Source organism: Mobula hypostoma, chromosome 23 (assembly GCF_963921235.1).
Source record: "Mobula hypostoma chromosome 23, sMobHyp1.1, whole genome shotgun sequence".
In the NCBI taxonomy this organism is placed as follows: domain Eukaryota; kingdom Metazoa; phylum Chordata; class Chondrichthyes; order Myliobatiformes; family Myliobatidae; genus Mobula; species Mobula hypostoma.
Genome location: NC_086119.1, coordinates 20,333,759 through 21,443,062, shown reverse-complemented (window position 1 = coordinate 21,443,062; position 1,109,304 = coordinate 20,333,759). Strand labels below are relative to the sequence as shown.

The 1,109,304-nt window shown below is 41.2% G+C and overlaps 4 protein-coding genes across 14 annotated transcripts; 2 read left to right on the top strand and 2 right to left on the bottom strand.

Moving 5' to 3' along the window:
- Positions 1–35,079: 35,079 nt before the first annotated feature.
- On the top strand, positions 35,080–295,563 carry LOC134336949 (coronin-6-like). Its single transcript, XM_063031656.1, has 11 exons — positions 35,080–35,297; positions 99,467–99,666; positions 210,067–210,189; positions 249,044–249,173; positions 252,689–252,870; positions 259,026–259,145; positions 270,578–270,682; positions 271,244–271,389; positions 276,577–276,634; positions 279,240–279,470; positions 285,058–295,563. The coding sequence occupies exons 2-11, from the start codon at positions 99,469–99,471 to the stop codon at positions 285,178–285,180; spliced, it is 1,416 nt and encodes a 471-aa protein (XP_062887726.1). The 5' UTR covers positions 35,080–35,297; positions 99,467–99,468; the 3' UTR covers positions 285,181–295,563.
- A 48,045-nt stretch (positions 295,564–343,608) lies between these two features.
- On the bottom strand, positions 343,609–819,541 carry ankrd13b (ankyrin repeat domain 13B). 2 transcript variants are annotated; one of them, XM_063031175.1, is made up of 16 exons: positions 819,363–819,541; positions 516,470–516,605; positions 491,771–491,895; positions 490,942–490,987; positions 447,042–447,185; positions 434,042–434,231; positions 421,051–421,117; positions 416,106–416,187; positions 414,673–414,759; positions 406,978–407,042; positions 404,857–404,987; positions 387,282–387,439; positions 385,391–385,543; positions 375,350–375,510; positions 368,938–369,014; positions 343,609–354,166 (listed from the first exon to the last, which is right to left on the bottom strand). In XM_063031175.1, exons 1-16 carry the CDS (start codon positions 819,459–819,461, stop codon positions 353,971–353,973), a joined length of 1,917 nt encoding a protein of 638 aa, XP_062887245.1. In that variant the 5' UTR covers positions 819,462–819,541; the 3' UTR covers positions 343,609–353,970. The 2 variants fall into 2 exon arrangements, with proteins under 2 accessions (XP_062887245.1, XP_062887246.1); XM_063031176.1 differs by lacking the exon at positions 414,673–414,759.
- Positions 819,542–820,274: 733 nt separating this feature from the next.
- On the top strand, positions 820,275–1,054,176 carry git1 (G protein-coupled receptor kinase interacting ArfGAP 1). 10 transcript variants are annotated; one of them, XM_063031295.1, is made up of 22 exons: positions 934,094–934,228; positions 935,606–935,696; positions 937,363–937,426; positions 946,949–947,061; positions 947,485–947,590; positions 961,291–961,377; positions 963,597–963,727; positions 965,293–965,387; positions 968,324–968,366; positions 985,470–985,496; positions 992,367–992,418; positions 996,240–996,312; positions 1,013,371–1,013,468; positions 1,020,203–1,020,314; positions 1,023,885–1,024,036; positions 1,027,742–1,027,894; positions 1,033,595–1,033,813; positions 1,034,912–1,035,022; positions 1,040,651–1,040,727; positions 1,043,373–1,043,546; positions 1,047,073–1,047,136; positions 1,049,656–1,054,176. In XM_063031295.1, the coding sequence occupies exons 2-22, from the start codon at positions 935,683–935,685 to the stop codon at positions 1,049,866–1,049,868; spliced, it is 2,178 nt and encodes a 725-aa protein (XP_062887365.1). In that variant the 5' UTR covers positions 934,094–934,228; positions 935,606–935,682; the 3' UTR covers positions 1,049,869–1,054,176. The 10 variants fall into 10 exon arrangements, with proteins under 10 accessions (XP_062887369.1, XP_062887363.1, XP_062887361.1 ...); XM_063031293.1 differs by lacking the exons at positions 935,606–935,696; positions 937,363–937,426 and adding an exon at positions 820,276–820,508 and having other exon boundaries at positions 934,095–934,228; positions 1,034,912–1,034,995; XM_063031291.1 differs by lacking the exons at positions 935,606–935,696; positions 937,363–937,426 and adding an exon at positions 820,276–820,508 and having other exon boundaries at positions 934,095–934,228.
- A 6,011-nt stretch (positions 1,054,177–1,060,187) lies between these two features.
- tp53i13 (tumor protein p53 inducible protein 13) lies at positions 1,060,188–1,101,336 on the bottom strand. The gene is made up of 9 exons (XM_063031905.1): positions 1,101,103–1,101,336; positions 1,100,610–1,100,684; positions 1,098,565–1,098,600; positions 1,094,043–1,094,101; positions 1,090,777–1,090,855; positions 1,087,066–1,087,194; positions 1,082,480–1,082,686; positions 1,070,449–1,071,580; positions 1,060,188–1,062,025 (listed from the first exon to the last, which is right to left on the bottom strand). The coding sequence occupies exons 1-9, from the start codon at positions 1,101,184–1,101,186 to the stop codon at positions 1,061,913–1,061,915; spliced, it is 1,914 nt and encodes a 637-aa protein (XP_062887975.1). The 5' UTR covers positions 1,101,187–1,101,336; the 3' UTR covers positions 1,060,188–1,061,912.
- Between the last annotated feature and the right edge of the window lie 7,968 nt (positions 1,101,337–1,109,304).

The window sequence follows — 1,109,304 nt, the reverse complement described above, 5'->3', positions numbered from 1 at the left end:
CCTAATGAATCCCTTATCACTGTAGCTTGCCTCTTCTTACCCCCCCCCCCCACTCCCATCCCATCTGAACCACAGAGCCAGACTCGGTGCCTGAGACCTGTCTGCTGTGACTTTCCTCTGCAAAGTCATCCCCATTCACCTCCCAGTAATATCTAAAGTGGTAACCTGTTGTTGAGGGGGATAACCATAGGGGTACTCTGCACTGGCTCCTTAACCTCTTTCACCCTTCTGGCTGTCACCCAGTTTCTGGGGTCTTGCACCCTGGGTATAACTATCTCTCATGTCCCATCACCCCTTCAGCCTCCCGCATAATCCGGAGTTTATCCAGTTGCAGCTCCAGCTCCTTAACACAGAGTGTTAGAAGCTGCAGCTGAAGGCACTTCTTATAGGTGAAATCACTAGGGACACTGGATCTCTCTGTGCCTTCCCACATCCCGTAAGAGGAGCATTCAACTATCCAGCCTGGCATCTTTACTACTCTTAATTGTGCAATTATAAAGAAGGAAATAATAAATAAACTGAAAACAAATCTACCTACAGCATTCTGCCTTCTCTCCCTCAAACCTCTCCTCGCTGAGGCCCTGAAGAGCTGCTAAAGCTTCAAAATCCCCATCTGACACTGTCCACTCTAACAAAGGCTGCTCCACATGCCCCTGCCTTATTTTAATTTGCACCTGCCAATGAATCCTGATCTCTGATTGGGCGCTGTTCGAATGCCAAAACTCCCATGAAGTGCTGCTTTTTAATGCACACTTGCTGACCTGAGTGAGTCACTCCTGTGGCTCTCATCTCTGATTGACCACTGTTCAAATGCCAAAACTCCCTGAATTTATTGTGAATTTGTTTGGAAGCAGAATTAATTTGATTAAAAGGCCTCCTTTTGCATGAGAGACGGCTCAAATGACACTATGAGATTTCATGTTTCAGCAACCTCCATTCATTCTCTTACTGCCGCTTTTCAGACCATATTACCACTATTTGATGCATTCATTCTTGCCAGCTCTTTCCTCAAATCACAGATGTTTCAGTTTTGTCCATCTATGTCTCTGAAACTTAGTGCTTTTTTTTTAAGCTTTTTCCAGTTCAAACGAAAGGTACTGCAGGCAAAATAAGTTCTCCTCGAAGGAAAGAACTAAACAATGGTAGGCTCCATGGATGCATCCGAAAAGAGATTATGGGTAGAAAAGAGGCTACTTTCCCCTTTGGTCTATGTGGTTAATGTATGAGCCAATATGAGGAAAACTTCATATTAAAAGAAAAGTCAACATAAATTTGAAAAGCAAAGAGGAACTGAAATTCTATTATCAAGGAACATAAAAACTTTTACAGGAATGTATGTAAAAATGGAAATCAGGGTGAGATGTACAGGACAATAGCAAAAGCAACAACAGCATAAGCAGAAATTTCAAATCTTGCTGTCTTCACATTTAACAGGGCGGTTGCAATTAAAATAGGAAAATGGAATATTTTAAATCAGCTAATCAAACTCAGGGAATAACACTGATTACCTCAAGGCCGTAATTGTAGATACTCCATAATGATTAAGGAAAATTATCTCTTTTTTAGCATGCTAGAGAAATGCATACTTGAATAAAACTGTTTTCAGGTCCAACTAGGTATGACCAAAATGCACATCCAACCTTGTCCCATTTGGCTCTTAAACCTTTCCCATCTATGTGCCTGTCCAATTTTAAAAGTTGTTGGTATATCTGCCATAAACCACTTCTTCTGGTGGCTCATTCCATATTTACCACCTCTGTGTATAAAAGTTGTTCCTGAGGTTCCTATTAAATCTCACCCCTGTCAAATCTATGCCTTCCACTTCTTGATTCTCTAACCTGTATTTGTTCAGCTATGCATATTAACACCCCTGCAACTTGAGACATCATTCAACAACAGTTATGTATCATTCCAAAGAGGCAACTCCAATGAAGAAACCTGCATGTGGGAGGTAAATTGCAAGAACAATGAATAATTGTTTTTTGGTCAGCTAATAGTGCTCAAACCTCAGTAAAAAATCATAGGTTCAAGTCCCTTCAGATATTTCAGCACAAGGCAGTGGATTGGTATCACAGAGTAATGGTAAGGAAGGGCATCTTTCAAATAAGCCTTGAAACTTCTTTGAAGTAGCCAGAGAGAAGCGTAGTTGCAGCATTTTGGACAATAATTATCCCTTCGAAAAACATTTTTCTAATTTAAAATTTCAAAAAAGTGTGGTGGCCATTCTGCATGGCTTTGAGGGCTTCGCAAGAACTGCAAAAGCAATTTTGAGATGGTCACTGTATTAGGAAATACAAGTCCCAGTTCTGCACAGACACCTCGAGAAATGATTATACTCAGTGAATGATGTGTGGAAACACAGTAAAAAGGCTCAGGCACTGAGTTCTACCTAATACTTTTTAATTTGAGCTATTGGCTTAATCAACACCACAAAAATAAATATTGGTCTTTATTTACCTTATTATTTCGCAAACACGAGGAATTCTGCAGATGCTGGAAATTCAAGCAACACACATCAAAGTTGCTGGTGAACGCAGCAGGCCAGGCAGCATCTCTAGGAAGGTACAGTCGACGTTTCAGGCTGAGACCCTTCATCAGGACAGAAAAGATGTGCTGGCATTGGAGAGGGTCCAGAGGATGATGATAATGATGGCGTTGACTCAGACCTGAGAGGCCAGCTTCGGGCATTTTCATGCCTTACAGGGTCTCGGCCTGAAACGTTGACTGTACCTCTTCCTAGAGATGCTGCCTGGCCTGCTGCATACACCAGCAACTCTGATGTGTGTTACCTTATTATTTGTTGGGTTTGCTAAACCAGACTACTTTCTTAGCTGTAAGAGTAATCTGCGGTGTCTTGAGAAGAGATTGGTACCCTTCCTTCAAATTGGAGCTTTGAAAAGTAAACTCTTGTTCCACTGGACTCGTTCATGAAATCAGATCACTTACTTCAGAATAAAGTTTGTTTAGGGTAATAAGTAAATAGTTTATTTCTCAGTAAAATCTGACACATTAATCTGCTTTTCAGGTTAAAAACAATCATCATTCTTAACCTGTTTTCAGTCTGATCCTTTTCATTTCCAATCTGTTTCCAGGGAGTTCTGTCATGCTGAAATGGACCCAGAAGTACACTTGGTTTGATTAAACTAACAATGAGGTGAAAACTGACATCTCTGGATATAGAATTATCTTAATCAAAGCTAAGCAAAGAATGTAATGCTATGAAATTTCAGACTACATTAGTAAATGTTAACTTCCACCACCTTCAACATTTGAGATTTTTGCTTGCTTTACTTCACCGCTAATTCTTCTACATCAAGTTTTATTTCTAAAGGATTTAGTCACCATAGAAAGGTCACACTCAACTGTGTGGAGAGAAACCACAGTACAAAGCATCCATTTTCCTAATATTTAATCATTTATATTTTCTGTACTTCTTACAAAATCTCTCTTGACCTGTGTATGATTTTCAAAGCCAGAGTTGCATAGGCATCAGCTGCAGCAAAATTATCCTTTACTAAGTTTAGTTAAAAATCTTTAAAAATGAAATAGTTTAAATAATTGTTTTCCCTCCAGGAAAAATAAAATCTCACGTCTCTTGAGCAAAGCTTTGTCATCAAGAAGACAGTGAACATGAAGCAATGCAAACAAGGTGAAACAACCCTGGTGACGGAGGAGGGTAGGTGCATAGCAGCCACCTGTAAGTTCATTTCCAGGAAGTTAAATAAAGTAATAATTCTCCTCCAAACTCAACATAAATCAACTCAACATAAATCAAATCAACAATAACTTTTGTTGTAATAAAAGTAGGGAGGCTGTGTTCTGTTCACCTAGGCATAGTCAACCTTTATTTTTCTCCTCCTGAGTACCACTGCTGGTTAGCTGCCAGCACTGAGGCAGACAATCACATCAAGTTGCACATCTCCAAATACTACATCCCTTGCCCTTCAATTAAACTTCCCTTCACTAAAGTTTGCAGATTATAGCTATGTATCAGCACTGCATAGAAAGTATTAACTCTCGGTATGAAGCAGACCATCTAACCCCAGAACTATCTTGGAGGACTATTCAGCCCACTTATACAAATCACTGCCAATTCACAAAACACAGTCACATTTTGTCCAATTAGAGGTCAGAGATTCTGGCACCTCCCTCGGCTACTGCTGCTGGTGAACAATGGGTGCTGTTGAGGCTGGAATATCATTCCCAAATGGAACAGATTCAGCTGCAGCCTTGTGATCAGGAGCAAAGTCAGCCATCTTTCTCTGTTGACATGGAAGAATGTTTGCTATCCGTATTAGAACTTGGAAGCTATGAGGCAGTCCCCATGAACGTGAACATATTCATTTTCCACAAAGTGTTAGTGGTTAAAGGTCCCTTACACTTGACAACCACTTCAGAAATCCACAGGCACTTTGACTGTTTGAGATCATGAACCTTCACCTCCCCCCAGAATGGAACATTGGGACAGGACTGGTCCCAGGCTCCCATTTGATGTTTGGAACCAGTGGCGGACGTCAGGCTTGTGAAAGACTGGCTGAGTGCAAGGTTAACACTTTAAAAACGACTCAGCAGTGCCTTTTAGAGATACGTTCTAATACACAAATAAAAACTGAGAGGAAGGAATGGTCTGAGAATATCGTTTCATCAAATTCTTCCTGCAGGTTTGTACAGTCCATTTGGCTGCACCATTAGTGCGGAAAAGGTAGGTCCTACTGCGTATCAACAAGAGCTCACATTAGGTTCATTGTGCTAACAAATTGAGGACCACTGACTGACGCCAGCTCTCTTGGTAATGTGTAAGATACAAAGAGGTGCCAAAAAAAGGCACACAGTCCTACTGGCAGTGATCAGTTGTGTGGGAAGCCAGTCTGGTTATTTCCATTGGGGTCAATTGGAACCAGCAAATGCTGTTGTACACTTTAAAATAATAAATGAGCTGCCTTGGTAATGACCCAGGACCACAAGTGCAGAGATGCAGGGAGAGCTTGATGTCAAACAGCCTCCCATTGACTTAGTTCTGTGTCTCTTTATCCAGTCCTGGTTAGCAGGGTAACACTGGGGTTAGGACTGCACTTAGTAAATACCAGAATGCTATTCAAAATCACCCAATAATAATTTGCTGAACTTGGGAGGTGTTTTGATTCTGGAAGTCAGCAGACCACAGTCTGGATCTGTCCAAAGCTGGCCTTTTGTATTAAAGGAAGGACACGGTGTCACATCTCACAGTACATCGGTCCAACCTGGATTAAAGTCTTACATCAGACACTTTGAGAGGACAGGATTCTGTTTTGCTTCTGTAGCTACTTGATTGATGACACAGACAGGTGGACAATGTGTAGGGCAGTTGAGACAGTGCATCAACATTTCATAGTCATAGCCAACAAGGGCAAAGCCCTTTGCTGCAACCTAAATTCTGTTAGTGTTGATGTTTCTGAAATATGGTCGAGAGAGATTTTTGATCTGTTACCAAACTGAATTGTTTTTATCATAATTTATTCTCAGTGTTTCTTTTCCAAAGTAAACATAATATTGCTCCCTTGAATAGGCGGGAGGAGAAGATGGTGGCGCGACGCAGCACGCTCAGCTCTCCGGTGAAATGATATCGTATTTGTAAGTAGGATGCCGTGCACAATTCTGATTTGATGGAGGCAGATGTGAGAAGCACAGAGGAACATCTGGAGAAATTTCTGAAATGCCCGGTTCGCTGCCGCTGCTACTGTGCGATCGAGAATCTCCGGAGGGAAGGCCCCAAAATCCCTGGCTTTGCCTGCTGCTGGCGACTGAGGCTGGGGCCGAAGTGTTCGGCAGAGATGGTGCTCGGTACCTGGTGTTGGAGGGCTGATCCGAGCTCAAAGTTTTCAGACGACTCAGAGTCGGACTGTGGTCGGGCATGGCAGGGAGAGTTTTCTTCCTTCTCCCGTCTGCGTGAGATGTGGGAATTTCAAGAGACTTTGAACTTTTTTACTGTGACCGTGGCCTGATCTTCATCAAGTTATGGTATTGTTGCACTGTTGTAACTATATGTTATAATTATGTGGTTTTTGTTAGTTTTTCAGTTTTGGTCGGTTCTGTGTTTATGTGATATCACACTGGAGGAATATTGTATCGTTTCTTAACGCATGCATTACTAAATGACAATAAAAGAGGACTGTGTGTCCTCATAATCTAATCTAATGTCATGGTGCTGGAAGTTAAATCAACTGGGTGTTCAACACCTGATCATAATACATGTTAGATAACTGCACCAATTTCATACGGAGATGCATCACAAAAAAAAAGCCTGAGAGGCTTAAATTAATCACAGCGCTGGCACCAGAAGTTTTGCTGAAAAGTATGTTCACTGAGTGGAGGCTCAAAAGTCAAGCCTTAGCTTGCAGCAACTCATGTAAAGGCAGTTCTCAGATTACAAAGGGGTTCCATTCAGGAGAACTGTTCATAAGTCAATCTGCTTGCAAATCAAAGCAAACAGAAGCAGTGTGCGGGAGAGGGTCACACAAAAGCTGTGATGGGAGAGTGAGCAAGTGAAGAAAGAACGACTACTAGCCAGCTTCACTGACTCGGTGAGTGAGTCCACTCAGTGACCAGCTTCACCCAGCGCTCAGCTGCTGCGGTTTGGTGGTCCAGTGAGGGGAGGGGTGGAGGGGGTGGGGAGAAAGACATGTGGAAATGCCCCGTTCAGGCGCAGATGAAGATGGCTGCATCCATGCAGCAGCTGGCAAATCCAGTCACCCATGCGTTCATTCATATGTCCACAAATTGGATGGTAATAACCCAGGGAGGGTGTGTAGTAGCTGTAGCAAGGCTGGCAGGTTGACAGGGAGATGTTCAAAATAACCCAACTGCCACATTGACTGTTGCCGGTACATCAACAACAGTATCGTCTTTTCTGTGAGATGGGTACGGTCCAATTTTCTGGGTAATCCACCGATGCAGGCAATGGCATTCGGCAGGCTTCATTCTGACTCTCCATAACTACGTACTGGATGTGATCTCCTCTAGTAAGAGGAAATCAGAAACTGCAGATGTTGAAAATCATTTTTGACCTGAAACATTTCTCTGTTTCTCCCCTTTCAGATGCTACCTGTCCAAGTGAGCATTTCCAGCATTTTCTATTCTTTATAGAATGAGAAATATATTTGCCTTTTTGTCAACCACAACATTATATGCTATTGACAACCATTGAAAATATTCCAAGTAAGAATCAACGACTTCACTTCTCAAATTGTGGTCAATGTCTAATTTAGTTTAATTCCAATTTTAATTTAAAGATACAGCACAGTAACAGGTCTTTCTGGCCCAGCAAACCCGTGCTGCTCAATGCACCCATGTGACAAATTAAGCTACTAACTCAAACGCCTTTGGAATCCTAAGCATTCATAGGAAACCCTTGCAGTGACGGGGAGAATGTACACATACCTTGTAGAAAGCGGCAGGAATTGACGCTAACTGCTACAATACCGTGTCATTTTAGTTATTCATTGATCTTGTTTTCAACTGTGGAGGTTTAATTATAATAACAATATTGCTGATCACTCATTCTTTCAAAAACAATTGATGGGACATTTGCTGTACTTGGGCCAGGCCAGTTTTAACTTGTCTGCACTGCAATGGCCATAATTCTAACACCAAGATCTGTTACTGGTCTGCAGCTATCGTTTTATATCTGTTCCTGGCTCCCCCTGCTGGTCAACATGTAATAGGTCAGCTGTACAGCAACCTGAGGCAAAAGAACGGATTATACAACTTAATATACAAAATGATTCATTTAACATTCCGAAAGAGAATGTAAAACTTAAATAAAATGTCCCCCCAAGTGCTTGCAGCAGACTTCAGAAATCAACGTACAAGCAAATGTCTGACGCGAGTTTGGAAAATAAGATCAGTACAAAGTCATTTGATTATCTACGTTGCTAAACTTGTGGAATCAAGACCCAAAGTGACTTCGGTTTGAGTAAGCCTGCCCAAAGCATTCCAGTCTTCACTTCAGTCTCACTCTGTTCAGACCTTTATCTTCTGGGTGCTTTCCTGAACTATTACAACAGCTTTAAAACTCAGGTGTGAACGAAACAACAGGAATTACAGAGCTCCTAGGGGGACTGAAGTGATTAAAAATTAACTCTGTTTTGCTACTTCATTACATTTATACTCAGTGGTCACTTTGTTAGGTACAGGAATGAAACCTGGTGTGGTGCTCTGCTGCTCTAGCCAATCCACTTCAATGTTCGACTTGTTGTGCGTTCAGAGATGCTCTTCTGCACACCTCTGTTGTTACACATGGTTATTGAATTGCTGTCACCTTCCCATTAGACTGAGCCAGTTTGGCCATTCCCCTCTCTCATTAATAAGTCACTTTCACCCACTGAATGCCATTCACTGGATGTTGTTTTGTCATACCATTCCCTGTTAACTTGAAAGAAGGCCATTTTTATGCTGTGGACAAATACCATTAAACAAGGCACCACGGAACCCTTGCTGTAGCGACTGTTGTACATGAAAATCCTAGGAGATCTGCAGTTTCTGAGATACTCAAACCACCCTGTCTGGCACCAACAATCATTCTACAGTCAAAGTTACTTAGATCACATTACTTCCACATTCTGATATTTGATATGAACAACTGAACCTATTGACCATGTCAGCATTGAGTTGCTGCCACATGATTGGTTGACTAGATATTTGCATTAATATACAGGTGAACAGATATACCTAATAAAGAGCCCACTGGGTGTATATTTCATTAAAAAAAAATATACTGCTTCTCCACTGTCCAAAATCCATGTGTTAATCTTTCCCCCAAGAGGCCTGGGCTGCTTCATTTGTAGCGGAGTCAAGAATGGAACTGAACACAGTGTATTAGTCAGCAACCATCCCCACTCCCGACCTTACAGTGGAAAGTCCAGTCCTGATGAAGTGCCCTAAATGTATTCCATTCCATAGGTGCTGCCTGACTTGCTGAGTTCCTTCAGCACTTAGTGTGCACTGTTCAAAAAATCGTGCATGGGCAGAATCTCTCGTTATGATTTGCTGCTCCACAACAGATTCTCTTGAGGTATGCTTACCCTGAAGAAGTTTAAATCTTCTCTGATGAGAATTCAGTAAGACCCTCTCTCACAGACCCCCCTCCCCGCCCGTGATCTCTGTTGCTGTCTAATTTGACCATGTGCACACCCAGACATGCTACTACAGCCACATGTCCTTCCTGGAAACATTTCCGCTGACTCCTTGCGCGCCTTACTTCATCCCCCCCTCCCCCACCCAACTCACCTTCCCCCCTCACCTGGTTTCACCTATCATCTGCAGCTGGTACTCCTTCCCTTCTCCTTACCTTCTTATTCTGGCTTCTTCAACCTTCTTTCCCAATCCTGAAGAAAGGTCTTGGTCCAAAATGTTGACTATTTATCTCCCTCTGCAGATGCTGCCCGACTTGCTGAGCTCCTTCAGCCCTTTGTCTACATTGTTCAAGATTTCCAGCATCTGCAAAATCTCTTGTGTTTATCATTGATGAAGTGGCTGAAGGTGAAAGACCAGGATACTACTCTGAGGAGGTCATGGCGCAGGACTACTTGATTCCCAACAACAATAACAGCACTCTCCTGTTGTGTGAGGTAATTCCAGCCATTGTCTCTATTTCCTGAGGAGACTGAGGTCCTTTAACAACTGCTGGACGATGCTGAGGATGTTCTACGAGTCTGTGGTGGCCAGTGCGATCCTATTTGCTGTTGTGTGCTGGGGCAGCAAGCTGAGGGTAGCAGACACCAACAGAATCAACAAACTCATTCGTAAGGCCAGTGATGTTGTGGGGATGGAACTGGTGTCTCTGACTGTGGTGTCTGAAAACAGGATGCTGTCCAAGTTGTATGCCATCTTGGACAATGTCTCCCATCCACTACATAATGTACTGGTTGGGCACAGGAGTACATTCAGCCAGAGACTCATTCCACCGAGATGCAGCACAGAGCGTCATAGGAAGTCATTCCTGCCTGTGGCCATCAAACTTTACAACTCCTCCCTTGGAGGGTCAGACACCCTGAGCCAATATGCTGGTCCTGGACTTATTTCCTGGCATAATTTACATATTACTATTTAACCATTTATGGTTTTATTACTATTTATTATTTATGGTGCAACCGTAACGAAAACCAATTTCCCCCAGGATCAATAAAGTATGATTATGACTCTGACTAATACCTTTGGCTTCAGTTTGATTCCACAATTGTTCAAAAATCCTGCGTTGAGGTTTATTAGTAACTGTACAAAACAGATCAAATTGATTCATAAGTTGTTCAAAAGCAGAATCATATCTTTTGCATTGTTCAATAACCTATTTTTTAAAATATTTTTGTTGATATAATGTTTAAGTGGAAGCCAATATTCCAAATGCAACTTTGGATGTAAAACAATATTTTAAGAAAACTGTCAGCTTCCTGGGGCCTTCTAATTAACAGTCTATCAAAGCATTTCAAAGACGTTATAATGAGAGATTCTTGGATTCTGAATTAACTTAGCATAGATTAAATGTTTATTCGGCCATAAATCATTTAAGTTCTGCATAACTATGTTCCATGCGACAGATCTCATTCATTAGCTGTGTGATCACCAAAGGCTGACTTAAGTGTGAGGTGCACCTCAAAAGACTATGACTGAGCTGTTGACTGGAAAGACAAAATTGTGGAAAATACCACTTCCCTTATAAATTACATTAATTCGCACAAGTCGCAATGAAGTTACCATGCATGCCTGTCGCTCGCCCCAACCCAAGGAATACTGCTAACTGGCACATTCCAGGCTGTAGGAGGAGGTAATGCACTGAAGTTTGGTTCAGCTATCACAAGGGCTTAGTGGAGAATTACAGTGCGGGACCAGGTTCAAAGTTCAAATTGATTTTCAAAGTATGCATGGCACATACAACCTTGAGATTCATCTTGAAGGCACCCACAAAACAAAGAAACACAATAGAAACTACTAAAAACCACACACAACAAAGACTGACAAACATCCAATGTGCAAAAGGTTGGGCGAGGAAGCCCCTCAATTATTGCAGTCGTGTCCCACCCTAGCAGGCCACAAGTGGCAACAAAACCATTGGTTTTAGGGAATGTCTTAGAACACTACTTAATACATTGACAATGAATATAAGGATGGAATGATATTGCAGGGTTTATTCTTCTAAGTAAGTTATTTATTATGGATAAAGTTTATTTTAACATATAAATATTTGCAAAAGTCAGAAGCCACTTCTAGAGGACCAGCAGCTGAAACAACATAAATTTGGAGTACTGTGTGCAATTTTGGTCACCTACCCTTAGGAAAGATGTAAATAAGGTTGAAAGAGTACAGACAAAATTTACAAGGACTTTGCTGGGTCAGGAGGACATGAGTTATAGGGAAAGATTGAATAGGTTAGGACTTTATTCCTTGGACTGTAAAAGAGTGAGAGGAGATTTGAAAGAGATACACAAAATTATGAGGGATATAGATAGGGTAAGTGCAAGTAAGCTTTTCCCACTGAGGTTCGTGGGACTATAACCAGAGATCATGGGATAATGGCGAAAGGTAAAAGCTTTAAGGGGAACATGAGGGGAAAGTTCCTCACTCAGAGGGTCATGATAGCGTGGAATGAGCTGCCAGCACAAGTGGTGCATGTGAGCTTGATTTCAATGTTTAAGAGAAGTTTGGATAGGTACATGATTGGTTGGGATATGGAAGGCTATGGTCGCGGTGCAGGTCAATGGGAGTAGGCAGTTTAAATGGTTCAGCACGGACCAGATCAGCCACAGGACCTGGTTCTGTGCTCTACTTATCTATGGCTCTATGCCTCTAAATATTTTAGTCATGCTATTGAATACACAAACTCTGGTAACCTGCTGTAATCCAGGGATGTGATTGGTTTGCTACATGATTGGTCTGTGGTCTGGAACTGGGCTGGCAGAAGGTAAAGCCCCACATGTGCCAAGAGGAAGGTTAGAAAATCAAGAAGAAAAGAGATCAGGTGATTCAGCCCGTTACAGAAGAGATATGATATCGTGGATTAAGTGTTATCTGCATTGTTGCCAATTTGGGTTAGGGCTTTAGAAATAATGAAGATTTTACTGTTTTTCAAACTTTTGCCAGAAAATTGGAAACATTTCTCTCAGGGGATCCAAGAGTATAAAAATGTCATTAATTGGCAAACTTAAACAGCAAAAGAAAATGTGAATGTAGAAAATCAGGAAGTGAGGGAAATCAGAAGAAATAACTTTTAAGATTACTTAGAGTCATGGAGCAGGGAAACAAGCCCTTCAGCTTATCAACTCTGAAAAATGTGGACACTCCACACAGACAGCTCTGGAGATCAAGTCTGGATGTTGGTCTCCCAAACTGTGAGGCAGCAGTACTACCTAATGTTTTGGTCTTGGAAATAGCGAAAAGCTGAAAACTAATTACTTTGTATTTTAATAGATCAGTCTGTTAACTGACAAATTTGAAGTCATTAGAGCATCAGTGACTAGTGGGGGCAGCGGTGCTGAGTTGCGTAAGTGAGAGTAGCTAAACTTTTTACAAAAACTGCGTTCTTGTGTACTACTTCAAAAATAAGTGAACACGACTGGAAATACTGACATGGTAGAGGGAAGCTCCCTGAGCAATGGTCTCCTTTCATAATCTGCTTCCATTTACATGGAGGGCTGCTACAAGAAAGAAACATCCATTGTCCAGGCCATACTTTCTTAGAAATGTAGAAACATAGAAAATCTACAGCATAATGCAGGCCCTTCGGCTCATAATGCTGTGCCGAACATGTACTTTCTCTAGAAATTACCAAGGGTTATCCACAGCCGTCTATTTTTCTAAGCTCCATGTAACATCCATGAAAAAGAGAAAACAGTCAAAGTTTCGGGCTGAGACCCTTCATCAGGTCTCCTGGTGATGGGTTCAGGCTTAAACATTGACTGTTTACTCTTTTCCATAGATGCTCACTGGCCTGCTGAGTTCCTCCAGCATGTTGTGTGCTTATTTCCCTGGGTACTGTGACAGATAGGTAAATGGAGACTGCAATGTTAAGATTACTGCAAACAATTATGTAAAGTACAAAATTTCAGAGTGTCAGTCTTGCATCAGTTTATTGGCTCAGCGAGGATTGCTGTTGTGTTGTCATGAGAAAGAAATGATCAGGTGAAATCATGGAAACGTAGAAAATTTACAGCTCAATACAGGTCCCTCGGCTCACAATGCCAAACATGTACTTACTTTAGAAATTAGCTAGGGTTACCCATAGCCCTCTGTTTTTCTAAGCTTCATGTACCTATCCAGGAGTCCCTTACAAGACCCTATTGTATCCGTCTCCACCACCGTCACCAGTAACCCATTCGACGCACTCACCACTCTCTGTGTAAAAAAACTTACCCCTGACATCTCCTCTGTACCTACTTCCGAGCACCTTAAAACTGTGCCCTCTTGTGTTAGCCATTTCAACCCTGGGAAAAAGCCGTCTCACTTCTGCCATTGGACAAGGGCTACAGGAGCCTTATGTCCCACACCAGCAAGTTCAGGAATGGTTAGCACCATTCAATCATCAGGTTCCTGAACCAGCATAGATAACTTCATTCACCTCAAAACTGAATTGACTCCACAACCTATGAACACTTTCAAGAACTCTACAACTTATATCCTCAGTATTATTTATTTATATTTTATTTATTATTTACACCATTTCTACTCTTTTGGACATTGAATGTTTGTTAGTCTTTATTATGTATCTTTTTTCTTAAATTCTATTGTATTTCTTTACTTTCCTGTAAATACCTGCAAGAAAATGAATCTCTGGGTAGTATACATACTTTGATATTAAATTTATGTTGAACTTTGAACAGTGAATCCAATTGGTTTCAAACTCTTTGCAGGCTTTAAGATGGTCTGGTGTATAGATGAAGGGTCTTCACCCTTCACCATTGACAAATCCTTCACCGGAATGCTGTGCTCCTCCTGCAGTTGGTCTCTGCAGGAGATTCAGGCATTTGCAGTCTCTGTCAGATTGTGGTGTAATGCTGCTAACACCAGCAGGTGGCGCAATCCCCCGATTCTGCTTCACTGTGATCATACCAGCATCATAGACAACTTCCAATAACATCTTTGAAAATATTCTCCATGAACCCTTTGGAGATACTTTATTTGACTTAGGAATTTGTTTTTAATTTATTTAATGCTTGAAGTGCAGAAAGCTACACGAAATAAAAAAGGTGACATTGAAAATACTAGCTAAGCTAGCATCCGTAGAGAGGTAAACAGAGTTTCAGGGTCTCAGGCCAAAACATCAAACGCTTATTCCTCTCCATAGATATTGCCCGCCCTTCTCAATTCATCCAGAGGTTTCTGCGAGTTACTCTGGATTTCCTGCAGCTGCAGAATATTTTGTGTCTTTCATACAGTGGCAATCAAGAGCAACTTAAGAATCAAACGGTGGTGGTGACCTGTTACTTGCAGATGATATGTCTGGACTAAGTGTAAATAGGAGATGAATAAAAGCAAAGAAGGAGAAATAAAAATAAATATAAAAGAAAAATCGCTGACAGAATGTGAGATGTGGAACACTGGGAAAGCAAAATACTGCAGATCCAGCAAATCTGAGCAACAAGTCAACAATGGCTGAACTGCCAAAACTAGCGATTGATTTGCCAAGTCAACACTGGGGACAAGTTCAGGGCCATAATCCACAAAACCAATCTCATTTTCAAATCTGTAGAGGAGACAAATTATCCCAGATTCTATGATAATTAGTTTCAGTGTTAATTCTGAGCTCTGGTTTAACCTGGAGACATGTGACATGAAAGTAAATTCTTCAAGCATAGTTCAAAATTCTGTGTGCCAACTAAAGACCCATGAAGTCAATAAGTATTAGCGGAAATACAGACTGAATGAAAGTTTCTGGTTTTGATTTAGTTATCAGTAGACCGAGCAGACTCAATACAGTGAATGGTCTAATTCTGCTCCTGTGTCTTATGGTCTTACTAAGTTTGCACAACTAAATCCATTTTCTAATCTAGTTGTTGTAGACTGTATTATCTTTGTATGGTAAATCACTGTCGAAGGTTCTTAGGTATTTTGATCTAGCGTCCCTCTGAAGTGACAATGGATATTTTTAATCATTCACAAAGCAAATTAAAATCTTTGTGCAAAAATTCCACCCTCCCTCATCATGATCGCAGACATCTTGGGTACCCCGTAAAGCAAACGTAGCATCTCATTACCTCAGTAATAAGATGCTCACTGTCTCTATCATTTCTTTATCCTTTCTGAAAATGTGCCGTATGGGTGAGCTCTTGTGCAGTTTGGCCAAACTTAATATTGTTGATGTGTTTTCAAAGCACTGAAAGGACATTTAACAATTGGCTTTCAATTCCCACATCTTGTGCTTTGGTCTGGCAGATTTTGCTTCCAGTGTCTCTGGTCCTGGGTTCATCTTTGAAGTTCCATTACTTGTACAGCACTTTTCAAAGGTCGTTTGCCACAGGTCAGTATGTTGTCTTGCATCTGTGGTAACTCTGAAAATAGAAACGACTGATAAGGGATAGGGCTTGCTTGCTGGCTTGCTTATTTATTTATTTATTTAGTTCAGCGATACAGTACAGAGTAAGGCTTTGAGCCACACCGCCCCAGCAACCCCATGACCACAATTTGACCCTAATCTAATGACAGGACAATTTACAATGACCAGTCAATCTACCCGGTACACCTTTGGACTGTGGGAGGAAGCTGGAGCACCTGGGGAAGGCCATACATTCCACGGGGAGGACGTACAGAGATTCCTTGCAGAAGAGTGCTGGAATCGAACTCCAAACTCCGGAATGCCATGAGCTGTAATGGCGTCACTCTATCCGCTACACTACCATCGCACCTGACTTTTATACAGGGCTGTGTTCTACTCAGTGTGGATTTTGTATGGAAAGTCGGCTCTGCTTTATATTTTAAGCAAAAGGAAGTTCAGCTGAAATTTATTCTGCACAGTAGGCATCATGATACATAAATATCCAACCAATTCAGTTAACATTTCCACTGTTAGTTAATAGTAAATTGAGAATTTCAACACACTGTTGCAATCTACTTTAGCTGAATGACTTCCTATTTGGTACAAATGTATCTTTAAATGTGTGAAAATCTATGAACACACATAGAGAATTGCTGTTGCTAATTTAGACTTGTGAATGCATCACTGGCATGCAATGATGTCTCAGTAGTTACCTCAAAGCTTCTGGTAAGATGCTTCTTTTTTGACTAGCTCTTCACTGGTGTCATTAGTGCCAAATGCCTTCTGCACTCAGGCGTCATCAGATTCACTGCTTCGGAGCATTCAATGAAGCTCTTGGAGATAGATTCTGTCTTTTGATTTTGGGTCCAAATGGGCAAATAGCACTTAATAAAGAGAATTTGTTTTTAGCTCTAATGCACCTAAGGTATTCCTGTAGGGTTATGATCACATGCAACACTGTGACTGGTTTGAGTCTCACTGCGAGTGTGAATTTTGGGTTTAGCGAATGACTTTGGCTCCCAGTCTCCACATCTGAATATGTATTGTGGATTTAATTTGGAGTGCAGCTCTGAACAATGAGCTCCTAAAAGCCATGAATCCCAGACCAGACAATGCCGATGAAAATTTACTTGGATGTCTATGGTGTGGGTGATAATCAAGAGGTGTGAAGTTGTGTGTAGTTTCAAAGAAAGCATCCTCCATACCTGGTAAATATGGAATTATCCTTGGATGTTTAGCACATAAGATATTGAGCCCCACGTTGGGCCAGTTAGACCTTTCAACTGAAAGTGTTTCCATAGGATGCCTGCTGTACCTCATTTTGTCAAATAAAGAACCTGCTTCATATCTACCAGTGCTTTTCTCCATTGATTTCATTCATGCAACAACACTCGTCAATCACCAACCAACGACCTAACTGAAAACCTCAAGTAAGCCAGGAACTGCTGGAGATCTGAAACGTTAAGTTTCTTTCTCCACAGATGCTTCTGACCTCTGAAGTATTTCTCATGATCTGACTGGACTGGTCACATGAGAAACAGAAAAATAGGGTTTTTAGCCCTTTGAGCTTATCTGAGCATTCAATATCATCAGAACTGATTTTCTATCTCAATTCCCCAATGCTTTCTAATGCACTTTGTGTTTAGAGATCTATCTTTCCCCTTTTTGAACATACACTCAGTGGCCACATTTTTAGGCGCTTCCTGTACCCAATAAAGTGGCAACTGAGTGAACACTCGTGGTTTTCAGCTGCTGTAGCCCATCCACTTCAACAGATGCTCTTCTGCACACCGCTGTTGGAATGCGCCGTTATGTGTCACCATGTGTCACCAGATGGAACTTCAAAGTTGTATTGATATCTAACTTTAAAATCAAGGAAAGTAATTAGCAACGTATAAAGCAAAATGCACAAAATGCTGGAATAACTCAGCAGGTCAGGCAGCATCTATGAAATGAAATAAAACTGTCGATGTTTCTGGCTGAGACCCTCCTTCAGGCCTGGAAAGGGAGTGAAAAAATGCCAGAATAAAAGGTTGCGGGTAGGGGGAAGGAGGATTAGCTAGAAGGTGATTGGTGAAGCTAAGTGGTTGGGACAGGTAAAGCGCTGGAGGGGGAGGAATCAGATAAGAGAGGAGAGTGGACCTAGCTCCTTCAGTGTTCTGTGTATGTCATACGTTAACAAGGCATTTTCACCCACAGAACCATCACTCACTGAATATGCTTTTTTTTTGTTTGTTTTCATGCCATTTTCTGTAAACTCTAAAAACCATTAGGTGTGAAAATCCCAAGGAGCCAGCAGTTTCTGAGATACTCAAACTACCCTGTCTAGCACTAACAATCATTCCACAGTCAAAGTCACTTAGATCACATATCGTTCCCATTCTGATGTTTGGTCTGACCAACCTAACCTCTTGACCACGTTAGCATGTTCTATCATGCATTGAGTTGCTGCCATTGATTGGCTGATTAGATATTTACATTAATAACGTCTAATAAAGTGGTCACAGAGTATACACAACAACTTTTCTTGCACCTCCGTAGGTAGTGTAGCATTTTAAAGGGTCACCAACTGGTGAGTGAAGTAATTTCTCCTCAATGCAGTCCTAAATGTCTTACCCTGCATCCTGAGATAAACTCTGGTTCTATGTTTTATAACCATAGAAACGAATTGGAAAAAAATGGGTGTCTGGGATACTCGTATATTCATTTTTTTTAGTGAGGCGGCCACATGACGTGGTGGCATAATGATATATATATTATATACAGTATACTTCTTTTTCATCGTCATAGTATATCAGTGTACTATATAATACAACTACTATATAGACATCCACTTCATTTTAAATTCTCCAATTCAGGCCTAATGATTTAACCGCTGTGGAGGATTTCTTACTCTTGCGGGCTAACATCTGGGGGGGTGGGGGGGTGTGGTCACTCTGCTTGGCTGGTGAGACTTGTAGCTGTGAAACAATCTCAGGTGCTGGGGCCTCCTCTGTGGTGGTTGCAGAAGTTGACTTTGAGACTGCAGGAAGTGGTTCTGACGGCCTTCACTTACCTTCTCTGTCGACTCTGCCAGGGCATTGCAGGCCATTCCCAGGGATGGAGAGGCGCTGCTCTTGGCACCTTCTGGATGTGTTGGCATCTTGAACGGTGAATAGCAAGCTGATTGATATGCTGATCTACCCCAAGCCACAAGACAAAACTTCGGGCCAATGCTTTCATTTTGACCACACCGAGATGACTGGCATGGTGCTCGCCAAAGACTTTAGCTCTCAGCTTGGATGGTAAAACAACTCTCAATTCCAAAATAAGGCAATCCCCATCAAGGGCAAGTTCCTCCTGGCACTGGTAAAGACGGGAAAACTGGAATTTCTGCTGTACATTCCAACCATTTTGGGTGGCCTTATAGACCTGAGAGAGTCTGGGGTCTTTTCTAGTTTCCATTTCGATCATCTCTGCCATAGTAGGGCAACTTTCAATTTGCATTAGGGAGATACATCAAGAGGAGAGTACTTTTTCCAGGTATTTCCTTTTCCAAGGGTAAACAGGACAATCCATCAGCATTTCCATGATTAGTTGCCCCATTAAATTCAATCTTGTACTGGTATCCTCCAGGAAACAGAGCCCATCTCTGCATTTGTGCTTCTGTGGATTGAAAATGGACACTATTGATTTATGATCAGTAAACTCTCTTCCCATACAAGTACTGGCTAAAATGTTTTACACTGCAAACCAGATCCAAGGCCTCTCTGTGCAGAATTTTTCTCTGCAGTGGTAAGAGAACATATTGTGAAGGCTATTGGTCGTTCACTTCCATCACTCATAATAAGTGACATGAATACACCTACTGTATACGATAAGGCAAAGCACTACAGGCAAGCTTCATTGGACGATATGGAGCATGACATGCGAGTACAGTGTCTGATATCACTATTTCCTTTGCCTTTGGAAAGCCACCTCACACTGCTTTGACCTTTGCCATTTCTTCTTGATCTGTAGTAATGAGTTCAAGAGGTGAAGCACAGAAGCCAGGTTTGGCAGGAGCCTGCTATAGTAATTCACAATCCTAAAAAGGACTGCAACTGTGACACATCCTTTGACCTTGAGGCACCCACCACTGTGATGCTTGATCTAAAGATCTGTTGCATTGTGCTCTTAGTGCATAATCTTCTAATCTTTTTAACAACGTCTTTAGATTTTGGAGATGTTCTTTCTCATTCTCACCAATAACAAAGTTGTAATCTGGGTAATACTTGCAGCACCTGGCCCATAACTTTCTGCCAGAGTGCAAGTGCAGTTGCTTCTCCAAAAATAAGCCTATTATACTGATATAAACCCCTTTGTGAGTTTTTATGTTGAGAAACATTTTGGACTCTTTTTGATCTCCATCTGTAGGTTGGCCTCAGCTAAGTTCAATTTGGTGAAGTTTTCCCTCCGGAAAGTTTTACAAGCATATCCTCTATCCTGGGCAGAGGTTATTGATCTACTTTCAGTACTGGGTTGATGGTGATATTAAAATCATCACAGATCCCAACAGATCCATTCTTCTTGGTGGTTGGGACAACTGGCATTCCACTCAACCTTGAAAAGAATTCCTTCAGCCTCCATGTGATCTAGCTCACTGTCTACTTTATCATGGATGGTATAAGGAATTGGACGGGATTTGTAAAACTTGGACGTGGCATTTTCATTTAGCACCCTTGATATGTTTGAGTTTTCCAATGTCATTCTTGAACACTACTGTTGCACTATCCAGTACCTTTCAAAATTCATTTTCAGTTGACTCTATTGCAGGGGATATGGCATGAAAATTGTGAATGGATCTCCAATCAAGTTGTAGTTGTCTCAGCCAATCATGGCCTCATAATGCCGGCCCTCCTGTTTTAACCACATACAAACCCAATTCAACTTCTGGTTGTTGTATTTCACTGTTACAAATGTCATTTCCACAGGATTCATCTTTTCTCCTGTATAAGTTCTTAGTTGGATATCTGCAGGCATCAGCTCAGTATCTTTGAAATGCAATTCAAACTCATTTTGAGGAATAACTGAAACATCTGAGCCAGTGTCCAATTCCATTTTAATTAATTTGCTGTTCACTTCTGTTGTGAGCCATATTGCTTGTTTCATGTTATTTTTCGCATTTAAGTCTCAATGCTTCTTAGTCCTGTGTCACTCTCATCATTATCAAATCTTTCATCAACAGCATGCCAAATAATGCTCTTTTTGAAACTACAACTTTACAATTTATCTTTTTCCCTTCCCTGAGCAGACCATCTATTTTTGTCTATCCAACATGTTCTTTGTATTTTTGCATTATTTGTAAGTTTCACCTTTAAACCTGCATTCTTCTGATGTATGTGAGACCATGCCACAACAGTAACACAATTTGTTCAGCCAAGCAAGTTTCTGTTTAGATGTTGCAATTTTTTTTCGTGCTCACTTTCATTCCTGACTACAACTCAATTGTGTCTCTGGCTGCTGTTTCATTGATACAGTGATTTTAACTGCTCTTTTAATTGTGAGTTGTGCTTCAGTTAGGAGCCATATTTGGATGCTTTCTTGTAAGATTCCACAAACTAACTGATCTCTCAGTGCACCATTAAGCACATCACTGAACTGACAATGTTTAAACAATCTCTTCAATCCAGCATGTTAGCTGAAATGTACTCCACCACCCCCCCACCTTTGATTTCACTTATGAAACCTAAAGCATTCTGCAAACAACAATATTTTCAGTTCTAAATGTTCCTGTGTTACATTCACAATAACAGCAAAGCTCATTTTAGCTGGCATGGTCGGAGCAGTCAAGCTTCTAACAAAACTGCATGTTTTTCCATATATTACACTCAGTAACACTGGCATTTGCTTTTCATTGGCTATTTCATTTGCTTCAAAATACTGCTCAATTCATTCAGTATACATTATCCAGTTATCCGTTGTGCAATCAAATGCATCTATCTTTCTGATGTAGGCAGATGTTTCCGCTTTTTTAAATTACCATCTAGTACTTATTGCTTATGAACCCATGAATTTTATGTTTTCTGCCTTTTTTTTACTTCCGAAGAAAAACTTGATGCACTGTTTTTAAACTCGAACGTCTTGCTGTGCTTAAACAGGTGGGTAGTTGTTTTGGGTTCATTTTCAAACTCCTTTGTCACCATTGTCATTTTTTAGTAACCTCAAAAACTAATCATAACAAAAACTTGGGAGCTGAGGCTGCTCATGTATTTAGTTTTTCTTTAGTGATGTGCTCACATATGACATGGTGATGTAATGACGTATGCCATTCATGTACTTTACATATGATCCATAATGAATTATGTAAACAAAGAATGCCTAATCAAACAATATATTTACAATATTATTCAAATATTACTGAAATATTAAATACACTACACTAGTGTGCCCCAAGTAGGGAGGAAATCTTCCCTGCATCCAGCCTGTCAAGCCTTTTCAGGATTTTGTACTATTGTGTATAAGAGCTGGAACGTTATGATGAGGTTGTATAAGGCATTGGTGAGGCCGAATCTGGAGTATTGTGTTCAGTTTTGGTCACCAAATTACAGGAAGGATATAAATAAGGTTGAAAGAGTGCAGAGAAGGTTTACAAGGATGTTGCCAGGACTTGAGAAACTCAGTTACAGAGAAAGGTTGAATAGGTTAGGACTTTATTCCCTGGAGCGTAGAAGAATGAGGGGAGATTTGATAGAGGTATATAAAATTATGATGGGTATAGATAGAGTGAATGCAAGCAGGCTTTTTCCACTGAGGCAAGGGGAGAAAAAAACCAGAGGACGTGGGTTAAGGGTGAGGGGGGAAAAGTTTAAAGGGAACATTAGCGGGGGCTTCTTCACACAGAGAGTGGTGGGAGTATGGAATGAGCTGCCAGACAAGGTGGTAAATGCGGGTTCTTTTTTAACATTTAAGAATAAATTGGACAGATACATGGATGGGAGGTGTATGGAGGAATATGGTCCGTGTGCAGGTCAGTGGGACTAGGCAGAAAATGGTTCGGCACAGCCAAGAAGGGCCAAAAGGCCTGTTTCTGTGCTGTAGTTTCTATGGTTCTCTGGTTCAAGATCTCTACTTTCCCTTCTAAGTTCTTGTATGAACACTGTCAGCAGTGTTAGATCCAACATGGACATTCAGTGATGAGTGCCTTAGTTCCTTAACCACTCAAACCCCTTTGAAGGCTCCTTACTAAATACAGAGTTCAAGCTGGACTATGATGAATAATAGACTTTTATCAGGATTTGCGACTCCACTAAGTGTTAAGAAGCTCTAACTTAAAGCAGTTGATTTATTTCCTTCCACTTCACCCACTCATCAACAGCGCACACTACCTGGAGTATGTATGACATAGGTTTAATGTACTAAGAGTTCACCGTCTCTTGTAAAGCAATGATGGTCACTGCAGATTTCAAAATCCAAAATCCAGTCATTACTTTAAAATAATAATTTCAAATGATTGTGTTTTATTTTTTTTCCCTCTGCAATACATATTCAATAAACAGCACAACTTGAACTACCAAGGAATAGAAGATTACAGATCAAGTGCTGATAATAAATGGGATTAGTGCAGATTGGCACCTGATGGCCAACATTGGGCTGAAGGGGCTGTTTTGGTGCTGTGTGACTCTACGACTTGAGTATTATTCATTTTTAGAGCTGGTAGTTTCTAAGCAACATTTGTGACATAGCACTTTATTTCTTAAAATATCACAATTTTCAGTAAAGCATAAAACCTCCAGATTATTTTGCAACCAGAATAGTTTGTAGTTTAAAATCATATCAATTCCAGTGGTTTTCTTTGACTGTACCATTGGAGATTTCAAACAGTGGAATGCTGCAGCACAGACAGTAACTTAATGATTTCCCACCAAAATGTGTACAGAAATCCCAAAAATGTTTCTGGCTGGCTTGTTGGATTAATCACAGGGAATGCTAATAATCTCCCATGAATACTTCCTTCTGAATTTTAAAACCAAGGGTAATACCTCAACTAAAATTTTAAATAAGAGGTGGAATGGTAGTGTAGCTGTTAGTGTAATGCTATTACAGTGACATCAACCCGGGTTCAATTCCTGCTGCTGTGTGTAAGGAGCTTGTATGTTCTCCGCATGACAGTGAGTTTCCTCCGAGTGTTCTGGCTTCCTCCACATTAGCAGTCAAACATGGGACACTTGTGTTTACCCCGAGAAAGACTACCATGACCATGAAGCCTTGCGTGGGCACCTGTGTGCACATTTGTGACGTGCGCATACGTGACGCGCGCATGTGTGTACATGCCCATTTTTTTCTCTACAAATCGGCTTAATCTTCCCAATTCTGTTAAGTGAAACTACACTGTACATACATTATTTCTACTTTATATAGGTGGTGTGTTTATCATATCATTCCTGCTTTTACTATATGTTAGTGTTATTTTAGGTTTCATGTGTTATTTGGTACGTTTTTTTTGGTCTGGGAACGCTCAAAAATTTTTCCCATATAAATTAATGGTAATTGCTTCTTCAGCTTACGAATGGCTTCATAGGAACGCTCTACCTTAGCGGGGGAAATACAGGACAAGGGCGGTCCAGTATGGGACAAACCAATTTAGCCCAATATATGGGATGTCCCGGCTAATACGGGACAGTTGGCAACCCTATGTTCAAGTTCAACAGTGCGTTACAGGGAATGAAGAAAGGTTCAGCTGACTCATATCGTTTCATATCGCCAAATTATATTGTTTCCTCATGGCCCGGTAGTACATGTTTTGCGGCCCAGTACCGTTACATGGCCCGGTGGTTGGGGACCACTGACTTAGAACATGGAACACTAATACAGGAACAAGTCTGTAGAATGTATGATTGCAATCTAACTCATCCCATCATCTTGCAGATCCCTCTATTCATGTCTGTCTCAATGCCTTTACTATTACTACCATTCCTGCTTCCACTGCTTCCCCTGACAGTCCATTCTGGACACCCACAGCTCTCTGTGTGTAAAAAAAAACATGTCTTGTAAATCTCCTTTAAAGTTCCTCCCTCTCACCTTAAGTTAACGACTTCTATTTAGAGATAGAGCATGGTAACAGCCATGTGACCAATTAAGTTATTAATCCGTTATGTCTTTAGAATGTGGGAGGAAACCAGAGCACCGGGAGGAAACTGACTCAGTCACGGAGAGAACGTACAAACTCCTTACAGACAGCAGCAGAATTGAACCGAGGTCACTGGCACTGTTGAAGCACTGTGCTAACTACCACGCTACCATGCCTTTATCCACCCTGGGAAAAAGACTCCGCACCAATGTTCCTTCCAATTCACATACCTTTCTTGTTTATTATTGAGTTAGCATCCTGAAATTCCTTATCTCAAACCATTACGGGAACATCATCTCCAGACTATAGAAATTCTGAAGAAAGGGTCCTCCAGCCAATTCCCAGAGAGTTGATGGATCACCAGAAAGTTTTAAAAAGATGGAAAATCATCAAATATGATTAATGTTGTATTTTGATCTGCTGTCACCTGATCGCAGATATTCTGACACATCCTTTCTAATATCATCGCCTAAAACATTATATAGCAATGCTTGTTCTAACCCTAGGATTATTTTTGTAATGATTTGTGCATGCTCCAAAGTGAGATCTGGTTTATTGCTCTGTTCAAGTAATAAAGAGTACATTTTTTTTTTGGCTAGGATTATTTTCACATGTACAGAATTTTCAATAATTCCTTTTTTAAATTTTCCTCCAGGGTATTGATGTTATGTTTGTTGCAGGCCAACAGGCAATATTTTTCCCTTCCTAAACCTTAAAACATAGGACATAGATCATTACAGCACAGTACATGCCCTTCGGCCCACAATTTTGTGCCTACTTTTAAACTATGCCAAAATCAGTACAACCCCTCCCTTGCACATAGTCCTTCATTTTTCTACCGTCCATGTGTTTATCCAAGAATCTCTTAAATGTCCTGAATATATTCGCCTTTATTACCACCCCTGGCAGCACATTCCACAGATGCATCAATTTTATATGATAAAGATTAGAATGAAGCATATTCCACCACTCTCGCCAACACTGAATGTAGATTGCCACCATTTACTTGACATTGAGATTTTTGAGTAAAGTTTTGAACTATACGGCAATTAGCAAGGGATATTCGGTCATTGTAACTGCAGTTTAAACATCCATACCAATGCCTAAACTCACAGATTTCCTCTGCCTCATCCAGTACTTTTTTATATAACTGTGAAGCTGGAATTTACAGGCTTTTCTCCATCCATTTCTTTTTTCTTTCTTTTTCAATCGTTTTATTAGTTTCATAAAGATATAAACATGACATAGTAGTAGTACAAAGTTATTGAGAATACATTGTTACAATTAACATGAGTGATTATAAAGCCAAATAATATTTAAATGATAAAACTCCCAATCATATAGGATACCAATGAATAATATAGAACAAAGAAAAAATATCTAAACAAAAATCATGAAAAAGGAAAAAAATAATAATACCCCCCCCCCAAAAAAATAACTAATCTAAACAGAATTAATCAACTAAACTAAAAAAAAAGACCTGGGCTGTTTTAACATCATAAAAAATGGGAGAAAAGAAAACCTTAGCATCGACGACTCCGTTCCTCCACCATCCTTTTATCTGACGAAGGGTCTTGGCCTGAAACGTCGACTGTGCCTCTTCCTAGAGATGCTGCCTGGCCTGCTGCGTTCACCAGCAACTTTGATGTGTGTTGATTCTTTTATCTCTCTAGTTTGAATAGCAGACTCTCTATGAGAGACAGCTCAGCATAGCAGAGTTACTTGGATCACTAATATAATTTTAACTTGCATTTTCTCTATTGTGTGATTAATAAGATTAATAAACTGAGGAGAGGAAATGACATGACAAATCATCAGCTTCGTAATCCATAATTCAAAATCATTAAATTCAAAATTATAGTTTATTTACTCAGAGTGTTAAGTGCATAGAACACCCTGTCAGGGTAGAGGACAATACTGTACGTTAGGGACATTTAAGAGACTGTTAGATAGACACATGTATAAAAAAGAGTGGAGATCTATCTGGATAGGGGTTATCAGGTTTCACAACCATTTTTGCGCCGTGGACTAATACCATTAAGCAAAGGGTCTGTGGACCCCAGCTTGGGAACCTCTGGGTTATACTGATCTAAGAGTAGGTTAAAAGGTCAGCACAACATTGTGGGCCGAAGAGCCCGAACTGTGCGGACCTTTTAACCTACTCCAAAATCATATACGTACTTAAGCCAGCATTCATAAAAACAGAAGTTTGAACTTGGCATCCATTGAGCTTTGCATTTATGGGTAGGAAAATAGAGCTGAATCAACATTTGAGTATGATATCTGTACTCTGAGTTAGTCTTGCACAGAAACAGTTGGTGTTCATTATTCATCGAATTTCAGTTATGAAAATGCTCTCTGATGAAGCTTAGAATGTGTTGATCTAGTACAGGGGTTCCAACCTTTTTTACGCCATGGGCCAACACCATCAAGCAAGGGGCCCGTGGACCCTAGGTTGGGAAACTTTGATCTAGATCCACCAATAGCCTTTCGAGAAACATCCTACGGAGTTTTGCATAATCCTCTGTGGAAATGACGGTGCTATTTGTATCTGGCATTCAATGATTTAATAATGGAATAGTCACAATACCGTCACAAGATCAGAAAGGAATTTTGTCACCTCTTTGAATGAGCCTAGAATTTTCCTCCCTCCAACCTTTCCAGATCTAATTTTCCACTACTTTTCCTGGAATAATACCTCATTTGATGACCATTCCTATGTGTAAAGAACTTCCTGGCACTGTTCTTGTCTTTACCTCTGATTTGTTTGAACAGGAGTTTTTACTTATGCTATTTCATTTTAAGTGCTACCCCAGACCTTCATTCCCAAATGCTGTCCCCCAAGGGTGGGGTGGGAGGAACCAAAGTATAAGGAAAATAGTAAACCCTGTTCTCCTCATACTCCACTTGCAGTGGAGGATTGTGCCAGTGAATTAAATTTCTCTGCCATAAATTAGAAATAACGATTTAGAGAATATACTGCAGGAGGTAATGAAACAAGCAATATCCTCTGTGATTCTAGAACATTACACAGCTCAACAACAACATGATGAATGGATTAGAGCAAGCTGATTTACAAATGAAATATCCCCACTGTGCCATCTCTGTATTCTGAGATACATAGTTTCTATTGCATTTAATATATTAATTATGTGATAATCTACTGAGAACAAGCCAGTTTTATTTATCCTGTAACATGACAGTTAGGTATCGCTCAGCAGTGTGAGAAAACTATATTTACGTTCAAAGTTCAAGGTAAATTATTATCATAGTACATACAGACCTGAGATTCACTTTCTTGTGAACACACTCAATAAATCCATAATAGAATAATAACTATAACAGGATCAGTGAAACATTGCACTAACTAGGGCGTTCAACCAATGTGCAAAAGAGAACAATCTGTGCAAATACAAAAAGAAAGAAAGAATAATAAATAAAAAATAACCAATAAATATTGAGAACATGAGATGGAGTGTGCTTGAAAGTAAGTCCATTGGCTGTGGAAACATCTCAATGATGGGGCAAGTGAGGTTGAGTGAAGTTATCCCCTCTGGTTCAAGAGCCTGATGGTTGAGGGGTAATAACTGTTCCTGAACCTGGCGGTGTGAGTCCTGAGGCTCCTGTACCTTCTTCCTGATGGCAACAGTGAGAAGAGAGCATGGCCTGGATGGTGGGTGTCACTGTTGATGGATGCTGCTTTCCTGCAACAACGTTTCGTCTAGATGTACTCAATGGTGGGGAGCATTTTACTCGTGATGAACTGGGCCTTATCCACTACTTTTTGTAGGATTTCCCACTCAAAGACATGATGTTTCCATACTCAATATAATCTCCACCACACCATCGATAGAAATTTGTCAAAGTTTTAGATGTCATGCCAAAACTTCACAAACTCCAAAGGAAGTAAAGAGGCTTGGGCCTCTGCCCCTTCCCTCTACAGTCCTGACGAAGGGTTCCAGCCCGAAACGTCGACCGATCTTTTCCACGGATGCTGCCCGATCTGCTGAGTTCCTCCAGCTTGTTGTGAGTGTTGCTTTGACCCCAGCATCTGCAGATTACTTTGTGTTTAAGTAAAGAGGACCTTCTTGACCTCGGATCCTCCGATAAGGACTGGCTCATGGACCTCTGATTTCCTCCTCCTGCAGTCAATAATTATCTCCTTGATCTTGCTGACATTGAATAAGATGTTGGTATGACACCATTCAGCCAGACTTCCAATCTCCCTAGTATTTGCTGATTAGTCAGCATATTTGATTCGGCCTTCGACTGTGGTGTCATCACCAAACTTGAATATAGCATTGAAGCTGTGCTTAGCCGCTCAGTCATAAGTGTAAAATGAGTCTAAGCACACAGGCTTGAGGTGCACCTGTGCAGATGGAGATCATGAAGGAGATGTTGTTGCCAATCCAAACTGATTGGGGTCTACAAGTGAGGAGATCGAGGATCCAATCACACAAGAAGGTATGGAGGCTAAGGTTTGGAGATTTATTGATTATCTTTGAGGGGACAATGCCGAGCAGATGGTCAATAAAGAAATCCTAACGTGTGCATCTTTGCTGTACAGGCGTTCCAGGGTTGTGTGAAGAGGCACTGAAATGGCATCTACTTTGGACCTGTTGTGCCAGTAGGCAAATTCAAGTTGGTTCTCAAGCAGGGGTTGATATATTTCATTGCTAACCTTTTAAAACTTCATTACTATGCTACTGAACAGTAATCATTGAGACAGGTTACTATGTTCTTCTTGGGTACTGATATAAGTGTAGTCTGCTTGACGCAGGTGGCCCCTCAGACTGCCGAAGCAAAAGGTTAAAGAACTTGGTGAATTCTCTGACCAGTTAATCAGCACAGGTCTTTAGTACTTAGCCAGGTACCCTGTCTGGACTGGTGGCTTTTCGGGTGTTCACCCTCCAGAAGGCATGCTGATCTCAGATCCTGAAATCACAGGATCATTTTGGGGCTGCGAGAGTTTCTGATGGTTCCTCTATGTTTTAAAGCATAGAACATAGAATAGCACAGCACAGTATAGGCCCTTCAGTATATGAGATAATAAGAGGAATAGATAGAGTGGATAGCCAACGCCTCTTCCCCAGGGCACCACTGCTCAGTACAAGAGGACATGGCTTTAAGGTGAGGGCTGGAAAGTTCAAGGGGGATATTAGAGGAAGGTTTTTTACTCAGAGAGTGGTTGGTGCGTGGAATACACTGCCTGAGTCAGTGGTGGAGGCAGATACACTCGTGAAGTTTAAGAGACTACTGGACAGGTATATGGAGGAATTTATGGTGGGGGGTTATATGGGAGGCAGGGTTTGAGGCTCGGCACAACATTGTGGGCTGAAGGGCCTGTAATATGCTGTACTATTCTATGTTCTTGTTCTTACCTTAAAACCATGTCCTCTTGTATTGAGCAGTGGTGCCCTGGGGAAGATGCGCTAGCTGTCCACTCTATCTATTCCTCTTAATATCTCGTATACCTCTATCATGTCTCCTCTCCAGAGAGTAAAGCCCTAGATCCCTTAATTTCTTATCATAATCCATACTCTCTAAACCAGGCAGTATCCTGGTAAATCTCCTCTGTACCCTTTCCAAAGCTTCCACATCTTTCCTATAGTGAGGCAACCAGAACTGGACACAGTACCCCAAGTGTGGCCTAACTAGAGTCTTATAGAGCTGTATCATTACCTCGCGACTCTTAAACTCTATCCCTCGACTTATGAAAGTTAACTCCCCATAAGCTTTCTTAACTACCCTATCTACCTGTGAGGCAACTTCCAGGGATCTGTGGACATGTACCCACACATTCCTCTGCTCCTCTACACTACTAAGTATCCTGCCATTTACTTTGTACTTTGCCTTGGAGTTTGTCCTTCCAACGTGTACCACCTTACACTTCTCTGGGTTGAACTCCATCTGCCACTTCTCAACCCACTTCTGCATCCTATCAATGTCCTCTGCAATCTTCGACAATCCTTTACACTATCCACAACACCACCAACCCTTGTGTCGTCTGCAAACTTGCCAACCCACCCTTCTACTCCAACATCTAGGTCGTTAATAAAAATCACGAAAAGTAGAGGTCCCCTGAACCTATCCTTGTGGGACACCACTAGTCACAACCCTCCAATTCGAATGTACTCCCTCCACCACGACCCTCTGCTTTCTGCAGGCAAGCCAATTCTGAATCCAGCTAGCCAAACTTCCCTGAATCCCATGCCTTCTGACTTTCTGAATAAGCCTACCATGCGGAATCTCGTCGAATGTCTAAAATCCATGTGGTCACATCCACTGTACTATCCTCATCTATATGCCTGGTCACCTCCTAAAAGAACTCTATCAAGCTTGTTAGACATGATCTGCCCTTCACAAAGCCATGTTGACTGTCCCTGATCAGACCATGATTCTCTAAATGCCATAGGTCCTATCTCTAAGAATCTTTTCCAACAGCTTTCCCACCACAGACGTAATGTTCACTGGTCTATAACTACCTGGACTATCCCTACTACCTTTTTTGAACAAGGCAACAAAATTCGCCGCCCTCCAATCCTCGGTACCATTCCTGTGGAAAACGAGGAGATAAAGATCCTAGCTAGAGTCTCAGCAATCTCTTCCCTCGCCTCGTGGAGCAGCCTGGGGAATATTTCGTCAGGCCCCGGGGACTTATCCGTCCTAATGTATTTTAACAACTCCAACACCTCCTCTCCCTTAATATCAACATGCTCCAGAACATCAACCTCACTCATATTGTCCTCACCATCATCAAGTTCCCTCTCATTGGTGAATACCGAAGAGAAGTATGCATTGAGGACCTCACTCACTTCCACAGCCTCCAGGCACATCTTCCCACCTTTATCTCTATCTTCACTCCTGTCATCCTTTCAGTCCTACCTTCATTCCTGTCATCCTTAATTGTCAAAGTGAGCTCATCTGGAAGTAAAGCCCTGCTGTTGCCTATGTTGCTGGATTTAACTCTGTAAGAGGTGCTAGCGTTCAAGTTCTGCCACAACTTTTGAACATCCTCTGTTCAGCCCAGAATTCCCACTTCACCCATGAGATGGCTTTGTGAAGATCATACCTGGACCTGTTTTAACTTTGTTTCGTGGACTTGAATGCCTTTGACATGGCCGCCAGCAAATTGTTGATCCATGGTTTCTGGTTGGGGAAGACTCTGAATGAATGTGTGGGGACACACTCATCTACAACTGTTTCAATAAAGTCTGTGACAACCATGGTGTATTCATTCTGATCCACAGATGAGACCTTGAACATGGCCCCAGTCCACCAACTCCAAGTACTCCCATAGCAGCTCCTCTGCATCCTCTTTGTTGTCCTAATCTCTGGAGCTGTGCTCTTTATCCTCTGCCTATATGCAGGTAGGAGAAAGACAGCAGGTGATTAAGTTTACCAAAATGCGTTCTAGACATGGAATGGCAGGCATTCCTTATCTTAGTATAACGTAACCATAAGACATACGACATGGAGAAGAGTTGGGCTATATGACCCTTCATGTCTGCACGCCATTCCATCATGTCTGATTTATTATCCCTCTCAACCCCTTTCTCCTGCCTTCTCCTCGTAACCTTTGACACTTTTACCAATCAGGTACCAATTAACCTCTGCTTTAAACATACCCAATAATTTAGCTTTAACAGCTATCTATGCCAATGAATTCCACAGATGCACCACAATCTGGCTAAAGAAATTTCTCCTCAATTCTGTTCTAAAGCGACATCCTTGTGTTGTGAGGCTGTGCCCTCTGGAACTAGAATTTCCCACTATTGGAAACATCTCCATATTTAGCCCTTTCAATATAGGTTTCAGTGAGATATCTTCCCCCTGCTCCAACATTCTTCTAAACTCCAGCCAAGTTCAGGCCCAGAACCATCAAATACTCCTATGTTAACCCTTTCATTCCAAAGATTGTTCTCAAGAACCTCCTCTTGACCTTCTCCAATGCCAACTAGCATATACTTTCTTACATAGCAGGTAAAAAACTGCTCATTATACTTCAAGTGTAGTTTGACAGATGCCTTATAAAGCCTCACCGTTAGTAACTAAGTTTCACTTCCTAAGCTTAAAATATAACTGCTTTAGTATCACCAGGTCTTCTCCTATCAATACCCTGATGAGAAGCCTTACTGAACCAATCACATGAATTCCTTGGCTACAAGAGCATATCAGAGAATGGTAACCTGCAGCAAATAGCTCATTAAAGCCCTCTACTTTATACACAGCTCAAGTCAGGATTTTAATGGAATACTCTTCAGTTAGCTGGATGATTGCAGCTCCAACAATACTTAAAATTTCCTAATAAAAAGTAATGGATAGAGCCCAGTCCATCACAGGAAATGCTCTCCCCACCATTAAGCACATCTACAAGGAGTGCTGCAGAAGAAAGCAGCATCTGTCATCAAGGACCCCCGCCGTGCAGGCTAAGCTCTCTTCTCACTGCTGCCATTGGAAAGGAGGTACAGGAGCTTTATGTCCCACACCACCAGGTTCAGGAACTGTTATTACCCTTCAACCATCCGGCTCCTGAACCAATATGGATAACTTCACTCACCTCACTGAACTGATTTCACAACCTATGGACTTACTTTCTACAACTCATGTTCTCAGTATTATTTATTATGATTTTTTTTTGGTATTTTCCCACTTCCTCTTCTTTTGCATATTGGTTGCTTGTCAGTCTTTGTGTGTAGCATTTCTTTGTTCTCCTGTGAATCTCAGGGTAGTACATGGTGGCAAGTTTGTATTTGATAATAAATTTACTTTGAACATTTTGAACTTTGAGAACTTGCTATTATCTAAATCAAATTACATTTTAATTGGCTTCTCCATCACCACCCTACGTGTTCAATCCCTCCTCAGTAGTGCACATGGTTAGAAACTGTACCCATCCTGAATATCATTTTCCAAATTTGCAACTTCCATCCCAATATGCATTAATGAATGAAAGCATGAAATTTATAACAAAGTTGATGAGCTGTGGGTGAACTGACCATGTGAGATTGGGATGCTGGCTAAAACAATGGACGTCCTTGATTACTAAATATACCTGGATGTATGGTGTTCAGGAAAGATTGACAAAGGTATGTGTTGGGTTACAGGCAAAGTTAGTATGGATGAAATTGATCTGTGAGCAACACAGCCTCGCTAATGTATTCCTCCCGTGATGTAGGGGAGCATGGAACCAAAAGAAACATCGTGAGCGGATTAAAACAGCAGTATTTTCTTTTCACCTTTTCTTTACATTCCAGTGTGTAGTTACAACCATGAAAATGGAGTTTATCAGACAATCAACCAGCCGACAAGTCTGCTCGCTCCCCTTGCTACGGATATGCGACATACCTACAGGCTGGCCAACAGCAGGGTGGGAGCACCACACACAAAATGCTGAAGGGACCCAGCAGGTCAGCAGCACCTATGGAGAGGAATAAAGAGGAGACTGGGCTTGAGCAGAGAGACCACTGAAATCATTTAGTCTCAGCGAGCAACCCTGAATGCCCGTACCTCGAAAGGCGGCTTCCATTTCCGTGCACGATGGCAACATTTGCACCTCACTGGAGAGCCCTGGATTCTGGGAATTTTAGAAACAGGTGCAATCTATTCATGCCAGTCAGTGGAATGAATGGGTAAACTATCAGTCGGAGGTACTGAATGAGGCTGAGCGTTTGCGGGAAGAATATTAATAAAAGTACCTTTACCCACAAAAGGCATTTTATCATTAAATTTACTTGTAATATTTAATATTATAAATTTTATTTGGGCCTAAATTGCAATTTCTAAAACAAAGGGCAGGGTGCCGTTTCCTTAGATTTTGCTCACCCTGCCCTGTGATTGAGTTAAAATAATGCATTATTTATTAATTATGAAAGTGAATTGTTCACTTCGTGGTTTAGACACAACGCAACCAAATGCCAGTCCGCGGGTTGGTCCCATTGAAAGGAATCAGGAGCAGGGAAGGGGTGGTTCGCTCGTCTAACCCGCAGGCTGCAGCATCGTGGATTTTTAAAGCGCACGCGAACGCCGAACTGTCTCGGGCATTGTTTCCCAATTCACCCAGGCACAGCTCCAACGTCGCCGGCTTTTGGACAAAGAACGGTCCTTCTCGCTGGATATCCATCAATCACGTTAGACTTTTAGAATCTAGACTTTAACCATACTCCCTACACATTTTGTTTAAAAACTGAAAGCCGTTTCAGTATTATAAACGACCTACCAGATCACTTGATACACGTTAGTAGCCCCCGATTTGAATACTTGCCCCAGGCTGATTGAACGGGAAATGTGTGTGTGTGTATGTATATCTCTTGCCTCCAGCCCTTGGCGACTGTTGTAGAACATCCCAGCCTGCGTAGCCTTTGTCAGGCTAATCTTCAGCCCAGCACCCCTATCGACTCATCTCTTCTGCTTTGTATTGCCTTATCAATAAACCGACATTTCTGCCTTATTTTGGGCGGAGATTTTTTTTAAATGGAAGGGGTTTGCACTTCGGATCAGTCGCTGTGTTCCTCCTGTGCCAGGTTCGGTGACACACATCCTCCCTACTCGGGCTCTCTCACGCCCTCTGTATATCTCATTTTCCGACACAGTTGAGCCGATCCTGCTCGTTATTTTCCGCTCGTTCACTCTATCTGCGGCTGGGTACAGCTACTGGACCAAACCCTTAACCTTCAGTTCTACAAACCTCTACTTTCCCTTCACATTTTGGTAAGTACCCTATCTCCTTTTCCCCCTATTTAGAAAGCCCCCACTCTCTCGACACCCTCCCCCCCCATTCACTGTCCTTTTTCCGAGACGCACACATGTAATGTCCCACCTTGTACAAATACAGATCAATATAATTGAGTCCGCATTGAATCAAAAACCCCACACAACAGTTCTTAAGTACTTTATTATCCATTTAACGATTTATTGTTTCAAACGGGTGTCCGGGGTCCCTCGATCACAGGACCTGCCCTAGAGTAATTGTTCTCTCCTATATTTGGAAACTGATGACCTCTGGTGTGGGTGTCTGCTGTCCGATATTTAATCAATCCATTTATCCCTGAACGACGAAACCCCACGCTGTTATTTCGAGGGCATTTCTGCTCCGGTGTATTTGCCACGCAGCCACTTAGCGTTAGGGTTTGGTGTGCACTGCCCTGTTTTATTTTTTTTAATCAACAATCTTTGACAGCGAATTGCAGCCAGCTGTCAGTCGCTTCTCGGAGCAGCTGTGCCCGTTCTGGGGCAGTCGCGTCATTCTCCCCCTCTCGTGTTGCAAAATCACTGCCAATACTCGCGGTTTTAGCTTTGGATGTTGTTTTCTCTCTCTCTCTCTCTCTCTGGGGGTGGGTAAGAAACAGAGAAAAGGTCTCAACCTTGGCAGGTTGTGTCCAAGCCCAAACGCCTCCCAGTAAAAAAAATGTTGCAAGATGGAACGCGAGAGAAGGACGGGTAGAACGAGCTGGTGTAACACACATTAGGTGTAAGGTTAATGTTTCTGTAGCTTTGTATGGCATTCACTTCATCCCGTTTAACTCTTTCCCCATCCTTTTCATAAACCCTCTCCGTTAACAGCCTCAGTACTCACACAATTTCCATTTTTTTTGTTGGGGGGGGAATGATAATAATCCACTACCCCTTACTGGCTCACAGGTCAACATTTAAATTACTGTAGCCCAATGATGTATTTGTTTCGAAGTTGCAGCCAATCACGCCGCCAGGTTTTATTGGCTATTGTTAAACAAAGGTGGGTGAGGATGTTGCATTATTATTGGAATATAATTGTGTGCGTAGATTTTTACTTTAAGTATAAATAGGTAAACAGTTTAACGGCAAAAGCACTGCACCAAAAAATGATCCAGGAAATATTCAACTGGCCAAGTCTGGTGTGTGCAGCAGCCTGATTGGTTGGTGGGACGGCTGCTAACTGAGCCAAGCTTGGTGTGTGGAGCAAACTTCGACCGGTGTATGCTGGGCATGCAGCATTGTCCACTGTTGTATGTTGTGAGAGGTACCGAATTTATCCACCTTCAGTCCGAAGATGATCTTTACAATTCTGTAGTACCTTTCTCACTTCTCCTTCAGGGCACCCCTAGGTGCTTTTCAAATAATGAAGTACTTTTCAACCAGTGCCTTTGTTGCAGCAGTAATAATGCAAATTGATTGACACATACCAAATTCTAGAGGAACTCAGCAATTCAGACAGCATCAATGGAGGGGAATAAAAAGTTGCTGTTTCAAACTGAGACCTTTCATCTGAACTGGAAAGGAAGGAAGCAGAGCCAGAATAAGAAGGTGGTGGTGGGAAGGAGAATAAACAGCCAGATGATAGGTGAAGCAGTGGTGGGGGTGAGGGGGGAATGACGAAGCTGGAAGGTGACAGGTGGAAGTGGAAAGGACTTGAGAAGAGGGAAGCTGATAGGAGAGGACAGTGGACCATGCAAGAAAGGGAAAGATGACGGGCACCAAAGGGAGTCAATGGACCGGTGAAGAGAAGAGTGGGGAATGGTATAAGAGAGAGAATGTAGATTGATCTGTAAGTTTTAGAGATTGAAATTTTGTTCAAAGTAATAAAACTAAGTTAGATGTGATGTTGTCGTGGCTATCCCTTGAGGTCAAGGATGATGGTTTTCGTTCTGAAGAAGTAGTCCACAGAGCGAAGACGCCTGTGTGTGTATTTGTTTAACGTGTAGTTGATGTTGCACTCCAAGAAGCACACGATACTTCACAAATCAACCAACTGATTCTAATGGCATGTGATGTACTTGCAGCAAGGATCACATGATTGTGCTGAAAAAATAATGAGGCACTCATGTCAATATTATTCATACTCTTCTGGGGTGCACAATATTAGATTACTGTACAACAATGTTGTTAAAACAAGAAAGAGGAGGGGGAAAGGCAAACATGTGTATCAAACCTTCTCCATCCAGACATAAATTAGTTAATCCTAACCTTTACAAGTCTCAGTGGTTCCTGTGACAGGCCAAAAGTACTCAGAAGTCAATATTATAAAGAACTTCGAGAAATTTCCCTCCAACTTATTCTGTCCATCAATAAACGCTACAGGAAATTGCATTAACAAAAATCACTGTAGCCCCAACAACCTCCACCTTGTCCTTCATAAATGCATTAGTCTTTTCTCTCAGACTCTTGGCCCAACTTTGAAAGACTGGAGTGAATCTGTTTCATTAGATATGTGAGTAACCTGTTCTGGAAGGCATTGCCTCTGTGAACAGAATTGCTTTCTTCTATTTGCCTTACTTTGCTCTGGGATTTTATGTGATGGAGTATTGTGTTCATGAGTGATATTTATAATGCACGCTATTCAGATTGTTGTTGAGAGACGGAGTTGACACCAATTTATTACTTGAAGAGCAATCTGTCACAACTCTGAATGTCTCATGGAAAGTCAACTTAAATAAGATTCATCAAGTGTCAGTGGGCTTAATTTGGGCCTGGAACTTAACTTCAACCTGCAAAATATAGAAGAGAACGAAGTTGTTGGCTTTGATCCCTGTTGAAAATACATTATCCTAGCTGGTAGTTCTATTTCCCTCTCTTGTAACTGTCGAGTTCTAACCAGAGTATTTGTAACCTTGTTGTATTTTTGACCCAGAATTCAGCTATACCACACATGCATTCCATCGCTATGACTGTTTATTCCTATCTCCATAGCAATTCTGATGGTAAAGCAATTAATTTCTGTTGTGGAGAGGTGTTGCCCAAAATCACATCATAAGTATGCACCAAAATCTACTCTTGAAATTCTGTATGTTTCACATTTAAAGGCCAAATTTGCAGTAACTATAATGTGACATGCATGGGGTCATTTAGTTAGGAATTCCTCTGTTGACCTATATAATAAAGAAGAAAACAAGAATGACATGGTAGTACATGATGGATGGTTGCTTGTTGCAAAGTGGTTATCATCCACCCCAGTGTGTCTGGGCTGTATTGCTTTCATTACTGTGCCCAAATAAGCTTAGATTAGGGTGACAAATTGTTCACTTCCTCTTCCTTCAAGGCTCTCCTGTACTCTTGCTCCTTGGCAATTTGTTCCAGTTGGTGAGGCTAGAGAGGTGGAACTCTCATCTCTGAGTTGGATGTTGAGTTGTATTCCACTTCTGCCACTTGAGCACAAATCCAGAATGCAGACCTTTGGGTGAAATTTAATCTTGCCTTGCCCGCCTCACTGGGTGGATGTAAAACAAGCTTGTGCCACTCTCTCAAATAAGAGGAGATATATAATCTCCAATTTCAAGGTAAACTCTGATCCCTCAACAAACTGACTGAAATGGATTGCTCATTATTGTATTCCTTTTTGTGGGAATCTGCTGTGCTCAAGTTAACTGCATTTTCTAAATTATGACGCTAACATGTTATTTGTTTTAATTGGCTGGGGAACACAGAAAGCAATCAATGGTTTTGAAAGATGCTAAATAAGTACTAGACAGCCAGTGGTATAGTGACATCAGCACCAGACTCTGAGGCATGTTGCCCCGAGTTCAAATCTGGCCAGCTCCTTGCACGCTTTCCATCTACGCTGGGTAGAGCAGCCAGCCTCGTAAAAAAATAGTCAAGTGCTACAGAAATGGCAAAAATTGCTGCCCTATGTGTCATAATTCATGAAAAGGAACAGCAACAACAAATAAATACTACTTCCAAGAACCCTGTGATTCTTCAGATCCTTTGTATTTATGTTGGTTAGGCACTGGGTGAATTCCTCATAATAAAGATAATTAAAAACCAAAGGAGCAAATGAATTAGTTTTTTTCCTCCACTTTCTGCTAAATAATAACAAATGCCTTTTTAGAAATCCTTCAGAGAGTCTGATAATATTTTCTACTGACCTTAAATATTTCCAAGCCACCTGTTACATAGACAGGAAGAGGAATGCCAAAGCGAACCAGTCAATGTATTAATTTCTATTGTCAAACCTGCACTTGGTGGCTTCTCGTATTAGGTACCTCCTGTACCTAATAAATTGGCCACTGAGTGTATGCTTGTTGTCTTCCACTGCTGTAGCCCACCTGCTTCAAGTTTCGATGTGTTGTGCATTCCGAGATGCTGTTCCATACGCCACTGTTGTAATGTGCAGTTGTTCGAGTTGCTGTCACCTTCTGGTCATTTTGAGCCAGTCGGACTTTTTTCTCTCATTATCGACGTGTTTGTTTTCCCCCACAGAATTGCTGGTCACTGGATTTTTTTTTTTTTTGCTGCACCATTCTCTATAAACTCCAGTGACTGTTATGCATGCAAATCTGAGGAAATCAACAGTTTCTGATATACTCAAACCAACCCGTCTGGCACCAACAGGCAAAGTCACTTGGATCACATTTCTTCCCAATTCTGATGTTTGGTTGGAACAAAAATTGAACCGCTTGACTATGTCTGCATTCTTTTACGAATTGAGTTGCTGCCACATGACTGGCTGATTTAAAAATTTGCATTAGCGAGCAGGTGTACAGATATACCTAATAAAGTTGTCCCTGAGTGTGTATGGAACTTCTTTGGACTGCACATAGAATATGAACAGCTCTGGATTCCACATTATAGGAATGAGACAGCAACCAATGAAGGTCTATGGCTATCACAGAACTGGGAAGTTGTATTATTCCGGTCGAAAAGGTGGAGCTCTTTCCTTTCCAAAAATTGCATTGACCATTATAATAATGGCTATCAAGATGATGAAAGAGTTTGCTGGGTAGTTTTGCAGAAAATGGGAGAAGTCCAGATTTAGCAGGAGATGGTCACATACATTTAATAAGTAATTATGAAACAGCCTTTTTATCCAGAGTTGGTAACCACTGGAATTAGTACAGAACTAATAGGAATCTCAGCAAGTACATGAGGGAGAAAGGGATAGAAGGTTGTTAATAGTCTGATAAGATGAAGAGCATCAGGAGGGCCTGTTTGCCTGACTTTTTTGTACTATAAGTACTTTGCCTGCTTATGAATTTTTACCCAATTATTTAATCAATGGCAGAAGTACTGTAACGACTAATGTTTAACATTCAGCACCCTTCCTGATTGAACAAATTTGTCGATTGTAGTTTGTTGCTTTTAAATGTGCTTTTCTGTTGAATGATCAAGATTCAAGGGCAATGTAATTTACACTTACAAATTGCCTTCCCCTTTACCAATGCTCACCATGTCTCGTTCTGGGCTGCCTTTAAAGAGTATCTGTCGAGCTAGTCTTGTTAGGTAATTGCAGGAATTTAAAAACTAATTGTTGATTACTACAATAACTCAGGAAAGATTTTAACAAAACTCTTCTTCATAGATGGGCTTTCTAACATAAGTTTCTGCTGTGGAAATTTAGGTGAAAAAATGAATATTTAATATAGTTATGATTATGACAAGTGCCATATTTAGAATGCACAAACCAGGATTCTTGAATACATGCGCTTCTTGTTTCATTTTTGCATTTTTGGCTCTGGTGTTAATGTTTTTGCATGAATATGTTATAGTACATGAGCAATATCTCCATTAAAATGTGTGGTGCATGGCTAGGTGGTTAGGGCATTGGACTAACGATCTGAAGGTCGTGGGTTCGAGCCTTGGCTGAGGCAGCGTGTGCCCTTGAACAAGGCACTTAACCACACAATGCTCCACTCTACCCAGATGAGAATGGGTACCGGCAAAAATGCTGGGGGTTAACCTTGCAATAGACTGGCGTCCTATCCGGGGGTGGGGGTAGTCTCGTACTCTCAGTCGCTTCACGCCACGGAAACAGGCATAAGCACCAGCCTGATGGGCCACAAGGCTCGTGACAGACTTTAATCTTAATCTATTAAAATATCAGTGGAGTTTGCCAGAGTATGCCAAGCTTTCAGTTGAGAGTGGCACCCAATGCTTTTGTGTATTGGGAATGGCATCCATTTTCTCTGCCGTGCTTCAAGGGTCTAAACCAACTTTTGTGATGTTGCATGTGTGATTTGGGACTCATCAACTTGATAAGTTATGACACTGTGTTTTATAGCAGGCCTGATGCACATGTTCATCGAAATGGCAGGTTGGTGGAAATGTAAAGATCTTATAAACCTGTTGTAAGTGGGTGATATTCTGTAGTGTACTGGATATAGGACAAAGACTCAATAAGAAACAGGTCATAGAATCAAATGCCTTTTGGCTCTTCATGTCCATGCTGGCCTTTGACCCCATCTACACTTGCCCACTGACCATATTAGGGCATTTCTATTTACATGCCTGCTTAAATGTCTCGTAATTGTAGTGATTGTATCTGATTACACTGTTTTCTCTGGCACTACATCCCAGATATCAATCACCCTGTGTGTAAAATACAACTAGTCTCTTGGATCCCTTCCTCACACCTGAAACCTATGACCGTATACGTTTATAGGATGGGAAGTACTGTTTCTATTAGCTGTAGATCTTAAAGTTCAGTAAAACTTCTATTGAATATTAAAATATTCTGAGATATCCCCATAATGGGTGATGTTTATAACTAACTTGACACCAAGCCGTAATTTTTGAGTTTAAAATACTCTCCTGTTTCACCTTGGAGGTCTATGCAGCTAATTATAACAGGACAAGCTAAAAATTCAGGAATTCCAGACGTTATTCAATTTTTAAAATTCCGTGAGATCAGTGACCTTCAAATACGAAAGTTTTTCAGGAGTGAGGAAGATACTGAACTTTGCCATGGATGGTCCCAAGCCCAGCTGTGAAAGGGTTGGGCATGAGGCTAGAAGTCCCTTCTGGTGAAAATCTAGAGGTACAGGAACACCAACAGAAGCCAACGAACGGAGGACCCTGGCAAGCTGCTATCATCGACCTATGCTCCAGTAGGGGAAATGAGCTTTAGAAGAAGAAGTAGTAATAAATTGCCCTGGCAGAAGCATGGGGTATTGGGAATGTCGAAGGTGGAGTGCCGCAGGAGGGGTGAGGGACAGGTGGCAGAGGAGTGTGGGGGGGGGTGCAGGGTGGGATGGCACAGGTGCAGACACACCCAGCCCTGAGATATCAGGCAAGGTGACTTGATTCCAAACAATTGGTTTATTGATTATTACAGAATGTCTCTCGGGTGCTTCCTGCTCCCTCCCCTCTTCCTTCCCCTTTTCCCAACCATGGTTCCCCCCTTCCTGCCCCCCTTCCCACTCTCAGTCCACAATAGAGACCCATATCAGAATCAGGTTTATCATCACTCACATATGTCATGAAATTGTTTTGTTTTTGGTGGCAGTAGCACAGGGCAATACATAAAATTACTTCAGTACTGTGCAAAGGACTTAGGCACCCTAGCCACGTATATGTACTGAAGACTTTTGCACATTGTTGTATATTGCAGGCCTGATGCACATCAAAATAGCAGGTTGGTGGACTCTGCTAGATTTAGATCTGAGAACCCGTGCTTTGGGTTGATTCTGGTGCAAAAGTGAGCAATGATTAGAGGTGGTGGTGTTAGAACTAATTAGGAGTACCGTGGACTCACTTTATACCGCATGCTGTCGGAGAAGTGCTGCTGGGATAATTAAGGACACGACCCACTCAGCCAACAGACTTTTTGTCCCTCTTCCCTCCGGGAGAAGGTTCAGGAGCTTGAAGACTCGTACGGCCAGATTTGGGAACAGCTTCTTTCCAACTGTGATAAGACTGCTGAACAGATCCTGACCCGAATCTGGGCTGAACCCTCCAAATATCCAGACCTGTCTCTCGGTTTTTTTGCACTACCTTACTTCCCATTTTTCTATTTTCCATTTATGATTTATAATTTAAATTTTTAATATTTGCTAATTTTAACTATTTTTAATACTTAATATTTGTAATCAGGGAGTGTGAAGCTCAGATTCAAATATCGCTGTGATGATTGTACGTTCTAGTACTAATTGTTTGGCGACAATGAAGTATCTGATATTTAAAGTATCTGATATATTTACCATTGGTTCTGCATTATGTTAGCTGACCTCAGTTGTGACAGCATTTGGGGGAAGTGCAACTGCAGAAGAATGGAGAAGTTGGATTCTCCAGCATTATCTGCTCTTCGTGTTTCAACAATTTAAGGATGGGGATTATCTCATGTATGGGGCCCACCGAGAGAAATAGTTTGCTGACATTTATTGCACATACTTACATATGATGCTTGGTCATTTGGTTAATATTGTTAGAGGCTGGTGCCCTGAGACTTTAGTCAAGTCAGTGTGGAGGATAACTTGAGGTCATTTAATCTTGACCAGAGCAAAGGTGGGAACATTTCATTTAGTTTCATTCCTTGTACAGAAATCTAGTCTGGAAGAAAAATCTAAAAACTTTATTCTGAGGGGATTCTAAGAATAAAAATCTAAAAATACAGCTTTTCTGATATTGAAACCATAATGGAGGAAATGGTGGGACTTAGTTTTTGGAAATGTTTCTATCCTGATTATTCTATTGGGTATTAAAAAATGCATTGTAAAGTCTGTCTTTCTTCAAGGAAATAGTTGAATTTCATCATGGGGGAAATATTTGTGTCAGCGACAATGATCAGAAAAAAATTGGCAAAGATTCATAAAAGTTAACTCATGTCTTGACTATTCTGAATTTATTTTTTTTAGATGGACAGGAAAAAGTCTTTAAATATTGTCTGCATAAATCTTAAGTGAATCTTGTAGGGTTTAGTGCAAGAGTTGAACTCGTAATTGACGGTAATATGGATTGGACATTGAAAGTATATAGATAATGGGAATGATTTCTTGAAAATAAATCACATTCAAAACAGGTTTATAAGGACTTGTGCTGAGGTTTCAGCATTTCATTTTATACATCAATAACTCAAGCAAAGGAATAGAAAGTTGTGGAGTTTGGATGGCGTAGGGTGGCAACTTAATACAAGGGAGTGAGAAGACATTCTTTTCTGAAGAAGTAGAATGGAATATTTTTAACGGAAAGGGACCAGCAGCTGTGGAGGAGAAAGAGATTTGAGCATAAACACCACTCATTAGATTGCTACCTGTAGGTTAAAGAAGGCTAATGAAATATTTCTTTTTAAAATCACAATTTAGCCAGAATTTGAATTTGAAAAAATGCTTAGAACTTGGTCTAGTCTATCCAAGGCTCACGTGGGTAAGGATGCATTAGACTTTTAGGAAGGTCCATTGGAGATGAACAAGAATGATTCTTGGGCTTAATTGAACATAGTCAGTTTTCATTCACAAAACTAAGGCAGCTAATGAGTGATCAATGTAAATTAGTTTAAAAGTGTTTGGACTAAGTGTAGAGATAGCAGAAATTTATTTTGGCAATATGAAGAAAGACAGTATTACGGAGAGGAAAGTTGAATTAGTCTAGGAGAATATCATACATCTTAGCATCAGTTGAGAAATCCATTGTAAATTTCTCTGAGAGATTCTTGTTCTCCCTAGCATTTGATGTTTGAGAACATTGAGAATTTAAAACTCCCTCAAAATGACTTAAATAGTGATGCAGTTCTTCAATGTTGGCCTTTCAAATAGCACCGATTTGGAATAGACAGGGCCATTTTCTCCAGAGTATTCTGTGAGTAAAGAGCTTTGATTTTTCAAACCTGAGAGGATGACTATCTCACTGCAATCACAATTGGCATAATTTTGGGAGAGTTTTGTCTAAGGGACAGGAGTCTCTCTGGTGTTCCTGTATTCTTTTGGTTCAGTGTCTGTAGCTAGTGTTATCAACTTCCCAAACCTGTCCGTTGGAAATTAGGATTTGTGTATGAGTGTGGTTGAGTAGCTTATTGTCACCGATATCAAGACTTGCACAATGTACATCTGCTCATGGGCTAAGATTCAGGAGGATGTCAGTTATTTCAGAATCAGGAGAGAGATAAATTACTGTACTATCTAATATTTTCAGTCTGCAAAGATGTAGCTATTATCTACATTAGGTCACCTTGATCCAATTATAGCTAATTCTTATGTATTGTTTCTCTTTTGCTCTTGCTTTTAATTACCTGGTAAGTTTGTTGGATTGAGTGGTGGAGATATTGGAACAGTCATTTATACAGTGAGTTGGTAGGATCTAATTATTTGACAGAAAGAATGAATAAACATCTGGGTTCAGTTCAAATTAGTTAGAGTCCATCATATAGGTCCATTGCAAAGGAAATCAAAATCTAAAGAATATTTGACTCACAAAGGAAATATTTAACTTTTGTTGGGTAAACCATTTATCATTTGTGCTGAAGGGTTAAGACAATGTCATTACTAGAATTGTAAAATACTCTGAATATGATTTACTCATGATGAATGAGAAATTTTAATTACTACCAAGCAAATATTCAGGCTCTATAAAGCATTTTTATATACTCCATCAAATAAAGATTTTAAAGACTGAATATAAATTAAATCTATCCAATTTGTGATATCCCTGCTTCTGCCTTAATCTAATTTTTCTTTTCTATTTTGTTTAAAATATAAACCAATAGTACTGCATTTGTGCATTTTTTCTTCCTGATTTGCAAAATGTGAGTTTCTTTGATATGATCAGCTGCTCAGTTAGTTTGATAGTATTTTGTCTTTCAGACCCCAGGGCTCCTTTTGAGCTGGTGCATTGACATTAACTGATGTGGGGCAGGTCTCTCCTTTACCTACAGAGTGCTTGTTGTATGGCAGCTTTCTTTGATGTCAGTAATGAGCACGGTCACAGCTCACTGTAATAATCAGGCCAGAGCTGTTAAGCTTTTTTTCAAAAAAAACTATCTTCACTCTATGCAATCCAATTGTATGGGTCTATTTGTTCAAACATAATTTACTGAGAGGGTAGTTGATCAGTATTAGCATAAACCCACAAGCAGCTGTGTGGCATTCCACTAGCAGCTGGAAGGCTGCAGTGCGATAATGTAGTCACTGGCACTGCAAAATGCCAAGCTGTCAAATGCCACCTTCCTTTCATACTCTGAGCACTTAAAATCCCATACATTAGCACCCTCATTTACCTTGAGTGCTCCGATGCCCTGAGCCTCTTCAATGAATGAACTTTTTGTCATCCTTGTGTTGCTGAAATACAATGGAGCAGCATTTTGTAGATTTCTATTGTGTTCTGAATTTCCCGTATTTTTCTCAACTGATTAGTTGCATTTGGCATGAATAATCTACCAAGTAAATCAGATGAAAATTATTGATAATTTCAAAATGTTCATGAATCCATTGCAGTTTGAGAGAATTTTGCAGCAATGTGTTTTTGTTCATAAGCTTTGGAATGCTTTACTTGTGAAGTAATAGTTCTAACTTCCAATTTGCCAAGGAAACATTTAAACTTTTCTTCTCTAAGGACTGTTGTTAGGTATCCATTGGAATAGTCTGCATTAAATCGAGCAGCCTTTTACTCCCTGCTGTGTTCTCCTCTTGTTCTGTTCACTTCATTTGTCCCCTTACCAAGAGCCAATAAATTCTTATCACTTTACTGCAGCTTTTAGCAATGATGGCCTATGTTGGCCATTAAGTGCTGGCTTTTAGATAAATCTGGCTTTCAAGAGGATGATGATGGAGCAGAGACTCTTTGAAATTACAGTATTCTTTCTCAAGTGACTTGCCTATCAATGTATCATGCTTAAAATGGCAGTTAAATTATTGTGCACTGGAACAGGCTTAAAAACAGGGCTGTCAGTAAATTGATCCCTGCTATAGTGGATGGAAAAATGTGCATGTGGCTAGTCTGAACAGGTCAGTCAGAAGGTGTGATGTGCATTTTCAAGGTGATGGGCAAACTATTTTAGAGTGAGAAGAAGGATAACTAGAAATCTCAGGAGGGAAGGGCAAGTGGGAAAGACATCATTCTGAGTCACAGTTGGCTACTGCTGTGTTAGTGTCTCGCTGATCTGCCAGTTAATCTTTTAAATGAGAAGACTGCAAGCAGAGAAAATGAAGATTGAAATTCTGACAGGATGTTTAAGAGCGATCTTTGCACTGTGGTTGCCAAGTATTCATAAAGGTTAGAAACAGCAACCTCGTCTTTATTTCCCTTCTAATGAGAAGCACTTTCCTAAATTTATTGATGTTGCACATACCAAAATTTTCAAGAAAGCTATAACGTGCAGAGATTCCCTCTGGGCACAGTACATGGGAAGGGGTGATGTGAAAAATTTAAGAAATTGAGAGTGGATTTATCATAAAATGTCCTCATCAGACTCTCAGCTTTGTTTTAATCAGCTGCTACTATCCATCAAAGTAGTGCATCCCTGAAGGAACTAAAGCTTCTGTAGTGATGTGCTTAAGGCCACCAGGCAAAATCAGGCCACTTATGTTTGTGGACAAAAATTTACTAAATTAATTTGGAAGATGAATTTAATAAACTTTTAGTTGATAGTTATGTTGTCAAATGGCATTGAATTGCGGAAATATTCAACAAGCCTGGCAGTTTGAGCTTCTTTTGCTTCAAGATGACGTGCCTTGATAAATTACATTCCCAAGTTATTTTAGGATTGAAGCATCCTTATTTTCACAAAACTAAGGGAAAGTGGAGTGATGAGTTTGGCACAGTTGTAGATTCCACAAATGACTGGAGACCTCTTGACACCACTGTTGCAGGTGCGGTGCGAAATGGTCTGGAGTTGCCTGGCAGGAAGTGTGATAATGTGGCTTTGAGGAAAAGGTTTTGATCTTCTGGCTTCACTTGCAGGATGAGTTGTTTCTGTCCCTTTCCAACATTCCCACTTCTCTTCCGGCCTGACGTGCATTATTCAGGTGCATGTGCCGTGCTTTAACAGGCATCTGGCAATGCGGCATGTCACAAGCAAGGTGGGGGCACAACACACTTCCCAACTCCTGTTAAAGCATCGTAGGGCTGGCAGCTGCTTGTGTGCCTGACTGGCTCAGAAAAGAGCAATCGGGACAAAGGGAAATGCACAGAATTCCAGTCACCTAAAATTGAAATCTGAATAGAAGAAAGAAACGCTCTACAAAACTCTTTGCTCAGATTCTGCTACAGTCATACTGTTGGGTTTGATGTGGCTTGGAATCAGCGAGCACGGAGAGTTGGTTGAGTAAATGCTCATCATCAGTTCTGGCAAAGTTCCTGAAATCGAGATGGTAGCCCTTTCTCTTTCCACAGATGCTGCCTGGTTCTGTGTGTTTCCAATCTTTCAGGTTCCATTGTGTGTTTCTGTCATCTCAGAATAAGAATCAGATTTATTATCAAAGTCAAATTAAATTTATTACAGAAGTTTGTACACATCACCACACACTACCTTGAAATTCCTTTTCTTACAGGCATACTTTATACTTTATTGTCGCCAAACAATTGATACTAGAATGTACAATCATCATAGCGATATTTGATTCTGCACTTTCCGCTCCCTGGATTACAAATCGATAGTAAATATTAAAAATTTAAATTATAAATCATAATTAGAAAATAGAAAAATAGGAAGTAAGGTAGCACAAAAAAGCCGAGAGGCAGGTCCGGATATCTGGAGGGTACGGCCCAGATCCGGGTCAGGATCCGTTCAGCGTTCTTATCACAGTTGGAAAGAAGCTGCTCCCAAATCTGGCCGTACGAGTCTTCAAGCTCCTGAGCCTTTTCCCAGAGGGAAGAGGGACGAAAAGTGTGTTGGCTGGGTGGGTCGTATCCTTGAATATCCTGGCAGCACTGCTCCGACAGCGTGCGGTGTAAAGTGAGTTCACGGACAGAAGATTGGTTTGTGTGATGTGCTGGGTCGTGTTCACGATCTTCTGCAGCTTCTTCTGGTCTTGGACACTTACAGGAAAATAAAGAAATGAATTGAATTTATAGAAACTATGCATAACCAAGGACCAACAAACAACCATCGGTCATGAAAGTTGCTGTTTTGTGGGCGCAGACAAATCTATAACTCGCAAAAATAAATAAATAGTGTGAAAGAGGATTAATGAGGTGGTGTTCATGGACCATTCAGAAATCTGTTGGCAGAGATGTTCTTAAGGCATTGAATGTGGGTCTTTGGGCTCTTGTATCTCCTCCCAAATGGTAGTAAAGCAAAGGGGGCTTGTCTGGGTGTGATGGTCTTCAAGGGCGCTGTCCCTTTAGAAGATTCAGGAGAATTGTGATGGAACTGGTTTGGTCTACATCCTTCTGCAGCTTCTTGCCATCCTGTGCACTGGCACCCTCATACCAGCCTGTGATGTAATCAGCCAGAATGCTCTCCACCGCATGCCTGTAGACATTTGCTAGAGATTTTCACTGGCAGTTACGTCTGAGATTTTCAAAAGGTGCTTTGAAAGGTTGGTCTTTTATACAATCGCAAGTCACTGCTGGATGCTACGGAGACTAAGTACTGCAGGTCTATCCCGTCAGTGAACTGCTCAATAGTGACGGACCGGTGTTTATTGTGCTGTCGCCTAGACTGCTCGTGTACCATTGTGCCGAGAAGGTGCACAGTGTATTTGTAGTGTTCTCGTGCAGTGTGTTGAAACTCTGACCAAACACCAAGTTAAACTGGAGCCAATGAAGACAGAGTCATAGTAAGGTTAACCATTTACTGTTCACTCTTCCACATTAACATCGTATGGTGAGAACTGTTGATAAAAAAATACAAGCATATACAGCATCTGTTTCATTCTGGAGACCACACGCGCTCTCTTCTTTTAGTGAGTGTCTCCAGCCGCCCGAGTAGGAAGCGAGGGGGGTCCCGTCAAACCGCCATCAGGCTCGAGCCGACCTCGCGTTTGAAATTGAAAAGCCGACGCGCGCCACCCCAACCGCCGCTTCCTTAACAGAAACCACGTTAATATTTTTACTTCAAATACTTTCATAGGAACTTACAGCGTTGCTTCTATAATGTTTCTTTGTGGGTAGAAATGGAGCTCTTCACGATCACGCTGCATGCATGGCACCCACCTTCACACCTTCTCCGAACCGGAGGTTACACATAAAATGCGGCGAAACTGGAGGTGACGTCCTCACATGCCGCAATATACCGTAGACAATGAATTTACCTTTGTTAAACTGTAACATAATTATCAACCTTTAACTTTAACTGGAAAATAGTTACAAACAAATCATTTAAAACGTAGACCCAACAAAGTGAAATAAATGCGTTAAGGGCAACACAGTATTGGACATTTTTATTGTGATTGCAAGACACTGGACATTGATAATTAGAATACTGCAAGTCAGTTCACTGGTTCTTTGACAAAACCGACAGCAAGGGAATTGCCTTGATTGTGGCAAGGACTAGACTTAGGCTGAGGTCGTGGGGTCATCCAATGCGGTTGCCCGGGGGGGGGGGGGGGGGAGACACCAAGGCGGTACTGCCCTCAGGTGTTTGCTTGGTGGGTGAATAAGCTAAACCAGCACAATTTACTATCAATCTAGTTAGGCCACACAGGGCTATGGTTTTTTTTTTCTCTTTGAGATAATATGTTTTTTGTCTGAAATCATAACTATGTGTGCAATGTGCTACGCGCTGTTCGTAATGTGCTTTGCACCTTGACCATAGGGATGGTGTTTTGTTTGGCTATGTTCAAGTATAGCTGAATGATAATTAAACTTGAATTTGATGTAGGTGGTTATTGAGAGGCGAGGAAAGGGAGGGAGGGAGAGAGAGAGAGAGAGAGATCAATCTAGGGCTATTGAAATGACTAGAACCAGGAGCAAGGGTCATTTCACAGATAAAAGGATAAGAATGAAATGGCTAAAGAGAAATAACGTCATAGAGTCCTAGAGTACTAAAGCACAGAAAAGGTTCCTTCAGCCCATCTAGTCCATACTAATTTACTACTCTGCCTCATCCCATTGATCCGCTCCCGGACCATAGGTCTCAAAACTCCACACATCAGTGTACCTATCCAAACTTCTCTTAAATGTTGCAATCATCCTTGCATTTGATTTTGCGAAAATGGTGCTGGTGCAGAAAACAAAGGGAAGTCATGTCTAATTATTGTTCATTTCTGTTTCTCACTTTCACACCAATTAAGACCGCTTTTAATATTTATTTTTAAATGTCAACTTGCACTTCGACTTCACAAATGCTGCCTTTTAAAAGGGATATTGTACATCAACTGGATGAGCACATTTGATATCTGGAGGTTCAATAGAATGAGTTAGTCAGTGATGTAGCTGGGTAATTGGGGATGGACAGTGAGAAACCTCTGTATAAAGTGCAGACAGCAGTGGGCAGCTTTGAATGTGCAGGGAATCTTCTTGTCTTTATTAATGCACCTGAACTTTATTATCAAAATTGAAAGTTAATACATTTTTCTTCATGTATAAAATAAATACATAATTTTGTTAGCAACAGAGAACTGAAGTGCCCTGTGTTGAACCCACCAGCCCCAAGGACAGGATCAAGAACAACCACCAAAAAAATCAAAGTGTCAAATTTGAAATTTCCCTGCAACATCAGAGAGGGCACTTTGGCTCATCAGGTCTGGGCTGAGAGGAAGCCCATTTCCCCATTGAGGTTTCTGGTTAACTTTTCTCCACACATTCCTATCAACTCCTTCAGACATTACCACTCACTTACCCCAGGGAGCGTTTACAGTAGCTGAGGAACCCAACAGCCTGCAGGTCTTTAGGATGTAGGAGCAAGCAAGAACAGCCAGAAGAGCTGCGTGCAGATAATATTAGAGGTCAGGATTGGGCTGTGGCTGCAGGCGCTGCAAGGCAGGGGCCTCAGTGGCCACCCCGTTTATAAACCCAGATAATTGCATTGTGAGATTGTTGGGTTTTGGAACTCCAAACATTAAACTAATTTAAAGGAAAGCAAGAGAGCCGAGATATGCGAGTCTTAATTTTGTGTCTACTTTAAGCGAGGTGCGCATGTATCACATGGTAGTGCCATGACGTATACAATTTACATATTTTTACATATAACCATAATGAATAAATAAAACAACAACGAATGCTTAGTCAAACAGTACAAAATAACTCAAAAATTACTGCAATATTAAATACTCTGCCCAGATGATGCTTTTCTGAGATAGGAGATGCAGCTGGGAGAGAGAATGTAACGTCCAACAGTACATGGCCATTTGGCCCATTGGCTCCATGCAGTCCCATAGCAGTGTGGTCTCATCAATCCCCTCCTTTCCCTTTACCTTTGCAATGTATTATCTCTCACATTGCTTTTGCCACTCAGTTACAATAAGGGATAAAATGTATAAAGGAATTGGAGCTGCAGCTCGATAACCTTCGGCTTTTATGGGAGAATGAGCGGGTGATAGATAGGAGCTACAGGGAGGCAGTCTTCCCTAGGCTGCAGAGAGAAAGAAAGGAACGGGAACCCAGTGCAGAGTACCCCTGTGGCCATTCCCCTCAATGGCGAACACGAGGGGGCATAGTTTTGAGGTTCTTGGAAATAGATACTGAGGGGATGTCCGGGGTAAGCTTTTCACACAGAGAGTGGTAGGTGCATAGAATGCACTGCCGGTGGTGGTGGAAGCCGATACAATAGGGTCTTTTAAGAGCCTCTTAGATAGGTACATGGAGCTTAGAAAAATAGAGGGCTATGCACTAGGGAAATTCCAGGCAGTTTCTAGAGTAGGTTACGTGGTTGACACAACATTGTGGGCTGAAGGGCCTATAACATGCTGTAGGTTTCTATGTTCTGTGGGACGTGAGGGTTGTTTTTCACTCAAAGAGTGGTGGATGCCCGGAATGCATTGCCTGGTAGGGGCAAATACATCAGAGGTTTGTAACAGTTGTTTAGATAGTCCCATGAATGTGATGAAGATGGAGGGTTATAGAAACATAGAAACATAGAAACATAGAAAATAGGTGCAGGAGTAGGCCATTCGGCCCTTCGAGCCTGCACCGCCATTTATTATGATCATGGCTGATCATCCAACTCAGAACCCAGCCTTCCCTCCATACCCCCTGACCCCTGTAGCCACAAGGGCCATATCTAACTTCCTTTTAAACATAGCTAATGAACTGGCCTCAACAGTTTGCTGTGGCAGAGAATTCCACAGATTCACCACTCTCTGTGTGAAGAAGTTTTTCCTAACCTCGGTCCTAAAAGGCTTCCCCTCTATCCTCAAACTGTGACCCCTCGTTCTAGACCTCCCCAACATCGGGAACAATCTTCCTGCATCTAGCCTGTCCAATCCCTTTAGGATCTTATACGTTTCAATCAGATCCCCCCTCAATCTTCTAAATTCCAACGAGTACAAGCCCAGTTCATCCAGTCTTTCTTCATATGAAAGACCTGCCATCCCAGGAATCAATCTGGTGAACCTTCTTTGTACTCCCTCTATGGCAAAGATGTCTTTCCTCAGATTAGGGGACCAAAACTGCACACAATACTCCAGGTGTGGTCTCACCAAGGCCTTGTACAACTGCAGTAGTACCTCCCTGCTCCTGTACTCGAATCCTCTCGCTATAAATGCCATTGTGGACGTTGTGTAGGTAGGAGGGATTCGTTTCTTGGGGGGGGGGGGTTTGATTTACTATTTAGCTGGTTCAGCAAAACTTTGTGGGCTGAAGGGCCTGTTCCCTTGCTGTATTGTTCTATGTTCTAATAATAAGTATACCACTTTGAACGCTGTTGAGGGGGACAAGCTACCGGACGGGGAGTTGCAGTGACCATGTCTCTGGCACTGTGTCTGGTGCTGTGGCGCAGAAGAGAAGAGAGGTGAGGGGGACTGCAGTGGTGACTGGAGAGTCCATAGTCAGAGGAGCAGAGACGAGATTCTGTGGGTGCGATAGAGACACCCGGATGGTATGTTGTCTCCCAGGTGCCAGGATCAGGGATGTCTCGGATTGGGTCCATGGCATTCTAAAGGGAGAGGGTGAGCAGCTGGAAGTCTTGGTACATTTTGCCACCAATGACATAGGTAGGAAGGGTGAGGAGGTCCTGAAGAGAGATTTTAGGGAGATTTTAGATTTAAGGTAGAAAGCTGAAACACAGGACCTTCAGGGTAGTCATCTTTGGATTGCTCCCTGTGCCACACACCAGTGAGGGTAAGATTAGGATGATTTGGCAGATGAATGCATGGCTGAGGAACTGGTGCAGGGGGCAGGGGGTCAGATTTATGGATCATCAGGATCTCTTCTTAGCAAGGTACGAGCTGTACAAAAGGGAAGGGTTACACCTGAACCCGAGAAGGATCAATATCCTTGCAGGCAGGTTTGCTAGAGCTGTTCGGGAGGGTTTCAACTACAGAAGGCAACTAAAAAAGTCATAAAGAAGGAGATCATGGAATACGAAGGTAAGCTAACCAATAATATTAAAGAGGAGCTCAAGTGTTTCCAGATATATAAAGTGTAAAAGAGAGGCAAGAGTAGAATCGGACTGCTGGAAAATGATGCTGGAGAGGTACTAGTGGGGGACAAGGAAGTGGCAGATGAACTGAATAAGTATTTTGCATCAATCTTCACTGTGGAAGACACTAACAGTATGCTAGCAGTTCAAGAGTGTCAGGAGGGTGAAGTGTGTGAAGTTGCTATTACAAGTAGAAGGTACTTAGGAAACTGAAAGGTCTGAAGGTAGATAAGTCACCTGGACCAGATGGTGTACACCCCAGGGTTATGAAAGAGGTGGCTGAAGAGATTACTGAGGCATTAATAATGATCTTTCAAAAATCAACTGAATCTGGCATGGTTCCATAAGAATAGCAAATTGCATATGTTACTCCACTCCCAAAAAGGGAGAGAAACAGAAGAAAGGAAATTATAGGCCAGTTAATCTGACCTCAGTGTTTGGGAACATGTTGGAGTCAGTCATTAGTGATGTGGTTTTGGGATGCTTGGAGGCACATGATGAAATAGACCATAATCAGTATAGTTTCCTTAAGAGAAAATCTTGCCTGACAAATCTGTTGAAATTCTTTGGAGAAATGACAAGCAGGATAGACAAAAACAGAATTTGTGGATATTGTGTACCTGGATTTTCAGAAGGCCTTTGACAAGTTTCTCACATGAAGCTGCTTAACAAGTTAAGAGTCCATGGTATTACAGGAGAGATACTAGCATAGATAAAGCATTGGCTGATTGGCAGGAGTCAGTGGGGATACGGGGAGACTTTTCTGGTTGGCTGTCGGTGACTAATGGTGTTCCACAGAATCAGAATCTGGTTTATTATCACTGGCATGTGTTGTGAAATTTGTTAACTTGACAGTATCAGTACAGTGCAGTACATGGTAATTAGAAAGAAAAAAATAAAAAGAAAAAAGTAAACCAATTACAGTAAATAAATATATAGGTATATTGAATAGATTAATAATAGTGCAAAACAGAAATAATATTAATTTAAAAAGTGAAGCAGTTTTTATGGTTTCAATATCCATTTGGGAATCTGATGGCAGAAGGGAAGAAACTACTCTTGAATCACTGAGTGTGTGCCTTCAGGCTTCTGTACCTCCTTCCTGATGGTAACAATGAGAAGAGGACGTGTCCTGGGTGATGTGGGTCCTTAATAATGAACGTTGCCTTTCTGAGGCACCGTTCATTGAAGATGAATTAGATACTATGGAGGCTAGAACCCAAGATGGAGCTGACTAAGTTTACGACTTACTGTAGCTTCTGTGCAGTAGCACCCCCCCCCATATCAGATGGTGATGCAGCCTGTCAGAATGCTCTCCATAGTACATCTATAGAAGTTTTCAAGTGTTTTAGTTGACAAACCAAATCTCTTCAAATTCCTAGTGAAATATATGAGTCTTTGTTGAAACTGCTTCTTTTTATGTCATATATCAATGACATGGTTGATGAAGTTGATGACTTTGTGGCCAAGTTTGTGGATAATACCAAGATATGTGGAGGGCCTGGTAGCTTTGAGCAAGTAGAGAGGCTACAGAAAGACTTAGACAGATTAGGAGAATGGGCAAAGAAATGGCAGATGAAATAGAGTGTCAGGAAGTGTATGGTCATGCTTTTTGGTAGAAGAATTAAAAGTGTAGACTATATTCTAAGTGGAGAGAAGATTTAAAAATCTGAGGTGTAAAGGGACGGGAGTCCTCTTGCAGGATTCTCTAAAGGTTAATCTGCAGATTGAGTCAGTGGTGAGGAATGCAAATGTGATGCTAGCATTCATTTCAAAAGGACTAGAATATAAAAGCAAGGATGTAATGTTGAGGATTTTTAAAGCACTGGTGAGGCCTCACTTGGAGTATTGTGAGCAGTTTTGGGCCCCCAAAATGATTTTGGGACAGAAAGATTTGTCATATGAAGAACGTTTGATCGCTCTGGCCCTGTATTCACTGGAATTCAGAAGGATGAGGGATGACCTCATTGAAACCTATTGAATGTTGATAGGCCTCAATAGAATGGATGTGGAGAGGATGTTTCCTATGGTGTGTGAGTCTAAGACCAGACGACACAGCCTCAGAATAGAGGGGCGTCCTTTTAGAACGGAGATAAGGAAGAATTTCTTTAGCCAGAGGATGGTGAATCTGTGGAGTCATTATCACAGGCGGCTATGGAGGCCAAGTCATTGGGTATATTTAAGGCAGAAGTTGATAGATTCTTGATTAGTCAGGGCAGGAAAGGATATGAGGAGAAGGCAGGAGATTGGGGCTGAGAGGGAAAATTTGATCAGACTTGATGGAATGGTGAAGCAGACTTGATGAACCAAATAGCCTAATTCTGCTCCTTTATCCCATGGTCTTATGGAAATTTACAGTATTCCATTAACATGTCTACATATCCTTGGGATGTAGAAGGAAACCTGAGTAAAGGGAGAAGCCCATGTAATCACTGTGGTGGTGGTGGTGGTGGGGATTGGGGAATGTGAAAGTAGGTCAGGACAAAATCCAGTCCTTGGCACTGTACAACAGTAGCACTAAGTGCACTGGCAGCAATTGTGCCATTGAAAATTGGGATGCCAAAACCCCAGGAGTCTGCACCTGGCTTGAACACCTATACACAGACACAACAAAAGCCACCCGTCCATTACCGAACCACAGATCTCAAATTCTGACAATATATTGCAAGTTCGTTAGCTTAAGAGAATAGACTGCCATATCTTAGTTTTGTCTATTGCATATTTTCAATTGTTGTCTCATTTTGTTTCTATCATTAACCTTCATTCAACTTTTTTTCACCATATTTAACTTTTTTAAAAAATCAAATTTGAGTTAATTGTCATCTGCGTGAGTACGTGCATGCACAGGTGCAAGGAAAAACTTGCTCGCAGACACACAGCCTCAGATAAGAGCATTCACAAGAAAAATGCAAACTAAGCATAGATTATACACAATTTTTACAAGAAGGAGCATACTTAGAGGCAATAAAAAAGGGCCACGTTGGTGCAAAACGATCAAAGTAATCATAGTGGTGCCATACTGCAGTCATTAGGATTGTGCCAGTTGGTTTAAGGGCCAAGTGGTTGAAGGGAAGAAGCTGTTATATATTACCAAGGGAGTCTTCTGCTGCGAAGTGCACCAGTTTGTTTGGATTGCAGACTTGACTCAAAGTAATGGCTGTTTGAATATTGAAATTATCTTGCAATGTATAATTACTCTCAACAAGGTGATAAAATGGTGTGGGTCACGTTGGCTAAAATCTGTATATTCCAGAACCTGGTGGTGTGGGACTTCAGGCTCCCGTCCCTCCTGCCTGATAGTAGAAGATGATATGGCCTAGTTGGAGGGGAGTTTTGATATTTATTGCCTCATGTACATACCTCTAGTAGTGGTGAGGATTGTGCCCATGATGTATTGGGCTGAGTCCTCTGCACTTTATATCTTCTTCTGTTCCTGAGCATTTGAATTGTTGTACCAGACCATGATATAACCAGTCAGGATATTTTAAACAGTTTGCAGCACCCTCTGAGTAAAGAAGATCCCCCTCTGATTCGTATTTCACCTTTTACCCTAAATGTATGTCTTCTAGTTCTAGTCTTACCCAACTTCAGTGGAAAAATCTGCTTGCATTTACCCTATCTATACCCCACATAATTTGGTATACCTCTGTAAGATCTCCCCTCATTCTCCTACACTCCAGGATAAAGACCTAATTTATTCAACCTTTCCCTATAACTCGGGTCCTCAAGTCCAGTTGACATCCTTTTAAATTTTCTCTGCTGTCTTTCAAGTTTATTATATTTTTCCTGTGAGTAGGTGACCAGGACTGCATGCAATTCTCCAAATTCAGCCTCACTAATATGCACACCTTCAACATAACATCCCAACTCCTGTATTCTATACCCTGATTATGAAGATTAATGTGCCAAGAGTTTTTTTTATGATCCTATCTACCTGTGATGCGATTTTTTGTGGAATTATGAGTCTGTACTCCCAGGTCCCCCTTGTTCTGAGCTGCACCTCAGTCACCCTCCTAAAGTACAACACCTCACACTTGTCGCCATTACAATCCAGCTGCCGTTTTCCCAGTTGATTCAGACCACTTTGGAAGCTTTGATAGCCTTCGTTGCTGTCCACTACACTCCTAATCTTGGTGTCATCCACAGATTTACTGATCTAGTTAACCATGTTATCATTCAGATCATTGATATGGATGACAAACAACAGGTAGTTTACACGGACCGTTCAGAAATCTGATGACGGAGGGGAAGAAACTGTTGATAAATTGTTGAGTGTATGCAATCAGGACCCTGTATCACGTCCCTGACAGAGGTAATGACCCCGCCCCCACCACCACCACCGCCTTCCTCTATCTGGCAGAACTGGTCCTCATGCTCAACAATACAATTTCTCTTTCGGCTCCTCTCACTTTCTCCAAATTAAAGCATGTAGCCAGGGGCACCTGCAAAGTCCTCAACTATGTCTATCTTTTCATTGTCTATGTAGAACAGTCCATGTTCCAAGCTTTCTCTGGTAATGCTCCCCAACTCTTTCTGTGCTGCATCAATGACAATCACGCACCCATGCTGGGCTTGTCAATTTCATCAACTTTGCCTCCAATTTCCACACTACCCTTAAATTCACTTGGCCCATTTCTGAAACTTCTGTCCCCTTTCGTGATCTGTCTGTCTCCATCTTCAGAGACAAACTGTCGACTGATATCTTTTTTTAATCTACTGATTCCCATGGCTATCTTGCCTATACCTCTTCCTGCCCTGTCTCCTGTAAAAATGCCATTCTCTTTTCTCGGTTCCATCTTCTTCGCCAAATCTCTTCCCAGGATGTGTTAGAGGTGTTGTACTTCTTCAGAGAACAGGGTTTCCCTTCCTCCACCATTGATGCAACCCTCACCTGCATCTCCTCCATTTCCTGGATATCTGCGCTCAACCCGTCTTCCTGCCACCTTAACAGGAGTAGACTTCTGCTCGTCCTCACCCACCACTTCTTAAGCCTCCGCATCCAACACATCGCCCTCCACAATCTCTGCCATCTTCAATGGGACCCCACCATCAAACACATTTTTACCTCCTGCATACTCTCTGCTTTCTGCAGGGATCACTCCATCCGTGGTTCCTTTCTGTCCATTCGACCCTCTTCAGTGATCTCCCTCCTGCCACCGATGCTTGCAAGCTGCAGAAGTGCCACAAATGCTCATTCACCACCTCCCTCCTGTCCACTGAGGGCCCCAAACAGTCCTTCCAAGTGAGACAACACTTCACCTGTGAACTTGTCTGCTGTATCTGGCGCTCCTAATGTGGCCTCCTCTACATTGGTGAGATCCAACGTAGATTGGGGGACTACTTTGTTGAGCACCTTTGCTCCATTTGCAAAAAGCAGGACTTCCCAGTGGAACAACCACTTTAGTTCCAATCTCTGTTCCCATTCTGACATGTTGATCCATGGCCTCCTCTTCTGCCATGATGAGAGCATTCTCAGGTCAGAGGAGCAATACCTTGTATTCCATCTAGGTAGCCTCCAACCTGAAGGCATGAACATCAATTTCTCCAAATTACAGTACTTTTTTTTCATTTCCCCACTCTGTCCCCCTCTTACCTCTTCCCCTCACCTACCTATCACCTCCTCCTGGTGCCCCTCCTACTTCCTTTTCTCCCATAGTCCCCTCTCTTCTCCTATCAGATTCCTTCTTCTACAGCTGTTTACCTCTTCCTCCTATCACCTCTCAGCTTCTCACGTCATCCCGCCTCCCCCACCCACTGGCTTCACCTATCACCTTCTAGCTGGTTCTCCTTCCCCTTCCCCCACTTTCTTATTCTGGCTTCCTCTCCCTTCCTTTTCAGTGCTGCTGAAGGGTCTCAGCCCAAAACATTGATTACTTAATTCATTTCCATGGAAGCTGTCTGACCTGCTGAGATCCTCCAGCATTTTGTGTGGAGAGGAGAGTTTGACAGGTTCTTGATTAGTAAGGGTGTGAGAGGTTACGGGTGAATGGGTTTGAGACGGATAATAAATCAGCTATGATGGAATGGCGGAGCAGGCTCAAAAGGCCAAATAGCCTAATTCTGCTGCTAGGTCTTGTGGTCTTTTGGCTCACAGGTTGCAGAAGAGTGAGATATGTGCTCACTAAACTAGCATCAACACCTTCAGGGGATGAGAGATTTTTTTAATTTCAAAATATACTTTACTCAAAAATAAGATAATGTACAGTAAACCATTCAATGACTCTCAATCCTTTACAGATGTTTCGATTTCGGGCTTTACATTTCCACACTTTTAGCCACCCATGTGGTGCTCTGTTGCTTCCTCTTTCCACGCCATTATTGAGGGGTATACTCCCCACCACCCAACCCCTCCCACTCCCACGGGAGATGAACCCTGAATGGTGGTCCTTCCCCACCGGGCCCTTGCGGTGGCTGCACCGAGTTTCAGTGTGTCCCTCAGTACGTACTCCTGCAGCCGAGAAAGTGCCAGTTGGCAGCATTCTCCCACGGACATCTCCATGTGCTGGTAGACCATTAAGTTTCAGGCTAACCAAAGAGCGTCTTTCACCGAGTTGATGATCTGCCAGCAGCACCGGATGTTGGTCTCCGTGTGCGTCCCTGGGATCAGCCCATAACCTCTGTTACGCAGCTGCTGGGGATGAAACGTGACACCGTTCCTTTCATCCTCCTCCATACCTTCTCTGCAAACCCACAGTGTGCAAAAAGATGGGTCACAGACTCCTCCTCACTGCAGTCCTCCCGTGGGCAGCTGGGTGTGGAGATGACGTTCTGGGCGTACAGGAGGGATCTGACTGGGAGAACCCCTCTCACCACCAGCCAGGTGAGGTCTTGGTGCCTGTTGGTGAGGTCTTGTTTTTTGTGTGAGGTAAATTACAAAGTGAAGTATGATGAGCAAGGCTGGTAATCTTAATGCAAACTGCTAATGGAGCAAAGCCATCATTACTCACGTCTGCCTCTTACTTGTGGTGGGGAGAAGTGAATTGATTTATCATAGATTGCCTTTGTACTGCGGTAATGGTTCAAGCTCTTCCTGCTAATGAATCCAATTATCACTGGGGTCAAAGTGCATTTTCCAGTATGGAAAACTATAAAGCAAGGCAGCTTTTTCCCCACCCATCCTATTTATATGTAAATGCAATCGTGCCAGATGAGTCCACTTTGCAGAATGCTACAATTTACTGCTGTGGAACGGGTTGCTGATTGAGGGCTCTATCATAGGACACCTGCAAGGCAGCAATTAATCGACCCTTTTGTGTAAAATAGGCGATAGGGATTTTTCACCGCTTGAACCCAGTAAGTGTTTTTTTTTCATTACACATTTTTTTACAAGATTAGCTTTATTTATCACATGTAAATCGAAACATACAGTGAAATGCATTGTTTTGCATCAAATCAGCGCGAATTATCCTGGGCAGCCAGCGGTTGTGGTCACTCTTTCAGCATGCCCACAACTTGCTAACCCTAGCTGTACATCTTTGGAATGTGGGAGGAAACCCACATGGTTACAGGGAGAATGTGCAAGCAACAGTGGCAGTTGAACCCCGATCGGCGATCGCTGGTGCAATGAAGTAATATGCTAACTACTATGTCACCTCTGCAGGGGAAAAGGGATAAAAAGCTAGTTAAAAGTTAAAGTCCGTCCCGAGCCTTGTGGCCCATCAGGCCGGTGCTCATGCCAGTTTCTGTGGCGTGAAGTGACCGAGAGTACGAGACTTCCCCCGCCCCGCCCCGCCCCGGATAGGAAGCCAGCCTATCGCGAGGTTAACCCCCAGCATTGCCAGTACCCATTTTCAGCTGGGTGGACTGGAGCAGTGTGTGGTTAAGTGCCTTGCTCAAAGACACAACACGCTGCCTTGGCTGAGACTTGAACCCATGACTTTCAGATCGTGAGCCCAACGCCTTAACCACTTGGCCACGTGCCAAACAGATAAAAAAAACTAAGGTAGAGACTGTCCTGGACAGGAAGAAGGAATCTGCAGTACCCGACACTTGTTAGTTATAGGCCCTTTGATCAAACATAACTCACTGATAATAAATGCAATCCAACCTGGACCCATCATAAACATTTCTGAATATTTATAACAAAAATACCACAGATAGAAAATCCACCCCAAAGAGAAGGTATTAGTAAGTTGCAGATGATTTTTGTAAGAACTTTCTTGAGTCTTCAAGATTCCTTGGGCTATTCACTGATCCAGTAAGTTTTGGTTTAGAACTGTTTCTCAGACATTGCCATTTCTTCTTGGACTAATTGTCTGTGTTGGGATGTCTATACTGGGCTGCTGTCAGTGTGATAACCCTCTGTACCAAGGCATTGCCAGTGTGGAGACTCTTTGTATAGGAATATTGTTGAGGGTGTATAGGCAGTACCCATGTAGTGGTCAGCTTGTGGTCATTGGACTGGGACAGTAGTGAGCTTGGTGTCCCTGTCTCACGGAGCAATGGTCCGTAAGGTATAGGAACAGAATAAGGCCATTCGGCCCATTGAGAAGTCTGCCATGATTCAACCATGGTTGAATTATTATCCCTCTCAACCTTATTCTCTTGCCTTCTCCTCATAACCTTTGACACCCTTACTAATCAAGCACACATCAACCTCCACTTTAAATGAAACCAATGGCTTGACCTCCACAGCTGTCTGTAGCAATGAATTCTACAAATTCGTCAATATGAGGATTCTGTACTGGGACAACTAAATTAAATATATGCAGTGAATTCCAGTTAATGACTGGTCCACGTTGCGACCAGTGCATTTTGACCCAATTAAGTGGCAGCCCCAATTAGCCAAAGTTACATGGAATTAGTTTTTAAAAAGACAAACTACTGTTGAACTGAGTAACAAATTATGTACTTATGAAATACAGAAGTAATTAGAACATTCAATTTTGTTCATTTACAGTCAATCAAAAGAACACAGCATCGTACACTGGATGAATTCCTCTGATAACTACAGTACTATAAAGCTGAATTAGTTTCTAATAGTATCTCGAGGAGACATTAATCTGTTTGTGCGCTGCTATGTTCTTTTCATTGACTGTAAATGAACAAGGTCAGCGCAGACACCTAGTACAGATAATGGACTGCCTTCCTACATGGAGCAGTATCAAAGATTGCTGATTTTTTAATTTGGCATTGGTCAACCTATATGAACAATATAACAAGCATGCACAACTGATGCTATTTAAAATTATTTGCTGTAAGCATGGTGTAATGTCTAATGGCCACTCAAGTTGCACATGACTGATGCTAGTTAGAAACTGTTGCAGCCTCCAAATCTTTATTTTCATTGTAACATTCAAAGTGATTGCCAATATCTTCAAATTCTTTGTAGTTCCTAACTTGTTGAAGTAGCGAGATTGTTTCATTTTCTCACATCTCTAAGTCTGAAAGCTTGAAACCATCGTGAGCAAAACTGTTCTGAATTGTCTTGCTGCTTATTTCTTGCCAGCTATAGCTGACAAAAATCACTGTTATTTAAACAAAAGCACATGCAACTTTTATTACTTAAAAACTGATTGCTCTAAGCATGGTTAGTGTCGAATGACAACAACATTCCTCTGTCCGAATTAAGTGGCATTGTGGCCTAAATAAACAAAGGAAATCCCAGCTATTTTCTCGATTAATTTTTGTTCAGGGGTGGCACGGTAGTGTAGTGGTTAGCACAAAGCTTACCAGTGGCCCGGGTTCAACTCCAACTGCTGCCTGTAAGGAATTAGTACCTTCTCTCCATAACCGCATGGGTTTCCTCTGGGTGCTCTAGTTTCCTCCTACAGTCCAAAGATATACCAGTTGGTAGGTTAATTGGACTTTGTAGATTGTCCTGTGATTAGACTGGGATTAAATTAGGGGATTGCTGGGTGGCACGTTTTGAAGGGCCAGAAAGGTTTGTTCTGCACAATATCTCAATCAATTAATAAATAAGCGCTGCCCCAATAAACTGATGGCCCGATTAACTGGATATTGAAAAGGACTGGCAGGCCCCATTTCTATTTAAGCTATGTGAAGATACTGCTGAGGTTTGTTTTGATGGTATAATAACTGCAGATGTGTTTTTGGTCATGTAGGAAAACATCAGAAGTCTTGTTTTTGAATGGTTAGTGGTGCCTTTTGAGGGCTTGCTGAACTTCGGTGTTGTGGAACCATGCTATGATTGTGGTCACATTTTCTGACAATCTTCTGTCAATGATTCATTACAAGCTGCTCAAAAATTGATCAAGAAGTACTTAACATCATGATGAACTGAATTGCATGCTGACAAAGCGATAGATACCAGCATGGTTATGAAGATGCCAAGTATTTAGAATTTCATAGTAGTTTCTTTGCTGAATGAGCTTTGGGTGAGTTTTTTAAAATGTGCGATCGGCGCCTGTCCTATGCTTGGATCGGATATTTGTTTGTGAAAGCATGTTACTCTGTTTTCCTTGGCTGGTTGTGATGCTTTTGAAATCCTTCCATGCTGGTACAATGATTCCCATTTAGTACACTGTCATTTCATTGGCATGACTGTTATTAGGGAAAGCTCAAGCATTCAGGAAATTGCAAAATCTGTGTCATGCCAAATGAGAAATACAATCTCTTAATTATATAAAGTTATTGGAGGTGGATAACTCTCCTCTTTATATGTCTCAGCATCATATGGGATTAAAGTAGAGTCAGAAATGAAGTATTGCAACGTTTTTCTTGCTGGGGGAATAGCACACAACACACGAGAGCCGACCGTTTGAGCACATCAGCATCTTTTCACGCTTGCCCCCGGGTAATGTTCCTTATGATTCTACTAAATATTTATTGGCCAATTACTGAAAATGATGCAGAATCTTGTGTTGCTGCCCTGAAAGAGTCTTCAAACCATAATAGGAGCTGACAATGCTGGAAGCATTCAGCAGGTCAGACAATGTCCATGGAAAAGGACGCTGTTAATGTTTCATGTCCAGTGCTCTATACACTCAGCAGGGCAGACAACATCAATGGAAAATAACACTTAACATTTCAGGTCCACTGCCCTTCTTTGACATTTTCAACTCTTATTTCGTATTTAACGCATCTGTAGTTCTTTTTTCATTAAAATCAGACTTCTACCCAGGTCTTACTGTTAGATGAGAAGCCGTCTGATATATCTTTAGTTTTTGAACATCCAACAAGGATTGCGTGGGTCATAAGCATCATTGATTAATCATTTCATGTTCCACAGATGCTGTTACTTCATTATATTTTTTGGTCCCTTGCATTATATCCCTGTGTACCAGTATGTATTGGAAATGAATTCCTCAAACCAGATTTAAAAAGCTACTGCACGGCGGAAGGCCTGGCAATCAGTCTTCCTAACGCAGCTCTCAAACCTGCAAAACCATTTTAGCTTGTTGAATTTTTAAGGACCAATCAGCCTTCACCTTTGTTGAAGCAGAAAAGCCAGAGAGATTGTTGTATGTCCGTCAGTATTGTGTTTTAGTGGAGGTCCTGTTTTTTTTTAAAAAAAATGTCATTAATACTTAAATAATGCATTTAAAGTTAACGGAGGTTTATTTGCATGACTAGCTTGCAACCCCCCCGCTGTTTATAAAATAATTCTGTACAGATTCCCCTTAATATAATTTATTCTGCTCATTCCACTCCATTGAGTGGGAGAGGCAGTCTTCAGTCTATTATTAATTTCACCTGGTCTTTGTTCTTGGTGTAGGTAGTAAATACGGCATCGATCGCATTATTCATTTTATTTTTCTGGCTCAGTAGTTTCATTATAGTTTTCAGCAGCGGTCTCATGCATACCAATCACATCAGGCAACTGACAGTTGTTTCAAGGGGAAGATATAGGGGATTGTGTAAATCTGAAATGAAAGCTGAAAACGCTGGAAATAATCACTGAGTCAGGTTTTTATTTTATTCATTTCAGGAGCGATGTTTGCAGGGACAACATTTACTTGAAGACGGATGTTGGCAAATTTTTGATAGGGCAGGGAATGGAGGCTAAAGGAACTGGCACAGAAGAGATAATGAGTCCATGCTCTTTTTGAGTGGCCTTCTCCTGCTGCTCCTTATGTTTTCCTGTTCTTCTCTGTTGTTCAATTTCCCCTGAGCAAATAGCGACGAGCAACCATTTTAACCCTCTGCAGTTCTTCAAGGATAGGTACTCCCATCACGCTTCTGGGAAGGAGTTCTAGGATTTAGACCGGGTACCAATGAACAGCTGGTTATGTCATTGGGATGATGTGTAACCTGGAAAGAAATTGATGGCTATAGTCTTCCTGTGTGTCTGTGGCTCTCATCCTTCTTGGTGATGGAAGCTAGGCATGTGTGAGCTGCTATTGTAGTACCCTCAAAGTTTAAACGTCAATATAAGTGTATTATCAAAGTACATATACAACCCTGAGATACGTTTTCCTGTGGGCATACTCAGCAAATCTATAGAACAGTAACTGCAACTGGATCGCTGAACGATCAACCAGCGTGCAGAAGACCAAACTGTGCAAATGCAAATATAAATAAATAGCAATAAATAACGAGAACATGAGATAACGAGATAAGGAGTCCTTAAAGTGAGATCATTGATTGCGGGTTTGATGGGGCAAGTGAGTGTAGTTTTTCCCTTTTATTCAAAAGCCAGTTGTTAAGAGGTAGAAACTATTCTTGAACCTGGCAGTGCGATTCCTGAGGCCCTTGTACCTTTTTCCTGATGGCAGCAGCGAAAAGAGAGAATGACTTGGGTGCGGGAGTCCCTGATAATGGATGCTGCTTTACATGGCTTTTCTACACGGCTTTTCGTGTAGATGTGTTCAGTAATTAGGAGGGCTTTACCCATGACGTACTGGGCCGAATCCATTACCTTTTAGATAATGAGGACACGCAGTCCTCTTTTATTGTCATTTAGTAATGCATGCATTAAGAAATGATACAATGTTTTTCCAGAATGATATCACAGAAACACATGACAAACCCACTGAAAAACTGACAAAAACCACATAATTATAATATAGTTACAACTGTGCAAAGCAATACCATAATTTGATAAGAACAGACCATGGGCACGGTAAAAAATCTCAAAGTCCCTCGAAAGTGCCATCATCTCACCCAGACGGTGAACCTCCAGCGCCGCAAACTTGCCGATGCAGCATCCTGGAAGCATCCGACCACAGTCCGACTCTGAGTCCATCCAAAAACTCCGAGCCTCCGACCAGCTCTCCGACACCGAGCACCGAGCACCGAGCACCATCTCTGCTGAGTGCTTCGACCCCGGCCCCAGCAACAGGCCAAGGATCTGGGGCCTTCCCCTCCGGAGATTGTCGATTGCACAGTAGCAGCGGCAGCGAAGCGGGCATTTCAGAAGTTTCTCCAGATGTTCCTCCATGCTTCTCATGGCTGTCTCCATCAAATCAGGATTGTGTACGGTCCCCTAGTTAATACATACGATATCATTCGGAACAGCCACGCGCGCTTTTGTAGGATTTTCCGCTCAGATGCATTGATGCTTCCACACCAGGCCGTGATGCAGCCAGTCAATACGCTCTCCACTACATACCTATAGAAGTCCGTCGACGTTTTAGATGACATTCCAAATCACCACAAACTCCTGAGGAAGGAGAGGTGCTGCATTGCTTTCTTCACAATTGTACTTATGTGCTGTTTCAAGGCCAGCTCCTCTGACATAGTAACACCCAGGAATTTAAAGTTGCTAACCCTGTCTACTGCAAAGCCTGAGTGAGTTACTGCAGTGCCCTCTGCAGACATGGGGAGCCAGGGATAGAGGAAGTGTTTAATGAACTGGATGATATCTGAATCAATGTCTTGGATAGCATCACCTTTTTGATTGTTGCATTCTGCCTGATTTGCTAAGCATTTGCTGCATTTTCTATTTTTCATCCGGTAGTTCGGTATGTAGGCAGCATGCAGTTTGTAATGCCCATGCATGGAGTCAACAGTATTGTAGTTCCCCGCCAGGTGCGCTGGAGAACCCGAAGTAGGCCTTGCACGGGAATATCAATCCATTCAATTTAATGGAGATGAAAAACTACAGAGGATGTGACAGAATTAGTTTGTTCACTTTATTTGTGAAGTAAATGAGTTCAGTTGAATATTTATGATTACTTTTAAGGACTTTAATAATTTTTTCAGATTAAAAAAAATTTAGCCTTTGAATTTTAGTCATATTAAAAACATTATCAAGCATCCAGCTAATGCTTGAACGGAGTTTACCCAATGCTTTCCTCTTGATTCCATAATGAATCTTGACAAAGAAAGTGAACTGAAAGACTTTTAAGTGTAAACTGACAACAGCGTTATTACATTGGAGCTAAACATCTAATATGTCCAACGTACTGGCTTTCTTTAGATAGATAGATAGATAAATAAATATACTTTATTGATCCCGAGGGAAATTGGGTTTCATTCGGGATCAATAAAGTATATCTATCTATCTATCTATCTAAAGAAAGCCAGTACTTTGGACATATGAGATATTTAGCTCCAATGCTGTTGTCAGTTTACACATAGTTTACACTTATTATGCATTGTATCAAATTAATTATTCTTTGCAAACATAAATAACATGCTAGTACAGTGGTTGAAGGAAGTTGATCAAAGAATCATATATAGCCACAATATTAAGTAACCATAAGAGTCATGACTTCTGTGTGACAAAGCTGTGGAACAAACAGGCAGTGTTTTCTTAAGGCTCTGTTGAAATGGCAGAGCACTCACACCTATTCCCCTAATTCAGTGAGGTTAAAAACAATGAAGTTAATTCTTCTTCATCTTAAGCCTATCACCCCTATTGGGGCGTAGGCTGCTAACAGGCACTCACCTGAGTCGTCTGTCCTGGGCCGATAGAAGGTTGATCTGCCTTGTGGGTTCTACTTTCACCACACAACTTCACCCCTGGAAGAAGATCCTTCTTCTCCCCGGGATGAGGTACTTGGAGCTCCTGTTGGCATTTCTGTGGCTCTGGGTTTGTACAGGCTGAGGTTGCTAGCCCCATGCCCACCCTCCTCTTTTTGCAACTGGGCTTGGGACTGTGCATGGCAGGGTTAAAGTTAATTAGTGAGGTTAAAAAAGTTACCACAGCAGAACATGGACTAGGCTCTTGGGGGAATATATGGGTAGGTTGACCAGATTATCTTTTTTCCCCAGCATCTGTACTGTTATGTCCTTCTAATGCTCAATAAATTTTACTATTGTGTGTTTAAAAATGCAAATTGCATAGTGAATTCTTTTGACTTGGGTGATTAGCTGTCCATTACTAATGATCAAAAGACTTGCTGGACCAGTCTGTTCCACTAACTTGGGTTTTAAGAACGGAATTCTTCAAGGTATGTAGTCAATGGGTAATAACATTCACAGAATATGTAAATTTGTCACATACATGCATGACATATATCCCCATGAACGTTATGATTGGCAAGGTGCAATAAACAAGATGCATGTATTTTAGCAGTCCTCCATGTCCCTTATTGATTCATTGCATCGTGGTTAGAATAACCACCCAAGCATACATGACAGTTTTCATCTCAGACTAAGAAGGTTGTAATATAAACTGTTTTTGACTCTTGCCCATGCTAATAGTACAGACTTCTTGCAGTCCCCTTATTGGATTGATGGCAGTACAGCTATCAATTTTTGGTCAAATTTCAAAAACACAATTCTGGGACTTCTTTAAAGTGACAATAATACTGTTCATCTGAAAGTGTTGTTTATCAATAACAACCCCACTATTACTTTGTTTACAGGATTATAAAGCACCTTGTAGAGCTTCGCCTGCAATTCAGCCTAGCCCCTTTTAACTCTTTCTACAGTCCAGTTGCATTGGTTTTGTATGTTTTGGATTATAGTTCCTGAGTTTTCAGTTTCTGTATTCAGGGATTCAGTTTCGAACCTGGATGAGTTTGCTGCAGTTGTTACAGTCTTCAATAAACCTGTGTGGATGAGTGTGTGCCTACAAAGACTTACTGTACATTCCCAAACCAAAAGCCGTGGATGAACCAGGAGGTACTTCGTCTGCTGAAGGCTAGATCTGTGGCATTCAAGTCTGGCAACCCAGGCCTGTACCAGAAAACCAGGTATGATTTGCGGAGAGGTATTTCAAGGGTGAAGAGGCAATTTCGAACAAGGTTGGAGGCGACATCAGATCCAGCAACTCTGGCAGGGCCTGCAAGACATTACTTCCTACAAAGAGAAACCCAATAGCATGAATGGCACTGATGCTTCACTACCAGATGAACTCAACACCTTCTATACACACTTTGAAAGGGAGAATACAACTACAGCTGTGAAGACCCCTGCTGCACCTGATGACCCTGTGATCTCAATCTCAGAGGCTGACGTTAGGCTGTCTTTAAATAGAGTAAACCCTCGCAAGGCGGAAGGTCCCGATGGAGTACCTGGTAAGGCTCTGAAAACCTATGCCAACTAACTAGCGGGAGTATTTAAGAACATTTTCAACCTCTCACTGCTCCGGGCAAAAGACCCCACTTGCTTCAAAATGGGAACAATTATACCAGGGCTACCTTAATGACTATCGCCCGGTAGCACTCACATCGAAAGTGATGAAAGGCTTTGAGAGGTTGGTCATGACTAGTCTGAACTCCTGCCTCAGCAGGGACCTGGACCCATTGCAATTTGCCTACTGCCACAATAGGTCAATGGCAGACGCAATCTCAATGGCTCTCCACATGGCTTTAGACCACCTGGACAACACAAACACCTACGTCAGGATGCTCAGCATTTAATACCATCATTCCCACAATCCTGATTGAGAAGTTGCAGAACCTGGACCTCTATACCTCCCTCTGCAATTGGAATCCCAACTTCCTAAGACCACAATCTGTGCGGATTGGTGATAACATCTCCTCCTTGCTGATGATCAATACTGGCGCATCTCAGGAGTATGTGCTTAGCCCACTGCTCTACTTGTTGTATACACATGACTGTGTGTCTAGGTTTAGCTCAAATACCATCTATAATTTGCTGAGGATACAACCATCGTTGGTCGAATCTCAGGTGGTGACGAGAGGGCATACAGGAGTGAGATATGCCAACTAGTGGAGTGGTGCTGCAGCAACAACCTGGCACTCAACGTCAGTAAGACGAAGGAGCTGATTGCGGACTTCAGGAAGGGTAAGACGAATGATCACATACCAAACCTCATAGAGGGATCAGAAGTGGAGAGAGTGAGCAATTTCAAGTTCCTGGCTGTCAAGATCTTTGAGGATCTAACCTGGTCCTAACATATCAATATAGTTATAAAGAAGGCAAGACAGCGGCTATACTTTACTAATAGTTTGAAGAGATTTGGCATGTCAACAAATACACTTAAAAACTTCTATAGTTGTACCGTGGAGAGCATTCTGACAGGCTGCATCACTGTCTGGTATGGAGAGGCTACTGCACAGGACTGAAAGAAGCTACAGAAGTTGGTAAATCTAGCCAGCTCCATCTTGGGTACCCAGGACATCTTGAGGGAGCGTCAGAAAGGCAGCGTCCATTATTAAGGACCTGCAGCACAGGGGGCATGCCCTTTTCTCACTGTTACCATCAAGTAGGAGGTACAGAAGCCTGAAGGCACACACTCAGCGATTCAGGAACAGTTTCTTCCCCTCTGCCATCTGATTCCTAAATGGACATTGAATCTTTGGAGACTACCTCACTTTTTAAAAATATATAGCATTTCTCTTTTTGCATTTTTTTTAACATCTATTCAATATACATATATTGTAATTGATTTACTTGTTTATTTATTATTATTATTATTTTTCTCTCTGCTAGTTTATGTATTGCATTGAACTGCTGCTGCTAAGTTAACAAATTTCACATCACATGCCAGTGATAATAAACCTGATTCTGATTATAGTTTTATTAATTAGTTAAGCCTGAGTTCTAGTAAACTACTGCATTGCTTAAATTCAGATGAAGTGTGTGGTCTGAAAATCCTTTTCAATGGTGTTGGAACTTGTAGTTGGAATTGAACTTTGTAGCATTTGAGCAATGTTCCATCCCACCCTCCATGATTGTAAATGTTACAAGTCTCTTAATCATAAACAAACGTTTTCCTTTGATAGCAGGAAAACGTTTGTTTATGATTAAGAGACTTGTATCATTGATAGGCGGTGAATGGTTGGGAGGCGTGAGCTGGCTGGTGGGTGGATATTTTTGTGGTTTGTGGGTGCGATGATTATTGAATGCATCTGGAACAAAATGAAATGCATAGTTGATGCGACACCAAATGTAATGCACTGACTCTGTCCTAATTTCCAATATGGTATTTTCTACTATTTCTCTCCCCTCTCTCTTTTTAAACAAGGCACTCCAATGATTGCAATTTTATTACTTAATGCTGGAGGAATTAAGCTAATTGCATTTTCAGTTTCATTGTTATTTTCGTGCTCTGTTTATTTTAGTGATTTCATGCATATGGCTGGAGGTTTATTGTGTGGGAAGGAGGGTTCTGTTCACTTCCTTCATTCAAGGATTTTCAGGAAAGATGTACGATGCTGCAGAGAATCAACTACTTGTGAGAGGAAAGTTATTGGCAGGAAATGTAATTTGTTAAACTGATTGTTCCAAGTAAATATTAATGCAGTTAAAAATGTCTTAAAAAAATAAACAAATTGCTGGAAACACTCAACATGTCAGACAGCGTCTGTAGATGAACAAATAAAATTAGCAATTCGTGTTGGAGACCCTTCACTGGAGCTGAGAAAAAGATGTGAGAGGTTCTGATAATGTTCTTCAATGGGAATTCTTTGATATAGTGTATTTAGATAAAACAGCCAATTGAGAAACCATGTGATAAGACTGATCAATCCAAGCTGTTTTGCAAACGTGTCAGAGGAGACCTCTTCTCCACAATAAAGCTTATAAATAGGTTGAAAAGCTTGAAGGCAAAGTAAGATTGAAACTTCTTTAATTTCCAGGTTTATCAAGATTTCCAGTGACTGTTGGTTGGGCAGATTTGTGCCTTCCCATTTATTAATGTGATTGAATGGGCCCACTTTATAGTTTTCAAGTAAGCAAGATTGAAATCATAACACTGAATGCAAATTAAAATAATTTTGTCTGTAACGGCTTGATTTCATTGGACGTACCTGAATTACTAAAATAATCTTCACAGAATTTCTGGAGCAGAAAGCCACACTAAAAGTTGCTGCTGTTTCTGGGAGTTTTTGGCAGAGCATGGGCTAAGGGGGGCAGAACAGAGGTGAGGTTGTCACTTGGAATCTACTCAAAGGAGGGTCTGATAAGTAGTGACTATGTATTTGAAAAATCGTTTGTGAGATAGTCATTAGTTCTTTGCATATTCAGTAAATGGTGTCAGTTGCATATTAGTAATCTGGAACTCAATCTTACTTGCAAATCCAGAGGGCATAGATTTTTCTATTTCCATGTGGTACGATTTAAGGCAACAGATCTGAAGCCATCATATCCCAGAAATGCCTAGGCAAAACTTGAGAACGATGATGGAAGCAATATTATACATCATAATATGGGAACAGTACAGCTTTTCACATGCGTGAGGCTTAGGGGCTGGCATGTTAGCAGCAACAGCTTGGAGCTCCTTCCAAAGCAGACATTGCCGAAAAATGTCATATGCCTTTACAGGAATGCAGTTCAAGCTGTCAGCTTGCCATAGTAATAATAGTCTCTGTGTTCCAAAATGTCAGTTCTTTGTGTGAAACTTTGTGAGGTGATTCTGTGTTTAAAAGTGCTTCATGTCATTCTTTATGTTACTGACTCTGTTATATCATGCTTTGGAAGATTTAGTTTTCTGGGGAACTGAGAGGGCAGTCAAAAGTTGACTACCTTGCATCGATTCTGGTCTCAACAATCTATCAGTCTGCATTAGGGAGGTAGAGCTCCCCCCTCAAGAGCATCACTGTAGAATTTTGGGTGATCTGCTTCTCGATACAACTTTCCATTCTTTAATCTCACCATGAGCACATTTACCTGGAGCGCTGCCTCAGGAAAGCGGCATCTATCATCAAGGACTCCCACCATCCAGGCATTGCCATTTGCTCGCTACTACCTTGGGGAAGGAGGTACAGGAGCATTATGCTTCACACAGTCGGGTTCAAGAACAGGTATTAGCCTATAACCATCAGGCTCCTGAACCATTGTGGATAACTTCACTCACCTCAGCAAAGAACTGGTAGCGCAATACAAGACTCATTTTCAGCAACTTGACAACTCAGTACTTTTGATTTATTTCCACAATTTGTTTTCTTTTGCACATTAGTCCTTTGTCAGTCTTTGTTTATGTGCAGCTTTTCAAAAATTCTGTTGTATTTCTTTATTTTCTTGTAAATGCCTGCAAGAAAATGAATCACAAGGTAGTATATGCAGGTTGATGATAAATTTACTTTGACTTTGACAGCTGAGATGGGCAGAGCTAACTCCCTACTCCAAACAAGGAGTGTTATTAAGATAATTGGCTACAGCAATGGTTTTCTTGCCATCAGTATTCAGTAACCCTTATCTAGAACCCTGTCAAATTCAAGAAATGCGAAATAGCTGTGTAAACATAAAATGGTATATTTATGGTATAAATGGTATACTTCAGTATTGATTGTGCAGATAATTGGCATTTTTTTCTCTTGATCCAAACAGCAGGAGGAATGTGCAATGATCCATTGACTTGGTTCTTGCTAAAGACATCTGAATACTGTCTCCGAAAATAAAACAAACATGAAGACCCTGCCATATTTCAGTGAGAGAATTGTTGGTTTCTGATAATGAAATACTCTATTGCTGTCAATATTTGACAACTGACAGCAATACAAGGTTCAGTTACAGCTGTGACCTAAACAGAAATGTAGAACTTTCATTTGAAGAGTGGATTTCATGACTACAGTATGTCCTAAAATTCTTCACAATCTTAGAATCATTACAGCATAGGAGCTGGCCTTTGCTCATTAACCCTATGTCCTAGTAAAACAAAATCCCATTGTTCCTTGTATCCCTAACACAAGAAAATCTGCAAATGCTGGAAATCCAAGGCAACACACACAAATTGCTGGAGGAACTCAGCAGGTCAGGAAGCATCTATGGAAAGGAATAAACAGTCGTCATTTCAGGCCAAAACCTTTTATCAAGGACTGATGTAGTGTGTTGTGTGTGTGTGTTTCCTGTATCCCTGCTTTTTGCCTATAGCACTGAAAATTATTCTCTCTCAATACCACCCTAATTCCCTTCTGATAGAATTGATTTGAGCATCTTTGTAGGCATCAAATTCCAGATCATAACTATTGTGATTTTTCTCAAAAAACATATTTCCCTCAATTCCTCGTGAAAGCTTTTGCTCTAAATTTTAATATTGTATCCTCCGGTCCTTGAAAGACCTGCCAATGTTAAAAGTTTTCCTCAGTACACCTCTTCTTAAACTGGTTATAATTTTGTCAAATCTCCTATTAGCCCTCGTTATTTCAGAGTCAGGATCAGGATTATCATTTCTGACATGTTATAAAATTTGTTGTTCTGTGGCAACAGTACAGTACAATAACCACTAGAAATTATAATAATAATACAGTGGATTCCAGTTAACTGGGACATATCGGGACCAGACATTTTGGTCCAGTTAAGCGGCTGTTATAGTTTCAAATAGTTTCATTTAAAAACATATAAAAGTGACAAACTACCATTTAATTGAGCAACAAATTATGAATTTAAATAAAATACAGAACAAATTGGAACACTACCAATGCTATTATAGTATAACACTGTAGTTCCTAATGGTTATTAGTGGAGGAATTCATCCACAATATGCTTTCACGTTCTTTTGATTGACAGTAAGTGGAAAACCATCAGTACAGAAACCTAGCACGGATAATGGACTGCCTTCATATAATGCAATCACCAACTGCATCCTCCAGATCCTCATTTGCATTGTAACATTCAAGATGGTTGGAATTGTAATTGGAAAATGTAGATCCATTTGTCATATGGGAGACATGAGGGAAACCAATCTGCACAGGCAAGTTTGTTGATTGTATCTTAGTTGAGGTGTAAATAGAGTCTTGGACATTCGGGATCACACTCCTGATATCTTCAGTTATCATTTCATGTGTTCTTTAACGTCCACCTGAAAGGACCAAGCCTCACTGGAGTATCTCATTGCTCTGTTGGATCCTTTGATAGTATAGCAATATCATGATAGCTTTGAGTGCCATCTTAAATTAGATACTCTTGTTTCCTCAATAGAAGTTAAAGCCATAACCTTTTGATTCTACAAGCATGAGTCCTACCACTGAACCACCACTGATTCCAGAGAGTTATTGGGATTTGTAACCCAATGATGCCTTCAGTGGTGTCAGTAATATTAGTTCACTCTGACTCCAACAATAAGTTCTGCATTTTTCCACATACACTCAGTATTTTCCACATATGTAGTTTCCTCCCCAGATTTTGTGATGTGTTGAATTCTAAGCCAGTTTAGCAAAATCTTTAACTGCTTTATTATGTTTTTAAAACCAACCAAGCAATGAATTTTTTAAAAAATCCTATTATGTTGATGGGATCTAAGTTAGGGAATGCCTTGAGGAAGATGAAGCATAAAGTGGGTCAAAATTCCACTTGGATGTGAAAAAATAGAAATTTGCTTTGTACTAGCTAGGGCTGATGCTGACAGTGAGTTGGGAAGAGCAGAGGGATCAATAACCCAAAGAAAACGTGGGAAGTGTGTAGTTTGCTTTTGATCAATTCCTGCGATGAGTAGAACACCAGGGACAAGAGGACAAAATGGAGCTGTAGTCTGCAATTTCGAATGATGTGATCTCATTAACAGACAAACTTTGCAGAGGACTGAATGTTGAGGTTCTGTTTTTTTTTCCCAAACTGGAGAATGTAGAACATGCAAGCTTTTTTCCTTCTTTTTTTCCTCCTTTTTCCTTCTTTTCACATGTTCATCATTCCTATTCAAGAATTGATTATTTTTTTATTGATTCTCGTCTTATTCCTTCAGTGATTAAATGTGATTATGATTCTATAACCATTTCCGATCATGCTCCACTTAAGCTTTCTATTAAAATTATGGCCAATATACAAAATAATAGACAATGGCGTTTTAATTCGCTGTTGCTTCAGGACTCGGACTTTGTTAACTTTATGAATGAACAGATTGAGCTTTTTTTTACAATTAATCATACAGAGGATATTTTGGTTAACATTCTTTGGGACACTTTTAAAGCCTATATTCGCGGTCAGATTATTTCGTATTCTGCTGCTTTGAGGAAGAAACAAGAAGGAGGAGATGGCAATTGTGGACAAGATTAAAGAAATTGATAAGAAATATGTTATGGCTCCTTCTGAGGAGTTATACAAACAAAGAACTGAACTTCAAATGGAACACAGTTTATTACTCTCGTCCTTGATTGTAAACCAATTAAAGAAAACAAGAAGTGAATTTTATGTTCACAGCGACAAAATTGGCAAGCTGCTGGCTAATCAACTGAAATCTAATTATGTTAAATCTCAAATCAATCAGATTTATAACCAAAATGATCGATTGATACTGGATCATGTGGGGATTAATCAAACCTTTTGTGATTTTTATTCTTCTTTATATCAATCAGAGTCTCCTCGAGATTCTAAATATATGAGTGATTTTTTAGATAAGTTAGACTTCCCTAAGATTTCACAGGATATGTCTTCTATATTAGATACTTCCATTACTATGGATGAGATTAAGAATGTTATTTTTTCTATGAATCTGGGGAAAGCTCCTGGCCCGGATGGGTTTACCGTTGAATTTTATAAATGTTTTGCTTCTTTATTGATCCCTTGGCTCTGTAGGGTCTTTGAGGCTTCTCTGAAACTTGGTAAACTTCCTGAATCTTTTAATAGAGCGTCAATTTCTTTAATACTAAAGAAGGATAAAGATCCTGCTCAATGTGCATCTTATAGACCAATATCTTTATTAAATGTTGATTCTAAAGTTTTTTCTAAGTTATTAGCAAATAGACTAGAAAAAGTACTTCCTTCTATTATTTCAGAAGACCAAATGGGTTTTATTAAAGGTCGTTACTCTTTTTATAATATTCGTACATTGTTAAATATTGTTTATACTCCCTCACAAAATGTTCCTGAGTGTGTTATTTCTTTAGACGCCGAGAAAGCTTTTGATAGAGTAGAATGGCCCTATTTATTTAAGGTGCTTGAAATGTTTAATTTTAGCTTGAAATTTATATCCTGGATTAAACTGTTATATCATTCCCCTGTAGCCTCGGTCCGTACTAACTCTTTAAACTCACCTTTTTTTCCTCTCTTTCGAGGTACTCGACAAGGTTGTCCTCTTAGTCCCCTATTATTTGATATTGCATTAGAACCTCTTGCAATTGCCATTCGAGAATCTTCAAATATTACTGGGATAACTCGGGGATTAAAGTCCCATAAATTATCACTCTATGCTGATGATTTACTGTTATATATTTCTAATCCTGAGAAATCCATTCCTGCTGTTTTAGAGTTATTAGCACAATTTGGTTTTTTTTCAGGTTATAAATTAAATCTTAGTAAGAGTGAACTCTTTCCGATTAATAAACATCTTCCCTTATATTATAAATTTCCATTTAAATTGATTGATAATTATTTTTCTTATCTTGGGATTAAAATTACTTGTAAATATAAAGATTTATTTAAGATTAACTTTTTACCATTAATAGACCATATCACTCAACTTTCATCTAAATGGTTTCCCTTATATTTAACTTTGATTGGTCGTATTAATGCAGTTAAGATGTTTTTTTTGCCAAAATTTTTATATGTGTTTCAGGCATTACCAATTTTTGTTCCAAAATCTTTCTTTGATAAAGTTGACTCTAAAATTTCTTCATTTATTTGGCAGAATAAGAATCCGAGACTGGGTAAAATACATTTACAGAAAGCTAAGAGAGATGGAGGTTTAGCATTACCTAACTTTAGATTCTATTATTGGGCTATTAATATTCGACATATGAAATTTTGGTTACTTGATCAGGATATACTATCTATTCCTAAATGGGTAGCATTGGAACTACAATCTGTTCAGGGTTATACACTTGGCTCTATTTTAGGTTCCTCTCTCCCTTTTGATTCGAAACGCCTTAAGCAGGTTTTTAACCCGATAGTTAAATATGCTTTGCGCATTTGGTTTCAATTCAGAAAATTTTTTGATCTTAATCAATTCGGGTTAGCGATTCCTATTTTAGGTAACATATTTTTTCCTCCCTCTTTTACGGATCGCGCTTTTCAAACCTGGAAGACTAAGGGTATTTTACGGTTTTTGGATTTATTTTTAGATGGTTCCCTTATGTCTTTTGAACAATTATCTAATAAATATAATTTATCAAGAATACATTTTTTGAGATATTTACAAGTTAGAAATTTCCTAAGTACTATACTTTCTTCCTTTCCAATGCTTCCTCCTACATATATTTTAGATTCGATAATTAACCTCAATCCATGTCAGAAAGGTGCATCGGCTATGATTTATAATATTATTATGAAACTTAGGAAAGCTCCATTTGATAAGATTAGGGTAGATTGGGAACAGGAATTGGGGCTTACCATTTCTGTGGATGATTGGGGGCAGATTTTACAATTAGTTAATACTTCCTCTATTTGTGCTAAACATTCCCTAATTCAATTTAAAGTGGTTCATAGAGCACATATGTCCAAAGATAAGTTAGCGCGTTTTTACTCGCATATTAATCCTTTTTGTGATAGATGTTCGGGGCAGATAGCCTCTTTAACTCATATGTTCTGGTCTTGTCCTACTTTGGAAACCTTTTGGAGAGATATTTTTAATATTATTTCTAAGGTATTAAATATAGATATCTCTCCTCACCCTATCACTGCTATCTTTGGACTACCCAAAATTTCTAGTAATCTTTCCCCTTCAGCCCGTAGAATGATCGCATTTCTTACTTTAATGGCAAAATGATGTATTTTACAACATTGGAAAGAGCTTAATGCTCCAACTACCTTTTTTTGGTTCTCTCAGACGATTTTATGTTTGAATCTGGAGAAAATTAGAAGTAACCTTTATGATTCTTCATTTAAATTTGAACAGATTTGGGGACCTTTTATTCGATATTTTCATTTAATGTAATATATACCCTTCTTGTTTTTTTTTCACTGTTTTTAATGGAGGTCGGGATCGAGGACATGATTTTAAGTTTAACTCTGTTTGGTTTCAAGTTAGCCCATTGCTTTGCTTTGCTTTTAGTTAGTTGCACGGTGGTTTTTTTTTTGGGGTTTTTTTTTTCTTTTTTTTCCATTGATATATATAAAATTTAGTATACTATTATGTTATCTTGGTTTCTTATGTTTAAATTACATTGTTGGTAGTATTTTTTTTGGTATTGCTACCTTCTGGAATTTTATTATATTTTAACATTGTATTAATGTTTATATGGTTTACCTTTTTGTATACTTATTCAATAAAAAGATTTAAAAAGAAAGGATGTGAAAAAATAGAAATTTGCTTTGTACTAGCTAGGGCTGATGCTGACAGTGAGTTGGGAAGAGCAGAGGGATCAATAACCCAAAGAAAACGTGGGAAGTGTGTAGTTTGCTTTTGATCAATTCCTGCGATGAGTAGAACACCAGGGACAAGAGGACAAAATGGAGCTGTAGTCTGCAATTTCGAATGATGTGATCTCATTAACAGACAAACTTTGCAGAGGACTGAATGTTGAGGTTCTGTTTTTTTTTCCCAAACTGGAGAATGTAGAACATGCAAGCTTGTCACTATGTAGGAGTTTGGCCATTTATTGCTGGCAGGAGGAGAAATTTCTTCACTGGTGACAACAAATTCCGAGAAATTTGTTCATCAGAGTATTGGCTGTGATTTCATTGATGGACTGAACTGGCTAACCCTCTTCCATAGTGTTTTGGGACTCACTTCCTTCTTGGGAAATGTCAAACTGACTGCAGGGAATTGACAAATACAATATGTATGCAATAATTAAATGTCACAGTTGGGTGCAAGGTTTATCACGTATTAAACTAATATTTGATGAATGATATTCAGATGCTTTTCTGTTCATAATCAATTCTAACATTAATATTTTAAGACTTTGAATATGTTAATAGAAGCAGAGAGATGATGTGGGTGCAGCTGCTGGTGTGGGGTAATGATATCTCAATAATTATTGAGAGGCTCTAGAGAATGCATAATCATTGCTTTGCCTGAAGCAAACTCCTTGGCCAGCACATCAAGTAAAGGTGTGCAGGCCCTGTGTTAGCAGTTGACAGAGAGTCACCAGCCAGATATATCTTCCAGTTTCTAAATTCTAGCCTCAGGTGACAAATACATAATGAATATTAATTGTTGTCCATTTGAGGATCCAAAACAGCTGAGCACAGATACTGATGGATGTTAACCAAATGGTTGAATGGTCTGGCTAAAGGTATGAATAATGCAGACATAATCCAATGGGTTTAAACTGTGATAGATACAGACTCTGTGTCAGTGTGGACTTGCCCAAACAATCCCTATGCTGACCTTCTGAGTCTTCAGGGGAAAATATTTGAAGAACTTAATTGCAGAAGAAAAACTCCCCAGTGTGTCACAAGTGAGACATTTCAAAAATGTTTGGATGCCTGGCCGTGCTCACATCTGCTGTAATATACAAGGCTGTCATTTGATTTATGTAATGACTAGGCTTGAACATAACTGTCTTTCTCTGCTCCTCAGTCATTTGAACAGGCTAATATGTAAGTGAGCTCATTGCCCTCTGGGTAACTTGTGATTTTCAGCCTGGAAAATATATACCAACATACACTTTATTAGGTACACCTGCGTGTTAATGCAAAAATCTAATCAGTCAATTGTGTGGCAGCAACTTGATTCATATGTTGTTCAGACCAAACATTACAAAGGGGAAGAAATGTGATCTAAAAGGCTTTGCCAGTGGAATGATTGTTGGTGCCAGGCGGGGTGGTTTGAGTATCTTAGAAACTGCTGATCTCCTGAGATTTTCACACATGACAATTTCCACTTAACTAAGAATGGTGGGAAAACATAAAAAAAATCCAGTCAGTGACAGTTCTCTGGGAAAAAATGCCTTGAACTGAATGAGGTCAGAGGAGAATGGTCAGACTGGATCAAGCTGACAGGAAGGCAACAGTAACTCAAATAACTACATGTTACAACAGTGGTGTGCAGAGCAGCATCTCTGAATACACAAGACGTTGAATCTTGATGTTAATGGGCTACGGCAGCAGAAGACCATGAACATACAAAATACATTCAGTGCAACACACACAAAATGCTGGAGGATCTTCAGCAGGCCAGGCCGCATCTATGGAGAAAAAGTACAGTTGACGTTTCAGGCTGAAGCCCTTTGGCAGGACTCAAGTTTGTGAAAATACACTCAGTGGCCACTTTATTCAGTTCCTCCTGTCCCCCGTATGGTGGCCACTGAGTGGATATCTTTGTATTGACTAAAAGCAGTTAGTTGCAGCTTTAGCTAAGATTCCAAAACAGTTTGCGTGCGCAAAGCCAACACCCCTCTGATCAAAGTATGTGCTATCTTGTTGCTTATTACTAAAAGCTTTGGCATGGATATGTCTCAGTTGAATTCTGAAAGGAATTCACTTAACTTTCAGTCCAAGGGGAGGCCAAATGTAAATTCTGGAGAGTTAAGCTTTTGGTATCAGGACCAGGGAGAGGGGTGGGAGGCTGAACTTGTTTTTCAGTGAGAATTTTATTGCATGTTAATTCCAAAAACAATATTTTTTGCCTTAGCCTTTAAAGATAGCACATTTGCATCACTTACCAATGAATGATTTTCACTTGGGAGGATTAAACTATTTGATATGCAAATAAAATTTTGGAATCAAAAGCTCTCTTGTTTCTCCTCATGCATTACCTTCATTGGAGGTTCAGTAAGTTTCTGTGAGAGGTTGAAAGGTTTGATAAGTGTTTTTTAAACTGGCATAAAACTTAAGCATAATGGAAATCCTTGGACAATGTTCTTTTTGCTTTGGTGTAGCAATTAATTGTAGTCAGAGTTGTGCTGCCTGCTGGAGATGTGTTTCTTCACCTTTGTAAGTGATGAACAGCTGATACATTCAGATTCATTCCGTTAAAATGAAGTCATTATTAATGCAATTGAAGCACAGTGCAATAAGCAGTCCAACATAAGCTAATTTGTTGTTAATGCAAATGGAGGATAAAAAGACAGATGCAAGCATAAAATCAATGCTTAGCCCAGTTATATTATTTCCTTCACTTGAGCTGAGTATGTCATTCTCTCAAGAAGTTGTTCCCTTAATGGAGAATGCCTGTGCGTGATTTTGTTTAAAGTGGGGAGGCTGATACATGGGCAGCCAGCACAAGGTCCTTGACAGATCAGGATCACGGTCAGGGTCTGGTGGCATGGATTACAAGCCTTCCCTGCTACAGCCTTCCACCACGTTCACTGTCCTTTATGATGTATCATCATCTTCAATCAGCTCTACGGTTGAGGTCTTGGTTGGATTGCTTCTTGTCTGGAACCTCGCCCTTGACCTCACCACCATGGGTGACCCTACCAGGAGCTAAGCTCCAGATGACACTCCTCTTGAGATCTCAGAAACTCACAAGCCTCTCCACCAGGACAAGGTGACGATCCTCAGAGAAGGTTTAGTGCATGAAATGGAGCAAGTTGCCCAGTATTAAGTTCTCTTTTTTTACAAAGGAGAGAAAATAAACACGCAATATGTTCCATACTGTATATATTATGCATGGTCCACTCTAGGGTCCTAACAGATCCCTTCTTCTCTAGACCTTTGCCTTTTCCACCTATCACCTCTGTGCTTCCTCCATCAACCCTCACCCCTCCCTTACTGACCTGGCTTCACCTATCACCTTCTAGCTTGTCCTCCTCCTCCCCACCCCCATCTTTTTTATTCTGACATCTTTCCCCTTCCTTTTCAGCCCAAAATGTCGACTGTTTTTCACTTCCATAGATGCTTCCTGGCCTGCTGAGTTCCTCTAGTATTTTGTGTGTGTTGTGATGCATTGTATATATATTACTTTTTGTATCCTCTTCAGGATGTCCTGAAGTGTAATCACTGTTAGGAAGTGCAGCAACCAGTTTGTCAAACTCTCACAAAGAGCAAAGTGGTAGCAACCAGATTTTTTAAAAATAATGTTGAATGAGAGAGAGATATTGGCCAGGAAGCAAGGATTAACGTATCTGCTCTTCAGTGTTGTGCTATGAGAGAATGGAAGGAGCCTTAGATTAATTTCTTATCTAAAAATGATGCTGTTGATATAGTGACAGTGTTTTTGGAATTTCACTGGAGTCCAGACTTCTGTACTGAAGACTAGAAACAAATCACTTGTCAAGCCAGCTATCAATTGAACCACAAGCAACGTAAGCTTAAGGCAATATCCTGGCACTCAGTCCAGCTTTCACATGCAGTGCCATGTACTTTCTGATTGATGAGAGGTTGCTGGTGAAATGCATGAACCTTCCCTTGCATCTTTATCTGACTGTACCGAGAGCTGTGTGAATGACACCATAAACGTAGAAACATTTTTTCACCAAAGTCTTGGTGCGTTACACCCATTTTCCATTCTGTGATTGTTGTTCAAAAAATTATATTTCCACTGTGCACGTTCTACGTGAAGGTAGTTGGCCCTTCCAAATAGTCTGTTTATAGTCACTTTACTAATGATTAAGACAGGCCATATGGCTCCTTGATTTAACTCCTGGTACATTTTGAGCCAAATCCTGCCTTAACTGAAGAAAACAGTTTTCCATTTCTACCTGATGCTCATTTTCAAGGTTCCATTGATTTTTACACAGTTGCATCCTCTGAAGACTACAATAATTTGACTACAAATCGCCTATTCAATACTTAATTGATTTTAAGTTTCTCCATTCTGATGGTTTTCCTCAGAAAAGGAGGAATGTGAAGGAAAATAAAAGAAACTCATGGGGAACTTGTGGGGGAGTTCCTTCACTCAGAGGGTGGTGAGATTGTGGAATTAGCTGTCAGCATAAGTGGTGGATGTCGCGTCGATTTCAACACTGAAGAGAAATTTGGATGGGAGTGGTAATGGTGGGCTATGCTCCAAGTGCAGAATGATGGGACTAGGTAGGATAACAGTTTCGCATGAGCTAGGTGGGCCAAAGAGCCTGTTTCAGTGCTGTAGTTCTCTAAGACTCTAAACTCAGGGCAGCAGTGGAGAAAAAGAAAGCAAACTATAGCTATACTAAAACAAAACTTGTTTCCTTGCTGTATGTATTAAAATTCATGAGATATTAATGCCTAAACCTCAATGCAAAGTTGAGTTTGATCTTAGCTTTGCTATTCTGTTTGTACTTTCTTTTGATCCACGGCGTGCTTCACTTTCATGAAGAAATTTGTAGACGGCACCGTAGTTAACAACTGAGGCAATTCTGGGTTATTATTTAGTTATTGAGTACACTTTTTTCCCCCAGTATTCAAATCATGCCAGAGAATGCCAGCAAATGCACTATAATTGGCAGGAAATACAAGCAATCAGGCTACTGAAGTCCGTGTTTACATCAATGAAGCCTGTGTTACAATGCTGCAGGTGCAAGACTAGTTGGCAGGCGTTTATTGGCAGCAATTTTGAAATTTGTGTAACTGTATCTCTCGTTCTCTTTTTCCTCTTAATCTTTATTTAAAATTTCCTCCCTCCTACTCTGGTCACCTATATCCCTTGTAATGATTGATGCTGATAAGCCTTCTTCCAGCTTCTGTAAGTGATTCCTTTTTGTCAACTGCTATTCTTTCTCCGGTGGCACAAACTGCAGAGGCTTTGAGGTCACTAAGGGTGAAATGCTGAAGTTTTGGAACATTAGACTTCCTTTGCACATTGTTCTGAATCACTCCTTGGGTTTTCGGTGCTGTGATACATCCATGAATTGTTCCTGGATTGTGGACTTTGAGCTTCATGATTTTCATCACCATTAAAGGATCAAGGATCAAATTTATTCATATTAGGAACTTTACTTCTATTAGGAATTTGTTGAGGTGTGTGGGTCAGTGTGCGACCCCAAAAAATACCCAGCATTCAACAATTATAAAGAATACAGAGTTATTTAAAAAAACAAAATTAGAGGTTAAAGTATGGATATGGAATAAAATATTCTTCAATACATAATACCAGCATGTATTTATAATGTCAACAGTATTGCAAAAAATGGATTAAAATGTTTACAGTTCAGTGCACTAGATAGAGGGGGTGGGGTCTAACTAGAATGGTTGATCAGGTTAACTACCTGGGAAGACACTTTTAAGATGGTGTGAAGTTTTTATTTTTAATAGCCCAATAGCGTTTTCCAGAAGTCAGCTTTTGGAAACAGCAATTTGCAAGGTAGAGAGAGTCCAACAGAAGTCAGGGCACAAGGGATTTGATGCTCGTACAGCTGGCCTGGGTGCAAAGTTGGATTACTCCGGGTGCCGAGCTGATTTGTAGAGTTTGAGAGCGGCTTTGGACTGGGTGGTGAAATCCGGGGGTGGGGGGGGGGTGAAATCTGGGCCCAGAGCGAGTTGCTGGCCAGCGTGTTCTAGGCTCCAAACCCTTTGCAGTAGTCAGGTCTTAGTGTGAGGTGCGATCCGCTGTTTAGACAATTTAGTTGCCAGATCAGAGATATGAGCTGATTTCACTTGTTCTCCATGATGTTCACTCCTCTCTCCAGGGCACTGCATCCTTTCACTGTTCCATTGTTCCGTCAGCTTAAACACTGGTCAAGATAGATTGAAAAGACAAGGTGTCGAGGCAAGAGCCAACTTTGCTCGGTCTCAGTGATAGTCACTCCTTTCTCCGTGGTGCTGAGGCTATGAAGACTGCCCCGGCAGCTGTGCTCTATGTCTGCTAATATGATAAACTGATAAGTGAGGCTTTGGGCCTACTCTGGACTGCTTCAGGATTCAGAATTGAGGATTCAATTTGGTTTGGAATGTTGTTTGCTTCAATTGTTTGCATGATTTGTGTTTCTTTATTTCTTTTCTCTTGCACATTGGGACTTTATTTATTTTTTTCTTTAATTGGGTTCTTTTGGGTTTCTTGCTTTGTGGCTACCTGTAAGCAAACAAATCTCAATGTACTTTGGATCTTGAAATGGCATTTAGAGTTCAATTCAAGTAAGTGTGAGGAGATGCATGGTGGAAGGTCAAAGGGAGATGGCTGGAGATTTGGTAGCATTGATGCACAGACGGATCTGAGGGAGCAAGTCAATAGCTGCCTGAAAGTGTTAATACAAGTGGATAATGTGGTAAAGAAGGCATAGGGCATGTTTGCCTTCATTGACGGAGGCATTAAGTATAAAAGTAGAGAAGACATGTTTCAAATGTACAAAACTATAGTTAGGGCATATTTGGATATTGTGTACAGTTCTCTTTGTCACACTATAGGAAGGATGTGAAGGCTTTGGAGAAGGCAAACAAGTGCACTGGGTTGTTGGTTTGATTGGATTGCATTAGATATAAGGAGCACTTAGATTGTTTTCTCTGGAGTGTCGGAGGTTGAGGGGTGACCTGACAGGAGCACAGTGGATTTTGGTTAATTGGGACATATCAGGACCTGTACATTTTGGCCCAATTAAGTGACTGTCTCAATTAGCCAAAGTTTCAAGGAAATAGTTAAAAAGATATAAAAAAGACATGTAACTGAGTAACAGATTCTACTTTATACTTTATTGTCGCCAAACAATTGATACTAGAGCGTACAATCATCACAGCGATATTTGATTCTACTCTTCGTGCTCCCTGGAGTACAAATTGATAGTAAAATTTAAATTATAAATCATAAATAGAAAATAGAAAAGGGAAGGTCAGGTAGTGCAAAAAAACCAAGAGGCAGGTCCAGATATTTGGAGAGTATGGCCCAGATCTGGGTCAGGATCCATTCAGCAGTTATCACAGTTGGAAAGAAGCTGTTCCCAAATCTGGCCGTACGAGTCTTCAAGCTCCTGAGCCTTCTCCTGGAGGGAAGAGGGATGAAAAGTCTGTTGGCTGGGTGGGTCGTGTCCTTGATTATCCCGTCAGCACTGCTCCAACAGCGTGCGGTGTAAAGTGAGTGCAAGGACGGAAGATTGGTTTGTGTGATGTGCTGGGCTGTGTTCACGATCTTCTGCAGCTTCTTCTGGTCTTGGACAGGACAACTTCTATACCAGGTTGTGATGCACCCCAGAAGAATGCTTTCTAAGGTGCATCTATAAAAATTAGTGAGGGTTTTAGGGGACAGGCCAAATTTCCTTGGCTTCCTCAGGTAGTAAAGGCGCTGGTGGGCCTTCTTGGCGGTGGACTCTGCTTGGTTGGACCAAGTCAGGTCATTTGTGATATTAACCCCGAGGAACTTAAAGCTTTTGACCTGTTCCACTTGCGCACCACCGATGTAAATGGGGGTCGTGCAGTCTGCTATTCCTTTTTAAGTCAACAACCAATTCCTTCGTCTTCTTGACACTGAGGGATAGGTTATTATCTTTGCACCATGCCACCAGGTTCTTAATTTCCTCTCTGTACTCAAACTCATCAATACCTGATTATATGTTTAAATGAAGTACAGAACAAATTAGAACTACTACTACAGAATTCTAAAACTATGTATTAGTTCCTAATAGTTATTGACAAATGAATTAATCCAGTGTACACTGCCATATTCTTTTGATTGACTAAATCAGTGGTCCCCAACCACCGAGCCGCTGACTGGTACCGGGCTGCAAAGCATGTGCTACTGGGCCGCGAGGAAATGGTATGATTTGGCGATATGAGTCAGTTGCACCTTTCCTCATTTCCTGTCACGTCCACTGCTGAGCTTGAATGCACATGAGGTCATTACCCGCTCATTGTCCATGTCAGCGCAGGAAGGCGATCAACTCCTCGAGCTTGCAAATGACAGCGGGCTGAAAAGTATGTTTGACATAACATCTCTGCCGGAATTCTGGATCAGAGTCAAGGCTAAATATCCTGAGATAGCCACGAAAACACTGAAAACGTTGCTTCCATTTCCAACATATCGCTGCGAAGCGGAGTTTTCTGCAATGAATGCAACGAAAACTAAATTGTGGAATAGACTGGACATAAGGAACTCCCTTCGAGTATCGCTGTCTCCCATCGCCCCTTGTTGGGAGTGTCTTGTTGCAGGGAAACAAGCCCAGGGCTCCCACTGATTCAGCGATATTGGTGTGTTGCAACGATTTTATATGTTCATACGGGGAAAATATGTGCTGTGTGTTTAATATCCAAACATTACTTAAAATGTTATGATGCTATCGCTATATTCATGCGAGGAAAATACGTGCTGTGTGTTTAATATTAAATTCGTTAGATAAACCCTTTTAGAAACGAAATTGAGTGTATTAGCCACTTATCACCTATATTTCGGTTGTAATTAACACCACCCCGCCCCCCCGAACAGAATCGCCAAAAACGATTTGTAGAAAAAAATCAGCACGTACACACATGCGCACACAGGTGCCCACGCAAGGCTTCATGGTCATGGTAGTCTTTCTGGGGTAAACACAACGTATTTGACTGCTACTCTTGTCTGTTGGCAACCCTACCCCCCCCCCCATTGTCAATAATAAACCAGTCCGCGGTGCAAAAAAGGTTGGGGACCCCTGGACTAAATGAACAAAATCAGTGCTGGCACTTAGTGCAGATAATGGACTGCTTTCATGCACTGTTTTTGGTGATTGCATCCTCCAAATCTTCACTTTCATTATAACATTCAAGATGATTGTCAATACCTCCGAATCTTCTGTAGTTCCTATCTTGTTGAAGTAGTGAAATTGTTTCATTTTCACTCCTGGCCGTTCTGGCAACTCCAAGCCTGAATGCTTGAAACCGCAGTGAGTAAAATGGTTCCAAATTGTCTTACTGCTTATTTCTCACCAACTAATAGTGACAAAAATCACTGCTTTTTGGACACAGATGCATGCAACTGATGCGATTTTATAAACTGTATTTGCCAACGTGGAGTGGAATATAAAACTGTAAATCTGGCGAGAGCAAAGGATATTGAGAATGGCGAGGGTGGAGCGCCGCAGAAGGGCTGTGGGACAGGTGGCAGAGAAGGAGTGTCGGGGTGGGGGGGAATGTGGTGTGGGTGCAGACACACCTAGCCCTGAGACACCTGGCAAGGTCATTTGATTCCAAAGAACTGGTTTATTGATCGTTACAGAATATCTCTCAGATGCTTCCCTCTCCCCTCCTCCATTTCCCAAACATGATTTCCCTCTCCCTGCTCCCGTCCCACTCTCCAGCCACAATAGAGACCCTTATCAGAATCACGTTGCTCATCACTCACTTTTTTTTGCAGCAGCAGCAGTGTGCAATACATACAATTACAGCAGTACTATGCGAGAGTCTCGGGCACCCCTGCTATATATTGTATATGTGCCTAAGACTTTTGCACAACACGATAAACTAAGGGAATCCTGGCTATTTTCTCACTTAGATTTTGCTCTTTAATAGTGGACTCAAATAAGCAGCTGTCCCGATTAACAGATGGTTCAATTATCTAGAATCCACTGGATATGAAATAGACGCATAGACTGGAGATAATAAGGGTGTTTCTCCCCCCAGGGTTGAAATGTCAAATGCTCGAAGGCAGTGCTTTAAGATGAGGGAGGGAAAGATGCGTAGGGCACTTTTTTTTTTAACACAGTGTGCGTCGGATGCTCAGAACACACTGCCTGAGGCAGCAGCAGAAACCGTAGCAACTTTAAAGCGGCATTTGAACTAGCAGAGAAGATAGGATTATGGGACATGTGATTAGTTTAGATTTGCATCATGGTCGGTGCAGATGTGATGGGCTGAGAGCTTGTTCCTGTACTGGCCTATGTTCTAATACATTTACTCTTAACTACCCTCAAACCCTCTGACATGGCCTTTCAAGACATTGAGGTCTGGAAACAATGGAGATGTGCTCACCAGTGATATCCACAACCAGCACATGAATAATTAGAATTTTTTTTTGTTGTGGTATTTCTGGTCAATGACCAGAAGCTGAGTCACCAGCATGCTCAGGGCTCAAGATTTCCATGTAAGTGTTTCAAATGCAGTTTGATTATCTTTTTGAAAGCCTTTACTACCACACTTCCTTTTGAAGTTGCTTTTCATTTCCTGTTGTGGGTAGTGATGGCTGCCCATTGACAAAAGAAGCAAACCATCTTTCCCGAGCTCCCAAAGGCATCTTTGACAGAGTTCAAAAAAATTGTTTTCTTTGAATAATATAAAATAATAGCAATTTCAAAGGGCTAACATATCTGGGTTATCAATAACAAAAGGCCGGATTCTCCAGACTATTTTTCCCCGTATTGTTTTTGTCTCCCACTCTTGGTTGCTTCATGCAAGTTTGCAAGTTATTGAGCCAATGGCTGTGACAGTGATCCAGAGGCAGGATCTTAAATCCCACTGTGGCAGCAGGAAGTTGGGGAAATAAATTCTTAAATAATGAATATCAGTAATAAGGAACTTATTGAACTGTTGCTAAATCTCATTTTGGCTCACTGATGTCCTTTTAAGAAGGGAAATTTTAACCCAGTCTACCTTACGCATGTAACGCTTTACATGACTCTCATGTCCACTCTCCCTCCTGGCACTAACCCCAGCAAGTGGGACAAGTGCTACACCTGCTCCTGCACCTTCTCCCTCACCACCATTCAGGACCCCAACCAGTACTTCTAGGTGAGGCAACTTTTCACCTGCGAGTCTGCTGGGGTCATCAATTGTATCCAGTACTTTCCGAAGTGGTGCAGAATGGGGGACAGCTTCATTAAGTTCCTGCGCTCTCTACTCCAACAGAACCTCGTGGTGGCTACCCATATCAATTCAACTCCCCCATTCCCATTCTGACGTGTCAGTCCATGGCATCCTCTGCTGCTACAATGAGTCCAAACTCAGGCTGGAGAAGCAACACCTCGTATTTGCTCAGGGTATCTTCAAACTAAACCTGATAGCACGACCATTAATTTCTGTAACTTCTGGTAATTTCTCCCCACTGTCCTTTCTCTTTTTTTTCCATTACCCATTCTGGCTCCCCTCTGATCTTTTGCCTGTTACATCCCTCTGGTGCCCACCCTCCTTCCCTTCCTCCTATAGTCCACTCTCTTCTCCTTTTAGATTCCTTATACAACCTTTTACCATTCACCCTACAGCTTCTTATTTCATCTCCCACTCTGCCAACCTACACCATGTACTGCCTGCTCCCCTCCCCCACCTTCTTATTCTGGCTTCTGCCCCCTTCCTTTTAAGTCCTGACGGAGGGTCTCGTCCCAAAATACTGACGGTTTGTTCCCATCCATAAATGCTGCCTGACCTGCGGAGTTCCTCCAGCATTTTGTGTGTGTTGTTCAAGATTTCCAGCATCCGCAGAATCTCTTGTGTCTACCTAATGCGTGCTTGTTTAATCATTAATTACAATCTCATTCCAGAGCATTTTGGGATAAGAATTGAGTGCTGGCCATAAAAGTGACCCCACACTTTGTGAATAAATAAATAATACATATGAAACCTCTGGAATTATGTTCTGTGTAGCCCTATTGATGTCTGACTGTTTCCTACCACATGCTGCTTTTTCTGCATTAACTTACACAAGATGAGAGGGAGCTCACTGAAATGTTTTTTTTCCACTTTGTATCCGGTGACAGTTCTGTAATTTAGAGCTGACAAATACATGAGTCACTTTACTGCCTGGATCAGCATTTCTATACAATGGATGTGAGAAGGACTGGTATACTGGAATGTTTTGCTTGGATCTGAGCTTCTCTTGGATTAGGTGTATGTTGATCTAGGCTCCGTTCTAACTTCCTACATTGCTTGCATGAAGGCAAATTAACATCCAGGGGCTTGAGGTCCAATTCCTCTGTAGAGCAGAGGAACAACAAGATGATCACTTTAACTTCCCTTCATATGGGTTGCCAAACACTCTGAGCTCAGTTAGTCCTGTGACACACGCCTGTCATTAAGTAGTCACCTGAGAGAGGTCTGCTTATATAACCATATAACAATTACAGCACGGAAACAGGCCATCTCGGCCCTTCTAGTCTGTGCCGAACACTTACTCTCACCTCATCCCACTGACCTGCACTCAGTCCATAACCCTCCATTCCTTTCCTGTCCATATATCTGTCCAATTTAACTTTAAACGACAACATCAAACCTGCCTCAACCACTTCTGCTGGAAGCTCGTTCCACACAGCTACCACTCTCTGAGTAAAGAAGTTCCCCCTCATATTACCCCTAAACTTTTGCCCTTTAACTCTCAACTTATGTCCTCTTGTTTGAATCTCCCCCATTCTCAATGGAAAAAGCCTATCCACGTCAACTCTATCAATCCCCCTCATAATATTAAACACCTCTATCCCTCTATCAAGTCCCCCGTGAACCTTCTACGCTCCAAAGAATAAAGACCTAACTTGTTCAACCTTTCTCTGTAACTTAGGAGATGAAACCCAGGCAACATTTTAGTAAATTTCCTCTGTACTCTCTCAATTTTATTGACATCTTTCCTATAATTCGGTGACCAGAACTGTACACAATACTCCAAATTTGGCCTTACCAATGCCTTATACAATTTCAACATTACATCCCAACTCCTATACTCAATGCTCTGATTAATAAAGGCCAGCATACCAAAAGCTTTCTTCACCACCCTATCCACATGAGATTCCACCTTCAGGGAACTATGCACCATTATTCCCAGATCCCTCTGTTCTACTGCATTCTTCAATGCCCCACCATTTACCATGTACATCCTATTTTGATTAGTCCTACCAAAATGTAGCACCTCACATTTTTCAGCATTAAACTCCATCTTCCATCTATTATATTTTGAAGCTAATATTGTTGCACACTGCACAAATGCTTGTTCTATTTGTCTAATGAGGATAGGTTGAACAAGTTAGGGCTTTTCTCTCTGGGACGAAGGAGCATTAGAGGCGTCTTGATAGAGGTGTACAAGATAATAAGCAGCATAGACTGAGTGGCTAGTCCGAGACTTTTTCCCAGGGCGCGAGTGGCTAATATGAGGGGCATGGGGGATGTCAGAGGTAAGTTTTGTTGTATCATGAGTGGTGGGTTTGTGGAAGGTGGTGGTGTTAGAGGCAAATATGTTGGGGCATTTAAGGAACTCGTTGATTGGCACATGGATGATAGAAAAATGGAGGACAATGTCGGAGGGGAAGTTTGGATTGATCTTAGAGTAGGTTAAAAAGTCAGCACAACTTTATGAGCCAAGGGGACTGTTTTGTGCTGTCATGATTTATTTTCCATTAAGAATTAATAGAAGTGAGTTGTATTTGTCCTTTGGATATGCAGCAGGGTTGAACACAGGGCAGGTATGCTCAGTAGCACCTTCCAGAATTTTTAACTAATACACTGTGATTATAGAAAAAATGCAATGTTGTTCCTCGGGCTCTTCTTTGCAAAATGTTAAACTAAACTGATTTGCCTGTACTGTAGTTTGGCTGAGATTTAAGAACATGCTTGCACACTTCATGAAAAATATTTCATTTTGTTGGGCGGGAAGCTCTCCCTAAACCTGGTTAATGTTCCTTTCAATAAATAAACATCTGAAGATATTTCCATCTTCGCAGTGTGACCCATCACACTGAGAAATAGGTTGGGACTCTTGCATCCTATTTCAACCAGATGTACGGAATAGGTCATCAATTGGCTCTTCTTATGCCATGGGGATAGAAGGTCTGAGAGTTTGGTCAATCTTGGTTCCTTTGTTCCTTAAGTCATTTCCCCTGACCTGTCTCTATACTCCTTGATATCAATCATAAAAGTGAGGCTATGCAGCACCCAAGCCAGGAACACCAGCCTCAGACACAGTTATTTCCTCCCAAGCTATCAGACAGTTCAACACCTCCACCCACAAGCCCATCGCACCATGTTCTCCCCCTCACCACCACCAAACTTTATCATTTCCTGTCAGAATCACCCTATTTACAGATGGTCCTGCACTTTACTGTTACTGCAAAAAAAAACAAATTTCATGACATATGTGAGTGATTATAAACCTGATTCTGATATGGGTCTCTATTGTGGACTGACAGTGGGAAGGAGACAGGGTGAGGGGAAACATGGTTGAGAAAAGGGGAAGGGAGAGGGGAGGGAGCAGGAAGCACCAGAGAGACATTCCGTAATGATCAGTGAACCAATTGTTTGGAATCAAATGTCCTTGCCTGGTGTATTAGGGCTGGGTGTGACTGCCCCCATACCACCTCCCACCCTGGCACTTCTCTTCACCTATCCCACACCCTTCCTGCAATGCTTCACCTTCACCGTTCCCAACATTCTGTGCTCCTGCCAGATTTACAAACTCACTCTCCACTACTCTTTGACAAACAGAGTACCGTGCAAAAGTCTTAGGCACCCGGGCTATATACATGCACCTAAGACTTTTGCACAGTACAGTACTTATTCTAAACAGAAGAAAATCTGCAGGCTGGAAATCCAAAGCAATGCTCACAAAATTCTTAGGGGAACTTAGTGGGCCAGGTAGCTTCTATGGACAAGAGTAAGCAATTGACGTTTTAGGCTGAGACTCTTCATCATAGATGCTGCCTGGCCTGCTGAGTTCCTCCAGCATTCTGTGTGTGTTCCACTGTATTTATTATGGTTTTTAATTGTGTTCTTTATGCTTATTGTGTTTTGGATTGGATCTGGAGTAACAATCATTCTGTTCTCACTTAACACTTATGCACTGATAAATGACAATAAACAATCTTGAATCTTGTGTAACAATTATATTTTTGTTCAATAAGTTCCAGTCATCTGCTAATTTATTGAGGATTGTTAGCTTGATGCTCCAGTTGATCTAGTGTCACTCAGTACCTTATTACAAGTTTGGTCCAGTCAAAAGGGCTGAAGTGGGAGGGTATGGGCAATTTATACAAGAGTATTATAAAGTTTCAGAATAACATCGGACTTGGAATTTATTGTTTTTGCTACTTTGTTGAACTTCTGTAAGCTTTGGTTATTGCCACAGTATTTGGTAATAATGTGAGTGCAAATTCAATTCCTACCTTTTAATTGAGAATGTTTGTTGTTTATGTTACTCCTGTGTACAGATTTATTTACGCCCGTATTAAAATAAATCAGCGGTTACTCTCCTCACTTATGAGATTTTCCTCTTCTGATTCCACAGCTCCTCTTGCTTTGATATTGGCTGCTAATTTGAGTAATTTTCACTGAGTTTCTGAAACCTAATTATGTTAGTGTTAGCATCAATATAGGGACCAGTAGTGGTCCCTACATTGATGCCGGAAGCTCCCACTCAGAGGCTCAAATTTGTATTTATCGTCATATGCGCAAGTTTATGTATGGAGGTGCAAAGAAAAACTTACTTGCAGAAGCATCAAAGACAGGTAGCTTCACGTAAGCAGTATTCACAAAAATATAAATTAAACATATAATTTTTACAAGAAAGAACACAATTATAGTAAAGAAAGCAAAGTCCATTTTAATGCAAAGCTGTCATAGTGTTGCTAAACTGTAGTAATCAGGATATCTACTGCCACCAAACACATTGTTTCCTTACTCTCCGCTGCTTAGTTTTACCTCCTGCCCAAGATCCACAAACCTGATTGTCTCAGCCTGCTCCTGCCCCAATGAATTGGTGTCCACATACCTCGATTCCATTCCATCTCCCCTGTTTCAGTTCCTACCCACCTACATACGTGACACTTCACATGCTCTCAATCTCCTCCACAACTTTAAATTCTCTACTCCTGACTGCCTCATTTTCACCATGGATGTCCAGTCCCCATATACTTCTTTCTGTTATCAAGAAGGCCTTAAAGCTCTCTGCTTCCTTCTCAGAAAAGGACCTAACCAGTTCCCCTCCATTAACACCCTCCTCTGTGACCCTCAAGAATTTCTCCTTTGGCTCCTCCCACTTTCTCCAAACTCAAGGGGTAGCTATGGGCACCAGTTATGCCTGCCTTTTTGTTGGCTATGTCAAACAGTCCATGTTCCAATCCTTCCCTGGTAATGTTCCACAATTCTTCCTGCACTACATTAATCACTGCTTTGGTACTGCTTCACGCACCCATGCTAAGCTTGTCAATTTCGTCAACTTTGTCTTTAACTTCCACCCCGCCCTTAAATTCACTTGGTTAATTTCTAACACCTCTCTTCATTTTTGCAATCCCTCTGTCTCCATCTCTGGAGACAAACTGCCTACAAACATCTTTTATAGACCTACTAATTCCCATGTCTGTCTTGACTATACCTCTTTCCACCCTGTTGCTTGTAAAAATGTTCTTCCCTTTTCTCAGTTCCTTCATCTCCACTACATCTATTTACAGGATGAGGCTTTCCTTTCCAGGACATTAGAGATGCCCTGCTTCTTTAAAGAAAGGGGTTTCCCCCTCCTCCACCGTTGACACTGCCCTCACCTCCATTTCCCAGACATCTGTACTCACCCAATCTTTCCACCATCTTAACAGGGATAGAGCTCCCCTTGTGCTTACCTACCACTCCATGAGCCTCCACATCCAACACATCATTCTCTGTCACTTCTTCAATGGGATCCTACCGCTGAACACCACTTTAACTCCCTCACACCTCACACTCGCCACTTTCCGCAAGGATTTCTCCCTCCGTGATTCCTTTGTCCATTTGTCCCTCCCCATAAATCTGCACACAGATCTGCGCCTGCTACGCTGAAATGCTACACCTGCCGATTCACCTCCTCCCTTATCTCCATTCAAGACATCAAACAGTCCTTCCAGGTGAGGTTACACTTCACCTGTTAATCTGTTAGAGTTGTCTACTGTATCCGGTGCTTCTGATAGTGAGACCCGACATAAATTGGGGGACCGCTTTGTTGAATACCTCTGCTCCATCCACCAAAAGTAGCATTATTCCCAGCAGTCAACCATTTGAATTCCTATCCCCTTTCCTGTTCCAACATGTTGGCCCACGGCTGCCTCTTTTGTCACAATGCGGCCACTCTTAGGGTGGATGAGGAACACCTCATATTCTGTCTAGGTAGCCTTCAACCTGATGGCAGGAACATCAATTTCTCCTTCCGGTAATTTATTCTCCTCTTCTTCCATTCCGCGCTCCAGCTTCTTACCTTTCTGCTCTCCTGCCTATCACCTTCCCCTGGTGCCCCTCCTCCTTTCCTTCCTCCTATGGTCCAGTCTTCTTTCCTAACATATTCCTTCTTCTCCAGTCCTTTACCTTTCTCACCCACCTGGCTTCATCTATTAGCTAGCTAGTCCTCCTTCCCCTCCCCAACATTTTTATTTTGGAGCCTTTCCCCTTCCCATCCAGTCCTGAAGATTTTCTGTGTATTGCTCTGGATTTCCAGCACATCTGCAGAATCTCTTGTGTTTATGATTAGGATTCTCTCAGTTGGTTCAAAAATCAAATTAAACACTTAATCAAACCCTATGACAGTCAAAGCAATGGTTGTTTTTGAACTCCAGTGAATTTCTAATTGGTGTCAAGATCTGCCTTGGAATCTCGGAGCTTTGATGTTAACAGAAGACTCTTGTGTGAGACATTGTAAAGGGCCCTTTGAAATCCCGGACACAGCAAGGCTTATTGCAATCTTTCTCATGTCCATTGAAAGCCATATTGATGAACCTCCAAAGGCAGGCAAAATTGGTGCTCATGTTGAAGTATAAAAAAAGAAGAATCTCACAATGGGTTGTAATAGAGGGTGTTTGAGGAACTACCAGCTGTCTTTACTCAGCAGCATAACTTAAAACATAACGTATATAGATGAAGTTTTCTAAAATAAAAATCGATGGTTTAATATTAACTTTTCCATTGTTTTTAATTGTAGCCATGAGCCGGAGAGTTGTACGTCAGAGCAAATTTCGCCATGTCTTTGGGCAGGCAATGAAAGCCGACCAGTGTTATGAAGATATACGAGTGTCCAAAATGACTTGGGATAGCTCCTTCTGTGCAGTTAATCCCAAGTTTGTGGCCATCATTGTGGAATCTGGTGGAGGAGGTGCCTTCCTTGTCCTCCAATTGGCCAAGGTAAGTCTGGTCCAATGGTTTGATCCAATTCTCTGTCTAGTAATTGCTTAGGGGAAAGATGTATGAAATGGCATCTCACTGAAGCTTAATGGATACAGGATGGAATGGACACGGAGAGATGCTTCCATTAGTAGCAGAGTGTAGGATCTGTGTGCAGTCTCATGATAAAAGGATATCCTTTAAAACTGAGATCAGAAGGAATTTCTTTGGCTGGATGGTGGTGAATCTCTGGAATTCATTGCAACAGAGGGTGGTGGAGGCCAATTCATAGTGTGTAGTTAAGACAGCGATTGATAGCTTCTTGATTGGTAATGAGATTAAGGGTTACTTGGAGAAGGCAGGAGAATAGAGCTTTGACCAGCAACCAGTCCGGACCTTGGAAGTTTCAGAGGAGAGGATTTCACTGCCCAAGTAGAAAAAAGCAGAATCGGGTTGAGACAGCATAATAGACCTTTGACCAGTGACCAATCGGCATCTGAGATTGATTAGCAGGAGCAAACTAAGTGAAGGCAGGAGCAAGTGCAGCAGCTGTCATCTGAGTGGACAGAGTCAGAATGGTGATCTTGAGGCTTTAGCTCTTTGAGGCTTCAGCGAAGAGAGGCTTCAGTCAGAGAAAGGAAAGAAAAGTTCAAGGTTAAGTTTTTTTTTTCTCTTTCCCTTCTTTATATCTGCTCAGGTAGGACAGTAGAGATGTCAGGCAAGATAGCTGAGCGCTCCTCTTCCAGGATGTGGGAAGGCAGGGAGACCTCCAGTGTACCTGATGACTACAACTGCGAGGACTGCATCCAGTTGCAGCTTCTAACAATCCACGTTGAGGAGTCAGAGCTGGAACTGGATGAACTCTGGATCATTCAGGAGGATCAAGGGGTGATAGATGGGACATAGAGAGAGGCAGTTACACTCAAGATGCACGACACAGGAAACTGGGTGACAGTCAGGAAGGGGAAAGGGGTGAAGGAGCCAGTGCAGAGTACCCCTGTGGCCATCCCCCTCAACAACAGGTATATCACTTTGGATACTGTTGGAGGGGGGTGTTGACCTAACAGAGGAAAGTTACAGTGGATGGATCTCTGGCACTGAGTCTAGCTCTGTGACTCAGAAGAGAAAGGAGAAGAGGCACACTGTGGGGATAGGGGATTCATTAGTTAGGGGAATGGACAGGAGGTTCTATGGGTGAGAATGAGATTCCTGGATGGTTTGTTGCCTCCTGGGTGGCAGGGCACGGGACATCTTGGGTCGAATCCTCAGCATTCTTAAGTTGAAGGGTGAACAGCCAGAGGTCTCGGTTCATATAGGTACCAATGACATGGGTAGGATGAGTGGCAAGCTTCTGCAGAGGGAGTTCAGGGAGTTAGGTGTTAAATTAAAGGGCAGGAGATCCAGGCTTGTGATCTCAGGATTGCTACCCATGCCACGTGCTAGTGAGGCCAGAACTAGGAAGATTATACAGTTTAATATGTGGCTAAGGAGTTGGTGTAGGAGGGAGGGTGTAAGATTTTTTGGATCATTGGACTCTTTCCAGCGAAGGTGGGACCTGTACAGAAGGGACTGGAGGGGAACTAATATCCTAGCGGAAAGGTTTGTTAATACTGTACTGTGCAGTTTAAACTGGAGTTGCAGGTGGTTAGGAATCAGAGTTCCAGAACAGTTAGTGGAGAGGTTGTGGAGGCAGATGTTGGTAAGACCTCAGACGAAGTTACAAATTAAAAGGTTGAGCATGGTGTGACTAGTGTCCTGAGCTGCGTATGCTTTAATGCAAGAAGTATCGTAGGAAGGCGGATGATAGTGCTGAGGATGAGGTAGCTGGTTTGCTAACAGAGACAATGGGTAGTGAGGAGAAGCTGTTGATACGGGTAAAATTGCAGTCAACAGGATGAGTTGCAACTTAAAAGGTGGACAAATATGAAAAGGATGAAGATGGGACTGAAAGTGTTATATTTGAATGTGCACAGTATATGGAATAAGGTAGATGAGTTTGTGGCACAGTTACAAATTGCATGTGTGATGCTGTAGACATCACCAAATCATAGCTGAAAGAAGATTATAGCTGGGAGCTTAATGTCCAAGGATACACATTCTATCAAAAGGAGAGGCAGGATGGATCTGAATTTGTGACAAACATGATTATATGATATATATGTACAGTGTCTGAAATACATCTTATGGAAATATTTGTTTGATGATGAAATTCAATAAAAAACAAATTACAAAAAAAAAGGTGACATCAGGTCAGAAGGTGTTGAATCATTGTGGGTAGTGCAAAGAAATTACAGGGGTAAAAAGACCCTGACGGGAGTTGTATACAGACCCCTAAAAAGTAGTAAAGATGTGATCTATAAATTACACCAGGAGATAGAAAATACATGCCAAAAGGGCAATGTTACAATAGTCATGGGGTATTTCAATATGCAGGTGGATTGGGAAAATCATGTTGGTGCTGGATTACAGGAAGGGGGAATTTCTAGTGTTACGAGAATACACATAAAATTAAGATGTTTGCTGGCCTGGGCTAGCATCAGTGGCATCAGCAGTTGGTCTGCCACCTGCCCTCAGGGGAAGGAGAGATAAGGAACAATGGAGCAGCGTCTGGAGATGTGTAATGAAGGGATGTGGGAGGGAGAGCTGTCTGGAGCGGCTCTCCCCTTTGAACCCTGAACTGTTTGAAGTGATGGACAGGCGATACCCCAGCAGGGGGATAAAAAGGGACAGGTTCGCTAAGACAGACACACACGCCACCCGAGGTAACGAGACCCTGGAAGCGGTGCGCCTCTCACGAGTGGTGAGAAGTACCGGACAACGCACAGGGTGGAAAGGTACGATCAGCGGGAACCCGGTGTGTGTCCGCCCTTGCCTGGGTGCCGGGTTCACTGCAGAGGATCGACCGCATCTGGAGGAGGGGTCACAGTCGGTGACCTCAGGTGACATCACCAAGGACCTGCCCAAAAGTTGCTCGTGAGCAATCTCGCTGGTCTGTGAGTGAAGCTGTGCTGAATGATGAGTTGTTCTCTCTGTCTCTCTTCCCCCACCTTGTCCATCGCCATGGCAACGATTACTGCGAACTGAACTTTGAGTCATTTTGAAATTGGTCATTTACCCCTAGACAACGATAGAGCTTGATTGATGCTGTTATCTTAATTCTGTGCACATGTGTGTTTATCATCACTGAACTGTTGCATTTATTATCCTTTCGATTACTGTGTTGCTTGTTTCCTTAATAAAACTTTCTTAGTTCTAGTACTCCAGACTCCAACTGAGTGATCCATTTCTGCTGGTTTGGCAACCCAGTTACGGGGTACGTAACATAAGTGGGGTTCTCGTCCGCGATTTTGAACGCTAAATTTGGGACGGAGTAAATTGATTGGGTTAAAATTCCCGAAAGAAAGAAAAGACAAACAGCAGAAATGGAGGTTGAGGAATTTATAAAGGCGCCGACCTTGGAGGCATTAGAGGATGCCAGGAAATCGAAATTGATAGCTGTGGCCAAACGGGTGAATCTTGCCAAGGTGAAGTCGACAATGAGGAGAGAGGAGATACACAGAGCTATTGTAGAGCACTATGTATCTAAAGGTGTGTTTCCCCAAGGTGAGCTGGGGGTGGTGTCTATTGAAAAACCTGCTGGAGACGCGGTACAGGTACAGCTTGAAAAACTGAGACTCGAGCACGAGTTCCGGGTACGGCAGTTAGAACACGAAGAGAGAGAGTTAGAAAGGCAGGAGAAAGAGAGAGAGTTAGAAAGGCAGGAGAAAGAGAGAGAGTTAGAAAGGCGGGAGAAAGAGAGAGAGTTAGAAAGGCGGGAGAAAGAGAGAGAGTTAGAAAGGCGGGAGAAAGAGAGAGAGTTAGAAAGGCGGGAGAGAGAGAAAGAGGTAGAAAGGCAAGAGAGAGAAAGACAGTTGGAGAGAGAAGAGAGAGAGAGGGACAGGCAGTTGGAGAGAGAGGAGAAACAGAGGGAAAGGGAATTTGAGCTGGAGAAGTTAAAGATAAGGGCCGAGCAGGGGCTCGTGCCGAACCAAGGTGGAGGGTTCCGGGCGACCCAGGAGGTTAGGCTGGTTCCCCCATTTGACGATACCGATGTGGATCGGTACTTTCTCCACTTCGAAAAAGTAGCTATAAGTCAGGACTGGCCGAGGGATAAGTGGGTTGTCTTACTTCAGAGTGTACTGAAAGGGAAAGCCCAACAAGCTTACTCCGCTTTATCCGCGGAAGATGCCCAGAAGTATGAGGTGGTGAAGGAGGCCATCCTCAGGATTTATGAGTTGGTCCCGGAGGCATACCGGCAGAGGTTCCGGAATGCGAGGAAGCGGTGGGACCGCACGTATTTGGAGTTTGCTCGTGAGATGCAAACATATTGTGAGCGTTGGTGCGCCTCGAAAGGGGTAGAGGGGGATTATGACAGACTGCTGCAGCTGATTCTGATTGAGCAGTTTAAAGGTTGTGTCCCTGAGGGTATGAGACCCTACCTCGATGAGAAAGAGGCAGCCACGTTAGCCGCAACTGCTAAGTTAGCGGATGAGTATGCGTTGACGCATAAAATGAAGGTTGCCCCGAGTAAAGGCTACCAGAAGGGTAGTCAGGACGGCGGGGAGAGTCCGCCGGAAAAGTCAGAAAGTAAGCCGGGGACTAGTGAAAAGGATAAGGTAGACCGGGAGCAGTCTGGTAGGAAGTCTCCTGGGGTCGTCTGTTATAATTGTGGGAAAGTCGGACACTTTGCGTCCAGGTGCTTTGCCCCAAGGAAGGAGACGGGGAAAGGAAAAGCGGAAATTTTGAATGGCTGTATCGAGCTGTTAAGCGAACCGCTAGGGAAGGACAGGTCTGAAAAAGTCCAGGAAGGGCGCGAGAGGTTTATCTCGGCCGGACTGGTGTCAGTGAAAAAGAGGTTAAAACCAGTTCCAGTGCGGATCTGGAGAGACACGGGAGCGTGTCAGTCATTGATATTGAAGAGTGTATTAGAGTTTAGCTCAGAGACCCAGACTGGGGAGGTAGAGGTCAAAGGTGTTGGGGAAGGGACAGAGTCAGTCCCTTTGCACCAGATACATTTACAGAGCAACCTGGTCTCTGGACTAGTCACGATCGGGGTGAGGTCCGAATTACCGATGAAAGACGTGGAAGTCTTGCTCGGTAATGACATCGCCGGAGGAATCGTGTTCCCAGTCGTGAGATTGACGGGTCAGCCTGCCAGCATGGAGGCCCCGCCCGCGATGGTGAATTTGGCTGAAACATTTCTGCCAACCTTGTATGAGACAGGGTGTAGTGAGATAAGTGGTAGTGAGGGAGCTGGGACGGACGTAGCAGTAGCCGGGAAAGAATTTGTGCAGACGCAGGAGCGAGACGAGGGGCTGATGGTTTTTGCCGAGACCGCTCTCTCTGACACAGCCTTGACAAGCTATTGTGCGGAGGAGGAAGTGCTAAGGAAGAAAGGGAAATCAAGTACAGTACCCGCAGATGAGGAATGGGGGGTGGTGAAAAAGAGTTATGGGGATGAGGTTTTTAACATGGCCCACGAGGTACCCCCCGGTGGACATTTTGCGGTGCTGGAGGAAACAGTTGGTGGAATCATGAAAGAGATTTACCGGCTGCCCAGGGGGAAGAATGTTATTGATCATGACCGACGCGAACTGAGACGGTCACCGGCTTTTGATATGCTAACAAACCTAGTCGGTGTTAGCGTGGAAATCAATGAAGCTAGGGGCCCCTTGATAAGAGGAAAAAACCATTTTGAAAAGATTAGGATGGGATCGGTCAGATGGGAGAAGGCTATTGTTTTGGCCAGGTCTACTGATAAGGTCTCTCCCTTAATCCCCGAAGGAGTAATTAAACGACTCGCACCCATGTGTTTGATTGTCCCGAGGAAATGCAAAGAACTGGGACGTTGGGTTATGTCTGTTACAATAGGGCAGCCAAGTAAACAACACCCATATTTTTCGAGTAATTCAGTGACTAAAGGGCTGATGAACACAGAGGTGTGTATTGGCAATTTAACACGGCTGTCTGAAGCCAGTTTGATAGTGAACCTTGAAAAAAATGAATTCGGCCACACGAGAGTCACTTACCTGGGAATTGTGGTGACACAGGGGCAGCTGGCAGTGATGCAAGCTACAGTGCAGGCTATCGCTGACCTCCCAACCCCGACAGACAAGAGGGCCCTCAGAAGGCTTTTGGAGATGGTGGGGTACTGCAGGAAGTTTTGCAATAACTCTGCGGTCAATACCCGTCCTCCTCCTACTAAGCCCTTGCGAGAGAAAATTGAGTCGGAATGGGACGACCCTTGTTATTGTGGTCCGGGACAAAACCAAATGAGAGGTTACATTGGTCGCAATTCATCAGTGTCTTTGGCCACTATGAAGTTTGCTGAGTTGGAGCCTGGTCTAAGGGATTATTAATAACACGTGTAAAAGGAACAGAAAATGTGATGACTGTCTGTCAAGGTGTTGACAGCTTCAAATTCTCTGTATTAGCTAAAGAACTGTTAAAGATGTATATTGTGTATGTATCAGATAATGTAGTCATGTTTGTAATTTTTACCTCCTGGTAAAAATCCTTAAAGGGGGGAAGTGTTACGAGAATACACATAAAATTAAGATGTTTGCTGGCCTGGGCTAGCATCAGTGGCATCAGCAGTTGGTCTGCCACCTGCCCTCAGGGGAAGGAGAGATAAGGAACAATGGAGCAGCGTCTGGAGATGTGTAATGAAGGGATGTGGGAGGGAGAGCTGTCTGGAGCGGCTCCCCCCTTTGAACCCTGAACTGTTTGAAGTGATGGACAGGCGATACCCCAGCAGGGGGATAAAAAGGGACAGGTTCGCTAAGACAGACACACACGCCACCCGAGGTAACGAGACCCTGGAAGCGGTGCGCCTCTCACGAGTGGTGAGAAGTACCGGACAACGCACAGGGTGGAAAGGTACGATCAGCGGGAACCCGGTGTGTGTCCGCCCTTGCCTGGGTGCCGGGTTCACTGCAGAGGATCGACCGCATCTGGAGGAGGGGTCACAGTCGGTGACCTCAGGTGACATCACCAAGGACCTGCCCAAAAGTTGCTCGTGAGCAATCTCGCTGGTCTGTGAGTGAAGCTGTGCTGAATGATGAGTTGTTCTCTCTGTCTCTCTTCCCCCACCTTGTCCATCGCCATGGCAACGATTACTGCGAACTGAACTTTGAGTCATTTTGAAATTGGTCATTTACCCCTAGACAACGATAGAGCTTGATTGATGCTGTTATCTTAATTCTGTGCACATGTGTGTTTATCATCACTGAACTGTTGCATTTATTATCCTTTCGATTACTGTGTTGCTTGTTTCCTTAATAAAACTTTCTTAGTTCTAGTACTCCAGACTCCAACTGAGTGATCCATTTCTGCTGGTTTGGCAACCCAGTTACGGGGTACGTAACACTAGAGTGTCTACAAGATGGCTTTTTAGAGCAGTTCATGGTTGAGCCCACTAGAAGATCAACTATTCTGGATTGGGTGTTGTGCAATGAACTAGAATTGATTAGAGAGCTTAAGGTAAAACACTCCTTAAGGGAAAATGATCATTATATGGTTGAATTCAACCTGAAATTTGAGAAGGAGAAGCTAAAGTCAGATGTATCAGTATTACAGTGGAGTAAAGAGGAATTACAGAGGCATGAGAGTGGAGTCAGACAGGAATTGATTGGAAAAGAACACCGGCAGGAATGATGGCAGAGCAGCAATGGTTGGAATTTCTGAAAGCAATTCAGAAGGCACAGGATATATTCATTCCAAGGGGGAAAAGTATTCTAAAGGCAAGATGACACAGCTGTGGCTTGCAAGAGAATGCTTTGGCAAAGAGAGGGCATATAATACAGCAAAGATAAATTGGAAGGTAGAGGATTGGAAAGCTTTAAAAAACCAACAGAAGGCAACTAACAAAGTCACAAAGAAGGAAAAGATTGTATACAAAGGTAAGCGAGCCAATAATATTAAGAAGGCTACCAAAGGTTTCTTCAGCTGTAAAAGAGAGGCGTGACTAGATATCAGACTGTTGGAAAGTGATATCTGAGGGGTAATAATGGGGGACAAGGAAATGGCATTTGAACTGAATAAGTATTTTGCATCAGCCTTCTCTGTGGAAGGCCAGTTAGTCTGACCTCAGTGGTTGGGAAGATGTTGGAGTTGATTATTAAGGGTGAGGTCACAGGGTACTTGGAGGCACATGGTAAAATAGGCTGTAGTCGGCATAGTTTCCTCAAGGGAAAATCTTGCCTGACAAATCTGTTGGAATTCTTTGAAGAAATAACAAGCAGTATATACAAAGGAGAATCGGTTGATGTTATATACTTAGATTTTCAGACAGCCTTTGACAAGGTGCCACACATGAGGCTGCTTAACAAGCCACGAGCCCATGGCATTACAGGAAAGATTCCAGCATGGATAAAACATTGGTCGATTGGCAGGAGGCAAAGAGTGGGAATAAAGGGACCCTCTTCTTTCTTGACTGCCGGTGACTAGTGGTGTTCCACAGGGGCCTGTGATGGGACCGATTCTTTTTATGTTATATGTCAGTGACTTGGATGATGAAATTGATGGCTTTGTTGCAAAGCTTGCAGATGATATGAAGATAGATATCTCTGGAGGGGCAGATAGTTTTGAGGAAGTAGAGAGGCTACAGAAGGACTCAGATAGATTAGGAGAATGGGCAAAGAAGTGGCAAACGGAATACAGTGTCAGGAAGTGTATGGTCAAGCACTTTGGCGGAAGAAATGAAAGGGTTGACTATTTTCTAAATGGAGAGAAAATACAAAAAACTGAGGCACAAAGGGTCTTGGGAGTCCTTGTGCAGAATTTCCTAAAGGTTAATTTGTAGGTTGAGCCTGTGGTGAGGAAGGCAAATGTGATGTTAGCATTTCAAAAGGACTAGAATATAAAAGCAAGGATGTAATGTTGAGACTTTACAAAGCACTGGAGTATTGTGAACAGTTTTGGGTTGCTTATCTTAGAAAGGATGTGCTGAAACTGGAGAGGGTTCAAAGGAGGTTTGCGAAAATGTTTCTAGGATTGAGTGGCTTGTCATATGAAGAGTGATGTCTCTTGAACTGTATTCACTAGAATTCAGAAGAATGAAAGGTGACCTAATTGAAACCTATCAAATGGTGAAAGGCTTTGATAGAGTAGATGTGGGGAGGATGTTTCCTACGATGGGAGAGTCTAAGGCCAGAGGACACAGGCTCAGAATAGAGGGGTGTCCTTTTAGAATGGAGGTGAGGAGGAATTTCTTTAGCCAGAGAGTGATGAATCTGTGGAATTCATTGCCACAGGCAGCTGTGCAGGCCAAGTCTTTAAGTATATTTAAGGCCGAGGTTGGAAGATTCTTGATTGGTCAGGGAATGAAGGGATACGGGGAGAAGGCAGGAGATTGGGGCTGAGAGGAAAATTGGTTTGGCCATGATGAAATGGCGGAGTGGACTCAATGGGCTAACTAGCCTAATCCTGCTCCTATATATTATGGTCTTATATAAATATAATCAGTTATGGTTTAATGGTGGAGAGGATTTGATGAGCCAAATGGCCTAAGTCAAACCTGTATCTTATTTTAAAATGCTTAGTTGAAACTTAAATGCCTGAAGGTCTAAGTAAGTTTTTTCAGAATTCTGTCTGACATCCCTTTGCACAATGTTTCTTCTCTTCAAAGGCCAATGACTTCTGTCCAGATGATATTATTAAGAAAAATTATTTGTTCTTGTGTATGAACTGTTCCATAGCATGCTACGGCTGTTAAGGCAAAGAATCCAGAGGATTGGTAAAAAATCATGTACTGTCATTTTCAGAATTCCCATTTCTGGTGGAAATCTTCCACCCTCAATCCCTCATGACGGCCTAATATGGGAGCATGTGGTGAATTTGAAAATGTACTGACAGTGTGGAAAGTTTATCAAATTACTCCTTTGTGATCATTCATGTATGAATAAATGGAACAGCAATGGTGTAATATAAAGAATTTGCAACCTTTCAGGATTTTAACAGAGAATTTATTACATTTGGAAGTTGAGCAAAAACAGTTGGATTTGTTTTAAGCATTGGGTCATTTTCAGAAAAAATGAAGTTTGAATTTAATCAAAGAAATTCATCAATCCTTGGGTATGAATTCAGTGGAAATAACCACACCTTTTGCCAGGCTTGAAGAGTATTGGACAGGCGAAAGCTGGAATATCTGGTCACTTGCTGCTTCTTGACGAGTTTGTAAAATGTAACGTTGTGGTAAGGTAGCATCTGTGGTTAAGTTATTGAACAAGTATCCTGAGAAAGCCCATTGTTTCATGAACACTGGTTCAAATCTCATGACGGGCAACTGGCAGATTTATGTTCAAATGATGAAGTCTGGAATAAAAATAATTTCCGTGAAACCTGCGGATTCCTGTGGGGGAAAAGAGTCTCAATAATGTACCTCAGTGAAGGAAATCTATCATCCTTATCCTGTCTGAGCTGAATGAAAATGAAGATCCTTCAGTGTGGCTGCGTATTTAATTTCTTAGGTTAGAGACAGTTCGAAACAGAGAACAAATGGACATTTATCATGCCCAGCACTGAAATCCTGAAAATGAATATATTTTTTAAAAATAGACTGAATGTTATTGTTAATGTGCCCAAAAGAAAGAAATTGGAGCAACAGGATGATAATATAGGCCCTTGGAATGTAATGAAGGCATGCTGAGAGTTCATCTTCAGCGAATTACTGAGTAGATGATAGGGTTTGTCGCTGGTGTGTGGTCAAACCAGTGCTGCTAATCTGCAGCCTGGTTGATGCTAATGGGATTTTATATAACCAAATTGAACATGAATATCTGTGAAGCTCTGGTTCATTAGGATCATCAGACACTCTACTTTAACCAACATTTTGCTATATAACCTTTTGCCCTTTGCTCCGGAGGCGACATTAGCCCAAAGCTGCTTTACTGCAGAGACTGCTTCAGCTCTGAGGACAATCAGCCTGGAGAGATTATATTATCTGGTGCAAGTGCATTGAGAAGCAAAAACCTTTTGTTTTTTATTAACCTGATCTTTAATTTTTGAAGCAGGGATTAGTTAAACAAAAGTAAGGGTTATAAACAGTGGCTGAGATGTCATGGTCCTGACTGAACAACGAAAGGCATCCATGTTTCACCACTCCAGCTCCCTGGGGTATGGTTAGCTGCCGCTGTTCCTTTAAGACTCAGACTGCCAATTATTGCTTGTCATGTTCCTTTGTGGAAAGTCTGTGGTTAAAGGCCTCGGGCTGAGCACTCTGTGCTCAGTCATAGGAGTTCAATTTCTAATACTATTGTTCCTGATTCCACCTTTGGATTTCACTTGAGTCATCTTGTTTATTCTGAGACAGAGTTAATTCTTGATCTTACTCCGCACTTGTATTCACTGCCATCCATTCCTCCCTCATTACATGAGAAGTGTTAGGGGATGACAGTAGAAGCAATGGCTGTTTAATAAACCTTATGATCTTGTTTCCATATACAACTGGTGCAGATCCCTACATATAATTTAGGGAGCTTGTGATGAGTCGGCAATGATTGCAGTTTGTAGAAATTTATTTGCAATTCAGAGTCGTGGTATTTTATTGAAGGAAAAAAAAGTAGTCTGTATCCCAGTCCCATCCTTCCATTCATCAGCCAGCAGTCATTGGTTTGGTTCTGCTTCTCATTCATTGGCACCTGGGCTACGTTTGTGACATTGGGCATGAGAGCCACTTCAGTGGTGGTTTTAGGAATCTGACAAGGCTTCCAATAGATGCATTGTTATCTATCCCATTAATAGTTTCTGTTGTATTTGCCACTTGTGGTTTCATCCGTACTGCGGAAGTGAAAGATTTAGTGCAAGTCACTGAGGACTGCACCTCAATGTGGCGAGACATGGTGAAATTTGGAGTTCAGGTCATACTGGACAGAAACAGGTTCTTTCACCCACTGGGTCTTTGCCAGCCAACAAGCACCAATTTTATACTAATCCTATTGTATTTCCCTCAACTCCCCCCAGATATTAGCACTGAACTATGTTTGTCTGGTTGTCTGTCTCACCTGATGATGGTGTAAACCTGTGTGGGTGAGTTTTAAAGTGGGAAAAGCCATTGCACTGGGCCAGCTCCACTCTCTTGACCTCAGAAGTTTGAGTCCAGTGGTATGAGTAGTTGTCACAACCGGTTGCAGTGGATGACCGTGACTACTTCTGTGCTTTGTGATTACCTTCACTCTCCAGAAAGCATTCCAGATCCGCGTTTCTGGCCGTTGGATCTGACCGTTGATCTCATCGCCCAGTCTGCTGAAGCTGACTTTGCATGCCAGGACAGGACCCTATCTCTGCAGGGTATGAGGCCTGCCAGCTACCCTCACCTGGTTTTGCCCTTCTGTTGAAGCAGTTTGCCAAGGTGTGGCTGCTGTCACATGCAATCTATTACTTAGAGCCACAGGTGAGAGCTGAGTGTCCAGTGGGAACCAATGATGAGTGAGCTACCCCAGAATGAACAAGCCCCTTCACCAGAGGTGCTACCTTTCCCTGGACACTCCATATACCCTGCCACTGATCTATACACTACAGGCAAATAACAGTGGTGTGTGAAGTCATGAAGTGCAGGCCGGAAAATGTCATCATAACATGGATAAAGTATCATTATGGATGATGCTGGACTTTCCAAAGCCTGCCAGAGTACCAGGCACCAGTCTGCTCTCTGTTCAACTGTGTGGACTCATGCCTCTGTGATATGGAGGAACAGTAGATAGGCCGCTTAGAATGGAGTGAAAGAAGATTTGAAGCTCTAGTTATACTGATTCCTATAAATTAATTAGATTTAACTATTACAATTACATCCCAATACACCTGATTGATATCATGTATATAACTCAGCTGTGAAGAACAATTTCTTTGAACTACAGGTTCATACAAAATGCTTGAAAGAGCATTATCTTTGGGCAGTGAAACTTGTCTTGGGAAATCATGAGAGATAATTGCCACGTCTACTGTCTGACAAGCTAAAAAAACTAATTTATATTTGTGAAGCATTAAGTTATCCCGAATCAAGAGTAAATCCATTGGCTATAAAGTATTTACGTTTTGTTTCAAAAACGAATCACAGCAGTTCTCCTCAGTCAGTCATTTTCAGAATTGGCGGGGGCATGTTTTGCTTCCAGCAGAGAAATCCATGACACATTTACAGAAGCCCAGCTGTTAATGTGATCATCCAAAATGACATAACACAAAATTTAAACAAAAATTGCCGCTCTTTGAAAAATTTCCCAAAGATCTGGGACAAAATCAGCAGGAGATTCAAAGTGGAAAGTATCAACATATCCTGTTGGAGCAGGTGTTACATACAACAGACTGTCTTTAACAGTGGCATATCCAAATATATTAGCCAAGGGGAATAAATGGAGCTATGTTTTCAAACACTGAACTGTATTGAGTAGATCAATCCCTCCGACAAAGTAGTCTTGTGAAAGTTAAAATATTGCAACAACAGGGTGACCTGGGCTTTCATATAAAGTACATTGGTCACACAGCAGTGTAGCAAGCAGGGCGTTGTCTCAATGCTCCAGTGAAACTAGGCTTGATGCGAACTTCTGGTGCTGTCTGTGTGAAGTTGCCACATTTTCCCTGTGACCCTGAGGGTTCACCCTCAGGAGCTCCAGTTTCCTCTCGCATCCTAATGGCATGTGAGTTCCTAGCTTAATTGATACTCGATATTCCCCTACTGTGTAGGAATCTAAGTGTTAATTTGCTACTGCATATTCCACTACTATGTCAGAGCGTGTTTGTTCTTTTTTGTTGCTGTCTGATCAGTTTAATTTGGGGTTGGGGTTTGATGTTCTTTAGATTATGAAGACACTCAGTCTTCGCTTCTTGTCATTTAGAAATGCAGTTCGCTGATCTGGGGAGGGGTGTTTTGATGCACTTGTTGCCATTGCGATTAAAATTTGGGGCGACTTGTAAGGTTTTTTTTGAGCATGGATGGGGTTTGATGTTTCTCTGTGAACAATTTCCATGGCTTTCTTTGTTTCGTGGCTATCTGGAGAAGATGAATCTTGGAGTTGTATATCGCATATATGTCTGTCTGTCTAGGTACCATATCCGATGCAGACTTTGGTGACCATGGTTTTCCATATAGATCTATCCTTCGTTTTTTGGATGACTTCCATTACCTCGATGTGTAGCCACCTGGCTATGCTTTTGATGTACATAAGCCGAGGTCTTCCTCTAGGTTTGCTCCCCTCAATCTTTCCAGAGAGTATGAGTTTTTCTAGTTCATCTTTCTGCATGATGTGTCCTAGGGATCTGAGTTGTCTTTCTCTTATTGTTGGTAAGAGTGATCTAACTGCTTGGGCTCTTCTGAGAACTTCTTCATTTGATGTGTGTGTGGTCCATGATATTTTTAACATTCTCCTGTAGAACCATAATTCAGCTGCTTCTAGTCTCTTTTCCATTGCTGGAGAAATAGTCCAGCATTCACTTCCATAAGTCAGGATAGAATAAATATAGCACTGCAGTATTCTGTTTTTAGTGTACGTGCTCATCTTTCTGTCTGTTAATATGGTCTTCATTTTTTGGAAAGCTTCTTTCGCCATTGCTATTCTGTATTTGATACATATATTTTGATAATAATTGAACCTTTGGTGGAATCTAAGGGTTAATTGGCTACAGAATGTTCCCCTACTGTGTAGGAGAGTGATGGAATCTAAGGTTAATTGATAGGAATGTGTGAAGGATCTGTGTAAAAATGAGTGCTGAATTTTGGTGCAGACTCGGTGGATCTATTTCTGTCCCATATCTCTCCATCACAATTTGTATAAATCCTTTTGAGATAATATTTATTTTTATTTAGAGAGACAGCACAGAATAGACCCTTTCGGTCTAATGAGCCATGCCACCCAGCAACCTACCCATTTAACCCTAGACTAATCGCAGGGTAATTTACAATGACTGACTGACCGGTATACCTTTGGACTGTGGGAGGAAACCGGAGCACTGGGGGGAAAGGTACAAACTCCTTACAGATGGCGCTGGAACAGAGCACTGAATCCCAACGCCCCAAGCTTTAATAACTTCGTGCTAACAGCTACGCTCCTGCAGCATCCCTTTGATACTGGATGGAATGTAATACTGAATGACATCTTGAGAAGAAACAAAATGGTGGGTCTAACAGTAATTTGGATTTAACCTCTCTGCAAATGATCAAGATACAATTAAATGAATACTGTCAGCAGATTCAAAAGTATACAGTAATTTAATAATAACTGAGGGGTATGTGAAGTATAAAATCTGGAATTTTTTTTACCACCGCTTGGTATACATCCCTGACAGTTTAAAAGAAACATTAACCAGAGATTATTGGTGCCCTTAAAAAAAAAGACAAAGTTGTTTTTTTAAATATAAATAAGACCATAAGACTTGGGAGCAGAATTAGGTCATGTGGCCTATTGAATCTGCTCCGCCATTCACTCATGGTTAATCCTCTTTTTTTGCCCCTCCTCAGCCTCACTCCTCCTGTAACATTTGATACTATATCCAATCAAGAACCTATCAAACTCTGCCTGAAATACACCCAATGACCTGGGCTCCACAGCTGCCTGTGGTAATAAATTCCACAAGTTTACCATCCTCTGGCTAAAGAAATTTCTCCGCACCTCTGTTTTAAATAGATGCCCCTCTATAAAAGTTGAATGTTTTCAGGATAAAGTTGCTATCAAAAATACTCACCTCAATTGTGAAAATTTTTTGATTGGCCAACTGGACTGGTTTGTTTATTTTTTCAAGGAGATAGTATAACTGGAGGATTTCAAATTTCAACATGGTTCCTAGGTTACAATGGATCATTGACAGGATTTGGAGCTGATGGAGTTGGCAGACGGAGATCAACCAGGAAAAGTCTGAAGTGATTCCCTTTGGAAGGTCCAGTTTGAAGGCAGTATACAGGGTTATTGGCAAGATCCTTAAAATGTGGAGGAACAAAAGGATTTTAGGATCCAGGTCCCTAGATCCCTCAAAAGACACTGCACAAGTTGATAGGATGATTAAGATGGTATATAGTATGTTGGCTTTCATTAGTTGAGAGACTGAGTTCAGCACCTGCAAAGTAATGTTGCAGCTCTACGAAACTCTGGTTAGACCCCACCAAGAGTATTGTGCTTAGTTCGAGTCACCTCATTATAAGAAGGATGTGGAAGCTTTTGAGAGGAGGCTTGATAAAAGTGTATAAGATGATTATAGGCATAGGGAGGGGGGACAGTCAGCACCTTTTTCCCCAGAGTGGAAATGGCTTATACAAAAGGGCATACTTTAAAGGTGATTGGAGGAGGCATTGGGGGGAATGTCAGAAGTAGGCAGATACGTAAGGGACATTTAAGAGATTCTTAGATGGGCACATAGATGAAAGAAAATGGAGGGCTATTTGGGAGGGACGGGTTAGATTGATATGGAATTAGGTTAAAAGTCTGCACAATATTATTAGCTGGAGGGCCAGCACTGTGCTGTATTGCTCTATGTTCGTTGGATGGTTTTTTTGTCAGGTTAATTCTTGAAGTGAGACAAATAAGTTGGGAAGTAATTCCATGTTCCATGTCTGATGGATACAAACAGTATCTTTTCATCCCATGCATTGAGTGCTCCTGTAGACTTTGAGGCTATAAACGGGGCGAAGGTAAAGAATTGGCTATCCTTGCTGATGCATTGTGGGTATTCATGGTCTCCTGAATCTTTATTGAGCCTTACAGAATTTGCGGAGGATTTTCTACTGAGTTCCCTTAAGATGGCCTTTAGTTGCTTTCTCTGCTATTTGGTGTATCTGTGATGCTGGTAGTGTTACTAAAGATTAGAAAAGCAGCTGAACTCTTTTCCTGAGGAGGGGATGAGATTGATTGACCAAAATGACCTGTTGTTCACTTACTCTACATTGCCTCCTGCTGGCTCCAACTCGGGCGCCCCAACAGGCAGTGTCGGTTGCTTGTTCGCTTATCCGAACAGAAATTGAACACTTTATTCATATTTGCTATGCATGGTTCAGCAGTGGGTAGGAAATAAATCCTAGACTGAAGAATTTAGTGGCAGAATAACCCCAATACTTATACTTCATGGCCTGAATTACTTTCCATCTTGGAATGCAGCAAAAATGCCAATGTCTATTGAAAAATTAAAACCTAAACTGTTTAAACCTTTTAGCATTCCTTCATATACACTCTTGAATTAAATTTTAATTTTCTTGTGAGCCTTAAATGTATTTTATGTAATTTCTCCCATGTCTGAGACAGTCTGGACTTTTGTCTCTACTTTAATTAGAGATTCCTTTGGCATATCACTCACTTGATACGTCATCCCTTCTTAATTTTCTCCCTCCTAATCTTTCACATTCCCCGCTCACAAGCCACTACAAACATGATATGCTTCATTCCAATAGCCTTCTATATTATCTATTTATGAAGCAAGGTTGATTTCCAAATAATTATATGATTTTTCAAAGGTGTACTGTTCTCCAAGGCTACTTTGGTTCCAAACCCGTGTCCCCTATCACTTCACATTCCGATCTGAGAGTACCCCTGCCAAGCTGTGGGCTGTTCTCATATGGAAATGTGTAGGTGCAACTCCCCGTCCCCTTCTCTCTTTCCCTGTTCCCCATTCTGGTTTCCCTCATACCCCTTATCTTCATCTCACCTGCCCATCACTTCCCTCTGGTCCCACTCATTCCAGTTCTCCCATGGTCCACTCTCCTCTCCTATCAGATTCCTTCTTTAACCCTTTACCTCTTCCCCTATCATTTCTACTTTAATCAACTTCTCACTTCAACCGCCACCCCCCAACTCATCCACCTTCCCCCTCACCTGTCTCCTACCAACTTGAACTCCACCCATCTTCTTATTCTGGCTTCCTCCCCCTTCCTTACCAGTCCTGATGAAGGGTCTTGGCCTGAAACGTCGACTGTTTATTCCGGCTCCATAGATGCTGCCTGACCTGCTGAGTTCCTTCAGCATTTTGTGTGTGTTGCTCTGGATTTCCAAGAACTGCAGAGTCTTGTGTTTACCATTGTTCCTTCATTAATACAGGGTCAAAATCTGAGCACTTTCAACAAAACAACAGCACAAGTACTTTACCTCAAAAGCATGGGATGTTTTGCTTGTTTGAGTTGAATATGAAATTCCCGAGGGCTGTTACGAACGGCCATCAAGTGGTGGAATGATTGACCCTGGAGAAAAATTCTAAACCAGATTCAACTCTGCCTAACAATTTTTGAAAGGAATAATTAATAGGTCACTTCATGAATTAAAGTGCCACTGGGAAAGTCAAGGCACATGGTGCTTTAATTTTCATAACACTTAACAATTGCTTTTTTTTCCCCCAATGAATGACATTCCTGGTATAATCCAGGAAATGACTTGCCCTCTTCAGTGGTAGGCCTAAGTAAATTAGTAGGTCTTTGCATCTCTGAACCTCAGTTCTAGTTTGTTGTTGGAGTTGGAATCTGGGTGGGAGCAGAAAAGAAGGGTTCAAAAAGAGAAAAAAATATCAAAGTTGCTTCAGGAAAATAACTGCATAAGGGCTGACTTGTGATTTTGTGTCTTGTGATTCCCAAGCAGTAAATTCAGTGACAGCTGTCTCAAATAAAAGTCCTTTTAAGTTGTTTTTTTTGGCCAAACATTAGTAAATAATCAGGAAAGACACAAAAGCAGTGCCAACTCCTCCAAGTAGCTTCACCCCCCCCCCCCCCCGCTTTAGTGACAGCTTTTTCTACCCTTCACTTACAAATAAACTATGAGGCTTAAAATTCTAGGAGTTTCCTGCAACTGACCTTGTCATTCAGGTTATAACATTGCAGCACTCAAATGTTACACGATTGTCCAGTTTGATTTTATCCGTGAATGTATCCTGGGGAAGTCTTGTGCTTTACTGCTGCAAGTATCAAATGGGCACTGTAGCAGAAACAGGAGAAAATTTGCAGATGCTGGAAATCCAAAGATGCACACACAAAATGCTGGAGGAACTCAGCAGGCCAGGTAGCATCTATGAAAATTAGATTAGATTCGATTATGAGAACACTCAGTCCTCTTTTATTATCATTTAGAAATGCATACATGCATTAAGAAATGATACAAATGAGTAAACAGTCAAAGTTTCGGGCTGAGACTCTTCATCAGGTCTCCTGGTGATGGGTTCAGCCTTAAACATTGACCGTTTATTCCGGCTCCATAGATGCTAACCGGCTTGCTGAGTTCCTCCAGCATGTTGTGTGCATATTTCCCTGGGTGCTGTGACAGATAGGTAAATGGAGACTGCAATGTTAAGATTACTGCAAACAATTATGTAAAGTACAAAATTTGAGAGTGTCAGTCTTGCATCAGTTTATTGGCTCAGCGAGGATTGCTGTTGTGTTGTCATGAGAAAGAAATGGTCAGGTGAAATCATAGAAACGTAGAAAATTTACAGCTCAATACAGGTCCTTCGGCTCACAATGCTGTGCCAAACATGTACTTACTTTAGAAATTAGCTAGGGTTACCCATAGCCCTCTGTTTTTCTAAGCTCCATGTACCTATCCAGGAGTCTCTTACAAGACCCTATTGTATCCGTCTCCACCACCGTCACCAGTAGCCCATTCCACACACTCACCACTCTCTGTGTAAAAAAACTTACCCCTGACATCTCCTCTGTACCTACTTCCGAGCACCTTAAAACTGTGCCCTCTTGTGTTAGCCATTTCAACCCTGGGAAAAAGCCTCCGACTATCCACACGATCAATGCCTCTCATCATCTTATACACCTCTATCAGGTCACCTCTCATCCTCTATCGCTCTTTTATCTTGATGCCAAATTTAGAGTATGATTTGTTTTTGATGCAATCTAGTGCTTTTTATAGAGACAAACAGAATATATGCTCTGAAAATAGCAGCTCAGTATAAATGAAGGTTTCTATGAAAAGAGATTAGGAAGAGAGTTTGTTGCATCATTCCTTATGCTGTTGGTCATTGCACTGGAGTGAATGTTTCTGAAGAATACAATTCTGCAAGACTAATTTAAACAGACAGAAATTGTATTACTGACAGTAAATTCAAAAGTTTCTGCATCTTTAAGATCAATGATACATAGAAACATAGAAAATAGGTGCAGGAGTAGGCCATTCGGCCCTTCGAGCCTGCACCGCCATTTATTATGATCATGGCTGATCCTCCAACTCAGAACCCCGCCCCAGCACTCCCTCCATACCCCCTGACCCCCGTAGCCACAAGGGCTATATCTAACTCCCTCTTAAATATAGGCAATGATCTGGCCTCAACTGTTTCCTGTGGCAGAGAATTCCACAGATTCACCATTCTCTGTGTGAAGAAGTTTTTCCTAATCTCGGTCCTAAAAGGCTTCCCCTCTATCCTCAAACTGTGGCCCCTCGTTCTGGACTTCCCCAACATCGGGAACAATCTTCCTGCATCTAGCCTGTCCAATCCCTTTAGGATCTTATACGTTTCAATCAGATCCCCCCTCAATCTTCTAAATTCCGAGTACAAGCCCAGTTCATCCAGTCTTTCTTCATATGAAAGTCCTGCCATCCCAGGAATCAATCTGGTGAACATTCTTGGTACTCCCTCTATGGCAAGGATGTCTTTCCTCAGATTAGGGGACCAAAACTGCACACAATACTCCAGGTGTGGTCTCACCAAGGCCTTGTACAACTGCAGTAGTACCTCCCTGCTCCTGTACTCGAATCCTCTTGTTATAAATGCCAGCATACCATTCGCCTTTTTCATCGCCTGCTGTACCTGCATGCCCACTTTCAATGACTGGTGTATAATGACACCCAGGTCTCGTTGCACCTCCCCTTTTCCTAATCGGCCACCATTCAGATAATAATTTGTTTTCCTATTTTTGCCACCAAAGTGGATAACTTCACATTTATCCACATTAAATTGCATCTGCCATGAATTTGCCCACTCACCCAACCTATCCAAGTCACCCTGCATCCTCTTAGCATCCTCCTCACAGCTAACACTGCCACCCAGCTTTGTGTCATCTGCAAACTTGGAGATGCTGCATTTAATTCCCTCATCCAAGTCATTAATATATATTGTAAACAACTGGGGCCCCAGCACTGAGCCTTGCGGTACCCCACTAGTCACCGCCTGCCATTCTGAAAAGGTCCCGTTTATTCCCAGTCTTTGCTTCCTGTCTGCTAACCAATTCTCCACCCACACCAATACCTTACCCCCAATACCGTGTGCTTTAAGTTTGCACACTAATCTCCTGTGTGATACATTGCCAATCTCATTGTATTTGGAAACTTAATACATTTTAAACTTAATAGATGTCAGAAATTACTCTCTTGAAACAGTGGTGACCTCAATTATTGATCTACCATTAGAGTGTAACTCATCAGGAGACCCTTGCTAAGAGCAATGTATTCCCAAGCCATTCAGACTGAAATTCTAGTTCTTGCATTGATGGCTGATCCCAGTTGTTGGAGATCTAAGGTTAGCATTCATTCTGTTGATAAAGAAAAGGCTAAAGATTCCACAATTGTGTTCGGCCAGAAGTACAAATGACATGATCCATTTCAGTTTCCTCTTGAAATTCCAGCAATCACAAAAGACGCTCTTCAACCAATTTTATCTTCCCCTTGCATGTTAACGAAATGGCTGAGAGTACTGAAAATAGTGAAATCTCTGGGAACAAACAACATCTGAATTAAGTACTGAAGATGTTCACTCCAGAACTAGGTACACCTCTGCCAGTTGGACAATTTGAACATTGCTGACTATCTAATTAATAGAGAAAATTGCTTAGGTGTGTCTGACTACCATCCAACCAGTCTACTCCCAGGCAAGGTAATGGAAGCTGTTGTTGACAGTAATAGTAAACCAATATTGTTGGTTATCAGCAATAACCAACTTGCTAATACAAAAAAAACAGAAAATACTGGAAAAACTCAGCAAGTCAAGCAGCACCTGTGGAAAGATAAATACTGTATATGTTTCCGGGACTATTCATAGACCGAAAAAGATGACCATTTTACCTTCAAAGATGCTGCCTGATTTGTTGAGCTTTTCCAGCATTTTCTGTTTTTGTGTCAGATTTCCAGCATAAGACCATAGATAGGAGCAGAATTAGGCCATTCAACCCATGAAATCTGCTCCACCATTTCATCATGGCTAATTTGTTATCCCTCTCAACCCCATTATCCTGCCTTCTCCATGTAACCTTTGACACCCTTACTAATCAAGAACTGTCAAGCTCCGCTTTAAATATACCCAATGACTTGGCCTCCACAGCTGTCCGTGGCAATGAATTCCACAGATTCACCACCCTCTGGCTAAAGAAATTCCTCCTCAACTCTGTTGTAAGCGTACATCCCTGAAGAAGATGGCAGAGTTTGTCATTGAAACGTCAGTTATAATCAATACCTGTACCAGGCTGGAAACCCAAGAAGAGTTTATTCGTACATCACTTTATTTTGAGGCCATGCTGTCTGGTCCTAAATTCCCCTACTGCAGGAAACACACTCTCCATATCTACTCTTTCTAGGCCTTTCAATATTCAATGGGTTTCAATGAGGTCCCCCTCATTTGCAGTTTTTTTCAATCCGAATTTGAGAGAAGTGTTGAGAGTCATTGCCCTCAATATCAAAATAGCATTTAGCTAAAGGTGGCATTATGGTAATACAATGTCAACAGGTGTCAAAGGGAAATTCCAGCAATGGATGATGTTGTATCTTAGACAAAGGAAAATTAAAATGGATGTAGGATGTCAATCATTCCAGCCTTAAGAGCATCCTAGGGGGTGTTCAAGAGCCTAACATGTTTAACTACGTCATCAGTAACCATCCTTGCGTCATGAGATCAGAATGAGAATGTTTGCTGATGACTGCACAATGTTCAACTCCATTTCCAGTTCCTCAGGTGAAGACATACTCTCTGTCTAAACAACAGTCGTGTCCCCTTCCTAGTTCCTAGTACATTAACATCTTGGCCCATAATGTCATCTGTTTATTCCCTTCCATAGATGATGCTGAGTTCCACCTTTGTGTGTGTGTGTGTGTGTGTGTGTGTGTGTGTGTGTGTGTGTGTGTGTGTATGTGTGTGTGTGTATGCATGTGTTGCTCAAAATTTCCAGCATCTACAGGACCTCTTTTGGTTATATTCATGCACAAACAGACATCTGGTAACAAAAAATCCAGATAATGACTCTCCAACAAAAGGGAATCTAACTGAGTCTTGACATTCAAATGGAACCCCTATCATCAACATTCTCTGGGGGATGCTCATCTGTAACCAAACCTTCAGTCTACCAATCAGGTAAATACTATGGCTTAAAGAGCAGTTCCGAGACTGGTTATCCAACAGTGAAAGTCCTGCCTCCTGACAATTCAAGGTCTCCTACCACCTACAGTGGATAGATACTCTGGATTCATACAATGCCAACATGTCCTACGCTTAGCGCCATCCAGCTCAAAGCAGCCTGCTTGTCTAGGATCGGCCACCCTAAATTCATTCCCTCAACCACCGGCACACATTTGGTGCAGAGTGTACCATGAACTGTAGTTACCTATTTATGCTATCTGGCAATACCTCCAAAGCCCGCAACATCTGTCACCAGTGATGAGGTCAACATAATGAATAGGAAATCCATCATCTGCAGGGTTTCTTCCAAGTCCTGTGCCATCTGTTTGCAAATATGTTTCTGGCTGCTCGTTGCTGGGTTTAAATTCTGGAACTCCCAAACACGTAGTAGTGTAGGAATATCGACAAGCATTTATTGTTGTTCTCTTATGTGCATTGAGAACTTGATGTTGAACTACCATCCTAAATCAGCACAGATCTCACCAGAGAATCTGTGGTGGACTCAGGAAGGTAGCTCAACACCAAATGCTCAATGCCTATGAGGAAGGAACAATAAATGGTAATCAGTGATGTCTAGATCCTGAACATTAGTAACAAAAATATCTCTGCAATGGAATTGGCTGTGTTTTCACTCCTCGATGCTTTCATTAGCCATCACTGAGAGTGCAGATTTGTCGATGTTGTGGACACCATAATAATGCCTCACAGGAAGCAATCTTGTCTTATTAATAGCCGTTTGATTGTGTAGGAACTGACTGGCATTGATGAGATTCTTTGCAGAGGAGAACCATTCATTGCAAGTTTGGGATTCATTTATAAGGTACTTATTATACCAAATAAATTGGCCACTGAGTGTATGTTCATGATCTTCTGCTGCTCTGGCCCATCCATTTCAAGTTTTGATGTGTTGTACATTCAGAGGTGCTCTTCTGCATGCCACCATTGTAACACATTATTTGAGTTACTGTCTCCATCCTGTCAGCTTGAACCAGTCTGTCCATTCTCCTCTGACCTCTCTCATTAACAAGGCATTTTCGCCCACAGAACTGCCACTTACTGGATTTTTTTTGCACAATTCTCCTTAAACTCTAGAGACTGTTGTGTGTGAAACTCCCAGGAGATCGGCAGTGTGAGCTACTCACACCACCCCATCTGGCACCAACAACCATTCCATGATCACATTTCTCCCCCATTGTGATGTTTGGTTTGAAAAACAACTGAACCTCTTGACCATGTCTGTATAGATGTCTGCATTGAGTTGCTGCGACATGATTAGCTGATTAGATATTTGCGTTAATGAGCAAGAGTACATGTGTACCCAAAAACTGCTACTGAGTGCACGTTGTGTTTTTTTTTTCAGCAGTGTTGCTATTTTAATTGATGGCCACCTGGGTGTTAATGAAACAAGTGACCTTTAGTCAATGGTCCTGAGGTCACCATGGACAGAGTTTGCTAACTGACTTCAATTTATGTTTCCTGATGTGACTTGAAAGTTTCTGTATGGTCCAGTCCAACCCTCTGCTTTTCATGTTTTGTCATTCAACCACTATGCCACCATTTCCAGGATGTCCTTGAGAGGGTAAAGATATTTGCAGAGTATTCAGAGGTAGGGTCCAGTATTTGTAACTACAAACAAATGTGATACCCACCACTTCTGTGCATCATTGTGGGAATTTACAGAATCATTTCCTGCAAATATTGATTCTATGATTGACCTTATTAGTTGTATATTCATTAATGGACAATTATATTTTATTTTTTCTTTGTGCTATAATAAGTAATAGTATGAATTTTGGGGAGTAATAGCACAAATAGCATTTTAACTGATTGAGACTCTAAATCTTTGCATTTGGCTGGTGATTAATGCCCTGTTCTTACACATCGTCAGATGACAGACTTATCTCTCCTTTCTTGGCAATATTTCGTGGAGAGTTTTACTACAAATAGCTTTTGCCAAAATCTGGCAGCTTCTATCTGCAAATCTGATGCCTTGGAATTGGATATAAATATTCTGTTGCTATGGATATTGGCAAAGGATTGCTTCTACTTTTGGTACAGAGAATGTTAAACTCAGATGACTTGGGCCTTAACTTGTGCTAGGATTTGTTAATTTATTTATTATCTTTTAGTGAATGATATCCAACTTAATTTAGGGATGCCAATGGAATCTAAAAGGTTTCTGATTCTCAGAGATAAATTGATGTCACAATCATGCTGTAAATTATAAATATTATCACGGATTTCTTTTCATGTGTGCTTTCCCTGTTATCTTAACATGCTTGTTTAAAATCAGTCACCACATTTACAATAGTGCCTTTAATGCAAATTCTGTGGTCAGGCCCTAGTGCAGCATCATTTGAATACGCATAATTTCCTTAATTAAATTGTGACCAGTTATCAGGATGAATGTGATGCTATAAAATGAGAAACCTATCTCTGGATTTTGTAAATCAGTTTCAGATGAGTATGGAAGCATTGGACTTGAATGTTGTGGTGGTTATGGTATTGGGCTACAGACTTGAGACTTTAATCCAACTAAAGCAATTTATGTTTGGTTAATTAAGTACCAGAATCAGGTTTAATATCACGAGCTTATATAATGAAATTAGTTGTTTTGTGGCAGCAGTACATTACAACACATAATAAAAAATGAAATTACAGTGTATGTGTGTGTGTGTGTATATATATATAGCTAGTAGCAGTAATAACAATAGTGGGTTATTAGATAACAACCCACCCATTCACTGGTGCCCTTCAGGGAAGAAATCTGCCATCCTTACTTAAACTGGCTTGTACATGATTCTTTTTGGCTCAGCGCAGAGCTGGTCTTGCCAACATCAGTGAATGTGTTTCCATGAATGAGTGCTGCTTTGTGGCAGAGGTCAAGGGTTTTGGCCGCTATTGTGAGGGTAGCCAAGACAAGTAACTGCTGTGCATCTTGTTCATGATGCATCCTGCAACCACTGCACTGCGGGTGGCAACGAAGCGGGATGCTTTGTCCTGAATGGAGTCCAGCAGAGAGGAGTTTGCATTGCAAGAGGAGAGTATTCCATGAAATTCCTGACAGGCCTTGTAGATGGGGAAACAATGGAATGGCTTTAGAGTGTTGGCAAATTACCCATTCCTTTGATCTACTCTTATAGTCATGGAACTTCTATGTCCAGTCCGATTGAGTTTCATTGTTGCTAGGCCACTTGGGGTTAGTAATACCTTTAAATGTCATGGGTGAATGCTTAGAGATGACTGTTGCCTGAAGCTTTTTTGTTATGAATGTTATTTGCTGCTTATCAGCTCACACCTGAGCGTTGTCGAGGTCTTGCTATAGCAGCTGAGACCGCTTCATTTGCTGAGGAGACGTGATTGGAATTGATCATTGTGCATTCATCAATTGTTCCACTTCCAACAATTGGAACCGTGTTACATTGTATGAGTTATAAACCAAAATACTGCAGTGTTTTTCCTTTGAAAGAACATAGAACAGTACAGCTTTTTAGAGCTTCCAACCTTTTAGGAACACTGGAAACAAAATTTCCAAAATGGTTCCAGAGGTGAGGACTTAATGTGGAGGGTCTGAGTTCCTTCTCCTTGGATTAGAAAAGGTTGGCAAATCTGATGGAAGTATTAAAAATCGCAAGGGATAAGCAAGAGAAGTTAGAAATGTTTCCCAGTGCTGGAGGGACAGGAGTCTTCCAGAGAATGGAAGGTAACTGGCAAAAGCTTTATTGCGCTGTGTATGGTTAGAGTCTGGCGTATACTGCCAAGGGAACAGTGAAGGCAGATTCAATTGCTGTGTTCAAAAAGGAGCTGGGTGAGTATCTGAAAGGAAAATAGAATATTGAAGGTGAGGGTAAGGGACTGGGATTAGTTAAATTGCTCTGACATAACAGCTGGTGCAGATACTGGCTATTTGGGATGATTTGGGTACATTTGCCTCACATGTAATAAATGCATTGAACCAACAAACAGTCTTGAGCATTATTGAGCAAGAAAAGTGCAACATAAAGGCAGAATAATAGAATTCTCTTTGAAGGAATGCAGCCTGACTGTAATTATTGAGAGTCCTCTATCACAGGGGTCCCCAAACTTTTTTGCACTGCGGACCGGTTTATTATTGACAATATTCTTGCGGACTGGCCGACCGGGGTGTAGGGGGTGGTTGTGGTAGGGTTGCCAAAGGAGAAGAGTAGCAGTCAAATACATTGTGTTTACCCCGAGAAATAATCATAGTCATAGTCATACTTCATTGATCCCGGGGGAAATTGGTTTTTGTTACAGTTGCACCATAAATGGTTAAATAGTAATATGTAAATTATGCCAGGAAATAAGTCCAGGACCAGCCTATTGGCTTAGGTTGTCTGATCCTCCAAGGGAGGAGTTGTAAAGTTTGATGGCCACAGGCAGGAATGACCTCCTATAACGCTCTGTTTTGCATCTCGGTGGAATGAGTCTCTGGCTGAATGTACTCCTGTGCCCAACCAGTACTACCATGACCATGAAACCTTGCGTGGGCACCTGTGTGAGCATGCGTGTACATGCCGATTTTTTTCTACAAATAATTTTTGGCGATTCTGTTCGGCGGGGGAGTGTTAATCACGACTGGAATATAGGTGATAAGTGGCTAATACACTCAATTTTGTTTCTAAAAGGGTTTACCTAACGAATTTAATATTAAACACACAGCACATAATTTCCTCGCATGAATATAGTGATAAGTCAATTATCGGGGAGGACAGGGGATTTTGAAGTAAGTGTTGAACGAACTTCCAGTAGAAGTGGTAGAGGCAGGTTCGATATTATCATTTAAAGAAAAATTGGTTAGGTATATGGACAGGAAGGGAATGGAGGGTTATGGGCTGAGTGCAGGTCGGTGGGACTAGGTGAGAGTAGCGTTTGGCACGGACTAGAAGGGCAGAGATGGCCTTTTTCCATGCTGTAATTGTTATATGGTTATACAAGTCACTTATAAGTCAATAGCATCATAACATTTTAAGTAACGTTTGGATATTAAACACACAGCACATATTTTCCCCGTATGAACATATAAAATCATTGCAACACACCAATATCGCTGAATAAGTGGGAGCCCTGGGCTTGTTTCCCTGCAATGAGATGGTCCTATCGAGGAGTGATGGGAGACAGCGATACTCGAAGGGAGTTCCTTGTGTCCAGTCTATTCCGCAATTTAGTTTTCGTTGCATTCATTGCAGAGATATGTTGGAAATGGAAGCAACATTTTCATTGCTTTCGTGGCTATCTCAGGATATTTAGCCTTGACTTTGATCCAGAATTCCGGCAGAGATGTTACGTCAAAGATACTTTTCAGCCCACCGCCATTTGCAAGCTCGAGGAGTTGATCTCCTTCCCGCGCTGACATAGTTGATGCGCGGGTAATGACCTCATGTGCGTAATGCCTCAACAGTGCGTGACAGGGAATGAGGAAAGGTGCAGCTGACTCCTACCGCCAAATTATATCGTTTCCTTGCGGCCCGGTAACACATGCTTTGCGGCCCGGTACTGGTCCGCGGCCCGGTGGTTGGGGACCACCGCTCGATCAGGTCCAGAACCACAAGGTTTAAGAATAGTTTCCTTATCGAGTATTACATCACTTTTAATGAACTAAACTGGCTGAGCTGAAATTACCCAAATGTAATTTCATTCTTTTTACTTATTTGAAAACGTTGCAATTAAAACAGCAATCATTCAACTTAACTGTGTTATTTATGATTGGGTGAATTGCATTTAATCAGACAGCAGGAAAGTTCACTCTTTACTAATGGAACCTTGGCCTATCTTGTAAATTGAGCACAGCTTCATTCATGAGGTAGTTAAATACTTATGAAGTTTTGGAAAGAGTTGAGGGAGAAATATTTTTTAATTTTTACTGGGAAAGTGCTAATCCCAATTATAAGGCAAGACTGGCCAACCGTTGCAGCATAATGTTGGGATGGTTTTACCATGTGCTGAATAAACAGAAGTTGGAGAAGGTGATGAGGATTTGATCCTACTCTACCAATCGGTTATCATGACTTCAAACAACAGGAATTCTGCAGATGCTGGAAATTCAAGCAACACACATCAAAGTTGCTGGTGAGCGCAGCAGACCAGGCAGCATCTCTAGGAAGAGGTACAGTCGACGTTTCAGGCTGAGTCCCTTCGTCAGGGTCTCGGCCTGAAACGTCGATTGTACCTCTTCCTAGAGATGCTGCCTGGGTTGCTGTGTTCACTAGTTATCACGACTGATCCTTTTCCTTGAGTTGACTTTATTGCCTGATTGCCACATCCTCCCAGTGTCCAAAAGTCCAGAAGCTTTCACTTTTTTTTTAATGTGCATGACACCTGAGCATGCACAGTTGTGGTTGAGCATCAAAAGATTTGCAAGCCTTGTTATTGTAGGGCCTGTGCGGCAGGCTCTTTATCCTTAGGCTGAAGCCTGCTGGTTTGATCGCATTCCACTCAGACAAAACCTCTTCTCAGCACCACCCTCTTGGTAGGTCTCAATGGGATCTCTTCTGATGGATAAGAGCTCAAGTGAATTCTCTCTGCAGGCAGATTTAACCACAGTGCCGCTCTTTGGTTGTGTTGCTTTTATTAAACTAACTGTTTAAGAGAACCAAGAGGTTTGCTGTGTCTGGATCAGGAAAATCCAATGGGATTTGATACAATTGGGGATCTTCAGTATCCCTTTGACACAATCCTTTCCCTCAAGATCAGAATAATCATTTTACCCTTGAAATTCGAGTACAGTTTCATTCTTACTTTCTTATGAAGTTTTGTAGAGAGTCAAGGGAGAAATTATTTTTAATTTAATAGTATTCAGTGTTGTTTAGCTCAGCCATTCCAGTTCACTAAATTCAGTTAGTGATGTAATACTCAATTAGGAAATGTTTTCTAAATCTTGTACTTCAGGGCTAGACACAGACTTTTTGTTGACTCCTTGCTGGTCACAGATGTGATTGTGGATAACTGTTACTGAAAGGAAAGAATGTGATTAAATTAGGCAGAGCCAAAAATATCACTAGCAGTCTAGAAACTGCACTGAGTGACCAGTCCTTATTTGCCAAGAATAGGTAACAGTTTTCTGGTAAAGCTAATCTGAGTTATTGTGCTGTGTGTCCATAATTTTGGTGGTGTTTGTTTTTTGGCTATTCAAGGATGCTTTCAGGTAATGTCACTGATGGACAGTAACAGGAAAACATGTATCCAGACTTGAAGCATTAGATTTATAGCACAGTTCAGATCTACACTGTTATTTCTCTTTATGAAGTGTACTTTTGAACCGCCTAATGAACTAGGGGTTTTATGATCACCAGAAAGATTTGGCTAACTTGATTCTCAGCACTTTGAAGCAGATGAAGGTCAGCCATTGCTGGAAGAGAGGGTGCCAGGGCGGACTTCAAGCCAGACTAAAGTGTCAAGACCCAAGAGTGAAAAGCAAACTGGTGTTCAGCCCCACTACTCCATGCCAGCCTAGGATCCCCCACCTGAGCCCATTTTCTCTGGCTTATTTGACCGGTCTCCCTCTCTTTTCTCAACTATTATTGGGTGGGAGGTGCAGGAGCCTTTGGTGTCACACCACCAGTTTCAGGAACAGTTAGTACCCTACAACCATGAGGCTCCTGTACCATCGTGGATAATTTCACCCATTTCAATGCTGAACTGACTATAACCTATAGACTCACTTTCAGGGACTCTATAACTCATGTTTTCATTACTTATTTACTTCTTTAATATTTACACAATCTGCCCTTTCTTCCACATTGGATGTTTGTCAGTGTTTGTTGCTTGTGTTCTTTTATAAATACAATTATATTTGTTTATTTTGCTGTAAATGCCTGCAAGAAAATTAATCTCAATGGCTGTGTATGGAATAATCTGCTTTGAACAGTGAACTTATACCTCCTGACTCTGAAAATCATGGGTTCAGTTCCCATCCTAGCTCTGGGGTAGATGTTGTCAAAGTCAACATTTAAACTCACTAACAAGGGGGTGTTGTGTTGTGGAAAGTGCTGCCTTTTATATGACAGAACCCATGCTCTTTCTTCCTCAGGCGGATAATGAAAGAGCCTATGCGACTTTTCATTACTGAAGAACTGCTAATTATTCATTATCATGACCAGCATGATAATGAATCGTATGAAGTATAGGACAAGAGAATTTATGGCTGCAGTAAAAGACAAATCAATAATGTGAGTTATGTGTACTACTGTGCTTTACACCCTGGTTCAGAGAAACATCTTGTTTCCATATACATTATATAGTTATATATGTTAAATGACAATAAATTGACTTGTTGTCTTCCAATTACTCAAAGTTGTTCATTGGGAATGAAATATCTTAAGACTTTGAAAGCTAATAAATGAATGCATGTTTGTTCTTTAATCACTGATATTTTTGTGGCAGCAGAGCACAAGGAAGTGGTGGTTGAACACAAGAAATTCTGTAGATGCTGGAAATCCAAAGTAACACATACACACAATGTTGAGGAACTCAACAGGTCAGGCAACATCTATGGAAAGGAATAAAGTGTTGGGATCTCAAGCTGAGACCCTTCATCAGGACTCGTGTTGAAGAAAGTTTGTTGAACCTTGCCAAAGCTCCTACTGTGAACAGATTTCCTTCAGAAACCAAACTCAGAAAAGTATCTGTTCTGATCTGAACCTTGCAGGGTAAGGTATCTGCAGTATAAGATATAGGAGCAGAATTAGGCCTTTTGCCCATTGAGTCTGCTCCACCATTTCATGGTTAATCCAATTTTCCTCTCAGCTCCAATCTCCTGCCTTCTCTCCATATCCCTTCATGCCCTGACCAATCAAGAATCTAACAACCTCCGTCTTAAATATACCGTACGTAAAGACTTGGCCTCCACAGCTACCAGTGGCAAAAAATTCCACAGATTCACTACCCTCTGGCTAAAGAAATTCTTCCTCATCTCTGTTCTAAAAGGACAGGCCTCAATTCTGAGGCTGTGTCCTCTGGTCTTAGATTCTCCCACCATCAGAAACATCCTCTCCACATCCACTATCAAGGCCTTTCACTGTTCGATAGGTTTCAATGAGTTCACCCCTCATTCTTCTGAATTCCAATGAATACAGGCCCAGGGCCATCGAACACTCTTCATATGACAAGCCATTAAATCCTGGAATAATTTTTGTGAACCTCCTTTGAACCCTCTCCAGTTTCAACACATCCTTTCTAAGATAAGGGGGCCCAACACTGCTCACAATACTCTAAGTGAGGCTTCACTAGTGCTTTGTAAAGTCTCAACATTACATCCTTGCTTTTACACTCTAGTCCTTTTGAAATGAATGCTAACGTCACATTTTCCTACCTCACCGCAGACTCAACCTACAAATTAACCTTAAGGAAATCCTTCACAATGACTCCCAATATCCTCTGTGCCTCAGTTTTTTGTATTTTCTCTCCATTTAGAAGATAGTCAACCCTTTCATCTCATCTACCGAAGTGCTTGACCATACACTTCCTGATACTGTATTCCATCTGCCATTTCTTTGCCCATTCTCCTAATCTGTCTGTTCTTCTGTAGCCTTTCTACTTCCTCAAAGCTACCTGCCCCCCTCACCTATCTTCATATTGTCTGCAAACTTTGCAACAAAGCAATGAATTCCATCATTCAAATCATTTGGCATATAATGTAAAAAGAATCGGTCCCAACACAGATCCCTGTGTAACACCACTAGTCACTGGCAGTCAACCAGAAAAGACCCCTTTATTCTCACTCTTTGCCTCCTGCCAATCAGATACTGCTTTATCCATGCTAGAATCTTCCTTGTAATACCATGGGCTTGTAACTTGTTAAGCAGCCTCATGTGTGGCACCTTGTCAAAGGCCTTCTGAAAATCCAAGTACGTAACATCAACTGACTCTCCTTTGTCTATCCTGCTTGTTACTTCTTCAAAGAACTCCAAAAGATTTTTCAGGCAAGATTTTCCCTTGAGGAAACCATGCTGATTATGGCCTATTTTATCATGTGCCTCCAAGTATCCTGAGACCTCATCCTTATTAATCGACTTCAACATCTTCCAAACCACTAAGGTCAGACTAGTTGGCCTATAATTTCCTTTATTCTGCCTCTCTCCCTTCTTGAAGAGTGGATTGACATTTGCAATTTTCCAGTCCTCTGGAAACATTCCAGAATCTAGTGATTCTTGAAAGATCATTTATGATGCCTCCACAATTTCTACTGCCACCTCTTTCAGAACCCTGGGGTGTACACCGTCTGTTGGCCATGTCCTTAGGACTGTGGGGAGTCTGTATACAACTCCCAACAGGGTGTTTTTACCCTTGCAGATCCTTAGCTCTATTCACAATGATTCAACACCTTCTGACCCAATGTCACCTCTTTCTAATGATTCAATTTCATTTATTACTAAAAGAGCAATGCTGCCTTCTCTGCGCTACTGAAATCTGCTCTTGCTGAAGAGTGCAATTATAATAACTAGAGTGGCAAAGTTGGAACGATTAGGGTCATTAACAGGAGCTGAGGCGATATTGCATCTTTCTTTGTTACTGAATAGATGCAGCTACACATGATTAGAGAATAATTTCTTTGTTACATGAAAATCAATTCTTTAAAAATGTGACTAATCATTTTTATTTCATATATACATTGGAAGGATCTCTTTGTTTTTGATGCTATTGTGAAACCTTTCCTTCTGCCAAAAACAACACTTGAAATTGCTCACACTCTCCACTTCTGATCCCTCTGAGGATTGGTTTGTGTTTTCTCATCTCACCCTTTCTGAAGTCCACAATCAGCTGTTGGGTGTTACCAATGTTGAGTGCAAGGTTGTTACAGCAACACCACTCAATTCCAGAATTCAGAATCAGAATCAGGTTTAATTTCAGCGGCATATGTTGTGAGATTTGTAAACTTAGTGGCAGCAGTATAATGCAATACATAATAATATAGAAAAAATAAGTAATTCAGTTAGAGTATATATGCATATATTAAATAGTTAAATTAAGAATAGTACAAAAATAGAAATAATAAATGTGATGTAGTTAGTGTTCATGGGTTCAATGTCCACTTAGGAATTGGATGTGAGGGGAAGAAACTGCTCTTGCATTGCTGAGTGTGTACCTACAATGAGAAAGCATGTCTTGGTTGATGAGGGTCCTTAATGATGGACGCTGCCTTTCTGAGACACCAGTCCTTGAAGATGTCTTGGGTACTACAGAGGCTAGTACCCAAGGTGGAGCTACTAACTCCACCCAAGAATTAATAATTTTATAACTTCTTTCAGTCCTGCGCAGTAACCACCCACCCCACCCCCCATACCAGTGATGCAGCCTGTCGGAATGGTCTCCACAGTACCTCTGTTGAAGTTTTCAAGTGTCTTAGGTGACAAACCAAATCTCCTCAAACTCCTAGTAAAATATAGCCACTGTCTTGCCATCATTATAGCTGCATTGATATGTTGGGACCAGGTTAGATCCTCAAAGATCTCGACACCAGGATCTTGAAATTGCTCACTCTGGTGCAGATGGTTCCATGTGTGAGAGAGTTGGACAACAAAGTTCGAAAGGAGAAGCTAAGTTGTCCTCCTTGGAATAAGGAGTGGAATAAGGGTGCTGAAAATCATACCTCCTTTTAATAGGTTAAATAGAAGGTTTAAGAACCAGAGGACATAGATTTCAAAACTGAGAGTGAGAACTGTATATTTATCATAAGTTGGGGATTAAAAGATTTGCTGTGATATTTTTGAATGCAAATAGCTCAGAACATCACAGAGGGCACTGAAGTAGAAGCAAGGAATATGTTATTGTTGCAACAAAGCTTGGAGAAAATAGCATGCAGAAGCCTCTGCTCAAGTAAATGTGCCACACTGTAGTAGCTCAGTAGCTATATATGATACCTCCGGGATATTTTATCTCTGTGACATCTCTTTGCCCCCCTCTGTAATGTTTCTGTGGGGTTTGCAATCCATCAGATGTAATTTAATCAAAGCAGGTGATGACAATGTTGCTAAAATTAGCCCACCATCTGCACCTAACAAATTCACCAGGACCGAAATAGAGTGCACCCCTTGTCATGCATACTTTGTAAAATGATTTATTTAATAAAAGTGTCCAAATGTTATGAGGCAACCTAAGAATTCTTAGAACTGCTAAATGATACAGTGCAGGAGATTACTGAGCCATTGAGCCTGTGCCAAGCCTAGTGAAAGAACTGAATCCATAGCTCCTTCATTGGGGTTGACACAGGTCCTGGTCCCGCTTCCCACAAAATGAGTCTGGCTAGTTGGGCTTCGAAAATGACATTATCTTGCTATTCTCAATCCCCATTCAAGAAGAACCGACGAGCCTTCCAGATTATTCTGAATTCCCCAGAGCCTAAGATTACTCTAGCACAGGGGTATTCTTGCTTAATGGTCTTGGTCCATAGCATTAAAAAAAGTAGGGAATTCCTGGTCTAACACATCAGGGATGTCAGAGTTAAGTTCTTGACACAGAGAATGGTGGGTCCAATGAACACCCTGCCAGAGATGGTGGTAGAGGCAGATACATTAGGGCCATTTAAGAGACCCTTATGTAGACATATAGGTGATAGAAAAATGGAAGGTTATGTGAGAGGGAAAGGTTAGATTGAACTTAGAGAAGGTTGGCACAACATTGTGGGTCAAAGGGCCTGTATTGTGCTATGATATTCTATTTCTCCACAGGCTGTGAGAAACTCAATATGTATTTCAAAGGAACAATATAAATAGAGTAAAAGTTTGGTTTATTGAAGCAGTTTCATTTTATTCAAAAAGGGATTGGAGGTGACTTAATTGTCCGTTTCACTGATTGATAATCAATGGTGAGATCAGTGATAAAATATACTAATTTTAAAACTAGTATACACAGTTATTTTTCCAAGTTAGTTTCATCTCTCAGGTCAGTATGTCTTGCACTCAGTGCACCATGAATTTCTCACCGCGCCCCCCCCCCAACCTAGAAGATATACATGAACCACCCACTTCAATAAGCTTTCGCTAAATGTCTCCAGTTCTTCAAACTGGTATTGTAAATTCTGGTTCTGAAGCTATTGGGCCAGTTATTGAATCCTATTTCAGTTTTCCTCTCCATGTGACTGCTCTTGGTCCCATCTACTGACATTTTTACCTATCAAGAAAAATAATTCAGAAGTTGCTTGAAATTGAGATCAAACATGCAAGGAAGGTGAAACATATTTGGTTGGCTCAAGATTTTTCTTCAGACAAAGCCTCCAAGAAATGTTGAAGATGCTGTAGGCATTTTGTTTACATGGTAGTTAATCACATTTTAAGTAGTTAAGTGTGCTTCATAATGAACTTGTGCTGAGGATCTAATAGTTCCTGATAAGCTTTAAAGATTCATTCCTTGTAGTTGATTTTCATCTAGGTTTTGACATCTTTTAGGTCTGGAGCCTCCAATCAATGAGATCATTCCTCTCTCTGAGCAACAGCAAATCATAACAATTTGTGAAACCTTAATTGAATGCAGCCGGCTGGTGGCATAGTGGCATCAGCGCCGGACTTCGGAGCAAAGACTCCTGAGTTCGAATCCAACCGGCTCCCTTGCATGCTCCCTTGTCGAGCTAGCAACTTGGCCTCATAAAAATAAGAAAGCCTGCTGAAACTGTCATGATGGCATCCCGATGACTCCACTCGAAGTTAAGGGCTGTCTTCTCCTTAATTGAATGCACAAAATAAGGTTTAGTTGGGTGTGTTTGTTCTTAGAATGAAAGTTCTTGATGAAAGCAGAAACTATCTCACAATAAGTAGCCCACTTTGTATTTCTGAAATATCTATGATGTTTAAAAACACAAATACGAGGAAATCTGCGGATGCTGGAATTTCAAGCAACACACATAAAAGTTGCCGGTGAACGCAGCAGGCCAGGCAGCATCTCTAGGAAGAGGTACAGTTTCTTAGCCCGAAACATTGACTGTACCTCTTTTTCCTGGAGATGCTGCCTGGCCTGCTGCGTTCTTCAGCAACTTTTATGTGTGTATCTATGATGTTTGTTGTCATTTGTTATCAGTAAGTTGATGTCATAATGGTATCATTTTAGTCTAGAAAGGGAAGTTAATTCTTCCAGCAAATAACTGGGCAGGTGCTTAAAGACACTGAGCACATCAATTAGGTCAATCTGTGAAATAACAAATTAATCTTTGTGTGCAAATCCTCAACTGTAAAGGGTGAGGAAAATGGATGCAAAAACGCAAACATGGAAAATTAATGGGAGTATTTATTGATATAGGCAAACTTTGATGTAACCGCTGTGGAGGAATGGACAGGAATAATAGGAAACAAGAGCTACTGTGAGCATCAACAAAGGATGGGAAGTGTAAAATGGATGCAAATATAGGCAGGTTGTGGAATAGAAATGGATTAAGAACCGAGGGATAAGTCCGACTTCACAAGTTCAGGTTTGATAATTGTAGGGGACCCCTGGAGAATGAAAGATATTGTGTTCTTAAGGAATTGTATTGCACAAGAGAGAAGTGTCAGGTGTGAATATGAAAGTAGTGATGGGAAAAGGTTCTGTCTCCTAGGTTTCCACAAGAACTGTGGTGTCTTAGAGAATACTGCACCTCCAAAGAGAAGAAAAGAGAAGGGACTAGATGTTTCTATGGGTGAAGTAACATGGTAGATGGCAGATGATGATCTGGAGAATAGGTACTCAGCTGAAATGGAAGGTAAGCACATAGTGGGGCATGGCTTTGAAGAGAGAGATGTCAAGGGAAAAGCTTGGAAGTACAGGACTCTGTAGAAAGGAAGTAACAACTTTGCTATTTCTGTACAAAATAAATTTTTGTAGTACTCTAAGGGTCTGAACCCATGACTGAATGGATAGTGGCTTGTCTTTCAATGGCCTCCTATAATTTCTGCTTCTGGGGCCCATGAAGTGAAAATGTAAATGCCATTGATTTTTCACTGAATGTGTTCTTCCTACCAGCTTCATCACATGTACTCCTGACATCAGAAACTGCTATCTTCACAAAATGGCCACCTTATTAGGTATACCTGTACACCTGCTTGCTAATGCAAACATCTAAACAGCCAATCATGTGGCAGCAACTCAATGCAAAAAAGATGCAAACATAGAGAAGTACAGCACAGAAATAGGCCCTTTGGGCCATCCAGTCCATGCCAAATCCACTTAAATTGCCTACAACTGCCAGAAAAAATCCTATCCCAATCTGCATGTGCCATATCATTCCTGATACCATCAAAATTGGCCTTTCTCCAATTTAGAATCTCAAGACCTGATCAAAAGATTCAGTTGTTTTTCTGATGAAATATCAGAATGGGGAAGAAATGTGATCTAAATGACTTTGACCATGGAATGATAGTTGGTGCCAGACAGGGTGGTTTGAGTATCTCGGAAACTGCTGATCTCTTGTGATTTTCATCCTCAACAGTCTCCAGAGTTTACAGAACATGGTGCAATGAACAAAAATAAAATCCAGTGAGTGGCAGTTCTGTGGGTGAAAATGTCTTATTAATGCAAGGAGAATGGTCAGACTGGTTCAAGCTGACAGGAAGATGATGGTATCTCAAATAACCATGTCGTATAGTAGTGGTGTGCAGAAGAGCATTGGTGAACGCACAACATGCCGAACCTAGAAGTGGAGGAGCTACAGCAGCAGAAGGTCACGAATGTACACACAGTGGCCACTTTATTAGGTACAGGAGGTACCTAATTAAATCTCACCAAGTTATGAAGTATCTTGGCAGCAAATTTTCGCTTGAAGTCCCTTGGCATGGAAGAATCAACATAATTAAGGGTCCAGTTTTCAAACTGGGGCTTCTGAAGTGGTGAGATCTAAAATAAGGCTTGAATTTATTCAGTTGAAATCAAAATATTAATTCTATATTCTATTCTAGTCCTGCACTCTCTGAATAAATCGCAATACTTGCCCCTGAATGCTATGAGTTTAACCTTCCCCCTCCTCTTCCTGTAGTCTACTCGTATCTGAGAGGAGCTGTTAGAAGCTTTAGTAGTGTTCTTAGGGTTAAAACACCAGATATATTGTGCAATGTAAACTGGATTATTAATTGAACGTTGTCCCAGCTGTTCTGAGGAAATGGTTTTTGAGATCTGAAGTGCTTTTGATGGGCGGACAGCTATATCATCCTGTCAGAACACACATACTGACTGGAATTAGATACCCTATATTTAGCTTGCGATATTTTGTCTAGTGTTTTATATTTTTTTACTAAATTCAAAGCTGATTTTTTTTCCACTTGCAGTGATTAAGTCAGTGAATCTTGGATTGGTGGTGGAGTTGAATGGTATAGATTTCATCAATGTGCAAACATAGAATAGAAGTTTGTTGAGGTCTTTTTTTAGGCAGAGCAATCATATTATTACAGGTGTAATGTATATAGGATATCCTGGGCTACATGGACAGCTGTAGAAACATTTCCAAAAGGACGTCACCTAGCCTGACCTGTTTGCCTGATGGCACTTCAGCCAATCCTCAAAGGAGTTTAGAGGAAAAGATCCTACTGAGTCATGTGAAACACTGTGAGGAATTGGCAGGGAAGATACTGAGGAGTTGTTATCGTGGTCTGAAGAGCCTACAGCCAGGGAGCGTAGCCCAATAAGAGGTGCTACTCAGGATGAGCTGAGAAGAAGTTTTGTAACTCGGGAGGTTTAAAGCATTGGAATTCTGTACCCTAGCGACCTGTCTCTGCCTGAAGTGTCAACCGTTCACTTCTCTGCATAGATGCTGCCTGTCCTGCTGAGTTCCTTATAAGACTAGACACAGCAACAGAATTAGACCATTCGACCTGTCAAATCTGCTCTGCCATTCCATCATGACTGGATTTATTTTCCCTCTCGGCCCCATTCTCTTGCCTTCTCTCTGGAACCTTTGATGCCCTTAATAGTGAAGAACATATCAAGCACTGCTTTGAATATACCCAATGGGCTTGGCCTCCACAGTTGTCTGTGGCAACGTATTCCAGAGATTCACCATCCTCCGTCTAAAAAAATTCTTCCTTATCTCTGTTGTAAAGGGACGTCCTTATATTTTGAGGCTGTTCCCTCTGATGCTAGGCTCTCTCACTATTGGAAACATCCTCTCCACATCCATTCTATCCAGTGATTTCAATTAGATCCTTGCTAATTCTTCTGAACTCTGGTGAGTACAGGCCCGGAGCCTTTAAATGCGCCTCATACATTAACCCTTTCATTCTTGGGATGATTCTCATAAACCTCTTCTGGACCCTCTCCAATGCCAGCACATCCTTTCCTAGATATGAGGCCCAAAACTGCTTACAGTACTTTGAATGTGGTCTGACCAAGTCTCGCTTTTGTGCTGTTGAAGTCAAAGCCAAAGTTGAGTATATTGTTATGTGAACAAGTTCAGGTGCAGTGAAAAACTTAGTTAAAGCAGCATCACGAGCAAGTAGCATCAGATGTGTAATGTTCATAAGAAAACATTACATACAATTTTTGCAAGAATAGACATAATTAGGACAACAAAAAAAGAGTTAATTATAGTGTAATGTGTCAAACTGGTCATAGTGTTGATGTACTGAGGTAGTGATTAGGGTTGTGCAGGTTGAAATGCTTCATGGAAAGTAGCTGTTCTTGAACTTGGTGGTGTGGGACTTAAGGTTTCTGTAACTCCCGTCTGGTAACATCTGTGAGTAAATGGTCTGGCCCGGCTGGTGGGGATCTTTGATTGACGTTGCCTTCTTGGAGCTGTGGCTACTGTAAATACTGTACTAGTGGGGAGTTTGTGCCCGTGATGCATAGGGCTGAGTCCACTATTCTCAGCAGCTTCTGCATTCCAGCGCCTTCAAATTCCTGTGAATTTAAATTGCTGTACCAGACCACGATGCAACCAGACATTGACATTCAGCAGTGACATTGAGTTCAAAGCTATCAGCAATGGTCATTCCTCTCTCCATGGTGTTGAAGCTGATGAACTGATAATTAAGATTTTGGGCCTACTCAGGGCTGCTCCTGGGTTCAGATCTGAGGAGTCAATTTGGTTCAGAATGTTGTTGTTCGTGTCAATTGTGCGCATGATTTGTTTACTTTCCCTTTCTCTTGCGCATCGGCTGTTGGTCTTTTATTTTTTTCTTTAATTGGGTTCTTTCATGTTTATTGCTTTGTGGCTACCTGTAGGTGAACTATTCTCAATGTTGTATAATCTGTACATTCTTTGATAATAAATGAACTTTGAATCTTTGAAAGTTCAAACAACATTTATTATCAAAGTACATATGTCCCCATATAGTACCTGAGGTTCATTTTCTTGTGGGCATTCACAGAAAATACAAAAAAAACACAATAGAATCAGTGAAAAACTGCATACAAAGATGGTCAGATAAAACAATGTGTACAAAACCACAAATGGTGCGAACACATAAAGGAAAGTAAATAAATAATATTGAGAACCTGAGTTGTAGTGTCCTTGAAAGTGAGTCCACAGGTTGTAGAATTAATTCAGAGTTGCAGTGAGTGAAGTGACCCATGCTGGCTCGGGAGGTTGATGGTTCAGGGGTAGTAACTGTTCCTGATCCTGGTGGTGTGGGTACTGAGGCTCTTGTACCTCTTTCCTGATAGCAGCAGCAAGAAGAAAGCATAGCCTTGATGATGGGCGCTGCTTTCCTGCGAAGGTGCTCCTTGTATATTAAGTTAGGGAAATCCATCAAAATGATCATATTAAGTAATACAGAGTCAATCTTTTAAATTGCCAGCCGCTCTCCTTTGTCTAGTCGTATTTCACTCTAATGCATTGTATTGCAAGGCACAGCCCATTAAGGGGTCACTACCATGATGATGAACGTGAAAGACCATTAGGGTAATGCTTGAAAATGTAAATGCAGTCAGACATGTAAATAATCATAATTTGTACAGCACAGGAACTCAGTCAAGCATACGTCTTTCAATTGCACCATAGACTGTTAGGAAGTAATGACTCTTATTCATTTGGGTAAAATAGTCTTGGCAAGGATCCATCGCTGAACATCACAATAGAAGTTTAACTCTTTTGAAACCTGAAAAGCTGCAATTAATCCCAGCTGGATCAGATTGTGGTGCTCTGATGCACACAATCCAAATTTAATTGGCAAACAGTAGGAAAAGCATAATTGGTTTATATAATGTATATGGCATTCTTTAATAAAATCTGCTTTACGTGATTATTTTGCTGAATGTTGTAAACCTGAAGAACCTAGCCATGATTTCCTCATCATCTGCCCCAGCTAATTATTTTGGAACACTGCTCTCTAATTTTCACTGCTTGTGTTGGGTGAGAGGGTTAGGACTGTGGTCAGGAATGAATTATTTCCTTTACGAATACACTGAGAGAAGGTGAATTTCGCATCTAATCTGCATCATTAATCCTCAGTAATTTTCTTCAGTAGAAGAAATAACCTATAGATTTTCAAGGATTGAACTAGAAATTTTGAAGAAAATATAATGGATGACAAATAGAAGAGGACATTCAGTAATGTAGCTTCTGGGTTGAAACAGGTATGCCTCAGCTTCTGTGACGCCAAGCCAACCCTTGCTTTGATTACAGACTGGCAATCCAGTCCCACCAATCCTGCACCTTTTTATGAATTGTTTTTTTTAAATTTTAACATCTGTGTTTGTAAATAAGAAACAGAATCAGATTTAATATCACTGGCATCTGTCATGAAATACATAAACTTTGCAGCAGCAGTACCATGCAATACGTGATAATATAGAAAAAAAACTGAATTACAGAAAGAACATATATACACACACATAATGTAACAGAGTTAAATTAAATATTGCAAAAACAGAAATAAAAAAAGCAGTGAGGTAGCATTTATGGGTTCAATGTCCATTCAGAATTCGGATGGCAGAGGGGAAGAAGCTGTTCCTGAATCACTGGGTGTGTGCCTTCAAGCTTCTGTACTTCCTTCCTGATGGTAACAAGGAGAAGAAGGCATGTCCTGGGTGGTGGGGGTCCTTAATAATGGACATGACCTTTTTGAGTCACTGCCTCTTCAAGATGTCTTGAATACTATGGAGGCTAGTACTCATGATGGAGCTAAGTGTACAAGTCTCTGCAGCTGACTTTGATCCTGTCTAGTAGCCCTCCCATATGGTACATCTGTAGAAATTTGCGAGTGTTTAGGTGACATACCGTATCTCCTCAAACTCCTTATGAAATATAGCCACTGTCTTGCCTCCTTTATAGCTGCATTGATATGTTGGGACCAAGTAAGGTCCTCAGAAATATGAATATGTAGGAACTTGAAATTATTCATTCTCTCCACTTCTGTAATGTATATAAAACAACCTTAGTGTTAAAAGGTCATGGCAACTTGAGAGCTGCTGTCTAATAACTCCCATTCCTCGTCATACTGCCCTCTCCACTCTCAGTCCCGATGTAGGGTTCCAACCTGAAATGGCTTCCCCCTGCAGATGCTGTTTGACCTGCTTGAGTTCCTCCAGTAGACTGTGTGTTGCTCTAGTGCTGAAAGGCTAACTGCTTCTTCAGCAGACCTCACTCCACTTAAAGCCTACAAAAATAACTTATTTCAAAATTGATCACAAGAAGTGAAGTAGAAGATGCCAACTTAACAGGTTGTTTAGCTGTGACTCTATCTCTGAGGAAGTCCCATTTGCAATATCCTCTGAGTGAAGAAGTCCCCCTTAAACATTTCACCACTCACCCAACCACAGAAAAAGCCTTGCACTTACTCTATCTATACTCCTCATAATTTTGTATACCTCTATCAAAACGCCCCTCATTCTCCTACACTCCTGGGAATAAAAATCCTAATCTATTCAACCTTGCCCGATAACTCAAGTCCTGGCACCATCCTTGTAAATTTTCTCTGGACACTTTCAGCCTTATTGACATATTTTCTAATTGAGAACATGACAAAAGAGCCATGCATTAAAGTATGGAAGAAATTGAGGATAACATGAATCATCCCTGAGGACTAATAGGAGGCAGATGCAGTTTCACATGGAATGATATGTGGCAATATGTTTTGAAGGAAAAAGTAGTGAAGTGATTGAATAGTTTGAGAGAGTAAAGGGTAACAGAGGTGTTTTTCACAGCCTATTAGCCCTTTGAGCAGAGTGCCAGTGTTATTGCTCATTCAACATCACTAAAATCAAGTCATCTAATATAGTCTTTAATAGATTGATATTGGTAGGGTTGCTTTGCACAAGTTGACTGCCTTGTTTTATGAATTGAAATATGAACAGCAATTCTGAGGTAGTTAATTGATTGCAAAGCACTTTGTAGCTTTGAAAGGCAATAGATGCTAGATAAATGGAAACCTGGAGACATAAGTGACTGCAGATGCTGGAAATCTGGAGCAAGTGGAAATCTACTGTACCCTTTTCTCTTTGTGGTGGGAAACAAGATTATACTGAATGCATAAGATCTTAGCTTGTGATTTCATATCCTGTAATGTGTGGTTATTTGAGTTACTGTTGCCTTCCTGTCTGACCATTCTCCTCTGACCTCTCTCATCAACAAGGCATTTTTGCCCACAGAACTGCGGCTCACTGGATGTTTTTTTGTTTTTCGCACCATTCCCTGTAAACTTTAGAGACTGCTGTGTGTAAAAATTCCAGAACAGCAGTTTCTGAGATACACAAAGCACCACGTCAGGCATCATCACACATCCCACAGTTGAAGTCACTTGTATCACATTTCTTTCCCATTCTGATGTTTTGTCTGAACAACATCTGAACCTCTTAACCAGGTCTGCATGCTTTCATTCAATGAATTGCTGCTACCTGATTGGCTGATTAGATATTTACATTAACCGGCAGACGTAGATTAACAAACGTCTACTGAGTGTATATATATTCTGTAACTACCCCTGCCCCACCGCCCAACATAAGCTCACTGAAATCTTAGCACCTACCTGGGAGAAAATGTACCAGATTCCAAGAATAAATGTTTAAATATATGATCATATACTTGTGGAGAACTGAGTGCCATAGCCTCCACCTGAATCATTTGTCAGTGATACATCTCATTGGAGCGAAATATTGTTAAAAATCCATTAATTTCCAGTCTGCTTCAGGGCGACTGTAAATATGATCAGAAGGTGGAGACGGTACAAAGATTCTTTAAATGCCTTTAATCTTTTTATTGCCCTCTCTGCACTGGCCTGTCTGAAGAAGAATAAATGAGAACTTATGGGATTTCACTTAACTAAACCTTGCATGGTAACAGTGAATATTAATTGTAGGATGAGAGTTACTACTACAGTCTGCTGACAACAGAGGGTTCTTCTTCCAACGACCATATTTTTTCAATACTATTTCAAAAATTGGATTTGGAACGCACATGACTCCTTTACATCCTTAATTCAAATAGGTTGTCATTTAAATGAAAATTTAATGTTGTGAAATTAATTTGATAGTGTTTTGTTGTGACATGGAATGCTGTAAATGCTTAACCTAATTAGGCAATTATACTATTATAGAGTCCATCAAGATATACAGCCTGAAAACAGGCCCACTGGTCCACACAGCTCTTGGTTTTTCCTTGCTTTGTTCCTGCTATGTACTCGCACGCCACCCTTCAGATTCCACCAGCCATTTACATATAGTGCCCAATTCACCTAACTAATGCACAAAACTTTTGAGTTTGGGAGGAAACCAGAGCACCCAGAGGAAACTCGTGCAGTTAGAGGGAGAATATGCAAACAGTGCATAGATAGTTTTGGGGTTCGGCTTGATCTCAGGTTGCTGGTGATGTGACGCAGCAATTCTACTGGTTGTCCATTATATAGTCTTTATAAGGGACAAATCAATCCGGTAGGAGTAATTAGCAACCAGAAATAATGATGTCTACAGAAGTATAACCTATGGCTTGGTAAGCTCCCAACGGCTCTGCAAGTTGATACAATGTTATCTGTGGTACTGGGGCATGAAAATGGTGTCACAAATAGATTGGGTCATAAAGAGAGCTTTTGGCACATTGGCCTTCATAAATCAAAGTATTGAGTACAGGAACACGAGGAAATCTGCAGATGCTGGAATTTCAAGCAACACACATAAAAGTTGCTGGTGAATGCAGCAGGCCAGGCAGCATCTCTAGGAAGAGGTACAGTCGACGTTACAGTCCTGATGAAGGGTCTCGGCCCGAACCGTTGACTGTACCTCTTTCTATAGATGCTGCCTGGCCTGCTGCGTTCACCAGCAACTTTTATTGAGTACAGGAGCTGGGATGTTACATTCAAGTTGTATAGGATATTGGTCTGGCCTAATTTGCAATATTGTGTGCAGTACTGGTCACCTATCGACAGGAAAGGTATCAATGTGATTGAAAGAGTTCAGAGAAAATTTACACAGACGTTGCTGGTACTTGATGACCTAAGTTATAGAAAAAGGTTGAACAGGTTAGCACTTTATTCCTTAGAGTGTAGGAGAATGAAGGGAGATTTGACAGAAGTATACAAAATTATGAAGGGGATAAATAGGATAAATGCAAGCAAGCTTTTTCCATTGGGGCTGGGTGAGACTGGAACTAGTGGTGACAGGTTGAGGGGAACACAAAGGGAAACTTCTTCAGTGAGAGGGTGGTGAAAGTGTGGAATAAGCTGCCAGTGGAAGTGGCAGATGCAGGTTCAATTTCAACATTTAAGAAAAATTTGAATAGGTATGTGGATAGGAGGGGTATGGAGGGATATGTTCTGTGTGTAGGTTAATGGGACTAAGCAGACTAAGTTCAGCACTGACTTGATGGGCTGAAGGGCCTGTTTCTGAGCTGGAGTATTCAATGACTCTATAATGATCCCATGTTTATTTCCTGATCTCTGTAGATGTAGAATAAGGAGTGTTAGTCCGGTAAATATTAGTCCAGTACTTCTGATAACACTTCTCCATCCCCACCCACCATAGGGGGCTGAGTCTAATTGTGGTGCTCAGGTTTGTTATGCTTTCTGAAGCTTGTCAACTCAGGGCAGTCTGCAACTGAACTTTGAAGCAAACCTCTTTTAATTGCAATGTTCTCTTTGACTTGGTTGCCAGAGCAAACTTCCCCCTGAAATTTTAATTTGTATTTCATTGTGTAGCCATATTGTGTTTGGCTTGTATGTTGAAAGGAAAATTGTGTTTACACATCTCTCACAACCCCATTATATCTCAATCACAGAATGTAGTCATGTAATTTTGCGATGTCAGAAGCATAACAGACTGAGCTTAGCAAGTTACTGTGAACAGCAGTGGTAATCTGATAGTTAAATAAAGGATAAATAGTAGTCATGTTCTTCGTCAAGCGTGTAACTGATCTTTTATGTCTAAAGGACAGTCTCATTTGTACTCTGTGGAAGTAGCATCAGCGACACTGAAACTTCCAGTCAGCGTTGCACCCTTGCACAGAAGCATGACCAATCTAGGTTATGTCTTCTTTTATTCTGAAGTGGCACTTGAACCCAAAGCTTCCTGGCTGAAAATCAGATGTACTGACAACTGAGCCACGGAAGACTCATCCTTCACTGTGGCAATTCACAAAGATATTTGTAATTGCTCTCTTTAATGTAATTAATGGTCATGTAGAGGAGAAATACTTCTCAGCAATCTGAAAAGGACTTTGGTTCAGCTTTTTTAGCATGCGTGATCTGAAGAAAATAGTCGCTCCTTGAGCTGTGAAATGATTTCAAACAAATACATATTTAGCTCGCAATGAAATTTGGACAATGTAAAATTATATTGACTTGTATGTTTATAATTATATTGCGATATTTGCGTGCAAAACTGGAAAAATACCCAGATAATTCTGTTTCAAACTTCTGCGCACTGATGTTAGAAAGCAAACCCCACTCAGACTATCACTTTGTGTAAACGTGAGGAATTCTGCAGATGCTGGAAATCCAAAGTGATACACACAGAATATTGGAGGAACTCAGCAGGTCAGGCAGCATCTACAGAAGTAAGTATTTCAGGCTGAGACCCTTCTTCAGGACTGTAAACGAAGGGGGAAAATGCCAGAATAAAAAGGTGGGGGAGAGGGGAAGGGGATAGCCAGAAGGTGATAGGTGAAGCCAGGTGGATAGGAAAGATGAAGGGTTGGAGAGGAAGGAATCTGATAGAAGAGAAGAGTGGACCATATGATAAAGTGAAGAAGGAAGGGGACCAGGGAAAGGTAATTGTTGTGACATGAACGAAGTCACTGGAGAGATGCAGCTGATAGATATGAACAACTTACACAAAATTCTGGAGGAATTCAGCAGGCCTGGGAGCATCTATGGAAAAGAGTGCAGTCAACTTTCAGGCTGACACCCTTCAACAGGGCTGGAAAAAAAAAGACGAGGAGTTGGTAAGAAAGTGGGAGGGGTGGAGGAAAAACCACAAGGTGATAGGTGAAACTGGGAGTGGGGAGGGTGAAGCAGGAGCTGGAAATTTGATTGGTGAATGATACAGGGCTGGAAAAGTTGGAGGGGGATCTCATAGGAAAGGACAGAAGGCCATGGAAGAAAGGAAAGGGGGAGGAGCACCAGACAGAGGTGATAAGGTGAGAGAGGGGAATGGGGAAAGTGAAGGGGGAGCATTACTGGAAGTCTGAGAAATCGATGTTCCCCCTTCAGCTTTTTTTAAGTCCTGATAAAGGGTTTCAGCCTGAAAGTCGACTGTACTCTTTTCCATAGATGCTGTCTGGCCTGCTGAGTTCCTCCAGCATTTTGTGTGTTGCTTGGATTTCCAGCATCTGCAGATTTTCTCTTGTTTGTGATTGGTAGATATGAAGTAGCCTCTTAATTCAAATGAGACACAGCAGGCATCATATTGAGACCCTTTCGGAGGAGGAGTCCTGCTTGACCCAACATTACATGACATTTTATGTGCTAAAGATCTATATTTACAATGTATCTACAATGCTTTCTTTGGATTACATAAAACTTTCACACCTCTTTTACACTCACACTATAGATGTCCAATTGAATGTGAAATCAGCATTGTTTGCTTTTCCAATTAACTGTGGTTCATGGCTCTTCAGAACCTATTGTCCAGAGTTCATCTTAAATTTAATCTACAGTGAATATTTAGATCTGAAGACTGGTGGCTGAAGATAATAGATAATATTTTGCTATATGGCCAAACCCCAAAAATGCTCAAACAGTGACAGGCAGGTGAGGTGAGGTAAGAGGCCAGAGTGAGGAATAGAAGAAGTTGGGAGGGGGATGGAATTTTTTTCCCGTCAAAAATTGGGTTATCGCTTCATTGAGTACCTCCACTCCATCCACCAATAGTAGATCCTGTGATGGACAAACATTTTAATTCCAATTCCCATTCCCATCCGACATGTCAGTCCATGGCCTCCTCTTGTGCCATGATGAGACCACCCTCAGGGTGGAGGAGCAACACTTTATATTATGGTTGGGTAGCCTCCAACCTGAAGGCATGAAGATCAATAAAAAAAAGTTCCCCCCTCCTCCCCTCTTCTTCTATTCCCCACTCTGCCTTTTTGCCTCTTCTTACCTGCTTATCACCCCCTTCTTCCCTTTCTCCCATGGTCCACCCTCCTCTCCTATCAAATTCCTACTACTCCAGTGCTTTACCTTTCCCACTCGCCTGGCCTCATTTATTGTCTTCTAGCTATCCTTCTGCCCCTACCCCCCACATTTTTTATGATGTCATCTTCCCCCTTCCTTTCCAGTCCTGAAGAAGGGTTTCAGTCTGAAACGTCAACTGTTAATTCATTTCCGTAGATGCTGCCTGACCTGCTGAATTCCTCCAGCATCTTCTGTGTGTCACTTTGTGTGAAGTTTTGTACCTGGTGACTCCAAGGCCTTTCACCACTATGGAATGGATTGATCAGAATCAGAATCAGGTTTATTATCACCGGCATGTGATCGTGAAATTTGTTAACCTAGCAGCAGCAGTTCAATGCAATACATAATCTAGCAGAGAGAGAGAAAAAAATAAAATAAATAATAAATAAACAAGTAAATCAATTATGTATGTTGAATAATTTTTTTTAATGTGCATAAACAGAAATACTGTACACAGTATTTTTTTTAAAAAGTGAGATAGTGTCCAAAGCTTCAATGTCCATTTAGGAATCAGATGAAAGAGGGAAAGAAGCCGTTCCTGAATCGTTGAGTGTGTGCCTTCAGGCTTCTGTATCTCCTGCCTGATGATAACAGTGAGGAAAGGGCATGCCCTGGGCTGCTAGAGGTCCTTAATAATGGACGCTGTCTTTCTGAGACACCATTCTCTGAAGATGTCCTGGGTACTTTGTAGGCTAGTGTCCAAGATGGAGCTGGCTAGATTTACAACTTCCTGCAGCTTCTTTCGGTCCTGTGAAGTAGCTCCCTTTCATACCAGGCAGTGATGCAGCCTGTCAGAATGCTCTCCATGTTACAACTATAGAAGTTTTTGAGTGTATTTGTTGACATGCCAAATCTCTTCAAATTCCTAATAAAGTATAGCCGCTGTCTTGCCTTCTTTATGACTATATTGATATGTTAGGGCCAGGTTAGATCCTCGGAAATCTTGACACCCAGGAACTTGAAGCTGCTCACTCTCTCCACTTCTGATCCCTCTATGAAGATTGGTATGTGCTCCTTCGTCTTACCCTTCCTGAAGTCCACAATCAGCTCTTTCATCCTACTGATGTTGTGCCAGGTTGTTGCTGTGGCACCTTTCCTCTAGTTGGCATATCTCACTCCTGTACGCCCTCTCGTCACCACCTGAGATTCTACCAACAATGGTTATATCGTCAGCAAATTTGTAGATGGTATTTGAGCTATGCCTAGCCACACAGTCACGTGTATAGAAAATGTAGAGCAGTGGGCTAAGCATACACCCGTGAAGTGCGCCAGTGTTGACTGTCAGCGAGGAAGATATGTTATCACCAATCCGCATAGACTGTGGTCTTCCAATTAGGAAGTCGAAGATCCAATTGCAGAGGGAGGTACAGAGGCCCAGGTTCTGCAACTTCTCAATCAGGATTGTGGGAATGATGATATTAAATGCTGAGCTATGGTCGATGAACAGCATCCTGACGTAGGTGTTTTTGTTGTTTAGGTGGTCTAAAGCCTTGTGGAGAGCCATTGAGATTGCGTCTACTGTTGATCTATTGTGGTGATAGGCAAATTGCAATGGGTCCAGGTCCTTGCTGAGGCAGGAGTTCAGTCTAGTCAAAACCAACCTCTCAAAACATTCATCACTGTTGATCTGAGTGCTTCTGGGCAATAGTCATTAAGGCAGCCCACATTATTCTTCTTAGGCACTGGTATAATTGTTGCCTTTTTGATGCAAATGGGAACTGCTGCCCATAGCAGTGAGAGGTTGAAAATGTCCTTGAATACTCCCACTAGTTGGTTATCACTGTACTGTTTTATACTCTTTTAAGTTGTGCTCACAGAATATATTCCCAGGTAAACGCAATTCCATTGTACCCTATGTTTCTTCCATCCTAACCCCTAGCCTGCTGACTTCATATGTCCTCTTTTTATTTTTTTTAACCTCCAACACTTATAAATGAATTTGAACTCTATTTGCTTTTGTGCACAGACCTAAAGAGTGCGGTTCTTTGTGAAGATGTTGCTTTAACTGATTTGTTGATCTTTGGTTTATTCATTACAATGCTTCAGTGGGAAGTATTGAAGCTATTCATGGCTGTATATTCAAAAAGTTCAGAAGTAACTTTATTATCAAAGTACACGTATGTCACCATAAACTGCCCTGAGGTTCATTTTCTTGCAGGAATTCACAGTCGAATGAAGAAATACAATAGAATCACTAAAAAACTACTTTCAAAGACTGACAAATGACCAATGTGCCCAAGAAGGCAAATTGTGTGAATCCTAAATAAATTAATAATAAATAAACAAATGTTACAGAGATTAAGTTGTAGGGTATAGATTGTGCAATTAGCTCAGTGTTGAGGTTTGTGAAGTTATCCATGTTAGTTCAACATTCGGAAGGAACCTAATAAAGTGGCCATGAAGTGTACGTTTTTTTCCTATCATTTTTTGTGATTGTTTAAAAAATTTGTGACTTTCTATTCCAATAACTAGATTTAAAAGGACAGCTTGCATTTCTCTTTCTTTATATATTAAAAAAAAACCTTTGCCATTTTTCTTTCTGCAATGAAATCTCTGTAAATCACTTTTCCAAATCCACTCTAGTTAAGTCACTGCTTTAATCAGCTCAGCTGAGATGCTGCTGTTCATGGACCGAGGTCCAACTGTGACAAAAATATCAGGAGCTGTTTTTGCAGCAGTCAGAAAGGCCTGATGAAGACTGAGGCTGGGATTCTGAGAAACACCTTATATAGGAATGAGTCGGGAGCTGCTGAGACCAAGAGCACGTGACGTTTGCTAATGTGATGCATTCTCTGGGCACAGGCTTTGACAAATGTGCGGAAGCTGCAGAGTAACCCTGGCTTCCAGAGCTCGTGAAACACGTACTCAGCAGGTTAGGTTTTTGAGATTTCATGTGTGCACTGTTTCCTTTGTATGGTCAGAAAAGCTTTCTGATGTGGGCCTTCTTCCAGAGTCATGGATTGTATTTTCTGGTGCAGGTCCCAGTCCATCTAAAAAATGTCTGAGTTTGCCATGAATTTCTCGCTGAAGCAGTTTAGTCTGAATTTTATCCCCTACGATGATTGATCTATTCTCAGAGTTAACTAGCTGTATGGTTTTAAAAAAAGCACAAATGATTAGAGCCAGAACCAAGATCCAATAAAATTTAAAGATATGTCAGACTCGAAATAAGATAAGAAAGATCTTATCGTACACATAAACTCATTTTTCTCAAACATTAAACTGCTAGTGATGAGGATTTGTTTTTGAATTTTAATCCAGATAACAGCGATTTTAAAAACTAAATGAAACATTATTCATTCATTGCAGTCCCCTTTAGTGCTTTTTAGTTATATTTACACTAGAAGCAGATTGTGAAGCTACTGCCACATGACTCCAGAGATCCAAGTTCACCTCTCATCTCCAGTTGCATGTTTTCCTTGTGACCATGCGAGTTTCTTCCGGGTGATCCAGTTTCCTCTCACATTCCAAAGACATGCTGGTTCATAATTAACTCTTGTAAGTTGCTCTTAGTTTGTAGGTGACTGGGGCAAATTTGGGAGGGGAGTTGAAAGGGTTGTGTAGAGAGTGAAGCTGGATTAGTGCTTAATGGTCAGCACAGACTCAATGGGCTGAAGGGCCTAGTTCTGTGCTACGTGTCTCTGTGATTCTACATATTTCTCTTCATCAAGAAAGGTCTTGAACTAGCACTGCTTCTCTCCATCTTTGTCCAACTTGCTGCGTATTTCTAGCATTTTCTGCTTTTTAAAATTCTTCCACAAGTTTCCAAATTAATTTTGTATTTGTGTCCTTTATTCCTCACAGCTTTTATCAACTTTTATGAGATAAAGTCTATTCTGGTCTTTCTTTGTGATGCTGAACTACAGCATGTTCTTGTCAGTGGTGGACCAACATGTGCACTCTGCCATTTTGAATACTTGCTGTGTACTTTGTAACTTTCATTTATGAGATGAAGTATTTATTGTACTTTCCTAGTTTGTTCTTGAGAAAGTGGGAATGAGCTGTCTTCTACAGTGGCTAAAGTTCATGTGGGAACAAAGAGTAGATTATGAGGAAGGAGATCTGGGGTTTAGTCCCAATAATGGTAAAGATTTGGTGAATATATCCAAGTTAGGATTGTTTGTTAATATGAGGGAACTTCAAGATGGTCATGTTCCTATGAATCACTTTTCCCTGCTCAGATTTGGGAGACGCTGATGAAGAAGGGCTGGAGACTTGATGCAGTACATCTGTCGCCATGGTAGAGATACAGTTTCTTTACAAAGTTACCAAGTCAACTGTTTTTACAGTGATCCTTGTTGAACGAGTGTTATCCATCTTTGGACTCAAGAAAAACGTAACAACAGGAATTCTGCAGATGCTGGAAATTCAAGCAACACACATTAAAGTTGCTGGTAAACGCAGCAGGCCAGGCAGCATCTATTGGAAGAGTTTCAGTCGACGTTTCAGGCCGAGACCCTTTGTCAGGACTAACTGAAGGAAGAGTTAGTAAGAGATTTGAAAGTGAGAGGGCCTGAAACATCGACTGAAACTCTTCCAATAGATGCTGCCTGGCCTGCTGCATTTACCAGCAACTTTGATGTGTGCTGTTTGGACTCAAGAATATAGTTTTTATTTATTTATTTTATTTAGTGATATGGAATGGTTCCAGGCCCTTCCAGCCTACTCTGCCCAAATTATACCAATTAACCTACTAACTCTTTGAAACTGGAATCTGGTCCATGAGTGGAAATTGGAGTGCCTGGAGGAAACCCACGTGGTCACGAGCAAAATGTATCAACTTCTTACAGACAACGGCAAAATTGAACCTGGGTCGCGGACACTCTAATGGCATTATACTAACTACTACACTACTGTACTGCCTACTTATCTTCACTCTTGACCCTTGGCAGAAGTAAGGTTCCAGTTCTGTGATTCACTTCAGGAACATTTGTAGATCTTGCCACCTTTACTGTTCTCCCAGGAAGTGTGCTCTATGTTAACTCTGTAGAGCATCCCACCAATTTTTTCTTAGTTCCATAATTGTTCCTGATGTCCCATCTTATCTCCAACCTGCCAGATAACCTAATCTGCCCTAGATATCACCACAATGTGTGTCACCCTGTCACTTTGTGACACTTCCACTAGCACCCAACCTAACTCCCCGTGATTTACACTTCTACTTGAGTTTTTTGGGGGGTGCGGTTGGATTCAGTTGAGTCTAACTTTACAAAAGACCATTTTAGCATTTGGTTTGAAGTATATTTGAGGTTGATGTCTTTTAATACCAGTTAACAACTTCTCAAACATTTCCTCATATTGTTACAGAGTCACCTTTAAGTGCAGTGATGATGTATTCACAAGTATATCCTTCAGCTCTATACTTAACTCTTTTAGCCAGTCACTTTTCTAGCAGAGTTGGTTGGTCTGCATAATCAGTCACTATAATTGGTGCCTTTGCTTCTTGCCCATATTAAAATACTGCACATTCCTGCTGTCCTTGTATTTATATCTCCCTCCTCTCCCTTCCTCTTCTCCTTGTCCTAGCTGTCTTCTCATTCTCTCTCTTCCACTTCCTCTCCCCTTCCCCACTCCCTGCCGAATAATCCAGCTATTGTTTTTGCAATTGTATGGAATTATTGCAACTAGCCAACATGAAATTAATGGGCCACTTACTGAATCTACTATAAAAGATTACAAAACACCCACGGCAATGGTATGTAAGTTGGTGCCTAAGAACCAGTTGTAATACTGATATCCTACAAGTTAAGACTCATGGATTCTAGTGGCGTATTGCAAGGCTAATGCGGCTTTGTCGAGAATTGTTGTTGATGCCAAATAGCCGGTGGTGCCCGTGTTCCAGAAGGCACGTCCTTGACTTTAGTGCAATCCACAATATGGGACACCATGCAGAAATTCTCCCAGCACTCTGTTTACGGTCCCGTTGCCTTGCCGAGCTAGGTTTCATAAATGTTATCTGGATTAGTCCAGTTGCTGTGCAAGCTGATCTGACAAAAATAAATGACTTCATAAATCAAAATATAGTCATTACTTCAAAGCCTGGGTTTCTCAGATTAGGAGACCTTATACTTCATACATGATTAATTCTGCAATTCTCATAACTTATTTTAAGATAAAAAGAGCTCCATGTTAATTGGTTGCTCAGTAACGTAGTTAGCATATTTCGTTGTTGGTCCTATCATGCCACCTCATTATAGGTGGACTTCAAGGAAAAGGAAGACATGCATCTACATAGAATGTGATAGTCAAAAAAGGGTGGAAGAATTGGGCAACACATTAGCCCAGGAGCTGGAGTCTGCCCTTGATTCCTTAGAGTATTGTGGGCCAGGTCCTGGACCTAGTTTGAAAGCAGGAGCTGAGAGCAGATAACCTACCCTCAGAGAATTCCTTCTGAAGGGCTTGCCCTGCAATTTACTCAGGGTTGCAATCACCATGATTACATTCAATTCTCTCTATCATGTAGCCTTGCAGTGTTGAATCTGCCAGTGATTGTGGGGTCTGCATGGAAAAGGGTTAAGTCGTGCTGGGAGAGTGATTGCTCGAAGCTGGAATATAGGACATCACAGCACATTACAGGCCATTCAGCCTACGATGTTGTGCCGACCTTTTAACCTACCCCAAGATCAATCTAACCCTCCCCTCTGACATAGCCCTTCAGTTTACTTTCATCCGCGTGCCTTGAATTAGTTTCTTTTTGATTTTTAAAAATTTTGATCTGATCATTTGCATCATGACAGACTGCAGTGGTTCAAGAAGGTTTCTCACCATCGACTCTAACAAGTGTGGGTAATGAATGCTGGCCTTGTTTTCAACATTATTATCCACCAAATAAATAATGTTTGTAAAACCCACACGCTGGAATTACAGAGAAAATGAAGGAGAAAGAAAACCTGGCAAAGAGCTAACAGCCCCGACTTCAGTCCGATGCCATCTTGTCCAGAAAGTCCAAATGTCCATCATTTCCCTGCATGCAGGCCACTTAGTGAAGTTTCTCAGGCCTCATCTCCTGAGCCTAATCATACTCTTTTACCTTCAGTCTCTAGGAGGTCAGAGGACCACAGATCAGTTGGTGATATGGAAGCTGTGATTCCTGACCTCACATTTGTCCTGAAGAGGATGCATGTCCCAACAGCTTGGTCCTTGTCACTTCCCGTCAGCTTCAGCTTAGCCTTCTATTAGAATTCTGATTTGACTTCATGGATTCTATGAAATATTTGGGGTTCTTGTCTATTTTTAGTAACCGATTCCAACAGTTCATTTGAAAAGAAGAAGTATGTATCATGATGGATATTGTTGGACAGAATCTGCAGTCTGTTCGTACACTTTTGTTGTAAGGATTGAACTGACATACAAGAGACCATCTGGCTCCTTAACACTAGTTTACTGTAAAATCAGTTGAGGCAGACTCACTCCTTTGTTCCTTCCCCATTGTTCCACAGACTATTTCAAATGAATCTGCCTCCACTCTTCACTGAGTATTCCAGACACTTGTATGTTGATTGGGAATTATTGGGAGGTGATGTTCTTAGTTTTAACTAACTCTGATGGATTTACCAGAGGCTGGTGTGAGGAATGAACTCAGGGTTTGTAAATTCTTTGCGGTTTGTCCTGTCCCTTTATTTTCTCTGTAATTCCAGCGTGTGGGTTTGGCAAACGTTATTTATTTGGCAGGTGATAATGTTGAAGTCAAGGCCAGCATTCATTGCCCACAATTGTTTGAGCTGAAGGCCTTCTTGAACCACTGTGGTCAGTCTTGTGAAAGTGCTTTCCTTGTGTTCCTGGGCAAGGGAGATATAAGGCATTGGTGACAAAGAAAGTTGAAATATGGTTTGTGACTTGAAGGCAGCTTTGAAATATCTTCCCCATGTGCCTGCTGTCCTTGTTGGTGACTGAGGACATTGGTTTGGGAGCTACTAAATATCTTGATGAATAACTCCAGAGCATTTTTAAATGGTATTTGCTGTGAAGGTTGTACTCTGGGGTGAAGAGGAAGTGAATATTCTGAGAATATTTAAGAACATAAATCTCAAGGTTGTATATGGTGACATGAACATAATTTGATAATAAATTTACTTTGAACTGTGAGTAATGTATTCAGTTGAATTTGCTGCTTTACTCTGAATGGTGTTGAGCTTTTTATTTTGGCATCTTCCTCCTTCTCAATCCTGAAAAAGGATTTTGGCCCGAAATGTTAACTATCTATTCATTTCTATAGATGCTATCTGGCTTGCTGAGTTCCTCCAGCATTTTATGTGTGTTGCTTTGGACTTCCATCATCTGCAGACATTCTTGTGTTTATAAGTAGAGGGTATTTCCTTGTGCTCCTAATCTGTGCCATATGTGGGGGCCTTGGGGGATATCAGGTAATAATCGATCAATACCAGATATCCTGGCTACCTTATACTTGTCACTCTTCCTGAGTTGATGTCAAAGGTCAAGGGTGACTCCCAGAATACCAATGGTGGGTGAGCTCAGCAATGGCAATGCTATTGAACATTAAGGATGGGTGGTTAAACTTTCTCCTGTGGCAAATGGCCATAGCTGGGACTTGCTTCGCATGAGTATTACTTGATACTGATTGGCCCGTACCTGGACATTGTCTAGCCTTGTTGTAAGCTGAAGTGGTCTGCTTCATTTTCTTTAAAAAAAATTATAAATGGAACTTAACATTGTGCAATCATTGGGAAACATCTGCTCTTTCATCCTAATGATGGAAGGAGGGTCAGAGATGAAGTATTTGATTGTAGTGGGGCCTAGCTCAACCTCTGCAGCAATGCCCCAGTTGGGATGATTGAACATCAGTGAGCAGAGCAGAAGTACGATTCAAGCCTGTGGGAAGTTTTCCTATATTTCCTATTCCTGCTGACTTCTGTTTAACCAGGTGGGTGCCAAAAAGCAATATAACCATAACTGGCATCACAGGAAAAATAACTCTCCCTTCTCGAACCCAAGAATCCTTCGGTAGTGTCCTTGTTTCTTAGCCGGAGAGCAATATCCAGAGAGCATAATGATAGTGCAATTGTGTTGCACCGTCAGCGATCATTGATTGGGGTTTGATTCTCATTGCCGTCTGTAAGGAGTTTGCATGTTCTCCCTGTGACTGAAAGAGTTTCCTCCAGTGCTTCGTTTTCCTCCCACATTCCAAAGATATATGGGCTAGGGTTAGTGAGTTGTCATCATGCTGTGTTGACGACACTTACGAGCTGCTCCCAGCACAATTCTTGGACTGTGTTGATTGTTGATGCAAAATGACACATCATTTCACTGTATATCTTGATGTTTCAATGTACACATGACAAATAAAGATAATCTTTATCTTTAATCTTTCAATATATGTCAGCACATCTTCTGACAATCCCAGAATGATGATCAAAGAATTAAATACATTTAAGAAGTCAATGTTTGTCTACATGGAACTAACCAAATTCTATTCATGTCAGCTGATCTGTTACTGTCTTCCATTAGGAGTTGTTGGCCTTGTATGTGCATTATTAGGTACACCTGTACACCTGCTCGTCCATGCAAATACCTATGGGGATAAGGCAGGAACTGGGTACTGACTGTGGATGATCAGCCATGATCACAGTGAATAGCGGTGCTGGCTTGAAGGGCCAAATGGCCTACTCCTGCACCTATTGCCTATTGTCTATTGTCTAATCAACTAATAATGTGCAGCAACTCAAGAGGTTCAGTTGTTTCAAACATCAGAATGGGGAAGAAATGAGATCTAAGTGACTTTTCCATGGGTGCCAGATGGGGTGGTGCGACTATCTCACAAACTGCTGATCTCCTGGGAGTTTCATGTACAACAGTTTACAGAGAATGGTGTGGGGAAAAAATCCAGGGAGTGGCAGTTCTGTGGGCAAAAATGACTTGTTAATGAGGGAGGTCAGAGGAGAATGGCCAGGTTGGTTCAAGCTGACAGGAAGAGAACAGTAACTCAAAGAACCACATGTTACAATAGTGGCATTGCAGGAGAGCATCTCTGAACTTTCAACTCATTGAACCTTGAAGTGCGAGTGCTAAAGTGGTAGAAGACTACAAAAGTGCATTCAGTCATCATTTTATTAGGTAGGGCAAAGTGGTCACTGGGTGTATTTAAAAAGTAAAAATCTATCTGCATGGAGCTAACGAAATACTGTTCATGGCAAGAGCTTGTTGGCCTTGTATATTGGAATCCGGAGATGGATAAGAAGGATGCTTTCTCAGCTGCAAGTGCTGTACACTTGTCAGAGACTTTTAATAGATCACATAAAATTGTAACGATGTTTGTGGAGTCATGAGGCAACATCGTATTATAAACCACTGGGACTCTTATAATATCATCCGTGTTCCTGATTGATGTCGCCACTCTTAACTCAATGATGGATTAGATCGAGGAAAATGATGAATGGTTCTCTTTACTTGGTTTGTGTATCTTGCTTAAGCAGCTACTCTGTTTACAATAAAAATCAAATCCTACATCAGTGTCACTTTTATTGAATATCTTGTCAGTTTCTGTCTCCGTTAAGCCCACGCCAATCAAACTGCCTTTTCATATATTAATACAAATCAAAGGATCGTCGTTGACTGCTGTCAATAACATGCACCAAATTTCCTGCACTGCTGTTACATGGGCAGATGCAGACATTGACGTGCCACACAGTTTAAAAGATTTGTTGTAAGTCCTTGGCCCCCACACCCAGAACGTTATCAGAATATTGAATGGTTCACTTCAAAACATTTTAAATTTGCAATTTGTCAACGGTTCCTTGCCGTGTAATATAAAGTACTTGTATCTCAAGAGCCTCATTATAATGAGATCTCAGTGCATTGTAATGGGTCCTATTAACAATGGTGACCTGCCTTTAGTGTTTAAATGGGCACAGGTTTCTAGGGTTGGGAAAATGAGCAGGTAACTGCATCTTTGTTTGAGCTTCAGAGAACCGCAAGGGAATATCTGATATGCTATTAGGAATATTGACTCCAAAGCACCTTTACAATGCATGAACACCAGAAGAGTTAACACAGGAATCTGTAATCTTTTGTTTGTACAGTAATCTTAAAACAGTCAACGGAGGATCAATAGTTTTGTTCACAAATACCAGCATAGATTCAAGATTGTTTATAGTCACTCTTCAGTACGCAAGCGCTAAGGAGAACAAAATGATTGCTACACTGCATCCAATACAGCATAAAAAAGACACAAAAAGCATAAAGAACACAATAAAATACCATTAAATATAAAAGCAACCCCGTAAAGCACAATGTACAAGTAACTATTATATACGTAGACTTCAGGCTGATTTATACTTCTGCGTAGTAGCCTATGCTGTAGCCTACGCGGTTGTGACCATTTATACTTGTGCATTGAAACTCAACATGAAGAAACTCAAACTTCAAACAATGGTGACTGAAACTGAAGGAGGGTGAATTTTCTGTGCTTGTCCAGCCACTGAGAGACATGGACGACGAAATGCACTTCAAATATTTTCGGATGTCAGCAGGTAGATTTGACAATTTGGTTCATCATCTCCAACCATTTATTTCGCATCAGTGTATGCACAGTGTACTCGGAGACCGGCAATCACCGTTCGAGTTTTAGCTTCAGGTGGAAGTCAACAGGCTGTAGAGGCTGGCTACAAACTGGCATCAAGCACAGTCAAAGTTAAAATCTGTCCCGAGCCTTGTGGCCCATCAGGCCGGTGCTCACGCCGGTTTCTGTGGCGTGCGGCGACTGAGAGTATGAGACTTCCGGATAGGATGCCAGTCTATCGCGAGGTTAACCCCCAGCATTTGCCGGTACCCATTTTCAGCTGGGTGGACTGGAGCAGTGTGTGGTTAAGTGCCTTGCTCAAAGACACAACACGCTGCCTTGGCCGAGACTTGAACCCACGACCTTCAGATCGCGAGCCCAACGCCCTAACTACTTGGCGTCAAGCACAGGGTCCTCCATAATTTCGGAGTCTGTAAAGCTTCATGGAAAGCATTGCAGCCAGAGCTCCTTCCCTGCCCTTCAGTAGCCCAATGGGAAGCTATTGCAGTGTAGGAGGAAATGTGATGCTACCAAGCGGACCAATCACAATTGTTGCAGTCTGCGTCGCCGCAATGCGTAGTTATGCTTTTGGGGAGGTGTGCGTCAGGCTACGGTGTAGGGTACGCAACAACGCCGTACCTACGGCGTAGATTTGACGCAGAAGTATAAATTGGCCTTGACTGTATATACGCTAGGTGATGTGGATGTAGTGGTGGCGGAGTGGGTTAATGGGTGGAAGAGTTGATCTGCCTGATGGCCTGGGAGAAGTAAGTCCAGCCGCAATGCTATTTCAAAGTACATTTGTTAACAAGGAATTGTATACTATATGCCGACCAGTGGTGTAGTGGCATCCGCACCGGACTTCGAGGTGAGTGGTCCAGGGTTCGAATCCGGCCGGCTCCTTGCTGTGTCGAGCTAGCAGCTCACCCCTGTAAAAAAAAACACGGACAAATGCTAAAGAAATGGCAAGGTGTGGAAAGGAAAAACAATGTATACTGTATACACCCTTGAGATTTGTCCCCTTACACACAGTCAGAAAATAAAGAACCCCAAAAGAACTCACTTTTTAAAAAGGCCATCAGGCACCCAATGTACAGACAAAACAAATTGTGCAAAAAATATAAGTAAGAAAATAACTTCTTTTTGTTATAGCTGAACACTGGCCCATCCCACTGGCCCTGCCCCAAAACCCTGACTAGCCTGGCACTTAAATTGGCCAAACAGCAGGTCGATCCTCACTCTTGGACTGGGCCCCTGCCGCTCTGATATGTTCTCAGGCCCAGGACCCCGCTGCCTCGAATTGGCCCATACCTTACCTTTCTAATTCAGCCTAGTGCTCAAAGTGTTCAAACTCTGATTTTTCCTCATTCTTGGGCCCTGGTCCCTGCCACCTCGACTCCGCTTTGCCTCCGTCCTGCCTCTCCGAACCACCTCAAAGTCCTCTCCAGCAGCCAAACATTGGCTTGCTTCCCACTCTCGAGCCTAAGCCCAGGCCCAGGCCTCACCACTGCCTTGGTTCGGCCTATACGTGCCTTGTCACAACCGTCTTGCTCCTTCGAGATTTCAGTTCACACCGCAAAAATCCCAGGTCATACAGGTGGTTCAAAGGCTTGATTCCAGAAAGAAAGTTACAGGCAACTGATTCCATTGATCACTTTTGACCTAATTCCTTAAGACCTTAAGGTTTATTTGATTTTAAGTAATGACTGAGCATTGTTCGTGCAAAGTTTACAGTATTTCTGTTAATTGGTCTTTAGATAACAAATGAAGGTAAAGGTTTGAATCAGTGAAGTGACAGAGAGTGTACTTAAATGAACTATCAGCTTTTATTATTTTTCTTTTGTCTAGACAAGCAGTCTGTGGTAGCTTGAATGAGATGCTGTCCAGTTTGAGGTTTGTAGGAGTACTGTCTGTGCGTTTTCTGTTGCAAGCATGAACCATTAAGAAGAGGCTGAGTTACAATAGAGCACTTTTTTACACATTGAAGGCAGTAATTCTCAACAAAGCAGCAGTGCAACACAGTTTCAAAGTGCTACCAAATGATACAAGCCAGTTCATTAAGATACCCTACATGTATACACTTCTCAATATTGCATCCCGCTTCAAGCAAGAATGAAATTAACCCACAGAATTATTTGCATAATGGAAAGTCTATTCATTATGTTCATCTTCATTGATAAATTATTTTTATTATCAACTTACTAAACACCATAGTCTCTTTCACAGAACCCTTTACTGCAGACTTCATCTGTCCTTTCTGAAGCATCAGTTACAGGCATTAATAATTCCAGCAGATCTCTTCTCCGTGTGAGCCACCTACACACCTTATTTCACAAGAGACACTACAGATGCTGGTCCAGATTAGGGATCTCTGCCTGAAATGTTGATTTCCACCTCCCCACCCAAGAATGCTGCCCGGCCTGGGGAGTTCTACTAGCGTTTTGAAAGTGTTGTTCCTTGCTTCTCATCTCCTTTGATTAAGCCTGTAGTTTCTCGCCTTGTTTGTGGTGTTACAGTTGCTTTTCTGAAGCTTCCATAAACTGTTTCGTGCAGCTCAGACAATGGACTTTTCCTGTGAATTTTGCTTTTGAGGTTTATGAATGGTCCCTTTGATCTGAAATTGCTAAGTCACTATTAAACTGATACCTCTAATACGGCAATTCCATAATGAATTTCATTAGCTCTGAACACCTCGCATTGTTCCAGTGATCTGACCAATATGTTACTTTGCTTTGCCATCTGCTACTCTATCTCCTGTTGTAAGTGTTCCTGTGAACAATGGCCTTTATCCTGGTATTCTGTGATCATAGTGTGGTAATTGCAGTTTCAGTTGTTGACCTGTACTAAAGTATATATGTGCACAACCTTTATTGTCTGTCACTCAGACAGTCCATACTGTGAATCTTTGACCCTTTTAGAATGCCTCTATGTCACTGGGATATAAACTTCAGTAAAATGTCCAAGCTCACTCCAAAATCCACATGTGCAGAGATGTCACATTCCCATTCGCAACTGTAAGATCTTTCCATTCTCTTAGTCAAATGTGGACTGTAATAAAGAAAAGGTGGAAGTCTCTACCAGGCTTCTGCCCTACTGTCAAGGAAAATGTTCCATACAAATGCTTTGGCGTCTTTCTTGTCACAACTTCCTGATCCTCACTGGCAGACCAGCCCTAAAAATTCCATCTCCTTTGGTACCAGTACATCACTAGATTCACCTTGAACCTTGTCATTTTTCAGGTTTTTGTCTTGCCTTCACCCTGTGTTGTACTGTCTCACAGTGGCAGAAAGTGGTATATGTGCCACTGCACTGCTATTTTCTGTAGTGTTCATTTTCAAAGTGCAGATCGTAACCCTTGCTTACTGGTATCTGCAAGTTGGAGACTAGTCTCCCAAGCCACCTCGTCATTGGGGTAGATGCACCTTAGCACGCGTCCAGTCTGGATGCATATTTGCTTGGTACGATAACTGCTCTGCACGTGACCGCAGGAAACTGCAGAGCTGTGGACACAGCTCAGCACACCACAGGGACCAGCCTCCCCTCCATGGACACTGTCTAAGTTCTCGCTCCCTCAGTAAAGTAGCGAGCTTACTTGAAGACTATGCTCACTCTGGACATTCACGCTTCTCTCCTCTCCCTTCTGGCAGAAGATACAAAAGCACCCACCCTGGACCTCTTTTCTCCCTTCTCCCATAGGCAGAGAGTGCAAAAGCCTGAAAGCATGTTCCACCAGGCTCAAGGACAGCTTCTACCCTGCTTTTATGACTATTAAATGATTTCCTTATATAACAAAATGGACTCTTCAACTCACATCATCGCCTGTCTGTATGATGCCATACAAAACAAGTATCATACAACAATGGATAATATTAAAAAAGAGTGGGAAAAGAAGTTGGGTACAGAGATAGAGGAAGTAATATGTTAACTCCTGTTCCGTCAATGCCAAGCATTGTTTAATACAATTTAAAATCCTACATAGACTACATTACTCAAAAGTAGGGATTCATAAAATAGTCCCAGAGGTGTCCCCAATGTGTGAGAAATGCAAGTCCTCGGAGGCAAATTTGTTACATAGTTATGTTTTATGTCCCAGGATACAGGAGTATTGGAAGTAAATATTTGAGGTCCTATCGAAGGTACTAAAGGTTCAGATAATACCAGACCCCATTTTCATAATTTTTGGAACTTCTGCGAGGTCAAATAAATTCCAGGCTACCCAGCAACAACCCCTGACCTATGGCATACTTAATAGAAAGAAACTCATACTGATGTCCTGGAAAAAGGAGGAAACTCCATCACTCAGACAATGGCTGGCTGCATTAATGGATACTGTGCATCTAGAGAGGATTGGATACGTTATCAAGGACAGACTCAAGGAATTTGAAAAAATCTGGCAACCACTGCTCTTGTATTTAGAAGAGACTGACAGCTGAACTAAGTGTGGGGGGTGGGGGGAGGTGGCGGAAGGGCCTAAACAGTACATATGGGAGGGGTGAGGGAGGGTAGGGCTAGGAAGGGGAAAGGTGACAGGGTGGTAGGGTTTCCTTTGCCTTTTGTTTATTTACTATACATACATTCATTTGACTTTCATTATGTTGTTATAAGAAAGAAAAAAAAGTATCGTACTTTAGGACATTGTCGGTTGTGGTTAAGCTGACGTTGCTTCACAATAAAAACATTTGAAAGACTCTTCAACTCACAATCTGCCTTGTATTGCACTTACAATACCTGCACTGTACTTTCTCTGTAACTTTTACATTTTATTCTGGATTTTTATTGTTTTGCCTTGTTCTACCTCGATGCATTGTGTAATGATTTGATCTGTATGAACAGAATGCAAGACAAGCTTTCCACTGTATCTCGGTACATGTGACAAAATCAACCAATTCTAATTCTAATGTTAAGGATATCTCTGAATTACCACACAACAAAATGATTGGAAGTATCTGACATAAGAAAAGATCTTGGGATCTAGGACGAGAGAGCATAGCTTCAGAATAAAAGGATGTCCCTTTAGAACAGAACTGAGGAAGGATTTCTGTCACAGAAGGTATTGGTTTATTACTGTCACATGTATGAAGGACATGGAAAATGCTTGGGTTGCATCTGAAGTTAGGGTAGGTGAAGACCACTTATGAAAAGCCATTACAGAATTAGGAACAGGGACTTAATAACGTAAGCAAAATGAGCGAGGGAAAGAGTGGGACTGTAGGAATGCAAGTCCCAAGGACTGGATTGTTTCTATCTAATGGTTTCAAAGTAAGCAGATGAGAATACTGCAGATACTATTATTTTTCTGTCTTTTATTTAGATTATGAGGACGCTCAGTCCTCGTTTATTGTCATTTAGAAATACATGCATTAAAAATGATACAATGTTCTTCCAGAAAGATATCACAGAAACACAGCACAAACCAAGACTAAAAACTGACAAAACCACATAATTAGAACCTATAGTTACAACAGTGTAAAGCAATACCATAATTTGATAAAGAGCAGACCATGGGCACGGTAAAAAAAAAATCTCAAGTCCCAATAACCCCATCATCTCACTCAGACGGAAGCGCCGCAAACTTGCCGATGCATTGGAAGCACCTGACCACAGCCGACTCTGAGTCCGTCCGAAAACTTCGAGCCACTGACACCGAGCACCGAGCACCATCTCTGCCGAGCGCTTTTACCCCCCCCCGCGCCCCCCCCCCCCAGCCGCCGAGCAACAAGCAAAGCCGAGGACTCGGGGCCTTCCCCTCTGGAGATTCTGGATCACACTGAATCTTAATAACCGTTTATTTAGCTTGGAAGATTGAACTTAGTATCCTATTATTTGGGTGGCAGCATGGAGATACATTTCTACTAAGGGAGGTGTAAGGCATTCCTTCCCTCTACTAGCCTGCGGGTCACCCTTGGGCAAGGTGTAGCACCTGCTTACCATACCCCCCCCACAATCAGGGTCATGTGAAGCCATGAGAGCAGGTGGTGGATGATCGTATGAATAGATGCTGCATATCACAAGTCCTGGTTATGCAACCACTGATGCCAGGCTAGCAATATCTGAATAGTGTTGATAACGAATGGGGTCAACGGTCTTGTAAGGACACTGCCAAGAAGAAGGCATACCAGTTTTGTAGAAAAATTTGTCAATACACATCCATGATCCTGGAAAGACCATGATTGCCTATGTCATATGACATGATTCTACTACTGTATTGACGGGAAATGAAGGAGTGAGAAATTGGAGTAATGTAGACCAATTAGCTTGACATACATTTTTGGATATTTATTACATTCCAGCACTTTAAAGTTAAAGAAGAATATTTAATTCCAAATATATTTTCAAATTTCATTCAAGTTTACTCAGGAACATAATTCAATATGGTTGGAATGGGAAGGAATGAAGGCTAAATGTATGGTCTGAATGTATGGTATTCTTGATCCAGATTTATAACCAGTGAGACTTACTCTTCATAACTCTGCCAACTGTAATTAATTCCCAAGTGAGGAATGATCGGAGGAGCCTTAAGAGTTTGAATACTCAAATGAAAATGGAATTATATAACACAATATTGAATAACAAGAGCTCATCGAAGGTCATGCTTGCCACTGGTATGATATTCCCTTAAAACGAGTCAATGGTAATGTTTCCCACTGGAGAGAGATTCACTTTTCAATTACTTCATAGCTACCATGTGGCTCAACAAGTAAACGGATTAAGCAGATTCAAAACGTCTGCTTGTACCATTTACTTGTTCCTTCAGATGTTCAAACTATTGCTAAGAATCAGAATCATCACTGGAATATGTCATGAAATTTTGTTATACAGCAGCAGTACAGTGCAATACATGATAAAAATTGAATTACAATGAGAAGTATGTATGTGTATATGTGTGTATATGTATGTGTGTATATATATATAAATATGTGATGGCACGTGGCCAAGTGGTTAAGGCGTCAGTCTAGTGATCTGAAGGTCGCTAGTTCGAGCCTCAGCTGAGGCAGTGTGTTGTGTCTTTGAGCAAGGCACTTAATCACACATTGCTCTGCGACGACACCGGTGCAGTGCCAGGCTGTATCGGCCCTGGTGCCCTTCTCTTAGACAACATTGGTGGAGTGGAGAGGGGAGACTTGCAGCATGGGCAACTGCCGGTCTTCCATACAACCTTGCCCAGACCTGCGCCCTGGAAACCTTCCAAGGCACAAATCCATGGTCTCACGAGACTAACGGATGTCTAATAATAATATATATAAATATATATACACATACACATACTGTAATTCAATTTTCAACATATGTGTATATACATATATACACACACTACATATGTAATATTTATGTAATGTATCTGTATGCTTATATGTATGCATATACTGTATATATACAATTAAATAAGTAGTTTAAAAATAGTGAGGTAGTGTTCATGGGTTTAATGTCCATTCAGAAAACTGATGGCGGAGGGGAAAAAGATGTTTCTGAATCATTGAATGTATGCCATAGGTTCCTGTAACTCCTTCCTGTTGGTAGTAATGAGAAGGGAACACCTCCTGGGAGTTGGGGGTCCTTAATGTTGGATGCTGCCATCTGGAGGCGACGCTCCTTGAATATGTCCTGGATGCTGGGGGAGACAAGTGCCCAAGATGATGCTGACTGAGCTTACAGCTTTCTGTAGCTTGTATCGATCCTGTGCAGTGTGCCCAGTGATGTGGCCAGCTAGAATGCTCTCCAGGGCATACCTGTAGAAATTTGCGAATGTCTTTGGTGACTCCTAATGAAATATAGCTGCTGTCATGCCTTCTTTGTAAGGGCAGACTGCCCTAATTTAAACATCAGCTCTTTGTTATGATAGTCAAACTCAATTTGTTTTTGTACTTTAGGAATTAATCAAAAGAAGACTGAGCTATATTGTCCATTTACTGTACATTAACTTGGTGAATAGCAGTTCATTTTATTTAAATTAATTTCTCTTTGTTTCCTATGGAGAATTGCATTTAAGTTCTCTTCATACAGAAATAGGATTCACTGTGACATACATACAATACTGTGCCAAAGTCAGGATCATGTTAGGGTGCCTCAGACGTTTGCACTGTACTTCATTTGTCAATATTAAATGGACTGTGAGTTTGATAATCTGAGGGGAGCAAAGGATGTTGGAAATGGCGAGGGTGGAGCAGTGTGGGAGGGGTGTGGGACAGGTGGCAGAGAAGGAGTGCCTGGGGGGGGGGAGGTGGCGTGGGTGCAGACACACCCAGCCCTGAGACACCAGGCCAGGTCATTTGATTCCAAACACTTGGTTTCTTGACCACTACAGAATGCTTCTCTGCTGCTTCCCACTCCCTCCCCTCTCCCTTACCCTTTTCCCAACCATGATTCCCCTCTTCCTGTCCCCTTTCCTCTCCCAGTCCACAATAGAGACCCATATCAGAATCAGATTTATCGTCACTCACGTATGTCATGATTTTTTATTTGGGGAGGGGGGTAGCAGTACAGTGCAATAAATTAATTTGTTATTCAATGCATGAAATTATTTTGGATGCCTAAGAATTTTGTAGAGTAGTATATCTGTGCCTGAATATGGCTTGTTCAAAGTGCCTTCCTTTGCTGAATTAGAACCTGTTTTCTCTTTAAAGGCCATTTTCATTGTGGAATAATATTGTAGGAAAGATTAATGGATTCAACTGAAATTATTCAGAAGAAGGTTAAGGGATGATTGGATTGAAAATGTCAGCATACTAAGAACTGCTTGAATTGGGGCCAGGATTCATGACTAGCATGAGCTAAGTGAACGCAGGACGCTTCTCCATACAGATGATGATAGAAGTCTGAAATGTATTCTGCAATTGCCAGTAGAGGCTAGGTCAATCATTTTAAACCTGAGGTTGGCGGGTTGTTGTTGCTAAGGTTATTAAGAGATGTGGTTTCAAGGTGGGAAAATGAAGGTAGGTCACACATCAAACAAGATGTCCTTCAAAGGCAGGAAAGATTCAAGACTTAATAGCCTTCTGTTATTATTTTGTTTCACTAGTGGTTGTGTTAATCATTCAACTCAGCTTGATACTATAGGTTTAAAGCTGGTCCTTAATTGAAGATCAAAGCCTCTGTATGAAGTTTTGACATAGATTTAGTGGCAGTGTTAAAAAGAGAAATAAACAACCTAATTTTGTGTTTTTAAATGGCCCTTTTCCCTGACATTATCTAAATGACAATTTATATTCAGTAAGTGCTTATCTGACAGATATGATGTTGTTCACCCCCCCAAACCCATTGCAAATTGATTCTAAAAGTGTGAACAATTGAACAATATTTAATTCAAATTCCATGATTTTAATGCAACACACGCAAAATGCTGGAAGAACTCATCACGTCAGGGAGCATCAGTGGAGAGGAATAAACAATCAATGTTTCAGGCTGAGACCCTTCATTGTGGTTTTTAATTTTAATTTAAATTATGTATGTAATTCCAGATCCATAGATATAGGAACAGAATTAGGCCATTTTGGCCCATTGAGTCGACTCCGCCATTTCATCATGAATGATGCAATTTTCCTCTCAGCCCCAATCTCCTGCTTTCTCCCCTTATCCCTTCATGCCCTGATCAATCAAGAATCTATCAAACTCTGCCTTAAATATGCATAAAGACTTGGTCTCCACAGCTGCCTGTGGCAAAAAATTCCACTGATTCACTAACCTCTGGGTGTTCCGGTTTGCTCCCACAGTCCAAAGACATATTGGTTAGTAGGTTAATTGGTCATTGTACATTGTCCAGTGATTAGGGTCGTGTTAAATAGGTGGGTGGCTGGGTAACGTGGCTCATTGGGTTGGAAGGGCCTGTTCTGTGCTCTATCTCTAAATAAAAAATAACTCCAATGCTTGAAGAAATCTTCGTTTCTTACTCTTGGCTTAGCAACTAATTTGATGGTGTATAGTTATAGCTCAGTTTGGTTGATTAAATTTACTAAATCATTGCCTGGAATTTACAGCCAGCTTTGCTCTGGGTTTGTGAAATAATTAAATGTGGGAATCAACAGTCTTGCTGTAATTTACAGTGACCACTTCAAGAGATGTGTATTAATTTGAAGATCTAACTCTGAATATATTGGATACATAATTATATAAGACATCAGACTTGATTTGTATACACAATGTGCTGGAGGAGCTCAGCAAGTCGAGCAGCATCTATGGGTGGGAATATAGTTGATGTTTCGGGCCGAGACCCTTCATCAGGTTTTCCAGCATCTGCAGTGCCTCTTGTGTCTTTGATTTGTGTATTTTAGTAACTGCACTGTACTATCTTTGCACTACAAGAATAAAGTCAAGCACAGTTTAACACATGCACTGCAGAGTTCATTTAATGATAAATTACTTTCTGATAATATACTTTCTGGCAATCAGTTTTATGCCCCAGAGCAGAGGAGGGATCACAACCAAAGGCTAAACAATGAATATACAGTAGATATTGTTTTAAATGGAAATTAATAGAAATTACTTCAGATACCGCACAAGCAAATGAGTTCACATTAAAGCTACATTATTGAGAAAGAGTAGTTGGCCTCAAATCAATGCCCATGTTTTTGGAAATTGGCCTTAGATTTACTTTTCTCTTGCTTTGACAGAACATTCAGTTCTGGCATATCCCTTAAGTAAACAAATTACAATTTATGCAATTTATGTTAGCTGTAAAACTAGCCACAGGATCTTGATAATTAAACAAAAACAATTAACTCAGCAATTTAGCATAAAGTAATTAGTGTCACTATGTCACCAATCTTGTGAGCAACCATCCAGCTAGGCACTTATCTGGCTCTGAACATTTTCCAACTGGCTTGGCTCACTTGGTTACCACTCACTGTTCCCTCCAAGCCAAAGTATAAAGAACCCCATGCTGTGCCTTGCCTGATAATAATGATGGGTTATGTGTAATATAAATAATAACATTGAATAAGAATAGCTTTAATATTTGCATTGCTTGTTCCATCTGACAGTCAACTGAATGTATCACAAGAACTTCACAAAAGTTTGGGTCAATTTAAAAACTCCTCTTGGCTTAGTAGTGTGATGCATATAGAAAACTGATTTTAAAAAAATTGGATTTCAGCCATTAAGATAATCCTGGAGAGAGAATGGCTGCAAGCTCTTTCTTTGGTCACCGGAATGAATAAAGTGAATAGTGTCTCTGGAGAGGTTTATTCATCTCAATTCAAAATTATTTTGAGTTTATGCTAACATCATCCAATTTTATGCCAATTTTGATGAAGCAGGTCTTTATGCAATGTGGATTTTATCAGTTCTGTCTATAAAAAAAAAGGGGAGACAATTCCGTCATCTGATCATTCACAGAGTTGCAGGGATTCCCCGTGGACCTAAACCCCAACTGTTTTAAATCACTGAACGTTCTCTTTCAACCATATCCGTCAGATTCAGGAAAATGTTGGGAGTGAGCACTTTATCAGGCGACAGCGTGTATTATTGCATAGGTGGAAAAAGACAGGCACTGATCTGCAGCTGTGAAGACCACTGCAGTCACTGGCCCCGCCGATCTTTTAGCTGCAGATTAGCACATACCACAATTCACACCTGGTGTGTTAGGTACATTTTCTTCCGTGCCAGGCTGCAATAACCTGCGATGCTGCACCTCTGCCTTATTTGAATAAATGTCATGCGTATCTGGTGGGCTTAGCTACACGTTAAAGAATACTAATTTTGGAGGAGAGGTATATAACGGGCTAAGTAATACTTTCAGCTTTTGCTTTGGTGAGATTACTTCTATGGCTATGTTTCATTGGGAGTTTGAGGAGACTTGGTAAGTCATGAGAGACACGTGCAAATTTTTAAGATGTACCATGAAGAGCATTTTGGCTGGTTGCATCACTGTCGGGTATGGAGGGGGAGGGACATTGCACAGGATTGTAAAAGTCTGCAGAAAGTTGTAAACTCAGCCAGCTCCATCATGGATAGTAGCCTCCCCAGAGCTGAGGATACCTTCAAAAGGGGGCATCCATCATTAAGGACCCCCATCACCCAGGACATGTCCTCTTCTCAATGCAGCCATCAAGGAGGAGGTACAGGAGCCTGACGACACACACTCAATGTTTTTTCCTCTCTGCCAGAGTGGCCTCAATTTTTCCCTCCTGTCCCGTTCCCTCTTCCAATTCTCCACTCTGCCCTCTTACCTTTACTCCTCTCCTGCCTAACACCTTCTCTTCGTGCCCCTCCATCTTCCCTCTCTCCCATGGTCCACTCTCCTCTCCTATCAGATTCCTCCTTCTCCAGCCCTTTACCTTTTCCACCCTCCTGCTACCCTTCTCCCTGGGCTCCCACCTTCATATTTTGGCATCTTACAACCCCCCCTTCCAGTCCTGACGAAGGGTCTTGGTCCAAAATGACAACTGTTTACCATAGACGCTGCCTGACCTGCTGAGTTCCTCCAACATTTTGTGTGCTACTACTTAATTGTCTGCAGATACTTGCCCTCTGTTTCACACGGCTCATGGAATCTACAGTACATAGACTGCCAGGCCACAGTGTCATTTTTCTCTGTGGTAGTGTTGGATAGAGGAATGTTGACTGCATATCAACAAAGCACCCAACTGATTTATCATTAACGCTATGGGATTTTTAACTTTTACTTCAACCTGTGGAGCATCAGCTCAATTGCTCAGCTAAATTTGGAATCTCCACGAATATTTTATTTAGAGATATAGGATGGAACAGGCCCTTCCAGCTTACCAAGTGGCACCACCCAGCAGTACACCTGTTTAACCCTCGCCAAATCACGGGACAATTTGTAATGACCCATTAACCTACTATCTGGTATGTCTTTGGAACGTGGGAGGAAACCGGAGCACCCAGAGGAAACCCACAAGGTCAAGGGGAGAACATACAAACTCCTTACAAAGTACGCCAGGATTGAACTCTAAATTCTGAACTCTAATGCCCCGAACTGTTATAATGTCACGGTAACCACTATGCTACCATGACGACCTATCACCACCCTACTGCCACTTATCAGAAAATCTATTCGCATAGAATAGGATGAAGACAGGCTTTCACTCCCTGATCTCTGCTGGTCTTTATACTCCTCTCTTCTCCCTTTTCATCCCTCCCACTCTGACCCCAGTCACCACTACTACTTTCTCGCAGCCTCCCTTTTTGTTTTCCTTGCCCGTGTACCTTGTTTAGTTTTAGATATCAGTTAGAAATTAACTTTGTTTTCTCTGAGCAATGCCTACAAAATGCTGGAGGAAATCAGCAACTCAGGCTACATCTACGGAGGGGACCTTTCAGGCCAAGACCTTCCAACAGGACTGGAAAGGAGGGGGAAGAAGCCAGAATAAGAAGGTGGGTGGAGGGGGGAAGGCATTAACCTGGCAAGAGATAGGTGAGGGGGAAGGAGTTCACTGGACACTGAGTTTATTCTGCAAGTCTGGGTCTTAATGGAGATTAGTTTGCTTTGCTCAGTTGGAGATGAGCAAGAAATGCAGAGGCATTTCCACCAAAGAGTATTTTATGGAAAGCTCTCCTTTTTGAGAACTTTGATGCCAACATAAATGCAGATTGATGAGGAATTTTACACCCACCCCCAAGAAGATAGGTTGGTGCAAGATTAGCATCATCTGCCTCCCAAAGTACAACAGAGAATCCTTTCTCTCAATACAAAATGATAAAGGTTCACCTTCTGGACAGGGGACTGGTGACTTCCAAACCCACTCCCACTGCAAACCTCAGCACTGCACTACCCCACTCCCCCACCCCTCGCCCCCGAGTCTTTTTAGCAATTCAAGCACTGAAATATAATTCTGGATTTTAATTTTGTATAACATTTTCATACAACTAGAAGTTACTGCTAATTTGTATTCGGTATTGTACACTAGCAAGGAGCTCTTGAGATAAAAGGGAGGAGGAGGGAGGGTTGATCGTGGGCTGGTAATCTAATTAGTATGACTGATTAATTGTCTGTCCAACAATGACAGCAAACCTGTGCAGGAGAGCTTTTTAAAGTGGAAAGGCCATTACAATGGGGCAGTTCCACTTCCTTGAACTCAGAAGTCTGGGTACAGTGGAACGAGTAGTCATTACAACTGGGGTCTTCCTTGTTTGCAGTGGATGACCATGAATTCTTCTGACACGGGGAAATCTGCAGATGCTGGAAGTTCAAGCAACACACACACAAAAAGCGCTGGTGAATGCAGCAGGCCAGGCAGCTTCTATAGTAAGAAGTACAGTCGACGTTTCGGGCCAGGACCCTTCATCAGGTCTAACTGAAAGAAGAGATAGTAAGAGATTTGAAAGTGGGAGGGGGAGGGGGAGATCCGAAATGATAGGAGAAGACAGGAGGGGAGGAGTGGATCTAAGAGCTGGAAAGTTGATTGGCAAAAGGGATACCAGGTTGGAGAAGGGAGAGGATCATGGGACGGGAAGCCTGGGGAGCAAGAAAAGGCAGGGGAGCCCAGAGGGTGGATAACAGACAAGGAGTTATAGTGAGAGGGACAGAGGGAGGAAAAAAAGAGAGAGAGAAAAAGGGGGGGGGGGAATTTAAAAATATATTAAAAAATATACCTAAATAAGGGATGGGGTAGGAAGGGGAGGAGGGGCATTAACGGAAGTTAGAGAAGTCAATATTTATGCCATCAGGTTGGAGGCTACCCAGACGGAATATAAGGTGTTGTTCCTCCAACCTGAATTCTTCCGAGCCTTGTTTGTGCCCTTCACTCTCCTGGGGCAGCTCAGTCATCTTTGGTCCTGATGGTACACTCTCGTGCCACACCCCGGTACACCGCTTTGGCAGGCAGGCTGAACCATCTGAGGGTAGCCAGGATGAGATGGGGAGTATTATGGATTTATGTGAATATAGTAGATATTAATTCAAACAAGAACTGGATTACAGTTCTTAATGTAAATTGCAGCCAGTAAATTGAAGTTAAAAGCACACGTTTGCAAATAAACACTATCTGTGAAGTACAGGCTGGCTCACAGACTAAGAGATATGGTTTGCAAAGTGAAGTGACTGTGAAATGTTCTCATATGCAAATGAGATGTTAATTGGGCCTGCATCCAACCAGGCAACATGGCTAAATTATTCCACTATTGTAAACAAGTTCAAGGAAGCTTGCAGATCAGACTGATATTATCACTTAGCTCATCAAATGGGTGATCTATGAACGTGGGTGGCGGGGTACAGATATGTTTCTACCGAAGGAGGTGTAAGGCATTCCTTCACTCCACTAGCCTGCAGGTCACCCTTGGGCAAAATATAGCACCAGTTTAGACCCCGATCAGGGTCATGTAAAGCCTTGGGAGGTGGTGGATGGTCATATGAGCAGCCGGTGCATATCACAAGACCTGGTTATGTGACCACTGATGCCAGGCAGATAATCTCTGAAGGTTATTGATAATGTCTGGGTTCACCTGTCCTGTAAAGAGACTGCCCTGAAAAAGCTACTTCTGTGGAAAAGTTGGCCAAGAACGATCATGGTCATGGAAACACCACGATTGCCTACATCATACAACACAGAACATACTGACTATCAATAGTTGGGAGATTTGCGTATTCAGAAAGTCAGGTCCTAGTATGTGAAGTCATCTCTGGCTGACTAGGAGAATGGGATCAACAGTGAGATCCAACAGCAGGAAGATGGTTCTGCAATGCTTTGTGGAGAGAGAACGGAATGATAATCTAATAAGTAACTGAAATTGCTTTTCAGTAGTTGGAACTGATGAAGTGATGTAATTTGTCACGGCATTGGAAGAGATGACTTGCTGCATTGAATTACAGCTGAGTTTTTTTCCACTGAGCTATAATCCTCATTGACCTCTGGAGACTTACGCTCTCCATTCCCTCTCCCTGCGCGCCCCCCCCCCCCCATTTGCTTGTCTTATGCATTTTCAAAGCACCGATTAAAGTTGCTTTGGCTACTCCTTTGAATGGATTTATTGAACATGCAAGGGGTAAAATTATAATTCATAATTTTGTGCATGGTTAAATTAATACATTGTACTGAATAGAGATTGTTTGATCTTTATCGCATCACTTTATTTGCATGTTGTAGAAGCTCAGCGGAATCATTACCTTGTGCATGACATTTTGCTATCTACGTCAATGCAGTCATTAGGAAAATTATTTTAATGTCACACAGGCAGAATGCCAAGATTCACACATTTTGGTTCTGTATTGTTGAAATCATAATGTTCAAGAAGACTACTTAAAACTTACTGGAACAAAGATTTGTTTTAATATGAAATCGGAAACATGGTGCATTCATTAAAAATTGTGGCAGAAATAGAATTTACTGGTAATTAAGGTATATCTTTTGTCTAAAAAAATCCAGTCATGTGGATGTGGTCAAAACATAGGATAAAGGAGGCACTGATTGTGATAATATTACATATGGTGTAGAATGAGGAGAGTGTTGCTGTGATCAAAGCATTGCAGACAGTGGAACGTTATCATAGATAAAAGGCAATCTGGACACGCTAGGATATAAATAGAGCTTAGGATGAGGTGTATCACAATCCTAAACAGCAAACGGACTCGCTGCCAATAATGAGTGAGGCTCAAAAGCTTTAATGAAATTAAGAATCATAAATGGCCATATTTATAAGTCTATCTACTTAATTGTTCTGGCACATTCTTACCATCATTGACTCAGCATTTTTAAGTTAATCAGTGACATGTTCATGCACTTATTAATGAAAGACTTATTTCTCTGCTGGAAGGAAATCAAATATTAAGGCAACAGGATCATTTTGCGTCTACAAAGCTCTGGTGATGAGATGTTAATGATCATTATCCCATTAAGACCATAAGACACAGGAGCATGATTAGGCCATTTGGCCCATCGAGTCTACTCTGCTATAAGACATATTAAGGACCAATTGTTTATTGAAGGTATATAAAATTTTGAATAGTTTTTACTTTGATGCTGATGAACATTGGGCAAATCCTTTGTCCATCTGTCTCTATTCATCTAAATTTAGGAATTATTTTAAATGTCTTCCTGATTTTGCATGCTTCAGTGATAGGAACGGTTATCTGTCCTCTCAAGACTACTTTGCCGTTCAGTACAGATGTCTGTCACCTCTGGTTTCTGATTTAACTGCATACAGTGTATGTGTATTGACGCCCATAATCCCTTAACACCTCTGGTTGGCAAAAAGCTATCAAATTTAACTTGAATATCTAGTCCAGCAACAACAGCCATTTGCAGAAAAGGATACAAACTTCAGCCTTCCGTGCAGAAGTACTCCCTAACGTTGGAGTCGTAGAGCGGCCCTGCCCACCAAGACTGTGCCAAGTATTAACCATCAACTTTTATACTAATGCTAGCCTCACCTATGTCATCCAGGCACAGGGTCTTGACCCAAAATCACCTGATTCTACCCCCCCCCCATCATCCATATGCCATTCAACGTGCTAAGTTGCTCTAGCAGATTGTTCTTGTCCCAGATTCTGAAGTCTCTTGTTTGCTAACCTATTTCATTTATCCCATTCTTTCATCAGCTACTCTCCATATTCCACCTCTGGCTGATTATTTTTCTGACCACCCTACCCCCCCCCCCCCGATGTTGTTTTGGATGTGGGAGGGAACCAAAGCACCTGGAGGGAGCACATGTAGTCGTTGGGATAACATGTAAATCACACACTGACAGCACCTGGAGGTCAGGATTGAACCCATGTTGCTGGAACTTTGAGGTATCAACTCTATAACTGTGCCACCGTGCTGCCATTTGTTCCTGAAGGCCTGATCTTTTATGTTTAACATTGTCATCCAACATAATAAAAGCCCCCTTTCCAATCTTGACACTTTCTCGTTTCTCGCCCCTCAGAAGATAAAACAGCTTGAGAACATGTATGACTAGGATCAAGGACAGCTTCAGTCCTGCCGAATTAAAACTCTTGATCTCTCAATCGATCTTGTCATGGTTCATTCATCTTAACTCTCCACCTGCACTGTGCTTTCTCTGTAACTGTAACTTCACAACGTTTATTGCATTCTGTACATTCTTACGTCCTTGTTATACGAGGGATGATTGATAAGTTCGTGGCCTAAGGTAGAAGGAGTCAGTTATACAGCTCTTGTTACATGCACAAGCAGTTCAACTCTATGAGTGATTATGCAGAAAGTTTGAAGTTAATAACTCATCTCCTTCTACCTTAGGCCACGAACATATCAATCACCCCTGCCGTGGACCACTTACTGGAGGTCCAAGACGCCGACTTCTACAAAGAAGGGATACGTATTCTCCACGACTGCTGGACTAAATGTGTAAATGTAGGAGGGGACTATGTTGAAAAATAAATGTGCTAGGTTTTCTAAAATTGACTCCTTCTACCTTAGGCCACAAACTTATCAATCACCCCTTAAGGTATCAATAATTATTCTGAATGTTACAAAGAATATGAAAGTTTGTAGGATGGAATCGTTGGGAGCATTGTATGAAAGCAGTCCATCATATGCACGAGGTGTCTGCAGTGATTTTGTTCATTTACAGTCAATCAAAAGAACACAGCAAATGAGTTTTGCCATCAATAACTATTAGGAACTAATATACAGTTTTATAGCACTGTAGAGGTAATGGTAGTGTTTTAATTTGTTCCGTATTTCATTTAAATACATAATTTGTTACTCAGTTAATTGGTAGTTAGTATTTCTTATACCTTTTAAATTCCATGAGACTTCAGCTATTGGGGCAGCCACCTAATTGGGCTAAAATGTACTGGTTCGAATATGTCCCAGATACTGGAATCCTGTGTGTGTGTGTGTGTGTGTGTGTGTGTGTGTGTGTGTGTGTGTGTGTGTTTGTGTGTCTTTTTTATTGTAATTAAGTTTTTTAATGCTATGTATTGCAATGTGCCACTGCCACTAAAACAGCACATTTCATGACATATGCCAATGATATTAATTCTGATTCTGAAGAGTTTGGTTCAATTTCAGATGGCTGCCAAGGTAACTAATGAAAATGACAAGAAGGAAACTGGGAATGCAAGAGAAATAGAAAGACCTGCCTTTACTCTTTCTGATGTAGGAAGATATTTCAAAGTTCGAAGTAAAATGCATTATTAGAATACATACATGTCACCACATACAACCCTGAGATTCTTTTTCTGCAGGCATACTTAGCAAATCTGTAGAAAAGTAACTGTAAACAGGATCAGTGGACAACAAACGGTGCAAATGCAGGTATAAATAAATAGCAGTAAATAACAAACATGAAATAACAGATAAAGGAGTCCTTAAACGAGTGTAGCTATCCCCTTCTGTTCAGGAGCCTGATGGTTGAGGGATAGTAATAGTTCTTGAACTTGGTGGTGTGAGTCCTGATGCACTTGTACCTTCCACCTAATGGCAGCAGTGAAAAAACAGCATGGCCTGGTTGCTGAGGAACTTTAATGATGGATGCTGCTTTTCTAGGGCAATGTATTATGTAGATATGCTCAATGGTTGGGGGAGTTTTACCCATGATGTACTGGGCCGAATCGATTTTCCACTCAAAGGCATTGGTGTTCCCATACCAGGCCATAATGCAACCGGACAGCTTTCCACCACACATCTATAGAAGTTTGCCAAGGTTTTTGATGACATGCCAAACCTCCTCAGACTCCTGAGGAAGTAGAGGCGCTGTCATTTAGTTGACAACATTTTGTTAATTTGGAGACAGTGGAATATTCAGGAGTGCTCAACTGGGAAGAGGTAGAGCTGTGAGTCATCAGCCTATATGTGGAAGGGTCAGCCAAGGATAGTTTCTCTTGATAGAGTATATGAGAGGAGATCGTCTGTGATTACTACTGATATAACAATAGAACCTGGAGAGTGCAGTTCCTTCCAGCTGGTTGAGAGGTTTAGTAGGTGATGATGTGGCCACTCTGATCAAAGACTGCAGGCAAGTAGGGAGGAGGAGGAGGAAGAGAAGGAATAGATTCCCTTTGTCAAAAATACCTTGCCTGTCATTAATCACATTGGGTCCATCTGTTTCAGCATTGTGCATTTGTAGAAACTGATGGCATGAATTTATTAGACAATGGCATGCTTAAATAGTTTAACGAAAAGCAGCAATAAGAACAATAAACTGGAAGTCAAAGATTTTTTTTTGGGGGGGGGAGTTAGCAATACCTGAGAAACTGTCCACCAAACTTTCTATTTTTAGTGGCCAGAAAGTTCGCTTAACAATGTGGATCCATTGTTCTTATTTAATGAAATTCTTTAAATCCAGCTCATGGACAGGATTGGCTGATTTGAAACAATATTGATTTTATATTTTTTAATGAAGAAGCAATGTCTTCAAATAGTTCACACAACGGTGGTAAAAGTATCTTATGAAGCTTAAAATCAGGTCGAATTTTGATAGAGGTATCTTCAGTATTCTGGGGATATTTGTAATAATCAGATTCATTAATTGGGTTACCTATAACTCTTATTGTTTATGTTATATTGCCATGTAAAAATTTGACCTTATTCCATCTGTCCATTGGGCATTTTCTTCCTTGCAAATCTTCACACTTTGGCTAAATTGCCGCAGTTATTGTCAGTGAGCCAAATGAAAACTTGTATATAAAGGACATCCAACCAAAAAACACGTTTTTTTCCTTTGCCATGTTTGGGCACTTAGAACACATCATACATTCTGGCCTGATGCCTATAATCAAGGGTACATTACAATAAAACGCCTTGCCCAGACTTACCAAAATAGCTTTGTGTTTTTGAAGACATCATTCTATGTGTACATTTGAGGAAGAGCCATGTTCTAGATTTATTCTTACTGCCAAATAACATAATTCTCAGTAGACATAGTTCTCTGCTTGTCTCTCTAATTTCCTGGCAGCTGTTGCCTGCTGGATTTCATTAACCCACCAGCATGTGATCTTGTTAAACAGACACAAAGAACAGATGGGAGACTACTTTCAGGGTCAACAAGATGAACAACCATCACTTTAATGTTTCTTTTTAAAACTTGGGTGTGTGTTCAAACATTATTAGCAAAACTCAGGAACTAGAATTTGCTTTTCAATGATTGATGATAATTTGGCAATTCCTGGCCAAAAATGATCACTGGTATTAGAGAACTTGAAATGTTGCTTTGAAACCCTTCTGCCAAAATGCCTTTGTGATTTCATGATGCAAGGATGGAAGAACTGAGTTGTGTTTTGATGAAAGGGCATTTCCCTGAGACCGTCATGCTGTTTTCACCTCCACAGATACTGCCTGGCCTCTAGAATATATCCATCATGTTCTGAATTTACTTCCGATCTTTATTACCTGCAACAGCTTGGACTTGCATTGTGTTTAGATAGAATTATATATTTCCGTGCCTGATAAACACTATTAAAATTAATTATCTTTCATTACGTCTGAAGGTAACTCAAAATCATTGCATCCTTTCCACAAGACCATAAGATACAAAGCAGAATTAGGTCATTCAGCCCATTGAGCCTGCTTCAGCATTCAATCTTGGCTGGTTTTATTTTCTCATCCTCATTCTCCTGCCCTCTCCTTGTAATCCTTAACCCCCTTACCAAATCAAGAACATGTCAACCTCTTCCTATGAAACCTATCTGTTTCGAGAGAACTGTCCCTAAGCTGGTAGAACAGTTACAGAGTTGGCTAAGTCATTTTTCTCCTGTCTATTTGTAGTTACTTAGTTTTTGTGGTCCTGTCATGACATTAAAGAGATGTGTATCAGATACACTACAAAATGAGGCATGAAAGCATTCTGAGTGATGAAAATCAAGCTTCCGAGCAATTTATTCACATAAGGAGCTTTCTGCTTAATGCATCTTACCCGTGTTCTGTAATGGCAGCCTGCAGTGAGCTGTCCTGATGACATAGTGAAAAACTTCTACGATCGTATAAAGTACAAATTATGCTGCTCGTGAATCATGCAGTGACGGTATGTATCAAAACAAAAGCTGCTTGGGGACATTCAGCAGCTAAGGCAGCATCTTTGGAGAAAGAAACAGCCAACATTTCAGGACTAAAGACCCATTATCAAAAGATGTTTTTTTTCCATTATTATTTCAGATTTCTCTCAGCTACGGTTTTTGCATTTGTTGTCTGGTTCACCTTGTACTCTGTAGAATGAAATAGTACTTTTCATAGACTTGTTATTCATTCATTGGCAGGGCATGTCGCATTGGAAATACTAGATTCCATTATACTCCTGGCTGAAGGAACTTGCCACATTGTTGGGTCAGTGGTGAGACATGGGCCAGACTGGTTAATATTCCAGAAGAATATTCATGAAGCTGATTATATTACAATAAGATAATTACATCATTACCCTTGCTGAGATGAGACTTATTTAGTTGCCTCCATTTAAGATCTTACGCTACTATGCTGGGGGCATTTTAGATTAATGGTCCAGAAGCTGGTATAACGGTTCCTTAACTTCTGTGCCACCACCTTATCCCACAGAGGTCCCTGTTTTTGAAGTCTACCCAAAGGCATCAGGAATAGAAAATCATTGTAGCTGATAATTGATTTTTGCTTCACAAGTTAGCAGACTTGATGTCTTCCCTGAAGAAAATCAGAGGTGTTAGTCAAACATTTCAGATCAATTCTAATATTTTTCGGTGTGGGACACATTTCCAATGTACTTTATGAATGATGGTACCCAGACACTTTCAGTATGTTCTAAGTCACTCACTCGCACATTGGCATCTGGCCAGCTGAATTGAGTTTTAAAAAAAAGACTGAGAGTTCACCTCCTTGTGCAAAGAATGTATCTTTCCAAAAGAAAGAAGAAATGTCATTATGAAAGGGAAATTGGCCAAGGAAAATTTGGTGAGAATAGCATCTTTGCAATGTGTGATTTGGAGATGTATATGGATGGTAAAGGCCTAGATGAACATGGGCCAAATATAGTCAGACGGCACAAGTTTAGACATGTACCTTGGGCAACATGGATAAATTAGACTGAAGCACAAACAAGAGAAGATCTACAAATGCTGGAAATCAAAATAATGCACACAAAATGCTGGAAGAACTCAGCAGGCCAGGCAGCATCTATGGAAAAGAGTAAGAAGTCGGCGTTTCATGCTGAGACACTTCATCAGGGCTGGCGAAGGGTCTGTTTCTCTGCTATGTAATGCTGACTCTATGATTTATAACATTTACTGACACAAGAGCCAGTTATAATATTCACCACAAATATATTTAAACATTGAAAAGCCTTGAAGTAGGATTTAGGTACAAACCCAGTTCATTTTTATGAGAGGGAAAATAAATCAGCCATGATTGAATGGCACAGCAGACTCGATGGGTGCATGGCAAAATTCTGCTCCTATGTCTTATCTCTCTCCCTTTCCCTCTTCTTGTTAACTGGAGTGGCAAGAAGTGCAGCGATTCAGAAGATGAAAGGGGGGACAAATCATTTAGATGGAATGCAACTGTTGCCATCCTTTACTCTTAAATCTCTCCTATTGACTGCTGCAGAAACTGAGACAGCCCTCTCTTTAATGAGTAGACCCTGAAACCCTGTGGTAACATCTGTGTAGTCAGTACTGCAGCTGGAGATAGTTATTTATCCCCATGTTCCTCTGCGGATGATGGCGTATGTTTAAGATGCCTGCGATTAATGGTGGTTTACTTCCAGTAACCAGTCTAAGTATCCTTTGTGAGCTTGGATGGGGTGTAGTACCTGAATCTTCAACTCAAGTCTCTTCCTGTTCTCCCTTCGGCTGTTTCTGCTGTTGTTTCATTGCCTTTGACTCAACAGATTGAGCTTTGAAGTTACACACCATTGCAGCACAAGGGCATTGCTGAATTGTCAGAGGTGCTGTCAATCAAAAGAGACGTTAAATCCTAGCATCTCCTACTCTCTGAGAGGTGTGTGTATCCCATGGATTATTTTAAACTGACTCTATTCCACTTCGTGCTGGATGGTGGCGTAGTGGCATCAGCGCCGGACTTCGGAGCGAAGGCTCCCGAGTTTGAATCCAGTTGGCTCCCCAGACTCTACTCTACTTCCCATTATGCTGCCGGCATTACAGGCAGCAATGAAGGTCGTCCATCTATAGTAGTGTTCAGGGCTTCCTTCAATGTTTCTCACCCTCTGCATGCCACCTTGGCTGAACAGAGGAGTACTTTTAGTAATAGATTAAGACAACTGCGCTACTCCAAAGAGCGCTACATGAGGCCATTCTTGCCCTCTGCCATTAAGCTCCATAATGAGTCAACTTCTAGCCGGGGCAGTGATGACCCCTCCTGTTAGACAGTTTGAGGTAACTTATGTTTTATTGTTTTGTACTTCTCTTCTAACATTTGTATATCTGTGCAATTGTAATGCTACTGTGACACTGTAATTTTCCTTGGGATCAATAAAGCATCTATCTACCTATCTACAAACGTTTGTATCTATCATGTCAGTAGCTTCCTCTTGGTTTTCACTACTGTCAGTCATGCAAGTTTTGGCTGGAAGCTCAGGAATACTGTCACACTCAGATGTAGAAGCATTCTTCATTTGCTCTTGTTTTATCAGTCAAGGTTGTTAGCTCTGAGCTAAAACCCTGAATCTGGAAAACCCTTAGTCTGGCCACTACCCTGTGACCTGTTTGGAAAGGGTGACCCTACCAAAATCCACAACGCAAAGCCCTAACTCCAGGCAACATAACTCTCTAGGTCGTTGAGACACAAAGGCTGTGGTCCTCTTGGAGAGAACAGCATAAAAGTTAACCCTGATGCCATGACCAGCAATATTACTAAACAGATGATCTGGGTAATTATCACATTGAGGTTTGTGAGAACTTATGCATGAATTAGTAACTAAGGATTTTTTTATGTTATAAGAGTGACTGCACTTGAAAACTACTTGACCAACAGTGAATTACTTTTGGACATCGTTGAGAAAACATTATGTCAGTACAATTCAATGGTTTCTTTCCTGTCCTTGTGTGCACAGTGAAAGTGGCAGAGTTCACTGGCAGTCAGCCTTATTTCTCACTCTCCATCACAACATCCTCCTACCTGCTCCTCCTTAACTGCCTCTACACCCCTTCCCCAAAGCTAAGAGCACTAAGACCAATTTTAACAACTGAACTCAAGATAGTAATATGTCTACAAGATTTCTTACCTGTCTAGTTTAATGTTGTTGTTTGTCCATCATCGTCGTCGATGAAGACCTTGACACCATTATGATGATGATGGTGTCGAGACTAGCGCGTGATTTGGATTTAAGTGAGGGAGAGTTGCGCAGTGTCAGCCTCACTCTCTCTTCCCAATTCCCATCTGGATCCAGTGGCAAGACAGAGTCGAGACGACTGGAGTTGGGACTAGGGTCAGTGGATGACCAGGACGTCTTCTGTGTCTTGTCCTGCTCTACACGTTCCACGACGCTTGCAGAGACCGCCTTCTTGACCATTGGACCTTCCACTGGTCTGGTCCGTTCAATCTGCCGGAGTCTGTCTTCACATGCTGGGATAGACAACTCCCCAACTCACCGAGGGTTTGAGACCCGTCGGCTACCCTCACCTGGTTTAGCCGGCTTGTCCAAGCCGTTGCCTGGGGTGTGGCCGCTGTCGCATGCAAACAGCTACGGGGAGCCACAGATGAGAGCTGAGTGCCAGGTGGGGACCAAAGGTGGGCTAACCGCCTTGAAAAGGATGTGACATGTTCCCCCACCAGAGGTACTACCCCTCCCTGACATCCCATACACACCAATACCACTACAGTTAATACTCTACTCAGCAATATGGAGATCTACATGTGCTCTGCTGGTTCACCTCCTTCCTAAACTACTTGGATTCTTGTTTACTTTGACATTATTATTCCCCTAAAACATGTTCTATGTGAAGAAGGTCATTGATGCGTTTCCTTTCATCGGTCAGGGGATTGAATACAAGAGTTGGGACATCATGTCAGAGCTGTACAAGGCACTGGTAGTACCTTGCTTGCAATTTTGTGTACATTTCTGTTTGCCTGAGTATGAGAAAGATATCAATAAGCTGAAAAGACTAAAGATTCACGAGGATGTTACGGGAGGGTCTAAGCTATAAGGAAAGACCAAATGGTTTTGATTTCTTTTCTATGGAACATGGGGTCTGACGGATGACATTACAGAGGTTTACAAAATTATGAGAGGCGTAGATAAGGTGAATGAATGGTTGCAGTCTTTTTCCCTTGGTAGGAGAGTGTAAAACTTCAGGGCTTAGGTTTAAGGTAAGAGGTGAAATTTTAAAAGGGGATTTGACAAGTAACTTTTTCACATAGATTATGGTGGGCACATGGAACGAGCTGCCAAAGGGAGTGGGAAGGTGGATGCATTTACAACATTTAGGAGACATTGTACAAGGATGGGAAAGACTGAGAGGGATATGGGACAAATATGGTGAAGTGGGACTATCTCAAGTTGACAGTGGGTTTGAATATCTTGATTCCATGCTGAATGAATTGATATGTTTTTACACCATTATGGTTTTTACTAAGAAAGAACAGAAATGAATTTTAATCTCCACACAATACCTGATGTTTTATAATTAGGTATAAATTATTCAATTTCTGGAAAATTATTTGAACACCATCAACCTTGCAGTCATGTTCACTGCCAGTATCCTATGACTAAAAGTGACCTGAAAGATGGGCTTCTTTTAAATGCTATTTTTCTCACGCTGACAAGGAATTAGGAGGTGACTTCTAAAATTCATTCCGTCCAAATCAGCAATGAATCGCATCCGTGAGAGCAGATGATTCTGCAATGAGACTAGTTTAATTTGGGATCATGGTTGGCATGGACATTGTAGGCCAAAGGGTCTGTTCCTGTGCTGTATGGTCCTGTGTTCCATAAGGAAATGAAAATAATAGGTGTTCTTAATTTATTGGCATCTGAAGATACTTTTCAAGTGAAGATGTTAAGATTAACTAGAATAAAGAAGAAAGACTCAAACCACTTACCTGTGCTTTTCAATCAATCTTACCGACTCCATTCAAATATATGCCATTTGTCTGCATACATGAGATAGGGTGGTTAAGAAGGCATATGTTGTGTTGGCCTTCATTAGTTGGGGGGATTAAGTTCAAGAGTTGCAAGGTAAGGTTGCAGCTCAGTAAAACTGTAGTTCGGAGGTTCCCAACCTAGGGACTATAGACCCCTTGCTTAATGGTATTGGTCCATAGCATTACAAAGCTTGGGAATTCCTGCTCTAGTTGGACCACAATTGGAGTATTGTGTTTACTTCTGGCCACCTCATTATAGGAAGGATGTGGAAGCTTTAGGGTGCAGAGGAAATTTACCAGGATGCTGCCTGGATTAGAAAACATGTCTTATGCGGAAAGGTTGACCAGTTTGGGCTTTTATCTTTGGAAGGATGAGAGGAGACGTGATAAAAGTGTGTAAGATTAAAAGAGGTACAGATAGAATAGAAAACCAGGATGGCAATAGCTAATTCCAGAAGGCATCCTTTAAGGTGAGAATATGAAAGTTTAGGGGAGATGTCAGGGGTAGGGTTTTGCATAGGGAGTGGTCAGTGCCAAGAATGCACCGGCGATGGTGGTGATAGAGGCTGATACAATCGGGACATTTAAGAGACTCTTGGGTAGACACATGGATGAAGGAAAAGTAGAGGGTTATGTTGAGGAGAGGGCTAAGTTGATCGTGCAGTAGATTAAAAGTTCGGCACAACAAAAGGCCTGTATTGAGCTGAATTGTTCTATGTTTTGTAACAAAGGCTGAAGAGTTGAGGGGCCTGAGTAGAAGTGCATCCACATCTTCATTTCAGGACACAATCGCTGCATCCCTTGATACAGTGCTGTATATAACAGCAGACAGAGAGGTCTCCTGTACCACAATCTGACCTTTAGTTCATTTCTAACTTCTGTGTTGGAAGGAGTAAACAGACCTGTATGGTGTGGCTTGCTAATGGCTCTCTCTCTGCATCAGCCAAATAAAAATCAGTGCATTTGGGTAAGTGTCTAATTGAGGATTTAAGTCCAGCAGCTTCTACAAACCAGCCTTTGATAGCTTTAATTGTGATCATATGTTTAAGGCTTAGTTAAGTACACTCACTAAGCTAAAAGAACAAAACAAATATTACATATTTGCCCCAGAAAGAATAGCTTTCTTTAGTTGCAGCTTCAGTATTCTATTGTGATTGCGGATACCAGTGTTAAACATCTGGTCGAGGAAACATGATAGGTTAACTTGGCTTCCAAGAGGTTTTGTGCTTGAAACAAAAGTCACTCCCTTACATACTCTTTAGAAAATGTATTATGTCATTAAAACACATGGCTGATAAACTGCTTTCAGTCCAAGCAGCAACAAAACATGGTTACCCATGGGGCAAATTGTTGGTTCCTGATGTATTTGGATACAGACTGTTATATAATGCTTGGTAAGGGAAAGTTGACAGTAACATAGAGTTCCTGCCAATATTGCTGTTTAAAGCAGAACAAGAACAAATACTTTATTAATCTTTTGGCGGTCTGATGACAGAAGCCTCGGACAGAAGGAGCTTTGTAACCACCCTCTGTGGGCCTACAGCTGTTCCTGTAAGAGGAAGGGATTTCAGGTTATTGAGCTGGTCGATGGAAATTCTGTGCTCCATTCTAGGTAATATATCTGTTTACTGTGTTCTGGTCTTGCAGGAAAGTGTAATTACATGTAATAGTCTCTTAGAGTACAAAGTCTGGATGTACATATGACAAAATTTTCTAATTGTTATTTATCTTCAAATTGGTGAATGCAAACAGAATGTTGCCAAAAACCATTAATAAATTCATAAATATAAGAACTAATGGTTATTTGTTGCTTTACAACAGTTATTAGTTATATACAGAGGCAGTTCTTTGAGGTCAAGGATGATGTAGTTCTAGTCCAGTGCTGTGTGTTCTGCAGACTCTGCTGTAGGTGGGCAGGAGATGCAGGGCTGGCTGAGTGGGTAGTTTGGGAAGTGATGTAAATCTTTTATGATTTATGCCAGATTTGTGTGTTCCTGCTGCAAGGACTCACATTCTCGAAATCATTCCCATATCCTGCTTCTCCATTAAATGATCTTGGACAAGGGGCTTCCACAAGACAGGGGAGAAGTCAGTTTTTTTAACCAGAGAAGCTTTGAGAACATCTTTGAATCTTTTCCTTCCCCCATCTACTCATCTTTTTTGCTGTGATGGGAGATCTGAGTGGAGGGATCTGTTTCAAAGGTTCAGTGTTGGGGTGTGCAAAGGCTGGGGTCTGCTCGGTGAGGCTGAGTAAGTGTAATTATAAGTGAGTGCAGGCAGATGGGACTAGCTCACTGTGCAGCAAGGTCAGCACTGCTCAGATGGGCCAAAGGGCCTGTTTCCATGCTCTGTGATTCTTATCAGAGCTCGGAGAGAGGACACTGACATTGGTTTGTTTATACTGTTAATAAATTTGGAAGGTTTTGCAGAGCTATCTCTCCAGTGCTTGGAGATACCTGCTACAAGTTGCCCTTATCTCTGCAGGGCAGCGTATAGGTGTTACTATCACATGTACTGAAGTACAGTGAAAGGCTTGTCTTGTGTACTATTCTTCGTGTCAGATCATTGCAGTGTGTTGAGGTAGAACAAACTAAAGCAATAACAATGCAGAATAAAGTGTTAACAGCCATAGAGAATGTGCCCTGAAAGAATTGTAAGTGTAAGATCGTAACAGGGTAAATTGAGAGGTAAGAGTCCCTCTTATCATATTAGGGAACCATTTAACAGTCTTATTACAGTGGGATAGAATCTGTCCTTGAACTTGGAAGTGTGTGCTTTTAGGCTTTTGTATCCTCTGCCCAATGGGAGAGGGGAGAAAAGAGAATATTTGGAGTGGGTGGGCTCTTTTATTCTGGCTGTTTTACTCAGGCAGTGAGAAGTATAGTGCGAGAGCCCACTGAAGGGACACTGGCCGTGTCCACAACTCTCTGCCGTTTTTCTCCGTCACGTGCGGAGCAATTGCCATATCAAACTGCCATGCATCCAGACAGAAATCTTTCTATGGTGCATCAATAAAAATTGGTAAGGGTTGTTGGGGATTGACAAATTTCTTTAGCATTCTGAGAAAGTAGAGGTGTTGGTGAGCTTTCTTGGCTGTGACATCAACATGGTTGGATCAGGACAGTCTATTGATTCTGTTCACACACAGGAACTTGAAGCTCTCAACCCACCTAGACCTCAACTCCACTGATATTAACAGGAGCATGTGCACCACCACCCCTCCTTCCCGAAGTCAATGACCAACACCTTTGTTTTGTTACCCTTGATTGTTGTCATGACGCCATGTCACAAAACTCTCTATCTCCTTCCTGTACTCTGACTCATCGTTATTTGAGATATGGCTCAGCAGAGTGGTATCATTGTAGAAGGAGTGGTGCAGAATTTGGGCACGACCGTTATAGGGAGTCGAGTTTAAGGGGCTGAGGAGGCAACCTTGTGGAGCAGCAGGTCTGAGAATAGTTGTGGCTGAGATGTTGTTCTCAAAAGGTGAAGGATCCAGTTGCAAAGGGAGGCATTGGTGGCCAGGATCGGGAGTTTGGAGAAGAGTTTGCTTGGAAATATAGTACTGAAGGTGGAGTTATAGTCAATGCACAGTAGTCTGACGTAGGTCTCCTTACTATCCAGATGCTCCAGAGATTGAGTGTAGGGCCAAGGAGATGGCATCTACCATAAAGCTGTTTCGGCAATAACAAGTTGCAGTGTGGGGAAGCTGCAGTTAGTGTGTGGCATGATGCAGCACTGCTGCTTGGCTGCATGCAAGTTTGAAGTCTTGATCGCAAATGCCCATTCCCTTAGATAAGTGAAGGCTACACTGGTGCTCTGTGGAAAATCTTCTATTGAAGTAATATGTTATTATTTAAAAATATATCATGCTCAGAGACTTCATATAATTGATTCCTTATTCTGATGAATGCTTTTACATAGAATTTTTGTTTGGATTGAATATTATTCTGGCTCATGCACTGAATTACTGTATGCAATGGGATCACTTGGCACTCTGAACCTATGCTGAATCAACACTGCCACACCTCAAGGATGCATACTTAGAGCACACTACTCTACTCTCTCTATATACCCACGATGGACCTCACATGGTGTCTATAAACTTGCCTACAACACAACTACTATTGGCTGAATTTCAGATGGTGACAAGGAGGCATACAGGAGCGAGGTAGGTCAGCTGGTTGAGTGGTGTTGCCGCACCAGCACCACCCATCGCCAATAAGACCAAGGAATTGATTGTGGATTCAGGAGGGGGAAGTTGAGGGAACACGCACCAGTCCTCATCAAGCGATCAGAGGTGGAAAAGGTGAGGAGTTTCAATTTCCTGGGTGTCCACATGTCTGAAGACCTGTCCTGGGACCAACGTATTGATGCCATTACAAAGAAGGCACAGCAGTGGCTATATTTCACTAGGAGTTTGAGGAGAACTAGTATGTCACCAAAAGCACTCAGAAATTTCGATAGATGTACCATGGAGAGCATTCCAGTCCGGTATGGAAGGGCCTCCGCACAGGCTGAAGAAAGTTGCAAACTCGGCCAGCTCCCTCGTGGGCACTGGCTTTCCCAGCATCCAGGACACCTTCAAAAAGCGATGTCTCAAAAAAGTGTTATTCATCACTAAGGAACCCCATCACGCAGGACTGCCCTCTTCTCATTGCTACCATCGAGGAGGACAAACAGGAGCCTGAGGACTCACACTCAACATTTTAGGAACAGCTTCTCGCCCTCTGCCATCAGATTTCTGAATGGGCAATGAACCACTAAACAATACCTCAGTATTTCCCCCCTCACTTTCTGCACTGTTTATTTAATTTAATTATATAGAGTTATAGAAAAGTGCAGCACAGAAACAGACCCCTCAGCCTATCTAGTCTGCGCCAAACCATTTAAGCAGCCTATTCTCATTGACCTGCACCAGCACCATAGCCTCCATATCTCTACCACATATATATCCATTGTAATTTATACTTTTTATTGTTATGTATTGCAAGGTATTCTGTTGCAAAACAACAAATTTCACGACATGCCAGTGATGTTAAACCTGATTCTGATTCTACAAGTAGTAAAATCATTCACATACCTATTCTGATGAAGGGTCACTGATCATTTCAAGAGAACTAGGATACACTGTAAGAGCAAGCATGTAATGCTAAGGCTTTATGAGGCGCTAGTCAGACCGCATTTGGAGTATTGCGAGCAGTTTTGGACCCTGTATCTAAGGAAAGATGTACTGGCATTGGAGAAAGTCCAGAGAAAGTTACAATAATTTTGCTGGGAATGAAAGGGATAAGATATGAGGAGCGTTTGATGGTCCTGGGCCTTTACTCACTGGAGACTTAAAGAATGAGGGGGAATCTGATTAAATACTACCGAATATCCAAAAGTCTGGATAGAGTGGACATGGAGAGGATGTTTCCAATAGTGCGAGAAACTAGGAACAGAGTGTACAGCATCTGTTCCCTTTGAGGAAGAATTTCTTTAGCCAGAGGGTGGTGAATCTGTGGAATTCACTGCCATAGACAGTAGTGGAGGCCAAGTCATTGGGTATATTTATAGTGGAGGTTGACAGGTTCTTGATTAATAAAGGTGTCAAAGGAATGAGGGGAGGGCAGGAGAATGGGGTTGAGCAAGAAAAGTGATCAGCCATGATAGAATGGCGGAGCAGATCTGAAATGTTGACTGTTTCCCTTTCTATTGTTTGAGAGTGGCATGGTGGCATGGCAGTTAGCGTAACGCTATTACGGTACCAGCGACCTGGATTCAATTCCTGCCACTTCCTGTAAGGAATTTTCACGTTTGTTCTATGACTGTGTTGGTTTCTTCCGGTTGTCCAACTTTCCAGAGATGTATGGGTTAATAGATTACTTGGTGATGTGGCTATAAATGGGCAGTGCGGTATCATTGGGCCAAAAGGGGCTGCTACCGTACTGGATCCCCACGTAAACAAAAATAAAAAAGCTGCTTCACCTGCTGAGCGAACCTGGCATTTCTGCTTTTGGACCTCCAGTATCCATGATATTTTTGTTTCAAGTCACACATCCTGATTTTTCCCTCCTCCATATCTTTCTCTCACAATTATCTATCCAATTCTCTTTAGGAAATAACAGTTAACTTAGCTTCTCTGAGGCAGAGAATTTTAGATCATTGCTGTCAGCTGCAATTCTTCACTTCACCCCTGGTTCTTTAGTAACTGCCACTAAAAAGAATATTTGTTTTTGTTTTTCAAGTCTCCCACCAATAGAAACCAGGTTTTCTTTATTATCTTGCCCAGGCGCTATAAGATCTACCCAAGCAATCAGCATTTCCTGAAGCACTTATTGCAATTTCACAAATTAAGCAATAATTTTTGAGCTGAGCTGAGATTGTAACTGCAAATCAATCAGTCGCTCATCTATAAAAAGAAATGCTCAAGTTTTATAGTACCTTCAATTTTACAATGCAGAATTTTAGCATTCTCTGCAGAAAAAGAAAATTTAAAGAACAAATTTAAATTTGATTCAAATTTAAAGAACAATTTGAATCAAATTGGTTTAGTAGTTAGAGGCACAAGAGCCTGCAGACTTTGGAATCTGGAGCTAAAACAAGCCTCTGCAGTGGGCCAGGCAGTATCTGTGAGGGCAAAGTGACAATCAAAAGTCAACAGATTGGGATTCTTGACCCAAAGCATCGACCACCCCTTTACCTTCACATATGTTGCTCAACCCACTGAGCTCCTCCGGTAGTTTGTTATATTTTTGTTCCAGTTTTTTAACTTGTTGGCATGTTGTGTGCACAACAGCAGACCTGCGTGATGGAAACATCATTCTACTTTAATCAGTGAGACTACTTAGAATCACTGAAGATGAGGGAGGTTGGTTAATCATTGATTCTAATGAGACACACCACTATTGCAGGAGCACAGAGCATTTGAAAGGATAGTTGGTGTTAATGTATTATACAAGCAATCAAGTTAAATGCAGCAGAAGAAAGCAGCAATTGGCTTTCGATTAAAAGGAAAGACAACAACTGGGCTGCAAGATGAAGACAGGAGGGTATGGAACTGAGGGGGTTGTATCTGGGACACCAGGTAGCACCGTTGAGCCCTCTGGAGACGTCGTGCGTTTATCAACAAAATGTCAAAGAAGGAGGGTGCCCACCTGATGACCCCAATAACGTACCTACCCTCCTCCTTGTCACCACTCCAAACCCATTGCCAACATCAAGAGTGCCAACTCACCATAGGGATTGAAACATCAAGTCCTAGTAGCTCTAGTGATCCATCCCCACAATTGAGGTTGTTCACACGTGCTTATAGATCTATTAGTTACTTTTTAATGCACAGTATAAAACAGCAATGGATTTCTGACTAGCTGTTCAGGGCCTCGTCTAACCCATTATCACTGACACCATAATTCCGCTGAGGAAGCCATGGAAATTACCATTGACTGTGGTCTGGGAGATGTCCACAGAGCAGATGTTATCCTTTGCTCCTGATGCAGTAAGTCTGCGTGGTCAGGGAATATTCTCTAAAGCAGGGGTTCCCAGCCTTTTTTATGCCATGGAGTTGTACTATTAATCGAGGGGTCCCTGGACCCCAGGTTGGGAAACCCTTGTTCTAAAGAAGAAGCTAACAAAGTAAGATGAGGCTTGAGCTTAATTTCAATCTATTTTGTATTTGTAAATGGTTAAATGGTTGTTATAGAACATAAGAAATTCAATTAAAATTTCAGCAACCAAGTCCATTGACTAGAAATTGGAGTTTACCATTATTTAGTGTGCGAAAGAAGAAATAGCCTATTAAGGGACATCCCAAAAATTGGAAATATGAGAAAATTTATTTAAATGTTTGAGTGGTTTTCATCCTGATTGCCAGGTTAAAATGTGTTCAATGCAATTTCCAACTGCAAAGATTACAGCTCCTGTGCTTTTGTCACTAGGAATTATGGGAAGCTGGTCTCGTGAAGAACACTCTCCATGGGAACCATGGCTGAGTGGCTTAATAAGTAAAACAGGGGTATGTGGTTGAGTAGGGCGAACGTGTGTTTGGTATATTGTCTGACAACCTACCTCCGCATAATCGTTAGCAGAAATCAAGACCCATTTGGCCCCAGGTTACTTCAGAACTTGGGCAGTTTGATCCGTAGAGATTGTTCAGTGCATCACTACGATGGATGGTAGCTGTAAACACCAGGATACCCAGCAACAATGTGTGAAATATGCAAAGCCTTTCAAACTCAAATGCAGACAACTTCATATTAGTGACCTAGTTGGAGCTCCTTAAGTGACTTGCTGATACATTAGAGCATTTGCTCCTTGTTGAACTGGGATTTCAGAAACCAAGATCAAAAGTTACAGTTTGCCGCCAGCAACACATCTCAGGAGTTGCCAGTCAGCATTGAACTCAACTTAGGACTGCCTTAGGAACTCCAGCACCAGATTTTCCCTCAGGGTTTACCTCCCCCATGAGTGGGTATGGCTGAGATTTGAATTCAGAGCTTTATTTTTCTCAGGTGAGCTACCAAACATGGCTGACGAACCCCATTTGCCTGAAGCGGCAGTAAAATAATTTTGTCCCTTCTCCTATCAGTAGAAACGCTTCCGCCCCGCCTAATAGCCAGGAGTTGGACTTGGTTGCCAGGTGCTATTTGAGATGCACACCATTTGGAGCATTTAATAGGTAGTGGGAACTTATCCCCACTACCTCCCGCAGTTATGACAGCCTGTGAATGGTACAGAAAAATATCAACTTCTCTAAAGTGAACTGCACCTGATGCGTGGAATTCCAAACAGAAACATAACCAATCACTTTAAGGTTCAAATCACTTTTTATGCACAATTTGTACGACTGGACCCAACTTATAGGTTGAAGGGTCTCTTACCATTATTTTGTACATAGTTATTGGTACCCGTACTTACTGCATGTGACTCTGGAGGCAACTTTTTGATGACTATTTTCCTGAATCTTGGAGAAGCTGGCAAAAGGTGTTCACAAAAATTGTTCTTGAGATTTGGTGGCAATTCTGTTTGGAAAAGTTCTTCAAATTTCACAGTAAATTTATTATCAAAATACATGTATGTCACTATATACTACCCTGAGATTCACTTTCTTGAGAGCATTCAAATTAAGTACAAAGAAACACAGCAGAACTAATGAAAGTCTACACATGACAAAGCTGGACAAACAACCAATTAGGAAAAGACGACAAACTGTGAAAACACAAAAAACAAAATAAGTAAATAAGCAATAAATCTTGATAATATGATATGTTGAGACTTTAAAAGTGAGGCAATATGTTGTGGAATCAATTCAGTGTTGAGGTCAGTAGAAGTGTTCCCTCTGGTTGACGAGCTTGATGACTATTCCTGAACCTGGTGATGTGGGTCCTGAGTGTCCTCTGCCTCCTTGATGATCGCAGCAGTGAGAAGAGAGCATGGCGCGGATTGTTGGTGTCCTTAATGATGGATGCTGCTTTCCATCGACAGCGCTCTTTGTGGATGTGCTCAAAGGTGGGGAGGGCTTTACCTGTGATTGGCTGGGCTGTATCCACTACTTTTTGCAGGTTTTTCTGTTCAAAGGCTTTGGTGTTCCTGTACCAGGTTATGATGCAACTAGTTGGTATACTCTTCACCATGCATCTAAAGAAGCTTGACACTTCATTCTTGTTAAACAGCCCAACATCCATAAGGGTATTTAAATACTTAAGATCCCAGTGTTAAATTATGTTTCTGGGCTAGGGTGGGTGTGTGTGTGGTTGAGTGGATGACTGTGTGTGAGGGTAGGTGCATGTTGAGGTGGGAAGGGTAGGGCTGTGTATTTCCCTGGACAGATGTCAGTTTCAAAGAGCATTTCTTCTAAAGTGATATATAGCTTGGTGTGGCCTCCTCTATGTCTGTGAGACCCAAAGCAGATTGGGGCACTGCTTTGTTAAGCAGCTTTGCTCCATTTGCAACAGGCAGGGCTTCCTGTTGGCCAACCATTTGAATTCCACTCCCCATTCCCATTCTGACATGTCGGTCTATGGCCTCTTCTATGGATGAGTAGCAACACTTCACATTCTGTCTGGGCGGTCTGCAATCTGATGGGATGAACATCGATTTCTCTAACTTCTGGTAATTTCTCCTACCACCTCCTTCTCACTTTTTCATTCCCCATTCTGACACTCCTCTTACCCCTTCTCTTCTCCTCACCAGTCTATCATGTCCCTCTGATGTCCCCTCCTCCTTCCTTTTCTCTCATGGTCCACTCTTCTCTCCTATCAGATTTCTTCTTCAGTCTCCACCTATCATCTCCCAGCTTTTCAATTCATTCCCCCTTTTCCCCCAACCACCTACAAATCTCCTCACCTGACTACCACTCTCCAGCTTGTAATCCTTCCCCTCCCCCACCACCTTATTCTGGCTTCTTCCCCCTTCCTTTCCAGTTCTGATGAAGGGTCCTGGCCTGGAATGTTGACCGTTTATTCCCCTCCATAGATGCTACCTGACTTGCTGAGTTCCTCCAGCATTTTGTGTGTGTTACTGTGAATGGGTGATTTCTTTAATCAGTTTGCATGTTTGAAAACCTTGTTCAGGCATGCATGACGTGATCCACCAATGAGCACTGCTGCAGTGTGCTCGAAGTTAGGGCCGTGAGGAGCCTCAGCTTATGACCTGTTTTCCCCGCCACCCCCCCATGAATGTCACATGCTCTTGGAGATAGGGTTGGGTTACAGTTTTGTCACCTTAAAAATAAATAACCTTGTGCATGTCAGAAGCGGGAAGAGCTAAAACAGAACTGATTGACATTTGATTCTAAATAACGCTCGGGCAGATCAATAGTGATATCAATGCCTCTTGTCCTGATGTTGGAGACTGAGTATGTCAGACAGTTTCATTTTGCTATCAACACACTTACCTGATTCTGATAGGGTGGACAATTTTGTTTCATGTGGAAGTCTCCTCTATGTCAGCAGTTGTCGAAAGAATGCCCTGCTGAGTAATAGGATAAGTGACACTAGAAATAACTTCCATAACCAGGATGGCTCCAGTCGTAAAATGTGCTGGAAAATACTCAACCTGCTAACTCGGAGAGATGCTGGAACCTTACTGAGGCTATTGACCGGAGGGCAAGCTTTGAATGCCTTTGGAGCTGACACAGGATCTCAGAATAACTCATCATGATGCAACTTGTCTGAAGCATGCAGTCAGCCTTGGCTATGCGGGCCTCAGTATGTTGCCTCAGCGACCAGAGAGATGCTTTGTACCAAGATATAACAACATAGCACGAACAAGTGAAAATCTAATGTTGCTGTTTCTGAGGCGTTTTTGCAAAGGATGGAGGATCTGTGGCAAAGGGGTCAAAGTGCTCTTAAATCATGTGATCTCAATGTATAAGTTTGGATAAATGGCCTTCTTCCGTCCTGCATTCTTAGGACCTTTTTGTTAAATGCAATAATGGCATTTTTTCAAAAGAATCTAATTTTTTTCTAAAGCCATTAGTGATCGCTCATTGTCTTCCAACCAAGGGGGAAACATAAGTCACCACAATGAGGCACAACTTATATTCAGTAGTGGCATCTATTTCATTCCTCCCTATCACAACCTACTTTTCCTTCTCTTTGGTTCTCATCCGTCCTCCCCAGCCCCTGCTCCAGCTCTTATACTTTCACATTCTCTCTTTCCTGTACTCATTCTCTGTCTCCCCCTCATTCATTCTCCCTGTCTTTCACTGCTCAATTCAAGTCAAGTTTATTGTCACGTGCACAAGTACGGCCAGGCGCAGAGACAATAAAAATCTTGCTACGTGGCGTTGCAGGCACATAGATTCAGAGAATGCACAAAACATAAAACATACATAAATTACTCAGGACCATGAAGAGAATAAAGACAGTCAAAACAATATATTAGTGCAAAATAAAAATAGAGACAAATCTAGTAGTCTTCTGTTGCTAAAGTAGGCTTAGGGTTATGCAAGTGACTTTCATCACTCTATCTCATTATCCCACCTTCCTTCCTGCAGCTGGAGCAACATTGCAAACTGAGTTGTGGTGATAAACCAGGGAACTGAATGCCTCTGTCCATTGGGTCTCTTCCTTACTTCCATGATTTGACTATTTAACCTACATTATTAGTCACTTGAAGAGAAAATAATGCAGTGATGGATCTGGGAACGCTTTGCCATGATCAATCTATTAGTTGTTTTTTTTTTCAATTGGTACGTCCGCTTCTCTTATTAGACCACTATTCTCTGTTGGACCAGTCAGGCCACTCTTAAAAGCCTCCGCTATCTGCCATTGAACAGCATGCACCAGGAAACCTGTGCCCTCTGCCCAAGTTGCGGCTGCATGTTTTCATTATGTACAACCATTTGTGTTTGTCCTCTGCATTTTGATAAATAGCCATTATTGAGTCTGCTACATGACCCAAACGTCATTATTGCTCTCACAGAGCAGGCATAATGTGAGTACATTATTTCGACAAGGCTGGAGAGCTGGCTATTGTGTTCGCAATTAACACTCGCACATCTCTTCAGTGGATTTACCGTTGAGATTTGCTACTCACTCCAGTTCCTCGTGCTATACTGAGAGAGGCCACCTGGCCCAAAACGACCATGGGGATTCTTCCCCCTCGCCTGGCTTCCCCTATCACCTACTTGCTTTTACTCTTTCCCCTCGCCTCATATTCTGCCTACTTCCACCTTCCTTTCCAGTCCTGATGAAGGGTCTTCTCCCGAAATGCCGAAACTCTTCATTCCTTTCCGTAGATGCTGCGTGACCTGTTGAGGTTCTCCAGCATTTTGTGTGTGTTACTCTGGTGGTTGTTTAAAAAGAAAACTATTTAGTTTAATATACTCATAGTGTTATGCAGCAGGAAAAAAGGCCTTTCAACCTAATTTACCCATGTTGATCAAGGAGCTAATCTTGGGAAGTGAATTTGCCTGCACTTGGCCACATCCCTCTCAATCAGGGGTTCACAACCTATTTATACCTCCACCATTAACCAAGGGGTCCGTGGATCTCGGGTTGAGAACCCCTGCTCTAATCCTTTCTATCCATGTGCCTGTCAGAGATCTTTTAAATGTCATTATTGACCTGCTTCTGTCACTTCTTTTGGTAGCCCGTTCCATATCCCACCACCTTCGGTATGGGAAGACCTGCCCCTCCGGTCCCTTTTAAATCTTTCCCCCATTTCATACCAATGCCCTCTAGTATTGGGCACTCTTTCCCTGGGAAAAAGATTGTCCACCTTCACCTTATCCATGCCCCTCATGATCTTATTAACTCTAAAATGTCACCTCTTAGTCACATACGCTTCAGGGAAAACAATTGGTTCTCTCCTTATAATTCAAGCCCTCCACTCCCGGCAACTTCCTGGTGAAGCTTAGTCATATCCTTCCTATGGTATGGTGACCAGGCTTGTACACAATATTCCAAATGTGGTCTTGCCAACATCTTGTCCAGCTGTAACGTGACATCCCAACTTTTGTCCTCAATGCCCTGACTGATGATTTCATTCCTTCTCCTATGGGGCAGGACCGGTCACAAAGTATTTCCTCTTAAGTGCCTCTCCAGTTGTCTTTGCTTTTCTAAGACAGATGAGAGAGTAACAAGGGTAGCTTGTGTGAGTTCCATCTCTCCTCCCCAGTTCCACACCATAATTATACATATTGCCAAGAAGCTGCTTGGCAGCACTGTAACTGATTTTGCTCATACGCAGCTTTCTAATTAATATTAACACAAAAAGATAATTTGCTGCAACACACACAACGTGCTGGAGGAACTCAGCAGGCCAGGCAGCATCTATGGATAAGAGTAAACAGTCGATGCTTCAGGCCGAGACCCTTCATCAGCCTGAAACTTCGACCGTTTACTCTTTTCCATAGTTGTTCCTTGGCCTGCTGAGTTCCTCCAGCACTTTGTGTGTGTGTTGCTTTGGATTTCCAGCATCTGCAGATTTTCTCATGATTGTGAAAATAATTTGCTCTTTATGATTTGAATTGAGGGAGCGGTAACTTAAACTTAGCTTAGCGATCACCAGTTTTTCCTTGGGATCAAGGATCAACTTTATTCACCATATAGATTCACAATGTTTAGGAATTTGCTGTGATGTGCTGGTTCAGGACACAACATGCAACAAAAAACACCAATATTCAACAATTATAAAGAATAAATAATAAAAATAAAGAATTATATATAAATAAAAATCATGAATGTAAAGATCTCCTCCATAAATTCAGAGCCAAACAACTTCCTTTGTGTCTGCTCTGTACTGTTGATGTTGGTGGGGCCAAATGATTAAGATTTCTAATTCCTTTCATGCCTCTTTGCCATGTATTTTGAATTGAGTTCTATTGTATGCATTTCCTTTTTCTCAGAAAAGTACGGATATATAAAAAAACTAGCAAAATACTTGGATGAGATCTGTGATTCAGGACTTCCCACTGGCTGTGGTTAAGTATTTGTGTGAGCTACATAATTGCCATCTGATGTTAACTTGGAAACTGAGAAGCCTCAGATCCCACCTTCATAATCATTGACCATGTCAGCTAATCATTGACAGCTCAGTTCAATGATCATTCATTTTTAACAGCAAGAAGTTGGCCCCAGTCTTCAATGAATAAAATTCTCTGTAATAGTATTTCCTTCCAAAGTAGCAAAAGGCTAAATACAGTGGATTTCAGTTAATTGGGCCACTGGTTAATTGGGGCAGCCACTTATTTGGGACAACTCTTAATAAAAAATTAACCAAGAAAATAGCTGAGTGTCCCTTCATTTATTTGGGACACTGTGCCATTTAATTGGGAGAGGGGAGTGCGGCCAAGCAGTTTTTAAATACCGTCAGTAGCATGTGATTGTGTTCAAAAAGCAGTGATCTTTCTCATTGATAGTTGGTGAGAAATATGCAGTAAGACATTTCAGAACTGTTTTGCTCACTGCATTTTCAAGCATTCAGGCTTGAGGTGTGAGAGTGAAAATGAAGCCATTTCACCATTGAGGAAGTTAGAAACTATGAAGAATTTGAAGGTATTGACAATCATCTCGAATGTTACAATGAAAATGAAGGTTTTACAGATGCAATCATTGAAAGCATTGTATGAAGGCAGCCCGTTATCTGCACTAGGTGTATGTGCTGACTTTGTTCATTTACAAAGGTCATTTACTAGAGGTCTAAAAAGAGGAGAAGAGAAGCTGAGGCTTGCTGCTGAAGAAAAGCGCACTCGTCGGAAAAACAGCACCAAGACAACACTGGAGGACAGAGCCTTCAAGTGCAGTCACTGCAGCCGACACTGTCACTCCCGTGTGGGCCTCTACACAACAGACGCTGCTCTAACACAGACTGAAGCAAGACTTTCCAGGCGCAGATGGTCTCATGAGATTAACGGATGCCACCACCAGTTCATTTACAGTCAATCAAAAGAACACAGCAGCATACAGAGGATGAATTCCTCCAATGATACATATTAGGAACTAACATACAGTCTTATAGTACTGTAGAAGTATTGGTAGTGTTCTGATTTGTTCTGTATTTCATTTAAATACATAATTTGTTAGTCAGTTAAACAACAGTTTATCTTTCTTTTAAAACCTTTTTAACTATTTCTATGGAACTTTGACAAATTGGGGTGCCACTTAATTGAGCCAAAGTGTACTGTTCTCAATGTGTTCCATTTAACCAGTATCGATAGTATTTGGTAAGTTCTGTCATTGTGTCAGAGATGAAAGTTCATTTAATAAACTTCTTTTTGATGTTTTGGTTTAGAAATACATAGGAGGAAGTAAGAGAAAAGTATTTATAGACTTGTTGCTAATCGCACAAACACTGAAGGAAGCCACTGTAGACCACATACTGGAAATGTATAGTATGCTACTGAGGGTTTGAAAAAAGAGAATGAAAATTTTCTCTTTGATCCTGTGTTACTATTGTTGCCTTCCTGGGTGTAATGTATATGACTTATTGGGTGTGTATCTGCTCAAGAATTGTTCCATGTGACTAACTGCATACTAAATATACATCGTTACATTGTTAGTATTAAACAAGCTGGCACCAGAAAAGGAAATATTTCCTGCCGCTCTCTATGCTCTTTTGTTTAATTAAACATTTCTGCAGTTTAACTTACAGACAGTCTTCCACTATTTTGGGGAGAGATACCTACCTTGTCAGGCCAAGAATCTGTCAGAAATGGTGTGAATGAATTCTGAGGCAAAACATTGCCAACCTAAAATAAAAATTAAATAAAATCTGGAAATACTCATTAAAAAAAAGTTCATCAGAAATGAAAGGATGGATAAGGGGCAACACAATAGCATAGCGGTTAGCATGATGTTGTTACAGTGTCAGCAAATCAGGTTCAGTTCTTTCGCTGTCTGCAAGGAGTTTTCACATTCTCCCCGTGACCGTGGGGTTTCCTCTGGGTGCCCTGGTTTCCCTCCACATTCCAATGATATATGGGTTACTAGGCTAATTGGTCACATGGGTGCAATTGGGCATCACAGGCTTACCTGCTGAATATTTCCAACATTCTGTTTTTATTAGGAATGAACCCTGCCTTATTGGCCATTTTCATTGGTTAGTGAGACGGTGCCTGCAAATACTGTGAAAAGTAATGTTTTCTTCTGCAGAGGTGAGGATTCTGTTGTGCCCTGCGATGCGCTGCAGACGGGAATTGTGAGGCAGGGACTGTGTAGTTTCTACTGTCATTGTGCTTTTGATGATTCTGTTACTCAGACATGTTGGGATGGACTGTGGTCCATGAAGGGACCAGGACTGATTTTCAGGGAAGAAAAATAGTGGGAATTGGGGACTAGGATTGAGTTTTCTTTGGCACAAACCCCAAACTGGAAATATGCAAGGTCATCACACTATCTCCAAATATGGACAAAGGAGCTGCATTCTAGAGGTGAGGTGAGAGTGATTAGCCTTGATATCAAGACAGCAGCTGACTAAAAGAGGCAATAAGGTGCCCTGGCATGACTACATCAAAGACCATTGTGGCCAAGTTTGCGAAAGCTACAAAGATAGGTGGAGGGGCAGGTAGTGTTGAGGGATCAAGGTGTCTGCAGAAGGATTTGGACAGATCGAGAGAATGGGCAAAGAAGAGGAAGATAGAATATAGTAGAGGAAAGTTTATGGCCATGCACTTTGATAGATGGAATAAAGGTGTAGACTATTTCCTAAATGGGGAGAACATTCAAAACCCAGAGGTGCAAAAGGTCTTGGGAGTACTTGTGCAGGATTCCCTTAAGGTTAACTTGCAGGTTAAGTGAGTGGTAAGGAGGGCAAATGCAATGTTAGCATTTGTTTCAAGAGGACTAGAATATAATTTGTATACTGTACTTGTACATCCTTGTACTGGTAATGCTACTGTGACACTGTTATTTCCTTTGGGATCAATAAAGTATCTATCTATAAAAGCAAGGACGTAGCTCAGAGGCTTTATAAGGCATTGGTCAGACTGCACTTGGACTATTGTGAATAGTTTTGGACCCCTTATCTAAGAGAAGATGTGTTTGCATTGGAAAGGATCAGGAGGATGTTCACAAGAGTGATTCTGGGAATGCAGGGGTTCGGGGTTAGTGCATGTGGAGTATTTGATGGCTCCGGGCCTGTACTTTTGGGAGTTTAGAAGAATGAGGGGGTATCTCATTTAAACCTATTGAATATTGAAAGGCTTATGTGGATGTTGAGAAGACGTTTCCTGTAGTGGGGGAGTCTCGGACCAGAGGACACAGCCTTGGAATAGAGTGACATTGATTTAGAATAGAGATGAGGATGAATTCCTTTAGCCAGAGGGTAGTGAATCTGTGGAACTAATTGCCAAGTCATTGGGTATGTTTAAAGTGAAGTTTCTAATTACTCAGGGCATCAAAGGTTTTGGGAAGAAGGCAAGGGAATGGGGTTGAGAGGGATAATAAATCAGCCATGATGGAATGGTGGAGAAGAGTTCCTGTGCTGAACGGCCTAATTCTGCTCCTATCTATGGTCTTATGGTAAACACTCCAGTGACTGGAATGCTACACCACAAGGGAAGACGGTTGCCATTATCCGAGGCCAAACATTCGAGATGCAGGACATCACTACAGGTTATTCATACAACCCAGCAACATGAACTCTGAGACAAAAAGGATTCTGCAGGTGCTGAAATCTTCAGAAATGCCTGAGGAATTCAGCAGTTCAGGCAGCATCTATGGAGGGAAATACACAGTTAACATTTTGGGTTGTAACCCTTATCGGGAGCACTGAAACTCCAACTTCCAATGCCACCCCTTCCCCCGTGTCTCATTTCCCTCCTTCACCTGTTCTACCTACTTACCACTCATAAACTCCTCCCACCAGTTCCCCTCTGCCACTACTCCCATTTCCCATTCCCGCCTCTGTCCCTTTATTCTAAGCTTCACCTCCCTCTCCCATCGGATTCCATCACCTTCAGCCCTTTGTCACTTCCACTTACCACTCTGCCCCCCAAGCTTCTGTCACTATTTCCACTCTCGGCTCGTCCATCTGCCCATCACCCTTCCTCTCCCAGATCTACCTATCGCCTGCCAGCTCCAGCTCCAACCTTTCCTCCACCTTTTAACGCTGGCTATCTCTCCTGGTCCCCAAGTCTTTCTGTCCAGGTGAAGGGTCTCTACCCGAAACATTGGCGGTCTAGTTCCCTCCAAGGGTCCTGTCTGATCTGCTAAGTCTCTCCTATGTTTTGTGAGTTACATCAATTCACGAGTTTCTCCGGGCAATGTTCTACACCTGACTATCCTCATAATCGTTTAGTAAAACCACTGACTGTGGCTTCCATCCCCTTTTTCATGAATGGATTGAATTAATCCTGCATTTTGAAAACCGATCATACCTGGGCAATTTTTCATCTTGATGGAAGTATAGTAGCTCTACTGGAACAGCTTGGATAAAGGCACAACTCATTCAGAAGTGCAGGCCTTCAGTTCTACAGCTGGCATGTTGGCTGATCTCGCAGTCCTTGCTGTATCCAGCATCACAGAGTAATAGAGGGATACAATATGGGAACCTGTGAGCTGTGACGAAGACGGCAGTCCTTGTCTGTAAAGTAAGCTCCCGTAAGCATGATAATGCCAGGCTGTCAATCAAATTTATGATCAAAGTATGTAAATGTCACTGTTCAACATATTTATTATCAAAGTACATTTATGTCACGTATACTACCCTGAGATTTATTTGCTTGCCGGCATTCACAGTAAGTACAAAGAAACACAACAGAATCAATGAAAAGCAACACACATCAAAGTTGCTGGTGAATGCAGCAGGCCAGGCAGCATCTGTAGGAAGAGGTGCAGTCGACGTTTCAGGCCGAGACCCTTCGTCAGGACTAACTGAAGGAAGAGTGAGTAAGGGATTTGAAAGTTGGAGGGGGAGGGGGAGATCCAAAATGATAGGAGAAGACAGGAGGGGGAGGGATAGAGCCAAGAGCTGGACAGGTGATAGGCAAAAGGGGATACGAGAGGATCATGGGACAGGAGGTCCGGGAAGAAAGACAAGGGGGGGGGGGACCCAGAGGATGGGCAAGAGGTATATTCAGAGGGACAGAGGGAGAAAAAGGAGAGTGAGAGAAAGAATGTGTGCATAAAAATAAGTAACAGATGGGGTACGAGGGGGAGGTGGGGCCTTAGCGGAAGTTAGAGAAGTCGATGTTCATACCATCAGGTTGGAGGCTACCCAGACGGAATATAAGGTGTTGTTCCTCCAACCTGAGTGCACATTCTTTCTCTCACTCTCCTTTTTCTCCCTCTGTCCCTCTGAATATACCCCTTGCCCATCCTCTGGGTCCCCCCCCCTTGTCTTTCTTCCCGGACCTCCTGTCCCATGATCCTCTCGTATCCCCTTCTGCCAATCACCTGTCCAGCTCTTGGCTCCATCCCTCCCCCTCCTGTCTTCTCCTATCATTTTGGATCTCCCCCTCCCCCTCCAACTTTCCAATCCCTTACTCACTCTCCCTTCAGTTAGTCCTGACGAAGGGTCTCGGCCTGAAACGTCGACTGCACCTCTTCCTAGAGATGCTGCCTGACCTGCTGCGTTCACCAGCAACTTTGATGTGTGTTGCTTGAATTTCCAGCATCTGCAGAATTCCTGTTTGAGAATCAATGAAAAACTGCACACAACACAGATGGACAAACAACCAATGTGCAAAAGATAACCAATTGTGCAAATATAAAAAAGAAAACATCAAACAAAATAAGAATATATAAATAAGTGATAAATATTGAGAATATGAGTTGTAGAATCTTTGAAAGTGTGTCCATAGGTTGTGGAGTCAATTCAGTGTTAGGGTGAGTGAATTTATCTGCTCTGGTTCAGAAGCTTGATGGTTGAGGGGTAATAACTGTTTCTGAAGCTGGTGGTGTGGGACCTAAGGTTCCTGTGCCTCCTTTCCGGTGGCAGCAGTGGGAAGAGAACATGGCCTGGATGGTGGGGGTCCTTGACGATGGATGAGGGTTTCCTGCAACAACACTTCATTAAGCGTCAATTCCTTGCAGGCATTTACAGGAAAATAAAGACAGTGAAGAGAATTTATGAAAAACTATACCCGAATAAAGACTGACAAACAACCAATGTGCAAATAAATAAATAAATAATGCTGAGGAGATGAGTTGCAGAGTCCCTGAAAGTGAGTCTGTAGGCTGTGCAATCAGCTAGGAGTTGTGGGGAGTGAGATTATCCACAAGTGAAGCTTTTACTCAATTGATATGTGGGACAGTTACTCCAACTTAGGTGTTTGTGAACAAGTCTTTGCAAAATGATTGTGCTGATTGACTACCCCCAATTTGTTGCTGCATGAAGTTGTTTCCCTAATGTCAAAAACAGTCGATTAATGTAATCGTAAAGATTTTGTGTCATTGCTTAATGCACACAAATTGCTATGTCAAAAAGTATGTCATTTAAAAAGGTTTTGTACCAGTGACTGTTAAACTGTGAATCTCTTCTGTCTCACCAAGAGAATATTGGTAGTACTGGAGGATATTAGGGCTGGAGAATTTTTGCTTTGCAGTGTAAATATTTTAATATAAAGTTGGGGCCAATCTGATACTATCACAAGTGGATAAAGTCTCCCTGGGTAGAAACTGTCTCACTCTGCTTTACCTCATGCTCAGTTTGGACTTTTCATCTGATTTACAATTCAGGAAAAGTAATTTTGGCTTCACAATGATAATAAAATGATCAAATATGAATGCCTCTTAAATTTATGTCAGTGTTATCCACTTTTTGTGCTGCAAAAAACTGACCTGAATAACCTAGACAGTTTGGTTCCAATTTTTCGAAACTTAAAAGTGAGATTTCACAACCTAGCAATGCACATAAAAGTTGCTGGTGAACGCAGCAGGCCAGGCAGCATCTCTAGAAAGAGGTACAGTCGACGTTTCGGGCCGAGACTCTTCGTCAGGACTAACTGAAGGAAGATCTATAGAGATGCTGCCTGGCCTGCTGCATTCACCAGCAACTTCTATGTATGTTGCTTGAAATTTCAGCATCTGCAGATTTCCTCGTGTTTGCGTTTCACAACCTAGGGTAGGTTTGTGGGCCAGGCTAGGTCTGAGACTCGTGGCATTTTAGAAATCTGTAACTCACAACTGGAATGCATAAAGGAGCACTTCTGATTTGATTGTGATGCAGAATCTGTGTTTGCCTGCCTCAACTCAGCATATCCAGGAGTTTTACTGTAATTGGAAAGAAGACTTATGAATTATGATTTTATCCTGGGCACAGATTAATCTGAACTTTCCTCAAGAGGGCTGTATATTGTTTGATGCATTATGATTTATAGTCTGAGTTTATGTCTCAACAATCTCTCAATTTGCAGTGCTAATTGTGTAGTTTGTTTTACTTTATAAAATAGGCTGCAGTGGTCATATACAAAGGGAGAGTTGCACCTGGTGAATTTGATTCTGTTGAAATAATCAAGGCACAGTGAGCAATTTGAAATTTGTCTTGCCCAGGACAAAGTGTCATTTTCCTCCATTTTATATCCTTACTGTCTGCAACAGGAGAACAGATGGTGATTTGTCGCCATTGAGTCAGTGAACTGAATCTGTATAGTAGATGGCAATGAAATGGGTTCATAAATCTTGCCAGGTGAAATTACTTTTTCATCCTTCCTGTGAAATAGGTAGATCAATCATTGGTCTTTTTTTTATTTTGATCTTTTGATAAAGCTTGCTGTTTCTCTGCTCATTTTCAGACTGGACGTGTGGATAAAAATCACCCCCTGGTTTGTGGACACACGGCTCCTGTGCTTGATATTGATTGGTGCCCCCATAATGATAACGTGATCGCCAGTGGTTCGGAGGATTGTACTGTCATGGTAAGGATGAGTTTCTTCCCATTCGCTAAGTTGGAGATGGATATGTTTAACCATATCACTTCAGTAATGAAAGTTGTCTCAGTTTACATGGAGTCATAGAGCACTCCGTGAGAAGGTGAATTGTAATGAACAATGTCTTGCAGCTAACGCCTTTCATCAGGATTTATGGAATACTATTTCACAGAAAAATCTGATTTCCCTGCTGCCATTTATCAGAAAGTACATTTCCCTACTCCTTTATTTTGTCTGTTTAAATGTGTATTTTACATAAATATTTCTATCCCATCTCCTTTTGCAGAAGACCACAGATTCCACTATACTTTTTAAAAGGGGTTAATGCTGGAGGAGCAAAGCACCTCAGGCAGCATCTGTGGAGGGGCATAAGCTGTTGATGTTTCAGGGCGAGACCCTTCATTGGGACTGAAAAGGAAGGGGAAGGAAGTCAGAATAAGAAGGTGCGGGAGGGGAAGAAGTTCAAGCTGGCATCCCTTCATTTGACATAAGCTTTCTCAAGACTTATGATTTTCATTTTTAATTAATAGCTCATTAATTTAACATATGGTAATATTTAGATGGCATTTGCTTTGAACTGTATTAGCACTGTTGCCAAAACAGTGTTGCAATGGTATGACACCAAATGTTTGAAGACTTCTATAATATTATTAATATGTAATATAATTGTCTGGTCAGTGATCTTCCGAATGACATATTAAAGGGTTAGGCAATAAGATGCCTGCATTTCCAAGTGAAGCAATAGTCTGGAGTAATGAAGAATAATTCTTCATGCAGGTGTATCATATGTCACGTACCCCATGACGGGTTAAAGAACCAGCAGAAATGGAAAATACCTTGGAGTCCAGTATTGCCATTAACTAATGCTATTTATTAGTAACTACGCAATACAGTAATATAAATACAGATAAATCAAACAGGTTAGCAATGGTTATATATAAGTAAGTGTGGAAATATATGAAAACCATGCTTCTTCAAGTCTAGGGGTAAATGCAACACTAAAAACACACTGGAGGAACTCAAGAGGTTGGGCAGCATCAGTGGAAAAGATCGGTTGACGTTTCGGGCTGGAACCTTTCATCAGGACAAAGGGGTTCCGGCCTGAAACGTCGACCGATCTTTTCCACGGATGCTGCCTGACCGGCTGAGTTCCTCCAGTGTGTTGTGAGTGTTGCTTTGACCCCAGCATCTGCAGATTATTTTGTGGCTAGGGATAAATAGATAGTCTTACGGTGATGAGTAAAGTTCAGGTCAGTTCGTGGTATTGAGTTGAGTAGTGATAGAGAGAGGGAGAGGGAGAGATTTGAGTCTTCAGGTGAGCTGATGCTGTCGATCTTCCCGTTCTCCTCCGAAATCCTTTAGAAGTCACCGACTGTGACCACAACAAAGGGGACCGTTCTTCTGTGGTGGAATTATCAACCCAGGCGAGGGTTGGACACGAATAACTCCCCACCGGTCACACCCTTTTCACACTGCGAGAACCACTGATCAATCCGCCTGATCGATCCTCCAAAACCCACCTTTTCTGTGGGCACGAAAAAGTTCATTCAGTATCCAAAACCATGTCTGTCCGTTTATCATTTGACCTTCTATTTATTTCACTATGCCGAATACTAGCGGTCACTCAAACAGCTCCTCCTGTCTGTAAGAATTTCCAAGAAGGCAGCGTCCTTGTAGAAATGTAAACATGCTGCCGAAAACCCATATCATCCAAAGCTGTCTTCGTCTCTCTCTCTCTTAAAAACAAGATGTCGGTGTTAAGTAACACTCTCTCTCTCTTCAAAAGCCCAGTTGATAGGGGTAATTCAGGACCCCGTCGCACATATCATTGGTCATTCATGATAAGAATGTTAAAAAGTGAAGTAAATGCTAAAAGTGCTGGAAATGTTCAGCTGGCTGAGCTTCAAAAAAATGAAAAGACTTAATATTTCAGTTTGATGAAGCAGGAACTGGATTACAAAAGGTCATTGACTTGAAACATTAGCCCTGGTTCTCCCACAACAGATGCTGCTGTGTACCACCAATTCCTTCTGCTTTTATTTCAGATTTCCATCATCTGTCATGTGCTGCTTTAGAATTAATGGGAAGGACATTATACAGAGGCTACAGTGACTCCGTGTGGCAAGGGGGAAAATTCTTGCCTCTTTAAATCTTGCTTACAGGGGAGAAGCCATGTCCCCCATTCACAGCTGCAGGCACCAAATGGATTTTCATATATAATATATACTACAGAGTTCTGCAGCATTAAGAAATTTAGTGAATTATTAATACAAATTCTATATTAATACAACCAATAGAACAAAGAAAAATGAGGAAACTGAAGATTTTATTTTAGATGTTTATATTGATTACAATTATTGAATTATTAATTAAAAGGGTCATTTCCAAACATTTGAGAAAGAGGATGACAAAAATCAGTTAAGGATAGAGTCAAGGTCAAAGTAAATTTATTATCGAAGAATGTATATGTCATCGTGTACTACCTAGAGATTTATTTTCTTTCAGGCATTTACAGATAAGAAAAGCAATACAGTAGAATTTATGGAAAAAACTATACGATAAAGACTGACAAAGAACCAATGTGCAAAAAGAGCTTTATCTGGATGCATGCAGCTACACTTTTAGCATTGACTCACTGGCAATACACTCCATTGAGTCTCCTCTGTTGTAATTTCTGCAAGAAGTGACTGGGATAACTTGCAGTGAAATCCTGGTTGAAGCGGTAAACCAGAAGCTGTGATGTATACTGAGCAAGCTCCCACGCATAGCGTACTTGGATAGACGAGAGGCTCATCAGGTTACAGACATTCCTAAGCAGTCTTGCTGAATAAATAATAAGACTGGTGTCCTCAGTCATGGCTGTGCTTGAGTGCAATTTAAAGACTTGCACCGTGAAGGCTAATATGAGCAAGACCGCTTCAAAGAAGATACTGAGACTGAAGGGAGACTAAATGTCATTTCACGTCATGGATATATTAGTAACTTAGCCTTTCCAGTGCATTCTGCTGGTTTTGTACTCCACATGGATAAGAAATTCAGAAATGGTGTGAAATGTCAAAGAGGGCATCCAGGCCCAATTTATGCCCGAGCCTAGGCAGAGATTTAGGGAGCTTCCGATCTTCCATCAGCTAGGACCCTGACTCCAGGTTTCAGATTTTGACCTTATGAATTAAGCCATGAGAGGAAAAGAAAAACATCCAGAGCTATTCATCCTCAAAGTTGTCTCTTAGGGAAAGTTTGAAGCAAGGGCAATATACTTGGAGATGTACTTCCAAATATAGCAAAGCAACAGCATGAGTGAAAGCACAGGCTCAAAGGTTTATTTATTGCCTTTCAATAAAAGATGAAGTAAATCACTGAAGGGGAAGTGTATGGAAAATGTATTTGTTTTAAACACCTTCCAATTTGCATGGGAAATGCATTGATCTCTGGCACAGATTTAGGAGCACTCTCAGGAGTTGCCATGTTACAAGACTTTCCTTGTAAACTGATGCTAACAAACACCACTCAATTTGTCTCCAGTCAATTTGCAAACTGAAATAATTCATAATTTCCACTCCTTATAGATAGGCGTCACTTGAAGGCTTAATAAAGATGATCATATTCCAGGGCATCTATATTGAAATGTGCAATATATCATCTAAAGGACCATGAATGATGAATAAAATAAATGTATATCAAATAATAAATATTCACGTAATAATTAGCATGCAGTCACCATCATTAATCATTATATGCCATGCCGCATGACATAGGCAATTACAGTCTCATGACTGTGATTGTTCTTGGCAACATTTTCTACAGAAGTGGTTTGCCATTGCTGCCTTCTGGACAGTGTCTTTACATGACAGGTGAACCCAGCCATTAATAGTACTCTTCAGAGATTAGTGGTTGCATAACCAGGACTTGTGATATGCACTAGCTGCTCATATGACCATCCACCATCTTCTTCCATGGCTTCACATGATCCTGATTGGGGGGCTAAGCTGGTGCTGCACCGTACCCAAGGGTGACCTGCAGGCTAGCAGAGGGAAGGAGTGCCTTACACCTCCTTTGGTAGAGACATATCTTCATATATAAACATATGCTAAATATTATCTTAGTACTGGATAGATTATGGACAATAAATATTCTAAATGGAAGCACCTCATAACAAACATACTTTAAAAATTGTCAGTGATAATGTTTTAATTTAGTTCTTGTTATTTTTGGTCAACCGGAATTTAGTTAAGGTCTACACAACGTTGAAAAGATCATTGGTACCTATGAATCAAATATTATTGTATGTCATCTGTTGTAGTATTGTGCAGAGGAATGTAGGGAAGATGAAAGTCATTCATCTCTTCAACCTTATTTTACTATTCTACCACAAGATCATAAATGATCAATCACCTCCATTTCAACTCTGCAAATGAACCCCCTTTCCCTTCATTCAAGTACCAGCCAAAACTCTTCCTCTAAATTTTATACTTATTAAATAACTGAACACCCACAACTTCCCTGAATGGGAAATTCCAAGGATCTATGATGCTTTTATTGACAAAGTTACATCAGAGATTAGATATTCAATCCTTGGTTGCAAACTTGCAACCAGGAACAATCTCCTCCCTCCCAGGATCTCTCTGTCATCTTTATATTTTATGTTTCCTTTTCTTAAATGCTATAGGGTACCAGTTTACCGTACACCATCTCCCCTCATCGGCACTCTCTAGGGCTCAGTATTTTATTGCAATCCCTTGAAGCCTGCTGTGATGGTGAGCACTTGGCAAACACACTCCTTACACCCATGCATATGTCTCTCTCTCCCACTCTCCCACTCCCTCCCACTCTCCCTCCCACTCTCCCTCGCACTCACACTCACAAACATTGCTTTGTCATATATAAATAGAGAGAAAAAAAGAAAGAAGACAATTATTTAAATGCAAAACTCAGTTGACCTCTTCAAATACCACCTTTCCCTCTCAGGTTGACAAATAAATAAATTATCTTGGATTTGATCCCAAGATCTTGTATAGTAACTTCCCAGTTTAAAATGTTATACTTGCCAAGAACCAGATTTCTGGTATCAATAGAGCACTACTCCTTAATGTAATGCTAAGTCTTAAATAATCTTTGAGGAAAGGTAATACATATGATGCACTTTGGTTTATTTCGTGTTGATGCTGACATTGGCAATGGTCATTACATACAAAATTTTGTTGTGTTCTTAATTTATGAATTTAACAAAATTGTGAAAATTCTTGCATCCACCAATGGCTGCTAATGAATCCAATTTTTATATATCTTGATTATTGTTAATTTCTGGGAATGTGGTGTGCATGGATTTTCTGTTTAGTACTTGGTAACTTTTACATCCTTTGCACCCTTTCATCCCCGGCACAAGGTTAAAAACTGTGTGAGTATAAGGGTAAACTGTGCTATATGTCACATTATACTTGAGGTATCAGATGAAAAATCTCATTTGCTTCTCATGTGATTAGGACCCTCAAAGAGTGGTATCTGGTCGGTTGCTAGTTTGCAGGCATCACAGCAGCCACCCGTCACCATCTTGGAGACCTTTCTCGCTGTGACAGAAGAAAATTTAAAGAAACATCCCGGACCCAGATATCTTTGAAACCTGGTAAATTTTTGAGGATCTGGGGTAAATCTAGCATTCCTAGGAATACCCATTTCTTGATTGTTTTGTGTTATTTTTGAATGTTGATCTCCAGAATTCTCAAAATAAGAAACGAAGAGGATATATTTTATTAATAAAGCTGAGGACTATGCACGTGCTCCCGTGCCCAGATATAAGTTCTGCTTGTCTTCTGGTTTGAAAACTCTTTGTGTCCCATGCTGTGCATCCGAGTTCATGGGTAGCTGTGCGTATGCACAGTTCATAAGTGTTTGAGAAGAAAGGAGGAAATGGGCACATGAGTGATTTTGGTTGGATCTCGTAAAGTGGACAGGAACAAGGCAGAATCGTCATTTTCAATCATTCATTGCAATGAAAGGATTTTGGAGCTACATCGCTGAAGAAAATTGTTTTATTTGTTATTCAAAATGTTATTAACAAGGTTAAGTATTTTCAGCAATTGAAGGAAATGTGAAGCTGGAATTTCGTGCTGAAGCTGGTCAACCCTTTGTAAATATTACCACTGAGCTCTTCACTTGAACACAATTGGTTATATGTAGCCAGTTTACATGAGTTTTGGAGACTGTTGACTTGAGATATTGTTGGAATCCATTCAACCATCTTTGCTGCTAAGCATTCAAGATTTTATCTTTGCCTGAATTGTTCTACCACTTGCTTGAACTTTCTGGATTAATATGTTTCTTTTTGGGGGTCTAAGTACTATGATTGGGACACTTTGACCTTGCCAGAGTGAATTTTGTTGGCACTTAATGTTGCGCCCCAGTTATTTTTGGAGTGGTTCACTGATTCCCAAAGAAAAATGATAGAAGTCTTTTGCTGTTGGAAGTTAACTCGTGCATATTAACCGTAATTGCTTTCAGTCCTCACCAACGTTCCTTCTAATTTTTTTGTACAGCTGCGCAGACCAACTATTGCTCTGACAAGGAAATTTTTACACATCCTGAAAACCATGCAGTACTTTAAATGTTTAAATGTTTAGAAAGTTTTAGCTGTGCGGCAACAAAGTCTACGTGCGTGTGAGCATTTCAGTTACTGTGCAGCCTTGCATCCGTGCAGCTTTGGGGGAATAGTGATCCATATGTTTCCGAAAACCCCATGCAACCAAATAGTCTGTCCTAGACGTGTGATAGGTAGGCGCCACTTAGCAACGTTTAAACAAGAAAGTATTACTTGTTTGAAGGAAGAAATTGATTAATTGATTCAAGAAACATCAAAAGATTTTTAAAGGAATATGCTGGTCTTACCAACGCTTTTATTTCTGAGTTTGGTGGTGATATTGACCAATTACATCCTGCGATACTGGCTCAGTTCATGCCTCTGTATCATCATCTGAATACTTAGCGACTTTATTAAGCATCTCAACAATCTCAATAGAAGCTCAGAAGCTGCTAGAAGTATTTAGCAGGTCAGGCAGAGAAAGTTAGTTTCAGGTTGACCAAGTTTCGATAGATGTGAATATTTCTCTTTTTTTTTGTTCAGCAATGTCTTTCCTGTTTCACAGTTATATTCCCATCTCTTCAATAAATTTACATATTAATTTTCTGATTTCTCTCTCTGCAAAAGCTCTTTTGTGAAAAATTCCATAATTAAGCATTTCATGTTATTTTGTTTTTAAAAAGCCACAATTTGAACAACTGATGTGCTGAATTTTGAGTGCTTGGTTGAATTTTGTGACCTAGGGAGTGGACTGGTTCTCAGCTTTTAGATAACTTGTTATTGTTGATGTTATGAAAAAGAAAAAATGCTAAAACACTACAAATACGAACTAAAAAGTGAACACTCTTATACACTTGGAAGATGGGGCAGCATCAGTGGAAAAGAGGAACAGTGGTAACAGCTCAGGTCAATGACCTTTCGTCAAACAGATATTTCAATTGATTATTGTTGTAGAGTTAAACAGCATGGAAAAAGGCTCTCTCGTCCACTGAGACCATGTAATCAGCCACCCACTTATACTAGCACATTTAATTTGATCTGTTAACTCTTCACCCATTCTGCCTGAACATTTCCAGCAGATTCAGTTCTCAGGTCATTGATGCAGACAGATGCAGGTTCAATTTAAACCATGTGAGATTTCAGTGTGGGTTTACAAGGGATCTGCACAGTAACCAGAGGGGTTGCACAGGAAGCCAGGCAATTTTATCACCTCCGTTTAGATTTTTTAATTCTTTCTGAGCCTGTAGGAGGTGTGAATTTGGAGCAAGAGCTGAAGATGGAGACCTCAGGGAACAGTCTTCAGCGTTCAACATGGTAACATAACAGCAGGAGTGGACTAATTGGCCCATTCATTTGGATTAAGGATGGTACAATTTTGGCCTCAGCATAACTTCTGTGCCCTCTCCCCAACCTTATTGACTACTTTGTGGTTGGAATGTTATAATTCCTAAGTATATTCAGTGACTCTGCCTCTGAGGTAAAAAGTTAGAGTTGTGCCACTCAGTTCAAAGGTCAAAGGTCATAAACATCACCATATACTACCCTGAGATTTATTTTCTTGCAGACGTTCATAATGAACTGAAAGAAATACAATAGAATTGATGAAAACCCTCACAAGACAGAAACAGATAAACAACCAATGTGCAAAAGGCAACAAACTGTGCAAATACAAAAAGAAAAAAATAATAATAATAAATAAGCAATAAATATCAAGAAAATACTGTGTAGGGTGCTTCAAAGTGAGTCCATAGGTTGTGGCATCAGTTCAATGCTGGTTCAACAACCTGATGGTTGAGGGATACCTGTAATAGCTGTCCTTGAATCCGGTGGTGCAGGATTTGAGGCTCCTGTACCACCTCCTTAATGGCAGCAGTGAGAAGAGAGCACGTCCTGGGTGATGACGGGTCCTTGATGATGGATGTGACAGTGCTCCATGTAACTCACTGCTGGGGAAGGCTTTACCTGTGATGGACTGGGCTGTGTCCACTACTTTTTTTGTAGTTTTTTCCAATCAAAGACATTGGTGTTCCCGTACCAGGCTGTGATGTAGCTGGCATTCACCCTGCCTTGTGTAGCTGGATCCCGGACTTCCTATCAGATCGCCGGCAGGTGTTAAGAGTAGGCTCCCTCACCTCTGCCCCTCTGACCCTCAACACAGGTGCCCCTCAGGGTTGTGTACTAAGCCCCCTCTTTTACTCTCTGTATACCCATGACTGTGTCGCCACCCACAGCTCCAATCTGCTAATGAAATTTGCTGATGGCATTACACCGATTGGCCTAATCTCAAATAATAATGAGGCAGCCTACAGAGAAGAAGTCATCACGCTGCTACAGTGGTGTCCAGAAAACAACCCCTCCCTCAATGTCACAAAAACAAAGGAGCTGGTTGCGGATTATGAGGAATGGAGACAGGTTATCCCCTATTGACATCAATGGATCTGGGGTTGAGAGGGTGAGCAGCATTAAGTTTCTCAGCATAAACATCACCGAGGATGTCATGTGGGCTGCACATACTGGCTGTGTGGTGAAAAAGTCACAGCAGCATCTCTTTCACCTCAGGCAGTTGAAGAGAAGTTTGATATGGGCCTCCAAATCCCAAGAACTTTCTATAGGGGCACAGTTGAGAGTATCCTGACTGGCTGCATCACTGCCTGGTATGGGAACTGTACCTCCCTCAATCTCGGGACTCTGCAGAGAGTGGTGTGGACAGCCCAGCGCATCTGTAGTTGTGAACTTCCCTCTATTCAGGACATTTACAAAGCTGTGTGTAAAAAGGGCCTGAAAGATCCCTGGGGACTCATATTACCCCAACCACAAACTGGTCCAGGCACTACCATCCAGGAAATGGTACCATAGCATAAAAACCAGAACTAACAGGCTCTAGGACAGCTTCTTCCACCAGGCCATCAGACTGCTTATCTTATGCTGATACAACTGTCTTTCTGTGTTATATTGACTATCCTGTTGTGCATACTATTTATTATAAATTTCTATAAATTGCACATTGCACATTTAGATGGAGACGTAACATAAAGCTTTTTACTGCTCATGTATATGAAGAATGTAAGTAATAAAGTCAATTCAATTCAATGCAACCAGTCAGTATACTCTCCACTGCGTATCTTTAGAAGTACGTTGACGTTTTAGATGGCATGCTGAATCTTTGCAAACTTCTAAGTGTAACGCTCAGGGCTTTGGCCTCGTGTTTATCTAGGGGAGACCCCATCCGCCCGCCAAACAGTGTCTCATGTTTGCATAGTTGCTGTGTAATGCACCCTGGTACAAACTCACACATCAAATATCAGACAGCACACAATGTGCGATTTACAGATTACACTTTATAGATCTTACTGGAACTATGTGATTAATAGGGATACAATATAAAAGGAAAGTAAAAGGCGCCAAACTTATCAGAGTTCAACCACTTCATGCACAACCGTAGGAGCTCAATTAATGGGGTCTTCTTTCCACCATTCGATCCGCTCTGACCCCCTCGACCCGCTGCCTGGGACCACCCACGGTGGTCAACCAGAGCGCGTCCAGCACGTTCTTCCTCTTCGGTTCTCCTCCCGGGAAGAAAAACCTGCACACTCGCCCAGGTTCCCACACATACAGATAGAATAACATAGCTTCCATTGGTTAGTTCCTCCGTTATCTATAACTATAACTCAAACATTTCAGCTACAGAGAATATTACCTCATAGTTAACATTGCAAAGAAGCTTTATTACACTTCAGAGGAGCCATTTTATAATTAGCAGTTAACAGTTAACATTACAGTTAATATTACTGAGAACCCTACATAAGAAATTAGAGGTGCTGCCGTGCTTTCTTTGTAATGGCAGTCACATGCTGGACCCAGGACACACTCTACTAAAATGGATAACACTGAGGAATTTAAAGTTGCTGACTCTCTCCGCCTCTGATCCCCGATGAGCAGGGGTTCATGGAACTCCAGTTTCCTTCTCCTGTAGTCAATAATCATCTCTTTGGCTTTGCTGACATTGAGTGAGAGGTTGTTGCAGTAGTACCATTCATGGAGAAGAAATTCCTCTTCAGTTCCATTGTAAGTAAGTGGCCTTTATTCTGAAGCTATGCCTCTTGGTTCCAAATACCTCCAGTGGAAGAGCTATCAAAATCCCGTTTAATCATTTCCTATTCCTCTGTACTCAAATCGATATCACCCTACACAATTGGTTGGCACTATCCTCCAAAGCAAATATATCTTTTAAATTTGGATACAAAAACTGCACATATGCAGTACTGCAGTCCAGATTGCGCATCTCAACCGAAATGTTGACTGTCCATTCCCCTCTTCAGATATTGCCTGACCAGCTGAGTTCCTCCAGGAGTTTTTGTTTAGCTGCAGTGTGATCATTCCATGCCTTGTAAAGATGCATCAAAACTGTCCTACTTGTATACACTGGGTGACTGCTTATTCAGAATCGGAATCAGGTTTATTATCACCGGCATGTGTCATGAAATTTGCTAACTTAGCAGCAGCAGTTCAATGAAATGCATGATAATATAGAAAATAAAATATAAACAAGTAAATCAATTACAGTAAATATATGTGTGTGTGTGCATTGAATAGTTAGATTAAAAGTAGTGCAAAACAGAAATAATATATATTTAAAAAATGTGAAGTAGTGTCTAAGGGTTCAATGTCCATTTAGGAATCGTATGGCAGAGGGGAAGAAGCTTTTCCTGAAACATTGAGAATTGTTTACCTTCAGGCTTCTGTACCTTCTCCCTGATGGTAACAATGAGGAGAAGGCATGTCCTGGTGATAGGACACCTAACTAATAGATGCCGCCTTTCTGAGGCACCACTCCTTGAAGATGTCTCTTCTGTGCTGTAGCCCCCACCCGCCCCCATCATACCAGACAGTGATGCAGCCAGTCAGAGTTGAAGGAAGGAAAGGACAGATGTGAATTGAGAAACACAACAGTGACATTTGGAAACACTTACGGCCACCCTGAAAGAATTCCTCACAAAAATATCTTTATTTTCAACACTTTGTTTTTGCTCACCCACCCCGTTCCCCTTCAAGGCTTTGCTGTAGATGCAGATCCAAAGTGATCCAGCATTTCCAGGTATAGGTTTGACCTTTGATGGACCATGACTCTATTGCCATCCTCGAACTGGTGTTGGATCCTGGTGTTTTGATGATCTAAAGGTTCTTTAGAAGTCAAGAATGAGGCATAAAACATGTTTCTTACAGCCATTTTATTAAGCGTTACAACAACAAAGAATGAACAAACAAAGGAAGAGAAGCCAAGTGAAACAAAGAAAACATAGATGTCTTCTACAAAAAAAATCTAGCTCAGACTATAAAAAGCAGCATCTAGTGTGAAGAATTAGCTTATAAAATGGCTAGGCATGACACATGCTACAGAAAAACTAAGAAACTTCTAGAAAACTACATAAGCAACTGCACTGGGAAATCCACTGAACAATTACAACTATGTAGGTAATTATGTGAATATAAAAGCAATTTAAGCTACAAGGAAGACAACACTTCAACACTAATCCAATGCCGCCTATTTCAATGCTTAAGAATAAGGATTTAAAAGAATTTGTAGGCTAATGGAAAGAAAGCAGGATGGCTCCAACTCATATAAAAGTTGCTGGTGAATGCAGCAGGCCAGGCAGCATCTGTAGGAAGAGGTGCAGTCAACATTTCAGGCCGAGACCCTTCGTCAGGACTAACTGAAGGAAGAGTTAGTAAGGGATTTGAAAGTTGGAGGCGGAGGGGGAGATCCAAAATGATAGGAGAAGACAGGAGGGGGAGGGATGGAGCCAAGAGCTGGACAGGTGATTGGCAAAAGGGATATGAGAGGATCATGGGACAGGAGGTCCGGGAAGAAAGACAAGGCGGGGGGGGGGGTGACCCAGAGGATGGGCAAGAGGTATATTCAGAGGGACAGAGGGAGAAAAAGGAGAGTGAGAGAAAGAATGTGTGCATAAAAATAAGTAACAGATGGGGTACGAGGGGGAGGTGGGGCCTTAGCGGAAGTTAGAGAAGTCAATGTTCATGCCATCAGGTTGGAGGCTACCCAGATGGAATATAAGTTGTTGTTCCTCCAACCTGAGTGTGGCTTCATCTTTACAGTAGAGGAGGCCGTGGATAGACATGTCAAAATGGGAATGGGATGTGGAATTAAAATATGTGGCCACTGGGAGATCCTGGTTCCCCCCCCCCCCTTGTCTTTCTTCCCGGACCTCCTGTCCCATGATCCTCTCATATCCCTTTTGCCAATCACCTGTCCAGCTCTTGGCTCTATCCCTCTCCCTCCTGTCTTCTCCTATCATTTTGGATCTCCCCCTCCACCTCCAACTTCAACTTTCAAATCCCTTACTAACTCTTCCTTCAGTTAGTCCTGACGAAGGGTCTCGGCCTGAAACGTCGACTGCACCTCTTCCTACAGATGCTGCCTGGCCTGCTGCGTTCACCAGCAACTTTTATGTGTGTTGCTTGAATTTCCAGCATCTGCAGAATTCCTGTTGTTGGCTCCAACTCATTTCCTCTTGCAAATAGTATCTTGCTGTGCTGTGATGTTTCTATCTGGGACTATTGGGTATCCCACTGAGAAGGCATGATATCTAGTGTCCTCTCACTGTGACCTTTTCCCAACAAGGATCAGGAAGGGATACATACACTCAGAGGTCACCTTATTAAGTACACATGTTCATTAATGCAAATATCTAATCAATCTATCATGAGGCAGCAACTCAATGCATAAAAGCATGCAGCTATGGTCAAGAGGATCAGTTGTTCAGAGCAAGCACCAGAATGGAGAAGAATGTAGTCTACCTAAGTGACTTTCACTGTGGAATGATTGTTGGTGCCAGATGGGGTGGATTGAGTATCTTAGGAACTGCTGATCTCCTGAGATTTCTATACACAATTGTCTCTAGAGTTTACAGAGGATGGTGCGAAAAACAAAAAACATTTAGTGAGAGGCAGTTCTTTGGGTGAAAATGCCTTGTTAATGAAAGAGGTCAGAGGAGGTCGGCAAGATTGGTTCACGCTGATAGATAACGACTTGTTACAACAGTGGTGTGCAGAAGAGCATCTCTGTATGTACAACATGGTTGAATCTTGAAATGAGTGGGCTACAGCAGCAGCAGAACACCATAAACATACACATCCTGTGGCTATTTTATTAGGCTCAGGGGTTACCTAATAAAAAAGCAACTGAGTGTAGATTTGTACTGCTCCTCTCTGAGGTTATGTCACTAGTCAGGTGCTGAATGAGCAAAATCCCAAGCATGGGGCTGACTGATTTCCTGCAAACTGACACCTCATCAGGAACTGCCTCTTTCTCACCTCCAGCAAAGTCAGGTTCTCTTTGTAACTTGTCACCTTCAAAGAGATCAGACATTTACTCTGAAACAAATAACACTTTGTGTTAAATATAAAACATTGCCAAAGTGTTCGTAGAACACAATTTCCAGGTAGCGTCCTGAAGTTAACCATAATAAAGCACTTCCTATTTTGTCGCTCCCAATTCACTTGGGATTTGCCTCATTGTTTTCCAGAACTTCGGAAAATTGAGTTTACTCTTTGTTATGGCAACAGTTTTATTCTCCTAAAATAACACAATTACTGGAATGTTTTATGTTCCTAATAAAGAAATTCGTGGCAACAAAACTATAACCAGTGCCTTCTAATCCAGAGAACTTAAATGGGAGTGTATTATTTGGCTGTTTGAGTTGAGCATTCAGAATCAGAATCAGGTGTAATATGACCAGCCTATGTCCTGAAATTTGTTACCCTTACAGCAGCAGTACAATGCAATACATAATAATAGAAAGAGAAAAAAAACTGTGAATTATAGTATGTGTATGTGTGTGTATGTGTATGTGTGTGTATAAATATATATATATATAGAGAGAGAGAGAGAGAGTCGTTATAGTAGTTGTTGGCACGTGGCCAAGTGGTTAAGGCCTCTCTTCCTGCTCCCTTCTCTCTCTGTTCCCCTTTTCCCAACCCTCTCCCTGCCTTTTTTCCCACTCTCAGTCCACAATAGAGACCCATACCAGAATTAGGTTTATCATCACTCATACAGCACCTATAAAAGGTGTTCACCTCCACCGGCCCCCCCCCCCGGGAGGTTTTCATGCTTTATTGTTTTACAGCATTGAATCACAGTGGATTTAATTTGGCTTTTTTGACACTGATCAATAGAAAAATACTCTATTGCGTGAAAGTGAAAACAGATCTCTACATAAAACATGAAAACTTCAAAGGGAGGTGAATACTTTCTATAGGCACTCTATATGTCATGAAATTAGTTTTTTTTAGTGGCAGCAGTACAGTGCAATACATAAAATTACCACAGTACTATGCAAAAGTCTTAGGCACCCCAGCTATATATATGTGCCTAAGACATTTGCACAGTATTGTAGCTGTTACACTTCATTTCTGCATTGTTATTGTTTTACCTTATTCTAGCTCAATTGACCGTGTAATAATTTGATCTGTAGAAACAGTATGAAAGAAAAGCATTTCACTGCGTCTTGCTACCCATGACAATAATAAACCACTACTAAAATGCTTGTCAATTGTTTTCAAGTTTTCTAAAAAGTAGGGAAATTTTAATAATGTGGTCAATTTCCAGGAAAGTCAAGTTCACTGAATGAGTTGTGATGCTTTTGTTGCTCAGACACTTTTGGCCCACAGTTATCAGTTGTAATGACACTTTTCCCAAGTGGGTGAATCCCCCAACAAGGGGACATAGCAACAAAATGTGGATCCAATGATCTAAAACTGAGGTGCATAGAAACTTTTCTGAGGGTAGAGAACCTCTGGAATTCTCTGCCTGTGTGGGTGGTGGAGGCCCGATTACTAGATATATTTAAGGTAGAGAGAGATAAGTGCTAAGATCAAGGAATTGAAGATTAATGGTAAATTGGTTTATTATTGTCACATTTACCAAAGTACAGTGAGAAACATTCTGTCAATAGAGATAATTTCATCACATCCGTCTTTGAGGTAGTACCAGGGGAAACAATAACAGAAAGTATAATGACATTACAGAGAAAGTGCAGCGTAGACAGATAATAAGGTGCAAAGCCATAACACATTAGAGGCCAAAAGTCCATCTTATCATACTTAGTAGTCTTATGACAATAGGATAGAAGCTAACCTTGAGCCCGGCGGTATTGGCACAGAAAAGGAGTTCAAGCTAGCTCAGTGGCCACTTTATAAGGTACACTTGCTCATTCATGCAGATATCTGATCAGCCAATCATGAGGCAGCAACTCAATGCATAAAAGCATGCAGACATGGTCAAGAGTTGTTCATCAGTCACTGAAAGCAAGCATGCAGGTACAGCAGGCAGTGAAGAAAGCTAATGGCATGCTGGCCTTCATAACAAGGGGAATTGAGTATAGGAGCAAAGAGGTCCTTCTGCAGTTGTACAGGGCCTTGGTGAGACCACACCTGAAGTATTGTGTACAGTATTGGTCTCCAAATTTGAGGAAGGACATTCTAGCTATTGAGGGAGTGCAGCGTAGGTTCACAAGGTTAATTCCCAGGATGGGGGGGGGACTGTCATATGTTGAAAGATTGGAGCGACTGGGGTTGTATAGACTGGAATTTAGAAGGATGAGAGGGGATCCGATTGAAACATATAAGATTATTAAGGGATTGGACATGCTAGAGGCAGGAATCATGTTCCCGATGTTGGGGGAGTCCAGAACCAGAGGCCACAGTTTAAGAATAAGGGGTAGACAATATAGAACAGAGTTGAGGAAAAACTTTTTCACACAGAGGGTTGTGAATCTGTGGAATGCTCTGCCTCAGGAGGCAGTGGAGGCCAATTCTCTGGATTCTTTAAAAAAAGAGTTAGATAGAGCTCTTAAAGATAGCGGAGTGAAGGGATATGGGGAGAAGGCAGGAAAAGGGTACTGATTGTGGATGATCAGCCATGATCACAGTGAATGGTGGTGCTGGCTTGAAGGGCTGAATGGCCTACTCCTGCACCTAATGTCTTTTGTCTATTGTCTAAGAGGTTCGAACTTCAGAATGGGGGAAGAAATGTGATCTAGGTGACTTTGACCATGGAATGATTGTTGCTGCCAGATGGGGTGGTTTGAGTATCTCTGAAACTGCTGATCTCCTGGGATTTTCACACACAGCCGACTCAAATGTTCACAGAAAATGGTGTGAGAAACTAAAAAAAAAATCCAGTGAGCAGCAGTTCTGAGGGCAAAAACACTTTGCTCATTGGAGAGGTCAGAGGAGAATAGCCAGATTGGTTCAGCTGACAAGAAAGCAACAGTAACTCAAATAATCACATGTTACAACAGTTGTGTGCAGAAGAGCATCTCTGAATGCACAACACGTTGAACACAGCAGCAGAAGATCGCATGAACGTACACTCAATGGCCACTTTATTAGGTACAGGAGCTGACTAATGAACTGGCCACTGAGTATAGAGCAGCCATCATTATATTGAATGAAGTACTCTGTTTTGATCCATTTTCTCTATTTATTAATAACTAGTTTGAGAGTTAAAAAATACACGTGGACTAAGATGTTAACTGTCCTGTACTATCACCAGTGGGATCATCAGTTGATCTGCCACCTGTCTTCAGGAGTTTCGGCCCACTTATGATCAAGACTCCTTCGGGGTGGTGGGCCAGCAGTGCTCCAGAGGGGCAGATAGTCAGACAGTGTATACATATCTTGCAAACCCTGCAGTAGTTGAATAGACACCTGAAGAGCAGACTATCTGTTGGATGGAAGTGACTGATAGAGGCAGATGCCAAGTTTTTAAGCTCACCAGTGGGAGGTGGTGTACTAATAGAGCACAGAACAGTCAGACTCGAGATTTACAGCCCCCCTTGCTGCAAATGACTTAGGAATTTCTTAGACTATCCTCAGTCCCTGATGTTTGTCAGCATTTGATTTTTGGCACTTGCTACAACTCTCATTTTCCAGTGCATCCTCTCTGACTTCATACAATCCCATCTCTCCATCTGTCAGAATTAATCCAGAAGTGTTTTAAAACAAGTCATCCTGCAGCAAAATATTGAGAGTGGAAACAAAGCCCCAAGCAGGAAGAAGAATCTAAAGGCACCACGATGTGACACATCGCACCCTACGTTATTAAAGAAAACAAAAATGGAATAACCCATGTTACATAACGTTTGACTAGAGTATGATTTTGATATCAATGTGTAAGATTGAAAAAAAATCTGTCACAAATTATAAATTAGATTTGGAAAGCTATTTTGAGGATCCTTCAGATGGTTCCTACTGGCCTTATGGACTTCTCTTCCCTTGGAGCGAAGGGGTAGGGAGGGAAAATAGTGAAGAGTTTTGGGGTGGGAGATAGGTGAGTATTCAGTCAAATATTCTGCCACCCTATCTAGGCCTCAAAACACTGTTGGAACAAGCAGCCAACAGCATCATTTCTAATTTAGAAAAAGACTTTTGGAGTAATTAATGTAATTTTGTTGAGTTAGCAGTTGTGCCAACAAAGTAAACAGATGCAAGATTATTTTCAGCAATTTTATTTTGGCTACATTCACATTGTGATGTATTTAAGATCTGCCTAAGTTGGTCGGGGAAAGGTCACGCTCTGAACTTTGAATCTGATGAGTGATTTGCCATCTTCCTCCCTCCTTTTAAATTTTCTAGTAGAATTTTCAGTGTTAAACCCAATGACTGGCTCATCATTTTTTTTTATCGTGCCCATGGTCTGCTCTTGTCAATTTACGGTATTGCTTTGCACTGTTGTAACTATATGTTATAATTATGTGGTTTTTGTCAATTTTAGTCTTGCTTTGTTTTGTGTTTCTGTGATATTATACTGGAGGAACATTGTATCATTTTTTAATGCATGCATTTCTAAATGACAATAAACAATACTTTATAAATGACAATCCACAATTATGAGGATTATTGTGTTCTCATAATCTAATCTAATCATTTCCAATCCCACAAAAGTTCTCCCTACCTTGCAATAGACAGTAAGGCTGTGTTTTAGCTTAACATTCTGCTAAATTTGCCTTGATGTCACCATTGTCACATGACGGGGAGCCACATCTCTCCAGCTACCCTCTACTATGGCAGCCTTATAAAAATCCCCAGGAATTACCTTGCCTTCTGAAGGGGCAGGAGTGACTGACTTTTTTATTCCGGCGTCACGACCCAGATCCCTCCTAAGGATCTTCATTGGTAAGGGGATTGCTGTTCATGTGGAGATGGCAGGAGAATAGATTTTTTTTTAAAAAGCACCCATAATTGAATGGTTGAACAAACTCCTTGGGCTGAATGGCCTGATAATGCTCCTAAATCAATGGTCTAGTCTATCTTCATTGCGTTACCTAGTTACAAGAGAGGCACAGGAGTGCCTACAGGACTGCTTTGAGTCAGTAGGTTGGTTTGTATTCAGGAATTCATCTTCCAGTCTGAGTGAGTATGTCACAGTTGTCACTGACTTCAGTAAAACCTGTGTGGGTGATTGTGTGCCTTCAAGAACATACCGTACATACCCAAATCAAACACCATGGACGAACGAAGAGATTCGTAGTCTGCTGAGAGCCAGATCTGGGGCATTCAAGTGCGGTGATCCAGGACTATACAAGAAGGCCAGGTACCTTACGGAGGGCTACCTCACAAACAAAGAACAATTCCGATTGAAGTTAGATGCGGAGTGAGATGTATGTCAACTCTGACAATTCTTTCAGGCCATTATTTCCTACGAAACAAACCCTAACATCGTGAGTGGTGGTGATGCCTCACTCCCAGGTGAGCTCGACACGTTTTATGAACACTTTGAAAAGGAGAATAAAACTACAGCTATGAGGATCTCTGCAGCATCTGGTGACCCTGTTGCCTCTGTCTCAGAGGCCAACGTCAGAACGTCTTCCAAGACGGTGTGTCCTCGCAAGGCAACAGGCCCCTATGATGTACCTGAAAGGGCTCTGAAAACCTGTGCCAGCTAACTGGTGGGTGTATTCAAAGACAGTTTCAATCTCTCATTGCTACAACCAGAAGGTCCCATCTGCTTCAAATGGAAAACAGTCAAACCAGTGCCCAAGAAGAATAGGGTGAGCTGCCCTAATGACTATTGTCTAGTAGATCTCACATCTACAATGATAAAGTGCTTTAAGAAGTTAATTATGGCTGGAATCAACTCCTGCCTAAACAACGATCTTGACCCGCTGCAGTTTGCCTTTCGCCACAATAGGTGTATAGTGGATGTGATCTCACTGGTTCTTCATGCGGCCTTGAATCACCTGGACAATACGAATATGTACGTCAGGTTGCTGTTTACTGACTATAACTTAGCGTTTAACACAGTCATTCCTACAGTTCTGATCAAAAAGCTCCAAAATCTGGGCCTCCATACTTCCCTCTGCAACTGAATCTTTGACTATCTCACCAAAAAACTGCAGTCTGTGTGGATTGGAAAAACATCTCCACCTCACTGATAATCAACACTTGCACACCTTAAGGATGTGTGCTTAGCCCACTGCTGTACTCTCTCTACACCCATGACTGTGTGGCTAGGCACAGCTCAAACACCATCTATAAATTTGCTGACGACACAATTATTGTTGGCAGAATTTCAGGTGGTGGCGAGAAGGTGGACAGGAGCGAGATAGATCAGCTAATTGAGTGGTGTTGCAGCAATGACCTTGCACTCAACGCCAGTAAAACCAACAGACTTCAGAGAGTCTAAAATGAGGGAACACAACCCAGTCCTCATCGAGCGATCAGAAATGGAAAGGGTGAGCAATTTCAAGTTCCCAGGTGTCAACATCTCTGAGGACCTATCCTGGGCCCAACATATTGATGGAGTTGCAAAGAAGGCACGACAGTGACTCTATTTCATTAGGAGTTTGACAAGATTTGGTATGTCAGCAAAGACACATGCAAATTTCTTCAGATGTATTGTGGAGAGCATTCTGACTGGTGGCATCGCTGTCTGGTATGGGGAGGATCAAAATAAGCTGCAGAAAATTGCGAACTCAGTCAGCTCCATCATGAGCACTTGTCTCCGCAGCATCCAGGATATCTTGAAAGATTGATGCCTCCTAAAACACGGCGTCTATCATTAAGGTCCCCCATCACCCAGGACATCCCCTCTTCTCATTGCTACCATCAGGGAGGAGATACAGGAGACTAAAGGCATGCACTCAATGATTGAGGAACAGCTTATTCCCCCCTGCTGTCAAATTTCTGAATAGACATCGAACCCATGAACTCTGCCTCATTACTTCTTTTTCCCCTTTTTGCACTACTCGTTTGATTTAATATTTTTATATATATATATATATATATATATACTTGCAGTAGTTTCCAATAATAATGTTTTCAATTTCATGCTGCTGCATTAACAACAAATGTCATGTCATATGCCAGTGATACGAAATCTGATTCTGATTAAATTCATGCCTGCACAGCTGTAAAGTTGTTTAAACTTTTTTCAGTTTATTCAGATGCATTCTATGAAAAATGCGCTTTCCTGACAAATATTGCACTTACGTAATTTTGAAAAAAATATTGTTTGCTGGCTGTTGACATGAGCAGCTTTTTTGTAGTTGCCACATCAAAGCTTCAGAAGCTGGTCACCATGCATTCCAGACAGGGCACCATAGAGGTTTATTGTATGTTTTTCAAAACTTTTTCTTTAATGGGAAGCATACTACATATATACTGCACACGCATCTTAAATTAGTGGAAGGGGTATACATTCTAAAATGTAACACTCCTTAAATTTGACAAGAGAGCCTGTCTGCTGTATTTTATTGACTAACATTTGATTGCCAGGTGTTTAAGGCATCAATACTGAGGATTAGAACTGAGCAAAATGTTAATATTTATGAAGGAAAGATGGAACACAAGGATGGCTCTGAAACAATGGTTGCTTTGCACATTTGTTGTTTGTATGTAGTTTTCCATTGCTTCTGTTGTATTTCTTTGTTCCACCGTGAATGCCTGCATGAAAGTGAATCTCAGGATAGCATATGCTGACAAATACATACTTCGATAACAAATTTTCTTTGAACTTTGAAATCAGAAGCTGCTATTTCAACAAAAAGCGGTATATTCTTCTTGAAAGTATTAGCAATTATAACTTCTCACAGAGCTTGGAGATTTCCTGACATTCCCTATTCCAGAGGGCTGTGGATGCAAATTCGTTGGAGATACTTACAGAGGAAGCAGATAAACCTTTTAAAGATCAGAGAATGGGTGCAGAAGAGGAAATGAGGCCTAATCATATTGATCAGGGTGGCACGGCAGTGTAGCAGTTAGTGCCGCACTTTACAGCACCACTGATCAGTGATTAGATTATGAGGACACTCAGTCCTTGTTTATTGTCATTTAGAAATGCATGCATTAAAAAATGATACAACGTTCCTCCAGAATGATATCACAAGAAAACACAGGACAAACCAAGACTAAAACTGACAAAACCACATAATTATAACATATAGTTACAACAGTGCAAAGCAATACCATAATTTGATAAAGAGCAGACCATGGGCACGGTAAAAGAAGGTCTCAAAGTCCTGATAGATTCATCATCTCACGCAGGTGGCAGAAGGGAGAAACTCTCCCTGCCATGAACCTCCAAGCGCTGCCAACTTGCTGATGCAGCACCATTGGAAGCAGCCGACTGCAGCGGACTCTGAGTCCGTCCGAAAACTTCGAGCTTCCGACCAGCCCCTCCGACACAGCCTCTCCAAGCACCATCCTCTGCCGAGTGCTTTGACCCCACCCTGGCCACCGAGCAACAAGCAAAGTCGAGGACTTGGGGCCTTCTCCTCCGGAGATTCTGGACCACACAGTAGCAGCAGCAGAGAAGTAGGCATTTCAGAAGTTACACCAGATGTTCCTCCATGCTCTCACGTCCGTCTCCATCAAATCAGGATTGTGCACAGCAACCTACTTGACAAATAACAGACATCACCCCCAGAGTGGCTGCTGCGAGCTGCGTCGCGTCACCCTCTTCTACTCCCGCTTGACCTTCGATTCACGCCACTGTCTGTAAGGAGTTTTTACAGTCTCTTGGGGTGGCACGGTAGTGTAGTGGTTACCATAACAACGTTATAGCAACAGCAATCCAGGTTCAATTCCACTGCAGTTTCCCCATCACCAGTGGGCTTCCTCAGGGTGTTCCAGTTTCCTTCCACAAACCGAAGAGGCATGGATTACTAGGTTAATCGGTCACATGGGTGTAATTGTGCGGCAGCTCTTACTGTGCTGTATCTCTAAACTAAATATTGAATAGTGGTGCAGAACATGGATAAGATACTTTATTGATCCCAAAGAAAATTAGTGTCACAGTGGCATTACAAGTGCACAGATATACAAATATTAGAAGAGAAGTAAGAAAGAATAAAAAATAAGTTATCTCAAACAATCTAACCGGAGGGGGTCATCACTTCCCCAGCTATAGTTTGACACATTATAGAGCCTAATGGCCAAGGGTAAGAATGACCTCATATAGCACTTTTGTCTTAGAAATAAGAACATATTTTCTTATGTTTTTGTTTCATGGTCTTTTTTCACTTATTATTTTGTTCAGCCCAAAATGATATGACCTCAGATATGGTTGGTAAGCACTCTTAGCTTCTGAATTAGAAGGTTGTGAGTTTAGGCCCACTTCTAAAGTTTGATCATGTACTTCAGGCTGACAGCTTGGCACGGAGCTGAGGAAGTGCATATTGTTGTCCAGTGTTGTCCATTGAATGGGAATTAAAATGAGGAGACACACGCAAATGCTGGAGGAACTCAGCAGGCCAAGCAGCATCTATGGAAAAGAGTATAGTCGACGTTTTGGGCCGAAAACCTTCGGCAGAACTGGAGAAAAAAAGCTGAGGAGTAGATTTAAAGGGGGGGGGCTGTGAGAGGGGAGGGAGAAACAGAAGGTGATAGGTGACGCCTGAAGGGGGAGGGATGAAGTAAAGAGTTGGGAAGTTGATTGGTGAAAGAGACAGAAGGCCATGGAAGAAAGAAAAGGGGGGAGGAGCACCAGAGGGAGGCAATGGGCAGGCAAGGACATAGGGTGAGAGAGGGAAAAGGGGATGGGAAATGGTGAAGGGGGGTGGTGGAGGGCATTATTGAAAATTTGAGAAATCAATGTTCATGCCATCAAGTTGAAGGCTACCCAGATGGAATATAATGTGTTGTTCCTCTAACCTAAGTGTGGCTTCATCATCACAGTGGAGGAGGCCATGGATAGACATATGGGAATGAAAAGTGAAATTAAAATGGGAGATCCTACATTTTCTGGCGGAAGGAGCGTGGGTGCTCGGTGAAGTAGTCTCCCAATCTATGTCAGGTCTCACCAATATACAGGAGGCCACAGCTCCCACCTCCCTACCCCCTTTTCTTTCTTTCCTCCCCCCTTTTCTTTCTTCCATGGCCTTCTGTCTCTTACACCAATCAACTTCCCATCTCCTTACTTCATTCATCCCCCTTTAGGTATCACCTATTACCTTGTGTTTCCCTCTCCTCTCCCCCACCTTTTATATCTACTCATCAGCTTTTTTTCTCCAGTCCTGCTGAAGGGTTTTGGCCTGAAACGTCGACTGTACTCTTTTCTATAAATGCTGCCTGGCCTGCTAAGTTCCTCCAGATTTTTGTGAGTGTTGCTGGATTTCCAGCATCTGCAGATTTTGTCTCGTTTGTAATTAGAATGAAGTTATGGCTGCACAATAAAATGTGAAAATGCATGCAACTTTTTCAAAGAAGAGTGGGGAAATTCTCACTATACATAGTGTGGGGAAACCCATTGAAACATGATTATTGCTTGCTTGTGCATTGCTGAGTGTGGGAACTTATTGTGAAAACTATCTGCTTCATTTCCTACATTGGAACAGTAACCCTAATTCAAAAATAACTTCACTGACGAGTAAACAATGTGAGATGATTCAAGACACTGCATAAGTTTAAGTCCTTATTTTTCTATTGGATGTCAGCTCCAATGTTTGGCAAGATCTTGTTGAAACTTTTGTAGAAACTGAAGTCCTTATATCATCATGGACAAACATTACTATCTAAAGTATAGTCGTTATTGTTGTGGCTAAACTTAAAATCCACTCTATGGCCACTTTATTAGATATACCTGTACACCTGCTTATTAGTGCAAATATCTAATCAGCCAATCATGTGGCAGAAACTCAATGCATAAAAGCGTGCAGGAATGGTGAAGAGGTTCGGTTGTTGTTCAGACCAAACATGACAATGGGAAAGAAATGCGATCTAAATGGCTTTGACTGTGGAATAATTGTTGTTACTATATGGAGTGGTTTGAATATCTCAGAAACTGCTAACTTTCCTGGATTTTCATCCATTACAATCTAGAGTTTATAGCAAATGGTTCAAAACGACAAACAAAAGAAATCCAGTGAGTGGCAGTTCTGTGGGTGAAAATGCCTTGTTAATGAGAGAGGTCAGAAGTCAGATGAGAATACCCAGATTGGTTCAAGCTGACAGGAAAGTGACAGTTACTCACGTGTTACAACAGTGGTGTGCAGAAGAGCATTTCTTAACGCCCAGCAGTGTAGTTTATACTACAAACGTACATCCTGTTTCATTGATATTCATTTCTCTCCCAGTGTCACTGAACTTGAGTGTTAATCTTCCATTTCTTGCTTCATGGCAGGTATCCTACATTGTTAGAAAAGATGTCTTCTCCGACCTTGCCACCACTTAGCTGAACAAAATGCTTCATCATTGTCCAGTTTCAAACAGTACGCAACACAAGCTTAACTGGGCCTTCGGAATGGGAATCCGCTGTTAAGTTAGTTGATCCTTTTAGTTGTGACTTCGTACGGCTTTTCTTCACATTTTGATAGCTGTAGTTAGTTATTGAAGAACCTTTTGTGAATGCAATTACATTAGTAACAATGAAACACAAAAACAAAACCAGATTGTTGTCCCGCTCTGACCTGCTGTCTGTGATCAAATCCTGTCTCTGCTAGTTAAGTTCCTAACCCAAGGCTTTTGTGTTTTCAATTCAGTGTTATTAGCAGTGGAGTAGACTCAATGGGCCAAATGGCCTAATTCTGCTCCCATGTCTTCTGTTTTGGATAGAATATAACATTCAGATTTCAAGTACAATGCATCATTGTACCAGATATTCCTGCAACCATTATATTAGTAAGGGGGCTTTTGTGCATGGGTATCTAGCATCCAGGGGGAATACTTGGTTCTTCTTCTTTTTCCCTTTCTTCCTCCTTCCCTATCTCCTCGACTAGCAGAACTTTTCCTTATATTGTACAACTTCATTTCAGCTCAGAAAATGAAAGTTTGACTAGAAATGTTAACTCAGTCCCTCCCTTCCACGAATGCTGCCTGATTAACGGACTATTTCCAATACACTCTCTTTTAATTAACTTGGCCCATTTTCTGCAGTTAAAGGCTTTTTCTGTGCCATTGAGGGAGGGCATAGTATTGTTCCCAGCAGGGGAGGGTGGAATTTGATGCCGGTCAGTGGAAGCTCAGGTTACTGAGGCGAATGCTGAGTATGGAACATACTGAATGCAATGTTTCCATGACTGTAAGGTATTTCCCATTCACCCCAGCGGCAACTTTCTCCATTCCGTTTGATGGCTGTTCAAGTGAATTTCCTGCTCTTATGCTAGTTTTCAGAAATTCACACACTTTTGTTCAAATTCAACTACTCTTCCCTCCCAGAGTGTTTTAGTCTCTCTAGTCATGGGCTTCTGTTGGCATGATGATGTTCAAATCCTTGTTTCCCTTCACCATGTGGAATATACTCCTTGCAAGCCTGTTCCCAGTTTCAGCGACTCCATTGTACCTTCTCTGGATCTACTGAATTTTCAACCAGGAATATTGAATTGACTTCCTTCCCTCCTTCCCCACCCCTCCCCCTCCCCTCTCCCCTCTCCCCTCTCCTCCACTCTCCCTTCCCCCTGACTCTTGTAACTTCCTTTCCTCAGACTGTAGAAATCCCAAATCCCTCACCTATTCTCTTCCCTCCCCCTTAACACTTGTGCTATGGTTCCTGCAACTTCCATCCACATGTAAGAGTTTTAGTTCTATCATGGGTCCACCACCAAACACAACCTTCTGCGACTTCTCTACATTCCAGGGGTGCTTTGTGACAGTCTTGTTCACTCATACAGCATCTTGAAAATATCACCTAAAATAATGTCGAAAATATCATCTAAAATAATGACTTTTTCTTAAGAAGAAACTGACAGTTGACCGACCAAGATCACCATGAAGGGTTTTGGTGGTATGGATACAAAGGGAATGTCTCTTGATTTGAAACAAAACTAACTAGATCTGTATGGTAATCATCAAGAATTCCAATAGGAAATTTAGAAGAAACCTCTTTACCCAAAGAGGGGTGAGAATGTGAAACTTGTAACTTTCTGGGTACTACACTATGGAAAGGGTGTGATTGTGCTGAAGAGAATGCAGAGGAAATTCATCAGGATGTCCTTAATTGGAGGATTTATGGGAAGAGATTGGATTGGTTGGGCTTCCCGGAAGCAAAGGAGGCTGCGGAGTGAGCTGATAAAGGTATATAAGAATTGTGAGAGTACAGATGGGGTAAAATGGTCAAAAACTTTTTTCCATGATAGGATTATCTGGAACAAGAGGATATAGATTTAAAGTGAGAGGTTGGAGCTGTAAAGGGAAACTGAGTGATAAGGTCTTTTCAACACCAAGAGTAGTTGATATCTGGAACGTGCTGCCAGATGAGGCATTGGAATCAGATACAATCAATGTTTAAGAGGCATTTAGACAGACATGTAAATAGGCATAGAATGACACGGTCCTAATGCAGGCAAGTGGGATTAATGGCAGTGGCTGATGGCCAAATAAGGTCAGCACGGACTGTTGTGAGTTGAAGGGCCATTTCTGTGCTGTACAAATCTATGGCTGGGGAGCTTAGTAAGTGACAGAAACAGATGGTATTAGGAGACTCAAAGGGAACTAGGACAAATGTATTAGTCAAAAGGAAAAGGCTTGGGAGATTTAAGTGAAGGAAAACATTTGCTTAAACTGTCAGTCTACACAGTCCTAACCTGGGATAAACTAGATGGGTTGTTAATCTTCACAATCCAAACCAGGGATAAACTAGTTGGGTTTTCAGTCTTCTACAATCCTAACTTGGGATAAATTAGTTAGGCTGTCGGTCTGCATAATCCTAACTTTGGATAAACTAGTTGGACTGTCAGTCTACTACAATCCTAACCTCTGGTTGAAAATATCATCCAAAATAACGATGCTCCCTTGAGAGTAGGGCTAATGAGTGCCAGAATAAAGGTATATAGAAAACATGGAAAATAGCAGCAGGAGTAGGCCATTCGGCCCTTCGAGCCTGCACCGCCATTCAGTATGATCATGGCTGATCATCCAACTCAGAACCTTGTACCAGCCTTCCCCCGATACTCCCTGATCCTTTTAGCCAAAAGGGTCATAATCTAACTCCCTCTTAAATATAGCCAATGAACTGGCCTCAACTGTTTCCTGTGGCAGAGAATTCCACAGATTCACCACTCTCTGTGTGTGAAGAAGTTTTTCCTAATCTCGGTCCTAAAAGGCTTCCCCTTTATCCTCAAACTGTGACCCCTCATTCTGGACTTCCCCAACATCGGGAACAACCTTCCCGCATCTAGCCTGTCCAATCCCTTTAGGATTCTATATGTTTCAATAAGATCCCCCCTCAATCTTCTAAATTCCAATGAGTATAAGCCTAGTCAATCCAGTCTTTCATCATATGAAAGTCCTGCCATCCCAGGAATCAATCTGGTGAACCTTTTTTGTACTCCCTCTATGGCAAGGATGTCTTTCCTCAGATTAGGGGACCAAAACTGCACACAATAGTCCAGGTGTGGTCTCACCAAGGCCTTGTACAACTGCAGTAGTACCTCCCTGCTCCTGTACTCGAATCCTCTCGCTATAAATGCCAGCATACCATTTGCCTTTTTCACCGCCTGCTGTACCTGCATGCCCACTTTCAATGACTGGTGTATAATGACACCTCAGGTCTCGCTGCACCTCCCCTTTTCCTAATCGGCCACCATTCAGATAATAATCTGTTTTCCTGTTTTTGCCACCAAAGTGGATAACCTCATGTTTATCCACATTAAATTGCATCTGTCATGAATTTGCCCACTCACCTAACCTATCCAAGTCACCCTGCATCCTCTTAGCATCCTCCTCACAGCTAATACTGCCGCCCAGCTTCGTGTCATCCGCAAACTTGGAGATGCTGCATTTAATTCCCTCATCCAAGTCATTAATATATACTGTAAACAAGTGGGGTCCCAACACGAGCCTTGCGGTACCCCACTAGTCACTGTCTGCCATTCTGAAAAGGTCCCGTTTATTCCCACTCTTTGCTTCCTGTCTGCCAAACAATTCTCTATCCACATCAATACCTTACCCCCAATACCGTGTGCTTTAAGTTTGCATACTAATCTCCTGTGTGGGACCTTGTCAAAAGCCTTTTGAAAATCCAAATATACCACATCCACTGGTTCTCCCCTATCCACTCTACTAGTTACATCCTCAAAAAATTCTATGAGATTCGTCAGACATGATTTTCCTTTCACAAATCCATGCTGACTTTGTCCGATGATTTCACCACTTTCCAAATGTGCTGTTATCACATCTTTGATAACTGACTCTAGCATTTTCCCCACCACCAATGTCAGGCTAACCGGTCTATAATTCCCCGGTTTCTCTCTCCCTCCTTTTTTAAAAAGTGGGGTTACATTAGCCGCCCTCCAATCCTCAGGAACTAGTCCAGAATCTAAAGAGTTTTGAAAAATTATCACTAATGCATCCAGTATTTCTTGGGCTACTTCCTTAAGCACTCTGGGATGCAGACCATCTGGCCCTGGGGATTTATTTGCCTTTAATCCCTTCAATTTACCTAACACCACTTCCCTACTAACATGTATTTCCCTCAGTTCCTCCATCTCACTGGACCCTCTGTCCCCTACTATTTCCGGAAGATTATTTATGTCCTCCTTAGTGAAGGCAGAACCAAAGTAGTTATTCCATTGGTCTGCCATGTCCTTGCTCCCCATAATCAATTTTCCTGTTTCTGTCTGTAGGGGACCTACATTTGTCTTAACCAATCTTTTTCTTTTCACATATCTATAAAAGCTTTTACAGTCAGTTTTTATGTTTCCTGCCAGTTTTCTCTCATAATCCTTTTTCCCCTTCCTAATTAAGCCCTTTGTCCTCCTCTGCTGGACTCTGAAGTTCTCCCAGTCCTCAGGTGAGCCACTTTCTCTGGCTAATTTGTATGCTGCTTCTTTGGAATTGATACTATCCCTAATTTCCCTTGTCAGCCATGGGTGCACTACCTTCCTTGATTTATTCTTTTGCCAAACTGGGATGAACAATTGTTGTAGTTCATCCTTGCGATCTTTAAATGCTTGCCATTGCATATCCACCGTCAACCCTTTAAGTGTCATTTGCCAGTCTATCTTAGCTAATTCACGTCTCATACCTTCAAAGTTATCCTTCTTTAAGTTCAGATATAATATCATGAAGGGTGTTGATTGAGTTAATGCAGAAATAATACCACAGGAAGGTCCAACAGATACTGGACAATCCCATCTACAGAGTTCTACAGTGGGATCCCACAGATTTAATTGTGAGGATGACCTCCACTTTCCTGAAGAAATCCGGACTGCCAGCAGACATATGTAAGGCACTTCTGGCTCAGGCGTCGGTACCACCAAGACTTCACAAACTCCCTAAGATACGCAAGGAGGATTTCCCCCCTGAGGCCTATCATCAGTGGGATAGATTCTCTGACTTACTACCTTACTAAGCATTTAACAACCATGCTGCCTTCCTTTGTTGGGGGCCTGTGAGTGTCTCATCAGAAATTATTCAACTGACTTCGTAAAAATGATAACCAACATCCAGCTGAACCCAGAGGACAAAATGGTCAGTTTCGATGTGGTGTCCCTGTTCACGAGAGTTCCCATTCAGGACAGCTTGGTCCAGTGCGGTCAAGGTCTGATAAGGGAACCACTGACCTTTTGAACACACCCTTATATCGACACACTTCCTGTATTAGAGGAACTACTATGAACAAACAGACGGAGTGGCCATGGCTATTGCTAATTTCTACAAGGAGGACTTTGAGGAGGGCTCTGTTCATTGCCCTTACATCCCAAATGCTTCTTCAGATACGTTGATGACACCTTCGTAGTGTGGTCTCATGGACTCCAGGCACTCCAATAGTTCCATGACAATCTGAACAGTATACATCCAAGCATTCAATTTACAATGGAGATGGAGAATTGTTGCCTCCCGTTCCTGGACATTCTAATACAACAGAAACCAGACGGTAGCCTCAGACATAGGGTCTATCAGAAACCCATTCACACAGACTTGTACCTCAACAATAACAGCCACCAGCATGTCTCCCAATGTAGAGTGGTTCTTTCTACTTTGATTAACTGTGCGAAAACTATTTTGGACCTGGAGAGTCTCTGCGAGGAGATGAGACGATTACACACGACTTTCCCAAGAATGGCTACAAGGTCAAGGGAATCAATTGGGTCCTTAAAAGAGCTGACAGAAAATCCAAGGAACCTAACAACGAGGAGGAACCCATCGCTACCACCTTTATTTTCATGGATTCTGGAAGGATCGCCAAGATCCTGAAGAAATACTGGATTAATACCATCCACAAACCCACAAAGAAACTCATATCACAGATTATGCGGGTCAAGGATGACATGGGACTCAGGACGGCTAGCATTTACAGGATTCCCTTTGAGTGCGGAGCAGCGGAGCCAGACGGGACCCACATCAAAGGAGCACAGGAGGTTTATCCATTTGCTTACCTGGAAAAATTGGCGGTAGCAGAACACTGCATTCACAATAGCCATAGGATTGACTTCGACAGCACAAAACTACTCTGCTGCACCAATAGCTTTTGGGACTGCCTGGTGAAGGAAGCCATTGAAATAAAACTCGAGGAAAAAAATTTTAACAAAGATGAAGATTTCGCTCTAAGTAAGAACTGGAATTCAATTGTAAACATTGTAAACCAGGTGGGACAGAGGAAACCTGATTGGTTGAGGACTAACCAATCAGGAGGGTTGGATGACAGAGGTACAAATACCACTGGACCAGACATGTCCAGGCATTGTTCCTGATGAAGATGGCAGAGACTGTCATCAAAACATCAGTTAAAATCGATACCTGTACCCGGCTGGAGACCCAAGAAGAGTTTGTTTAATAGAAAGAGTGTTTCTCAAGGTGGACAGGGCCTAATGAGAACTATTAATGTAGTGTAATCACCAAGAATTCCGATAGGAAACAGAAGAAATTTCACTGGTTCTGTGCTGTATGTCCCATGTAAACCTTTAGAGAAAATACAGTGCATTTTCAAAAATGTCATTTCTGATGTAGCACATAAGGAAATCAGGGAATACTCCAAATAGTGCTCTTTTTCAGCTGGCGGTTCTGTGAGAGAGCTGGCGCCTAACAAGATGCCTGGGATTGGGTTCCCAGCAGCTGTATCTGCATCCTTTGAACTGAGCAGCAGCACGTACTTCTTTTCCCAGCTTCACACCAACTGTCGTGGCCGTACTTAGCATTTCTCTGTCTTTCTAAACGGGATCATCGACCTTAATGAAAAAGATAGGCGATTTGTTTTCTTTATTTTCATTAGTAATAATGCTTTCAATTAATTTATATTTATTATTTATATTTTAAACTTTATTTTGGTGAGTGATTTATCAATATATTTCAACTGCATTTAAATGTCATTGGGAACCCTTTGACCACACCCGAATATAAGTGAATATTTTACTGACTGTCAGACATCCTCTCTGAAGATTATTTTCTAGGCAGATGAAGTCAGATTACTTCAGACTTTATGTACTGGAGATGTTTTAGAAAGTAAAAACTTTTTTTTTTATTTCAAAATATACTTTATTCAAAAATAAATATATACAATAAACCATTCAATAACTTTTCATCCTTTACATACGTTTGCATTATACACAGTACATATCCGTATTTATACCACATCATTTCATTGTTGAGGGGTATACTCCCCGCCCTCCGACCCCTCCCACTCCCACGGGTGGAGAAAACTTAAAACAACATTTTTTTAAGAAGTGCTATGTCAGTGTCCTGGGTACGGCTCCACAGTGTAATGGTTAGCTCAATACTTTTACAGTACCAGTGACCCGGGTTCAGTTCTTGCCACTGCCTGTAAGGAGTTTGTATGTTCTCCCCGTGATCACGTGGGTTTCCTCCAGATGCTCTGGTTTCCTCCCACAGTCCAAAGATGTATCGGTCAGTAGGTTAATTGGTCACATGGGTGTAATTGTTTGGCGAGGGCTCATTGGGCCGGGAGGGCCTGTTACCGTGCTGTATCACTAAATAAATAATGTGTTTTTGTTTTACTTTCTCTTCATCTCTAATATTTTCTTTTCTTCATTCACACCCCACTTCATTTTCTACGGATGATTTGCACTGTAGAAGCTGTGCCAGCTTTCAATTCTTGTTTTAGTCTCTGCACCCTGCTGTGAGGATTCTTCAGTCTGTTCAAGGGAACAGACCAACTTGTTCTTTTCGCACAGGGTCCCTGGAGGTGGGGATGGTGCACTTCATTCTTAATCACTTTTCTAAAAGAATGTGGCTGCAAGATTTCCTCAGTTAGTATTTCTTATAGTGGCTATTTGTGAAATGCTCAGCACACGGTGTCGTCTGCAGACCAAAGTTTTGTTCTACACTGCCCTCTGCTGTTCATGGTGACCCAGTACAGATCATGGTGATCTGTCTAAAGCAATCATTTAAAATCATCTTACAAGTGTATGCTTTTCTCCTGTCAGTCTTTACAATCAAAAGCTTCAATTAAATGCAGAGAACAAACCATGCATTTGTGGGGGGAAAAAGACAAAAATACAAAATAAGCAGGTTATGATTACAAGGGATGGAGATGGAGAGGGCATACAGGAGTGAGATATACCAGCTCATTGAATGGTGTCGCAGCAATAATCTTGCACTTAACAGTAAGATCAAAGAGCTGATAGAGGGCTTCAGAAAGTGTAAGATGAGGGAATACACACCAATCCTGATAGAAGGAGCAGAAGTGGAGAGAATGAGCAATTTCAAGTTCCTAGGTGTTCATATCTCTGAGGACCTGATCTGATATTGATGCAGCTATAAAGAAGGCAAGACAGCAGCTATTTTTCATTCGGAGTCTGAGGAGATTTCGAATGTCTCCTAACACACTTGAAAATACTACAGATGTACCATGGAGAGCATTCTGACTGGCTGCATCACCATCTGGTATGGGGGTTGGGAGCTACTGCACAGGATCAGAGTAAGCTGCAGAGAGTGGAAAAATTAATCTATTCCATCGTCGGTACTAGCCTTCGTCGTATTCAAGACATTTTCAAGGATCGGTGCCTCAGAAAGATGGTGTCATTATTAAATACCCCACCACCCGGGACATGCCCTCTTCTCACTGTTACCATCACGAAGGAGGTACAGAAGCCTGAAGGCACACACTCAGCGATTCAGGAACAACTTCTTCCCCTCTTGCCATATGATTTCTGAATGGACATTGAAACCATGAACCCTACCTCACTACTTTTTATTATGTTTTATGTTTTTGAATTTAACTATTTGATATACATATAGACGAGGGGTGATTGGTAAGTTCATGGCCTAAGGTAGAAGGAGTCAATTTTAGAAAACCTAGCACATTTATTTTTCAACATAGTCCCCTCCTACATTTACACGTTTAGTCCAGCGGTTGTGGAGCATACGGATCTTGGACCTCCAGAAAGAGTCCACAGCAGGGGTGATTGATAAGTTTGTGGCCTAAGGTTAAAGTAGTTGAGTTATACAGCTCTCGTTACATCCGCATGCAGTTCAACTCTTTGAGTGATTATGCAAAAAGTTTGAAGTTAATAACTCATCTCCGTCTACCTTAGGCCACAAACTTATCAATCACCCCTGATGAGTTATTAACTTCAAACTTTAGGAGTTGTGGTCACTGTTCTCTTAACAGTTCACCCACTGAAAGGTTGGTCTCTTGGCCAGGCTCATTGCTGCCATGTATAGGTCATTGTAGACCATGGCATGTAATGCTGAAAAGTTTCTGAAGAATGCAACAAGGGAAAAAATCCAAGTGAAGCTTTATTACCATTCTCCACATGAGGGGCATAAGAAAACTTCTGCTTTTACAAAGAATGGTAGGTGCTTGGAACCCAATGCCAGGGGTGGTGGTGGAAGCAGATACGATTGTAGTGTTCAAGGGGCTTCTAAATAGGTGTATGAATATGCAGGGATGTGGATCATTTCCAGGCAGATGGGATGAGTATGACTTTTTATCATGTCCAGCATAGACATTGTGGGCTGAAGTGCGGTTCCTGTGCTGTAGTCTTCCGTGTTCCATGGAAGGACGTTCCATTGTGGGCACAACAGTGAGATTTGAAAACCTTACAAGCAAATGTAAGCTCTACTGTTATTTACACTTAATTTCACCAAAGGGGCAGCATTTGTTCCGGTCAATTGATAAGTCACTTTATTGTTGTCACATGTGTGGAGGCACAGTGGAAAAACTTTGTTTTGTATGCCAATGGTCCCCAACCACCGGGCCGCGAGGAAACGATATGAGTCAGCTGCACCTTTCCTCATTCCCTGTCACACCCACTGTTGAACTTGAACATAGGGTTGCCAACTGCCCCGTATTAGCCGGGACATCGCGTATATTGGGCTAAGTTGGTTTATCCCACAGGGGACCGGCCTTGTCCCATATTTCCCCCGCTAAGGTAGAGCGTTCCTATGAAACCTTTCGTGCCGAAATGGCATGAAGCGAAGAAGCAATTACCATTAATTTACATGGGAAAAATTTTTGAGCGTTCCCAGACCCAAAAGATAACCTAACAAATCTTACCAAATAACACATAAAACCAATAATAAATAACACTAACATATAGTAAAAGCAGGAATGATATGATAAATACACAGGCTATATAAAGTAGAAATAATGTATGTACGGTATAGTCAGGAAGATGAAGGCAAAACCGATTTGTGGGAAAAAAATCGTCACGTACGCGCATGCGTACGTCTACGTGCACATCATGCATGCGCGCACAGGTGCCTGTGCCAGGCTTCATGGTCATGGTAGTCTTTCCTGGGGTAAAGTGTCCCAGGATTTGACTGCTACTTTTGTTCCTTATTTGGGAGTGAGAAAGTTGGCAACCCTAACTGTAAAAGACATGTTGAGGTGAGTTTAACCCTACTTGAACTCTGCCCCTGCCCCAGTCGGCCGGTCCGCAAGAATATTGTCAATATTAAACCGGTCCGCGGTACACAAAAGGTTGGGGATCCCTGTTGTATGCCATCTGTGGAGATCATTTCATTACATTGAAGTAGAACAAGGGAAAACAGTAATAAAATGTAGAATAGAGTGTTACACTTACAGAGGAAGAGCAGTGCAGGCAGACAATGAGCTACAAGGCCATGGCAAGGTAGATTGTCCATTTTGTCATATTAGGGGACCTTTCAGTAGTCTTATAACTAGTGGGAGAGATTCGAGGGAGAAGAGGTCCTCTTAAAGACCATCAGGGATGCCTATATGTGGGATCACAGGAGATGGTTGAGAATGTGAGTGCTAATTTCTTCTTGGTGTGTTCTAAGGATAATATCATAGATTCCAGAGAAATAAGGGTAATAAATAGTGAGGACTTGGATCGTATGCATACTACAAAGAAAGGGGTGTCTGCAGCCTTGAAGGGTGCTAAAGTGGGCAAGGCGGATGTTCATTGTGTTTTCCAGGGCTGGGGAGTTCTAAACTAGAGGCTGGAGACAAGGTAAGAGGGAAGAGATTTAAAAATAAAATACCTGGGAGCGTAATTTCTTTACGCAGGTGATAGTACCCAGAATGAGCTGTCAGAAGATGCAGTTCAGGCGAGTGCAATTACAACCTCTTTCGATAGGTGCATGGAGAGAAAAGGCTTGGAGGGTAATTGGCCAAACGTGGGCAAATGAGACTAGTAAGGAGGATTCTTTGGTCAGCATAGAAATCTGTGCTGAAGGCCTGTTTTTTTTGGCAGTATGTTTCCGTGACCTATGATAGAAGCTGTTCTTGAGCCTGGTGATGCGTGCTTTCAGGATTTTGTATCTTCTGCCCAAAGGGAGGGAGGAAGAAGGAAGAATGACCAGGATGGGAGGTGGTCTTTGATTATGCTGGCTGCTCTACTGGAGTGGCAAAATATGTAGACGGAATCTCTGGAGGGGAGGCCAGGTGCTGAACTGTGTTCACAGCTCTCAGTGGTTGCTTGCGGTCATAGGCCATTCCAAGTTGTGATGCATTTTGATAGGATGCTTTTCACGGTGCATCTATAAAAACTGGTAAGGGTCAATCGGGAGGTGCTGAATTTCTTTAGCCTCCTGAGAATTTAGAAGCTCTGTTACGCTCTGGGCCATGGCTTCTACATGGTAGGAGCAGGACGGGCTACTTGTGATTTTCATCCCTAGAATTTAAAGCTGTCAATCCTTTTGACCTCAGCACTTTTGATGTAAATAGGAGCATGTGCATTGTCCCCTTCCCCCTCCTAAAGTCAATGACCAGCTCCTTTGTTTTCTTCTTGATATCCTGGTTGCAGAATAAATATCTTGTGCCAGTGCTTGAACTGAGTCCAGCAAATAGTTAAAGGAAAATGCGTCAGAAATGGATTATAGAAAAACAGACTGTAAGTAATTAGAACTGCATAGTCCTTAGCTGGTTGAAGAGGGGATTTTCATACAACTACACCTTTGTTCTCTCTTCAATTTAATGAAGCTGCAGTAATTCAGCTTATTATAAGATTTTAAGAAGCTATTTCATTATTTCTTTCCCTTCAAAGAAACTGATATTTTACCGTTCTCAGATGGTTGATCGGAATAATTATGTCTCTTAGAAAGAGGGCCATTTTATAATCAGATATTGGCTATTGCATACACATAATTTAACACTGACATCATAAGAAATAGTTAATTTAGTCCAATGTTAAAAAAAATGCTCCTGCTCTTTTTGAACTGGAAGAAAATACTAATTATGATATCCTAGCCTTGATAACCAGTTTTTGTTCCTAAGCATTTAATTATCCAATCATTTGAAATGAGGAATATAAATAATAAAGTGGAAATTTAGTGTGTGATTTGAATTAAATACAAATTAAAAGTAAATAGCACCAGTAAATTGTATTGTATGCCTCTATTGCAAATTGGGGTAATATTAGAACCACTCTTAACTTGAGGAGATTGAGCATTGAGGATTTTTATTATCTGGTGTATATTTGGAAAAATTGTAGCTACAGGAAGTAGCTGCAAGTCGCAATTTTTGAATGTAATGTGATAATCATGGATAAACTCATTGTTCTAATGGGCAATAATTAATATCGTCTTTTTTCATCAACTTGGAATTGCTGAACATTTAGGCCCTGCTGATATAATGTTTTAACAATGGTTGGAACTCTCTGGGCAAGCTTCAGAACAAACTTAGGAAGTTCAGGAATGATTAAGCAGCAACTAGGGATTTAAGATGGGAAAAGCACAATACGATTAAATGCAAAAGATAAGGAGACCGCTGATGCTGCAGATAAATCTGGGGGGCAAAAGCAACAATGAATATAGACACATATTTTAAAATCTCTGCAACAGAATTGGAATGAAAGGTCTACGAAAGCATCTTTTGATGTGTAAAACATGAACGAAAGATTTTTCTGCTTCCAACCTGCTGCTTGGGGAGAGGAAGAAGGTGTTCCTAAAACATTAAATTTGTGTCTTCAAAGTTCAAAATAAGTTTTATTATCAAAGTGCATATGTCACCACCTGAGGTTCATTTTTTTGTGGGCATACTCAGCAAATCTTTAGAACAGCAACTATAAACAGGGTCAATGAAAGGTCAACCAGATTTGCAGAAGACAACTAACTGTGCAAATGGAAATATAAATAAACAGCAATAAATAAGAAGAACATGAGATAATGAGATCAGGAGTCCTTGAAAGTGTGATCGTTGGTTGTGGGAACATTTCAATGATGGGGCAAGTGAAGTTGAGTGTAGTTATCCTCTTGGTAAGTTATTACAGCCCCACCCCTCCAAAAAATCCTCATAATTGTGGCATGACACCTGAACTTGATCAGTAAATCCTTTACAAGTGATTTGATTATTTAGGTAAATTGTTGAATGGGTTTATTGCACTGCATTTGAGGTCAACAGTTTGCCCAGTAATTCTTCTTCTAACCAGACGTGTTTTCTCTTCCTCACAGATCTGGCAGATCCCCGACCACATGACTGTCCGCTCCATCACGGACCCCATTGTTGTCTTGGAAGGACACTCGAAGAGGGTCGGAATTATTACGTGGCACCCAACAGCCCGTAATGTTTTACTAAGTGCAGGTAAAGTCATCAGCTTGTGGAATACTTTGTCCAGGCTGACAGCAGGGAATGATGCCTGGCTCACCTTCAATGGTCAGGGTAGAAGTCACTGTGGTCCTTGTCATTTGGTACATCTTATGTGCTAACAGATGTTCTTTGCTTTCCTCCATAAGTTTAAAGCATAAATATACTTGCATCTACTTTCGATATAAAGCATTAATATACTTGCATCTTTAAGACATATCAAACTTTTACACAGTGCTTATTTTCAGCCAATGTAGTTGCATTATACTTTTCTAAATCCTGCACATGTTTCCACAACATCAGATTCAGAAATTGTCATTACCCTTCAACCATCAGGCTACTGAACCAGTGTGGGTAACTTCATTCATCTCCACTCTGAACCAACACCACAATCTATGGACTGGCTTTCAAGGACTCTACAACTTATGTTCTCAGTAACATTTATTTATCTTGCTTGCACACTGTCTTTTTATGTGTGTTAGTAGCTATTCAGTGTGTGTAGTCTTTCATTAATTCTATTCTATTTATCTGTTCTACTGTGGGTGACTGTAAAAAAAAAGAATCTCAAGGTAGAATATGGTGACATATACATCCATTGATTAATAAATTTACTTTGAACTTTCAAGTTAATGTGACTACTTTGGATGTCCTGAGTGCATTCAGGTCATTGGAGAAAATGGGAGGTTGAGCTGCTTTCTGATAGGGAAAGGGGCAATTTATAATGCATGCCCTTCCCAGGTAGCGTTAAGCATCTCCCACGCAGTTATAGCAAGCTTATTATTCCATTAACCCCTGGCAGAGGGCACTTCATCACTGAATCTGTTAAATGCGAATCCTCGGTTTGGCTAGCTCCTTGATTATTTTAGACCTTCCCATCTTAAATTGGAGCTCCTTCCTAAACAATCCAACAACTTCACCTTCACAACCTAACCCAAAATCCATTGCAAGTATCAGTCACGCTCTTTAACTTTTATTTCTGTGGATTTCCTTCAAGCATTCATCAACTTCCTTCACAGCCCCAGCCCACCCCTCTCTATTTGAAATGTTATTTCCAAGTTGCTTCTAAAATTCATTGTGCAGTATTGATCAAAGGCACACGCCAAACCAAACTCATCACTGTGACTAATTACAGTTGCTCAATTAAATTGGTGCCTTGCTGGTGGAGGTAAATGTCAATCACAGAATGGTGGTGTTGTTACCTCCAATAAATACTACATCCACCTGTTTTAAATTAGTCAAGCCTGAACTCAGTTATTGTCTTTCTGAGTTTCCCCTGGTATAATAATAATGTAATACCGTTTAACTAGCAGCTGTTTTTCTCTTCATGTGAAAATATTACAAACCTTCTCCTCAATGTGTTCATTTGTGTCAGCAGATATTTCAAATTTAATTCCTGTACTGCATTACATCAAATCTTCTGTTTAGGAGAAAAGGAAGAAGAGATTTCAGTATCACATTCCTCCTGAACTGTTAATTTATCCTGTTGCATCAGGTTTAATTATCCATGGTACAATCCGTCAGTTATGCGTGTCTGCAGTGAGTCCTACTTGCCAATCTTTTTCACCTCTAACTTTATTTTTTTAACCTATGACTTTTTAAAATATTCATTATAATTGTTGAATGTTGTTTTTTTGTGGCATGTCCTACCCATCATAGCAAATTCCTAACACATGTAAATGTATATGGCGAATAAACTTGATCCTTGATCACTATTTCCCACGGAGTAGTTCTCTTGAACATTTTACAGCTGTTCCACACTTTCCAGCATCAGATCACACATTCATAAAGATATGCAGACCCTTTCCATCAGCCACACCCATGTTGAACATGAAATAATCATCAGTACTAATCATATTTGCCTTAATGTGTTCCATACCATTCTAAAGCTGATTGTTAATGGTTGTTTGTCAGTCTTTCTACATAGTTTTTCATGGATTATCGTATTTATTTTTTTCTATTCTGAATGCCTGCAAGAAAATGAGTCTTAGGGTAGTGTATAGTGAGTATACAGTAGTACTGTGACAAAAGGCTTAGTCACATATATGTACATACAGTAGTTGGAGTGCCTAAGATTCTTGCACAGTACTGTATTTGTCAACATGGAGCGGAGAGCAAGTTTGTAAACCTGGCGGGAGCACAGGATGTTGGGAATAATGAGGGTGGAGCGCCGCGGGAGGGGTATGGGGCAGATGACAGAGAAGGAGTGCTGGGGTGGGGTATAGCGAGGTGAAGACACACCAGGCAAAGTCATTTGATTCTAGACAATTGGTTTATTGATCATTACAGAATGCCTCTCTGGTGCTTCCTGCTCCCTTTCATCTCCCTTCCCCTTTTCCCAACCGTGATTCCCTCCTCCTGCCTGCTTCCCACTCTCAGACCACAATAGAGACCCATTTTAGAATCAGGTTTATTATCACTCACATATGTCATGAAATTTGTTTTATTTTGTGGCAGTGGTTCAATGCAACACATAAAATTACTACAGTACTGTCCTGGGCACCTTAGCTATATATATATATATATATATATATATATATATGTGCATAAGAGTTTTGCACAGTACTGAATATATGTTCGTAATAAATTTACTTTGAAATTTGAACTTTAAAATTTGAGGCCGCTGTTCATCTAGGTACTTTTTAAATGTTGTGAAATTCCCTCCTCCATCACTTCAGACAGTAGATCTTGATCCCAATGACCTTCCTGACAGAAAATGTTCTGACACATTACTGGAACTAGAAAATGGCAGATAGCATTCCAAGACTTCTTACTTATACTCACTGTGATAATATTACGAGAGCAAGAGGAGACACAGCATGCTTAAGTGTTGCTATCTTTCCCAGTCTGGCCACCTTACTCTGCAACACACAAAATGCTGGAGGAACTGAGCAGGTCAGGCAGCATCTATGGAGAGGAATAAAGAGTCGACGTTTTGGTTGAGACCCTTCATCAGCACTGGAAAGGAAGGGAGAAGGAGACAGAATAAGAAGGTGTGGGGGGGAGGGGAAGGAGTACAAGTTGGCAGGTGATAGGTGAAGCCAGGTGAGGGGGAAGGTAGGCAAGTGCGGGAGGAGGAGATGAAGTGAGAAGTTAGGAGATGCTAGACAGAAAAGGTAAAGGGCTGAAGAAGAAGGAATCTGATAGGAGAGGAGAGTAGACCGTGGGAGAAAGGGAAGGAGAAGGGAGATGGTAAACAGGTGAGAAGAAGTAAAGGGGTAAGAGTAGAGTCGGAATGGGGAATGGAAAAAGAGTGAAGGGGAAGTGGGGAGAAATTACCAGAAGTCAGAGAAATCAATGTTCATGCTGTCAAGTTAGAGGCTACCCAGACAAAATATGAGCTGTTTCTCCACCCTCACAATGTTGTCCCACATGTCAAGATTGATGAAGGATCAAGAAGGCAGTTCTGCCAAGTGATGATAAAGGGAAAATTCTGAATAAAACTGATATTGGTTTGGGGATCAATGATCCAGGGATTCATACCAAGTACTGACCTTGTATCATGTCTGTTTCAGGCAGTGATAATATGATAATTATTTGGAACGTGGGTACCGGAGAGCCCCTGATAACACTTGACGACCTGCATACCGACTTGATTTACAATGTTTGCTGGAACCGTAACGGCAGCCTCATCTGTACCACCAGCAAGGACAAGAAAGTGCGCATCATTAATCCGAGGGAGCAACGCGTCCTTGCTGTAAGTTCCCCCACTGTGTGGTGGTGCTTGGTCTTTGAAATTCCAGGATTTGACTGGACCCTGAGCCATAAATTCTTACTCCTCTGGGGAGACATTTTATCAATTAATATTGTCCTGATTGACGTGAGTATTGTTGTCATGAACTAACTGGTATTTGGTAAGCTGACAGGGATTTGAAAATACCAAGTAGTTAGTTAGGAAGTTGCTCAAAGTGGAGAAAGAAAAAAAAAGAAGTAAAGGTAAGGCAGAGGGGAATATAAGAGATTGAACTGGCAGATTTTCCCAGTGAATGTCAAAGGTACCTCCAAGTGAGTACTTAATTGAGACTGAGAGTGCAGGGTGGCCAATGAGTCCCTGATGTGTGGTAGAGAAGTTGATGCAGATCTTCGGTAGCAGGTTTGTTTGCTCAGAGGCTCATTTTCTGATCTGACAGGCATTGTTGTATGAAAGTGATGTTCAAGGGCTGTGTGGCACTCCACTAGAGAATGCAGGGCTGGCTTTGAGAGGTTAGGATTAGGTCTGCCAGGTAAATGGGCACAGAACCCAAAGCTCACAGAGCAAGGGAGAGACATACTCCGTACTAGGCACTGCAACTTAACCCGCAACACTTTTAATTGGAAATTTGTCTGATCGGTTTCTCCACGTGGCCAAGCCCACAGCAAGGTGTTGATGTCTTCCATCGGTGACTTGGCTTGGCAGCACTGGTGGGGTGCTGTTGACAAGCCAGACTTCTGTTCTTGGTGTTCTGGCAACAAAATAAGTAAAGACGACTCATGGTTGTTCAAATGTTTAATTTTAAAATTTCATTAAAATGATGGGCACAAGAGAGGTTGTAGATGTTGGCAATCTGAACAAACATACAGAAAATTTTGCTATTACTGTAATGGCTCACCATCCCTCAAGATTTCCCGTAAGATCTTAAGACATAAAACAGGAGCAGAATTAGGCTATTTGGCCATCGAGCCTGCCCACCATTCCATCGTGGCTTATTTATTAACCCTCTAATATCATTCTCCCACCTTCTCCTCGTAACTTAAATCATAATCAACCTCTGCTTTAAATATACACAGTGGATTCACCGCCACAGCCATCTGGCTAAATAAATTGCTCCTCATTTCTATTCTAATCCCAAAGCACTTTGCCACAATTCATTCCTTTTCTAGTGCAGTCACAGTTGACTTGCACTGTAAACATTTGCAGTTTATTTCCCACAACCACTGGTGGAAGCACAGGAGTGGCAAAATGTCAGGGTAACTCTTTGCTTCTTTAACAGTACCATAGACCTGACACCTTATTCATCTGGCTGAACAGGTACTCGTGCCTTAGTCCAATAACTAGAATTGGCCTGGTCCTGCAGTGTATTGAACTGGATTGTGTGCTGGTGTTCGGGAGTGGGAATTGAACTTTGAATCACTCGACTCAAGTACAAACTGTTTATATATGGTAGGAATCTACTAATGACAAAAACTGACACGTGGATGGCTGAATGTTTATCTCTGAAGATTAGATGTCTACTTCTAATTGAAAATCAGTTACAAAGTGAAATAGTTCAAGTGATTGCCTTCACCTCCTTCCTGTAAGTTTGAGTGGGTTCAAGCAGCTGACGGTACCAGTAATGTAGAACCCTTCCAGTTCCTCTGAGTGATAATATATAGTGAATATGTCTATTTACTTAGGACTTCATGGAGCTGCTTAGCAATGTGGATACACGTTAGATTGTCGCTATTCTTATCACCATCTCCTCCATCTGGAATTTCTTGAAGAAAATTGAAAGCATCTTCCTCAGATATGAGGATGACAGATGTTTGTTTTCCTTGTGGTTGTAGACAAATGCCATCAGATGTGGAAGCACATTCCACTTGATGGGAGTATCAGCACATCTTGCTTCCACTTGGACACATTAAGATATTTGCTCTCTGCCCTTCCCTTCTTCCAGGTGCAAGATCCATTCAGTTTGCATTTCATTCTTCATCTTCAGTTCTTTGTTCACCTAGTTCAGAGGTAAAGCTCCACTTTACTTGTGCGGACATTTGCTGCAAATGTGTCAGACCCCGACAGAAGCCATAAGCATTGGGAAGAGGTTGAAGATGTGACACAAAGGGACTGCAATTTAAACACATCTGTGGAATGTTGACTAAAGACGAAATTGAAGGACTTGGCATTAGGTCTTCATGATGTAGAGTAGGAGAAAGTTTCTATGGAGTGCAAGCAGCAGTATAGAGCTGAATGATCTGTTCCTGCAGTGTTAGTTCTATGTGAATTTCCATCTTATGACTCTGGAAAGCAAAAGAAGGTAATAGTGAAGTTAGAGAATGATGTTTTATCACTGGCACTTCTCACCTTTATCTAACTTCTGTTGCGATAAAGCCATAACTTGGTCGGCGTGCTATGCTGGCACCAGAATGTGTGGTGACACTTGCGAGCTGCCCTCAGGACTTAAGGCCTTAAGATATTGGAGCAGAATTAGGCCATGGGACCATTGAGTCTGCTATACCAATTCATCATGGCTGATCCATTTTCCCTCTCAGCTCCAGTCTCCTGCCTTCTCCCCATATCCCTTCATGCCCTGACCAATCAAGAATCTATCAACCTCTGCCTTAAATATACCCAATGACTTGGCCTCCACACCCACCTGTGGTAATTCATCTTTAGGTTGTGCTGGTTGTTAACACAAACAATGCCTTTCACTGTATCTTTCAATGTGCTCGTGATAAATAGATCTGAATCTATATAACTCCGATGCATGAAGAGTGAAAGTTATAAATAAAGTCAAACCTGGTTGTTATTGATGGTGAAGCAATGGACACTGGGCACTCAATGATAACTGAAAACCAGCTTCCTCGTTGATCACCTGAGACTCAAGAAGGTTTATTTCACTCAGTCTGTTCATGCTTGCTAAATGTGATTGGTATCTTTCACATAAACTGCACTGAACAATGCTGAAGGCAAAGTCTATAAGACTCAGTTAACTGCATACTGTTTAAATCAGCTTCATTTTCTGATTTTGTCAAGAATGGTGTTGTTTGGTTCTTTTCTCCTTCTCAATCAAGTTGTTTCTAAATTTCAAAACAAATTATCCTCTGGACACATCACCCCCACCCCCCCCCCAACAACTTTCCACCATGATCCACTGGTACCCATGTTGTCAAAGCGTAAAATAGGTTCAAAATCCTGCTGAGAAGACTTTCTCAGAAAGTAGAGGTGTTGGTGAGCTTTCTTGACTGTGGAGTGTGTTTGGCGTCTGGGCTGAGATTTTGGCTTGGTGATAATTATCTGTTTCCTAAATTCAGCTCTGTATGAAGTTTTCTCTGAAGACATGATTAGTGACCTGGTGTGATCTGAGTGTATTTTTGGATGTTCCCCTGGTTGGAAACCTGGTAGAATCATACTGTGGGTTGCACCAACACACACCGGTACACACTAATTAAATGTACGACTGTTGCGAACATGTAGTAGAGCAACACTTTGCATCTTAATGGTCACAGGGATTACTGTAAAGAAAGACTTTCAGTACAAACCAAAACATCTTACAACCAATAAAGTTCTTCTTGAAATACACAGGTGAACTGCAACAAACTCCTAAAACAACATGCACAAAATATTGGAGGGCTCAGCAGGTCAGGCAGCATCCATGGAGAGCACTCTGAAGCTCCCATGCAGTTTTGTTTGTTCCAGAGGGATGCCATGGTTTGGGTGTAGACTGAGCTCATGCCCGTGTGCTGATTCACTGGGGAACCACATCCTAGATCTGATCTCCCCCAAAAGAGAGGGTGTGAGGATGGAGTGTGGAGAAGGAGGAAATTGTTGGAAAATGTAACACATTTTCAAAGGTTCTACTCTACTTAGAAGTTTACACAGATTGAGCAGGACAACTTTGACAAACCTCTATAGATCTGTAGATGCACAGTGGAGAGTCTGCTAACTGGTTGCATCATGGCTTGGAATGGAAAGACTCATGCCCAAGAAGGGAAACGTCTAGAAAGAATCTGGTCGGTCACAGGCAAAGCCTTCCCTACATTTACAAGAAGTACTGCCGCAGGAAAGCAGCGTCCATCATCAAGAACCCTCACTGTGCAGGCCAGACTCTCTTCTTGCTGCTGTCGTCAGGAAGGAGATACAGGAGCATTAGGTCCCACACCACCAGGTTCAGGAACAGTCATTATCCTCCAACCATCAGGCTCCTAACTTTGCTCACCTCAACACTGAACTGATCCACAACTTATGGAATCCCTTTCAAGGCTCTGCACCTCGTATTCTCAATTAATTAATTGTCTGTCCACAGCTGGTCTCCTTTCACACATTGATTTGTCTGTCTTTGCTTGCATGTAGTTTTTCATTGATTCTATTGTACTTTTTTGTTCTACTGTGAACGCCTGCATGAAAATGAATTTCAAAGTAGTATATAGTAGTATACACGTACTTTGATAATCAATTAACTGTGAACTTTGTAAAACTTTCAGCTTCATGGATAGACATTAGGAGCTCTGAAACACAGAGCTTCATCTTCTCCAACACACAGAGCTGGTCAGGGCACAAGGAGCATCACTGACTGCTAGCTTACTGCTCTTTCCCCGATACGATGCAGAGAACAGCCTGCAGCTTTTTGAAATAGTAAATGGCATATTGTACTTGACAGGATGAAAAACTGAGAAATAACAGGACCAATAAGTGATGAGCAGGAGTGTAAAGATTTAGATTCTAGCCCGAGGCATCTATATACTGATGTATATAGATGTTACACTCACCTCCTCTAGCAGTGGTGAAAACGAAATCCATCAGAACATTCAGAAGAGACGTGTAGATAGTTGAAAGAGTATAACTTGTAGAGCCATGGGAGCAAGATTGGCACTGGTGGATTAGTCTAACAGGACCTGTTAGTGACTCTCTGGGCTGAATAGACTTCAGTGACATATTCCTTATAACAATAAAGCCGTTAATCAAAGATCACAGTAAATTTATTATCAAAGTATGTACTTGTCACCACACACTACCCTACATTTTCTTGCAGGCATTCACAGTAGGGCAAAAAAGTACAATAAAATCAATGAAAAACTGCACACGAAGACTGAAAACCAACCAATGTGCAAAAGAATTCCAACTGTAAATACAAAAAAAAAGCTAATACTGAAAACATGAGTTGTAGAGTCTTTGAAAGTGAGCCGATAGGTTGTGGAATCAGTTCAGTGCTGAGGTGAGGGAAGTTATCCATGCTGGTTCAGGAGTTTGATGATTGAAGGGTAATAACCATTTCGGAACCTGGTGGTGTGGGACCTAAGGTTGTGAAATTAGTTCAGAGTTGAATCAGGTCTACCAGTCAAGCATTATTCCTTTATTTTATATAATTTGAGAAATTGCTTAAATACCGTTGGCTGGTTTGTACAATTCAGAATCTTTATAAAGTGAGCACAGACCGTGCTAGGAAGGAAATAGAAGGCCACTCATTGACATCCCAGAACCTGAATTGTCAGGATTCCTGTAGGGATTCATGTGTTCCAGTTCTTTCCAATCTGTATAGGATGTAAATAGCCAGGCCATCAACATAGCAGGGTTTAAGTGGCATTTCCTAGTCCCCATTTCTAAGCTAGGGTGGAGCAGGGCCCGGCCACTGAAGACAAAATACTGCATGTACTACATTGCTGAGAGGATTTTGAGTCCAAAGCTTGGACTTCAAGATGTAAAAATGTAAATTGAATATGTTCCAGCAGGGAATGTGGCTCTTTTGGTTTCCAGTTGGTACCTTATAGCCTGTGTACAGACGGACTGAGTTTATTCAGATTAGAGATGATAAAGGAGTTGAGGAGAGTTGGGGACAAAATATTAGCTTGTGGACGTAAATGAAGCTCTTGGTGAAAAAGACATCTTGAAAATTGTCTGGGTGTGCATTGTGTTGCTTTCCATGGTGTGCCTTGTGCGCTGTGACGCGTGTTGTGCGCTGTAACGCATTTTGCAGCTCTTGGTCCTGGGGTGGGCTGCAGTGCATGACATTTCCCATGGTGCGTTTTGTATGTAGAAATATGTATTGTGTGCTCTGGTGCATGTGCAGCATTGGTAACTTTAGCCTGCACGATGTATGTCATGCTCTGCTGCTTTAAATTCTGTTCCTGAATTTTTGCTCTTGTCTTTCCATCCTGCCATCTACCCACGGTTGAAATCAGGAGAGGGAGAAAGCGCATGAAGGAGCTCGACCGATGAGGGCCATCTTCATGGCTGACGGTAAAATCTTCACCACTGGATTCAGCAAGATGAGCGAGCGGCAACTGGCCCTGTGGGACCCGGTAGGTGATCTTTCATCATCAGGTGATGGGCGTGGAGGTGACCAAAGCTAACCCCCTCAGAACGGCCAGTGAGAGCTGGTTAATTATGATCCAATTCTCTGAGGGGAAGATCTTGTAGGGCAGAGGTTTCCAACTTGGGGTCCACAGACCTCTTGCTTAATGGTTTTGGTTCATGACATTAAAAAGATTGGGAGCCCCTGTTATAGGGTTTTCTTCTCACTTGTGGTATTAACGACTGGGGAGAAATAATGCCTCTACATTTATCTGATTAACTGCAGGTTGTTCTAGTAGATTGTCCATTCATGAACTTTTTTAAAATCTGGTTAATTTGATCTTTTACACTTTTGCTTCATTTTTTCATTCTATGATGTTTGATAGAGAATTTTTAATGTCCTTTAGGTTCTATTATTTACCCACTCCCTGCTGCCTGTCACTTTGACCCGTACATCTCCTGCTCCAACTTCACCTTCCCAATTGTTGACACGCAGGAAACTCATTCTCCTTGGTTAACCAACAGTTTCAACTCAACCTCACTCACTGGGGCTAGGATGCATTCTTAGTAGCAAAAACCAAGACGCACTTGGAATGTATTGTATGCTTGATGGCGATTGAGTTGGGTTTGTTGTTTCATTAAGTGGTCTGACTCCTTTTCCTGGGGGGGATTGTTTGAGAGAAGGGAAAGCCAACAGATACAATGGAGAAGTTCCATCCTGCATGAAGTTGGACACAGACAGAGATCCCAAACCACTACAGCAAATAGGGTGGTATGGTAGCATAACAGTATTGCAGCGCCAATAACCCAGATTCGATTCTGCTGCTGTGTGTAAAGAGTTTGTACGTTCTCCCTGTGACTGATGGCTTTCCTCCAAAATCCTAAAGGCCTATGGATTAGTAGGTTAATTGGTCATATGGATGTAAATTGGCAGCACGGTCTCATTGGGCTGGAAGGGCCTTTTACCACACTGTATCTCTTAATAATAAATAAGTAAACTAACTACAACCTGAAGATAATAACAACTCTGTCATTGTGATGGAAGTTTTGTTATTACCACTGCTGTCCATGAAAATCAGTTCCTTCTTCCCTCTTCAATTTGTTAACAACTGAAATTGATGAGCCCTTGTCACTGGCTCCTTGACTCAGAGAAAGCCTTTTGCAATTCATTCTACCAAAGCTACTTGTAAAAGATAAAAGCTCTTAAAATTACCTTTGTAATGCCCTTCTGCTCTGGTGGGACTACTCACTGCTAGTCAAGAGCTACATCATAACTATGTTTCATTTCCAAACCCAACAAGCAGGGTCACTTGTATCTAAGCTCCAAGAACAATAAAAAAACTCTTTCAGATCTTGACCATTCAATGTTGATAGGAGTTGTACATTCACAACAACCGCCTCCCCAGACAACAATCCCCAATGTCCAGTCAAGGTACACTGCAACTTCACAAGTCTTGCATTTATTGTTAAAGATGAGGTTATAGAGTACTTGGTAATACAGGACAAGATACGACAACGTCAGCATGGTTTCCTTAAAGGAAGATCTTGCCTGACGAACCATTTCAAATTCTTTGAGGAGTTTACAAGTAGGATAGATAAAGGGGATGCAGTGGACGTTGTATATTTGGATTTTCAGAAGGCCTTCGACATGGTGCCAAACATCAGGCTGCTTACCAAGTCAAGAGCCCATGGTGTTACAGCGAAGTTACTAACATAGTTAGAACATTGGCTGATTGATAGGAGGTAGCGAGTGGGAATAAAAGGATCTTTTTTTTGTTTCGATGCCAATGGCTAGTGGTGTTCCACAGGGTTTGATGTTGGGACTATTTCTTTTTATGATGTATATCGATGATTTAGATGATGGAATAGATGGCTTTGTTGCCAGGTTTGCAGATGACACGAAGATTGGTGAAGGGGCAGGTAATGTTGCAGAAACAGGAGGGTTGCAGAAGGACTTAGACAGGTTAGAAGAATGAGCAAGAGAGTGGCAAATGAAATACAATGTTGGAAAGTGCATGGTCATGCACTTTGGTAGAAGAAATAAATGTGCAGACTATTTTCTAAACAGGGAGAACGTCTAAAAATCTGAGATGCAAAGGAACTTGGGAGTCCTTGTGCAGAACACCCTAAAGGTTAACTTGCAGGTAGTTTCGGTGGTGAGGAAGGCAAATGCAATGTTAGCATTCTTTCAAGAGGTCTAGAATACAAGAGCAGAGATGTGATACTGAGGCTTAGAAAAGCCCTGGTGAGGCCTCACTTTGAGTATTGTGAACAGTTTTGGGCTCTTTAACTAAGAAAAGAGGTGCTGGCATTGGAGAGGTTTCAGAGAAGGTTCACAAGGATGATTCTGGAATGAAAGAGTTATCAAATGAGGAACATTTGATGGCTGGACCTGTACTCACTGGAATTTAGAAAGATGAGGGGGGATCTCTTTGGAACCTTTTGAATGTTGAAAGGCCTAGACAATATAGATGTGGAAAGCATGTTTCCCATGGTGAGGGAGTCTTGGGCAAGAGGGCACAGCCTCAGGATAGAGGGGCTCCATTTAAAACAGAGATGTGGAGAAATTTCTGAATTTATGGAATTTGTTACCACAGGCAGCTGTGGAGGCCAGGTCATTGAGCGCATTTAAGGCTGAGATTGATGGGTTCTTGATTGGCCACAGCATCAAAGGTTACGGGGAGAAGGCTGGAGAGTGGGGCTAAGGACGAGAAAAATGGATCAACCATGATTGAATGTCAGAGCAGACTCGAAGGAGGCAAATGGCCTAATACTGCTCCTATGTATTATGGTCTTATGGTCTTATTTATGGCGTGTATGAGATTAAATTTGTATTTGGGAAGTTAATGCAAGACCCACCCAAAAGTCTGAAGCTGTCATTTTGCATTTATTGGCTCTTTTGGGAGATGCAAAGAATTTTGAGAGGACAGTTATCGGAGAGGATTTTGTTATTCACCCTGAAGTTTTCTCGTGAGTCATTACATAAAAACACGAAAGACATTTTAACTGTTGATCAAAGTGAGGTTCTGGCCAGTGCTGTCAAATTTCAGAAGTTCTAAGGGTGTTGGTGTTTTGACTGGGCTTCTGGTCGAAGTTTTGATTAGTCTATCCTAGCATCAAGAAACCAGCCTCATTTCTTTTGAGTTTCTGAGACACCAGAGCAGGGGCTTCCAGCACAGAAGCTGCCCAGTACTTTTCAGTGGTTCTGTTATGGGGCATCATACAACAGGAGGCTGCCCTGTGATAGGAGACTATCTGAGTTAGCCTGCTATCGGGGGTGCAGTCTGTCTCAGTGAAGAGGCTGCCTGTTTTGGCCTGTCTTTGGGTTTTGACAAGCTTCAAGACCATTGGTCTCATATTGGACTGGACTGGGCTGTGTGTGTGTGTGTGTGTGTGTGTGTGTGTGTGTGTGTGTATACACAGTGTGTTGGGCGTCCAGGACCTGTTGGAGTCTATCCCACAAAAATGACGGAGGCCAGGAAGGATTTTGTTGGGGTCTTTCAGAGATCTTTGTATCCTTTCTGCAAACATAGGCAAAGTCTCAGGAACACTGGAGAAGAGTAACAGAGATATTAGAGGAAATTATGTTGAGTGAGCCTTGCACCAATGGGAGTGAGATTATTGGAGAAGATTCTTAGAGACAGGATGTGTTTGCCTTGATTGTGGTGCAGACTAGGCCTCATGCCGTGGGCTTGTCTGTTTCAGCAGTCCAGGAGGGGAGACACCAGAGGCAGTGTGGTGTGGCATTCATGCCGGGTTGGGGTCTAGCCCCTCCCGTTGGTGTTGCACTCCAGGGCTCGCACAGTGGATTACATGTGTGCGTACGTTCACTTGAGGAAAGCAGAGAACTGTGGTATTTGCTGACAGAACCCAAATACCATCAATCCATCAATTTACAGGCTATGTCACTCAGGGACTTGGGATTTCATCTTGGCTGATCCAATTTTCCTCTCAGCCCCAATCTCCTGCCTTCTCCCATATCCGTTCACACCCTGATCAATCAACCTCTGCCTTCAATATACATAAAAGCTTGGCCTCCACGGCTGCTTGTGGCAATGAATTCCAGAGATTCGTCACTCTCTGGCTGAAGAAACTCCTCCTTGTATGTGATCTATGTGCCTTGTGCTGTATATGTCTGTTGGTATTGTGTTTTGCATCTTGGACCCAGTGTTTGGCTGTGGTCATGGGTATTAGTGTATGGTTGAATGATAATTATACTTGAACTTGAGAAATATGGTAGTGATAAAGTGGTGTTTATCTGACTTCAATCTATGATTAGTTATGTTTCGCAAGGATTGTGCTGCGATGTCTGTTCCGAGTGATATATATATAATAGATTTGGATGAAAATGTAAGTATTCTAGTTAGTAAGTTTACAGACAATAGAAAAATTGATGAACATGTAGATTGTCAAAGGATACAGCAGGATATAGATCAGCTGGAAATGTGTACAGAGAAATATCAGATGGAGTTCAATTGGGACAAATGTAAGTTAATATGCTTTGGGAGGTCCAATAAAGGAAGAAAGTGTTCAATAAATATCAGGACCCTTAGGAGCACTGTTGTACAGGGGAGTCTTGGAATGCAGGTCCATAGTGTGCTGAAAGTGGCAAAAAGGTGATTAGAGTGGTAAAGAAGCCTTGTGACCTTCTTGTCTTCCATCAATCACAATATTGAGCATAAGAGTTGGCCGGCCATGTTGCAGCTCTATAAAATGTTAATTAGGCTGAATTTATTGAAGCAGTTTTAGTCACATACTATTGGGAAGGGTGTGGAGGCTTTGGAGTGGGTGCAGAGGAGGTTCACCAGGATGTTGCTCAGATTGGAGTATCTTAAGTACAAGGAGATGCCAGAACAAATGTGACTTGTTTTCTCTGGAGCGAAAGAGGCTGAAGGTCGACCTGATTGAAGTGTAAATGTAAAATTATGATTGGCGTAGATAGGGTAGACAGTCAGAATCTTTTGTCTGGTGTAGAAATGTCAAATGCTAGAGGGCATAGCTTGAAGAGAGGTAAAGTTTATTTTATACGGAGAGTGGTAGGTGTTTGGTCTGTGCTGCCTGTGGAGGTGGTGGAAGAAAATACCATAGCAACTTTTAAGAGGCATTTTAGGCAGACACATGAATAAGTTGGAATGGAAGGATTCAGGCACATGTGATTAGTTTGGATCACATTGTGGTTGGCACAGAGATGGTGGGCCTGATCCTGTGCTCTACTGTCCTGTTTCTGATCAAACCCCTCATGAAATCTAAACCTATGAATTAATTTCATCTTTGGTAAACCCTGTCAGATTGTTTTACACCATAAAACATTGGAGCAGAACTAGGCCATTCAGCCCATCGAGTCTGCTGCGCCAATCTACCATGGCTGATTCATTTTATTTTATTTTGTTACAGTGTGAAATTGGCCCTTTGAGCTGTACTGCCCAGCAATCCTTTGATTTATCCCTAGCCTAATCACAAAACAATTTACAATGACCAACCTGTACATCTTTGTACTGTGTGAGGAAACCAGAGCACCTGGAGGAAATCCTCATGGTCACGGGGAGAACATACAAATTCCTTCCAAGCAGCAACAGCAATTAGGCTATACGGCCCAAAAAGTCTGTTCCGCCATTCCATCATAGCTGATTTATTATTCCCCTCAAACCCATTCTCCTACCTTCTCCCCATAACCTTTGGCACCCTTACTAATCAAGAATCTAGCAATCTTTGCTCCAAATTCACCCAATGACCTGGCTTCCACAGCTGTCTGTGGCAATGAATTCCACAGGTTCTCCACCCTCTGGCTAAGAAGATTCCTCCTCATCTCTGTTCTAAAGGGATGTCCTTGTATTCTGAGGCTGTGCCCTCTCGTCCTAGACATCCACACGAAAGAAACATCCTCTCCACATCCACTCTATCTAGGCCAGTTATATTTATTTTATTACTGTAAGTGCTTTGGTCTGGGTGGCGTTTCCATTCTTTACCAATATTGTTAAACCCCAGGTCATGTTGTCCAGCAAACTCCATTGCATTCAAGCAACACACGTCAAAGTTGCTGGTGAACGCAGCAGGCCAGGCAGCATCCGTAGGAAGAGGTGCAGTTGACGTTTCAGGCCGAGACCCTTCGTCAGGAGACCTCTTCCTAGAGATGCTGCCTGGCCTGCTGCGTTCACCAGCAACTTTGATGTGTGTTGCTTGAATTTCCAGCATCTGCAGAATTCCTGTTGTGTCCATTGCATTCAACTTTCTTCCTAAATGTTTACCATTGACCTCTTATATTCTGCTGGAAGACATTTAAGAAACATTAAAATAAATTGACTGGACAGAAAAATGGTTATATTTTAGTTTAGGGACCAGTTCAACTTCAATGCTTTGAGCTTTCCATGTTATTTGCTATCTGGCCACTTTGTATCATGAAAGTGCTTACAGGGAAAGGAGCAGACAATTATTGCTCATTCCTATACCTGGAATTGAAACAAAATTTCTTTCTTATTGGGTCTGAGTGAATAGACCAATTAAAGTCCCCCAAAATGTATTACACAACTATACACAATACAACAATACACAAAATGTAACACATAACTGCTGTCCTGCACTGGACCACAGTGTGGATGGCTGGTATTCCTCATTCCACCGCCAGGGGGAGCTCCAGGCCTTTCTTGCTGTTTATAATAATCTGCTTCAGGATTGAAAATGGATTCTTTTCTACCTTTTGACTTCAGTCTGAACTGGATATCTCCCAAATGGATTACTGTCATTATCGGTACATGATTATCTCCTTCAGGAGAAACGGGCCTCGACTTTACATGGGAACTTCTCACACCAGAGGGAACCATCATTATCCCCAGAATACACTCAATGAGTCAGAAATAGCTGGGGATAAGGCAGCACTGGGTCAGAGGACATCATCAACGTGTGGACAACCAGTGGTCAAGGAAAAAACTTTAAAACCTTAATGTTTTAAAAAATCATGTGATTTGCAAGTTGGACTACAAAAACAATGAATACAATGTAGTCAAAACTGCTTAATGCATTACTGGTACCAATCTACCCACCGTCAAGAACATTTATACAGAAAGGTGCCGGAAGAGAGCCAGTAACATTATGAAGGATCCACCATACCCTGCTCATGGACTGTGTGTCCCACTCCCATCAGGGAGGAGGCTATGTAGCATCCACACCAGCACCACACGACTCAAAAACAGTTACCCTGCTCAAGCAGTAAGGCTGATCAACACCCCCACCTACTAACTCCACTGCTACTTTATTATTTTTGACAGTCACTTTATGTACCTTATGGTCATAAATCAACTTATGTATATAAGTTATCTTATGTATTTATATTTATTGTGTGTGTTTATTATTGTTATTGTGTTCTTTGTATTTTGTATTGCATCCAATCCAGAGTAACAATTATTTTGTTCTCCTTACATCTGTGTACAGGAAATGACATTAAACAATCTTGAATCTCGAGGAACACAACTGAGCATATGTAATGGAAAATTAAATTAAAATAGCTGATGTTCTAAAAATTTTCTTGCAACTAAACCAGATTTTGATATTCGCATGAAGCGAAGACAAGAGCTGAGAGGTACAGATGGTAATTGGTGTGTTCCAATGCATTACTCTTCGTGGTTGAGACCTTGAGCCGTGATTTGGCAGGGGAAATACATCAAAAGTAATTTGGGACAAATGAAGATGAATCACGCTGGGTGAAGGAGTAGGTGATTGGTGTTGGAACATTCTCCTGTGCCAAGAGGCAGCTCAAATGATTAATGCTTTTCCTCAAATGTCTGCTGTCAGCTGACTTCCTTGTTTAAATTGCTCCCTTTAAGGTAGCAGAAACTGAAAGCCGAACTCAAGGTCACTTGAGCTTCAGTTGCAGGGTAACCAACCAGCAGCATTGCACCAGCAAGTGTCAATCAAATTAACATAAATTAATATTAATTTCGGGAGCCTGTGGTGTCATCAAATTAAAGAGACGCTTGTGCCTTGGCTCATCCAGGCAGTGACACTAGTCAGGAGAGTCATGTGCCTGAAATGTTGAGTGAAAGCATTCTAAAGACCAAATTTGGATCTTTTACTCATCTCTCTGCCTGCTGAAATCACCGCCTGGGGTGACAGGGTAGCATGACGGTTAGTGCCATCACTTTACAGCGGCCGTGATCAACAATTGTGGTTTGATTCTCACCATTGTCTGTAAGTAGTTCGTACGTTTTCCTCATGACTGTGGGTTTCCTCTGGGTGCTCTGGTTTCCTCCACAATGTACGGTGTGGGCAGGTTAGGCTGGCGCTTGAAGCATGGGGCCCCCCAGCACAATCCTCAAGCTTGTTGATGCAAAACAACATATTTCAAAGTATGTTTTCTCAAATAAAGCCGATCGTCTACTTTCTTCAGAGGTTATATTGGCTTCAGGGCAGAAAAATAACGTCTGACTTCACAGACAGCCGTTTTCCATCACAGTTCCATCACCGTGCTGTTGGAGATCATTTACATAAGCAGTCTTTCTTAATAAAATAATAGATGTGGGTCATCCTGAGGCTATTTTCATAAAGCAGACACACCACTTCCACTTAATTCTTTCTTTACTAATGTACATGGCAGTGTGCTATGAGTGAATCTGTTCAGATTATAATTCAGCAGCATTCTGTATTGTAGTGTGAAGACATAGTGAAGTGTGGATTGTAAGAGAGTGTTTCACTCAAACAGGCATGAGGGCAAGGTGGCACATTGAAACAGAAAAGAATTATCCAGTATAAAGTAGTGGATTCATCCCAGTGCATCATGGGTAAGGCCCTCCCAACCATTGAGCATGTCTACATGAAACGTTGTCACAGAAAAGCAACATTCATCATCAGAGATCCCCACCACCAAGGTCATGCTCTCTTCTTGCTGCTGACTTCAGGTAGAAGGTACGTGAGCCTCACGACACACTGCCAGGTTCAAAAACGATTACTACCCCTCAACCATCAAGCTCCTGAATAAAAGGGGATCGCTACACCCACTTGCCCCATCATTGAAATGTTCCCACAACCAATGATCTCACGTTAGGGACTCTTTATCTCATTATCTCATGTTCTCGTTATTTATTGTTATTTACTTATTGCATTTGCACAGGTTGTTGCCTTCTCCATTCATTGATCCTGATATAGTTACAATTCTATAGGTTTGCTGAGTGTGCTCAGAAGAAAATGAATCTCAGGGTTGTATATAGTGACATATATGTACTTTGATAAAATTTTCTTTGAACTTTGATAATAATTAAGGTAAACGTGCCTAATGAATTGAAGAAATTTTAGAGATTGAAAATTGTTATTAGTTTCACAAGAGTTTTTTATATTTCCATACTTTTATGACAGAGAAGGCCATTTGACCTGTGGAGTCTATGCTGATTCTTGTAGTTTATCCTAACAGTCTCATTCAGTCATATATTTCCCTATAATCTGTCCTTTTATGTCCTTCCAGTAAACCTCCAGGTAGCCATTGTCCAGTGCAGGTTCTACCACTGTTCTTGGAGGCCATTTGCATAACTAGTTTTATCTATTGAAATGACAGGAAAGCTATTTTGCATGGAACATACAGACAAGTTTTGCTTTTTTTACAATTTTTCTTTTGCACTCATCAGCTCCTCCTAATTCTCCCACCAACCTCCAGTGTTCCATTAACTCACTGAGCAATGCATCTTTAGGAGATGGGAGATGACCCAGAGCCCAAGCAGTCACAGAAAGCTGCAAACTCTACCCAGGCTGCGGCGGAGGTCGGCTTTGAACTTGGGTCACCAGAGTTGTGAGGCAGCAGTTCTAGCTGAGCCACTGTGACGCCCGGTGAGATGGTTGAGACCCATTGTGTTGATGGCTCAGTCCATGCTACTTTGATAAAGAATTCATTGTGTGTTCCCAAGCTGAGCTTTCATCCTCCTGCAATAGTGAACTCTTGGCCACCTGTAGAGAAGCCAAATCAACTGATACCATCTCACTCTGGACCAAGGTCAGATCAGCCATGATCATTATGAGCGACAGAACAGTTTCGAGGGACTCTGCAGCGTCTGGTCCCTCTCCAATTTTTGATGTTCATGTGACCTCGGTACCTAGGTCAGAGGTTACACAATAATGATAATGGGCAGCTTCGCTGAAGTTACTATAGATGCCAGCTCCAACACCTGCTGCTACATGGCCATCCATGAAAATACGCTGAAACTACACGTGGCAGGTGGAACAACCTTCTCCACAAATGGGAAGAGTGAAGGAATCACCCCATTGTGAACTAAATGCAGCCTGTGTGACTCAGAATTCAGTAGCCACTGTACCATTACTCAGAAGATACTGAGACAATAAGACCAACAGATTTATAGAATACATTATCAAGCTCCTCTCAAATTTGGTCAGTGCTCTTGTAGTACTGTAAGTGTCCACTGGGAGTGCACAGTCCCTGATCAAAGCCTGCTTCTCTGCTGGGTATGGAACTCCACTATCAGTGTCCAATACACACAACTCTCCCTGAGCACAAAGGCAGCAGATAGACTCAAATTCCAGATGGTCACTTGTTTGTACTGGGAAGTAGAGATGCAAGAGACAGCAGCTGCTGGGACCCGGAGCAGCACACAAAATGCTGGAGGAGCTCAGCAGGTCAGGCAGCAGCTATGGAGGGAAATGGACAGTGGACATTTTGGGTCAAGACCCTCCATCTGGACCTAGATCCCACATACATCGTCTCTCTAAGTTGAAGTACGTGGGATCAAAATCATAATTCTTGTGGTGAATCCTAAATGAAACAACCTCCCAAATCTAGGGATCTTGTGAAAACAAGCAACTTTCTGTACACCAGAGGTTTCCTAACTTCTCTAATGCGATATCAATTTCGGACAAGCCGCATATCTCCAACAGCATTTGTTTTATAGACTAACCTCTGTATTTGACATTAAAACTCCTCAGTTTGTCAGCAGTGAAATCATTTTTGCCATTTCATCTTTTGGGTGGTGGAGTTATCTACTTAATGTAAATTAATATTGACAAACCTTATTACCACCTCATCATATCATAAAAATTAAATTCACCGTTGCTGCTTCAAATTCCTGGGGGCAGCAATACCGCAGTCTGAGAACGTTGGCTGTACACTATTTAAAGCAAGGGTTCCCTATCTTTTTTATGCCATGAAGCCTTACCTTTGACCGAGGGATCCATGGACCAAAGTTGGGAAACCCTGATTTAAAGTAAGAAAGGTAATTGCATTGGCCAAGCACAGCATATGTACTGATTCCACCACGTCTGTCCTGTTTGTTGTGTGAACAGTTTTCATATTTTCTAGTGATGCAGAAAGAGGCCATATGCTCTCCCCAGTCCATTCTGACTCTTAGACTATCCCCATCAGAGCCAGTTTAATTTATTCTGTAAATCTGTTGAATATAGTCTTGCACAGCTGACATGAAGTTTATTCCCTTTGTTCTACCCTGTCATGTAGAAAAACTTTGATGAACCAATGGGACTTCAGGAAATGGACACCAGTAATGGAGTTCTTCTACCGTTTTATGATGCTGACACAAATATAGTCTATTTGTGTGGGAAGGTGAGTGTTTCCCTCTGTGTGGGTAATTGATGCCTGGTAACTGATCTCCTGCTCATTCTATTCATGGAATTTGAGCTGCATGCAAAAGAGGAGAGCAAAACAGCAGTTTACATTTATAGATCTTGGGACATCCCAATCCTTTCTATTACCAAAAAAAAAGCACATTTTCAAGGAGTGGTTAGCATAACTGGGTTCAATTCTGCCATTGTCTGTAAGGAGCATATGCTGTATGTTCTCCCTGTGGTTTCCTCTGGGTGCTCTGGTTTCCTCCTACATTCCAGGGTTAGTTGGTTAGTTGGTCACATGGGTGTAATTGGGCAGCACAGACTCATTGGCCTGTTACTGTACTACAGCTTTAAATATATAAAATTAGTCTTAACTATGGGAAACACTAATATAAGAATAATTGTTTAATCCTGAGTAGCTTGTTGCATTTAAAACAAGTCATTTCCAGAGGTGTGTTATGTTGATGTTTGCTACTGTGAGACTGTCTAAATTATAAATTAATGTTCAGTTACTCGGGTCCGATCTCCTTGGAGACTGATTTCTCTTTGCCTTTAGGGTGATAGCAGCATTCGGTATTTTGAGATCACACCGGAAGCTCCGTACGTTCATTACATCAGCACGTTCAGCAGTAAGGAGCCACAGAGGGGAATGGGCTTCATGACGAAGAGGGGTCTGGATGTCAGCAGATGTGAAATTGCAAGGTCAGTGCCTTCAACTAGCACATGATGGGCTTTTAAGTTAGCTTGTAATTGCTAGTGTTATTGCAATGATGATGTTAATTTCACTGAAGGTAACTTGTGTCTCAAAATTCAGAACAAAAGAACAGGGATTTGACCTTCAGGGTTGCTTTGCTACTGATTAAGATCATCGTTGATCTGATTCTGGCCTCAGATCCACTTCCCTGATTAGTCCTCGCAGCCAATCATTTCCCTAACACATAAACATCTGAAAATCTCAAATAGAGTGACTTTACCCTTGTGAATCTTGAAAGATTTACAAGCCTTTGGGCCACAAAATTCCTCCTCATCTCTCCTAGTGGTACGATAATGTCCTGAATAACATAACAGGTGTATAAGATGATGAGAGGCATTGATTGCGTGGATAGTCAGAGGCTTTTTCCCAGGGCTGGAATGGCTAGCACAAGAGGGCACAGTTTTAAGGTGCTTGGAAGTGGGTACAGAGGAGATGTCAGGGATAAGTTTTTTACACAGAGAGTGGTGAGTGCGTGGAATGGGCTGCTGGCAATGGTGGTGGAGGCGGATACGATAGGGTCTTTTAAGAGACTCCTGGAAAGGTACATGGAGCTCAGAAAAATAGAGGGTTCTAGGTAACCCAAGGTAATTTCTAAGGTTAGGACATGTTCAGCACAGTTTTGTGGGCCAAAGGGCCTATATTGTGCTGTAGGTTTTCTATGTTTCTAACACTTTTCAGCGCCAGTGATCTGTGTCCAATTCCAAAGATTTTCCTTGTTCTCCTCATGTCCATCTGTGTTTCCTCTGGATGCTCCGGTTTCCTCCCACACTCCAAAGACGTACAGGTTAGGGTTAGGGATAGTAACTTCTGGGCATGCCATGATAGCAACACTCGGGCTGTGTTGTTGATGGAAACTCTATGCTTTGTTGTACATGTGACAAATAAAGCTTCGACTGAATGGCTCATTGTCTTGAGAAGGTGTGTATGTGGCTGTTTTATATTTAATGTATTAATCCTGTATAACTTTAGTGTATCCTTACACCTGTGGGAAGTACGTAGTACCAATGCCATACAGAGGTGCCAGGAGTGAAATATACAGGAGGGAGCTCCTTTAAGGGAATGGCAAAATAAGGGAAGAATGCATTTTGAAAAATCAAAAGGTATCTCAACATATTGTATCTCAATAATGAAGCAGTGGAGGCTAATTCCCCATAAATATATTTAGGCAAGGTTGGATAGATTTTTGCATGGTAGGGGAATTATGGGGAAAAGGCGGGTAGGTGGAGAGGGCCAGATCAGCCATGATCTTATTGAATGGCAGAACAGGTTCGACAGGCCGGATGGCCTACTCCTGCTCCTATTTCTTATGTTTTTTATATTAAAATTGGTCTTCGAAACTGGAGAGGCAGAGATAAAGAAATGACAAATCTGTGGTTACAAGCATGGAAGGGAAACCCATTTGCAGGCACTGAGCCAACGAGAATCATCCAGCCTCCAATCTCTTGGCTGCTGGAGTGCAGTTTGTCCTGGGTCCCTCTGTAGGCTCTAGCTCCTTTGTGCCCACTGTGGCCTGGCTCCAAGGGACTGTAGCCAGGTTTCAGTCCACTGCAGGTTGCTATTACTCGATGCACCATTCATATGCTGCAGTGTAGCTAAAGCTGACCCAGGTGCCAAGACGTTGCCACAGAGCAGTGCCAGGGCCTGCTGAAGTGGTTGATGCCATCTCCGCCAGTCAGGCAAATCTTGTTGTTGAACACCCTGAGATTCCTTCTTGTGCTCTTTGTTTCAGAATCAGAATTAGGTTTATTATCACGGACATATGTTAAATCTACTCCTCCATTCCATCGTGACTGACTTATTATCCCTCTCGATCCCATTCTCCTGCCTTTTCTCCATTACTTTTGTCACCCTGACTAATCAAGAACATATCAACCTCCACTTTAAATATATTCAATATCTTGCCCACCCCTCCCCCACAGCCATCCGTGGGAATGAATTCCACAGATTCACTACCCTCTAGCTAAATAAATCACTTCTTATCCAAATGGATGTCCCTCTATTCGGAGGCTGTTCCTTCTGGTCCCAGACTCTCCACCTCCACTCTGCCTAGATCTTTCAATATTCAGTGTTTCAATGAGATTCCATCCCCCCCGCCACCCGACTCTTCTAAACACCAGCGAGTACAGGCCCATAGCCATCATATGCTTCTCGTATGTTAACACTTTCATTCCTGCAATCCTTTTTGTGAACCTCCGCTGGACCACCCCAATGCAAGTACATCTTTTCTTAGATAAGGGGCCGAAAACTGCTCACAATACTCCAAGTGTGGTCTGACCAATGGCTTATAAAGTCTCAGCATCACATCCTTGCTCTTATATTCTTGTCCTCTTGAAATGAATGCTGCATTTGCCTCCCTTCCCACCAACTCAACCTGCAAGTTAACCTTTAGGGAATCTAGTACAAGGATCTCCAAGTCCCTTTGCTCATCTGATGTTTGAACTTTCTCCCCGCTTAGAAAGTAGTCCACACCTTTTCTTCCTTCTGCCAAAGTGCATGGCCATACACTTTCCAACACTAAAGTCCATCTGCCACTTCTTTGCCTATTCTTCCGAACTGTCCACGTCATTCTTCAGATACCCTGCTTCCTCAGTGCTCCTTCCCCTTCCATGTATCTTTATATTGTCTGCAAACTTGGCCACAAAACTATCAATTCCTTTATCCAGATCATTCACATATAATGTGAGAAGAAACAGTCCCAATACCGACGCCTGCAGAATACCACTTGTCACCGGCAGCCAACAGAAAAGGCTCCCTTTATTCTTACATCTTGGCTCCTGCCAATCTCCTATCCATGCTAGTATCCTTCCTGTAGTACTGTGGGTTCTTATCTTGTTAAGCACCCTCATGTGTGGTAAACAAGAGAGACCTGCAGATGCTGGAAATCCGAGCAACACACACAAAATGCTGGAGGAACTCAACAGGCCAAGGAGTAACTATGGAAAAAGCATTTCGAGCCAAGACTCTTCATCAGGACTCATGTGTGGCACCTTGTCAAAGGCCTTCTGAAAATCCAAACAAAACAAACATCCACTGACTCCCTTTCATCTATTCTGCCTGTTATTCCCTCAAAGAATTCCAACAGATTTCAGGCAAGATTTCCCCTTTAGAAAACCATGCTGACTTTGGCTTACTTTATCATGCACCTCCAAGTACCCCGGAACATCATTTTAACAATGGACTCCAACATCTAGCCAACCATTGAGATCAGGCTAACTGGCCTATAATTTCCTTTCATCTTCCTCACTCCCTTCTTAAAGAGGTGAGTGATATTTGCCATTTTCTGTCCTCTGGAACCATTTCAGAATCTAGTGATTCTTGAAAGATCATGGCTAATGTCTCTACAATTTATCCAGCTATCTCCTTCAGAGCCCTGGGGTGTATTCCATCGGTTCGAGGTAACATATCTACCTTCAGACCTTTCAGCTTCCCAAACACCTTCTCCTTAGTAATAGCAACAACACTCACTTCTGCCCCTGACACTCAAATTTCTGGAATACTGCTAGTGTCTTCCACAGTGAAGACTGACATAAAATACTTTTAAATTCATCTACAATTTCTTTGTCTCCCATTACTTCCTCTTCAGCGTCATTTTCCAGCAGTCCAATATCCACTCTTGTCTCTCTTTTTGTATCCTCTTTGATATTTTTGGCTAGCTTACCTTCATATTTCATCTTTTCTCTCCTTCAGTTTTCTTCTAGTTGCTTTCTGTTGGTTTTTAAAAGCTTCCCAATCCTCTAACTCCCCACTAATTTTTGCTATATTATATGTCCTGTCTTTTGATTTTATGCTGACTTTAACTTCTTTTGTCACCCTGCCTTTAGAATATTACTTCATCTTTGGGAATATTTCTATGCTGCGCCTTCCGAATTGCCCCCAGAAACTCCAGCCATTGCTGTTCTGCCGTCATCCTTGCTAGTGTCCCCTTGCATTCAATACAGAAAAATAGTGTGATGCACAAAGTATACAATAAATTATGAGGAATATTTATAAAATAGTTAGTTAATTAGAGGGGATTGGGATGCATCCAAAATCATGACCTGAATATGTCTCTTAGTGTAATTTTCCTTTCTTCCATTACTAGTTGTAACTTCTAATGATGGCCATCTATCTGTATAGGCAGCAGTGGGGTTTATAGAGACTGTGCATATGACCATCTGTGTACAGCTTCATTGCCTTGCAACCTGCTCTTAATTAAGCTTGCCTCTGTTTTCAAAGCATGCTCGGCACATTTCCATTGGGAAATCCTTTGGATTTACTGTTGAGAATCAGATTCCGATTTATTATCACTGACTTATTTGACATGACATCTGTTATTTTGCTCCATCTGTACATTGCAAAGACATAAAAATTAATAACAGAAGTGAATCAATACTGTGTTAATGTGTTATTCAGAAATTTGATGGTGGAGGCTAAGAAGCTGTTCCTGAATCGCTGAGGGTGGGCCTTCAGGCTCTGTGCCTCCTCGCCAATGGTAATATAGAGAAGAGAGCATGTCCTGGATGGTGAGGGTTCTGAGTGATGGATGCCACCATTTTGAAACAAAATAAATATATTGAGGGAAATAGATGAAGAAGAAATGTTATTGTTTCCTTTCTTCTGTATTGTTAACATCACAGTCGATCATTTCAAGTAGTTGTCGATGTTTGGTCAAAAGCTAGCTGGGTTGTTTGTCAAAGTGGTTCCAACACTGCTGGTTCATCTCACTGGAAAAAACACTTAGCACAAAATGACCAGAATCACAGTGGGCTGGGATACCACTCACACTAGAATCTCTGTTGCTCCAGGGACAGTTGGATAATCAGATGGACTTTTCTGGAAAATGGAGGCTTGGATATTTGGGAAAATGTGGAGCTGCTTTGGTCTGTGATGGCAGAGAACGACTTGGAAATTCAGAGTGCAAATGTTCTGTTATCTGAAGGGACACGGGATTTGTCTGTTTTCTTAATTGTTTTGCTTCAGGCAATCTCTGCGCATATTCAGTCACTTACTTAAAAGCATCTCTGTTAACACTCCCAGCTATGCACGGCACATAGGGTAATGTAAAAATCCCTGTGGAAAAACAACACTGATATCTTCTAGTGTGTGTTTCCATCCAAGGCATAGCAAAAATTAATTCATTACATTTTATGTTATAGGTTTTTCAAATTACATGAGCGGAAGTGTGAACCAATTACAATGACGGTGCCTCGAAAGGTCAGTACAGTGGAAAGGAGCATCACAGGGACCCATACAATGTATTCAAGCAAGGCCACAGAGCCACCATAATGATCATCTAAAAATAGACACGAGATTATGGATACACATTCACTGCATAATTTTTTGATGCCCACGTATGCACTATCAATAAGTAACAAATTTAAATTCCTGTACATTCTTTGCCGACACAATAAAAGAAAACAAACGGTGATTTGCAAAATTGCTTCCATCTTTCAATAACTATAACCCCAGAGTTTTTCTTTTCAAAATTAGTTTGGAAGCAGGTACTTTAAAGGTAAGTTAGATCGCTGTTTCATTATTTTTACAGACAACAACCTTTGCTATCAAACCTTTAAGGTTATTTTGTTTGGATGCTAAACCTCAATTTGTCTCAGGGTTAACTTGGAAAATTGATGAATATTTTACCAGCTGAATGATTCCCTGTGCGCATATATTTGCGTTGCTGAAACCTCTTTTAGTAAATGAGAAAGAAACGTGTGCTCTTGGGAATATGCACCAAATCAGTCAGCTTCTGAAAGAACAAATAATAAGTACTCAGCCAAGGACCTACATTCATTTTCTTGCCAAGAGACTCGGGGGGAGAAAGAAAACTACAAATTCTGACCAAAATAAAGGATGGGAAAATGGCGATTTTTTGCAGTTTTTACCTCTTTTGTGGTATTTGCTGTAGGAATTGTTTCACTTGTTTAATCACAAAATGAGGCAAACCTATTATTTTTTCATCTTGCATTCAGTTCACTTTTGAAGCACTGAAAATGGCTTTATGATTTAATCATCAGGCAGCTACATTATTACTCTGCACTACACTCGATCTGAAGACAATTTTATGATCCAAAAATTAAGGTGTGACTCCCTGTTCAGACCTGAAGAGCATATATTTATACTGTAAGATTCGAGGTGTCTTTCATGAAATATTGCATACCATGTGTATGACTTAGAGGCTCTGGCACTTGAAGCCATTGATTTCAATGCACTTCACATTGCAGGGGGCAGATCACAGCTTCCTGATGCAGGGATTTCTTTCCACATTGTGGACAAGTTTTGTTAAGCTCCCCCTTCATCCCTCAGCCAGAAGGTGGGTTGTTTGTACAGGTTCTCAGTTCATCCTGTGGCACAATAGGAGCCTAAAAAAACCCCAGAGATACTAGAGAATAACCATATAAAAAACAGGGAAAAGAAGAAGGAATTATGGCGCCTTGTGAAAGTATTCAGCCCTAACCCTTTGTTCACATAAATGAGTTTTATAACCAGGGATTTTGATCAATTCAACTGAGGATTTATATTTGTGAATTACATGCTCCTTTTTTTTCACACTAGACCCCCAAAAGAACAGGGAAAATTATAAAGCATGAAATTCTAAAAGTTCAAAAACTGAAATGTGAGCAGTTCAACAGTATTCATCCCCCTCTACCTCAGTGCTTAGTTGAAGCACCTCTCACAGCTATTATCACCCCACCCCTTTGAATGAGGTTCAAGTCTTCTTGGATATGTCTCTATTCGTTTTGCACAATGTGGTGGAGCAAGATTTGCCCATTCCTCCTTGAAATATTATGCAAGCTGTGCCAAGTTATTTGGGGAACAATGGTTAACAGCAATCTTGAGGTCTTACCGGAGATGTTCGATTGGGACTCAGACTGGGCCACCCAAGGACATCAATTTTCTTCATTTGAAGCCAGGTCATTGCCCTGCTGAAAGACGACTTCCTCCCAAGTTTAAGCTTCCTAGCAGAGGCTAGCAGGTTTTTATCAAAGATCTCTCTGTATTTAGCAACACTTATCTTCCCATCGATCCCGACCAGATTTCCAGTCTCTGTTGCTGAAAAGCATCCCCAAAGCATGATGCTACCTTCACCATACTTTACAGTAGGGATAGTGTTACCTGGCTGATATGCAGTATTAGATTTATGCCACACATACAGCTAAAAAAAAACATATCCTTGCCTGTAAAGACTTTGCAAAGCTTCACTTAGAAGATGCTGTAAAGATGTGGGAGAAGGTCTGGTGTTCGGACGAGACTAAAGTAAAACCTTTTGGCCTCAACACTAAGCAGCACATTGCTAAGAATCCTGCCATTAACTCTGTGCTCTGACTTCAAGTTCGACTTTCTAAATTGCACCATTTCACACTGTTCCAGATTGATCTCCATCTTCCACTTCTCAGCCCAGTTCTGTGTCCTATCAATAACACCTGATGACACCTGTCTCCACTTTCCACATCACCACCAACCCTGTGCCATCTGTAACTTTAACCCACCCTTCCACTTCCTCATCCAAATCATTTATAATAATCACAAATAGTAGATCCCAGAGGAACACCACTGGTCACTGACCTCCAGGCAGAATACGCTCCATCAGTTACCGTTCTCAGCCTTCTGTGGGTAAGTTAATTCTGAATCCACGCAGCCAAGTTACCCTAGATCCCAGGCCTCCTGACTTGCTGAAGGTGCCTTCAATGGGGAACCTTGTCAACACCTTATGAAAATACATCACATATACACCACATCCACTGCTCTGTTTTCATCAATTTGTTTTGTCTCTTTTCTCCACATGACCACTGACCTATATCCTTTATGTCTTCTGCAGTCGGATCTTTTCCAAGATGACCTGTACCCAGATACTCAGGGTCCTGAGGCAGCCCTCGAAGCTGAGGAGTGGATTGCAGGAAAAAACGCAGATCCCGTGCTCATCTCGCTGAGAGACGGTTACATTCCACCTAAAAACCGAGAACTTAAATTTGCCAAAAGGAACATTCTGGACAACAAGCCTCCTCTTGGGCCACGACGCAGTTACTCCACTTGTGAATCAAACTTTTCTGTAGGTGTCCGGAACAAGCATCATTGTCCTTCAGTTTTCAATTAAAAGTCTGTCCTTTAGGTGGTGACAGAGTTAACGGGTTGGTAATAGGGCAGCACAGTAGCGAAGTGATTAGCACAACGCTTTACGGTACAGGCGACCTGGGTTCAATTCCTGCCGCAGGCCTGTAAGGAATTTGTACATTCTTCCCGAGACCACAGTTCAAAGATATATCAGTTGGTGGATTAATTGGCCATTGTAAATTGTCTCATGATTAGGCTAGGATTATATCAGGGGGTTAATAATAATAATTAATCATTATTATTAATAATATTTAACTATTAATTAATATAATTATTAATAATAATTGATGATAATAATTAATTAGGATTAAATCGGGGGATTGCTGGCCGGCGTGTCTCAAAGGGTCATTGACATACTGTATCTCAATAGATAATAAGAATCAGGTTTATTATCACTGACAAATTAGTTTTGCAAGACATTAAAAAATGCTGGAAGTCAGGATCAATAAATAGATGGTGCAATAAAGTGGTTTTCAGAGACCATTCAGAAATGTTTTGGCAGAACAGAAGAAGCTGTTCCCAAAACATTAGGTGTGTGTCTACAGCTGCCAGTACCTCCTCCCTGATCATAGTAATGATAGAGGGCATGTTCCGGCTGGTGAGGGTCCTTAATGATGGATGCTGCCTTATTGAGGCATCTCCTTTTAAGATGTCCTCGATGGTCGGAGGGTTGTGTCTGTGACAGAGGCTGGATGAGATTACAACCCTCTGTTGCCTCTTATGATCCTGTGCATTGGGACTTCCATACCAGGAGTTGACATGACCAGTCAGAATGCTCTCTACCCTACATCTGTAGAAATCCGCTAGAATATTTGGTGGCACTTCAGTCAGTGTCCATACCTCCAGGTTAAAGAGGAGGGATCAACATGAGCCAGTGTCTCTATTCCTGACCAGCCTAGCAAATCATTGCATGTGCACATGGGTTAAGCATTAAACCTTCCACACAAGAAAGTCCAGCAGCCTTCCTTCAAACCATAGTCGATATAGATGTGTTTTATGATCAGTTTATGATAGTTTGTTTCAAACTTACTAAATTGTACAAGGCATTGGTGAGGCCAAATTTGGAGTGTTGTGTACAGTTTTGGTCACTGAATTATAGGAAAGATGTCAACAAAATAGAGAGAGTACAGAGACGATTTACTAGAATGTTACCTGGGTTTCATCACCTAAGTTACAGAGAAAGGTCAAACAAGTTGGATCTTTATTCTTTGGAATGTAGAAGGTTGAGGGGGGACTTGATAGAGGTATTTAAAATTATGAGGGGGATTGATAGAGTTGACGTGGATAGGCTTTTTCTGTTGAGAGTGGGGGAGATTCAAACAAGAGGACATGAGTTGAGAGTTAAAGGGCAAAAGTTTAGGGGTAACATGAGGGGGAACTTCTTTACTCAGAGAGTGGTAGCTGTGTGGAATGAGCTTCCAGCAGAAGTGGTTGAGGCAGGTTCGATGTTGTTGTTTAAAGTTAAATTGGACAGCTATATGGACAGGAACGGAATGGAGGGTTATGGGCGCTGAGTGCAGGAAAGGAATGGAGGGTTATGGGCTGTTCTACGAGTCTGTGGTGGCCAGTGCTATCATGTTTGCTGTTGTGTGCTGGGACAGCAGGCTGAGGGTAGCAGACACCAACAGAATCAACAAACTCATTCATAAGGCCAGTGATGTTGTGGGGATGGAACTGGACTCTCTGACGGTGGTGTCTGAAAAGAGGATGCTGTCCAAGTTGCATGCCATCTTGTACAATGTCTCCCATCCACTACATAACGTACTGGTTGGGGACAGGAGTACATTCAGCTGGAGACTCGTTCCACTGAGATGCAACACAGAGTGTCATAGGAAGTCATTCCTGCCTGTAGCCATCAAACTTTACAACTCCTCCCTTGGAGGGTCAGACACCCTGAGCCAATAGACTGGTCCTGGACTTATCTCCTGGCATAATTTTACATATTACTATTTAACTATTTATGGTTTTATTACTATTTATTATTTATGGTGCAACTGTAACGAAAACCAATTTCCCCCGGGATCAATAAAGTATGACTATGACTATGACTATGACTATGACTAGGTCGGTGGGACTAGGTGAGAGTAAGAGTTCGGCACGGACTAGAAGGGCCGAGATGGCCTGTTTCCGTGCTGTAATTGTTATATGGTTATATATGGTTACTAATTTATAATTGGTTTATTATTGCTAATTGTGCGGAAGTACAGTGAAAATCTTAGTTTTGCATTGCCGTCCGTACAGATCATTTTTTAAAGTAAGTCCATCAAGAGAAAAGTAGTAACAGTTACAGAGAAGGTGCATTTCAGACAATAAGGTGCAAGACCAGAACAAAGTAGATTGTGAGGCCAAGAGTCCATATTCTTGTACTGGAGGTGCATTCAATAGATAGATAGATATACTTTATTAATCCCGAGGGAAATTTGGTTTCGTTACAGCCGCACCAACCAAGAATAGAGCATAAATATAGCAATACAAAAAACCCCAACAATTGAACAACAAAATGCAAACTATGCTAGATGGAAAATAAGTCCAGGACCAGTCTATTGGCTCAGGGCGACTGACCCTCCATGGGAGGAGCTGCAAGTTCGATGGCCACAGGCAGGAACGACCTCCCGTGCTGCCAAGTGTTGTATCACGGTGGAATGTGGCCGAAGTCCAACAGTAAAAAGTTCAATATCCAGTCTGCAAACACGTTCCTCAATCGTAATATACCCCGGATTGCACCATCCGTTGTTAACCAGATCAGTAAGCACCCAACTCCTTTACGCTTACCGCTCTCAGTGCACTTCCGGTCAGCCGGAACGGTATTACCCACCGAACGCCTCTTCTCCAAAAGTCTCTGTTGTCTCGACCCGGACCTCTTTCCTCAGCTTTGTGATCCCCCTCTGCATCCTCTGTGTGTTTTCCTCCGGATTTCAGCAGGGGTGTCCACCGTTCTGTTGGCTAAGCCGGCCGGTATTTGCTGGTCCATGGAATGCACAATGAGACCTTGCTTCTGTCCCACGTGTTGGGATGTAACCATTTCCAGCACTAAAGAAAACCCAAATAAAACTCTCTCTACCAGCATGTTAGAGAGGGTGCAGCTCTGACGTGTTACCGTGAGAAAAAAAATACAAAAAATAACGTAAATTAAAAAGTAAGAAGAAGAAAGTAAGAATAGATCAGAACGGCTGTACCAGGCTGCATGCACGACCGGCGCATGCGCACTAGACTGATAACAGTGGGAATGGAGTCTGTTTTGAGCCTTGTGGAGCTTGTTTTCAGTTTTTTGTGTTTTCTTCCTGAGGGGAGAAATGAGAATGCTGATTGTCCCTTTGCACTTCTTCTGTCTGTTTTCGATTCACTTTGCAAATAACAAAAGTTGCTATCATGACAATTGGATCCCAGATGAATCGCTGTCACCGGGTCAAGATGGACAGTCAGGAATGTCAAAACTCTCCAGTTGGATAGAAATATAGTCAAAGACCTCTAGTTAATTCAGCCAGGTTACTTGAACAAGAAACATGAAGTTTCAGGTCTGGGAGAGGGAACTGACAATTTTGCAAGGTTAGGATTGATGTAGAAAGAAAAACTATGCCAAAAGCAAGGTCTTCAACAACAATATGAATTATATTTATTACCCCATTTTTTCAAAAATGGGATTGAGTAAAAGAGTCATAGGGCAAAAACAGGTCCTTCAAGTTCAAAGTACATTTATTATCAAAGAATATACAAATTATACAGCCTTGAGATTTGTTTGCTCACAGGTAGCCACAAAGTAAGAAACCAGAAAGAACCCAATTAGAGAAGACAAAATAAAGACCAACCCCAATGCGCAAGAGAAAGGAAAAAAAAACACAAATCATGCAAACAATTGAAGCGAACAACAAAATTCTGAGCCAACTTAACTCCTCAGATCCAAACCCAAGAGCAACCTGCAGTGGGCCCAAAGCCTTGCTTGTCAGTTCATCATATTAGTGGGCATGGAGCACAGCGGCCAGGGCAGTCTTCATAGCCTTCGCACCATGGAGAGAGAAGCGAGCCCATCTAGTTCATATTGACCTGTTATTCTGCCTAGTCCCACTGACCTGCACCTGGACCATGGTCCTCTATACCACTCCATTTATATGCTTATCCAAATTTCTCTTAAATATTTCACCTTTCACCCATAACCTATAACCTCTAGTTCCAGTCTCATCCAACGTTAGTCGATAAACCCTGCTTGCATTTACCGTATCTATATCTCTCATAATTTTGTATATCTCCATGAAATTTCCCCTCATTCTTCTAGCTCCAGGGAATAAAGTCCTTGCCTATTCAAATTTTCCCTATGATTCAGGTCTTCGAATCCCAGCAGCATCCTTGTAAATTTTCTAAGTAAATTTTATTTTACCAAGCTGAAAAGTATAGTTTAGTAATTCAGATTTGGCAGTGCCTCATTATGTCTCAGTCCATCTTTGAAGAAGCACATATGAAGGAAGTTAAGGATGCTTCTCACACTCCTGGAGCCTGGCTTTGATTCGAATATTGGGTAATGTCTATGTTGAGTTTGTACGTTTCTCCAGCGACTGCATGGAAGGCTTTAGCTTCCTTCCTGATCCCAACTGAGGGTTATGTGGCTGTGGTAAATTACCCCTTGGTGTAGGTAAAAAAAAATAAAAGGGCATTTGATGGACATGTGAGAGAGAACAAGATATGGTGCTGGGGGTAGGGGGAAGAGAATGGGACTCGTGGGATTTATCTGCTGGAAGCTGGCTTGGAGTTGATGGGTCTCTTTCTGTGCTCTATTAAGTCAGTAACACCATTAAGAATTCAGGCGACAAAGGAGCTTGTTACATCAAAGTCATTTTGATTCATAGATATAACAATGGAAAATAATATTGGGAATTTTCATAGGTGTAATGTTTGGCACTAGTCTATCTGAGAATAGCAAGAGAAACATGTTTTCCAACAGAAACTATTCCAAATACTGTCGAATTTCTTCTCATAGCCATGATGTTGATGTCTGCACATTTGGTAAGGTGCGAAAGGCCTGGTTTGAGCTGTGATATCTGTAAGGACTGCACCAACCTGAAAAATCCCTAACCCTCCCTCAGACTATATAATTGATTTCCTCTCTCAAGTGGCACTAGTGTCATTGTATTTACTTTGTCATGCAAGTTATGTTTATTTAAGTTAGAAAACTCTGCTATGTTTACAAAGTACTATGCTGCAGCTTGAAACAAGCTAACTTTTTATCATCCATATGCTTATGATAATAAACTTGAATTAAAGTACAATAAGCTGCACAGAAGTTAAGAGACAGGGTGATTCTGAAATTGGTCATTGTCTCAAATAATTTAATTCAATCTAGGACACATGGAGCCTAAACCTGATTAACTCATTATCACTGACCACCTCGGCAGAGATGTTTAATGCTGGTGACACAACAAATTTGGCATTTAATTTGTCTGCTCATTCAATTACAGGAGCAAGATCTGCAGCATGAGATTTTCTCTTCAATTATGGATGCCTGTTATTGATTTCTTTCTCTTCTTTGCCCGTAGCGTGTAACCCTGGAGGAGCTAATGGACGAAGTTAAATCGCTGAAGGTGATTGTCCAGTCCCAAGAGAGACGCATTACTGAGCTCGAAAACAAGCTGTCAAAGTTCACCAATGGCACTGCTTAATTCTACCATCCACATTAGCATGCACTCCAAGGTATCAGTGCTTCCTGCCAAACTAGTTCAACTTATTAACGTCCACCCCCAACAAACTGGTGGCAAACAATGGTAGCTTTTACAACAATCTACATAACTGTATGCGTATTCTTAACTCCAGTGAGACAAGATCACATGGAAGTATTTAATGTTTTGTTCTGGAGATTAACTGAAGAAATCACGGGAAATGTTACACGATGTTTTGGGAAATGCAGTGAACTAAAGGTCAAGCTACACCTGATCAGTGTTCCTACGTGAGGTCATGAACTACTATTGTTAGTGAGAATCAAGCTCGCTGTGAGCTGACAGCTTGCACAGCAACACTAGGGCAGTTCTTGTAGTGAAGAGGGCGAGGATAAAGAAATGCCTGTGACAGGAGCTCCGTCAGGCCAGCAGCTCCTGCTTTGGGCACCAACGGACTGTGGGAGGGTTAACTGCAATTTTTTCAAGTGTGTGATTCATAAAACAAAGTAACTTTCAAACAATCTCCTGACTAATATCCTGACATACTTTTTCAGCTGCTGGTTCCATTGTTATTAGCAGAAAAAGTTTGCCGTGTCTTTGCATTCTGCTCAGGTGTAATCAAATAATACTTTATGCATCTGATTTTCAGTTCACAATTTGCACTGTGTAAGGTTGGGGCAGTTTTTGGCACTTGGTAAAAGTGGTATTTTATTACATTTGGAGATAAGACACTAAAATTAGAAGGATGATGTGGTTTATATGACATTTTGTGAAGTGAATGTGTTTGTGCTGTCAGTTAGTCCAGACGCGGTGACGTGTGATGCCAGCAAGTTCACAGAACGTTCTCTGCTGTTATCTCTCCTTTAGTAAATAAACTGTTTCATTTCAGGAACTCTTCAAACAGAAAGAAACGTCTTTAAAAATTATTTTGAAGTGTTATTTAGTTTACTGCCCTATGCATTCTAGCAAAAAAAGCATTTATTTTTGTGGTGGTTTTTTGACACTTTTTTGTGTGACATGATTCTGATTTACGGCTCTTGTCAAAGTCTGAAGTTTTGCACATTTATCTTCTTTCTCCTCCATTGATGAGTACCATTTCTGCTGCTGTGTAAAATAGCCTTGCCTTGAGAATATAACATAAAATGCATGATAATAACCTTTAGCGTATAAAAGGGAACTTCTCCTGCCTTGTGCAATACTTAGAGGTATCAAAAGAGTTGTTCATCCTGTCTGACCCCAGTAGAGAACTACTTCCATTTGGATTTTAAATCTGGTCGCATTTACAAAACCTGCTCTCATTTGGCTTTTCACATTGGATAAAATTAATAGGAAAGAAAGAAAGAGAATTGATCTAGAAGCTTCTAGGGTCCAGAGGAGGTCCATGAGAATGATCCTGTGAATGAAAGGGTTAATGTATGAGGAGCATTTGATGGCACAGGATCTGTACTTGCTGGAGTTTAGAAGAATGAGGCAGGATCTCTTTGAAACCTATTGCATATTGAAAGCCCTTGAGAGAGGATGTTTTCTATAGTGCAATAGTGTAGGACCAGAGGATACAGCCTCAGAATGGAAGGACGTCACTTTAGAACAGGAGAGGCATGGTAGCACAGTGGTTAGCACAACACTTTACACTACCAGTGACCTGGGTTCAATTCCTGCCGCTGTAAGGAGTTTGTTCGTTCTCCCTCTGTCGACATGGATTTCCTCTGGATGCTTTGGTTTCCTCCCAGTCCGAAGACCTACTAGTTGGTAGGTTAATTGGTCATTGTAAATTGTCCCATGATTATGCTAGGGTTAAATCATGAGTTGCTGGGCAGCACGGCTCAAGGGCCAGAAGAGCCTATTCCACACAATATATCAATCAATAAATAAAAACAGGTGAGGAGGAATTTCTTAAGCAAGAGCGTGGTGTATCTGAGGAATTTGTTGTCACAGACAGCTGTGGAGGCCAAGTCATTGGGTGTATTTAAAGCTGAAGTTGATATGTCCTTGATTAGTAAGGGCATCAAAGGTTACAGAAAGAAGACAGGAGAACGGGGTTGAGTGAGATAATGAGTCAGCCATGATGGAATGGTGGAGCAGACTTGATGGACTGAATAGCCTAATTCTGTACCTGTGTCTTATGGTATTTATAGTTTGGCCTACTAAAGCTGAGAAATATCAAAAATTTCAAAGCTCCCTAATCGATATATGGAGAGCTGTAAGATGCCCGGTAGATCTTACAGTTCTTGAGTTTGCATCCATTGAGCTGACCAAATTTGTGCAGATTGCTGTTGGTTTTCTCTCTCCCTCTCCCTCTCATTACTAAGAGATAGATGCTAGATACAAGTAAGGGAATCATTGTGTGCAGTCCAACATGATCCTGTTTACAGTCAGATACTCTGCAGGAGAACTTATGCAGAGCGCCTGATTGATTATCAATAGTAGTCTACTACATTCATGCTGAGCAAAACTCAGTAAGAATTGCTGAGGGTTACACCAAATATCAATGTTAACTCTAATTGTCAACTTGTTGTTGTCTCTTGTCCTATGATCACCTCTAATGCTTTTAAAAACCAGTTATAGATATATTTCTATGTCTAAGTTTAAAAATAACTGGGCTTGTTTTCATTTAAAGCAATATTTGTGTACTAAAGAAACGCATTCATCTTGAAGCAGAGTTTTAAGAACTGGCTGTAGATGCATCTTGTCCATTTTCAAAGACTTGGTGTCAATCTGTGTCTTGTTATTTTCCATTTTATCAGAGTCAGGGAATTAAAAATAAAGTTTAAAAAACACACACACATAAAACCTTTTGGAAAACAAGTAAACCTGCAGATGCTGGAACTTGAAACATAAACTGCAGATGCAGAATGAACTCAGTCAGACGTCAGAACATAACCTTTGACCTGAAATATCAACTGGTTTCTCCTTCCACAGATGCTGCATGGCTAACTGAGTTCTTCCAGTTCTTTATTTTTGTTGCACATAGTTTTGGAAGGCTAGTAGAGAAATTGCTATTTGTGAACTTCATTTTTAATGGTGAAGTACGAGGAGAAGCAGAATACAATTATGGTCGGCACTGGCTTGTGAATTATTAACATTGGCAGATATTGCCTTTAAAGATTTCTCACGAACTTGATCAGATCTCCTAAGGTGTCTCCTGAAATTCTATTCCAATCTCCCTAATATATAACAAGTCTTCTAAATTATAATTTATAGAAGGCTGGCTACAAATGTAAATAATTCAGTGATGTAAGGATTCACCAGTTGTACTTACTAGCTGAAGGGCCTGTTTCTATTCTGTAATTCTAACAAACGAAGGGCCTTTGATTGTAAAATAAAGCTTGGTTTTAGTCCAACACACAGAACCAAGGAAATGAAATATTCAATAGAAAATTAAGGCACCGGGGAAGCTGAATATGAAGAAATGTCTGTTGAACATGCTTGCTTTGCCAAAGGTCACTGTCTACAACCAGAAAATGTTCTGTACATTGTACACCTGAGTATTTAATGTGTTTTATTTCTCGTCCACAGAGGGTCTGACATTCACCATTGAGGTCAGACTTGGAAGCCTGTTAATGTCTGTAGCAGCACAGGGAAGAGTTTTCAAACCTTTACGCTGAAATAATTTTAGTTCTCCAGGCCCCAAACAAGCTTTGATTTTAATTTGATACTTAACATTTTCAGTGGGAAAGTAAAGCCTTTCAATCTTGCTCTCTAATCAGCTTAATCTATTGATGTCCTGGAATTCGGGCTATTCTCTGGAGACATTGTGATTGGACGAACTGAGTCTCATTGGGTCTGTAAAACTATGTCTAGCTATTTGTTCTGACAGTGTACTATCCAATGGTGGGCCATTGATCATGATTTGTACTTGCCTGTATTTTGAACTATATGCCCAAAAATATCCAGGTAGTGAATACCTTACTAGCACTTATTTAAGAATCACTGATGTTATCTGTGAAAAAGATCTAGAAAATTTTCTTTGAGTGAAATGTTTTTCTTCCTCTGTTTAAACTTAGTCTAAACTTTAAATGTTTGTGTGACTCTGGTGACATGGTTTCCATTGCAGTTAAAGCTTATATCTGTAAGGGGTTTGTACGTTCTTCTTGTGACCATGCAGGTTTCCTCTGGGTGCTCTGATTTCCTCCCACAGTCCAAAGATGTACTGGTTGGTAGGTTCATTGGTCATTGTAAATTGTCCCATGATTAGGCTGGCATTAAATTGGGTGATTGTTGGGCAGCGTGGCTGGAAGAGTCAAAAGGGCTGTATCTCTATAATAGTAAATAAGTTATTGATTTGCTTTCTCAGAGACTGCTTTTATCAGAGTATAGTTTTGACTTGATTTAAAATATTCCTTATGCACTAGATGAGATTTGGTCAAAGGGGAAAAGATCAAAATCCGAAATAAAGCCTTTGGGTGTTAGAAGCAGGTTAACGATACTAGTGAAAACCTTTAATTACAAATGAAGTTGGACACCTGCAGATTTGTAATGTAGGTCAAGTGACTAGCGAAAGACAACAGGTTCTGAGATTGACATCTCCAGTTTATTACCTCCAGCTGAGATAAATGAAAGTGATACGACTAACATACCATTAGCCAAAGAATAAAGAAAGGTTCTTCATTAAATGAGCTAGCCAGCCTACATCGATGAGATTGCTGTCTGCATATTAGATGAAGCTGATAAGAGTTGGTATTCTGGCTGATGAAGTACACTTTTAGGATTTGGAGACTATAGACGTTGTAACCTGAAACAAAAAAAAACTAATGGCTGGAGGAACTCAAAGTCAAGTGGCATCTGTGGAGGCAGAGTGATGGTTGACATTTCAGGTTGCAGTCCTGATGTGTGGGGTCTTGACCCGAGTAGCGACTATCCTTCTCCCACAGACGTTTCCTGGTCCGCTGAGTTCCTCGGGCAGTTTGGTTTTGCACTGATAGGTTTCTTTGACTTGAAATAGCAACTAAAGAAATGGAGCCAAATTGAAATTCTTATCTGATCCTCTAAATAGCCAGAAAATTACTCAAGCTATTCAGAACCACAAAAATAATTTACAACTAGTTGTCACAACCTAGCCATTCAAAGCTTGCAGCTTTAGCAGATTCTATGCAGAAATTAATAGAAGATGGGATGATAGAGAAACAGTAAAGAATTCTTGGATTTATAACCTTTAGTTTAGTGGTGTTACTGTGGAAAATTTACAAAAACATGGTGTATATTAAAGCCGTGGAAGTTTCTGTTCAAATTCCCTGTCATCTATAATTTAGAGCAATTGTTCTAATTCACATATGTATTGACTTATTTAACAGTAGGTTGGAGGATCATAAACCTTTGGCAAATTGTCACTGGTTGCAACTGAGGTGGAGGTCCTAGCTAAAGGCATTTCAGTTATTTTTTTGCATGGACCATCATCAGACACAAGACATTTGAGTTAAGTTTTAAGTTAGTATTTCAAGGCGGTTTTCAAAGTGGCCCTTTCAATGGATGATATATAATGAAGTAATCTAATGCTGGTGAAATAAATAGAATAATTACTAGCTACCAAGGTGGCATTTCATTATTCTATTTGCTCTTCAAAGTGATTGTCCAAGGTTTTCTTCCTTGAATGAATCTTGCTAAGTGGATGTATGTGGCACAACTGGAGCTCTTTACTTGTAGGGATAACATTTTTCAGGGATGTTAGCATTGTTTTAGTTTGTAATCTCCATAAATCAGGCTGATGGTCAAGGCAATTGTATAATTTGTAAAATATCTATAACTGAAACCAATGCCTTGAATTATTGTAGATGATCTGGAATCATTTGCCACAATGTGAAAGCCTTACTCTCATTTAATATTGCCTGTATATGTATGGTTGTTATCGTAATTATAAAGATATACACTGCATCCAATCAAATCTCCCATACAAGCTGCACCAGAAGTAATTAAGTGTCTCCATAAAGGGGCCATTTACAAGTAAATGCATTAATCCTTTCATGGCAGAAGAAGTCAACATCTTCCATCATATTTTTCTAAAATAAACTGAATATTAAAATTCCATGATATGTATTGATTTATTGATCCAAGTCTTTTCTGTCCAAGAAATCTATAAACCTGTGTATTTCTCAGGTCTTTTTATGCAGTGGTGTCTCAATCTTCAAAGGGTATTTTCTTTTTATACAGAAATGTTTCAAAAAAAAGGTTCATGTGTGTGTGTGTGTGTGTGTGTGTGTGTGTTGGTGGTGTTGTGCCCTTTTAAAAGTATTCTAATAATTCAGAAATATTACTTCCACCTTTATGCGCTTAACAATTATCCTTCAGTTACTAGTCTAGATTATAGTATGGCCCAAAATCCATGTGTTGTGTAAAGCACTGATGTACAACAGTAGCTTTTTGCAAGATGGACATCACTGATATAATCTTCTATTACTCTAGTCCAGGGGTTCCCAACCTGGGGTGCACGTATCCCTTGCTTAATTGTATTGGACCATGGCATAAAAAAGGTTAGGAACCCCTGCTCCAGTGTAAATAAGTAGCAACAACTTTGAGATTCAAAGGCACCGTCTGTCGCACTAGATGCACTATATAAATGGTATAGATGTTATTTAGTATTTGTCTCTTTACTCCTGAAATTAATGGAGTTGAATATTTCATTATTCTAAATAACCTGTGTCAAAGTTCAAATCTGCAAGAAGCTGATCTACCTAGTATCTGTTTTCCCATTGGCCTTTGTCAATGAGTATAATCAAATTGCAAAGGTCATAGAAAAGTACAGCACAGAAACAGGCCCTCCAGTTCATCTAGTCCGTGCCAAACCATTTAATCTGCCTACTCCCATTGACCTGCACCAGGACCTCAACCCTCCATACCCCTACCATCCATGTACCTATCCAAACTGCTCTTAAACGTTGAAAGCAAGATCAGATGCACCACTTGCACTGGCAGCTCATTCCACGTTCTCACGACCCTCTGAGTGAAGAAGTTTCCCCCTCATGTTCCCCTTAAACTTTTTACCTTTCTCCCTTAACCCATGACTTCTGTCCAGTCTATCAAATCTTCCCTCAATCTTAAAGACTTTATATTGGTTACAATTTTTTTAAATCCCAGTCAGACATATTTAAGACAAGTCAATATTGTTAAATACAACATGTTAGTTATGGTCCTCATCAGATGGATTTTAAGTCTAAACATTTTAAAATGGATTTGAATTTAAAAGATTAATCTCGATAAAAGCTCTCAAACTGAATCTACTGTTGGAGGGTGTAGTTAATGATTTCATGAATACCAATTATAGGTGTTGACAGCCAGCGTGTGAGAAACGTGTATTAATATTGAGCAAACTTTACAAGAGAGCAGATGTTGATAACATCATGTGGAGCACCAAGGAAAAGCACAGAAATTAATGTTGAATCAACATGGATGGGAAATTAAGGTTCCAATTTCGGTGTGAAGTGTGATTTGCACTGTAGTGCCGCAACAAGAGGAGAGCTTTGGACTTTACAAGCCAGACGTGAATTTATCTGAGTGGCTCTCAACATGTTCTAATGCATAGCCTACATAGAATAACATAAGGGATTACTCAATCTTCCAAAGATTTGAGAATGTAAGTAGAATGTACCAATGATGTAATGGATTGCAATTCTTAACATTTTTTAAGAACTTTTCATTTACAATTTATTTTGGCTGTATCACTTTCCAGCATCCTTTACAAGAAATGGGTTTTTTTTTGATGGTGTATTTATCAAATGCAATAATATCCAACACTGGGCTTCAACTAATCTGCAGCTGCATGTCTGTGGCTAGACATGGGGCTGTGAGGAAAACTGGATCAGCCGTGATGAAATGGCAGAGCAGACTCAATGGGCCAAATGGCCTAATTCTGCTCTTATACCTTACGGTCTACTTAACTCATTTTCAAAAAGACAAATTATACTGTCTAAAACTAGGTGGGTGTGCTTCTAGGATTATTTTCTATTCAGCATTCTGATTCTAAATAAAGTAGAGACCACTTAAGACTAGCACTAGAATAGGCAATATAACACCACCTACATTTAGAGTCAGAGAGAGCATTAGTTGCAGGATATAATGCTGAGATACTGTACGTCCTAAGATGTGCTGTAACACTTCATTAGTCATGTAATCTGGGGTCATCGGGTGTTTTGGGTCTTTCAACATCAGACACCCTTGCCCAGGTGACCCAGGCAGTGTTGATCAAGCCCCGGCTTGTGCCCAGCAGCATTGGCCCACGGGTCACACCTCTTGATCCATAGCCATCTGAAAGCTCGCTCAGCAGCCTCTGTGATGGTTCTGATGGCTCTTTTCTTTACATTTCCCCACAATGCTAAGGAGAGAGTAGGTTCGTTAGAATGAGCAGCCAGCAAAACCTCTACACCCCGTCTCTATAGGCTGGCATCATGCCCTCCTCTCCTGTCTCTGGCCCTGCTCTATCAGCTCCTGGTATCTGCCTTTCTCATGCTTGAATGCCTTCTAAATCGGGTCTTCCCAAGGCACTGTCAATTCTACCATGACCACCTACTTCGAGGTTTCTGACAGAATGACCATGTTAGGCCTCAGTGATGATGATGCGATGAAGTCAGGGAACGTTAATTGCTTGCCAAGATCAACTATCGGTTGCCAGTCAGACGCTGTGGCAGCAAGCCTGCTGGTGATCTGGGCTGGCGCTGGGGTTCATCTCCGGTAAGTTGCGGTGTAAAGCACATAATATCTTTCTCTGGATGCTCGGGGAAACAGGAGGCGGTATTTCCGAGTAGATTCAAGGGAATTTGAGCAGCACTTGTTTCACTAGGGATCCATTTGGAGTTCTGTGATAGAGTTTATTAACATATGCAGAAGCTCCTGAACTGTAGTGGCCTTTGTTAATTATAAAACAGATGGCATGTCAGTTGCGGAACATAAGGATAGGATATTTGTTTGTTAAGCAGGAACTTTAGAAAAGTATTAAAATTTTATTTCCTCATGGAAATTAAGCATTACAAGACAGTACTATATTTATGAAGCAATAATTTCATTAGGCTGATGGAATCTATTGAATATATTGAACTCAAGATACCTGCATCAGAAAATATTAAGCCATATTATTTTTAGAATTTGTCTTATGTGAAATATATTATTTCTGTCTACAGACAGATTATCAGAGAGTCATTGAACATTACAGCACAGACACAGGACCTTTGGTCCATCTAGTCCATGCTAAACTATTATTCTGCCTAGTCCCATTGATATGCACTTAAACCAGGGGTTCCCAACCTTTTTTATGCCATGGACCCCTACCATTAACCAAGGAATATGTGGATGCCAGGTTGGGAACCCCTGACCTGAACCATAGTCCTCCATATCCCTCCCATCCATGTGCCTATACAAATCTCTCTTGCATGTTGAAATCGAACTTGCAGCTCATTCCACATTCTAACCACCCCCTGAGTGAAGTAGTTTCCCCTCATGTTCCCCTTAAAAATTTCACCTATCACCCTTAACCCATGACTTCTAGTTCTAGACTCACCCGACCTTAATGGGAAAAGCCTGCTTGCATTTACCTCATCTATACCCCTCACGATTTTGCTTACCGCTATCAAACCTCCCCTCATTCTCCTACACTCCAGAGAATAAAGTCGTCACTTATTCAACCTCTCCTATTACTCAAGTCTTCAAGTCCTGGCAACATCCTTGTAAATTTTCTCTGAATTCTTTCAATCTTATTGTACATGATAACTAATGCTAGGTCTTGTATCACAACAATAATTATTACATAATTACACCTAAATAACCCTGTTCAATACTTATGTAAATTTTTTTTGTAAGAGATTCTAACCCATAAATCCAAGGTGATATCAATCTGATACCTTGGTCATAGCTGGAGGTATTTAGATTAATGTTATAAGAAATTAGTTATCTTTATAGAACATGAAAAGGGATTGTTCTAGAGTTGCAAAACATGAGATTCCTTGTCAGCATTCCCATTGAGTGCATCTCCTTCCTGTGAGAATAGATTACTAAATTTAGCCTTTACTGATAGATGGAAAAAAGTTCAGTTCCTGATATATCTAGCTAATACATCATTGTATTAAACCAAGTGTTAAACTAAATTTACCCTTGGCCATTAGGAAATATTATGCAATATTTGGAGTGGTTTTACAAATTTTTCCTCAGGATTTTGGCTTGGCCCAATGGCATTCTGATTTATGAAGTTATTTTGCAGGTTGTTGTAATTCTGAAAGGAAGGATTTAATTTTCAAAGTGTGCATCTGTAATATTTTTGTGGCTTTGTTGTTTGGATGTACGGAGAGTGGTAATTTCAATTCATGAAATGTATCCTGAAAGATTAAGCTTGTATTTCCATGTTAGCGCTAAATATTGGTCTGGTGATTGTTTTGTAAGTACACTGTAGATCAGGCATCTATTTATACATTGCTACAGCTGAATCAAATTTTGTTCTGTAAAAATATATAATTTGAAAATAAAATGTTAAAATTAAATATCATGTCTTTTAATTTATTTGTAAACATGTGATTTGATAGCCCATAGTAGTATGCCTGAAAGTCTGGTGATGGGCATTAGATTAGATTAGATTATGAAGACACGCAGTCCTCTTTTATTGTCATTTAGTAATGCATACATTAAAAAATGATACAATGGTTTTTCCAGAATGATATCACAGAAACACATGACAAACCGACTTAAAAACTAACAGAAACCACATAATTATAACATATAGTTACAACAGTGCAAAGCAATACCGTAATTTGATAAGAACAGACCATGGCACGGTAAAAGTCTCAAAGTCACCACAAGGATATCACCTCATGGTGCAAGGATAGGATGGATGAGGAAGGGTAAATATAACAAGATATTTAGAGTGGCAACACACTATAAAGTACTTCAGAGTGGTAATGTGGTAAAGAGTAATGTGCCATAGGAAAAGTTCGCAAGAGTGGGCAAAACTTTGGAAAATGAGATGGATTTTGATGACCTTCTGTCAGGGTGTATTCTCAGAAGGGTTAAGGGAGAGGATTTCAGAGTGGATGAAAGCAGAGTCATAAGTTGTGAACATGAAAGAGAACTTCTGGGATTGTAGTTACAATGGTGGGAAAGATAAACTAACAAAACATAATAATGTTACAGGAACAGATGCAAAATGCAGGTCAGGCAGCATCTATGGAGAGGAATAAACAGTGAATATTTTGGGCTGAGACCCACAGATAAGAACACGTGGTTTCCTCCAGGTGCTCTGGTTTCCTCCCACATTCTAAAACTGCACGGGTTAGTAGCTAAGTGGTCATATGGGTGTAATTGGGTAGTTCGGGCTTATGGCTGGAATTGACAGTTACAGTGCTGTAATTCTAAAACGTACATTAAAAACTCTACACGTGTGAAATAGAGAGGAGGGAGATTGGAGATGATGTGCAACAAAAAAAGATGGAAAAATCCACAAAGATGATTGAGAGGCAGAATGAGTGGAATATGGATAGACAGGAGAAAACCAAGTGTAGCAGGGAAATAATTACAGGATTCCCCAAGTTACCTTGATAACACCTCCTCCCATCAAGCTTTCTGTGAAGACAATGTCCTATTTTCCCAGTTACTCTAACTTTATTGAACCTAGTCTCTTGACAACATTTTACTTACCTATACATCCAAGATGTCCTCCTTTCCCCTCAGCCGTCTATCCCCTCCATGATAGCTGATGGCATTCTGTTAAAATTTGCGTTTTTCAAACATCTGCTCTCAGCACCTCCCGCAAAAGAAGATAATTCTTGTTCTTGCCTTCAATTCCACAGTTCTCCACCTTGACCTGTATATATACCTGTATCTCCAAAGCTTGTTCAATATCAGTGCATTTCCTTTTCTTCCTCTTCCCCCTCCTTTTTAAGCATTCTGAAGGACTGTTCACTTCTGGGCTATCAGGTTTAACCTTCTGTTTCCACCAATATCTACTCCCTTTCTCCTGATGTCCTCCCATGCAATGCCAGCTCTCTTACCTTGAATAGTCTCACCAAAGGGATTCACTGAACCTCCACCTCGATGTCACTCGTACTCATCTTGTGACCACTTTGCTGAACACTTCCATTCCGTTCACAAGAGGAATCCCAAGCTTCCAGTTATCTGTCAGTTTAATTCTCTATCTTTGATCGTTCTGAATTATTGTCACCTATATTTTGCTGAGTAAGACCCTAGGCTGTCACAGACTTTCCCTTTTGTTCCCTTCTCTCCTCCCTTCTGTGTGTTAATAACTGTTCTTCTTTTCCAGTGCTGATGAAAGGACATTGACCTGAAACAATAATTTTGAAGGTTTTTTGGTGCTCTTGTATAAGAGATCAGTATATATAGTTCACAGTTATCTATTTGTTTGGAATGGGACCGCATCTACCCTGCCAAATTCCTGACATCTCTTTAAACTCACCAGGATCCATTTCCCGATCTCCCTTTAAATGGGCCCCATTTCCTAAGCCACTTTGAAATTCACTGAGGGCCTTTTTCCCTGCACTTCCTTTCAACACACTGGGTTCCCATTTCCCTAGCTCCCTCGAAGCATATTGGGCTCCCATTTCCCTTGCCTCCCTTAAACACAACGAGTCCCTTTTTCACATTCCCCTTAAACACACTGGGACCCCATTTCTCTAACTACCTATAAATGCACTGCAATCCCGTTTCACTCACACCCACTTAAACACACTGGGATCCCATTGCTCTCTCCCATTAAACACAATGCCTTTCTTCCTTTACCTCTTGCCAATGTTAGTTAAAATATTCATGTCAGAAAAAAAAAATTCTTTTCAAGCAGTTCATGTAAGATACTGTACAACCAAATTGTGACATCCTCCAAAGAGTTGTGTGAGGTTAAAACCGCTACAGGCTACTTGATTTTTGTTTGTGTGCATCAAAAGTAAGATTCAAAGTTGAGGCTTGGGGCTAACACTTCCATTCTAAAATCCACATGCATTAACCTGATGTCTTTCTCCATAGATGCTATCTGATTTGCTGAGAACTTTTGGCATTTTCTTTTACTTCAGATTGTCGGTGTTTTTTATCTCAGTCCTTGTCAGGGCCGTCGCTTAACCTTATCCAACACATTTATGACTGCATTGGTGCTGCCCTTGTACTCAACAAGTTCATTACTTTAGCTGCCAATTTCCACCTGGCCCTCAGGTTTCCATGGTCAATCTCAGATTCCCTTCATTCTTCAAAATTGCACAATCTCAACAATTTTCCTCTTTCCTCAGCGATTCATCTTCCTCTGCTTGCATCTTCTCCAGACAGATCAGCTATGTTTAGCAATTCCACTGCCTCTCTCAATGGCACCAACAATTCTTGTGTCACCTGGATTCTTCCGATCACTGCCTTTTGTCTCTCCTCCCTTTCTCCATCTCTGCAATTGTAAAACATGTTTGTTTTTTCACTACTTGTTCTATTGAAATTCTATTCTCTACTGAATGCTAAACTCTCTGCTAAAGGATCAAAGATCATCTCCATTTGCCATATACATTTACACGTATTAGGAATTTGCTCTGTGTGTTGGCGTGACATTCAACAATTATAAAGAATAATGAACTGTATAAAAAGTTAGAAGTATGGAATAAAATGTGCATAATACAAAAATGCCAGCATGTATTTGCAATATAAACAGTATTAGAAAAGTGACACACACAAAATGCTGAGGGAGCTCCACAGGTCAGGCAACATCTATGGAAATAAATCAAAGTTATGGGCCGATACCCTTCAAGAAGGTTTAAGATGTTTACACTGCAACACAGTGACTGAGGTAATAGAGGGCTAGTGTGGGAGGAAGGGGCTAACTAGAATGATCGAGTAGATTATCTGCCTAGGGAAGAAACTTTTAAGATTCTGTGAAGTTTTTGTTTTAGTCGCCCTATAGCAATTTCCAGAAGGGAGCTTTTGGTAAAGTTGATTTGCTGGGTGGGTATTATCTGTGCCCATTTTTCCTGCCCACTTCTTTGTCCTGGACACATACAAGTCCTACAGTGATGGTAGAGTGCAGCCAATTACCTTTCCTGCTATCCTGACAGTTCACTATATGTTCTGTGTATTGTGAGAAAATAAATTAATACTACACTATCAAAAATCTATTGAAATTCTTTACTTGTTTCCTGGCCTGCTGAGTACTTCTAGTATTTTGCTTTTTATTCCAATTTATGATTATGTTTTTAATGACAGAAGAACTTAAGGTGGTTGGATTTGGTCTGTAAGGTTAACTTGCATATCATGGGTTAACTTGCACAATATATAATGAAGCATAGTAGAAAACAAAATTGTATTTGTACCACAGCATGGATTGTATAGCAGTAAAAAAGATGCAAGAAGACATCTGGAGGAATGTGGTAGTTAGAGGCAATGGGTCTGCGCCCAATATGGTCACCATATTAATCAAGATCCTTTGGACATGTGGCCGCCAGAATCTGAAAGGATACAGAAATCTGTAAGGTAGGTTATGATCATAGAGGGGAGGTGACATCAGAAGTACACTCCTTTTCATCTTGTTTTGGTCAAAAGTTATGACATATGTACATTGATGAAGATACTATATCTTATCTCTAGAAGTGTGTAAAAGAACCATGCTTTGTACAATGGGGGAGAGAGTGTGTGGTCCATACGGAGAAGGTGGATGGGTCTCTATTTCCCTTCCTGCAGATCAATTGAATACATAACTTTCTATTTTAACTGAGAATGTACTTGTGCAAGTGAATCTTGACTCCACAATGAACTTACATTTGTACAATACCAGTCTCAAGAGTTCTAAAAATTGATTTACAGCAATTAGAATTTCACAATGACAGCAAAGTTACTGCATGGACGTAGGGTATTCCACAAGAGTAATTCACCTTAGCCCACTCTCACACCCACTTGCTGTAGCTCTACGGACTTTGTCCATTCAACTACTTTCCCAGTTCATGCCCAACTCTGTCTCTCCACTGCACCCCCTAGAGTCCATTCCAGATTCTAATAATCATTGGCATGTAACCATTGTCTGAAGATTTCATTTCAAATTCAACTGGGGACTGATATCACATAGAAAAAATGTTTCAGATCTAAACCAATTAATATTTTCATTAAAAACCATGGACTCACTTTATTCTATTACACAGTATAAAAATTTGCTCCATTGCATGTGAAAAGTTCCAGTTTTGTGGTGAAGCTAAGTAATAGTTTAGATATAATAAAAAGAATAGCGATCTGTGACATGTTAGGTGTTCAAAGCACAACGACAATGCTTGTCTAGGACTAAATTGGAGTCCAGCCTTAACTCAAATTCTGCAGGTGGACAAGAGCACAAAGTGAAGCTAAAACTGAGAAGTATTGAACGTAAACCAGAAATGGTGCAGGTTATCTGAGCAGGAGTAGGGTGGCTTGCCCCTTGAGCTTGCTCGTTATTCAATAAAATCTAATCTTACTACAGGTTGAGTACCCCTTATCTGAAATTCCGAAATCCAGAAACCTCTGAAATCCAAAATTATTTTGAGCACCGTCATGACGTCACAAATAGAAAATTTCACAAGGTGCACGGAAGGCTCTCAGGTCATGCACAGGTCTCTGCACACCACAGACAGTTCTGAGAAGTGACCTCACATCTGTAATGTTAATGAAAAATACACCTTTGTAGAAAACCACTGCATAAAGTGAGAAATGAAGATCTCGATCGTGTATTAAAAGGGTGGATTTGTCAGCGTTGAAGGGAACATATGCCACTTAAGATCTATCATGATGAACTCAAATTTGAAGGTACAGTAATTATTTAATATACAATATTATTAAAAATGATAGAAAACTAGTCCTTTCGCCACAGTTGCTGTGGTACGGGCAGCTGTTTGAAAAGTGATGGTGCTAATACAAAGACAATTTCAGTGAACTCTGACGGTCTGTGAAGGACTGAGCTCCATCATACCGGATTGCTCAGGCTGTAGACTGATCAGTCTGTGAGCTTCAAAACAGCTGTATATGTAACGCAAATAGAATTCATGTTTAGAATGGGGTCCCCATCCCCAAGTTATCTCATTATATAATTGCAAATATTCCAAAATCTGAAACACTTCAAGCCCCAAGCATTTCGGATAAGGGATGCTCAACTTGTAATACTATTTGCTCTCCTTTCTGGTTCACTCTCTATTCCCCCATTCCTCATTTACAAAAGGGATGAGATCCTGGAACACAGGTTGCTAAGCAAAATTTTATACATAGGGAAAACTGGACAAAATGCATTATGGAAATTCTGGTACAGTGTATTCCTTAGGGGAGAGAGTGGCATGCAATTTGTTACAGTGAAAAATAGCTCTGTAAATCAAAGACATAAAATAATAACAAATATTTATAAATCAAATATTTATTAATTGAAGGACACTTGCTGTTCAAAAATGTCTTTCTCAGCATTCACACCAATTTGGTATTCATAGCCCTTTGAGAAATGAAATTCTTCCTCTCATCAGAATATTAAATAGGTACTCCCTCATCCATAGTTTCTGGATGAGGGAGTACCTATTTAATATTCTCCTTATTTGTACTTTATAATGGAAAGTATTCTTGAAAAATCTGCCCACACCTCACCCCCTCAAAATGCATATGTTTCAAAAAGATCATCTCTCACTCTTCTAAATTCCTGTGAGTGGACTCAATCTGATCAACTTTTCCTTTTGAGACATCTTTCCCTTTTTGTCTCTACAATTATTGTAATCTCAGCTGTGTCCCAAAGGCAAGTATGTTTTTTCTTAACTGAGGAGAGCAATGGTTTTCACAGTACTCAGCAAATTCTTGCTAAATTCTAATGAGACATTCTTACTCTACAATAAAGGCCATTTATCTTTCCAATTATTTGTGGTAGCTGCATGATAAAATACAAAGTTTTTCTTTTTGCTGAAGGACTTCCGGATCCCTTAGCATCAGAATTCATTAGTTCCACATCATCTAAAAAAAAATTCTGCTTCTCCATTCTTTCCATTAATGTAGGTGATCTCAACTTTCCCTACATCATACGTCATCTTTTTGCACACTCAATTTATATTCCCACCTATTATTAGCAAACATGGATGCAACACACTTTGCAATTTTGTTACTGCAGCCACTTTATTAAAGTATGCTTGTGTACCTACTTGTTAAGACAAGTATCAATGGTATAAGGTCAATGGTGTTGCATCGGCAAGTTTGCGGCGCTTGGAGGTTCATGGCAGGGAGAGTTTCTCCCTTCTGCCGCCTGCGTGAGATGATGAGGCTATCGAGACTTTGAGACTTTTTTTAACCGTGCCCATGGTCTGCTCTTTATCAAATTATGGTACTGCTTTGTACTGTTGTAACTATATGTTATAATTACTGTATGTGGTTTTGTAAGTTTTAGTCTTGGTTTGTCCTGTATTTTTCTTGTGATATCATTCTGGAGGAACGTTGTATCATTTTTAATGCATGCATTTCTAAATGACAATAAACGAGGACTGAGTGTCCTCATAATCTAATCTAATCTAATCAATCAATCAAGAGGCTGCAACTCAATGCACCAAAGCATGGAGACATGGTCAAGAGGTTCAGTTGTTGTTCAGACCAAATATCAGTATGTGGAAGAAATGTGATCTGAGAGGCTTGGACCGTGGAATAATTGTTGGTGCCAGATGGGGTGGTTTGAGTATCTCAGAAACTGCTGATCTCCTTGGGTTTTCATACACGGCAGCTTCTAGAGACAGAGAATAGTGAAAAAAAACAATTAAAAAATATCCAGTGAGTGGCATGTCTGTGGGCGAAATGTCTTGTTAATGTGAGGTCAGAGGAGAATGCCCTGACTGGTTCCAGCTGACAAGAAGGTGACATTAACTCTAATAAACACGTGTTACACCAGTATTGTGCAGGAAAATGTCTCTGAACACACATGTCGAATCTTGAAGTGAATGGGCTACAGCGGTAGAAGACCACAAACGAACTCAGTGGCCACTGAATATAGATTTTAACTTGCAGAGGGCCCAGTATTGACGTTGTTATAGAATTAGTAACAAGCTGTCATGATCATTACTTTTGTATTTTATATTTGATAACTACTTTCCTATCCATGCTAATATATAATCCTCAGAGCCATGAGCCTTAACGTTTTAATTGGTATCTTACTGAATTTTGGAAATCTTAATATACTTCTTAATGTATTCCCTTTAGTTTTATATTTTAATAAATTTATTCAGCATAATTTCTGCTAAATGGAACCATGCTATGTTTAATCATTATAAGAATCTGACAGTGCTTTGTCATTGCTTTCTTAATAACAGACTCAGCATTTCCTTGAAGATTTGCTCAGCGGTACAAAGATTCCTGATTAGTATTGTTACATTTGCAGGTTTCCAATCCATTGGAACTTTTCCAGATCTCGGGAATTTGGAAAGGTCACAGCTCACAGCTAAGATTGCAGCCTAGGGTACAGGCCAAAAGTGATGCATGACTTGTGTTGTGATTACATTTTGTAAAACATCGGATGAATGTTGGAATAATTACAAAAAACTCTTTAACTCTTTCCGAACTGTTAGCATGTGGGGTCTGTATGTCTTCTAGTGGGTAATGTTTGTGGAGTATCTGTACCAAGTAAACAATTTGGGTTGTCAATGACTGTAGCTGGATTCTTTCTTAGTCTCAGGCACCCTTAACATGAGGATGTCTGTTTATGACTAAATGCCTGTTGCTCACTTTGAGAGCTAGGTTAATGGATTCTTTCTTAGTGTCTGTCAAGTTGGCTTGATGGATTCTGTTTTATATTCGGGCTTATCACATATGTAATATTAATGTCCTTTTGTAAGTCAAAGCAATGTTATGTCCAAAACATTATTGTCTAGTGGATGAAGAGTGACTATTAAAGTGTCTAATTGATTAATGAGGGCATGCTGAACACTGTATTAATGAACGTGTGTTGTCTGAATGAAAGAAACCAGGCTGAGTTAATAGCTTGAGAACAAAAGATCGAAGAGTTTGTCTCTCTCTCTCTTTGTCTCTCTACTCATGTGAAGCTCATATTTATCGGGGTGCCCTTCACTGATTAGTTGCACTTTGCCCAGACCAGAAATCATGTTCAGTTCCTGGGACCCAGGGGAGTTTTCATGAGCGAGTTGGAAATCCAAGCTCCCCCGTCAACAGCAACAATCAAGCGATGACTAAGAATTGTGAGCCCTGAAATTTTTGTAGGGAGTTCCTACCTCGTATCTTCTGTGGTTTATTTGTGCTTTCTATTTTATGATAACAAATTAGGCTTAAGTTAATTTGTTGTGCTTGTCCGCTTGTTACCACATCTCCTGGACAGTCGAATTGTTTGGGTCTGATCAAGCCAACCCATTACACCACTGCAATGATACCCATTGCAGCCCTCAAGAACCAAACTTTATCCTGGATCTGGATACATTACATCCTTCCAGATTTAATATTGAATTCTCCAACTGGAGGTAACTCACTCCTTTTCTCTGTTTCAAGCTGCTCTTTTCTGTCTATTATGCGTCAACTATGTGGCTATGTTTTTCTCTTTCTACGAGTCTAATCTGGACTGCTGGGCATGACCTATAGTCTTGCTGTTAGCCAAACATAACACAGACAAAGAAGAATAATCAGATTTTAACAGACATATTAACTCATTAGTCTCACCCTATCAGACATGTTCACTGTGTTCTAACCATTCCTTCCCCATTGTCTCTGCTACTGGAAAAAAATATTTTCTCTCTTTCCCAGTTTGGATGAAGGGTCTCAGACCTGGAACTTTGCTGTTCTTTTTGTGATGCTGTCTGACCTGCTGAATCTGGTTTACTCTCACAGACATATTTCGTAAAATTTGACGTCTTGTGGCAGCAGTAAAGTGTAAGACTTGGAGTGCTGTATCCAGTTCTGGTTGCCTCACTGCAGGAAGGATGTGGAAGCATTAGTAAGCGTACAGAGGAGATTTACCAGGATGCTGCCTGGTTTAGAAAGTATGCATTATGATCAGAGATTAAGGGAGATAGGGCTTTACTCTTTGGAGAGAAGGAGGATGAGACGAGACATGATAGAGGTGTACAAGATAATAAGAGGAATAGATAGAGTGCATAGCCAGCGCCTCTTCCCCAGGCCACCACTGCTCAATACAAGAGGACATGGCTTTAAGGTAAGGGGTGGGAAGTTCAAGGGGGATATTAGAGGAAGGTTTTTTACTCAGAGAGTGGTTGGTGCGTGGAATGCATTGCCTGAGTTAGTGGTGGAGGCAGATACACTAGTGAAATTTAAGAGACTACTAGACAGGTATATGGAGGAATTTAAGGTGGGGGGTTATATGGGAGGCAGGGTTTCAGGGTGGGCACAAAATTGTGGGCCGAAGGCCCTCTAATGTGTTGTACTATTCTATGTTCTATGTTCTATGTAAGACACAAAAAATAGTTTAAGTTACAATAAGTAAGTAGTGCAAAGGAAGAATAGCAGGCTAGCATTCATGGACCATTCAGAAGTCTGATGGCAGAGAAGAAGCTGTTCCTAAAATGCGGAGTGCAGGTGTTCAGGCTCCTGTATTTCCTTCCTGATGGTAGTAATGGGAAGATGGTGTAGTCTTTAATGATAGATGCTGCCTTCTTGGGGCGCCACTTCTTGAAGGTGTCCTGGACGGTGGAGATGGTTCTGTCTGTGATGGAGCTGGCTGAGTGTACAGCTCACTGCAGTCCCTTTCAATCCTATGCGTTAAAGCCTCTATACCAGGCAGCTATGCAAACAGTCAGAACGTTCTCCATGGGACATCTGTAGAAATTTGCATAAGTCTTTAGTGACATACCAAATCTCCTCAGACACCTATTGAATTTGAGCTGCTGCTGTGTCAGTGTTTTCTGTTTTTTTTATTTTAACAGCTCAAGATGCTCTACCATTTTAGTCATATCAGCTGACTTTTAGTTTTTTCAGAATTGCAATACTGGATCTGCTATTAGGGAATGACACAAAGCAGATGACAGAAGTTTGTGTAGGGGAACACTTTGCATTTAGTAACCACAATGCCATTAGTTTCAAAGTAAATATGCAAAAAGATAGGTCTGGTCCGTGGTTGAGATTCTAAATTGGAGAAAGGCCAATTTTGATGGTATTAGAAATTATTTGGCAAGTGTAGATTGGGACAGACTGTTTTTTGACAAATATGTAATTGGAAAGTGGGAGGCCTTCAAAAATTAAATTTTTAGAGTACAAAGCTTGTTTGTACCTATCAGAATAAAAGGTAAAGATAACATGCTTATAGAAACCTGGTTTTCAAGAGAGGCCCTGGTTAAGCAAAAATAGGAGTTACATAGCAGGTGCAGGCAAGTAGGAATAAATGAAGTGACATAAATGGACATGAATAACATAAGTAAATGGATATCCTAACTATTGAGTGAGTGCAGCGTAGGTTCACGAGGTTAATTCCCGGGATGGCGGGACTGTCATATGTTGAAAGATTGGAGTGACTGGGGTTGTATACACTGGAATTTAGAAGGATGAGAGGGGATCTGATTGAAACATATAAGATTATTAAGGGATTGGACATGCTAGAGGCAGGAAACATGTTCCCGATGTTGGGGGAGTCCAGAACCAGAGGCCACAGTTTAAGAATAAGGGGTAGACAATTTAGAATGGAGTTGAGGAAAAACTTTTTCACACAGAGGGTTGTGGTTCTGTGGAATGCTCTGCCTCAGGAGGCAGTGGAGGCCAATTCTCTGGATTCTTTCAAAAAAGAGTTAGATAGAGCTCTTAAAGATAGCGGAGTGAAGGGATATGGGGAGAAGGCAGGAAAAGGGTACTGATTGTGGATGATCAGCCATGATCACAGTGAATGGTGGTGCTGGCTCAAAGGGCTGAATTACCTACTCCTGCACCTATTGTCTATTGTCTATTGAAATGCTTATGGTGTACAAGAAATGCAAGAGAGCACTTAAGAAAGAAATCAGGAAGGCTAAAGAAGGCATGAAGTTTCTCTAGCAGACAAGGTGAAGGAGAATCCTAAGGAATCCTGTGGCCTGTTTCTGTGCTGTAATTGTTATATGGTCATATGGAATTCTATGGATATGTTAGGTGTAAAAGGATTGCAAGGGCCAGAGCTGGTCCTCTGGAAGTCCAGAATGGTAATCCATGTGTAGAGGCAAAACAGATGGAGGCGATCTTAAATGAATTCTTTGCATCTGTATTTACTCAGGAGGCAGATATATAGTCTATAGAAGTAAGACAAACTGGCATCAACTTCATGGACCTTGTACAGATTACAGACGAGGAGATGTTTGCTACCCTGAGGCAAATCAGGTTGGATAAATCCCTAGGGCCTTTTACCCTATTTACCCTATTTATGTTGCTCACAGTTTTGTATACTTCCATCAAATTCCCTCTCAATCTTCTACGTTCTAAAGTATACAGTCCTCACCTATTCAATCTTTCCTTATAACTCAGGTCCTCTGGACCTGGCAATATCCTTGAGAACTTGCCTTGTACTCTTTCAACTTTGTTTATATCTTTCCTGTATGTTGGTGACCAAAATGGCACACAACTCTCCAAGGTAGGCCTCATCAATATCTATACAACTTCAACATAACATCCCATCTCCTGTATTCAATTCAGAAGGCCAATGTGTAAAAGCTTTCTTTATGGTAATGGATGAAAAATACCTAACAAGTTTTTGTACAAGTACTTTTGATCAGTCCCTTGAATCATCTGTGGAGTTCTAATTTGGAGTCAGCAGGAAACACAATGATGTTACAGCACATGAAAATTAGGTGCAATCCAATTGAGTACAGTATGTGTGACTTACTAACAAGATTTACTAAATTTAGCCTTGAAGTAGTGAGGGTCCCAGTTACGTAACTCTTTCAGCCCCTCAGAGCAGGATTTTCCACTTATGTATGGAACCTTGAAACTTATGTTCACCGTGTTATTTATTTACTTTTTTAGTTATTTGCATGGTTTAAGATGGCACTACCGAACACGTGTGACAGCTCGCTGGTAGTTCAAAAGGCAAGAAATTCAACTAAAAATATCATTAATGACACCTTTTCTGAAGTAAATTCTGGTGAATTACCATCACAATCAATGAGGAGACCAGCGGAGGTGAAGTGAATTTGAGGGAAGAGCAGTGCTGGCACATTGTGGAATTGACACAGATGGAGTGAGCCATTTGGTGAGGAGAAGTTGAGGCAGAGGGGCTTCGATGCCCGTACAGCTGGCTCGGCCGCAAAGTTGGATCGCACTGGGCGCTGAGCAGATTTGGAGAAATTGAGAGTAGCTTTGGACTGAGTGGCAAAATCTGGGCCCGGAGAGAGTAGCTGAGTGGCGTAGTGTAGGCCAAGAGCCTATCATTGCAGGGGTGCACGAGTCATACTGTGAGGAACGACATGCTGTTTGGACAATTTAAAAGCCGGCCCAGATAAACAGGATCGGAGGTGAGAGCCAATTTTGTTCATTGTCCTGTGATTTTCACTCCTCTTCCATGGCGCTCAGGCTATGAAGACTACCGCAGCTGCTGTGCTCTGTGCCCGCTAACATGATGAACTGGATTTCTCGCTTTGTGGCTACCTGTAAGTAAACAACTTTCAAGGTTATATAATTTATACATTCTTTGATAATAATCGTACTTTGAATCCTGAAACTTGATTTGTCTTCTTTCGCACATTGTTGGTCTTTGTTATCTACAATTTTTCATAAGTATTGTATTTCTTTGTTTTCCTGTGAATGCCTTCAAGAAAATGAATTTTGAGGTAGTATATGGTGACATATATGTACTTTGACAAATAAATTTAATTTGAACTTTAACTTCCCGGCAAAATTCCATGGGAAAGCAGCAGGAAATTCTTCTTGGAGTCACTCCACCAGAGACATTCTTGCTATTCTCACTCCCAGTATTTGGATTGGGAAGTACCACAGAGCATACAGGTTCAAATATTCAAATATAGATGGTAAATGTAATCAAATCATGATTGTGTTACTCAACGTATTTCCCTTAATTTGCATCTTCAGATTTGCTATAGCAACAGTGAGATCTGTGAAGTTCAACAGCCTTCTTGGCTTATGCAATCTACTAATGTTGAAAGATCTAAAATCTCGAATTAACCTTTTGGATCTTCCATTTGATCACCAGATTTATAGTGATCTTTCCTGGGAAATATTTTCTTATGACATGTACTGGCATTAACCTTTCATGCAGCTTCTTCTGTCTGAAGGAAAGGGAAAATAAAGGGATCAACAATTTAAACATGCATAACACACATCCATGTACACACACAGGCTCACATGTACACATACAAAAACATTCAGACACAGACAAGCACACAATATTCATTCTATGGACATGTATGTAGGTGCACACACACATTCACATGGTCACATAGGTGCACACACACGTGAGTGTGTGTTTGCGTGTGCACATGTGCACTAATTTATTTAACTTTTGTCAGAATGTGAACAGTTTAATGATTACCAAGCCAGCACATGTGGGAAAAATCTAACTGAAGAATGAAGATGATTAGATGCATAATACTATACCATAAAATTTCACATTCATGGTGGTTTTCCCAGTAGATGAGCAACAGAATAGAGAATTAACAGTGAGTAAATAGAAGGCACAGATTACAGTGAAGGCGACTCGTGCCTACACAATAGTACAGTATCACACTAAAAGAAACCAAGCAAACCTATGAAACTCATGTAATGGATTGGTAATGACAGAAAATGAGGACTTCACCAACTTGAATCACGTGCCATTAACATGCCAAACACAAAATATATTAAATGGAGAGAAAATATATCTTGTTAAAGGTGTATCTTGAGGGGAATAAAAGCCAATGATAATGTAATTTGCAAAATGCTGTCACTTAAGCAAGAATGATATTCTTTAGCAAAGTGTCTGTGCATGTATGGCATTTCTTTAATGGGCCCAACTTTTAGAATCATAGTAACCTGGTCTTTGGGTGTATGGGGTGCCCAGGGAGGAGTAGCATCTCTGAAGAAGGGGCTTGTCTTGTCCATTCTGGGACAGCTCGTTCACCTTTGGTCCCACTGCACACTCAGCACGCGCCTGTGGCTCCAAGTTAAAGGCATCCGTTAGTCTTGCGAGACCATGGATCTGTGCCTGGAAAGTCTTCACTCTCCAGGGCACAGGCCTGGGCAAGGTTGTATGGAAGAGCGGCAGTTGCCCATGCTGCAAGTCTCCCCTCTCTACGACACTGATGTTGTCCAAGGGAAGGGCATTAGGACCCATACAGCTTGGCACCAGCGTCATCGCAGAGCAATGTGTGATTAACTGCCTTGCTCAAGGACGCAACATGTTCCCTCGGCTGGGGCTCGAACTCACGACCTTCAGGTCGCTAGTCCAATGCCTTAACCACTTGGCCACGTGCCCACTCAGCACCAAGTAGCTGTTCGCATGTGGCAGTGGCCACGCCCAGGTACAACTCTTCAACAGGCGGGCTACGCCAGGTGAGGCTAACCAGCGGGCATCATACCACAGTGAGTTAGGGACACGCTTGTTGTAGCATGCAAACACAGCTCCAGCAGATTGGGTAGACGAGATCAACAGTGAGATCCTCAGACCAGGAAGGTGGTTCTGTAATGATTCATAAAGAATGATGAACATGACAAGGCACAGAAGAAGTTATGGTCACAAACCACACCAAGGAAGACCCCAATTGTGATGACTATTCATATCACTGCATCTGGAATTCTGAAGTCAAGAAAGTGGAACTGCTCCAGTGCAATGGCTTTTCCACTTTAAAAATTCTCCCACACAGGCTTCTACAGTCATCGTCAAATACGACAATTCAATCATCAATAGGATCTTGTATCACTTTATCTCCATATCTTCAGTGCATGTGCCTACCCTTTGAATGTCTTAAATTTATTTGTAAATCCATATCCAGTGGTGAAAAGGATTAGACTTGCTGAGAGATTGCAGTCGGCTTTAAAGGGAATTGGCAAGCGCATCTGTGAACTGTCTTTGTTCCTAGCCTACATGGGTATCACTCCCCAACTTTTCCTACACTACATCGATGACTGCTTTGGGACCGCTTCCTGCATCCATGAGGAGTTTGTTGACTTCATCAACTTTGCCTCCAACTTCCACCCTATCCTCCAATTTACCTGGTCCATTTCCAACACTTCCCTCCCTTTTCTTGACCTCTCTGTCTCTAACTCTGGAGACGGTTTATCTACTGATATATTTTACAAACCCGCTGATTCTCACAGCTACCTGGACTATACCTCTTCCCACCGTGTCACTTGTAAAAATGCCATCCTCTTCTCTCAGTTCCTCCGTCTTCACCACATCTGCTCTTAGGAGGAGGATTTTCATTCTAGAACTAATGAGATGTCCTCTTCCTTCAAAGAAATGGGCTTTCCTTCCTCCACCATCGTCGTTGCCCTCATCCCATCCTCCCGCCACCCCACCAGGGATAGAGTTCCTCTTGTCCTCACCTACAACCCCAGTAACCTCCACATCCAGCACATAATTCTCTGTAACTTCTGCTAACACCAACGAGATTCCACCACCAAGCACATCTATCCTTCCTCTTCCCCCCCCCCAACTTTCCACTTTATGCAGAGGTTGCTCCCTACATGACTCCCTTGTCTATTTATCCCACCCCAACGATCTCCCTCCTGGTAATTATATTTGCAAGCAGAACAAATGCCACATCTTCCCCTACACCTCTTCCCCCACTACCATACAGGGCCCCAAACAGTCCTTCCAGGTATGGCGACACTTCTCCTGTGAGCCTGTTGGGGTCACCTACTGTATCCGATGCTTCTGGTGTGGTCTCCTATATATCAGTGAGACCCAACGTAGATTGAGAGATGGTTTTGCCAAGCACCTACTCTCCATCTGCCAGAAAAAGTGGCATCTCCTGGTGGTCACCCACTTCAATTCCCATTCCAACATGTCAGTCCATGGCCTCCTCTACTGCCACGATGTGGCCACACTCAGGTTGGAGGAGCAACACCTTATATTCAGCCTGGGTGGCTTCCAACCTGATGGTATGAACACCGATTGCTAGAACTTCCAGTAATTGCCCCCCATTCACCATTCCCCTTCCCATTTCCCTCTCTCACCTCATTTCCTTACCAGCCCATCGTCTCCCTCTGGTGCTCCTCCCCTTCCCTTTCTTCCATGGTCTTCTGTCCTCTCCTATTAGATTCCCCCTTCTCCAGCCCTTTACCTATTTCATCTATCAGCTTCTCAGCTCTTTACTTCATCCCTCCCCTTCTCCCAGTTTCACCTATCACCTACCACCTTGTACTTCTTCCTCCCCTCCCTTCACCTTCTTGCTCTAACTTCTCATCTTGCTTCCCAATCCTGATGAAGGGTCTTGGGCTGAAATGTTAACTGTTTATTCTTTTCAATAGCTGCTGCCGGGCCTGCTGAGTTCCTCCAAAACCAAAGCGTGTGAAGCTCTGATCAGAGACATGCTGTTTGCTGATGAAACAGCACACACAACCCGCGTTCTGCAGCTGCGCTGGAGCTTGAAGAGTTGCTTCTCGTAGGTGTAACGTTCCGTTATATTGGCTCGTGTATGTTTACGGGAAATCCCGCCCAGCACCTGCTTCAACACTCCCCTCAGGGTCAGTCGCCGCCCGAATCAATCACAAACATCAATCATCAGCCAGCACACCCAGTAAATTTTAACAAATACACTTTATAGATATTACTAATTCTATGCCATTAATATGCATTTGATACAGAGAGGAAAGTAATGGGGAAAAAAGGCGCCAACACTTATCAAAGTCCAAGTTCTTCGCGCGCTACCGTTGGAGTTCAATTCGACGTCAGACGACCACCCGAATTCCGTCGACTCACGGCTCGGGACCACCCTGAGTGATCGACCGGAGCCTCTCCGCACGTCCGCCGTCCTCCTCGTCTCTCCTCCCGACTCCCCGCCAAAACCCAGTCCACAGTCATATCATACAGCATGGCATCCGAAAACAAAACGATACATAACCACCCATTGGCTAATAGAATCCTGTTATCTCATCTTAAAGTAAAACAAACTGTTAGCGCAAACTCTCTTCAGCGTTAAATCACAACAAAGCCGCATTCCCCAGATTAACATAACAAAATCGCCATTTTAAATGTAACAAAAGAAAGACCCCGTACACTCTCCCCCCACCTCAAAAAGTCATGCCCTCATGACGTTAACAGAGTTCACCAGTGCTCCTTGTAAAACACAAAACCCAACCCAGGTGCATAAAGCAGTGACATAACTTTGCAGGGCAGTAGAGATCACACGCTGCTCTCCCGGCACTGTATAAGTGAGTCTTTCCGGGGGATGCCTACTCCTCCGAGGCCTCTGTACTTCTTCTGCTGACTCTCCCTGTTCAGACACCCCAGTTGACCCCTCGAGCCTATCTATCGGACCTTCCCCTTCACCGGGATCCCTCTGCCCCTGTGAGGCCTCTGGCTCGGGTTCTGCCTCCACCCTCTCCTCCCCCAATCCCGGCTGTAATACAGGCGGCTCTGCAACACCCTCCCTCGGTTCCCCTGACTCAGTGATGGAAGGACCAAGAGTCTCTTCTCCCAGCACCGGGGAATCAGCGAACGGAAGCAGGTACCACACGTCCGAATCATCATCTTCCGATGACATGTCCCTTCTCGAGGTGGGGACCAGCCCCGTCTCCTTCGCAGCGGGCTCTTCCCGCGCCCCGCGCCCTCGCAAAGTCCTCGTAATAGGAGTAAACTCGCATTCGGGCTCTGCGTCCACCTTCACCTCGCGACCCAGAGGCAACAGGTGGTTCCGATGGAGTACCTTTGCCAGGCCCCTGCCCGCCCTCGGGTCTCACCCGGTAAACCGGGAGATTCGGCATCTGACTCTCCACCACATATGGGGTGGCTGCCCAACGGTCCGCCAACTTGTGCTTACCTTGTAGTCCTAAATTCCGGATAAGGACTCGGTCTCCCGGCAATAGCTGGACGAACTTTACCTTCTGATCATACCTCCTTTTATTCCGCTGGTTCTGTTTGGTGGCTGCCGCCTCAGCCAACTCGTACGCCCTTTTCAACTCTCTCCTCATATCGGACACGTACTTCAGACATGGCTTCGAAGGTATTTCCCCCGCTTCGGTCCCAAAACACAGATCAATGGGCAACCTCGCTTCCCGTCCGAACATCAGATAGTAGGGCGAGTACCCCGCAGCATCATTGTGAGTACAATTGTAACAATGAACCAAATGGGCAATGTGCTGACTCCACTTACTCTTCTGTCCAATCTCCAAGGTGCCGAGCATGTCCAGCAGGGTCCGGTTAAACCTCTCGGGTTGAGGATCACCCTGCGGGTGATAGGGGGTGGTTCTGGACTTTTCAACCCCAAGCATATCCAGCAATTCATGTATAAGCCTGCTCTCGAAGTCCCGTCCCTGATCACTGTGGATCCGCCGGGGAAGGCCATAATGAACAAAGTACTTCTCCCATAACACTTTCGCCACTGTAGTCGCTTTCTGATCCTTAGTAGGAAAAGCCTGCGCATATCTAGTGTAGTGATCCGTGAGGACCAAGACATTCGCGGTGTTGCTGGTGTCTGGCTCAATAGACAGGAAATCCATACACACCAGGCCCATGGGTCCCGCACTCTGCAAGTGGGATAACGGGGCTGCCTGCACAGGCAGGGTCTTCCTCCTGACGCAACGGCTACAGTATTCTTCCACCTCCCCCCTCATCCGGGGCCAGTGAAACCGGTCCTTGACTAATCCATAGGTCTTCTCTACCCCCAAGTGCCTGGAATCATCATGTAGAGCCTGGAGCACAGCCTTCCGATACTTCTCAGGCATGACCAGCGGTGGTCCGGAGGCGACGTGACCCGGTACAGGACGTGGTTCTTCAGCTTCAACCGGGGCCACTCCTTCAGTAGTAGAGGAACGGAGGCATGTTTCGCCTTCCCCACCTGGCCCATATCACCCTGGCTAACCGCGTACCAGATAGTGCCAATGCTTGGGTCATCACGCTGAGCCGCCTCTACTTCCTGGGGACCCAACTCCGGCAGCTGCCTGTTCCTCAGAGCAGTCACATTACAGTAAACAGTGGGCAGCGCGTCATCGTCAGCCCCCAGTTGATCTACTGCCCGATCCGTTCCCATCTGTGCTCCTACTTCCCTGTCGCTCCCAACTTGACACATGGCCTTTACTCCCTGGGCAGGGACACTCTTCCACTCCTCGGCCGTGCCCGACTCGTCGTGCGCCCGACGAGACAGGGCATCTGCATCGATGTTCCGACTCCCCGGGCGGTACTTCAGGCTGAACTCATAGGCAGACAAGGCTGCTAACCACTGGTGCCCAGTAGCGTCCAGCTTCGCCGAGGTCAGGATATGTGAGGGGTTTGTTATCAGTTCTCACCTCAAACTGGGCCCCGTATAGGTAGTCACTCAACTTGTCCACCACCGCCCATTTCAACGCCAAGAACTCCAGCTTGTGAGTGGGATAGTTTCTCTCAGATGGCGACAAGCTCCAACTGACAAATGCCACCGGCCTCAAGCCGTTGCCCTGTTCCTGGTACAGAACAGCCCCCAGACCGTCGTGACTGGCATCAGTGTGTAGAACATACGGCTTCCCGGGATCAGCAAAAGCCAACACCGGGGCCTGTGTCAGCGCCCTTTTTAGAGATTTGAACGCCTCCTCACATTGAGCATCTCACCTCAATCCAAAAGGCTCCCCCCGTTTCAAGTATCCTCCTACCTCGGACCCTCGGTCTCCCTTCCTCCTCCTCCCAACAGGTGGATAGCCACACAGCAGCTGGTTCAATGGATGACTCATTTTCGCATATCCTTTCACGAATCGCCAGTAATATCCGCAAAACCCCAAAAACGAGCGTAAGGCGCTCACCTTCTGAGGTCTCGGCCAGGTGGTGACTGCGGCTATCTTACCCGGATCGGTGGCCACTCCATTTCGCGAGATTATGTGCCCGACATAGCTGACCCACGTCTTACAGAACTGGCATTTATCCAGGGAAAGTTTTAACCCTTCCTCCTTCAGCCGACTCAGCACCTTCAGCAGCCGCTCCTCATGTTCCTCCAATGTAGATCCAAACACTATCAGGTCGTCCAGGTACACCAATACCTCCAGCAGGTTCATGTCCCCCACTGTCCGCTCCATGAGCCGCTGGAAGGTGGCTGGGGCCCCCGAGATACCTTGGGGCATTCGTTCGAACTGGAAAAACCCCAGGGGACAGATAAAGGCTGTCTTCTCCTTATCAGCCTCGCTCATCGGAATCTGGTAATACCCACTCCGCAAATCCAATCCACTGTGCACCACTCAGACAGGCCAAGGCATTTTCCACCCTCGGGACCGTATATTGGTCGGGAACAGTGCGGCGGTTCAGGGTCCTATAGTCCACGCGCATGCGTACCTTCCCATTTTTCTTCCTTGCCACCACTATGGGGGACGCATAGGGGCTTCGGGACTCCGCAATAATCCCTGCGTCTTTCAACTGCCGCACATCTTCCACATCTGCTGGGGCCAACCGCCGCGACCTCTCCCTAAACGGGGTGTCATTTGTCACCTGGATAGTGTGATGAGTGCTCTTGGAACAACCTACATCAAACTCGCCCTGAGAAAAGACATCCCCTAACTTCAGCATCTTCTCCGCCAGCCTGCTCTTATACGCCGGCGGTACATAGGTTTTCAAGGAATTTGGTCTGACTATCAGCTTGAAGTAAAGAGGCACCACAAGTTGTTACCATTGATAACTACAAACTGGATGTTGTTCATCAATTCACAGACCTGGGGCCCATCATCTCCTTGGATACAGAATTCGACGAGCACATCGGGAAGGCTGTAGCAACTCTTGCCTGTCTCATCACATTAGTCTGGAAGAACTCCAAACTCTCAGTCAAAACAAAGATGAGAGTGTCCAATACTTGTCGCCTGCTCATTGCTGTACAGTAGTGAGACTAGAGCAACATATGTTAAGTAGGTGAGAAGGCGCAACGCCTCCATTAATGTGCCTTTGTCACATTGTGGGCATCTCCTGGAGAGACAGAGTACCCAATGCTGAGCTTCTCTCTGATGCTGGCTTCCTGCTCAGGCAGGGTAGGCTGTGCTGGCTGGGTCATGTCTGCCACACGCAGGATGGCCTCAACCCAAAAATCTTCCTCTATGGTGAGCTAGCTTCAGATAAGAGAGCTGCTGGCCACCCACAACTGCTCAACGGGGATGTCTGCAAATGGGACATGGGAGTGCTGGACTTAAACACTGAGTACTGGGAGGAACTTGCAGCCAACAAGACCTTCAGTCAGCTGAGGAAAATGTCTCCTGAAAGCAGCAGGAGACAAACGGATCTATAGAAAGAAACATCGCATCTACTTATCTACTACAGACCTGCTTCTACTTATAAATGCAACCTTTGGAACAGAGACTGCCATGCTCATGTGGGTCACATCAGTCACAAAAGGCACTACACCAGCAACCACCAACAGCAATAGCTAGGATGCAACTTCCAAGGACCAACAGAGGGCCACAATATTGTAACTTATAGTGTTTTTTTTAAATGTATTGCACTCTATTGTGTTGGCGCGTGGCCAAGTGGTTAAGGCATTGGTCTAGTGATCTGAAAGTCGCTAGTTTGAGCCTCAGCTGAGGCAGCGTGTTGTGTCCTTGAGCAAGGCACCTAACCACACAGTGCTCTGCAATGACACTGGTGCCAAGCTGTATCGGCCCTAGCGCCCTTCCCTTGGACAACATTGGTGGCGTGGAGAGGGGAGACTTGCAGCATGGGCAACTGCCAGTCTTCCAAATGACCTTGCCCAGGTCTGTGCCCTGGAAACCCTCCAAGGCGCAAATCCATGGTCTCACAAGACTAATGGATGCCTATTTCTATTGCAGTCTGCTGCTGCTGCAATACAACAAATTTCACAACATCTGTCAGTGATACTAAGCCTCATTCTGACTCTGATATGTATTTGAATAACTCCAAAATGTCTTTAACTCTCAGAGACAAACAAAAGTTGATGAAAAGCCTTTTACAGCCGGTGATTTGTCAGAGGCCATCAGGGTGATCTAGAGCATGGCTTACAGGACTGCTGCCGGATCCCTATTCCCCCTTCTATTTCACAGGGGCAGCTCATTGAATCAGAGTGAGGTTAATCTGGCTGCTATTCCACCAACCTTTTGAAACTTATACAAAATTCATATCCATTGCTGTTCCACTGCATCCCCCGACGCTCGCCTTAGTTAATATCTTTTTATGTTGAATTGAGGATTCTGAATTATTAAGGCTTAGTTTGGCATTTTTAAGCATGCTGCTGATTGGGCATTTAATTTTGAGAATTATTATTTTGGGTAAGTATGCAGATGGCTGGTTAGTGGATCCATACCCCAGGGATAGATTTCTGTAAAAGGAACCAGCAGATTTACTGCTTGATTCTGTGCCCTGCATTCATTTTCAGCTACTAATGATGAACCAATTCTCGATCATGCTATTTTCTTGATGTACTGCTCAATAGAGGAAGAATTCAATTTGCAAATTGTAATTTTTCACGGATGTTGAAGATCACTAAGTTAATGAGTACCCGATAAAATGTAATGCTTCACATTGAAACATGATACCATTTTGTAGGATAATTTATTTTCCTTTTTAAATCTGTAGCAAGTGGATTATTGCTAGGCTTTAACTGTCAATCTGCGAAGTAAATTGAGCTACAAAGCTCACGAGATTCTGCAGATGCTGGAAATCGAGAGCAACATACACAATGCTGGAGGACGTCAGCAGATCAGGCAGCATCAGTGAACAGTCAATGGTTCAGGCCAAGACTCTTCATCAGGACTGGAAAGGAAGGGGGAAGAAATCAGATAAGAAGAAGCAGGGAGGGGAAGGAGTAGAAGCTGGCAGGTGATAGGTGAAGCCAGTTTTGACTTGCTAAAACTCTGTGTTTTTGCAACCAGCCTGAAATAGAATAGAAATTGGAATTAATTTCCACCCTAAAGAAAAGGTAAATAGTTCAGTCAAAGTCAAAGTAAAATTTATTATCAAAGTAAGTACAGTATATGTGACCATAGACTAGCTTGAGTTTTATTGCCTTGCATGCGTTTGCAGGAAAATAAAGAAATTAGGTTGTAGAATCAGTTCACTGTTGTGGTGAGTGAAGCTGTCTACACTAGCTCAAGGGTCATAGAGTTATAGAAAAGTACCGCACAGAAACAGGCCCTTCAGCCCATCTAGACAGTGCTGAACCATTTAAACTTCTTATTGCCATTGACATGCACCGGGACCATAGTCCTCCATATCCTACCTATCCAAACTTCTCTTAAACTTTAAAATCAAGCTCGCATGCACCAGTTACACTGGCAGCTTGTTCCACACTCTAACAGCCCTCTGACTGAAGAAACTTCCCCTCATGTTCCCCTTAAGCTTTTCACCTTTCACCCTTAACCCAAGACCTCTAGTTGTAGACACACCTAAACTCAGTGGAAAAAAGCTTGCTTGAATTTACCCTTTCTATACTCCTTATAATTTTGTATACCTGTATCAAATCTCCCCTCAGTCTTTTATGTTATAAGGAATAAAGTCCTAACCTATTCCTTCTTTCCTTATAACTCAGGTCCTTTAGTGCCAGAAGTATCCTTGTAAATTTTCCCTATACTCTTTCAACATTACTTACATTTCTCCTGTAGGCAGTTAACTAAAACTACACACAATACTCCAAATAAGGCCTCACCAACATCTTATACAACTTCAACATAACACTCCATCTCTTGTACTCAATACCTTGATTTATGAATGCCAATGTGCTAAAAGCTTTTTTTATGACCCAATCTACCTTGACACCACTTTCAATGAATTATGGACCTGTATTTCCAAATCCCTTTGTCTATGGTACTCTTCAGTGCCCTACCCTGGTTTGTCTTACTGAAGTGCAACACCTTGCACATGTTTGCATTAAATTTCATCTGTTATTTTCCCAGCTGCACCAGATCTCACTGCAAGCTATGATAGTCTTCCTCACTGTCCACTACACCCCCAATCTTGGTGTCATCCACAAATTTGCTGATCCAGTTAACCATATTATCATTCAGATCATTGATATAGATGACAAATAGCAGTGGACTCAGCACCGATCCCTACAGCATTCCACTATTCACAGACCTCCAGTCAAAGAGGCAATCATCTTCTACCACTTTCTGGCTTCTCCCACAAAGCCAACGTTTAATGCAATTTATTACCTCATCGAGAATCCCAAAGGACTGAACTTTCTTGACTTGACCAACCTCCCATGTGAGACCTTGTCAAATGCCTTGCTAAAGTCCATGTAGGCAACATTCACTGCCTTGCGGTCATCAGATTTCCTGAAAATTTCCTTGAAAAACTCTTTAAGATTGGTTAGACACATCCTTTCATGCACAAGACTATGCTGACTATCCATAATCAGTCCACGTCTATCCAATTACTCACTTATCTGGTCCCTTAGAATACCTTCCAATGACTTTCCCACTACTGATGTCAGGATTTACCAGCCTATAATTTCCTGGTTTATTTTTAGAGCCTTTCTTAAATAATGGTACAATATTAACTATCCTCAAATCCTCCAGTATCTCACTGGTTGCTAAGGATGATTTAAATATTTCTGCTTAGGCCCAGCAATTTTTGCACTTGCCTCCCACTGGGTTCAAGGGAGCAGCTTGTCAGGCCCTGTGGTTTTATCCACTCTACACCTCCCCTGTATAGAGTCCATGAATTTGATGCTGTTTTGCTTTACTTCTATATATTCTGTGTCCATTTCCTGAGTAAATATAGATGCAAAAATGCACTTAAGATCTCCCCCATCTCTTTTGGCTCCACACATGGATTACCATTCTGGACTTCCAGAGACCCAATTTTGTCACTTGCAATTCTTATGCTCTTAACATATCTGTAGAATCCTTTAGGACTCTCTTTCACCTTGTCTGCTACCTCATGCCTTCTTTTAGCCCTCCTGATTTTTTTTTTCTTATGTGTTCTCTTACATTTCTTATACTCCTCAAGTACCTCATTTGTTCCCACCTGCCTATACCTGTAATGCACCTCTTTTTTTTTTTAGTTAGCCAGGCCTCAATATCTCTTGACAACTAAGGTTCCCTACATCTGTTATCTTTACCTTATATTCTGACTGGCACAAAATACTCTCAACATTTTACTTTAGAAGGTCTCCTACTTACCAAGTACACCTTTGCCAGAAGGCAGCCTGTCCCAATCCACGCTTGCCAGATCCTTTCTGATACCATTAAAATTGGCCCTTCCTCAATTCAGAATCTTAGGCCACAGACCAGACCTTTGTTCAGGGAGTAGATCGACTGAATTATATTCTGCGAATTTCAATGATATACTAACAGATAAATACGCATGGCTAAGGACGAAGTAAAACTCATTTCTTTTAATGTCAATGGACTGTTGAATCCGGTCAAGCACAGTAAAATTCTATCAAAAATGAAAAAAGAACAAGCCCATGTAGTATATTTACAGGAAACTCACTTCAGTGATAATGAGCATGGAAAATTAAAGAGAATCAGCTTCACTAATTTATCTTTCTCCTCATATAAATCAGGACATAGGAGAGGGGCTGCTATTCTCATCTCAAGCAAGCTAAATTTTGAAAAAGTATTCAAAATGGGAGATAAGGAGGGCAGATATATTCTGGTAAGGGGGAATATAGATGGAAATCCAGTTACTTTATTGAATATATATGCACCCCCAGGAAGTGATATTAGTTTCTTCCAGAAAATTACTAATATTATGGTAACAGAAACAGAAGTTCTCCTGATATGTGGGGGAGACTTAAATTTACAATTACAACCAAAGTTAGACTCTTCCAATAGAAAAACGTATGAAACAGAATCCTTACATAAGAAGGTTAACACACTTTTTGAGGATGTTGATCTAATTGGTATATGGAGGGACCTTTTCCCCGACAGAAGGGATTACACTCATTATTCTGCCCCCCCCCCATTCCGTATATACAAGAATAGACTATTTCATAACATTTGGAAAAGATAGAGACAAAATAATCACTTGTGGAATTGGGACAATAGATGTAAGTGACCATGCACCTATATATTCATCTGTTGATTTTGACCTACAACCAAAGAATACTCTTTGGAAGCTAAATTCAAGTCTATTCAAATTCAAGTCAATAGATCCCTATTTTAAGGAACAAGTTAAAAATGAAATTGGTCTTTACTTAGAATTCAATGATAATGGAGAGGTTTCACCTCCCATTCTATGGGATACTCTGAAGGCTGTCTTAAGATGGAAAATTATAGCAATATCTTCATATAAGAAAAAAATAAGGAATAAAACATTAGTGGAATTACAAAATAAGCTGAAGGAACTAGAAAAAAAACACAAATTGATTTTGCACAGGATACACTAGAGGAAATTTTAAAAATTAGGAATTAAATTAATAGTTTGGCTACTGTTACATGCTCAAGGAGATCTGTTTTTTTTGTGAGAATGATGCAATGGTCTTTTGGCGGTCACCTGATGTGATTTTCCCGCCGATGTGAGGTCACGTGATGACATGTGCCCCCGTGACTATATAAGGGTCGACCCAGGTGACGCAGTTGGTTTTTGAGTTTGTAGATTTCCAGGTAGAACGTGTTGTGCCTCCGTTTCTGTTGCGTGTTTGTTTTTGTGACGCAGTTTCATTTTTAAAACGGAAGGTGCGTTCTCTTACAAGATATTGTATTATTGGACTGGGAATTTGTGGCTGGAAGTGCCAATTTACTCAATTCTGACATTTGAAGGGAGAGTGAAGAATTCATCGAAGGATTGAGAGAAGTTGGCATCGTTTGGCAGTTTAATAAAGAATTGACCTTATTGAGTCTTCATTGGAGAGAACCTGCATCGAGATAACTCTTGCAAAAGGACAATGAGTTCATGCAAAGAGGTGCTCTCTCTCTCTAAAGGAATTTAAGGTCAGTCGATTTAAACTGTTTATTTTCAGCATCGGGAATCCTGTGGACAGAACCAGCAGTAAAGGTGCATTGGTGAAGAAATCCTTCTCCAGAGAAGTCTCTCCCAATTGAATGTGTAAAACTGTTGGACTTTCGAAGTTATCACTTTAAAGAACTATATCTGACTGTATCGCTTTAAGAACTGTTTAAGCATTTAACGCTTTAAGAACCAGAGCTGAGTGGAGTTGATGAACGGCTGCGTACCTGTTTAACCTCCAGTTAAAGTTTTCCTTTGTTTTTTTTTTCCCTTATCGTTTATACGTGTTTAATAAATGTTTGGTTGTTTTTATATAACCTGTCTCGATTAATATTCATTGTTGCCGGTTACGTAACACTACACAAGAAATTTGAAAAAAATTAATGTTTCTGAAACAGAGACACCATGAAAGTGGATCTAAATCTATGAAAATACTAGCGTGGAAACTGAAAAAAAAGATAGCAGAAAATACAATTCATAGAATTAGGGATCCAAGAACAAAAGTGATAAAAATAAGCTGTGAAATTCAAGAAGCTTTTGAAATATTTTACAAAACTCTATATTCCAAATTTCCAGGGGGAAGCATAACCCCAATTGACACCTTACTGAATTCTTTAGAGTTACCCACTTTAAGCAAAAGAACAAAATAGAACGATGACTGCTGACATAATTGAAGCTGAACTAAGAACTGCAATTAGTAAGCTTAAATTAAGCAAGTCATCAGGATCAGATGGTTATACGGCAGAGTGGTATAAAGAGTTTAGAAGTGAGTTAATTCCTGTTTTACTCCCCACACTGAACTGGGCCCTAAGAAAGGTGCTAATGCCACCCAGCTGGAAGGAGGCGATAATCTCAGCTATACCGAAAGAAGGCGAGGATAAAATGGAATGTGGGTCATTTAGACCGATAATTGTTCTTGTGGATTATAGAATATTTACCTCCATCATGGCCAAACGATTAGAAGATTTTCTACCCACACTGATACATAGTAATCAGACAGGTTTTATACAACAATGCCAAACACAAGACAATATACGAAAGACACTTCACATTATGGATCATATTAAAAAAAAGAAATTGAAGCAGTAGTGTTAAGATTGGACGCTGAAAAGGCAATTGTTTCGGTTAATTGGAATTTTCTTTACAGAGTTTTACATAGATTTGGTCTACATGACATAATTTTTAAAACTATACAGGCACTATATGACAATCCTACTGCAAGGATTAAAATCAATGGATAGTTATCTAATAGTTTTACCCTAGAAAGGGGCATGAGACAGGGTTGTGCATGGTCATCGCTACTCTTCACATTATATCTGGAACCATTAGCTCAATACATCAGACAAAATGAAGATATCAGGCGAATTACTATTAAAGGGACAGAGCATAAATTGGCCTGTTACGTGGATAAAATTTTGATCTATCTAGGGCAACCAACATACTCTTTACCTAAATTGATAGAATCCTTTGAACAATATGGCCAATTATCAGGATACAAGATCAACATCGATAAAACCCAACTACTTTCATATAACTATAGCCCACTAAGAGAAATTGAAAGTAGATATCCTTGGGCATAGCAAACAGAGTCTGTCAAATATTTGGGCATCACTATGCCAAAAGATTTGGCAAAATTATCAGAATGCAAATATCAACCTATATATAAAAAAATTAAGGAAGATATAACAAGATGGAACCTAATTCCTTTTCTTAGTCTCAGTTCAAGGACTGAATCTATTAAAATAAATATACAGCGCAGACTACTATATCTCTTTCAGACTCTACCAAAGGAGATTAACCAAAATCAATTCAATGAATGGAACAAGATGCTATCAAGATCTATATGGCAAGGTAAAAGGCCTAGGGTTCATCTCAAAACTTTGCAATTAGCCAAGGAAAAGGGGGGGATGGGGCCTACCTTCTCTCACAGATTATTATTTTGCAGCACTGTTGAGAGCCATGATATGCTGGTGCAACCCATAATATGACGCTCAATGGAAAAACATTGAGGAGAGGATACTTTCCATCCCCATACAAGCAATTTTGGCTGATAACAACCTACAAAGTTACATAAATAATATTGACAACCCGTGGGCGAAATGGACTCTTAAAATATGGAAAACTATTATAAAAGAATATAAACTAGAGAGAGACATTGCAATTCTTAAATGGTGTGCATATGACTTGGATTTTACGCCGAATAAACTGGATGCTAGATTTAAGGACTGGACAGCTAAAGGAATAACAGCTATTTGCAATATAATGAAAGAAGGAACACTGTTCGGTTTTGAAATGATCAAAGAGAAACACTTATTAGAAAAACAAAACTTTTACCGGTATTTACAGATGTGACAGTATGTTAATAGGACGGTTGAAAATATAACCAAGGCAAGTACATGTCTGACAGACCTATTTAGAAAAGTTTATAATTCAGAAAACAGTAGTAGAATAATTTCAAGCATGTACCAGTTCACAGAAATGGAGGGAGTTTGGGTGGAAAAACTTGATAAGATATTTTATTACATCCTCTCAGAAATCCCATTATGATAGTAACTTCCCTGTTTGCTGGAGAAATTGTGGAAATCAAAATGCAAACCATTATCATATTTTCTGGGAATGCCATAAGACCATAAAACAAAGGAGCAGAAGTAGGCCATTCGGCCCATCAAGTCTGCTCCGCCATTTTATCATGAGCTGATCCATTCTCCCATTTAGTCCCACTCCCCGGCCTTCTCACCATAACCTTTGATGCCCTGGCTACTCAGATACCTATCAATCTCTGCCTTAAATATACCCAATGACTTGGCCTCCACTGCTGCCCTTGGCAACAAATTCCATAGATTTACCACCCTCTGGCTAAAAAAATTTCTTCACATCTCTGTTCTGAATGGGCGCCCTTAAATCCTTAAGTCATGCCCTCTCGTACTAGACTCCCCCATCATGGGAAACACTCTGTCCACGCCTTTCAACATTTGAAATGTTTCTATGTGGTCCCTCCTCATTCTTCTAAACTCCAAGGAATACAGTCCAAGAGCGGACAAACGTTCCTCATATGTTAACCCTCTCATTCCCCGAATCATAGAAACATAGAAACATAGAAAATAGGTGCAGGAGTAGGCCATTCGGCCCTTCGAGCCTGCACCGCCATTTATTATGATCATGGCTGATCATCCAACTCAGAACCCAGCCTTCCCTCCATACCCCCTGACCCCTGTAGCCACAAGGGCCATATCTAACTTCCTTTTAAACATAGCTAATGAACTGGCCTCAACAGTTTGCTGTGGCAGAGAATTCCACAGATTCACCACTCTCTGTGTGAAGAAGTTTTTCCTAATCTCGGTCCTAAAAGGCTTCCCCTCTATCCTCAAACTGTGACCCCTCGTTCTGGACCTCCCCAACATCGGGAACAATCTTCCCGCATCTAGCCTGTCCAATCCCTTTAGGATCATATACGTTTCAATCAGATCCCCCCTCAATCTTCTAAATTCCAACGAGTACAAGCCCAGTTCATCCAGTCTTTCTTCATATGAAAGACCTGCCATCCCAGGAATCAATCTGGTGAACCTTCTTTGTACTCCCTCTATGGCAAAGATGTCTTTCCTCAGATTAGGGGACCAAAACTGCACACAATACTCCAGGTGTGGTCTCACCAAGGCCTTGTACAACTGCAGTAGTACCTCCCTGCTCCTGTACTCGAATCCTCTCGCTATAAATGCCAGCATACCGTTCGCCTTTTTCACCGCCTGCTGTACCTGCATGCCCACTTTCAATGACTGGTGTATAATGACACCCAGGTCTCGTTGCACCTCCCCTTTTTCTAATCGGCCACCATTCAGATAATAATCTGTTTTCCTATTTTTGCCACCAAAGTGGATAACTTCACATTTATCCACATTAAATTGCATCTGCCATGAGTTTGCCCACTCACCCAACCTATCCAAGTCACCCTGCATCCTCTTAGCATCCTCCTCACTGCTAACACTGCCACCCAGCTTCGTGTCATCCGCAAACTTGGAGATGCTGCATTTAATTCCCTCATCCAAGTCATTAATATATATTGTAAACAACTGGGGTCCCAGCACTGAGCCTTGCGGTACCCCACTAGTCACCGCCTGCCATTCTGAAAAGGTCCCGTTTATTCTAGTGAATCTTCTCTGTACCCTCTCCAATGTCAGAACATCCTTTGTTAAATAAGGAGCCCAAACCTGCCCACAGTACTCCAAGTGAGGTCTTACCAGCGCCTTACAGAGCCTCAACATCACATCCCTGCTCCTATACTCTATTCCTCTAGAAATGAGTGCCAACATTGCATTCATCTTCTCCACCACCGACTCAGCCTGGAGGTTAACCTTAAGGGTATCCTGCACGAGAACTCCCAAGTCCCATTGCATCTCAGAACTTCTCATTTAAATAATAGTCTGCCCATTTATTTCTTCTGCCAAAGTGCATAACCATACACTTTCCAACGTTGTACTTCATTTGCCACTTCTTTGCCCATTCTTCCAATCTATCCAAGTCTCTCTGCAGACTCTCTGTTTCCTCAGCACTACTGGCCCCTCCACCTAGCTTTGTATCATCAGCAAACTTAGCCACAAAGCCATCTATTCCATAATCCAAATCTTTGTTGTACAATGTAAAAAGAAGTGGCCTCAGCAGAGACCCCTGTGGAACAGCACTGGTAACCGGCAGCCAACCAAAATAAGCTCCCTTTATTCCCACTTCTGTTTCCTACCAATCAGCCAACACCCTATCCACGTATGTACTTTCCCATAATTCCATGGGATCTTATCTTGTTAAGCAGCCTCATGTGTGGCACCTTGTCAAAGGCCTTCTGAAAATCCAAATATACAACATCCACTGCATCTCCCTTGTCTAGCCTACTTGCAATTTCCTCAAAAAATTGTAATAGGTTTGTCAGGCAGGATTTTCCTTTAAGGAAACCATGCTGAGTTCTGCCTATCTTGTCATATGTCTCCAGGTACTCTGTAACCTCATCCTTGACAATCGACTCCAACAGCTTCCCAACCACCGATGTCAAGCTAACAGGTCTATAATTTCCTTTTTGTTTCCTTGCCCACTTTTAAATAGTGGAGTGACATTTGCAATCTTCCAGTCCTCCGGAACCATGCCAGAATCTATCGACTTTTGAAAGATCATTGCTAATGCCTCCGCAATCTCCACAGCTACTTCCTTCAGAACACGCGGATGCATTCCATCTGGTCCGGGAGATTTATCTACCCTTAGACTATTCAGCTTCCTGAGTAATTTCTCTGTCATAATTGTGACTGCGCACACTTCTATTCCCTGCCACCCTTGAGTGTCCGGTATACTGCTGATGTTTTCCTCAGTGAAGACTGATGTAAAATACTCGTTCAGTTCCTCCACCACCTCCTTATCTCCCGTTATCAAAGACTGTTGGAGTGGGATACACAATGCCCTACAATACATCTTTAAATGTGAAATACCCTTAGAGAGTAAGACCATATATTTTGGGCTTAAACCTTAAGAATAGTTGAAAAGAGATAAATATTTAATGAATGTACTGCTGGTGGCTGGTAAAAAGACTCTTACCAGGAAATGGTTATCACAGGAGAGCCCAATCTTAAATGTATGGATGGAAATTACAATGGATATTTACAAAATGGAGACGATAACAGTATCTGTTAATCATAAGTTGGAACTATTTTATTCATACTGGAAAAAATGGTTTAACTACATAACACCTCATAGGCCTGATTTTATTCTCACAAGTCAATGGATATGTTGCAAAAAAAGAGATCACCCCCTACTCTGTACATAGTTTTCTCCTTCCTATTGTTCTTTCTTTCCTCTCCTTTCTATAGTATACCTCAGATAAGTATTATATGGAGATTTGTGACAAATATAATTATATGATAATATGAATTATATGATATATGATATATGTACAGTGTCTGAAATACATGTTGTGGAAATGTTTGTTTGATGATGAACTTCAATAAAAATAAGTTACAAAAAAAAAGAAAACACCACTAGATTTGTTTAGCCCTGGGGAGCAGGTTAGCTCTCTGACGTACTGCAAATTGGAGCATAAGCACAGGAATTTCAGACGTGTCCTTCATCCTCATTTGATTGTAAGGAGGATGCACCTATCCAAGGCATTTCCATTCATGCAGCCTGTTAGGTTTTGGCTTGCTTTGATTCTGAACAATATTTAGCTTCTTGCAACAAATGAGATAGAAACATAGAAACATAGAAAATAGGTGCAGGAGTAGGCCATTCGGCCCTTTGAGCCTGCACCGCCATTTATTATGATCATGGCTGATCATCCAACTCAGAACCCCGCCCCAGCCTTCCCTCCATACCCCCTGACTCCTGTAGCCACAAGGGCCATATCTAACTCCCTCTTAAACATAGCCAATGAACTGGCCTCAACAGTTTCCTGTGGCAGAGAATTCCACAGATTCACCACTCTCTGTGTGAAGAAGTTTTTCCTAATCTCGGTCCTAAAAGGCTTCCCCTCTATCCTCAAACTGTGACCCCTCGTTCTGTACTTCCCCAACATCGGGAACAATCTTCCTGCATCTAGCCTGTCCAATCCCTTTAGGATCTTATACGTTTCAATCAGATCCCCCCTCAATCTTCTAAATTCCAACGAGTACAAGCCCAGTTCATCCAGTCTTTCTTCAAATGAAAGTCCTGCCATCCCAGGAATCAATCTGGTGAACCTTCTTTGCACTCCCTCTATGGCAAGGATGTCTTTCCTCAGATTAGGGGACCAAAACTGCACACAATACTCCAGGTGTGGTCTCACCAAGGCCTTGTACAACTGCAGTAGTACCTCCCTGCTCCTGTACTCGAATCCTCTCGCTATAAATGCCAGCATACCATTTGCCTTTTTCACCGCCTGCTGTACCTGCATGCCCACTTTCAATGACTGGTGTATAATGACACCCAGGTCTCGTTGCACCTCCCCTTTTCCTAATCGGCCACCTGATTCTGGAGGAACTCAGCAGTTCAGGCAGCATCTTGTCAAGGGGAATGGACATCTGACGTTTCAGGCTGAGACCCTTCATTTGATCCACTGTGTTCCTACAGAACCTTTTTTATCACTTCATATGCCAGCATCTGCAGTTTCCTGTCACCATTTAGTCTCTGGTTATTTCTTCCTTAAAATGTTTCTGTCTCTGACCTGAAATGCTCAATTCACCTGAACTTTTACATAAGTTCTTTCTGTGAGAAGCTCAGGAATAATGTCTTTCCAATGCAAATCTTGTATGCCCTTTTTCTGGATTTGCTCACCATCTTTATCCTGAAGTAATTCAAATTTGGATTAAGCTTCATTTCTCTGATTCTGTCTATTTGCATAGATGCACAGCAGTAAGACACTTCCTACAACTCTGAAAGGATGTCACTCACTATTATTCAAACCACGTATATTGCAATTCAGATCCAGATTCATTTATTTATCACATGTACGTTGAGACATACAGTGAAATGTGCCATTTGCGCAAGCTAAGGCTGTGCTGGAGGCAGCCTGCAAGTGTCACCACGCATTCCAGTGGAAACATAGCGAGCCCACAATGGTCAGCAGAACAACACAAGCAAGAACAACAGCAAAAGAAGCCCCTTTCCTCCTTCCCACCCACCACCTACTCAAACACACAAAGGGGCCTCCAATGCCTCTGGCTCTCACAGCCTTCAGTGGACTTGTGAACTTGCAGACTTTGGGCCTCCAAATTCTGGATACACTGTCCCAGGGCTTCGACCATATTCTTTATAGAAAGATGGTGGCAGAAAGAAGTCTAGATATAGACTATTAGTATTTGTCGGGAGCAGAGACAATAGTTGTACAGAAAAAATAATGTGACTAGATTATCAGGCAGCCTTCCCAAACAATAGCATTTTTCTATATATTAGATTAGATTAGATTATGAGGACAGTCAGTCCTCGTTTGTTGTCATTTAGAAATGCACGCTTTAAAAAATGATACAACGTTCCTCCAGAATGATATCACAAGAAAACACAGGACAAACCAAGACTAAAACTGACAAAACCACATAATTATAACATATAGTTACAACAGTGCAAAACAATACCATAATTTGATAAGAGCAGACCATGGGCACGGTAAAAGAAGGTCTCAAAGTCCCGATAGACTCATCATCTCACGCAGGCGGCAGAAGGGAGAAACTCTCCCGCCGTGAACCTCCAAGTGCCGCCAGCTTGCCGATGCAGCACCATTGGAAGCACCCGACCGCAGCGGACTCTCAGTCCGTCTGAAAACTTTGAGGCTCTGACCAGCCCCTCCGACACAGCCTCTCCGAGCACCATCCTCGCCGAGTGCTTCGACCCCGCCCCGGCCGCCGAGCAACAAGCAAAGCCGAGGACTCAGGGCCTTCTCCTTCAGCGATTCTGGACCACACAGTAGCAGCAGCAGCGAAGCGGGTATTTCAGAAGTTTCACCAGATGTTCCTCCGTACTCTCACGTCCGTCTCAATCAAATCAGGATTGTGCACGGCACCCTACTGGACAAATAACAGACATCACCACCGGAGTGGCCGCTGCGAGCTGCGTCGCCATCTTCTCCTCCCGCCACTTACAACTATCCCTCGATTATGTTTTCTTCTGGAAGATGTGAAAAAAAAACAATATTTTTAAAATCTCTGATTTGCACCAACAAAAAAAGACACTGCATTACTGTAGAACCTTTAATATAGCTGAACTGTACAAGATTGATTCTCAAACAGAACATCAGAGGACAGAAAACATTTGGACAAATAAGTAACTCTGGGAAAGTAAGTTACAAGAATCTAGAGGCAGTCATGACTGGGGATGGGGGTAGGTTCAGCACTCAGAGTCCAGGTATGGCACTAATGGTGAGCAAAGATAATCAGGGAAATGGAGAACAAATTTCTGGAAGTACTGTAGGGATGAGAAAGGTTAGAGGTGGAGAGAAGTGAGTATCTAGAAGGTTTGAAAAGAGTGGTAACATTTCAAACATTATTAGACCAGGACCCACTGTGAGCCAGTGAGAACATGAATGACGACTGGAAGGCAGATACGTGAGGTAGTCTCTGAGTAATAGAGTTTTGTTGAAAGGTTTTGTATCTGCTGTTTGCAGGAAGGACCACGTCACTGTGCCAGATTGAGGGGCCGAAGCCCTGAAACGGAAGGAGCTGGAGCAGGAGGTGAAGCGCCTGAGTTGAGGAGCAGCACAAGTACACGCAGAAGGTGGGGCAGGACTGCTCTATGCAACGACACCCCTCTTGCCCCTCTGCAGTGCACATTTGGAGTACTGTGAGTAGTTTTGCACCCCGCATCTAAGAAGGACGTGCTGGCAACGGAGAGGGTCCAGATGAGGTTCATGAAAACAAGCCAGAGAATAAAAGGGATAACGTATGAGGAGCATTTGATGAACATAAGAACATAAGAAATAGGAGCAGGAGTAGGCCATCTGGCCCGTCGAGCCTGCTCTGCATTCAGTAAGATCATGACTGATCTGGCCATGGGCTCATCTCCACCTACCTGCCTTTTCTCCATAACCCTTAATTCCTCTACTATTCAAAAATCTATCCAACCTTGTCTTAAATATATTTACTGATGTAAATATAAATGGCTCTGGGCCTGCACTCACTGGAGTTTATCAGAATGAGAGGTAGATTTCATTGAACTCTACAACACCTTTAAAGGCCTGCACAGAGTGGATACAGAGAGGGTGTTTTCAATAGTGGGTGAGTCTAGGACCAAAGGGCACTAGATGGACCTCCTTTTTTGGACAGAAATGAGGGGGAATTTCTTTAGCAAAGGGATGGCGAATCTGTGGTATTCTTTGCCACAGACGTCTGAGAAGGCCAAGTCATCTAGTAAATTAAAAGTGGAGGTTGATAGATGCCTGATTAGTATGGACATCAAAGATTATGGGGAGAAGGTAGGAGAATGGGGTTGAGAGGGATAATAAACTAGCTATGATGGAATGGCGGAGCAGACTTAACGGGCCGATTGGCCTAATTCTGCTCCTATGCCTTTATGATTTTATGTATTATCAGAGGAGATTAATATTGGTAGAGTGCAAAGTAAACCAAGACGTGTTTAAGCTGTATGTGAGCTCAGCAGTGGGAGAGGCAAGAAATGTTGTGCAGGTGTGTGAATGGAAACATCATATGGGGCTAATTTGGATATAACTAAGGTGTGGTGAGTTTGGTGGTTTAGGGATCATTACCTCACTGACTTGATTCATTGTCTTGAGGATACATAGGACCATAAGACATAGGAGCAGAATTAGGCCATCTGGCCCATCGGGTCTGTCCTGCCATTCAATCATGGCTGATCTTTTTTTTGTCTCTTCCTCAACCGCAGTTCCGGGCCTTCTCCCCATAGCCTTTGATGCCATGTCCAATCAAGAACCTATCAATCTCTGCCTTAAATACACCCAACGACCTGGCCTCCACAGCTGCATGTGGCAACAAATTCCACAAATTTACCACCCTCTGGCTAAAGAAATTTCTCCACATCTCTGTTTTGAAAGGGCGCCCCTCTATCCTGAGGATGTGGCCTCTTGTCCTAGACTTTTCCACCACGGGAAACATACTTTCCACACCTGAGACTATACCCGCCGGTTCTGGAGCCCCGAATCTAAGGAAGAAACCTTTCGGCATCTGCCCAGTCGGTCCCTCTCAGAATCCTGTGTGCTTCAGTAAGATATTAAAACAGAATTCAATTTTATGAGATTTAGTCGACCCCTTTGGGTTTAAAGTAACTAAGTGGGGAATATAATATAAGCTTGTTTAACAATTATACAGCAATGACTTACATAGTTATTTCCAGGCTTATGTTCTTCAAAAACCACAGGGACTAAAGATTTCATTACACTCACCTCACTCTCTCAGACAAAGTGAATTAAAATAGAGGCTAAAGACGATGAAAGGTTTTTTCTATTTGAGATGGAGATGAAGAGAAATTTCTTCATAGAAGGCTGTGAATCTTTGTAATTGTCTGTTCTACAATCCGTGGAGACAGAAATCACTAAAAATGTTCAAAACTGAGTCTTTTTGGATTATGTGAGACTGGGCAGGAAAATGTAGAGGTCAAGATCAATTCAGTCATGATCTCTTTGAATGGTAGAGCAGGACTGAGGGATGGAATGGCTATATCTGCTCCTTATGTTTTGGGGAAACTCAGCACTCAAATGGCTAAGTGTGGGATGCTGCGTCAGGCTGAGAAATGTTGAATGTCCAGTTTGTAATGATGGTTGGTAGATTTGCTTGTGATGTCCAATAGGAAACATATTTGGATTAAACTTTTAACCTGAGTTCTGTGCATCTGTTGGAAAGGATTATTCTATTACATTTCTTTTATTGATGTGGAATAAATTATAAAAGAGTAGCTAGATATAGTTTTAAGAAATTATTTGCACCTGAAATCCATTTTCCTGCTTGCACATCACCTAGGGAGGTACAAAGCAGCACACACAAAATGCTGGAGGAACTCAGCAGGTCTGGCAGCATCTATGGAAATAAACAGATAGTTAACCTTTTGGGCCGAGACCTTTCTTCAGGTCTAAGAAAAAGGTGGAAGATACAAGAGTAAAAAGGTGGTGGCGGGGGCAGGGGAAGGTTATGGATGCTATCTGGAAGGTGATAGGTGAAGCCAGGTGGGTGGGAAAGGTAAAGGGCTGGAAAAGAAGGAATCTGATAGGAGAGGAGAGTGGACTACAGGAGAAAGAGAAGGAAGAGAAGACAGGGGGAAATAATTGGCAGCTGAGAAGAGGTAAAGGATCAGAGTGGGAAATAGAGGAGGGAGAATGTGTTTACTGGAAGGAGAAATTGATGTTCATACTATCAGTTTAGAGCTGACCAGATGGAATATGAGGTGTTGCTCATGGACCCTGATGGTGGCCTCATCCTGGCACAAGCAGAGGCCATGGACCAACAGGTTGGAAGAGGAATGGGAATGGGAATAATGTTTGGCCATAGGAAGTCCCGCTTGTGGCGGATGCATCAGAGGAAGCAGTCCCCTAATTTACGACTGGTCTCACCAAAATAGAGGAGGCTGCAACAGGACCACTGGACACAATAGACGAACCCAGCAGATTCACAGGTGAAGTGTTGCCTCACCGGGAAAGACTGCCTGGAGCCCTGAATGGACGTGAGGGAGGAGGTGTATGAGCAGGTGTAGCACTTTGGCTGTTTGCAGGGATAAGTGCTGGGAGGGAGATTAGTGGGGAGGGACAAAGAGACAAGGGAATCACAGAGGAAGCGATCCCTGTGTAAAGTGGGGGAGGTAAAGATATGTTTAGTGGTAGGGTCCCTTTGGAGGTGGCAGAAGTTGCGAAGGATAATGTGTTGGATGTGAAGACTGAAGGGTGGTAGATAAGGATTAGAGGGACTCTATCACTACTAAGGTGGTGGGAAGATGGGTGAGCGTGGATATATGAGAAATGGAGGAGATGCAAGTGAGGTCAGCATTAATAGTGGAGGGAGGGAAACCCTGTCCTTTAAAAAAGAAAGACATCTCGGATGTCCAGGAATGGAAAGCAGCGTCCTGGGAACAGATGCCGTGGAGGTGAAGATACTGAGGAAAGGAGATAGAGCGGGAAGATGTATAGTCACGATAACCTTGGGAATATGTAGGTCTGTAATAAATTTTGTTTATTCACCTTGGATTGTCATAATGCTAGTTTACCAGCAGCATTACCCAGAAGAGCAGTAAAGGAGAAAAAAAAAGAGAAAAAAATAGGGGAAACAAAAGATGGCAATACTCAGGGGAACAGCACATGTCTTTGTCTCTCTGAATTATCATAATGGAAATTATTATAATGGCAGCAAGATAGAGTCTGAACTGGATAACGTGAAATTCCTGCACAGTGTTTTGGAATATATGAATACCCAGTAATTTTATGCCTTTTTAATTCAAAGTTCATTGTTGAACGTCTATGAAAATTTTAAGAATCAGAGTTTTGTTTCAAATGTTCTACACAGTGTTTATTAACAAATGATGTGCTGATGAGAAAACAACAAATCTATTCCTCACTAGATTGTACCCTACATAGTTCAAGACAATTTGGTTGCACCAAAAATATTGGTGGATTTCTCTTGCATAGAATTTACTGAAATGCTGTCAAAGCCTGGGCCAGTTTTCATTGCAGCATGTTTCTGATTTTTACCCAGCGTACTAAGAGGAGGAAAGAGGTCTTGCTGAAGAGCTGTTGCTGATGATATTATCGGATTGAAGCACCAGGCCAGCTCCTGTGACCTTGGTGCATCCTATGCTTCCACCATTTCATCAGCAAATATGAAATCCTCAGCCGCATATCTCTGAAACTATTGCTATATGACTGAAGAAAGTGGGTTATCTCAGTAATATACAGAAACAACTAAAGGAACTCAGTAGGCCAGTCAGCATCTGTAGAAATGGATAAATAGTTGACGTTTTGGCCTGAGACTCTTCATGAGGATCAGAAAGGAAAGGGAAGGTGCCAGAATAAGAAGGTGAGGGGAGGGGAGCAGGATGCTAGAAGGTGATAGGTGAAGCCAGGTGAGTGGGGGAGAGGGGAAGTAGTAAGAAGCTGGGAGGTGATAGGTGGAAAAGATAAAGGGGTGGAGAGGAAGGAATCTGATAGGGTAGGAGAGTGGTCCATGGAAGAAAGGGGAGGACAAGCGGCACCAGGGGGAGGTGATAGTGTGACGAGAAGAGGTAAGAAGCTAAGATAGGGAACTGAAGAGGGAACAGCGTGGGGAAAATATTACCGGAAGTTGGAGAAAACAATAGTCATGTCATTAGATTGGAGGCCACCCTGACAGACTATGAGATTTTACTCCTCCAACCTGAGAGTGGCCTCACTGTGGCAGAAGAGAGGCCATTGGACTGGCATGTCGGAATGGGAATGGGGACAGGAATTAAAATGATTGGCCACCAGGAAGTTCTGTTTTTTCTGGATGGAGCTGAATTATTCAACAAAGATGTTCCACAATTTACATTGGGTCTCACCAATGTAGAGAAGGTCGCTTCAGGAGCACCAGAGATAGTAGACGACTCCAGCAGATTTGCAGATGAGGTGATGCCTTACCTGAAAAGATAGTTTACGGTCCCTGAATGGTGGTGAAGGATGAGGAGAATAGGCAAAGGTAGCACTTATGATGATTGCACAGATAAGTGCCAGTAGGGATATTATTGGGGAGGGACAAATGGAGAAGGAAATCATGGAAGGAGCAATTTCTGTGGAAAGCAAATTGTGGGGGCAATGGTGGGGGGGAGGTAATGATGTGTTTGGTGGTACTGTCCCGTTGAAGATGATGGAAGTTGTGAAGAATGATGTGTTGGATGTGGAGGCTCTTAGGGTGGTAGGTGAGGACAAGAGCAACTCTATTCCCGTTAAGATGGCAGGAAGATGGGGTGAGCATAAATGTCCAGGAACTGGAGGAGATCCGGGTGAGAGCAACATCAATTGTGGTGGAAGGGAAATCATGTTTTTTGAAGAAGGAGGACATCTCTGCCATCCTGGAAAAGGAAGTCCCATCCTGGGAACAGATGCAGTGGAGACGAAGGAAATGAAAAAAGTGAATCGCATTTTACAGTAGACAGGATGGGAAGAGATAGCTGTAGGGATTGTTAGGGCTATAGAAGGTATCAGTAGACACTTTGTCTCTAGAAATGGAGACAGAGCGATCGAGAAAAGGGAGATCTAGGTGGCAGAGTTGGAGACAATAGAATCAAGAAAGGGGAGAGAGGTTGCTGTGATTGAATCCACCATAAACTACCTGCAGATTACTTCAGGAAACTGGGAATATTTTGGAAAATCTACACAAGTGCAAAATACTCTGCTAATGCACGTGTGATTGACAGTGAAGAGCACACTGGACCACAAGAGGAGAAATTTGGGCTATTTACTGTATGTGCAATCCAAAGATTCAAGATTCAAGTTTATTTATCATGTATACATCAAAACATACAGTGAAATTGAATCTGAATTACATCTTCAGGCAAAGATGGTGGGAGAATGCAATGCCATTTGTGTTAACAACCAATACACCCACAAGTGTCACTACACATTCCGGCGCTAGCATAGTATGCCCACAAGACAGAACTTATTTCCAGATGGTCCTGACAGGAAAATCAGTGTGGTTGGACCTTGGGTGTATTGTGCCTGTGCACATATGTGAGGAGAGGCTTAGGAATCGTGCAAGGTTTTGACCGCAAATGTCAACAATTCCTTTCCTCCCACAGATGCAGCTCGACCCACTGAATTCCACCACCAGATTGTTGTTCCAACTCAGTGGAAAGTAGATGCTGTTGTTAACAACCAACATGGCAGAGGTCAGGTCATTCATGGGTCAGTTGAATTATTTTGGGACATCTCCTCACCAATCTCTTTCAGCCATTATGTGACTTGTTATATGCAGGAGATACAGAGACTCTGTCTCCACAACGTGAAGATGCATTTCTGCTCTGAATTTTAAATAGGATTTTGTTGGCACACGCTGAGTCAGAGAAGCCTTTGAGACTTGCATCTTAGTTTGGAGTTGCTGCAGTCACCTTACGTGTATTATTTTTAAGTGTACGACATCCAATCAACTTCACTTCCAGAATCTTGACACCAAGGTCAAATTGAAAAAGAAATGCTGCAAGATACTAACCTTCAAAAAACAGGAAATTTCACATTAATTCAGCTTGCTCTGTTTACCTCTTTCTGGTTTTCCTTCTCCTTCCTTTTCTTCCATGCTTCTTCGACCTCTCCTATTATATTCTTTCTTCTTTGGCCCTTTATCTCTTCCACATATCATCTCGCAGATTCTTACTTCATCTCTGCCCCCTCCCCACTCACCTTGCCCCTCACCTAGTCTTCCCTATCACCTGCCAGCTTGTACTCTCTCCCCCACAACTACTCCCATATTATTCAAGTCAATAAGTCATGGAAAAGTACAGCACAGAAACAGGTCTTTTGGACCATCTAGTCCATGCCAAAACCATCTAAACTAGAGCAGATCCAAGTATTTTATACAGCTCTTTACGGTCACCCCTCTGTGTCCTGTGCTCCATAAGTCCTTGCCTACCCAACCTCTGGCATTCAGGTCTAGCAACCAAATAAAATACCAAAGGTCCAGGTATGAATTTCAGCAAGCTATCTCACGTGCCAAGTGGCAATTCCAGACCAAACATGAATAATTGAAGAATGCTCAATGCCTGTGGCAGGGCTTGAATGCTATCACCTCTGTGGTAAACCATGTATATATTGTAACTGGGTTACCTGTCTGGACACGCCCCTCTGCTGACTGCCCCTGTGGCTCCTCCCACAGAGTCCTGAATAAAGGTGTTTCGCCTTGCCCCTCCCTCTCAGTCTGGGGGCAGACACTTACCATGGAGGTCGTATTGTACAGCGAATAAAAGTCTTTCAGTATTTTACCCAACCTCAGTCTTTTGGAATTATTGAAGGTGCTTCGATTTTAGTCACAGTCATACTTTATTGATCCCGGGGGAAATTTTATTCGCTGTAGGTCGGTGTGTGTGTGTGTGGTCAGTAGCGGGGTATGTGAGGTATCCCTACAAAACTGGGGATTTACGCCAGTAATTGGTGGGAGGGGCCCATCATACTTCATTGTCACGCTTTTCAGGTGGCTCTGGAAGTCGAGCCCCAATAGCACAGGGGCACACAGTTGAGGCATGACCAGTAACGTAAAGTCTCGATATTCTGTGCCCTGCACCACTAGTAACGCTGCACAACCCCACCCCCCGGGATGTCTGTTGTATGCGACCCGGAAGCCATGGTGACCGTCTGACTTACTGGCCGTATCACGAGTCCACAATACTGCACCGTGTCTGGGTGGATAAAACTTTCCGTGCTGCCTGTGTCAAACAGGCAGCTTGTCCTGCGCCCCTCCACCAGGATGTCCATCATTGACCTTGCGAGCTGGTGGGGAGCGCTTTGGTCAAGGGTCACGGAGGCCAGGGTTGAGTCACTGTCTTGGTCCGGCACAGTGGGGTGCCCCGTGAGCACCCATTGGTCATAGGTGGTGGGAGGGGGCGCTGACCTAGATGGCCGCCCTCACGTCTCGCACGTGGTGGTGGCGTGCAGGGAAGATGGCGACCCCCATGTCTTGCACGTGGTGGCGGTGTACAGGGAAGTTGGCGACACCCACGTCTCACATGCGGCACTGCTCGATCCCGCTCGCGATTTGGACTTACAGACCTTGGTGAAGTGGCCCTTCTTTCTGCAGCTGGAGCAGGTAGCTTGTCGAGCTGAGCAGCGTTTCCAGGGGTGCTTCTCGAGTCCGCAGAAGTAGCACTTAGTGGACTCGTGACTGGCGGCAGCCGAGGTCGATTCGTTGGTGAGTTGCGAGGTCTGCGGCGCCCACGAGGCCATCGGGGGATCGCGTGCCTGGAAAGCCTCAGAGTTATGCAGAGCGGTCTCCAGCGTGTCGGCCAGCTCAATTGCCGAACTTAAGGTAAGATTGGCTTTTTCCAACAGCCGCTGGCGCACATACACTGACCTGGTCCCCGTGACAAAGGCGTCTCTCACTAGGAGTTCTGCATGCTGCGCCACCATCAGCTCCTGGCAATTGCAGGCTCGCACGAGCGTCCGTAGGGCCTGGACAAACTCAGCACTTGATAACCTCCTACTAAGTGAAACCAAGTGACATACTAGGTGACAGCAATGTTTCAATCCCAGATGAGCTCAGTGCCTTTTATGCTTGGTTTCATCATCAAAACATTGAGGCAGTTTCATGAATTACCACAGCCCCTGATGACTGTGTGATTTCAATCTCTGGGGTCATTGTGAGAGCATTCTTCAAGTGGGTGAACCCATGCAAAGCCCACATGCTAAAAACCTGTGCTGACAAACTGGCTGGAGTGTTCACCAATTTTGTTAACCTTTTGCTATGGCAGACTGAGGTACTTACCTGCTTCAAACAGGCTTCAATTATACCAATGCCTAAGAATGTGGTGACCTGCCTCGATGATTATCATCCAGTAGCACCTGCATCCACAGTGATGAAGTGTTTTGAAAGATCGATGATGAAACATCAACCCCTACCTCAGAAGTGACCTAGATCTGCTCCAATTTGCCTGCTAGGGCAACAGGTTCATAGCAGATACCATCTCATTGGCACTTCACTCAACCCTGAAACATCTGGACAGCAAAGATGCACACATCAGGATGCTCTTTATCAACTACAGCTCAGTATTCAATACCATCATCCCCTGAACACTAATCAATAAGCTCCTAGACCTTGGCCTCAATACCTCCTTGTGCATCTGAATCCTTGATTTCCTCACATGCAGACCCCAGTCAGTTTGGAATGATAACAACATCTCCACCACAAACTCCAACAGCAAAAGTGCACCACCAGGCTGTCTGCTTAGGCCCTTACCCTACTCACTTTACACTTATAACTGTGAGGCAAAGCACAGCTCCAATGCCATATTTAAATTTGCTGACGACACCGCCATTGGCCAAATCCAAGGTGGTGATGAATCAGCATGTAGGAGGGAGATTGAAGACCTGGCTGAGTTGTGCCACAACAACAGCCTCTCATTCACTGCCAGTAAGACCAAGGAGCTTTTAGGAGGAAGAAACCAGAGGCCCATGAGCCAGTCCTCACAGAGGGATCAGAGGTGGAGGGGGTCAGCAACTTTAAATTCCTTGGTGTTATCATTTCAAAGGATCTGTCCTGGGTCCAGCACATAAGTGCCATAATGAAGAAAGCATGGTAGCGCCTCCACTTTCTTAGAAGTTTGTGAAGATTTGACATGTCATCCAAAACTTCAACGAACTTCTATAAATGTGTTTTGGAGAATATATTGACTACTTGCATCACAGGATAGTATGGAAACATTAGTGCCCCTGAACAGAAATTCCTGCAAAAAATAATGGATACAGCCAAGTCCATCAAATCTAAAGATCTCCCCACGAATTAGCACATCTAGACGAAGCGTTGCGGCGGGAAGGCAGCATCCATCATCAGTGACCCACACCATACTGGTGATGCTCTTTTCTCACTGCTGCCAACTATAAGTACAGGAGCCTCTAGACCCACACCATCAGGTTCAGGAACAATTATTTACCCCTCAACCATCAGGTTTCTGAACCAGAGGGGATCACCTCACTCAACTTCACTCGCTGCAATACTGAATTGTTCCCAAAACCTGTGGACTCACTTTCAAGGAGTTTTCATCTCATATTCTTGATATTTATTGCTCATTAGTTTGTAATTATTATTTTTCCTTTCTTTTTTTATTTGCACAGTTTGTCTCCTGCATATTAGTTGTTCGTCTGTCCTGTGGGTGCAGTCTTTTATAGTCTTTAACAGACTTTAATATTGTGTTTCTTGTATCTACTATGAATGCCTATAAGAAAATGAATCTCAGGTTTGTACATGGTTACATATATGTACTTTGATAATAAACTTACTTTGATGTTGAACCTTGAATAACAATATTTAAAAGATAATTGGACTGGTGTGTGAATAGGAAAGGTTTAGGGAGAAGTGCGCCAAAGAGGAGCAAGTGAGACTAGCTTAAATAAGCATATTCATTGATATAGAAGAGCTGGGCTAAAGATCCTGATTCTGTCCGTATTACTGTTTCACTCTATAATTCTATCTATTCCTTCTTTGCTACAAGGGACCAGGCTATCCACAGTGGGCATTGTGGAGATCTGGAGAGTGTAAAATACAGCCAATTGTTTGTTGAGCGCGGGAGGGTGTGGAGTTTGTGGACGGGTGGAAATAATGGGATAAGGGAGCAAATGGAACCCTTCCATCACCTCCAGCACAATTGAAATTACTTTCATCAGGCCTTTAGCTATAAATCCAATAATTCAAAGGTGTTCCCAACAACTGTCCTTGAAACATTGATGTCTTTCCTCTCCAAGTGTGTACTGAGAAGCACTGAATATTTGCACGGTGCTGTGCGTGGTTGTGTTCCTTCCACGCATCCGGCTCTCAGAGCTGAGAGGGCAAAGTGGAAACAAAGCAAGTTCTGACCATGCCTGTCACAATTGGCATTGTGGCTTTTCCAGAGATGCTGTTAGTGGAATTCTTTCAGCTGCAAAACTGAGCAAAAAAAAAATGCAACCAGTGCAGATGAATGGTTTCAAATGAAACATCACCTGTTTATTTCCCTTCTCAGTTGGTGTTTAAGCTGCTGACTTCCTCCAGCACCATGCTTTTTGCTCAGATTCCACCATGTGTAGTCTCATAATTTATCATCTGTGTCTTTAAATCAGGGGTTTACAACATGGGGTCCTCGGACCCCTTGGATGATGGTAGGGGTCCATGGCATAAAAAAGTTGGGGAACCCCTGTTCCAAATTTTGTCAACAATCTGATAGTCCAGCTATTTGGGATCCAATACAATTTGCAGTATGCCTTGCAATAGATTCAGATGAGATCATTGCTGCAAGACTGCAACCATTACCTCATCTGTATCTAAAATATGTGGATGTGTGGAAAATGGCTAATAATTGAATCCTGCTTATATAACAGGTAAATTACGTATGTGTATCTATGCGTGTTTGTGTGTCCATGTGTGAGAGAGAGAAATGTACATGTACCAACTATACATTGAACATCTGGAGGGGAAAATACTTTACACAAATATAAAATTGTATTTCAAATTTTATTCAACAGCACCATAAAGATTACACTAAAATCTTAGCTAATTGGCCTCCCATCAGCCAGAAACATTGGTTTTCAAATAATAATTCAAACTCCAACATATCATGTAAACATCTTAGTTTGAAAACTTACACGTGGAAGTGTGATAATTCATGAAAGATATTACAGAAATTTTGCAAACAATGAATGCACAGTTTTATGACCTGGTTATTTTTTCCCCCACATTTACCAGGCCAAATAAAATAACATTCTCCTAGTAAACAGGTTGTAACTGCAAATACTTCCAGTGAAGAAATGAGACCATGACTGTTGCCATGGTGATGTGCGGCCTACCTGCCAAGCTGTTAGCAGTTTGCTGGAGTTTGCTGATTCACGTCCCTCTAACTCTTTAATGCACTGCATGAAGTGCAGCCCCTACCAAGCACTACACCCCTATACACTTTATTAGCTTCTTGAACTTATGTGTGATTTTAGTTGGACGTCAGTCTCTCTCAAATGCTTTCACTGGTCTCTGTGGTCCTGCAGCTTATCTTGGTTTATCATGAAATAATTTGGCTCAAAACTGGGACAACACTTGAGCCAGCTGTATTGGTTTAGAATTAATTGTCAGCATTTATCTGTTCTACATGTTACAGCATACTTGAGCTATTGGTCATCACTGGTACAACATGGACTACACTACTAAGATTAAATGGCCAATTGGAAGTCTCAACGGCTGTGGAGGTAGAGGGCAAGACTCACATGCAGAGTTGTTGAACGTCAGAATTGGTCATTCACTGGCCAATTCTGCAAGAAAAGGGAACCATTTCACTGTGAGCCTAACAATCTCCGTAAAGTACGGCTTATGTCAGCCCATTTAGGAGCAGTCATGGAAAATACAACATGAAAAACGTTCCCTGTTGTTGAGATCATATAGAGGCAGGAAAGCTGAAGATATAGGCTGTGATATTTCATGAATCTAACAACAAATCTCTCTGGCACAATCATACTAATAGGATTCTGTTTGAAGATGTAATCAGTGGCATTATTCCAGCAGTCCAGAACAACCAGTGACCAAAGAATCAGTTGGGGGTGACCGGCCTCACCTCTTTCTCACTGTACAAATTTAGAAATCCCTCAAAATGTGAGAGGTAAAACCTGCATAGAATGAGGGGCTTAGCTATTAGCATTGGTGAAATAACTCAAAGAAATGAAGCCCGCCTGTATTTTATACACAGGCTGTTGATAGGTGGATCATAGGAAAAAAGGCCCTTTTGACTGATCTGATCCTTAGTTCATGCCTCCAGAGAGGATCTTTCTTACAAGACTGTTACTTTATAAGAAGCTGAGGAAGCTTGGATTGGGCATGTCTCACTGTCCTATGTGAAGAGTTTAGCCATTTGCTGGAGCAGTTGAGTACATACAGAGTTCAATGGATGAAGCCAGATTGTAACATAGAATTATTATAACATGAAGGGAGTTTATCTGATCCATTAAGCTCATGCCAAAGAATGATCTATTCTAGACTGTCGAATATACTAACTCTTTCCCAGCAACAGTGGAGTCTGCTCCCAATTGTCTTCCAAGCAGATCACAATTACTTGCTTCATGACAAGGTTTTCCTTCGTGTCATCCCTGTTTCTTCACTCAATTGAGATAATACATTGGCATAAACAGTTGTCATTATCCACTCTTTATGTCAATAAATAACCTCGTCAGGAATTTTACTTACTCCGACTGGGACAAAATCTTGGATCACAATGAAATTTCTCAAAAGACTTGGAGAAATGTGCCATAAATTTCACAGGCAGTGGATAATTCTGTGGACTGAAATGGTATAGGTACTTGATTGCTAAATAGTTGTTATGTATTTATTAATCAGGACCACAGATCTGTATTTGCTTGAAAGAAAAACACTTTTTTTTTCCTGAAGAAATGATGTGCAGATGAATCATATAGTCAATTAGTATTTTACCCATGGTTAGGCTTGAAGGATAATAATTTACACCTCTAAATGTTTGTGTTACCAAACACACACACACACACACACACACACACACACACACACACACACATTAAGGAAAAATTATTTCCATTGTCAATAGTTAGAATTCATTAATAAATGGACCAAGAGCTAAAGATTTAAAATGAAGCAGACAGCCCAAGAATATGTATTTTTAAGTTTCCATATTATGTAAAAAATTAACACAATTATTTAAAGATTTATATTATAAATGTATACGTAATTTTTATCATCTTTTAATAAATCAATTATGTTCAGTCATTGATAAGTTGTCTGCCCCTACATCTCAAATGGAAAAATGTCAAGTCTTAATGATCAAAATCAATGCCAAAAATGAAATTAGAGATAATGAACAAATTTTGCCAAGACTAATCATGCTATTCAATGCCTATGTGTTGTGAGGGGTATGTTTGCTTCACACCTTTTAGAAAAGTAAGTAATCATGAGTAAAATTGAGGGGAAAAAATTATTGAAGGGTTTGCTCAAAGCCGTAACTGACTGGAGGAACTATTGTTGCTTTAAATTGACATGGAAATGCTAGAGTGCCATAAATTGAACAGGTAATTGCTTTGAGTTTTCTCCAGTTAATAAATCTCTACCATGGGGAGCAGGCTACATTCCACTGTGGTCATATTTCTGTCTGTAATAGGAAACTCCCCTTCAAACTATCTGCTCCTTACCACAAAGTGACATTTCATTGGCAGTGTGATGCAGGGATTTTACATGTAGAATTGGACAATTGTGCTATAAGATAATTCGATTCATGTTTTAAAATCTGAACAGATGAGGGAACATGTGGAGAGTGTGACCTCTGATAATAGCTTATTGGTTGATTATGTCACCAGTCCTGGGGTGCGTCAACTACCAAGGTTTCATTATCTAGAGGTTATTATGAGCCTGATGAGTTTTCTTTTCTAAATATGCATTCATTTTTTTTTACTTTTTCTTAATGTCAGCTTCAAAATTTGAAAATCTTACATCTGGAACATTATGTAAAACTGTGAAGAACAGGAAGTATTAATTCCAACTGCCCTTCCCTGAATGTAATGCCAGGTAGCTAACACTGGGATCAAGGCACAGTTGGCTCCATACCCCTATATTTGTGCTATAAAAGTTTTTCCAATGAAAGCGCTAAGCAACTCCACGTTACTTTCTTTAAGTATCATTTAAAGGTTAAAAAGTACTTGGAAGTACAATGTATAAAATGAAGTCATGCCTCAAAAATTGTAGGAAAACAGTGGTTTCAGATATTAGTATATTACTTAGCATTCTACAATTCAACTATTATTAATAATTGTGTGGCTCAGGTAATCTTTATCTTGCTCTAAATTTTAAACTACAGCTAATCCTTTCCTTTTAGAATTTATCTAACTGTTGTGAACTGATCTTCATGCACACACACAAACACACACACACACACACACACATGCGCACACACACACACACGTACAGAGTTGGATCTGAAAAAATGTGGCAACATGTTTGAATTCCTCACGAGTTCTTTAGAAGCATCTTCTCCAGGTGGAGGATCCAAAATGGGAGGAAATAGGGAAGAAAATTAAATTTCCAGTTAATAAACAACTAGATGAATTGCCCTACCAGCTGCACTGCATGGGGGCATTTTAGCCAGATTCCCACTTGGAAATTGGCCTGAGCAGAATGGGTTTTTGTTTAGCATGTAAGCCAGAGTTTTGAAAAATGTAATTGCATTTGTTTTTGTAGGAATTTGAAAGAAAAGTCCAGAAACAGAGCAAACACGTCAGGGCAATGATGCTTCAATATTTCAAAAATATTGATCAAGAATGTGTTCAATATCTTTGGCCCAGTCCATTCTGAACAGCAGTACTGTGGTCTGGGTGCATGAGGACTTTGAGAAATACACTCAGGAGGTTCTGTCCTCAAGCATTTCTTAAAGCCTTTGACACCTGGTTGTAAACATCGAGTGTTTTTTAAAAAATAGTTTTCAAATGTTTTTTTTTGCAATTAATATACATTTAAAGCTTTTAACATTGAATAAAATATATTTTTAAATTAATTTTTTGAATGATTAAAAAAATAATGTTAACTAAAATCACCTAAATATTTAAAATATTAAATTTAAGCAGAATATATTTTTAAAGTGACTCCTAACCTGTATCCTTAGCATTACCATTGAAGTCAGTGGGGTGTTGTATCCTTTGCCAGGTGTGAGATGGTGACCCTGCATTATTGCTGGGGAGAACTGAGCTCTACCATGGGATTTTGTTGGTCCTCAGACCCTGGCATCGGTCAGTGAGGTCTGGCCCAAAGAGTTCATTGGTGGAGGATTCAGGAGCTGCACATTGAAGGGAAATATAAGATTTGAAGTGGGCACATTATAATCCATAACAAAGAATGTTGGAAATTGGGAAATATCTCCTTTACTTTCCCGCCTTTGATGTGCTTAAGCCAAATGACCTGCAAGACCTAGGAAGGGAAATGAGTGACAAAAATCTTCAATTCCCCACACTGTGGCTTTGAACTATCGTCTCATCAAAATACCACACTTGGCATTGAATACTGTTGTTGCTGGCAGTTGGAAGTATTTCATCTGTTCTTTAACAATTCAACTCTGTGTTTTCAAATAATTATCTTGGAACTAACTTGGCTAGAATTTAGAATCTTTTTCCACTGTATTAATTTTCTAGCATGTATTTATTTTTATAGATTGTATTCCAGAATATTCAGTGAGATAATCAGAAGTCCTTTACTGTTAGATTGGCAAATCCTAAACAACACTACTCTGAGAAATGACACCATCATACATGTTGCAGAAGAGAAAATACACAAAGTGCAAGAACAGCATACCAGTATAGGCTGAGTTGCTCAAGATTTAAACACATGATAGGCATCATGAGTGTTGCATTCATATAATCTGTTCCTGTATCCAAAAAAAAACTTGGGAATTGTATGTGGCTTCATTTAGAATTGTTTAAGTTTGATCTATGTTTGTTGCAGTTTCAAATCCTAAATAAAGCTGGATTGTAATGAAAGTACTCTATATGAGTCTTGCAAACCAAGCTGCCATCCATTTTCATCTGGCAGCTACATGCAGACTTCTTTCAACAGTTGAGTTCATACTTGTGTTAAGTCTGATTAAATATCCGATTGGGAGCATTCTTACTTGGAATGCTTTGCTCTACAGCAATGTTCTTGCTTGATTTCAAGAAAATTATGTGTAAAAAAATGTTCCTTTGTTCGTGCTTGAGCTTATTTACTTTTCTTAAAATGAAAAGAATAGTGACTGAAAAAAGTTGTGGTAAAGTCTCTCCTGAACATGATGTGTCTCCAGTTGTATAAACGAAGGAATGTTGCTGGGTTACACTCCCTTATAAGTTGTTACCCATCAGCTCCCATCGGGTTGGGTGGCAGAGGGGCATATAATTGTTCTGGTAAACATTATTATTTAATTTATGATGCCAGCAACCAGAACAAATCTTCCTCTTCCCTTTAATGAGAATATTATCCCCATGCAATGTTTAGAGGAATCTGTAAGCATTGCACAGAAAAAAATTATGTAGATGGCAAAAATTATAAATTACTAAGGAAGGTTAATGCCAAATCAGAGGGCCCTCCAACTTTCCTACAACTCAGCGTAGACCAAAATATCCCATTAATACATTCAACGTAACAGTAGCACAGATGTAAAATAGCACAAACTGATTTCAACTTTGCAACACCTTTCAATATGTACAAATCAAATGTTCGAAACTCTACTGAAAATCATCCATCCATGTAGATATCAACCACACCTCATCTTTCACTTTGGCAGAGCTGAAATGAATAACTTTGCTGGGAAATGGCAGATAGTGGCATAAAACATCGGCCCAAAGCACATTTACAAGCGGGCTCAGGGGCAGCATAAAGTGAGTATGAATTGTAGAGTTTATTTTTGGGCCCTCTGCTGAGGTATTGTCATGCAGGAACTGTACTTAGTGGAATTTAAATCTTTCACTTAAAGAGGGTTTGTTTTTTTTAACAGTGTAAAAAAACTGAATCAGGGAAAACTAATGGTCCCAGAACTCACTGATCTTATCCCGGTGAGATTAATAAACCAATTTACTGTGCTCCTGGTGCTGGTCTTAAAGGTCTGTGTGAAACAAAGAGATCATGTACTAATTTGGGAACAATCCCTTTTTTAAAATATGGAAGCACATACATGTAATTAACACAACTCAAAAACATCTATAACCACTTAATTAATATTCACCTTTATTCTACTGTCTTTTATTTTAAGGTGAAAGTTTGTCATTAAAATTGATCTAATTTTATGGGCAAAATAATGAACCATCTGAAATGATTAAGCCCAAAATATTATAAAATTAAAAATGCCATAATCTTTAGAATTAGAAAATTTCATCATCAGTCCCAACCAGTTTGTTCCTTTACATCACAACGCTGAGTATATAATTTCTCTATTGTCCTTCCTAAATTCCTTCATATCCTGCGTTTCTAGGGTCTGCCTTTAGTGTAAAAATATTAGGGTAGAAATTCATCTTTAAGAACTGTTAAGGGGGATGGGATGCATTGTAATTCCCTCACTGCAATGGAACTAAATATGAGGAGGAGAGAGGAATGGATGGGTGTTCTAGTTGCTGCTTAAGATTAATAAGCAGAGATATTTCTTCCATCGTTACTGCTAACTCGAATGTTCTTCATTCCCCTCCCCCCACCTGCTGTCTCCATGCAGACTCCATCCCTGGTGTTCGTGGGATAAATGTTCACTTGCTATATATTCAACTTCAGTTGCTGGTGCTTGGTCGTTGCCATAGCATCAGTTGCCTGCTGCATTTCCCTTGTGTTTCTTCACTTCCATTGACTTCAATGGCCAAAGAAACCTTTCTATCCCTACAACAATTAATTGCCTCCGATGAGATAACAGCATTATAATCTCTACCATTAAGCAGGTCTTACAACTGGGCCATTTTCTTTCACTGCATAAATTACAAAGATGCTGATGGACAACATATTTAGTGGCCTTGACAAAATTAATGAAATCTTTGGAAGATTGAATCAGTAAAACTTACTGATAAATGATTATTAACTGTTTATTCTTGGGAGGTAACAATCACTCAATATTACCATGAATGGACCACTATTTGGCTAAACTCTGAATCTTGCAGTCATACTGTATCAACACTAATCTATTTTTCCATAGAGAACTTTTATCATTATCTAATGGATTAAACATTTTATCATGCCTATAATACCAGTTGCTGATACGTAGCACATCCTTCATTGCAACTGCAGATAGATTTTTTACTCTGATGAATAACACTGCAATGAATGTACTTCTGAAAATGATTGCACAGTGACAATACAACCCAGAACTATCCCTACAGTTTATGGTTCAATGATTTTTTTCCATCGATGTAAGATGAGAAATGTGTTTCAGCCCTATAAATGTAATTCTATTGATCAGACTAATATTCAAAGATAAACACAAAAAAAAATTGCAGATGCTGGAAATCCAAAGCAACGCACACAAAAGATAGGTGGGAAGGGTAAAGGGCTGGAGATGAAGGAATCTGACGGCAGATGAGAGTGGACCATAGGAGAAAGAGAAGAAGGAGGGGCACTATGGAAAGGTGATAGGTGAGAAAAGGTAAGAGGTCAGTGTGTGGAATAGAAGAAGAGGGAAAGGGGAGGAAAATAAAGAAATACCAGAAGGAGAAATAGATGTTCATGCCATCAGGTTGGAGGCTACTCAGATGGAATATGAGGTGTTGCTACATCACCATGAGAGTGGCCTCTTCATGGCTCAAGAGGAGGCGATGGACCAACATGTTGCAATGGGAATGGGAATAGGAGTTTAAATAATCGGCCACTGGGAAATTCCATTTTTGATGGATGGAGTGGTGGTGCTCAAAAAGCAGTCTCCAAATTTACGACGGGTCTCATCGATATAGAGTAGGCCACATCGGGAGCACCAGATACAATAGACAGCCCCAACAGATTCATGGGTGAAGTGTTGCCTCACCAGGATGGACTGTCTGGGGCCCTGAATGGAGATGAGGGAGGGGGTCCATTAGTAGGGATAAGTGGGAGGGGTGAATGGGCAAGGGAATCATGGAGGGACTGATCCCTGTGGAAAGCAGAGAGTTGGGGGGAGGTAAAGGTGAGTTTGCTGGTAGGATCCCTTGGGAAATGGTGGACGTTGACGAGAATGATGTGTTGGATGTGGAGGCTCATGCGGCGGTAGCTTAGGACAAGAGGAATTTATCCTTCTTGAGGTGGCAAGAAGATGGGGTGAGCACAAGTGAAAGGGAAATGGAGGTGATGTGGGTGAGGGTAGCATTAATGGTGGAGGAAGGGAAACCATTCATAGATGCCACTTGGAATGATTCACAATGGTTGCATCTTTTAACAGAAGTTTAGATAAGTGCATCGATGGATAAGTTGGGCTATGGTGCAGGTTAGGATTGATGGGCCTGAGCAGATTAATTGTTGCACAGACTTAGATGGGCTGAAAGGCCTGTTCCTGTGCTGTAGTTCTTTATGATTCAAAGACAAGGTGCCTTTCTGTCCTTTCTTTCTTCCTTTTCTTGTACATCTTTCCTTCTATTCCCTGGCTGTACACCTATCACTAAATCCTGAATCACAGCAATTTTCATTAAGATCCACAATTTTCAGATACATTTTCTACTGGGTTAAGTCATATGGTCACTCCAACAAGAAGTGCCAACATCTTTCACAAGGCGCTTCATTGCAACACATACTGATTACTCCCACTGAATTAACCATTCAAAGAAAGGATGCTGAAAGGCAGACGTGGAAACCATCACTGTTCACATAATCAAGGCATGGCCATCAAGAAGTAACATTAGGCTGCGTTTTCCAATCAGATCTGACTGAAATCTAGTTTATTTTTGTGCTCCACTGATTTTTGTTTTGACACCAAACAGCTAGTTCAAAGTCCTATCATTAAGATTTAGTCTACTTCAAAACCAATAGCTGCTTACAGCAGTTGGATTTTCAACAATGTACTTTGAATGTGCTCATGCCAAGTTGGATCTGAGAGCTGGTGGCCCTGTGAACTGAAGATTAACCTCCCACTAACGAAAACTGTTGTATGCTCAACTGTTATGTTTTGCTTCTGAAATTGAAGTCATTAGATCAGATGATCAACAAAAACAGTTCAATTTTTCCGTGAATCCAGATAATGTGCATTTCTGCATTTTATTAATGGACTCTAACATTGCCACCATGAAATCCATAAGGACTATATGATCCAAAAACTAAGTAAGCTATTGTCAACTATCGAGGTAAGTAAAGACTATGTAAACATCTGTCACATTTGTACAATAGAACTAAAAATTACATTTCAGGAAAAACCTGATTTTTTGATTCAGAATCTAAAATTGTAGATTGGAAGTATTTTTAATTCAATGGAACTAATTCAAGTTATTCTAAAAATTGAAGCTAAGATTTTTTAATACTTATTTCCATAGGTATTAATTCACTAAACTCTCCAGACTTAGTAAATTAGTCTCATTGCATTAACTATTGAAAGAAAGAGAAGCTTAAGGAAAAGTTGGCATCAATGGAAATCCTAACCATTGCTTACAGAATCAAAGTATGGCCAACATAATTTGACATTAAGCTGAACTTTCCATTTCAACCTAACTTAAGTCTAGTTTTGGTTTTGTGCTACTTTGATCTACGTTTTATGTCAATTATAGTTTGGTCCACGTTGGAATCAACAATTGATTAAAGTTGGATTCTTGGCAAGGTACACAGTGCAGTGATTTTACACTTATGATGACAAACACAGATGCACCATCTTCTGCTGCACTGCTGTGATGGTGCTTCCCATTTCCAAGTGTCCTTGCAAGAAATTGTGCTATAATATTCTGTATTTTCTGCAAGATGGTCTTCGACTACCTATTTTGCTAGTGATCATTGCTAGCTGCCAAGTGAATCAAGAAGATCTTTAAGCTTTCTTTATGAACACAGTTAAAATCTGCACCATATGGGTACAAAAACAATTTCCAAACAGTGTGCCAATTCCCTGTCGGAATCTCAATTTAGACAGATGAGGATCTACTGATCATTTTCCGATGACAGAAAATTTAGCTGTAAGCATCTGTCAGTCAATGATTATTCTTGAGTCAAAAGACAGTAGAATAAAGTGTGGGGCGTTCAGGCATATCTTAAAGTTGCATTTTCAACCATTAGTTGTAAAACTGTAAATCAGCCGTGAACTCTGATTTTCACTTGGCACTCCTTTGTGCCCAATAGCAATGCATGGACTTGTGACCTTACATATTGTCTTTTAACTTTTGACTTCTTTTATTATTTAAAAAAAAACTGTTGTGAAAGAAAGAGTAAGGAATAGTGGTGATACTATTTCTCAGTGAGTGAGAGTTGAATAATGCGTTCCAATTCTTCCTCCTCCTGCTGCTTTCGTTTCTCGACCTCCTCTTGCTCTTTTGTGGAGAGTTCCATGGCGAGTCGCAACTGCTCATCATAGTTGGGGTAGAGCTGATTGCTGGGTATGTGCTGGGGGCTGGGCTGACTCAGATGGTTGTGTTGTGGGGTTCTGAAAGACCAATGTATAGAGTTAGAAACATAACTGCCTGGGAGCTTTCTTTTGGAACATCCTACAGTGCATGAGAAAAAAGGTAGACCTTTAGATATCAAAGAAGATTTTCTCATTTCAAATTTAGCAAATCTATTAATCCTTTGCAGAGTGCCACCATGCACAACTGAAATTCAGAAATAAAATCTAATAAAACACAAATGTAAATATTTCTTTGTGTGTATTTTACCCCTCAGTGTTTCAATAGTACTGCACTATACTTGAAACTAAGGTTTAACAGCAGTAATGATTAACTCTCATCTGCACTCTCTTCTTGTACAATTACAGTTAAAATCTATAATCCAGGAAGCAGTTCCCATGGGTTTTATTCACTGCACTTGGAATCTCAAAGTGCATAACACTTTTAGGGCAGATAACTGAAAACCTATTTGCAATTTCTTTTCAAAACTCTCAGAGGTGCCACAATAGAAGTCAAGTATTTTTCAGTTGTCTAAAAACTAAACAGTTTGTAATATGTGTAAAGTATATTAAAAGTGTTGCAAGCCACTGAAAGTTGGGTATCCAGAAAGATAACCATAAGACCGCAAGACAGAAGAGCAGAATTAGGCCTTTCGGTCCAATGAGTCTGCTCCACCATTTGATCATGACTGATCCATCTCCCACTCAACCCCATACTCTTGCCTTCTCCCTGTATCCTTTTATGTCCTGACCTATTAAGAATCTATCAACCTCCAAATTAAATACCTGGCCTCCAAAGCCACCTGAAGCAAAAAATTCCACAGATTCATCACTCTCTGGCTAAAGAAATTCCTCCTTATCTCTGTTCTAAATTGACATCCCTCCAGTCCTAGATTTCCCAATTATAGGAAACATCCTCTCCACATCCACTCTGTTGAGGCCTTTCAATATTCGATAGGTTTCAATGAGAGCCCACTCTCATTCTTCTAAATTCCAGCAAGTTACAGGCCCAGAACCATCAAAAGCTCCTCATATGATAAGCCTTTCTTTCCCGAATCACCTTTGTGAACCTCATTCGAACCTTCTCCAATATCAGCACAGCTTTTCTTAGATATGGGGTTCAGAACTGCTAGCAATACTCCAAGAGAGGCCTGAACAGTGCCTTATCCAACCTTAACATTACATCCTTGCTTTTATATTCTAGTTCTCTTGAAATGAATGCTAACATTGCATTTGCTTTTCTCATCAATGAATCAACCTTGCAAGTTATCCTTTAGGGAAACCTGCATGAGGACTCCCAAGTTCTTTTGTGCCTCATACTTTTGTATTTTCTCCCGTTTAGATAATAGTCTATGCTTTTATTCCTTCTACCAAAGTGCACGATCATACAGTTCCCAATACTGTGTTCCACCTGCCACAGCTTTGCCCATTCTCCTAATCTGTTAAAGTCCTTCTGCAGCCTCCCTCTTCCTCAACACTACCTGCCCCTTTATCTATGATCACATTGTTTGCAAACATGGCCACAAGGCCATCAATTCCATCATCCAAATGACTGACATACGAAGTAAAAAGAATCCGTCCTAACACAAACCCCTGTAGAACACTACTAGTCACGGGCAGCCAATCAGAAAAGGCTCCCTTTATTTGTGCTCTAAGCCTCTTGCCAACTTGCCAATGCTCTATCCATGCTAATATCCTTCCTGCAATACCATAGGCTCGTATCTTGCTAAGCAGCCTCATGTATGGCACCTTGTCAAAGGCCTTCTAAAAACCTAATACACGATATTCACTGCCTCTCCTTTGTCTGTCCTACATGTTATTTCCTCAAAGAATAAAATGAGGTGGAGGATAAATGCGTGACTGAGGGATTGGAGCAGGGGGCAGGGATTCAGATTTCTGGATCATTGGAACCTTCTTTGGGGGTGGTGTGACCGGTACGAAAAGGACAGGTTGCACTTGAATCACAGGGGGACCAATATCCTGGCGGGGAGGGTTGCTAAAGCTATTGGGGAGAGTTTAAACTAGAACTGAAGAGACAGAGGAAGAGACGGTTGGCTCACAAATAGGGAAAGCTTGGAGGCGGTGCGAGAGGGAGGATAGGGAAGGGATGCGCATAGACTGATGGTTTGAGATGTGTCTATTTTAATGAAAGGAGTATTATGAACAAAGCAAATGAGCTTAACGTGTGGATCAGTACTTGGATCTATGATGTTGCCATTACAGAGACTTGGATGGCTCAGCGGCAGGAATGATTACTTCGAGTGCCAGGCTTTAGGTGTTTCAGAAAGGACAGGGAGGGAGGCAAAAGTGGTGGGGGTATGGCACTGTTGATCAGAGATAAACAGATCAGAGCTGCAGAAAAGGAGGAAGTCATGGAGGGATTGTCTGCGGAGTCTCTGTGGGTGGAAGTTAGGAACAGGTAGGAGTCAATAACTCTACTGACTGTCTTTTTATAGACCTGCCAATAGTAACAGGAACATCGAGGAGCAGAGGGAGACAGATTCTGGGAGGGTGCAATATAACAGGGTTGTCATGGCGGGAGATTTTAATTTCCCAAATATTGTTTGGCATCTCCCTAGATCAAGGGTTTTAGATGGGGTGGAGTTTGTTAGGTGTGTTCAGGAAGGTTTCTTGACACAATATGTCGATAAGCCTACAAGAGGAGAGGCTGTACTTGATCTGGTATTGGGAAATGAATCTGGTCAGGTGTCAGATCTCTCAGTGGGAGAGCATTTTGGAGATAGTGATCACAATTCTATCTACTTTGCCATAGCATTGGAGAGGGATAGGAACAGACAAATTTGGAAAGCGTTTAAATGGATTAAGGGGTAATATGAGGCTATCAAGTAGGAACTTGGAAGAATAAATTGGGAACAGATGTTCTCAGGGAAATGTACAGAAGAAATATGGCAAATATTCAGGGGACCTTTGCTTGGAGTTCTGAATAGGTACATTCCAATGAGACAGGGAAAGGAGGGTAGGGTACAGGAACCATGGAGTACAAAGGCTGCTGTAAATCTAGTCAAGAAGAAAAGAAAAGCTTACGAAAGGTTCAAAAAGCTAGGTAATGATAGAGATCTAGAAGATTATAAGGCTAGCAGGAAGGAGTTTAAGAATGAAATCAGGAGAGCCGGAAGGGGCCAAGAGAAGGCCTTGGCGGACAGGATTAAGGAAAACCCCAAGGCATTCTACAAGTATGTGAAGATGAGAGGATAAGACATGAGAGAATAGGACCAATCAAGTGTGACAGTGGAAAAGTGTGTATTGAACCGGAAGAGATAGCAGAGGTACTTAATGAATACTTTGCTTCAGTATTCACTATGGAAAAGGATCTTGGCGATTGTAGGGATGACTTACGTCGGACTGAAAAGTTTGAACATATAGATATTAAGAAAGAGGATGTGCTGGAGCGTTGGATAAGTCTCTGGGACTGGAAGGGATGTACCCCAGCCTACTGTGGGAAGCGAGAGAGGAGATTGCTGAGCCTCTGGCAATGATCTTTGCATCATCAATGTGGACAGGAGAGGTTCCGGAGGATTGGAGGGGTGCGGATGTTGTTCCTTTATTCAAGAAAGGGAGTAGAGATAGCCCAGGAAATTATAGACCTGTGAGCCCTACTTCAGTGGTTGGTAAGTAGATAGAAAAGATCCTGAGAGGCAGGATTTAGGCATAATATGATTAGTCAGCATGGCTTTGTCAAAGGCATGTCATGCCTTATGAGCCTGATTGAATTTTTGAGGATGTAACTAAACACATTGATAGAGGTAGAGCAGTAGATGTAGTGTATATGGATTTCAGCAAGGCATTTGATAAGGTTCCCCATGCAAGGCTTATTGAGAAAGTAAGGAGGCATGGGATCCAAGGGGATTTTGCTTTGTGGATCCAGAAATGGCTTGCCCACTGAAGGCAAAGAGTGGTTGTAGACGGGCCACATTCTGCATGGAGGTCGGTGATCGGTAGTGTGCCTCAGCGATTTATTCTGGGACGCCTACTCTTTGTGAGTTTTATAAATGACCTGGATGAGGAAGTGGAGGGATGGGTTAGTAAACTTGCTGATGACACAAGAGTTGGGGGTGTTGTGGATAGTGTGGAGGGCTGTCAGAGGTTATAGCGGGACATTCATAGGATGCAAAACTGGGCTGAGAAATGGCAGATGGAGTTCAACCTAGATAAGTGCAGGGTGGTTCATTTTGGTAGGTCAAATATGATGGCAGAATATAGTATTAATGGTAAGACTCTTGGCAGTGTGGAGTCCATAGGACACTCAAAGCTGCTGCGCAGGTTGACTCTGGTTAAGAAATCATACGGTGCATTGGCCTTCATCAACCGTGGGATTGAGCTTAGGAGCTGAGAGATAATGTTGCAGTTATATAGGACCCTAATGTTGCAGACCCCACTTGGAGTACTGTACTCAGTTCTGGTTGCCTCACTACAGGAAGGATGTGGAAACCATAGAAAGGGTGCAGAGGAGATTTACAAGGATGTTGCCTGGATTGGGGGACATGCCTTATGAGAATAGGTTGAGTGAACTTGGCCTTTTCACCTTTAGCGACGGAGGATGAGAAGTGACCTGATAGACATGTATAAGATGATGAGAGGCATTGATCATGTTGATAGTCAGTGGCTTTTTGCCAGGGCTGAAATGGCTAGCACGAGAGGGCACAGTTTTAAGGTGCTTGGAAACAGGTACAGAGGAGATGTCAGGGATAAGTTTTTTATGCAGAGAGTGGTGAATGTATGGTATGGGCTGCTGGTGAAGGTGGTGGAGGCGGATACGATAAGAGTCTTTTAAGAGACTCCTGGATAGGTACATGGAACTTAGAAAAATAGAGGGCTATCGGTAACCCTAGGTAATTTCTAAGGTAAGGGAATGTTTAGCACAGCTTTGTGGGCCAAAGGTCCTGTATTGTGCTGTAGGTTTTCTATGTTTCAATGTTTCTAATTCCAACAGATCTGTCAGGCAAAATTTTTTCTGAAGGAAACCATGCTGACTATGACCTATTTTATCATATGCCTTCAAGTACCCTGAAACCCCATCTTTAATAATCGATTCCAACATTCTCCCAACCACTGAGGTCAAGGTAACCGGCCTATAATGTTCTTTCTTCTGCCTCCCTGCCTTTTTGAACAGTGGAATGAAATTTGCAATTTTCCAGTCTTCTGAAACCATGCCAGAATCTAGTGATTCTTGAAAGATCATTACTAATGCATCCCCAATTTCTTTGCCTAATTCATTCAGAACCCTGAACTGTAGTCCATCTGGTCCAAAGGCAAATACCAACCTAGTATTTACCTTTCGACCTTTTAATTTCCCAAGCACCTTCTCCCTAGTAATAGCAACTGCACTCACTTGTGACCCCTGACGCTCTTAAACTTCCGGCATACTGCTAGTGTCTTCCACGGAGAAGACTGATGCAAAATACTTATTCAATTCATCCGCCATTTCCTTGCCCCCATTACTACCTCTTCAGCTTCATTTTCCAGTGGTCTGATATCTACTCTTGCCTCTTTTACACTTTATATATTTGAAAAAACTTTTGGTATTGTCCTTGATATTATCAGCTAGCTTACCTTCATATTTCATCTTTTCCCTTCTTATGGCTTATTTTAGTTGTCTTCGATTGTTTTTTAAAAGCTTCCCAATCCTCTCACAGCTAACTAATTTTTGTTCTAATAAATGCCCTCTCTTTCGCTTTTATTTTGGCTTTGACTTCCACAGTTACATCATCATGCCTTTAGAATACTTCTTTTTTGGGATGTAGTTATCCTGCACTTTCCTATTGCTCCCAGAAACTCCAGCCATTGCTGCTAGTGTCTCTTTCCAATTAACTTTGGTGAGCTCCTCTCTCATGCTTCTGTATTGCCTTTATTCCAGTGTTACATTTGACTTTAGCTTCTCCCTCTCAAACTGAATGGTGAATTCTATCATATTATGAATACTGACTCCTAAGTGTTCCTTTGCCTTATGCTCACTAATCAAATCCAGTTCATTACACAACACCCAATCCAGAATAGCTGATCCCCTAGTGGGCTCAACTACAAGCTGCTCTGAAAAGCCATCATGTAGGCATTCTACAATTTCTCCCTCTTGGGATCCAAAATCATCACCAACCAATCTGTTCTTGAATGTATTTGAATATGCAAACTGCTGTTGAAAAGGATGATTTTGATCAAAGAGTATTTAGCCCCTTTAGATTCTCATAAAAAGTTGGGTACATATGGATGGAATACAGGGAAAAGTATGAAAATACATTTAGTTTTTACCCTCCCTGATATCAGATACTAGGCAATGGGTTCACATCTCAATTATCACTAGAATTGGACTAAATAATCCCTGTCTTACAGTTCACTGCAAAGCATTGTACCTCTATAATTCTGTGATTGTCGACCTTTGGCAAAGAACTGAAAGTTTACCTGAAGTGGCTAAGGAAGTAGATCAAATGGTAAAAAAGGTGTGTGGCATACCTGCCTCCCTTTTTAGGAGTGTTGAGTATATGAGCAAGGAAGTCATGCTGCAGCTATATAGAACTTTAGTCAGACTGCACATGGAGTTTTTATTGCTCATTGTAGAAAGGAGGTGAAGACTGTGGAAAGGGTGAAGTATTCTTTACCAAGATGCCTGGATTAGAGGATATGAACACAAACGAGAGGTTGGACAAACTTTGGCTATTCTTACAAGAGAATCGGAGACCAAGGAGGATATTAGACACAGAATAGAGGATATTAAGATTATTAGATGGGGTAGAGAGTCAGAATATTCTACCTAGGATAGAAATGTCAAACACCACAAGAAATATTTTTAAGGTTAGAAGAGGGAAATTTAAAGGAATTTTAGGGACAAATTTTTTTTTTGCGTAGAGAGAGGTAGGTGACTAGAATGGATACCAGAGGTGGTAGTGGAAGCAGGCATTTTGGTGGGGTTTGAGAGGTTTTTAGATAGACACATGAATGTGGACCAATTATGATACACAGGAATAGGACATTTAGTGTTCAACAGATGTCTAAAAGCTAAGGATCAGCACAACATCATGAGCCAAATGGCCTGTCCTGTGTTGTACGTTCTATGTTCTAAGTCCACATCAAGTACTAGAAAATGCCAATCTTACATTTTCTAGTAGTCTGTATTTTTTTTAACTTGACTATTAAGATTTGGGTTGAAACTTCTGAAATTTTTAACAACTTAATCTTTATTATTAATCTTTAATATCTAATATCTTTAATATTAATCTTTATTAAGTGGCCAAATAAAATCTTGCTGCTATCCTAGTCACCAGGACTGCTGGTTAAATAGCCAGGGTCACATAATGTAATGGAGCAACACACAAAATGCTGGGGGAGCTCAGCGAGTCAGGCAGCATCTATGGAGGGAAACAGACAGATACATTTCAGGTCAAGAACCATTTTGCTCCATAGATGCTACATTTGATCCACCAAGTCTGTGTGTTGCCCCAGATTTGTAGCATCTGCAGTCTTTCTTGTGTGCCATGGTTTTGAGGTACAATTTGGTCGAGCACTAAAGTTAAAGCACAAGTATATACAACGTCCTTTGATGTTACCTTAGCAAGAAGACATGGAGAGTTTATAAATATACTATCAGAATAAAGCTTTAAAGCCACCTCAACCCAATATGACAAATTTAAAACCACTTCAGCCCAACAAAATGAAGCACCTATGGAGAAAGGGAAATTGGATCTACAGAGCTGGAATTGCAAATGATACTTATAATATCATATGGTCTGGCATTATGCTTATTACAGGTATAGGTGACTCCTTTGCATTCCTTCATTTCTGTTGGGTGCCAATGAGTTCCTTTGGACCTGTAAAGACCATACTGCCAAAGAAAATCATGATACTGTATCAGGCCGGTTCTCAGCATCAGAGTATAAGAGCAAGGGAATCAGTTCAGAGCTAGAAAAATCCAGAGGCCCCCTCTCCATTCTTACCTTTAACCCTCTGAGCACTGAAGGACTTTTTTTAAATCTTCTGAAAAACAAACACGTTTACCATCATATAGATAGATATCCTCACAACGATATTGCAAGAATGATAATTTGGCAAAAGAAGTATAACGCAAACATCGGTGGAAATGTACAGATGGGCCAAACAGAATCAAATTATAGAATCGTTATGACACACGTCAAGGCTATTCAGCCCAATTAGTCAGTGCCAGTTCCAAATGGGGCAATTCGAGTAGAAGCCTCTTTCACAGGGTGTGCAAAAAGAATGGTAAGTTTGGATATGTAACAGTTGTGTTTCTTAAATGAGCTGATATTGCATACCTTTGGGAACTGAATGCATATCATGGGTTCCTTGGTAAACACGAGAATGAAACTGATATTTCTAAACTCCCAGATACACGCTTTCAAGACCATGTCACTGTAATTTATAAGCTGTTGGAGTTACAGAACAGAAATTGTTGGTGATACGCTACAACACTCAAAACATAAACAGCAAACACACAGGCCCTTTGGATCAATTCCATGCCAATCTTCAACCATCTATTTACTCTAATCCTACATTAATTCCACATTAATGGAGGTGATTAAATCTCCTCACATTCTTTTCAGCTTCCCCAGGTTCTACCAGCTACTTACACACAAAGAGCAATTTATAGTGACCAATTAACCTAGCGATCTACCGTACTGTGCAAAAGCCTTAGGCACATGTAAAAAAAATTATGTAAAGTGAAGATGCTTTCAAAATAATGAAATTAAAAGTTTCTAAATACAAAAATAATACAATAAAGAGCAGAAAACAGTAAAAAAAAACTAAATCAAATCAATATTTGGCCTTTAAAACTGCATCCATTTTCTTAGGTACATTGTCGTGTAGTTTTATAAGAAAACCGGCTGAAGACACAAACTGAACCTGAATCTCCAAGTTGCAAGGCAACAACTCAACCAGATGCACTGCTGTGGTAGCCAGGCAGCATCTGTGGAGAGAGAAGCAGCGTTAACATGAAATGTTGATTCTGCTTCCACCTTCACAGAGGATGCACATGCAGTCACCTCAGTATTTTATTCTATTTATTTTTACAGCAGCAGGCCCAATGTGTCTATGCCACCCAATTATACCAACATAATCAATTAGTCTTTGAATGGAAACTGGAGCACCTGGAGGAAACCCACTCAGTTACGGGGAGAAAATACAAATTCCTTACAGCCAGTGCCAAATCGTACCTGGATCACTGGTGCTGCAATGGTGTTATCTTAACTCCTATGCCTCCCCTAATAATAAATCTCAATTTTGATTTTACAGTATTTGTCGTTTTAAGATTTTCAACTATGTTAATGTGCAATACAATCCTTGCACTTGTTGAAAACAGGGAGGAAATTCCCATATTCTTGAAACATACAGTACATGCATATATCCTTTAATGTAAGAACCAGAAAATCTCTGGCAGTGTTTAATAAGATGCTCTGTCTTCAAGACTAGTTATTTAATATGGACTGCTTAATTCAATTGCAACTCCAGCACTGTGTTCAATCTAAATTCGGTAGCAAGTAATATTGCTCACCAGGGGGCACCTGTATAAGCTTTATTGGATGCTGCAGTGCCTGCTACATATGCTGTAATACACAAAGGAGCTGCGTCTCTCCAATGGGCACTTTTCCCAAGCCATCGGCAGGGACAGGCGGACGCATGATCAAAGTTAACTTACAATGATCACAATTCATCATTTTGACTTCAGCAGCTAAAATTCTGCCTGAATGATCAAAAATTCCTAAAGTCATTATGCTTAAAAAAAAGAAGGCAGCATCACCATTTAAGTATTGATAGCAGTCAAATAAAATGTGGACTCTGCCTTTTCTGGAGGCACACATTGTCTAAGATGAAATGTACACTGACTGAAATAGCACAGAAGACAAGGTCACTGGATTTCTTTTGGCTCTGAATCTTTGCATAAATCTTATGATAAATTAGCTCTGCTCACAATTACATAATCTTGGGTCTGGGAGTATGCAGTACCACTATATATTGATATTCAGTCTTGAGCTCCATACACAAGAGATACTAACAGATCAATTTTAGTAATGCTATCTTCTGGGCTTTTGATCTGTATAATCTAATTTAAGACCTTTATCACATATTACTTATTTGTATGTAGCCTGCTGGAAATGATTCACTCTTTTATCTATCCCTTCAAGTGCATGACCTCAATTTCCTTCATCACACCTAACTTAAAAGCACTGTACAGATTTCACAGGCTGAGAAAATTTTATGGAAACTTCAGACAAACTTCATGGACTCAATCAATCTTAACAAACTTCAACAAGGCAACAGGGATATACATTTTAAAAACAGTACTGAGGAGGGAAAGACCAGCTGGTTTACAAGGCACTGGATGGATTTTTTTTTTGTAAATTGATGCTACATTGTATTGTTGTCCAAATGCACTGTTCACACTGTTAAGTTGCTTTCTGCTGTCAAAAATATCCAGATGTTAAATCTTTGTTGGAGAAAATTCAAGTGACATTCATTAATAATGCATTCTTGCGTCAAGGTCAATGCTCGGAATAAAGGGAAATGGTAATAGGGTGGGTAGAGAAGCAGGCAGAATCATAATTGAATCATGGATCAGACTTGCTGGGTCGCTTGACTGACCCCAACTCCTTTTTCTGATGTGGGACTAATTCACTAGCCATACCACTTCAGAGAGAAATGGATTGTGAAGCCTGCCTCCTGAGAGGCTCCATTCACTCTGTTACCATGCCATATTAGATTTCTGAGTCTCACCCATCTATAATTTAAATGCATTATAACACTGCCTTTGATCTATTTATTTATTTGCTGAGAGCCTGATTCATGATAATTCTGATAAAGTGTTGCTCTTAAAAGACAATTTTCATCCTGAAAATACACTCTATCTGTGAGGTAATTTTTGAAGCAATGAAATTTATTGTGTCACCAACAGTAGCTGGCTGCTCATATTGTATTGGTAATTCAAAGCTCGGGAGAATCTGGAATTCTGTATGTTTGATGTCGCGGTGTTTACTGAGTTTGGCAATTAGTTTGCAGACACTTGCTCATCAGTCAAGGTGACATCCTTGGTGTGCAGTTGTTGGTGTTTCTCTCTGGGAGCCATATAAATGTGAGCACTCCCAGAGAGAAACACCAACAAATGCGCACCAAGGATGTCACCTTAACTGGTGTTGAGATGTCTGCAAGCTAATTGCCAAACTTGGCAAACACTGCAGCATCAAACACTTCGACCCAAGCTACCAGTATTCACGACCATCCTAATCCTGTAAGTTCTGACAGATTTAACTGTCAAATCCCATCTCTTCAGCTAACCTGCTGGAAGATCATCTCATATCTGAATGGAAGACTATTTCAGATCATTGAATGTGCTGTAATATAGCCAAACACTTACTGATTGAGTAAACTGGAATTTTATTAGAAGATTTGATATCATTACAGCAGCACATCTGTATATTTAGGGAGTACTCAAGACAGCCAAGAGCAGCAAAATATATGAAACTACCATTATCCATTCTGGGTATTTGACTGATTGTAAAATGATCAAGGCGCCCAATGTAAGATATGTAAGACATCTTCATGTATAATTTCAGCCATTCAGAATTTACTTATTTCTACTTCAACAACATTAGGTCCCAGATTATTTCAAATACTTTAAGGTCCTAATTTCCATGCAATGCATGAAATCCTTTGGATATTAACAAAATATGGAAATACGTTGGAAACTTCCTCAATGTGGACTCTTCAAGAAAATAATCTGAATTAGTGATAGTGGGATAAATAATTCATTACTTTCTAATGTTAGTGGATATTACTGTTTAAGTAACTTGGATTGGAGATAATTATCAGAGAATATTGTTTGAAATTAGCTATAATGACATCTTCACATTAAGACTTGACCCGCAGTCATGAATTATAGAACAATAGACTGCATTGTGGAAACATGAGTGAGTACAATACGCTTAGCGAGTTAAATCGGTTAACCATTTGTGGGTTGCAGGTGTTTTGCTGTACTATTCTTTCCATTTCCAATAGAAGGTACCATCCTGTTTATAAAAGTTTGATGTACCATTTCTTCCAGAGGAAGATTGTATAAAACGGCGTAATGGTGAAATCAGATATCTGACAAATGTGTCTTTGAAGTAAAAACAAAAAATATAATTAAGTTCTTCAGTCTTCAAAGGGTTAACTATGAAGGGTCAAAGATTAACGGAAAGAAACTGAGCACTTCATTGAAGTGAGGGCATCTGCCACAGGTTCTCTGAGTTCATGAAGCTAAAGGCAACCCACTATGTTGGAGCAACTTTACACATCAAGACACAGGCACTGTTTACTGTTATAAACCCAACAACATTAGGCAGTGAAGGTTTCATATCAGATTCAGTCGGTGGTGCAAGTGACCTGACACTTTTTGTGAAACCTGGCAAAGTCCGAAGGGGAAATTCTGACCTAAGATTCCTTTTCTCTGTTCAATTGTAATCAATATAAACTAATCAAAGGCAAACACATACATATTGAAGCCCTCATTAGAAAGCATGGTAGGGTCCTGAGCATTGTCAACTATTGGAACTTTCTGCCAATGAAAATAAATCAATCTTCTGAATATTTTCTATGAAATTTAAAGGAATTAAAAGTGCACCAATCGTAGGTATTGGAAGAGTACATTTGCCTAACACAGTGATTTGAGCCTCTTATCTCCCAGAGGCAGCCATCATAATTGTTTAGTGCTAGTGTATTTATAATTATTAGGGAATTATATATACCTACATCGTAATTACTGGTGACATTTATTGCATGATTACAGTAAAGTTTAGGATTAATATGCTTTGACGTCTTTGCCATGTGTCATTCAGTGAAATTGAACAACTTCTCAGATGAATCTTAATTCCTTCAGTTTTTGACATCTTGATGAGACTCAGAGTGTTGATAATGGGTCACTGGATTAGATGATTGTCACCAAATACAGGGTGAATTTGATCTTAATTGCCATCCACACAAGTCTGGTAATACCTGCCAGAATTTCTTGAAGCGATTAGCCTTGTTCCCTTTGCCTTTATATGAATATTGTTGGGATGCTGTTAATAGAGTTCATTTGGAAAACTTCACTTTGTGACAGCTCTCCCTGAATTGACTGGGTACAGCAGACTGGAAAATGTCAGCGCAAATCTCTGTGGTCTCTTGGCACACACAGATATCACTGTCATAAAGACAACTGTTTTTTTATCTGTACAACTCTGGCCTTGCAGTAAATTAATCTGTCAGAAAACTCTCCATTATCTTTTCAACAGATATCAGTGGCCTGTAAAGTTTTTGTTGCTCCCTGAAACCTATTATTAATTGTGTGGAAGTTTATAACTTTGCGGCAGTATGAACACACTAGAATAAAAGTAATCTAGATATTATACAAGAGTTATGATCAAACTGCCTTTCTGCTGTGGGATCATTTTAGCACAAAATCCTGGTGCTATTTGCATTCCTGAGCTTAGCAGTTGTAATGTGGAGTCTTCTGCAGACTTTGTATCTTTGTATTAAGTGTCTGTAGCATCATATGAGATATTTGGTGTCTAGAACTTCTGGTCCTGGCACAGGAACCACCAAACCTTGCCTCCTAGGGTGCTTATCCATAGTCTTGTCACCCCATCTCTTTGGCAGAAGACAATGAATGTGTTGCACTGTTCTAAGATTAAACCCGGCAGTATACCATCTGTGGCATGTTCTGAATGATTTGTTATGATACTGTGATTGGGACAGATCAGGCAAATATATTGGAATTGACCTAAAAGTCCTCCAAGAGGACCACAACCTTGTTGTGGTTTGGAGGCTTGCGTGCCTCAATGACCTGGAGAGCTGCGTTGGCTGGAGTCATGGCTTTAAGCTTTGGCTTTTGGTAGGGTCACCCATGCCAAATAGGTCAAAGGTTAGAGGCCAGACTAAGAGTGGTCCGCTGATCCTCCAGGCTCGGGGGCTCACCGGTAAAACAAAACTGTTATGGAAACAGCAATGAAGTATCCTTCTACATCTGAGTGTGACGGTATTCCCGAGCCTCCACCCAGGACTTGCATGACTGACAGCAGTGAAAACAGAGAGGAAGCTACTGATGATGAAGGAAGCCTTGTGCACCAGCAGAAATGGAGGACCTTCATTGCTATCCCAAATGCCAGTGGCGTAACAGTCAGTAAGGTACCTAAAAATGTCTACCCAACACAGTTTACCTAATAATGTAATCTCCCACCACCCTCTCAGCTCCCTTTCACCTGGATAAGGAGACATCAAGTAGGTAAGGTATTATTTTGAACTTTAAAAATAAAAATCACTCATTAGCTCTTCGCTTCTTTCTTCTTCCTCTCATCACACTGGAAAATGTGGCTTGGGCAGCATAACAGAGATTCAAAACATTTTGAACACATTTTTGCACACTGGGCAGCACTCAGAACCTAATTCATGGTGTAATTGAAATGCAAGCAGCATCGTTGCACATCATTCTTTCTAAAGTTAATGTGAGTTTTAGGTTGACATAACATCAAGGCATTGACTGATGTTTTACAATTAATTCCTACAGCATAATATTTGCCTAACATACTAATTCAATACAACTAACCGGATGTTCTTTGACTGTTTTGGTAAACCCTTTCTATGTGGCTAAACCAACAAATGATGCTTCAAGACAATCTAATTCAAATGGTTGTTATTGACTTCATCCCGACAGGTCCCCAATGGGAATGCTGTACCAGAAATGGATTTATAACAGTAAGGAATGAGGTGCCTACAATCCACATATAAAGCCTTGAAGTACTAAATTCCAGAACTAATTATTCTTTATGAAACCTGTGTACCTTTCTCCATTCCTCCCCTCGCAGGTCATGGGGCGTGTTCCTGGCTTGCTATTGGTCAATGCTTCCCAGATGGTCACCTGGAAAGAAAGCACGAAAGGTTTGTGAATAAAGTTGGAAACATGTTAAACAGTTAAAAAGTTCATTATCTTAGGTTCCATCTGGTCTTCTAAAATTAATCTTAAGACACTTGGGTCTTTGTTTTTTCTCTTTCTTCTTTGCTAATTTCTACCCTTTGCTCCACATTGTACATCTGATGCCTTCTCTATTCATTCAAAGTAAATACACAGACAAATCAGCCCATCCATTAAATTAAACATACATGCCCCCCATACACTACCTTGCAAGCATTTACAGGAAAATGAAGACATACAATAGAATTTCTGAAAAAAAATGCGATCATTAAAAGAGACGAACACCCAAGTGTGAAAAAAGGACAAGTCATGCAAGTAATATAGATATTTAAGTAAATAAATAATACTGAGAACATGAGTTGCAAAGTCCTTGAAAGTCAGTCTGTAGGTTGTGGAGTCAGTTCAGCGCTGAGCTGAGTGAAGTTATCAATGCTAGTTCAGAAGCCTGGTGGTAGGAGAGTATTAATTGGGGCCTATGGCTTCTGTACTTCCTGCTGGATGATAGTGAGAGGAGAACATGATGGATGATGAGAGTCCTAGATGACTGATGCTGCTTTCTTGTGGCAACCCTCCTTGTAAATGAAGGGCTTTAACTGTGATGAACTGGGCTATATCCACCAATTTTTGTCGACTTTTCCATTCCTGTGCATTGCTGTTTCCATTTCAGGCCATGATACAACTGGTCAGGATACTCTCCACAGTACATCTGAGGAAGGGTGTCAAAGTTTTGGATGATACGCTGAAACTATGCAAACTTCTAAGAAAGTAGCAGCTCTGTTGCGCCTTCTTGGTGATGGGACTTACGTGCTGGTCCCAGGACACCTCCCCTGATATGGTAACTCTAAAGAATTTAAAGTTACTGATTCTCTCCACCTCTAAGCTGCTAATGAGGACTAGCTTATGAACCTCTGGCATCGTCCTTCTGTAGTGAATAATCAACTCTTTGGTTCTGCTGCCGTTGAGTGAGAAGTTGTTGTTGTGGCACCATTCAACCAGATTTTCACCCTCCCTCCTATATACTAATTCGTCCCCACCTTTGATTCAGCCAACAACAGTGGTGTCATCAGCAAACTTAAAATGGCATTGGAGTTGTACTTAGCCACTCAACCCTAGGTATAAAGTGAGTCAAACAGGGAGATAACCTCGATGGCAAATATGGTCCCAGTAAGTTTAAATGGAGTCTGGAAAACAGAACCAGGTACACTGCACATGGGAACCACGGCAACTTCATCTGGTGTGCCAGGTGCTGAGACATCAGAATTTCTGACTTGTGACATAGGAATTATTTGATTTTTACTATAGTGCGCTCATGTTTTAAAGGTGCTCCTACACAACAGGAAGTGTACTCGTATGTATAAAAATACTTCGATAAGTATCTACAAATGTGCTCAGCTGAAGAGGCTACAGAATTGAGCACAGAGGATATAATATGATATCGACACAGGCACACCAATTTTATGCTGTCAGCTAATTTACACAAAGATATTGTGCAGCCAGCATTAACCAGATTCTTTAAGTGGCCACATTTCCCAGCTGGGAGCTTATTATGGAGTGCCCAGCACCAGTTAACTCTTGTACAGAGGAAATGCAGAATGAAGCTGACATCGGTGAGCATATCCTTCCTGAAAGGCAGAAACCTTAAACTCTGTTTGTGGTGGGATTTACATTGACGGGTTATTCTGTAAACGCTACGCTAGGTGTAATCATTAGTCTTTCTCCCTTTACTTCACTCCCTCTTCCAGTAGCTTGTGTGTCCCCTACTTGAGTTCTTTGTCAAGCTGCATTGCAAAGGAAGCAACTTTGAATGGATCTTTGCCTGGGAGAAATGATGGAGGAGGATGAAACTGACACCAGGAGCTGAATAGCTCAATCTCATCACTTTATTCCAGACTGAAGTGGTCTTGGGAAACGCAAAGCTGTCATCATTACTCCCGTCAATGATATTTCTGTAATTTGCAAAATAGCCTTCAAGAGAAGAGACTTGACTGCAACTTATTAAGACCAATCAACATCTTATTGTGAAATCAAATTGCAATTATAATGAATAAAGAGACACTAGAGAAAATAACTTACAAGTGTTACACTGGAACTGACAGATAAGAATCATTGAGAGTTGGTGTAAAGGCTGAAGCATACTTAACAGAGGTCTTCAAAACGATGGAGGGTTCACATAGGGTTGATGGTGACAGGATTTTTTGCAATTATGGTGAAATCCGTAAAGGTTTTTGCATTTATGGCTAAGTACAGCTCCAATGCCATACTTAAGTTTGCTGGCGACACCACTGTTGTTGGCCAAATCAAAGCTGGTGATGGATCAGAATATAGGAGGGAAATTTCTTCTCCCTGAATCTGGCTGAATGATTCTCAACAACAACCTCTCAATCAACGTCAACAAAACCAAAGAGCTGATTATTGTCTGCAGGACAAAGAATCTTGACGGGTTGCATCACGTCCTGGTATGGAAGCACCAAAGTCCAAGAACAGAAAAGCCTACAGAAAGTGATGGATGCAGCCGCATCCATCACAGGAAAAAGGCCTCTCCACTATTGAGAACATCTACAAGGAGCACTGCCCCAAAAAAACACCATCTGTCATCAAAGATCCACAACATCCAAGCCATGCTCTCTTCTTGCTGCTGCCATTACGAAGGAGCTGCAGGAACCTTAGATCCCACATGATTAGTTTCAAGGACAGTTATTACAGTTATCAACCATCAGTCTCTTGAACCAGTATGGATAACTTCACTCATCTCAATACTCAACTGATTCCACAACCGTTGGATTCACTTTCATGGACTCTACAACTCACATTCTCAGTATTATTTATTTACTATTTATTTATAATTATTTGTTTTGTTTTGTATTTGTACAGTTTCTCTGCCTTTTAACATTGGTTGTTTGTCATTGCTTGCTTGTGTGCAGTTCTTCATTGATTCTGTTGTACTTATTTCTTCTTTTGTGTATGTCCACAAGCAAATCAATCTCAGGGCAGTATATGGTGACATATACATACTTCGATAATAAATTTACTTTTGACTTTGGAATCCAAAACTTTTGGGCATAAGGACAAGACAGTTGCTGGAAAGAAATTCTGGAGAAACTTAATCAGCCATTAAGGATGAGGGACTTACTTGCATGTGAAATATTTGAGATAGTTACATTGTTAGGTCAGTGCATTAGGGAGGAATGGACTGAAGGTTGTGCTGATTTTTTTTATATATATGAAAGATGTACATTGTTTAACACTGCACTACCTCATAAAAAGCTAAATTATCAGAATCAGGTTTATTATCACCAGCATGTGATGTGAAATTTGTTAACGTAATACATAATCTAGCAGAGAGAGAAAAAGAATAATAAATAAAATAAAACATAATAATAAATAAACAAGTAAATCAATCATGTATATTGAATAGATTTTTAAAATGTGCAAAAACAGAAATACTGTATATTTAAAAAAGTGAGGTAACGTCCAAAGCTTCAACGTCCATTTAGGAATCAGATGGCAGAGGGGAAGAAGCTGTTTCTGAATTGCTGAGTGTGTGCCTTCAGGTTCCTGTATCTCTTACCTGATGGTAACAGTGAGAAAAGGGCATGACCTTGGTGCTGGAGATCCTTAATAATGGACACTGCCTTTCTGAGACACCGCTCCCTAAAGATGTCCTGGGTACTCTATAGGCTAGTGCCCAAGATGGAGCTGACTAGATTTACAACCTTCTGCAGCTTCTTTCAGTCCTGTGCAGTAGGCCTTCCATACCAGACAGTAATGCATCCTGTCAGAATGTTCTCCACAGTACAACTGTAGAAATTTCAGCGTGTATTTGTTGACATGCCAAATCTCTTCAAGCTCCTTTTAAAGTATAGCCGCTGTCTTGCCTTCTTTATGACTATATCGATATGTTGGGACCAGGCTAGATCTTCTGAGATCTTGACACCCAGGAACCTGAAGCTGCTCACTCTCTCCACTTCTGATCCCTCTAAGAGGATTGCTATGTGCTTCTTCATCTTACCCCTCCTGAAGTCCACAATCAGCTCTTTCATCTTACTGATGTAATTGTCTGTATAGAATGGCCCCAATTCATTTATTATCAGTTTGACTTAGAATACAGTACTATACAAAAGTCTTAGGCACATATATATTGCTAGGGTGCATTAGACATTTACTGTATTTGTCAACATGGAGCAAAGAGTGAGTTTGTAAATCTGGCCAGAGCAAAGGATTTTGGGAATGGCAAGAGTGGAGTGCCGCAGGAGGGGTATGGCACAGATGGCAGAGGAGTAACGGGGCATGGGGGGGGAGGTGACACGGGCGCAGACACACACAACCCTGAGATACCAGATAAGGTCATTTGATTCTGAACAATTGATTTATTGATCGTTACAGAATGTCTGTCCAGTGCTTCCTGCTCTCTCTCCTCTCTCCCTTCCCTTTACCCCAGCAATGATTCCCCTCAACCTGCCCCCTTCCCACTCTCAGTCCACAATAGACACTCATATCAGAATCGGGTTTATCGTCACTCATATGTGTCATGAAATTTGTTTTTCTTTTGCAGCAGCAGTATAGTGCAATGCACAAAATGATAACAGTATGTACAAGCATTAAATAAATAAATAAAGCTGGCAATTACAGTCCACTGAGATTCAAAGGGAACATCATAATTAAGACCACTGATTTCTATGCCCAAATTTCTTTGGCCAAAGGGTGGTGAATTTGTGGACTTTGTTGCCATGTGCGGCTGTGGAGGCCAGGTCATTGGGTACGTTTAAGGTAGAGATTGATTGGTTCTTGATTGAACATGGTATCAAAGGTTCCAGGGAGAAGGCCGGGAACTGGGGTTGAGGAGGAGAGAGAAAAAAGGATCAGCCATGATTGAATGGTGGAGCAGACTCGATGGGCCAGATGACCTAATTCTGCTCCTATGTCTTATGGTCTCATGGTCTAAAATAACTACTAGAGAGAATTAAATAACACTTACACGTTTATCAATGGCATCTCAGGCCTAAAGAATCTCTTAAAACAATAATCACACTTACACACAGAAAAACCTCATGCAGCAAAGTAAAAGATTTCATTCCTCACCAATACAATGGAAGATATCTGTATGCTATGAAATTTTACTTACAACATTTTACTTACAACAAGAGCAGTTGGTAAAATATCTTAAATTCTCATCTGTCCAGTTATTTCTAAAAGCTCTGGTCTTTAGCAAGAAAAATTGCAATCTCTCACCCTTAACATGTAGATCCAAAATTCCCCTTAACATGTACTTCTAAACCCTGGCTCTTGCCATATCATTCCAGCCATTTAATTGCACTCCATCGTTTAAGACATGCAGTTCAATTCCCTGGCCTCAGTATGTCGTACTGATCCTCAGTTCCTGGTAAGTAGGTTCAAATGCTAGCTGTTATCATTCAAGATGCAAGATTGCTTAATATCATTTCCAGTTCACAAGTCTAAAGGAGAACAAAATAATTGTTCCTCCACATCGATGCAGCACAAAAAAACACAATAAGGAGCACAATAATAAAAAACACAATAAGTATAAATGCCTAAGGTACCCTTGTAAATATAGATTGATTGTATGTACAGTACATAAAGTGACTCTAGGCACAAGAGTGTCTGTACATAAGTTGAGGAGATATAAAGTAGTGGTGATGGGGGTTCAGTGTCGTGGAGTGGGTTGGTGGGTGGAGGTGTTGATCAGCCTTACTTCTCGGGGAAAGTAACTGCTTTTGAGGCTGGTGATCCTGGTGTGGATGCTATGTGGCTTCCTCCCTAATGGGAGTGGGACAAACAGTCCATGAGCAGGGTGGGTGGGATCCTTCAAGAGGTTGCTGGCCTTTCTCTGGCACCTTTCTGTACATATGTCCTTCATAGTAGGTAGGCTAGCGCTCGTGGTGTGCTGATCATCGTAGGGCCTTCCTGTCCGCCGTAGTAGTTTCTGGACAATACAGTGATGCACCATTTTAGGATGCTCTCTACTGTGCACCTGTAGAGGGATTTGACTATTAATATGCATAGTTTAGCTCTCTTCAGTGTCTTCAGAAAGCAGAGGCATTGCTGAGATTTCTTGATTGTGTACAATATGTTCTGAGACCATGAAAAGTGTGTGAGAAGTGCACTCCCAGGAGTTTGAAATTCCTGGAGCTCATGCTCCAGGAGTTTGACACTCATACATTGCCAACCTCCAGATCTTGCAACGTAGACCTTATCCATCAGTTCTGACAATCAATTCTAACTCCCAGCCACAGGTTCCAACAAGAGTGACAATTTTTCCGTACCTGATCATATTCCGTGCCTGCTTCGAGCAAACTCTGCTGAATCGCAAACTGCAAGAGGTCATCATCCTCCTCTCTCAGGGAGTCCCGATTGCTGCCGACTACAGTGTAGCCTCTGGGCACCTCGAAGAGTGCTGGGTCCATATCGCAGCCACGACATGAAGCTGGCAAAACAAAAGCTTAAAGTCAATGGAGATTTTGCTTTTGTTAAAATAGATTCCAGCAGGTTCTCTATTACCCTTGATAGATGTGAGAGTTATTTGCACAATCCAGGCGGCAGAACTAATGGAACTGTTCCGCCGGGAGCCAGGATTGCCTAAGTGGGCTGAAAAACTAATAAGTTAATTAAATGAGAGGCTTCTGAATGGAACTCTAAAAAGGAAAACAACAGCATATATTATCCAGTCATTTGTGTTTAACTGTTGATATGTCTGTGTGAACACTATAAGAACACTTGATATAGTTCCCTTTTAAGAAGAGTATGTGATAGTTGTGAGCATGTGCATTAGCGACAGGAAGCCAATAAGGAGAGGTTGTGCTGTCTCCATTTTACTATGCAGCAACAAATATGTTTAATTATTATCACTGGGGCCTGTTACTATGCTGGAATGTTCGAAAGCAGGATAATTTTAAAGAGTTGGAATAGATATTGAGGGATAGAGCATAGAGACAGGTCCTTAGGGCTTTGGCTCATCAGGTCTACACTGTCTATCAACCTTCTAGAAATAATAAACATATAATAAGACTATTCTAATCCCATCTCACATAATACAGGATTGAATCTTTTCCTTCTTTCTGGTGGAATAACTGAAACTGAATGTTTGGGCACCTTGCAGTGCAAATCTGGGATTCCCTAACTGATTAGTTCTGTGCTGTGCTGATCTGCTATAAGATGACAGGCTATTTGTAGAACCCTAATAATTCCCCCTACAACAAATACTAGTTAATTTGCATGTAATAATTCATAAGCATGCATTTGCTTGAACTAACAGGGGACATAAAATGAACTGTTTTATTTTGCTTCAGTGCTGGCTCCCAATGGTCTAGCTCAGCTGGTGACACGGTGAAAGCAGTGACCGATTCTGTTCCCTCTGATGGTCAGGAAAGCCTGATTAGCAAAATGAGAGAGATTTTTCCATTGTCCACTGCAAATATTGCAGCAAATCTGTGCCAGTAAAACCATTGTGTAAAATCTTCTCATTCGCAGCTAGTGGAAATCACAGGGGATCTTCTCCACCAAATAAGATAAAAGCAATTACATGCTAAATCCAGCATTATTATAATGCCCTGTGCATCCAGCTTAGAGCCAATTTACTTCTTGATACAGATACTGAAAAAATGCTTCATGAATTAGTAGCCTGATAACTTTACAGAAAGACTTGGTTATATATAGTATCAAAAAATATCCAGTTATCACCAAAGAAATCCATGAGTCACCTACAATTAACACATCTTTCTTTCAGTGTAAAATGGCATGATCACCAAAGGCTAACACCATAGTCGGTTTAAGTCATCATCCTCCACTGATTAAGCTATCACATTTCATAAACACAGTGTTGTTCCTCTAGTTTGGATGACAAAAGGGGCAGCACAGTAGCATAGTGGTTCGCACAACGCTTTACAGTACAGGCAATTCCCGCCACTGCCCTGTAGTGCATTCTCCCCGTGACCACGCGGGTTTCCTCCGGGTGCTCCAGTTTCCTCCCACACTCCAAAGACACACTGCTTGATAGGTTACTTAGTCATTGTAAATTGTCCCGTGATTAGACTAGGAAAAATAAATGATCAAGAGCATTGAAATTACTCATGTTGATCTCAGAGTGGAGTTATAACAATCTGCTCTTTTCATTATATGCTCTTGGTCATTTATTTTTCAGTGGTTTGGCCATCTCAGTGTATTATCCTATGTCAATGTGGCCAGTTTACCTTGTTGATCTCACTGGCTGTATAAAAAGTGCACTTTCACCGTCTGACCAGCAGCAGCTTGTGTTTAAGGAAGCAATATCCATTTAAGATTAAGAGTGGGATACACTCATGGGACTTGCAAAAGGCTATCATTTACAACAAAATAATGCTTCTGAAAGGATGCTGCTGGTTTATACAGTTGCTGGCTCCATACAAGACTGGTGTCTGGTTTAGATTTGTCCTTCTTATCTCACTTTATGTTTCTAGCCATCTGCTGGTGTCCCCAACTCTCTCTGGGTATCTCTCTGTCTCCAATTTCTACCCGTTATTCTGGGATGTGTTTCTATGATATCACTAGACAGGCTGACAGCACACAGTGGCTATGGTCACAAATTTGAGCTGAGGAGATTCAAAATAATTCACTAACTTGGTCTCCTGCCTTTACAGCACCGACAGGAAGAAATCAGAATGCTATAACAGATAAAAGAAGAGTTACATTGCTGTACTTACAGATCACAATCAAGGATTAAAGTTGGTTGATCAGTTTTGCCTCAGTTTACCACTATGGTATTAGCCCTCTTGCAAAGATTGAACTGCAGGCTCAGACCTTTTGGCAAGCAATGTCTATGCTGACCATGATGACAAATTAAACCAATCCCATCTGCCTGCATACGGTCTATAACCCTCCATTCCCTGACTGTTCATGTCCCTGTCTAAATGCCTATTAAATTGCAGTCTTTGATGATGCTTTAGGAACAGCTTCTTCCCCTCTACCATTAGACTTCTGAAGGGTCAATGAACCCATGAACATGACCTCTTCATTTTTGCTCTCTTTTTGTATTACTTTCCTATTATATACAACAGGAAATATATATATATATATATATATATTGCCTATTATAATTTATAGTTTATTTTATGTATTGCACTGCTGTTGTTCAAAGGAACAAATTTCATGGTATATATCAGTGATAATAAACCTGATTCTGATTCTGACGCTGAAGCACCCACTGTTAAATTAAAATTATTTTCCTGGTTTCAATCATGGTAAAACATGTGCACAAGAAAGCTTAGAGTCATTTAAGTGGCTCCTTTTCCAACTTTATTCTTCAAATTCCAGATTTACTTAATGACTTGTATTTAAGTATCCCAGCTGTGTTGGTGGGGTTTGAACCAACGATCCGGAACCAAAGTTGATAGCCCTGAAAATTACCCATTAAGCTACCACAACCCCAATCGCTGCTGACAACAGCAACTGTTTGGGTGGTTGCAACTTGGTGAGGCCAAAAACAATGCTAGCTTTCTTTCTGTTTTAAGCAACACACACAAAATGCTGGAGGAACTCAGCAGGCCAGGCAGTATCTATGGAAACGATAGTTGACGTTTCAGGCCGAGCCCCTTCATCAGGACTGGAAAGGAAGGGGAGAAGTCAGAGGAGGAAGAGGTACAAGATCGCAGGTGATAGGTGAAGCTGGGAGAGGGGGAGGTGGTGAAGTAAATAGCTGGGAAGTTAATTGGTGAAAGAGATAAAGGGCTGGAGAAGGGGGAACCTGATAGGAGGGGGTAGAAGACCATGGAAGAGAGGGAAGGGGGAGGAGCACCAGAGGGAGGTGATGGGCAGGTAAGGTGAGAGAGGGAAACAGGAATGGGGAATGGTGAAGGACAGGGAGCAATTACCAGCAGTTTGAGAAATCAATGTTCATGCCATCAGGTTGGAGGCTACCCAGAAGGAATATAAGGTGATGGAAAGATAGACTTCTTCCCTTCCTTTCCAGTCCAGAAGGGTCTCAGCCTGAAACGTTGACTGTTTACTCTTTCCCATAGATGCTCCCTGGCCTGCTGAGTTCCTCCAGCATTTTGTGTGTGTTGCTTTGGATTTCCAGCTTCTGCAGATTTTCTTGTGCTTGTGGTTCCATTTATTTTATATGCTTCTGTAATGGCATTCTATGGCATGTTTGCACTATGCTCTAGGTGATCAAGAGAGGAGCTTTGCCTTTGTTAATTTAAAAAAAAACTATTTGAAACATTGATCACAGCCAAAAGAAATCAGTAACACAACAAGAATTAATAGTTCACAATCAAAGTCAATTAATCAACATAATTACTACAGATTACTCTATATAGAGCACTGACAAATTCTACATGTTATATTCATTCGTGGGGTTTGGGAGTCATTTACTTATCCCTAACTGCTTGTGAACTTAGTGACTGGCCAGCCCATTTCAGAAGGCAGCTAAGAGTCAACCCAGATATGTGAACCTGGAATCACGTAGAGTTCTTCCATGAACATAGAAAGTCACAGGCACTATGGCCCACAATGTTGTGTCAGTCTTATAACCTACTCTAAGGTCAATCTAATCCTTCCCTTCTACATAGCCCTCCATATTTCTATCATCCTTGTGCCTGTCAAAGAGTTTCTTTGATGTCCCTGATGTATCTGCCTTTACCACCATCCCTGGCAGGGCGTTCCATGCACCACCACTCTCTGTGTGAAGCAACTTACTTCTGACATTCCCCTATACTTTCCTCCAGTCACCTTAAAATTATTGCCCCTCATATTAGGCACTTCCACCCTCGGAAAACTTCCTGGCTATCCATGAAGTTCCCAGGTGTTTGTTTTTTAACGTGAATCAAAACAGTTTCACAATCACCATTACTGATATTTTTTAATTCCAAAATTCATTTAATCAATGACGTTTTAATCCCCAAACAGGTGTGCTGTGATCTGAATATGTCTCAGAATCATTAGCCCAGGACTCTGGATAGATAATCCAATAATTTAATAATTTATGATATCGTATCCCACTGTTATCATAACTGGTACTCTTGATGCAGAGTTATATTGAAAGGAGAGCTATTCTCCTGACATGTGTTAGGGAAAGGTTTTGCATCTGTCAGCTACACTTCATTTGCCCAAGGGCACATGCCCAAGAGACAGAATTTCAGCATAAACAGTGAGTGTCTACAGTCTTCTGAACAGTGGGAAACATCATAACTATTCCCATTTTCATGTTTTAACAGCATAGAGGAGCAAATAGAAACAGGAGGTGTGAGCGTGGAACGAGCTGCCTGTGGAAGTGGTAGCTGTTGGTTCAGTTGTAACATGTAAGAGAAATTTGCAATAGGTGCATGGATGAGAGAGGTACGTAGGGCTATGGTCCCAGTGCTGGTAGATGAGATGTGGCAGAAGTCCAGGCTGACATGGACTGGATGGGCCAAAGGGCCTACTTCTGTGCTATAGGGCTGTATGAAGCAGGGTGACTATTTCCTAAGGGGTTCGGAAGCCAGTGGCTAACACCTATTACTACCCAACGCTGAGATAAGAGTACACTGCACCCTCAGTTACAGCAATTTCTAAATGTTAATGATTTAAATATAAACCGCCACATCTCTGTGCATTTTGTATCCACAGTTATACTGTGTAAAATACCACCCAGCAATATTATATTCTTTCACACTATTAGGAGTGGTTTCATGTAGTTGTACTTTCAAGTGAGCAGTTCGGTTAAAAGAATCCATACAGGGAATACTATTACTAACAGCCTTGTGCATAACAAAGCCAGGAAAGACAGACAAAATGTGATTGAGGAATCAGGGAGGGTTATAAACTCAAACCCTTTATAAGAGATCGTTCTGGCAGGACACAAGCACATCAGGTCTACACTGGGCAAAGGGCTGCCTTGGACTTCATCATAATTTGCATTTGTTTTGATGAGATAGCTTAGGCAGAAACACACTCAGCTGCATACATAAAAAAGGTAGTCCTGGTGTCATTGACAGCACATCAGCAGATCAGCTTGACGGAATACAGCACGAGAAAGATCCAGCTTTTGGAGAAGAAACAGGGAAATAGAGATCCAGCCTTTCCATCAGTCACTAATTCAGAAGCCAGGTGAGATCTTTCATATCTCAGAAGGAAATCTGGCAGTAGAAAGAGTGGTTGGTATATGAGATTCTTCTATATAATCAGTGTTGCATGGCATGGTAATATGATGTTAATGATCTAAATCAAAGGTGGTTAAAGGCGGGAAAATGGGTCCAGCATGGATAGGCAGCTTGGTTGGCATGGACCAGTTAGGGCAAAGGTCCTGCTTCCATGTCGTACCATTTATATCTCCAAAATGCATGTTAACCGTGAGGTAACCATGGCTAACAAAGGAAGCCAAAGACAGCATAAGAGCAAAAAAGACGGCACATAATATAGAAAAAAATAGTGGGAAGGTAGAGGATTGGGAAGCTTTTAAAAACCATCAGAAGCCAATTAAAAAGTCAGAAGGAAAAGATGGAATATGAATGTAAGCTAGCCAATGATATTGCAGAGCTCCGGGAGTTGCTGTGGTCGACAGCTCGCCCCAGCATTCCTGGCGGCCAGTGCTAGTTATTGCTCGTGGTTAAAATGTGTTCGTGGGATTATACTGGGATATTCACGTTCATTTAGCAGGGGTTATACAGTTATTCGTTTGTGTGTTTGTGGGTCACCCTGACTGGAACTGAGGTACGTAATAATCACCTCTCCCATCTGTATGAGACAGAGCAGTTCTCTCCCCGAGTCATTGTGCCTGGCCCGTTTTTGTGCTTATCGCAACAACGCTGTCAGCTGAGCTAAACGTGCTTCTCCCGTCTGTCACCATGGACCAAATGCTCACCACATCGGTATCAGGAGTAGGATTAGAAACTGACAGAGAAATTGAGAGCTACGAGCTCGGATGGAGGGCCTTAAGACCCGGGGTATAAGTTGAGGGGCCTCCCCGGTACCCTCGGGCCAGGCTCCCGAATTAAGAACACCAACCCAGGGGGAAAACCCGGGAACTGAACATCGTGCCTTCCCAGGGAACCCCAATGAGGCGAGCATACCCAGGCTCCCCAAACCGGGGTACATGGCAGAGCGCATCACCCACCTCCCTCGCAGCTCACACCGGGGAACCTAAGGCACCCCAGCCACGGGAAAGCGAGCTACGCAGCAGGCACCACCAATAGCACAGGAGCAAGAGGAAGGTCAGTGGGCCCCAGTAATCAACACCACAAGGTCCACCTTGAAGCTCCCCTGATACAACGGTACCGGCCACCTGGAGCCTTACCTGGCGCAAGTCAAACTTACTGCATGGCGCAGTGGATGGAACCACACCGAGACAGCGGTGAAACTTGCCCTGGCACTGAAGGAATTGCCCTGTAGGCCCTCCTCGACCTAACATCAACTGAGCAGAGTGACTACAGGGCCCTTGTAGCGGCCCTGAAGCACTGTTTCAGGCAGAGGCCATTGGAGGAAGCAAAGGGAAGAACTGGGCAGCAGATGGCATCCTGTGGGAGAGAGCTTGGGGGCATTCACAGCAGATCTCCGCCACTGTGCTTGCATGGCTACCCCCAGTTCCCTCCTGCAGCCCAGGAAGAGCTTGCCCTCCAGGCCTTTGTAAAACTGCTGATGCTGGAGCGCCATGTTCACCTGACATCATTGTTGGCTGAGATGGAGAGGATGGAGAGGACAGGAGCAACTTCCCGGGCTTGTGTCACTGAGGCAGAGGAGGAAACTGAAAACTGACAAGGAAGAGCCCGTGAGACAAGTCCGACCAGCGCCATGCCAGCCCCATTGCGTGCTTCGGAGCGATCCTCTGCTACCGGTGTGGTGAGGCGGGCCACGTGGCCCAGGACCGCCACACACAGCCCAGTGCAGACATCTGGAAATGCTGAGCAGGGGCTGCTGCTCCAGACCTCCAGCAGAATCCCATCACTGTTGACTCCCCAATTGGGCCGCTCAGGTGAAGAGCAAAACTCATACGTGGACTGTATGGTGGAGGATATCAGATGCCACACAGCAGTGGACACAGGGTCAACTATCACTGTAATCCATCAGGGTCTGCTGCCCAAGACGAACGAGCCCTCCGTGCCTTGGTGGACAATGACAGTGGTCCAGCTGGCTACGGTCACCGGCAACTGTGCATCTGCAGCATTTCTCTTGTCTGCTATTTATCGTCTTTTTTAAAAATGCATTCGCAGGATTATGGAAGGATTTTCAAGTTCATTTACTGTGACATTTTAGCTTGGGTGTAAAATTATTCACTTGTACGTTTGTGGGTTCTAACTGTAACCAGGGTGTGTAATAATCAACTTCCCCTCTGTATGAGACTTTATACTTTATACTTTATTGTCGCCAAACAATCGATACTAGAACGTACAATCATCACAGCGATATTTGATTCTGCGCTTCCCTCTCCCTGAATTACAAATCGATAGTAAATACTAAAAATGTAAATTATAAATCATGAATAGAAAATAGAAAAATGGGAAGTAAGGCAGTGCAAAAAAACTGAGAGGCAGGTCCGGATATTTGGAGGGTACGGCCCAGATCCGGGTCAGGATCCGTTCAGCAGTCTTATCGCAGTTGGAAAGAAGCTGTTCCCAAATCTGACTGAGTGGATCTCTCAGCAGGTCATAACATCCGGTCTGTTTTTGTGCTTATTGCAATAAAACCCGCATTTCAGCTAAATGAGCTTCTCTCGTCTGTCATCATGGACCAAATGCTCACTACAATATAAAAGAGGATGCAAAAATCTTTTTCAGATATATAAAGAGTAAAAGAGGGACAAGAGTGGATATTGGACTGCTGGAAAATGACACTAGAGAGGTAGTAATGGGGGACCAAGAAATGGTGGACAAACTTAATAAGTATTTTGCATCAGTCTTCGCTGTGGAAGCCACTAGCAGTATGCCAGAAATTCAGGAGTGTCAGGAGCAGTGTTGTTACTATTACAATGGAGAAGGTGCTTGATCTGAAAGGTCTGAAGGTAGATAGGTCACTTGGAAAAAATGGACTACACCCCAGGGTTCCGAAAGAGATGGCTGAAGATATTGTAGAGGCATTAGTAATGATCATTCAAAATCACTAGGTTCTGGAGGACTGGAAAGTTGCAAATATCACTCTACTCTTTAAGGAGGAAGGGAAGCCAAAGAAAGGAAATTATAGGCCAGTTAGTCTTACTTCTGTGGTTGGAAAGATGTTGGAATCCATTACTCAGGATGAGGTTTTGAGGTACGTGGACGCACATGATACAATAAGCCAAAGTCAGCATGGTTTCCTTAAGGGGAAATCTTGCTTGACAAATCTGTTGGAATTTTTTGAGGAAATAACAGGCAAGACAGGCAAAGGAGAGTCAGTGGATAATGTTTACTTGGAATATCAGAAGGCTTTTAACGAGGTGTCGCACAAGAGGCTGCTTAGAGTGGATGTGGAGAGAATGATTCATATAGGTGGGGATCTAGGACCAGAAGGCAGTGCCTCAGAATAGAGGGACATCCATTTAGAACAGAGATGAGGACAAATTTCTTTAGCCAGATAGTGGTGAGTCTGTGGAACTCATTGCCTCAGAATGTTGTGCAGGCCAAGTCATTGGGTATATTTAAGGCGGAAGTTGATAGGTTCTTGATTAATCAGGGCATCAAAGGTTGCAGGGAGAAGGAAAAATGGGGTGGAGAGGGACAGCCATGATGGAATGGTGGATCATACTCGATGGTCTGAATGGCCTAATTCAGCTCCTATGTCTTATAGTCTTAAAAAGCCAGTTTCACTAATGCAGGCAGAGGAAGATAGCCTTAGTACTTCCATCCAATAAACTATTTCCATACATTACACTGTGAAACCCAACAGATCTTAAAGACAAATTAAAAAAAAAGAGATTGAGGAGGACATAATGAATAAAGATGAATAAAACAAGACAAAAACACATTAACATTTGGATTATGATTATAGTGGATTTGTTAGAACAAAAAAGGATACAGATGAACCATAAATAATTAAATAAGTAATCGGCTTTGTGATTAAATATTTAACTGCTGTGCCCACGTTTGAACACAATGGGGGTACTTTTGACTTATTATGTAAAATGGGTATCAGAGAATCAGAAATCTGGCCTCTCAAATTTTACTGACTGTAATAAGAAATAAAGATCAGAACAGGTGTAACACCGGCTCCGAATTACCCACTGTCAACAATATTACACGTTCAGGTAGAATTGAATGATCCCAATGTCATTTAGTCGGCCGTAGCTGATTGGCATGTTGGAAGATTAATACGTGCCACACGTTTGCCACAAGTTACTCACTGTAGGTAGTTAATCACAGACCTGGGGCTTTTTTTTTAATACATACTCATGGAGCTGGAGCTGCTCACACTAGAAGTGTCACTGCTGGGAGACGGAGCCTCACTGGAAGGACTGTTCCTGATGGAGTTCACTGGTTCGTCACTACCATTCAAGTTCCCAAAGGTGATACGTGCGTTTAGGATGTGAAAAATTGGAATCTCTGCAGAGAAGATGTAAACATTGCTGATGCCTCTGCACAAAGCTTCAAAAAACTGCATGTAAAACTAAACATTTGTATTTAAAGAGAAACATACTTCCCATTGTATCTACATTTCACAACTGTTAAAAGAATTGGGTTTAACAGAAATGCTTACACTGATGTAACGATTCAGCATGTTCTCAGGGAAGCAACTCTTCCATTGGGAAATTAAGACAGGTGGGCAATCTTAAGCAGAAAACTCCCAGTTAATCTGATTTACCTCAGTAGTGCACACTTGAGGGATGTTATCAAGATAGATCATTGGTCTCCCTTGTACAGTGCTGTTAGTCCATTGTGTTTTTCTTATTTTAAGAAAGCATTTGTTAAGATTTATGTTAAGTGGTTGCCATTTAGTGATTTTAAGTAATTTAAAATCAGTTTGCAGATAAGTGTAAATTGATTTTCGAGCCAAGCACTGGAGTTACTTCACAAGGGGGAAATTAATCTAATAGGGTTTCTCTCAAGTGGAGAGAGTTCAGAAGGCTACCATTGAACCTGCGGCTTGTGACATGCATTACTCAGAATGTGATCTGTTTGAAAGTATTTTTCAAGGCTTGAGCAACCAATAAACACCTACATCGTTGAATTTTGTAAAATGCCTGTTTCAAGAGTGCAAAATGAAAAATCCTTCGTGGGGTGGGGGTGATCATAAATAATGGCTCTATCTTCTATTGAGCTGGTGAAAAGGAAACAAGGATGAAGATATTGGAAATCACTACGCTTGGGAAAGACATGAAGGCCAAGATAGGTTACTTCAAGAAAACAAACAAGAGCCAAAGGTAGGCCTTGGTCTACTTCAGCACTAAGGCGGCAAGCCATGGCATTGTGATTTATTTTCTTGTCAATTTATATGGGGATAATACTTTTAAAATTCTTGCACTTGCTACAGCACAAACGGATATTCAGTAGGAGAAGCAAACATGAGCTATGAAATCTGGAGTCTATTTCCAAGAGGTACCTCTGACGCATTAGAAATAGTTTTAAACCTGTGGAAGGGTTGTCATCATTCCCCTGAATGGGCAAAATAGGAAATAATTTTGTTGGAAATATTACACCTTGTGAAATATGATGAAGGAATATTAGTCTGAGGTATCAGACTAGTATAAATGTTTAAATCCTTGTTGGGGAGTGGTGTGACTAAACAGCAAACTAGCAAGCTGAAAGCAACAATAATGATGTCTAGCATATTAAACTTTTTTATAGAGCTCTGTGATGCTTGGAAATCATGCAGAAGATGACAGGGACTTGATAATTAGTGGTGTTCACACTAGGGAGAACAACTACAGTCCTTATCAGAATCACATCCTGCCAATGTGGAGTTACATTCAAGTTATAATCAACACAGCCTTCCTGACTTCAGATATCACACCACAAACATTGCTTTCTGGAGAGGGAGAAAAAGATAATTAATTTCTGCTGCATTTTAATCTTGATAATGTCAATTCTCCTTGGGTTGCAAATTAAAAACAGCTGCTGTTTGACTTTTTCCAAGCAATTAGCTCGGGTGTTTGCCTACATTGGCCCATTACCCACAAGGATTCCACCTTAACAGCCCCTTGCATTGTCAATCCCCAGCTATTCATGAGAACCCTGTGTAAAAAAGCAGGACAGGGATCTTCAAAGTTTACAGTTTATTCTCTATGTGTTTTTCAGATGCAATATCCGGAAAACAAAATGGTTTCTTCTTTCACCGACTTACCTATTTTGACAGGGAATCCTGGAGGCAGGCGCAGAGTGATAAAGTCCCTAAGTTTAGCAAAAAGTGCATTGCTTATTGCCATGAGGTCAATGATGGGAGCTACCTGCTCAGAGAGGGACAATGGATGATCCTCGCACAACCAGAGCTTTGCTTTAAACCTTGTAAAAATAGAAAAGGAGAGACATAGATCACAGTTCATTGTTGTTCACTTACACAGTTAGTCGAACAAACTAATATTGGAATCATGGGGCAATGAAAATGCTGCAATTTAATCAGTTGATCCCTCCTAATGAACAATCTGTTGACTAAGTAAGTCCCTCAGTTAACATCTACATTAACAAAGTACTTTCAAATTAATAAGATGCACATTCTTACCGGGGAAATAATCTAGTATTCCATTGAAGTATCAGGTCCAATACGGAAATGCTAAGATAAATATTTCATTGGCTATGTCTGGAATAGAGCATGTTTGTGGAACCACATTCCAGATGTTTCTGCATAATTTAAAATATCACCTCGCTTTTTCTCACAAGTCCACAGACATCTGTTGAAGCAGTGTGTAAACGTTAAACATTCATAAAGGAATTCCTAACAAGATTGTGAAATGCCAATATTATAGACTTCAAACATCTCATGACCTAATCAGTAAACCAAGAGATAAGCAATAAAGAAATTAGCAGGGATTATTTGGCTCTTTTACCAAATGGGTGGGAAGCAAAATTATCCTCACCCCTCACACTTTCCACATACAGTCCACCTGAATATCATCCTCAATCTCAAATTAGGCTTGGCTCTCCCTCCAATGTGACAGAAACAATACCAAACTCAAACAAATATTTAGTCAGTCTCTCGTTTTCGCAGATGCTACAATCAAGTTTTTCCAACATTTTCTATTTTTGTTTCAAACTTACAGCATCTGCAGTTTGGTTTTGCTTTTCATGCACAACAATAATAGGGAGAAGGCAGGAGAATGGGGTTGGGGGGGATAATATATCAGCCACAATACTCCATTTTCCTGCTTTATAATTGTTCACATTTTTCACATAAGCAAGCTTCATGACCTTTGCAACTTCAGGGCTGGTTAGTAATCAGTTTACCCTAGATTTCCAGCATCTGCAAAACCTCTTGCGTTTACCCTGGTAGCTTCCCACCAGAAATTGAGGTTAAAATTTTGGAGCCTCTGTCATTTTGGTCTATGGTCCCAGTGCAGGCGTAGTTTAGGTAGTCGGCACAGACTAGATGAGCCAAAGGGCCTGTTTCTGTACTGTACTTTTCTATGACTCTATTTTAGTCCCACTTTGTCGTGGATAGGCTGATTACATTCTAAAACTAAACATAGGAGCTGAAACAACAGCACAGGTCTTGAGCATGGTATAATCACAAAATGTAAATCTAAAGAGAAGGAAAATCCAAAAGATAAGTATTTTTATTTAAAGTGCCCCTTGATGAAGCAAACATTATATTCTATTAAAATTAACTTAATAAAGGACTACACTGATGAAGTTCTGATAAAGGGTCTTGGCCTAAAATGTCGTCTACTTACTCTTTTCCATAGATGCTGCCTGACCTACTGAGTTCCTCCAGCATTTTGTGTGTGTTGCAAAGGGCTACACTTAATGGTTTCAGTATTTGTGCAACTTGTAGTTAGTTTTAAATTCTCACCCTTTCAAATGATGTCTATTTAGTCATAGAATCATGGAGTACTACAGCACAGAAAGTAGTCCTGCAACCCATCTAGTCTTTCCCTATTTTTTGCCTTAATGGTTCAATTTTCCTTAGGCCTCACACAGGAACTAGAAAGACAACTGTGCTCAGAGGCACAGGTGAAAACCAGTCTATGCTAGTCACACAGATCTCAGCAGGTCAGGAAGCATCTATGGAAAAGAGTAAACAGTCGACATTTCGGGCCGAGACCCTTCATCAGGACTTCAGTTTCACAAGTAAAGCTACTAATGTCTCCATTCAATGTGTAATGTGCCCTGGGTTCCACTTTACAAATTGTCATACGTGCACAAGCCTTTAACATGAGAAATAGTTGGTTCTTGCATCTTGGGGAGTTGATGGTATATTTTATCTTGCTGGTAAATTCTTCTGTTTTGTCATCTCCTGGTTTATCTTTCTATAAAAGTATGATGATAAGATAATTCATTTACTTCCAGAAGAAGAGGTCTCCACACGTATGCTCCAAATGATGAATTACTTTGAATGTGCTGATTTGTAATCAACCATATTATTATGCGTAGCTCCAGCTGAGCTGACGCAAATACATACAGCCATGGCTAAGTAGCTTCCTGCACTACCCACACTGTAGTTCCGTCATTATCAACATAGAATGGAACACATCATGTACGTAGGAATATCATGCAATAAACTAGAGGTAACAAAGAGCCATATTGTGTGCAGATATAACTAACTTGTATGTATTTAAAATGACACATCAATTGTGAGAACTGGCACCTATTTATACATAGTTGTAGCCATTTTAATCTTTTGTTAAATATTACACATTGTAAATAGTTGGAGATTTCCTCCTCTTCAAAGAACGGGGTTTCCCTCCCTCTACTATCGATGCTGCCCTCACCCGCATTTCCTCCATTTCCCGTACATCTGCGGTCTCCCTATATTCCCGCCATTGTAATAGTGATAGAGCCCCTCAAGTCTATACCTACCACCCCCTCAACCTCCACATCCAACACATTATCCTCCGCAACTTCCTCCATCTTCAAAGGGACCCTACCACTAAACACTCTGCTTTGTTGAGCACCTCTGTACCATCCACCACAAGGGGTACTTCCCGATGGCCAAACATTTTAATTCCTGTTCCCATTCCCATTCCAACATGTTGATCCATGGCTTCCTCTTGTACCAAAATGTGGCAACCTCCGGGGGAAGGAGCAACACCTTATATTCTGTCTGGGTCTCCTCCAGCCTGAGGGTATGAATATCAATTTCTCCTTCCAGTGAACAAAAATTCCACCCCTTCCTCTATTCCCCGCTCTGACCTTTCATTACTTCTCTCCTGCCTATTACACTCCCCTGGGTCCCCTCATCCTTCCCTTTCTCCTATTGTCCATTCTTCTCTCCTATCAGATTCTTTCTTCTCCAGCCCTTGACCTTCACCTGTCACTTTCCAGTTAGCCACTTTCCCCTTCCCCCACATTTTAATTCAGGCACACACCCCCCCCCCACTTCCCTCTAGTCTGGAAGAAGGGTCTCAGCCTGAAACATTGACTGTTAACTCTTTACCACAGATGCTGCCTGACTTGTTGAGCTCCCCCAGCAAACTGTGTGTGTTGCTTTGGGTTTCCAGCATCTGTAGATTTTTTTCATGTTTTCAGTTAGTTAGTTATTTTATTATTGGTTCTTTGAACAAGGATTTTTTTGTTTTAAGTGCTTTCTTTGCTAATTGCTGTTTAATTAAACATTCTCATTGAGTGAAATAAGCACTATATAAAGAGGCAACCAATTATTCCAATATTGATTCAGAGGCTAGGATGATTAATTAGCTTTGCTCATTGTTAATAGCTATGAAAAGATACTCTTCATGTAACCAATAACATACCAACTTTGCCTCGCAATGACAATCATTAAAATACGTGTTCAAACTGCATTTTTTTTTGTAATGATTGAGGAATAGTTGCCAGGAGAACTTGTTACTTATTCTTGCAGGAGTATTTATCATGAACATCTTTTTTGTGCAATCTGTACTGGAGTGGCATTCAATCATAATTTTCTGACCTGCAATAAAATTTGCTAAGCTATCCTTGGAGTGAATAATATAATAGCAATAGCTTAATTTAATGTAAGTTTTAGATATTACTCTACACAAAGGAGCAATTGGCTATGTACCAACACTTATGGGCCTTCAGAGTAATTGGATGTAAAGTGTTTTGAGATCAGGCACTGAATAAATCCACTGTCTGGAGGTCTTTTGAACTGTATCTTTTAGTGAGATTGCATTACTGTTAGCAAATTGGTCCATTTCCATTACAATAAATAAATCATGTGCATGCAAAATTCAATTGCGATTTTTCCCCTACCACCCTTATCAGGACTTTGATTTGTACAGAAATACTAAGAGAGAAAGTATATCAATACTTCATTACAAATCTCTTAATCGCAGACGTGAACTGTACGTGAGGAATCAGCAGAGTTAAATACCTGAAATCCAAACCGCTGATGATGAAACTCATGTGAACTAACACAGTTGAACTCAATTTGCTTTGACAATAAAACAGCTAACATTGAAGTCTCTGAAGTCAGACCAGCAGTAATCCCCTCAGTCATATTCTAATAATGAGGACGACACGTTTCAAAGACTACAGATTTCTCGGTTGATAGTGCCAACTATTAAGGTTGTCACAGATGGGAGTGGTAATGGGAATAAGCTGTCGTTACCTATTAAATGCTCCCAATGGTGAGCACCTCAAATAGTCTCTGGCAACCAAGTCCAGCTCCTGGCCTTCACATGTGGCTTAGCTGTTAAGCGCGGCGGAAACACATGAGCTTGCTACACGGGCAACAGCTTGCTCTCCATATTGTACTGCTCTGGCTTGTGTATCTATACAGCTAAGGTGCAATATCCATGGTTGACCCTGACTGACAGAGGTCTCACTCACTCCGTGCCAACCACTATTCCTAAAACTTATGCCCACCCAGCCGTCCACTGAGTTCCTCCAATGGACAAACAATTAACACACTCCCATTTAATTTCAAATATCGGCTTGTGTTCTCTCAGAACCCTCACCAGCTTATAATAGATAATTGCCCTTGAAATATAATTCAGAGTAGCACGTTTCTCAACCCACACTGAAATGTTCTTTCTTGACCACAAAATCCAAAATCTATCATGCCCACACTGCCAAGGTGAACGTGTGCTCTAAATCACAGTTTGGTCTCTTCCTTCATTATTATTTTATGTAATTTACACAAATGCGACATGTCTGGGAAGCTCAATACTTGCTGTCCATCCCCCACTACCCTTGAGAAACAGGACTCTCTCTTTGAACTTCTTGCTGCAGCCCTTACAGTGAATATTCTCCCATCAAAGTGTTTGACAAGAATTTTCAGGATTTTGAGGAAGTGACGATGAAGGGATGCTAAATTCTTTCCATATCAGAATGAGATGTGACGTTCAGGAAATAACGCACCTGAAACACTATGATACATAGAGAACTGCTGAAAGACATGTGTACTTTTCTTTTAATTCCACTTTCTCCACCTACAGTATGCATAGGTGTTTATTTCATACAGAATCACAGAAATATAGTCAGCAATCTGGCATCAGGCCTATCAATGCCCAAGCCTATGTCCCCATCATGAGAGATGGAAATGGGTAAGGCTGGCCAATGGGGCTCTGGTGAAGCTGTATAGGCCAATCCCTGTACAGTGGATATAATACGTTACAGAAACATTAGTAAATTCCTACCATACCATCGACTTTGGATGATGGAGATGGGAGGTCATCAATGGCCTATGCTCCACTTGTAGTTAAGGGCTCAAGAAAAAGATTCTGGTATCATACCCACTTCAGGAAGGCATCATTTCTTGGCTCAATTCAACAGAATCTTGCGATGGTTTTACCATAATCTACACAGAATCAGCTTCTGGAATACATTTACACAATCCTAATTTTCTCTTAGAAATCTCTCACAGGAAATAAGTGATATATACTTCTAATCACATCTCCTATTTTCACAAGATATTTTCTTGCAAGGCACACTTCAGCTGTCACTTCAACCTCTCAGTTCCCATTAGCTGACTCACATGTGGGTGTTACGTGTGAGCGTCATTGTGTTGTTCAAACTGTCTGTCACCATGGCTTAATTCATCATTTCATCTTTGTTACAGTTTCTTCCCCTTCACTCACCCTTAAAATTTAGTAGAATGAAGTTCAGTCATGATCTGAATCCTTTATCATGAATATCTCAGGAGAAGATCTGGAATGTGTGCTGTTCTGTTGTTTACCAAAATATTTACTCATCAATGTCATGTTATTGAACTTGAGCATCTATGTTTCCTCAGTGTTTTTTGAGTATTTTTACTGATATCTTCAATGCACCAGTTAACATCGTGTAATATGATGGACTAAGTGTGTGCTTGATACCTTTATTTTCATAAAGCGCTCATATGATTATTAACATAATTGGGGACTATTGTGCAAGACTGTGGCATGAAAAAATGTTGGGGTATAGGATCTCAATGTACTATTTCAAATGACTATCTGTGAGCACTAACAGGTTCGAGAAAATCTGCACAGGCTGAAAATCCAAAGCAACACACACACACAAAATGCAGGAGGAACTCAGCAGCCCAGGCAGCATCTATGGAAAAGAGTAAACAGACGACCCTTCGGGACACAACCCTCATTTCCTCTTGGAAATCTCTCACAGGAAGTAAGTGATTTTTAAGTACTAACTAATAAGTAGTACTACCCGATTATCCACCTCTATCTCACAATAAGCAATATTTAAGTCTTGTTGGCCATTTCCAATTCTATAAAGGTATATGCTGTCTCGGCTCTGCAACATTAAGAGTACACTCCTGTACTACTCCGTCACAAACTTTTTCTCTCAGGCTTAGTCATAGTATGATATTCGATCATCATTATTCTAACTTGGTGCATCATTTGAAACATTTTTGATATAGACTTTTCAGAATGAAGCCTTCTTGTGTCTTCCTGCCTATTCTCATTGCTACAGTCAGAAAACACCACTGACACCCTTGATTGTGAAGATTTTTATTTATTTATGTATTGACATACAGTGTGGCGTGGACCCTTCCAGCCTTTCTAGCCATGCTGCCCAGCAATCCCCCAATTTAATCCTCGCCTAATCATTGGGACAATTTACAATGACTGTGGGATAAATCCGGAGCACCCGGAGGAAAACCACGCGGTCACGGGGAGAACATATGAACTCCTGACGGGAGTTTGAATCCCGGTCGCTGGTACTGTAAAGCAATTTGCTAACTGCTATGCTATAGCACCGCCCACATCATATGTCTGAGTTCTCATACTTAAGTATTTATTTTTATTTACTTAGAGATACAGTGTGGAACAGGTCCTTCTAGCTCAATGGGCCACATCACCCAGCCACCCACCCTATTTGATAGTAGCCTAATTGCAGGACAATTTTACAATGACCAATTAATCCACTAACCAGTACATCTTTGAACTGTGGGAAGAAACCGGAGCACCTGGTGGAAACTGGTATGGTCATGGGGAGAACATACAAACTCCTTACAGACGGTTCCAGATTTGAACTCTGAACTCCGACGCCCTAAGCTGTAATAGCATCACGCTAATCACTACACTACTTTGACACCAAGAAATCACATCTATAGTCCTATTTTGCTTGGAATATTTGATTGTGTTGTTTTATCGAGATACAAGAATGATTGTGTGTTGCTTTCTCAACACAGCCATTGCTGGAATGGCCAAATTAAGACTAACAATTGCTAACAATTCTCGGTCTTATTCTGGCCACTCCAGCAAAAGCCATGTTGAGACAGAGACACACAATCATTCCTAAAGGTCTTTGACAAAGGTCTGTTCAAAAGGAATTCACAGAAACAGTTCCTAAAGCCCTTCCCCATTTGCTCATAGATATAGCAACATATATGATGTAAATGGAATTGCTTACATCACTTACTGGAACACCTACATCATAATTTGAAGCATCAAATGCAAGTTTTAACATGAATTTTGGTGAACTAACAAAGATTTCCAAGACTTTTCTAACAGAAATTACTATTTTTTGCCCCAATTCCATTTTCCTTCTTTCTGTTTTTAGAACATCAATATTTTTGCAAGATCTGGTAAAAAAAAACTAGAATTTTCCTTAACCACATTAGGCACGATGGCCTAGTGCCACACTTAGAGCATCTGCTGTCCCACAGCTCCCACAACCGAGATTCAGTCCTGACCTCCGGTGCTCTCCATGTGGATTTTATGCTTTTATTAATAGTAGTTCAAGTTCAAGTTTATTATCATCTGACTGTACATATATATAACCAAATGAAACTGCATTCCTCCAGATCACAGTGCACCCACACGACATACTGTATATCACTCATAGCACATAAATCAATATATTATACTATAAATAAGTTAATAAACTATAATTCAAAATGCATGTGGTGAAGTGTAGCACAGGTAAACAGTAAACAGCTTACTGTCCTGGTGACAAGACCTCGGTGGAGGTAGGGTATTCATTAGCCTCACAGTCTGAGGGAAGAAGCTGTTACCCAGTCTGGCATTCCTGGTCCTGATGCTTCTGTACCTTGTTGCTGATGGTAGTGAGTCAGAGAGATTGTGGGATGAGTGGTAGGGGTCCTCAACAATGCCTGTTCAACATTCCCAATAAATGTCACTGATAGTGGGGAGTGAGACTCGCTGGTCCTCTCTGCGGTTTTTACTATCCCCTGAGGTCTTGTGGTCTGGTGCCTTGCAACTTCCATACCACACAATAATGCAGCCAAACAGGACACTCTTGATGGTGCTCCTGTAGGAACACTGTTACAATGGGGGCACGGAGTCCTGCACACCTCAATCTCCTCAGAAAGTGTGGACCCTGCTGTACCTTCTTGACTAGTGAGGAAGTGCCGTGGGTCCTGGTTAGATTGACCCTTATGTGTACACCGAGGAACATGGTGCTCTTCACTCTCCCTATGTGTAATGGAGAATGGTCAACCTGTGCCTTCCTGAAGTCCACAATCAGCTCTTTTATTCTTTCCACACTGAGACTCAGGTTGTTGACCTCACACCACTTGTCAAGCCTCTTTACTCCTCTTTGTATGCCAACACATCATGAGGCCAAAGACTGTTGCATCATCAGCGTGACTTGCAGCCGACTGTGCACACAATGCTGACGGGCACCAGTGCTCAGTGTGATGGAGCTTGAGATGGTGCTGCCATCTCAGACTGGCTGGATCCATCCTGTCAAGAAGTCCAAGATCCAGATACAGAGTGGGGACCAACCTCTGAGGGACGATAGTGTTGAATGTTGAGCTGAAGTAGATGAACAACATCCTGGCATACAAGGCATCATTTTCTAGGTGGGAAAGGAAGGAGTCAAAGGTCGAGGCTATGGCATCATCAGTGGACTGGCTTGAGTAGATACTGTCCTGCTGAAGTGTTTCGGACCAAAACGTCAACCGTACTCTTTTCCAGAGATGCTGCCTGGCCTGTTGAGTTCCTCCAGCATTTTCTGTGTGTTACGGTGGACAGTGTGCAAGGAGCCAGCTGAATTTGAACCTGGGGCCACTCACATTGAATTCCAGTGTGGATGCCACTACACCACCAGCTGGCTTAGTTGATCTGATGAGTGCTTCAAATTATCAGTCACTCATTCTGCCTTTGTACTTGACTGCAGGACTAATCACCGTTTCAGCTGAATTTCCACCAATTCATTAAAAAATACCTGCATTTTTGATACAAAGTATGAAATAAACACGAAAAAAACCTGAAGGCAGCAAAGATAAAATTAAGGATCAGAGAGAATCCTTATCAAGACTAAATCTAGGGTCCACCATTAGTTCTACAATTCACAAGAACGTTTTTTTAAGTAGGCAATATTTTAGTTTTGAAGGGATTGCACTGTATTTCTGTATTTCTTACTTCATGAAAATAATATTAGGAAATACAAGCAGGATTTTTTTTGAAGGTGATTAGTAATTTCAGTGAAGTATAAAATATGATGCAACAAGCCAATGCATTCCTACAAAAAAATACTTGAAAGTAGTTTCAAGGCAGCTACAAAGCAGAAAGCAGAAATGTAATTAAAAGCAGAGCTAATCTTCCCTGTGGGGAATCTTCTTCTATCGTTATAGAAGCACATGTATGCCTAGAAATTAGGGGAAAAAGACAGCCAGGCAGGCAGTGAGTAGGATTTTATTTCTAGTAAATCCCCTCAGTTTCCCTCCCCCACCTTTTGCTTTCCCTCATTCCTCTTTCCCCTCCATTGCTCTTTTCCTTTTCTCTTATTTCCTCTCCTATCAATTCTGTCCCTTTCTTCCCTTATCTTCAGCCCTTGCCTCTTCCGTCAATCTCCTACAAACTTTTCCACTATTCCCATCCCCACCCCCACTGACTCACCTATCACACCAGGATTTGCCTATCAGAATCAGAATCACGTTTATTGTCACCGGCATGTGATGTGAAATGTGTTAACTTAGCAGCAGCAGTTCAATGCAATACATAAAGTAGCAGAGAGAAATAACAATAATAATAAATAAAATAAAACATAATAATAATAAATAAACAAGTAAATCAATCACGTTTTTGAATAGATTTTTTTAAAGTGCAAAAACAGAAATACTGTATATTAAAAAAATGTGAGGTAGTGTCCAAAGTTTCAATGTCCATTTAGGAATCAGATGGCAGAGGGGAAGAAGCTGTTCCTGAATCACTGAATGTGTGCCTTCAGGCTTCTGTACCTCCTACCTGATGGTAACAGGGCATGTTCTGGGAGCTGGAGGTCCCTAATAATGGACACTGCCTTTCTGAGACACTGCTCCCTAAAGATGTCCTGGGTACTTTGTAGGCTAGTGCCCAAGATGGAGCTGACTAGATTTACAACCTTTTGCAGCTTCTTTCGGTCCTGTGCAGTAGCCCCTCCATTCCAGACAGTGATGCAGCCTGTCAGAATGCTCTCCACCATACAACCATAGAAGTTTTTGAGTGTGTTTGCTGACATGCCAAATCTCTTCAAATTCCTAATAGAGTATAGTCACTGTCTTGCCATCTCTATAACTACATCGATATATTGGGACCAGGTTAAATCCACAAAGATCTTGACACCCAGGAACTTGAAGCTGCTCACTCTCTCCACTTCTGATCCCTCTATGAGGATTGGTACGTGTTCCTTCATCTTACCCTTCCTGAAGTCCACAATCAGCTCTTTCGTCTTACTGACGTTGAGTGCCAGGTTGTTGTTGTGGCACCATTCCACTAATTGGCATATCTCACTCCTGTATGCCCTCTCGTCACCACCTGAGATTCTACCAACAATGGTTGTATTGTCAGCAAATTTATAGATGGTATTTGAGCTATGCCTAGCCACACAGTCATGTGTATATAGAGTAGACCAGTGGGCTAAGCACATACCCCTGAGGTGCGCCAGTGTTGACCGTCAGCAAGGAGGAGATGTTAGCAGCAATCCGCACAGATTGTGCTCTTTCCCCTCTCTACCTTTTATTCTGGTTTCTGATGAAGGGTCTCAGCCCCCCAAAAAAACCTGTTTATTCCCTTCCATAGATGCTGCCTGACTTGTTGGGTTCCTCCAGAACTTCTGTGTGTTGCTGAATATTTGAAGCATTTGCAGAAACCTTTGTGTCAATTCTGGTTTCTGCCCTCTTTCCTTCCAGTTCTAAAAAAAGATCTCAGCTTTAGATGCCACCTGACCTGCTGAGCGCTTTGGGCAATTTTCTTTGCTGGGTGTTGCAGAAGGATTTTATTGAAATCTGTGAAAGAACGAGGAAAGCGTCAAAGGTGAATGGTGTGGACATGGAACACCCTGTCAAGGGTGGTGGTAGAGGTAGATACATTAGGGGCACTTAAGAAAATATTAGACACATGGATGATGGAAAAATTGAGTCTGTGTAAGAGGTAAGAGTTAGATTAAGTTGAGAAGGGTTAAAAGGTTGGCACAACACTGTGGGCTGAAGGGACGGTAATGTGCTATGTTCTATCAATGGATTGTAAATCTCAGGGGTAAGATAAATAGCCTTGAGCATTGAGCACTTGCAAGTGGCTTTCAAAACATAGATTGCATTTATAAATCACTTTTCTCAATCTGGGGCACTTTGTAGTCAACGAAAGGTAGTCACTATTGTAGAGCAAAAGATGTGACAGCCAGACGCCGCACAACCAGTTTCCCCAAACAACAACATGATAGTAATCTGGATAATCATTTTTTACTGGAATTCATTGAGGGATAAATATTACATAAACCTGGGATTTTGAATAACCTCTTGAGATCCTTTATATCCAATGCAAAGGATTCTCTCCTCAGAGGCCTCCATGCTTGAGAGGTTGCTTTCCTTGGAAGGCCGTTCTGTTTGAGTGGTCATTCTACTCAATGCTGTCGGAGCATGTTATTGAAATTCTGCGATTTATGAATTGGACTGTGGGCTGTAGTTCAAACTCACGGTAGTTAATATTGATCTCCTTCAAGTCTTTTTTTTGCATTCTGTGTTTGTGCTCATTCTTTCTTGTTGCCGATTGGCATGACGGGGGTTGAGGGTTTGGATTTTGATGTTCCAGCTGCTGTTTTCCATGTGGAGCAATCTGTTAAGCTTTTCATGCAAGGGAGGTGTTTGGGGTTTGTGGTTCGATGTTCCAGCTGCTGTTTTCCATGTGGAGCAATCTGTTAAGCTTTTCGTGCAAGGGAGGTGTTTGGGGTTTGTGGTTCGATGTTCTAACTGCTGTTTACCGTGTGGAGTGATCTGTTTTTTGTGCAAGGGAGGGGGTTAGAGATTTGGGGTTTGCAAGTTTTTATTTCTTTTTTTGTGAAGGAGGAGGGTGATGTTTTTCTTTTAAACATCTTCTATGGTTTTCTTTGTTTCATGGCTAGCTGGAGAAGATGAATCTCAGTGTTGTATACTGCATACAAATTTCCATAATAAATAAAACTTTGATTCTTTTTTTTGATCTTTTGAGAGGTCAACCAGTGCTTTGGGTCAAAATCTCACTTGAAAGGACTTCCATTAATGCTACACTTTTTCAGAACAACACCAGTCTTGATTTAAGTACCCATACCTCCAGAAAGGAACTTGAACCCACCAAGTTCTGATTCAGGATCAGGTCTTGAATTAAGTCAAAAAGCAACTGACTTGGCTGACAAACAACATCTTTCTAGAATCTAGTAAAAGATGGCAAAAAACCACCTGTAGATTTAAATGAGGCAAGGGGAATTGGTGGTTCTGTACCTGAAGCGAATCACATAGAGACACCACTTCATTAAAATGTATCAAAGATTATTTCAGCCAGAGTACTTCATAAACATTTGTGTGCCTGCATTGTTAAGTATTACAATGGACTGTCTTGTCTCCCTTTCTCTTCACCATTTACACCTCGGACTTCAACTACTGCACAGAGTCTTGTCATCTTCAGAAGTTTTCGGATGACTCTATCATAGTTGGATGCATCAGCAAGGGAGATGAGGCTGAGTACAGGCTACGGTAGGAAACTTTGTCACATGGTGTGAGCAGAATTATCTGCAGTTTAATGTGAAAAAGACTAAGGAGCTGGTGGTAGACTTGAGGAGAGCTAAGGTACCGGTGACCCCTGTTTCCATCCAGGGGGTCTCAGTGTGGACATGGTGGAGGATTACAAATACCTGGGGATACGAATTGACAATAAACTGGACTGGTCAAAGAACACTGAGGCTGTCTACAAGAAGGGTCAGAGCCGTCTCTATTTCCTGAGGAGACCAAGGTCCTTTAACATCTGCCGGACGATGCTGAGGATGTTCTACAAGTCTGTGGTGGCCAGTGCTATCATGTTTGCTGTTGTGTGCTGGGGCAGTAGGCTGAGGGTGGCAGACACCAACAGAATCAACAAACTCATTCGTAAGGCCAGTGATGTTGTGGGGATGGAACTGGACTCTCTCACGGTGGTATCTGAAAAGAGGATGCTGTCTAAGTTGCATGCCATCTTGGACAATGTCTCCCATCCACTACACAATGTACTGGGTGGGCACAGGAGTACATTCAGCCAGAGACTCATTCCACCGAGAAGCAACACAGAGCCTCATAGGAAGTCATTCCTGCCTGTGGCCATCAAACTTTACAACTCCTCCCTTGGAGGGTCAGACACCCTGAGCCAATAGGCTGGTCCTGGACTTATTTCATAATTTACTGGCATAATTTACATATTACTATTTAACTATTTATGGTTTTATTACTATTTATTATTTATGGTGCAACTGTAACGAAAACCAATTTCCCCCGGGATCAATAAAGTATGACTATGACTATGACTATTATATTCCGATCAATTGGGAAGTGACAATCAATTAGAGCAGATTTTCAGTAATTGGTAACTGTCAAACTCTAAGACTGTTGTATTTGACGGAACAGTATATTCCCAAATAAGATAATACAAATATTCCACTGATGCACTAATTTCATAATATTGCAAATGCATTCTTTCACATTGTCAAGATGGCACCGATGACCAATAGTGACATCTTGCAGACAGCTTACGAAACTAGTGGATAATCTTCTTCCTCTAGATCAGGGGTTTCCAACCTTTTTTATGCCATGGACCAAAACCATTAAGTAAGGGGTCTGTGGACTTTAGGTTGGGAACCCCTGTTCGAGATATTCTCCCAAGCTGTGATTGATTGCATCCTGTAATTTTCCATTTAAGAATGTCTTTTTTGTCCGACTGAATGATCTGGTGCTTCAGCGATCTCCTGGGGAGTTCAGTGTGGAGTACAACTTTGACCACCACAAGGTGTCTGAGTTGGTTCCTAATGGTGGAATGCAAACCTGTGGCTGGCTCCGTTACTCCCTGTCAATTGAAGTGCCGAGCAAGATTAAAATCGGCAAGGACAAGAGTGGATAGCAAATGGGTGTTCAGTGCCATCTCCCTCTCACTGCTGCCGGCAGGAGGTGCAGGAGCCTTGGGTCTCATGCTGCAAGCTTCAATGACCTTGAGACGGCTCCTGGATGTGGACTCACTTTTGGCTGTGGTTTGATGTTTAATATCCTCAGTGCTGAACTTCGGTACTGAACTGGATTGGGGGTTGTCGGCTCCTGGACCACCTTCACTCACCTTGGCGGCTCACGGCTGTGGACTCACCTTCGGGGATTCTGCGGTTTGGTGCTTAATGTCCTGTGTGGTAGTTACTCACTTTTTGTTGTTTACACAAGGTGCTCTTTTTTCCTTTAAATAGGTTCTGTGGTGTTTCTTTGCGTTGTGGATGCCTGCATGAAGGCAAGTTTCAAGGCTATATACATACTTTGATAATAAATGTACTGTGAGCTTTGAACTATATCCTGTTTCGTTTCTGTGTGCCCCGACCGAGATTTTTTTATTAAACTTAGTACTTCATTACAGCATTTGCCAATAATAGACCTGTAAACTCCAAGGTTTCCTTTACTAGACTTTGCTTCTATCCACTAGAAATCACCAACATTTTGCAGTTAATCCTACACAATATTTTAATGAAGTACTGTATTATGACTGTAGGAAGGTTGTCATTACTATATTGCTGCATACTCTACATTGGGCTCACTTACACTTCAGATTCAAGATTGGGCCAGGTGCAGTACAATAAGGATTCTGAATAATCAGATCAAAGTTTCAACATCAAAGTGCATTTATTATCAAGTTATATAGACCAGCGGTCCCCAACCACCGGGCCGTAAAGCGTGTGCTACCGGGCCGTGAGGAAACGATACGAGTCAGCTGCACCTTTCCTCATTCCCTGTCACGCACTGTTGAACTTGAACATAGGGTTGCCAACTGTCCCGTATTTGCCGGGACATCCCGTATATTGGGCTAAATTGGTTTGTCCTGTACTTCCCCCGCTAAGGTAGAGCGTTCCGATGAAACCTTTCGTGCTGAAATGGCGTAAGGCGAAGAAGCAATTACCATTAATTTATATGGGAAAAATTTTTGAGTGTTCCCAGACCCCAAAAATAACCTAACAAATCATACCAAGTAACACATAAAACCGAAAATAAATAACACTAACATATAGTAAAAGCAGGAATGATATGATAAATACACAGCCTATATAAAGTAGAAATAATGTATGTACAGCGTAGTCAGGAAGATGAAGGCAAAACTGATTTGTGGGGGAGAAAAAATCGGCACGTACGCGCATGCGCACACAGGTGCCCGCGCAGGGCTTCATGGTCATGGTAGTCGTTCCCGGGGTAAAGTGTCCTGGGATTTGACTGCTACTTTTATCCCTTATTTGGGAGTGAGAAAGTTGGCAACTCTAACTGTAAAAGACATGTTGAGGTGAGTTTAACCCTACTTGAACACCCCCCCTCCCCCCGGGCCGCAAGAATATTGTCAATATTAAACCGGTCCACAGTGCAAAAAAGGTTGGGGACCCCTGATATAGACTATATACAACCCTGAGGTTTGTTTCCTTACTGGCAGGCACAAAACAAAGAAATGCAATAGAACCCATTTAAAAAAGGAAGACAATTAAACATGGAATGGGCAGAAAAGAAAACAAATTGTGCCAACAATAAAAGTAAGCAAATAACATTCAGAACTGAAGTTCACGAAAGTGAGTCCACAGCCACACAGGCAGTCATCACTGCAGCTGATCCAGGAGCCCGTTAGTTGCAGGCCACAGTTCAGCAGGGAGACAAATAAACCTCGCCAAGCGGTGATGCTAGATTATTAGGAGTTTTACTGCATCTACAACTGGCTCTGTTGCCTCCATGTACTCCCTTCATTTTACAAACCCCTTATTTAGGTCTTCTATCTTCCATATAAAAACCTCACCTTGTTCAGTCACTTTTATTAGCCATAATCTTCAGCACCTATCTTGCAATTTTTTTTTACAATTTCTCCAGAACGCTCCTGTCCAGTTTACAGCAGTCAAAACAGCATGCAGACCATACCTTAATCAATGTCCTGTATAAGTTCAATAATGCTCTTGAATTCCACACTCCTGAAAATAAATCCATTGTAACAGCCCAGGAATCCAGTGCAAGGAACTGGTCCACAATTAAATGTAGCATACTGGCACATACCGCAGTGTAGGATGCTTTGCTGAGAAGTGGATGAAGCTTGTTTTGTACAGTCACCATAAATTGGTTTATGTAGAAAGGCCACAAAATAAGGCCCTCCTGGATTTATTGCTCATTAAATGGACAAATAAGAAATATTGAAACCATTCTGGTACAATATAAATCTATTTAGTTAATCCCTTGTGCTGTGAATTGCAACATGCAAATGCCATGATTACAAAATTACAAATTTTATTTTTAAAGCTTACTTTTAGAGGTAAAATTGTAATTGATCTATTGACATGTGAAACTACTTCACTCATATCCCTAGAGTCCTGAATTTAATTACCCTCTCCATTTTCAATGGTGCAAGACACTTCCCATTTTTTTCTACCAAAGTGCACTGTCCCATAATTAGTTTGACACTGAGTGGTTGGACATTTTCTAATGCTTCATGCATTAAGTTACATTCTTCCTCGATATTACTTTTATCTACCGATCTGGGGTCATTAATGGAAATCGAAATGGAACTTGCTCTAAAATTCAAATCATTCATATAAATTATTAATAACAGATGTCTCAGCACTGGCCCTGTGGGTTCCAGATTGTTCCCTCTTTTACTTTAATTACAATTTTTTCCTCTGCATTTTGTTTCTTATTTTTTAAACCAACATTCAGGTACTTGCCCCAATTCCACAGGCCGAAACTTCCGTCATGAGCCATTGCAATACTTTATCAAACATTTCTAGGAAGCAAGTGTATCAGGGCCACTGGTTTCCTGTGTTAAAGGTGTACTCTAAACACAAGTTAGCCTTGATAGTCTTACTAAATTTTATGAAGAGGATGTACTTGAAAGGGATTTTCAACTTACTTCTGTGTTTTTGTGGTGAGTTCCATGGGACGTCCAATATCGCGATTTCCCAGTTCAAAGTTTAGGTTGAAGTATTCCTCTGGAGTAATGGATGTTGGATTGGTATTGCTGAATGTCTGAGTGATGAAGGCCTAGATCACAAAATGGTAAACTAAATTGCAGCAGTTTTAACATCCCTTAGAGAAGTGTTGGATTGAGCAGTCATTAATTAAAATTTCAAAGAGGAGACCTGCTGACGTATAATTCCAAAGTTAAACTAATGTGTAAATCAAACAAATGTGTATGCTGGAAGTTTGCATTGAAAAATGGAGTTGCAGTGAGCTCACTAAAATGCCCATGAAAATCCTAGAGTTCCAGGTCACACAGCCAGAACAGAATCAGAATTAGGTTTAATATTAGCAGCATGATAATAATAGGCATCTGTTAGTCTCGTGAGACAATGGATTTGCACCTTGGAAGGTTTCCAGGGCGCAGGCCTGGGCAAGGTCGTTTGGAAGACCGGCAGTTGCCCATGCTGCAAGTCTCCCCTCTCCACGCCACCGATGTTGTCCAAGAGAAGCATGATTACAAAATTCAGTGAGGACCCTTGAAACCCATAATCATAGAAAAAGTATTTGACTTCATTTCATTTCCATAAACCTATACTTCTTCTTATTGTTTAATGCAAGTCAAAATGCAGGAAGATTATTTTTAGATCAAGGTGCCCAGCTCTGGCTGGCTTTCTGATATTCGGCCAGGTATTCAGCCATTCACAGAAATTTACACTGATTAATAAAACTTTGATAATTAAGACTGGGGGAAGAATTTTCACATAGTCTACCAAACTCTCACCATTTATTTGGTGAGAGATCAGCAGGAATGTTGGAGAAATAGCATAAAGGCCTTCTTGTTTAGGATTCCCATGAAATATATGGACATGTGCAATTCCATCCATTTATTTGGCACCATTTTGCTATTTGCAGGTCACAATCAGTACCCGATTACTGTGTGTAACAAAACTCAAACCCAGATTCAGTACTGCATCACTTGATTTACATTCCATGATAGTAACCTTTATAAAACTCAATGTGTCTTGAACTGTACATCTTTGCCTTAAGTTTGAGTTTTTCATTGCAAAAACATTGCAGTATATTTCCTCTGTTATGAATTAGGGCTTAAACATGAATAGCCTTGAAGCACAGGTGCTAAAATAAAGGTCAGCTTTACTATTCCATGACACAAAGCAGATTTTAACTCAATGCAAAATGCTGGAGGAGCTCAGCAAGTCAGGCAGCATCTATGAAGAATAAAGAGTCGACATTTCTGGCTGAGACCTTTCATTAGATCTGGGCCTCTCTCCACAGATGCTGCCTGACCCATTGAGTTCCTCCGGTATTTTGTGTCTGTTACCCTGGACTTCCAGCATCTGCAGAATCACTTGTATTTCTATCTAACTCAACAGGGAACATGGTGGTAGTGAATTTAATACTACTGTCCATATGGAGTTTGCATGTTCACCCTGTGACCACATGTGGCTCTAGTTTTCCCCCACCCGGCATTGATTAAGTGCTGTAAATGACTCCTTGGTAGAAATCACTGGCAAAAGAGTCAAAAGTGGTATCTATAGGCAAGTAAGAGAACATAAGTCAGAGGGCTACAAGAAAATAAGGAAGGGAAATGTAATCTATGGGATTACTTAGGAGATAGGTTGGATCCATTGTCCAATTAGTCTTGTTCTGTGCTAAAATAAATAAATATCACAGCTAGTAGAGCACAAGTTCCAACGAGCCAGGTTCGAACCTGACCTTTGGTCCTATCTGATTATGAGGTGTATGAGATCCCCAGGAACATGTGATTTCCTCTGGGATCTCTGGTTTTCTCCCATATGCCAAAGAGGTGCAGATAAGTAGGTTAATAACCTCCAGTTTGCCTGTAATTGATCGAATCTGGGGGAACGTGGGGGAAATGGTGTAGCAGAACTGCCTGTGGGGTGTTTGATGGCCGATGCAGACATGCTGGAAACTTTCCATGTAGATTAGCTCTATAACTTTATGATTTATAAGTGAGGGATAAAAGCGTATGGTGAATAAACAAAAATATGTATTCTAGCTCAGGTAAAAGAATAATATTTGTAATACGCACCCCATTGTGTGGTCCAACATGTTGCTCTGCAATGCCCAGAAATGACTGGAGGGGAGTTTTACTACCTGCAAAATACAAGCAATGCGCTTCAGTATTAGGTTAAATCTATGGCAGCTTATAATGACTATTATCTGCATTCAGCATGCAAGTCTGCTGAGTTAGAACCACTTGTGCTTAACTCCTCAGATGCAATTCTTCTGACGAGATTTTCTACTTAAAGAAATAAGTATGTAAGTGATCAGTGAGGTATTGTTTCAAGCATTTTACGAATGGTGCAGTGGCCAAGAAATGAGTGTGGAATGTTCTGATTTATAGTTCTAAGTCTTCAGCTTTAGGTGGCCTGTTAACTCAAGTAGCATGGTCAACCTAGTGTTGACACCACTGGCTCTTCCTATTATTATCCTCAATCAATCTGGTGAATGATCTGGTGAATGGTTTCTTACCAACCTCTCCTGTTCATAATTCTCCAAATTCAATGACCTCGGTTGTGTAAGAAGGTAACATCGATTAACATGCCTCCTCTTTAATAAGCTTCAACCTTAGTCTAATTGATTAATCATCCAATATGAATTTATGCTGATTAATGCCATTTACTCTATGGAATTATCAGCTCTCCAATTGCTTCATTTTCACTTCATTGCTAATCTTTTAGAAGCAGTTGTCATCTTTTAAAATGTCTCCTTGCTGTCAGTTTATAGCTGAAAGCCTGTTTAGCTTGAATGGGTTTCACTGAAAAGTCACCATCTGCCAGATATTCAGTCACATCTGGTTGGATACAACAGCAAGGGAAACCACTTCAGTGCAGGAGTCAAAGCCACCACAACAGTCATGTTATGTTGAAGAGTACGGTCCTTCCAATGTGCAATCGTCTGCAAGTTAAGCACCACTGTGTTGCACATCTTGCCAGTGATTAACTGGACCTCAAAGCAATATTATGCATAACCTTATGATTAGGATCGAAATTGAAAATAGTGAATGGTAATTTGGATTGTGACTTTTAACTAAAGTTTTTGGCTTCTCCAGTAGGGTGTCAGGAACAATTGACATTGAGCCAGAGGACAAGAAGTAAATAGACAACACAAAGGGGCAAACCGGCCAGTGTAATGCTATTACAGCACTAATGACCTATGTTCAAGATCATGACCTGGGTTCAAGGCCATGACCTGGGTTCAAGGTTCAAGACCACAGTCTGTAAGGAGCTTGTACATTCTCCCCATGACTATATGGGTGCTCCAGTTTCTGCCCAGATTCCAAAGGCCTGCATTGCCCTGGCACAGTCGATTGTTAGAGAAGAACGGTGCCCCGAGCTGTCAGAACCACTTTCTACAGTCCCAGTCATCTCTTACAACCAACACGGTGGAGGCCCCAGAACATGAGATTGTTTCACAACCACAGGTCTCTCCTGACAAGCCATGACCCTACCCCTTGACAGGAAAGATATTATCCCACAAGAGTAAGGAATCTTCTATAGTGATTAAATTTTTAGACCTGAATGGGGAAATATAAAATTCACTATGCTGTGGATGTCTACAAAATATTTGTATTATATAGTATACTATTTATTTATAAATATATATATATATATATATATATATACACACAATGACTAGAGAGCAATATATTACATATTTGAGCTGAGATGCATTCTATATTGAGTTGGAGTTTATAGCTGAGCAGGGAGGGGTGTGTATTTAATATTTCAATAATATTTGAGTATTATTGTAAATATATTGTTTCATTGAGCATTCTTTGTTTGTTAACACAATTCATTATGGGATAAGAAGTACATGAATGGCATACGTCATTACGCCACCACGTCATATTGGATCGTCTCGCTAAAGAAAAATTAAGCACACAAAACGCATCCAGGCTCCCGTGTTTTTCTTTTGATTAATTTCTGGAATTACATAATATAACACCCTTACGCATTCCAAAGGTATAGGGGTTAGTAGTTTAATTGGTCACGTGGGTGCAATTGGGTGGCGAGAGCTCATTAGGCCAGAAGGGCCTGTTACCGTGCTGTATCTCTAAATCTAAATCTAGACCAGGTGAACAGATGTAAAACTGCCCTCAGTGTAAAATCATGCATTCCCTCTTTAGCCTTACACAAAAATGGCATTTAGTCTGAATGATCTATACTGATCAGAGTTGCAACTTGAGCAGCAGTGAAACAGAAATGGCTGGAGGAGAGGAGCTTCTTTGCAGGAGAGCCTGAGGAACATAAAGATCACAGCCACTGTGCACCATGCTGGGTTCGCAGGTATAATTACATAAGCGTTTTCCATAAGTGTTGACACAAAGTAGTGATAAGTAAAACAGCAACTGGAAATAAGGTATGACAGGAAATACATGCAGACATAAGACTTAAGACAAGTAGAGATGTGACAACGTAGAGTGGAAATCCAGTGATGCAGTATTTATTTCTATTTTTTTTTCATTACATGGGGAGATTGTGGCCTCTTTAGGAAACTGCCACTCCATCCCATCTGTAAATACTTTTCATCAACACTACTTAGGGTCTCGGCCCAAAACTTTGACTGTTTATTCATTTCCGTAGATGCTGCCTGACCTGATCAGTTCCTCCAGCATTTTGTGTGTGTTCCCTAAGCACAATATCATTGTCTTAAAGCATTAGAATCTTATCAGAAAGTGAGATTCTGACCCCCCCCACTCCATATTTCCAATTTCTTCCCTCACTTTTTCCTCCCAAGGATTCTGTGCCAGTTCACCGTGGCAACTCACCATGCCATAGACATTTAAGAGTAAGTCACGACCATTGCAATCAATCCAGCTCATTCTGTAACTCAGCACATACATTAATGTGATAGCATAGTGGTTAAATTAATGGATTAACTACTAAAATTCTGGTTCCAAGGACATAAATTTAAATCCCACCATAGTACCTGGGAATTTAAACTCAAAGAACTAAATAACACAAACATGAGGAAATCTGCAGATGTTGGAGATTCAAACAACACACATAAAAAATGCTGGTGAACGCAGCAGGTCAGGCAGCATCTATAGGAAGAGGTACAGTCGATGTTTCGGGCCAAGACCCTTCGTCAGGACTAACTGATAGAAGAGATAGTAAGAGATTTGAAAGTGGAAGGGGGAGGGGGAGATCCGAAATGATAAGAGAAGACAGGAGGGGGAGGGATGGAGCTAAGAGCTGGAAAGTTGATTGGCAAAAGGGATACCAGGCTGGAGAAGGGAGAGGATCACGGGATGGAAGGCCTAGGGAGAAAGAAAGGGGGAGCGGAGCCCAGAGGATGGGCAAGGAGTTATAGTGAGAGTGACAGAGGGAGAAAAAAGAGAGAGAGAGAGAGATTAATTAATTAATTAAGCAATGGGGTATGAAGAGGAGGTGGGGCATTAATGGAAGTTAGGGAAGTCAATGTTCATGCCATCAGGTTGGAGGCTACCCAGATGGAGTATTAGGTGTTGTTCCTCCAACCTGAGTGCGACTTCATCTTCACAGTAGAGGAGGCCGTGGATAGACATGTCAGAATGGGAGTGGGATGTGGAATTAAAATGTGTGGCCACTGGGAGATCCTGCTTTCTCTGGCAGACACAGCGTAGGTGTTCAGCGAAGCGATCTCCCAGCCACGTCGGGTCTTGCCAATATATAGAAGGCCGCATCAGGAGCACCAGACGCAGTATATCACCCCGGCCGACTCACAAGTGAAGTGTCACCTCACCTGGAAGGACTGTCTGGGGCCCTGAATGTTGGTCAGGGAGGAGGTGTAAGGGCATGTGTAGCACTTATTCCGCTTACAATGATAAGTGCCAGGAGGGAGATTGGTGGGGAGGGATGGGGGGGACGAATGGACAAGGGAGTCGCGTAGGGAGCGATCCCTGCAGAAAGCAGAAAGGGGGGGGAGGGAAAGATGTGCTTAGTGGTGGGATCCCGTTGGAGGTGGCGGAAGTTACAGAGAATTATATGTTGGACCCGGAGGCTGGTGGGGTGGTAGCTGAGAACAAGGGGAACCCTATTCCTAGTGGGGTGGTGGGCGGATGGGGTGAGAGCAGATGTGCGTGAAATGGAGGAGTTGTGTTTGAGAGCAGAGTTGATGGTGGAGGAAGGGAAGCCCCTTTCTTTAAAAAAGGAGGACATCTCCATCCTCCTGGAATGAAAAGCCTCATCCTGAGAGCAGATGTGGCAGAGACGGAGGAATTGCGAGAAGGGGATGGCATTTTTGCAAGAGACAGGGTGGGAAGAGGAATCTGGAATTTTAAAGCATCTCAGTAATTGAAACTATTACGCAACCCCATACTGTTCACTAGGTTCCTTCAGGGTAAAAAAAGATCTGCTGTCCTTATTCAGAATCAGAATCAGGTTTGATATCACCAGCATATGTCGTAACATTTGTATTTAGACAGGTTGTGTGTGAGACCAGACCCATTAATACAACTGGCTTTTTAATTGCCTCCTCATGGACAACTGGAGATGGAGATGGGATTGCCAATGGCATTTGGATCTCATGTACCAAGTAAATTAAAACCTTATCCGTACACAAAGTACACATAAAACTCCACAACAGGAACCAAACTAATGCTGTCTTAGAATGAAAAACAGAGTGCTGGAAGAAGGCAGCAAGTCAAGCAGCATTTGTAGAGGCATTTCAGGTTGAGACTGTGGATCAGGACTGACTTGAAACCGAAACAATGACACACTCCTCCACAGATGCCGCTTGACCCATGGAGTTCTCACAGCTTTCTATTTTGTATTTCAGATTTCAGCACCTGCAGCTTTTTATGTCTTAAGTCATAGTGTCAGGTGGTAGACAAGTGCTTTGGCCCACCAAGTCCGTGCTGACCATCAAGCACTTTTTGTGTATTCCTACACTAATCCTATGTTTTATCCTTGCCACGTTCCTATCAACTCCCTGAGATTCTACCATTCACTGGGGCAACTTACAGTGGCCAATTCACCTCTTTGTGAGGCTGGAGAAAACTGGAATGCCCAGAAGAGACTTCTGTGGTCCCATGGAGGACTCCATACAGAAGCAGGGAAGATCAGGATACAACCCTGGTCAATTGAGCTGTAAAAGTAGCAACTCTGCAAACTGCATCACAAAACTACCCAAATGCACCACTGTGCCATTTTTGCTTGCTGAGGTTGATTATTATTCTACTCTGTCCCTGATCAAAGTGCAAACTCTTATCTTTATTGGTCCATTTTATATTGAATTTCATTCGTCAATGAATACTCACTGGACACTTTACTAGGGACATCTGTACACCTGCTCAGTAATGCAAATATCTAATCAGCCAATCATGTGGCAGCAACTCAATGCATTAAGGCATGCTGACATGGCCAAGAGGTTCGGTTGTTGTCCAGACCAAATGTCAGAATGGGGGAAGAAATGTGCTCTAAGTGACTTTGACCGTGGAATGATTGCTGGTGCCAAATGGGGTGGTTTGACTATCTCAGAAACTGCTGAACTCCTGGGATTTTTCATGCACAACAGACTCAAAGGTTTACAGAGAATGGTGCATAAAACAAAACAAAAAAAAAGACACCCAGTGAGGCGGGTGCAGGTCTATGGGTGAAAATGATTTGTTAATGAGAGAGGTCAGAGGAGATTGGCCAGACTGGTTCAAGCTGACAGGCAGACGGCCGCAACTTAAATAACCACATGTTACAACAGTGGTGTGCAGAATGCATAAAACATTGAATCTTGAAGTGGATTGGCTACAGCAACTGAAGACCACACTGCATTCCACTCTTGTACCTAATAAAGTGACTACTGAGCGAAATGCCAATGGTGATGCTCACACTGAGAAAACAATTTTATTTCATCTTTGTCCTATTATCCATCAGATGTTTAAAGATTGATTTTTCTACTGTCTTTCACTAGTGATATTATGGAGTCCATGATGTCTACGAAGGCTCCGAAACAAAAAGAGACTGCCTCAGGCAGTCTCAGTAGGCTTCTTACAATTTGGATTCAGGCTTCATTGATGTTACTATATTCTAACAAAGGCTACAGTCGTATTGGAAATGCACTCTGGAAAGCAGTCAGGCTTTGCAATGCATCTGAATTCTCCACCACCCTTCAGGAAGCATCTGATCACTGCATCATTTAGTAAGTAGCTCTGCAGTCTGAGCTGGAGGAGCATCAGGTGGAGCAAACCTTCCACCCCAATGATGAAAACGTTAAAATTTGTCAAGCAGTGTATGCCTGGAATTTCCACAGGGTGTTTTTGAGCAGGAGTTTGAAAGAATACTGAGAGAATGGTGTTGAAACAGCTGCATACACAGTTTGCCGAAGATGCTTGCCAATCCTCTCTGGATAACACAGCAGAAGATTCAGAAAAAGCAGCACAAAATGTTCTCCGTAATGTTGAATTAGAACTTTAGTTGTAATGGCAAAATATTGTTGGTGGGTGTTGTGTGTTTGCTATATCACAGACTATTTTATTCCGACTCTTTCAATTCCATATGAGCTTACAATGTTTTGGGTACCCTCAATATCAACCACATTCCCAACCTAGGGTCCATGGTCCACTCAGTTAATGGTAGGGGTCCATAGCATAAAAAACGTTGAGGACCCACGAACTACACCATTGCAGGCTTCGATGATAAAGATAATTAATATTCGATGGAAGAAACAGCTTGCCCCAAAACGCACTTAGGGTTAATTTGCTATACCAATATCTGATCAGTACAGGAACTTAATCTGCTTCATCAGATTAAGTAAGATCTTCCTGGGGCCAAACCATTGGCCAGTAGTTCAGTCCCAGGAAAGATCTTCCTTAACCTGGTAACCAATCCTGCAGGTACGCCATATTAATCAAAATCAGAATCAGGTTTAATATAACCAACATATGTCGTGAAATATATTAACTTTGTGGCAGCAGTATAATGCAATACATAATAATAGAGAGAAACAGAAACTGTGAATTGCAGTAGGAGTATACATATATAAAATCATTAAATCAGTAGTGCAAAAAATAGGAAATAAGGAAGTAGGGAAGTAGGGTTCAATGTCCATTCAGAAATCGGATGGCAGAGGGGAAGGAGCTACAGCATGTGAAATATAAACGGTCTGCAGAAAGCAACATGCTACAAAGCACTCTCACTGAAAGGTGTTCAGTAATCTGGATATACCAAAGGCGTTGATTTGTAGTTTTCTTTAGAAGTAAAAGGGTATCTTAAAAGTATACTCTAGAAATGTTCTTTGCACTTTGTTTTCCTACCATAGTCATTCAGAGTTGAATTTTGCACCTCTTCTAGATTAAAAAAAAGCCTCTTACTGAATAGAAATCTCAGAGTGTCAACAGCTCCAGGGAATTCCAGGTTCCCTGGCATACCAACTTTTCATTGTGTTGAAAGAGATCCTAAAATTGTATGAATATACAGTGGAAACTCCAATAGGAGGAATCTTGGAAACTGGCAGATAATTGAAGGACTCCAAATCTGATCTAGCACAACCACCTAGGCATGACAATGAAAGCAACCACAATATTGTTATCAATAATATCTAGATTAATTCAGTAACAAAAGTAGGTTAAATACAATTAAAGGGCTTAGCAACCTGGTGATGTTTCAAATGAAGCTTTGCTCTATGAATCTTATATCAAATCATTTGCAAGATTGGCTGAAGGGAGTTATGGAGGTTCCACTGTAATAAGCTTAGAGGTCACTGTAAAGAACAGTTGAAAATTTAAACAAATATAAAAACACTTTACTTCTGATCTTCTGGCTGCTCGATGGGATAACTCGTTGGTGCGCCAACAGACTGGACGCTGTTGAAACAGGTTTGTGTCGTCGATGCCCTAGAGATTGGAACAATTTAAAAAAAAAACACAATCTGGGGTTGAGAAATGCAAATTGGTGGTGTTACACCAGCTCGCTGTCCCCCAGATAGCAAACCCTAACAACATCAGCATTTGAAACACTTACCGTGCTGACTTTGGGAAAACTCAGAGTTGCCACATCTGCCTTAAACCTGGCAGTTAGCAAAAAAAAAAAACCTTCCCCTACCCTACAAGTATTTAGTTCTTGGGTCATTAATCTATTGCTTCATTAAAATAGAGCATCTAATCTCACCCACTTCATGGGTCCAATCGCAGGAAGCCCAAACACAGTTTTAGTAAAAGAAAATGTTAGCCAAGCCCTGCTCATAATTATTGCCTGAAGCTAGCCTTGAAGGTCAGATATTATTTCAACATTTTTTTAAAAAATCACATAGGCTCAGAAATAATATGCTTATTAGCTCTTGATGAGCTGACTATTTTTTTCTGGAAAATCCTCGTTTGTGATATTAAATCAATTATTTTTAAAAACACACTTAATATGGTAATCCGAAAATACTTTCTATCACTATAATATTAAGTCTCATTATCTTTGATCTTTAGGGAGTTCAATCCATTGGTATTACTATGGGGTTAGTCAAGTGATACAATATACATTGAGATCCTAAGTCATGAATTTCGTTGATACCTTCCCATATGATTCATGGCTTATTGATTATCCCAATGTGGCTTGATTCTTAATACTACAAAGTATCTTTCTAACCAGCCAGCAACTGATTGCACAAAATTTTATCCAATTAGCAATCATCACTTAATATTTGCCTGCACGTTGTCACTCTTCAATGGTACATTAATTAGTTCCTTTACCCAAGTAGTCTTCTTTAAGATGTGCTTGAATCTTAGTCTAATGATTTATAATCTTATAATTTTTTCAAATCTTGAAATTGAATTGCAGCTTTAAAATACCCTTTTGAACACCTAATTACAATAGATTTAGTGAAATTTGTACACTGGTAGGCTATGGGCCACAGGAACTCTTGGCTTGGCTTGCATATCATCGTGTGGATAGGAATGAGAGTCGAATGAGGGTAGAGTGTGAGTGTGCAAAGCCTAAGTTTCCCCTCCCCCTGCACCAACAGTGCCTAAATGCAGAAGTTGCTCTATAACATAATGCAAAAAAAGATTACCTTCTCTGACTGACTTTCAGAGAATACCCCTGCTCTTGACTGCATTCTGATTCCATTAAATCCAGTGCTCCAGCCTCTCTTCATTTCTGCTTTTTCCATTGCTGGTATTATTATGCTGGTACTGTGCTACCTGTTTTCATATACTTGTCACTGAGAAAGGGAACGTACTGCTTCACTTACCTTTGCTTTTACTCTTGTTCTGGTCTGACAGGTGCTCTGTCCTTGTCCTGGTGACGAGTTCCACATTGGAAGCTCCATAAACCTAAAAAGGCACAAGAAAATCAGATTTAGGTTTAATATCACCAGTATTTGTTAACTTTGTAGCAGCAGCATAATACAATATATAATAATAAAGAAAAACAAGAATTATTCTTTGAAGATGTCCTGAATACTACGGAGAATAGTGCCCATGATGGAGCTGACTAATTTTACATGAGCGCATCAACACTCATCAGCAGTGGGTCATGTGGCCTTTGACCACATTTATGCTCCCATCAGACTTCCCTCACCATACCTCGTCTCACTCTATCTGCATCTTCATCTTCCCTTGTGTGTCTGTTAGGGAAATTAATTTGCTAAAGAAATTTGATTAAAGTTGATTGCAAGTAATTTAGACATGGGCTTTGAAATGAAGAGAGCTTTATTCACGATATCATGGGGAGTGGAACCCCTAACAGTGGGGTTCGAAATCCTCACAATACAGACAGCATAGGTCCTTTTATGCATGTACAAATTGATTGCAAAAGCAAAGGCTGTTCGATTAACACTATGAATTAGAAAGGATAAGCTAAGTTTACGTGCAGTTCTCTTGTGATAAACTATACCCATAGCAACAGCAAATTTTAATAATTCAGTCCTGTGTACAACTTTGTACTAACAAACAGTTTGCCTCATATCCTTAAGTCTAATTCTTTCAAAATAAGCAAATGGAATTCTAAGAGTCATCTCTGCTGAAAGCCAAGGCCATTATCTATAACAAACTAAGCTGCAAAATGGTTTCCATACTCAAAATGCCAACATTAACCCTTGTCTATCAAAATCTTTAACTCACAATATTTTCCTCCACAGTGTCTTAAAATGCTTCATGTTACTTGCCTCAATTATTCTACCGACAATACATGCAGATATTACACTCTTACCGACTTGAGGACCTGAGAAATAGGGAAAGGTTGAACAGGTTGGCACTTAATTCTCTGGAGAGTAGGAGGATGAGGGTAGATTTGATAGAGATACATAAAATTATGAGGGCTATAGGCAGGGCAATGCAAGCAGACTTTTTCCACTGAGGTTGGGTGAGACTAGAACTAGAGGTCATGGGTTAAGGGTGAAAGGTCAAACGTTTAAGCTGAATATGAGGGGGAACTTCCTCAGTCAGAGGTGGTGAGAGTGTAGATGTGGGTCCGATGTCAACATTTAAGAGAAGTTTGGATAAGTACTGTACATGGATGGGAAGGGTATGGAGGGCTCTAGTCCAGGTGCAGGTAGATAGGACTCAGCATGGACTAGATGGGCCAAAGAGCCTGCTTCTGTCCTGTAGTTCTCCTTGACTCTATCAGAGTATATGAGTGCACCAGGCTCTCATCAACGACAGTCCACGTGGCTCATGTGGTCTTTATGCTCCCCACAAGACTCATCTCACCCTACATCTCACTGCATCTACATCTTCCTCTTCCCTTGTATGCTTTAAAATACTTCCACGTTACTTGCCTCAATTACTCTACTGACAATACATGCAGTCATAACACTCTTTGGGTTAAAAAGCTTGACCTGATTAGCCTACTACTGATGGTCTCGGATATCTAAAAAGTGGAAATATCCTTAACTCTATTCCATTAAGGTCTTTCATAATCAGGAAGATCTTATCAGGTCGGCTCTCCTATGAAGAAAAGACCCCCACCAAACTGATCAACCTTTCCTGATGACACAATACCATAACACATAAGAGTAGAATTAGACTACTTGGCCCATCGAGTCTGCTCCACCATTACATTATGGTTGACTTATTATCTCTCTCAACCTCAGTCTCTTGTTTTTTCCCTGTAACCTTTGACACCCTTAAGGCTAATTTATACTTGTGCGTCAAATGTACACCATAGGTATCGTGTACCCTACACCGTAGGGTGACGTGCACCTCCCCAAAAATGTAACTCACGCGTTGCGGCGACGCAGACCGCAACAACTGTGATTGGTCCGCTTGGTAGCATCGCATTTCCTCATACGCATTTCCGATTGCTTTTCTCCGCCATGTCTGTACACTGATGCGAAATAAATGGTTGGAGACGATGAACCAAATCATCAAATCTACCTGCCGACATCCGAAAATATTTGAAATGCATTTCCTCATCCATGTCTCTCATGAAGAAGCTCAACACAGTGGCATGGAAACCCCACCGCCAACTAGCGTTTTGGCCGTGAATTGCAGAGCGACGCAGACACAACTACGTATGCTCGCTATGGCGTAGGGCTACACAAAAGTATAAATCAGGCCTACGGCATAGCCCGTATGCACAAGTATAAATCAGCCTTCAGTATTCAAGAGCCTATCAATCTCCACTTTAAATATACCCAGTGACGTGGCCTCCACAGCCATTTGTGCCAATAAATTTCACAGATTCACCACTCTATGGCGAAAGAAATTCCCCCTCATCTCTATCCTCTGTCCTTGTAGTCTCCCAGTTCTGTCGTTAACTATGTGCATCTTTTGCCCTGATTACAATGCTTTAATATCATTTCATACATTGAAGTCTGCATGTGTTTAACAGTTCTTTTGTTTTATCCCTAGAATTTATTCTTATTGGCCTCTGTCATTGAAGTGGTTTGTGTGACTCCAAGTCTGTTTGCTCCCATACCTTTTCCAGACTCTCGCTGACCAGGTCTTCCTTCTTCCAACCAAAATGCACCACCACTCCAAGTAACTTCTCACATCTGTGAATTGTTCTTAATTTTCAGAAACTACAGTTCCAATGAAATTCCATCTTTTACCTATCTGTCCATAATCTGTCAATAATGTCTACACTCCAATTTCTGATTTGTACAGCAGTTACCTGCTGTACAATCTCTGAATCTCAGGTTGTATGTAGTGACATGTAGGTACTCTGATAATAAATTTTACTTTGAACTTTGAACTTTGACTTCTCATTACCTGACCCTGACTCCAGACAACTAAGCTTCAGCCACGCGTGTGGGACACTTTTCAGTGATCACATTTAACAATATGGTTACAAAGGTTTTTACTGAAACATTTAATTATACTAATTCTGTCCTCATTTTATAATTCTGCTAAGAATATTGGCAATGTTTGTTACTTACATAAAAACAACTGGCAAAAAAATCTATTTGATATAAAGCACTAATTCCAGAAATTCTTCTCCGCGGATTGTCACCTTGTCGTGGTGGAGAAGTTTGTGTGGTCCTGTGATCCCGAGAGCAATGCCGTCTGGAGCTATGCTCCTGGTAGGGTCACCCATGGTGGTAAGGTCGAGGGTGAGGTCCCTGACTAAGAACAATCCAACCAAGACCTCAACGGTGGAGCAGGTGGACAAAGTTACTTCAAATTCAATGGTTGTGAAGGCGGATGAAGTCTACAACAAATCCATCAGCTCCAATCGTCGTGGTTTCCATGCCATTGGAATCAGTTGGTTGATTTGTGAAGTATCGTGTGCTTCTTGGAGTGCAACATCAAGTACACGTTAAACAAATACACGCACAGGCGTCTTCACTCTGTGGGCCACTTCTTCAGAGCGAAGACCGTCATCCTCGACCTCGAGGGATAGACACAACGACGACGACTAATTCCAGAAAGAGGACCAATGTTGTCATAGCGTTATAGAACACTATAGCACAGCAACAGCCCCCTTGGCCCATCTGGTCTGTGTTGAACTACTATTCGGTCTAGTCCCATCAATATGCACCTGGACTATAACCCTCCGTAACCTCCTTTGTGTTGATTAAATCTTCTGCAAATAACTGTAGAGATATTATGTCTGACCAACCTTTCCTGATGATACGTTCTCTCAATTCTGACATTAACCACATACATCTATTTTGATCCTATTCCAATGCCTCTATATGATTTAACCACCACTGATTCCAAGCCGAGGGATAGCTATTTTATTTTTCGTTTAGCAATATAGCGCGGAACAGGCCCAAGAGGCTGCACCACACAGTGACCCACCTGGTTGACCCTAGCCTCATCACAGGACAATTTACAATGACCAGTTAACCTATTAACCATGAGAGGAAAGTAGAGCAGTCGGAGGAAATCCATGTGGTTCCCAGGGAGAACACACTAACTCCATACAGATGGCGCCGGAATTGAACTCTGAACTCCAGGACGCCCTGAGCTATAATAGCTATGCTATTGTGGCGCCCAAGGTAACCACCAGGTAGCAAGGTGTTAAGAGTGGCACAGTGCTTCACACGACAAGAGCACAAATGAGATATTTTGCATACAGATGTGAATGATTAACAGCCTGGGGTTTTCCATTTGTTAAAATAATGCTGCAAGTGTTTGCCTCTTCTTCACACCACATCTCCTGTGTCAGGTCTGCTGAATCATATATACAGTATTGTGCTAAAGTCTTAGGTACAGTACATATAGCTATGGGTGCTTAAGACTTGGAGCAGAGAGCGAGTTTGTAAATCTAGCAGGAGCAGAGGATGATGGGAATGGCAAAGGTGGGAGGTGTGTGGGACAGGTGGCAGAGAAGGAGTAGCAGGGGTGGGGTGTGGTGTGGGTGCAGACACACCCAGCGCTGAGACACCAGGTAGGGTCATCTGATTCCAAACAACTGGCTTATTGATCATTACAGAATGCCTCTCTGGTGCTTCTGGCTCCCTCCCCTCTCCCTTCCCCTTTTCCCAACCATGATTCCCGTCTTCTTGCCCCCTTCCCACTCTCAGACCACAATAGAGACCCGTATCAGAATCAGGTTTATCATCACTCATAAAAGTCATGAAATTTGTATTTTTGTGGCAGCAGTACAGTGAAATACATAAAATCACTACAGTACTGTGCAGAAGTCTTAGGCACCCTAGCTCTATATATGTGTCTAAAGCTTTTGCACTGTGCATGATATCTAACTGTCTGTATTCTACTGTACTTAATATTGAAGGTTTCAGTTACCTTGGATTCATATCTGTTTATTATTTCAGTCTTCTCACTTCTCCAGCCCAGGATTCCAGATTTATTTCTGAGAAAGGGAAATCAAATAATGAAGCTGAAGTGACACCTTAATTGACACAGTACAATTACAGAACATTTTTAGAACAGATCTATTATCCAGGGCTGTGGAACATGTCACTTAAGTGATGTTGCCAAAGGCAATTAGCCATTTAAAACTGGAATGACAGAAAATCTCTAAAATATCCTCAAGCAAACTTTTCTGAAGAAAACATTATTTTTAACCAGTTCTTAATGTTGGTTTACAGCTTAATTGGTATTTTTATGCCCTCTCTGAAAAGCAAGCACAGATACATTTTCTTAACTACATTTGGTTTAATTGAGAAGAATATGTCACTTTGTCAATGACCTGTTACTGGATTCTCAACAATTTGGACAACTATACATGAAAGTCTGTAACATAATGAAGATGAAGTGGCTGAGGGGATACGAGTTTCTCTGCTCCATTCCCAACAAGCAAGATTTCCCAGTGGCCAACCATTGTAATCCCAATCCCCATTCCCATTCAGACGTGTTAGTCCATGGCCTCTACTGCCATGATGAGGCCACTCTCAGGTTCGAGGAGCAATACCTCAAACTCCGTCTGGTTAGCCTACAACCAGATGGCATGAAGACTGATTTCTCTAATCTCCCTTATTTTTTCCTCATCACCTACCTTTTTCATCCATTCCCCACTTTGGCTCCCCTCTTCCCTTCTCCTCACCTGCTTATCATCTTCCCTGGGTTCCCTTTCTCCTTCCATTTCTTCCATGGTCCACTGTCTTCTCCTCTTGGGTTCCTTCTTCTTCGGGCCTATCACCTATCATCTCGCAGCTTCTCACTTCAATGCACCCTCCCCCAACCACTGGGCTTCATCTATCACCGTCTATCTTGTACTCCTCCCCCTCCCCTTTCCCTCACACCTTCTTATTCTGGTTTCATCCCCCTTCCTTTCCAGTCCTGATGAAGGGTCTCGGCTTGAAATATCGATTATTTTTCATATTTCTTTCCATAGATGCTGCCTGATCTGCTGAGTTCCTGCACCATTTTGTGTGTGTTGCTCTGGATTTCCAGAATCTGCAGAAATGCTTGGGTTTAGGGATAATGAAGCTATTGGAATATGGATTGATAGGATAAGAGAGTCCACTTCCAAATGACTGCAAGAATTCTATATTAATTAAATCTTGGTATATTGACCTTCTTTCTTAAGGAGACCGTGAGGATGCCTGTTCTTGAAACAGATAAATCATAATTAAAGGTTCAAAGGTTCATTTTATTGTTAACATATGCATGTACAATACAACTCTGATATTCGTCTTCTCAAGATAGCCATGAAATACAGAAAAACCGTGGGAGTTGTTGAAAAGAAAAGCCATCACTCCCACTGACATGAAAAAGAAAAAGACACAGAACTCACAAACCCCAAATCCTCATCCCTCTCCATCGGAAAAAAAACCCAGCAACGATAACAACAAATCCCCAGCCCCTCCTTTGCAGAAAAAAAACAGCGATAATAGCATCAAACACTGTGGAATTGTTTTCTCAGATAAGACAAGGCCCATTATTGACCGAAATGTATCCACTATTCGTGTTGACATTTGTCTAAAATGAGTTAAAAGCTCCATTGTCTAACAGAATTAATCTTCATCTTTGTTTCAAATGTTTAAAGGAAGAAACTCGATTCAAATTGAAATATCCCATACATTGTTTATAGACTTCCAGAGGTTTACAGACAGTTACATTTGTACTGTTGAATAGTCTGACTGCTTGTCACAAACCATATTGTGTTTACTTTGCATCCAGCACTTCTGTAAGGGGATGTCATTAAGGGAGCTTGATAATTAACCTTCATCATCAGCAGTGTGCTTAAATAATTTATAAATAAATATTCATGTAAATAGTGTAATCAAGAATAATTGTGGACTGTAGGCCACTTGCTTAAATTCAGTAAACTCCAGCAATTTGCAATTGTGTAGATCTAGAGGACAGCTATGGACAGCATAACCAGAATCAATGAGAATTAGTGCATGACAGGAAGAGGCCATTCAACCCATCAAGTCCATGCAGTTACTTTGTAAACATAAAAAAGCAACTATTCCCTGGGTTTTTCTCAAAGTCCTGTAACTTTTTTTCCCATTCAAGTACTTAGCTAGTTTCCCTTGACTCTACAACTCATGTTCTCAGTATTATTTATTTATTATCATTAATATTTTTATATTTTTGTATTTGCACAACTTGTCTTCTTTTGCACATTGCTTGCTTGTCAGTCTTTGTGTGGAGTTTTTCATTGATTCTATTGTATTTCTTTGTTCCACTGTGAATGCCTGCAAGAAAATGAATCTCAGGATAGTATATGGTGATATGTATTATATGAATTTTGATAATAAATTTAACCCCGAATTTTGGAATTTATTGTTGAAACTGCTTCCAACTTCCTTTCAGATACTGACTGCTCATTGGGTGAAAAGTATTCCCTGCATGCCTCTTTTGCTTCTTCTGCCAAATACCACAAATGTACAGTATGTTCTCTGGGGGTGGAACAGTGACACACCTCAGAGCAAAGAAACTCCGGTTCAGACTGATCTTGGATACTGTCTGTGCGGAGTTTGTACGTTCTCCCTGGGAGCACATGGTATTCCTTCCAGTGCTACTTTATCCTCCCACATCCTAAAGGTATGAAGTTCCATAGATTAATTCACCTCTAGAAGTGCCCCTCAGTGTGTAGGTAAGAGGTAGAATCTGGGAGTAGTTGATAAAATGTAGGGATAATGAGATTGGTATAGGATTAGTTGCAGTGGATGGTTGATGGCCAGAGTGGATTCAGTCAGCTGAAGGGCCTTTTTCTGTGCTGTATCTCTCTTTACTCTATAATGCTTGCTCTGAATTCACAATCAATGGCATCAACTTGTCTTTATTTACATTATCTTTTCTAATTTTGAATATCTCTAACAACTCGCCTTTCAACCTTCCAGTATCTCTGGCTTCTCCGATCTACTTGTACATCTTAATTCCTCAGAGACGTTCTCTCAAATCCTTTCTGTGCCTCCTCGAAGGTGTTCACATCCATCCTAGGTCACGGTGCGCAGAATTAGAAACACATTACAAATTCTGTCTGAACCATTGTTTTGTCAAGGCTTCTTGTTTTTGTGTTCTGATGGTTTATTTATAAAGCTCAGCATTCCAAATGTATCATTAACCACTTTCTCAACTACATGGCCATTTTCAATGTTTTTGCAAATACCACCCACTTCCCTCCTCCTCCCAGGCCTTGTGACAGCAACAGCTGTAGAACTTTACCCTTTATATTACACTCACTGACCTTGTACACTTTATTAGGTACAGGAGGTGTTTATGAGGTATGTACGGTATATACCACTGAGTGTATGCTCGTGATCTTCTGCTGTTGTAGCCCCTCCACTTCAAGGTTCAACATATAGTGTGTTCAGAGATGCTCTTCCACACACCACTGTTATAAGACATGGTTATTGGAGTTACCATCACCTTCCTGTTAGCTTGAACCAGTTTGGCCATTCTTCTCTGACCGCTCTCATTAAAAAGGCATTTTTGCCCACAGAACTGCTGCTCACTGGATGTTTTTGTCTTTTGTATCCTTTTTCTGTAAACTCTGGAGACTGCTGTGCATGAAAGTCCCAGGAGATCGGCAGTTTCTGAGATACCCAAACCACCCCATCCGTCACCAACAATTATTCCATGGTCAAAGCCACTTAGATCACATTTCTTCCCCATTCTGACATTTAGTCAGAACAACAACCGAACCACTTGACCATGTCTGCATGCTTTTATTCATTGAGTTGTTGCCGCATGATTGGCTGATTAGGTATCCGCATTATCGAGCAGGTGTACAGGTATAATTAATAAAGTGGCCACTGACCATATATAGTTTTTATATTACATTGAGATTTGAACACGCAGTGTGAACTGGATGGAGCCTTGGATCTTTATGTTCATTTTGGCTCAATACATTCACTCACTTCATAGAACCATAGAAAGATAGAACACTACAGCACTGAAAACAGACCATTCGGCCCTTCTAGTCTGTGCCAAAACTTTATTCCGCTAGTCCCATTGACCCGCACCCAGTCCATAACCCTCCAGACCTCCCCCATCCATGTATCCAATTTGTTCTTAAAACTTAAGAGTGAACCTGCATTTACCACGTCAGATGGCAGCTCGTTCCACATTCCCACCACTCTCTGAGTGAAGAAGCTCCCCCTAATGTTCCCCCTAAATTTTTCCCCTATCATCCTAAAGCCATGTCCTCTCATGTTTATCCCTAAGTGGAAAGAGCCTACTCGCAATTACTCTGTCTATACCCCTCATTATTCTGTAAACCTCTATCAAATCTCCCCTCATTCTTCTACGCTCCAAGGAATAAAGTCCTAACCTGTTCAATCTTTCCCTGTAACTCAACTCCTGAAGACCCGGCAACATCCTAGTAAATCTTCTCTGCACACTTTCAATCTTACTGATATCCTTCCTATAGTTAGGTGACCAGAACTGCACACAATATTCCAAATTTGGCCTCACCAATATCTTCTACAACCTCGCCATAACATCCCAACTCCTATACTGAATACTTTGATTTATGAATGCCAGGATGCCAAAAGCCTTCTTTACGACCCTGTCCACCTGTGACGCCACTTTCAGGGAAGTATGTATCTGAACTCTTTGTTCCTCCGCACTCCTCAGTGCCCTACCATTTACTGTGTATTTCCTACCTTGATTTGTCCCTCCAAAATGCAACACCTCACACTTGTCTGCATTAAATTCCATCTGCCATTTTCTAGCCCATTTTTCCAGCTGGTCCAGATCCCTCTGCAAGCTTTGAAATCTTTCCTCGCCATCCACGCCTCCAATCTTAGTGTCATCAGTGAACTTGCTGATCCAATTTTCCACATTTTCATCTAGATCATTGATATAGACAACAAACAACAATGGTCCCAGCACAGATCCCTGAGGCACACCACTAGTCACAGGCCTCCAGTATGAGAAGCAATTATCCACTACCACTCTCTGTCTTCCCCCACGCAGCCAATTTCAAATCCAGTTTACAACCTCTCCATGGATACCTAGTGTTTGAACCTTCTGAACTAACCTCCCATGTGGGACCTTGTCAAAGGCCTTACTAAAGTCCGTGTAGACAATATCCACAGCCTTTCCCTCATCCACTTTCTTTGTAACCTCCTCAAAAAACTCTCCAAGATTCGTTAAACACGATCTACCACACACAAAGCCATGCTGAATATCCTTAATCAGCCCTTAGCTGTCCAAATACTTGTATATCCAATCTCTCAGAACACCTTCCAATAACTTACCTGCTACTGATGTTAGGCTCACTGGTCTGTAATTGCCCGGTTTACTTTTAGAGCCTTTTTTTAAACAACGGAACAACATGAGCCACCCTCTAGTCCTCCGGCACCGCACCGGTGGCTAAGGACATTTTAAATATTTCTGCCAGGGCCCCTGCAATTTCTACACTAGTCTCTCTCAAGGTCCGAGGAAATATCATGTCAGGCCCAGGGGATTTATCTACCTTTATTCGCTGTAAGGCAGGAAGCACCTCCTCCTCTTTAATCTCTATATGTTCCATGACACTACTGCTTGTTTCCCTTCCTTCCATATACGCTATGCCAGTTTCCTGAGTAAATACTGATGAAAAAAAACTGTTTAAGATCTCCCCCATCTCCTGAGGCTCCACACATAGATGACCACTCTGATCTTCTAGGGGACCAATTTTGTCCCTTACTATCCTTTTACTCTTAATATACTTGAAGAAACCCTTTGGGTTTACCTTCACATTATCTTCCAAAGCAACCTTATGTCTTCTTTTTGTCTTCCTGATTTCCTTCTTTAGTATTTTCTTACATTTTCTATACTCTTCAAGTACCTCATTTGTTCCTAGTTGCCTATGCCTGCGATACACCTCTCTTTTTTTCTTAACCAGATTGCCAATATCCCTTGAAAACCAAGGTTCCCTACGCCTGTTAACTTTGCCTTTAATCCTGGCAGGAACATGCAAACTCTGCACTCTTAAAATTTCGCTTTTGAAGGCCTTCCACTTACTGAACACATCCTTGCCAGAAAACAATTTATCTCAATCCACTCTTCCTAGATCCTGTCTCATCTCCACAAAATTGGCCTTGGATGTTACTATTTAGCTCTTGAATAAATGGTTTGAGTCTATTTCTAATTAGAAAATTAATTGAACCTCGTCATTTAGCTTTTTCCCTTGCAATCATTTCAGTTTTCACACTTGCACCTTTAAAATGCATTGCTGACTTTTCCTGCAAACCAATCTTCCCTGAACAAAATTACCTAATTTTTAAAAGTAATATACATGATAAAGATTCGCCAATCATATCAGATTGCTCGGAGAGAAGGGTCTGCTCTGCGCAGGCGCGTGACGTAGCACGCCAAGGTTTAAAAAGAGAAAATTTCAACGCTTCTTGTTTCAGTCGAAGCAAGCAGCTGAAGAAGGGAGTGGAAGAAATCGGGTAGAAAAAAATTGTTTTTTTTAAAACTCTGCTCGGGGAGAAGGGTCTGCACTGCGCAGGCGCATGACATAGCGCACCAAGGTTTAAAAGCAGACCACCATATACAGCGGCCATCGTCGGAGTGGACTGAGTCAGAGTGGGGCGGCTTTGGCTCAACAGGCTTCGGCGAGAACAGGCAGAGGCCAGGGTAGGTTCCGGTAAGTTTTTTATTCAGATTGTCTAGCGTGGAGAGAATGCCAGGCAGGATGTTGGAATGCTCCTCTTGCAGGATGTGGGAAGTCAGGGAACCCTCTGGTATCCCTGACAACGACACCTGCAAGAAGTGCATCCAGCTGCAGCTCCTAACAAACCGCGTTAGGGAACTGGAGCAGGAGCTGGATGACCTGCAGATCATTCGGGAGAATGAGGAGATTATAGATAGTAGCTACAGGGAGGTAGTTACGCCAAAAGAGCAGAGGACAGGAAATTGGGTCACTGTCAGGCGAGGGAAGAGGAAAGGGCAGGTAGAGCAGGGTTCCCCTGTGGCCATTCCCCTCAACAACAAGTATACCGCATTGGATACTGTTGGGGGGGATGACTTACCTGGGACGAGCTGCAGTAGCCGGATCTCTGGCACTGAGTCTGGCTCTGCAGTGCAGAAGGGAGGGTGGAAAAAGAGGAGAGCGGTAGTGATAGGGGACTCAACAGTTAGAGGTGCAGATAGGAGGTTCTGTGGTCGTGACAGAGAATCCAGGATGGTTTGTTGCCTCCTGGGTGCCAGGGTCAAGGATGTCTCTGATCAATTGCATGACATTCTGAAGTGGGAGGGTGATCAGCCAGATGTCGTGGTGCACATCGGTACCAATGACATAACAAGGAAGAGTGAGGAGGTCCTGGAGAGTGAGTATAGAGAACTTGGTAGGAAGTTGAAAAGCAGGACCCCGAGGGTGGTAATCTCAGGATTGCTACCTGTGCTATGTGCCAGTGAGGGTAGGAATAGGATGCTCTGGAGGATGAACAAGTGGCTGAGGAACTGGTATAGGGGGCAGGGTTTCAGATTTCAGGATCATTGCGACCTCTTCTGGGGCAGGTGGGACCTGTACAAGAGGGACGGGTTACACTTGAACTACAGGGGGACCAATATGCTTTCAGGGAGGTTTGTTAGTGCTGTTGGGGAGGCTTTAAACTAGATTTGCAGGGGGATGGGAACCAGAGTGCCAGAGCTGACAGTGTGGCTGGGGTGAAAATAAATGAGGTTAAAAGTTCAAGCAAATCCGCTAATAGAAAGGTTGTGAGTGGTGGTAAAAATCTTCTGAGGTGTATATATTTCAATGCTAGGAGTATTGCGGGGAAGGTGGATGAGTTGAGGGCATGGATTGACACGTGGAATTATGATGTTATAGCAATTAGTGAAACTTGGCTACAGGAGGGGCAGGACTGGCAGCTTAATATTCCAGGGTTCCGATGTTTCAGATGTGATCGAGGCAGAGGAATGAAAGGTGGGGGAGTAGCATTGCTTGTTAGGGAAAATATTACAGCAGTGCTCAGGCAGGACAGATTAGAGGGCTTGTCTACTGAGTCCTCATGGGTGGAGCTGAGAAACAGGAAAGGTATGGTCACATTAGTGGGATTGTATTACAGACCACCCAATAGTCAACTAGAATTGGAAGAGCAAGTCTGCAGAGAGATAGCAGGCAACTGCAGGAAACATAAAGTTGTGGTGGAAGGGGATTTTAATTTTCCATGTATTGATTGAGACTCCCATACTGTTAGGGGTCTAGATGGTTTAGAGTTTGTAAAATGTGTTCAGGAAAGTTTTCTAAATCAATAGATAGAGGGACCAACTAGAGGGGATGCAATATTGGATCTCCTGTTAGGAAACAAGTTAGGACAAGTGACAGAAGTCTGTGTAGGGGAGTGATCATAACTCCATTAGTTTCAATTTGATCATGGACGAGGATACATCTGGCCCTAGGGCTGAGGTTCTTAACTGGAAGAAGGCCAAATTTGAAGAAATGAGAAAGGATCTAAAAAGCGTGGATTGGGACAGGTTGTTCTCTGGCAAGGATGTGATCGGTAGGTGGGAAACCTTCAAAGGAGAAATTTTGAGAGTGCAGAATTTGTACGTCCCTGTCAGGATTAAAGGCAAAGTGAATAGGAATAAGGAATCTTGGTTCTCAAGGGATATTGCAACTCTGATAAAGAAGAAGAGGGAGTTGTATGAAATGTATAGGAAGCAGGGAGTAAATAAGGTGCTTGAGGAGTATAAGAAGTGCAAGAAAATACTTAAGAAAGAAATCAGGAGGGCTAAAAGAAGACATGAGGTTGCCTTGGCAGCCAAAGTGAAGGATAATCCAAAGAGCTTTTACAGGTATATTAAGAGCAAAAGGATTGTAAGGGATAAAGTTGGTCCTCTTGAAGATCAAAGTGGTCGGCTATGTGCGGAACCAAAGGAAATGGGGGAGATCTTAAATTGGTTTTTTGTGTCTGTATTTACTAAGGAAACTGGCATGAAGTCTATGGAATTAAGGGAATTAAGTAGTGAGATCATGGAAACTGTACAGATCAAAAAGGAGGAGGTCCTTGCTGTCTTGAGGAAAATTAAAATGGATAAATCCCCGAGACCTGACAGGGTGTTCCCTCGGACCTTGAAGGAGACTAGTGTTGAAATTGCAGGGGCCCTGGCAGAAATATTTAAAATGTCGCTGTCGACAGGTGAGGTGCCGGAGGATTGGAGAGTGGCTCATGTTGTTCCGTTGTTTAAAAAAGGATTGAAAAGTAATCCGGGAAATTATAGGCCAGTAAGTTTAATGTCGGTAGTAGGTAAGTTATTGGAGGGAGTACTAAGAGACAGAATCTACAAGCATTTGGATAGACAGGGACCTATCAGGGAGAGTCAACATGGCTTTGTGCGTGGTAGGTCATGTTTGACCAATCTATTGGAGTTTTTTGAGGAGGTTACCAGGAAAGAGGATGAAGGGAAGGCAGTGTATATTGTCTACATGGACTTCAGTAAGGCCTTTGACAAGGTCTCGCATGGGAGGTTAGTTAGGAAAATTCAGTCACTAGGTATACATGGAGAGGTGGTAAATTGGATTAGACATTGGCTCAATGGAAGAAGCCAAAGAGTGGTGGTAGAGAATTGCTTCTTCGAGTGGAGGCCTGTGACTAGTGGTGTGCCACAGGGATCAGTGCTGGGTCCATTGTTATTTGTCATCTATATCAATGATCTGGATGATAATGTGGTAAAGTGGATCAGCAAATTTGCTGATGATACAAAGATTGGAGGTGTAGTAGACAGTGAGGAAGGTTTTCAGAGCCTGCAGAGGGACTTGGAATAGCTGGAAAAATGGGCTGAAAAATGGCAGATGGCGTTTAATACAGACAAGTGTGAGGTATTGCACGTTGGAAGGACAAACCAAGGTAGAACATACAGGGTTAATGGCAAGGCACTGAGGAGTGCAGTGGAACAGAGGGATCTGGGAATACAGATACAAAATTCCCTAAAAGTAGCGTCACAGGTAGATAGAGTCGTAAAGAGGGCTTTTGGTACATTGGCCTTTATTAATCAAAGTATTGAGTATAAGAGCTGGAATGTTATGATGAGGTTGTATAAGGCATTGGTGAGGCTGAATCTGGAGTATTGTGTTCAGTTTTGGTCACCAAATTACAGGAAGGATATAAATAAGGTTGAAAGAGTGCAGAGAAGGTTTACAAGGATGTTGCCAGGACTTGAGAAACTCAGTTACAGAGAAAGGTTGAAAAGGTTAGGACTTTATTCCCTGGAGCGTAGAAGAATGAGGGGAGATTTGATAGAGGTATATAAAATGATGATGGGTATAGATAGAGTGAATGCAAGCAGGCTTTTTCCACTGAGGCAAGGGGAGAAAAAAACCAGAGGGCATGGGTTAAGGGTGAGGGGGAAAAGTTTAAAGGGAACATTAGTGGGGGGCTTCTTCACACAGAGAGTGGTGGGAGTATGGAATGAGCTGCCAGACGAGGTGGTAAATGCTGGTTCTTTTTTAACATTTAAGAATAAATTGGACAGATACATGGATGGGAGGTGTATGGAGGGATATGATCCGTGTGCAGGTCAGTGGGACTAGGCAGAAAATGGGTCAGCACAGCCAAGAAGGGCCAAAAGGCCTGTTTCTGTGCTGTAGTTTCTATAGTTTCTATGGTTTCTATGGTTTCTAAGTCTGACTGGCCAACGAGAGATCAAATAACATTATGTAACCCAATGTATGCAACAGTGCCAATATATTATGAGCACATGTCAGCTTTTACAAATATTGTATGCGCTTGAAAAATAAGCCTTCATTTATTTCTGGAAGAATTTAAGTAGCTGGCAACTATTGTAACTTGCTGGTAAGTATCTTCAAATGAGTTTTTGGGAAATCAAAGAAAAAGCAATAGCTGAAAATATCTACTTAGTGAGAAATCGAATTTAGCATCCTGCCTTGTGACTAAAATGGATAGCTGATTAAGATAACAGTGCTTTAGTAATGGCAACAGTAAATATACAGGACTGTAATTACAATAAACTACCAGTGAAATTAGTGTGATAAATAAGGCTATTCTGCAGAATTGTAAAAGGCATGAGATAATGACAATCAATTTGTACAAGAAAGGGTAGAAATGTTTCCTTTAGAAAGGACAGGCTGTAACCTGAGCATCCTGCACCTTTTAACCTGAGGCTGTAAGAAAGGATGTGGCAATTTACTTACAATAGAATAACAGTGATTTACAGGAGTCATATACTACATTACTCTACAAATCTTGGCAATGAGATGTAATGCTTTAAACACTGTACATCAGTTAATTAATTTAGTGAGCCATTAGCACTGTAAAGATATAAAGTAGATTACAGAGGCTCACGGCCAGCAACACAACTAAAGAATAATGCCTGAGAGGAGAAGTCTTGGGTTCACTTAGATTATGGTGAAGTTTTCAGTTTAGTGTATAATCTAACATGGGAAGAATGGGGAGAGAAAGGAGATTCAGTGATTAGAGTAAACTCAGAAAAGAATCACCTCAGTTAGGAGAGAACAAAGATAATTGGGAAATTTGGATTGCTTCTGGAAAATAGTTAAAATCCACATTGAGTCACAATTCATTTGGACTAACTTTGGTTGGTAACCAGTCTGTGTCAAACTTCCAATGTGTTTCTAATGGCCAAGTGGAAAGTTAATGAAGAAATTCATCCTTAAGTATCGGGACGTATTTGGTGATAGACGACTAAATTTCTATATTATGAATTGTTGGGGCTCTGCTCAAACACTAAAGAACAAACTGCTGGAGGAAGACAGCATCTGTGGAAGTGTTTTAGGTCAAGACCCTACATCAGTCTTGCATCCCTATTTAGTCACCCTACCACCTACCAGCCCCTATCTCACCATCCTCTCCTCTTTATCGTCTACTTGTTATCGTCTGTCTGCACTCTCTGTCCTGAAATCTCCAAGCTCTCTTTTCTCTCACAGATGCTACTTGACCTGCTGAGTTCCTGCAGTAATTTGTTTTTCACTCTAGATCCCAGCATTTGCATTCACCAGTGTCTCCTAACTAAATATAAACCCCTACATGTACTTCCATGTGGTTGGCTCCTATATTTTGTTTGATTCTTTGTGGTGGCAGAAGGTAAGGAATTTCATGCTTTCTAATTTTATTATCACATTTCTGCCCCATAATAATGAGAATATATACTGTATATTTGACATTGAAACAGTCAAAATATGTCCAAATTGTAAAGTTCTTAAATGGAGCTTATTTCAGATGCTGGATTAAAATAGGGTCAACGTGAATGATCCACCTGCGGAATTTGATACAAACCTTAGATATTGGCTGTGAATATTCCATATTTCTAATGACATGGAAGACAATTTAGCCCATTGATTCTATGCTAACTCTCAGAGCAAGCGTCATTCCTCGTCACCCGATAACTTCCCTATAACTTCTTTCTGACATACTCGTTGACTGCCCTTTGATTCTCCTGCTATTCATCGACACACCAGGGACAATTTATTTACAGGGACAAAGTGACCAACCAGCTCTCACATAGGAGGAAACTGCAGTAGCCAAGGAAACGCATACTGTGTGTAAGGGCATGCAAGAGTAGCACAGACGGCACCCATGGTCAGGATCAAACATAGCCTCTGAATCTATGTGACAGCAATGTTAATTCCCATGTCATTCTAATTCTATATTGAGATTTCTGCTCAGAAAATATTTTGAAGGATTTCTATTTCAACTGCAGAGTTGGGAAAATGTTCTGTAATATCTTTGGCAATCCATAAAGTCTATCTTTCTAATCAAGTGAGCACCTTTGCTGGTATCTCTTTGTGTGTCTCAGTGCCGTATTCTGATTGAATACAGCTCATAAAGAACCCTGGGACTTTTTTAACCATATTAAAGGTGCTATATAAATGCAATTTAGCTTTCACATAAAATGGGCCAACACTTACCTTTCAAATGAGATGTTCTTGGTATCTAATTGGGTGGTGACGATGGGAGTGGTGAGACGGCTTGCCACTTGCTCTTCTGAGGGCTGCACAGCAGCCAACAGCATGTCATGGTCAAAATTCGCCAGCGACAGAGTCTCTGAGTAAACCATTTGTCGGTCATGGTCGATCTCCATTACAACTGCGCAGTTGTCTAAAGAAAGCAGAAATATCAGATAGTGTTGTTTTCTTCATTCAGATAATGCAGGCAAGAAGATTAAAACCTTAAAACTCATAAGCTTAAGAGAAAAACGAACTGGTTTGTGAATTAGTATCATTGGTGCCCATGTGATAAATCTCTACCGAAAGTAAGTTAGGAATCACATCTGTAGCTTTCTCAACATTCCACAGTCTTCAGACCAATATATGCAGTGTTCAAATGACAGAAAATTCTATTTAACGTGAAGACTGGATTCGGCAGACTGCGTGGAGGAAACCACCAACTGATTCAATGGGCAGGAAGGCGTTTCCTGCAAGTGCTGTGGAGCATGAAGAGCTTGGCAAGACACATAGATTGCCCACTGCATCCTGACCTATCTCCAGTTGTCTTGGCTCTCCTTTTGCCACTGAATCCAGATAGACTAGGATGAGAGAGTGAGGCTCACAACCTGCGCAACTCTCCCTCACTTTAATCAAACTCACACGGAAGTTTCGACCAAGAATGCCAGTGGCTCTCATCGCTTGCAATGGACGCACACAAATAGTTGACGTAAATCTCTCACTGCACCTTCCAAAGTGATAGCTGGCCATCTTTTGGTAGCACTGAAGCCACAGAGAGTTGTGAGTTCGAATCCAGAGTGGTAAGGCTAAGGGAACACTGCAGTGTCTGAGATGCCACATTTTTCAAGGAACCTTAAACTCCTTGAGATTATGTAAAAGATTCCATGACCAAGAGCTTGGAACTTCTGGTATCCTGGATAATACTTATCAGTCAGACAACACCTAAAATCAATGAAGGAATATAGTCACAATGATATTTAGGGAGCCATCCTGTGTGATTATTGTATTATGCTTAAAGGGATGAATTTATACTGGAGATAGGGAGGACTATAGAGTTGAACCTACAGCCTGAAGAGCCATGAGCTTATTAACAGGAGTCAGGCTCAAGAAACCAAGTAGCCTACAACCAGCTCCTCATCTGCAATCACAAGGAAGGTTGTCACCAAACACTCCAAAAAACCTCCACATTTTTACTGTTGAAATAGTCCGACTAGTTGTGACATGGTTTAGTAGGACAAAGCACAGGAACGTAAGAAGCTGCAGGGTACTGAATTCCATCCAATACATCATGGGCAGATCCTCCCCACTATTGAAAGTACCTAAGGTCCCACACCACAAGGTTCAAGGACAACTTTGGTATGTCACCAAAGACAGGCAAATTTCTACATATGTCTCTTTCTGACTGCATTCTAACTGGTTACATCACTGCCTGGTATGGAGCTGCAAATTTGAGGGTTGTAAACTCAGCCTGCTTCATCTTGGGCATGAGCCTTCCCACAATCAAGGGTATCTTCAAAAGGCGATACCATTTTTCGTTATTGCTGTTTTGATCGGAGCAGGCTAGCACTGCGGACAGCAGATAGCAAGAGTCACAGTGCTGGATAGAATTGAATATGCCTGGACTCTTTCGTTGTCTTTGTGATTTACAGTTTTGTATTCTGTGTTTTTCACTTGCTTTTTTTGCTGTTCACATGATTTGTTCCTTTTTTTTGCAGACTGGGAGTTTGATGTATTCCTTTAAACTGGTTTGATGGTCTTCTTTGTTTTGTGGCTGTGTGTGGAAAGACGAATCTCAGGGTTGTATACTGCATACATACTTCTAATCTTTGAGTTGGAGAGGAGTTAATAGGAACGTGGGGAGAAAAATATTGTACTAGCTGAATGGTCAAAAAGGATCCCATGAGCTGTCGGGCATTGATTTGTGTGCAGAGAGTCCTGACGAAGGGCCTTGGCCTAAACATCAGCTGTTTATTCCTTTCCACAGGTGCTGCCTGATCTGCTGAGTTCCTCCAACATTAGGTGTGTGTTCCAGATTCTGCAGAATCTATTGTGTTTATCATTTTCCCACATATCCTTCTCTAAGCCACTGGAAGATAAGCGTAGAATGCCAAGTACTGTTTCCATACTATAGCTTTGGCACTCAGTTCATAGGTCATTGTTTTAGATATTTTAAACCAAAAGCAAATTATCACAGATGCCAGAAATCTGACATGAAATAGAAAAGCATTTTGTCCCAAGCAGGACCAAATCTATCTGACAGCCAATAATCAACTGCCAACTATTTCCCATTGGACGCGGCTTTGTCACCAACATGATGACAGGCCAATGAATTGGACTGGGAGTTTCCAACCCGGTGAGAAAAATGGGTGCCAAAGGCCACAATAGCGTGTCTTGGACAAGGCTTCAGGTAAGGTGCCAGAGGCCCACTTGGCGCTCAGATTTCCTTCTGCTTCTGCAATCCCCAGGGGAGCGAGTGTGCTGGGTAGTCACGTTAATCGGACCTCTGCGTCTATAAAAGATGAGTGTGAGGACCACACAGCAGTGCTCACAGACACTGAGCTGAAACTAACAAGATTCACCCCAGGGCATTCATGATCTGTCATTCTATTTCATCTTGCATCAATTATCAAAGTTGCATTTTTTGTCAAAGTTCAAAGATCAGTTTATTATCAGAGCGTATACACGTCACCACATTCAACCTCGAGATTCTTTTCTTACGGGCATAATTAGCAAATCTATAGATCGGTATCTGTAAACAGGATCAATGGACAACAAACTGCAACTGCAAATATAAATAAATAGCAATAAATAACGAGCATGAAAGATCAAGATATATAGTGCTTAAAGTGAGACCATTGGCTGTGGGAACACCAGAATTAGAATGAATGTAGCTATCCCCTTTTGTTCAAAAGCCTGATAGTTGAGGGGTAGTAACTGTTCTTGAACCTGGTGGTGCAAATCCTGAGGCACCTGTACCTTCTACTTGATGGCAGCAGAAAGAAAAGAGCATGGCCTGGGTAGCACACATCAAAGTTGCTGGTGAACGCAGCAGGCCAGGCAGCATCTCTAGGAAGAGGTACAATCGACGTTTCAGGCCGAGACCCTTCGTCAGGACTAGTCCTCTACGAAACATCGACTGTACCTCTTCCTAGAGATGCTGCCTGGCCTGCTGCGTTCACCAGCAACTTTGATGTGTGTTGCTTGAATTTCCAGCATCTGCAGAATTCTTGTTGCATGGCCTGGGTAGCGATGGTTGCTGCTTTTCTACAATAATGTTTCATGTAGATGTGCTCAGTGGTTGGGAGGGTTTTACCCATGATTTACTGGACCGAATCCACTACCTTTTGTAGGATTTTCCACTCAGAGTCACTGGTGTTCCCATTCCAGGCCATAATGCGCCAGTCACCACCCTTTCCACCATACACCTATAGAAGATTGCCAAGGTTTTTGATGACATGCTGAACCTCTGCAGACTCCTGAGGAAGTAGAGGTGCTGTTGTGCTATCTTCACAATCATATTTATATGATGGATCCAGGACAGGTCCTCTGAGATAGCAACACCCAGGAATGTAAAGTTACTGACCGTCTCCACCTCTGATCCTCCAATGATCAATGTCCATTCCTAAAGGGACATTAATCCCATGAACACTATCTCCAACCTGAAGGCATGGATGTCAATTTCTCCCTCCCCCTTCTCTCTTCTTCTCTTCCCAGCTCTGGCTGCTGACCTCTTCTCACCTGCCCATCACCTCCCCTTGGGTCCTACCCTCCTTCCCTTTGTCCTATGATCTGCTATCCTCTCTTATCAGGTTCCTTCCTCTCCAGCCCTTTATCTTTCCTACCTACCTGGCTTCACCTATCACCATCCAGCTGTCCTCCTCCTTCTCTCCCCCACCTTTTTATTCTGGTGTCTTCCCTCTTCCTTTCCAGTCCTGAAGAAGGGTCTTGGCCTGAAACATCGACTGTTTGTTCAATTTCCTTCGATGCTACCTGACCGGCTGAGTTTCTCCAGCATTTTGTGTGTGTGCTTTGGATTTCCAACATCTACAGACTTTGTCGTGTTTATTAGCCTTCTGTTTCCCGCTCAGTGCTAACAGATGATGCTTGCTAGTCTAAGTAACTTCAGGAGAGCTTTCTCAATGAAATGAAATGATTGTTTTTATTTAAAAGGTCAAAACAAGTAAATAATTTAAGGAAGTCCAATTCTTGATGATGCAAGGGTTTATCTGCCAGCTTACCTTGGATCTAAAATTCTACCTAACCATGACTTTAATGGCCACGTTGTTAATCATGTCAGCTCCTTATCAACCAAACAAATCCTTCAATGTGTGCATACACGTTGACAAAAATCCAATACACAAAACGCATTACAGCATGGGTGAATAAATTCAATTATTCTGAGCCAAGGTTTCAATGAAAGTGACTAAAAGTTAATAGCATTCGGCATTCCTCAAGGATCGTTCCTTCAGCACTCTGCCCACATAATCAATTACTGAATAATCAGTGACTCCAGTAATAAAATATGTCAACAAATTGATTTGCCACTTTGGGAGCTTAGACACTGCAGTTCCATTAACAGGCTCTATTGGCTTATCAAACAATTCAGAGCGGTTCAATGAATTCTGCTGAGTACAAACTTTTTGGCAGATTAAAAGCAGAAAAAAAGGTTCAGTCAGAGGAGAGGTATTCCAACAATTCTTAACAGTCATTGGGCCTCTGTTGCATGAGCCAAACATATTATACAGTAGCAGGTGAACATTGGACCCTGCCTCCAAAATTTGGATCTGTTACCTTCATAGGGGTTATTTTGGAAGTACCTGCATATTGCTCCTTTAGTACATTCAACAAAGAGGAAATTTCTACTCCAATACTATCACCAGACGCAGCTATTGAAAACAAAAAAAAATTCAAAGACTAAAACTGCTGTTATTGCAAATGTTTAGGAGATTAACAATACATGTTGTGTACACGTGTTAAAGATATCTGTGTGTACGTCGACAAGGGTTTGGGTAGCTGTCGTTCTGTGGCAATTGAACATCATGCAGTTGAACGCCAGTCATATTGCCTGCACAGGGAGTTCACCACTGTCTACAGCCACACACCCTGAGCACTAATACCAAGAATGCACTGGGAGAGCTTTGCAGTTTCATCGTTTCTCTACAAAACAATCATTAGGACAGCAACACGCACAACACGCTGGAGGAACTCAGCAGGTCGGGCAGCATCCGTGGAAACAAACAGTCAATGTTTCGGGCCAAGCGGGTCTCAGACTGAAACATTGACTGTTCGTTTCCACGGATGCTGCCCAACCTGCTGAGTTCCTCCAGTATGTTGTGCGTGTTGCTTTGACCCCAGCATCTGCAGAGTATTTTGTGTTAAGCATCCAGTCTCTTCATAATTCCAGGAGACTTCAATCATGTAATTTATTGTGTTTTATTTTGTTCTTTTTTTTATTGTGTTTGTAGCGGCCAATTTTAACCAAACCAATTGCCGCTGCTGCGACCCCCACAGATTCGTTATACTTGTTTGACACACCTTCAGTTCCAATAACAATTGTAGCAAAAGTTGAAGATATGTACTCGATCTTTTGTTAGTAATCAGCAATCATATAATCTTGAAGCAATGAAACTTAAGCATACTTAAACATAACTCAGCGAAATTGAGCATAATTGTGGTCAACAAAAGATATGACATCCCTCGGCCCCAAGCTGCAAAACTTGCTGAACAAAGTAAGAAACTTGCCAAGCCGAACAAAGTACGAATACATAACTTATTCCCTTCAATTTTTACCATGCCCCCACTGTTGTGACTGATTACCATAAAACGAACATGCAGCACAAAATACAATGCAGAGAGGGAACAGATGCATGGCTCCTACAGTGCTATTTGTGCTTAATGTGTTCTTGCATTGGACCCGGAGTAATAATCACATTGTTCCGCTTTCCACTCTTGTACTGAAGAATGACAATAAACAATCTTGAACCTTGAATGTTTCTTTCTTTGACAAATGGTGCTGAAACATGTTATGATTAAAACATAACAACAAATTGCAGGCAGCATCTATTCAAGAGGAAATGATTTCATCTAGTGTTTTGTTCCATTGTTTAAGGCAAGTGCCATAATCAATTGCGTATTGGTAGCTTCACGTACAATGTTGCAACATGAAAGACAAGATGCTTTTATTAGATAAATGTTGTTGCAGCAGCAGACTGGAGGCTCATAACGTTCATCTATTTTGAGTTAATTGCTCACTTGGAAGAAATGAGCAAATGATACTTATTTGCTTCTGGGTCAAAGGATTTTATATCAATTGGTGTGATCTCTCAAGTTGAGTATGATGTTCTCCCAAAGGAGTATTCCTCAATGGTGAACGCTTGTCTGTGACTTTATTTAACGTGGGGAGACTGATGCATGGGCACCCATCACAAGGCCTATGACAGATTGAAGTCAGGGTCTATTGGCATCCAGGAAGACTGGGGACCTTCCCTGCTATAGTCTTCCTCTGTCTTCACTGCTGTTGTGATGGGTCATCTTCTTCCGCCAGTTCCACTGTTGTGGTCTTGGTTGGATCACTTTTTGTCAGGAACCTCCTCCTTAACCTTACTACCCCAGATGACCATACCCTAGCTGCCACTTTGTGATTTAAATTTGGCACAATTTGTAAGTTTTTTTTTCTGAGTGGGGAGGTTGAGTTTCGATGTTCTCACAGTTTGCCAATTTGTTTTTCTGCGTGGTGGGGAGGTTGATGCTCTTGTTGCCATTATGAATTAAATTTGGGGTGATTTGTACATTTGTTTGTGCAGGGTGAGAAGTTTGAACAACTTCCATGGTTATCTTTGTTTTGTGGCTATCTGGAGCAGACGAATCTCAGAGTTGTATACTGCATACATACTTTGATAATAAATGAACCTTTGAACATTTGAACCAGGAATAAGCTCCAGATGGCATCGCTCATGGTGACTGAGCATAAATATCTCGGCTGAATTTTAGTGCTGGGCACCGAAGAATATGATATTGTAATGTCAGCTTGTCTTTAAATGTGATGTTCAGCTATGTAAATCAGAAAAAAAATCCATGAGACCCTTTTGATAGAAAGCAAGTCAGTTATTCCCAAGGCCTTGAACAAAGTCTGTTCCTCTACTGGCATGATTAAAACCCATCCTCCTGGTAACTACTACCATGCAGTTTGTGAGGAATCATACCTCAGGGATCTTTGCTGGTTCTTATGTATGACTTGGATGAGAATATAGTTAAGCTGATTATTAAGTCTGTTGCAGACAAAAAAGAAATGGTGGAGCAGTGGATAGTGAAGAAAGTCATGAAAGCATAAAAAGGGATAAAGAAGTGTTGGAAAGTCGGGCAGAGGGTTAACATGTGGGATTTAATCCAGACGAATGTGAGTTAATACACTCAGGCATGTTAAATATTAATAGGGCATATGGTGGTAATGGCAGGTACCTCAACAGTGTTCATATACAGAGGGACCTTGGGGTGCAGGTTCGTAGACCCCTGAAAATGGCAACACAGGAGGAGAAGGTAGTGAAGAATGCGTTTAGAAGGATTGCCTTTATGGTATGAGGCATTGAGTAGAAGAGTTATGATGTCACACTGCAGTTCTGCAGATCACTGGTCAGGCCACACTTGGAAAATTGTGCACAGTTCAGATCGCCATACTGCAGGAATCGTGTGAGAGCATTGGAAAGGATGCAAAAGAGATTCACAAGGGTGTTGTCTGAAATGGAGAGAGTGAATAGGGTTGTGTTTACCCTCTTTGGGATATAGGTCTCTAATGGGTGACCTGACAGAACTTTATAAAATAATGAGGAACATGCATAGGGTAGATAGAGCCTTCTTCCTAGGCTGGGGTAATTAAAACTAGAGAACATATGTATAAGTTGAGAGCTGGAAAATATAAAGGTGATGTGAGGGACAAGTTTTTCACAGTGGTTATATGGAATGTCATAGTCATAGTCATACTTTATTGATCCCGAGGGAAATTGGTTTTCATTACAGTTGCACCATAAATAATTAAATAGTAATAAAACCATAAATAATTAAATTGTAATATGTAAATTATGCCAGTAAATTATGAAATAAGTCCAGGACCAGCCTATTGGCTCAGGGTGTCTGACCCTCCAAGGGAGGAGCTGTAAAGTTTGATGGCTACAGGCAGGAATGACTTCCTATGACGCTCTGTGTTGCATCTCAGTGGAATGAGTCTCTGGCTGAATGTACTCCTGTGCCCACCCAGCACATTATGTAGTGGATGGGAGACATTGTCCAAGATGGCATGCAACTTGGACAGCACCCTCTTTTCAGACACCACCGTCAGAGAGTCCAGTTCCATCCCCACAACATCACTGGCCTTACGAATGAGTTTGTTGATTCTGTTGGTGTCTGCCACCCTCAGCCTGCTGCCCCAGCACACAACAGCAAACATGATAGCACTGGCCACCACAGACTCGTAGAACATCCTCAGCAGCCCGAATGAGCAGCCTGAAGAAGTGGTAGAGGCAGATGCAGATACAATTACAGAGTTTGTAAGAGACAATTGGATGCAAACGCAGACATAAAAAGTTTGGGGGTAAAATGTGGGCAAAGGGGTTCGCACAGGCAATTATCATGGTTAGCAAGGATGAGTTGAGTCCAAAGGCCTGTTGCTATCGTGTACAATATTTTATGACACTAAATATCCTTGATAGAGATTTAAAAATTACTCCAGAGATTTAAGTAACTAAGCAAGTAAAGAATATTAAAAGCATTTTACAATAGTAAATTTAATTAAGATACTAATAAATGCTTACAAGAACATCCATGCAAATTAAATACTTAATAGCACTTAAATTTTTCCATGTGATCAGTGACCCCATTCAAATGAGATTTGAATTATTAATAGTTTCTTCTTCCACAGATGCAGCCTGACCTGGCGAGTCTTTCCAGCATTTCCTTTTTTATTTCATATTTTCGGCATCTGCAATGTCTTTGATTTTCATGTACAGCTGAAGAACACCTTTGCAATTACATCTGATGCATTATAACAACAAATCACTCGGGATAACATGCAAAAATCTGCAGAAAAATAGGTGCCTACCACTCCTCTCTTCCGGGCTTACTAGGTACCGTCTTGAGTAATGCTGTACGGTCTCATCATGCTACAAGGTGGAGTGAGAGGGTAAGTATAAGCTGAGCAGGCCAGTGGCATGCTGGTAGAGCTGATGGGTTGCTACTCCAGATCAAGACTGTCCTCTGATGCATCTTGCGCTGGCCTTGCATGGTCTCTCTGTGGCTGTAAGGTTTTCCTCAAGATGTTCCAATTTCCTCCAAATTCCCAACGACGTGGGAATTAGTAAAGATGAAAGATTACCTTTATTTGTCATATGTATATGGAAACATCAAAACATGCTCTGAGATGCTTGCACCAACTCAAATCAGCGACGATCGCACTTGGCGTCCCGCAAGTGTTGCCACACTTCTGGCGCCAACATAGCATGCCCACAACTCACTAGCCTTAACCATTGGTCTTTGGAATGTGGGATGAAACTGGAGTACCCAGAGGAGACCCACACGGTCACAGGGAGAACATACAAACTCTTTGCAGACGGTGGAAGGAATCGAGCACTGATCGCTGTAAAGTGATGCGCTAAACCATATGCTGCCATGCTACCAAATGGCTGCCGTGCTGCCCTCATCTACTGTGCCATCTATGGACTACCATACTGCCCATACACTACTGTGCCACTTATAGGAAATGGTACCGCCCATACGCCACTGTGCTGCTCATACATTACCATACCACCTATGGTAGACCTCACGTTCAGTAACTCATAGAATCTTTGGGGTTGTGGGGAGAGTAAGACTGCAAATAGTGGAAGGTCTGTATAATGCAGATTTGGGAGGTCAAAATGCCTGTTTCAGTGCTGTATCACGTGGTATATTCTTCCAGTGCGTCATCATTATCATTATGTGCCAAGTCGTCTGCTGTGGACGATCATGGTCTTTGACCATCATGGCTCTTGGCAAATTTCCAGCGGATGGTCACCGCAAATCAACTTGAGGTTGTTGCATTTTATGCTTTGGCTACTGATCCAATGAAAAATGAGCAGGGAGATAAACAGAACTGAGTAAGCTCAATGAATCCCAGTGAGCGAGCTTGCCTGATTGTCACGACAGCTTTGTTCTATATTGTTCTGTTTCCTATTTTAGTTAACACACAGTCATTTCTAGGAAAGACTGAATGTTTTCCCTTGACACAATATTATGAGTTTACTAAGAGATGCACAACCGAAGCACGTTACATCGCTGACAGTTGCCCTTTCAGACAATGAGGATACCTTCTCACTGGTCGGTTCCTTTTTGTTCTTATTTATGTTTGCTGGCAGATTTGCAGTTACAGATTGCACGCGCCTGCAGAGCTTCAAAATGTGTGAGTGACAATAGAACAGCAAGTCACTCCACGTTGCTAATGGAAAGAGCAAAGAATAATGTTCAAGCCCGCAGATAACTCCTTCCCTTGAAAGGAACGCGTTGATTTTGATTAGTAATGAGAGAGGCATCTGAATAAAGGTTCATTATTCAGGGGTCAAATTTACCAAGATGAGAAAAGTTTTCAAGGTCTTAAATCATCTTTATTTCACTCCATCTACTGATTTCTAAGCAACACACACACACAATGCTGGAGGAATTCAGCAGGTCAGGCAGCGTATATGGAAAAGGGTCCTTAAGGGTCTCTGCCTGAAATGTCGACTGTACTCTTTTCCAAAGTTCAAAGTTCAAAGTAAATTTATTATCAAACTACATATATGTCACCTGCCATCCATTTTCTTGCAGGCATTCTCAGTAGAACAAAAAATACAATAGATCGGAAAACTACACAAAAAAGACTGACAAGCAACCAATGTGCAAAAGACATACTGCGCAAATGCAAAAGTAAAACAAATAATACTTGTGCCTGTTCCGATTTTGTTCGTATTTTTGTGGGAGGAGGGATTCGGGGATTGATGTGCCTGTTCTGTTTTTGTTTGTCTTTGTGTGCAGGAGGAGGAGGGATTTGTGTGCGGGAGGAGGAGTTTGGGGGTTGATCGTCGTGCTGCCTTTCTTTTCTTTCTTGGTTTCATGGCTACCCAGAGAAGAAGAATTTCAGAGTTGTACACTTTGATAATAAATAAGACTTTGAACCCTTGAGATAATACTGAGACCATCAGTTGTAGAGTCTGGAGAAATTCAGTGGATCAAGCAGATCTGTGGTCTGGATTTCAGTCTTACTTCAGTGTCCAGAGGAAGAATCTTAATCTGAAATATCGACTGTACATTTCCATCCACAGATGGGGCCTGACCTGCAGAGTTCCTCGAGATTCTTGTTAGGGGTGTCAGTAGTGGAGTAGTGCACCAAGTTTAAACTTACAGGTAAAGATTAGATGAACCCTATTAATGTAGCACACTCCATGTCCTCAAGACATGGCCTTTGAGGTACAGTACAAACCAGGACTTGTGATAGGCAGCAGCTGCTCATACGATCATCCACCACACCTGCTCCCATGGCTTCACAAGACCCTGATCGGGGGTGGGGTGCTAACCTTGTCCAAAGGTGACCTACAGGCTAGTGAAGGGAAGAAGCACCCTACATCTCTGGTAGAGGGATATCTCCACCCCACCACCCATAATGTACATAGTAACAGAAGAGAAATGCCATTGCTCCAAAGAGGATATCTTTTATTCTTTAGTTCCTCACAGCATCATGTTTAGTGAAGTTTTACCAGATCGAAGTGACCTGCTGAAACAGGACAAAGATACCATGTAATGACACAATGAAAAACTAGTGGCAGGCAAATGAGTCCCTACTTTATACTTTATACTTCATTGTCGCCAAACAATTGATACTAGAACGTACAATCATCACAGCGATATTTGATTCTGCGCTTCCCAATCCCTGGATTACAAATATTAAATATTAAAAATAGTAAAAATTAGTAAATATTAAAAATTTAAATTATAAATCATAAATAGAAAATAGAAAAATGGAAAGTAAGGTAGTGCAAAAAAAACGAGAGGCAGATCCGGGTATTTGGAGGGTACGGCCCAGATCCGGGTCAGGATCCATTCAGCAGTCTTATCACAGTTGGAAAGAAGCTGTTCCCAAATCTCGCCATATGAGTCTTCAAGCTCCTGAGCCTTCTTCCGGAGGGAAGAGGGACGAAAAGTGTGTTAGCTGGTTTAATGATCTGAAACTTTGACAATGAAAAGGCATGCTTTGGCCATTGCCTGGCCAGCTGTGGAAAGGTTTGGAAGTCAGGTGTAAATGAGTGAAAATATACAAGTTCCAAACTCCAGGACAGCTATTGTACTGGGCTTCACATGGTGCTAGAAGGCTGTCCACACTACTCTGGGGAAGAATGTGTGCTGTTGAAAACTGACTGTTCAACTTCCCAACTCAGACGTGAGAGTGGGACTACTTTTTTAAAAAACTATTTTTGTTTTGATCCTGTTTTACCCACGACCTTGCTTTACATATCTACTTCAATTTTCTTCCTGTGCCAAGTCTTACTCCATTTAATTTCTAGGTTAAATTAGCGGCATCGATCTCTAGTAAACTGCCCACTGGGGCTTCTGAGCTAGGTGAGGCTAGTAGTAATGTTGTTATCTTATAGAAGCGAATCAATCTCTTTGTATGTAATGAAAACACTCACTGAAGAGTCTGTTCTTCTACTCCCTCCACAAGCTCTTAGAATGTTGAACAGCTGTGTACAGAGAGCGTGTAGCAAGATTCTGTATTGAACAGGAACCATAAACAACCATGTTATGCCATAATAGCTTATAGGAGCACATTATGAAGAGAAACTACCGCACTTCAGAAACATGTTTACCCTTGAGGTGCTTTGAGTAAGATTGGGGAACTGCACACATTTTACTGTCCAAAAATTAAGAAGCCAGCGCTCTGCGGGAGGAAAGCCAGTTAGTTCGTACTGACCTTGTCCTCGGAAGACAAAGCTACGATTTCCTCGTTGCCAGGTCATGTGATCAAAGCCGAGCAATGTGGTGTCCACCCGCAGGTTCTGTCCGCTTTTCCAAACCCTGTATGTGTCACTTGGACAGATCTTGGAGACCAGGGGCACTGCAAAGCCAAGCAAGGGAGCAAACCATTAGCATCGGATCGACTGGATGCAGCAGACTCTTTTGTAAAGCAAAGCCAATTAAACTGTGAATCAGACTGCGAACATTGGAAGCAACTTGGTTACAATGGGCAGAATATTGTGTAAAACATGAACTGCTGGAGGAACTCAGTAGGTTGAGCAGTATCTGTCTGGGAAAAGGAATTGTCACCATTTGTGCTCAAGACCCTGCACTGCGACTGAGTATAGCAGTCCGGTTGCTAACATCATTCACATGATCACATCAGGCATCAAAATACCAAACAGCATAATTCAATTGAATTCTTTCTAAGTCCTTATTCTAAAAGTGGAATTATTAACCCACCCCACTACAACACCCATGACTACTACATTATCATTTCCTGTTAGAGTCACCCTATGTACTGATAGACCTGTAACTAGCATCACATTATATACATACAATCAGTGTATGTATATAAGCTAACCTTATGTATTTATATTTATTCTGTTTTCTTATTGTGTTCTTTATGCTTATTGTGTTTTTTTACATGCTGTATCTGATCTGGAGTAAAAATAATTTCATTCACCTTTACGCTTGTGTATTGATGTATGACAATAAGCAATCCTGAATCTTGAATTTAGAAACAGTTTTTGTTTGATAAATATTGACATTGGACTCCATGCATGTGGGAAAATTCGGAATCAGAATCACGTTTAATATCACCAGCACCGGGAGGAGGAGAAGATGGCTGCGCGACGCAGCGCGCAGCGGCCACTCCGGTGAATGATATCTGTTATTTGTCAAGTAGGGTGCCGTGCACAATCCTGATTTGATGGAGACAGACGTGAGCAGCACGGAGGAACATCTGGAGAAACTTCTGAAATGCCTTCTTCGCTGCCACTGCTACCGTGTGGTCCAGAATCTCCGGAGGGGAAGGCCCCAAATCCTCGGCTTTGCTTGTTGCTCGGCAGCCAGGGCAAGGTCGAAGCGCTCGGCAGAGGATGGTGCTCGGGAGGCTGTATCGGAGGGGCTGGTTGGAGGCTCGAAGTTTTCAGACGGACTTAGAGTCGGCTGTGGTCAGGTGCTTCCAATGCATCGGCAGTTGTCGGCAGCTGGAGGTTTATGGCAGGGAGAGTTTCTCCCTTCTGCTGCCTGCTATCAGGACTATCGGGAGTCGATCAGAACCTTGAGACTTTTTTTTACCGTGCCAATGATCTGCTCTTTACCAAATTATGGTATTGCTTTGCACTGCTGTAACTATATGTTATAATTATGTGGTCTTGTCAGTGTTAGTCTTTGGTTTGTCCTGTTTTTTTGTGATATCACTCTGGAGGAACATTGTGTCATTTTTAATGCATGCATTTCTAAATGACAATAAGTGAGGACTGAGTGTCCTCATAATCTAAAAAAAAGTCGTGAAATTTGTTGCCTTTGCAGCAGCAGTACAATGCAATACATAATAATTGAAAAACCTGTGAATTACAGTAAATACATATATAAAATAATAATTAAACTAATAATACTTTATTGATCCCAAGTGGAAAATTATTTCGATACAGCAGCAACATTTAAAAACATGCTTAGCAGTGTGCTTAATTAACAATAAATGCAGAATAATAATATACACAAAAATAGTGTACCGATGTACAATAATATCCAATAATAATGTACAAAATAATAAACAGAGACTATTGTACTATGATGTGTGTTCTCCTGTCGCACAGAGATGAACTATTGTATATGCTTATTGCATTTGATAGGAAAGTTTTCCTGTAACAATCCTTGTGACGGCGGAGCTGAACGAGCCTGTTTGAAAGGGCGCTCTGCTGCTTATTCAGTAGGTCACGGAGAGGTTGTCCATAATAGATAACAGTTTGTTTAGTGACCTCCTTTCCACCACTGACTCAAAAGAGCCAAGGACAGATCCAGCCCTTTTGATGAGTTTATTTAGTCGTTTTGCATCACCAGCGCCAATGCTGCTCCCCCAACATAAAGCTGCAACGAAGACTACACTCGCTCAATGGACTGGTAAAAGATCTCTAAGATCCTGCTGCACAGGATCCTTAAGGTAGTAATAGCTGGGGGTGGTAATGGGGCCAAACTCCCACTACGTATTAAATGCTCCCAATAGCCTGTGCCTCAAATAGCCTCTGACAACCAAGTCCAGTTCCTGGCCTTCACATGTGGATTAGCTACTAAGCCCGGCGGATCCACCTCTACTGACAGGAGAAGGAGAAAAGGTGGGTTACTGGTGCCTTAAAACCAGTCGCTTTGGGCAGATGGGTCTCATCAGCTGTGGCTGACAACTCATCTTGGAGAAGGAAAACTCTGATACCCACTCATGGGGTAGGCTTTGGGAGTGAACCCCAAGGGAAAAATCTGGAGCTGGAATCCCTAAGGCAGTCCTACATTGAGATCAATGCTGATTGGCAACTCCCTGCGACGTTTCTGGTACCAAACTGCATCGGTCTCTGCCGTTCCTTTGGGTTCATCAGATGCGTGGAGAGGGGGAGCTGCTTGCTCTCTGTATCGTACTGCCCAGCCTTGCATATCTAGACAGCTAAGGGTACAATATCCATGGTGAACTCTGACTGATGGAGGCCCTCAGTTAAGCTAAATAAGTAGCGCAAAAATAGAAATTAAAATGTAGTGAGTAGTGTTCACGGGTTCAATGTCCATTCAGAGATCAGATGGAAGAGTTGAAGAAGCTGTCCCTGAATCATGGAGTGTGAGCCTTCAGGCTGCTGTACCTCCACCCTGATGAGAACAAGGCGTGACCTGAATGATGGGGGTCCCTAATGATGGACGCTGCCTTTTTGAGGCACCGCTCCTTGAAGATGTCCTGGATACCACAGAGGCTAGTGCCCATGATGAAGCTGACTAAGTTTACAACTCTCTGCCGCTTATTTCGATCCTGTGCAGTAGCCGCATCCCCCCACCCCACCCCCCGCAATACCAGACAGTGATGCAGCCCGTTAGAATGCTCCTTACACTACATCTGACAGATTACAGGAAGTGCAAGGATTGATCCTAAAAGTCCGTGAAAAGGGAACCAAACAGGTTAAGCTTCTTTCAGCAACACCTCATTAAGCATGGATATTACTTCCAGAGGTGATTCTACGTCTTGGTAAACTGCTTTGTTTTTTTTGCAGTCTTCATCTGCTCTCCTGAGGACAGCTTATGTGCTGCACAGTTTGCAATGAGTCGGCAGGGAGCCTGGAGGATTTGAGCCTGGGGCGACAAAACCTTCTACAGCATGTTAGGACAACCAGTCTCTAATGAGCAAAATGAATTATCCCGGGGGCGTAATTACACGGAGAGACAGATCACTTGTACAGCACAAGTGAACGATTGGAAAGGATGGGGAAAATAATCTCAATTTCCCTTTGGAGCTTCAATAAAACTAACAAGCATTTATGTTGGAAACTGCAGGGGTGATTTGATAGAGGCCTTTATAATTATGCAGCGCAAATCAAATTGTTTCGAGTAGTTTCAGCAAATGGCGCGTCAAGGTGGAAAATGCCAGATTAAACAAAAACGAAAATGCTGGAACAACTCAGCTAATCAATGTCATCTGCGTTGGATCAGGATGCTGCACAAATTCGCATCTTTATTGATTCCTTTATTGATTTATTCCTCCGAGAGGACTACAACCTTGTCGTAGGTTTTGGAGGCTTGCCTGGACAGACATGTCGGCTGGAGTCAGGGCCTTGTGCGTTGACTCTTGGTAGGGTCACCCATGCCAAACATGTCAAAGGGTAGAGATCGGAGTAAGAGTGGTTCACAGGTCCTTCAGGTTTGGGAGTTCAGCTCAGGGCTAACAACTTTGACTGGTCAAAAAAATTGTTAGGGAAACAGCAATGAAGAATCCTTCCATATCAGTGTGCACCAGCAGACGTGAAGGATCTTCACTGCTACCCTAAATGCCAGCGACATAACAGGCAGTAACTAACTAACTTATTGACTTATTGATCTGCTGATGTCCCCAGCATATCATTAGATTTTGTTGGTTGTTAACACAAATGATACATCTCACTGTATTTTTTATGTACATGTGATAAATAAAATGAATCTGAATCTGAATCTGAATCTAGATTGGTTTATTGTTGTCACATATACCAAAAAATAGCAAAAAGCCATTGGTTACATGCCATCCAGACATATCATTCCAGGCATAGGTATATTGAGGTAGTACAGTACTATGCAAAAGTCTTAGACACACATTTATAGCTAGGCTTCCTAAGACATTTCCACAGTACTCTATTTGTCAATGTGCAGTGGAAAGCAAATTTGTAAATCTGGCAGGAGCAAAGGATATTGGAACGGCAAGGGTGGAGTGCCACCAGTGGGGTGTGGGGACAGGTGGCACAGGAGTGTCAGGGGCAGGGGGTGGCGTGGGTACAGGCACACCCAGCCCTGAGACACCAATCAAGGCCATTTGATTCCAAACAATTGGATTATTGATCATTACAGGATGTCTCTCTGGTGATTCCTGCTTCCTCCCCTCTCCCTTCCTCTTTTCCCAACCATGATTCCCCTTCCCCGCCCCCTTCCCACTCTCAATCCACAACAGAGACCCATATCAGAATTAGCTTTATCATCACTCACATGTGTCATGAAATATATGTTACGTGATACATGTCACTTGCTTCTCCTCAGAGGGAGGAGAAGATGGCGGCACGACGCAGCGCACACAGCCGTTCCGAATGAATATCGTATTGTGTAACTAGGGGCCGTGCACAATCCGGATTTGATGGAGACAGCCGTGAGCAGCGCAGAGGAACATCTGGAGTATCTTCCGAAATGCCTACTTCACTGCCGCTGCTACTGTGTGATCGAGAATCTCCGGAGACGAAGGCCCCAAATCCTCGGCTTTGTGTATCGCCTGTTGCCGGGGTCGGGGTCGAAGCGCTCGGCAGAGATGGTGCTCGGTGCTCGGTGCTAGGAGTACTATGTTATAGTTATGTGATTTTTGTTAGTTTTTAAGTGGGTTTGTCATGTGTTTTTGTGATATCATTCTGGAAAAACATTTTATCATTTCTTAATGCATGCATTACTAAATGACAATAAAAGGGGACTGCGTGTCCTCATAATCATAATCATAATCAATACATAAAATTACTACAGGACTGATGAATAGTCTCGGCCTGAAATGTCGACTGCTTATTCATTTCCACAGATGCTGCTGACTTGCTGAGCTCCTCCAATGAGACGTCCAGTCTATTGTGGTGAAGTAACAATGATATCTGGATATTGTGGGAATAGAAATTAAACAAAGGACAGTACAGCACAGGAACAAACTCTTCAGCCCAATATATTGTCTCGGAACATAATGCCAAGATTAACTAAATCTCTTCTACCTGCAGATGATCCGTGTCCCTCCATTCCCTACACATTCACGTGTCTAGCTAACAGCCTCTTGAATGCCACTATTGTGTCTGCTCCTATACCCGTGCCAGCAGTCTCCTATGGGAATCTACCACCCTCAGTGTAAAAAAAACTTGCCCCACACATTTCACTTAAATGTAAACACAAGAGATTCAGCAGATGCTGGAAGTCTTGAGCAACACACAGAAAATGCTGGAGAAACTTAGCAAAATCAGGCAGCACCAATAGAGGGTCTTAGCCTGAAATATCAACTGCTTTCCTTTAAAGGTTCCCCTTCTCACCATAACTGCAAGTCCTCTAGCACTTGACAATTCTATCTTGGGATAAAGATTCTGACTGCCTACCCTATTTATGTCTCTCATAGTTTATAAAATGTCAAAGAATATGGGCTTGTACAGGCAATTGGTGCTGATGTAAATGATTAAACGTAATTTTAGAACTATGGAGCAGGGCTGGAGAAGCAGAAGGAAACTCGTGCATCTGTTCATAAAGGTTTATAAACTGGGTCTCTGCTATAGTAGGGGAAGAGAGATTCTTTTATACCTTCTCCTGGCTCTAATTGGATAGTACTTGTACGAAATTGAGAGTTTGGCCTTATCACATTGCCGAACGGAGTGAGTGGCTCCCTCCCAGCAGGGGTCTCCTAAAGAAAATTGAAGCTACCGATTCACATCATGCAGCTTGGTAGTCAGATATGAATAGGCGCCCGGATGCCATATTTTGGTCAGAGCCTACGATCAGCTGCACAGGCTACGGAACCAGACATGGTGACCTGTGAAACAGAGCCTAGGACACCAGGGGGCTGAATCACTTCATGACTTGTCTCTGCCCTGCTGGGTGAGCATAGAACAGTACCGTGCAGGAATTGGCCTTTTGGCCCACAGTGTGTGGAACATACTACTACTACTACTACTACGTCGACTCAGGCCTGGGGGCTGGCGTCGGGCACAATGTGTGGAACATGGTACCAAATTACTCTAAACCCTTCTGCCTGCACATCATCTATATCCCTCCACTCCCTATATATGCATGTGCTTATCAAACAGCTTCTTGAACACTATTTCATATCTACCTTTCCTAGAATACCTCGCGCACTTTTTCAGGCACCTGTTTCCCTCTCTAGTTAAAAAAAACCTGCCCCTCATATCTCCTCTAAGCGTTCATCCTTTCACTTTTAATCTATCCGACTCCTATTTGACATCTGTTACTTTGCTGCTATACCTACTCACGGGAAGGTGTGGGAAGTAAACCCTGAGGACAAACCCAGAACTGGAGTCCATGAGTCAGTCCTACGTTAAGTTCAGCACTGACTGGCAATTTCTACGACACTGCTGATGCCAAACTGTATCGCTCTCTGCCATTCCTTTGGACTCATCAGCTGTGTGGAGAGACAGAACCTGCTGCATGCTCTCCATCTCCAACTGGCCTGGCTTGTGCATTATGTAGACTGCTAGGATACAATATCCATGGTCAAACCCAGCCAGCTGAGGGCAACTGATCTAAGTCCCGCTGTATCATTTGATGATCTTCTCCACTTCACCAATTTTTATGTTGTCTGCAGATTTACTAACCAACCCATCTAGAATTTTGTCCAAGTCGTTTATATACATCACAAACAACAGGCTCCAGTGCTGATGCTGTGAGAGACAAGTTAGAGACCTCCAGCCAGAAAAAACAACCCATCTACTACTAATATCTGTCTACTATGAGCAAGCTAATTCTGAAACAACCAATTCACTGTGAATCCCATATACCTTAATCTTCCTAATCAAGAGAGATCTTATCAAAACCTTAAAGTTCATGTTGACATCTACTGCCTTTATCCATTACCTCAGTCATCTCCTCAAAAAACTTAATCAAGTTGGTAGGATATTACTCTTCTACTCAAAGTCATGCCAACTGTCCCAAATTAGCACATGTTCTTTGGGATCGTGTAATTCCCATTCCTAACGATCCTCTCCAATAGTTTCCCTACCACTGACGTGAGGCTCACCAGCCTGTGTATCCTGGATTATCCCTGAATTATAAGACTGTAAGGCCATAAATAAAGCAGCAGAATTATGCCATTTGGCCATTGAGTCTGCTCCACCATTTCATCATGGCTAATCCAATTTTCCTTTCAGCACCAATCTCCTCCATTCTCCCCATACCCCTTCATGCCCTAACCATTATCCTGGGTAATTTATGCTTACTTAATTTAAACGAGCACAATAAGGAATGACAAATAAAATTCAGGTAGAATTATCAGTAACATTTAAGCTGCAGTGGCATTAGCCAATTTTATATCAAATTATTTCATCTATATTTAAAACCTCCCTCTGGTGTTTAATGAAAATCTTGAGCCTCTTTTCACATCCCTATCCACCTCACCATACTGCCCTTTGTGGCCTGAACCTCCTCACTCAGACCTTGTCCACTGATTCACTGCTCCTCAGTCCCACCAGATCCCTCCTTCTCACACCATCAGAGCAGGGCAAGTTTGAGCTGCACCCAGAATGAGCCCTTCTCTGCAAGCTGGGATAATCCCCCTTTACTACGCACTGCTTCACTGCCAGCAGCGGCTTATTAAACTCTTGGTCAAGGAAGTGTAACCATTAAGATGTTCACTTCATTCAAACATTATCCCTGGAGCACTTGGCATTCTGGTTTGTCAGTTTACATTGTAAGTGGCTTAATGAGGAGCACCGGAGTGTGGAAAACCATGACAGTGAGTTAAGTAACCTTTGAATGTCACAACCATTGAAATCTCCGATGTCTGAAAACCTGCACACATTCACCAACACTTCCTTGTCTTGGTATCCCCCATGGAATTCAATTGAGAAAGAGAGGGATTCCCAGGCTCGATGATTTAAAGTGACCTTCATACAGTGATCACCAACTTTCCAGTGCCCCTTGCCTGGAGGTGGGGAACTAACTTAGATACAATTCAACCTGTGCTTATTCAGCAGATCATCGTCTAGAATCCACTTTTGCATGCACGTATTGTACAATGAATTAGAGCAGGTTATTTTAATACAAGGGACATTCCAAAACAACTGTAATTATGCACTTTCCAACAGAGTCAGTTGAGAGTAACTTGAAAAAGAAGTCATAACTATTTCCTCGCACATCTTATTATCAGGAAGAATTGGCTTTATAACTGAATCAGACTCCAAACAGAGAATACAGCTGGATTGCTGGAAATGCAGATTTTCCTAGAGTGTGATTTGGTCAAGACATGTTTCTGTGGAGTTCAGTGCAATGGTCCTCATAAGAAATTTATCTTCAAATAGGCTGTCAGGACGAGTATGCCATCATCACTACATTCCCCTCAGTTCTACTAGGATGCACAGGGAAGGCAGCAAAACTATTTCTCATTTCAAGCTACATGGCAGTTTTTCTGCTAATGGTTGTGGTTCTACGTCATAACAGGACAGCATGGCTGGTGAAACAGTTAACTGTCTTGTCAAACAGTTAAATATCTTTAATTTCATATATAACAAAAGAAAATGCTGAAAACACAGAACAGTACAGGTAGTAACTGAGGAGGGAGAAACACATTTTTCTGCTGCTTAATTTTTGTTTTTTATTTACCTTTGATCAGTCACACTATAACCAGTACCAAGTATTCTAATAATAGCAAAGAACCAAGTGCCCGCAAGTGGATGAAGGGACTGAAGGCATGGTATATATGCCCTAGCTTTGTCCATACAGCCACACACTCAACTTTTAAGGGACTTATTTTCCTCTGTCATCAGATTTCTGAACAGACAATGAACCACCTCTTGAACACAACCTCACTATTTTTGGTCTGTTATTGCACTACTTATTTAATTTCATTTTTGGTAATTTGCAGTTATTTTTATGTATTGCACTGTACTACTGTGGCAAAACAACAAACTTCATGACATTATGTCAGTGATATTAAACCTAATTCTGATTCTGATAGAGCCAAGACCATAATTTCACGGAGCAATTTAGAAACATGGAAAACCTACAGCACAATACAGGCCCTTCGGCCCACAAAGCTGTGCTGAACATGTCCTTACCTGAGAAATTACCTAGGGTTACCCATAGCCCTCTATTTTCTAAGCTCCGTGTACCTACCCAGGAGTCTCTTAAAAGACCCTATTGTATCTGCCTCCACCACCGTCACCGGCAGCCCATTCCACGCACTCACCACTCTCTGTGTAAAAACTTACCCCTGACATCTCCTCTGTACCTACTTCCAAGCACCTTAAAACTATGCCCTCTTGTGCTAGCCATTTCAGCCCTGGGAAAAAGCCTCTGACTATCCACACAGGAATTTCAAGTTCCTGGGATTCAATATTTCTGAGGAGCTATCCCAGACCCAACAGATCGATACAGCTACGAAGAAGGCAAGATAGCGGCGATATTTCATTCGGAGTTTGCGGAAATTTGGTACTTCACTAAAAATGCAAATTTCTACAGATGTACCATGGAAACTTACTTACTGTAATTCACAGTTTTTTCTATATTTATCATGTATTGCATTGTACTGCTGCTGCAAAGTTGGCAAATTTCACGACATATGCTGGTGATATTTAATCTGATTCTGATCATTTCCCCAAGAAGGTATTTGCAGTGCTATAATTATGGAAGAAAAAAACTGCAGTTTCCAAGGCAGCTTCTTGTAAAAGTGTAGAACTAATTGTATAAACCATTTTTTCACTAAATTTACAACAACTCAAATTTAGTCTATTGTATTTCTCATTAATATCCTGCAGTGCTGCAGATGCCGAGTGTAGATTAACTGCAAATGCTCATGTGAAGCTGGATTTAATCTTTGGAATAATTGAAATATTAATTTAGTTTCCTCTGTTGAAGGAACATAACTGTCCTTATATTCATAGTTCCAACACAAATTTTATGTATTTATAATATAAGCTATTCAAAAAGACTGGTTCTCATTAAGAATATTAAAAATAAGTATTGGGAATCAGTAAAATTACCAGGAAATACAAATTGCTATGGCATTTATGACACATTAAAAGTCTATTTGAACCCTGGTGAGCAAAATTGTATTCAAGAATAAATCTATACAATTTTGCCCTGCAAATGATAGAACAATCAAGGGTTGTGCAGATTTTAATTTCATTCTTGATGTCTCAGTAATAATAAATGATGATAATTAATAATAATGAAGATAAATAGTGGATAGCAACTGAATTTTAATCCTCTTCATTACCATCATATCCCACCGACTTGCCAGTCCCCACTCATGGAAGGCACTCTATCGCCACCACAGGTAGGAGGGTGCAGATGCAGTGTGACCAGTCTCTTTAGGCAGTTTCTTGGAATTAAGAATGACTTGGTAGCATTCTGGTTGTGTGAGTTGTGGGGTGACTGATAAGACCACAGTGGAAACCGCTGACTGTTCCAAAGGTGAGCAGGAGGTACCTGATAAGGTGGGATTTTAAACTGATGTGTCCTTCTCCTGTTTACACATGACTTCTGTGTGGTCTCAGTACATGGCCTCAAGGATCCCAAATGTCCCTTGGCAATTTTGATCCAGGGATTCCCTGGAATTGGAGGGAATACTGAATTCTTTAAGCATAGCTTTAAAACTTTTCCTCAGTCTGCCTGGTAATGTCTGCTGCAGGATTTTGGTGTCAGGTGTACAAATCAACATGGCCAACTTAAAACCCAGCCAACTGAGAGTAACCAGTGACTCAATACTGGAATGACTGTGACACATAATCCTATGAGGATGTAGCTCATCAGTACCGTGTCAACCATGAGCTTTGTGCCAAGTCCAGAGTCTTCATCTTCAAACAAGGAAAGTCTGCATTGGCACATTGAAGGTGTAGGTGAGATTTGTCATCAATGCCTGCCCTTGCTGGGAAGTAGCTCCTAGGATGTGAGAAGTAGCCTATATTCCCCAGGATCTTGTTGCAATCCTTTATTGAAAGAGAGTCATGTTGAACAGATGGTGAAGATTGGTAGAGAATCTTTATATTTACAGATATTGTGTATAAGTTGTTGTTCCTTTTCACGCCTTGTGTCACATCGGGTGGCATTTATGCCATTTCTGTAGCATTTATGCTAGCTTGACACTCAACCCAGCATGGATGGAAAGCATGCAAGGAGCCAGCTGGATCTGAACTTGGAACCATTTGCCTCAAAGTCTGGTGCTGATTACCCGCCAGCTATTGTGTGTAAGGCCCATCTTTATATTGGCTTCAGTGAATGCGCTAATGAGGGCCTGGAGTTCTGGCACTTATTGCAAACCTGCATAATGCAGCTTGACTACAGGGTCAGATGACCTTAGTCTCTATAGGTTCCCCATTAGTTCCGAATATTTGCTCCACTTCCACAGAACGTTCATAAGTGATATGCAACACTGGAACAGGAAAATTTTGGAAAACTGTGGGAATAATGACTGTGTGAAGTCCTGATGAAGGGTCTCGGCCTGAAACGTTGACTATTCATTTTCCCCCCCAGATGGTGCCTGACCTGCCGAGTTCCTCGAGTGTTTTGTTTGCGTTGCTCAGGAAGAATGACTCATTCTTGTTTGAGATTGGCTCTGTTGCAGGTGATTGAATCAAGGGATGCATCCCACCACAAAGCAAATGTAAGATTGAGACGATTTTTTTGTGAATGGCTCAATGAAAGTGCTTCTTTATTTTTCTTTTCACTTTTCCTCACAATTGCTGGAGTCAAAGACATAAATGAGGTTGGAAAGGTCAAATACAGTGAATGGTACGGCTTTCTGGATTTCTCTTGCTGTGAAGATCACAGCCTCTGTAGCTTTAGTTGGACATAATCCACTCTGTAATTCAGGAAGCACCTTCAGCCACTGGGAGGGAGCAGCTGACAATGACCCTCCCCGTGACAGAAAACAGGAAATCTGCTCTGCGATTATCACAGATAGACTGGTTACCTTTGCCGAAGATGGTCTTGATTGAGGTCAGCGGAATATCCTCTGCTTTCCAACTGCGGACAATGAGATTGTTGTTTTCTGCATGAAATTCTCCACTGCTGAGTTTTAAATGGCCTGTGGAGCCACCAAGCACACATGAGGTCTTTCTCTATTTTACTTGGGACATGGACTTTGCATTTTCCTGTTGGTTAAAAGTGGTGAGACAGCTGAACTGGGTAGTCTGCTGTGGGATGCTCCTGTCAAGCATAGAGCTGTGGTTGAGGGGGATAATTAAGCTGTCCTTCCTAACAAGTATTGATTGCCTCTGTCTTGGATAAGTTGACCTCCAATTTTGCTTCCAAGTGGACTATGGACTTGGGTGACCGAACTACAGACAATATTGAAGAACCCGTCATGGCTGTCAGTCAGTTGTTCTCTTTCCACCTACCTTCATTCTTCTGGTGACTGGTTTTCTGTTGAACCACTACCTTCAAGTATTTGTAAAGCCATTTCTTTGCTCCTAAGAAATGATGAGCATGCAATCCATGAATGCCTTCCATTCACAGCTCCTGGATCGCCTAGTCATTCTTATCAAACCAAATGCCAATTATGATGGAGTAACTCACAATTATGATGGACTTGGTGGCTCACTGTGGACATTTTGTGGCTCCTGATAGCCGGGAGTTGACTGTTTTTCTGTCTGAGAAAGATTACTTTTGTGAAGTCATTGAAAGCTATTGCTTTGTTTTTTTTTGTGGCAGTGTTCTTGCTGCTGTTGATGGTTTGGCGCCAGGGTTGATGAGGAGAACAGTGTGGATTGACAGATCCAGCAGTTATCAGCCTCTGACGTAGCACAGGCATTTCCACGTTCCCTCACTCAGATGATCAGAGGATTTTGCGAGAACTGGTTCTGGCATGAAGTCTTTAGTTTGTCTCTTAGACAAGGCAGCTTATAATGATGGTTTTGACAAGATCATGCTCTAAGCATTTTGTCAGAAGGACCCAGGTTAGGGTTAATCTTCCCTTTTCTTTCCCTGCCAGAGGGATGCATCTGTCAAGCTTATGCAATAATGAAAACAAAACGGCTTTAATGATCTGATATCTCAGGTCATTATTCCTTATTGGTTTTCTGACCAACACTGCTCTTTAAGAATGAAGATTATAGTCATATGCACGAGTATATGCATGCACAGGGGTAAGAAAAATACTTACATGCAATGAAAACATAAATTATACACAATTTTTAAAATGAAGAAAACAATTATAACAAAAAAAGGAGCCCATTTTAGCCAAGTGATCCAAGTGGTCACGGTGTTGCTAACCATAGTGATCAGGGTTTTGCCAGTGGTTCAAGAACCAAATAGTTGAAGGGAAGTAGCTGTTCCTGAACTTGGTGGTGAGGAGACTTCTGTTTCTCCTTCTTAATGGTAGTGGTGAGAAGATGGCATGGCCTGGATAGTGAGGGTCATTGATGCATGTTGCCTTTTTGAAGCGGTGGCTCCTGTAGACGCTATCGATGATGGGGAGGATGCACCCAGCAAGCACTGGGCTGAATGCACTACTCTCTGCAGCTACTTGCGTTCCAGTACATTCAGACTGCTGAAGCAGACCATGATGTAACCAGTCAGGGTCAATCCCCTTTCAGCTCTAAGATGCCACAACGATATGAGGACTGCCACAGAGGCTCCTGATACTGCTCAAACAATGCCGTGGGCTACCTTTGATGTTACTAACACCATAATACTGGCAATTTCACCACATTGGATATTTACTGGATTGAAGGGGACTGACTGAATCTGACAGCAGTTCCCAATTGCTGCAAACACAATTTCAGTCGTCACTGTGTTAATATTTTATACTTTTATACTTCAAAACCCATTTGGATTTTGAAAGTCTGCTTTTTGAGAATCTGCAAGTAGAAAAAAGCATCATTATCTTATTGATTAACTCCACCTTCAAAGTCATTCTTATGTTTTGAGTGCTTCATGGTTTTTTCATGTTTTAACCACTATGCTAATAGGGCACCCATAAAAAAATAAAGAAGGGATATATGAGGAAAACTAACTTTGCTCAGAGAGTGGTGAAGATCTGCAATCAGTGAATGTGTGGGGTATAAACAGAGTTAGTTAGGGCTTCCCGATCAGTTTGACATGAGGGAAAATAACTTGCAGGACTATGAGATAAGAGCAGAGAAAAGTATTTGGATAGTTTGTTTTTCAAGGTGTCAACATGTAATGGGTGGGCCATATGATCTACTACACCATAACAATGCCATAATGCTCTGGAGCTTGATTTACTAAATCATTCTGTGATATTTTTTCCATGGTAGGGTGTGGAGATTTTAGGAGATGGAAGCTAACCAAAGAAACTGCAGTTGATGACCCCCACCAGTAAATCTTATTCCTCGAATTGTCTCTCAGCTCTTAGATTCCTGTCCACAACCTCCTCAAACATCCTTCCCCACTCTTTTCTATTTCCTTTCCAATCATCTCCTTGCTTTGACAATTTTCCCACAGCACAATGGATTGGGAGCAATGGGAGAACACAGGAGAAAATAAAACAAAGCTTTGAACTGAAAAAAAAAATCCCTTGTATTAATAGGCTGAAAGAAAACATTGCACATCTCTGTTCTTTTGGTTGGCCATCTATCATTCTATTCTCTAAAAAGCCAGAGCTTTACCAAAACTCTGTCAAATTAACTTTAAGTTGTACCAAATTCTATTCATCTGGTCTAACTGGCCTACTTTGGTTTATGGTTAAGAAATGCCTCAGATCTTAAGTTCACCTTGTGCTCAGAATACTTCACAACCTCCTTCTTGCCTTCCTCTGTAGCCAGTCAGAGGGGAAGCAGCTGAATTATTATTGGTGATGTTTTCCCAGTCGTACTTAGAGAAGCAGTAGTAATATTGGGACACGTACTGGATGCAGAGCAAATACATCGATCGCAATCAGTTTAAAAATCACAGCCTTGTTAATCAGGATGTCCTATCCACCAATGGAATATATGCAATTAAAAGGTACAGCCATGCGGAAAATTAAGGGAGAAAATAGGAGATCACTGTGTGAGTATTATATAACATGCTCAAGATACTAAACAGTGTCCTTCCATTGCATGAAACACTTTACACTTTCAACTTCAATTTATCCCTAGCTTTGTGATGTTTCACAGATCTTTACCCTGTCTGATCCATTGATTATCTGCAATTAGTACTGATAATCTTTAGCACAATGATTGTGGATGGCTGGAGCTCCAGGTCTGCAAATCTGTGCAGGTCCGCTGCGGAAGTCAAGGGCCCAATATGTGTGATTCCACAAGTCTGTTGGAGACAAGAGGCCGAAAATGGCTTGTCCTGGGGTTGGAGGACTGTGTATGTGAGTGGGAGCAAGCAATGGGCCTTATTTTGCTGTCTCCCCTCTCCACTGACACCACCAGCCTCCCCCCTCCCCCCTCTGATCTCAGCTCTCATCCATGCCGGGTCTTTACCATCCCCTCCGACCTTCAACTGTCGGAGGCAGAACGCTCTGTTCTCAGTAAGGGCCTCACGTTTGTCCCCCTTCGCCCACACCTCAGCGAGTTCCGTGTTCGCCACGATGCGGAACTTTTCTTCCGCCGTCTCCGTCTTCGAGCCTACTTCTTTGGCAAGGACTCTTCCACCCCCACCGATGACCCCTTCTCCCGTCTTCAACCCTCCTCTTCTTCATGGACACCCCGCTCTGGTCTTCTGCCTGCTCTGGATCTCTTTATTGCTAACTGCCGACGGGACATCAACCGTCTCGACTTCACCGCACCTTGTCCCCATTCCAACCTCACTCCTTCGGAACGCTCTGCTCTCCACTCCCTCCGCACTAATCCTAACCTTATTATTAAACCCGCTGATAAGGGGGGTGCTGTTGTAGTCTGGCGTACTGACCTCTACCTTGCCGAGGCGCAGCGACAACTCGCGGATACCTCCTCTTATTTACCCCTCGATCGTGACCCCACTAAGGAGCACCAGGCCATTGTCTCCCACACCATCACCGACTTTATCCGCTCAGGGGATCTCCCATCCAATGCTACCAACCTTATAGTTCCCACACCCCGCACTTCCCGTTTCTACCTCCTACCCAAGATCCACAAACCTGCCTGTCCCGGCCGACCTATTGTCTCAGCTTGCTCCTGCCCCACCAAACTCGTTTCTGCATACCTCGACACTGTTTTATCACCCCTTGTTCAATCCCTTCCGACCTATGTTCATGACACTTCTCACGCTCTTAAACTTTTCGATGATTTTAAGTTCCCTGGCCCCCACCGCTTTATTTTCACCATGGATGTCCAGTCCTTATATACTTCCATCCCCCATCAGGAAGGTCTCAAAGCTCTACGCTTCTTTTTGGATTCCAGACCTAATCAGTTCCCCTCTACCACCACTCTGCTCCGTCTAGCGGAATTAGTCCTTACTCTTAATAATTTCTCCTTTTGCTCCTCCCATTTCTTCCAAACTAAAGGTGTAGCTATGGGCACCCGTATGGGTCCTAGCTACGCCTGCCTTTTTGTTGGGTTTGTGGAACAATCTATGTTCCGTGCCTATTCTGGTATCTGTCCCCCACTTTTCCTTCGCTACATCGACGACTGCATTGGCGCTGCTCCCTGCACGCATGCAGAACTCGTTGACTTTATTAACTTTGCCTCCAACTTTCACCCTGCCCTCAAGTTTACCTGGTCCATTTCCGACACCTCCCTCCCCTTTCTAGATCTTTCTGTCTCTGTCTCTGGAGACAGCTTATCCACTGATGTCTACTATAAGCCTACTGACTCTCACAGCTATCTGGACTATTCCTCTTCTCACCCTGTCTCTTGAAAAATGCCATCCCCTTCTCGCAATTCCTCCGTCTCTGCCGCATCTGCTCTCAGGATGAGGCTTTTTATTCTAGGACGAGGGAGATGTCTTCATTTTTTAAAGAAAGGGGCTTCCCTTCCTCCACTATCAACTCTGCTCTTAAACGCATCTCCCCCATTTCACGTACATCTGCTCTCACTCCATCCTCCCACCACCCCACTAGGAATAGGGTTCCCCTGGTCCTCACCTACCACCCCACCAGCCTCCGGGTCCAACATATTATTCTCTGTAACTTCCGCCACCTCCAACGGGATCCCACCACTAAGCACATCTTTCCCTCCCCCCCCTCTCTCTGCATTCCGCAGGGATCGCCCCTACACAATTCCCTTGTCTATTCGTCCCCCCCATCCCTCCCCACTGATCTCCCTCCTGGCACTTATCCGTGTAAGCAGAACAAGTGCTACACATGCCCTTACACTTCCTCCCTTACCACCATTCAGGGCCCCAAACAGTCCTTCCAGGTGACGCATCACTTCACCTGTGAGTCGACTGGGGTGATATACAGCGTCCGGTGCTCCCGATGTGGCCTTTTATATATTGGTGAGACCTGACGCAGACTGGAGATCGCTTTGCTGAACATCTACGCTCTGTCCGCCAGAGAAAGCAGGATCTCCCAGTGGCCACACATTTTAATTCCACATCCCATTCCCATTCTGACATGTCTATCCACGGCCTCCTCTACTGTAAAGATGAAGCCACACTCAGGTTGGAGGAACAACACCTTATATTCCATCTGGGTAGCCTCCAACCTGATGGCATGAACATCGACTTCTCTAACTTCCGCTAAGGCCCCACCTCCTCCTCGTACCCCATCTGTTACTCATTTTTATGCACACATTCTTTCTCTCACTCTCCTTTTTCTCCCTCTGTCCCTCTGAATATACCTCTTTCCCATCCTCTGGGTCACCCCCCCCCCCCGTCTTTCTTCCCGGACCTCCTGTCCCATGATCCTCTCGTATCCCCTTTTGCCAATCACCTGTCCAGCTCTCGGCTCTATCCCTCCCCCTCCTGTCTTCTCCTATCATTTTGGATCTCCCCCTCCCCCTCCAACTTTCAAATCCCTTACTCACTCTTCCTTCAGTTAGTCCTGACGAAGGGTCTCGGCCTGAAACGTCGACTGCACCTCTTCCTATAGATGCTGCTTGGCCTGCTGCGTTCACCAGCGACTTTGATGTATGTTGCTTGAATTTCCAGCATCTGCAGAATTCCTGTTGTTTTTGTTTTTATTTTGCTGTTGCTCCCTTGTTGCTTGGTATGTTCTGTTTGGTTGTGTTCTGTGTTGTTCTGCTGAGCATGATGGGCATGTCATGTTTGTGCCAGAATATGAGCGATTTGCAGGCTGCCCCCCAGCACATCCTTGGGTGTGTTAGTTGTTAATGCAAAGGATGCATTTCAATGCATGTTTCGATGTACACGCAATAAATAAATCTCAATCTGAATCTTCCACTTGGACTGATTTCCGGTAATTGATAAATAGAAATTAGCTAAATATTCGGAAGACCACTGCTTCTGCCATAGCTCCATTGCCATGTCACTGATTCCCTTCCCCATCCCTTGTGGAGGCAGAACCAGGCTGGTCATAACCTCAGCATCCAATCTAATCATGAACTGAATTTCCAAGCTTAGTTTGGCTTCGTCACCAAACCACCTTCCTCTGTTTTGCCTAGCTCCACTCTGCCTCAAATCACTCATTCCTAAGGCATTTGTGCATGTGCTGCCTCTGGACTTCTTGCTCCTCTGCACTTCTGGTTGCCCTCCACATTGTGAACTCAGTAAGGACACCCAACATTTTACCGCACTTACCTTAAATAGTACTAAATTCCATTCAAAGTAACACGGGCCTACGTTGGTTCATGTTTCTGTCACATCTCAGATTAGGAGTTCCCTCTCTGTACTCTATGACCTTGTCTGCCTCAGTAACCTCCTCTAGCCCTTTATCCTTCTGCATCCCTCTATTTCCGTGATCGTGTCCAAGATATCCTGAAGTGGGAGGGTGAGGAGCCAGAGGTCGTGGTACATATAGGTACCAATGACATAGGTAGGAAAAGGGATGAGGTCCTGAAAGGAGAGTATAGGGAGCTAGGAAGGGAGTTGAGAAAAAGGACCGCAAAGGTAGTAATCTCGGGATTACTGCCTGTGCCACGCGACAGTGAGAGTAGGAATGCGATGAGGTGGAGGATAAATGCGTGGCTGAGGGATTGGACCAGGGGGCAGGGATTCAAGTTTTTGGATCATTGGGACCTCTTTTGGCGCAGGCATGACCTGTACAAAAAGGACGGGTTACACTTGAATCCCAGGGGGACCAATATCCTGGCAGGGAGATTAGCGGGGGCTACTGAGGTGACTTTAAACTAGAATGATTGGGGGGTGGGAATCAAATTAAAGAGGCTAGGCGTGAGGAGGTTAGTTCACAACAGAGGGATGGGAACCAGTGCAGAGAGACAGAGGGGTGTAAAGTGAGGGTAAAAGCAAAAAGTACAAAGGAGAAAAGTAAAAGTGGCAGGCCGACAAATCCAGGGCAAGCATTAAAAAGGGCAACTTTTCAACATAATTGTATAAGGGCTAAGAGAGTTGTAAAAGAGCGCCTGAAGGCTTTATGTGTCAATGCAAGGAGCATTCGTAATAAGGTGGATGAATTGAAAGTGCAGATTGTTATTAATGATTATGATATAGTTGGGATCACAGAGACATGGCTCCAGGGTGACCAGGGATGGGAGCTCAACGTTCAGGGATATCCAATATTCAGGAGGGATAGACATGAAGGAAGGGGAGGTGGGGTGGCGTTGCTGGTTAAAGAAGAGATTAACGCAATAGAAAGGAAGGACATAAGCCGGGAAGATGTGGAATCGATATGGGTAGAGCTGCGTAACACTAAGGGGCAGAAGACGCTGGTGGGAGTTGTGTACAGACCACCTAACAGTAGTAGTGAGGTGGGAGATGGTATTAAACAGGAAATTAGAAATGTGTGCAATAAAGGAACAGCAGTTATAATGGGTGACTTCAATCTACATGTAGACTGGGTGAACCAAATTGGTAAAGGTGCTGAGGAAGAGGATTTCTTGGAATGTATGCGGGATGGTTTTTTGAACCAACATGTCGAGGAACCAACTAGAGAGCAGGCTATTCTGGACTGGGTTTTGAGCAATGAGGAAGGGTTAATTAGCAATCTTGTCGTGAGAGGCCCCTTGGGTAAGAGTGACCATAATATGGTGGAATTCTTCATTAACATGGAGAGTGACATAGTTAATTCAGAAACAAAGGTTCTGAACTTAAAGAGGGGTAACTTTGAAGGTATGAGACGTGAATTAGCTAAGATAGACTGGCAAATGACACTTAAAGGATTGACGGTGGATATGCAATGGCAAGCATTTAAAGGTTGCATGGATGAACTACAACAATTGTTCATCCCAGTATGGCAAAAGAATAAATCAAGGAAGGTCGTGCACCCATGGCTGACAAGAGAAATTAGGGATAGTATCAATTCCAAAGAAGAAGCATACAAATTAGCCAGAGAAAGTGGCTCACCTGAGGACTGGGAGAAATTCAGAGTTCAGCAGAGGAGGACAAAGGGCTTAATTAGGAAGGGGAAAAAAGATTATGAGAGAAAACTGGCAGGGAACATAAAAACGGACTGTAAAAGCTTTCATAGATATGTAAAAAGGAAAAGACTGATAAAGACAAATGTAGGTCCCCTGCAGACAGAAACAGGTGAATTGATTATGGGGAACAAGGACATGGCAGACCAATTGAATAATTACTTTGGTTCTGTCTTCACTAAGGAGGACATAAATAATCTTCCAGAAATAGTAAGGGACAGAGGGTCCAGTGAGATGGAGGAACTGAGCGAAATACATGTTAGTAGGGAAGTGGTGTTAGGTAAATTGAAGGGATTGAAGGCAGATAAATCCCCAGGGCCAGATGGTCTGCATCCTAGAGTGCTTAAGGAAGTAGCCCAAGAAATAGTGGATGCATTAGTGATAATTTTTCAAAACTCGTTAGATTCTGGACTAGTTCCTGAGGATTGGAGGGTGGCTAATGTAACCCCACTTTTTAAAAAAGGAGGGAGAGAGAAACCGGTTAGCCTAACGTCGGTGGTGGGGAAACTGCTGGAGTCAGTTATCAAGGATGTGATAACAGCACATTTGGAAAGCGGTGAAATGATCGGACAAAGTCTGCATGGATTTGTGAAAGGAAAATCATGTCTGACGAATCTCATAGAATTTTTTGAGGATGTAACTAGTAGAGTGGGTAGGGGAGAACCAGTGGATGTGGTATATTTGGATTTTCAAAAGGCTTTTGACAAGGTCCCACACAGGAGATTAGTGTGCAAACTTAAAGCACACGGTATTGGGGGTAAGGTATTGGTGTGGGTGAAGAATTGGTTAGCAGACAGGAAGCAAAGAGTGGGAATAAACGGGACCTTTTCAGAATGGCAGGCAGTGACTAGTGGGGTACCGCAAGGCTCAGTGCTGGGACCCCAGTTGTTTACAATATATATTAATGACTTGGATGAGGGAATTAAATGCAGCATCTCCAAGTTTGCGGATGACACGAAGTTGGGTGGCAGTGTTAGCAGTGAGGAGGATGCTAAGAGGATGCAGGTTGACTTGGATAGGTTGGGTGAGTGGGCAAATTCATGGCAGATGCAATTTAATGTGGATAAATGTGAAGTTATCCACTTTGGTGGCAAAAATAGGAAAACAGATTATTATCTGAATGGTGGCCGATTAGGAAAAGGGGAGGTGCAACGAGACCTGGGTGTCATTATACACCAGTCATTGAAAGTGGGCATGCAGGTACAGCAGGTGGTGAAAAAGGCGAATGGTATGCTGGCATTTATAGCGAGAGGGTTCAAGTACAGGAGCAGGGAGGTACTACTGTAGTTGTACAAGGCCTTGGTGAGACCACACCTGGAGTATTGTGTGCAGTTTTGGTCTCCTAATCTGAGGAAAGACATCTTTGCCATAGAGAGAGTACAAAGAAGGTTCACCAGATTGATTCCTGGGATGGCAGGACTTTCATATGAAGAAAGACTGGATGAACTGGGCTTGTACTCGTTGGAATTTAGAAGATTGAGGGGGGATCTGATTGAAACGTATAAGATCCTAAAGGGATTGGACAGGCTAGATGCAGGAAGATTGTTCCCGATGTTGGGGAAGTCCAGAACGAGGGGCCACAGTTTGAGGATAGAGGGGAAGCCCTTTAGGACCGAGATTAGGAAAAACTTCTTCACACAGAGAGTGGTGAATCTGTGGAATTCTCTGCCACAGGAAACAGTTGAGGCCAGTTCATTGGCTATATTTAAGAGGGAGTTAGATATGGCCCTTGTGGCTACGGGGGTCAGGGGGTATGGAGGGAAGGCTGGGGCGGGGTTCTGAGTTGGATGATCAGCCATGATCATAATAAATGGCGGTGCAGGCTCGAAGGGCCGAATGGCCTACTCCTGCACCTATTTTCTATGTTTCTATGTTTCTATTTCTGATCTCCTGTCCAACTCCAACATCCTTCATCCTGATATCCACATGTACAGCTGCTCCAATCTTCTACAATCTCTCTGTCTCTCCTCCTTCCTCTCCTAAAAACTTAGCTTAAAGTTGCACCAAATTCTATTCATCTGGTCCAACTGGCCTACTTCACCTGTGAGTTGGCTGGGGTGATATACAGCGTCCAGTGCTTCCGATGTGGCCTTCTGTACATTGGCGAGACCCGACACAAACTGGGAGATCATTTCTCTGAACAGCTACGTTCTGTCTGCCAGAGAAAGCAGGATCTCCCAGTGGCCACACATTTTAATTCCACGTCCCATTCCTATTCTGACATGTCTATCCACGGCCTCCTCTACTGTAAAGATGAAGCCACACTCAGGTTGGAGGAACAACACCTTATATTCCGTCTGGGTAGACTCCAACCTGCTGGAATGAACATTGACTTCTCAAACTTCTGCTAATGCCCCACCTCCCTTTCGTACCCCATCCATTATTTATTTATATACACACATTCTTTCTCTCTCTCTCTCCTTTTTCTCCCTCTGTCCCTCTCACTATACCCTTTGCCCATCCTCTGGGCTTTCCCCCCGGCCTTTTCTTTCTCCCTGGGCCTTCCGTCCCATGATCCTCTCATCCCTTTTGCTAATCAACTGTCCAGCTCTTGGCTCCATCCCTCCCCCTCCTGTCTTCTTCTATCATTTTGGATCTCCCCCTCCCCCTCTCACTTTCAAATCTCTTACTAACTCTTCTTTCAGTTAGTCCTGACAAAGGGTCTCGGCCTGAAACGTTGACTGTACCTCTTCCTCGAGATGCTGCCTGGCCTGCTGCGTTCACCAGCAACTTCTATGTGTGTGGCCTACTTTGGCTCCTGGTTAAGCAAAGCTTCAGACTTTTAGTTCTCTTTCTTGCACTCAGAGCACTTCAAGACCTCATTCCTACCTTCCTCTGTAGCCAGTCAGTTTCAAACATTGAATTTTTAACCCAGATTTTCTTCACCTGCCCTAATATAATTTTGGAGCTTCAATGTTAAATGCTGTCTGTTCATATAATGTATGTAAGGGTGTGTAGTGTTGTGTCTGTGCACAACTACTTATCAATTAGATAAAAGCATGCTCATGGGTGATGGCTTTATCTGGTGTATTCACATTGCAGCAAGAGAGAGAGAGAAAACAATATCCATGCAGAAAAAACAGCACTTACGCGGACAACAGATCAATACGTAGTGCTAAGGGGGGTGGTCATTGCTCTAAAAGAAATAGATCCATACATTACACTTCCTCCACCTTTAGATTAATGCAACAATAAACTGTATATGTACAAAACATTGAACTTTCCTTTCATAACCCACATTCCAAATAAACATGCTTTCACAGTGCAGTCCATAACTAACTTCACGGTCCTAAAGATTCAGTCATTTGGGTGGCACTCTGTTTCTTTCATGATAGTGACTCTGGACCTGTGGAGTGGCTTTAGACTTGGCAGGTGTCTTATCAATGATAACATGCTTGTTGTGACTCTGCACCTGTGGAGTGGCATCAAGTTCGGTAGGTGTGGATCTCGTGTATGGTTCCCTCTAAACTGCGCACCAGAGTGTTAGAAAATCTACATGAAGGACACCTGGGTACCATCGAGATGAAGAGTCTCGCCCGGAGCTACGTATGGTGGCCAGGAATAGATAAGCAGATTGAAGACTTGGCCAGAAGCTATTCGGGATGCCAAAGAGTTCAAAATGCACCCCCACAGGCACCATTACACCTGTGGGAGTGGCCATCTTCACCTTGGCAATGAGTACATATTGACTTTGCTGGGCCATTCTTGGACTCCATGTTCCTGGTTGCCGAGGATGCTCATTTGAAGTGCCCGGAGGTTATACCAATGACGTCAACCACCTCAGCAAAGACCTTCTCTGCTCTGAGGAATTAAGTGACTATGGACCACAATACATGTCAGAAGAATGCAGACTGTTCATGAAGAAAAATGACATCAGACATCTCCTCACCACACAGCAATGAATGGGTTAGCTTGATCCAAACCTTCAAGAAGTCCATTAAAGCGATGGACATTTCTCTACAGCACAAGGTGGACAACTTCCCTTTTGTGTCTCGGAACTCTGTTCTTGCGACAACAAATCAAACACCTGCAATGCTGTTCATGAACATACATATCAATTAAATGAAAGCACCCACGTGAGAAATGGCTTTAATTGGTGTATTCACATTGCAGCGAGAGAGAGAGAGAGAGAGAGAGAGAGAGAGAGAGAGAGAGAGAGAGGGAGAGAGAGAAATGCATAAGCATAGGCAACAGCACATGCGTAGACAACAGAACATTATGTAGTGCTGGGGGGGGGTGTCATTGCTCTAAAAGAACTAGATTCATACATTACATGTAGCTAACTTGCCGCGCAGATGTATGAAACACGTGGGTAAGTGTATTTATTGATCATAGTAATTACTGATGTTGGATTGGAACGTTTTAGTCAATTGCTCATCTACATCCAAGTAGATCATGTAAAAAGGATACCTAAAATGAATTGTAGAAATGATCTTTAATTCCTTCCATTCAAACCAAAGGTTGTCAAACAATTTCTGTACTAAAACTGTGCAAGGCAAATAATTGAAGGATAATAAGGAATATAAATTTTATATATGATTTCATGTATCATAGTTGCTTTATCTAAGACAGAAAAAGTCAATGAGCCATAGACAGAGACAGAGAAAGACAGAGGGTGAGTTAGAGAGAGAGAGATTTTAGGAGTGTTTCCCATTGGAGATTAAATAAGTGGGATTGAATCTGTGGAAACATGGAATTTGAGAAAACATGAATGGACAGTGAAAAGAGAGGTCTTCCGGATCAAAGTGCCTATTGATTTTCAATATCCTTTTGTTTCTCTATGAAACCAATGCCTATCCTAATGTGTAACTCTGACTGAATATAACGTGGAGCTGAAAAGTTACTTTAATTACTCTTGTAATGCATTTGTAGGTGGATTTTACCAATAGTCCTGATAAAGTGTACATAGACTTCAATTTTGGTCTGAAGATATAGTGTTGGCCATCATGACGATATGTAGTGATCATATTAGTTGGCCTATTTTACTTTCAGGGTTAAAATTTCAGTGACGACACTGAAGTCATCAAAGAACAGGTGGAATGAAGCTTTTGGTACAAGTAGGATACAGCAGGGAGTTATCAGGGAATGTCAGAGATGCAGTTTGTGTAAAACTGGAAACTAACTGCCACTCTTCAGGAGGCTGGACAAGTCACTGCAGGTGCTGGTATTTGGAGCAAATACGACTGCTAGAGGAACTTAATAGGTTGAATGGCATGTCTGGGTTTGGTGTGTTGGGGGGAGAGGGCAGGAAATTGTTCATGTTTCAGGCCAAGACTCTGCAATAGGACTGAGAGCAGAGAAGGAAAAAGCCAAAAAAGAGAGGAGATGGGGAGTGGTGAGGCAGGGGCACGTGGATGATTAGTGGGCTGAGCAGGGGTGAAGGATGACAGCCAGCAGGAAGGGGGAGAGGAGAAGATTCAGAAGCTAGAAAGCGATAGGCAAAGCCTCAAAGGTCACAATTGCTGGAGTCTGATAAGGAAGGTGATAACCAGGGAGAGTTCATTAGTGAGTCTAGAACAGCGGTTCTCAACTTGGCTCACAGACCCCTCGGTTAATGGTAGGGGTCCATGGCATTAAAAAAAGGGTGGGGACCCCTGGTTTAGAATCTCCCTTCTTGAGCCTATCGTTTTTTTGGTGGAACCTCTTTGAAAAGTGTAGCTGGCCAGACCTAGTCTCCTATAACATGTGGAATAGTGCTGGGGGGATTGGAAGGAAGGGTTTGAAGTTGGGAAAAGGGAAATCAAAAAGTAACTGAAAGAGTTCCATATTCAGAGTATGAAAAAGGGAATTGTGGCTTCACATCTTCAATAAGTCCTGTATGTATCAAATCTATGTTCCTGTGATGTCAGCAAATGTTTCATTATACGTGAACCTCTCCGTACTTGTGCACAACAACAATAAACTTGACTTGACTTAAAATAAATTTGTTCCTCTATTTATGAAACCAGTGATACCGTATACTTTATTGCATATGACAATGATCTCAATTTGAATCGACGATTCGGAAAGGGATGAAAAGAAGCAGCAAAACCTGTTAAGATACATGAGATTCTGCAGATGCTGGACAACCAAAGGAAAACACACAAATGCTGGAGAAACTCAGCAGGTCAGGCAGTATCTATGGCAATGAGTAAAGGGTCGAAAGGTGTCAAAGGGTGTCTTGTTTATGAGAACGGAAATTTTGGATTATAAAATTCCCTAGAATAGATGGCCACAGAGGCAGAGACAGTGAAACCCATTAGCACGTCCATCTACAACCTATATGGTTCAGCTAGGCCTGGGGTGACTTTCTAAACCGTCTGTGAGCTAAATACATTTAATTTTACACACTGGTGATGGAGGGAGTAAAGGTCAGATAAATACCAATCAGAAAAGAGAGCATAAAAGTTTGGTAGAAAATAGAGGCATCAAAAAAAAAACTGATGGCTTTGGAAATAGTGTATCTCAGAGGACCAAAACAACTAGGTTTTGAAAATGCAATTGTGAGTTAGGAGAGAAATTTTATAGGGATCCATGCAGAAGGAAATGCTGGAAGCAAATAGGCAAACATGGGAAAAAGGAGCAGAATATACTGAGACCCCAACATCTGCAGTCTCCTGCATCTCTATGGGTAATAACAGATAGATAAAAATGTTATTGATCAGGATTGTGGGTTTAGAGGGACCATGTAAGATGGCAAGGCTGTCGAAGCGGATGTGGGTCTGTTAAAATGAATGGGCATTTATGTAGGGAATCAATAGAGAATGTGATGACAGCAGCTCAGAATTAAAGTAATGATGTTACTACCAGGCACAAGAAGCCACGAAGTATTATTATCATAAACCATTACGTATGGGAGCAGAATTGCTGTTAACTGCTATTGTTTTCATCAATTAATAGAATGTCACAAGGTTTCATCCCGAGTCCTTCATGGCAGCAAGTGAGGAGTGAATGTCACATTTACTCACTTGTCGTCGGTCAATTTTAATTTTTCACTGAGTCAGAAAGGGTCATTTGTTAAATCAATAACTAGAGTGTACTCCTGTGTGCCCCAGTCAGAGGTGAGAATCTCTACAGAATGCTAATAGCAGGAGCCTGTAACCATGTTAATAACCTTTAATTTTAACTACGGGGCAGTGTGGTTTATATAGTTAGTTAATTGGATTGATTTCTGCCACTGGTCTAAAGTGCTCTGGGCGCTTAAGGTCAATATGTAAATAATTCTTCCAGAGTTAGCTGTGAGTGCAGTTGCTGGTGGTTTAACGTTGTGGCGATGGCGAAGGAGAAGTGAGTCACATGACACGCTGTGTTTCAGAAGCTGTCACCTGCAGCAAGTTACGTTGGTGGAATGACAGAGTTTTCTCTTCAACAGTCAAGTCTGGTAGGAGTTTGTAATGAAGGCTGCCATCAAAGTACAAAATGCTCTCTCTGGCACCTGCCAGTGCCTAGGGAGCATGTTAATCTCTCACTCCTCGAGCTCCATTTTGGCTGAGCTGAGGTGGCAGATTGCAAGTCTCCGGGGGTCGCTGGGACAGCCGTAACTTACAGACAATAAGATTACAAACTAGTAGGATCGAACAAGAGCACTGCTGTCCTCCGGTGATTTATTTCGTCTATGTTTGAGTTATGTTGCCAATTACAAACAATTTCTGAGTGAAACAACAGAGAAAACGCCTCTAATGCCCACCGCACCTGTGCTGAGTATCGAGTGTTCATTCACATCTGCGATCCATACACCGTGGCCTTCCAGAGCTTCCAGTTGCCGGCCATTTTAATTCCCCTCCCCATTCCAGCACCAACATGTCAGTCCTCGGCCTCCACCACTGCCAGGATGAGGTGAAATGCAAATTAGAGGAAAGGCACCTCATATTTCACCTGAGAAGTCTACAACCCAACAGTATGAACAGTAAATTCTCTATTTTCAGGTAACCTGCTCCCTTTCTGCCCTTTTCCTCTCTCCTGGTTTCCCAGACGTACCCACACCCACCCCACCCCCATCAGCCTGGTCCTTCCTCCTCCACCTACTCCATCTGCCCATCTGGGTCTTGTCTGTCCCCCCCCCCCGACCCCCCACAGTTCCATCTGCCTGCCCCACCTCTCTCTTATTTTGTCCCTTGGATTACTGCCCTCTCCTATCAAATTCCAACATTTGCAGACTTTTGTCGCCTCCACCTATCACCTTCCAGTCTCTGTCACTAATTCCACACCCTTCCTCCATCAGCCTATCACTCCTCCTCACCTGGATCCACCTATCACTGGCCAGCTCTTACTCCACTCCTTCCCTTCATCTCTATCTCTCCTCTGTCTTTCAGCCCAGGTGAACGGTCATGACCCTAAGTGTCGAGTGTCCATTTCCCTCCACAGATGCTGACTTGTTCCAATATCTTGTCTGTTGGACCAGATTCCGGCCACTGCCATCTCTTGTGTCTGCAGTCTGCCAGGCTAAATTTATTTATATTAATATTATTTTATTCCCCACACATTCCCCTCAACTTCTCCCAGACTCGAATACTTACTAGGGGCAATTTGCAGTGGCCAATTAACCCAGCAACTCACGAGGCTTTGAAACGTTGGAGGAAACGGGAAGATTGGGTGGAAATACAAGCAGTAACAGGACAGGAAGTGAAAACTCCATACAGAAGTCTCCATATAGGCTGCATCACTGCCTGGTATGAGAACTGTACTTCCCTCAATTGCAGGACTCTGCAGAGAGTGGTGCGGGCAGCCCAGTGCATCTGTGGATGTGAACTTCCCACTATTCAGGACATTTACAGTGACAGGTGCTTAAAAAGGGCCCGAAGGATCATTGGGGGCCGGGTCACCCCAACGACAAACTGTTCCAGCTGCTACCATCCAGCAAACGGTATCGCAGCATTAAAGCCAGGACCAACAGGATCCAGGCCAGCTTCTTAGATTTAGATAATTTAGATTTAGATTATGAGGACACGCAGTCCTCTTTTATTGTCATTTAGCAATGCATGCATTAAGAAATAACACCATTTGTTCCTCCAGAATGATATCACAGAAACACAAGACAAACCAAGACTAAAAAAAACTAACAAAAACCACATAATTATAACATATAGTTACAACAGAGCAAAGCAATACCATAATTTGATGAAGAACAGACCATGGGCACGGTAAAAAAAAAGTCTCAAAGTCTCTCGAAAGTCCCATCATCTCACGCAGACGGTTGAAGGGAGAAACTCTCCCTGCAATGAGCTTCCAGCGCCACAAACTTGCCGATGCAGCATCCTGGAAGCACCCGACCACAGTCTGACTCTGAGTCTGTCCGAAAACTTCGAACCTCCGACTAGCCCTCCGACACCGAGCACCGAGCACCGAGCACCATCTCTGCTGAGTGCTTCGATCCCGGCCCCGGCAACAGGCAATAGGCAATAGGCAAAGCCAAGGATTTGGGGCCTTCCCCTCCGGAGATTCCCGATCGCACAGTAGCAGCGGCAGCGAAGCAGGATTTTCAGAAGTTTCTCCAGATGTTCCTCCGTGCTTCTCACGTCCATCTCCATCAAATCAGGATTGTGTATGGCCCCTATTTAACAAATACGATATCAATTCGGAGCGGCCGTCAGCGCACTGTGTCACGCCGCCATCTTCTCCTCCCCTTCCACCAGGCCATCAGACTGATTAATTCATGCTGACACAATTGTATTTCTAAGCTATATTGACTATTCTGTTGTATATCTTACTGTACATACTATTTATTAGAAATCTCTATAATTTGCACATTGCACATTCAGACGGAGATGTAATGTAAAGATTTTTACTCCTCATGTATGTGAAAGATGTAAGAAATAAAGTCAATTCAAAACTGAACTCAGATCATTGGAGCTATGAGGCAGCAGCTCCACTAGAAGAGCATGAATTCTCCACTAATCTCCCTTTGGCATTTCTCCCTGTAAGCATGACAAGTGTTACACTTGAACCCTACCCTTCTTCCATCACCACGACACAGGGCCCGAAACAGTCCTTCCAGATAAGGCGACACTTCACCGTCGAGTCTGGGTCACCGACTATATCCGGTGCTCCCAGTGTGGTCTCCTCTACATCGGTGAGACCCAATGCAGATTGGGAGATTGCCTTGTTGAGCACCTTTGTTCTGTCTGACAAAAAAAGGTTTTGATTTGACTTCCGATTCCCATTCTGACATGTCTGCCCATAGACTTCTCAATGATTTGGATAACTATAAATGAAAATCTGCAAAGTAATGAAGATAAAGTTGCTGAAGGGATAATGAAACTTCTTCGCTCCTTTCCCAATAAGCAGGATTTCCCAGTGGCCAACCATTTTAATTCCAATCCCCATTCCCCATTCCCATTCAGACATGTTAGTCCATGGCCTCCTCTACTGCCACGATGAGGTCAAACTTATGTTGGAGGAGTAACACCTCATATTCTGTCTGGGTAGCCTCTTACCTGATCGCATGTACATCAATTTCTTGAACCATAGAACATTACAGCACAGAAACAGGCCTTTTGGCCCTTCTTGGCTGTGCCGAACCATTTTTCTGCCTAGTCCCACTGACCTGCACCTGGACCATATCCCTCCATACACCTCTCATCCATGTACCTGTCCAAGTTTTTCTTAAATGTTAAAAGTTAGCCCACATTTACTACTTCATCTGGCAGCTCGTTTCACACTCCCACCACTCTCTGTGTGAAGAAGCCCCCCGCCCCCTGCCACCTGCCACCAATGTTCCCTTTAAACTTTTCCCCTTTCACCCTTACCTTAACCCATGTCCCCTGGTTTTTTTCTCCCATAGCCTCAGTGGGAAAAGCCTGCTTGCATTCACTCTATCTATACCCATCATCATTTTATATACCTCTATCAAATCTCCCCTCATTCTTCTACGCTCCAGGGAATAAAGCCCTAACCTATTCAACCTTTCTCTGTAACTCAGTTTCTCAAGTCCTGGCAACATCCTTGTAAACCTTCTCTGCACTCTTTCAACCTTATTAATATCCTTCCTGTAATTTGGTGACCAAAACTGTACACAATATTCCAAATTTGGCCTCACCAATGCCTTATACAACCTCACCATAACATTCCAACTCTTATACTCAATACTTAGATTTAAAAAGGCCAATGTACCAAAAGCTCTCTTTATGACCCTACCTGCGACGCCACTTTTAAGAAATTTTGTATCTGTATTCCCAGATCCCTCTGTTCTACTGCACTCCTCAGTGCCCTACCATTTCCCTTGTATGTTCTACGTTGGTTTGTCCTTCCAAAGTGCAATACCTAACACTTGTCTGTATTAAACTCCATCTGCCATTTTTCAGCCCATTTTTCCTGCTGGTCCAAATTCCAGAACTTCCAGTAATTTTTCCTCCCTCCCTTCTTCACTGTTTTTCCATTCCCCATTCTGGTTACTATCTCACACCTTCTCCTCACCTGCTCATCACTGCTCTCTGGTTCCCCTCCATCTTCCCTTTATTCAATGGTCCACTGTCCTGTCCTATTAGATTCCTTCTTCTTCAGCTCTTTACTTCTTCCATCTATCCCACCCCCCAGCTTTTGACTTTATCACCACTCCCCATCCACCCACCTTCCCCCTCACCTGAACTCACCTATCAGCTACCAGCTTCTACTTTCCCTCCCTCCACTTTCTTATTCTGGCTTTCTCCCCCTTCCTTTCCAGTCCCGATGAATGGTCTCAGACTGAAACATTGACTGTTCATTCCCTTCCACAGATACTGCCTGGCTTTCTGAATTCCTATAGCATTTTGTATGTGTTGCTTAGGATTTCGAGCGTACGCAGAATCTCTTGCGTTTATGATTTCAAGAAGGGACCAGAGTTTTGGCTGTGTTTGAAGTTGTTTTGTTGACTACTGCTGAAACATGTTTCATCGAGGACTCTGCTTCTGTGCTCCCCCACCTCAACTTGAAACATAAGAAATAAAAGCTGGAGTAGTCCACTTTTTTCCTCATGCCTATTGCCACTTCATAAGATAATAGCTGTCTTCCACCTCGATGCCATTTCCTGAACTAATCCCGTACCCTACCCACCCTCTTCAAGAGACAGTACCTCAAGAAGGCAGCATTCATTAAGGATCCAGGATATGCACTCTTCTCAACACTACTGTCAGGGAGGAGGTACAGGAGCCGGAAGATGTACGCTTAACTTTTCAGGAACAGCTTCATTTCCCTCTGCATCAGTTTTCTGAACAGTCCATGAACCCATTAACACAGCCACTATTTTTTTTTGTAATTCATAGATCTTTGTGTCTTTTCACTGTATTGTTGCTGCAAAACAACAAATTTCACATCATTCGGAAATGATCATAAATCTGATAACTACTTTATTCCCCTAATTTCCAAAAGTCTTGCAAATCTTCACTTTAGGCCTGATCCTCTCCTGCACTTTGGGCAAGAATATTCCAAAGATTCACTATCCTCTGGGTGAAGATCTACCATTTGCCTTGGAGGATGAGAAACTGAAGGTTATTGACTACAAAATCCAAGAAGAAAACTTCAGAATTTCTATCTTTTCTCGTTGAAGGAATGTTTTCTCGCACTCGCTCTGGGTTGGACTTAACCCCCTAGTTCAAAAGTTATTGAGGCAAAACCACAGTCTGTCCAGGTGAACGCACAAGAGTTTATGATGTCCCACAACATCAGGTTCAAGAACAGCTACTTTCCTTCAACCATTCAGTTCTTGAACCAACTGGCAAAATCCTACAGTTTAGCAACACTATGACCACTTTGATAATGCACTAAAATTGTCCTTTTGTTTATGCTAATTGTGCTTTCTTGCAAAAGTTATGTATACTTTTTGTTTAATTTTTTTCATGTGAATGATGCTTATATGATGCCATATACCCATGATGCTACTGCAAGTTTTTCTTTGCACCTGTGCATACATGTACCCGTGCAAATGACAATAAACAGCTTTGTCTTATAAAAGTGTGAGGATAGTCTTACTAACGTCCTGGTCAATACTTATTCTGTAGTCAATATCACTGATTAGATTTTCTGATTATTATCATATTGCTAAATGTGGGTCATTTGGGGTGCACAGTACCTACTGCATGTCTATGCTTTGAATGTATCTCATTGGCTGTAAATACCTTTGGTCTTGAAGGAAGTAAAAACCTTGAGGTCTTGAAAGAAGTAAATTCTTTTCTTTGAAGTGGAACAATCTACTTTGACACCCAGAGCAGTGAAACATGCTAATTTGTATTGCTGATGAGGAGCCGTACAGTAGTAAAATAGAGTGGAGTTGCATAAACAAGCTAGCACTCAACTTCAGCAAGACCAAGGAAAGGGGAAGTCAGAGAGAACCCACACCAATCTTCATTGAGGGGTCAGTGGTGGGAAGGATGAGCAATTTCAGGTTCCTGGACATTATCTTCTCAAAGGATCTATTCTGGGTCCACCATATTGATGCAATCACAGGAAAGGCATCCCTCATTAGGAATCTGAGGAGACACGAGCAAATTTCTACAGCCGTACAGTGGAGAGCATTCTTACTCTTTACGTCAGCATCTGGTATGGAGATGGCATTGTACAGGATCGTAAGAGGCTTCGGAAGGGTTGTAGACTCAGCCAGCGGGATCACGGACACAAGCTTCCCCACTTTCCGAAGGTGACATCCATCATGAAGGACCTTCACTATCAGGACATGCCCACTTCTCATTACTACCACCAGGGAGGAGGTACGGGAGCCTGAAGACCCCCCCCCCCCCACCTGCCGCAATTCAATGTTTTCATAACAGTTTCATCTCTTTGCTATCACAGTTCTGAACGGCCTAAGAACCCATGAACGCTACCCAGCAATTCCTCTCTTGCACTACTTATTTACTTTTTTATTCTTTATTTATTTAGCAATACAGTGCAGAATAGGCCCTATCCACTCCAGCAATCCCACAACCCCGAACTACTCAAGGGACAATTCACAATGACCAATCAACCTACCCAGTACATCTCTGGACTGTGAGAGGAAACCGCAGCTCCTGCTGGGGAGAACCCACACATTCCACAGGGAGGGTGTATGGAGACTCTTTGCAGAACCATACTTTTTTCCACAGATGCTGCCTGGCCTGTTGAGTTTCTCCAGCATTTTCTGTGTCTTGCTCAGATTTCCAGCGTCTGCGGATTTTCTCTTGTTTGTGATAAAACATCATTGCTGAATTTGGCCAAGGATGAGAAATGATACGAAAGGGGGAAAGTGCATTGAATTCCAGAAGGAACTTCTGAGAGGACACAACACAAACACTGTGATGACAAAATCCTACATGGTATTTATGACCTCTGGCCTGATTCAAACATGCATTCTTCTAATCTGGAGTACCATTGCACCACGAGGCCTGGCTTTTTTGAACTTATAGTAATTTGTCATGCCTGCACTATACTGTACTACCATTACAAATTTATAAATTTCAAGACTAATGCCAGTGACAATAAACCTGATTCTAGTTGGTGGCAATGATCTAAGGTTTTTAAAGTGCAGTTTCTTTTAGCAATTCCATCTGTGCCCAAAGGTGGCAGTATTCTTCCACATGTGCATCACAGTTGACCACGTAATGTGGCTCATGCCTCCTTGAAGTAGCAATTTTGAACAATACCACCTCATCGATGTAATCAAAGCAGGTAGAAGCAAACAGAGTTTGATTGATTGGCTTGGAAAAAGACTGCAGAGGAGATGCAATGGGGAAATACCAGGCATGAGGGCAATGCCAAGACCTTTGACACAGTTAGCGGGAGATGCAATAGACATAATTAAGAACAATGAAGAGTTTTGATAATCCATTTGTTGTGGAATCATAATTTAAGTAATTAAAGGTGACTATTTGGGCCAATGTGTTCATGCTGGCCAGTAAAAAGAGCAATTTAGTTTACTCTCATTTTCCAGCTGTGAATTGTGCCTTTTAAGTGTGTTACATACATAAATTAAAAAAGAGGAATAGCAAGGTAGTATGCATGAGTTCACGGACCTTTCGAAAATCTGATGACAAAAGGGAAGAAGCTGTTCTTAAAACACTGTGTGGGCCTTCAGGCTCCTGTACCTTCTTCCCAATGGAAAATATGAAAAGAGCTTCTACCTCCCCCATCCTTTCAGATAACGAGTTTCAGTCCTTCTCATGACTTTTCAAGTAAATCTTTTTCTTCAGTTCCCCTCTTATGATTACTAACTAATTTATGTTTACTGTATATTTCCTGTTATTGATTTTCTGCTAAGGGAAAGAATTATTTCCTTTTCACCATGCCCAAGGCTCTGCTGACCTTACACTTTAATTCAATTTGATCTACTCCTCACTTCCTATGAGAAGTGGCACGCTGACGTAGTAAACTGCTTCCCTACAGCTCTAATGACCTAGGTTCACTCTTGCTCTCCAGAATGTCTGTGTGGAGTCTGCAAGCTCTTCCTGTAACTCTGTGGATTTTTTTCTGGATGTGCCACTTTCCTCCCACATCACAAAGATATGCGGGTCATTGAGTTAATTAGCTACTGTAAATTGCTCCTAATTTGTTGGTCAGTGGTAGAATTGGTGGGGGGGGGGGAGTTGATTGGAACATGGGGAGAATAACATGGAATTGATCAAGATGAGTGTGACGGTCACTGCTGACTTAGTGGGCTGAAAGGATCTGTGGTACTACAGGATGGTAAGAAGAATAGCTCTTTATACAACACACACAAAAAATGCTGGTGAACGCAGCAGACCAGGCAGCATCTATAGGAAGAGGTACAGTCGACGATTCAGGCCGAGACCCTTTGTCAGGATTTTTTGTGTGCGTTGCTTGAATTTCCAGCATCTGCAGATCTCCTCATGTTTAGATCTTTATACTCCGGAATTTAGAACAATAAAATCCAGCTGAGTGATTCAAATTATTATGGGGTTGGCAGATCACTTACCCTGGTCAGAATGTCTAGAACTACAAGTCCTAGCATTAGCACTTGGTTACTTTGGAATCAGGAGAGAAGAATTTCTGACACTTAAGATGGTGAATCTTTGGACCTCTCTAGACAAGAGGAGGTTTGAGGATATTTCGTATGCTATCAAAGACTCTTGCAAATTTCTATAAATGTACTGTGGAGAACATTCTGATTGGTTGCATCACTGCCTGTGCAGAACCTCCAATGCCTGGGATCAGAAAAAGCTGCAGAGGGCTGTAGACTCTGCTGGCTCCATCATAGATAATAGCATCCCCACCATCGAGGACATCTTCAAAATGCAGTGCCTTAAGAAGGTGGCATCCAATGTTAAAGACTCTCACCATCCAGGACATGTCCTCTTCTCAGGGCTGCTACCATTAGGGAGGAGGAACAGGTGCTTGAAGCCAAACACTTAATGTTTCATGAACTCCTTCTTCCCCTTTGCCATAAACTTTCTGAATGGTTCACGAAGCCATGAACACTCTCACCATTTTGCTCTCTTGTTACACCATTTGAAATCTGTTTTTATATTTCTGATTGTAAGAACAGTCATTTTTATATACTGCACTGTACCGTTGATGTAAATCAACATATTTCAAGACAAATGTCAGTGATAAAACACCTGATTTTGATTCTGACAAAACTATGGATTCTGACAAAATGGTATAACTAAGCTTGAGACCCTTCAATCTTCTAAACATTAAGAAGATGTGAGAATCTCAGCAAGAAGGTGGAAGCCCAACTGTAGTTGGAGCAGTCGAAGGATTATTTGACTTACACATATTTTTATTTCTTATTCTCTCTTAAGATACCAACTAAGCAGAAACCTCTTGTCACTGGCAGGATGGTCAGTGACAATTGGACCTAGATTAAAGATAATTGTCAGACTACAATTTTTTTCGACAATCAGAAGAGATACAAGAGACAACAGATGCTGGATTATGGAGCAAAAAAGGAAACCAAGGTGCTGGAGGAACCCAATAGGTCAGGCAACATCAGAGAAGGGAAATGCACAGATCAAGTCTCAAACTGAAATGCTGGCTGTTTATATCTCGCCACAGATGTGCCCTGACTCACTGAGCTCCTCTAGCATCTTATTTGCTGCTCCATTTCCCAGCATCTGCAGTTTCTTTTGCTTCTACATCTTTTGTTACATAAAATAATTTAATAAGAAAAGTAGGTGCAATGCCTATTATTCAAAGGAGAGTTTGAAGTATCCTGAAAGAGTTCAAAGTAAACTTATGATCAACGTACATACAGTATATGTCACCATATACAACCCTGAAATTCATTTTCTTGCAAGCACACTCAATAAATCCAATAACCATATTAGAATCAATAAAAGACCCTACCAACAGGGTGGACAACCAATGTGCAAAAGACAACAAAGAAATACAAAAACAAAGAAATGAAAGGAATACTGTAGTAATAATAATAATAAATAAATAAACAAACCAATAAACAAGCAATAAGTATAGAGAACATGGGATGAAGAGTCCTTGAAAGTGAGTCCAAAGGTTGTGGGAACAGTTCAGAGACTGTGTAAATGAAGTTGAGTGCTGTTATCCTCTTTGGTTCAGGAGGCTGATGGTTAAGGGGTATTAACTGTTTTTGAACCTGGTGGCATGAGTCCTGAGGTTCCTGTACCTTCTCCCTGGTGGCAGTGGTGAGAAGACAGCATGACAAGAATGGTGGGATCCCTAATCATGGATGCTGCTTTCCTGCAAGTAGATGTGCTCAATGGTGGGGAGGGCTTTACAAGTGATGGACTCGTCTGTACCCACTACTTTTAGCAGGATTTTCCATTCAAGGGCATTGGTGTTTCCGTACCAGGTTGTGATGCAGCCAGTCAGTATACTCTCCACGGCACATCTATAGAAGTCTGTCAAAGTTTCAGATGCAACGTCGAATCCTTGCAAACTCTTGAGGAGGAAGAGATGCTGCCATGCTTTCTTCATAATTACACCTTCATGCTGAGCCCGGGACAGCTTCCTCCGAAATGATAACCCACAGTTATTTAAAGTTGCTGACCCCCTCACGTCAACGGAAAAGGGTAAACAGTCGACGTTTTGGGCCAAGACCCTTCTTCAGGACTTATACCTTACACCTCCTTGGTAGAGACATGTCTCCACTCTGCCACCTAATTACAATAATTATGCTAACAGAAAGGATATCAAAACGCCCAGATTTGGGGAGGGGTGATTGTATTGGCAGCTGGAAATTTGATGATTCCAGGATAGATCTAGTCCTGTTCCTTGCTTAATCCATATATTCATGCTTAGAGATAATTTGTGTTACAATTAGTTTATCTCTGCATTTCTGTCAAGACTACTTCAGATCTATACCCATTCTAATATCCCTTTGGGAGGGATGAAACGTTCCCACAATACATGAATACTTCTCAGAACAATGAGGGAAAGCACAGGGCAGAGACAATTAACTCTTTCAAAGAATTACTTCCTTTATCATAAACAAGTTAATTATTCATGTAAATTACCCAATTAAGATTGGCCAATCATTTTAGCATGTACTTACAACATTGAAAATAAGACTAAATTATTTATTTCGCTGATATAAATATAGAAAAATTATCACTAAGCATGATTGGCAAGCTTCTTGTCTAATGGTGATAGAAATCACTAGATGCAAATTTGTAAAAAAAAAGCATGATGATTTTAAGTGAGCTCTACTGAAGGTAATAGCTATTAGACTAAAGAAGAGACAGCTAGATGAATTTATTGACATTATTAGCAAATGAAGTCAGATCAACCAAATCATTAAAAGTCTCAGGATTAGTATAAAAGAAAGAATCTGGGCATCTCAGGAATGACAAATTTGCTCCAAGTGTCAAACCCTCCTTTTATGTTGATGAATAGATATTGTATAGGAATGCCTTTCTTTACTCAATTTTGTACAAACAGGCCTTGTGTTATTTCAAGACATCTGTATTGAAACAATAGTCTTTGTGCTTGCAATATATGTGGTTTGGGTGATAACGAGTAGGTAGCCTTTCCGAATTGTGGTATGTAACTAATTGCAAATAGATGGAACAAGAAAAAAATTTCCTCTGCTCCTGAAAATTCTTTTGCTTAATAACCTACTTTCAATTTCAATTGTCTTTTATCTGAGGAAAAGACACAGTGACAAAATGTCAGAAGTATTGATTTATAAAGTTATGAAAAGTAGACTCTATGCCCAAATCCAAATCCTAAACACCGAGCAGGATTCTTACCAAATGAGATGACACACAGACATGAACCAGGAGACAGAGAGCTGTGTGATTCAATTGCGATGGCCTGTCGTGGAATAAATGAAGCTGCTGAGCTGTAAGGTTTCCAGGCAAGTAACCTGTCTATACTTAGGAGATAGGAGGGAAGAGTTCACACTGTTTCTGGAGCTGGTTGTGACAGATAATCAAAAACTGACAATAGTTAAGGTGTTACTCTGTCTCGCCGATCAAAAGGGAAGTGATTTGTGACCAGAGGTGCAAGAAGCCAGCACAGCTGATGTGACATATGGTACAGAAAGTAGGGTTAAATCAATGATGTTAGTGGTACCACCAATCTCATACAAATTTAAATTACTTTCACCATTGAATACGAAATGCATTAGATGGATTAAAGTCACATACAGTGATTACCCCACAGCATAAAATACTATTTCTTAGATCTCTTTTAATTCCTCCAACGTCTTGAAATTTTTAGATTAGATTAGATTTTTAGATTATGAGGACACGCAGTCCTCTTATATTGTCATTTAATAATGCATGCATTAAGAAATGATACAGTGTTTTTCCAGAATGATATCACAGAAACACATGACAAATCGGCTGAAAAACTGACAAAAACCACATAATTATAACATATAGTTACAACAGTGCAAAGCAATACATAATTTGATAAAGAACAGACCATGGGCATGGTAAAAAGTCTCAAAAGTCTGCCGAAAGTCCCATCATCTCACGCAGACGGTGAACCTCCAGCGCCGCAAACTTGCCGATGCAGCATCCCGGAAGCATCCGACCACAGTCCAACTCCGAGTCCGTCCGAAAACTCCGAGCCTCCGACCAGCTCTCCGACACCAAGCACCGAGCACCATCTCTGCTGAGCGCTTCGACCCCGGCCCTGGCAACAGGCAATAGGCAAAGCTGAGGATTTGGGGACTTCCCCTCCAGAGATTCTCGATCGCACAGTAGCAGCGGCAGCGAAGTGAGCATTTCAGAAGTTTCTCCAGGTGTTCCTCCTTGCTTCTCCCGGCTGCCTCCATCAAATCAGGATTGTGCATGGCCCCTAGTTACACATACGATATCATTCGGAACAGCCGCGCGCGCTGCGTCACGCCACCATCTTCTCCTCCCTCCTCCTTTTGCTCCACATTCCACGTTTTGTGGTAAAAACAGGGATGGACATCACATGATGAACAGACTGAAGAGTGGTCATTAGCTCTTTGCTCCAGGAAAATTTAATCCAGGGGAGAATTTTCCCAGTGCTTTTTGAGGATGGAAAATTTCTTCTAGCTTCACATACAACATGATTCTCTAATATAATGCCGGTGAACGATGTTCCTAACACATAATGGGCAGAACCATAGCCACTGATATGCTGTCAGTGGTTCTGTGTTTTTCAATGTGACATTATTCCAAAATCTCATCTAGCCTCCCCAATTGTCACAAAGTCCATCGTAGGAAACGTCTTCCCCACCATTGAGCACATTTACAAAGGTGTGCTGCCTGTGAATAGTGGTGTTCCACAGGGGTCAATATTAAGTCCCCTTCTTTTCACATTATATGTCAATGATTTGGATGATGGAATTGAAGGCTCTGTGGCCAACTTTGTGATGATACAAAGATCAGAGGAGGGGCAGGTGGTGTTAAGGAAGCAGGCAGTCTACAGAAGGACGTCTATTTAGAACAGAGTTGAGGGTGGTGAATCTGTGGAATTCATTGCCACAGATGGCTCTAGAGGCCAAGTCATTGAAAGTATTTAAAGTGGAGGTTGATAGGTTCTTGATTAGTCAGGGTGGCAAAAGTTACAGGGAGAAGGCAAGAGAATGGAATTGAGAAGGGTAATAATGGAGCCATAGCAGAGCAGACTCAATGAACCTTATGACCTAATTCTGCTCCTACGTCCTGTGGAGTGCTGCACCTGCCACAAGAAAGGAGCGTCTATCATCAAGGACCCCCACCACCTAGGCCATGCTCTCTTCTCACTGCTTCCATCTGAAAGGAGGTACAGGAGCCTACATCAGCAGGTTCAGGAACAGTTAGTACACTTTAAGCGCATGAACCAGTGCAGATAACTTCACTCTCCTCAACACTGAAATGGTTACACAACCTAAGGACTCACTTTTAATTATTTAGTGATGCAGCATGGAGGAGATCCTTTCAGCATTTCATGCTACTTCACCCCAGCAACTACACAACCCCGATTAAACCCAACCTATTCACGGGAAAGTTTACAATGACCAATTAACCGACCTGGTACATCTTAGGACTGTGGTAGGAAACCGGAGCGCTCAGGAAAAACCCACACCTTCCACAGGGAGGATGTACAAACTCCTTACTGACAGCATCGGAATTGAAATCTGAACTCCAAAACGTTCCGAATAGCGTTGCGCTAACCGCTGCATTACCAAGGCACCCATTTTCAAGAACTCTACAAATCACGTTCTCAGTATTATTTATTTATTTATTTTGTATTTGAATAGTTTGTCTTTTACACATTGTCAGTCTTTGTGCGTAGTTTTTCATTGATTCTATTGTATTTGTATTTCCCCGTTCTACTGTGAATGCCGGTAAGAAATTGAAACTCAAGGCGACAAATGCATACTTTGATTATAAATTTTCTTCGAACTTTGATTATAATTGCAAAATTCTCAGAAAGAGAGTCATAGTCACTGAAAAAGAAATGATAGAGAGTCATAGCATAGACACAAACCATTTAGCTTACCAAGTCTCTGATCCTGAATTCATACTTTTCTCAGATTCTCAACAATTCCTTCTGGATTCTATCACTCACATACATGCTTGTGGCAATTTACAGCGGCCAATTATCCTACCAATCTATACGTCTTGGGCACCCAGGAGGAAACCTGAGCACCCAGAAGAAAACCATGAAGTTATAGGGAGAACCTGCAAACTCCAGACAGAAAGCAACAGAAATGAGGATGGAAGTCTCTGGTGTTGGGATGGAATTGTTCCACTAACTGCAACATCATGCTGCTCCAGTCAATATGCAATGGCTATTTGAAGGACCCTTCCATGTTTGAGTATTGACTACAATGTCATGAGGCTGTGAAAGATGCTATATTAATACAAGATGTGTAACAGGGAATATACTGTAGTTATTTAAATATAGCAGATATTAATTCAAGCATGAACCAGTCGATAGTTCTTAATGTAAATTTTAAATAGCAAGCAGTAAATTGGTTAAAAGCAAACCTTTGCAAATAAACAATACAGCTGGTAAGAGATATGGGTTTGCAAAATGATAACCATGAGATATTTGCATATGCATCAGCCAAACATTAAGACAATGGGGTTGCGTTCATTGACTTGCTTGAATCCAGGCAACTAACGGTTTCAGCTGGCTCTCTGTCATCAGAAGTTTATTGGAATGTCTGCGCTAATTATTTTCTCCCAACAAAAGCATCTGAACCTTCAGAGCTGTCTTAGCAATTACAATGTGCTTGCACTCTAAATATATATCTCAAAGGAACCGTTTCTCAACCCAAGGTATTGAAGTAAAGAATGTCATTGTAACTATTGAAATTGTATTGAATCACCTACTGTTACCTTTGATCTTAAGGGTATAAAAATGTGATGTACCTTTTTGATTTGTGATCCTCTACGAGTGTCTCCAGAATGATGTCTGCTTGTTGTGATGAATAAAGACTTCTATATCACTAGTCCAGTGTCTCTTCGGTGACTTCAATCAAAGTCACAACATATTGATCATTCTATGTGGAAGTATTATAACTGTGACAATAACCCTAATGTGAAATTGATCGTCCTGCTTTAACACAAGCCCCTTGTTCTACTATCTTAGCTTGCTTTGTATCTGGATTCCTATGTTGTTACTGATATACTAGCAAAAATTACAGTTCATTTCTCTCTTGTCTGCAGTAAACATTCCGAGTTCCTTAAACTGGATTGAACTTACCCCAGCTTGTAAACTCCCATTTCATTTCAACATAAAAGTCTTGCGCCTGTTGGAAACAAAGCAAAGGACGGAGGGTTAGATGACCATCTGCAGAAACACTGAATCACAGCTTCTGAGAGATGTAGGAACAGGATGTTAGCTCCTGAGCGGCATGTTGGGAAGTCAGGGTCTTCGTACACACCCAACGTGGAACAGGGTCGGTGGGGTGAACTGCTACCTTTGAGAATGAATTTGCTGGTATTTTTAATGTTAATATGAATGTTTATCTCATAAAGCTTCTGCTTGTCAGCAGGATCACATTAAATGTGCATTCCATCATGAAAAATGTTTATTGAAATGGTTCACCGCACCCACTTTCCTTAAAACTGCTGTATTTTCAGTGCCAATAGCAACAAAATTCATTTTCCTTCCTTTTCTGCCACAATTCATTCCAATGTGTTGTGATTCCCAAATCTGAGGGTTTATTTTCAATCTTACGGGTTACACAATATCCTTATTTTTTTTTACAAAATCAACTCCATGGAGAGTCCAGAGGAGACCTAATCCTAGACCATTATCAGTGGCTTTTTTTTTTACACACGGCCCAGATTTGAGGCCTCTGTTGGCTTGTGCCCGCAGTTGGCAAGGAAGGCCCTGCTAGAAACTCGAAGTATGAGGAATTATGGGTGTAGCCATCAATCCTGCTGTACTACTGCACAATATGGTTGTCCGTTGCATTAATGTATACCAAGGGATGATGATACTGAAATTCTCTACTCATTTCTTTTACAATAGGAATCCCAATTAGCCTTAATGAAGACAGGAAGTTTGAGGCCGACTGTTGCTTTACCTGGCGCAGTTTATCCAATAGGCATGGGATCCCTGATAGTCGTTTAATAGATCTTTGGTAATCACGATAGTGAAGAACAAGTTGTACCAACTCCAGGTCCCCTGTACTTACAGCCTCCTGGAGACCTGTGGGTCAAAGAACATTAACACAGGTGAAAAGGAGCAGAGGTCTACTTAATGTTTCCATTGACCGGGGAGTACTTTTGCATATTCATTCACCTTTTTATAATTGTTTTATCAAAATGACACAATGTAAGAACTTAATTTTAGGAAGCTCTGTATGGGATAAGTGGGCGTTTCTGCTATCACAGCAATGCCTACAGTTCTGTTAATGTTCACTTTGGCTCATTCCACCGAGATGCAGCACAGAGCGTCATAGGAAGTCATTCCTGCCTGTGGCCATCAAACTTTACAACTCCTCCCTTGGAGGGTCAGACACCCTGAGCCAATAGGCTTGTCCTGGACTTATTTCCTGGCATAATTTACATATTACTATTCAATTATTTATGGTTTTATTACTATTTAATTATTTATGGTGCAACTGTAACAAAAACCGATTTCCCTCGGGATCAATAAAGTATGACTATGACTATATTCAAAGTAAATTTATGCTACCCTAAGGTTTGTTTTCTTGCAGGCATTCACAATAGAAAAAAAATACAATAAATTCAATGAAAAACTACAAAGGAAGGAAGACTGACAACCAATATGCAAAAGAAAGTAAAATACAAATACAAAATAAAATTAACAATAGAAATAAATAAATAATACTGAGACTATGAGAGTAGAGTCCTTGAAAATGAGTCCATAGGTTATGGAATCAGTTCATTGTTGAGATTTTTAAAGTTATCAATGTTTACTGTATACAGAGAGAAGAATGTGCAAGGAATTCTGGGCATAGCAAAACTTTGAGCTCTACAGGGTCTTTGGATTAAAGAGGCATTACTGGACTTTGACTTCTCCATTACCAGAAGTGAACTGCTACCACAACATAAAAGGTAATTGCGATCCTGCAAAACAAATCATTTAATGCAACAATTGGAGCAGAAATCAATGTTGGCTACAATGTTTCCTTCAATTAATTGTAAACTCTTAAGTTCAAGATCAAGCAGTAATATTTTTAAATCTAAAATTAAGATAATTTTTAAAGTGGTCTACAACCCAACTTGCAAAATATCTCAACATGTCCTGCCATATCCGTCAACACCTCCTGCATCATTACCAGGTAAATAAAATCACACGTAATTATAAGGTTATATCCAATTCATATACTAATCCTGATTATAATCACGCAAAATGTGATTCTGATGCAACATGTATTAAGCCTAAAAAAACCTTTGTTCTTATTTTTGTTATTATTTAACTTCTGTCATGAAGAAATCGAGGCATTTGTCTTTTTAAAAATTTTATTTCTTCAAAATAAAGTCATGTGTGACAAATGAAATGAGGCTATATGGTAACTGTGGATCAAAAGAGACTTCATGTGCTGGAAACCTGGAACCCTGATGAAGGATCTGAACCTGAAATATTGACTATCCATTTCCTTCCATAGATACTGCCTGATTTACTGAGTGCATGCAGGCTTTTGTGTGTTGTGCAAAGCATACAAAATGGTGGAGGAACTCAGCAGGTCAGACAGCATCTATGGAGGGGAATAAACTGTCGATGCTTTGGGCTGAGATCCTTCATCTGGATGAGGGCAGAAGGCAGATAAAAAGTTGGAAGGAGTGGGAGGATACAAGCTGGCAGGTGATAATTGAGCGCCTCTGAGTGAAGTGAGCACATGGTCGAAGATACTCGAGATAGCAACAGTGGACTGCCTACTGCCCAAGGATAAAAAGCCAAAATGAGTGACTTCTATTTAAATAGCACCTTACACATACCTTTCGGAACAATCCTTCGCACATCAGAAATATTTCTGAAATGTAGCTCCTCTATAGCAAGAAATAAGGTGGTCAATTTTCATTCAGCCAAGCTTCTTAATGTGACCATATGATCATTTTGGCCAGAAAGAACTACAGTCTACAAATTACTGACTCAAGGATAGTGGAAGTAGACAGACCAATTAATTGTCTTTGTTCTTGTCATGAGGTCGAAGGAATGAAGGTGGCCATTTTGTGAAGCTGCTGTGTTTGGTAACTGATTCGGAACAAACAGCCATAAACTACCAGCGGTCACTTTCCGTAGAGGGCAATAAATGGATGCTGACTTGGGGCCAGGACCAGTAAGAAAGTGACACAGGTCAGTCAGGGTACCTCAAGTCAGTGAAATTGAAATGAGACACCTGAACAGATAACTGTTTAAAAGTAAGGAGCTTCAAATACAAAGCAGTGACAATTCTCCAGAGACGAACCATCGCAGATCGCTGAAGTAAATAACCCCACGTCAGACACATGGAAATTAGATCAGGAACACCCGGTCAGTATGGAGGGTCAGGGAAACATAGTAGGTATTCGGTTGTATAAATTCACGTGCTCTTTAGTTTGGACTATAAAGATATTAGTCAGTAACTACAGATTCTCTCTATGTCTGTTGTTGAGTGCTGTCGACTCATGGTGACCCTATGGATAGTGTAGTTGTCCACTGGGTTTTTGTGGCAAGATACGGAAGTAGATCGCCAAGCCTATCTTCTGCACAGATACTGCTGCTGCCCGGGTTGGAACCCGGCCAGATTTGAACTCAGGACCATCTGCCTTGAAGTCCAGCTCTCTATGTCTAACTGGTCATTATCACTAAGGGGTAATCCTGCAAAAACCACAACAAAATAATCTGCTTCTGGTCATTTTACTAGGCATAAATAATGATTTTCCTCTCTCCTGCAAACAATATTATGGGATTTTCACGTCCACCTAGCCTCAGTTAAAGCTCTGCTTGAAAGAAAGGCACCTGTAGTTAGCAGTAGCCCTTCAGTACGGCAATGAGCTGCCCACCTAGATTTTTTTGTTCCACTCTAGCCTCCATAGTGGAGAATCTGTAAACAGGCATCACTTATACGTTTCTCAGTGATACTGGAATGTTGGAAAATAACTTCATTGACTTTACCTTTTGTAATTATTTATTTGCTGCTCTACTTATTTCACCAATAGCATTAAAGAGGCCTGGGAGGGAGGGGCACATCAAACGGCGATCTTTTCTCGCTGGAGCACAGACCTCTCAGAAGCTTGTGAAATCACAAGGGGGTGGATCAGTGTATGGTCATCATCTTTTCCCCAGAGCTGGGGAGCCTAAACCTAGAGGGCGCAGATTCAGGAGAAGAGAGGAGAGATTTAAAAGAGACCTGAGGGGTAACTTCTTTACACAGAAGGAAGTGAGTACATACCCAGAATGAGCTGCTAGAGGAAGAGGTTGAGCTGGGCATAATTGCAACAATTAAGAGGCATATCGATGGGTACATTGAAGGAGGGGCTTGGGAGGTTATGGGCTGAATACGGACAACTGCAACCAGCAGGAATCATGTTGTGTTTTGCACGGTCATTTGGGCCGAAGGGCCTGTTTCTGTACTATATCACTCTATGATTCTAAACGTAAACAGTGTTGATATGAAATATGAGAGGAGGTTTTTTTCTGAGAGGATTACTTTATTGTCACTAAACAATTGATACTAGAGCGTACAATCATCACAGCGATATTTGATTCTGCGCTTCGCACTCCCTGGAGTACAAATCGATAGTAAATAGTAAAAATTTAAATTATAAATCATAAATAGAAAATAGAAAAGGGAAAGTAAGGTAGTGCAAAAAACAGAGAGGCGGGTCCGGATATTTATCAACAGGGTCATCAATGTTCTTTCTTGTAAAAAATGTGTACATATTCTGTTTATTGTATGTTTTTCTTCTGAATCTGATACTATGTGTCTGTGATGTTGCTGCAATTAACCTTCTCTTTGCACCTGTACATGCCTATGGCTAAAAAACTTGACTTTGACTTTGAAATCGTTCATAACACTGATGATGCTTGTGTAAGGGAATTGTAAAAATTATAAAAAACTTTACCACAGACTCCTGTGAAACTAAATGATTAGGTACCTAATTGAGCACACTCATAGCATTTCTTTTTATAAGACTGCAAGACTGTAAGACAGCAACAGAATTAGGCCAATTGGTCCTTTCCATTGATTGACCTGTGTGCAAGCGACCGCCAAGTGGTTACAGTAACTTCAATGGAAAGTATATTGGCAAGCACTACGAAAGATAAAAAGAGGGGCTATGTTCTTTGAGTCCATCCCACCAGCAGAAAGTCTGGCACATGTTACCTGTTGAATTAAATATGGTACTGGTACATGCCTATAATTCCAAATTTGTACTAACAATATGGAAAATTATCCTGGCTGCTCCAACTCCTCAGATTGCCCTGTTCAAATATTCAGAGTTAATGAAAGAATCCAAATTCAGTTAGTTCTAAAATTGTAGCAAATTGCCAGCGATTCACTATTTTCCATGTAATGAATTGCTTATATGAGATTTACTTACACTAAAATCTAATTTAGTGCATGAATTTAATATTCTGTGGTAGAATATGACATCTGTGATTCTTAGACTCTGAAAAAGACCATCAATTTTTACACATAATAATGGACTACAATTTAGAACATGTTAGCTGCTGAGTGCAAAGAAATTAGTGCATTAAAAATTGATTCTGAAGGTTCCTCTTCAATTTCTATGAATTTACAGTTATTGATTCCATTTCCAAAATTGGTGGCGCCTCATCCTGACTGTTTGCTCTGTTGCTAGGCTCACTACTTGGGCCAGTGGCAGGGAATGATACAGTGGAGAGCAGGGCCAGGCGCACTTCACACCTGGGCCTTCAGTTTAAAACCAAGGAAGGCTCCAGTAAGATTACATTTTGTGCTGCACATTTAAATAAGTTTGTTAAAAGAGGTAAGTACAGGTAAAAGCTGCAACTATTTTACTCTATTTATCTTAACATTTTAAAATACTCATTGATGTTCTATTGTCTTTACTATTTTTTAATGAATTGAATTTTTAATTATTCTAACCTATCCAAATAATTTTTAACGGTCAGAGTTGTAGTAGGCTCGAGCCTGACTTATCGCACCCAATGAGAGGGAAGTCTTCACTGGACATACAGTTGGGGAAAACTCATCTCGCTTCCCAGGCGGACTGTACTCTCCTGAACGTCTGCCTCAAGTTACTACTGCTGGTAACACGATTTGCCATTCAACATGTCGATCCAGAGAAAGCTGCTTCAGATATGCAGTTCCCTCATAAATACAACAATGCACACCTGGCATTTCCCAGATTGGTCCAGTAAGAGCCTTCTTCCCTGGCACAGGTAGACATTCTGGGAACGTAGCACCAGCTGTAAGAGCAGGGTTCGAATCCCACTGCAGCCTGTAAGGAGTCTGTATGTTCTCTCCGTGGCCGCGTGGGTTTCCTCCAGGTGCTCCAGTTTCCTCCCACGTTCCAAAGACGTTCTGTTAGGGTTTGTGAGTTGTGGTCATGGTATGTTGGTGCCAGAAGTGTGGCTCCAATTGCGGCCTGCCCATTTTCACATTTCACTGTATATTTTGATGTATATGTGGCAAATAAAGCTAATCTTATCAGCTTTTATCTGATCTTACAGAACAGAAATATGAAACAACCTCTTCGATTGAGTCCTGCTGAAGGGTTTCAGCCCGAAACATCAACTGTATTTTTCTCCATAGATGCTTCTTGGCCTGCTGAGTTCCTCCAGCATTTTGTGTGTGTTGCTTGGATTTCCAGCATCTGCAGATTTTCTCTTGTTTGCTCTTCAATTGATACTCTCTTAGAAAGAGGACACAAGATGTACCTTGGTACCAAAATATAACCTTATAAGGCATTACGGGGAACAGTCTGCTCATGTGCTTCAGAATTTCTGGGTTGGAGTCCTTCTGCGTTGATCAGATGGGCATCTCACTACAATCAGCCTCAGAGCCCAGTGTGACAGAAAGGATGTGATTAAACTTAGAGAGGGTCAGAAAAGATTGACAAGACTATTGCCTGGGCTGGAAGGCTTGAGTGATACGGAGAGATTGGATAGCCTGGGTCTGTTTTCCCTGGAGTGCAGGAGGATGGCAGGTGACATGGCAGAGGTATATAAAATAATGAGAGGCATAGATAAGGTGTCAATTTCTCACGATAGGGGTGTCTAAAACTAGAGAGTGAAAGTTTAAAGTAAGGAAGAAGGTTTAAAGAGGATTTTGAAATAAGTATTTCAGAGAAGTTGGTATTTGAAATGAACTGCCAGAGGAGGTGGTGGAGGCAGGAACAGTACTAACATTTAAGAGGCCTCTGGACTGGTAATTGAATAAATGAGGCATAGAGGAAAATATAATTAATGCAGCAAGGGGGATTTAATCAAGATTAGCATGATGGTTGGCATTGGCACAGTGGGCCGAAGGACCAGTTTCTGTGCTCTACCATTTTAACTGATGCTCGGTGAGTTCCACTCATACATGGACATTCAGTGACGACAAAATCAAACTGGACTGTGATGCCTTTCCCTGCTGAATATCTTGTAAACCCTCCCATGAAGATAATCAAGGGAACTGCCCAATTAATTGGTGAGCTGCTGAAGGAGGGAACCTCCAAGGAATTGTCAGCCTTTCCAATCTAATCGTGTCATGAACACATGTGCACTTCGCCACAAATGTGCAATAAATATATCATAATTACATGCCTTTATTTGATTCACAGAAGGACGACAGCAGAAGCAGATCCGCTTCACTCAATCCTCCTACACACACTCACATCTTTTGCCTCGGCTTCCACAATGTGGATGAACATAAGAATTCACTGTTCTGCTCACCCTGTCTGTGCCGGCTATGTATAATTGGTTCAGTCTTAAAATAAAATGAGCCCCAAAGGTGGTCATTATTGACAGTTTGCTCTGTAATTTGTTGCTGAGCAATAGAGGAGGTGTTTATTCACTCATATGTAGGTCCTCTGCATGGTACTGACCAGAGTCCACATATGGTCCTGCACTGGTCTTGCAGATATCTTAATGATTCATACTGGAATTAGAACCTTCTGCTCAAACACACAATTAACAGAAGACTTTGATTAACCATTTGAAAATGAGAAAAGTATTATAAATCTAACAAGTTATTACATATTAATCTCCAGTTGTCTTATGAACCTCATTTATATATGCTAAAGAAGCATTAGTCTTTCTAATGATCCAAGAATGATAAATTACAAGGTTCTTACTATATTTATCCGAAGGCTCAAAATTAAGAAATTTATTCCACACCATGAAATTTTCAATTTGCAGTAAAATCCTGAATACTGAGAGATTTAAATTACTATTTGTTTGCACTTTGCTTATACAGCATTATTGGATTCAGCAGTTACCATCACGTATAAAGAAGAACTAGCCAGCCAGTGATGTAGTGGCATCCGGACCGGACTTCGAGGCGAGTGGTCCTGGGTTCGAATCTGGCCCGTTCCTTGCATGTTTTCTAGCTGTACTGGGTTGAGTGTCAAGCCAGCAACTCAGCCTCATTAAAAAACGGACAAAAAAGCTAAGGAAATGGCAAGATTGCTGCCCAATGCACCACAAGACACAGAAAGGAGCAACAGATAAAGAAGTGCTAGCAAAAGAGGATCACAAGGTTCAGCTCCAGTACCCAGTCTGGGTGCTGCAGAGGCCACATTTGCTCCTGGTGGGTGACATGTCAACTATCAGATTGATAGGGTCATTAGAAAATATCCCACTAATGAATACCATGCAGGGTAGTCAGGCGCAGGCTCCATGTAAGGTGAACAGTTTATTACAGCCAATTTGCACATTTGATGGTATCTCCTCCAAAGTAAAGCCCAATGGTTCACTTGAAGCCTTCTTTTAAACTTGCATAGCTAGCACATTTACAAGACGCATTGCCACAAGAAAGCAGCATCCATCATGAAGGACCCCCACCATCCAGTCCATGCTCCCTTCTTGCTACAACCACTGGGCAGGAAGCAAAAGATGCGTATTTCCCACACCACCAGGTTATTGAACAGTTATCATCCTACAACCATCAGGCTCCTGAACCAGTATGGATAACATCACTCAGCTCAACACTGCATTGAACAGACAACTGACTCCACAACCTACAGACTCACTTTCAAAGATTCTGCAACTCAAGTTGTCTTCTTTCTTTTTTTTTCCCTTATTTACTTATTTATCTATTTATTCATTCCTTCATTTATTTATTATACATGTTTCTATTTATTATTTGCATGATTTTTCTCCTTCTGCACATTGGTTGTTTGTCAGTCTTTGTTTATATATAGTTTTTCATAAATTCTATGGTAGTTCTTTATTCTCCTGTAAATGCCTGCAAGAAAATGAATCTCAAGGTAGTGTGTGATGGCATGCACATAAGATGATAATAAATTTACTTTAAACTTTTAACTCTGAGCATGAACACATTTCTGGCAAGTTTTAAAAGAATGTTTACATACTGCAAGTATGATTTCTGCTGGCTATTGCTACAACTGGGCTTAATGTTTTCTGCATTTTTTAAAGGGGACAGTATGCCTGTTTCAGAAGGTGCCTTAAGCCTCTCAGGAGCACTCCAGGAGTTCAGCCTGGGCAGAGCTAGTGTAGAGTAGAAGGGCTTTCAGTATAACAATATCCACTTAAGATTTTCAAGAAAAAGTTCTGCCAAAAGAACCACAGTGAGGAACAGTCCAAGAGAGGCAGCAGTAAGGACAGACATAGAGTATTCTGCAACTTCAGAGCAGCACAAAGACTGCTTCGCCAGTAACATGGAGGTCTCCACAGAAATTAAATGACCCAACCAGGCTTTTTCTACACTTGACCTAGGGGTAACTGTAAAATTCCCAGACTGTTTTCTAGGGTTGCCCAAAGAGCATTCTGCATTCCACGCTTCCCATTCTTTTCCCAGAGATCAGTCTTGACTCTTATGCATGTGCTTACCAACCACAGCTTGGAAATCAAGGGATCTGGGATGAGGGAGAGTGGGTTGTAGGAAGTTGGGTTGCATTTGATTGTTTTATATGGACGATTACTGACTCACTAAAGGTCACTCCAGTAGGGTGAGCACTGTGCCCTCTGTTGGGTAAGCATATGCCACATGTTTGTACCCCATCAGTTTGCTGTTGCTGCCTGTGCCACCTTGCTTTGGAAGAAAGAGTAATGTAGGTCTTTGGGCCGTTATCTCTAATTCAAATGACAATGCGGAACAGGTTTCCTCTATATTGACTATATTCAGAGAAACTCTTCCTCACTGCTCCCGCTCTCTGATCTCTGATCTCCAATGACTGGAACATGTGCCCACCCAGACTCATTCAGCTGGTACTTCTTCACCTCCACCCACCTTCTTATTTTGGCTTCTTCTCCCTTCCAGCCCTGTCGCAGCCCAAAATGCCAGCAATTTATTCCTTTCATAGGTACTGTGGGACCTGCTGAGCGCTGTACTAGTATTTTGTGTGCATTCCTCTAGATTTCCAGGAACTGTGGAATCTCCTGTGTTTATGACTCGTGGCTCTGCTGCAAAGTCTCTTCAAGGGATGCTTACCCTGAAGAAGTTCAAATCTTCACTTCCACTGGAGTTCAGTGAGACCCTCGCTCACTGCTCTCCCTCTGTGATCTCTGCTGCTCTCTGACCCTTTGACCATGTGCTCACACAGCCTCGCTCAGCTTGTACTCCTACCCCTCTGATTCTCGCTTCTTCCCCCTTCCGTTCCAATCCTGATGAAGGGTCTCAGCTCAAAACATCAACTGCTTATCCCTCTCTATAGTTGCTGCCTGACTTGCTGAGTCTCGTAATTAGGCTAGGGTTAAAATGGGGGTTATTGGACAGAGCAGGTTAAAGGGCCAGAAAGATTTATTCTGCACCATATCTCAATAAATAAATAAATAGATAAATTGGAACAGCTTAAGGACTTTCTTCATCTATTTTTTAAGCTTGAAAACTTGTTAGTTTGCAACTTCACACTTCCAATTGTGAGGCACAAGTTTGATGATAAAAACAATATTTATATTTTGGAGGACAGATCTTAAAGAAATCCCAATGGAATCCTGCCCAGTATGTGTCCATCTGATTGCAGATGCAAGTGAAAAACAACTGATGCTATTAAATAACTGTTTGAAGTTTCAACACTTTTAAATAATGTCTGTGGCTGAGTTGATAAGGAATGCAAAATGTGTCCAAGAGTGATAACTGGTTTAGGCTACATGGATATTCTTTGGCACAAGAGATGCTGCAGATGCTGGAAATCCAGAGCAACACACACAAAGTGCTGGAGGAACTCGGTAGAAAAGAAATAAGCAGTCGACATTTCAGGCCAAGACCCTTCATATATGATCATAAGACATAGGAGCAAAATTAGGCCGTTTGGCCCATCGAGTCTGCTCTGCCATTCAATCATAGCTGATCCTTTTTTCCCTCCTCAGCTCCATTATCCAGCTTTCTCCCCAAAATCTGATCAAGAACCTATCAGTCTCTGCCTTAAATACACAAAATACACACAACGACCTGGCCTCTACAGCTGCCTGTGGTAACAAATTCACCACCCTCTGGTGAAAGAAATTTCTCAGCATCTCTGTTTTAAATGGATGCCCCTCTATTCTGAGGCTGTGCCTTCTTGTCCTAGACTCCCCCACAATGGGAAACATCCTTTCCACATATACTCTGACTAAGTCTTTCAACTTTCGAAATGTTTCAATGAAATCCCCCCTCATCCCTCTAAATTCCCGTGAGTACAGACCCAGAGCTATCAAATGTTCCTTGTATAATAACCCTTTCATTCCAGAATCATCCTTGATATCTGCATCTGGGCCCTCTCCAATGCCAGCACAACTTTTCTTAGATGAGGAGCAGAAAACGTTTCACAATGCTCAAGGTGAGGCCTCACCAGTGCCTTATAAAGCCTCAGCATCACATCCCTGCTTTTGTATTCAAGACCTCTAGAGATGAATGCTAACATTGCATTTGCCTTCCGCACCATCGACTCAACCTGTAAGTTAACCTTTAGGGTGTTCTGCTCAAGGACTCCCAAGTCCTTTGCATCTCAGATTTTTGGATTTTCTCCCCATTTAGAAAATTGTCTACACATTTATTTCTACTACCAAAGTGCATGACAATGCACTTTCCAACGTTGTGTTTCATTTGCCACTCATTTGCCCCATTCTCCTTATCTGCAGTCTACCTGTTTCCTCAACACTACCTGCACCTCCACCAATCTTCATATCAGCTGCAAACTTGGCAAGAAAGCCATCTATTCCGTCATTTAAATTACTGATATACAGCATAAAAAGAAGCAGTCCCAACACCAGCCCCTGTGGATCACCAGTAGTCACTGGCAGCCAACCAGATACAGAACCTTTTATTCCTACTTGCTGCCAATGCTCTAACCATGCCAGTAACTTTCCTATAATAACATGAGCTCTTAATTTGGTAAGCAGCCTCATGTGTGGCACCTTATCAAAGGCCTTCTGAAAGTCTAAATATACAACATCCACTGCATCCCCTTCATCTATCTCACTTGTCATCTCCTCAAAGAAGTCCAACAGGTTTATCAAGCAAGATTTTCCCTTAAGGAAACCATGCTGACTTTGTCCTATTAAGGAAATAAGGGAGATGAACTTGTAGCACTGTTACAGATCAGCATGTATGATGATGTGGACATCACTAAATCATGACTGAAAGCAGACTATAGCTGGGAGCTAAACGTCCAAGGTTACGCACTGTATCAAAAGAACAAACAGGTAGGTAGAGGGGGTGGCATGGCTCTGTTGGTAAAAAATGAAATCAAATTATTCGAAAGAGGTGCATAAGGTTGGAAGGCATTGATTCGTTGTGGGTAGAGCTAAGGAACTGCAAGGGTAAAAAGACACTGATGGGAGTTATGTACAGACCCCCCAAAAGTAGTAAGTATGTGGTCTATAAATTATAATGGGAGAGAGAAAATGCATGCCAGATGAGCAATGTTACAATGCTCATGAGGGATTTCAATATGCGGGTGCTGTACATTGGGAAAATTAGGTTGGTGCTGGCTGAAGCCCATGCGAAAGAATTTCTAGAATGCAAATGAGATGGCTTTTTAAAGCAGCTCGTGATTCAGCCAGGTAGCTAATCCGTACTGGGTGTTGCGCAATTGGTTAGAAAGCTTAAGGGAAAAGAACCCTAAGGGGCCAATGATCATAATATGATCAAATTCACTCCGAAATTTGAGAAGGAGGAGCTAAAGTCAGATGTATCAGTATTACAGTGGAGTAAAGGAAATTACAGAGAGGAGTTGGCCAGGAATTGATTGGAAAAGAACACTGGCAGGGATGACGACAGAGCAGCAATGGCTGGAATTTCTGGAAGCAATTCGAAAGGCACAGGATATATCCATCCCAAAGAAGAAGTAGTATTATAAAGGCAAAATGATACAAATATGGCTAACAAGAGAAGTTAAAGCCAACATAAAAGCCAAAGAGAGGGCATATAACAGAGCAAAGATTTCTGAGAAGTTACAGCACAGGGAAGCTTTTAAGAACCAACAGAAGGCAACCAAAAAGTCATTAAGAAGGAAAAGTGGAATAGAAAAGTAAACTAGCCAATAATATTAAAGAGGATACCAAGAGTTTCTTCAGATACATGAAGTGTAAAAGATAGGTGAGAATTAATATTAGACTACTGGTCAATTATGCTGGAGAGCTAATAATGGGAGACAATGAAATGGCAGATGAACTGAATAGGTATTTTTCATTAATCTTAACTGTGGAAGACACTTGCAGTATGGTGGAATTTCGAGAAAATCAGGGGTCAGAGGTGTGTGAAGTTACCATAACTAGAGAGAAGTTTCTTAGGGAATTGAAAGGTCCGAAGGTAGATAGTCTGAACTCAATGGTTGGGAAGATGTTGGAGTCAATTATTAAGGATAAGGTCTTGGGGTATTTGGAGTCACTTGATAAAGTAAGCCATATTTAACATGGTTTCCTTAAGGGAAAATCTTGCCCGACTAATCTGTTGGAATTATTTGAAGAAATAACAAGCAGGATAGACAAAGGAGAATAAGTGGATGTGGTAAACTTGGATTTTCAGAAGGCTTTTGACAAGGTCCCACATATAATGCTAATTAACAAGTTCAGAGCACATGGTTTTACAGGAAAAATTCTAGCATGGATAAAGCAGTGGCTGCTTGGCAGGAGGCAAAGAGTGGGAATAAAGGGAACCTTTGTTAGTTGGCTGCCTGTGACTAGTGGTGCTCCACAGGGGTCTGAGTTGGAACTGCTTTTTTTAACGTTATATGTCAATGACTTGGATAACGGAATTGATGGCTTTGTTGCAAAGTTTGCATTCGATACAAAGATACGTGGAGGGGCAGGTAGTTTTGAGGAAATAGAGAGCCTACAGAAAGACAGATTGATTCGGGGAACGGGCAAAGAAGTAGCAGATGGGGTACAGCGTCAGGAAGGGTATAATCACGCACTTTGGTAGAAGAAATGCCAATATGTCTTTTCTTAGGTAAGGCCCCCAAAACTGCTCACAATACTCCAAGTGATCAATGTCTGACTGATGCCTAAAAAACCTCAGCATTTCATCTTTGCTTTGATATTTCAGTCATCTTGAAATGAATGCTAACATTGCATTTGCCTTTCTTACCATTGACTCAACCTCCATCAAGCTTCAGAGAATCCTGCAAGAGGACTTTCAAGTCCCTTTGCACCTCTGATTTCTGAATTTTCGCCCCATTTATAAAGAACTCTATGCCTTTATTCCTTCTACCAAACTGCATGAACATACACTTCCTTACACTATATTCCATCTGCTACTTCTTTGCCTATTTGCATAATCTAAGTCCTTCTGTAGGCTTCCTGCTTCCACAACGCAAACTGCACTTCCACCTATCTGTGTAGCATCTGCAAACTTATCCAAAAGCCATCAATTCCATCATCCAAATCATTGACATACAGTATAACATGAAAAGAAACAGTGCCAACACTGACCCTGGTGGAACATCACACCACTGGCAGCCAACCAGAAAAGGCCCCCTTTATTCCCACTCTTTGCCTTCTCCAGTCAGCCAATTTTCTATCCACGCTAGTATCCTTCCTATAATTGGCTTTTATTTCGTTAAGCAGCCACATGTGTGGCAACTTGTCAAAGGCCTTCTGAAAATCCAAACAAACAACATCAACAGACTTTGTTTTGTCTATCCTGCTTGTTATTTTCTCAAAGAATTCCAACAGATTTGTCAGGCAAGATTTTGCCTTAAGGGAGCCATGCTGATTTTGGCCTACTTTATCATGTGCCTCCAAATACCTTGAAACCTCATCCTTAAAAATGGACTCCAACATCTTTTCAATCACTGAAGTAAAGCTAACTGGCCTATAATTTCCTTTCTTTGGCTTCCCTCCCTTCTTAAAGAGTGGAGTGACATTTGCAACTTTCCAATCCTCCAGAACCATTCCAGAACCTAGTGATTCTTGAAAGATCATTACTAATACCTCCACAATCTCTTCAGCTACCTCTTTCAGAACCATGAGGTGTAGTCCAAATTTTACAGGTGACTTATCTACCTTCATACCTTTCAGCTTTCCAAGACCTCCTCCATAGTGATAGCAACAACAGTCGCTTCTGCCCCTGACACTCTTGAATTTCGGGCATAGTGCTAATAGCTTCCACAGTGAAAATTGATGCACAATACTTATCAAGTTTGTCCGCCATTTCTTGGTCTCCCATTACTACCTCTCTAACATCATTTTCCAATGGTTCGATATCCACTCTCATTTCTCTTTTACTCTTTAATTATTCCTTTTGCTAACATTCCTCAGGTGCAATACTGCATATACCTCACCAATTCACCCAATTTGTTAATGTAGAATATAGGAGGATCACTGAATAAGTATCTCCTCTCTATCTAAGGTCCAACAGCATGGCAGATTTTCAACTGACCAAACCAAAATAAAGACAAAAGAGAATTCAAGACAAGTCAGGGAAATAGTAATAGAGAAGCACAGTTCTGGGGAAGGATCAAAGACCATCTCAAAGGCACTGAACATGCCTCAGAGTTCAGAGCAGTCCATCATGAAATCTGGATAAAGTATGAAACCACAGCCATACTGCCTAGGTCAGACCGCCCCTCCAAACTTCGTCGCCAGAGAAGAATGGCACTTGTAAGAGAGGCTAATGTGATGCCAACAGTCACTCTGAGTAAACTGCAAAAACTGTGGTTGCAACTGGAGATCAAGTTCATGGTTCCACAAACTCTAAGGCCTTGTACAAAAAGGGTATTTATGGAAGAGTGGTAAGGAAGAAGTCCTAGCTAAGAAAAAGCATATTCTTGCCCATGAAGACTTTGCAAAGCATCTCTTAGAGCAGAGTTTCCCAACCTTTTTTAGCCCAATGCACCCCCCAAAGCACTTTCATACTTGCCAATGCCCCTCTTAGGCACAAAATACTTTCTGGCACTCCCACAGTGTAAAAAGATGTCTAGCATATGCTAACATGAGAAAATGATTGTGCTTTAAATTTTTATTTGTCTTTAAACCTAGCTTACACAGTACCTTTATGTTGTACAGCAGCTTTGATATCAATGTGATCCTTGAGCTTGATGGTTTTTAGCAAGAGTTGAAATATCTGGTTCAAGTTGTGACAGCAAAAGCCTTAAGTCGCAACATGTAACAATATCCAAGGGGTTTCTGTTTTTTTTGTGAGTATGTGGTTCACTACACTCTTTCAATAAGCTAGGAAGATGGAAATGTAATGAAGAGCAATTTGGCTCTTCTCCATAGACCAGGAAACTTCAGATGGCAGTCTAGCGATATACCACAAAAGCCAACATTTTTGAAAAGCATTTTGCTTCTTCATCATTCGGAATTTCAATACTTTCTTCTTGCATGCTCTCTTCCTATTCTTCCACCTTACAAAGAAATGGGTTGATTACCCAGTCCAGAATTTCCAGGTTGTGCAAATCCTTGAATCGATTCCGAAAATCCTTCTCCAGCGACTACAGGTGTAAGTAGTACTCTTGCAAACCACCGTCTATGAAAGAGAGTGCCAAACTCTCCATGCAGGGAAACTGTGAGAACATTCTTCTCCGAATGTTTTGCTTATATAATTCCAATTTTCCGATAAAAGTGGGAATAGCACTTTTCACCTGGATAAATGAAGTTCTCACCCTGCAGTTTCATATTTAGAATGTTCGTTTTGGCAAACAGATCGGCTAGGTATGCCACATCTCCATATAGAAGTTCACTCTTGTTTCCCAAGCTGTTGTCAACTTTGAGCAAAAATTCAACCAGTGTCAAAAAGATCAAAGAAACATTTTAAGCAGCAGCCTTTTGACAGCCAACGAACCTCAGTCTGAAGAAGCAAGCATTCAAACTCTTCATCGTTATCTTTGCATAACTGGCACAATATTCTCCAACTTAATGGATGCAATTTAATTTTGTTGATAGCTGCTAGTACAAGAGTCACGCTTGAAAAAAATCGTTGGCTGAGGTTTTTGTCTGTGAGATGTTGACGATGATTCGCACAATGGATTGCAAACAGACTTTGAGTTACTTTTTCCATGCATGCCACTAAACCAGAATGGCGACCTGTCATATATGGTGCTTATCTGTTGCACAAGAAGTCATGTTCCTAATTGGAATACTTTTGCCCTCAATATATATTTTGAACTCGTCATGGGTTGATTCTCTGTTCATACTAGTCTTTAACTTTTTACAAAAGATAATCTTTTCATTCAACTTTTTGCCAATCAACTTTCCAGCTCTCAGCTCCATCCCTTCCCCTCCTGTCTTCTCCTATCATTTTGGATCTCCCCCTCCCCCTCCCACTTTCAAATCTCTTTCAGTTAGTCCTGACGAAGGTTCTCGGCCCGAAATGTCGACTGTACCTCTTCCTATAGATGCTGCCTGGCCTGCTGCGTTCACCAGCAATTTTTATGTGTGTTGCTTTTCATTACCTTTTCCATTTTTGATAAACCATAAATACACCATTAGCAATGCCTCATTGTCTCGTCTGTTTTTTCTAGCTCCGTGCATAGTTGATACTCAATATTTTCACTCATTTCATCAATATGACGAGCTACAGAGTTATTACTCAGAGGAATTGATTAATTGCTCAGACGTATTATTAATCTTTCACCAACTGTATGAGATTTTCCACACTTTGCTATCATTTTGGAAATGTTATAAGAAGCAATGGGACTACTATCAAGGTCATTTTTAGCTTTCTTGACAAATGACTCAACTGTGCAATGCTTTTCAAGTGCTTCTTTCATCTTCCGGAACTGAGTAATACCATAAGTAGCCTTGTCAGGGTGTCTTTTACGGAAGTGTTCCTGCAACCTTAATGGTTTCATGGCTTCATTAGACAGTACAGTATTACAAATAAGATGCATGGGACATCACTGATCTAATGGAAATGGAATAAAACCATACTCCAGGGATGTAACATCGTATTGATGCACTTTCTGTAGTTTCTGTTTCTTAGCAGGATTAGAATTCTAGGTTTCACCGCCTTCAGACTCTTAGAGATCGTGCTATGCATATTTATCCCTCATTAATGGGGCTAAATGGGAATGCCTGTCGGATGCTAACGATGGCAGCAAGTTGACACAGATGGAACAATGATAGTGGCACGCAAAGGAACAATGAGGCGAAGACGAAGACGATCACAGCAGTGAAAATTATGTTGACAAGGAGTCAGATTGGAATCTGAAAGTTAGTCGGGATAGAGCTGGTGTTCAGCTACCTTTATACTATTCCAGTTAGCGCGAGTGATCAATCACGTAAGGTCTCATAATCCCCAAAGGTGGTTTGTGACTGCACATATGAAGCCAAGGTCACTTTGAACACCTTAAGGGGACTCCTCAGGGTCGGCAGGTTCACTGATTGGCTCTATTTCACCATTTGGTTCCGGCTAGCATTGAATAGTTGTGTGACCTGTTTTCAGTAGATCTATAGAGAAAGTTGAGAGGGTGTACTTGACTTACCAACTGTTAAATTGCATGAACTCGTTCCGTGCCGCTAGTCAAGGGGAACTGTTGGGCACCCTGGCTGCTAATTTATGCATCCCTAATAATGTCTATTTGATTGGTAAGATTGGATGAGATTGCTGAGTTTCAGACGTGTTGTGATGAGTACTCACCGCCTGCAGAGCTGTGGTTCTTCCTGTGTTCCAGTGCCTCATCCTTTTTTTTCTGGAAGTGCCTGCTCTACTAGAGGTCAGTCAGGTCTCATGCCTTAAGCAAGGGTGCCTTTTACAGCCCACTCCAAGAATCTTGAACACCCCCACCCCCGACAACTTCTCCTTCTCCTAACGCTCCCTGAGGACACGTAATCACCCCCTTTTGGGGCGGCACTGCCCCCATTGGGAATCACTGTCTCAGAGGATACAGTAAAGATGTGGAAGAAGGTCTTGTGGTCGGATGAGACTAAAGAGGAACTTTTTAGCTTTAACACTAAGTGGTACATGAGGCATAAATTTAATAGTGCACTTCAGCCTGGTAACACCATCCCTGCTATAAAGTATGATGGAGGTAGCATCATGCTATGGGCATGATTTTTAGGAGCAGGAACTGGAAATCTGGTCAGGATTGACGGAAAAGTGAATGCTGCTAAATACAGAGAGATCCTGGATAAAAACCTGCTGGCCTCTGCCAGAAAGTTGGGAGGAAACTAATCTTTCAACAGGACAATGATGCGAAGCACACTGCCAGAGCAACCATGGAGTGGCTTCAAATGAAGAAAATTGATGTCTTCGAGTGGGCCAGAGTCCTGACCTTAACGCGATCGAACGTCTCTGGCAATACCTCAAAATCACTGTTCACTGCCTTTCCCCAACTAACCTGGGACAGCTTGAGCAATTTTTTGAGGAGCAATGGGCAAATCTTTCTCCATTACTTTGTGTAAAGCTGATAAAGACCTATCAAAAAAGACTCCTGGCTGTAATAGCTGCAAGAGGTGATTCAACTAAATACTCAGCAAAGGGGAATGAATACTTTTGAACTACTGACATTACAGTTTTTGAATTTTTAGTTTTTCATGCTTTATGGTTTTTCCTTTTTTGGGGGCTCTACTGTGAAATAAGGAACATGTGCTTCACAAATAAAAATGCTCAGTTAAATTGATCAAAATCCCTGATGGCAATACTCATTTATGTGAGCAAAGGTTTGGGGGCTGAATACTTTAACAAGGCACTTCATGTGCTTCTGGTAAGCAGTCTTTGTCTTCGTCACACATAAGTACTTAACAGTAAAAATTATTATATACCATTAATGTAATGAAGATGTAATGTGTACAGGGTAACAAAGGCAGCACAGAAGCATCAGGAGAATACCTGAATCAGCTGTTGAACAGCAACAAACAGCAGCAGGCTTTCACCCTCCACCTACAATGCCGTGTTTTGATTAAAAGGTTTCCATACACTGAATTTGTATTTTGTTTTTTTTAGGTTTTCTGTAAGGTATAGAGGGCTATGGGTAACCCTGGGTCATTTCCAAGGCAAGGACATGTTCAGCACAGCTTTGTGGGCCAAAGGGCCTGTATTGTGCTGTAGGTTTTCTATGTTTCTATGTATAAAAACAATCAGCATTGTAGACCTGTTCTGGTGTTAGATTTTCATCAGCGACAATCATGGCAAACTCATCAATGAATTTCTCTGCTGCTTCAAGATCGGCAGACATTAAAAAAATTTAATGCTGTGCCTTTTCTTACATTTCTGCAACTAGCCTGCTAAATATTCACAATTACCTTCAATTCTCAGTTCATTGTGAAAGATCTTTGCCTGTTTCATGGTCAGCATACTGTTAAGTGGCATATGTTGATTCTGATGCCGACAAATTCATTTTTTCATTACACAATCTTAATTTTTCGCTTCATGTGGTATTTTTCTGTTTTCCATTAACTCCTGCTCATTACATATGTGAGGTCACTACTCAGAACTGTCTGTGATGTGCAAAGGCTGGCTCACTGCCTGGGAACCTTATCAATGTCTTTCAGATTTTGGAGTTTGGATTGTCAAATAAGGGGTAATCGACCTGTATTATAGACTTTCACTTTTGTTTTTATGCTGCCTTTGACATCCCTTATTAGCCATGGTTGTGTCATCCTCTCTTCAAAATATTTCTTCACCATTGGGATCCATCTATCTTGAGCCTTCCAAAATTTTCATCACCCCTACAACTGTCCCCTTCCAATCAACTTTGATCAGCTCTTCTCCCACGTCTCTGTAAGTTCCCTTACTACAGTGTAATACTGATGCATCTGACTTGTTCTTCTACCTCTTAAACTGCAGGGTGAATTCTAGCATATTATGAACAACGTCTCCTAAGGGTTCCTTTACCTTAAGCTCCCTATTCAAATGGATTTCATTACACAACACCCAATCCAAATTTGTCCTTCCTCATAGTGGGTTCAACCACAAGCTGCTCTAAAAAGCCATCTCATAGGTATTCTACAAATTTCCTCTCTTGGGAACTAGCACCAACCTGATTTTCCCCATCTACCTGCATATTGAAATCCCACATGACTAATGTAGCAATACCCTTTCTACACGCCTTTTCAATCTCCCATTGTAACTCGTACCCCATATCCTGGATATTGTTTAGAGGCCTGTATATGACTCCCATCAGGGCCTTTTTATCCCTGTAGTTTCTTAACTTTGTCCTTGTTGTACAGGTCATACAGTACCTTCCTCAGAAGAGATCCCAATGATCTAAAAATCTGAAACCCTGCCCCCTGTACAAAATCCTTAGCCATGCATTCATCTGCTAAACATCCTATTCTTACCCTAACAGGCACATGGCACAGGTAGCAGTCCAGAGATTACTAACCTGGAGGTCCTGCATTTTAGCTTCCTACCCAGCTCCCCATCCCCATATTCTCTCTTCAGGACCTCTTCCCTTTTCGTATCTCTGTCAATGGTTCCAATATGTATCACAAATTCTGGCTGTTTACTCTCACACTTTAAAATGCTGTGGACCCATTCTGAGCCATCCTTGACTCTACCACCTGGAAGGCAACATAGCATCCAGTGTCTCTTTCATGTCCACAGAGAATTTCCTTTCTGGCCCCTAACTATGGAATCCCCTATCATTAATGCACTCCTCTTCTCCTCACTTCCCTTTCTTCCCTTTTGAGTCATATAGCCAGAATCAAAGCCAGAGACCTGGTTGCTGCAGGGTAGGTCGTCACTTCCAACAATATTCAAAGCGGTACCTATTATTTAGGGGAACGGCCACCAGAGTACTCTGCATTGGCTGCCTCTTCCCTTTCTTTCTCCTGTCAGTCACCTAGGTAACTGCTTCCCGCAATTTAGTGTTGACTGCCTCTCTGTTGAGATGGTGGGGTGGAGATACGACTCTACCAAAGAAGGGGTAAGGCACTCCATCCCTCTGCTAGTTTGCAGGTCACCCTTGGGCCAGGTGTAGCACCTGCTTAGCCCCCCAGCCCCGGATCAGGGTCACGGAAAGCTATGGAGTAGGTGGTGAATAGTTGTGTGGGCATATCACAGGTCCCGGTTATGCGACCACTGACAAGAGGCCGACAATCTCTGAACAGTATTGATAACAGCTTAGGTCACCCGTCTTGCAAGGACACTGCCCAGAAGAACCACTAAGTAGAAAAATTTGCTGAGAACAATCATGGGCATGGGACCATGATCACCTACGTCATACAACAAGGCACTTAATGATAATGATGATGACCTCCCTGTAGCTTCTGTCTCTCACCTCCTCATTCTGCCGTATGAGTCCAGGGTCATCTAGCTTGGTATGACAACTGCTCTGCCCACAACCACAAGACACTGCAAAACTCTGGACACATCATGGAAATCAGCATCCCCACCATAGCCTCCTGAAGCAGCCAACATAATGCAATTGCCCTCCCACCCTAGACATTCCCTCCTCTTACCTCTCTCATTGTACAAAAGCTTGAAAGCACATACCACCAGGCTCAGGGGCAGCTTGTTATATTGGCTATTGACTGGTCTCCTTGTATGATCAGATGGATTCTTGACCTCACAATCTACTTCAAGATAGCCTCGCATCTTATTGTCTGCCTGCACTTTCCCTGAAGCACTTCATTATGTATTCTGTTACTGCCTTTCCCTTGTATTACTACCTCAATGTACAGATCTGATAAAATGATCTGCACAGATGGCATACAAATCAAAACCAATCGACCAATGAGAAGCTCAATCTGTGTTACGTGTTGCAAATAGCAAGGAGTAAAGTGGCAGGCAGGTAGAATCTCACGGTCATTCCTGCTGATTGAACAAATGGGGTCAACAAAATGATCACCAGATCTGTTTGTCTTCTTCAGTGCATCGTAGAGCACATTGTAAATACCACATGCAATAGACCACACTGAAAGAGGTGCAAGTGAATCATCTGGAAAGACTGCATAGGTCCATGGATGGTGGAAATGGACGATGTGAAGAACAGATGAAGGCACAGGAGAGAGTGTAGATGCTGAAATCTGGAGCAAAAATAAAACAATTTGCAGGAAGAATTGAACAAGTTGGGCAGCATCTGTGGAAGGGACGGTCAAATGATGCAAGATCTTAACCCAAAATGTTGATTGTCCATTTCCCTACACAGATGCTGCCTTGCTTTTAGCTTTGATAGCTCTGAAGATGAATGGAAAGTTGCCATAAGATGAGGAATGATTGATCAGGAAGTTGAAAAGGCAGTGATTCCTTTGAAATGCTGTCAAGGAATATGTGTCTGGTGGTGGGATCTCATTGGATCTGATGGAACTGCAAAGGATAATCCATAGGATATAAAGTCTGGCTGGGTGGAAGGTGAGCACCAGGGGAACAGGTCTGTTTCCTCTTTTCCTTGGGAGGAGGACAGAGATCCTTCAAACATCTCTAGAAACATATTTATCAAAGTTTTTATACCATTTATTTTTGGGGAGGGCAGGTTGCATCCATACTCCCCGTTCACTTTAACCACCTCAAAGTTAAGCAGCAATTACCCCTCTACGTCATAAATATTGGATTTAGTTGTAGTCGATTTATGAAAGACCAGATTATATTTAATATTCAAATGCTTTTGTCGCCTCTTGACAAGATTAGTTGAGTGTTTTAAAATGCTAAATAAGAGCAGTCAATCTGAGCTGTAGTAATACTAGTTTTCCTGCAAATTCAATAAATTAATTATTTATTCACTATTTCTTAGACATTACAACATTGAGAAAAAACATAGAAATGACTGCTATTATAGTGTTTTACCTCCCATAGGTAACAATTTGGTGGTCTCTTTAGAATGTGAATATATTAAGACTATTTAAAAAAAAAGCAACACACACAAAATGCTGGAGGAACTCAGCAGGCTAGGTATCTATGGAAAAGAGTACAGTCGACATTTCGGGCTGAAACCCTTGAGCAGGACATTTTGCGTGTGTTGCCTGGACTTCCAGCATCTGCAAATCTTCTCTTGTTTGTGACTGGAAGACTATTAAAAATATTATTTTTCTTTCTGAGATTTTAATCTTCTTAAATTTGAGCTGATTATTGAAAGAAGATAACTGGATAAGAACAGGAACTTGAAGACACAAGCGACTACAGATGGTGGAATCTGGAGCAAAAAAAACATCTGCTGAAGGAACTCAGTGAATTGAGCAGCATCAGTGGGGGTGGGGCTGGGAGGGCAGTGGAAGGAGTTGTCGACAATTTGGGTCAAGATCTTGTATCAGGTCTGTAAAAGAATCCGTGCAGAAACTTGCCGCACCTTTTGCGACTTGGGGCATTAATGTAACCGGGTGACCATTGGATCTTATTCAGTATTGTGCCTTTAAGGGGAGACGGTGATGTCATTACGCACATGCGGGATAGCGGGGAGACCATTTTTGTTTCTGCTGAAGACGCTGGTGGGGCGTTGGAATTGGGTTCCTCCCAGAGTGTGCTGGGCATGGTAAGGAAAGATTTCCACGAGTGAAGGAGTCGACGCTGGGTAGCACGGCTCATATGAAGTTCCTCACCATCGAAGTAGGATTGCCACTATCGTCTTAGTACTTTATTAGTTCTGGTATTTTTTATACTGTATACGCAAATTCTGTCCTTACACGAGGGTGTGGATCGAAAGTTAAACTGAGACTGTAATGGCAAGAACTGGTTGTAAATTCATTCATTTTGTTTCGCGACCCTCTTCTGGCACTTAAACATCTAAAACAGATAGAAATTAAAACCCGAAAAAGTATTTGTTGTGCTGAGTGTGTACTTTTCCCCAGGCTTCATTAACATGAGGATTCCCTTGTGCATGTGGACATTAGATTACCACTGAGGCAACTCAGAAGGTGACAGAACATCAGATGTGGCAGCTTCTCCAAGTCCAAGAACTATTATTTCTGAAAGATTTTTTTCAATAAATATAACATAATTATGCACTAATCAAGCAATCTTTTCTAACTGTTGTCTGCACCCTGTGAATATTTTCAGATTTTTCTTCCATTTTCAGTCATGTTGAATATTAAATTATTAGATTGTACAGGGTAGGGTTTAGTATTCAGTTTCTGAAGAGGATTGTTGGTAGAGGAAAAAGTGCCACAACACATACATGAGAAGTTAAGCATGCTATCCAATACATATTATACATGTATTTAGTCACAGAACATACATGTTATCCAATCACAGAAGATAAGCAACATTTAAGAGGACCATAAAGAGAAAACCACAAGTATTTCTATATATATAAAAAAATTGAATAGCAATTAAAAAGCATTTTAAAATATTATTCAATTCTGCCATTTCAGAACAAGGTGTTACCTGTCCATCCATTATGATTCTCTTTACTAACATCTGCGCCATGCTTTAACAAGACTCTTGTACACTCCAGGAATCCAAGTGTAACAGCAAGATGCAAAGGAGTCCGGCCTCGTGGGTCAAGCTGTTCGGTGTCAACCTGCCGATCGAAGAAAATGGTCAGCATTTTCGTTTTATATTTTTCTTCTTAAACTCATGAAAAGAGGAACAGATCCTATTTACATCAGGCTCAGTTTCAAAAGAACTTTCCCCTTCTCAAGAAGCTGTCTTGCAATCACACCAAATGGCCATGTTATATGTTGACAGCTTGTTCAGTGGTGAAAAGCATCACCAATCCTCCTCACACAAACTCCAAACAACATCTTCCAGCGGAGCAGAATGTGATTTGCCAGTGAAGTAAGTTTGGGCTGCATGGCACCTTGGGATAATGGAGGGATGGAGGGCAAGCAGGAAGCAAGTGACCAGATAGAGAGATGGACTTGGCCAGTATTGGTATGGCAGTAAAGGACGAAGGTGGGGGACTGATGATAATCAAGTAAATGAGCAGCTGTGGTGAAAATACGGGGTTAACGGGAGGGTTGAAGTTGTTAAAAGATGGGAAGATGAATGGTTGGGGAAGTGATCATCAATGGATGGGACAAAAAGGTAATATAAATGTTAGGCATAATAAGAAGGCTTGGAAAAGTAAATTAAAGTTCAGGAACAGCTATTACCCTTCAATTATCAGGCTCCTGAGCCTTCGTGGATAAATTTACTCACCTGACCACTGAACTGATTCTGCAAACTATGGACTTACTTTCATGGATTCTACAACTCATGTTTTCAGTTTTTATCTATCTATTTATTTATCTACTTGCTATTTATTATTATTGTTTAGTGTTTCTTGTATGTCCAGTTTTTCATCTTTTGTACATTGATTGTTTGTTAGTCACTGCATGTAGTTTTCTTTGGTTCCGTTGTAATTCTTTGTTCTACTTTGAATGCCTACAAGAAAATAAATCTCAGGGTAGTATATGGTAACTTATACATATTTTAAGATTAAATTAACTTTGAACTTTGAAATAATTGCAATACTCATTAGCAAATGATGCTAGTGCTAAAATTAACTTTGGTTCTGTAAATACCCGAGGAGACGCTGCAGAACTGAAATGCAGTGTGAAAAGCTCCCTGTTAAAGTACCTGTTCTGCATTATAACCATTAATGGAATCAGCCATCTGTCTATTACTTTGATAGACCGTGAACAAAGACCAAACCTAGAGTATGGTCATTAAAGTTGGTGGAGCAGGACGGTATGAGCAATTGTTCATTTTTGCAGAAGGAATGAAGCAGGAATGGTTGTGAATAAGTAGAGACAATTGGCAGAGCAACATGCACAAAATGCTGGAGGAACTCAGAAGATCAGGCAGCTTCTAAACAGTTGGCTGATGAAGCGAATGAAGGGTTTCGGCTCCAGACTTTGACTATTTATTCCCCTCCACATTTGCTGCCTGACTTGCTGAGTTCCTCAACATTTTACTGTGTATTGCTTGAGATTTCCAGCCGTTGTAGAATCTCTTGTATTAACAATTGGAAGCAACTGGGACAGAAGTGTTATTATCTAGACGCCTTTTAATGTAATCACCAACTGTACCCTTTATTGGTAACAAAGCAAAGTGCCTGTGAAAGGAAGATAATGATAAACAATGGCCATACCATCATGAGGCACTGACCTGGTTAGAGTTTAAAGGTCATCTGCCATTACAAATGAGAGTGGTATTTTGACCACTCCAACCAATGAAATCTAGTAGACTTGGTTAAAGACCACATATGGACATGGACTTCCCAGCCTTTGTCTCGGCACAAAGGGATAAAACCAAGCAATCGGAAAACAACATTTACCCAGGCTCAGGGACTATCTGGGAAGATAGGAAAGGGAGCAGACTGAAGTCACCTGTATCTGAAAGGCTGCATGGGCCAAAGGCAATGTTAAATGTACAGTGGTGTACTTAATAAACTCACAAGTGTTTATACAAAAACATGAGAAATTCTGCAGACGCTAGAAGCCCAAAGTGACACACACAAACTGCTGGAGGAGCTCAGCAGGTCAGGCTGCATCTATGGAAATGAATAAACAGTCAACGTTTCGGGCCGAGACCCTTCCTTAGCATTTTGTGTATGTTGCTTAGTGCTTATATAATCCGTTAGCTGTTGGTCATCAAGACTGCACTCCAGAAGGGGCAAGAGAACTTGCTAATAAGATCAGATGTTGGGGTGACTACTTGATCAACATCTGAACTCAGAGAAGGGTAACCATAGTGGTGGAGTGAGAAGCAGGATTGTACATCTCTGTGAGGAACTTTTAGGATGTTGAATATTAGTACTGTAACTGCATAGAGAGGTAAATTAACCAAGGGTGACGGAGCAGAAGAAAATGCAGAGAGTTGTGAACGTAGCCCAGTGCATCAATCAAACTAGCCCCTCGTCCATTAACAGTGTCTATACCTCCCGCTGCCTTGGGAAAGCAGGCGGCATAATTAAAGCAGCCACCTTGGTCATTCCCTCTTCTACCCCTTTCACTGGGCAGATGACACAAGAAGCTTGAGAACATGTACCACCATGCTGAAGGACAACTTCTTTGCTTCTTTTCCATCGTTGAACACTCTTGAACAGACTTCTTATATGCTCAAAAACAATTTCTGATCTCATTTGTTTATCTGCACTGTACTTTCCCTGTAACTACAACACTATATTCTGCATTCTGCTTTTTGCCCCCTGTTTTGTACTACTTCAATATGTTTAGGTATGGTATGGCCTGCATGGATGGCACATAGACAAAATCTTTTCACTGTACTTCAGTACATATGACAATAATAAACCAATTCCCTTTAGGTTTATTTATAAATGTTATTGGTGGAATGCCTCATCGAAGGAGACATTACCTTCATATCAACGATAAATTATATTCAGAAAGTAGATCAAAAGAAGATTAAAGAAGACAAGGAGATCAAATTAAAAGGCACTTTACTGAAGTTAGTGAGTTGTCAGATATACAAAAAACAACTGGAAAAATTTGGGGAGTTTACAAAGCGGGCCTGTCATCAAGAAACGGAGGCGCAATTTTCTGCAGCTGTTAAGCAGCAGCAGAATGCAATGGCTTTTACTGGCTGCAGGTGCCATTCAAGAATGCAAGGTGATTGAAAAAGCCAGGCTGAAAATGTGATCAAAAGGAGAGAACATAAAAGGAACTCTCCGCCTGGGTAGTCTCCAAACTGATGGCATTAATAATGATTTTGATAACGCTGCTAATTTCTCTTCCCCTTCTCTTTTTTTCTATTCCCCATTCTCGTTCCTTTTCTTCTCCTTTCCTGCTCATCATCTCCCTCTAGTGCCCCTCCCCCTTCCCTTCCTTCTGTGGTCCACTGTTCTCTCCGACTAGATCCCTTCCTCTTCTTCAGCCCTTTTTCTTTTCCGCCTATTCCCTTCCTCCCACTCACCCACCTTCGCCCTTACCTGGTTTCACCTGCCAGTTCACACTCCTGCCCCGTTCCACCCCCCAACCAATCCCCACCTTCTTATTTTGGCTTATGCCCTCTTTCTTTCGAGTCCACGATGAAGAGTTTCAGTCCAAAATGTCAACTGTTTATTCTCCTCCATAGATGCGGCCTGACTAGTTGAGTTCTTCAAGGAATTTGTGTGTGTTGCTGAGTGAGAGAAACCCACACGATTCTTCTGTAACCTTGGGATTTTAGAATGGAGAGATACCTGTGAACAAAATTGACTCTACCTGGGTATAGTTGGGAAGTAAGTGTTCATACAGGTACTGCAGTATTCGTAAAAATTGTAGTATTTGGAAAATATATTAATAAAAATTTCAAGGCTTCAAGAAGAGGGAGATCCTTTATAAATGATCCAAGTTGTCTTAAAGTCTCAGGGGCAATACTGCCAAATACAGTTAGTTATAGAGCTTCTGAAAATCCTGGCGGTGACCAGTTGTACAAGGTTTTTTTCATGCCTCAGGGCCCAGCTGGGATTATGAACACTAGAGCACACAAAGTCCATGACACAGTAGTGCCAGTGATGAGGGGAGGGGTGGAGGAGGCAACAACAGCAAGACAAGCCCCATCCGATGTCTACATTGAGGATTGAAAATGCAGTGCTTCAGTCAGTAGAATTAAACACTTTATTTTTAGGAAGCCCGAAAGGGTGAAGTCTAACATATATCCCACAATTCAGTGGAAGCAAGAATCTAAATGAAGGGTACTCCTGGGAGGGATTGCTTTGATTTGACTAGACCAGATAGTTCATAGCAAATAGGTTGTATGATCAGAACTCACAGATCAGAAATTAAAATGCAAAATAAAAAATGAAAGCTGCTGGGAATTTTCATGATATGAGTGTGACTGAATTTATGAGCTTTCATTTTCAATAATTTATAGGATTCATTCGTTTTAGCATCTTAATATTTAAAAGTCTCCACTAAGTGTATGTGAGTTTGCTTCAATGTGTCCTGTGAGTTTGACCTGGAGTGTTATTAATATATTATTTCTGAACAAATCTTAAGTGTACCTATGGGGGAGTTTTAAGATGTTATAGGATTTTGATTTCCTTTGTACTTACACAAGGAGAGAGGGAGAAATGCATAACTGAGGAAGTGAAAAATCTGTTATGTGTGTGTTAAATCTCTATGTCTTCTGAATTACTTTTTCTAAACAAGAACAGATTTTATTCATAATATTATCAGTAAATATCGTTGGGTCATTTTGTCATCTACATTCCTTGCACAAGCATTCCTCCACACTCATGTTTCCTCCTCAAACTTTGCATCAATGAAGCATTTGAGAGGTCGCTACACACGCCCTGTCGTTCAGTGTCCAGTCACAGCAGGGCCCTAGGGACATGGTCCTGACTGAGCAGCGGCAGGCATTCAAGTTTTGGCGCACCAATTCCCTGGAGTAAGGTAAGCTGCCATTTATTGCCTGCCACATTCCTTCATGGCAAGTCTGTACTTAAAGGCCTTGGGCTGAGCACTCTGTGCTCAATCATAGGAGTTGCATTTCTAGTAGTACTGTTGAGATTTCGTGTTTGAGATTTTGTTTGTGTCATCTTGCTTATTTCGAGTCTGTGTCTGAGTGTATTCTAGACCTTACTCTGCACTTGGGTTCACCACCATCCATAGCACTCTTGTTACTCCTAGAATGTGATCCGTCCCCATAGAGACTGTGTGAAGGTTGCAGTGCTTCACTCAGCATACGCTCCTGCTCTTTGCATTCATCTGCACTGGACATCTCCTTGCATTGGAAGACAAACAAGTTGTGGGCAGACCTAATGTGTCCTTCTCATTGACAAGCAGTTGATGCTTGTCTCAGTATGCACCCCTCAGATAAGTCCCTACAGCACAGAGTCCTGTGCTACACAACTTCTGGATTCAATCCTTGTCAAAGACCATAACTTCTCTTCTATACTATTTCACTCTATTTTTACATTAGTTCCATATATTTTATTCTCCCCCCGTAGCATAATGGTTAGCACAACACTATACAGTACCAGTGACCCCAGTTTAATTCCTGCTGCTGCCTGTAATGTTCTCCTGTGACTACGCAGGTTTCCTCCAGGTTCTTCGGGTTCCTCCCACAGTCCAAAGACGAACCCTTTGGTGGGTTAATTGGTCATCGCAAATTGACCCGTATTTAGTCTAGAATTAAATCAGGGCATTGCTGGATGGCGTGGCTCAGAGGGCCAGAAAGGCCTATCCACACTGTGTCCCAATAAGTAATTAAACAAATAATTAAATACACAGTCCACAAGGGGGTGAATGTCTGTATCAGTCACACCACAATGGGTTGTGAGACTCCAGCTATGCTTGAAGGGAGTCGTGGCTATGGAAATTATTCTGCGTTAGTATTGCAAGATCACTTACATTTTAAAAGAGAATATTGCTTTATGAAGTTGTGTGAATGTTTTCTATTTTCCTTTTCCCTTTGGCATGAATACAAAGCGTTTCATTTGCCTGTGGATAGTATCTTTACTAGACCACCAGGCTATATTTTGATTTCTGCAAAATCTCTCGTGCTTGTGATTTATTTACTTTGTTTGAAGCATATAATCTTTTGATTGTTTCCACCTTGCTTTCAAGCTACTTTGTTTTAATTCACCAACAGATTATGTTTAAGTTCTAAAGTTTATGTCAGAAAAGTCTAGCTAAGAACAGTTCATTATTTTCACTTTGAAAAGTTTGCAACATTGTCTGCGAATGTTTTTTAATGAACTGCCTTTGACTGTGTGGTCAGTCTCTGCTCTAACTCCATCTACAAGTTTGCAGATGTCACCACAGTTGTGAGCCCAATTTGAAAGAACAACAATTTAGAGTGCAGGAAGAAGATAGAGAGTCTAGTGACATGGTGTCACGACAATAACCTTTCCCTCAACATCAGCACAGTTAAAGAGCAGGTATTAACTTCAAGAAAGGGGATGGTGCACACATTCTTGTTTACAGACATGGTGCTGAGGCCAAGCTTCAAATTCCAAGGAGATTATATCACCAAAAACCTGACCCTAGTGCCAACCATATTGACACCACGTCACAAGCTCACCAGCACGTCTGCTTCCTTAAGAGGCTAAAGAAGTATTGGGGGGGGGGGTGCGCCTGTTGACTCTCACAAGTTTTTTATTGATGCACTATAGAAAACATCCTAACCAGACGTATCACATCTTGGTATGGCAACTGCTCTGCCTGTATCGGCAGGAAGCTACAGAGAGTTGCGGATATACCTCAGCACATCACAGAAACCAGCCTCCATGGATTCTGTATACACGTCTTGCCACCTCAGTACCACAGCCAATGGAAATGAAGACCCCACCCACTCTGCACACTTTCTCTTCTTCCTCACTCCCCCCCAACAGCAGAAGATACAAAAACTTGAGCATATGCCACCAGGCTCAAGGACACTTCTGTCCTGCTGTTATAAGGCGATTGAGCAATCCCCTTATACAAAAAGATGAACTCTTGACTTCATAATCACCTCGTTACGGTCTTGCACTTACTGTCTGCCTACAGCGCACTTTCTCCGTGCATCAGTGATTGATGGTCAATTCCCACTGCTGTCTGTAAACAGTTATTACGTTCTCCCTGTGACAACTTCAGTTTCCTCTGTATGCTCCAGTTTCCTCCCACATTCCAAAGACGTATGGGTAAGTAAGTTGTGAGCAAATGCTAGTTGGCTCCAGAAGCACGGCAACTCATGTGGGCTGCCCCAGCACATCGTTGGTCATTGATGCAATTCTAATGTTTCACTGTATGCTTTGATATACTTGTGACGAATAAATCTAATCTTTGTTCTGTATGCAACACCCACAAAATACTGGAGGAACTCAGCAGGTCAGGCAGCATCTACAGAAATATGAAATCCTGTAGGCCCGAGGAAGGGTCTTGCCAAAACGTCAACTGTTTATTCATTTCCATAGATGCTGCCTGACGTGCTGAATTCCTCCAGTAATTTGTGGGGTTGCTTTGGACTTCCAGCATCTGCAGACTTTCTCATGTTTAATCTTTGTTCTGAACTCTGTTATTGTTTTCCTTTGTGCTACCTCAATGTACTGTTGTAATGAAATGGTCTGCATGGATAGAATCAGAATCAGAATCAGGTTTAATTTTACCGGCTAACCTAGCGGCTGCAGTACAATACATTATAATATAGAAGGGGAAAAAATAAGTAAATCAATTACAGCAAGTATATATATATATGTTAAATCATTCAATTAAAAATAGTGCAAAAACAGAACTAATATAAATAAGTGAGGTAGCGCTTATGGGTTCAATGTCCATTAAGGAATCGGATGGCAGAGGGGAAGAAGCTCTTCCTGAATCGCTGAGAGTGTGCCTTCAGGCTTCTGTACCTCCTTCCTGACTGTAGGATAGCATGCAAGTTTTTCACTGTGCCTCGGTACATGTGCTCTAATAAGCCATTTCTATCCAATTCATCTGAAGTATTGCCTAAAATATTGAAAGACATGTTTAGTTCTCCAGATCTTTTGTGTAATTTTGAAAATGACCTGAGAGCCAATGGTTAGTTTGCATTAGTTTAGTGTGAGGGATGGTCCTGGAATACTACAGAGGAGCGTGCAAATGTGAGTGGTAGAGAGTAGGGCCAGAAGCCTGTCAGAAACAAAACCAAACAAAAAAACAAACCGGAGAAAGTTCACTGAGAATTTTCACTGAAAGACTAATCCCAAACATACTTGACAAAAGTTTATTGTGAAACAGTTAATGTGCTGAGGAGAGAGAGGGAGTGAGGGAGTGGAGAGCAGGAGAGAGGGGAGAGAGGGAGCGAGAGAGAGAGAGAAAGGGAGAGAGAGAAAGAGAGAGAAAGGGAGAGAGAGAAAGAGAGAGAAAGAAAATGGGACTTAATCATCAAGACACTGAAATTTAATTCATAGAAAAACTTATTTTGGAACCATCAAAAAAAAGTTAAAGCATATATACTGTTTTGAGACAAAACAATGATAAATAACTCCATAGATTTTATATGGTACTAATTGAAGGCTAAAGAGGTAATATTTTGCAGTGCACACCAAGAAGGAGCACTGAGACATTTTGTAATGTGGCATTTTGGTTTTTTTTTTGTGCATATATGTTGTTTACAGCATTTAACTGAGAAATATAAATAGCAAGCATGTAAGTTAGAAATTGGTCATGCTTTTGCTTTAAGAGCTTTATAAAGATAACCTAGTTTCATGCTGAAAATATGTAGCATTTGGATAAACCATCACTGTTGAAAAATAGGCTATGGATTAGTTGATCACAGTAAGGAAGGTTGAGGGAATATGTTTACAACATAATGTAGTGGTAAAGATATAATAATCCGGAAGGAAATTAGAGCAAAACAAAAGAATGATTATGCAGAAAGAGTCTCCACGGAGCAGGATTTCCTCCTGCTGTTAGTAGTTGTATAGTTCTTGATATTAATTAGTCTGCTAATCTTTACGTGGATTTATAAAAAGTATAATCCAAGAGAGATATGGTAAATTAATAGCACCACTATCCAGTGGAGATTGGTACTGAAACGTGAAATGGGAAGCAATAAGTTGGTGCTCCGTGAGAGGGGAGGAGGTGATGGCCATTGGCTGCAGAGGAGATGGTAGTGGATTGAGTGGGGAGGATGAATGGGTGGGAGGGTATATTGTATGGATGTGGAGGAAATGGGGAATAGATGAGGTGCAGGGTGTGAATGGTGTGGGAGAAAGTTGTAAGTGAATGTGAGGGTGAGAGGGGACTGAGCTGAAGGGATAGGGATGTGGGAGGGAAAGGCTGAGGCAGAGACAGTAGTGAATGGAACAGTATTGATCAAGAGAACATAATGGAAGGATAATGAAGAGATGGTGAGTGTGCAGAATGGCCCTGTTGAGCAGGTGGAGGTGGAAATGTAAGTGGAAAGTTCTGATGAATGGGAGGATAGGGAATGTGGTGGTGAATTGAGGGGAGGAGCTGGTGGAGAGGTGGTGAGTTAGGGTAGGGAATGGAACTGGTGGCAAGGTATGGGGTTGAGGCCACAGCAGATCACATGCACAGTGTGTAGTTGTTACCTGCTCTGACTGGATCCACATTCTAGAAACTTATTGCTTAACTTTATCTGGGCAGTGTGTTAGTCTGATTACCATGTATGCATCAGGGATGCATTTCACTGTATGCTTCAAAGTCCGCATGACAAATAACTCTAAATCTTCCTTTAGCTCAGCAAAAGACGTGGATATTTTTATAAAATTGCTGACGGTGTCTTTCATCTCCATTGTAGCAATTCAGAAAGCCATGTTAAAACTGTGTTGGAATATAATTCTGTGCACAATAGATTTAAGTAAGTCTTTATTTGTGTCTTATTGCTTAGTTCAAAGGTGGCAAAACAGACTGATGTTCGGTGCTTAGGAAATGAATATTCCTTGAGAATTAGGTCTGTCAGATAGTTTTACTTTGTAGTGAAAAAATATAACGTATGTTCAGTGTTTATGGGTTGTATAATGAAAACTTTAGTATAATTATTATCCAGCAAAACTATGTTATAATGGACTGAAAGTACAACACAGAAGATAAAATATTATAGCCTACTATGTTGTGCCAACCTTTTAACCTGCTCCAAGATCAATCAAACCCTTCTCTCTTACATAGCCCTCCATTTTTCTATCATCCATGTGCCTTTCTAAATGCTAAATATTAGAATTACAACAGCTTCTGCCAAGTAGCCATGCCTGATGATGTGGCAAAGGCTCCACAGGGAAGACAAATCTTTGGACTCAATTTGAAACACAAAGGATCTTCCAGTGAGCAATAATGCATTTGACAAATTTTTCATTTGTTGGGATTGGACGGCTGCCTATTGGCCATTTATCAGTTCTTTAATATAAATTGGGTCAAAGAAAACTGTTGGCTTTTCTCGGCCTGATTTACGGATTTCAAGGTTTAGTTCCTTTAGCAAATGCACCTTTTTCTCTAAACCGCTGTGCTTTAACGGTGAAATCTACAGAAGCAAAGTGATATTTCCATTACAATTTCACAAGTGTCACTATGATTGATTTGCATAATCAGGCTGCCTTATAAACAAGGAAGGGAAGGATTTCCAATTTGTTTTAAAACAATGCTACTTTAAGACCAGAGGTTTTTCAAATCAGTCACTATACATTTAATTTGCAGAAGTGTCTTAGCAATAATTGAAGCTCAATCTTCAAAATCAAAACCAATTTATCTTTTGCAAAGCTCATAGGTTGTGTGGTGCCACTATTCACTTCCAGCAGTAGCTGTGAAGGGAGAGATTGAATTGCCCGAAGACCCAACACTAACCTGATTAGATTTTAAACCCACATTCTCAATGTTTACCTCCAAGAGGACCACAACCTTGTCACGGTTTGGAGGCTTGCATGCCTCAGTAACCCAGAGAACTACGTTGGCTGGAGTCAAGGCTTTATGCTTTGGCTCTTGGTATGGTCACCCACGCCAAACAGGTCAAAGTGTAGAGGTCAGACTAAGAATGGTCCATTGGTCCTTCAGACTTGGGGGTTCAGCTCAGGGCTAACAACTGGTCAAACAAAACTGTATGGAAACAGCAATGAAGAATCCTTCTACATCTGACTGTGATTGCATTCCTGAGTTTCAACCTAGAACTTGCATGACTGATAGTAGTGAAAACTGAGCTACTGACATGATGAAGGAAGCCCTGATCACTGCCAGAGATGGAAGGCCTTCATTGCTTCCCTAAACGCCAGCGGTATAACAGGCAGTAGGATAGGACTAATCACAGCCACCACTTACCTTTGCCCACACTGTACCAGCATACGTGGATCCTGGATCAGCCTCTACAGCCACCTGGAGCTCCACCAGTAGACAACCCCTTAGGAAAAAATCATTCTCAACTCAAGGGATTGCACTATTGTACTGACTCCATGGTAGGAATTGTACATTGTCTACTGTTTAAGAGCCACTGCCACACCCTACCAGACAGCTGGGTTCAGGCCTTGTGTATGTGGAGATTTCACCCTCTCCCTGTGGCAATCTGGGCTTCCTCCATCTATCCTGGCTTCCTCCCACATCCTGAAGACGTGCAGAGATATTAACAAACCACTGTAAAATGCTGTTTGTAGGTGAGTGGTAGCAACTCAGAGGAGGCTATGGAAAGAATAAAAATAGGGAATTTGGGCAAGATTAGTGTGAATGACTAGCAAACACTCAGTTTCCTTGCTGGATCTTGCTATGATTTTGTAAGGAACTATAAGCCCATAAGACCATATGATATTAGGCCATCTGGTCCATCAAGTCTGTCCGCCATTCCATTGTGGCTGACTTCTTATCCCTCTCAACTCTATTCTCCTGCCTTCTCCCCATAACCTTTGATGCTCTGAATAATCAAGAACCAATCAACCCCCACTTTAAATTTTCCCATAGACTTTACTCCAAAGCTATCTGTGCCAATGAATTCCACAAATTCACTACCCACTGGCAAAAGAAATTCCTTTTAATTTCTATTCTAAATGGACATTCCTCTATTCTGAGGCTGTGCCCTCTGGTACAAGAATCCCCTACTATGGGAAACATACACCCCACGACCACTCTGTCTAGGGCATTTAATATTTCAATGAGATCCCCACTTATTCTTCTAAACTCCAGTGAGTACAAGGCCCAAAGCCATAAAACACTCCTCATATGGTAAACTTTTCATTCCCAGAATCATTCCGATGAATGTCCTTTGCATCCTCTCCAATGCCACCACATCTTATCTTAGAAAGAGGCCTCGAACTGCACACAATACTCCAGGTGCCTTATAAAGGTTCAGCAGAACATCCCTGCTCTTGTGTGTGAGTCCTCTCAAAATGAATGCTAACATTGCATTTGCCTCCTTCCCACTGGCTCAACCTGCAAGTTAACCTGTAGGGAATCCTGCACAAATACTCTCAAGTACCGTTACACCTTTGTTTTTGGAATTTTCTCTCCATTTAGAAAATAGTCCACACCTTTATTCCTTCTACCAAAGGTCACTATATTCCACCTGCTACTTCTCTGCCCATTCTCCCAATCTTCTAACAAAGGCGCCACAGTCTCATTAGCAGTGAGCACGACGCTAAATACAGCTCGGAGCATTCCAGAGTTCAAATTCAATTCCGCTGCCACTTTGTAACGTGCCTCTGCACGTCCTCCCTGTGGAATGCGTAGATTTTCTCTGCGTCCTCCGATTTCCCCCCACAGTCCAAAGACGTACCAGGTAGGTTAAGTGGTCATTGTATATCGTCCTGTGATTTAAGTTAGGGTTAATCGGGTTCATTGGGGGTTGCTGGGGTGGCGTGGCTCGGAGGGTTGGAAAGGTATACTCTACACTGAGTGGCGAAATAAATCTGTCTGAGTCCTTCAGCAGACTCCTTGCTTCCTCAACACTACCCTACCCTCCACCTACCTTCATCTCATCTGCAAACCAGGCCACGAAGCTGCCAATTCCATCATCCAAACCATTGACATATAACGTGAAAGGTAGCAGTTCCAATACTGACCCCTGCAAAACGCCACTAGGCAACCAACCAGAATAGGGCCCCTTTATTCCCACTCTTTGTTTCCTCGCCAGTCAGCCAATCTTCCTGTATCGTTCCTGCTATACCATGGGCTGTACTCACTTGGAGTACTGTGGGCAGTTTTGGGCTCCTTATTTAAGAAAGGATGTGCTGACGTTGGAGAGGGTTCAGAGAAGATTCACTAGAATGATTCCGGGAATGAGAGGGTTAACATATGAGAAACGTTTGTCCGCTTTTGGACTGTATTCCTTGGAGTTTAGAAGAATGAGGGGGGACCTCATGGAAACATTTTGAATGTTGAAAGGCATGGACAGAGTGGATGTGGCAAAGTTGTTTCCCATGGTGGGGGAGTCTAGTCCAAAGGGGCATGACATAAGGATTGAAGGGCACTCATTCAGAACAGAGATGTGAAGAAATTTTTTTAGCCAGAGGGTGGTGAATCTATGGAATTTGTTGTCACGGGCAGCAGTGGAGGTCAAGTCATTGGGTGTACTTAAGGCAGAGATTGATAGGTATCTGAGTAGCCAGGGTATCAAAGGTTATGGTGAGAAGGCGGGGGAGTGGGACTAAATGGGAGAATGGATCAGCTCATGATAAAATAGTGGAGCAGACTCGATGGGCCGAATGGTTGACTTCTGCTCCTTTGTCTTATGGTCTTATAGCTCCTATCTTGTTAAGCAGCCTCATGTGCGGCACCTTGTCAAAGACCTTCTGAAAATCTAAGTAAACGGCACCCACTGACTCTCCTTTGTATATCCTGCCTGTTATTTCCCCAAAAATTCTAACAGATTTGTCAGGCAAGATTTTTCTTTAAGGAAACCATGCTGACTTTGGCATACTTTATCATGTGTCTCCATGAACCCCAGAACCTCATCCTTATTAATGGACTCCAACATCTTCCCAACCACTGAAGTCCAGCTAACTGGCCTATAAATTCCGTCCTTCTGCCTCCCTCACTTCTTATGAGTGGAATTTTCCAGTCTTCCAGAATTAGTCCTGAATCTAATGATTTTTGAAAGATCATTACTAATACCTCCACAAAGGGGTATACTTGTTGCTGAGGGGAATGGCCACTGGGGAACTCCTGCACTGATTGTGTACACTCATTACTTCTCCTGGTGGTCACCCATCTATTATCTGAAGCCAGTAGTTTGTGTGTGACCACCTCAGTAAAAATCTCATCTATGAGGTCTTCACCCTCCTGAGTACATCCAGCTCCAGGCTAACTACCATCCTGCCTACACTCTAATTCTTCTTTGCCTTTGTAACCACTGTAAGTTTCTGAAATAAGAGCAGCAAAAAAATTCTCCGATTGTCTGCTATGATTATTGGCAATGATTCTTTTATTGATTCGTTTATTCCTGGTAAAACAGCATTTAACACCCGACACTAATTGCCCATAAGAAAGTGAATCACATTCTTGAACCATTGGCATTCCAAGCATGTTGAGTGAGGAATTTCATGTTTTTACCCCCACAGTAAAGGAAACTGAAACAATTCCATACCATTTCCCAGTGGGAAAATCAGACTTTGTAATATTCCCACACAATAGCTCCCAGTCTGCAATGAGAAAAGAATGGTAAGTTACTTATTTGCAGATTAGTGAGAGAGAACTGAACCAGATTTTAATGTAGACTGGAGACTTGGTCTGCTAGCAGATTATCCACATTTCTTTTCACTGCATTGAACATTGTTGACTCAGTGGTTGATATGTATTATGGCTTAGATGTCATTATGGAGCAATTGTAAATGTGGATAAATTTCCATGGGTTGCTAAATTTGAGGAGGGAAACATGTATGTACAATTATAACTATAGTTGTGCTGAAGTACATTTTAAGGTGACTGTAAAAAAATCAGATTTAAATGCCCCATACCTGCCGGTCTTAGGAATCTTTACCTACATTTACCTACCATCCAAACCTTGGGAATAGACTCTATATAAATTTTCCCCGGCCAGAAACCAGATGCACATCTGCCAATAAAATTAATGGAGACAATAGATTCATCCTGAACTATAATGGATCAATATTATCAATATCAAATTAATGAATTGAAACAGAATAATTATTTTTTCAGCCACGGACTGCAGATGTTTCTCTAAAGCCCTCTACAGTGTCAAGGGATCTTCAGCGGGGCAAATAAAACAATATACTGTGCTTTCGGTGAAGCCTTTTGTAATCCACAGTGATAGGGCTGGACTGATCTAAATCCACAATAATCTGATTTAGACAATAAAACATTGTTTGAAAATGAATCCAAAACAGTAAGTTGTAATTTTACCTTCACCTATCAATGACAGCTGGAGACCTATCATGGACTGTATTCCTAATTGGTCACTAAGTACACCCAAGTGCAATGGGTAGAATTGAACCTAGAGTGAGGGTGAGTGGGGTTGAATCTATCTTTGTGCCCAAAATCTTGTACGTGCTTAAAATTAAACAAGTATAGACATTCAAGAAGAATCTTGTTGCATAACTGAAGAGGAACAGCTGTTGAATTTTTTTTTCAACAAATGAGCATTGTCCAAAACACTGCCCTGTTCCTTCAAGAGGCAGTCCAGAAAAGAATTACTTTAAGTAGAACTGTCTAAAAACCCACTGCGCCAACTATTAAGACATTCCAATCATTTGGTCTGGACGCTGAAAGAAATCATTAAGAAATTGGCAGCATATCAGCGAATTTCACCTGAGCTGTTTCATGAATGAGTGCAAGCAGCATTGTGCTTGCTGACAACATACATCAAAGTTGCTGGTGAACGCAGCAGGCCAAGCAGCATCTATAGGAAGAGGCGCAGTCGACGTTTCAGGCCGAGACCCTTCGTCAGGACAAAGGGTCTCGGCCTGAAACGTCGACTGCGCCTCTTCCTATAGATGCTGCTTGGCCTGCTGCGTTCACCAGCAACTTTGATGTATGTTCCTTGAATTTCCAGCATCTGCAGAATTCCTGTTGTTTGTGCTTGCTGATGCTTTTTCAACTGGCCACTGCCAGGTCTCATTTGCTTCCAAATGTTGAGAGCTTTCAAAATGCCCCATCTGCACCAAAGAAGGTAATTTGCATGAAGTTTCATAGGCTGTTAATAGCAATTATGAAAGCCACTGACAGGGTTGATAGTCCAAATATTTTTCCCAGGATAGAAATATCGAATGCTAAAGGGCATAACCTTAATGTCAGAAGGGACATGCAAAGTAAAGATTTCCTTTAGAATGTGCTGCCAGGGGTAGTAGTTGAAGGGGATAGAGTTAAGACATTCAAGGGGCTTTTGGCATGGTACATTATGCAGGAGATGGAGGATCTGGATCATCTGTAGGCTGAAGGGATTACTTGGCATCATGCTAGCACAGTTATCATGGGATATCATCGGTGCCTCTTTCCACTCTTTTATGTTCTATATTCAATTCCAAGTCCCATTCACAGAAGAAAAGCAGAATGACCACGTGAACACAACAGCATAACTAAAGGTAGGCTGTGGAAGCCATTCTAATTCTCTGCCTGCCCAATCTCCATGAAAATTACATTTCCCCTCATAATATGCATCTGAATGTGAGTAGTTGAGATTCTGTAAGCGTTCCCACTGAATCAACATTCACAATAAACATATGTTCTTATTAACCTCTTGCTTTTGTGAAATTACCATGCAGATAGATCATTGTCATTTGTATTGATATTTACACTCTCGTTATGCATATTTTATCTCCAGGTCTGTATTGCCTTTGTCCAGCGAGCTACCTTTGTTGAATATTCTTAGATAAATCATTTAAAAAGAGGCTAATAGGGCCATGACAGTGGTTTAGAGGACTATAATTCAAATAGATGATTTTGATTATATCACAATGCCTACAGGAAAACATACCGAGACTGAATTAATGTCGTAAGCACAGCCATTGCTATTTGTCATTTCTCAAGATATTATCTACTGTCTTCTTTTGTTATTTTAAAATTTGTTTTCCTCTGCATTGAACACAGTGGGCACTTACAGGAGGGGAATGTGAGAGGTGACTGTTTCTATTTTAATTAGACTGGTACAATAATGTTAAATGTTCTCAACTCTGAATTGGTGGGAGAAACACTATATGCTATCATGCGATTATCAGGCCCTCAGTCTCATATAGTTCACTACAAAATCAGATGTTTAAAAATATATGTTGATTAAATTGGAAGGAAGTAGATGCTTTGCATTACTTGCCTCTGGTTATTCATCCAAATCTCATGCCAAAGATTTGAAAGTCTCATACACAAAATGCTGGAGAACTCAGCAGGTCAGGCAGTATAATGTGGACTGGACAGTACTGAGAGTGCGCTACGCCACTAGAGTGTCACCTTGCTGACATTTTGAAACAAGAATGCCCTCTCAGATAGAAATAAGATTCCTTGGGAATACTGCTTTTTCATGTAAAACCGATCAGTTGTGCTGTGGTTTGTGGGAGTCTCCCATACACAAACTGGCAGCCATAAAACCTATTTTATGATCATGCCTACACTCTAATGGTGTGTAACACACTTTAAAATGTTAGTTATGTTGTTACAAATGTATTATTTCTGCATTACCCACAACAGCACGTTCCCAGCTCAGTTCCCGTGAAAAGTCATTTTCCACTAAGGCTAATTCTTGAGGTAAAGCTCATTTAAAAATGCTGGTGCCACTCCAGACAGCTTTAATGAAACAAGTAAAATGGAAGAAAAGGTAGTATGTATCTGGATGCCACTGTCAGATTCAACGTGCTAAAATTATGAGATTGAATTGCCATCGGCACTTCCAACAAGTTTACTCCCTTTACCATGTTCCAGTACACTGATTCACAGGTTCAATGGCATCAGGTATTCCTGCTTCTTCAATCCTCTGCAAACAGCAATCTCTCTCTACCTGCCTTAGAGAGTGAACACAAAGTTTCTGCCTTTGTACTCCAACCCACTAAGACACAAGTTATAAGGTAACGTTGAATAGGTTAAGACTTTACTCCCTAGAGCAATAGAGAATGATAAGAGATTTGATAGACGTATACAAAATCATGAGGGGTACAGATAGGGTAAATGAAAGCAGGCTTTTCCATTGAGGTTGGGTGAGACTAGAACTAGAGGTTGTTGGGGCATATTCTAGGGTTATGGGATATAGCAAATATTAATTTCAACAGCAACCAGTCTTCAGATCTGAGCATGGACTGTAGATTGAATTTAAAATGCAGTTTAGAACAATGTTCCTTCTGGAGCTGCAGATTGGACTGGATTGCAGACATCCCATTGACCTGAAATGCCTGCATATGCATGAATGCAATAAACACCCCATTCACTTGAGATGTCGGCATATGCATGAATGTTGGTGTGAAGACCTAGGTATTTGAAAATTATATGTAGCTCGAAGAAAGCATTATGAATGCACTGTAACTAGAGAAATTGTCCTGCCGTTAACTTTTATCTTCAGCAAATAGCAATGTGATGTCATTTTGGGTCGGGGAGCTTCGCTCCGGAGTGTCTCCAAATGCTGTCAACTTGTGTGTGCCGAAGAAAAACTTTTATACTAGCAGCTGCATCTCTATCTGGTGGCTTTTGTTGACAGTCACAACAGAGGTCATGGGTTGAGTGTGAAAGGTAAAATGTGTGAGGAGAACATGAGGGGGGGAATTCTTCATTCAAAAAGTAACGGGAGTGTGGAACAAGCTGCCAGAATAAGGAGTGGATGTGAGTTCGATTTCAGCCTTTAAGATAAACTTTGATAAGTACATATATGGATTGGAGGGCTATGGTCCAGGTGCAGGCCAATGGAACTAGGCAGAATGTTAGCTTGGCATGGACTAGATGAGCCGAATAACCTTTTTTTTGTTGTGCTGTAGTGCCCTGTGACTCTGTGACTCTTTAAGTGAATCTGCTCACTTCGAAGCTGCACTGATGATTTGTTCTATTAGTTTAACACCTATGCTGGGCACCAAGGGGTATGATAATGAGAACTCAAACTATGTACCTGCAACTGGAGATTTTACTATCTTTCCTGATGTATTAATGCAATAAAAATGCAATGAGGAACTACAAAAGCTAGGATTCTTACCTTAAATCAGAAGATTATAGGTTCAGGCCCCATTTCAGAAATTTAGTCACGTAATCTCAGATTTCATTTCAGTGCAATACCAAAGCAGTCCTGCACTCACAGATGAATTATTGAACCAATGTCCTATCAGTGCCTCTGGCAGTATTTAGCTCTCAACTGACATCAGCAAAGTGTTTTATCTGATAATTTATCTCACAGCTGTTTGTGGATCTGCATGAAACAAGCTAAGTATTTCCAGGCAGAATGTTATTGGCTGTGAGGCCATGAAAGCACTTTTTAAATGCGCATTCTTTTTAATTGGACTGTCTGTCAGTAAGCATTAAGCATTGAGAACCAATATCCACTTCCTCATGTGATGATGTATTGCCCTTTGTCGAACAGGTCCAATTACAGTACTCAGGTTCCTATAGAAAACCAATTGCAAATTTACCCACAGAAGTTTCTTTCCACTTCTTTTGATGAAGTATTGAACACCACCCACTAACAATGAGCTCATTCCCATGATTCAATGCGGTCATTGACTGTTGTTTGGAAAACACACAAGAGATCTTGCAACAAATTCACTGAAAATTTTATAAGTAAGCTACAAACCAAAACTATTGCTCTCAAGTGACGTCAGAGTATGTAAATATACATCTAACTTGCCTGAAACTATAATAAACTGACATATGTTATTACTTCATACAGTAACTCCAGAAACTCCTGTATAGCCAACCTGAACTTGTTTCATTCTACACTACCTAGCCAATTTCTGTATGTTGTTGTTCAGTCATTAAGTCGAGCCCAACTCTTCATGACCTTATGGACCATAGGGTCCATAGGGTTGGCACTGCCGCTGCCCAGATTGGGACCCGACTGGGTTTGAACTCAGGACCATCTGCCTTAAGTCCAATGCTGATGCCAGCCCATTTTCTGCATACATTTAGATTTTAACCCTTGATGTGCTAGCATGTGCATTTTGAATTGCATTTCAGAACTTACTAAATACAGGAATATATTTTTGTCCCAGCTATATTCATACTACTTAGCACTCCCTTAACACACTCTCTTGATTTGCTGTTCTCATGGAAGGAAAAAAGTCTCCAACAGTATAGTTCTCTCACAAGCAAGAGTACCTAGTACCACAGGACTTGTAAAGCTATGTTAAAGGTGACTGCATCCCCAAGGGTGTGCTGTATGGAGAGGTGGCCTGGCCAACAGACCACCAGGACATGCCAAGCTCGGTTTTAAGCAAGTTAATAGGAAGGACATCAAAGCCTTCAATATCGATCATATCCCTTGTTAGCTGACTATAACCATTGAAGAAAGAAACAAGTTTGCACCATGATGGTGATCTGTGGTTTCTACAGCTCTGTGGTAGACACCAGCTCTATGCTTTATACTTTATTGTTGCCAAACAATTGATGCTAGAACGTACAATCATCATAGCGATATTTGATTCTGCGCTTCCCGCTCCCTGGATTACAAATTGATAGTAAATATTAAAAACTTAAATTATAAATCATAAATAGAAAAATGGAAAGTAAGGTAGTGCAAAAAAACCGAGATGCAGGTCTGGATATTTGGAGGGCACGGCCCAGATCCGGGACCACACAACAATAGATCATCCTACATCACCAACCAAAGTCACGTGTGGCAGAATTGCATTGCTCAGTCATAAAAGGAAATGGTATGGGCTAATCAAAGTTTGAAAACTTTATATCTCACATAGGGTATGTATAAGCATGTTAGTATGACTTACAAGGAAACTTTACCATGATGCAGTCATGCATTAGCACCAACGTATCCCTGAAAGTAATGCCACTCGCTTGGAATCTATTCAATGCCCTCATTTTGATTTGTCACAGCATGCTACTAAATTCCAGGAAACGAAGCGACAAGTTGGGACAATGTTGACGCCTTTAGATTGCTTTCTGTATGACAGTGACAACTCGAGTTGATAACACGAAGTGTCAGAATTTCCATATTACACAAAATTAGTTTTTGCTAATTTCAACACATCAGATTACACAAGATTCTCTTAGTGTGGCACAGGTCTGTCAGACACTGCCACAGATGTGTCTCGGACAGAAAAACCCATCTATATTCTATAAGATGCAACATGATTGAACCATCTAAACCCTCCTCTTCCCTGGACCTAGAGAAAAGGAAATGAAGAAATCATTGAATTATAAAATCAATGTGCTAAGCTCCTTCACCAAATTGAAGGGATTGCCACCATGGACTTGTCCATCTGCTCAGTAAAAGAGCGTACAAGAGCTTACAAATTAGGAACCAGGAGGCCAAGATCTCCTGGGCATAATATCTAGGCATCATTGCAAATATTTTGCAATGTTTTCCCTGGCTATATTAGTAGAAACACTATAATTCCAGTTATCCAAAAGAAGACATTGAGAAAACTAATGTTTCAGGTGGACAACCAGCAGTAACGAAGGATCATCACCCAAAAAAAACTCTCTCCTCAGATACTACAGTGTATTTTTGGCATATTCTGTTTTTGTTTTAGACAATTACTAGTACAAAAGAATCTACAGGAGGTTGTGGATATGGCCCAGTACAACATGGGTAAAGTTCTCTCCATCATTGAGTAAATCTACATGAAACACTGTCGCAGGAAAGCAGCATCCATCATCGGGTACCCCCACCATCTGGGACATGCTGCCATCTGGAAGAAAGCACAGGAGCCTCAGAACCCACTCAACCAGGTTCAGGAATAGTTATCACCTCTCAACCATCAGGCTCTTGAACCAAAGGGGATAACTTTACTCAACTTCACTAGTCCCATCATTGAAATATTCCCACAACACATGGACTTACTTTCAAAGACTCTTCATCTCATGTCCTCAATATTTACTGCTTATTTATTTATTTATTTATTTATTTATCATTATTTCTTTGTTTTTGTATTTGCACAGCTTGTTATCTTTTGCACACTGATTGAACACCCAAGTTGGCGTGGTCTTTCATTGATTCTATTACGGTTATTAATCTATTATGGATTTATTGAGTAGGCTCATAAGAAAATGAATCTCAGGGTTGTGTATGGTGATGTATACAGCGTGTACTTGGATCATAAATTTACTTTGAACTTTATTACTTCTCGTCATTACTTCTATTCATCCCAATGCACTTGCTAACTCCCGGGGAAGTCTGCCTCCTACACATTTTCACTGCTGACTGAAGCCCAAAAGATGAGTTATATCACTTCTTTTGTACGCGAACAACACAATACTTATGTTAAAAATCATTCTTTCACATTAATTCAGATGGGATTAATGCTGAAGTGAAAAAAAATAGAAATCTAAATCAACCTAAATTTTACCAAAAATGAAAGATATATTTTGAAGACTTTGAAGTAACTTATAAATCTTTACAGCATACCTACATAGATCAATTTGGCTAACATCTCATGAAGCTTATACTGAAAAATTGAATGATTGCATTCAATCTGCTGAATACATTCTTTTAAGGTAATGATAATCTTTATCCTTGATAGTGCAGCAATATTCTCTGGAAGAGAAATGTCACTGACAAAGTAATAAAGATGCTCAGAATTGATTCTTTTTAAAGATTTAAATTAAGCAATTTTTCTGTCAAAGGGAGAAAATCTATCCCTGTCTAATCTTGGATATCTAGTGCACATTGAATGTCTTTGGGTGGTATTATTTGAATTCTTTTCATTAGGCCCCAAGCCTCTGCACTCATTTCTCACCAGTACCACCCCCTTCTGATCTAAGTCATGATAAGTGAGGAAACATGAGGTGAGGTCTTAGTATGAACAGTGTGCTGGGGGCACCTCCATCCATCAGCCGTGATAGACACAGGTGTCAGTGGGAAACTAATAGAAAAAAAACAGAAGCATACAACACTGAGCAAAAATATGAGGAGATACTGTAGTTCCTTCTTAGGTCAGATACCAGAGTTAGGTTTCGTACACAAAGAGTGGTAAGTACCTGGAGTGCACTACTGTGGGTGGTGGTAGAGGGACACTAAGAGACTCTTAGATAGTCATATTGATGAAAGAAAAACAGAGAGTTATGGGCTATGTAAGAGGGAACTGTTAGATTGACCTTGGAGTCAATATGAAGCTCACACAAGATCATGGGCTGAAGAGCCATTAATGTGCCATACTGATCTATGTTCTACACCCAGTGGCCACTTAATTAAGTACACCCATACACTTGCTCGTTCATGCAAATACCTAATCAGACAATTATGTGTCCGCAACTCAATGCATAAAAGTATGCAGACATGATCAAGAGTTCAGTCGTTGTTCAGACCAGCCATCAGAATGGGGAAGTCATGTGAGCTATGTGAGTTTGACTATGGAATGATTGTTGGTGTCAGATGGGGTGGTTTGAGTATATCAGAAACTGCTCATCTCTTTGGATTTTCACAAACAACAGTCTCTAAAGTTTACAGGGAATGGTGTGAAAAACAAAAATTAAAAATGCAGTGAATGGGCAGTTCTGTGGGCAAAAATGCCTTGTTAATGAGAGAGATCAGAGGAGAATTCTGCTGAGAGTTCAAGCTGACAGGAAGGCGACAGTAACTCAAATAACCCCATGTTACAACAGTGGCGTGCAGCAGAGTATCTCTGAATGCACAACACGTCAAACCTTGAACTCAATGAGCTCCAGCAGCAGAAGATCACGAACATATACTCAGTGGATGCTTTGCTAGGTGCAGGCAGTACCTAATAAAATAGCCTCTGAATATCTACACAGAGGAAGAAAACGTGCAAATAAATAAATAAATAAATGAAACCACATTTGTGGTCAGTAGTGTGAACATTAAAGGATAAAAAGGCACAGAGTATCCAGCATTTTCTGTTTTTATTTACTATAAACAGACTGATAAGTTAGGAGCAGCAGAAGGGAATTGGGATGAAGTAACGCCAGGAATTATCAATATAGATGTGGAAATAGACACTGTTGTTGAGGTGAAATTGTTGAGCACTAACTTATAAATGACAACTGACAGAGAATTACATGCAGATACATGAAGGCACCAAAGGTAACAGTTGAGGAATGGGAAAAGCAGCTGTTGCCTGTAATTTCCAAAGACTAGTAACTGGTCTCTTTAAAGCAGGGGTTGATAGGTTCTTGATTATTAAGGTTATCAAAGGTTATGAGCAGAAAGCGGGAGAAAGGGGTCGAAGGGGAAAATAAATCAGCCATGATCGAATGACAGAGCAGACTCAATGGGCTGAATGGCCTATTTCTCCTCCTATGTCTTATGATCTCATGCCACAAACAAACTTAGCACCATTGCCAATCGTGTGGCTCCCTTTGATTATTCACAGGGCTTCCCCCACCCAACTTGTCCCCTTCCATGTTCAGTAGCAGAAGGAAAGAGTTAATCCTGTCTGGGTGGATGAGCCTGCCTCAGACTTCAATCTACCACCGTCCATGTACTGACTGTCTTAGATTTCAGGATTACCCACTTTGCGTTCCTCAAACTTTCACAAATTTTATTCCTTCCATTAAGAAGAATGCATCTGTTTTTCATCAACATAAAAGGAGAATTTCCATCCAGCCGAGAGTACTATAAATTGTGCAATTTTACTATAGTGCAGTATATTTGTCTAATTTACATCACATCTAACAGTAAAATTCCCTCAGGGATCATTCAGTTGTAGAGTTCAGCAAATGAATACTTGCTTTTGTGTGTGATATAGAAAAATCTGTCAAGGCATCACAGTGAAGAGAAATAACCATAATAGCATTCAGCCTTCTGACTCCTGACCCCGGTATGCTCATTGCCGGCTTCATTAGTATTCTCTGTGAATATGGCTACACAGAGTACGGCTACATGCAAGTGACAACTCTATCCTCATGCAATATGAAGATGACTGATAAACACCCTGCCCATTAAACCAAGTAACCACTATGGCATAAGTGATTAGAATTTATTTTATCACATAGTTTTTCAACTCTCCACCTTATTTTTTCTCATTTGATTTTAACATTACCCAGGTTTATTGGGAGGCATAATTGTAGCTCTAGCCATTAAATCAATCTGCTGCAGTTCATAGAGATATTTTTTTTAAAAAAATACACTCAGCAGACAGCTTTCCACCACACTATTTAAATAGGCTGCACGGATTTTATTATTTCTTGTGAAGCTGAAGATTAGACAATGATTTTCAACGCAGATCACTAGTTAGGTGGTTATGTTGCTTGTGCCATATTCATTATTAATAGGTGGTTTAACTCTGACCAACTCCTCTGTGCCCCCAGTACAAGCATAGTTATAATCATCTCTGGGATAAATTTTCATTATGGTCCAATTTAAAATTAGTCAATTATAAATGTCAACGGACTAATCAGGTTTGCATTCCACTAAAAACAATTAAAGTGCTTTGAATATATAGTACAGTATATGAAATTTATATTCTCAGCATAAGATTTACATATTCATGCGCTTACACAGTGAATGTTTGACAGGTACCAATGCAATGTCTTATGCTGAAGGGAACAATTTTCCATTTAAAATACAGTTCTGAATATAATTCTAAGTATTAGGAAGGGTTAGATGAAATGGAGTAAGAGGAGGCTTGTGCGGAGGATAAAAACCAGCTGGTCCCTATAGCCTTTTGCAGTAATATGAATTTTGTATGAAAATTATCTGAATCCACTCAATCTGATTTTGTGGCTTTGAACAGGAAGCTTACACCAAGTCTCTTGGGGTCTCATGGAACTATTTTAGTCTCACTTTTCCGGAGAAATTGCTTTTGTTGAACTGACACCTTCTGTTTGGTTGTCACAGGAATGATCTGCGGCACATGGACTTCACTTGTAGGGGTGATTTTACAGACACCCACCCCCCCCCGCCCCCAGGGATAAAGGTCGGAAGTAGAGCTGCAGCTTAGTCACCAGATCTCCCCCAGTCCTTCGCTTGTGGCTGAAACCTTCAGCCACACCCTCACTCTCTCTATACTCACCTACCTCGCATTCTGAAGGATGATACTCCTCCAGGTGTCTTGCTTTCAGAAGAAGGGCTTACCCACTTGTCCACGACTGCTGGACTAAGTGTGTACATGTAGGAGGGGACTATGTTGAAAAAGAAATGTGCTAGGTGTTCTAAAATTGACTCTTTCTACCTTAGGCCACGAACTTATCAATCACCCCTCATAAGAGGGAGGTAAAGTGGAGTTGCTTCTCTCAGAGAGACGTGAACCCTTGGAATTCTTTACCCTAGAAATCCCTGACAACTGAGTCATTGAAAATATTCAAGGTTGCGATGGATTTGATCTGCAGGGATTATGAAGTACAGGCAGGAAAGTGGAGCTGAGGACATGATTGGATCGGACAGGATCTTAATGAACAATGGAACAAGCTCAAGGGACCGACTCCAGCTCTTCCTTCGTATATTCTATGCCTGGCCTCTCCTGATCTGCTCACCCAGCTGTCCTTGTCATAGCTTATCAACTTCTCAATTTATGAACTTTATTTGGCATAACATTCACGTGTTAGGAATTTGCTGAGGTGTGTTGGCACATGTAACGAAAACAACATACAACAATTACAAAGAATAAAGAATTATATAAACTAAGGTAGAACTTAAGATGTGGATGTGGAATAAAATGTGCATAAACAAATAAGTACCAGCATGTATTTCCAATGTAAAAAGCATTTTAAAAAGTAATTTAAGGTTTTTACAGCACTTTGAAGTGACTGAGGTATTAGATCAAGGGGGTGGGGAACTAATTAGAATGGTTGATCAGATTAACTGCCTGGGGGAAGAAACTTTTAAGATGGTGTGAAGTTCTTTTTGTTTCAATAGTCCGATAATGCTTTCCTGAAAGTAACTTTTGGAAAATGCAATTTGACGGGCGTGCAGTTCCACAATGATTTTTTTTCCTGCCCAGCAGTCCTGGGCACATACAGGTCCTGCAGTGATGGTGGACTACAATCAATGACTTTATCTGTCGACCTGACCGTTCACTGTAGTTTTCATATATCGTGAGAAGATGCTGCACCAAACCAGACAGTAATGGCTGATGTGAGGATGCTGTCCGATAATAATCACATAAGAATCTCATAATTGCACTGAGCTGCATTTGCCTTCACTGAATGTGCCACCTTCCATGGGCTGTCACTTAAGGTGCTCTTGGATTTTAACATTTTCACCCTTGTTCTTAAATTCATCCACATCCACACCCTCAGTCACTGCAATCTCTCCAACTTTAAAACCTTTGTAATATTTGGATCCAGTTGATCATCTGTGAGCCTAGTTTCAGTACCATTTCATCTGTGCCTTGACCTCCCTGAACCCCTCTGCCATTTTACACATCTCTCCTCCTTTAAGGCACTCCTTAAAGCCTACCTCATCAATCTAGCTTTTGATCACCTATCTTAACATCACTTTCCACAGCTAGGCATTAATTTTCCTGGTTGATGCCTTTGGATATCATACTCTGTGGAAGATTGTATTGATTTGTTATTGTCACATGTACCAAGATACAGAGAGAAGCTTATATTGTATACTGTTTGTACAAATCAAATCATTACACAGCGCATTGAGTATTGAATGGATCTCCAAGGAGAAGTATGCAACGAGTCACCACACTCCTGCGCCATCTTGTAAAAAAGGAAGCTGTTGCTGTTGTTGACGTGGTTTCCATCTGGAGAGATTTAATGACCTTTTAAATAAGATGAAGCTTCGTGTGTTCAGTGGCTACACATACCAGATGGTGCAGGACTGATCCATAGACTGGAACTCCAACCTGCACTAAGTCCCTTGCCCACAACTAGCCTTGCGATCCTAGAATCGGAATGCAAGAGTTAACCAGCACTAATTGCCAATTGGCTCCTGTCGAGTGTGGACAGAGGAGAGGACAAGCTTATATTAAGCAGCTTCTGTGCCCGATGTGGAGCAGGCTGGCAACACCAGCTGTCTAACTCACCCACGAAGAACAGTCAATGGGCAATATTCCAGGATTGCTGTTGGGGCTTGGAGCTACATTTGCTTTCTTACTGTAAGGTGTAGTCGAAGAACGATAACACTCACAACAAATTTAACTTTGCTAGTTAACGGGGAAATGGGTTCATCTGACTTAATCAAAGTCAAGAGAAAATAACTTCCCCATTTTTCTGAAAGGAATGACATTAGCAAAGTGAACGCGCCCCAGTAATGCTCAATGTGCACTACGTACATAATGCAGGCCTGTCTGAAGGGAGAACAGAAGGCAATGATGTCAAGGGCTTTAGGCGTCCAGAATTTCTTTAACTGAGCAGAACTGTTGACAGCTATTGCAAATTCAGATTTATTGAACACCCTCAGCTGTTGGGATTCGCATCCTAACCCACGTGAAGCTGAACCAATCAGAGCAAGTTCCCCAGTGCCAGAGGAGCTGAAAATTGCTCATGTGTCGCCTCATAATCGACTTGTCTTTCTGTAAAGTGTGGTAGTTATGATATGTGCCAAGCTTGTAAAAAGCTTGTTATTCCTCTTCTTAGCCAGTCCCTTAAGGTTAAGAATGACTTACTTCCATTCTAGTTCTACGGGCTCTGAAGTGGCCGAGGAGATATATGTGGGATGCACAGGTAGGGTAGGTAGTGCTCGATGGGGCAATTAGGTATTTAGTATGTGCACTCCTTCCTCTGCGTCTGTTTGGCTTTAGTTTGCTACTGACACGGAAGCCTGAGGTATGGTACTATCTATGGCACTGCCTTAAGAAGGCAACATCTATCGTCAAAGATCCCCACCATTTGGGCCATACCTTCTTCTTGGAGTTACCATCATGTTCAAAGTATTGCTTATTTACTTAATTATATATTAATATTTTTTTCTACTTGCACAGTTTGTCTTCTTTCGGTGGTGGGGAAAATGCTAGAGTCAGTTATCAAAGATGTGATAACAGCACATTTGGAAAGCGGTGAAATCATCGGACAAAGTCAGCATGGATTTGTGAAAGGAAAATCATGTCTGACAAATCTCATAGAATTTTTTGAGGATGTAACTAGTAGAGTGGATAGGGGAGAACCAGTGGATGTGGTATATTTGGATTTTCAAAAGGCTTTTGACAAGGTCCCACACAGGAGATTAGTGTGCAAACTTAAAGCACACGGTATTGGGGGTAAGGTATTGATGTGGATAGAGAATTTGTTAGCAGACAGGAAGCAAAGAGTGGGAATAAACGGGACCTTTTCAGAATGGCAGGCAGTGACTAGTGGGGTACCGCAAGGCTCAGTGCTGGGACCCCAGTTGTTTACAATATATACTAATGACTTAGATGAGGGAATTAAATGCAGCATCTCCAAGTTTGCGGATGACACGAAGCTGGGCGGCAATGTTAGCTGTGAGGAGGATGCAGGGTGACTTGGATATGTTAGGTGAGTGGGCAAATTCACGGCAGATGCAATTTAATGTGGATAAATGTGAGGTTATCCACTTTGGTGGCAAAAACAGGAAAACAGATTATTATCTGAATGGTGGCCGATTAGGAAAAGGGGAGGTGCAACGAGACCTGGGTGTCATTATACACCAGTCATTGAAAGTGGGCATGCAGGTACAGCAGGTGGTGAAAAAGGCGAATGGTATGCTGGCATTCATAGCAAGAGGATTTGAGTACAGGAGCAGGGAGGTACTACTGCAGTTGTACAAGGCCTTGGTGAGACCACACCTGGAGTACTGTGTGCAGTTTTGGTCCCCTAATCTGAGGAAAGACATCCTTGCCATAGAGGGAGCACAAAGAAGGTTCACCAGATTGATTCCTGGGATGGCAGGACTTTCATATGATGAAAGACTGGATCGACTAGGCTTACACTCATTGGAGATTGAGGGGGGATTTTATTGAAACATATAAAATCCTAAAGGGATTGGACAGGCTAGATGTAGGAAGATTGTTCCTGATGTTGGGGAAGTCCAGAACGAGGGGTCACAGTTTGAGGATAAAGGGGAAGCCTTTTGGAACCGAGATTAGGAAAAACTTCCTCACACAGAGAGTGGTGAATCTGTGGAATTCTCTGCCACAGGAAACAGTTGAGGCCAGTTCATTGGCTATATTTAAGAGGGAGTTAGATATGACCCTTGTTGCTAAAAGGATCGGGGGTATGGGGAGAAGGCAGGTACAGGGTTCTGAGTTGGATGATCAGCCATGATCATATTGAATGGCGGTGCAGGCTCGAAGGGCCGAATGGCCTACTCCTGCACCTATTTTCTATGTTTCTATGTTTTGCACATTGGTGCCTTGTCAGTCTCTGTTTGTAGTTTTTCATTGACTCCATTTCAGAGTCATAGAATCATAGAAATGTATAGCACAGAAGCAGCCTCTTCAACCCATCCAGTCCATGCTAAATCATTGAAATTGCCCACTCCCACTGACCCGCACCAGGGCCATAGCCCTCCATACCCCTACCATCCATGTACTTTCCAACCTCCCCTTAAGCGTTGAAATTGAGATTGCATGCAGCTCTTTCAATGGCAGCTTGTTCCATACTCTCATAACCCTCTGAGAGAATTTAATTACTTTGTTCTCCTGTGAATGTCTGCAAGAAAATGAATCTCAGAGTAGTAGTTGGTGACATAACCATACTTTGAACTTTGAGATGCAACATAAATGACACAATGAATTTAGACCTGATGAAGGGTCTCAGCCCGAAACTTTGACAATCTATTCAATTCCATAGATGGTGCCTGACCTGCTGAGTTCCTCCAGTATTTTGTGTGCATTACAATAAATTTAGTCATAGCATTGTGATTTTCTGGGTGATACCTCTAAAAACACTTATTTATGGAGTAGAATATGATTGAAACCAACTCTAGTTTGAGCCTTTTCACTTATTTATTAAGTTTGCCAGAGAAGGAGGCCAGTCAACCAACTGGGATTAATCCAGGTCCCAATACAGCAATCCCACTTGTTTTATTTCCCTGTACTCCTGCAATATCTATTATGACCACAAGATGGCAATGAGGAATTTATGACACTGATTCAGAGATACAAAGGGAATAAATGAGTGGGTGGAACCTGACTCCATGTAATGTTGTGGTTATGTGCCACTATGACAGTTATCTATTCATAATATATGATCTATCTGACTAGATTAGTGGAACACTACACAGGAGTCATGTAAGAATATCTTGCCATGACTTCCCCATATTTTCTTGAATTTCTTAAAGGTAGGAAGACATTTTGGATTCCGGTACATCACCATAGACTCTCGGAAATTTCTACAGATGTGCCTTGGAGAGCATTCTGACTGATTGTAAAGCGGTTCCAATGCACAGAATTGGAAAAAAAAAAGCTGCAGAGGGTTGTAGGCTCAGTCAATCCCATCATGGGCACAACCGTCCCCACCATTAAGGACATTTTCAAAATCAATGCCTCAAAAAGATGGCGTCCATCATGAAGTACTCTTACCATCCAGGATACGCCCTCTTCTCACTACTACCATCAGAGAGGAGGTAAAGGAGCCTGAGAAAACCCATTCAACATTTCAAGGACGGCTTCTTCCCCTCCACCATCAGATTCCCGAACAGTCCATGAACCACTTCACTATTTTGCTGTCTTTTTGCATTATTTATTTGTAATTTAGTCATTTATATTGTAACTTGTAGTAATTTTATGTATTGCACTGTACTGTTGTTGCAAAACAAATTTCATGACATATGTCAGTGATAATAATTCTGATTCTGATTCTGAGCATTTGTTCAGTAGCAGGAAGCAAGTGGTTTTATAACTAGAATGCTGTTATGCCATCACAAAAACCAGTCACCGTTTCATTGACTCTGTCTACACTCCCCACTGCCCTTTGGGGAAGCAGCCAACATAATCAAGGACGTCTCCCACTTTGGCCATTCTCTCTACCTTCTCCCCACCTTCTCCCCGTCCCTTCCATTGGGCAGAAGATACAAACACATGAAAACATGTACCTCCAGGCACAAGGACAGATTTTGTCCTGCTGATACAAGATTTTTCAGTGCATGATAAAGATGGACTCTTGACTTCTCAATGTACCCCATCATGGTCTTTGCACCTCACTTGTCTACCTGCACTGAACTTCCTCTAGCTATATTCTGCATTTTATTTTCTTTTGTATGACCTCTGTGTACTTATTTATGGAATGGTCTATCTGGATGGCATACAAACAAAAGGCTTATCACTACATTTGTGAAAATAATAAGCCAATTACCACTTTTATTCCCTTTTCTACGAAAAAGCAGCCAGACCAACACAAAGTTAGAGAGTGACAATATTAGACATTCATGTGGCATCTTTGCAGTCATCAGAGCAGCAAGCTTTTCTCTTGGGATTTACTTAAGCCCATATATGAATGGCAGTAGCCTAGCGTCCTGCCTGGTAACACCCTTTGATGGGGCTCTTAGGGTATGATTTGTTTCTTAGATCTGCTGTAATGATTGCAAAGTTCTTCATTGGCTCACTATTGAAAGAACAGGCTCAATGCAATATGTCAGAACAGATGCTTGTGACGTTGTCTAAATTACTATATGGCAGTCTGCGAAATAATTGTGAGCAACACAACTCTCAGAGGGTTGAAATATAGATCTACAGGCATCTGAAGTCTGAAGTCCAACATAAAATTTATGACCTAGAGAACAGATGGCAATCAGTAAGAGTGCATGAGGTCCAGTAACCTGCCGATAGCCACAACAAATGTGGATTCACATGCAAGGCTGAATCATTGAACTAACCATCTTCTGATCCTTGCTCAATGTAATCTGCACTCTAACAAGCTTCTCATGGAGTGGAATGAATATTCATGATGAGAGGGAAACCCTTCAACCTTCAACATCTGCACTCCAGAATTTTAGTCAACCATTTACAGAGCATGAGCAACACTTAATTCTGTATATTTTGAGATCCAAGCTCCAGATCCTTACCGACATCTTCAGCGAAGTATACCCCAGCCTTATCTAAAAGATACTTTCCACTAATCAATCCCAGCACACAGCACCACCCCTCAGTGATAAAGATCTGTGGGTGAAACCCGAGGAGTATTGTGTCCACTTCTGATTGCCTTGTTTTTAGGAAGGATGTGGAATCTTTAGAGAGGGTGCAGAGGAGACTTACCAGGATATTACCTGCATTAAAGAGCATGATTTATGAGGATTGATTGGGCAAGCTTGGGCTTTTTCCTCTGGAATGAGGGAGGATGAGACATGACTTTATAGAGTTATACAAGATGATAAGAGGTATAGATCAAGTGGTTAGCTAGAGACTTTTTCCAAGGGCGGAAATGGCTAATATGAAGGACATAATTTAAGGAGATTAGAGAGAAGTATAGGGGGGATGTCAGAGGTAAGGTTTTTTTTTACAGCGAGTGGCAAGTGCGTGGAACGCCCTGCCAGAGGTAGTGGCAGAAGCAAGTACCTTTGGCTTTTACGAAACTCTTTGGATGATAGTAAATGGAGAGCCACATAGGAGAGAAGGGTCAGATTTATCCTAGAACAGGTTAAAAGGATGGCACAACATCATCGGCTGAAGGCCCTGGACTGAGCTGTAACGTTCGTAAAACATAAATCACTTACTATATGCTGGGAGCCACTTTTCAACAGGTGTTCAATAACAAGAGCATGCCCTTTGGCTGCCAGAGGGCATGTCTGGTAGACAGAAAAATTTACTAGGGTGCTCTCTGGAATGAGGGGAACTGGTTATGAAAAGAGACTGGATAGGCTGTGTTTGTTTTCCTTGGAGGCAGAGAAAATAGAGGAGGGACCTGACAGAGGTGTACAAAATTGATAGGCTGGATGTTAATGAACCTTCCCAAATAGCAGAGGTGTCTATAATTAGAGGACATAGATCATAACAGACCATAAGACATAAGCCATTTTGCCCATTAAATCTGCTCTGCTATTCCATCATGGCTGATTTATTTTCACTCTCAACCCCTTTCTCCTGCCTTCTCCCCGTAATCTTTAACACCTAGACTAATTAAATACTTATCAACCTCTGCTTCAAATATACCCAAAGTCTTGGCCTCCAAAGCTGCAATGAATTTCACAGATTCACCAGCCGCTGACTAAAGAAGCATATGGCTCCAGTGAAGAGGAGAGGAGAGCTCTGACCACGCGTCCTGAATTTCCTCTAGGTATTCCAGTTTCCTCCCTCATTCCCAAGGTTATTCGTTGCTCGTGTGTTGTAGAGTGACAGAATCTGTTGGGAGGTAATGGGAATGCAGGGAGAATGAAAATTGTGATTACTGAAGGATTAGTGTAAATGGTTAGTAGATAGTCAGCATGGATTTGGTTGGTCGAAGAGCAATTTGTTCTGCTGTGTGGCTTCATGATTCATTCACTCTAATTGGTGATGTCATGGTCAATGATTGTAGACTCTGGCCATCCAATATAAAGTATGCTTTAAAAATTACATGCCTTGGGAGAAAAAATGGAAGAGACAAAGTCATGCATTTAAAATTGTACAAAATTATGAGAGTTATAGATAGGGTAAATGCAAGCAGGCTTTTTCCACTGAGGTTGGGTGAGACTAAAACTAGAGGTTACAGGTTAAGGGTGAAAGGTGAAATTTTTTTTAGTGGAACCTGAGGAAAAATGAGGCTCAGAGGATGGTGTAAGTGTGGAACAAGCTGCCAGCATAAGTGGTAGATCCAGCTTCGATTTCATCCTTTAAGAAAAGTGGTTTAGTACATGGATAGGAGGGCTAAGATCCAGATGTGTGTCGATAGGGCTAGGAGGAATAACAGTTTGACATGGACTAGATGGGCTGAAGGGCCTGTATCTGTGGCTATAGTGCTCTATGACTGGACGAGACAAAAATTAGTGCTTTTAAAATGGCTCATCTGTTGGGACGATATATCCAAACAAAAATCAGACTTGTCTTTTTGTACTGATCTCCTCAATTAATCCTGGTAAAATTGTTTTCTTTTTCAGAAAATAACCTGGATGTCGAACAATTTTGAATTTTCTCCTTCAGTCGTGGCAAGAGCTCCTTGAGACTGGATTTCCAAGCCGATCACCTCTACAACCATTGCAATCCCAAAATCCTGCATTAGTTAAATTTCTTATTGCAAATGCGTGAGGTTTCAAACTTGGCAGCCTCTCCTGTGTTATCTTTCAATAGGGAGGATATCACTCTGCTTCTGTCCATCATTGTCCTGGAGGAGCTATGAGGATGTGAGGAATTGGAAGAACTCATTGCTAACTGATAAATCAGGATAATTGTTCACCCAGATTCATTTTCTTGATTGCAACAGAGAGATGGGAAATAGTCAATCCTTGAACTAAAATGCATGGGTCTGATTGCTGCCATGTTGAGTAAGAATCGTGTGAAGACGAGTATCTGTGATACTAGATGTTGGACTGATCTCTCAGAGTCAATGATCCCTTTAATTTTTTTTCACACCTGCATGGACCAACCATTGCTCTGAGCAGGAAATATTTACATGGCCGGAAAACTGCGCAGCACTTTAAATGTTATGTTTGTAATGTGCGTAATATTAATATGTAGAATGAAATTTGAATTTAAAAATCATGTTCTTTTGATTTTATTTATTAATCAAAGGGCGTGATGAAATACTGTTCAACAAAGAAAATCTTTCATGTTTCATGAATTTTTTCTAGCTGCTTCCAATTCCAGCTGCATGGCAACAAAGGCTATGTACGCGGGAGCATTTTAGTTACTGCACGGCTGCGCACCCATGCAGCTTAGACGGAACGGTGATCAGTGCTATGTTAACAACGCACTGCTGGCTTATACTGCCTGCCTCACAGACTGGGATAGAGCCATTAAATAAGACCTTTTTCCACAAAGGTAATGCAAAATGGATTTGCAGTTAACTAGTCTAGGAGTTTTTGGATTAATGTTTTCTCAAGGAATGTTGATAACGACAGTACTACACCTCATGGTCAGTACTCAGTTTTATTTACTTATTTATTGAAATACAGCATGAAATAGTCCCTTCTGGCCATTCGAGCCTCGTCATAGGACAACTTACTATGACTAGTTAACCGACCAACCAGTACGTCTTTGGAATGGGGGAAGAAACCAGAGACCCAAAGGAAACACACACGGATATGCGGAGAACGTACAAACTCCTTTCAGACAGCGGCGGGAAATGAACCCAGGTCACTGTTACTGTAAAGTTTTGTGCTAACCACTACACTACCGAACTTTCCCCTCAGCCTTCATGTCAAGGAGGTTAAAGAAATGGTGATTTTTTTTTGTTATTGTCAATATCCTAAATAAGTTGCTCAAAGTTGCTTCCCTACTCAACAGCAGCGACTTTAGAAATGTTATATTTAATTACAGCCTTTAATGTAGCAAATTTATTTTTGTAATTTATTGATTTTCATGCCTTTGCACTGTACTGCTGCTGCTGCAAAATGATAAATATCACATCCTGATTCAGTGGCAATAAATCTGATTCTGATTCCGATCCCAGGTGTTTTTAACAGAATGCCTTCAACAAAACTAACACCAAGCCGCACAGGGGTTTAATAGGGCAGATGATGAAAAGCTTGTTCAAAAGTGTCAGCTTCAGTGAGATGAGAGTTGAGAGGTGAGAGAATTGAAAAAAACGAATTCCTGAGTTTAGGGGTTCACAGCCAACATTATGGACCACCAATAATGAACCAATTAAATCTGAAGCTGAGATGGAGTTTGGAATATGTGGAAAACTGATATCTGGGAGTTTGGTAGGGCTGGGTGAGATTACTGAAACAGGGCAGGCATGAAATAAGGGAGAGATCCAAAAATGTCAGAGGGAATGTTAAAACCGAGGCACTGGTAGCCGAAGCAAGCCAGCTTTAATAAGGGCTAATGAAGTCTGAGTCCCAAAAGTCAGAATAAATTAATAAACAAACCGATGTGGTGAACAAGCTCAAAACAATTAAAAACTGGGCCCTGCCTAGATTCCACTCACTGCAAGGGTTCTCTGTTAATGTCATGGCAAGAGTTCACTAGCATAACTGCGAACTTCAGACAGCACAGTAGAGTAGCGGTTAGCATAACGCTATTACCCTGACAACAACCCGGAATTAATTCTGTTGCTATCTGTAAGAAGTTTGCATGTTCTCCCCTTGGCCATATGGGTTTCCTCCAGGTATTCCAACTTCCTTCCACATTCTAAAGACGTACAGGTTAGCAGGTTAATTGGTCACATGGGTGTAATTGCGAGGTGCAGGTTGGTTGAGCCTGTTACTGTCCTATGTATCTATATAAATAACTAACTTCGAGACCCTTTCAGTGACCATGTGGCCTCAGACCACTCTCTCTAATCTATAAATAAATAAAGGTATCCGTCAGTCTTGTGAGACCATGGATCTGTGCCTGGAAAGTCTTCCCTCTCCAGGGCGCAGGTCTGGGCAAGGTTGTTTGGAAGACCAGCAGTTGCCCATGCTGCAAGTCTCCCCTCTCCACGACATCAATGTTGTCCAAGGGAAGGGAACTAGAACCCATACAGCTTGGCACCAGTGTGTCCTAGTTCCTCGTTGCCTCGGCTGGGGCTCGAAATCATGACCTTCAGGTCGCTAGTCTAATGCCTTAACCACTTGGCCACGTGCCCACACTATCTATATTCTATATTTCTATATTTCTTTGTAAAATCAGGAAGGGTCAACTAATCATAACTTCAGATGGAGGCTGGGCACTTCCCTTACAACAACTTTCTCACATGGCCTACTTCAAGCCAATTATTCCTCCATCACAGACCCGGTATAAGGTCCTCTCCGTTAGGAATTTGTACATTCTCCCCGTGATCACGTGGATTTCCTCTGGGTGCTTCAGTTTCCTCTCACATTCTAAAGACGTACTGGTTGGTAGGTTAATTGGTCATTGTAAATTGCCCGTGATTAGGTAAGAATTAATTCAGGGCTTGCAGGTCCGGAAGGGCCTACTCCACACTGTATATCAATAAATAAAGAAAGAAAATTGAATTGGGAAACTAGGTGCTACACAATTCAATGCCCAGAGAGAATAAAACAGAAATACAGGACTTACTACTACAAGTTGTACATTATCTTATTTTTCATTCCAGATCTACTGTGCACAGAGAGTCTGGATGTCAGTAATAGAAATCAGGAAACCTCATGTCGCTTGGCTATGATTAATCATTAAGCTACATATGTTGTGTTGGGTCACGTCCTTTTTTTGGATTACTGAAGGATTCTTAGTTATATTTGTACTGGCAATTGTCATTGGTACTGAAATACAGTGAAAATCTTTTGCCTGCATGCGATTCCGAATATAAATACCTCAAGATAGTATAGCAGGAAACAGAATGCAAAATACAGTGTTATAACTATTTAGAGAGTAGGGCAAGTACGCAAATAAAATGCAAGAGCCACCACAAGGTAGATGGGGAGATTTAGAGGCTATTAAACATCCATTTAAGAAATTGTTTGGCCATAGTATTTTTTTCCCTCCCCAACAGACCCCAGATACTCAGCTGAGAGGAAATACCTTTGAGGGTCTATGCTAAAAGTAAAAAAAAAACAAAAATTGCTGGACACTCAGCAAAGTGAGTAGCAGATGTGTTAACTTATACAGTGGATTCAGCCCAGTTCACCACAGGAAAAGCCCTCCCCACCATCGAGCACATCTATACTGCCACAAGAAAGCAGCATCCATCATCAAGAGCCTTCTCCACCTAGGCCTTGCTCTCTTCTCGCTGCTGCCATAGGGGAGGAGATACTGGAGCTTTAGGTCCTATGCCACCAAGTTCAGGAATACCATCAGGCTCCTGAAGCAGCGTGGACAACTTAACTCATTTCACAACCTATGGACTCACTTCCAAGGACTCTATGACTCAAGTTCTCAGTATTATTTATTTAGGTATTTATTTATTACTCTTTTTGTATTTGCACTGTTTGTCTTCTTTTGCACATTGGGGTTGTTTGTCATTCATCATATGCAGTTTTCATTGATTCTACTGTGAATGCCTGGAAGAAAATGAATCTCAAGGTAGTATATGGTGACATATATGTCAATTGATAAAAAAATTTACTCATCTCTACAATTCTTCATATGAACCTTTTCCCTTTCAACTAATGTATTCAACCCGTCACGTTTTTTTTTCAGATTTCCAGCATCTGCAGTGTTCTGATTTTATATTTTGTTAATTTTAAGTGAGACTTTGTGGAGGATTTCCTGACAACTGTCTTGAACTTCTCTTCATTCTCTTAATTCTTTAGACATTTTCCTTCTCTCTTCTTTTGTTTTTCTCTCTTCTGAAACAACCATCCTGCGACACAAATGTCTAGCTTTCTTTATCTCAATGAAGAAAGTAAGAAATCATTACTGGGGAATGGATACAAGATTTGTAAGCCCTTTATTCTCATGCAGATTTGCATCCTTTTCAAAGGAAATTGGCAATGACTTGTAGATCATTGGCCTTGCGAGTGACACATACCAAGTATAAATAATAAAATTCGTCTGACTTTATGAGGCAGTTAAATATCCCTGACAGCAGATCAGAATCCCCCAGTTAATAATCCTATTTTAATTTAACACTCATAATTTTTTTTTTGGATTCTGCTTATCTTTCTATTTCAGTTTCTTCCACTACATGCTTTCAAACATTACAAAATTTAGTGGTAGTATTTGTTCACATTAAGTTATAGTTGAAAGGCAGCCATTTTAGTTTCCTTAGACCATCATCAGTCAGATTGCTGCCAGTTCCGAGAGTGACAAGAAAAGCTTTTAAGGCCATTTATCAGAAATAAGGGTGTTTCTGACAGGATAATAGGGACATAGTGTAGGCCTGGGCTCAGAACCACAGTATTTCATTCTTCATTACTGAAGAATTGAGCACTTAATGATCGCAACAGACGAAAAGAGGCTAATGGCTTAGAAATATCAGAGACAGGATGAAACTGTCGACCTCTTGTTTTATGAAATCCTAATTGGACTGTCTTTGCTTATGTCAGGTCAAGTCGATGTCAGTGCACAAGTGTGTATATGCACAGATGCAACAAAAAACTTGAGAGCAGCATCACAGGCACATAGTATTAGAGCTACAACATTCTGAAGAGAAATGTAAATTAAAAATAAATTATTCAACAGCCATAAAAGAAAAGAACACAATTGGAACCAAAAAAAAATTTAACACAGTTCCTTGCATGCAAAGTAGTCTTGGTGTTGCTATACTGAGGTGGTGATTGGGGTTGTGCAGGTTGGTTCAAGGACTGAGTATTTGAAGGGAAGTAGCTGTTCTTGAAACTGGTGTGATTATAGAGATATATTTAATGAATAACAGAACTGTGCAATCCAAATGCAAAATAAACTAGTTGCAGATTGCAATAAACCATTACCTATCAGGTCACAGCCAATGTGCATATAAAGCTGTATGTTTAAACACGCATACGGCATAGTTGCATAGCCTTTAGTGTAATGCTTTTACAGTGCCAGTGACCCAGGTTCAATTCCACTGCTGTCTGTAAGGAGTTTGTACATTCTTCCCGTGATCACATGACTTTCCTCTAAGTGTTCCAGTTTCCTCCCAGACTCCAAAGACGATGGGTTAAGGTTAGTAAGTTGTGGGCATGCTATTTTGATGATAGGAGCGTGGTGACACTTGCATGCTGCTCCCAGCACACCCTCAGATTGTGCTGGTCGTTGATATAAACTATGCATTGTACTGTACGTTTTGACATACATGTGACAAATAAAGGAAATCTCTAATAAGACCCTTTACAACTTAATTTGCAAGAGGAAAATTACAAATAACCTTTCTAGATCTGGTGAAATTGTATTAGTCCATAGTCTAGACCGGAGTTACTATTGCAGTCCTGGAATTTTTCTCGTAAACTGTGAAAGCTGAAGACTTGGGACTTACGGACAGGTTCAAGGCACTGAGTCTGACAGTCCTCAAGGAGTTCGCCAAGCCTAATTGATGGAGATGCAAATACTAATATGCAATCTGAAACCACATGACTTCAATAAGGGCAATAGGGCAAAATATTAGGACAAAGGGGAAGGAAAATCACTTCGGTAAAAATGTACCTGATTTATCTTAATGTTTTAAGTTATTTTATGCATTTTAGCTATTTTTATCTCTAAAATGTTTCAATAATTCCTTCAATGCAAGTGCTATAAATAACTGTTAGTTGCTGATGGCTTTTCCAGATGACAAAGTTGCACTCCCCAATTCTCCTTCCTTCAGGTGCGCCTCAGATGATTTTAGGCTGAAGAGCTCTCCACTACTAGACTCCAAAGGACCAGCAACACAGGCTCTCTGCAACTTTTCCAGGTAAATGTATGTGTACGGGGACTTTAAGGGCCACTTTAGGTCAGGTAGGCATACTACGGCCCAATGTGGCTTCTCCAAAACATTTACCTTAAATGGTGTGAGGTTCATGAACTTATGAATTCAAAGCCAGAATGGGCCTCTCAGTTCTTCAAGCCTGTTCTGCCATTAAAAGGATTGTCACTGATCTGATTGCAACCTCATCTCCACATTCCTGTCTACCTGCAGTAAACTTTCACTACCTGCTTATCAAGAGTCTATCTAACTTAGCCATCAAGTATTCGGGAAAATCTGTCTGCACTGTTCTTCGAGGAGGAAAGTTCCAAGAATCACAATTCCTTTAAAAGCAACTATTATTGTTAAATAGGTTCTCCCACAAGAGGAGGTAGCTCCCCTGTATCTAGTCTTTTAAGACTTAATAGGATTTTATATGTTTCAATCAGGGTGGTGTAGTAGTTAGCCGACACTATTACAGCTCTGGGTGTCGAAGTTCAGAGTTCAATTCTGGTGCCATCTGTAAGGAGTTTGTACGTTCTCCCTGTGACTGCGTGTGTTTCCTCCGGATGCTCCAATTTCCTTCCTCAGTCCAAAGACATACCAGTGAGTAGGTTAATTAGTCATTGTAAATTGTCCTGTGATTACAATAGTGTTAAATAGGTGGGTTGCAGAGCAGCACAGATCTTTGGACTGGAAGGGGCTATTCCACACAGTAACTCTAAATAAATAATAAATCAAGACCCCCAGCACTTCTAAGCTCCAGCATGTACAAACCTAGTCTGTCCATCCTCATATTTAAAGACGTTCTACCCACTCCAGTTACGGTCTGGCAGAGCACCTCTGAACTGCTTCCAAAACATTAACATCATTTTTTAAATCAGGGAACAAGTACTGCACACAGTATCTCACCAATGGCTTATGTGACTGAAGAGCCATCTCCTATTTTTTTGTACTCTTGATTCCCTCAGCAATAAGATCATGTTATCCCTCCTAATTATTTGCTGTATCGGCATTTTAACTCTTTCAAGAATCATGATTAATGACAGCCATATCCCCCAACATCTCAGACCTCTACAATCGGCAGTCTCTCACTAAGTCATAAGATGCCCCAGTTGCTGTGCTCTGTGCCCGCTAATATGATGAACTGATAAACGAGGCTTTGGGCCTACTCTGGGCTGCTCCGGGGTTCGGATCTGAGGACTCAATTTTGGTTCGGAATGCTGTTGTTCATTTCAGTTATTTACATTATTTGTATTATGTTTCTTTCTCATCAAGTGCTGGTCTTTTATTTTTGTTTTTTATTCCTTTTTTGCTTTAATTGGGTTCTTTCAGGCTTCTTTCTCTGTGGCTATCTGTGAGCAAGCAAATCTCAAGGCTGTATAATTTATGCATTCTTTGATAAGTGGAGGAGCGGGTAGTGTTGAGGAAACAGAGAGCCTTAGATAGTTTAGGGCAGCGGTCCCCAACCACCGGGCCACAAAGCATGTGCTACCGGGCCACGAGGAAACGATATGAGTCAGCTGCACCTTTCCTCATTCCCTGTCACGCACTGTTGAACTTGAACATAGGGTTGCCAATTGTCCTGTATTTGCCAGGACACCCTGTATATTGGGCTAAATTGGTTTGCCCCGTATTTCCCCTGCTAAGGTAAGGTCATGCCGAAATGGCGTGAAGCCAAGAAGCAATTACCATTAATTTATACGGGAAAAATTTTTGAGCATTCCCAGGCCCAAAAAATAACCTACCAAATCATACCAAATAACACATAAAACCTAAAATAACACTAACATACAGTAAAAAGCAGGAATGATATGATAAATACACAGCCTATATAAAGTAGAAATAATGTATGTACAGTATACTGGGAAAGATGAAGGCAAAACCAATTTGTGGGGAATAAAATCAGCAAGTACGTGCATGCACACATCACATGTGCACATCACGCATGCGCACACAGGTGCCCGCGCAAGGCTTCATGGTCATAGTAGTCTTTCTTGGGGTAAAGTGTCCCAGGATTTGACTGCTACTTTTGTCCCTTATTTGGGAGTGAGAAAGTTGGCAACCCTAACTGTAAAAGACATGTTGAGGTGAGTTTAACCCTACTTGAACACCGCCCCCTCCCCACCCCCGCCGGGTCAGCAATAGAATATTGTCAATATTAAACGGGTTCACGGTGCAAAAAAGGTTGGGGACCTCTGGTTTAGGGGAATGGGCATAGAAGTGACAAATGAAATACAATGTTGGAAAGCGTTTGGTCATGCACTTTGGTGGAAGAAATAAACGGGCAGACTATTATTTAGATGGGGAGAGAATTCAAAATGCGGAGATGCAAAGGGACTTGGGAGTCCTTGTGCAAGATTCCTTAAAGGTTAACCTCCAGATTGAGTCGGTTGTGAAGAAGGCGAATGCAATGTTGGCATTCGTTTCTAGAGTTATAGAATATAAGAGCAGGGATGTGATGTTGAGGCTGTATAAGGCACTCATGAGACCACACTTGGAGTATTGTGTGCAGTTTTGGGCTCCTTATTTTAGAAAGGATATACTGACATTGGAGAGGGTTCACGAGAATGATTCCAGGAATGAAAGGATTACCATATGAGGAATGTCTGGCAGGTCTTGGACTGTATTCCCTGGAGTTCAGGAGAATGAGGGGGGATCTCATAGAAACATTCCAAATGTTAGAAGGCCTGAACAGATTAGATATGGCAAAGTTATTTCCCATGGTAGGGGATTCTAGGACAAGAGGACACGACTTCAGGATTGAAGGATGTCCTTTTAGAACAGAGATGTGGAGAAAATACTTCTAGTCAGGGGGTGGTAAATCTGTGGAATTTGTTGCCATGAGCGGCTGTGAAGGCCAAGTCATTGGGTGTATTTAAGGCAGAGATAGATAGGTTCTTGATTAGCCAGGGTATCAAAGGGTATGGGGTGAAAGCAGGGGAGTGGGGATGACTGGAAGAATTGGATCAGCCCACGATTGAATTGCAGAGCAGACTCGATGGGCCGAATGGCCCGCTTCTGCTACTAAATCTTATGGTCTTATAAAAAATGAATCTTGAATCTTGAACATGCTTCTTTTTACCATTTTCTGCTAATATGGACAAATGAACATCTTCTCCATTTTGTGTGATTTTCTCTTCATAAGTTGCTTTCCTCCCTATTCTATATCACTAGCAGTTTTGTCAGCCATACCTTTGATGCTTTCATCCAAGTCATTTATATAAACAGAAAAGTGTTCTCCAGCAGCAACCCCTGTAACACACCATTCATTATAACTTGGCAAACAGAAAAGATCCACTTATGCCTTCTCTCTCTCTCCCATAACCCCGACCTTGGAATTTCAATGAACATGAAAGGCAGCACGTTTAGCTGACGCCAGGCTTATTGTTACCGGCATTTCTTAAAAGGCAATTCATTATCTTTATCATATTGCTTTGATAATGCTTAATTATTGTACTCCTTCATGCTTTATTCTCCGGGTTACTTGTGAATTAGTTATGTTGGCATGAAAACCTATGAAAAACTAAAAAGTAAGGGAGGCACAGTAGCATAGCATTGGTACAATGCTCTACAGCACCAGCTGTAAGATCGAGGTTCGATCCCTGCCGCTGTTGGTGGGGAGTATGCACGTCCTACCCATAACTGCTCCAGTTTCCTGCCACATTCCAAAGTTATACAGATTAGGGTTAGTAAGTTGGGGGCATGCTATGTTGGCACTGGAAGCGTGGCAACACTTGTGGGCTACCCAGCACAATCTTGCTGATTTGATTTGACATATTTCACTGTATATCTCAAAGTACATGTGACAAGTAAAGCTAATCTTAAAAGAAAGACTAATTCTTTAACAACACACACCATATGCTCGCCAGGCCAGGCAGCATCTGTGGAAACGAGTACATTCGACATTTTCTGCCAAGATCCTTCGACAGGAGAGCTGGCCTGCTGAGTTCCTCCAGCATTTTGTGTGTGGTACTTGGATTTCCAGCATCTGCAGATTTTCTCTTGTTTAATAACCTCGTAGTTTGAAGGCGGCAGCAGAGTGCCATGAGAGTTCGGGGTGTAGACAATTACAATGTGATCGCTTCAGACATCTCTGCAAAGAGCAAATTGTTGGCATAGCACAGGTTCTGGATTTTCAGGAGAATTTTCCAAAGAATGATGGAAATTTTCCATATTTCTTTGCAACACGGAAGGAAGCAACTTTGATCCATCCATTCTATACTGGCTCACAGACTTAATTCCATCCCCAATTAATTTTCCTTGTAATATATTTCCATCACTGATTCACCACTCATTTACATACAAGAAGCAAAAAAAAAGGCTAATTAGTATACCAAGCCACATATCTTTGTGATGTGGAAGGGAACTAGGATATGCAGAGGAAACCTTACAGTGTGACTAAAGCATCCAAGTCTCAGGCAAGTTTTATGTGCAGTGTCACACTAAACATCCTCAGCATCTAGGAGATGCCCTCTTCTCATTACTACCATCAGGGAAGAGGTATAGGAGCCTTAAGACCAACTCTCAATGTTTTAGGAACTGTTTCTTCCTCTCTATTTACTTCTTTATTTTTTATTATAATAATTATTGTATATTTAATATTCCAGTAATATTTGTGTCGCCGGCTGGTTGCATAGTGGCATCAGTGCCGGACTTCGGTGAGAAGGCTCCCGAGTTCGAATCCAGCCGGCTCCCTTGCACGCTTTCCATCCGTGCTGGGTTGAGCGTCGAGCAAGCAACTCAGCCTCTTAAAAATAAGAAAGGCTGCTAAAAAAATGCCGTCATGACGGCATCCCGATGACTCCACTCAGAGTTAAGGGCTTTCTTCTTCAATACTTGTGTAATCTTGTATATGTATACTGTTTGTAAAGCATTTTTGTTTATAGAATTCACTATAGTTATATGTAACAATATGAAATTGCATAAATATTTACACCATTTTGTGATATATGCGTGCCTCGCTTAAAGTAAAGGACAAACTAAGACTCACATTTCGGACTCTTATCTTTTTATTGCAATTAATTTAATGTCTTGAGGCTAAAAAATATAACAGTAATTTATGTTACTGTATGCTGAACTGCTGCCACAAAACAACAAACTTCACAACATATGTCAGCAATAATAAACCTGATTCTGTTTCTGATTCTAATTAAGTTGGACCATGGGACTTGCACAATACAGGAGGCAGGCCTACTCAAGAGTGACCCAATCCAATTAATTCCTTCCAGCTTGTTTGTAGGACATGGGTGGGTTGTTGTGATTTATCCACAATCTCCACTATGTAAAAAATAAAGGTGCAGATTTTACTTTCCTCTAAAGTTAGACCTTCAGCCAACTTAATGAGATTATAATTTAAAAATAAAATATGACAACACAAGTAACACCCACTCATGTTTCTGCAAATCTGGAGCTTGGTCAGGTTTACAAAAAGTGGATTTGCACGGCTATCGCTGTTGCAATTTTCCACTGAGCAAACTTCACAGCTGGAAGTATCACAAGCTCAATGGTCAATAAACAACATTTGCTTGACTGTACATGGGCTCCTGGTATTCTCATCAAATACAACACAACATGGTAATCTATTCCTATAACAAAGGTGAAAAGAAGAGAGTGTATGATCCTATGAATTTCTGGCACCCGGGATGCTACCTGGATTTAAAGAGGCAGTTAAATAAATGCGTGGGAGGTTGTTGGATCAGGCCCACTATCTGGAACTGTTCTCCTCCTCCTCCTCCCTTTTCCCAATAGCCTGACATGAACAGCTAGACAAGCTAGTCCTCTGCAGAGCATCCTATGGAGTGGAATGGGCCCTCTCTTGATCACGGGTGTCAACTTTTTATGAACTATTTTTAAATAGCCTGTATTTTTAAAATAGTTATTCAAATAGATCCAAATATTTAAAATACTTCAAAAATTAAAAAAGTAACATGCAGAAATATAATTAAACTCCCCATAAATTACGAGCAAATAATTGAAAACACTGAAAGAAAATAACTCACTTATCTGTCCTGAATACATTCAGCAGGGTTGTCAGCCCAGCAATCCCCAGGGTAAACCAAGGGGTCATAAGAACATAAGAAATAAGAGCAGGAGTAGGCCACCTGACCCATCAAGCCTGCTCCGCCATTCAAGAAGGTCATGGCTGGTCTGGTCATGGGCTCATCTCTACCTACCTGCCTTTTCCCCATAACCCTTAATTCCCCTACTATGCAAAAATCTGTCCAACCTTGACGTAAATATATCTACTGAGATAGCCTCCTCTGCTTCATTGGGCATTGGGTCAGATGCAGAGTGCATCTAGCTGGAGGTCGGAGGTTCCTGCTTCTAACCTTTGGCTTAACAACAACCATTGCTTTTGGCTGAGTCTTTGGAACCACTAGTTATTAGTTGGGTCGATCAGCCTTTTTGCTTTCAACATTCACTTTAGATCACAGTGACAGGATTCTTAAACTGACCAACAGGCCTGATCGCAGGTCCTGGCCTCCCTGGCTGTTTATTTCTCCACAGAGGCTGTCTAAACTTCTGTGCATTTCCAGTATTTTTGTTTCTTCCCCAACTTGAATGCTCTACTCTGCAAGTTTTCTGATACGTGGGAGTGAGAATAAGTGAAAAATATTCAGCCAGACAGTTGCTCACACAATGCCTGTTACAGAAGCAGTGCTGGATCTTATAAGAATATAACGGATGCCAGCAACCTGCGCTGAGATCAGTGCTTATGGTGTTATCCGTTCAAAGAGATGAGTAAATTAAAAAACACACACACAGATGCATCTGATAATGTAAGTCTTTCTCTGAGAAAATCATAATTCCATTGCACTAATGTTGTTATATTTATATTTGTTTATTCTGTCGGTTAGGTTATGTATCATTTATGTTAATTTGAGTTTATGTAATTTATGCTGTCATGTTTGTAATGTACTGAGCTGTTTCTGCAAGAAGCTAATTTTCAATGCATTTATACACTGGATATGTATGCCCATAACAATAAACTTGAAATGTGAAACTTTGACAGCTCAGTGTCAAACTCGGTATCAGATGGACAAGTTCGGATAAATAGGTCTAACCTAAATCATATAAATTAGGGCTAATATCAGGAAACTCACAAGTGTGATGAGGGCACAGTCTGGGACTGTTCTCAAATTTGTGGCCAGTCTATCCCTACAACATCCATAACACCATAAGACATAGGAGCAGAATTAGGCCATTTGGCCCATTGAGTCTGCTCTGCCATTTCATTTTGGCTGATCCATTTTCCCTCTCAGCCCCAAACTCCTGCCTTCTCCCCATATCCCTTCGTACCCTGATTAATCACGAACCTGTCAGCCTCTGCCTTAAGTATACCCAATGACTTGGCCTCCATTCCCGCCTGTGGCAATGAATTCCACAGATTCACCACTCTCTGGCTAAAGAAATTCTTCCTCATCTCCGTTCTAAGTGGACAGCCCTCTATTCTGAGGCTGTCCTCTGGCCTTAGACTCCGCCACCACAGGAAGCATCCTCACCACATCCATGCTATCGAGGCCTTTCGACATTTGATAGGTTTCAATGGGGTCACCTGGAATTATCCACTCATATCTCTGCTCAGACCCTAACATGAGAGTCTCCAAAGTAGTACCAATGATGGAATAGCAGGAGTCCTGTGGAAACTCTTATCTGGGAATGAACTTCTTTACAGACTAATGGGGGAAATATGCCCTAGAGTCAGAGAGCAAACCAATAAACCCAGGGCAGCATGGTAGTGTAGCGTTTAGCATATTGTTATTACAGTGCCAGTGACCCGGGGTTCAATTCTGCTAACGTCTGTAAGAAGTTTGTACGTTCTCCCTTTCTCCAGGTGGGTTTCCATTGGTTGCTATGGTTTCCTCCCACACTGTAAAGATGTACGGGTTCATGGGTTAATTGGTCACATGGGCGTAATTGAGCAGCACGGCCTCACTGGGCCAGAATGGCCTGTAACTGTGCTGTATCTCTAAGCAAAATAAAGAAGAGAAAGACTGCACATTTATAAACCTTGCCACAATAGGGTCAATGCACCTTATTGCTGGAATGTAGGAAACGTGCAATCAATTTGTATATAGCAAGCATCTACAATCTTTAATACCCAGATAATCCTTTAATAACATTGCCTGAGTAATACGCCATTGGCCAAGGCATCAGGGAGGTACGCCCTGCTCTTTTTCAAAGAGTGCAATTGGGGATCATATCTGTTCACCTGTAAGATTTGTTAGGGACTTGAAGCATTTGAAAGAGCACTATCAGCAAAACTGTGAAAACTTCTTCAGAATTGCACTGGAACATAAACTAAGTTCTCTTCCAGTGGAGTCAGAAGACAGCTCAGGTGATTCCGAAGCTGAAAGAGTGAGGTGTGGACACACCTGTGCCAAGTGCGAAAGTCCTGAGAGCACCTCATACATGATGTCCAGGTTCCTCCCAGTTATCGATAGGGGACGCCCTCCCTGCGGTCCCAGTTATGCTTTACCTTCCCAGCCCGCTCCAGCCAATTCTTGTCGCGCCCCTCGGCCCCGCCAAACCTGGTTCCCCAGCACCTGCTGGTAATTATACCTAATGGCGAAGGGGACACTGGATCGGTGGGGCCAGTTGCCAAAGAGCATGGCCTCACTTTTCACCTGGTTAATGAGTGAAAGTTGAACATACAGCCTCTGAATTCAAGAAATTAGAATGTTATTTGTTACACCATGGCCTGCGGGTTCTATCTGAATGAAGGAGCTAGGACTTGCCTGCTAGCATTAACCTTGCAGCATGTGAATATCTGAATATTATATAACTATCCAATTAGGATTAGTCACTTTTAAAACTAAAGGTAGACCTGCCTTCTATTTCTGAGTTATAAATCGGAAACCTGAACCATTAATCAGTTATTAACATGAGAAATTCTGCAGGTTCTGGAAATCCAAAGTGGTGGAAGAACACAGCAGGTCAGGCAGCATCTGTGGAAATGAATAAACAGTCGATATTTCAAGCCGAGATTATTCATCAGGACTGGAAAGGGAGGGGGAAACCACTGGAATAAAAAGGTGTGGGGCGGAGGGAGGTAGGCTAACTAGAAGGTGATAGGTGAAGCCAAGTGGGTGGGAAAGGTCAAGGGCAGGAGAAGAAGGAATTTGATAGGACAGGAGAGTGGCCCATGGGAGAAAGGGAAGGAGGAGGGGACCCAAGGGGAAGAAATAAGCAGTTGATAAGGAGATCAGAATGGGGAATAGAGAAAGGAGGGAGGGACAAATTTGTTTACTAGAAGGCGAAATCAACATTCATCTCATCAGGTTGGAGGCTTCCCAGACGGAATATAAGTGTTGCTCCTCCACCCTGATCTTCTTGGCACAAGAGAAGGCCAAGGATAGACACGTCAGTTTTAGTCTATCAATCAATGAATTCATTAATTAATCAGTTTTCACTCCTCTACTGAAGAATCCCGCGATGAAGTGTAGTGTTTCTAACCTTACTCTGCCTGAGGTCAGCTGGCCCAGTGCAGGCCGGAGATGCAGTTGGTGATCGGATTGCTTGCATGATGCAGTGTCTGGAAATTTCAGTGGTCAAGCAACCATGGCTGTGCTAAACTGTGAGCTCTAATTAAAACGTCTGATTCTGTAGATCTAGATGAAGGTCTCTGTCATTTCACCTGTTCTGTGACATTACTTGGAGACTGTATTTATGGCGTCACCTTGTCCCATTTGTATTCAATTTGCATATCTCTATTTGCTGTGGTTTCAGCTGAGGTTGTGATGATAGTGCACATAGGGTTATAAGCCAATGATTCACAGCCTGGCAAAGAAATTCTTCCGTGGTTCAAATAGACTCACAAGTTAAACCAATTTAAATTATCTCCTCACTGCATTCTTCTTTAGAAGAATCTGTTTGGAAAAGCCAAAACGTCAATATTTTCCTCCAGGTCCAAATACCAATTCTGATGGCTATTTCACCAGAGCTTTTTAGATGCATTGGGCTGGACTACGCTCGCAGCTCCATTCAGATGAACTCTTTTCCGAGTTTCATGTCTATGTACGGTGACACAGATGTCAGGAGTGAGCTAACTGTCAGATGTCACACACTGAAGCCAGGACTCAGCACTGAGTCTTGGACAGAGCAAATACTTTCTGAGTGAGGAAGCTGGGAGGCTTACAGACTTGGACCGGCGATGGTTACTGTATGGAGCAGAGCTTCATTCATTTCAACAGAGTTGCCAACTGTGGACCACATTCAGTACACGGTTGGCAAACCTGTTCAAATGGGTGAGGTTGTGCTTCATCTGAGTTGAGCCAGGAGAGCAAGGAAAATCTTACAGCAGCATCACAGGCACGTAGGTACAGGCAACACACAGAATATAAACTCCGCATAAATTACACACAAAACTATACCATTCAGTGAAAAATAAAGATTTTGCATAAGTAAGATCTTAGTGCAGAAAATAAATAAGGGCATCATGAAAGGCAAGTGGTGGTCTGCAGTTTTTACTGCCAAAGTAGGGCTACAGTTCTGCAGATCAGTTCAAAAATCTGATGGTTGTAGGAAAGTAGTTGTTCCTGATCCTGTGGTGCAGGTTAAATTTTCGGTTAAATTTTGGAATCAAGTTCAAGTTTTTTATTAGCATCTGACTGTACACACACACACGCACATATATACAACCAAACGAAATAATGTTTCTCTGAATGAGAGTGCATCCACATATGTATTTTATAGATGCAGCTCTATAAAACTCCAGTTAGGCCACACTTGGAGTACTGTGTCCAGTTCTGGTCGCCTCACTATAGGAAGGATGTGGAAGCACTGGAAAGGGTACAGAGGAGATTTACCAGGATGCTGCCTGGTTTAGAGATTATGGATTATGATCGGAGATTAAGGGAGCTAGAGCTTTACTCTTTGGAGAGAAGGAGGATGAGAGGGGACATGATAGAGGTGTACAAGATAATAAGAGGAATAGATAGATAGAGTGGATAGCCAGCGCCTCTTCCCCAGGGCACCACTGCTCAATACAAGAGGACATGGCTTTAAGGTAAGGGGTGGGAAGTTCAAGGGGGATATTAGAGGAAGTTTTTTTTACTCAGAGAGTAGTTGGTGCATGGAATACACTGCCTGAGTCAGTGGTGGAGGCAGATACACTAATGAAATTTAAGAGACTACTAGACAGGTATATGGAGGAATTTAAGGTGGGGGGTTATATGGGAGGCAGGGTTTGAGGGTCAGCACAACATTGTGGACCGAAGGGCCTGTACTGTGCTGTACTATTCTATGTTCTATGTATTACACATATCACATAAACCAAAATATTACCATAAGTAAGTTTATAAAGATACTATAATTAAATGCATTGTTTTTATTTTTGAAATAAATAATTTAGAACTGTTTGATCATTCAACATGTTTAGAAACATCTTACAGTAGTGAGTTTTCAGAAGGACATCAGGAGTGGACCAGGGAAGATGTCTCAAGATCATCCACCTGAGACTTTATCACTGCTTGTGGCCCAATCTGATTGGCAGAATGGCCACTGGTATGAGCAAACCCATATGAAGGAGGTACACTGCTGGAACAGGGAGAGGTGAGAAGGAGGATATGGTGGGAAAGTCTAAGCACCAATTCAGATTTGGCACAATCCAGCTCATTGTTAATATTGATGAGTATTTACAATTGCCTATCATTGGAAAAGCAAATCATGTTCTTATAATTGATAATTGTTACTGTCCTGAACAAGGGTCTTGGCCCAAAACGTTGACTGCTTTATTTCTTTCCATCGATGCTGCCTGACCTGCTAAGTTCCTCCAGCACTTTCAATATGTGACTCTGGATTTCCACCATCTGCTGAATGTCTTGTGATTATTGTAACTGATAACAGGATTCTGAAGGAACTAGTTAATGTAGGTCATAGCCAACGATTTCACTGCATTCAGAACTGTGCGTGCATAAGATACAATCTGCATTCAAGAGAATTTCAAAGAAAGCCAGTTCTCAAAATGTCATCAGCAGGCCAATCGTGAATTGGGCTCTCAAGGAGCAAAAGTTGACATCTAGTCACTATTTGCCCATGACTTTATATGCCTCCAACAATCAGACTTCCCCCGTTTGCCACTGACATCTTCCCAACCCAATCTGCATCTGGCCCACCATAGCATTAATTCATCTGAAATGATAGACTTCTTTCTTTTAGATTAGAACAACAGACTGCCACTCAAATGGTACATATATACAGTCATATAGTCATAGAGCACTTGAGGACAGAAGCCCATCAGAATCAGAATTACGTTTAATATCACCAGCATATGTCGTGAAATTTGTTATGCGGCAGCCATGCATTGCAATACTTAATAATAAAAACTGAATTACAGTAAGAAGTACATATCTTAAAAAGTCAAATTTAATAAGTAGTGCAAATAAAGTAGTGGGGTTGTGTTCAGGGGTTCCATGTCTATTCAGAAATCTGATGGCAGGGGGGAAGAAGCTGTTTCTGAATCACTGAGTGTGTGCTTTCGGGCTCCTGTACCTCCTCCCTGATGGTAGCAATGAGAAGAGGGCATGTCCTGGGCAATGGGTGCTGTTGATGAGGCATTGCTCCTTGAGGATGTTCTGGATGCTGGGGAGTCTAGAGCCCATGATGGATCTGGCATCTAACCCGTTCCAAACTGCTGTTCTGCTTCGACCCAGCAACCCACATTTGGAGCGTAGCCCACCATAGTACTCCCACCCATAGTTCTTATCCAAATGTCTCTTATCATCCTTAGTTCTATCAAAGGTACATACACAGGCAAAAAATCACTGACAGAATGATTGCTGGCTTTCTGATTCTGATTACTAAACATTACTTTGAGTAATATTCCACATAACCAACGACAAATAATCTCCTTATCTTCCAGGTTGCTAACCAATTTATGCAGTTACCAAGATAAATGTGCCTCCTCCTCCTCAGGCTTGGGAAGCCTATTTTTAGTGTTTGTGCAGTGTTACTGTGAAATAAGGTGATCAGCTAAACCTGTTGGAGCAACCGGGAATCAAGGCATTCTAGATGCAATCAGGTACTGTAAGCTATGTCTGTGCCTTCATGCATTATATGTATCCCATCATCTGTTTCCTTTCTGTTGTACTATTTATGTTGCAACTTTTGAATTCACTCTTGAATTTGTTCCACAAAACTAAGATCTGTGTTTCCCAGATCGGGGGCACTGTGGTGCTGTTCTACTATCGATATATACCTCAATCAGAACCAGAATTAGGTTTACTATCATTGTCTTATATGATGTAAAAGTTGTGGTGTTATGGAAGCAAAATACAGTGCAAAGACATAAAGTTACTAAAAATCACAGAATAAATAGTGCAAACAAAAAGGACTAACAAAGTAGCATTCATAGGTTCATGGACCATTCAGCAACCTGCTGGCACAAGGGAAGAAGCCAATGATTGTGAGTCTTCAGGCTCCTGTACCTCCTCCTTGAAAGTAGTAACAATATAAAGTCTCAAATAAGCTCTGTCCGTCAGATAAGGCAGGATCTCCCAGTGGCCACACATTTTAATTCCACATTCCATTCCCATTCTGATATGTCTATCCACGGCCTCCTCTACTGTAAAGATGAAGCCACACTCAGGTTGGAGGAACAACACCTTATATTCCGTCTGGGTAGCCTCCAACCTGAAGGCATGAACATTGACTTCTCTGACTTCCGCTAATGCCCCACCTCCCCCTCGTACCCCTTCCGTTATTTATTTATATACACACATTCTTTCTCTCTCTCTCTCCTTTTTCTCCCTCTGTCCCTCTGACTATACCCCTTGCCCATCCTCTGGGTTCCCCCCCGCTTCTCCCTGGGCCTCCTGTCCCATGATCCTCTCATATCCCTTTGCCAATCACCTGTCCAGCTCTTGGCTCCATCCCTCCCCCTCCTGTCTTCTCCTGTCATTTTGGATCTCCTCCTCCCCCTCCCACCTTCAAATCTCTTACTAACTCTTCCTTCAGTTAGTCCTGACGAAGGGTCTCGGCCCGAAACGTCGACTGTACATCTTCCTAGGGATGCTGCCTGGCCTGCTGCGTTCACCAGCAACTTTGATGTGTGTTGCTTGAATTTCCAGCATCTGCAGAATTCCTCGTGTTTATGTCTCAAATAAACTGACTGGATTACAATACCACAATCTTCCAAGTCCCAAATCCCAAATCCATAGTTTGTTACTTCAACATTATCTTGAGTCCTGATGAAGATTAGCCACATACACTTCTTTAAAAAAATAATTTTGCTTTGATGTTGAATCTTTGGTTTATATTTCTGGGTATAAGCAGTGCTTGGAGATTGTTTTATAAACAATTGATATAATAAATTAATAAACTCCTCAAGTGACTGGCAGATTGCAGTAATGTATAAAAGTGATGCTCTTGAGACATTTTTGTTCTTTCTATCTACATTGTCAGCCTTCATTTTTCATACAAACTCTACAAGGTACCTGCTTTATTCCAAGATCAAGACATCTACCTTCCCCAAGCACAAGGTGGGGAGGAAAGATGTCTTGGAAAACATTGATTGGATCTGGCACTTTGTCTATGCTGCCAGTCCTTTTCCTGCCTTAATACTTGCAGAGCTTCTTAAAACTATCTTCCTTCTGTAGTCTCTCATGATCACCACCATCATACATCATGCTTTCAGGTATCAAAGGCCTCTCATGTCCTCCACTTCCAATTATCTGAAACTGCCCAGTGGTTTAGAAGAATATACGGCAACTCAGTGCCTTGGCTAACTTTTGCATCCTCTAGAGAATGTTCGCTCTTGGAGAGCAAATATTCACCTTTATAAATCCTGTTTAATATCATGAATATTCATAACTCATATCCATAAAGACTTCCTTTATTGTGGGCACGTGACCAAGTGGTTAAGGCATTGGGCTAGCGACCTGAAGGTCGTGAGTTTGAGCCCCAACCAAGGCAACATGTTGTGTCCTTGAGCAAGGCACTTAATCACACATTGCTCTGCGACAACACTGGTGTCAAGCTGTATGGGTCCTAATGCTCTTTGGTGTCGTGGAGAGGGGAGACTTGCAGCATGGGCAACTGCTGGTCTTCCATACAACCTTGCGCAGGCCTGCGCCCTGGAGAGTGAAGACTTTCCAAGCACAGATCCATGGTCTCGCAAGACTAACGGATGCCTTAGAATTGTCTAAACATTTGTTTTCATCCCCTCTTCAATCTCAAAGAACATCCAGAGATGATGATTTGAATTTGGCACCTTTAAACAATTTAACTTAGTTCCATAATGCATGAACTGAATCAGATGAAGGGTTGTTATCGCTGACATACTGTATGTCATGAAATTTATTGTTTTGTGGCAGCTGTACAGTGCAATACATTAAATATACTATAAATAATGGTAAGAAATATAATTACATAATAAAAAAATAAATAAGTACTTCAAAAAGATAGCAAACATAATGATGTAGTGCTCTTGGGGTCAGGCGTGGAGGACAAAGCTGTTCCAGAAACAATGAGAATGGGTCTTCAGGGTACCTCCTCCCTGATGATAGTAATGAGAAGAGAAATGTCCTTCATTATTGCACATTCAGTGGGCCAATCAATGTCCTAGTTCACTGTGCTATTTGAGTAGACAACCTACTGAAATGAGGTTGCTTGTTGTCAGAAGGCTTTGGTGCAGGAGAGATTTACGGAAATAAAAAACAGAGACATATTAACATCCCTGCATACACTGGATTAAAGGAGCATAGAAGAGGAAGAACACTTAAAACTTCTTCCAAGATCAGTGCAAGAGTCAAGCCAATGCGTGGGAGAAGCATCCTTGCTTTGCTTGAGCTTTGAGGAATGGAACATTGCGTTCATGATATGAAAAAATATAGAAGTGCTTCAAAGAGAGCTTTCTGAACACGAGCTCACAGGATAACCGAGCTTGCACTGCTCCAACAGAGAACCAAGGCAAATATTCGTGCTCTGGGTTTACAACTCAACCCATGAACTGGTATTCAGTTACTCCATTTTGAAACAGCACAATAATACCAAGGCTGTGAGATTAAATTTCGATACTTGCTTGTTGAGGCTTTCTGCAATGTCCAGTAGGTGCTTTGGGGTAAAATTGTGACAACTTATCCCATATTCAATTGGGTTGGAAGCTTTTGATTAAAAATCAGATTTACTGTCATCATGAAAATTAAATTCTAGAGTTCTGCTCATTTTTTCAAATTCAGTATGTTTGGATTTATTGCTTTTAATCTTACAATGTAATATGAGAAACTAAAGAATAATTCTAACCATATAATCAATATAGCAAGCATTCATATGTTCTGTGGCACACCAGGATATTAGCATAGTGATGCTCATAATAGCACACAAAATGGATGAACTCAGTAGGTCAGGTAGCATCTATGGTGAGGCATAAAGAGCCAACATTTTGGACCGAGACTCTTTATCGAAACATCAGCTCTTTATTCCTCTCCATAGATGCTGCCTGACCTGCTGGGTTCCTCCAGCATTTTGTGTGCATTACTCTGGATTTCCAGAATCCGCAGAATTTCTTGTGCTTATTCTCTGCTAGGCTGAGTCGTGTCCACAAATTCCTAAAGGACATGTACACAAACACATAGATCAAGGGTGTTTGTAGAGCATCTTTGAGAATATGCTGCTGTTTAGCCTATCAGTAAAAGAGAATAATCCATTGTATGGCACGTGGCAAAGGAAGAGTAAACCCTAAACCAATACTCTTGCGGCAGGTTGTAGGTACTTAAAAAAAATAAATAACACCCAATCCTGACACATAAGCCAAAATGTTTAAATAAATAAATGTGTGCCAGAATACATGATTCATTGGCTCCTGCTGACTTAATTTATGCGTTAGCTTGCCTTGGAGGATTTTAATAAGGTCCCAGATATAGAACTACAACAGGAAGCCAAATAATTCAAACTGAATACAGAACTCACTCACTCAAAAATTAAATATAAATTATTCTACAGACGGTGTGAATTGACTTATCAAATCATGGCAAGGGGAAAGCTTTGCGCTCTCAGTAATTCCTCTTCACATGGGGCATGAACTTACTTGAGAGGAATTAATTCAATAGGGGGAGTTCTGACAGGAATCAGGGACCCCCACCAACAAAGGACATGCTCTCTTCTCTATTTTTGTCGTTGGGCAGGAGGTACAGGAGCCTTAGGTCCATTCTGCCTGAATTAGGGCAGACTGTCACTGGCAGCAGAATTCTCAACTTGAAAATAGGAGTTTACTAATTTGAAAAATATTAGAAATTTAGAAGGGAAAATTCTCCATCTGCAAGAGAGGTACAAATAGTTATATAAATGAGTAAACCTAATTATATTATTACGAAGTCAGTAATAGGTACAATAACTCCATACTGGTTGCATCATGGCCTGGTATGGAAACACCAATGCGCAGGAATGGAAAAGTTTCTACAGAAAGTGGTAAGTGCAGTCCAGTCCATCACAAGCAAAGCCCTCTCCATTACTGAGCACATTTCCGAGGAGTACACTACAAGAGCAGCTGAATTATGGTTCTACAGGAGAATGTTAATGTCATGAACCACACACACATCAAATGAAGTTCTCAGAAGAGCCCAAGCAGTTCGATCACTCATACCAACAATAAGAGAAAGACAACTCAGATTCCTAGGACACATCACGCGGAAAGATGAACTAGAAAAACTCATACTCTCTGGAAAGATTGAGGGGAGCAAACCTAGAGGAAGACCTCGGTTCATGTACATCAAAAGCATAGCCAGGTGGCTACACATCGAGGAAATGGAAGTCATCCAAAAAACGAAGGATAGATCTATATGGAAAACCATGGTCACCAAAGCCCGCATCGGATATGGTACCTAGACAGACAGACAGACAGCTACAAGGAAACAGTATCCATCATCAAGGATCCCTCACCATCCAGGCCTTGCTCTCTTCTCACTATTACCATCGGACAAAAGGTACTGGAGCCTTAGGTTCCACGCCGCCATGTTCAGAAATGGTTATTGTCCTACAAATATCAAGTTCCTGATTCAGCATGGATAACTTCACTCACCTGAACACTGAACTGATTCCACAACATATGGACTCACTTTAAAGGACTCTACAGCTCATGCTCTCAGTATTATCTATTTATTTATTTATCTAGCTAGCTATCTATTTATTTGTTTGTTAGGGTGATTATTTTTTTTAATTTACACAGATTGTCAGTCTTTGTGTAGCATTTCATTCATTCTATTGTATTTCTTTATTCTATTGTGAAAATCTGAAAGAAAATGAAACTCAGGGTAGTGTATGGTGACACATATGTACTTTGAAAATAAATTTACTTTGATACTTGAACTTTGAACATACTTAATTCAGACATTCTTGACTTCACTGACCAAAAGTATATAGTATCTCTACTGTTTTCTTTCATTATCCTTTTCCCTCCCATTCTGTTTTTTTTCTAAACATTTATTCATCAGACTTTATTGACCTCACTAATTATTTTTACAAACTTGTTCACCAGTGCATTTGAAAAATTTTTTGTTCACTTTTCCTTTATTCCAATCCTTCTGCCTTTTCCTCTATATATGACAAATCCAAGTACAACCAAGAAGTAAACAAGTGCAATTACTACAACTTAGAGCTGAATCTCTTCAGAACTGTGGAGATGCAGACTTCAGGAGAAATGAGTCTATTCTCCAACTACTCATCATTAATAACTCTACACTCAGCACCATTTCAACATTCTAGTTCCTGGGTATTATCATTTTGCAGGACCTCATGTGGGAGAACTATATCTCCTTCATTAACAAAACGTTTCGGCAGTGGTGTACTTCTTGTGGCAATCGGTAAAATTCCATCTTCCCCAGGACATACTAGTGTGACTCAACACTGCCATCATAGAGGGCATCCTCACATCAGCCATTACTGTCTGGCTTTGTGCAGCTTCCTCTCATAATGTACAAAAACAACAGCAAACGGTAAGGTCAGCTGAAAAGGTCATTGACTGCAGTCTACCATCACTGCAAGACTTGTATGTGTCCAGGAAGAAGAGTCGGGCAGTAAAAATTATTGCAGACACTACCCACCCAGCAAACTGGCTCTTCTTAAAGCTCCCTTGTGGAATGTGTACAGGGATACTAAAACAAAATCTTCATGCCAGCTTAAAAGTTTTCCCCCCAAACAGTAAATCTGATCAACAATTCTAGATAGCCACTCCCCCTCTATCTATTACCTTAGTCATTACACTGCTCTGAAAATACCTTACACCACTTTTTGCAATGATGTTTACATTGTCAATACACGACAGTATTTACAATGTGTACTTATGCACAATTTATTTCTTATCCTTACTTTAACCTCCATATTTTTATAATTCTTTATTCTTATAATTGTTGAATGTTGATTTTGTTGCATGTTACACCACTATACAACAGCAAATTCCTAATAAATGTAAATGCATACGTTGAATAAACCTAACCTCCATTTCCTCATCTTCACTATTAAATTCCTCTCCTATTCCGAACCTCAGCTATACAACAAATTCTGCACTGTGCTATATTTAGTCATTCTCCTTCATTAAAATAATCTACTAATTATTTTATAAAATAAGTATTACCGAACCTATTACTCGTAATGGTATAATCACTCAAGTCGAGTATGATGTTCTCCTAATGGTTGTCTATTGTTGTGTACTCTGGTGGCTGTAGCTATCGATCCGGGATCCACACATTCTGGATCAGTGTGGGCAAGAGTAAGTGGTGGCTGTGTTTAGTGGTTGGGTCTCATTAGTTGTTCAGTCTCTCCTTTCACAGCTGCCACTTGTTTTAAAAAGCAATCCATTGCCAACACCAAAAACCCACTCACCTTAAAAGCCAGTCACTCACAAACCACATTTTTTCACCCAATGCTACTGCTGGTTTATTTCCGCACAAAAAAAAACTACTCTTATTCTCAGAAGCAACAACAGAGGTCAGCAATATTTCAGATCTTATGTAAAACAATAACAGGCTGCAAAAGATCATCTGTGGCGAGAGAACAGAGTTAGCATTTCAGCAAAACCCATCTTTTATCAAAACAAGTCAATGTACTTCCTTTTGTCTAGTAAAGGATCCCATCTCTCATGTTGATGATCTCCAGTATTTTATTTCTATTTCAGATATCCATCACCTTTAGTGTTTTTGCTCTTCAATATAAAAATTATCCACCGTCTAGTATAGATATCCAGCTGTCTCATTTCTGGCAATGCATTCATTATGCCCAAAATATTTGATTAGCATAGTGTTTACAATTTGCAGTAAAACACAATAACCTTGGTAAACTTCATCATTTCAGGACAAAATTGTTTCGGAGTGAAGGAGGATGAGAAGTGACTCACTAGAGGTGTATTTGATGATAAAGAGGCAAACACAAGAGTGTACAATAAGTTCCCTTTTCCCAAGGTGGCGATGGTTAATTTCTTCTTGTGCACTTTGGTAGAAGAAATGAAAGGGTTGACTATTTTCTAAATGGAGAGAAAATACAAAAAACTGAGGAGCAAATGGACTCAAAAGTCCTCATACAGGATTTCCGAAAGGTTAATTTGCAGGTTGAACTTGTGGTGTGGAAGGCAAATGCATGTTAACATTTATTTCAAGAGGACTAGAATATAAAAGCAAAGATGTAATTTTCAAACTTTATAAAGCACTGATGAGGCCTCATTTGGAGTATTGTGAGCCATTTTGGGCCCCTTATCTTAGAAAGAATGTGCCGAAAATGGAGAGGGTTCAAACGAGGTTCACATTCCACGATTGAATAGCTTGTTTTACGAAGAGCATTTCATGGCCCTGCTCCTGCATTCACTAGGATTCAGAAGAACGAGGGGTGACCTCACTGAAACCTAATGAATGGTGAAAGGCCTTGATAGAGTGGATGTGGATAAGATGTTTCCTACTGTGGGAGAGTAAGACCAGAGGACACAGGCTCAGAATAGAAGGGCATCCTTTAAGAACGGAGATGAGGAGAATTTCTTTAGCCAGAGCGTAGTGAATTTTTGGAATTCTCTGCCATAGACAGCTGTGGAGCAAAGTCTTTATACATATTTAAGGGAGAGGTTGATAGATTCTTCATTGGTCAGGGCATGAAGGGATATGGGGAAAAGGCTGGAGATTGGGGCCGAGAGGAAAATTGGACCAGCCATGATGAAATGGCAGAGCAGACTTAATGGGCCAAATGACTTAATTCTGCTCCTATATCTTATGGTCATATGGTCTAATTGAAGTGGACATCATTTTAAGATGATTTGAGGAAAGTATAGAAGTTATGTCAAAGTGTTTTTACACAGGGAGTGGCAAGTATATGGAATGCAATACCAGAGGTGGTGGTAAAGATACATTAACAAGATTTAACAAGAATCTTAGAGAGGCATGATGATTGAAAGAAAAATAGAGGTCTATGTGAGAGGGAGGCATTAGATTGATCTCGGAGTAGGTTAAGAGGTTAGCACAGCACTGTGTGCCAAAGGGCCTCCATTGTGCTGTACTGTTCCATATTCTATGCTCTATGTTCAAAAATAGATCAACAAAAAACAGGAAGTGATTTAAAGAGTAATAGAAAATGAAACTTTGAGGCCACCTGCATTCTCATTCCTAGAAAATTGGCTGCCGGTTTCAAAACATGATCTATATTGTTGTGGATGTCATTCGGTGACACAAGTAACTCTTCTAAATTATTCTGCTTCACAAATGATTACCCCTGCTGTGTCCAGTAAATCACTGCTTTCACAATGTACAAACCTTCAAAACCGACCTGTTACGGCTGGACACAGGCAAAGATTGGGCAAACCATGTTGTTCATGTGCCTAACAATTGGACAGAAAAAGAGGTTCAAGTATGTGTTCAAAGTTCTATTGATAAATGTAACCTTGCCATTGTCTCTTCACAATGAGGATGCAGCGTTCAGGATGCTATTGAGAATCTTAAGGCCAGGTGTTGGGAACATTCAAAGATCCAGCGTAAGGGGTGAAAGCACTGGACCATTAACTTTCAATCCTTCCTTCCCCAACATTTTCCCAATTTGTTTCTACATTGGCTTCACCAGCTACCAAAAGGGAACCAAAACTAAAACTCCAAAACTCAAACAACAGGAATTCTGCAGATGCTGGAAATTCAAGCAACACACATCAAAGTTGCTGGTGAACACAGCAGGCCAGGCAGCATCTCTAGGAAGAGGTGCAGTCAACGTTTCAGGCCAAGACCCTTCGTCAAAACTCCAGAACTCAAGCCTAGATGTAAGTTATGGGACAGGGTAAATGTTAAAAAAAAAACACAAATCAAGTGTGTCCACAGGGTTAAGTGAGAATTCTCATGTTTTCTCCAAAGTTCAGCATTTGCCTGACCCCAACCAATTCCCACTTTGATTATTCATTGCACATTCGTCCTGGCTTTGTAGTTTCAGGGGAGGCAAAACAAACTTTCCCAGAACTGAGAACAATTACATTTTTGCCTTGATAAGCTTACCATAAATTACAATGTTATCGACATTGCTCTGGATTTCCAGCATTTGCAGAATCTCTTGTGCTTACAATGTAATTACATTTGAATTCAGATTGTTTCCAGACTGAACTCAAACAGAATGGCTAGAGGTGCTTAGCAATTAAAGCAGATGGTGATGGCAGAACTGACAGTGCCTTGGGAAAACTGGATTGAGAAGCCACTCGAGCATAAGAAAGGCAGCTATGAGGAACTGGTAGAGCTGTGCCAGAGACAAGGGTGTAGGGCACAACGTGAGCCTATAGCGGTGAGGTGTGGAAGTTTCACGGGCTGCCTGCTCTGCAGAACCTACTCTCTCCTTAACATTACAGTGGCTGCAATGATAAGAGTCATCAGGACTGTCACAGAGGCTGCTGAGCAAGCCTCCAGATGGCTATGGATCGAGAGGTGTGTCCTGTGGATCAGCCCTGCTGGGACACAAGCCGGGCCCTGATTAACCCTGGCTGGGTTGCCTAGGCGAGAGTGTCTGATGTTGGAAGACCCAGAACCCCCTATGGCCATAGGTTACATCACTGATGATGTGCCCCAGAACATCCTAGGATGTACCTCAGCAAAACAAATAGGAAGCTTGCTGTACTCCTTCCGATGACCCATCTCCTAGTCTAGCTTTTCCCTCTTCCTTTCCAATCCTAATGAAGGGTCTGTTTATTCTTCTCCAGCAATGCTGCCCGACCTGCTGAGTTCCTTCAGCATTTTGTGTCTTTTGCTCTGGATTTCCACTACAGTATCTGGGGAATCTCTTGTGTTCACAAGTAGAAAATATGGTTTGTGACACACTGAATGATAAAGGCTTGCTTAACACAAAATATGTTATTTTTATGAAAGTCATCAGGCTTTCCCAAAATGGATATAAATTTTGAAACTTCAGCTACCCCCATAAATAGATTCCATACTGCTGCTTTGATTTACACTGCCCAAGACAGACTATATCCAGGGTAAATAACAACAACCTCTTAATTCACTTAATCTGTACTTAATCTTATTTTCTGTGTCAGTATGCTGGTCAACAGTTGTTGATTTCAATGCCGAGAAGTCGTTCCACCTGGAGGTGTTTTTTTTAAAGAGTTAATTGAAAGTAAATGCCAATACATTAATTCCTAAAAAAAAACCCATAATACTCAACAAACTAGGTCCAGCAATAAATTAAAGTTAGGTACTCTTTCTCCTTTGACCTTGGGAAACCAATGTTTTCACACACTTCTGAATCTCCACTCCCCTCATCTTAATATTCTGGCTTCTGTCCCCTTCCTTTCCAATCCTGATGAAGAGTCTCCACCTGAAACGACAACTGTTTATTCCTTTCCATAGATGCTGCCCGTTCTGCTTAGTTCCTCCAGCATTTTGTGTATGTTGCTCCATTCATTGGCCTAGCCATGCGATGCTGACAAATATGGAATTCAAGGGTTTCTTTGAATGAAGGAAAGGGAATACATTTAAAAGACAGTATGCCCTCACAGAGTCAATTAAACACCATTAACACATATGTAGTATCACCCACCAAGGCAATGTGACTCTGTTTAAAAAAATGAACTCATCTGAACCTTTTCTTAGGCGAAGATCTGCCTTTTGGAATTATCTCATTAATCAGGAGCTCACCACATTGACAATCTCAGCTGCAACCCACCCCACTGCCTTCTATTTCAAGCGGAACATGTACACAGGATATTCTGCAGAATACTGGAAATCCAGCACAACACACAGAAAATCCCGGAGAAATTCAGCAAGTCAGGCTTTCCATGGGAAGCAATAAACAGTCGACGTTTTAGGTCAAGACCCCTTCATCAGGACTGCAAAGAAAGGGGAAGAAGCCAGAATAAGAAGGTGGGGAGAGGGGAAGGGTACGAGCTGGCAGGTGCTGGGAGAAATCTAACTTTCAGTAATTCTTCCCTCTTCTCTCTTTCTCCATTCCCCTTCTCACCCATTCTCTTCTCCTCACTTGCCCATCACCTCCCTTTGGTGCCTCTCCTCCTTCCCTTTCTCCCATGGTCCACTGTCTTCCCCTATTAGATTCCTTCTTTTTAGCCCTTTACCCCTTCCATCCATCATCTCTCAGCTTCTTACTACATCCTTCCTCCTGAACCCACCCACCTACCTTCCCCATCACCTGGATTCACCTATCACTCTCCAGCTTGTACTCCTTCCCTTCTCCCATTTCTGATTAAGTGTCTTGGCCTGAAACATCGACTGTTTATTCCTGTCTATGGGGAAGTTTCCCAAGATATAAACGTGACACCGTTCCCTATCACAGTAGGATGTTAGCAGAGACTCTGGCCTTCCACTATCTGTTAGCAGTAAAATTACAGAAACGTTTTTGAGAAGTGTATACAATGGCTGAAGGCATGATTGAGCCAACCTTTAAAATCAGCTGATGTTTGCAAAAGGCTTGAGGGACCAAACGACCTGCTCCTGTTCCTATGTTTCAAACATGTTGTTAAAACATTACATCAAAACAAGCAACACACACAAAATGCTGGTGGAACGCAGCAGGCCAGGCAGCACCTATAGGAAGAAGTACAGTCGCCGTTTCGGGCTGAGGCCCTTCGTCAGGTCTTGGCCCAAAACGTTGACTGTACTTCTGTACTTCTTCCTATAGATGCCGCCTGGCCTGCTGCGTTCCACCAGCACTTTGTGTGTGTTGCTTGAATTTCCAGTGTCTGCAGATTTTCTCGTGTTTACATAGAAACAACGTGTGAGAAATTGGATGAATGTCAGCGAATGTAGAACTCAATCTTACTTGTGAGGAAAAATAGACCAGGAATGCAATCTATAGTAAATTAGCAGGAAAATTGTACACAGTACCTCACATTTGTATACGTTGATATTAGAAGGGGGAAATGAAATTGTATGCAGATTGACTCACCTCTTCCACCTCCCCCCAACCCCTACAACAAAAACCATGCAACCCTGGGGGATAAAAGTGCTAAGCATTTAGTGACTGTAAATGTGATGAAGCTGACCTTCAGAAAAAAAAAGAAACTGATCCCTTTGGAAACTGAGAATTGAACACTTCCCACTAATAAGACACAATATCCGTTTGAATGCTTCCAAACAAGAGGAAGCCAATGTTGCCCAGGGATTCCGGGACTGAAACTGACCCTGATCCTCAGGACCCACTATGGAAGTTTTACCCTCAGAAGACCCACTGGCCTTCAGTTAGCTTGGCTGGTCTTCAATTCTGAAATAAGCACATGAGCAAAAATAACCCCTTGCATTTCCTTGGTTAAAGAAGGGAGAAGGCACTATCGTTATTGCACTATCCCTGCAATGGTCCTTAGAAAGTATGGACAATATAGTAAATAGAAGCAGATTTAGCCATTCGGCCCTTCCAAGTATACTCCACCATTCCACATGATTTATCTGATCTTCTGTTTTCACAACATATTCCAACTCTCTCTTGCCCTAGCCACACAGCCAGGAGAAACATTCTCCATGAATCTAGTCTGCTTAATGCTGCTAGGTTGCCACTAGAATCTTCTTCCTTCTTCTGAACTGTAGTGACCAAATAGGAGAGTGCCAGCATCCCTTGAACTAACATGATGAATTATTGAAACACTCTCTCCATGGCATGTGTATCAAGATAAAGACACCTTTATCTTAGTATTCCAAGTGTGGTCTCACCAAGGCCCTGTATGACTGTAGCAAGACATTCTTGTTCTTGGACTGAAATCCAGTTGCTATGAAAACCAACATACTATTTGCTTTCTGGTTTCCGCAGGGATTGCTCCCTACGCGACTCCATTGTCCATTTGTCCATTCCCACTGATCTCCCTCCTGGCATTTATCCTTGCAAGCAGAACTAGTACTACACCTGCCCCTATGCCTCCTCCCTCACTACCATTCAGAGCCCCAAACAGTCCTTCCAGGTGAGGCAACACTTAACCTTTGAGTGTGTTGGGGTCATATACTGTGTCTGGTGCTCTGTGTAGCCTTCTGTATATCGGTGAGGCCCGACGTAGATTGGGAGATCGCTTCACCAAGCACCTACCAGAAAAAGCAGGATCTCCCAGTGGCCACCCATTTTAATTTCACTTCCCATTCCCATTCCAACAAGTCAGTCCATGGCCTCCTCCACTGTCGTGATGAGGCCACACTTAGGTTGGAGGAACAACACCTTATATTCTGTTTGAGTAGCCTCCAACCTGATGGCATGAACATCGATTTCTCAAACCTCCAGTAATGCCCCAACCATGCACCCCGCTTCACCATTTCCCATTTCCTTTTCCTTTGTTACCTTATCTCCTTGCCTGCCTTCCTCTGGTGCTCCTCCCCCTTCTTTCTTTCATGTCCTTCTATCTCTTTCACCAATCAACTTCCCAGCTCTTTACTTAATCCCTCCCCCTTCAGGTTTCACCTATCACCTTCTGGTTCTCTCTCCCCTTCTCCCGCCTTTTAAATCTACTCCTCAGCTTTTTTTCTCCTGTCCTGCCAGAGGGTTTTGGCCCGAACTGTCGACTGTACTCTTTTCCCAGGTGCTGCCTGGCCTGCTGAATTCCCCCAGCAAATTTGTGTCCAGCATCCACAGATTTTCTCTTGTTTGCAATTAGAATACTATTTGCCTTCTTAATTGCTTTCTACACCCTGATATTTGCTTTCAAAGGACATTGGCTTCAAAGGACACTCAAGTCTCTTGGTACATTGATATTTATAACACCAAAATGATGCCCATTTAAATACCAACACACCAGCTACCAAAGTAGGTAATTTCTCTTTCCAACACACACAAAATACTGAAGGAACTCAGCAGGTCAGGCAAGCTGCAGCTATGGAAATGTACAAACAATGGATGTTCTGGCCTGAAATCTTTCTTCAGGACTGAGAAGGAAGGGGGAAGAAGTCAGAATAAAAAGGAGGAGGAAGGGGTGTGGAGGCTAGCTGGAAGGTGATAGGTGAAGCCAGGTGGATGGGAAAGGTCAAGGGCCAGAGAAGGAGGAATTTGATTGGAAAGGAGAGTGGATCATGGGAGAAAGGGAAGGAGAAGGGGGCCCAGGGGAAAGTGATAGGCAGGTGAGGAGGTAGAAGGTCAGAGTGGGGCATCTACCATGTTTTTGAACACACACGCAATCCTTGAGGTCTCTTTGCACATCCATCAAAACTCACCCCGTTTAGTTTCATCAGCTAGCTTCAAAATATTATATAAATGTTGATGTATATTTTATCCATAGTTGAGATTCAAGCCCTGCTTGCCGTCCCAAAAAGAAAACATTTATTCCTATATTTCTCAACCGATTTTCAATCCATGGCAATACAATGCAGTTTAATTTTATCTACCAATCGTTTTATACGTATCTTTATCACAGACTTCCTGAAAATCCACATATGCCACATCCACTGGTTTTCCTTTATCCATTCTACCAGTTATAATCCTCAAACACTCTGGTAGGTTTGTGAAACATGAATTTTCTTCCAAAGATGCAACATGTCTTTAATACCACAGTTATGTTCCAAGTGGCTATGTTCTCTCATCCTTTATGACAGTCTCTAGAATTTTCCCCAGTACTGATGTTTGGTTAGCTGGAACAAAGTTTTCTGATTTTCTCTCTCTCCTTCTTCAAAGGCCCTCCAATCTGCAAGAACTGTCCAAAAATCTATGCTGAATCTCTGGTTAAAGAAATTCCTCCTCATCTCCGTTCTAAAAGGACACCCCTCTATTCTGAGGCTGCCTCCTCAGGTCTTAGACTCTCCCATCAGAGGCCTTTGACCATTTGATAGGTTTCAATGAGGTCACCCCTCATTCTTCTGAATTCTAGTGAATACAGGCCCAAAGCCTTTAAACACTCTTCATATGACAAGCCATTCAATCCTGGAATTATTTTCGTGAACCTTCTTTGAACCCTCTCCAGTTTCAGCAAATCCTTTCTACGATAAGGGGCCCAAACCTGCTCACAGTACTCCAAGTGAGACCTCACCAGTGCTTTATAAAGTCTCAACATTACATCCTTGCTTTTATATTCCAGTCCACTTGAAATAAATGATAACTTTGCATTTACCTTCCTCACCACAGACTCAACCTGCAAATTAACCTTTAGGGAATCTTGCATAAGGATTCTCAAGATGCTTTGTGCCTCAGTTTTTTATATTTTCTTTCCATTTAGAAAATAGTCAACCCTTTCATTTCTTCTACCAAAGTGCATAACCATACACTTGCTGACACTATATTCCATCTGCCATTTCTTTGCCCATTCTCCTAATCTATCTAAGTCCTTCTGTAGCTCTCTACTTTCTCAAAACTACCTGCCCCTCTATATATCTTCATATTGTCTGCAAACTTTGCAGCAAAGCCATCAATTCCATCATACAAGTCATTGAAATATAATGTAAAATGGTCCTGACACATCCCACTGTGGAACACCACTAGTCACCGGCAGCCAACTGGAAAAGGCGCCCTTTATTCCTATTCTTTGCCTCAGGCCAATCAGTCACTGCTTTAACTGTGATAGAATATTTCCTGTAATACCATGGGCTCGTAGCTTGTTAAGCAGCCACATGTGTGGCACCTTGTCTAAGGCCTTCTGAAAATCCAAGTACACAACATCAACTAATTCTTATTTGTCTATCATGTTTGTTATTTCTTCCAAGAATTCCAACAGATTTTTCAGGTAAGATTTTCCTTTGAGGAAACCATGATAACTATGGCCTACTTTATCATGTGCCTCCATGTACCCTGAGATCTCATCCTTAATAATCGACAAACATCTTCCCAACCACTGAGGTCAGACAAATTGGCCTATAGCTTCCTTTCTTCTGCCTCTCTCCCTTCATGAAGAGTGGAACGACATTTGCAATTTTCCATTCTTCTAGAACCACTCCAGAATCTAGTGATTTTTGAAAGATTATTACTAAAGTCTCCACAATCTCTTCAGTCACCTCTTTCAGAACACGGGGGTGTAGTCCATCTGGTCCAGGTGGCTTCCAATCCACTAATATTGATTGGTACAATGGTTGGCATGGATATGGCAGATCAAAGGGCCTGATTGGTACAATGGTTGGCATGGACATCTCAGGCCAATGGGCCTGGTCTGTGCTATGTGACTCTACGATTTTAGGTTTCTCTGGAGTCTTAGTTCAGAAAGGGGAAAGAACAATATAGAAAGAAGGTTGGCAAGTTAACCTAATAGGAAGATCACTAGGCCAAAGCTATTATTTTAGCTGTGGCTTGCTTCACCAGTTACATAAATAGAGATTAAAGGTTAACTTTATTTGTCAAATCTACACCAAAACATACAGTGAAATGCGTCATTTGCGTCAATGACCAACTCAGACTGAGGATATCCAGGGGAGAGCCCGCAAGTGCCACCATACTTCCTATCCCAACATAGCATGGCCGCAACTTACTAACCCTAACCCAAACGTCTTTGGCACGTGGGAGGAAACCTGAGCACCCAGAGGAAACCCACACGATCATAGGGAAAATGTACAAACTACTTACAGACAGCAGCAAGAATTGAACCTGTGTCACTAGTACCGTAAAGCAGTGTGTTAACAGCTATGCCACCATGCCTAAGTCTAACTGTATAATTGTGATTATAAATCAAACACAATGCATGTTTTCAAAAATGATATCATTGTGCTTTAAAAATAAGCCAATTCTTAGTAAATTTGTCTGTGATTTTAGTTTTTAAAAAGGCATCCGTTAGTTTTGCGAGACCATGGATCTGCACCTGGAAAGTCTTCACTCTCCAGGGCGCAGGCCTGGGCAAGGTTGTATGGAAGACCAGCAGTTGTTCATGCTGCAAGTCTCCCCTCTCCACGACACAGATGTTGTCCAACGGAAGGGCATTAGGACCCATACAGCTTGGCACCAGTGTCATCACAGAGTATGTAAGTGCCTTGCTCAAAGACACAACATGCTGCTTCAGCTGGAGCTCGAACTCACGACCTTCAGATCGCTAGTCGAATGCCTTAACCACTTAGCCACGTGCCCACACTTTTAAAAAATGAGTTACTTAAAAGGCTTTGTTCCTGGGAATTGGAAGTGAGATGTTGAAAACATGAAACTGCCCCTCAGACTTCCCAGTAAAATGAAAATAGATTTTTGTGAATAATGTCAAATACAGTGCTTAAGTGAGTTACAAGGCCACCTGAAACCTCGAATGAAATTAATGTCTTGTTATCATTGGTGGTGATGCATTATTCTCCACATAATTCAATGTTTGTCTATGTTGCATCCAACGTTTTGAATCTCCTTTTGATTTATGGTTAACACCATGGCTTCAGTCACTTTATGTTGGTCCTTGCAAATTCAAATCAAAGCCATCAATCTATCAAAGTATAAAACTCCATCTCAAGGGATAGATGTTCACTGTGGCTTGATTATGCTACCTCCAGTTCTATCTGACATGAGTGATGTTCAGTACTCTGTTAACTCCCTTGCTGCCTTGGGTTTTGGTTCATTCTCCCCAATCTCTCTCATGTACATATAAACTTCATAGGCAGTTTTTAATTTGCTTCGGTCTCCTCCCCCTCCCTAGATGTAGGATCAAGTGACTTTCATAATCTGTTGCCATCATTACCAGAGGCAATGTTGGAGTCTGCCATCTTCTGTCACTTGGTTGGATGCCTGAGAGTTCATCTGTTGTGAGTCACTCTACACTCGTCAGTGCAATGCCAGCTCCCAGGCCAGACAGGAGCACATGATTCTACTGCAGCAACAGATGTTGTTCTGAACACTTCTACTCCAGAACCCCAAGCACGGCTTAGACATCTTATGCAGGTGCCCACTCAGAAAATTTACATTCTGTATTGATTATGGATGAAGGAGAAGTTCTGATGTAAAACCTGTATATGGCACTGCATACAAGTGGGGAAGTGCATACTTCACAGATCCCCCATAACCTCTTCCCTTCTCCTTACCTGCCCATCATCTCCATCCAATACCCCTCCTTCTTCCCTTTCTCCCGTGGTCCATTCTCCTTGCCTATCAGATTCACTCTTCTTCAGCCCCTTACCTTTCCCACCAATCACCTCCCAGCTTCTCACTTCATTCTCCCCACCCCATCACCTGGCTTCACCTATCACCTCCCAGCTTATACATCTTCCCCTCCCCCTCACCTTCTTATTGACTTCTTCCCCTGTCCTTTCCAGTCCTGATGAAGGGTCTTGGCCTGAAACAGCAACTGTTTATTCCCCTCCATAGCTGCTGCCTGACCTGTTGATTTCCCCCAGCATTTTCTGTGTTGCTCTATATTTCACTGTTGTAAGGTTTAGTGTGCTTTTGGCCTGATATTGTGCAGATGGGAGGCTGAAGTTCCTGCCTAGTTCTGACACATTCTTGCTGTCCATATTTCTGTGGCACGCTTTCCATCCGTGCTGGGTTGAGCGTCGAACTAGCAACTTGACCTCGTAAAAAAGGAATTGCCTGCTACAGAAACATCAACAGCAAAAAGTTGATGGCCTATGCTCCCTCATGAGTTTAAAGGCAATTTCTCTTTCTTCCTCCTAGGACTTGTAACAGATATCAACCTCCAAGTTCTGTTTCCTCAGTTCTTCATTCTTACTGATTACAGGATCCAAAACCAGCTCCTTTTAATATCGTTCTTCCTTCAGATAAGGGAGTCGGATCCTGAGGTTCATGCTGTTGAAATCTGTTTGCCCATTGCCAGCAGAAAACTCGAGCCAATGAGTAGATCAGCCACATGGAAGCAGATGGGAGAAGGTAAGGTCCTGAGGGAACTGGAGCCGAGGTGGTTGATCTCAGCTGATGCGTACAACTGTTTCACCAACCATGGCCCAGGGAAACCATGGGCCTGTGTCTAATCCAGTGATCCTGAGCACTACACACTAAGACTGACAAACAACCAATGTGCAAAAGAAAACAAATTGTTCAAATACAAAATAAAACAAACAAGTAAATAATACTGAGAACATGAGCTGCAGAGGGCTTGAAAGTGAGTGTGGAATCAGTTCAGTGATGACGAGAGTGAAGATATCCATGCTGGTTCAGGGGTTCAATGGTGGTAGGGTGATAACTGTTCTTGAACCGGGTGATGTGAAATCTAAGGTTCCAGTACCTCCTTCCTCACGGTCTGTATGGCGGGGGTCCTTGATAATGATGATAAGAGATTGGTTTAATTTGATGATGAGAAGCCTTAGAAGCCTGTAAATTGTTGGTGGACATGCAGTGTTGTATTAAAGCAGTTAATTTGTGTCTGGAACAATATGACTCATTCCATTTCCAAGGAGGGATGTTTTCTTACATTTGCCCTATAGGTACTTTTAAAATTATTTCAGTGAACTTTATTTCAGCAAAGGACAATTCAGCTTTTACATTCTAAGGAAAAGAAGCCAATGCTGGGTTTATTCCAGGATCACGTTAGAAAGCAACTATGCTATTAACAGTGGGGAGGACAAGGGAGATCCCACTGTTCCCCACACAAATTTCAATGTTTTTATTTTTTAAAATTTACTGTAATACAGCACAAATTACACCCTTCTGGCCCTTTAAGCAATGCCGCCCTGCAGCCCCCAATTTAAGTCTAGCCTAATCACAGGTCAATTCACAAATGACTAATTAACCTACCAACCGGTACATTTTTGAACTGTGGGACGAAACCAGAGCACTCGGAAGAAACCCACTCAATCACAGGGGGAACACACATAGTCATACTTCATTGATCCCGGGGGAAATTGGTTTTTGTTACAGTTGCACCATGAATAATAAATAGTAATAGAACTATAAATAGTTAAATCGTACTATGTAAATTATGCCAGTAAATTATGAAATAAGTCCAGGACCAGCCTATTGGCTCAGGGCATCTGACCCTCCAAGGGAGGAGTTGTAAAGTTTGATGGCCACAGGCAGGAATGACTTCCTATGACGCTCTGTGCTGCATCTTGGAGGAATGAGTCTCTGGCTGAATGTACTCCTGTGCCCACCCAGTACATTATGTAGTGGATGGGAGACATTGACCAAGATGGCATGCAACTTGGACAGCATCCTCTTTTCAGACACCACCGTGAGAGAGTCCAATTCCAGACAAACCCATTCCAGACCAGCAGCGGGAATTAAACCCGGGTCAGTAGAAATGTAAAGCGTTGTGCTAACCACTATGCTACAGTGCCACTGAATGAACTAAAATAAGTAATTGTTTAAACTATTACCACATGTTTTTGAATGTACCTGTAAGATACCTTAAAACTTCTATTAAGACTATTTTAAATGGGTGAAATATGTAGCCGGTACCTTGGGGGGACTTTGTGGTGAGAGTGTGGAACGAGCTTTCGGAGGACGTGGTGGATGAGGGTTCAATTGCAATATTTAATAATAATTTGGATAAGTATATGAATGGGAGGGATATGGAGGGCTATAGTCCAGGTGTGGATCAATGGGACTAGGCAGGATAACTGTTCAGCATTAACTAGATGGGCTGAAAGGCCTGTTTCTGTGTTGTATTGCTCTATGACTATCTTTTTAAATAACCATGTTTTTATTAATAAAATATGACAACTTATAGAATCTTAAGAGTTCTGTTCTGGCTGTTATATGTCTATTTTTTTTGCTTTAATATCGAAGTTTACTTCCAGTGCCCACCTTCCTGATGAAATCTCAACCACCCGTGAACACTGTGAGGTGGGCAAGGGATTTGGCACCACCATCGACCCAAACCTAACCTGTGACTCCTGCCTGTGACAGGGTCAGTCAGCTGTTCCCAGGGGGGCTGGGGTCAGAGAGTGCAAACGGGTGAGCCGATGATCTGGCGTGAACCTCCCATCCACCTGATCTTTCTCCATTGAATGCCCTGAGCACAAGCCCAGTATCTTCGTCCAAATGGTGGAAAATCTAAGCTGGGGTCACTGGGTATTGCTGTAGTCCTTGACTGCTCTGGACTAAACCTGACAAAATGCACTCTTTGTCTTATGTCATGCAGTCGCATATGAAACACAGTGGATACTGGTTAATTGGGACACATTGGGACTGGTACATTTTGGCCCAATTAAGTGGCTGTCCCAATTAGCCAAAGTTGCATGGAAATAGTTAAAATGGTATAAAAAAAAGACAAATTGAGTAACAAATTATGTATTTAAATGAAATACAGAACAAATTAGAACGCAACCAATATTACTGGCCTGTCATGTCCAATGATGACAGGGAACCTGTGTAGGGGAGTTTTTAAAGTCGAAAGTCACTGCAATGGAGCAGTTCCATTCTCTCGACCTCGAAAGTCGGAGTCCAGTGGGATGAGTAGATGTCACAACTAGGTCTTCCCTGATTGCAATGGATGACCACGACTTCTGTGCCTTGTCATGACCTTCTCTCTCCAGGGAGCATTGTAGAACCGCCTTCCTGGACTCTCATAGATCTCATCCGCCCAGTCCGCTGGAGCGGATTTTGCATTCGATTACAGGCATGTCCGTATCTCACCGGGGTACGAGATCCGCCAGGTACCCTCACCTGGTTTGGACCACCTGCCGAATGTTGTACCGAGATGTGGACTCTGCCATGCAAACTGCTACTTGGAGCTACAATACAGAGCTGAATGTTTGGTGGGGACCAAAGCTAACATTCAAGATGATTGTCAATACCTTCATAGTTCCTAACTTGTTGAAGTAGTGAAATGTTTCATTTTCATTCCCGGCCATTTGTGGCATCTCCAAGCCTGAATGCTTGAAACTGCCTTGAACAAAACACTTCTGATTGTCTTACTGCTTATTTCTCGTCGACTATCAGAGCCAAAAATCAATCCTTTTTGAACACAAAGACATGCCGCTGTTACTATTTAAAATTGATTCAATCTAAGCATAGTGTAGTGTCCAACGCCCCCAAAAATGCGCTCGACTGACGTTAATTAGAAACTGTTCAGCAACAGTCTCTTGTCCCAAAATAAGCGGCATAGTGTCCCAAATAAACAAAGGGAATCCCAGCTATTTTCTCGATTTCTTTTTGGTTGTTAAGAGTTGTCCCATATAAACAGCTGCCCCAATTAACCAATGCCCAGTTAATGGGGCCAGTTAGTTAACCAATGGCCCAATTTTCTGGAATCCACTGTATTGTATTCTCATTTATCTCACCCGTCCCCAAATTACAATTCATTCTAATCTTTTTGCAGAATTGCAAACCAGGTTACACAAACGCCCACACTTTATTAGCCACATTTGATACAGTCCAAGCCAGTTCTTCATCGTGTACACCCATGTAAACAGTAATGTAAGACATAAAGCAGTAAGCATGACAATATGAAGATAATTGGTGAGGTTAACAGAATCCAAGACACGGTGAAAGGACGGCTGGTGTCAGTGGAACAGTGGGTTCAAAATATAATTTCAGCTCCAAATCCAGACTGGGGGAATAATTTCCTCTGGCAGTTGTATGATGCAGAATAAAGGGAAATCTATCAATATTCTTCAAATTATGGAGTTACTGGCTATTAGCCCTGAATCTATTCTAACATATTCAAGAATAGTAGATGCTTACATTAGTTTGAAATAGGAATCAGTTCACCATTCTGGCAGTGCCACCTCTCAGTTTAATAAGTACCTTTGACATTAGGCAGAAGGATCTCCGAGACAGCCCCTCATCCTCTAACCCAATCTCATTTTACTAGTAAGATTCTTTCCCAGAGGTATTATTACAGTGATGTAAAGGCAGGATAATGGCAGCTGATACAGTATTTTGAAAAAACAACTGTCCCTTGTCATATACATATGGCACATCTGGACATCAGAAAGATATCTTTGGCATTCTGTGGTACTGGCTGACGCAATCCCAGTATGGGTGTCTTCCTCCATAGTTTAAAAGCTGATATTGTATTGCTTAAAATCAGCCATCATTCCACAGCATAAAAATAAATAAATGTTAGCTTTTTCACATATTCCAAGCTTATAGCTCATGATTGTGTCTACCCTCCATGAAATATAGATGTATGAAATGTAAATTAGGTTAGCATTCTTTGGCTGTGCCTTTCGAGCGATTATTCCTCATCTTTTGAATATATTATCAGTCTTCACCATATTTACATACCGAATATCTTTGCTGTACACAAACATACTCATAAGGTCGGGCACACAGTCCGACGTACAGAATTTAAATTTTAAAATCTTAAGAAAATCATTTCATTTGTGGTAAATTTTTGCACAGTTCTAGAATAACCAGTATTAAAATGTACATTATTAGTACACCACTTTCACATTCAGATTTATTCATCACATGTACATTGAAGCATACAGTGAAATGCATCATTTGCATTAACAGCCAATGCACTCAAGGATGCTCTGAGGGAAGCCCGCAAGTATCATCATACATTCTGATGCCAACATAACACGACCACCATGTTTGGCAAAACACCACAGAAATCGACAAGTGACAAAGCCAACAGCAGTAAAACAAGCCCCATTCCTCCCTCCCACCCAACGCACATATACAGTCCACTAACCCAACGATAGGCTGGCTTCAACCTCTAGCCTCCAGTGAACTCGAGGATTCGCAAACATTGGCCTTTTAACTTCGATTTGTAGAGATTCGCAAATGGAAACAGTGTGCATCAATGAATAATCAAATCCAATTAACCAAATGCCAATGACTTATGATCAATGTTTCCTAAGCAGCTTTATTGTATTGAAAAAATCTGCTAAATTTTCTGGGTTGCCATCAATAATAATATCCTTCCATATTTAGAACACCTTGAACATAATTGCTTCAGAAGAGCACTACCAAAACGGAAATTGGAGATGATGTGTGCACTAAACAACAAAAAATCAGCATGCAATCGACATGGTTAAGCAATCTCACAAACCATGGGCTGGGTTGTAGCTCTGCAGTCCCAGCACGTCCAGTCAAAGCGGATTGTTGTTAATTAAACAGCGAAAGTAAGGAGAGGGCTGCAATATTTCCATTCTCAGATCCAATCATGTGAGTGCTGTTGACAAAGATGGGCCATTCACTATCATGCTCAGGTGGAAGTGTATGTGGCTTATCTGGGCTTCTTCTGAGATCCTTATTATCATAGCATCCAGTCTCAATCCAGCTCAATTCATTTCACATGATATCAAGAAATGAAACCATAAGACCATAAAATATAGGAACAGAATTGGGCCATTTGGCCCATCGAGCCTGCTCCACCATTTCATCATGGCTGATCCAATTTTCCCCTCAGATCTAATCTCCAGCCTTCTCCCCATATCCCTTCATGACCTGTCCAATCAAGAACCTATCAACCTCTGCCTTAAATATACATAAAAACTTGGCCTCCACAGCTGCCTATGGCAAAGAATTCCACAGATTCACTGATCTCTGGCTAAAGAAATTCCTCCTCACTTCCATTCTAAAAGGACACCCCTCTGTTCTGAGGCTGTGTCCTCTGGCCTTAGACTCTCCCATTATAGGAAACATCCTCTCCACATCCACTCTATTAAGGCCTATCACCATTCGATGGGTTTCAATTCGGTCATCCCTCATTCTTCTGAATTCTAGTGAATAGAGGCCCAGAACCATCAAACACTCTTCATATGACAAGCCATTCAATCCTGGAATCATTTCTGAAATCCCTTTTGAACCCTCTCCTGTTTCAGCACATAAGGGGCCCAAAACTGCTCACGATACTCCAAGTGAGGCCTCATCAGTGCTTTATAAAGTCTCAACATTACATCCTTGCTTTAATATTCTAGTCCTCTTGAAGTGCTAACATTGCATTTGCCTTTCTCACCACAGACTCAACCTGCAAATTAACCTTTAGGGAATCCTGCGCAAGGACTCCCAAGTACCTTTGTGCCTCAGTTTTTTTATATATTCTCTCCATTTAGAAAATAGTCAACGCTTTCATTTCTTCTACCAAACTACATGACCATACAATTCCTGATACTATATTCCATTTACCATTTCTTTGCCCTTTCTCCTAATCTGTCTATATCCTTCTGTAGCCTCTCTACTTGCACAAAACTACCTGCCTCTCGACCTATGCTCCTATCGTTTGCAAACATTGCAACAAAGCCATCAATTCCTTCATCCAAATCATGGACATATAAAGTATAAAGAATTGGTCCCAATACAGACCCCTGTGGAACACCACTGGTCATCAACAACCAAGCAGAAATAGCTCATTTTATTCCCCTCTTTGCCTCTTGCCAATCAGCCACTGCCTTATCCATTCTAGGATCTTTCCTGTGATACCAGGGTTTGTAGCTTGCTAAGCAGTCTTACGTGTGGCACCTTGTCAAAGGCCTTCCAAAAATCCAAGTACGCAATATCAACCAATTCCTCTTTGTCTATCCTTCCTTCAACTTCTTCAAAGAATTCCAACGGATTTGTCAGGTAAGATTTTCACTTGAGGAAACCATGTTGACTACGGCCTCCTTTATCATGTGCCTCATAGTACCCTAAGACCTCATCATTAATAATTGACTCCAACATTTTCCCAATCACTGAGGTCAGACAAACTGGCCTATAGTTTCCTTTTTTCTGCCTCTCTCCCTACTTGAAGAGTGGAATGGCATTTGCAATTTTCCAGCCTTCCAGAACAATTCCAGAATCTAGTAATTCTTGAAAGATCATTAATAATGCCTCCACAATCTCTTCTGCCACCTCTTTCAGAATCCTGGGGTGTAAACCATTTGGTCTAGGTGACCTATCTACCCTCAGACCTTTCAGTTTCCCAAAAACCTTCTGCTAGTCATGGTAACTTCGCACACTTCATGACTCCCGATGCCTGGAACTTCCACCATACCACTGGTGTCTTCCACCGTGAAGACTGATGCAAAATACATATTCAGTTCATCCACCATTATCAGCAGTCCGATATCCACTCTCACCTCTCTTTTACACTTTATGTTGTTACGTACCCCGTAACTGGGTTGCCAAACCAGCAGAAATGGATCACTCAGTTGGAGTCTGGAGTACTAGAACTAAGAAAGTTTTATTAAAGAAACAAGCAACACAGTAATTGAAAGGATAATAAATGCAACAGTTCAACAATGATAACCACACATGTGCACAGAATCAAGATAACAGCATCAATCAAGCTCTAGCGTTGTCTAGGGGTAAATGATCAAATTTCAAAGTGACTCAAAGTTCAGTTCGCAGTAATCGTTGCCATGGCGATGGGCAACGTGGGGGAAGAGAGAGATAGAACAGGAACAACTGATCATTCAGAACGGCTTCACTCACAGACCGGCGAGATGGCTCACAAGCAGCTTTTGGGCGGGTCCTTGGTGATGTCACCTGAGGTCACCGACTGTGACCCCTCCTCCAGATGCGGTCGATCCTCTGCAGTGAACCCGGCACCCAGGCAAGGGCGGACACACACCGGGTTCCCGCTGATCGTACCTTTCCACCCTGGTCGTTGTCTGATACTTCTCACCCACTCGTGAGAGGCGCACCGCTTCCAGGGTCTCGTTACCTCGGGTGGCGTGTGTGTCCTGCCTTAGCGAACCTGTCCCTTTTTATCCCCCAGCTGGGGTATCGCCTGTCCATCACTTCAAACAGTTCAGGGTTCAAAGGGGGGAGCCGCTCCAGACAGCTCTCTCTCCCACGTCCCTTCATTACACATCTCCAGACGCTGCTCCATTGTTCCTTATCTCTCCTTCCCCTGAGGGCAGGTGGCAGACCACTTGCTGATGTCACTGATGCTAACCCAGGCCAGCAAACATCTTAATTTTATGTGTATTCTCGTCACAATGTATCTGAAGAAACTCTTGGTATCCTCGTTAATATTATTGGCTAGCTTACGTTCATATTCCATCTTTACCTTCTTAATGCCCTTTTTAGTTGTCCTCTGTTGCTTTTCAAAAGCTTCACAATCCTCCAACTTCCCACTAACTTTTGATCTATTATATGCCCTCTCTGGCTTTTATGTTGACTCTGACTTCTCTTGTTCGCCACAGTTATGTCACCTTTCCTTTAGAATACTTCCTCTTTGGGATGTATATGTCAATAAATGATTGAGACCAGGCAAAATTCTGGTGTTTGCATTGAAGACCCGTGTTCCAGGACTTCTGACTTCTACCGTCTACCATCTATAGAACTTTTCTACCACCCATATATGTAACCGGGTGACCGTCAGATCTTATTCAGTATCGTTAAAAGTGTACTTAGGCATCCATCCGGGTAATGCTAGAGTAGTTATCTGTGCCTTTAAGGGAGACGGTGATGTCATTACACACGTGCAGGATAGTGTGGCGACCATTTTTGTTTCTGCTGGTGGGGCGTTGGAATTGAGTACCTCCCCGAGACTGGGCACGGCGAGGAAAGATTTCCACAAGTGACGAAATTGACACTGGATAGCGTGGCTTATGCAAAGTTTTTCACCATCCAAGATTGCCACTATCGTATCAGTTCTGGTATTTTTTATACTGCATACGCAATCCTGTCCATTCACGAGGGTGTGGATCAAAAGTTAAACTGAGATTGTAACGGCAAGAACTGGTTGTAAATTCGTTCGTTTTGTTTTGCAACCCTCTTCCGGCACTTAAACATCTAAAACAGATAAAGGAATTAAAACCCGAAAAAGTATTTGTTGTCTTGAGTGTGTACTTTTCCCCAGGCTACATATAAGTCAAGAATGTAATGGAATACTCTCCACTTGCCTGAATGAGTGTGGTTCCAACCTGAAGGAAACCCACACAGTCATGGGAGGGAATTATAAACTCCTTACAGACAGGAATGGGAATTGAACGCAGATCTTACAGCCAGCTGCTGTAAAGCATTGCACTAACTGCTATGCTACCTTGCCGCCCCACTTGGGGCAAAACTCCTGAAGCAACAGTGAATCTGGAAATGTTATGCTCGGCCTATAATATTTCCTACGCATCCAGCTGTGCTATACACACAGTGGCCACTATATTCAATACAAAATGTCCCTAACAAGGTGGCCACTGTGCGTAAGATAACTGAAGAATCTCTGACTGAGGAGACTGAGGTTCTTTAACGTCTGCCGGACGATGCTGAGGATGTTCTACGAGTCTGTGGTGGCCAGTGCGATCATGTTTGCTGTTGTGTGCTGGGGCAGCAGGCCGAGGGTAGCGGACACCAACAGGATCAACAAACTCATTCGTAAGGCCAGTGATGTTGTGGGGATGGAACTGGACTCTCTGATGGTGGTGTCTGAAAAGAGGATGCTGTCCAAGTTGCACGCCATCTTGGTCAATGTCTCCCATCCACTACATAATGTACTGGGTGGCCACAGGAGTACATTCAGCAAGAGACTCATTCCACCGAGATGCAACACAGAGCGTCATAGGAAGTCATTCCTGCCTGTGGCCATCAAAATTTACAACTCCTCCCTTGGAGGGTCAGACACCCTGAGCCAATAGGCTGGTCCTGGATTTATTTCCTGGTATAATTTACATATTACTATTTAACTATTTATGGTGTTATTACTATTTAATTATTTATGGTACAACTGTAACGAAAACCAATTTCCCCCGGGATCAATAAAGTATGACTATGACTATGACTATACACACAGTGGCCACTATATTAGATACAAAGGGTCCGTAACAAGGTGGCCACTGTGCGTAAGATAACTGAAGAATCTCTGACTACTAACAGGGTCACACTACGCTGTCATTGGGGATGGGCAATCCCCATTCATCCAGTGGCAATAATGCAAACAGCTCACAGGCACCTTGCTTCTTTTCTGCTGTCCCGGTATGCCCTCTAAAAGATGCAGTTAAGGGAAATGGATTGTATGATCTGAACCTACTTGTGTGAGCCTCTTTGTTTTAAGAGCCATTGATCGGCATGCCCAAGACATCTCATTTTGGGTAATGAACTGCTTCCATTTTCATTTCGAGGTATTCTCTTGGTGACCACAGCAAGCCTAGCCCACAGCTGTGTTTGCTTTTCTAGTGTGCCTTTGAAAAAAAAAACTAATCTTAATATTATTAAAACAGATGATATAAGAATGAGTAATAGCAGGCGTGATTCCATTGTGTCATCAGGATACATCCATCCATTAGCAGGAAGAAGATTTTTCAGCAGTTGGGCACTGGAGAATTGAAGTCAGTGCACACTCTGCATTGACTCATCTGAAAAGATCACAAATGCCTGAGGGATTTCATGAAAATACTGATGAGCTTCTATAAATGTGCTTTCTAAAAGAAGGGATAAAAATATTCTGTTGTTTTATTTCAGGATAGGCTCAGAGTCAAGAAAATTGCCTTACAGCGAGTCTTTATCCATCCCTGAGAAAATATACAAACTGTACTTCCATCAGATAACTTGGTCATGGTGACTAAAACAAGGGGAAATTAGTCATTTTTGCACAGTGCTGTCCCACACATCAATGTGGTGTTTGCGCAGCCATTGGTTGAGTAAGACAAAATTGAGCTTAGACTCCAATGAATCTTCACTTAAACATTTAAATCACATGTCCAACTGCTCAATATCTTTCAGAATTTCATCAGCCCAGGTTTCTGATCAGAAGTTCATCCTTCTTACGTAGAACTGGAAGTCTTACTCAAAGATTCAAAGTACTTTTATTATATATGCAGAAGATAACTCTGAGATATGTCGTCCTGCAGGCAGCCACAAACCAGAGAAACACCATGGAATCCTTTCAAGAAAACATCATACACACAATGCGCAAAAAAAAGAACAAATTGCGCAAATGGCAAAAAGTAAGCGGGCAACACATAGAAAAGCAAACATCAAACTAGAAGTCCAGTAGATTCAGTTTAGTTCAGTTCAGCGTCATTCCTCTAGCCCATTGCAGGCCACAGGACAAAGTGCTTCTCGCTGAAGCTCCCAGCACTGCACCGATCGCTTGTCATGTCTTATCTCTGAGCCAAGTAAATTTTCACATTTCTCTGCCTCCCTCAAAATAGCTGCTGACTGTGTATAATCTTTGACTAGCTTCTGATATCTCCTGTGTTTGCAATTCTTCATGCACTGGTCTAGATAAAGCGTGTAAACTTAACATGCTATTATAATGGGGGGAAGATAAAGCAAACAAGAGACCATCATAAATGCATCCCAACTCCTGCTCATTTTAATTCTCCACATGCATGCACACATTGGAGAATGAGCGCCACAGTAGTGTAGTAGTTAGTGCAATGCTATGGCAGCTCAGGGCATTAGAGTTCAGAGTTCAAAGTTCAATTCCAATGTCACCTGTAAGGAGTCTGTACGTCCATCCTATGGAATGCGTGGGTTTTCTCCGGATGTTCGAGCTTCTTCCCACACTCCAAAGATGTACCGACTAATAGGTTAGTTGGTCATTGTAAGTTGTCCCATGATTAGGCTGAGGTTAAATCAGGGGTTGCTGGGCAACACGGCTCAAAGGGCCGGTAGGGCCTATTCTACACTGTATCTCAGTAAATAAAAAATAAACACACACAGAACGCTGGAGGAAGTCAGCAAGTCAGGCAGTATCTATGGAAAGGAATAAACAGTTGATGTCATGGGCCAAGAGCCTTAGAGAATGGATTTCAATGTTGACAGGAGTGTTGGAAATAATGTCACCTGAAACAAGCTGGGGACAGGACCTTGCTGGTTGAGGTAATAGTGCTTCTCCTTGGTAATCCACAAGTTAGCCTTTGATGATCAGTGATTTTCAAGAAAGATATACTATACAATTCTGGCAAGAGCAGTATTGCTAAAATGTATTGCAGATATCCTCATGTCAGACAATGGCATGCAATAATGGTGGTAAATACCTAAATCAACATACACAAGGTCTACGTAACAAGACTTCAAATGCAGCCATTTACTGCGAACTGCAGAGGGGTAAAGTGCAAGGTTAATGATAACAGGTTGGCGGTGTCCTCTCTTTCTCATCTCAAAAATGTGATCACTGTTGATAAAGGTGAAGAACCAAGGGTTATGATGGGAAAAACCATAAGTCATAGGAGCACAATTAGGCTATTTGGCCCTTGAATCTTCTCCACTATTCCATCATGGCTGATCCTTTTCTCCCCTCCTCAGCCCCACTCCCTGATCTTCTTCCCATAACCTTTGATGGCGTATCCAATCAAGAACCTATCAATCTCCGCCTTAAATACACAAAACAACCTGGCCTTCACAGCTGGTAACAAATTCCACAAATTCACCACCCTCTGGGTAAAGAAATTTCTCTGCTTCTCTGTTTTAAATGGATGCCCCTCTATCCTGAAGCTGTGCCCTCTTGTTCTAGACTCCCCCACTATGGGAAACATCCTTTCCATATCTACTCTCTAGGCCTTCAACATTCAAAAGGTTCACTGAGATCCCCCCTCATTCTTCTAAATTCCAATGAGTACAGACCCAGAGCTATCAAACATTCCTTGTATGATAACCCTTTCATTCCTGGAATCATCCTTGAGAACCTCCTCTGAACCCTCTCCGATGTCAGCATATCTTTTCTTAGATAAGGAGCTTAAAACTGTTCACAATACTCAAGGTGAGGCCTCACCAGTGCCTTATAAAGCCTCAGCATCACATCCCTGTTCTTGTATTCCAGACCCCTTGAAATGAATGTTAACTTTGTATTTGCCTTCATCACTACCAAACCTACCTGCAAGTTAACCTTTAGGGTGTTCTGCACAAGGACTCCCAAGTCCCTTTGCATCTCAGATTTTTGGGTTTTCTCCCCATTTAGAAAATAGTCTTCAAATTTATTTCTCCTACCAACGTTCATGACTCTGCATTTTCCAACATTGTATATCATTTGCCATTTTCTTGCCCATTCTCCTAATTTAGTTAAGTTCTTCTGCAGCCTACCTGTTTCCTCAACCCTTCCTGCCCCTTCACCAATCTTTGGGTCATCTGCAAACTTGGCAACAAAGCAAGCTACTCCATCATCTAAATCACTGATATACAGCATAAATAGAAGTGGTTCCAACACCAACCCCTGCAGAGCAACACTAGTCACTGGCAGCCAACCAGAAAAGGATCCATTTATTCCCACTCCCTGTCTCCTACCAATCAGCCAATCCTCTAACCACGCCAGTAACTTTCCTGTAACACCATGGGCTCTTAACTTGGTAAGCAGACTCATGTGTGGCACCTTGTCAAGGGTGTTCTGAAAGTCCAAATATACAACATCCACTACATCCCATCCATTCTACTTGTAATCTCCTCAATTAATTCCAACAGGTTCGTCAGGCAAGATTTTCCCTTAAGAAAACAATGTTGACTTTGTCCTATCTTGTCCTGTGTCACGAAGTACTCCATAACCTCATCCTTAACAACTAACTCCATCTTCCCAACCACTGAGGTCAGACTAACTTGTCTATAATTTCCTTTCTGCTGCCTTCCTCCTTTCCTAAAGAGTGGAGTGATATTTGCAATTTTCCAGTCCTCTGACACCATCCCAGTCCGATGATTCTTGAAAGATCATTACCAGTTCCTCCACAATCTCTACTGCTACCTCCTCCAGAACCCACGGGTGCAGTTCATCTGGTCCAGGTAAGAATGAAGTTGAGTCAAAACTAATGCAGTAAACCCTGATTTCAATGTAAAGGTGGAAATCTGAAAAAGAAGGCAAGAAGAGGAGAGACTGTTTTTATTCCACTAGTTTGTTAAGTGTTTCCTAAAAAAAAATTGTGTGACAGGGTGGAGCTATGTCTCTACCAAAGGAGGTGTAAGGTGCACCTTCCCTCCTCTAGCCTGAAGGTCACCCTTGGGCAAGGTGTAGAACCTGATTAACCCCTTGATCAGAGTCACATGAATCCATGGGAGCAGATGGTGGATGGTCATATGGTTATATTGATAATACTCTTGGAAAGATACTGCCCAGAAGAAGGCAATTGCAAACAACGTCTGTAGAAAAATTTGCCAAGAACAATCAGGGTCATGGGACCATGTCATATGACATGGTCACTGTGTCATATGACACAGCACATAATGATGATGAATCAGCAAAATATTCTCAATATAATACTTAAAAGGATTGAAAATAGCAATGTGATGGTGGGGATGTGGTAGTAAGACCAATTAGACAACTATTTCACAGAGCTGGCACAGGTATGATTACGCAAATGATCTCCTTCTGTACATTTCCGGCCAATGCCTCCTCCTCACTCAACATCCCTAAACAAGTGATGCAACTACTAATACAGTACTGCTTGTGGGATTTTCCTGGGCCCAAACTGACTGCCGCATTCCCAATAATAACCACACTATGAAAGTACTCCATGCACTTTTAAGAGAAGTTTGGATAGTTACATGGATAGAAGGGATATGGTGCAGGTCAATGGGAGTAGGCAGTTTAAATGGTTTCAGCATGAACTGGATGGGCTGAATGGTCTGTATTCCTCTATAACACTTTGATTTATGTCGCAGCTGTGGGGAGTGTTACAACACAATGAACCATCTGGTTCAGGAAGAGTTATTACCTTCCAACCATCAGGCTCCTGAACCAGCGTGGATAACTGCACCCACCTCAGCACTGAACTAATTCCAAACCAATGACCTCATTTTCAAGGTCTCTGCAACAAATGTTCTCGATACTATCTATCTCACTATCTACTTATTCATTAGTTAGTTTATTTATTTATTTTTGCACATTGGTGTTTTTTTCAGTCTTTGTGTGTAGTTTTTCATTGATCCTGTTGTATTTCTCCATTCTACTGTGAACGTCTGCAAGAAAATTGATCTCAAGGAAGTATATCGTGACATCTACATACGTACGTACTTTGATAATAAATTTGCTTTGAAATTTGAGCCTTGACCACTGTTTTTTTTCTATTGTTTAGAAATTCTACACAGAGGTGTAGAACAAACAATGAAGAAGAGGAAACATGAGGAAAAAGAAAGACATTTTCAAGCAGAAATAAGTGGAAATTTCATACAGTGGCAATCCATCAGAAAACAACCACCTTGTGTTTACATTTGAGGCTTTGTGTTTAGAAAAGTTTCCCCAAATACAGGACTTCCTCGAATCAGCACACACAAAAATTAAAAAAACTGCAGATGCTGGAAATCTGAAATAAAACAGAAATACACAGCGGGTCAGGAAGTCTCTGTGGAGAGAAAAACAGAGGGTTAAACTGACAAGCTGAGTGCATTACTTTAGATACATCACAGTTCTTTTTCCATCTGTTACCCGAGTTTTATCCCAGAACAAGCTGGTGGGTCCTGTCTGTTTGACAGATGGAGAATTTCATATGAAATCACCTTGGATACCATCAGCAAAGCCCTTCCTGGATGCCAGCCCAGACATGTATCTCAGCATGCACTTCACCACAAACTGACAAAAGACAAAATTAATTGTCGTACTGTGGTTCAAGTTTGAAGATTTATATTAAAATGAAGTATCCTTTTACCTTTGAGTTGTTCTAGTATACCCCTGTTGCTTTCAAAGCATTAAATGCATACAGATATATGAACTAGGAGCTGGAGTAGCCCATTTGGCTCCTCAAGCCTTTCTCTGCTATTTAATAAGATCAAGGTTAATCTATTTGGCCTGTAAATTCTGCCCTCCGTCCAGCCAAGATTACACTCAACATCTTGCTAGTTACACTGGCTTTAAAAATATTCAGCCTGCCTCCATTGCCTTTTAAGAAGGAGATTTCACACACAGCCTTCTTGCCTCATATCTGTCTTAAATGAGTGACCTTATATTTCTAATGAGTGAACTCTCCCCACCACCATCAGCTGAAGATTTTCCCAAAACAAGAAACAACTTCTTTGCATCCATCCTGTCCAGACTCACAGAATCTTAAATGTTCAAAACAAGTTTCCTAGTCCTCTTCCAGAGGCTCTGAGCCCAGTCTATCCAACAGTTTATAATTCTGGCCAACTTTATCTCACACTCCACATTTTCCTTCCTAATTAATCTTCTATTTATTCATTACTGTTTTTATATTGTGTTTCATCTTTTGACATGCCACCTATTGTTGTGCAACTATATAACTTTTTTCCTTAAATTTGACATGACATTTTAACTTTTTTAATTAATTATACATGATGGGTCCTCCCCTTAGATTTTTTTTAATCTTGTAGGAATGTTTTGTTCTCTAAATTCTAAAAAAAATCCCTCAATATGTATCACTACATCTTTATTGCTTTATCCTTTAGCCTAATTCACCAGTTAATTTTTAACCAGCTCTACTTACATGCCCTCATTATTATCATTATCATCATTATGTGCCGGTTTGTATCCACGGGCAATCATGGTCTTATGACCATGTTCTTGGCAATTTTTTTCTACAGAAGTAGTTTGCCATTGCCTTCTTCTGGGCAGTGTCTTTACAAAATGGGTGACTCCAGTCATTATCAGTGCTCTTCAGAGATTGTCTGCCTGGCGTCAGTGGTGGCATAACTAGGACTTGTGATATGTACCAGCTGCTCATACCACCATCCACCACCTGCTCCCATGGCTTCGACATGATCCTGATCGGGGGTGGGGGTTGCTCAGCAGTTGATACACGTTGCCCACTGGTGACCTGCAGGCTATTTCAATTATGTTATGATCACTACTACTTAGGGAGTGCCTTCACAATTAATTAAACTCATTTCATTGCAAAATTACGCTTAAGTACAGCCAGTTCCAGAACATAGCACATGGAACATTACAGCACAGGACAGGCTTCTTGGCCCACAATGTTGCGCCAATCTTTTAACCAACTCTAAGGTCAATCTAACTCTTCCCTCCTACATAGCCCTCCATTTTTCAATCAAATCTAAGAGTTGATTAAATACCTCCAATGTATTTGCCTCTACCACCACGCCTGGTAGGGTGTTCCACACACTCACCATACTCTATGTAGAAAGCTTACCTCTTACATCTCCCCCTATACTTTCCTCCAAACACCTTAAAAATTTGCCCCTTGTATTAGCAATGTTCTCTCGTTGGCTCCAGAGTGTAAGATTCTGAGAGACTATCCCAAACACATTATATCAAATTCTCATCATGGCCACTATCTTCCATCTGTGTTTTCCATCCTATATGTTTATTTAAATTTTCCATCATCATCGTTCTTTCTGAAGAGTGCCAACAGTTATTTCTTTTATATTCTTTTCTTCCAAGTGGTTACTCCAGGGTGCCACAAGCGATTTGTTGCCTTAAGCATCCCTCATCCCCACCCCAAACTGCTTCTACATCTTGGCTTTCTGGATTTATATCTTTCTCTATTACGTTAAAATCATTGTCAATCAACACAGCCGCTCTTCCACCTTTTCCAGCTTGTTGTGTCTTCCTAAAAGCCATGTGCTCTTCCATCTTCAGGCCTCGGTCTGCTCCATCCTGCAGCTCCATCACTGATTTGCTTATTTGCACTCTCTGTTCGTTTGTTTCTTTTGAATGTAGCGTTCATTCGGGATACAAAGCACTTCGTTTTGTCCTTTTTGTCACCTCCATCTTAGCCTACCAATTCTCTTTTAGATTTGTTCTGCCAATGCCCAAGTGTCCTAATATAAAACCCTCTCAGCTTTAGCGCATTATATTATCAGCATGTGGCTGGCAATTAGTTAATCCCAAATAGTTCCCTTTCCAGATTTAAAACTGTCTAATAAAGACTAACTGACTAAATCAAACAGCTATAAATGAATCATCAAGAAATCTGCAAAAATAATGCAGTCCTTGATCAAACCCCCACTGTATATTGATAGTTTTACGATTATGATGCCAAACGGAATGAGTTGAGGTGGTCTAGCTGGTTGTTAGATTCAATCTCGATTGTAGTTATCCTTCTGGGGAAGAAAGGGAAGCAGATCTTTGGATCTATTCAATTTATCATTCCGCTACCCATTACTTCTTTCAACACTTGCCATCCCCAGACAGACTGTCTGCAGTCAACATCAAAGCAAAAATATTCGGACTAGATATTTGCAAAATTATAACGACCAAACTGATTGCCCTAGGAAACAGTATCAAAGTCTCTCTGTGCTGCATGAATTTTTGTTGGGACCTCCACTTTTCTCGCACGTCCCAAACATATGCAGGTAGGTAAATTGCCCTGAGGTTAATGTCAAAAAGCATCAAAGGGTGGGTGGTGAGCATGAATGAAAGTGCATAAATTACAGGAGTACAGGGAAAGGAGAAGAAAGAGAATTGAGGCTAATGAGATTGTTCTCCAAGAGCCAGCATACACCTGACATACTGAAAGCCCTTCATTTGATTTGTTTTTGTGTTCAGCACAGGTGGGCCTGGATGAGGTTATCCTCTCTCGCCCACTGGAGCTCAGACAGGTTACATTATCTAGACCGCAGCCTGATCTGTCGTCACCCAACTTGGAACTGACTGTGAAGCAAAGTTGGGATTTCTGGCCAGCACAATTTAATGTTGCGACTGGCTAGATCATCAGACTATAAGACACTGGAGCAAAATTAGTCCACTTGGCCCATCTGGTTTCCATCGTTCTATCATGGCTATTTACTATCCTGAGGGATTTGGCAAACCAGAGTGTCAAGAACACAGATTTTGGCCACAGTGGCCATTGCTGGTGTGGAATTCGGGCTGGAATGACATGGTGGAACACTGGCCCAAGAGTTTAGCCAATTCAAACGCTGAGCCAGATTAAAAAGATTAAGGGGTCGAGGCCAAGGGCGGAGGATGAACTAGTATTCAGCTCACTGCTCTGTGTCAACCAGTATCCCCGACCTGAGGTTTATCTGTCTACCTGTGTTTGACTTGCCTCCCTTTCTTCTCGCTGCTACCATCAGGCAGGAGGTTTAAGAGCCTTGGGTCCCATCCCACCAGATTCAGGAGTAGTTGTTGCCCTCTTCAGTAGAGAATTTCAAAGATTCACACTTCTGGGTCAAGGAAATTCTGCCCCACTCTGACCTGAGCCCTTTAACTTATCTTCTGATTGTAACTTTGGTCTGGGCACTCTGCCCAGGTGAGATATTATCCCCACTTTTATTCTGCCAAGCACTATCTGAATTTTGAACATCTCAGTGCAAGGGCCATCTTCACTTCAGGTGTGACCTCACCCCCAAAATGCCCTGACGGCTTTTAACAACGGTAAGGATTTTGCATGTTCTCCTCATGACTGTGTGGATTTCCTCCAGATGCCCTGGTTTCCTCCCACATTCCAAAAACACACAGTCAGAGTTTGGGCATGTTATGTTGATGCCAGAAGCGTGCCAACACTTGTGGGCTTCCTCCGGCACAATCATCGTTGACTTGATTGACACAAACAATGTACTTCACTGTATGTTTCGATGTTTCAATGTACAGGTGACAAATAAAGCTAATCCCTAATCTCAATTTGGTAATTTTGTGTCTCTGATGTATAAAAACTCTTCAAATAAAATTAAGTAATTTTAAAAGTTCGAATGAATCCTTTTATTTTGCAAAGCGATTTAAAATACTAGCAAATAAATTTCAAAATTTGAACTAAAATAAATCAAGCACTTTCCTGCTTTGATGAGTCAATTGTTCTATCAAGCATGGGTTAGGTCTCTATGGAGTATACGTCTATGAAGTGTATCTGAGGGCTGCAGTTGAGATGTACCTATACCTACCTCCTCACCATGTCCATGCTATGCACCTCAGATTAATGGTATTCCTGGCAATGGAGCAGCTGGCCATGTGCACTGGTACCAGATCTCCACATCATCTTGGACTTTGGCATTTGGCAGGTTGTACGAGGGAGTCCCAGACGAGTGGAAGCTGCCAGCCAACAGTTCCCTAGGGTGTCATCAGCTGCTGGTCAGCTGGATCTGGTCCAGTGCATATTCACCTTAAATTAGGTCACAGGAGGCTTGCGGAAATCTGGTTGGCTTGATATAAAGCAGCACAGGCTCGGCAACAAGATGTTCAATTAACCTCTTAACAGGGAGAAATGGAACTGTGAGAATAATAAAAACAGTAAGAATCGAATTATTCAACCTTTTTGACATTTTTCCTTGTATGGGGAAAAGCAGCAGGTGATTTTGTGAAAAATATAAATCATTAGCAACTAATACATCCACCTAATGACGTATAACATATCAATAAGTATTATTTTTCATGGTGGTTAACCTTATTTAAACTGCCTGTCACAAGTTTAGACCTTGTTCATTCCAGGTCTCTCTGCCTGGTCTATGAGTGTGAAATCATGTCATGGTTGGCTATAATTCAAAATCATGTTGAATGTTTTTCTCACACACTTTCTGTCATAAATCCTTTACCTAATTAGCAGATATTGAAGCATATGACTGTCAGCTGTAACTAGCTATGGGTATTAACGTTCTAAGACAAATGAGAGAAATAGATCTCCGATCCAGTCACTCCTCATCTTCCAGCTGTGTCGTAAATGAATTGTATTATTGAATTGAATTGAAAAGCAGCTTCATCTCTTGCCTGAACAACGACATCAAGAATGGAGAATGAGAGGAGATTTGACTGTGGCATACAAGATTATGACGGGTATACATAGGGTAAATGCAAGCAAACTTTTTCCACTGCGGTTGGGTGAGACTAGAATTAGAAGTCATGGGTTAAGGGAGAAAGGTGAAATGTTTATGGGGATTATGAGGGGGAGCTTCTTCACTCAGAGGGTGGTAAGAGTGTGGAACGAGCTGCCAGTAGAAGTAGTGGATACGAGTTCAATTTCAACATTTAAGATAATTTTATATAACTACATGAATGGGAGGGTTATGGAGGGTTATGGTCTGGGTGCAGATTAATGGGACTAGGAAGATTAACAGCTAGGCACTTGTTCTGTGCTGTAGTGTTCTATGATTCTAAGAAACTTAAATTGTTTTTCATTGTTATGCACAGTGTTCAGCATTTAATTGCAAGCTTCCTCAAAAAGCAACAACATGTGCAAACCCTGCCTCTCAACCCACCACCACCATCCCAGCCTTCGTCCTGCCAAAGAAACTCTATTCCAAACTATGGGTTCAGAATAAAATGCTAGCACCAGCCATTATCCTCTAAGGACGCCACAAACAATGTTCTAGAACCTCTGGTTACTCCTTTCTTCATGACTTTTTCTTAACAACGCCAACTACATAAGATCGCCAGCATCCACCTACAATGACGACGTCACGATGCCGGTCTTATTGAAGAATTAAGCTAGTGTTAAATAGGTGGGTTGCTGCGTGCTATAGCTCACTGGGCCTGTTCCACGCTGTATCTCTGAATAAAATAAAATAAAGTGAATTCATTACCAAGAAATCAACTTTTTAAATACTTTACAGACTGTAATTTGAAGATTGATTAACAGCAAACTATGCTAACTTATTCAGAAGACTGTAACCTATTAAAAGAACTTATGACAAACTACTACAGAAGCTTCTCCCAATAAAGACAGGCCAATTTCTCAATAAAAAAAGAATTGTAGTGAATAAAAGACAATTATATTTGATTTATGCATTGATGTTTGATTGGGAGTGGAAATGCTATCCTGATCAAAAAGACATGTCATTAAACCAGCTTTTCAGTATTTTTTTTCAGATTTCCATCTTCTGCAATATATTGCTTTTATTTCCTCTGCCCAGACTATGATGATTAGATTATGAGGACACTCAGTCCTCATTTATTGTCATTTAGAAATGCATGCATTAAGAAATGATACAATGTTCCTCCAGAGTGATATCACACAAAAACAGGACAAACCAAAGACTAACACTGACAAAACCACATAATTATAACATATAGTTACAGCAGTGCAAAACAATACCATAATTTGATGAAGAACAGACCATGGGCACGGTAAAAAAAAAAGTCTCAAGTCCCCATCGACTCCTACAGTCCCCGATAGCAGGCGGCAAAAAGGGAGAAACTCCCCTGCCATAAACCTCCAGGCACCGACAACTGACAACTGCTGATGCGTTGGAAGCACCTGACCACAGCCGACTGAATCCATCCGAAAACTTCCAGCCTCCGACCAGCCTCTCCGATACAGCCTCCCAAGCGCCATCCTCTGCCGAGCGCCTACGACCTTGTCCCGGCTGCCAAAACAAGCAAAGCCGAGGACTCAGAGGCCTACTCCTCTGGAGATTCCGGACCACACAATAGCAGCGGCAGCAAAGTGGGCATTTCAGAAGTTTCTCCAGATGTACCTCCGCGCTCTCACGTCTGTCTCCACCAAATCAGAATTGTGCACAGTCCCCTACTTAACAAATACAGATATAATTTCTGGAGCGGCCGCGCGTGCTGTGTCGCGCCGCCATCTTCTCCTAATTGACTCCCTGTGACTTGAATTCCATTTCTGCCCTCATTTTTGAAGACAAGTCTTATCTTGAATGATTCCCTAGTACAATCTGATGAACACTTAAACCCACATTCCTCCAAGAGGACCACAAACTTCTCATTGGGTTTGCAGGCTTGTGTGCTTCAATGACCCAGAGAGCTACGTTGACTGGAATCAGAGCTTTATGCTTTGACTCTTGGTAGGGTCACCCATGCCAAACAAGTCAAAGGGTAGAGGCCAGACTAAGAGTGGTCCACCAGTCCTCCAGGTTCAAGGGTTCAGCTCAGGGCTAACAACCTTGACTGGTAAAACAAAACTATTATAGAAATAACCGTGAAGAATCCTTCTCCATCTGCGTGAGATGGTACTCTTGAGTCTCCACCTGGAACTTGCATGACTGACGGTAGTGAAAACCGAGCTACTGACATGATGAAGGAAGCCCTGAACACTGCCAGAATGGAGGGCTTCCATTGTGACCCTAATTGCCAGCGGCGTAACAGGGAGTAGGTTAACCTCCCAATCTGCCTCATTATAATCCTGCACCTTATTGTCTACCTGCACTGCATTTTCTCTATCGCCATTGCACTTTATTCTGAAATCTGATGTTGGTCTACCTTTACTTCCTCAATGCATGGTGTAATGATTTGATCTCAAAGTAAAATCAAAGTAAATTTATTATCAAAGTACATGTAGGTTATATGTTACCATAAAATACCTTGCAATTCATTTACAGGAAAATCTAGAAGTACAGTAGAATTTGTGAAAAACTGTACCTAGATAAAGGTTACTGACAACCAATGTGCAAAGGAAGACAAATTATGCAACTAAAATATATACAGTATATGTATTACTTAGCACATGAGATGGAGAGTACTTGAAAGGAAGTCTGTAGGTTGTGGAATCAATTCAGAGTTGTGGTGAGTGAAGTTATCCATGGCGGTTCAAGAGCCTGATGGTTGTAGGGCAATAACTGTTCCTGAACTAGGTGGTGTGGGACCTAAGGCTCTTGTACCTCCTGCCTGGTGGTAGTCTGTATGAAATAATGCAAGACAAGCTTTTCACTGTACTCAGTACGTGTGACAATAATAAACCGGTTCCAATTCAAAAACAATAGTTTGTCTTTTCTCTCAATATTTGGATATTTAGGGTACTCTCAAAAATGTTTCTCCCTTTTCCATATTTACCAGTGGAATTTCTGGTCTATATTCAAGATTGAAGACTATTTAATGTAACTTCCAATCCACAAGTGCAAAGGAGAATGAAATAATTGTTACTCCAGATCTGATGCGGCACACAAAAACGCAGTAATATAAAAAACACAATAAATATAAATACATAAGATAGCTTACATACTCTACATAGATTGATTGGATGTACATAAAATGATGCTAGGCACAGGAGCATCTGTAAATAAAATAATGATGCATTGGGCTCTTTTGACTACCTGTTGTAGCGCCTTCCTGTCCTCCATAGTATAATTTCCGTACCACGCAGTGATGCAACACGTTCTCTATTGCGCACCTGTAGAAGGCCATGAGTTTTGAAGGTGGTGAGTACATTATGGAGATCTAACTGGAATGGGAAGAGATACTGAAGCAAATAGTAAATTTGGAGAGGTGGGGAAGAGCAGAGCAATAACAGATGGGGCTTGGAACAGGACAGATGGTGTGGTTTAGGCAAAGAATTGAGTAGAGGAGACTCCTGCCTGCTTCAGACATACTTTCCAGTGATGCAGTGAGTGAAGGTTAATTTCAGAGATAAAAATAATTTCTGAAAGGAGCTTGAGAGAGTAAAAGGACATAAGGATTTAGCCAGAGGAAGCAAATTTAAACTTTAAGCCTTAAAGGGATTGGCAGGTTTATGGGTGGATGAGGTAAACCCTGTGAGAGATGGGAAAGTTGAATGAACTGAGATGCGCAGATCTGAATATTGTCAAATCTCTTATGCTTTGTTTCAGGAAGGATTCATAGGATGTTAAGCAGTAGCAAGGCATTTAATTACATGGATATTTAGCAATTAATTAAAAGAATCCATCAAAAATTACAAATTAATATGTCAGACTGATAGATCATGTACAAGGCTGAAAGTTATTTGTTTTCTCTTAGAGAGATGGAGATAATGCTGAATGCAGCCACTAAAACTGCTGGATTCCTGTGTCGTTTTTCTCTAACAAAATCTAACGGTGGATGTTATATATTATCAGTAATAAATTTTATATCAATAATATTTGAGTAATATTGTAAATATACTGTTTCATTAAGCATTCTTTAATCACCTATATATATCATTATGGGCTATATGTAAAAGTACGTGAATAGCTTACGTCAAGCTGCTACCAAGTCATAAGTGTGTGCCTTGCTAAAGTAAAAAATGAAGTAGCCACGCATCTCCTGATTCCAAGTTTTTCTGGCAATTATTTTTGGTTTTAAAAAAGATAATAGTGTCTTTTTAACATTCCCATGAGATTTTGGAGGGGTTCCTTGTTAACTTTATTGGTAACAATGAAATCATCTAGGTAACATTGAGTGCCTGGGCAGCCTTGCAGTGCCTAGTCCATAGCTTTCCGCTGGAGTGCAGCTGCAGATGCTGCACTACATTCTTCTTTCCATTAGTTCTTCACTTACACCCTGAGTTAATCAGTGACAACCAGGAAAGACTGGGTGACAATCACGAAAAGAGTGGTGACAACTGGAGAGTCAGTGACAGCCCGGAGAGACGGCAACCAGGGCAGAACGGGCTGGCAACCCAATCTGCGTCCTCTGAGAGGAGGACCCCACAAAAGCCACAAAGAATCTAAGGAAAAGATACCCCCAGGGGTGCCCGAGAGGGGGGGGGGAGGATGAGCACCCCAGTCGGATGGACACAAGGACATCAGACCCAGGCAATGAACAAACGACGATGAGGAAGCAGTGTGTATGTGGCAAAATCTGCAAGAACGATCGCGGCTTGAAGATCCACCAAGCGAGGATGAAGTGTTTGGCGGGAGCAGGAGCAGCACAACACACAGGTGTCCAACCTGGTGAGACGAAGGAGGGGCCAGGCCTGGAGTCACCCCATAGTGCCCAGAACCTCCAAGTGTTGCAAACTAATCCCTCTAACATGAAGTCTAACAGGAAGCGGATCAAATGGCCTGCAGCTAACATGGCTTCACTGTGGAGGCAGTTTGATGAAGATATTAACCAAATTCTGGAGGCAACGGCAAAGGGAGGGGTTGATAGGAAGCTGCAAACCAGGACAACAATTATTGTTAGTATCGCAGCGGAACGGTTCGGAGAAGAGGAGAAGGAAGGCTCCAAATCATCTTACTCAAAGAACAGCAACTGTCAGCAGGCTGGATGGAGAGCGAGGTGTCTCCCAGTGGAGGTTGGATGTAGGGGATTCATAGCCCGTTCTTTAGTTAGAGCCTTCAGTATTTTGGGCATTGAGGGAGAGAGGAAGAGGAGAGCCATCCGCAGTACCACTGATGCGGCAGAGAGGGCCTCAAGATGGCTGTGGCTCAAAAGAGGGGAGCCATGGAGTCATAAGTAGCTAGCCATCTGGACACAAGCTGAGGTCTGATCAGCCCCGGCTGGGTCACCTGGAGGAGGGTGTATGATGTTGAAAGACCCGAAACACCCGATGATTCCAGGAACATCACTGAAGATGTGTCCAGAGGCATCAATAGATGTATGTACACAGCTGGAGTTACAAAATATAACTGTGACAGTTTGCAATCTCTTAAATAATAACTGATCTTTATTGCAGAATGTGATTCCCAAAAATCCATGCTAGTGAAACAGAATTTAAGTTCATTTATTCACCATAAGCTGCAGGTTGTAAGTTTAGTATACAGCAGCTTCTACTATTTAGTCCATTGAACTCTGAACCACTGTCAACATGTTTCCATTAATCTGGAACTATCTTTGAACATGTGTTGAACTGCTCATTCGATAAACTCACTGAATCAAGCTGCAGGATTCTTCAGGATAACTGTTTGTTTATTACACTTGTTGATAGTGGAATCTTGTACAGAAATGAATGGCTGTGTTTCAAAAGACAACTTCAAAGGCCATGAAATACTTTGTATATCCAGAGGAGTAAAATTGATATATAAACCTGCTTTATGCCATATTTTTTCAATTCTAACTTAAGCCAGTTTAGTGCCCAAACAATTAATTTTTTGAACGATTAATTCAGTGAATTAATTTCAATATTTCAACAGTAACTGAATTTCTGACAAAACTGCATCATTGAAAACTGGAAATGAACAGCTGAACTAATTGAAGCAAAAGGTTGCCCTTTGGGAACAGCAGATCCTGACAGCAATTAACCTTTTCTGACATCCTTTGACACATTGTGCTTTTGAATTAGGGTTGCCATAAAGGACAAGAGTAGCAGTCAAATACGGGACACTTGTGTTTACCCCGAGAAAGACTACCATGACCGTGAAGCCTTGCGCGGGCACCTGTGTGCGCATGCGTGATGTGCGCATTTGTGTACGTGCCGATTTTTTTCTACAAATCGGTTTTGGCGATTCTGTTCAGTGAAACTACACTGTACGTACAATATTTCTACTTTATATAGGCTGTGTATTTCTCATGTCAATCCTGCTTTTACTATATATTAGTGTTATTTTAGGTTTTATGTGGTATTTGGTTATTTTTTGGGTCTGGGAACCTCAAAAATTTTTCCCATATAAATTAATGGTAATTGCTTCTTCGCTTTACGCCATTTCAGCACAAAAGGTTTCATAGGAATGCTCTACCTTAGTGGGGGAAATACAGGACAAGGGCGGTCCCATATGGGACAAACCAATTTAGCCCAATACACGGGATGTTCCATCTAATACGGGGCAGTTGGCAACCCTATTTTGAATGCCCATAGACAACCTGTGCATTTTAGGCCTGCTGTGACAACCCAGCCTAGTTACCATAGTTCAAAAGGACAACTCCCAACCTGGAGAACTGCTCTTTCTACATCTTGTTGGTGCTTTAGATGTCAGATACTGATATACAAAATAGATACGTACTCTGTTTAATTATTATTCAAGCAAAATTCTTTATTCAGTTTAACAAATCTGATCAATGTACCATTAAAGCATGCTTTAAATGACAAGTCTAAACAAAAAAAAGCTGTTATTATATTACAAACGGACTTGATAAACAAGAACTTTTGAGACACTGCAGTTTAATAAACCTTCTAGGGTTTATTATATGGCCGAGATATAAATATATCTGGCCCATTGTTGCCAAGGCCTCCAAGAAGGCCACAACCTTGTGGTTTGGATGCTTGCATGCCTCAATGACATGGACAGCTATGTTGCCTGGAGTCAGGGCTTTATTGTTTGGCTCATGATTTTTGACCCATGCCAAACAGGTCAAACGGTAGAGACCATACTAAGAGTGATCCACCAGTCCACCAGGGTCAGGGGTTCAGCTCAGGACTAACAACCCTGACTGGTAAAACAAAATTGTTACGGAAACAACAATGAAAAATCCTTCTACATCTGCATGCAATGGTATTTCCAAGTCTCTACCAGGGACTTGCAGGACTGACAGTAGTGAAAACTGAGAGGAAGCTACTGGCATCATGAAGGAAGCCACTGGCGTCATGAAGGAAGCCCTGAACACTGCCAGAGATGGAGGGGCTTATATTGCTGTGCCAGTGGCATAATGGGCAGTAAGTAAGTAAGATGGATCCTCACATCGGCTCCTGAGTAAAGCTGCCCACAAAGCATTAGCAGACTCTCTGTTGACGTCGACAATTCCAAGGAGATGTTTACTCTGGGACCATTGGTAAGGTTTCTGCATTCCCTGCAGTCGCCAAATTGCCTTTGCAGCCAATTGGATTCAAGAAATCTTTGACAGCAAACAGGCAATAAAGAGCATGGATTTAAATTCACTTTAACAGAAACCAAATATAGATTGGAGCATGTGTGTAGGTATTTTAAAAATGTTACTTTAAAAATCCAGCCCAAATTTTACCTTGAAGTGAAGAGACTGGTTCTCCATATTTATCATGGTTCCCAATCTAAAAGCTGGATCAGTGAACATGATGGCTTAGTATGCCATTAAAACTTTCAACTACACCTCATTCGATGAAGTTTAATGCTGTCAGTTTTTTTTGACAGGAATGGTACATTAACAAGTTAAAGTTCACATTAATTGCTGTAGTGCAGCCATGATTTAATGATTCCATCAATGTTAGGGAAACAGGGAATGTCCTTTGGAAGAAGCACCTCAAAGACTTTGTCGACCATGTCACTGTGGGCACCCTAGGCCCCATGGGACAGACTTACTGCCACAGAAAATAAGAAGCCCATTTCATAGCTAAAAAATAACAAGAGCTCAGGAGCAGATTGTGTCCTTGATGTAATCCTAAAATTCATCAGTGAAGAGCTACTGTCAGAAATCCACAGTCCACAAAAAGGAAGATATACCTGGGGAGGGCAGAGATGTTGTAACCATAATCAGCTTCAAGAGAGGAGACAAGTCCAACTACAGAAGTATTTCTCTGTTGTCTACCACAGGGAAATTCATCCCAAGGTCCTTCTGAACTTTCCCATTCCTATTTCCATTGTCGGGCTTTGTGGATTCCACCCATCCAGAGATCTTCAGTTTGCAACAACTCCAAAAGAAATGAAGGAAGCAGCACCACATCTTCTTTGATTTTATTAAAACCTTTGACTTCAGCACTCAAGAAGGTGATGTGAAACACCCTCCTCAAACTTAGCTCTCTGCAAAAATTGCCTCCATCTTATGTTTGCTGTATGACAGAGTGCAAAGCATGATATTTGCCTGAGGCTAATCACAGTGAAAGCCAGCATCAACTGCATACTTTCAACCTTTTTCACCTCATCTCCAACAAACTTCCTGTGAGGGTGCAGCCAACCTCCAGAATAATGGGAAGCCGTTCAACTAGTGAACAGAGACTACGCTGTTGAACCAAGGTCAACCAGACCTCAGTCACTGAGCTGCAGAATGCAGATGACACTTGTGCTTGAGAAAACTCAAAAGCCCAACCCCAAAACATCACAACAATTTCGCCAAATTATATGGGAAGATGGTCTTTATGCTCAACATCAGCAAGACCACAGTTCTTTACCAACTTGCACCTGATGCACCGCACTAAAGGTTTACATGAGACCCTGAAAAGAAACGACTGCTTCCCAATCTCAAAAGCTGGCTTCTTGTGAATGAAAACATCGATGGCATTCACCACCACATTCAATGCGCCAGTACAGTCTTTGGTCGATTGAATGAGAGAATGTTTGAACATTAAGACCTCAGACGTGGCACAGAATTCATGATTCATCAGTCAGCAGTGATCACTGCCTTTCCTATACTTCTGAGATCTGTACAGTTATCACAAGGCTGTGAAAAAATATCACCAGTGCCAAACTTCGGAACACCTCCAAAATCATTGAACTGCGTGAACCAATTTCAGTGCCCTTTCCAGGCCAACACACCTGGCCTTGAGGACCTGAATGCTTTGGCCAGGCCATATCATTCATCTCTCATCAAATAAACACTCTATACTGACCTCTATTGAAAGAGGTGATTACAAAGAAAAGATGTCAGGATGTGCTCAAAACTTCCCCAGAATTTCCTGGTGCCTCGGGCCCATGACTGCTGAACTCACAGAAGTATTCAGTATAGTATGGAGAACCCTGAAATCATTCAACGAGAGCACAAGACACCCTGCATGAGTTGCAATGGTAGCATACTTTCTCACACGCATCCCATTGGCCACCTCCCGTCCTATCAATGGAAGAACCTGCAGTTCCCACATTGACCCTGTTGGCTACCTTAGAACTCACAGGACAGGAAGCGAAGTAAGTCACCCTGTCTTGAGGAAGTTGCAATGCAGTTTATGATAGGGCAGGGTTTCTACCGCAGCAACTTCTGTTGTCTGTGCGTTACGGAGAGTATTATGTTGGCAACGTCTAACAGTTTTTCTGTCTCCTCAGCCACATTTTCCAGGCCAAGGAGCCTTGTTATTCAAAGGCATTCAACAGTCTGACAACATGAAACCAGCATTGGAATGAAGTCTGATAGCTTCTGAGTAAAGTAAGCATGAAAGGTGTAATTTGACCCATCACACTGGCGACTTGGGCACTACAGAACTCAATCCACTACTCCCATTCCTTTCTATAAGCAGTGTACGCTGAGTTTTTGCAGGGTTAGTTTTATTTCACAGTCTTGTTAATAACATCAGGAGACAACTCAGCCCATTCTTCTTATTGGTATATGTCAACGGAAGGGAATATCCCAGGGTCAGCTTCCAGTCCGTCAGTGTCAATTACAGAGCAGCAGAATTACAAATCAAAAGGATTCACTTACTGTGAGACTGAATTACAGGAGATGACTCCATAACCATGTCTGATGAGAAGTACGCCTCTCTCACATCCCAGTAGAGATGTTGGCTTTCAGGATCAGAATCAGCATCAGGTTCAACGTCACCAGCATATGCTGTGAAATTTGTTGATTCCAATGAAAAACAAGTAATTTGACTGAAGATTCCCTCCCCTTTACAGTGCTGTAGCAGTTGCTTTGTCTGAATACCTCAACGCAGGTAAACGTGTGCTTTTCAGTTTGTATAGTTCAACAGTACTGTAATGACTGCCTGCTTGGAAACCTCCAATAACTTAAAAAAATTAGCAAGTCATCAGACTATAACTCATTGAGTAAATACACCTTAACACTGGCACGTACTAGCTCAGGCATTCATTAAATTTGTCACCAAGCATGCTTACAGTAATACTGTAGTAAATACTTGGAAACTAGTGTGATTTCAACAGTCCTGATAAAGGTTCTTGGCCTGAAACATTGACTGTTTACTCCCTTCCATCGATGCTTCCTGATCCACCGAGTTCCTGCAATATTTTGTGTGTGTTGCTCATGTTATGAACAGCTGATATGATTGGCAATATGTCAATAGAAAAAAAAATGCAATCTGTTTATGTGATAATTAATGAAAACATCCATTGCACGGTGAGGCATCATGCTTCAAACGCCAACAAACCCTCAACAGAAGATTGCTTTAAACAAAATGTTGAAGAAATCCAATGACTTCCAGTAGAGTTTTCATAGCTCATGTTCACCTAGAGTGATTGGTGAGATCACAAGCAGAGAAGGAGAGCAGCTATCAGTTTATAAAGTCTTGGTGCATCAGCAGGAGGTAGCTTCTAATTGATCTCAGGGCATTTTTAGATTAAATCACCATGGGATACGCCTAAAGAGAAAAGACATTGTAGGTCACTGCACAGGTTGACAGGATAATTAAGAAGGCCTATGGGATGCTAGGTTTCATTAATAGGGGGATTGAGTTCAAGAGTAGAGAGGTCATGTTGCAACTCTACAAATCTCTGGTGAGACCACACTCAAGAGTATTGCATTCATTTCTGGTCACCTCATTATAGGAAGGATGTGGAAGCTACGGAGAGGGTGCAGAGGAGATTTACCAGGATGTTGCCTGGACTGGAAAACAAGTCTTATGAGGCAAGGTTAGCAGAGCTGGGTCTTTTCTCTTTGGAGCGTAGAAGGACGAGATGGGACTTGATAGAGGTCTACAAGATTATGAAAGGCATAGATAGGGTGGATAGCCAGTACCTGTTTCTCAGGGCACGGATAGCAAACACCAGAGGGCATATGTACAAAGTTAAGGGAGGGAAGTTTAGGGGAGACATCAGGGGTAAGTTTTTTTACACAGAGGGTTGTGGGTGCCTGGAATGACTTGCCAGGGATGGTGGTGGAGGCTAAAACATTTGGGGTATTTTAGAGCCTCTTGGACAGGCACATGGATGAAAGAAAAATAGAGGATTACGGGGTAGTGTGGGTTTAGTACTTTTTTTTAGGGAATATATGGGTCGGCCACAACATCAAGGGCCAAAGGGCCTGTACTGTTCTGTAGTATTCTACTGTCTAGTGTCTAGTGACAAAACAAAATGACTCATATCCCATGAAGTGCGGAGAACTATTTCTTAGGATCTTTTCATCATTCTTCTGTGCTTGGGAATACAACCCCTCTTCGGGAATGGCACAGTTATGCAGATAGCAGAACCACTGTCTCACAGCACCAGGGACTGAGATTCAATCCTGACCTTAGATGCTGCCTATATGTATGAAGTTTCTGCATTCTGCCTCTGACTCCAGGTGTTCTGGTTTCCTCCCATGCCCCAAAGATGTGCAGGTTGGTAGTTTAAATGGCCTCTGTAAATTGCCCCTACTGTGTACATGAATGTTAGAATCAGGGAGGGAAGGAGCAACGTTGATAAGAACATGGGATTAAGGTCGTACAAGTGTAGATGAATGGTTCATGATCATTGTGGATTTGGTACTCTGCAGTTTTACTGACGGAATTACTTAAGAGAACGGCTAGTTCCCTTACCACCTCATGAGGAGGATAGCTCCTGTCATTGGCATGATGCTTCATCACAGCTAAAACCAGCAACAATGCAGGCAAGAAACTGCTAACCTTTCCCTGTGCACTGCGTCGCACTTGGCCAAGATACGTACCAGCTACAATCACCATTGGCTTCAAATTAAAATACTTGAAGTTAGCATTTACTTACAAAAAGTAATGAATATTTACAGACTCTAAACTCCGATTCAGAAAAGGATTAGGAATAATTTAATATTTGCTTTCATGGTTTTTAATTTCCTCATGATCTTTACAATGGATCCACTGCCAGGCATAAATTACACTCCATTTAATTTAGATTAAGCAATTGAAATGGCATTCTTAGTTTATCAAAACTTACTTTAATTTTTAGATTTTCAAATTGCAGCCTATAAATAGCTTTGGAAGTCTAACACTGATACCTCAGCAACTCAGTTCCAATTTATAATTTTAATTCTTCAGTCATTGATCTTGACTTCACAGGCCAGAGGTTTGGAAAGAGAAATCTGTCCTCGGCGTTACTGCCCAATTGGTTGGCATCCAATGAGAGACCTATGAAATATACAAATTAATAGGAACCATTTTTATTACTTATTTTCAGGATGTAGGCATCGCCAGCAACACCACAATTTATTGGCCAACACTATTTGTCCCTGCTTCCTCGGTAATTTCAGAGCATATTTAAGCTTCGTCCAGTTTGTTATGTATCTGGAGTCATATTCAGTATGTTGGTTGAATCAGATAGCAATGTCAGATTTTCACCCTGCATCGTATGGGTTGCTATGATAAAATAGTGGTTTAATAGCCTTTATTATTATAAATAACTATGGTTTATTTTTAATTCCAGAATATTAAACTAAATTTAAACAGTGTTATTTGAACTCAGTACTCTGTTAGTTCAATCTTCTGAATACTCCTCTGGCGATTTAAAGACTGCACCACCTCATCTTCAGTTTAAACATGGGGGTCCCAAACATTTCCACTGATGATCATCCAAGAATTATTAAAAAATCATTCACACTTGCAACTGCTCCTTCACCACACAACATCTTTCAAACGTATCGAATGAAAGTAAGCGAAAACTCAGAGATGAGGAGCAAAGGGTTAAGACTGTAACCATTAGTAAATGCGAACTTATGTATTCTGATCCATCAAATGAAAGGATGGCCCGAGGAGCTGAGATTAAACAAGATATTGCTGTATATTTAATAATTAAGTATTGTTTGATTAATTTATATATATATATATATATATAGAAACATAGAAAATAGGTGCAGGAGAAGGCCATTCGGCCCTTCGAGCCTGCACCGCCATTTATTATGATCATGGCTGATCATCCAACTCAGAACCCAGCCTTCCCTCCATACCCCCTGACCCCTGTAGCCACAAGGGCCATATCTAACTTCCTTTTAAACATAGCTAATGAACTGGCCTCAACAGTTTGCTGTGGCAGAGAATTCCACAGATTCACCACTCTCTGTGTGAAGAAGTTTTTCCTAACCTCGGTCCTAAAAGGCTTCCCCTCTATCCTCAAACTGTGACCCCTCGTTCTGGACTTCCCCAACATCGGGAACAATCTTCCCGCATCTAGCCTGTCCAATCCCTTTAGGATCTTATACGTTTCAATCAGATCCCCCCTCAATCTTCTAAATTCCAACGAGTACAAGCCCAGTTCATCCAGTCTTTCTTCATGTGAAAGTCCTGCCATCCCAGGAATCAATCTGGTGAACCTTCTTTGTACTCCCTCTATGGCAAGGATGTCTTTCCTCAGATTAGGGGACCAAAACTGCACACAATACTCCAGGTGTGGTCTCACCAAGGCCTTGTACAACTGCAGTAGTACCTCCCTGCTCCTGTACTCGAATCCTCTTGCTATAAATGCCAGCATACCGTTCGCCTTTTTCACCGCCTGCTGTACCTGCATGCCCACTTTCAATGACTGGTGTATAATGACACCCAGGTCTCGTTGCACCTCCCCTTTTCCTAATCGGGAAACATATATATATATGTTGTGCAAACATTCTGGTTCATTTAAGTAATTCATCACAGGTTATGCGTATAAACGCGTGGATTGCATATGCTATCTCGTTACCACATGATAAGTGCGCACTTCAAGTAAACATAAAGTTAGATCCACATTCCCGGACTCCTGTGTCTCCTTTTGAATTAGTTTAATGTTTTGAAGTTACAAAACATAACAGATATGACCTAAAGATTAGAGATCTTTAAGGATTAGCTTTGCTTGTCACGTATACACTGAAACATCAAAGCATACAACGAAATGCCCCGTTTGCATTAATGGCCGCATACACCAACGGATTAGGGCACAGCCCCAAAGCAAAACTAAGAAATATCACTCTGAAATTGGTAATGAATCTATTTTAATGGTAACTGCAGGTACAACAGTTAGACCTCAGAGAGCATACCATTTCTGTTTTATCATAGGGCCGAATGGATAGGGTAACAGCCCCCCTTCAGAACTGACCCTTACAGAACAGGAATGGCCTTGGTTTGTTGACGTGATTATGATTAGATGACATCAGGGATTTTAGGACATAATTCCAGCTTTTGTACTCCTGCTTGTTATCCACAGATCCGTACAGATTAAAAGACATAGGATCAAAGATCCCCAAGCAAATGACAAAAAAAATGCTCCATTAACTGTGTTGAACTTGATCATACCTATATTGGAACTTACTCAAAAGTAATCATTTTAAAAGTAATCTATAAACACACGAGATTCTGCAGGTGCTGGAAATCCAGCGCAACACACCCAAAATGCTGGCGGAACTCAGCAGGCTAAGCAGCATTTATGGAGCAGAATGAACAGTCAATGTTTCAGGCCGAAACCCTTCATCAGGACTATGGGTAAAATGTAATCAGAACTTTTATATGAGTCACAAGTAAGCTATGCCTTCTTACCTTAAATGGCTTCATTCGAATTCTAAAGTCAGCTGTCGCCAATGGAGAGTACCATTGTAATGTTGGAAACGCAGTGGACAAATTTGGCATAACCAGCTTTCACAAACAGCATGGCAACAAAACCAATTTTACAGATGATGATCAAAGGATAAACATTCATTAAATTTCCAGAAAGAACTCTCATCTCTTCTTTGAAATGTCATGGGATCTCTTCCGTCCAACTGAGAGAACAGACAGGGCCTCAATTTGACGTCTCTCAGGGAAGACAACTGCTCCAAATGTGGTAGCAGCTAACTCACTACTTTCCTGGCGTACTGCTAGATCTTTCTTTGGTGCGCAGTTGCCTGAGACAACAACTTCCAGATCCAGGAGCGCAGCTGACTGTGTCACTGCTGACATGTCCGTGACAAGTAAACTCCTCTCACGTTACTATTGCCCAGGAGACTTTTTATTCTTTTGTCTGAGGAGTATTTTATTTCTTAATCATTGATGCTAAATCAAAATATTTGAATATATTTTATAATACATATTTATAACTATAATATATTTAGTTATTTTTATTTATTTATTGAGATACAGCTCGGAATGGGCCCTTCGGATCCTTTGAGCAATGCTGCCCAGCAGCCGCTGGTTTAACCCTAGCCTAATCACAGGACAACTTACAATGACCAATTAACCTACCAACTGGTACATCTTTGGACTGAGGGAGGAAACCGGAGCACCCGGAGGAAACCCATGCAGTCATGAGGAGAATGTACATATTCCTTACAGGCAGTGACGGGAATTGAGCTCTGGTCACCTGTACTGTAAAGCTTTGTGCTAGCCACTATACTAACTTCTTTATACAAATTAATACATATTTGAATGTGTTAACGAATTGTAAATTGGATGTGGCACTATGTTATGATTGGACCTTGTGCTATGGTTTAAAGTAACACACACATAGATTTTCATTCAGTAATTGGAGGTAATATCTCCATAAATATATTTGTCCCCAAAATAAGCAACGATTGACTGATGAAGTGCTAAAAAATGCACTTATTGATGCTTTATATTTCCCCTAACATTAGATGATACAAGCCATTGTATTTTTTTTTGTTATAGATTTGAAGATATGAAATAGATGTGTTTTCAGCACTAGCATTGTCAGAGAGGCAAGGAGCAACCAGAACAAGAAGGGCAACATCAGAACCAACTGAGCTCAGACTGAACTGCATCTGAAACCCCGGTTCCCAGTATACCTGAGAGAAAAAGCCAGAGAAACACCAGGTGTTCAGGACCAAATATGTCTCTGAGTGGGTATATTGAAGTTAACAGATGTCAACCTTACACCCCTACTTTTGAAAAGACTAATGAACTTCATTATCTCTGGTCAGGCATAAGACCATACTAGAGCAGAATTAGGCCATTTGGCCTATCAAGTCTGTTCCACCATTTCATCATGGCCAATCCAATTTTCCTCTCAGACCCCATCTCTTGCATTCTCCTCTTTTCCTTTCGTGCCTTGACCAGTCAAGAATCTATCAACCTCTGCCTTAAAAAAATACATGGAGACTTGGCCTCCACAGCTGTCTTGTGGCAAAGAATTCTACAGATACAGCACTCTCTGGCTGAAGAAATTCCTCCTGATCTATATCCTAAAAGAACTCCCCTCTATTCTGAGGCAATGTCCTCTGGTCTTAGACTCTCCCACCATGGGAAACATCCTCTCCACATCCACTCTAACAGGGCCTTTCACCATTTGAAAGCTTTTGATGAGGTCACCCTTCATTCTTCTGAATTCCAGTGAATACAGGCCCAGAGCCATCAAACACTATTCATACGACATAACAGAAATGTCACTGCTTAAGTGAACTGGCTAGGGACAACTTCAATCCATGGAAACAAAAAACCCAAAACATCTGATAATTATGTGATGAATGCATAGTTAAAATTGTGCTATTTAAGCATCCTGAACACCGGTCACAAAATGTAGAATTACTACATCATCTTTATCCATGGTGTTACAAGATTTGTGCTCAGCAATTTTTGAGCTATCATGAAAGGATTAAATCAGTCATAGAGGACCTTGTTTCAATAATGTAGACTACTTAACTGCTCCCATATCTTGGGACTTTGCCAGTTAGTCATTTACAGTTATTTCTGTTTTAGAATTACATTTCATCAGAAAAATAACATCATGTTTCAGTATTATTTATGATTTTGTCATGAAGTAGATTTTGTTCTTTATTGGTTCAATTTCTGATTGTACTAACTGTTCAAACAGTCTGTGTTATCTGTAATGTAAGAGTTTGGATGCTCATATAACTTACCCAGGGCAATATACACCCTTCCAGCTTACAAAGTTCCCAGATTTCCCAGTACCTGTTCGCACATCCATAATGGAAACTTGCATTTCAAAATGGAATATAAAGAAAGATAAAGATTTTAAAGATGAGCTTTATTTGTCACGTGTACATTGACACATTAAAACATATGGTGAAATGCATCATCTGTGTCCATGACCAACACTGTCTCTGTTGGGGGCAACGCGCAAGTGTCAACATAGTTTGCCCACAACTTCCTAACCCTAACCCATACATCTTTTGAAATGAGGGAGGAAATTGGAAAACCCAGAGGAAACCCACACAATAATGGGGAGAGTGTACAAACTCTTTACAGACAATGATGAGAATTGAACCCGGTCACAGATGCTAACATTATGATAACCGCTACGCTACTGTGCCAATGTAAATTTGTTATACTGCAGCAATACCCCGGAAAGGAAAGTGAAATTGCATCTTGATGCTTATAGTTCCCTGGTCTGTTGTCTGCAAACAAATTCAATTTCATTGAAGTATGGTGTTTTATGATATGGTTTTCTTTATTATTAACACTGAATCTAATCACACTGCACCTTATGTATTTTTGCTAGGATACACTTGCATGGGTGTCAGGAGCTCTCTGGTCCTGCACTCAAGGTGATTTTATTCATTGAACCCTTTTACAGAATGCTCTGTTTCATGAAATTTAGCCAACAAGAAAAAATCTACTCTTGAAGAAGGGTCTCAGCCCAAAACATTTCCAGATCAGGCAGCATTTAGGTGCTGCCTAACCTGCTGGGTCCCTCCAGCATTTTGTGTGTGTTGCTTTGGATTTCCAGCATCTGCAGTCTTCCTCAGGTTTATGAAAAATCTAAATTTTGTCTCATTTTTTGAACAAATATCTTATTCCAAATCGGAGTCTGAATAAAAGAGCATAGGATTGGCAAGGTAGAAACCTTCCTTTCATTCTCAGGAAGTAAATAACAAATTCTGGAAAACTCCGAATATTACATTTGGCCTGAGACCAATGATATTTATAACTACGGCTGACATCACAGTTCTCTTTTATCATCTCCAATTTCTTCCATCTGTACCACCATGTTCCTCCCATGTAATAGGATTTCACCTCAGTGGTGCCATTTATAACCCTATGTGGTGCATTACAGCCTGAACAGTTACAGGAGCACCTGGGACATAATCAAGATTAGCTGCTGAAAGGGATGCTGCCTTGTGAAAATGTGTTTGCCAAGTCCTTGTTATTACAGAGAGGACGGCCACTTATCACTTCTGTCACAGAACCACTGTTGGATTCACCTGACCGGTTTTGTTAAGATCTACTCGTGATATATATTAGAAAATACATCAATAAGAACCTCAAAGTTAGTGAGAAAATAATGTACTGTTGTAAATGTCAAAGAATTTTCCTTCAGTGTAATTAAAGGACTGATGTTTAACAGAAGTAATATCTGAAATCTAATTGGATTCGATTTTTATAATTATTGCTACATTAAAGTTTATGGTCACTTACAAGATTTTGAAAGAATAAACATATTTCTTGACATGTGAAAATCTGCAGATACTGGAAATCTCAGCAACACCACACAAATTGCTGGAGGAACTCAGCAGGCCAGGCAGCATCTATGGAAAAAAGTGAACGGTCGATGTTTCGAGCCGAGACCCTTCATCAGGAATTCAGCATGCTCCTTGTCAGTATGTTTAAAGAAATGAGGAGTATACTTAAGGCTCTGGCAGTGAAGAAGATGGATGTTTAAGAAAGAGGAAGGAAGAGAGAGCAAGCTTAAGAAAAAGCGAGAGAGCTTAACAAAAAGCAAGAATTCAAAGATAGGATGTGTGTGACCAGCAAAAGAAAATTTAAAATCTGCCTCCTAATATTTTCCTTAGTCATGTTTTTCTTTCAATGAATCATATTCATTTCCAAATATCAACTGGACAAGAAAGCAATCTCACCACTTGACAGAATAACATTGCAATTAGCTGGAACTAACCTTCAATATTGCAAGATCTTTCTCTTTTATCAGTGTAACCAGCCAACAGTTAGAGATTTAGGATGGAATCAGTTTAATCAAGGTGGCACTAGGAATATGAAAGCAAGTTAAAACAAATAAATTTGTGAGCAAAGTGCAGTGGTTTGCTGTAATTGTTGATATCCCATAGTGCCAAAGTGTTACCATTGCTCCTTAAAACCTCTTTACTTTATTCCTTATTAAACAGAAACACATTATTCTTAGTTCATTCAATTTGTTTAGGAATTACTGAACATATCACTTACTCAGCCTTATGCATGGTTTCTGTCATCAAATGCGGTCCAGGCTGTCACGTGTACTAGTAGGGTCAGAGTCACCTCTACTTCCAGAGGAGACTGAGGGCCTTTGGAGTATGTAGGCCTCTCCTTCACATGTCCTACCAGTCCATTGTTCCCAGTACAATCTTCTATGTGGTGGTGTGCTGGGGCAATGGCATCTACACGGGTGATGCCAACAGGCTCAATAAACTAATTAAAAAGGCTGGCCCTGTAACTGGAGGCAAACCGAATACACTGGAGGCTGTGGTAGAACAAAGGACCCCACAGAAAATCCTGGCAATTCTGGTCAATGTTTCTCACCCTCTGCGTGCCACCTTGGCTGAACAGAGGAGCACTTTTAGTAATAGACTAAGACAACTGCACTGCTCCAAAGAGCGCTACATGAGGTCATTCTTACCCTCTGCCATTAGGCTCTATAATAAGCTGGGGAAGTAATGGCCCCCTCCTGTTAGTCTGTTTGAGGTAATTTTGTTTTATTATTTCTTACTTCTCTTTTAACATTTGTCCATCTGTGCACTTGTAGTGCGACTGTGACACTGTAATTTCCTGTGGGATCAATAAAGTATCTATCTATCTAACTAATCTATACTAGGGGGAAGTGCTAATACTTAAAACAATCTTGCTGCTTCTCATACTGCCAACTAACAAAACCTTCCATTTGTTGTCTTAATGTTTCCACAGTTTTGGGTCAGTCTTTGAGGATTAGTTCCCATGACCATGTGAAAAATGGTAATTTCTTATGCTGCAGACTATAGCCAGTCACAGGTTCTAGTGCAATAAAGCTTCTAATGTGGGTCCTTCACTTCCAACTAATGCTATTCCTTCCCAAGCTACTGAAGGATCCATTAAAGTAAAATTGAGAACAGAATGCATTTTGATATTTTGATCATTTGCAATATTTATTTATATGTGTAACTTAAAGTAATGTTCATGTTTTGCACTGCAATGCTGTCATAAACAGCAAACTTTACGACATATATCAGTGAGAATAAACCTGATACAGCTTTGAACTCCATTGCATTATCTGGAAATGTGAGGGATTACTGAAAAGGGTTCGGAGCACTAATTAAAGGGAACTAATGAGATAGCTCTCTCAAAACTGACTCAAGCAAAATTGATTCTATGAACTCCTTTTCTTCCTTTCCATTCAAATCACTTACTGACAATAAAAATGGTGATTGATTCCCTCCTAGAAAGCCCTGGCCCACTGAATTTGTGCTTGCTAACCTTGCTTTAAGCACCCTGCTTGGACTTGATACCAAAGGAGAATGACCTGAAAGTGGATTAAAACTGCAAACATGTGGATGACCTATTGGCGTCTGAAATGGGATAAAAAATGGGTAAATATTTATTTATATGTGTAACTTAAAGTAATGTTCATGTTTTGCACTGCAATGCTGTCATAAACAGCAAACTTTACGACATATATCAGTGAGAATGGTGATTGATTCCCTCCTAGAAAGCCCTGGCCCACTGAATTTGTGCTTGCTAACCTTGCTTTAAGCACCCTGCTTGGACTTGATACCAAAGGAGAATGACCTGAAAGTGGATTAAAACTGCAAACATGTGGATGACCTATTGGCGTCTGAAATGGGATAAAAAATGGGTAAATATTTATTTATATGTGTAACTTATAATTCATCAGAACTCAGAATAATTATTTTTTAATTATAGATACAGCATGGCGACACCCCCTTCTGGCCCAACAGTCACCTGCCACCCAATACCCCACTGAGAGCAATTAACCTACTAAATTGTACATCCTTGGAATTTGGGAGGAAACTGGAGCACCTAGGGGAAACCCATGCAGTCACAGGTAGAACATATAAACTCCTTACAGACAACGGCAGGGATTAAACCAGGTCACTGCAACAGTAATAGCTATGCTAAATGCTACGCCACCGCGTCACTCCAAATGGTCGGTGTGTGGCTTGTTGCGTTTGTTCACCCGCATGGAGCGTTGTCGTAGGAAAACAGCATCCATCAGCAAGGACTCCTACCATCCAGGTTGTGCTCTCTTCTCGTTGAAGCCACACCACCAGGTTCAGGAACAGTTATCCGCCCCTCAGCCATCAGGCTCTTGAACCAGTTGCAATAACCTCACTTCAGTAGGTCAGTAGGTCAGAGAAATGTATACAATATACATCCTGAAATTCTTTTTCTTCGCAAACATCCATGAAAACAGAGGAGTGGCCCAAAGAATGAATGACAGTTAAAACACTAGAACGCCAAAGCCCCACCCAACTCCCCCTCCCACACACAAGCAGCAGCAGGAAAATGACAACCCCCCACTGCCACCAGCAAAAAAGCATCAGCACCCTCTGCCGAGAACTCAAATGTGCAGAAAAGCATCAGTAAGACACAGACTTTTAACACAGTCATTCGACATAGCACAGGCTCTTTCTCTCCCTAATAAGGGGAAAAAAGTGTCCCCATTTCACGGCGAGAGGAGAGACAAAACAAACAAGTCGTTTGCCCCATCACTGAACTGTTCCCACAACCTATGGATTCACTTTCAAGGACTCTCTATCCCTTATTCTCGATATTTATTTACTATTTCTTTTTTTTCTTTTTGTATTTGCATAGTTTGTTGTCTTTTGCAGATTGGTTGTTTGTCATATTGGAGATGGTCTTTCATTGATTCTGTTGTGTTTCTTGGACTGACAGTGAATGCCCACAAGAAAATGAATCTCAGGGTCGTATATGGTGAAATTGATGAAGACAGGCGTGAGAAGCAGAGGAACATCTGGAGAAATTTCTGAAATGCCTGGTTCGCTGCTGTTGTTACTGTTCGATCGAGAATCTCCGGAGGGTAGGCCCCAAAATCCCCGGCTTTGCCTGCTGCTGGCGACCGAGGCTGAGGTCAAAGCGTTCGGATAGAGATGGTGCTCGGTACTCGGTGTCGGAGGGCTGATCGGAGCTCGAAGTTTTCGGACGACTCAGAGTCGGACTGTGGTCGGGCATGGCGGGGAGGGTTTTCTTCCTTCTCCCGTCTGCGTGAGATGTGGAACTTCCGAAAAACTTTGAACTCTTTTTACTGTGCCATGGCCTGTTCTTCATCAAGTTATGGTATTGTTGCACTGTTTTAACTATATGTTATAATTATGTGGTTTTTGTTAGTTTTTCAGTTTTGGTCTGTCCCGTGTTTTTGTGATATCACACCGGAGGAATATTGTATCATTTCTTAATGCATGCATTACTAAATGACAATAAAGGAGGACTATGTGTCCTCATAATCTAATATTTGTAATTTGATAATAAAATTACTTTGAACTTTATGTTGTAAGAGTGGCCACACATAAATACTTGCTAAGTGAGTCCATTTGTTCTTATTACTTGAACTCTGTTCAAGCATGTCTAATATTTGAATATTCAGTAATCCCACAGAAGCATTTGTCTACACAGTCTGATTGTTCTAATCTACAATTATTTGAAATCTCCCATTCCCAAACAGCATAATATGTAAAACTTCAGATTACTCCCATCATTACATCAGTGCAAAGTACCTTAAACTGTTGACCAGTGCACATGGTACCAGCACTTGAGCCAAAGAATATTTCAGTAGTTTCATCTTAATTATCTCTGAAACTGGAGCCGAGCTTTAAGCTGCAAGGAGTCTAAGGAACTGCTGGGGCAGCGAGGGAACACTCGATTAAGCAGAAGAATTTTACATTTTTAAACAGGTGGCTTAGTGATCATTTAAAAGAGTCTGCGTTTAGCTTCTGAACATTATGCAGCAACCTCCTGATATTTTTAACTCGCGCTATTTTCCTGAGGAAAAGTGACTCTCAAATAAGATTGAAAGAGCACAGAGAAAATCTACAAGGATTTTGCTGAGACTTGAGGACCTGAGTTATAGGGAAATGTTGAATAAGTTACGACTTTATTCCCTGGAGTGTGGGAGAATGAGGGGAGATTTGATAGCGATATACAAAATTATGAGAGATATAGACAGGGCAAATGAAATCAGGCCTTTTCCACTAAGGTCAGGTGAGACTAGAACTAGAGGTCATGGGTTAAGTGGGAAAGGTGAAATATTTAAGGGGAACATCAAGGGGAATTTCTTCACTCAGAGGTTGGTGAGAATGTGGAATGAGCTAGAAATGGAGGATGCAGGTTTGATTTCTACATTTAAGAGAAATTTGGATAGTTACATGAATGGGAGGGATATGGTACGGGTGCAGGTCAATGGGACTAGGCCACATCACAGTTCAGCATGAACTGGATGGGTCAAAGACCTTGTTTCTGTGCTGTAGTACTGTATTGTAGGACTTATCCTGATGAAGGGTCTTGGCCTGAAACGTCGACTGTACCTCTTCCTAGAGATGCTGCCTGGCCTGCTGCGTTCACCAGCAACTTTGATGTGTGTTGCTTGAATTTCCAGCATCTGCAGAATTCCTGTTGTTTGTGTTTTTAAAATTCCACACACCCACCACTTTACGTGCAATAAAAACCCCCACCTCTAACATCCCCCTATATTTTCCTCCAAAGACCTTAAAATTATGCCCCCTTGTATTAGCCATTTCCGCCATGGGAAAATGTCTTTTGCTGTCCATGCTATCTATGCCTCTCACCATCTTGTCCACCTCTATCACTTCACCTCTCATTCTCCTTCGCTCCAAAGGGAAAAACCCTAGCTGACTAAACCTATCCTTTGGAATTCCCACCACATACCTCTCTGGATGAAAGGTCTGTGGTGGAAGTTCTAGAGGATGAGTTTGGATTCGAGAGAAAATGGTAGACACGCTTTGGAATTCCCTCTACAAACCTCTCTTAAGATGTAAATGCAAATAAAATATTTTGTGATGAATTTCAATGTTCCTGGGAAGTGCCCGAGATTGTTTATCATTTTAAATCAGGCTCAATACATGGAGAAGACATCAAACACAGAATTATTTAAGTCTGGGGTTCCCAACTTAGGGTCCCCGGACCCTTTGGTTAATGGTAAGGCTCCATGGCATAAAAAAGGTGGGGAATGCCTGCTTTAAGAGGATGCTCAACAAGCATTTGAAGGCAATGTGAATTGAAGGATAAATATATATAATCAGGGTGGGAGATGGATAAACAGGTTGGATTGGTATCTGTTTCATTGCCACATTCTCTGTGCCGTTCTATTTAAGTTTTGCGGTCCTGGGGAATGGATGGCTTCCAACTTCCTCATTCCCACTACTTGGACAAGCGCCCCCAAACAAGATGCAGAGGGAACCGAGACTCTAGGCCATTGCTTGAAAGCAGGTTGGAGGAAGAAATTAGAAAGCAAACCACAGTGAAATTGGTTGGAGCTATTGATTTCTTTCCTTGATACTTAAAAAGGCATCAATTCTCACGACAACAGTGTTTGTAGACGTAATGAGAAAATTTGCTTCAAAAACAAGTCATCATTCTATGTGTATACTAAGTTCCATCATATCAAAAATTCTGTTCTTCAGATTTCTCTTTAAAAGCCAGCAGGTTCTACTCTGATTTGAGATTTCCACCAGATGTAGTATATTTCTTTTGGATATTTGCAGATAGTGTGAGTCATTCAGGGACATTGTTCCATGTAGTTTTTCCCTCTTTTATCTCTTTTTTCTCTTTACACTCTCTCTCATTCTCTGTCTCTCCTCCTCTTCCCTCTCTTTCTCCCCTTCCCCCTCTCTCTTCCCCTCCCCCTCTCTCTCCCCCTCCCTCTCTCCCTCACCCTCCCTCCCTCTCTGCCCTCTCTCTTTCTCTCCGTCACTCCTTCTCTCCCCCCCAAGCTCTCACTCTCCCTCTCTCTCTTTATCTATCTATCACTGTTTAACTGTGGCCAAGAACATGAAAGAATTAGAAACCAAAGTATCTGTTATATTAATAAACTAATATTAGTTTCTAGTAGATCACCTAGATGATAACTTATGAGGCCTTGGTGAGACCACATGGAGCATTGTGTTCAGTTTTAGTCGCCCAGTTGTACTGTAGGAAGTATGTGATTAAAATGGAAAGAGCGTAAAAAAGATTTAGCAGAATGTTGCCAGGACTTGAGGGATTGATCTTTAGAGAAAGGCTAGCCCTTTACTCCTTGGAGTGTTGGAGACTGAGGGGGTGACCTCATAGAGGTATATAAAATCATTAAGGGCACAGATAGGATGAATGGTTTTCTTTCCATGTTTGGGGCATTGAAACTAGAGAAATTAGTCTCAAGATTAGAGGTGAATAAGAAGCTGAGGGGCACATTTCCCCCCCCACATTGAGTGGTAGATGTAAGGACCCAGCTACCAGAAGAAATGGTTGAAGCAGGTACACTAGATATGTTTAAGAAGTGCATGGGTACAGTATATAGATGACAAGAGTTTAGAGCAGAGCTTGCCAACGTGGGGTTCACAACCACCCCCCCCCCGGTTAACGGTAGAGGTCCATGGCATGGAAAAGATTGAGAACCCCTGATTTAGAGGAATATGGGTCATGTGCTATGAAACAGTATTGGCTTGAATATACATCTTGGTCAGTATGAACAAGTATGAGCTGAACAGCCTTTTTCCACACCGTGACCAACCATTATAATAAAAACCATTGTAGTGATTAACTTCCAAGGTGTAATTTGCACTAGTGCAATTGTATCACTAAGAATCAAGTACATTATCTGTCATACCTGTTAAAATATTGCTGTACAGGCATTCCAACAATTAATCTTTACAAAGAAATGTAGAACAGTATTCTGTGCTCAGGGCGGTATCCACGTAAATGTGTAAGGTAATGTAGTGGGTGACAGATGCCACATATTTTTCACAATAGAAACGTAATTCGCCAACACCGTCACTGAGTTGTTGTATTCACTTGAAGAAACGGTGTCTAACGTAATAATGTCAGCATAAGGCGACTGCTTTTGGTTTGCACGTAAAGGAAGCAAAGGGCTGCGGCTTTTGTTAAAAACTTATAACAACTCTTGCATGTTTTATTCACAAAGCCTTACAACGGTAGCCCTGACACTCTTGGACGATTCCAGAGTTGACCAATGTCGACCAATGCAGTCACTTTGAAGCTGCCAGAGTTTTGGGAGCAGCATGCTACCGCGTGGTTTTCACAGGTGGAGCCCCAGTTCACTCTGCGAGAAATCACTGCAGACAATACTATGTCATCACATTGCTGAGTAGCTCCACTGCAGCCAGAGTACTGAGCCTACTAGAAGATCCACCTGCATGTGACAAGCATGGCACTCTGGAAGCTCACCTGTTACAGACTTCTGGACTATCTGAGTTCGAGCGCATCAAACGGTTGCTCTCCTTGCCCAGCCTTGTTGACGCTAGGCCTTCAGAACAAATGGACCACATGCTACCTCTCCTGGGCAAACACCATCCCTGTTTATTTCTAAAGAACCCTTTATGCAACAAATACCTGATCAAGTTTGCACAGTCCTCGCTAATGCACTCGTGAAGGACTATAAGGAGCTTGCTAAAATGGCCGATAGACAGGCGAGAGGTGCATCATTCGTACTCCTTTCCCTACCTCATATAAGGGGTTTCTTCTTTGATGTTACTGCATATGTTAATCAAAATGGTTTATTTGTTATGGTAAATACTGAGAAGGTTCTCTCGCTGCAGCTTGTTAAGGTTATCTCGTTGATAAGAGAGCGAATGAACCAATGGGTGTCCGTGTTATTCTTTCTCGGGGTGATATGCTGTCTCATATGGCTGGGAAATGGGGGTTTTGGCGGGGAGTTGGAGGAGAGACCGGGAGGACAACAGACATGCTGGGAGTGCTTTGGTTGATCACTTTGGGAGTCCCGAGCTGCGAGTCGAGGGGGTCAGAGTGGGTCGCAGGGTGAAGAAAGAAGGTCCCGAGCTCCAACTGTGCGCACGAAGAAACTGAACTTTGATAAGTCTGGCGCCTTTTTCATTCCCTTTTGTATTGTACCTCTATTAATCTCACAGTCCGAGTAAGATTTATAAAGTGTAATTTTTAAAATGTACATTGTGTGCTGGCTAATGATTGATGTTTGAAGCCGAATCAGGTGGCGTTGCACAGCAACCAATGTAACCGGGAGACAAGGTTGGGCAGCTGACAGGGTTTCCCCTAGATAAATACGAGCCAATATAGCTGAGCGTTACACTCAATAAACCCTGTCAGCAGAGCTTCCAGCAGAGTCATGTCCGCAACTCCAAACCGGACAATGCCGGGTCTATGTTTTTACCATGCATGCTTCAGCATGAACGCCCAGTGTAAGCTGCCATGAAGCTTCGACGGTGCCAGCACATCGGGACATCAGAGACCTGTGAACACCATGACTTCCAGCTGCCAGGATCGTCTGTTGTTCATGTTGGACACTCTGGCAGGGTGACACTTCCTAGGAGACACAGGTGCTCAGGTAAGTTTGTGCTGCCAGCATCGCGTGACGCTCTGCTGCAGTGGATGATGCCACACATGGGACTTTGTCTCGGCCAAATTTGCTAGACCTCTGCTTGGCGTAACTTTTCTGTGTGCCAAAGCCAAAGCCAATGTTCCTCCTCAATTCAAAAATGAACAAAGAGTGAACTTACAATCAGTTGAAATTTCCCTACATCTGCTTTGAGAATGATGAAGAATATTTGTTTTCTTTGACTCACTGTCAAAATCAGGATGAGGCATGATGGTTAGGGGAATTGGACAACCACCATCTTGAATTAATGACACAGATTTCAAATCCCACCAAAGTAAGGGTATTTAAGTTTCAATTCATTGTATAAAATATTAATTTAAAAATCAAGAATGGAAATTACACCTCGTTCACAAATGTCTTTATGAGATTTAAACTACATGTGACTCCAGACTTATGCAGTTTATACTTCACCCAGTTGTATTAACCCACTCTGGAGGCGAGCTCCTTACCCAGACAAATTTGACTCGCTCTTTGTAATGCAGTCTCCTAGTTAGGCTTGTTAAGTTTATTTTGAAAGGCTTGGAGATTCTGTGTTGCTTGTCCTATTTAGGTGGACACCTGATTGGTGCAAATCACAGGGTCTTAGTTTAGAGAATGTAATTTCTTGTGGTGTTGCTCAGCCAAACCATTAATGTTCTTTTAGAGTTATTATGAATAATCACTGGTCGCTGTCTCTACATCAGAGTCTGTCTTTCCTCCGGACTTGGGTTCCGATATTGCCAGTGCACTTTGTGACAGGAAGAAATGGCATTATAGGCTGACCTTATCAGCAATGTCCACATGCCACTCCTGAAATGAAAGCAGTGGGATAAGAGGCAGACAAGCATTGAAGCTAATCTGATTCAGTCTCTGAGCTCTGAATCAATACTTCTTTTCGACGGATATCAGAGAAAGAGAAGGGTTCAGAGACAGGCCCTTCAGCGCAGACTGGCCATCAAACATACTCATCCTATCTTTATCCTATTTTCTTCGATTTCTCATCAACTCTTCCCAGATCTATCACTCACTTACAAACCAGAGGCAATTTCCAGTGGCCAATGAACCCCATGTTTTTTGGGATGTGGGAGGAAATTGGATTACTTTGAGGAAATCCACTTGCTAAGAAGAAGAAAGTGCAGACTCTACACAGGCAGCACCCGAGCTCAGAACGGAACCCAGATCCCTGGCACTATGAGGAAATGGTTCTACCACCTGCCTTATGTACAAATAAAACCATGCTTAGGTCATTTGCATGACGTAGGCTTTGTTTTTATTGTCCAACACTAGTTTCTCCTGAGAAGGTGGTTGTGAGATGTTTTTTTACAAGCTATTGGAGTTCTTCTGATAAAGATACTTTCATACTATTGTTGGTTGGAGGAGTTCCAGGATTTAGCCCCAATAATGAAGAAAGAATGACAGTGTACTTCCAAGTCAGGATGGTGTGTGATTTGTGGAGAAAACTGCAGACAAAGCTCTTGCAGAGGTTTGGGTGTTGTCAACATAGCCCAGCTAAATAATTATAGAGCAATTTGTCTCAACAGTGCAGTGAAGTAGAGGGAATAAATGTTTAGAATGATGGGTAGAGATGATCGAGCAGTCTGTTTTGCCGTGGAAGATGCTACTTGAATATTGTGGGAGGTGTATTTACCTGGACAAGGGGGTGTCATGCTCTTGTGCTTGGAGGGGTGATGGAAATGTTCACTTTTGAATACTCGCAATCTCTGACATAAGAAACTAACACTTTATCTTCACTGAACACTCTGCTGAGCTGTCTGCAGTCCTTTCACATAATTTTCAACGTGGAAGAATTACAGCACTAATACGTATTACTTTTAACAAATAGTTTCTGAGTATCCTATTGATTTGAGACCATTTGATTAACATCCACATCTCACGTTTTAAATGCCCACGATAGCTGGCTAATGCATTAGGGCCTCATCAAATGTTATTCCATAATTTCATGCAGGTCTATGCAATCACTAAAAGCGGCAAATTCTGATCTTGACTTGACTTCATGTTCACCAGAGAAACACGCAACTTGGATCACCTAGTATAACAAAGCAGTCACAGCCTTCCAAGCACACACAATCTTCATTTCAATATGTTTCACCATTCCTTCATTTTTGCTGACACAATCTCCCTAAACACTGCTGATACAATATCCTCGAATGTTACTGATATAAATATCCTGGCTTAGGTATTTTCTTTACAAAGGCTCATCCATTCTACCATGTGGCTCATCTCTATCCCTCCAAGACCAACTGTTGGCCAATAAATCTCAGCTCTTCCACCAAGCATGATTTACTCGAAATCTAAGAAAAATTTTCTTTGTGCAACATTGAAAACCTCCTCAGAGGATTCGCAAAACCTCTAAATGTGTCAAATCTAAAAGTTTTTTTTTCAGATTTCTTGTTCTGAATGTAACAGGAAAAAAACATTGGTGCTTTCATCACACCTTCTGGAAAAAGTGGAAGAAAAGCAATTGGAGCTGAATTTCATATACCATATAGTAACACATACCGGTACCAGTGGTAGGAATCATGGCGATTGGCATTTTAGCCTTCACGTTACTTGAAGACCCACACTTCACAACTGCCAGTTTTGTTGAATTTATTTCTGAAAATGTGATCACACAACTTCTTGCCTGCAGCAGCTCCCTCTACGATTACTCTGCCATGATTTCCCAGCATGTCCATTCGTAAGGCCAACAGCCATCCCAGATCGTTCAACCAACTCTTCTCCATTTCCATTACTTTAGTGACCAATTGACCAATAAATCTTTCAAAGAGGATGAAATCAGAATGTTGCTTAATAACTCTCATGATTAAGCTACAGGACTGCTTGAAACAAAATCCTGCAATGTTAAAGTTTAATAATGTATAATCTAATGTTTAATAATGTAATGGAAAATTATATCATTAATTCATATAGACCATAGAACACTAGAGCACAGTAAACTGTGCTGACTCTAAAACCTACTTTAAGATCAATCTAACCCTTCCCTCTTACATAGCCGTCCATTTTTCTATCTGCCATGTGCCAGTCTCAGTCTTTTAAATACATCTAATGTATCTGTCTCCTCCACACACCCACCACTCTCTGTGTAAAAAACTGACCTCTGCCTATACCTCTATATTTTCCTCCAATCAACTTAAAATTATGCCCTCTTGTTTTAGCAATTTCTGCCCTGAGGTAAAAGTCTTTGGCTATCCACTTGATCCATGCCTCTCATTATCTTGATGCCTCGATCAAGTCAACTCTCATTCTCCTTCGCTCTGAAGAGAAAAGCTCCAGATTTTAATTGGAAAGGGGAATTCGAAGTACCATTCCATCTTCATTATCTCTATTACCAATTTTAAAAAGCCCAACATGCTTTGAATCATCCTTTCCCACTATAGTAAAAAAAAAGAGCTGGTTTTGGTAGCACTTGCAGACCCATCTTTTGTCACCTGAAAATTTTCCCTTCAATCTTCTTAGAACCAACTTCACTTTCCCTCCAATCATCTCACACTGCCTCTTTCCTACGTGAAAGCACAGGTAATGATGTCCTGCTTCTTTTTATCTACTCTTACCATCCTTATTGTCATTTCTCAAATTCTCTGCTACATTTTCTCTCCTCTCACATCCTCATCAAGCTCCTTGCTTCATTAATGTTTACTTTCATCCTACTGCTGTTATCTGTTGATGTCACTCAACCCTTACAGTCTGCTTACCATGAATGTAGACACCTTGTCAATACTTGGCATCTTCTCTGCTTAGTTCTATATTTATAGGTGGAAAGTATCTAAATACTCAATAGACACCTTCCCCCACCACTACCACAACTCTCCACTCATGAAAGTAAATTGGTAGATTGTTTTTTTATTGTCACCATGTACTGAAGTACAGTGAAAAACTCTGTTTCATGTGCCGTCCATATGGATCATTTCATTACAACAATGGATTGAGGTAGCACATGGGAAAAGCAATTATAGAATGCAGAATAAAGTATTACAATTATAGAGAAAGAGCAATGTCATAATAAGGTAGATTATGTGGTCAAGAGTCCTTCAAGTGTCCACATTTCCGAGGATCTCACCTGGTCCCTGAACTCCATCCTGATCAAAAAGGCGCAACAGTGCCTTTATTTCCTGCGGAGCATGAAGAAAGCTCACCTCTGTCTCAGGATACTGACAGACTTTTACTGCTGTGCCATTGAGAGCATACTCACCAACTGCATCTGAGTGTGGTATGGCAATTGTCCCGTATCGGACCGCAAAGCACTCCAGCGTGTGGTGAAAACTGCCCAGTGGATTATCTGCACCCAATTGCCCACCATTGAGAACATCTACCATAAACACTGCCTGGGCAGGGCGAAAAGCATTATCAAGGATGCACCTCACCCTAACCATGGACTTTTTACTCTCCTCCCATCCAGTAGGCGCTACAGGAGCCTCCGTTCCCGCACCAGCAGGCACAGGAAGAGCTTCTTCCCTGAGGCTGTGACCCTGCTGAACCTCACATCACAGTGCTAAGCAGTATTGCACCCATATTGTACTGTCTCAGTACTTTTATATTTGTGTGCTGTAGCACTTTTAAAATTTGCAGTTATTTTGTGAATAACACTATTCTTTGCATTTCTGGTCAGATGCTAAATGCATTTCACTGGCTTTGTATCTGTACTTGGCACAATGACAATAAAGTTGAATCTAATCTAATCTTACTGTACTAGGAGACCATTCAATAGTCTTGTAACAGTGGGATAGAAGCTGTCCTTCAGCCTGGCTTGTAAGGCTTGTCTATCTTCTGGAAGATGAGAATTTCCAGGGATGGATAGGGCCTTTGATTGTCAAAATAATAGCAACTTTGGAATTCTTGTCCATACAGCATGGAAAGCATTTTATCCAGATGCATCACAGCTTGGTACAGAAACTGCTCTGCACATGCCTAGAAGAAATTGCAGAGTTGTGGGCACAATTATCTTTATTGTTTCTCGTTTGTTGTTATTGATTATTTCTTGTGTCACTACATTTGTTTTCCTTTGTTTCTCTTTGAATTGCCAGGATTATTGTTGGAATGTTGTCTTTTTTGTTGTTGTTTTTCTTTTAATTTTAATTGCCCCCAGATGTCTGTTTTGTTTTTACTAATTAAAGATGCCGGAGGGATAAACTTACTACTGCTTTCAATTTTTGAGCAGCTCCTCGACCACCTCCCAGTTTGTCTGTTTATTAATTTGCCCAGTTTACCAAGGACAATCTCATGACATGTAGAGTTTTGAACTCAGTATAATATGCATGCATCATTAGCCAGTTAACTACATCTGGCTCATTATTCACCGCTAACTGTCCCTTTGCTGGTTTGAGAACGAGGTGCTATAGAAAACAAGCCATGGGCCTAATCTAAAGATTCACTGTGTTTCTGGAAGAAACAAACTTTCACATCATAAGTAGATAGAATCCCTCTTTGAAAGATTTAAAGACAAGCTTTATTTAATTCAGGCACATTGAACCATCGAAACATACAGTGAAATGTGTCATGTGTGTCAAGTCAAATGAGCGAGGATTGTGCTCCTGATGCCAATATAGCATGCCCATAACTTACTAACCCTAACCAGACCCACCTTTTCAATGCGGGAGAACCAGGAGGAAACCCATACAGTCTGTGGCAGGAACGAAACCCTGATCGGTGAACACTAGCACTGTAAAGTGATTGTGCTATCTGCTGCACTACATTGTAGCCCATTTGTTCATAATTAAATCAGAAGCTGGCTTTTTCTAATCCTGAGAACTGTCATCAACTGGGCCAAACCAGGGGAAGAAAACCCAAATACCTGTGAACCAGGCAAGCAAGTAAAATACTCTTGACTTGGATATGAACTGGGATCTCGGATTATTGACTTACACCAAGTTGAGCCCACGCAAGTTTGGCATTACGGTGACATTTGAAATATAACTCCATGAAGAAGCACGGCAGAAATTTAGCAAGCCCATACAAATCAAAATGAGAATGCTATTTATGGATTGGTAAAAAATTAATTGAAGCATTAAAAATCAAAATGTTATCAAGTTATAATTCAACTGCACTACTAGGCTAAGATATTTTAAAATGCACAATATGAAAAATTTATTCCAGTGCTATCACAAAGGATTTTTGAAATCTGGAGCCTCCATTTAAAGCAGTTTATGTTAAGCTTGCCCTTTGACGGTGGGGTTCTGCTCTATTTGTTGTACCAGACTGTATGCCAAGAGCACAGTGATGTTTGCTATCTTTCTGCTTGCTCTCTGAAAGATAATGAGCTGCCTCAGTGGACTGTTTGAACTCAGTTTCCAATCCACCCACAAAAATAACCATATTTTATCGTTATCATCACCTCCTTACTGTCGTTGTTATCTACAGTATTGTGCAAAATCCTTAAGCATCTATACTGTATGTAGCTAGGGTGCCTAAGAGTTTTGCACAGTACTGCAGTAATTTTATGTCTTGCACTGTACTGCTGCCACAAAAAAAAACACATATCATGACATCTGAGTGATGATAAACCTGATTCTGAAATGGGTCTCTACTGAAGACTGAGAATGGGAAGGGACCATGGAAAGGGGAATCACAATTGGGAAGAGGTGAAGGGGGAGAGGACTTTGCAGGAAGCCAGAGAGACATTCTGTAATAAGCAATAAAATCAATTGTTTGGAATCAAATGACCTTGCCTGCCTTGGTATGTCTGCATCTGCACCCCTGCCCCGCCTCCCTGCACTCCTTCTCCGCCACCTGTCCCACACCCCATCCGCAACGCTCCACCATCGCCACTCCCAACATCCCTTGCTCCTGTCTGATTTACAAACTCACTCTCCACTCCATGTTCTGTGCAAAAGTGTTAGGCACCCTGGCTATATCTACCTCAGGCTTTTGCACAGAACTGTCTGTATCAAATGTCCTGCTCATAGTGAGCCCAAAGACACCAAATGCCTCAGAGTCTCCACACTGGATTTAACAAATGACACCCACATCGAGCTGACAGACGGCCAATGATTCTCTAGCAATCTAGGTCAACCAGATGCTGGTGCATCTGGCATTCTGTCTTGTTATTGTAAAGGCCCAACGTGTTGACACACTGAGGGGAGGGAGACGTGGAGGGTGGATGGCAATGGTTGCTCTTCACGTCTGACCCCTCAGTTTTACACCTGGCAGGACAGCAGTGCAAAGGGTTACCTGGAATAAAAAGTTCCTTTTTATGATCACCCCTTCACGCCAGAAGAAAAATTCATGTCAGATCTGCTTGTTGCCTGGACTTAGTGTCCAGCTGACCTCACTTCCCTTCTCTGGAGAGAGGAGGCTGAACAAGTTCACTCTCTGGATCTAAGAGGCAGAACGGGACTAGGGCTCAGCAAGTGTCCCAATGAGACCAGGCCCTGGACCACCCTATCGACCTTTGACAAATCGCTGCAGTCAATGTACCAGTTAACGCCAGCTATAGGATTGGGGTTCAATTCTGACATCATTTATAAGGACGTTCTACAGTATCCCATGACCATGTGGGTTTCCTCCGGGTGCTACGGTTTCCTCCCCCATTCCAAAGGCATACAGGTTGGGGTTAGTAAGCTGTGGGCATGCTAATGTTGGCGTCGGAAGTGAGGCCACAATTGTGTGCTGCCCAGCACAATCGTCACTGATTTGATTTGGTTCAAAATGACAAATTTCACTGCATGTTTCAATATACATGTGACAAATAAAGCCAATCTTTAAAAAGTTGCTGATACAGAATGGAAGACCAGGTCGAAGAGATTTAAACAGTTTTTTTAAATGTTAAAATAATTTATTTTCAATTTTAAATAAATTTGGTTCATTATGATACTAAAAAAATAAAAATATTAAATTAAAATATATGTTCACCAGGTAACCCTTTGCACTGCTGTCCTGCCAGGTGTAAAACTGAGGGGTCAGACGTGAAGAGCAACCATTGCCATCCACCCTCCACGTCTCCCTCCCCTCGGTGTGTCAACACGTTGGGCCTTTACAATAACAAGACAGAATGCCAGATGCACCAGCATCTGGTTGACCTAGATTGCTAGAGAATCATTGGCCGTCTGTCAGCTCCATGTGGGTGTCATTTGTTAAATCCAGTGTTGAGACTTCTCATTCCATGTCTGTGGACAGATAATTCCCTTGCTTTTGTCAGTCCTGTCTTCCAATCGGCCAGATGATCTGGCAAGGGAGTTGCCCTGTGAAAATGTGATTGTAAGCTCGCAGTTAAGCAATTGGCAGTAATATATGAAAAGGAATTGAAAAATCCGGTGCTGGAAATCTAAACTAAAGCTGGAAATACACAAAAGATCAGGCAGCAAATGCGAAGGAAAAAAAGGTCAATATTTCAGTCAATGACCCTTCAATTATATTAGGAGGTCATTGAGTCACAGTCACAGAAAAGTACAGCACATAACCAGGCTCTTCAGCTCATCTTGTCTGTGCCTACTCCCACTGACCTGCACCAGGGCCTTAGCCCTCCATACCCCTACCATCCATGTACCTATCCAAACTTCTATTAAAAATTGAGCTCGCTTGCATGACTTGCGCCGGCAGTTCATTCCACACACTCATGACCCTCTGAGTGAAGAAATTTCCATTCACGTTCCCCTTAAACTTTTCACCTTTCAACCTTAATCCATGACCTCCAGTTGTCCCACTCAAACTCAGCAAAAAAATGCCTGCTTGCAATTACCCTGTCTATACCCCTCATAAATGTGAATACCTCTGTCAAATCTCTTCTGAGTCTTCTACGTTCCAAGACATTAAGTCCTAACCTGTTCAATCATTCCTTATAACTCAAATATTCCAGTCCCAGCACTTGACTTGAAACATTAATCTATTTTCAGCAACAATCAACCTGGGGAACAACATCAAGCAGTACTTGTGGGAGGAGAGCAATTTTGTGTCAAAACTCTGCTGCAGCTTTTCGACTTGAAATGAAAACTTTTGACTAAAAATTCTTTCGTTTCACAGATGCTACTCACCAATCAAGTTTGCTAGCAGATTGCTGCTCCAGATTCCGGCATCTACAGTCTCTTGTGACTCTGTTAAACCGTTTCCTTATCCACACAAGCTGCCTGGCCTGCTGAGTGCTTCTAACAATTCCTTTCTTCACTTACACAAAACCAGAGCATGGCCACCACTTTTCAGCACGAGCTGATACTAGACACTCTGAATTAAATATGAATTAGCATGTTTGGGCTCAGAGAAAGTATGAGTGTCTGAAATATTAAAATATTTTCTTTATCATGAGGCTTGAACTGAGATATCATCAACTCTGTATCTACGATGTCAATGGGGCCAGTTCACCCATGTACCCCTCTGAACTAAAAGCAAAGTTCAAAGTTACATTGAAATTTAACCCTTTGAACTAAAGGCAGCAGGAGTGATTATTTGCAATCGCCAGTCCCGTGGAATGACATAAATTGATAAGATATTTTAGAAAGCCTCTTGGAGAAATATGAAAACAAGATCGAGAGAATTGGTACGTGGATGGTAGGGGTATGGAGGGCTATGGTCCAGGTGCAGGTCAATGGGAGTAGGCAGTTTAAACTGTTTCAGCATGGACTAGATAGGCCAAAGGGCCTGTTTCTATGACTCTGTGAATTGGAAGCTTCCACTGCTGGTCAAGAAAGGTTGCATCTCAGTGCCACTTAATACTATGTTAGTTAACTGCAGCAAAGGTGATGGTACAATTGCAAAAATTGTTCTCAGTGCTCATGGAGGGGAATTGGAGAGCTGAGGGCATTGGTGGGGGCAGAAATCAGCCAGAATGCCTGAAGTTGTATTCAGGTACACATTGGGTAAACGTAGAACTAGGCCTCACTGTAATTCCCTTCTTGACTGAAGACATGAACATAGTTTGACTTTCTGATGAAGAGCAGGTATTTGGTCAAGATATCCGAGGACTACCTGTGTGCGTAACTGATCAGATTTATCAATCTCAATGGGAATGAATAATGAAATAGATCCAGTTCTGTGTGCTAATTGACATTTCCTGAAAGTCACATTTGACTTTGAAATGTTTTTTTGAATAATGAGAAACAGCTTGTCAGTTACTTGATAGGCCAGTCCAAAGATCAGGGATAGAAAAAGAGTTAATATGATTCACCTTAAAGGTTAGGAAGTAACCAGAGAACTGGTAGCAGCTTCTGATAAATTAACAATGTTCATTCTGTTGAGAAGTCAAGAAATCTTGTAATTAATTTGGAAATCTTCCCATCCAAATGGGAGATAATTAGTCACAGGTAATCTATAAATACATGCAGATTATGGAACTCCCCCATGACACAGCATTGTGCAACAGAAGACTGTTTTTTTGTATAGTAATGTACATGAGCGTTTGTTGCTATAATCCAGCTCTATACTTCTCAAAACCACAATGTGAAATTGGAATTAAGTAAGCATAAAGTGAGTTCATTCACAGGTTAATTGCTATTGGACTAGAGATATAAATCTTGGTTTTCTTTGAGAAAGGATTATCAAAATGCCTGCTGTCTTCATGCCTCTGGTATTTTCTGTTCCTGGGGATTTTTTATTCCTTTTCCAAGTGACTGTTGCTTTTTCATTGTGGCCATTTGTTTACATGTTTCACTGGCTTTTGCATTAAATGTGTCACTAATAATCTGTAGACAAGAAGTGTACATATGAGGGGTAATTGATAAGTTTGTGGCCTAAGGTAGAAGGAGTCAATTTTAGAAAACCTAGCACATTTATTTTTCCTACATTTACAGACTTAGTCCAACGGTCGTGGAGCATACGGATCTTAGTCCAATGGTCGTGGAGCATACGGATCTTAGTCCAACAGTCCTGGAGCATACAGATCCCTTATTTGTAGAAGTCGGCATCTTGGACCTCCAGAAGTGGTCCACAGCAGAGGTGATTGATAAGTTCATGGCCTAAAGTAGAAGGAGATGAGGACAAACTTCAAACTTTCTGCATTTTCACTCAAAGAGTTGAACTACACGTGCATGTAAAGAGAGCTGTATAACTCATTTCCTTCTACCTTAGGCCACGAACTTATCAATCACCCCTGCTGTAGACCACCTGGAGGTTCAAGACGCTCTCGTTACATGCACGTGCAGTTCAACTCTTTGAGTGATGATGCAGAAAGTTTGAAGTTAATAACTCATCTCCTTCTACCTTAGGCCACAAACTTATCAATCACCCCTCGTACTTTCATAGTACACGGTCAAAACATATTAACTATCATACCATACCTAATAATTGTTAGACATTTCCAGAAAATATCACTAAAAAAAAAGTTTCTAATAAGGAATCCAAAAGGCTTGTAGATTTTATTTCCTGAGAAGCAGACAGGAAGAAATTTTTTTCCTTTACCGGGAACCAATGCCCTTTTTCCCCCAACTCCTGTAACAGTGCTGTTCCATTCTAATTTACTTCTTGATGCTCTCTCCTGCCATCTCTCATATTCCCGCAGTGTCTTTTGCCCTCCTATCTTTTGCCTATTGAAATTTGCCCCTTCTATCATAAGCCCATCAGAAAGAAGAACAAAATTAGGCCATTAGGCCTACTGCATCAGCCCCGCATTCCATCAGGGCTGATTTATTATCCCTCTCAGCTCCATTCTCCTGCCTTCTCCCCGTAACTTTTGTTACCCATACTAATCAAGAACCTAACAAACCCCAATTTAAATATATCCAATGGCCTGGCCTCCACTGCTGTCTGTGGCAATGAATTGCCACAGGCCTAGCTTCACTCAGTCATCTCATCTGTCATCTGCCTTCATCATATAAGAAAGCTTTGGCAGTAAATAGCTACTATTTTTAAATCTTCTCTCACCATCTTTATTGTGCGTTCCCAAATTCTCTGCTTGAGTTTCTCTCCTTTCACATCCATACCAAGCTCTTGGTTTCATTAATGCTCACTTTAATCTTACTGCTGGTATCTATTGGATTCACTGGACCACTGCAGTCTGCTTACCTGAATATAGTCACCTTGTGAATACTTGGCATCTTCTCTGCTGATTTCTGTATTCATAGGTGGAAGGTATCTAAGCAACCAATGGACCTGCCCCACTGACATTCATGCTTCCTCCCCTTGAAAGTAAATTGGTAATTGGTTTATCATTGTAACATGTTCTGAGGTACAGTGAAAAACTTTGTTTTGTATGCTCTCAGTGCAGATTACTCCATTACAACTGTGCATTAAAGTAGTACAAGGGAATAGCAATAAAAATGAAAAATAAAGTGTAACACTCACAGCGAAAGTACAGTGCCATAATAAGGAAGATTGTGAGTCAGATTTCACCTTGTTGTACTGGGGCGTACAAGTACCTTGGGTCAAGAATGATGAGTTCGGAGAAGGACATAAAGATACGGAAGGCGCTGGCGTGGAGGGCTATGAACGACATGAAGGAAATCTGGAAGTCGAACCTGACCAGAGGGCTTAAAAAGAGGATTTTCATAGCAGTCATAGAGTCCATTCTCACGTACGGATGCGAGACGTGGACACTCACCAAGACAATACGAAAGTCTCTAGATGGTTGCTATACACGAATGCTCCGGATGGCTCTTGACGTGAGTTGGCAACAGCACATGACAAACATCGAGCTCTATAACAACCTACCGATGCTCACCAGTAAAATTGAGGCGAGAAGACTCCAACTAGTGGGGCACTGTCTACGCCACCCCGAGCTACCTGCCAGCCTAGTCATCATATGGGAGCCCAAGCATGAGAGGATGAACCCTGGGCGCCCTCCCAAGACTATGGTCACACGCTCCTAGAAGACAGCGGCGCGGCTAATGTAGATGAACTGAACACACTGATGAGGGAGAGGGAGAAGTGGAGAGTCCGTCATCGTGCCCGACGCCGGCCCCCTAGGCCTGAGTTGACGTAGTAGTAGTAGTAGTACTGGGGTCCTTACGCCCGCAGAATAGAACCGTTCTGGAGCCTGGTGGTACATACTTTCAGGTCTTTGTATCTTCTGCCAGATGGAAGAGAGAATGTCCAAGATGGGCGAGGTCTTAGGTTGTTAAAGTGAAATCAACTTTGGAATTTTTGTAGACGTACCATAGAGAACATTCTATTTGGACGCATCACGGCGTGGTATGGAAACTACTCTACCATAAGAAATTGCAGGGTTGCTAATGCAGCCCAATTCATCGCACAATCCAGCCTCTCCACGGACTCTGTCTACGTGTCCCACTGCCTTGGGAGAGCAGCCAACATAATCAAAGCCGCTCCCACCCCAGTCAGTCTCTCCTGTTGGATAGAAGAGACGGAGCCTCAAGGACAGTTTCTATCCTGCTGTTATCAGACTCTAGTGCTGATGTCTTGATCCTGATCTACCTCACTGTGGCCCTTGCTTTTAATGTGACTACCTGTGCTGTACTTCCTCTGTAGCTGCAGCAGTGCATTCTAAAGTTCAAAGTAAATTTCATTACCATATACAACCCTGAGATTCATTTTCTTGAGGGCATACTCAGCAAATCTATAGAATAGTAACTATTACAGGATCAATGAAAGATCAACCAGAGTGCAGAAGACAACAAACTGTGCAAATGGAAATATAAATAAATGGCAATACATAATAAGAACATGAGATAATGAGATAAAGAGTTCCTAAAGTGAGATAACTGATTGTGGGAACATTTCAATGATGAGGTAAGGGAGTGTAGTTATCCTCTTTTATTCAAGAGCCTGACGGTTGAGGGGTAGAAACTGCTCCTGAACCTGGTGGTGCCAGTCCCGAGGGCCCTTGCACCTTCTACCTGATGGCAGCAGCAAGAAGAAAGTAGGACCTGGGTGGTGGGGAGGTTCATTCTGTTTTCTTTGTACAACCTCAACGCACAGTAAAACAGCAGATTTTGTCGTCGTTTCTCGTTTCTCACATAAGCTTACATCAAACGTTCCTTCTTTTGGCCATTTCGTCACCAGTTTTTTAGTTCTTTTTTCCCATTTTTCTGAAATTTCCGCGATCTTACCTTGACACACCGGGAATTTTCTGCTCAATATTTCTACTGCTGTTCCTTTCTCTGTCGTGTTGTTCTCTTTTTTCTTTTTCTTTTATGGTATTTTTAGAATCTCACGACTTGCCTATTTAATAATACTATTTCTCTATCTCTAGTTCTATGCCTAGCCTTATGGTTTATCTCACCAGCGTCTGAATTATCTATTAAACTATCTTTATCTCTTATTACGTTCTGCCCGTGCAGACCCCTACTTAAGGCAGTATCCACAGAACCTTTTCCTTTAACACCTTGCCTATGCAGACCCTTACACTTCTTAAGGCGGTATTCACGAGGATTTTTAATTCTCCTTCCCTGCCTGTTCAGACCTTCATTTCATGCGAAGCGGTATCCACAGGGACTTAACAACACCACGTGGAATTTTCTTACTTAACTTATTATTACTTTATTCGTACTTACCCCCAATGCCGTGCTCTTGATTAATCCTCTGAGCCTCCTTTTAGCCCCAATTCTGCCAGATTCTTTGGATCGGAGAGACCCTTCGGCAGTTGCTTCACACTTCTGAGTCCCCGAGACCCCCCAAAACCAACAGAATTCTTAGTCTGAATTATTGCAAAAAGCGCTCTCCTTTTGCTTTGGGTGCACCCTTAATTCTGTTAGCCCCGTGAGGGTCCCCGAAGGACCGGGAAGCATCCCAATCTGCCGTTCCCTTCCTCGCGGGTCTCTTGGCGATCCTGTTTGTGACGCCAATTTTGACGAGTTTTCTGCCTCTCCTTGTCGTTTATGAGAAACGAGAAACCACGACACTTTTCACTCTATTTCACGGCAATAGCAATTTCTATCTGTTTATATGGAGATCTCAAAGGTGCTACTAGTGATTGTCTTCTTCCAGAGATTGTATTCCTTAGGCCTTTTCTAGGGAAATCACTGAATCTGGTGATAATTTCAGGTATTGACAAACTAGTCTCGCTGTAATATACAATGAAGCTATTAAATTTTTGAACGAAGTCCAAGTGAGAATTTAATAGAGCACGAAGCCCATAATTACTGTTTAATAAACTTGAAAATAATTTCCTGTATATGGGCTATAATTTCCTCACATTGTTTCAAAAATATGGAATACTTTTAAATAAAATCAATTATTGTTATGCCATAGACAATTAATTATGAAATTTCAGCTTTCACCTTAATCATATGTATATAAAAATATTTATGTAAAGTGTAAAAAGAATTAGTTGGAAATTGAGTCCTGATGAAGGATCTTGGCTCTTTATTCTTCTCCAATGAAACTGCTTAACATGCTGACCTTGTCCGGCATTTTATGCGTTTACTTCACTGCCCGTTATGCCGCTAGCGTTTAGAAAAACAATGAAGGTCCTCCATCTCTGTCTATCCATACTGCCGCACACAGATAAAGGTGATTCTGTAACAATTTTCTTTTGACCAGTCAGGGCTTTTAGCTCTGAGCTGAACCCCCAAACCTGGAGGACCGGTGGACCACTCTTAGTCTGCCCTCTACCCTTTGACCTGTTTGGCATGGGTGACCCTACTAAAAGCCAAAGCACATGGCCATGCCTCTAGCCAACATAGCTCCCTGGGTCATTGAAGCATGCCTGCCTCTAAACCCAATGACAAAGTTGTGGTCCTCTTGCAGGATTTTGTGTATGTTATTCTGGATTTCCAGCATCTGCAGAATCCCTCGTGTTTATGATTCGCTGGAAATTGTGTTTTTGCCCTCCTGGTTAGGTTAGCCTGTGTGAGACTTTTTTCAATATGATTAGTAACCCAATAAGTTCAAAACATGTGACCCAGAAACTGGTAAATCCTGAGGCCATTATATCTTTTAAAGTCAGTGTAGATAGATAGATGTACTTTATTAATTCCGAGGGAAATTGGGTTTCGTTGTAGTGTAGACAGGGTCCGTAGAGATGAGGCTGGTTCGTGCGATGAATTGGGCTGTGTTCACAAATCTGTGATTTCTTACGGTAGAGCAGTTTCAAAGGTAGAATACAAGTTAACACAATTTTGACTTAAATTTGAATGAATCCCTTGGATCATGAGTTGAAACAGTTTTTAATTAGCTGGAAGTTTTCCAAGTGAAATCGCTTTTACAATCTTAATCCATTCTTCACCGGATGTAACTCCACAATTAAACCAAAATCTCCCTGGTTCTGCGTAATCAGTAAAGACACCATTCCTCCTGGTTAAAACAAAAATGTGCCCTAGATAAATGCAACTTACAGCTTTGTTGTACAGTCTCCAATAACACTCTATTGTGGAATGGACTTGCTTAAATCAAAACAGGCCAGCTTCCGAATCAAGCAGTAATCTAAATACCTGATTTCTCCTTTCCATGTCTGCGAGACATGTTATTTCCTTTTCTACCGACTGTAGATGAATTCAAGTGAACAGTTCTGCAAAGCCATTTAACTATGAACTAACTGAAGTTAATTTGAAGAAAATAAAGAGGATTGCTCAGTAATCACTCACTGGATTATTTCCTGAGATTCCTATAGTTTCAAACCCTATCATTAATCCTCTTTCATCACACATCAGTTCACTACAAACCTCAGGGCATTTGACATTTAACCAAAAGTATAAAAATCTATCTGCAAATGGAATTAAAGCACAATAAGCGACACAAAGCAGAGACCATCCTCACTCTCACTCACCCTCTCAGTACATCAGTAAAGTACTCAAATGACAGGCTTTGTAATTACGGTGCACCACTACTTCACTTAACCTTTCCCCATCTAATGCTAAACTTCACTCAACTTCACTTGTCCTAGCATTGAAATGTCCACACAACCTAAGGATTCACTTTCAAGAATTCTTCACCTTATGTTCTTGATATGTATTGCTTATTTATTTATTTTTATTATTTCATTCCTTTGTACTTGCAGAGTTTGTTGTCTCTTTCACACCGGTTGAACAGCCAAGTTGGCGCAGGTCATTAATTGATTATATTACGGTTATTATTCTATTACAGATTTATTGAGTATGTCCACAAGCAAATGAATCTCAGGGTTGTATATGGTGACATATATGTACTTTGATAATACATTTATTTTGAACTTCGTTCATTCCCAATGAAACTCGCTATATGGGAAATAGAAGCAGGATTTTTATCTCCTACCTTAGGAAAGTACTTGATCATTAATCTCCCACCTGAGAGGGATTGATGAAAAATGCTTTGGCTCTTTCCATAGACTACATTTTTTAGAACTGGCGACACAGTCTCAGGATTTAGTGTCAGTGAGTTGACAAGATACTTCTTCACATAGAGAATCTTTAGAACTCCCTATCTCGGAGATTTGTGAGTTCACAGTTGCCAGTCATTTATAGGGGCTGACGTTGTTAGACTTTGGGCACTGACAGGTACAGAACCAAACGCAACTTTACTGAATGGCCGAGCGCATCTAAAGGGCTGTTCAGCTTCCTCCTAATATCTCTTGTTTTCATATGTACAGACTAATGTTCAGGTCACTGCTCTGTAAGGGTTACTTGTCTCTGCACTGAACTGAGGCTGCGGCCTGCAACTAATGGGTTCCTGGATTGGCTGCAGAGATGGCAGGATTTGTGGCTGTGGACTCAATTTTGTGAACTTGGGTCCTGAAAGTTACTTGCTTACTTTTGTTATTTGGACGATTTGTATTTTTTTTTCTGCACATTGGGTGTTTGACAGTCTTCTGTTTTTTAATGGGTTCTATTGGGTTTCTTTGCTTTCTGGCTGCCTGTAAGTAGACGAATCCCAAGGCTGTATATAGTATATACATTTCGATAATAAACATATATTGAACTTTGAACTTTAATGGAGTGTGTCTTTGTAACAAAGATTACCTTTATTTGTAAATCAAAACATTGAAACATACAGTGAAATGTGTTGTTGTGTCAAGTAATGCCATGCTTCCAGTGCCAACATAGCACGCCCACAACTTACTAACCATGGGGATAATGCAGACATCCCCCCCTGCAAAAACTCATTTCAGGGAGGTAGCACCATCAATCTGTGGGAGACTCCCGGAAATTCCAGGAGAGGTGGGATGTCTGCAATAGAGTAGCTCCTTAGCAGCTAGCCAGCTAGTTTAAATAACGTTAGCTATGCTAATGAACGAATGACACCTGTTAAACTCACCTCAACATGTCTTTTACAGCTTTAACCCACCATGGGCAATAGAAAAGTCACTGTTGCAAACAGTGCAGTGAGCAACACTGTCATTATTTTTGACCCCTATTAGGCAGGGGTACACTTTAGTGTAGTCTGGGGTGACGTACGTTTTATATTTTAGTTTTTTGGAACTCTCTCCCATGGCGCGCTCTCTCGCGCGCACTCTCTCTCTCATGGTCACTCGCACTCGCTCTCTCTCATGCTCTCTCTTGCTCTCTCTCGTGGTTGCTCTCTTGCGCGCTTTCTCGCTCTCTCTCTCGCGCATGCTCTCTCGCTCGCTATCAAAAAAATTGATTTCCGGGATATTGTATATAATTTGCGGGCATCAGGGAGCCATCATTAATATGCAGGAGACTCCAGGAACTTCTGGGAGAGGTGGGATGTCTGATAGTGCACAAACCCCATTCGCTCCAATTGCTGGTGCTGTAAGTTATTATGCCAACCACTACACAACATGCCGCACTAGTATATCCAACAGGCCAGCTGGTGTATTTATCTATTAAATCATGTTTATTATATATTGCTGTTTATTTATATCTGCATTTGCACAGTTTGTTGTTCATTGATCCTGTTTACAGTTACCGTTCTATAGATTTGCTAAGTATGCCCACAGAAGATGAATCTCAGGGTTGTATGTAGTGACATGTATGTATTCTAATACTAAACTTTACTTTGAACTTTGATGGTAGTTTAATGAAAGTGGCCGTTGATATTAAAGCTGAAATCCAGATGGATTTCAACTGTTTACACTTCAATCCAAACCCTCTTATTGTGAATTCAACCTGGATTACTTCTCAATAAATTTGGCAAATTAATTCTTCAAACTATGCACAATATTGTGGGCATTGATCTGTGTTAAAACAAAAATAAAGACCTACATACCATCGCACTATGTACATTCAATTAAAATATAACAGATGGTGTGAGTGACTACAGAAGGAAAAAAAATTTCAACAGAGGCCAGGGTGACTGTTTTTCTCTCTGCTCAGAGATTCAGGCTAGGTCCCTGTGATTTATTTAGGCACCCTTACCACAGTAAAAGGAAAAGAATTTGAGGATGTTGGAAGAATGTAATGTTTTCTAAAAAAAAATAATCTAAATATATTAACCTTTAGAATTCTCTTCCTGGGATTGCCTCCAGCTCTCTAAGGATGTCAGCTAATCTGATAGGATTCCAGTTTTTTCAGTGGTTTCCTCTTGCAAGCAGCAGTGCTTGAAGCTGTTTTGCATGCAAATTACTTTCTTATGGGCAACAGTAGGTGGTTCCCTCAAAGCTGCACTCCTCCGCGATGAATAGCCACTGGTCCAACCTGCTCATCACATGTTTTGTGTATTGAATATCAGAAAGCCGTGATCACTGAGATGGTGTAATTGGGGGGGATGCCATTGCCTCCAGAGAGAAAATTAAGAAATCAGGTTAAGATTCAAATGGTAAACTGACAGTTAATGAGAAAAATAAAGTCTGATGACAACAGTCTACTGAAGTAAATTAGGAAATAGGCCCTGAGCATGAGGAGTTAAAGATATGAGATCCTGAGTCTGGAAAGGAGAAAGGCAGATGAGATACAGGAGCCTTAGGGCCCACACCACTAAGTTCAGGAACAGTTATTACCCTTCAACCATCAGGCTCCTGAACCAGCGTGGATAATTTCACTCACCTCAACTCTGAACGGATTCCATAACCTATAGACTTACTTTCAAGGGCTCTACAATGGGTTCTCAGTGTTGAATACTTAATTATTCATTATTACTGGTTTTCTTTTATTTGCACAGTTTGTCACCTTTTGGCCACTGATTTTACACACAGTCTTTCTGCTTAATTTTTCATTGATTCAATTGCATTTTTGTTTACTGTGTATGCCTGCAAGAAAATGAATTTCAAGATAGTGTATGGTGACATATACTTACTTTGATAATAAAATTTACTTTACTTTTGAAAGCAATAGTTTGCCAGAGGAACTGAGTAGGTTGAACAGCATCTGTGGGGAGGAAAGATGTTGCTGACGAACCCTGCGTTAGAAGAAAAGGACTGAGTGGAAAAGTGGTGCAACTGATGAACAATGGAGGGGGTGGGAGCCAAAAGGATAGGGGATGGAATGGGTAGAGTGTGTTGGTGATAGGCAGATGGAACCAGATAGAGTGGGGTGAAGAAATTAGGACTGGTGGTTGATGGGTTTGTACAGACTCGACGGGCTGAATGGCCTGCTTCCAGAATGTATCTCAATACAATTCTACGGACAGAACCACCAGCACGAGGCTGGACCTGAATAAGTGTTCACTGCCATTGAGGTGACATTGTTACGCCGAGGATGCCAAGGTGGCTAGTGTGAGAGAGAAATGACCAATGTCTTTCATAGATACTCTCATGACAGGGAAATGATTTCCCATGACCAGGGTGGGACTGACCAGGCCGCTTGTTTGGGAGGAATGGATGTTTTCTCTCACACCACACATAACTTCAGTGAAAGAGCTGTCAAAACGCAGGGAAAATTCTTAAGTATTCCCCAAGTCTTTCTCCTTAATAAGCATTGATACTTAGCAGAGTTTTTTTTTAATGTACATGACTCACTGACCATCTATGGCCAAGGTGCCATAGTATGGAATGGCAGTGCTAAATCAATTTAATGATCCAAGGTGAATTTTCATTCAATTAGGTAGGAGGCAGGACCTCTGACTGCACTGGGATGAGGTACAGGGTGGCCTCAAGTCCCGTCAAAAGCCTGAAAGCATGTATCAGCAGAGTGAAGGATGGATTCTTGACCTCGTTATGATCATGCACTTTATAATTTACCGACACTACATTTTTTCTCTGTAGCTGTTACACTTTACTCTGCATTGCTATTGTTTTACCTTCTTCCATCTCAATAGTCGAAATGTTGACTGCTCTTTTCCACAGATGCTGCCTGGCCTGCTGAGTTCCTCCAGCATCTTGTGTGTGTTGCTCGGATTTCCAGCATCTGCAGATTTTTTTCTTTAAAGGGTGGTTCACCCAGGATGCAATCACTCATGAAGTTCAAGAGAAACATTGTCATACATCCTAAGAGCTGCTCATCCACGTTTCAGATCAACAGGGAGTCATGTGGGTCTGGAAAGCTGTAGAGTGTGTGAAGTATAAACTGGTCTTCACTATAAATCAATGGACTCTCTGATAGTGGTGTCTGAAAAGAGGATGCTGTCCAAGTTGCATGCCATCTTGGACAATGTCTCCCATCCACTACATAATGTACTGGTTGGGCACAGGAGTACATTCAGCCAGAGACTCATTCCATCGAGATGCAGCACAGAGCGTCATAGGAAGTCATTCCTGCCTGTGGCCATCAAACTTTACAACTCCTCCCTTGGAGGGTCAAACACCCTGAGCCAATAGGCTGGTCCTGGACTTATTTCCTGGCATAATTTACATATTACTATTTAACTATTTACGGTTTTATTACTATTTATTATTTATGGTGCAACTGTAACGAAAACCAATTTCCCCCGGGATCAATAAAGTATGACTATGACTATGACTATCAATCATTGGCTCAGCACAGAACAGCTTTGTTGTATAAGGTGAAACTGAGTCACGATATCTACTCTCAACTTCTGAAAAAGATTAGACAAAAATATTATACACCAGAAATTCTGCAGACGCTGGAAATCCAAAGTAACATACACAAAATGGTGGAAGAACCCAGCAGATCAGGCAACCTCCATGGAAATGAACAACAGCCAGCATTTTAGGCCGAGACCCTTCTTCAGGACTGGTAAGGAAGGGGGAAGATGCCAGAATGACAAAAGGTGGAGGAGGGGAAGAAAGATAGCTTGAAGATGATAGGTGAAGCTGGGTGTGTAGAATGGTTTGTATTTTACTGCAAGTCCATAATGACTATATAAGGGTTACTCTGTCTATCTTGCTTAAATGGTAATTGATTACACAGTTAATTACAGATCAAGTTGACTTCTTCTCTGTCATTCTTACGAATAATTAGAAATAAGTCTCAACAAAAGTTTGTTGTTGATTTAATCTGTCAACATAATTTATAATGCTTTGTGGGCAAAAAAATTAAGCTAATATAAAATTCAAAAATATTAGTTCCAATATACTGATAAACAACCTGCAACAAACACATCTTTATTTCCTGCCCCACCTACTCTTCGCTTTCCACAGGTATCGCTCCCTTGGTGATTCTCTTGTCTATATGTCCCTCTCCAGCAGTCTCCCTCCTGACACATATCTCTGCCAACAACACCTGCCCATTCACTTCCTCCCTCACCTCCATTCAGGGCACCAAACAGTCCTTCCAGGTGAGGCAACACTTTACCTGCGAATCTGCTGGGGTCATCTATTGTATCTGGTGCTCCCGATGCAGCCTCCTCTACTTTGGTGAGACCCGTCGTAAATTCGGGGACTGCTTCATCGAGCACCTCCGCTCCATCTGCAAAAAGGGAAATTCCTGGGGGCCAACCATTTTAATTCCTATCTCCATTCCCATTCCAAAATGTCCGTCCATGGCCTCCTCCTCTGTCACAATGGAGCCACTCTCAGGGTGAAGGAGCAACACTTCATATTCCATCTGGGTGGTCTCTAACCCAATGGCATGAACATCGATTTCTCCTTCTGGTGTTTTTTTTCCTTTCCCCTTCCCTGTTCTTCTATTCCCCACTCTGGCCTCTTATCTCTTCTCCTCATCAGCATATCACCTCCCCCTGGTGCCCCTCTCCCTTCCCTTTCTCCCATGGTCTACTCTCCTCTCCTAGCAGATTCCTTCTTCTCCAGCGCTTTGCCTTTTCCGCCTTTCACCCCCCCCATCCCCCATCCACCTGGCTTCACCAATCACCTTCCAGCTTGACCCCTTCTCATCCACCTCATCTTTTTTATTCTGGCATCTTCCCCCTTTCTACCTGTCCTGATGTAGGGTCTTGGCCTGAAACACGACGGTGTTTTCATTTCCATAGATGTTGCCTGACCTGCCAAATTCCTCCAGAATTTTGTGTCTGTTAACCAGTTATGTTAACTCTGTTTCTCTATCCACAGATGCGCTCTGATCTACTCAGCTACTCTGGTTTTTACTGTTTTTATATCAGTCAAGTCAAGTCAAGTTTATTGTCATTTAACGATATATATGAATACCATCAAATGAGAGAATGTTTCTCTGGGCCAGGGTGCACACATAACACACAATAACTTAGGAAAGTAAGAATTAAATCTACAAATGAATAACACAACAAAGTGATAAACAAAGTGAAGAGCATAAATTGAACATTGTATGTTACAGTACAAATTATCTGGTGACACTTTGAATGCGATGCGGCAGGGAGTTCAGATGCCTAATGGCCTGAGTGAAGAAGCTGTTTCCCATCCTGACCGTTCTTGTCTTTATGCATCCTGCCTAATGGTAGAAAGTCAAAGAGGACGCTGGATGGATGAGTGGGATCCTCGATAATACTCAGGGCCCTGCATATACGGAACTCCTAATAAAAGTCCCCAATGGACAATAGGGAGATACCTAGGATCTTCCCAGCCGTTCTCACAGTCCTTCATAGGGATTCCAGTCTGATGCTCTGCTGCTCCCATACCAGATGGAGTTGCAGCTTGTAACGATGCTCTCAATGGTGCTCCTGTAAATTTTGGTTGGGGTGTGGGGGGAGCCTCGCTTACTTCGATCTCCTCAGGAAGTGGAGGCACTGCTGTGCCTTCTTATTTTGGGGGAGAGGGGTGATACCAAGGGAGCAGGTGAGATCATCTGTGATGCGAGCTCCCAGGAACTGGGAGGTATCTGTGATACTTTGTGCTTTAGGGATGCGTGAAACTAACATTTGTCACATGCGTGGATATTAAACAATAACTAAAATGTGACCACAGTTCAGTACTCAGCTAAAGAAGTGTCAGGGATTATGAGAATGTCATCAAAGGCATCCTTGTCTCGTTTGGCATTAAGTGCTGTGTGTCTCCCAGTAACAAGGGAAAACCAAATATTTGAATTATACAGTAGCTGTAATCTAATGCCCTTCTGACATGCAATTGCCAAAGCTAACACTATATGTAAAATACCATCTGTGACTCTCGATACGGATTAAAGGATGAGTGGGCTCTTTCCCAGCCTAAATGAAGACGTAAAGAGAACAATGATTCTCCATTCAAGGACATCACCTAATGGCTAATCCTTTAACCATTTCTTTGTGAGTCAGGTTTATGAGATTAGACTCTTTGAATGGTGTGAATTTGCACAGTTCACATGGAGTGTTCAGTTCTATTACATCCTGGTCACATCCTTTTGAGGTAAAATAATTCATTTTTCAGATTGAATTATTTTATAGTCAGAAATGTTACGTGTCTTTTGCTTCAGGGCACCTCCCGCAGGACTTCATAAACTCAAGAGATTCTGCACAGCTGGGAATCTGAAGCAACGGACAAAAAAGCAGGAGGAACTCAGTCTTGCCAAGTCGGAATCAGGATGAGAATTTGCATCAGGTTCATTACTTATTGAGATACTGCACGGAATAGGCCTTTCTGGCCCTTCGAGGCACGCCGCCTAACAATCCCCCAATTGAACCCTAGCCTAATCACGGAACAATTTACAATGACCAATTAATCTACAGACCAGTACATCTTTTGACTGTGGAGGGACCTGCAGAACCTGGAAGAAGCCCATGCAGTCATGGGGAGAATGTACCATCTCCTTACATTCAACAGTGGGAATTGATGCTCACTGACATATGTCGTGAAATTTGTTGTTTTGAGAAGAGGACATGTTTATTGGTGATTATGTACGTCCTGTCCATTCCCCTCCATAGATACTGCCTGACTTGCTGAGCTCTGCCAGCATTTTGAGTGTGTTCTTGCAGGACCTGCATGGTTTTCAGTTGCTGCCAATGCCTAGCTGATTGATCTCCTCCCAGGTCAACAGGCCCCGTAGATCAGAAATGGGAGACTGACCTCAAAACAAAAGAATATAACAGAAGCGATACAGTGTATCACTGGCTTGCAGCAACATGCGCTCCAGAAGAGAACTCCATCTACTTCCCAGCAAGGAGTTCATTGAGTAGATACGTCTTCAACAGCCTGGCATCTTCCTGCCAATCTCCCACCCATGGACTTTGTGAAAATCTGCTAAAAAACTATAGCAGCATTGGAACAACTGGTGTATTCCATTTTCTTATTTTTAAATATAAATTGAACAAAAGAAGAATAAAAACTAGGTTTTTTTATGGAACACATTTTTTATGCTGTGGAATGAACTTTCTGACCAACTTACATACATGGAGCGCAGGGGTTGGGGGATGTGGTCGATGTCGTATTTAACCAAGGTACAAATCAAGCAAAGAATAGCAGTTATATAAAGTTTTGATCAGTCCACATGCAGAGGACTGCATTCAGTCTGGTCACTCCATTGTAGAAAGGATGTGGCAGCAACAGAGAGACTTCAGAAGAGGTTTGCCTATATGCCTCCTGGCTCAGAGTGCATGAGGAGTGGATGAACAAACTCGGGTTGTTTTCTCCGGAGCAATGGAGGTTGAGGGAGCCCTGAGAGAAGTTTATAAGGTTATAAGAGGAATATGTAGATAGAGAGCTAGTGCCTTTCTTCCAAGGTTGAAAGGTCTAATACCAGACAGCATTTAGTTAAGGTAAGATGGACTAATTTCAAAGGAGATGTGCAAGGCAAATTTTGTTTTTTAAATGCAGAGAGCGGTGGGTGTCTGGAATGCGTTACAGGGGGTTACAGTGGAGGGGGAAATAATACAGGCATTTGAGAGGCTCTTAAACGGGCGTGTGGGTGTGCAGATGACGGAAGGATAGGGGTGTTGTGTAGCAAGAAGTTATTAGTTTAGTTAGCATTTAATTACTACTTTAATTAGTTCAACACAACATAGTGGGCCTGCTTCTCTATCTTCTAACTAACAATCAAATTGGCCAGCACAGTAGCACAGTGGTTAGAGTAATGCTTTACAGCACTAGCAATCCAGGTCTAATTCCCACCGCTGCCCATAAGGAATTTGTATGTTCTCCAGTGATCGCCTGGGGTTCTTCCAGGTACTCTGGTCTCAGTCCCCATCCCAGCGACATGAGTTAATCGGTCACATGGGCGTTAGGGGGCAGTGAGGGTTCACTGGGCTGGAAGGGCCCGTTACTGTGCAGTATCTCAAAATGAAATAAAATAACTCCTCCTGTAAGATTAGGTTGAGACCTCAACTATTTGAAAGAGCACATTCAGCAAAGCAGTGAAAGCTCTTTCAGAATTGCAGTGGGGTAGAAACTAAATTCTCATCCAGCGGAGTGAAAATTGAATTCAAAAAGTAACAATGATCACTCAATGTGCATTGCTTAATCCTCATCCCCATTGCTTTCACTGGGCATCTTTATAACCTGTCCAGTTATTCTACAAACCTTAGTCTCAGCACTTTGCCAATCTGCTGGCCAAGGAAGAAAATGCACAAGGGTTTTTCCAAATTAAAATATTTTGAGTAATTTTAATGATTTCCTGCACTGATATATTTCTTTGTTAATTGGACTTTGCCAGCTGCTCAATCTTATTTTAGAGTTTTTGTACTCTTTCATGTAGTAGTATCTGTCAGTGGATCCTTCACCCATTCACTAATATTTCCATGATGTCTTTTTAATATATACATAATCATTAAATCACTTTAAATACAAGATTTTCTTAGCTGGGCTAAGATTTCAAGTTGTTTTTGAAATGAGAAAGGTGCTTGCAGAATCGAAAGACTTCAATTATAAAGGCAGATAAGCGTCTCCTTGTTAACTTTCTGAGGGGTGAGAACAAATCTCACCCAATAATTGGGTATGAATTTGTATGTAGGGAGCTATGAATGTAATCAGAATCTGAGCTCCATGCTGCTGATCTTCTCTGCAGTATTTATGCAATTTTTCTCAAGTAGATTCCAGTAGGGGATTTGCAGGTGATTCAGTCTATCAGAGATAAAAGTGAGATTTTGAATTATATCCGGCTTCCTCTGAGTATTTCTATTCACCATTAAAACTAATACCACATAACACAGGGCACGTACCTTTAACATATTCTAAAATACTTCACGAAAATCTCATACAAATACATCACATTTGGGGAAATTACTCATCAGGAGATGTGGCTAAAATAAGGATTGTTTTGGTTTGATGCATGAGATTGGAGCAGGTGCTTTCTACCTATAGCCAATCCTTGCCTTACCAATTAACAATTTTTTCGTCAAAATCAAAGTAAATTTATTATCAACGTCATCACGTACTACCTTGAGATTCATTTTCTTGCAGCCATTTACAGAAAAATAAAGAAATATTTCCTGTGCAGCACAATGCTTTACAGTATCAGCGACCAGGGTTCAATACCTGCTGCTGTCTGTAAGGAGTTTGTACTTTTCCCCATGACTGCATGGGTTTCCTCCAGGTGCTCTGGTTTCCTCCCACAGTCCAAAGATGTACCGGTTAGTAGGTTAATTAGTCATTGTAAGTTTTCCCATGATTAGAGTAGGATTAAATTGGGGAATGCTGAGCCATAAGGGCCTATTCCACGCCATATCTCAATTAATAAGAAAATACAATAAATTTATGAAAAATCAAAGACTGACAAAAAACGAAGTACAAAGTACGACAAATCATGCAAATAATTAACAAAGTAAATACATAATACTGAGAAAACGTGTTGTAGAATCCTTAGAAGTGAGTTTAGAGGCTGTGGAATCAGTTCAGAGTTGAGGTGAGTGAAATTATCCACGCTGGTTCAGGAGCCTGACAGTTGAAGGGTAATTGCTGTTTCTAAACCTGCCTGTGTGGTTCGAAGGCTCCTGTACCTCCTGCCTGACGGTAACAGTGAGAAGGGGCATGGTCTGGATGGTGGGGGTCCTTGAAGATGACACTGCTTTCTTGTAAATGTGCTCAATAATGAAGAGGGTTTTGCCTGTAATGGACTGTAGACTTTTCCATTCCTGCACAAACCAGGCCATGATACAACCAGTATGGAGTTACTGTATTTATCCCTAACTTCTTCATAATATAATTAGCTTTGCTCATTTACATAACCATGCGTATATCCTCTCTTGCAGAGAGAAAAAAATTCCTTCTAGATTTCTGAGTTTTATTTTCAAATTAGTGAACTCCTTATTTTTGAGTTGAGCATTCTGTTGCCAGTGACATTCTACCCTAATTCTGGCAAAAATTAGAGGACCATATCCTTGTCATTGGGTTTGGAGGCTTACGTGCCTCAGTGGCTCGGAGAGTTATGTTGGCAGGAGTCAGGGCTTTATGCTGTGGCTTCTGATATGGTCACCATGCCAAACAGGTCAAAGGGTAGAGACCAGACTCCTCCAGGTTCAGTGGTTTATCTAAGGGCTAAAAACTCTGACGGGTAAAACAGAAATGTTATGAAAACAGCAGTGAGTCTCTGCATCTGAGTCTCCACCTAGGACTTGCATGTGTTACGTACCCCGTAACTGGGTTGCCAAACCAGCAGAAGTGGAACACGTGTGATTACTAGGAACTAATAAAGTTTTATTAAAGAAATAAGTAATACAGTACACTAATCGCAAGGATATAAATGTAACAGGTTAGCAATGATAGTATACACATATACACAGAAATAGGGTAATAGGAATCAACCAAGCTCTATTGCAGTCTAGGGGTAAAATGATCAGTCTTAAGTGAAGCAGAGTTCAGTTCAGTCGAGTGCAGTTCGAAGTAATCACTGTTGTTGTACCATTGGGGGGGGGAGAGGAGAGAGAGAGAGAGAGAGAGAGAGAGAGATGCAGTTGGTTTCAGGAAAACCTTTCGATACCTTCTGATCCAGCTGTGGTCACCGACTGTGATCCCTCCGTTCCGGATGCGATCGTTCTTCCGTGGTGAACCCGGCACCCAGGCAAGGGCGGACACACACCAGGTTCCCACCGATCGTACCTTTACACCCTGTGAGCCTCTGACCAATTCCTGTGAACCGGTCCTCCAAACTCCCGCCACCTTGTGGGGCACACTGCTCTTTCCAGGGTCTCGTGGCGTGTGTGTGACGTGCCTTAGCAAACCTGCTATTTTTATCCCCCTGCTGGGGTATCACCTGTCCATCAAACTTCAAACAGTTCAGGTTCAAAGCAAATGGCCTGTCGCAGACGCCAAGATCGGAATTGTGTTTCTTTTTCGTTAATCTCTCTCTTCTCTCTTATTAGCATTTTGAATGTTTCTCCATTGTCTTCCGTTATCTCTCCCATTAGCATCATCCATCCTGCAGCACTGCTTGGCGTCACACATGACACATGGCTGACAATAGTGAAAACCAAGAGGAAGCTACTGGCATGATGAAGGAAGCCTTAAACACCACTAGAGATGGAGGACCTTCATTGCTGCCCTAAACGCCAGCAGCATAATGTATAGTAAATAAATTAGTTCAAAGTTCTTCAATAGAATTAAAAGCAATTTTACTAAAAATAAGTTCAATCTTTTATTGTGGCCCTGCAGTTGAAGGCTGCATGTAATTTTTGCATTGTACGATACACCCACAGCAAATGACACAGTAATTCTACAGGTTGATTACTTTGCTGAAGTTTATATTTGGTTTTAAACACAGAATTTGCTTCTATTTAATGATCAGGGACTTCAGCACAATATTATCCCAACACTATCCCACAGCACTGTGCAACAATGCTCACAGGGACGTTTGGGACTTGAGTTATAGGGAAAGGTTGAATAGGCTAGGACTTTATTCTCTGGAGTTTAGGAGAACGAAGGGAGATCTTAGACAAAATTATGAGGGGGATAGGTAGAGTTAATGCAAGCCGGCTTTTTCCATTGAGGTTGGGGGAGACTAGAACTAGAGGTCATAGGTTAAGGATGAAAGGTAAAATATTTAAGGGGAACCTGTGGGTGAACTTTATCACTCAGAGGACGACGTGAGTGTGGAACGAGCTGCCAGCAGAAGTGATGGATACGGATTTGATCGCGACATTTAGGAGAAGTTCAAATCGGCACATGGATAAGAGGGGTATGAAGATGAAGGTCGATGGGAATAGGCACAATAACATTTCAGCATCAGACTAGATTGTCTGATGCGCCTGTCTGTGCGCTGTAGTGCTCTCCGACTCTAACTGATGTGTGTGGGTAATTTTTTTCAACGTAAAAAATTAACAGGCAACATGCGCAGCAAAAACCCTACTAATAGATCAAAGGGTTCGTTAAAATGAGAAAGCCAGCAAAACAGGATGAAGTAAACTATTGTTAGGAATTCTTCTGAGCATTTAAAAAAAATATAAATATGAATATATATATGCATTTATCTTGTATCTCTAAATACCCTGAGAAGGCAGCGGTTGTAGGATTTTGACACTGCAAACTTGAAGTAATGAGAATAGGTAATGCCAGGACCATGCGGGTCACTAAATCCCATTTATCTCCTGTTCCCTCTCCTCTGGAAGGTGGAGTCTGCAGTTTGGCAGACGCAGCAGTGTATGTGATGAAAGGTGTTCGATTCGCGCAGAAAATCGTGGAGACTGCATTGCAATTACAACAGCTCTCAGTCGAAATTTCAGCACCTACTCTGAGCTAGCACACGTGGAATTCTAAACACAGAATGTATGTGGACGTCTATTCTCGCAGAGGGTGGGGGATCTCTGAAATACTCTACCCCGTCAGATAGTGAAAGTATTTAAAGTGGTGGCGTGTAAATATTTGATAGGCTGAGGAGCAGAGGGATATGGAGAAATGGCACAGAAGAGAAGTTGAGACCAGCAAAGATTATATTGAAGGGCCAGATGGATCACCCCTACTCCTGTCCTCTTACGTTCTTACATTGTGTTCTACCAATTGCACTTCAGTGGTTGTAAACTCCTTTAGACGTCCATTTCATGTCGCAGTTATATCCGACTCACTGAAACTTAATGTTACATTACATATCAGTTAAAGACCTTAAATACTACAAAATGCTGGCTTTGTTGAAGTGGGGAATTTTCCCAAAGAACAGAATTTGCTTCATTTGTTGCACTGTGATTCAGGGAATTGGAGGTCGTTCTTTCACTTTTCATTGTGCAAACAATCCAGTTTTGCTCAGTTAATAGTTTTTATATCTCTAAGTCAAGGTTGGGGAGTTGTAATCTTGCCTGATATGACAGGACAGCCTTGAGGGAGTGGCCTTCCATTGAGATATCAATCCAAGGCTTAGCTCTGATGTGTTTCGCTGGACTTTAGTAATCCCCTGGTGCTATAAGAAGAACAAGGATTCCTGAAGGGATGTTCTGATATTGTTACCTGAAGAGGGAATATCGTCCCAGCCAGCATTCTCCCCTCAGGTAACAACCTCGGAACTGATTCATCTCATTGCTCATCGGAAGATATAGCTGTGTGTAAAATGACTTCCACTCTGCATGTAACAAGTCATGTTAATTCATCTGATGCTTTGATGATTTACTGAATGTAGTTTCCACAAAAGATTGAACTTTCCTTTGTCAGTAACCGGACTATGTATCAGACAAGTAAATTAGTCAAGAAGCTTTCTTCTCCTTCTTCATCTTTTGCCCTCCATTTTAGAAAGGTTTCATTATGGAATATATTAGAGTGATGAGGCCCTCCGTTAGAGAGGGTCAGCCGTGGAAGTTGTGTCTCAGCTCTACGTGAAACACAAGCCAGAGCTGTACGCTATGGAAAGCAAGTTGTTCCCAGGTGGCAGGCTGCCCCTCTCTACGCAGCTGATGAATCCAAAAGAACGGCAGAGATCGATACAGTTTGGCACCAGCAAAACCAGCAAATGATTTTCCATCTTACTGAGCCAAAAATACAAACTGTAATTCCTTCATGAGCGCCAGATGATCATGTTTGGCACCAACAGCATCACAGGAGCTGCCAGTCAGTGCTGGACTCAACAAAGTACTGTCCCAGAGACTCCAACTCGGATTTTTCCCTCAGAGTTTACTCTCGAAACCTTCCCCGTGAGTGGGTACAGCCAAAAGGCAGTGGAGGTTTGAGATCAGAGTTTTGTTTCTCCTAGATGAGCTGCCAATCACAGCTGACAAACCCCACCTGCCCAAAGCGACTGTGTTTAAGGCCCCAGTAACCCACCTTTGCACCTTGTCTGGTCAGTAGAAACAGTTCCACTGGGTTTAGTGGCTAAACCACACATGAAGGCACAGGAAACGGCCATTCAGCCCACGAGGTCTGGGCTGACCATGATGCCAAAGTAATTAAGCCTGCACACGATTCATATCCCTCCATTTCCTACTTGCTCACTGCCTGTCTAAATGCCTCATAGACACCACTATTGTGTCTGCTTTCATCACCGCTCCAGGCACCTACTGCACTTGCTTAAAAACACCTGCCCTGCATGTCTCCTTCCATCTCCTTTTGCCATATGGACAAAAAAGACACGCATGTTCGAATGCTGTTCATAAACTTCAGTTCAGCATTCAACACAATCATCCCTCAGAAACTGATTGGAAAACTGAGCCTACTGGGCCTGAACAACTCCCTCTGCAACTGGATCCTAGACCTCCTGAATGGGAGACCTCAGTCAGTCCGGGTTGGAAGCAGCATCTCCAACACCATCACACTGAGCACGGGGGCCCCCCAGGGCTGTGTGCTCAGTCCACTGCTGTTCACTCTGCTGACCCACAACTGTGCTGCAACACACAGCTCGAACCACATCATCAAGTTCGCCGATGACACGACCGTGGTGGGTCTCATCAGCAAGAACGATGAGTCAGCATACAGAGAGGAGGTGCAGCGGCTAACGGACGGTGCAGAGCCAACAATCTGTCTCTGAATGTGAACAAAACAAAAGAGATGGTTGTTGACTTCAAGAGGACACTGAACGACCACCCTCTGCTTAACATCGACGACTCCTCCGTAGAGATCGTTAAGAGCACCAAATTTCTTTGTGTTCACCTGGCAGAAAATCTCACCTGGTCCCTCGACATCAGCTCCATAGCAAAGAAGGCTCAGCAGTGTCTCTACTTTCTGCGAAGGCTGAGAAAAGTCCATCTCCCACCCCCCCATCCTCACCACATTCTGCAGAAGTTGTATTGAGAGCATCCTGAGCAGCTGCATCACGGCCTGGTTCGGAAATTGCACCATCTTGGATCGCAAGACCCTGCAGCGGATAGTGAGGTCAGCTGAGAAGATCATCGGGGTCTCTCTTCCCGCCATTAGAGACATTTACACCACACGCTGCATCCGTAAAGCAAACAGCATTATGAAGGACCCCATGCACCCCTCATACAAACTCTTCTCCCTCGTGCCATCTGGCAAAAGACACTGAAGTATTCGGGGTCTCATGACCAGACTATGTAACAGTTTCTTCCCCCAAGTCATCAGACTCCTCAATACCCAGAGCCTGGACTGACACCAACCTACTGCTCTCTACTGTGCCTATTGTCTTGTTTATTATTTATTGTAATGCCTGCACTGTTCTGTGCACTTTATGCAGTCCTGGGTAGGTCTGTAGTCTAGTGTAGTTTTTGTGTTGTTTTTTACGTAGTTCAGTGTAGTTTTTGTATTGTTTCATGCAGCACCATGGTCCTGAAAAACGTTGTCTCGTTTTTACTGTGTACTGTACCAGCAGTTATGGTCGAAATGACAATAAAAGTGACTTGACTTGACTTGGCTACCAGGCTCACCTCAATTTTGAAGCCCAGACAATGAACTGCCAGGTCACTGAACAAAGCTTGCCAGTACACTCCTACCCCAGATCCCCCATCATATGCAGAGACTTCATTTAGTCACGTTAAATGGGTGCTAGAAGACTGGTATCAGGCTGCCTTGTGGGATCTGGACACGAGGGGAGCAACAGACGACTGATATCAGAAACCTATATGGAGGAACAAAACCTCATTGTTTCCAAAGAGCCGGGTACCGAAAAATGGCTTTAAATCAATTTCTACTTGAAAGGCACTCCCTACTAAAATAAAGTAGACAGTGATTCTCATTAGGGAAAAGTTTGGCTGGGTGGCCTTTGATTGTCAGGTTTTGATTGTGGTGTGGTCCAATAAGGGAAGAACAAACTAGCAGTTATTTTCTTTAATATCTCCATATGGAACTCAGTTAGATTTTGCAATATTCTGTGTCAAAAATGCTACATAAATGCAGGTTGTTATTTTTAAGCTATAGCTAGGCATAGAAGCTGAACTAAAAGTTTAAACTTAAGTTGAAGTAACTATTTAATTTTACCAGTGAAGTAATACCTATTCCATTGTTTCTCTGGTCAGTACACAATCCCCCACCCCTCTGAAATGTCATAGAGAAGTACAGCACAGAAACAGGCCATTTGGTTCACCTAGTTCATGCCAAAAACATTTAAACTGCCTACTCTCATCGACCTGCAACAGGACCATAGCCCTCCATACCGCTGCCTTCCATGTACCTATCTAAACTTTGCTTAAACATCGAAATCGAGCTTGCATGCACCACTTGTACTGGCAGCTCGTTCCATCACTCTCACGACCCTCAGGTTGAAGATGTTTCCCTTCACGTATCCTTTAAACCTTTCAGCCTTCATCCTTAACCCATGACCTCTGGTTATAGTCTCACCCAACATATCCAAAACATCACACGTTTGACCACTTGGCTTTATACATCAGAGGTACGTAGATGCAAAAGAGATACATAGATGAAGGAATGGTTACATTGTTTCAAAAAAACATTTTGACAGATAGAAGGATAGAAAGATTTAGAGGGGTATGGACAAAATGCTGGCAAATGGGACTAGATCAGGAACGGACGTTAGTCAGCATAGACTAGCTCAGGAAGGCATGTTGATCAGCATGGACTAGTTGGCAAAAGGATCTTTCTCTATGCTGTATAGCTCTGTGACTCTGTTTCCTCTGCTTCACATTCTGATTATTCTACTGAGAAGTTTCTTCGGGTTTTTTGTTTTGTTAAAATTGCTACCAATACTGTTACTAATGCATCAAACGTTTCGTCCACATTATTGTTTCTCCATATACTGCAGTATGTGACCAATTCCAGAACATTCTCGGTTCTTTCCTAAGGCCACCCAACTGTTTGTCCTTCATTCCCAATACTGATGCTACATAATTGACACTGTGATTATCCATCATGTCAGCCAATGCAAGATCTGATTCTTGTTAAAGAGAACCTAGGTTAATAAGACAAGATCAAATCCCCAGTCATGAATAATAGCACAATAAAAAAGCATGGATCCAACTCTTGACTAAGCAGAAGGAAGCCATTCAGCCCATCAAGTTCATGACAGTTCCTAGCAAACCAATCCTATCATTGCCAGTCCCCCAAGCTCCTATAATCCTGCAATTTGTTTTCCCTCCTCAACAAATCCCCTTTGGTTATTTTAACACTCAACTATAGTAAATGTTATTTTATGATAGCTAATTAACCCAGCAGTACATTAAAATATGGGAAGAAATAGAAGCACTCAGCAGACACCCACACAGCCATGGCAAAAGCATGAAAACTCCGCACAATGCCAGAATCTTCCAGGTCACTGCACCACCCACACAAGGTTATTCACTGTGTGGGTACATCTACACAGCGATTATGCTGGCCCGAATTTGAATGCTGACCATTTGACTAATGACTTTGTGACTGCTCTTAATGCTTCACAATCTAATGATTGAATAGGTCTGGCTAATAATTGCAATGAAGGAGGCTCTTGTACCAGTAGGATTAATTTTCTAATCTGAAAATTTCTGTAGCTCTCACAAATAATTTACATACTTGGTAATAAACTGCAGTTTAATGAAAAACTATGGCTTTTGATCTGCAAGACAACATTATAGTGTTGCCTTAAACAAAATATTCCCTCCATTACACAAAGCATAAACCTTCAGAAAACAGATATGGATTCTCCATTCCCACCAATCACTTCTACAAGCTGTTCCCATTCATTTTAATCTTTCTCCAATTGGTTTGGATATTCCAAGCAGATTTATCCTATATGATTTTGTAAAGTGCAATATTAGTCTTTATACTGGAACTTTTGAATATTTAATGTTTTGGCAGATGCTCTTTGGAAGAATTACTAACATTCAAGCTAATGATGTTGCAATGACCCATTTTCCAAAAATGAATGCAAATATTCTTTTTCAGACAGTGGTGCCTAATAAAAATGCAAAAGTAATATCTAAAGTTTTTGGTTATGTTTTCTTACAGTATTTCACAATTTTGTCACCCTCTTCCATTCCATATCCTCAACACTCATCACCATCCCTTCATCACAGCATTGTTATCCTCATTGTCTTCACTTCAGAACCGCGACTTTTGATTTTATGGTTATCTTTCCCAGCTGTGAAGTTGGACATTGACTAATAGTGCGTTTTGTATTCACTAGCTGGTATTTTAACAAGATGCTGAATATAAGAATGGGAGGCCTGGATCACGTTTTACCTTTTCAGAACTAGCGAGTAAAAATATTCATTTTCTTGACCTGGCTACGATGAATTAACATCCCAAGAAATACATTAACTAAAAGCTGGAGTAACAGACACAAAGTGCTAGGGGAACTCAGCAAGTCAGTCAACACCTATGGAAATGAATGAAGAGTCACCGTTTCAGATATAAAAAGAAACCTTCTTGAGTCCTGATGAATAGTCTCGGCCTGAAACATCAGCTCTTTATTCCTTTCCATAGATGCTGCCTGACCTGCTGAGTTCCTCCAGCATTTTATGTGTTTGTTACTCTGGATTTCAAGTATCTGCAGAATCTCTCATGTTTATAACTAAAAGCTGGCCCTCCTGCATGCACAGTTCATTATTGCTCTTTTGCAATGATGAACTTATCAGGAGAACATCCAGCATAAATCAGCCTGAACAAACAGCCTCAGTTACAGTCAATCCTCAATCCATGAATGTTCAATTCCATTGTATTTTGGAGAATATGTCCTTGATTCACAAAATTGCATTTCACTGTCAGTGCATCACTCACTGCTCATAGGAAACCTCTGACCTGAAGTACCCACAATGCATTTCATCCACTTAGCAACTTAAGACATTTCTGCAAACAAAATCTTTTCCAATTGTAAATCATGAATCTACCATTAATTGCAATATGAATTCGACCAAATAAATATCAATGTAAAAGTGCATCTACGGATATTCTGCCAGAAATAAACCGCTATGACTTGAAAGAAGGCTATGGTCAAATGCTGGCATATAGGACCAGCTTGAATGGAGGTCTCGGTCAGCATGGGCCAATTGGACCTAAGGGCCTGTTTCTGTGCTGTATGACTCTACAACTGTCAATGGGAAATGAGCTGTAGGGGTGCAACAGATTAGAGACAAGAAAATAATTTTGTTCAGCGAGGCAGAGGCTAAAGCTCAGTTGGTAAATAAATACTTCACGTCAATGAAGATGCTGCTAGAGTCTCACTAGGGGAGGAGCTAACTGAGATTCTGGATGGGCTAAGCATTGATACACATGAGGAGATAAAAGGGTCATCTGCTCTGAATGTGACCTGGATGGGGAAACATCCATGCTTGTTGAAGGATATGAGGGAGGAAATTACAGAGTCCCGGTCATCTATCTACCAATTTGGGCATGGTGAAGCGGGCCTGCAGGACTGAATGGCTATCTCCTGTTCCTATTTGATTGGAATTTTGCAAATGTTGTCCCCTTGCTAAAAAGAAATGCTCTTTTGTTAAATTCAGTAACTGCAGGCCAATTAATTCAATCTCAGTGATAGGGTAAATCCTTGGAACAAAATAATCAGAGGCAGAATTAGCTATCACTGGGAAAGGTGTGAATTGATGGTATGGCCTGGATGGTGGGGTCTTTGATGATATACATTGCCTACTTGAGGAAGCGTCTCACAGGGTCATTACTATTGATGGTGGGATGTATGTTCCCGGGATGTATCGTGTTCTTGCACATTACAGCTTCTTGTGTTCCTGCACATCTGAATTTCTGTACCAGACCCTGATGTAACCAGTCAGAATACTTCAGAACAGTACATCTGTAGACATTTGTTTGAATGTTCAGTGACATTTGATTACCCTTAACATTCAATAAAAGTAAAGATGCTGGTGTGAACTCCTAGTGATTGTGATTGTGTTGGGCACAAGACAGGTCATCCAATATGCCAATGCCCAGGAATTAGAAGCTGCTGACCCTCTCCTTAGCCTACCCCCCGCCCCCAATGTAGACGGGTGTATGGTTGTTCCCTTCCTCTACCTGAAGGCAACAATCAGCTCTTTGGCTTTAGCTAGGGTATGGTGGAACAAGAGCTGGCTAGCAATTAGTGGATCCAGGCAAGGCCAAGGGATGGGCAGATGAAGGAGGGAAGAATGGAATTAGTGCATAGACTGTCTTCTCTCCCTTATCCAAGACCCTATCTATTTGAAGGTACAGACAAGATTCTGACTGGGGACAGCAACACGTGAAACGTTAATATAATTTGCTGCCTTTCTATCTTGGGAAAAGTCCAATGAGTAGAAAATATGTTCACCAGAAAGGCTGATATGAACACTGAATGAAACAGAGTCAGACAGACTATATCTTGTGCCTGGTGGGTTTAAATCTACAGCCTATCAATTGCCATGAACAATTCAACCATTCAGAAACCTCACCTGAAGTGTCACATTAAGGGAAGTGAGACGGTTCTGGCAGTACTGTTATCTTTCACAGTAGAGACGGATTAAATGGAAAAAGGGAAATCTTTGTATTACTATCTGCCTGTGTCATATACAACCTGGGAGCGCAGGTCATAATTACTGCTCCTGAAACGGTCTGATAGGGAGTGCTGAACACAGTGACTGGAAGGCAGGGAATAATGTTTCATTATCAGCAGTGTGTGTGTGATGTGCTGATGTGTGAAGAAATTCCCAGTTATTCATTGATTCTCGTGACCAGAATAGATGGCTCCTCATCTGTGGTGTTAACAATCGCCAACATTCTGGGGCTTTCACTGATTTGTTTCATTTTTCTCCATTCCCCTCTGAAAGCAACAGCCAATGTGCTGAAGTTCGAGGGATCAGCAGTGGAAACTGCGGGCATTTTGAAGTTCCTGGGTATCAACATCTCTGAGGACTTTTCCCGTGCCCAACATATCGATGCGATAACAAAGAAGGCATGACAGCAGCTATATTCCACAAGGAGTTTGAGGAGACTTGGTATGTCACCAAAAACACTCACAAATTTCTACAGATACACCATGGAGAGCATTCTAACTGCTTACATCACTATTTGGTATGGAGGACCCACTGCACAAGGCTGGAAAAAGCTTCAGAAAGTCGTAAACTGAAAACAGCTCCTTCACGGGCAGTAGCCTCCCCAGCACTGTGGACACCTTTAAAAAGTGATGCCGCAAAAAGGGGGCCATCCATCATTAAAGACCCCCATTACCCAGGACACGTTCTCTACTCATAGTACCATCAAGGAGAAAGCACAGGAGTCTGAAAACACATACTCAACATTCCAGGAATGCATCGTCCCCTCCGCATTCAGATTTCTGAATGAACAATGAACCCATGAACACTACCTCACTATTTTTTCTTTCTCTCTTTTTATACTTTTATTTTTTTAAATATTGCAATTTTTAGCTTTTTATTATCATTTATTTCTGCTGCCACAGAATAACAAATTTCATGAAATATGCCAGTGATATTAAACCTGATTCTGAAAGGACGACAATGTAAATTTCATTTGGGTAGTAGGTGGCTTTCTGCAGTACTCCCCTAATGACTGCTCCATCCTGAACTCAGATGTTGCTGTCAGATGCAGAGGAGAAGGTGTCTTCTCTGTCCCGGTCTCATCCCAGCACATCAATGTAACTTGCACTAATCTCCACCTGTTTATGTCACTGCTCTTATAATTAAATAAACAGGAGTCATAATATCCGACAAAACTGGCTCTTCTTAAGTCAACTCATCCATGCTGACCAAGATATCTACTTACTCTACCCATTTTTCTGGCTTTGCCCCATGCCCCCCAATTACATAGAACATAAAATAGTAGCAATATACAGGCCCTTTAGCCCACAATGTTGCGTCGACCCTTTAACCTACTCTAAGATCAATCTAACCCTTCTCTCCACATAGGACGTAGCCTCAGAATAGAGGGGCATCCTTCTAGAATGCAGATGAAGAGCTATTTCTTTAGCCAGAGACTGGTGAATCTGTGGAATTCTTTGCCACAGGCAAATGTGGAGGCCAAGTCTTTATGTATACTTAAGAGGTTGATAGATTCTTGGTTGGTCAGGGCATGAAGGGATATGGGGAGAAAGCAAGAGACAGGAGCTGAGAGGAAAATTGGATCGGCCCTGATGAAATGGCCAAGCAGATTCGATGGGCCAAATGGCCTAATTCTGCTCCTATATCTTATAGTCTTATAGCCTTTTATATCGTTCATTCATGAGTCTATCTAAGAGTCTCTTAAATATCACAAATATATCTGTTCTACCACAGCTCACCAGAGAATATTCTTTTGTTATCCATGAAACTTCCAAATGTTTTTTAAGCAGTGTGATTGTACCTGCCTCAGTCACCACCTCTGGCAACTTGTTACTGTCCTCTGTGTGAAAGACTTGCCTGTAAGATCTCCTTTAAATACTTCTTGACCCACCTTAAACCCGTGTTTACTAGCTTTAGACTCCCTTGTCCTTAAAATAAAGTCATCATCCTTCACTGAAGGAAATAACTCTTCAGTAAACAGCAATCATGTATTGTTGCTACACTGTTTATACACTCACTTCTAAGCCGCATGGTGGCATGGCAGTTACGCGCAGTTACAGTGCCTGTTGTAAAATGAGAATCCGATCACCACCGCTGTTTGCAAGGAGTTTATACATTCTCCCCGTGACTGTGTGGGATTCCTCTGAGTGCTCCAGTTTCCTCCCACATTCTGAAAAAGGTGTATGCCTTTTTAAATTACGGGTGTACTATGTTGGTGCTGGGAGCGTGTCCAGCAGAATCTTCACTTAATTGAATTGATGCAAATGTCGCATCTCACTGTATGTTTCAATGTATATGCTACACATAAAGCTAGTCTCTTCCTCAAAAGAGATTATTACCCAAATCTTGTAATCTGGGGAGAAATACATGCGCGGGACAACAAATACTCTTTCAGGTCTTTAGTTCCTTTATCTGGTTTAGATGTTTTAATGCGGACAGAGGTTATCGATATAAAAATGATGAAATTAATTTTAAAAAACACAGTTCATGAAAAAGGTATAAAAAAGACAAACTACCATTTAACTGAATAACAAATTAAGTATTTAAATAAAATATAGAAATATAAAATAAGAACACTATCAAAATGACTACAATACTATAAATCTGCGTATTAGTTCCTAGTACTTATCGACAGAGGAATTCATCCACGTCGCATCCTTGTGACTATAATGAACAAAATCACCACAGACACCTGATGGGTCCTGATGAAGGGTCTCAGTGCAAAACATTAACTACTTACTCTTTTTCATAGATGCTGCCTGGCCTACTGATTTCCTCTAGCATTTTTTGTGTGTTGTAGATGGTGGACTCCCTTCAAAGAGTGCTTTCAACATTGCATCCTCCAAATCTCCATTTTAATTGCAACATTCAAAATGATTGTCAATAATTTAAATTCTTCATAGATCCTAACTTGGTGAAGTACCGAAATTGGTTCATTTTCACTCCTGGCCATTTCTGGCATCTCCAAGGATAAATACTTCAAACCATAGCCGGCAAATCATTTCTGATTTGTTACTCACTAAATCATTACTCATTAAATTTCAGTGACTAAATCACTGCTTTTTGAAGACAAACACACAAGTGACATTATTCATAAAATGTTTACTCTAAGCAGGTCATCTAACAGCCACACAATGTGCGCGTGACTGATGCTAGTTTAAAAAATGCTCAGCAAAAGTTTCCTGCCCCAATTAATTGGCATGGTATTCCTAATAAACAAAGGCAATCCTGGCTATTTTCTTGATTTAATTATGTTCCTGTTGTATGTATTACACTAACTACTTCCAAGGACACTTGCTCAGTATCCAAACCAAAATCTTTCTGGTGCTCTGCAGGTAGACACTGAAGGTTTGTTCATTGAGAAATTAAATTACCCTTGGTTTCACCCACAGAACCTGAAATTAATTTATTAATTCATGAGATGTTGTCTTCTCTTACAAGACCACCATTTTAGTCCTTGCTTAATCATCCCTGGACTGTGTGGCTTGCTGAACCAGTTCAGAGAGCAGTTAAGAGACGGCCATTTTGATGCTTGTCTTCAGTCACATATAGTGCCAACCATGTAAGGATGGCATATTACCATCTGAACCAGTGGGGATAACTTCACTCAAAGTTCAAAGTTCAAAAGTTCAAAGTTAATTTATCATCAAAGTACATATGTGTTATTGCATACAACCCTGAGATTCATTTTTTGTGGGCATACTCAATACATCTATAGAATAATAACCATAACAGAATCAGTGAAAGACTGTATCAACTTGGGTGTTCAGCCAATGTGCAAAAGACAACAAACTGCAAATACAAAAAGAAAGAAATAATATATATATATATATATATAAGCGATAAATATGAGAAAATGAGACGACAAACCCTCGAAAATGAATCTACTGGTTTGGCGATCATTTCAATGAGGGGCAGGTGAAGCTGAGTGAAGTCATCCCCTTTGGATCAAGAGCCTGATGGTTGAGGGGGCAATAACTGTTCCTGAACCTGGTGGTGTGAGTCCAGAGGCTCCTGTACCTTCTTCCTGAGGGCAGCAGTGAGAAGAGAGCATGACATGGGTGGTGGGGGTCCCTGATGATGATACTTCCTGTGACAGCGTTTCATGTAGATGCACTCAGTGGTGGGGAGGCCTTTACCTGTGAAAGACAGAGCCGATTCCACTACATTTTGTAGGATTTTCTGTTCAAGGGCATTGGTGTTTCCACACAAGGTTGAGATGCAGCCAGACAATTTACTCCTCACTACACAGCTCCAGAAGTTTGTCAAAATTGCTCACATCAGTGCAGAACTCTCTCCACTATACATCTACATAGTGGGATGTATATAGTCAGTTATATACTGTTTCTCCTGTATATGATTATATGAATCTATAATCACACTTTCAAGGACTATACAACTCAAAATGATTTATTTACTTTTAAAATATTTGCATGATCTTCTTACACATTGGCTGGTGGCCAGTCTTTATTATTTATAGTTTTTCATAAATTCTAATGTATTTCTTTATTTTCCTGTGAATACCTGCAAGAAAATGAATCTCAAGGTATAGTGACACATATGCACTATGATAATAAATTTACTTTGCACTTTGAATCTGCTTTGGGTTTGTGCACCTATATCACTGACACGAATATCAGAATTCAGTTCACTTAATTTAAATACCCTAGTAGCCATGTGGAGCTATGAATATGTGTTGCAAAATTTTCAGTTCAGGCCTCAATAACGAAAATGCAGATTCACTGAACACTCCCAACTTACACTGTAATGTTTTATCTGACAAAAATCAAGTGGATAAGGCAGCAGCAGTGGAGTATTCACTGTTCTTTCAAGTGGTAAATCTCCAAAGATTTAAAGGACTCAGTGCCTTATAACCAATGAGTTTTCCAAGGCAAGAATTGAATGCACTTCTGTAAGTGAGATAAAATAACTGCAAAGGAAGTCACGTTCTGCAGGAGGCCTGATTAGAGGGAGTTGCACTGAAAGGCACAGCCAGAAAGGCTTCAATCAAATTATCTCTGTTCTGTTCCCTGGTAAGAAGATTCTTAATGATTAATTAGTGACTAGTCTAAGCTTTCCACAGTGTCACAGTGCTGATCTTTGCCATCAAATAATAAACACATGCATTAACACAAATGGCCACTGATGTTTTTATGGAACACACATAATTCCAGAGCACATTAAGCTTCATGAAAACTGTCCGTTTTTAACAAAGAACAGAAAAAAAACTGATTAAAGATACACATCACGTCTGGTTTAATGGGGGAAAGAAACAGGCGCAAGAAAACACAACTTAACTAATTGCCCGCAACTGTCTGTAAGGAGTTTGTACGTTCTCCTCGTGTCCGCGTTGGTTTCCTGCAGGAGCTCCAGTTTCCTCCCACAGTCCAAATTCATACTGGCTGGTAGGTTAATTGGTCATTGTAAACTGTCCCGTGACTAGGCTAGGATTAAATCAGGGGTTGCTGGGCGGCACAACTCAAAAGGCCGGAAGTGACTGTTCTGTGCAGTATCTCAATTAGTAAATAAGCAAACAAACAAATAAATAAAATGCTTAGCATTCATACTTCAATAGATCTTGATTAAAAAGCCACAACTATTTTGAACTAGGCTTAACAACAGGCCTCTCCAAATTCTGAGCATCTGGAATGGACCACCGTAGCCCAGGTAATACTAATCTAGTTATTAAATAATCCAACGGTTTTATCAGCTTGAAGATTGTTAATATAAGGAATTCAAGAAGGCAGTGAGAAAAAAAAGAGACGATAAGTGAAACGTGGCTGATGACCTTAAAAATTTCTGTAACTTTGAAACAGTATATGCTCCATTCAATTTTCATCCACGTAATCCTGATCAAGGGCTCTCTAACAATTTCAAATTGCATCTGTCAACAGGGTCTTTCTTCCCCGGTACCAGGACATTTATTTGAAAGGTTACCAGTTAAAGTGATCCATATTTAACATGAAAAGGAAGATAATTGCCAGGAGTTGCGTACACAGCATCTTAACTACTACGACTTGCCTGAGAAATGTCAGTTTGCTATCGATCAGCCCTTCTAGGGAAAGGTTTCAGTTATGAGCAGGCACTTAAAAGGGGGTTGGTTCAGTCAGATGTGGGCTTTGCAGTGGAAATATTACAACTGAAAGTACTTCAGCAAATCTTTCAGCTATCATAGTGATGACTAATGGTATCTTCCCGCTGACAGGCCAATGATTACGCTTTGTCCTTTCACTAGCTTTCCAATATGAATTAATTAATCTTAAATTTAAAAATGAGTGAATTATATGAAGGAGATTATTCAAATTCATATGTATTTATCACATGTATAGCACGCTGTCAGAGCAGTGCTGCCAGGATAATCAAGGACACGACCCACCCAGCCAACACATTTTTCGTACCTCTTCCCTCTGGGAGAAGGCTCAGGAGTCTGAAGACTCGTACGGCCAAATTTGGGAACAGCTTCTTTCCAACTGTGATAAGACTGCTGAATGGATCCTGACCGGGATCTGGGCTGTACCCTCCAAATATCTGGACCTGCATCTCGGTATTTTTGCACTACCTTACTTTACATTTTTCTATTTTCTATTTATGATATGTAATTTAAATTTTTAATATTTACTATCGATTTGTAATCCAGGGAGCGGGAAGCGCAGAATCAAATATCGCTGTGATGATTGTACGTTCTGGTATCAATTGTTTGGCGACAATAAGGTATAAAGTACACGACTGGCATCATCATGGTCTGGTATGGAAACACCAATGCCTTTGAATGGAAAGACATACAAAAGGTAGTGGATTCGGCCCAGTTCATCTCAGGTAAAGCCCTCTCAACCATTGAGCACATCTACATGAAACGCTGTCATAGGAAAGCAGCATCCATCATCAGAGATCCTCACCACCCAGGCCATGCTCTCTTCTCACTGCTGCCATCAGGTAGAAGGCCTCATACCATCAGGTTCAGGAACAGTACCTACCCCCCAACCATCAGGCTCTTAAACAAAAGGAGATAACTACACTCACTTACCCATCCCTTGAGAAGTTCCCACAACCAATTATCTCACTTTAAGGACTTGTGTTACGTACCCCGTAACTGGGTCGCCAAACCAGCAGAAATGGACCACTAGTTGGAGTCTGGTTTAATAGAAACTAATAAAGTTTTATTAAAGAAATAAGTAACACAGTACTCTAAACGTAAGGATATAAATGCAACAGGTTAGCAATGATAAAACACACATGTACACAGAACTAGGGTAATAGGAATCAACCAAGCTCTATTGCAGCCTAGGGGTAAAATGATCAGTCTCAAGTGACGCAGAGTTCAGTTCAGCTTAGTACAGTTCGCAGTAATCGCTGTTGTGCCGTTGGAGAGAGAGAGAGAGTGCAAATTTTGATTCAAACAGACTGAAGCACGTTCAATTACTCCAAAAGACTGAGGTTTGGTAAAATACTGAAAGGCTTTTATTTGCTGTACAATACCACCTCCACAGTGAGTGTCTGCCCCCGGACTGAGGGGGAGGGGCAAGGCGAACACCTTTATACAGGACTCTGTGGGAGGAGCCACAGGGGCAGTCAGCAGAGGGGTGTGTCCAGACAGGTAACCGAGTTACAACATATATACATGGTTTCCCACACAGACCTTTGATGTTCTTCGCAGTTAGCTGTCGGGCGAACCCTTTTATGTCTTCTGTGGTCACCGGCTGTGACCCCTCTGTTCCGGATATGACCGTTCTTCCGCGGTGAACCCGGCACCCAGGCAAGGGCAGACACACACACCAGGTTCCCGCTGATCGTCCCTTTTCACCCTGACAGTCTATGGTCGGCTCCCTCAAACCAGACCTCCAACTTTCACCAACTTGTGGGGGCACACCGCTCTTCCAGGGTCTCGTGATCTCGTGGTGTGTGTCGTGCCTTAGTGAACCTGTTCTTTTTATCCCCCTGCTGGGGTATCGCCTGTCCATCAAACTTCAAACAGTTCAGGTTCAAAGCAACTGGTCTGTCAATATTCTGAAATGTGTTTCTTTCTCATTAATCTCTCTCTTCTCTCTTATTAGCATTTTGAATGTTTCTCCATTGTCTCACTTATGTCTCTCTCATTAGCATCAATCTTCTGATAACTTGGTTTCTCGTCACACTTGTTACCTCATATTTTTGTTATTTATTGCTATTTATTTATATTTGCACAGTTTGTTGTCTTCTGCACTCTGGTTGATCTTTCACTGGTCCTATTCTAATTACTATTCTATAGGTTTGCTGAGTATGCTCACAGGAAAATGAATCTCAGGGTTGTATGCGATGACATATATATATTCTGGCAACAAACTTAACTTTGAACTTTGAAGCATACAGTGAAAAGTGTTATTTGCATTAACAACACACAGCAGGGTGCGCTGGGGGCAGCCTGCAAGGGTCATCACTCATTGCAGCGCCAGCACAGCATACCGACAATGTTCCACCCTACAACACATCAAAACAGAACGCAAGTAACAAAACATCAACAGCAAAACAAGTCCCTTTCCCCACTCCCCACACACATTACAGTCCTCTCACTCCAGGTCAGGCTCCAGTCTCTTGGCTTTGGCCACTGGTCTTCAAATGACCTTTGTGCTCTGATCTTCAGTATCGACCTGTGGACCAGCAACTGACAGGACCCCAAATTCCAGGTTAACACTCCAGGCTTGCTGACTGAACAGCCCTCGTGCCTCCTGCTCACGTGTACACCAGATTCTGGGGCCAGCGGACATCCATTGTTGTCCTTTGTAACCCGTCCACATTGCTGGTCTTCAAGCACATAGCAGACGTCTGGCCTCCAGATGTCCTTCATCCTCATGTCCACATTTCTGGCCTCGAGTAGAGGCCTGACATCTAACTCCTCCACATCCCTGCCCCTAAACCCTAACCTGACCCCTCACTCCCCTCTCGGTCCCTAAAAATCATCCCTACAAACTTACAAATCAATTAAGTTTCAGCCACGATCTCAGGGAGACAACAGTTCAGCACCATCTTAACCGGACTAATTCGAGACCTAAAGTTCTCATTGCATTGCATAAAGCTTCCTTTACTTCTAACTCCCTGAAAATCCCAATGGACTGGATGGTTTTGATGTTTCAATGTCTTACACATGTCTGGGCTTGAACAATACGTACCAGACTGTCTTACTATCTGGACCTGCATATGCAGATGAAATTACATACAAATAAGATCTAGTATTGAGAGGTACAGGATTATGGTCAAAAACCCAGCTGTCCTGTATTTAATATTTCAATAATATTTGAGTAATCTTGTATACATATTAGTTGATCAGACATTCTTGTTTGTTTAAATAATTCCTTACGGGTTATATGTATAAATATGTGAATTGCATCTGTCATCATTCTACCATGTGATACTTAAGTGAACCTTGCTTAAAGTATACTTGAAGTTAGAGTCGCATTTCCGACTCCTGTGCCTTTGTTTGAATTAGGTTAATGTTTTGAAGTTAGAAAATATCGCGCCAGCCCTGGCTGATTTTCATTCCGCCTCTCTTGAGATTGGCCAACAAATCACAAACCAGAGGTCAGACTCGGGATATTTCCCGTGTCTGAATGCAGTGAAGAACTTTGCATTTACAGCACTGCATGATGCATTATACCACTGAAGAAAAAAAGGAAACTGTTGGAAATAATCTGCATGGGTGGAGAGAAAGAGGAGTTAGTGCTTCAGTCAATGTGAAAGTAATGCCTGGGCACCGTTTCAGCCTTGTTACTTCAAAGATAGTTGTAACATCCAATTGTTTCTTTACTAATTCATATAATACTTTGTCATTATGTGTGGAAATACATAATGCCTTTCTGAAAACCTTTGACAAGGTGCCACATATGAAGCTGCTGAGCAAGATAAGAGCCCATGGAATTACAGGAAAGATACGAGCACGGATTGATGAGTAACTGACCAGCAAAATGCAAAGAATGAGAATAAAGGGGGTGCTTTTCTGGTTGGCTGCCAGAGACTAGTGGTATTCTGCAAGGTTGGTGTTATGACTGCTTCTTTTCACATTCTATGTCAATGATCTGGATAATGGAATTTACGGCTTTGTGGCCAGGTTTACGGATAATGCAATGATAGGTGGAGGGTAGGAAGTACTAAGGAAGCGGCGAGTCTGCAGAACAACTTGGACAGTTTAGGAGAATGCACAAAAAGTGGAAGATGAAATACAGTGTATGGTCATGCACTTTGATAGAAGGAATAAAGGCATGAACTATTTTCTAATCAAGGAGAAAATACTGAAATCAGGGGTACAAAATAATGTGGGTGTCCTAGTACAGGATTACCTAAAGGTTGACTGTACCTCTTCCTAGAGATGCTGCCTGGCCTGCTGCGTTCACCAGCAACTTCGATGTGTGTTGCTTGAATTTCCAGCATCTGCAGAATTCCTTGTGTTAACTTTCAGGTTGAGTTGGTGGTAAGGAAGGCAAAAGCAATGTTAGCATTTAGTTTGAGAGGACTAGAATATAAAAGCAAGGATGTAACCTTTGCCCAACGCCAGCCCCCTAGGCCTGAGTCGACGTAGTAATAGATGTAATGCTGAGGCTTTATAAGGCACTGGTCAGACTGCACTTGGAATATGGTGTGCAGTTTTGGGCCTCTTATCTAAAAAAGGATTTGCTAGCATTGGAACAAAAGGTGCACCACTGAATGCCACAGGAGATCCTTTCTCCCTGTGGCTATAAGACTCTACATCTCCTCCTCTTTAAGTATACTGTATACATGTAGGGTTTCATTGTACATCTGTATTTTGCACTATTAATTTTTAACATACATTTTGCATTCTGTTTCATACCTCAATCCTTACAATATGTATTTTAAAGTATTTATTTCCTACTGAGCAACCTTGCAACAATAATTTCCTTCAAGATAAATGAAGTTTTATCTTAATCTTAATCTTAATCTTAATGTAGGAGTGTCTCATGGCTCTGGGCCTCTGCTTACTGGAGTTCAGAAGAATGAGGGAGACTCACTGAAATCTATCAAATAAAGGGCTTAGATAGAGTGGACATGGAGGAGTTTAGGAATAGAGGGCATAGCCTCAGAATACAAGTATATCCCTTTAGAACAGAGATGGAGTGTGATTTCTTTAGCAAGAGAGTGACGAATCTGTGGAATTCATTGCCATAGATGGCTGTGGAGGCCAAATCATTGGGTTTCTTTAAAGCGGAGGTTGATAGGTTTTCATTAGTAAAGGTGTCAAAGGTTATGGGAGAAGGCCGGAGAATGGGGTTGAGGAGGATAATTAATCAGCCACAATAGAATCGTGGAGCAGACTCAATGGGCCAAATGGCCTGTTTCTGCTCCTATGCCTTATGGTCTTATGGAAATTGGTAGAAATTAAAATGAACATAGAACATAACATAATACAAGCCCCTGATTTGTGCCAAACTTCTAACCAACTCCAAGATCACTCTTGAATTTCCCTAATGTATCTGCCTCTACCTCTAGAAGCATGTTCCATCCTATACTTCCTTCCTATCACCTTTATCAAGTCACTTCTCATCCTCCTTCGCTACAAAGAAAGAAAACCCCTATTTTTCTCAAGTTTTACCCTCATAAGACATACTTTCTAGTCCATGCAGCATCATGGTAAATCTCCTCTGCACCGTCTCTAAAGCTTCCACATTCTTCCTACAATGAGGCAACCAGAACTGAACCGAATGCTCTGAGTGTGGTCTAACCAGAGTTTCATAGCACTGCTACATTACCTCATGGGTCTTGACAGCATAAATCTCCAACTAATGAAGGCCAAGACACCATATGTTTTCTTGACCACCCTACCAATCTGCGTAGCAACTTTGAGAATCAATGGACTCCAACAACAATGTTCCACCACACTGCCAAGAATACTGCTATTGACTCTATGCTCTTGAAGGTCTTCAAGTTCAATGTTCCAAGGTATTTCACTGCACACCTTTCTGGAAAGAACTTCATCTACCACCTCACAGCCCAGCTCTGCATCCTATCAATGTCCTGTTATACCCTACAACAACCTTAACTACTCACGACACCACCAATCTTCAAAAAGCAAATGGCTTGTTGAAATAAATTGTGTTTTAATAGTCTTTAATCCACTTCCTGATTGTAATTGTTTCAATACCCTGGAGTGACTAAATTTACCAAAGTTACCATTTAAGGAGAGTTATTAAATACTGTGCATAATCAATACCACAATCAGGTAAACTAGGCATGGTGCCTGAACCACAACAGATACTATGGCGATGGGAGACCGTTTTTATGTACAGAAACAAAAATACTGAAGATTGTAAATTCATGTATTTGAGCACGATTAATGTGACATCTGAATTATGACAGACAAAGACTTCCACTATTCAGGAGATTAATTCTAGATGCGGAAGACAAATTACAGTAGGTATCAAAAAGAGGAAATATTGGAAATATTCAACAGACTAGGCATTGTCTTTGAAAAGAGAAGTATTTTTTGAAAGGCAATGTGGTTGCAATACTAACTTAGTTTTTTCCTCCACAGATGCTGTTGAACTTTGTGCTTATTTTCAATATTTCAGTTTTAATTTCAAATCATTGTTACATACAACATTTTGCTTTTTTACTGACTGAAATTTTATGTTTCATATTAAGTTAAATAGGAGTATTTAATTTAACAAATCCATCATTTGTTCAATAGTGTTGTGGATAACTTTTGGGAGTATTAAGCACATTTCAAAAGAAATACAAATAGATATTACTACTAAATAGAAATTCCTCCAGTTACTTTGTGTTAGTACAATGCATATTGATTGCAGCTAACCAAACAGGGCAGTTTTAAGTAATTGGTAGAAAAAGATTCATAAATCAAAAAAAGTTTACGCAACCAATTATTATGATTTGGAAGGTGAAACAGTGAAAGCAGATTAATAACATTCATGAGGGAATTGGATAAACATGAAGGGGAGATCTTGTGGTGCTCTGGCGAATATCAGAGCAGTGGGATTAATTTAATAGCTCTTTGATGGAACTCAGACAATTAAAATAACCTCCTTCTCTGCTGTATCATTCCATCATATATCCCGTTAAAGTAATTAGCATGTTGTTAAAAAGAATTGAAGCAGGTTTATATATTTTTTTCAGAACATTTAACAAGTTGATAATGTGATTAGGGCATCTATAGAAAAGAACACAGCAGCATTTCTTCCTTGGTATGCTTTACATTTCAATTAGCATTCTGACGAGTTCAATTTGATAATTCCCAGTATGACTAGCCCTTTGCAGCAACAAAGACTCCAAGAACCCGAGGTCAAAGATAAATGAGACAATTTTCACAAAAGGTTTTATTCCACAAATTTAACAATTGATGCAACTTAAAATGAAACTCATTATTCCTTTCAGTCTTAGCAGCAAAATTAATGTTTTAAATCCATCTCTAAAAATGAATGATTTTTTAAGGTTGGATGAAAGAACTTGAGATATTTGAGATGATTATTACATACTGGGATATCATATAAGGCTTGTAGTAATGTAACATAAATCAGGATATTGGAATGTATCATACAGTTCAAGTGGTAAAGTAGTTCTGATGAAAGGTCAACAACCTTAAAGATTACCTGCTTCTTCTTCCCCTGAATGATATCTCCATTTCTCTCTAAGCTTTTCCTTCCAAGGAATGTAAACTCTGATTATCCCTCCACAAAAAGGTTGACTATTTCTCTCATCACAAAAGTGGCCTGGCCTGCTCTGTGTTTCTTTTTCTGTTGTTATTTCATTGTCTCCACTGTTCTCCAAGCAGAATCTGAACGTCAAAGGGTTCAAGTTCTGTTCAGTTGCCAGATGCACTGAATTAAGAACAATTTTGACACCAATTTTATCTCTGCTTCTTTTAACGTGAAAATTCTGGATTTCTTTTGATCTTTGCCTGATGTTATGGTTCAGTGTACCAGGGACTGGCTGTCTGGATCAATAATTTATTGCTTCCAGAATCGGTATTCTTCCCGTGGTGATTAGACCTAACTGCATTATGCACGGTGCGCTACCATACACCTTCAGCGTGACTGTCTCAGTCTGGCACTATATTGATTTTGGCATCTTAGCTAAGTGATCTGTTTGCTTTTATTTCATTGCTTCTCCCAAGTGACCACTATTAACGTGTGAGCGTTGACAGTGAGTGTTAGCAGGCTTTCTAACCAAGGGTGACATCATAGCTGAACAACATCCTGTCCCTTACCAAAATGCACCCACATTAGCTCTCATCAAATTTGACTGATTCTCTCCTCCATATCCCCAGGGTGCTGTGGTAATCAATACTTTCAAACACCTGCTCCCATTTGGAATCAGCTGACTCAGCCCATACTTTTAAGGTTAAGCTTTGAATCCATAGAAACCATAGAAACTACAGCACAGAAACAGGCCTTTTGGCCCTTCTTGGCTGTGCCGAACCATTTTCTGCCTAGTCCCACCAACCTGCACACGGACCCTATCCCTCCATACACCTCCCATCCATGTATCTGTCCAATTTATTCTTAAATGTTAAAAAAGAACCCGCATTTACCACCTCATCTGGCAGCTCACTCCATACTCCCACCACTCTCTGTGTGAAGAAGCCCCCCCCCCAATGTTCCCTTTAAACTTTTCCCTCCTCACCCTAAACCCATGTCCTCTGGTTTTTTTCTCCCCTTGCCTCAGTGGAAAAAACCTGCTTGCATTCACTCTATCTATACCCATCATAATTTTATATACCTCTATCATATCTCCCCTCATTCTTCTACACTCCAGGGAATAAAGTCCCAACCTATTCAACCTTTCTCTGTAACTGAGTTTCTCAAGTCCCGGCAACATCCTTGTAAACCTTCTCTGCACTCTCTCAACCTTATTTATATCCTTCGTGTAATTTGGTGACCAAAACTGAACACAATACTCCAGATTCGGCCTCACCAATGCCTTATACAACCTCATCATAACATTCCAGCTCTTATACTCAATACTTCGATTAATAAAGGCCAATGTACCAAAAGCTCTCTTTACGACCCTATCTACCTGTGACGCCACTTTTAGGGAATTTTGTATCTGTATTCCCAGATCCCTCTGTTCCACTGCACTCCTCAGTGCCTTACCATTAACCCTGTATGTTCTACGTTGGTTTGTCCTTCCAACATGCAATACCTCACACTTGTCAGTATTAAACTCCATCTGCCATTTTTTAGCCCATTTTTCCAGCTGGTCCAAGTCCCTCTGCAGGCTCTAAAAACCTTCCTCACTGTCTACTACACCTCCAATCTTTGTATCATCAGCAAATTTGCTGATCCAATTTACCACATTATCATCCAGATCATTGATATAGATGACAAATAACAATGGACCCAGCACTGATCCCTGTGGCACACCACTAGTCACAGGCCTCCACTCAGAGAAGCAATTCTCTACCACCACTCTCTGGCTTCTTCCATCAAGCCAATGTCTAATCCAATTTACCACCTCTCCATGTATACCTAGCGACTGAATTTTCCTAACTAACCTCCCATGCGGGACCTTGTCAAAGGCCTTACTGAAGTCCATGTAGACAATATCCACTGCCTTCCCTTCATCCACTTTCCTGGTAACCTCCTCGAAAAACTCCAATAGATTGGTCAAACATGACCTACCACGCACAAAGCCATGTTGACTCTCCCTAATAAGTCCCTGTCTATCCAAATGCTTGTAGATTCTGTCTTTTAGTACTCCCTCCAATAACTTACCTACTACCGACGTTAAACTTACTGGCCTATAATTTCCCAGATTACTTTTTGATCCTTTTTTAAACAACGGAACAACATGAGCCACTCTCCAATCCTCCGGCACATCACCTGTAGACAGCGACATTTTAAATATTTCAGCCAGGGCCCCTGCAATTTCAACACTAGTCTTCTTCAAGGTCCGAGGGAACACTCTGTCAGGTCCCGGGGATTTATCCACTTTAATTTTCCTCAAGACAGCAAGGACCTCCTCCTTTTCAATCTGTACAGTTTCCATGATCTCACTACTTGTTTCCCTTAATTCCATAGACTTCATGCCAGTTTCCTTAGTAAACACAGACGCAAAAAACCTATTTAAGATCTCCCTTATTTCCTTTGGTTCCGCACATAGCCGACCACTCTGATCTTCAAGAGGACCAATTTTATCCCTTACAATCCTTTTGCTCTTAATATACCTGTAAAAGCTCTTTTAAATCCATTTAATAATTTTCACTGTCCTTTCTTATGAAGGAGACTATAAGACCAACAATCTCAAACCACATTACTTCTGTTTTTTTACTTATAAAATAGCCATCATCCAGTGCCAAACATCTCATCTTCGCTTTTCCCTTTGATTGAACTTTATTTTTTGATTATATCTCTGGTTAGTTTTGCCAAACTACTATTAGTTTTGCAATTAACTCTGATTTTTCTCCATGGTTCCTCTAATTCTGATATAGTCAGTGGAAAGAAAATAATCTTTCTACTAATGGTTGTAGCCAGATATCATCTCACAAGTCTAGACTCAGCAGTGAGAGTGGCACAAACTGAACCACACCTTCTAATGGAAAATCAGGTCCTCAGTTCATTTTGTTGCAATATTTATTGCCTGCCTGCACATGTGCCTCAGAAAGAGCAAACCATTTTAATAGTGTATACTTCATTCAAATTATGACTGAGGAAATGGTGGAAAGGGTTTAGGTTCTTGGACTGCTGGAATCTCTTCTAGGGTAGGGATGGACTGTACAAGAGAGTTGGGTTGCACTTGAACCAGAGACGGACCAATATCCTCGAAGCAGAATATGCTAGAACTGCAGAAAAGGATTTAAAATAGATTGGTAGGAGGGTGTAGAACTCTGAACAGGGCCAACACATGGGTTATGCAGAAGTGTCTCAGAGTAAGTTCAGAAATCAGGATAGGCAGGAAAAGGAAGACTCAGTTAAGCTGCATTGATTTCAATGCACAAGGATTACTAGATAAGGTGGACGAACTTACGGAAGAAAACAAATCTCAGGGTTGTATATAGTGACGTATATGTACTTTGATAATAAACTTCCTTTGAACATTGAACTCAAAGCATAGCTGAGAAAAGAGCAAGACTGGCAGATCAATGTTCCAGAATATAGATGCTACAGACATAACAAACGTACAGGTAAGCGAGGAGGGAGCGTTTCCATTTTCATAAGGGAAGGTGTGACAGCAGTGCTAAGAGATAACATCATTGGAGGGTCAGCCAGTGAGGTCGTAAGGTTAGAACCAGGGAATGAGAAGGGTGCATCACTCAAATGGAGCTATATTATACACCCCTCAAGTCAGTAGGAATTTGAGGAGCAGGTGTGTAGAGAACTTGCTCATAGGGTTGTATGATTGGGAGATTTTAGTTTCCTCAGTATGAGTGAGCCATAAGGATCTTGATAGGAACCAAAAGGAATTTGCTAAATGAGTCCAGAGTCAATATATAAAGGGACCTACTTGGAGGATATAGCACCAGAGTTTCTCTTGGGGAACAAGGCAGGGAAAGTAAATGAAGAAACAGCTGGACTCTAGGGACTATAATTCTATTAGTTTTAAGATAGTGATGGGAGAGGATACGGCAGATCCACAGGTTAAGAGTCTGAACTGGAGCAGGGTTAAGTTAGGAAGAAAGATTTGTTTTAAATATCACATGTACAACAAAACATACGCCGAATGGATATTTTACATCAAATCAAATCAGTGAGGATTGCGCTGGGCAGCCCACACGTGTTGCCATGCTTCTGGTACCAACATAGCATGCCTACAACTCACTAACCCTAACTGCACATCTTTTGAATGTGCTTCTCTCGTGCTTGGAATGTGGATAGATATGTGTCCAAAAGGATTAAACCAATATTGAAAGTTTGATGTCATTGAGGAAGGATGAAAAATTCAAAAAAGACCCTTTGTTATGCCAATGTATGGTGTCTGAACTAAAGTCCACAACTGTTAGCTCCTACATATTAATATAAATCAGCAGTGGAGACTGACACCCCTTGTAACTTCCAGCTAGTCTTACCAATAATTTCCATAGGTACATCCCTGTTATTTCAGTTTAATATTATACTAGGCCTCATTGATTTTGGACTAGAAGAAATTAAAATGCTGCTATTCATGTTAGAAATTCATTAAAGTAACATGAAATAGTATTTTAATTGAACATTGGCCAGCAAATCATTAGATCAAACAAAAAACTAAGGAACAGATGAGCGAAATGGAAAACCAATCTACAAATATAATTAAGCCCTCATCAAATTCTCATTTCATACAAAGCAGAAAATACAACGTTCAAACATGTACTTGGCTCTCATTATGGTTGAGTTAACACTTCCCAATACACAACAGAAACACTGCAGTGCCAGAAACATAAATTAAGTCTTTGACTGTGTGCATGGGATAAGATAAGGGATGTCTGTGCTAATTTAAAACATAGAATTAAACAATAACACTGTTATTGTTTTCTCATTTTGTCCTTGACGGTAAAGCCTGATTGTACGGCACAGAATGCTTCAAGGACGCTTCATTTCCACCAAATGCTACCTTACACCCGGAATTATGTGCTGTCCGATGGGTCAATTTATTATTAATGAATCTCCATCACTAAATCTGGGAGAAAAGAAAATCTGCAGATGCTGGAACTCCAAGCAACACAACACAAAATGCTGGAGGAGCTCAGCAGGCCAGGCAGCATCTATGGAACAGAGTAAGCAGTCGATGCTTCAGACACTTCATCAGGACTAAATCTGGGAATAAGTTCAGGATATTCTGTTATTTCTTATTACCTATGTTTTACTTAAAAAGGTGTTTTGATACTGATACAATATAGCTTACTTTAATGGGGAAATAATTCAATTGTATTGGATATAGTGTAAGGCTCTCTTGCAAATGTTGCCCTGAGAAGTACTTTTGTTTCATTCATCAAATTTTACTCTCCTGGGGAAATTGCTTCTTCCCTGGAACAGTTTTGAGGAAATCTTGAGGGGTAGTTAATCCACTGGCTGTGGTCATTATTCTTATGGACTTCCAGAAGACACTTGGAATGGCTCCCTTAGTTTGGTGTACATGGAACTGGAGGCAGTCAGCTGCCGGGAGAGGAAATCAGCAAGGTGATAAAATGTTTGGAAAGCCATACCATAGAAAGTGCAGGTGAGAGTGCCAGCAACTTAGGTTCGGTTCTGCCGCTGTCTGTAAGGAATTAGTACCTTATCCCCGTGACTGCATGGGTTTCCTCCGGGTGCTCCAGTTTCCTCCCACATTCCAAAGACATAGGAGTTAGTAGGTTAATTGGTCACATGGGTATAATTGGGCAGCACGGGATCATTGGGCCAGAAGGGCCTGTTATCATACTGTATCTCTAAATAAAACAAAATAAATACAGTACATTACAAAGGTGGGTAAATAGATTGTAAATCAACCTGCAGTGATGGCTGTAGATTACCCTACAAAAATCTGGCTCCTGAACAGGCGTGGATAACTTCAATCACTGCTCCTCTTAATGGATTCTGTGACCCAGATGCTCCTGTTACAACTCACGTTTTCAGTATTATTTTTTACTTGTACAGTTTGTCTTCTTTTGCGCATTGGTTGTTTGCCAGGATTTTTATGTATCGTTTTTTGTAAATTCTATTGGATTTCGTATTTCTCCTGTAAAAGCCCACAAGACAATGCATCACAAGGTAGTACTGTGATAATAAATTTACTTTGAACTTTATGTTCCAATTGAATCCAACAAAAATGAGGGTGGTGGTCAGGCACAGCTAGGCTAACTGGCAGGACTGACCAACTGGCATTCCTTCATTTCTGATTTATCGCAGCCAAGTGCCACATTAATATTAATTAATGCCTTAGCAATTGTTGCCAGAAAATAGTCTGAATGTGGGGGAATATCATAGCCAGACCTAAACTTGACCTAAATGGCACTTCGGTGTTTGACCAATGATAAGCTAATACAGTCCCTTGGTACTAAGTATTTAATTAAGTTTCTCACCCAATAAAAAGGGTATTGAGACAATGCAAAGGCCCAGCACTGATTCACAAGGATGCTGAAAGATGTAATTAAAGGAGAAATGTAAAGAAAGATTTAGATTTATTTATTTATTATAGCATGTATATCAAAACATACAATAAAATGTGATGTTTGAGTTAACAACTAATACAGTCTGAAGATGTGCTGTGGGCAGCCCACAAGACTAGAAAGAATGGATACTTTACACTCAATATTGGCTGATAAGATATGAAAGGATGAATCAGGGACTGTTTTCAGTAATTCAGTGACCTTGACTGGGTAGGAGGTCACAGGTATGAAATGTAAATTGTATTAGATTTTGACAAGGAGGCTGGAGAAGCCATTTCATGAGGAGATGCTGGTCTTCGAAAAATAATTTCAAGAAAACATTAATTAGAGATTTAATACTGATGATGAAAAAAGTGATAATTCAGTCTAAATCAGCGGTTCCCAACCTGAGGTCTACGGACCCCTTGCTTAATGGTATTGGCCCATGGTATAAAAAAGGTTGGGAGCCCCTGGTCTAAATGAAAATATGAAAAAAAGACTGCAGACAATGAAAATCTGAAATAAAAACAAGAAGTTGTCAATGCCTGGAACAGTAGACCCATTTCCCTTTCCACAGATGCTGTCTGACCTGTGAAGTGTTTCCATGGTTTTCTGTTCTTGCAGCATGGGGGAAACTCTTCACTCTCCAAGTTGCCATGGAGATGGTAGGCTGAGACTCTTACCTGTTCAGGTGAATGAAAATGATCTTGCTGGCTCTATTCGTGGAACAAGGAAGGTATCAGAATTCCTTCAGTCAACATCACCAAGAGGTCAGATTCATTAACAACAAGAATTCTGCAGATGCTGGAAATTCAAGCAACACACATCAAAGTTGCTGGTGAACGCAGCAGGCCAGGCAGCATCTCAAGGAAGAGGTACAGTCGACGTTTCAGGCCGAGACCCTTCGTCAGGACTAACTGAAGGAAGAGTGAGTAAGAGATTTGAAAGTTGGAGGGGGAGGGGGAGATCCAAAACGATAGGAGAAGACAGGAGGGGGAGGGATGGAGCCAAGATCTGGACAGGTGATTGGCAAAAGGGATACGAGAGGATCATGGGACAGGAGGTCCGGGAAGAAAGACAAGGAGGGGGGGAGGGGGAACCCAGAGGATGGGCAAGGGGTATATTCAGAGGGATAGAGGGAGAAAAAGGAGAGTGAGAGAAAGAATGTGTGTATAAAAATAAGTAACAAATGGGGTATGAGGGGGAGGTAGGGCATTAGCGGAAGTTAGAGAAGTCGATGTTCATGCCATCAGGTTGGAGGCTACCCAGACGGAATATAAGGTGTTGTTCCTCCAACCTGAGTGTGGCTTCACCTTTACAGTAGAGGAGGCCGTGGATAGACATGTCGGAATGGGAATGGGATGTGGAATTAAAATGTGTGGCCACTGGGAGATCCTGCTTTCTCTGGCGGACAGAGCGTAGGTGTTCAGCAAAGCGGTCTCCCAGTCTGCGTCGGGTCTCGCCAATATATAAAAGGCTACATCGGGAGCACCAGACGCAGTATATCACCCCAGCCGACTCACAGGTGAAGTGTCGCCTCACCTGGAAGGACTGTTTGGGGCCTGAATGGTGGTAAGGGAGGAAGTGTAAGGGCATGTGTAGCACTTGTTCTGCGTACACGGAGGGATGGGGGGGACGAATGGACAAGGGAGTCGCGTATGGAGCGATCCCTGAGGAAAGCGGGGGGGTGGGGGAGGGAAAGATGTGCTTAGTGGTGTGATCCCGTTGGAGGTGGCAGAAGTTACGGAGAATAATATGTTGGACCCGGAGGCTGGTGGGGTGGTAGGTGAGGATCAGGGGAACCCTATTCCTAGTGGGGTGGCGGGAGGATGGAGTGAGAGCAGATGTACGTGAAATGGGGGAGATGCGTTTAAGAGCAGAGTTGATAGTGGAGGAAGGGAAGCCCCTTTCTTTAAAAAAAGAGGACATCTCCCTCGTCCTAGAATGAAAAGCCTCATCCTGAGAGCAGATTCATTGTTTCTTTTGTTCATGAGGTCTAAGCTAATGGATTGTATGGAAAATATTTTGCAAAGACGGGAGAAGTGATGAGCAAATAAACAGGCCCTTTGGCCCATGCCAACCTTTCTGCCCAACTACACTAATTGAATCGAGCTATTTGAACTTTATTCTTTTAAGTACAAGTTCTTTATTTCTTGCAAAACACATGTCTGCCCTCTCCAATGGGGCCCCACCACCAAGCACATCTTTTCTTCCCCCCCAGTTTCTGCAGGGATTGCTCCCTACGTGACTCCCTTGTCCATTCGTCCCTCTCCACTGATCTCCCTCCTGGCATTTATCCTTGCAGGCGGAACAAGTGCTACACCTCTTTCCTCACTACCATTCAGAGCCCCAAACTCTTCCACGGTGAGGCAATACTTCACCTGTGAGTCTGTTGGAGTCATTTACTGTGTTCGGTGCTTCTGGTGTGGCCTCCTGTATATCCGTGAGACCTGACATGGATTGGGAGATCGCTTCGCCGAGCACCTACATTCCATCCGCCAGGAAAAGCGGGAACTCCCAGTGGCCACCCATTTTAATTCCACTTCCAATTCCCTTCCGATATGTCTATCCATGGCCTCCTCTACTGTCGCGATGAAGCCACACTCCGGTTGGAGGAACAACACCCTATATTCCATCTGGGTAGCCTCCAACCTGATGGCATGAACATCAATTTCTCGAACTTCCGGTAATGCCCCTCCGCCTTTCACCATTCTCCATCCCCTTTTCCCTCTCTCACCATATCTCCTTGCTCGCCCATTGCCTCCCTCTAGTGTTCCTCCCCCCTTTTCTTTCTTTCATAGCCTTCTGTCCTCTCCTATTTGATTTCCCCTTCTTCCAGCCCTGCATCTCCTTCACCACTCAACTTCCCAGCTCTTTGCCTCCCCCCCTCCTGATTTCACCTATCACCTTGTGTTTCTTCCTCCCCTCCCCCCACTTTTTAACTTTACTCCTCATCTTTTTTTCTCCGGTCCTGCTGAAGGACCTCTGCCCGAAACGCCGACTGTACTATTTTCCATAGATGCAGCCTGGCCTGCTGAGTTCCTCCAGCATTTTGTGTATGATACATGTAAGTAGAAACCAGTGTGTTACAGAAAATACTTTTGAGATTTTTTTTACACTGTTTGTACAGAAGTCACTGATGCAATTGCAAATCTCCACGCTGGCTTGCAAACGTTTGATTTAAATAAGCAGCCATTTTAAAATGTTGCAACTCAATAACAGAACCATTGAATGAGGAAGAGGCAGTTCTCTGGGTGTGGTCTGCACAGCTCTGATTGACAGCTGCCAGAGAGCCCAGCTTACCTGATATCAAATTGAGGTGCCTATTAGGAAAAGTTACTATTTGGAATTATCTTTTTTTTGGTAGACAATGAGACATGCAAATAGAACTATGATATTCAGCACATTGAATCTGGTCCTCCACCTGATCATGGCTGATTGATCTCGATTCTCCTGCCAGTACTAAAGTACTGCCGTCCAACCTAATTTTTCTTTGGTTTAACGGCTCAGCTCTTTTTATGCACTCACTACTGCTTTATTAGGTGTACGTTGATGGACTTCTACTGCCGTAGCCCATCCACCTTACGGTTTGGTGTGTTGTGTGTTCAAAGATGCCCTCCTGCACACCACTCTGGTAATGTGTGTTTGAGTTGCTGTCGCCTTCCTGTCAGCTTGAACCAGTCTGGTCATGCTCCTCTGACCTCTCTCGTTAACATGGCATTTCTGCCCACAGTCACAACACGCTGGAGGAACTCAGCAGGTCGGGCAGCATCGGAGGAAACGACCAGTCAACGTTTCGGGCCGGAACCCTTCGTCATCTGCAGAGTATTTTGTGTTTACGATTTCTGCCCACAGAACTGCCACTCACTGGGCTTTATTTTTCCTGTTTTTCTTAACATTTTCTGCAAATTCCAGAGACTGTTGTGCATGAAAACCCCAGGAGGTCAGCGGTTTCCTAGATATTCACATCACCTCATCTGGCACAAACAATCATTCCAGGATAAAATCACTTTGATCACATTTCCTCCCCATTCTGATATTTGGTCTGAACACCAACTGAACCTATTGATTGGCTGATTAGATATTTGCATTAACTACCAGGTGTACAAGTGTACCTAGTAAAGTGGCCGTTGAGGGTATGCTGTGTGTCCTCTCTGAGGCGTTGTTGTTACCCATCATTTCGAGCAGCTTCAGAGCCAGCGTTTGCATGGCAAAACTGAAAAGTGCATGCAGCAATCAGTTATTTGCTGCTAAATTCACTTCATGTTCCCATATGTATAGAAAAGAATAGGATGTTTGCTTAGTGGGCAAGTCTTTATCAATGAAGTTTACTGCTGTTTGCTTTTCACAAAGTTAGATCTGAAGATCATTTTCCTTTCTGTAGATGTTTTGTTTGGATGTGGCCTCTTTGTAAAGTTTTCTCATGCTGTTTTATGCATTGGGTTTATGGTGCTAACAAACAAAAAGGATGGAATACTTTTTTTTAAATAAAAGACATCGGACTTAGCACGACATAAAGGAAAATAATATGTCATGCTAATGTGATCATTTGGGCTTTGGCAAGGTTAGATAACCTCCAGATTGATCTAGGTCACTAGGTCTTTAGTGCATAAATTGCTTCTTATAGGCATGTTAGATTTATCAGGAACAATTCCTGAGCAAAAAAAAATGCAGTTGCATTTAAAGTTAAGAATTTATTGGATAGCTACAATCGTTTTTCTACATGTGATTAAGAACTTTAATCGGATCATTTGTCTCCAGATGTCAGTTGTTCCCTGCAGCTGGGAAAGATTGAGTATTACAGAAAGATTTGTGCCTCTTCGATCACTGTGAAGATGAAAGTGGACGTTTTTCTGGTTCTCCTTGTGAGATTCATGATTCAAGATTGTTTATTGTCATTCTTCAGTACACCAGTACTCGATTCAATGCAGCATGAAGAACAATAAAGGTACAAAAACATAATACATGCAATCGTATAAAACAGAATGTAAAAGTAACTTTTATATGCGTAGACTATTGTACGTACATAGAATGAAGCTGGACGATGTGTATGTGATATTGCTGGGGTGTGTTTATGGGTGGAGGTGTTGATCAACCTGGCAGCTTGGGAGATATAATTGCTTTTGAGTTTGGTGGTCCTGGAGTGGATGCTGCGTAGCCTCTTCACTGATGGGGGTGAGACAAACGGTCCTTAAGCGGGGTACGTGGGATCCTACAGTTGGCCTTTCTCTGGCACCTTTCTGTATATATGTCCTTGCTGGTGGGTAGACAGGTGCCAGTTTTAAGTAGTTGTTTGCCAATAAAATTGCAGCTTTTGAGATCACACCTGCACAGTTGTAAACCGATATGCTGTAGTCAATTGCTCATTAATACTTAAAAGGAACAAATATTATCCTGTTCTTCAATTAAATGAATAGTTTGAACCTTTGAATTTTCAAGGCTTCCATTCCATTGGGAATAAATATATCCTGCCGCTGGATTCCATTATCTATGTCATTCTTGATAAGCATTGTCTTAATTCCTAATTTGATTGACAACATCAATAACATTAAGTTTTTCTGCCTTGAAGTAAATAAAAGCAAAACACATCAACTTTAGCCTTTCACCCAATCCATAGTTGGCAAATCCATAACCTTAACTGTTATGTCCCAATCATTTGAGCGTTGTCAAGCATATCTCTCATCCATCCCATAATCTCTTTGATGGCCTACCATCAGGAAGGAGGTACTGCAGCATTAGGACAAGGACTGTCAGGATGGGAAACAGCTTCTTCCCCCAGGCTGTGAGACTACTGAAGTCCCTACCTCCACCCAAGTCTCATCACCTTTGAAGCGCCAGTGGCAATATAGGAGGAGAAGATGGCGGCACGACGGCAGCGTGCGCAGCCACTTCGGTGGTGATGTCTGTTATCTGTCAAGTAGGGGACCATGCACAATTCTGATTTGATGGAGATGGATGTGAGAGTACGGAGGAACATCTGGAAAACTTCTGAAATGCCCGCTTCGCTGCCGCTGCTACTGTGAGGTAACCAGAATCTCCGGAGCAGGAGGCCCCAAAATCCTCGGCTTTGCTTGTTTCAGTAGCTGGGGCGAGGTCGTAGGCGCTCGGCAGAGGATGGCACTTGGGAGGCTGTATCAGAGAGGCTGGTCGGAAGCTCGAAGTTTTCAGATGGATGGACTCAGTGTCGGCTGGGGTCGGCTGCTTCCAAGGCATCGGCAAGTTGACGGTGCCTGGAGGTTTATGGCAGGGAGTTTCTCCCTTTTGCCGCCTGCTATCGGGGACTCAGGAGTCGATCGACTCGGGGACTTTTGAGACTTTATTTACCGTGCCCATGGTTTGTTCTTCATCAAATTATGGTATTGCTTTGCACTGCTGTAACTATATGTTATAATTATGTGGTTCTGTCAGTGTTAGTCTTTGGTTTGTCCTGTTTTCTGTGATATCACTGCGGAGAAACGTTGCATCATTTCTTAATGCATGTATGCATTTCTAAATGACAATAAAAGAGGACTGAGTGTTCTCATAATCTAAAATGTACTTAAATCTACATGTCAATTTTCTGGAATATATTTTATTATTTGTTAACTTATTTGTGATAATATTACATTAAGTGTTGTGTGTGTGTTATATGTACTGTGTTGTGTACCTTGGTCTGGAGGAACGTTTCATTTGGCAGTGTATATATATATATATATATATATATATAATATGGTTGAATGACAAGATAATCAAACTTGAACTTGATTTTCCTTACAGCACGTCTGTTAGAATCATTCTCCAAGCAAACTATTCAAAGAACTGAGATTTTGTCAACTTTAATAAAATATCTCTGACCGTCTTCATTAAATTGTGACATCATATACCCATTTCAGGAGGGGTTCAAGCCCACGATTAAATATTTATTACTGTCCTAAATTCATTTAGGTTTTTATTGATTCAGTAGTGTTGCTAACAGCTGATTTGCCACATTTTGGTACATTTTGGCTCATGACCAGTTCATAGTCCCCGGGGTGTAGACCTCTCATTAGCGAAGGGCAGATTAATGGCAGGAGCTTTCTGTATTGACAATAGTAGGTGAATGAGAGGAGCTTTGCTATTTTCAACAGCTTGTCTCTTCCGTTCTCCTCTGTCTATTTCAACAGAGCCATCTTATAATGGGATACAGAGTCAAAACACACCAGAAGTACAGACAAATAGCAATCCTTGAAGAACAATTTATTAACTAACCATTGATTCCCACTGCTAAGAATGTTTTTATCAACTCATGCACATTAATAGCTGACTGATCTGACAATGGATTGATTACACAAATGTTACTTAGAGCACCAGAGCCAGAATGGAATAAGATCTTAATGAAGGAAGCCTGTGCATATACACAAACACAAGCACACACGCACACATACTCACATCATCTGATGTACAAGTGCAACATACCACCTAAGGCACAAAGTTTTCTACACATAAATGTCAATAAAACTGATGAATTCTCCTTTGACTACATGATCATAAGACATAGGAGTACAACTAGGCCTTTCAGCCTGTCGAGTCTGCTCTGCTATTCAATCATGGCTGATGTATTAACCTTCTCAACTCGATTTTCCTGCCTTCTCCCCATAAACTTTGAAACCATTTCTGAACAAGAACCTATAAGCCTCCCTTTTAAATATACCCAATGACTAGGCCTCCACTGCCATCTGTGACAATGAATTCCACATATTTACCACGCTCTGTCAAAAGAAATTCCTGCTCATCTCTGTTCTACAGGGACATCCTTTTATTCTGAAGCAATGCCCTCTGGCCCCACACTCACCCACTATAGGAAACTCTACCTCGTCCACTCTATCTAGGCCGCCTTTTAATATTCGATAGGATTAAATGAGATTTCCCCCATGCCATCCTTCTACACTCCAGCAAGTATACTTCAGGCCCAGAGCCTTCAAATGCTCCTCATGGTACGTTAACCTTTTCAATCCCAGGATCATTCTCGTGAACCGCCTCTGGACCCTCTCCAATGCCAGCACATCCTTTCTTAGATAAGGAGCCCAAAATTGCTCACAATACTCCAAGTGCAGTCTGACCAGTGCCTTATAAAGCCATAGTTACTGTGAGACTTAGTTACTTCAGCAATTGTGAGCACGCTATGTTGGTGCTGGAAGCATGTTAACACTTGGGGACTACCCCCAATACAATCCTCAGACGGTGATGTTCGTTGATGCATAATGACATATTTCACCGCATGTTTCAATGTTCATATGACAAACAAAACTAATCTTTATCTTTATGGTGCTGAGAGAATCTGCTGGGTGTCTCTCCTCCCACCCTTCGAGGACATACACCAGAAGCTCTGTGTTTGCAGAGTCCTCATCACTGTCAAGGACTGCTCCCATCTGTCCCACAATCTCCTTGACCACATACTGTCAGGCAGAAGGTACCACTGTATAAGAACAGGGACTGTTAGGCGGGGTAACAGCTTCTTCCCCCAAGGCTGTGAGACTTCTGAACACCCAGCTATCACCCAGTAAAAAGTATTTATACTTTATACTTTATTGCCACCAAACAATTGATACTAGAACGCACAATCATCACAGCGATATTTGATTCTGCGCTTCCCGCTCCCTGGATTACAAATCGATAGTAAATATTAAAAATTTAAATTATAAATCGTAAATAGAAAATAGAAAAATGGAAAGTAAGGTAGTGCAAAAAAACCGAGAGGCAGGTCCGAATATTTGGAGGGTACGGCCTAGATCCTGGTCACTAGCATTATACTGTTGTGTAACTAACTGTATGTCAAATATGCATTTTATGTCAACTTGTACATCTATGTATTATCTGTTAATACTACAGTATTATGTTAATATTATTTTATGTACTGTGTGTGATATATGTACTGTGTTTTGCACCTTGATCCCAGAAGAACATTGTTTCATTTAGCTGTATACATGTGTCTGGTTGACTAACAATAAACTTGAACTATTTTTATCTTTGCAGAACTAAAATTCGAGGTGAGGATTTGTAAGTTACAGATCCTCAGATTTATGGCAACTGTTGCTTTAAATCTCTAGCCCACACCTGCTGTGTCGTCACCATCAATGGCCTCCTACAGCGTTCTAATGAAGGACAATGTAGCTTGAGGAATAACACCTTATCTTCCAATTTGGCACAACACAGCCCACAGGATCCAAAATTAAATTTAACAGCTTCAGCTAATCAGCAACTCCAGTCTTGTGTCTCACAGCTCTGACACACAGTTCGCTTCATCTCTCCTGGCAAATTCAGACTTCATTCATCTCCTCCTACTTGCCCCTCTGCCACCCTTCACCCCCGCATCATCTCCAACTGTGTTGTTCACTCTACCCTGCCTCCACTCTTTCTCAGATCTTTCCTTCTGTTCTCCCGACATACCCCACTCCACATGCACTGTTTAACTCAGGATGCCACAGTAGTGTAGCAGTTAGCGTGACCTTATTGTAACTTGGGGCGCCAGAGTTCAGAGTTCAATCCCAGCATCCTCTATAAGGAGTCTCTGTACGTCCTCCCGGTAAACGGCATAAGTTTTCTCTGGTTCCTCTGGCGGGGGGGGGGGGGGTTGCTTAGCTCTATCTCGGGACTGGAAAGGAGGGGAGCTGAAGCCCCCTCCAGTCCTGATGAAGGGTCTTGGCCTGAAATATCAACTGTCTATTTCCATCCATTGATGCTGCCTGACCTGCTGAGATCCTCCAGCATTTTGTGTGTTGTGACGACAAGCCAAGTTATCAGAAGATTGATGCTGATGAGAGAGATAAGGGAGACAATGGAGAAACATTCAAAATGCTAATAAGAGAGAAGAGAGAGATTAACGAGAAAGAAACACATTTCAGATATTGACAGACCAATGGCTTTGAACCTGAACTGTTTGAAGTTTGATGGACAGGCGATACCCCAGCAGGGGGATAAAAAGAACAGGTTCGCTAAGGCACGACACACACCATGAGATCACGAGATAACGAGACCCTGGAAGAGCAGTGTGCCCCCACAAATTGGTGGGAGTTTGGAGGTATGGTTGCGGGAACGGACCATAGACGTACAGGGTGAAAGGGTACAATCGGCGGGAACCTGGTGTGTGTGTCCGCCCTTGCCTGGGTGCCGGATTCACCACGGAAGAACGGTCATATCCGGAGCGGAGGGGTCACAGTCGGTGACCACAGAAGACATAACAAAGGGTCCGCCCGAGAGCTAACTGCAAAGAACATCAAAGGTCTGCTGAATCAGATTTGAATATCTCTATCTCTCTCTCTCTCTCTCCAACGGCACAACAGCAATTACTGCGAACTGTACTAAGCTGAACTGAACTCTGTGTCACTTGAGACTGATCAATTTACCCCTAGACTGCGATAGAGCTTGGTTGATTCCTATTACCCTAGTTCTGTGTACATGTGTGTTTTATCATTGCTAACCTGTTGCATTTATATCCTTACAATTAGAGTACTGTGTTACTTATTTCTTTAATAAAACTTTATTCGCTTCTGTTAAACCAGACTCCAACTAAGTGGTCCATTTCTGCTGGTTTGGCAACCCAGTTACCGGGTACATAACATAAGTGGGGGCTCGTCTGGGATTTTGAACACCAAATTTGGGACTGGGTAAATTGATTGGGTTAAAATTCCCGAAAGAAAGAAAGGGCAAACAGCAGAAATGGAGATTGAGGAATTTCTAAGGGCGCCAACCTTGGAGGCATTAGAGGATGCCAGGAAATTAGAATTGGCAACTGTGGCCAAATGGTTGAATCTTTTTAAGGGGAAGTTGACAATGAGGAGAGCGGAGATGCACAGAGCTGTCATAGAGCACTATGTATCTGAAGGTGTGTTTCTCCAAGGGGAGCTGGAGGCGGTATCTATGGGCAAACCTGGTGGAGAAGCAGTACAGCTGCAGATGGGAAAATTGAGACTCGAGGACAAGTTCCGGATAAAACAGCTGGAGCAAGAAGAAAGGGACAGGCAGCTAGAGCGAGAAGAGAGAATAAAACAGCTGGACCGAGAAGAGAGGGACAGGCAGTTAGAACGCGAAGAGAGAATAAAACAGCTGGAGCGAGAAGAGAGGGACAGGCAGTTAGAACGTCGAGAGAGAGAAACAGAGGGAAAGGGAATTTGAGCTGGAAAAGTTAAGGATGACACTAGCGCAGGGGCCCATGCTGAACCAAGGTGGAGGGTTCAGGGCGACCCAGGAGGTTAGGCTGGTTCCCCTATTTGAGGAGGCCGATGTTGATTGGTACTTTCTCCATTTTGAAAAAGTCGCTGCAAGTCAGGACTGGCTGAGGGATAAGTGGGCTATTTTGCTTCAGAGCGTACTTAAAGGAAAAGCTCAACAAGCTTACTCGGCATTGTCCACAGAAGATACCCAGAGGTATGATGTGGTGAAAGAGGCGATACGCAGGATTTATGAGTTGGTCCCAGAGGCATACTGGCAGAGGTTCCGGAATGCCAGGAAGCAGTGGGGCCGCACGTATTTAGAGTTTGCCCGTGAGATGCAGATATATTGTGAGCGTTGGTGCGCCTCGAAAGAGGTCAATGGGGATTATGACAGACTGCTAAAGCTAATACTGATTGAGCAGTTTAAAAGTTGTGTCCCTGAAGGTATGAGGCCCTATCTAGATGAGAGAGATGCAGAAACCTTAGCCGCAACTGCTAAGTTAGTGGATGAATACGCGTTAACGCACAAAGCGAAGTTTACCCCGAGTAAAAGCTACCAGAAGGGTAGTCAAGAGGGCGGAGAGAGTCCGCCAGAAAGGCCAGAAAGTAAGCCGGGGACTAGTGAGAAGCATAAGGAAGACCGGGAGCAGTTTGATAGGAAGTCTCCTGGGGTCGTATGCTATAATTGTGGGAAAGCCAGTCACTTTGTGTCCAGGTGCTTTGCCCCAAAGAAGGAGACGGGGAAAGGAAAAACGACAGTTCCGACTGGCTGTACTGAGCTGGCAAACAAACCGCTAGGGGAGAAGAGGTCTGATAAAGTTCAGGAAGGGCGCGAGAAGTTTATCTCGGCCGGATTGGTGTCATTGAAGGAGAAATTAAACCCGGTTCCAGTACGGATCTGGAGAGACACTGGAGCTTGTCAGTCATTGATCTTAATGAGTGTGTTAGACTTTAGTTCAGAGACCCAGACTGGGGAGGTCAGGGTGATAAAAGGCATTGGGAAAGGGACTGAAGCAGTACCTTTGCACCAGATACACCTAAAAAGCGACTTGGTCTCCGGACTGGTCACGATCGGGGTGAGGCCCGAACTATCAATGGAAGACGTGGAGGTCTTACTCAGTAATGACCTCGCTGGTGGAAATGTGTTCTTAGCAGTAAAACTGACAAGCCAGCCTGCCAGCATTGAGGCCCCGCCCATGGGCTCACAGGTTTATCTCATTTGCACAGTGACTCGGCGCATGTCCAGAAAGGCTGCCGAAGTGAATATAGATTTAGCTGAGACATTTTTACCAGCCTTGTACCAGGAGGGGTTAGAAAGTGAGAAGGGGCGTAGTGAAACAGACGTTGAGGTAGACTTATCATTAGCAAGGAAGGAATTTATACAGACACAGGAGCGAGACGAGGAGCTGATGGTTTTGGCAGAGACAGCTCTCTCCGAAGCAGAATTAAAAAGGGAGCCACTGGGCTATTATGTGAAGGAGGGAGTACTAAGGAGGAAATGGAGACCAAGTACTGTGCCCACAGATGAGGAATGGGGGGTGGTGCGAAAATTTATGGGGATGAGATTCTTAACCTGGCCCACAAGATACCCCTCAGTGGACATTTTGGGGTAAGGAAGACAGTTGATAGAATCATGAAAGAGTTTTACTGGCCGCACAGGAGGAAGGATGCTATTGACTATTGTAGACGTGAGCTAACACAGTTACAGGCTATTGATATGCTAACAGCTTGCCACAATAGGCGAGCAGACCTAGTCGGTGTTATCACGAAAATTAATGAGGCTAGGGTGCCACCTGATAAGGGGAAAACCCATTTTGAAAAGATAAGTATGGTGCCAACCAGATGGGAGAACTCTATTGTTTTGGCCAACTTTGCTGATGAGTACTCTCACTTAACCCCGAACAGAGCGAGCTGCTGAGAAAGCTAATTAACTGGCACGCACACGTATGTCCAAATGTCCTGAGGCGATGCAAAGAGCCGGGACATGGTGTTGTTGTCACATCAGGTTAGCCTAGTAAGCAACACCCCTATAGGATGATTAATTCAGTGACAAAAAGGGCTAAGGAACGCAGAAGCGTATATTGATGATTTAGTGGTCTGGAGTGACACGTGGGAGGAGCACATTGTGGTAGTAGAGGAACTGTTTAAAAAGCTGGCTGAAGCCAGCCTGACAGTGAACCTCGCAAAAAGTGAATTCGGCCACGCGAAGGTCACTTATATGGGATTTGTGATAGGACAGGGGTTGCTGGCTCCAATGCAGGCTAAGGTGCGGGCTATCTCTGAAGTCCCCGCCCCGACAGACAAGAGAGCCCTGAGAAGGTTCTTGGGGATGGTGGGGTACTCTTGGAAGTTTTGCAAAAACTTTGCGGATATTACCCTCCCTCTTACTAAGCTCTTGCAAAAGAATGCGAAGTTTGTGTGGGATGACCTTTGTTATATCTGTCCGGCACGGAAACCACTGAGAATTGACATTGATCACAACCCATTAGTGTTTTTGGCCACTATGTAGGATAAAAACAAAAGGTTGCTAAGTTGGAGCCTGGTCTTAGAGGATATTAAAATAACACATATAAAAGGAACGGAAAATGTGATTGCTGACTGTCGGTGAAGGTGTTGACAACTTAAAGTTCTCTGTATTAGCCGAATAGCTGATGACCCTGTATATTAGTGTGTATCTAATAATGTATTCATGCCTATAATTTTTACCCCGGTAAAAATCCTTTGAAGGATAGGGGTGTGACGACAAACCAAGTTATCAGAAGATTGATGCTGATGAGAGAGATAAGGAAGACAATGGAGAAACATTCAAAATGCTAATAAGAGAGAAGAGAGAGATTAACGAGAAAGAAACACATTTCAGATATTGACAGACCGATGGCTTTGAACCTGAACTGTTTGAAGTTTGATGGACAGGCGATACCCCAGCAGGGGGATAAAAAGAACAGGTTCGCTAAGGCACGACACACACCATGAGATCACGAGATAACGAGACCCTGGAAGAGCAGTGTGCTCCCACAAATTGGTGGGAGTTTGGAGGTATGGTTGCGGGAACCGACCATAGACGCACAGGGTGAAAGGGTACGAGCGGCGGGAACCTGGTGTGTGTGTCCGCCCTTGCCTGGGTGCCGGGTTCACCGCAGAAGAACGGTCATATCCGGAGCGGAGGGGTCACAGTCGGTGACCACAGAAGACATAACAAAGGGTCCGCCCGAGAGCTAACTGCGAAGAACATCAAAGGTCTGCTGAATCAGATTTGAATATCTCTGTCTCTCTCTCTCTCTCTCTCTCTCTCCATCGGCACAACAGCGATTACTGCGAACTGTACTAAGCTGAACTGAGCTCTGTGTCACCTGAGACTGATCATTTTACCCCTAGACTGCGATAGAGCTTGGTTGATTCCTATTACCCTAGTTCTGTGTACATGTGTGTTTTATCATTGCTAACCTGTTGCATTTATATCCCTACGATTAGAGTACTGTGTTACTTATTTCTTTAATAAAACTTTATTAGCTTTTGTTAAACCAGACTCCAACTAAGTGGCCCATTTCTGCTGGTTTGGCAACCCAGTTATGGGTACGTAACAGTGTGTATTATTGAGTGTATTTGTTGGCATACCAAATCTCTTCAAACTCTTAATGAAGTATAGTTACTGTCTTGCCTTCTTTATAACTGCATTAATATATTGGGACCAGGTTAGGTCCTCGGAGATCTCGACACCCAGGAACTTGAAGCTGCTCACTCTCTCCACTTCTGATCCCTTTATGAAGATTGGTATGTGTTCCTTCGTCTTACCCTTCCTGAAGTCCACAATCAGCTCTTTCGTCTTACTGACATTGAGTGCAAGGTTGTTGCTTGAACACCACTCCACTAGTTGGTACATCTTGCTCCTGTACGCCTTCTCATCTCCATCTGAGATTCTACCAACAATGGTTGTATCATTTGCATATTTATAGATGGTATTTGAGCCACACACGAATGAATCCTGCAGAAAGTTTGACCAGATAAAGTATCACTAACCCACACTGGTGAAAAGTACACAGAGGAGAGAATTCACCTCTTGTGATCATAAGACCATAGGAGCAGAATTAGGCCATTTGGCCCATCAAGTCTGTCTGCCATTTCATCATGGCTGATCCATTTTCCCTCTCAGCCCCAATATCCTGCCTTCTCCCCATATTCCTTCATGCTCTGATTAATCAAGTATCTAATAAGACCATAAGATGAATAATATTGAAATAGAGCAAGCAGACTCTGTGTGTCGGTCTAAGCTGCTACACGGCAATGCAATGTGACCAAGCAATGTATTTTGTTATAGATAGATCAGTCTGAGACTTGAGTCCTTTATATGTCCAGCCCCAATCCTAAAATTCAAAGAGAAAGACACACAGTATAAAAAGTTCTGTTTTCAGATTCACTAGCCCAGATTTTCCTATCATTACACCGATGGTAGCCCTATCACCTTATTGGGTTAACACTGAAATTAGTATCATAAATTCTTTAGTAATGTCATTGAATCTAGTGGAACAATGGCGCACACTTTCACTTTGGTGGTTCAGTCACTGTATATGAAGAGATCTACCTCAGAACTGTGATCCTGTTGCATTAAGGCAACACTGAAGCAGCATCTATTAATGATTCCTCTAAGTGCAAAGGGATTCTCAGTTCAGTGTTGGAAATGCATTATTTAGGAACAACTGTTCAGTCCTGGCAACTAATGGATGTGCAAGGTGGAACTGTAAATGTATCAAACACTTTGGAGAAATCTTTTGGGAGATGTAAAACCTTGGACCTTTATATTGGCTTGCAAATGTCATCCATGCAGTACTGCAAGGCGACAATATCGAAAGCGACTGCCTAGAATTTCTTCATCAACAAAAACTGATGAGATATGTCAAAGTCAAACACTGTTGGAGAGCAAACTCACACTGCTGTGAAATTAATATTTAATTCTGAAATGTATTTAGCAATGTAATTTGAATTTTGATATTCTTAGCAATATTAATTGTGTTCAGAATCTAGCTGCATAACAATAAATTCCCTTGAGTATTCAAACAGAATATATTATTCAATGTTGATAAAGGGTATATACTTCATAAAACCTCTGAATGAATCCTTGTGAATGATTGCCACTCTGAATAAAAGGTTCTTTTTTTATATATATAAAAAAAGAGTTGAATTTAGAAATGAAATTTCTTTCAATACATATTTGGCTGTTACACTGCTCAGAAGAGTTTTAAGTGATGGGTTTAACATTGTTCACCAGATTAAAAGTTCAAAGTACTTGAAAAGAGTTTTAAAGGATGCATATAACATTGTTCATGAGATTCAGTAACTGGATACAAACTTCTGTGTAAATATCTGTTCAGACCTTTAAGATGGATTTCTAAGTAAACTTTAAGCCCTGACCATACAAACTATTCTTGGACAGATCCTGGGATGAGTGAAGATGCTACTGATAGGATTATTCTGTGACAAATAGGAAATAACTTTTTAACGTATGGTATAATGTGACTCAGTGTAATACTGAAATGTGTAAGATCTATCTTGTAATTTTGATGTAGAAAGTAATGAATAGTGTAGTGTTAACTTATTGTCAATTCTAATAATCCTGACTTGGGCACCTTGCTGCTATGTAATGTGGCAAACCTTCTGTTTCAGCAAGTATGGAGATGTGTGCAAAAGTTTGCTTTCAGAAGGCCCAACAGAGGCAGCAGGTTTTAAGCTTCAAGAGATTTTTCTTTCTACCTCCATTTTCCAATTAATGTTTCTCCCCCCTCCCCAGTATTTAATTAGAACCAGATCTGTAATATAACTGTGATGCAGATTGCAAAAAATAAATTTATGGCTGGAAAATTAACAAGATCAGGACTGCGCAGAGTCACTTGAGGGAGCATGCACCAAACTTATTTGCCGTAAATATGATTGCTCTGAATGGTGGCTGCTTTAGGCGTTCAGTCATGTTAGTATTGAATTGTATGCCTAAAATGTGGATGCTACTGATCCATTTATTTTTCCAGACAGGTGTCCTATGTAAAGTGTTCCACCCTACTTCACAAGTAGAAAGCTGATACAGAACTTTATCCACATACTGACTTAGCCGACAGTTCGGAGGTAGTTTTATCTTTAGTAGTTCCTTTTGCATAGATTTGTTTTTGTTTGCTGACTCCAGGCACCTAATTACAGCACACTATCTTGTTCTAACTGACACTCTTCAAAACTGGACCAATTCTTGTGAGTATTTCTCTAGGCACAGGCACAGAGGGAAAAGTCTACGTCACAACTGGCTGTGAACTTGTGCAGTGTTGGAACAGGAACTCTGCCCACAGCAGGAAAGGCCAAGAACCTAGGAAAAAATACAACTCAATTCTGCAATCATGAAAAACTCATTGGCATTGTAATTTTCAATGATTAAGCATCCTACATCAGTGGAAATTGTTTTCTAAATTGCATTTGTTGGTTAAAATAAAAAAAAGAAAATGGCTTACAACAGGAATTCTGCAGATACTGGAAATCCAAGCAACACACATCAAAGTTACTGGTGAACGCAGCAGGCCAGGCAGCATCTCTAGGAAGAGGTACAGTCGACATTTCAAGCCGAGACCCTTCGAAACGTCGACTGTACCTCTTCCTAGAGATGCTGCCTGGCCTGTGCGTTCACCAGCAACTTTGATGTGTGTTGCAAGAAAATGGCTTACATGGCTTCTATGTACTATGTATATGTTCAGTAGGTCACGCAGATTCTGTGGTGGGAGAAACAGAGTCAACATCTCAGGATGAAGGCCCCTCATTCGAAACAATAACTCGGCTTCACTCCCCACAGATGCTTCCTGACCCGATGAGTGTTTCTAGCATTTATTAATTTATCATACATTATCAGTTTTCTGAAACAGGATTTTTTAACATTCTTACCTTAATCGCCTTCCCATCACCCAACCATCCCTTCACTTTATTTCTGCCTATACAAGATATTAGGCATAAATGGGATGGGATCTTTAACTTTATATCAAACACAATTCCATAGTTTTCAGTCCTCTAGGTTTTGCTCAGGTTTCCTCATCATTCCTTCTCCTGGATCAGTAGCATTATCACATGCAGTGTCATCTTGCCTGACATGTTCATTCTTCATGCGAACTCCAGAGAGATAACTGAAGCCACTATATTTCATGGTAATAGCAACAAGACCATGATTAATCTCACAATGGCTTGGGACTCCACACCACCATCATCTAACACCCCCATATACAGTTTAATAATGTCATCCACTAGAGTTATGAGTGAAGAGCTCAAACTGGTTGAATGGACAGAATGATCTGTTAACACCCTAGTAGGATAATGTAAATTGATCAGACCAGCTATGCCAAGATTAGTAAGTGCAACCTTCTGAGATATTGCCTGCAATGAGTCAAGAATTTCAGCCATGAAATATGAGAGAGAAATGTGTTCCATGTCACTTAAAAGAAAATAGAGTCAAGATAAATTCAAAATAAAATCTGAGAGTGATGTATTGACATGATGTGCACTTGCAAATGGAGTGAGCTTGGAAATGAATGCTATATCTCTCTGATGATATGGAGAGTTAACTGAGAGTGACAGTAGATCTGATAGTTAACCTCACAACTCGTAACAACACTGAGTAAATACAGTGATTTGTTAATTATGAGTTCCAACAAGCCATTATCCTAAGGTTATGAAGTGTTCTGATCAGCCTTTTTAGTCACCAAAATATAATGGAAGTATTTATGCCAGAGCCCAGGACCTCAATCACCTGAAGCATGGATATATATGGCATAGTCAAAGGAAAAGGGAAGTGAACGTGATCTCGAGGAAAGCATAATCACTTTACATTCAGTATACAGGAGTGAACTTGGAGTAACAGTTGGCTGCCACTTTAATTCCACCATCCCACTCCCACTCTGACCTTCCTGTCTGAGGCCTTCTGTACTGTCATTACGAGGCCCATTACAGTTTTCATGAACAACAGCTATTGGCCATTTCTTCCCGTCGTCATTTTTGCTCACTTTTTCTGGCCTCCCTGGCATGTCCAGCAGATGCTTCATTTGTAGCACATCGTTTACAGTCATAGAGTCATACAGTATGGTGAGAGGCCCTTCAGCCCAACTGATCCATGCCATCCAAGGTTCCCAGCTAAGCTGGTTCCATTTGTCCCATTATCTTCCTAGCGTTTTCTATCCATATATCTGTCCGTGTATTTTAAATGTTGTTAATGTACCTGTTGTTAATTAAGCTGAACTGAACTAAACTGTTTCAATGAGTCTGTGATTTGAAGTTCTATATTCTGTATTTTTCACTCGTTTTTTGCACATTGGGTGTTTGACGTTTTCTTTGAATGGGTTCCATGGTGTTTCTTTGTTTTGTGGCTTTCCGTGGGAAGACAAATCTCAGGGCTGTATACTACATACATACGTTGATAATAAATGTACTTTGAATCTTTGCCTCAATCATTGAGAGACGGATAGGATAGATACAGTAAAATCTTTCTCCCAAAATTGGAAATATCAAATACGAGATGGAATAGCTTTAAAATAAGAAAGGGGAAGTTTAAAGGTGATTTATAAGGCAAGTATTTGTTCGCACAGAGTTTGATCACTAGAAAGTGTGATCAGTGGAGTTGGTAGAAGCAGTTACATTAGCAATGTTTAGGCAGCATTTAGATGAACATTTTTATAGGCAGGAAATGGAAGGATATTGAACATGTACATGTAGATGGTATTATCTTAAACTGGCATCATGGCCAGTATAGACGTTGTAGGCTGAAGGAATATATATATTGTTTCTGAGCTGTTCTCCAGTTGGAAACACAACAAAGCATGACAGAAGTCAGCAAAAGCTGAAGAGAAGTTAAATGTATAGCTGAATACTTTAAATCCTTCCAGGAATGTATCAATTTGCAAACTGCTTTAAGCATTTTGCGGATTATGAGTATTATTTGATAATTCACTATTGCTATAATGGGTACTTATTTCAATTGCTACTAATTATCATTATAATTAACTAAATTATTATTTCTAAGTTACAAACATTCAATTGTTCCTGAATATAAAGCTTCTCATAATGTATATTTTCATATTTCCTTACTATAAGGAAGGAGATCATTTGGTCTATCAAGTCAATACCAGCCCTCACTTATTTCTCTGTAACATACAGTTTCTGCTGTTACATGGCCAATGATTCCACTCAAATTATACTATAACCCCCACCCCGACATTAGGGGTTATTTACAGTAGCAAATAAATCGGCCAATCAGCACATATGGTAGATAACATGAACCCCCTGGCAAAACCGATATATTCACAGGATGAACATGCAAATGCCACACTAGATTATCAGAATTGAACTTGGGTTGCTGATGCTGTGACTATTGTAATGAATACTAACAACTGTAAGACCCAGCAATTAAATTCTGTCAGCCAGGCTCACAGGGGATCAGGGCACCAGGGCTATCTGGGCCCTTTGACCCCTTCAAGTACAGGCTGGGCAATATGAAAGGTTAATATGAACAGAAAGCAATTTATTTATTTAGAGATTCGCCATGGTAACAGCCCCTTCCAGCCCAATGAGCCTCCGTCGCCCAATTACACCCACATGACCTACTAAAACGTCAATCTTTGGAAACCAGAATATCCAGAAGAAACCCGTGGGGTCACGGGGATAATGTATAAACTCCTTACGGGCAGCAGAGGAATTGAACCCGGATCGCTGGCGCTATGATAATGTTACGCTAACCACTACCCTATCGTGCTGCTCTGTCTCCTCAGATGAGCAAGGACAAAAAAAAAATGAAGATGCACATTCCTGATGAATTATGTAGAATAAGCTAACTTTTATTGAACAATTAAACGTGCCACTTTTGTATTCCCAGCTGACAGCCAGATTCACAGTGAGTCAGAGCATCAGCAGTCGTCCGGGCCCTTGATCTCTTTAAGTGCAGAGCCAGGTGATATTCAAGGTTGATGTGTACAGAAATCAATGTATGATTAAAAGCCAGATCTAATAACAGCTGCCATAGAATCAGACTTCCAGAGCTTAAATTAATATGGCACAAGCATGAGAGCAGCTAATGACTAACTGAGTATGGATCAGAAAGGTATGGCAGGATTAAGCTGCAGGATTCATATGCAGTGGTTTTTAATCATATACTCAGTGTCCTTTATAAGGAACAGGAGGTATCTAATAAAGTGGTATGTTCATGGTCTTCTGCTGCTATAGTCCATTCTCCTCTGACCTCTCTCATTAGCAAGGCGTTTCTGCCCACAAAACTGCCACTCACTGGATTTTTTTTTTGTTTTTCTTACCATTTTCTGCAAACTCCAGGGACTGCTGTGCATGAAAATCCTAGATACTCAAGTAACCTCATCTGGCACCAACAATCATTCCAGGGTAAAATCACTTTGATCACATTTCCTCCCCATTCCGATATTTGATCTGAACAACAACTGAACCTCTTGACCATTCCTGTATGCGTTTATACATTGAATTGCTGCCACATGATTGGCCAATTAGATATTTGCATTGACAGACAGGTGTACAGGTGTACCTAATAAAGTGGCCAATGAGCGTAGATTCAAACAACAGCACATAGTACATAAGTTAAACTGAAGTTATACAAAGCCCCACTCAAGTCACGGGAGGAGTATTTTGTCCAGTTCTGGTGACCACACTGTAGGCCGGATGTGAAAGACTTTCAAGACAGTGCAGGAAAGAATTACTGGAATGGTTCCAAGAGGGAGAGATCTCTGGGACAAGGTTTAGACTGCAGAAATTCAGTGGCATCACCAAGGAGGTTGAGAAGTTGACAAGAACATTGTTGCTTTGAATAAGATAAATAGAAGTTGTTTCCATTGCCAGATTGAGGAACCAAGAATAGAGATATCACAAACAAGAGAAAATCTGCAGATGTAGAAATCCAAGCAACACACACACAAAGTGCTGAAGGAACTCAGCAGGCCAGGCAGCATCGCCGGAAAAGAGTATTATTGACATTTCGGGCCGAGACCCTTCATCAGGAGTGGAGAAAGAAGGATGAGGAGTCACAGTTAGAAGGAGGTGGGAGGGGGGCAAGAAACACACATTGATAGGTGAGACCGGGGGTGGGGGTAGAGGGGGTGAAGTAAAGAGCTGGGAAGTTGATTGTTGAAAGAGATAAGGGGCTGGAGAAGGGGAAATCTGATAGGATAGGACAGTGGCCATGGAAGAAAGAAAAGGGGGAGGAGCATCAGAGGGAAGTGATGAGCAGGTACAGAGATAGGTAAGATAGAGAAACAGGAATGGGGAATGGTGGTGTGTGGGGGTGGGGGGCGGGGCATTACCAGAAGTTCGAGAAATTGATGCTCATGCTCCAAGCAATACATACAAAATTCTAGAGGAAATCAGCAGGCCAAGCAGCATCTATAGAAAAGACGCAAACACGAGGAATTCTGCAGATGCTGGAATTTCAAGCAACACACATCAAAGTTGTTGGTGAACGCAGCAGGCCAGGCAGCATCTCTAGGAAGAGGTACAGTCGACGTTACAGTCAGGACTCCTGACGAAGGGTCCCGGCCTGAAACGTTGACTGTACCTCTTCCTAGAGATGCTGCCTGGCCTGCTGCGTTCACCAGCAACTTTGATGTGTGTTTCTATAGAAAAGAGTACAGTACAAGCAGCATCTATAGAAAAGAATAAAATGTTTAAGAGGCAGACTTAGAAGGTGGGGGGAGGGGAGGAAGAAACACAAGGTGATAGGTGAAACTGTCCTGATGTGGCCTGATGAAGGGTCTCGCCTTGAAATATTTATTCTTTTCCACAGATGCTGCCTGGCCTGCAGAGTTCCTCCAGCATTTTGTATGTGTGTGTAACCTACTACCTATACACCTTTGGACTGTGGGAGGAAACGGGAGCACCTGGAGGAAACCCACACAGACGCAGGGCGAATTTACAAATTCCTTACAGGCAGCGGTGGGAATTGAACCCGGTTGCTGGTTCTGTAATAGTGTTACACTGGCCACGACGCTACCATCCTAGCCCATCTGGAACTCATTGCTTTTCAGGATTGGTGGGATTTTCCTGACAGAAATAGAAAGGTACCTGAGGGAACGTAATATTGTGGGCAACAGGGAAAGAGCAGAGAAAGAGGTTTGGCCTGATTGATCTACCAGTGGCTGGCATGGCCTCATTTGGTAAAGTAACTCCATTCTGGGTCACACAGCTTCCATGTTGGACATGTGGCCTACCTAGTCTGTGTGATTGCAGATGTACAGTTCTACTTTTTGTCCTTTGCTCTAACGGCATGTTCTTTACAATGGAAATATCTTAAGTTAATGCGTGTTGTAAGTACAGCCTGCTACAAGATTCAGATTTGTTTATTTATCACAGTTACATCAAAACATACAGGGAAATGTCCTGTTTGTGTTAACAATCAACACAGCCAAAGTATGAGCAGGGGACAGCCCGCAAGTGTTACCACACACTTTGGTGCCAATGTAGCATGCCCATGATGTTTAGTAGAACAATACATACAATAACAATGACAGCAGCAACAAAATAGTAACAGAAAAAGAAGCCCCTATCCTCTGAAGCAGGGGTTCACAACCTGGGGCCCGTGGACCTCTTGCTTAATGATATTCATCCATGGCATAAAAAGGTTGGGAACCCCTGTTCTATATGAACCTAGAAAACAACCAAGTCTGGCCCACGACCTCGACAGGCATCACAACGGCACCATCTTGGGTGAAAGGATGAGTCACTTGTTATCATGGTTTGGCAGTAGGGAACGGCACGTTCTGGGTGGGCTGCAACAAGTCAAAGAGGAGGGAGGCAGCAACCAGCAGGGACTTGGCACCCAGACACCTTCCTCATGGTCTTACCACTGCTTGCAAGCTCCTGACATTGTGCAGGAGTTCATAGCAATGAGGAGAGCCAGCTCAGCCACTGTGAGGATTTCTGGCGGTTATGACTTGCAGACCTTGAACTCAGAATGGACATTAGAGTGACTGGGCAGATTCCTGTGGAGGCAAACGAGATGGAACCACTTGGAAGGAACTAAACTGCATCTCAGCCAGTCATTCAGAGGCAACAGGGTGGAATGGGAATAGGTCAGAATACATAGGAGCTACATCTGCAGTGACTGGAAGATAATGCTCAAGGACAAACCATGTGTTTTTTGGGAACACGCCAAGGCCAATTCACAATACCTATCACTGGAAATATCCATTACCTTGATGGTGGTACACACAAAGAAGCAAGTTCCTACTGATGGAGACCATTGTTATATAACAAGCTTATATCCGCCAGCTTTCATTCTGAATGCACCTCTTGGATTTTCATACAGCTAAAGTCTGCAGGAGCTTCGTCCTGAGATTAGCTTATTAACGTGTTGTATGTAGAGGAAGGCTGAATGTGCCGTGATGCATTCTAATGAGTCCTGATGAAGGGTCTCGGCCTGAAACATTGACTCTTGATTTTTCTCCATAGACGCTGTCTGACCTGCTGAGTTCTTCTAGCATTTTCTGTGTGGATTTCCAGCATCTGCAGAATATGAGATGTATGTTTTATCTATTTACAAATTAATAGTAATTCTGTCAGTTTTATGTTGGTGGTGAATTCTCTTTTTGAAGGTACATTCATATTATATATATGTATCTAGTGAGGGATGTTACTCACTCACCAGTGGGCTGCTGTCACCAGTAGCTCCAACAATAAAGATCCACCTAAAGTCCCCTGAAAACATAAACCACTTCTCATGAGCCAGTAAAGACAAACAACAGTGATGAAGTTCCGTATCATCTTCAGTCAACTTTATCCTTGGCCATCTGAAGGAAAGGGGTATTTGAAGACCGGGACCTCAATCCCAGTACAGACTCAGAGTAATTATTACTTCCCTCTTGTGTGCTTCTGAGCCTTTGATTACTGGACATATTCTACAAAGGCCAGATTTGCGAATTCCTCTCAATGCTCCAAATCCACTGGCATTTCATTTTATTTAGAGATACAGCACCCGTAACAGGCATTTCCAGCCCAACAAGACCATACCGCCCAATTACACCCATGTGACCAACTAGCCTACTAACCTGTACGTCTTTGGAATGTGGGAGGAGACTGCAGTACCAAGAGGAAATCCACCCAGAAACAGGGAGAAGGTGCAAACTGTTTACAGACAGCAACAGAACGGAACTCAAGTCACTGATGCTGTAATAGCATTATGCTAACCACTACGCTACCATACTGCCCTAATGTAAGTATAATATAAAATATATAAATAAACCAGTCTACATCCTTCCTCATTGCTTACAGGCCCGAAGTCTGACCCCTTAAGAAGACACTTTATTCTGAGGTCTACCATGGAAGGATAGACCTCAGGTAGTTGAAGGAAATACGTTCATGGATGTTTTCATAACCTCTGTGAAAATGTGCAACATCCCTCCAATTCCTGGGAACCACTGTATCATTAGTCGTCAAAGTGGAGGAGCATCAGATTAGCATTGAGGTCCTACAAACCAACATAAACAGTGGAAGGTGTCCAGAACTTCTAAAACTATCCATCTGCCTGCCCACAAAATACCCCCTTACCACCTGTGGCTGAAGAGCAGGTCCCACATTCACTGAGAACTAGAGAAGGAGTAAGCTTACTCTCGATCCTGGCTAATGGTGCACATTAATTCAGTGAAGAAAACGGGTTGACATGAGAAGGTACGATTAGAGTGGAGCAATGCAGGGAAAAGCACCACATGCTTGAAATCTGCTACTTTATTTGTTTCGTTGACTAATCTAAGCAACTTCATGAAATCAGTGTTTGCCAAGATTTATTCCATCTATTGACAAACATGGAAGAGACGGCATCAATCAACTCATGATATATAGCGCAAACACGAGGAAATCTGCAGATGCCGGAAATTCAAGCAACACACACAAAAAATGCTGGTGAACACAGCAGGCCAGGCAGCATCTCTAGGAAGAGGTACAGTCGACGTTTCGGGCCGAGGCCCTTCGTCAGGACGAACTGAAAGAAGAGATAGTAAGAGATTTGAAAGTGGGAGGGGGAGGGGGAGATCCAAAATGATAAGAGAAGACAGGAGGGGGAGGAAGGGAGTTAACAGCTGGAATGTTGATTGGCAAAAGGGATACAAGGCTGGAGAAGGGAGAGGGTGTCTTTCCTAGGAGTTAGAAAATCTCATTGATGAATAATTTATAAATGAATAATCTAAGAAATACTCTAAATACAACAGATGTTTCAACTCATAGGTTTGTATGTGAGTGATGCCTACGTGGCAGCATCTTTTCATTCACAAAATTCCATGCAAGGTTATTCAACACACCTGTTTCCTATAGAAAAAGAGGAGAGATTATATTAACTTTTAAATAAACTAAAGCTGAAAATTACTATTGCTCATATCAGTTGATGACATGTTGTAGTCTTCCATTTTAGTAGAGATGTTAAAATAAACAGGTAAGGATAAAGCACTGTAACAACAGTAATCTTCCAAAGCCACTAAGCATTTATTTGCCAGCTGATGTTTTTGATACTAACTTCCACACATACAGTTGTTTGAACATAGCATTAGAGGTATTCATGTTGAAAAATTTTATCTGATAATCAGATTATTTTTTCAAGTTATACCTCATTTACAAATTGGAAAACATGTTGTTTTGCTGAGAATAGAAGAATGGTTGAATAGGGTGTTTAGGCTTCAGCAAACTAATGTAATCGAAGCAAAACTACCAAAATCAATACAGTCTAAATGTCCAATTACTCTTTCATTCATTCTGTACTTTCCCATGGGTGACTGCTGAAGGCTTTCAGAAACAGAGGCTGATATTCTACCCCTGTCCTTCTCAAACTCGGAGGGTAACTTTGACCATTTCAATGAGCCTATTTTGATGACAGCCAGGCAGGGTATCCTCAGTACTATAACTTTCTCTTCAGAATGCTGCTTCTTACAAATAGAACAATTAAACACATCAAGAATAATCTGTCTCTTATCCACATATATCCTCCCATGAGAAACTATCCTTATGCTCACCAATATCATTTCAGGACTGTAACAGTAATGATAGAATGTTAGCAACACACACAAAAAAGACTAAGGAGCTGGTGGTAGACCTGAGGAGAGCTAGGGCACCGGTGACCCCTGTCTCCATCCAGGGGGTCAGTGTGGACATGGTGGAGGATTACAAACACCTGGGGATACGAATTGACAATAAACTGGACTGGTCTAAGAACACTAAGGCTGTCTACAAGAAGGGTCAGAGCCGTCTCTATTTCCTGAGGACACTGAGGTCCTTTAACATCTGCCGGACGATGCTGAGGATGTTCTACGAGTCTGTGGTGGCCAGTGCTATCATGTTTGCTGTTGTGTGCTGGGGCAGCAGGCTGAGGGCAGCAGACACCAACAGAATCAACAAACTCATTCGTAAGGCCAGTGATGTTGTGGGGATGGAACTGGACTCTCTGACGGTGGTGTCTGAAAAGAGGATGCTGTCCAAGTTGCATGCCATCTTGGACGATGTCTCCCATCCACTACATGATGGACTGGTTGGGCACAGGAGTACATTCAGCCAGAGACTCATTCCACCGAGATTCAACACTGAGCGTCATAGGAAGTCATTCCTGCCTGTGGCCATCAAACTTTACAAATCCTCCCTTGGAGGGTCAGACACCCTGAGCCAATAGACTGGTCCTGGACTTATTTCCTGGCATAATTTACATATTACTATTTAATTATTTATGGTGCAACTGTAACGAAAACTAATTTCCTTCGGGATCAATAAAGTATGACTATGACTATGACTAAAATGCTTAAGAACTCAGCAGGCCAGGCAGCATCTTTGATAAAGAGTATAGTCAACGTTTCGGGCCAAGTCCCTTCATCAGGACTGGAGAAAAAAAAATCATCATTCCTCCAGCATTGTGTGGGTGTTGCTTCAATTTCCAGCATCTGTAGATTGTCTTTTGCTTGTAATTATAGAATGTTAATGGGTTATCAGTGGATGGGTATTCCAGTGACTGGTGTCTCCTGGGATCTTATTAGATCCTTTACAGGGTTAGCAGAAATTCTCCGCAGTTTACCCCCAACTTTGGTGTGGGGTTGAAGGAAGAACACAGTTAGCAATGATGCCAAATAGAAGTTTCTAACAATATCCTGCCACTTTCATTCACCAGTGAATCATCCCCTAACTCTTTAATTGGCCATTTAAGATAATGAAGCAAAGGTGTTGTTGGCAAGGAAACTATGTTATCGGCTGTTTCAATCTCATCATCTTGAGTTAATCAAACCATGGTGCAAGACCCCAGGATTGGGGTCTGATGTTTCTCTGCATTACCATGTTCCAATCAACACTGGCTCCATTACATCATTATCAGTTAGGAACCAATCCAATTGTGCTTTTTGATTTGCGACCTTTGGGAAATCAACCGATTTCCCAATAGACTGCAGTAAGTGATGCCAAAATATTTATCTGCAGCTGATGGTATTCTACTCTACACTGCCGGTACTCACCAGCTGAGGTTCTTCAGCTTGTGGTGTAAACTCTCCATTCTGCAAAGTGAAACATCCTCAATAAAATGTCTGGCTTATTTATCTGAGGCAACCTCAAAAGTTTCATGTTCAAAGTAAAATGATTATCGAAGTACATATATGTCATGATATACTACCTTGAGATTCATTTTCTTGCAAGCATTCACAATAAAACAAGTACATTAGAATCATGGAAAAATTATAGATAACCAATGTGCAAAACAAGACAGTCTGTGCGAATACTAATAACTAAATAAATGAATAATACTAAGAATATGAGTTGCAGAGCCCTTGAAAGTGAAACCATAGACTGTCGTCTCACTTTCAAGTTCAGAATTGAGGTGAGTGAGGTTATTCACACTGGTTCGGGAGCTTGATGGTAGAAGGGTAATAACTGTTCCTGAATCTGGTGGTGTGCGACCTAAGGCTTCTGTACTTTCTTGCTGATGGCAGAAGCGAGAAGAGAGCCTGGCCTGGATGGTGGGGATGGATGCCGCTTTCTCGTGGCATCGCTTCTTTTAGAGCTGCTCAGTGATGTGGAGGTCTTTCCTTTAATGGACTAGGCTGTAACCACCACTTTTTTTTTATAGGCTTTTCAATTCTTGGATCTGCACTTACGCCCACAGTATCTGTGTCAGTGAATAGCCACTCCGTTCTATCACCACCACATATATACTGCAACTCCTTTCTATACTGAACAGCTGTAACGATTCTCCAAAATATTCAGAGCAATGGACAAAGTATTAAGTGAACTGCTGCTGTGAACATGAACTTTTTTGTTTAAGAGTGATAGAAAGATACAGCCAGAAGCAGGCCAATTGACCCATTCAGCCCATGCTAAGCATAAACCACCCATTCATACAATGCTACATTCATTCCTTTTTTATTCAACTCATCTTCTCATTGGCATCCCCAAATTTGACCACTCAGTGGCTGTTTAAGGTACCAGCCCATGTACTTTTGGGATGTGGAAAGAAACTGGAGCACCTGAAAGAAACTCAGGTGGATATGGGAGGGAGGGAGGGACCTGCAAACTCCACGCACACAGTTAGGATGGAGCCTGGGTCTCTGGCACTGTGAGGCAGCAGCTCTTCTCACTGAACCAGTGTGTGGCCCTAAGATACTCCAATGCAGAATTTTTTTTTTAAATGTCTTCTTACTCATTCGGTAAACAGTAAGAGCAAAATCATTTCTCAGTTATTTGCCAAGAACATGTATACTTCTGAACACCTACAGATATTTAATCCTGTCTCAGTGTCAGCTCTTTTCTGGTGTAGCTCAAAACTAATCCCACATCCTGCTCATTTGCAAAATCCTCAATTTCAGCGGTTACACTTAGTTTTGTTTTTACAAAATGCAGCATTTCCTTCTTAAAATTGTCCTTAAACCAACTTCTGGTAACTTCTCCTCCTCTGTCTTCTCTCCCTTTCCATTCTCCATTCTGGCTCCCCTTTTACACCTTCTCTTCTCCACAGCTGTCTATCACCTCCTTCTGGTGTCCCTCCTTTTTCCCTTTCTCCCATGGTCCATTCTCCTCTTCTATCAGATTCCTTTTCTTCAACCCGTTTCCTTTTCCAACTATCACCTCCCAGCTTCAAACTTCATTCCCCTTTCCCCACCCACATTCCTTCCCTCTCACCTGGCTTCACCTACCACCTTCCAGCTTGTACTACTCCTCCTCCCCTCATCTCCTTATTCTGACTCCTTCCTCCTTCCTTTCCAGTCCTGATGAAGGATATCAGGCTGAAATGTCGGCTCTTTATTCACCTCCATTGACGCTGCCTGACCTGCTGAGTTCCTCCAGCACGTTGTGTGTGTTACCCTTAAACCAATGTCTTCTTTGTTATATCAACCTTGTTTTGAATATTACAAGGGCTTGATAGAGTGGATGTGGAGGGAATGTTTCCAAGAGTGGAGGAAGTCTAGGACCAGAGGGCAGAGACTCAGAATAGAGGAGTGTCCATTTAGATCAGAGATGAGGAGGAATTTCTTTAGCCAGACGATGGTGAATCTGTCAAATTCATTGTCATGTTATTGGGTATAGTATATTTAAAGCAGAAGCTGAAAGGTTCCTGATTAGTCAGGGCCTCAAAGGTTATGGGAAAAAGGCAGGAGAATGCAGTTGGGAGGGAAAATAAATCAACCACGAGTGACGTAGAGATTCCGGATTAGACTGGAGTCAACGAGGGATGCTCTACAGCTGTAGCAAGGTTCAAATGCCATAACCTCCTACAAAGTTAAATCTTGTGACATAGAGGACAGCACAGCTTTGCATCCAAATGAGCTCAATGCCTTCCATGCTCACTTTGATCACCAGAACAGGGAGGAACCGTCATGTACCCCCATGTCTCCTGAAGATCCTTTGGTCTTAGTATCTGAAGATGATGTGTGGGCTGCCTTCAAGAGAGTGAATCCAAGGAAAGCATCCGGTCCGGATGGAGTATTCAACCAAGTACTGAAGACCTGTGCCAACCAACCTCTCAACCTCTTGCTCTGGCAGTTTGTGGTACCTACCTGCTTCAAGCAGACTTCAATCGTACTGGGGGCAAGAGGTAACCTGTCTAAATATGTATCACACAGTGGCACTTACGTCCACTGTGATGAAGTGTGTTGAGGGGCTGGTGTTGAAGCATATCAGCTCCTGTCTGAACAGTGACTTGGATCTGTTCCAATTCCCTAACCGAAGCAATAGGTCTACAGCAGATGCCATCTCGTTGGCACTTCACACAACCCTGGAACATCTGGACAGCAAAGATGAATCAGAATGCTTTTTATTGATTACAGCTCAACATTTACTACTATCATCCCCTCAAAACTAATCAGTAAACTCCAAGACCTGGGTCTCAATACCCCCTTGGGCAATTGGATCCTGGATTTCCTCATTTGTAGAACTCAGTCAGTCTGGATTGGCAAAACATCTCCTCCACAATCCCCATCAGCATAGGACAACTGCAGGAATGTGTACTTATCTCCCTGCCTTACTTACTTTACACCTTTGACAGAGTGGCTAAGTACAGCTCCAACAACCATAAACAAGTTTGCTGAAGACACCATTGCTGTGGGCTGTATCAAAAATGGGGATAAATCAGCACACAGGAGGGAGACTGACAATTTGGCTGAGTGGTGTAACAACAACAACCTCTCACTCAATGTCAACAAGACCAAGGAACTGATTGTAAACCTTAGAAGAGGAAACCAGAAGTCCACGCGGCAGTAATTATTGGAGGATGAGAGGTGGAGAGGGTCAGTAACTTTAAATTTCTGGGTATCTCAGTGGACCTGTCCTGGACCCATCATATAAATATATTGTGAAGAAAGCATGTCAGTGCCTCTACTTCCTCAGGAGTCTGTGGAAATTCAGCATGTCATCAAAAGCCTTAGCAAACTTCTATAGATGTTTGGTGGGAAATGCACTGACTGGCTGCATTATGGCTTGGTATGGGAACAACTCTGGTATGGGAATGCCTCCGAGCTACATATCCTACAAAAGGTAGTGGATTCGGCCCTGTACTTCATGGGTAAAACCCTATCAATCATTGAGTACATCTACAGGAAACATTGCCATTGGAAATCAGTTTCCATCATCAAAAATCCTCACCACACAGGCCATGCTGTTTCCTCGCTGCTGCCATCAGCCAGAAGGTACAGTTGCCTCAGGACTCACACCACCAGGTTCAAAGACAGTTTGTTGTCCATTGACCCTGTTTACAGTTATCGCTCTACAGATTTGCTAACTATGCCACAGGAAATAGAACCTCAGGGTTATATGTAGTGACATATATGTACTCTAATAACAAATTTTGCTTTGAATTTAGAAATTTAGTGGAGCAGACTTGATGGGCTAAATGGTGTAATTCTGCTCCTATTTCTTATAGAAAGAAATATCTCCAATTATTTTAGACTCAAGAGCTAAGCCATCAAAAGAAACAACAATTCACAGTTGTGCTGTGTACCTACAGGACAGTTTCAAGTCCAACAATGTCTAAGTTAACTAGGTGGTGCAAATTCAAGGACTGGATCTTAAATCTGCCTGACAGGAAGCCAGTGAGCCGAATGCAGCATGATTGGTCTTACTGATTTGCACAAACATTCAATTATTTATTAAGTGGAAATATTCTGGAGGGAAATTCACTTTAAAATAATAGGTCCAAAAAACAAGGAGGATAATTGCTGCAATTGAGAAGATCCTTCATAAAGATCCATCTATAAATTTGCTGACGATACAACCATTGTTGGTAGAATCTCAGGTGGTGACAAGAGGGCATACAGGAGTGAGATATGCCAACTAGTGGAGTGGTGCTGCAGCAACAACCTGGCACTCAACATCAGTAAAATGCACGAGCTGACTGTGGACTTCAGGAAAGGTAAGATGAAGGAACACATACCAATCCTCATAGAGGGATCAGAAGTGGAGAAAGTGAGCAGCTTCACGTTTCTGGGTGTCAAGATCTCTGAAGACCTAACCTGATCCCAACATATCGATGTAGTTATAAAGAAGGCAAGACAGGGGCTATACTTTATTGGGAGTTTGAAGAGATATGGCATGTCAACAAGTACACTCAAAAACTTCTATAGTTGTACCATGGAGAGCATTCTGACAGGCTGCATCACTGCCTGGTATGGAGGGGCTACTGCACAGGACCGAAAGAAGCTGCAGAAGTTTGTAAATCTAATCAGCTCCATCTTGGGCACTAGCCTACAAAGTACCCAGGACATCTTTAGGGAGCGGTGTCTCAGAAAGGCAGCGTCCATTATTAAGGACTTCCAGCACCCAGGTCATGCCTTTTTCTCACTGTTACCATCAAGTAGGAGGTACAGAAGCCTGAAGGCACACACTCAGTGATTCAGGAACAGCTTCTTCCCCTCTGCCATCCAATTCCTAAATGGACATTGAAGCTTTGGACACTACCTCACTTTTTAAAAAGTATATAGTATTTCTGTTTTTGCATGTTTTTAAAAAAATCTATTCAACATAGGTAATTCATTTACTCGTTTGTTTATTATTATTATGTTTTATTTTATTTATTTAGTACAGAGATGAGGGGTAATGAGGTGTAGAATTCATTGCCACAGACAGCTGTTGAAGCCAAGTGGTTGACTACATTTAAAGTGGAGGTTGATAGGTTCTTGATTAGTAAGGGCATCAAAGTTTACAAGAAGAAGGCAGGAGAATGAGGTTGAAAAGGATAATAAATCAGCCATGATGGAATGGCAGAACGGACTTGATGGGCCAAATGGCCTAATTGTGCTCATACATCTTATGGTCTTATCTTATTGTCCTGCATTCCTGATAACCATGGACGCAACAGTGGTTGCTGGAATGGGAGCACCGTGTGGCTAAATTAAATCTTTTGGACATTTTAGGTCAATGCCTTATTAAAATTTACATATAATTACAAGCCTGTTCCACCCTCAAATTAAAAAGCTGTTGTTTGCTCTAGAAAGCTGCTTAAAACACTGAGCAACATTGACATCAAAGGCTGGTTGCGAGGTTAGCAGGAATTTGTGTCAGAGAGCTGGTAGGTTCAGAAATACTCAGGAACTTGGTTCATGTGGGAACAAATAGTGCAGTCAACATTGTTATTATGAATTCTGTATTGTAAGAAATAAACCTGTTGCTTTTGGATACAATCACCAATTAATTCCAACCTTGTACAGAATGCAATGCAGTATTGCATTTGGGTTAGCATTGGACATGCACAGTTTGGATATTATTCTGGAGCCTAAAAATATATTTCAGTATAACTAAGAACATCTTGGTTGTACACTATAAAACATAAAGATATTGGAGCAGAATTAGGCTATTCACCCCATCTTCTGCAGTAGATATTGATTATTTCCCAGATTATTTTCCTGAAGGATATTCATAAATCGGATGGATACTTATGACAATCCAGCCATTTCATGATCTGGATACCAGACTGAATTGTTATAAGCACCCATCTGATTCACCAATATCCTTCAGGGAAATGATCTGTTGTCTTTCCCTAAGTGCCCTTACGTTTGACTGCAGAGCCCCAGCAATGTATCTCAATTTTGACTGCCTTTTGAAATGACCCAGCCAGCACTCAGATCAACAGGCAATAAAGGTTGCCCTTGTTGACAATACCCAAATCCCAGCAACAAGAAAAAGGAAGGGCCCTGACTGAGTTGCTACCACTCAAGGAAATGGTCTCTGATAGTCCCAGTCTAATCCCGGGAGTTTGTTTAATTAGGTTACAGCTAATGCTTCCCAAAAAGTAAATCCAGTGTGGTCCTGCTGGTACAATTTAGAAATCCAGCAATTGAAATGCAGCTTCTGCTATATTTTTTGCCTTTCGATGGAAATGCTGCCTTGATTAATTATATTGTAAAGCTGCTTCTTTCACACTATGCACTAATTAATTTAATCTTCAAAAAAAACATTTCTCAAAATGTTAGCTATCTTTAATTGGGATCCTCACTCTAATGTTGATGGTGCACACATTTCATTGAAAGTAATTTCTTGGATGATTGGAAATTTATATCATTTATTTAGCCTTTCTTACGCCTTGTGGCTATTTCAGTTTTTTGGTCCATGAATTGGATGACTGGAGAATTTGCCTAACAACACCAGTGTTTACTGTTATCTAAAGTTATCACAACTATTAACAGCAGGTCAGGCAGAGCCTTGTGTCTACAGAGGTACTGCTGATGGAGAGGCAACGTACACATGATCACTGGAGACAGAGCTTTGAGAATACTGTCATACTTTGCTCTTGCACTTGACCTCCTAAAGTGAAACATCTCATACTAGGCAGTATTAAACTCCATTTAACCATTTTAATCCCACTGCCCAGTCCCATTCAGACATGTTGGTCCACAGCCTCCTCTACAGTCACAATAAGGCCACTCTCAGATTGGAGGAGTACCACTTTATATTCCATCTCTTTATTCCTCTCCATAGATGCAGCTTGACCTGTTGAGATCCTCCAGCATTTTGTGCGTGTTGCTCTGGATTTCCAGCATCTGCCAAACCTCTTGCCTCTGACCTGATGGCATCAACATCAATTTCTCTGTTTTCCAGTCATCTTTCCCCTCTCTCTCCCTCTCTTTTTTCTATTCCCCATTCTGCTTCCTCTCTTATCCCTTCTCCTCATCAGCCGATCACCTCCCTCTGGTGGACCTCCTCCTTTCCTTTCTCCCATGGTCCTCGCTCCTCTCCTATCTGTTTCCTTCCTCTTCAGCCCTTTACCTTTTTCCGTCTATCATCTCCTAGCTTCTCACTTTATCCCTCTTCCACCACCCACCTACCTTCCCCTTCACCTGTTTTCACCTATCACCTTCTAGCTTGTACTCCTCCTCCCCCCACCACATTATCCTGCCTATTACCCCCTTCCGTTCAAGTCCTGATGAAGTCCTCTTTTATTCTGCTCCATGGATGCTGCCCAAGCTGCTGAGATCCTCCAGCATTGTGTGTGTGTGTGTGTGTGTGTGTGTGTGTGTGTGTGTGCATGTTGCTCTGATTTTCCAGCATCTGCAGGATCTCTTGTTTTTGCCACATTTCAATCAGGACCATATCCTGCTGAATCCTTTGCCAATCTTCTCAATGTCTACAATTCGGCCGGTTTTTGTCATCTTCAAACTTGCTGATCAGCTCACCTACACTTCCATCCAAATTATTGAACATATATCACAAACAACAGAGGTCCCAGCACAGATCCTTGTGAAACACCAATAGTCACAGATTAAAACACCTCTGCTGCAAACTTCTGTTTTCTGTGGCCAAGTCAATTTTGAATCAATTTACCAGGTCTTCATCAATCACATGCTGAATAATCAATCAACTAATGTGATTCAAAATCACTGTTCTAGAAGATATGTTGCAGGTATCATGGAACAATTAATAACCAACAGTGAAGTTAAATCAATTGCATTCAATTGAGGGCGGGGAACAAGAGGTAGCAGGGATAGGTATGGGCGGGTTGACAGTCTTTAAAAAGCAAATGTTATTAGAATTGACTAGAGAAAACAGTGTGGCAAAGAATGGAGAGGAGCTGGTCCTTGGACAGGGAAGAATCAGAACTGAACCTGAGTTATCCACTAAGTTATGTACAGAAAAAAAAATACCGGAAAATTTCATGTAATTTATTGGCTGACCTTTTCATTTCCTTCATCCCATTTCAACATAAATCTGCTCACAATCAATTCAATTGGCACAAATAAATATTAGTACTTTTCTGGTCCAGATAAGTCAGCCATATACCACTCTGCATGCACATTGTTGAGGCATCAGCTGGTTCCAATGTGCTTGAATGCCCCAGGTGTCATTTCTGCATGAGTCAGACTCAGTAAGATGGAGAGTTGGCCAAATACAAATATGGACTATGATAACAATCAAAAATCCATATCCGTTTGGCTTCCAGTGCAGCCTCAGTGACATCCAGGCAGTATCCTGGGCAGTGGTCTAGTAGCTGGCTGCTTGGACACTTCCTGCTGTTTTGATGCTGTGCACACAGCTCATGGAAAGTGCTAATAACAGGAAAATCATCATCACCAGATACATTCACAGGATTATATTATTCACCTCCTTTTTTTCAATGTCTCCACAACTTTGTTTTTAACTGTATGTTTACTTTCCAGCACTATATGTCCAGATATAGCACATTTAACCAAAATGATATTATTTTTTGGCTGTCCCACTCCATGATCACCCACATCATGATGATGCCTCACAGTAATTAAAGCTGATTTAACTTTACGGAGGGAAATAACTGATAGCACATCAATAATCAAACAGACCAGCCAGGTTATTGCAGAATCACATGGTTTACAATATAACAAGCCTGCAAAATTTGATTGTATTGCTTTCACTCAGTTAAGACTGTAAATATTTCTGCCTCTCTAACCCGCCTTTTAAGGCTCATGGCACAGCAGAGTAGCGGTTAACACAACACTTCACAGCACTAGCTGTAAGATCGAGGTTCAATTCCCGCTGTCTGAAAGGAGTTTGTATATTTTCTTCATGACCACATGTGTTTCCTCTGGTGCTCCAGTTTACGCCCTCGTTCCAAAGATGAACGGTTAGGGTTAGTCAGTGATGTTGGCGCAGGAAGCATTGCAACACTTGCCGGCTGATCCCAGCACAATCCTTGCTGATTTGATTTGACACATACGACACATTTAATTGTGTTTCAATGTACATGTGACAAATAAAGCTAATCTTTCTTTATCTTCAAAGCCCCTTCCAAAACCTTTCCTGAAGCCTTCAATGGTCTCTCTAAACACCTCCCCTGTGACTACACTCACAACACGCTGGAGGAATTCAGCAGGTTGGGCAGCATCCATGGATCAGTCGACGTTTCGGGCCGGAACCCTTCGTCAGGACTGTAGGGGGAAGGGGGCAGAGGCCCTATAAAGAAGGTGGGGGGAGGGTGGGAAGGAGAAGGCTGGTAGGTGCCAGGTGAAAAACCAGTAAGGGGAAAGATAAAGGGGTGGGGGAGGAGAGGCAGGGAGGTGATAGGCAGGAAAGGTGAAGAAGGAATAGGGGAAAACACAATGGGTAGTAGAAGGAGGTGGAACCATGAGGGAGGTAATAGGCAGCTGGGGGAGGGGGCAGAGTGAAAAAGGGATAGAGGAAGGGAGGGGGAGGGAATTACCGGAAGTTGGAAAATTCTATGTTCATACCAAGACTATTTGACTATTCCCTTTCCCCCTGTTAAACGACTCTGTAGTTAGATTGTAAAGGTATATTTAAACATAGGAATATCAATGCAAATTATCGCTTGTTTATGGCCATAAAGCAGCTGCATAAATCTGCCACAAATGCGGGCATAAGTGGCACAATGACAGGCCCATTAGTATATACAGGGGGAATTTACATCCTCCGAGAGAGACATTATATAAAATCATGACAATGGGTTCATAATAGAGACCGACAATTATATTATCAGCCTCATATTATACACTGAACTAAAAGCTATTTTCAAATCTGAAAAATTACACAAGACAGTCCTTCAAATGGAGAGTGCAGTCAAATAAATGAATAGGTTTCATTATAGTGGAAGGCTGAGAAATCTGTTCTACATAAGAAATAGGGCAGTAATCTCTTGAGCCTTCCCAGCCATTTAATAATATCATAGTTTTAACTCAACATTCATGCCCAATCGCAATAATCCTTAACTTGACTATAATCCAAGAGTCTCTTAATCTTCCATGTACTCATTGACTTGGCCTCCAGAGAGTGAAGAATTCCAAAGGTTCATAAGACTCGAGAAGAAGAAATTCCTACTCATCTCAGTTTACTCTGAAATACAACCTGATTTTCAGTTTCTTATTAAGGGATGCATTGTTTTGGCATCTCCCAATCCTCCTCAGGATCAATAATGTTTCAATAAAATAACCTCTCCATCTTCTAAACTGCAGCAGTTCCTAACTCCAGTGATATTTATAAAGGAATCCCTTCATGATCTGCAATAGCTTAGTGTGATACAGGGGGTCCATCAAGCCCTATTTCTGTCTACAGAAGAATGACATCTTCAAATCAGTTCATCCTGGCCTGCAGGCTGCAGGTCTGTTATAAATCTGGACAAAGCATGAAGGCACATCCTACCCTGGAGAAAAGAAAAAGCAGAAATTCACACCATCAGAGTATCCACTTCCTGGATTTCAGGCAGCCTGTCAGAAAACCAGCTCGAAATTATTATATGCAAGTCCACACCTCTGCTGAATAAATGGATAGGGCAATATCATCTGAATACTTTAATATTTTCCCTCATTAATTTCTAGTCTTTCATTTTCTGACAGTTATTCCAATACCGACAGATTACTTTCCACTGCAGACACAGTGTCAGAGTACGAGGTGAGAGGAGAGAGGAAGTGGTGCCGTGCTGCATAATAATCTGACACAAAGAGTACGAAGCTGCCACAGAGGTGAGGGGAGCGAGGAATTAATGCTGTGCTGCCGACACAATGAGTGCTGCTTAATAATCTGATATGATCTGACACGTTGTATGTGATCCTGAACCATGGCCTGGTATGGAAACACCAAAGTCCGAGAATGGAAAAAATCTGCACAAGGTGGTGGATTCAGCCCAGTCCTCTGCTGACAAAGCCCTCCCCAACACTGAGCACTTTTATAAGGAGCGCTGTCACAAGAAAGCAGCATCCACCATCAAGGATCCCCACCAACCAGGAGGTACAGAAGCCTTGCGTCACACACCACCAGGTTCTGCAGTAGTTATTACCCCTCAATCATCAGACACCTGAAACAGAGTGAATAACTTCACTCACCTCAACACTGAACTGAACCCACAACCTACAGACTCACTTTTAAGGACTCCACAACTCCTGTTCTCAATATCATTTATTTACTTCTTAATTTTTTTTTATTTGCACCTTTTGTCTTCTTTTGCACATCGGTTGTTTGTCAATCTTTGTTTGCATGTAATTTTTCATTGATTCTATTGTATTTCTTTGTTTTAGTGTGAATGCTAATCAGCTGGCTGGAGTGTTCACTGATCTTTAGCCTCTCACTTCAGCTGTCTGAGGTACCCACCTGCTTCAAGCAGGCTTCAATTCTACCAGTGCCTAAGCAGAACATGGTAACCTGCCTCAATAACTATCATCCAGTAGCACTTACATCCACAGAAATGAAATGTTTTTAGAGGATGGTGATGAAACATACCAACTTCTGCTTGGGAAGTGACTTGGGTCTACTCCAAGTTGCCTATCGGAAGCAACAGGTCCACAGCAGATATCATCCCACTGCCTCTTCACTCAATGCTGGAAAAACTGGACAGCAAAAGTGTATACAATAGGATGTTCTTTATCAACTGAATGTCAGCATTGAATTCTATTATCCCCTCAAAACTAATCACTAAGTTTCAAGACCTTGGCCTTAATATCTCCTTGTGCAGTTGGATCCTTGACATCCTCACTTGCAGACTCCAGTTAGTTTGGATTGGCAACAACATCTCACCTGGAATATTGTGTACAGTTTTGGTCTCCAAATTTGAGGAAGGACATTCTAGCTATTGAGGGAGTGCAGCGTAGGTTCACGAGGTTAATTCCCAGGATGGCGGGACTGTCATACGTTGAAAGATTGGAGCAACTGGGCTTGTATACCCTGGAATTTAGAAGGATGAGAGGGGATCTGATTGAAACGTATAAGATTATTAAGGGATTGGACACGCTAGAGGCAGGAAACATGTTCCCAATGTTGGGGGAGTCCAGAACCAGAGGCCACAGTTTAAGAATAAGGGGTAGACAATTTAGAACGGAGTTGAGGAAAAACTTTTTCACTCAGAGGGTTGTGGTTCTGTGGAATGCTCTGCCTCAGAAGGCAGTGGAGGCCAATTCTCTGGATTCTTTCAAGAAAGAGTTAGATAGAGCTCTTAAAGATAGCGGAGCAAAGGGATATAGGGAGAAGGCACGAAAAGGGCACTGATTGTGGATGATCAGCCATGATCACAGTGAATGGTAGTGCTGGCTCCAAGGGCTGAATGGCCTACTCCTGCACCTATTGTCTATTGTCTATTATCTCCTCCACAATCTCCATCAGCACAGGTGCACCTCAAGGCTGTGTGCTCAGTCCCCTGCTCTATTTGCTTCATACTGATGACTGTGTATCTAAACACAGTTCCAATGTCATATTCAAGCTTGCTGATGACAACACTGCCATAGGCCAATCAAAGGTGGTGACGAATCAGTATACAGGAGGGAGATTGAAAATCCATTTGAGTGGTACCGTAACAACAACCTTTTATTCAATGTCAGCAAGACAAAGGAGCTGATTATTGACTCAGGAAGAGAAAACCAGAGGTCTATGAGTCAGTCCTCATCGGAGGATCAGAGGTGGAAAAGGGCAGCAGCTTTAAATTTCTTGGTATTATCATTTTGGAGGATCTGTCCTGGGCCTAGCAAGTAAGTGCGATTACAAAGAAAGCATGGCAGTGCTTCTAATTCCTGAAGAGTTAGCAATGATTCAGCATGACATTTAAAGTTTTAATAAAATTCTATAAATGTGGATTGCAGAGTATATTGACTGGCTGCGTCACAGCCTGGTATGGAAACACCAATGCCCTTGAACAGAAAATCCTACAAAAAGTAGTGGGTATAGCCCAGTCCATCACGGGCAAATTTCTTTCCCCCATTGAGCGCAACTACATGAAGCATTGTCGCAGGAAAACAGCATCCATCATCAGGGACCCCCACCATCCAAGCCATACTCGCTTCTCGCTGCTGCCATCAGGAAGAAGGTACAGGGGCCTCAGGACTCACACCAGCGGGTTCAGGAACAGTTATCACCCCTCAACCAACAGGCTCTTAAACCAAAGGGGATAACTTCTTTCAACTTCACTTGCCCTATCATTGAAATGTTTCCACAAACTGTGGACTCACTTTCAAGGACTCTTCATCTCATGTTCTCAATATTTGTTGTTTGCTTGCTTGTTTATTTATTTATTTATTTATTGGTTGACTGTTATTTCTTTTTGTATTGCACAGTTTGTTGTCTTTTGCACACTGGTTGAACACCCAAGTCGGTGCAGTTTTTCATTGATTCTATTATGGCTATTATTCTATTATGGATTTATTGAGTATGCCCACAAGAAAATGAATACTAGGGTTGGATATGATGACATATTTGTACTTTGATAATAAATTTAGCTTGAACTTTGATATCAGTGGAGAAGATTGCAACACATGGACAGGTGGCAGAGTCTGTGGCCAAAACATTGACATCCAGGGAGAGACCTAACCTTGCTAACTTCTTTCAGGATTTGTTCTTTTTTATGACTGTGACTTAAAACTAAAGATTCTAGGTCATAACTTATAAGTCCAACTTGTCAAAAAGGTAAAAATGGACGATGTACATATTGACAATGTCATCACACTGGGTGGATGGTGCAGACAAAATGGTAGCTATGCTCAGCTGAGCAGTGTAACGTCAGGCTAGAAGAGACTTCCAGCAGAAGTGGGCACAAACACTTCCCAATGTAAGTAACATTGATGTAATGGATGGTTTGCATGGCATTAGAATGAAATTTGAGGTGTGTCAGTTCCCGCCGTCAACCAACCTCTCGACACTGTGCATCCCTCTAGTATGTGAGTTGTTAAACCTTGGGTAATCTGTGTAAATCTTTCCTGAGGTTATTCAATCCTGTTGTTCCTTCTCACTTCACCAAGAACAGCATCGAGGATGTGGTCAGACTTGAATATTTCCTTCTGTGATGCTGATAAGTGAATAATCTACATTAAGTGGCTATCTGTAGTAACATTTCTTCCTGATGTCCTGCCGGAGGGTTTCAGCCCGAAATGTCGACTGTATTCTTTTCCTAGATGCTGCCTGGCCTGCTGAGTTCCTCCAGCATTTTGTGTGTGGGTTGCTCAGATTTCCAGCATTTGCAGATTTCCTCTTGTTTGTAGCATTTCTTCTTGGCTGTTTTCTCCTGGGCCTGGCACCTGAAAGGTTTGTTCTTAGTTCCAGTGGTGAATAAAGATTAAATTAAGATCACAAAGTTATTAAAATCTATAGCTTGATATTAATGGCAACAATTTTATTTTTTAAAGTTTTAAAATTTTACGGGCTTCTCCCAATCTGGTGTCAACTCAGAGGCTGGTGAGCAGAGCTCCTGGAGACACATTGCACACATTTGGCTTTCGAGTTCCATTAGTTCAACCAGGAGAATCCCAAAGCAAATTCCAACCTTATATGAAGCTCGCAAGGCATACTTATGCCACAGCTCAGCACTGCACAAAGACTTAAAATCCTGAGAACGACTGTGGTTTATTTGCCCCACCATCATAAAAGAATGTTCTGATGTAAAGTATTTGCATTACAATTCTTTCAATAAATGCATTATTTCAAGTCTTGTGTTGCTTAGGAAATAGTGTGTAGGCTAGGCTAGGCTACTGGAAAGGGTTGCTATGGTTTTAGGAGCAGTTCCTAGGGTCTCTTATATCTCTCCTGCACGTAGATGGAACCTCAGTTTAATATCTCATCAGGTTCTTGATTAGTAAGGGTGTCAAAGATTACAGGGAGAAGGCAGGGTAATGGGGTTGAGAGGGAGGATATACGGGCTAGTTCTGCCCCTGTCTTACGGTCTTATTCATTATAGTTGTAATTGCCCTCTGAATGTACATGTGGATAAATGTTTACTTCATTAACTGTGCACTGATGAGGTTGTATCTTTGCCGATGTGGAGGTTTTTTTTTGATATGCAGCAAAAGCAGTGACAATTTCATTCCAATCAAACATTTCATTTAAAAACTTCTGTTCTTCATGATTTTCAAATTTAGATCTGGGTGAGAGATGACTTCTGAAACTTAAACACAAAATACTCCCCCTCACCCTCCCTTCCCCTATCCCTATTTCACTCTGCCCCTCCCCCAGCTGCCTATCACCTCCCTCATGGTTCCGCCTCCTTCTACTACCCATTGTGTTTTCCCCTATTCCTTCTTCACCTTTCCTGCCTATCCCCTCCTTGCTTCCCTCCCCCACCCCTTTATCTTTCCCTTTACTGGTTTTTCACCTGGCACCTACCCACCTTCTCCTTCCCACCCTCCCCCCACCTTCTTTATAGGGCCTCTGTCCCTTCCCTCTTCAGTCCTGACGAAGGGTTCCGGCCCAATACGTCGACTCATCATTTCCACGGATGCTGCCCGACCTGCTGAGTTCCTCCAGCGTGTTGTGAGTGTGACTTCTGAAACTTCATTCTTTTTCAATTTCCATTCCACGCAGGGTTCATTGGGAGCCGGGTTGGATGTTTGGTCAACCTGCGCTTTAAGCGTCAAATGTTCCACAGAGCTAAGTTTTAGTTATCACTCTGTCAGGGCTTCCCATATCTACAGACTTACTTTCTAACAGAATTGGCTTCCAAATGCAGGTAATTGCTGTCCAGACTTAGATTCACTAATCTAGTGTGAACTGATCTAAAGTATTTCATTCAAATAAAAGAATAGATGCCGAATAAAGAATAGATCATTTTCTTATAAAACTTTTGTTCCAGGAATCCTATTGTGTTATACAAAGATTTGATGCAGAAAGTGATAGTCTTAAGACTGCAGATTTAACAGGGAATGTGATCAGCATAACTATGGGAACATACACTCAGTGGCTACTTTGTAAGCTACCGTTTATAGTCTTCGGCTGCCGTAGCCCATCCACTTCAAGGTTCAATATGTTGTGCATTCAGAGGTGCTGTTCTGAACATCAAATTTCAACGTGGAAAGTAAATTTATTATCAAAGTACATATATGTCATCATGTACAACCCTGAGATTCATTTTCTTGTGGGTATACTCAATAAATCTATAATAGACTAAAAACCATAACGAGAGACCGCACCAACTTGGGCCTTCAACTAGTGTGCAAAAGACAGCAAGCTGTGCAAACTCAAAATGAAATAATAAATAAATAAATAAACAAACAAACAAACAAACAAACAAGCAAGCAATAAATATCGAGAACATTACACCACCACTGGAACATCTCGTTAGTTGAGTTACTCTCGCCTTCCTGTTAGCTTGAACCAGTCTGGCCACTCTCCTCTGACCTCTCTCATTAACAAAGTATTTTCGCCCACAGAACTGCTGCTCACTGGATGTCTTTTTTTTTATTTTTCACACCGTTCTCTGTAAACTCTAGAGATTATTATGTGTGAAAATCCCAGGAGTTCAGAGATTTCTGAGGTACTCAAAAAGCCCCACCCTCACCAACAATCTTTCCACGATCATAGTCACTTGGGTCATATTTCTTCCCCAATCTGATGTGTGAACAACAACTGAACCTCTTGACAACCTCTGCATGCTTTTATGCATTGAGTTGCTGCCAAATGATTGGCTGATTAGATATTTGCAATAGTGACCAAGCGTACTGGTGTACCTAATAATTTGGCCACTGAGTGTATGAGTCTTAAATGTGGATTGGGCGACGGGAAATACACAGGCTGAGGGAATGAAGTTCAGAGTTTAAATGGGATAGCTAAAGGGTGTACAGACTTTGACAAAGCAACAACATTCAGGAATACAGCAAGGCTAGAGGAATGGAGAACACCAAGATCCTAGATCACTGTAAGTCGACATGTGTTTATACAGCTTTTGAAACATTAAGTGACATGGATTTGTTATCACACATTTGTTGTATTAAGGATTACTACAATTATTGGCAAATGTCTGCAATGGGTTGTGAAGAACCTACAGTCTTTTAGATTATAAAGATTCAGATCCTCACACTAGAATTGATCTACATGAAAACTTGATTATTAAAAGATTATCATTAGTCTGCTTTTAATTGGATCTTTTAAAAGAATTCAATTTCAGTGTTAAAAAGTATATTTTCACTTCTCAGATTTCTGCAGTACCATAAAATAATTAATTTGCTGCAATAATTATATTTCTTTTTGGAAAAATATAGCCAATTGCAATTTAAATATGCAAGTTCTAAGGTTCGAACTTGATTAAGTTGGAGGTTGTAAACCATCTCAGGTCATTTCTGGAAAACCCTGCCAGATTTTCACTCTTACTCCCTCTGGGGCTTTGGGACCAATTATAATGGAGCAGCTGATTGCCAGTTGAAAGAAAATTAGCTCAAGATACCTAATAGGGATCAAATCCAGGTCTGTAATCCTAGGCTGCATTTCTCTGTAGCAACAAAGTGTTTTCCAACCAGAAAATTAATGGTGGGGGGGGGGGATATCAGGGATATTTTTTTCTATTTCCTTTTCTCTGTTCCATTCTGTACACTTTATATTGTAAAAGAAAGAATAAATTAAAGTAAATTTGAAGAGATGAATATTTTAAAGTGGAACATTATATTTATATCTACATATCATGCCTCTAAAAGTCCAAAGTCTTTATTTTGCATTTGCAACATGCTGTTATGAATAAATGTGAATAAATGTTACATAATGTTCCATATAATTATAGGGATTTTATTTGGGTGGTTGTAAAACATAATACATTACAGACAAGTACAAGGTAAAAATATATTGCTGCAAACGATTATAGTGCAGAGATCAGTGAATGATGTCTTGTTTGTCTCCAAAAAGGAGTGCCAAGATGCCAGCTGAGAGAGCTTCCAATTGCACTCAATAACTCAGACTGTGACCTTTTTTTATGTTTAATTGTCATATTATTTGTTGAAGATAGTTATCAGTGATACTACAAATAAATGCTCCTGAAAAGTGCTGTCATTTTAATTACCCTGTTATTAGCTGCGAGTGTTGTCTCTAAATTGACCAAATTTGTTAGAAGTACGCTGTCTGTGTCCATTGTTTAGAAATTTGTCATGAAACAAATACGTTGGTGAACCTTGTATTTTTTTTTAGATTTTCTTCTCATCACCCTCGGGCTCAGATTTTATATGATGGTTTGGAGTGGTAACAAGTATTTATTGAAAGGCACAGTAAAAGAGAAAAGTTGTTATAGCTCTATGAAAGATACTAATCCCTGCTTTGACTTTAATTAAACACTGCACTAGTCTTGGGATCTAAAAACCTCAGATCTAAACACTGTCTAAATGACACACATAAAAGTTGCTGGTGAACGCAGCAGGCCAGGCAGCATCTCTAGGAAGAGGTATAGTCGACGTTTCGGGCCGAGACCCTTCGTCAGGACTAACTGAAAGAAGAGCTAGTAAGAGATTTGAAAGTGGGAGGGGGAGATCGAAAATGATAGGAGAAGACAGGAGGGGGAGGGATGGAGCCAAGAGCTGGACAGGTGATTGGCAAAAGGGATATGAGAGGATCATGGGACAGGAGGCCCAGGGAGAAAGAAAAGGGGAAGGGAGGAAAAACCCAGAGGATGGGCAAGGGGTATAGTGAGAGGGACAGAGGGAGAAAAAGGAGAGAGAGAGAGAAAAAGAATCTGTGTATATAAATAAATAACGGATGGGGTCCGAGGGGGAGGTGGGGCATTAGCGGAAGTTAGAGAAGTCAATGTTCATGCCATCAGGTTGGAGGCTACCCAGACAGAATATAAAGTGTTGTTCCTCCAACCTGAAATGAAGCAATTTCACCTCAAAATCTAAACGTTTTGCTTTTAAAGCCCAGATTTTAGCACATAACTACTGAGGTTTGCCTTTAATTAGACAGTTTGTTTGTGTTCTCCAAGTATAACTTTTGTAGGGAAAACATACTGAGAGAAATAAGTTGATTAAAGAGCCTGTCTGACATGGCAATGCACCAGGCAAAGCTGCTTTATAATCACAGGAATGTGGGAACAGATAATGGGCTCTTTTGCTTCCAGAGGAGCTTTGTTTAGCTAGTAATCTCTCTCTGTCTGCTACTGCAAAACATACTTCTCAAGTTTATCTATTTATTTACTTATATACAGGACATCATTCTGCAAAGCTTATTACTTGTGGCAGCATTTTTAGGCCCCTGTTGGATTCAGGATTATCCAAACTGTAAAGTGCTTTTTCTCCTTTAAAATCTTCCCACTGTGTAAGCCCGAACCTCTCTCACAATGGCAGAATTCCCACTGGACATTTTGACTTGTTTCTTCCTTTTCCTGAGATGCTTTGCTGGACTTTCCTCTCTATCGCTTACATAGAACATAGGATAGTACAGCGCAGTACAGGCTCTTCGGCCCACATTGTTGTGCCAACCCTCAAACCCTGCCTCCCATATAACCCCCCACCTTAAATTCCTCCATATACCTGTCTAGTAGTCTCTTAAACTTCACTAGTGTATCTGCCTCCACCACTGACTCAGGCAGTGTATTCCACGCACCAACCACTCTCTGAGTAAAAAACCTTCCTCTAACATCCCCCTTGAACTTCCCACCCCTTACCTTAAAGCCATGTCCCCTTATATTGAGCAGCAGTGCCCTGGGGAAGAGGAGCTGGCTATCCACTCTATCTATTCCTCTTAAATCTTGTATACCTCTATCATGTCTCCTCTCATCCTCCTTCTCTACAAAGAGTAAAGACCTAGCTCCCTTAATCTCTGATCATAATGCATACTCTCTAAACCAGGCAGCATCCTGGTAAATCTCCTCTGTACCCTTTCCAATGCTTCCACATCCTTCCTATAGTGAGGCGACCAGAAATGGACACAGTACTCCAAGTGTGGCCTAAATAGAGTTTTATAGAGCTGCATCATTACATCGCAACTCTTAAACCCTATCCCTCGGCTTATGAAAGCTATCATCCCATAAGCTTTCTTAACTACCCTATCTACCTGTGAGGCAACTTTCAGGGGTCTGTAGACATGTACCCCCAGATCCCACTGCTCCTCCACACTACCAAGTATCCTGCCACTTACTTTGTACTCTGCCTTGGAGTTTGTCCTTCCAAAGTGTACCACCTCACACTTCTCCAGGTTGAACTCCATCTACCACTTCTCAGCCCACTTCTGCATCCTATCAATGTCTCTCTGCAATCTTCGACAATCCTCTACACTATGTACAACACCACCAACCTTTGTGTCGTCTGCAAACTTGCCATCCCACCCTTCTACCCCCACATCCAGGTCGTTAATAAAAATCACGAAAAGTAGAGGTCCCAGAACAGATCCTTGTGGGACACCACTAGTCACAATCCTCCAATCTGAATGTACTCCCTCCACCACCACCCTCTGCCTTCTGCAGGCAAGCCAATCCTGAATCCACCTGGCCAAACTTCCCTGGATCTAGTTTTCTTTCCTCTCACTCCCCCCAAAACCCCTGCCCCCCCCCCACCATTTTCTGTGTTCTCTGTGCATTCACTTTTCTCTTTGTTCAGGAGCCTCTCCCTCCCCTGCTGCAGTCTCGTTGCTAGCTTTTTCTGTCAAGGAGCTATAGACATTTTGGATTCAGATCCATATACTTATTACAAACATGAGAAAGCCCGCAGGTTCTGGAAATCCAAATCGACTCACACAAGATGCTGGAGGAGCTCAGCAAGTCAGGCAGCTCAGACCCTTCATTGGGATGTCTCGACCCAAAACTTTGTCTGTTTACTCATTTCCATAGATGCTGCCTGACCTGCTGAGTTCCTCCAGTGCTTCCTCATTTATTGTGTTATTTGTCACATATTCATCAAGCATCCAGTGAAGTGCGTCGTTTGCGTAACAGCCAACACACCCAATGAGTTCCTGCGGGAAGCCTGCAAGTGTTGCCACGTGTTCTGGTGCCAACGTAGCAAGCGCACCGTGCTTGGCAGAACAACAAGCAACAGCAAATCAAGCCCCTTTTCTCCCTCCCATCCATCCGCACAAAAGGGCTATTTTCCTAAATTTTAGAATTAGAAGTTTAGATCAGATCGCCCAGAAATCCACTGCCAACAGCCTCGCACTCTCTCCTACAATGGTTAAGGTCACAGCTGCCAAACGCCAGGAAGGTCCGAGCCGCGTCATTCTCAACCGCCTAATCACCATCGTATCAAAGAACCTGCCCGAGACACAGTGTGGGTTGCACATTGGAAGAAGCTGTCCATCAGGTTCAAGAAATATGTATTGAGCAGAACTTGGATCGGTACATTGTCTTCATAAGCTTAAGCAAGGCCTTTGACACATTTACAGAGAAGTGCTCAGGACAGTCTTGTCGAAGTTGGGTTGCCCATGCAGGTTTATCAGTCTTACTTGCTTCTTCCACGATACTATGACTGGCCTTGACCTTTCAAATGGGGAACCCTCAGAGCTGTTCAGTATCCCAGATGGTGCGAAGCAAGGGTTTTGCTGGCCCCCATGCTGTTCAACCACGTGATCAGGGTATACTTACAGTAAAGACTTGATGGATAATTGTTTGATCTGCGTTGCCTAAAGTCCAAATCTAAGATGGTTGTAAGGGTCTTCCTCAAAACACTCTGTGCAGATGACTGCACTCCAATGGCCCACACAGAGTCTGATCTGCAACTGGTTGTGGACAGGTTCACAGAATCCTCATGTTTATTTGGCCTCTCCGTCAGTCTGGACAAAACAGAGGCCTTATTTCAGCCTGCTCCTGGATACACGGCCCGGTCACCTTCCATCACCCTCGAAGGCACAACACTGAGGGCAATAGAAGAATTTAAACACCTCAGCAGTATCTTCTCCAGTGCTGGTTCCTTGGATAAAGAGATCATTACCAAGGTTTGCAAGGCTAGTCAGAGCCTGGGCCGCCTGCGACCATGTATGCTAACCGAGATGTCCACTACAATTAACCTGTACAAGGCTGCTGTCCCCACTAGCCTCCTGTATGGTTGTGAAATGTGGACCGTATACAAACTGCAACTCAAAACTGCTGGAGGGCTTCCACGTGCGCAGCCTGAAATCCATTATGGGTATCCACTGGCATGACCGTATCAGAAATCTGGAAGTCCCGGACAAGGCAAAGACGACCAGTATTGAAGCCATGATCCTGAAAGCTCAGCTTTGTTGGACCAGCCATGTGATATGCATGGAAGACTCTGGGCTCCCCAAGCAGTTGCTCTGTGGCCAGTTATCACAGGGAAGCAGAAACCGTGGTAGACTTCATAAGAGGTATAAAGACTGCGTGAAAGATACCAATGCTTATAGCGGTTTTCTTCCCAGCATCTGGAACGTAGGCATGAGATAGAACCTGCTGCTGCGAATTGATTAAACGTGTTCACAGCAACTTAGAAGATAGGCATCACATGGACCTGGAGAACACCTGTCAGAAGAGGAAAGCAGCAGCAACAGCCGTGCCTACGGAATCAGGACAGCTCCCTTTTCCCCACTGTGAACGACTCTGCCTTTCAAGAATTGGCCTCGCCTGTCACTTCCAAACACTCAGGTGAGAGCTGCACAAGCACAGTCGTCATCATCGAAATCAACAGACAACCAACACCAGAATTATAAGTGATCTCTTGGAAACATGCAAAAGTCTTAAAATGCTTGTCTTGCCCCTGCAAACTTTGATACCCTACGAATCAAGAACCTATCAACCTCCACTTTAAATATACCCAATGACTTGGCCTCCACAGCTGTCTGTGGCAATGAATTCCACAGATCACCACCCTCTGCCTGAAGAAATTCCTGTTCTAAAGGGGCATTCTTGTATTCTGAGGCTATGCCCCTCTCCCCAGTCCTAGACTTATCTACTAATGGCCCACATGAAACCAGGAAAATTGTCTTTAAAGATAATTTGTGCTAAGTATGATTTCTGGGCATTTTTTAGTGTTTAACTACTAAGTAATAATCATGTCCTTGCGGCTATCTAATGCAGAATCCTACCTTACAACTTCAGCGCTAGAACTTAGTTTCCCCTTGCAATCAGATGCGGCAGGGAGGGCCAAAGGCCCCAGCCCAGAAACACCTTTTCATTTACACTGTCAAAGTTATTCCATCAAAAATCTGTCAGGAGGCATTCAAGCAATGACAAAGGCATCTCCCTGAGTCTTCTTTTCCCTGTAACCAGTGGAAAGAACAGCTGACGCTGTCAAACCCATCAAACAGTTGTATAGATGCCAAACTTGGGTCAAAATCTATAATTACTAGTTCATTTCTTGTACATCACTTGGCAGATGTACCAAAGTAATACAAAAGTTAACCTGGCAGTTTCCACTCACTTATACATTGTCAATCTGAAGCTATAATTTCCCTTTTATCCTTGAGCAGAAGAGATAGATTCAGCTGCAGAGGCCTAACATACAGTTTCACTAAAATTACCTACATCAGACCCAGTGGGAGATCATGTAGAGCAGACTGAGCACAACATCTTTGTCTGAACTTTACAGCTGTTTCTATTGCAAAAAGAAGGCCATTAACTCCGCCACGGATGATCCCAAGCCGAGAAGGAGGGGGGTTGGGCATGGGGCTAGCAACCCCATCCCATAAAAACCCGGTGCTACAGAAACACCAGCAGAAGATCCTCCCTGGGAGAGGAAGGATACACCAAGAAAATGGGCTACAGCTTGCAGACAACTTGAAAGACTGGTCCAGGACAGAGGACTCTGGTGAGCTGCTGTCAGTGTCCTATGCCCCAGTAGGGGTGATGGACTTAAGTAATTACTGTAGGTAAAAAGACCATTGACTCCCACAGTGAAACTGTTGTCCTTACACTTATATTTGGGAATTCTCACCTGTTTAGCTCGGACATACATCTGCATTTGCACTTTGCTCCTGACCTTAACATTCAACCATAAAGGCATATTACGACACAAATGTGGCCCTTCTGTGCATTCTTGGTATGGACAGCTTCGGATGAAAGACAAAAGTTTAGTGTCTGTGACCAAAGTAACAAGTCTCTGCAAAAAGGCTTGGCTCAATTGTTTAACTCTGCAGATAATTCCAACACATTTCTCAATCCTCATCGCATTACGTGATACAAATGCAATTGTGTATTCTTGACCATCATCCATAACATGACTAATGACAGCTCAACTCCTTAATTTCAAAGTATATGTCTTGTCATAATGAAGCAACACAGATTCCCTTTTCAGACTCTTAAGAAAAAATCATGCCTTTTGCTTCACTTTTCCCCAGTTCCAATATTTTTCTCTTTTCAACAACTGATAAAATGATGTCAGTACTTTTGTAAGATCTGGCAAAAAATGCAAGAATGAATCAGATTCTAGAACATCTTCGATTTTCCTTGCCTTTACAGTGGCTTGCACATATTTCATAACTGAGAGATATTAATTTCTATCTACATTTAGCCCAAAGTAAGCTACCATACAAATATACACTTGGTTGTTTTGAGCTTTAACTCATGTCTGTAATCCGAAGGAATTATGTTTATTTTTAAGTCACCTAAATACAATTTTAATAGTCAATTCCAGTATCTGCAGTCTCCAGAAATCTCCATTGTTCCCAAATCTCCATTGTTAACATTGGCTTTAAAACTGTCTTTATCTCCTATCCGCAGTTTCATTTGTGAAAACTCTTGAAGGAAATAAACTACAAGAATAGGCGCCTTTTCTTTGAGAGTCAAAACATTTTAAACTGATATGCAGCTTTTGGACAGCGTCTGTTACATTTAGTTGTCACAGTTTCACCCATCTTGATCTTGACTTCCGGTCAAGAAGGTGGCTATGTAGAAAATTCCTTCAGTCGACATCTTCTGGATAGATCACAAAACCGTATATTTCACTCCTTTTATGTCTTTTCCATTTGTTTTTCGTCTTGAATGTGATTCTGGAACTTGTGATTCGATTCTGGTGACTTGGAGCCTGTGATTTGCAGTTTGAAGATGGTTTGGGTGTTTCAGCACTCTGCAGTCTCCGAGGGGATTCCAGGAGGCAGGGGCAGTGTGCAGGAACCTTGTGGCGAGAAGGCTATCAGCCAATGTTCATTTCCATTTTGCCGATTAATTTCCATGGTTTGCTTATTAAAGCAAAGAGGGAGATTGAAATGCCGGCCACCTGCCTTTTTATCGCTGGGGGATCGCTCTGCTGCTGGAGAGGGGAGACTGCCTTATAATTGCTGGTGAGATTGCTCTGCTACAGAGAGAGAGAACATTGTCTGGGTTTTCTGCATTTTCAGTCTAGATTTGGACTTTTTCAGTCTTATGGTTTTTTTTGTATTCTGTTTTCTTTGCCCAATTTTTCTCATTTTTCTGTATGTGGGGGAGGGGGACTTGGGGGTCAATGTGCCTGTACTATTCTTGTTCATGTTTTTGTCCGGGGAGAAGGGACTTTGGGATTGATAATCTGCTGCCATTCTTTTCTTCCTTGGTTTGGCGGCTATCTGGAGAAGTAGAATTTCAGAGTTGTATACTTTGATAATAAATGAACCTTTGATATACTTGAAATTCCTGCTAGGAACTCAAGGCTTCACTTCTGCTCCATGACTGTGTAGTATTTCTATACGACATAGGATACAATTCTGCTGCATCTCTTGATGCCATTTTTACAGATGGCTAAACATTAAATTTGAGATTCTGTGTGCTTAATCATTTTTCTCAAGTCTAATTATATTACAAACTTTTCAAGCATAAATGATCTAAGATAATGACAGAGTGCATACTTTATATCATTTGTTGTGAATCTAAGTTCCTTCTAACATTATTTTCATACCATTCTTTATTCTTTATAATTGGTTATTTTTATTTTGTTATATGTCACAACAACACACCAATGCAAATTCTTGAAGTTCAAAGTTCAAAGTAAATTAATTACCGAGGTAAATATATGTCACCGTATACAACCCTGAGATTCACTTTCCTGTGGAGATACTCAGCAAATCTGTAACAGAGCACTAACCATAATAGAATCAATGAAAGACAATCAACACAGGCACACCGCAATAATGTGCGCTGAGGCCACTGCTCTACTTTCTCTACATCCATGACTGTATGGCTAGGCACAGCTCAAATGCCATCTATAAATTTGCTGGCAATGCAACCATCATTGGCAGAATCTCAGACAGTGACGAGAGGGCATACAGGAGCGAGAAATACCAGCTAGTTGAGTGGTGTCACAGCAACAACCGTGCACTCAATGTCAGTAAGACCAAAGAACTGATTGTGAATTTCAGAAAGGGTAAGACAAGGAACACACACCAAGCCTACGGAGGAACCGTGGAGACACCATTCTAACTGGCAACATCACAGAATGGTATATAGTCGGGGGGGGGGAGTGTATGGCTACTGTACAAGATCAAAGTAAGCTGTAAAATTAGTCAACTCCATCATAGGCATTAGCCTCCGTAGTATTCAGGACATCTTCAAACAGCGATGCCTTAGAAAAGCAGCATCCATCATTAGGGACATGCCCTCTTCTCGCTGTTACTATCAGGGAGGAGGTACAAGAGCCCAAAGATACACACTCAGTGATTCAGGAACAGCTTCTTCCCCTCCGCCATCTGATTTCTGAATGGACATTGAACCCATGAACACTGCCTCACTACTTTTTTAATTTCCTATTTCTTGCACTACTTATTAAATGTTGAGTGAGGTTCTTCCCTTTGGTTCAGGAGCCTGCTGATTGAGGTGCCGTAATTATTCCTGACCCTGGTTGTGTGAGTCCTGACGCTCTTGTACTTTCTCCTGATGGCAGTAACAAGAAGAGAGTATGTCCTGGCTGATGGGGGTCCCTGATGATGGATGCTGATTTTCTGCGATAATGTTTGTGTAGATGTGCTCAATGGAGTGAAGGGCTTTACCAGTGATGCAGTGTAAATGGTACATGCTGAATAAAGTTGATGCTTGATCCTTCAATGATCTCACCGATAGTTTACTTCATGCCTGTAGCAATTGTTTTCTGAGGGTTTGGGGTTAGAATGCTGCGGCAAGGTCAAGGTTCATCTTCATTGGCCATCTACGTTTACATATATGAGGATTTTCTTGCGGTGAGTTGGTCAGGGTGCAACAAAAAAGCAACATTCAACAATTATAAAGAATTACATAAAAATAAAGCTAGAAGTTAAAGTACAGATATGGAATATGAATACCAGCATGTATTTATAAAAAGTGGTTTGAAGTGTTTACAGTGCAGTGCAGTGACAGGAGTAGTGGATAGAGGGGGTCAGGACTAACTAAAAGGTTTGGTCAGATTAACTGCCTGGGGAAGAAACCTTTAAGATGGCATGGTTTCATTTTAATAGCCCTACAGCACTTTCAAGAGGGAACTTTTGGAAAAGACGGGAGGGTAGAGTCCGCAATGAAATTTCCACGATGAAATTGGATGACTTGTAAGTGACCAGGACAAAGAAGATTGGGTCATCCCAGATTGGGTGACTTTAAAGAAATAACCATGAAGTTTGTTTTGGTGAGAGGGCGTATAATACGCACTGCCCTAAACTCTAACCAAATGTTGGAAGGTGTACAAAGAGAGTACTTGACTCTTCACTGAAGATTTCAACATTGATCCGGAATTTGGAATTATAATGGAGGTAGAATTATCATCAGATTTACACTGTGAGTCTGACACTGACTCAGCCCTCCCCAGCCTATTCTGTCATGCAACATTCTCCACTATATTCTGGAGAAATCAGACGAAAATTCCAAGTGCATGCAAACTAGTCTCATCATTCTGATGGTAGTCATTAAAAACAAAACAATTATCATTGCTGAAGATCTGAAATCAAAATATTAACTAGGCCCCTGGCCCAGCCTATTGGAGAGAATCACTTTGCTCTATCCATCTTCTCCCACCCTCCCTGTAAACTAAAACTAACTTGTTTACTCAGTTTCTCAGTTCTAATAAATTATCGTAAACTGAAGTATTAGCTCTGTTACGCCTTCCGCACATATTGTCTGTGCTAATCCATATTGTGTTTTTACAGAGTCACAGGAGACTGAAGATGCTGGAATCTGGAACAACATACAAAACCCCAGAGGATTTCAGCAGCACAGGCAGCATCTGTAGAAGAAAACTGGAAGTCAACACTTTGGGTAGAGACCCCTCATCTGCATTTTATATTTTGCTTTTATTTCAATATTTTGGTTCTGTTTGAATTTTTTGCCATTTTTTTCCAGAACTATCTGTCTCAAAGAAGCTCCGCTCTTCTCTCTGACTGGATTAGTTTCTGCCTCTTTCATCAGGTTTACCTCACTAGTTTCAGGTTTCAACAACAGCTCAGACCTGCATCTCACTGCCATTCAGGGCCCCAGACAGTCCTTCCAGGTGAGGCAACACTTCACCTGTGAGTCGGCTAGGGTGATATACTGCATCCGGTGCTCCCAATGCGGCCTTCTATATATTGGCGAGACCCGACGCAGACTGGGAGATTGTTTGGCTGAACCCCTACGCTCTGTCTGCCAGAGAAAGCAGGATCTCCCAGTGGCCACACATTTTAATTCCACATCCCATTCCCATTCTGATATGTCTATCCACGGCCTCCTCTACTGTAAAGATGAAGCCACACTCAGGTTGGAGGAACAACACCTTATATTCCGTCTGGGTAGCCTCCAACCTGATGGCATGAACATTGACTTCTCAAACTTCCACTAATGCCCCACCTCCCCCTTGTACCCCATCTGTTATTTATTTTTTTATATACATGCATTCTTTTTCTCTCTCTCCTTTTTCTCCTTCTGTCCCTCTCACTATACCCCTTGCCCACCCTCTGGGTTTCCCCCCTCCCCCTTTCTTTCTCCCTGGGCCTCCTGTCCCATGATCCTCTCATATCCCTTTTGCCAATCAACTGCCTAGCTCTTGGCTCCATCCCTCCCCCTCCTGTCTTCTCCTATCATTTCGGATCTCCCCCTCCCCTTCTCACTTTCAAATCTCTTACTAGCTCTTCTTTCAGTTAGTCCTGACGAAGGGTTCTTGCCCAAAACGTCGACTGTACCTCTTCCTAGAAATGCTGCCTGGCCTGCTGCGTTCACCAGCAACTTTTATGTGTCTTGCTTTCACATTAATATCTCCCTCTCTATCTACCCTGCTTAATCCATCAACCGGGAGCTCTCTGAAGCTCAGGATCACCTAATAAGTGACCCCAGTTAGGCTGATGTTATCCTTATTTCATGATCTGTAAAATGCTTGAAACAGTAACTAAATACTGTACATCTTCCTTCATTTTCTGCTACCTGTGACAAATCTTTAATATGATTGGTTACACAGCCAGCTTGATGATGTCATGGTAGTTGGAAGCCTTGATACCCATGGCATGGAATGGATGACTGTTATTTTCAGAAGAAGTGCCTCCACATTACAGAAGCCACTGAAACTTTCTCAGCAGATCTCCTCAGAGTCACCGGTGAGAGCCCTCCCTTGCTACTAAATGCAAAATTCGGTCCATTATATTTCCAGAGGTAAAGGATAAAAATATTGAGTAGAGGATACAATACTCTACTATTGATCAAGCAGGGAGTTCACAATTATTCAACAACTTATTCAGATAATTTCATTTGTTGTGAAGAAATATACTCTTCATTTATGTTCCTATTGTGTGGAATTCTGAAATCCATAAATATCATCATACATTTTTTCTGCTACTCTTTTCCTGATTTTCTTCTTGAAGCTGTTGAATTGTGCCCAGATGATGCCAATTTGTTTATGGTCTTGGCACAATATTTGAAAACTATCCTGCCTTCTCCCAAAAGAAAACAAGACCGGACAACGGGCTGATTTTTCTATTAATTTGATTATTTTGCCTCTCTGTTTCTCACTTGGCTCAAATTAACTAACTTGATGCAGATGTGCAATTGGCCTGTGGGTTTATGAGACTGAGTTCTGTCTGAATGCAACACTTTGAGAGTGTAATCTTGGTTTATTATCCTGGTTACCTTGGTACCTTGGGAGCACACCGGTCTCCAGGACAAGCTGGTGATTCAAGCCCCACTTCTAGTACAGAGAATATTTCTCTTAGGTGGGCATTAGGTCATGGGTCAAAATTTTAGGAACAGCTTCTACCTCTCTGCCTTCAGATTTCTTAATGGTCAATGAACCCATGTACACTACGTCATTATTTTTTCCTTTTTTTTTGCTCTCTTTTTGCACAACTTAATTGTAGTTTATAGTTTTTTATGCATTGCACTCCACTGCTGCCATAAAACAACAAATTTCATGACATAAGATATGCCAGTGATACTAAACTTGATTCTGATTTACAAGTCTCCTGTTGTGTTACCGCAAGAGTAACTGCAGAGTTCCCCCGGTGTACCGGACAATATTTACCCTTGTTGGACTGTGCTTATGTTATTTCTGTTGTACTGCAGCTGTTCAGCAAAGCAAGATTTAAGATAATGTCCTGGCAAGGATAGTTTACAGACAGTGTGCAGTCGGCCCAGGCAAGAGATGTATTTCAAGGGCATAGGTTCCCTTCGCACAGGAAGGAGCCGGAGCCATTTGGCATATGGATACAATAGAAGGATGCAAGCAAAAGATTCTAGGGCGACACTTACCATTGGTCAATTATTTTACAGATCCATCAGTTTTATTGGCCTTTAACATGGAAATTCTATTGGCTACTAATACCTGTATTTTCATAGTGTGATTGGTGATTGATATTCCAAATGAGGAATACGAACATACACAAGGTTCCTTTGCCTTTACACAAGTTATTAGAAGAGACCAGTGAGGGTAACGTACCAAGGTACCTTATGTTGAGGTGGGGTGCGGGAGTGGGGGCAAAATACCAAGGTACCTTATGTCGGGGGAGGGGTAAAGTACCAAGTTACCTTATGTCATTGGCAAGAATAATATAGCAATATCTCATTGCACTTTCAGTACAATAAATAGTTGGAAGTCACATTAGGCAATAGCTCATATTAGGCAGTGACAGAAAGATGGGATAAAGCTCAGTAGCTCATTAATGTACCGTTAATGGTGGGGACAATAACCCCACCACTATCACCATGAAGCAGTACTGTGTAATTGGCTTCAGTTTCTTAATTTGTCCAACCACTGTTGAAGCTCCCCTTGTGAAATATCTGTATAGAGATCCGGATGGGTCATTTTTCATTTCCTAGTTTTGGCCAAGAAGGAAGACACAAATACAGAGAGGCAGAATGCAAGGTGACTACCACCACCTTTAGCTTTTAAGCAAAGCAGAAATCAGAAGAAGTATGTCCCCTTGTGACTTTATGAAACAAATGAAAAGCAGCTGTATTTCTTCACATCCCCGACAGCATTTACTACATTTGTAACTTGGAGAGGCGGAATTGCTTTTTATACCAATTCACGTAAGTAAATTATATATTTTCCCTCAGGCAAATGGCAGCTGAGTTGTTGAAAGAACAGGCCCACAGTAAGGGTTGGAAATATGAAATTGGAAACGGTCAGAAATGCACCACAAATAGGATACCATCTGTCAAGAAAAGAGAGCTTAATATTTTTGCTACCTGCATTTTTTTTCCCAGAAAATAGTTGGCATGCAGTATGCATCTAATGCCTTAGATTCACAGTTTTGTATTTTTGCTAAGTCTTTTTTTCTATCAGCTATTCACACATAGAGCATAATATGTGGCGTGGGTGGGTCAGTGGGAACTTAATGAGGGGACACATGATTGAGTCTTATGATTCTCCTGACTATCACCTATTTCAGGCTATTCACTGCCAGAGCATATTGTTTTAACTGCTCAATTAACTACCAGCTTGCCTTTCATCTAACTACAGAAACTATGATGCAAAAATTGAAAATTAATAATAGAACTGAGGAATAATGAATTATTGAGGAAAACTACTATAGAAACACATTCTCCCTGTACACATAAACAAAGCACAAATGTTCTGCTACCTTATCTGCAGATATTTGATTTTTTTCATTATTGCAGCACAAGGCAGCAATCAAGAAAATGTATGTTATGCAGATGTTTGCTGGGTTGCTCTTTTTTTTTACAAAGAGATAAACAATTTAGCCCACCGTTGTTATCTTTCGTCTGTATTTATTGTCGAGCCTCACAGTTCTTTTAATGCATGCCTTCTGCCAACAGGCTCCAGTATGTGCAAATTAAAAATATTTGGCAGTGATATTTGCAGACACCCTCTGCTGTTTTATTACAAATAATAACACGTTAATTTTAAAGTGGATAATATCTTCTCTAAAATGGCAGACATATCAATGTGTTAATTTTTTGTTTGCTGAAGATCACCAACGTTGTGCCAAAATTCACGAACATAATAAAGGCAAAGCAAATGATGCCCATCGTCTTTCAAACGCAAATAGGTGGCACAGTGATGGAGCAAGTAAAGTTGTCCCCTCACAGCTCCAGTGATCTGGATTCTACCCTGACCTCCACTGCTGCCTGAGTGGAGTTTGCAAGATCACACTGAAGTTGTGCGTGTTTCCTACAATTGCTGCAGTTTCTCTCAAATCCTACAAACGGTCACGCATAAACTAACCTAGACGTCGATGTTCACCCAGGAGAAACATTCTCTATTCTAGAAATGGCACTTGAATCCACAACCTGATCCAGAGTCAGGAGAGTTGCCATAATGACAAGATAAGTTAGTAGGTAAATTGGTCGCTGTAAAGTTCCCCAGTTGAGACTGGGTGAGTGGCAGAATCTGACGGAGCTGATGGGAAGGCAGGGGGATAGAAATTACGAGGGGTGAATGATTAGTTTGTGGCCTAAGGTAGAAGGAGTCAATTTTAGAAAACCTAGCACATTTATTTTTCAACACAGTCCCCTCCTACATGTACACACTTAGTCCAGCGGTCGTGGAGCATACGGATCCCTTCTTTGTAGAAGTGGTCCACAGCAGGGGTGATTGATTAGTTCGTGGCCTAAGGTAGAAGGAGATGAGTTATTAACTTCAAACTGTCTGCATTTTCACTCAAAGAGTTGAACTGCACGTGTATGTAACGAGAGCATCTTGAACCTCCAGGTGGTGCACAGCAGGGGTGATTGATAAGTTTGTGGCCTAAGGTAGAAGGAGATGAGTTATACAGCTCTCGTTACATGCACGTGCAGTTCAACTCTTTGAGTGAAAATGCAGAAAGTTTGAAGTTAATAACTCTACAAAGAAGGGATCCATATGCTCCACGACTGCTGGACTAAGTGTGTAAATGTAGGAAAAATAAATGTGCTAGGTTTTCTGAAATTGACTCCTTCTACCTTAGGCCACGAACTTATCAATCACCCCTCGTTAAATTGGATTATTTACTTTTTTTTTATTTTATTGAAATACGGCCCATTCCAACCCTTTGAGCAACACCACACAGCAATCCCCTGATTTAATCCTAGCTTAAACACAGGAAAATTTACAATGACCAATTAACCTACCAACTGGTACGTCTTTGGACTGTGGGAGGAAACTGGAGCACCCGGAGGAAACCCACGCAGTCACAGGGAGAACATAGAAACTCCTTACAGGCAGTGGCGGGGAATGACACCAGGTCTCTGGTACTGTAAAGCGTTATGGTAACCCAGTATAGGATGGGTGTAAATGGGTTTTGATGGTTCACATTGACAGTGACCAAAGGGTTTGTTTCAGTGCAATGTGATTCTGTAGCTGTGTGACTGGGCGGTATCAAACTCAGACAAGGAGCAGATGCAGAATTAAATCCCAAAATTCAGATTCTGATGTCAGAGCTGCTCCACTCCACTATTAACTTTGCAAATTCAACCTTAACCTCCCCATTTTCCTTGAGGATGTTGTTATATTTACTATCGGTTACTCTTCAAACTCATGTCAGAAAATGAACGACTAGTATGCTTGATAGTGCATTGGTGGTACAGCGATGAGTGGCTGGAATAGTCTGAAAAGTGCTAAACTAATAATTAAAGGTCTGAACTAATAATCCATGACCACAAAGCTACTGAAATGGTATAAAATCAATTTGCTTCGCTAATGGTGTTCAGGGGAGGAAATCTTTCATCCTTACCCAGTCCAGCTTACATCTGTCTCCAGGCTAACTAATGTAGTTGACTTTAAATAGCTTATCAAGCTACTCAGCTCGACTGCTGTTAGGGATCAGCATTAAATGCTGGCCATGTCCGTGATGGCCACATCCCATATAAGTGAAAACTTGTAGCAAAGTCCTCTGAAGCATTTCAGGGACGTGTTACCTAACAAAATTTGACACCAAATTACAGGAGGTGATATTAGGACAGATAAATGCTTTGTGCAAGAAGTTTTAAAGGTGACAATAGAGATACAGGGAGAGTGTTTTAGGAAGGAAATTTTAGAGTTTAGAGCTTTGGTGGGTGAAGACACGGCATCTAGTAACGGAACAATTAAATTTGGGGGTGATCGATGGGGCAGAATGGAAAGGGTACTTATATATCAAAGGGTTATAGAACTAGTGAACATGGTAGAGATAGGGAGGTGAGATGGCACAGAGGGATTTCAAAACAAAGATGTAACCAGCTGCCACTGGAGGTAAGCAACTACAAGAATGATAAATACACTAAGGTCGTGGCCTGAAACGTTGAATCGATATTCCTCTCCATAAATGCTGCCTTACCTGCTGAGCTTCACCAGTATTTTGTGTGTGCTGCTCCTGGATTTCCAGCATCTGCAGAATCTCTTATGTTTATAATCTGATGCGAGTTTCAACATGGGCGGCAGAGTTTTACATGATCCCTAGTTTATGGCATGTCGAGAAAGAGAGCCTGACTTGGAGGTTTTGGAATGATGAAATCTGAGTTTCAGCAGCAAAAGAAAAGCAGTGTGCGGTCAGACATGGTGACAGCAGCCTTACTCATTTGCCATTTCAAGCATAAAAACCCTTTTGATAGCACGTTTTATAACATTCAAACATCATTTGTGGCAGAAAATAATTAATTATAGATGGGAAGTCTCATTCTGTAGATCATTCATTTTGAATTAAATGGGATTTATTTTTAGATGCCAAACTTAACATGTTTTCCTCCCTATTTACTCCCTCATTCTCACATACATTTTCTCTCTCTTAATTCATTCTTTTTTATCAATCTATCATTGCTCTCCTGTACCCAATGATTAACTTCCCATTTCTTAAGTTTCAATGGTTAAGGAGCTTTCTTGTCAGTTGCTGTATCTAAGAACCAAAAAGTCTGATTACTTTTGTTGAATTTTAATCTGCCACATTTTAGTTTATTGATGGGCAATTCTATCTGTATTTATACACTCAGTGGAGACTTTATTTGCTACACCTGTACACCTCTTGTTGACGCAAATATCTAATCAGCCAAACACATGGCAGCAACTGAATGCATTAAAGCACACAGACATGATCAAAAGGTTCAGACCAAACATCAGAATGCGAAAGAAATATGATCTGAGTGACTTTGACTATGGAATGAGTATCGGTGCCAGACAGGGTGATTTGAGTATCTCAGAAACTGCTGACCCCCTGGGATTTTCACACATAGCTGTCTGTAGAGTTTACAGAGAATGGCGCAAAAAATGAAAAACATCATCAGTGCCATCCTGTGGGTGAAAATAACTTGTTAATGAGAGAGGTCAGAGGAGAACGGCCAGACTGGTTCAAGCTGACAACAGTAACTCAAACAACCACACTTTACAACAGTGATGTGCAGAAGAGCACAACTGAACACAGAGCATGTCAAAACTTGAAGCGGATGGGCTACAGCAGCAGAAGACCAGGAACGTACACTCAGAAGCCACATTATTTGATAATAGAGTGGTCACTGAGTATATTTCTACATTGTTTTCTTGTGTTAAATGCCCTGGAAAATTCTGAAGCAACTATGTCCAACTCCCTTAGCACAACTTGACAAGAATGCTATTCAGACACTATTTAGCTCATCTGATTAACAGGTTCTAGCACAGAGTTAGACCATGGCCACTGAAAATCTGACTTGTAGCTAAAATTTAATGAAACAAAGCCTTTAAGTGCTAATATAAATCATGCATAATGTGTAGATATAATGAGGTTTTCACTAGTTCAATGATTCAAGGTACATTTATTATCAAAGCATGTATGCAGTATACGACCCTGAAATTCATCTTCCCTCAGACAGCCACAAAACAAGGAAATACCATAGAAACTGTTCAAAGAAAACATCAAACACACAACACACAAAAAAAGAACAAATCACACAAACAGCAAAACAAGCGAATAACACACAGAATATTAAACATCAAACTGCAGCGTCCTTGAAGCAGTCTCGGAACATTCAGTTTCGTTCACTTCAGTTCTGTTTAGCACTGTGTCATTCACTGAGTGCAGGCTGCTCTGATCAAAATCGCACAAAACAGCAATAAAAAAAAAGGGACCAGAAACACATATAACAAGGTCCTCTAAAAATGAGTCCAATCCACAAATCATGCCAACCAGCCCTTGCCCAAGATCCAAGATGCAAATTTTTTTAGCAAAGCTTCCAAAAGCTTAGCAATTTTCCTTACAAGTCCATGGGATGATTTCCAATTTGTGCTTACTTCTAGTAACAACATATAAATTCAGGACTGTGAATGACTGCTGATGTAATTCAGGTCAGTAATTATTATTTTTTTTATAATAGCCTAGGCAAATGGTCAGCCTCAGGTAGTTCCCGTGTCTGAGCTCAGTTGATGGTCGTCCTGCTTCTGAGGTTTGAACTGAGTCTCTAGAAACCCCACCAGCACTTCAGTGCAATACGGAGGAAATGTTGCATTGTTGATAGTCCTGCTTTACAATAGAGAGATAAAATTGAATCTGCAAAGAGAAACTGGATTGACCCAGTATTCACTAGAGTTTAGAAGAATAGGAGGAGATCTAATGAGGGGAGTGTTTGATGCCTTTGGAGTCAGAAGAATGAAGGGGGATCTCACTGAAACCTACTGAATACTGAAAGGCCTAACAGAGTGGACGTGGAGAGGATGTTTCCAACAGTGGGAGGGTCTAGGACCAGAGGGCACATCCTCAGAATAGAAGAATGTCCCTTTAGAACAGAAATGAGAAGGAAGTTATTTAGCCAGAAGGTGGTAAATCTGTAGAATTCATTGCCACAGATGGCTGTGGAGGCTAAGTTACTAGTTTTATTTAAAATGGAAGTTGATATGTTCTTCATTAGTAAGGACATTATAGGAGAAGACAGGAGAATGGGGTTGAAAGGCAAAATAAAATCAGCCATGATCGAATGGCAGAAGAGACTTGATGGGTCAAATGGCCTAATTCTGCTCCTATGTTTTATGGTCTTTTGATCTAACTGAAACATACAAAATTCTGACAGGGCCGAAGAGATAGGATATAGAAGGGTCTCGGCCCGAAACGTCGACTGTTTACTCTTTTCCATAGATGCTGCCTGGCCTGCTGAGTTCCTCCAGCATTTTGTGTATGTTACTTTGGAGTTCCACTCCAATATTTAGAATCTCAATGTCTTACATGGAATTTGTCCTGCCAAAGATCTTTGCACTCGAACCCCTAGGTCCCCTATTCCAGAACATTCATTAGAGTTGTGCCAATATGTCAAGACTGCCTCTCCTCATTGCTTTTTCCAAAGTGTGTCATCTCACGGTCCTCTCCATTAACTTAGACCTGCTTGCCCTTTCAAAGTACATTTATTATCAAATTATGTATGCAGTATACAACTTTAAGACTCGTCTTCCACAGACAGCCACAAAACAAAGAAGACCATGGAACTCATTCAAAGAAAAAACATCAAACCCCCAATCAGCAAAAAACAAAGAATATGAAACAACAAACCACTAAGTCATTGAAACAGTCCAGTAATGTTCAGTTACAGCTCAGCTCAATTCAATGTAGTGCTGCATCATTCGTTGACTACCGGCCGCAGAGCCGGTCTGCCCAAAATAGCAATTAAAAAACAGAGCAATCAGAAACCAGAAACACATCATAACATGAGCTATAGAGTCCAATCCACAATTCTGCCAGTCTGCTGTGATTGATTGGTATTATTCTCAGTGCTTACCACAACCCCAAGTTTGACAGAGTCCACACAATTTGAAACGTGCTCTGTTCTCTAACAGCCAAGTAATTTATATTGATCAAAAAAGGTCAGTGATCTCACCACAGTTCCAGGGGAGCATCACTGCTTAACATCCTCTGTTCAGAAAAGCAGTCACTTACTAGAAATCACCACTTTCTGGCCGTGAGCTAATTCTTGCATCAAAGTTGACAAGATATGGTTTCCATGATTGTTAATTATGTTAACCAGACTTGTATGTGGTACTTTGTGAAACCCTTCTAAAATCAAAACAATTAATATTCTCCTTGTTGATCTTCACTGTTGCCTTATCAAAGAATTAAATTTGATTATTCAAACTCAACCTGCTCTTTGGAGATCTACACTTGCTCTCTTTAATTTATCAACCTTTTTTGATTATTCCCTCTGAAGAAACGCCAGCAGTCAATGTTAAACTGACAGACCTGTAATTGCTAGCAGTACCTTTATAATTTTTTCTTGAACAGTGGCGTCATTTTTGTCATTTAACAATCCTCTGTGAAGGGAGGATAGGAAGATTATGAAAGGTCCTTCCACTATCTCCACGCCAACTTTTTAGATTATGAGGACACGCAGTCCTCTTTTATTGTCATTTAGTAATACATGCATTAAGAAATGATACAATTTGATCCTCCAGAATGATATCACAGAAACACAAGACAAACCAAGACTAAAAAAACTGACAAAAACCGCATAATTATAAGATATAGTTACAACAGTGCAAAGCAATACTGTAATTTGATGAAGAACAGACCATGGGCACTGTAAAAAAAAATCTCAAGGTCTCCCAAAAGTCCCATCATCTCACGCAGATGGTTGAAGGGAGAAACTCTCCCTGTCATGAGCTTCCAGCGCCGCAAACTTGCCAATGCAGCACCCTGGAAGCACCTGACCACAGTCCGACTCTGAGTCTGTCCGAAAACTTCGAGCCTCCAACCAGCCCTCCGACACCAAGCACCGAGCACCATCTCGGCTGAGTGCTTTGACCCTGGCCCCAGCATCAGGCAATAGGCAAAGCCGAGGATTTGGGGCCTTCTCCTCCGGAGATTCTCAATCGCACAGTAGCAGCGGCAGCGAAGCGGGCATTTCAGAAGTTTCTCCAGATGTTCCTCCGTGCTTCTCACGGCTGTCTCCATCAAATCAGGATTGTGCATGGCCCCTATTTAACAAATACGATATCATTTCGGAGCGGCCGCGCGCGCTGCGTCACGTCGCCATCTTCTCCTCCCCTTCCCTCCAACTTCCCGAAGTAATCTGAGAAGGAAGCAATCCAGACCAAGAATTCTAGTCACAGTATTTTCAAATTTCATCCCAGGAATTACCTCAACCATCTCTACTTCTACTCATCGGTAGAAGTTGCATACATTTACCGGTTAGTATTCCCGTCCTTTGTACAGAGCGCCCAAGAAGTTGTTAATGTTTACACTGCCCTTCTGAGCATACATCATTGGCTTTGCCCCTAATAATATTTATTTACACACGTATTATTCCCTTTCTAGTCCTTTAACCTCTAACCTGATTAGTTTTTTAAAATATATATAATTCTTTATTCTTTATAGTTGTTGAAGGTTGTTGTTTCTGTTGCATGTTCCGTCCTGACCAACACACCTCAGCAAATTCTTAATACATGTAAATGTATACGGTGAATAAAGTTGATCCTTGATCCTCGATCCTTGATAATATGTCCCATATTACCTCTTGCTTTTGACATGCAATTTTTTGGGGATCCTTTTATATTAACTGTCATTCAATGTTCATGTTTCCTCTTTGTTACACTTATCATTGCTGTTCACTTTCCCTCTCAGCATTGTAAGCAGCTTGACTGTCACTTAAAAATTCACCAGGTGCATCTTTAACCCTACTTTTTTGGTTTAAAATATTCTCTGCCCATCATCATACAAGGAGTTCCATTCTACCCATTTGTGGGAATGCAACAGGCCTTTACCAGAAATACTTCCTCTATAAAATTATACAAAGTTCAGATGCAGGATCAAATTGGTTCTGTTCTACATGGTCTGACATCTCTTTTAACCTATTGACTTTGCCTCACTTACAATATTTAAATTCCACCTTGAATTCCTCGTCCTTCTCTACTTCAAATCTAAACCATGTGAGAAAGTGCTTCAGAAGGTTATGTGAAATGCTAGATAAATCTAAGCCTTCTTTTTATCTTCTTACAAATCACAAGAAAAGTGAGCCAGTCATCGATCAAAGGGTGGTTGATCCATCAAATTGAATCAGGATTAAAGGAAATGAACAATTTCTGGAAATCATCCTTTAATCATCTTTTTTGGATAAAATAGGGTCTTTTAAGAGACCCTTAGATAGGTACATGGAGCCTAGAAAAACAGAAGGCCATATGGTAAGAAAATTCTAGACAGCTTCTAGAGTAGGTTACATGGTCAGTACAACATTGTGGACTGAAGGGCCTGTAATGTGCTGTAGATTTCTATGTTTCTATAAATGGAACAGAAAATGCAGGAAATGTACAACCTTTGTAAAAGGATATCTTGCCTGTATATGGACAAACGATGTATCAAAACCTTTAGATAAATGAGCCCACCATAACTGACACCTTTAAGCAGTTTCGGATTCCTGGGAGTGTACATCTCTCATACTCCCAGAACATACTCTACACAACCAAGAAAGCTCACCAACGTCTCTGCTCTCTGAGAATGCTGAAGAGATCTGGACTATGTACATCAGTACTCACGTCATCCTACAGATGTGCAGCAGAAAGCATCCTAACGTGCTGCATCACAGTATGGTACCGAAACTGCACTGCAGCGGATAGGAAGGCTTTACAGCGGGTAGCCCAACGCATCACTGGCACCAGCCTACAGACCATAAGGCCAGCAACATCATAAGGGGTCCCACCTACCCTGGCCATGGGCTGTTTGTCCCACTCCCATCAGGGAGGAGGTTTCGTAGCATTCTTGCCAGGACCACCAGACACAAAAACAGTTACTTTCCCCAAGCAGTAAATAATCAACACCTTCAACCACTAACCCACCATTCACAGCTCCCACCACCACTACTTTGTCATTTTCTGTCAGAGTCACCTTATGTACTGAGACTGCTGTGCCTAGTGTCACTATTCTTTATATTTGCCTAACAGGAGTTTATGTTTCCTTTATGAAGTATCCGTAAACAGTTATTGGATCAATAAGCAGTGATCTATGATATATCCACCTCCTTCTAACATTCCCTATGGAAACCCCCATGTATGTTGAAAAGACTTTGACTGAGCCATTCTGAAGTCAGTCATTTTCTCAAGGGGTCTTCACTTCGCATGAGGCACTTTTGATTTATCTAAAGGAAAGTGGTTGTGACTGTAAGCAACTCTGAGGCTTTTATTTCATTGCTGAAGGAGTACCCAAGAGCCTCCTTGGTTATTTCTTAAAACAACCCTCTCTTTTTCAATGTCAATCACAAAACAAAGATGTGTTTCATCATGTCCAACAGCAATATAATACTGCTGACATTCAGTACTAATGAATGGCTTGATACAAACTGGTAAGTTTTATTTGAATGACTATTGCAATAAGGTCAGTATAAAGTACACCTTTGTTTGAGATTTTTGAGGAACATCAAATAGAATCAACAGGAGCATCACCTCTCTTACTCTTTAATATAAAACTCACAGGCAAAGACACTTCCAGTATCTGCAATCTCTTTTGCCTTCGTATGATTCTTAGGAATTAATATTTAATATTACTAACCACACACACACACACACACACACACACACACACACACAGAGTACTAGAGGAACTCAGCAGCTCAGAGCCTCTTTCAAACTGCAGCCGCCTCAGTGACATACAGGAATCCCGGGCCTATGAACCACTCAATCCGGCAAAGGAGAACCAGCCCCAGGCACTGGGCGTTCAATCTCTTTGGGGCAAAGAATTTCCCAAACAATCTACACATCTGCCCTGTCGAGCATCTCTGACCCCACTTTGAGGCAGAATCTGCAGATTGTTTCTGGGCCCTATCATCCAGCTGGGAACCCTCAGGAAGAAAGTAGAAGCGAGTCAGAATCGGGTTTATTATTGTCACTAACATAGTTCATAGTCATAGTCATAGTCATAATCATAGTCATACTTTATTAATCCCAGGGGAAATTGGTTTTCGTTACAGTTGCTCCACAAATAATAAATAGTAATAGAACCATAAATAGTTAAATAGTAATATGTAAACTATGCCAGTAAATTATGAAATAAGTCCAGGACCAGCCTATTGGCTCATGGTGTCTGACCCTCCAAGTGAGAAGTTGTAAAGTTTGATGGCCACAGGCAGGAATGACTTCCTATGATGCTCTGTGCTGCATCTCGGTGGAATAAGTCTCTGGCTGAATGTACTCCTGTGCCCACCCAGTACATTATGTAGTTAATGGGAGACATCGACCAAGATGGCATGCAACTTAGACAGCATCCTCTTTTCAGACACCACCGTGAGAGAGTCCAGTTCCATCCCCACAACATCACTGGCCTTACGAATGAGTTTGTTGATTCTGTTGGTGTCTGCCACCCTCAGCCTGCTGCCCCAGCACACAACAGCAAATAGGATCGCACTGGCCACCAAAGACTCGTAGAACATCCTCAGCATCGTACAGCAGATGTTAAAGTACCTCAGTCTCCTCAGGAAATAGAGACGGCTCTGACCCTTCTTGAAGACAGCCTCAGTATTCTTTGACCAGTCCAGTTTATTGTCAATTCGTATCCCCAGGTATTTGTAATCCTCCACCATGTCCACACTGACCCCCTGTATGGAAACAGGGGTCACCGGTACCTTAGCTCGCCTCAAGTCTTTTTCACATTAAGCTGCAGATAATTCTGCTCACACCATGTGACAAAGTTTCCTACCGTAGCCCTGTACTCAACCTCATCTCCCTTGCTGATGCATCCAACTATGGCAGACTCATCCAAAAACTTCTGAAGATGACAAGACTCCATGCAGTAGTTGAAGTCCGAGGTGTAAATGGTGAAGAGAAAGGGAGACAAGACAGTCCCCTGAGGAGCCCCAGCGCTGCTGATCACTCTGTCAGACACACAATGTTGCAAGCACACGTACTGTGGTCTGCCAGTCAGGTAATCAAGAATCCATGATACCAGGGAAGCATCCACCTGCATCGCTGTCAGCTTCTCCCCCAGCAGAGCAGGGTGGATGGTGTTGAACGCACTAGAGAAGTCAAAAAACATGACCCTCACAGTGCTCACTGGCTTGTCCAGGTGCGTGTAGACACGGTTCAGCAGGAAGACGATGGCATCCTCAACTCCTAGTCGGGGCTGGTAGGCGAACTACAGGGGATCTAAGTGTGGCCTGACCCTAGGCCAGAGCATCTCCAGAACAAGTCTCTCCAGAGTCTTCATGATGTGGGAGGTCAATGCCATCGGTCTGTAGTCATTGAGGCCGCTGGGGCGCGGTGTCTTCGGCACAGGGACGAGGCAGGACATCTTCCACAGTACAGGAGCCCTCTGGAGCCTCAGGCTCAGGTTGAATACATGGCAAAGTACTCCACATAGCTGAGGGGCACAGGCTTTGAGCACCCTGGTACTGACACCATCCGATCCCGCAGCCTTGCTTGGGTTGAGACGTTTCAGCTGTCTTCTCACCTGTAGAGCTGTGAAGTCCACCATGGTGGTTTCGTGTGGGGAAGGGGTATAGTCATGAGAGCAGGGTGGGGGACTGTGAGGAGGGGTAGCGAGAGTGGAATATGTGTTAGTTGGGGGCCGACATCAGATGGCTCATGTGTGGGATGGGCAGGGGCCACACTGTCAAATCTGTTAAAGAACAGGTTAAGTTCATTGGTCCTGTCCACACTGCCTTCTGCTCCTCTGTCGCTAGTTTGCCGGAACCCACTGATGGTCCTCATCCCCCTCCAGACCTCTCTCATGTTGTTCTGGGGGAGTTTCCACTCAAGCTTCCTCCTGTACCTGTCTTTAGCCTCCCTGATCCTGGCTTTCAGGTCCCTCTGTATTGCCCTCAGCTCCCCCCTATTTCCATCTCTAAACGTCCTCTTTTTAGCGTTCAGGATGTCCTTAATGTCCTTTCTCACTCATGGCTTGTTATTTGAATAACAAAGGACAGTTCTTGTCGGAACATTGCAGTCCACACAGAAGTTGATGTGATCAGTGATGCACTCTGTTAGCCCATCAATATCCTCTCCATGTGGCTCACAGAGTGCCTGCCAGTCTGTCACCCCAAAACAACCCTGGAGCGCCTCATAAGCCTCCTCCGACCATTTCCTCACTGTCCTCGAGGTTGCAGGTTTACCTTCACCAGAGGCACGTAGCAGGGTTTTAGATGCACCAGGTTGTGATCTGACCTTCCCAGTGGGGGGAGGGGAGAAGAGCTGTATGCATCCTTAACGTTAGCGTACATCAAATCCAGAGTCCTCTCCCCTCTGGTTGTACAGCTCACATACTGCGTGAAGTTGGGCAGTGTTCTAGCCATGGTAACCTGGTTGAAGTCACCCGAGATGGTAATGAGGGCACTCGGGTGCTGAGTTTGTAGTCTGGCTATGACGGTGTAAATGCCGTTACACGCCGATGTCGGGTTGGCAGAGGGAGGGATGTAGTCTGTGTCAGTAGTGTAGTGGTATCTGTACCCAGACTTCGGAACAAGAGGTCCCAGGTTCAAATCCGGCCGCCTCCTGGCACTCTTTCCATCCAGGCCGGGTTGAGTGGCGAGCTAGCAACTTGTCATCGTAAAACAGACGAACGCTATAGAAATGGCAAGGTTGCTGCCTGATGTACCAAACAAGACGCAGGGAGGAACACAGCTCATGAATGTCTTGTTTTATAGCAGCGGTACAGTGCAAGTCATAAAGATTACTATAAGTTACAATAATAAAAAATAATTAAAAACATTGATGTAGTGTTTATGAGTTCATGGACCATTCAGAAATTTGAAGGCAGAGGGGGAAAAGCTGTTCTGATGACATTATTCTATTGTAAAAACATTAAATAATAAATAATAAATAAATAAATAATTTATTGTTGCCAAACAATTGGTACTAGAATGTACAATCATCACAGTGATATTTGATTCTGCGCTTCACACTCCCTGGATTACAAATAATAAATATTAAAGATATTAAAAATAGTTAAAATTAGTAAATATTAAAAATTTAAATTATAAATCATAAATAGAAAATAGAAAAATGGGAAGTAAGGTAGTGCAAAAAAACCGAGAGGCAGGTCTGGATATTTGGAGGGTACGGCCCAGATCCGGATCAGGATCCATTCAGCAGTCTTATCACAGTTGGAAAGAAGCTGTTCCCAAATCTGGCCATACGAGTCTTCAAGCTCCTGAACCTTCTCCCGAGGGAAGAGGGACGAAAAGTGTGTTGGCTGGGTGGTTCGTGTCCCTGATTATCCTGGCAGCACTGCTCCGACAGCGTGCGGTGTAAAGTGAGTCCAAGGACAGAAGATTGGTTTGTGTGATGTGCTGGGCTGTGTTCACGATCTTCTGCAGCTTCTTTCAGTCTTGGACAGGACAACTTCCATACCAGGTTGTGATGCACCCTAGAAGAGTGCTTTCTACGGTGCATCTATAAAAATTAGTGAGGGTTTTAGGGGACAGGCCAAATTTCTTTAGTTTTCTCAGGAAGTAAAGGCGCTGGTGGGCCTTCTTGGCAGTGGACACTGTTTGGTTGGACCAAGTCAGGTCATTTGTGATATTGACCCCGAGGAACTTAAAGCTTTTGACCTGTTCCACTTGCGCACCACCAATGTAAATTGGGTCGTGCAGTCCGCTACTCCTTCTGGAGTCAACAACCAATTCCTTCGTCTTGCTGACGTTGAGGGATAGGTTATTGTCTTCGCACCATGCCACTAGGTTCTTAATTTCCTCTCTGTACTCAAACTCATCATTACCCGAGATACGGCCTACAATTGTTGTGTCATCAGCAAACTTATATATTGAGTTTGTTGGAAACTTGGCTACACAATCATGGGTGTACAGTGAGGACAGCAGGAGGCTGAGTACACAGCCTTGTGGGGCACCTGTGCTCAGAGTGATTATAGAGGAGAGCTTGTCCCCTATTTTTACAGCCTGGATCCTGTCTGTGAGGAAGTTGAAGATTCAGCTACAGATCTGAGTGCTAAGGCCCAGGTTCCGGAGCTTAGGAATCAGTTTATTTGGAACGATGGTATTAAAGGCAGAACTGTAGTCAATGAAAAGGAGCCTTACATATGCGTCTTTATTCTCCAGGTGTTCTAAGGAGGAATGTAAGGCCAGAGAGATGGCACCTGCCATTGACCTGTTGCTCCGGTAAGCACTTCATAGCAATTGATGTCAGAGCCACAGGTCGATAGTCATTCAGGCATGCCACCTTGCTCTTCTTCGGCACTGGGATTATCGTTGCCTTCTTAAAACACGAAGGGATCTTAGACTGAAGCAAGGAGCAGTTGAAGATGTCAGCAAACACTCCGGCTAGCTCGCTTGCATAGGCCCGGAGAACCCGTCCTGGGACGCCATCTGGGCCCGTCACCTTCCTTGGATTTATTTATTTATTTGTTTACCTCCCCCTTGTACCCCATCCATTATTTATTTATTTATTTATTTATTTACACACATCCTTTTTCTCTCTCTCTCTCCTTTTCCTCCCTCTGTCCCTCTCACTATACCCCTTGCCCATCCTCTGGGCTTCCCCCCCTCCCCCTTTTCTTTCTCCCTGGGCCTCCTGTCCCATGATCCTCTCATATCCCTTTTGCCAATCAACTGTCCAGCTCTTGGCTCCATCCCTCCCCCTCCTGTCTTCTCCCATCATTTCAGATAGGAGAATATATATAATATATTATATAATATATAATATAATAAAATATAAAATAATAATATTTTATTATTAATGTTAGAGCACTCAATACTCCCTTTCCAACTTAGTTGTCTTCAACATCTGTTTACCCCACAATAATTAAATGGTGCCATTCTCTATCCTCCCTTCCCCAACACTGTGTTTTGTTGTTTTCCTTCAATGTTTCAATCTCAGCCAATAAGCCTCTCCCATTTGCTTCCTAGCCATCCCTCACTCACTTTTATTCTCCTTCCCAAAACACTATTTATTCTCTCCCACATCCCGTTTGATCCCCTGGAAATGCTTTTCCTTCCTTTTGCTTCCCAATTGGTGCTCTACATTCACAGGATTTTTTTAAAAGTATCACATGTTTGTCATTTTTCTATCATATCCCAAAGTGCTTCACAGCCAAAGATGTATTTTTGTCACTGTTACAACACAGGAAACTCCGCAACCAATTGGTCACAGAAGCATCCTGGAAATAGTTTAATAATTAGATATTACATTAATTTTTGATTGAGGGTTACAGAGCTCCAAGAATAACCCTCTTGTTCTTCCTTATATTAAAGTTGTGAAATGTTTTGTATCCATTAACAGATAAGGGCATAGCAGATAACACCTATGCTCCGTCCACCAGAGAAAGCAGGATCTCCCAGTGGCCACACATTTTAATTCCACATCCCATTCCCATTCTGATATGTCTATCCGTGGCCTCCTCTACTGTAAAGATGAAGCCACACTCAGGTTGGAGGAACAACACCTTATATTCCGTCTGGATAGCCTCCAACCTGATGGCATGAACATTGACTTCTCAAACTCCTGCTAATGCCCCACCTCCCCCTCGTACCCTATCCGTTATTTATTTATTCGTATACACACATTCTTTTTCTCTCCCTCTCCTTTTTCTCCCTCTGTCCCTCTCACTATACCCCTTGCCCATCCTCTGGGCTTTCCCCTCCCCCTTTCTTTCTCCCTAGGCCTCTTGTCCCATGATCCTCTCATATCCCTTTTGCCAATCAACTGTCCAGCTCTTGGCTCCATCCCTCCCCCTCCTGTCTTCTCCTATTATTTTGGATCTCCCCCTCCCCCTCCCACTTTCAAATCTCTTACTAGCTCTTCTTTCAGTTAGTCCTGACGAAGGGTCTCGGCCCGAAACGTCGATTGCACCTGTTCCTAGAGATGCTGCCTGGCCTGCTGCGTTCACCAGCAACTTTGATGTGTGTTGCTTGGAATTCCAGCATCTGCAGAATTCCTCATGTTTGAGCAGATTAGGGGGTTTGGTTTACCATCTAATACAAAAGACAGTACTCTGACACTTCCTCTGCACTGCACTTTGGACTCTGTGCCCAAGTCTCTGGAATAAGACTTTGTCCAACCCTGAACATGGATGTGAGGATGTTCAGTGATTGCACTTGGTGAAGTCCTTTACTTGCTGGAACTTTCTTCTGCAAAGTCTCAGAAGCAGGAAGTAAGTAACTGGTGAAACTGTTGTTATGAACATAATAGATAGTTGGGGAAAATCACAAGAAAGCTGTACTTTGCAATCTATAGTGCTATTATTAAAAGTTACAGTTGCATTAATTAAAAAGGAATTTCTCATGATTTCTGATTATTTTAGAACTATTTTGTTTCATTTACTATTTGTTTTCATCCTTCAGACTTTACACTGCATTATACTGTTGCCAGATGTGGTTGAAGGAGTGCTTTCTGCCCAGTTTCCCTTACTCCCAAAGAGACTCATCGTGCTCAATTCCTTCCCAGTTGGTTCTTCTCCAGTTTATATTATAATGAACGTGTGCCCACTGCGCATTAATAAGGACATTACACTTCTTCAACAAGTCTTTGCGTCTGCCCTGCTGAAAATCCCTTGCTGTAGTGGATCTGAATATTATGTCTGCTTTGGGAATCTGCACTCAGGATTTCCAGCCCGAACTCTCAGATAGCTGAGCATAATGATGCCAGGGACGTGGCCTAGGGGTATTCAATGAAAATGGCTAATTTATCCAATGGAGTGATAGTCTGAAGAAAAATTCTACAAGCACACGAACCTAGTTGAGAAGATAAACTGAACTTTCATCTATTAAACTGAAATGTATGAAGATTAAATTTAATGATTAATTGCATGAGTGAATATTTGCTAATTATGGATTTTCAAAAGGGAGGATGATTGGAGTGTACAGAATGGTACTCTCTATGTACTAGTACACTCCAATCTCACAAGTGAATTTAGTGCAGCCTTGTTTTGACTCTGATGTAAATTAGTGCTACATTGATAATGTTTCCTTTCTTTAGTGTTGTGATTTTATAATGCAGAGACACTACAATCATCAATTCTGCAGCATTGCCTCTATGTCACTGTGATGTGAAAAATGCTCCCATTATATTGTGGAAGGGATTGCGAAACACAAGAATAATAAGTGAAGATTTGCCTACATCTCACAATGTGCATTGTTGTACTTGGTACTGAATGGTGCATTCATTAATGATTCACAAAGGTCAGTTCGTTCACTGATGAGTGGATTCTACCACTTATGACAAACATGGAACAGTCTCATTTTGTTTCTTTGCTGTACCTTTGGGAGAATAAGGGATGCCAATATCAGCATCAGAGCAAATTAACAAGATTAACACACACAAAATGCTGAAGAAACTCAGCAGATCAGACAGCAGCTATGGAAAGGAATAAGGAATTGAAATGTTGGGCCGTCGGACCATCAGGACATTAACAAGTGCTCTGGTCACCTGCCTCTCTTTTCCACAACAAGATTCAAACCCGCAACTCTGCCAGGATAACATGGCATGTTGTTTTTACCTCACAGCGGAATGTAGTGTCTTTGCTACACTGGTCACAAATGCTGTTGTCACAAGCTGTGTGTCAAGGGAATACTTGTTGCAAAGTTTATTAAGCTATTCACTGTAGAAAGAGTGCCAAAGGGCATATAATCACCAAAAAGACTGACAGGGGCTATTGTTTTTGACATAAAATGGTTTCTGTGCTGAGCCATGACTAAACATCTAAGCACAACTTCCAAACTTTTGTCATTGTGATTTTTCAGTCCATGCTTTGGTAATGACCATGATTACTGAGCCTGCATTCTGAAAGAAAACTTACGTTTGGTCCAAAATCAGCAGTTCCTTTAGTCTAGTCTGTTTGATCATGGTTAATGAATACCAGCGATCAGCAATCTTCAGCAATGATTACAGTGACATCGTCCTCTTATTTTGCAAAGAATACAGCTGGACAGCTCTTTAGAGAGGGCTTCAGACGCAAGAACTCTCATCTCCATATCATCATCAGTATGAATAAAGTCATGTTATTCAAAGGCAATGCCTGCACCTTATTGAAATGTTACATTCATGAAATATGTTAGAATGTCCAACATGACACTGAAAACTAAGTTTCTTCACGGGGTCGTAAGAAAATTATCCAATCAAGGTCCATATGGTTGACTGTCTGCCATATCTGACGATGACAGAAAGCCTGTGCGGGAGAGTTTTTTTAAAGTGGAAGAACCGACGCACGGGGGCAGCTCCACTCTCTCTCAACCTTGGAAGTCCGGGTCCAATATTAAGAATAGTCATCATATTTGGGGTCTTCCTTGGTTGCAGTGGTTGGTCTATGAATTCCTCTGTTCCTTGTCAAGTCCTTTGCTCTCCGTGGTGTATTGCAGAGCCGCCTTCCTGACCACTGGATCTCCCTGTTGATCTCAGCCTCCCAGTCTGCTCGGGGTGATTTCACATGCTAGGACAGGCATGTCCCTGTCTCACCGGGGTATAAGTCCATCATCTGCAGCTGCCCTCACCTTCTTTAGCCTGCCCGTCGAAGCAGAGTAGCTTTGTGCTTCATGCTTTGTTAATGGCCATAATTACAAAGACTGCATTCTGAAAGAGAGTAGTCATGCACGCTCAGTGGCTTTCCAACGTCACACTTAGTGGAGCACAGTCTCAGTGCAGTCATCCAACTTCTTTCAAAGCAACGAAACAGGCAGCAAATTACTGAACACTCTAAAATTGTTGATTAAAATTATTTTCACTGCAATTAAATTAATAAATAAATTTATGTGTAGCTTCAAGTGGATTCGAATATTTTTTGCAATTATTTATCACTGGTTTGACCTTGCAGTTCCTATTATCTTGCACTGTCCATCGTAAATCAAAGTTCTTTATATTTTTTATATGTAAAGGTCAGAAAGGGAGAGGGGGCACTGGGGATGTGGTCTGGAAGCCAAGGGGGCTGTAGCCCAAAATAGTTTGGAAACCATTGGTCTGTTTCAAGGAAACCATAAGACCATGAGGCAGGCAACAGAATTAGACCATTTGGCCCATCAAGTCTGTTCTGCCATTTATTCATGGCTGATTTATTTCCCCTTCCAACACCATTCTCCTGCCATCTCTCCATAACCTTTGACATCCTTATTAAACAAGAACTATCAATGTCTGCTTTAAAAAGACCAGTTACTAGATTTTCCAATCGTAGGGAATTACTGGCAATCGCTCCTATTCCCATTCCCCCACTGTTCTCTCTGGAGCCTTCATTTATCTGCATGTAATGCTCCATTAGTTCTCATTTATAAATTAGTCCTCTACAACTTCACCTAAACAACAGTGTCTATTTCCACACGTATATTGATAATTCCTAGCGTTCCTTTACCCTTCTGCTGCTTCTAACAAAGTAAATAAAAACAGAAAAGTCTGGATAACCTTAGTGGGTCAGGTAGCAGCCGCAAAATGAATAGAGTTAACATTTCAGGTTGGAGGCATTTCATCAGATTGTCAAAGCTCCATCACTAAGGAACCTCACCATCTGTGACATGCCTACTTCTCTTCATCACTACTGGGAGGAGGTACAATAGTTTTAAGACCCACACTCATCAATTCAGGAACAGCTTTTTCCCTTCTCTCATTGATTTCTGAACAGTACATGGAGCTATGAACACTACCTCATTATTCTTCTTTTTTGCACTATTTGTTTATTTTCTATGTTATATACAGTGCCTTCACTCAAAACAATATTTCACATCATATAAGACAGTGATAATAAAGGAAGGGTCTCGGCCCGAAACGTCGACTGTACCTCTTCCTAGAGATGCTGCCTGGCCTGCTGCGTTCACCAGCAACTTTGATGTGTGTTGCTTGAATTTCCAGCATCTGCAGAATTCCTCGTGTTTGCGTTGATAATAAACGTGATTCAAATTCTGATTCTGATTCTGAAATTTCTTCCAATTAAGCAGCGTGAAGTCTGACACAGCATCCCAAACTTCAATCACTGTCCATCATCTTGATCTCTCACAGAATAACCATGAAGCTAAAATCCTGTTGATTATCTTAGTGTGATACTAGAGCTCAAGGTGAACCTTCAACAACGATCATCTATTTCCACCTCGGTAACACTGTACTAACTTTGCCTCAGTTAATTCACTGCTGAATGCCCTTATTCATTTCAGGATAATCCTAAACACAAGAGAGTCTGCAATTGCTGAAATGCGGAGTAATGCACACAAAATGCTGGAGGAACTCAGCAGGTCAGGCAGTATCTATGGAGACCTTTCATCAGGACATCAGTCTCAGCCCAGAACGCTGACTGTTTATTCTTCACAGATGTCACCTGACCTGCTGAATTCCTCCAGTATTTAGTGCATGTTGCTCTGAATATCCGTAAATAGCTCCACATCTGCACCAATTGTAAAATTCAAATTTGACCCCCACAATATCTGTTTGCTTTGCAATTAGCAGCAAGTCCAGTTCACCCATCTTTTTTCCTTTCTGAACTACATTAGTTACAATTTTAAAATGCTCCACCCTTTTTTTTAGTATTTTTACCTTCTTCTGTCTGTAATCTCAGTGAATCCTACAACTTTTCATGATGCCTCTTGTGTCTTCATTGTAGCTCAATTACAGGCACTTTTGCATCAGGATCTCCAGGTTGCCGGTTCAAATCCCAGCCAAGAGATCAGAGCTTGTAGTCCTGTGCAGTACTTGGGGAGTGTTAAATTGTCAGGTCTGCCACCTTCCAAAAAGACAGTGAACCAAAGCCTTAGGTAAACATAATGAAACTTGATATTTCAAAATGGAGGAAGAAAGATATCCCAATTGTCCTGGCCAATATTTAACCTTTACCTAGCACCAGTGAAGCAGATCAGTTGAATGTTGCTGCTTGCATGAACAACCTGCGTAAAAATTCATCTGCCGAGCTTTGGATATTAAAACACATATTCAAAAAAAGAGCTTCATTGGTTGTAAATCAATAAAGTTCTTATTTAAAGTGTTGAGGGACATCTTGTAAAATGCTGCATAAATGGAAGTCCATCAATTTTATGCATGTTTTCTTCCTTTTCTGACCACTTAGAACTCCCTGATTTTAATCACTCTGTTGTTGGCAGCTTGCCTTCAACTTCCAAGGCATTAAGCTCTGGAATTACCTCCCTGAACTTTACCTTTTGTACCTCCTGCAGATGCTCCTTGGCCTACTTTTTAATCATGTTTGCCTTTGGGCACTATGCCAATTTTGCTTGGTAGTTCCCCTGCAAATGAACTTGCTAAGTGCTACTTCTCTTCGTGATTTTATAACTGACCTGCATGAGAAAGTGGAGGGATGGGTTAGTAAATTTGCTGATGACACAAAGGTTGGGGGTGTTGTGGATAGTGTGGAGGGTTGTCAGATGTTACAGCGGGACATCAATAGAATGCAAAACTGGGCTGTGAAGTGGCAGATGGAGTTCAACCAAGATAGTGTGAGGTGGTTTATTTTGGTAGGTCAAATATGATGGCAGAATATAGTATTAATGGTAAGACTCTTGGCAGTGTGGAGGATCAGAGGGATCTTGGGGTCCGAGTCCATAGGACACTAAAAGCTGCTACGCAGGTTGACTCTGTGGTTCAGAAGGCATACAGTGCATTGGCTTTCATCAACCGTGGGATTGAGTTTAAGAGCCGAGAAGTAATGTTACAGCTATATAGGACCCTGGTCAGATCCCACATGGAGTACGTTGCTTAGTTCTGGTCACCTCACTACAGGAAAGATGTGGGTGCAGAGGAGATTTACAAGGATATTGCCTGGATTGGGGAGCATGCCTTATGAGAATAGGTTGAGTGAACTCGGCCTTTTCTCCTTGGAGCGACGGAGGATGACCGGTGACCTGATAGACGTGTAAAAGATGATGAGAGACATTGACCGCATAGATAGTCAGAGGCTTTTTCCCCAGGGCTGAAATGGCTAACACGAGAGGGCACAGTTTTAAGGTGCTTGGGTGTAGATACAGAGATGTCAGGGGTAGGTTTTTTTACACAGAGAGTGGTGAGTACTTGGGAATGGGCTGCCGGTGATGGTGGGGGAGGTGGATACGACAGGGTCTTTTAAGAGACTCCCGGATAGGTACATAGAGCTTAGAAAAATAGAGGGCTATGGGTAACCCTAGGTAATTTCTAAAGTAAGTACATGTTTGGCACAGCATTGTGGGCCGAAGGGCCTGTCTTGTGCTGTAGTTTTTCTATGTTTCTATGTATTACAGATGCTATATAAAAATAAATTATTGTTGTTGTTGTTACAACAAACCAGAAAAAGATTTCACTTGCTTCATCTAATTATGAAAAAGAGCACACGAAAAAGAAAGTTTGAATTATGAAAATGTTTCTACTCATTAATAAGCAGGCCCAGGCCAATCCCTTAAATCTTTTGGAATGTCTGGCTCTTTTCCCTAATCCTGCTGATGGCTTGCTTCTCTTCTGAACTCTGTCTGAATTCCAAATCAGCTTTCTTCCTTTCAGTTACCTGGCAGAAGAAAGGGAACATCAAAAAGAAAATAGAGGCAAGTGGACAGGTGACTCCCTCGTGTGAGGGTTTACTTTTGTGGAATAGGAGGTTCTGAAAGGTCATTTAAGGATATGGATTATCTCATCCAATTTAAATTGGAGAAGTATGTTTTTCTGATCTCATTGTACATGGTTCTATCCAAAGAAAAGCGAAATGCAGAAATCTGAGGACACATAACTGATTGGACCAATCATTTTCTTCCATTCACTTCTGGATTTTGGCCAACCTTGTGCAATCTGTTGATTTTAATCTCCATTTCATTGTCGATGGTCCATCTCGTTACAGATAATCCCTTCTTTGTCCATCCTGCAGAATGCTGTTAATAAGGATTATGCAACCAAAGTGAAGTATTGTCCCTCTAATTTTAATTTCAGATGAGGCGCTGTATTTGCCAACTTCCTGTCACATCAGGTCTTTGATAGACTGATTTGTTCTGTAATCAGCACGGGGGAACCTTCTGAACGCTTCACAGATATCATCTTGATTTTTGTTGTTTATTATTATTGAGATACAAGGAATATATCCTTCCAGCCCTCAGAGCCACACCACCCAGCAACCCCCAAATAACCATTACCCAATCACAGGACACTTTACAACGACCAATTAACCTACTAACCGGTAAGTCTTTGCACTGTGGGAGGAATCTGGAGCAGCCAGAGAAAATCCACATATTGCAAGACACATTACAGATGATGTCAGAAATGAATTCCGAACTCCGACGGCCGAGCTTCGTGATAACTGTACACTACTGTGGCACCCAATTTTACAGTACCTTAGATGTTCTATAGTGGACTGAATAATAAAATATTATTATTCAAATAATAGCATCATCATCATCATTATTTGCCATGTCGTATGACGTGGGCGTTCATGGTCTCCGTGACCATGATTATTCTGCGCAATTTTTTCTACAGAAGTGCTTTGCAATTGCCTTCTTCTGGACAGTGCACTTACAAGACAGGTGACCTCAGCCATTATTACTACTCTTCAGAGATTGCTTGCCTGGCATCAGTGATGGCATAACCAGGAATTGTGTTGTGCACTACCTAGTCATACAACCATGACTTCACGTGACCCTGATCGGGTGGTGGGGGGTGCTAGGCAAGTGATACACCTTGCCTTAGGGTGACCTGCAGGTTATCGGAGGGAAGGAGTGCCTTACACCTCCTTTTGTTGAGACATATCTCCACCTCGCACCTGATAATATCAGTAATATTTAAATGCAGGACAATTGAAATACTGTGTGTCTTGTAGGTAGCCCATTCAGAAGTTTGATTTTGGAACATATGTGGATAAATATTCACCACAGAGAGTGGTGCAAAATACAAAAGGTATCCTGTGAGTGGCAGTTCTGTGGGCAAGAGGTCAGAGGAGAACGGCCAGACTGGTTCAAGCTGACAGGAAGGTGGCGGTAACTCAGATAACCACGCGTTACAACATGGACTTTAGAAGAGCACCCACTGAACACACAACTCATCGAACCTTGAAGTGGATGGGCTACAACAGCAGAAGATCACGTTGGGTGCCAATCCTGTACCTAATAAAGTGGCCACTGAATGTATGTAGAAAATATTCCTGAACACTACATACATAATTTGTTGTCATTGTCACTTATGTAAGATTGCAACAGTGCAAATTTATAACAATTAATATATAAACTGTTGATCAGAAGCTCTATAATCAGCTAATACTGGAAGGTACCTGGATTCCTTTCACTAGATTTATTCCAAGAATAGAAGGATGCTATCCAGTTGAAATCTTAATCCCACTAGTCTCTTTAGTTGTTTATAGATTACACTATTCAGTGCTACTCCGGAAAAATTATTAATGTCATAGAGAAATTATTGACTATAGCAATGACTGTGGAGCAGGTCAATAAGAGGTTAGACTGAGGATGAAGGGGGTTTAATTGTATTGCATGGTGCCACGACAACAATCTCCCACTCAACATCAGCACAATCAAAGAGCTGATTATTGACTCCAAGAGGAAGAAGCCGGAAGTCCACCATCCAGACCTCAGTACAGGATCGGAGGTGGAGAGGGTCAGTAACTTTAAATACCTTGGCATTATTATTTCAGAGGATCTGACCTGGGGCCAGCACATAAGTGCCTTTTCAAAGAAGACACAACAGTGCCTCTACTCCCTTAGAAGTTTCTACAGATTTGGCATGTCCCAAAACATTGTCTTCTATAGATTCACACTGGAGAATATTCTAACTGGTTGCACTGCAGTCTGGTTTGGAAACACCAATGTCCAGGAACGGAAAGGTTTTCCGAAAGAGGTAGATACAGCCCAGTCCATCACAGGCAAAGGCCTCCCCATCATTGAGCACATTTATATGGCTCAGGACAACAAGAAAGCAACATCCATCATCAAAGACGGCCGCTATCCAGGCCGTGCTCTCTTCTCACTAATGCCAGGCCATTGGGAACAAGATACTGTACAACAAACAGCCTGAGGTTCCTCACCACCAGGTTCAGGAACAGTTACAGCTCTTGAACCATCATGGATAACTGCATTTACCATAACAGACTCACTATCAAGGACTCTACAATTCATGTTCTCAACACTGTTTGTGTATTTTATTTGTACTGGTTGTCTTCTTTTGCGTATTCGTTATTTGTCAGTCTTTGTTTATGTATAGTTGTTCATACACTCTACTGTATTTCTTTATTTTCATATAAATGCCTGTAAGAAAATGAATCTCAAGGTAGTTAACTGTAACATATACATAATTTGATAATAAATTGACTTTGATTTTGACTTTGAATGAAGTAGTAAAACTGGTAATGCAAAAGCAGGACTGAAATGATCTAGTTTAAAAAGTAATATAAATCTATTTTGTTGATCAGATTAGCCTTTCAGACAAAGCTACATTGATTTGGGAGGAGGAGAAACAGATTTAAGTATTGAGTAATGCATCACAGATGCATCCTGATTTATTATACTTCTTTGCAAATGTTTCATCCTCAGACATGTCTTTACATGAGGCCTCTCCCTTACTTAAGTTTCTTAAAGATATTTGAAACTGAGTATTGTATATTTGAGTATAAGATGCCAGACAGTATATTTCCATGAAACCCGGGCTGAGAACATGAGATATCCAGATTAATATAGAGCCACAAGAGACTGTATAGATTGTGATCTTGGAGAAAGGAAAAAGCTGCAATAGAAATCAGCTGGTCAAGCAGAAGCCATGGAGGATTTTTGACTTTTTGGATCAAGATCTTCCATCACGACTCATGAAGTGTCTTGGCCGAATTGTCAGCCATCCAATTGTCTCCACAGCTGCAACTTGACCTGTTTACTTCCTCCAGCAGTCTGAATTTTGCCACCTCTCAGACAGACTCTGCCAAATAACGTGAAGCAACGTATATACAGTTGAAGCCGGAAGGTTACATACACCTTAGCCAAATACATTTAAACTCAGTTTTTCACAATTCCTGACATTTAATCCTAGAAAACATTCCCTGCCTTAGGTCAGTTAGGATCACTACTTTATTTTAAGAATGTGAAATGTCAGAATAATAGTAGAGAGAATGATTTATTTCAGCTTTTATTTCTTTCATCACTTTCCCAGTGGGTCAGAAGTTTACATACACTTTGTTAGTATTTGGTAGCATTGCCTTTAAATTGTTTAACTTGGGTCAAATGTTTTCAGTAGCCTTCCAAAAGCTTCTCACAGTAAGTTGCTAGAATTTTGTTCCATTCTTCCAGACAGAACTGGTGTAACTGAGTCAGGTTTGTAGGCCTCCTTGCTCGCACATGCTTTTTCAGTTCTGCCCACAAATTTTCTATCGGATTGAGGTCAGAAAATGATGTCAAGTCTGGTTCATCCTTGGGAGCAATTTCCAAACACCTGAAGGTGCCACGTTCTTCTGTACAAACAATAGTATGCAAGTATAAACACCATGGGACCACACAGCCATCATACCGCTCAGGAAGGAGGTGCATTCTATCTCCTAGAGATGAACATACTTTGGCGCCAAAAGTGCAAATCAATCCCAGAACAACAGCAAAGAACCTTGTGAAGATGCTGGAGGAAACAGGTAGGCAAGTATCTATATCCACAGTAAAACGAGTCCTATATCAACATAACCTGAAAGGCTGCTCAGCATGGAAGAAGCCACTGCTCCAAAATAGCCATAAAAAAGCCAGACTACAGTTTGCAAGTGCACATAGGAACAAAGATCTTACTTTTTGGAGAAATGTCCTCTGGTCTGATGAAACAAAAATTGAACTGTTTGTCCATAATGACCAGCGTTATGTTCGGAGGAAAAAGGGTGAGGCTTGCAAGGCGAAGAACACCATCCCAACTGTGAAGCATGGGGGTGGCAGCATCATGTTGTGGGGGTGCTTTGCTGCAGGAGGGACTGGTGCACTTCACAAAATAGATGGCATCATGAGGAAGGAAAATTATGTGGATATATTGAAGCAGCATCTCAAGACATCAGCCAGGAAGTTAAAGCTCGGTCGCAAATGGGTCTTCCAAATGGACAATGACCCCAAGCATACTTCCAAAGTTGTGGCAAAATTGCTTAAGGACAGCAAAGTCGAGGTATTGGAGTGGCCAACACAAAGCCCTGACCTCAATCCGATAGAAAATTTGTGGGCAGAACTGAAAAAGCGTGTGCGAGCAAGGAAGGCTATGAACCTAACTCAGTTACACCAGTTCTGTCTGGAGGAATGGAACAAAATTCCAGCAACTTACTGTGAGAAGCTTGTGGAAAGCTACCCAAAATATTTGACCCAAGTTAAACGAATTAAAGGCAATACTACCAAATACTAACAAAGTGTATGTAAACTTCTGACCCACTGGGAATGTGATGAAAAAAAGAAAAGCTGAAATAAATTATTCTCTCTACTATTATTCTGACATTTCACATTCTTAAAATAAAGTAGTGATCCGAACTGACCTAAGGCAGGGAATGTTTTCTAGGATTAAATGTCAAGAATTGTGAAAAACTGAGTTTAAATCTATTTGGCTAAGGTGTATGTAACCTTCCGGCTTCAACTGTATTTATCACACTCCATTTCCACATTAAAAAGTGGTTGGCTAGCACTGAGTTTGGGTCCGTGGTGCAGAAGGGAAAGAGGGAGAAGAGGGGTCTATTAAGTGAAAGGGGACTCAATAGTCAGAGGAACAGACAGGAGGTTCTGTGGACATGAGCATGATATGTGGATAGTATGTTGCCTCCCTGGTGCCAGGGTCAAGGACATCTTGTATTGCATCCACAGCATTTTGGAGGGGGAGGGAGAGCAGTTAGATGTCTTGGTACATATTGGTACCAATGACAAGAGAAGGAAAAACAAAGAGGAACAGAGAATTTAGAAAGCCAGGCACAAAGCTAAGAAGCAGAAACTCCACGTTAGTAATTTCTGGATTGCTACCAGTGCCACACGCCAGTTAGGGTAGAAACAGGGTGATTTGGCAGATAAATGCATGGCTGAGAAGCTGGTGCAGGGGGCAGGGTTTCAGGTTCTTGGATCATTGGGACCTCTTCTGGGGAATTTATAACCTGTACAAAATGGACGGGTTACACCTGAACCCGAGGAGGACCAATATTCTCACCGGCAGATTTGTTAGGGCTGTAGGGGAGGGTTTAAACTAATCTGGCAGGGGAATGAAAACCTGAGTGAAGGGACTCAGCATAGGACGGATGATAAAAACGCAAAGATAGTGTGCAGTCAGATGATCAGGAAGGGCAGGCAGAAGATAAGTCCAAATTGCAGATAGCAGGGTGGGTATCCATGCATTGAGGATGCAGAATCAAAAAAGGTAGCAAATACAGTACTCAATGTATTATTTCTCAATGCATGGAGTATAAAAAAATAAGGTGGATGATCTTGTGCACTTCTACAGATTGTCGGGTAGGATGTGGCCATTACTGAATTGTGGTTGAAGAATGGTTGTAGTTGGGAGCCGAATGTCCAAAGTTACACATTGTATCAAAGTGGTGGGAAGGTAGGCAGAGGAGGTGGCGTGGTTCTGCTGCTAAAAGAAATGGCATCAAATTATTAGTGACATATGATCAGAAGATGTTGAATACTTATGAGTTGAGTTAAGAAACTGCAAACGTAAAAGGACCCTGATGGCAGTTATATACAGGCCTCCAAACAGTAGCTGGGATGTGGACTACAAATTACAATGGGAAATAGAAAAGGCGTGTCAAAAGTGCCATGTTATGTGAGTCAAGGGAGATTTTAACATGCAGGTATTTTGGAAATTTAGGCTGGTAGTAGATCTCAAGAGAGTGAATTTATTTAATACTTACGAGATGGCTTTTTAGAGCAGTTTGGCACTGAGCCTACTAGGGGATCAGCTATACTGGTTGGGTATTACATAATGGACCAGAGGTGATAAGGGAGCTTAAGGTAAATGAATTCTTAGGAGTCAGTTATCACAATATGATTGAGCGCAACTTGAAATTTGATAGGAAGAAAGTAGAGTCTGACATATCTGGAGCAAAGGAAATTACAGTGGTGTGAAAGAGGAGTTGGTCAAAGTAAATTGAAAGGAGATGCTGGCAGGGATGACAGCAGAGCAGCAATGGCTTGTATGTCCGGGGAAAATGAGGAAGGTGCAGGATAGATGTGTTCCAAAAACAAAGATATACTTAAATGGCAACATAGTACAGTTGTGGCTAACAAGGGAAGTCAAAACTAATGTAAATGCAAACAACAAAGCAAAAATTTGCCGGAAGATGGAGCGTTGGAAAGATAGAGGATTGGGAAGCTTTTAAATACCTATAGAAAGCAACTAGAAGAATCATTAGTAGGGAAAAGATGAAATATGAAAGCAAGCTAGCAAACAATATCAAGGTGGATAGAAAAAACTTTTTCAAGTATATAAAAAACAAAAGAAAGATGAGAGTGGACCGCTAGAAAATGAGGCTGGAGAAATAATAACGGGGGACAAGAAGATGGCAAATGAAGTAAATGAGTATTTTGCACCAGTCTTCAATGTGGAAGATACTAGCAGTGTGCCAGGTGTTGAAGGGTGTGAGAGCAGAGAAGTGTGTACAGTTACTATTACAAAGGAGAAGGGGCTCAAAAAGCTGAAAGATCATCTGGTTCATCCGGACCAGATGAACTGCACCCTAGTGTTCTGAAAGAGGTAGCAGTAGAGATTGTGGAGGCACTAGCAATGATCTCTTAAAAATCATTGGACTCTGGCATGCTGCCAGAGGACTGGAAAATTGCAAATGTCACTCCATTCTTTAAGAAAGGAAATTATAGACCAGTTAGCCTGACCTCAGTGGTTGGGATGCTGTTGGAGTTAATTGTTAAGAATGAGGTTATGGAATACTTGGTGACACAGGACAAGATGGGACAAAGTAGGCATGGTTTCCTGAAGGGAAAATCTTGCCTGATGAACCTGCTGGAATTCTTTGAGGAAATTACAAATAGGACAGATAAAGGGGATGCAGTGGATATTTGGATTTTCAGACAACCTTTGACAAGGTGCCACACGTGAGGCTGCTTACCAAGTTAAGATCTTATAGTACTATAGAAGAGTTACTAGCATGGTCAGAGCATTGGCTGATTGGTAGGAGACAGTGAGTGGGAATAAAAGAATCCTTTTCCGGGTGGCTGTCGGTGACTAGTTGTGTTCTGCAGGGGTCGGTGTTTGGGCTGCTTCTTTTAATGCAGTATATCAATGATTTAGATGATGGAATAGATGGCTTTCTTGCCAAGTTTGCAGATGATATGTAGATTAGTGGAGGGGCAGGTAGTGTTGAGAAAACAGGAAGGCTGCAGAAGGACTTACACAGATTAGGAGAATGGGCAAGAAAGTGGCAAATGGAATACAATATTGGAAAATGCATGGCCATGCACGTTGGTAGAAGAAATAGATGTGCAGACTATTTTCTAAATGGGGAGAAAATCCAAAAATCTGAGATGAAAAGAGACTTGGCAGTCCTTGTGTAGAATCCTAAAGGTTAACTTGCAGGTTGAGTTGGTGGTGAGGAAAGCAAATGCAATGTTGGCATTCATTTCAAGAGCTCTACAATATCAGAGCAGGGATGTGATGCTGAGGCTTTGTAAGGCACCAGTGAGGCTTCACCTGAGTATTATGAACAGTCATAGGCTCTTTATCTATGAAAAAATGTGCTGGCATTGAAACTGGTTCAGAGGAGGTTCACTAGGATGATTCTGGGAATGATACGAGGAATGTTTGATGACTCTGAGCCTGTACTTGCTGGAATTTTGAAGGATGAAGGGGGATCTCATTGAAACCTTTTGAATGTTGAAAGGCCTAGACAGAGTAGATGTGGAAGTGAGTTTTCCCATGGTGGCGGAGTCTGGGACAAGAGGGCATAGCCTCAGGATAGAGGGGCGTCCATTTAAAATCCTTTTTCTTTAGCCAGGGGGTAATGAATTTTGTGGAATTTATTACCACAGGCAGTTGTGGAGGCCAGGTCATTGGGTGTATTTAAGGCAGAGCTTGATAGATTCTTGATTGGAAACGGCATCAAAGGTTACGCGAAGAAGGCCAGGGAGTAGCACTGAGGAGGGAAAAAAATGGATCAGCCCTGACTGAGTGGCGGAGCAGACTCAATGGGCCAACTGGGCTAATTCTGCTCCTGTGTCTTATGATCTAAAACAGAAATGCATAGAAACTTCTTTAGCCAGAGGGTGCTGAATTTGTGGAATTTGTTACCACAGGCAGCTGTGGAGGCCAAGTCATTGGGTGTATTTAAGGCAGAGATTGATAGGTTCTTGATTGGCATCAAAGGTTACTAGGAGAAGGCCAGAGAGTGGGGCTGAGGAGGGAAAAAAATGGATCAGGCATAATTGAATGGCGGAGCAAACTCGATGGGCCAAATGGCCTAATTCTGCTCCTAACTCTTATGGTCTTATGGATTCCTTAAGAAACTTGAACTGGAAGGAAAAGGCTTCTTGTCTTAAAAATATTTCAAACAACTCGGCATACAACTCCTTTAATACTGCTTTCACTTAATATCTAGATCGTTTCAGCTGTCATTAATCCCAAATAGTGGAAGAGTGATTATTAAATACTGCAATTTATAGTGATTATAATTATTGGTTAATGTGTAATTCATTAGTATGGACACTAACATTTTTGACTATCACGATTCTATGAAATCATAATTCCATTATGAATAGGTAAGCTACATAAATTCATCTTAGTACTCGCATAGGTACAGTCTAATGGAAAACATGACTCAAATCTTAGCACCCTGACTTTCATATAATTGCCTGATCAGATAAACAAATCTGTGAAGCTTAATCTCATGAGTATATTTTGGGAAATCCAAATCCCAAGGTTCAATGTCCTCTGAGACTAAAGCCTTGTTTACTGGAGGTTTACCTCTCTGTACTTTATTTGTTAGACATCAATTCAGTTTTGATTTTGTTAGCTGGTTGTGGTATAGGAATTGTCAAGAGGAAAACAAAACTGGGAACACTCAGTCCTGCTTCTCTGTAATAAAAATGTGAGTCCTTGTTTAGTTTTTTCAGACTTGTTTAGATCACTGCTTGAACTTCCTCGCCTATTGGACAGAGTCATAGAGAGATATAGAAACATAGAAACATAGAAACATAGAAAATAGGTGCAGGAGTAGGCCATTCGGCCCTTCGAGCCTGCACCGCCATTTATTATGATCATGGCTGATCATCCAACTCAGAACCCAGCCTTCCCTCCATACCCCCTGACCCCTGTAGCCACAAGGGCCATATCTAACTTCCTTTTAAACATAGCTAATGAACTGGCCTCAACAGTTTGCTGTGGCAGAGAATTCCACAGATTCACCACTCTCTGTGTGAAGAAGTTTTTCCTAACCTCGGTCCTAAAAGGCTTCCCCTCTATCCTCAAACTGTGACCCCTCGTTCTAGACCTCCCCAACATCGGGAACAATCTTCCCGCATCTAGCCTGTCCAATCCCTTTAGGATCTTATACGTTTCAATCAGATCCCCCCTCAATCTTCTAAATTCCAACGAGTACAAGCCCAGTTCATCCAGTCTTTCTTCATATGAAAGACCTGCCATCCCAGGAATCAATCTGGTGAACCTTCTTTGTACTCCCTCTATGGCAAAGATGTCTTTCCTCAGATTAGGGGACCAAAACTGCACACAATACTCCAGGTGTGGTCTCACCAAGGCCTTGTACAACTGCAGTAGTACCTCCCTGCTCCTGTACTCGAATCCTCTCGCTATAAATGCCAGCATACCGTTCGCCTTTTTCACCGCCTGCTGTACCTGCATGCCCACTTTCAATGACTGGTGTATAATGACACCCAGGTCTCGTTGCACCTCCCCTTTTCCTAATCGGCCACCATTCAGATAATAATCTGTTTTCCTATTTTTGCCACCAAAGTGGATAACTTCACATTTATCCACATTAAATTGCATCTGCCATGAGTTTGCCCACTCACCCAACCTATCCAAGTCACCCTGCATCCTCTTAGCATCCTCCTCACTGCTAACACTGCCACCCAGCTTCGTGTCATCCGCAAACTTGGAGATGCTGCATTTAATTCCCTCATCCAAGTCATTAATATATATTGTAAACAACTGGGGTCCCAGCACTGAGCCTTGCGGTACCCCACTAGTCACCGCCTGCCATTCTGAAAAGGTCCCGTTTATTCCCACTCTTTGCTTCCTGTCTGCTAACCAATTCTCCACCCACACCAATACCTTACCCCCAATACCGTGTGCTTTAAGTTTGCACACTAATCTCCTGTGTGGGACCTTGTCAAAAGCCTTTTGAAAATCCAAATATACCACATCCACTGGTTCTCCCCTATCCACTCTACTAGTTACATCCTCAAAAAATTCTATGAGATTCTATATAGTATGGAAAGGGTGGCAATGGCCAATACCAGAGGTCATCTGCTTCAGGTGAGTGGAGGGAAGTTTAGAGGAGATTTCAGTGGTAGGGTTTTTCTCCAAAGAGAGTGGTAGGAGTCTGGGGTGCACTGCCGAAGCCGGCGGTAGGCGCTGATAGAACAGGGACATTTACTGTAGCTAGGCACAATGATGTAAGCAAATCCAGGGTTAATGGGCTCTGTAGGAGGGAAGTGTTAGATTGATTATGGAAAAGGTGTACATTGGTTAGCACAGCATTGTGGGCTGAAGGGATGTACTGTACTGCTCTTTGTTATATGAAACAGGCCCTTCAGGGACTCTGAGTCCATGTAACCCACTTATTCTAATCCAGAACACTTTGGGGAGACTGAGTGTGATGATAGGGAAATCAGGATTGCCTCATGTCTCTGGAACTGTGAATCACGCTGTTGCATCATTGTGCTATCCCCCTATTTTTTACAGTCTTTTGGTGTAGGGCAGCCTTTGATCCTTCAACCACATGTTCACTCTAAATCAGGGGTTCCCAGACTTGGGTTCATGAGCCCCTTGCTCAGTGATATTGGTCCATGACATAAAAAGGGTTGGGAACCTCTACTCTGAAACATGGATCAACTACAATGTCCAGAAATAATGTACATGTTAACTTCTGCTTGATGTAATAGTCTGCGATCATGGCTGTGCCCATCGCAAATAACACCTCAGCATCATATTACTCATCTGAACAAGTGTTATCACGTGGTTCATGGGAATACACTTGTCTCTTAGGATTAAACTGCTATGACGCATCAACAAGCATTTACCATGAACAACAATGACAAGCAAAATATCTTTTATTTGGTAAATATATGTCGCCTTATACAACCCAGTAAATGAATCATGGTGACATATACATATGCACTTTGATAATAAATTTACTTTGAAATTTGAAATTACCATAAATTTTTTCCCCATTTCCCTGCACTTTTATTTGACCACCATGATTTCGGTATTGATTTAAACAAAGAGGTATCACATGAGTGAAGAATGGAAAGTATTACACAAGCATTCCTGGCTTGCATATTGACCCAATCTCAATACTGTATTTCAATTAGAGTTGTAGGCTGAAGAGCAGGATCATGTCCCAATTGTACAGTACATCCCTTTGATGACTGTTGGTTTAGCTGAGAAAACTAACCACAGTGTTCTGGCTAACTTGCAAAATGTATTTTCAATGGTGCCTGAGACTAAGGTTAGGCTTCTGATAAGCATATCTTGAGGTCTCATGCCAGTTTTGTGTTGGTGCCAGGTAGACTTCATAGCTTCCCAATTTATATAGTGTATGGAACAGTTCTGCATAATAAGCCATATTATAGCATTGTGTGAACATCTTAATTGAATTTGAATCAATGCTGAAAGATCAGTTTCTGCGAATCTAACATCCTTATTCATTGCTATTGTTACTCCTGAGCCACATGCTAGGATGTGATACTGAATTGTCTGGAGGCAAATCAACTTCTAATCTACCTCATAGAAAGCACCTCCCTTAATGTCACGATCAAGACATTGAACAATAACCCTTTCACTGCTGCACTCTTCTTCCAAGAAGGACTCTAGGGGCATTGGAACACCACCCAGTCCCCTCCCAGCCATACATCGTGCTGACTTGGACAAAGGTTTATCAATCTTTCATCATTGCTTGGTTCAAATCCAGAAATTTCCACCGAACTGTAGACCTCAACCATTCCAGAGATCTCTCAAAGTTGTAGCGCAAGTTGATAGGATGTTAAGAAGGGTGTGTTGGCATTCATTAGTCGGGAGAGTGAGTTCAAGATCCGTGGGATAACGTTGCAACTGTATAAAACTCTGGTTAGCATACACTTGGAATATTATGTTCAGTTCCTGTCGACTGATTATAGGAAAGATGTAGAAGCTTCAGAGAGAGATTTACCAGGATGCTACCTGGATGTCTTATGAGGATAGGCTGAGCAAGCTGGGGCTTTTCTCTTTGGAGCAAAGAAAGATGAGAGGTGCACAAGATGGTAGGGGGCATAGATTATGTGAACAGACAGAGACATTTTCCCAGGGTGTAAGTGATTATACGAGGGGACATAATTTTATGGTGATTGGAGGAAAGCATAGGGGGGATGTCAGAGGTAATTTTACACTCAAAGAGTTAATCAAGAAAGCACAGCAGCATCCCCATTTCCTGAGGAGTTTGAGATGAACAAGGCTCCCCACCCCCACCCCATTCTAACCAATTTTTACAGGAGCAACATCAAGAGTGTCCTGACCAGCTGCATCATCATCTGGCATGGGAATTACAATGTATCTGACCACAAGACCTTACAAAAGATTGCAAGAACTGCAGAGAAGTTCATCGATGTCTTTCCTCCACCTGTCAGAGATACCTATCTGGAACACTGAGTAAACAGGGCCCTTAGCATTGTCAAGGAACTCTCTCACCGTCCCACAATCTCTTTGACCCCCTGCCATCTGACAGGAGGTGCTGTAGCATTAGGACTAGGACTCAGGGTGGGAAACAGCTTCTTCCACACAGGCTGTGAGATGACTGAACTCCCTGCCACCACCAGGTCTCATCAAATATGAAGTACCAGTAGCATTATACTGCTTACTTTTTAACTTGTGTCATAAATGCGCCTTTATGTCATTCACATATCAATCTTCTGGAATGTGGTTTATTATTTGTTAAAATTTAATTGTGGTAATATTACTGTATGTGTTATGTGTGAGTTATACGTACTGTGTTGTGCACCTCAATCTGGAGGAATGCTGGTTTGTTTGGCGGGTATACATGCCAATAAACTTGAACATGAACTTGGGTGTGTGGAACACCCTACTATGGTGATGGCAAAGGCAGATACACAAGGGACATTTAAGAAACCCTTAGATAGGCATATAGATGATAGAAAAATGGAGGGCTACGTAGGAGGGAAGGGTAAGATTGATCTTAGAATAGATTAAAAGTTCAGCACAACTTCATGCTTAATGCTTTATGTTAAACAACACAGTGTGGATAGCTTTATCGCACTGACAGCAATAAGTCAACAAGACAACTCCTTTGACTCTTGGACATTAAATTCCTCATTAAAATATTGCAGACATCATGATAGAGAAACATCGAACTTGACATCTGGTTGAAGGGGCAACAGCAGCCATTAATACCAAAGGCAATCATTGACTTGGACATAGATATAACTGTGATTCATTAAAATAATTGCTAATATCATCTTTCAAGTATACACAATATCCCTACAGTCCCAATGTAATACCCTGCCAAAATCTGCATATTGTCTCTCTCATGCAAACTTTGAATGAGTGAGATATTTTGCCAAATACCTCTGCAATTCTTCTGTGTTAAAGCTTGCAAGAGAGTATTACATTTGGAAACCATGTTGCTGTAGGAAACCAACTATTTTGTTGTTTAGCTGGCTGACTGCGACTCCCATTCCACCGAGTCTGCTATTGTGCTATGTTGCAAAAAAACAAACTGCATCAAGGTAACTGAAGATGACATCCTACAATCCCATCCCAATGGAAGACAGCCCTCAGTATGGGTTTGTTTCCACTGTATATATCCTCTGAGCAATCTCCAAAATGCAGTCTTCCTGGCAAAAATTAGGAAACAAATGAAATCATCTCACACAAAATCAATCCAGAACTAATTTCTGGTCTCACCAGCCTCCCCACAATGATAACCCCACTGTGACTTTTATGTAGCAGGCATCCAGTATATTCAGGGTCCAATAGAAAACACTCTCACTTTATAGAGCCAGTTGAATCATTGCACAAGATATTTGTAGTTCTGCTTTGGCCTACTCTCCAAGGCTTATCCGGCAATTCAGTAATAATTTTTCTGCCCTTTTATGTGTCAGACAGCACCAGAGGGGAATGCACAGCACGTCACTAGAGCAGGGGTTCCCAACTGGGGGCCCATGGACACCTCAGTTAATGGTAGGAGTCCACGGCATAAAAAAGGTTGGGAACCTCTTCACTGGAGTGAAGGAGTTCTAACACCATGCAAAGGTAATATTAACATCAGTGCCATATGAAAGCAGAAAGTCTCTCCCAGTAATACAACAACAGGGAATTGCATCAGGTTATAGATACCAATGCACAGGATTTTCCTCTAGAATCAAAGATGTTGTTTCAATAGCCATCAAATTTAGATTCTTGTTGCTGCTTTAGATACAAGGGCCTATTCCCAGCCACCACAACCATCTGCCAGATCCAGCAGGTTCACCAACCTCTGTTCAAAGGTCTGAGCTTTTCCTTCACTATCAGTGACCCCGACTCAGAGCCAAATATACTCCATGGCGCGACCATCGCTCCTGAATGCCCTTGGGCAGACAGCAAGTAAAAAACTGCAGATGCTGGAGGTCTGAAATGAAAACAGAAAATGCTGGAACTGCTCAGCAGGTCAGGCAACATCAGTGGGAAAGAAACTTACATCAGAACCTGACCTGCTGAGCATAACCAACCTTTTTTTCTAGCTTTATGATTGTTGATATGCCATCCTATAAGAAGTTGTCACAGCCAAGCTACAGGAACACACATTACAGAAGGAACTCTGGTTATCTGCAAGTACAAAGGCTGATTGCAGTACATAATTACATCCTAGCTGAAGTCATCTAATTCAGCTTAGATCGTACCCAGACAAATAACTTTCTACTTAGTATTATTTCCCTTCACATTATGATGCATATGCTATCAGAAGAATTCATGGAGTGGTTCTTAATAGAGAAATTTTACTAACTCTCAAGTTTCTTCCACAACACATTATCTGTACTTATGCTGCTTCTATTCAGAGAGAACATTGTCACTGGAGCTCCCAAATGCAGCATTTTACACAGAGAATATTGTGTAAAGTCTTTGCCTTTTTAGCTTATGAAGACACTGAACAAAGAATCCTTGAAAGCTCCTTTTTAAGGCCTGCAAATTCACTCCTCTAGATTATTATCCTCACAGATCCATTCATCAGAATGTGTAAGCTTTTCTCATGACTTTTCTTCTTTGGCTGTCCATCGATTTCGATATTGACTGAGGCCTGGGCAAGGTTGTATGGAAGACCGGCAGTTCCCCATGCTGCAAGTCTCCCCTCTCCACACCACCGATGTTGTCCAAGGGAAGGGCACTAGGACCCACACAGCTTGGCACCGGTGTCGTCGCAGAGCAATGTGTGGTTAAGTGCCTTGCTCAAGGACACAACACACTGTCTCAGCTGAGGCTCGAACTAGTGACCTTCAGATCACTAGACCGACGCCTTAACCACTTGGCCACACGCCAACATTACTTTTGCAACTATTATGAATCATATTTTAATATCATTGCTGTGAACGGAATCTCAAACTTGAGATTAAGGAGCAAAAAAGAGCTAAAGAAAGATATTTCAGTTCCATACACAAGATATTCTGCAGATGCTGGAAATCCAGAGCAACACGCACAAAATACCAGAGGAACTCAGCGGAATAGGCAGCATCTATGGAGAGGAATAAACAGTCGGAATTTCGGGTCAAGACCCTTCATCAGGACTGCAAAGGGACGGGGAAGAAGTCAGAATAAGAAGTTGGGGGAAGGGGAAGGAGGTGATAGGTGAGACGAGGTAAGGGGAAGGTGGGGGATGAAGAGAAAACCTGATCCCACAGAGCTATTTTTGTAGTAGTGATTTTCAGGCATATGTGAAGCAGTGTTCCTTGTGCCAATGTCTATGTATTACTTATCAATAAGCAGTACATGTATGATTATTGATTTCAACACAATCTTAAATAATGAAGGACGTGTCCGTTCATTAATCATGTTTATTTATTTCTTAAAACTTCTGTTCCTAGAGCTTATTAAATGCACATAAAACATGCTTTTACTAACTGTGATAAGATGCCACACACATTGGAGCAGACAGTCACTGAAAAATTGTGTGTGGAACTCTTCCTCGATAAAATGTCTTTCTGTTAGCTGACCCCATTTTAACCTTGGTCTAGAGCCATTGCATTGTAAATCTTTCCACGTGTAATACCAAGCTCCACTGAGCAGCTTACATCCACAACAATCATGACTTGGCAGCAGTGTAGAATATAGACTTCAACTGGAAAGCTTCAAATTATTTTTTAAAACTTTTTTATATACCTAGAAAAAAATTGAACACAACAGCCCTTGGAAGTATACTCCAGGCAGTAAAACAGGTTAAGCTTTAAGATATCAGTAAGAAATATTAAAACTTTGTTCCAGTGATTTAAGAAATCCAAACTATGGACAGTACTGTGCAAAAGTCTTAGGCGCACATATCTAGCTAGGATGCCTTGAACTTTTGCACAGTCCTGTAGTAATTTTATTTATTGCACTGTACTGCTGCCACAAACAAATTCATGACATATGTGGGTGACAATAAATCTGATTCTGATATGGGTCTCTATTGTGGATTAAGAGTGGGAAGGAAGCAGGGAGAGGGGAATCATGGTTCAGTAGAGGGGAAAAGGAAGTGGAGGGACTGGGAAGCACCATAGACATTCTGTAATAATCAATAGACCAATTGTTGATTAATTGACCAATTGACCAATTGCTGTGTGGAATGAGGTTCCAGCAGAAGTGGTTGAGGCAGGTTCTATGCTGTCGTTTAAAGTTAAGTTGGATAGATATATGGACAGGAAAGGAATGGAGGGTTATGGGTTGAGTGCAGGTCAGTGGGAATAGGATAGGGTAAGAGTTCAGCACGGACTAGAAGGGCCAAGATGGCCTGTTTCCGTGCTGTAATTGTTATATGCTTATAATTGTTTGGAATCAAATGACATTGATTGGTGTTTCTGGGCTGGGTGTATCTGTACCCACACCACCCCTTGCCCTCGGCAGTCTTTCTCTGCCACCTGTCCCACAACTCTCCCATGGCACTCCACCCTTGCCATTCCCAACATCCTTTGCTCCTGCCAGATTTACAAGCTCGCTCTCCACTCCATGTTGACAAATACAGTACTGTGCAAAAGTCTTAGGGTCCCTAACTACATATAAATGCCTAAAGACTTCTGTACAGTACTGAATGTGAGTGTCTCATAAAATTGTTGTGAATTACTGATATTACAATCCAAATCATTTTTGCTAAATAAAATAAAGCCAGATTGTTTATGGGTCATTTTTTGTTTGACAGGACTGTGGCAAGAAATATGAGATCCTAGGGGTCTTGCCAGGGTGAATTTGGCAAAGGTGTTTCTTCTTGTGTGAATATCTAGAACCAGAAGTTACTGTTTAAAAAATTATATATGGTTGCCCATTTAAGGCAGAGATGATGCAAGTTATTTTGTGTTTGCATTTGGGACTCCCTTCATTAAACAATACTTCTAATGCAGAAGTGAATAGATTCTTGATAAGCAAAGGGATGAAATGTTATCATGGACACAGAGCCTGAGATTACAATCAGATCAGACATGATCTTCATTTAATGGTGGAGGAGGTTCAAGAAGCCCAATTGGCCCTAACTAATATTTGAATGTATTTGTACATTCATAATGTTTGTGAAGAGCAAAAACAATGGAAAATCAGCTTCTTTATGTGACAACAAATAGACATGTCCATTAGGAATGTAACAGAAAGAGGAAGATATAAGCGCAAACACGAGGAATTCTGCAGATGCTGGAAATTCAAGCAACACACATCAAAGTTGCTGGCGAACGCAGCAGGTCAGGCAGCACCTCTAGGAAGAGGTATAGTCGATGTTTCAGGCTGAGGCACTTCGTCAGGACAGGGTCTCGGCCTGAAACGTCAACTGTACCTCTTCCTAGAGATGTTGCCTGACCTGCTGCGTTTGCCAGCAACTTTGATGTGTGTTGAGGAATATATAAGGTTTACACTAAAATCATAACTGTAATACAGAATGAGGAGAGATATAAAATAGCATGGTAGGGATGCCAATTCATCCATGCCAACCAAGTACAGTGGTATAGTAAACTTCCTCGGATTCAGATTCAGTTCTTTATCACATGTGCATTAAAACATACAGTGAAATGTGTCATTTGTATTAGCAACCAACACACCTAAGGATGCGCTGGGGACATAATCTCCCATGCACAAAGTCCAGTGCAAAGAGTTGCAGGTTGCTGGATCTCGATTCGGCACTATTGTGACTATGTCCAGATGTCACAGCTACTGTCTGTGCACCTGATTTTCCTGCGTCTGTGCCCTCAGGTTGAGAAATTTATTACTGACACATCTGGTGTGATGCCTGATGGCTTTCAAGAACTGCAGGTCACCATCGTGGTAATTCCTTTGTCAAGAACACAGTTCAAAAATCAAACTCAAGTTTATTACTTGAATCAAATGGGAATTTTGAAACTTTAGACACCAGTAGGTAGGAAACACCCAGCTATGAGAAAATTATTTTGAGTTAATACTTCCATACCCATTGGTGCAAAGTAACTTTTCTTCTCCAAACAGATGTTTGGAGGTACCTAACAATTGGTATAATTTCATATCCCTCCTTCTGATATTCCTCTTCCTCGTCAAATTTCTGAATGCCAAAAATAACAAAATCCAATACTGCACAAAAGTCTTAGGCGCGCGCGCGCGCACACACACACACACACACACACACACACACACACACAGCCAAATATATATGTATATAGAGCTAGGATGCCTAAGACTTTTGCACGGTACTGTGTGTTCATCTCCATGAGATGCAGTTAATCTCAAATAGATGAATAAAAGGGAAAGTAAAAATAATTTTTAAACTATGCAAAAATGAAAAGATCGCAAGATTGGGATCAGGCAGGATGTGAGCCAATATTTTAACCATCTCATTTGCATCTCCTCTGCAAAGGCCAGAGTATCGATCCTAACACATAGATTTCTCTGTTTTGTACATCAACTAGGAATAGTAATCAGAGGCAATTTTTCTCTTGACTTGAGCAATTGCAAGTCCACGATGTTGGCCCATCCCAGTGAAGCCACCTTCAAGTAGCGATGCCTCGAATAGGGAGCATCGATCATTAAGGACCCCCAACACCCAAGACATGCCCTGTTCTCATTGCTTTCATCAGGAAGGAGGTACAGAAGCCTGAAGACGCACACTCAATGATTCAGGAACAGCTTCTTCCCCTCTGCCATCCAATTTCTGAATGGACATTGAACCCATGAACACTACCTCACTTTATTTTTTTTATTTTTGCACTATCTATTTAACTATTATATATATATATATCTACTGTAATTCACATTTTCCCTCTATTATTATGTATTGCAGTGTACTGCTGCTGCAAAGACAACAAATTTCACAACAAAAGCTTCTTTTTAATCTGGGCAACCATTGAGATTTTGAATGCAGGGTTTCACGGCACTTTTTCTGAGTTGAGGAGTAACCAATCATCAAGAGGGATTCATTAGAAAGTGCCAATAAGAATAATTCTAGTGCAAGCGAAGCGGCCGTTCTTTTGAGTGTGCCCGCCTTTAGAGTGGCTTTGGCTCATCAGGCTTGGGTGAGGTAGATTGTCTTGTAAGTTACTCTCCCTCTCTGTTCTTACATGTCCATTCCTCATTGTTTAGTGCACAGTATAGTGAGAATGGCTCACTATACTAGTGTTTCATACGGTGTGTGGAATGTGGAAGTCTGGGAGACCTCCAGTCTCAAAGATAAAACACATCTCCGTCAGGTGCACCAAGCTGCAGCTCTTGAGAGAATATATTAAGGAAATGGAGCTGCAGTTCAATGACCTTCAACTCATATGGGAGCCACAGGGAGGTAGTCACCCCTAACTTGCAGGAGACAGGTAACTGGGGGACTGTCAGGAGAAGGAGGGGAAATGCACAGCCAGTGCAGAGTACTCTTGTGCCCATTCCCTCAAAAATAAGTATATAACTTCAGATACTATTGAGGGGGACGACCTACCAGGAGGAGCGACAGTGACTGGGAGTCTGGTGATGTGGCTCAGAGAGCAGAGAGGTGAAGTGGACAGCAATGTTTGATAGGAGAGTCCTTAGTCAGAGGAACAGAGATTAGTTTCTGTGGGTGCGATAGAGACACCCCTGGTGGCAGGATCAGGGATGTCTTGGATCGTGTCCATGGCATTCTCAGGGGTGAGGGTGAGCAGCCAGAAGTCTTGGTACATATTGGCACCAATGAGATAGACAAGGTGACGTAGACAAGGTGAGGAGGTCCTGAAGAGAGATTTTAGGAAGCAAGGTAGAAAGCTGAGAAACAGGACCTCCAGGGTAGTAATCTCTGGATTGCTGCCTGTGCCACATGCCAGTGAGGGTAAGAATAGGATGATTCGGCTGGTGAATGCATGACTGAGGAACTGGTGCAGGGGGCAGGGGTTCAGATTTATGGATCATTGGGATCTCTTCTAGGGAAGGCATGACTTGCACAAAAGGGAAGGGTTACACCTTTTCTTTTTAGCGTGTCGCACCAGACAGTCAGCCATCCTTGTCTGGTGCGTGGTGTCAGGATTGGTCTCCTTTCAGATTAACCAGGTCATGATATGAATGTTCCAGACGCGACCCTTTTTTTAACGGGGCCGAGTGGCTAGCTCAACGCTGAACCCGGCACAGATGGAAAGCGTGCTCGGGGGGGGAGGGGGGTGGCCCGACTTGGAGTCGAACTCAGGAACCTTCGCTCCAGAGCCCGGCGCTGATGCCATTGCGCCACCAGCCGGCCACCTGAACCTAAGGGGGACCAATATCCATGTTTGCTAAAGTTGTTCAGGAGAGTTTAAACTAACTTAACAGAAGGATGGGATCAGAGTGATAGTGCTGAAGACGAGGTAGTTGGTTTACAAATAGAGCCAATGTGTTATGAGACCCCTAGAAAGGCAAGGCTGATGATAGGGCAAAATTGCAGTCAACAGGATGAGTTGCAACGTAAAAGGCAGACAAAATCAGAAAGGATGAACACAGGACTAAAGGTGTTATATTTGAATGTACACAGTATATGGAATAAGGTCGATGAACCTGTAGTACAGTAGGACTACTGAATCATGGCTGAAAGATTATACCAGGAGCTTAATGTTAAAGGATACACATTGTATCGAAAGGATAGGCAGGAAGGTAGGTGGGTTGGTGTGGCTCTGTTGGTAAGAATTGAAATTAAATCATTAGAAAGAGGTGACATAGGGTCAGAAGGTGTTGAATCATTGTGGATAGAGCTAAGGAACTGCAAGGGTAAAAGGACTCTGATGGGAATTATATACAGACCCCTGAACAGTAGTAAGGATTTGGTCTACAAGTTACAATGGGAGATAGAAAATGCTTGCCAGAAGGGCAATGTTACAATAGTCGTGGGGGATTTCAATGTACAGGTAGATTGTGAAAATCAAATTGGTGTGGGTTTCCAGGAGGGGGTAATTCTACAGTGCCAATGAGATGGCTTTTCAGAGCAGCTTGTGGTTGAGGCCACTAGGGGATCAGCTATTCTGGATTGGGTGTTGACCAATGAACTGGAATTGATTCATTGAGCTTAAGGTAAAAGAACCCTTATGGGCAAGTGATTATAATATGATTGAATTCACCCTGAAGTTTGAGAAGGAGTGGAGTAAAGGAAATTACAGAGGCATGAGAGAGGAGTTGGCCAGAACTGATTGGAAAGGGACACTAGCAGGGATGACGGCAGAGCAGCAATGGCTGGAATTTCTGAAAGCAATTCAGAAGGCACAGGATACACACATCCCAAAGAAAAAGAAGTATTCTAAAGGCAAGATGATACAACCATGGCTAACAAGGGAAGTCAAAGCCAACGTAAAAGTTAAAGAGAGGGCATATAATACAGCAAAAATTAGTAGGAAGTTACGGGATTGGGAAGTTTTTACATATCAACAGAAGGCAACTAAAAATGTCATTAAGAAGGTAAAGATGGAATATGAAAGTAAGCTAGCTAATAATATTAATGAGGATAACAACAGTTTCTTCAGATAAAATGTAGAAGAGAGGCAAGAGTGGATATCGGACCACTGGAAAATGATGCTGGAGAGGTAGTAATGGAGAACAACAAAACGGTGGTCAAACTGAATAAGTACTTTGCATCAGTTTTCTCTGTGGAAGGCACAAGCAGTACGGTGGAAATTCTAAATGTCGGGGGCACAAAGTGTATTACTAGAGAGAAGGTTCTTGGGAAACTGAAAGGTCTGAAGGTAGATAAGTCACCTGGAGCAGATGGCGTACACCCCAGGGTTCTGAAAGTGGTGGCTGAAGAGTTTGAAGAGGCATTAGTAAAGATCTTTCAAGAATCTCTAGATTTTGGAATGGTTCTGGAAGACTAGAAAATTGCAAATGTCACTCCACTCTTCAAGAGGAAGAGAGGCAGAAGAGAGGAAATTATAGATCAGTTAGTCTGACCTTAGTAGTTGGGAAGATGTTGGATCTTGGGGTACTTGGAGGAACATGATACAATAGGCCATAGTCAGCATGGTTTCCTCAAGGGAAAATCTTGCCTGACAAATCTGTTGGAGTTCTTTGAAGAAATAATAAGTAGGATAGACAAAAGAGAATCAGTTGATGTTGTATACTTGAATTTTCAGAAGGCCTTTGACAATGAGACACACATGAGGCTGCTTAACAAGCTATGAGCTCATGGTATTACAGAAGAGATTCTAGCATGGATAAAGCAGTGGCTGACTGGCAGGATGCAAAGAGTGGGAATAAAGGGAGCCCCTTCTGGTTGGCTGCCAGTGACTATTGGTGTTCCACAGGGGTCTGTGTTGGGGCCGATTCTTTTTACATTATATGTCAATGATTTGGATGATGGAATTGATGGCTTTGTTGCAAAGTTTGCCGATGATATGAAGGTAGCTGGAGGGGCAGGTAGTTTCGAGGAAATACAGAGGCTACAGAAGAATTTAGCCAGATTAGGAGAATGGACAAAGAAGTGGTAGATGGAATACAGTGTTGGGAAGTGCATGGTTATGCACTTTGGTAGAAGAAAGAATTGACTATTTTCTAAATGGAGAGAAAATACAAAAATCTGAGGTGCAAAGGGATTTGGGAGTCCTTGTGCAAGATTCCCTAAAGGTTAATTTGCAGGTTGAGTCTGTGGTGAGGAAGACAAAAGCAATGTTAGCATTCATTTCAAGATGACTAGGATATAAAAGTAAGGATGTAATGTTGAGACTTTATAAGGCGCTGGTGAGGCCTCACTTGGACTATTGTGTACTGTGCTGGGCCCCTTATCTTAGTACGGATGTGCTGAAAGTGGAGAGGATTCAAAGGAAGCTTATGAAAATTATTCCAGGATTAAACGGCCTATTATATGAAGACCGTTTGATGGAACTGGGCCTATATTCACTGGAATTCAGAAAATGAGGGGTGACATAATTGAAACCTATCAGATGGTGAAAGGCCTTGATAGAGTCGTCGTGGAGAGGATGTTTCCTATGGTGGGAGTGTCTAAGACCGGAGGACATAGACTCAAAATAGAGGGGTGTCCTTTTAGAATGGAGATGAGGAGGAAGTCCGTTGTCAAAGAGTGGTGAATTTGTTGAATTCGTTGCAATAGGCAGCTGTGGAAGCCAAGTCATTCTGTATATTTACGGCAGAGGTTGATAAGTTCTGTTTCGTCAGGGCATGAATGGATACAGGGAAAAGACAGGAGATTGGGGCTGAGAGGAAAAATAGATCCGCCATGATGAAATGGTGGAGCAGACTCGATAGGCCAAATGGCCTTATTCTGCTCTAGTTTCTCATGATCTTATATGTTGGTGATATTAAATCTGATTCTGATTTGCAGCCTGCAGCTGGTCTTACCCATCTTGTATGTAAATTCATCAAATCAGCAACAGTTTCTATCCTAATTAGTAGATTATGATTCTTCATAGAAAAACACGTATTGGTGTTGAATGAATCAGCTACTTTTGATCATTAAGTTTGAGTAAACAGTCAACACTCAGTATCTAAACTCACAAGTAAATAACAGATTATTTTTACTGAGGTCAGTTAATTCAGTACAAAGAATCAAATCAGAAATTTCTCATTTCCATAATTTATGTTTATAAGAGCATTGAATTTATTTCTATCAACTTTCAGAGCCAATGGGATATATTAACCCCACCCAGGCCACACACAGTAAAAGCATGTTTTTGTGGTACTTGCATTGAACTCCTGTTTGAGCGATGGTTCAATAGAGCCTAAATTTCAAACCATGATGCAACATGACCCAAGCTTCCACAAACTCTTTCAGTCCTTCCAGTTCACACGAGTAAACTTTTATAAGCTTATAGATCATGAACATTTAATGCTGGATGCCAAAATTGGAAATCCTTCATCTCTTAGCAGTATTTGTTTTGTTTTAAATTCTTCATAGGCAAAGATGCTGCTGCCAAAACTTTATCTACCTATTTACCCTTCCTGATAATATATTGTTCCATGTTTCTTTCTGGAATCTTGCAGTAAAACACTTGCAATTGCTGTATTAAAATTATGGCCAAAATACAGTTTATCATCTGGTCATCATAGTTCTAAAATCTAAACCCAATCTTTTTATTGCTTTGCATATTTCAGTTCAATTAGTCATCAAACAATGTTTATTTAGTAATGACAAAGGTATTCTTTAACATTGCAAATACAAATTATCAAATTAATTTTATAACTCTCCTCCAGTCCTACTGATAAGCAGGTCTGCATCTAAGGCATGACTGCAAATGTTTATAATGCAGTCTTATTATAGTGGCAATACCAGAGGGAATGGTATGTACTGCGGCAATATACCAGAAGATTGACTCCAATCCAAAATATTGCTTGATTAAGTTTCAAGATTATATATTTCAAAAGACAACATCATTATAAAACTTGCTTGATTTGTGAATCTGTTTGGTTCTTCCTCCCCAAATCATTTAACTTGAGTAATTTTAATTATGAGAACTACTTGGTATGCTGATTAACCCCTTTACTGATAATTTTCTTTAATGACTGCAATGTTTTAATTCACTTGTGAGTGCAACTCAAATACCGTGAGCACATTACTTGATCTAATGTTGCTTCTGTGCAATTGTGAAACCTTTGCCTATTGTAATGGGCACAGAGCCACTGTGTTTTAACTGAATTCTGTGAGTATCAGCTGGGGTAGATCCAAGGGAGGAAGCTCATTTCCAAACACATCTGTCTATGCAATGTTACTTACTGTGCTTGTTTTTCTCACAATGACTCCCTGCAGAGTTCTTGTGGTTGTGATTTATTTTAAACATTGTCTCCCCTAAAGGCTTTGTGGCTGAAAGTACCACCTTGTGTGGTACTGGGCCAGACAAAATACGAAAGCTTTATGTGCTGCTAATTAGCTCAGGGAAGAGGTGGAAATGTTACGACTTTCCCTGGTTCATCTGGATGACTATTCCTGATTGTTATCCATTGATGCAAGCTTAATGTGTCTCCTTAGATCAGGGATGACTGGATTGAGTTTGACTCCAACGTTTCCAATAGAAAAGTATGTTACCTTCACCCACTCGCTGGGTTTGCACATGAGAATAGCAATGCATGGATTTTGGTTACCATGGAGTCAAACTCTACATAAAACAGGCACTATTAAGAAGGAAAACATTTATTTTTATTTAGTTAGAGATGCGGAACCCTTTAGATCAGGTCCTTGCAACCCAATGAGCCACTCCGTCCAACAACTAACCTACTTAACACACTGGAGGAACTCAGCAAGTTGGGCAGCATCCATGGAAATGAACAGTCAACCTTTGTCAGGACTCACTCCTCCAGCGTGTTGTGCATGTTGCTTTGAGCCCAGCATCCGCAGAGTATTTTGTGTTAACACTAGCCTAATCTCAAAACAATTTACAATGACCAATTAACCTACTAACCGATTCATCTTTGGACTGTGGGGGGAAACCAGAACACCAGGAGGAAATCTATGCAGACATGGGGAGAATGTACAAACTCCTTACAGGTGGCGCCCCAAGCTGTAATAGTGTCATGCTAACCACTATGCTATCGTGGCACCCAATAAAAAAAAATCATCAGAAATAGTTTCGCGCCTTTATCTTACAAATGTTATTCGAAAGTTCTATTTCTAGTGCAATTTACCCATGTTCTACCCATAATGTTTAAGGTTAATTCAGTAGTCATTGGAAATAAATTGTGAATAAGCTATGTGTGCCCTGTATCAACTGACTGCATTTCAGTCATGAACATAACTTACATGTTTATTTTAATATGACAGTCTATCAATCAGTGTATCAGGGTATCAATCAGTTTTCAATCAGCCCACCTTTCTCAATTTATCATGTTATTTAACATTGTGCTAAAATATTCCTTCCATGATACCTTTGCTATTTCCTCCCTTTTCCCTCAGGTATTAGGAGATAAAAGCCCCCGAAGGTAGCCTTCACTAGTTCCTATACCACATTTGAATATAAAAGTATAACTTCAGCAAGCGAAGCAATCTTTTGGGAGTTTAATACAGAGACAGTTTATATATATACACACACACACACACACACACACACACACACATATATAATGAATTTCTGCTCTTCGCTATGATTTATGGCATTCTGGTTTTGCATGAGATTCTAATAACTACGGAGAAATGATGAGCGGATAAGATTGATTGCAAGAAAATAACCTTGTTAAGCTTTCATATGGTGTCAAAATTCAATCTCAGGCAAAGATCGTTCAATTTATTACAATCTGGGACCTGAGATGAGATTACTTTTATTGTAATTCTGCCCTTCTAAATCTTCAGGAAACAAACTCAGCTGTTACAAATACAACTATTGAATCTGCTGTACCATTGCTCAAGAATAAAAACCATTGAAAAGCTAAGTATCAATTAGACAACCAGCCCTCCTGTTTTTGGATCAGGAACAGACAGCTATGATGAAAGGTGCTCAACCCGTAATGTTAATCAGGTTTTTCCCCCTCTCCATTTTTGCTGTCCAACCTGTTATTTTTAGCATTTTCTGATTAACTTCAGATTTTTGGCATCTGCAGTTGCTCCATTTTAATTAACAATTATTCTTTTCACACTGTAGTGAACAAGGTAAATGTGTGATCATTGCATATAGCAGCAACCTACAAATTAATGAATGTGTAACATGATTTTTATTGGTGTCAAATTATTGGTACAGTTAAATTGTAACTATAATAATAAACCATTTCTAATAATGAAATATGTATCCTGATTATTCAGCATTTCATAATTACATTTGGTGAATCAATTTTTGCCTTTTCATTTTTATTTTCTGGTTTTCTTTTCAAATGTAATAGGGATCACAACCAGGAAAACACAGCGGACCAGGTGAGCCAATGGATAGTAAGCATAGCAGATATAGATCCATCGAAAGAGAAGGTTTCAAGCTAAGCACAAGCTTTAGTTATCAGAGAACAGCCAGAGATTGAGTTTATGAAAATAGAAACTTCTGGAAAGAGTCGATATGTCAGGACGAACCTGTATAAAGAACCCAGCACAAACATTATTTGGAGTTAACTCTCAAAATGGAGTCAATGGCAATGGTAGTGTTTGTGACAGAAATGTCAAAATCCTAATTTTGGCAGGGAATCTGTAAATACTTCCCAAGAGTAGCACTTGGAATTAAACAGGTGATGCAGGGCTGTAGCAGCTTGTACCTATCATAGAATGTCTTAAAATGTCAATGTTTGCAGTGTTTTTACAATGGAGCCTGAGTTATCACATCAACTGAACACCAGCATGTAATATTCTGCTCCTCTGGTACTAATATCAACAGGACACAAGCCTTATTCAATATCCAGAAATGCTATTTTCTATCAAAATCACTGGACAGCAATAAGATGCAAGATCCTTGTGTTACATTTGTCACGTTTTACTACAATATAGAGAGGCCAAATCAGCCCACTAAACTTCGCTAGTTCTCAGAGAAGATGCTAGCTACTTTTTCCCTTCACTTATTTCCATTTTCCATATTTTATCTCATATGCTTACCAGGCCCTTTAATTTTCCACCCACCTACCTACATTAGCGATAATTTAACCCACTAACCAGAATATCTCAAGGATTTGGGAGAAACCTGCAGCACCGTCTCCTCCAACGCCATTCAGCATGATGCACCTCGCCCAGCCCGTATCTCCAAGCTTCTTCTTTTTGTTTACTTCAGCAAGAATTTACAACACCTTCTCCATCCCAGTACTGAACTAGATTCTACTCACGGTGTTCCTCACCACATTAAATAGATGACGCATTGGAAAGGGTGCAGGGAAGATTTACAAGAATGCTACCTAGATTGGAAAGGCTGCCAGAAGTGGTTTCCTTCTGCACAATAAATGTTCAAGGATGATTTTCCTTCTCTGACCTTTGCAGAATTTTCCCTCTGCCCCTTCAACGAGATTGTTCATTCAATTTCCCACATCTCCACAGACCCACAGTATACCTCTGATTCTATCCTCTCCAAATGATATTGTATCTGTGAAGTAGGATGCCGTGCACAATCCAGATTTGATGGAGACAGCTGTGAGAAGCACGGAGGAACACCTGGAGAAACTTCTGAGAGCCCGCTTCGCTGCTGCTGCTACTGCACAATCGAGAATCTCCGGAGGGGAAGGCCCCAAATCCTCGACCTTGCCTATTGCCTGTTGCCAGGGCCAGGGTCGAAACGCTCGGCAGAGATGGTGCTCGGTAATCAGTGTCGGAGGGTTGATCGGAGGCTCGAAGTTTTCGGACGGACTCGGTGTCACACTGTGGTCAGATGCTTCTGGGATGCTGCATCAGCAAGTTTGCGGCACTGGAGGTTTACCATCTGCGTGAGATGATGGGATTTCCAAGAGACTTTGAGACTTTACCGTGCCCATGGTCTGTTCTTATCAAATTGCGGTATTACTTTGCACTGTTGTAACTATATGTTATAATTATATGGTTTTTGTCAGTTTTTCAAGTCTTGGTTTGTCATGTGTTTCTGTGATATCATTCCGGAAAAACATTTTATCATTTCTTAATGCATGCATTACTTAATGACAATAAAAGAGGACTGTGTGTCCTCATAATCTAATCTAATCCTCAAGAGTATCTATGTCTTTGTGAAAGTAGACATACTGCACTGAGTTTGACACCAACAGTACCTCATTATCGAACATGGGATTACTAAAGGTCGTCTTATATGCAGGGATTCAGCAGCACCATGTTCTGCATGTCACATTTCAGGGGCCTATCTAGTCATTATCAATACATTAACCAGAGAAACTAGATGCCCATCCTATACCCTTTTGGTCACTTGTTTAAATGGATCAATTGCAACATTCCTGGTCACTCTTCCCATTCCCAGCACCTGAATGGCTTCACTAGCTCTGATTTTATTGGTTGAACCTAATTCTCTCTTTCTGATAGTGAATACTCCCTCATTCAATGCCCTGCCATCTATTCCATACCATATTTCCTTATGATGTAGGAAGAGAGTATTTTCGGCTCATCAAGGTTATGCTGGGTTTTCAGAGCAATTCCATTCCCCACTAATTTGTTCAATTACCCAATCTTCCTATATTCCAATCAACTACCTGCCCCCCACCAGATTATCCTATCTCTCAATACCCTAGGGCTATTTAAGTGTCCAATTACCCAACAATCCCACATATTTAGGATGTAGGAACAAACCAGATCACCTGGAAGAAACTCAAGCGGTTATAGGGAGAATGTACAAACTCCAGACCATGAGGACTGTGGACCAGATTGGAACTTGGTTCTCAGAAATTCTGAGGCAGCAATTCAACCTGCAATGCACTGTGCCACCCCATGATTGAAGGTGAACCTCCATAATCTCATCCATATATCCATCTTCTTCATAAGAGGTAAACTTTGATAGTTCAACTGAGGGAGGACAACACCAAACACAACGATCTTCTTTGTCCATTATGGAATCACCAAGCAAAGAAAGAATCTATTAAGGGTATGAAAAAGCTTTTCTGTTAGATCCACCGATCTGTTCTTTCCCTGCAGCTTGTAATCTATTTATTTTTCCAGGTGTACATTTATCATACACAGAAAAAATAAGAGAGAGTCTAAAGGCCATTTGTGCTTACTGTACCATTGCATCATTTAAAATCAGCTAACATGGTAAACTGTGGGAATTGCCTTTAAAAATGCATCGAATAATAAACTACAAAACTTTTCAAATCCAATAATGGTTGCATCTTGGTAGATATCAAGATGATGCTGGTGACATTTTGTGGGCAACACACAAAACTACCAAGTATTCTATTAAATATACTTTTCCTGGATTATGATCACTGCAACCTACAATCTGTAATTTCCTTTTCAGGTGTGCATTTGAACTGGCTGAATGACCTGGTGCTTTTGTGGTATACAGAAGGATTTGGCGAACTGGATTCTTCAGAATGCAGGTACAACCATGAAGGCTGTTGCTAGAGTGGATTTTGGGCCAGATTGAAGGAACAGGGCCCAGACCTGAGAGCAGAAAAACAAACAGATGCTTAGCCGACTTAAGTGCTGAACCAAATTAAAAAGATCAAGGTGCCAAGGCCAAAGGTGAAGGACAAACCAGTGTTCAGCTCACTACTCCACGAGGCTTTACTCGGTTTAGCACTGAACTGGCTCTGTGGCTGTGGCCTGCAGCCATCGGGCTCCCGGACTGGCTGCAGCCCTGAAATGACTTTATGGCTGTGAACTCACTTTTGGGGACTCTACTGTTCGTTTTCACAATTTGTTCTTTTTTTTCGCACATTGGACATCCTTGATGTGTGGGCAACCAACAGGAATTCTGCAGATGCTGGAAATTCAAGCAACATACATCAAAGTTGCTGGTGAACGCAGCAGGCCAAGCAGCATCTGTAGGAAGAGGTGCAGTCGACGTTTCAGGCCGAGACCCTTCGTCAGGACTAACTGAAGGAAGAGTGAGTAAGGGATTTGAAAGTAGGAGGGGGAGGGGGGATCCAAAATGATAGGAGAAGACAGGAGGGGGAGGGATAGAGCCGAGAGCTGGACAGGTGATAGGCAAAAGGGGATACGAGAGGATCATGGGACAAGAGGTCCGGGAAGAAAGACAAGGAGGGGGGGTGACCCAGAGGATGGGCAAGAGGTATATTCAGAGGGACAGAGGGAGAAAAAGGAGAGAGAGAGAAAGAATGTGTGCATAAAAATGAGTAACAGATGGGGTACGAGGGGGAGGTGGGGCCTTAGCGGAAGTTAGAGAAGTTGATGTTCATACCATCAGGTTGGAGGCTACCCAGACGGAATATAAGGTGTTGTTCCTCCAACCTGAGTGTGGCTTCATCTTTTCCTTATTTTGTGGCTGCTTGCAAGAAAGACAGATCCCAGGGTTGTATATGGTATTCAGATTTTGATAATGAATGTACTTTGAAGTTTTGAACTTTGATCTCCAATAACAGATACATCAGCAGATTTAACAGTGTGTCTAACAAAAACGCTTACCGTGGAAAAAGTGTGAAGGTTATTAACTGTGAAACCACATTTGAATGGTGAAATATCCCAATGAATTTAATCTACTTCCAAGAGGAATTGAAATGTAAATATTTTATAAAAACACCTTTTAAGTTAGGAAGTATTATAATTTTGAATGCTTAATGACATTTTTTTCACTCAGTAGATTCAAAACAGATCGTATGGTGTATTGATTCAGCTGAGGTAGAACCAATATTTGCAAATAATAGAATGTGCAACCACATTAGCAATAATCCAGTAACAGGGTTCACCTTGTATTTGCATTAGATCTTTCCCTTGGATAAATAGATAATATTACTGAATAAGAATTATTTTCAATTAAAATCATTATTAACAACTGAGTTAAACAAAAAAGATCTATTCAGTAATTGTTGATTATAATATTGAAATGTAATTGTGCTTTTTAACAACAAGAAAATGTAGTGTCTTTTCGACTTGGAGAACTTGTTGTTTCAGGTAAGATTAAATTTCAAGCTTTCATTTTTTTTTTAGCAATCTTGACAATTGTGTGTTCTGTGTTGAACAGTGTGGACATGCTATGTTGGCGCCAAATGTTGGGTGTGTTGGCTGTTAAGGCAAATAGCACATTTCACTGTCGATGTACATGAGCTGAAAAAATAATGAATCTGAATCAGATTAGTAAGTTGTACATAATATACAGTATGTCTCATGATATGGAGTATTTAATTTAGCTAAGTGTGGAATTCAGAGAAATTTGAAAGCTTCCATGTTATTATAATTTTCCAAACAATTACAGACAGACAAATCCTATAAAAATTGGGAATAATTCAGCAAAAAATGTTAGTGCATACTTTCATGAAACTCAAATAAATTTAAATGCAATCCAACAGAAAACATTCCTGTTTCCAAACCTACCAAATTTATCTCATGTATCTGGTCATGCATGTTTAAAAGCTCACTCTAACAATGAGCACTGAAATAGTTTACTCTGGATTACAGAATTTATGTTTACATCCAATTTTATACTTAAGCAATTTTACTTAGCGATTTAAGTCTAGGGTCAAAGCCCACTTCTGTTTATTTAACAACTGAGCTGAAAGCATTTAATCTTTTAAACAAGCAAAGTTATCTCTTCCTCCAGTATGTGTAATTCACTACTTGTCATGGTAAATGGAACGGAAATGCTGTAGGACAACCACTTCAAGCAGAATGACTTACTGGCAATACTAGAATAGATGATGGAAAGATATAAAACATAGATAAGTAAATTTATAACAATTATTGCAATATAATGTTTATGTAGAATGCATTGATGCAATCGTAGTCAAAAGATAATTAAACTTATCCAAATAATGTGTTCTCTGTTTATTTGTCCACCGTCCCTTTCTGATACCCAAGCAGTATTTGGAAACATTCTTGTAAGAATAAATTGACAATAACATGATATGCATTAACTGAATTCAACAATATAAATCACAGTTTCTGTATAAGCGTCTGATAAACTTAGACCCAAGGGAAGAATTCTCATAATTAAATTGCTTGTAATCCACTACTCAGCTCCAAATCTCTCTATGGTTTGGCCCATCATAGGGAAAAAAGAACAGAATAGCAGACAGGGGGTGAATGATTTACATCAAAGCAACATTTGACCAAACGGGACATTAAAGAGCTCCAATAAAATTAATGTCATAAGACCATAGACATAGGAACAGAATTAGGCCATTTGGTCTATCAAATCTGCTCTGCCATTCCATCATGACTGATATATTATCCGTCTCGACCCCACTCTCCTACTTTTTCACTGTAACCTTTGATACCATGACTAATCAAAGAGTGATCAAACTCCTCTTTAATGATTTGGCCTCCACAGCCTTCTGTGGCAATGAATTCCACAGATTCACCACCCTCTGATGGAAGAAATTCCTCCTCTTCGTTGTTCTAAAGGGATGTCCTTTTATTCTGAGGCTGTGCCTTCTGATCCTAGACTCTTCCACTTTTGGAAGCATCCTCTCCACATCCACTTATTCCAGGTCTTTCAATATTCAATAGGTTTCAATGAGATCTTCTGAACTCCAGCAAGTATAGGCCCAGAGCTCCAGTAGAAATCAAGAGCAAAGTCCTCCAATGCACAAAAAGAGGGTACTTGAGGCATTAGGAGCCAATCACTTGACCCAGGACATTGCTGCAGGAGTTTCTCATTACATCTTCAGCTGGATTGTTAATGATATTCAGTCCATCATAAGGTCAGAAACAGAAATATTCCATGATGATTGAACAATCTTGATTTCCAGTTAGAAATTTTCAGTTGAAAACTTGACAACATCCAGAAATAGTCCACAAACACCAGAAAATATCATTAACAACACAAAGACACCATATTCCATGTAATACTTGGGCAAATCTACCACCATGATCAGCCTGGATGTTTTAATTGAAGTTAGTTTTATTAACTTAGGAACAAACTGTTACTAGCCAGATAAATATTGCAGCTACAAAAGCAATTTGATGCTGAATATTCGGTGACTTCCCATCACTGGCCATCAGGAAGGAATGTGCTTGAGTGCATAAATACAACTTCACCAACCTTTAAACAAAGTGCCATCAGGAAAAAAAACAAGCAACTCGATCAACATCCGTCATTCCTCTCCATTGCTAGACGTTAGCTACAATTTGTGTCATCTACAAGGCACATGGCAAGGTTTCTTCCATAGCACTGTCTAAATGTGTGACTTCTACTACTGAGCAAAACAAATATAGGTCATGAGAAGTGGACACAGTCCCATCCATCACAGGCAAAGCCCTCCTCTATATTGACAACATCTGCCACAAGAAAGCAGCATCCATCATCAAGGAACCCTTCTATCCAGGCCATGCTCTCTTCTCACTGCTACCATCAGGAAAGAGGTACAGGAGCCTTTGGTCCCACATCACCAGGTTCGGGAACAGTTATTCCCCTTCAACCGTCAGACTTGTGAACCAGCATGGATAACCTAACTCACCTCAACACTGAACTGATTCCACAACCTGTGCACTCACTGTACTTATTTATTATTATTATATTTGCACAGATTGTTTTCTTTTGCACATGTTTTTTGTCAGTCTCTGTATATAGTTTTACAATGGTTCTATTGTATTTCTTGTTCTACTGTGAATGCCTGAAAGAATTTGAATCTCAGGGTGTTGGCAAAATCATATTTTGATAATAAATTAGTTTTGAACTTTGAGAGCACTCACATTTTTGAGATCCTGAGTCAAATATTAGCCTAACTTGAAATTACAGTATCTTACTGTTCCTTTTTCGCCACCAAGTGCTACAATTCTCTGCCTAACAAAACAGCAGCTGAATATCACATTCTTGTGGATATTCTGGGATGGAAAATAACTAATGGACTTGCCAGTAATGTGAACAAATTATCCATTCCAATAAATGTAGTTATGATGATAAAATTATTTTGTGCATTAGTTCCTTGAAATAAAGATGTTGTTAACTAAAAATTGCAACACACTAAATTGCAATAAAGTGACAAGGTTAGGATGAAGAAGTTAACAAAAAGAACAAATTATAACAGATTTTTCCCCCATGTTGCAGAATAGATCTGCAGCAATTTCAAAGGGTGGGATCATTAATATACAAAGTGAATTGGAACTCAGTCTCTGTGTCTTTTGCCCAAACCAACCAGGAAAAAAATAGAATAAAATAAAAACCTTCATTGCAAATGTTCCCTTAGCTGGTTTTAATTCTTGAGATGTACACACGTAACAAAGTACATCTTACAGTTCTACCAGCAACTCGGAATTTCAGTTTATATTATTACATTATGAATGAATTCTCAAAGTTATGTGATTTGAAACCATTTCTTATTTTCTTTTATTGTAAATATGAGGTAATTTATACTGATACACAGTTCTGCATCGCATGATAATAACGCATGTTAAACTTGCAGGTACAGTACATCACCGATACCAGCGAGGTCCCAACCCACTCTATCAATATGAGCTCCATATAAAATGTACTATTGATTCGCACACCCTTCCATTTTCTTCCTTTATGTGAGGCTTTCTACTTTAATCAGTTACAGACCTAGGGTTATCTAGGTTGATGGATCCCATTAAGTTACTTATGGTCATTGAAAGCGATTAAAGGTTAAGGCAAAGTTCACGCCGTCTTGGCAATGAAAAGGAACTTGCTCCATATTAGCAGTGATATAAATTCCGTTTTAAAATTATTATTGGAACGTGGCGTTTTACAGCAATTGCATTTACAATACACCTTCTATTACATTTGCCCTGAAGAATTATTTTCTAGCAAGCCGATTTTGACAACCTCCAACATTTCCGAGAGATCCACACAGAAACATCTATCGGCCAACCCTTGACTTTATAGCCCTGTCCAGACCAGTTGCGCCGAATTACTAATACCACCGTCAATCGAAACTCTGGTCCATCACCGGATACAGTAATTGAAATATCAGTGCATCGAACTCCCGGTACGTTACCCGTCAGATTAGTTCTAATTTTTGCCCGCAGTATTTTAGAGATTCTGTCTTCTCGGAATTCACAGAACCTTCGTAGCATTTGTCTGCTTCCGAATTCGTCGATGGTTATATGTTCTACAATCTATAGAGAGATCGCACAAAATGTATTTTGCTCCGTTTGCTGCATTTCCGGCCCAAAGCCGTGTTTATTTATTTATAATCCCGAATGCCCCGTGGAGGGAGCCCAACCTAATAAACTCTCGCTGTTGTGTAAACGGTACGTGAGCAACACTCAAACTTGCACCTTACGCGACACTTGCTAATGCATTGGCGCATGTGAAACAATACGAGGGCAAAGAATACGCTGGGAAGAGCATCGCAGGTACATCATTCCGGGCTTCGAGTAGCTTCAGTGAGTTGTGGACTAGGATATTTTCCCCCTGATGGAGTTGGTTGGGGGGGGGGAGGTAGGGCACATAATTGGAAATGCCGAGGCCGTGTCTGGCAGACCCAGCAGCATCAAATTATTACCGTGCCCAAGGGAAAAATGAGGGCGTCAAAGTTCTGGTCAAAACCGACAGTCCGGCATGGTTTAATATAAGAGCAGCCGTCCAGTTTCTGTAGTCATGAAGACTGTTCATTTCGATCCTTATTTTCAACAGTTGCTACATTTCACCTCAATAAGAAAGTAAACATCTGGAAAATAATCCGCTTCTAGTTGCGTGCACGTCTCCTGTTTCTAGCTTTTCATCTGGTCCATGGGCTTACTCCATATTAGCTCAATCGATCGATTTTGATGTCTTTGTTTGAATGCAAATTACTCTTTAAGAAATTGGTTAATCGTATCTATACAATTAACAGCTAGCTAGCATTTATCCTATACCTATTTCGAATCGTGTTATCCCGTTGCTGGGGATAAATCTTGCCACAAGATTCGATTTGTATCCTTGCATGCTCGATCTGACAAAATCTGCCTAAGTGTCCTTTCTTAATTATCAAAGAGAACGATATTCATGCTTTTATTTCACACATTCCACCTCTCCCCACCCCCCCCCCCCGGAATTTCTTTCGACACCCACCGCCTTGTTGCAATCAGTTTACGCAGTTTCAGTATAGGCTTTGATTGATAGCGACCATGCGCGGTTGGCAAGAGATGTTACAGTTCAATAGTAGTGGTTGCCGGAGAGGAGTGGCGCGTGCGCGCTTTAATGTGCATCGAGCTCTGAAAACCGTGCGGTACTGGAACCGCAGCAGCTACAGAGACGGTGCCCCCCCCCCCAACCTGCTTATTGTGGTTATCGTATCGTGTCTACTGTATATCACAGAAATGATGCCAAAGCGACCGCCAGATCCCGAGGGTTTCAAATGTTCATCAAAATTTACCAGCGTTTTCGTTTCCACCCAAAAGGCTAACGCACACCATTATATTTTGTTGCAATAAACGCTAAGTTTCTGCTTCTGCAGAGTTTAAAGCATTTAAAATTATAGCCATTACAAGGAATATTATATTTTTGAAATATCTTGTTGCACAAACTAGGCTCACTTCGTGCGTGGTTTATTTTTAAATTTAGTTGCACTTTTTTGAAAGCTACTGTCTTACCTCCACAGAACACATTTTAACAAAACAACATTTTTGTTTCATTGTCAAACTATAACAACTTGTTCCCTTGGGGCAATATCCAAAATATAAAACCATCCCGGGATTTTGATGATAGGGAATTAGAAATGTAACACAGTAAACGAGAATATTTCAGAGCAGTTGATATAATTATTTTAATACACACATATGGTTCTCTACATGGTTACCAGGAATTACCCTTTCCATACATCATTTTAAGTGGAGAATTATTGCTACATATTTCGTTTCTAAATAGTCTGAGAAATTTCAGGTAAAAAGTGAAATATGCAAAGAAATCGACGCGATCGCGCTTTTTAAAGAAAAATATTGAGACAAAGCCAAACCCAAGGAAAGAATCAGTTCATTATACACTAGCACAATTTCGTAAAGCTAATGCACAAAAAAGACATTGCCACAATTCATATCTCTAACAATTTTAACGTTGAAAAGACATGCAATTTCCAATTTTATTCTAAGGGCAAAATTTAAACTCCCAATCCATAATTTCACAGCGACTTGGTGAATGCTACTGTATTTAGACAATTGTACTTGCAATGCACCACCCCAAACACATACACATCACCCACCTGCTTGGTGCTAAGTTCCTTTTCCAGCTCCTTGTATTTATTATACCAAACCAAATAATGCAACGGATATCTTTCTGCCACCTTTCTCGTAGAAATCATTCTGATATCATTCTTCTTTTCCAAATATCATACAAACTACCTTTGCAGTAGACAGTCAACCCCCTGGCAACAGGCACCAATCCCTATATTGCTCGACTACTGAACATCAGACGATAGGAAGCGCTGTAATTCTTGCTTTCACCGTGCTAGAAAGAGGAAGTGGGAGAAAAATCGAAGGATAAGGAATTACCAAATCCCTATGGGGGAGGCTTACGTATTGAAAAAAAATGTTGAGCGTAATGCATGAACATTATCAGCGAAATCTTCTAATATAAATATATTGAATATAACTATTATATTTTATCTATTTAGTTGGAATATTTTAACACTGGAAAATGCAGTATTCATGCATTTTATTTTGCGGTCAACCCTGTTACCTACAATATTGAAGATGCACGATCGTAAAACCTCCTGGGAGCTGTAGTTCATTCGATATGACTGCAATTATTGATGAAAAATTGAATTTAAAATAAGCTATATCTTCTAAATCAACTCCTTGAGAATAATTACAATATTTAAAAATATTGGCATCGAGTTCAATAAGCTCCAGTTGCATAATGACATCACCTTCTCGCCTGCTTTCAAGCAGAACTACAAATCCCACACTAGCTGACAACACCCACCCTTCAACCCCCAACTGGGCGGGTCAATAAGCGCCGGCAACCAAACTTGCAGGTGGTGCTGAGGATGGAGCTGGTTGGTGGGCGATGACGTTATTTACACTGGTTCGCGTGCTCTTTGGTGAATTGTGCTGTCCATCCATCTGACGCGCGTGGGAATTCCACCAACAAGGTGGGCTGCGCGGCCGGTGTCGTCATTTCCTTGCTGCTCCGGGGATGGGGGCGGTCGAGAGGAATCTGCGGTTTTCTCACAACTTGCCTCGAACCGGATGCATCTGCATTAAACAGGCCGGCCCTGGGAGACTGGAAGCGTCGCGGTTTCGGGGTCAAAGCTGGAAATAAGTAAACACGGGGTATTCGCAGAGAAATTAAAAAATGTCCCGAAAGCTGCGGCCCAACGAAGTGTGCGCCGACTGCAGCGCCTCAGGTACGTGACTCGGTGTACGGAGGTGGGGGGGTGGGGGGACTTGGTGGTGGAGAGCAGAGGGTGGTCAGAGATGGGAAAAGGAGCAGAGCCGCCCCCAACCTCTGCCGGCGGAGCTCGTATGCTAGAGCCGCGAGCAGCTGGGTTTTTATTCGGGCCTGTCAGTTCAGACCTTGCAGCAACGGTTAGCAGATAGGCAAGTCACTGACTGAGCGACTCGCCGTGGAAAATGACCAGGATTGAAGCAATTTAAATGCGGAGCACATTGCCTGTTTTGCCAGCGGCTTTATTTTTTAAAAAAGTGTCAGCGACTGGGCTATGAAGTCCGTTGGAAACATGAAGTTGAGGGCGAACACAACCATTGTCCAGTGGCTGATCGGTAATAAAATCCGTCTATTAATCTATCAGATTAACGCTCAGTGATAACCACAAGAAAATCGTGATTGTGTTGTTCCCTGCTCTTGTGTGCAAGAGCTTCGACTCTGATACAGGGCGACTTGGTTTATAGCTTTTCATTGATGCCAAATTCATAGGTTCAAGTCGTTGAGTCTGTGCATTTTGTTAATAAAAGCTGTCAACTGTTTGAAGCGGAGTTATGTTAAAAGTGTTTGTAATGGTTTGTTTTGCTATGTTCATGAATTGGGGTTATAGTTGAGGCACAAATGCGAGTTGGTCATTTCAGCTGCGTATGAAATCCGCTGTAGACTTTATTTTAAGATATAACCTTGTAATTAAGCGATTCTGCTTTAATTTCGATTGAAAATCTTCTTTGGAACCTTGGGCAACATTATGCACTTGTTATAAACATGTCAAGTCTATTGTTTAATTGAACATTCTCTACAATTTCGATTTAAAAATCACAATTTCGTACTTCAACACGAGGGATATTTTTGATTTCTTTTTCAAATTTGTGGCTAAAGTCCACACACATTTCATAAGGTCACCCTTTTTTCTTGACAAATTCTCCATTCCTCATCTAATGTCAAATGAGCAAATGAGTTATCATAAACATTTTGCAAATGTTCACTTTCAAGATGTCACCAAAAACAATTGATTCGGAGTGTGAACAGTGGGATTGTGCAGCTGAAATTCCTGAGGAAATGATAGAATGGAAGAGTGGTTGGTTGTTCTTTTGACGTTCATTTGCACAGTTGCTGACAAACTACTGTTGTCAAAAGAAAAATAGGTGATCAAAGTAAATTTTATTATCATAGTACGTATATGTCACCATATTCAACCCTGAGATTCATTTTCCTGGTGGTATACTCAAGATGGATCAACTAGAGTGCAGAAGACAAACTGCAAATGTTAATTAACAAGAACATGAGATAGAGTCCTTAGTGAAATCATTGATTGTGGGAACATTTCAGTGATGGGGCAAGTGAGTGTAGGTATCCCCTTTTATTCGACAGCCTGATGGTTGAGTGGTAGAAACAGTTCTTGAATCTGGTGGTGCGAGTCCTGAGGCTCTTGTAGCTTGATGGCAGCTGTGAGAGGAGAGCATGCCGGTGTGGTTGGGCTCTCTGATGATGGATGCTGCTTTCCTACAACAGCCTTTCATGTAGATGTGCTCAGCGGTTGGGAGGGCTTTACTCGTGATGTATTGGGCCAAATCCACTACCTTTTTGTGGGAGTTTCCATTCATAAAAATGTTGTATTTTGTTTTATTTTTCCTTATGGCATACATCATTAAATTTTGCCAAATATCAGAATAAAGTTTAATATCACCTGCATATGTTGTGTAATTTGTTAGGGCATTCCTATCAGTTCTATTGCCCAGTTACCCTTTCTCTTTCACAAGCTTTTCTATGCTTTCCCCTTATTATCTTGCCACCCACTTACATTAAGGGTATCTTGTAGGAGCAAGTTCATCTCAAATTGGGATTGTGGGAGAAAGCGGAAGCACATGGGGGGAGAGGGGACAACCCATGTGATCATGAGGTACATGCAAACTCCGTACAGACAGTGCTAGATATCTGGATTGAATGTGGGCCGAAGGAGATGTAGGACCTGCTCTACCCGATGCGCCATTCTGCTACCCGAATAATAAACTACTTAATCACATTTGCAGCCATTAGTAATAAATTTTGTGTTGCATTTGCTAATAATGCATAAAATCTTTTGTGTGTGTTTGAAAAAATGTTGATATCAAGTTATTTATTAATCCCAATGTTTATCTTTTCTTACTAAATTTTAGAAAATGTTTATTTTAATGTAGGTAGTTTGAAATAGGGTAACATTTCATGTGATTTGGAAATATTTCATCTTGCATGTTCTTAACTAAATATTATTGCCTCAATAGGGGCACATCATGAGTGAGGATATCTATATGTATTTGAACTTGCTGAATGAAATTATTTTCCTGCTGCAGCTAAAGGGTCTCAGCCCAAAATGTTGACTGTACTCTTTTTCCATAGATGCTGCCTGGCCTGCTGAGTTCCTCCAGTATTTTGTGTGTGTGTTATATGCTTTTGCTAGTTTTGGCCCAGTTGAACAGAATGTTTAATTTGGATGCAAATGAGAGCCTTTTCAAGAAACCCTTGAAATGGAATTAACAGCTATCAAATGAATGAACATGTCAGCATTTTGAACAATTTATCATAATGTTTAATAAACTTCTACGTAGATGAAAGTCACTGTCTTCTCCAGCTTAGGAGAAAAAAAAGTACATCCTAAATCACATATAGATGTCTAGGGAAAGGGTTAACAAATTCATTAGGTGCTGAGTTAGAATGTGGTTAACAGGCACCTGTTACTGAGTAGAGATGGTCAAAACCTTTATCTCATGGCAGGGGTATCAAAAACAAGGTGCAAGTTTAAGGTGAGAGGAAGGACCATATGCAATTTAAGAGGTTTTTAAAATTTAGAGTGGTTGATAACTGGAGCTTGCAGCTAAAGGAAGTGATGGAGTCTTGTACAGTTACTGCATTCAAAAAACATTTAGACATATTCTTGAATAAGCAAGATGTAGAAAAATACAAACCTAATGAGGGCAAATGACGTTAGTGTAGTTGGGCAAAAGTTCTGGCTGAGATCCTGTTTCTGTGCTGTATGACCCTGCCTGTTTGCAATACATTGGAGGTGAAAAATGCAAGCAATTTAGATTTCCTGTAGGTACTTGAGTTTGTTTCTAAGGATCACCGAAGTTTGAATGTATGGCAGTTACATGTATGAACAGCTGGTCTGTTAATTATATAACAAAATACACAAAATAATTCATGATTAGTCCTGTGAAGTATCAGATTGGCTTAAGCAAGTAGTAATTGGTTGCAGTTATGTAACTCAAATTCATCTTCAGGAGAATGATATCCAAATTCTGAAACATCCAAGAAATTGATCAATTTAATGTTTAAACTCAATGTAAACTGTTGGCGGCCATTCAGTAAAGAATTCTAAAATAATTGAATGTAAAGCACAAACGACTTGACTCATAGAATTTGCCCTATGTTTTTACCACAGAGGTCACAATCTAATACAGGTCGCCCTTCTATAATCCAGCATCACTGGGACCTGAGGCGTGCCGGATTAGTGAAAATGCCAAATTACAGAAGGATCACATTAAGCAATAGCTAACTACCTCATCATACCTTTAAAATATCATGTAAGTTAGTTAATGAAACAGGAATGTTAAATGAGTAGCAAGTGAACTTTTAATAAAGTAATATACTGTACAGGCACAGATAAAATAAAGGGTACAGGTAAATGTACAGGAATTAACTTGTACAGCACTTCTGCTTCTAAAGTGAGATGTTTAATATACCTTCAGGCAGTTACATGTCTGCAAGTGTGGGGTTGTCAGGATCATCAACATCTTCATCTTGAAAAATGAGTGAAGCATCAGGAACTGATGCTGAAACTGGCATAACAGTTTCTTCAAAAATTGTTGATGTTGGTGGCAGCACATCTGGGTGAGCAGAAGCAGAAGTCGGAGAAAGGAGGTCTTCTATACGCCACATTTCACATGACCGCCAGGTGCCTGGGGATTCGGCGCTGGGCTCTTCCCTCTTCACTCGCAGTTACTGAGGGAATCCTTGTTAGTTTCTTTTCCTCCGCTTAGTAATATGCTTAAATTCAGCGGGTTGCCACATCTAATCTGAGGTTGTAGGCAGAAGAGAACGGAGGTCCGGCCGGGCAATGCCGGAGGGCAGTGCGTGACTGCCGGCAGGCTTGTGAGAAGGCAGATCGACCCAGCATGCGCCAGCTCCCCCGCTGCTGGCGAGTGCTGGGCGGCCGCACCTCATTCAAATGATATTAATAAATGCAGGAAAACAAGCAGGGATCGCCTGTCTGTGCTTATAAGAGCGCACCAACACGTGAACAGATCTAGCGCAACCAAAACGATGCACAGCAGATTGGTACAGTGGCCCAGGAAATTTGAAATTATAGTCACGTGGAAAATTTGAAATCAGTGCCAGATTACCAAAGGAACCAGATTACAGGTAGTTGGATTAGTGAAGGTTGACCTGTACCATTTTCTATCACAAAATTAGTTTAACAACATTGATGAATTGTGTATAAATGATAGATTGTGATGCTGAATTCTATTGTCATTGATTACAAGGGTATATTTTTCATACAAATACATGGTCTGTAAAATTGCTTAGAAGCAGAATCATCACTGTCATGTGATGTGAAATTTGTTAACTTAACAGCAGCAGTTCAATGCAATACATAATCTAGAAGAGAGAAAAAAATAATAAGTTAATCAATTATGGTATACATATATTGAATAGATTAAAAAAGTGCAAAAAACAGATATACTGTATTTTTTTTAAAATGAGGTTGTATCCAAGGATTCAATGTCTATTTATGAATCAGATGGCAGAGGGGAAGAAGCTGTTCCTGAATCGCTGAGTGCGTGCCTTCAGGTTTCTGTACCTCCTACCTGATGGTAACAATGTGAAAAGGACATACCCTAAGTGCTGGAGGTCCTTAATAATGGACACTGCCTTTCTAAGACACCGCTCCCTGAAGATGTCCTGGGTACTTTGTAGGCTAGTATCCAAGATGGAGCTGACTAGATTTGCAACCCTCTGCAGTTTCATTCGGTCCTGTGTAGTAGCCCCCGCCGCCCCACCCCAGATACCAGATAGTGATGCAGCCTGTCAGAATGCTCTCCATGGTACAACTATAGAAATTCTTGAGTGTATTTGTTGACATGCCAAATCTCTTCAAGCCATTGTGATCTCATCCAATCATGCCGTCAGAGTAAATTGAACTTATTATCAAAGTACATACACGTTGCCCTGTGGTGCATTTTCTTGTGGGCATTCACAATAAATACTGAATTACATTGAAATGTTGTTGGAGAGGTTGGAAGTAATTTAAGGAACCCTAGCAAAAGTTCATATGGCACAAAAAAGGGAAAGATCAACCTCAGTGGTTTACTTATTAAAGTAAGATAAATTTGCAAACAATTTTTAGCTAAGCTGCGCTAAGGAATTCATGCAAGCCAACAGCAAAAATGTCTTTTGCCAAGAAAAAGTGGTTCATTCTTGGTAAGTCAAATGTGAAGACAGAAGGTTCATGTCCATTGGACACTCAAAGCTGCTGTGCAGGTTGACAGCGTTGTTAAGGTGTATGGTGTGTTGGCATTCATCAAGAATGTGGGATTGAGTTCAAGAGTCATGAGGTAATGTTACAGCTATACAAGACCTTGGTCAGGCCCACTTGGAGTACAGTTCTGGTCACCTCACTACACGAAGGATGTGGATACTATGGAGAGAGTTGGAGATTTACAAGGGTCTTGCCTGGATTGGAGGGCGTACCTTATGAGCAGTGGAAGAACTCAATTTAGGAAGTACAGTTGACTATCATTATGGAATGTATTTGCTTTCAAATTCATTCATAAAAAATGTTGTCTTTGCTGACCTCTAGACTTGTCTGTAAAAGTGGGTTGACAGACCACTTCAGGAGGAATTAGTGTCACCATGTTAATATGGATTTGGAGTAGTATGATGACCAGGTTGTTTGAGGATGACATTTAAGAAAAAAAGTCACAGATGAATACAGTATAGGAGGATGTCTGTCAGGTTTGAGTTTGTGCTGACTCTGTCATGAAGCAGTCCAGTTGGTTATAGTGCTCTGCTTTTTCTTTTATCCACATAATTGCTTTTTCTCTTGGTATTTAACAAATTTTGTTTTGGATGCTATTATTGAATCTACATTCACAATCCTATCAGGCTATGCATCGTAATCCTCATATCTCATTGCATTTAAAGAAAAAAGGATTAATGAACTCTAGAGTTGCTGGTTCATTTGCCTACCATATTTCCACAAGAATCATGAGCTAGAATGTGGATGTTTTCATTTCTGGCTGTGAACATGAGTGGAGTTTCTCAACGTTTCTTCGGCTGATATTGGGTAACTGCACACAGAACATTTAGATGGCTTTTGGGAACTTCTAAAACCTATTTTGCCATGCAGTAGTTGTGTACTTGTATTAGAAAATTGGAAAAGACATTGAAAATCTTAAAAGTTTACCAGCTGTACACTTGAAAGTATCGAAGCTTTTCCATCAATATTAAAACATTTTGTTATGTCAATTTTCAGGAAATGGTTTTGAGAAATTTTGTACTACTTGTGTGAATGTTTAAACTTTGCTTCAAATATATAATCCAGTCTTTGAATCAGGCAGTTAATAATTAGAGTTGACGTCCTTTAACATGATGACGAGATCTAATTTTACAAAAGCATCTCTCAAAGTCCAAATTAATTTGCATTTTCTGCATTCTTACTGAAGCTCACTTTTATTGCATTGGAATGATTATATCCATTGCACCTGCTGTTGGGTGGCAGTGTCTCATCTTGCTCCATGCTTTTGAAATGTGTATTAAGTATTCCATTTGAGAAAACTAACGTAGTTTTAAGTGTTGTTTTTGACTTTTCCACTGTAGGATAAACTACCTTGCTACTTCTAAGATTACAGCACAATTTTCAAAAAATTGTGGTTATGTGTCCTCTATCTCCCTGAATGTGATCCAAATCAGTGGAAAGGAAAGACAGCTTTAATTCTTGAACTCTAAAGGGACACTGGGAGTTGTCCAGTTCCAGGACCATTTTGTTTAACTGTAGAGGCTTCTTTCACTCCTGTTTATTATTGCTTTGTTTTCCCCAATTAATATTTTATAATATTTTGTAGCATCTGTGCTCCTGTCTATGGCAGGTGTTCCCAAACCCTTTTATGCCAGAAATCCTTACCATTAATTAACCAAGTGGTCCATGGGGTCTATAGTATTGAATTATTATTGATCAGGTGCTTTGATTATAAATTTGTAATGGTGTCCAGGTACTGGCATTCAGTACTTTTAACTGTTATCACACTTGACTACTTGATAGTACACTGGACTGTAATGTTAAATCTTTTCATGTTCAAGCATTTTGACTGATAGAACTTCATAACACATTTCAATTATATTAATTTTGGCATCAAATTTTGCTCCCATAAGACCATAACAAAGGAGCAGAATTAATCCATTCAGCCTATCGAGTCTGCTCTGCTGTTTCATGTTGGCTGATTTATTATTTCTCTTAAACTCCATTCTCCTGCCTTCTTCCCGTAACCATTCATGCCCTGACTAATCAAGAGCCTATCAACCTCCACTTTATAAATGCCCAGTGACTTGGCCTCAATATCTCTGGCAATGATTCAGCACTCTGGCTAAAGAAACTCCTCCTGATCTCTGTTCTGAATAGACATCCATCCATTCCAGGGATTCACAATCTTTTTTATGCTGTGGACCAATCCCATTAAGCAAGGGGTCCAAGGACCCCAGGTAGGGAACTGTTGCTCTATTCTGATACTCTGCCTTGGACTCCCCCGCTGTCGGAAACAGTCTCTCCACATCCACTCCATCTAGGCTTCTCAATATTCAATAGGTTTTGTTTTTCTAACCTCCAGCGTGTATAGGCCCAGAGTCACCAAACACTCCTCGTACATTAGTTTCATCCCTTGAAGATTAGTTGTTTTACTCCTTTATATTTCAAGTATTACCGAGAAGTAATAGCAACGCTAAAATGTACCCTCCTTACCATTCTCTGTTCTGTACCTTTGTACACCTTAACTGATCACTTGTGTTATGCTGGTGTTCTGGGGGGTGCATACCTTCTGAGTCTAGATATTTGTTTCCTACTACTTTTTTCCCCAAGAATTGGGCAGAATTAGACACTCAAAAAAAAACTTATAGACCTTTGTGGCAAAACATCTGGAAATGCTAAATGTGGGCTGGCTAGGGGAAAGTGAAATAAATTTCACAGCAAAAAAAGGGAGAACTTGGAATTGTTGAAATAAAATGAAAGACTTCTGAAGACTAAGCCATCACATTCCTTCACTTAAAGATTATAGAGATAAAGATGAGCTTTATTTGTCATATGTACATTGAAACACATACAGTTCAGTATATTACTTTCCGTCTTTGACTAACACAGTCCAAGGATTGTGCTGGGGGCAGCCCATAAATATCACCACATTTCTGGTGTCAATGTAGTATACTCACGACGTACTATTCCTAACCCGAACATCTTTGGAATGTCGGAGGAAACCCATATCGTCACAGGGAGAATGTACAAACTCCTTACAGGCAGTGACAGGAATCAAACCCTGATCAATGATTGCTGGTGCTGTAAAATGATTGTATTAACTCCTATGCTATTGTGTCGCTCCTATTTCCCTGTAGACGTGTCAGTTGTGTAATGCCATTAGGGTGATGGAAATTTGTCTTTACTACCCTTGAGATACGGAATGAAGTTCATCCTAATGGAACTTGTGTGGGGGGGGGCGGGGGAGAAACACTGCAGAAGAGGCAACAAATGTTGTCAGTTTTTATTTTTAGTCATTCAGTGCTGTGAAGCAATAAGATTTGAGATGATGTCACCATGTGAATTAGTTTGGTAGTCATAACTGAGTTTCTCCTTTGCATTCTGATGACAGATAAATAAAATACATGTCTCAGTGCAGCACTGCTGAGCTCTTCATCTGCAGGGGATTTTGTCTGATGTACTGCATCATGGGGAGGTGCATTAGCCAGGTTCAGCTCCCTAAAATGAACCATGGTCTTTAGTCCACTTACTCAAAGTCACTGCCTTTCTCCCAGGAATCCCAGTCCTTATTTGCTTTCTGATATTCCCAGTTGCTAACTCCTTTCCTGATCCTTGTTTGAGAAACTGACAATGCTTGTTAAAGAAATTGACATGGCAGAACTTCAGTCTGAGACAACTGTTCATGTTTCCTCAGACTGGAGAGGGCATGGGAAAGGAAGGACTCTGCTGTGACTGTCAACCAGATTGATTTGGTGATGTAATATTCAAATCTTAATTCTGTACAATGACTAAAAATAAAGACAATAATGCTTTCACATGAACTTTGTCAATCCCGAGTCCAATGTTGACTTCAGTGATAGAATGGCTTCATATGAGAGAAAGATATCCCTAGAAACATACTTCCACTTAAGCAGTTCGGTAGCCAAAGGGCGTTCATGATACAGAAAATTGTAAATCCAGGTTTGCCTGTAACATATCCTTGCCCACACCCACTGTAATCTAGGGAAGTTGCGAAGAGTAATTTATGGTAGCCAAATAACCTATCAACTAGCTTAAGTTTAGAATATGCCACATGGTTACGGGGAAGAGTGCAGACTCAATGAAGTTGCTGAGGTTGGGACCAAACATGGGTCACTGGAGTTGTGAAGCAGTAGCACTACCTGCTGCCCTCCTGTGCCACCTGGCTAGGATCAAAGTGTGCTATCACTGAAAATTTTATCATCTGTGGGAGAAACCAATGAAATTGACAAAGTATTAGAAACCAAGAGCTTAAGATGCCAGTATATGGACGGGAACAGATTTTGGGGCTAAGGTAATGTCTAGTGTGGTGAATAAAAAGTTCTGATGACAATGAACTGGAAGTTAGTATGCCTTTGGGGGCTAATGTGAACAAGAATAATGAGCAGTATAACCACTTATGAGGGGAGAGATATTTGGAATGGATCTGAAGAGACAGATGAAATGAACATTGTAAATGAGGTGGAGGATCTTGGGTGATCAAAATTTGGATTTGTAAAAACAAAACACACACAACCTGAAATAAAAACAGTTGTGAAAATACTTAGCAGATTAGGCATAGTCTGTGGGGAGAAAATTGGTTAATGTTTCAAACAATTTCATTTCAGAATGCTTTACCTTTGCTTGATTTTGGATTTTGTGGCACAGGTGTGTTCTTCTTAATGTTGTTCTTGTTTCCTGTTTTTTCTGTCATTTCCCTTTCCTCTTTCCATTTCCCTTCATGTCTTGTCTTGTGTTAGGAGTACTGCTGACATCAAACCAGATTTACACAGGATTCATGTGAGGGGTAGATAGCAAGTGTGATGCTGTGCCGGAGTGTAGAAAGAGGAAATAGTTTGAAATTAGGAAGGGGTACTGGTTAAAATTACCTGGTGAGCCGGGGGGGGGGGAAACGATGGGAGAAGGGCGCAGCAAGCAATCTGATTTGGTCCATTATTAAGCAATCAGATTGGAGCGGTTTCAGGTCGGATTAGATCTGAGAAAGGAAAGTGAGTTTCAACCAGAAAAATTTGATTTTCAGCTGATTAAATAAATTATTGTGAAGTGTAAGGAAATTCTGTTGAAGTTTTCTTGCTGTATATTATTTATTTAGTTTGTGACCGTTAATTCACTCATTTTAAACAGTGGATCTGCAATAAATTAAAAACTTGTTTGTTTTGTGTTCAAATGCATTAAATCTATTCCATATCTATTCTATTTTAATGTCTTGTTAGCTGCTTTTGGACAAAATGCCCTAAAATGACTTTGACACTTCAAGGGCCGATAGGATACAAGGTTTTAAATGAATACTCATATTTTTAAAAAAATTATTTTGAAATATTCATGACAAAATGTATATATATTATATATAAAATATATATATTAAGACCCAAATTCCTGTATTAGCAACCCATTGCAATGACTAAACAAGAAATAATATCAAATTGCTGCTATGATAAATTAAATTTTAAAACTTTGTAATATTGCATGAGAGCCTCCCTTGGTTCCTGTCAAATCTTTCACATTGTGTTAGTCTAGCCCTGTGCCTTGATGTTAGTACTAACCAGGCAGAGGAAACACGTTCTATGTACTGAGTGCATTGATTTTATTGTGAAATGAATTATACCTGGGCACATCAGTTAATACTAAAGCTGATTGATTTTTAATGCTGTTCCTTTCAGTGATTGAAATGATTCGTGTTTTACATCTATAATGTACACGTAGAGCACTAATCACAGGGAAATTAATGATGCAGAAATAACTAAGTAACACATCTTCAGTTTCAAAGACACAAACAATGTAGTAAATGCTATAGCAGAAGTTATATTAGCGGGTTTCTTCACCTAGCTGGTTTAGTTAAGAAAATCTACTCCATAGTACCAGTTATAAATTGTTGATGGAGTTTGCAACACTGCTAATCTTTCTTGACTGAGCTCTAAAACATAACTTGTACATATTTTGATGAGTAAATTTACGGACATAAAATTGCTTCAGATCTGTTTGATTTGCTTTGGTACTGAGATTGTGCAGTCTAATTGAGAAATTAAGGCTAGAGCTAAAATTGGGTGAAAAGCTCTGTAGTTTTCTCCAGAAATCCTCACATTGCTTCATATTATCTGAATTCAGTTACATGTGCAAGATAATGCAATTTTGACATGAAGTGACAAGATATGCTGATTTGTAAGAGAACCTTTGGAGTTTGAGATGCTGACACTTCATACTGGGTTTTAAAATTTCTGTCAAACAGATGCAAGGAAAGCTTTAGTTTAATAACCAATACCTCCATGAACTGAATCATTCTGTAATTAAATGTGGGAAGAGAACAAATGCATGTGAAAAGTTGCATCATTCAAACCACGACTTATGCCAGTGAACCTAGTTTTGGTGGACTTGGTTATAGTAAACACGTAGTAACATTTCCATAATTCACTTCACACTGTTATTTGTAAATGGTTCATTTTGCTGCTTGATTTTTTTTCAGAAATAGCTGAGCTTTCTTGAGTGTAGAGGAATGTAGATGCTTGCTTTTGAAATCTCATTATCTTAATACGCCAAAGTGATAAAAAGCTCTGTATGGATAGCATGCAATTTATTTTCACTGTACATCAATGCATTTGACAACAATAAATCGTTACATTTGGAAGTTGAGCTCCAAGTCATTGTCATCCCATTTACTGAAGCATAGGGGAGGATGAGGCTTATTTTTATCTTGGAGATGCAGTGTGGGGCAGGCTCTTCTGAGCCGCACCGCCCAGTAACCTTCCTATTTAATCCTTGCCTAATTATAGGACAGTTTACAATAACCAGTTAACCTACTGAATAGTACGTCCTTGGACAGTGGGAGGAAGCCAGAGCACCTGGAGAGAAAACACGTGCACACGTGAAGAAATGTAAAAACTTAGTGGATACCAGAACTGAACACTGCCCGAGCTGTAATAGCGTCATGCTAACTGCTACACTGCCATGCTCCCCACACCAACCTTGGGTCCAGATTGAGAGAAAGACCCTTACATACCTTGGAAACCTCATTTTACCAATGTCAGACTTCAAATATACTACACCAGAACAGCCAGTGGCTGGCTGAGGGGAAAGAGTTTGAAGACTGAGACCAAACACAAATCTTGTGGACCACCAAATAGTATTAATTTATTTCCTTCTGTGTGTTCCTAATACTGGGAATAACTATACTGTACCTTAAGGTACTAGAGTGCCAGCACTTAAAGCTGTTCCTGCTAAGTTTTCCAAATGACTGAATGACTAAAGCAAGTATGGATAGCATCTTCCCCACACTGAGATCCTAATTGTGTTCAGGCAGTTGTTTAATAAGGCATTTGCTTTGTATGGATAACACCAGAGTGCTGAAACAGAAACTTCATTCTGAACTAGGTCACATCACAGGGGACAAAAAAAAATGAAAGTTTCAAGAATGTCTTCAAGGGGAGGGGGTTGAGTAGAGAAAGAAAATGAAACATCCCCACTGACTCAAGGGAATCACTGGCCAATGATTACTAAAAAAAGATGAGCATTTGCAGTGGCACTCAAAACCAAATCCATACCTGGGGACACCTGAAGACCATGTATAAATAGCAGGAATGTGCCATTTCATGAACTACCCATTGCCACTAGGTAGCTCCTGACCTGTCCTTGGTCAATTCTGTATGTCCCACCTCGGTTGGTTTTGAATGTCCCACATTGGTCATCAGTTACTGTAGAACCCAAGTGGAAACAAGCAATCTTGGTGGTGGATGTGATAAACTAGTATGTCAAATGTTTAGCAACACACATAAAAGTTGCTGGTAAACGCAGCAGGCCAGGCAGCATCTCTAGGAAGAGGTGCAGTCGACGTTTCGGGCCGAGACCCTTCGTCAGGACTTCATGTCAAATGTTTATCTCGAATCACCTGTCAAATTTGTAACAATTTGTGCAAAAGTTAGTTTATCAATGCCCCTCTGTACTACTCAATATTTTGTTTATTCTGCAGTCTCTTGCCTTGTATCTTAACATACAGTAAAAAGGTGAGTTTGCCCTTTTATGAAATTTATTTTCTTCAAGGCTGTTGGGAGCAGTTCTACAAACAGTCCTTGCAGAAATCAAACAGATGTGATACATGACACCATTTTGTTTATTTAACCAGTCCATAGGATGCTATGTTAAGGCATCATTTTGCTATCAATGGTGCAACTAATTTTTGTATAAATTGCAAATAACTTAATCACAACTTCTATAATTTATATCTACTAAAATAGTGAGAAACTTATCACTGAACCCTGTAGAGTCAACCTGCAAATGGCTTTCCAATTACTGAACCACTTCTTGGTCAGTGCCCTTCACTGCTTGTCACAGCCAGTTTGGGTCTCGGCCTGAAACGTCGACTGCACCTCTTCCTAGAGATGCTGCCTGGCCTGCTGCGTTCACCAGCAACTTTTATGTGTGTTGCTTGAATTTCCAGCATCTGCAGAATTCCTTTTGTTTGGATAAAACTTGTCAGTTTCTCTTGGTTCAATGGAGTCTTACTTTTCTAGTCTACCAAATGGGACCTTGTTGCTTTTCTTGCTGGGATCAACATCAAGTCCAGCACAGTCAAAATGCTGGAGGAACCCAGCAGGCCAGGCAGCATTTATGGAAAACACTGAACAATCAAGCTCAGCACTGGTGCAGGAAGCAGCACTGATGCTGTCTTCAGTGTAGCATAGGAAGAGTTGAGGAGCAATGCCAGTGTAGGCTTGGAAACTGGACTGTTCCACGTAGCTGATGAAAAGACAGGCATAAGTGGGACCCATGTGAGCGTTTATGGCTACACCTTTGGTTTGGAGGAAGTGGGAGGGGCCGAAGGAGAAATTGTTGAGGGTGAAGACCAGTTCTGCCAGATGAAGAGTGGTGGTGGAGGGGAGCTGGTTGGGTCTGTTGAGGGTGAAGACCAGTTCCGCCAGGCAGAAGAGAGTGATGGTGGAGAGGAGCTGGTTCCCATTGTTTAACCTTCCTTGTTACTCAAATTTTGGGTCATCTTGGCTGTGCTAGATTTATCTGAATCTTTTTGTGTCTTTGAATTTCTTTCCAATAATTTGCCTGATATGAATGTTGGGCTGATTTGTCCATAATTGGTAATTTTAAAGCAATATTAGCTCATTAGGTTTCCAGTTTTCTGCCATGATGCCTTTTGTCAGCAGATTGATGAACAATGGTCGTAGTCTTTTGTTCTTTATTTTTAAAAATATTTTTGTTCTTGCATTGCTCGTTGTCAGTTGGCTGGTACTAGAAAGTGTTTTAAATTTAATGACATACTTTGTGTAACCTTGCTTGAGGTCATGGTGCTATCTAAACAAGTCTTTGCATAAACTTGGTTCATTATCTTTGTGCATTTGTTTTTCTGGTTGCAATTAAGAATCATGATATGAAAGGCTGAATTGCTGCAGTTGAGGCTGGAGGAGATGCCGTTAGAAGATGCACCGAGGAGAAGAGTGCTGGGTTGCGGTATAAAGTACTACACTTATTGGATGTATAAATAAATTTCTCCTTTATCTGAAAGGAATGTCTGGGTCCTTGTTTGGTGGGAAGGGAAGAAAAAAATCAGGTGTTGCATCTCTCATGGATACTTGGCCAGGAAAGTGCTGTGAGAATGGGTAATAGGTGTTGGAGGACATGAATAACAAACTAGGTTGTCTCTGGATTTATTGCATTCAGGATTGCAGAAATTACCAAGGATAACTTGCTGAATGTGGACACTGCAGTAAGGTATGGTATCTCATTTTAAGACTAGGTATGTCACAGCCCTTGAATTCTGTGTCTTATAACTATCCTTTACTGTTTTTATAAGAACTGATCAGGGACTGCTGAATTATTGACTACCCAGTCTCTCTTCACCCCCCCCCCCCCCAGTCTGGCTTCACCTATCACCTGCCAACTTGTACTCCTTCAGTTTCTCCAATTTATTCTGGCTTCTTCCCCTGACTTTCTAGTACTGATGAGGGACTTCAGCCCAGAATGTGGTCTGGTTATTTCTCTCAAAAGATGCTGTCTGACCTGCTGAGTTCCTCTAGCACTTTGTATATGTTGCTCTGGATTTCCAGTATCTATAGAGTCTCTCGTGTTTATGCCTGGAAATGATTTTTTTCATCTTTCTCTACACTTTCAAGAATAACTCAAAATTGAAGTTCCTGGAAATCTAAAATCAAAGCTCAGCAGATCAGGTAACATCTGTGGAAAAAGAAAAAGTAAATTTTCATGTCTGGGGCAGTTTATCAGATTAGGGATGGGGGTGGGGAAGGGATGAAAGCAAGTTAATTTTAGCTACTGTAAAGGACGGGGGAGGAGTAGAACAAAGGGTGAGGCTGGATGATAAAATGTGGCAGTTAAATGGTAGTTAAAATCGGGTTGTGCTTTGATGTTTTGCTAATGGTAAGGTTATGGGTTTTACAGGGCAGAGTGTACAAGAAAGCAAAAGTCAAATGATAACAAGTAGAATGGCCAATTCTGATGCAGACAGGAAGGAGTGTTAATTGAAGTTGCAATATGCCTAGATGGAAGGTAAGGTTGTTCCTCAGGCTTGTAATAATGTAGGAGATGAGAGAAGTTGGGCTGGGAGGGGGTTGCAGAGGGAGTAAAGTGCCATAATTTACCGGGGAGAGCCGACACAAATGCTTCTTTGAAATAAACCCATGTTGAAAGTACTCAACTGTTTTACTAGTTCCAACGTTGATTCCTCTTCCATTAGAACTAGTAAAATTTACAGATCAGGTTTTCAAGTTGCAGCAGAAAGAACACAAGAATTTGTACATAAAACACCTAGACTGTGGTGACCTAAGAATGAATGGCAAATGATGATAGCATTGAAAGAGTAGTGAAGGCTTGTTCATTGCAGGGGATTTGTCCAAAGGAGATGCAAACACCTAAATCTTTTCAGTATGGCAACAATTTAGTTAGTATGCAGTTCCATTCTAAATCTAGCCGGCTGGTGGCGTAGTGGCATTAGTGCCAGACTTTGGAGCGAAGGGTCCCGAGTTCAAATCTAGCCGGCTCCTGTGCACGTTTTCCATCCATGCTGGTGTTGAGCATCGAGCTAGCAACTCGGCCTCATAAAAGTAAGAAAACCTGCGAAAAAACGCCGTCATGATGGCGTCCCAATGACCCCACTGGGAGTTAAGGGCTCTCTTCTTCTTCTTCCATTCTAAACTTGCTATTCCACTTCTAAATTTTCTCCTGTTAGTCTAAAGAGGCCATGGTCACCATTAATATGAGTGTTTACAGCTTTCTACTTTGGTTATGTAGTTAAATATATCAGCAGAATTTGACAGATATGGATGGTATCCAGATGGAGATTTTAATGTGATAAATACTAATTTTGCAGATTACGCAGGTGGGATAAATGTGAGGCTGTAAATTAAGAATATTTTGAATTGAGATTATGCTGCCTTTCTTAATCTCTGCCTCCCACTTACTTTCTTCCTTCCTCCCTCTTTCTTAATGACCCCAACCCAAGGTGGAAATCTATTGGTGGTGCAAGGATGCATGTTGTAGGGAGTAATTTGGATATCAGTCTATGAAAATGTGACATTTTCCAACAGTTAGAACTCAGAGTAAATGAGAGCCAAGAGAAAGGTACCATTAGTCCAGCAGTTCTTTTTCAAAAATCTCAAGGGAGCAAAATGTTTTGCATCTGTGACCCTGCAGAAGTCTTCCAGATTCTAGCCATATTGTTAGAACTTTGCAGGCACCTTATTGCTAAGCAATTCATTTACAATAAAGTTGCTGGTACAAGTTCAATAGGCACCTACTAGTTGGTTCTTGCTTTAAAAGCCATTTGAAATGCATTGATATAAAAGTAACATTCATAGTTCTATTTTTGTTTGCAGTAATCCTTTACTGTGAAGTCAGGCGGTAATGTGTGTCATTACAGTCTCAAGCCTATAAAGTCTGCTGTGTAGGTTAGTTGAAAGAACTTGGCATTCTACCAAAAACACAAATTAGACTTCAGTTATCAACCCTGAAGTTGTGATTGAAGAATAATAATAGTTTTTTATTGCCCATTTTTAAGACTTTATCTTTGTGCTCTTTACTTGAACATCACTGGCAATACACATACTGGAGGAACTCAGCAGGCCAGGCAGCATCTATGGAAAAGAATACAGTCGACGTTTCAGGCAGAGACTCTTCATCAGGACTGGAAAAAAAGATGAATCAGAGCAAGTAAGTGTTGGGATGGGGGAGAGGAAGGAACACAAGGTGAAAGATGAAACTGGGAGGAGGAGGGGTGAAGTAAAGAACTGGAAAGTTGATTGGCGAAGGAGATAGAGGGCTAGAGAAAGGGGAATCTGATGGAGGACAGAAGGCCATGAAAGAAAAACAGGAAGAGAAGCACCAGAGGAAAGGAGGTGAGAGGAGGATGGGGAATGGTAAGTTGGGAGGTGAGGTAGCATTACTGGAAGTTCAAGAAATCGATGTTCATGCCATCAGATGATACCCAGACGGAATATAAGGTGTTGCTCCTCCTATCTGAGTGTGGCCTGATTGTGACATTAGAGGAGGTCAGGGACTGGCATGTCAGAATGGGAAGTAGAATAAAATGGGTGGCAACTGGAGATCCCAGTCCTGATGAAGGGTCTTGGCCTGAAACATCAACTATACTCTTTTCCATAAATGGTGCCTGGTCTGCTGAGTTCCTCCAGCATTTTGTGTGTGTGTGTGTTGCTTGGATTTCCAGTATCTGCAGATTTTCTCTTGTTTGTGATTGAACATTACTGGAAAAATTTGGCAGTCACGGGGGTGGGGGAAGTGACGACTTGGATAAAGGAAATAATACAATAGAATTTGAGGACTAAAAAGAGCAGTGTTTCCAGGCTAAAGGTCAATAGTTTACATTATTCATCAATCATGTATATGAGGCTCATTGATTATCTAATTCAAGGTAGCTTTGAATAAAAAGAATAAGCAGCCATTACACTTTTAAGAGGAACAGCTATTGTGTATTATGGTCATGCTTCTTGGTAAACAATGTCTTCGTTTGCCGCCCGAGTTGGTCGTTGATCTTTAGATCATCATCATCTGTGGAACTTGGCAGCACTGATAGCTGGATTTGAGTTCTACAGATTTACTTATGTTCGATAATTGAGAAATCCAGTTCTAGAACCACAGCCTATCTGCAGAAGGTATAGATTTCCTTGCATTTCCTTGTCTGTGAGCTACCTGAAGATAAGGGGTTCAATCTTTTCTGCTCTCCAGCTTTGAAGGATGTATATTTCTAGAAATAGGCCATTGCCTGATGGAGCACATGAAGCCAATTGTGCTTATTCCTCCAAGCTTGGGATGTCAGACCAACTTTGTAACAGCTTTTTGTCCCAATGTGGTTTCTTCTGACCATGAGTTAACATGGATTATGAGTTGATTAACCAATCGAATCAGAGAATTGGTATTTCTGGATGTTTCTCTGGCAGAGAGTGGTGAGCAGAGTGCCACAGGTCAGTGTTCGGACTGTAACTTATAAACGTTTTGAAAGAGGGGACCGACTCTAGTATATTTTAAGTTTGCTGATGGCACTAAATGATGTGGAAAAGCAAATTCAGCAAAAGATGTGGAGAGTCAGTACAGATGCAAGGCAGGTGGAGTACAATGTTGGTAAATAAGAGATAAAGAAAGATAACTTTATAAGGAAAAATAGATTATTTCAATGGTGGAAACATGCTGTTTTGCAGATGGACTTTGGGCTGCTTGCAAAAAGTTGTTTTGCAGGTGAAACAGGTTATCAAGAAGACAAATGGAATTTTGGCCTTCATTGCAAGTTGGATTGAAATTAAGAGCAAGGAGGTTATGCTGCAACTGTACAGGATACTGATGAGGTACTGCATGCAGTTCTGATCTCCTTATTAACAAAAGATGTTGGCTTTGTAGGCAGTGCAGAGTTGGTGGTTCACCCAGTTGATTCCAGAGGTGAGGCAGTGAGCCTATGAGGAGAAGTTGAGTTGCCTAGGACTATATTCACAGTAAGAATGAGAGAGAATCTTACAGAAACATAAAATTATGAAAATGATAGATAAGATAGTCGGGAAAATTTCCACTGGTGAGTGAGACCAGAACTAGGGGACAATGCCTCTAGATTTGGGAGAACAGATCTAGGGTTGAGATGAAAAACTGCTTTTCCCAGAGAGAATTATCTGCCAACGGAAGCATTAGGGGTATCTTTTTAAATATATTTAAGATGCAATTAGATTTTTACATAGCAGGGGAATTAAGAGTTCTGGGGGAAAAGCATGTAGATGGAGCTGAGTCCATGGCCAGATATATTTTTGAATGGCAGAGCAGCCTCAGTGGACCAGATGGTCTACTGCTATTCCTATTTCTGGTGGTCTTGTGGATGAGCTGTGAATAGAGGACTTAATTGGACAGACAAAAGCCTGGCATCCACACAGTGACCAAAACAGTGGAGAGGATGGATTTTCTCAAATGCTGTGAGGATGCCAGCTTTATTTTTCCACGTTGGAGAAAGCTTGTTGCATGGTTTTGGTATTATTGGAATGTTGAAGAAATTAAGCAGAAATGAAAAAAATTGCTGAAAATCTGAATTTATAATCAGAAAATACTGGAAATACTCAACAGGTTAGGGCACATCTGTGAGAAGAGAAATGATTTGCATTTTGGATCGACTGTTGGTCAGAACTAGGAAAGAGAGAAGCAGGATGAAAGGGGGATAGCCATGGGGGTATGCAGTGAGTGCCTAGACAGTGAGTAAATTGGAGCAGTTAGAGAGTGAGAATATAAACAACAGAATGAAAGAGCTTTAAAATGAGAATTCTGAATGCATGATGTCAAATTGGAATAAGTGGACATGAATCACTGATTCACTTGGAAAGACTGTTTGGGTCTCTGAATGGTGAGAAGAAATGGAAGTACAAGTGATGTATTGCTTAGTCTCAAAGGAAAGTGTCTAAAGAAAAAAATATGCTTGGTGGGAAGGAAAGTGTGGCACTTCACCCTCTGTTGTATCCTTATGCACTTTGAATTCTATAGTGTCAGTTAACGTAGATTTCTCTGTTTGTATTAGTTCGCCATCTTTTGATATTGACACAGCTTATTTGTCTTTTACACTCTGGCAGTGGAAGACCTAACGGGCATATCCTCTACTTTATGTTTTGCAACTCCTACTTTCTTTCATAGGTTTTATTTTGCCAGTGTTTTCACTTTTTAACTGTTCCCTGACTGACCAGATAAGCTGTTTACAACTTATCCCCATGGTTACCCCTGTTTCTTTCTATCAGCATCACCTCCCTGCAGCTTAATAATTTCTCTCCCCTGTTGCCAATTCTGATGAATCTTCAACCTGAAATATTAACTTTTTTTTTCTTTCCACAGGTGAGGCCTGCCCTTCTGAGTATTTCCATAATTTTTCTTTTTGTTTTAAATTGTGAATAAGTTTGGTTGAGAAAGCCATTCCCTAACTGAAAGAGAATATGGGCAATAAGCAAAATAAAATGAAATCAAGAGAAAAGTATTTCCATTTCCTTGCTTAAGCAGTTTGCAGAATATTTTAGTCCTTTGTCCAATCCAGTATATTGTTTTAGTATATCTAATTAAATCTGGGAAATAGTTTACAAGTCTTTTGTGATCTAAAGACAGCAAGAGGATTTTCCAAGGCTACTGAATTTCTACAATTCTCCGGATGTCTGTGTTTTTGTGCAATTTATTGCCAATCTGTTTCTGTGTTTTGCAGTAAATAGGGAAGCTTAAAGATCCATTGTAAAAACCCATTATGAACGAACTGACATTCCTAATAAACACTGAACATTAGTTACAGCTTGGTTCATATCGACAATGATAAATCTTTGGGTTTGAAAATGAACTGACATCAGCAATTGCTTCAACTTGTAATTTTTTCCAAAGCATTACTCATCACTGTTCTTGCCAAAATTGCAAGTAGGGTGTAATGACTTAGTGTGATTTTCAATCTTGCAATGTGCTTGCACTTCATTTCACTCTTTGGGGTTCTGAAGTTCTATTAGTAAACAATTTTCTGTTTCACCAATCTTGGATATTCAGGGCTGTATGTCAAACATGGCTATAAGCAGCACTGGGGCCCCACGGGGGACTGTATTGGCTCCCTTCCTGTTTACCTTGTATAACTCGAACTTTAAATACAACACTGAGTCATGTCATCTGTAGAAATTCTCTGATGACTCAGCAATAGTTGAGTATATAAAGAGAGGGTGGGAGGATGAATACAGGGTCCTGGTGGAGGACTTTGTCAAATAGTGCAAGCTGAATCATCTGCAGTTCATCATCAGTAAGACAAAGCAGATAGTGATGGACTTTAGGATGACTAAGCCTACAGTGATCCCTGTTATTATTGATGGTGAGGACATGGATGTGGTGAGGACCTACAAGTACCTGGTGGTGCACCTGGATGACAGACTTACGTGGGCCACCAACATAGGCTGTGTAGAAGTGCCAGAGTCACCTCCACTTCCTGAGAGGACATTGAGGTCCTTTGGATTATGCAGGCCTCTTCACATGTTCTACCAGTCTGACTCCAGTACCGCCTTCAATACGGTGGCGTGCTGGGACAATGGCATCAACACAGGTGATGCCAACAGACTCAGTAAACTAATTTGAAAGGCTGGCTCTGTTACGGGAGTCAAAATGGACACTGGAGGCTGTGATAGAACAAAGAACCCTACGGAAAATGCTGGCAATTCTGGACAGTGTTTCTCACTCTCTGCATGCCACCTTGCTGAATAGAGAAGCACGTTTTAGCAATATACTAAGACAACTGCGTTGCTCCAGTGAGTACTTTCTTACCCTCAGCCATGAGGCTCTATAATGAGTCAACCTTGTAGCCAAGGTAATGATGAACCCTCTTGTTAGACTGTTTGAGGTAACTTATTTTTTTGTTCTTACTTGCTTCTCTTCATATATTTGTATATCTGCACTTGTAATCCTACTGAGACACTGTAAGTTCCTTCGGGATCAATAAAGTAGCTATTTAACTCTATCTATAGTTTGGTGTAATACTTTAGTGTACAAGATCACAAAACAGATACAGATTGCTCATTCGTTATGTGCTGTGTCATATGAAGGCAATCATGGTCTTTCCATGACCAAGATTGTTCTTGCAAACTTTTCTACAGAAGCGGTTGCCATTGCTTTCTTCTGGGCAGTCTTTACAAAATGGGTGACCCCAGCCATTATCAACGCTTTAGAGATTGGCTGACGTCAGTGGTTGCATGGTCAGGACCCTTGCGATATGCACCATTTGCCACCTGCTCCCATGGCTTCATGTGATCCTGACTGGAGGGCAAAGCAGGTGCTACATCTTACCCAAGGGTGACCTGCAGGCTTATCAGAGGGAAGGAGCGCCTTCCACTCTGACACAGATGAAGTTGAGAATTTGGCCCGTTGTAGTTCATCGCTTCATAAATCTGCTTTTTAATAGACAATAGGTGCAGGAGTAGGCCGTTCAGCCCTTTGAGCCAGCACCACCATTCACTGTGATCATGGCTGATCATCCACAATCAGTACCCTTTACCTGCCTTCTCCTCATATCCCTTCACTCTGCTATGTTTAAGAGCTCTATCTAACTCTTTCTTGAAAGAATCCAGAGAATTGGCCTCCACTGCCTTCTGAGTCAGAGCATTCCACAGATCCACAACCCTCTGTGTGGTATTACCTGTTTTACATGACAGCATTCAACATTTTCCTTTGTTATCCTGAACTTCCATTTTCTCATTTATCTGAAGCAGTGTTCTTCATTGGTTCTAATTGTGTTGGCTAAAAAAATAGTTAATTTGCCAGAAGCAAATTAGTTTTATTCATGTAGAGACAAAAAGATAGCATCTCACTTGCACACAGGAGTCCATTCAGTTGGGTTTTTACTGGTTCCCAACAGAGAATTCCGCTAATCTTATTCCCCTTTCATTTGTGTTTTTTCCTATATCAGTGTTTCCCAACTTTTTTTTAGCCCAGCGACCCCCTAAAGCACCTTCATACTTGCCTACGCTTCTCTTAGGCACAGTATACTTTTTGAAGCCCCATAGTGTACCAATATGTTTACCATGTGCTAATGAGAAAAGTGATTCTGCTTCAATTTTTTGTCTTTAAACATAGCTCACACAGTACCTGTACGTTGTATAGCAGCTTCAATATTAAAGTGATCCTTGAGTTTGATGGTTTTTAGCAAGAGTTGAGATACCTGGTTCAGTGTAGCCACATAATACAAAAGCTGACATTTTTGAAAAGTATTCCACCACAGAAAGAAATGGGTTAATTACCCGGTCCAGAACTTCCAGAGCACTTAAATCCTTGAACTGATTCTGAAAATCCTTTTCCAGTGACTGCAAGTGTAAGCAGTGCTCTTGCAAATTACTGTCTGTGAAAGAGAGTGCCATACTCTCCATGCAGGCAAGTTGTGAGAACATTCTTTGCCCAATGTTTTGCTGATTAAAAGTGGACACTGCACTTTTTGCTTGGATTAAATTGAAATTCTCACCCTGCAGTTTTATATTTAGAATGTTCATTTAGTCTTACAGATCGGCTAGGTATGCCACATCTTCACGTAGAAGTTCAATTTTGTTCTTAAGCTCTTGTCAACTTTGAGCAAAATTTCAACCACAATGTCAAAAAGATCAAAGAGACATCTTGAGCAGAAGCCTTTTGACAGCCAATGCATCTTCAGTGTGAAGAAGCAAGTGTTCAAGCTCTTCATCGTTATCTTGGCATAACTGGGGAAATATTCTGCTGTTTACTGGATGAGCTTTAATTTTGTTGATGGCATCTATTACGAGAGTCATGCTTGAAAAATGTTGTGGGCTGAGGTTTGATAATGAATTACATAATGGATTGCAAACAGACTTAGAATTTCTTTTTTCATAAATGCCACTAAACAGCATGGCAACATGTCATATATGGTGCTCCATCTGTTGCTCAAGAAATCATGCTGCTAATTGGAATACTTGTATCTTCAAATCAATATACATTTTGAGCTCATCATAAATTGGTTCTCCATTGATATTAATTTTTAACTTTTTACAGAGGCAAATCTCTTCAAAAAGTTTTCCATTTTTGATAAACTGCCTTGTTGACTCATCCAGTTGTATAACAAATTCTCCCTTTTTTGTTTTTGTCGTTGTCTACAGTCATTTCATCAATATGTTGAGCTACAGAGTTATTATCAAAGGAATTGATTTTAAAATACTGGTATCTATTTTGAGAACAGTAGGGAGCATTTGTGATACAGCAGGCATTATTAATCTTTCACTAATTGTATGAGAGTTTTCACACTTTGCTTATCATTTTGAAATGTTATAAGAATCATTGAGACCACCATCAAGGTCATTTTTAGCTTCCTTGGCAAATGGTTCAAGTGTGCAACACTGTTCAAATGCTTCTTTCATCTTCTGGACTGAGTAATACCATAAGTAGCCTTTTTAGGGTGTCTTTTACAGAAGCGTTCTTACAATCTTGATGGTTTCATGGCTTCATTAGACAGTCCAGTATTACAAATAAGACACATAGGGTGCCGCTGATCAGATGGGAATTGAATAAAACCATACTCCAGATATGGAACATTGTACTGATGCACTTTCGGAAGCTTATTTCTTAGCAGGATTATAATTTGAAGATTTCAGATCGTGCCGTATGTATTTCTAATAACAGGGCTAAATTAAAATTATAACAAACTGAAAATGCCTATCGGATGTTGATGATGACAGCAAGTTGACACAAATGGAATAATGGGAGCGGCAAGAAGATGATCACAACAGTGAAAATTACACTGACGAGGATTAGTTGGGATAGAGCTGGTGTTCGGCAAGCTGCCTTTATACTATTGCAGTTCGTGCAATTGACCAGTCATGAAAGGTCTCATAATCCCCAAATATGGTTCTTGACTGCACATATGAAGCCAAGGTCATTTAGAACACCTCAAGGCGAATCCTTGAGGTCAGCAGGTTCACTGGCTTTATTTCAGCATTTGGTTCTAGCTAGCACTGCATCATTGCATGATCTGTTTTCCATAGATCTGTAGAGAAAGTTGAGAGGGTGTACTTGACTTATCTGTTAAATTGCATGACTCGTTCTGCGCTGGGCACCCTGGTTGCTAATTTATGTATACCTAATGTCTGTTTGGTTAGTACGGTTGGATGAGATTGCAGGGTTTCAGACGCTTTGTGATGACGAGTGCTCACTGCCTGCAAAGCTGTGGTTCTTTCTGTGTCCCAGTGCCTCAGCCTTGTTTTAGAAGTGCTTGCTCTACTAATGGTCAATCAGGTCTTGTGCCTCAAGTTAGGGTGGCACTTACCCCTCCCCCCCACCAACAACTTGTGTTTCCCCTATGCCCCCTTAGGACATATAACCGCCCCTGTTGGGAATCACTGCCTTATAATGTTGTCACAGTTTTTCCTTACATCCCCATCAAATCTCCTTGTTTCATTTTTGTCATTTGACTATCCCGAAGAATAATTTACATTAGACAATTTGCAAGAAATTTTTGGGAAGTGGTAGGAAACAAGAGTACGTGACAGAAGTCCAGATAAAGAAAAAGTATGGAGCTTGGGAAATTCAGGAGCTGTGAGGAAGCAGCAATAATGGCTGTCAAGTAGGGTGCCGTGCACAGACCTGATTTGATGAAGATGGACGTGAGAGCACGGAGGAACATCTGGTGAAACTTCTGAAATGCCTGCTTCGCTGCTGCTGCTACTGTGTGATCCAGAATCTCCGGAGGGGAAGGCCCCGAGTCCTCAGCTTTGCTTGTTGCTCGGCGGCCGGGGTGGGGTCGAAGTGCTCGGCAGAGGATGGTAGTCAGAGGCTCAAAGTTTTTGGATGGGCTCAGAGTCTGCTGTGATTGGGTGCTTCCAATGGTGCTGCATCGGCAAGTTTGCAGCGCTTGGAGGCTCATGGCAGGGAGAGTTTCTCCCTTCTGCTGCCTGCATGAGATGATGAGGCTATCGGGACTTTGAGACTTTTTTTTTAACATGCCCATGGTCTGCTCTTTATCAAATTATGGTATTGCTTTGCACTATTGTAACTATAATTATGTGGTTTTGTCAGTTTTAGTCTTGGTTTGTCCTGTGTTTTCTTGTGATATCATTCTGGAGGAACGTTGTATCATTTTAATGCATTTCTAAATGATAATAAATGAGGACTGATTGTCCTCATAATCTAACCTAATCTTCCATGTCATCCTGCTAAGTTACTTAACATCTACCACCATTTTCTAACCTAGTAATCAAAAGAACATATAAAAGTAATGAAAGTAATCAAAGGAACAAATAAAATGCTGCTTCACACGTTTGCTTCACTGCTTTTCCCAGTAAGTAGTTCAAAGTAAATTTATATACATATGTCACTACACTTAGAAGTTCATTTCCTTGTAGGCATTTGCGGGAAAACAGAGTTCAAGTTTATTGTTATTTGACTGTACATATGTGCAACCAAATGCAACAATATTCCTTCAGAGTGTGGTGCACCCCCATAACATACATCACACAGAGCACATAAACCAAAATGATATCTTATAAATAAGTTAAAATATAATTCAAAATGCATGTAGTAGTCTCGCAGCTTGAGGGAAGAAGCTGTTACCCAGTCTGGCAGTCCTAGTCCTGGTGCTTCTGTACCTCCTTCCTGATGGCGATGGGTCAGAGATTGTGGGATGGGTGGTAGGGATCCTCAACAATGCTTTGGGCCCTTCATCTGCAATGCTTCCTGTAAATGTCACAAGTAATGGGGAGGAAGAACCCGATTGTCTTTTCAGTGGCTTTTAATGCCCTCTGTTGTGTCTTGTGGTCTGATGCCTTACAACTTCCGTACCAAGAGGTGATGCAGCCAGGCAGGACACTCTCAATGGCGTTCCTGTAGAAAGCTGTTAGAATCAGAGTGGGAAGTCTTGTATGCCTCAATCTCCTCAAAGTGTAGAGACTTCTGTGCCTTCTTGAAAAATATAATAATAAAAAAGAGATACAATCAAATCTATGAAAGACCAGTGTGCAAAAGAAGACAAATTGCGTAAATAAAAAAAATAATACTGAGAATGTGAATTGTAATGCTGATGGCAGTTATGGAGATGTTGTTGCCAATCCATACTGACTTTGGTCTGCAAGTGAGAAAATCGAGAATCTCATTGTACAGCAGGCTATCGAGGTCTAGGTCTTGGAGCTTAATGATTAGTTTTGAGAGGAAGGTTAAATACACACAAATATATAGTTACCACATCTAGATTCTTTGCTTAATGTGGCTAGTTCCTGCTTACCAATTGATAAAATTCCTTGGATTAAAATCCAAGTTTTTCTACTTTCAAATTACAATTTGAGGAATTAACTTAACCTGCGATATCTGGAAAGTTTTTGAATGCCTTTATTGCATTATGTTGATGAGGCCGAGAAATGACACTGAAAGGAAGATGAGACCAGTGTATTGACTTCACCTTGTACTATTGTATGCTTTGTGATCTGCTGAGATCTTATGCAAAAGAAATATGACATAAAAACAGGGTTAACCTGATATTGGCTATCTAAATCAACATAACCCACTATTTCTTCCTTGTGTACTTGTCCAACCTACTCTAAAATGTACAGTTACAAGAAAAAGTGTGTGAACCCTTTGCAGTTTCCTGCATTAATTACTCAAATGTGGTCTGATCTTCATCTAAGTCACAATAATAGATAAACACAATCTACCTAAACTAAACTCACAAACAATTGTACTTTTTGTGTCTTTATTGAAAACCTTGTTTAATCACTCACAGTCAAGGCTGGAAAAAGTATGTGAATCCTTGTGTTTAATAACTGATAGAACCTGCTTTAGCAGCAATAACCTCCATCAAATGTTTCCTGCTGAGGTAGCTGCTGATCAGACTTGCACAATGGCAAGGAGGAATTTTAGACTATTCCTCAATACAAAACTGTTTCAGTTCATCAATATTTCTGGGATACCTTGCATGTACAGCTCTCTTCAGGACATGCCACCGCATCTCAATTTGAATTCATTGTTCCCTCAACAATTGCAAACTGTCCAGGCCCTGAGGCAATAAAGCAGCCCCAAACTATGATGCTGTTTCCACCATGCTTCACAGTTGGTGTGAAGCATTGGTGTTGGTGTGCAGTGTCCTTTTTCCTCCAAACATAATGGTATGCATTTCTGCAAAAAGTTGAACTTTGGCCTCATCTGTCTACAGAACATTGCCCTGGAAGTATTGTTGAACATCCAGATGGTCTTTTGCAAATTTGAGACATGCATCAATTTTTTTTTTGGAGAGCAGTGGTTTCCTCCGTGGTGTCCTTCCATGAACACCCTTCATGTTCAGTGTTTTTCTTTTAGTCGACACATGAACAGAGACTTTAGCAAGTTCTAGAGATTTCTGCAGGTCTTTTGCTGTTACTCTTGGGTTCTTTTTCACCTTCAGCACTGCACGTTGTGCTCTTGGTGTGATCTTTGCAGAACACCCACTCCAAGGAAGAGTAGCAACAGTACTGAATTTCCTTAATTTGTAGATAATTTCTCTTGCATCGTGACCTGATATAGAACCATCAATGCCCAGGAATGGAAAAGACTAGAGAAAATGGTGGATACTGCTCAGTCTATCACTCTGTCCACCATTGAGTACATTTACATATATGAAAGCCGTATCCACCTTCAAGACTTCCATCATTCTTGCAATGCCCTCTTCCCACTACTACCTTATGTCAGGATGTACTGAAGCCCCAAGTCCCATACCACTAGGTTCAGGAACAGTTATTACTCTACAACCAGTAGGCTCTTGAACTGGCGTGGATAACTTCATTCACCAAGACTGAACTGCTTTACTACCTACAGATTCACTCTGAAGAACTCTACAACTGGTGCTCAGTATTTTTTTTCCCACATTGGTGTTTGTTGGTCTTGTCTTTTCTTGTAAGTTTTTTGTAAATTTCTGTTCTATTTTTTTTCTAAGAGTGCTAGTGTGGAAGTTGCAGTAAGACAAGGATAGCAGTTGTAGTCTCATGAGACCTTTAAAGTGAGACTGCTGGAGACACCTCTGCTTACTCCAGACAAAGATTGCTGCAGTATGTACTCAAGCCCGGCTAGTGAGATTTTTCCAGAAAGGTCTTCCTGAGGCATAGTGGCCCCTTTACCCAATGGGGGAAGCCAGAAACAAGATGACACGAGTAATAAAGGGAATGTGAAACATACGCAATGACTAAGCTCTATTGTCTTTACTAACTTCAACATATCATCAACTGTCTGCTTGAAGTTTTGATGACTTTAGTGATTCTATTGTGAATGGTGATGATCTTGCAAGTCAGGAATTCAAACGTACAATTTACAGTGATCAATATCTGTGACTGTTAAGCCAATTCTGAATTAAAAATAGCAGTTTTCTGTTCAGACTTCAGAGTAATGTGGGTGACGGGCCAATGCTTTTCTCCTTGTGCATAAGTAAAATAAAGATTGCTCGAGAGTGCATGTGTTCAGGGCCCAATTATTTAATTTATTGTCTGTGGCAATAGTTACTTTGATACCTGCAAGAAAATGAATTTCAAAGGTACTTTAAACTTTTGAACTTTGATTGTCCTCTGGAAATAAACCTGATGATTGTTTACCTTAAAATGGCCTGTGAGTTTTAGCCATTTTTAAAGTGTAGCTGTTAGTGATTGCAGCACTTAGAGGCCAAGATTTTTGTTTCTCCACCTGACTTAAGCTTGCACCTTACACTCAATAAGTGATTTCCCTATTCTTTCTACCAAAAATCATTACTTTGGCTTTATTGATTTTTGAATTTCACTTGCTGCAGAATGGAAAGATTGTGTCATCCTGAAATTAGTGACAGCTCTCTTCAATATCATCACCTTCTCACTCTGAAATTGGTTTTGGTTCCAAAGTGTTAATTGTAAATATAGGTTATGAACAGCTGTAGTCCCTGTGATCTCTGTAGAATACCAAAATCATCTTCTGTGAATATCTACAATCTGCTTTTGGTATTTAAGTCAGCAAGCAGTTCTTTCTCCTTCTACTCTGATGATATTTAGTAATGTATTGTGAAGAACTTAAAGGTTTTCTGAAAGCATAAGCACCACCTGCAACCACAGACTTTTTTCTGTCCGTTGTACTAGTGCAGTGAAATAACTCAGAAGATTGTAATTCTTCATTAATCTTATCAGAATTGTCTGTAGGTCAAGGCCTAGAATCCTCCTCTTCCATCTCACACCTCTTCTTCAAAAATCTCACATTGGACTGTCAGACATGTATTAAAACATAGGGGTTAATAAAATACCCCAGTGTATTTTACACAGGGAGAGGCTGACGTCCAACCCTAGTTGGACGAGTCCATTCAGTGCTTGGAAAACGCACTTCACGCTCATCAGCCTACCACCCTCCCCTCCAGACTCAACCAAATAAACATGGGCCTACTGCACACTGCCATCCAGGCAGGAAGACCTCTAATGAGATTGCTAATGGGGCCAAGGCCTCTAATGAGATTGCTAATGGAGCAAAGACCTCTAATGAGATTGCTAATGGGACCACTCGGTCACTTCCCACCAATGCAAATCACTGAGAATCAGATTTCAGAATTCTGAAAGGTTAGGTAATTACCTTTGCTAGCTAGAGGGTCAAGAACCAGGGACCACGGTTTCTGGATGCAGGATGAAAGACATTAGAGACATTACCACTCGGTGGTAAACCTGTGGAATTCTGTCTATCACAATGTTGTGGAGGTCAAGTCACAGATTCTGCTATTACAAAAGATAAAAAAGTTTCTAGATACAATCAAGGAGGGAGAGGGAATATGATATCAAAATAGAGGATGACCCATGATGATATGATGGCCAAATGGTAAATTCTTTTACTATTTTTTTCTGATGCTATCTATGGCTGATTGGTAGATGGACAACTGTACCCATTAACAATATATTTTCTTCTTCCCCATTGGATTGTTGAAATTGTAGCTGGGCTATAAGATTCTGGTGAAATTCCCCAGCCTTCTGATAGATATAGTGGCTTGGAATATTTCCCACTGACCTTGTGTGGGTTACTTTCCATATTTGTTTAATAACTGAAGAATTTTGAATCCTGTACATTTTGAATGTACCAATGAATTATGCAGTACCCTCCTTTAATGTTCCTTTCTGTCACTGTCAGCTTACTGTCAACTACCAGTGAGAAGTATCAAGATTTTTTTAAGTTCATTCGAAGTTTAGTTAGGAGGTGAAATTAACTTCTATTATTGGTATATTTGTTATACTTTTTCACCATATTGTCAGGTGCTGACAATATCTGTGGCAGTGGCCATAATAGGGCCAATTTGCCCTATCATTAATTAATGAGAAGCAGTGTGCATATACTTTAAATATTTTATGTACTTTAGCTGATCAATCACAATTTCTTTCAATCTAAATGATGCTGTTTAGCTACACTAAGTTATTTTGCTTAGTAGTACTAAGGCTGAAATGTTATACTTGTGTACTTACTCACACTCAGAATTCATGAATTTTAAATCATCAGGAATTTATTTTGATTAACTTTTTGGTTTCTCAGAATTTGCTGCATGCCTTTCTTAACTGTTGACTTTCAATAGATAAAAGTATGAAATAACTTGATGCCATTATTTGAGTCAAAAGACCATTGACCATCATAGAATTGGGCGAACTCTACATTGGGATTCCTAAATTCAGTTATTTATTAAGTAAGGGTATATTTGGAATTGCACCATTTCTACAGGCATTGTGTATTATAATTTAATCACGGGTATGCTGATTAATTGAAACTGTTTTGTTGTCAATATATTTAATATCATAACTTTAGACTATTGGAATAAAATCTTGCGGTGATGTAAACACTTGGCAGCTTCCATTTGTGAGTTTGTCCAGATGTTTCAATGTCTGGCACTAACATTTGCTGATTTAGAGCTTTAAGACTTGGGTTAAATAGTTTACAGATCAAGCTGAAACTCTGGGGTTACATGTTGTCCCTCCCTTAACCAACATCAAAGGGAATGGTTACTGATTAATCATTTATTTGCTATTTGTCATCTTGTGTGGGCAAATCTGGCTGTCCTTTTATTCCTTGCACAGTAGGAAATGCATTTCAAAGAGTTGGTTTTAAAGCACTTTAGAACTTCCTGTTGATGTGAAAAGCACTTAGAGATGCAAATTTATTTGTCCCCCTCTCTGGTCTGAAATGCATCAGATTATTTATGACAATTACATTTTTGATTTATCTTTAGAATAATTGCATTATAGTGACAGAACTTGAAGTTCGGTTACACACAAAATGCTGAAGGGACACAGCAGGTCAGGCAGCATCTATGGAAAGAAATAAACAGTTGATGTTTTGGGCTGAGACCCTTCTGGAGGTTTGGACGGTTGTTAGAGTGGAGAATAACTTCATTTTAATATATTTTTAAAATTATTTTGAGTAAACGCTGAAAAAAATACACACTCTACTAATTAGCTACTCATTTTCTTGACTCTCTAGCTATGGATGTATGACTTAAATTCAATTTAGGGCATTGAGGAAACAATTTGCAAAAAAAAAATAATGGTCTAGAAATTTTTAGACATTAAATAGTGGTGTCCGATATATTAGTAACCTCTGACAAATTGACATAGACTGTGTAGTGGTTAGTTGAAAGCAAACTAAAATCACTCAGAAGCTAAGTACAGGGGTTGCCATTGCATGATGCACTCCAAATAACGAGTTCCAAAGCTCAGAAGAGTATATTCGATCCTTTAATGAACCAGCGAGGTCAAACCATCTTAAACGATAAAGAACTAATGAAACTAAAACTAGCAATATAAAGAAATGTGGTCTCAGTGGTAGTGTTAGTGATCTTAGGCGTTCTTGGCTGTCAACAAAAAAAATCTCCTCTGGCCTTCTCCCTGGCTCTAACTAGTCCAAACTGAAATTAGACAAAGCGTGAATATAGAACTATACTCATTCGCTTCTGCAATGCCCCAACCCATATTACAGGTTACCCATAATAAATACACGAGACAAAATACAGTATAGACACCAAAAATAGATGCGTGGCTCCTACATCCCAGCCCCTAATTATTACACTACAATAATTACACTGCATACTTCTAAAAATAGAAGACATGAAACCTTCAAAGATAAACATCTTAACTTTCATACAGATGTCCTTTCTTCTTTCCAGACAAGTCATGCAATGGTCATCTAGGTCAGAGGTTACCAGCACTTAGCCCAGTACAGAGTGATCTTACCTCCACTCTGTCAAGCCTGTAAGTCAGGTCAATGTCATGGAGCTTCTAAAGCTGTAGTTTCTCAAACCTCTAACTCCTGTAGCAGACAGGTCTTGGTTATAGGTCTGTCCAGACAGCTGGTCTTTGTCTTAATGCACACCTGCCACACAAATCCTCTTTTGTCTGGAAAGACATAAGTGACTATTCCCATGATCCAAGAGTTTCAAGGTGCTGTGTCGTCAACTCTAAACACAATGTACCTTGGGAGGAAATTGTGTTTTATACCTGACTATTTCTGACATTCCTGTAACTGTACTTCTTGACCCACCGTTTCCAAAACAAGTTTGACATGTATTGGACCTGCTTCCATATATGACGAGCATAAATGTCTTCCTTTTGGAACTTCCCTGGTGGAAAAGATGGTGATGTCTTCAGAAGCAACAGCTGTTAATGCTTCCAAATCATTGGGATCAGAGGATACTTTAGTAATTGGATGACCATTGATAATAGCTTCTACTTCACAAAGCACTGTGTGGAAACACTCTTAATCAAGATTCTGCTTCATGGTGGAATTGAGGACCTTTCTCACAGACCTGATCAATCTCTCTCGTGTTCCTCCATGATGTGAACTGGTGGGGGGAGGGGCAGGGGAGGGGTGCAGTGTTAAAAACCTACGTAATTTCTTTTTGAAGAAAGACATCACTTATCTGTGAATGATTCAGCTTCTCAGTGGCTTCTCTCAACTCACACTCAGCTCCAATAGAGTTTCTCGCATTATCAGATGCAGTTCATGAACCTGTCCTAATCTTGCTATAAAGTGTTGAAGCGCATTAGCAAAGGAATCTGTCTAAGGAAGATGCCACTTCAATGCGAACTGATCGTATAGCTAGAAGGGTAAATATGACCCCATAACTCTTCACCGTACTTCCTCTGTTCTTTGCCTCAAAAGGTCCAAAGTAGTGCTCTCCTATATGTGTAAACAGAGGTTCATCTGGAGGGGCCCGGTCCAGAGGTAAATCTGCCAGGTGCTAGCATTCTGAAGCAGCATGGAGCCGTCAACAAACAACACACTTGAATAGGGATTCTTCTTATAACTGTACGAGCGCAGGGAATCCAGTATTTTTGCCACAACCTGGATAACCTATGCTTACGGCCAACATGTCCCATCACTTGATGTACGTGCCTTAGAATACTGTCTGATATATGAAGATCCTTTGCCAGTATAACAGAATGTTTGGACTCTTCAGGCCTGGCTGCCCTAGTAAGTCATCTACCAACTTTCATGACACCATCTGCAAGTACTGGATTGAACTTGAAAGTATGGCTGTTCCTTTTCACAATTTATCCCCTTTGCAAACTCTTTCTTTGGTGAAAACCAATGACCTTTCAGCCTTTCTGAGTTCCTCCATGGAGAGTCAATCTCAGCCAATCTGACCTTTAGCCTTCTTAATCACTGTTTCCAAATAACACCTTTGTTCTTCATCCAAGTCAGTCTGAGCAAGGATGGTGTTAAATTGCTTCCTCTTCTGACAATGAAATAAGAGCAGATTCTTAAATCTAAGAATCCAGGCCACTATTTTCCTCAAATGGGTCCAATTCAAGAAGTGATAGATTATACATGTTACAGCATTCTCCTTTACTTCAATTGATATGATATTCATTGTAACACCTCTCTTGATTTCCAGATCATCTATCAGAAGTTCTCTGGAACAGATGAATTCACAGGCCATTTGCCTTCAGGCTGAAGAAGATACTGAGGCCCTAACACCCATGTCTCCTTCACCTTAAACCCTCTAGAGGCCATATCTACTAAGTTGCTTGAAGTGTTTACATATCTGCTTCTGAGACCTTAAGAATTTTTGAAACTGTTGACCATGAAGGTTTGGAACCTGGAAGTTTCATTCTTGATGTACTTCAGCACAAAAATATTATGGGAGCACAACTGAGTTCTGAAGCTGCATGTGCAATTCCTTCCTCCACAGTTTATCCCTATGGCTTGCCATTGTAGTAGCGATGGACTCCATATGAGGAATGGAAACTGACTTCAATGGAACTACCCTAAATTTTCCTATGATAACATCACTGTGCACCTGAGAACACGTGTTGTGCAACAATAGGTAGATCACTGCTCCATAACCATCTTTGTTTGCGTCTGTAAAGTGGTGCAACTGTGCAGCAGTAACTTCTCCAAATTCCAAGGGTTTCAAACATCTAACAAACTTGAAGTCTTCCAACTGGCAGAATTCTTCCAGCCAGCTTGTCTGCTCATGAGCAACTGTTGGTTTTGTGCCATCCTGCCCAAGCCCTTTCTTACCTGGATCTTGAAGGATCTTAGCAGATAACACCACTGGACTCAAGATTCCTAATGGAACTAACTATGAAGAGGATTCGTCTTTCTCGTGAACAATCCATCTTGGATCATGATCTTAAACTTGAAAGTATTAGACTGAAAGTACCATTGCACACCCAGTACTCTCTCCACCAAAGGAATATCTTGATCCAAATCCTTTGTCTTTCGCTTTTTGGTCTTCTGGTATCACAGATAGCACACTATGTCTGTTGTTTGTCCACTTTGAGAGTCAAAAAACACCTTTAGCAAAATGGATACAAGGTCATGATACAGAGACACCACTTCTTCCTCAGAGAACACTGACACAGGCAGTCATCAACATAAAAACAATGCAAAATCTTATCCACCTTCCCTCAGGCTGAACTGTTCTTTGTCCTCTGTGCATTTCCTAAAAGCGAAATTGGCACAGCTTAGTGATGAAGTTGCTCCAAAGAGATGTACCACCATTCTAAAGTTCACCATATCTTGGTTGAGGTCACCATTAAGCCACTGGAGAAACCTCAGCAGCTTCTGCTGGTACTTTTAACCTGGTGAACATTGAGTCAATGTCTGCCATAATCACCATTGGTTCTTTTCTGAATCTGGTTATGACTCCAATTAATATGGTCTCTGTAAAAGCTGAGCGTTTCCCTGAGGAGTTGCTCCACAGTCAAGCGCAACACTAAGTTTTCCTTTTCTGGGGTGGTAAACACTATAATGTGGAATATACCAAACTTTCCCATCAGAGTTCCAGATCCTGTCCTGGAGTTCTTTCTGTATAACCTTCATAGATGACATTTTTCATGAAAGCTGTGAAATAACAAATCCTCAAACTCTCTACTTGTATTTAGAGCATGCTGTTCAGTAATCTTTCCATTAGTCATTTTGACTTCTTAAAGGTAAACTAATCTGGTAGTGGCCATCGACCAGATTTGCAGAATTTGTAACCAGCTCCCTAAGCTTGTGGTCTTCTCTTGACAAACGAGGTGATTCATCCTGACTGCATTCAGGGAAGTCTGCCTTGAACTGCTGCTGCCAAAACTCATTCAGGTTCAGACTGAGATCCTGTTAACTGTCAGCTCACGCTGGGCGCAGTTTTTTCCCCAACACCATGGTCTCCTTTCAGTGGTTCCTTCACAGCCCAACCCAACATTGTTCTGAATAACACTGTGAATTACTTGCAATGGCTCCAATGCCTTAGGCAATTTGTCCCTATCAGCAGCTCAATTTCTGAATCAATGTCTGGCAAATGGACATGTTTCAGGTGAGACCATCCCTGAAGATCCCTATGATGAGGAGTATTCCCTTTGTGGACAGACATACTTCCCTGCGTATAGATGTTGGGTAGTTCACAATAGTTTTCACCATCTAAATCAGCCACTTCCAATCCTGAAACAATATAGCTACCCACAACCTTCTCTTGACCCATGTTGCATAAGAGATTGTGTGTCCTTTTTACTGTTAGGTTGAGTTTGTTCATGGGCCCCACTGTGCAGAACACTGTACTTCCTTGATCTAGGAAAGCATAAGTAACCACTGTCTTGTTACCTTTCTTAAGACTTCACTTGTACTGGAATTATGGGAAGTCTACAGTCATGATTGCCAGCCCCTATAAGGCCATTGGTTACCAGGGCATTACCTACTGCTGTGTCTGATTCTCTTGCAGCTTGTTTTGATTCTGCACCCTTTTCATCAGAGTGAATACGAAGTGTGCTGCAATGCTTGCCACCACATAACTTGCAGTAACGACTCTTCCTGCAATCCTTGCTGTTGTATGCTGTACACAAACAACCAAAGCAGACACCATTTTCCTTTAGGAAGGCAATCTTCTCACTGAGCCCCTTTTTTCCAGCTGAGGGCACTAATCTAATGTATGTTCACCCTCTCAGAACAGACAAACCCTTTCCAGATTCAGTTTTGGCTTTACTTCTCACAGTGGCCACAGTAGTGGCAAAGCTGCTTTGTTTAGCCTTAGAGCAAAGTTGTGACTTAATTTTGTTCACAGCTTGACTATTGCCAGTAATGTTAAGTTAAAGTGTGTCCCGAGCCTTGTGTCCCATCAGTAGCTTCCTGTATATTCCCAAATACCAGTTTGTAGCAGTCTTTACTTACCTTTCAGTGAAATCAGCAGTGTCTGTGAGAGTAGTCTCACAGTTGTGCCTTTTTTGCAGTTTACAGACCACTATTTTCCATCTATCCATAAGCATAGAGGGCAATTTATGGTGATCAACATATTGGCAGGGGATGTTCAGCTGTTTCATGTACTACACTTCTCCCTTGGCATTACAACAATCTCTAAGAAAAAGAGCTCTCAAGTTTTCAAATGGGTACCCAAGAAAGAGCCTTTTGCATGTAAGCAGATGCAATTTTCTGTTCATAACCAAAGTGTTCCTGTAGTAAAGCCTTGGCCTTTAAATATCCTTCCTGAGAATCAACATGCTATCAAATTCTAACAAGTTTTCTTGTACTGTTCAAGAAAACAGGTAGTCACCATAGCTGTCAGTCTTGCTTTTAATACTATTTTCAAAAGTCCTCATGAATGCATGATGCTGCAATGGATAACCATCGAAGATTAAATCTCTTTTCTAGACAAAGATAAAATGTGTTGTTGTATGTGGAAGGTTGATATTTTAGTTACCTTCCTCATAATATCAATAGTACTATTTTGACTTCTAGCACCCAAACAAGAGTGCTTCCATGTTGTAGGTTAATGACCCCATGAGCCCTTTGAGTTGTAAGATTTGACATTGGTTCTGAGTGCCTCATCATGCAGGCTGAGAGTGAATACTTTTGACTACCTCTAGGGCAGCCAGCTCGTATTTCACAGATATTTGAGGAACAAATGAAGCAACATTGACATTGCAGCGCACATAAAATGCTGGCGGAACTCAAGAGTCCAGGCAGCATCTATGAAAAAGAGTATAGTCGATGTTTCGGGCCAAGTCCCTTCATCTGGACATTGGAGTGTGTGGGATTTTTTCTGTGCTTTGTCAATATAGGCACTCGCATCATCGGGCAGTCCTGCTGGAGCAATTTTAGCACTTGTAGCACATCACTTTGGTCATCTGTGCAACTTGGCCATCTTGCAACTTAATCTGCTCCTTCCTTCTTCATAGCTGCTCCTCTTGCACTTGTAAAGCATGTCTATCCTTCAATAATTGTTGCTGTGTGATTAATGTAGCTAAATCAGCCTCTGTTCTAATGTGCAGAGAGGAGGTATTAGACATAGAAGATGCTCTGCCTGCAGCAAAGTGTGGGGCACAGGTACTGTCGCTCGGGTTTACATCATTCTGTGTGTCCTCTGCTACCATCATTCTGTGTGTCCTCTGCTATATGTGTAATCAAAACATGCCTGGGAATTTGAGAAGCATTCTCACTGAATTTAACAACATGACTTTCAATATCACATGTTTGGTTCAACCATTGTTAACATTCCCTATGACTGCACTACCAAGGCATCCAATATTTTAAAATATCATTTTGTTTGTCTTGCTCGACCTGGGGAATTAGTGACAACATTTAATGTTGCTTAGCAACATCTTCACAGAGACTATTCAAGTCCTCAAGATAAGATTGCACTTGTAAGATATTTCCCTATTTCCTATAAAATCCTTAATTGATGGTATTAAACCTTTAATTTTGTTCACATTTGTCTTGTACTCCTTTTGAAGATTTTTGATTCTACAGCTAAAGCTCTTGAAGTAAGTTTAATTTAGTTTTTAATAGTCCAGATACAAGGGTCGCTGTGATAACTTTTGATTCACTTATGTTACCTTTTCCCTCATTGCAACACATACAATTAACTCTTTGTTCACCCGCAGCACCAGCGATATTCAATACAATAAACGTAGTCAACAGTCTGTGCATCCACGGTGGTTAAACTAGACAAAACAGCATTCAGTAAAACAAAGTGGCAAACACTCAAACATCACGTGATTGAGCAGGCAGTGCTGACCATTACAAACTGTATACAAACCACAGACACAGCATGAACCACCAAAAGACCATTCATTGCTGATAGCTGCTCTGGCTTCTGTGTTGTGATTCCAATTTCACCAATGGGTCCTTGGCAGTCCTTAGTCATAGATTGGTGTTTGTTTGGAATAACTTTTTTTGGTAGAAAAAATGTAGCTGTTACTTGAAAACAAACCAAAACCGCTGAGACTAAGGACGGGGTTGACACTGTATGACGCACTCTAAATAATAGAGTTCCAAAGTTCAAGAGTACATTCAATCCTTCATTAATGGCCCAGTGAAGACTAACTAGCTTGTAACGATAAAAAACTAATGAAACCAAAACTAGTGATATAATGAAGTAAGCGGTAACAGTAGCAATCTTAGCGTTCTTAGCCATCAGCAAAAAAAAATCAACCCCGACCTTCTCCCTGGCTCTAGCCAAGCTAAACTGAACTTAGACAAAGCATCAGTTCATAACTACACATTCACTTCTACCACACCCCAACCCACATGATAGATTACCCATTATAAACTCTCAATACAAAATACAGTATAGATGTATGGCTTCTATAGACTGTAAAAAGGTCCCTTATCCCAGACCCATGTTTGAGACGTGTTTTGCTGTTTGCATATGCAGTTAGTGGATCTAAAGCTTGTTTGAGGACACCCTCTGCAACATTAATCTGCCATGAAACTCATAGGCAGCATCTATGGAATGAAAATGTCGACTGTTTATTCCTTTCCTTAAATGCTGCCTGATCAGCTCAGTTCCTCCAGCATGTGTTGCTCTGGATTTCCAGCACCTGCAGAATCTCTTGCACAGATGAGTTAAGATGTTGATATCTACTATTTGAAGGTATTGTTGAAAGCTATGACTTTTAAAAGGTAGGAATTTTAAATGTTACTTTAGTTTGATGTCAAAAGGTGTGGGAATGCTGACTTTGGGCAGCAGTCAAATGCAGATAAATGGTAAATGAATTAAATTGAATTTTGAAGATCATTCCAATTTTATTTCCTCCCATCCAATCCCCATAAGTCTTGACTGAGCTGAATGTTAAGACTCCTCCATTGATGTGCAAATTTGCTTTGCAGCATGATTCAATAGTGTTGGAGTGGTTGAAGTACTGAAGACCTGTGCTGACCAAATGGCTGGTGTAATCACGGATATCTTTACCCTCTTGCTGCAGCAGTGCCTGGTAACCTATCCAAGTAACGATCACCCAGTGGTACTTGCATCCACTGTGATGAAGTGTTTTGAGAGGCTGATGTTGAAGCATATCAGCTCCTGTCTGAGTGGCAACTTTGATCCACTCCAATTTGCCTACCAAAGCAACAGTTTTGCAGCAGATGCTAGCTCCTTGGCTCCTCACACGGCCCCAGAACATCTGGACAGTAACGGTGTATACATCAGGATGCTCTTTATTAATTACAGATCAACATTTAATACCATCATCCCCTCAACTAAACAGTAAACTCCAAGACCTGGACCTCAGTAGCCCTTTGTGCAATTGGATCCTGGATTTCCTCACTTGTGGATCCCAGTCAGTTCAGATTGGCACAAACATCTCTTCCACTATCTTCATCAGCACAGGTGCACTGCAGGGATGTGTACTTAGCCCCCTGCTTTACATCTATGACTGTGTGGCTAAGTATAGTTCCAACACCATATACAAATTTGCTGATGACACCACTGTTGTGGGCTGTATCAAAGGTGGTGATGAATCAGCACAAAGGAAGGAGTTAAAAATTTGGCTGAGTGGTATAATAACAATAACCTCTCACTCAATGTCAACAAGACCAGAGAACTGTTTATAGATTTCAGAAGAGGGAAACCATAGGTCCATGAGCCAGTAATCATTGGAGGGTCAGTAACTTTAAATTCCTGGATGTCGGTATCTAAGTAGACCTGTCCTGGACCCATCATATAAATATAATTGCACCTCTACTTCCTCAGGATCTGTGGAGATTCAGCATGTCATCAAAAACCCTGGCAAACTTCTATTGGTGTGTGGTGGAAAGTGTACTGACTGGCTACATCACGGCCTAGTATGTGAACACCAATGCCTTTTAGCGAAAAATCCTGCAAAAGGTGGCGGATATGGCCTAATACATCACCGGGTAAAATCCTCCCAACCATTGAGCACAGCTACGTGAGCCATTGCTGTCAAAAAGCAGCATCCATCATCAAAGATCCTCACCACCCAGACATGCTCTTTCTCACTGCTGCTATCAAGAAGAAGGTTCAAGAACAGTTAATACTTCTCAACCATCAGGCTCTTGAATGATAGGGAATGACTACACTCTTGTAAGACTTCTTATCTTGTTATTTAAGGCTCATTATTTATTGCTATTTGTTTATATCTTCATTTGCAGTTTGTCCATTGATCCCGTTTACAGTTACTGTTCTATAGATTTGCTAAGTATGCCCGCAGAAATAGAATTTCAAGGTTATATATGGTGGCATGTATGTACTCTGATAATTTTGCATTGAATGGCTCTACTTTCTTAGAAGTTTGCATAGATTTGGCATGTAACCTAAAACTTTGACAAACATCTATAGATGAACAGCAGAGAGTGTCCTAACTGGTTACATCGCAGCTGGTATGAAAACACCAATGCCTAGTAATGGAAAGATTTACAGAAAGTGGTAGATCTTGCCTGTGCCATCGCAGGGAAAGCCCTCCCCATCATTGAGCACATCTACATTAGTGCTGCCACAAAAAAGCAAGATTCATCAAAGATCCCCACCATCCAGGTCCTGCTTTCGTCTTAGTGCTACCATTGGGCAGAAGGTGCAGGAGCCTTGGGTCCCACACCACCAGGTTCTGGAACAGCCATTACCACTGTTCCCTGTAAGTTGTGCGCATGTGCGCACACACAAGTTTTTCAACCAGCGCACAAAGGAAATTAATGTGCGCACAAAAGGTTAGTTACCTAAAATAATGTAGTAATTAATAATTATTGAAAATAATCTTTTAGCTAACTGTTTCTGTTAACTAGTTAGTCAGTTTTTCAAATACTACAATGCACGTCACTAATTTACATCACCTCACCTTTCCTGTTCCGGTTTGTACAGCTGCATCACGGCGGCAGCCCTGTTTGGCAGACAGTGTTCATATTGTAAAGTTTACAAAGATCTATCCAAATCCTGTAGATAGCTTACTCAGTTTTTATTGAAAAAATATTGATTCACTATGTCGAATTCAAAAGAAGCGAAGGGTGTGAAGCGCAAAAGAACTGCAAATTTGTTTAAAGTTGAATGGCTTAACAAAATAGTAGAAACTGCTACACCGAAAGCTCATAAGCGTTCAGCTATGAGAAATATTTATGTATGATTCGGAAACTGGAGTTATCTGTTTGTAAAGTTGCTGGAGAATTTGCTAGTGGAAAGAAGTGGGATGATATTTGAAAACTAGATTTTTTGAAGTGTCATTTGGCAAGTAAATCGCATTTGGAGGGTGTACAAAAGCTCAGGCAACAGAACCCATCATTACCCATTACAGGAGTGCTACGCATGTTACGGTTGAGTGCAGATGAGTGAGAGCGAAAATGATCAAACCCAGAGGAGATCAAAGTTTTTATCGACAGTGTGTTGTTAGCTGTTAAAATGAATAACTCTTTACATTCAGTTCAACACATTAATGAATATGTGGAAAAATATGTTCAACTCCCAGACAGCAGGCGAAGCAGAAATTATTTGGGTGAACCTTTCTTGCATCTAGTGCGGACTGTGAGCAAGGTTTTAGCCTAATGAATCAACTAAAAAACAAGCTGAGAAACCGTTTAGTTGAATGTCATTTGGATATGTTAATGAGAATCAAAAGCTATCAATTGGATGGAAGTTCTATTAGTCTAGATAGTGTTTACAAAGAATGGGTAAATGCCAAAGACAGACTGAAAGAAATAACTGAGTGACTTAAATATGTATGTTATTTTGCTATTCTCTGCAGTTTTATGTCAAATATTTTGTAAACCTACATAAGCTGTTCCATGTGTGCATTCAGTGCGCACATACTTTTGTTACAGGGGGAAAAAATTTGCACAAAAGATTTTTGCGTATACTGACTACTAAAAGTTAGAGGGAACTTTGGTTATTACCTTACAACCATCGGCTTCTGAACTGGCATGGATAACTTTATTCACCACAGTTATGAACTGATCGCATAACATACAAATTCACTTTCAAGAACTCTACAGCTCATGTTCTCAGTATTATTTATTTATTTATTTTGCACAGTTTGACTTCTGTGTAGTGGTTGTTTGTCAATCTTTGTTTATGTATTTTTGTTTATAAATTCTATTGTTTTTCTTTCCTGTAAATGCCTTCAAGAAAATGAATCTCAAGATAATATATTGTAATATATCTTTGATTATTTGACTTTTTTGAATTTGATCTCCTGTGACCACGTTAATTGATCTCAACCAGGATGACACCTCTGCTGTCGCCCAGGCTGAGGTCAATTAATCGACACAAAAACCTAGTCTACCCGCTCTCTAATATCTGTTTAATATTGGCTAGTGAGTTCATTAGTTGTGCCATGGGGTAGCTCACGTTAATTCTGTTTAACTCGCAAGGATCATTTTGTTATTTGAAAGTATTAATGACATTATCTATTCCTGCTGGTAAGCAAGACACCATAAATTACTGAGACTTCAAAGTCTAAAATTATTTTTAATAAGTAGCTTTGAATGTCATCACTGATGGTTTATCAGTTTTCAAAGCCATGATTCCATTTTTGTTTTTGACAAAATCAGAGCATCTTGGATTCAGTGTGTACTATTTAGGTTAGCTTTTCTATTTTGGGGTTAGCTTACAATGCAAAGATAACCTAGCTTTTCCTTTCTAGTACAAGCAGGTACTCCATACTTGCCTTAATCTGATTAACTATGTCATTTGTACCCTTTTCTTCCCTGCAACATTGAAGCTTTAAATATTTCCCCTCCTCCTCCACTCAATTCCTCACTTTCTGCTCCACCCTCAAATCAAGTCCCTAACTTTTTCTTTAATCTTGTCTCCTTGAGTTCACATCCTCTTACCTGCAAATGCCTTCAGTCATGTCAGCAAGGCCCTCTTTTACCACATTACTACAGTCAGCTTTTAACTTTGACATTTAATAGCTGATATTGCAGTTGTTCTCACTCTCTTCAGTTATATTCTTCCCTTACTTTGCATCTATTGTAAATGTGCTGTTCTTTAACTTGACCCTTCTGGAACATTTTCTACCTTCAAGTCAGTGGGAAATGTACTCTGCTTTTTAGGAGGGAAAAGACTAGCAAATATAGACCAGTCAGTCAGGCATTGTTTGTATGAAAATTGCCAAAAGTTGATTAGGAAGTTGTAAAGAGGCCCCCTAAAATATTATAATTGGACAACATATCCATTGATTTCAGAAAGAGAAAAGATTAGCTGAATCTCAATTTTTTAAGGCTAAAGTAAACTAGTTCACATGATATATCTGAATTTTAAGAAGGCCATGAAGGTGCTATAAAAATTATTAAATAAAATAAGAACATGGAAGAGGAACAATTTACTGGTATGGGTTGGAGATTGGTTAACAGATATAAAATAGTTGGAATAAATGGTCTTTTTTGGTTTAGGAGTGTGTCACCAGCAGGAGTCAGTATATTGACTCCAATTGCCCATAATATAAGCAATGATTTGAATAAGTGTGTATACATTCAAATTTATTATTGATGTAAAGCTAGGTGGCAGAGTGAGTAGGGTGCAGAGAAACATTTGGGGGATGGGGTGGATATACAGTTACAAGAAAATGTTTTGTGAACCCTTTGCAATTGCCTGTTTTTCTGCATTGCTTACTCATAAAATGTGGTCTGATCTTCATCCAAGTCACAATAATAGACAAACATAATCTGCCTAAATTAATAACACGCAAACAATTGTACTACTTCTCGTCAATACTGAGTCCACCATTTAGACAATCACAGTCTAGGTTCAAAAAGAGTATGTGAACCTCTAGGATAATGCCTTCTACAAAAGCTATTTGGAGTTGGGTGTTCCAATCAATGAGATGATTGGAGGTGTGGGATATAGAGGTACCTTGCCCTATATTTAAAAAAAAATACACACAAAGTCAGGTTACTGACTGAGCCTGCTCTTCTCAGAACAGATCTGTTTATGTGCATCATCCCTCAATCAAGACAACTTTCAGAGGACCTTAGAAGAAGAATTGTAGAGATGCATGAAGCTGGAAAAGGCTACAAAAGGTTTTTTAAAGACATGAGTGTTCATCAGTCCACAGGAAGAGAAATTGCCTACAAACGGAGGAAATTAGGTACTGTTGCTACTCTCTCTAGGAATGGATGTCCTGCAAAGATTACACCAAGAGCACAACATTCAATGCTGAAGGAGGTGAAAAAGAACCCAAGGGTAACAGCAAAAGACCTGCAGAAATCTCTAGAACTTGCTAAAGACTCTGTTCATGTGTCCCCATTATGAGAAAAACACTGAACAAGATTGGTGTTCATGGAGGGACACTATGGAGGCAACTAATCTCCAAAAACACATTGCTGCATGTCTAAAGTTTGCAAAAGACTACCTGGATGTTCCACAAAACTTGTAGGACAATGTTCTGTGAATAGGTGAGACAAAAGTAGTATTTTTTTTAGCAGAAATGCACACCAATGCCAAAACTTCACCCCAACAGTTAAACATGGTGGAAGGAGCATCATGGTTTGGAGCTGCTTTGTTGCCTCAGGGCCTGGACAGCTTGCAGTCATTGCAGGAACGATGAATTCAAAGTTGTATCGAGATATTTTACAGGAGAATGTCAGGGTTGAGGTCTGTCACCTGAAGTTAGATGATGCAACAAGACAATGATCTGCAACACGAGTAAATTAACAACACTTTTTAAAAGAAGAAAATACGTGTTTTGGAATGGCCAAGTCAGAGTCCAGACCTACTCCAACTGAGATGCTGTGTCATGATTTGAAGAGGGTTGTTCATGCAAGTTATCCCAGAAATATTGATGAACTGAAACACTTTCTGTGAAGGAATGGTCTAAAATTGTGATCAGCTGCTACAGGAAACAATTGGTGGAGGTTATTGCTGCTAAAAGAGGTTCTACCCGTTATTCAATACTTTTTCTAGCCTGGACTGTGAATGATTAAATAATGTGTTCAATAAAGGCATGAAAAATATAATTGTTTGTTATTAGTTTATGCAGATTATGTTTGTCTATTATTATGACTTGGATGAAAATCAGATCACTATTTATGAGCAATTAATGCAGAAAACCAGGCAATTGCAAAGGGTTCACAAATTTTTTCTTGCAACTGTAGATAGTCTAAGGAAATGTGCATCAGGGCTAAGCTGAGAAATTTCACAAAGATGAGTAAGTATTTGGAATGCTGTAACCCACAGGGCTGTGGAGCTACAGTCATGGAGAATATTCAAATATATTAAGATGTTAATAGAATTGAGAGAAATTTTGATTAATGCAGGAAAATAAAAGGTTTTTATCTTGACCGCTTTCTGCAACTGTTGGAGCCGAGATGGGAGGATAAATGGTCTATATTATACGTTCAATTTTATGATAGATAAAAGTTTGTAAAAGAAAAAAAATTGAGATCACTCATTTTAGCAGAGAAAGTATAGGAAAATGTTTCTTTAAATGCTGAGATTGATGGGTCTTGGTGTTTAGAGTGCCCTATGTTTTTTTTTAAACTAAGATTCCCACCTTGAAGTTAAGATGAAGATTCAGCAAGCATTTAGGAAGGGAAATAGTGTAATGTTCTTGTATTTTATTTCAGTAGAAATTTAATGCTCCTTTTACATATATGCGGTGCTGCTGAGATCACACCCGGAATCTGCTGTGCAGGTCTAAATTCCATACCTATTGAAGGGTGTAATTGCATTCGGAGGGAGTGCAATGAAAATTCACCAGGTTGCCTGGGATGTTTGGGTTTCTTGTATGAGGAGATCAAAAGCTAACTGAATGGTCTCTAGAGTTTGTGAGAATAAGATCATTAACATGTACAAAACTCTTATTCAGCTTAAGAAGAGATGTAGAAATGATATTTCCTCTTCGTGTGTGTTCTTAAGGGTTTGTCAGTCTGTACAGAGCAATTTCTTCACCCATAGGGTAATGAATCTTAGGAGTTCTTTACCCAAGTGGGCTGTTCAGATCCAGTTACTGAGCATGTTTTGTAGGCTAGATTAGTGACTTGTAACATTACCCTGGCTCATAGATAACTGTTGTTATCTTGACTACATCTCCTCCCAGCATACTTCCTGTAAAATTTCCATTCCATTCTCAGGTTCTTCAGCTATTGTTCTATGCTATTGATGACATTTTTAACACTTTTTTCAAGCTTTTTCTTTAATTCTTCATAGTTAAACATAGAAATCTATGGTGTATTACTGGCCCTTTGGCCCACAATGTTGTGCCAACCATGTAACCTACTCTAGAAACTGCCTAGAATTACCCTACCGCATGGCCCTCTATTATAGAACATAGAAATCTACAGCAGTTTGCAGCACTTTTTTACTGTATCTGTTCAATTACTCACAACATTGTTGCTCCACCTTTTACATCCCGAGCAGGAATAGGGTTCCCTTGCCCTCAAGGTTCAAGGTATATTTATTATCAAAGTATGTATATAGTGTATAACTCTGAGATTCATCTTCAGCAGGCAGCCAAGAAACAAAGAAAACCACTCAGAAAAACATCAAACCCCGAGCAAAAAAAAACATAGTGCAAACAGCAACAAGAGTTTTGTCTTCCACCTAACCACTCTTCATTTGCCTTAGATTAACCTTATAATTTCCGCCACTTTTACCAACATGAAAAAATCCTCATCACTCTTTTCAACATTCTGAAGGGATTGTTCTCTCTAATTTCATGATTCACTCTTGTTCAAAAAAAAAGCTTAGGAAGGGTGAGTTTTACATCTACAGGCCAGTCAGTTTAACCTTAGTGTTGGGAAAGGCTTTAAAAATGTTGTCCTAGGGCAGGATTAATGTGTTTCCTGGAGGAAAATTAATTGAACCAAACAAGCTAGTTTGGACATGAGAGAAAATTTGTGTTGACTAATTTGATAGCTTTTTACGTGATGGTAATGCAGTTGATGTATATACATCAACACCAGAAAATCCCATACTTACTATTGAGGTATATTGTGTACATCAACCAAGTTGAGCTGCATGTACTCAGTATACCTCCATGGTAACACATACAAAATGCTGGACGATCTCAGAGTTCCTCCAGCATTTTGTGTATGTTACTCTGGATTTCCAGCATGTAGAGAATCTCTTGTGTAATATTGTTCGATAGATGGATATGAAACCTGGCAAATAACAAGAAAGTTGTGGTGAATGATTGCATTTTGGGCTGGAAGAAAATGAACCATTGTGTCCTTCGGAAATCAGCTTGAAGTACATTTTTTTTAAAAAATCCGTATTAATACCTGGACTTGGAAGTCAAACCATAATTTCTAAATTTCAAATGACAACTTGACAGTATTATAAACTGTGAAGATAAGTGATAAATTGCAGCAGTGTGAGCAGACAGGTATAATGGGCAGATACATGGCAGTTGGAGAGAAGTGAAATGTTGCATTTTGGCAGGAAGAATGAGGCAAGACAGCATGTAAGTTATGCTACTCTACAGAAGGTGCAGGAACAGAAGGACCTGGAGTAAGGGTGCACAAGTCAATGAAAGTGACAAGACACATGAGAAAGTAATTACTAAGTCATGCACAATCTGCCTATTCAAGGAATAAAGTATAAAAACATGAATGTCATGTTGAATCTCTGTCTACTTTAGACTATTGTGTTCAACTATGTCTGTGGAAGCATGTGAACATGAAACTATAGAAGTTCCAGGAAAGATTTGAGAATAGTTCCTGAAGTTAAGTACTGTATTGATTATAAGGCTTGTTTTGACATTTTTTAAAAAGAATCAGGTTTAATACCGGCATGTGTCATGAAGTTTGTTAACTTAACAGTAGCAGCAATACATGATAACATAGAAGGGAAAAAATAAGTAAATCAATTACAGTAAATATGTATATTAAATAGTTTGATTAAAAATAGTGAGATAATACTAAAAAGTGAGGTTGTGTTCATGGGTTCAATGTCTATTCAGGAATAGGATGAGGGAGGGGTAGCTGTTCCTGAATAGTTAAGTGTATGTTTCAGGCTTCTGTACCTCCTTCCTGATGGTAACAATGAGAAGAGGGCATGCCTGGGTGATGTGATCTTTAATAATGGATGCTACTTTTCTGAGGCTCCACTTCTTGAAGATGTCTTGGATACTACGGAAGCTAGTATCCAAGATGGTGCTAACTAATTTTACAACTTTCTGTAGTTTTCGGTCCTGTTCAGTCGACCCTCCAATACAGGACAGTAATGCAGCCTGTCAGAATGCTCTCCATGGTACATCTATAGAAGTTTTTCAATGTTTTAAGTGACATACCAAATCTCTTAAAACTAATGAAATATAGTCACTGTCTCACCCTGTTTCTAGCTACATTGATATGATGGGACCAGGTGAGATCCTCAGAGATCTTGGCACCCAGGAACTAGAAATTGCTCACTCTCTCCACTTCTGATCCCTCTGAGGATTGTTTCATGTTCTCTTGTCTTGCGCTTCCTGAAGTCCACAATCAGCTCTTTGGTCTTACTGACATTGAGTATAAGGTTCTTGCTGCGACACCACTCAACTAGCTGGTACTTCTCGCCCTATCTCTATCTGACATTCTACCAACAATGGTTGTATCAGATGGTGGCATCAGTTAGTCTCGCGAGACCATGGATCTGCACTTGGAATTGGTCTCCAGGGCGCGGGCCTGGGCAAAGTTGTATGGAAGGCCGGCAGTTGCCCATGCAGCAAGTCTCCCCTCTCCACGATACCAATGTTGTCCAAGGGAAGGCCAAGGGCCGATACAGCTTGGCATCATTGTCGTCGCAGGAGTTGCCAGAACGAAGTTGAAGGCAATGTCGGACTGCCTTAGGGACTCTAGCTCCGGATTTATCCTCAGAGTTTACTCCCGAAGCCTTTCCCATGAGTGGGTATGGCCGCAAGGCAGCGGAGGTTTGAAATCAGCGTTTTCCCTCTCTTAGATGGACTGCCTTCCTAGGCTATGAGCTCCATCTACCCGAAGCACTGGCTTTAAGGCACCGGGACCCGCCTTCGCCCTTTCTCCTGTCAGTAGAAACAGTTCCACCAGGCTTAGAGGCTAAGCCACACGAGAAAGCCAGGAGTTGGACTTAGTTGTCAGAGGCTATTTGAGGCGCGTGCCGTGAGGAGCACTTTTAGGTAGTGGGAGCTTGTCCCCACTACCACTCCTTGGCTTGACAACCTTGGAACCTTGTATATATCATTTGTGTGTGTGTGTATGTATGTGTGTATATATATCTAAACATATATAATATTGGACCAGTGTCAATACAGCTAAATATATATAATATTTTAGCTGTACCTAGCCATACAGTCTTGGGTATCGAGGGAATAGAGTAATGAGCTAAGCACACACCCTTGAGGTGTGCCAGTGTTGATCATCAGCAAGGAGGGGATATTATCACCATTCTGCAGAGATTGCAGTTGGATCTTCAACTTCCTAACTGGAAGACTACAGAGTGAGGTACAGAGGCCCTGTTTCCGTAACTTATTGATCACCATAGAACTGATGGTGTTAAATGCCTAGTTAGTCAATGAGCAGCATCCTGACATAGGTGTTTATATTGTCCAGGTGATCTAAGGCCATTCGAAGAGCCGTTGAGATTGCGTCTGCCGTAGACCTATTGTGGTGATAGATAACTGGCAAAGACCTTCCTGGTCTTTACTGAAGCTGGAGTTCATTGTAGCAATGACCAGCTTCTCCAAACATTTCATCACTGTAGATGTGAGTGTTACTGGATGATACTCATTAAGGCAGTTTGCACTACTCCTCTTAAGCACTGGTATAATTGTTGCCTTTTTGAAGCAAGTGGGATCTTCCAACTGTAGCAGTGAGAGGTTGAAAATGGCCTTGAATACTACCGCGAGTTGGTTGGCACAAGTTCTCAGAGCCTTAACGGGTACTCCTTTAGGGTCCCGCTGCCTTGTGAGTGTTCACCCTCCTCAAAGACAGGCTAATATCGGCCTCCAACACAGCTCACCGGGTCACCTGGTGCAGCAGAGATCTTCACAGCTGTAGTTACGTTCTCCCTTTCGAGCAGGCATAGAAGGCATTAAGTTCATCTGGTGGTGAAGCATCACTGCCATTCATCGTTCATACTATTGGGCTTCGCTTTATAGGAAATAATGTCCTGCAAACCCTACCAGAGGTGATGTGTATCCGATGTCGCCTCCAACCTCACTCAGAGTTGCTTCTTAGCTCTTGAAATAGCCCTCCGCAAGTCATACCTGGAGCAGAAGATGAGGCAATTTGGTTAATATATAAATGATGTGTGTGGATAGTAGGAGACACTTTTAGAGGGTTTGAAGACTAGCAATCAAGGTAGAAAAGAAGGGAAATGAATTATGAGTGAGTTGAATGTCTTTTTGGAGAAATAACTACAGGTTGTCACTGCTTTGAGAACACCTCTATTCAGTCCATTTCAATGCCCCAGAGCTGCTTTACTTTTCCTTCCTATTCCCACTTTGATCTTTGACACTTCCAGCAAAGTTAGGTGAAGAAACAGCATCTCATCCTTTGCAAGGCACGTTCAAGATTGCTTAATGTCATTTTCGGTATCCCAGTATAAAGGAGAACAAAATAATTGTTACTCTGGCTAGTGCTGGTGATCCATTGCACAGTTTTGACAGCCTGTGGTAGAATCTTCCTGTCTGCTGCAGTGCACTTTCCCTCTGTCAGCTTCTAGTGTTAGACTCAATATTTCTTTCTACGGATGTTACCTGACCTTAAGGTTTTCCAGCAAATTTAGTGCATTGTGATTTTTGTGTTCTTTCCATTTAACTCATTTGCATTGTATCTAGAAAAATCAGCTGCAATTACCACCATCTCTCATTACTACCCTTTTGGCTAGCACCATGTCATTAAGACTTTCTTGTTTTCACCCTTTCACAGAAATTCTTTGTTCTTTGCATCTCTTCCTTTCTCAGTTTAAAATGTTTGATCTTTAATTTCTCCTAGATTAGATGAAAAGGTCATTAGCCTGTAACTGGTTCCTCTCCACGCTTGATGCTTCCAGCAATCTACTTTTGTTTACAAAAATTTTACTAATTAAAGAGGAGGAGAAGATGGCGGCGCGACACAGCTTGCATGGCCACTCCGGTGAATGATACCTGTAATCTGTCAAGTAGGGTGCCATGCACAATCCTGATTTGATGGAGACAGACGTGAGAGAATGGAGGAACATCTGGAGAAACTTCTGAAATGCCTTTTTCACTGCCGCTGTTGCTGTGTGATCCAGGATCTCCGGAGGGGAAGGCCCCGAGTCCTCGGCTTTGCTTGTTGCTCGGCGGCCGGGACAAAGTTGAAGCGCTTGGCAGAGATGGTGCTTGGTGTGGAAGGGCTGGTTGGAGGCTCAAAGTTTTCGGATGGACTCAGTGTTGGCTGTGGTTGGGTGCTTCCAATGCATCGACGGTTGTCAGTGCCTGGAGGTTTATGGCAGAGAAAGTTTCTCCCTTCTGCCACCTGCTATCGGGGACTATCGAGAGTCGATCGGAACTTTGAGACTTTTTTTTACCTTTATCAAATTATGGTATTGTTTTGCACTGCTGTAACAATAAACGAAGACTGAGTGTCTTCATAATCTAATCTAATATATTCTACCAATGTGAATAACAGAATTTTGCACTCATGGAAAGTACATCTCTTTGTACATTCCTCAGCTCACTTTCACATCTGTCTGTATTATAGGCAAACTTAGTTATGCTATGCTGTTTTCATCTGGAAGATGATTAGCTTGTCACATATATAGCGAAACATACAGTGAAATGTATTTGCATCAGTGATCAACACAGTCTGAGGATTGTGCTGCGGGGGCAGCTCACAAGTGTTGCCATGCATCTGGAATGTGAGAGGAACCGCAACACCGAAGAAACCCATGCAGTGACAGGGAGAACATATAAACTCTTTACAGACAGTGGGAATTGAATCCCAATTGGCAATGCTAAGTCTGCAATACTCTCTCTTCTTTTGCTGATAGTGTCCAAATAAATGCAGATCTAATTTTCTTTGCGTTTTTGAAGCGGGGCATGGATTTCAAGCCAATATTACCCTGTGACATTTTGTTATTTAAAAATCTAGTTATCCCATTACATTTTATTATCTCTGTGTACAAATTAATTCAGAATCAGGTTTATTATCACTGACATGTCATGATGAAGGGTCTCGGCCAGAAACGTAGACTGTTTATTCCCATCCATAGATGCTGCCTGACCTGCTGAGCTCCTCCAGCACATTGTGTATATTGTTCTATATTTCCAGCATCTGCAGTACCTCTTGCGTCATGAAATTTGGTGTTTTGCAGCAGCAGTAGAATGCAATACAAAAATACTACAAATAATATAAAATATAAACATAAGTAGTGCAAAAAATGTGAGGTAATGTTCATGAACTGTTCAGAAATCTGTTGGCAGAGGGGAAGAAACTGTTCTTAAAATGTTTTGCCTCTTCAGGCTCCTATGCCACCTCCCTTGATGGTAGCAATGAGAAGAGAGCATGTCCTCAGTGGTGAGCATCATTAACGTTGGATGCCTCTTTGAGATGTCCTTGATAATGGGGAGGCTAGTGTCCATAATGGAGCTGGCTGAGTTTATAACCCGCAACTTTTTCAGATTCTGTACATTGGCACTTCCAGCCAACATGGTAAAGCAACCAGCCAGAATGTTTTCCATGGTACTCCAGTAGAAATTTGTGAATGCTTTGAATTGAATTGATTTCTTTCATCCTTCACATACATGAGTAAAAATCTTTGTTACGTTTCCATCTGAATGTGCAATTTATAGGAATGTATAATAAATATTGTGTACAGTAAGATGTACAACAGAACAGTCAATATAGCTTAGAAGTACAATTGTATCAGGGTGAATTAATCAGTCTGATACCCTGGTGAAAGAAGCAGGTCTGGAGCCTGTCGGTCCTGGCTTTAATGCTGTGGTATAGTTTCCCAGATGATGGCAACTGAAACACTTTGTGGTTGGGGTGACTCAAGTCCCCAATGATTCTTCGGGCCCTTTTTATGCTCATGTCACTGTAAATGTCCAGAATAGTGGGAAGTTCACATCCATAGATGCACTTGGCTATCCGCACCAATCTCTGCAGAGTACTGCAATTGAGGGAAGTACAGTTCTCATACCAGGCAGTGATACAGTCCCTGTAGAAAGTTCTTAGGACCTGGGAACTCATGCCAAATTTCAACAGTCTGAGGTGAAAGAGGCGCTGTTGTGCTTTTTTCACCCCACAGCTGGTATGTATAGACCAAGTGAAGTCCTTAGTGATATGTATACCAAGGAACTTAAAGCTGTTTACCCTCTCAAGCCGAAATCCATTGATGTCAATGGGGGTGAGCCTGTCTCCATTTCTTCTGTTGAGTTTGAGTTGTGATGGTGAGTATTGTCTAGTCATTAAACTGTTTATATATATATATATATATATATAGCCTAGTATTCATTCCTAACCCTCTGGACCTGTAAAGTTAGACAGTCCTGTCTGTGAACTCATTCAAGATCACTGATCTACCCACATATTACAATTTGAATATGGACTTTAGATCACTTTGGCTCCCACTGCATATACAGTGCCTTGTCAAAGTATTCAGCCCCCAAGCCTTTGTTCATGAAAATGTGTATTAAAACCAATTTAAGCAACTTAACTTAATTCTGAATCACATGCTCCTTTTTTCACAGTAGAGACCAAAAACGGAAAATTGTAAAGCATGAAAAACTAAAAACTCAAAAACTAAAATGTCAGCGTTTCAAAAATATTCATCCTCCTTTGCTCAGTACTTAGCTGAACCATTTCTCGCAGCTATTACAGCCAGTAATCTTTTGGATATGTCTCTATTAGCTTTGCGCAATGTGATGGAGCAGGATTTGCCCATTCCTCTTTGCAAAATTGCTCTAGTTGTGCCAGGTTAGTTGGGCAGCGACAGTGGACAGCAATCTTGAGGTCTTGCCAGAGATGTTCGATCAGCTTAAGGTCAGGGCTCTGTCTCGGCCATTCAAGGACATCAATTTTCTTCGTTGGAATCCACTTCATGTTTGCTCCAGTAGTGTACTTTGGCCTGTTGTCCTACTGAAAGATGTACTTCATCCTAGTTTAAGCATTCAGGCAGGGGCTGGCAGGTTTTTGTCTGGGATTTCTCTATAATCGGCAGCATTCATATTCTAATCATTTCTGACTAGATTTCCAGTCCCTGCTGCTGAAAAGCACCCTATAGCATGATGCCACCTCCACTATAATTGAAAGTAGGGATGGTGTTTACCTGGTTGATGTACAGTATTAGATTTATGCCACACATACTGCTTCGGGTCGAGACCAAAAAGTTCTACTTTATTCTCATCCGACCACAAGACCTTCTTCCACATCTTTACAGTATCTTCTATGTAATGCTTTACAAAGTCTTTATAGGCAAGGATATGCTTTTATTAGCCAGGGCTTGCTTCTTCCTTGGCGCTCTTCCATAAATGCCCTTTTTGTGCATGGCCTTAGCCATGAACTTCATCTCCAGTTGCAGCACTGACTTCTGCAGCTCACTAAGTGACTGTTCCTGTCGCGGTACCCTCTCCTACAAGTGCCACTGTGCTCCGATGACTATGTTTGGGGTGGGGGGGGGGGCGGCTGACCTAGCCAGTGTGGTTGTGGTTTCATATTTTTTCCACCTTTCACAATGGACTGCACTGAGCTCCGAGGTGTGTTCAGTGCCATTGAGGTGGTTTTGTACCCTTCCCCAGATTTGTGCTTCTCCATTATCATTTCCTTGACTTGTCTTGAATGCTTTGTCTTCATTTTGGTTTGATCTGGTGAAAATCTGTCTTACAGAGAAGGGGTGTTTATCTTTGGAATTCATTGAAAACAGGCGATCCTCCAATTTTGTACATCAGCAAATTGGGTCAGTTGGTAAAGTAATACAGTATATTGCACCTGAGAAAAGTTAGCCTAGTAATTAAAAAGGAGATGGATATATTTTAAGACTTATTATTTTGGTTTTTAATTTTTAGTGAATTGAGAAGTTTTGAAATTTTTCTTTAGATTATAGATTATCTCAGAAGTCCTCCTTCAATATATTAAATTTAAAAAATGGAGAGCAAAATGTGAAAATAGCTGTGGAGGCTGAATACTTTTCCAAGGCACTGTATGTAAGATCACTGTCTCAACTGCTAGCAAGTGGACAATGGACCATGTACATGCTATATGTGGATTTAGAATCTGTGTAGGATTGTAATTTTGTTTAAGAAAAAAATACTGTAACTTATTTTTTCTTATTGTTAGCTTGCCTTGTGGTGGTGGGGGGGGCACGATGGTGGGATGGGTAGAGTAGGATGCTTAACCACGGGGTAACCAGGCTAAGTTTTATTTTCAGGAAACTCAGTCAATTCTAAAACCTTCATGAATTTGCCTGCCAGATGAAAGCACACATCAGTTTGAGTCTGACCTAAGTTAGTATGTTCTGCTATTTGGCTATTTATTAAATGCCACAGAATGGCATACAATACACATTATATAGTAATCTTAAGAGCAAGTTGTACATCTGTAAATTAATATACAAAACTGTCTTTATCATATAGTAATACTAGTGTGAGCAGCTGCTGGCTAAAGAAAGCAATGTTTGTCTACAATTTGTATTCAGATTCTTGAGACCTTTTTTAAAAGGGCAAGATTTGCTCCATTACTCGCTTGGCCTCTACCACAAAGCGGCCCCAAAACGAAGTATGATACAATGCAAGACTCTATAGTGAGAGCAGAATTTTATTCTGAATTAATGTAACTATATTGTTGGATATTGTCACAGTGCTCCAAGCATAAGTACAGTTTTCCCAAAGTTATTCAAGGGTCTGTACCATTGCTAATTGGAACGATAGATAAAATTGGCAGAATGGATAGAGAAGCAAATTTACAACCATTAGATAGTTAATTGAAGCAAAATGTTCATTGACTACATCATATGCATATAATGTGGACCTGCATCAGCAATGCAAGCACAGAAGGAGTAAAATGAATCAACAAGGAAGAGATTTGAGTCCATGATTAACAAGAAGGTAGAATCAGATGCTGACATATGAGAAAAGAGAAGTGCTCCAGTGAGTGGGTGTGATTGAAAGGACTGGGGTTGGCGCAGAATTTGGTACATTATCTGGAGACTGAATAGCTAACTTGCAAATATACCAAAGTACGAGCTACAAAGTTAAATCTAGAATTCATGACAAACTAACAGTGAAAAGACATTGATACTCAGTAATATTTACTTCATTAAATATAGAGATGATGTAAATGAGTGCCCAACTTTAATCATTCTTTATAAAATTAATAACAAAGAATGGTAGCTTCAAGCCAACGTGCAACTAGCTTTAAGGTACAATATTTCAATTTGAGGGACTGGTTGTCTTAAAATGTTAATTATTATTTAGAGTTTGTTAGATGCACAAGCTTTGTTTTGCTAATCTGCAAGGTGGTCCTGTCCAAACACATTTCTTCTGATTTTTATAATGTTACGTACCCCGTAACTGGGTTGCCAAACCAGCAGAAATGGATCACTCAGTTGGAGTCTGGAGTACTAGAACTAAGAAAGTTTTATTAAAGAAACAAGCAACACATTAATCGAAAGGATAATAAATGCAACAGTTCGGCGATGATAAACGCACATGTGCACAGAATTAAGATAACAGCATCAATCAAGCTCTATCGTTGTCTAGGGGTAAATGACCAATTTCAAAATGACTCAAAGTTCAGTCCAGTTTGTAGTTCAGTTCGCAGTAATCGTTGTCATGGCGATGGACAAGGTGGGGAAGAGAGACATAGAATAGGAACAACTCATCATTCAGCACAGCTTCACTCACAGACCAGCAGGATGGCTCACAGACCAGCGAGATGGCTCACAAACAGCTTTTTGGGCGGGTCCTTGGTGATGTCACCTGAGGTCACCGACTGTGACCCCTCCTCCAGATGCGGTCGATCCTCTGCAGTGAACCCGGCACCCAGGCAAGGGCGGACACACACCGGGTTCCCGCTGATCGTACCTTTCCACCCTTGTCGTTGTCTGGGACTTCTCACCCACTCGTGAGAAGCGCACCGCTTCCAGGGTCTCGTTACCTCGGGTGGCGTGTGTCTGTCTTAGCGAACCTGTCCCTTTTTATCCCCCTGCTGGGGTATCGCCTGTCCATCACTTCAAACAGTTCAGGGTTCAAAGGGGGGAGCCGCTCCAGACAGCTCTTCCTCCCACATCCCTTCATTACACATCTCCAGACGCTGCTCCATTGTTCCTTATCTCTCCTTCCCCTGAGGGCAGGTGGCAGACCAACTGCTGATGCCACTGATGCTAGCCCAGGCCAGCAAACATCTTAATTTTATGTGTATTCTCGTAACACTTCCCCCCTTTAAGGATTTTTACCGGGAGGTAAAAATTACAAACATGACTACATTATCTGATACATACACAATATACATCTTTAACAGTTATTTAGCTAATACAGAGAATTTGAAGCTGTCAACACCTTGACAGACAGTCATCACATTTTCTGTTCCTTTTACACGTGTTATTAATAATCCCTTAGACCAGGCTCCAACTCAGCAAACTTCATAGTGGCCAAAAACACTGATGAATTGCGACCAATGTAACCTCTCATTTGGTTTTGTCCCGGACCACAATAACAAGGGTCGTCCCATTCCGACTCAATTTTCCCTCGCAAGGGCTTAGTAGGAGGGGGACGGGTATTGACCGCAGAGTTATTGCAAAACTTCCTGCAGTACCCCACCATCTCCAAAAGCCTTCTGAGGGCCCTCTTGTCTGTCGGGGTTGGGAGGTCAGCGATAGCCTGCACTGTAGCTTGCATCACTGCCAGCTGCCCCTGTGTCACCACAATTCCCAGGTAAGTGACATTCGTGTGGCCGAATTCATTTTTTCCAAGGTTCACTATCAAGCTGGCTTCAGACAGCCGTGTTAAATTGCCAATACACACCTCTGTGTTCATCAGCCCTTTAGTCACTGAATTACTCAAAAAATATGGGTGTTGTTTGCTTGGCTGCCCTATTGTAACCGACATAACCCAACGTCCCAGTTCTTTGCATTTCCTCGGGACAATCAAACACATGGGTGCGAGTCGTTTAATTACTCCTTCGGGGATTAAGGGAGAGACCTTATCAGTAGACCTGGCCAAAACAATAGCCTTCTCCCATCTGACCGATCCCATCCTAATCTTTTCAAAATGGTTTTTTCCTCTTATCAAGGGGCCCCTAGCTTCATTGATTTCCACGCTAACACCGACTAGGTTTGTTAGCATATCAAAAGCCAGTGACCGTCTCAGTTCGCGTCGGTCATGATCAATAACATTTTTCCCCCTGGGCAGCCGGTAACTCTCTTTCATGATTCCACCAACTGTTTCCTCCAGCACCGCAAAATGTCCACCGGGGGGTACCTCGTGGGCCATGTTAAAAACCTCATCCCCATAACTCTTTTGCACCACCCCCCACTCCTCATCTGCGGATGCTGTACTTGATTTCCCTTTCTTCCTTAGCACTTCCTCATCCGCACAATAGCCTACTAGTTCCCTTGTCAAGGCTGTGTCAGAGAGAGCTGTCTCGGCCAAAACCATCAGCCCCTCGTCTCGCTCCTGCGTCTGCACAAATTCTTTCCTGGCTACTGCTACGTCCGTCCCAGCTCCCTCACTACCTCTTATCTCACTACACCCTGTCTCATACAAGGTTGGCAGAAATGTTTCAGCCAAATTCACCATCGCGGGCGGGGCCTCCATGCTGGCAAGCTGACCCGTCAATCTCACGACTGGGAACACGATTCCTCCGGCGATGTCATTACCGAGCAAGACTTCCACGTCTTTCATCGGTAATTCGGACCTCACCCCGATCGTGACTAGTCCAGAGACCAGGTTGCTCTGTAAATGTATCTGGTGCAAAGGGACTGACTCTGTCCCTTCCCCAACACCTTTGACCTCTACCTCCCCAATCTGGGTCTCTGAGCTAAACTCTAATACACTCTTCAGTATTAGTGACTGACACGCTCCCGTGTCTCTCCAGATCCGCACTGGAACTGGTTTTAACCTCTCCTTCACTGACACCAGTCCGGCCGAGATAAACCTCTCGCGCCCTTCCTGGACTTTTTCAGACCTGTCCTTCCCTAGCGGTTCGCTTAACAGCTCAATACAGCCATTCAAAATTTCCGCTTTTCCTTTCCCCGTCTCCTTCCTTGGGGCAAAGCACCTGGACGCAAAGTGTCCGACTTTCCCACAATTATAACAGACGACTCCAGGAGACTTCCTACCAGACTGCTCCCGGTCTACCTTATCCTTTTCACTAGTCCCCGGCTTACTTTCTGACTTTTCCGGTGGACTCTCCCCGCCGTCCTGACTACCCTTCTGGTAGCCTTTACTCGGGGCAACCTTCATTTTATGCGTCAACGCATACTCATCCGCTAACTTAGCAGTTGCGGCTAACGTGGCTGCCTCTTTCTCATCGAGGTAGGGTCTCATACCCTCAGGGACACAACCTTTAAACTGCTCAATCAGAATCAGTTGCAGCAGTCTGTCATAATCCCCCTCTACCCCTTTCGAGGCGCACCAACGCTCACAATATGTTTGCATCTCACGAGCAAACTCCAAATACGTGCGGTCCCACTGCTTCCTCGCATTCCGGAACCTCTGCCGGTATGCCTCCGGGACCAACTCATAAATCCTGAGGATGGCCTCCTTCACCACCTCATACTTCTGGGCATCTTCCGCGGATAAGGCGGAGTAAGCTTGTTGGGCTTTCCCTTTCAGTACACTCTGAAGTAAAACAACCCACTTATCCCTCGGCCAGTCCTGACTTATAGCTACTTTTTCGAAGTGGAGAAAGTACCGATCCACATCGGTATCGTCAAATGGGGGAACCAGCCTAACCTCCTGGGTCGCCCGGAACCCTCCACCTTGGTTCGGCACGAGCCCCTGCTCGGCCCTTATCTTTAACTTCTCCAGCTCAAATTCCCTTTCCCTCTGTCTCTCTTCTCTCTCCAACTGTCTGTCCCTCTCTCTCTCTTCTCTCTCCAACTGTCTTTCTCTCTCTTGCCTTTCTACCTCTTTCTCTCTCTCCCGCCTTTCTAACTCTCTCTCTTTCTCCTGCCTTTCTAACTCTCTCTCTTTCTCCTGCCTTTCTAACTCTCTCTCTTTCTCCTGCCTTTCTAACTCTCTCTCTTTCTCCTGCCTTTCTAACTCTCTCTCTTTCTCCTGCCTTTCTAACTGCCGTACCCGGAACTCGTGCTCGAGTCTCAGTTTTTCAAGCTGTACCTGTACCGCGTCTCCAGCAGGTTTTTCAATAGACACCTCCCCCAGCTCACCTTGGGGAAACACACCTTTAGATACATAGTGCTCTACAATAGCTCTGTGTATCTCCTCTCTCCTCATTGTCGACTTCACCTTAGCAAGATTCACCCGTTTTGCCACAGCTATCAATTCCGATTTCCTGGCATCCTCTAATGCCTCCAAGGTCGGCGCCTTTATAAATTCCTCAACCTCCATTTCTGCTGTTTGTCTTTTCTTTCTTTCGGGAATTTTAACCCAATCAATTTACTCCGTCCCAAATTTAGCGTTCAAAATCCCGGACGAGCCCCCACTTATGTTACGTACCCCGTAACTGGGTTGCCAAACCAGCAGAAATGGATCACTCAGTTGGAGTCTGGAGTACTAGAACTAAGAAAGTTTTATTAAAGAAACAAGCAACACATTAATCGAAAGGATAATAAATGCAACAGTTCGGCGATGATAAACGCACATGTGCACAGAATTAAGATAACAGCATCAATCAAGCTCTATCGTTGTCTAGGGGTAAATGACCAATTTCAAAATGACTCAAAGTTCAGTCCAGTTTGTAGTTCAGTTCGCAGTAATCGTTGTCATGGCGATGGACAAGGTGGGGAAGAGAGACATAGAATAGGAACAACTCATCATTCAGCACAGCTTCACTCACAGACCAGCAGGATGGCTCACAGACCAGCGAGATGGCTCACAAACAGCTTTTTGGGCGGGTCCTTGGTGATGTCACCTGAGGTCACCGACTGTGACCCCTCCTCCAGATGCGGTCGATCCTCTGCAGTGAACCCGGCACCCAGGCAAGGGCGGACACACACCGGGTTCCCGCTGATCGTACCTTTCCACCCTTGTCGTTGTCTGGGACTTCTCACCCACTCGTGAGAAGCGCACCGCTTCCAGGGTCTCGTTACCTCGGGTGGCGTGTGTCTGTCTTAGCGAACCTGTCCCTTTTTATCCCCCTGCTGGGGTATCGCCTGTCCATCACTTCAAACAGTTCAGGGTTCAAAGGGGGGAGCCGCTCCAGACAGCTCTTCCTCCCACATCCCTTCATTACACATCTCCAGACGCTGCTCCATTGTTCCTTATCTCTCCTTCCCCTGAGGGCAGGTGGCAGACCAACTGCTGATGCCACTGATGCTAGCCCAGGCCAGCAAACATCTTAATTTTATGTGTATTCTCGTAACAATAAAAAGTAATTATTGGAGTTAATTCAGAATGAGAAGTTTACAGGATCTTCAGTATGTACTGTTCTGATTTATTCACTGGCAGAGCACTAGCCTGAGTTTATTGAGACGATTAGGCCTGATCATATACATGCGAATTATTTGTGGGCACATGGCCAAGTGGTTAAGGCATTGGACTAGTGACCTGAAGGTCGTGAGTTCGAGCCCCAGCCGAGGGAATGTGTTGTGTCCTTGAGCAAGGCACTTAATCACACATTTCTCTGTGACGACACTGGACCCACTGTATGGGTCCTAATGCCCTTCCCTTGGACAACATAGGTGGCATGGAGAGGGGAGACTTGCAGCATGGGCAACTGCTGGTCTTCCATACAACCTGGCCCCTGCGCCCTGGAGAGTGAAGATTGTCCAGGCGCAGACCCATGGTCTTGCAAGACTAATGGATGCCTTTAATCCTTTTATTAGTGAGTGTTTGCTAAATCTAAAATCAGCATTTTTGGTTGACCATGGTTCTCGAAAGCAGCCAGTGTTCTGAAATCAGTGAAGCCATACCTTTCTGCCCATGCAGCACTGTTGAGAAATCCCTGCCTTACTGCTCTTCCTGAGTTTAATAGGAACAAAATAACCTGGAATAAAAAAATTAAAATTGAGGTAAGCTGAAATATGGTACTTCCAAGATAACCTCCTCCTCATCCCCCTCCTGTCCTTTCTAGTATCACTCAAATTTGAGACTGTTTAATCATCAGTTCTGCTAAGTGTAGTTGAAGTTGCCAGTCATTTGCCTCGTACTTTCTAATTGTGTAATGCTGGCATTGATTAGAGCTTAGGAGATTCATGGTATTTTAACTTGGTGTTCACTGATTGTCTTGAAGGTTTGAGCATTCAGTAGTGTAATTGGGATAGGTGATAAATTGTTGCAGAGAGATCTTCTAAAGCATGGTTCAGAATTGGCAAACGTACTTGACTTGGCACAGGATATTTAATGAGTATTGTGGTTCATCGACGTGATGAACTAGTGTCTGCATATTTTCCCAGAAGGAGTGTGGTCACCAGTAATTGCCAGAGCATTCTGTAGGACTATTTGTTTCTCTATGCTTTACTGAAGCATAAAATCTAGCCATCAGTTTTATATGCTCTGCCTTTACCTGACAGAAGGTTTCCAGTCAAATTAGATCTGTTCTAGCATAAATGAGTGTCATGAGTCCACTAATTATTTGTAGTATTTACCACAATATGCATAGAAATGACAAGTTTATTGTACAACTGCTGATAATCCTCTATAAATGGGCACTCTTTCAGAATTTTACTTAAATGCAATTGACTCTTGGGTTTTGCCTTCTACTCAAGCTTTCTTCACTATAATGAACTACCTTTGATGTTGGCAAGAAGCAGCAATTGAAATCTCTGTCCAGTAGATAGTTATCTTTGGCATAGCCCGACACCTTGAACAAAGATCACAAGCCACTTGACAGGCGGCTGCCTAGTTGTTTACACAGATTATTGACTTCAGTGTTTATAAAAATAAACTACCTAATTGACTGTTAATTTGGCAGTTGGAAGTAGCCCCCCGTTGGTTGTGGCAGAAAGTTATCCTGGGAGGCATTTCATGTTATAACAGTAAATGGGGTAAAGAGTAATTAGAGGATTTGAATCAACACCGTCTACTAGTCGATTTAGTGATGCTGGATGATTATGACAAGACTTGAAAGTGAGGGGTCAGTGGATCTTTTGAAAGTGTCTTTGAACATTCCAGAAAATTTACAAATCAACAATGTTCAGCTTGGTGGGGGAAAGAGGCAAAAAGTGGTGATATGATTAGAGTATAAAATTTTCCCAAAAAGCTGAAACAAATTATTGAGGAAGGTGGCTGTGCCTTTAAACTCGTGCCCAATGTCTATAAAATAACCTGGTTTATAAGATGATTCCCTCACATCCTCATCTCAAGGATTAAGAAAACTGCACCAGACTTCAAGGCAGTCAAATTTCGCTTTTCTATTTTAGAGCAAAGCTGATGGTGACTATATACTGTACTTAAGCTTTTCAATTTACTGTTCAGAGGACTGAGGGTTATAAAGGGAATTTAAAAAAAACAATCTTCCAATGGTGTGGCAATTAGATATCAAAGCCTTGATGCCAATGCTGCTCACCCAATGTTATATCAAATTGTACATCACCCTTTGTTGAATAAGATCATGGTTGAAATAACCAGAGCAAGAGAGCCTTGTACATCATTGATATTGCAAATCCAGTTTGTGTTTTGGCTTCCTATCACTTTATCCACTGACTAGGTAGCTACTTTTATGATATACTGTCTGCAGTATGTAATGAAGTATATAGAATTAACAATTAATAATGTACAGGAATTCTCAGTCAGTATCTCTTGGTATGACATGACCAACACTAGAGTGAATGGAGTATGAAGGAAATTACAGCCAATATGCAAGATTCCCAGAGATTCATAAACCTGATTTTTATGCCCCCCCCCCCCCAGGAAGACTAGTAACACACACAAAAGTTGCTGGTGATCGCAGCAGGCCAGGCAGCATCTCTAGGAAGAGGTACAGTCGACGTTTCGGGCCGAGACCCTTCGTCAAGACTAACTGAAAGAAGGGCTCTTCTTTCAGTTAGTCCTGATGAAGGGTCTCGGCCCATAAACATCGACTGTACCTCCTCCTAGAGATGCTGCCTGGCCTGCTGCGTTCACCAGCAACTTTTATGTGTATTGCTTGAAATTCTAGCAACTACAGATTTCCTCGTGCCCAGGAAGACTGTCAGGTTGTCAAATGTGAAGGGGGTTGATAAAGTAGACCAAGGTAATATGAAGAAGTTACTGGAGTAACTTAGTACTAGCTTGCTTATCAAGAGTTTGGCTCCGATTCTGCTTTGACTTTCAGGAAAAGAATTCTTCAGTGCCCCAGACCTTTTGAAAATACTTTGCTTCAGCTGTTTTAAGTAGATGTGCTCTTTCTTGAGACCTATGCCCTTGTTCTAGATTTTCATGCAATATATGTCAAGACCGCTTGAGCTCTTTATTTCACTAGGTGAGTACCCTTAAAAGGTATATTAACGCTTTTGTGGGGAAGTAAAAATGTTATGAATAATGCATTTTTGGTATCCAAAGTAGTCAATGAGTAGAGCTGTCAATGACTTTGAGCCCTTTGAGACCCATGCCTTTTATATTACAGCAGTAGACATCGTACATTAAGGTGAGTCTCGCTCCATGAATTATGAGAGAAAAGCTGAGAGCTGAAGCAGTGGCAGCAGAGGAGAGATGGCAAGAGCTGGGATGGGAAGAAAGATCATGGAAATGGGATGGGTGTTGGGGTAGCAGGAGAGTTGATGAGAACTGAGGTGAAAGAGGCTTCTTGTGTTTCTCTTGGTGAACATTCTGAATGGGTACTTAATTATCTCTTTTATTTTCTAAATTAGGGATTTAATAGAAGAATATCTTCAGACATTCTCTTGTCCTCATGAAGTGGCTCGGCCTGAAATGTTGGTTCTTTATTCCTCTCTCTTGATGCCTCCTGACCTGCCAAGCTCCTTCAGCATTTTGTGTGTATTTTTCTGGATTTCTAGCATCTTCAGAATCTCTTGCATCTAATATCTTCAGTTACTTGTATCTTAAAGGAGTAAGACTTTTTGCCTAACATGGATTCCTCTAAAATTCAAACAAATGGTTTGTGTTCAGACCACTAGAAAATGTTTCAATTCATGAATTTTTGCCTAGCTAGCCTTTTCCTTGCGATAACACATTCAATTGTTCAGTGTTCAGCAGCTCAACACCACACTTTCATCTAGTATTCATATTTAGCTTGTACCAGTGCAAGTGCCCCCAAACTAAATGCCCTCCAGACATGGTGCAGATTAATTGGTAATGATTTGGGCCCTGTGTTTCAGGAAGCATCATAATTCTGAATGGTAAAGTTAATCAGTGATGTGTAAAACTGTTTGAATAAACTAGTTCTGTTTCAGTATGATATTCTTGCTTCATATGACTTTATCTTTTTACATTTCCAATGTCCTGTCCATTTGACCACTGAAAGAATTTGATTGATCGTATAGAGACTAGACTTCTAATATGTATTAAAATGTATCAGAATAAATGTCAAATTGAGATTCAGTGGAGAGCAGTCAGTAGCACTGTAACATACTTTGTAAAAGATGCTTGAGATGAAGTAGTCTTAGGCTGCCGAGAAGTTTGACTGGTGATGGATAAAGGGTTTTGATTCAGTTGGAGAGCCAGTAAAGATTTTTTTCTCCTTAAATCAGAAAGCTATCAAGATAATTATTATATTATCTTTGTTATATTTTTGATAAAGTGAAACCATTTCTGATGGAGAAGGTCAGTAAACTGTTGCAGATGTGACATAACTGGCAAAAGAACCACATTGAAAATGAGATTTCTTTTATTTGTAGTTTCAAATACATAACTTGAGTGGTGGGAGAAAATTTAATTGTAATTTTGAGAAGAGAGTAGAGTATTTACCTGACAAGGTAGGGGTGATGTGAAGAGCCAGGCTATGTGTGGGGCAGGTTGATCTCAGTATTTTTGAAAGAATAGTGATTGTTAAAATTTCTGATATAGGATGCCCGCTGGGAATGGAGTGGGCAGAAGACTATACTTTTGCTATATGTTATTAATTGATTCTGGATTAGATTAGATTGAGGACACGCAGTCCTCTTTTATTGTCATTTAGTATTGCATGCATTAAGAAATGATACAATGTTCCTCCAGAATGATATCACAGAAACACAAGACAAACCAAGACTAAAAAAACTGACAAAAACCACAATTATAACATATAGTTACAACCGTGCAAAGCAATACCGTAATTTAATAAAGAACAGACCATGGGCATGGTAAAAAAAAGTCTCAAAGTCTCTTGAAAGTCCCATCGTCTCACGCAGACAGTAGAAGGAAGAGAAACTGTCTTCCTGCCATGAACCTCCAGCGCCGCAAACTTGCCAATGCAGCACCCTGGAAGCACCCGACCACAGCTGACTCTTGATATATTCAAATTTTAAATTATAGCTGTTCATTAGTGGAGAAAGGAGGGGAAAATGCATGTAGAAAATTGATTAAAATTTGAACAAAATGTTGAGCCAAAATCATTTTAATCAGATGACTAATCAGTCAAGTCATTTGAAAATTATTATCTGATGAAATTTTTGCAATAGTCCACAGCATTAAGCCACTTTGAAATTTTGCAGATTTTTATATAAAAGTTTCTGCTACTTTTGCTGGAACATTATTTGATATAGTTTTAGAATAAGCATCAGGTTTAATATCTCTGGCATATGCTGTGAAATGTTTTACGGCAGCAGTATATTACAATACTTAATTTAAAATGATGCTTTACAATATGGGGAAAAACATCTATCAAATAAAATTAAATAGTGCAGAAATAGAGATCAAAACAATAGTAAGGTATTATAATGAGCTCATTGTCCTTTCAGGAATCTGACGGTGGTGGGATGAAGCTGCTTGTAAAACATGGAGTGCTTCTTCAGGGTCCTGAACCACCACCTTGATGGTAGCAATGAGAAGAGGGTATGGCCTAAGTGATGGGGTTCTTAATGATGGATGTCACCTTTTGAAGATATCCTCTATGCTGAGGAGGATAGTGCTAGTTGAATTTGCAGCTTTTTCTGATCCTGTGCAGTGACACCTCCATTCCAGACGATGATGCAACCAGTTAAGGCTGATTTATACTTGTGTGTCAAATGTACACCGTAGGTACGGCGTAGCCGCGTACCCTATGCTGTAGTCTACACCGTAGCCTAACACACACCTCTCCCAAAATGTAACTACGCGTCGCGGCAAAGCAGACCACAACAACCATGATTGGTCCGCTTGGTAGCATCGCATTTCCTCCTACGCTGCAGTAGCTTCCCATTGGGCGACTGAAGGGCAGGGAAGGAACTCTGGCTGCAATGCTTTCCATAAGGCTTTACAGACCTCCGAAATTATGGAGGACCCTGTGCTTGATGCCAGTTTGTAGCTAGCTGCTACAGCCTGTTGACTTCCACCTGAAGCTAAAACTCAAATGGTGATTGCCAGTCTGAGTATACTGTGCGTATACTAATGCGAAATAAATGGTTGGAGACGATGAACCAAATCATCAAATCTACCTGCCGACACCTGAAAATATTTGAAATGCATTTCCTCGTCCATGTCTCTCAGTGGCCGACAAGCACAGAAAATTCACCCTCCTTCAGTTTCAGTCACCATTGTTTGAAGTTACAGGGTCACCAGATGCTGCAGGGATTCACACAGGTGTAGTTTTATTCTCCTTTTCATACTGTGCATAAAAGATTTCATTCATGAGAGTGAACATCACAGCCATTCATGATGTTAGGGTTCATGTAGGAAGTAATGTCCTGCAAACCCTGCCAGTGTTGATGTGCAACTGATTCCATCTCTAACTTCAATCAGAATAGTTTTTTTTCACTCTTACGGTAGCCTTCTGTAGATTGTACCCGGCTTCTTGATTAGTTCTGGATCACCAGTCTTGAATGCCATAGACGTAGTCCTCAGCACACATTCATCCACACAGGTCTTGATGAAGTCGGTGACAAATGTAGCATACTTATTCAAATTCAAAGATGATTCCCTGAATATTGTTCAGTCCACCGACTCAAAGCAGACTTGTAAGAATTATTCCCCATCCTTTCTCTATACCTTTATGGTCCTCACAACTGGTGCCGCGGTCTTTAGTCTTTGCCTATACACCACAAGTAGAAGCACAGCTAGGTGTTCAGACTTCCAATGTGCAGACGTGAATGGCATGGTAAGCCTTGATGGTGGTATAATCATTTTTGCTCCTCCGGTTCCACAGGTGATACGTTGGTGATATCATGGTAAAATATCTTTCCCCATTTTTTCAATCATCTTTGGATATTCATTTGAAAATTACTGAAATGCTTTATTTCATTGAATATTTATTTGTGTTCTAAATCAATCTCCGCTGAATTTACTACTCATACACAGTATTGTACCCCATTGCTGTATTCTGCAAAGTACAATGGAATTTATGCTGTTTGCATTGTTGTTACCTCTGACTTATTTGGAAGAACATTCATCCTTGGAGTAATCATCATTAGCATATGTCAATGATTTAAACCCTAGGAGAACTTGTATGTATTTTAAAGTGGCTTGTGAATGCAAGGCCAGGGTTCCAATTTACAGGTCCGATACAATAGTTCATGATCTCCTTGGAGGTCTTTTGTTCAATTAAAGCCTTGTTTCTTGCTGTGTGGCCATCTGCTATCCTCTGGGCAAATTTTATTGGGGTTAGTTTATCCTTCCAGATTTATTATTGGATTTGCACTGTTGACTATAAGTATCATGACTGTCTATTGGCCTGTTTGAAACATTGTTTGTTCTTGCTTTCATTCTGTGAGACTGTGCAAAGAAAGAATGAAACTTTAATAACTGGAAGAAAGTAGTTGAAAGATCTTTCTATTCTTTTCTAGTTGAGACATGTTTATTGAAGAGTTTATCTTAAAGGGATAAGGAATGACTTCACATGCATGTAATGTGTAGGCTGGAATTTGTATATGGAACCTAATATTTTTGCAATATAGTAAATTGCTATAAGGTATTTCCTCTCCTGCCATGAAACCAATGTGTCACTAGCTTTTATAATGGCCTGTTAAACAAATTACACTTTTAAGTGCTAAGGTGAAGAAGTTAACTTTGAACTTTTGTAATTGTGTGTCCAGCATACTTGTGTTCAAGAAAACAAGATTAGCTTCCTCTACACTAAAATGTTCCATATAGCACTTTGCCTGTGCTATTAGAAGACTGATTGTAACTAAAATAATTTTTGCCATATTTAACAATCTCACAAGAAAAAAGTAGTGGCATTTATTTTTCTTGCAGAGTATTACAAGTTTTAATTGGAGTATATTTAAAAAATTGATAAAAAAATTTTAGTTTAAAAGCTTTTATTTTGCCCACCTTCTCTCATCTAATAAGAGCCCGATAATCTCCTGCCATGGTTTTCACACAGCCATTTTATACAAATGTGTAAGATGTGTAGACCAAATTGAATTAGATAGTATGGCATATTAATCATTGAATGTGGCTGCAAGATTGTCAGTAGCTGCAACTAAATACATTAGATTGTTCAAAAAAAATAGAGACGATAGTGTGGTGTGCAAAGGAGTAACTTGTGTTTCGTGATGAATGTAGTCTCTAATATAAGAGGGTGTAATGCATTCAGGGAGAGTTAAGAGATACAGCAGGATTTTTATTAAGTTATGAATGGGCCACTTGAGTCATAGAGTTTCAGCCCAACTCATCAGTGCATAATGCGTAATTTGATTTACCTGTATTAGGCCCGTACACGTCTGCTCTGTCCAACCGTTTTCTAGAAAACATTTGATAAGACTCAGATAAAATGTGTAAAATTGGAAACAAATTATTGTAAATTGGCAGAAAATTGGGCAAGTATTCAAATTTCTTTCAAGACAGTAACACAGTATCTAGTTTTGCCTTAAACTGAGATTCTGATACTAAATTCCTTCTAATGCCCTCTTCCACATCTTGTAATGATGCCTGTGCCATTTGGTCCTGCGTGCTGAAGTGCTCATTCATTTGTTACTTTCAAGTCGCAATTTTCCAGTGCTGGAATCCTGAGGTTCCCATTGTTCATTGTGTGTAAACTTGACTCATCCAAGTTCTATGCTAACTTGCAGTTGGCCCCATTCATCAATTACTTCCAGTGGAACATTGCATTTAAAATTAATAATATTCTTGTGTTTGAATCCATCCATACTGTATTGCATTATTGTAACTTCCTTTAACCTTATAACCTCTGAATTAATTGGCCTTATGTATCCCTGATTTCCTTTGCCACGTCAGTGTCAATTGTACATTTTGCTGTTGAGGCCCAAGGTCTTAAATTTCTTCACCAAGCCTCTCTCTGTCTCTCCTCCCCTCCCCACCTCTGTCTCTCTCCCCCCCCCTGTCTCTTTCCCCCCCCTCTGTCTCTCTCCCCCCGTCTCTCCCCCCCCTCTGTCTCTCTCTCCCCCCATCTCTCTCTCCCCTCTGTTTCTCTCCCCCCCCCCCACCCGTCTCTCTCCCCAACCCTTCAAAATTTGAAGATAGGTTTAAAGAAGCAGGTTTGGTAGTTTAGTAGGATTATTTCACAAACTTTCACACTAATAATTTTGCACCTTCACTGCTTTAAAGGCATTCAGTTGTGTATCTTTAAAATCACTGGAATTTGCACTTGGTAAATAGATCCCACCTTATTCCAGAACTTCCGGGAGTCTCCTGCATATTAATAGTGGCTCCCTGATACCCACAAATTATATACAATATCACGGAAATCAATTTTTTTGAGAGCGAGCGAGAGAAAAGCAAGAGAGAGCGCGAAAGCGACCACGAGAGTGCGCGCGCGAGAAAGCAAGCGAGAGCGAGCGAGAACGCTTGAGAGCGTGTGAGTGACCACGAGAGAGAGAGAGAGTGCACCATGGCAGAGTGTTCCCAAAAAAATATAAAACATACGTCACCCCAGACTACACTAAAGTGTACCCCTGCCTAATAGGGGTCAAAATAATGACAGTGTTGCTCGCTGCACTGTTTGCAACAATGACTTTTCTATTGCCCATGGTGGGTTAAGACTGTAAAAGACATGTTGAAGGGTTAAGACTGTAAAAGACATGTTGAGGTGAGTTTTAACAGGTGTCATTCGTTCATTAGCATAGCTAACGTCATTTAAACTAGCTGGCCAGCTGCTGAGGAGCTACTCTATTGTAGACATCCCACCTCTTCCGGAAGTCTCTGGAAAATTGATGGTGCTACCTCCCTGAAATGAGTTTTTGCAGGGTGGGATGTCTGAGATCCCCACAAAAAAAGACTGGACGCATTTCAATTTGGGAATTTTTTTGTATGTCCGGTATTTTTATAGTAATTAAAAATTATAATTTTTGTTTCATGAGTGGAAATTATTAATTTATTTCCAAATATTTTTGAACTTCATCTTTGCATTACTTCAAGAAGCATGAGCAAGTTAATCTTACATGAGCTTGTTCTGATTACAGAAGGCAGCATTTTTTGCTCCATTGTTGGGAAGATTTTGAGTGTATTTGTTGACATACCAAATCTCTTCAAACTCCTAATAAAGTATAGCTGCTGTCTTGCCTTCTGTATAACTGCATCAGTATGTGGAGACCAGATTAGATCCTCAGAGATCTTGACACCCAGGAACTTGAAACTGCTCACTCTCTCCACTTCTGATCCCTCTGAGGATTGATATGTGTTCCTTCATCTTGCCCTTCCAGAAGTCCACAATCAGCTCTTTCGCCTTACTGACGTTGAGTGCCAGGTTGTTGCTGCGGCACTACTCCACTAGTTGGCATATTTCACTCCTGTACGCCCTCTCGTCATCACCTGAGATTCGACCAACAATGGTTGTATCGTCAGCAAATTTATAGATGGTATTTGAACTGTGCTTAGCCACACAGTCATGGGTATATAGAGAGTAGAGCTGTGGGCTACAAACACACCCCTGAGGTGCACCAGTGTTGATCTTCAGCGAAGAGGAGATGTTGTTGTTAATCCACACAGATTGTGGTCTTCCAGTTAGGAAGTAGAGGATCCAGTTGTAGAGGGAGGTACAGAGGCCCAGGTTCTGCAACTTCTCAATGAGGGTCGTGGGAATGATGGTATTAAATGCTGAGCTGTAGTTGACCACTTTTCAAATAAAAACTTGATTCCTTTGTACGTATATAGCCCAGTGTTAAGACGTTCGTCTAGTGATTTGAAGGTCACTAGTTCGAGGCTTGGCTGAGGCAGTGTGTGTGGCCTTGAGCAAGGCACTTAACCACACAATGCTTTGCGACGACACCGGTGCCAAGCTATATGGATCCTAATGCCCTTCCCTTGGACAACATCAGAGGCATGGAGAGGTGAGACTTGCAGCATAGGCAACTGCTGGTCTTCCATACAACCTTGCCCAGGCCTGCGCCCTGGAAACTTCCCAAGGCGCAAATCCTTGGTCTCATGAGACTAACGGATGCCTATATATAGCCCAGTGTATGATGAGACAGAGATAACAAACAGAATGCTAATGATCAATGACATAATGAGTTGAATGAACCAAAGTGATTAACAGAATTAAATAGAAGGGTATTGAAGGAATCAAACTGAGTGAAAGGCAACTAAACTAAAAGGTGAGGGTGCAGCAGATGTGAGAGTTTAATTTTCAAATCACTAATTCTTGCACCAAGGTAAGAGTGAGCATAGCAATAAGACACAAGGTGGTCATCCTGCATCAGCAAGGTCTCTCACAGGCACAAATTTCACAGCAGACAGGAGTTTCCAGCTCTTGTGTGGTCCAAGCTCTTCTGAAGAAGCAGAAAGAAATGGGCATAGTTGAGGACCAGAAATGCAACAGTTGGTCATGGAAACTGAGTGCAGCAGACAAGAAATATATCAAACTGACATCCCTTTTAAATCAGAAGTCCAGCAGTGCTATCAGCTTTGATCTCACCGAAACTGCTGGAACCCAAGTACTCCCCTCTGCAATCCGGAGAAATCTGGTCAGACGTGGTTTTCATGGAAGTATTGCTGCCAAAAAGCCATTCCTTCAAAATAAACAAAGCAATTTCTTCAAAATAAACAAAGCCAAGAGACTCTCCGATACACAAAAAACACAAGGACCAGGGTCAGTGCTCTCCACTGACGAATCAAAATTTAACATTTTTGGTTCAAACAGGAGGCAATTTGTCCAGAGAAGAACTAGAGAGTGCTGCACAGTTATGCACAGCAAAGATTCCCTGCGGGCTTGGGGCTGCATTTTTACAAATAAAGTTGGTGATCTGGTCAGAATTAATGGAATCCTCAGTGCTGAGAAGTACAAGCACACAATACCATCAGGGAGGCATCTGATTGGTGCCAACTTTATTCTACAGCAGGACAATAGCTCCAAACACACAGTCATAAAGAACTATCCTCAGCAAAAAGAAGCACAAGATGTTCTGTAACAGATAGTATGGCGTCCACAGATCCCTGATATTGACATGATTGAGGCTGTCTAGGATTAGCTGGAGAGACAGAAGCAAGTGAGACAACCAAGGTCTGCAAAAGAGCAATGGCAAGCTCTCCAAGGTGCTTGGAATGATCTACCTGCTGATTTTCTTATAAAGCTGCACGACAGTGTACCTAGGAGAACTGATGCAGTTTTAAAGGCAAAGGATGGTCACACTAAATATAGATTTGATTTAGTATTCTACTATTTACTGCTCTTTATAGTAATTTTTTTGATATTTAGTAACATTACATTTCATTGCTTTTGAAAGCATCTTCACCTGACAGAATTCTTTTATATGTGCCTAAGACTTTTGCACAGTACTGTGCATGGTATCTATACTGTTCACAGCAAAATAGAATGAAGTGCAGGGTACAATCCCAAAGAACCGTGGTAGCATAGCGGTAAGTATGACTGGGTGTTAGAGTTCAGAGTTGAATTCCAACAGCATTTTGAAGGAGTTTGCATGTTCTCCCGTGAACGTGTGCTTCCTCTGGGTGCTTCAGTTTCCTTCCACAGTCCAAAAACTTGAAGGCTAGGTTTATTAGTCATTGTAAGTTGTCCTGCAATTAGGCTAGGGTTAAATAGGTGGGTTGCTGGGAGGTGTGGCTTGTTGGGCCAGGAGTGCCCGTTCCATGCTGTATTTCTAAATAAGTAAGTAAACTATATGGCTCGGGTGGAGAGAGAGCTTTAACAGGAGCGAGAGGGCCAGTCTGCATACTTGCATGCCACAGAACCTAGGAGACATCGGATTGCCCAATATTAGGCACTTGGCAAGGATCAATAAAAAGTTAAGTTTAAACAGAGTAGGGAGTTGAAGTTCATCAAAGCTTTGGTGAAGAGAGGCTAGGTCATAGACAGAGGTGAGCTGTAGTAATAGGGGATTTGTTGGTTAGGGGAACAGTAAGGAGGTTCTGTGGATAAGAGCAAGATTCCGAAATGGTTTGTTGCCTCCAGGTGCCAGGGTCAGGGACATCTCGAATTGAGTTCACGGCATTCTTAAGAGGGAGGGTGAGCAGTCAGAGGTGGTGACCCACATCAGTACCAAAGACATGGGTAGGAGGGGTAACAAGGTCATGCAAAGTGAGTTTAGGGAGTTGGGTGCAAAGTTAAAGGACAGGATTTCCAGGGTTATGATCTCATGATTGATACACGTGCTACGTGCTAGTAAGGCAAGAAATAAGAAGATCATAACGTGTGGCTAAGGAGCTGATGCAAGAAGAAGGGCTTCATATTTTTGGATCATTGGGTTCTCTTCCAGGGAAGGTGAGACCTGTACAGAAGAGGTGGTTTGCACCAAATCTGAAGTGGGACTAAAATCCTAGAGGGGAGGTTTGCTAGTGCTGCACGGGGGAGTTTAAACTAGAGTTGTGAGGAGATGGAAACCAGAGCACCAGTACAGATAGTGGAGTGGTTGTGAAGAAAGATGTTGTTATGCCTACATAGAAAGGTCAGGAATCGAAAGGCCGAGCATGGTGGGACTAACGGTCTGAGCTGCATGTATTTCAATGCAAGGAGTATTGTAAGAAAGGTGGATGAGCTTAGGGGATGTATCAGCTCAGGGAATTATGACATTGTAACTATTAGTGAAACTTGTTTGCAGGTGGGGCAGGACTGACAGCTCAATATTCCACTGTTCCATTGTTTTAGACCTGATAAGAGTGGGAGGGATTGAAGGAGGTGTGGCATTACTAGTGTTCAGTCAGGACAGACTGGAGAGCTTGTTTAATGAGGCTTTATGGGTAGAACTGGAGAATAAAAAAGGTATTGCCACATTAATGGGATTATATTATAGACCACCCAATAGTCTACAGGATTTGGAGGAGCTAATTTGTAGAGAGTTCAGGCTGTTGCAAGAAACACAAGGTTATACTAGTACGCAAACATGAGGAAATCTGCAGATGCTGGAATTTCAAGCAACACACATAAAAGTTGCTGGTGAATGCAACTAGTAGGTGATCTTTAACTTTTTCACATATTGACTGGGACTCCAATACTGTAAAAAGGCTGGATAGGGAAGAGTTCAAAGATGTTCAGGAAACTTTGCTTAATCAGTACATAGAAGTCCTAACTAGAGAGTGAGATCTCCAATTAGGGAATGAGACAGAGCTGATGACAGAAGTTTGGGTAGGGGAACACTTTACATATTGCGATTATAATCCCATTAGTTTCAAGGTAATTATGGGAAAAAGATTGGTCTCGTCTTTGTGTTGTGATTCTAAATTGGAGAAAGGGCAATTTTAATGATGTCAGAAAGGATCTCACTAGTGTGGATTGGGACGAGTTGTTTTCTGGCACTTGGTAAGTGGGAGGCCTTCAAAAGTGGAATTTTGAGAGTACGGAGTTTGTATGTTCCTCTCAGAATAAAAGGCAAGGATAAAAGTTTTAGTGAACCTTGGTTTTAAAAAGAGATTGGGGCTGCACTTAAGAGAAAGGTGCATAGCAGATATAAATAAGGTACTTCAGTATAAGAAATGCAAGAGAATACTTCAGAAGGAAATTGGGAGGGCTAAGAGAAGAGATGAGTTTACTCTTGCAGACAAGATAAATGAGAATCCTGAGGGCTTCTGCAGATATATTAAGAGCAAAGGGATTACAAGAGACAACATTAGTAGGTAATGTCTAATCAATCTTGTATAGTTTTTAGAACATAGAACATAGTAAACCTACAACACAATACAGGACCTTCGGCCCATATCCGCCTCCACCACCGTCACCAGCAGCCTATTCACACATTCACCACTCTTTGCATTAAATAAATAAATATATTTACCCGACATCTTCTCTGTATCTACTTCCAAACACCTTAAAACTGTGTCCTTTTGTGTTGGCCATTTCAGCCCTGGGCTAAAGCCTCTGACTATCTACATGATCAATGCGTCTCATCATCTTGTACACCTCTGTCAGGTTACCTCTCATCCTACGTCGCTCCAAGGAGAAAAGGCCAAGTTCACTCAACCTATTCTCATAAGACATGCTTGCCAATCCAGGCAGCATCCTTGTAAATCTCCTCTGCACCCTTTCTATAGTTTCCACATCCTTCCTGTAGTGAGGTGACCAGACTGAGCAGAGTACTCCAAGTAGGGTCTGACCGGGGTCCTATATAGCTGTAACATTACCTCTCTGCTTTTGAACTTAATCCCACGGTTGATGAACGATCACGGTTTTGAGGAAGTTACCAGGAAAGTTGAAGGCAAAGTTGTGGGTGTTGTCTACTTGGACTTTAGCAACACCTGTGACGAGGTCCCATATGGGAGGTTGGTCAAGAAGGTTAGGTTGCTTGGCATGAAGTTTTGAATTGGATTAAGCATCAACTTTGCGGAAAAAGCCAGAGAGTGATTGTAGATGGTTGCCTCTCTGACTGTAAGCATGTAACTAGTGTAGGGCAGTGACTAGATGGTGGAATGGACTGAAAAATGGCAGATAGAATTTAATGCAGACAAGCATGAGATGTTACACTTTGGTAGGCCTTACATGGTGAACATTGGGATACTGTGGACTGCAGTAGAACAGAGAATACAGATTCATAATTCCTTGAAAGCAGCATCACAGGTACATAGGGTTGTAAAGAAAGCTTTTGGCACATTGGCCTTCAATACATTGGTTTATGAGTACAGGAGTTCAGAAGTTTATTGAAATTGTATAAGACATTAAGGCCTAATTTGGAGTATTGTGTCCACTTTGGGTCACCCATCTACGGGAAAGATGTAAATAGGATTGAAAGAGTGCAGAGAAAATTTACGAGGATGTGCTGGGACTTGAGGACCTGAGCTATATGGAAATGTTAAATAGGTTAGGACTTCATTCCCCAGGAACGTGGAAGATTGAGGGGCCACTTGATAGAGGTATACAAAATTATGAGTATAGATAGAGGAAATTCAAGCAGGCGTTTTCCACTGAGGTTGGCTGAGACTAGAATGAGAGGACATGGGTTAAGGGTGAAAAGTAAAATGTTTCAGGGGAACAAGAGGGGAAACTTCACTCAGAAGGTAGTAAGAGTGTGCAGCAAGCAGCCAGCGCAAGTCGTGAATGTGGGATTGATTTCAGCATTTAAGAGAAATTTAGAGAGTTAGATGGAAGTGAGGGGTATGGACGGTTATGTTCCAGGTGAAGGTCAATGGGATTAGGCAGATTAATGGTTTGGCATGGACTAGATGGGCCAAATGGTCTGTTTCTGTGCTGTAGTGTTCTTTGACTATGACTCCAAATTTAAATGCTGCAGTGTAGTTTGATGTATTATAATCACTGGATAATTAGGCTTAACTATAAATTTCTAGAATAAAACTACAAGAATATTTATTCCAGGAATATGTGGAATAAGCAGTTACTTTTTAAAAACATTTTAAGAGTAATTCAATACCTTGCTTCTTCATGGGTTCCCACATACTCTTATGCATTAATAGAAACGATGCTTATTTTATGGAAAGCTTTAAGTTTTATTTTCCACAAGTCAAGTTTGGTGTGTTTTTGATCTCTCCTCAAAGAATGATGGGATCAAGTCTTATAACATCTTTAAGGTCAATATATGCAGGTGTTTGATAAGCAAAGTGTCTAATGTTACCGCAGTTAGAAATGTAGTGTTGAGGTTACAAACAGATCAGTCACAATCTTAACCAGAGCATAAGATATAGGAGCAGAATTAGGCTATTTGGCCCATTGAGTTTGCTCCATATTTCATCATGGCTGATCCATTTTTCTTCTCAGCCCCAATCTCCTGCCTTCCCGCTGTATCCCGTCTTGCCCTGACCACTCAAGAATCTGTCAACCTTTACCTTAAACATACATAAAGACTTGGCCTCAACAGCTACCTATGTAAGAACATAAGAAATAGGAGCAGGAGTAGGCTATCCGGCCCATCGAACCTGCCCCGCCAATTCAATAAGATCATGGTTGATCTGTCCATAAACTCAGCTCCATCTGCCTGCCTTTTTCCCATAACCTTTAATTTCCTTACTATGTAAAAACCTGTTTCTCAAGTAAATTTAGTGAGGAAGCCTCAACTGATTCCTTGGGCAGAGAATTCCACAGATTCACCACTCTCTGAGAAAAATAGTTTCTCCTTATTTCCGTCCTAAATCTTCTCCCCGAATCTTGAGGCAATGTCCTCAAGTTGTAGTCTCAACTACCAATGGAAACAACTTCCCTATTTATATCTTATGTATCCCTTTCAGAATTTTGTATGTTTCTATTAGTTCCTCTCATTCTTCTGAACTCCAAAGAGTATTGTCCCAGGTGACTCAATCTTTCCTCATAGGTTAACCCCTTCATCCCTGGAATCAACTTGGTGAACCTCCTCTGCACTGCCTCCAAAGCCAGTATATCCTTCCTCAAGTATGGAGACCAGAACTGTACACAGTACTCCAGGTATGGCCTCACCAGTACCCTATATAGTTGCCGCATGACCTCCCTGCTCTTGAATTCAGTCCCTCTAGCAATGAAGGCCAACGCTTAATTTGCCTTCTTAATAACCTGTTGTACCTGCATGTCAACTTTTTACAATTCATGAACAAGCACTCCCAAGTCCCTCTGCATAACAGCATGCTGCAATCTTTCACCATTTAAATAATAATCTGCTCTTCTATTATTCCTTCCAAAGTAGATGATCTCACATTTACCAATGTTGTATTCCATCTGCCAGACCTTGGCCCACTCACTTATCCTATCTATATCCCTCTGCAGACTCTCCACATCCTCTGTACAATTTGCTTTTCCACTTAGTTTAGTGTCATCAGCAAATTTTGCTACGCTATACTCAGTCCCCTTTTCCAAATCATCAGTGTAAATGGTAAACAGCTGCAGGCCCAGCAGAACCCCTGTGGCATCCCACTCACCACTGACTGTCAACCAGAGAAATACCTATTTATACCAACTCCCTGCCTTCTATTGGTTAACCAATCCACTATCCATGTCAATACACTTCCTCTGACTCCATGCATCCGTATCTCATTTATAAGTCTCTTGTGCGGCACCTTATCGAACGCCTTCTGGAAATCCAAGTATACGCATCCACCTGTTCCCCTCTATCCACTGCACTCATTATGTCCTCAAAGAACATCAGTAAGTTTGTCAAACAAGTCCTGCCCTTTCTGAATCCATGCTGTGTCTATCTAATGGAACCACTCCTTTCTAAATGTTTCACTATTTCTTCCTTAGTGACAGCTTCAAACATTTTCCTGACTACAGATGTTAAGCTAACTGGCCTATAGTTGCCCACAGATTCACCACTTTCTGGCTAAAGAAATTCCTCCTCATCTCTATTCTGAAGCTGTGTCCTCTGGTCTTAGACTCTCCCACCATAGGAAACATTTCCACGGCCTGTTCTTCCACTAGGCCATCAGACTGATCAACTCATGCTGATTTGAATGTATTTCTATGTTATGTTGACTGTTCTATTTATTATAAATTACTATGATTGCACATTTAGAGAGTGACATAACGTAAAGATTTTTACTCATGTATGTGAAGAATGTAAGAAATAAAGTCAATTCAATTCAATTCTTCAGCCACCTCTTTCAGATCTCTGGGGTGTACACCATCTGGTTCAAGTGACTTTTCTACCTTCAGACCTTTCAGTTTCCTAAGACCTCCTCTCTAGTTATGGCAACTTCACACACTTAATGCCCCCTGACACTTGGAACTTCCACCATACTGCTATTATCTTACTCAATGAAGACCGATGCAAAAATAATTATTCAGTTTGTCTACTATTTCATTGTTTCCCCATTACTACCTCTCCAGCATTGTTTTCCAGTGGTCCAATGTCCATTTTCACCCCCTTTTACACTTTATGTATCTGAAGAAACTTTTTGGTATCCTCGTAACATTATTGGCTAGCTTGTTTTTGCATTTCATCTTACCTTAATTACTTTTTTGGTTGTCTTCTGTTGGTTTTTAAAAGCTTCCCAATCGTCTAACTTCTCACTAATCTTTGCCCTATTATATGCCCTTTTTGGGATTTGTATATCCCATGCCTTCCGAATTGCTTCCAGAAATTCCAGCCATTGTTACTCTGCCATCTTCTCTGCCAGTGTTCTTTTCCAATCAATTCTGGCCAACTCCTCTCTTATGCTTGGATGCAATGTGTATCCTTGGGCATTAAGCTCCCAGCTATAATCTTTCAGCTATGATTCCATGATGCTTATGTAACGCTCAGTTATATTGGCTCGTATATGTCTAGGGGAAATCCCACCCAGCACCTGCCTCAACGCTTCCCACGGAGTCAGTTGCTGCCCGAATCAATCCCAAACATCAGTCGTCAGCTAGCACACCCATTACGTTTTACCAAGTACACTTTATAGATATTACTAATTCTATGACATTAATATAAATTTGATACAGAAAAGGAAGTAATGAAAAAAAAGGCACCAAGACTTATCAAAGTCCAAGTTCTTCGCGCGCAACCGTTGGAGCTCAATCGATTCCTGACAACCACCCGAATCCTGTCGACTCATGGCTCGGGACCACCCAAAGTGATCGACCGGAGCCTTTCCGCATGTCCGCCGTCCTCCCCGTCTCTCCTCCGACTCCCCGCCAGAACTCTGTCCCCAGTCATATAATACAGCATTATCATCCGAAAACAAAATGATACTGGAACACCGATTGGCTAATAGCACCCTGCTATCTGTATTAACCCAAGCAATTGTCTAGCTAGAGACTTTCTCAGCATTTAACATAACAAAGAAGCATTCCCCAGTATAACATAACAAAGAAGCCATTTAAAATTTAACATACAAAAAAAAGAAAGACCCCGTACACTCTCCCCCCACCAATAAAAGTCATGCCCTCATGACGTTAACAGGGTTCACCAGTGCTCCTTGTAAAACACAAAACCCAACCCAGGTGCATAAAGCAGTGACATCACAGGGCAGTAGAGATCACACCCTGTTCTCCCGGCGCTGTATAAGTCAACCTCTCCAGGGGGTGCCTACTCCTCTGAGACCTCTGTACTTCCTCTGCTGACTCTTCCTGTTCAGACACCCCAGGTGACACCCCGGGCCTACCTGTCAGACCCTCACCCTCACGGGGACCCCTCGGCACCTTTGAGCCCTCTGCCTCAGGTTCTGGCTCCACCCTCTCCTCCCCCAATCCCGGCTGTAATACAGGCGGCTCTGCAACACCCTCCCTCGTTTCCCCTAACTCCAGTGAGGGAAGAGCCAGGAGCCTCTTCTCCCGGCACCGGGGATTCAGCGAACGGAAACAGGTACCACACGTCCGAATCATCATCTTCCGATGACGTATCCCTTTTCGAGGTGGGGACCAGCCCTGTCTCTTTCGCAGCGGGCTCTTCCCTCGCCCTCACAGGTTCCTCGTACTAGCTGTAAATTCCCATTCGGGCTCTGGGTCTACCTTCACCTCTCGGCCCAGAGGCAACAGGTGGTTCCAATGGAGTACCTTGACAGACCCCTTCCCATCCTTGGGTCTCACCCGGTAAACAGGGAGATTCGGCATCTGACTCTCCACCACATAGGGGGTGGCTGCCCAACGATCCGCCAACTTGTGCTTACCAGGTAGTCCTAAATTCCGGATAAGGACTCAGTCTCACTCATCGGAACCTGGTAATACCCACTCCGCAAATCCAATACACTAAACCACTGTGTGCCACTTAAACAGGCCAATGCCTCTTCCACCCTTGGGACCGTATACTGGTCGGGAACCGTGCGCTGGTTCAGGGTCCTATAGTTCATGCACATGCGTACCTTCCCATTTTTCTTCCTTGCCACCACTATGGGGGACGCATAGGGGCTTCGGGACTCCGCGATAATCCCTGCATCCTTCAACTGCCGCACATCTTCCACATCTGCTGGGGCCAACCGCCGCGACCTTTCTCTAAATGGGGTGTCATTTGTCACCCGGATAGTGTGCCGAGTGCTCTTGGAACATCCCACATCAAACTCGCCCAGAGAAAAGACATCCCTTAGCTTCAGCATCTTCTCCACCAGCCTGCTCTTGTACTCTAGCGGTGCACTTTCAACATCACACCTGCCTATCTGCAACTGTGTTGCAAGTTCATCTATCTGATTCCATATACTGCGCGCATTCAGATAAAACATCTTCAGTCCCGTATTTATCCTTGTCGATTTTGTCGCACCATGCTCAACCTTTTGGTTCCTAACTTTGTCTGAGGTCTTATCGACATCTGCCTCTGCAACCTCTCCACTAACTGTTCTGGCACTCTGGTTCCCATCCCCCTGCAAGTCTAGTTGATACCCCACAGCGCAGCAATAACAAATCTTCCCACTAGGATATTAGTCCCCCTCCAGTTCAGGTGCAAACTGTCCCTTCTGTATGTATCCCACCTTCCCTAGAAGAGAGACCAATGATCCAAAATCTTATGCCCTTCCTCCTACACCAACTCCTTAGCCATGTATTAAACTGTAGAATCTTCCAAGCTTTCACTTCACTAGCATGTGGCATGAGTAGCAATCCTGAGATCACAACCCTGAAGGCCCTGCCCTTCTAACTTAACACTTAACTCCCTGAACTCCCTATGCAGAACCTCATCACTCATCCTGCCCGTGTCAATGTTACCCACCTGGACCATGACTTCTGGCTGTTCACCCTCCCACTTAAGAATGCTAAGGACTCGATCTGAGATATCCCGGACCCTGGAACCGGGGAGGCTACATACAATCCAGAAATCTCATTCTCGCCCACAGAACCTCCTCTCTGTTCCCATAACTTAAGAATCCCCTATCACCACAATGTGCCTCTTCCCTCTCCCTGCCTGTGTCACAGAAGCAGTTCCAGAGACCCAACCACTGTGACTTTCCTCTGTTCAGTCATTTCTCCTCCCCCCCCCCCCCCGCAGTATCCAAAGTGATATACCTGTTGTTGAGTGGGATGGCCAAAGGGGTACTCTGCACTGGCTCCTAACCCCTTTCCCCTTTCTGACTGACTGTCACCTCGTTTCCTGTGTCCTGCACCTTGGGTGTAACTACCTCTCTATATGTCTGTAGTCACCCCTTCAGCCTCCCAAATGATCAGGACTTTCATCCAGTTCCAGCTGCAATTCCTTAATGCGGAGGTATGCTAGTAGAATGTGGAACGGAACAATGCAGTTCGAGCATGCCTTTCAGCCCGCAGGCTTATGGTGAACTAGTTTGATTAATCAAATTATCATTTTCAACTAATTGCTTCTGCTACGCAATGTCCATATCCTCCCATTTCCTATCTAAGAGCCTCTTAAATGCCTCTGTCATATTTGTCTCCACCACCAACTCTAGCAGTATTTTCCAGGCACCAACATTCCATGTACAAACAAAATAAAAACTTTTTTTCAGTATACATATCTTGGACTTGTTTCCTCTCACCTTGTCCATGTCCTCTGGTATTAGACATTTCAATCCATGGAAAAAGATACTGGCTATCTATGCCTTTCATATCTTCGTCCTCTATCAGTTATCCTTTTGGCCTCTGCTGCTCCAGGGTTTAAAAAAAAATGGAGGGATGCTTTTAAGGACGGATGTTGTCCAAAAACTAGTAGTCTTCATGTTTTTAATATACTCATTCTTTGCATTGGGATAGTTGAAAACCTTAGTCAAGTTGGTAGTGATCTCTGATATTCATAAAATCACTGAGATGAGATCAACAAATGATTTTTTTTATTTAAAAGGCTTTCCCTCACCACAAGGTAGTAAGCTGAACCAAAATCAACTGAAAATTAAATTGCCAATCTTGGTGTATTGTCCACAAGGATTACCCTATTTTCATTCTTTGGTATGCCAAGAAATGGTTAAAGATGGCATCTGTTTTTTTGGAAAAAAAAGTGGCATAATCCATCTGAGCAGTTGTAAACTAAAATTGTAGTTTGGTTGAAACTACAGTACTTGTCATTCAGTAATTTAAATGTCCAATTTTTGCCATGGAAATTGAAGGACAAATGAGTATTTCATTGTATTTCATTGGCAGTTGCACCACAATTTTTCCCAGTGTCAACAATATTCTCATTTCTCTTTATGAACAAAGGCTTAGTGTTTTTAGCAAGCAGATGTTAAGTAGTTAAGCAGGCTTCAATACTATGAAGCACATTTATTTTGAAAATTACACCCCAGGCCTTTTTTTGTATTTATAGCCTTTACTGTCAATGAAATGCATTTTAGCAAGTGTGCATTGTGTTAACAGGATTATAAGACAAATGGGACACTCTGAATGCCAATGAGAAGCGACTGGTGTTTTACAGTCAATGCGCAAGAAATTGAAAAGTTTTAGTTTATCAACATAAGATAAAATTTCATCTTGGTTAAATTCCAGTGGAAACCTGAAAGAAAGAATTGCTTAAACTGATAAAATTAGATTAGTTAGGCTGGCATTAGTTAGGCAGTAGGTGAGAATTGATAAAGGCATTTTGTGCTTTACTAATATAGCGGTACATTTTAAGAAAATCACTCTGTATGTGCTTTTCAGAAGACTTTTGATTAGTGACCCCATGCATGAGCACAAAACAGTTATTGGGTCATGAATCAAAAGTATTGGCGTGTTTAAACTGATTTTGTAGTTTGACCTGATTTACACAACCTCAGCGTCCTCAAAGTTTTTACAAGCAATAAGTGTTGTAGTCACATTCATAATATAATGTGGTTAAGAGTTGGAAGACAGAAATCGATTTTTTAAATATATTTTGGGGTTTCATGAGAGATGGTTATTGATGCAATGTAGGATCTATAATTGACCTTTGTTTTGCATGTTAATAATTTTAAAAAGTTAAAAGGTATGTTACAACAAGAAATGTTACTGATGTCACATGGGGGGGGGTGGTGATGATGTAAGCCCAAGCCCTGGAGGTTAATGGTAACATGAATGAGCAAGTAGATACAACATGTGTTCATTAATTATCGTTAATAAGTATGACTTAATGTCAGCTTTTTACTGTCATTTCAAGCCTGTCATACACCCAGATTGTGTAAGGATGGAGGAAGCCTATAAAATGTATGTCTGATTTATAGTATGTGGTCTTTAACACAAATCAGAATCAGATTTATTATTGTTGACATATGTTGAGAAACCAGTACTATGCAAAACAGAAAATATAAATTATAATAAGAAATATGAAATGTATATAAATCAAATTAAACAAGTAGTGCAAAAATGAGAAGGGGGTTTGTCTGGTGCGGTTGGAGTCCTTAATGATGGATGCCACCTTTTTGAGGCATCATCTTTTGAAGATGTCCTCGGTGCCCTTGATTGAGTTGGCTGAGTTTACAACCCTCTGCAGCTTTTTCTGATCATGTCCTACAGCTCTACATGCCGTCCTTAAACACCTGGAGAAGAGGGATGCTTATGTGAGAATGCTGTCTTGGACTATAGTTCAGCATTCAACACCAAATTCCCTCCAGGCTTGACAATAAGCTCAGAGAACTCTGCCTTCATTCTGCCTTGTGCAGCTAGATCCTGGACTTCCTGTCAGTTCGCTGGCAGGTGGTAAGAGTGGGCTCCCTCACCTCTGCCCCTCTGACCCTCAAAACAAGAGCCCCCCCACAGGGCTAAGTCCTAAGCCCCCTCCTTTGCTGTCTGTACACCCATGACTGTGTCACCACCCACAGCTCCAATCTGCTAATTAAATTTGCAGCTGATACTACATTGATTGGCCTAATCTCAAATAGTAACGAGGCAGCCTACAGATAAGTCGTCATTACCCTGACACAGTGCTGCTGGATGTGGACTACAGGAGGAACAGAGACCGGCTCACCCACTATTGCATCAATGGATCTGGGGTTGAGAGGATGAACAACTTTAAGTTCCTTGGTATACACATCACCGAGGACCTCACTTCGTCTGTATATACCGGTTGTGTGGTGAAAAAGGCACAACAGCGCCTCTTTTACCTCAGACGGTTGAAGAAGTTCGGCACGAGTCCCCAAATCGTTCCTGTAATGGTTCCTTTAATTTCACATAATTTGTCTGATAGAAGACCTTTTGTGAGAGTTATTTCCTGATATTAATGGTATCCTTCTGTATGTTTAAATTAATCCAGAGAAGTATTCATGACAAATTACATCAAACTGGTGTATAGAACAATGGTATTTAAGCAGAAACTGTAGATTTTGTATATAGAAATTTCAGTTTGTGAAGGGGGAAAAGTCATAAGTTCCAAGATTGACGGCAGAATTAGTGCTACAGTTACAGTCTTAGTATTTGGCTTGTTCCATCAAGCAATCTGTGAAATTTCACACTTGTGTATTTTTGACTAGGATCTTGTAAGTTATGGAGCTCTGGAGCCCATATAGAGGTGGTGAGACTGGAAGTAAAGCCAGATGTTAAGGAAAGAATAGCTTATTGCAGCCATTTGTCCAACATAACTCTATACATCTCATTTGGTTTATAGTGCAACTCCAAGCAATGACAGTCAGTTCTAGTGTGTTTTAAAAAAATGCAGGGCATTGCACCAGTTGGGAAAAACAAGATGCTTGAAAACCTCAGCTCATCTGTGAAAAAAGGAACAGTTAACTTATTGGGTGAAAGACCCTAATCAGAGTTTTCATGAAGGGCCTTCGATTTGAAACATTAACTGTCACTGTTTTCACAGGTTGAAATTTGCCCGATTGAAATTTTTCAAGTATTTTCCGTTTTATTTCTGATTTCTAGCACCTGTAAGTTTTGATTTTCATTGAACCAGAGACATTGGTTTTGACTATTAGAAACATTTAAAAATTTGTAGCATTAAGTGCTAATAATAATGCAAGAGAGCTGCTACCAGCTTTTTAGTCCATTTGAGACAGTTCAAAAGTGCCTTTTTGTCTCATTTTATTTGGATCTTCGTAAGCTGTTAGAGGACTTCGCAACCTGTAAACTGTTGGTGCTAACTGCTTGTGACTGATATCCTAAACCATAAACACAATGCAAGCTAATGTAGAAGAGGCACGATATACTTAAATTCAGTAATGCTCTTACGTTTGCAAAGTGATGTCCTAAATTTAGGTGTTCAGTATGTAATTAAAATAAGACTTTTAACCCCAGACTCAAAAATATTAGAAACTTCCTTTTACAAGAGAGCTTGATCCCATGAGATTTTCCTGATGAAAGGGGAATGTGAGATTACTGAGCAATTTAGCTCCAGTAATTGAATGTGAATCATGAGAATGCATTGCATTACAGTAAGCAATCTGATGCAAATTGATAAACTAACACAACACATCTCCCCCTCTTTGGCACCGTCAGAATCACTGACTAGGTATCACTTGTTCATTGTATATGAGGCCAAAGTGGAACTTGCCAGTTTGGCATTGGTGGGGCAAGATGTGCTTGATGAGGTAAGCATATGGGCTGTTTGGAACAACTTCCAGCATTTATCCTTGATCTGTGTGCTCCCCATGAATGGATTTGAAATTCCCAGTGTCATTGATTGCCCACCGCCCTCCCCCCACTATTTTGAGTGTTCATGGGCCAAGGAATTACACCAGCTCTTTGTATGGCAGCCTGCTATGTTTATAAATATTTGGCCCATGAAGTACTTGATATCTTCCAAAAGAGTAATCCGTGTTTGACCTTTTCTCCACACCCTACAACATGTTAGCATTTCCACAAATTATCCTTGCTTATTTATACCTACCAACCTGACCGATTTGTTCTGACATTAATCTCTGCTAGAGTAGGCAGTGAACTTGCTAGCATGTTTTGGGTGAGGATAGTAAACATTTTGGAGGAAGATTTGAGAGCATCCTGGAATCCTTCCTCCTCAGAGTGGGAATCTTCTGCATGATGCAACTTACATTTTCTGTTTCAGGAGTGCAGTGCTGAGCATTTGAATGAAGTGGACTGCTGACCAGAGATGAAAGTGTCAGGGAAAGGGTGCTGATATTAGCTTGCTTATTCTTCCATTGAATTTGGATGCCTTTACAGAGGCAATAATAACTTCCCAGTGCTTTGAGATGGCTGCTTTGTGTGTTTTGAGTAGATTCAAAGCTGAAATCACAACGGTCTAGTTGATTACAAGCTGTGTGCTGAGTTTTAAGAGATATGGGAGTTCAGGCAAGTTGGACTAGCCCAGGTAGGCTGTTCTGTCAGCATGAGTAAATTGGACAGAAGGGCCAATTTCTGTGCTGTATGACTGTTCATTAAGAATGCTTATTTAAGCAAGTCTCCTGAATTGTGATTCTTTGGGACCTTTGTCTATTTGTTCTTCTTTTAAGAAAAGGAAACGATTGTGAGGAAAGGAGAAGGCTTAGAGTCGCATAGTTCTGTGAAAGAATTTGTACTTGGATATTTTTCATGTTTTTTTTTTTAGCTTTTCTTTAATTAACTGCTAAATTTATATTAAAGCCCCCACCTACGGGATTGTACTTTATCAGCATAACTGAAATAGATAAAACTTGCAGTCAAATCGATTTCTGCATTATATTTAGAATAAATCTAAATTTACAGATTAAACTATAGTTAATCCTGCCAAATGTAATGCTTTGATCAATATTTAGGACTGTTTTGCCATTCTTTTGACAGTGGTACAGGTCCACCTTAATGCAAACTGAAGATGGACGACTTCAACATGATGTTGCCTGGAGTTGTAGAGGTTAATATAAACTAATAAATTTGATTTTTTTTTTACAAAGGATTGTACTAATCTGCAACTGGTGCACAATTTGAAAAAAGCCTCAACAGATGACACAGAAGATTGTTAGGGTTGTGGATGTTATGTCTTCCGAGGCGCCTTCAAAAGGGCAAACTGGTGGCAGAGCAGCTCGATGGATACGATTATATATTCCCATTTCAGCAAAATGTGAAATCACAAATGTTCCAAGGTCTATAAAGATGTTTTAAGGCGACTGAATAATCTATCTCTGCTTGAAACCAATGGAAGTAATGCTGATTGTGGCTGTAGGATCCTCACTTGAAGGACACCTCGTCGGAAATGTGGTTGCCGATCAGGGCTGCAACTGCATTTTTTTTAAAAAGTGGATTTTGACTACCATTACTGACTATTTTGCTGGCAAATGTACAGTCTATGGTAATAAAGGGATCTCAGAGCTAGGGTGCTGCATCAGAGAGAAATTTAGACAGCATGCGTCCTCTGCTTCACGGAATCCTGGTTAATCCCTTTAGTACCGGACGCAGCGATTCAGATTGGCGAGTTCACTATACACCATCAAGATAGAACTGTCGAGTCTCTTGAGCAGAGGTGGTGGTGTATGCCTCATTATCAACTTCTCATGGTGTACCACTGTGTCGGTGACGTCCCAATTTTGTTCACCAGACCTGAAATATCTCGCAATTAAGTGCCAGCCATTTTGCCTGCTGTGGGAAATTTGTGATCTTTTTATAGTGGGGTACATTCCACCTCGGGCCACTATCAAACAGGCTCAAGATGATCTGAGCGGTGTGATTACCATCCACGAAACAGCATACCTTGACACCATCAATTTGGAGGATTTTAACCTGGCCAGCTTGACAGTCATTAAACAATTATCATCAACAAATCACTTGTAGTACCAGAGGAAACAACGCAGTGGAAAACTGTTAGACTAAGATCCAGAGTGCTTACCACGCTATTCCATGCCCACACTTCAGGAAGTCTGATTACCTCGCTGTACTTCAACTCTGAGAATAGGCAGAGACTGAAGACTGCAGCACTAATACTGAGGACCAAGAAGTTATGGACAAGGGAAGCACAGGAGCGCTTTCAGGACTGCTTTGAATCGGTAACTGGACTGTATTCAGGGATCTACCTTCAAATCTGGATGAGTATGCCAGGGTTGTTACTGACCTCACTAAAACCTGCATGGATGAGTGTGTGCCTATGAAAACTTGCTGTACATTCCCAAACCAAAAGTTGTGGATCAACCAGGGGGTTCTTCATCTGCTGAGAGCTAGATCTGTGGCATTTAAGTCTGGTGATCCAGGTCTGTACAAGAAAACCAGGTATGACTTGCAGAGGGCTATTTCAAGAGCAAAGAAACAATTCCGAGTGAGGTAGGAGGCGACATCGGATGCACATCAACTCTGGCAGGGTTTGCAGGACTTTGCTTCCTACAAAGCAAAATACAATAGCATGAATGGCAGCGATGCTTCACATCAGACAAGCTCAACACCTTTTATGCCCACTTTAAAAAGAATATAACTACAGCTGTGAAGATCCCTGCTGCACCTGATAACCCTGTGATCTGTGTCAGAGGCAGGTGTCAGGCTGTCTTTCTGGAGGGTGACCCTCACAAGGCGGCAGGTCCCAATGAAGTACCTGGTAAGGCTCTCAAAACTTGTGCCAACCAACTGGCGGGTGTATTCAAGGACATTTTCAACCTCATTGCAACAGTTGGAAGTTCCCACCTGCTTCAAAAGGGCAACAATTATACCAGAACCCAAGAAGAATAGTGTGAGTTGCCTTAATGACCATCGTCCAGTAGTACTCACATCTATGGTGATGAAATGCTTTGAGGTTGGTGATGACTAGAATTAACTCCTGCCTCATCAAGGACCTGGACCTACTGCAATTTGCCTGTTGCCACAATATGTGAGACTAGAGAGCAGGCCATTCTAGACTGGGTATTGAGTAATGAGGAAGGGTTAATTAGCAATCTTGTCGTGAGAGGCCCCTTGGGTAAGAGTGACCATAATATGGTGGGAATTCTTTACTTAGATGGAGAGTGACGTAGTTAATTCAGAAACAAAGGTTCTGAACTTAAAGAAGGGTAACTTTGAAGGTATGAGACGTGAATTAGCTAAGATAGACTGGCAAATGACACTTAAAGGGTTGACGGTGGATATGCAATGGCAAGCATTTAAAGATCACATGGATGAACTACAACAATTGTTCATCCCAGTTTGGCAAAAGAATAAATCAAGGAAGGTAGTGCACCCGTGGCTGACAAGGGAAATTAGGGATTGTATCAATTCCACAGAAGAAGCATACAAATTAGCCAGAAAAGTGGCTCACCTGAGGACTGGGAGAACTTCAGAGTCCAGCAGAGGAGGACAAAGGGCTTAATTAGGAAGGGGAAAAAGGATTATGAGAGAAAACTGGCAGGGAACATAAAAACTGACTGTAAAAGCTTTTATAGATATGTGAAAAGAAAAAGATTGGTTAAGACAAATGTAGGTCCCCTACAGACAGAAACAGGTGAATTGATTATGGGGAGCAAGGACATGGCAGACCAATTGAATAACTACTTTGGTTCTGTCTTCACTAAGGAGGACATAAATAATCTTCCGGAAATAGTAGGGGACGGAGGGTCCAGTGAGATGGAGGAACTGAGGGAAATACATGTTAGTAGGGAAGTGGTGTTAGGTAAATTGAAGGGATTAAAGGCAGATAAATCCCCAGGGCCAGATGGTCTGCATTCCAGAGTGCTTAAGGAAGTAGCCCAAGAAATAGTGGATGCATTAGTGATAATTTTTCAAAACTCTTTAGATTCTGGACTAGTTCCTGAGGATTGGAGGGTGGCTAATGTAACCCCACTTTTTAAAAAAGGAGGGAGAGAGAAACCGGGGAATTATAGACCAGTTAGCCTGATATCGGTGGTGGGGAAAATGCTAGAGTCAGTAATCAAAGATGTGATAACAGCACATTTGGAAAGCGGTGAAATGATCGGACAAAGTCAGCATGGATTTGTGAAAGGAAAATCATGTCTGACGAATCTCATAGAATTTTTTGAGGATGTAACTAGTAGAGTGGATAGGGGAGAACCAGTGGATGTGGTATACTTGGATTTTCAAAAGGCTTTTGACAAGGTCCCACACAGGAGATTAGTGTGCAGACTTAAAGCACATGGTATTGGGGTAGGGTATTGATGTGCATAGGGAATTGGTTGGCAGACAGGAAGCAAAGAGTGGGAATAAATGGGACCTTTTCAGAATGGCAGGCAGTCACTAGTGGGGTACCGCAAGGCTTAGTGCTGGGACCCGAGTTGTTTACAATATAGATGAGGGAATTAAATGCAGCATCTCCAAGTTTGCGGATGACACGAAGCTGGGCGGCAGTGTTTGCTGTGAGGAGGATGCTAAGAGGATGCAGGGTGACTTGGATAGGTTAGGTGAGTGGGCAAATTCATGGCAGATGCAACTTAATGTGGATAAATGTGAGGTTATCCACTTTGGTGGCAAAAACAGGAAAACAGATTATTATCTGAATGGTGGCCGATTAGGAAAAGGGGAGGTGCAACGAGACCTGGGTGTCATTATACACTAGTCATTGAAAGTGGGCATGCAGGTATAGCAGGCGGTGAAAAAGGCGAATGGTATGCTGGCATTCATAGCAAGAGGATTTGAGTACAGGAGCAGGGAGGTACTACTGCAGTTGTACAAGGCCTTGGTGAGACCACACCTGGAGTATTGTGTGCAGTTTTGGTCCCCTAATCTGAGGAAAGACATCCTTGCCATAGAGGGAGTGCAAAGAAGATTCACCAGATTGATTCCTGGGATGGCAGGACTTTCATATGATGAAAGACTGGATCGACTAGGCTTATACTCGTTGGAATTTAGAAGATTGATGGGGGGGATCTTATTGAAACATATAAAATCTTAAAGGGATTGGACAGGCTAGATGCAGGAAAATTGTTCCCGATGTTGGGGAAGTCCAGAACGAGGGGTCACAGTTTGAGGATAAAGGGGAAGCCTTTTAGAACCGAGATTAGGGAAAACTTCTTCACGCAGAGAGTGGTGAACCTGTGGAATTCTCTGCCACAGGAAACAGTTGAGGCCAGTTCATTGGCTATATTTAAGAGGGAGTTAGATATGGCCCTTGTGGCTACAGGGATCAGGGGGTATGGGGGGAAGGCTGGTACAGGGTTCTGAGTTGGATGATCAGCCATGATCATACTGAATGGCGGTGCAGGCTCGAAGGGCTGAATGGCTACTCCTGCACCTATTTTCTATGTTTCTATGTCTATGGCAGACACAATCTCAATGGCTCTTCACATGGCCTTAGATCACCTGGACAATGCAAACATCTATGTCAGGATGCTGTTCAGCGTTTAGCACCATCATTCCTACAGTTCTGATCGATAAGCTACAGATTCTGGGCCTCTATACCTCCCTCAGCAATTGGATCCTTAACTTTCTAACTGGTGTACTAGATACTAAGAGGTATAAACAGAGTGAATATCCGGAGACTTTTTCCCAAGGTAGTAATGACTACTACAAGAGGGCAGAATCTTCAGGTGATTGGAGGAAAATATAGGGAAGATGTCAGAGGAAGGGTTTTTAATCTGCTGCTCGGTGCATGGAGTGCACTGCTGGGGATGGTGTTAGAGCCAGATACATTTGTGATATTTAAGCGACTCTTGGCCCTCCATTTTTTATTTCATCCATGTGCCTACGTGGAAGAGAAGCAATAGATTGATCCTGCAGTAGATTAAAAGGTCAGCACAACATTGAGAGTCGAAGGGCATGTACTGTTCTGTACTGTTCTATGTTCTCTAAATCAAGTCTATCTTTCATTTTCTCCATGACAGCATATTGGTTTTTAGTACATTTTTAAAGGCATGTGCCAACAAGCTACAGAACATTTCAAATCATTGCTGTTTCTTTCCCTCTCCTGATTGAAGAGCTGATGTAATTCTTGCCTTGGCCAGTTTGTGACTGAAGTGTGCAGTTTGCATGGTGTACTCATTACATAATGTAGTCAGTACTTGGCTAAGTTCTCAATACTCTAAAAAGGGCAATAGTTGGAGAAACAGAAAATCAGAGCAAGAGTTGTCACTAAGCTCTTTGACTCTCCATTTTTCCAGTCTCCACACTGTTTTTGCTCTCTCCCTATCCTTTTAATGACCATTTTTATCTGTTTCCTTGCATATATCCCGAAACCTGACCTCCATTGCCTTCTGTAGTCGTGAATTCCATAGGCTCACCATGCTGAGTAAAGAAATTGTTCCTGTATGTCTTTTCCATTTCCTGAGACTGTGATCCCTGGTTATTATGTTCTTTATAATAAGCTAGCATTTTCCTTGCTTTGTAATGCATGGTATTTTGACTTTTTGAAATACATGGCACCAAAAGGCATGAAGTGAACGTAAGTAACAGACTGGTGCTGAATAAAATTGTAGCTTTGAAAAGTTGTATGTTTTTAAAATCCCTTATGCTAGTCAATGACAAACTAAACCTTTAAATTATAATGTAGATTATTATAGTAGATCTACAGAACACTCTTTTCTATTATGGTTGCTGTAGTTGAAATTAAGAAGCAGAATCAGGTTTAATATCACTGGCATGTGTTGTAAAATTTATTGTTTTGCAACAGTACATTGCAATACATAGTGAAAACTATAAATTACAAAGTATGTATACAAAAATTAAAGAAATGCAAAAAGAGAGGAAGTGAAAAATTGAGGTAATGTTCATGGATTTGTTGTCCATTCAGGATTCTGATGTTGGTGAGGAGGAAGCTGTTTCTGAAATGCTGAGTGTGTGTCTTCAGGCTGCTATCATCACCACCTTGATGGTTGCAATGAAACAAAGGCACGTTCTGGGTGATGGGGTCCTTAATCATGGATGCCACCTTTTCGAGGCATCTCCTTTTTGAAGTTGTCCTGGGTGCTGGGGAGGCTTGTGCCCATCATGGAGCTGGCAGCGTTTACAACTTTCTGCAGTTTTTTTTCCAATCATGTGCAGTGGTCCCTCTGTAACAGACAGTGATGCAGCCAATTAAGTGGTCAGCAAAATTACAGATGGCATTTGAGCTGTGCCTAGCCACACAATTGTGGATGTCAAGAGAGCAGAGCAGTGGGGTAAGCGCGCATCCTTGAGGTGCATCGGTGTTGATTGTCAGCGAGGAGGAAATATCTTTATCGATCTGCATGGATTGTGGTCTTCCAGTGAGGAAAACAAGGATTCAATTAGAGAAGCCCAGGTTTTGGAGCTTGTTGAATAGAACTGAAGGCATAATAGTGTTGAACACTGAACGATAATCAATAAACAGCAGTCTGGTGTAGATACATATCAGTTTATATTAGTCATAGTAGGTATTACTATTGTCTAGGTGATCTAAGCCAGAATGAAGAGCCAATGAGATTGCATCCACTGTAGGCCAACTTCCTGAGCAATTTGATTGCCTGCTATAAATGGTTAAGATAAAAAATAAAATAAAAGTTAGGATTTGCAATAAGGCATCATGGATCTCTTTAAATTGATGAAGAGATGAAGATTTTTTAAAAGAATTTTTGACATAATCTCAAATTGTATTTCTCTATGTACAGAAGTAACCCATGTTAAAGATATTTAAATGTGGTACCTTTTAGTGTCTAACTACTCAGTATTTACACAAGGCAGGAGCAATGATATTAATAGAAATAGTCACATTCTCTACACACAAATTGTAGGCTGACCTACAACACAACAGACTCATTAGTGGAGCTTTCTCAATCCTGCAGATGAGCAGTATCCATATGTCAAATGCCATTAGAATAATGAGTTTGTTTTGGAAACAGTCACGTGGGCTTTTAATACATTATTGTTTCAATAACAACAGTATCCTATTTATATAACTTGTTCAACATTGGAGGGAAACTAATGCCAGATACTTGAGGCAATAGAGAAATGAATGCTGAATTTATATAGCATGTTCCTGTTCTTTTGACCTATCTAACTGCTCCTCAAACTACTTTAACTGACCCTATCAGATATTTGTCTATTCCTTTCTCATTTATCTATGTAACTTCCTTTTAAATCTCTCTGACATTCACCTCCATTGCTCTGTGGTAATATTTCTACATTTCTGTCATACTTGGGTACAGGAGCTTTTAACAGACAAGAAGCATTTAAAAGTAATTAAATTAATTTAATTTGGTTCATTATTATCACATGTACCAAGGTACAGTAGAAAAACTGTTTTTTCATGCCATCTATACAGATTATTTTACCACATCATTGCATCAAGCAAGTACAAAGGAAAAACACTAACAATGCAAAGTTTTAACTGCTTCTAGCTTCAATATAACCACATCTGATGGTGTTGAAGCAAGTTGTTTGCAATTAAGTAATTAATGGGAAGTAACTTGACAGACATTATATCAACTATGACAAGCTTACTGGAGATAAAGCTGAATGAGTTGCAACCATGTTCAACCAGATGTGCTGAGTGATTACTCTCCTTTCTTCCTTAGATCCCCACCCATCACATCCAGCTTGATGGATAGAAATTGTTAAAGTAGTGGATACAACGAAGTCCAGAACACTTGCTCAGAACCAGCCACGCCTGTAGCCAGGTTGTGCCAGTACAGATACGTCACTGGCATCTACTTTAATGCCCTGTCCACAATAAATTATAATCTAGCATTACATCCCTATCAGTAGCTTAATAAAACTTGTCATCAACACTGCCATTAGGCAGCACCAATATTGTTCACCAACGCTCAGTTAGGGTTTTGCTATGACTGTTCAACTCCAAACTGATTAGGGCACTCCTGAAGAACCAACCACATGACGTACAATGACCATTTCCCTCCACGCAGCTCCAGCTAACAGCAAATTTTCTCCCAAGTTTTCCAAAATAGTTAAAACGCTGAATCCAGAGGATGAAGCAGCACATTTCTAAGTGTATCTGAAGAGTCTTGGTGGTATTTGAAATCAGTGAAAATCTTGGAGAAAATTTGCCTTTGGCTAGAATAGACCCTTAATTTGCACAAAAGGAAATGATTGTTGGATAGTTGTCTCTGAACATTGCTATAAGAGCATCTCCTAACTGCTTCATTAATGACCTAATTGGAATTGCACAATTTTGAATTTTGTGACCTGGAGGATTTGGATAGATGGAAACATCTGCCCTTACTGCAGACAAGATCCAGAGAAACATTCAAGCTTGGGCAAGTAAGTGGAAAGTAATAGTCATGCTGCACATCTGCCAGCCGTTATCTGATGATCTATGGTGCACACAACAGCAGGAAAGAGAATCAGGTTTATTATCATTATTGTACATTATATGAAATGAAATTTGTTTTCTGGCAGTAGTACAGTGCAAAGACATAAAATTGCTATGCATTACAAAATAGTGTGAAAGAAAAGGAATAATACCATAGTGATCGTAGAGGATTGAGGAAATCTGATGACGGAAGAAACTTCCTAAAGTACTGAATGTGGGTCTTCTGGCTGGTATGCCACCTCCTTGATGGTACTGATGAAAAGAGAGCATGTCCTGGATGGTGAAGGTTCTTAATGATGAATGCCACCTTCTTAAGGCACCACTTCTTGAAGGTGTCCTCGATAGTGGGAAGGTACTGGCCATGATGAAGCTAGCTGAGTCTACAAACCTCTGCAGCCTTTTGTGATGGAGCCTTCACACCAAGCTGTGATGTTGCCAGTCAAAATGGTCTCCACAGTATGTCTACAGAAATTTGCAAGAATCTTTGGTAACCTGTCATTTCTCCTCAAACCCCTAATGAAGTAGCACCACTGTATTTTCCCCTTCCTTACCCCTATTTCGGATATAGACAGTAAATACTAGCCTTGATAATATCAGCATTATGTAAACTTAGGAAATATCATTAGCAACTTTGTTTTCCAAGATAGTAACTTGAAATTATGGATGGATGAAAATTATAAATATTAGGAACATTTATTTCTGATGAAAGGACATCAAAGTATTTTTAAATCTCTTGATGTTTCTGAAATTGCATTTTCGATAATGTCTTGGTTTGGTATTGAAGCCAGATAGGCCTCAATTCTACGTTTAATTTTTAAAAATGTATCTGAAAGAAACTTGGTTTTTAGTCTTTAATGGAACAATCGGGAAAGGATAATGAGTTTTTAATCAAAAAATACTGATGATAAGCTTGTTATGCCTGCTTTACAGGATCAGGAAATACCCTAAATAAAGCCTTTAAAACTTTTTGTTGTGTGTGTGTGTTTTTATTTATTTAGTCATTTATTAGACAATTTATCTTGCAGAACAGAATTAGTCTAGTATAAGATGGTCACTTGGAAATGAAGTATGTCTGGTTTTCTGGTTGGTACTTATCCCTGAACCAACATAACTTTTTTTTGTGATGTGGCAATCACAATAATATATGCAAGTCTTTGAAGTCCTTTGAAACTTTTAAGGGGAGGGAGAGGGAGAGAGAGAGAGGGGGAGAGAGAGGGAGAAAGAGAGGGAGAAAGAGAGAGAGAAAAAAAAAATAAATAGTTACGTGGAGAAAAGACGAGAAGGTTTGTGAGGCATAAACCCCAGCCTGACTGGGCTGAATAGCAAGTTTCTGTGTGCTGTATTGCATCCTGTATATAATTTCCAGATATAATAATATCAGAATATCAAAGTGATTCAAAATGAGTTTGTTAAAATTACTTAAAGGGGTTGTATGATACTTGTTATAATCAATGATGCTCAAAGTTGATATATGAGGGGTGATTGATAAGTTCGTGGCCTAAGACAGAAGGAGTCAATTTTAGAAAACCTAGCACATTTATTTTTCAACGTAGTCCTCTCCTACATTTACACACTTAGTCCAGCAGTCGTGGAGCATCTTTGTAGAAGTCGGTGTCTTGGACCTCGAGAAAGTGGTCCACAGCAGGGGTGATTGATAAGTTCGTGGCCTAAGGTAGACGGAGATGAGTTCTTAACTTCAAACCTTCTGCATAATCACTCAAGAGTTGAACTGCACATGCATGTTATGAGATCTGTATCTCATCTCCTTCTGCCTTAGGCCACAAACGTATCAATCACCTGTCGTATTTTCAAAGTTCAAGATAAATTTATCATCAAAATAAGCATATCACCATATACAATCCTAAGGGCATTCACAGTAAATACAAGAAATACAATAGAATCATTAAAAGACTGCAGCCAGCAGGACAGACAAAGAACTGATGTGCAAAAGACAACAAGCGATGTAAGTACAAAAAGAAAAATAAACAAACAATAAATATTGAGAGCATGGGATGAAGAGTCCTTGAAAGTAAGTCCATAGGTTGTGGGAACAATGCTGTGATGGGACAAGTGAAGTTATCCCTTTTGGCTCAAGAGCCTGATGATTGAGGGGTAATAACTGTTCCTGAACCTGGTGGTGTGGTCCCTGAGGCTCTCTTACCAACTCCTTGATGGCAGCAGCAAGAAGAGAGCCTGTCCTGGGTAATGGGGGTTCCTGATGGATCCCGCTTTCCTGCGACAGCACTTTGTGTAGATGCGCTCAGTGGTAGGAAGGTCTTTACCTGTGATGGACAAGATTTACAAAATGGGTTTTAGTGTTTATAGGAATATTTCATTTAGAGATACAGCACAGAACAGGCTTTCGAGCACTACCATTTAGCAACCCCCAATTTAACCCCAGTCTAATCATGGAGCAATTAACCTACTAACCGGTTTGCCTTTGGACAGTGGGAGGAAACCAGAGCACCCAGATAAAACCCAAATATTCTACGGGGAAGATGTGCAAACTCCTTAAAGACGACACAGGAGTTTAACTCTAACTCCGTCTCAAACTGTAATAGCATTGCACTAATCACTATGCATATCCTAACTTGTTTTTCATTATTGCTGTAAAATGTTGCACAGCACCAAAGTGATCATATTGTTGGTAGAATAATGAAGGTGGATTTTGTGAAAAAATACTTAAGGGGCCCATATTCGTATAATTAAACTACATTATTGTTTAGAAAAAAATGTGTTAATATCACAAAATATTCAGTACTTTGTTTCACCATTGTTTATTTGTTTCGCCCCTTCCCCCTCCAAAATAACCTAGTGCTAATGTCTCAAAGTTGTTGGATGCCTCAATGTTGGTCTTCCAGTAGCACTTGCATCCATAGTGATAGTGTTTTGAGAGGTTGATGATGAAACATCTCACTTCCTGCCTGAGAAGTGACTTGGATCTGCTCTAGTTTGCCTACCGGTACAACAGGTCCACAGCAGATGCCATTTGAATGCCTCTTCATTCAACCCTAGAATATATGAACAAAGTTGTATACATTAGGATGCCCTTTATTGACTACAGCTCAGCATTCAATACGATCATCCCCTCAAAACTAATCAATAAGGGTCAAGACCTTGACCTCAATACCTCTTTTGTGTGATGGATCCTTAACTTCCTCACTTGTAGATCCACGAAGATTTGGATTGGCAATAAGATCTCCTCCACAATCTCCATCAGCATAGGTGCTTAGGCACCTGCTCTACTTGCTTTATGCTTACAACTGTGTGGCTAAGCACAGCTCCAATGCCATATTTAAGTTTGCTGATGACACCACTGTCGATAGACAAAGGTGGCAATGAATCAGCATCTAGGAGGGAGAATGAAAATCTGGCTGAGTGGAGCCACGACCTTTTAATGTCAGCAAGACCTAGGAGCTGATTATTGACTTCAGGAGGAGGAAACTGGAGATCCTTGTGCCAGTCCTCATCAGAGGATCAGTGGTGGAGGGGGTCGGCAGCTTTAAATTCCTCAGTATTATCATTTCAGAGGATATGTCCTGGGCCCAGCCCGTAAGTGCAATTACAAAGAAAGCAAGGTAGCGCCTCTACCTTCTAAGAAGTTTATGAAGATTTGGCATGTCATCTAAAATTTTGACAAACTTCTATAGATGTGTAGTGCAAAATATATTGACTGCTTGCTTCACGGCTTGGTACGGAAGCACCAATGCCCTTGAAAGGAAAATCCTACAAAAAGAAGTGGATGTAGCCCATTGCATCACAGGTAAAGCCCTCCCCACCATTGAGCAAATCTAGACAAAGCATTGTTGCAGAAAAGTAACATCTGTCATCAGGGGCCCCCAGTATCAAGATTATGCTCTCTTCTTGCTGCTGCCATCGAGAAGGTAGTGCTGGTGCTTCAGGACTCACCAGCCTGGTTCAGAAACAGTTATTACCCCTCAACCATAAGGCTTTCAAACTAGAGGGGATAACTTCACTCAACTTCACTTGCCCCTTTAACTGAACTGTTCCCACAACCTATGGACTCACTTTCAAGGACTCTTCATCTCATGTTCTCAATATCTATTGCTTATTTATTTATTATTATTATTTCTTTTGTATTTCCACAGTTTGTCTTTTGCACATTAGTTGTGTCTGTCCTGTTGCACATGGTCTTTAATGATATTTTGGTTACTAGATTTACTAAGTATGCTTGCAAGGAAACAAATCTCAGGTTATATATGGTGACATATTTGTACTTTGATAATAAATTGAGCTTTCGATAGGGGAGTCTTTTTGAAATAACAGGCATTTTGATGCCCTCTTTTTACTTTAAATTGGTGCATCTGCATTTAAGTGTTTTCTTCTAAAGTATTTGTGTAATATGGTTATTAGCAGTAAGCAATATAAAGGCTGCAAGATGGGAATTTGAAATAAGGGAACTAATTCAAATACAGTGGTAGCATTGATGTTCAATGGATTGAATTACTTCAATAAACCCAAACACTGTAGGAGGGAAAACCACAGAAGAATCACTGCAAATCTTCCTCTGAAACATTTAATCTGTCAGTGAGAAGAGTAGTCATAACGAAGGCTACCAATCAGATCAATACTCTTCAGTTTGGAACAATACAACTAATGTAGCAGCAATTTTCACATCTGGGTTCTGGGTTCAAATTTCATTCAGACAGATGGGATGAAAGTTTCCTTGACAGCTGCCAAAGGTTCGGTGTGAAATGTATTTCCATCTGGCTCTGAATCTGCATGCAAATTTTCTTGTTAAACGGTATTGAAAAGTGTGGGAAAGCAAATGCACAATGGGCAATTCTAGTCTTAAGTTGAGCCTTAGGCACCTTGATGGGCTAGGTTTGCCACAACCTTCCCTGAACTGTTCATTCTGTTAATTGTGGATGCAGATGAAGTGTTACGCCACATTATGTTGAAAAGCTTAAAAACAATGTAAATTGAGAAAAGAATACCAATGTTAATTGATGAAAAATGATTTAGCCTAAAACCTATATAGAACCTTATAACTTTGGTACAAAATGCAAGACCAAAGTAAAATTTTAATTCTTTGTGCTGCTATCTCTGTGAATCCTGACATCAATCTACATGTGTTGCAAGTGGTGCCATTAAACTGAACTGCTGCAAATGCACATGGCACCTTGGATCATGAGTAGCACTCAAGTCACTGATGCATAAAATTGCGTATTCAACCCTGCAGTGAGATGCTATCATTCAAATGAGACACCAACCTTGCAAGTTAAGCTGAGAGGAAAAGCTGCCATAGCACTTTTCAAAATTAGAATATTGTGCTTTTTCCCTTGATTTAAATACTTCAGACCAGTCATTCACTTGCTCTTTTAGGTCTCGCTCTGAAAATTCCAGCATTATTCCGCCAATTGCTTTGAGAAGGTTTGACACTTTAAAAAAAAGTTGTAGAAATTTATATTCATATTAATGGGCAAGCATGATTCTTGAATAGATAATTGCTTGCATTCACTTGCTCATTTATTTTTTTCTTTTTGCTTGTAATTTGTGCAGTAATAAACATTTATTTCAAACATACAAAGGGCTATGGTTTTTTGTCCAAGAGAAAGATGAGCTGAGCTTACAAACTTTGGCCCTTTTCATGACTTGTCAGAGCTGAAAAATTGGGGTTTGCATCCATAGGTTGAGAAAGAAACATTGTACTGGAAGCTTCAGAAGGTTTGAAAGTAAAGATAGTTATTTACATGCTTGTTTTAAGCACATGGTACTCTTTTGGAATGTTGGTGTCTATTGCGAATGGGATAATGTAGGAATATGTATGATACAAGGCAACGACTGCATATGTAAAATATAGTGTGAAGTTTTTGTCACCTTAAATGAGAGATTTGCTTGAGGGTATGTAGAGAAGGTTCCCTGGGTTGTTTTTTGGGATGAAAGGATTGTCTCTCAAGGGAAATTAGAATAGCACCAGCCTTTATGCATTGGAATTTAAAAGAATGAGAAGTGCTTATTGAATCACAAGGTTTCGAGGGACTTAACAGGTAAATGTTTGTGCAGATGCTAGCCTTGCAATGATATATAGAGCTGAGAAAAATTTCAGAATAAGTGTAAATCCACTTTAGGTTGATTGAAGCAAAATTGGGGTCATGAATCTTCTCTGATCAGTTGTGAAGACTAAGCCAAGGGGAAATTGTTGATTATATATAACAGGCAGGAAAGTACAGCTGAAACCTACATTAGACCAGCCAAATTCAAGGCAGAACTCGCTTAAGGGGCTATTTGTCATTATCTGCTTCTATTTTTGTTCACAATAAAACTGCAGCTGCTTATAAAGACAATAGAGTACTTTCACCAATGCTTTGAATAAAATGAGATTTCTGAGCTTGCTTGATCTAAGAATAATGTTTGTTCTGGTGGCTTGGGATCAGCTTGAATAAAACTGACCTAGTTTCAGATGGAATGATTTAGCTAGTTTTCATATGTTATCTTTGCTTTTTTTTGTCTGTGAATATCTTGATCATTACAGTGTAATCTGGAATGATTGTTAACGGAATTGCTCTGGTAGCTAATATTGTCAGAGAAAAGGGGTGTTTTTCCTACTTCCATATTAGTGTAAAAGTTTCATATTTATTCTTGTGTTAGTCATGGTGGGTTCCTACTTGTTTACCGAAGAAATTAGTGTTTACAACTTGCACTTTTCTCCCTCCTGTTAATGGGCATTTATTTTTCAGAGTATTGATTCTGATTAGGGACACAATTCGATCATCTTGTACCTCAAAACTAATTTTTTGTTTAAGGAATTGTTAGCCAAGATCCTTGCTATTTAAAGGGTACAGGTGATCTGAATCTACCAGAGGGGTATTTGGAGCTTTGAATAAAAAGGCAAATGAGATAGCCCAAGTCTGATGTTAAAAGTGAATTTGCGATTCCTACTATCCAAAATGGTGAAGGGCTATTATAAATTTCTAGTCTGTTAATGTGAATTAAATTCATGCATTTTACTTCACTAGGCATGCTAGTTCATCTATGAAGTAGGATTCAGGGAGCTATTTCTCATTTGAACTTGTAACTGCAGGTCCAGCTCTCACTTTTCCCAGACCCAAGGGTAATTTGGTAAAAGCATAGTTTACATTGGTGTTCTCAGTATAAATAGTTCAGATATGAGATTTCTATGGATTGAAGAATATGAGCCATTGAATTGCTGTTAAAAATCAGGAGATTTATTTTTCAGAGCATGTCCAGCAATTGCATAAATGGAACACTTGTTCCAGCTTCCGATCTCTGAATTTCTTCAATGTGTGAAGCCCTCATGTGGCAAATAATTGAAATTGCAGTTCAATTTTAATTGAGATTGAAATTGCATCTGAGGTCCATAGCTCCCGGTGCAACTGAAAACCTGAAGATGTGAATGTGATACCTGCATAAGATTTTATATTTAAAACAAGAGCTTTATACATTTCTCTTGGGTCCACCTTTTGAAAGGGGATAATTTCACCATAGGTAAGAAATGGAGGATCATTTATGGTAAGGTATAAAAATCATAGATTGTTATTGTAAAATTGTCCAATATCAATATGTAAGTGTGATTTTGGAAATGTAGATAGTAAGGTTTAATTTGCGTCCTATTTAGGGCTAATCATTCAGAATTTTTTTTTCTTCCTGTTCCTTTCTACCCATTGTTCAGGAGGTGCACATTATTCCAAAGCAGTTTTAAAACGGGTTTACAGCTCTATAACAGGTAATGAAAATTGCCCAACGCATCACCATCAAAGACATGTATGTATAGAAAGGTGCTGGGAAAAAGCTAGTTCCCACCCACCACCTTCCTGGATTGTTTATCCCACTTGTATAAGGAAGGAGGCTACATGGCATCCACAGCAGAACCATCAGGCTTCAAACAGTTACTTTCCTCAACCAATAAGGCTGATCAACCCCTACACCCCCACCACCACTACTTTATCATGGTGGGGTCATCTTTATGTACAGTACATAGTGACATTATGTACTGTATATACTATACTATGCAAAAGTCTGAGCCACCCTAGATTTTTTGAATAAATTTTGTTTAAGTGTTTACTTTTTGTCTTCTGTCTTAGTGTGGCAGTAGAAAAGAGTAAATTTTGGATTTCCAAATATTCATTCTCCAAAAAAATTAAATGTTATAGAGAAATATTTGTATTGTATTAAAGGAAGTTAAGTAATAGACTACTTTTCAAATAAAAGCTTGATTACTTCGTCGGTAATATAGTCTAGTACATGATTAAACAAAGGTAACAAACAAGATCAATGACAGTGAGTTGAATGAACTAAACTGATTAACAGAAACAGGTGTAGAAAGTATCAAACTAGGTGAAGGGTAACCAAACTAAAAGGTGAGGGTGTGGCAGATGTGGCAGTTTAACCTTTAAATAATCAATTCATATACCATGGCAAGAGTGAGCATAGCAACAAGACACAAGGTGGTCATCCTGCATCAGCAAGATCTCTCCAAAGCAGAAATTTCACAGCAGACAGGAGTTTCAAGATGTGCTGCAGAAACTCTTTTGAAGACGCACAAAGAAACAGACAAGGTTGAGAACTAGAAACACAAGTTGAGGGCCACAAAATGTGATTGCAGCAGACGAGAGATAAAGTCCCTTCTAAATCTGGAGAAGTCTAGCACTGCTATCAGCTCTGAACTCACAGAAACCACTGGATCCAAGTATTCCCCTCACAGCCCGGAAAGATCTTATCAGGAGTGGTTTTCATGGAAGGGTTGTTGCCAAAAAGCCATTCCTCTGAAAAGGAAGCAAAGCCAAGACACTCACCTAGACACAAAAACATCCCTACTGGGGTGTTGAACAATGGCAGCAAGTGCTCTGGTCTGATGAGTCAAAATTTGAAATTTCTGGCTCAAACAGGAGGCAGTTTGTCCATAGAAGAGCTGGAGAATGCTACATGGATGTGTGTATGCAGCCAAGAATGAAGCATGGCAGAAGTTCTCTGTGGGTTTAGGGCTGCACTTCTGCAAATGGAGTTGGTGAATCTGGTCAGAATCAATGGAATCCTTAATGCTGAAAAGTACAAGTAGATTTTCATCCTGGGGTTCAACATCTGAGGACCTATCATGAGCCCAGTATATTGATGCACTCATGAAGATGGAACACCAGTAGTTCTACTTCATTTAGGAGTTTAAGTATGTCACAACAGTCTCTTGGAATTTTCTACAGATGCACAGTGAGAGCACTGTGACTGTTTGAATCATAGCCTTATATGGAGGCTGCAATCTGGAAAGGGGATGCTGAGGGTTGTGACTCAGCCACCTCCATCACAGGCGCAACTCTCCCCACCATCAGGGACATCTTGAAGAGGCAGTACCTCAAAAAAGTTGCATTCATTGTTGAGGACACTCACCATCTAGATATGTTTGCTTCTCTTTACTGCTACTGGGGAGGAACTACAGAAGCCTGAAGACCACATTCAAGAACAGCTGCTTTCCCCTCTGCCATCAGATAACTGAACAGATCACCTCATTACAGGTTTCCCCCGCCATCCAAAGGTAGAGCGTTCCTATGAAACAGTCCATAAGCCGAAATGTCGTAAAGTGAAGAAGCAATTACCATTTATTTATATGGGAAAATTTTGTGAGCGTTTCCAGACCCAAAAATAATCTACCAAATCATGCCAAATAACACATAAAACCTAAAATAACAGTAACATATAGTAAAAGCAGGAATGATATGATTAATACACAGCCTATATAAAGTAGAAATACTTCTCTACAACGATTGCCTGCAAGCAACGCCACCTAATTAATTAGCATGTTTATTTCGGCTTTTTTCTTAAAGATGTGCTGTGTGCCTCCCGGCTACCACTGCGTTCTTCGCGAATCGGTACAGTATCTGTCCGGGGCCCAGGTGTTGGGGTGGTGGGACACGGGGGTGTCATCTCATCATCGATCAGGGCGGGCAGCTCATCTTCTCCTATGTCTGCCCGCCTTGATGTCGAAGGTCGAGGTTTGTCGTCTGCTGTGGCTGATGTGGAAGGCTTGCTTGACTGCTGAGCCTCGCGCATTTTTCTATCATACAGTTGTTTGTAAGCACTCAAACCATCCTGCAAATATCCCCTAAACTTACGTACCCTTTCAAAATTAAAGTCGTACTTTATCATTGCAGCGAAAATCTCACGCAGTTGCTTTACTTTCTGCATTCGGTTTCGATTGTTATCCTTTCTTCTTCCAATTGCATCAGCTGTTCATCTATCAGTTCTTGGTCATGGGATGCCAAAACCTCTTCAACATCATCTTCGTCAACTCACACAAGCCAAACTCACTTGTCCTTGCTTCGTTCACCATGATCGAAACGCTTAATTATGTCTAGTTTTACGCTAAGTGTAACACCCTTACTCTTTCAGGCTTTTTCGACACCTTGGAACTCATCTTGCTAATGGCTGCTCAATGCAACATGTTTAAGCAATGCCATTCCAAATCCGGGGCAGAGCGGCTGCTTGGGGTGCGCGCTGCCTTTTATCGCGCGCTGATTTTTTATCGCACGCTGCCTTTCTTTGTAACAGTGAAAACACCTTCTGAAAGCAAAAACAGGGTACTAATGTAGGTCTTTCATAACAGTGAGGTTTCGTAAAGCGAACATTTGAAAAGTGGGGGACACCTGTATTCCTCTCTTGCACTATTTTTTGGTAGCTTATAGCAATTTTTGTCTTGCATTGTACTTTTGCAAAACAACTAATTTCATGACACTTGTCAGTGATAATAAATATTGATTCTGACTATTCAGCAAAGTTGGTGAAGATTGGCTTTTGTCATCAGTTATATTTTCTTAAATATGATTAGTTTTTGATACATCATGACCTGTTTTGCATTTCTGCTTTTTATACACGATTCCACCTTAATGTATACCATCTTCAGCAAAGGGAAAAGATTGATGGGGAAGAATCTTTACAAAATATTCAAGAAGAGACGATAATCTACATGAATGTCTTGAGATGAGCTCCTCACTTTTCACTTTTCCAGTGAAGCTACATACTTCACAAGCTATTCCTGAATGCCTGGTTAACTTGACTTAAGAGAATTAAATCTATGGTGCAGACTGCATAGGTTTTTAAAATGAGCAGTATGTCATTTGATGGATTCCTGAAGCTAATCACCCACACTGGTGAAGGGAGATGTTACAGGGATATTATTTTAACCACCATTTGGATTTCCTTCAACTCTACTCAGCACTTAGTGTGAGCACCTAAAAGGGTCTGGCAAGGCAGTTAAAGGATCTTAGATGTATGGAATTGCCTGCTAAAGTCACAGAACACTTCTGATTTGCACATGAGCCCTGAAGCAAGTCTCAGCTTTCCCTGGTACCATCTGTTCTAGATGAGGTTCTGCTTTTTTTGCTGCTGTGATAAATTTTAGGAATGTACGTTTTGTTCTTGCTTTACTACATCCTAAAACTGTTTGATTTTTTTTTACTCTGATTAGTGTTCTATGCAGCTATAAAGATGCACTGAAATTTTAATGTAGCTGAGTTGTCCCTTAAGGGGAATGTTTCCTGACAAATCTGTTGGAATTCTTTGAAGAAATCACAGGCAGGATAGAAATAAGAAAGTTAGTGGATGTTTTGTTTGGATTTTCAGAAGGTAGTGCACATGAGGCTGCTTAACAAGATAAGAGCCTATGATATTATAAGAAGGATACCAGCATGGATAGAAGATTTATTGGCAGGAGGCAGAGTGGGAATAAAGGGGGCCAATTTTGGTTGACTGTCAATGACTAATGGTGTCTTGCAAGGGTCAGTATTGGAACTGCTTCTTTTCAGGTTATATGCCTACGAATTGGATGACAGAATTGATGGCTTTGTGGCCAAGTTTGCAGATGAAACAAAGATAACTGGAGGGACAGGTAGTGTTAAGGAAGCAGGGAGTCTGGACGTTTTGGGAGAGTGGGCAAAGATGGGAAGTATATGAACATCCACTTTGGTAGAAGGAATAAAAGCATAGACTATTTTCTAAATGGGGAGAAAATTAAAAAATCAGAGGTGCGAAGGATTTTGAAGTGCAGGATTCCCAAAAGGCTAACTGACAGGTTGAGATCAGTGGTAAGGAAGAAAAATGCAAGGTTAGTATTCATTTCAAGAGGACTAGAATATAAGAACAAGGATGTGATGCTGAGACTTTATAAGCCATCAGTCACTTGGAGTATTGAGAGTAGTTTTAGGCAAAGGAAGTTTGTGCTGGCATTAGAGGGGGTTGAGATGAGATACTAGCATAATTCTGGGAATGAAAGGGCTAACGTTTACGGAGCATTTGATGGCTTTAGGCCTGTACTCGCTAGAGTTTAGAAGAATGAGGGGAAACTTATTGAACCCTATTGGATATTGAAATACCTAGATAGTGGATGTGGAGAAGATGTTCTTATAGTGGGTGAGTCCAGCATTACAGGGCACAGCCTTGAAATAAGACATCCATTTATAATGGAGATGAAAAGGAATTTCTTTAGCCAGTGCTGGTGAATTTGTGGAATTCGTTGCCACGGATGGCTGTGGAGGCCAAGTTAGTGTATATTTAAAGCAGATTTTGATAGGTTCTTGGTTTGTCAGGGAGTCAAAGATTATAGGGAGAAAGCAGGAGAATAGGGATGAGAGGGATAATAAATCAGCCATGATTGAATAGTGGAGCAGACTTGATGGGTTGAGTGGCCTAATTCTGCTCCTATGTCTTACGGTCCTGTGGTCATTAGAGCCTATTAATTTAACCTATGTTTCTGCAGGGAATTAAGAGTAATCTAATACATATCCCCTGTGTAATAAACATTTCTATTAAAAATATAACCATTAAAACATGTAGCAAACCTCTTGTATGAGTGCTAATGGTAGATTAGAAGATTTGGTTAAGAATATTGTACTATGAAATACAGAATGGATTTTATATTCTTAAAGCTTAAGGTTACTGTTTTGGCTTTGTCTCAACCTATGTTGACGTCAAACTGTTGGCACTAGTAGATAGTCATAGTCATACTTTATTGATCCCGGGGGAAATTGGTTTTCGTTACAGTTGCACCATAAATAATAAATAGTAATAGAAATAGTAATAGTAATACTACTACTAGTAAATAGTAATAGTCATGGAAATAATAAATAGTAATAGAATAGTAATAGAAAAATAGTAATAAATAGTTAAATAGTAATATGTAAATTATGCCAGTAAATTATGAAATAAGTCCAGGACCAGCCTATCGGCATAGGGTGTCTGATCCTCCAAGGGAGGAGTTGTAAAGTTTGATGGCCACAGGCAGGAATGACTTCCTATGACGCTCTGTGCTGCATCTCGGAGGAATGAATCTCTGGCTGAATGTACTCCTGTGCCCACCCAGTACATTATGTAGTGGATGGGAGACATTGTCCAAGATGGCATGCAACTTGGACAGCATCCTCTTTTCAGACACCACCGTCAGAGAGTCCAGTTCCACCCCCACAACGTTACTGGCCTTATGAATGAGTTTGTTGATTCTGTTGGTGTCTGCTACCCTCAGCCTACTGCCCCAGCACACAACAGCAAACATGATAGCACTGGCCACCACAGACTCGTAGAACATTCGCAGCATCATCCGACAGATGTTAAAGAACCTCAGTCTCCTCAGGAAATAGAGACGGCTCTGACCCTTCTTGTAGACAGCCTCAGTGTTCTTAGACCAGTCCAGTTTATTGTCGATTCGTATCCCCAGGTATTTGTAATCCTCCACCATGTCCACACTGACCCCCTGGATGGAAACAGGGGTCACCGGTGCCTTGGCTCTCCTCAGGTCTACCACCAGCTCCTTAGTCTTTTTCACATTAAGCTGCAGATAATTCTGCTCACACCATGTGACAAAGTTTCCTACCATAGCCCTGTACTCAGCCTCATCTCCCTTGCTGATGCATCCAACTATGGCAGAGTCATCAGAAAACTTCTGAAGGTGACAAGACTCTGTGCAGTAGTTGAAGTCCGAGGTGTAAATGGTGAAGAGAAAGGGAGACAAGACAATCCCCTGTGGAGCCCCAGTGCTGCTGATCACTCTGTGGGACATAGATAGATATATAGTTATGATCTTCAGAACTGCTATTCAACATGTCAGCTATAGCTGTACCTGTAAATGACTTTTACCAGTAAGGCAAGAATTTAATTTTTATCATGTTACAAAGTGATGTTCCCTATTTTGTGTAGGATGCACTAATTTCATATTGTAATCTCTACAGATCCAGGCTGGGCATCGATAAATCGTGGAGTGCTAGTTTGTGACGAGTGTTGCAGTGTTCATCGAAGTCTTGGTCGACATATTTCAATGGTGAAACATCTCCGACACAGCTCCTGGTCTCCAACACTGTTACATGTGAGTTATAGTTAAACTGATGTTATTAAAACTGCTCTCACTTCTAGGATTTAAGGGAAGTGTTAAAAAGTACTCCCTTTGAAACTGTGTAATACAGACAGGAAAACAAAGTCGGTTTGGAAACACTTTGTTCATGTATTTGAAATTGTATTGCTGAGGAAAATTTGGAATGCATCAAAAATGTCATGGCCAAGTGCAAGTGACCAACCCACTCTTCCCCCCCCCCCCCCACCACCACCACCACCATGCTCTTCATTGTATTGGTCCTAGAAAATAGCCTGAAGTGCGATTTCCATAAAATGAAGCTGTCATTTGCAATGTATCAAGAAATGCAGGTTGAAAAATTTAGATTTTTTTCCCCCACAAAATGCTGAGAGAGTGAACTTTGTCTCAAATATTTAGGTAATGATTTTAGAATTCTTTAAGTGCAGATGTCCAACACCTGAATGGCTGTAATGGGCATCATCCTCACTGAATGGGCATTCACTTTCAAAGTGCATGCATGAGGAATAGTAGTATGGGCAATCTTAGAGCAGGAAATTTGGAGAAGCAGCCATTCTCAACTTCAAACTGTTAGTGAATATTGAAAGCAAAGCAGTTCTTGATGATGTTTAACTGGTTGAAGGATGTATTATGCAAATAATATTTGGAATTGGAGGTAGTTCCAGCAGTGATGTACTTGTGTTTCCTGGTAGTGGAAGTGAGGAGACTTGGCTTAGTGCTGAATATTTTAATCTCGAATTGGCTGTATTTAATGAGTTTTTGTTTAATTGTAGGGAAGTATGTGTAGCAGCTTATTCTACACCAGTTCAGTAAAAAAAAAAGCTTTAAGAATCTATTTAAATGTTAAAGCAAAGTCACGTTTGGTAGCTTGGAAACCAGTGTGGTCACGTTTGGTGACCACACTGGTTTCTTCCAGGTACTCGGGCTTCCTCCTGCATTCCAATGGTATGCAGTTGGTAGGTTAACTGGCTACTTTAAAATTGCCCTACATGTAGGTGAGTGGTGGTGATATAGATAGGAACATGGGAAGATTGTAATTTGTTTAAAATTGCTGTATATAGGTGCTTGACAGCTGGCCGAAAGGTCTGTTTCTAATGAATCTAAGTTAACATTGAGAAAATTATAATATTTTTCTAAGCATATCTGCATAGTATAAACCCAGTTTATTCACACCTGGAGAAAGTGAAGTAATTCTGTCTAAACTCTCCAGACATGAAAACAGATTTTTACCATAACAATTAGATTTGAAACTCCAGTTAGTAATTAAGCTATTAAAATTCCACGCTGAATGGTTATTGTTAATTAGTTAGATGTCATGATTGTCAGTCGTCAACAGTATAGATTATCCAAAAACATTTGTTTTCTCCAATGTAGAAAGCACCTGTTGTGAGCAATGAACTGTCCTCTAACTTCTAAACCAAGAAACATGATGTCTTAGATTATTGGAAAAGATGAGGTTAAAAAGGTAGGTGGAATGGATTAGTAAGTAGATATTAGTGGATGTGCAAAAGAGAAAGATGCTTGGAAGCTGAGGAAAAGATGACACCTTTTGTTAGGCCTATTATAGGCATCTTGTATCTGTACTACTGTATTGACCTATTAACTGAGATCACCGTATTTAACCAGTCTGGTAGCATTTAGCCTCTCCCTGCTTCTCTGGGTTCTGCTCTAACATTGTATGGTGTTCAACATTTATGGATTTTTAGTAGACAAAGGATTTTGATGATGTAACATTTAGGGTGTAGCTTTATATTTAAAGAAACTGGAGTAAGATTAAAAATATCTTGTTAATTTTGGTTCAGTGAGTTGATCTGTCATTAAATCTGAGATAATCTGGCTGGAGAGATTGTGGTCTTTTCTCCATCAAACAGTTAGCTGTAAATTAAAGTGTACTGTGTACATTTAATTAAAGCAATCTTGAAACTAGATTAGAAATTATAATTAACAAGCGTAGAGCCAATTGATAACATTAACTAGTTTAATTGAATTAAGATGAGCATGATAGAATAAATGCTGTATTGCTGAGGAAATGAGCAGAATCACAATCTGGGTGGTTAATTGGTTGCTGTAAATTGGCTGTAGTGTGTAGCTGAATGGGAAATGTTTTTGATATTCAAGGAATAAGAAGCTAATGTAGGAAATGCCACCAAAGTAGACCAGCCATGATTTTATTGAATGGTAGGGCAAGAAACTGGATAGCCTGTTTCTCTATTCATGCTCTGAAGATCCTACATTTATGACCTTAATTGGAGAAGTCACTTTATTGAAGTTTAGTATCTTCCTGTAAAACTAATCTTGGTAACGCAAATGGTGTTCTATATTCAAATCTGATCAGTCATTGAAAATTTAATGCTCACTTTATACTTTTTAAACTTGGCTTTAATAATTAAAATTGGGGTTTAAATAAGATTAAAAACATTCATTTATTGATTCAAGGGTTCAACATTAATTTAATAGAGAAGATACAAATTTGCAGGTATAATTCCTATTTCTTTAGGTTGTAGTACATTGATAGTTAAGAGGCCCCAATATATGTTATTGAATGGAATGAAATAAAAATTTCAGTAGATGTACACTCTTATAGGTCAGAGTTGAATATATTAAACTACAGTGGAATTTTGTCTGCTTTATGTATTGAACTATATAAAATATTTAGTGCTGTCTTAATGCATGTTATGAGGAATTTGCACTTTAATCTTAAGCAAAATTTAAAGGAATCAGTTTTTATAAGGATGTCCTTTAGCTCATAATGACTTACCTCATTGATGTTGCTGTGTTTTCAAAGTTTCAAAAGTGAAAAAGAAGTGATTGAAAATCAGAAAACTGAAAATGTTGGAAATCAGAAATAAAAGGTGCTAGAAATATTCAGCAAGTTGGAGAGTAATGTGTGGATCGAGAAACGGTTAATGTTTCAGTTAAATTATTTGGTTCAAATGAAGGAAGAAACAATTGTTTGAACACACAAAATATTGAAAGAACACAGCAACTAAAAGTAGCATCCATTGAAAGGGAAAATAGTTGATGTTTTGGGCTGAGACCCTTGATCAGGATGCTGAGTTCCTCCAGCATTGGTGCATTGCTCAAAGATTTCCAACGCCTGCAGAATCTCTTGTATTAACTATTGTTTTAAGTTGCAGAGCAAGTGGATTGGAGAAAACAAAGGAGGCCATAGGAAGGAGACACAAGGTTATCCAGGTGACAATGTTTGAAGCATGTAAGATGAATAGGGGAATTATGATGTTGTAGCAATTAGTGAAACTTGGCTACAGGAGGGGCAGGACTGGCAGCTTAATATTCCAGGGTTCCGATGTTTCAGATGTGATTGAGGCAGAGGAATGAAAGGTGGGGGAGTAGCATTGCTTGTTAGGGAAAATATTACAGCAGTGCTCAGGCAGGACAGATTAGAGGGCTTGTCTACTGAGTCCTTATGGGTGGAGCTGAGAAACAGGAAAGGTACGGCCACATTAGTGCGATTGTATTACAGACCACCCAATAGTCAACGAGACTTGGAAGAGCAAATCTGCAGAGAGATAGGAGGCAACTGCAGGAAACAAAGTTGTGGTGGTAGGGGATTTTAATTTTCCATACATTGATTGGGACTCCCATACTGTTAGGGGTCTAGATGGTTTAGAGTTTGTAAAATGTGTTCAGGAAAGTTTTCTAAATCAATATATAGAGGGACCAACTAGAGGGGATGCAATATTGGATCTCCTGTTAGGAAACGAATTAGGGCAAGTGACAGAAGTCTGTGTAGGGGAGCACTTTGGTTCCAGTGATCATAGCACCATTAGTTTCAATTTGATCATGGACAAGGATAGATCTGGTCCTAGGATTGAGGTTCTGAACTGGAAGAAGGCCAAATTTGAAGAAATGAGAAAGGATCTAAAAAGCGTGGATTGGGACAGGTTGTTCTCTGGCAAAGATGTGATTGGTAGGTGGGAAGCCTTCAAAGGGGAAATTTTGAGAGTGCAGAGTTTGTATGTTCCTGTCAGGATTAAAGGCAAATTGAATAGGAATAAGGAACCTTGGTTCTCAAGGGATATTGCAACTCTGATAAAGAAGAAGAGGGAGTTGTATGAAATGTATAGGAAACAGGGGGTAAATCAGGTGCTTGAGAAGTATAAGAAGTGCAAGAAAATACTTAAGAAAGAAATCAGGAGGGCTAAAAGAAGACATGAGGTTGCCTTGGCAGTCAAAGTGAAGGATAATCCAAAGAGCTTTTACAGGTATATTAAGAGCAAAAGGATTGTAAGGGATAAAGTTGGTCCTCTTGAAGATCAAAGTGGTCGGCTTTGTGCGGAACCAAAGGAAATGGGGGAGATCTTAAATAGGTTTTTTGCGTCTGTATTTACGAAGGAAGCTGGCATGAAATCTATGGAATTGAGGGAATCAAGTAGTGAGACCATGGAAACTGTACAGATTGAAAAGGAGGAGGTGCTTGCTGTCTTGAGGAAAATTAAAGTGGATAAGTCCCCGGGACCTGACAGAGTGTTCCCTCGGACCTTGAAGGAGACTAGTGTTGAAATTGCGGGGGCCCTGGCGGAAATATTTAAAATGTCGCTGTCTATGCGTGAAGTGCCGGAGGATTGGAGAGTGGCTCATGTTGTTCCGTTGTTTAAAAAAGGATCGAAAAGTAATCCGGGAAATTATAGGCCGGTGAGTTTAACCTCAGTAGTAGGTAAGTTATTGGAGGGAGTACTAAGAGACAGAATCTACAAACATTTGGATAGACAGGGGCTTATTAGGGAGAGTCAACATGGTTTTGTGCTGTTTGACCAATCCGTTGGAGTTTTTCCCAGGAGGTTACCAGGAAAGTGGATGAAGGGAAGGCAGTGGATATTGTCTACATGGACTTCAGTAAGGCCTTTGACAAGGTCCCGCATGGGAGGTTAGTTAGGAAAATTCAGTCACTAGGTATACATGGAGAGGTGGTAAATTGGATTAGACATTGACTCGATGGAAGAAGCCAGAGAGTGGTGGTAGAGAATTGCTTCTCTGAGTGGAGACCTGTCACTAGTGGTGTGCCACAGGGATCAGTGCTGGGTCCATTGTTATTTGTCATCTATATCAGTGATCTGTATGATAATGTGGTAAATTGGATCAGCAAGTTTGCTGATGATACAAAGATTGGAGGTGTAGTAGACAGTGAGGAAGATTTTCAGAGCCTGCAGAGGGACTTGGACCAGCTGAAAAAATGCGCTGAAAAATGGCAGATTGAGTTTAATACTGACAAGTATGAGGTATTGCACGTTGGAGGGACAAACCAACGTAAAACATACAGGGTTAATGGTAAGGCACTGAGGAGTGCAGTGGAACAGAGGGATCTGGGAATACAGATACAAAATTCCCTAAAAGTGTCGTCACAGGTAGATAGGGTCGTAAAGAGAGCTTTTGGTACATTGGCCTTTATTAATCGAAGTATTGAGTATAAGAGCTGGAATATTATGATGAGGTTGTATAAGGCATTAGTGAGGCCGAATCTGGAGTATTGTGTTCAGTTTTGGTCACCAAATTACAGGAAAGATATAAATAAGATTGAAAGAATGCAGAGAAGGTTTACAAGGATGTTGCCGTGACTTGAGAAACTCAGTTACAGAGAAAGGTTGAATAGGTTAGGACTTTATTCCCTGGAGCGTAGAAGAATGAGGGGAGATTTGATAGAGGTATATAAAATTATGATGGGTATAGCTAGAGTGAATGCAAGCAGGCTTTTTCCACTGAGGCAAGAGGAGAAAAAAACCAGAGGACATGGGTTAAGGGTGAGGGGGGAAAAGTTTAAAGGGAACATTAGGGGGGGCTTCTTCACACAGAGAGTGGTGGGAGTATGGAATGAGCTGCCAGACAAGGTGGTAAATGCGGGTTCTTTTTTAACATTTAAGAATAAATTGGACAGAAACATGGATGGGAGGTGTATGGAGGGATATGGTCCGTGTGCAGGTCAGTGGGACTAGGCAGAAAATGGTTCGGCACAGCCAAGAAGGGCCAAAGGGCCTGTTTCTGTGCTGTAGTTTCTATGGTTCTGTGAAGTTTTAGAGATACATGAAGGAATATGCTGGAAATGTGAGAGACAGAAGTTACAGCTATAGTGAGACTATCTGGAGACCTCATGTTGGTAACCTTATTAAAAGGAGGATTTATTTACAATAGAAAGAATTATTATTGAAATGGTAGTTGTGTTCTATAAGGAAAAATTGTGTAAGCTAGACTTCTTTCCAACAACAGTGTCCACCTTCACTCTCCCAGGCTTGATCTTTTATTTTTGTCTGCCTCTTTTTATCATATCTCTCAGCTCCACCCTTCCCCTCTCCTACCTTGCTTAATCTGCCTGTCATATTTCACTACCTCTTTCTCTTTCCCCCACCCCCGATCTACCAATTAGCTCAGATCTCTCTCACTACTCCTCCTCTCCTCTTTATAATAGCGATCTTCCCTCTCTACTGTCAATCATGATGCAGGGTTTCAACCTGAACCGTCAAAGTTCTTCCCCACCACAGAAGCTGCTTGACCTGCTGAGTTCCTCCAGCAGATTGTTGTTTGAGAAATCTTTGGAGCTCTTCTCTATCCACTGGTCATTTCTTGCTGTGACAGCTCTGGGAACTAAGTGTCAGCTTTGGAAGTTGGAACCAGCCCATTTGAAACCCTGTGGCAGAGAATAGTGATACAAGCCCAACCCTCTATCCTACCTCCCTCCCCTCCCTCCACCATACTATAATTATCTTTACGTTTTTATTGGATTGATTATAATCATAGTATCTCTCTGATTTTGAGACATGTTTTCCCTTACACAAATTATAAATTTGTGACAAGTTTTTTTCTGGAATTTGTCTGCTTATAAGGCTTTGCTGTGACTTCTTTGCTTAATGGACCCCTTGCTTAATGGTATTGCTCTATGACATAAAGAAGATTGGGAACCTCTGATCTAGTGGGTGCTGACTGCCCACTTGTCTTCTCTTCTTGACATGGGCTGATACAGAAGTCTTTCGTCTCCCACTTAGACAATGGTTATCGAACAGGTGCTGTTGCCCAGATCAGAAATGCCGCCATGATTGCCTGAATGGAATTAATTTCACTAGTTTTGTAAACGCTTTTACCAGTTATGACTTGCAAATTATTTGCCATTTGTGCTTTTTTTACTCATTAGTGCATTTGCTACTGATAGATGTGAGAGTTTACAGAGCCTGTAATCAGAATGTATTAATCTGAGCTATGCAGACATTAGCTTTGTATGCAGAACAAAATGTACATTTGAATTCGGGTGCATACTCCCACCACCAGCTCCTGGTCTTCAGGTGTGGCTTAGCTACTTAGCCCAACAGAACTGTTTCTACTGACGGGAGAAGGGGCAAAGGCAGGTTACTGGTACCTTAAAAGCAGTCACTTCAGGCAGATAGGGCTTGTCAGCCATGGTTGGCAGATCATCTAGGAGAAGGAAAACTCTGATCTCAAACCTTCGCTGCCTTGCAGCTAAACACACTCATGGAGTAGGCTTTAGGAGCAAAGTCCGGAGCTGGAATCCTAAGGCATTCCTGGATTGAGTTCCATGCTGACTGGCAACTCCTGCGATGCTTCTGGTGCCAAACTGTATCAGTCTCTGCTGTTCCTTTGGGTTCGTCTGATGTGTGGAGAGGGGGAGCCTGCTACATGAGCAACAGCTTGCGCTCCGTATTGTACTGTCCAGGCTTGCATATCTACATGGTTAGGATACAATATCCATGGTCATTCTGACCAGCAAAGGCCTCAGGCCAGACAGGCTCCAGTTGTGCGTGCAAGTACTCTGCTTTTCTTAAGAATTTGTAATCACAATTGAAACAGAATTATAAATTTTTTTTTACCGTGCCCATGGTCTGCTCTTTATCAAATTATGGTACTGCTTTGCACTGTTGTAACTATATGTTATAATTATGTGGTTTTGTCAGTTTTAGTCTTGGTTTGGCTTGTGTTTTCTTGTGATATCATTCTGGAGGAATGTTGTATCATTTTTCTAATGCATGCATTTCTAAATGACAATAAACGAGGACTGAGTGTTCTCATAATCTAATCTAATAAAAAATCTGGTATTGATTTTGAAGTTTTACATAATTTGCAGACCCTGGGCCTCTGTACCTCCCTCTGCAATTAGATCCTCAACTTCCTAACCTGAAGGTCACAATCTTTGCAGATTGGTGATAACATATCCTCCTCGCTGATGATCGACACTGGTGCACCTCAGGGGTGTGTGCTTAGCCCACTGCTCTACTCTGTATATACACATGACTGTGTGGCTAGGCATAGCTCAAATACCATCTGTAAATTTGCTGACGATACCACCATTGTTGATAGAGTCACAGGTGGTGACGAGAGGGCGTACAGAAGTGAAATATGCCAACTAGTGGAGTGGTGCAACAGCAACAACCTGACACTCAACGTCAGTAAGACGAAAGAGCTGATTGTGGACTTCCGGAAGGGTAGGACAAATGAACACGAACCAATCCTCATAGAGGCATCAGAAGTGGAGAGAGTGAGCAGTTTCAAGTTCCTGGGTGTCAAGATCTCTAAGGATCTAACCTGGTCCCAACATATTGATATGCTTATAGAGATAGATAGATATACTTTATTAATCCCGAGGGAAATTTGGTTTCGTTACAGCCGCACCAACCAAGAATAGAGCGTAAATATAGCAATACAAAAAACCCCAACAATCAAACACCAAAATGCAAACTGTGCCAGATGGAAAATAAGTCCAGGACCAGTCTATTGGCTCAGGGTGTCTGACCCTCCATGGGAGGAGCTGCACATTCGATGGCCACAGGCAGGAACGACCTCCCGTGTCGCCAAGTGTTGTATCACAGTGGAATGTGGCCGAAGTCCAACAGTGAAAAGTTCAATATCCAGTCTGCAAACACGTTCCTCGATCGTAATATACCCCGGATTGCACCATCCGTTGTTAGCCAGAACAGTAAGCACCGAACTCCTTTACGCTTACCGCTCTCATTGCACTTCCGGTCAGCCGGAACGGTATTACCCGCTGAACTTCTCTTCTCCAAAAGTCTCTGTTGTCTCGACCCGGTCCTCTTTCCTCAGCTTTGTGACCCCCTCTGTGTGTTTTCCTCCGGATTTCAGCAGGGGTGTCCACCGCTCTGTTCGCTAAGCCGGCCGGTCTTTGCTGGTCCGTGAAATACACAATGCAACCTTGCTTCTGACCCGAAAAAAGGCAAGACAGCGGCTATCCTTTATTTGGAGTTTGAAGAGATTTGGTATGTCAACAAATACGCTCAAAAACTTTTATCGATGTACTGTGGAGCACATTCTGACAGGCTGCATCACTGTCTGGAGTGGAGGGGCTACTGCACAGGGCCAAAAGAAGCTGCAGAGGATTGTAAATTTAGTCAGCTCCATCTTGAGTACTAGCCTGCAAAGTACCTAGGACATCTTAAGGGAGCAGTGTCTCAGAAAGGCAGCGTCCATTATTAAGAACCTCCAGCACCCAGGGCATGCCAGGTAGGAGCTACAGAAGCCTGAAGGCACACACTCAGGAACAGCTTCTTCCCCTCTGCTATCTGATTCCTAAATGGACATTGAACCCTTAGGCACTACCTCATTTTTAAAAAATATATAGTATTTCTGTTTTTGCATGATTTTTAATCTATTCAATATATGTATACTGTATAAATTATATTGAATAAGATTTACTTATTATTTTATTTGTTTTCTTCTATATTATATATTGCATTGAACTGCTGTTGCTAAGTTATCAAATTTCACGTTACGTGTCAATGATAATAAACCTGATTCTGATTTATTGACGCAAACAACAGGAATTCTGCAGATGCTGGAAATTCAAGCAACGTACATCAAAGTTGCTGGTGAACGCAGCAGGCCAAGCAGCATCTATAGGAAGAGGCGCAGTCGACGTTTCAGGCCGAGACCCTTCGTTAGTCCTGACGAAGGGTCTCGGCCTGAAACGTCGACTGCGCCTCTTCCTATAGATGCTGCTTGGCCTGCTGCGTTCACCAGCAACTTTGATGTACGTTGCTCTGATTTATTGATTTTAAGTTTCTTTAGATTGAATATTTCACTCTATTTGTTAGGGCTTATTGTTTTAGAATATTTCTGTAAAGCTCTAAGTTGTAAAAACCTTTATAAAAGGAAAGTTAAGGGCAGGATTTTGCAGAATTTTAGAACCTTTGGGAATATATCTGGTACGTTGAAGGCCCCAGCACTATCTGACCATGCTGCTGAGTCTAGGATGCATTTGGTCAGATGGATTGAGCCACAGCTTCCTTCGTTTTCACCTCTGTTTCCCCTTGTCCTCCACCCTCCCACAACAACTAGTCCAGGTAACAGTACAACTTATGCAATTTCAGACCAGGAACATCCAGTCCACTGAAGTGAATCTGCACTTCATAAAACTATACCTAAAAAGAAAAGCCTGTGGTGGTTACATAATGATATTGTAGCCTTTATCTTCATGAATATATTTCTGATGTCCCATGGATGTTGGATTGGTATCCAGGCTTGGTGTTGAGTGTACAAGAAAAATCAAGCCTGTCTTAGAAGTAACCACTTGTAACAAAGCTCTAGATAACTGGCCTTGCATCAGTCAGTGAAAATGAACATAGAAAATTATACTTGGAAATGTGCTTTTCAGGTTTTTTAACAATACTAGTGATCAGTTGGCAATAAAAAGATTGGCACAGGGCTATTTTATTGAAATGGAAAGATGCCTCTGCTCCCACTTTGATACAATGGTTCTCTCAGGTGATGCTATGTCTTAGTTTGGAGAAAATCAGAAGTCGAACTTTTGATCATCGATTTGACTTTGAGAAAAGGTAGGGTCCTTTTGCCCGCGGTATCATCTGATTGAGTTAATTAAGATGGTTGATTGAGTTAATTAAGATGGTTTCCTTCTGATTCTTGTTTAAATGGATTTGAGTTGGCGGATTGATGTCTTTCTTTTATGGAAGCTTGTGTGGCGTATAGCTCCGGGGTTGTGCTCCCAATGGTTTTTTTTTTCCTTCTCGGTTTTTGTTAGCAGGGTTTTTTTTGTCTTAGTTAGTAGGGTTTTTTTTTTCCTCCTTTTTTCCAAAAAATATTCTTAACACTTTATTTTTCTTCTTATTATTGATATATTATTTAGCTTTGTTAATCAGTTATTTGGTAATTTAATTCCTCATTATACATATTGACATGTTGACTTGATTACTTTAATTTTTTTTTGTTGATCTTCAATAATAATGAAAAAGATTTTAAAATGAAAAAGATTGGCACATTTTTAACTGATTTCTAATAACATGCTTCATCAAGCTAAAGTGTTCAACTTGCTGTTCAATGATAAGTTGGCCACATGGACCACGAGTTGAAACACTGATAATCTGAAAGAAAAAATCCTTGGAAGTACTCAGCAGGTCAGGCTGTATCTGTAGAAAGAAAGCAGTTAACTTTGAGTTTGAAGTCTGTTCATGCTGGGAAAGTGAGAAGACAAGTTAGATTTACGTTAGAGAAGGTGGGAGAGAGGTGGATTGGGTGAAGCGAATGCTTCTGATAAGAGTGAATCCGAAATTGCCCAGGTGATCTTGTTTGTGTTTTGTTTGAAGGACAATGAACAAAGGAGCATAATAAAGTTTTAAAATACAAGCCAGAGATGAACTGGAAACCAGAAGTAAAATACTGAAATAACCCAATAGACCAAGCAATGCCTGTGGAGTGAGAAAGGTCGAATCTAATATCACAGATGGCTAACCTTGCAACTGAAATGGCTGTCCTTTACAGCAAAAAGTTCTATTACAATGTTGTTCAAATCTTTTTTTTAATGCAGCACTGACTCATTTTGGACACATGCTGATAAATGGCTGAAGTGCTGTTCAAGCCTTATGTTGAGCCTAATTAAAACAATGCAAGAAACCATAGGTCAGAATGGAATGAAACTGAAACTTGGTCACCACTGAAGTTTGAAGATGACTGCTCAACTAAATGATAGTCTAATCTCTCTTTGCTGCCTGGAATGCAAAGAAGACCACATCATGAGCACAAATGGAACGCACGACCAGGTGGAAATCTCTTGAACTTTGGATCTTTAGTTGGTGGGAAGCACTGAAGTGAAAGCAGATTTTGTAGCCCCTGCAGTTATAAGGCAAAGTTATGGTAAGGAAAAAGACTGGTAGAGAAAGAAGAGTGGAGGACAGGAAACTGCAGAAGGAACTATTATGTTGAGAGGCAGAACAATGTGACTAGTGGTGAAAGTGGACGGAAATGTGAATGAAGAATTGTTGTGAAGTCTAATGAATGCAAAGTGATGGCCAGGGTAACCCTTGAAGGGTCTGCTTCTGTGCTGCAGTGCTCTATAACTATCCATGCTATGACTTAGGTGAGAGAAGGTTGGAATAAACATGCGGGAAATGGAGTGACAATCAAGGATTCTTGCAATTGTGGTATAGGAGAAGCCATTGTTATGAAAGCAGAAGACAGCTCAGACGCTTTTGTGTAAAGTCTTGAAATCAAAGTGGAGGTGGAGAAATTGAGAAGTGGAAGCTTACAGGGAGCAGAGTTGGAGGCAGTACAGTTGAGATGGTTGCAATATCTGAGCGTATGCAATGGATATTGGTCATTGACTAATCCTGTGATTATGGATGGAAAAATCCTGAAAGGGAAGGTAAAAATCGGCAATGCCAATCTGAAAGTAGGAATTTGTGTCATTTAGAAATTGTTTTAAGCGGGTGTCTTCATCTTATTTCCTCTTAGATGGTACAGACCCTAGCAAGCAATGGAGCCAATTCGATCTGGGAACACTCTCTGCTTGATCCAGCCCAGGTACAAAGTGGAAGGCGCAAACCAAACCCTCAGGATAAAGTACAGTAAGTACTGTTCACTTTAAATACAACAGTATTCAGACAATCTAGGCAATGGCATGTCATGATTAATACCAGACTGGCATTACAGAAACTCTAACGAAAGTATTCTTGGGGAATGAAGGATGCTGCTTGGTCAACATTCAGGTACCTTTGAGAGTTAAGATCGTTATTGCATCTCATTCTTTGGAGGTTCTTGCTGTTTGGGAATAACAATATATCAAAAGTAATTACTGACAAAAATAGGTTCTCCTTTAAATAGATCTTTAAAGTTTAAAATGCTTATTAAATTCTTACCAAATGTTTATAGTCATGAAAGGAGCTAACATTGCAACTGATTATGTGGAATTGCTGATAGTGCTTGCAGAGACTGCAGTTATTAAATTACTAAAATGTGCCTTTGTTTTTTTCTCTTTAAAAAATCTGCAGTCCTACCAAGGCGGAATTCATAAGAGCCAAATATCAGATGTTGGCATTTGTACACAAACTGCCGTGTCGTGATGATGATGGTGTTACCACAAAGGATCTGAGTAAGGTGAGATGATGAAAACAAGTTGGGGTTCTAATCTGAAGTTTCTGCTAAGTTTGGATATCTAGAAACTAACATTAGATATCATCATTACATCAAAAATGAATTTTATGAAGAATTCCTTAAATTTGTTTTTTCAACTGTCTGTGGTTGCAAACTGTAGTGAATGACTGTGTATGAAATTTGTTCTGTAAATTTGCACATTCAGTTATCAGTTAAGATGCTGCCGTTTAAAGGGTGATTGTTTGCATGTAGCTCTGATGGGAATCACCAAATTTTCCCATTTAGAACTACTACCTGAAATCCAGTCACAAGCATGGGTACTTCAGTAAGCAGCATTGCTTTAAAATGTTTTTAAAAAATCTATCAATACCCAAAATCAACCAACCTCAGACATCAGATTTTGGTTGGGAGTGCAGTTCCCCTTTAAGAAGATGGAAGTGGGGCAGTGCGTTCGTCTGCAAGTACAATTGAAACACAAAGGCTTTAGAACCCTACTTCTGACTATGACTATCCTGCTGGCAAGTGTACAGTCTCTGGAAAATAAAATTAAAAATCTCAGAGCAAGATTGCTGTAGTAGAGGGACATCAGGGACTGCTGTGTACTTTGCTTCATGGAAACATGGCTGTTCCCTGCCATTTTGGATGCAGCACCGATGGCTTCTCAATTCTCTGCAAAGAGAGAGCAGCTGACTCTTTTATAGGCTGAGGAGATGGTGTATGCTTTGTTTAATTCATCTTGATGCAGAACTATGGCAGTTTTGTTTCAGTCCTGCTCAGCTGACTTGGAACATCTAGTGGGCAAATGTCGACCCTCTGGGTCTGCCAAAAGAGTTTTCTGCCATCCTGGTAGCAGTAAACATTCCAGCTCTGGCTGACGTCAGGCAGGCACTGAGCAAAGTAATCAGCAGGCATGAAACTGTGTACTCAGATGCCTTCCTCATCACTGCAGGAGATTTCAACCAGGCCAGTCTGAACAACTGCAACCAACATATCAACTGTGGAACCAGAGGAGCCAACACACTTGACTACTTTTATACAACCATCCAGAACACTTACCATGCTACCTCATGCCCACACTATGGAAAGTCTGATTATCCGGCTATACTTCTGCTATAGGCAGAGACTAAAGACCGCAGCATTAGTGGTGAGGACCAAGAAAGTATGGTCAAGGGAGGCAGCGGAGCCTGCTGGACTGTTTTGAGTTGGTAGACTGAACGATATTCAAGGATTCATCTTTTAAGACTGAATAAATACGTCACTGCTGTCACTGACTTCAAGACCTGTGTGGATGAATCTGTGTCTTCGGGGAACATACCGGTCATGCCCAGGTGAAAAGCTGTGGATGAACCAGGAGATTCGTAGTCTGCTGAAGGCTAAATCTGTGGCACTCAAGACCAGTGATACAGAATTATACAAGAAGTCCAGGTATGACTGGTTTTGGAGGTGGTGCAGAGGAGGTTCACCAGGTTGATTCCAGAGATGAGGGGGTTAGACTATGAGGAGAGATTGAGTCACCTGGAATTGTACTCACTGGAATTCAGAAAAATGAGAGATCTTATATAAACATATAAAATTATGAAAAGGGTAGATGGATAGAAATAAAGTGAAACCTAACATCATTAATAGCTGTGATGCTTCACTCCAGATGAGCTCAACACCCTTTTATGCACACTTTGAAAGGGAGAATAAAACCACAACTGTACAAGTCTCTGCAGCATCTGGTGATCCTGTGATCCTCAGTCTCGGAGCCCGACACTAGAACAAGTTTCAAGAGGGTGAACTCTCGCTAGACATCAGGCCCTGATGGTGTACCTAGTGGGGCTGTGAATACCTGTGCCAGACAACTGGTGGAAATGTTTAAGGACATCTTTAATTTCTCATTGTTGCACTCAGAGCTTCCCACCTGCTTCACAAGGGCAATATTCATACAGGTGCCCAAGAAAAGCAGGATGAGCTGCCTCGAACGAATATTGCCCAGTGACTTTTACATCTATTGCAAAGAAGTTCTTTGAGAGGTTGGTCATGGCTGGAATTGACTGCTGTCTTAAGCAAGGACCTGGACTTGCTGCAATTTGGCCATCGCCACAATAGGTCAACAGTAGATACAATCTCACTGGCTCTCCACTTGGCCTTGGGTTACCTGGACAATAGTGATACCTATGATTAGCTGCCACTTATTTACTACAGCTCAGTGTTCAACACAATCGTACTCTCAGTTCTTATCAACAAGCTCCAAAACCTGGGTCTCTGTACCTTTCTCTGCAACTGGATCCTTGACTTCCTCACCAGGAGACCACAACCTCCGTGGATCAGAAATAACATCTCTTCACTGACAATCATCACTGGCGCACCTCAAAGATGTGTACTTAGCCCACTGCTCTACTCTCTCTACACCCACAATTGTATGGCTATGCACAGCTCAAATGCCATCTAAAAATTTGCAGAAGATACAACTCAGCTGGTTGAGTTGTGTCGTAACAGCCTTGCAGTCAACATCAGTAAGACCAAAGAATTGATTGTGGACATCAGCAACTGGAAATCGATGGAACACAAAGGAATCTTCGAGGTTGAGAAGTGGAAAGGGTGAGCAGTTTCAACTTCCTGGGTGTCAACATCTTTGAAGATCTATCTTGGTCCCAACATATTGATGGCACGACATGACTTGGGCATCCTGGGTATGACGGTGGCTATATTTTATTGACTCTTGATAATTGGTATGTCACAAACTTCTATAGTTGTACCATGGAGAGTATTTCTAACTGGTTGCATCACCATCTGGTCTGACCTGGCCACTGCACAGGATCAGAAAAAGCTGCAGAAAGTGGCAAACTCTGCCATCTCCATCATGGCCACTAGCCTCTCCGGACTCCAGGACAGCATCACAAGGTGATGCTTCAGAGAGAGAACATCCGTTATTAAGGACCCCAATCACCCAGGCCATGCCCTCTTCTTCTCATTGCTACCATCAGGGAGGTGGTACAGGAACCTTAAAGGCACACTCAATGTTTTGGGTACAGCTTCTTCCCTTCTGCCAGGAGATTTCTGAGTGGACAATGAACCCTCAGTATTTGTAGTTTATTCTCTTTTTTGCACCAAATTTTTTTTTTTGGTATGTATTATAATTTATACGTTTTATTAGTGTGTTGCAATGTACTGCTGCTGCAAAATAACAAATTTCACAACATATGCCGGTGATATTAAACCTGATCCTGAGCTTTTATCTGCACCGAATCTAACCTAACCAGTTCCTATGTTATTTAAATGCTTGCTGGCTTTATCCAATGCCCAACTTGGCTATCTCGAATTCCATAAGTATAGACAACAGTCAGATTTTATGTAAAATGCTTATTCTTACCTGATTACAGTGTAAAGCTTAAAAAGATAAATTTACTGAAATTTTGTAATAGTAAGTTAATTTTAATTGTATCCTGTACCATCTTTTCATGTAACCAGCGTTTAACAGTGCATGCTACTAAAAGATCTTTTATAAGATGCATTTCAGTTGTAGTTTAAAATGATGGATCTGGTGATTTAAATATACACTATTTGTTTTGGGTGCAGTTTTGTCCCTCTGTTATCTAAAACCCATGGACAACGAATTCATGAACATTACCATGAACACTCATAAACAATAATAATAGGGTTGTTGTGATGGGAGGGTCTAACTTTCCTAAAATTGATTGGTATCTCCTTCGAGCAAGGGATTTAGATGGGGTGGAGTTTGTTAAGTGTGTTCAGGAAGGTTTCCTGACACAATATGTAGATAAGCCAACTAGGGGAGAGGCTGTACTTGGTCTGGTATTGGGAAATGAACCTGGTCAGGTGTCAGATCTCTCGGTCAGAGAGCATTTTGGAGGTAGTAACCACAACTCATATCTCCTTCACCATAGCACTGGAGAGGGATAGGAGCAGACAATTTGGGAAAACGTTTAATTGGGGTATGGGAAATATGGTGCTGTTAGTCAGGAACTTGGGAGCAGATGGTCCTTAGGGAAATGCACGGCAGAAATGTGGCAAATATTCAGGGAACATTTGCGTGGAGTTCTGCATAGGTATGTTCCATTGAGGCAGGGAAAGGATGGTAGGGTTAAAGAACTATGGTGTATAAAGGATGTAGAAAATCTAATTAAGAAAAGAAAACCTTATGAAAGGTTTAAGAAACTAGGTACTGTTAGAGCTCTAGAAAATTACAAGGTTGCTAGGAAGGAGCTTAAGAATGGAATTAGGAGAGCCAGAAGGGGCCATGAGAAGGTCTTAGTGAGCAGGATTAAGGAAAACCCCAAGGCATTCTATAACTATGTGAAGAGCAAGAGGATGAGCCGTATGAGAACAGGACCAATCAGGTGCGATAGTGGAAATGTGTGCCTGAAGTTGGAGGAGGTAGTGGAGGTACTTAATGAATACTTTGCTTCAGTATTCACAAGAGAAAAAGACCTTGGCAATTGTGGGGATGACTTACATCAGGCTGAAATGCTTCAGCATGTAGAATTTAAGGAAGAGGATGTGATGGAGCTTTTGAAAAGCATTAAGTTAGATGAGTCACCGGAACTGGATGAGATGTACCCCAGGCTACTGGGGGAAGCAAGGGAGGAGATTGCTGAGCCCCTTGCGATGATCTTTGCGTCATCAATAGGGACAGGAGAAGTACCAGAGGATTGAAGGGTTGCAAATGTAGTCCCCTTGTTCAAGAAAGGGAGTAGAGATAACCCAGAAAGTTTTAGACCAGTGAGTCTGACTTCAGCGGTGGGCAAGTTGTTGAAGATCCTGAGAGGCAGGATTTATGAGCATTTGGAGAGACATAATCTGATTAGGGACAGTCAGCATGACTTTTTCAAGGGCAGGTCATGCCTTATGAGCCTGTTTGAATTCTTTGAGGATGTAACAAAAGTCATTGAAGGTAGAGCAGTGGATGTAGTGTATATGGATTTCAGTAATACATTTGATAAGGTTCCCCATGCAAGGATTCTTCAGAAAGTAAGGAGGCATGGGATCCAAGGAGACCTTGCTTTGTGGATCCAGAATTGGCTTGTCTACAGAAGGCAAAAGGGTGGTTGTAGATGGTTCGTATTCTACATGGAAGTCGGTGACTAGTGGTGTTCTGCAGGGATCTGTTCTGGGACCCCTCCTCTTTGTGATTTTTATAAATGACCTGGATGAAGAAGTAGAAGGGTGGGTTAGTAAGTTTGCTGATGACACAAAGGTTGGTGTTGTGGATAGACTGAAGGGTTGTCAGAGGTTAGAGCGGGACGTCGATAGGATGCAGAACTGGATTGAGAAGTGGCAGATGGACTTCAACCCAGGTGAGTGTGAAGTGGTTCATTATGGCAGGTCAAATTTGAAAACCATATAATATTAATGGTAAGACTCTTGGCAGTGAGGAGGATCTGAGAGATCTTGGGGTCTGTGTCCATAGACACTCAAAGCTGCTGTGCAAGTTGACAATGTTAAGAAGGCGTATGGTGTGTTGGCATTCATCAACCGTGGAATTGAGTTCAAGAGCCGCAAGGTTATGTTACAGCTATATAAGATCTTGGTCAGACCCCACTTGGAGTACTGTAAACAACAGGAATTCTACAGATGCTGGAAATTCAAGCAACACACATCAAAGTTGCTGGTGAACGCAGCAGGCCAGGCAGCATCTCTAGGAAGAGGTACAGTTGACGTTTGAGGCCGAGACCCTTCTGATGCTGCCTGGCCTGCTGCGTTCACCAGCAACTTTGATGTGTGTTGCTTGGAGTACTGTGTTCAGTTCCGGTCACCTCACTAGAGGAAAGATGTGGATGCTATAGAGAGAGTGCAGAGGCAATTTACAAGGATGTTGCCTGGATTTGAGGGCTTACCTTATGAGAATAGGTTGAGTGAACTTGGCCTTTTCTCCTTGGAGCGATGGATGATGAGAGGTGACCTGATAGAGGTGTATAAGATGATGAGGGGCCTTGGTCATATGGATAACCAGATGCTTTTTCCTGGGCTGAAATGGCTAACATGAAAGGGCATAGTTTTAAGGTGCTTGGAAATAGGTACCGAGGAGATGTCAGGGGTACGTTTTTCACTCAGAGAGTGGTGGGTGCGTGGAATGCACTTCTGGCAGCGGATGTGGAAGCCGATACAATAGTCTTCTAAGACACTCTTAGCTAGGCACATGGAGCTTAAGAAAATAGAGGGCTATGTGCTAGGGAAATTCTAAGCAGTTTCTAGAGTAGGTTACATGGTCGGCACAACATTGTGGGCTGAAGGGCCTGTAATGTGCTATGGATTTCTATGTACCTCAGTAACAAAGCCAATGCTATTTTGCCAGTGGGCGACTTCTTGTGTTTTAGCATTCAGAGCAAATCAAAAGGCAATAATTTTGAATATTTCCAAAAAATTGCAATTTTTAAGCAAATGTTAAGGCAACTGATGCTACATAAACGAGAGATTCCGCAGATGCTGGAAATCCAAAGCAGCGACACAAAATGCTGGAGGAACTCAGCAGGTCAGGCAGCATCCATGGAAATGAATAAACAGTACATGTTCTAGGCTAAGACCCTTCTTCAGAACTGGAAAAGAAGGGGAAAGGTGCTAGAATAATAAGGTTGTGGGTGGGGAAGGAGGATAATCTGAGGCACAAAGGGATTTGGAATTCCCTAAAGGATAATTTGCAGGTTGAGTCTGTGGTGAGGAAAGCAAATGCAAAGTTAACATTCATTTCAAGACAACTAGAATATAAAATTAAGGATGTAATGTTGAGACTTTATAAAGCATTGATGAGATGTCACTTAGACTATTGTGAGCAGTTTTGGGCTACTTACCGTAGAAAGGATGTGCTGAAACTGGAGAGGGTTCAAACAAGGTTCACAAAAATGATTCCAGGATTAAATGGCTTGTCATATGAAGAGTGTTTGATGGCCCTGGGCCTGTATTCACTAGAATTTAGAAGAAAGGGGTGCCCTAATTGAAACCTATCAAATGGTGAAATGTGAAGAGGATGCTTCCTATGATTCAAGATTCAAAGATTCAAAAAACTTTATTGTCATTCTAACCGTACATCAGCTCTGCAGGGCAGAATGAGACAGCGTCTCTCAGGAGCAGTGCAATCATAACATAACAAACGCAACACTAAATAATAAACATAATAAATAGCAAAACACAACAGCCACATGTCAGTTAAAATCAAGTTATAAGTGTCCAGTGCAAGTTCAAAGTGTCCAAAGCAGAGTCAGGTGGAGCAGCTATTTAGCAGTCTGACTGCCTGTGGGAGGAAGCTGTTTAGTAGCCTTGTGGTTTTAGTTTTGATGCTCCTGTAACGTTTGCCTGATGGCAGAAGAACAAACAGTTCATGGAGAGGATGTGAGGGGTCTTTAATGATGTACCGTGTCTTCTGGAGTCTGTGTCTATGGTGGGAGTATCTAAGACCAGAGGACATGGCTTCCAAATAGAGAGGTGTCCATTTAGAATTTCTTCAGCAGAGACTGGTGAATCTATGGCATTTGTTGCTACAGGCAGCTGTGGAGGCAGAGTCTTTATGGATATTTAAGGCAGAGTTTGATAGATTCTTGATTAGTCAGGGATATGGGGGGAAGGCAGGAGATGGGGTGAGAGGATCAGCCATGATGAAATGGTGGAGCAGACGATGAGCCAAATGGCCTAATTCTGTTCCTTATATCTTATGGCCTTGTAGCTAGAAGGTGATGGGTGAAATCAAGTGGGTAGTAAAGGTTAAGGGCTGGAGCGGAAGGAATCTTGCAGGAGAGGAGAGTGGATCATGGGAGAGAGGGAAGAAGGTGAGATGAGGTAAGAGGCCAGAAGAAGTAAGAGGCTAGAGTGGGGAATAGAAGAAGAGGGGAGGGGGAGGGAAAAATGTTCCCACAGACACTACAGCTTGGCTCAGCTAACATTGCAGTGCAACTCAACCTGCTGAGCTAGGTGAGAACTTTGAAGTGGGTGTATTGAGTATTACTTTGGAAAACAGTGTTAAACTATTCTCCAGTTGAGTAGTTGTGCCTAACTACAATTGCATAAACATCTACTTAAAAAGTGCAATGACCAAATATCATCTGGATGTGATTTTGAAGTGTTATTGACGCCATCAATGCATTTTGGGAAATGGCAAATTAGAACATGATTAAATCATTTTGGGTGTACATTTAGTTTTGCTTAATAGGTCACGGACAAAGATATAACACATCAACATGCTACATATGTTCTGTTTCCCTGAAGCTATTGGACTAGCATTCCATAGTTGCCAGCTGATCTTGCTGAAACTGAAATAATGTTTTATGACATTAACATTTATCTCCTTATATACTTAAAATTCATCTTAAGGAATTTGGAAAAAGGCTTTTCTTTTAATAAATACTCAAGATTAGAAACATAAATATTACAGGCTATATCATGCCCTGGAGCACGCTGTGGAAAATTGCATTGTCATTCTGCACAGGCTAATAATGACAATGTGCTTTGCTGAGTGTTGCACATCTCATTAAAATGTCATTACACAATAATCAGAATATCTTGAGACCAATTTGTGAGGCACAGAAAAATACATTCATTTATTGGAAAAGATTTTAAATAGTTGCTGAGTTAACTAAGGTATATGTATAGGGTTAAAATAATGTAAATGTGATAATTTTTTTTTCAATTCTCTAAAGCTAATTAGATGCATGAGTAAGAAATGCTACTCCTTATTCAAAAAATTGCTATGCACTTTCTGTTTGGAAAATTAAATGTTAACAAATGATTTTAAAAATTCTCAAATTTAATTTAAAATCCCTCCAGGGTTTTAATCCTTATTTTTATAAACTTAGCCCTCCTTACTCATGTAATTTTGCCGTTAAGTCTCCTTGAATTTAATTGGTTCACTGCTGAATGTGGTACCTTTTATATTAGCGAGAATGGTAGAAGTGATATTCTTTCCTGTAAACTTCTCTCCCACTATACTGTCCTATCTAAGTCTTAAGCCTAATGTCTCCTTGGTATCAATCTCCCTTTTCATGTTTCTGAAGAACCTTGAGGTTTTTGTTTGAATGCTGTAGAAACGGAAGTTTTCTTTGAAAGGGATTAGCTTACAGATGGCACAGAACAATGCAGTTGCACAGCAAATCTCTCTCCTGTTCCTTCTTAAATTTACTATGGGCCGGGATTTGAATACATTCTATTATATCCAGGGGCATAAATTGGAAAATCATTTCTTCGAGCACCTCCATTCCATCCACCACAAGCGGTATTGCCCGATGGCCAAACATTTTATTTCCAATTCCCATTCCCATTCCAACATGTTGGTTCATGGTCTCTTCTTGTATCAAGGTGAAGAAGCAACACCTTGTATTCCGCCTGGGTCTGGTGGCATGAACATCGATTTTTCCTTCTGTCTCCCCTCCCCTCTTCTTCTATTCACTACTCTGTCCTTTCGCCTCTTTTTACCTGCCTATCACTTCTTCCTCCTCCTCTCCTATTGGATTCCTTCTTCTCCACCTCTTTACCTTTCACATCCACCTGGCTGCTTCACCTTGAGGATGGCTTTCCTGGGTGTGGTATATTAGCTACCGACTACTGTTATGTTGCTGCTCAGAGTGAATCTCAACAAAGATCATAGTATCTTTTTTGCATTTTCTTGGCAAATGCATAAGTTCAGGAGGAGGTGGATGAGATGACTGTCCACATCACAGCATATTGAGGAGCAGATATTCTGTTGTCGTGGAAGGATCTGATAGGAAAGCCCTTTTTTACTGCCAGCCAAATGAGGTCTTAATACTTATTTGTAACTTTGGAGATAAGGCCCTCTGTCAAATGACATTGGTGATCTGTTAAAGGAAACCAAGCCACAGGAACTTTAAAAGCAAAGAGTTTGAGCTGGAATGCTATACAGCACTAGAGTCAGAGTACCGCAGCACTGAAACTGGCCATTTAGCCTATCTAATCATTGACAACCTGATCCTCTGCCCAGTCCCATCTACTTGCATTCTTTCAAACCCTTCCACCCATGTACCTCTTCACACTTATCTTTTAACTATAAAATTGAATTGACATCTGCCGCTACCTCTGGCAGCCCGCTCTTTAGTCACACAGTGAGTGAAGAAGTTCTCTGTTTCCCATTAAATTTTATATTTTACTCTTTGTAGTTCTAATCTCACCCACCCTGATGGAAAAAAGACTGCATGAATACACCCTATCTAAACTCAGAATTTTGTATGCCTCCTATAAGATCTCATTCTCTTACACTTCAGGGAATAAATATCTAATCTGTTCAACCTTTCCTTGTAACTCAGCCCCTGAAGTCCTGCCAACATCCCTGTAAAATTTCTCTCACTCTTTCAAATTTATTGATATCTTTCCTCTGGGTAGGCGACAGGGTCTGCACTTAACATTCTAAATCTGGCCTCGACAAAGTCTCTTACAACTCATAACATCCTACTCCTATACTCGGTTCCCTGATTTATGAAAGTCAATGTACTAAGAACTCTCTTTACAAACCTATCTACCTTGCAAGGAATTATGGATCGGTATTTCCAGTTCCCTTTGTTCTACAGCACTCCTCAGAACCCTACCATTTACCGTGGAAGTCTTATCCTAGTTTGTCCACTCAAAGTGCAATTCCCCATACTTGTCATTAAATTGCATCTGCCATTTTTGAGTCAATTTTCCCAGCTGATCCAGAATGGTTAGTTGGGTTTATACACTGCATACAGCTGTGGTCATAACTTTAGAGGAATAGTGTGATTATACCACAGTGGGTGCTGAGAAGATTCACATGAATGTTGGCCTGTTCGAGTATGCAGAGGTATTTGCTTTGGAACAGAGGTTGAGAGGAGATCTAATTGAGATGAATAACATTTAGTAAGTAACAGAGCCCATTTTCCTTGGCACAGTGGTCATTTGACATCGGGGGAGATTGTGGAGTGAGTTGGAGGCAGTTCCTTGTGGGCTTTTTGTGCCAGGTTTCGGGGCTTCTCTGTGCAGTAGGAGATCGCGGAGTAATTTGGACTTGTGGACTTTAACGTGCCAGTTTTAAAATGAACATTGGACCTTTCGGAACTTTTCGGCGGGCTGCAATCTTAACAATCTCTTGTGCACACAGCAAGAGCCAATGAAAGGAAGCAGAGTGTAAGCAGAGTGTCCAGGCTTAGGTGAGAACAGGCAGTGGCCAGAACTTTAAGCTTGAGAAGTTGATATGGGATTTCAGGGTACCTGACAGTCTCCTGGATGTCTACATCTGCAGGAAGTGCATCCAACTGCTGCTCCTGACTAACAAGGTCAAGGAGCTGGAGCCAGATGAGCTGAAAGGTTGTAAGGGGCAGAAAGCCTTGTTAGATTTAAACACATACAAAGAGAACTTAAAGGCTTTGCCTACAGTACTCTGCACCAAGAATGTGAAGGTAGGGATAGGTTGGTAGCTTCTTCGACCAGCATGGACTTGGCCAACCAAATGGCTGTCACTTATGCTGTAAATTTGCTCTGATTCTATGAATTTTTAAAAAAAATTTACCAATGTTTTACCTGGTTCTCAACAGCGTAATACCTATAAGATTGTACAATCTTATATGTATATAATATACTAGAATCACGATAATGAGGGAGTCCTATAAGGTATAAGTAGAAATTCGTGATGAAATATGCCAGGGAATGTACTTTCTCAAAAGAAACTTGAAAGTCATCAGAATCAGGTTTATTATCACTGAGGTATGTCGTAAAATGTTTTTTTTATGGCAGCAGTACAGTGCAAGACAAAATTACAATAAAAATGCAAAAAAGGAATAGTGGGCTAACTAAATTATAAATCTCGTTAGACTGCAATGAATAAGCAAGTGTTAGTATTTAAAACTTATGAAAATGAGAAATGTTTGCATTTCTAGAAATCTATCTTGCGGTCCATTTTTCTGTATTTGATCACATTAATTCTTGGGAAAATATATTAATTTAAGCCTATTTTGCTGTCTACAATTAACACTTTTCCCCTGATTTTATAAAAAGTTTTAAATTTCCATATTTATATCGGAGTAACACCAGAGGATAATTAAAACTGTCGAGAGGATCCCTCTGCTCCCCACCCCCTATTTGTGACATCTACCAGGAGCATTACATGCAAAAGTCCCAAAGCATTATTGAGGATCCTTACTAACCATCCCAGAATCTCTCTGACCCACTACTGTCAGGAAGGAGGTACAGAAGCATCAGGACTTGGGCTGCCAGACTGGGTAACAACTTCTTCCCATAGGCTGTGAGAGTAATGAATACCCTGCCACCACTGACATCTTGGTACTCGGACAGCAAGCTGTTTACTGTTTATCTGTGCTACGCACTAAATGCATTTTGAATTATATTTTATTAACTTGTGTATAATAGTATTTTGGTTTTATGTGGTGTGTGATATATATTTTGTGGGTGCACTGTGGTTTGGGGGAACGTTGTTGGATATGCGTACAGTCTGATGACAATAAACTTGAACCAGTACTCAAGTAACATCAATGCTGGACTCACAACACGCTGGAGGAACTCAGCAGGTCAGGCAGCATCCGTGGAAAAGATCGGTTGACGTTTCGGGCCGGAACCCTTCGTCAGGACTGTAGGGGGAAGGGGCAGAGGCCCTATAAGGAAGGTGGGGGGAGGGTGGGAAGGGGAAGGCTGGTAGGTTCCAGGTGAAAAGCACAATGGGTAGTAGAAGGAGGCGGAACCATAAGGGAGGTGATAGGTAGCTGGGGGAGGGGGAAGAGTGAAATAGGGATAGAGGAAGGGAGGGGGAGGGAATTACCAGAAGTTGGAGAATTCTATGTTCATACCAAGACTATTGACTATTCCCTTTTCCCCTGTTAAACAACTCTGTACAGGATTTCCCGGTTGCTACCCACTTCAGCTCTGCTTCACATTCCCATTCAGATATGTCCATACATGGCCTCCTCTACTGCCATGACGAGGCTAAACTCAGGTTGGAGGAGCAACACCTCATATACCTTCTAGGTAGTCTCCAGCCCCTTGATATGAACATAGAATTCTCCAACTTACAGTAATTCCCTCCCTCTCTCTTCCCCTATCCCTATGTCACTCTGCCCCCTCCCATTGTGTTTTCCCTATTCTTTCTTCACCTTTCCTGCCTATCACCTCCCTGCCTCCCTTCCCCTACCCCTTTATCTTTCCCCTTACTGGTTTTTCACCTGGAACCTATCAGCCTTCTTCCCACCCTCCCCCCACCTTCATTATAGGGCCTCTGCCCCTTCCCCCTACAGTCCTGACAAAGGGTTCCGGCCCGAAACATCAACTGATCGTTTCCACGGATGCTGCCCGACCTGCTGAGGTCCTCCAGCGTGTTGTGAGTTTGCTTTGACCCCAGCATCTGCAGATTATTTTGTGTTTACATCAATGCTGGAAATGGGATGTGTTTATTAAAACCAAATTATTACAGGTACTGAAAATCTAGAATAAACAATGAATATGCTGAGCAAGTAAGGCAGCTTATGTGGAGAGAGAAACTGTTGGTATAAAAAGCAATGAAATTACTTAAGAAATAAAAAAATATTTTAAAAATCTTAAGACTAAGAGGAAGTCATAAGTCTCTTTGTTAATTTAAACTAACTTGCCAATCTGATGCAGTGTTTATAATTTGGATATATAAATTTACAAATGTGTATCCTACCATAACAGAGTATTAATATTTAACCTATGACTCTTATTTATCTGTAAAATGTCACTGGATTATCATTACTCTAATTTGTGTATTTGTCTTGCATCAGCAATTGCACTCCAGTGTACGAACAGGGAATTTGGAGACGTGTATCAGGCTACTCTCCCTGGGAGCACAGGCCAATTTCTTTCATCCGGTAAAGTTCATTGTGGAATTTGTTTTCCATGATTCATAGTATTCTATAATATTTGTTCAGTATAAAACTATAGTGAATCAGTCAACATCACAAAGAAAAAAATACTGAAAGATACCTTCCAACGTATTAATATTTTCTTGTTCAGGTACCGATGGTCTCTTTTGCATTTGTTTTATTTTCGATTTCATTTCACTTGACTTTGATTTTAGAATTAGCAATAAAATCAATACATTATTTTATATCATCCCTTTGCTGTTAGCAACTTTTAGTTAGTAAAGGATTCAGTTCCTGAGCGCTCACTGATCATCAGCAGTCCGCTCACACCATACTTAAATTGTTTGCAGAGAGCCACTTCCACTAGTCTGAAGCATCTTGAACTCCAACAGCTTGATCTGACTGATGGTAGGACTCCTGGCAGCACAGCAAGGAGCCTTGGTCCCTCAATAAAGCATCCTTAAAAGCTTTGGCAGATCCCATCCTGCAATTTTGCCTGCAGTCAAAATGTGTGAGGGTATTTTTTTATATATAAATCTCGAGGGGTGGGAGGGTAGGGGGAGAAGTAACATCTATCCCCCTTCTCTCCCTAATCCACAGCCCGATAAACCCTATCAAAATCATTGAGGTTCTTGGATCCTGCTCAGGCGTGAGATCAAAGTGATTTTCTTCAGCATTACTTGCAGGGAATCTAAACAAGCCTGGACTCTAGGGTGGAAACAATGAGTGTTTGCTAGTGAGAGTGAACTTTGAATTTGGCATTCTAAATTTGTTATTAAATCCAGGACCTGCATGTTTGTCTGGAGATTTCTAACGTGTTTGAATAATTGTCTGCCAGCATAAGGCAGAGCCAGGTCACTTGCTTTTCAGTAAAACATTTTCAGTATACATTTTAATTTTCAGTCAAGCAGCAGTCTTTGAGCAGTCTAGATCCAATGGTAGAATTGCTCTTAAGTTCATAATAAACTAAAAAAGAAAAAAAAGTTTTATAGCAAAATAATAATTCATTTGTCTTAAATCTGCTGCAAATCAGTTGAGCTTAATTCTTGGTTTAAAGGTCAGCTCAAATCCTTATGCCAGATATATATTTTCTTACCGTCAAGTTGTGCCAGTTCCTCATCGGACTCTTCTGATTTCCTCCCATATCTCAAGGTACCAAAAATATCAGAATAATTTAAAATTCTAAATTGAGGTATTAGTATATTATATAAAGTTTTAGAAAATATTCTGTATGGGTATATTCAAAGTAAGTCATTCTGTTCAAAATGGAGCATTTCTGTATGTTTTATCCATATTTTGTAAGACGTCTGATTTTTGAATAACAAAAAATGCCTTGCAGTAGTGAAGTTTGTAATTTTATATGCAAACTAATGGTTACTTCTATATAACATATTTACCACTGTTCTCTGAAAACTGCAAAAATGGTTCCAGAAATTTCAATGACTATTTTATGAACAAAGTTGTTGGGCTTCTGCTCTATTAGCATAGTCAATCCTGATCAAATCTAAACACATTTCCACAATTGACATCTGGATTTCAGTAGTGATGAACATGGAGTGATTAAGGCACAGTCTGTTCCTGTATTTGCTCTTTGGTATGGTCATCTAGTTAAGTTAATTCCACATAGTCCTATTAAATTAACCTTTTAAAGTTTAATTCTATTTCGAAACTTGTATGCACCATCTTAGGTGCATTTCATTGGCCCTAAACGTGCTTCAACTAAATTTAATTAACATTGTCTTACAGACTGACTTTATCATTTATGTGGTACGGTGACTATTGGGCTGTTATGGGAATAGCAATTTTATTTACATAAATATGTTATGATAATTGCTTTGATTTTTGAGTTGATTATCAGAGTAAAAGCCTCTCCTTGACTGCTGAAGTGCCTTCAACCTTTTGTCAAGCACTCCTTGAATCAAGTGTGACATTTCCACATGCATCTGCTTTGTGTTGAATGGCATTGATAATATTTCAGTAATTTTTTTCAAATTTAGTCTTTTTTTTATTCTGAGAAGTTGACTTCCAAGTGCTGCTTGGAGAACATAGTTTTTACTTCCTCAGTCCTGTGTAAGATGCTGCAAAATGTTTCATGGGATGACGTCAACTGCTGAATCTGTGCATGCAGCTTTAAAAATGAAGCAATTCTTTAAGTAAGCCAGTATAGTAGTTCTTGTTTACTTTTTAAAAATAAAATTAAATAGTTTTGATTTTCTACTCTTTAGGAGAAAGGTACCACTCCCTTGCATGTAGCTGCCAAAGCGGGACAAATACATCAAGCTGAACTTCTGGTTGTTTATGGTGCAGATCCTGGAGCACCTGATGTCAATGGTAGAACGCCAATAGATTATGCCCGGTCAGTGGAGTGGAACAAATATCCTCAATTATTACACACTTATGTCATGCTTAACTTGATGCCATAATATATTGCTCTTTTTTTATGAAGTAGATTTAGAATGACTGTTTATTGGAACTGCATTAAAGATATGGGAAAGGAACAACAATGCTGTTGGAAACTGCTTTCCATAGCCCTTTTAGAGATTGTACTGTTGTGTATATTTTACTAAATTCTGTCTAATGCTTTTGCAATAGAAATAGTTTAGTCAGAAAACATTATTATGGAAGTTTCATTATAGGTTCTTTATGAAATTGTGTTCATTGAAATCCCGAAGTTTTTGCCCTTCACACTTAGGAGAAACAACACTGACTTATTACAGTATAACAAAACTCTGGTCAGGAACAAAAGCCCATTGGAAGTCATAGTTTGGCAGAATCGAAAAATGATACTGCTTTTAAGAGCACACTGTTCCTTCAATATAGACGTCAGTACTCTTCGTACAAAAGCAATTCTTTAACATGGGGCAGAAGAAAGTGGGAATGACAGCCATTCATAGTCTGCTTTGCCTTAGTATTTTTCAGATTAGAGGTCTTCTGTACTGCCGAAATGAAATTACTATTGTTTGATTGTAAAGGCTCTTACCTTAGAGGTTAAGACCCCCTTTAATTTAGATACTATGAACCTATTGTTTAATGGCACCACTTGGATCAATGCCAATGTTGACTTACCTGTGGGTTATTTGAGTTTTCCAAAAAAGTTTAGGATAGACACAGAGCCTGTTTTCTATAATTATGTAAAAACATCTTGAAAACTCCATACAATTCAGGTTACTTTCATTTGAAATCCTTATTTTAGCATGATCCAGAAGTTAAACTGATCAGTCAGCATCTGGAATTAAATTAGATTGGCTCTAGAACTAACTCATCTTGCATTCTTTGGCCATATTTCAAGCATGTTGTTGCTTCTGGATTTCTGGCATTTTCTAAATTTTATAGAAAGATAAACTAGTTCTGCATGATGGTTTAACTAATAACCTATATATAGTACTGTGCAAAAGTCTTTGGCACATGTAAAAAAAAATCTGTAAAACGAAGATGCTTTCAAAAATAATGAAATGGAACGTTTCTAAATATCAAATAAATACTATAAAGAGCAGTAAGCAGTAAAAGAACACACTAAATCAAATCAATATTTGGTGTGACTACACTTTGCCTATAAAACTGCATCAATACTTTTAGGTACTGTATTGTGCAGTTTTATAAGAAAATCAGCTGGTAGTTTGTTCCAGGTATCTTGGAGAACTTGCCACATTTCTGCAGACTTTGACGGTCTCACTTGCGTCTGTCTCTCCAGGTAATCCCAGACAGTCTCTGAGTTAAGATCAGGACTCTTTTGAGGCCGTACCATCTGAAACCATATAAAAGATTTATGGTGCCCAAGACTTTTTCATAGTAATGTATAATAAGTTTATTTTATGTCAAAAATTAAACCTTACGTTGTATATTTAATGTACAGAATCTAAACCCATGAGCTCTTGTTCTTGTGTTCCTTTGGCTAATTATGACTTTTTAAAAATCTTGTAGACAAGCAAATCACCATGAGCTTGCTGACAGACTGGTAGAGTGTCAATATGAGCTTACGGACAGATTAGCATTTTATCTTTGTGGGCGGAGGCCAGGTAAGTAATTTCTACAAAATCATCTGAAGTCTACTATTTATGAATATGGCTATTAGATAACTGTGTGGAACACTAAAGATCCTTCTGTTCTTGGTATAGTAATTCATTTGCTCATATTATACAAAGACAAATTCATCTCTTTATTCCAAAAAATGACTAATAAGTTGTAGATTCAACCTTTAGCTGTATCCAAGTTTCATCTGATTGTTTAAGAGGATCCGCTCCGCTAATTTCATTGCTTCCAAACTATCATCTAGCATGGTTCTTGGAATTCATTTACAGGATGTGAGCATTGCTGATAAAGCTGGCATATGTGTATTTTCGAACTGAACTGGCTATTTCAGAGGTGCATTTAAGAGTCAACAGCCTTGCTTGTAGATATTTTTGCAAATTAACCATAGTGAGAATAGTAGATCTTCACCCCGAACCATTAGTGCACCATCTTGTTTTGTTTGTGATCAGGTACTTTTAAGACACCCATTCCTGATTCCATGTTCATTAAATTTCACCTTAAGTTCCCAAACTGCAGATACAGAGTTTGATCATGAGCCTAGGATCTTTAGTCCAACAACAGCCACCATACGTATATCATACTCCTGAGGTTTTATTAAGCAGTTACTTTGAGGGCAGAAAAAGCTTCTTAATGGGTGTTAGAAGTATTTTGCAGATGAATGTAAGAAAAATTGCATGTAGAATCCTAAAGATGAATTTGAATTTAAGTGATTGCACAACCCCTCTTCAATGACCACCAATACATTTCTGGAAAGTATCTTGAGCATAGCTTATAGTTACCACTTGAGGTAAATCAGAGCCATGCTGCAATACTTACAGGGTGAACTTGCAGTATCTAGAAAATCTTGTCATTACCCATCTTATGATTGTTAGCACTCAGATTACTAGTTGTTGAATTGTATCAAAGGCATATTCAATTTCCGGTCATTGTCACATTGAGTCCCGATCTCCCGTGATTACCTCTGACCTTGTATCTTCCATAACAGTCAAGTCTTATAACAAAACTGAGACACCTTTATGAGAAGCTGCATTTTTCAAGTCACTGGTTCTACTTGTTGTGGCATGAGGAGCTATCTTCAATGAAAGGTGTGAGATTCAATTTCTCAATTTAAAAAAAACACTTCAGAATCAGTGGAAAACAAGATGGCAGAATGCATTATCTCATTATACTTTAATCTCTTGTGATGTGATTTAGTTTATTAAAATCACCAACAGTGAAAATATTACATTTGGCAGGTTATCTTGTGAATTTTGGTTAAATTCCCTGAAACAATTCATCCATAATATTGAAATGTTTTAAAATTTGCATAAAATTGATTAGCTTTACCTGGAGAGGCTGAGAGTTACAAAATACGGTTTACACTAGGAAATTGAGAGCTATGACAGAGAATCCTTTGCACTTTTCAAATTGTCTCCTGAGCTTTCAAAGCCTCATCCCTAACTACTACAGGGTTTATGAGGAGTGTGATGGGAGACTTAATTATCATATGGACTTTGCAATAATATTAGGAGAGCTTATTACCGTATTGGATAGATCTCTCCACTTGTTTGACATGCTGACAGATCAGATTTCCGCTCCTACTCGCACCCTCCCCCAGCGACTATTCCTGAAGTCCTTGTTAGACTTTGATTGGAGCATATACAATCTTCAAAAGACACTGCTGCATCCTGCCCTAGTTATGTGAACATCACCTTTCAGCAGGGCAACTTCCACATCTGCAAAGGCAGAATTGCTATTACTTCCATCTTTTCCCATGTTGTTGATATTGCAGATTGACTTTTGCTGTTATTTTGATGGTGTTGTAAATATCCTGGATCAGGTCAGGTCATTCGTCTGAGCGCTGCTGGTACCGTGTGACCCAGTACTACCTGTCGCATGGTCAGGTGGTCGACAACTAAACCAGTTGCCCTGCCAGGCTTGCCTGGTGAGGAGGGTGGCTAGACACCCTACAGGATGAAAAACAAGACCTGTCAAAGGGCGGATAAACCCTCTCGTAGGGTCAACGGCCATCCAGCAAACACGTGCCGTGAAGCGCGGAAAGGGCATCCCTTGCATTGAAGCTTGGTCTGGCCGTTCACTGCAACAGAACTTCCCCCAGCCATCTTGGACCCCACCATGCGGCTGGATCCGGGAGGGGATGTCGAGAGGGTGGGTCTGTACCTGTGCAACCCCCTACTCACCTAAAATCCATTCACGCACACACTGTTCCTTTCTGAGGAGTGGTATCAACCCCACTAACTAACTGAAAGGAACCATTATCGTCCTATGGGATGGATAGCCAGAGAGAGAGCAATATCCTGAAGTTTTCTACACATCATCCTACAGGGCCATCACCAGCATAAGGACTACAGCAGTTTTAAAACCAAAATCCATCAGTACCTAGTAGCAAGCAGAAATAAACAGTTTTGTCTTCAAAGAGCACTTTGAGAACAATTCTTTGAAAAACAGCTGCAATAAATGCATCCTTAGAGTCAACATGAAACAGAACACACTTAGTTCTGGGACATGCAAATTACAAAAAAACAAACATTTGTGTTGTAACAAACTTAATATTAAATCAGCTCTTATGAATGACAACTTTATCAAAATTTTGTCTAGCATCTTGCTGTAAGAATCTGTACAGTAGATTATAAGTTGCAGCAATTTACTGAAGTTTTGGCCAAATGAGTCAAATATCTTAAGATAAAATTAACATGGCTGCGATCTTTTTAAAATAGACCCCTATTTTGATGTTTAGTAATTGTATATGTTGAACAATCTGCTTCAAGAGCAGTGGGAAATGCTATTTGGTTTTCACTGAACCTGAAAATCGGTATATTTCTCCAAGGATTCTTTGCTCCAGCACCAAATAGACACTTTTATATAGGCATTGCCCTTGGTGCATTGTTATCTCTACATTGTTTTTATTCTCCTTTTTCCATAGATCACAAAAATGGGCATTATGTCATCCCCCAAATGGCTGATAGGTGAGACTCCATCTTGCTTTATCTGTGAAAGATTAATAGTTAATTAAGAATGTATATGTTCACTCTCATTGATACAGATGCACTCATTTTCACAATACTAAAAATCTTATTTTGAGAGCTGATACCTTCTCTATGTTTTACTATTTTACCTTTTTTATTTTGCTATTTTCTATTTTACTTTGGTTTCATTTATGACCCTGTCTCAGAATTTTGTAAATCTGTTTCTTTTCTGGCCTCCACTATATTTTTATTCTAAATGTGGATTCTCACAATTGAATTTTGCAATGATTTTTTTTCAGATAAAATTGTACATAAATCTAGACATATTTGTATTTGGAAAACTCTGAAATTGCTGGTCATTGATCATTTTCTAATTGGTGCAGATAAGTTTCTCAGAATGGATTTCTTGATTACAGTGGTGCTGAAATTCTCAAAGCTTGCATATACAAGATGGTGGTGATAGAGGAAATTTTAATTTGTTTCCACACCTGATTAGTCATCACTACAATTTACCTGTTACCCTGCATAAAGAAAAGCATGTCAAATACATGCACATAAAAATGCACAGTTCTGATTTTCTTGTGGAAATCCATCAGTAGCTTTGACTGATTTGCTTGACTGGGGTTCTTTGTTCCATTCCTTGTCATATTAGTCTTGTTTATATAATACTTTGAAGTTCTGTAATTGTGCAGGTGATAATGTTGCAATCATACACTCAAACTGGCATACAATCCCTCAGACTTGTATGTATGTTATATTTTGGGGTAAGTAAATGCCAATTGTCCATCATATTATGTCGAAGTTTGTTCTTCTATATAGACTTTGGGTTTTGAGAATTATGATTCATCAGTGGTAGCCAAGTAAAAATTTATTCTAGATATACAGTACTATGCAAAAATGAGGCACATGTAGCTAGGGTACCTAAGACTTATCTACAGTACTGTAGTAATTTTATTTTTTCCATTGTACTGCTGTTTCCAAAAACAAAAGCAAATTTCATGACATATGTGAATGATAAACGTGATTCTGATGTGGGTTGCTATTGTGGACTGAGAGTGAGAAGGAGACAGGAAGAAGGGAAGCATAGTTGGAAAAGGGAGAAGAAAGCACCAGAGAGACATTCTGTAATGATCAATAAACCAATTGTTTGGAATGAAATGACTTTGCCTGGTGTTTCCAGGATGGGTGTATTTACACCCACGCCCCCACCCCCGACCCTGTCACTCCTTCATCGCCACCTGTCCCGCAGCGCTCCACCCTCGCCATTCCTAACATCCTTTGCTCCAACCAGATTTATAAACTTGCTCTCCGCTTCAAGTTGACAAATACTGTACTGTGCAAAAGTCTTAGGCACCCTAGCTATCTATACATGCCTAAAACTTTTGCACAATACTGTAATTTCTCATTTCAGCACATTTCTAGGTCATTACGCTAATCTGCAACACAGTATTTATATTCATAAAGCAAATGCTTTTATGAATAACTGCCATTTTGACCTCTGTGTTCTCATTCGGTGTGCTACCCTGTCTTCCATTCTCATTGTTTTGCTACTCCAGTCCTGTAAAAGAAGTGGAATTTTTATTTATGTAACTTTACAGCTACTTAAGTAAAATTCCACTTAATTTATTACAATTTAAAACTGTTTACTCCATATGGGTTGCGGGGTGGGAGGAGAGAAATCAGTAACATCTGTACAAGTATTAGTGATTTTGAGTATTCAGATTGTTTCCATCAAGGAGCTAGAAGGTGATTTTTGTTTTCAGTAGCTATGCAATAGTTCTCTTTTCAGAATTTTGCTTGACATTAGTCAACCTATCAATTAAATTTTCTCTGAATGCTTGCTTGTATAAAGTGTTATAGCACAACAATGCATTCTCCCAAAAGGTTCCCTGCCTATCTTTACTCCACATGAGTTTTTTCTTTTCCTTAGCTTATCCCCATCGCTATATTCTTCTATTCTTATCTTCCTTGTGAATAGTTTTGTATTTGAAATCCCTAAATCTATTCATATCATTCAGCACAGCTGTTCTAAATGCTAGTAAGCTCCACTTTAATCACTCACTATGAGAACTGTTTTCTCCCGAATTCCCTTTTGCACTGTTCTGACCATTATCTTTAAGTGGAAAGTGGTAAGGTTTCTCAACATCATTCCAAATGTTCTGATCTTTTAAATTTCAGTCTGATTATTTATATATCTTTCTGAAGAAAACAGGTCCAGCCAGTTCAGAATTTCCTGACATATACAACATCTACTGTATTTTATCTTTGCCCTCGCTAACAGTTCTACATCTTTCATAATATGACTAAAACACTTTACAACAGTTTAGCAAAGATGCTTTTTTTAAAAAATAACACTTATTTCAGTTTGTTCTCTGTAGAAATAAACTATTTTTTAAAAAAAGATTTTATTTGACCTGCTTATCTCCTTTAGTGTATTTGAATCATAGAAATGCATGCTTGGTGGCAGAAACTGATATTTTGTTTTAATTTTAAACCAGCCATCATACTTGATTTGGGAGCAGTAAAGCCATTCCAGTGAATGAAATCAAATCACAGCGTAATATTAATATTGTCTGTACCCGGCATCTAGGTCAAATCAGCTTTGCCCATGACATATATCATATTGATATATCATATCAATCATATCAGCTGATCACCCAAGTGTTGGTATTTTTAACAAGAAGAAAATTAATTAAAAGAGCCATGTTTAACCATGTAATTGCAAAATATATTTAATTGGACTTGTCACCTTTTCATACATATTAAACCTCTCCTTCTGAAGTTGTAATAGTTGTCTTTTAGGCACTTGGATAGTTTTGAAACAAATCTCAGTTTGCAAATAGTCTTTGTCCTTTGTTCAAATATTTGCTTTTAATTTGCAACAGTTAACCTCTAATTCTTCTGTTTTCAGTTAACATACCTTTTTTATTCTCTCCCCATTGCCATCAGTAACATCTGTAAACTAGTAAACCTGTCTCATAGCATCAACCTTGGTATTCTCAGCATTTTTGATATAATGTGGTTAGGAATGCAGGTTTTTATTTGGAAAACATGGCTTAACATTTTTCATACTTGATTTTACTTGACTGGTGTTCATTCTATTCTCTGCAAGCTGATGCTTTAAGATTTTCTGGAGTGACTAAATTTGATAAGAGATTTCATATTAAAATGGAGCTCCCAATCTAAGCATTTGTTTATTATAATTTGTTGTAGATGTTTTGAAACAATTCTGACATGTTTGTGTTTTATGGACCTTTGCTTCAAAGGTGTTACACTGTCATGGCAGTTGCTCTTTTATCGTGAGGGTAAATTATCCTGAAGATTTGCTGTTCAAAAGTGATCAGTTTGTAAATGCTCAATGCATTAATATACAAATACCAATACATAGTTGTTTAGTTTCTAATATTGTGAGTAGATTTTTAAATTATATAATACAATTATCAATGTACAATTCACATCTTAGCAGGAACACTTGAGAAGTTGTCTGTGTAACATGGAAACTTGGAGTTGATTGTCTCCATCTTCCTTACCTTTACCCTTCCTGTCTCATGGATATCAGGATCTGTGCTTCATATTGCTTCATACTTGGTGTGGCCAATGCTTGAAATGGCCATCACTAATTATCTTTGAGAAGGTGTGCTGATACCCTGTGCTGTTACAGAATTCCAATATTTTAGTTCCGGTGATAAATCATACTTCCCACTTCCTTCAAACCAAAGGTGTGGCCATGGGCACTCACTTGGGTCCTAGCTGTGTTTGCCTTTTTGTTGGCTACATTGAACAGTCTATATTCCAAGTCTACACTGGTATCACTCCCCGACTTTTCCTATGCTATATCAGTAACTGCATCAGTGCTGCTTCCTGTACCCATGCTGAGTCCAGCAACTTTATCAACTTTGCCTCCAACTTCCACCCTGCCCTCAAATTTACCAAGTCCATTTCAGACAACTCCCTCCCCTTTCTTGATCTCTTTGTCTCTGTCTTTGGAGACAGTCTATCCACTGATGTCTTTTATAAACCTACTGACTCTCACAGCTACCTAGACTATACCTCTTCCCACCCTATCACTTGTAAAAATACCATCCCCTTCTCTCAGTTCCTGCTGCTCCACCACATCTACTCTCAAGATGAGGCTTTTCATTCTAGAACGAATGAGATGACCTCCACCTTCAAAGGAAGGGGCTTTTCTTCCTCCAACATCAAAGCTGTCCTTTATTTTTTTCTTTCATTTCATTTCACCCCATCCTTCTGCTGCCCCATGAGAAATACAGTACCTCTTGTCCTCACCTATAACTCCACTAGTTTTATTTTTAAGCCTCCCATCTTCTTGCTTTGCCTACTCATCTTTTTTTTTCAGGTTCTGATGAAGGGTCTTGGTCCGAAATGTTGACTCTTTTCCATAGATACTGCCTGGCCTACTGAGTTCCCACAGCATTTTGTTTGTGATCCAGTGATACAATAGTATGCTTCCTCACGAGGATGATATTTGGCTTAAGAGGCAGACTGTAGGACCTTGAGTAGAGCTGTTGAAGTAGTACTGGGAAGTAAAACTTGTAGATAGTAAACTACAGTCATCTTGTTAAAGACAGTATGTTTAGGTGGGTGGTCATTGTCACATGGGCTGTTTGGTTAAAGATGGTGTTGACCTCTTGAATTTAAAAAAGAACACAATTCAAGCAAGTGGAGATTATCCTGTTGTTCACCTGTCTGCCAAGTAATCGCAAACCTGGAACTAAGGTGACTGGCTGGTTTGGTTCACTTTCTGTTTCATATGATCTGACTACAATTTTCCTTCTTCCCTCCTCAATACCAGCATCTCCTGAACCAATCAAAGGGTCTTGATAGGAAATTAATGATCACAGTGTCACAAGATGATGATCATTTCTGCTCTCTTTTTGGAAACGGTTATCGCCTGGGACTTCATGTTAGTTCGTGGTTCTATATTGTCTCATGCAGGCACCAACAGTCTCATTTATCTAAAGAGCGTAATAGGTAGAAGCAGTAAGTCATTTGGCCCTTAGAGTCTACTCTATTTAACAAAATCATAGCTGATCTCGTCATTATCTCAGCTCTGCATTCCCATATGTCCATGGTAGCTATTCATATATTATCAGAGATTTATCTACTTCTGCTTTAAAATGTACACACAGTCTAGCTTCCACTCCCATGAGGTAGAGTTTCAAAGGCTACATGATCCTGTGATCATGCTTGACTTGTTAAATAGCAAAATTCAAGATTGTTTAATGTCATTTCCAGTACAGAAAGGTTAAGGAGAACAAAATAATTGTTACTTCGGATCTGTTGCAACACAGAAAAAAAACAATAAGGTAATTCTTAAAAAACATAATAAATATAAATATATAAGACAGCCTGTATACAGTAATTGTATATCCATGAAGTAATGCTAGACACAGGAGTGTCTGTACGTGAGGTGACTGCCAGGAAATGATAAAGTAGTGATGATTGAGGGTGTGGAGGTGCTGCTCGGGCAAGGGAGCTGTTCTTGAGTCTGGTTGTCCTGGCGTAGATGCTACATAGCCTCCTTCCTTATGGGAGTGGGGCAAGCAGCCCACAAACAGGGAGGATGGGATCCTTCATGATGTTACTAGCTGTTTTATGGCACCTTTTTGTATATATGTTCTTCATGGCAGGTAGGCTGCAGCTGGGGATGCGTTGGACAGTTATGAATATCCATTTTGGAGTCTACGTTACCATTGCAGTGCAGTTTCTGTACAATTCAGTGACGTTGCTTGTTAGGGTGCTCTCTACGGTTCATCTGTAGAATGATGTGAGTATGGATGTCCAGCTCTCTTCAGGCTCAGAAAGCAGGGGTGTTTGAGCTTTCCTGCTTGTGTAGAATGTGTTCTGCAACCATGGGAGGTTGCACAAGATGTGTACTCGCAATAGTGTTGAGGATGAAGCGGAGGCAGGAACCGTTGTGCATCCTGACTACCTAAGGTTTGTTGGTTAGGAAGTTCAACACCCATTTGGACAGTGGTGCATTTAGGCTGAGGACTAGGAGTTTGTTCATTAAAGTCTGCGGGGCAATCATGTTGAGTGCTGAACTGAAATCCAGAAACAGCGCAATAACAGTCTAAACCTTAATCTCTGTCATGATGTGAAATATTTCAAAACAAGATCTCTAAGGCTTGACTTGTTATGTCAGTTAACATAGTTCTGTTGCCTCTGTTTGTCCAATGTGCTCAAAGGTGTCTCATTGCCTCGTTAGTTTCCAAATGATATCTCTTAAGTGACCTTCCATTGTGAGTTGGTAGCCTGTTCCCTTTCTTTCTTTTTAAATCTTTTTATTGAATAAGTATACAAAAAGGTAAGCCATAAAGGCACTAATACATTGTTAGAATATAATAAAATTACAGGAGATATTAATAAAAAAAAATGATACAATGTAATTTAAACATAACATACTAAGGTAACATAATAGTATACTAATTTTATATATTATATACCAATAGAGAAAAGGAAAAAAGAAACCCCAAAAAAAACCCACCGTGCAACTAAACTAAAAAGCAAAGCAAAGCAATGGGCTAACTTGGAACCAAGCAGAGTTAAAAAACTTAAAATCACGTCCTCAATCCCGACCTCCATTAAAAACAGTAAAAAAAAACAAGAAGGGTATATAAATATGGAGCAAAAAAAAGAGGAGAAAAAAAATTACATTAAATGAAAATATTGAATAAAAGATCTCCAGGTCTGTTCAAATTTAAGTGAGGAATCATAAAGATTGCTTCTAATTTTCTCCAAATTCAAGCATAATATCGTCTGAGAAAACCAAAAAAAGGTAGATGGAACATTGAGCTCTTTCCAATGTTGTAAGATACATCTTTTCGCCATTAAAGTAAGAAATGCAATCATTCTACGGGCTGAAGGAGAAAGATTACTGGAAATTTTAGGTAGTCCAAAGATAGCAGTAATAGGGTGAGGAGAGATATCTATATTCAATACCTTGGAGATAATATTAAAAATGTCTCTCCAAAAAGTTTCCAGAGTAGGACAAGACCAGAACATATGAGTTAAAGAGGCTATCTGCCCCAGACATCTATCACAAAAAGGATTAATATGAGAATAAAAGCGAGCTAATTTATCTTTGGACATATGTGCTCTATGAACAACTTTAAATTGAATTAGGGAATGTTTAGCACAAATAGAGGAAGTATTGACTAATTGTAAAATCTGCCCCCAGTCATCCACGGAAATGATAGACCTCAATTCCTGTTCCCAATCTACCCTAATCTTGTCAAATGGAGCTTTCCTAAGTTTCATAATAATATTATAAATCATAGCCGATGCACCTTTCTGACATGGATTAAGGTTAATTATAGTATCTAAAATGTATGTAGGAGGAAGCATTGGAAAAGAAGGAAGTATAGTACTTAGGAAATTTCTAACTTGTAGATATCTAAAAAAATGTATTCTTGATAAATTATATTTATTAGATAATTGTTCAAAAGACATAAGGGAACCATCTAAAAATAAATCCAAAAACCATGAAATACCCTTAACCTTCCAAATTTGAAAAGCACGATGCCTGTTCCCTTCAGCGGTATTATTTGTTTATGCATCTGTCTTTGTAATTTCAAGTCAAATTATTGTGTATTGTGAACAATTTGCAAGTCAATCCTTGTTTGTTTTGATGGCTACTATAGCATACACCTTATACACTCTGAGCATAGCTGTTTCTCCCTTACTGTAGAAAGGTGTGAGTTTGCAGTTATGACTTTGGCAGGCTTTTGCTTGACACATCTCTGAAAGAGCTCCTAATTTCAGTGCAAGTAAATAGCTCTTATTGAAAAAAAAAATTTCAATGTTGGCTAGACTGACCCACACTGGATTTGTTGAGTCCAAATCCAAACTCCAAAGCCTAGCACTAGGTGTCTTGATCATAGATACTAAGCAGTTTGCTTGGACGGTCAGGGTAATTAATGCACAAACACATTGCTCTGGGTCTGGACTTGTACTTTTACCAGCGTGGGATGTAGATTTTGTCTCCTAAAGGATACTTATGCAGCTTCTGTTTTTACAGCAATCTAGTTATTTCAGTATTGCCATGTTGGGCACAGGCTTCTTATTGAGATTACTCATCTAATTTTATTTTGAAAGATTAAATTTTAATACTGCTAAGGTTTTTTGATAAAATAGGATGGAAGTAACCTTCTGGCTTAATCATTCAGTGCATGTGAATATTAAGTAGTTATGGTTATATGCAATAAAAATGAGGTTCATTTGAAAAGTACTAGTGCAATGTTTGAACAAAATTCCATGCTGAAGGTCTGTAGAGGTGTAATTTATATATAGAAATGATTGGGTTTTAACAAGCTTATTCTTGCACCTGTAGAGGGTGCTGTGAGTATACATTTTGTATTATCAACACACCCTATAAAGCAATTTCCTTTTAATGTTGACATGTTTAAAGCGATGTGGTCGCATAGGTGGAATGAAGCCAGTTTGATTTTAATAGGGCTTCTTGAAACAAATCATAAGAGCACATCAGTCTGTGCACCAAAGGAAAGGATTATGGAATAATTTAAAAAAATCAAGAGCCACCTAAAATTATTGGAAACTGAGGAAAGGCACAAAAAATAAAATCGGGCACAAGCAAGAACTGCATGGGGAAAAAAAAAAGCATTATCCTGTGGCCATATTCATTACAGTTGCAGAATAAATTACCTGAGTGTGTCAAATTACCTGTTATTAAGTTAATATTTTTATTACTCTATGGATTATTCATAGCTGAATAGGGAACCAAAGTTGTAGAAGTAAAGAACATGTTTTGAGATTCAGCAGTAAAGCAAGAAGATATTTAAATACAGCATTTTAAAAATAAAAAAAGCCAACCTCTATTGTCCCATCTCATCTTTTCTCCGTGCCCTTATTCTTCATCTCACCTCCCAGGCTTTATTTCTCTCCCTTTTACCCTTAGCATTACAGGATAGTTTCCCCAAGGTGTCTTCAGGTACTGCTTAGAATTCGAGCATTAATACTCCTATTATTAGCGAAAGAACACAGTGAAGTCTGATTACTAAAGTAAAATTTTCTGATTCAAAATGAATTGCTAATTCAGAATTTTATTAGTACTGGCTAGAAGTGCCACATCCTCTGGTGTCATGTTGTACCTCAAAAAGTGAGCCCTCATTTAGAAAAGCGACTGTAATGAAAACTTTTAGACAGTTGTCTGGTTAACATATTGATCATCTGAGAAAAGGTTTTAAAAAAAAATTGAGAACAACCTAAAATTATTGAAAACATGAAGAAAGAAAAGTCATCCAAAATGACAACTGCATGAAGAAAAATATACACTGTCCTGTGGCAATATCCAGTGCGGTTCAAGTGATTCAGTTTATTATCAGAGAATGTATACAACCTGAAATACTGTCTTTGCAGACATCCACGGTAAACAGAACCTCAAAAGAATGAATGGCAGAAAAACATTAGCATCCCAAATTCCGTCTTTCCCCTACCCTGTACAAGTAGCCGCATCAAAGCATCAACCGTTGCAGAATATATATTACTTGATGCTTGAAGTGAGAGAAGATTGGTAGCTCAGGTTAGCTGCTTGTTTATAGAGTTGTTCACCAATCCTAGGTCACAGACGTTTCGCCACCAGCCACAATTGTGCATTGATGATGCACAACTGGTGATAAAATGTTTGCGACCTTGCCTCCAGGCTTGTCGAACAACCTTACAAGCAAAACGTTATTTGAGTGCACCTAATTACCCAACAGTAACAATTAAAACAGGATTTTTATTACTTTATGAGAATTCTAATGGTTCACATTGCCATAAACAAGATTTAATGTAATTACCTGGCTTAGAACTGCCTTTTCACCTTGGAGCCTACTTTTGATCCATTTCAATTACAATCGGTATTTAATATTACACTTTGGAGCATTCACAAAGGAAGGCACAAAAATATATTAAAATTGTGATATAAAAATTGTGAAACTAGTATGTTTGCATTTCAAATTCTCTGCTTCCTGCGGATCTTTGAAGATTTGATAGTGACCCTTGAATTAATATTTGCCAGCATCTTAAAAACTAATACAGTAAAGCTGGATAAACTAGCTGAGTTGGAACTTTGGTGCCAGACTGAGGATGTTTCTGAACTGCTGAACACTACTCCTATCACTCCAACACACTCTTCATTTGGTTTCTTTTTGTGTAAAGGGAGAGTATAACGGATTTTTCTGTAAACCGTGTCTTTAACGAGAGCATGGGGAGTAAAATCTGTTGTGCAGGAAATGGAGCCCAGGTCAGCAAAACAGAGGGTGGGAAGCCAAACCCAGTTGGGCCAGATGCAGAACCAAGAGGATTCTAAACAATGGAAGAGCAAATTAAATTGTAGAAAGATTGAACCTTGCATTAGATAACAACATCTATTGCTCCAATCAGTTATTTTTCCTCTAAGTAGACAGTCGAAATCCTCAACGTTTGCATGAATTTGCTGTAAGAACTACCTTGCTCGGTGACTATTAGATGAGGCATATCATAAAATAGATCAAGATCACCATGGTTTCCTTAAGGGGAAATCTTGCCTGACAAATCTGTTGGAATTCATTGAGGAAATAACAGAATAAACTAAAACATCTTAAAATGGACAAAAGACGTAGAGTCTATAGAAGTGAGACAAAACAACAGCGAGTGGAGTCTATGGAAGTGAGGCAAAGCAACAGCGAGGTCATGGACCACATACAGATTAGAGGAGGAGGGAGGTGTTTCCTGTCTTGAGGCACATTTGGGTGAATAAATCCACATGGCCTAACAAGATGTTCCTTTGGACATTGGGAGGTTAGTGCAGAAATTGCAGGAGCCCTAGGATTAGACAATAGCTAATGTTCCATTGTTTAAGAAAGGCTCTAAATGAGTCAGTAAATTACAGGCTTATGAGCCTGACATCACTAGTGGGAAAATTATTGGAAGGTATTTTAAGGGACTAGATATAAGGTTCGTCCATTGTCACCGATGAAGACCTCGACACCATTAGTACTTTTTACGAGGTCGAGTTGCTAGCTCGACACTCAACCCGGCACGGATGGAAAGCGTGCCCGGGAGCAGCCCGACTGGATTCGAACTTGGGAACCTTCGCTCCAGAGTCTGGCGCTGATGTCACTGCGCCATCAGCCGGCTTGATGGTGCCGAGACTAGTGCTTGATTTGGATTTAAGTGAAGGAGAGTTGCCCAGCATCAGCCTCACTCTCTCTTCCCAATTCCCATCTGGATCCAGTGACAAGACAGAGTCGAGGCAGCTGGAGATGGGACTAGGTGCAGTGGATGACCAGGACATCTTCTGTGTCTTGTCCTGCTCTACTCCACAACGCTTGCAGAGACCACCTTCTTTACCGTTGGACCTACCATTGGTCTCATCCGCTCAATCAGGACCAGATATATACAAACTATTTGGATAGACGGACTATTTCAGGAGAGTCAGCATTGCTTTGTGTATGGTAGGTAGTGTCTTAACCAAAGATACAAAGCTTTTCAAGGAAGTTACCAGGAAAGTTGAAGAAGTCAAGACAGTGGATGTTGTCTACATGGAATTTAGCAAAGTTTTTGAGGTCTCGCATGGGAGGTTGGTCAAGAAGGTTTAGTCGCTTAACATTCAAGATGAGGTAGTAAATTGGATTAGACATTGGCTTCATGGAAGAAGCCAGAGAGTGGTTGTAGATGGTTGCTTCTCTGACTGTAGGCCCGTCCTCAGTGGTGTGCTGCATAGATCGGTGCTGGGTCTGTTATTGTTTGTCACCTAAATCAACGTTCTAGCTAATGTAGTAAATTGAATCAGCAAACTTGTGTATGATACCAAGATTGGCAGCATAGTTGACAACGAGAAAAGCTATCAAAGCTTTGCAGCAGGATTTGGACCAGATGGAAAATGGACTGAAAAATGGCAGATGGAATTTAATGCAGACAAGTGAGATGTTGCATGTTGGGATGAGAAACCATGTAAAAATTTACACAATGAGCATTAGGGCACTGAGGAGTGCAGTAGAACAGAGGAAGCAGGGATTACGGATCCATAATTCCTTGAAAGTAGTGTCATAGGTAGGTAGGGTTATAAAGAAAGCTTTTGGTACATTGGCCTTCATAAATATTAACTACAGGAGTTGGGATGCTATGTTGAAGTTACATAAGATGGCAGTGAAGCTTATTTCGGAGTATTGTATGCAGTTTTGGTCACTTGCCTACAATAAAGATGTCAATAAGATTGAAAGAATATAAAGAAAATTTACAAGGATGTTGCCAAGTCTTGAAGACCTGAGTTATAGGGAAAGGTTGAATAGTTAGGACTTTATTCTCTAGAGCATAGGAGAATAAGGGGATGTTTGATAGAGGTACATAAAAATTTTGAGGGGTATAGATAGTGTAAATGCCAACGGCATTTTCCACTGAGGTTGGATGAGAGTAAAATTGGAGGCCATGGGTTAAGTGTGAAGGGTGAAATGTTTAATGCAGACATCTCCTCCATTTCCCGCACTTCGGCTCTCACCCCATCCTCCCGCCACCACAACGGGGACAGAGTTCCCCTTGTCCTCACCTACCACCCCACTAGCCTCCAGATCCAACACATTATCCTCCGCAACTTCCGCCACCTTCAACAGGACCCCACCACTAAGCACATCTTTCCTTCTCCTCCTTCCGCAGGGATCGGTCCCTCCGCGATTCCCTGGTCCACACGTCCCTCCCCACAGATCTCCCACCTGGCACTTATCCCTGTGAGCGCAAGTGCTACACCTGTCCCTACACCTCCTCTCTTGCCACCATTCAGGGCCTCAAACAGTATTTCCAAGTGAGGCAACACTTCACTTGTGAGTCTGTTGGGGTCATCTATTGCATCCGGTGCTCCCGGTGCGGCCTCCTCTACATCGGTGAAAACCGACGCAGATTGGGGAACCGCTTCATCGAGCACCTCCGCTCTGTCCGCCAAAACAGACAGGATCTCCCAGTAGCCACCCACTTCAGTTCGGCTTCCCACTCCCATTCAGATATGTCCATACATGGCCTCCTGATGAGGCCAAACTCAGGTTGGAGGAGCAACACCTCATATACCGTCTAAGTAGTCTCCAGCCCCTTGGTATGAACATAGAGTTCTCCAACTTCTGGTAATTCCCTCCCCCTCCCTTCCCCTATCCCTATGTCACTCTGCCCCCTCCCCTAGCTGCCTACCACCTCCCTCTTGGTTCCGCCTCCTTCTACTACCCATTGTGTTTCCCCTATTCTTTCTTCACCTTTCCTGCCTATCCCCTCCCCCACCCCTTTATCTTTCCCCTTACTGGTTTTTCACCTGGAACCTACCCACCTTCTCCTTCCCACCATCCCCCCACCTTCTTTATAGGGCCTCTGCCCCTTCCCCCTACAGTCCTGACAAAGGGTTCCGGCCCGAAACGTCGACCGATCTTTTCCACGGATGCTGCCCGGCCTGCTGAGCTCCTCCAGCGTGTTTGGAGTGTTGAAGGAATTGATTGCGTTGTGCCTAAGCTTACAGATGATATAAAGATGAGCAGAGAAGCAGGTAGTGTTGTGGAAGCAGGGAGTCTCTGAATCACTTTACATTTTTTTGGGGTGAACTCCATCTGCCAATTTTCAACTAAGCTCTGCATTCTGTTAATGTCCTGTTGGAACCCTTGACATCCTTCTACACTATCTACAACACCACCAACCTTCCTGTCATCTGCAAAGTTATCAACCAGCTCTTCCACTTCCTCATCCAAATCATTTATGAAAGTCAAAGTCCCAGAATAGATCATTGCAGAACACCACTGGTCACTAATTTCCAGGCAGAATATGCTCCATCTACAACTACCCAATGCTTTCTATGGGCAAGTCAATTTTGAATCTACATAGCCAAGTTTCCCTGGGTCCCATGCCTCCTGGCTTTCTGAATGAACCTACCATGGGGCATCTTACTAAAATCCATATACACCACATTCACTGCTCCACCATCATCAATGTGTTTTGTCACATTTTCAAATAATTCAATCAGGCTCATGAGGCATGATCTGCCCTCTCAAACTCATACTGATTATCCTCAATCAGACTATACTTCTCCAAATATTCGTAAATCCCATCTCTAGCAATCTTCTCCAATAACTTGCCCACCACCGAAGTAAGAGTTACGGATCTAATTCCTAAGGTTATCCTTTCTCCCTTTTGTGAACAATGAATAACATGTGCCACCCTTCAATCAACTGGTACTACCCCTGTGGTCGGTAGCATTACCAAGGGTGCAGTAATCTCTTCCATAGCTAAATCTCTTTCCTAAATAGTGGGAGAGTCTAGGAACAGAAAGCACAACCGTGGTCGAATGGTAGAGCAGACTCGTTGAGCCGAATGGCCGCCTTCTGCTCCTGTGTCTTGTGGTTTTATAACTAAAACTGAATATCCGTGAAGGATTGCTTTCAATTGCTGAAAATGCATGTTTATAACAAAGTTTTGAAGATTTTAGCAAATAACACTATGTCTGATTTTAATTACTTTGTCAGATATGTGATCTGAAGAATATTTTCAAGTTGTTGAAAAATGTTCCTAAGGCCATAAATGGTTGAGAATGTATGCAAACAAGCTTTTTTCTCTTTCTCAGAATTCTCAATAAGGGAATCTTTGTGGGAAAATATGTTTGGCATGCTCATTCTGGAGGATTAAGGAAAAAAGCCAGAAGCATGTTTTTTCTTTAATTCAATTATATACAGTATGTTGATGTGAAGCATTTCATTGTTTAATGATCATGCAATAATAGGCCAGATTTTTCTCTCAATATAATAGTGAGGCTATTTACATCTCCATTATTTATGCACAAATGGTGTAATGACTTAAGAGTGTGGCAAATGAACATCCAAAATTGCTATCTGTTTGCCAGCAACTTCTCAAACATGTCTCCCGTAAAATGCATTGTGAATGCTGCAAAGCTTCTGTCTTTATCTGGGATACAAGTTAAAACCAAGTTAAATCTTGCCATTTCAAGTCTAGGGATGTTTAACATTTAGCATCTTTTAGAAGTATTGTGACAGTAATTAACACAATACTTTTAAAAGATTAAAAGTTAAACATTAATGTTAAAGCCATATTAGCTTTTGTTTCCTTAATTTAGTCTTTATTTTTCTTAACTTGATCTTCTGAACCAAATTTAACTTCTTGGAATTTACATTTGGCTCTGTCTTTCAGAATCGTTTTCAAAATCTTTTCATTCTTTCTGATGGGTTAAGAGGTTAAGTTGCTTCTTCTGTTACTTGAACTCATGTGCCCTATTTCCCTTGCTGAGCTGAAAATCAGCTCACACTTTCATTGTTTCCACCATTTCGTTTTTATTTCACACATTAAACCCATATACTAAATAATTTAACATCTCTAAATGCATACATGAAAGTATAGCTGAATTATTTTTCTGTTATACAAAAAATCTTGTACTATGCATAAATATCTTTATGTATATTAGTTTTTTTTAAAAGTGGACCAGGTTACACAATTAATTTCTTTATGAACTTAAACTAATTAAATCCTTTCTGGGAAGAGGTTGTGGGGAGGAAAGGGTATGCCATGAGTTAATTTAAATTAATTCCTTTCCTGTGATTCTGATGATTAGGTTCCAACAACTGGAACCTATTGGAGGGAAAAAAAGCCCTCACCCCATCCTCCCACCACCCCACCAGGGATAGGGTTCCTTTTGTCGTCACCAATCACTCCAGTAGTCTCCGCATCCAGCACTTAATTCTCTGTAACTTCCGCCATCTTCAACAGGATCCTACCACCAAGTACATCTTTCCCTCCTCACCATCCCCTGGGTTTCCACAGAGACCACTCCCTACACGACTCCCTTGTCCACTCATTCCTCCCCACTGATAACCCCTCCTGGTACTTATCCTTGCAAGCAGAACAAGTACCTTAACTGCGCCTACACCTCCTCCCTCACTGCTGTTCAGGGCCCCAAGCAGTCCTTCCAGGTAAGTCGACACTTCATCTGTGAGTCTGCTTGTGTCATCTACTGAATCCGTTGCTCCTGGTGTGGCCTCCTGGATATCTTGAGACCCGGCGTAGATTGGGAGACCGCTTCACCAAACACCTACGCTCCGTCCGCCAGAAATGGCAAGATCTCCCAGTGGCCACCCTTCAATTCTACTTCCCTTTCCGACATGTCAGTTCATTGGCTCCTCTACTGCTGCGATGAAGCTACACTCAGGATCAACATCTTGTATTCTGTCTGGGTAGCCTCCAACCTGATGGCATGAATATTGATTTCTTCGAGCTTCTGGTAGTTGCCCACTCCTTCCCTGCCCTCCACTTCACCATTATCTCCCTCTGGTGTTCCTTTCCCATCCCTTCCTTCCAAGGCCTCTACACTCTCCTATCAAATTCCCCCTTCTCCAGCCCTTCATCTCCTTCATCTATCAACTTCCCAGCTCTTCAACCCTCCCCCTCTCCCTGTTTCATCTATCACCTAGTACTACTTCCTCCCTCCCCCCCCCCCCAATCTTCTTGCTGTAACTTATCTTTTTTCCAGTCCTGATGAAGGGATTTGGCCCAAAACGTTGACTGTTTACTATTTTCCATAGATGCTGCCTGGCCTGCTGAGTTCCTCCAGCATTTTGTGTGTGTTTTATGAATTTATTATCCTGTCACATTATTTATTATTTTAATTCCACAGCTTCCTGAGCATCTTAAATTCCTGACTTTTATAAGTGTAAATGGCTCCTAAAATTCTAACAGTCTCACTTTGGCAGTATACTACCAAAATGTGTTTGCATTGCATATGAACTAAAGTTTGGAGCAGTGCACTTTGTTGCTCTATAGTGCAAATAAAATGGAATGAGTTTCTGCTGTCATTATGTATTCTTATATAAACAGATGGTGATGCAAATAATCACACCAGTATTTTGTTGCAGAAATTGCCTCTAGGTTTCATCTTTTATTATGTTCCACGTTAATGCAGCAACAGAATTGTAGTGATTGAACAGGTTTTTTTTATCTTTATCCATCTTTATCTCAAGGTTGAATCTGAGAAGTAACAGATGACCCACAAATACTCTTAGGTTCTCACAAATTGCTTATTCTAACAGATTTTCCTGTTTTTCCTCCTTTGCATTCCTTGGAAAATAGAACACGGCAAAAATGCATGACCCAGAGGTATTTTCATTTCATTTAGATCTTCCATTTGTTTTTGAAGCATGCCAATATTACATAAACATAGAACATTACTTCTCTGTACTACTTGCCTGTGATTTATTTCTTGCCAAAATACAACATCCACCCTAACCTCTGTAACCAGGTACTTAAAATGCTTGTGCTTGATTGATGTTTTAAATTGATTACCTAACAAAGTGAAGTACTTGCACATAATTTGTCATGGTCCAATTTTTCCAGGGTATTTCATAGTTTGCCTGATTGTTTTCTGAAATCTTTTGCATTGTGTCATACTTGAAGACTATCACGATAACAAGATATTGCTTATCGTGTAATATCGCAAGATATTACATGGAGGTTTGTGAAACTCCCACCCTGTCCCCTTCATCATCAAAATTCTGTTATCAGAAAATATGGCTTACCACAACCTTGAGGCATTGTCCTTGGTTCTATAGCCACTCTATGGTTGGAGTGAACTCTGGTCACTGATACCCAAAGCTCCTGCCCCAGCATATCTGAGCCATTTAAAATAATTAAGACTATAAAAAATATAAAACTAAATTGTCAATAAATGCATAAATCTATATCAAAAATGAAAAATCAAACGAAGACAGCCATTTAATGTACTAATTGCAGGAACTCCAGTTAGTATAAAAACAAGTGGCCAGATACAAATTGCACCCATTGCTACAGCTGGGTAATCTATGTTGTACCTTTTTTTTTGCTCGGTAAAAGGTCAATCTGCAAATATATAACCCCTTGAATGTTCTTCGCATTGCAATGTGTAGGAGCAGAGATCCAGAATGAATAGCACACAATGCAGCTAGCCAACATTTTCTTATCTAAGGGGCTATTCATCGGTGTGTTTCCGTCCAATATTGATTGCTTAAATGAAAGTTTAGCTCAGTTGTAAGATTTTGCTTTATTATTTTTAGCAACATAACAGTATTAGCACTTCATGCCTCCCATCTAATTCTCAGGCATTCTTTCTAGTTTTTTTCCCACTTTCAATTATGTTGTCCTTCCCATTCTGCAAGAATCTCAAACTGAACGGAATTTGAAAGTTGTTATCCTTAATGCTTTACTTTGTTCCAGCGTAATCCTTTTTTTTATTCAAAAATATTGCCAAATGTTCTAAGTTTTATGAAGTTTTGGCACCAGACTCTCCACGCTTGAAGACTAATGAAAGCTAAGGAGTGTTAAAATGGATCATGCATATCCAAGAGGACAATTACAGGTGTTTATTTGCTGTGCATCTACTGGTGATAAAGGAAAAAGTTATCTCTTGAACGTGTCAGAAACATAAATGGAGTGCTAATTTTAAATATGACCTATAAATTGGTTAGTTTTTAAGTGTAAGTATTGTCACTTGATTAGAAATATTGTTGTAGTTGAATGCTATATTAAAAATAAAGTCATGAACCAGTCAACTCCTGGGCCCTCAGAGGCTCCATCTTCCTCTCACCCCAACCCTCCCCTCTCCATTGACACCCCCAGCCTCCCCCCTCCCCCCTCTGATCCCAGCTCTCATCCGTGCCGGGTCTTTACCATCCCCTCCGACCTTCAACTGTCGGAGGCAGAACGCTCTGTTCTCAGTAAGGGCCTCACGTTTGTCCCCCTTCGCCCACACCTCAGCGAGTTCCGTGTTCGCCATGATGCGGAACTTTTCTTCCGCCGTCTCCGTCTCCGAGCCTACTTCTTCGGCAAGGACTCTTCCACCCCCACCGATGACCCCTTCTCCCGTCTTCATCCCTCCTCTTCTTCATGGACACCCCGCTCTGGTCTTCTGCCTGCTCTGGATCTCTTTATTGCCAACTGCCGACGGGACATCAACCGTCTCGACTTCACCGCACCTTGTCCCCATTCCAACCTCACTCCTTCGGAACGCTCTGCTCTCCACTCCCTCCGCACTAATCCTAACATTATTATTAAACCCGCTGATAAGGGGGGTGCTGTTGTAGTCTGGCGTACTGACCTCTACCTTGCCGAGGCACAGCGACAACTCGCGGATACCTCCTCTTATTTACCCCTCGATCGTGACCCCACTAAGGAGCACCAGGCCATTGTCTCCCACACTATCAACGACTTTATCCGCTCAGGGGATCTCCCATCCACTGCTACCAACCTTATAGTTCCCACACCCCGCACTTCCCGTTTCTACCTCCTACCCAAGATCCACAAACCTGCCTGTCCTGGCCGACCTATTGTCTCAGCTTGCTCCTGCCCCACCGAACTCGTTTCTGCATACCTCGACACTGTTTTATCACCCCTTGTTCAATCCCTTCCGACCTATGTTCGTGACACTTCTCACGCTCTTAAACTTTTCGATGATTTTAAGTTCCCTGGCCCCCACCGCTTTATTTTCACCTTGGATATCCAGTCCCTATATACTTCCATCCCCCATCCGGAAGGTCTCAAAGCTCTACGCTTCTTTTTGGATTCCAGACCTAATCAGTTCCCCTCTACCACCACTCTGCTCCGTCTAGCAGAATTAGTCCTTACTCTTAATAATTTCTCCTTTTGCTCCTCCCATTTCCTCCAAACTAAAGGTGTAGCTATGGGCACCCGTATGGGTCCTAGCTATGCCTGCCTTTTTGTTGGGTTTGTGGAACAATCTATGTTCCGTGCCTATTCTGGTATCTGTCCCCCACTTTTCCTTCGCTACATCGACGACTGCATTGGCGCTGCTTCCTGCACGCATGCAGAACTCGTTGACTTTATTAACTTTGCGTCCAACTTTCACCCTGCCCTCAAGTTTACCTGGTCCATTTCTGACACCTCCCTCCCCTTTCTAGATCTTTCTGTCTCTGTCTCTGGAGACAGCTTATCCACTGATGTCTACTATAAGCCTACTGACTCTCACAACTATCTGGACTATTCCTCTTCTCACCCTGTCTCTTGCAAAAACGCCATCCCCTTCTCGCAATTCCTCCGTCTCCGCCGCATCTGCTCTCAGGATGAGGCTTTTCATTCTAGGACGAGGGAGATGTCTTCATTTTTTAAAGAAAGGGGCTTCCCTTCCTCCACTATCAACTCTGCTCTTAAACGCATCTCCCCCATTTCACGTACATCTGCTCTCATTCCATCCTCCCACCACCCCACTAGGAATAGGGTTCCCCTGGTCCTCACCTACCACCCCACCAGCCTCCGGGTCCAACATATTATTCTCCGTAACTTCCGCCACCTCCAACGGGATCCCACCACTAAGTATATCTTTCCCTCCCCGCCTCTCTCTGCATTCCGCAGGGATCGCTCCCTACACAACTCCCTTGTCCATTCGTCCCCCCCATCCCTCCCCACTGATCTCCCTGCTGGCACTTATCCGTGTAAGCGGAACAAGTGCTACACATGCCTTTACACTTCCTCCCTTACCACCATTCAGGGCCCCAAACAGTCCTTCCAGGTGAGGCATCACTTCACCTGTGAGTCGACTGGGGTGATATACTGCGTCCGGTGCTCCCGATGTGGCCTTTTATATATTGGTGAGACCCGACGCAGACTGGGAGACCGCTTTGCTGAACATCTACGCTCTGTCCGCCAGAGAAAGCAGGATCTCCCAGTGGCCACACATTTTAATTCCACATCCCATTCCCATTCTGACATGTCTATCCACGGCCTCCTCTACTGTAAAGATGAAGCCACACTCAGGTTGGAGGAACAACACCTTATATTCTGTCTGGGTAGCCTCCAACCTGATGGCATGAACATTGACTTCTCTAACTTCCGCTAGGCCCCACCTCCCCCTCGTACCCCATCTGTTACTCTTTTTAATGCACACATTCTTTCTCTCACTCTCCTTTTTCTCCCTCTGTCCCTCTGAATATACCTCTTGCCCATCCTCTGGGTCCCCCCCCCCCCCGTCTTTCTTCCCGGACCTCCTGTCCCATGATCCTCTCGTATCCCCTTCTGCCTATCACCTGTCCAGCTCTCGGCTCCATCCCTCCCCCTCCTGTCTTCTCCTATCATTTTGCATCTCCCCCTCTCCCTCCAGCTTTCAAATCCCTTACTCACTCTTCCTTCAGTTAGTCCTGACGAAGGGTCTCGGCCTGAAACGTCGACTGCGCCTCTTCCTATAGATGCTGCCTGGCCTGCTGCGTTCACCAGCAACTTTGATGTATGCAGCCAAATTTTAAACTTGTTTAATGTAAGAGAATCAAAGTTCAATCCCTGTGTTCATGAAACAATTTAAAAGGTCACTCCTGTTCTTAAATAGGTGTGATTTGTATGAGGTTGTGAACAGGTAACTGAACTAAAGATGTAAATCCTCCTCCTAACCAGGCTTAATTATTTGATAATATTGAAGATGTTTTGTTTGCCAACATGCCTCTAATCTTGTAATACTGATACCACATCTGTGATTTCTTTTGGAGTGAAAGTTCAAAAGCTTCAGAATTGAAAAGAATCCTTCTGGTTATGTGCTATGGTTGTATATACCTCAGCACTTCGGTGATATGGAAATTTCTTTAAAATCAATCTATAAATAAGTGAAGAATAAGATGTGGTCACACTTCTGTCAAGTACACTATTATAACAAAATAAAGAACTTAGTTTGGAATTGTTCATTCATGATGTGATTTTCTTTTTGTTAGAGGTGAGGAAGGAACTATGAGAGCAGATTCAGCAGAATACAGATGAGCCTCCGATGTTGAAATGTGACTGCTTTGCAATCAGTTTCAAAAATCAGAATTGTAAGAGATGCTTTAGATACCAGTGAAGGAAAGTCTAGAGCAGAGATTCTCAACCCGGGGATCTATGGACCCCTTGCACAATAGCATTGGCCTGTGACACAAGAAATGTTGGGAACCCCTAGTGTCGAGAAAAATAAAGATAAATTATAACCTAGCTAAATGATTTTGGGAAAGAAGTTTTGAAAATTTGTAAGCCAAATTATTTTAGACTCCTGATTCAATAACTTTCAATGTTACTGTTGTAACTTTTGAATCAATAATATTGTCATGCTGCTGTTTGCTGCAGGCGAAATGCAGTTTCCACTGCCAATACGTAGGCTGGCCTTTTGAGACTAGTAATGCAACATAACCTCTCTAAATTATAATTTGTGTTCCTTCTTTTTTGTTTGGATGTTGTAGAAGATACACTCCCAACTAGTGTATCGAATCAGAAAACAAAACTTGAATGGAACAGAAGTGATGCTTTACAGCTAGAGTTATTCACCATTCCCCTGGAGTAGACAGAGTTGGCAACATAAAAGTAGATCTTCCTAGAAAAGCTAACTTATTGAATTTCTCTGTTACTTCTGTTCAGAATACTTTCAAATAATCATTAGAGAAATTACACTATCTTTTAAACTGAAAACATTCTTCATTACATCTTCAATGTTATGCAAGCAACCAACAAGTGCTGCGAGTTTTTTTAAAATTTACATTAACCACCACAGGAAAAAAATAATGTAATTGCACTCATAACTTTATATGTAAAGTTGAGGTCTACAAATGTGCATGCAAGAATCCAGAGTCATAAAATTGCAGTATTGTTTAAGAACAGTCATTCTTTATAATTTATCATTATAATTACCCTTTTTCACTCCCTTTGAAATTTGTTGAACTGCTCCATAATCCTTCAGTTGCAACCTCTAGGATTCTTCCCTCAGTAGCTAATTCTACATCAGAAATTAGTTTTGTGAGTTCAGAAATATACCACATGCTGCTTGCCTTGGATTTTTGTATTCAAATAAGCAAAATTCAAATCTAAAATGGATTATAATTTGGAACATGCTCATTTCATACATTGTTCTTTAGATTTTTCTTTGGACTTGTGTGCGTGGAGCCCATATTTCAAGCAACCACTTTGTTGTAATTTTATTAATTGAAAAGCTGACATCAAGGAACTTCAACAGATTTTTGACTCAAACCATTTAGTAATTAATGCTTATGAGTATTTGTCTCCATTTAATTTTAAGTGATTACTTTCCAAGTGACATGTTATTCATTTTTAGAAGGATTATTATTAGTTTGACAGTTACTCTTGAGTAAAAACAGTACATTACTTGATTGAGCCAATTGGTTGATGTGCAAAATCATATCTCCTCCCCATTATCCCCTTTCTGGGAGATAGAGCATGCATGCTTAATTTGGGGATATATTTGTTTCCCTGTATAATTCAGAGTTAACACAGGAAACTCCTCTAGACCACCAAATTAATGTGTCATGAAATCACACAGCACAGAATAGACCAAGTCCATGTTGACCATCAGTTGCCTATTTAAATTAATCTTGAAGTAATCTTATTTTGGCACAGCTTTGGGAAATGAAAGGAAACACACATAGTCACAGAGAATGTGCATACTCAGTTATAAACACTTTTAGAACTGATGAAATATTATTATGTGGCTTTGTGGAAAAAATTTTTGAGATGTATGTCCTTTTTGCCATATTTAATCCAAAGTATTGTTCACCCTTAACTAAGGGCACAGAAAATGCATGGGTACTTTTAAAATTATGTATGTTTGTTGTAAATGTATGGGTGACAAATTGAACTGATCGCCAAAGCAGTACATTAACAGGATTCCACTAACAGTGGCTGCTATACTCAAGATATCAGGTTGTAAGTTGTCATTGAATAAAATTACTGTTAAGTAACACTATTAGTATTTCAGTTCCAAAACCAATCCATCTCTTAAGTCACACACGTTTGCAAAGGAAACTTAACCAGATAAACTTTTGAAGCATTGCTTTATCTCCAGTTGTTTGTAGTCCCTTGTATTCTAAATTTCTGAGTGTTTGTAATGAACAGTTTTATAGAGTCAATGATTCATCCTGAGCATTTGTACCAGGTTCCATTTGAAAGTTAATATTGTTATCAATGCATGTTTTATTGACCAAGTTCCTGAGTTGTGCTTTTCATGTTTCTCTTCAGTAGCTTGGACTTATCAGAACTAGCTAAGGCAGCCAAAAAGAAACTTCAAGCAGTAAGTTATGAATAAACAATACTTTTGCATTACTATGAATATATTTCTCTCTGACAAATTGTTTCCCATATTTCATATATATATATATTGCGATTTCCTTTTGTAGGTTACGTAAGTATTAAAATTGGAGCAATAAACAAAAAATGCAATATCTACACAACATATCATTTGGGATCTGAAACAATTGAATAGGACTTAACTAGAGATTCTTTTAGTTGCAGCTATTGCATTTCCAATACTTTTAATATTTTGTAGATTATGTAGCTTGCTTTGAGCTTCCTTGCTTAACTATGCAAATAGATAAAACGTTGCAACTCAGTAATGCTTGAATCTTTTTGTGTGTTATAATTGTTTTTATTAATTGTGTAGTTTCCAATTTTACTTGTCTGTTGCATTTAACTATTCTGTATTCATCTCAGTCATGGTACTTTTGCCTCAAAATTTTCACAACTCCGTTTGTCATGAACCAAATTTAGAAACCACCACCCATGACTCTTAAGACTTCCTGCACTTGGTTCTAATGGAATTTATTCTTCTGAAATAATCACAAATTTATTTTCTATCTGTACATGCAGTAAGAACTACTGATATTATGGTTTGTGTAAAATTACTGCATTTGTCATTTTAAGTATGTTTCTTTTCCCACAACTTTCACAGGTGACTTTTGGTACCATGCCAAGCTAGGCACAGTTCCAGTGAGGGTTTATGTTGAGCTGGGGGTTCCAATGCGACAAGCAAGAGAGTGAAAAGTATTTGTAGCTAGATCTTATCCTGTCAAAATTTGCACATGCACCTTTTCTAATATGGGACACTGGGGATTAATGAAGGTCCCTAGAACCAAGCCTTGGGATACTTAGACAAATGGCAAAAAATTCTTAACATCGCCAAAAAGATTTGCATAAATAATTTTATTCTCACACTCGGTGGTGCAGAGCAAACCCATTGTATGAGTACCCTTTCTGATGATTGCTTTGATTTGCTGTAGGTATCTTATTTCAGAGTGTATTCAGCCAATAATGTTATGCTGCTTAAGAGTTTTGAAAAGAATTTGATGCCAAGCTATCATTGTAAACAAAAACAACAATTGCAGATTCTAGAAATCTGTAACAAGAAATTATGAGCAGCACTCAACATGTTCGGCAGCATTCATAGAAAGAGTTGATATTACAGGTTGATGACTTTTTATCAGAACTGGTCATCAGCTTGTAACGTTAATTCTGTTTCTTTCCATAGATGCTAGCTGATCTGACTTTTTCTGACATCGGCTTTTTGATTTGTGATGGTAATGAATTCCCCTGAACCCTTGATTTTAGGTATACAACCTTAGGCTGAGTGAGTTGAATAGAATCTTCTCTATGGCTAGATGGTAATCATTGCTTTTCTTTTAAGAAAATGAATGATTGGATCTTTGAAGCAGAGGTAGAATGTAAAAAAGTAGCGGTCATTTCAGGCACTATATGTGGGTTTCATTAGAGACTCAGTAGAATATCATCTGAGTGCTTTCACTTTGAGTTCTTGCTGCTGCATTTTTACTACATTCCCTATTGAGATAATTACTAAAGACATAAGAAAACAGTGCAAGGTCATGGACTACCCTCAATGATAACAGGTTTTTTTTTTGTAAATCTATTCAAATCACAGTTTTGCTTTGTAACGACATGGAATGCACCGAAATAACACTTTTCCATTGGGCTTCCAGCATTTTGAAGCTGTCAGTCAAATCCGTGTGCTAAAACATCTAAATGAGCTATATTCAATTGCCAAATAAGAACTTAAATCAAGGTCACAAATTTATAGGGACTGAAGAAATCTATTTCTGTTGTATGAAATGATGAGGTTATTGTTATTTTCTGATAAATCTCATCCTATAATTCTCACTATTCTGTAGTCAAAACTAGAAGCCAGTAGATAATGTTCAGATTTCATATACCTGTTTTTTGAATAATGGGAAGGGTGAACAAAGCAGTTGGAATACCATGTGGGAAAAATGTGAGAACACCCACTTTGATACACATGCAAGAAAATTTGCAAATGGTGAGTATTGATGTACTTGTGCTTGTACACAGGTCATGGAGATTAACATGCAATTTAATAGGCATCCGTTAGTCTCATGAAACTATGGATTTGCGCCTTGGAAGGTTTCCAGGGTGCAGGCCTGGGCAAGGTTGTATGGAGGACCAGCAGTTGCCCATGCTACAAGTCTCCCCTCTCCACGCCACCGATGTTGTCCAAGGGAAGGGCATTAGGACCCATACAGCTTGGCACCGGTGTTGTCGCAGAGCAATGTGTGGTTAAGTGCCTTGCTCAAGGCTCAGCCAAGGCTCGAACTAGCGACCTTCAAATGACTAGACGAACGCCTTAACCATTTGGCCACGCGCCAACACAACATGCAATTGCATGCAATTGCACAAGTGATTAAGGTAAATGGATATATTATCCTCGACTATGAAAGGAGATATTTCATTAAGTTATATGCAGACTTCATAGATCATGTGGAGTTCTGTGTATGATTTTGCCCTCCATACTGTGAAAAGATGGAATAGAGGTGAGGATGTATGAGATTACTTCATGAATGTGAAGTTGTGTGAAGAGTGACAATGTTAGAGCTATATTCTGTATAGGGTAGAGGAGGTCACTTTGAAACTAGGGTTCTGAAAGTCTAAATACAAGAAGGGGGTGTTTCTTTAGCTGAGGAATCTTGGTCAGGGAGTGCACTTTCGGATTGAGGATGTTTCCCCTTGCAGAGCAGTCTTAAGAGAGAAAAACAGTTTTAAAATTGTAGGACTAAGGAAGAGAAGTTTCTTTACTGTGAGTGGTGAACTTGTATATTTCTCTTCTCCAGAGAGTTATAGAGGTTCAGGCAAGCTCATTGAAAACAGAGATCTGTAGACTTATGAACTAAGGATCTTGGGATAGTACTGGAGGTAGAATATTAGCATTGATATTGATGAATGTGTCTGTGTGTATAGTTCATATTTTCACTTTGCTCTGCTGTTCCTATTGCTTTACACCTTTAATGGCATAGGAGGGAGAGACCAAGGCATCATGGGAACCCTGGCAGTATCAGCAGAACTGGAAATGGGACAGGCATCCCTTTTAGGAAGTGCAAAATATTTGGCAGGCAAAACCCTGCCAGACTCTGGCTCTGCATGATTATTTGTAAGGCCTGTTGTGCGTTGCGCCCACAACAACTAAAAGTAAAATGTGACACAAGCTGCAAATCTGAAACAGTGTAAAGCAGCTAATGGACAGCAGGTCAATAACCTCCCTGCGCCTTGCCACAATGCCTGCTGTGGAAGTACAAGTAAAACGCAGTCCCTTTGATAAACCAGCTGGAAGAAAGCACAAGTCCTTGGAAGTGAGAAAGAAATAAAAATAACACTCAAGCATAGTTCTCACAGTGGGTAGATGTACTCCTACTCCAGGAGTCTACAGATTTATCTTTTTTTCACTATCAACAGATAGCAATGTCTGTTGAAGCTGATAAACTGGCTTTGGGAAAACATAAGATAATATTGTTGTCCTTGAATTATAAATGAGAAAGCATCACAAAGGCTTGTGTGGCAAAATCAAATGGAGTAAATTAAAAGTGCGCTCACAGATCAAACGATGTAGATTTTAATTTTCTTGAGTGAATGACATACTTCTAAGAGTTTAAAATAAGTTGCAATTATTTACTCTGTTAATTATAAGTTTATTGCAAGCTTAGACAAACCGTCTTTTGAACCTCATCAATGCAATACAACATTACTTGGTTTCTGATTGGGCAATACTTTTTAAAAATTTAATTGTAAATTGTTATATGTTCGCTTTATGTGCAGCTGAATAACCGACTTTTTGAAGAACTTGCGATGGATGTTTATGATGAAGTTGATCGCCGCGAGAATGACGCAGGTATATCGAGTTTTTTAGTGTACAAGTATTACTGGAGGTTGTAATAGAAGGGATTTCAGTAATCATAATATGTATCTTTGGCTGAAATGCTTTAAAGGTAAGTCGGTACATTGTCTTTTGAGGCAAAAATCAAGGCACATACACAAAGACTTATACTTTGTCCACAAAGATGACACCTATGTCCAAAAGTTGTTGTTAACTAAGCAAGATGATTTTCTGTACTTGTGCATTCCAGTAAAACCACAGATATAAGCATTTGGAATCCATATACTGTTTTTTTTTTGCAGTTTATAAACTGGAAAATCTTGCCCTTAGTGTCTAGGAGAAGGCCTTTTAAACTCATACTGATACCATAAGCAATATAAGTCAGAATTGTTGAATTGCTAAGTTCACAAAGAAACTAAAATGTAGATATTGGCTGTGTTAATTTTCCATAAGGTGCCATGGGTGATGAAATGGGGAAAGCTGACAATGAAAAGGATTAATATTAGAGTAAATGGGTGATTGGTGGTCAGTGTAGACTTAGTGGGCTGAAGAGCCTGTTTCCATGCTGTTTTTCTCTATAAATAGAACATTCTTTAATCAAGGAGTACATGTGAAGCCATTTATCTTTTCCATTTTCAAAAATAGAAAGATTAATTAAAAATGAATTTGTTTACTGGAGGGCCCCACGTGCAATCAAATTGAAATACCAAAGGCAAGAAAAACATGTCAACATTTCAATTTGTCCTTTTTTATGATTTGGAAAAGCTTGGCATGCTGTTGATTTTGAGTAAAGCCAAAAGAACCAAAACTGAGTAACACAAAATGCTGGAGGAACTCAGCAAGTCAGGCAGCATCTATGGAGAGAAATAAACAGTTGACATTATGGGCTGAAACTTTTGGGAGCAAAAATCCTCTTGGCCTCTTCCCAAACCTTCAATAGTTTGCAAGACCTTAGCCTCAATACCTCCTTGTGCAACTGGATTCTCGATTTTCTCACTCCAACCCAATTTGGGTTGGCAACATCTCTTCCATGATTTCCATCAGTGCAGGCGCACCACAAGGCTGTGTATTTAGCCCCCTGCTCTGCTCACTTTATACTTACGACTGAGGCTAAGCACAATTCCAGTGCCATGCTTGGGTTTGCTGATGACACCACTCTCATTGACTGAATCAGAAGTTGTGATGTTTCAGCGTAGAGGAGGGAGATTGGAAATCTGACTGAGTCGTGCCACAGCAACCTCTCACTGAATGCCAACAAGACCAAGGAGTTGATTATTGACTTCACAAGGAGGAACCCAGAGGTTCATGAGCCAGTCTTCATCAGAAGATCAGAGGCGGTGAGGGTCAGCAACTTTAAATTCCTTGGTGTTAGCATTTTAGAGGACCTGTCCTGCACTACACAAAAAATAGTAGATACTGCCCAGTTCACCACAGGCTAACCAAAGGGATGCCAGTAGACTATGGCAGGGTCTAAATGAGATCACTGGGCGCAAAGAAAAGGCTGGGAATATCAATAACAGTGGCGCTTCTCTTCCTGATGAACTTAACGTATTCTACGCAAGGTTCGAACAGAAAAGGAGTGCCCCGCTCCCTCCGGATGAACCGGACCTGGTGGCATCGAGATTCATTGTCACCGAGGAGGACGTTAGAAGGGCGTTCCTGAAGATAAATCCAAGGAAGGCGACAGGCCCAGATGGCGTCCTGGGACGGGTTCTCTGGGCCTGTGCAAGCGAGCTAGCTGGAGTGTTTGCTGACATTTTCAACTGCTCCTTGCTTCAGTCTAAGATCCCCTCGTGTTTTAAGAAGGCAACGATAATCCCAGTGCCGAAGAAGAGCAAGGTGGCATGCCTGAACGACTATCGACCCTTACCATTGAGCACATCTATACAAAGCATTGTCGCAGGAAAACAGCATTTATCATCAGGGACCCCCACCACCCATGACAAGCTCTCTTCTTGCTGCTGCCATCAGGAAGAAGGTACACACACCACCAGGCTCAAAAACACATCACCCCTCATCCATCAGCCTCTTCAACCAAATTTATTTGAATCTTGTATAGTTTTTCGAGGATGTTACCAGGAAAGTTGATGAAGTCAAGGCAGTGGATGTTGTCTTCGTGGACTTTAGCAAGGCCTTTGACAGGGTCCAGCATGGGAGGCTGGTAAAGAAACTTCAGTTGCTTGGCATTCAAGATGAGTAATAACCTGGATTAGACATTGGCTTCGTGGGAGAAACCAAAGTGTAGTAGTAGGTGATTGCCCCCTCTAATTGGAGGGCTGTGATCAATGCAGTGCTGCAAGGTTCAGTGCTGGGTCTGTTGTTGTCTGTGACGAGAAAAACTGCAGATGCCAGAAATCCAAGTAACACACACAAAATGCTAGAGGAACTCAGCAGGCCAGACAATATCTATGGAAAAAAAGTACATTCGATGTTTTGGGCAGGTTCTGGTGAAGTTCTCAGCCCGAAACATTGGTTGTACTTTTTTTCGATAGATGCTGCCTGGCCTGCTGAGTTCTACCAGCATTTTGTGTGTGTTGCCGTTGTTGTCTCTCATCTATATCAACGATCTGGATGCTAGTGTGGTTAACTGGATCAGCAGATTTGCAGATAACACCAAGACTGGGGATGCAGTGGACAGTGAGGGAGTCTATCAGAGCTTGCAGGATCTGAACCAGTGGGAAAAACAAGCTGAAAAATAACAGATGGAATTTAATACAGACAAGTGTGAGGTGTTGTAGTTCAGTAGGACCAACCAGGATAAGTCTTACAGAGTGAATGGAACAGCACTGAGGAGTGCGGTAGAACAAAAGGATCTGAGAATACAGGTCCATAATTCGTTGAAAGTGATAAGGTCATAAAGCTTTTGGCCCGTTGGCCTTCATAAATCAAAGTATTGAGTGCAAGCGATGAAATGTTATGTTTAAGCTGTATAAGGTGTTGGTGAAGGCTAATTTGGAATATTGTGTTCAGTTTTGGTCACCTGCCCACAGGAAAAATGTAAATAAGGTTGAAAGTGTGCAGAGACTGGGACTGGAGGACATGACTAGGAAGGATTGAATAGGTTAGGACTTTAGAAGATTGAGGGGAGATTTGGTAGAGGTATAGAAATTTATGACAGGTATAAATAGGGTAGATGCAGGTTTTTTCCACTGAGGTCGGGGGGGGGTGCTATAACTAAAGGTCATGGGTTAAGGGTGAAAGGTAAAATGTTTACTGGGAACATGAGGGGAAATTTCTTCACTCAGAGGGTTTTGAGAGTGTGGAACAAGTTTCCAGTGTAAGTGGTGCATGAGAGCTTGATTTCAATGTTTTAAGAGAAGTTTGGATAGGACCGTGGATGGAAGGCTATGGTCCAGGTGCAAGGCACTAGGCAGTTTAAATGATTTGGCACGAACTAGATAGGCCAAAGGGCCTGTTTCTGCTTACTACTTTTCTATGACTCTATAATCATAGTAGAATCAATGAAAGACTACACCAATTTGTGTGTTAAGCCAGTGTGCAAAAAGCAACAAACTGTGCAAATATGGAAAGAAAAAAATAATAATAAGCAATAAATATCATGAACTTTTGACGAAGAGTCCTTGAAACTGAGTCTGTAGATTATGGGAACATTTCAATGATGAGGCAAGTGAAGTTGAGTGAAGTTATGTCCTTTGGTTCGAAAGCCTGATGGTTGAGGGGTATTAACTGTTCCCGAACCTGGTGATGTGAATCCTGAGGCTCCTGTACCACCTTCTTGATCACAGCAATGAGACGAGAGCATGCCCTGAGTGTTGGGGGTCCCTGATGATGGGTGTGTCATGTCTAAAACAACGGAACCCAGGAACATTGACCTGTCTGTCCTGCCCCTCCTGCTAATGGCTGGTATGTCATAATTCTACATGCTGATCCATGTCAGCTTCTTTGTCTGAGGGGACCAAATGTTATATTTCCAATTTTCAAATGGTATTAAACTTGGTGGGATTATGATTACAGATGATCCTAGGAAAATGTTTCAAAAAGCATGGGCAATCAAAGTGGCTGGTTGAGAACATAGCAAATGGAACATAAAGAGGTTGTCCAGTTTGGTGCATATAAATGAAGGCACAAATGTTGAATGGTGAGAAATTGGATAATGTTGACAACTGAAGGAACATAAGCACATGTGACTCTACCGTTACACTTTGTTAAATTTAAATCCTTCAAGCTTTAGAAATACTGCCCTGACAATATCATGCTTATATGTCCGGTTTAGAAGATTGAGAAGTCTTTGAAACTTTTGCAGATAGAGGATGATAGTTTCTTCTGCCAGGTGTGGCTAGATCTCAAAATAGGAGCAGGAGAAAGCTAGAGATATGGTCCAAAGCCATTCAGGCTGAGATGAGAAGAAACTTCTGCGAGAGGATACAGAATCTTCACAATCCTCTACCCAAAAGGATTTTAAAGCATATTCATGACTGTTTGATGGATAATTTGGATATTAAGGAAATTGAGAAATATGGGATTAGTTGCACTGAGGTAAAAGATCTTATTGTGCTCTTATTGAATGGAAGGGTCAGAGACCAAATAGGCTGCTTCTGTTTTGTTTCTTAAGATCTCTCAGAGTATTAAGGTAGGCGTGATCTCCAGAAACTTAGTGTAGATGCTTGTTGTCAGAAGCATTCCATTCTGCTTTATTCAAAGGATCATTTTATTATCTATGTACGCAGAATACAACTCTTAAGATTTGTCTTCAGATAGCCATAAAATACAGAAAACCATAGAAGTAGTTGAAAGAAAAACATCAATCCCACCACCCCACATGGAAAGAAAAAGAAACAAAAACTCGCAAACCACAAACTTCCCTCAACCCCTCCTTGCACAATAAGTAACAGATCACCCACAATGAGAAACAAGAAGAACATCAAACCCTAAACCTCCAACCCACCAATCGGCAACAAGAAAGAATGGGTGAGAACACGAAAAAAACATCGAAATAAAAGGGGGCAATATGAGCTACAGTTAGTTTGAACTACAGCCCAATCCATAAATCTCAGAATTCCAATAACATCTCCAAGAGCATCAAGACCCTGCAGCCCCTCCGAGGAAAGCGATTTGAACCATAGTGATCATGTTAGCAAACACTCTAGGTGGAGAGCGAAAGAAAGAAACTATTAAACCTGGCTATTGATTTTGAAATGTCTTCATAACTCAGTTTATTCCCATCATAGATATAAATACATTTGTGTCTACTTCAATGTGTACTGAATGTTGTTGAGAAAAAGTAATGAATAAGCTGTGCAGAGATTTTACAGCAATTGCACGAGTAAAATTAGCAGATTGTGTCCATCACTTTGCTGCTTAGTAATATATCATTGAAGGAACAAGAGTCGTCTGAGCCAAATATTTTGCTTTGTGTAAATAAATATGCACTGCTTGTTTTTATCATGACCATCTGCAAATATTAATCTTCCTTTGGTATTTAGTCAAACATGTACAAAAAAATACTTCATAGATGTATCAGCATCAGTGTTTTCACACAGCCAGTGCCATAGTCTCTCTCAAATTAAACGTTTAGCTGTGTGTTGCAGAGTTAGCGTGTATGAGAGCCTATCGGAAAACTTGTCATTTGCGAAAAGTTGCTTTGACAGTAATTTAGGGTTACAATGTTTTTTTTGAAGGGTAAGATATATTTATACCCAGAGCTTGCAAGTGAAAATGGAAATGTTATCATTCTGGCCTGTCTGCTGTAAACTACAAGTAGATTTTTATCTCCCTCACTTGATGGTACTTGATCTGACCTGCTATGATAGTATCAGACTAATCCAGGTCCACGTAAATGTGGCAACATAGAATGTGCCAAACTGGAGGAGTAAACTAACTCTCCATGAGGCAGAGCAGGCCTCAGAAAGCAGAAGCCCCACTGCCAGCTCTATCTTTCACCACATTGTTAACTGAGGTGTTTAAAAACTAATGAAGTGGATTTAACAGTAATCAAACATTTTAGCTCGTATTATGGTATATCAAAAATAAAAGAAAATAAGCTTACCATTTTAGTGAAAGTTGATGACTCCATGCAGATGAATATTACCTATTTGTACATCAGTCATGCCACAAATAAAGATGGGAAACAAGGTGCTTTCTTGAGCTGTCACTCCTACAGGTTTTATCAAATATTTGTTTGTAACCCTCAGGTTCAGATGGCAGCATTAGTCTAGGGGAAGACGCTCTCCAGCCCGCCAAACTTGTGAAATCTCATTTGTGTGGCTGCTGCGTGATGTTTTCCCCGTTACAAATCAGTACCACAAAATGACAAACAGTACACCATGTGCAATTAAACAATTTAGCTTTATAATTCTTAATTTGACTAGAGGATTAATAAAGTAACAAAAAGAAAAGGGCCCATTTTAATGAAACATTCTAACGCGCAAGTTGGAGCTCAGGATTTTCCCGTCTGTTTGTTCTCCATCGATTCCCCCGGGCATTGTCGACTCCTGACCCCATTCCACGTCCATTCAGTTCTGCAGTCTACGACCTCTCCATTCTGGCAACTTCTCTCTCCATCTTCCACCAAACAAAAACCCGCAAATACCTCACTCTCGGGCACACAGGAAAGAAAAGGGCACTCCCCTCATAGGACGCCGCACATTCCAAAGCCCCCATTATCTCTAGAAATAACCCAAACACTGCTGATACAGAGGAACCGTTGCATTAGCAGTGAAACCTTTCCCGGGACGTTTCATGTTTATGCAGAATGTATGAGTCCAAGTTGAGTTCTATGATTTAAAAATCTGTCTAATATTTGAGTATTAAGAAAGATGATGCTATGGAAGATCTGTCCTCCTCCCTTTCTTTACCTTCTTCCTATTCATTTCCCTAGCAAAATTCCCTAGTTCCCCAACTGATCCCAAAGTGTGAACGTTTCAAGCAACTTATCTGACAAGATTAGGGCCCAGCCTCTTAAAAGACGATTTGTATGTCTGCATTTATATGGCTTCCAGAAGGTATTATTGGGTGGGCATAGTGTGCAGTTTGTTCCATGGAATTCAGTAATGGTCAGCTATCACCATTCAAATAGCTTGTGCATTTACCTAATGAGCCTGTGTAGCTTTTGTCACAGATGTCTTAAAATATTTAATATGACACTGAATAGAATCTTAATCATTTATGTTAACATTATTTAAAAATTTATATATTCTTTAAGATCACTTTATTAAAATCAAACTCTAGATGGAAGAAGCATGTAATGTAGTATAATAGTGGTACCAGTGATCTGAGGGTCACCATTAAAACAATTAATGCAGATTTAATAAGAAACTGTGATAGGAATGCACTTACTGTGGGGAGTGCTTGTTATTGCTGCCAATAGACTTTTCAGAGACTGGAAAATTTTATCCATTTTTGGAAAAGCTTTTGGTTCAGTACTTTCCCATTATCAGATGAGGATAAGTAACATCTGGTATTTAACTCTGTGTGTACTACATTGCAGAGGACAGCTGAATAAGAGTGGAAAATGAACTGTCTGGAGTTCAGGTAATTTAGTTGCTCTGAAAACGGATTGTGTTCAAATCATTCCTGTTATTCATCAGTCTTTGTATTTTTCATCAGTTTCCTAAATATAGAAGCTAGCTACCAAAACAGGAAGAGAAATCTATTCAGGTTTAATGCTTTTGGAAAACAAGGCTCAAATGAATTGCAATTTAGTTTTAAAGTGGATTTAACATAACCACTTGTTAAAAAGCTAAATATAAAATAAGGTAAGAATTATTTTAAAGTTTTTTTTTGCGATTATTTGCCCGAACTGGTTTTGCCTTGCTGCAAGTCCAAGGGCGGCGTACATTTCTCTCGGTTATTTAACTTGATTTTTCAATATCCTTTCCAAGTGCACGTTGTGAAGTGTTCAGTAGAACCTGATGTACTTCTGGTTTGGAAGTCATTGTTTGAAGTATGGTAGCATGATTGTATTATGAGAGCTAAACTTTACAAAGTTCTTAACAGATTTATATGTGAGATTAAAAACTTGGAAGTGAATTCTAAACAGTTGCTAGATGGGAAAAGAAATAAATTATAAATGTTATTTGTATAAAGTAATAGATCCATAGCTTTCCAGGTTATATCTGCTTCTTAGTTTCAGCTATCTTCTACTATTGTAAAATTTTCCAGATATTCTACCATATTGTGGTATTCCCAAATGAGGCTGGGAAGAGGCCAAGTCTGGTCTTCTCCTGCTGTTCACTTTCTAGCAGGAGCATCTGTGCACATACAGGAGAATACAGGTTATGTCTTTTCTTGTCCTGGAGAAGTGGATATTAGTTGAAAGTTTTGGCCAACTCGGCACAGACTGCAGATCAAATGTGATCTTGTCTTTTTTCTTGTCTGTGTCTTTTATAAGGCAATGTTTTGCTAACTAATTCAAGAAATCTGTTGAAGTGCTGTTGTTTAAAACTTTGAAGCTTTCTGCAGTGATTTCTTCATGCCAAAATCACCAAAGTGCTGTTGTTAAGTCCAAACCCAATTGCAACAGGAAAAAATGAACCTTGTGTTTAGTTTAGTTCTGAAATCATTTCCTGTGGGTTCTTATGTTTACATAGAAATGCATGTTTGAGACTGGAAATGGGTTTTATTGCCCACCCAAGCAATATTACTGCTATCAACTTACATGAATGGTAGTCTTAATCTGTATACCCATTACCATTTCTTATATTCTTTTTAGTTGCAATATTCGATGGTTCTTTGATCACTACACTCAGTCTACTCCCTAGCCGCATCAATTAATTGTTTTTTTTATTAAAAACTCTCCCTCCTTCCTTATTAATCATGGTAGAGACTGCTTGGTCTGACTACTCAACCACTAGAAAATGTCCTATATATAAATCTAAATATTCTATATGATTTCACTGAATTCCAGCTCTAGATTTACCCATTTCATAATACTAACTTTGCTTTGCAGTTTTCTTTGATCCACACAAATATATTAAATTACTATGTGTAAAATTGGATACTCCCATTTCCAAGTAAGTGACATACATATTGCTGTGGCCCATTCCAATCTGTAACCAACCACTCTTTTAAAATAAAATGTTTTTATTTCCTGCTTTGTTGCTTCAATAATCATTTAATCCATTAGTACACTAATTCCAAACACAAAAATATTTTTCAGTCTCAAATGATCAATGCTTTCTAAAATTATCTTGTAATTATTTGTCAGTCTAACAACTTGTGTCAGCATGCATTGTCCGGAATAAATTATTTCCTGCTGAATTTCCAGTATCTTGAAGAAATTCTTCTCATTAGGAGGCATCGAAGTTAATTAAATTGTTAAGATGGGGACAGAAACAGGTGCTGGTCTTTTGAATTTAAACTTACTGTCTGCTATTTCTCTTCCACCATGTCAATAGATATAGAAGGCTACAGATCCCATTGTAATCAGCTCCAAGTCTGGCTGAGTATATTGTTATAACAAAATTTAATAGAGCTTGCTGGAATTATAAGAAAATTATAACACTGTGGGACCCCATTTGGCCAATAATGTTTTTGTTGATTAGCAGTTACCTAGCCCAAACCCATCACAAGGTTTCAAAGGTACAATTAATGTCAGAGAAATATATACAATATACATCCTGAATTTTTTTTTCAGAACCATCCACGAAAACAGAGGAGTGCCCCAAAGGATGAATGACAGTTAAGTGTTGGAATCCCAAAGTCCCCCCCCCCTCAGCTCCCTCTTCCCACACATAAGCAGCAGCAAAGCAATGATCCCCCCCTCCCCCACCAGCAAAAAAAAGGCATTGGTGCCCCCCATCGAGCACTCAAGCATGCAGCAAAGTATCAATAAAGAGATGAACTTGCAGTACCCCAAAGGCTACTCATTCACCTGGTAATTCGACATATCACAGGCTCACTCTCTCCCTAATAGGGGAAGAAGAGGTGTCCCCGTTTCACAGCGAGAGGGGAGACATAACAAACAACTCGCTGATTTACAAAGTTAAAAGTCTGTTGCGTTGCTTTTTCCGAGCTCTGTGGCCAAAGAACTCGGTTCTCTGAGCACACAGCCAGTAGCCAGCTCGCTGCTTTCAATCTTCCGTGTACTCCCATGACACACCAGTTTCCTGCGGAGACACCGACTCTGAGTCTGCCCGCCTCCAGAGCCACAAAATCCCAGAACCCTGAAGGCACACTAGTCTTCTAGGCCGCATCCTTGGTATATCGACTAGCGGCCAGACATGAGACCCCGAGAGTGGGTCCCATTCCCGCAAAGAACCAAAGTCAGCGTGTGACTCCAGGTCAGGATCTTCAAAAGAACCCTGAAAGGGAAAAATGGAGATATTAAAGACAGAAATAGAGCTGTCTTCAAGAAAAGGAGTTGCCGTTAGGTGCCATCGTTGTCCTAAACACCGCCCAGTCCAGAGCACATTCAAGTACTCTTTAAATGTGAGAGCTTCTACTCTCTGGTCTCCTTTTCAAGCAGTGTGTTGCACACCCATTCAACCCTCTGATTAAAAATGGTGTGTTCATTGCCTTGCTAATCTATCCACCAATTATTCTAAATCTACCCATTAGATCTATACTCGTTGCAGTTTGAGAAGTCAAATTAGAAATATCCTGATGTGTTACAAATTTTTGCAGCTAATGGAAGAAAAGGAAAAGGTAACATCAGCATTTGAATAGTGTTGATTGTAAATGAACTGCACAAACACAACAAATGGGCACAAATGAGAAAAATAGGAAAAAGCTTGGTATATATCTGATCTCAATATCGGCAAGAATTTTTTTGGCAAATGTCTTGTCTAAAAGTGGTTTAGGGATGTGGGTGCATCTGTATTGGTAAGTGTATCAATGCCATCTAAATTTTTAACATGTAGTACTTGTTGAGACAGAAGATACTTCAAACCACATACATCTGCTGCGTTCACCAGCGTTTTTTTTATGTGTGTTGCTTCAACCCACATATTGCTGACCAAGTCAAGTTGGATTCCAATTAGTCTAGAAGTGGATGTTTGAACATGTTCTGTTATGTTGCTACCAGTAGTGCAGATTTTGACCAATGACAAGATCATTTACTGTAAAACAGAGCCAAGTCCAAATGCTTCATACCTGCCAACTGAATGGATAAATTGTTTCAACCATGACATAAAGATTACCAATGCTCCTCATAGTTCACACCATCCACAATCCTATTAACTACTAATTAAGATGTACCATGTCCCATGTAGAATACATGTACCTTGAGTCCTGTGGCTGTTTGGGTATCAGTACTTTCATTATTTGCATAAAATACAAATGCAGGTACTTTATGATGCAGCTATTTAAGCCATTAGTTTGGCTACAGCTGCAATACTGAGTGTTGCATCATCATGCAATAGGGAGGATGTGATTACAGTACAGAGGATGCAGAGGGGATTCACCCAAATGTTGCCTCAGAAAAAGCAGCTATGGGAAGAAACTGGAGAGGAGGTGATGTACTGACTGAAGTACAGAATGAGGGGCTTGGATATGATAGGTGCTATTAAAACAGTTGTAGACGATTGTGTCCCCACAAAATCATTCAGTCTTATCTAACCAGAATCCATGGATGAACCATGATATCCGCAGTCTGCTGAGAGCCAGATCGGAGGCATTCAAGTCTGATGACCAAGAAAGTTACAAGAGGTCTAAGTACGATCTCCAGAAAGCCATCTCAAGCAAAATGGCAATTCCAGCCTAAATTTGAATCAAAGAAGAATGTTTGATAGTTGTCATAGGGTTGAATACTATCACCTCTTATAAAGTTAAATCAAGTGACGTAGGCTTTGCTTCCAGATGAGCTCAATGCCTTTTATGCTCACTTCAACCTTCAAAACATGGAGGAACCATCGCAAATTCCTACAGCCCCCGATGACCCTGTGATTTCCATCTTTGAGGTTAACATGCGAGCAGCCTTTGGAAGGGTGAACCTACAAAAAGTATCTGGCCCAGATGAGGTGCTTGACCATGTACAAAAAATCTGTGCTGATCAACTGGCTGGAGTGTTCACGGAAATCTTTAACCTCTTGCTTCAGCAGTCTGAGGTATCCACCTGCTTCAAGCAGGCTTTAATTATACCAGTGCTTAAGAACATGATTACCGACCTCAATGACCGTTGTCCAGTAACACTTGTGTCTGCGGTGAAGAAGTGTTTTGAGAAGTTGGTGATGAAATATATCAACTCCTACTTGAAAAGCAACTTAGATTCATTTCAGTTTACCTGCCAGAGCAACAGGTCCACAGCAGATGCCATCTCACTGGTTCTTCACTCAACACTGGAACATCTGGACTGCAAAGATGCACAGCTCATGATTCAGCATTCAGTACAATCATCCCTCAGTACTAATCAATAAGCTTCAAGACCTTGGCCTCAATACTTGCGCAATGGATCTTCGATTTCCTCACTTACAGACCCTAGTCAGTTTGGAGTGTCAACAACATCTCCATCAGCACAAGTGCACCACAAGGCTGTGTGCTTAGCCCCCGCTCTTCTTGCTTTACACTGATGACTGTGTCGCTAATCACAGCATGAATTCCATATTCAAGTTTGCTAATGACGCCACTATCTTAGGCTGAATCAAAGGGGGTGATGAATTGGCATATAGGAGGGAAATTGAAAATCTGGTTGAAGGATGGCACAACCACCTCTTCCTCAATGTCATCAAGGCCAAGGAGCTGATTTTTGGCTTAAGGAAGAGGGAACCAGAGGTCCATGAGCTGGTCCTCATCAGGGGATCAGGGGCAGAGAGGGTCAGCAACTTTAAATTCCTCTATCATCAATTCAGAGGACCTGTCCTAGACCCAGCACATAAGTGCAATTACAAAGAAGGCAGAACAGTGCCCCTACTGCCTTAGGAGTTTGTGAAGATTCAGCATGGCATCTAAAACTTTGACAAACTTCTATAGATGTGTGGTGGAGAGTATATTGATTAGCTGCATCACAGCTGCTAATGAAACACCAATGCTCTTGAATGAAAAATCCTACAAAAAATAGTGGATATGGCCCAGGCCAACACGGATAAAGCCCTCCCCAACATTGAGCATGTATACATGATATGCTCAATGTTGGGAAGGGCTTTCCTGTTGTCGCAGGAAAGCAGCATCTATCATCAAGGGACCCCACCACCCAAGCCATGCTGTCCTCTCGCTCCTGCCATCAGGAAGAAGGTACAGGAGCTTCAGGACTCACACCACCAGGTTCAGGGACAGTTATTAACCCTCAACCATCAGGCTCTTGAACCAAACGGCATAACTTCACTCAACTTCACTTACCCCATCACGGAAATGTTCCCACAACCTATGGACTTACTTTCAAGGACTCTTCATCTCATGGTCTTGATATTTATTGCTTATTTATTTGTTATTTCTTTTTTTTGTATTTGCTTTTGCACACTGGCTGAACACCCAAGTTGCTGCAGTCTTTCATTGATTCTATTGTGGTTATTCTATTATGGATTTACTGAGTATGCCCACAAGAAAATTAATCTCAGGGTTGTATATGGAGACAGATATGTACTTTGAAAATAAATTTACTTTGAACTTTGAATAAATCCCTCAGCATAGTTGAGATGCAGATACCCTTACAACTCTTCTAGGTATTCAGATATGCATTAAAACACTATTCTACAGAAGGCAATGGACTGAGTCCTGAAAATAGTGATTATTTTAAATGGGTACTTGACCAGCAAGGGCCCTGTAGTTGAAGGGCCTCTTTCTGTGCTGCATGATCTGAAATATTGTTCATGGGGAAGATGCTGCCATTAGTTGGAGTGAGGGCACATTCTCAGATTAAAAGTAAAACATGGAGTTCCTTCAGCCAAGGGTGGTGAATCTATGGAATCCATTAACATGGAGAGCTGAAGGTCAAGTCAGTGGATGCACTTGAGGCAGAGCTTGATAGTTTTTGATTGGTAAGGAGTTTAAAGGTTGAACGGGAGGAGCTGGAAGAATGGGGTTTGGTGAGAGTGGGGGACAGCTGTGATTATGGGTAGAGTGAAAGATCTAATTTTACTCCTATGTCTTGTGGTCTTCGGTCTGTGAATCACTTTTCTATGAAGTGAATGCGTGATAACTGCAAAGCCAAATGTCTGTTATTAGACAATATTAAATTAATGTCTTTGGAGCTTATTGATTCTGTAGTTTAGTGTGCCTGGTGTTTCTGGATTCAGATCAAACCCACACTGATGGAATAAGTTTTATATCATTTTTTGTTCCCATAATAATGTATCAGTCCAGTGGGTTTAGGCTTTTGATGCAAACGCTCTGCATTTGGCCTGTTGAGTCATTGTCGTGGAATTAGATTTAAGGCACATTCAAGTAGAGAGGAGTCAAATATATCAAACTGAAAAGCAAAAAAGGAACTGTAAATTCTGGAAATCAATATCATGTTATGAGGAGGGTTTTCAGACTGTGATTTCAAAGAGCATTCTGATTCCAGCATTAATTCCTCTACAGATTCCCACAGATCCTTGCACTTACCCACACAGTATGATCAATTTACAGTAGTCAATTAGCCTGTAGACCTCCTGATCTCTGGGGCTGTTGGGGGAATCCAGAGTGCCAAGGGAATATAAGCAAACTCCAAACAGTGCCAGAGGTCAGGATTGAATCTGAAATGAAGGCAATGCAGTGCTTAGTAGGTCGAACAACATCTGTGGAGAGAAGGAACAATTGTAACATTTCAGATCGATATCCAATTCTAATGGAAGGTTGAAAACCAGATTGCCTACTGTTTCTCTTTACAGATGGTGCCTGCCCTGCTGAGCAATTCCATTTTCCATCTTTATTTCTGAATATGTGGTTACTGGTTTTCTGACTAGCATGAGAAGTTTTCTTTTACCCCTATTTCTCTCAGTTAAGGTACACAAAGCTATTTCTGCATTTGAGAAAATGAGCATTTCTAAATTGCCCTTAGAAACTTAACTATTACCTTTTAAATGTATTCACACGTCTTTCATTTTAAAGTTATTTCTGTCAGATAGAAATGAATAATTATACCTGTGATTGAAAAACCAGATGTGTTTTTAAAAAAAGATCCTCACTTAAAAGATAATTAGTTTGGCCTGTTATGCAATAAATGTGGGTTGGTAGATTAATGATAAAGTACAGTGTTTACAGTTGTGAGTCTTTGAACACGCAAAAGCCACTGATGTAAACACTTCACTGTGTGCACTTTTTAAGTCAAATATATTCTACATAGCCTCTTGGAACTTCTAAAATGCCAACGGAGCTCAGAACACTTTCCAATAATGTGTACAATAATGTGTCTTTTGTAAGAAAGAAGCCATTGCAAATATTTCTTTAATCTTACACTAATTTTAATGAAAAATACAATTGTACAAATGCAGCAGGATGTAAAATCTGAATGATTCCATCCAAAGGCTAGTTCAGGGGAGATGACTGAGCTTACTAATATGAGAAAATGAAACAATTGAGCTTTTAGTTCTTAGTTTCTGTGTAATTTGACTGTATATTAAGATCAGTCCCTTCATAACTTACTTATGTTGTCTATCACTAATTAAAGTGTGCTCACCATAGTTAAAACTCTTGCACAGTTTGTGATGATGAATTTTTGTAAAGAGAGCAATCAGGAGGGCTAAAAGGACATGAGGTTGATCTGGCAGACAAGGGGAAAGAGAATCCCAATTTCTGTAACTATATTAAGAACAAAAGGATAACAAGAGAAATTAGGTCCTCTTGAAGATCAGAGTGGTCATCTATGCATGGAGTCAAATGAAATTTTTACATCTGTATTTACTTGGGTGAGAGAGGGAAAAGAGTAGTGAGTACATGGAGTATCCTCAGATTATGGAAGAGTATCTACTTGCTGTCTTAAGGTGGAGTAGGATGGATAAGTTCCAGGGCCTGGTAGTGTCCCCTTGTACCTGATGGGAGGCAAGTGCAAAAATCACAAAGGACCTCAGCTATGGGTGGGGTGCCAGAGGACTGGAGGATAGCTGATACTGTTCTGTTGTTTAACAGAGGCTGCAAGAATAAGACGAGTAATTATCGGCCAGTGAGTTTGACTGGAGGCTTGTGACTATTGTTGAGCCACAGGGATCAGCGCCAGGTCCGTTGTTCTTTATCATTTATATTAATGATTTGGAAATTAGTGTAAACTAGATCAGCAAATTTCTGGATGCACCAAGGTTGTGAGGTCCTCTTTCTTTTCAGTTCTGATTAAGGGTCTCAGTCCCGAAATTTAAACTGTTCACTACCTTCCATAGTTACTGCCTAACTGCTGAGTTCCTCCAACATTCTTTGTGTATTGGTCATATCCATCTGATGTCTTTTCATTAAATACTTAAAGATTGTTCATCACAGATCATCCTTATCATAATGTGGATCTGTACAGATCTTTAACGAGTAAGAAATTGGCCAATTTTAGATGATTGCAATGGAATCTTTATGAAAACATAAATAATTAGCGCTGCTTCATTGCAGATAGATTTTTTTTACAGATTCAGATGGGTTTTAATAGCTGAGCTGCAATGTTGGGCTTATTTCAGCACCAATAAGAGATACAAATTGCTAATTTACAGGCCATCTACAAAAATATTTTGAAGGTCCTAGTTTTAGACAATTTTGAAGTAAATTGCCTTCATGCAGTTCAAATTTTTACCACCAGAGGATGCTAACAATGTTGAACTGGTTTGAATGCTTTGCTCATAGTCATTTCTGCTATCAGCACATTTTCTGTATCACCCCACCAGCAGGCCTGGTATCAAAACTGGAACAAGGGAGTCTGTATTCCAGTCCTTGCAGACAACTGTATTTATTATAATACTATAAACCTAATACAATCCTAACAAGCACATTTCCTACAGCAACTCCTTCGTTAAGGAAAATATACATTGCTTTTTTTTATATTGGACTAAGAACACCTCTTGTTCTGTTGTCATGTTTTTTAAAAATTTTAAGTCATAAAGTTAGTGTCTAAATAATCCTCCCAGACAGGCTGTGTTGTCTGAGTAAAATATACTAGTTGAAGCTTGATTTGCCTGGATATCATTTTCTTTGGTTAAAATGTTTGAATCTACATTTCACAGAAGCTTCCAAAACATTACTTAAAATTTCATTCTCACTATCACTGTTTTCTTTCTGCATTTGCAGTGTGGCTGACCACACAGAACCATAGCACTTTAGTGACCGAGCGTAGTGCTGTACCCTTTCTTCCAGTTAACCCAGAATATTCTGCAACTAGGAACCAGGTATGTTGAAGTACAAGGTTTAAATTCGACTGTGTTTTACTTTATCTAAAGATGTTTGATTATTTACATGTAATAATAATTGTATGCTAGAATATAAGTTCCTAGACATTGGAACAAAATGAAAGACTGTAACTTGAACATTATTCACACTCATTCTTGTAGTACAGTAAAAGTAAAAAAAATCGTAGTAATAGTGATCGTTTGGAATTGAATTGAATTCTTGTAAATGATTATTCGCAACTGGGGTCCCCTGAAACTATTGCTGCATTTAAACTTGCTGGAGTAAACCCTTATGTTACAGCAACCTTGACAGCTAGCTCAGCACTTTCAGATTAAATTCATCTTGACTTAGCTGAGCATCTTCCTTGATGCTTATCTTTGTAAGAGTAACTGAGAAGGTGGTACTGATATATTCCTGCGTGCATAGACCCACATTACAGGTATGTGACCACTGCATTTCAGTTATAGTTGATGTGAACTTTATTGGTGAAAATGTTTCTAATCTTTGAATGTCAAGATAATTTCAGTGGTACAGTTGAAAACTATTATCCTGTTCCTTTTCAATTATGTATTTCTAACTTATCTACTTCATGTATATGTGTTGTGAAGCCCCAAGTTTTAGCTATTTGCTACGCTTGATATCCGTCTGTTTGTCATTTTTGTATAAACGCAAGTTATACTGGTATTGAGGTGTTCAGCATTCTTAGAGGAAGGAGGTTATGAGAAAAGGTGTGTTTGATCTTTGTGTTTCTATAGATACACTGAGTCAATTTATTGATATTTCATCAGATTCAGATGCCTGTCTTGGCCACAAAAATCCAAAGCATGTGGTCTGTCTCCTCATTTGCCACATAACTGCAAAAATATGCAGATACTTGAACTTAATTATCCTTCCAAAAATAAGACTTGGCCTGGGGAAATCTTGGGCAGTCTAATTCTCAAAAGAATTACAAATCCTACAAGTGTAAGGACATTTTTATATTTCACTTCAATGTAAAAGAATTCTAAAAGAGGGTGTTAAAGTCCAAATGTAGTTCCCTTAGTTATGTAGCTTCAGAATAGAAGAGCAGTTCTTTACAACAGAGACAGGGACGTATTTCTTTAGTCAGAGAGTGGTGATTTTGTGGAATTCATTGCTACCGCTGGCTATGAAGGCAGAGTCATTGGGTATATTTAAAGCAGAGGTTGATAGGTACTTAATTAGTGAGAATATCAAAGGTTGTAAGGAGAAGGCAGGGAATGGGGTTGAGAGGGGTAGTAAATCAACCGTGATGGAATCGTGGAGCAGACTTGATGGACAGAATTGCCAAATTCTGTGACTATGTCTATGGTGTATTGAAATATTTCCTAATATCTAATCTTGTCTGGATGGAAAAATCTGGAACTTTGGGTGGAGGGTGAGATTTAAGATTCTGATAACAGATCGTATTTCTCAGCAAGGGTGGTGGGACATGAAGTATCAGTTACATATTGTAGCTGTTATTAATGTATAAAATCCTTCATGAAGTTGCTCCAATTGACTGCTCCATAATTTTTCTGTTTAATTCACATGTAAGCAATAAAAGTGTGGAAAGACAGCTTTTATGGTGATTCATACAAGTTAGACCAAATTATCACTCATGTAACTAGTCGTAGCAAATGCTTCTGCTGCCAAGTTGTAAGAGATCCATCACCCTATGGAATTTAACTGCCTTCATTGTAAGTACACCAATAGCTTAGACAAAACTGTCTAGCTAAGACAACCCACCCCGTCAAATGAGCTAATGGTTACCTGTGTAGGAATAATGTATGTTTGGCGGCCTCAAATATCCATTTGAGTGTTGCAATATGATATGCTGTTTCCTTTGTGGAAAATAAAGTAGAGAAGTTATTTATAGAAACTTGTTTTCTTTCCTATCCAAACCACTATCTCATCCAGCCATTGGTGGTGCCACGACTAAGCAGTAAACAACTTCACAGCCTTAATGAGAAGTGATTGTTCCAGAGCAGGAGGGGTAACAGTGTCCTTGAGAATATTAGGAGTAGCTGTGAGTAGGTAAATAACCCACTGGATATTTTTCCTTTGGAGAGAGGTGTTACTGTGGATGTGGCCTGAGGACATGCTGTTGCTGATCTGTTAGGTACTTGAGTGTATTGATACTGACAGTACAATAATATTAGTTAACCTGTTCATCATCTGAATCCCTTCCTCCAGTATTATCTTACCCTCCAAAAATATGCTAGTGAAGCTTAAACATTTACTTAAGGTTCTCAGTAAATGATTTCTCAGACAATATATCTTGCAATGTTTTGCAGGGTGATAAATAATTGCATAAGTGAATTGGCTTTTCTATAATTAGTTTTGAAAGTTATAGATCATTGCTTTTAAAAAGTAATTTTATGAATCTCTAATAATCTGCTTTCCATTTTATGCATTCATTATTTAAAATTTCATTATTTTTCTTCAATTCATGTCATTGAAAACTTCATAGCTGCCAAATTGCTTCTAAAAATGAGCCTTGACAAAATATTAAATCTTAGCATCCAGATGCTGTGACTAAAAATAAACTGCCATGAAAATAACAGCCGATAAAACGTTATCCTTATTGTACCGTTAACAAATATTGGCTGTTTAGTTATATAGCATCTTTTTGATGAGAAGTTTTTAATTAATAGTACAAAAATAATTGTCAACGAAAACTACAACTTTCTGTAATGACCGCCTATTTTAATGAGATCTGTTGAGCAGATTAGGTTTAGGAGAGAACAAAGAATTAACAGCACCTCCATGTCTTTTTGTATATACAGTAGTTGTTTCCTTAAAAAGATAGGATTCCAGGTTTGATTCAAATCTTTTAATTATGCTATGAGGTATAAGTTTGAGATCACTCTCTAACTGGCTGATTCACTACATTTATCTAAGATTACCAGGTAAATTAAATCAATTGAAATCATTTTCATCTTGGTTTACTTTTAAACTTTGTTTTGTCTCCCAAATTTGTATCTGTTTGAATTTCTCAAGTCCATTTCCACTAATGATACTTGTGGCACAGAGAAGCTTCAGATATTGCAATTGTCTTTCAGCTCCAATAGGGTTTGACTCTGTTTCAATGCTGTCTGTGTGACATTTGCATGTTTTCCTTGTGACCGCACAAAATCCCCCATGTTCTCTAATTTCCTCCTATATTTCAAAAGTGTGTTGGTTATTAGTGGAAGAATTAAATTGATGAATAACTCTGAGATCCAGCATAGATTGAAGGAAGTGAATGGCCTGTGTCAGAGTTCTGAAACTCTGATTGTATAAAGTAGCATTCATAATCAGCAAAGGTAAACTTATGGTGCATTATCTCTCATCCTCTATTTAGTCAACTTCTCCATCTCTGCCAGTTCAGCTTCTTTCCATCTGAGGAACACGGTTCTTATTTACATTGTAGCCTGCGAATTGCCAACAAAACCTGATATTAATCCTATTCAGCATCTGATGGCATCAACCTTATCTGAGTTAACCCCTCTTTATCTATTAAATCTATTGTAAGATTGCTTCATTTGTCCAGTTACAAATACTAAACTGATATAGTCAGTAATTTTTAAGACATCACTTTCAAATTGAAGCTTTTCACCAACAGTTTCAACCCTATCCCTGGCCATTATCTCCTACTCAGTTAACACTCTGGTTATTCTCACTGAGTCCTTACTGCACCTATAACCTGTCCATACCAATGATAGCTAATTCTATCTGTCTTGTAAACCTTCACAAGGCATCAGGCTCTTGGTGTACCTAGTAGGGCTCTGTAAACCAACTGGCGGATTGTTCAGGGACATCTTCAGTCTCTCAGTGCTGCAGTCGGAGGTTCCCACTTGCTTCAAAAGGGTGCCAATCACACCAGTGCCCAAGAAGAGCAGAGTGAGCTCCCTTAATCACTATTGCCCAGTGACACACGCACCTACTGCGATGAAGTGCTTTGAGAGGTTGGTCATGGCCAGAATCAACTCCTGCCTAATCAACGACCTGAACCGGCTGCAATTTGCTTATCGCCACGATAGGTCAACAGAGGATGCAATCTCACTTGGCACTGGATCACCTGAACAATAGTAATATTTATGTCAGACTTCTGTTTATTGATTGCAGCTTAGCGTTCAACATGATTATACCTTCAGTTCTAATCAACAAACTCCAAAACCTTGGACAGTTCTACCTCCCTTTGCAACTGGATTCATGACTTCGTCACCAGGGTACCAGTCTGTGCGAATTGAAAGTAACATCTCCTCACTGACAGTCAACACTGGTGCACCTCAATGATGCATGCTTAGCCCACTGCTGTACAATTCTGCACCCAGGACTGTGTGTCTAGGCACAACTCAAATGCCATCTATAAATTTGCTAATTACACAACTATTGGCAGAATTTCTGATGGCTACAAGGAGATGTACAGGAGCGAAGTGGTTGAGTAGTGTTGCAACAACTACTTTGTGCTCAATGTCAGTAAGACTAAGGAATACATTAAGGGGAAATCGAGGGAACACATGTCTATCTTCATTGGGGGATCACAGTGGAAAGGATAAGCAGTTTCCAAGTTCTTCAGTGTCAAAATCTCTGAAGGTCTGTCCTGGGCCCAACATTTTGATGCATTTACAAAGAAGACACAAGGTAGCTATATTTCATCAGGAATTTGAAGAGACTTAGTATGTCACCAAAGGCACTCTCAAATTTTTACCACTATACCATGGAGAGCATTGTAACTAGTTGCAACATCGGAAGAGCCTTTGCACAGGATTGGAAAAAGCTGCATAAAGTTGTGAACTTAGCCAGCTCCATCATGGGCTCTAGCCTCCACAACACCTTCAAAAGGTGATGCCTCAAAAAGATGGCATCCATCATTAAGGACCTCTTCTCATTCCTACCATCAAAGAGGAGATGCAGGAGCCTGAAGGCACCCACTCAACATTTCAGGAACTGCTTCTCAACCATTAGATGTCTGAGTGAACAATGAATTCATTCATTTTTTAGTTCCTCTCTTTTTGCATTTTTAATCATTTTTATATATTGTAATTGAGATCTTTATTATTATGTATTGCAGCCACAAAACAACAGATTTCACAACATATGCTAGTGATTTTAAACCTGATACTGATACTGATTCTGAATGTCACAAGCCCCTTGACTATCGCAATCTTTCTGCTGTAACTCTATTCCTGACTTTCAAAGCTCATCTTGAATTCGTATGGGGAGAAGGCAGAAGATTTTGGGCTGAGAGGGAAAATGGATTAGTCATGATGAAATGGCGGAGGAGACTCGATGGGCCAAATGGCATAATTCTGCTCCTATATCATATGGTCTTGTAATAAATTCCTGTTGTCTGTACTACGTACATGTTTCCTTTACCCTTGTCCTAGCTGACTCCATGTTATATTTGGCCAGGCCTTCAACTGAGCAGGCACCATAATTTCCACACTACAGAATTCCATTCCTTCAGACAATCTGTCTCTATACTTGCTGCTTACTGTCACTCCCATCTTAGAATCCACCTTCTCCACCCTTCTGTAATCCTTTGCACTGTTTCAATCTCAGTGCCCAATATTTTCTTCTTGTGCCTCAAGATAGAATAGAGAAGGATTTTTGTACATCAGAGATTTCACTTAAACATGCTGTTGCTAAACTAGTTGTTTCAGCTGCTTATTACCAGAAAGTGGTCATGTAACTTCAGATATGAATAGCCATCAACTCCCACATAGACAAGATTGAAAATTGTGAACCCAGAATTTTATTGCACTGTGTAAATATTACTCAAAAATTATATTGATCCCTGGCCCTTAATAAACGGTTCTAAATGCTTTCAATGGTCCTTCCATCTGTACCTTTGATAGTGGACTTTAGCTTGCTTAGATGATGTGTTGAAGCTTGTTTGCAGCTCCTAGTTATTGAAAGCCATGTGAGATGAGCTGGCAACAGAAGCTGGAATTGCCAGCTAAGCACTGTCCCTTGTCAGAGCTTGATAGCTGCAGTAAAATGATAGCACTGGAATATTATCCCCTCCAGCTCTAAGGTTTGTCAGTCATAAACACATTTCGTGGGGCTGGTACTCCCACTCGCCTACTTACTTGCATGTGTGCATGTGCGTGCTTAATCTTTTAAACAAATTTCCTACCAGATTCTGCATTTATTTACAAGCTTTTGTGTACCTCATTGTACTAAGTTCCACAGCATTAGAATGATTTTTATCTGTAAAAATGTTTTAAAACTGAGGTCATTCTTTTAAATGTTGCAAGGAGAAAAACAGCCTCATTGCTGTTTGATCTGAAATAACGTAATGAAAAGCAGCAGGTCTGCAAAACCTGTAAAGGATTAGAGTGGGTCTGCACACTCATTTTCAGACTGCATCCCTGTTTATGCTTATACTGTAAATGAGGGAAAGTCTGATCTATTTTTAACAATGAGCAGTTTATTCCTTGGCATGCTCGGTGGTCTCTGTCCAATTTTTAATATTTCTTTCCTACTTTGAAAACCCAAAGTTCAGTGGCTTTTGATTGGCTCAGTTGTTGGCACGCCTTGCATACTTCCCTCGCTGAGTTCAAGTGAACCCTGTGATCATTGGCTCCTTTGACTGTGTGGTTTAAAAACTATTTGAAAGTGGGTCAGCAGACTGCGGCCAGACAAGGGACAAGAAAAAACATTCGCTCGGAAGAAAGCTTCCATGAGATTAACCTCGCAGTTAATTATTGACTAAATTCATAACTTTCAACATTATTCTTTCTAGGGACGACAAAAGCTTGCTAGGTTTAATGCCCGGGAGTTTGCAACCCTGATTATTGACATTCTTAGCGATGCAAAGAGGAGGCAGCATGGAAAGACGCTAGGTAGTCCGACGGGTAAGTAGCTTTTAAGTAGTTTCAATTATGTAGCTTGGTATTTTTGCTGCAGTTCAAGTATTTTGAAATATTTATATAAGCATTGATTTTATTGCCTACAGTGGAATGTTTAAAATTAATTCAGATATATTAATGCATTATGGCACAGTAAGACCCTATTATTATCGATTACAATTGTTTCCAATCTCTTGTATATCAATTATGGGTGACGTAGGGAACATAAGCAGAATAGTTGATGAGCAACCCAGGAACCCCCTAGTGGTCATTACAGCATTTTCCCTACATCCTAATCTAGTAGAAGTAACGGTTTAATAATTAAAGTATTTTACCTTTATGAGCCGAGTTCTCAGTGATTCTGTAAATTAATACCAAATAATTTATTTTGTTATTTTGAAATTCTAGTCCAGTCCTCATAGTTTTTGTCTCCTACTCAAAATGAATGAACCATTGAAAGTTCAGCTTTAAATTAGATATAAACTGTATATAGGAACATATATAAACACCCTGTTGATTCCGCTCTCTGCCATAAAGCAGTGGAATGTGATGTCTACAGTGGAAAGTTCTCTGGATATCTCACAACGCTAACCACCACCACCACCTTAAACATGAAACGCGTGTATAACTGTCACCTTCCTGCTCCACTCCAGCTGCCTCTGGTAAAGCTGAAGTTAATTAAGGCTGCTTGTAATACTCAGCTTGCTGCCATGACTGCTGTTATTCTCTATATTCCATCATCCCCAGTTGGGGAAAAAAGCTCCACCTTCAGTATCTTTAAGGAGTGTTGAGCAGGGTGGTAGGAGGTAACCATTAAACAGAACCTTGCTAAGCATGGACAAATAGAGCCTAGGTTTTCAATGATTCTCTACTTCAGAGCATTCCATGATTTGAGTCCAGTGACAGTGCATGACCAGTGGTAACATCTAATCAAGAAGATGGTGCAGCTTGGAAGGGAGTATATCTGTGACATTGTTGCTTTTACTTTTAGTAAACACCATGGTTGGGAAATAGGGTTTTGAAATAATTCGAACGGAAGATGATTAGGTGTTGCAAGATGTCTTATGAATTGCATATATTAATGTCACCAAAAGCTAGCGGTGGAGGGTTAACAATCAAATCTAAAGATTTTATCTCAAGCCCTCAAAAGCTTCTGCACATTTCACAAATCAAGTGAGTGTTGATATTCCAGTATTCTGCTGCATCTATTGAGATAATTGGAGAGCATTTCAAGTCCTTCAGGCTACTATAATATGCTTAATATAGCTGTTCCCAAATCTGGCTCGTACGGCCAGATTTGGGAACAGCTTCTTTCCAACTGTGATAAGACTGCTGAACGGATCCTGACCGGATCTGGGCCGTACCCGCCAAATATCCGGACCTGCCTCCCGGTTTTTTTTGCGCACTACCTTACTTTCCAATTTTCTATTTTCTATTTATGATTTATAATTTAAATTTTTAATATTTACTATCGATTTGTAATCCAGGGAGTGGGAAGCACAGAATCAAATATCGCTGTGATGATTGTACAATCTAGTATCAACTGTTTGACGACTATAAAGTATAATGCCGTACATCCACTAATTAGTGTAATATTCAGCCCTCCATCACCAGCTCAGTCAGTAACAGGTTTTTTAGCACTGACATTTTGTTGTTTTGTGGCAGTGCAAGGACATAAAAGTTAATACTAAGGTAACTTGTACATAAAAAAGGAATAGCAGGTAGTGTTCATTGGTTCACAGACCATTCAGAAATCTGATGGTGGAGGTGAAAAAGCTGTTTCTAAATCATTGCCTTAAGTTTACTTGCATAGCCCACAGGACCACTGTTCATTTCTAGTAACGTTGTTCTTTCAATTTTGCTGGATTTAAATCCTCAGTACTCCACCTAATATAACTTTGATGCACCACCAGCTTAGGAACTGTCAGAGTTCAGAAAGGCAGTCCATCACTGGGGTCACTTAAGGATAAAGTTGGACCCTGAAAATAGAGTGTGTCCTAATAATGTACTTAAATAAAATGGAGAAATGTGCTTTTGAAGATTTCTTAAATGCTGAGGGAAGAAAGTTGTACTAAAAGTATCTCTTCCTCCAGACCACTGCAAAATGTTGGAAAGTGTATGGTTCTGTACTTTGGCAGAAGAAATAAACAGGCGGACTATTATTTAAGTGGGGAGAGAATTCAAAGTTCTGACATGCAATGGGACTTAGGAGTCCTCGTGCAGGATACCCTTAAGGTTAACCTCCAGGTTGAGTTGGTGGTGAAGAAGGCGAATGCAATGTTGGCATTCATTTCTAGAGGAATAGAGTATAGGAGCAGGGATGTGATGTTGAGGCTCTATAAGGCGCTGGTGAGACCTCACTTGGAGTACTGTGGGCAGTTTTGGTCTCCTTATTTAAGAAAGGATGTGCTAACGTTGGAGAGGGTACAGAGAAGATTCACTAGAATGGTTCTGGGAATGAAAGGGTTAACATATGAGCAACGTTTGTCCGCTCTTGGACTGTATTCCTTGGAGTTTAGAAGAATGAGGGGAGACCTCATAGAAACATTTCGAATGTTGAAAGGCATGGACAGAGTGGATGTGGCAGAGTTGTTTCTCATGATGGGGGAGTCTAGTATGAGAGGGCATGACTTAAGGATTGAAGGGCGCCCATTCAGAACAGAGATGCGAAGAAATTTTTTTAGCCAGAGGGTGGTGAATCTATGGAATTTGTTGCCACGGGCGGCAGTGGAGGCCAAGTCATTGGGTGTATTTAAGGCAGAGATAGTTAGGTATCTGAGTAGCCAGGGTATCAAAGGTTATGGCGAGGAGGCGGGGGAGTGGGACTAAATGGGAGAATGGATCAGCTCATGATAAAATGGCGGAGCAGACTCGATGGGCCGAATGGCCGACTTCTGCTCCTTTGTCTTATGGTCTAAAATATTGGCCTGCCTTCAATTTTTTAGCATGAAAATTGAAATAAAAACGGTTTTGAGAAGAATGGAATGGCAAGATTATGAATCAAAAACCTGTGGGTGCCTGTGAAAACCAGTTTATTGGTCTTGATCCAATATCATTGATTCTTGGTTCTTTTTGCCAACTTTTAATGGTGTTAATAATTTAAATATTATGTAGATTTTTCTAACACTTTTTTGCATACTGTTCAGTTAGTTCTACAAATAAACATTATCTGTTTTCTTTGTGTGGAAAATATTTTTTTCCCCTGGCCAAAAAGGGGTTTAAATACAACTTGTAAGTTCTGCCAGACTTTTTCTCCTGTTAAGATGTTTCATCTTAATTTGTTCAAACACCTGCAAGCAACTATCAGTACCTTGCACACTATAACTAAAACACACCAAGGCAATGTGCCAGACATGGTATACTGGCATATCATTCAATCTGTGTGTAAATGGGTTGCTTCAAAGAGCAAGACTGGAATGGAAATACTTAATGGATTTTCCCATTCTCCTCCTGGGTTGTGTTAGCTCAGTACTTATGGTAGAATGTTGCCATCTTTTCGTGCTTCTGTAGGTGGCTATTGTTTTTCTCCATTAGCAAAATATAGTTGTAATATCAAGCTAACCCTCTTTTATTTAGAAACTGTAGATTATCTTCTGCGGAACCAGAATGACCGTCCTGACAGTGATTTTGGAGATGATCAGCATGATTATGATAGTGTAGCTTCGGATGAGGACACAGACGCTGAATTGCACCGAAACGCATCCTCGTCCAGAAACAACAGAGCTAAGGTGAGCAGTGAAAATCTGGAATTAGGACTTTGATTTTCCATCAAAACAATAGCTTTTTATTTTTTTTTTGTTTTATTTGGGAGCAATTGTAACATTTTTAACAGTTCTTTTTTAAGTGGCTTTCCATATTTGGGTTTTTCCAGTAGGATAAGCATTGGATATCTTTGCTCATGAAGCTGTTTTAAGTTCAAGTTCCATTTATTTTTATTCTACTGTACACATTTGTACTGCCAAACAAAACAACGTTCTTCCGGACTGAAGTGCACAACACAGTACATACAAACTCACACACAGCACAAAGTAATGTCACTAGAAATATATTAACAAATAACAAGGTGCATTTACGACACAAGTTTAAAAAGTAAATCAAAATATTGCTACTAACATTTCATATGTGATGAGACTTGGCTGGCAGGGAGTTCAGTGGGACAGAAGCTGTTTCCTATCCTAACAGTTCTTTCTTAATGCTACAGTACCTCCTGCCTGATGGTAGCGGGTCAAAGGGATTGTTGGACAAATGAGAGGGATAAAGTAACAGGTCTTTCAATATCTCCTCTTCCTACATGAACATTGAGAGAAGGTCATGTCTGAGGGAATCTGTAAATTTATACCTTTCTAGTGTACATTACCTCACTAAAGCCATTTTGTTTAATGTTGCTGTGTGATCTTGAAACAAATTTAGTTTGGTTGTTGGGAAAATAGGACAGCTGATCAAGTTCAAAGTAAATTTATTATCAAAGTACACATGTCACCATATACAATTCATTGCCTCAAACCTTTTGAGTCAGGGTATCTAAAGTAATTCTCAATGGTTCCATTCGGGTCAAATACAGATTTACTGTGTTTCTATCATAATATAGCTAATAGTTAATTTTTAGAGCTCAGTGACAGCAGTCAAGTTCCGCTGTCTAGTTTTTAAATTGCTGCTCTTTGAGTAGTGGATGAAGGCAAGTACCAGTAAACAGATTCAGCACTGGCAATGTTTTAATTTCTCTTGAGTTAATTTGCCTCAGATTTCTAAATGTTAGTTAACTAACAGATACATTGAAATAATTATCCTGATTTAACATAAAAGCTATTAGCATGGGTTGTATATCCAGTTTCATTCCTGTTGTCCTTCAACCCTTCTTGTCAGCCTGAAGGGTTGCTGTTTTCAGCACTGCCAGCCTGTTCACCGTCTTTTCTGTGCTCCAGTCCAAATATAGTAGATCAGAAATATAAATGTGTTATGACAGGAACTGAAGATTTTTTAATTGATCCCAAAATAGAGTACATATGTATTGTGACACAGTTTTTTTCTGTGTCAAGAAGTAGCATTGAGCTTGTTAGTCACAGAAGGTAGTTTAGGTTTTATCCCAACATTTTTTTAAGGTGTTACTTTTGTTATCTGTGTGAAACCAAGATTGAAGTTAGCAATTAAGAAACAGAAGGAAAACAGATTTTGCTGCCCTATACTCTGTTTGCAAACATTTTGTAAATGGGCCATTTAAGTTTTTTGGTGCTAGTTACATGTGCTACAAATGATCAAGGGCCTAGATAATTTCATTACATTTTGACTTTTGCAGATATGCATATTGACATTTTCCCATTATGAATAAAAATAACAATAGCTTTTAGATTATTCTGTTTAGATGCTTTTTAGGTTTTCAATGATATTGAACTAAATTGAGATTATCCCCAATTCTCTTATGATTCTGATTGGCTTGAAAGTGAGAGTTTATCTCTAATCCACGTGATCTTATTTATGCAGCTTTTGAGAGTTCCAATATGCACTGTTACTCATTCTTCTCATTTTTGATCCATGCTTAACAACAATAAAAGAGTAACGGGGAGGTTTTTAATTTACAAATGTGTGATCAAGATAAGTACCTTAATCATCTAATATTGAAAATCCTTTTTGGGAGGTATTGGAGAGCTGGCTGGTTATGTCATAAGCATAATGTATGAGCAAGTGTTGCTATTTAAAGCTTAAGGTAATTTCATCAAGTTTACTTGATCGTGTCCAAATAATAATGTTTTGAAGATTGTATTATCAATCCTGATCAATAGAAATTAGTTTAAAAATTTGACCTATTTGCATATAAATGTAATAATTGGGAGTATGAGTAGCCCTCTTGCCTCCTGAAGTCTTCTCTACCATTTAAAGATATTACTGACCTGATTGTGACCTTAAACTCTGCAATACTGTCTACATGGTTAACTTTTCACCTTGCTGCTCTGCCCTTTGGGGAGGCGAATCTAGCAGTGGCAGTCTTCAGAAAAAAATGTTTTGCCTTGTCCAATCATTTATGATAAAGATTTTTTTTTAAAGAAACCGCATGTGGCATTCTTCCCACTTGCACCCTGTCACGATTTTTCAGGATCTTCTACTTCTCATTTGCACTCCCCCTTGTTCTATTAAGCTTTAACAGTACAGTACAGTACAGTCCAATCTTCTTACAAATGACAAGCTCATTCCAGGTATTCATCTAATAAATCTCCGAACTGTTTCTAACCCATAACACCTGTCCTTAAAAGGGACCAAAATGAAAATAATATATCATAGGTGCTCTCATCAATGCCCTATATGACATGAGTTTAACTTTACTATTTATTTATTCACTTTTGTATTATTTCTCAGCATGCAAGTACACTTTGACCTACTGAGATTCCTTGGTGCAATTCACTGACATAAAGTTACTTCTTCCAAATTTCCTTCCTCTTCATGAGTGAAGAGGAAATTTGGAAGAAACAATTTTATCTCAAAGTGACTGTATCAAGCTTCACTGATGGTGATATTGACTTTGAACATGGGGGGAAATCATTTTCATGGTGCTTGAAATATTGAGCTGTGATAAAAATCAACTTATTCTTTCAACACTTCACTGAACAAGACGTGAGTTTACTCAGAAAATAGGAGTCAAAAAGTATGCCATTTGCCCCTCTTGCCTGCTGTGCCAATGAGATCATGAATGACCTTCAACCTCCATTTTTTTTAATCTAACTCAATATTCCTCAATGTATGTAATATCCATAAAATGTATTTTGATCTTAGTTTTTAATACTTAGTTTTTAATGACTAAACCTTCACAACATTCAGTGAAGAGTTTAATATGGAAGAGGAATTGTCACAACAATCCTCTCCAAATGTCAGAGGGGAAATAAACCTCTTTAGTAACCTACGGCTGAACATCATAATAACACTTTCAGGCCATTTGTACTTCATTCCCTTTTTGTTAAGCATCTTTTATGCTACCTTTTATCACCTACCCCAACAATTCTATTCTGCTATCTTTCTTCTCAAATAGTGGCCTTTATTCTACAAACAAATCGCAAGTCATTAACTCTAGGCCATACTTGCTATTTCATTACAGGAAGGGCTGACTTCCAACCCCAGTATCACCCTTAATTTGTTGGTTCAAGAATTTGTGCCCATGAAACATGGCTGTTCTTTAGTGTTTAGTCACCTATAAAGAAATCCTTCATGGACTTGATGGATGAATATGGGGAGGGAATTCTGCTTCCATTGACCTAAAGGAAGACAGGAAAGAAAGATGAAAATGAGAACAGGTGTAAGTGTTATGAACATGTGGTCTTTCTTTCGATCACTGTTAACATGATGCAAATGACAACTGCAGTTTTGGATTTGGTACTTTGGTTCATGACTTGGGTAAAACAATTGTTCATGCTGTTCTACAAAAAGAAACATTTCCTTGTCACCTCTAGAGCATGGATTCATCTGACTTGTCAGATGGTCCAATAACACTGCAGGAGTATTTGGAGGTGAAGAAAGCTTTGGCTGCATCTGAGGCTAAGGTTCAACAACTAATGAAAGTAAATAACAACCTAAGTGAGGAACTGCGCAGACTTCAGCTGCAGGTAAGTGAATATTAATTAGGAATCTAGTAGCAGAAAGGTTGTATTTTAATTATTTTAAGAGTAAATGCGTCAAAAAAATTTAATGCCCAATAAATGGTAAATTTATGCTCTCAAAAGAACCTGTTTGATCTCATTGTTTCCGGATGTATTGAAGGGCAAGTTGTCACCTTTAATGAGTTGAGATCATTTGCCATCTCGATAAAAAGAATGATTTCAAAAGTAAATATTTCCTGTGTATGTCAGGTTGATGTAATTGATTCTTGTCTTCATCAATTAGACATATGGCATAAAAGCTAATAAGACTTTGTTTTGGAGCAGAGGTCTATTTCAATCTCCTTTGAGTGGATATATGTGTGTTGGTTCTCCATCCTATGTATGTAACTTGTCTACATTAAATATGATTTGGCTTCATATTTTATCCAACTGCTCCTGCTGGGCTGCTTCCTATAATTACAATGCCCCACCCTTGTTTTGTATCAGAGTTAATCTCCAGAACAGGTTGCTGTATGTCTTGTATTCATACAACCTACCTTTCTAGTTCTCATGCCTACTTTGGACAATACATTTGCACCTTAATGCTAATTGGTCCATAATCAGTCAAGGTAAAGTGTCCCAATATGTGCTGGATTTGAAAATAAAAGCCACACTTCAGTTGAAGAGAAGAAAGACTACACCAAGCCCCTTGAGCATGAACAAATAATGCTTGGTTTATAAGCATTGCAAGCATTTAATTATTATTAACAGAAGAGATTCAGCAGGTTAGACAAAATGCTGGAGGAACTCAGCAGGTCAGGTAGCATTTATGAAGAGGAATAAACAGTTTCAGGCCAGGTCCCTTTATCTGAACTTGAAAGGAAGGGGGAAGAAGCCAGAATCAGAAGGTGTGGGAGAGGAACAAGTACAAGCTGGCAGGTGTTAGGTGAGACCAGGCGAAGGGAAAAGTACTGTACTGCTGCAAATAAAAACAAATTTTATGACATGTGAGTGATGATGAGCCTAATTCTGATGTGGGTCTTTATTGAGAGTGGGAAGGGGGCAGGGAGAGGGGCATCACGGTTGGGAAAAGGGTAAGAGAAAGGTGAGGGAGCAGGAAGCACCAGAGAGGCATTCTGTAATGATCAATAAACCAATTGTTTGGAATTAAATGACCTTGCCTGATGTCTCAGGGCTGGGTGTGTCTGCAGCCAGGCCACCCTCTGCCCCCGGCACTCCTCCTCTGCCACCTGTCTCACACTCCTCCCGCGGTGATCCACCCTCGCCATTCCCAACATCCTTTGCTCCTGCCAGATTTGCAAACTCATTCTCTGCTCCACATTGACAAACATAGTTCTGTGCAAAAGTCTTAGGCACCCAGCTGTGTAAGTGCTTAAGACCTTTACACAGTAATTTAGGTGGTTGGAGGAGAGGGGAATGAAGTGAGATACTGGGGTGATTGGTGGAAAAGGTACAGGGCTGAAGAAGGTATCCGATAGGAGTGAAGAGTAGACCACCGTGAAAAGGGAAGGAGGAGGGGCACCAGAGGGAGGTGAGAAGGGGTAAAAGGGGAGTGAAAATGGGGAATGGAAAAAGGAGAGGGAGAGAAGATAAAATTACCCAAATTAGAGAAATTGGTGTTCATACCATCAGAAGACGGCTTTGTTTCTTTAATTCCTGTGATCTACTCAAATACTTACTAGAGTATCACCTTCCTGTTTGCTCCTGCTGCCTGCCCCCAAATCTATTCTTCTCTAATAGTGTGCACAGTCCCTGCCCCTGTATTTGCTAATGCCATCTGTTTAGGGTTTTGTTCTTCCATATGGATATGTCAGCTAATTACAGGTGAGCTTTTTAAATTTATCACTGCTGCATGCTGTTAAGCCTTGGGAAACACAAACTACCCTGCAGATGCTGGGGTCAAAGCAGCACTCACAACACACTGGGGGAACTCAGCAGGTCGGGCAGCATCCGTGGAAATGATCGGTCAACATTTCGAGCCAGACGTTGACTGATCGTTTCCACGGATGCTGCCCGACCTGCTGAGTTCCTCCAGCGTGTTGTGAGTGTAAGCCTGAGGAAATATTCCCTTTGATGGTATTTGGTCCATTTTGCTTTACAACTTCTGCAGTGTTTGATCTTGATGTGCTGTGCTTAATATGAAGCTGAAGAAGATATTACACAGACAATAAAGTTTAGCTTTATTGTTTTCTCAACCTTCCTTACCGTTATGAACATGCTTTACTCTAACCAAAGTCTGTGCTGTCACATCATTTTGGAAAATTGTTCTCTTTTTAAACTATAGCTTTTCACAATGCAAGAAAATTAATGGCTTAATGGCTTGACAGCTTAAGCTCCTGGGTTATGTCAGAGTATTAGTAGGAAACTTTAGCTACTTTCTTAATTAAATCCATTCTAGAAGCCAGGCCATTCCAAAACAAGTACACAAATCTTAAATCTTCACCACAGGTAAAGTTAATGAGGGAAATTTTCTTTTGCCTTTAAAGCTTTGCCATCAAGCGTAAAAGTAAGTGTTTCTGTAGCCTGTTAGTCACTGGAATATTGGCTCTGTACTGTTGTTAACTTGTTTTGCCTTGCTGCCAATTTTCCAACACAGCATGTCGGAATCAGGTTTAATATTGCTGACATATGTCATGAAATTTGTTTTATGGCAGCAGTACATTGCAATGCTTAAAAAATACTGTAAATGACAAAAGTATATACAGTTTATATTTTTTAATAAGTAGTGCAGAAAGATTGCAAAAATAGTGAGCCAGTGTTCATGGGTTAGTACATTGCCCATTCAGAAATCTGATGTTGGAGGGGAAGCTGTTAATAAAACATTGGATGTGTGTCTTCAGGTTCCTGTACCACCTCCTTAATGGTAGTAATAAGAAGAGAGCATGACCTTGGTGATGGGCGTCCTTGATGATGGATGCATTTGAGGCATTACCTTTTGAGGATATCAGAGATGCTGAGGAGGCTAGTATCCATGATGGAGCTGGCTGAGTTTGCAACGTTCTGCAAGTTTTTTCTGATCCTATGGCCCTTCCATACCATACAGTGATGCAACCAGTTAGAATATCTTGATTAGTAATTGGTCTTGCAGCTTGAAACTTAAAACCTGGGTGTGTCCTGCAGTTGACTTAAATTGAGAAGGAAATTCTGGAAACCCAATCCACAGAAATGATCCTTAGGGCAGCACCAGCATTGACAACTATGAAGGGCATGTAATCTATTTTCCCCACTTCTGGTTGAAGAAAGTTGGTGTCAAGGATGAACTTGTCTCAGTTTTAGGTAATACACTAATTCTGGGCAGATGATCAACGTATGAACGATTTGTGTTGTTGATTAATTATTTGTTTAATAGCTATTGCTTCAATAATTACATTAAAATTGGAAATGTGTTAAAATCCTCCCCGCACTCATGTCAGCGAGAATCTAATTGCAGGAACTTATTATCACCTCCTGTTTACTACAAAGAATATCACCAGGTACACAAATGCCAGGTGGTGTACTTGGTCTTAAAGGACTGTCCTGTATTTTCTGTAAGGCAGTAAACCTGACAGCATTAATAAGCAGTTAATATCCATTAAGTATTGGGCAGTTACTTGTATTTTCAACAGGGATGTTGGTAGTTTTCAGTGTGCTGGAAGAAACAGTAATGCTAAATGGAAACTGCCAGCTCACTGGATCTTTTGAGTATGTGCCAAACGAAGTTTTTTTATTTTAATGCTATTGCCCTACTATTTCCACCATATTGTGAAGAGCTTAAAGTGAGCTATAAAGCAGTTTGATGTATATACCCGTATTTTGGTCATCAGTTTATTTATCATATCTACCACTTGAAAATAATAAACTGATAATTCCAGTCACTGTCTTTGAAATACATTTTTAAGCATGACTTTTGTTTATAAGCTTGTATGTTTGCCAAGAATTTTGTTGATAATTTTAAATTTTAGTTGAAAGATTTATTGCAATATTTGTATAGTATCCATTTACACTCTGAAATAACTTGTATTTTTGTTTTGTTTTAATAGTAATTATATAATGGGGCAGACTTTACAGTTCTTACTGTGTTTACTTGCAAATAAAGTGAGGGCTTTGGCAATTGGATAGTGACAAGTTGTAAAGAAAGCCAGCATGGCGCTTTAGCAGCAAAAATCTGTTTGGATAACATTGGTTGTGGGGCCAAGAAGAGAATGAGTCCACAAAGGTTTTTTTTAAAAAAATCCCTCTGTTAGCCAGTTAAACCACAAATGAATGTTTCAGAAATGCATAAACTCTTCAACTTTTAGTCTTTAAAAATTCTAAAAGGTAGGTAAATAATCTAAAACAATTTTAAATATCATTTAAGAACACTCAATTTAAAATCTTTAATTCAACTTCACAACACTTGCCTCTGTCCCTCACATCCATTTCCCTCCAATTGTCGAACTATGCTTCATTAGTAGATTTCTCTCTAAGCACTGGGGAACTTTGGCCACCAGGGCTTGTAAAGACAAAGTTCAGTTAGCAATTATCAGTGAATTGCATCATTTGGATTAATATTTGTGCAGATATCCTAAAGAAGTCAAATAGCTACCTTTGCTGACATTTTCATGCAAACTCAGAGCTGAGTGGTTAAACAGAAGTTTCTGGCGAAGAAGTAGATTGCTGTGGTACATGGACTTTCAGATATTCCTCATAATTAATGTTAATTCTGAAGAATTGGGTCAGATAACCTTCAGCTTTAACAAAAATTACAGAAGGCAAGAAATCTTGTACTGATTGTGCTAGTTTGCCCCTCTTTCTATTAGGCCATCCATCTTATTCAACCTCCTTATTTCCATCACCATGAACATGTTCACTGATTTGAATATTTTCATTACTGGAGAGTCAGCAGAAAATGAGCAACTTGCAAATAAACAGGCACCAGGAACATTGAACCAGAGTGTGACTCCTCTTGTAACTTTATAAACGGATTTGAATATTAAGTCAATCAGATTTCATTTCTGAGAATGTACTCCTCTCTTGTCCACACTGCCGTACCATTTTATAGTTGGTTTGTACATCCAAAATAATCATGGTAGAACAGAATAGAAAATGATTTCTTAAAAAGGTACATAAATGAGGTGAAAAGGGAGGATGTAAAATGCAGTGCACAAGAGTTGAGGACTTAATGTTAAATTGATAAGTTAACAGTTGTGCACCAGTGATCAGTGCCTGTGTATTGTATTTTGCTCAGTGACGTCTCTCAATACTATTTTGAAATCAGCAAATGTTAAAAGTTGGCACTAATGACCAGTTTTATGTAATTTTTGTTTGCAGAGGTTGACTATCCTGATCAAATTGCCAATGAGAGAAACGGTGCCCAGATTTCCATGAGAATGTGAACTGACATTTTTGCTTTGCCCAATGCCTCAAATATTTTAGGCATCCCTAGCCTGTTTGGCTATTGGACTGGAAAAATGGCTATGAAATAGATTTTTGTACACAACCACACAAATAGTTAATATGCTCTGATTTCTACCTGTGAGAATTCAAGTCTGAAATATAAAATAACATATAGTGGTCATGGCAAAAGTACTGAATCTTATTCCTCTGCATTTTTCTATATTACACATCACTGTCAAATTTTTAATAAAAATGTTTAAATTATGCAATTAATGAATGAAGGCAGGGCCTTAATAAATATTAAATTACTATTTTTTTAAGATGTTGTGGATCTCTTTCATTACATGTCAGATTAACAAACTGCAGACAGAGAATGCACAAATGAAGCAACAAACTCCTAGTCTGCATCCATCAGCAGCTGCCAGTGACCGCCAGGAGCTTGCCCCTCACACAAGTACAAATAGACGCGATCGGCAAGCTGTTTCCATGTATGAAACCAGATCTGGGCAGAAATCTTTTGGACAAACTACCGATGATATTGTCACAAGACTTCAGCCTTTGGACTGCAGTGTGAGTTAATGCTTGCAAAATAGATTTAATTTCACACTTAAAGCATATTGACCTTTACTAACTCATCAGTGCTTAATCATTACCAACAAAGCTAAGAAATCTCTTTAGTTTATGGTAAAAACAGGAAGGCAGCTACTCCCTTGCCCTTTAAATCAATTTAACTGCAATATTTAAATGTCTCAACTAAATGACAGATTAACTGATAAAATTAAATTATTACTTCTGGTTGAGTTTAGCTGCTACTTCAAAGTTAAAATGGCCTAATGCTAGGTTGACTGATTAAGATAGACGAATGTAATAAGATTCTAGCTAATCCTTGAATTGACTTTTTCTGATTCACCAAGGTGAATAATAAATGTAAATTTGAGAAAGAGGCTTTATCCAGTTGCTTAACATAGGAATCTATACTGTTTCTATGCCATTTGGGAACTGGAATGAAATCCAATGGCATCTAACAGTAGATGTGAATGTTGGTCATTGGCAGTTCTGGTCCAGTCAGTGAGAGCGAAGAACAAAATTTGCGCTAAATCAGCTGGATACTGTAAGCACACAAATATTTGTAGTGGGTGATGAGGTGGGTGGCAGGAAAAGTGTACAGTTGCATTATCTGCAAAAAAAGGATTGTTTGAGTCCTGGTATTACGAATATAAACTATGCACTTAAGGTTCAGGGTGTGTACTAACATTTATTGTGTCAATTCATTTTTTGGGGGGTGAAACTGATTTTTTTGCTGGTGATGCACAAAGCCTCCAAGAAAATTGAGGCCAGAGAACATTTAAATCATAGAGTGAATACTGTTTTGAGACCTTCAGTAAGGGATATTGCATTGATTCATTTTAAGGCTTTGCACTAATGTTGCTTCATTTGTGCTATGATGTTCTATTAATTCATTATGCATGTTGCATTAACAGAATTCACAATCTGCCAGTAGATCTTACATGAGATAACTTTGTTTTGACACTGTCAGCATGAAATTGTTTAACCAATATGTTTCTACCTGCAAATTGTCTGTAGCAAGTTATATGCATGGTTTATTTTTGAAAGTTCATTAATGTCTATGTGCATGCCATTGTTTACACTGTCCCTTCCATGTTACAGATTCGCAGGGGTGTCTCCGTGACCTCTGTACCCTTTCCCTTCTCTGCACAGCACTCCTGTTCACAGGACTGCGGCAGATCCGTGGTTAAGTACCATCTCAGTTGGGCTCAAGTAAGAAGGGACAGAAAGGATTCCAGCAAGTGTCCTGGGCTCATGTATCCATGCCTTTTGCATGGATTTGTTCCTTCTGCTGTATAACCTTGGCTTCTGTTTTCCTTTCAAAGATGGGAGGCTCTTTTTTTGGAATGCCTATGCCAAAAAAATTCTGATCATGTAATTCATTAAAAATTTACAAAAAATATAATTCCACATTCTAATCAAGTTTATTGCATGGTATGCTTCTATTTATTTACTTATTTATGGAGGTTCAGTGCGGAATAGGCCCTTCCAACCCTTCAAGCCAGCAACCCCCAGTATAACACTAGCCCAAACCTCCTCCCTCCCTTAACGATCCCACCCAAATCACAGGCCAGTTTAGAACAAGGGTTCCCAACCTGGGGTCCACAGACCCCTTGCATAAAGGTCCATGGCATAAGAAAGGTTAGGAATTAGAATGATTTAGAATGGCCAATTAACCAGTAGGCCTTTGCATCAGTTTGACTTGTATTAGCTTCTTTACCAAGGACTCTATGGAAATTCACCATTTGCAGTCCTCTAGTGTAAATGCAATCTAATGTGTTACAGATATACATATCATGTCAAGTTCAAAGCATAATTTGTAACATTACAGCTGCAATGTTGAAAGACAATAATCCACTAATGGTAGACTTAAAAATAAAGCTTGATCACTTAAGTGAACACAGAGAAACTTTACACATTGCATTTCCCAGTAAAATTGGTGCTGAAAATGATCTCCCAAACACTGCATTGTATACAGCATGCAAGGCTACATATAAAAGGAATCAAGAATGGATGTGTTTCTGTTCCCAAAAGCTGTTCCTCCCAATTCTAGCCAATTTCATAAATTCATAGTTTGCCCTCTATCTTGACTAATTTATGATAAAGAACCCAATGACATTATGTTGTCTTCAATACATATTGTCCAAGAGCCTTGATTTAGATTTAGACAGAGGGCAACGACATACAAACTTTAAAACAAACCTGTTTTTTTATGTAATCAGAAAAAATTACCTAAAAGCATAAATTTAGAACTGAAAAATAATGTGAGTTCAACTGATTTTTCAAGACAGTTTGACTAATTTTGATTGTTAGACTTTTTTTAAAAAAAAGAGCAAAAGTGAGTAATGAAATTGTAGAACTTTTGAAATCTAACAATGAGGAAGATAGACTGAGGAGCTGAATAGATGTACCTACAAATTACATATCCCTCTGCTTTGAGAAGATAACAGGTAGCACTAAACTGATCAGGTATGAAAGTATAATGTTTATGCATAAGACTCAGTAATGTCTTTAAGTGAAGGAAATCTGCTTTTGTTTCCTATCTAATCAGTATGTCTCTGGGGCCATAGCAACATATTTGACTCTCACTGCTCCCTGAAATGGCCATCTCATGTTGTACCAGCTATGAAGACAACAAAGTGAACGACCTGGTCTATGCACACCCAGCCTTATCAGACTAAGAAAACAATTTCTATTGCCTCTTACCCACAGTCTCACCAGAATTAGATAAGCTGCTCCAAGCAACAGCTAGATGTAGGTACAATTCTATAAATGCAACTTTGGAGCAAATCCCAGTTTAATTAAGCAGCCTTCCTAACTGTATTGACCCATGAGGGAAAGTGTCATAATTGTGTACAGTCAGGAAGGTATTGCCCAGTGAGACATTGGCATTGACTTCTCTCAACTTCAACTGGCCCATCACTGAGCTGTTCTCACAACCTCTGGACTCACTTTCACGCACTCTGCAGCTCCTTTTCTTGATATTTGTTGCTTATTTATTTATTTTTCTTATCTCGTTTTGTATTTGCAGTCTGTTGTTTTTGCATGTTGGTTTTTGTCCATCCTATTGGGGGCCATCTTTCATTGATTCTGTTGTGTTTTTTGTGTTTACTGCGAATGCCTGCAAGAAAATGAATCCCAGGGTAACGTATATGTACTTTCATAATCAATTTACTTTTGAGCTTTGATTTCAGACTGCAGTAAGTATAATGGTAACATATACTTACCATTAAGTAAGTATATTTCCTGCTGATTGCCAGCCTCTGTCTCTTTAACAAATATACCTCTATCATTGCACTTTAAACTGAGGGTAGCTCAACTACTGAAAGTACCTGCCTGTTGACCGCCCCCCCTCCCCAATCTTTCTACCAGGAACAAGGCACAAGTCAGAAGTGTGATGAAATAGATCTCACTTTCCTCATGACTGCAGTTTCATTACTCAAGAAGCTAAATACCATCTGGGACAATACAACCTGATTAGACTGGTCTGTCACATCCAATCCTACCCTCCTTCTGAATCCTATATAGCTGCTGTGTGTACCATCTGCACTGCAGAAACTTCCTAAGGCTTCTTTGACCACACCACTGATGCCTGTCTCTACAGAAATGAGCTCAGAAGGATTGTAATCATAATATCAGATATAGAGGAACACACCACCAGACTATCCTAGCCATCAATTCCTACATTATTATAAAGGCAAATCTAATTTCCTAACTAGTATCGCAGGAAATGCAGTAGTTGAGAAGGTCGCTTACCATGCTGTTAAGGGCTTTAGAGATGATCAGGAATTCATAGCTACATCTTGAATAAATTGAAGCCATCAATTTGCATGTTACATTACTTTATAACATGAAAATAATAGAATACAGAATCTACTTGAGAACTTTTATGAATAACTTTCAGAGCCAAATATGGAAGTTAAATTTTTTAAATATCCTTTTGCGTATTCCGTGTGTGAATTTTTTCTTTAGCTTCAGTTTAAAAAGTGAATTTGGTGGTCTCGTGTGAGAGTGATCTCGTGAAGATGAAATGAGAATTAGTTGCAACTGTGATGGAAAAAGGCTACGCAATGAAACATGGGTAAAGAATGTACCAAATTGAAATGTGTGTTTAGTTTACATTTTTAAGGCATTCCAAAAGTTGAGCCCCTGTAACCGGGCTATAGCTACCAATGCTTCCTATGTAACTACTGCTTCCCTTTCTACAGTTTTAACATCCTTACTTTCTTAAGTAGTACGAGGGCTTTCGATGGCTATCATTTGTCAAGCATGTCTTTTTGCCATTCAAGTATTCATTTTCTTGGGTTACCCTGATGATCATCCCTGTATGCCTATATTAGCTCTCTGAATGCTTCTATTCTTCCATCTTAAACTATTGTGACACAGGTTTTGTAAATTTAAATAAAATTAGGCAATAAATTGTACTATTTTAATGGCAAATATGGAAGTTATTAACCAGTGCACTATAAAGCTTGCATATCTTTTTTTTATGGTCTTAATATACAAAATAGCGTTTGTGGGGCTGGTGATTAATGGTAATTCTGCAAGGAAATCAACAGTAGTGCAAAATATTCAAAAATTTCATTGCACTTATTCACAAAAAAACAAATGTATTTTAATTCAAAAATGCTTTATTCTATGAGTGGAGATCAATTTTTGTTGCCTATTAAATTTGATCCTCAATTATTCAACTGATTTTAGCAGCCGTTACTGGCAATCATTTTCTCAGCTGCATGGATCCAACTTTAGATTTACAAAATCTGAGTCAAAATATTAGACTTTCTAAAAAGAGATTGCAGAATTGTTTGTGTCCTCAAAGTTAACCCTCTGAGAACTTCTTACAGGCTGAAATAAACAATTTTGTTTTAAATTAGTGTTTCATTGTATTTCCACTAAAACAAAATGCATCAGAATCTATGGCCATAAAGCCTTAACATTTTTACTAATTTTGTTAAACTGTAAGACAGAAGTTACTGTAGTCCTCAAAGGGTTAAATTAGGCTTTTTTTTTGTAATGGGAACTTTTTTTTCTCATAAGAACATTGCTATCAAAGCTTCTGATATTGAATATGTAAAATTAAAGAACAATCCTTATCGTTTATAAAGCTGCATGAAGATGGTGTAGTGCAGATGATTCCAAGATCTTGCTGTTCAAGATAATTAGAGTTAATCCTTGCTAAGTAGTCTTGAATCAGATCTTTACTTTCTTTAACTGGAGAAGTACCTTGTCCTTTATTAAGTCTTGTTGTATGGAATTTAGAAAGGAGGATAATAAAGATGGGATCTATTCAGTTTCTTACATTTATTTATATCAAACCTGACAGCATTTCAAGAGAGAAGGTACTAATTTGTATGCTAATATACTTAGGGCACTAGATATATTCGTAGACGCATAGTTATTACTTTAATGAGTCATACAATTTAAATGTAGTAATCTGAAAAAATATGCAACAAATTTACAATTATTTCACGAACTTTTGAATCATTGTAGGCAAGTTGCATTAAATATAATTAGGTTACTTTGGAGTATCTCTCAGAACCATTTAATTAAGCAATTTTAATTCAAAATCTCATTTGCTTTCAGACCATTGGTGAGCTAGGCTCGCTAATAATGTGGACTTTTAAACCAACAGCTTGGGAAGAGAAATCTAAGATTAATACCTTGAGAACGTTATCTGACTATCCAATGTCAATAAGATTTTGGGAAATGTACTTTATGGATTTTAAAATTTTTATGTAACAAATTGCAGCAGTTCATTATAAAACTGCAGTGGTGAGGATATTAAGAACTAGTGCAGTTGAAAATTTTACTCTAGCATGCCAGGTTATGGTACCTTAATATGAAGTGCTTTTCCTTCAATTTGTTTGGAAAATTCAAAGATGAGGAAAAGGGAAATTTTCAAACCTCTATACCATCTGATATGCAGTATCAAAAAGATGCCTTTGAAACAGGAAAACAGTGATATATTGGAAGCATCTGCCATTATGTAAGTATTTTATTTAAAGAAAGCTTCAGAAGAATGCATGTGTTTTGTCTTCTTCTATTAAAACCATAACTGCTAATCCTTTAGATGTAAAGGAAAATAATAAAAATTGGAAAATATTCTTAAAATGTAAATCACAAGAAGATCTGACTTTAAACATTGAGATCCAGAACATTAGAAAGGCTAGAGTTGTGCATTTTAGAAAATTGTTGAAATGTTAATTCTGGAGCTTCACAAATATTCTAGGGTATTTTTGCGAAGTGAGAACCCTTGTAATGCAAACAACCTTTGAGTGTTATATTGAGGAATTTTGTGAAATCAAATTTGGTACAGATTTTCACAACAGAATTTGCAAACACTACACTGTCAATTATACACCGTTGTGGAATCTAATATTGGTAAAACAGCTGCCAGATTTGTTCCTCACCAATAACAATTTTAATCCCATTTGTAAAAATCATATTGAAAATTATCTCATTTGAAATTGTTAATTAATAATTCATAAGTGGTAAAAGAATCTGCAAAAGTTCGGTGCCCCAACTGCCACCCAGTTCACTTATCAGTTTTATGTTCAGGGTTTAAGTTGTTTGTGTTACTAATTAGACTAAATAACATTTTGATGCCTAATACTTATGGCCATAACACAGTATGGTTAAATACAAATTTCAGTTGCTGAACTTTTTTTTTTGCATTATAATAACTGGAGCTGCTCTCTCTTGTGTGGATTTGAGATTCTCTTCCTACTAGTCTGCTTGCAATGTTCTTATAATTACTAATGAAAATTAGTTTGATTGTGCTATCTCTGCATCTTACAGCTGTATTGTGCTTATGTTTTGTCCCTTTTTTTCCCCTCTTAGGTGTCCAAACTAGACAAACGTGGCAGCGGAACAGACAGTGATTATGACAATACCCAGGCCATTGAACTACCACCAGGGTGAGAAGAGTTTGATGTTGATTATGGCACTCTGTTGCATGAACCTGTTTAGTGGTACTCACCAGAGGAACCTTTCGACAAGATGTTACTCTCTAGCTTTTACAATATTATTTCCATCCCACCCACAAGCTATCTCTGCAAATACTGTTATTTGCATAATTGCAAGCATGCCATTATAATTTCTGTATAATAGCAGCCAACCCACCTCTCCCGGAAGTTCCGGGAGTCTCCCGCATATTGATAGCGGCTCCCTGATGCCCGGAAATTATATACAATATCCCAGAAATTGTTTTTTTGAGAGCGAGCGAGAAAGAGAGAGCGCGAGAGAGCCATGGCAGAGTGTCCCAAAAAAAAACGTCACCCCAGACGACACTAAGTTGTACCCCTGCCTAATAGGGATAAAAAATAATGACAGTGTTGCTCGGTGCACTGTTTGCAACAATGACTTTTCTATTGCCCATGGTGGGTTAAGACTGTAAAAGACATGTTGAGGTGAGTTTAACAGGTGTCATTCATTCATTAGCATAGCTAACATTATTTAAATTAGCTGGCTAGCTGCTAAGGAGCTACTCTATTGCAGACATCCCACCTCTTCCAGAAGTTCCGGGAGTCTCCGGCAAATTGGTGGTGCTACCTCCCTGAAATGAGTTTTTTCAGAGTGGGATGTCTATAATAGGAATGTGTGGTTAGTCTTTCCACTTTAAGACATTAAAGTGGATGATGCATGCAATAAGTTTTAGGTCAGTTATTTACAATGGAACATCATGAAGAATACAAAGAAGGCCACCAGTACTGAGGTTTGGAGTCCAATTCTGCAACATGATATCCATTGTGGAAGGATAACCAGATGCTCAGTTTCTGTAAGGTTGCTAGAGCTGTATACATAAATGCAAGAAATTCTGCAGATGCTGGATATCCAAAGCAACACACACAAGATGCATTTCTGAGCTAATCAAAAGGAGATAATGTTGATGAATATTTCCAAAGAATTGCAATTTTTAAGCAAATATTAAGGCAATTGACACTATATAAACAAGAGAAATTCTGCAGATGCTGGAAATCCAGAGCAGCAGACAAAATGCTGGAGGAATTCAGCAGATTAGGAGGCAACCATGGAAATAAATAAGCAGGATTGGAAAGGAAGGCGCCAGAATAAAAAGATGGGAGGGTTGGTGGGGAAGGATGATAGCTGGGTGATAGGTGAAGCCAGGTGGCTAGGAAACGTAAAAGGAATCTGATAGGAGAGGAGGAAGGAACCTAGGAGGAGATGATAGGCAGGTGAAAAGAAGTAGAAGGCTAGAGTGGGGAATAAGAGAAGAGTGGAGGGGGGAAATTTAACCGGAAGGCAAAATTGATATTCATGCCATCAGGTTGGAGGAATACAAGGTTTTGCTCTTCCACCCTGATGGTGACCTAATCATGGCACAAGAGGAACCAGTGGACTGACATGTCAGAACGGGAATAAAAATCTGAATTAATGCTTGGCCACCATTGGCTTTTAGCAGATGGAGTGGTGGTGTTCAAAGAAGTCCTATTTATGACGGATCTCACCATTGTAGAAGAGGCCGTATCAGATGTACCAGAATCAATAGATGTCCCCAGCAGGTTCATAAGTAAAGTGTTGCTTCATCAGGAAGGACTGTTTGGGGCCCTGAATGGAGGTTAGGGCGAAGGTGAATGGGCAGGTGTGGCACTTGGTATATATTTTGTTTTTAGGAGATGGAGCTTGCTAATCACTTTTAACTTCGCTTTCTACACTGTTTCTGAAGGTAGTGCCTCATGCAAAAGCTTTATTCAAAACTAGAAGGGTACCTGACTGCACTCATTGTTCGTACACAAGCCCAGTCACACAGAGGAGGAATAGATTACATTGTAATTGCATGAGTATACATTGATTCACACAAGAAACTGAAACTGGCATTTTTACCAAGATTACTCTGTAACTATCTCAAAACATGAGTACACCAAGGACTGGAGCTTTTCTGTCCCAGGCCATCATAGTTGCTCAAGGAGCCTACTAGAAAAGACAGCATGCTCCTGGTGATGTGACCAGCAAGCTCACCAACCTGCCAGTCATCAACACATCTAGGCTATATCTTGTTATTCCATGGATTCTTCATATTTCTTGCATGTTGACATCATTGCCTCTAAAGTAATTATACACTCATGTTGCAAACTTCATTCATCAATTCCATTACACAGTTACTGCTGCTTTGATACTGACCTGTAAGGTCCCATGGTAAACAACTTTCAGAGTGTAAAGTAATTATTTTCTGGAAATTGTAGCACCTTCCAGTTTGTGACTGGTGAAGGGAGATGCAAAATTAATCACTCCACAGCTTTAAAGATTTCTGAAAGTTGAAATGAGGTATTAGGGGCAATGTCATTGTAGGCACAACCTGTGTTACATGGTACATATTTAACATTTTGAGTTTCGAGTGATCCAGTGCTACTTGTGGTGTGATCTGAATCCTGAGTCTTTTTAAAGTTAGTAACATAATGATGCAGTTGGTTTCTATATGCACCTGACAATGTACTGAGAACTTACTGTAGGTACTATTTTAGTTGCTGGGTTATTAAACTCAATTTACATTTACTTGTTTTTTTTTCTCTTTTCTTTCCCCCTCTTCCCCCCCCCCCATAAGTATTGCTGATGGGAAGATGGGAAGGGATGATGACCTCCATCTAGAGTTTGACGAGCATGAGGGTGAGCTAGATCCAAGCCTTCCGAGTACAGAGGATGTAATCCTTAAAACAGAGCAGGTCACCAAAAACATCCAGGAGCTGCTTCGAGCAGCACAAGAGTGTAAGCATGAAAGGTATGTATGCGAACTGCTTAATTAAGCATTAATGATGTAGGGTAGTAGTTGCAAAAAAAAAGTTGAAATATTGTTTGGTTGCACTAGCCAGTAAGTAAGTAAGCAGGCCAACACATTGGACCACAATGTTTTATTAAGTAACTGAATATCTCTCTATGTCATGTAAATGGTTGAATGTGATTTGCATCGACGACTGCATTGGTTCTGCTTCCTGCACGCATGCTGAACTCATTGACTTCGCCTCCAACTTTCACCCTGCCCTCAAATTTACTTGGTCCATTTCTGACACCTCCCTCCCCTTTCTTGATCTTCCTGTCTCTATCTCTGGACACAGCTTATCTACTGATGTCTACTATAAGTCTACGGACTCTCACAGCTACCTGGACTATTCCTCTTCCCACCCTGTCTCTTGCAAAAATGCCATCCCCTTCTCGCAATTCCTCCGTCTCTGCTGCATCTGCTCTCAGGATGAGGCTTTTCATTCCAGGACGAAGGAGGTATCCTCCTTTTTTAAAGAAAGGGGCTTCCCTTCCTCCACCATCAACTCTGCTCTCAAATGCATCTCCCCCATTTCACGCACATCTGCTCTCACTCCATCCTCCCGCCACCCCACTAGGGATAGGGTTCCCCGGTCCTCACCTGCCACCCCACCAGCCTCCGGGTCCAACATATTATTCTCCGTAACTTCCGCCACCTCCAACGGGATCCCACCACCAAGCACATCTTTCCCTCCCCCCCCCCTTTCTGCTTTCCACAGGGATCGCTCCATGCGACTCCCTTGTCCATTCGTCCCCCCCCCATCCCTTCCCACCGATCTCCCTCCCGGCACTTATCCTTGTAAGCAGAACAAGTGCTACACATGCCCTTACACTTCCTCCCTCACCACCATTCAGGGCCCCAGACAGCCCTTCCAGGTGAGGCAACACTTCACCTGTGATTCGGCTGGGGTGATATATTGCACCTGGTGCGGCCTTCTATATATTAGCGAGACCCGCCGCAGACTGGGAGACCGTTTCGCTGAACGCCTACGCTCTGTCCACCAGAGAAAGCGGGATCTCCCAGTGGCGCCACATTTTAATTCCACATCCCATTCCCAGTCGGACATGTCCATCCACGGCCTCCTCTACTGTCAAGATGAAGCCACACTCAGGTTGGAGGAACAACACCTTATATTCCGTCTGGGTAGCCTCCAACCTGATGGCATGAACTTTGACTTATCTAACCTCCATTAATGCCCCTCCTCCCCTTCTTACCTCATCCCTTATTTATTTATTATTCCCCCCTTTCTTTCTCTCTCTCTTTTCTCCCTCTGTCCCTCTCACTATATCTTCCTCTGATGCTCCCCTCCCTCTTTCTTTCTCCCTAGGCCTCCCATCCCATGATCCTCTCCCTTCTCCAGCCTGGTATCCTTTTTGCCAATCAACTTTCCAGCTCTTAGTTCCATCCCTCCCCCTCCTGTCTTCTCCTATCATTTTGGATCTCCCCCTCCCCCTCCCACTTTCAAATCTCTTACTATCTCTTCTTTCAGTTAGTCCTGACGAAGGGTCTCGGCCCTAAACGTCAACTGTACCTCTTCCTATAGATGCTGCCTGGCCTGCTGCGTCCTACCAGCATTTTGTGTGTGTTGCTTGAATTTCCAGCATCTGCAGATTTCCTCATGAATGTGATTTAAAACAGCCTTTAGTAATATTAACTATTTCATAATAATTACAATGCCTTGGGAAAATGTTCAGACCCCATGACTATTTTCACATTTTACTGTCTCATTTTCTAAATTTAAAATGTATTGAACTAGGATTGTTTGAGCTAATCTGCAAAAACCTAAATTGTGAGGTGGAAAAATATTACTCCCTGTTGTAATTACTACGATAGCTTTACTCAGATGCAATACTGTATCACCTCACCAATTCACCCAATTGTTGATGTAAAAAAATTGAAGGATCGCTTGAATAAATACCCCTCTCTCTGTAAGGTCCAACAGTACAGTAGATTTTCAACAGACCAAACTGAAATGAAGACATGAGCGTTCATGACAAGTCAAGGAAATGATAATAGAAAAACACATCTGGGGAAGGGTACAAGACCACCTGAAAGGCACTGAACATTTCTCAGAGTTCCATGTAGACCATAGTGAAAAAGAGGAAAATTATGAAACCACAGCCACACTGCCTAGATCAGGCAGCCCTTCTAAACCAAGTTGGCAGAAAAGAATGGCGTTTATAAGAGAGGCTACTGTGATGCCAACAGTCACTGAGAACACTGCAGACTTTAGGACCCGGGGGAGCTCAGGTCAGGACCTACAGTCCACGGCGGCTGCTGCTGAATCCGCAGTGTTTCTGTTCTGTTGACGGAAAATGATCACGATTGAAAATAAAGTGGAAATAATAAAGCGATTGAAAAGAGGTGAAACGCCATCGGTCATTGGAAAAGCGTTAAGCTACAGTCGGTCAAAGATCGGAACAATTTTAAAGGATAAAGTGAGAATAGTGGAGCGTGTGAAAGGCCCTGCCCCAATGAAAGCTACCATTATTACTAAGCAACACACTGATTTAATTATTGAAATACATATGTTTCTTAAGAGTTTTATATGCATAGAAAGGTAAAATATATACTGAGACAAACGTTTGACTGACACTAAATAATACCGGATGTACCTGTTCCGACTTACGTACAAATCCGACTTAAAGACGGACCCAGGAACGGAACTTGTGCGTAACCAGAGGACTGCCTGTACAGACTCTGCAAAGCATCATTGTAGAGATGTGGAGGAAGGTCTTGTGTTCAGTTGAGACTAAAGTGGAATTTTGGCCTCAACACCAAGCAGTATGTGTGGTGTAAATTTAATACTGTGCATCAGCCTGGTAACACCATCCCTACTACTGTAAAGTTTGGTGGATGTAGCGTCATGCTGTGGGAATGCTTTTTAGCAGCAGGGGCTGGAAATCTGGTCAGGATTGTCAGGAGATGAACATTGCTAAATACAGAGAGATCCTGGATAAAAACCAGCTCTCCTCTGCCGGAAAGCTTAAACTGGGTAGAAAGTTTATCTTTCAGCAGGACAGCAACCCAAAGCACACTACCATGGAGTGGCTTCAAACAAAGAAAATTGATGTAATTGAATGGTCCAATCAGAGTCTTGACCTTAACCCAATTGAACATCTGCAGGACCTCAGGATTGCTGTCCACTCCTGCTGCTCAACTAATCTGGTTACTAGGTGTCCTGACAAAGGGTCTCGGCCTGAAACGTCAACTATACTTCTTCCTAGAGATGCTGCCTGGCCTGCTGCGTTCACCAGCAACTTTTATGTGTGTTGCCTGAAATTCCAGCATCTGCAGATTTCCTCATATTTGCCTCTTCAACTGACTTCTGTTTCCTTTAATCCGGTCCCCTCCAGATTTGCACTTGCCCTTTTGCTATATGTATATTTTGTCTTCTGAGGCCTCACTTTGAGACCTTCGTAGCTGTGCATAAGAACAAACATGGGTCAGTGAATGAATCTTAATCCTTCGTGTATTTCATTGACAGTTTTGTGCCATGTTCTGAAAAGATTCACTCTGCTGTTACTGAAATGGCTTCTCTTTTTCCAAAGGTAGGTCATGAATTGAAAGTAATTTTGTCTATATCATTGTCAGAAGGTAATGGTATTCTTTTGGAGGGGTAGAAATGAGATGAAAAGTCAATTTACCTGTTTCTTTGGTAGTACTAAGGGCCAGAGCTACTCTTCAAATGCAGATATCAACATGCACAGGTTGATGTGACTCCCATTTAAAGCCTAACAATGTATAATTTCCTCAATCAGCCTAACTTGTACACTGAAATCTGAAATTTTCAATCCATGATCATATGATTTGAGTCAGAATACCAGTCGTTCAGCCAAGCTGATCTTAAACTTTGTATTAAAAGAAACAGTATCTCTAATAAAAAAAACTGCCTTCATTTTGTTCATGTACACTAAGCGGCTATTTTATTCGGTACACTGTACACCTCGTTAATGCAAAATATATTATGAGCTAATCATGCAACAGCAACTCAGTGCATAAAAGCATGTAGACAGTCAAGAGGTTTAGTTGTTGTTCAGGCAAAACATCAGAATGGGAAAGAAATGTCATCTAAGTGACTGTGGAATGATTGGTGATGCTAGACAGGGTGGTTTGAGTATCTCAGAAGCTGGGCTCTCCTGGGATTTCCATGGACAATTTCTAGAGTTTACAGAAAATGGTGCAAAAAAAAAGCAAAACATATTCTGTGAGGGGCAGTTCTATGGGTGAAAATTCCTTATTAATGAGAGAGGTCAGAGGAGAATGGCCAGACTGGTTCCAGCTGACGGGAAGCCGACAGTAACTCAAGTAACCATATGTTACAATGGTGTTTAGAGGAGAATCTCTTGAGTGCATAACGTGTCAAACTGAAGTGGATGGGCTATAGCTGCAGAAGAGCACACCCGGTTCCACTCCTGTACCTAATGAAGTGGCCACTGAGTGTGTATTGAAAATTGCATTTATAATTGTTGGATACTGCACTGTAAAGGAGATTTGTGAGGCATATTTATTCATATAGAAGGTTGTAAGTGCTGTGAATGCACTGCTGAGGAAGTGGTAGAAGCAGATATAATAACCACAAGAGATTGTGCAGATACTGGAAATCCAGAGTGACACAAATGCAGGAGGAATTCAGCGGGACAGATAAAGAGTCTCTGCTCAAAACATCGACACTTTAATCATCTCCATAGGGGCTGCCTGATCTGCCAAGTTTCTCCAGTATTTTGTGTGTTTCTCCAGATATGGTAGCAAAGTTCAAGATGCATTTAGACACATGAACAGACAGACTAGAAGGATAAGAAACTTTTGCAGACAAATGGAGTTGGTTCAAATTGGCATTATGCTCAGCATGGACATGTTCCTGTGAATTATTCTGTTCAGGCCCTCATATGACAGGCAAGAAGTCTGTGCGCATTCCTGGCAGAAGGTACAGTCTGCTGTATGGAGCAAGGATTAATTTAAAATAGCATTCTTTAGTCCCATCTGAAGCTGGGATTGCAATAGAACTAGTAAGCAAATGGTCTAAGAACACTGAGGCTGTCTACAAGAAGAGTCAGAGCCGTCTCTATTTCCTGAGGAGACTGAGGTCCTTTAACATCTGCTGGACGATGCTGAGGATGTTTTACAAGCCTGTGGTGGCCAGTGCTATCATGTTTGTTGTTGTGTGCTGGGGCAGCAGGCTGAGGGTAGCAGACACCAACAGAATCAACAAACTCATTCGTAAGGCCAGTGATGTTGTGGGGATGGAACTGGACTCTCTCACGGTGGTGTCTGAAAAGAGGATGCTGTTTAAGTTGCATGCCATCTTGGACAATGTCTCCCATCCACTACGTAATGGACTGGGTGGGCACAGGAGTACATTCAGCCAGAGACTCATTCCACCGAGATGCAGCACAGAGTGTCATAAAAAGTCATTCCTGCCTGTGGCCATCAAACTTTACAACTCCTCCCTTGGAGGGTCAGACACCCTGAGCTGATAGGCTGGTCCTGGACTTATTTCATAATTTACTGGCATAACTTACATATTACTATTTAACTATTTATGGTTCTATTACTATTTATTATTTATGGTGCAACTGTAACGAAAACCAGTTTCTCCCGGGATCAATAATGTATGACTATGACTAATTAAAGTTCATTGCAAGGATTTTATTGCTCTGAAATTTTATGTTAAGTAATTTTGAATTTACCAAGTTCAGTATGTGGCATTAGTTTAAGTGCAAAGGTAAGTCACATTCCTTTACTCATCTCTTCATCTCTTATTCTCAATATTTATTGCTTATTTATTCTTATTTTTTGTTACTTTTTGTATTTGCACAGTTTGTTGTCTTCTGTGCTCTGGTTGAACGCCCAGATTGGGTGGTCTTTAGTTGATTCTGTTAGGGTTATTATTCTGTAGATTTATTGACTATGCTCACAAGACAATGAATCTCAGGGTTGTGTATGGTGACATATATATACTTTGATAATTTTCTTTGAACTTTATTTTGTAAATAAATGGTCTGTTACTGTGTAGAAGCTCTCTAGCTTATGTTGACATTATCCCTTATTATATATTTTTTATTATCAGAAACCTTCGCTGGATACAGTTCGGTCTTCTTTGAAATTGCTAAATGCTAGTGCCTTCCGACTGCAATGTGAATGCAGGAAAACAATTCCACCAGAGCCTGGTGCACCAGTTGATATTCAGTTGCTCACACAACAAGTCATCCAGTGTGCCTATGACATTGCCAAGGCAGCCAAGCAGCTGGTTACTATAACAACCCGTGAAAAAAAACAATGATGGTAAAGCACTTCAATCACATTCCATATTTTTCTGCTGTACATTTGGGAGACTAAAGAAACGCATATTTCTTCAAAAGCAAACTGAAATCCCTGTACATATGCTGATTTAAATACTGTGGATTTTTTTTTTCCTGTGATAGACTGTTTTGGCTTTCACATTGAAGAAGGCTAGGAAAGGTTAAATCTCCAATGTTGTGGTAGAATGCACCAGTCATACTTAACCAGAATCGCTACCACTACATAAATGACTTGGCCAAAGCAGAAGTTGCAGTGCAGTGATGGCCAATAACTGTCAACTTTGGACATTTTGGCAAGATGTAAATATTTACTTTTTTGACCATCAGGTGATGTTACACTGGAATTCTTAACTCAATTAAGTTGTTTTGAAAAGTACTATGTGCTACATAGGTGGATATTAACGCTGTAAAATTTCAGTGCGACAAGGCATCTTGCGTCCCATTGACTTGTATGGAAGAACTGCAAGCAAGTCATTTCAACCACATAGCCATACCTTGAATATTTCTCTTAAGTTCTTGTTTGAGAGTATCTAGATTTAACATGGACTATCAATGGGTTACTTGCTGCTTTATTTTTCCGTCACCTGAAGCTGAAGAACCATGGACCCTGTTAAAAGCTGTCAAAAATACCAAGAGTGGGGTGCCTTTTCATATAGGATACTGTGAACCTGTCTGTAACTGGCAACTATCAATACCATTGCATCTTTGTGCATTGTATGCCTTATAACAGTTGAACCTTGTTGAACGGTAGTACCCCATAGTAGTGTAGTTTCCACTCTTTGCTTTCTTAGTGGCACTATTTTTTTGCATTGACCACTCCAACGGTCATAAATCGTAGAGTGTAAGTTCATAGTTTAGTAAATTACTGTGCAATGGCTCGAAATGCTACTTGATTACAACAATCGGTTATATTGAAAGTTCGCCATTGTTTAAAAGTCTAAACACTATACTTTTCATGTATATCACTTCCGAAAATTTGGAAGAGAATATTTTCTTGAGCCACCTAGCAGTAACTGTACAGGAATACTTTTGAACATGTAGCTCCTTGTTGCCCATAGGCACCAAATATAGGGGCATTATGCTGCCAGTATGTTTCATTGTACAGCATACTGACGGTAAATATTAATGGAGTGGCCATTGCTATACGACACTAAAGTCTGATTTTCGTTACTCATGAATTAAGAATCATGATGCATTTATTCACTTCTTTGAAAATGTTCATCCTTAATTAAAACAAGTAACATTTACAAGGGGGAACAAAAAACACTATCTCCAGCATTTATGCATTGACTTGACATTTCAGTGAAAGAAAATCTATATATAATAACTCTAGGAGATGTGAATTTTGAATGGGAAGTGATGTCACCTAATCTTAACTTTTACAGATTTCTTTTTTTTTAAATTGAGCTTTGGAAAATTTATTATCATTCAGAAAGTTCTAAATGCATAATATTAAAGTTGTCTTCATTTAGCCAAACCAATTTTTTTAGAAAATGAGTAAATATTGATCAAGTTTTTCCACTCAACATTAGCAATTTGGAAATTAAATTGGAATACTAGAATTGCAGCTTCAAATGCCTGAAACTAAGTTAGTTGAAAGGGAATAGTAACTAGAGAGACTTTTTCAATCTATATATTAAAAGAAGCTTCAATAAGTGAGATTGTCAGAGGTATGAACACTTATTCAGATTCTTTTTTCAAACCTAGCCTGATTGAATTCTAAGGCATTCCAGATTTGAGTGCAAATTTAGTATATTAAAGTAAACTAGTAAATGTGTCATTTCATTATGTTAAATGCTAGAAATTTTCATCACTCTAAACCAGGGTAACCAAAACCACTGCATCCACGACACTAGGATGAATCGGTGGATGAATTCAGCTTGGGTGAAGGATACTAGGTAAAGTCAATTGTTGACTGAACATGGAAGTATTGCAAATCTTTTTACTTGTGTTTATTTGATAAATGCTCATCAAAGCCAGAGGAAGATTTGGTAATGAATAATGGACTAACATTATAAAATTTGATAACTATTTGTATCATGAAACAGTAATACTACAGTATGCTATTCGGGTAAGAAAAATACAGAATTAAAGGCTGTTTCAGGGCATGTTGCAGACTAATCATGCAGTACGTGGGCAGTGGGGCTTTGTTCTTTTGAACTGCCTCAAATATCTTCTTAACTTGACACCACACTTAGATTTAGACCATTAGAGCATTTATTAAGAATGACTCAGAAAAGCAAGAGAAGGTGTTTGTGCTGTAATTGTTTTATAAGAAAGCTGCTGCTGGGATGTTTGCCAACAGCAAGGGTAAAAATCAGTAGTCTGACCTTGTATGACATTTGTGATAATGACTCACTACTGCCCAATTCAAACACACTATTTCGAAATGCTAACATCCTGTGTACAAGTAATATTGTTTGCTCATTGCCTTTACCCCAGAGTGTTGTTTTTTTCTTTGATTCTGTAAGTATTGTCTTGTTTACAAAGTCATGAAATGTTATAGGATTTTCTTCCAGAACATGTCCAATTAGAATGCCTTAACCACTAGTTTTTAAACTTTGGGAAGCAATTATCCAATGGACATTTAACAGTCGCAGAACAAACTAATTTTGTCAGTAATTTGCAAGTTCCACGTGTTGCAAAAATAACACCTTGCCTAGTTACAGAAACATTTCAGAACAGGCTTTTAACTGTCACGACTTTCAAGGTGAGATCAGGTAAAGTGCCTTCTGCTTACCATGGATTGATTTGTTTATCTCCTGAGTCAAATTGGGGCGCCAAACAAGCAGTAAGTTTAGTGTTCTTTACAGCAGGGGTAAATTTGGCATCCAGACCAACATAGTGATTCAGTACAGATAGATCATACTTGGGCCAAAACTGCAAGTTCATTATCTGTTTAATTTTACAAAATCCAGCTCTAAATAATAGTCTCACAAATCTGGGAGAGATTAAATATACTGTATCTCTATTTAAAATGTGATTTGATGGTATCATAGATTTATTTCCTGTAGCCTCTTTAACACTGCTTATAATCGTGTGGTTTTAGCCATTTTTAACCATGAATTACTGCAGATGTAAAACTAGAACCACATACAGCATAATCCCTTCCCTTTCTCACTGAGCAACACAGTGAGAAAATGGAATATATCAGCAGGAATTTTCACAGTGAATGTCAGTATAAAACGAGGGTTATAAAAGCATTGTGCTTTTATAGTCCCCGTTAGTAGCTGTTAACTTACCTGACATTTTAAGCTTCATTGCCACTTTGGAAATCCCTTCCAGCATTCAGTAACTTCTGGCCTTAAGAGTGGAATAAAGTAGAGAGGGGAGCATATTGAATTTAGTGTTTCTATTCTGAGAACGGAGAATGTATTAACTAAAAGAACTTATAAAATTTTGATTTAAAAATTTTGAAATTGCAGTATAATTAACACTATCCCTCAAAACAGTAATAGCCAATTTGTCAAAAAGGGTATTTGCATGAGTTAATTGATTATGATATTGGAGCACACTTGAAGGGAGTGTGCCCATCTATGATGTTTACCACCTGTCCATGCAGTACAATAAGCTACTACAAAATCAACATTCCACCCTGTGGAATGGTTTGAAGCACATGAATGCCAAGTTGTAGAATTTTACCAGTGATCTTCTAAAATTGATCTGTTATGATACAACAGAAACATTCTAGAGGGGAGTGATGTCTGACTTAGATAATATTGCAACACATCTTTGAGGCACTAGAACTTTTACCAATAACAGTTTGAAATGTTAATTTTACACTCACAAAAATGATGTATATATTCTAAAGTAAACCAATACTGCGGATGGTTTCTATCCAATCCCCTGGATTCAGATGTTTATAAACTACATTTCATACAGTTTTAGAATGCTTTCTAAAGGGATCCCTCTTGGGTCCAGCCTTGTAATTGTTTTATATGTTCCATTACTAACCCTTGATGTGGTACAAAAGTTTTATTGAAAAAAAAATCCAAATGTCTGATATCTCAAATGGTGTTAAGCATGCACTTTTGGACAATTGAGTGCTAAAAGTTATATTTAACAAAGATAGTCAGTGACCTGCTTACTGTTTCTTTTGTGCAATGAATGCTAATTGTAACTAATGCCATTTAGAAATGCACTCTATTGTAGATGGTAGTGGAAATGTGGTGATGGTGGTGAGCTTCCTTGTAAACTCATCTATTGTACATTTGTATTGAAATAAATACATGCAGTTGTGCACAATGCTTGCTCTACACAATTATTTTGGATTAAAAATATTCAAAGAATATTGAATTAAGTGTTGAATATGAAGAAATTCTAAACAATGTATACTAATTATTGTATACATCTTGCATTCATCTGAGTAATTAAGAATTTATCGTTTCACTTTCATTACATTGGTTAAATGCCTTGAAATAAAAAAATAAATTGCAAGATCTACTTGAGGAGTTGATTATCCATTTGAATTCATTGTGCTTTTTTTTGTAAAATGAGTAACTCCCCAGTATCAGAAACTTAACCATACCGCTGCTGGTCTTGTTAATGTTCAAAGAACACTTCTCATCTTTAAAGCTTTTGATTCTATGACCACTTTAAATATATTAGTTTCAATCTTGTGTGAATTCTAGAATACAGGTATCGGCTGTATCGGCTATAAAACTTTCCTGCATAACTTGAAGTAAAATGAGGTAATGTTAAATCAAAAGGAATGTTATTTGAAAACAGACAAATGCATTCTATTTTAGATTTTACAATGTAACAGTTGTTGCTGTTTTTGTTGGTCTCCGTGCCTTGTGGAACTTTGGGCGGCAACCTAGCTGTTTCCTTGGCATTTGTCTGTTATTTTTTTTGACGAGGCTGAGCTGGTAGCTCAGTGCTCAAGCCAGCACAGATGGAAAGTATGCAAAGAGCCAGCCAGATTTGAATCCAGACCACTCCACTCAAAGTCCATTGCTGATGTCACTACACTGGCCAGCTTAGAATGCAATGGGCAAAATCACAATGGTGAAACCATTTTGTTTCACTGGAATTCTTCCATTTACTCATTTCTGTGGAATAAACCATATCTTTAATGTTTAAAAGTAAGTTATATAAATGGGCTGTGGGCAGGCAGACGGGATTAGTTTTGATTGACATTGTGGTTATCACAGGTATCTGTCTGTTGTACTGTTCTGTGATGTTATGTTCTAATAATATTTGGATTAAAGGACAGGCTTGAATGATCACTATTACTACAAAAAAAAGAATGCAATAAGTCAAATGTTGCTCTTAGATTAGATTAGATTATGAGGACATGCAGTCCTCTTTTATTGTCATGCATTAAGAAATGATACAATATTCCTCCGGTGTGATATCGCAGAAACACAGGACAGACCAAGGCTGAAAAGCTAACAAAAACCACATAATTAAACATATAGTTACAACAGTGCAACAATACCATAACTTGAAGAACAGGCCATGAGCACAGTAAAAAAGTTCAAAGTCTCTCGAAAGTCCCACATGTCGCGCAGACGGGAGAAGGAAGAAACTCCCTGCCATGCCTCACCACAGTCTGACTCCGAGTCGTCCGAAAACTTCGAGCTCCAATCAGCCCTCCGACACTGAGTACCGAGCACCATCTCTGCCGAACGTTTCGACCCAGCTCGGTCGCCAGCAGCAGGCAAAGCTGGGGATTTTGAGGCCTTCTCTCCAGAGATTCTCGATCGCACAGTAGCAGCAGCAGTGAACAGGGCATTTCAGAAATTTCTCCAGATGTTCCTCTGTGCCTTCTCACGTCTGTCTCCATCAAATCAGAATTGTGCACAGCATCCTACTTAGAAATACGATATCATTTCACTGGAGAGCTGCGCATGCTGGGTTGCGCTGCCATCTTCTCCCGCTCTTAGATTAGATTGTGAGGACACGCAGTCCTCTTTTTTTTGTCATTTAGTAATGCATGCATTAAGAAAGGATACAATTTGTTCCTCCAGAATGATACCACAGGAACACAAGACAAACCAAGACTAAAAAAACTGACAAAAACCACATAATTATAACATACGACAGAGCAAGCAATACCATAATTTGATAGAAGAACAGACCATGGGCACGGTAAAAAAAAGTCTCAAAGTCTCTGGAAAGTCCCATCATCTCACGCAGACAGTTGAAGGAGGAAAACTCTTCCTACCATGAGCTTCCAGCGTCACAATCTTGCCAATGCAGCATCCTGGAAGCACCCGACCACAGTCCGACTCAGAGTCCGTCCGAAAACTTCGAGCCTCTGACCAGCTCTCCGAAACTGAGCACCAACTCTGCCGAGCGCTTCAACCCTGGCCCTGGCAACAGGAATAGGCAAAGCTGAGGATTTGGGGCCTTCCCCTCCGGAGATTCTCAATCGCACAGTAGCAGCGGCAGCGAAGCAGGCAATTCAGAAGTTTCTCCAGATGTTCCTCCGTGCTTCTCACGGCTGTCTCCATCAAATCAGGATTGTGCACGGCATGCTACTTCACAAATATGATATTAATTCGGAGCGGCCACGCATGCTGCGTCATGCCGCCATCTTCTCCTCCCCTCCTACATGTTCTGTTCATAATATTTTTGGATACAGCTATCAGCAGTGTAGATTGGCAGATGATGAAGAAAAATTACTGGAAATTTTAATCTACAAAACAATATCTAGATCTTTACTAATTGAGCTGATGGATATTTATGGAGGGAGATGGCTTTCCATAGTGGATTTTGTTCATACTACTTTACAATTTAGAGCAATTCAATGTAGTTCATAGGTGAGGCAGGCAGAGAGATGGCATTTTCACATTATGAACAGCAGAAACAGCACTACTGACGGCAGTACCAAGATTAGAACTTGTTTTGAGATGATCTAGCAGTGCAAATTCTCTATGCCCGTGTCTGCCTCTCCCACCTCTTCACAGTCAATCATCAGGCCTCTATTTGCACGGTTGAGTTCTTGATTGGCTCCTCACCAAAAAAGTGAAGTCTTTGATCAGTCAAAAATTTTACTAAGGCTCCCAGCAATTTACTGAAGCTCCAGTGCTGCCACCTCATGGCATTCATCACTGGTGCTTGATTTCTTCAAGAAGCTCAGTAATGTGGGACTCATATGTCTGAAGACTGACAGATCCCTCTCATCCAATCTAATTCAGCTCCGCAAACCCTTCACCTCCTTTCCTTCTGGGGGAGGCAGGGGTGGGGGCGGGAAATTATGTCCTGCCTTTTGTCAGGCATTTTCCAGCATTTTATGATTGAGCTTTTACTTCAGCCAGAGGCTGAATGAATACTTATGTAATCCTTCCTGTTCAGCTTAGATTGTCGTCCACGTCATTGATGATATGGCAAGTATGACTACTTTCTTACAGAATGCAGATGCTGCATCTTGGATACAAAGGGATGCTTAAGATTCAAGTCAAGTTGAGCCCCTGCATCAGGACATCTTCAGTCTTGGTACAGGGAATGTCCTTTCTTAGATAAGGGGCCTAAAACTGCTTGCAATACTCCACAAGTGTGGCCTGACCAATGCCTTATAAAGCCTCAGCATTACATCTTTGCTTTTGTATTCTATTCCTCTTGAACTAAGTGCTAGCATTGTATTTTCCTTTCTTACCATCTCAACCTGCAAGTTAACCTTTAGGGAATCCTGCATAAGAACTCCCAAGTCCTTCTGCACCTCTGAGTTTTGAATTTTCTCCCCTTTTACAAAATAGTCCATGTCTTTACTCTTTTTGCCAAAGTGCATAACCATACACTTCCCTACATTATATTCATCTGTCACTTCTTTGCCCATTTCCCCAGTCTAAGTCCTTCTGCAGACACTCTGCCTCATCAACACTATCTGCCCTTTCACCAATCTTGGTATCGTCTGCAAACTCAGCCACAAAGCCATCGATTCTGTCATCCACAGCAGTGAAAAGTGATCTCAACACCAAACCCTGCAGAACACCACTCATTACTGGCAGCCAACCAGAAAAGGCCCCCTTTATTTCCACTCTTTGCATCCTGCCAGTCAGCCAGTCTACTATCCTATCTGTTCTAGTACCTTTCCCATAGCACCATGGGCTCTTATTTTGTTAAGCAGCCTCATGTGTGGCAACTTTTTATAGGCCTTCTGAAAATCCAAGTAATCAACATCCACTGACTCTTATCTATCCTTCCTGTTATTTCCTGAAAGAATTTGAATAGATTTGTCAGACAAGATTTCCCCTTTAGAAAACTATGCTGACTTTGGCTTATTTTATCATTTGTCTCTAAGTACCCCAATGCATTCTCCTTAATAATAGATTCCAATATCTTTCCAATAAGTGAAGTCAGACTAACTGGCCTAAAATGTCCTGATGAAGGGTCTTGGCCTGAAATATTGACTGCACTCTTTTCCATAGATGCTGCCTGACTTGCTGAGTTCCTCCAGCATTTTGTGTGTCACTTGGATTTCCAGCATCTGCAGGTTTTCTCTTGCTTGTGATTGACCTATAATTTCCTTACTTCTGCTCCCGTCCCTTAAAGAGTGGAGTGAAATTTGGAATTTTTCACCACCCCAGAACCATGTGATTCTTGAAATGCCTCTGCAAACTCTTCAGCTCCCTCTTTCAGAACTCTGGGATGCAGTCTATCTGGTCCAGGTGACGTATCAACCTTCAGACTTCTCAGCTTCCCAAGCACCTTCTCCTTAGTCGTATCAACGACACTTTTGCACCAACACTCTCACTTTTCTGGCATTCTGTTGTCTTCTGCAGTGAAGACTGATGCAAAATATTTAAGTTCCTCCACCACTTTTAGTCCTTGTATATCAGAAAAAAACTTATTGGCTAGCTTCCCTTCATATTTCATCTTTTCTCCCTTTGTGGCTTTTTAGATGCCTTCTCTAGATTTTTAAAAGCTTCCTAATTCTGTACACTCCCAATAATTTTTACTGTATAATATGCTCTCTTTTGCTTTTATGTTGTCTTTAGCTTCCCTTGTCAGCCAAGGTTGCCTCATCCTTCCCTTAGAACACTACTTCATCTTTGGTATGTATCTATCCCATACTTTTGAATTGCCCCCAGAAATTCCAGCCATTGCTGCTCTGTCATTATCCCTGCTAGTGTCCCCTTCCAGTCAACTTTTGCCAGCTCCTCCGTCATACCTCTGTAATGCTGATGCATGCATACAATTTCAGCTTCCCCTTCTCAGATTACAGGGTGAATTATACATTATGGTCACTGCTTCCTAAGGATTCCTTTACCTTAGCTTTCTAATCAAATCTGGGTCATTACATATCTCCCAATCTAGAATTGCTGTTCTCCTCATGGACTCAACTACAAACTGGTCTAAAAAGTCATCCTAAAGGCATTACATATACATTCCTCTCTTGGGATCCAGCACCAGCCTTCCTGTATAAGGGACAGTACATTATTAATGGCAAGACCCTTAACAGTATTGATACACAGAGGGATCAAGGGGTCCAAGTCCATATCTCCTTAGAAGTGACACAAATTGATAGGCTTGATAAAAAGGCATACAATATGGCAAACTTGCCTTTTTAAGTTGTAGCACTGGGTTCAAGAGTCAGGATGGTGTAGCTTTGTAAAACTCTGATAGGCTGCATCTGAAGTATTGCATCAGTTCTGGTTGCCCCATTAAGGGAAGAATGTGGGGGGCTTTTGGAGATTCTGCAGAAGAGGTTTACCAGGACACTGCCTGGACGAGCAAGCAGAAGGAGAGGTTGGACAAACGTGGGTACTTTTCTCTGGAGTGATGGAGGCTGAAGGAAATCTGATAGAAGTTCATAAGATTATGCGAAGCAGAGTTGAAATGTTTCATACTAGGGGGCACACATTTAAGATGAGAGGGGCCAGCTCAAAGGAATGTTCAGGGCAGGTTTTCATGGTGGGTGTCTGGAATGCACTGCCAAGTGGTAGTGGAGGCAAATACAGAGGAATACAAATATAGAGGGATAGGGACATTGTGAGGGCAAAATGTAATTACTAGCTGGGGAATGAAGGGTCTAATCTTGTGCAGGACTGTTCTGTGCTTTGTTGTTCTTTGGCAACTTTGCCCAATAATAAGTACTCTGCTTAAATCTATAAGTAGTAACAATTTCCAGTCGGTTGTTGGGTTACACGTTCTGCAATGTCCTGTTTCCTCAATCCCATCAATATCCACCCACAATGGGGCTATCTTTATAAACATTTCTATCCAGTTCTACCCGCTCCCTCTTCTAATCTCCCCAGCAGAAAATTTCTTCACCACTCCTTTAGCCATTCAGCAAAACTAAGGAAATTTTAAAATACAGACTGAGCAAGTAATGTAATACTACAGACGTATATCAGTGTGTGAGTATATTTTAGAAAATTAGCATCTGTCAACTTGAAAGAACATAAGTCAAGAAATTTTAATTTTTAGGAACATACAAAATCAGTTATCATAAACATTCAAATATTTTCCCCATGAAAAATTCACATTGTTCACTAAGAATAGCAATCAGTTCTGATGTGAAATTACACAAGTTTTACAAATTATTATTCCCATTTAGCAATTATTTCCCATTCAACATTAACAATTCCCTAGTGATAAAGCCCATATCGAGACAGATCTGAGTGAAGAATCACATTCTCTGCCCATCCTCTGCCTCCCTATTTAGTTCACTGCTGCAGAATTTGTTTCAAGCCTCCACCCACCATTCAAACCTGGTAGCTAAGTTGGGTGCAGACAAAACTGGATCAACGCTGAAGCAAATTTGATAATTTAAATTTGTTCTGAAGCACTATTTTCAATTTTTATTAACTACATTTGAATTATAAAAAATATTTTGTATTAAATGTTTTACCCTTTTAGTCTGTATCTTATTCTATGGCCCTGCAGTAAAATTTCTCCTGCTACATTGCAGCTTTTATTTCACATATGTTTTACTTACAGACTCAAAACTATTTCAGTCTAGAACCTAGTTTGCAGCCAGAGTAATCCTCATTAACTAGAAGGCACCACTTGTACATGGTAGGGACATTGATCCTTGCATGCACCCTACAAGTTTTTTCAATCATTTTATCTTGAAGATGACCAACAGAAAATGTTTGGGAGGATCTGACATCAGATTAAGATTTTGAACTGATTTCTTTATTATACCCAGATATAAGGGGAAATTGATCACCAATGTAAATCATTAATTCCTGATCAACAGTCTTATGTTACTTGTAGCAATTTAGGCAAAGAGGATTTAATTTCCGTTAGAATTGTACCTACAAATTAAGGATCTGGGAGATTCACTTTCATCTGAAAGCCTGGATAAGAATGCTGGTGTGTTTGACTTAATCCTGAAGCCTAACCCTAGTTCACAAAAATAATAAATATCAATGATTGCTTTTATATAGCTTTCCTAACTAAAGGTGTTACTAATGAATTATTTAAACTGAGGAACCTTATCCTGGTGATTGTCATTTGCTGAGCAAGAGTTGATTCTGCAATAACTTGCTGATATGACTGTGTCTGCAGCAAAGAAACCAATTTATACACCTTATCCCATCTGATCCCATAGAAAGACCAAATAAATGACAGCTCTATTTTAATGCCACATATGATGTCGCTAAATGTTCATGTTTTAAAAACTCAACTATGGATAATTTAAACCATGCAAGGGAATAAACTGCAAAATTACCCTGACAGTGCAATTTGATGTATACCACATCGAACTTTGGTTTATATCTCCATTAAAAATTTCAGAACTTGTAAAATCTACATATAGAAATTATGAAGAAGTTCAGATTTCTCTCCAGTCCTAAAGGCACAAATGAAAGCTCAATTGTAGAGTGCATCAAAATAAACCTGACAGTAAGCATGATTTAAATTGAACCAAGTATCAAACACAAGATAATTTCGATGTCTCTAATGTCTGCCTTCTCCACTTCCCGTCCACACCAGGATTGTCGATTTTGTTTTCCCAAAAATGGTTCCACCTCTCTGCTGTTGTTCATGGTTACTTTGTGACAGCATTGTCCGAGCAATTATGTCACTTCATGGAACGGAATGCCAGGCCTAATCATCGTCTTTGTTACAGTCAGTCACTGTTGTCACTTGGCAAGACATCATAAGGTGCAACGGATTTCTTCTTGTGTAAAGGCCTTTTTTTCCTCTTCTTGCCGAGCCTGGTGATTCTTCTCTTTATAATATCTAGAGGATATAATAGTTTAACTTTTGTGTATGCAAAATATTGAAATCTTTAATTCTGTATTGTGCACTCACTGAATTCAGGTTATGACCAACTAGTTTCACTCTTAAAGAAGGTGATGTGATGCGTATTTTTCAAAAAGCACTTTAACAAATCTTGCTGCAGTAAGAATGAAGAAATAGCATTTTGATTAAAGATGGACTTTAGTAATTTCATATTATTTGGCAAAAACAAAATAAGTGCCTCAGACTTGTATTGGATATTATGCCAACAAGGCATCAGGTGCAGGTCAATGATAGGTGTAAAGAACCTGGCAGACGCAGTTCATTTGCAACTATATGTGAAATATTATTGGGTGGAGGTGAGAAGGGAGGAAAGGGATAGAATTTTGAAGTGCAACAGAAAGGCTAAAATTGGCAAAGGACAAACAAAATCTGGCTGGATATTTAACTGGACTAAAAACAGCTCAAGGCAACTAGAATTCTGGTCTACATTAATATCAACACACCAAGTGATTATGTATTGATATTGATGTATTGCTTGGGTACTTAACTATAAAATAATAGAAACTATGCATAATGTGATGATGTTTGAAAAGGAAGATCAGTAGTCAAAGATAAAATCTACAGGTTGTACATCCTGACTTGCCACATTCACAACAGGTTCTTGTCATTTAAGTGTTTCCTTGCAACACAGAAAGAGACTAATTCAGCCCACCAGAACAAGCAGAAACCAATCCCATTCCTATTTTTTTTTCTTCAACCTTTTCTCCCTATGTTTCATCAACTTTCATAGATTCTGTCACCCCGCCTACACAAGCAAAAGTTTACAAGGCCAATTAACCTACCGAGGATCAAACAGAAGATCAGATCACTATTTAAATGGAGATTGATCGCAGCATGCTGCTCTGCAGATGAGTTTGGGAGTGCTTGTGCATGAATTGCAAAAGACTGGTTTGCAGGTGCAATGTTGGAATGGTGCCCTTCATTGCCAAAGGGATTGAATTTAAGAGCAGGGAGGTTATTCTGCAAATGTATGTGGAACACTGTGCAGTTCTGGTCTCCTGCGTGAGGAAAGGTATACAGTCTTTGGATGCGGTGCACCAGATTGATTCTGGTGATGAGGTTAGCTTATGAGGAAAGAGTTGACTGGGCCTATAGTGGCTGGCATTCAGAATAATCACAGGTGATTTCATAGAAACATAAAATTATGTAAGTGATGGATAAGACAGGCAGGAAATTCATTTCTACTAGTAAATGAGACTAGAACCAGGGCCCAAAGCTGGGAAGAGGAGAGAGTAAATTTAGGATGGAGATGTAGAGAAACTGCTTTTCCCAGAGAGTAGTGAATCTGGAATTCTATGCCCACAATATATATTAAATACATTTAAGACACAGTTAGATAAGATTTTTGAAATAGCAAGGGAATTAAGGGTTATGAGCAAAAGGTGGATCGTTGGAGCTGAGTCTATGACCAGATCAGCCATGATCTTCTTGAATAGCAGACCAGACTCGATTGCTCCTATTCCCTACCCAACCCTGCACATCCTTGGGATGCCACAAGAAACCGACATAATCAGAGGGAGAAGATGCAAACTTGAGACAGACACATCAGCTGTGAGGCAGAGAAAGGCACATCTTTCTGACTCTAAATTACGGTTTGCCGCTTCCTGCTTTGTTCACCGCGCTAACCAGCTCAAGGATTCACATCAATTTAAGTATTTTGTAGTTTAGTTCGAGTGCTTTTTAATCAATTATATCCCGGCAATCTCAGAAATACTGGCCGCAAGATGTCTGATTATTTATCTGCAATTCCGTTTCTTCCCAGTGCTCATCCGGGCAAAACCAAGAGATTGTGCAGCCTTTAGGGAGAAACAGTGAGCATTTCTGATCAATGACGGGTTTTTGGATTATTTGATTCAAGCAGTCTGCAATTTACACATTCACCATTTGCCCTTTTCTCTGTTGTATTTGGTTTCTTCCTTAGTGGTTGCTTTACGCCAAAATTAGTTGTTTGAAAAAATAAATATTTTTATTTGAAAAATGGTGTCATACTGGGGATGCTGCCCAGAAGAAGGCAATAGCAAACCACTTCTGTAGAAAAATTTGCCAAGAACAACATGATGGCCATGGAAAGACCATGATCACCCACGTCATATGACACGGCCCATAACAAACGAATGGATGGTGTAAATGCCTGGACAGCAAATCCGAGCAACACAATCAGGGCCAGAACAAAGGAAAATGAGAAGCTTATAGCAGGTACTGAGAACTGAAAAAGGGGAAGTGAAGAGGATGCTTAGAAAAAGAAATTTGGGCAAAATTCCAGCAACATTATAAACAAAATGCTTTGATATTTTCCATAAACTCTTCTCAGGCTTCCAGCCAGGTACAGTTATTGATTATAACTGACATTTTGATGACAAACTTTGCGGTCTTCATTAGGGACATGTCTAGCCCAGTGGTATTTAAACCCGTGTAGTCGGTCCCTCCTGATTGGTTAGTCCTCATCCAATCAGGTTTCCACTCTCCGACCTTGTTTTCAATCGAATTCCAGTTTTTTCTTAGAGCAAGACCTTCATCTTTGTTAAAATTCTTTTCCTCTAGTTTTATTTCAATGGCTTCCTTTACCAGATGATCCCAAAAGCCACTAGTGCAGCACAATAGTTTTGTGCCATTGAAGTCAATCCTATGGCCAGTGCGAATACAGTGTTCTGCTACCACTGATTTCTCTGGTAACCCAAACGGATACACCTTCTGTACTCCTTGATATGTGTTTCTACCATGCATCCCATCTGGCCAATATATACCATCATTGAAATAAAACTAGACAAAAAGAATCTTAGTAAAGACAAAGGTCACCCTAAACATTGGTTATATTGATACCTGAACCTGGCTGGAAGCCTAAGAAGAGTTTGTTATATATGCTGGGAAAGCACAGATCCTTTTTCATTTTGTATCTTTAGGGAGCTGTGTCTCAGAAAGGCAGCGTCTATTATTAAAGACCTCCAGCACCTAGGACATGCCCTTTTCACACTGTTACCATCAGGTAGGAGATACAGAAGCCTGAAGGCACACACTCAGCGATTCAGGAACAGCTTCTTCCCCTCTGCCATCCGATTCCTGAATGGACTTTGAAGCTTTGGACGCTACTTCACTTTTTTTAAATACACCGTTATTTCTGTTTTTGCACATTTTTTAAATAATCTATTCAATATATGTAATTGATTTACTTGTATATTTATTTTTTCTCTCTGCTGGATTATGTACTGCTAACAAATTTCACGTCACATGCCAGTGAATAAACCTGACTCTGAGAGATCGATAAGAGAGAGTAACACACACAAAATGCTGGGAGAACTCAGCAAGTCAGGCTGCATCTAAAGAGGGGAATACACAGTTGACATATCAAGCCAAGTCTTCAACAGGGTATGTCTCAAAACACTGACTGTTTATTCTCCTCCACAGATGCTGTCTGATCTGCTCAACTCCTCCATGTTTTGTGTGTGTTACTCATATTTCCAGCATTTGCAGAATCTTATGTTTACGACCAGAGTAGGGCTCTTTCGGGACCAAAGTGGCAATCTGTGTGAAGCCAGAGGACACAGGTCAGGTTTCTCATCTGTACTCATTAACAAAGATAACCTTGTAGATTAATAATATCCTCCTTGCTGACGATCAACACTGGCGCACCACAGGGGTCTGTGCTTAGCCCACTGCTCTACTCTCTGTATACACATGACTGTCAGGCTTGGCATAGTTCAACTACATCTGTAAGTTCGCTGACGATATAACCATTGTTGGTCAAATCTCAGGTGGTGATGACAGAGCGTACAGGAGTGAGATATGCCAACTAGTGGAATGGTGCCACAACAACCTGGCACTCAACGTCGATAAGATGAAAGAGCTGATTGTGGACTTCAGGAAGGGTAAGACAAAGGAACACATACCAATACTCAGAGGGATCAGAAGTGGAGAGAGTGAGCAGCTTCAAGTTCCTGGGTGTCAAGACCTGGTCCGAACATATCGATGTAGTTATAAAGAAGGCAAGACAGCGGTATATGTACTTTATTAGGAGTTTGAAGAGATTTGGCTTGGAAGTAGGTACAGAGGAGGTGTCAGGTAAGTTTTTGTTTACGCAGAGAGTGGTGAGTGCGTGGAATGGGCTGCCGGCGGCAGTGGTGGAGGCAGATACGATAGGATCTTTTAAGGGACTCCTGGATAGGTACATGGAGCTTAGAAAAATAGAGGGCCATGGGTAAGCCCAGGTAGTTCTAAGGTAAGGACATGTTCGGCACAGCTTTGTGGGCCGAAGGGCCTGTATTGTGCTGAAGGTTTTCTATATTTCTATGCCAACAAATACACTCAAAAACTTCTATAGTTGTACCATGGAGAGCATTCTGCAGGCTACATCACTGTCTGGTATGGAGGGGCTACTGCACAGGACCGAAAGAAGCTGCAGAAGGTTGTACATCTAGTCAGCTCAATCTTGGGCACTAGCCTACAAAGCACTCAGGAAAGCTTCAGGGAGCGGTGTCTCAGAAAGGCAGCGTCCATTATTAAGGACCTCCAGCACCCAGGGCATGCCCTTTTCTCACTGTTACCATCAGGTAGGAGGTACAGAAGCCTGAAGGCACACACTCAGCGATTCAGGAACAGCTTCCTCCCCTCTGCCATCCCATTCCTAAATGGACATTGAACCTTTGGACACTACCTCACTTTGTTTTTTTAAATATACAGTATTTCTGTTTATGCATGCTTTTTAAAAAATCTATTCAATATACATAATTGATTTACTTTATTATTGTTTTATTTTCTCTCTCTCTGCTAGATTATGTATTGCATTGAACTGCTGCTGCTAAGTTAACAAATTTCAAGTCCCATGCTGGTGATAATAAACCTGATTCTGATTCTCAATTCAGAGAGGAGATGGTAAAATTCTAAGAAGTTCAAAACGAAGGTATTTGATGTGTTAGCAGGCCCCTAAAGGGGAAAGTTCCAGAACCTAATGAGATGTATCCCAAGCAGCAATGGAAGGAAAGGGAGGATATTCCTGGTGCTCCAACTGTGATTTTTAAACCTGCTCACGCCACAGGTGAGGTGCCGGATGGCTAGAGGGCAGTAAATGTGATACCTTTATTCAAGAGCTGTCATGTAGTATAATGCTGTAGTACGGACTCAGAGCAGCAGCAAGGAGAAGACAAGTAATTACAGGTTAGCAGGTTTTTGGGGGAAAAGATTCCAAGGGACTGACTAACCTGCATCTGGAACGGTGGAGATTAACCAATAGGTCATAAACACTTCTGTTGTGGGAGATCTTGTCTGATCAATTTGTTTGGATTTTTCAGACAAACTGTACTGATGAGGGCAGTACTGCATCCATTAGCATCTGGAACAGCTTAAACTAGGCTCCCAGGTGGAGCCTTACCAGAAGTTAAGAGCCCAAGAAATCCAGAATGTTAGCAAACTAGATCCAAAGTTGGTTTGGTGATAGAAGGCAGAGAGCGGTGTTGGGAAGGGAGGAGGAAGGGGTGGGAAGAGTGTTTTTATGATTAAGAAACCTATGGTGCGCTACAGGGATTTGTAGCTGAACACTGTTATTTCCACGCATCTGCTTGCATGAGGTATGAAAAAAAAACTGGAAGATCTCCGGGGCGGTCAAGCAGCATTCATGCAGCCAAGGAGGTGCAAACCGAGTTGACCAGCCACATTGTTCCAGTTTTGTTCTTTGGTTCCAGACTCCAGTATGAGCAGTCTCTTACTTTCATAGGTGGTATGAATAGAAAGACAGCAAAATCAATGTTGTGAAAGGAATGGTGTCAGCTAAAGAATGACATTTAATTAGTAACTGAAGGTGGAAATTAATCCTAATAATTATGAGGTCATGCACTTAAGAAGAATAATAAAGCACAATGAATTACCTGGGTCTGAGGAAATAGTGAGAAATAGAGGGAACTTGGCTTTACAAGCCCAGTGCGCGCTGGAGGTGGCAGCAAAGGTAGCTGAAGTGGTTAAGGCAGCAAACAGGGATACCTGCTTTGAATATCAAAGCAAGGAGGTAATGGACAACTTTATACTTAATACTGCAGCTGGAGGTACAGTTGTGGTTGCTGCAGTATAAACGGAACTTGATGGTGCTGGAGAGATTTGAGAGATTCACCATGGGGCACAGCATTTCATTTAAGCGAAGACTGGATAGGCTGGGTTTTCCTCTGAGAACAGTTTAGAGGAACTTCTGTGGAAATTCCACCCTGGGGGCTGATAGAATTTGGAAAACACTGTGAGTAATCCCACAATATTTAAGTGACTAGATGAGCATTTGAACAACCATAGTCTTGAATGGGTTAGACAGCATGGACCAACTGCTGGTAAATGAGACTTGTATAGATAGGTACTGGTCAGTCTGGCATTTGAACCTTCTCCCCATTTAGATAATAGTCCCCATTATTGTTCCTTTTACCCAAATGCATTATCATACATTTCCCAACACTGTATTCCATCTGCCACTTTGTTTTTGCCCATTCTTCCAATTTGTCCAAGTCCTGCTGCAATCACATTGTTTCCCCAGCACTACCGTCCGCCCAACACATCTTCGTATCATCCATAAACTTTCCAGAGAGCCATCTATTCCAATATCTAAATCACTGATGAACAAGGTGAAAAGCAGCGGTCCCAGTACTGACCCGTGAGGAACACCACAAATCACCGGCAGCCAACCAGAAAAGGCCTCTTTTATTCCCACTCGCTGTCAGCCATTCCACTGTCCATGCCAGTACTGTTCCTGTAACGCCATAGTATTTTATCTTGTTAAGCAGCCTCACGTGTGGCACCTTATCAAGCGCCTTCTGAAAAGGGGGCTGGGATTTGGCTGAGCTGGATAAGATGCTTGCCCCAATGTGAAAATCCAGATTAACCTGGAAAAGATGTTGGGTTTGAGGATACAAGGTACAGCCTACAGTTTTCCCCAACAAGTAGTTGGACTTTTGTATCTCATTCATTTAAGATTCCATGATTTGCAAAGTTAGAGACACAAACACAACAGATTTTGAAGGTGCTGGACAGCCAGAGTCACACACAAAATGGTGGAGGAACTCAGCAGGTCAGGCACCAGACGACATTTTCAGGCCAAGACCCCTCATCAGGACTGGAAAGGAAGGAGTGAAAAACCAGGAATAAGGCAGAAAAGAGGAAAGAACACAAGCTGATAGGTGAAACCAGGTGTGAGAGAAGGTGGGCGAGAGGGAGGTACGAAGTAAGAAGCTGGGAGGTGATAGGTGGAAGAGGTAAAGGGCTGAAAAAGAAGGAATCTACCAGAGCACAGTAGACCATGGGAGAAAGGGGAGCAACAGGGGTACCAGAGGGAGATGACTGGCAGGTGAGAAGGGTTAAGGGGAAAGCCAGAATAGGGAATGGGAAAAAAAGGAGTGAAAAATTACCAGAAGTTAGAGAAATTGCCATTCAAGTCATCATGGAGACTGCTCAGCTGGGATCTGAGGTGTTGCTTCTCAAACCTGAGAGTGGCTTCATCATGGCAGTAGTTTAGATCATGGACCAATGTGTCAGAATGAGAATAGAAGTCAAATTGAAATGAGTGGCCACTGGGAAATCCCACTTTTTTTATGGGAGGAGGAAGCAAGGTGTTTAATGAAGGGGGTCTCCGTAATCTCTGTTGGGCCTCACCAATGTTGAGGAGGCTGTACCAAGAGCACAGGATACTGTAGATAACCCCAACAGACTCGCAGGTGAAGTGTTACCTCACCTGGAAGGACTGGTTGTGGCGAGGGAGGAGGTAAGTGGGCAGGTGTAGCACTTTTGCCGCTTGCAAGGGTAAGCGCCAGGAGAAAGATCAGTGGAGAAGGATAAGGGAGCTGAGTGGAGGGCAGAAGTTACAGCTAATAATGTGCTGGATACAGAGGCTCATGGTGTGGTAGGGAAGGACAAGAGCAACTGAAAAAGGGGTGAGGGCAGAACTGCAGGAAATGGAGATGTCAATGAGGGCAACATTAATAGTAGTGGAAGTAGTAGGGACAAAAGTCTGGAAAATGGCAAGGGTTTCCAAGGATGGAAAAACAATAGGGACAGCATTTCCAAGGAGAGTCCTAGGTTGAAAGCTTGGCAGACTCTGTACATTGGCTAGCATAGGCTGTGAGGAAGGGGAACAGAATTAAGACTGACAGCACTGAAGGCTGGCTATTGTACAAACTCCACACAGACATAATCGGGACTGAAGTCTTCATTGTAGCAGCAGTTCTATCTACTGTGCCCTCTGACAACCACTAGCTGACAATGATTCAAAATGCACACACAACACCACCATGGGAAAAGCTGCAAATCAATTATCTCCAGGAGTTGGCTTTTTTAATTGCTCTCCCATTCCAAATTCACCATTCGCAGCTTGTGGCTGGAAAACTATTAAAGAGGTTCACCTGCTACATTTTCCTTCCCCTCGACGGCCGGAACCGGTGCCCAATACAGGCTGTTGCTCTTCACGAACTTTTTGTACAGCCCCGTGTACAAGACTCCCAGTGTAAGGAACACAAAGAGGAAAGTGAGGGCTGCAGCTGCCCAGGCCGCCTCCTCCGTCCGCGGCGTGGGCACGTATTTCACCTTGTCTTCAGCAGCTGCCTTCAAGTCATTTGAATCTGCACCTCTGGAGCCAACCCGGGCATTTGGCAGCACGCCATCACATTTGCATTTAATGCTTCCAGACTCCACAGGTGCTGTGCCATTGTGGATAGTCAATGTTACATTTACCCCCATCTCCCCTTTCTGCAGTATTCCCTCACTAACTGCCTCTCCAGTGGCACTTTTATTAGAATCCCCATTTTCCTTCCCTCTGTCATTTTTGGAAGAGATGTGTGTATTCTGTAGGAGCTGCAGAGGTTTCATACTTTGTCCGCTAACAGAGGTCCCGTTCTTACTCACTTGACCTCGATTCCCACTGAGCCTACTGTTGACTCCAACAGATATGGTTTCAGTTATTTTACCCATCTCCTGCTCCTTCATGGCAGGGGTCCCAAGCCGCTGGTTGGTTTTGTCAATAATCTGTTCACCTTTCTCAGTTTCTCCTTGTTGATCACGAGTCCAATCAGCTTTCGATGAAGACGCTGAACGGTTGTGCTTAGAATCTGGCTCTTTAGCAGCCAAGTTACTCGTTTTCACAAGGTCAGCCGTACGGTTGCTCAGAAAAGCACGTGAATGGGTCTGGCTGGAGTCTTTTAACATAGACATAGCAAATTTGGACTCATTTCCCATTCTGGTCTGTCTCTCTCCAATGTCATAGCTTCCCTTTGTCTTCTGAGTTACACTAGCTCTCTCCAGGTTGTTCTCCAAATCCCTGGCAATTGTTACCACTGCTTGGCTGGTTGGTACTGTTGCAACATATGTCTTAGCTTTGATCTTTTCACTGACTGGAGCAGATTCCTGGGGACTTCTTTTCCTTCTCCTCCTCAAAATTACATGCCTGGCAGACTGACGTCTCATCATGCGATCTCTAACTTTATCCCATTTTGATAACGTTGATTGAAGATCCCTCTTCCTGAAGTAGTGTTGCAGTTTCTACCCAAGAAAAAATGCAAAGATCTTATTCAAATGACTTTAAAATACAGGCATTTGAGTAACCCTTACAAAGTTCACAAATCACCACCCAAATGTTTGCGATACAGAATAAGGTTTGCTCAGGGAATTTGTTTTTTTTTCCCCCTCCAATTCCCATTCTTGATCCGCGTGCAAATGATACAGCTTTGTGTTATGGAAAATTGCTAAGTGGACTTCTCGATGAAAAATGCTTCATTAAGGATTCCCATCACCCAGGAGCTGGTCTCTTTTCATAGCTACCATCATGGAGGAGGGAGAGAAGCCTGGAGACAGGCTCAATGTTTCAGCAACAGCTTCTGCCCCTTTGCCATCAGACTTTTAAATCCATCCACGCACACTGCCTCAGATTTTTTTTAGCTCTCTTTTTGCACAACTTACTGTGCAGAAGGCTTAGGCACATGTAAAAATAAAATCTAAAGCAAAGACACTTTTAAAAATAACTAAGTGAAAAGTTTCCAAATATCAGAAAGTTTACTATAAAGAGCAGTAAACAGTAAAAAAAAACTAAATCAAATCAATATTTGGTGTGACCACCCTTTGCATCAACTCCCAAACTGCATCAATTTTGGAGGAGGAGGGGAAGATGGCAGCGTGCGCGGTCACTTCGATGGTGATGTCTGTTACCTGTCACGTAGGGGACCGTGCACAATTCTGATTTGATGGAGACGGATGTGAGAGTACGGAGGAATATCTGGAAAACTTCTGAAATGCCCACTTCGCTGCCGCTGCTACTGTGTGTTAACCAGAATTTCCGGAGCAGAGGGCCCCGAAATCATAGAAACATAGAAAATAGGTGCAGGAGTAGGCCATTCGGCCCTTCGAGCCTGCACCGCCATTTATTATGATCATGGCTGATCATCCAACTCAGAACCCAGCCTTCCCTCCATACCCCCTGACCCCTGTAGCCACAAGGGCCATATCTAACTCCCTCTTAAACATAGCCAATGAACTGGCCTCAACAGTTTGCTGTGGCAGAGAATTCCACAGATTCACCACTCTCTGTGTGAAGAAGTTTTTCCTAATCCCGGTCCCAAAAGGCTTCCCCTCTATCCTCAAACTGTGACCCCTCATTCTGGAACTCCCCAACATCGGGAACAATCTTCCCGCATCTAGCCTGTCCAATCCCTTTAGGATCTTATACGGCTTTGCTTGTTTCAGTAGCCGGGGTGAGGTCGAAGGTGCTCGGCAGAGGATGGCACTCAGGAGGCTGTATTGGAGAGGCTGGTCGGAAGCTTGAAGTTTTCGGACGGATGGACTCAGTGTCGGCTGTGGTCGGCTGCTTCCAAGGTATCGGCAAGTTGACAGTGCCTGGAGGTTTATGGCAGGGAGTTTCTCCCTTTTGCCACCTGCTATCGGGGACTCGGGAGTCAATCGACTCGCGGACTTTTGAGACTTTATTTACCGTGCCCATGGTTTGTTCTTCATCAAGCTATGGTATTGCTTTGCACTGCTGTAACTATATGTTATAATTATGTGGTTCTGTCAGTGTTTGTCTTTGGTTTATCCTGTTTTTTGTGATATCAATCCGGAGAAACATTGTATCATTTCTTAATGTATGTATGCATTTCTAAATGACAATAAAAGAGGACTGAGTGTTCTCATAATCTAAATTTCTCTTAGGTACACTGTCATGTAAACAACAGGAATTCTGCAGATGCTGGAAATTCAAGCAAAACACATCAAAGTTGCTGGTGAACGCAGCAGGCCAGGCAGCATCTGTAGGAAGAGGTGCTGTCGACGTTTCAGGCCGAGACCCTTCGTCAGGACTAACTGAAGGAAGAGTGAGTAAGGGATTTGAAAGTTGGAGGGGGAGGGGGAGATCCAAAATGATAGGAGAAGACAGGAGGGGGAGGGATGGAGCCAAGAGCTGGACAGGTGATAGGCAAAAGGGGATACCAGAGGATCATGGGACAGGAGGTCCGGGAAGAAAGACGGGGGGGGACCCAGAGGATGGGCAAGAGGTATATTCCGAGGGACAGAGGGAGAAAAAGGAGAGTGAGAGAAAGAATCTGTGTATAAAAATAAGTAACAGATGGGGTACGAGGGGAAGGTGGGGCCTAGCGGAAGTTAGAGAAGTCGATGTTCATGCCTTCAGGTTGGAGGCTACCCAGACGGAATATAAGGTGTTGTTCCTCCAACCTGAGTGTGGCTTCATCTTTACAGTAGAGGAGGCCGTGGATAGACATGTCAGAATGGAAATGGGATGTGGAATTAAAATGTGTGGTCACTGGAAGATCCTGCTTTCTCTGGCGGACAGAGCGTAGGTGTTCAGCAAAATGATCTCCCAGTCTGCGTCGGGTCTCACCAATATATAAAAGGCCACATCGGGAGCACCAGACGCAGTATATCACCCCAGTCGACTCACAGGTGAAGTGTCGCCTCACCTGGAAGGACTGTCTGGGGCCCTGAATGGTGGTAAGGGAGGAAGTGTAAGGGCATGTGTAGCACTTGTTCCACTTACATGGATAAGTGCCAGGAGGGAGATCAGTGGGGAGGGATGGGGGGGACGAATGGACAAGGGAGTTGTGTAGGGAGCGATCCCTGCGGAATGCAGAGGGGGGGGGAGGGAAAGATGTGCTTAGTGGTGGGATCCCGTTGGAGGTGGCGGAAGTTACGGAGAATAATATGTTGGACCCGGAGGCTGGTGGGGTGGTAGGTGAGGACCAGGGGAACCCTATCCCTAGTGGGGTGGCAGGAGGATGGAGTGAGAGCAGATGTACGTGAAATGGGGGAGATGCGTTTAAGAGCAGAGTTGATAGTGGAGGAAGGGAAGCCTCTTTCTTTAAAAAAGGAAGACATCTCCCTCGTCCTAGAATGAAAAGCCTCATCCTGAGAGCAGATGCGGCAGAGACGGAGGAATTGCGAGAAGGGGATGGCGTTTTTGCAAGAGACAGGGTGAGAAGAGGAATAGTCCAGATAGCTGTGAGAGTCAGTAGGCTTATAGTAGACATCAGTGGATAAGCTGTCTCCAGAGACAGAGACAGAAAGATCTAGGAAGGGGAGGGAGGTGTCGTAAATGGACCAGGTAAACTTGAGGGCAGGGTGAAAGTTGGAGGCAAAGTTAATAAAGTCAACGAGTTCTGCATGCGTGCAGGAAGCAGCGCCAATGCGGTTGTCGATGTAGCGAAGGAAAAGTGGGGGACAGATACCAGAATAGGCACGGAACATAGATTGTTCCACAAACCCAACAAAAAGGCAGGCATAGCTAGGACCCATACGGGTGCCCATAGCTACACGTTTAGTTTGGAGGAAGTGGGAGGAGCCAAAGGAGAAATTATTAAGAGTAAGGACTAATTCCGCTAGACGGAGCAGAGTGGTGGTAGAGGGGAACTGATTAGGTCTGGAATCCAAAAAGGAGCGTAGAGCTTTGAGACCTTCCTGATGGGGGATGGAAGTATATAAGGACTGGACATCCATAGTTGAAAATAAAGCGGTGGGGGCCAGGGAACTTCCTACAGATGCTGCTTGGCCTGCTGCGTTCACCAGCAACTTTGATGTGTGTTACACTGTCATGTAGGCTGTTTTTCAGAAAAAAAATTAAAAATCAAAATCAGCTGATTGGAGAACTTGCCACAGTTCTTCTGCACTTTTGCCATCTCAGTTACTTCTGTCTCTCTAGATATAGTCCCATACCATCAGAAACCATTAAAAAATCTAGCCTGCCCAAGACTTTTGCACAGTACAGTGTTTAAATATATCTGTAGTCTATAGTTTTCTATTATGTCCTGCTGCTACAAAACAACAAATTTCACAACTTATGCTGGTGACATTACTGGTGATTCTGAACACTTCCCCCTGCCCTATAAAGTGGGGTGACTCGTAGCTCGTCATTGGACAACATTAGCCAAGTTGCCATTATTACACTGCTTTTTATGAGCAGATGTTACTACTAATCAAGGCAATGTGGACTGCTGGTCATTCTGTGGACAGGTAATGCAAGCCTTTTTCCTCCCATTTTCTACAAGGATCTGTAGCTAATTGTTGCCTTGGTTATACAGTACAGACCTGGGATCTGTTCTACATAGCCAAGTGCTACTATAGTGAGAGTAACCACCATGACTTTCCAGAGATTCATCAAGTTAGGGAGCAGCATCTATGAATCTAATTTCCACAGGAAACATCTTGTTTACAGGCCAAAGAATGGTGAAAACTCCAAATGAACTGTACGTTTGGGAGAAGTGAAAGCTGACAATGGGGCTTGGCCGTCACTCGCTTCTAAGACTCAGTTCCCAAGCTGGGCTGAATTCAGGGCCAGCAGGAGCAGTACAACACCTCATCCCACGTGGCTCCAGGAATCCAGCTTCAGCCCTGACCTGGTAATGCTCAGAATCAAGTTCATGAGCACCGATTCAAATGGCGTGAGACGTGTTGTTTTGCAGAAGTACAGTGCCAAGACATAAAACTACTACACATTACAAAATAAATAGTGCAGAGAAAAGAACCAGTAGGGGACTTCCGGTAGCGCTCATGGAGTGAAGTCGCGTTCTTGACTCGCTCCATTACCTCGAGTTTTTTTCTCTATGGTCAGCTATACTTTAATTAACCATCAAGGCATCAATTCTTACAATACTTTGAATTAAACTGAATTCTCCGACAACTGGATGGAACTTAGATCTGCTATGTCTAAGAACGGGAAAGACGGCAAGGATGGTAAACCTCCGGTTAAACCGAAAGGTACGGATCTCCCCCCGACTGAATCACCGGTGACTTTGAAAGCTATATCGGACTTAATTCAGAGGGAAATTTCAACCTCTGTTAGGGAGATGATTCGTACGGAGATTGCAGGCCCTGTTAAAGACCTGATTCTTACGGAAATCTCAACTAATCTCCAGAAAATTGCCGATTCAATTGATAAGATGCAAACATTTATTGCGGAACATCAGTCGGCTATATCTGATCTTCAAAAATTCACGCAACAAAGTGAGCTTAAGATGGGGAAAATCGAAGAAACAATTAAGGTAATGAAGAAGAAACTTGACTTTCTGACTTTTAAAAACTCTGACTTGGAATCTAGAATGCGACGGCAGAATTTACGAATGATCGGGGTGAGGGAAGCTGTAGAATCTAACAACCCCATGAAGTATTTTTCTCAACTTTTAAAAGATGCATTCCCTACTGTATTTCCTGACCAACCACCGCTACTGGATCGTGTTCACAGAATCCCATCATACTCGTCTAGGTCAGATAGACCTAGGCATGTTATCTTACGTTTTCATTACTTTCAAGACAAGGAGAGACTGTTTCGATTTGCTCGATCTAAAGGTTTCATTGATTTTTCGGATCTTAAGTTCCGATTCGTGGAAGATTTCAGTAAACCAATCTGGGACCAACGGGTTCGTTACAGATCCGTGATGTCGGAATTCTATAAGATGGATTTAAGACCAGCGCTGCTGTACCCTGCACGTCTAAGGATTCGCATGTCAGATGGAGCCCTTCGTTTTTTTGATTCTCCATCGGATGCCCAGTTATCTGGATCAACTTTCATCTTCAACATCTTAATTGCTTTTTTTTAAATTATCTCCGTTGATCGGAGGCTGTGAATTGGCTGGTTTTAACTTTTTCGTGCCCTATTTGGGCAGAAAAGTTTATTTTTGATTTCTTAATATGGTTGCTAAACTTTCTTTTTAACTGCGTCATTTCTTTCCTTTCCCAGGGGATTCTGGGTGGTTACTTCCTTTTTGTCATTTTACGTATTTCCTGTGTGGCCTTAAATTTTGTAGTTTTTTTTAATTTTATTTTGTTTTGCTTTTTATAACCACTCTATGTCAATAATCTTATTTTTTCTTGTTGCGGTGTAGGTTTATTGTGGTTTTTTTTTAAATATATATTTTCTGGCTTTTGTTCTGTTCTGTGTGTATTTTAATTGAGCTACTTTTTTTTTACTTTTTTACTGTTTTACAATTAGCTGATCTTTTTCATATTTATACCTTGTTTTTCAGGGAGCGTATACCGGAAGTCATGGGGGTAGTTTTAGCGCTTGCTTCTTTCTGGCGGGTCTGCTTTAGATTTTGCCTTGGGGTCTTGGGGTGGAGGGTGGTGGGAGGGGCTTCACCTTTTAGTTTGTTTCTCTTTGGGCTATATACATTATTGAAGTACTGGTTGCGTCCTTTTTCCCGGTATCTTTTGTATGTTCTGTTTCCTCTCCGGGTTTGTGGGTCGCGCCTATCGTCAATCCTCCTTGTTGTGGGTTGACTTTAGGATTTATGGAGTCTATTATTAATTTTGTCTCCTGGAATACTAACGGTCTTAATCATCCTATTAAAAGGAAAAAAGTCTTTAAAGTGTTCCGGAGACTTAAAGCACAAATTTTATTTTTACAAGAGACCCATGTACGGAGGGGGGACAGACTACGTTTTTTCAAATTCTGGAAGGGACAACAATTTCATTCGAACTCCAATGCTAAGATTCGAGGCGTCTCTATTTTTATAGATTCCTCAGTTACTTTTATACAACAGGATATTATTTCTGATCCGAATGGTAGATTTTTATTGGTTAGTGGTTTACTATTTAATAAAAAAGTAGTTTTGGTTAATGTTTATGCTCCTAATATGGATTGTCCGGAATTTTATAAATCATTGTTTGATCAGTTTCCGAATTTGAACGAGTTTTCATTGATCTGGGGCGGAGATCTTAATACTTCTTTGTCTCCAGCTTTGGATCGTTCGGCTCCTTTACGGACTTTACCTAATAAATCTGCAAATTTGATTAATTTTTTCCTTTCTGATTCTGGGTCGACGGATATTTGGCGTTTTCTGCATCCTCAGGAAAAAGATTTTTCCTTCTTTTCACATGTTCATCATTCCTATTCAAGAATTGATTATTTTTTCATTGATTCTCGTCTTATTCCTTCAGTGATTAAATGTGATTATGATTCTATAACCATTTCGGATCATGCTCCACTTAAGCTTTCTATTAAAATTATGGCCAATATACCAAATAATAGACAATGGCGCTTTAATTCGCTGTTGCTTCAGGACTCGGACTTTGTTAATTTTATGAATGAACAGATTGAGCTTTTTTTTACAATTAACCATACAGAAGATATTTCGGTTAACACTCTTTGGGACACTTTTAAAGCCTATATTCGGGGTCAGATTATTTCGTATTCTGCTGCTTTGAGGAAGAAACAGAAGCAGGAGGAGATGGTAATTGTGGACAAGATTAAAGAAATTGATAAGAAATATGTTATGGCTCCTTCTGAGGAGTTATACAAACAAAGAACTGAACTTCAAATGGAACACAGTTTACTACTCTCGTCCTCGATTGTAAACCAATTAAAGAAAACAAGAAGTGACTTTTATGTTCACAGCGACAAAATTGGCAAGCTGCTGGCTAATCAATTGAAATCTAATTATGTTAAATCTCAAATCAATCAGATTTATAACCAAAATGATCGATTGATACTGGATCATGTGGGGATTAATCAAACCTTTTGTGATTTTTATTCTTCTTTATATCAATCAGAGTCTCCTCGAGATTCTAAATATATGAATGATTTTTTAGATAAGTTAGACTTTCCTCAGATTTCACAGGATATGTCTTCTTTATTAGATACTTCCATTACAATGGATGAGATTAAGAATGTTATTTTTTCTATGAATTTGGGGAAAGCTCCTGGCCCGGATGGGTTTACCGTTGAATTTTATAAATGTTTTGCTTCTTTATTGATTCCTTGGCTCTGTAGGGTTTTTGAGGCTTCTTTGAAACTTGGTAAACTTCCTGAATCTTTTAATAGAGCATCAATTTCTCTAATACTAAAGAAGGATAAAGACCCTGCTCAATGTGCATCTTATAGACCAATATCTTTATTAAATGTTGATTCTAAAGTTTTTTCTAAGTTATTAGCAAATAGACTAGAAAAAGTACTTCCTTCTATTATTTCGGAAGATCAAACGGGTTTTATTAAAGGTCGTTACTCTTTTTATAATATTCGTACATTGTTAAATATCGTTTATACTCCCTCACAAAATGTTCCTGAGTGTGTTATTTCTTTAGATGCCGAGAAAGCTTTTGATAGAGTAGAATGGCCTTATTTATTTAAGGTGCTTGAAATGTTTAATTTTAGCTTGAAATTTATATCCTGGATTAAACTGTTATATCATTCCCCTGTAGCCTCGGTTCGTACTAACTCTTTAAACTCACCTTTTTTTCCTCTCTTTCGTGGTACTCGACAAGGCTGTCCTCTTAGTCCCCTATTATTTGATATTGCATTAGAACCTCTTGCAATTGCTATTCGAGAATCTTCAAATATTACTGGGATAACTCGGGGATTAAAGTCCCATAAATTATCACTCTATGCTGATGATTTACTTTTATATATTTCTAATCCTGAGAAATCCATTCCTGCTGTTTTAGAGTTATTAGCACAATTTGTTTTTTTCTCAGGTTATAAATTAAATCTTAGTAAGAGTGAACTTTTTCCGATTAATAAACATCTTCCCTTATATTATAAATTTCCATTTAAATTGATTAATAATTATTTTTCATATCTTGGGATTAAAATTACTTGTAAATATAAAGATTTATTTAAGATTAACTTTTTACCATTAATAGACCATATTACTCAACTTTCATCTAAATGGTTTCCTTTATATTTAACTTTGATTGGTCGTATTAATGCAGTTAAGATGTTTTTTTTGCCACAATTTTTATATGTGTTTCAGGCATTACCAATTTTTGTTCCAAAATCTTTCTTTGATAAAGTTGACTCTAAAATTTCTTCATTTATTTGGCAGAATAAAAATCCGAGACTGGGTAAAATACATTTACAGAAAGCTAAGAGAGATGGAGGTTTAGCATTACCTAACTTTAGATTCTATTATTGGGCAATTAATATTCGACATATGAAATTTTGGTTACTTCACCAGGATATACTATCTATTCCTAAATGGGTAGCATTGGAACTACAATCTGTTCAGGGCTATACACTTGGCTCTATTTTAGGTTCCTCTCTCCCTTTTGATTCGAAACGCCTTAAGCAGGTGTCTAACCCGATAGTTAAATATGCTTTGCGTATTTGGTTTCAATTCAGAAAATTTTTTGATCTTAATCAATTCGGGTTAGCGATTCCTATTTTAGGTAACATATTTTTTCCTCCCTCTTTTACGGATCGCGCTTTTCAAACTTGGAAGACTAAGGGTATTTTACGGTTTTTGGATTTATTTTTAGATGGTTCCCTTATGTCTTTTGAACAATTATCTAATAAATATAACTTATCAAGAATACATTTTTTTAGATATTTACAAGTTAGAAATTTCCTAAGTACTATACTTTCTTCCTTTCCAATGCTTCCTCCTACATATATTTTAGATTCGATAATTAACCTTAATCCATGTCAGAAAGGTGCATCGGCTATGATTTATAATATTATTATGAAACTTAGGAAAGCTCCATTTGATAAGATTAGGGTAGATTGGGAACAGGAATTGGGGCTTACCATTTCTGTGGATGATTGGGGGCAGATTTTACAATTAGTTAATACTTCCTCTATTTGTGCTAAACATTCCCTAATTCAATTTAAAGTTGTTCATAGAGCACATATGTCCAAAGATAAGTTAGCGCGTTTTTACTTGCATATTAATCCTTTTTGTGATAGATGTTCGGGGCAGATAGCCTCTTTAACTCATATGTTTTGGTCTTGCCCTACTTTGGAAACTTTTTGGAGAGACATTTTTAATATTATTTCTAAGGTATTAAATATAGATATCTCTCCTCACCCTATTACTGCTATCTTTGGACTACCTAAAATTTCTAGTAATCTTTCCCCTTCAGCCCGTAGAATGATTGCATTTCTTACTTTAATGGCGAAAAGATGTATTTTACAACATTGGAAAGAGCTTAATGCTCCAACTACCTTTTTTTGGTTCTCTCAGACGATATTATGTTTTAATCTGGAGAAAATTAGAAGTAACCTTTATGATTCTTCATTTAAATTTGAACAGATTTGGGGATCTTTTATTCGATATTTTCATTTAATGTAATATATACCCTTCTTGTTTTTTTTTCACTGTTTTTAATGGAGGTCGGGATTGAGGACGTGATTTTAAGTTTAACTCTGTTTGGTTTCAAGTTAGCCCATTGCTTTGCTTTGCTTTTAGTTAGTTGCACGGTGGGTTTTTTTGGGGTTTTTTTTTCTTTTTTTCTATTGATATATATATAAAATTTAGTATACTATTATGTTATCTTGGTTTCTTATGTTTAAATTACATTGTTTGTAGTATTTTTTTTGGTATTGATACCTTCTGTAATTTTATTATATTTTAACATTGTATTAATGTTTATATGGCTTACCTTTTTGTATACTTATTCAATAAAAAGATTTAAAAATGGAGAAAAGAACCAGTCAGAAAGCTGATGCCAGAGGGTTGGAAGCAGTTCCTGTATTATTCTGTCTCCTGTAGCTCCCCCGCCAGAGCAGTACAATGTCCAAGACAGTGGGATCCTTCATGGTGAATGTTGCCATGCTAGGGGTCTGTCTCTTGAGGATATCCATGTAAAAAAAAATTTAACCTGTAATTGCTTGGACTTCCCCACTCCCCTTCCAGTACTCCAATTTTCACCTATCTCCCAAAAATGCACTGGTAGGTTAACTGGCTCCTGTAATAGGAGAACTGGGAGAAAAATGATAGAAAATCGGTTTGCAGAGAAATAAAACTGATGGAACTGCCAAGAGCTGGCACATAATTTATGGGCTTTTACCCATCCACAAGGGAATACTCAGGCTAGATGTGTCCTAGCACCAAGCGGTCTAAGATAATTCACTGTTACAATTAACAAGGGTCTATCACCGAGACAACAAATTGAGCAACCTCAGTTGTAGTCATCTCCTTCATTTATTTTAATTTACTATTAGCAGTTTACCTTGACTTGATCTGCAGGACAGATAATGCCGTCATTGTTATCTGACACCGGCCTTGCTTTCTGGATCAGCAGAAATTTGTATACCCCATCTTCTTTCACCTGGGAGTTATAAGCCCGGTTTGCACTCTTTGTCAGCCAGCTGACAGCTTCCGCAAGGTCAATCTCTGACATCTCTAGGCTTTTACCCCATGCAACCAAGGCCAAGGGCTGTAAAAGAAAAGTAGTAGAGTTAAATAAACTAAAACAATTTTTTTAGAAAAACATTTATCATTTACGGACAGGCAGTGGCAAAGCCAGAATTTACTGATAAACAAGTGAGTGCCTTGATATGTTGCTTTAAAGCATCAATGTGGGGCCTAGCTTCACATATAGTCCTGATGGGAGCCAATTTTCCTCCAGAAGAACATTAGCGAACCAAGTATGTTCTTGAAGAATCCAGTGGTTTATAAACAAGAAATTCTGCAGATGTTGAAACACACACAAGATGAGCAACACACACACACACACACAAGGCTGGAGGAACTCGGCAAACTTCTATGGAGGGGAATAAACAGTCGATGTTTCAGGCTGAGATCCTTCATCGGAACTGGAAGGGGAGGCGACACAAGCCAGAATAAGGTGGGGGAAGGGGATGGAGTACAAGCTGGCAGGTGACAGGTGAGAGGAGAGGGAGGGGACAGGTAGAAGAGGTAAAGAGATAAAGAAGGAATCTACTTGAAGAGGTCTAATCCAATGGTTTCATCTATTATCATGTGACGTACTAACCCATACAATTACACACGTGACCCACTAACACATACACCTTTGAAGTGTGGGAGGAAACCAGAGCACCCAGAGGAAATCCACATGGTCACAAGGAGATTCACAAACTGCTTACGGACAACAGCGGGAATTGAACCCAGGCCATTGGCGCCATGAAGCATTACGCTAACCGCGCCGCCCCTTCAACACTTTTTACTCTTCCCCCACCCTCCCCCCCCCAAGAGATCGTCTTTAAATTCTCCAGCAGATCCTGGCGAGATACAAACTCAGAGTGCAGCCTAATTAATTCAGTCAGAATTACTAGTTCTATAACACATTAGGTGTGGTACTGTACTCATTAAATCGCAAAGGCAGACATCTTATCCAAGATGCACACCTTGTGCAAATTTGGTATATATTTGCCACATCATTTCCTCCCCACCTATTTGCTGCAGGCAACTTTAATCAGGAATTGCAAATTCCGGTGTCAGAGTTGTCATCCCCTTATTCGTCAATACTCCAGACATCACACAATTCTACAGACCATTCTGAGCCGATGCATTTTGGACCGTCAAATCAGGGTAACCTAGAAGTACAACACACACAAGATACTGGAGGAACTTCAGCAGGCCGGGCAGCATCTATGGAGGGGAATAAACAGTCAACATTTTGGCCTGAGATCTTTCATCAGGACTGGAGAGGAAGGAGACGGAAGCCAGAACAAGGAGTGAGGGGATCCTGCAGAGATACCCGTACAGTGACCACCCTCCAAGGTGGCATGCACTGGCAATGCACTCTCTCTGCCAGGGACGCTGCCTGCAGGAGGGCAGACAGCATCAGCCGCGCCGACTTGAGGGAACTGGCTCGGTTTTATCAAGAGCAGCTGAGGGTATGAGGTCTAGTCTCATCTAGACAGGGTGCTCGTGCTCTAGTGGGGGACGGTGCTCTGGCTGCGAGGGGGCTGGTCCCATTCCGATCACAGCGGGCATCAAGGGAGTTGGTGGAAATGGAGGGGCTCCAGCTGATGGGTGGGACGTGCTCGTCAGACCCAGGTGATGGAGTAGAGGGATAGGTAAATAGGGGTATAGACCATGACCAATGATTAGTGAGTGATCACAATACTGTCGCTGGGACAAGTCAGAAAGAAACCTTACCCAGCAACAGAAGACGTACTAGCCACTGTTCTCTAAAGATAGGCAAAGGTTCAAATAAGGAACTACCTGATCATGCAGAAGTATCTCAAGGTATAACTAAATATGGGAAGGATAGTGTAGGGGTTAGAATATTCTAGAGAAAAGGGGAAGGTGTCTGCATGAGGAACTGATGGGCTAGCTTTGGCTTAAAATAATTATAACTAACCAATGATCATTTTACATCTAATTGTAGCTTAGCATGTGGTTGAAATGATTCTAATATTGTCTAAACTTGTAATGGTAAGATTTCCTGCTACATGATCAATGTTATAAATTGTGGAGAATTGTGTAGTTCGGGGGCAGTGTCTGGACTGGCTTTTTGAGAGATCAGTTTGCAACTTCCCCCAAAGCATGCTATGAATAAAGAGTAAAAGTTTGAGAAAGAATTGCGTGTGTTAGTGTATTTGTGGTACTGTTGTCTTTGCATCGGGTCGATCCACTACGACACAGGCCTCGGGACACCACGCAGGAGAGGGTCCCCCATAACGCAAGCTGTCTCATGCGTGCCATTCTGTGACGCTCCAAAGCACTTCTTCAACAGGCTGCTCTTCTACACCTTTCACGTCCTTGCCTTCGTCTGACAACCAGACTCGGCCCGGCAGTCCGTTTCACCAGCTGGCGGCGGAGGAAGGTCCCCAGTGGAAATCTCTTTATGCAGGGTCCTTCCCCTCTACATTTAGGGCCTGGGACGGGAGGTGTTGCATCAGGCAGTACCGTACAACAGGTTTTTAAACGGGTTCACTGACACCCTGTCCACCCGTCCATTCTGTTGCCAGGAGGAGTCAGTGTACCACAAGTATATGGAGTGCGAGAGGTTACAGCCCGTTTTGAGTATCTGAAGGGGCGGCTGCTCAGGTTCAGTTTGCACCTCAGCCCCGCGCACCCAGTTTGAAAGGGGCAGATCGTGAGGAGGATCTGCTAGTGGGCTTGCTCCTGGGCCTGGCCAAGTTGGCCATTCACGGGTCTAGGTGGTGGAAAGGCCAGGCCTCTGCCAGGACCAACTGCCTGCCCCTCTCCTGAGGATGCATTTGTGCCCGGCTGCCCTCGGGGAGGGAGCATCCCATCGTAATGGGTACAGTGGGCCCCCCCAGGGAATTGACTGTTTCGTGGACAGTAGTAATCATATTTTAATTTGAATTTATTCACTGTCTTGTAAATATTGAATGTTTGTAATTTGTGGAAATAAACTTTTAAAGTTTTGTTTAAAAAAAGGACAAGCTAGCAGGTGTGTAGGTGGGGGAGTTAGGGGGAATGAAGTAAGAAGATGGGAGGGAATATGTGGAAAAGATAAAAGGCTAAAGATGAAGGAATGTGACAGGAGAGGACAGTGGCCCACAGGAGAAAGGGAAGGAAGGAAACCAGAGGGGGTTGATGAGAAGATTTGAGAGTGTAACAAGATTAGCAAATAGAGAAATTGAAGAGATTACCAGAAGCTGGAGAAATCGATATGCATGCTACAAGTGAACGGCAGGCATTGATAGCACTTGTGATACAAAGACACCTGGGAGGACAAGCGCACAGGTCATTGAAAGTGGCTGTGCAATAGACAACACAAGAGTCAGAGTAATGCAGGTGAAGAAGCCTGCAGACCTTCACCAATCAGGGCATCAAGTTGAGGAGAAGGGACGTGATGTTGGTCGTTTGGGAGACCGCTCTTGGAGTATTGAGTATAATTTTGGTCCCCCTTTTACAGAAAAGACACCGTCAAGCTGGGGAGGGCGCAGAAGAGATTTACGAGGATGCTGGGCCTGAACTACAGGACCCGATTCCTATGGGGAGAGGTTGGTCTCATTGGATCTTGAATCTGGAACACAGGAGGATGAAGGGTGACCTCACTGGAGTTCATGGGCAAGGTGGACAGTTTCTGTCTATTCCCTGGGGTTGGGGACTTAGCTCCAAGAGAAGATCTGAGAGAGAACTCCTTCACACAGAGGGCAGTGAATACCTGGAGTGAGTTACCACAGGAAGTGGTCAAGGCAGGGGGAAAAAAAAATTGAATCATTTAAAGGGGCAAATGGATGGAGGGGAGAGGCTTGGAGGGTTACGGGCAGAAAATGAGCAACTGGAACTAGCAGGAAGGATGCGGTGATTGGCACAGATCACGTGGGCTGAAGGGCCTGTTTTCATTCTGTACTACTCGAGAAGACCCAGCCACCATTTAACTCTTGCCCACACTGCATCAGAATGTGACTCCTGGATCGGCCTCTACAGCCACTCGAGGGCCCACCAGTAAACAACCCCTCAGGGAATCATACTCAACCCGAGTGATCACATCACTGATTTCTAGGGGTTCCCAGACTGGGGTCCACAGACGCCTTATTTAATAGTATTGGTCCCTGGCATTAAAAAAAAGATTGGGAACCCCTCCTTTATAACCTGGAGTTGCTCTGGCTCAGAAACATCCAATTAAAGAAAGATAAGAATTTAAAAAACACAATCCAGGGCTGAGTAAGTCCATACCCCAACCCAACTAAAAGTTCTCACTGAAAGCAAAATGGATACTTAGCTCATAACCTCCACGTTCAAAATTGATGCAAAAAATATGAAAAAAACGCAACATTAAAATGTTTTAAACGATGGGTCATTGATAGAAATGGAAGGAAGTCTGCGTTAACGCCTACGTATCTCACGGTGCCAGGAGATGCTGCTTACCCGTTCCTGGCTGAGGTTGAGGTGAGGAGTGACGATGTGTTTCTGCACGCAAGCCCTGGCCAACAAGGTCAGCCCCTCCTTCAGTCGCGGATGCACACAAGGATGATAAAGGAAGGCAATCCCACCATGCTGGTGCAGGAGTGAAAGTAAGAGTATAAAATTAATACACAACTCATTAAAAAGGAGTTTATTTGCTAAGTTTGCAGCGGAAGTTAAGGCATTTTTAAAAATATGGCCTTAACCAGCAACGTTCAAAGATCTTCAAAAGGTGATACCTGAAGAGATGGCATTGATCATTAAGGACCCGTCCCACCCTCCTCTCATTACAAACATCAGGGACGATGTACAGCAGCTTGAAGACCCTCACTAACTTTCAGAACAGGTTCTTCCCCTCCACCACCAGATTTCTCAACACTACCAGAGTATTTCTCTTTTGCACCATTTCCTTTCTTTTTATTGTAACTTCTGATTTTTTTTTAGGTCTTGTACTGCAGCCGCAAAACAGATTTCACAACCAACATGAGATAATCAACCCGATTCTGATTCTAAAGCCTCCCTCAGCTCATGGAGAACATCCCAGGACACTCACCAGCCAGTGAAGTACAGACACAGATACACGACACCTGGCAACTAATTTGTGTTCAACAAATGCCCAGTGATCGTTTAGGGATGGTCACTGGAGGATAAATATCGTTCAGCCCTTTGCAGATAACATCATAATATACCGTGTCGTATGACGTGGGCAGTTGAGGTCTCATAACCATGATTGTTCTTGGTGAATTTTACCACAGAAGTGGCTTAACATTGCCTTCTTCTGGGAAGACTCTTTACAAGACAGTTGACCCCAGGCATTATCGATACTCTTCAGAGATCGTCTGCCTGGCATCAGCAGTCACATAACCAGGATTTGTGATGTGCACCAGCCGCTCATATACCATCCACCAACCACCTGCGCTGGTGGTTTCACGTGACCCTAATCCCGGGGGTGGGGTGGGGTGGGGGGCTAAGCAGGTACTACACCTTGTTGAAGGGTGACCTGCCACCTGCAGGCAGGCGGAGGGAAAGAGAGCCTTACACTTCCTTCGGTAGAGAGGCACGCATCTCCAACTTGCCACCCAGACAACACCACCAAAATGGTGCCCAGGAACTTCTATATCCATTCAAGAGCCAGGCAGGCGTTTGATCTTGGTTTTACACAAACAATGGCATCTTTAACAGTACGGTACCCCCTCTCCCTGCTGTGGAACATCACAGTCTGGTTCTTGAGTCTCTATGCTGGGATTTCAACATGGAAACTCTCAGCTCAGGAGTGAATGATACCAATTAAATGAACACAGGAAGGGCTGGGTTGTTGTGGACACAAATTTTGAAGTAGGGGGTCAAATCAGTGGTAAAACGTGATCCTGCTCTGGCATCTACAGCTAGACGTGACAAACTACCTTCATCACCTGGGAATAATAAGCCATCTACGTCCCTAACGACAGCCAGAGACTGCTAACACTCAGAGCTAATGGACTGCTACCAACAATGGACAATGAGATCACTTAAAAACATCTTGAACTGGTGCATGGTCACATGATCAGTTTTACATGCATGCAGCTGATTAAGGGAATCCTGCAATTATTGCGATTCTGGCAAGCAACATTAAAATCTAGAAACAGGCATCAGTGAAAGACAGACACTGAATTGATTTTCTTCTGCAGAGGAATAAAGAACATGATATCCAGTGGCATATTTGGTCATTTAGGAAGAACATTGTAAACCATTTGTTACGTCTTGAGATGCTAGTCAGTTATACACAGTCTCTCTTGTCCGGATACTCGGTGCCTGCCTGGCTGCCTCACATTTCATTTCCTAGGGATAGCAGTTCATCATTTTTCTTTGCCCTCTCCAGACTACGCCACGTGCCCCTGTGCCAGCAACAGGACTCCCATTATCTGCACTCTACAGAGCACATCTTTGTGCTCATTCTGAATAGGCTGTGTATCGCACTCTCACTACCCTACTAACTTTTACAGCTGGATGTTGCTCAGAATGAAAACTATTTGCTCCTCGCTTGGTGCTCCAGAGAATTACTCGTTTTGGCTGCTTATTATTCCCAGCAACGCCCTCTTGCAGGACCAGTTCATTCCAGAGCACTTCATACATAAGCACAACGTGAAATAGTCACTTTCATGGGAGAATGAGAATCTCACATGAGAGTAATTAACACATCTTCCCCACACACCAAATTCTCCACGCCATTCTACTCTCGGACTAACACCTTGTTGGGAGAACACCCAGTTTCTCAAAGAACATAGAAATTTACAGCACATTACAGGCCCTTCAGCCCACAATGTTGTGCTGACCACGTAACCTATTCTAGGTCAGCAGTCCCCAACCACCGGGCTGCGGACCAGTTTCGGGCCGCAAAGCATGAGCTACCGGGCCACGAGGAAACGATATGAGTCAGCTGCACCTTTCCTCATTCCCTGTCACGCACTGTTGAACTTGAACATAGGGTTGCCAACTGTCCCGTATTAGCCGGGACATCCTGTATATTGGGCTAAATTGGTTTATCCCACAGGGGACCGCCCTTATCCCGTATTTCCCCTGCTAAGATAGAGCGTTCCTATGAAATCTTTCGTGCCGAAATGGCGTGAAGCAAAGAAGCAATTACCATTAATTTATATGGGAAAAATTTTTGAGCATTCCCAGACCCAAAAAGATAACCTACCAAATCATACCAAATAACATATAAAACCGAAAATAAATAACACCAACGTATAGTAAAAGCAGGAATGATATGATAAATACACAGCCTACATAAAGTAGAAATAATGTATGTATAGTTGGGAAAAGGAAGGCAAAACCAATTTGTGGGGGGGGGGAATCGGCACGTACACACATGCGCACACAGGTACTCGCGCAAGGCATCATGGTCATGGTAGTCTTTCCTGGGGTAAAGTGTCCCAGGATTTGACTACACAAACACGAGGAAATCTGCAGATGTTGGAAATTCAAGCAACACACATCAAAGTTGCTGGTGAACGCAGCAGGCCAGGCAGCATCTCTAGGAAGAGGTACAGTCCACATTTCAGGCCGACGAAGGGTCTTGGCCTGAAACGTCGACTGTACCTCTTCCTAGAGATGCTGCCTGGCCTGCTGCGTTCACCAGCAACTTTTATGTGTTGCCGGGATTTGACCGCTACCTTTGTCCCTCGTTTGGGAGTGAGGAAGTTGGCAACCCTAACTGTAAAAGATATGTTGAGGTGAGTTTAACCCTACTTGAACTCCACTCCACCCCACCCCCACCCCCGGTCAACCAGTCCGCAAGAATATTGTCAATATTAAACTGGTCTGCAGTGCAAAAAAGGTTGGGGACCACTGTTCTAGGTAGTCTCTACAGTTTCCATAGCACATAGCCTTCTCTATTTTTCTAAGCTCCGTGTACCTATCCAAGAGGCTCCTATTGTATCCGCTTCCACTGCTGCCGACAGCGCATTCCACACACCCACCACTGTGTGTGTGGAAAAACTTACCCCTGACCTGTCCTTGCTACCCATTTCCAAGCACCTTAAAGCTATCCCCCTTCGTGTTAGCCATTTCAGCCCTGGGAAAAAGCCTCTGGCTATCCACACAATCAATGCCCATCATCTTATACACCTCTATCAGGTCACCTCTCATCCTCTGTCATTCAAGTCAAGTTTAAAACTAGCAATATTTCAGTACCTGCAGGTTGTGCACCCAGCGCTGGGCAGGGATGTACAAGTATTCTCCATAAATTGCCCAGTTGGGTCGATGGATGCCGCTGTCCGGTTCAAACAGAAAACAAAGGATAAGGGTTAAGACATTAATGCTTGAATTCCTCCTTCAAAAACAGCTCAGATAAAATTTTGCAGATTCATACGGCTCATCAAGATTGTACTTAAACTCTGCAAACAAAATAGTGTTATCCACCAAGCAACCCCTCCATCTACAAAGCACGAACTGACTAAACATGATCCAAGTCAAACAGAATTCATTTACAGAATATTTAAGAATGTATCTGGCAAATAGCAAGGAAATTTCCTGTATTCTTAATAAAAAAAGAGTAATATGAAAATTGTACATCACCTTGAGATGCACATTGCATCGACAGTTCCAAGACTAATATTAAGTTAATTATGCAAAATAAAAGTTAAACCAAACACTATTTTTGGAATATCCTTTGGATCCAATTCCCTCCCAGTATACTCAAAACATCAGCAGGTCTCAACCAGATACAACTTCAGGGCCAACAGAAATTCTACTGGATGTGACCAAAGTATTTTGTCAATGGCGGTCTCACCCATTTGGCCAAGGGACAAGCATGACGAGATGGATTTCCTCTCTGGGAGCCAATCGGGAGAACGCAAAGGAATTCTCCTCGAGAACAAGACTTCCAACCTGGGGCAATGCCATTACAGCTCAGGGGATCAGAGTTTGTATGTTCTCTCCGTGACCATGAGAGTTTCCTTCCACAGATCACAGACACACTGGTTAGTTAGTTAATTCGTCACTTGTCTTGTGATTAAGCTAGTGCTAAGCAGGTGGGTTGCGGGCCAGCACAACTCATTTGGCCCAAGGGCCTCCATCGTGCTGCATCTCTAAATAAATTAAAATATAGTCCTCGTGCGCTGAACGGAAGAGAAGAACATTTCTCATCAGAGGCAAGGTCCAGTGGAATACCAAAACTTTACTTCAGATCCCATGGAAACTGCTGGACACACAATCATTCTCAATTGCTCAAAGTAACACTGCAACTAAACTCAGCTAAACAAAAGCCCAAAATGAGGAAAACCAGTTAATTTAGATCATCTCCCAATTAGTTACTTACTTCATTTTGTACAAGAGTGAGATTTTATAATAAGCAGTAAAAATTAAACTGATATGGTCCCCAGTCTTTTCCACTCTACGTGGTCGGGGGTGAACAAAAACTTGCCCAAACCGCTTCTTGATGTCAGTGTGTCCCTACAATTACACTTATCTGCTTCTAGCCAGTCAACAAAACAACAGCACTTAAAACTTCATAGCTAAAGTGATCAAGCATTGCTGCTTATACCATTCAAAACCAGCCAGCGTTAATAAAGACAATGGCTGTGGTCACCAGTGGCAAATAAATCACAGAAATGGGGCCAACTGTTGCCCTTCTCTAGACGTGGCCTGACTCTGTTGCCATTGATTTAGAATTTTGCTCACAAGACATGAGATATGATTACCTGCGACCAGTGACATTACTAGAAAGTTAAAGAGAACAATCTGAAAGGCAACACTATTTTGTGAAAAATCCTCATAAGTACAGACATCTTTACTCAATGGAAGTTTAATTTTCACTAAGTTTGAATGTGCAATAGGGAATTCTTACCCAAAAAAACCCTCCAAGAGAACCATTAACTTGTCGTAGGGTTTGGAGGCTTGTGTGTCTCAATGACCCAGAGAGCTATGTTGGCTGGAATCGGGGCTTTATGCTTTGGCTTTTGGTAGGGTCACCCATGCCAAACAGGTCAAAGGGTAAAGGCCAGACTTAGGGTGGTCCACCAGTCCTCCAGGTTCAGGGGATTCAGCTCAGGGCTAACAACCCTGACTGGTCAAAAAACCAAAACAAACCGTTACAGAAAGAGCAATGAAGAAGAAATCTTCATTGCGGCCATAAGTGCCAGCAGTGTAACAGGACGCAAGTAACTTTCAAAAAAAAACTTGAGAGCATGCACACTTCACATCGGAAACTGTTTCTTTTTATTAGTCATCACCCTGACACAGTGGTGTCAAGAAAACAACCTCTCTCTCAATGTCGCAAAAACAAAGGAGCTAGTTGTGGACTACAGGAGGAATGCAGACAGGCTAGCCCCCATTGACATCAATCGATCTAGGGTTGAGAGGGTGAACAGCTTTAAGTTCCTCAGTATACACATCACCGAGGACCTCACATGGTCTGTACATACCTGCTGTGTGGTCAAAAAAAAAGCATTAACAGCTTCACCTCAGACGGTTGAAAAAGTTGGCATGAGTCCCCAAATCTTAAGGACTTTCTACAGGGGCACAATTGAGAGCATCCTGACTGGCTGCATCACTGCCTGGTATGGGAGCTGTATTTCCCTCAATCACAGGATTCTGCAGAGAGTGGTGCGGACAGCCCAGCGCATCTGTAGATGTGAACTTCCCACTATTCAGGGCATTTACAGAGACAAGTGCGTAAAAAAGGGCCTGAAGGATCATTGGAGACCCAAGTCACTGCAACCACAAACTGTTCCAGCTACTACCATCTGGGAAATGCTACCGTAGCATAAGAGCCAGGACCAACAGGCTCCGGGACAGCTTCTTCCATCAGACTGTTTCATTCACACTGACAACTGTATTTCTATGTTTTACTGACTGTCCTGTTGTACATACTATTTGTTACAAATTACTATAAATTACACCTTCAGAGACAGAACGTAAAGACTTTTACTCCTCATGTATGTGAAGGATGTAACAAATAATCAACTCTTTTTATTTCAGTACATTTTATCATTACTCTACCAGTCAACTAGTTCTCGATTTGTCGTCATGATTAAGAAGGATGTTCCGTTGTAACACCAGGAGAGTGCTACACTTCATTTCATATTAAACACAAGCTCTGGGTCTTTCCGATCAACATGCAGAAAATGTGCTGCATGGTTGCAGTGCCTGTCATAATCACCCAAATTTATTATACATTGTATTGGTAACCACTAGGTGATATCTGCCTCACAAAATTTGATAAACTACTCGAAGTAAGTGACAAGTGAGGAAGTGAGTAATTATGTCTTATCTCAATGGTCAATACAAGATGTAAATTTTAAAACACCAGTAGATTCTGCACATACAGTGCAAGGTTCAGTTGTTACACAGATTAAATAAAGCCCGAAATATTCTGCACCATGCCTTCAATTGATTTTAAAAAGTCAGAAATTAAAAATCCCCAGTTCTTTTAAAATAACCCATCATTAACGTAGTACCTGTTTGGGATTCGCACATTGTACACAATCTGCTTGTCCATACACACTTGAATCGCTTCCTGTAAAAAGGAAGAAAACACCTCAGGGTCAAGATAACACCATTTCTTCAGAGAACCAAAGAGCCGCTTTGAGCTGAAGCCTACATCACAGACCATCATAAAGCTGTTGATAACGAGAATACTTCCAGCCAAGATGGCGCTGGCATACAACGCTCCTTTGGAGAACAACTTCTGGATAGATCATGAAACAATATATTTCACCCCTTTCATGTTTGTTTTTCATCTTGAACACCAGTGTGGAACTGCTGGAGCCTGTGATTTGCAGTTTGGAGCTCATCCAGGTGTTTCAGTCCTTGCGGTCTCCAGGAGGGAGATTGAAACATCCGAGGCAAATGTAGAAGGTGAGTGCTGGCTGCCTGCTTTTGATCGCTGCTGGACAGGGGAGACCGCCTTTTGATCACTAGAGGGATCATTCTTCTACCGCAGAGGGAAAAGACTGCCACTGTGCATGGAGATTATCCAGGTTTTCTGCGCTTTGGATATGGACTTGGACTGTAGACTCCCCCAACCCCTAGTCTTATATTTTTTTATATATGTGTGTTTTTTGCCTGCTATTTTTTGTTTTTTTTGTGTATGGGGGAAGGGGATTTTGTGGGGTAGGAGGTGGGTCAATGCGCCTGTTCCGGTTTGGTTTTTTTGTGCGGGGAGGAGTGATTAGGGGGTTGATGATTGTGCTGCCATTCTTTACTTTCTTGGTTTCGTGGCTATCTGGAGGAGAATTTCAGAGCCGTATACTTTGATAATAAATGAACCTTTGAACACAGTTCCTGATGAAGGGTCTCGGCCCGAAACATCAATTGTGCATTCGTCCCCATAGATGCTGCCTGGCCTGCTGAGTTCAAGCATTTTGTGTTTGTTCCTCAGGTCTTGTGGCTCACATGTTGAGCACATTGACTTTCTACATCTGTGCAACAGTCACAACTAGGTTGAATAGGCTTAAAGCCTTCACCAACAGCTGTATATCTCTTGGATGGAGTACTTTAAACATTCAATCCATTTTTCTGATCATACCTGAAATTGCTTGTTCTGGAGTGAATCCCAACTGGACTCGAACCATGAAACCCAAGACTCACCTTCCTAAACCCATCTTCGCATCTTTCCTTCCTAAACCCATCTTTTCACCTTTCCTTCCTCAAATTCCTCAGTGCAAATATCCACCCCATTAAATTTCGTGCACCTGCTTTAGAGTCATCATCCATAGTAATAAGATTGATTAAGATTAAGCTCGTAGGCTACAAGGTTAGCACAACATTGTGGGCCAAAGGGCCTGTACTGCACTGCAGTGTTTTATCCTCTGTGGCCACTTTATTAGGTATACCTGCTCATTAATGCAAATATCTAACAGCTAATCATGTGGCAGCAACTCAGCTACAAAAGCATGCGGACACGGTCAAGAGGTTCAGTTGTTGTTCAGACCAAACATCAGAATGGGGAAGAAATGTGATCCAAGTGACTTTGATCATAAAATGATTGTTGATTTCCGATGGGGTGGTTTGAGTACCTCAAACTGCTGGCCTCCTGGGATGTTCATGCAAAACAGAGTTTACAGAGAATGGTGCAAAAAAAAGAAACACAAAAACCATCCAGTTCTGTTGGCGGGGGGGAGGAATTTGCCGTTTTAGATGAGAGGTCACTGAATGGCTGGACTGGTTCAAGCTGACAGGAAGGCAACAGTAATTCAAATATCTACAACAGTGGTGTGCAGAACAGCATCTCTGAACGCACAGCTTGTCGAACCTTGGAGTGGATGGACTACAGCAGCAGAAAACCACAACAGTTCCACTCCTGTACCTAATAAAATAGCCATTCAGTATGTCCCTTATACCATTGAGCAAGAAGTTGCTCACTACAAACCAAATGGGTCAATGCCTAGGTTGCTTTGAAAACTAAGACACCACAAACCAACATTGCGGGAAGAATCACAGCGTCGTGGACAAACAAATCCAAAATTTCGACCATTTTACAATTACCAAGAGATGATGAGCAAGGATAAAGTCATTGCAAGTGATTTAAACAGAAGGGATTCTGCACACACCGGAATTCTTGAGCCACACATACACAAAATGCTGGTAGAACTTGCAGCACTTTACAAATGATTTACTTGTCATTTAAGGTTTTGGTTGGATGTGCAACGCCTAACAGGAAGATTCTGTGATGGGGGAGTGCACAAGAATGACATAAACCAGATCATTGCCACAAAATGAGCCCCGAGCGCAGGGAGGGGGGTTTGAAACAGAACATGGGTCATTGTTGAATTAACAGGGCAGATGAAGGGACTTCAATCCAAAATATCAGCCATTTCTCTTCGCACAGGTGTGACCTACCAGGTATTTCCAGTATTTTGTTTTATTTTGGGTTCAGGTTGTTAGGTGGAAAGTGTAAAGGGGAATAGCAACAGTACAGGAACTTAGCAATTTCAACATGATATTGCTTGCAGCACCGCGTATGGGCCAGAATTTAAAAAAGGGAGAGCGCAGATATAAACAGCGGGTATGGGCAGATAGCCAAAAAGAAAGATGACATCCAACTCCCCTTATGGTCTATTGTCTCACTGTCACCTCATTTGTTATTTCAAAATAACTTTCAGTTTTGTATGTTCAATCCTGATGAAGGGACTCAACCTGAAACGTCAGCTGTTTATTCCTCTCTATAGATGCTGCCTGGCCTGCTGAACTCCTCCAGCATTTTGTTTGTGGGTTCTCTGGATTGCTAGCATTTGCAGAATCTCGTGTTCAGTTTTATAGTTCTTCTGTATGTTTTTATATCGTTTCCTTTACATTTGGTCGACACATTCTCGGTATTCTGGGCTCATACATTTTCAGCTTGAGCACATTCTGTGCACAAACCACCTTTCAGAGCTGAAACACATTCTCTCAGCCCCTGTCAAAGCACACAGTTTGCAGCCTGTGCCAACCACCCACACCCAAACTCAAGTTCTGTCGCAGTGAATGCAAACTTTGTGGCAGCCAAACTTTAACAAAGCCAGCACACACTGCAGCCAATATTGTATTCAATCACTGAGGTCACAACTGCAAGAAACCAATCGCACCCCCCTCCTCCCATATCAAAAGTAGAAATAAAACCAAACAGGCCAACTGCTTAAAGCCTGCAGAAGTGTTCGATTTCACGTCACGAGTAAATAAAAAATACAATAGACAAAAATGGGAACAGGTTCTCCTTGTTAGCTATGCATTTATTATGTGCCACATTCTACAAATTGAGATGACTTAGAACTCAGGAATGCTGCATCACAACATTGAGACAAGAACACTTCTCATAAAATCATGTTAGATCCATTTGCTCGATGCAGACACCAGCCCTTTAAACACTTACATTGTGAACTTCACAATAGGTTTCCCCATCTGAAACACAGTACAAGTCAATCCTGTAACAACTAACTAAAAATCACAAAATTAGTAACACGGAAAATTCCATAAGACATAGGCGCAGAATTAGGCCATTCAGCCCATTGAGCCTGTTCCAGCATTCAATCATGGTTGATTTATTATCCCTCTCAACCCCATTCGCCTGCCTTCTCCCCATAACCCTTGACACCCTTACTAACCAAGAACCAACCAACCTCCTCTTTAAATATACCCAATGATTCTGTCTCCACAGACATCTGTGGCAATGAATTCCACAGATTCTCCACCCTCTGGATAATGACACTTCTCATCTCTGTTCTAAAGGGTTTACAACCAATAAACCCAATCGGAGAATCTGTATGTGCAAGCGTGATTCTGTAAATTCCCACAATAGGCAGACACCTTTAGAACAACTGGTTTGCTTAAGGTTAAGGAGCTTGTTTTTTTAAAATACAGCCCCCCTCATCCACTCTCCAATTTAAGAGGTGTCAATTATTATGGGGTAAACCAATAATAGGGGACACTTTATTGTCAATCTGAACACGAGTCTATAGAAATCTCCCTGTATTATATAGTTATATATGACTTGTCAGTTTTGTTGTGAGTAGCTCCACACGTGCCAGCAAAACATAGGCACACTGCACACTTCGCCATCCCTCAACGAGAGGGCTACACATTATTCAACTTAAGGACATCACAGACAAACCTAATCAGGTCTTCACTCAGTTTCCCACCTGGCAAGCTAACAAGATTGTGAGCAAGTTTGCCAAGCTTTCATTTTTGTTAAGACCAAACTGATAGTTAAGCCAAAAATCAAAAGTGGGTTTTTTTCACCTCACAGCTATACCAGACGTTACTGACACTATGGCCTTTTTAAAATGAAACTGTTTTAAACGACACATTCCACCTATGTTTCATACAAATAAAACTGGTCTTCTCTTTAAATCTCATCTAGATTTATCATAAAGTCAATTAATATGCAAGATCTGCAACAAATAATATTCAATTTAACAGATTAAGAGTAAAGTATAAGATTTGCAGATTGTTACAATAATGCGGGCTTAACTGTGATAGACGCAATTGGTCTGTCAATCATACCTGCTCAGGATACACCTTGGCCAGACTTGGAATGACCTGATAGATGGAAGACAAAATGTGAAACAGACAAATCATTTGAATCCATTCAACAAGAAAACAATTTAAATCACTGTATACGGTTTTCTACATACCAGTTGTTAACTATAGTGACACAAGATCATCAAACAGATGCAGCCATTTCTCTTAACACAAAAATTGTACAGCTTCACGAAAGTCCAACATCTACAACTCGTCAGTATTATTTACTCTTCAGCCTGTCGGATTATTGCATTTGTTACTTTAATAGCCAGAAGATCCATTTTATTGAACTGGAAGGAGACCAATCCTCCTACTACATTTCAATGGTTTTCCCAAACTATATTATGTTTAAATTTAGAAAAAAAATCAGAAGTGACATTTTTGATCCTTCGGTTAAATTTGAAGAGACTTGGAAACCATTTATTCAACATTTTCATATGATGTAATTTGACCTTTCCGAATCCTTCTTATTAACTTAAAATATATGAATAGAGGAGTGGAGTTGACAACATTATTGAACGCGTTCAATTTAAGATATTGGTCTAGCCTTGTTTTGCTCCGTTTTCTTTTTTTTGGGTTTAGTATTTAGTTTTTTTTTGTTTCTTTTTGGGGGTTTTCTTTGTTTTTTTTCTTTTTATTTCTTTTTTCTCTATGATTAATTATATCAAGAGTTTGGAAGTCTATTATACTCGTATTATTTGAAATCTTTTTTGTATATGCTTATCAACAATAAGATTATTCCAATCTCTCTGTATCAACATTGTTATTCTGTTTATAATTTTGGAAAATAAGTAAAAAGATTTAAAAAGAAAGTATTATTTACTCTTTATATTTATACCGATCATCTTTTGCACATTAATTGTTAGTCAGTTATTTTATGCAGTTTTTCCCATTGATTGTTGTATCTCTTTGTTCTACTGCGAATGGCTGTAAGAAATTGAATCTCAGGATAGCACATGGTGACATATACAGTGGCATGCAAAAGTTTGGGCACCCCTGGTCAAAGTTCTATTCGAAAGGTTCAAAGGAACATCTAAACAAGCCTGATACATTTTGGAAACAAGTCCTGTGGACTGATGAAGTTAAAATAGAACTTTTTGGCCGCAATGAGCAAAGGTATGTTTGGAGAAAAAAGGGTGCAGAATTTCATGAAAAGAACCCCTCTCCAACTGTTAAGCATGGAGGTGGATCGATCATGCTTTGGGCTTGTGTTGCAGCCAGTGGCACGGGGAACAGTTACTGGTAGAGAGAAGAATGAATTCAATTAAATACCAGCAAATTCTGGAAGCAAACATCTCACCGTCTGTAAAAAAAAAGCCAAAGATGAAAAGAGGATGGCTTCGACAACAGGATAATGATCCTAAACACATCTCAAAATCCACAATGGACTCATCAAGAGGCACAAGCTGAAGGTTTCGCCATGGCCCTCACAGTCCCCTGACCTAAACATTATCGAGTATCTGTGGCCAGCACAGAACTAGAAGCCTTTTGCATGGAAGAATGGGCAGAAATCCCCCAAACAAGAATTGAAAGACTCTTAGCTGGCTACAAAATGCATTTACAAGCTGTGACACTTACCAAAGAGGGTGTTACTAAGTACTGCTATGCAGGGTGCCCAAACTTTTGCTTTAGGCCCTTTTCCTTTTTTGTTATTTTGAAACTGTAGAAGATGGAAATGAAAAAAGTTTTCTTGCTTAAAATATTAAAGAAATGTGTCATCTTTAACTTTATGCCTTTTAGAAATCAGTTCATCTTTTAATTACTTAGCTATTCACAGTAACAGAAATTTTGACCGGGGTGCCCAAACCTTTGCATGCTACCGTACATACTTTGAACTTTGAATATTAGCACCAGCCTTGTACTTCCTTATCAGTAACTAATTATTGAATTAGCTTTTGTCTACACCCAACACCGATTTCAGTACGGAGCATAAGTCGATAGCAGCAAGAGCACGAAGTAACAGTCACCCTAATATAGAGTGGCATTCTACAAAGGCAACCCTGAAAAGCTAAAAGTTTACAAGTTACCAGTTCGGGAAGTGGCCAGACAGGTTCAGGACAGCTCAGCTCTTCGACTGGGGGCAAATCCATTTGCAGCTTAAACTAAAAAAAAAGAAAAAAACGATCATAAGCAGGAGGAGAGAGATCTGGGACACGTACATAGTTCACTGAAACTGAGAGGCCAGGTTAGAAGCATGAGGGATTCTAACAGGGGTGCAGAATACATGAGCAAAGAAGATATGATAAACATTTATCAAATAACCAGTTGGGCCACAGTGGGAGCATTACATCCAGCAGTCTGAACTTCACAATATTCCCGCCATAAAGGCCAGTGCAGCCTCACAAGGCCACGGAATGAACGTGATCGCGACGCTCTAGATTTCCATGTAACTATACCGCGCCTCATACACTTCATTACATTTCGTCTTGCAGCCACTACGTTACAGGTACAAGTTTTTAAGGGGTTCAGTAAATATCAGCGGGTGTCAGAACTGTGACGAGCCGTGTTGTCGCCACCAACCTTGCCGTTATCACATCGCTCCCTCGCCTCCGCCAGCAGCGCGCACAACAACAGAAGCAGCCCCACTCCGGGCTCGGCCTCCATGAAGCTCCTGCACGGCTCCCGAGCCACAAGCGAACCGACCGACCCCGCCACTACAGCCGCGCCCCTCTGCTCCCCGGGGCACGCCAGAGATCGGGCTGCGAACGCCCCGCAACCGCCGGCGGCACCCGAAACGCGGCCATCGCGGAGAAGCTACCCGGCTCAGGCACCGCACTCCGGGTTCAATGGGCGAAGCCGCCGCCTCCCTCGCAATCTGATTGGATTAAACTTGGAAGGTGGGCGGTGCAATAGAACGCGGAGACACGGCTGGAAACTGATACTGAGGATGAGCTGCGATGCTGTTTCCCCAGTGTCAGCCAGTGCGCCGCCACATTCTCTTCCACTCAGTCGGAATTTGGTCTTTTTAATTTCGTTTTACTAGTGAATTGGATACAATTGACTGGGCTGCTTTAGTCTGGAAACACATCAAAGTCGCTGGTGATCGCAGTAGGCCAGGCAGCATCTCTAGGAAGAGGTACAGTCGACGTCGAAGGGTCTCGGCCTGAAACGACGACTGTACCTCTTCCTAGAGATGCAACTTTGAGGTGTGTTGCTTGAATTTCCAGCATCTGCAGAATTCCTCTTGCTCGCTTTAGTCTAGAATAGTTTTTACACGTTCAGTTTTACTTTGATTGTTGCCACTAACGACAGAAGAATAACAATCGTAATTTAAGAGTTATCCAACTAAGTTAAAGAAACAGTGCGTTTAAAATGAAATAGCAAAGTACACCGAGTAAGGAAAATAAAAACAAGACAGGTAACATCTGATGGGTCTTTATTTATTGCATGTAACATTACGTATGAATACGGCCTATCCGCTTTCCAACACAACACACATAAAAGTTGCTGGTGAACGCAGCAGGCCAGGCAGCATCTATAGGAAGAGGTACAGTCGATGTTTCGGGCCGAGACCCTTCGTCAGGACTAACTTTCCAATGCCCCTAGTTACTTATCTGTAAAAAATAGTCATATCTCGTTAAAGCTGATGATTCTACAATGTCTTCCTAAGTGTTTAGAAACAAAGTAAATGTATAACAAGGCCATAAAAATTAAACCTGGTATTTCTTGCCATTTGGCAAGTGACATCACTTAGAAACCATAGGAAGTTCAAGAATCTCATCATCTGAGAAGGTGTACGAGGAAAGGATGGACTTGGGTCGCGAGGACAGGGAATGGGGAGTTTCAGATGAAGCTGACACTAGATGCTGCAGGCCCGTTGCAATTAAACAATTAAAGTAACCAACGATAAGGATTTGGATGCTAACAATGAAACCAGATGTTTTGCAACTCATAGTGCAACTCTTGAAAATGCAAAATGACACAGAAACAGTTTTACTGCATCGGATTGGTGGACTTATAGGCAATTTTTTTTTGTTTGCATAGAGGGTGACTTGGATAGTTTGGGTGAGTGGGTAAATTCATGGCAGATGCAATTTAATGTGGATAAATGTGAAATTATCCACTTTGGTGGCAAAAATAGGAAATCAGATTATTATCTGAATGGTGGCCGATTAGGAAAAGGGGAGGTGCAACGAGACCTGGGTGTCATTATACACCAGTCATTGAAAGTGGGCATGCAGGTACAGCAGGCGGTGAAAAAGGTGAATGGTATGCTGGCATTTATAGCAAGAGGATTCGAGTACAGGAGCAAGGAGGTACTACTGCAGTTGTACAAGGCCTTGGTGAGACCACACCTGGAGTATTGTGTGCAGTTTTGGTCCCCTAATCTGAGGAAAGACATCCTTGCCATAGAGGGAGTACAAAGAAGGTTCACCAGATTGATTCCTGGGATGGCAGGACTTTCATATGAAGAAAGACTGGATGAACTGGGCTTGTACTCATTGGAATTTAGAAGATTGAGGGGGGGATCTGATTGAAACATATAAAATCCTAAAGGGATTGGACAGGCTAGATGCAGGAAGATTGTTCCCGATGTTGGGGAAGTCCAGAACGAGGGGTCACAGTTTGAGGATAAAGGGGAAGCCTTTTAGGACCGAGATTAGGAAAAACTTCTTCACACAGAGAGTGGTGAATCTGTGGAATTCTCTGCCACAGGAAACAGTTGAGGCCAGTTCATTGGCTATATTTAAGAGGGAGTTAGATATGGCCCTTGTGGCTACGGGGATCAGGGGGTATGGAGGGAAGGCTGGGGCGGGGTTCTGAGTTGGATGATCAGCCATGATCATAATAAATGGTGGTGCAGGCTCGAAGGGCCGAATGGCCTACTCCTGCACCTATTTTCTATGTTTCTATGTTTCTATTCTGCAATTAGTTGAAGTGAGCGTGGCCTTGGATGGGGAAGACGTTGAAATTATTTTTCACGTAAAAGTTGCATTGGCAGATTTACTGTTGACTGGTTTCTGCCTCGGTTCTTCTCTGTAAAATATGCTCTAAGAGGGAAAGTGGCCCTCTGCTGCCTAAACTAATGTCAACATGGGCATCAATGTCAAGACAGGATGGCACACTGGCAGAGGTAGAAGATCATAAACCCAAGACACTCTGCTGATGCAGGAAATCCAGAGCAAACACTGGAGGAACTCAGCAGGTCAGGTAGCATCTATAGAGAGAATAAACAATCGGTATTTCAGGCCAAGACCCTTCATCTGGACTGGAAAGGAAGAAGCCAGAATGTTGCAACAGGAAGGAGTTCCACCCACCTACCTTCCTCCACCCACTTCACTCATCACCTACCAACTTCCCCTTCTCCCACCTTCTGCTCTCTCTACTTTTCAAAGTTCAAAGTACATTTATTATCAAAGTATGTTCACTATATACAAACTTGAGATTTGTCTCCTTACAGGCAGCCAGTTCTAATGGAGGTCTCAGCCTGAAATGTTGACTGTTTATTCTCTCCATAGATGCTGAGTTCCTCCAGCATTTTGTGTAGTGTTACTCTGAGCTCGTAGAATCACAGTCTCACATCTCCAGCAACCTGGGTTTAACTCTGACTAAGTTTGTGGAGTTGGTGTGTTCTTTCTATGGCTGTGTAGGCTTCCTTCCACATTTGAAAGTGTTCGTTGTTATGGTGATTGTCTACTATAGTTTGTCCTGGATGTGGAGCCAACTGGTAGGATCCAGGGAGCGTTGATGGGAATGTGCACAATAATGTTGAGCCAGATTGCCACAACTATGGTACTGTGCAAAGGTTGTAGGCAGATAAATATAGCTAAAGTGCCTAAGACTTTTGCACAGTTCTGTATTTGTCAACATGGATCAGAGAGTAAGTTTGTAAATCATCTGGCAGAGCAAAGGATGTTAGGAATGGCGAGGGTAGAGCACTGCAAGAGAGGGGTGTCACGGAATGAGTGCCAGGGGTGAGAGGTAGCAGGGGTGTAGACAAACACAGCACCAAGACACCAGGCAAGGTCACTTGATTCCAAACAATTGGTTTATTGATCATTACAGAATGTCTCTCTGCTCCCTCCCCTCTCCCTTCCTCCTTTCACAACCATGTTTCCCCTCTCCCTGCCCCCTTCTCACTCTCAGTCCACAATAAAAACCCATATCAGAATCAGGTTTATCATCACTCACATATGCCATGATTTTTGTTTTTACAGTGCAATACATAAACTACTACAGGACTGTGCAAAAGTCTTAGGCTTCCTAACTACATGTACGTGCCTCAGTCCTCTGCACAGTACTGTGTGTGCTGCTTGTAGAAGCTGCCCTTTGAAGCCATAAGACCATAAACTTGTTGATAGATTAATGAGAATATTTAGAGAGAAGACTAGTTAGGGAGGCTCAGAGGAGATTCACAAGAATAATTCACAAGAATAATGAAAGGGTTTTCGTGTGAGGAGCGATTGATGTCTCTGGGTCTGAGATGTCCATTTAGAATGGAAATGAGGGGGAATTTATTTAGCCTGTGCATTGCGAATCTGTGGAGTTCTTTGCCACAAGTGGCTGTGGAGGCCGGGTCATTGGGTGTATTTAAGGCGGAGGTAGGTAAATTCTTGATTAGTCAGGGCGTGACGGGTAGAAGGCAGAAGAATGAGGTTGAGAGGGAAATTGATTAGCCGTGATGGAATGGTGGAACAGACTCGATGGGCCAAATGGCCTAATTCTGCTCCTGTGTCATATGTTCTTATGGTCTAAGACAAAGGGGGGTGCAAAAGTTTTGTATCAGAGCTAGTTTGTTTCTTATCTGTAATATTACACACCTGTAACCTACAGAAAGCAGTGCATTCAGCCCAGTCGATCACAGGAAAAGCCCTCCCCACTACTGAGCACATTCACATCGAGCGCTGTCACAAGAGAGCAGCATCCATTGTCAAAAGACCCCCACCATCCAGGCCATGCTCTCTTCTCACTGATACCCTTGGGCAGAGGGTACAGGAGCCTTAGGTCCCACACCACCATGTTCAGGAATGCTTATTACCATACAATCACCAGCCTCCTGAACTGAGCAACAGACATGCAACTGATTCCACCAGCTATATACGTACTCACTTTCAGAGCCCCACAACTCATGAGTGAACTGATGTTCTTAGTGTTATTTATTTTTTATTTGCACAATTTGCCTTTGTACATTGGTTGTTTGTCCATTTTTGTTTACGCACAGTTTTTCGTGGAATCTATTGTAATTAGATTATGAGGACACGCAGTCCTCTTTTACCGTCATTTAGTAATGCATGCATTAAGAAATGATACAATATTCCTCCGGTGTGATACCACAGAAACACAGGACAGACCAAGACTGAAAAACTAACAAAAACCACATAATTATAACACATAGTTACAACAGTGCAACAATACCATAACTTGATGAAGAACAGGCCATGGTCACAGTAAAAAAGTTCAAAGTCTCTCGAAAGTCCCTCATCTCACGCAGACGGGAGAAGGAAGAAAACTCTCCCTGCCATGCCCGACCACAGTCCGACTCTGAGTCGTCCGAAAACTTCGAGCCTCTGATCAGCCCTCTGACACCAAGTACCGAGCACCATCTCTGCCGAACGCTTTGACCTCAGCCTCAGTCGCCAGCAGCAGGCAAAGCCGGGGATTTTGGGGCCTTCCCTCCGGAGATTCTCAATCGCACAGTAGCAGCAGCAGCGAACTGGGCATTTTAGAAGTTTTCTCCAGATGTTCCTCTGTGCTTCTCACGTCTGTCTCCATCAAATCAGAATTGTGCACGGCATCCTACATACAAATACAATATCATTTTACTGGAGAGCTGCACGCGCTGCATCACACCTCCATCATCTCCTCCCGCACGTGCCTGAAAAAAAAGAATCTCAACCCAGTTATATATATGCACTTTGACAAGATTCAATGTGTATTTATTTTCAAAGAATGCACAAGTTATACTACCTTGAGAGTTGTTTGCTATAGAGGCAGTCACAAGGCAAGGAGCCCAAAAGAACCCAGTTTTTAAGAAATAAGACGACCCCCAGTGTCCACAGAGAAAGAGAAAAAGTCATCAAAACAAAATCATTCAAAGAATAGAAGGGAGCAGCAACAACAGCATTCCGAACCAAATTGAGTCCTTAGTCCTGGAGCAGCCCGATTGGGCCCAAAGCCTCCGTATTCAATTTGTCATATTAGCGGGGAAATTCACAGATACGAAGCACAACAGCGGGAGGCAGACTCCCAGCCTCAGTGCCACGGACAGAAGATCCCCCACACTATTTGGACCGGCGTTTAAATTGTCCAAACGTCACACTAGGGCTCAGGCCCCCGCCCGCGACGAATCATTCCGGGCCTAGGTTTCGCTGCTGAAGAAGCCGTTCTCGACCTCTCCAAATCGGCTCGACGCTAAGAGCAGCCCGCCCTCGCATCCAGATTACTTGGTAGGCATCAGAACTCCTCCGTCCTATCTTCTCCCCTCCAAGTCATCCACTCCAACCAGCATGGCTCCAACTCCAAGTGCATCGATTTTGCAGCGCGCCAGCAGGGCACATCTCTCAAGTTCCCTTTGCCCCCACTCATCCCTTCATTGTTGTACCGTTAGTTTACCACAATTTACTTCAAAAAAAGCATTATTGGTAACGTTTTTAATCGAATTCCTTTGTGTCCAAACCACCAGTAAGCTAGCAGGGCCGAGATGGCCTGTCTCCGTGCTGTAATTGTTATATGGTTATATGGTTAAGCTGCTGCACATCTTCAGTAGCACCGCCTTAAACCAGAAACAATACATTTACTTTACTTATTAACTCAGTTTTTCTCTCCCCACTGTTGCTGCCTGATCTGCCATATCGTGCTACCCAGGCTTGCAAACCTAGGCAGCTAGGATACAATATCCATGGTTAATTCCAAGCGATGGAGACCAAGAAGAAGAAAATATACATTAATATATATTTACTGTAATTCACAGTTTTTTTCCTATTATTATGTATTACATTGTACTGCTGACACAAAGACAACAAATTTCACAACATATGCCAGTGATATTAAACCTGATTCTGATGTTGATTGCCTGGTATAAGCCTTGCAATAGGTGGGAAATGGAAAGCTTCCTCATCAAATCCAGAGGGCAAGGCTGCACCTGCTCTTCCAGTAAACGACATCCGAGCAGAATTCAGCCATTCGGCCCATCAAGACTGCTCTGCCATTCAATCATGGCTGACTTAATTTCCCCCCTCAACCCATTCTCCCCAAAACCTTTGACACCCTCATGAATTAAGTACTTATCAACCTCCACTTTAAATATATCTAATGATTTGACATTCACAGTGATTTATGACAATAAATTCCACAGATTCGCCATCTGCAGGCTAAAGAAATTCTTCCTTATCTCTGCTCTAAATGGATGTCTTTCTATCCTGAGGCTTTCCCTCTAGTCCTAGCATCTCCCACTATATGAAACATCATCTGCACAGCCACTCGATCCAGGCCTTTCAATGTCCCCCGTCATTGTTCTATACTCCAGCAAGTACAGAGCCAGAACTGTCAAACACTCCTCACACATTAACCCTAGGGACATTCTTGTAAACCTCCTGCACTAGGACTCCCGTTGCACTTCAAATTTCTGAATTCAAATCCCATTTCGAAAATTATAGATGCCTTTATTCCCTCCACCAAAGTACATGTCCATACAATTCCCCACACTGTATTCCACCTGCCACTTCTTTGCCCATTCTCCCGATCTGTCCAAGTCCTTCAGTGCAGCATACCTGCCACCTCACATCCCTTTGTATGTCCGCAGACTTGGCCACAAAGCCATCAATTCCGTCACCCAGAACATCGACATATAATGTGAAAAGCAGTGAATCCAACAGCAACTAGTCACTGGCAGCCAACCAGAAAAGGCACCACACCCCTCCCCCTTATTCCCACTCTTTGCCATCTGCCAGTCAGCCAATCTTCTATCCATGCTAGTATCTTTAGTGTAATACCATGGTCTTTTATCTAGTTTGGCAGTTTCATGTACGTCACCTTGTCAAAAGCCTTCTGAATACCCACTGACTTTCCTTTGTCTATCCTACTTGTTATTTCCTCAAAGACTTCCAACAGATTTGTTTCAGGCAAGATTTCCCCTTAAGGAAAAGGATTGTGTTGATCTATTGTGTTGTACATTTTTCCAGAAACCGCCAGGAAAAATACAAGGATAAGAGAGACGACACCAAACATCAAGCCAGTTTATGGCATAGATATGCTGGTTAAAAAAAAGTGCTAACAAAGCATAACAGCGTGAGTGTACTGAATTCTCTTCACATTCTACATGTACTGTTAGATGAATTGGATAAGGCAACAGGAATGCTGGTGCTAACATTTTGTAAATTCCAACAGACTATTGTGCTTTTTCATTGTGATCTTCAGCCTCCATTTTGAACTGGATTGTCACACTAACACCATTTGAACCATGGTGCAACAGTAGCCTTCACGAAAATAGCTCCTTTATTAGAGAAATATCTTGACACACTTCACAGGAGCAATTGACAGTTGCTCATCTCTTTCTGGGCAGTAAGATGGTCTGCCATCACCCCTCCTCAGTCCACAAATCACCCACCTGCCTCACTACTCACCCTCTCTTTCTACTAGCTATCTTCCCTCTCCTCTCTCAGTCCTGGTGCGGGCTTTCTGTCAACAGTTCCTATCCCTACACATGATTCTCGAACCGCTGAGACCCTCCAGAAGATTGTTTGATTTCCTTGAAACATTTCTCCTGTTGATAAGGTCTGCAAC

Coding starts and splice junctions, on each gene's coding strand:
- LOC134336949 (XM_063031656.1), top strand. CDS start 99,469: ATGAGCCGGAGAGTTGTACGTCAGAGCAAATTTCGCCATGTCTTTGGG. Junction 252,871..259,025: donor GGGAGCAACGCGTCCTTGCT/GTAAGTTCCCCC, acceptor GGTTGAAATCAG/GAGAGGGAGAAAGCGCATGA. Junction 279,471..285,057: donor CTTGTGAATCAAACTTTTCT/GTAGGTGTCCGG, acceptor CTTTGCCCGTAG/CGTGTAACCCTGGAGGAGCT.
- ankrd13b (XM_063031175.1), bottom strand. CDS start 819,461: ATGATTTCTACGAGAAAGGTGGCAGAAAGATATCCGTTGCATTATTTG. Junction 387,440..404,856: donor CTCACCACAAAAACACAGAA/GTAAGTTGAAAA, acceptor TATTTTTACAAG/GTTTAAAGCAAAGCTCTGGT. Junction 354,167..368,937: donor GAGGGGAGGAATGGAGAAAG/GTACACAGGTTT, acceptor TTGGTCTTTCAG/AACCCCACAACACAACCATC.
- git1 (XM_063031291.1), top strand. CDS start 820,457: ATGTCCCGAAAGCTGCGGCCCAACGAAGTGTGCGCCGACTGCAGCGCC. Junction 992,419..996,239: donor CCAAAAAGAAACTTCAAGCA/GTAAGTTATGAA, acceptor CTTTATGTGCAG/CTGAATAACCGACTTTTTGA. Junction 1,024,037..1,027,741: donor CCAGAAACAACAGAGCTAAG/GTGAGCAGTGAA, acceptor TGTCACCTCTAG/AGCATGGATTCATCTGACTT.
- tp53i13 (XM_063031905.1), bottom strand. CDS start 1,101,186: ATGGAGGCCGAGCCCGGAGTGGGGCTGCTTCTGTTGTTGTGCGCGCTG. Junction 1,094,102..1,098,564: donor CCAAGGTGTATCCTGAGCAG/GTATGATTGACA, acceptor TCCTTTTTACAG/GAAGCGATTCAAGTGTGTAT. Junction 1,090,856..1,094,042: donor AATGTGCGAATCCCAAACAG/GTACTACGTTAA, acceptor TGAACCGGACAG/CGGCATCCATCGACCCAACT.